The following is a 1,057,191-nucleotide window of genomic DNA, read 5'->3' as shown; positions in this document are numbered from 1 at the left end:
GGGACCCAGTGGCCTGCAGCAATGCCATGGGGGAGGAAAGTCCAGGGGATAGCTCCCGGGAGGGAGAGTGTGTGCCTGAGAGATGCTCAGCAGCACTCTGATGATGAGGCCGAATTATGGATTGTCACAAGACAATCATTGCAGTTGCACCGCGATCCGCGGGGTGCACTGGCAAGGGTGCTCCAGAGTCTCGATGCACGACCTGTGAGGATGGAGGAGTCCACCTCAAGTTTTGCACCTGCCTCTCAGCAGCCCACCGAGCCCATCCTTGGTAGAGACCAATGGATGTTTGATGCAACAAGTGACCACAGAGTCTCAGACTTGGTGGCACAGGCTATGGCTGACATTGCAGTAGCCATTGAGCACCAGGCCGACGCTATTGGAGGCCTGCATAAAGTAATGTCATCAGTGTGTGGTGGCATCAATCAGCTCCAAGATGTGCTGCAGTCACAGTCTGTGTTAATGCAGAGGCAAATTGATGCCACAGACGCACAGACTGCTGCCATCGTATCTGGGGCCCCATCAATTCAACGGGGACCTAACGTTGCCGAAGTAGGGCAGCAATCTGTGCTCATCCACATTGCCCCAGATACTGAGGCTCTGTTTTGGGGGAGTAGCAGCATGTCGGGCCTGTTGGAACCTGGTGTCCTTTCTCAGGATGACATCATTCTGCCTTTGCACCTGCCGCTCTCTGAAACCCATCCACTCCAGAGTGCTGCCGCCCATGCTGAGGTGATGCAGTCCAGAGCCGGGCCTTCCAGGGCCCAAACTTGTTGGGGACATCCTGCTAGGCCATTATTTGTGGCAGAAACTCAAAGTGAGCAACTGACTACCAGCCTTGCTGCAGACCCTGAGACCCCATTGAGGAGGAGCAGTCAGCGTGGGAGGTGAAAGGGTGGGAAAGCACTCAGCAGAAGCCATTAAACAACTGGGGGATAGTGGCCACAGATGCTGGCCTTATGAAACCTTGTTAAAATCTGAACTCATACAAAGTTTCACTTGGATGAACCAGCAAACAATTGTTTGATAGTCGTCAGAATTGGCTACCTTGTTGGAAAATTAACTCATGTAAATCGTTGCACTTGGATGTCATTGGGAAGCTTTGAAGGGGTCTTGTGGGCTTGATTATTCGCTGAGGATTATGGCTTTATGTTGTGTTACTTTACAGCACACAATGGTTTTTCTGTTAAATAAGTTAATTTTGGATTTTTGACATTATTGTGTTGAGAGTTATATACAAAGAGGCTTGCGGGGTGGGGAGTGATGTGTTCAGCAGATGCCAAGATGTATAGGGTGACGATTCGGCTCGGCAGGCATCATTCACTGGAATTGATGTGCGATGAGTCACTGACGAGCAGCCCTTCCAGCCGCAGCAGTGTCAGGCTCAGTCACCACTTCCTTGCTGAACCAGATCCATCTTAGGCATTGTTCCTCGGCCATATCAAGGTAAGAGTAGTGCGCTCGATAAACCCTGCATGTGTACGGCCTCCTGCCCCGACGTCTGGGGTCTCTCCTCTGGTGTGGACCCACATTCGCCATAAGCCATCTCTGCAGCCGAAGCCTTTGAAATCTTCACCGCAGGACGACGTAGTGTGCCATAACGGACCCCTATGAGTTGCAGAGGTAACAGCAAGATATGAGTTGCCAATATCAATGACCCGAAGCCCACCAATGTTTGGGAAATCCTAGTAGTCAAGCTGATTAGTCAGCAGACACAGCACGCCAACACCTACGCACTGTGTGATGACCAAACGTTGCACTGACCATGACCTGGCTGTGCCCTGGCTGCAACTCCATTTAAATGCCGCTCCAGAATCCTAACCTGCCTTGTGAATGCCAACTTTTCGTGGCGTGCTGAACGCCAGCCGGTAAATGAGGTGGCAAAAGCGAATTTGGCGAGACTTGCTGATTTTCATGGCGGTAGACGGCAGGGCAACAATTCTTTGTGCCCTTGAAAAACCAGAACCGAATTTCACACCAGGCATCAACAGCAATAACGCCGGCGCGAAGCCGCTGCCGCCCAGTCAGCGACTACCGCCGGCATTATCTGCTGGAATTAGCAACCAGATTTCAGCACCTAGATGTTGGACAAGCAATTTGAGAATATAGAGTGCGTTGAAGGGTAAAGGGAGTTGGGTTTCATCAGCATACATATGGATATTGACTTGTTGCTTTTGATGATAAGCCAAGGGACAGCATTTGAATGAGGAAGCAGAGGGAACAAGGATGGATCCTTGTGGTCCTCCAAAGGTGAGAAGAAAAGCGATTGATTCATTCAAAAGCAACTGGACAGATAAAAGTGGAACCAAGCGAGGGTAGTCCCATAGATATGAACATTGGAGCAGAGTTGTTGGAGGAGGATCATGCGATTGACTTTGTTGAAAGCTGAAATGAGATCAAGGAAATTGAGGAAGGATATTCAATAAGAATTGCATTTATCATTTTGATTAGGGCTGTTTCAGTGTTATGGAAGAGGCAGAAACCTGATTGGAGGGTTTCCCACAAGGATTTGCAGGAAAGGTAAGGCTGGATCTAGGAAGCAACAAAACAATCATGGACCTTGGAGAGAAGAGAGAAGTTGTAGGTGGGACAGTAGTTAATGAGGACAGAGAAGTCATTGATGGATTTTTTGAGGAGTGGGTTGATGGGGACACTTTTGAATAGTTATGTCTGAAGAGAGGAAACCATTAACAATATCAGCTAAAATGTTCCTTTAGGGGGCCTCCTTGGAACTGTTGAGTTCAAAAAGGGCCTGGTGTTCTGATTTTATGTGCGAGGCTCATATTGTATCTCACCCAAACCAATAAGTTGGCCAGGGCTGTTTAAAGTGCCATTTAATGAGAAGTCTGCACACATCTGAACTGCTGGCCTCAAAACAGCCCTCAAAACTCTTCTCACAAAATGTTCTGCACCAGGACTTAGACACATTGCATTCTAATCTTAATTCTGTGAATTCCACTGGCTACGTGCAAGGTCCTTCTGGCAGCTTGAAGCCTCACAAAATCAAGGTTATGAAACCCACCCCTAACAATCAGTATTTGATTCATCAATAGTTTAGGGCTCAGAAGGGTGCAGCATTTTTCATGCTGTTTACATCTCGAGTACAGAATTGTTTACAGTGACAGACTGTGATGTACAGAAGCAGACAGATACTTATCTTTAGGGCCAGTAAAAAACTCCGCACACAGGCCAACCCAGTAAACTAGAAAAACTGACCAATAATCTTAGATTTACCCAAATAGCTGACAGCTCAAAAATTGCCCTGAAAATAGTCTAATGACATGTGAAGGCACATTCCCCAGGGTCAGAACCATTTTCATATGGAAGCTGGGTGTTAGGGCCACTGGGGACATGCTCAGTTGGGTGGGGGCAGGGGGGATGGCAAATTGCTGCATACCTTGCCATATTGTAGCATGGGCAATGGTGGATCAAACTATTTTTATTTTTAATTTAAAAGATCTTAATTGCCTTAGAAAAAGCAGCTATTTCAATTTGAAAGAGGCATAGGCTTGTCATAACTTAAGCTGTGGCTGTACTTCGAAATGCAAATTGCAAGAATGACATTTCTAAAGGGCAATTTGAGTGCTGAAGGCATGAGATTTATTTCCCTGAAGGACTTGGGGGAAATCCTTGGAAATGTTTACATTTTGCCACATGTTGTTACATTTCCAAGGCATTTAAGGGCCTACTGTCATTTTGTCCTTCAAATCATTGAATAATTTAGCTTGGAAAGGGGACAAATATTTTAGATATGAAAATAAATGTAATTGTAGGAATTCCAAAACAACTTTACCAGGCCTAGTTCCTTTCATTGGAAACCAAACTCCCAACATTATTATGTTTGTTTGTGAATTAAAACCTTTTACAACATGTTTGAACACTAATCATAACCAACATTATACGTTCGCAAGGCAAACATGGCTTACTATCTCTTCCTGTTGCCATAACAGTCCAAAGGAAAGTGGAGATTAGTTGAAATAAGAGTAGCCCAATTTAATTGTTTTAAATGAACAGCTGTATTTCTAAGTAGGTTCCGGAGAGATAGAGTGAGTCAATAACATCAAAACAAAACCTTAAAACTGATTGTGATGAGAAGGTCATACCCAAACATTAACTTCTTGTTTCCTCTCATATGCATTTAAAGGTTTTTTATTTTAGAACCTTAAAACTCGATGCTATGGATTACACTTGGAGATAAATATTTAATGCATCTAGACATCAGTCCTTTGTCCAGTATTTTACTGAATGTGCTAACACATTTACAATAAACAGGTCATCTTATAACTTCTCTGCTTCGACTTTGTTTGTAGCTAACAGTGAGAGAAAATAAGGTCTGGTCAATTGGTTAACAGCCTCACAGCATTGCTGCACAGCACTGCCTGTCATCAAGATCCACGGCGTGGCCCTGGACAATGTGGACCACTTCCCTTATCTCGGGAGCCTCCTATCAACAAGAGCAGGCATTGACGACGAGATCCAACATTGTCTCCAGTGCGCCAGTGCAGCCTTCAGCCGCCTGAGGAAAAGAGTGTTTGAAGACCAGGCCTTCAAAACTGTCACCATCGTCATAGGGCTGTAGTAATACCCGCCCTCCTGTATGGCTCAGAGACATGGACCATGTATAGTAGACGTTTCAAGTCGCTGGAGAAATACCACCAAAGATGTCGCTGCAAGATCCTACAAATCCCCTGGGAGGACAAACACACCAACATTAGCGTCCTCGACCAGGCTAACTTCCCCAGCATTGAACACTGACCACACTTGATCAGCCAGACACGAGACTCCCAAAGCAAGTGCTCTACTCTGAACTCTTTCACGGCAAACAAGCCAAAGGTGGGCAGAGGAAATGTTACAAGTGTCATGTATGTAACCACAGTGTAACACCACTGTATTACTGTATACACACAACCTAGATGCACACCTTGACCACAAGGGGTGAACTTGTGGGAGACACTCCTTACCTGATCCCCTCGGTATATAAAGGGAGGTCCCATGCAGGGTCATCAATTGTGGAGTGCTGTGAATAAAGAGTTAAGGTCACAGAGTGGCCTTGTCCCTGGAATGTGCCTCGTGTGGTTTCATGCTGTAGAGTAAGGACTTTACATTGGCGACGAGAAATGGGAACTCACGACCCATGAGAATGGCCACCGGTAGTGCAAAGGAACGGTACTGTGTTGGGGAAGACTGGGAAGATTTTGTCGCGAGGCTTCAACACAGCTTTGTCACGAAAGAATGGCTGGGGGATGCAGTGACCGACAAGCGAAGGGCTCATCTTTTGACCAGCTGCGGATTAAAGACTTACGCGCTCATGAAGGATTTACTAGCACCCGAAAAGCTGTCAGACAAAACCGTTGAAAAATGATCGGGGAGCACCTCAAACCGGCGAGTAGCATACCTATGGCCCAACACAGATTCTACACCCACCGACGTCGTGAAGGACAGAGCATACAGGATTTCGTAGCGGACCTCCGGCGTTTGGCCAGCCTCTGTAAGTTCACAGACGCCTGCAGGGGGGAGATGCTAAGGGATTTCTTTATTGAGGGCATCAGTCATGTGGGAATTTCCCAAAAAATTAATTGAGACCAAGGATTTGACCTTGAAAGCGGCGGGGTTGTTAGCTCAAACTTTCATGGCGGGGGAGGAAGGGACTAAAATAATATACGTGTACAATTCTGCCTCCAACGCGGCGATGGGTCAGGGAGTCAACATTATCAATGCGACTCAGAGCCCCGCAGGCTGGCAGGGACAGTCTGACATTCTCCAGGCAGCAATAGACCCCAGAGTAGGACTCCAACAGAAACAATGGTAGGCTGAACGGACATTCACGTCATCACAACGGACAATGCGGCCCGGGATGGGGCCATTGACACCCACTAATAGGTACTTAAGAGCAGTCAAAGGGACAGTCAGCGCGGAATGCCTGGCCATAGTCCCTTTTTCCCCAACAATGGAAACTTTAACTCATGCTGGAGGTATGGGGGAAACCACTCAGCCAGATCTTGCAGATTTCAACAGTTTGTCTGTAGAAACTGCAATCTCAGTGGCCATTTAGGTCGAATGTGCAGGAGGCCTGCAACCAGACTAATATATGAGGCTGAGGGACCAGAAGAGGGTCCTTTGAGGCAGGATGACTTTTGGAGCAAATCGATGGACGGCGAGGTTCAGCGGGTACATGCGGCGAACAGTTCATACACCAAAACGCCACCAATGATGATGAGGGTTTTATTAAATGGTATCCCAGTACGCATGGAGCTGAACACTGGGGCCAGCCAGTCATTCATGGGCGTTCAGCAATTTGAGAATCGATGGCCACTTAAAGCCAGTAGACCCAAATTAGCACGTATTGAGACACAATTATGGACTTACACTAAAGAAATCATTCCGGTGCTAGGCAGTGCAATGTTGGCTGTCACACACAATAGGTTAGTGAATCGGCTGCCGCTCTGGATTGTCCCGGGTCATGGCCCCACACTGTTGGGGAGGAGCTGGTTAGCCGAGATGAACTGGAAATGGGGGGATCATGCAATGTCATCTGCGGAGCGAAGTTCGTGCTCACAAGTCCTACAACAATTCGATTCACTATTCCAACCTGGTGTCGAGACTTTCAAAGGGACCAAAGTAGTAATACACATCACCCCGGATGCCAGGCCAGTGCACCACAAAGCCAGAGGGGTGCCGTATGTGATGTGGGAAAAAATCGAGAGTGAATTGGACTGGCTGTTGAGAGAGTGTACCACCTCACCTGTTGAATTCAGCGACTGGGCGAGCCCCATCATCCCCATCAAAAGCGGATGGCTCTGTCAGGATCTGTGGCGACTACAAGGCCACTATCAATCGGGTGTCCCTACAAGACCAATACCCGCTCCCGAGAGCGGAGGACCTTTTCGCCACACTGGCAGGCAGCAAGCTGTTCACCAAGTTGGACCTCACTTCAGCCTATATGACCCAAGAACTGGCCGACGAATCTAAACTACTGACCACCATCACCACGCACAAGGGACTGTTCGTTTATAACAGGTGCCCATTTGGCATTCGATCAGTGGCCACGATTTTTCAACGAAACATGGAAAGCCTGCTTAAATCCATTCCTGGAACGATCGTATTACAGGATGACGTCCTCATCACTGGTCGAGACACCAAGGAACACCTCCACAACCTGGAAGAGGTGTTACGTCGACTGGACCGGGTAGGCCTGCGACTCAAGAAGTCTAAATGTGTGTTTTTAGCTCCTGAGATTGAGTTTCTGGGCAGGGGGGTTGCTGCAGATGGGACTCGGCCCACCGAATCCAAAACAGAGGCGATTCGACGAGCACCCAGGCCCTGCAACACATCGGAGTTGCGTTCATTTCTGGGACTGTTGAACTTTTTCGGGAACTTTCTTGCGAACTTGAGCACATTGTTGGAGCCACTACACGTGCTTCTGCGTAAGGATTGCGATTTGTTTTGGGGGGGAATGTCAGGAATGGGCTTTTGATCGGGCGCGAAACCTACTTTGTTCAAACAAGTTGTTGACCCTGTACGACCCCGGTAAAATATTGGTTCTGACATGTGATGCATCGTCCTATGGGGTTGGGTGCGTGTTGCAGTAGGGCAATGCTGAGGGTCAACTACAACCTGTGGCTTATGCCTCTAGGTCGCTCTCTCAAGCAGAACAGGGATATGGGATGTTCGAGAAAAAAGCGCTCGCATGTGTCGATGGTGTAAAAGAAATGCATCAGTACCTCTTTGGTCGGAAGTTTGAATTAGAGACGGACCACAAGCCATTAACATCCCTGTTGTCAGACAGCAAGGCTGTCAATGCCAACGCATCAGCCCGCATACAGCGATGGGCTATCATGCTGGCTGCTTATGACTACTCCATCCGGCACCGGCCCGGCACTGAAAATTGTGCTGACGCGCTCAGCAGGCTTCCACTGGCCACCACCGAGGGTGCAGCGGAGCAAAGCGCTGAGATGATCATGGCTGTCGATGCCTTTGACAGCGCAGGCTCCCCCATCACATCCTGCCAGATCAAAATCTGGACAAACAGAGATCCCCTTCTATCCCTGATTAAGAAATGTGTCCTGACTGGGGATTGGGCGCCCACACACGGGGCATGCCATGAGGAGGTCAGACCGTTCCACAGACGGATGGATGAGCTCTCCATCCAAGCAGACTGCCTACTATCGGGCAGCCGGGTAGTCATGCCCCAGAAGGGCAGGGAGGCATTCATCAGGGAACTCCACAGCGAGCACCCAGGCATTGTGCTGATGAAGGTCATTGCCCGGTCACACGTTTGGTGGCTTGGAATTGATTCAGACCTGGGACACTGTGTTCACAGGTGCACAACGTGTGCCCAGCTGCGTAATGCCCCCAGGGAGGTCCCGCTCAGCCCGTGGCCCTGACCCACCAGACCATGGTCACGCATTCATGTTGACTACACGGGCCCGTTCATGGGTAAGATGTTCCTTATTGTGGTAGATGCGTACTCGAAATGGATCGAGTGCATCATTCTGAATTCATGCACGTCATCCACCACCGTGGAAAGCCTACGTGCGATCTTTGCAACCCATGGCTTGCCGGACATCCTGGTTAGTGATAATGGCCCATCCTTCACAAGCTACGAATTCCGGGTGTTTATGTCGGGCAATGGCATCAACCATGTCAGGACTGTGCCGTTCAAGCCAGCCTCCAATGGCCAGGCAGAATGTGCGGTCCAAATCATTAAGCATGGTATGCTCAGGATTCAAGGACCCTCCCTACAATGCCGCCTATCTCGCCTCCTGCTGGCCTATAGATCCTGACCGCACTCGCTCACAGGAGTCCCGCCCGCAGAGCTACTAATGAAATGGACACTCAAAACCTGGTTGTCCCTCATTCACCCAGTCCTAACGGACATAGTTGAGGGCAAGCGCCAGTCACAAAACGAGTACCATGACCGCAATTCGAGGGGGTGATTTATAGAAATAAATTATCCTGTATTCGTCCTCAATCACGGCATGGGGCCCAAATGGCTTAAGGGTACTGTAATTGACAGAGGCGAATAGGGTCATCGTGGTAAAACTCAACAATGGTCAGATATGCCGTCAGCATCTGGACCAAGTAAAAAAAAGGTTCAGCATCGACACGGAGGAACCTGAAGAAGACCATGAGATGGAGCTCACCACCGCCAGTGACCGAGCAACAAGAGCAATCAGAAGAATGCACAGTCCCTGCGGTCAGCCCGGACAGGCCGGAATCCCCATAGGTGACAGACACTCCCGTCAGTGTCCAATAACCAGAGCCCAAACTGCGATGCTCCACGAGGGAGCGTAGACCACCTGAAAGACTAAATCTATGATCCTAACAAAACTTTGGGGGGGGGCGGGGATGTGATGTCATGTATGTAACCACAATGTAATACCACTGTATTACTGTATACACACAACCTAGATGCACACCTTGACCACAAGGGGTGAACTTGTGGGAGACACTCCTTACCTGATCTCCCAGGAAATAAAGGGAGGTCCCACGCAGGGTCATCACTCGTGGAGTGCTGTCAATAAAGAGTTGAGGTCACAGAGTGACCTTGTCCCCAGAATGTGCCTCGTGTGTTTTCATGCTGCAGAGTAAGGACTTTGCAACAAGGACACCCTCAAAGCCTCTCTGATAAAGTGCAACATCCCCACTGACACCTGGGAGTCCCTGGCCAAAGACCACCCTAAGTGGAGGAAGTGTATCCGGGAGGGCGCTGAGCACCTCGAATCTCATCACCGAAAACATGCAGAAATCAAGCGCAGGCCTTCCTACCCCTTCCCTCAACGACTATCTGTCCCACCTGTGACAGAAACTGTGGTTCTCGTATTGGACTGTACAACCACCTAAGAACTCATGTTAAGAGTGGAAGCTAGTCTTCCTCGATTCCGAGGGACTGCCTATGATGATGAACAGCCTTCAGTTACACCCTCCAACTAATCTGATTGGTTCTGACTGTCTACAGTCTCAACCTCAAATTTATCTGTTTGGTTGTTACTAATAATCTCCAATCTCACTGAAAGAAAGCTAACTTTCCTTGTGAAACACTAAAAAGCTGACACAGCTGGGTTGGAATGTATAATCTGTATGACTATAGGCTTGGATTTTCCTCTGGGAATCTGACCATATTCAGTCCGTGTGCCAAAGGAAATGGGGCAGGGAAGCCTACCATTGAATCCCTGCCCTAAACAGACCTTCAAAGTGTCCCTGCTGTTTCCCCCACCCACTTCCTCCCTGCACAATTAGTGGGGACATTAGTTGTCCCACAGTAGATGACAGTGGAGTTGAGGCTTTGGACTTTGGCCAATTCCTTCACATACCACTCCTGCACTGCTGTTGCCAAAGAAGTGGGAGGAATATGGCACTGGGAGACATGGAACTAGCTGCCAGGAAAGAAATAGCTACCTCTCCTATGATGCAAATAACTAAAGCAGTAGTCCAAGACTCCATTAAAGACTTTCCAAGAGAGTGAAGGCTGTTTTACTCTACCTTTTAGAGACCTTATAAGAATCACCAGGAGAAAGGGAGTGATTAGTTATGGGGATTTTGCTAGGGGTCCCCCTTAATCTGGTGGAGAAATGGGAGGAGTAAATTAGACCAGGCAGAGCACCTGCAGGAGAACGTGGACAGGAGGGCTCTCAGCAGGAGACCCTATCCAGCCAGGGTCTTCAGAGATCACTACTCCTACAATCACATGACCCAAGACCAATGCATCCACTTTACCAAGGAGGTCGTCGCGGAGATATGTTGCCTCGTGGAATGAAGACGAAGTCATCACAACACAGCCAGGACTGCATTGCCTGTGGCGGTGAAGGTCACAGTAGCACTTAACTTTTCTATCAAAATCCACTGTTCACTTCTGCATAAGGGAGGTTGCAGAGGCTCTATATGTTCTGAGGAATGATTATATATTATTCCCAATTGCCAGAGAAGAATAGAAGCAGAGAGCTCTCGGATTCAACAGGATTGCGGAATTCCCCATGGTCCAGGGAGCCATTGACTGCACACATGTTGCCATGCAAGACCCTCATTTAAACTCTGAGGTGTTCAGGAACAGGAAGGAGTTTCATTCCCTCAATGTGCAGATCATGTGTGACCACTGGCACCGCATCATGCAGGTGAATTCCTATTATCTAGGATACGTTTATAATGAGATAGTTGTCATGTATGTAACCTTCATGTAACAACACTGCAATACTGTATATACTTGAGAAATGCACACATTGACCACAGGGGGTGAACTTGTGGGAGACACTCCTCACCTGGTCATCCAGGTATATAAAGGGAGGTCCCATGCAGGGTCATCACTTCTTGGTCCTGTGAATAAAGGTTCAGGTCATGGAGTGACCTTGTCCATAGAATGTGCCTCGTGTGGATTTGTGGTATTGTGTAAGGACTTTACAGTGGCGACGAGAAACGGAAATCAACGACCCACGAGAATGGTCACCGGTAGCACAGAGGAATGGTATTGTGTTGGTGAGGACTGGGACGATTTCATTGAGAGGCTCCAGCAGAGCTTTGTCACGAAGGACTTGCTGGGAGATGCAGCAGCCAACAAGCGAAGGGCTCATCTACTGACCAGCTGTGGATCTAAGACTTACGCACTCATGAAAGACCTGCTAGCACCCGAGAAGCCGGAGGACAAAACCTTTGAAGAGCTCAGCAAGCTAATCAGTGAGCACTTCAAACCGGTGAGCAGCATACACATGGTCCGACACAGATTTTATACCCACCGACATCGGGAAGGACAGAGCATACCGGACTTCGTTGCGGACCTCCGGCTCTTGGCCAACCTCTGTAAGTTCACAGACGCCTGCAGGGGGAAGATGTTAAGGGATTTCTTTATTGAGGGCATCGGTCATGCCGGGATTTTCTCAAAGTTAATCAAGACCAAGGACTTGACCTTGGAAGCGGCGGCATTGCTGGCTTAGACTTTTATGGCGGGGGAGGAGGAAACCAAGATAATATATGCGTGCAACCCTGACTCCAGGGGGTCAATATCATAAACGCGACTCAGAGACCAGCAGGCAGGCAAGGGCAGTTTGACACACCCCAGGCAGCAATAGACCCCAGAACAGGTTTTCAACACAGCCAATGGCAGGCTAAACGGACATTTACGCCATCCCAGTGGACAATGCATTCTGGGATGGGGCCATTGACACCCACTAACAGGATGCTCAAGAGCAGTCAAAGGGACAATCAGTGAGGAATGCCTGGTAACAGCTCTTTTGTTCACAACAATGAGAATCTCAGTTCATGCTGGAGGTGTGGGGGCAGACATGCTGGCAGGACTTGCAGGTTTCAACAGTTCGTCTGCAGAAATTGTAACCTCACTGGCCATTTAGCCAGAATGTGCAGGAAGCCTGCGGCCAGGCTAATTTATGAGGCGGATGGACCAAAAGAAGGGTCTGCGAGGCAGGATGACGCGTGGGGCAAATCAATGGATGCTGAATTTCAGCGGGTTCATGTGGCAAATATTCACAGCTCATATACCAAAATGCCACCTATGATGATGAATTATTAAACGGCATCCCGGTACACATGAAGCTGGACATGGGGGCCAGCCAGTCACTCATGAGCGTTCAACAATTCGAAAAGCTATGGCCACTCAAAGCCAGCAGACCCAAACTAGAACGCATTGAGACTCAATTACGGGCGTACACCAAAGAAATCATTCCAGTACTAGGCAGTGCTACGTTAGCTGTCACATACAATGGATCAGTGAACCGGCTGCCGCTCTGGATTGCCCCGGGCAATGGTCCCGCACTGTTGGGGAGGGGCTCGTTAGCTGAGATGAACTGGAAATGGGGGGATGTGCATGCAGTGTCATCTGTGGAGCGAAGTTCATGCTCACACGTCCTACAGCAATTTGAGTCGCTATTCCAACCTGGCGTCAGGACGTGCAAAGGGACCAAAGCAGTAATACACATCACCCCGGATGCCAGACCAGTGCACCACAAAGCCAGAGTGGTGCCGTATGTGATGTGGGAAAAAATCGAGAGTGAATTGGACTGGCTGTTGAGAGAGTGCACCACCTCACCTGTTGAATTCAGCGACTGGGTGAGCCCCATTGTTCCCGTCCTAAAAGCAGATGGCTCGGTCAGGATCTGTGGCGACAACAAGGTCACTATCAACCGGGTGTCCCTACAAGACCAGTATCCGCTTCCGAGAGCGGAGGATCTTTTTGCCACGCAGGCAGACGGCAAGCTGTTCACCAAGTTGGACCTCACTTCAGCCTACATGACCCAAGAACTGGCCGACAAATCTAAACTACTGACCACCATCACCACGCACAAGGGACTGTTTGTTTACAACAAGTGCCCGTTTGGCATTCGATCAGCGGCCGCGATCTTTCAAAGAAACATGGAAAGCCTGCTCAAATCCATTCCTGGAACGATCATATTCCAGGACGATATCCTCATCACGGGTCGGGACACCGAGGAACACCTCCACAACCTGGAAAAGGTGCTACGCCGACTGGACCAGGTAGGCCTGCGACTCAAGAAACCTAAGTGTGTGTTTTTGGCTCCAGAAGTCGAGTTTCTGGGCAGGAGGGTTGCTGCAGACAGGATTTGGCCTACCGAATCCAAAACAGAGACGATTCGACGAGCGCCCAGGCCCTGCAACACATCGGAGTTGCGTTCATTTCTGGGGCTCTTGAACTATTTCAGAAACTTTCTGCTGAACTTAAGCACATTGTTGGAGCCACTACACGTGCTCCTGTGGAAGGATTGCGATTGGTTTTGGGGGGACTGTCAAGAACGGGCTTTCAATCGGGCGTGTAACCTACTCTGTTCAAATAAGTTGTTGACCCTGTACAACGCCTGTAAGAAATTGGTTCTGACATGTGATGCATCGTCCTATGGGGTTGGGTGCGTGTTGCAGCAGTACAATGCTGAGGGTCAACTACAACCTATAGCTTATGCCTCCAGGTCGCTCTCTCAAGCAGAACGTGGATATGGGATGGTTGAGAAGGAAGCACTTGCATGTGTCTATGGGGTGAAAATGATGCACCAGTACCTTATTGGCAGGAGTTCGAATTAGAAATGGATTACAAGCCGTTAACATCCCTGTTGTCAGACAGCAAAGCTGTCAATGCCAATGCGTCAGCTCGCATACAGCGATGGGCTCTCACACTGCCTGCATATGACTACACCATCCGGCACCGGTCGGGCACTGAAAAATGCGCTGACGCACTCAGCAGGCTTCCACTGGCCACCACTGAGGTGGCAGCAGAGCAAAGCGCTGAGATGGTCATGGCCGTTGATGCCTTTGACAGCGCAGGCTCCCCCATCACAGCCCGCCAGATCAAAATCTGGACCAACAGAGATCCCCTCCTATCTTTGATTAAGAAATGTATCCTGACTGGGGATTGGGCGCCCGCATACGGAGCATGCCCTGAGGAGGTCAGACCATTTCACAGGCGGATGGATGAGCTTTCCACCCAAGCCGACTGCCTACTATGGGGCAGCCGGGTAGTCATGCCCCAGAGGGGCAGGGAACCATTCATCAGGGAACTCCACAGCGAGCACCCAGGCCTCGTCCTGATGAAGGCCATTGCCCGGTCACACGTTTGGTGGCCGGGAATTGATTCAGACCTGGAACACTGTGTTCACAGGTGCACGACGTGTGCTCAGCTGGGAAATGCCTCCAGGGAGGCCCCACTCAGCCCGTGGCCCTGGCCCACCAGGCCATGGTCACGCATTCACGTAGACTACGCTGGTCCTTCATGGGGAAAATGTTTCTCATCGTGGTTGATGCGTACTCGAAATGGATCGAGTGCATCATTTTGAATTCGTGCATGACATCCACCACTGTGAAGAGTCTACGTGCGGTCTTTGCGACCCACGGTTTGCCGGACATCCTTGTTAGCGATAATGGCCCATGTTTCACTAGCTACGAATTCCGGGAGTTCATGTCGGGTAATGGCATCAACCATGTCAGGCAAGCACCGTTCAAGCCGACCTCCAATGGCCAGGCGGAACATGTGGTCCAAATCATAAAACAAGGCATGCTCAGGATTCAAGGTCCCTCCCTTCAATGCCGCCTATCGCGCCTCCTGCTGGCCTATAGGTCCCGACCGCACTCGCTCACTGGGATCCCGCCCGTAGAGCTCCTTATGAAATGTACACTCAAAACCTGGCTGTCCCTAATTCATCCTGTCTTGTCCGACATTGTTGAAGGCAAGCGCCAGTCCCGAAATGAGTACCATGACCGTAATTCAAGGAGGAGATGTAGAGAAATTGGTGACCCCGTATTTGTTCTCAATCACGCTTTGGGACCCAAATGGCTTGAAGGTACTGTAATAGACAAAGAGGGGAATAGGGTCATCGTGGTTAAACTTAACAATGGGCAGATATGCTGCAAGCATCTGGACCAAGTAAAAAAAAGGTTCAGCATGGACTCTGAGGAACCTGAGGAAGATCATGAGATGGTATTCACACCACCGCCAGTGAACGAGCAACAAGACATTCAGCAGCATGCACAGTCCCTGCGGTCAGCCCGGACAGGCCGGGATCACTGCAGGGGACAGACACGCAGGCCAAGGCTCAACAGCCAGAGCCCCAACTGCGGCGCTTCTCGAGGGAGCGCAGACCACCCGAAAGACTTAACCTGTGATCCCAATAAGACGTTGGGGGGGGGGGGGGAGGTGATGTCATGTATGTAACCGTCATGTAACAACACTGCAATACTGTATATACTTGAGAAATGCACACATTGACCACAGGGGGTGAACTTGTGGGAGACACTTCTCACCTGGTCATCTAGGTATATAAAGGGAGGTCCCACGCAGGGTCATTACTTCTTGGTCCTGTGAATAAAGGTGCAGGTCACAGAGTGACCTTGTCCATAGAATGTGCCTCATTTGGATTTGTGGAATTGTGTAAGGACTTTACAATAGTCATCTGTCCCACAAATCCTTGAGCCCAACTCAATGTGTGACTGGCTATGAGGTGACAAGGAATGCCCTCTGATGCCATGGTTCCTCACTCTCCTGAGAAACCCCTGAACACCAGCTGAGCACTCATACAATGAGAGACACTCAGCCACCAGGAATATCATTGAGCAGACCACTGCATCCTCAAGCAGAGGTTTATATGCGTTGACCAGTCAGGAGGTGCCCTGCAACACTCAGCCGAGAAGGTATCCAGATTCGTGACTGGGCATGTATTATTTTGTCCTGGATGAGAAAGAACGATAATTGTAAATGAGTGTATTTTCAGGAAAGATTCTGTATGAGTGTGATGCCTCACGTGGTTGAAGAGCTGTGAGATGTGTCTGAGGTGTGAGTAATGCCTGTGAAGGGTGCAATCGTGTAGGTTGTGTGAATGTCAGTGTATAGTGGATGCAGTATGTTTGTGGTGCTGGTGGTGGTGCAGTTATTGAGTAACATGTTTGTGAGATGGACATCTTACCTTGACCACTCATGTCAAGTCGTTAAATTTTTGCAACACTGGAGCCATGACTTGGGGCAGGGATTCTGGCTGTTACCTCCTGGACGATTTCCTCCCACATCTGCCGCATTAGCTGCCTCTGTGGCCTCCTCCCCCAACCCCACCCCCACCTGTGGGTACAGGTCATCGGTCCTCTTCTGAACCTCCTCCACCAGAACCTCCTCCACCACGACCTCCAGTTCTGCATCCGAGAACCTGTGACCTTTCTTCCTGAGCCATCCTTAAATGTTCTGTTGTGTGTCAGCTAGCGCACTTCACACCTTCAGTGGGTGTGGCTGCGTGGCTATATATACCTCTACGAAAATGGGTTCTAATCAGCAATTGAATGCTAAACCTGCAGGTGTCTATATTAGTGCCTCCAAGCATGTTTAATTCCTGGTAATCACCAATTAGCCCCAAAATTGTGGGCTAAAACCAGACTTTCAAACAGACGTGTCTTCGTAGCACAGCAACTACATAGTGCCTGTTTTTCACACTTTCACCAAAATAACTCCGTCTACGTTTTTACAGTCGAACCAGTAAGCGTTCCATCAGTGCTGAGCCATTAGTCAATTTTCTTCTTTCTTATTGATTAAGAAATTACACTGCATGATATTATTGTACAGTATTAATGCATTTGTATCAAAATCATATGTCCATTATTTTATCAGAAATGCGATTAATTTAAAATGTTAAAATAACTAAAAAAGGAATTTGATTCGAATCAAGCAATTGTACAAATATGTCCCACAACATCATTTTCAGACGTGCTTTTCTCTTTTTTAATTGGTTATTTCTCCCTTTGGTTGTGCCTTTATTATTCATCAATCTTACTATGTAACATCTTTCTCTCTAATCACATTCCCCTCAAAAACATTCTACATGATCACTGTTACAGTGCTGCTTTTATAACACTGTTTCTGTGTCAATGGTGGTACCAGAGTCCTCTTAAGTATGCATGTCTTAAAAACAGGGAATGTACATCTTAGGTTGTGTAACTCAGTTACCTTATATAGCAGAAATACTGGAACAAGAATTTATATAGGATACCCAGTACATTTCTTATTAGTCCAAAAGGTGGAAAATATCAAATGGGAGACCCACTTCATCTCGGCAAAACTACTGCTCGAATTTATTAGCAATTAGATAATTTATAGATGTAAAGATATAGACAAAGGCCTTGAAATTCTGTGGGACCGCTACTACTCCTGCCATAACTCTGGCGGAAGATCAGCTGAACCACTAGGGGAATTATGAAAAACACCCGTTTCTGCTGTTTCGCACTGATATACTACCAGAGTTGCAGAGGCAGAGTACTCGAACTCCATCAAATTGCAGGCCAAGCTACTTCACAATAGAAGTATATAACCAAAATGGCTGCTTGAATTGTTCGCTCAACCCTCAGCAAACTCTTTCAATGACCCATTCTCCTGCTGTAAAGAGAAATAGCAGTTACCTTGAAAAATTAAATGACAATATAATGAAGACAATCCCATTGAATGACTGGACTGTATCACTGGCCCATTATCACAGATAGCCACCAGATATTATCAACATGGAACAACAACAATCCATTCTATACAATCTCATTGCACCATGTAAAATTGATCTACGCACATCCAGCAAATAAATCTCATGACAGTTTCCTTTATAATCTTTCACCCAATGTATACCCTTAGAAATAAAATCACATAACAAATAAAAAAATTACCCCCAAAAGTCACAGAAATACATATAAATGTTATTTCAATAATTTTCCTTTCCCTTCCACAATCAACACAATGCAAGGTTCCAGACCTCTAAACATCCTGGGCTGATTGGGCTCTGGATAAATTCCCACTCCTCGTCTACGCAAACACCTCTGTCTCATGTACAGAGTCACAAGGTAAGGGTCGTAATGTAAGCAAGCAAACAAACATGCATAGGACCCCAACTCTAACGTGAAATATTGCAGGATAAATGTATTTACTGCCTGGGCATTAAGTATTCCCTGTGCGCAGTGCAGAGATAAAAATCAGGTGGGGCGGATTGCATGCTATGAACAGAGCCTGTCTAATTTTCTTCTTTTAATTTAATGGAAGCAAGATCAGGCAGGCTTCATGGTGGGCATGCAATCCTCCCCCACCCGATTTTCCTCTCTACACTCCACCCAGGTGATGCAGTAAAATTGAAAATCTAATCCTACGGTTCCTAAGAATACAAGTTGGCACAGTGTAACCCCTGCATTCGATGCTAAGTAATCAGCAGAGATTAGCAAGTCTGGGATGAGAAGTACAAAAGGAAAGATCTGAACGTGAGTAGTTTACATACTTCAGTCATTTAACTTGCAATTGCTGATATCAGTTGTCAGTGTGTCGGTCCAAGGCTCAGTTCAATCTTTCACTAAAACCCCTAATGGCCTTGATCAGTATGTTTGCCTTAGCTGATAATGATACTGAAAGAAAAAGCAACTGAAGGAATGGGAGCCAACCCTCAGTACTATACCCTTAGGGATAAATAACAAGAGAGAAAAACAATACCAAGAGAGAGAGAAATATATTAAAAGAGAAAAGAGAGGATGATAGAGAAGAGAAAAATAAATAATAGTAAGAAATTAAATACTGTGGAAAAGAGACAAAAATAACTCTTGTAAAAATAAATACAAAACATATATAATTACTGAAACAAATAGATTCAGAGAGGCAGTATGAAACAAAGAGAAAAACAGGAGAGAAGGCAGTTCGAGAGATTTTTTAATAAATCCATCAGTATTAATATGCACAGCTGGATGGATCCGAGGCACTATTGGAAGTTTTTAGTGAGACCTACTTGAGAATCACTAACGCTACCAACAACCCAATATATCCAAATGCGCTGGATATTCTGCTGAATGAACCCCAATTTCACTTGCTTCAATAATAGGCCAACAGGATAAAAAGAGAAACAGGTGATGCCAGAGGAGAGAATGGAGGAGAGATATCCCTTTGAGGGGAGGGTGCAAGGAGGCTAAGGGAGAGGTAGAAAACCCCATTTGGCAATGCAGAACTGATTGAGAGACCCTATTCAAAAAATAGAGGAGAGATTCTGCTGGATGGGGGTTGGGGGAGACAAGAGAACAGAAAAGATGTTTTGTTGGGCAGCGAAAGAGATTATGGGGCCAAAATTGACACTTTTTAAAAGGGCTGTTACCAGGCCTTTCCGCCCAGGGGCGAGCGGAGGATGCGACCTGTTTGCAATTGCCCCAAGCCGGGGGGGGGGGGGGCAGATACGGGTTTTTGCCTGGCCCCATCTTTCCATCCTCACCCGGCGCGCCGACCCCTTACCACCTGGCGCCGCCCCCTTTAGTCCCCCACGGGGAGAATCATGGGACATGAAGCTGCCAGTGTCTGGACGCTGAAGCTGTCCTTAATGGGGAGGGCGTACCACGTGGCCGCCATTTTGTTTTAATTGTTGGCTGACTCCTGAGCCGCTGGTTCGGCTGGGCCACTAACAGGTAGTCTGGCACCCACTCTTGGGTGCCAGGCTGCTGTCCTGGCCGAACCCCTCCCTACTGGCCCAATGGGTGCCACAGAGGCCTCACTAGGCCTCGCAGCATCCCTCCCCTTTAAATGAAGGGGAGGGACGTTGCAACGCGTCCACACAACGTGGCACGTCCGCGTCATGCTGACGTGCTCAGCGCACCATTAAATGACAATGCACACCTTCCGCCCTGCTCCTTACTCTGTTCCACCTGGCTTCTGCCTCCAACAGTACCAGTGAGTGCTGGAAGGCTTCTGAGAAGACAAAGTCCTGAATATCGCTCCATTCTCTGCCCCATCTCTACAGGCACTATATCTTCAGTTAATTCAAATTATCCGCCCAAATCGGGGCAGAGGGCAATTTCGGCCCCTGTGTTTTTTGTGAATAAAGGGGGCACAAAGCAAATCAATTTAGCAATGGGACAACATGCGGCCAATGTGTGCAAGCATTGGTCCCATTGATAAATTGGTGGGGCCCATTTTTAAGTGTCCCAGTAAGATGTCTAAAACTTGCATTAGGCCCCTAGAATATGTAAATCAGTTGCTTAACACCTATTAAAGGACACCTTTTCCCAGCTCCACAGCAATCTCGGAGACCATTGTCAGCACCACTTGGCTCTCTTCTGATCACCTCCCCCCTTCTCCCGATCAGCCTGGTGACACGCTGTAGGCATCTGCAGCTCGTCAGTCAAATTTAAATGAAGCCCAAGGCCCAATTTTCATCGGCCTCAGGTATTGCGCTAGCCCCTTGGTTTTCATGTTTGGCAAGATATTGGAGAGCTGGATTAGTTATATCTGCTTGTTTTTGTTCTCCTACTGAGATGAAGTCATTCAATGGACATGTGATCCAAAATGAAACAAAAGCCTAAAATAAATAGTTACGTATTTCTTTTCAATAGCTCTAATTATACTCAATATGGAGTGTTTTGTACCTTTAAAAATGGTACCATGGAGACAGAAAGACACATATTATGGACAAAAAGGAAAATACTGCAGATGCTAAAAATCTGAAACAAAAACAGAAAATACTGGAAACACTCAGGAGATAGAGCAAAGGTCAACGGTTCGTGCATGGATTCAGATTTTTCCCTTACCCCTTTCCCTTTCTATGTTCCTTTATTAAATGCTGCTCTTCTGTAATATTTTACAGTTCTAAGGAAGGGCCTGTACCTGAAACATCAATTTTTGTTCTTTTCTTGGATGCTGCCTGCCCTGCTAACTCTTTCAGCATTTTCTGTTCTGTTACACATTTTATGGAATAGTTCAATAGTTTCAGGATCATTGGTGAGAATCACAATGCAACATTCCATAGCTACCAAATTTGGAGCCAATTGCATGAATAGGTGAACATGTGACACCAAATTCAAGCACGATATCAACCCTTGTCATAAACACAAGGAGCGTGAAATGGGTCCTTGCCTGTAGCTAGGGTTTCCAACCCTTAAGGATTGTCCTGAAATCACCACGATTTAAAGATTCATTTCCTGGACACTGCTACGAACAACCCAAGAGAAAAAAAAAATCATAGGTGAATTTTAAAATTGTGTGGTCTTCTAATTTTACATAGATTTACATTGAATTTTACAGCAGAGAAACAGGCCATTCGACCAAACATGTCTATGCTGGTGTTTATGCTCCACAGCAGCTGCCTCTCACCTTACTTTATCTCACTTTATCAACATATCCTTCTATTTCTTTCTGAATTATGCTCACACTAGGACAGGATACTGCAGTGATCAGTGCTCATGGAATATTTCACCCAACAGAGGTCAACTCCTTTAGAAGGGGAGTGTTTGGATACAATGTAAGTTCTGGGTCTGCACATAATATCAGGAAATGTGGAACCCTGTCTACAGATTCCAAGCTAGTAACATATTTATTGATTGCCAAGCCAAAATGTTCCCTATAGATTCCCAAATGGAGCATCTTTCTTGCTGCCGTTTGTGAATCTGGCTACTGGAACATTTGCATCATTACTTTCATTGGAGCATCAGGAGTTAAGTTACTTTTTTGCAGCTTTGCACTGGAAATTACACTAAGATGACAGTTCTGATAAGACCAATGGAGTGATACATTTTAAAATGAGGAAACCTGCACACATTAATAAATACACACATATCCCAAAGCATTCTTCAACAATTGATTGTTCAATAGCTGTGTATTGTTGATTATTCAATGGCATACATTGTAATTTACAACAATGCTTCAGTAGACTTTACTTTAATTTTCTTTGAACATTTTTGGTTATTAGTTATAACAGTATTGCAAGTAAGAAAACAAAGGTTGTTTGACTGGGTGAGGTTTGGAGCTTGGATGGCACATGTTGAAACTTTCAGGAATGCCAGAGTTGGCAGCCTTACCAGTAGTAAAAAACAGGCTCACGGTGAATCAGCAGCCTGTTTTACACCGCACCCAATTTCCTTTACCATTGAATTTGATTCACTATGAGCGTGTTTGACACTACTGACGAAGACCAATTTCAACCCCAAGGTGTTCCTTTCAAGCAAAATGCACCCACCAGGGATTGAGTAAGTTTACACATCAGTCAAGATGACATACTCGGTTACTACAGCAACAAATTGTATTTATATAGCGCCTTTAATGTAGTAAAACATCCCAAGACACTTCACAGGAGCATTATCAAACAAAATTTGACAGCCAGCCACTTAAGAAGATATTAGGGTAGATGAGCAAAAGCTTGGTCAAAGAGGTAGGTTTGAAGGAGCATCTTAAAGGAGGAAGGAGCGATGGAGAGGTTTAGGAAGGGAATTCCAGAGCTTAGGGCCTTGGAAGCTGAAGGCACAGCCACCAATGGTGGAATGATTAAAATCGGGGATGCTCAAGAGGCCAAACTTAGAGGACGCACATAAGAACATAAGAAATAGGAGCAGGAGTAGACCATACGGCCCCTCGAGCCTGCTCCGCCATTTAATACAATCATGGCTGATCCGATCATGGACTCAGGTCCACTTCCCTGCCCACTCTCCATAACCCCTTATTCCCTTATCGGTTAAGAAACTGTCTATATCTCTGTCTTAAATTTATTCAATGACCCAGCTTCGACAGCTCTCTGAGGCAGTGAATTCTACAGATTTACAAGAAATTTCTCCTCATCTCAGTTTTAAATGGACGGCTCCTAATTCTAAGATTATGTCCTCTAGTTCTAGTCTCCTCTATCAGTGGAAACATGCTCTCTGCATCCACCTTGCCAAGCCCCCTCATAATCTTATGCGTTTCAATAAGATCACCTCTCATTCTTCTGAATTCCAATGAGTAGAGGCCCAACCAACTCATCCTTTCCTCATAAGTCAACCCTCTCCGGAATCAACCTGGTGAACCTTCTCTGAACCACCTCCAAGGCAAGTATATCCTTTCTTAAATATGGAAACCAAAACTATGTGCAGTATTCTAGGTGTGGCCTCACCAATACCCTGTATAACTGTCGAAAGACTTCCCTGCTTTTATACTCCATCCCCTTTGCAATAAAGGCCAAGATTCCATTGGCCTTCTTGATCACTTGCTGTACCTACATACTAACCGTTTGTGTTTCATGCACCAGGACCCCCAGGTCCCGCTGTACTGCAGCACTTTGTAATTTTTCTCCATTTAAATAATAACTTGCTCTTTGATTATTTTCTGCCAAAGTGCATAACCTCATACTTTCCAACATTATACTCCATCTGCCAAATTTTTGCCCACTCACCTATCCTGTCTATGTCCTTTTGCAGGTTTTTTGTGTCTTCACACACTGCTTTTCTGCCCATCTTTGTATCGTCAGCAAACTTGGCTACGTTACACTCGGTCCCTTCATCCAAGTCATTAATATAGATTGTAAATAGTTGGGGTCCCAGCACTGATCCCTGCGGCACCCCACTTGTTACTGATTGCCAACCCGAGAATGAACCATTTATCCCTACGCTCTGTTTTTAGTTAGTTAGCCAATCCTCTATCTATGCTAACATATTACACCCAACCCCATGAACTTTTACCTTTTATGTGGCACCTTGTCAAATGCCTTCTGGAAGTCCAAATACACCACATCCACTAGTTCCCCTTTATCTATCCTGTTCATTACATCCTCAAAGAATTCCAGCAAATTTGTCAAACATGACTTCCCCTTCATAAATCCATGCTAACTCTGCCTGGCTGAATTATGCTTTTCAAACTGCTTCTTTAATAATGGACTCCAACATTTTCCCAACCACAGACGTTAGGCTAACTGGTCTATAGTTTCCTGCTTTTTGTCTGCCTCCTTTTTAAATAGGGGCATTACATTTGCAGTTTTCCAATCTGCTGAGACCTCCCCAGAATCCAGGGAATTTTGGTAAATAAAAACCAATGCATCCACAATCCCTGCCGTTACTTCTCTTAAGACCCGAGGTTGCAAACCATCAGGTCCAAGAGATTTATTCGCCTTTAGTCCATTATCTTACTGAGTACCACCTTCTTAGTGACTGTGATTGTGTTAATGTTCCTCCCCCTCTATAGCCCCTTGACTGTCCACTGTTGGGATATTTTTAGTGTCCTCTACCGTAAAGACTGATACAAAATATTTGTTCAGAGTTTTTGCCATCTCCATGTTCCCCATCACTAATGCCCAGGTCTTGTCCTCTAAGGGACCAACATTTACTTTAGCCACTCTTTTCCTTTTTATATACCTGTAGAAACTTTTGCTATCTGTTTTTATATTTTGTGCTAGTTTACATTCATAGTCTATCTTTCCTTTCTTAATCATTTTTTGGTCATTCTTTGCTGGCTTTTAAAAGCTTCCCAATCGTCTGTCCTCCCACTAATTTTGGCCACTTTGTATGCCCTTGTTTTTAATTGGATACCGTCCTTTACTTCTTTAGTTGGCCACGGATGGCTTTCTTTTCTTTTACACCCTTTCCTCCTCGCTGGAATATATTTTTCTTGAGAGTTGTGAAATATCTCCTTAAATGTACGCCACTGTTTATCAACCGTCCTGCACTTTAATCTATTTTCCCGGACCACTTTAGCCAACTCTGCCCTCATACCTTCATAGTTTCCTTTATTTAAGCTTAGTACGCTGGTTTGAGATCCAACTGCCTCACCCCCCATCTGAATTTGAAATTCAACCAGGCTATGATCACTGATTCCAAGGGGATCCTTTAATAGGAGATTGTTTATTAATCCTGTATCATTACACAGGACCAGATCTAAGATAACTTGCCCCTTGGTTGATTCCGTTACAAGGAACCTGTCCCTTATGCACTCTATGAACTCTTCCTCAAGGCTACCTTGACCAATTTGATTTGTTCAATCAATATGGAGGTTAAAATCACCCATGATTATTGCTGTTCCATTTTTACATATCTTCGAGTGTTGTGGGGCTGGAGGAGATCACAGAGATAGGGCGGGACGAGGCCATGGAGAAATTTGAAAACAAGAATGAGAATTTTAAGGATTCTGGATTCATTAGCCTGCTACCACTGGAAAATAATAAAGCACTGATCACAATAATTTTATTCATGCTTTAGAATCTTCTTGACTGGAATAGTAGTTACTTGGGGTTACCTGTCAGTTATGTAACAAATAAAGAAATCCCAGAAAGAGAAAAGAAAAATTAAATGAACAATTCTGTCAGCTTTACTGCTGAAACCTTTTCCTCAGTGATGAAGATTTATCAGGTGTATTTTTAAAATGTTACTTATTTTAAATGTGCGATATATTTTTACTAAAGTCTTTAAAGTACTTAAGATCGTTCCAATTTTCTACTAACTTAACTATATTTATTTTTCTTTTGCTCTTCCTTCCATTTGATTTTACTGATTTGTTAGGCAAGGGTCTTTTTCTACGTAACACAATAAACAAATCACTGCATGGCTAATCTGTTTAGTTTGCTTAAAATTGTATTGAATTTGACAGATTGATCATAGGAAGAGATAGTCTGCAAACCCATGTCTTCAAACAATTTGCCCTTTTCAATTAATGATAGAGGTTATTCAGAAAGAATTGGTCAGATTAGAAATGTTTTTTTAAATATTAGGATCCATTTTTCACACAGTACTTAATACCCTGAACCAGTAACTAAACAACACTCACCTAATAGTCATTCTCCAGCCAGCTTAGGTTATATTGCGGTCTTAAAGATCTAATGAAGCGCGAGTCTGTTAGTGACCAACAGTCACAGAAGTGCTTGTTAGATTCTCAATCATTCTTCGTTTGCAGAAGGTGGGCCTTTTAACACTGGTGGGAGGTGCTAGAATGTGTTTACACATTGGGCCCTGCCTACTTGCTGTCCCAATAATATTAAGTGATGTTGTCAAATGAAATTATTTTGATATTAGAAATGTAACCTTTCAGCATTAAAAACTGACCAAAGCAAAAACAAATTAAAATGAGCACGTGAAGAATGCAAAAAACCTTCTAAAGTTCAATGTTTTTACATAATTGAAGTTATAATATAATACCCAAAACATAAAGCATTCTTTCTCTTTTCAATGCTTTTTTATAAAAAGAAAAATATAGCTACATGATTCATAACTGATAAAGGGAAAAAGTTATTTGAAATAGAGACAAAATAAAGAGCCATCACTGGAGGAGAAACTTCAACATTTGGATGGAGAAGACATTGATGACATAGAGGATCGTGAGGAAGAAGAAAGGCTCCAAAAATTGCTTGCAGCCAGAGCTCTTCAGTGACAGCTTATTGGAGTGAACAATTCCCACTCTCTCCCAGTCCTTCCACCCTCAATTAAACTGCATCTGGGCAAAGACCAGTATTGATATTCAAGGCAACGAACATTGCAGGGTCACCAGTTATCACAGGAATACTCTCTGTATACAAAAACTTCAAAAAAGGTTTATCATTTTTATACCACTCTGGAAGCCAAAGTTACGCAGCATATAACAATGATCTAGGTGATCTTAGTTGGGTTGTATTGTAGGACCCTCCCAGATCTGCCTAGACTGCTGAAATGTTGATTAAAGATGCTTATTGTTTGTTCAGTGATGACACTGGTGTCTGCATGGCCTCATTGTATATGTGCTCTGCTGCTATTTGTGGCTGTCTGTTCATGGTGTCATAAGCCAGGCTCAAAAGGATAGCCATGTTCTCCGAGGAACCAATCTTGCATACTTCTTTGTACCTCAAATAATCCTGGCACATTGCCTTAAAATGAAGACATCATGACTGCTACCAAGATAGAAAAAAGAAAAACCTCCCTTTATATAGCACCTTATCACACCCTCAGAATGTCCTAAAGCATTTTGTAACCAATAAATTATTTGTGAAGTCCAGACACGCTGAACTAGATTTTCCCGGGTCCCACCCGCATGGTGCAGGGGACCTGGGAAACGGCGGAAAACCCGGAAGTTTGGGTTTCCCGGCACACTGCGGAGCCCAAGGATTCCTGGCCGCCTGCACTTAAAACCTGCAAAGCAGGTTAAAGTAGAAGCCTCAGGCCTCATTATCATATGTAAGTTGCCAACCCACGTCGTAGCAGCGGGTTGGCTGCCCACCTCCCCGATTGTGGTACAGCTGGTTACCACAAACAACAAATCAGAGGAATGACAACTTGTTATTCAGATACTGCTTGCTGGAAGAATTTTGAATAACTCACAGGAGAACTCACTTCTTTACATCAAACAGTGCATTGGGATTTTTTATGTGAATCTTAACAGGCATTTGGGGTCTCAGCATCGGGTCTCATCTGAACGTCAGCACCACTAACACTGTGGCACTCAATACTGCTAATGAAGTATCAACTTACATGCTCAAGTCCTGCAGTGAGGCATGAACCCACAAAGGAATTGCATTGTAGGAGTATCGAAGTGCCACCTGAATGCCATCAATGATGCCCTGGACTTTGGTGATCGCGCCAAGTGAAAAAAAAATATTGCTGCTGCAGGTTACCATGGGCGAATTGCAGATTGATTGATGTTGCTGATATCCCCAGCAGCTGCTTAGAATGAGCCAGAGGGTGTATAAGTTTAGAACTGTAACATGACAGTACCTTCCTTGTTGTGGAGGCTGGTTACAGGTCAGTGTTTAGGAGATGTCACTGCCTTTCAGGGGAGACAATTTTTTTCAGTGAGTGTTTCTCAGACATGAGGTTTACCAGTAAATACGGGTCTGTGGATAATAGTAGGCATGGTCAGTCCAGTCAGATATAATTTCACTTCTCGCTTTTCTCCCTCTTTAATTTCCTTCCCCAAATAGCAGTGAAATAATTGGATTCCCACTGAAATGCCCTTGTTGTGAATTGTAGTTGCAGCAACTAAAAATTTTCAGCTTAAATTTTTGTCCTAAGACATTCAAAACTAATTGGCAAAAGAAGAGCTGGCCAAATAACCAGTTACCAGAAACCTATGCTGAAACAGCAATTGCAATCTTCACTAATTTAAATCATCATTGTCTCTAGCTGCCGTCTTTCCATCAGCACAGAGTGGCTTCCCTCCAATACCCAGTTTATGTGAGTGAGACAAGCATACAGTAAATTCCCACTGGGATTCACAGGAAGTTACATATAACTTTAATATCATAACGAAGCTCTCATCTGTTTTCATGTTCACCATAGAATCTATATAGAATTTTACAACGTAGAAGGCCAGTTGGCCCATTCTTTACAGGCAACCACACTTTCTTGGTGAGAGCTGCAAGTTTCTTGCTCCCATTGCTGGGGAAAATTATGTCCCTCCTGCTCCTGACTGCGCCCAGCAGTAATTCCAGTGATGTATCATTGAATCTGCTGCTGCCCTTGCTCTATGTTCACCATCCATTGTGAATGGATCCACAACAAGGAAGGTACTGTCATGTTACAGTTCTAAACTTATACGTCCGCTGGCTCATTCTAAGCAGCTGCTGGGGATATCAGCAACATCAATCAATCTGCAATTCACCCATGGTAACCTGCAGCAGCAATATTTCTTTTGCTGGCAACCTGTGCCAGCTCTTTGAAAGAGCTATCCAATTAGTCCCACTCTCCTGCTCTTTCCCCATACCCCTGCAGTTTTCTTCCCTTCAAGTATTTATCCAATTCCCTTTTGACAGTTACTATTGAATATTGAAATGCATCCACCATATTTTCAGGCAGCACATTCCAGATCATAATAACTCAGTGCATAAAACTATTTCTCCTTATCTCATCTCTGGCTCTTTTGACAATTACCTTCAAACTGTGTCTTCTGGTTAATGACCCGTCTACCAAAATACTACAAGATTTTGAATGCCTCTATTAAATCTTCCCTTAACCAGCTTCTCGAGTGTCTCCACGTAACTGAAGCCACTCATCCCTGGTATCATTCTAGTAAATCTCCTCTGCGCCCTCTCTAAGGCCTTGACATCCTTCCTAAAGTGTGATGCCCAGAATTGGACACAATACTTCAGCAGAACCAATGATTTATAAGGGTTTAGCATAACTTTCTTGCTTTTGTACACTATGGTCCCAATATTAACCTGAAGGCAGCTTCTGAACGGGGGAGGGGGTTTGCGGCGGGCAGGGAGGGTGGGGTGGTTGGGGTTGAATTGCGTCTAAAAAACTCAGAAGTCAACAGTGGGTCAGAATCTGTGATCACAACAGAATTAAAGCAAATAATGCGGACTTTCGAGTTTTATGCCTCCAAGCTGCGCAGCGGGCATGATGCACAGCTGCATTTAAAGAGACAATGCACAGATGCAAATTGGCAGTGTTCACAATGGATGGTGAACATAGAGCAAGGGCAGCAGCAGATTCAATGATGCATCACTGGAATTACTGCTGGGCACAGTCAGGAGCAGGAGGGACATAATTTTCCCCAGCAATGGGAGGAAGAAACCTGCAGCTCTCACCAAGAAAGCGTGGTTGGAGGTAGCTGAGCAGGTGAGCAGCAGAAGTGTTGTACCCAGATCCTGGATGCAAGGTAGGTGGTCGTTTAATGACTTAACCAGGGCTAAAAAGTGAGTAGCTTTGCTGTATCAACTACATCCTGTGGTTTAAGCCCCTTTCCCCTTTCAATTTGTCTTGCTAAGCATTCTCCATCATATCTCTCCTCAGACCCTCTCAACTTTCAGCAGCACCCAGCCATCATTTTTTATGCACTTCATCACAGCACCCCAATCGTTATGCAATGTGATCTATCAGTCCCATAGTCACCCTTACCGAATGCACTACATCCATCAGGTGAGTGGGAATTCGGAGAAGAGGGGGAAGGAGTTGCAGCTTTTTGACCACACTATTTGTAGTGCTTTGTGTTACAGGTAGATATTTAACTTCATTACTCATTACTTAATTTGGATCAATTAAGAAGTCAAGGAACTAAACTGTAAACTAAGTTACTTACAAACAATTTTAATTACAGTTAATTAAATAGAATAAGATCATATAGGGATGGCAGTGCAGGTGCTGTGCCACAACTGCAGCATGTGCGAGTTTGTGGAGAGCATTGTGATCCATGACAACCACATTTGCAGTAAGTGCCTGAATCTTGAGGAACTTCAGCTCAGAGTTGTTGTGCTGGAGTCTGAGGTGCAGACATTGCAGGGCACTAGGGAGGGGGAAAGTTACCTGGATACTTTGATCCAGGTAGCAGTCACACCCCTTAGGTTAGGTAGTGGTGCAGGTCTGGTTAGGAGGGTGTGACTGCAACTCAGGCAGGTAAGGGGACCCCAGGTGCCGTGCTGTAGGGGCCTCAGCCTTTGCCCTTATTCAACAGGTATGAGGTTTTTGTTGCCTGTGTGGATGAGGGAAAAGCCTGCAGAATGGATAAGCAGGCTGACCATGGCACCGTGGATAAGGAGGCCATTCAAGTGGGGGGAGTGAAAGAAAATGTAGTTGTGGCAGGGGACAGTATAGTCAGAGGGATAGATACTATTCTCTGCAGCCGCGACCGGGAGTTTCGAAGGTTTTGTTGCCGGTGCCAGGGTTAAAGACATCTCCTCGTGGCTGGAGAAGAACTTGGAGTGGGAAAGGGAAGATCCAGTTGTCGTGGTCCACGTAGGAACCAACGACATAGGTAGAACTAGAAATGAGGTTCTGCTGAAAGAGTTTGAGGAGTTGGGGTCCAAATTAAAAAGCAGAACCTCAAAGGTAATAATCTCTGGATTGTTACCTGAGCCACGCGCTAATTGGTATAGGGATAAGCAGATTAGAAAGTTAAATGCATGGCTCAAAGAGTGGTGTGGGAGGCAGGGGTTTTGCTTCATGGGGCACTGGCACCAGTACTGGGAAAAGAGGGAGCTGTTTCGTTGGTATGGGCTCCACTTAAACTGGGCTGGAACCAGTGTCCTGGCAAATCGAATAACTAGGGCAGTAGACAGGGCTTTAAACTAATGAAGGGGGGAGGAGGGAGGATTCAAGAAAGAGTACATTTAAAAGCAGCAAGAGAAATGTCAAGGCTCTAGAGCAGAGCAGAGTTTTCAGTGAAAATAAGCAGAGTGGGTCAGGAAGGGACAGAGAGAGTAACAAAGATAATTGGACATTACTGACTAAGGTGACACCAGGAACAAATAGACAAAGGTCAGAGCTAAAAGCACTATGTCTGAATGCGCGAAGCATTTGCAACAAAATAGATAAATTAAAAGCGCAGACAGAAACTAATAGGTTTGATCTAATAGCCATTATGGAGACCTGGTTGCAAAGTGACCACGGGTTGGGAATTAAATATTCTAGGATACTTTACTTTTAGCAGAGATAGGCAAAATGGAAAAGGAGGAAGGGTAGCCCTGATAATAAAGGATGGGATAAAGACAGTAGAGAGAAAGGATCATAGCTCGGAAAATCAAGAAGTAGAATCAGTTTGGGTGGAGCTAAGAAACAGCAAGGAGCAGAAAACCTTGTGGGAGTTGTTTATAGGCCCCCAAACAGTCATCATAGGCAGTCCCTCGAAATCGAGGAAGACTTGCTTCCACTATAAAAGTGAGTTCTCAGGTGACTGAACAGTCCAATACAGGAATTACAGTCTCTGTCACAGGTGGGACAGACAGTGGTTGAAGGAAAGGGTGGGTAGGGAGTCTGGTTTGCCGCATGCTCATTCTGCTGCCTGCTCTTGTTTTCTGCATGCTCTCGGTGACGAGACTCGAGGTGCTTATTGCCCTCCTGGATGCTCTTCCTCCACTGAGGGTGATCTTTGGCCAGGGATTCCTAGATGTTGGTGGGGATGTTGCACTTTATCAAGGAGGCTTTGAGGATGTCCTTGAAACATTTCCTCTGCCCACCTGGGGCTCGATTGCCGTGTCGGAGTTCCGAATAGAGTGCTTGCTTTGGGAGTCTTGTGTCAGACATGCGGACAATGTGGCCCACCCAATGTGGTCAGTGCTTCGATGCTGGGGGTGTTGGCCTGATCGAGAACACTAACGTTGGTGCGTCTGTCCTCCCAGGGGATTTGCAGGGTCTTGCGGAGACATCGTTGGTGGTATTTCTCCAGCGATTTGAGGGGTCTGCTGTATATGGTCCACGTCTCTGAGCCATACAGGAGGGCGGGTATGACTACAGCCCTGTAGACCATAAGCTTGGTGCCACATGTGAGGGCCTGATCCTCGAATACTCTTTTCCTCTGACGCACTGAAGGCGGTGTGGGACCTCATTTTTGATGTCTGCCCTTGCTGATAGTAGGCTCCAGAGGTATGGAAAGTGGTCCACGTTGTCCAGGGCCGCACCGTGGATTTTGATGACTGGGAAGCAGTGCTGTGTGGCGGGGTCAAGTTGGTGGAGGACTTTGTCTGACGGATGTTTAGTGTAAGGCCCAAGCTTTCGTACGCCTCGGTGAAGATGTTGACAATGGCTTGGAGTTCAGCCTCTGAATGTGCGCAGACGCAAGCGTCGTCCATGTACTGTAGTTCGATAACAGAGGATGGGACGGTCTTGCATCTAGCCTGCAGGCGACGAAGGTTGAACAGGTTCCCACTGGTTCTTTAGTTTAGTTCCATTCCAGTGGGAGCTTGGTGAGCCCCAAACAGTAGTGGTAATGTAGGGCACAGTATAAATCAGGAAATTAGAGGTGCATGCAATAAGGGTAATATAATACTTCAATCTACATACTGACTGAGCAAACCAAATTTGCAGTAATAATGTGGAGGACAGGTTGAGCCTATACTCATTGGAGTTTAGAAGAATGAGAGGTGACCTTACTGAAATGTTTAAGATTCTGAGGGGGCTTGACAGGGTAGATGCATAGAGGATGGTTCCCCTCATGGGGGAATCTAGAACTAGGGGCCATAGTTTCAGAATATGGGGTCGCCCATTTCAAATGGAAATGAGGAGGAATTTCTTCTCTCAGTGGGTCATGAATCTTTGGAATTCTCTACCCCAGAGAGCTGTAGAGGCTGCGTCATTGAATATATTTAAGGTGGAGATAGACAGATTTTTGAACGATAAGGGAGTCAAGGGATATGGGGAGCAGGCAAGGAAGTGGAGTTGAGGCCAAGATCAGATCAGCCTCCTCCGTTTCGGATGCCCCCAAACGTTTGCCAACATTCTTCATCTGCTCCACGACGACATGCAGGCCATGATCCTTACCAACGGATCCATCACAGACCCAATCCACATCCGGACCGGTGTCAAATAGGGCTGCATCATCGCTCCAACCGTTTTCGCAATCTTCCTCGCTACCATGCTCCACCTCGTAGACAACAAGCTCCCCGCTGGAGTGGAACTGAACTACAGAACCAGTGGGAAGCTATTTTGCCCTACGCAGTCTCCAGGCCAGGTCCAAGATCACCCCAACCTCTGTCGTTGAGTTACAGTATGCGGACGATGCCTGTGTCTGCGCACATTCTGAGGCAGAACTCCAGGATATAGTCGACGTATTTACTGAGGCATATGAAAGCATGGGCCTTATGCTAAACATCCGTAAGACAAAGGTCCTCCACCAGCCTGTCCTCGCTGCACAGCACTGCCGCCCAGTCATCAAGATGCACGGCGCGGCCTTCGACAGCGTGGACCATTTCCCATATCTCGGGAGCCTCTTATCAACAAAAGCAGACATTGATGCGGAGATTCAACACCGCCTCCAGTGCACCAGTGCAGTCTTCGACCGCCTGAGGAAAAGAGTGTTCGAAGACCAGGCCCTCAAATCTACCACCAAGCTCATGGTCTACAGGGCTGTAGTAATACCCACCCTCCTGTATGGCTCAGAGGCATGGACCATGTACAGAAGACACCTCAAGTCGCTGGAGATATATCACCAATGATGTCTCCGCAAGGTCCTGCAAATCCCCTGGGAGGACAGGCACACTGAAGTGATCGCAAATCTATGTTTAAAGAATGGACTCAGTCGAGAATATTTCGTGAACTTTATGGGATTTTCCTGAGGGTATTTTTCCCTCTGATGGGATCACCCTGTGCAGAGAGACTGTACGGCAGTTGGCTGTGACAAAAGAACTGACAGTCATCCAGAATGTACGGGTTCACCCGCCAGTCCTAGCTAAAGGAAGGGGGCCATATGCAAAAACACTTCTCACCTCCATCTCAGAAGCGAAGCAGAACAATGTACCCACTAGCCTGGCCAGCCAAAGAGGAGTCAGTTTTTTTTGTTTTCTCCCAGCACAAAGACCGAGTTATGTCCCAGACTCAGAACCATTAGTCCAATACACATGGGTCTGATGGCGCATCATTGACTAAGCACTGGAGTGCTTAGAAACAAAAGGGTTTTAAAGATTGGCGGGAAGATAGGGACAGCAAGACTCCTATAAAGATAGATTCTTTTCCACCATTTTGCTACCCATTCTCCCTCTTGCTCTTGACATAACAAGAAGTACCAGAGGAGGAAGCCGCAGTTCCGCAGAAGAAGCCGCTGAGACAGAGAACCGCATACCCCTCACAGGATACGGCCTCCAGGCAGTGACTTCCCACAGCTGAGCTGAGCGATCGAGACTGATTGTATGTGGTGGTGAGCATGGTCGCGATTGTCCCAAGCCAGTAACCAGATATCCCAAGCGAGCTGGGTGAGGTGTAAGGGCCCAGGGTTTTTCTCAGAAATGAAGCTTTTCGGGACTATTCTGTGGAAGAAGCTTCATTTGCTTTAGCCAGGCGAAGAGGCTGCAACTGAGTAATTCGTTGGTAGGGGTGGAGTTAGAATCCACCAGAGCAACAAGGGAATTATTGCATGTTACCGGTCCTCAGTTTTGTACTTTATGTATGTTGTTTGTAACCTGAATCTTATTCTCCACAGAGACAGTGATTTAGTTTAGTAGTGCATGTTTTAGCCAGTGTATGTTAGACTAAATAAATATAAGTACGATTTTTCACCGAAGCATTTCTGTCCGTGACTTAATCCATTTACACTCTGAACAATAATCCCCGGGTATAGAATTTTCATAAGGCGGGGGCGATTCAAACCGTCCGTCTAGCAATTGGGCTAGGATCAAAACCACTTACATCTTTTGGCGACCACGAAGGGACCTGGGTTAAAGGAGTGTAAATCAGTCATGGACAGCACTTCTGGCAAAAGATCCCAAATGGAGGAAGGGATTTCTTCATATCTATTTAAAAGGTTAACATCACTAAGAAATGGGTACTCGGCTTGTTGCGTGCTGAGCGTCCAGTGAACGCAGTGTCAGAATGGCCGGAGGGCAAGGAGCATAGGCGCAGTATTGAAAAGGCGATATGGCTCATCTGTCTACAAAGACAAGTCCAACTGCTAGATGAGCAGGTTGGTAAGCTAGAGGCAGAGCTCAGGGAGCCCGAGGCACAGTCAGAGGCAAGGGCTGTAGTAGGGAGCAGAGTGCACGCAGCTAAGGGATAAGAAGAGGGGAAGAATAAGCCAGGAGAAAATCTTCTATAACCATAAGGAGTTCCTGCAATGCCAGGTAACTGAGGCAAAGGGGAACGAGAGGGCGGTTAGGGAGGAGAACGCTCACTTGTCACGTGAGAGGAAGGTGCTGGAAGAGCAGTGGAAGGATATTCAGGTGGCATACAGAGTCGCCAATACTAGAGGGTAATCATGGTCCTTGCCAGGAGCAGATCGGAATTTAACCGATGTTCTACCTAAGGCCAAAGGGATGGTTTGCTTGGTAGCTCCGGGAATGGCCCGGGTAGATGAGGAAGATAAAGAGGCAGAGGAGGACGCTCGACCACCGCCTGAAGTGCCGGGACCAGGACCCATGTGCCCTGTCCGGCAGTGGAAATACGGTGCGCCCGTAGGCGGTCAAGAGCAAGGACCCCTGCAGAGTGACTTCATGGTCCCATATACGACCTCCCAGCTGCAGGCAATGATCTCTAAACTGACCAAACTGACCAGCAAAGGGGACACATCTGTCCATTTTATGGATGTGGAGCAGGTCGGGGGGATCAATAATTGTAACGAAGCTGAGGCAGCCAAATTACTTTTGTTTTCCCTGGATAGTAGGTTTAAAGTCACTCTCAGCGGGTAGGAAGAGGGGGCAGGGTATGTTACAGGGGATAAAGGATGACATCCTAGAGGCTATGGGCATCAATGATGGAAGTCCTTTCTCCCGAGTGGAAAGGACACTGCAGTTAGCTGGGGAGGCACCGCAGGCTTTCGCTGACAGGCTGTGGCCCGTCTAACGTAGTGCCTGTGCGGGGTTGCCTGACCAGACGCAGCTGCAGGGGGACCCTAGGGCTCATTAGCTGAGGACCCTGGTGGCGAACAGTCTGCCCAGGCTCAAGACTAAAGCAGAGGGGTGGTTCAATTCCAGGGATCCCCAGACCACAGAAGAGAGTGTGATCTGGCAGTTAACTCTCTCTTTTAAGAATGGTAGGGGTGAGAATGACAAATCAAAGGGCAGAGTGCACAAGATAAAGCCTAGTGGAGGCAACGTTAGGAGAGAGTAGCGCCAGGAAGGAGTTAGCTCAGAGAAGAAGCAGGGTTGTTATGGGTGCAGGAGCAAAGGGCAGTGGAGGAGAGACTGCCCAGTCCCTGACAAAGGGAGCAGGAAAGGGGATCCTCCAGCGCCAGCGCAGAAAGCTACAGCTGTGGCAGGAAGCAGCACTGATCCATTCGCAGTATTAGTGGCTGCTCTCTGTGCAGTCTTTCCGGCAGGGCAGGGTAGGGTGGACATGGCAGCAGGCAGCATACTCCCATCCGCCCCATACCATCCCGACACGTGACTAGGGGCTTCTCAGCCCAGTTACCTGTGCCCACTAAATTATGATGCTTGGAAAAGACCGTGCATGAAGGTGGGGTTGGAGAAGGTGCAAGGGACCTATCTGCTGGACACTGGAGCTTCAAGCACTATTGTCTATGCGGATAACCTGACCACATCACCTCTATCGAACGGGGTCCCATATAACGTAGTAGGGTTCACCGGGAACGAACGAACGGGGTCTTTCTCCATCCCGCTAGCCATCGATCTCGGTACACTCCATACGGAGTGGAAATGTGTCCTGATGCAGTGGGAGTGGGCGGTAAAAGACATTTTAGGGGCAGACTTTATACTGGCCCACAAGATATTGGTGGATTTCCGGAATCACAGGCAGTATGCACGGGAAAGGAGAAGGAGGTGGTAGTTATACCAGGGAAGCAAGACAAGGGAACTGTGTGTACGATGAAGCCCAAGGGTAGTTATGACCTTGAACTTTTGGTCACTTCTACCCCGGCGGAGTACAGGGCAGAGTGCGAGCCAACCTCGAGGCATTCACTACACACAAGCACGACTGTGGGAGGGTAGCGGGGTGGAAGTCAGAGTAGAAAGAGACCCCATGGCCCGACCACAGAAACAGTACAACTTCCCCAGAGAGGCAGAGGCGGATTTAGAGACGGCGTTGGTATCACTGGTTGAGCAGGGTGTGTTGACCCGTGAGAACTCTCCGATTTGGCCGGTTAGGAAACTGGACAATTCTTGGAGAGCCACTGTGGACTATCGGGTTCTTAACTAGAACATTCCAGCCTGTCGTAGCCGTAGCCAACCTGATCGGGAGTATCCCAGCATCCGCGAAAACATTCACGGTGCTGGACATTTCGAACGGATTCTGGTCTATCCCTCTCAAAAAACAGGACCAGTATAAGTTTGCATTCACTTTCAAGGGTCAGCAGTACACATGGACCTGCCTTCCCCAAGGGTTTCATAACAGTCCTTCTATTTTCCACCAATGTGTGGCCAACTGTTTAAAAGGGTTCAGCAGACTGCAGCAGCTTATGCAGTACGTGGACGACCTGCTTTTGTTCTCCAAAGAGAGGGAGGATAATGGCCCACTGCTGGCTCAGCTGCTGAAAATGTTAAAGGAAGCTGGGTTCAAGGTTAATCCCAGGAAAGCACAGATCGGCCAGCAGGAAGTAAAATTCCTCGGGCTGACCGTGTGTGCTGGGGAGAGGGCCATCGATGAGGCGAGGAGGAAGGCGATACAGGAGCTACCTGCCCCGACCACGGTAACGGGGGTAAGATACTTCCTGGGACTCACAGGGTACGGCAGGGATTTCACAGAGGACTATGCCACTACGGCAGCCCCTCTACTCTGCCTCCTCCACAAGGGAGTGGGCTGGGAGTGGGATGAGGATTGCATGGCAGCTTTTAGTCGTCTGAAGAGAGATCTGCAGACCGCACCGGCTTTAGGAGCGATTAATGGGGGAGAGGAGATCTTTTTGGAGTTGGCTGCCACAGGGGACAGTTTGAGTGGAGTGCTGCTCCAGGAGTAGCATGGCAAGCTGAGGCCTGTGGTACTCTCATCAAGAATCCTCACAGATATAGAGAGAGGGGGTACTCCTGTTATCTATGCAGACTATAGATATACTCTCTGTGTAGTCACTGTATAGTTGCATAAGATGGAGACTTGTTTACCTGATGTACTATCAATAAGGTTTAAACTGTGTATATACTATGCTGACACCACTAGAGGGTGCAACTGGTGGAGACCGGGGTTTCCTGCCCTGGTGGCATGGCCCTGTATAAAAGGGTAGCCGCCATGCGGCTGCCTCGCTCTGGAGTTACGAATAAAGGACCAAGGTCACTACAGTTTGAGTACAACACATTGCCTCGTGGAGTCATTCATAGGTACATTACAGACATAACAACTGCGACGAGAATACAGACTTTCACGCGATTATGGCTACCTTTGGCACACTAAAAACTTCACAGAGAGTGATGATTGGGATGCTGTCACGGAAAGGCTCAAGCTATATTTCGTGGCAAACGACCTGACAGGGGAGACAGACACATCAGCGGAGAAGCGTAAGGATATACTGCTGACCAGTTGTGGGCCCGAGGTCGACCACCTCGTCAGGGACTTGCTGGCACCCACAAAGACCAAGGATAAGACATACGATGAGTGACTGAACTAATTCGCGACTAACTAAAACCAAAAGAGAGCATCCTCTCGGCCAGGCACAGATTCTACACTCACTGCAGACCTGAGGGCGAGGAGATTACAAAATAAGCTACCGATTTCAGGAGACTTACGGCACCGTGTGATTTTGGCAAACACCTCAACGAAGCATTGCGAGACATCTTCGTTATAGGAATTCACCACGAAGGCCTCCTTCACAAGCTATTTTCTGCCAACACCACAGTCAACCTGCAGAAGGCCATCAGCATCAGTCAGGCGTTCATGACCTCGACCTGCAGCACCAAGCAAATTATTCATCCTGTGGACTCAAACCCAGCAAGTAGTGTACACAGAAAGATGCCTTTCACAGGCAAGACTGTAGAACGTAGCTCTGCCCAGGGCAGAGAGCACAGACCTCAGGGTTCCAGAACTCAGAGTCCGCCGAGGGGTGCTTATCGAGTAGCACCTTGCTGGTGTTGCAGAGGAAACCATAGGGCTCACCAGTGTTGGTTTGCTGAGTACGTATGCAAAGCCTGTAACACGAAGGGCCACCTCCAGCATATGTGTAAAAGAAATACGAATCACCATTTAGCAGAGGAGTCGGTAGATGACTTTGAATTCAGCGGGGAGTATGATGATTTGGCCAGAGAGGCAGCTCAGCCCTAAGAAGAAGTGTATGGAGTGTATACCTGCACCACTGATTGTCCTCCGTGAAGACAGAAGTCGAGATAAATGGTGTTCCAGTCTTCATGGAAGTGGACATGGGAGCGAGCCAGTCAGTGGTCAGCCAGGATGCCTTTGAGAGGCTATGGAACGAAAAATGACCCGAGCTGGTTCCAGTACAGGAAACGTTGCGCAGCTACACCAAGGAGCTGATCCCAGTCCTTGGTAGTGCGGATGTAAGTGTAATCCATAATGGTGTGGTGCACAAGTTACTTCTGTGGTTTGTTGCAGGTGATGGTCCAATACTACTCGTAAGAAGGTGGATGGGGAAGATCCAGTGGAAATGGGAAGACCTCTTCACTCCAACAATCGATGTCCCCATGCTCAGAGGCAGAGCAAAACCTCACCTTCATTTGGACTAGGCACCAGAGAACAGACCAGCGCAGCACCTGAGGCACAGACTGCGTGTCAATGATTCGACCGAAACGACCTAAAATACCTTCCTGGCTCCAGTGACAGGACTCCTGGGGAGGAAGATCGAATTCACGGCACTCTTCCAGCTTTTGTGGCAGAATCGCGGGAGAGAAGGATCAAGGCAGTCGACCTCGAGGACAGAGGCAAGGTGGCATCTCTGCTGCAGTGAGGCGCAGCATGGCTGAACAAAAAGATGGTCGCAGCCATATCACGAGGTGCAACCCTGAGGGACCAACACGTGGTGTCTAACAAAGGATTTGTTTGGGGTAAAGCCAGCAGGGTTCTCTTAAAGGAGATTGCAACCAACTGAACTTAAGGAGACATTGTATCGAATCAATGTAACGAACCGATTAAAATTGTGAACAAAATGTTGTTGCGAGATGTCGGTACTATTCCTAATGTAAAGAACAAAATGTTGTTGCAAGACATCGGGAACAGAGTGTCCCCAAAAGTAGCAAGTGAGCGAATTTAGGAGGGTAAAGGCACTGATCCTGATGCCCTGCCCCAGGTGTCCCCACAAGTTATAGGCCAGTGACCTCAGGAGGGTGAAGGCACTGATCCTGATACCCTGCCCCAGGTCTATCCCATGCTGCAGGCACCCGATGGCACTATTTGCCATAGACCTGGAAACGAAAATGGTACCAAAATACGCAGTCGACCACCATTGCTTACCACCCGGGTGGAGATGGCGCAGCCCCCAGACCCAGTCGCTACCGCGGCCATGTCCGGGAGCGAAAGGTCAGAACCAATGAGCTCTCCAAACGGGACCTGGAATAGCCAGGTTCCCAACGCCGTTAGAGAGCAGGCAGAAGATTCTGCAGCCCTCAGAGGAGGACAGGGAGGCCACACACATCTGTGGCTCTGCCCACCAATAGGCAACGGCAAAGGCCCTGAGTCCTGGCAAGGTGAGTGAACCAAGCCCACCCCGCTAGCAGGGGGCGCAGCGCCGCCATCAGACGACTAGGACCCGGTTGCTTTGGAACCAGCGTCCTCGCATACCTGTACTGCTACCTCAGTACTGACCATGACTAAACCATGAATGCAATCTACCCAATCCTGGCACACGACTGTAAAACATGACGAATGTAAGTCACTGAACCAAGGTGTCATGATATAAACTGTTTTTTTTTCTTTCTTTCTTTGTACATGCACTGTGTCTGATCCTGTATATTAATGTAATGGGCCAGCTGCATGATCTCTCTGTGTGGGGGTGTGCTGGTAAATGGATGTATGTAGCCATGGACACACACATGGATCACACCCAGAACCCACTGGAACCTCCACTGCATCATCAAACCATCCAAACTGGTAACCACTACCCAACGTTGTGGCAAAAGGACTTGGGGGTTAACAGGGAGAGAGCCAAGCTAAAGCACAGCCAAGGTGCGAGGGCTATTGGCACTTAAGTCTGGGGAGAGCTAAGCCAGAGCACATAGTGCAAAGGTAATTGGCACAAAGGACTTGGAGGAGAGTGATGTTATATATGCAGACTATAGATATACTCTCTGTGTAGTCACTGTATAGTTACATAAGATGGAGACTTGTTTACCTGATGTACTTCAATAAGGTTTACACTGTTTATATATTATGCTGGCACCACTGGAGGGTGCAACTGGTGGAGACCAGGGTTTCGTGCCCTGGTGGCAGGGGCTGTATAAAAGGGTAGCCACCATGCGGCTGCCTCACTCTGGAGTTACGAATAAAGGACCAAGGATGACACCAGTTTGAGTACAACACATTGCCTCATGGAATCATTCATAGGTACATCACAGACATAACAACTCCAATTGTGAGAGGCACCTGCTTGCCAAACATTGGGCCATGAAATGTTCACAAATCTTCATGGCGCGTCCCCAATAACTCTCTTAACCCATCATATGCTCATTCAGATGCTTCTCGATGGGAGGATAAAGGATGGCATGCATTGCTCTCTGGACTTTATTGTTCTCTCAGACAAATTTGAGTGTGAAAGGCCTCTGTGAGTCCAAGCTCGCCGCAAATTTGATCTACCCAGGGGTGGCTCACACATGTTCTGTTGAAGGAGTATGGGATGTTGACATAGGGTTTCGGGCTGGGATCCATCCCACGGGCCGCGAGATCTATGTAGACAGGTCCAGTACAGTGGTGGCAGGGGAGCGACTCACTGCATGCGGGATTTTTGACGCAAAGGCAGGTATTGCCAAGGCCATTAAACTCCCGAGCACCATGAGCGCCCAGCACGCTGAACTGTCGGCGGTGGTGTATGTGATTACCCACCTCAAAGAGTTCCCGACATGATTTGCTCAGACAGCATGTTCACTTGCAATTCGTGTACAGAATATTTAGCCATTTGGTCTCATTGCGGGTTCACATCTGCAGATGGGAAACCACTAGCAACCAAGCCATTGTTGCGACAGATCATAACATCGATAGGAACCCAGGGAGATTTCTATATCCACAAAGTCAAGGCCCATTGTAAGACAGAACCCCATGCGGAAGGCAATTAGCAGGCCGACATACTGGCCAAAGAAGGTGCTCGAACGGGCACGTTTTGGGATCCATATGGGTCGAGTCCGGTAGCAGCGATCAGAGACAGAGGTGGGACACAAGGGAGTGCAGGGGTAGCTTTGGCCTCAGACCTAAAGATGGTCCAGGCACAGGAACCCGTCCTAAAGACTGTCCTGGAGACGTTGGCTAAGGGAGTGAAGGTAGAGGGTCCATACGGAGTGGCAGGTATTATGGTAAAGGAAGGGATGGTTTTCAGAGGGGAACAGTGGGTAGTCCCGCAGCAGCACTGGAGAGAATTCCTTCAGTTGGTCCACGAGGGTCCAGGGGCAGGGCACCCTGGGCCAGAGACCACCTGGCAACGGGTGGAACAGGCAAGATGGTGACCGCAACTGAGGGAGGACGTCCACGACTTCTGCGCGGATTGCTTGGTGTGTGCTGCAAACAAACCTGACCCCCCAGAAAAGGAAGGTATCCATGGGACACACTAGGAGAGTGGGGGGACCATGACAGTCCATACAGTTCAATTATATCAGACTGCTGCCCACCACACAGGGGGGTTACAAGTACTGCCTGCTCCTGGTAGATGTGTTCTCTAAATGGGTAGAAGCCTTCCCATGCCGAACAGCCACAGCTTTGGGGACCTCATAGATTCTAGTGAGAGAAGTGTTCTCTAGGTGGGGGCTACCACAGTATTGGAGCCCGATCAGGGGAGTCACTTCACAGGGGCAGTCATGCAGGCGACTCTGAAGATGCGAGGTGTAGAAGGTAAATGGCACGTCGCCCACAACCTGCAGTCATCAGGGATTGTGGAGCGGATGAATAGGACCATCAAGGAAAGGTTACGGAAGGAGACGGGAGACTCGCCTAGAAAATGGGTGGAGGTCTTGCCATTAGTTCTGATGGGGGTCCGAGCCAGCCCATCTAGAAGCACAGGGTATTCCCCCCATGAGCTCATGACTGGCAGGGTCATGAGAATGGCCAGCCATGTACTGGCACCGGTACTCATGGAAGGTCAGTTGAGAGAGGTGAACCGGGAAAGGTTTGTTAAGAATCTGTTTGAGCATCTCAAACAGATCTATTGGCAGGTTGCCAGCAACATGGGAAAGCAACATTGTAGAAATTGTTTATTGCTTAAGCCTCAGAAACATCATGAGTGGAAGGTCAGAGATCAAGTAATGGTCAGAAACTTCGCCAGGGTAGGGACATTTGAACAGCTATACATGGGACCGTACAGTATCATGGATAAGGCAAGTCCGATGGTATATGCGGTCAAAATGCCCTGACACACTAAGTGGTTCCATATCAATCAGTGCAAGCTTTTCAACACTGGGGAAAGAGCTGATAAGAGGAGGAAACAGCAGGGAGTGGTGAGCTGCACTGCAGGTGTGGGTCTCCAGCCCATAATCTGGGACTGTGAGGAGCCCACAGAGAGACCAGCCGTTCCGCCCGTGGGGGCAGGAGTGAGAAGGAGTGCCAGGATCCCATGGCCCAGGGCGCTGTGGACGCATCCTTACACACCGGTGAACGAAGGAAGCCGGAGTCGTAAGAGGCCCAGGGTCAAGGAGACGGGCGGCGCTGTACATAACTTCTTTCTCTCCTATCTGTTGCCTTAGCTTGTCTGTAAAACTTGTAATTTACATAGATTCCGGTTACCAAAAGTAATCATGTGCATCTGCGTCTGGAAAGGTGAGACATCACCCCAAGGACAACGTTGCATTCTACATGTTTTTCAGGGAACGCCTAAGAACAGGATGAAGTCAGCCATATTAATCCTGATCGCTATGATTGAAGCCAGCATGAATCGCAAGGGCGACACCAAGGAATCGGTTGTTTTCGGCTGCACCGGTGGAGATGGACTGACCGTGACCACCGGAGGTGGCTTGAAGTTGTGGCAAGCGTCTATCTCCATGAGGGAAGATGGCCGGGATGGCTGGGGTCGAATTCCACCCAGTATTCCAGCCATGACAAGTTCACCTCTGGTGAAGCATCCATTCAATGCCCGAGAATAGGGGTTACCACCTCCCGGGTTAGGGTAACGGAGGGTAAGCGACTGTGCCTTAGCTGTGGGGGACACTTTCCACTGGGAAGGTGGTGATGGCTCAGGAAACTGAGCACGGACACAGGGAGCAGATAGCTGACTGGGAAAAACTAAGTCACGACACGTACCGGACGATCACAGGGAGGAGTGAATGTGTGTTGGGAAAGTGGTGGGACTCCGAGGTAGGGATTTATGTGTGTATGTGGGGGTCGGAAAAGATCTGCCCAGCGGGTGTGTCAATCGCGTTTAGCAGGCAATGGCAGGACGCCGGGGGTAGGATCGGTTGGGATCGGAGTGTGGACTTCTCTGCGATCCCAAATCCCCCTAACACCATCAACGCCACAGAGCTCATCTCATACACCAGGAATCCCCCGCCCAGAGCCCCGGCAGTACAGACGACTGTAGATAGATGTCCCACCACCACCAGGGATCTGTTAATTCCCACTGACAAAGTTTTGTTTCAGAACGTGCACTACTCTGTGGCATCCGTGATCCTGAACCTGACTGAAGTCCACCTGCGTGTGTGGTGCCCGAAGAAGACAGAGAAGCTTTATGAAGCTCTGTTAAAAGTGATGTTTCAGGAATTTTATAAACTGGACTATGGAAATGTAGATAAAGAACAGCTTTATGCTCTGAATGTTGGGAATAGTGTGGAATCCGAGAGGCAGAGAAGAGAGACCTGGAACAATGTAGCCACAGTGTTGAGTACAGGAACGGGTATTGTTAATAGTATGGATGATGTACAACTCCAGATGCAGATTACTGGGTTAAAGAACCAACTGCGTAAGATTCTAGGGGAAGAGAACACAGTGGTGGGTTCAGAGCTTCATGAGGACCAGGCAATGACCGTTCATTTAAAGGAGGTCATTGCGGAGCTGGAGAGGCACACTAAAACTGTTAATGATTTGATACAGGACAGGAACGCCTCGGAGCAGGCTGCACGGAATGAGGTGTGTGTGTTGTATGGAGCATAGTTGCTGAGCGAGGGCCACAGTAACCTGGAGGACCTGAGGTAAGGTCGCGTCCCTTCATGGTTAAGCAAGAAGCGTCTTGCCACATTGCACCCGTATAGCAATTCGTTGAACCCGTGCCAACTTCGTTTAGTCTCTGAAGCCTACCCTGTCCCTGTAGATTGTGGGCGGTCCAACCATACAGTGATGGGAATTGTAGTGAGGATGCTGGTAATGGGTGGGTCATCCCAGCCAGCACCGGTATACAGGGTTGAGAATATTGGGGTAATTTGTGGAGGAGTGCATGTTCGTTTCTAAGCGGTCCTGCCGTATGTCATAAAGTGGGAGCATGCTATGACAGACACTGACCTCCCCGGATGCCAGAGCCGGGGTGCACACGTAATACTGTGTCCCCAGCACTTGACTGTTTTTGCTCGATCAGAATGTGGGTTTGCTTCTGCAGGCACAGATCCTATTAATTGCACCATGGAAGTGATGGCACCAGATCACGTACCTCCACAGGTAGCATAAGTGGGGAGTGGGACATACTGTGTCACCACAAGTGCGCTCCGCTACCGGTACAGCCAGGACATGTTGTGTCTGGTGAACGACAGCAGTTTCTGTTTCAAACCCAAGGCTGAGGTTCAAGTGGCACAAAAGCGAATTACTCCCATCCCCAAACCCTCGACCATTCACCTCACTGTAAACAACACCTTCACACATCTCCAGGACTATGTGGAGCATTTCGGGTACCCGATCCCTTTTCTGCCGGAACACCTCACTGAGTTAATAAAGACCGTTGAGCTCTCCCAGAAACATTTTTACACTTTAGAGCAAAAGACAGTAGAAGTGGGGGAGGACCAAGGGGATTGTCTCGCCACCGTGGTGGGACATCGGTCTGAGTGTAGAGATTCCTCCCTGAATCCGCGTCTGTTCCCATGCATTGGTTATCATACAATTGTTGCTTGTAGGTTACTTGTTTTACACCAGCTGCAGACGACGGAGCCAGATGTCCCGGGCGCAGTGGCAAGGGGCGTTAGATCGACCCGGAGAGGTGTAATTGATTCATGTTGATGATGGTTTCTCCCTGCTAAAGCTTGTAATGTACCAAAGTTCTGTAAATAAGTGTATTATATTCTGGTTATAGTTTTACACTCTGTATTGCGCGATGTGCGCTGATGTGATTTTTGTAATGTGTTACCACCTGTCAATGCTGTACTGTGTGATGTGCGCAGTGACTTTTTGGTAACGTCTTGTGGATTAGTCCAAGCTGTTTGGATGTGTGAAGAAGCCGTTTTTGCTGAGGTTTTGACTCTGTAGAAGGGAACTGTGACATGCAGTAAGGGGTACAGTTCTGGGGTTTTAAAACGTAAAATCAGGGGAACAGCTTCACTTGTGGGAGACTTTGGCCTTTGCTCTCTCGTCGAGTGATGCTTTATGGAAAGAAAAAACATCAAACAAGGAACTGAAGTGATCGCAAAGTCTCTGTTTAAAGAATGGACTCAGTCGAGAATATTTTGTGGACTTTATGGGATTTTTATGAGGGTATTTTTCCCTGTGATGGGATCACCCTGTGCAGAGAGACTGTACGGCAGTTGGCTGTGACAAAAGAATTGTCAGTCATACAGAATGTACGGGTTCACCCGCCAGTCCTAGCTAAAGGAAGGGGGCCATGTACCCACTAGCCTGGCCAGCCAAAGAGGAGACAGTTTTTTTTTGTTTTCTCCTAACACAAAGACCGAGATATGTCCCAGACTCAGGGCCATTAGTCCAATACACATGGGTCTGATGATTGCCCAACACTGACTAAGCACTAGAGTGCTTAGAAACAAAAGGGTTTGAAAGATTGGTGGGAAGATAGGGGGAGCAAGACTCCTATAAAGATAGACTCTTTTCCACCATTTCACTAACCCTTCTCCCTCTCGGTCTTAACGTAACAAGAAGAAGTACCAGAGGAGGAAGCCACAGTTCCGCAGAAGAAGCCGCTGAGACAGAGAACCGCATACCCCTCACAGGGTACGGCCTCCAGGCAGTGACTTCCCACAGTTGAGCTGAGCGATCGAGACCGATTGTATGTGGTGGTAAGCATGGTCGCGAGTGTCCCAAGCTGGTAACCAGATATCACAGGCGAGCTGGGTGAGGTGTAAGGGCCCAGGGTTTTTCTCAGAAATGAAGCTTTTCGGGGCTATTCTGTGGAGGAAGCTTCGTTTGGTTTAGCCAGGTGAAGGGGCTGCGACTGAGTAATTCTGTGCAGGGGTGGAGTTAGAATCCACCATAGCAACAATGGAATTACTGCATGTTACCAGTCCTCAGTTGTGTACTGTATGTATGTTGTTTGTAACCTGGATCTTATTCTCCACAGAGACGGTGATTTTGTTTAGTAGTGCATGTTTTAGCCAGTGTATGTTAGACTAAATAAATATAAGTGCGATTTTTCACCGAAGCATTCCTGTCCGTGACTTAATCCATTTACACTCTGAATAATAATCCCCGGGTATAGAATTTTCCTAAGGCGGGGGCGATTCGAACCGTCCGTCTAGCAATTGGGCTAGAACCAAAACCGCTTACAGTACCAACATCCGTGTCCTCGTCCAGGCTAAGATCCCCAGCATTGACGCACTGACCACACTCGATCAGCTTCGCTGGGCAGGCCACATAGTTCACATGCCAGACACGAGACTCCCAAAGCAAGTGCTCTATGCGGAGCTCCTTCATGGCAAACGAGCCAAAGGTGGGCAGCGGAAACGTTACAAGGACACCCTCAAAGCCTCCCTGATAACGTGCAACATCACTACTGTCACCTGGGAATCCCTGGCCAAAGACCGCCCTAAGTGGGGAAAGTGTATCTGGGAGGACGTTGAGCACTTCGATTCTCAATGCCGAGAGCATGAGGCAAGCGCAGGCAGTGGAAGGAGCGTGCGGCAAACCAGTCCCACCCACCCCTTCCCTCGGTGACTGTCTGCCCCACCTGTGACAGAGTCTGTGGCTCTCGTATTGGGCTATTCAGCCACCAAAGAACTCACTTCAGGAGTGGAAGCAAGTCTTCCTCGATTCTGAGGGACTGCCTATGATGATGAATGATGATGAATGGCGGAGCAAGCTCGAGGAGCCAAATGGTCTACTCCTGCTCCTATTTCTTATGTTCTTATGTTTGTTGTAAGTTATGTATTAATTCTTTAAATTGCTTGTCTATCTTTTAACATAGTTTTGTGTCCTTGCCAGCTCTCTGCAAGTACACTTCAGCTCGTCCCACTCTCCTGCTGTTTCTCCGTAGCCCTGCAATTTTTTTTTCTTCAGGTACTTACTCAATTTCCTTTTGGAAAGCCACAATTGAATCTGCCTCCACTACCCCTTCAGGCAGTGCATTCCAGATCCCAGTCACTCGCTGATTAAAAAAGTTTTTCCTCATGACACCTTTGGTTCTTTTGCCAATCACCTTGAATCTGTGTCCTCTGGTTCTCGACCCTTCTGCTAATGAGAACAGTTTCTCTCTGTCAACTCTGTCGAGACGCATCATGATTTTGAATACCACTGTCAAACTCAGGTAAGTGGTTAGGAGGGGGAGTTGAGTCAGCCTACAAGGAAACAAAAAAATAATCAATGTATATTTCTGGGCTTCTTCTGTCCTGACTCCTCTTGCTGCAAAATCGGGCCCTGATGACATAATTGGAGCCCAATCTGCATAAGGACCCCATTGCCTTCTGGTGGGTGTCCTGTTCACCTGCTTAAAAGAGCAGGTTAAGATTGCAACCGGCAGTAAGACAGTGGGATCAGTGCAGATACGTCGCATGCACCATTTTAGCTGCCTGTCCACTGAGCTTCCACCAGGCAGGTAGTTAAATCAGCCTTGGCTATCTAACAAAAAGGACATGTTCACATAACTTGTTAAGGCAAGATAATTTAAGATAGGGACATTCAGAGGTAGAAATTCACCTCCGCCTGAAATGGGGTGCACCTACAACTTTTGGCCGGGCATTACTGCTGCATTGGTTGTGGCAGCCATTGGATTGAAATTCAGCATTTTTGCTGAAAAAATGGAGGGGAGAGGTATTAATTGGCGGAAATTGGCAGTTTGCAACAGTTTGGGTGCAGAGTGACATTTGGACCGCGAAATTCACTGACTGCTGATTTGCTGCTAACAAGCCAGCTGTTCCCTGGCCTTCTTAAAGGGCAGGGTTTGTCGCTAGGCCCTGAGCAGGGATGCTGTTTGAGTGGTGGCCATAATGCACCTAGCAAGGAGGGCCAGCAGATTTACAGATACTAAACTGGAGACCCTCATGGAGGCTGTGGAGGGAAGGAGGCGCATCCTGTAGCCCGAAACAGGCAGACCGACTCATAAGATTTTCAATAATGCCTGGAGAGAGATTGCTGAGGAGGTCTCGGGGACCTCCATTCATGACCGGACCGCGAACCAATGCCACAAAAGGCTGAACAACATCATTCGCCTGATGAAAGTGAGTATATGTTCCCCCAACTCCTGAGCTTCCATCTGCGAGCCTCTCCTTCATCCTTCCCTTATTTCCCACCTTCACGATATAGTCACTGAAGCAGCATTTGACTGTTGAGGCTTGTATATATACACGTGTGCGTTCTCGCAATGGAGGTTCCCTTTCAGGTTACAGTTATAGCTGCATGTCAGGGATACACATTTGTGCACTCATTGATGAGGCCTCATGACACTGCTACTCTACAAGCCTTCTTTGTTTTGCAGGTGAAGGTTGTTCACAACCGAGTGGAGCAACAGAGGACTGGAAACTGTTCTCAGACACTAGTGAGCCCACATGTTGCCTTCCCTGTGGCCGCCGGTCGTGCCGATCCCACTGTGGGCAGCATGGGTAAGTGAAGGCCTTCCTTTAATGCCATCTCTCCCTGAAACAGCCAGCGCCTACCACGCATTTGCTTATGATAGTGTGAAAGTTGCAGCCTGCATTTATCAATGGCCTACCTCCCCCTCACGGCAGCCCTTGTGCCATTGATGCTTGCAAATGAGACCCCAAGTGTGAGCCAAGGCCAGGGACAGAGCGCTGATGCGAGTGGGATGACAAGCCAGGACGACAGCCTTAAGGGCACTGACAGGGAAAGGCTCCTGATGATATTGGGATACCAAGCCAGGAAGGCAACCTTGAGGAAAGTGGCAGCCATGGCCATGAGGAGGCTGATGATGAAATTGGGAGCCAAAGCCTGGACAAGAGCCATGAGGGCATTGGCAGCCATGGCTATTCCGACACCTCAGAGGCCATTGCGAGCGCAAGCCTGGCTGACACCCTGGAAGCCAGTGCATATGTTGGCACCATGTCCAATAAGACAGAGGAAGCGGGAGATACTATTAGCAGCACCGTGTCACGGCTTCTACAAGCACATGCGCCAGCTCAGATACTGGGAGTACGCGGTCGGGTCAGTCAGATTTAGCAGAGGGGTTTGCACTGGGTGATGCACCGGGACCTAGCGGGCTACAGCTTGGTGAGGGGCAAAGGGAACCTCAGGCGTCATCTCTTCGGGGGGCAAGCGAGCAAGTGAATTCTGCTGCAGATGACTCAGACGACCCCAATGATGTTGGGGCTTATGAAAGAAGGGTGGAGGCCATGCATTCTCAGATGTTGGCGGCAGTGGCAAGGGTGCCAGAGAGCCTGTCCCAACTGGTCAGGAGCATAGAGGAATCTGCCTCCCGCATTGTGGACAGCTCTGCGCACACCTTGGAGCCCATCATTGTCAGTGTGAAGATGATGGTGGACTCCCAGAGTGACTGTGTGGATCCAGCTGTGATGTTGTGGCTCGTGTGCGATGTGGCAGCTTCCATTACAGTGCAGGCACAAGGGAACGAGCGTCTGAGTGCTGCTTTGGTTATGATGGCCGTGGCCCTGGAAGCTCAGAATGCTCTCATGCACTCTGGGCAACAGGCCACGGAGCGACTTATTGCTGTCAGCTCTGGTGGCATCGAGACTGTGTCCGCTCTCATGCAATCTCAGCTGGATGCCATGCGAGACCTGACTTTTGCCAACGCGGCTGGGTCCACCACGGTCCACAGGGGACCTTCCGGTGTCGCGCCACCCCACCGACCTGTGCTCCAGCAGGTTGATGATGCTGGTGATGTGCTGCCCACGGGGAGTGATGCAGGCTCCTCAAACCAGGATGATGATGATGTGCTCTCTCAGGATCACATCATTCCTGACGCCAGACCTGTCACTCTACCATTGCCTAGATGCATGGACTCACCGAGCCAAGATCAACTGAATGCACCGAGGAGGGTGCTAACCAGTCTGCAGCCTGCCCTTCCAGGGCCAGAGCTGGTCAAGAGTGAACTAGAAGGACATCTATAGCTTCTACACCTGAAAGACAGCAGCCTTCCCAGAGCCATGAAGCAGCCACAGGGAAGACACTGCAGCAAAGTTCCAGAATAGGCTTGCGTAAGAGGGGTTATATGGAGATGCACAAGGGTGAGAAATGATTATTTGTATGTTTTTTGAACCTTTCTTTATTCTGTAATAAATCTTTATTTTGTGTTACCATATCTGTGTCTGAATGAGTCATTGTAGGCTTGCTGCACAGCAGTCCTGAGGTTGCAAAGGGGAGTCAGTAGCCAAGTGCACAGTGGATAGCCCTTGTCACCAAGCAGCCAGCCACAATTTTGGTGTGGGGCCAGAAAAGACGCCGGACACACCGGTCTGATGGAGGATGAAGGCATTGTGTATGCTGCCAGGATACCGGGCATCAACTGCCATGATCTTGCGCTGGTGGTCGCACACCTGCTGCACGTTGAGGGAGTGGAATCCATTTTGGTTGATGAACATCTCCGCATTGGTTTGTGGCGCCCTCAGTGCGAGTTGGCCGCAGTCTATGGTGCCCTGAACCCTGGGGAAGCCCGCAATGTGTACAAATCCGGTCTGCCGCTCCACCTGCTGCTCCCTGCTCATCGGGAAAGAAATGTATTCTCCCCTTCTCTTATGCAGAGCATCTGTCACTTGATGGATGGAGGTTGAGCTTGCAGAGGCAATGGGCTCAATGCTGGCAGTGGAACACCTCTTGCCCAATGTGCGCTGAAGGGAGGCATGCAGGAGAAGACGGTGCCATCTGCAACGGCCCCAGAGGCAGCAAGTTGGATGTGTGTTGGTGGATCGATGATGGTGATGTCCTCTTCAGGTTGGTCCTGGTTGTTGGGGAATCGCAGTTTGGTCTGATCCAAATGCTTTCTGCACGTTTGTCCATACAATAGTTTGACTATAAACACTCTATTCCCCTCCTTGGCCAAGAGATTGACAGCGACCCATTTGCGACCATGACCGTAATTAAGGACAAACACAGGGTCATTAACATCAATGTCATGCGATACAGCCGTGCGATCGTGGTACATGTTTTGCCGGTGACACCGGGTTTCTAAGTGATCATTTAGATCCAGGTGGACTAGGGAGAGCCTGGTTTTGAGTGCTCTCTTCATGAACAATTCTGCAGGGGGAACCCCAGTGAGCTAGTGGGGTCGCGTCCGGTAGCTTAGCAGAACCTGAGATAAGTGGGTCTGCAAGGAGCCTTACAGCACGCGTTTCAAGCTCTGCTTGATAGTTTAGACTGTTCGTTCCGCTTGACCATTGGATGCGGGCTTAAACGGGGCAGACCTGACATGCTTGATGCCATTGCGGGTCATAAACTCTTTGAATTCCGAGCTGGTGAAACACGGTCCATTGTCACTGACAAGGACGTCGGGCAAGCCATGGGTGGCGAACATAGCCCGGAGGCTTTCAATGGTGGCAGTGGATGTGCTGAATGACATGATTACACATTCAATCCATTTAGAGTAAGCGTCCACTACAACTAAAAACATCTTTCCGAGAAAGGGGCCAGTAAACTCTACGTGGATCCTGGACCACGGTTTGGAGGGCCATGACCACAGACTCAATGGAGCCTCCCTTGGTACATTGCTCAATTGTGAGCATGTGTTGCACTAGTGTACGCATGACTCTAAGTCCAAGTCAATGCCGGGCCACCAAACATGCAACCTGGCTGTAGCCTCCATCATGACTATGCCTGGGTGGGCATTGTGCAGGTCGCGTATAAACGTTTCCCTGCCTTTTTTGGCAAAACCACACGGTTACCCCATAAGAAACAATCCGACTGGATGGACATTTCATCTTTGCATCGGTGAAACGGCTTAATTTCATCTTGCATTTCCCCATTGAGGATGCAACTATTTACGAGTGATAGCACAGGATCCTGGCTGGTCTAGGTCATGATCTGGCGAGCAGTGATGGGTGACCCTGCGCTCTGAAAAGCATCCATGACCCGAAGCAAGTCTGTGGGCTGTGCCATTTCCACCCCGGTAGTGGGCAATGGTAGCAGACTGAGGGCATCAGCACAGTTCTCCGTGCCTGGTCTGTGGCGGATAACATAGTCATAGTGCCCATCTTTGGATGCCGGACAAAGCATTGGTGTTTATATCTTTGCTTTCTGAAAACAGCGAAATGAGCGGTTTGTGGCCGGTTTCAAGCTCAAACCGAAGTCCAAATAGGTATTGGTGCATTTTCTTAACCCCATATACACATGCTAACGCCTCTTTCTCGACCATACTATAGGCTTTCTCCGCCTTAGACACACGTCTAGCTGCGTATACAACCAGTTGAAGTTTGCCCGATACATTGATTTGCTGTAACACACAGCCGGCCCCATACGAAGATGCATCACAAGCTAGCACTAATCGTTTACATGGGTCATACAGTACAAGTTACTTATTAGAACAAAGTAGGTTTATGTCCTTCTCAAAGGCTGTCTCTTGAGATTTACCCCACACCCAGTCATCACCCTCACGTAGCAACATGTGCAACGATTCCAGCAAAGTGCTTAACCCGGGTAGAAATAGTTGAGGAGTCCCAGGAACGAACGCAGCTCCATCACATTCTCTGGTCTGGGTGCATTCCTGATGGCCTCTGTCTTTGAGTCTGTGGGTCTGATGCCGTCTGCCGCAATATTTCTCCCCAAAAATTCGACCTCTGGCACCAGGAAAACACACTTGGAACGTTTTAGCCTTAGCCCCACTCTGTGTAGTCGACTTAGAACCTCTTCCAGGTTGTGCAGGTGTTCGGTGGTGTCACGACCGGTGATTAGGATGTCGTCTTGAAACACAGAACCGATTTCAGCAGACTCTCCATGTTCCTCTGGAAGATGGCAGCAGCCAAGCGAATCCCAAAACGGCACCTGTAGTATATTAACAGTCCTTTGTGCGTGTTGATGCACGTCAATCTTTTCAAAGATTCAGCCCGCTCCTGTGTCATGTAGGCGGAGGTTAGGTCCAACTTGGTGAATGATTTCCCCCCCCCCGCTGACATTGCGAACAATTCATCCGCCTTGGGTAGCGGGTACTGGTCTTGTAACAAGACTCGGTAGTCTCCGCAGATTCTGACCGTGCCATTGCTTTTCAACACCGGAACATTCAGACTGGCTCACTCGTTGAACTTGACTGGCGATATGATTCCCTCTCGTTGAAGTCTGTCCAATTCGATCTCAACTTTCTCCCTCATCATATATGGAACCGCTCGAGGCTTCTGATGAATGGGCCTTGCATCGGGGACTAGATGGATCTGCACCTTGGCGCCTGTGAAGTTGCTAATGCCTGGTTCAAATAGCAACGGAAACTTGCTCAGCAATTGGGTGCACGAGGCATCATCCACTGAAGATAGTGCTTTGATATCGTTCCAGTTCCATCGAATCTTTCCCAGCCAGTTTCTGCCAAATAGCATTGGGCCATCACCTGATACAATCCACAATGATAAATCATGCACAGTGACTGGTATGAGCTCTTTGGTGTAGGTGTGCAGCTTTGTCTGAATCGGGCTCAGTTTGGGCCTTTGTGCCTTGTTGCCCCACAGTTTCTCAAAAGCTGTCTGGCTCATAATTGACTGACTCGCCCCTGTGTCCAACTCCATCGATACCGGAATACCGTTCAATTTGACTTTCAGCATGATAGGAGGGCTCTTGGTGGTGAAGGTGTGTGCCCCATACACTTCTACCTCGGGTTGAGTTGCCTCTCTTGTTTGTTCTGCGTGATCTGTGCCGGATCGATCATCCTCTGCCAACTCTGCCACGTGGTGAGTCGCAGCACTCTTGTACATTTGCTAAGGTGCCCCATTATTTTGCAGCCTTTGCACATGTAGTGCTTGAATCGACATTGATGGGCTCTATGATTACTCCCGCAGTGCCAACATGGTGCTAATGGATTTGTATTCATGCCCGATGGCGGACTCTGAGTCACCCTAGGTCATGCAGCTGCAGACGTGTAGGCACTGCCTTATGCAGTTCTGCCTGCAAGCGACATTATTTTATGCACAGTACTTGCCGGTGAGCTTCGATGCTGGGAAGTTATCTGTCTGGTATTATTACTCGTGGATATGAATGCCTAGGCTATCGTGATGGCCTTGCTCAGGTCTAGGGATTCGGCAGACAGCAGCTTGCGAAAAATGACCTCGTGGCTGATGCCAAGCATAAAAAAGTCCTGCAGCATTTCACTCGAAAGTCCAGCAAATTCACAAGTTCCCTCAAGGCGTCTCAGGTCGGCGACATAACTCGCCATGTTCTGGCCCTCGGAGCAGTGGTGCGTGTAGAACGATACCTGGCCATTAAGACGCCCTCCTGCGGTTGAGGTGATTCCAAACCAGCGTACACAACTCCATATATGTCTTCTCCGCTGGTTTCTCCGGTGCTAGCAGATTCTTGATGAGGCCGTATATTGTGGACCCACACACGGTGAGGAGAATCACCCTGCGCTTGATCGCTTTTTCGTCCCCATCCAGCTCATTGGTCATGAAGTACTGGTCGAGACACTCAATGAAAGTTTCCCAATCATCACCCTCTACAAATCTCTCTAAAATACCAATGGCAGCCATGACCGAGCGAAAGTTCGTAATCTGTTACTCGTCGCCAATTGTTAATTATGGAAGAACTCCACAGACTAAGTACTGTGAGCTAAAACTGATGTGACCTTAATCTCTTTAATACAACTCCAGAGTGCCTAAGCAGTATGGCAGAAAACCTTTTATACTCTCTTGCATGGGGTGTGCAAGTGACCCTTGGGCCTCCAACAGTTGCACCCTCTGGTGGCAAATCCTACACAGTTACAATGTTTAGAGACATAACAACCCCATCCCCAAATTTATGGTCAGGGTCTCTGGTCTTGGGTAAGGGCAGATGGGAGTCCACTCTGACATACTAATGCAGACTCCAGGCATTTCCTGACCAATATGTGTGGAGACAGGAGAATAAATTTAAAGCAGACAAGTGCAAAATATTGCATGTGGAAAGAAAAATGAATGTCACACATACTACATCAATGGTGTTGAAACAGCCAAGGATAAGACTGATAGAGACCTTGGAGTCTTAGTAGATTCAGCCTCTGAATGTGCCCTGGACAACGTGGACCTTTCCCATATCTCGGGAGCCTCTTATCAACAAAAGCAGACATTGACAACGAGATTCAACACCACCTCCAGTGCGCCAGTGCAGCTTTCGGCCGCCTGAGGAAAAGAGTGTTTGACGGCCTGGCACACAAATCTACCACCAAGCTCATGGTCTACAGGGCTGTATGGCTCAGAAACATGGACCATGTACAGTAAACACCTCAAGTCGCTGGAGAAATACCACCAACGATGTCTCCGCAAGATCCTACAAATCCCCTGGGAGGACAGACACACCAACATCAGCGTCCTCGACGAGACCAACATCCTCAGCATTGAAGCGCTGACCACACTTGATCAGCTCCATTGGGCAGGCCACATTGTTTGCATACCAGACATGAGACTCCCAAAGCAAGAGCTCTACTCGGAATTCCTTCACGGCAAATAAGCCAAAGGTGGCCAGAGGAAACGTTACAAGGACACCCTCAAAGCCTCCCTAATAAAGTGCAATATCCCCACTGACACCTGGGAGACCCTGGCCAAAGACCGCCCTAAGTTGAGGAAGTGCATCCGGGAGGGCGCTGAGCACCTTGAGTCTCATCGGCGAGAGCATGCAGAAATTAAGCACAGGCAGCAGAAAGAGCGTGCGGCAAACCTGTTCCACCCACCCTTTTCCTCAACGACTATCCGTCTCATCTGTGACAGAGACTGTGGTTCTCGTATTGGACTGTTCAGCTACCTAAGGACTCATTTTATGAGTGGAAGCAAGTCTTCCTCGATTCCGAGGGATTGCCTATGATGATAAGTAGATTCAACACACTGTTTGTTGATTCAATGCAGAACAGCACTCATCAAAGCCAGTAGAATCCTGAACTACATAGCCAGAACAGTAAAATATAAATCAGAGGAGGTTGTGATTTAACTGTACAGAGCTCTGGCCAGATCACACCTTGAGTACTGCATCCAGTTCTGAACATCAAGAAACAAAGAAGACGTTCAAGTGCTGGAGGCAGTGCAGAGAGGTGCCACAAAGTTAATCCTTGGTTTCAGTGATCTGAGCAAAAACTGGAGAGACATGATAGGTTTTCCAGCCCTGAAATGAGGCATCTAAGCGATGATCTTATGAAAGTATATAGGGAATGGAAAACATACTTTAAATTTAAGACTGATACCAGGCAGTACAACTGTTAAATGAGTACTTTGTTCCGTTTTCACAGTGGAGGAATTGGACAAAATAGCAATGGTATCAGCAATCCTAATAATAAATCAAGGGCAGAAACTTAGCGGATTTAATATAAGTAACAAAATGTAGTAATGGAGAAAATAATGGAACTTAAGATAAACAAATCTGCAGTGATAAATTGCACATGGGTTCATCATAATTTTGAAAGTTCTCTAGATTCAGGAATTGTTCTTTTGGATTAGAATATTGCAAATGTTACTCCATTATTTAAGGCGGGGTGATAAACAGGTAACTGCAGACCCATCAATTTAATCACTTTGTGAGGAAATTAAAAGAAACAGAAAGTCTTGCATTTATATAGTGCATTTCATGACTAACCGACGTCTCAAAGCGCTTTACAGCCAATTAAGTACTTTTGGAGTACAATCATTGTTGTAATGTGGGAAACGTAGCATCTAATTTGCAAACATCAAACTCCCACACACAGCAATGTGATAATGACCAGATAATCTGTTTTTGTTATGCTGATTGAGTGATAAATATTGCCCAGGATATTGGGGATATTCCTGCTCTTCTTTGAAATAGTACCATGGGATCCTTTAAGTCCACCTGAAAGAGGAGGTGGGACCTCGGTTTAACGTCTCATCCGAAAGATGGCACCTCCAACAGTGCAGCACTCCCTCAGCACTGAAGTGGAGCGTCAGACTAGATTTACGTGCTCAAGTCCCTGGAGTGGGACTTGAATCCACAATCTTCTGACTCCGAGGCAAATGTGCCACATATTGAGTCACAGCTGACACTGAGCTGATTATTAGAATTCATCATCAGAGACAGAGTGATTGAGCACTTGGAAAAGTATGAACTGATCAAAGGGAGTCAGCATGGATTTGCGAAAAAGGGTCATAACTAATCTAGTTGAATTTTTTGAGGTCACCAGCATGGTAAATAGGGGAGTGTCTATGGATTTTGTCTATATGGACTTCCAGAAGGTCTTTAATATACTGCACAAGAAATTAGTGGCAAAAATGAAAGTGCACAGAATTTGAAGTAACCTTGTGACATGGGTTACTAATTGGTTGGGAGGTAGGAGGCAGAGGGTAGGGATAAAGGGAACATTCTCTGTTGGTGGGATGTGACAATGGAGTTCTCCAAAGATCTGTATTGGGGCCTCAGCTTTTCAGCATATATATTAGTGATGTGGTGAAGGAATAGAGAGTTATATATTCAAGTTTGCAGATGACACTAAGGTAGAGGCACAGTAGATGGGAACATAAATCTACAAATCTTCAGATGAGCCATTAAACCGAGGACCCGTCTGCTCTCTCAGATGGACGTAAAAGATCCCACGGCACTATTTAGAAGAAGAGCAGGGGAGTTATTCCCTGTGTCCTGGCCAATATTTCATAGGCAGTCCCTCGAAATCGAGGAGGACTTGCTTCCACTCCCAAAGTGAGTTCTTTGATGGCTGAACGGTCCGATACAAGAGCCACAGACCCTGTTACAGGTGGGACAGACATTTGTCGAGGGAAGGAGTCAGTGGGGCTGGTTTGCCGTGTGCTCCTTCCGCTGCCTGCGCTTGGCCTCTTCACGTTCTTTGCGCTGAGACTCGAAGAACTCAACGCCCTCCCGGATGTACTTTCTCCACCTCGGGCGGTCTGCGGCCAGAGTCTCCCAGGTGTCAGTGGTGATGTCGCACTTTACCAGGGAGGCTTTGAGAGTGTTCTTATAACGTTTCCGCTGTCCTCCTTTGGCTCGTTTACCATGAAGGAGCTCTGCATAAAGCATTTGCTAAGGGAGTCTCGTATCTGGCATGCGAACTATGTGGCCTGCCCAGCGAAGATGATCGAGTGTGGTCAGTGCTTCAACACTGGGGATGTTAGCCTGGTCGTGGACACTGATGTTGGTGCGCCTGTCCTCCCAGAGGATTTACAGGATCTTGCGGAGACATCGTTGGTAATATATCTCCAGCGACTTGAGGTGCCTTCTATACATCATCCATGCCTCAGACCCATACAGGAGGGAGGGTATTACTACAGCCCTGTAGACCATGAGTTTGGTGGTAGATTTGAGGGTCTGGTCTTCAAACACTCTTTTCCTCAGATGGCCGAAGGCTGCATTGGTGCACTGGAGGTGATGCTGAATCTCCGCATCAATGTCTGCCTTTGTTGATAAGAGGCTCCCGAGAAACGGGAAATGGTCCACGTTGTCCAGGGCCGCGCCGTGGATCTTGATGATTGGAGGGCAGTGCTGTGCGGCGGTGACAGGCTGGTGGAGGACCTTTGACTTATGGATGTTAAGCGTAAGGCCCATGCTTTCATATGTCTCAGTGAATACATTGACTATATCCTGGAGTTCAGCCTCTGAATGTGCACAGAAGCAGGCGTCGTCCGCATACTGCAGCTCAACGACAGAGGTTGGGATGATCTTGGACCTGGCCTGGAGGCAGCGTAGGTTAAACAGCTTCCCACTGGTTCTGTAGGTTAGTTCCACTCCAGCGGAGAGCTTGTTGATTGTGAGGTGGAGCATGGCGGCGAGGAAGATTGAGAAGAGGGTTGGAGCGATGACGCAGCCCTGTTTGAACCCGATCCAGACATGGATTAGGTCTCCAATGGATCCATTGGTATGGATTACGGCCTGCATGTCATCGTGAAGCAGGTGAAGGATGTTGACGAAATTTTGGGAGCATCCGAAATGGAGGAGGACGCTCCATGGACCTTCATGGTTGACAGTGTCAAAGGTCTTGGTAAGATCAGAAAAGGCCATGTATAAGGGCTGGCGCTGCTCCCTGCATTTTTCCTGCAACTGGTGCGCTGCAAAGATCATGTCTGTTGTGCCCCGAAAGGGACAAAATCCGCATTGTGATTCCGGGAGGAGCTCCTCGGCCACAGGGAGAAGACAATTTGAGGAGAACTCACGAGACAACTTTCCCAGTGGCTGATAGCAGGGAGATTTCCCTGTAGTTGCCGCAGTCAGACTTGTCCCCATTTTTAAAAATGGTCACAATCACTGCATCTCTCAGATCTCCCGGCATGCTCTCCTCCCTGCAGATGAGAGAGATGAGGTCATGTATCTGCGCCACCAGCACCTCTCCGCCATACTTCAGCACCTCAGCAGGGATTCCATCCGCACCCGTAGCCTTGTTATTCTTGAGCTGTTTTATGGCTTTGCCTACCTCGTGCAACGTTGGAGTTTCACTGAGTTGGTGGCGAGTCGCATGCTGCGGGATAGAGTCGAGAACACTCGAGTCAAAGGCAGAGTCTCGATTGCGGAGATCTTCAAAGTGCTCCTTCCATCGGGCCCTGACAGCCTCGGTGTCCTTGAGGCGTGTTTCCCCGTTCTTGGCCAGGAGTGGGGTGGGGCCTTGGGAGCTTGGACCGTAGGTGGCCTTGATTGCAGCGAAGAATCCTCGCATATCGTGGCTGTTGGCCAGTTGTTGTATCTCCTTTGCTTTCTCCATCCACCACCTGTTCTTTAGGTCCCGGGTTTTTTGTTGGACCTGAGATTTGAGCCATCTGTAATGTTGTTTTGCAGCTCCAGAGTTGGGTTGTTGCTTGAGGCTCAGAAATGCTTTGCGCTTGCGATCTATTAGTTCTTCGATCTCCTGATCATTTTCATAAAACCAGTCCTGATGTTTTCTGACCAACTGTCTCTTCACAGGCACTGGTTATAGAGGCCTGGAGGGCTGACCAAGCGCTGTGGGCATTCAGCATCTCAGGGTCATCAAGGCACGCCAGATTGGCTGTGAGGCGCTGGTTGTATAGGGCTCTCGTAGCTGGGACTCTAATTGCCCCGGCATTAACTTTTTTGCGGAACTGCTTCTGCTGTCCCCTCTGCTTTGGGGCAATGTTAATGTTGATGATGTCTCAGATTAGGCGGTGGTCCGTCCAGCAGTCGTCAGCTCCTGTCATGGTGCGGCTGATGCGGAAAAGGTTGTTGGTGATGAGGAGTTCATGTTCTAGACATTTTGTCAGGAGTAGGGTACCGCTGGAGTTGGCTTTCCCTACCCCTCTCTGCCAATCATGCCTCCCCAGAGGGCTGTGTCATTGCCGACTCTGGCATTAAAATCACCCAGGAGGATCAATTTGTCAACCGAGGAGACGTGGGACAAGAATGTCTCGAGGTTGGAATAAAAACACTCTTTAGCCTCATCCATTGCATCAAGTGTAGGGACATACGCACTGATGACTGTGACGCATTGGTTCCGAGATAGGGTAATACAAAGAGTCATGAGGCGTTCGTTAACCCCACAGGGGGAGTCTCTGAGGCGGTCGACCAGCTCATTCTTGACGGCAAAGTCGACTCCATGAAGGCGGCGTTCTGCCTCTGGTTTCCCTTTCCAGAAGAAGGTGTAACCTCCACCATGTTCCTTCAACTGGCCTTCCCCTGCCCGCCGGGTCTTGCTGAGGGTGGCAAATGTCAATGTCAAAACATCTGAGTTCCCAGGCAACTATGGTGGTGCGGCATTCCGACCTGTTGCTGTTGGAATTGTCCATGAGGGTCCTGATGTTCCAGGTCCCGAACTTCATACTGACGAAGTGGAAGATGCCTGTGCGTGAGTTCTTTTAACGTGGGGTGGTCCGCTGCACACTGGGAACCACACGGGCTTAGCTGAACAAGGTCTTGGTCCAGTGGCAAGGGGGTCCAAGACAACTGGAGACCAGGCACAGCTGTCTAAGCCTAATTGCCTACAGCAAAGTGTTGGCCGCAAGCTCAGCACCGAGTAGCACCATTGATGGTAGATGGCCCGAGGCTTGGTTGGGGGGCAGGCATTAGGAAGGTGACTTCCAAAGTTATTTTAAAAATTAAAAGTTGATAAAGATTCCCAATTTATTTCAACAGTTTCGAAGAGTTGTTAAAAAATCTAAAATGTAAATCAATAATAGATTTTAAAAGTTTCCCCAGTTTAAAAAGCTTCTAAAGATTGTTAAAAAGTCAAAGATGTAGATCAATAATAGATTTTTAAAAGTATTTTGATTAAAAGTCTAAAAGGTATTTTTTAAAAGTTCTCTCAAATTGTTTAAGAAGTTTAAAAGTTGATTAAATGTTTAAAAATTAATTGAAAGTTGGTTTGAAGTTTAAGACGTTGAGTTGAATGCCACCACCGCGGTCCTTTCAGCCGGTTCAGTGCCGGCCCGGAGTCCCTTCAGCCGGTTCAGTGCCGGCCCGGAGTCCCTTCAGCCGGTTCAGTGCCGGCCCGGAGTCCCTTCAGCTGGTTCAGCGCCGGCCCGGAGTCCCTTCAGCCGGTTCAGCGCCGGCCCGGAGTCCCTTCAGCCAGTTCAGCGCCGGCCCGGAGTCCCTTCAGCCAGTTCAGCGCCGGCCCGGAGTCCCTTTAGCCGGTTCAGCGCCGGCCCGGAATCCCTTCGGCCGGTTCCACGTTCTCCCAATCTGTCAGCCCAATGAACACCTGGTGTGTGACTAAAGGGACAGGCGTGGGCAGGTGTGGAGTCCTTTCGGCCGGGATGGCCAGGAACCGGTGTGGAGTCCTTTCGGCCAGCGCGCGATCCCTTCGGCCCGGGACAGAAGCGGCCGGCGCGGGGTCCCATTGGCAACTGCAAGGTAATGTTTATTTGTTGTCCCGCTGGGGCTGCTGAGGGCCCGCTGTGTGTTGTCCCGCTGGGGCCCAGGACTAATATGGAGTCCCTTCGGCACTGGACAGAAGCGGCCGGCACGGGGTCCCTTCAGCCCGCGACAGAAGCGGCCGGCACGGGGTCCCTTCAGCCTGCGACAGAAGCGGCCGACACAGGGTCCCTTCAGCCAGGGCCGTTGCGGTGCACGACACTGACCTAGCTACTACACTGGTTGGACCAACAGTAATGGTGGCTGCAGTAACCACAAGCCCCCGCCAATATTTATCCCTCAATCAACATAACAAAAAACAGATTATCTGATCATTATCACATTGCTGTTTGTGGGTGTTGTGTATCTGTAAAGCATGCACTCTTATGTTCCGCCACCAGGGAGCTCATCCCCTTAAGTCCCAAGGGATCCCAGCATCCTTTGGGAGCACTGTATATAAGCCGGCCCCGAAGGCCTGTTCACACTCTGGAGTGTCATAATAAAGACTGAGGTCACTGTTACTCTAACCTCCCTGTGTGCAGCCTCATCTGTGTTAGGAACACAATAACTGACGACGAGAATACGAATCCAATGCAAAAATGCAGTAAGCTGTGGGTATCCAGCAGAAGTTCTCGGAGGGTGAGGACTGGGAAGCCTATGTCGAATGGCTAGACCAGTACTTTGTAGCCAACGAGCTGGACGGAGAAGGAAGTGCTGCAAAAAGGAGATCGGTCCTCCTCACAGTCTGCGGGGCACCGACGTACAGCCTCACAGAAAGGTAGATTTTTAACCAATAAGGGAATTAAGGGTTATGGGGAGCGGGCGGGTAAGTGGAGCTGAGTCCATGGCCAGATCAGCCATGATCTTGTTGAGTGGCGGAGCAGGCTCGAGGGGCTAGATGGCCTACTCCTGTTCCTAATTCTTATGTTCTTATGTTCTCATGAAGAATCTTCTGGCTCCGGTGAAACCCACAGATAAGTCGTATGAGGAGCTGTGTACACTGGTTCAGGAGCATCTTAACTGGAGGGAGAGCATGCTGATGGCGAGGTATCGGTTCTACACGTGCCAGCGATCTGAAGGTGAGGAAGTGGCGAACCACAGTGCTGAGCTAAGGCGACTTGCAGGACAATGTGAGTTTGATGGCTACCTGGAGCAAATGCTCAGAGACTTTTTTGTACTGGGCATTGGCCACGAGACCATCCTATGAAAACTTGTGACTGTGGAGACATCGACCCTCAGTAAGACCCTGAATATATTCCAGTGAAAAAGAAGGGCGGTAAGAGAAGGGATAACCAGCCGTGGATAACCAAGGAAATAAAGGAGAGTATCAAATTAAAAACCAATGCGTATAAGGTTCCCAAGGTTAGTGGGAAACTAGCAGATTGGGAAAATTTTAAACGACAGCAAAGAATGACTAAGAAAGCAATAAAGAAAGGAAAGATAGATTACGAAAGTAAACTTGCGCAAAACATAAAAACAGATATTAAAAGCTTTTACCGATATATAAAACGGAAAAGAGTGACTAAAGTAAATGTTGGTCCCATAGAAGATGAGAAGGGGGATTTAATAATGGGAAATGTGGAAATGGCTGAGACCTTAAACAATTATTTTGCTTCGGTCTTCACAGTGGAAGACACAAAAACAATGTCAAAAATTGCTGGTCACAGGAATGTGGGAAGGGAGGACCTTAAGATAATCACTATCACTAGTGGGGTAGTGCTGGACAGGCTAATGGGACTCAAGGTAGACAAGTCCCCTGGTCCTGATGAAATGCATTCTAGGGTATTAAAAGATATGGCGGAAGTTATAGCAGATGCATTCATTATAATCTACCAAAATTCTCTGGACTCTGGGGAGGTACCATCGGATTTGAAAGCAGCTAATGTAACGCCTCTGTTTAAAAAAGGGGGCAGACAAAAGGCAGGTAACTATAGACCGGTTAGTTTAACATCTGTAGTGGGGAAAATGCTTGAAGTTATCATTAAGGAAGAAATAGCGGGACATCTAGATCGGAATAGTGCAATCAAGCAGATGCAACATGGATTCATGAAGGGAAAATCATGTTTAACTAATTTACTGGAATTCTTTGAAGATATATCGAGCATGGTGGATAGAGGTGTACCGATGGATGTGGTGTATTTAGATTTCCAAAAGGCATTCGATAAGGTGCCATATAAAAGGTTACTGCAGAAGATAAAGGTACGCGGAGTCAGAGGAAATATATTAGCATGGATAGAGAATTGGCTGACTAACAGAAAGCAGAGAGTCGGGATAAATGGGTCCTTTTCCGGTTGGAAATCAGTGGTTAGTGGTGTGCCACAGGGATCGGTGCTGGGACCACAACTGTTTACAATATACATAGATGACCTGGAAGAGGGGACAGAGTGTAGTGTAACAAAATTTGCAGATGACACAAAGATTAGTGGGAAAGCGGGTTGTGTAGAGGACACAGAGAGGCTGCAAAAAGATTTAGATAGGTTAAGAAAATGGGCTAAGGTTTGGCAGATGGAATACAATGTCAGAAAATGTGAGGTCATCCACCTTGAAAAAAAAACTGTAAAAGGGAATATTATTTGAATGGGGAGAAATTACAACATGATGCGATGCAGAGGGACCTGGGGGGTCCTTGTGCATGAATCCCAAAAAGTTAGTTTGCAGGTGCAGCAGGTAATCAGGAAGGCGAATGGAATGTTGGCCTTCATTGCGAGAGGGATGGAGTACAAAAGCAGGGAGGTCCTGCTGCAACTGTACAGGGTATTGGTGAGGCCGCACCTGGAGTACTGCATGCAGTTTTGGTCACCTTACTTAAGGAAGGATATACTAGCTTTGGAGGGGGTGCAGAGATGATTCACTAGGCTGATTCCGGAGATGAGGGGGTTACCTTATGATGATAGATTGAATAGACTGGGTCTTTACTCGTTGGAGTTCAGAAGGATGAGGGGAGATCTTATCGAAACATTTAAAATAATAAAAGGGATAGACAAGATAGAGGCAGAGAGGTTGTTTCCACTGGTCGGGGAGACTAGAACCAGGGGGCACAGCTTCAAAATACGGGGGAGCCAATTTAAAACCGAGTTGAGAAGGAATTTCTTCTCCCAGAGGGTTGTGAATCTGTGGAATTCTCTGCCCAAGGAAGCAGTTGATGCTAGCTCATTGAATGTATTCAAATCACAGATAGATAGATTTTTAACCAATAAGGGAATTAAGGGTTACGGGGAGTGGGCGGGTAAGTGGAGCTGTGTCCACGGCCAGATCAGCCATGATCTTATTGAATGGCGGAGCAGGCTCGAGGAGCTAGATGTTCCTGTTCCTAATTCTTATGTTCTTATGTTCTTATGTAAGGCCATTGCGATAGCACAGGCGTTTTTGTCCACCAGTGATAACACCAAACAAATCTCTCAGCACACAAGTGCTAGCAATGTTCATAAATTAACTGGAAGTGTGTTTGCGAGCAGAAATGTACAGGGCAGAAACCACGAGTCTGCAACTGCCAGCAGGCCTCAGGTGACCCAGATGACTCAGCTTTCCCGACAAAGGATGAATGCAAGGCAATTCACACTTTGTTGGTGTTGTGGAGGCTTCCATTCAGCCTATTCATGCCTCTTCAAAGGGTATGTTTGCAAGAGCTGTGGAACAATGGAGCACCTCCAACGTGCTTGCAAACAAGCTGCAAGCTCTGCAAAACCTGCTAACCACCACGTGGCAGAGGAAGATCAGTCCATGGTGGATCAAAGCAATTTCGAGAGAGGAGGCAGATGCTGAAGTTCACGGGGTGCACAAATCTTCGACGAAATGTCCATTTATAATGCTAAACGTAAAATTGAATGGCTTATCCGTAGCCATGGAACTGGACACTGGCACTAGCCAATCCACCATGAATAAAAAGATGTTTGAAAGATTGTGGTGCAACAAGGCATTCAGACCAGCCCTGAGCCCCATCCACACGAAACTGAGAACGTACACCAAAGAGCTTATCATTGTCCTGGACAGTGCCATGGTCAAGGTCACCGATGAGGGCACGGTGCACGAACTGCCACTCTGGATTGTCCCGGGCGATGGCCCCACACTGCTTGGAAGGAGCTGGCTGGGCAAAATCCGCTGGAACTGGGATGACATCCGAGCGCTATCACATGTCGATGAGGCCTCATGTACCCAGGTTCTTCACAAATTTACTTCTCTTTTTGAGCCAGGCATTTGAAACTTTTCCAGGGTGAAGGTGCGGATCCACTTGGTCCCAGAGGCACGACCCATTCACCACAAGGTAAGAGCGGCACCTCACATGATTAGGGAGAGAGTGGAAATTGAGCTGGACAGGCTGCAACATGAGGGCATCATCTCCACAGTGGAATTCAGCGAGTGGGCCAGCCCAATTGTTCCAGTACTCAAAAGTAATGGCACGGTCAGGATTTGCGGCGATTATAAAGTAACTATTAATCGTTTCTCGCGACAGGACCAATACCCGCCACCTAAGACAGACGACCTATTTGCGACGCTGGCAGGAGGCAAGACGTTCACCAAGCTCGACCTGACTTCGGCCTACATGATGCAGGAGCTGGAGGAGTCTTCGAAGGGCCTCACCTGCATCAACAGGCGCAAGGGACTGTTCATCTACAACTGATGCCTGTTTGGAATTCAGTCGACTGCAGCGATCCTCCAGAGAAACATGGAGAGCCTACTCAAGTCGGTACCACACATGGTGGTCTTTCAGGACAACATATTGGTCACGGATCGGGACACCGCCGAGCACCTACAAAACTTGGAGGAGGTTCTCTAGCGACTGGGTCACGCAGGGCTGCGGCTGAAGAGGTCGAAATGCGTCTTCACGGCAACAAAAGTGAAGTTTTTGGGGAGAAAGATCACGGCGGACGGCATTCGACCCACAGACGCCAAGACAGAGGCTATCAGGAATGCGCCCAGGCCATAGAACGTCACGGAGCTGCGGCCGTTCCTGGGACTCCTCAACTATTTTGGTAACTTCTTACCGGGGTTAAGCACCCTTTTAGAGCCCCTATATGTGTTATTGCGTAAAGGTGAGAACTGGGTATGGGGAAAAAAACCAAGTAATTGCTTTTGAGAAAGCCAGAAACATTTTATGCTCCAACAAGCTGCTTGTATTGTATAACCCGTGTAAAAGACTTGTGCTAGCATGTGACATGTCGTCGTACGGAGTCGGGTCTATATTACAACAAGCTAACGTTGCGGGGAAGTTGCAACCTGTCGCCAATGCTTCCTGGAGCTTGTCTAAGGCCGAGAGGGCCTACAGCATGATTGAGAAAGAGGCATTAGCGTGTGTGTTCAGGGTAAAGAAAATGCATCAGTACCTGTTTGGCCTCAAATTTGAGCTGGAAACCGATCATAAGCCCCTCATATCCCTGTTCAGGGATAAATATTAATGCCTCAGCCCGAATACAAAGGTGGACACTCGCGCTATCAGTGTACAATTATACCATCCGCCACAGGCCAGGCACCGAGAACTGTGCGGATGCTCTCAGTCGGCTACCATTGCCCACCACGGCGGTGGAAATGGCGCAGCCTGCAAACTTGTTGATGGTGGCGCAGCCCGCAGACTTGTTGATGGTCATGGAAGCGTTTAAAAATGATAAATCACCTGTCACGACCCGACAGATTAGGACTTGGACCAGCCAAGATCCTCTGCTGTCCCTAGTAAAAAACTGTGTACTGCATGGGAGCTGGGCCAGCCTCCCCGTTGAAATGCAAGAGCCAATCAAACCGTTTCAGCAGCGAAAGGATGAGCTGTCCATTCAGGCAGACTGCCTGTTGTGGGGTAACCGCGTAGTGCTACCAAAAAAGGGCAGAGAGACGTTCATCTTGGATCTCCACAGCACACACCCGGGTATAGCAATGATGAAAGCGATAGCCAGATCGCACATGTGGTGGCCCGGTATAGACTCTGACTTGGACTCCTGTGAACGGCAATGCAGCGTATGTGCTCAGTTGAGCAACGCGCCCAGAGAGGCACCACTAAGTTTGTGGTCCTGGCCCTCCAGACCATGGTCGAGGATCCATGTCGACTATGCAGGCCCGTTTCTCGGTAAAATGTTCCTGGTAGTGGTGGATGCTTTTTCAAAATGGATTGAATGTGAAATAATGTCAGGAAGCACCGCCACCACCACCATTGAAAGCCTGAGGGCCATGTTTGCCACCCACGGCCTGCCTGACATACTGGTCAGTGACAACGGGCCATGTTTTACCAGTGCCGAATTTAAAGAATTCATGAACCACAATGGGATCAAACATGTCACCTCGGCCCCGTTTAAACCAGCCACCAAAGGGCAGGCAGAGCGGGCAGTACAAACCATCAAACAGAGCCTTAAATGAGTCACAGAAGGCTCACTCCAAACCCGCCTGTCCCGAGTACTGCTCAGCTACCGCACGAGACCCCACTCGCTCACAGGGGTGCCCCCGGCTCAGCTACTCATGAAAAGGACACTTAAAACTGGACTCTCGCTGGTTCACCCCAACCTGCATGATCAGGTAGAGAGCAGGCGCCAACAACAAAATGTAAACGATGGTCACGCCACTGTGTCATGGGAAATTGACCTGAATGACCCTGTGTATGCGCTAAACTATGGACATGGTCCCAAGTGGATCACAGGCATGGTGATAGCTATAGAAGGGAATAGGGTGTTTGTAGTCAAACTAGACAATGGACAAATTTGCAGAAAGCAGCTGGACCAAACGAGGCGGCGGTTCACAGACTGCCCTGAACAACCCACAGCAGACACCACCTTTTTCGAGCCTACAACACACATCCAAAGGATCAATGACACCACGCCGGACCAGGAAATCGAATCCATCACACCCAACAGCTCAGCAAGACCAGACTCACCTAGCGACCCTGCAGGGCCAACAACACGCCAGCCCAGCGAGGGCACAGCCAACACACCAGAACAGACATTTGCACCGAGGCAGTCCACCAGGGAAAGAAAGGCTCCCGACCGCCTCACCTTGTAAGTAGTTTTCACTTTGTCTTTGGGGGGGGGGAAGTGATGTTGTGTATCTGTAAAGCATGCACTCCCATGTTCCGCCACCAGGGAGCTCATCCCCTGAAGTCCCAGGGGATCCCAGCATCCTTTGGGAGCACTGTATATAAGCCAGCCCCGAAGGCCTGTTCCTCACTCTGGAGTGCCTTATTAAAGACTGAGATCACCGTTACTTTAACCTCCCTGTGTGCAGCCTCATCTGTGTTCGGAACACAATAGTGGGAGCTTGCTGTGCGCAAATTGACTGCCGCGATTCCCACATTACAACAGTGACTACACTTCAAAATGTACTTCATTGGTTGTAAAGTGCTTTGAGATGTCCGATGGTCATGAAAGGCGGTATAGAAATGCAAGTATTCTTCTTCTTCGACAAAGGGGTATTGACAGATGAAATAAGTGGAGAAAGTTATGGCAAATTGAGTTCAATAATATTATCCACTTTGAATCCAAGAAAGGCAAATCATATTTTCTTAATGGAGCTGTGGAGGAACAAAGAGATTTGGGTGTCCATGTGCACAGATCATAAAAATTCAGTGCACTGATACAAAAAGTAATCAAAAAAGATAATGGAATGTTGGCCATTATCTCAACATGGTTGGAATTCAAAAGTGAGGAAGCGACACTTCAGTTGTACAGAGCTTTGGTCAGATTCCATCTGCAGTACTGCATTCAAGATATATTGACCTTGGAGTCGGTACAGCGTAGATTCACCAGAATGATATCAGGGCTTAAAGTGGAATCTCACGAAGTCACCAACTCAGCAACTGTTAGAATTCGTCCAGGTCTTATTGCTTTTAGGGCACCCATATCTTTCCTGTCCTTCCGTCCTTCCTCAATGCTCTGTACCCTTGTAAATTATATTCTTCTCCCTCATTCTGTCTTAGCTATATCCCTGTAATTTCTACAACATTGTAACTCTTGGTTACCACTTTATTTCTTAATTTTCATAACTTTATGGATAATTTTTTCTTTGCCACATTGATCTCCCTGCCTGATTGTTGGTCTTGCTGGCTGGTACTGTGTTACTCTTTATGATGTTTCATTCTTGGTCCTGTTCTGATAACCTAATAAAGGTTTGGAGTCAATTGCTAAACAATATCCAGGGTCTGCAGACCCCACCCCGATCTAATTTAAAAGGTGCCCAACAGCTATTTATATGTTCATCACAAGCCTCCTGCCTTATTTAGGTGCAGCACATGATTCCTGCGCCAGCTCGCTTTATCCCCAAAACAAATATGGTTATTCCCAAATTCAGCTTTACTTCTCTTGCATCATTCAGCTAGCCAATTCTCAATTTCTACGATTTGCCTATTAGTCTCACCTGCTGTTTGGCTACTATTAGAAGGATGCATGAGAATTTTGTCTCACATCCTTTCTCTTTCAATTTGTTACCTATATTCACCTCTTTAAGCTCTCCAGTTTAATTATTTGTATTTGTATAACATTTATACCGACATCAAAAATAACTACTGAACCTGCGCTAATTTCGACTTATGCGGCTCGGTTTGAAATTTTCTATCTCATTATACTCTGAAGTGCTTTGGGATGTTTCACTACGTTGTTTCACTATAAATACAAGTCGTTGTTGTTGTTGTATCCACTCCTCTAGCATGCTCCGAACCTTTCTTCTATGTTGGTAGCTCTGGTTCCAGATTGGCAGCTAATGCTATTCTGAATAGCTGTGATTAGTTAATAATAACAGATAATGGCCGAAAGGTTCATAAACACCATAAGAACATAAGAAATAGGAGCAGGAGTAGGCCATTTGGCCCCTTGAGCTGCTCTGCCTTTCAATAAGATCATGGTTGATCTGATCTTGGACTCAACTCCACTTCCCTGCCCGCCCCCCATAAACCTTGACTCCCTTATCATTCAAAAATTTGTCTATCTCCACCTTAAATATATTCAATGACCCAGCCTCTACAGCTCTCTGGGGTAGAGAATTCCAAAGATTCACGATCTTCTGAGAGAAGTAATTCTTCCTCATTTCCGTTTTAAATGAACGACCCGTTATTCTGAAACTATGCCCCTAGTTCTAGATTCCTCCATGAGAGGAAACATCCTCTCTGCATCTACCCTTTCAAGCCCCCTCAGAATCCTTAAAATTCAATACAATCACATCTCAGTATTCTAAACTCCAATGAGTAAAGGCCCAACCTGCTCAACCTTTCTTGATATGACAAACCTTTCATCTCAGGAATCAACCTCGTGAACCTTCTCTGAACTGCCTCCAATGCAAGTATATCCTTTCTTAAATAAGGAGAGCAAAACTGTTATGTCCAGAATAAAGTAATGTGATTGAGTACTGTGGACGTGAGTAGGTGTGATCTTAGTCTCTTTATTCTAACTCCAGAGTGTTGGTACAGCGTGGGAGGCCTGCTTATATACAGTGCTCCCAAAGGATGCTGGGATCCCTTGAGACTCCAACAGATATGCCCTCTGGTGGCGGTAGAATGCTGGTTACATAGGGTTGCATACATAACATCACTCCCTCCCAAAGTCAATAGTACACTTACTTACAGAGCGAGACGATCTGGGGGTTTTCGCTCCCTAGTCGATCGTCTCGGTACAAATGCAGGTGCAGGTGAGTTGGTTGATTCTTCGCTGGGCTGCTGTGCAGCTGGCCTTGCTCGGCTACTGGGGATGATGAGTTCAGCTTCATGGTCAACCGTGATGTCGGTTGCCACTTGTGTGTATCGGAGGGTCGAAGTTGGTGCTGTCCTCTTCAGGTTGCTCGTGGCTGTCTGTGAATCGCAGTTTGGTTTGGTCCAAATGCTTTCTGCAAGTTAGTCCATTAGCGAATTTGATCTGAAACACCCTACTCCCTTCTTTGGCTATGGCAGTGACAGCAAGCCATTTGGGACCATGTCCATAGTTGAGCACAAATACAGGGTCATTGACTTCAATATCGCGCGATCATGGTACCTGCTTTGTTGATGCCGCCTGCCCTCGACGTGATCATGGAGATCAGGGTGGACGAGAGAGAGCCTTGTTCTGAGCGCCCTTTTCATGAGCAGCTCAGCTGGGGCAACCCCGGTGAGCAAGTGGGGTCTGGTGCGGTAGCTGAACAGGACTCGGGACAGACGGGTCTGCAGGGGAGCCTTCCGACACACGTTTCAAGCTTTGCTTGATGGTTTGGACTGCCCGATCTGCCTGGCAGTTGGATGCGGGCTTGAATGAGGCAGATGTGACATGCTTGATCCCATTGCGGATCATGAGTTCCTTGAATTCAGCGCTGGTGAAGCACGGCCCATTGTCGCTGACAAGGACATCAGGCAGTCCGTGCGAGGCAAATATGGCTCGTAGGTTTTCAATGGTGGCAGTGGACGTGCTTACAGACATTATTACACACTCAATCCACTTTGAATAAGCATCCACAACAACCAAGAACATTTTGCCTAGAAACAGGACAGTGAAGTCAACATGGATCCTAGACCACGGAGGGCCATGACCACAAACTTAGCACTGCCTCCCTGGGTGCATTACTCAGTTGAGAGCAAATGTTGCATTGGCGCATGCAAGACTCCAAATCTGAGTCAATGCCAGGCCACCACACATGAGATTTGGCTATAGCTATCATCATTACTATGCCTGGGTGGGTACTGTGTAGGTCACGTATGAAAGTTTCCCTGCCTTTCCTGGGAAAAACCACGCGATTACCCCAAAAAAGACAGACCGCCTGTATGGACATTTCATCTTTACGCCACTGGAAAGGTTTGATCTCTTCATGCATCTCCGCTGGGACACTGGACCAGCTCCCATGGAGGAAACAGTTTTTTACAAGGGACAGTAAAGGATCCTGGCTGGTCCAGATCCTGATCTGGCAGGCCGTTATGGGTGACTTTTCATTTTCAGATGCATCCATCACCAAGAACAAGTCTGCAGGCTGTGCCATTTCCACCCTGGTGTGGGCAATGGTAGCCAACTGAGGATGTCAGCGCAGTTCTCTGTGCCTGGCCTGTGGCGAATTACATAGTTATATGCAGACAGCGTAAGCGCCCATCTTTGAATGTGAGCAGAGGCATGGGTATTGATACCTTTGTTCTCTGAGAATAGCGATTTGAACAGCTTATGGTCAGTTTCTAACTCGAACTTAAGCCCAAACAGATACTGATTTCCCCAACATCGGGAACATTCTTCCTGCATCTAACCTGTCCAGTCCCATCAGAATTTTGTACGTTTCAACGAGATCCCCTTTCATTCTTTTAAATGCCAGTGAGTATAAGCCTAGCCGATCCAGTCTTTCCTCATATGTCACTCCTGCCATCCCGGGAATCAGTCTGGTGAACTTGCGCTGCACTCCCTCAATAGCAAACGCGTCCTTCCTCAGATTAGGAGAGCAAAACTGCACACAATGCTCAAGGTGTGGTCTCACCAAGGCCCTGTACAACTGCAGCAAGACCTCATTGCTCCAATACTCAAATCCCCTCGCTTTGAAGGCCAGCATGCCATTTGCTTTCTTTACTGCCTGCTGTACCTGCATGCCTACCTTCAATGACTGATGTACCATGACACCCAGGTCTCATTGCACCTCCCCTTTTACTAATCTGTCACCATTCAGATAATAATCTGCCTTCCTGTTTTGCCACCAAAGTGGATAACCTCACATTTATCCACATTATACTGCATCTGCCATGCATTTGCCCATTCACCTAACCTGTCCAAGTCCCCCTGCAGTCTCTTAGCATCCTCCTCACAGCTCGCACTGCCACCCACCTTAGTGTCATCTGCAAACTTGGAGAAATGACATTCAATTCCTTTGCCTAAATCATTAATGTATATTGTAAATAGCTGGGGTCCCAGCACTGAACCCTGTGGCATCCCACTAGTGACTGCCTGCCATTCTGAAAAGGATCTGTTTATTCCCACTCTTTGCTTCCTGTCTGCCAACCATTTCTCTATCCACATCAATACATTACCCCCAATACCATGTGACTTAATTTTGCACACTAACCTCTTGTGTGGGACCTTGTCAAAAACCTTTTGAAAGTCCAAATACACCACATCTACTGGTTCTCCCTTATCCACTCTACTAGTTACATCCTCAAAAAACTCTAGAAGATTTGTCAAGCATGATTTCCCTTTCATAAACCCATGCTGACTTGGACCGATCCTGTCACTGCTTTCCAAATGCGCTGCTATTACATCTTTAATTGACGCCAGCATTTTCCCCACCACCGATGTCAGGCTAATCGGTCTATAATTCCTTGTTTTCTCTCGCCCTCCTTTTTCAAAAGTGAATTTACATTAACTACCCTCCAATCTATAGCAACTGATCCAGAGTCCATGGAATGTTGGAAAATGACCACCAATGCACCTACTATTTCTAGGGCCACTTCCTTAAGTACTCTGGGATGCAGACTATCAGGCCCTGGGGATTTTTCGGCCTTCAGTCCCTTCAATTTCCCTCACACAATTTCCTGACTGATAAGGATTTCCCTCAGTTCCCCCTTCTCGCTAGACCCTCGGTCCCCTAGTATTTTTGGGAGGTTATTCGTGCCTTCCTTAGTGAAGACAGAACCAAAGTATTTGTTCAGTTGGTCTGCCATTTCCTTGTTCCCCATTATGAATTTACCTGATTTGGACTGCAAGGGACCTACATTAGTCTTCACTAATCTTTTTCTCTTCATATTTCTAAAGAAGCTTTTGCAGTCAGTTTTTATGTTCCCTGCAAGCTTACTCTCATGCTCTATTTTCCCCCTTATAATTAAACCCTTAGTCCTCCTCGGCTGAATTCTAAATTTCTACAGGTCTTCGGGTTTTTTGCTTTTTCTGGCCAATTTATATGCCTCTTCCTTGGATTTAACACTTTCGCTAATTTTTCTTGTTAGCCACGGTTGAGCCACCTTCCCTTTTTTATTTTTACGCCACACAAGTTTCCAGCCTGGAATTCTTGGGCTTCAAGCTTTGCGCAAATCCTTATCCAATGTTGGAGGCGGACTCCTCCATGCTCCTTGGCATTGCCAAGAGGATCTCTGGCAGGCTTGCCATTGAACCAAGTAATTCCGTGTGAATGGCCATCACCCTTCTTCTGAAGGCCGCCCCATTGAGGTCCTCATCTGACTCCTGTGCAGCAGAACTCATGCATTAACTCGCCCTTCGGGGAACTAGGTCCAAGCTACCCATTCCCCTGGTCTTACTGCAGCCCACTCGTGCCCAGTGCCTCACCATGTGCAGATCCCGCATCTATACTACCCTCTAAATTGCATGCAGTGCCACTTTCTGAGCTGGTGTCTGCGAATGTCTGATGCAGTGACGATGTGCCTTCTTCTTCTCCTTCGCTCTCCTCGATTGCTTTGGGGACAAGCTGTGCGGCTGACAGATCTTCGTCATCTGAAAGCAGAAAGGTAAAAGAGTTGGGTTATGATGAGAGGAGGTGGGGAAAACAAGATATCTATGCATACAGCATCAGCAGCTTGCAAATGAGAAGTGATTGTGGGATGAGGGGTATGTGGGATGTGAGAAGAAGGATTAGGAATTAGCGTACCATTATTGTCCCCAAGGGCTTCAACTTCACCCATTGCCACGTGACTTCCCCTTATGTTGAGCAAGCTCTCCTCCAGTTGTCTCAAGGCCTATATTGTGGCTTGGCCGCCTCCCATTTGCCGCTGCTCACCACCTTGGCCAGCAAGAAAAAGGAGAGTGTGTCAGAATGTGGTGCAATGTGTTTGGAGAATGTGCCTGCCATAATGCCTGTCAGTGTGTGCAAGGCGTGAGATGTGGATATGAGTGTTACAGCAGTGATAAGGTTATGAAGGTGAAGAGAAGCTATGATTGTGATGTCTGAGTGGTGATAGGTAGAGATTGTTAGTAGGTGAATGATGGAGGTGTGATGCGTTGAGCGATGTGTAAAGCTTGTGGTGCAGATGGTGGGATTTGGCATTTGCTGAAGTCTTCATTCACCTTGACCTTCCGTGAGAGGTCATTAAACTTGCAGCGGCACTGGATCCATGTTCTAGTGACAACACATTTGTACCCAGACATCTCTTGTCAGAGTCTTCTTGCTGTATGCGCTGATGGTTTCCTGTCAGTCTGCGTGGGAGGACAGTCCACCTCCTCTCCATGGCTATCGCAAGTGTCTCCAGAGCCGCATCTGACAACCTTTGGGCTATAGCTTCCAACTTCAGGTGTGAATCTAATTCAAACTTCAACTACAATGACAATGAGATGCTACTGCATCAAAGCACCTCCCCATTTAGTAGTGGAGAAAGCCTCGGTCAAATATTATTTGCAATTAGGTTGCACCTGATATTGGCCCACCTGCTAAATGGAGGAAGTGCATCCGGGAGGGCGCTGAGCACCTCGAGTCTCATTGCCGAGAGCATGCAGAAATCAAGCCCAGGCAGCAGAAAGAGCGTGCGGCAAACCTGTCACACCCACCCTTTCCCTCAACGACTATCTGTCCCACCTGTGACAGAGACTGTAATTCCCATATTGGACTGTACAGCCACCTAAGAACTCATTTTAAGAGTTGAAGCAAGTCTTCCTCGATTCCGAGGGACTGCCTATGATGATGATGATGATGATGAGTGGTAAGCCAATCAGCAGCACATTTAGTGCTGAGATCAGCACTACAATTGTGTAAATGAGCACACAGCATGAATTTTGTGTGCTACCTGGACTACTTTGACCCAGCGCAGCTAAATAGCGCTGGCCATGACACCGCCCGTTTTCAGGCCATATCCAACTTCTGGGCCGGAGACGTTTAAATATGGCATTGGGTTCCTGTGTGTGACAGACACCCAGCTGAGTGAACAAAATGACTGAGTACACAAGACACAAAATTGCCACTTTCAACTTCATTGACATGAAGGCCTTCAAATCAAAAAAACCCAGAGGCTAAAAATTCCCCAAACTTGCGGTGGGTTTTTCTGCGGTATTTCGCCGTTTTTGGCGGAAAACAGTGTGGCGGGAAATTCCCTGAAGTCTTTTGAAATACCGCTGGGGAGCGGACTGCCGGTGTGCAAGACGGGGAAAAGCGCTTTTTCCCGATATTTGGCTCAGCGGTGACCCGTAGATAGAACTAAAAAATACACTTGGAAAAAACCTACGTTGCAGCCCCAAAAACGCAGGTAGGTATGAAGACCTGCAAAAATGGTAAGTGAAAGTTTTTATTTTTTAATTAATTTGCAGCGATTCAATAGGAAAAGGTCTTGTGAATCTTTTATGATTTTTTTATTTTTTGTTTTTTGGAAAAATAAATTTGGTGTTTTCCCCCTCCCTCGGCCCAACTCGCAGCGGTATCGGCCTCGGAGAAAAGTTGCAGAAAATTTGCGATTTGCGCCCCGAATCTTTGTGCAACACCGATTTTTATCGCTGGGCGTATTTTTTCCCGAATGTTAGGCCTTTAAAAAAATTTCGGTGTGTTTAGTGGTACTTTTGGTGAAAAATGCTGAAAAAAATACTGACCAAAAATTGAATTTCTCGCCCAGAATACTTGAGAGAAGCCTTCATATAAAATATAGCAATAAATCTAACGGCTGTATGTTAGATAATAAATTTGAGTGTTATTTTCATCAAACTGGGTTGGAGTGTAACTCATGAGTTTTTTTGCAACAATCCTTATCAGCTATGAATGTATCCTTGAGGGGAATTTTAACCTGGAGGAGCGTATGGGTTTGGGTGCAGTTGGGGAGTTGAAACTGGCAAAAATATTAGGCGTCAGGAAGCCAGAGGATTATCCAGGATCTTCGCGTTGATAGCCCACAAATGCATAAGATGATTGATGGTTTGTTTGCCAAGACCGGTAATTATGTCAACTTCACCTACGATGATGCCAGTCAGAATAAGCGGGCACTCGGATTTGCGTCTCTGGCTGCCTTCCCACAGGTGCAGGGCATTATTAACTGCATACGCATGCCAATCAGGGCATCTCCAGATTAACAAGGAGTATTCATCAACTGCAAAGCCTTCCACGCCATCAATGTGCAGCTGGCGTGTAACCACTCAAATATATTTTTGCAGATGTGCTCAATATTCCCAGGCAGCTGCCATGGTGCTTTTGTCTTGTGGCAGTCCAAGCTCCATAATGTCTTCGCAACTGCAAGCAGACTTAAGGGGTGGCTGATAGGAGACAAGGGATATCCATTTCAAACTTGGCTGATGACACCCATCAGAAAATCAACCAATGAAGTCCAAGTCCAATGAATGCCATATGACCCCCAGATGTGTGATCAAACAACCCATCGGCATGCTGAAGGTGCTCTTCAGGTGTCTAGTCAGATCTGGATACACCCTTCAGTACACACCAGCCAGGGTCTCCTGAATATTCGTGATGTGCTGCGCTATGCACAACATTGTGCAGCAGCGAGGTTTCGACCTGCAGGAGGAATAAGGCGAAGAGCTCAGATCTTTTTTGGACGATTCCGAGGAGGAAGAAGTTGATGAGGTACTCTCATTGCTGCCTGAGATGCCACGGATTAACTTATTAATGCAAGTTTCACTTAGGTTGCACCAGTGGACCCATGTACATGCCACAGCCAAGGCCAAGGCAAGCATGGACTCATTTGATTGCAATGTTTGATGCGACTATGGAGATCGCCACTCTATCCGTGGAAGAACACATCATCGCAATGCCCTGCAACATCAATCCACTTGTGCTTGAGCTGGACTCCTTCATTCTCTCTGTAATTGGGGCCAATTGCTTGTAAGGCCTGTCAGTGCATCGCGCATTCTCTGCTGCTGCTTAATGATTCTTCTTTTCATCAATGGCCCCCGGCATACAGCATCTATGTCCAGCTGAGCAGAGCTTGGAGAGGGCAGTGCCCTCCCATGTAGACTCTCCACTGCTGTCACTGAAGGTTATATGACATGCAGATCACTGATATTTAATTGTGTCACCAGGTAACTGGGAGGTCTAAATCTCCCCATCTCCGATGGCCAAGGATGCCGAAACTGATTTTCATTACCTCTTCCTCTGCACTTATGAGCTGCGAACTGATGGAGGCCCACCTCTGGTTCTTTCCCTCTCCTTGGTGTTATGTGCTCTCTTCTTCTGCAAAGAGGTAAAGGACAGACCTATGAGTGAGTGTAATGACATGTGTTCACCCAATGGATGGACTGCATTGGTTGAGGGTGAGTATCAGGGAGAGACATGAAATTACATAAGAATGAGAGTAACTGGCAATGGTGGATGGTTGCTACTTACCTCCTGGGCCACCTCCACTTTTCACCAGCAGGTTTCTTCCTTCCATTGCTGGGGAAGAGTATTTCTCTACAGCTCCTTACTGACCCCAGCAGCACATCAAGGAAGATGTCATGGAAATGCAACACAGCCTTTACATATCTCGATTCCATCATTGAACTTCCTCAAACACCAACTCCTCCAGATTGCAGCTTCGGATTGACCCTTTAAATACTAGAGTTGAGATTGTGTCTTGCGAGTACAGTTGCACCTACATCCTGCTACCACACATAAAAAGCCACTGACTGATGTGCTGAACTTACTTCTGGGTTTTCTGTGAGATTTTGAACCCCACCGCTCCCAATTAGTCTCCAAGTAAATATCGGAGCCGTTTTATCATTGTGGCTGTCAGTACTGAAAGAGTTCAATTTAAATTTTCAATGTAACTGTCAGTTTGCACAATAATCCTCAGGATTAGTTCCTGTTTGCAGCAGGAAGAGCTCAGCTGCTAATAGCTTTTTATCATAAAATAAATATACAGTATACGAGAAAAGAAAGTGTTATCAAAGCTCTGGTTAATTTCCTGGATTGGTCTCCAACAATACTGTGAATTATTAACTAGTCCAGGATTTTAATTAAAGTGTATTTATTCAAAACTTAAACTGACATATGATACTGGACACCTGTTGGTACTCTAGATCCAGAATATCGGGCTGGATTTTACAAAACTTGGCAGGTCCGTGGCAGACAATCTCGGTGACAGGTCCCAGCCCTGCTGTCGACTCCAATCTTCTGTCCAAAATGATTTTCCCCTGATTGGGCTTGTTAAGCTCTCCTAGCGCATTTGCCGGCCAATTGAAGGAAGCGGGTCTGATGAAGTAATTTGATGACGCGTCATCAGTCGGTTTCCATAAAGGGACCATGGCCAGATTAATTTTGGCATTTGTGCTGTCAGTGTTCTACAGCATCGAGGTGCTGCAAACACTGACAAACACTACACAGAGGTGCACAGCTGCACCCAGGCTCTCCCATGACTCCCTTCATATGCTTATGGAGTCACAGCATGCAGGGAGGTTCTCTTCCCTTCCAATGGGTGAAAGTGACCTGCCCAGGAGACCAACACAGCCTGGTTGCACTTTGTACACGAGGACACAAGCAGGGATGTCGTCAGGAGGACCAATCTGCAGTGCCACAAACATTTCAATGATCTCAGTAGCTCACAAAATATTACTGCAAAACCACACTCAACCTCACACTCAACCTTCCCCTCACACTCACCCTCATCTAAGTGCAATCATACCAATTGACAACACACAAGGGTAGGCACTTGGGTGTTTTATACATTGTTCAAGTAAAGTTTCTGTTAATGTGGTGTCAAACATTAAAACCTTTATTTTGAACCCTTTGCGTTCATGGACAGATTTTGTGTGCTCCTTTGGAAGTAGCTAAGTGAGTTACTATGAAGGGTGAGACCTAATGGTGATGAGTGCGAAAGGAATGGCTTGGGCATTGTGGGAATGCTTTATGGTGGGGTGCATCATGTGGCAGCCAAGGTGTACAAGCCAAGTGAAGTAAATCTGGTCTCCCGGGCAGCAATGTGGTTGATTGCTGATGCCCTGTGTTCTGTGCTGGATCAGTTGATTGTAGGTTGCTGTTGTTGTCGGTGCTGCTGGTGTTGGGGCTGATCGCGGTGGGATTCTGAGGAACAAGTTGAGATAGATGGCAGCTGAAGTAGAGATGACAGAAATGATTTGTCAATGGTGGGAGAGATAATAAGATCAGACTGGATGGAGACTTGTGTAAAAACTTGCAGCATTCTGAATCTGTAGTGGAAATGCAGTTTAGAGAAGCTAGTGACTAAGGGAAGATTCAGCTGGGAGCTTTGACTTGGTATTTGAAGCTGTCAACTCATCAGCTGAAACAATGGCAAGTGATCTCAGCTTCACTGACGAGGTCTAGGCACAGTGGAAATTCGGTGGGCGACCTGGCAAAATCGAAAAGCTGGAGTATAAGCATTGTTAAATGGCTGTAAAACAAGCCACTATTGATTTCAATTGCATCCCCGTTGCTGTGTGTCAGGTCTGCTCAGTGCTGGCAGACCCGACATTTGGGAAAGACATGTGGCGGTGGGTTGGCAGCAGGGTCCAGACCCACTGTCAAAAAAAAACATTTTCCCACCCAACGCACCACTGATCGTGCCTGTGGATCCCTGGAAATTCTGCCCATCTGTCAATTTTTAAAATAATTTCACTTAAATTTTCAAAAATGTTTAAAAAATTAAAAAAATAATACCACATCAAAGAGTGGCATCTTCATGAAAAGCCTTTGGCATACTTTCTTTTTTCCAAACATACACTGCGTTGTCAGCATTCATCCTCACTCAGATCTGGATGACATCACCTCCACACAAATGACGCTCATTGCATGTCTCTCCCTCCCCCAAAAAACATTTCCAAATACTTTGGCATGAACTTGGTGTTCGTTCAAAATAGCTTATCCCCAGCAATAAATGTTCATTTTTAGTGAGTATGCTCTGTCATAACTAGGGGTACTCTTTAGGTGAAGCAGGGTTAGAAGGTCATAATTCGATAAGGTTGCACATTTTGAAATCATACAATCTGTGCTCATTTTTATATTTGTATCATAAATTCTTTTATCCACATTCACAATGGAAACTGCCAATAGCCGGGAATATCCTCAAAACTGATTGCCGTAACTTTGGCAAAAGTGTAAATTTGTCATGCTGTAGTTGCATCTTCCCACCACTGGTGGTGTTAAGGTGACTCCACTTGCAGGAGGGTGTAGATAAAGTGTAATGGGCTAAAAATGTGTCTGCATAGCACCAACTCTTTGGGTCATGAAATGGCATCCGAGCAGCATGTGTACATTACTAGTGCGGACTGCTCCGGACCCCATTTTGGTGATGGTGTTAGCATTGGCGCTGGGAGCATACACCAGAGGCATACAGAGTACAATGGCCCCTATTTTCCACAATAAAGATTTCTGGCGTCCACTTACCCTAACGTACGTTTTTATCCCCATCGTCAGCGCCCCCAAAAAACCTGGCCATTTCCCTGAATTTAAAGTTGTTTTTAGCGCCGCGCTACCCAAGTCCATTCATTTCGTGGGGCGGCGCTTATAGTGTGTGATGAAAATTCACAGCGCATGCAATATAAAAAAAAATTCTGCGCGTGACAGGTCTGCCTGGTCTGGATCACCAGTGAGAATCCATTAGTGGCAAAGGTGGATTTGCAGATAGTAAATACAGCTTCAATCAAAAGATGGATGCAAGGGAAGAGGGCATAGAAGTTGAAAGGGTCAGAGACAGAGATGGAGAAGGGGAAGGGGAAGCTGTCCAAGAGATTTCTCGCAGAACAAATTGTGCCCCGGTAGACATAATTGAGAGTAGATGGGATGTGCTTGAAAACAAAGGGAGCTTTGACCAAAAGAAACTTAAACCCACTGTACTCGCAAAAGTTTGGGACCAGGTTGCAATAGAGTTTAAAGCCTTGTCCATTACCCCGAGAAGCAGTGCACAGCTCAAAAAGAAGCAGCAGGACTTCGGACAAGCAGTGACTATAAGAAATATTTTTATTTAAATTTATTTACATTTATATTTATATTTATGCACTGCAATAACATATGTAAATGTGATTCATGTGTGTGTGTGTGTGTGTGCAGAAAAACACTCTCTTTAAAAAGTTCTAATTTCATCTTTGCAGAAGATGGTGTCACAGATCAACCGAGAACGGTCAAAAACTGGAGGAGGTCCAGCAAGTAGACTGCAACCAATAGCCGCAGAACAGAGGATAGCTGATATGATTAAATCTCAGAGAAGAAGATCAACCACCAAGGTGGAAGCTGAGCTCAGTTTACCAAGAGAGGGTAAGCCCTGCAAATTGCACAGACTGGGTTGGCTAAATGTTAAGTACTGCATGTGCTGGCTATGCTTCCCCTTCCTCCCTGTTGCTAACCAAGCATCCCTGTTATGTTTTGCAAATGTTGCGCATCAGGAGGAGTCAGAAGATGCACCTGAAGTAGAAGAAGAGCATGTTCAGGAAGTGGTCAGTCCAGATAGTCTACATCAGGAGAATGAAGGGCAGCAGGAAGACTCCGATACCGAGATGGTTACAGTGGAATTGGAGATGGTGAACCTCTCGAGGATTCCAAGCCCTTTCCTGAGCGAATCAACCGACGTGACATTTCAAGGTGTACCGCCTGAAGCTGCGGGTCCCAGTGTGTCGCAGCAAGCCACACCTGCGAGACGGCAGAGGAGGGTGGAAGGGAAAGCTGAACCAGAAACACAGAATCTAGAGAACAGGACAGCTCGTGGGAATGAGTAGGGAGAGCATTCAACTAACGAGATCACTCCTGGAAACCTTCGGTGGGGTGAGAGTAGATTTAGCGGGACTGAAACATGAAGTAGCAACACTGGCTGGAGGAATGGGTGAGGGGAGGGGAGAAATTGCGGGACTGTCATTACAGGTGGCTACACTGTCGGGACAAATGAGGGAGAGGATGTCAGAGGTAGTAGCAGCAATAAGGGGGAACACCCAGGCTGTCATTGCTGCCACTAACATTCTAACCCCCAGACCAAAGTCAGGGGTTGATCCATAGGCTGAGGAAGAGTCCGAAGAGGAACCTGGGTCTTCCACAATGACGTCTGCTCGCTCTGTCCCTGTCGTAATCCACCAACAAGAAACGCGCCGTCGGAAAGAAAACAGAAAAAACCTTGGTGTGGGGGGGTGCGGTGGAGGGTGAGGAAGCAGAAGTCTGCAACAACGGGCACGGGTAGGGGTAGAGGCAGCAACAGGGGCAGGAATGGCGCACAGCGCTAAGGGGGAGGAGAGATGGCTTGTTTGTTTCTTTCTTCATTGAAAAGTTTGACACAAAATTTATTAAAGTTATTGAAGTTATTAAAGTTAAAAGATAAGTTAAGTTAAGCTAAGTACAACTGTACTGTAAAAATGTTTAATAAACATATTTATTTTTGACATTTAACCAGAATCCTATACATTATTATTTTAATCCAGCACTGGAAAATCTTTCTTGATGATGTCACGGATTCGACAGGCCATGACCTTCTGTGTTGTAACCAGTAAGTTTAAATGAAACAGGAGCTGGTTCTATAAACTGTACTAGTACTAAGGTGTTCATGGATCCTGACTTGTTCTGGGTCACTGATACATGTACCTAATTCCAGCAACACAGGACCATGGTACATGTATCAGTGACCCAGAACAAGTCAAGATCCATGAACACTTTGGTACTAGTATGTAATCTTGTAAAGCCAGGATTTTCAAATGTAACCCAATTTGAGACAGTTAATGAATGATAGGAGCCTGGTGGCACAAACAAACAGACACATTTTGACAGGATACAATTTTTCACCAAAGTATTATCCTCAATTCATAATGTGACCAGGCTCTTTGCAATAACAACTACAGAGAGTCCAGACATTTTAAAGATTCTAATAAGGTCTACACCAATCAAACAATTAATCATTTTCATCGTTAAGAACATCTGATTGGGAATCAAGTTGTCATTAGGCAGGCTTCAATACAAGGTAGTAAATAAAGATACTTATCTGGTTGATCAGATCCTATTCTAATGGATAATAACATTTTTACAGTAATAAAATATCCCTTAAAATATATTATTGTTTATTCAGGTTAACCTATGCATTGCAACACTGTCTTCAAATGCAAACTGAGATAAACATTGCAAATGTCAGGGAGACTATTTAAAAACAAAAATCAATGTTCAGTCTTTAATATAATGCAGTGATCCTTTCCAATGTGCCTGGAGTTTGTTGCACAGTCTTGCGTGGAGGACCACCAGCCAGGGATAGCAGCGGGTCGGGTCGGGTGCGTGGATGAGGCTGTTCCGAATGTTGCAATGTGCCTGGAGTTTTGTCTACGAAGGAAAAGGCTCTTCTTGATGTTGCGATGTGCCTGCAGTTTGGTCTTCGAGGGACGAGGCTCCTCTGAGTGTTTTTATGTGCCTGGAAGTATCTTTTGAAATTTGCCTGGAGTTAGGACTTCGAGGGAAAAGGCTGTTCTCGAAGATGTTTTTGAAATTTGCCTGCAGTTTGCTCATCCATGGAAAAGATTCATCTGTAAGTTTTATCTCACCTGGTTTATTTTTACCAGCAGTTATTTGCTCAGATAAGCGTGGAGGACATCCGGCCAGGGATAGAAGTGGACCAGCGCCGATTTCATTAAGTTAAGGTAGGCTTTTTCCAAACGGGCTCCAATGTCTCTGCGCGCCGTTTTAAAAAGAATCGGTGATGGGGAAAATGGCCTTAATGGCCAGAGACGACGTGGAATCACTTTGTTACGTACACCAGCGCCAACATATCTGGCACCAAAAACTCTGGCGCTGATAGTCGGCGCCGGCACCAAAACTTTGGCGAAAATTAAAACTGGCCATCTGCGCCAAAATAATCGCAGGGTGCCAAAAAAATCTGCGCCCAATGATAGCGAAAATAGGGGCCTTAGCCTATGATGTCAGTCAGTGTGTAACATTGATTTGACACCAGCGCTGCCATTTATAACCTCGCACAGTTCAGCACCAGGAAGGACACCCCACCAGTGTTTTGTAAAGGGATCAGCACCTACTTAGTTTCTGATTGATTTCTACTAGCTGTTGTTGAGTTTGTAGATACGTTTGGTGCTTTCTATATTTATTTAAAGTTGCCTAACATCTACAGGGAGTGGTGTAGCATGTGCTCAAGGAGTTGGTACTGACTTGCAAGCCGTCTGCTCAGACCAGTTGCTCCCGGACATGGATGCAGCAGTTTGTATCCCCCTTGACCTGCAGCATGACAGGGAGAATGAGCAGAGGTGACAGAGCAAGACAAGCAGCTAGAAGAGATGGAGGAGGAGGTAAGAAGGGCTCTCGACAGGAGGCCATATCCACCCAAAGTTTTCAGGGAGCAATTCCTCAACCACAGCGAGGAACAGTGCATATGACATCTCTGGTTTACTATGGAGTTGGTCACTGAAATCTCCCACCTGCTGCAGCCTCAGTCCAGGGCGAGGACGGCATTGCCAGTAGCTGTTAAGGTGACCGTGGCCTTGAACATCTTCATGCGGGCTCCTTCCAGGCTGGAACAGGCAACATCTGTAAACTTTTCTACTTCGCCGTCCACTTCTGTATAAGGGAGATAAGTAAGGCTCTGTAGGCAAAGAAAACTGAATACATTTCATTCTCTCTTGCCAGAGAGAAGCAGATAGAGCGAACACATGGCTTCACCAGGATAGCAGGCACACACGTTGCTTTGTGGCCACCGTATTTCAATTCGGAGATGTACTGTAACCGGAAGGGATTCCACTCCCTCAATATGTGACTATACTCAGTACATCATGCAGGTTAATGCTCTGTATCCTGGCAGCAGTCATGATGCAGTCATTCTTCGGCAGTCCGTTGTACCATCAGCATTTGAGTCACCACAATATACTAGAGGGTGGACAAAAAGGGCTATCCTCTGACAACCTGGCTCATGATTCTGCTGCGCAAGTCAAGCACACGTAGGCTGCATGCATACAATAAAATCTATACTGCCACAGAGAATCCTTAAACAATGCTTCCACTGCCTGGACTGCTCTGGAGGAGTCTTGCAGTATTCGTCAGAGCGTGTCTCAAGATTCGTCATGATCTGCTGCATACTCCACAACTTTGCCATCATGAGGTTGTGGAGCATGCAGCAGACCAGGCGCACGGTGACCAGCTGAGGAGGAGGAGGAGGGGAAAGAGTATTAGGAGATGGAGGAGGAAGCGAAAGAGGAGGAGGAGAAAGGCAGGAGGCAACCCAGACAGCCCCCTTCTGCCCGGACAGTCCGTGATCGAATCATCCAACTCCAATACTAGTGAATGCAACCCCAATTCCTCATTCATGAATAGTCCCATACCTTCCCTACCTTCTATTAATGACTATCACAGTGTCCTCATAGCCATAATGCTATAATAAAAGCCACCACTAAACAAACATTCCAAAATAATTTTATGAATCAACCAATTACAATATTTCATTCAAAAGTCAACCAATCACCCTTGTGCATTCTCTTAGTGCTTGTCTTCATGCGCCTTTGTCTGACCTAGTGCTCCTACGCAGTGCTACGCCAGTGGCTGCAGCATGGCTGCTGGAAGGCTGTTGACTTTCAGTGGAAGAGACTGCAGATAGCCTTGGAGGATGCCCTTGAGCAGCTCAGGGCCGAGTAGGCCTGGCTTCGGAGTACACCACCTTGACATGGGCAGCAGCAATCTGGGCTGGCTGACAGGCAACAGCAAGAGCATTGGTGGAGTGGCAGTGATGGGAGGATGAATGCTGTCATCCTGAGAGAGGACAACAGATTTTGTTATGTATGGAGAAAGAGTCAGACTGAACACTGTGAGCTCAAAGTAAAGTGTGACCTTAGTCTTTTATTGCTGGTCTCCAGAGTGCCTCTCCAACCTGTGAGGCCTCCTTAAATAAATATCTGTGCTCCCAAGGGATTATGGGAGCCCTTTGGACTCCAGGGGATGAGCCCTCTGGTGGCTGTACAGAGTAAATACAGGTTTAAATATATAACAACACTCCACCCAAAGTCAATAGTGTAACTATTTACAATGTGAGTCGATCTGGGGCCCTTCTTGCCCTGATTGATCATCTCGGTGTGAAAGCTGGTGTTGTTGAGTCAGTTGTTGGGCCCTCGCTGGGCCGCTGTGCAGCTGGCCTTGCTGGGCTGCCTGGTGTGTTGGGTCCTGCTGGGCTGCTGTGGATGATGGGTTCTGCTTCGTGGTCAACCGTGGTGCCAGTTGCCACTGGTGTGTATGTTGGGGGATCAAAAAAGGTAGGGTCCAAGGTGGATTGCTCAGGATATAGTCCGTAAATCTGAGTTTGATTTGGTCCAAGTGTTTTTCCCATGAAGGACTGGCTTGCGCCCGTGTCCAGCTCCATTGGCACCGGGAGTCCTTTTAATTCAACATTCAGCATTATCGGGGGACAGTTCGTGGTGAATATGTGCACCCTCTGCCTCCTCGGCCTGAGGCTCTGGTTCGTCGTGATCCTCCGTAGATCTGTCCTCCTCTGCAACATGGTGGTTTGCAGGTAAAGCAGGATTTGCAGCTCGCCTATACACTCGTTGGAGGTGTCCCATTGTTCCACAGCCCTTGCAAATGTACCCTTTGAATCGGCATGAATGGAAACGGTGATCACCCCCGCAACGCCAACAAGGTGTTAATGGCCTTGCATTCATCACCCTTGATGGTGGACTCTGAGACATCTGTGGACGTGCAACTGCAGGTATGTGTGACCTGCCCTGTACGTTACGATTCGAAAACAACATCACTTTGTTCACAGTACTTGTAGAAGCACTTGTGTGCTGAAAGATTTGCTTCGTATTGTCACTGGTGGCAATGAACGCCTGTGCTATCACTGTGGCCTTACTCAAGGTTGGGGTCTCTACAGTCAAAAGTTTGCGAATGGTCAAAAATGGTTTCGTGGCCAATGGCAAGTACGAAAAAGTCTCTGAGCATGTGCTCCAAATGTCCTTCAAATTCGCAGTGTCCTGCAAGGCGTCTTAACTCGGTGACATAACTCACCACTTCCTGGCCTTCAGACCTTTTGTTGGTGTAGAACCGGTATCTCGACATTTGGGTTCAAATGTTCTCGTACCAATGTGCACAAATCATCGTATGATTTCTCCGTGGGTTTCGCGGGAGTGAGCAGATTCTTCATGAGGCCATACGTTGGTGCCCCACAGACGGTGAGGAAGATCGCCCTTCATTTGGCAGCGTTCTCATCCCCATCTAGCTCGTTGGCTACGAAGTGTTGGTCGAGTCACTCCACAAAAGTTTCCCAATCATCTCGCTCCGAGAATTTCTCCAGGATGCCCACTGTTCTCTGCATCTTTGGGTTCGCTAACTGTATCTCGTCACCAGTTGTTCTGTATGTAGAAAGAGTCAGACCGAACACTGTGAGCTCAAAGTAAAGTGTGACCGTAGTCTTTTATTATGGGATCCCTTGGGACTCCAGGGGATGAGCCTTCTGGTGGCTATACAGAGTAAATACAGGTTTACATATATAACAGGTTCGTCCTCCACGGAGCCACTGCCACTTCCCCAGGACATCACCTCAGTAATCCTCGTAATCTGCTGGAGGACAGATTGCTGGACTGCTGTGACACCGTCCAAGCATATTTTGACACTGCAGCAAAGATGGCAGCAATCTGTGCTTGTGTGGCAGCAAGCTGAACTTGCATGACTTCAGTCTGAGCTTCCATTGCAGCACTCAGACCTTTGGTGGCTTCTGCTTGTGCTGTAATGGAAGCTGATACATCGGTCATCAGGTGCATGTGCATGTTGTTTGGGTTCACACGCTGGAAAGGATGGGCTCCAAGTTCTGCACAATGCCCTGTGCAAGATTGGTGCTGGACTCCTCCATGCTCCTAGTCATTGCATTCAGGCTATCTCACAGTCCTATCAATGCACCAAGCACTTCGTTGTGCCATCAGCTTTGTTCTGTAGGCCGACCCATCGAAGACCTCATGTGAGTTCCATGCAGCAGAACTCACACCCGGGGAGCTGGCTCCTGTGCTATTCTTTCTCCCTGTCTTGGCTGCAGTCCACGTGCAGATCCCGTCTCTAAGCTACCCTGTAAAATCCGTGCAGTGTCAATATCTGAGCTGATGGCTACGAGTGTCAGATCGAGTGACTGTATTTTTTCTTCATCATCACTCTCCTCTTCCTCTTCCTCTTCCTCCACTGTCTGGCCAGCTTGGATTTCTTGGTTCTCTGAAATGAGAAAGGTACAAGGGTAGGGTTGTGTTGAGAGGAGCAGGCGGGGTGGAAACCAAGAGGGGCATGTTGACGCCATCTGTAGCTTGCAAGTCAGAAGAGAATGTGGGAGGAGGGAAAAGTGGGATGTGAGAAAGAGGATTAGGTATGAGCATACCATCACATTCAAAGGTTTCAGTGCTGCCGCTGGCCACGGCCTCAGTCACAGCCATTCCAATTATGGCGAGCACCTTCTACTCGAGCGAGGTCAATATATGGAGGTGCGCCCGTCCGCTTCCCATTTGTCACTGATCACAGTGATTATGAGCCACCTTGTCCTGCAAGAGAGAGGGAAGTGTGCGAGTGACTGTGGTTCAATGTGTTTGGGTAATGTGGCTGTCATGGTTGAATAGTGTGCAAGCTGTAAGATGTGGCTGTGAGGTTTGCAGCAGTGGTAAGTGTGTGAGGGGGAGATAGAGCATAGCAATGTGAATTATGAGTTGTGATTTATAGAGATTGTTGATAGGTGAGTAACGGGGGTGTGGTGAATTGCGCAGTGTGTGAGGCAAGTGGTGCAGTTTCTGGAATATGGCACTGACCTTGACCATGGATGTGAGGTCATTGAACTTCTTCCGGCATTGCATCCAGGTCCTCGGTGCAACAATGTTGTTATTGATCTCTGTGGCTATCTGTTCCCAGTGCCTTCACAGTGTATGTCTGGAGGGCCTCCTGGCCACTGAAATCAGGACCTCTCTCCTCCTCTCCAGCTCCAGTGCTGCATCTGAGAACATTGGTGTCGCTAGAGTCCTCCTCAACCGTCTTCTCCCTGTGGCCGAGGAGCTCCTCCCGGAGTCACAGTGCGGATTTCTTCCCCTACAGGGCAAAACGGACATGATCTTTGCAGCGCGACAGCTGCAGGAAAAATGCAGGCATCAGCACCAGCCCTGATACATGGCCTTCTTTGATCTAGCAAAGGCCTTTGACACTGTCAACCACGAGGGTCTATGGAACGTCCTCCTCCATTTTGGATGCCTCCAAAAGTTCGTCAACATCCTCTGCCTGCTCCATGACGATATGCAGGCCGTGAACCTTGAACCTTACAAATGGATTCATTACAGACCCTATCCACACCCGGACCAGGGTCAAACAGGGCTGCGTCATCACCCCAACCCTCTTCTCAGTCTTCCTCGCTGCCATGCTCCACCTCACAGTCAACAAGTTCCCCGCTGGAATGGAACTAAACTACAGAACCAGTGGGAAGCTGTTCAACCTTCGCCGTCTCCAGGCCAGGTCCAAGACCACCCCAACCTCTGTCATCGAGCTACAGTACGTGGACGACGCCTGCATCCGCGCACTTTCAGGACATAGTCGATGTATTTACTGAGGCGTACAAAAGCATAGGCCTTACACTAAACATCCGTAAGACAAAGGTCCTCCACCAGCCTGTTCTCACCGCACAGCACTGCCCCCCAGTCATCAAGATCCATGGCATGGCCCTTGACAACATGGACCATTTCCCATACCTAGGGAGTCTTTTATCAACAACAGACATTGATGAGGAGATTCAAAATCGCCTCCAGTGCGCCAGCGCAGCCTTCGGCCACCTGAGGAAAAGAGTATTCGAAGACCAGGCCCTTAAATCCACCACCAAGTTCATGGTCTACAGGGCTGTAGTAATACCCACCCTCCTGTATGGCTCAGAGCTATGGACCATGTACAGTAGACACCTCAAGTTGCTGGAGAAATACCACCAACGCTGCCTCCGCAAGATCCGACAAATCCCCTGGGAGGACAGACGCATCAACATCAGCGTCTTCGACCAGGCCAACATCCCCAGCATTGAAGCACTGACCACCCTTGATCAGTTCCGCTGGGCAGGCCACATTGTCCGCATACCAGACACAGGACTCCCAAAGCAAGCGCTCTACTCGGAACTCCTTCATGGCAAATGAGCCAAAGGTGGGCAGAGGAAACATTACAAGGACATCCTCAAAGCCTCCCTGATAAAGTGCGACATCCCCACCGACACCTGGGAGTCCCTGGCCAAAGACCACCCTAAGTGGAGGAAGTGCATCCGAGAGGGCGTTGAGCGCCTTGAGTCTCATCGCAGAGTGCATGCAGAAAACAAGCGTAGGCAGCGGAAAGAACATGTGGCAATCCTGTCCCACCCTCCCTTACCCTCAATGACTGTCTGTCCCACCTGTGACAGGGACTGTGGCTCTCATAAGGCACTGTTCAGCCACCTAAGGACTCATTTTAAGAGTGGAAGCAAGTCTTCCTCGGTTCTGAGGAACTGCCTCTGGTGACTTCTAAGCCAATTTTGGATTCAACTTGCCACTTTGCCCTGAATCTCATGGGCTTTTACCATCACGACCAGTCTGCCATGTGGGACCTTATCAAAAGCTTTGCTAAAGTCCATATATACTACATCGTACGCACAACCCTCATCGACCCTCCTGGTTACCTCCTCGAAAAATTCAATCAGGTTAGTCAAACACGATCTTCCTTAAGAAATCCGTGCTGACTGTCCCTGATTAATCCTTGCCTTTCGAAAAGTAGGTTTATCCTGTCCTTCAGGATTTTTTCCAGTAATTTTCCCACCACTGACGTTAGGCTGACAGGCCTGTAATTACTCGACCTATCCTTTTCTCCCTTCTTAAACAAGGGTACTACATTTGCAGTCCTCCAATACTCCAGCACCATGCCCAAATCCAAAAAGGACTGGAAAATGATGGTCAAGGCCTCTGCTGTTTCCTCTTTTGTGTCACTCAACAGCCTGGGAAGCATTTCATCCGGGCCTGAGGTCTTATCTACTTCAAAAGCTGCTAAACCCTTTAATACCTCCTCTCTCACTATGTTTATTTCATCCAGAATTTCATACACCTCGTCGATAGCAGTATCTGCATTGCCCCTTTCCTTTGTGAAAACAGGCGCAAAGTATTTAGAACTATACCCACATCTTCTGCCTCCACACACAGATTGCCCTCATGATCTCTAATAGGCCCCACCCTTTCTTTAGTTATTCTCTTAATATATTTATAGAACATCTTTGCATTTTCCTTGCTTTTACTTGCCAAGAATTTTTCATGCTGTCTCTTAGCATTCCAATATCCTTTTTAATTTCACCTCTAAACTTTCTATATTCCTTCAGAGATTCTACAGTATTTAGCCATCGGTGTATGACATAAGCTACCCTTTTTTTCTTAGTCCCCTAGACATCCAGGTGACTCTAGAATTGTTATTACCACCCTTTTTCTTGAAGGGCACATCTCCTTCCTGAATGCCTTCCACTGTTCCAACACTGATTTACCTTAAAGTAGCTGTTTCCAAACCACTGTGGTCAAATCACTTCTCAACTTAGCAAAGTTAGCTTTTCCCGAATTTGGGATTTTTATTCCTGGTCTATCCTTGTCCTCAGAAGAATGGGCTCAATTTTGGCCGAGCCCGTTTTTCAGCGTAGTTACCCGAGTTGTGCCACTTAAGTACGTCCGGAGATGCGGAGGAAATTTTTTTTTCCAACTTTGGCCGCTGTCTGGCCTCTTCACTGCAGCTGCGCAGCGTGGCCAGTCACCTCGGGGTGGTGGGGGCAGGGGGGGGGGGGGGCGGGGTCTGGGGGTGGAGCCTGCGTTCTGTGCTGGAAAATGTGCCGGGACGTCTGCACGTGCGCAGTGGAGAATGGAGATGTCCACGCATGTGCAGTAGCGCTGCGAGTTGGCAATCAGCCATTTTTAAAGAGCTGCTTGTGTCTTCGTGCCAGAAGGAGTGCTGTGTTAGGAAAATCATTGCTGAATGCCAGAAGCAGTGCTCTGTTTGGAAAAATTGCTGCTGCATGCCAGCAGGAGTGCCAGAAGGAATGCTGTATTTAGAAAAATCCGTACTGTGTGTTTGGAAAAATCACTGCTGCATGCAAAATCAGTACTGTGTGTCTAAGAGCATTGGGAAAGTGCTGTGAGTGTCTCAGAGCAGCTGCAGCAATACAGCAATACAGCAACGTGGACCATGGACAAAGAATTTCTTGCTGGAACAAATGGAGACACAAGTTACTGTCATTGAGAACAGATGGCAGGAGCTGGATACCAGCAGAGGCCACATAAAAGTGCCACCAAAAGAAATGAAGAAACGCTGGAACCAAGTTGCAGAAGATTTCTGCGCAGTGATGAACACCAAGAGATCTGGAAGTCAGTGTAAAAAGAAATGGCAGGACCTTGGTCAAGTTGTTAGTGTAAGTAATATTTTCATTTATTCAATGCAATTGAAATTGTAACTGTGACCAGCTGTATATGTCCCACCCAGCAGAAAGACACCCTCTCTAAAAAGTTGCATTTTCATCTTTGCAGAAGAAATTGTCCCACAACAAAAGGGAAAGAACTCGAACAGGAGGAGCCCCACCAAATCTGCACCCACTGATACCCTTGGAAGTGAGGGTCGCTGCTTTTATGGGTCCTGCCTGGAGAAAAGCAATCAGTACTGCACAAGCTGGGCCCACACTCGAGGGAGAGGGTATGTCCTGAAAATTCATCGTGGCCCTTCAAATCAACCTGCTGCCTGGCCTGCGATGTGTGAGCCTACTCATGCCACCCATCCTGCTCCCTCCTCTGCTGCTAACCATTTGACTGTTCTGTTATATTTTGCAGAACTTGAGGCCAATCCTGAAGATGTAGAAGAACATTCAGACACGGATGAGCCTGAAGAGTACATCTTACAATCCAACCCTCCAGACCTAGAACATGGGTGGGGGGAGAGAGAGTTGCATGAGCTGGATGAAGCTGCCACTTTTCTACTGAATATGGAGCATATGGAGTTCTTGGAGTTGCCAGCCCCTCCCTGACTAGTGGTCTGGTGGGACATTCCATGGTTTCCCGCCTTCCATGAGTAGTGGTTTTAGTTCTGGTGGGACATTCCATGGTTTCACACATTCCGAGGTTGCGGGTCCCAGTAGTGGGCTGCAGCAAGTAACACCCAGGGGCCCAACATCCGAGGATGCGGGTCCCACTGGGATGCCATGAGGCACACCCAGGGCCCTACCGTCCGAGGCTGCAGCTCCCACTGGGATGCCGCGAGGCAGACCCAGGGTGAGGGGAAGGAGATATCGACCACGCTATCCTGAGATGCAGGATGTAATAGACGTGGTTCAGATCATGTCATTGAGTGTGGAGAGCATTGACCTACCCATCAGTCCTGGACACCATCAGTATGAGGTAGCGGGACTGTCAGGAGAAGTAACAGCAATGACACGGGAAATGAGAACGATGTCCTGGAACATCAGTGAGGGAATAGTGTCCATGAGGGAGGGAAAGTCAGAGTTAGTGCAAAGCACGGCAGTGGCCATGAGGGAGGGAATGTTAGAGGTAGTGGAAAGGACGACACTGACAATGACACAGGCCATCAGGGAGGGAATGTTTCAGTCCGCTTAGACACTTTCAGGGTGCATGAGGGAGGGCATGTGTGAGTTAGCTGCTACAATAAGGGAACACACCCAGACCATGCGCCCATTGACAGAATCAACTGCCACTCCCACTGCAATCCCCACACCAGCCTCTGAAGAGCCCCAAGCCGGGCCCTCCACCTTACCACCTGACCACCCCCCCCCCGCCCAATCAAGAAGTGCGCATTAACCGAGATGTTAGAAGGAATAAGCTTGGTACCAAGCCCAAAATCACTGCACCACCGCCTGTGGGCAGGGGTGGTGGTGTCCAAGACCAAGCGCAGCAGGTGGTGTTAGACTAAGGGGGATGAGAGATAGGTGCACCCTTTCTTTGCTGCTGTTGTTGTTGATACTGTTGTAAATGTTCTCACATTCAAAGTTTTTTGTAAGTTATGTAAATTTACAAGTTTATAAGTGATCTTAACATTTTTAAGTGATCTTAAAGGGTCATATAGTTTGATACAAGAATAATTTTATTACAGTAAAGTTAAGTACATTGTAAACTTTTGAATAAAATATATTTTATGTTAAAACTGAGTCATGTTCCATTAACACAACACAACATTACGAAACAGCTCCAAAAAATAAACATGTCCATGCGGAATAGTTGTCGCTGAGCCCTCAGGCATCAATAAGGCGTTCACGGATGAGCTGCTGGCGCAAGGCTCGAGCAGTCGTTAAAGGAGCATGATGGCCCGCCCTCCTCCGCCATCGTGCTCCGGCCTCAGGCACTTGCATGGTTTCCTCATCCTCGTCATCATCCTCCTCCACCTCCTCCTGCTCATCACCTGCATCTTCCACATCATTATCATCAGCCACTCTCACCGCAGGTGTGTCTTCTTCCATTATCAGCTGCTGCTGCCTCATGATGACTAAGTTATGCAGTATGCAGCACACAACAGTGAACTGGCCGACAATCTCAGGGGAGTATTGCAAGTAGCCTCCGGAATGGTCCAAGCATCAGAAATATTGTTTCAAGTAGCCAATGGTCCTCTCTATGATGCTGCGCGTCGCAATGTGCAACATGTTGTATTGACGGTCAGCTTCGGTCCGGGTTACGCGTAGGGGCATCATGAGCCAGGTGGTGAGGCCATGCACTTTGTCTCCCAGTAGCAAGCTCTGCCCTTCTGGCTGCTGCTCAAACATGGCAAAAATAATGCTGTCACGTAGGATGAACGCATCATGGGTGATGCCCGGGTATCTTGCATTGACTGACATGATGCGATGCATGTTATCACACATGAGCTGCGCATTAATGGAGTGGAAGCCTTTTCTATTCCTGAACATCTCAGAATCCTCCAAAGGTGCTCACAGGCAATGTGGGTACAATCAATGCAGCCCTGTACCTTTGGGAAGCCAGCAATCCTTGAGAACCCCACAGCCCTGTCATGGATTGCTTGGGCGGTCATTGGGAACTTGATGAAGTCATTCCTTCATGCATACTGTGCAGCCATGACCTGGAAAATGGGGACATGTATTGCATGTTGAGAGATGGCGCACACATATCCAGTTGTAGCTTGAAATGATCCGGAGGCATAGAATGAAAGTGCAGCTGTAACCTTCACTTCAACTGACAAAGTAGTCCACCTGACGCTTCTCAGCTGCAGGTCTGGTCTCAGCAACTCACAGATCTCACGGACAACTTCTCTGCGGAAACGCAGCCTTTTGACACCGTCTGCATCACTCAGGTGCAGGTACGAATTCCTGACTCAAAATTGCTAAGGTGGGTAAGGCCTCCTGCCCAGCAGCTTACGGGCTCTGTTGTTCCTGATGTGATGAGCTCTAATCAATTGTCTCCTACGTAGCACAATGATGCAGAATGCTCGCACAATTGTCAGTATTGCCCCTTTACTTAAAGTTAAACTTTCAAAGAAGGTCAAAATGGCAGGAAAGCAGGCAGCACAGGTTTGCAGTTCTCTCTCTCTCTCTCTTCCCCCCCGCCGCCCAAGGTCTGTATGGATGTACCATACCCAAAGGTCTTTTGTCCTCTCCTCTCTCCCTCCCCCCTGTGAGTGTTGTGACCTCTCTCCCTCCTCCTCCCCCCCTTGAGTCTTGTGACCTCCCTCCCTCCCCCCGCCAGCCTCTCTGTTGAATTGCAGCCTCTCCCTTTCTGTGGCCCCGATAGCTTGCCAGGTGGCTCCCTCCTTCCGCCCCCACACCACCCCGCCCCCCCCCCCCCCGCCACCCAGCCTCTCTGTTGAATTGCAGCCTCTCCCTCTCTGTGGCCCCCAATGCTTGCTAGGTCGCTCGCTCGCACCCTCCCGCCCGCACGCATCCCCCCCCAACCCCGCCCCCCAGCCTCTCCGTTGAATTGCAGACTCTCCATTGAATTGCAGCCACTCTGGGGCCCCGATGCCGGCCAGTTTGAGCGATCCTTCCCCTAGCCCAGGCCGAGTGGCCTCCCAGTGCATTCTCCCGCCCCTAGCCCAGGCCAAGTGGCCTCCTGGTGTGTTCTCCCGCCCCTAACCCAGGCCAAGTGGTGTCTCGGTGTGTTCTCCTGCCTCTAGCCCAGGCCGAGTGGCCTCCCGGTGCATTCTCCCGCCCCTAGCCCAGGCCAAGTGGTGTCTCGGTGCGTTCTCCCGCCCCTAGCCCAGGCCGAGTGGCCTCCCAGTGCGTTCTCCCGCCCCTAGCCCAGGCCAAGTGCCCTCCTGGTGTGTTCTCCCGCCCCTAGCCCAGGCCAAGTGGTGTCTCGGTGTGTTCTCCCGCCTCTAGCCCAGGCCAAGTGGTGTCTCGGTGCATTCTCCTGCCCCTAGCCCAGGCCGAGTGGCCTCCTGCACCAGCCCGCTGCCTTACTGGGCCGAGTACAGAAAAGTGAATTGCAATTTGAAGATGAAGGTAGGACTTTAATTTTTTATTTCCTCTTATTTTAATTGTGCGAAGGAAGGATGGTTTTGCAAGTCTGTTCCCTAAGGTTTGGTTGGTTCAGGTCCAGGTCCTCTGCGCTTCCCTACCCTATCCCAGGCCGAATGACCTCCGATGTGCTTGCCAATTTACTTCAACTCTCCCCAAGGGTTTTCTCAAGTGGCCACATACGCTGGCCTAAGTAGAAATTGAGTAACTATTAGCTTGCCAAAGTTGTCTAAATGGGCAGAACTGGTGTAGGTGGCTGGTAACGCCCCCTTTTGAAAAAATATCCAACCTAAAAAAAACATAACTAAATGAGTTACGCTGGTGCAAATTGATTGGGGAAACTGGGGATTTTTAAGTTAGACCAGAAAAAACAGCCTACTCCTGGCCAAAATTGAGCCCAATGAGAGGTGATCTTACCGAAATGTATAAGATTATAAGGGGGCTTGACAAGGTGGATGCAGAGAGGATGTTTCCACTGATAAGGGAGACTAGAACTAGGGGGCATAATCTTCAAATAAAGGGCCGCCCATTTAAAACTGAGATGAGGAGAAATTTCTTCTCTCAGAGGGTGGCGAATCTGTGGAATTCGCTGCCTCAGAGAGCTGTGGAAGCTGGGACATTGAATTAATTTAAGACAGAAATAGACAGTTTCTTAAACGATAGGGAATAAGGGGTTATGGGGAGCGGGCAGGGAAGTGGACCTGAGTCCATGATCGGATCAGCCATGATCGAATTAAATGGCGGAGCAGACTCGAGGGGCTGTATGGCCTACTCCTGCTCCTATTTCTTATGTTCTTATGTTTTTATTGATAAATACCTTGAATCTGATTGAATTATGGTCACTAGCACCCAAATGCTCTCCCACTGATACCCCTTCCATCTGCCCAGCTTCATTCCCCAAAACCAAATCCAGAACCGCCCCTTCCCGTGTTGGGCTTGTTACATACTGACTAAAAAAGTTCTCTTGAATGCATTTTGGGAATTCTGCACCCTCTATACCCTTCACACAATATGTGTCCCAATTATTATTAGAATAGTTGAAATCCCCTACTATTACTACCCTATGTTTTTTGGACTTCACAGAAATCTGCCTACATATTTGCCCTTCTATCACTCTCCCACTCTTTGGAGGTCTTTAAGACATGCCCAGCAGTGTGATCACCTCTTTTTTATTTTTCTGTTTGACCCATATGGCCTAATTTGATGATCCTTCTAACATATCATCCCTCCTCACAGGATATACTTGCATTGGAGGCTGTTCAGTGAAAGTTCATTTGGTTGATTCCGAAGATGAGATGAGGGGTTGACTTATGAAGATAGGTTGAGTCAGTTGCGCCTACACTCATTGGAGTTCAGAAGAATGAGAGGTGATCTGATGGAAACATATAAGATAATGAGGGCACTCGAAAAGGTGGATGCAGAGAGGATATTTCCACTCATAGAGGAAACTAAAACGCGGGGACATAGTCTCAGAATAAGGGGCCGCCCATTTAAAATGAGATGAGGAGAAATTTCTTCTCTCAGATGGTTGTAAATCTGTGGAATTCTCTGCCCCAGAAAGCTGTGGAGGCTGGGTCATTGAATATATTTAAAGCGGAGATAGACAGATTTTTGATCAATAAGGGAATAAAGGATTATGGGGAGCGGGCAGGGAAGTGGAGCTGAATCGATGATCAGATCAGCCATGATCTTATTAAATGGCGGAGCAGGCTCGAGGGGCCAAATGGCCTACTCCTGCCCCTATTTCTTGTGTTTTACCGTAGGGCTGTATGCCATTATCATTTACATTAGCAGACAGCTCCAAGTTTGCGTGTTGCCTGCATTACTTTGAATGGCTGCAGGTTAATTGCACATCGCGATCCACATGCCCGTTTTTGGGGCCTATAGAATTTTTAAGTTTACACAGTCACTTTCCATTATAATTATGGACATAGGTATTTATAATGGAAAAAGTTGATAGGAATTGCAGGCAGATAGAGGATTTTTAACATAGATCGAGTAATTTGCCAAAGTTTTAAAATTATGGTTATACTTTGGTTATGAGTTTGCAGCAGTCGGAGAGGCCCATAAAAGGGCATGACCGTCGGGGAGCGGCCACAGGAGCAGCCAGCAGGAGTTCCAGGAGCAGCCCATGAAAGGGAGCGACTGTCGGGGAGCAGCCAGCGGGAGTTTGAGGAGTGGCCCATGAAAGGACGCGACCATCGGGGAGCGGCCAGCGGGAGTTTGAGGAGCGGCCCATAAAAGGACGCGACCATCGGGGAGCGGCCACAGGAGCAGCCAGCGGGAGTTCGAGGAACTAGCTGGTGCAGGTGCAGGGGCAGAAGGTAAACGAAGAAGTAAAACAAAATCGAAGTGTGACATCACAGCCAAGCGGGTAAGTGATTGCCTGGTGGATTGGTGAGTATTTGATCTTTTTCTCCTTTTCTTATCAGTAGGAAACCTTTGGCATTGTTGCCAAATTAAGTTAATCTAAGGTTTAAGTCATGACAGGAGAGCCCAGACCTGTGTCATGCTCCTCCTGTGCTATTTGGGAAATCAGTGACGCTACCAGTGGCTCTGACTACTATGTACACAGGAAGTGTGTCTAGCTGCAGCTTCTGACAGACCGCATTACAGCACTGGAGCTGCGCATGGACTCACTTTGGAGCATCCACAATGCTGAGGATGTTGTGAATAGCACATTTAGTGAGTTGGTCACACAGCAGGAAAGGTTACTCAGGCAGATAGGGAATGGGTGACCATCAGGAAGAGCAGTGGAAGGAAGGTAGTGCAGGGGTCCCCTGCTGTCATCTCCCTCCAAATCAGATACACCGTTTGGGTAATGTTGGGGGAGATGACTCATCAGGCAGCAGCAACCAAGTTCATGGCACCATGGTTGGCTCTGCTGCACAGGAGGGCAGGAAAAAGAGTGGGAGAGATATAGTGATAGGGGATTCTATTGTAAGGGGAACAGATAGGCGATTCTGCGGCCGCAAATGAGACTCCAGAATTGTATGTTGCCTCCCTGGTGCAAGGATCAAGGATGTCTCGGACCGGCTGCAATGCATTCTGGAGGGGTAGGGAGAACAGCCAGCTGTCATGGTGCATATAGATACCAATGATATAGGTAAAAAATGGGATGAGGACCTACAAGATGAATTTATGGAACTAGGAGTTAAATTAAAAAGTAGGACCTCAAAGGTAGGAATCTCAGGATTGTTACCAGTGCCACATGCTAGTCAGATTAGGAATTTCAGGATAGTTCAGATGAATACGTGGCTTGAGGAATGCTGCAAGGACGAGGGATTCAAATTCCTGGGGCATTAGAACCGGTTCTGAGGGAGATGGGACCACTACAAACCGGACAGTCTGCACCTGGGCAGGACCGGAACTTATGTCCTAGGGGGAGTGTTTGCGAGTGCTGTTGGGGAGGGGTTAAACTAATATGGCAGGGGAATGGGAATCTACGCAGGGAGGCAGAGGAAAGGAAAAAGGGGGCAGAAGCAAAAGGTAGGAAGGAGAAAAGTAAAAGTGGAGGGCAGAGAAATCAAGGGCAAAAATCAAAAAGGGCCACATTACAACATCATTCTAAAAGCACCAAGAGTGTTAAAAAAGCAAGCCTGAAGGCTCTGAGTCCCAATGTGAGGAGTATTCATAATAAGGTGGACGAATTAACTGCGCAGAGAGCTGTTAAGGTTATGATGTAATTGGGATTACGACGACATGGCTCCAGGGTAACCAAGGCTGGGAACTCAACATCCAGGGATATTCAGTATTCAGGAAGGATAGACAGGAAGGAAAAGGAGGTGAGGTAGCATTAATAGTTAAAGAGGACATTAACGCAATCGTAAGGAAGGACATTAGCTTGGATGATGTGGAATCTATATGGGTAGAGTTGCAAAGCACCAAAGAGCAGAAAATATTAGTGGGAGTTGTGTACAGACCATCAAACAGTAGTAGGGAGGTTGGGGATGGCATCAAACAGGAAATAAGGGATGTGTGCAATAAATGTACAGCAGTTATCATGGGTGACATTAACCTACATATTGATTGGGCTATCCAAACTGGTAGCAATACTGTGGAGAAGGATTTCCTGGAGTGAAAAAGGGATGCTTTTCTAGACCAATATGTCAAGGAACTAACTAGAGGGCTGGCCATCCTAGCCTGAGTCTTGTGTAATGAGAGAGGATGAATTATCAATCTGGTCGTGAGGGGCTCCTTGGGGAAGAGTGACAATAATATGGTAGAATTCTTGATTAAGATGGAGAGTAACACAGTTAATTCAGAGACTAGGGTCCTGAACTTAAAGAAAGGAAACTTCAATGGTATGAGACGTGATTTGGCAAGAATAGACTGGCGAATATACTTAAAGGGTTGAGGGTGGATAGGCAATGGCAGACATTTAAAGATCACATGGATGAATTACAACTATTGTACATCTCTGGCGTAAAAATAAAACAGGAAAGGTGGCTTAACCGTGGCTAACAAGGGAAATTAGGGATAGGGATAATCCAAGGAAGAGGCATATAAATTGGCCAGAAAAAGCAGCAAGCCTGAGGGCTGGGAGAAATTTAGAATTCAACAGAGGAGGACTAAGGGTTTAATTATGAGGGGGAAAATAGAGTATGAGAGTAAGCTTGCAGCGCACATAAAAACTGACTGCAAAAGCTTCTATACATATTTGAAGAGAAAAAGATTAGTGAAGACTAATGTAAGTCCCTTGCAGTCAGAATCAGGTAAATTTATAATGGGGAACAAAGAAATGGCAGACCAATTGAACAAATACTTTGGTTTTGTCTTCCGGAAATACTAGGGGACCGAGAGTCTAGCGAGAAGGAGGATTGAAGAAAATCCTTAATAGTCAAGAAATTGTGTTAGGGAAATTGATAGGATTGAAGGCTGATAAATCCCCAGGGCCTGATAGGCTGCATCCCAGAGTACTTAAGGAAGTGGCCCAAGAAATAGTGGATGCATTGGTGGTCATTTTCCAACATTCTATAGACTCTGGATCAGTTCCTATGGATTGGCGGTTGGCTAATGTAACACCACTTTTTTTTAAATGGAGGGAAAGAGAAAACAGGGAATTATAGTTCGGTTAGCCTGACATTGGTTGTGGGGAAAATGTTGGAATCAATTATTAAAGATGTAATACCAGCACATTTGGAAAGCAGTGACAGGATCGGTCCAAGTCAGCATGGATTTATGAAAGGGAAATCATGCTTGAGAAATCTTCTAGAATTTTTTGAGGATGTAACTAGTAGAGTGGACAAGGGAGAACCAGTGGATGTGGTGTATTTGGACTTTCAAAAGGCTTTTGACAAGGTCGCACACACGAGATTGGTGTGCAAAATTGAAGCACATGGTATTGGGGGTAATGTATTGACATGGATAGAGAACTGGTTGGTAGACAGGAAGCAGAGAGTTGGGATAAACGGGTCCTTTTCAGAATGGCAGGCAGTGACTAGTGGGGTACCGCAAGGTTCAGTGCTGGGCCCCCAGCTATTTACTCTATACATTAATGATTTAGATGAAGGAATTGAATATAATATCTCCAAGTTTGCAGATGACACTAAGCTGGGTGGCAGTGTGAGCTATGAGGAGGATGCTAAGGGTGACTTGAACAGGTTAGGTGAGCAGACAAATGCATGGCAATTACAGTATAATATAGATAAATGTGAGGTTATTCACTTTGGTGGCAAAAACAGGAAGGCAGAATATTATCTGAATGGTGACAGATTAGGAAAAGGGGAGGTGCAACAAGACCTGGGTGTCATGGTACATCAATCATTGAAAGTTGGCATGCAGGTACAGCAGGCGGTAAAGAAGGCAAATGGCATGTTGGCCTTCATAGCGAGAGGTTTTGAGTATAGGAGCAGGGAGGTCTTACTGCAGTTGTACAGGGCCTTGCTGTGGCCATATCTTGAATATTGTATACAGTTTTGGTCTCCTAAACTGAAGAAGGACATTCTTGCTATTGAGGGTCTGCAGCGAAGGTTCACCAGACTGATTCCCAGAATGGCAGCACTGACATATGAAGAAAGACTGGATCGACTAGACTTATATTCACTGGAATTTAGAAGATTGAGAGGGGATCTCATAGAAACAGAATTGGACAGGTTAGATGCAGGAAGAATGTTCCCGATGTTGGGGGACATCCAGAACCAGTGGTCACAGTCTAAGGATAAAAGCTAAGCCGTTTAGGACCGAGATGAGGTGAAACTTCTTCACTCAGAGAATTGTGAACCTGTGGAATTCTCTACCACAGAAAGTTGTTGAGGCCAGTTCGTTAGATATATTCAAAAGGGAGTTAGATGTGGCCCTTACAGCTAAAGGGATCAAGGGGTATGGAGAGAAAGCTGGAATGGGGTATTAAAATTGCATGATCAGCCATGGTCACATTGAATGGTGGTGCAGGCTCGAAGGGCCGAATGGCCTACTCCTGCACCTATTTTCTATGTTTCTATGTATCTCCAGGAACTGGAGTTAATGGCTACTGAAATTCATCTAAAGGGCTGGAGATTGGTGTTGCAGCGCTAACTTTCCATGCCATGCCTTCCTGGTGGCATTAATGGAGACCTCTGAGGCAAAGTAACTATCCTGAAGTGATCTTTGAGCTTCGCATAGCTTCTGGGAGCGAGACTGTGGAGCTCACGTGGAAGTTTGGGCAATTGAAAGGGCTATGAATTAAAGGGGCAATGCATTCAGAATGAACACAAATTAAAATGCAGTGAAAAAATGCAGTTTTCATCCCTTTCTGCCATTCAAAAAAAAAAATTACATTTAAAAAGAAATCCCAAATGTGATTATACAGCTGTTAAAGCTGAATTCCCTTCCAAACTTTAAAAAATGAGAAAACTGCTTCAGCAAGCTAGGGAAGGAGCACCGAGGGTCTCACATGCAGCACTCCAGCTTTGTGCTGGGGGTCAACACTGCAAGAGAGGTCCTCTACCCACAGGGGCCAGGACGTCCTCCAGAAAGAATGATGTGGGAGTACATCACCGAGGCCGTCACTGCCAACAGTTTCATCCCCAACACCTGGCTCCAGTGCCCAATGAAGCTTCGTGAACTCAGACCACTGGTCAAGAGCATGAATGCATCTTCAAAAGCCGTCTCCTACCAACTGCATCACTAGCCTCACACACTGGTCAATGCATGAACATCTCCAATCATTCACCTACCAACAATCTGCACCAATCACGAGGCACATCTCCCATTCCTAGCCTCACCTCACCCACTTGGAGAAGATGATGCAGGCAATTCTTGGCAGGGGCTTGGCTGAGCCCATGGCCAGCGGCGGGGCTGAAAGTATAAAAGATGCTTGTATCCTCATACGTTATCCTCCTTCTGGCATGCACCACTTGTTTGCCTGCCCTCCAATCACACAACTCCACACTTCTGCCTTCCTCATTTCATACACCCAAGAAATGAAGCCAGAAAAAGAAAGAGAAGAGAAGAGGCCTATAAAGTCAGTTGGGGAGCGTGGTGCATCGAGAAGGAGGCTCGGAAGGTCGGAGGAGAGGCCTATAAAGGCCCATCAGTCAGTCGGGGAGCGTGGTGCATTGAGGAGGAGGTTCAGGAGTTCGGAGGAGAGGCCTATAAGGGCCCATCAGTCAGTCGGGGAGCGGCAGCGTCGAGGAGAGGCCTATAAAGGCCAGCCGGTGCAGCTGCAGCGGGGACAAAAGGCAAAAAAGAAATAGAAAGCAATCAAAAGGTGACATCACAGTCAAGGGGGTAAGTGATTGGCTGGTGATTGGTAAGTAGTTTTTCTTTTTCCTTTCGATATCAGTAAGTAACCTTTAGCATTGTTGTTGCCAATTTAAGGGTTAAGTCATGGCAGGACAGCTCGGACATGTGTTATGCTCTTCCTGTTCAATGTGGGAAGTCAGCGATGCTTCCGGTGTCTCTGACGACTACGTGTGCAGGAAGTGCATCCACCAGCAGCTCCTGATGGACCGCATTGCGGCACTGGAGCTGCGGGTGGATGAACTCTGGAGCATCCACGATGCTGAGAATGACGTGAATAGCACGTTTAGTGAGTTGGTCTTACCGCAGCAAAAGGGTACTCAGCCAGATAGGGAATGGATGAGCAACAGGAAGAGCAGTGCAAGGAAGGTAGTGCAGGGGTCCCCTGCGGTCATCCCTCTGCAAAACAGATACACCACATTGGGTACTGTTGAGGGGGATGACTCATCAGTGGAGGGCAGCAGCAGCCAAGTTCATGGCGCCGTGGGTGGCTCTGCTGCACAGGAGGGCAGGAAAAAGAGTGGGAGAGCGATAGTGATAGGGGATTCAATTGTAAGGGGAATAGATAGACATTTCTGCGGCCGCAACCGAGACTCCAGGATGGTATGTTGCCTCCCTGATGCAAGGGTCAAGGATGTCTCGCAGCGGGTGCAGGACATTCTAAAAAGGGAGGGTGAATAGCCAGTTGTCGTGGTGCATATAGGTACCAACGATATAGGTTAAAAAATGGAATGAGGTCCTACAAGATGAATTTAGGGAGGTAGGAGCTAAATTAAAAAGTAGGACCTCAAAAGTACTAATCTCAGGATGGCTACCAGTGCCACGTGCTAGTCAGAGTAAGAATCGCAGGATAGCTCAGCTGAATACGTGGCTTGAGGAGTGGTGCAGAAGGGAGGGATTCAAATTCCTGGGAGATTGGAACCGGTTCTGGAGGAGGTGGGACCAGTGCAAACCGGATGGTCTGCACTTGGGCAGGACCGGAACCAATGTCCGAGGGGGAGTGTTTGATCGTGCTGTTGGGGAGGAGTTAAACTAATATGGCGGGGGGATGGGAACCTATGCAGGGAGACAGAGGGAAGTAGAATGGGGGCAGAAGCAATAGATAGAAAGAAAAGTAAAAGTGGAGGGCAGAGAAACCTAAGGCAAAAAGCAAAAAGGGCCACATTACACCAAAATTCTAAAAGGGAAAAGTGTGTTAAAAAGACAAGCCTGAAGGCTCTGTGCCTCAATGCGAGGAGTATTCGGAATAAGGTGGACGAATTAACTGCGCAGATAGCAGTTAACGGGTATGATACAATTGGCATCACGAAGGCATGGCTCCAGGGTGACCAAGGCTGGGAACTCAACATCCAGGGGTATTCAACATTTAGAAAGGATAGACAGAAAGGAAAAGGAGGCGGGGTGGCGTTGCTGGTTAAAGAGGAAATTAATGCAATAGTAAGAAAGGATATTAGCTTGGATGATGTGGAATCGGTATGGGTGGAGCTACAGAATACCAAGGAGCAGAAAACACTAGTGGGAGTTGTGTACAGACCACGAAACAGTACTAGTAAGGTTGGGGACAGCATCAAACAAGAAATTAGGGATGCATACAATAAAGGTACAGCAGTTATCATGGGTGACTTTAATCTACATATTGATTGGGCTAACCAAACTGGAAGCAATGCATTGGAGGAGGATTTCCTGGAGTGTATTAGGGATGATTTTCTAGACCAATATGTCGAGGAAACAACTAGGGAGCTGGCCATCCTAGATTGGGTGATGTGTAATGAGAAAGGACTATTTAGCAATCATGTTGTGTGAGACCCCTAGGGGAAGAGTGACCATAACATGGTAGAATTCTTTATTAGGATGGAGAGTGACACAGTTAATTCAGAAACTAGGGTCCTGAACTTAAGGAAAGGTAACTTCGATGGTTTGAGGCGTGAATTGGCTAGAATAGATGGCAAATGATACTTAAAGGGTTGACGGTGGATCGGCAATGGCAAACATTTATAGATCACATGGATGAACTTCAGCAATTGTATATCCCTGCCTGGAGTAAAAATAAAACGGGGAAGGTGGCTCAACCGTGGCTAACAAGGGAAATTAAGGATAGTGTTAAATCCAAGGAAGAGGCATATAAATTGGCCAGAAAAAGCAATAAACCTGAGGACTGGGAGAAATTTAGAATTCAGCAGAGGAGGACTAAGGGTTTAATTAAGAGGGGGAAAATAGAGTACGAGAAGAAGCTTGCTGGGAACATAAAAACTGACTGCAAAAGCTTCTATAGATATGTGAAGAGAAAAAGATTAGTGAAGACAAACGTAGGTCCCTTGCAGTAAGATTCAGGTGAAATTAAAATGGGGAATAAAGAAATGGCAGACCAATTGAACAAATACTTTGGTTCTGTCTTCACGAAGGAAGACACAGATAACCTTCCGGAAGAACTAGGGGACTGAGGGTCTACTGAGAAGGAGGAATTAAAGGATATCCTTATTGGGCAGGAAATTGTGTTCGGGAAATTGATGGGATTGAAGGCCGATAAATACCTGGGGCCTGATAGTCTGCATCCGAGAGTGCTTAAGGAAGTAGTCCTAGAAATAGTGGATGCATTGGTGATCATTTTCCAACAATCTATCGACCCTGGATCAGTTCCTATGGACTGGAGGGTAGCTAATGTAACACCACTTTTTAAAAAGGGAGGGAGAGAGAAAACGGGTAATTATAGACCAGTTAGCCTGACATCAGTAGTGGAGAAAATGTTGGAATCAATTATTAAGGATGAAATAGCAGCACATTTGGAAAGCAGTGAGAGGATCGGTCCAAGTCAGCATGGATTTATGAAAGGGAACTCATGCTTGACAAATCTTCTGGAATTTTTTGAGGATGTAACGAGTAGAGAGGACAAGGGAGAACCAGTGGATGTGGTGTATTTGGACTTTCAAAAGGCTTTTGACAAGGTCTCGCACAAGAGATTGGTGTGCAAAATCAAAGCTCATGGTATTGGGGGTAATATACTGATGTGGATAGAGAACTGGTTGGCAGACAGGAAGCAGAGAGTCATGATAAATGGGTCCTTTCAGAATGGCAGGCAGTGACCAGTGGAGTGCCGCAGGGCTCAGTGCTGGGACCCCAGCTCTTTACAATATATATCAATGATTTGGATGAAGGAATTGAGTGTAATGTCTCCAAGTTTGCAAATGACACTAAACTGGGTGGCGGTGTAAGCTGTGAGGAGGATGCTAAGAGGCTGCAGGGTGACTTGGACAGGTTAGGTGAGTGGGGAAATGCATGGCAGATGCAGTATAATGTGGATAAATGTGAGGTTATCCACTTTGGGGGCAAAAACGCGAAGACAGAATATTATCTGAATGGTGGCAGATTAAGAAAAGTGGAGGTGCAACGAGACCTGGGTGTCATGGTTCATCAGTCATTGAAAGTTGGCATACAGGTACAGCAGGCGGTGAAGAAGGCAAATAGTATGTTGGCCTTCATAGCTAGGGGATTTGAGTATAGGAGCAGGGCCTTGCTGCAATTGTACAGGGCCTTGGTGAGGCCTCACTTGAAATATTGTGTTCAGTTTTGGTCTCCTAATCTGAGGAAGGACATTCTTGCTATTGTGGGAGTGCAGCGAAGGTTCACCAGACTGATTCCTGGGATGGCAGGACTGACATATGAGGAGAGACTGGATCAACTGGGCCTTTATACACTGGAGTTTAGAAGAATGAGAGGGGATCTCATAGAAACATATAAGACTTTGACAGGACGGGACAGGTTAGATGCGGGTAGAATGTTCCTGATGTTGGGGAAGTCCAGAACCAAGGGACACAGTCTTAGGATAAGGGCTAGGCCATTTAGGACTGAGATGAGGAGAAACTTCTTCACTCAGAGAGTTGTTAACCTGTGGAATTCCCTGCCGTAGAGAGTTGTTGATGCCAGTTCATTGGATATATTCAAGAGGGAGTTAGATATAGCCCTTGCGGCTAAGGGGATCAAGGGGTATGGAGAGAAAGCAGGGAAGGGATACTGAGGGAATGATCAGCCATGATCTTATTGAATGGTGGTGTAGGCTCGAAGGGCCGAATGGCCTACTCTTGCACCTATTTTCTATGTTTCCATGTTTCTATGTTTCTAAGGAAAAGAAGAAGGAGAAGTAGGAGAAAGAAGAAGAAAAAACTTGATTTAACACTCCCAGCCACCAGCTCCTCAAGGTCGATCAGCAAGGCCATTTGCAGTGACCCTCACTGAAACTCAGCACCCTTCCACCAGCCATGCTGCAGCCACTGGGGTATCACTGAGTGACATCAGTAGGATAGGCAAAGACACACACATGATGTCATATTGGATGGATAAATGTGCAAAGTTGGATTGGAAGGTTTGCTTTGTGGTGGCTTTTATTTCAGCATTGTGGCCAAGAGGACGTTGTGATGGTCAGTAACAGAGGGAAGGTAAGGTGTGGGACAAATTTGGAATGGGAAATTGGGGCTGTGGTTACTGGTACCGCAGGCAGATCATACCATCCCAGATACCCCGGCCAGAACGGTACTCTCTGGGTTGCATCCTTCCTTCTGTTTTCTCCTCTTCAGCTTCTTTCTCTTCTGTGTCTTTCTCTTCCCTCTGCGAGCAGATGTTATAAATCTGAAATGACAGCATAAAATACTGGAAATACTCAGCATCTCGACCTGAGACGTGAACTCTGTTTCTCTCTCCACCGATGCTGCCTGACCTGCTGATTATTTGCTGCATTTTCTGTCTTTACACAGGCCTTCCTTTACCAACTGGGGCCTTGCAAGCATTCAGCAGGACTCTCTGCCACCTAAGAACTCAAGTTAAGAGTGGAAGCAAGTCTTCCTCGATTCCGAGGAACTGCCTATGATGATCATGACTACACACTTTGAAAGCTTTAACATCTATTGCAGCCATCCACTAATTCAATAACATTTAAAAAAAACAGTCCAAAAGCTTAAATCCAAACTTATCTGAATGATGCGTGTGCCCCTTTAAGACATCACTACTGTCAGCCTGCTTGCATGCCAGATTTGCCTGGCATGCTAAGGAACTGTGCTGAATTCAGCGCTCGGATCGAATTTCGGAGTGATGTTAAATCGGCATTGCACGCCGACTGACATCACCACGCCGCAATTTTATCTCCAGTGCGCTGCCTGTTACCGGCAGCGCAAAGAGATGGAGGAAAATGGCAGCGCCACAGGACCCGCCATCAGCTGGTGAAAGGGCAGTGCCGCCGTTTAATGCCACTAACATGTGGCACTAAAGACACAAATTTTTAGCCCATTGTTTAGAAATTTGCAGTACAATTTGCAAAAGTTTTTTGTTTTTTTATTAATTCAAAAGTTCAGTTACTATGAACCAATATTGAGGAGTGATACAGTTAGAATTTTTCAAAAGTTAAACAAATCCCAATCAAATATTTTATCCCTCTTGCTTCCATTTTAAGAAGCACATGTCTTTAACCTTCAAACTACAGCTCATTAGCTAAGGTTCAGAAATGAGAAACTTACATTATGCTAATCCTCCTCTCCTTAAGTAACTAATCCACATTCTGCTGTTAATGAGGGAATTTCATTTCCAATTAAAAAGCACAGATGTTACCAGAACCTGATATATCATGCTTGGTATCTTAATGGTCACTTCCCAGTCGTTTACATTTTCCAAAACAAATAGTTGTGGTAGGTTATATGAAATGAAAGCTTTAATAATTTGATTTTTATTACATTAACCTTTCAGAATATGTCAGTGTTGTGGATGAACTCTTACCATGAGTAGCTGAGGAGCTGAGTATGTTTATAAATAAATAATATATTTAATGTGATATTGTATCATGGGCTGTCTTAAGAAATTTTCCATTTTTAATTCAGAAGTAGAACATAATAATTTTATTAAGATACATTTTAACATATTGTAGTGATCGTGGTTTATGTTTACATCATTGCACAACGAGCAAAATAAAGATTTATCTAAGGTGCCTGTTACAAGAATTCAATTTTATTAGATGACAGAACATGTTTGAATAAATGTTTTGTTATAGAAATGTAAGAACATCTAGATTTATTTTATTTTATTTTAAGCACATAGGGCTAGAAATCTGGTTGCGTAACATCTATTGTTTGGGCACTACGGGTGCCAAATGGGGACCAAAATGGTATCCAAGCAGCACGTGCACACTTCTGGTGCAGGCCGCGCTGGAAGCCATCTTGGTGAGGGTGGAAGGGCAGCCTTTAGAACTAGCGTCCTGTGTTAATCTCGCACAGCTGAACATGCATTCAGCAGCAGGAAGGAGCATCTACCAATGATATTTAAAGGGATCATCAACAACTTTCAAGTAGCTTGCTTTTTGATTTCAACTGGCTCTGTTTAAGTTTTCTGAACTGTTTGGAGCTTTCTAGAGTTATTTAAAATTGGTGAGGTGACAGGGTGTGGTGCTACAAGTAGAGAAGGCCTTGCTTCTGACTTCAAGGGTTCTGGTCAGACCACTTGCTACCAGTCATGGGTGCTCTAGTTCCAGACATGAAGCCTCACTCTCGGGCACGGACAGCGCTACCAGCGGCTGTCTAGTTTGACCGTGGCCCTGAATTTCTTCGCATTGGGATCCTTCTAAGCTAGAGCAGGTGACATTTGTAACATCTCCCAGTTCGCTATCCCCAGCTGCATAAGAGAGGCGACAGACGCTCCTTATGCCAGGAGATGGGATTTCATTATCTTCTCTTGGAGCAGAGAGAAGCAAGTGGAGCATACATGTGGTTTTGCCAGTATAGAGGACTTCCCTATGGTGCAGGGCACAATCGATTGCACGCACATGGCTTTGTGGGCACCATATATGTCATGTATCTTCCATGGCCACTGATGGTACTATATCAAGGTGTGCCACCAGAGGGCACAGCAGTGGGAGACTCGTAGGTTACCTGTACAGGTGTGCCTGGCCTAGTATAAAAGGCAGGCCACCAGGTTGATCCTCACTCTGGAGTTAACTAATAAAGGACTAAGGTCACTACAGTTCAAGTACAATAAACTACCTTGTGGAGTCATTGATAGAGTATCTAAGGACACAACTGGCAATAAGAATACGAACTTACACGTGGAAATGGCTATCCTTGGTACGTTGCAGCAGTTCGCCGATGGTGATGATTGGGACCTCTTTGTAGAACACTTTTACAGCAAATGACCTGGCAGGAGATGACCCAGCCGCACTGGCTGATAAGCACCGCGAAGACAACGACCAAGTCATACAAGGAGCTCATAACCCTGATCCAGGAGCAACTCAAGCCCAAGGAGAGCAGCCTCACAGCCAGACACCGGTTCTATAACCACCGACGGCCCGAAGGCCAGGAAGTCGTGAAGTATGCCGCAGACCTCAGGAGGCTGGCGGCAGCGTGCGAGTTCGGCACATACCTTAACGAAGCGTGCGGGACATTTTTTCATTGGAATTGGCCATGAGGGCCTTCTTCACAAACTACTGTCGGCGGATACCACAGTCACACTGCAGAAGGCCATCTCTATGAGCCAGTCATTCATGACTTCGACCTGCGGCTCTCGGCAGATGTCTCACCCTCAGGACTCATAACCGGCAGGTACTGTGCACAGAATAGCGCCGTTCAGGAGCTGGACTGTAGAACACGAATCCTCTCACGGAAGAGAGAACAGGCCCCTGAGTCCCTTAACTCAGAGTCCACCGAGGGGGACTAATCGAGTAGCACCATGCTGGTGTTGCGGAGGGAATTACAGGGCTCACCAATGCCGTTTTAAAGACTATGTTTGCAAAGGCTGCGACACAAAGGGACACCTCCAGCGAATGTGTAAGAGAAGTAGGACTCACTGTCGATGAGGAGTCTGCAGATGGCCAAGAATCCAGCGTGGATTATGAATTGATAGACAGAGAGGCAGCCCAGTCCCATGGGGAGATACATAGCATGTTTACCTGCACCAATGAGTGCTCCCCGCTGAAGATGGAAGTCGACATAGAGGGCGTTCCAGTCTTCATGGAAGTGGACACGGGGACGAGCCAGTCACTGATGAATCAAGAAGCCTTTGAAAGGCTATGGGACGATCCGGCTGAACGACCCAAGTTGGCCCCGGTTCAGGCAAAGCTGTGCACCTACACCAATGAAATCATCCCAGTCATTGGTAGTGTGAATGTAAAGGTACTCCATGATAGCGCGGTGCACAAGTTACCTCTGTGGATTGTTGCAGGTGATGGACCAAAGCTACTCGGCAGAAGGTGGATGGAGAAGATCCAGTGGAAGTGGGAAGATTTCACCCCTCCAGCGATCGAAGCCCTCTGTGTTCAGAGGCAAAGCAAGCCCTCACCTGAGGGTGGACCCGGCACCAGAGAGCAGACCAGCACAGCACCTGAGACACAGACCGCTCAGCACGACTGCGTGGAGATGATCCAGCAGAGACGACCCGAACGCACCTTCCAGGCTCCAGTGGCAGAACTCAGCAGGGAGAAAATCGGATCCAGCAGCGACTTCCCAACGGCGGAGGAAGAACCCGGGAAGAAGAGGATCACTGCAGTCGACATCGTGGACAAAGAAAAGATGGCGCCCGCACCATGAGCCGATGCATTGAAGAAAAAGATGGCGGCAGCCAAACCACGAGGTGCAGCACTGATGGAGCAACACGTGGCACCAAACGGAGGAGCAAGCAAGGCTCTCTTAAAGGAGGCTGGCAACCCACTACAATTAAAGGGACAGTTCCACACAAATAAGCAATGTAACAAGAATTGTAAGTAAGAGATTAAAAGTGTAATGGACTATGTAAAGTGTGTAACTGACCATGTAAAATGTGTAACTGATAATCGGAATTGTATAAATGCAACCAGCGAGGAAAAGTTGCGCGATAGTGTTCAGACCCCTAGAATGTCCATCATAAGCAAGGAAAAGCTGTGCGATGCAGGATTCCCACCGCACGCAGCCAATGCAGCGGGCAGACACCCATCGGGTGCACACAGGTCCAGCAAGCTACCTAATGCTGTAGCCTGCGTCCCAGGGACATGGTCATGCACCACAATGTATGGCCACAAGCAGCAACACACACGAGCTGCGAAGCAAGCGCCCTCAGCAGGGCAAAGGCACCGGTGGCGATACCATGTCCTGGGTCAGCTCCATCTCTCAGGCAATCAATGGCACCAACTGCCATGAGCCTGAAGGAGCAAACTGCACCAAGGCCATACCCCTAGATGTAGGGTCACCCGCCACTGTTTCCCCAGAGGAAACAAGCACCAGCCAGGATCTCAAACCAAGCGACGCCCAGGCCAGCGAGTCAGCGGTTCCCTGTGCACTGCTAGATGACAGCTCCTCAGGGAGCAGCTGGGACCCAGGGCGTAAGGAAAGATCGGGGGGTCACAGACATCTGTGAACCTGCCTGACGCTAGAGACCACGGTAACAGCCCCAAGAGCAGGGTACGTGAGCAAATCGGCTTCCCACTGCCAACACTGGGCACTGAACCACCACCAGACTGCAAGGACACCACCCAGTAGCTCTGGAACTAGCTTGTCCTTGCGCACCAGTCACCGCATCAACAAAGCATCTAACGCTCTTGTCACACCACAGAACCACACATATAAAAAAATGCAAAACCCACTTACCTGAACTTGAATGTAAATGAATATCAGCAGCCCCCGCTGCTATATATGCATGTTAATGATGTACTGTAATATTAGACCTGAATGTACCTTCACCCTGTATATACCATACCTGTACACCAGAGGGTGCTGCTGCTGGAGACCTAAGGGTCACCTGTACACTGCAGGTAATCAATTATAAAGGGGAGCTCACCTCTTGGTGTCGTCACTTGAGGAGCTGCAATAAAGGACTACAGTCTGTACAGTTCAAGTGCCATACCCCTGCCTCATGGAGCCATTAAGAGAGTGCTTGCATACACAATAACTGACGATGAGGACGGGCCAAGAAATTGCTAAATATGCTGCAGATCTAAGAAGGTTGGCTGCACTGTGTGATTTTGGCGACCACCTCACCGAAGCACTAAGGGACATCTTTGTTATTGGAATCAGCCACAAGGGCCTCCTCCATAAGCTGCTCTCTGCGGACACTACGGTCACCCTGCAGAAGGCAATCAAAGTGAGCCAGACCTTCATGATTTCGGTCTGCGACTGCAAACGGATGATGACCCGCACCCAGGACTTTAACCCGACGAGCACAGTGAACAGAATGGTGATTTTCAGAGGCAAGAATGCTGTCCCGAGTCCCACAAACCTGAGTCCGCCACATGGGGCCAACCGGCTAGCCCCCTGCTGGCGCTGTGGAGGAAACCACAGGGCCCACCAGTGCCCATACAAAGACTATATCTGCAAAGGCTGCAACAATAAAGGTAATCTTCAGCGAATGTGTAGAAAAAGTTTTACTCGCTGCATCGCTGAAGAGTTGGCCGATCACCTGGGCTCCGAGACTGATGAAGATGAAGCTGCTCAGCCCCTGGAAGAGGAGTACGGAATATATACCTGCTCCACTGAGAGGTCCCCGTGGAAAACGTAAGTGGAAATTGTCATGTATGTAACCTTCATGTAACTGTAACCTTCATGTAACAACACTGCATACTGTATATACCTAAGAAATGCACACCTTGATCACAGGGGGTGAACTTGTGGGAGACACTCCTCACCTGGTCATCCAGGTATATAAAGGCAGGGTCATCACTTCTTGGTCCTGTGAATAAAGGTTCAGGTCACAGAGTGACCTTGTCTGCAGCATGTACCTCATGTGAATTTATAGTAGAGTGTAAGGACATTACATTTGGTGACGAGAAACGGGAATCAACGACTCACGAGGATGGTCACCGGTAGCACAGAGGAACGGTACTATGATGGTGAGGACTGGGACGATTTCGTTGAGACGGTCCAGCAGAGCTTTGTCACGAAGGACTGGCTGGGAGATGCAGCGGCTGACCAGCAAAGGGCGCATCGACTGACCAGCTGTGGACCTAAGACGTACGAGCTGCTGAAAGATCTGCTCACACCCGAGAAGCCATGGACAAAACCTTTAAAGAGCTCAGCAAACTGATCACCTCAAACCGGCGAGCAGTATACACATGGCCCGATACCGATTTTATACACACCGATGTCGGAAAGGACAGAGCATACCGGACTTCGTTGCGGACCTTCGGCGCTTGGTCAGCCTCTGTATGTTCACAGACGCCTGCAGAGGGGAGATGTTAAGGGATTTCTTTATTAAGGGCATTGGTCATGCCGGGATTTTCAGAAAGCTAATTGAGACCAAGGACTTGACCTTTGAAGTGGCGGCATTGATGGCTCAGACCTTCATGGCAGGGGAGGAGGAAACCAAGATAATATATGCACGCAACTCTGCTTCCAAGGTGGCGATGGATCAGGGAGTTAACATTGCAAATGCGACTCAGAACCCTGCAGGCAGGCAAGGGCAATTCGACACCATCCAGGCAGCAACAGACTCTAGAGTGGATCCTCAACAGAGACAATGGCAGGTTGAACGGATATTTACGCCATCAGAGTGGACAATGCATCCCGGGATGGGGCCATTGACACCCACTAACAGGGCTCAAGAGTAATCAAAGAGACAATCAGAGAGGAATGCCTGGTAACAGCTCTTTTGTTCACAACAATCTCAGCTCATGCTGGAGGTGTGGGGGCAGAGATGCTGCAAAAACCTGTAGGTTTCAACAATTTATCTGCAGAAATTGTAACTACAGTGGACATTTAGTCAGAATGTGCAGGAAGCCCGCAGCAAGGCTAATTTACGAGGCAGATGAACCAGAAGAGGGGTCTGCAAGGCAGGTTGATGCTTGAGACAAGGCAATGGATGCTGAAGTTCAGCGGGTTCATGTGGCAAACATCCACAGCTCATATACCAAAACGCCACCTATGATGATGAAAGTCCTATTAAACGCATGGAGCTGGACACGGGCCAGCCAGTCATTTATGAGTGTCCAACAATTCGAGAAACTGTGGCCACTCAGAGCTAGCGGACCCAAACTAAAACGCATTGACACGCAATTACGGACGTACACCAAAGAGATCATCCCAGTGCTACGCAGTGCAATGTTGGTGGTCACACATAATGGATCAGAGAACCGGCTGCCACTCTGGATTGTCCCGGGAAATGGTCCTGCGCTTTTGGGGAGGAGCTGGCTAGCCGAGTTGAACTGGAAATGGGGGGATGTGCATGCCATTTCATCTGTGGAGCGAAGCTCATGTTCACAGGTCCTACAGAAATTTGAGTCACTATTTCAACCTGGTGTCAGTACTTTCAAAGGTACCAAAGTAGTGATATGCATCACCCCGGACACCAGACCAGTGCACCACAAAGCCAGAGCTGTGCCGTATGTGATGCAGGAGAAAATTGAGAGTGAGTTGGACAGGTTGCTAAGAGAGGGCATAATTTCGCCCATTGAATTCAGCGACTGGGCCAGCCCCATCGTCCCTGTCCTAAAAACGGATGGCTCGGTCAGGATCTGTGGCGATTACAAGGCCACAATCAATTGAGTGTCACTACAAGACCAATACCCGCTTCCAAGAGCGGAGGATCTTTTTGCCACGCTGGCAGGCGGCAAGTTGTTCACCAAGTTGGACCTCACTTCAGTGTACATGACCCAGGAACTGGCCGAAGAATCCAAGCTACTGACCACCATCACTATGCAGAAGGGGCTGTTTGTCTACAACAGGTGTCCATTTGGCATTCGATCAGTGGCCGCTATTTTTCGAAGGAACATGGAAAGCCTGCTCAAATTCATCCCTGGAACAATTGTATTTCAGGACGGGTCGAGACATCGAGGAACACCTCCACAACCTGGAGGAGGTGCTACGCCGACTGGACCAGGTAGACCTTCGACTAAAGAAGTCCAAGTGTGTATTTTTGGTCCCAGAGGTCGAGTTTTTGGGCAGGAGGGTTGCCTCAGACGGGATCCGGCCTACCGAATCTAAAACAGAGGCGATTCGTTGTGCGCCCAGGCCCGGCAACACATCGGAGTTGCGTTCATTTCTGGGACTCTTGAACTATTTCGGGAACTTTCTGCTGAACTTAAGCACATTGTTGGAGCCGCTACACGTGCTCTCAGGAACGGGCTTTCAATCGGGCGCGGAACCTGCTTTGTTCTAATAAGCTGTTGACCCTTTACAACCCCTGTAAGAAATTGGTTTTGACATGTAATGCAGCATCCTATGGGGTTGGGTGCGTGTTGCAGCCGAGTGATGATGAGGGCCAACGCCAACCTGTGGCTTATGCCTCCAGGTCGCCCTCCCAAGCAGAACGGGGATATGGGATGGTTGAAAAGGTTGAAAAGGAAGCGCTCGCATGTGTCTGTGGGGTGAAAAAGATGCACCAGTACCTTTTTGGCAGAAGGTTCGAGTTCGAAACGGACCACAAGCCGTTAACATCCCTGTTATCAGACAGCAAAGCTGTCAATACCTTACCGTTGGACTTAGGTACAACAACAATGGGTGTAGCCCAATTACATCGATCTATCTTACAAATAATGTTCTCAATCTCTAGATTTTTGAGTTCTTGCTCAACTTACTCCTTGAGTGCATATGGTACAGAACGTGGCTTGTAATAAACTGATCTAGCGTCCTTCTGTACCCTGACATTCGCCTTGAAGCCTTGGATCGGACTACCCGTTTCGCAGAACACCTTCGGATACTTCTTGATAATCTCATCCGTTGATGAAAATCTCGCTTCCACACAGAAAATCTCACTCCAATCCAGCTTCAGTGAGCTCAACCAATTTCTTCCTAGTAAGGCAGACTTGACTCCTTTCACTACTATTAGAGGCAAGTTCTGAAATTGACCTTTATATTTCACCGGTATGGTGATACGACCTACCACAGGAATTTTCTCTGCCGAGTAGCCTCGCAACTCTATCTTGGATTTCTCCAGTTGGAAATCACGCAATTTGTCGAGGTACAGTGACTCTGGTACTACACTCATGGATGCACCCATGTCAATGTCCATTGCTATCTTGAATCCCGCAACATCTATGTGGATTTTGATGCTTTCCGAATTGCTGTCCGTTAACCTCATGCTCCTGATGACGTGTAACTCTAACATCTCCTCATCCTGTTGTTGTTCTTCCATGCTATGTAGTCTCTTGGGATTTCTACTCATAGCTTTGAATGCTGGACTCATAGCTTCAAAAGTTGGTTTACCCTTCAGTCGGCATGCCTTCGCAAGATGTCCAGTCTTCCTGCAGGAGAAACACTCTGCCTTCACGTATGGACAATTTTGAGCAATGTGTTGTCCCAGGCACCTATAGCACGACTTCGACGCTCTGTTAGAATTTCCAGTTTCTGAGACTTTGGGCCCCCACCGTCTTTTACTTTGAACCTGCAGGCGAGTCACCTCGGTTGACTGATGACCGTAATTATTATTTCATTCTCGGGAATATTGTTCGGCCATGCCCATCGACCTCGCTGTCTGGCAAGCAATCTCAAAAGTCAAGTCATCCGTCGTTAATAACTTCCTTCTGATCGCATAATTTTTCACCCCACAAACAAAATTATTAAGTAATGCTCGGTTTTGAAAGTTTGCAAAATTATAGTGCATCGATAGCTTTTTTAATGCTATGATGTAATCACTGATACATTCATCAGTCTTTTGATTCCGAATCCCAAAACGATAACTTTCAGCAATTTCTAACGGTTTGGGGTTATAGTGCTGCTCCAGCTTCATTAAAATCTCTTTAAGCGTTGTGTCCTTTGGCTCGTCAGGCACAAGCAGATTTACAAGGGTTTCATACAATGCCGGACCCGCCTCTGATGATAAGATCGCTTTCTTATGTTCCAACACAGCCCGGTTCTGGACTGCATTGTCTGGAACTTCGATTATGTTATTTGCAGTGAAATACATTTCTAGCCGATCCACATACGCTTTAAAACATTCCCGGTTGTATCTATATTCCCCCAAATGTCCGATTACATCTGCCATTTTAATCTCTAGCTGTTCACACTGTGTGCTGTATTTTACCTCGGATTTTGTAGCTTTTTTCCAAAGACAGAAACTTCCAAAGTCTCTCTGTCGGCTGGCTGAATCCTTCACCAACAAAATTTAAGCTTTAAATCATCCGAAAAATCCCATCTCATCGCCAAATGTGATATATTCACAGAGCACAAGCACACACAGCTTCCTACATGGCAGGCAGCTCTCTCAGAAGTCTCCGGAATCTGCCTGGTTCTGTTTAATTATTAACTCTGCAGTTGCCGTACACAATACGTCCACATCCACAGCGTGGAGCTACAAACATTACAAGCTTATAGACATTACAGGAGCCAATGTGTCATGTATGCTAAAAGTAGAATGCTAAATGGTACAGGGTTCTACAGGTATAATGTCAATGCAAGAGGAAACCCCCTGTGGGAGACATCCAGGTCCAGCAGGCTACTCGATCATGTAGCCTGGAAGGGCTCACACACACACAGTGGAAGCAGACCCACTGCAGGAACAGCGGTCAATGGGCAGCACAGCCACCACCACTGGAAACCTACCCCAGATCGGCCCTACCCCCTGGCCACCAGGGCCAGCACCGGGAGCTAGAGACCAGTACCCTCCAGCTTTCCCGGCAGAACCTGGGATGACCAGACTTCCACCACCAATGGAGGACAAGGAGCCCACACAGCCCTGTGGCCCTGCCCACCACCAAACGCCACCATCTACACATTCTACAATGTAGGTACCTTACCCTTTGCACTGGCTCCACCACTGCGGAATCCTCCAACAGTGACACCCACATGGCCTTTGTGTGGTGGGGGTGGGGGGGAAATGGATGAGTGCAGCCACTAGCATGGGGATCACACCTGGCACCCACACAACCCTCATCACAACCTCCCACAGCCCACTACTGATGTCATGGCAATAAGGACTTGGAAAAGGCTTAGGGGGAGTGTTGTTATGTATGCATGTGGATGATGTACTATAACACTAGACCTGAATGTATCTTCACCCTGTATATACCATACCTGTACACCAGAAGATGCTGCTGCTGGAGACCGAAGGGTAAACTGCAGGTAACCAAGTATAAAAGGGAGCTCACCTCTTGGTGTCCTCACTCTCGGAGCTGCAATAAAGGTTTACAGTCTGTACAGTTCAAGTGCCATACCCCTGCCTCGTGGAGTCATTAAGAGAATACTTGCATACACAATACCTGCCACACCAACATGGGAGGGGGGAGAATGGAGTGGTCAGGAACATACACTCACAAACAGCAACCACCAGAATGCTACTGCACCAACTACCCACCCAAGTTTGAGCCCATATAGAGCTAAGCCCATAGCATAGTTAATGCAGAGACGATTTGCACTGAGGGTTCGGGGGGAGTGATGTCATGTATCTTACATGGCCACTGTTGGTACTATATCAATGTGTGCCACCAGAGGGCACAGCAGTGGGAGACTCGTAAATTACCTGTACAGGTGTGCCTGACGTAGTATAAAAGGCAGGCCATAAGGTAAGATCCTCACTCTGGAGTTAACTAATAAAGGACTAAGGTCACTACAGTTTAAGTACAACATATTGCCTTGTGGAGTCATTTTAGAGCATCTAAGGACACAACGGTATATAAATGCTGAGATGTACTGCAACTGCAAAGGTTACCACTCGCTGAATGTGCAGTTGGTGTGCGGTCATGCTCAGCACATCATCATGATGAATGCTCAGTATCCTGGCAGCAGTTATGATGCTTTTATTCTGCACCAGTCTGCTGCTCCCTCAGTCTTTGAGCCACCAAAACAAACCAGAGAGTGGCCACTGGATGACAAGGACTATCCCTTGACCAGCTGGCTCATGACTCCACTCCCCAACCCAACCACACGTGGCCAACATGTGTACAATGAGAGCTATGCTGCCACACACATTATAGAACAGACCATTGTCATGCTCAAGCAATGGTCCCACTGCCTGGACCGCTCTGGATGAGTACTCATCGGAGCGTATGTCCCGATTCGTTGTGGTCTGCTGTATCCTCCACAACCTGGCCACCATGAAGGCAAAATCTTTGCCGCCAGAGATATGGCGAGTCACTCAGGAGCCGGAGCAGGAGGAGGAAGAGCAGAAGGGGGAAGAGGAGGAGGAGGAACAGGAAGAAGTGCAAGGGGAGAGGAGGATGAAGCAGAAGAAAGGAGGCAACCCAGACAGCCCCTTAGTAGCCAGAATATCTGGAATTGAATCATCTGCCTGTGGTACCAGTGAATGCAACCAATTCCCCATTCAACATTAGTCCCACACCTTAAAAAGGGAGGTGGGGGTCACAGCATTGATTAAAAAAACTATGAGAGCTGTGAGAAGGGATGATATGTTAGAGATATCATCAAACAAGGTCATATGGGTCGAACTGAAAAACTAAAAAGTGGCAATCACACTGCTGGGCATATACTATAGACCCCCAATCAGTGAGAGGGAGATAGAAGATCAAATATGTAGGGAAAGTTCTGAGAAGTGCAAAAACTATACGGCAGTAATAGTAGGGGATTTCAACTAATCTAATATTAACTGGGACAAAATAATTGTGAAGGGTATAGAGGGTGGGAATTCCTAAAATGCATTCGAAAGAATTTTTTTAGCCAGTATGTAACAAGCCTGACATGGGAGGGGGTGGTTCTGGATTTAATTTTAGGGAATGAAGCTGGGCAGGTGGAAGGTATCAGTGGGAGAGCATTTTGGTGCTAATGACCATAATTCAGTTAGATTTAAGGTAGTTATGGAAAAGGACAAGGATAGACCAGGAATAAAAATTCTAAATTGGGGAAAAGCCAATATTGCTAAATTGAGGGATAACTTAGCCATAATGGACTAGAAATAGTTACTTGAAGGGACATACAGGGTAGGATAAAGAAAAAAAGGGAAGCTTATGACAAATACTGAGGGCTATAGAGGAATATAGAAAGTCCAGGGATAAAATTAAAAATAACATTAGGAAAGCAAAGAGAGAGCATGAAAAATTGTTGGCAAGTAAAATCAAGGAAAACCCATGTTTTGTAAATATATTAAGAGCAAGAGGATAACTAAAGAAAAAGTAAGGCCTATTAGATGCCATGAGGGCAATCTGTGTTTGGAAGCAGAAGATGTGGGTATGGTTCTTAATGAATACATTTCATCTGTTTTCACAAAAGAGAGGAGCGATGCAGACACTGCTATCGAGGAGGAGGAGTGTGAAATATTAGATGAAATAAACATAGTGAGAGAGGAGGTATTAAGAGGTTTAGCAGCTTTGAAAGTGGATAAGTCCCCAGACCTGGATGAAATGTATCCCAGGCTGTGAAGCGACGAAAAATAGGAAATAGCAGAGGTTTTCACCATCATTTCCCAATCCTTTCTGGCTTCAGACGTGGTGCCAGAGGACTGGAGGACTGCTAATGTGGTAGCTTTGTTTAAGAAGGGAGAAAGGGATAGACCGAGCAATTAAATGCCAGTCAGCCTAACCTCAGTGGTGGAAAAATTATTGGAAAAAATCCTGAAGGACAGGATAAATCTTCCTTTAGAAAGACTGGGATTAATCAGGGACAGTCAGCATGATTTGTTAAGAGAAGGTTGTGTCTGACTAACTTGATTGAATTTTTCGAGGAGGTAACCAGGAGGGTCTATGAGGGCAGTGCGTATGATGGAGTGTATATGGATTTTAGCAACATTTTTGATAAGATCTCACATGGTAGACTCTTCACGAAAGTAAAAGCCCATGGGATCCAGGGCAAAGTGGCAAGTTAGATCCAAAAGTGGCTCAGAGGCAGGAAGCAAAGGGTAATGGTTGATGGTGTTTTTGTGACTGGAAGGATGTTTCCAGTGGGGTTCCACAGGGCTCAGTACTAGGTCCCTTGCTTTTTGTGGCATACATAAATGATCTAGACTTGAATATAGGGGGTATGTTTAAGAAGTTGGCAGATGATACTAAAATTGGCTGTGTGGTTGATAATGAAGAAGAAAGCTGCGGACAGCAGGAAGATATCAATTAATTGGTCAGGTGGGCAGTGTCATGTATGTACATGATGTTTGCAGCCACCAGATGGTGTCATTGTTGGAGGCCACTGAGCAGCACGCACATAGTGTTGCTCTGGTATAAAAAGGCCAGCCATTTTGTGAGTCAGACACTTTGGGCCTAAATAAAGCAGAGCCAAGGTTGTACCTTGCTTAGTTAAACAGTAATCAGTTTGAACCTTTATTGCATACAATAAAATTTGGTGACAAGAATACAAGAACCTTTGTTTGCAAAATGAGCATGAATGGATTTTTAGAGCGATTCGTAGAGGGAGAAGATTGGGCAGACTTTGTGAGTCGTTTGAACCAGTATCTCATGGCCAACAAAATGAAGGGGGTCGACAATACAGATCGGCGCTGGGTCGTGTTCCTCACTGTGTGCAGTTCAAAGATCTACGGTCTGATAAGGAATCTACTCATGCCTAGTGATCCAACAGAGAAAACATACAAGGAGTTGTGTACATTGGTACGAGAGCACCTCAAGCCAGATGACGGCATCATCATCTCGAGATACAGGTTTTATACACACGTTCGATCGGAGGGCCAGAGCGCGGCGGAATTCGTTGCCGACCTGAGATGTCTAGCGGGACCGTGCAAGTTTGGGACGGTGTTGGAAGACATGCTGCAGGACTTCTTTTTTATCGGTATCAACCATGAGGTGATCCTGAGCAAACTTCTGGTGGTGGAGCAGTTGGATTTAAAAAGGGCCATCCAGATCGCTCAATCATGTATGACGATGGACAGGATTTAAAGCAAATATCAGGGAAGAACCGAACCTCGGCAAGTACGGTAAATGTGATTGATTCAGCGTTCGGCAGAGCGGCACATGGCAGGGCCTATCCGGCTGCATTCACGAATGATTCGGCATTCGGCAGAGCAGCACATGGCAGGACCTATCCGGCTGCGTACGCGAAATCTGTGGCTGCCCAAAGTCCACCAGAGGGAATGTATCCGACTTCTCCATGTTGGCGTTGTGGGGGAAATCTTCTTCACCAGCAGTGCCGATTTAAGCAATATAGTTGCAAAAGCTGTCTGAGAGTGCGGCATCTCCAGCGCAAGTGTCCGCAGATGAGCAAGCGAGTTGCGACACACCACGTGGAGGATGAGAGTCAGACTAGCGTGGATCCGGATAAGCAATCCGAGATGCCAGAGGAGGAAGTGTATGAACTCTACCATTTCATAACTAAGAGCAAACCAATTTTGATTAATGTGAAATTTAATGGAACTGGACACGTGGGCAAGTCAATCGATCATGAATGAGAGGGCATTTAATAAGCTGTGAAATACTAAGACTGTGAGGCCTAGGCTAAGCCCTGTTAATGCCAAGCTGCGCACGTACATCAAAGAACTGATAAAGGTGATTGGCAGTGCACAAATTAATGTGTTGTATAACGGTGCGGTACATGAGTTACTTCTGTGGATTGTTCCAGACAATGGCCCAACGCTGCTCGGCAAGAGCCGGTTGGAGAAAATCAGATGTGACTGGAATGACATAAAGGCGTTGTCGTCATCAGAAGATACATGTGCCCAAGTATTGGGCAAGTTCCCCTCGCTGTTCGAACCGGGTATCGGCAACTTCACGGGAGCCAAGCTGCAGATCCACGTGAAAGCTTGGACAGTGTCGTATATGATGAGGGAGAAGGTCGAAACTGAACTGGACAGACTCCAGCGTGAAGGGATCATATCACCGGTCGAATTTAATGAATGGGTCAGCCCCATTGTTCCTGTACTGAAAAGTGATAGCACAGTCAGAATCTGTGGAGACTACAAGGCTACAATCAACAGGGTTTTGAAACAAGATCAGTATCCGTTACCGAAGGCTGATGACTTGTTTGCGATGCTAGCCGGAGGGATGTCGTTCACAAAACTGGACTTGACGTCGGCCTATAGGACGCAGGAGTTGGTCGAGACATTGAAGAGACTTACGTACATTAACACGCACAAAGGACTGTTTATTTACCACAGGTGCCTATTTGGAATTCGCACGGCTGCAGCAATATGGAAAGTCTACTGAAGTCCATTCCCTGAACCGTCGTGTTCCAAGATGACATCCTGATCACTGGTCGTGACTCCAAGGAACATCTGAACAACGTGGATGAGGTTCTACTACGTTTGGACAGAGTGGGACTCAGACTTAAACGTTCGAAGTGCGTCTTCATGACACCGGAGGTCGAATTCCTCAGGAGGAAAATCGCCGCTGATGGCATCAGACCTACTGACATGAAAACCAAAGCCATCAAGAATGCACCCAAGCCACAGAATGTGACAGAGCTGCATTTGTTCCTGGGTCTACTCAACTACTTTGGTAATTTACTACCTAAATTGAGTACCTTACTTGAACCACTGCACATGCTATTGAGAAAAGGCAACAACTGGGTGCGGGGCGCATTGCAAGACAGAGCTTTCGAGAAAGCCACCAATCTGCTTTGCTGGTACATTATGACCCATGTAAATGTTTAGTTTTGGCCTGTGACGCAACGTCATATGGAATTGGTTGCGTGTTACAACAAGCCAATGAGTTGGAGAAACTTCAACCTGTCGTGTATAGATCCAAAAGTTTGTCTAAAGTAGAAAGAGCCTACAGTATGGTCAAAAAAGCTTTAGCATGTATGTACGGTGTTAAAAAGATGCATCAATACCTGTTCGGTCTGAGGTTCGAATTAGAGACCGATCACAAGCCACTCATTTTGTTGTTTTCCGAGAGCAAAGGTATTAAACCAACGCATCCAAAGGTGGGCGCTGACATTATCTGTCTATGATTGTTATTCGCCACAGACCTGGCTCAGAGAATTGTGTCGATGCTTTGAGCCGGTTGCCGTTGCCCATACCAGAGGTGGAAATACCACTACCGGCAGATTTAATGTTAATCATGGATGCTTTTGAGAGTGAAGCTACCCCTGTCACGGTTCAACTAGTTAAGACCTGGACCAGCCAGGACCCGATATTATCGGTGGTAAAGTGTTGCATCCTCAAAGGGGATTGGTCTGCCATACCTAAGCAAATGTGTGAGGAGGCCAAACTGTACAGTCGTTGCAAGGATAAACTGTCTATTCAAGCAGATTGCATATTGTGGGGCAATCGAGTTGTAATGCCTAAGAAAGGGAGAGAGAAGTTTGTGCGTGAGTTACACAGCACACATCCTGGTATAGCGATGATGAAGGCCATCGCCAAGTCCTATGTGTATGGTGGCCAGGAATTGATTCTGGGCTGAAAGCATGCATGTATCAGTGCAAAACCTGCATGCAGCTCAGCAAAGCACCGTGCAGAATCGCCGCTGAGTCTGTGGTCATGGTCCAGGATCCATGTAGATTTTGCAGGTCTCTTACTGGCCAAGATGTTTTTAGTGGTGGTGGATGCTTATTCGAAGTGGATAGAATTCATAATCATGTCATCCAGTGCGTCAACGGCAACCATAAAGAATCTCAATTCATGTTCGCGACACATGGTCTGCCTGACATAGTGGTGAGCGACAATGGGTCATGCTTCACCAGTCAGGTGTTTCAGGATTTTGTAAAACTTAACGGTATCAAACATGTAAGGTCAGCACTGTTCAAGCCTGCGTCCAATGGGCAAGCAGAACGTGCAGTACAAATTATCAAGCAAAGCATAAGGAGAGTAACCCAAGGGTCACTGCAGACCTGCTTGTCTTGCATACTGCTGAGTTACAGGACAAGACCCCACACACTCACAGGGGTCTCGCCTGTTGAACTCATGACGAAAAGAGAAGACCAAGTTACTTCTTGTACACCCAGATTTAAGTAATCATGTTGAATACAGAAGGCAGAGTCAACAAGGGTACCACAATCGCGCAACTGTGTCATGCAAGATTTCTGTTAATGATCCTGTATATGTGTTGAATTATGGTCAGGATCCCAAATGGATTGCTGGTACGGTCATGGCCAAGGAGGGCAACAGAGTATTTGTTACAAAGCTCAAGAATGGGCAAACTTACAGGAAACACATGGATCAAACAAATCTGAGGCACACAGACGAGCCAGAACAGTCGGACGAAGAAACCGTCGATGACCAACCAACCTACCAGCAGCCTTCAGTGGACTCAAGGATCATCAGTGAACCGGTATTTCCATCACGGACTTGTTCAATAAAAATGGACTTGCAATTCCTGACATGACCACTGCCACTCCCAACAAGTTAGCCATCCAGCCACCAGCCACAACAGACTCCGCAAGTTCACCCAAGGCCGGAATGGAACTGAAACGGTCAACCCGGGAGCGTAAAGCATCGGACCGTCTCAACCTGTGAAAGACTGTGATAAGATCTCAGAGGAGGGTATTGTCATGTATGTACATGCTGTTTGTAGCCACCAGATGGTGTCATTGTTGGAGACCACTGAGCAGCACGCACATGGTGCTGCTCTGGTATAAAAGGCCAGCCATTTTGTGAGTCAGACACTTTGGGCCTAAGTAAAGCAGAGCCAAGGTTGTACCTTGCTTAGTTAAACAGTACTCAGTTTGAACTTTTATTGCATAAATAACAGGCAGAACAGGGGAAAATGGAATTTAATCCAGAGAATTGTGAGGTAATGCATTTGGGGAGGTCTAACAAGGAAAGGGAATACACATTAAATGGTATGACACTGAGAAGTGTAGAGGAACAAAGGGACCTTGGAGTGCATGTCCAACAATCCCTGAAGGTAGCAGGCCAGGAAGATAAAGTGGTTAAGAAGGCATATGGAATGCTTGCCTTTATTAGCTGAGGCATAGAATATAAGAGCAGGGGGGTTATGCTTGAACTGTATAAAACACTGGTTAGGCCACAACTGGAGTACTGCATGCAGTTCTGGTTACCACATTACTGGAAGGGCGTGATTGCACTGGAGAGGGTACAGAGGAGATTTACGAGGATGTTGCCGGGAGTGGAGAATCTTAGCTATGAGGACAGATTGGATAGGCTGGGTTTGTTTTCCTTGGAACAGAGGAGGCTGAGAGGAGACCTCATTGAGGTGTATAAAATTATGAGGGGCCTAGATATAGTGCATAGAAATGGCTTGTTTCCCTTAGCAGAGGGGTAAACGACCAGGGGGCATAAATGTAATGTAATTGGTAAAAGGTTTAGAGGGGATTTGAGGGGAAATGTCTTCACATAGAGGGTTGTGGGGGTCTGGAACTCACTGCCTGAAAGGGTGGTAGAGGCAGAAACCCTCACCACATTTAAAAAGTACTGGGATGTGCACTTGAAGTGTCGTAACCTGCAGGGTTACAGACCTAGTGCTGGAAAGTGGAATTAGGCTGGATAGTCTCTTGTTGGTCGCCACGGACATGATAGGCTGAAATGGCTTCCTTCCGTGCTGTAAACTTCTATGATTCTATGATTTACCTTCCCTCTGTTACTGATCATAATGCTGAAATAAAAGCCACCAGAAAGCAAACATTCCAATCAAACTTTATCCATCTATCCATCCAATATTACATTAAAACATCAACTAATCACCCTTGTGCTTTCCCTTAGTGGCTGTCTTGCATGTGCCTTCGCCTATCAGAGTGCTTCTATGCAATGCTGATCAGAGGGTGCTTCATGGCTGGTGAAAGGCTGATGACTTTCAGTGGAGGACACTACAGATTGCAGGATGACCTCGAGGAGCTCGGCATGGGCACCACCTCGGCATGGGCAGCAGCGAGGGCAGTGGTGGAGTGGCAGTGGTAGGAGGATGAATGACGTCCCCTTGAGAGGTCAGCAGGGTCATCCTCCATGGATACATTGCCACTCCGCCAGGGCAGCGCCTCAGCAATCCTACTAATCTGATTGTCATTATCTTCATAGGCAGTCCCTCAAAATCGAGTACGACTTACTTCCATTCTAAAAGTGAGTTCTTAGGTGACTGTACAGTCCAAGATGGGAATTACAGTCTCTGTCACAGGTGGGACAGATAGTCGGTGAATGAAAGGGTGGTTGGGGAGTCTAGTTTGCTGCACACTCCTTCCGCTGCCTGCGCTTGCTTTCTGCATGCTCTTGGCGTCGAGACTCGAGGTGCTCAGCGCCCTCCCGGATGCTCTTCCTCCACTTAGGGCGGTCTTTGGCCAGGGACTCCGAGGTGTCGGTGGGGATGTTGCACTTTATCAAGAAGGTGTCCTTGAAATTTTCCTATGTGCATCTAGGGCTCGCTTGCTGTGTTGGAGTTCCGAGTAGAGCGCTTGCTTTGGGAGTCTTGTGTCAGGCATGCAAACAATGTGGCCCGCCGAACGGAGCTGGTCGAGTGTGGTCAGTGCTGTGTACAGACAGCTGGACTGCTGTGGCACCCTACAAGCACCTCTCAACCCAACCATGGTGGAAGAAGTCTGTGCTTGCATGACTCAGTCTGAGCTTCCACTATATCACTCAGATCTTGGGAGGCTTCTGCCTGTGCTGCAATGGAAGCTGAGACTTTGGCCATCAGACGCAGCATGATGGCTGGGTCCACAAGTGCATTAATAGATGTGCCCAGCTGGAGGTTGCCCTATTGAGGACTTCATCTGAGTCCTGTGCAGCACGTCTAATCTATCCTCTAAAGTACACAGAATGTCAGTATCTGAGAAGGTGGCTAGAAGTGTGAAATCGAGTGACGGTGTTTCTTCTTATTCACTCTCCTCTTCCTCTTGTTGTTCACACTCAGGCTGGGCAGGTTGAATTTCCTGGGTATCTGAAATGAGAAAGGCACAAAAGTAGGGTTGCGGTGAAGGGGGGGGAAGTAAGAGCTGCTTTCATCCAGCCAGCTCACGCCCGGCTGTAGACTGCACCACCTCTGGGTTGACATGGTCCCTTCGGGAGTTTTCCATCATTTTCAACCTGGAAATCGTGGGCTCCAAACTGCGCACAGCCCGTGCAATGTTGAAGGCAGACTCCTCCATGCTCTTTAACTTTGCCAAGAGGCTCTCTGGCAGGCCTGCCATTGCACCTAGCAATTCGGTGTGCATGTCCATCATCTGTCCTCTGAAGGCCACCCCATCGAGGTCATCATCTGAGTCCTGTGCAGCAGAACTCTGGGGAGCTGGGCCCCTGGCTATGCTTTCCCGATGGCCTTGCTGCAGCCCACTAATGCCCGGTGCATCATCCTGTGCAGATCCTGCATTTATACTAGCCTCTAAAGAACGCTGAGTGCCAGTTTCTGAGTTGGTGTCTGTGAGTGACAAATACAGTGACACTGTGTCTTCTTCTTCTCCCCCCTCGCTCTCTTGAGTCGCCTCAGGGACAGGCTGGTCTGGTTCCTGGTCACGGTTATCTGAAAGCAGAAAGGCACAATGAGCATATGGGGGGTTGGGGAAGGAAGTTATGCATACACACAGCATCAGCAGATAGGAAGTGAGAATAGATTGTGGGGTGAGGGGGAAGTGGGATGTGAGAAGGAGTAAGAATGAGCATACCGTTGTTGTCCCCAAAGGCTTCAACCTCGCCGGTTGCCACGGGCCATGACCTGCCACTCAATGACCTCCAGCACTTGCACCTCCAGTTGTCTGAGGTGTGCATGGCAGCTTGCCCCCCACCCCACCTGTCTACCGCTGCTCCTTCATGTTATGCATGATATTGGCCTGCAAAAGAAAGGGGAATGTGTGAGTGAGTGTGGTCCAATGTGTTTGGGTGATGTGCCTGCCATGTTTGAATAGCAATAGAGTTGCGAAGGAATTTCTTCTCTCAGAGGGTTGTGAATCTGTGGAATTCTCTGCCCAAGGAAGCAGTTGAGGCTAGCTCATTGATTGTATTCAAGTCACAGATAGATAGATTTTTAACCAATAAGGGAATTAAGGGTTACGGGGAGCGGGCGGGTAAGTGAAGCTGAGTCCACGGCCAGATCAGCCATGATCTTGTTAAATGGCGGAGCAGGCTCGAGGGGCTAGATGGCCTACTCCTGTTCCTAATTCTTATGTTCTTATGTAGTGTGTGCAAGGTGTGAGATGTGGGTATGAGTGTTGCAGCAGGGTAAGGTTGTCAAGGTGTAGTTAAGCTATGATTGTGAGGTCTGAGTGGTGATAGAGTCGGTAGGTGAACCCGCACCTTTCTCTCTCCTCTAATTCCAGAACCCATCCAGGTGAGATAAAAATGGCCAAGGTTCACAACTCAGTATTCTTTTAACTGTTTATTATACTAATGATAACAAACATCACTGCATTGTCCCCTTTGACTTTGAACAGTAACTCTCTTAACCTTTAAACTCTACTCACCCCAGCGGTCACTCAGGGAAGTAAGTTTCCATACGTGTGCGGTTGACTAAGACCGTCCGCAGTTTTCTTGTAAATTGCCCAAGTTCATCTCTAAACACACCCCTTTCATAATACAAAATGTCCGACCCGTGACAATGAATGATGCAATCTCCCCCCGCTCCCACGACGCCCCCCGGCCTTTGATGTATCATTTGGTCATTTCCCCATCCTTGGCCAGTGAATAGTCCATTAGCACACAAAGTGTTTTTAATGGCAAGTTTCGAGTCTCCAGCTTTTTGATTGTTAATCATTAACAATAAGCATTAGCACTCGAGTCTATAATGGGGTTTTCTCTCTTGCAATAAGGTTGACATTACATTTCAAAAAGGTGAGGCAACCACTCCAGACTTGGTGGGGCCATAGTCATCATGTTCGTATGAGGCTGGTCAATTTACAAAACTGTCTGCACATTTATAGCCTGTTAACCCTTTAATTGTCAGCTTATTTTAAGTTAAATGCATTCTTCCTGAAGGTCTGACTACAATCGGTAGAGATTGTTGGCAGGTGAGTGTTAAATATGTAAACCTGTAAATACCTTGTTTAGAAACATAGAAACATAGAAAATAGGTGCAGGAGTAGGCCATTCGGCCCTTCGAGCCCGCACCACCATTCAATGAGTTCATGGCTGAACATGCAACTTCAGTACCCGCTTTCTGCTTTCTCGCCATGCCCCTTGATCCCCCTAGTAGTAAGGACGATATCTAACTCCTTTTTGAATATATTTAGTGAATTGGCCTCAACAACTTTCTGTGGCAGAGAATTCCACAGGTTCACCACTCTCTGGGTGAAGAAGTTTCTCCTCATCTCGGTCCTAAATGGCTTACCCCTTATCCTTAGACTGTGACCCCTGGTTCTGGACTTCCCCAACATTGGGAATATTCTTCCTGCACCTAACCTGTCGAAACCCGTCAGAATTTTAAACGTTTCTATGAGGTCCCCTCTCATTCTTCTGAACTCCAGTGAATACAAGCCCAGTTGATCCAGTCTTTCTTGATATGTCAGTCCCGCCATCCCGGGAATCAGTCTGGTGAACCTTCGCTGCACTCCCTCAATAGCAAGAATGTCCTTCCTCAAGTTAGGAGACCAAAACTGTACACAATACTCCAGGTGTGGCCTCACCAAGGCCCTGTACAACTGTAGCAACACCTCCCTGCCCCTGTACTCAAATCCCCTCGCTATGAAGGTCAACATGCCATTTGCTTTCTTAACCGCCTGTTGTAACTGCATGCCAATCTTCAACGACTGATGTACCATGACACCCAGGTCTCGTTGCACCTCCCCTTTTCCTAATCTGTCACCATTCAGATAATAGTCTGTCTCTCTGTTTTTACAACCAAAGTGGATAACCTCACATTTATCCACATTATACTTCATCTGCCATGCATTTGCCCACTCACTTAACCTATCCAAGTCATTCTGCAGCCTCATAGCATCCTCCTCGCAGCTCACACTGCCACCCAACTTCGTGTCATCTGCAAATTTGGAGATTCTACATTTAATCCCCTCGTCTAAATCATTAATGTACAATGTAAACAGCTGGGTCCCCAGCACAGAACCTTGTGGTACCCCACTAGTCACTGCCTGCCATTCTGAAAAGTACCCATTCACTCCTACTCTTTGGTTCCTGTCTGCCAACCAGTTCTCAATCCACGTCAGCACACTACCCCCAATCCCATGTGCTTTAACTTTGCACATTAATCTCTTGTGTGGGACCTTGTCAAAAGCCTTCTGAAAGTCCAAATACACCACATCAACTGGTTCCCCCTTATCCACTCTACTGGAAATATCCTCAAAAAATTCCAGAAGATTTGTCAAGCATGATTTCCCTTTCACAAATCCATGCTGACTTGGACCTATCATGTCACCTCTTTCCAAATGCACTGCTATGACATCCTTAATAATTGATTCCATCATTTTACCCACTACCAATGTCAGGCTGACCGCTTTATAATTCCCTGTTTTCTCTCTCCCTCCTTTTTGAAAAAGTGGGGTTACATTGGCTACCCTCCACTCAATAGGAACTGATCCAGAGTCTATGGAATGTTGGAAAATGACTATCAATGCATCCGCTATTTCCAAGGCCACCTCCTTAAGTACTCTGGGATGCAGACCATCAGGCCCTGGGGATTTATCGGCCTTCAATCCCATCAATTTCCCCAACACAATTTCCCGACTAATAAGGATTTCCCTCAGTTCCTCCTTCTTACTAGACCCACTGACCCCTTTTATATCCGGAAGGTTGTTTGTGTCCTCCTTAGTGAATACTGAACGAAAGTACTTGTTCAATTGGTCTGCCATTTCTTTGTTCCCAGTTATGACTTCCCCTAATTCTGACTGCAGGAGACCTACATTTGTCTTTACTAACCTTTTTCTCTTTACATATCTATAGAAGCTTTTGCAGTCCATTTTAATGTTCCCTGCAAGCTTCCTCTCGTACTCTATTTTCTCTGCCCTAATCAAACCCTTTGTCCTCCTCTGCTGAGTTCTAAATTTCTCCCAGTCCCCGGGTTCGCTGCAATTTCTGGACAATTTGTATGCCACTTCCTTGGCTTTAATACTATCCCTGATTTCCCTTGATAGCCACGATTGAGCCACCTTCCCTTTTTTATTTTTACGCCAGACAGGGATGTACAATTGTTGTAGTTCATCCATGCGGTCTCTAAATGTCTGCCATTGCCCATCCACTGTCAACCCCTTAAGTATTATTCGCCAATCTATCCTAGCCAATTCATGCCTCATACCTTCAAAGTTACCCTTCTTTAAGTTCTGGACCATGGTCTCTGAATTAACTGTTTCATTCTCCATCCTAATGTAGAATTCCACCATATTATGATCACTCTTCCCCAAGGGGCTTCGCACAACAAGAATTCTAATTAATCCTCTCTCATTACACAACACCCAGTCTAAGATGGCCTCCCACCTAGTTGGATCCTCGACATATTGGTCCAGAAAACCATCCCTTATGCACTCCAGGAAATCCTCCTCCACCGTATTGCTTCCAGTTTGGTTAGCCCCATCTATATGCATATTAAAGTCACCCATGATAACTGCTGCACCTTTATTGCATGCACCCCTAATTTCCTGTTTGATGTCCTCCCCAACATCACTACTACTGTTTGGAGGTCTGTACACAACTCCCACTAGCGTTTTCTGCCCTTTGGTATTCTGTAGCTCCACCCATACCGATTCCACATCATCCAATCTAATGTCTTTCCTTACAATTGCATTAATTTCCTCTTTAACCAGCAACACCCTCCTGCCTCCTTTTCCTTTCTGTCTATCCTTCCTAAATGTTGAATACCCTGGATGTTGAGTTCCCAGCCTTGGTCACCCTGGAGCCATGTCTCAATGATGCCAACCACATCGTATCCGTTAACTGCTATCTGCACAGTTAATTCGTCCACCTTATTCCGAATACTCCTCACATTGAGGCACAGAGCCTTCAGGCTTGCCTTTTTAACACACTTTGACCCTTTAGAATTTTGCTGCAAAGTGACCCTTTTTGTTTTTTGCCTTGGATTTCTCTGCCCTCCACTTTTACTCATCTCCTTTCTGTCTTTTGCTTCTGTCTCCATTTTGTTTCCCTCTGTCTCCCTGCATTGGTTCCCACTCCCCTGCCATATTAGTTTAACTCCTCCCCAACAGCACTAGCAAACACTTCCCCTAGGACATTGGTTCTGGTCCTGCCCAGGTGCAGACCGTCCGGTTTGTACTGGTTCCACCTCCCCCAGAACCGGTTCCAATGCCCCAGGAATTTGAATCCCTCCCTGCTGCACCACTGCTCAAGCCACGTATTCATCTGAGCTATCCTGGAGGGCTCATCCCCTGGAGTCCCAAGGGATCCCACAATCCCTTGGGAGCACCTGTACATAAGGAGGCTTCACAGGCTGGAGGGGCACTCGGGAGACCTGTAATAAAGGACTACGGTAACACATTACTTTGAGCTGACAGTACCTGGTCAGATTCTTTATTTGAGATTTAACAACTGGCGATGAGATACAGATGACGAACCCCACCGCAACAATGCAGAGAACCATGGGCATCCTGGAGAAATTTTCGAAGGGAGATGATTGGGAAACCTTCGTGGAGCGACTCGACCAATACTTCGTGGCCAACGAGCTGGAAGGAGAAGCGAACGCTGCCCAATGAAGTGCGATTCTCCTCACCGTTTGCGGGTCACCAATGTATAGCCGCATGAAACATCTACTCGCTCCAGCGAAATGCACAGAGAAGTCGTACGATAATTTGTGCACGCTGGTCCAGGGGCATCTAAACCTATAGGAAAGCATTCTCATGGGAGGTATCGGTTCCACGTACAAGTGGTCTGAAGGCCAGGAAGTGCCGAGCTATGTCACCGAGCTAAGGCGCCTTGCAGGACATTGTGAATTTGAAGGACACTTGGAGCACATGCTCAGGGGACTTCTTTGTACTTGGTAATGGCCATGAAGTAATACTTCGCAAACTTTTGACTGTAGAAACCCCAACCTTGAGTAAAGCCATAGCGATAGCCAGGTGTTCATCGTCACCAGTGACAATACCAAACAAATCTTTCAGCACATGAGTGCTGCTGCAAGTACTGTGAACAAAGTGATGTTGTTTTCGAATTGTAACGTACAGGGCAGGACTCACATGCCTGCAGCTGCATGTCCGCAGATGTCTCAGAGTCCACCATCAAGGGTGGTGAATGCAAGGCCATTAACACTTTGGTGGCACTGCAGAGGTGATCATCGCTTCCATTCATGCTGCTTCAAAGGATACGTTTGCAAGGGCTGTGGAACAATGGGACACCTCCAACGTATGTGCAGGCGAGCTGCAAACCCTGCTAATACTGCAAATCACCATGTTGCAGAGGAGGACAGATCCACGGTGGATCACGACGAATCAGAGCCTCAGACTGAGGAGGCAAAGATATATGGGGTGCACACATTTACCACAAAGTGTCCCCTGATAATGTTGAAGGTTGAATTAAATGGACTCCTGGAGTCAATGGAGCTGGACATGGGTGCGAGCCAGTCCATAATGAGCAAAAACACTTTCAATAAATTGTGGTGCAGCAAGGCCACAAGACCAGTCCTGACTCCCATTCGTACTAAACTGAGAACATACACAAAGGAACTGATTCCCGTAATCAGCAGTGCTACTGTAAAGGTCTCCTATGATGGAGCATTGCACAATTTACCACTCTGGGTGGTAGCAGACGATGGCCCCATGCTGTTAAGCAGGAGCTGGCTGGGAAAGATACACTGGAACTGGGACGACGTCCGAGCGCTCTCGTCCGTCGATGACACTTCATGTACCCAGGTCCAAAAGAAGTTCCCCTCGCTGTTCGAACCGGGCATCGGGAAGTTCCAAGGAGCAAAAGTGCAGATCCACTTGATTCCGGGGCGCCACCCATCCATCACAAGGTGGGAGTGGTACCGTACATGATGAGAGGGTAGAGATCGAGCTGGGCCGGCTGCAACGAGGGGGCATCATTTCACCGATCGAATTCAATGAGTGGGCCAGTCTGATTGTTCCAGTCCTCAAGGAAGACAGCACTGTCAGAATCTGCGGTGATTACAAAGTAACTATTAATCGTTTCTCCCTGCAGGATCATTACCCACTACTAAAGGCAGATGACCTATTTGCGTCGCTGGCGGGAGGAAAAACGTTCACGAAGCTGGACTTAATCTCGGCCTACATGACGCAGGAGCTGGAGGAATCATCGAAGGGCCTCACCTGCATCAACACGCACAAAGGTCTCTTCATTTACAACAGATGCCTGTTTGGAATTCGATCAGCCATGGCGATATTCCAGAGGAACATGGAAAGCTTGCTGAAGTCGGTCCCGCGCACCGCGGTCTTTCAGGATGCCATATTGGTTACAGGTCGGGACACTGTCGAGCACCTGCAGAACCTGGAGGAGGTTCTTAGTTGACTTAATCGTGTGGGGCTCAGGTTAAAATGCTCGAAATGCGTTTTCCTGGCACCTGAAGTGGAGTTCCTGGGGAGAAGAATCGCGGTGGATGGCATCAGGTCCACCGATTCGAAGACAGGAGCACCGAGACCACAGAACGTGACGGAGCTGCGGTCATTCCTTGGAATCCTGAACTACTTTGGTAACTTCTTACCGGGTCATAGCACACTGTTAGAACCCCTGCACTCTTTACTGCGTAAAAGAGACGAATGGGTATTGGGTAAAAGCCAAGAAAATGCCTTTGAAAAAGCTAGGAAACTGTTATGCTCAAACAAATTGTTTGTGTTGTATGATCCATGTAAGCGTTTGGAACTTGCATGTGATATGTCGTCATACGGTGTCGGGTGTGTATTGCAACAAGCTAATGAATCTGGGAAATTGCAACCGGTTGCTTATGCATCCAGAAGTCTGTCTAAGGCTGAGAGGGCCTACAGCATGTTTGAAAAAGAAGCCTTAGCGTATGTTTATGGGGTAAAGAAAATGCATCAATATCTGTTTGGGCTCAAATTTGAATTGGAAACCAACCATAAGCCACTTATATCCTTCTTTTCTGAAAGTAAGAGGATAAATACGAATGCATCGGCCCGCATCCAGAGATGGGCGCTCACGTTGTCCACATGCAACTACGCCATCCGCCACAGGCCAGGCACAGAAAGCTGTGCCGATGCTCTCAGTAGGCTGCCATTGCCCATTATAGGGGTGGAGATGGCACAACCCGCAGATTTAGTTATGGTAATGGAAGCATTCGAGAGTGAGCAATCACCTGTTACCACCCGACAGATTAGAACCTGGACGAGCCAGGACCCCTTACTGTCCTTAGTAAAAAACTGTGTGCTCCACGGGAGTTGGTCTCGTGTCCCGTTAGAGATGCAGGAAGAAATAAAGCCATACCAGCGGCGCAGAGATGAAATGTCCATATAGGCTGACTGCCTCCTATTGGGTAATCAGGTAGTGGTGCCAAAAAAGGGCAGGAACACTTTCATTAGTGACCTCCACAGTACCCACCCAGGCATTGTCATGATGAAAGCGATAGCCAGATCCCACGTGTGGTGGCCCGGTATCGATGCAGACTTAGAGTCCTGCATGCACAAATGTAACACATGTTCACAGTTAAGCAATGCATCCACGGAGGCGCCGCTAAGTTTATGGTCCTGGCCCTCCAAACCGTGGTCCAGGGACTATGCAGGCCCATTTTTGGGAAAAATGTTCCTTGTGGTTGTAGATGCGTACTCCAAATGGATTGAATGTGAGATAATGTTGGCAAGCACGTCCGCTGCCTGATGTCCTTGTGAGTGACAATGGGCCGTGCTTCACCAGTGCCGAGTTCAACGAGTTCATGACCCGCAATGGGATCAAATATGTCACACCTGCCCTGTTTAAAGCAGCGTCCAATGGTCAGGCAGAGCGAGCAGTGCAAACAATCAAGCAGAGCTTGAAGAGGGTAACTGAAGGCTCACTGCAGACTCGCTTAACCTGAGTCCTGCTTAATTACCGCACGAGACCCCACTCGCTCACTGGGATTCCACCTGCTGAATTGCTCATGAAAAGGGCACTTAAGACAAGGCTCTCGTTAGTCCATCCTGATCTACACGAACAGGCAGAGAGCAGGCAACTTCAACAGAATACATATGATCGCGCAAATGTGTCATGCGAAATCAAGATTAATGATCCTGTATTTGTGTTAAACTATGGACAAGGTCCCAAGTGGCTTCCGGCATTGTCATGGCTGCAGAGGGGAGTAGGATGTTTCAGGTCAAACTTTCAAATGGATTCACCTGCAGGAAACACTTGGACCAAACCAAACTCAGATTCACAGCATATCCAGAGCAACCCACAATAGACTCTACCTTTTTCAACCCTCCAACACACACACAAGTGGCAATCGACCCAGCGGTTGACCACAAAGCAGAACCCATCACCCGCAGCAGCCCAGCAGGACTCACCACACCAGGCAGCCCGGCAAGGCCAGCTGCGCAGCAGCCCAGCGAGGGCCCAACAAATGACTCACCAAAACTAGCATTTGCACCGAGACGATCAACCAGAGAAAGAAAGGCCCCAGATCGACTCACTTTGTAAATAGTTACACTAGTGACTTTGCGGGGGAATGTTGTTACATATGTAAACCTGTAAATACCTTGTTTAACCACCACAGGGCTCATCCCCTGGAGTACCAAGGGATCCCACAATCCCTTGGGAGCACCTGTATACAAGGAGGCCTCACAGGCTGGAAAGGCACTCTGGAGTCCTGTAATAAAGGACTATGGTCACACATTACTTTGAGCTTACAGTACCTGGTCAGATTCTTTATTCGAGACATAACAGTGAGTGCTGGGGGGGAGGCAGAGGTGGGTGCATTGAACAGTGTGTGAGGCTTGTGGTGCAGATGGTGGACTATGGCATTTGCTGAAGCCTTCACTCATCTTGACCTGCCATGCGAGGTTATTAAACTTCTTCCAACACTGGATCATCTACCTGGGGACCACAATGCCATCACTTAGCCGACTATCTCCCGCCACAGCCTTCGAGATGTATGGGGCGAGGGCTTCCTGCCAGTCTGCGGGAAGAGGACAGCTTGTCTCCTCTCCAATGGCACTACTAGTGCTTCAAGAGCCATGTCTGAGAATCTGCTGGCTCTCTGCTTGTGCTGAGGCTCAGCCACCTGCTTCCAGTACCTTCTGCTTCCAGGTGGAGTTCAAATTGGATTGACAATAAGGTGCTATAGCATCAATGCATCTCCCCTTTAAGTGCTAAATAAAGCCTGTGCCAAACATGACTGGGAATTAGACTGGACCTGATACTGGCCCACCTGTTGAGCGGTGGTTTTAGCGCTGAGATCAGCACTATAATCATATTAATGAGGACTGAGCATGAATTTTGCATGCTACCGAGACCATTTTGACCCGGCGCAGCTTAACATCAGTGGGTCATGACTATGTCCATTTTCTGGCCAGATCCACTTACTGGGCCCATATTTCCTATGATTTATTTGTAGGCTGTTGTAGAAAAATACTGAAGGGCAAATTTTCCTTCAGGTTTTCACAATGTTTGACCACATTTGGTGTTCTTTTCTCCTGTCACTGGTTCATCCTTTCATAAGTATATTAATTCATGAGATGGCTTGAGCTTTTCCTCATCAAACGTGTTAATTTACTTTTTGGTGTTCAACAATATTACAATTGCAAACTTTTGCCTTTGTCTTTTTAGAATGTCGAAAGCAATGTGATATCATTCAAATATGTCAGGAAACTACAACATCTCTGAAACTGGGAGCAATTATAACCTACCCTGGCCATCGGGATACTGATGGGATCGGGTGCAATGCTGATTTTACAACCCGTCCAATTTTACACTCTATTGAACTCAATGGGGAGTAATATTGGACAGGGTGCAAAACTGGCATTTCACCCGATCCCGTAGTTTCCCATCCAGCAAATTAGGTTAAAATTACCCTATTTTATTTTTAATGATGGATCATTGTGGAGGTAATTTTAACTTAACCGGTCCAATGAGAATGATATGATCAGATTGGGTGCCCGTTTTGCACTCCACTTGGAAAGTAAAATTTAGCAGACTGTAAAATGGGCACCAAATCCAATCCTGTCAGTTTCCCACCGGGCAGGTTGAGTTAAAATTACACACCCCGCACGCCCCCCGTGCCCCCCAACCACCCACTCCCCCAAAGGCTTAGTAGAGTATCAACACTCATTGCACATAGGACATTTTCTACTGTGCGAAAAATAATTCGATGTATAGATTTAAAGCTATTCATAGTTTCAAGTGTGACTGGAATAATGAACATAGGTGCAGCACGACATTACGGGTACAGTTCTGCAACTTTCCCTAGCTATATTATGCTGTTTCTAATATATTAAAAAGAGTGGTATGTACTATTTCTTGAGGATATATTGTACCTTCATCCTTTTGGAGGGTCCTTTAAAAAGTAAGTTTTGAATAATTTCGTGATGGTGGGTGGAAAAAGCGCAGGAGATCCAGCAACTAGCCGACAACCACGGCGGGCATGGATTATTTAGCGCAATCAAGACCACCTACGGTCCAAGCACCCAAGGTCCTGCCCCACTGAGGGCCAAGAACAGAGAGGTATCATCAAGGACAGAGAGGCAGTCCTTGAGAGAGGCTGGAAGGAGCACTTCGAAGATCTCCTTAATGGAGACTTTGTCTTCGACGTGAGTGTCCTCGACTCCATCCTGCAGCATGCTATCTGCCAGCACCTCAGCACAATCCCAGCCAGGCATGAGGTTGCAAGGCCATCTGACAACTGAAGAACAACAGGACCTCAGGAACAGATGGAATCCCCGCCGACGCACTAAAGCATGGCGGAGAAACACTATTGGTGCGAATCCATGAACTCATTTGTCGTATTTGGAAGGAGGAGAGCATGCCAGGGAATCTTAGAGATGCTGTAATCGTGACCATCTTCAAGAAAGGTGACAAGTCTGATTGCGGTAATTACAGAGGGATTCCGTGCTGTCTGCCACAGGGAAAGTCATCGCAAGAAAACTCCTCAATCACCTTCTCCTAGTGGCTGAAGAGTTCCTTCCAGAGTTGCAATGCGGATTCCACCCACTAAGGGGCACAAGGGACATGATCTTCAATGTGTGTCAAATTTAGGAAAATGCAGGGAGCAATACCAGCCTTTGTACATGGTCTACTTTGACCTCACAAAGGCCTTCGACACTGTCAACCGTGAGGGATTATGGAGTGTCCTCCTCAAATTCAGCTGCTCTCAAAAGATCATCACGATCCTCCGTCTGCTTCACGATGACATGCAAGCCGTGATCCTGACCAAAGGAATCCACCACAGACCCAATACACATGCAGACGGGGTTAAGCAAGGCTGTGTCATCGCACCAAGGCTCTTCTCGATCTTCCTTGCTGCAATGCTCCATCTCATCCTCAATAAGCTCCCCGCTGGAGTGGAGCTAATCTACAGAACAAACGGGAAACTGTTCAACCTCCATTGCATCCAATCCAGATCCAAGGTCGTCCCATCGTCATTGAACTACAGTATGCAGATGACACTGGCATTTGCACACACTCAGAGGTCGAACTCCAAATCATTGTCAACACCTTCACCGAAGCGTACGAGAGTATGGGCCTTACACTAAACATCTGTAAGACAAAGGTTTTCCACCAACATGCCCCTGCCACACAGTACTGCCCCCCGATTATCAAAATCCACAACGAGGCCTTGGACAACGTGAACCATTTTTCATACTTCGGGAGACTACTGTCAACAAGGGCAGACGTCGATGATGAAGTCCAACACCACCTCCAGTGAGCCAGTGCAGCCTTCGGTCACCTGAAGAAGAGAGTGTTTGAAGACCAGGACCTCAAACCTGGCACCAAACTCATGGTCTACAGAGCAGTAGTGATACCTGCCCTCCTATATGCTTCAGAGACATAGACTATGTACAGTAGGGACCTCAAAGCACTGGAGAAGTATCTTGCTGCCTCCACAAGATCCTGCAAATCCATTGGCAGTTTAGGCACATCAATGTCAATGTTCTCACTCAAGGCCAACATCCCCAGCATTGAAGCACTGACCACACTTGATCAGCTCTGCTGGGCAGGCCACATTGTCCGCATGCCAGACACGAGACTTCCAAACCAAGCGCTCTACTCTGAACTCCTTCACGGCAAACGAGCCAAAGGTGGGCAAAGGAAATGTTACAAGGACACCCTCAAAGCCTCCCTGATAAGGTGCAACATCCCCACTAACACCTGGGAGTCCCTGGCCAAAGACCGTCCTAAGTGGAGGAAGCGCATCCGGGAGGCCGCTGAGCACCTCTAGTCTCACCGCCGAGAGCATGTAGAAATCAAGCACAGGCAGCGGAAAGAGCATGCGGCAAACCTGCCCCACCCTCCCTTTCCCTCAATGACTATCTGTCCCACCTGTGACAGGGACTGTGGTTCTCGTATTGGACTGTTCAGCTACCTAAGGACTCATTTTGAGAGTGGAAGCAAGTCTTCCTTGATTCTGAGGGACAGCCTATAATGATCTCACTCAAGCCAACATCCCCAGCATCGAAGCACTGGCCATGCTGGATCAGCTCTGATGGATGGGCCACATTGTCCGCATGCCCGATACTAGATTCCCAAAACAAGTGTTCTACTCAGAGCTCCATCACGGTAAGTGAGCCCCAAGTGGGTAGAGGAAATCCTTCAAGGACACTCTCAAAGCCTCCTTGAAAAAGTGCAACATCCCCACCAACACCTGGGAATCCCTAGCCCAAGACCGCTCAATAGGTGCCGAACACCTCAAGTCTCTTCGCCGGGAGCACGCGGAAGCCAAGCACAAACAGCGGAAAGAACGCACAAGAACCCAAGCACCCCAGCCATCCATCCCTCCAACCACTGTCTGCCCCACCTGTGACAGAGACTGTAGATCCCGCATTGGACTCATCAGTCACCTGAGAGCTCGTATTAGTGTAGAAGCAAGTCATCTTCGACTCCGAGGGAACGACTAAGAATTAAAAAAAGTGGTATGTACTATTTCTTGAGCATATATTGTACCTTCATCCTTGTGGAGGATCCTTTATAAAGTAAGTTTTGAATATTTTGTTTCCCTATCTGAGCTGATCCTTCCACTTTAATATCAATACCCATTTGAAAGTCGGCCCATGTGCTACCTGTGAAGAAGACAAATGGAAATGCCCTGGTGGAACCTGCTGAATTAATCTATATTTTCTAATGAAATGTTTGAAATTATACAACTACAGTTACAAGGTCGTAATCATAATAAAGGATTCAGATGAGACCATAAATGCCAGTATACAAACATCAGTCATCTGAACCCCAACCTTAAGTCACTGCTGTCTATACAATATTTTTCTGAATTCCTTCGTATAGCGCTCATGGGGATTGCTTTATGTTAATTTTGAATTCCTATTTCTGCAGCAATAGGGTTTTATAGCAGATACCAGTAGATGCTGCACTATCGATAAAATGGCAAATACTGCGGATATTGTAAATTTGAAAAATAAACAGAAAATACTGGAAATACACAGCAGGTCAGGCAGCATCTGTGGAGAGAGAAACAACATTTCAGTTCGATGAACTTTCATCAGAACCGGAAAATGTTAAAGATATGAAAGATTTTAAGCAAGTACAGAGGCAGGAAAAAACAGGGAGTTGAGGGGAGGAAATAACAACGGGTACGGTCTGTGATGGGCAGAAGAGATTAAATGACAAATGGAATGCATAGCATGGAAGAACAACAACAGGACGAGGGGATGCTAGAGTTACACGTCATTAGGAGTATGAGGTTGACGGACAGCGATTCGGAAAGCATCAAAATCCACATAGCTGTTTCAGGATTCAAGATACCAATGGAAATTGACACGGGTGCATCCGTGAGTGTAGTACCAGAGTCACTGTACCGCGACAAATTGCGTGATTTCCAACTGGAGAAATCCAAGATAGAGCTGCGAGGCTACTCGGGAGAGAAAATTCCTGTGGTAGGTCGTATCACCGTACCGGTGAAATATAAAGATCAATTTCAGAACTTGCCTCCAATAGTAGTGGAAGGAGACAAGTCTGCCTTACTAGGAAGAAATTGGTTGAGCTCACTGAAGCTGGATTGGAGTAAGATTTTCTCTGTGGAAGCGAGATTTTCATCAACGGATGAGGTTATCAAGCAGTATCTGAAGGTGTTCTGTGAAACGGGCAGTCCAATCCAAGGCTTCAAGGCGAGTGTCAGGGTACAGAAGGACGCTAGATCGGTTTACTACAAGCCACGTTCCGTACCATATGCACTCAAGGAGAAAGTTGAGCAAGAACTCAAAAGACTAGACTGAGAACATTATTTGTAAGATAGATCGATGTAATTGGGCTACACCCATTGTTGTTGTACCTAAGTCCGATGGTAAGGTAAGATTGTGTGGTGATTATAAAGTAACTGTAAACCAGGTTCTAGAGGGTAATGTCCCCAATACATTGCCGAATATAGAAGATTTGTTCACAACACTGACAGGTGGTTCGATCTTCTCAAAACTGGACCTTACGAATGCCTACTTACAGCTTGAACTAGATGAGGAGTCCAAGTCATGTTTGACTATAAATACTCATCTAGGCCTATGTCAATTTAATAGGCTACCGTTTGGAGTGTCTTCCGCCCCTGCCATATTCCAAGGGGTTATGAATCAGATTTTGCAAGGTATTGAAGGGGTAGTATGTTATTTGGATGACATACTAATTTCAGCACCAAATAGGCAAATTCATAATAACATTCTGAATGAAGTCCTCAAACAGCAAGAGAAGCACAGAGTACGAGTGTCTGCTGGCAAGTGTGAGTTATTTAAAAACTCAGTGGAGTACTTAGGGTACAGAGTAGACAAAGATGGTTTACATCCAACCATGGAAAAATTGGATGCAATTAGAAATGCACCCACTCCCAGGAATGTCACTGAACTTCATTCATTCTTGGGTGTTTTGAACTATTATGGGAAGTACCTACCAAATTTGGCTACAGTATTACATCCACTGAATGAACTTTTGAAAAAACAGATCCATTGGAAGTGGTCAAAAGCATTCAAAGAGTGTAAAAGCAAATTGGTAGAGAGCACCATGTTAGTTCACTACGACATACCTAAGGAGATTAAGCTAGCATGTGATGCCTCTCCGTCTGGAGCTGGGGCAGTAATCTCTCATGAATTAAGTAGTGGGGAGGAGAGACCAATTGCTTTTGCTACACGCACTCTCAGTGCCAATGAGAGTAGAAACATAGAAACATAGAAAATAGGTGCAGGAGTAGGCCATTCGGCCCTTCGAGCCTGCACTGCCATTCAACAAGATCATGGCTGAACACCCACCCCAGCACCTCCCCCCCCCCCTCCCATGCCCCCTCCACACCCCCATGACCCCCCCAGCCGCAAGGATCACATCCAACTCCCTCCCGAACACACCCAATGAACTGGCATCAACAACTCTCCGCGGCAGGGAACCCCACAGGCCAACAACTCCCCGAGTGAAGAAGTCTCTCCCAATCCCAGCCCCAAACAGCCCACCCCCCATTCCAAGAGCGTGCCACTCCCCGGCTCCAGACCCACCCAATACCCGGAACACTCCCCCCGCACCCAACACGGCCCGTCCTGTCAGAATCCTTCCCAAATGCCGAACACCCCCGGATGTTGAGCCCTGGCCACACCGGAGCCACGCCCCCCCGTCGCCAACCACACCACATCCACCAACCGCCATCTGCGCAGTCAACCCGTCCACCCCACTCCGAACACTCCCCACACCGAGGCACAGAGCCCCCAGGCCCGCCCCTCCAACACACTTTGCCCCCCCAGACCTTCGCTGCAATGTGGCCCCTCCTGTCCCCCGCCCTGAGTTTTTCCGCCCCCCCACCTCCACCACTCTCCCCTCCATCCCCCGCCCCCGTCTCCCCTCAACTTCCCTCTGTCTCCCCGCACAGTCTCCCATCTTGGGGGCGGTAACCTTCTGGGGCAGGGAATTTTAGCCCCCAGCGTGGAAGTCCTGCTCCCGCCGCAGAATTGGCCTTACCACCCCTCAATGGAAGCGGAGAGCAATTTCCCACACTCCACCTCCTTTGGGGGCAGTTACCGGGGCACGACTGGATGCTCCTGTGACAGTTTGAACTGGTGCTCTCCACTCTCCCGTCCTGTGACAGTTGGAACTGGTGCTTTCCACTCTCTCTCTCCCGCGACAGTTGGAACTGGTGCTTTCCACTCTCCCGTCCCTCGACAGTTGGAGTATGTCACCAGGAGTATGTCAGTACTTACAGGGTCAGGAATATGTCAGTATTTACAGGGTCACTAGGAATATGTCAGTATTTACAGGATCACCAGGAATATGTCAGTATTTACAGGGTCAGGAGTATGTCAGTATTTACAGGGTCACCAGGAGTTTGTCAGTATTTACAGGGTCACCAAGAATATGTCAGTATTTACAGGGTCACCAGGAGTATGTCAGTATTTACAGGGTCACCAGGAATATGTCAGTATTTACAGGGTCACCAGGAGTATGTCAGTATTTACAGGGTAATTATGCGCAAATTGAAAGGGAAGCTTTGGCATTAATTTTTGGAATCAAGAAGTTTCACAAATACTTGTATGGTCGTAAGTTTACCATCGTTACGGACCATAAGCCCCTAACAGCAATCCTCCATCCAAAGTCCCCAGTTCCAACATTAGCTGCAGCCTGAATGCAGAGATGGGCTTTGATTTTGTCAGCATATACATATGATATTGATCAGCTGATCACAGTAATGCTGATGCAATGTCTAGATTGCCTTCCCCATCACAAGTTACACCCGATAAGGAAGAAGTGTTTTATTTTTCATACATTGATGAACTGCCAGTCACAGCTGAAGAGATTGGTAGAGCAACCAAACGTGACCCAGTGATGTCAAAGGTGTATGAGTATATTGCAAATGGATGGCCAAACCAGGTAACAGACGAAGATACACATCCATCCTTCATTCGTAGGAATGAATTATCAGTTGATAAAGATTGTATCATGTGGGGTGCAAGAGTGGTTATACTAAATAAATTCAGGTCCAAATTATTAGGAGACCTCCATGACCAGCACCTGGGAATGTGCTTGACCAAGAGTTTTGCATGCAGTTATTTATGGTGGCCAGGTCTTGATAAAGATATAGAGTACATCGTGAGTCAGTGTACGACATGTCAATCGGTAAGCAAGCAACCACCACCAGTACCATTACAGCTATGGAAATGGCCTCCCAGGGTGTGACAAAGGCTACATGTTGATTTTGCTGAGTTAACAGGACAACATTTGTTCATTGTGATTGATAGCCATTCGGAGTGGGTTAAGGTGTTTCCAATGTGGAAAATAACAACAAGTAAAACATTGGACATTTTGCGAAAATTATTTTCTTCATTTGGCCTCCCTGAAGAAATTGTTTCAGATAATGGACCACAATTTCGTTCAGAAGAACTTGCACAATTCACGAGCAAAAATGGTGTGAAACATACCAAAGTTCCACCATACCATCCTGCTTCGAATGATGCAGCAGAGCGCACTGTACAAATTATAAAACGTGCCCTCATAAAACAAATGTTCGATCCAAATCCAAGGAAACGACAGTTGTCATTGGATCACAAATTGGCGAATTTTTTGATTACATATCGAAATACTCCTCATACAACTACTGGTAGAACACCAGCAGAGTTGTTTCTCAAACGACAACCATGAACCAGATTCTCGTTGTTAAAACAAAATTTGGCACAGTCCGTAGAAGAGACACAATTAAGACAGAAAGAAAATCATGATAGAAGTAGAGTAAAAGAGAGAAGTGTGAAATTAAACCAGAAGGTGTGAGTGAAGAACCATCACCATAAATGGTTAAAGTGGTTACCAGGAAGAATAGTGAAGATATGTGGTCCTCGCACATATTTGGTAAAGATGTTTGATAATGGACAGGTTAGGTTTGTTCATATTGATCATATTTTACCTACAGACATAGAAGTAGTTGAAGGTGGGAATGATTCAATTATTTCTGACTCATCAGATAGTTTTGATACATCAGTAGCAAATCCTAAATTCAATGTACTGGAAACAAATCCAGGAGAGAGTCAGAATGAAAGTCTGAATCCGAGTCAGGAAAACAAAGAGTCTGAAGTTAGAGTGAGTTCAAATGAAAATCAAGGAAATTCCGTGGAGGAAACGTTCCTCAGGATGAGCCTTGAATGAGTTTAGATTCGACACCATGTTTGGAAGGTTCGGTTCGAGAGCGAAGGTATCCTCTTCGAAACAGAAAACAAGTGGTTAAGTTAAATTTGTAAATATGGAAGAAAAATAAGTTTATATCCTGTGTTAGGTAGAAACATGAAAGTTATGTATGATGTTTGTTATGATGGCTTCTTCATTAAGGAGGGAGAAGTGTAATGTCTGTAAGCTTGTAATGTTTGTAGCTCCACACTGTGGATGTGGACGTATTTTGTACTGCAAGTGCATAGTTAATCATTGAACAGAACTAGGCAGTTTCCAGAGACTTCCGAGAGAGCTGCCTCCATGGTAGGAGCTGTGTGTGCTTGTGCTCTGTGAATGTATCACAGCGACCTCAGGAGACCTGCGGCACCGTGTGATTTTGGCACGCACCTCAATGAAGCATTGCGAGACATCTTCGTTATAGGAATTGCCCACGAGGGCCTACTTCACAAGCTACTATCTGCCGACACCACAGTCAACCTGCAGAAAGCTATCGGCATCAGTCAGGCATTCATGATCTCAACCTACAGCACCAAGCAAATTATTCATCATGTGGACTCAAACCCGGCAGTACTGTACACAGAATGGTGCCTTACACAGGCAAGACTGTAGAACGTGGCTCTGCCCAGGGCAGAGGGCAGAGGGCACAGACCTCAGGGTTCCAGAACTCAGAGTCCGCCGAGGGGTGCTAATCGAGTAGCACCATGCTGGCGTTGTAGCGGAAACCATAGGGCTCACCAGTGTCAGTTTGCGGAGTACGTATGCAAAGCCTGTAACACGAAGGGCCACCTCCAGCATATGTATAAAAGAAATATGACTCACCGCCTAGCAGAGGAGTCAGTAGATGACTTTGAATCCAGTGGGGAGTATAATGATTTGGCCAGAGAGGCAGCTCAGCCCCAAGAAGAAGTGTATGGAGTCTATACCTGCACCACCGATTGTTCTCCAGTGAAGACAGAAGTCGAGATAGACAGCGTTCCAGTCTTCTTGGAAGTGGACACGGGAGTGAGCCAGTCAGTGATGAACCAGGATGCTTTCGAGAGGCAGTGGAACGAAAAACAACCCGAGCTGGTTCCAGTGCAGGAAAAATTACGCAGCTACACCAAGGAGCCGATCCAAGTCCTTGGTAGTGCGGATGTAAGTGTAATCCATAATGGTGTGATGCATAAGTTACCTCTGTGGATTGTTGCAGGTGATGGCCCAATGCTACTCGGAAGAAGGTAGATGGGGAAGAACCAGTGGAAATGGGAAGACCTTTTCACTCCAGCGATCGATGTCCCCCATGCTCAGAGGCAGATCAAAACCTCACCTTCGCTTGGGCCAGGCACCAGAGAACAGACCAGCACAGCACCTTAGGCACAGAGCGACCAAAACGATCTAAAAATACCTTCCTGGCTCCAGTGGTAGGACTCCTGGGGAGGAAGATCGAATTCATGGGTACCCTTCCAGTGTTTGTGGCAGAATCGCGGGAGAGAAGGATCAAGGCAGTCGACCTCGAGGACCGAGGGGCAAGGTGGCGCTCCTGCTGCAGGAAGGAGCAGCGTGGCTGAAACAAAAATGGCCGCGGCAACATCACGAGGTGCAACGCTGAGGGACCAACACGTGGGGTCCAACAAAGGATCGGATTGGGGTAAAGCCAGCAGGGTTCTCTTAAAGGAGACCTGCAACCAACTGAACTTAAAGAGACATTGTGTGCATGGCGATCAATGAACCGATTAAGATTGTGAAGAGAATGTTGTTGCGAGATGTCGGTACCAGCCCTAATATAAAGAACAAAATGTTGTTGCGAGATGTCGGTAACAGTCCTAATACAAAGAACCAAATGTTGTTGTGAGATGTCGGGAATAGAATGTCCCTATGAGCAGCAAGCGAGCGAATTCTGGAGGGTAAAGGCGCGGAGCCTGATACCCTGTCCCAGATCTATCCCACGCTGCAGGCAACCGATGGCACCATTCGTCACGGACCTGGAAACAAAAACGGCACCATTACGCACAGTCGGCCGCCGTTGCCCACCACCCGGGTGGAGACGGCGCAGTCCCCAGACCCAGTTGCTATCTCGGCCATGTCCGGGAGCAAAAGGTCAGGACCAACGAGTTCTCCAAACAGGATCTGGAACAGCCAGGTTCCCAACATCGTGAGAGAGCAGGCAGAAGACTCTGCAGTCCTCAAAGGAGGACAGGGAGGCCACACACATCTGTGGCTCTGCCCACCACTAGGCAACAGCAAGGGCATTGAGTCCTGGCTCGGTAGCGAACCAAGCCCACCCTGCTAGCAGGGGGATGCAGTGCCGCCATCAGACGACTAGGACCCTGTCCGGTTACTCTGGAACTAGCGTCCTCGATTACCTGTACTGCTACCTCAGTACTGACCATGACTAAACCATGAATGCAATCTACCCAATCCTGGCGCACGACCATAAAACGTAACGAATGTAAGTCACGGAACATTTTTTTTTCTTCCTTTCTGTGTACTTGCACTGTGTCTGATCCTGTATGTTAATGTAACAGGCCAGCTGCGTGATCTCGTTGTGAGCAGGTGGGGGGAAATGGATGTATGTAGCCATGGACACACACATGGATCACACCCAGAACCCACTGGAACCACCACCGCATCATCGAACCTTCCAATCTGATAACCACTACCCAATGTTGTGGCAAAAGAACTTGGGGGTTAACAGGGAGAGGGCCAAGCCAAAGCACAGCCAAGATGCAAGGGCTTTTAGCACTGAAGTCTGGGAAGAGCTAAGCCAGAGCACATATTGCAAAGGTAATTGGCACAAAGGACTTGGGGGAGAGTGATGTTGTATATGCTGACAATGGATGTACTCTATGTGTAGTCACTGTGAGATTGTATAAGATGGAGACTTGTTTACCTGATCTACTATCAATAAGGTTCACACCATGTGCATACATCCTGGCACCACTAGAGGGTGTAACTGGTGGAGACCGGGGGTTTCCTGCCCTGGTGGCAGGGCCCTGTATAAAAGACTGTACACCCATGCTTGCACAGCACTCTGGAGTTTGGAAATAAAGGACCAAGGTTACGACAGTTCAAATACAACACATTGCCTTGTGAAGTCATTCATAAGTACAATATAGACATAACAACTATGGGAGCTGTGGTTCTGGTCTGAAAGGTTGAGTCCGGAACAGAGTAAAGTGCTTAATCGAAAGATGAGGTACTCTTCCTCAAGCTTCCGCTGAGCTTCATTGGCACCATATAGGAGGCTTAGGGCAGAGTACTTTACCGCTAATGATATCTGCACTAAAACATAATCGTTGTGATATAATCACCGCAAGCCACAGTTCACAGTTGACAGGTAATCCAGGTTTTTAATTGGCAGTTGTTTGGTGGTCAAACTATAATATTAGCTATTCCACTACCATCGAATAAAACTGAAGAGTATTGCTCCTTTAAATATAGCAGTACTTTTAGAGATAAATAATTTGAAAGCAACTATCCACAATAAATTACCATAAACTGGAAATGGCAGAAAGAATATAATTGGGAATGGTCTTCAAATTAAATAATTAGCAAGAGACTTAGAGAATAGAATAGCCTGCTTTTAAACCACATAATGTTGTTACTGGCCTTAATGGTGACTTACAGTAAATAGTCTGGATTAAGTTTCCCAGAAACAATTTTAAAGGCATCAGCTTGTAGAATAGAAAGAAAAATATTACAATGTAAGTATTAGTACAGAGATTATGTAACTCAAAGACACTAAATTACAGTAACAATTATTTTATATTAACTCTGTTTAATTCTTGATTAGAATGGCTTCATAAAAAGTTAAAAGTGCTGTATTTTGAATTTACACCTATTTTTCGGCACAAGATTAGATATTCTGAGAGGGTTTTGCTTCAGTTCAGTTGTATTGATTAAAGCAAAATTAAAAACATTTTTTGATAAATTAATCTGGGCACTACAGGGTAGAAATACTGTCAGCACACTTATCACATGAATGTTTAATGCTTGTTTAACACCATTTAAATGATGCAGAGAGGAATTTGATAGGAATACATTCTAATACTGGCAACAGTCATTGCTACCCTTAAGTCTATTCATTTTAGATCTTCTTCAGTTGAATTCTTCTAGAGAATTGCACAACAGTGTATGTATATTTTCCCGGCATGCATATTTACTGTTTTTCGACCTGTTGGTTGTGACTTTTGACTGTTCTAATGCTTTCTGGAAATTAAAACACATGACATCTACTGGTTCCCCTTTATCCACCCTGTTCGTTACATCCTCAAAGAATTCCAGCAAATTTGTCAAACATGATTTCACTTTCATGAAACCATGCTGACTCTGCTTGACTGCATTATGATTTTCTAAATGTCCTGCTATTACTTCCTTAATGATGGACTCCAGCATTTTCCCAATGGCAGATGCTGGACTAACTGGTCTATTGTTTCCTGTTTTCTGTCTCCCTCCTTTCTTAAATAGGGATGTTACATTTGCGGTTTTCCAGTCCGCTGGGACCACTTCAGAATCCAGGGAATTTTGGTAGATTACAACCAATGCATCCACTATCTCTGCAGCGACCTCTTTTAAGACCCTAGGATGCAGGCCATCAGGCCCCAGGAATAGAAATGTAGAAGTTTACAGCACGGAAGGAGGCCATTTCGGGACATCATGTCCTTGCTAGCTAACAAGAGGTTATCCAGCTTAATCCCACTTTACAGCTCTAGGTCCGTAACCCCGTAACAAGTGCACATCCCCTTACAATACAACACGGCCAGAGTATGACAAAAATTAGAATTTTTATTAAGTGTTGGCCATTTTCTTCTCTCAGGGTTCATGACACCTGTCCACATGCCCACAACACCTTAGGGGGACAGATATAACAATGTTCATCACAAAACCTCTAATTTAATACATCATCATCAGCAGTCGCTCAAAATCGAGGAAGGCTTACTTCCACTTTAAAAGTGAGTTCTCAGGTGACTGAACAGTCCAATACGGGAATTACAGTCTCTGTCGCAGGTGAGACAGACAGTCATTGGAGGAAAGGGTGGGTGGGGAGTCTGGTTTGCCGCATGCTCCTTTTGCTGTCTGTGCTTGTTTTCTGCATGCTCTCAGCGACGAGACTCGAGGTGCTCAGCGCCCTCCCGGATGCTTTTCCTCCACTTAGGGCGGTCTTTGGCCAGGGACTCCCACGTGTTGGTGGGGATGTTGCACTTTATCAAGGAGGCTTTGAGGGTGTCCTTGAAATGTTTCCTCTGCCCACCTGGGGCGCGCTTGCCATGTAGGAGTTCCAAGTAGAGCACTTGCTTTGGGAGTTTTGTGTCAGGCATGTGGCCCGCCCAACGGAGCTGGTCGAGTGTGGTTAGTGCTTCGATGCTGGGGATGTTGGCCTGATCGAGAACACGAACGTTGGTGCGTCTGTCCTCTCAGGGGATTTGCAAAATCGATGACGAGGTTCAACACCGCCGCTAGTGCGCCTGCACAGCCTTCGGCCACCTGAGGAAGAAAGTGTTCGATGATCAGGCCCTCAAATCTGGCACCAAGCTTGCGGTCTACAGGGCTGTATGGCTCAGAGATGTAGCCCATATACAGTAGACATCTCAAATCGCTGGAGAAATATCACCAGTGATGCCTCCGCAAGATCCTCCAAATCCCCTGGGAGGACAGACGCAATTTAATACAGCACTCTATCGACATTTTTCTGTCTCCATTCTTCTGAAGGCGTTGTGTAATATAGTCCTAGCAGAGTCTCAAGATTTATTGTGGCTGGCTGCATTAATCATAGTTATGCCTTGCAGAAAGTTTTTGTGATGGATATTGTTGTGTATGTATAATATAAATATATACCCTGTACACTCAATGTACAGTTACATAAGACTGCTGAATGTGTCTTCAGACTGTATACGCTATGCCTGTACCACCAGAGGGTGCAACTGGTGGCGACCTAGGGGTCACCTGTACACTACAGGTAACCAAGTATAAAAGGGAGCTTACCATACTGTACCCTCATTGAGGAGCTGCAATAAATGGATTAAGGTCACAATAGTTCAAGTGCAATACCTTACCTTGTGGAGTCATTACTAGAGTGCTTACAGACACAATAACTGGCGGCAAGATTACGAATTTCCACACGAAAAATGGCTAATCTTGGCAACTTTCAACAATTCGCCGATGGGGAAGATTGGGATGCCTTTGTGAAAAGGTTTGAACACTTCTTCATTGCGAATGACCTGGCGGGAGACAAACCAACCTCACTGGCTGATAAGCACAGAGATATCCTGCTCAGCAGTTGTGGACACACCGTCTATGGCCTTGATGGTATGAGGCATGAATTGGCTAGATTAGACTGGCAAATGATAATTAAAGGGTTGACGGTGGATAGGCAATGATAAACATTTAAAGATCATATGGACGAACTTCAACAATTGTACATCCCTGTCTGGAGTAAAAATAAAACGGGGAAGGTGGCTCAACCGTGGCTAACAAGGGAAATTAAGGATAGTGTTAAAGCCAAGGAAGAGGCATACAAATTAGCCAGAAAAAGCAGCAAACCTGAGGACTGGGAGAAATTTAGAATTCAGCAGAGGAGGACAAAGGGTTTAATTAAGAGGGGAAAAATAGAGTACGAGAGGAAGCTTGCTGGAAACATAAAAACTCACTGCAAAAGCTTCTATAGATATGTGAAGAGAAAAAGATTAGTGAAGACAATCGTAGGTCCCTTGCAGTCGGATTCAGGTGAATTTATAATGGGGAATAAAGAAATGGCAGACCAATTGAACAAGTACTTTGGTTCTGTCTTCACAAAGGAAGACACAAATAACCTTCCGGATGTACTAGAGGACTGAGGGTCTAGTGAGAAGGTGGAACTGAAGGATATCCTTATTAGGCGGGAAATTGTGTTCGGGAAATTGACGGGATTGAAGGCCAATAAATCCCCAGGGGCTGATAGTCTACATCCCAGAGTACTGAAGGAAGTGGCCCTAGAAATAGTGGATGCATTGGTGATAATTTTCCAACAGTCTAGCAACTCTGGATCAATTCCTATGGACTGGAGGGTTGCTAATGTAACACCACTTTTTAAAAAAGGAGGGAGAGAGAAAACGGGTAATTATAGACCAGTTAGCCTGACATCAGTAGTGGGGAAAATGTTGGAATCGATCATTAAGGATGAAATAGCAGCATATTTGGAAAGCAGTGTTGGATTTGGTCTAAGTCAGCATGGATTTATGAAAGGGAAATCATGCTTGACAAATCTTATGGAATTTTTTAAGGATGTAACTAGTAGAGTGGACAAGGAAGAACCAGTGGATGTGGTGTATTTGGACTTTCAAAAGGCTTTTGACAAGGTCCCACACAAGAGATTGGTGTGCAAAATCAAAGCACATGGTATTGGGGGTAATGTACTGACGTGGATAGAGAACTGGTTGGCAGACAGGAAACAGAGAGTCGGGATAAACAGGTCCTTTTCAGAATGGCAGGCAGTGACTAGTGGAGTGCCGCAGGGCTCAGTGCTGGGACCCCAGCTATTTACAATATATATTAATGATTTAGATGATGGAATTGAGTGTAATATCTCCAAGTTTGCAGATGACATTAAACTGGGTGGCAGTGTGAGCTGTGAGGAGGACGCTAAGAGGCTGCAGGGTGACTTGGACAGGTTAAGCGAGAGGGCAAATACATGGCAGATGCAGTATAATGTGGATAAATGTGAGGTTATCCACTTTGGGGCCAAAAACCTGAAGGCAGAATATTATCTGAATGGTGGCAGATTAGGAAAAGGGGAGGTGCAGCGAGACCTGGGTGTCATGGTTCATCAGTCATTGAAAGTTGGCATGCAGGTAGAGCAGGCGGTGAAGAAGGCAAATGATATGTTGGCCTTCACAGCAAGGGGATTTGAGTATAGGAGCAGGGAAGTCTTACTGCAGTTGTACAGGGCCTTGGTGAGGCCCCACCTGGAATACTGTGTTCAGTTTTGGTCTCCTAATCTGAGGAAGGACGTTCTTGCTATTGAGGGAGTGCAGCGAAGGTTCACTAGACTGATTCCCAGGATGGCTGGACTGACATATGAGGAGAGACTGGATCAACTGGGCCTTTATACACTTGCGTTTAGAAGGATCAGAAGGGATCTCATAGAAACATATAAGATTTTGACCGGACCGGATAAGTTAGATGCGGGAAGAATGTTCCCAATGTTGGGGAAGTCCAGAACCAGGGGACACAGTCTTAGGATAAGGGGCAGGCCATTTAGGACTGAGATGAGGAGAAACTTCTTCACTCAGAGAGTTGTTAACCTGTGGAATTCCCTACCGCAGAGAGTTGTTGATGCCAGTTCATTGGATACATTCAAGAGGGAGTTAGATATGGCCCTTATGGCTAAAGGGATCAAGGGGTATGGAGAGAAAGCTGGAAAGGGGTACTGAAGGAATGATCAGCCATGATCTTATAGAATGGTGGTGCAGGCTCAAAGGGCCGAATGGCCTACTCCTGCACCTATTTTCTATGTTTCTATGTCAGGGACTTGCTAGCCCCAGAGAAGACAACAACCAAAACGAATGTGGAGCTCATAACGATGATACAGGAACAGCTCAAACCTAAAGAGAGCATCCTCACAGCCAGGACATCGGTTCTACACACACTGGCGGCCTGAAGGCCAAGAAATCGCAAAATATACTGCAGACCTCAGACGGTTGGCTGCACCATGTGATTTTGGCGATCACCTCACCAAAGCACTGAGGGACATCTTCGTTATTGGAATCAGCCACGAGGGCCTCCTCCACAGTTTACTTTCTGCGGACACCATGGTCACTCTGCAGAAGGCAATCAACGTCAGCCAGGTATTCATGTCCTCGGCCTGCGATTCCAAGCGGATGATGACTCACCCCCAGGACTCTAACCCGGCAAGTACTGTAAACCAACTGGCGTCTTTTAGAGGCAAGCCTGCTACCCCGAGTCCCGCAACCCTGAGTCCACCACATGGGGCCAACTGGCCAGCCCCATGCTGGCGCTGTGGAGGGAATCACAGGGCCCACCAGTGCTGCTACAAAGACTATACTTGCAAAGGCTGTAACGCGAAACGCGAAAAGCTACCTCCAGCGAATGTGCGAGAGAAATTTTGTTCAACGAGTCGCTGAAGAGTTGGCCGATCATAGCGCTGATGAAGACGAAGAGAGAGTCCAGGAGGCAGCTCTGCCCCAGGAAGTGGTATACAGAGTGTTTACCTGCTCCACCGAGAGTTCTCTGTTGGAAATAGAAGTTGCAATCAATGGTGTTCCAGTCTCGATGGAGGTCGACACAAGGGCGAACCAATCGCTGTTGAATCAGGTGGCCTTTGAAAACTCTGGGACAATCCGATCGAACAACCTGAAATGACCCCAATCCAAGCGAAGCTGCTCACCTACACAAACGACATCATCCCAGTCGTTGGCATCATGGATGTCCAGGTGAGCCATGGCTGCGCGATGCACAAGTTACCTTTGTGGATCGTTGCTGGTGATGGTCCAACGCTGCTAGGAAGAAGATGGATGAAACAAATCCAAATCTTTTGTAGCCAGGAAAACCTCCAGGTCCCAGCGATTAACATCCTATGTGGCTCCAAATTTGGATCCAGCACAACACCTGACGTTAAACTGAGGCCTCGTTGACCTCTCAGGTGGACGTAAAAGATCCCCCGTGGTGCCATTAGAAGAAGAGCAGGGAAGTTTTCCCAGTGTCCTGGACAATATTTATCCCTCAACCAACATCACTAAAAACAGATCAATTGGTCATGTACTTCATTGCTGTTTGCGCCTCCTAGCAGTGTGCAAATTGACTGTTACATTCCCGTATGTTACAATAGTGACTATGCTCAAAAGTACTTTAGGCTGTAAAGTACTTTGGGACGTCTTAAGGTTACAAAAGACACTTTAGAAATGCAATAATTCTTTCAATCTATGAGCATGTTCTCTTGGGACTCAGGTGAACCTCTTCTCATGGCAAATGGTCTTGGCAGGACCCTGTTGCAGACTGCTTTGGCACTGCTTCTGCATGGGCAGCCTGTTCCTATCTCCTTCCAGCTACGCAAGCATGCACCTGAGGAGGCTGACTGGACAGTTCATAACTGCAATCGGTAATGAGACCATCCTAATATGTGTGGAGTCTTGACTTGACCACTGACTTGAAAGGCCTCTGCCACTGACCCCAACCAGTCCATGCAACTTGTCTGCTCTCGGTGAGGACTGAGAAATTTGCTGCTTTTTCTCCACAGCAATCCTTGCTTTCATCTTGAATGGAAAGTTAAAATTTTCCTCCAGTGCTGCCTGTAAAGTCCTTACTCAATGGCATAAAACCCAAACGCGGCACTTTCTATGGACAAGGTCACTCTATGACCTGAACCTTTATTCACAGGACCAAGAAGTGATGACCCTGCGTGGAACCTCCCTTTATATACCTGGGTGACCAGGTAAGGAGTGTCTCCCACAAGTTCACCTGCTGTGGTCAAGGTAGAATTATACTCCCCACTATTAACTGTTGCAGTGGTGTTACATAGAGGTTACATACATGACACTGCCATTGCCCCTTTAAGCAGCAGTAGGTTTTAAATGCTGCAACTGCATCACTTTTCTGCCATTTGCACAAGATTTCCACTCCTCCTCCGTTATTGTATTCCAATTTCAGGCAGGAATTACACTCTCAACCTATCAGCACAAGAGATTTTGTTTCCCCCACCATTACGTAACAATGATGTAACAGACTGACGTTACAATAATTTGCTGACCCATATATTTGTGGCGGGGTCAAACGTTGAGCAAAAGTCCCACTCCACTGAATTTCTGGCACCACAGTAGCCCCCGCCCCACCGCCAGAACATCTAGGCTAAGCAGTGTAAAAAAAACCAACAGTATTTTCAGATTATTATACTTTGAGAGTGTTGCAAGTTTTGTTGGTTGCACACACGAGAAAAGGGGCTAATTCAAATTTAAATAATGCTATTTGATTGGTTGAGTTTGTATTTGACTGACAGTTCCTTTTTGACATTTTTCCTACATTACAACAGTGATTACACTCCAAAAGTACTTCATTGGATGTAAAGCGTTTTGAGGCATCCGGTGGTTGTGAAAGGTGCTATATAATTGCAAGTGTTTCTTTCTTTTTAAATCAAGAAGTCATTTTTCAAAACCTAATAGATCAGTCTCTCCCTTCTCAAATAAAGGTGCTACCCCAGCTACTCTTCATTCCCATGGCACAATTTGCATGTTTAATGAGCGTTGAAAAACTATGGCCAGAGTCTCTGCTATCTCCTTTCTGACCTCTTTCAACATCCTATGATACCATCAGTGACTTATTCACGTTGAGTTCTGACAATCTTTTGTAGAACCAATTTCTTGTCTGCTTTCACCTCGAATGATTAACCCGTACCCTCCTCTAGTACACCTACATTCTCACTTTCGCCATCATTTTCAAAAAACAGTGCAAAATATTTATTTATTAGCTTTGCTGCAACAACAACAACTTGTATTTATATAGCACCTTTAATGTAGTAAAATGTTCCAAGGCACCTCAGAGGAGTGTTATAAGAAAAAAATGTATTTGATACCCAGCCAGATAAGAAGAAATTACAGCAGATGACCAAAAGCTTGGTCAAAGAGGTAGGTTTTAAGGAGCGTCTTAAAGGAGGATAGAGAGGTAGATAGATGGAGAGGTTTCGGCAGAGAATTCCAGAGCTTCCTAGGCAGCTAAAGGCACGGCCACCGATGATTGAGCAGTTATAATCAGGAATGCTCAAGAGGGCAGAATTTGAGGAGTGCACATATCTTGGGGGCGTTGTGAGGCTGATGGAGATCACAGCGATAGGGAGGGGCGAGGCCATGGAAGAATTTGTAAACAATGATGAGATTTTTGAAACAAGGCGTTGCTTAACCAGGAGCCAATGTAGGTCAGCGAGCACAGGGGTGATGGGTGAATGGGACTTGGTACGAGGTAGGACACGGGCTGCCGAGTTTTGGATGACCTCAAGGATAGAATGTGAGAGGACAGCCAGGCGTACATTGGAGTAGTCAAGTCTTAATCTTCCACGATTAGGCTCCCTCCTGAATCCTTGCATGGTTCTAATCTCTCATTAAGCATTCTTTCGAGATGCTTATAAACTCCTTTAATACTTTTTATATTACTTGATGAACTTTTTTACATTACCATTTAGCCCTTCCTAGTTCTCATTTCACATCCTCATTGCACTTTCTAATTTTCCTATGAATTTCTTTACTATTGTTAACCCTGATTTTATAATTAACCCTTTTATGTTTCAGTTTAGTTTTGATCATTATTTAAAAATATAGAAATATTGAAAATAGGTGCAGGAGTAGGCCAGTCTGCCCTTCAAGCCTGCACCATCATTCAATAAGATCATGGCTGATCATTCACCTCAGCACCCCTTTCCTGCTTTCTCTCCATGCCCCTTGATCCCTTTAGCCGTAAGGGCCATATCTAACTCCCTTTTGAAAATATCCAATGAACTGGCATCAACAACTCTCTGCGGTAGAGAATTCCACAGGTTAACAACCCTCTGAGTGAAGAAGTTTCTCCTCATCTCAGTCCTAAATGGCTTACCCTTATCCTTAGACTGTGTCCCCTGGTCCTGGACGTCCCCAACATCGGGAACATTCTTCCTGCATCTAATCTGTCCAGTCCCGTCAGAATTTTATGTGTTTCTATGAGATCCTCTCTCATCCTTCTAAACTCCAGTGAATACAGGCCCAGTCGATCCAGTCTCTCCTCATATGACAGTCCTGCCATCCCAGGAATCAGTCTGGTGAACATTTGCTGCACTCCCTCAATAGCAAGAACATCCTTCCTTAGATTAGGAGACCAAAACTGAACACAATATTCCAGGTGAGACCTCACCCTGTACAACTGCAGTAAGACCTCGTTGCTTCTATATTCAAATCCCCTAGCTATGAAGGCCAGCATACCATTTTCCTTCTTCACCACCTGCTGTACCTGCATTCATAGAACTTTATTCTTTGATGCATCTCCTTTTCACCATATAGGAATATATTTATTTTGCACTCTATCAACCTTATATTTGAAGATTTCCTCTTGCTGATCTGTTGAACTATTTGCTAACTTTGCTCATCATGGAATCATAGAATGGTAAAAGCATGGAGGAAGGCCATTTGTCCCGTCGAGCCCATGTCAGCTCTCTGCAAGAACACCTCAGCTGGTCCCAGTACCCTGTGTAGGGCTTGAACCCAGTGTAAGGCCCAGAAAACCGAACTCGGTGATTAACCTTTTTAAACATTCTGTATAAAATGCTTAAAACCCCAAAAACTGTAAATACTGACTTCCTGTAATATGTAATAACTCCAGGAGACTCCTGTTTACATAAAAACATAAGAATTAGGAACAGGAGTAGGCCATCTAGCCCCTCGAGCCTGCTCCGCCATTTAACAAGATCATGGCTGATCTGGCCGTGGACTCAGCCCCACTTACCCGCCTGCTCCCCATAACCCTTAATTCCCTTATTGGTTAAAACTCTATCTATCTGTGATTTGAATAAATTCAATGAGCTAGCCTCAACTGCTTCCTTGGGCAGAGAATTCCACAGATTCACAACCCTCTGGGAAAAGAAATTCCTTCTCAACTCGGTTTTAAATTGGCTCCCCCGTATTTTGAGGCAGTGCCCCCTAGTTCTAGTCTCCCCTGCCAGTGGAAACAACCTCTCGGCCTCTATCTTGTCTATCCCTTTCATTATTTTGAATGTTTCTACAAGATCACCCCTCATCCTTCTGCACTCCAACGAGTAAAGACCCAGCCTACTCAATCTATCATCATAAGGTAACCCCCTCATCTCCGGAATCAGCCTCGTGAATCGTCTCTGTATCCCCTCCAAAGCTAGTATATCCTTCCTTCAGTTAGGTGACCAAAACTGCATGCAGTACTCCAGGTGCGGCCTCACCAATACCCTATACAGTTGCAGCAGGACCTCCCTGCTTTTGTACTGCATCCCTCTCGCAATGAAGGCCAACATTCTATTCGCCTTCCTGATTACCTGCTGCACCTGCAAACTAACTTTTTGGGATTCATGCACAAGGACCCCCAGGTCCCTCTGCACCATAGCATGTTGTAATTTCTCCCCATTGAAATAATATTCCCTTTTACTGTTTTTTTTCCCAAGGTGGATGACCTCACATTTTCCTATATTGTATTCCATCTGCCAAACCTTAGCCCATTCGCTTAACCGATCTAAATCTCTTTGCAGCCTCTGTGTGTCCTCCACACAACCCGCTTTCCCACTAATCTTTGTGTCATCTGCAAATTTTGTTACACTACACTCTGTCCCCTCTTCCAGGTCATCTATGTATATTGTAAACAGTTGTGGTCCCAGCACCGATCCCTGTGGCACATCACTAACCACCGATTTCCAATCCGAAAAGAACCCATTTATCCCAACTCTCTGCTTTCTGTTAGCCAGCCAATTCTCGATCCATGCTAATACATTTCCTCTGATTCCGCGTACCTTTATCTTCTGCAGTAATCTTTTGTGTGGCACCTTATCGAATGCCTTTTGGAAATCTAAATACACCACATCCATCGATACACCTCTATCCACCATGCTCGTTATATCCTCAAAGAATTCTAGTAAATTAGTTAAACATGATTTCCCCTTCATGAATCCATGTTGCGTCTGCTTGATTGCACTATTCCTATCTAGATGTCCCGCTATTTCTTCCTTAATGATAGCTTCAAGCATTTTCCCCACTACAGATGTTAAACTAACTGGCCTATAGTTACCTCCCTTTTGTCTGCCCCCTTTTTTAAACAGAGGCGTTACATTAGCTGGTTTCCAATCCGCTGGTACCTTCCCAGAGTCCAGAGAATTTTGGTAGATTATAACGAATGCATCTGCTATAACTTCCGCCATCTCTTTTAATACCCTGGGATGCATTTCATCAAGACCAGGGGACTTGTCTACCTTGAGTCCCATTAGCCTGACCAGCACTGCCCCCCTAGTGATAGTGATTAGCTCAAGGTCCTCCCTTCCCACATTCCTGTGTCCAGCAATTTCTGGCATGGTTTTTGTGTCTTCCACTATGAAGACCGAAGCAAAATAATTGTTTAAAGCCTCAGCCATTTCAACATTTCCCATTATTAAATCCCCCTTCTCATCTTCTAAGGGACCAACATTTACTTTAGTCACTCTTTTCCGTTTTATATATCTGTAAAAGCTTTTACTATCTGTTTTTATGTTTTGCACAAGTTTACTGTCGTAATCTATCTTTCCTTTATTGCTTTCTTAGTCATTCTTTGCTGTCGTTTAAAATTTTTCCAATCTTCCAGTTTCCCACTAACCTTGGCCACCTTATACGCATTGGTTTTTAATTTGATACTCTCTTTTATTTCCTTGGTTATCCACGGCTGGTTATCCCTTCTCTTACCGCCCTTCTTTTTCACTGGAATATATTTTTGTTGAGCACTATGAAAGAGCTTCTTAAAAGTCTTCCACTGTTCCTCAATTGTGCCACCGTTTAGTCTGTGTTTCCACTCTACTTTAGCCAACTCTGCCCTCATCCCACTGTAGTCCCCTTTGTTTAAGCATAGTATGCTCGTTTGAGACACTACTTCCTCACCCTCAATCTGTATTACAAATTCAACCATACTGTGATCACTCATTCCGAGAGGATCTTTTACTAGGAGATCGTTTATTATTCCTGTCTCATTACACAGGACCAGATCTAAGATAGCTTGCTCCCTTGTAGGTTCAGTAACATACTGTTCTAAGAAACAATCCCGTATGCATTCTATGAATTCCTCCGCAAGGCTACCCCGTGCAATTTGATTTGACCAATCGATATATAGGTTAAAATCCCCCATGAGTACTGCCATTCCTTTTTCACATGCCTCCATTATTCCCTTGCTTATTGTCCGCCCCACCGTGAAGTTATTATTTGGGGGCCTATAAACTATGCCCACCAGTGACTTTTTCCCCTTACTATCTCTAATCTCCACCCACAATAATTCAACATTTTGTTCATTAGAGCCAATATCATCTCTCACAACTGCCCTGATATCATCCTTTATTAACAGAGCTACCCCATCTCCTTTCCCTTCTTGTCTATCTTTTTGAATTGTCAGATACCCCTGTATGTTTAATTCCCAGTCTTGGCCACCCTGCAACCACGTTTCTGTAATCGTCACCAAATCATACCCATTTGTAATTATTTGTGCCGTGAACTCATTTACTTTATTTCGAATGCTGCGTGCGTTTCGGTACAGTGTTTTAATACTAGTTTTTAAACCATGATTTTTAATTTTGACTCCTCCTGCAGCTCCTTTATATTCATACATATTGTCCCTTCCTATCACCCTGTGGTTTACACTTACCCCAGTGCTACTCTGCTCTGTTGCCTCCTGCCTTTTGCATTCTTTCTTGGGGTCTTGTTCATCTGAGCTCTCACCCACTCTAACTAGCTCAGAGTCCTCTCCTGGGTTCCGAATACTCCTCGCATTGAGGCACAGAGCTTTCATGCTTGCCTTTTTATTACACTTTGACCCTTTAGAATTTTGCTGTACAGTGGCCCTTTTTGTTTTTTGCCTTGGGTTTCTCTGCCCTCCACTTTTACTCATCTCCTTTCTGTCTTTTGCTTCTGTCTCCATTTTGTTTCCCTCTGTCTCCCTGCATTGGTTCCCATCCCCCTGCCATATTAGTTTAACTCCTCCCCAACAACACTAGCATACACTCCCCCTCGGGCATTGGCTCCGGTCCTGCTCGGGTGCAGACCATCCGGTTTGTACTGGTCCCACCTCCCCCAGAACCGGTTCCAATGCCCCAGAATTTGAATCCCTCCCTGCTGCACCACTGCTCAAGCCACGTATTCATTTGAGCTATCCTGCGATTCCTACTCTGACTAGCACGTGGCATTGGTAGCAATCCCGAGATTACTACTTTTGAAGTCCTACTTTTTAATTTAGCTCCTAGCTCCTTAAATTTTTCTCGTAGGACCTCATTCCTGTTTTTACCTATATCGTTGGTACCAATGTGCACCACTGGCTGTTCACCCTCCCTTTTCAGAATGTCCTGCTTAAATGCTTAATGTTAATTTGTGCTACCCCTGTAGAGAAACCCCAACACAATAGAACTGTAAGAAAACTTTTGTGGTAATGTAAAACCAAACTGTAATCAGAAGGGAAACCCCAACACAATGGAAATGATACTCACTGTTGAGAAACCTTTTGTAGACATGCAAGCACCGATACCGACCAAACCTTTGTAGAAATGTAAAGCCGACATTGAATACTGTGAGGTTCATGATAACACTAGATTAGACAATAGCCAGTTTCCGAAATGCTAAATGCCTGCTCAAAAAAAAGATAGATCTTCGATGGATCAAAGAAAGAATTCGATGAGTGAGAGATAGCCATGGAGACAACACCTGAGAAAAGGCATGGACAAAACACACAGACAACGGAACAGCAGGCCATAGTCATCAGAGAGGGGTGACGTGGTCAGTCAGCAGAAGTTGTGCTCCACGAACCTTTCAGACCACCGGGTCGATCGTGAGTGCGCAGCGAAACTGAGGCAGAAACTTAGCAAAGACACGTGGGAACACGGCTGCCATCAAGGAAGGGTGACCCGGTCAGTCATCAGAAGATGCACATCATGGCCACGTCAGCGGACCACTGAAACGATCATGAGAATGGTAGGAACTGAGGAACTGGTAACTTTAACGTAGTTTAGCAGCTCAAGGGACCGACTGATGTTTATAACAAGTTGATCAGACTCAGTAAAGACTGCCACGCACAGTGGGAACTATACTTATTGGTGTTGTCATTATTTTCCAGTGTCGAACTCTGAGAAGTAGCCAATGGTGTTACCTAATTGTTCTTGCCCGCTACAAATTAATCCGGGATGCAACCATCGTCCTACACCTGCCCTTTCCCCATAGCCCTGCAAATGTTTTCTTTCAGGTTTTTCTTTCCAGGTAATTTGGGCTAGATCCCTTTTCATCTCACTGAATGTTGCCTTCTTTCAGACCAGCACACTGATCTTTGACTTGCCATTATCCTTTCTATTCTTGCATTGAATTAACTATGTTGTCAATGCTATTTCCCAATAATTCTCCTACTTTCACATCACTTATTTGCCCCACTTCATTCCCCAGATAAATCAAAGATAAATAAAAAATACCATTGTATTTGTTCGGTAGATATGAACTGAACTCGCTACAGAAAGTTACATCTTGTCCGTTCCGTTTTCACAATGTGGTAAGTGTTAATTACTGCCAAACAACGGGGCAAAATTGCTCTGTGCCTCGATTGGGGGTGTTAACCTGCCCCCGCCGCTGAATTGGGCTTACCGCCCCTTAAAGGAAGTGGAGAGCAATCTCGCGCACTCCACTTCTTTAGGAGCAGGTCCTGAGGCACTACTGGAGCGAGTTGTGCAGCACTACGTGGATACTCTTCGTAGCGCTGACGCACTTCAACGCCCCTCCCCTTCGCTTAACGGGAAGTGCCACTATGCACTCTGCAAAGCCTCTGATGGTATCGACTAGGCCACCAGGGCAACATGGGACTGGGTCTGCAGCCCGGCATCCAAAACGGAGTGCCGGCTGCACGCTGGTGGCCTGGACCATGCTAGGGATCAGTTACTTGAGCTGACCCAAGAGTCAGCAAAACAATTAAGATGGCAGGGCGGGGCACTAGCAACCTCCCCTTTAACATCCGCACCGCGAGCGAATGTCGGCCCGCTTTGCGACCCGCAAAGCTGGTGTTGACAACTGCTCATGCCAGCCTCACAGTCCGCGGAGCAATGTCCCCTGTGCGGTGGAAAGGGGTCAGTGTGCGGCGCTGAGGGGTCGCCTCGCATGGCAACGATGTCATCGGCTCGGTCGTTGCGCGGCGGCCCCAGACGCTACCTGTTGGGCGAGGCACTCTGCAAACTCCCTCGCAATTTCCCGGGAGCCGGTAGCAATCCCTCACTACCCCACCCGGGCGAAAAGTGACTTCCTCCCCGTGAGGCACTAACTGGCCCATAAAAAAGGGACAATTTCTCCCCCAACCTCTCTGGCACTAAAAATTAACTGTGACAAGTGTGGAGTCTCATTCTTTCAGCTTTTAATTGTTGTTGGAGATTTTAAAAATGTATAATTAAAAAATAAGTATTTTTCCTTTCTGTTTCTTTTTTATCTCTCTTAAGAAAATCTTTCTTTCGTTCTCTTTATTTTTCTTTCAGTACCTGATGTGGCATTGAATTCACCCACTTTAACTTAGTCTCAGTCCTTGCGCTGTTAATTTCACAATTCTTCAATCTGATTGGTTAAGGAGATACGCAGTTGCTTACTCTGTTCACTCAGGTCCAAGATGCCCTGTTTCCCTCGCTGCAATGTTATCAGCTCGCACATTCAGCAACTTGCCATGCAAAAAATTTTAAAATCCACACGTGCAACAGATCTGTTTTAGGATAATTAAAATTGCCCAATAATATTGTATGTTTCTGAACCATTTGTAAATCTCTCACTCTATCTCACAAAGCTCTTCAAAGCCAATTCATTATTTTGAAATGTAGTCACTGTTGTTTTGTAGGCAAATGCAGCAGCAAATTTGCACACAGCTAAGTCCCACAAATAGCAAAGTGACCAGTTAATCTGATTTGCTCATGTAGGTTGAGGAAGCAATGTTGACAATGACACATGAGAACTCCTTGCTTCTCTACTTTGAATAATGCCTCAGAATCTTTTACATCTACCTAAATCTTGGTTTAAAGATTAATTCAAAAGAGACACTTCGAGCAATGAAATACTTCCTGACAATGAAGCACTGAAGGTTGAGGCTCGATTGTGTGGGTGAATTTCTGCAGGTGTTCTCCGTAATCTGCCACAAATTTGGCAGAAACCCCAGAAAAATTGCATAAATGCTGTTTCCATCCTCATTTATTTTGATACTGCCAATGGGCCACTTCATTCACTTCCTGGCTTATTATACAACTGCTTGTATATAGCTTCTTGAAGTTTTGAAAATTAACACGAGGATTAGCAAAAAAATAATTATTTACATTTTGAAAGTGCGTTTACAATTGTTAAAACCCACAAATTCCCGGGATAAAATATTAATTGCTGGCAAGAATCCTGATTGAGATCTGAGCTGCATGTCATCCCTCTTTGTATAACATTAGAAATAAAAAGCTGAGAATTAAGATACAAAATACATCGAATCCACTGATAGGGACAAGTATCACATGCTAACATAATACGTAATGAATGCACTTTGCAGAAGTAATTCATGAAAGAGATGACTGATGAGTCAAAACAGTTGAGAATGTGGATAATATTTGCCTGCTCAGACATGCTAGTTCTGTTGCAAGGTAACAGTAGATGATAAAACAGATATAAAAGGAAAACCTCAATTTCTGGCTAACGTGGAAAGTTTGGCAAAGGTTGCCTAAATCCATTATAATCATATTATATAATAACAAGGCAATAGCACCATTCTTTAAATTCTCGGAAGAAGTAACCTATTTAGACATTAAAAGACAAGCCTGGTACCATCTGCTAGAACGAAATAATAGGAGGTTAGTTTCCTGATACGAAGTTCACCATAATTCTATTCAGCAAGCTGGTTCATCAGCCTAATGTTTAATTTCATTACTGTTACTCTGGAGAACTTATGGCCTGCGTGAGAACACCAGCGGCAGGTCGGGGCCATAAAAGGAGCGGAGGTGTGGCAGCCCGGGAGCAGCATGGAGGCATACCACTTCAGGGAGCAGCACGAGCTGGTGCAGGAGGGCAACGGCAGTGAAGAGTGATGTCATTCAAGTCCAGGTAGGTGATTGGAGAGTGGGCAAATACAGCAGGAGCGGCGAGAGACAGTGGAAGGATGTGATCGGGGCCCAGGAGAGGTGTGAGTTTGGGGCCAGGGGCCATGGGGCAGCACGGGCCAGCCCACACTGCGATATGTCTGTGCAGCAGAGCAGGTCTCCAGTCATCTTGGATAACCCTTGCCACTGGACCAAGACCTAGCTCTGTCCAGCCCGTGTGGTGGCTGGTGTGCAACGGCCACCACACGTTGAAAAAAATTACACACAGGCATCTTCCACCCTTCAGGATGTAATTCAGGACCTGGAATATGGAAGCTTCTTGATCATCTTCACTTGTTCATCCAAGTAGTGGGTGTCCAGGTAGTCACACAAATGAGGGTTGGTGCTCCCAGTGGAGAGTTTGTGCAGATCCAGCAGACTCTGGTTCACATTCTTCTCCATCTATAGAGCTCTCTGCATGGCCTCCAGACCATTGCCCCACTCATCCTGCTCTGGTTTCTTGATGTCCACCAAGATGATCCGTCCTCCACACTTCATTGAAACACCTGTGCACTCATCCTTTTTTGGCATGGAAGCATATCATCCTCGTTTCTAGGGATTGCCTATGATGATGATGGCCAGAATTTTAATCTGGAGGTGAATCAGGAGAGGGAGTGGGGGGCTATAAAGCAGTCGGGAAACCCTGGAGAACACCATTCCCACAGGTCCTGCCGAATTTAACGGCAGGGGTTGATTAGCATTTCAAAGCACCAATTCCCACCCACAGCCAGGCAGATGGAGAGGCTGGCTGACTGTGGGTGGGTAGGAGTGCTGCACTCAGCCACAGAGAGGAGGGAAGAAGGGATTGGAGGTGGGGGAGTGGTTGAGGGCTGGAGGGGGATCAGGGCCGGAGGAGCATTGGGGGAGGGGAGGAGGTTTGGGGCCAGAAGAGCATCTGGGTGGGGGTGCTTGGTCGGAGGATTGGTGCCGGGGGATCGTGGCCAGAGGAGCATCAGAGGCAGGAGGATGGGTGGTTGGGGCCGGATCAGCATCGGGGCCAGAAGGGGGAGGCCAGGGAGACAATTGAAGGCCTTGGGGGAGGGGAGGTCGTGAGGGAGATGGGAGGCCTCACGGGTGGAAGGTAGGGTGTGATCGGAGGCCTCGGACGATGGGAGGTCAGGGGAGATCAGTGGACTCGTGGGGTGGGGCGGTCAGGGGCTGATCAGAGATCTTGGGAGGGGGCAACCAGAGACCTCAGGGAGGGGAGGTCAGGGGGTGATCAGGGGCCTCGTAGAGGTGGGGGGAATCAGAGGCCTGGGGGAGGAGATCGGAGGCTATGATCGCGGGGGGTGAGTGAGGCAGGGACGCTGGATCCAGGAGGTAAGTGTAAAGGCACTTACCTCCTAGATTCAGCAGTCCTTACCTTACTTTAGCTGGCAGGTTCCCTGAGGCCCAGGATACCCGACCAACAAGAGTTAAATTTGTAATGGTGGATCACATTGAGGCACGCCAGCCTCATTTTAATATTTAAATGGCGACTGGCCTCCTGGGAGCAGGTTGGCTGCTGACCCCCATTGCTCCTCAGGGTTGGCGTTCTATTTTAAAACTCTTTAACCTCCCGCCCAACCACAAATGACCCATTTTGGGGTTCACATTCTCCCCTGTGAGTGGGATCTGGCAGATTTATAAGTCAAACAAACAAATGTGTCTGCAGATTAAGTTGCATAAGTTTTCATTCTGCAAGATGCAAAACTCATCCTTTTCTTTATAAAATTCAATATATTTTAAACATGATTGAGGTAATTACATCGGATTACATGGGATATACAGCACTGAAACAGGCCATTCGGCCCAACCAGTCCATGCCGGCATTTATACTCCACTCGAGCCTACTCCCATCTTTCCTCATCTAAATCTATCAGCATAACCCTCTAGTCTCTTCTCCCTTATATGCTTATCTAGCCTCCCCTTAAATGCATCTATACTATTCACTTCAACCACTTCCTGTGGTAGTGAGTTCCACGTTTTCATCACTCTTTGGGTAAAGAATGTTCTTCTGAATTTCCTGTTGGATTTTGACATTGGACGAAAGTATCAGATGAAATTAAAATTGGGAGAGATATATAATGGGCAGCTGAAGTGTCATCGCCTGATTTATAATATTGCCCAAAGTCAAAATTACCCCTTGATGTTTTGTGATTGATAACTTCCATCACTTGTTGGCTTAATAAACAAATATTTTTTAACATACAAAAATAATTAACAAATAATACTTTAAAAATGAATAAGCGACTTTGGCACTATGGGCCGGATTTTCAGTTGGATTGTGTCTCTGTTCGTGCCCCAGAGGGGCGGTAAATGGTGTTGAAATGCTTACTGCCCGGGCGACCAGCTTCCAGCGCCCCACCAGTAAATTCGGTGCCGGTTTTGTGGCGGTGCAAAATGCTACCACCTCTCTCTGCAGTTTCATTCAGATCATGATGTCAGTTGTTGTGCAACGTCCCACTAGCGCCCCAGTCACTAAATTAGATGGTAATGCTGCATTTAACATCCGCCCCAAGTCACGTCTGAAAAACCAGGCGGTCCCACGGCTGTAAAGGTGCTATATGCAGCGTCTTTAAAGTGAGGGAGGAAGATCCTAAATCAGAGGTCACATTGAGTGCAATATTTCCGCACAGCATGCTGCGTGAACCTCTGTTATAAAAGCAGCAGATTTATCTGCCATTACAGGGTCCTTACAACTTCAGTTCAGTAATTTAATGGGGGCATTACGAGATAGAAGGACCCTTGGCCATGTCGGGCCACATATGAGGAGAGGATGTAGCTTTCTGGACAGGAGGCCTTACCCCCCATGGGTTTACAGTCACCAACGCTCAGACCTCCAGCTCTCTGAGGAGCAGTGTGTGAGAAGGCTGCACTTCCAAAAGGAAGCGCTGACAGAGATATGCCATCTCCTACAGGCATACCTGCAGCCTCAGATCGGCACCAGGACTGCGCTGCCCATCGCAGTGAAGGCCATGTGGCGCTGGCCTTCTATGCCTCCTGCTCCATCCAGGCTGCAGCAGGGGACATATGCATTGTCTCTCAATACGGTGCATACTGCTGCATTTGTCACATCAAAAAGGCTCTCTATGCCCGCAGAATGGACATCATAACGTTCCCAATGAGCAGAGAGAGCCAGAATGAGCGGGCATGTGGGTTTGCCAGGATTGCAGGCTTCCCGAGGGTTCAAGGTGCCATTGACTTCACATGCATGGCCTTGGGAGCTCCATTCGACAACGCAGAGGTATTCAGAAACCGAAAGGGATGCCACTCCCTGAATGTGCAGCTGATGTGCGACCACACGCAGCACATCCTCGCAGTGAATGCCCGCTATCCAGGGAGAACACATTATGTTTCATCCTGCGTGAGAGTACTGTGCCACGGTTGTTTCGGTCACCTCGGTGAGGGCGCAGCTGGCTGCTCGGGGACAAAGGATACAGCCTCACCGCCTGGCTCATGACCCCCCCCCCCCCCTCCGCACCACAGAAGTGGAGCATCGCTACAATGAGAGCCATGCAGCCACCCGCAACATCGTCGAACAGACAATAGGGGTGTTCAAGCAATGTTTCCGATGCCTGGACCACACTGGAGGCAGTCTTCAATTCTCCCCTCAACAGGTGTCGTAACTCACTGTGATGTGCTGCATGCTACGCAACTTGGTCATCATGAGGGGCCAGGCATTGCCAGTGGGGATTGCAACCCTACCTCAGGAGGAGGAGGACGAGAAAGAGGAGCATGGCGAGGTTCCGAATCACCAGCCACACCAGGAGGAGCACCATCCATGGCGGACACAGCGTCGCGATGCTGTCGGATCAAGGGCTGCACATCTGCAGCTTATAATTGATCAGTTGTCTTGAATGGAGGAAGCTGAGAGATACAGCTAATACTCACCGTGCTATGTGCCGTGATGGCACATCTCCATTAAAGTCTACAATGATACACAAGACACCAATGCAAAATGGTCAAAGTAACATTTTACTAACGATACCAAAGTGGTTGCCTAAACCAACAGAACCAAACCCCGCCACCCCCACCCCCCACAGAAAGTAAAAAAACAAAACACAATGTCCCGTTCAAACATCATCAAGCACAATGAAGGGCAATAATGTAACAACATATGTACAGCCCATTATTTACTTTGGGAATACATCTGTCCATGGTGGTCAAAGTCATCACTCAGACTTTGCCTGAACTTTCTCACCCCTCACCTTTACCCCCTCCTATGCCTAGTGCTCCTCAATGAGTCCTCAGTGTCTACAGCAAGGCTGCTTGAGGGCTGCTGTGTGTGTGGGGCAGACAGTACAGATGGCCTACGAGGACACCCTGGGCCAGCTCTGGGCCTGGAAGGCCCGGCTGCAGACTCCACTGCCTCAGCATCGGCGGCAGCAGCCTATGATGGCTCGGGTGTAGGTGCAAATGTGGAGTGGCAGTGGTGGAAGCAGGAATGCTGTCATCTTGAGGAAGGACAGCACCTTCCATTTCAGGGGCCCACTGCCGCTCACACGGGCAAAGCATCAGCATCCGGAGCACAATGTGTGAGCAGAACTTGCTGGCCTGCTTCGGCACCGTCACTTCCCCGCCGGACTGTGGGGAACACAGAGAGGATGTCAGCAGTCAGTGATTGCATGGCATTACACTGCAACTGACTCAGCACACTGAGCCTGAAACGCAGCAGTCTGTGAGTTCATGCCAGCAATCACTGACAGCATCACATCATGAGGTTCTTGCATGATTGGGCCTGTGATGTAATTGCTGCTGCCAAGTCAACCATGGCACGCACCATCCCCCCTGGGTCTCCACTGTCGCTCGTTGAGCTCATCTCCCTCTGTGAGACGGGCTCGTTGGACTCCTTAGAGGCAGGGGCAATGCTTGAGGCGGCCTCCGCCACACTCACAGCAAGTGCATTGATTCTCTGTGGGACCCTATCCAATGCACCCGTGCGGTAGCGGTGCATTTGCATGGTCTCCCTGGACAGGGCCACCAAGTCCAGGTTCACGTTTGCCTGTCTCTCAGCGGGACTCCTGAGCCGACTTACCCTCCGGGGAGCTGGCCTCTGAGCTTCCCCTCCCGCTGGGCATTGCTGGAGGCCGCTGGGGCCAAGAGCATCAGAGTCCTCAAACCCCTCGAAATCAGACTCGTCCACCGATGTAGTCTCCCAACTCGGTGGAACTGATGGCGCCTCCCGCTCAATGAGCACACTCTCGTCCCCTCCCTCGTCATCTCCCCGTCGGCCGATGTAGAAAGATCAAGGGCAGGCTGCTGCGCTTGTGGCTGGTTATCTTTAAGCACAAAGCAAAAGACATGTGGTTAGCAGCAAGGGAGGGAGCAGGGAGATAAGAGCAAGGTGGCATTGGACATCTATATGTAAAGGGGATAGGCCACTTGATATCAGCGTCAAGGAACTCAGATAAATCGCTAACGCCATTCACATACCGTCACTACCCATTGGGGCCACCACATGAACTGGGATGCCCATGAGGGCTGACACTCACTGTTCCACCTCAGTGAGGTCCTAAAGATCAGGCTCACCACCTCCGGTGCGTTGCTGCTCCCGGCGATTGTGCGCCAATTTCGCCTACAATAAGAACAAGAAGAAGGTGTGTGTGAGTGTGCAGCTGATCGTGTGGCACATGTGCCTTTCATAGTAGAGCAGCTGGAAGTGCAATGTTGTACATTATAATCTGCATGGCTGCACACAGAGCATGTGGGAATGCTGGGAGGAGGTGAGAGCCACCTAGAATTGCAGCTCAGGGTAATGTTCGTCAAGCGCATATCAAGAGTCAAATGGTAGTGTGAGGAGGGGTGAGAATGGATAGGGCACAAGAGGTTCCATGCTGCCTGAATGCGCAGAGCATGACTGCAGCTTTTAGGTGGCTTCACCAACCCACCCCATGGCCTGCAACACATAGAGAAGGGGCAGCTTCCTCAAAGACTTTACATTGTGAGACAGTGATCTTGCAACCATGGCAGGGGTGCAGTAATGTAAAGGGTACTCACCCTGAAGATCCTCGTGCGGTCATTAAACTTCTGGCAACAGTGGACCGCAGTTCCAGGCACCACGTCTATTGCAGAGACATCCTGCGCTATCTCCCTCCAAATCCCCCGCAACACTCTTGGCACGGGCCTCCTTCCTCCAGTAAGATGCAAGGCAGGCCACCTCCTCTCTATGGCCTGTATCAGTGCCTCAGCAGCTGTGGCTGAGAAGCAATGTGCTCTCTGGCATCCTTCCTGTTCCTCCATTTTCCCGCTCTGCTCAAAGCATACAGGTGTCTCTGCGCATGCACTAGTAACGTTGGATTTCTTGCACGGTGGTTTTCAGTTGGGGCGGCTGACCACAGGTGTGTAATGCCTGATTTAGCGCCCCAATCACTGCAGCTGAATTTCGGCTGAATTTCCCAGATGGAGGCGCGAACGTTTATAGAGCGCAAAATTTACCGTCCCACCACCATGAGCGCCCTAAGAAGCCTCCAACCAACAATCCAGTCCCAAGAGTTAGCAAGTTGTTCTTTTCCCTGCTTTTGAATCCAATCCAGCTTGATAGGTTGAAAGTCTCCTCACTTTGCTGATTATAAAGGCGCCAAATGAATTTGGTTTCAGAAGTACAAGGACCACAGCACAAAACAAACTGTAATTTAGATCTAACTGGGACTTTCTCTCAGACAGGCCATAATGATGGCTGGAGCAGGAAGTGGGAAGATTCACATTGGTACAGGAAGAAGTGCTCTTTTGAACATAAGAAAATAAAAACATAAGAATTAGGAGCAGGAGTAGACCATACGACCCCTCGAGTCTGCTCCAACACTCAATAAGGTCATGGCTAATTTTCGACCTCAACTTCACTTTCCTGCCCAATCCCCATATCCCTTGATTCCCCAAGGGTCCAACAACCTGGGGCTGAAATTGCCCCTCTCCTTAAGGCCTGTTACCATCGCAAATCGATGGCCCTGCTGCGGAGTGGAGTGGCCGTCAATTTTTCGTGGAATGGCCGCTGATAGACCAATTGACCTTCCGCTGCCCCAATCCCCCCCGCCCCCCCCCCCGCCACCCCACCACACTACCGCTCCGTTGCTGCCGATCCGTGGTAAGCAAGTCATCACCGTGCGCACCGGCGATCTAACCTCCGATGTTGAAATTCCGCTCCGAAAATCTTCAGCCCACCCGGCGGTGCCAAAACCTGATTTTTTTCCCCGGTGGTCCAGAGAGGCTGTGGCCTTCTGCAACGGCAGTGCGGCTTCCCTTGAAAGGGAGGATGCACTGCCACTGCCGCCATGTTTTTTTTTTGTTGGCCGACTGTCATGTCGACCCGACAATTATGACCTATCTTGGGTGCCAGGCCGCTGGCCTAGCCGAAACCCTGCCTGGTGGCCCAGTGGGCTGAAATTTTAAAATCGCGGAGGCTCTCCCCTTTAAGTGAAGGGGAGAGCTGTGGTGACGCGGCGCCATGATGACGTCATCGTGGCGGTCATTCCACACCGTCCCCAACTTCCGCCCCTCTCGTGTTGCCATCGCCACACAGCCACCCCTCAAGTGTTTCACTGCCCCCATTAAGGGCGACTTCTGGATCCAAGTTAAAAAAAAACAGCAAAGAGCGGATTTTCGCTCAAGAGGCGACCAGGACAACAGTTGCGGTAAAAACCATTGAAGCGGTGTGCGTGCATCCCGTTTCGGGCGGGGGGCAATTTTGGCCCCCCCCCTATCTCTCTCAGTCTTAAATATACTCAATGACTGAGAATTTAAAGCCCTCTGGAGTAGCCAATCGTCGGCAGGTCTGGCTGGACCACATAAAACATCAGGTCCTACTCTTGTCTGCCAAAACTGCTCACTATTCCAGGATCATTCTGGAATGCAAAGATAACCCCCGGCTACTATTCTTTACTGCTAACCATCTTCTTAAACCCCTCTCCCCTGTCTCCACCACACACACCTCAGCAATAAGTATGAGGAGCTCATGGACTTCTTTGTCTCAAAGTTTGAAACCATCTGATCAGCTGCCTCTGCCACTCCCCTTCCTTTCCCTAGCCCATCGGGCCAAACTTCCTCTGAGGTTCCCGCCTGCCCTTGCCTTGAACTCATATCTGATCTCTCTTCTTGACCTCTCCAAACTCATCTTGTCCATGAGACTCACTTCCTGCCCCCTTGACCCTATTCCCACTAAACTGCTGACCACCCAACTTTCTTTTCTGGTCCCCATGTTAGCTGACATTGTTAACAGTTCTCTCTCCTCAGCTACTGTCCCCCTCTCCTTCAAACCTGCAATCATCACCCCCCTCCTCTTGATCCCACTGTGCTTGCAACCTACCGCCCCATCTCCAACTTCCCTTTCCTCTCCAACATCCTTGAACATGTTGCTGCCTCCAAAATCCATGCCCATCTTTCCTGGAACTCCATGTTTCAATCCTTTCAATCTGGTTTCCGCCCCTTCCACAGTACCAAAACGGTTCTCATCAAAGTCACAAATGACATCCTTTATGAATGTGACAAAGGTAAACGATTCCTCCTTGACCTGTCTGTAGCCTTTGACAAGGTTGACCAATCCATCCTTCTCCAACGCCTCTCCACCATTGTCCAGCTGGGTGAGACTGCACTCGCCTCTTCCATTCTTATCTATCTAATCGTAGCCAGAAAATCACCTGCAATGGCTTCTCTATTCACTCTCGCATAGTTAACTCTGGTGTTCCCCAAAGATCTATCCTTGGCCCCCTTCTATTTCTCATCTACATTGTGCCCCTTGGCAACATCATCCGAAAACACAACATCAGTTTCCACATGTATGCTGACGACACCCAGCTCTACCTCCCCACCACTTCTCTTGACCCTTCCACGGTCTCTAAATTGTCAGACTGCTTCTCTGACAGCCAGTACTGGATAAGCAAAATTTTCTCCATTTAAATATTGAGAATGTAGTGTCTCTGCACCTTGTTACAAACTCACACAAGGCATGTATATATCAGACACGGTCACTTTATTCCCAGGACCAAGGAGTGCTGACCCTGGGTGGGACCTCCCCTTTTCTAACTGGAAACCCAAGTGAGGAGTGTCTCCCGCAAGCTCACCCCCTGTGGTCAGGGTGTGCATTTCAAGGGTACAGGTACAGTGTGCATGAGTTACAGTTACATAACTATTGTCATTGCATGATGGTGAAATACTTGACAGGGAAGATCAAAGCCATTGTCTTTGGTCGCCACCACATACTGCGTTCCCTAGCCACTGACGCCATCCCTCTCCCTAGCATCTGTCTGAGGGTGAACCAGACTGTTCACAACCTAGGTGTCATATTTAACCCTGAAATGAGCTTGTGGCCACATATCTGTGGTATAACTAAAAACGCCTATTTCCATCTCCGTACCATCGCCCATCTCCACCCTTGCCTCAACTCATCCGCTGCTGAAACCCTCATCCATGCCTTTGTTACCTCTAGACTTGACTACTCCAATGCACTCCTGGCTGGCCTCCCACAGTCTATTCTACTTAAACTTGAGGTCATCCAAAACTCGGCAGCCCGTGTCCTAACTTGCACCAAGGCTCGTTCATCCATCACCCCTGTGCTCGCTGACCTACATTGGCTACCGGTTAAGCAATGCCTCGATTTCAAAATTCTCTTCCTTGTTTACAAATCCCTCCATGGCCTCACCCCTCCCTATCCCTATAACCTCCTTCAGCCTCACAATACCCTGGGATATCTGCACTCCTCAAATTCTGCCCTCTTGAGCATCCCTGATAATAACTGCTCAACCATCAATGACCATGCCATCAGCTGCCTGGGTCCTAAGCTTTGGAACTCCCTCCCTAAACCTTTCCGCCTCTCGGTGTCAAATTTATTTATTTATTTATTTATAAATTCTGATAACACTCCTGTGAAGCGCCTTGGGATGTTTTACTATGTTACAGGTGCTATATAAATATAAGTTGTTGTTGTAGATAAATCCAAAGATTCACAACCCTCTGAGTGAAGAATGTTGTATTCATACTCAATTTGTTTGTTACAGTACACTAGACAGACATTAGTACCTTGTGAGAGCTTATCACACACTGCTGTAAACATGCTGGTTCATGCTGGTTTTGGGACTCCATTTTGGGGAGTTGCTTTAAAGGACACAGTTAAGATACACGACTCTTGTTTTAGTTAGTCTGTTTATTTACATACACAACATAACTTGGCAATGAGGATGAATCAAATTAACCTCCCTACCCCCCCCCCCCCGCACCCTTCCTCTCCACACCCGGGGACCCTCCAATTCCGTGGTCGAGATAGATAAAAAGCTTTTCTACGTACATCATGGCGAGTGTGTTAGTCATCATCATAGGCAGTCCCTCGGAATCGAGGAAGACTTGTTTCCACTCTTAAAAATGAGTCCTTAGGTGGCTGAGGAGTCCAATACGAGAACCACAGTCCCTATCACAGATGGGACAGATAGTCGTTGAGGGAAAGGGTGGGTGGGACAGGTTTGCCGCATGCTCTTTCCACTGCCTGTGCTTGATTTCTGCATGCTCTCGGCGCTGAGACTCGAGGTGCTCGGCGCCCTCCCAGATGCACTTCCTCCACTTAGGGTGGTCTTTGGCCAGGGACTCCCAGGTGTCAGTGGGGATGTTGCACTTTATCAGGGAGGTTTTCAGGGTGTCGCTGTAACGTTTCCTCTGGCCACCTTTGGCTCATTTGCTGTGAAGGAGTTCTGAGTAGAGCACTTACATTGGGAGTCTCGTTTCTGGCATGCGAACAATGTGGCCTGCCCAGCGGAGCTGATCAAGTGTGGTCAGTGCTTCAATGCTGGGGATGTTGGCCTGGTCGAGGACGCTAATGTTGGTGCGTCTGTTCTCCCAGAGGATTTGTAGGATCTTGCGGAGGCTTCGTTGGTGGTATTTCTCCAGCGACTTGAGGTGACTACTGTACATGGTCCATGTCTCTGAGCCATACAGGAGGGTGGGTATTACTACAGCCCTGTACCATGAGCTTGGTGGCAGTTTTGAGGGCCTGGTCTTCAAACATTCTTTTCCTCAGGTGGCTGAAGGCTGCACTGGCACATTGGAGGCAGTGTTGAATCTCGCCGTCAATGTCTGCTCTTGTTGATAATAGGCCCCCGAGGTACGGGAAATGGTTCACGTTGTGCAGGGCCATGCCATGGATCTTGATGACTGGGGGGCAGTGCTGTGCGAAGAGGACAGGCTGCTGGAGGACCTTTGTCTTACGGATGTTTAGCGTAAGGCCCATGCTTTCATATGTCTCAGTAAATACGTCAACTATGTCTTGGAGTTTAGCCTCTGTGGGTTAGATAGCGACAACGTAACACCAGCTTGCCGCCATGCAATACTTGTCCATTGCCTTGGCACCAAAGGCCAGCGCATCTTTGGCCAAATCGAAGACACGAAGTCCTACGATAAAGCGGTAAGCGCCCTAGGGAAATGTTTTGGGCCAAAGAAATGTATCATGGTGGAGAGATACAAATTTCATCAAAGGGGGCAAGGGAACAGTGAACCAATCAAACAGTGTATCATTTAATTAACTGAACTGGCCACTATGTGTAATTTTGGAGCACTCACAGAGGAAATGATCAAGGATCAAATTATTGAGAAAACAACCATCCCCCGCATTTGGGAACACTTGCTAATGGAGGATGACAAATTGACATTGGACAAAGCAACTAATTTGGCCATCAAAATTGAATCAGCGCTTTCCGATTCAAAAGCGATCAGGTCCCCTGCTCCCTTGGTGCAGCAGACTTCATGTGCAAGGCATCCAAAGCAGAAACCACAGCAGAGACCCAGGACTAGTAATAAGCCACCCACTATGGATCGTGGGCCTAACTTCCACTGCTTTAACTGTGGAGACAAATCTCATTCAGCAAAGAGTCCTAACTGCCCTGCATGTGGTAAAATGAACCATTTTGCTGGTGTCCGTCGCAGTATATTCGACATGTGGACAACCCCGATAGTGATGAACTCAGTATGGTTTACACCATTAGTGACATTTTGCACATCGGTTCGGGCAAATTCAGGGACTGTGATGTAAACATTGACGCCCATCTGCCTCCTCATTGACCTTAGAGCCAAAGTCTCCATATTGAGCGAGGCTCTGTACAAAACCGACTTCACGTATTTTCAACTGCAGCCTGCAACTTCCACTCTACATGCGTACTCTGACTCCAAAATTGAGGTACTTGGGGTCATATCTGTCCTGATATACTACAAGGACATAACATTGGAGAACTTTTCCTTTCATGTCGTGAAGGGATGAAGCCTCATTGGTGTTGGCCTTTTTGACAAGCTTGGGTTCAAAGTTTACAACCCAACAGGCACACCTGTGAGCACAGTGGACTTTGACAAGCAGTATCCCTCAACTTTCACAGGGTTTGGAGTGACAACAAAATTCTGCTATTGTCCCCATGTTGACCCTTCTGTCAAACCAGTTACGCAGCGATTTCATCGTCTCCCATTCGCATTTCGTGACCAAGTATCTGCAGAATTAATGCGACTCGACTCTCAGGAGATCATTGAGAGCATCGACTCCTCACCTTGGATCTCGAACTTAGTCATTGCTTGACATGAAAATGGGGAGATCCGCCTATGCATCGACCTGAAAAAGATCAATAAGGCCATCATACCTGTCAAGTACCCACTTCCTACCATCAATGAACTGTCTTCAGAATTCCACGGCTCAATAATTTTTATGAAACTCAAAATGTGCCACAGTTACCTGCAAAAACCCCTAGCGGAGGACAGCAAACTGCTCACAGCATTCTCGACACATGAAGGTCTGTATCAGTATCGACGCATGCCCTACGGACTATCTTCTGCACCGTGTATTTCAGAAGATTGTCATTACTATGCTCGCAGACATAGAGGGAGCCCTCTAATGTGTCTCTCCTTATTTGTAGAATAACTCCACGAGGCCTTGTGCTGTGCTTGAACTGCTGTGACTTTAGTCTTTTTATTCAAACTGTCGAGTGAGGCTGCAATGTGGTGACCAGCCTTTTTTACAGCTGCTGCCTGGGCCTCCCACAGTTGCACCCTCTAGTGGTACCAGCATAGTATGTACAGAGTATACATATATGACACCCTCAATCTGCTTGACGATATCGTCGTCCATCGACAGACAATGGAAGAACATGAGAAGTGACTTCACGCAGTTATGGTTAGACTTGCTCTACATAACATGACACTTAATGCCAATAAGCATACATTCGCTGCTGGGAGAAATAAACTTTCTGGGTTACAGAGTCACAGCACATGGTGTCAAGCTGACGATTGACAACATTAACGCGATCCAGCAAATGCAGAAGGCTACCAACATCAAAGAACTTTCATCATTCCTCGCCATTTGCAACTTCTATCTGAAGCTCGTCCCGCACTACATGCACATTGTCGAACCACTTCGCAAGTTGCTGCACAAGGACATTCCTTGGGAATGGACAGATTCCCAGGCTCAGGCATTCACCATGCTTAAGGAGCAAATCACATCCCTCCTATCCTCGTACACTTTGAACCAAATGCCACTACATACGTTACCGCGTATACATCAGGCACCGCCATGGGTGCTGTGCTCTTGCAATGGATTGACAGCCTAGAACACCCAGTAGCCTTCGCCTCTCACACGCTCTCATCTGCAGAACGTAAATACTCTATGGGGGAAAGCGAAGCACTCGCTTGCATCTACGCATGTGAACGTTGGCACATCTACCTCTATGGCAGGAAATTTACCCTCCGTACGAATCACCAAGCGCTAACTATGCTACTCGCTACAACTGGATCTAGGCACAGACCACTACGAATGAATCAGCCAATGGTACATCACTGGCAGTCGCAACCACATAGCTAACATGCTCAGCTGCTCGACACCTGCTTCGGACTCTGGTGCTGACTTGTTCCAGATGGCGACACATATGTCACGTCGATCATCACTCAGTCCATCAAAAAAGTTGTCTCCTGCAACGAACTCAAAACCAAATCACAGAGTGATGCTACGCTCCAGCACATGTGCCACTTCCTCCAGACGGAGTGGCCTAAACAAATTCCAGAAGAGATGAAAACCTTCCGCAGACTTCATGATGAATTTTCTATTTGGAACAATGGATGTCCAGCTCGTGGTGATAGCACAGTAATTTCCAAGTCGCTTCAATGGCACACGATGGACACCCTGGCATTGTCCGCATGAAGCAGAGATGTCGCAATTCAGTATGGTGGCCTGGGATTGACACTCGCATTGAGGAGTTTGTCTCACACTGTGAAGCATGCAGTCTGAGCGAAAAGGCCACAAACATCTGACCAGCGCCAATGAAGGCCATTCCATGGCCACGAAGACCATGGTAAGAACTTCAGTTTGATATCTTTGGTCCAGTTGAAGCAGCTCCACAGCATCAGTTTTTCCTTTTTGTAGTACATGACCTGCATTCCAAATGTCCAGAAATCGCTACAAGTCACTTCTGGTTTCAATGGAGATGGGATGGAGGGTGGGATGGCGGCAGGCCACCAACCCACTCCCTCCATTTAGCTTTTAAAATTTTTGGATGGGTTTTACATTGCATTACGCCACCACTATAAATATATGTGCTCCTAACTACTTCCAAGCACCAACAAGGGACATCAATTGAATCAGCCAGTAATTAATTCTGGTCCAGTCCAAAACAAGTGGCATATTTGGCTTCATAAAAATATAGAATCATTGAATAGTTACGGCAAAGAAGGAGGCCATTTGGCCCGTTGAGCCTGTGCCAGCTCTCTGCAAGAACACTTCAACTAGTCCCACTCCCCTGCCTTTCCCCATAGCCCTGCAATTTCTTTTACTTCAAGTACTTATCCAATTCCCTTTTGAAAGCCACAATTGAGTCTGCCTCCACCACCCTTTCAGGCAGTGCATTCCAGATCAATACCACTTGCTGTGTAAAAAGGTCGCACACAATATCGCTCGCCCAAAAAAACGCCCGGAAAAAGTGGAACTAATCTGAACTAATCACAGCGTTATGGACACCATGTTCTATATCACATGTTGCATCATTGAAAAGGCTGCTCTGCTTCAACCTCGGGGGAGTTCGGATGTACTCTGGAGGTCTTTGGAGGTGATGTGAACATCTGTACAAACATTTTATCATTCTGTGAATGATTGAAATTTAATAGGTGTCTTCGTCGGGACATTCATTCTTTGTGACCAATTGGTGGAAAACAGAGAGCTATTGCAATGGGACCTGTCCTTTCTCACCCTCTTTTGATGACCAATTAAATGCTGCAGATTCGAGATGGCCGAAGATATGCTCCACAGCATTATGTGCCTAATGTAAGACATGCCAGACTGATGAGGAGGACCAGACATTACACCCCCCGCACGTACAGGGAGAAGCAGTCTTACCTCAACTTGCCCGACACCACCTGCCTTCGGAGACTGCGCTTCCACAATGAGATTATCACTGAGGTATGCCAGCTCATAAGCGGAGATCTGCAGTCTGCCAGCACCATCAGTACTGCACTGTCCGTCGAGGTCAAAGTCACCGCAACACTGTCGTTCTATGCGTCGGGTTCTTTTCAGGCCTCAGTTGGCGAAATTTGCAGTCTGTCTCAGCATGCCACACATTGCTGCATTAGACAGGTCACTGAAGCCCTGTATGCATGCAGGATGGACTTTATCAGCTTCCCTATGACCAGGGAGGCTCAGACTGAGAGGGCTTTAGGATTCTCCCTAATTGCTAACTACCCCAAGGTGCAGGGAGCAATAGACTGTACGCACATCGCGATGCGGGCACCTTTTCAGGATGCAGAGGTTTTCAGGAACTGCAAGGGATTCCAGTCATTGAATGTGCAACTCGTTGACGACCACCAGCAAATTATTATGGCAATGAATGCTAAATTTACGGACAGCATCCATGATGCTCACATCCTGCGTGAGAACACTGTATCTGACTTGTTTACCAATCAGCCACAAGGTCAATGCTGGATGCTTGGTGACAAAGGATATGGCCTCGCCACCTGGCTGATGACCCCCCCTGCATGACACCCACACCGAAGCCGAGAGGCGATACAATGAGAGCCACAGAGCCACTCGCAATATCGTGGAGAAAAGCAGCACTTTAGATGCCTGGACCACTCAGGAGGCGAGCTCCAATACCACCCTGAGCAGGTAGCTCCATTCGTGGTGGTGTGCTCCATGCTGCACAACTTGGCTATCAGGAGGGGACAAGAATTGCCTGATGAGTCTGACAGTCCACCTCGCCAGAGAGAGGAAGAGGAGGACGAGGAGGTGGACACTGACATCAGGCCAGACAATCAGGCTGACGCTGAAGCCATGCACCTGCCCCCCTATAGACCGCATGAAAGGGCCCGTGGTGGCATGATAGCTTCAAGACTCTTACGTCAGGAGCTCATCGATGAGCCTTTGCCTGAAAGAACGTTGGTGGTATTAACAAAGCTGACACACTGCTGGATGTACATCAATGGTGGACATCACCTTGGTTGCAGTTGAAGTTTCAGTTGATTGAATTTAAGTGTAATTATACCCTTTGATGTTAAGGAATCACCAGCGTGTAACGGTGCAGCTATCTGAGCCAATGTGCAACAAGGTCTAGTTAAATAAAAAACATTTAAACCAAACATTTGTCTGAAATCATAAGTATTTCTGTAAAAACCACCCCTTCCCCCCGCCGCCCCCCGCTTCTCTTCCCCACCTCTACCCCTTCCCCTCCTGACTCCAAGTCGCCTGGCCGAGGAGCTCCTCAGTTGATGCTTCATTGAGGGGGGTGGGGGGGAAACCACTGCTTGGACAGATATGGGAGAGGACGGTCCCGGGGTGGGAACATGCTCAGAGCCAGAAGCAAGATGTTGCTCCTGGCTCTCATGTGTTGTTGGCAATGGGGGTGTGACACCTTGGGGTGCATTGTCAGGCCACCAGTGTTCCTTGTATATACTCTGTACAGCCACCAGAGGGCTCATCACTGGAGTTCCAAGGGATCCCATAATCCCTTGGGAGCACAGGTATTTAAAGAGACCACACTGTAGACATGCAATAAAAGACTAAGTTCACACTTTACTTTGAGCTCACAGTATTCAGTCTGACTCTTTCTTCATACATAACAACTGGCGACGAGATACAGATAGCAAACCCAAAGATGCAGCGAACAGTGGGCATCCTGGAGAAATTCTCGGAGGGAGGTGATTGGGAAACCTTTGTGGAGTGACTCAACCAATACTTCGTGGCCAATGAGCTGGATGGAGAAGAGAATGCTGCCAAACGAAGGGCGATTCTCCTAACCGTCTATGGCTGCATGAAAAATCTGCTTACTCCAGCGAAATCCTCAGAGAAATCATACAATGATTTGTGCACACTGGTCCGGGAGCATTTGAATCCGAAGAAAGGCATTCTGATGGCGAGGTACCGGTGCTGCACCTACAAAAGGTCTGAAGGCCAGGAAGTGGCGAGTTATGTCGCCGAGCTAAGACGCCTTGCAGGACATTGTGAATTTGAAGGACTTTTGGAGCACATGCTCAGAGACTTTTATGTACTTGGCATTGGCCACAAAACCATACTTCGCAAACTTTTGACTGTAGAGACCCCAACCTTAAGTAAGGCCATAGTGATAGCCCAGGCGTTCATTGCCACCAGTGACAATACTAAGCAAATCTCTCAGCACACAAGTACTGTGAACAAAGTGATGTTGTTTTTCAAATCGCAATGTACAGGGCAGGTCACACAAGCCTGCAGCTGCATGTCCACAGATGTCTCAGAGTCCACCATCAAGGGTGATGAACGCAAGGCCATTAACACCTTGTTGGCGCTGCAGGGGTGATCATCGTTTCCATTCATGCCACTTCAAAGGATACATTTGCAAGGGCTGTGGAACAATGGGACACCTCCAACGTATGTACAGGCGAGCTGAAAATCCTGTTAGTCCTGCAAACCACCATGTTGCAGAGGAGAACTGATCCACGGCGGATCACGACGAACCAGAGCCTCAGACCGAGGAGGCAGAGGTGCATGGGGTGCACACATTCACCACAAAGTGTCCCCCCATAATGCTGAATGTAGAACTAAATGGACTTCCGGTGTCAATGAAGCTGGACACAGTCGCGAGCCAGTCCATCATGAGCAAAAAGACTTTCGAAAAATTGTGGTGCAGCAAGGCCTCAAAGCCAGTCTTAACTCCAATTCGCACGAAACTAAGAACTTACACAAAGGAACTGATTCCCGTAATCGGCAGTGCTACCGTAAAGGTCCCCTACGATGGAGCGGTGCACAAACTACCACTCTGGGTGGCACCGGGCAATGGTTCCACGCTGCTCATTAGGAGCTGACTGGAAAAGATACGCTGGAACTGGGATGACATCCGAGCGCTATCGCCCACTGACGACACTTCGTGTTCCCAGGTTTTAAACAAGTTCCCTTCACTGTTCGAACCAGGCATTGGGAAATTCCAAGGAGCAAAAGTGCAGATTCACCTGATTCCGGGGGCACGACCCATTCATCACAAGGCGAGAGCAGTACCATACATGATGAGAGAAAGGGTAGAGATCGAGCTAGACCAGCTGCAAAGAGAGACATAATTTCACCGATCAAATTCAACGAGTGAGCCAGTCCGATTGGCCCAGTCCTCAAGGGAGACAGCACCATCAGAATCTGTGGCGATTACAAAGTAACTATCAATTGTTTCTCCCTACAGGACCAATACCCACTACAAAAGGCTGACGACCTATTTGCGACGCTGGCAGGAGGAAAGATGTTCACAAAGCTGGATTTGACTTCAGCCTACATGACGCAGGAGCTGGAGGAATCATCAAAGGGCCTCACCTGCATCAACACGCACAAAGGTCTTTTTATTTACAACAGATACCCGTTTGGAATTCGATCAGCAGCGGCGATATTCCACAGAAATATGGAAAGCTTACTGAAGTCGGTCTCGTGCACCGTGGTCTTCCAGGAAGACATCTTGTTTACAGGTCGGGACACAGTCGAGCATCTGCAGAACCTGGAGGAGGTTCTTAGTTGACTCAATCGTGTGGGGCTCAGGTTAAAACCCTCAAAGTGCATTTTCCTGATGCCTGAAGTGGAGTTCCTGGGGAGGAGGATCGCGGCGGATGGCATCTCCACGGGGGCCACAGAACGTGACGGAGCTGCGGTCATTTCTGGGATTCCTGAACTACTTTGGTAACTTCTTACCGGGTCTCAGAACACTGCTAGAACCACTGCATGTCTTACTACGAAAAGGGGGTGAATGGGTTTGGGGCAAAAGCCAAGAAAATGCCTTTGTAAAAGCTAGAAAATTGTTATGCTCAAACAAATTGTTTGTGTTGTATGCTCCATATAAGCGTTTGGTACTAGCATGTGATGCGTTGTCATATGGCGTCGGGAGTGTATTGCAACAAGCTAATGATTTTGGGAAATTGCAACCGGTTGCATATGCATCCAGGAGTTTGTCTAAGGCTGAGAGAGCCGACAGCATGATAGAAAAAGAAGTATTAGCGTGTGTCTGTGGGGTAAAGAAAATGCATCAATACCTGTTCGGGCTAAAATTTGAATTGGAAACTGACCATAGGCCACTGATATCCCTGTTTTCCTAGAGTAAGGGGATAAATACTAATGCATCGGCCCGCATCCAGAGATGGGCGCTCACGTTATCCACATACAACTACACCATCCGCCACAGGCTAGGCACAGAAAACTGTGCCGATGCTCTCAGCAGGCTGCCATTGTCCACCACGGGGGTGGAAATGGTGCAGCCCACAGATTTAGTCATGGTTATGGAAGCATTTGAGACTGAGCAATCACCCGTCACAGCCCAACTGATTAAAACCTGGATGAGCCAGGACCCCTTACTGTCCCTAGTCAAAAACTGTGTGCGTCACAGGAGCTGGTCCAGTGTCCCAGTGGAAATGCAAGAAGAGATAAAGCCGTTCCAGCGGCACAAAGATGAAATGTCTATACAGGCAGACTGCCTTCTGTGGGGAAATCGGGTAGTGGTCCCCAAGAAGGGCAGAGACACCTTCATCAGTGACTTCCACAGCACCCACCCAGGCATCATAATGATGAAAGCGATAGCCAGATCCCACGTGTGGTGGACCGGTATCGATGCGGACTTAGAGTCCTGCGCGCACAGATGTAACGCATGCACGCAGTTAAGTAATGCACCCAGGGAGGCGCCACTAAGTTTATGGTCTTGGCCCTGCAAACCGTGGTCTCGGGTCCATGTCAACTATGCCGGCCCGTTCTTGGGTAAAATGTTCCTTGTGGTTGTAGATGCGTACTCCAAATGGATTGAATGTGAGATAATGTTGGCAAGCACGTCCGCTGCCACCACTGAAAGCCTGCGGGCCATGTTTTCCACGCACGGGCTACTCGATGTCCTAGTGAGCGACAACGGGCCATGTTTTACCAGTGCTGAGTTCAAAGAATTCATGACCCGTAACGGGATCAAACATGTTACATCTGCCCCATTTAAACCAGCATCCAATGGTCAGGCAGAGAGAGCAGTGCAAACCATCAAGCAAGGCTTGAAGAGGGTAACGGAAGGCTCACTGCAGACTCGCCTATTCCGAGTCCTGCTTAGCTACCGCACGAGACCCCACTCACTCACTGGGATCCCACCTGCTGAACTGCTCATGAGAAGGGCACTTAAGACAAGGCTCTCGTTAGTTCACTCTAATCTACATGAACAGGTAGAGAGCAGGCGGCTTCAACAAAGTACATACCATGGTAGCGCAAATGTGTCACGTGAGATTGATGTCAATGATCCTGCATTGAATTATGGACAAGGTCCCAATGGCTTCCCGGCACTGTCGTGGCCAAAGAAGGGAGCAGGGTGTTTCGGGTCAAACTTTCAAATGGACTCATTCACTGGAAACACTTGGACCAAATCAAACTCAGATTCAAGGACTATCCTGAGCAACCCACTTTGGTCCCTACCTTCTTTGATCCCCCCAACATACATACCACTGGCAACCGACACAACTGTTGACCGCGAAGCAGAACCCATCATCCACAGCAGCCCAGCAGGACTCACCACACCAGGCAGCCCAGCAAGGCCAGCTGCACAGCAGCCCAGTGAGAGCACAACAAACCATTCACCAATACCAGCATTTGCCCCAAGACGATCAACCAAGGAAAGAAAGGCCCCAGATCGACTCACCTTGTAAATAGTTACACTGTTGACTTTGGGGAGGGGGGGGCTGTTGTTATATATGTAAACTTGTATATACTCTGTACAGCCAACAGAGGGCTCATCCACTGGAGTCCCAAGGGATCCCATAATCCCTTGGGAGCACAGATATTTAAGGAGGCCTCACAGGTTGGCGAGGCACTCTGGAGACCTGCAATAAAAGATTAAGGTCACACTTTACTTTGAGCTCACAGTATTCAGCCTGATTCTTTCTTCATACATAACAAGTTCCACTTTTTGTGGGCGTTTTTTTGGGCAAGCGCTATTGTGGGCGATATGTGTGCGAGGTGGTGAAATTGATGATGGGCGATCTCCAAGGCCGCTAGTTTGGGTAAATATGCTCTTTACGACAAAAAACAGTGAACGGGTGTTAATATTGAATCTCGGCATTAATTCCGTGCGGAAAGTAACGCTGGGTAATATAATGGGTGTTGAATTCGCCCATTCTGATGATTCCGCCCCAAAAAAGTGGGCAGGCGGTAATATTTTTTCCTGGCGTTACGCACATCGGGAAAGTAACGCTCGGTGATAAGTTTCTGAAAAATGCCCGCCAGCTTCCATTTTGTGCCAAAATGGGCAATATATGGGCATTATATGTCATTTCAGTTGTATAATGGGCATTAAGTGGGCGTTAAGCATGCAAAAAAAGTGTAAGTTCTAGCCCAATACTTTAGTTGAGGCCTAACCAGCGTTTTATAAAAATTCATCATAATTTCGTAGCTTTTATAATCTATACCTCTATTTATGAAGCCCAGTATCCCGTATGCTTTTTTAACCGCTTTCTCAACCTGCCCTGCCACCTTCAGGGATTTGTGCACATATGCCCCCAAGTCGCTCTGTTCATGCACCCACTTTAGAATTGAACCCTTTTGTTTACATTGCCACTCCTCATTCTTCCTACCAAAATATAGCATTTCGCACTTTTCTGTGTTAAATTTCATTTGCCATGTGTCTGCCAATTCCACCAGCCTGTCTATACCTTCTTGAAATCTATCACTATCCTCACTGTTCACTATACTTCCAAGTTTTGTATTATCTGCAAAGTTTGAAATTGTGCCCTGTACACCCAAGTCTAAGTCATTAATATATGGGACTAATTATTTGTATTGCACTTTTGTGACCAACAGGTGACAAACCCCACCCCCTGTCAAGCTCCGCCCCCCTCCCAGCTAAATCATTCCATCCACGTGGTGCCAGAAGCGGGACCTGAGGCTCCGACTCTCTCACCGCCGGCCAGCCTGGGCCGATTGCGGCGGGAGGGGGCCAATGGCGGGCGGGAGGGGGCTGATGGCGGCGGGAGGGGGCCGATGGCAGCACGCCTGTGCCCGATGGCAGCGGGAGGGGGCCGATGGCGGCAGGAGGGAGCCCGATGGAGAGAGAGAGGCTGGGCAAGAGAGAGAAGTGGGGCCCTGCGATCAATCCGACCACATTGTTGTTCCGGGGGTTCTTTGACCGAGCTGCTGCTCCTCCGCGAGCCTGCTTCTCCGACCGATCGGGCCTCCCGCTGAGCTGCGAGCCCCGAGCCTCCGACCGGGCCCCGAGTCCCCCGTGAGCCCTGAGTCCCGGGGGGGGAGAAGAGCGACGGCGGCGGCAGGCAGCTGGGGGAGGAAGAGAGAGAGAGCTTGGGGAGGAGGGGCGGGGGGAGAGGGAGAGACAGATTGAGGGCAGGGACAGAAAGAGAGGCTGGGGGAGAGAGTGAGAGGCTGGGGTGGGGAGAGAGAAAGGCTGGGAGGGAGAGAGAGAGGCTGGTGGAAGGAGGGTAGTGAGAGGCTGGGAGGGAGAGAGAGGCTGGGGGAAGAGAGCGAGGTGGCGGTGGGGGAGAGAGAGAGGCTGGGGGGGAGAGAGAGAGGCTGGGGGGGAGGGAGAGAGAGGCGGGAGCGGGGGGATCGGAGGGGAGAGAGAGAACTCAGGAAAGACGGATCACGTTCTTCCAACCCCCTACAATGGACATCGTTGGAGTGGATGATATCCAGAAGTCATGACACTGTCACTATTCACTTCATACCCAATAAATCTGTTACAATCCATACACAATGTCCCAGGTATGGTCAGTGAGGGGGGAGGGGGAGAATGCACTTGCGGTGGGGTAAGGCACTTCGGCTCGGGCAGGCTTAGACTTGGACTGGGGTAAGGCACTTTGACTGGGGGAACAATACACTTAGACTGGGGTAAGGCACTTTGGCTGGGGGAGGGATGTACTTGGACTGGGGTAAGGCACTTTAGCTGGCCCTTGCTATCTTCTGGGGAGCTCTGTCCTCTGTCGCTTCAGGAAGTCAAAGTGGATCGAGTTACAATTTGCACCTTGGTTCCAGTGATACATTCCTATGAAACTTCAGTTTGTGGCTTATCCTCCAAGGGGACCAATCAGAAACAAAGGGTGGAGCATGTTGGCCATTTTGGCAGTATAAATAAACGTGTCTTAATATATATCAAGAAAAGCAATCGTCCGAGTACCGACCCCTGGGGAACACCACTGTATTACTTCCTCCACTCCGAAAAACAACTGTTCACCACTACTCTCTGTTTCCTGTACTTAGTCAATTTGATATCTATGCCGTTTGCCTCCATGGATAGATTTCTATTTTAGTCCCTAATCAGCCCCACCTCTCCTCTTCCTACCCGTTTACTGTTTATATGCCTAGATATATGTCTAATCAAATTATACTACAACAATAAAGTATTGGTAAAACCACAATTGAAATATAGAGGGCCCTAACAGGGCACAAAACCATTCCCACCTGGGCGCGACGCTAGCAACGACTCCCGCCATATTCGGCGGGAGTTTAGTGGCAGCGCTGCGACGTTACACCATGATCTCCTGCACATGGAGATTGTGATGTTAATGCTGTGCGCATCACCCCGTTAGCACACTGGCCTCGAAATGGGCTTTTTCCCCTAAAGCAGCACAGGGCGATAATAGCGACAACTTCAGGGGACGTGTACCGGGCGGCAGGCCCGAAAGTTAAATGGGAGGTGGCCAAGTACAGAAAAAAAATGTATCTTTTCGTTGGCGCTCCTCATGCGGTTTCTTTGCGAGGTCGTGGCCGCGATCTGCTTGAGTGCCGGGCTGATCACGCGGCACCCCTGCTCTCCGGTGGTCCAGGTCGATGCCTTTTTCTTTTGCAGAGTCAGCAGCATGGACCCTTCCCTTTAATCCTTCCACTTCTTTCCGGGGGTGGTAACGCAAATTGGGCGGGACTTCCGCGCCTGTCGCGGAAATGTAAGATTAGGATCACAGGTCACACACAATTACCTACAAGGGTCTTAGGAGTTTTAAGGTATTTTATTAAAGAGCTACAGTTTTAAAGCATAATCAGATACTACATGTGGTATAAGTATAATAGACAGACAACCCGTGAGAGTACAAAGCGATTTATGACCCCAGAAGCGGAATGCCATGACTGGACAGACGGATGGATGGACGGACGGATGGTTAGATGCCCAATGAGACAGCATGAAGGTCTCAGGTCAGCGGATCTCTGCAGCCTGCAGCATTGGTTACTTCTCCTGGTTTGTCCCTCAAGCTATTGGAGATGTAAGTTATTAACCAGCATCAATCCACCTCAGAGGCTAAACTTGAACAAGGTGTTAAGCATAAGCCAGCATTGATCTCCACCTCAAGGAAGCCTTCGCCTCTAGCTGTCTGACTGCTCCTTCTCGATCCCCTGTTTTTATACTTTATTTCAGTGGGCTGGTGATTGCCTGGTGTCAATCATTTGTCCCTCATCTATGGTCTAATTGAGACATGTGATGCCCTGAGACATGAGACATGAGATTCAACACTGCCTCCAGTGCGCTAATGCAGCCTTCGGCCACCTGAGGAAAAGAATGTTTGAAGACCAGGCCCTCAAAACTGCTACCAAGCTCATGGTCTACAGGGCTGTAATAATACCCGCCCTCCTGTATGGCTTAGAGACATGGACTATGTACAGTAAACACCTCAAGTCGCTGAAGAAATACCACCAACGATGCCTCCGCAAGATCCTACAATTACCCTGGGAGGACAGACGTACCAATATTAGTGTCCTCAACTAGGCCAACATCCCCAGCATTGATGCACTGACCACACTTGATCAGTACCGTTGGGCAGACCACATCGTTCGCATGCCAGACACGAGACTCCCAAAGCAAGCGCTCTACTCGGAACTCCTTCACGGCAAATGAGCCAAAGGTGGGCAGAGGCACCATTACAAGGACACCCTCAAAGCCTCCCTGATAAAGTGCAACGTCCCCACAAACACCTGGGAGTCCCGGGCCAAAGACTGCCCTAAGTGGAGGAAATGCATCCGGGAGGGCGGTGAGCACCTCGAGTCTCATCGCCGAGAGCATTCAGAAATCAAGCGCAGGCAGCAGAAAGACCGTGCGACAAATCTGTCCCACCCATCCTTTCCCTCGGCGACTCTCTGTCCCACCTATGACAGAGATTGCGGTTCTCGTATTGGACTGTTCAGCTACCTAAGGACTCATTTTGAGAGTGGAAGCAAGTCTTCCTCGATTCCGAGGGACTGCCTATGATGATGATGATGTGGTGCCCTCATCTATGATCTAATTGATACATGTGATACATTTCTCACCGTCCCTTCCTGGCCGAGCTGACAAGGCTTTTCTCTTATCTTCCTGGGAAGTGTCTTGTTATGTTTCTTTAAGGACATTTTATGACTTCCTTGCTTCACATTATCTAGTTATTATGTCTTCCTCAGAGGAGTATCTTGTTTATTGTACCATCCTACATAAGAACATAAGAAATAGGAGCAGGAGTAGGCCATATGGCCCCTCGAGCCTGCTCCGCCATTTAATATGATCATGGCTGATCTGATCATGGACTCAGCTCCACTTCCCTGTCCGCTCCCCATAACCCCGTATCACCTGATCGGGGGTATCACTAAGAAACTGTCTATTTCTGACTTAAATTTATTCACTGTCCCACCTTCCACAGCTCTCTGAGGCAGCAAATTCTACAGATTACAACCCTCTGAGAGAAGACATTTCTCCTCATCTCTGTTTTAAAAGAGCGGCCCCTTATTCTAAGATCATTCCCTCTAGTTCTAGTTTCCCCCATCAGTGGAAGCATCCTCTCTGCATCCACCTTGTCAAGCCCCCTCATAATCTTATATGAAACATAGAAACATAGAAAATAGGTGCAGGAGTGGGCCATTCGGCCCTTCGAGCCCACACCGCCATTCAATAAGATCATGGCTGATCATTCCCTCAGTAACCCATTTCCTGCTTTTTCTCCATACCCCTTGATCTCCTGAGCCGTAAGGGCCATATCTAACTCCCTCTTGAATATATCCAATGAACTGGTATCAACAACTCCCTGCAGCAGGGAATTCCATAGGTTAACAACTCTCTGAGTGAAGAAGTTTCTCCTCATCTCAGTCCTAAATGGCCTGCCCCTTATCCTAAGACTATGTCCCCTGGTTCTGGACTTCCCCAACATCGGGAACATTCTTCCCGCATCTAACCTGTCCAGTCCCATCAGAATCTTATACGTTTCTATGAGATCCCCTCTCATCCTTCTAAACTCCAGTGAATAAAGGCCCAGTTGATCCAGTCTCTCCTCATATGATAGTCCAGCCATCCCTGGAATCAGTCTGGTGAACCCTCGCTGCACTCCCACAATAGCAAAAAACGTCCTTCCTCAGATTAGGAGACCAAAACTGAACACAATATTCCAGGTGAGGCCTCACTAAGGCCCTGTACAACTGCAGTAAGACCTCCCTGCACCGATACTCAAATCCCCTAGCTATGAAGGCCAACATATCATTTGCCTTCTTCACTGCCTGCTGTACCTGCATGCCCACTTTCAGTGACTGATGAACCATGACACCCAGGTCTCGTTGCACCTCCCCTTTTCCTAATCTGCCGCCATCCAGATAATATTCTGCCTTCCTGTTTTTGCCCCCAAAATGGATAACCTCACATTTATCCACATTATACTGCATCTGCCATGCATTTGCGCACTCACCTAACCTGTCCAAGTCACCTTGCAGCCTCTTAGCATCCTCCTCACAGCTCACACTGCCACCTAGTTTAGTGTCATCCGCAAACTTGGAGATATTACACTCAATTCCATCATCTAAATTGTTAATGTATATTGTAAAGAGCTGAGGTCTCAGCACTGAGCCCTGCGGCACTCCACTAGTCACTGCCTGCCATTCGGAAAAGAACCCGTTTATCCCGACTCTCTGCTTCCTGCCTGCCAACCAGTTCTCTATCCACTTCAGTACATTACCCCCATTACCATGCGCTTTGATTTTGCACACCAATCTCTTGTGCGGGACCTTGTCAAAAGCCTTTTGAAAGTCCAAATACACCACATCCACTGCTTCTCCCTTGTCCACTCTGCTAGTTACATCCTCAAAAATTTCCAGAGGATTCGTCAAGCATGATTTCCCTTTCATAAATCCATGCTGACTTGGTCCAATCCTGTCACTGCTTTCCAAATGCGCTGCTATTTCATCCTTAATAATTGATTCCAACATTTTCCCCACTACTGATGTCAGGCTGATTACCCGTTTTCTCTCTCCCTCCTTTTTTAAAAAGTGGTGTTACATTAGCTACCCTCCAGTCCATAGGAACTGATCCAGAGTCAATAGACTGTTGGAAAATGATCACCAATGCATCCACTATTTCTAGGGCCACTTCCTTAAGTACTCTGGGATGCAGACGATCAGGCCCCGGGGATTTATCGGCCTTCAAACCAATCAATTTCCCAATCACAATTTCCCGCCTGATAAGGATATCCTTCAGTTCCTCCTTCTCACTAGACCTACTGTCCCCTAGTACATTCGGAAGGTTATTTGTGTCTTCCTTCGTGAAGACAGAACCAAAATATTTGTTCAATTGGTCCACCATTTCTTTGTTCCCCATTATAAATTCACCTGAATCCGACAGCAAGGGACCTTCGTTTGTCTTCAATAATCTTTTTCTCTTCACATATTTATAGAAGCTTTTGCAGTGAGTTTTTATGTTCCTTGCAAGCTTCCTTTCGTACTCTATTTTCCCCATCTTAATTAAACCCTTAGTCCTTCTCTGTTGAATTCTAAATTTCTCCCAGTCCTCAGGTTTGTTGCTTTTTCGAGCCAAATTATATGCCTCTTCCTTGGCTTTAACACAATCCTTAATTTCCCTTGTTAGCCATGGTTGAGCCACCTTTCCTGTTTTATTTTTACTCCAGACAGGGATGTACAATTGCTGAAGTTCATCCATGTGATCTTTAAATGTTTGGCATTGCTTATCCACCATCAAGCCTTTAATATCCTTTGCCAGTCTGTTCTAGCCAATTCACGCCTCATACCGAAGTTACCTTTCCTTAAGTTCAGAACCCTAGTTTTCGAATTAACTGTGTCACTCTCCATCTTAATAAAGAATCCTACCATATTATGGTCACTCTTCCCCAAGGGGCCTCGCACAACAAGATTGCGAATTAGTCCCTTCTCATTACACATCACCCAGTCTAGGATGGCCAGCTCTCTAGTTGGTTCCTCGACATATTGGTCGAGAAAACCATCCTTAATACACTCCAGGAAATCCTCCTCTACCGCATTGCTACCAGTTTGGTTAGCCCAATCAATATGTAGATTAAAGTCGCCCATGATAACTGCTATACCTTTATTGCACACATCCCTTATTTCTTGTTTGATGCCACCTCCAACCTCACAACTACTGTTTGGAGGTCTGTACACAACTCCCACTAGCGTTTTCTGCCCTTTGGAATTCCACAGCTCCATCCATACCGATTCCACATCATCCAGGTAATGTCCCTCCATATTATTGCATTAATTTCCTCTTTAATCAGCAATGCCACCCCACCTCCTTTTCCTTTGTGTCTATCCTTCCTAAATGCTGAATACCCTTGGATGTTGAGTTCCCAGCCTTGGTCACCCTGGAGCCATGTCTCCGTGATGCCAATTATATCATACCCGTTAACTGCTATCTGAGCAGTTAATTCGTCCACCTTATTCCGAATACTCCTCGCATTGAGGCACAGAGCCTTCAGGCTTGTCTTTTTAACACATTTTGCCCCTTTAGAATTTTGCTGTAACGTGGCCCTTTTTGTTTTTTGCCTTAGGATTCTCTGCCCTCCACTTTTACTATTCTCCTTTCTATCTTTTGCTTCTGCCCCCATTCTACTTCCCTCTGTCTCCCTGCATTGGTTCCTATCCCTCTGCCACATTAGTTTAACTCCTCTCCAACAGCACTTGCAAACACTCCCCCTTGGACATTGGTTCCGGTCCTGCCCAGGTGCAGACCGTCCGGTTTGTACTGGTCCCACCTCCCCCAGAACCGGTTCCAATGTCGCAGGAATTTGAATCCCTCCTTCCTGCACCACTGCTCAAGTATTCATCTGAGCTATCCTGCGATTCCTACTCTGACTAGCACATGGCACTGGTAGCAATCTTGAGATTGCTACTTTTGAGGTCCTACTTTTTAATTTAGCTCCTAGCTCCTTAAATTCGTCTCATAGGGCCTCATCGCGTTTTTTACCTATATCGTTGGTACCTATGTGCACCACGACAACTGGCTGTTCACCCTCCCTTTTCAGAATGTCCTGCACCCGCTCCAAGACATCCTTGACCCTTGCACCAGGGAGGCAACATACCATCCTGGAGTCTCGGTTGCAGTCGCAGAAACGCTTATCTATTCCCCTTACAATTGAATCCCCTATCACTATCGCTCTCCCACTCTTTTTCCTGTCCTCCTGTGCAGCTGAGCCAGCCACGGTGCCATGAACTTGGCTGCTGCTGCTCCCCCCTGATGAGTCATCCCCCTCAACAGTACTCAAAGCGGTTTATCTGTTTTGCAGGGGGATGACCGCAGGGGATCCCTGCACTACTTTCCTTGCACTGCTCTTCCTGTTGGTCTTCCATTCCCTATCTGGCTGTGTACCCTTTACCTGCGGTAAGACCAACTCACTAAATGTGCTATTCACATCATTCTCAGCATCGTGCATGCTCCAGAATGAATCCACCTGCAGTTCCAGTTCCGCAACGCGGTTCATCAGGAGCTGCAAGCAGATACACTTCCCACGTGTCCCTGACTTCCCACATAGTACAGGAGGAGCATAACTCGTGTCCGAGCTCTCCTGCCATGACTTAACCCTTAGATACACTTAAATTGGCAACAACAGTGCTAAAAGTTACTTACTGATAGAGAAAAGAAAAAAGAAAAGCTACTTACCAATCACCAGCCAATCACTTACCCCCTTGGCTGTGACGTCACCTTTCGATTTCTTTCTACTTTTTTGCCTTCTCCCTGTCGCTGCACAAGCCACGCCTCTCCACGCACCTCCTCAATGCTGGGCTCCGGACTCCCTGCTGTGCCCTTTATAGGCCTCTCGCCAAAGTCCCAACTGGCTCTCCACGCACCTCCTCGACGCTGCTCCCCGGACTCCCTGCTGTGCCTTTTATAGGCCTCTCACCGAAGTCCCGACTGCCTCTCCACGCACCTCCTTGATGCTGTTATGTTTCGATAAGGTCACCTCTCATTCTTCTGAATTCCAATGAGTAGAGGCCCAAGCTACTCAACCTTTCCTCTTAAGTCAACCCCCTCATCCCCAGAATCAACCTAGTGATCCTGTGCTATCTTGCATTTGCCATCCTTTTTATCACTCCATTCCCCAGCTATTTGACTCTTGTGTTTGTTACTTGACCTCCTTGGCATCTGTTCCCAGTTGCATTTCTTCAGTTTGTTATTGAGAATCCAGTTTGTTCCTTAAGAATTAAAAACCCCATTTTTGGATCTAATAGCTACTTCTTACAATTTTGGGTTAATGGGCCTCAAATTCCAGCCTCACCGGGTCCATACGGAGTGTGTACGGATCCGGGGAAGCATCACAAAAGCCGATTTTCCGATCTGTCAAATTCTGGCTTGACAATCCTATGCATCTCGGCAGCAAGGACATTCGCATGGGCAAGATTGCACTATTTGCCCATCTCTTGCCCAGTGAATGTCCTTAAAACTTTTGCGCCTGATAAAAACAGGCGCATAGCCTACTTTTACCAGCGTAAGAGTTTTAAAACATAAAAATCAAATAAAAATAAAATTTTAAAACACATTTTTATGTTAAAAACCCTGCCTACTAAGGTAAGTTTATTTTTAACCCTAATTACAAAACTTCCAAAAAAAAATCAGAAAAATATATATTTTTTCTAACACATTTATTAACTTTAATTTAAATTAATTTTAATTATGTGAGGTGTGTTTTTTATTTTTTATGTTGTGTTTAGTGTGTTTGATTTTTGTTTCATTAATAGCAATGTGAACTCGTAGATATGGAGTTCTCATTGCTATTCATGAGAATACTGTACCGGATTGGTTGTGCAATCACATGTGACTGCACCTTCTGCGTCCGAACGTCAAGGACGGGAGCATGCTCAAATGCACGGGAAGAGAAGGCCTCCCCACCGGAATCACAGGCACTTCCAGGACCACCAGGTAAATTTATTAAAAATTCTCGGGTCGGAGGCGTTCGTCCGAAAGTAGCCTCTGACTGGAATTTCAGGCCCATTAATTATTTCCTACAATTCCCTTGTTCAAGAAGGAAATATCCTTATTGACTTCTCACAAATTACTTTTGACTAATCCAGCTAGTTCTAAGTTATTGCTTTCTCAGAAATGAAGATTTCCCCCTTGCAGTCCATTCCTTTGAGGGGGAGGAGCAACCTCCAACCCCTTGCTCAAATTCAATTGTTCTGGTGTTCCAATTCTACCCCGCCTGGGGTATATCTTCTGTTTCTGGTATCTTTCCTGATCTTACCCCACCTGGGGTCTCCTCTATGTTGCTTTGGATCTTCTCTTTAGTGCTGGTTAGTCATAGACATTGGCTTATACATTAAAGTCTTGCTACATGGCTACATATATCCAATACACTATCAATACAAGTTGGGGAACTGCCAGAGCTTGTGACATAATATGAACTAAAGTTTGGAGCCTCCTGGATGTTACCACCCTCAAACAGGGCGATAATGAATTTCACCCCCGAAATCTTTATCACTATACTTTTGAAAATATAGAGGCAGTAGAAAGGAATGAAAGAAGGAAAATAATGATAATTTTATGTTTGGATCACTGAACACTTAAATAATTCGCATTGGAGAAAAAAGTTAAAGAGGGAGCACAAAATCAGAGAATTGCCCCATTGTTAACTCACAATGCCTCAGTCCCCATTTCATTAATTACCCTTGTAGTTTTCAGGAAAAAATAATAGGATATGAAAGGTGATTCCGTAATCCCATACTACGGTCGGATTCTTGCCAGCGCTCAGAACGTGGGTTTGGAAGCGGGTCCACTGTCAAAATCTAAAGATTGACAGCAGGTCGGGATCCCACTGTGAACCTACCTCCTTGTCAGTTTCCCCAAGTGCCGGGTCTGCCTGGGCTTTACAACTCTTTTGTTGTGAACAAACAAACAATCAAATGTCCCCTGATTAAAGGGGAGGACACTCCAAAACTTTCAAACAAGTGCCCTTTTTTGGGGGGGGATTTTTGTGTTTTTTGGGGGGGGTTTTTTGTTTTTTTTTGGCACTATAGCCACAAATTATGCAAGTGCTCCCTATAAAAGGAGAGGGGGACACTAAAACCGGCAATAAAACAAATTAAACTTTAAAACATATAAAATCAAATTAAAATTTGGTTGCCGGGGGTGATGATGCATTCCAGTCCCTCCGGCGCCCACCTCTCACGGAGCATACCGGTGGACACCCCGTGCTCCATCTCCAGGGATACCCTGGCTCGGATGTAAGCGCGGAAGAGAGGCAGGCAGTCGGGCTGAATGACCCCCTCGACCGCCCGCTGCCTGGACCGGCTGATGGCCCTCTTGGCCGTGCCCAGGAGCAGTCCTACGAGGAGGCCTTCGGATCTACCCACTCCCCTCTGCACAGGATGCCCAAAGATCAGGAGTGTGGGACTGAAGTGCAGAGAGAATTTGAGGAGCAGCCCCTTTAAATAATGGAACAGGGGCTGCAACCTCACACATTCGATAAAAACATGGAACACGGACTCTTCCAGACCCTGGGCTGTACAACTCTTTTTGGCTGTAAAACAATAAATCAATTAAATTAAGTGTCCCCTGATCTGGGGGACACTCCAAACACTTTTCAAGTGCGTTTTGTTTTTGGTTTTTTGGGGGTTTTTTGTGTTTTTTAAAAAACTTTTTTGGTCACTAAAATCATAAATTTTACAAGTGCCCCCTATAAAAGGGGAGGGGGGCACTAAAACCCAGCAATAAAAACAAATTAAACTTTAAAACATATAAAATCAAAATAAAATTTGGTTGCCAGGGGTGATGATGCACTCCAGTCCTTCCGGCACCCACCTCTCGCGGAAGGCCGTGAGCGTACTGGTGGACACCGCATGCTCCATCTCCGGGGACACCCAGGCTCGGATGTACACGCGGAAGAGAGGCAGGCAGTCGGGCTGAACGACCCCCTCAACCGCCCGCTGCCTGGACCGGCTGATAGCATCCTTGGCCATGCCCAGGAGCAGTCCTACGAGGAGGCCTTCGGACCTACCCGCTCCCCTCCGCACACGGTGCCCAAAGATCAGGAGCATGGGACTGAAGTGCAGACAGAATTTGAGGAGCAGCCCCTTTAAATAATGGAACAGAGGCTGTAATCTCGCACATTCGATAAAAACATGGAACACGGTCTCTTCCAGAACCTGGGCTTTACAGATATGACACTAAATGGCAGATGAGCCAATTGAAATTGTTAAAAGCTTGTTAAAAGGTACTTAAGCAGCATTTTACCATCTACTTACCATTTTGCCAGCTTTTTCACAAGGTTCCTGGTGCTTAGGGATCATGTCAGGTAAATAGTCGGGTTTTCAATGACTCCATTCCTCTGAATATGTGACAGCTGTTCACTTTCCAATGTTAGAAGGTGCAGACTTCAGGATTTAGAATACACTTTTCAGCTTTAGGAAGGCTGGAAGTGTTTGGAGTAAACTCTCTATCCAGTGTCACCTCCTTGGAGCAACCTCTCTCAACATTGATAGGTTGCTTCTGTCATCTCAACAGTTAGCTGCCATCTATTCCAGCAGCATCAGTGCACTTGAAAAATTCTCATCTTGGTCCTCAGAATCGCACCTCAATCAGCCCCAACACCAGTATCACCAGGCACACCAACATCACCAAGCACACCAACATCACCAGGCACACCAGCAGCACCAACAACAACACCATCCTTCTCCGCAATCACCTGATGCTGCACAGGACACAGGGCATCAGCACATGACTGCATTGCTGGCCTCACCATGGCTAGATTTACTTCACTTGATGCTGTACACCCTGGTTGCCACATGATGCGCTAGGTTGGCACCACCCCACACCAACATCATAAAGCATCCCTACATGATGCGCAATTCCTTTCACACTCAGTGCCTTTGGAAGGTACTGTTATGTCTCATCATTCACTGCAACTCACTAAGCCACTTTCAAAGGAGCACACAAATCTGTCCGCGAAGGCAAAGTGTTGAAAATAAAGCCTTCAATGTTTGACAGCATCTTAACATAAACTTTACATGAACGTTAAGTAAAAGACCCAAGTGCCTATCCTTGTGTATAATTAGACAAAGATGAGCGTGAGTGTGAGGGATCGCGAGTGAGATGGGGATGTGATCATAGAAACATAGAAACATAGAAAATAGGTGCAGGTGTAGGCCATTCGGCCCCTCAAGCCTGCACCACCATTCAATAAGATCATGGCTGATCATTCCCTCAGTACCTCTTTCCTGCTTTCTCTCCATACCCCTTGATCCCTTTAGCCATAAGGGCCATATCTAACTCCCTCTTGAATATATCCAATGAACTGGCATCAACAACTCTCTGCAGTAGGGAATTCCACAGGTTATCAACTCTCTGAGTGAAGAAGTTTCTCCTCATCTCAGTCCTAAATGGCCTACCCCTCATCCTAAGACTGTGTCCCTGGTTCTGGACTTCCCCATTATCGGGAACATTCTTCCTGCATCTAACCTGTCCAGTCCCATCAGAATCTTATAAGTTTCTATGAGATCCCCTCTCATCCTTCTAAACTCCAGTGTATAAAGGCCCAGTTAATCCAGTCTCTCCTCATATGTCAGTCCCGCCATCCCGGGAATCAGTCTGGTGAACATTCACTGCACTCCCTCAATAGCAAGAACGTCCTTCCTCAGATTAGGAGACCAAAACTGAACATAATATTCCAGGTGAGGCCTCACCAAGACCCTGTACAACTGCAGTAAGACCGCCCTGCTCCTATACTCAAATCCCCTAGCTATGAAGGCCAACATACCATTTGCCTTCTACGCCGCCTGCTGTACCTGCATGCCAACTTTCAATGACTGATGAACCATGACACCCAGGTCTCGTTGCACCTTCCCCTTTCCTAATCCTCTGCCATTCAGATAATATTCTGCCTTCGTGTTTTTGTCCCCAAAGTGGCTAACCTCACATTATACTGCATCTGAAAGTGCGTTTGCCCACTCACCTAACCTGTTCAAGTCACCCTGCAGCCTTTTAGCATCCTCCTCACAGCTCACACCGCCACCCAGTTTAGTGTCATCTGCAAACTTGGAGATATTGCACTCAATTCCTTCATCTAAATCATTAATGTATATTGTAAAGAGCTGTGGTCCCAGCACTGAGCCCTGCGGCACCCCGCTAGTCACTGCCTGCCATTCTGAAAAGGACGTCATTTGATGACGCATCATCAGCCGGTTTCCTTAAAGGGAATATGGTCACATTCATTTTGACAGTGGTGCTCTCAGTGGTCTGCAGCATTGAGGCACTGCAAACACTGCCAAGCACTGCATAAAAGTGCATTTATCATGTAGATAAGAGAGAGAGTGGGATGGGTGGAGGTGCAAGGTAAGTTGGTGTGAGTAAGGATGTGCAGGAGTAGGGTAGGGAAGGCAGATTGATGGAGATATGATGAGTGGCGCAGCAGGATGAGGTTGAGTTTGGCTTTGCAGTAACGTTTCGTGATCTAATGAGATCATTGAAACGTTTGCGCCACTGCAACCAGTTCCTCCTGACGACATCCCTGCTCGTGCCCTCCTGTGCAATGTGCAACCAGGCTGTTTTGGTCTCCTGGGGAGGTCTCTTCCACCCATTGGAAGGGAAGAGAACCTCCCTGTGTGCTGTGACTCCCTCCAAAAGCATGCGAGAGCCTCAGTGCAGCCATGCACTTTTATGCAGTGCCTGGCAGTGTTTGCAGTGCCTCAATGCTGCAGACCACTGAGAGCACCATTGACAAATGAATGTGGACATATTCCCTTTAAGGAAACCGGCTGATGTCGCATCATCAAATGACATCATCAAAATAAAAGAAAAGATAGCTATCTGTGGCTAACTAAAGAAATAAAGGATGGTATCTAATTAAAAACAAGGGCATAGAAAGTGGCCAAAACTAGTGGGAGGACAGAAGATTGGGAAGCTTTTAAAAGCCAGCAAAGAATGACTAAAAAAATGATTAAGAAAGGGAAGATAGACTATGAAAGTAAACTGGCACGAAATATAAAAACAGATAGCAAGAGTTTCTACAGATATATAAAAAGGAAAAGAGTGGCTAAAGTAAATGTTGGTCCCTTAGAGGATGAAACCGGGGAATTAGTGATGGGGAACATGGAGATGGCAGAAACTCAGTCTTTACGGTAGAGGACACAAACAATATTCCAACAGTGAATAGTCTAGGGGCTATAGGGGGGAGGAACTAAACACAATCACAATCACTAAGGAGGTGGTACTCAGTAAGATAATGGGACTAAAGGCAGATAAATCCCCTGGACCTGATGGCTTGCATCCTAGGGTCTTAAGAGAAGTAGCGGCAGGGATTGTGGATGCATTGGTTGTAATTTACCAAAATTATCTGGATTCTGGGGAGGTCCCAGCAGATTGGAAAACTGCAAATGTAGCGCCCCTATTTAAAAAAGGAAGCAGACAAAAAGCATGAAACTATCGACCAGTTAACCTAACATCTGTGGTTGGGAAAATGTTGGAGTCCATTATTAAAGAAGCAGTAGCAGGACATTTGGAAAAGCATAATTCAGTCAGGCAGAGTCAGCATGGATTTATGAAGGAGAAGTCATGTTTGACAAATTTGCTGGAGTTCTTTGAGGATATAACGAACAGGGTGGATAAAGGGGAACCAGTGCATGTGGTATATTTGGACTTCCAGAAGGCATTTGGCAAGGTGACACATAAAAGGTTACTGCACAAGATAAACGTTCACGGGATTGGGGGTGATATATTAACATGGATAGAGGATTAACTAACTAACAGAAAACAGAGAGTCGGGATAAATAGTTCATTCTTGGATTGGCAATCAGTAACTAGTGGGTGCCGCAGGGATCAGTGCTGGGACCCCAACCATTTACAATTTATATTAACGACTTGGATGAAGGGACCGAGTGTGACGTGGCCAAGTTTGCTGACGATACAAAGATGAGAGAATGTGTGAGGACGGTGCAAAAAACCTGCAAAAGGACAGAGACAGGCTAAGTGAGTTGGCAAAAATTTGACAGATGGAGTATAATGTTGCAAAGTGGGAGGTCATGTACTTTGGCAGAAAAAAAATCAAAGAGAAAGTTATTATTTAAATGGAGAAAAATTGCAAAGTGCTGCAGTACAGTGGGACCTGGAGCTCCTGGTGCATGAAACACAAAAGGTTAGTTTGCAGGTACAGCAAGTGATCAGGAAGGCTAATGGAATCTTGACCTTTATTGCAAAGGGGATGGAGTATAAAAGCAGGGAAGTCTTGCAACAGTTATACAGGGTATTGGTGAGCCCACACCTAGAATACTGCGTGCAGTTTTGGTTTCCATATTTTGAGAAAGAATATACTTGCTTTGGAGGCAGTTCAGAGAAGGTTCACTAGGTTGATTCCAGAGATGAGGGGGTTGACTTATAAGGAAAAGTTGAGTAGGTTGGGCCTCTACTCATTAGAATTCAGAAGAATGAGAGGTGATCTTATCAAAATGTATAAGATTATGAGGGGGCTTGACAAAGTGCATGCAGAGAGGATGTTTCCACTGATAGGGGAGACTAGAACTAGGGGGCATAATCTTAGAATAAGTAGCTGTCCATTCAAAACTGAGATGAGGAGAAATTTATTTTCTCAGAGGGTTTAAATCTGTGGAATTTGCAGCCTCAGAGAGCTGTGGAAGCTGGGTCATTGAATAAATTTAAGACAGCGATAGACAGTTTCTTAACCGACAAGGGAATAAGGGGTTATGGGGAGCAGGCAGGGAAGTGGACCCGAGTCCATGATTGGATCAGCCATGATCGTATTAAATGGCGGAGTATGCTCGAGGGGCTGTATAGCCTACACCTGCTCCTATTTCTTATGTTCTTAGGACATCATCAGACCCGATTCCTTTTAATTGATGAGAACCTCACAGGGCGGGCTTAAAGAGTCCCATTAGGGAAGTTTCACAGGGGAAGCCGGCAGCATGACAGCGGTGGGGTTGCAGCCACCACCTATCTCGGCCGCACTGAGCCGCCTCCGTAGGCAAAATTGCGGACTACCAGTGGAAAGTCATACTAACAGCGAATGTAGATCTGAGAATCAAGGCTACATGTTGTAGAACTATTTCGACCTATGTTCCTAAGCATCATGTATGTATGCTTGCGGTTTCTAGCCACCAGGGGGCGCCCCTGTCGGAGGTCATTGGTCTGTACACACGTGTGTGCGGGCCAGGTATATAAAGCAAGCCACCATGTAATGTGGGCACTTTGGGCCTGAATACATTTGAGGCAGGTTTGCACCTGAGTGAGTTTACAGTATTCAGTCAATCAAGTTATTACATACATAACATTTGGCGACGAGGTAACTCAAGAACATTCGCATGCAAAATGAGCACCATTGCAATTCTGGAGAGATTTGTGGAGGGAGACGACTGGTCGGATTTTATCGATCGCCTAGACCAGTACTTCATGGCCAACAAAATGGAGGAAGCTACTGAGACAGTTAGGCGCAGGACGGCTTTCCTCATTGTTTGCGGTCCGAAAATCTATGACCTCATAAAGAATCTCCTCTCACCTGCACGTCCGAAGGAGAAGGACTATAAGGGATTGTATGCTCTGGTACGTGACAATCTCAAACCAAAAGAAAGCTTTATCATCACGCTATTGATATTACACACATGTTTGTTTTGAGGGCCAGGATGTGTCGGAATTCGTCGCTGACCTAAGACGTCTTGCTGGGCCATGAAAGTTCGAAGACACGTTGGGAGACATGCTGCAATATTTCTTTGTAATAGGAATCAACCACGAGGTGATCCTCCGGAAGTTACTGGCTGCGGAGACGATGGATTTGAGCAAGGTCATCGCGATTGCCCAGGCATGCATGACGACGGATGATAATTTAAGGCAGATATCATCGAAGAGTCAGAGCTCCACGGCAAGTACTGTAAACAAGATTGTATCATCGTATGGCAGAGCTGCTTATGGCAGGGCCTACTTGACTGCATATTCGAAACCTGTAGCTGCTCAAAGTTCGCCAATGAGTACGAACCCGATTTCACCCTGTTGGCATTGTTGGGGTAATCATCGGCATCATCAGTGTCGTTTTAAACAGTGCATATGTAAAGGCTGTTCGAAAGTGGGGCATATTCAGCGAATGTGTCCACAACTGAGCAAGCGTGCTGCGACTATGAAACCCAAGATACCCGAGGAGGAAGTGTATGGACTGTATTCATTCCTGACAAAGAGCCAACCGATAATGGTTGATGTGAAACTAAATGGCGTGCTGGTATCGATGGAATTGGACACGAGTGCGAGTCAGTCGATAATGAGCCAAAGGACATTCGACAAGCTGTGGGACACTTAGGATGTGAAGCCTAAGCTGAGTCCAGTCAATGCCAACTTGCGTACTTACACCAAAGAACTCATATCGGTGATTAGCAGTGCAGTCGTCAAGGTGTTGTATGAAAGTGTGGTTCATGATCTACCATTATGGATCGTTCCAGGAAATGGTCCAACGCTGTTCGGCAGGAATTGGCTCGAAAAAATCAAATGGAATTGGAATGATATCAAAATGTTGTCATCGGTGGATGACACTTCGTGTGCTCGGCTGAGCAAGTTTCCCTCGCTGTTTGAACTTTGAACTGGTCATCGTCAATTTCATGGGAGCCAAGGTGCAGATTCACCTGAACTCCGGTGCAAGACCCATCCATCACAAAGCTCGGGCTGTTCCGATGAGGGCGAAGGTCGAAATTGAGCTGGACAAACTCCAACATGAAGGGGTCATATCACCGGTTAAAATTAACGAATGGGCCAGTCCCATTGTTCCTGTGTTGAAGAGTGATGGCACTGTCAGGATTTGTGGAGACTACATGGTCATGATCAACTGATTTTCGAAACAGGATCAGTACTCATTACCAAAGGCGGATGACCTATTTGCAATGCCACCCAGTGGGAAGTCATTCACTAAACTGGATCTGACGTCAGCCTATATGACACAGGACCTCATCAACATGTTGAAGAAACTTATGTGCATCAACACTCATAAAGGACTGTTTATCTACAACAGGTGTCCTTTTGGAATTCGCTCGGCTGCAGCCATATTTCAGAGGAACATGGAGAGTCTATTGAAGTTCTTTCATAGAATGTTTCAAGATGACATTCTGGTCACAAGTCGTGACATTGCCAAACACCTAAACAACCTTGAAGAGGTTCTACATCGTCTGGACAAAGTGGGACTCAGGCTGAAACGTTCGAAGTGCGTCTTCATGACACCGGAAGTCGAATTTCTGGAGAGGAAGATTGCTGCTGATGGCATCAGGCCTACGGACTCGAAAACCAAGGCCATCAAAAATGCACCCAGGCTTCAGAATGTGACGGAGCTGCATTCGTTCCTTGGTCTACTCAACTACTTCGGTAATTTTTTACCTAGATTGAGCACTTTATTCGAGCCAATGTACTTGCTGCTCAGAAAAGGCGACAACTGGATTTGGGGTGTGTCTCAAGATTGAGCTTTCAAGAAAGCTACAAATCTGCTTTGCTCTAACAAGTTGCTGGCACATTATGATCTGTGTAAGCGTCTAGTATTGGCCTGTGATGTTTCATCATATGGGCTTGGCTGCGTGCTCCAACAAGCTAATGAGTCGGGCAAACTACAACCTATCAAAGGTGGAAAGAGCCTACAGCATGGTAGAAAAAGAAGCTTTAGCCTGTGCGTATGGGGTTAAATAGATGTATCAGTACCTGTTTGGTCTTCGTTTTGAACTCAAAACGGATCACAAGCCACTCATTTCATTGTTTTCTGAAAATAAAGGTATCAATACCATTGCATCGTCGCACATCCAGAGGTAGGCACTGACATTATCTGCCTATGATTATGTCATCTGCCATAGACCCGGCACCGAGAATTGTGCCAATGCACTGAGTCGTCTGCCTTTGCCCACACCGGAGGTGGAGATGCCACAACCTGCAGATTTACTGTTAGTTATGGATGCTTTTGAGAGTGTAGGAACTCCTGTCACTGCTCAACAAGTTGGAACCTGGACCAGACAGTACCCGATTTTATCGGTTGTAAAACATTGTGTTCTTCATGGTCTGCGATACCTATGGAAATGTGTGATGAGACCATACCTTACAACCATTGCAAAGATGATCTATCCATTCAGTCAGATTGTTTACTGTGAGGTAATCGTGTTATTATGCCTATGAAAGGCAGAGAGAAATTTGTACATGATCTACACAGCACTCATGATGCAAGCCATCGCCAGGTCTCACGCATGGTGGCCTGGAATTGACTCTCATCTGGAATCATGTGTGCATCAGTGCAATACTTGCATGCAGCTAAGCAAAGTACCAGCGGAATCTCCACTGAGTCTGTGATCGTGGCCATCCAAACCATGGTCGAGGATCCACATCGACTTTGCGGGTCCTTTCCTGGGTAAGATGTTTTTAGTTGTGGTGGATGCATATTCCAAGTGGATAGAGTGTATAATCATGTCATCCAGTACATCCACAGCTACCATTGAGAGCCTTCGTGTCATGTTTGCTACTCATGGTCTGCCTGACATCGTTGTGAGCAACAACGGATCTTGCTTCACAAGTCTGGAGTTTCAAGAGTTCATGAAACTCAATGGTATTAAACATGTGAGGTCAGCACCATTCAATCAAATCTGCTTCTAATGGTCAAGCAGAGCGTGCTGTTCAAACCATCAAGCAGAGTATGAAATGTGTAACTCAGGGTTCACTGCAGACTCGCTTGTCATGCCTATTGCTTAGTTACAGGACAAGACCCCACTCGCTTATCGGGGTCTCCCCTGCTGAAATATTGATGAAGAGAGGTCTCAAGACAAAGCTCTCTCTCTCGTCCATCCAGACTTGAATGATCGTGTTGAAAACAGATGTCAAAATCAGCAGTGGCATCATGATCATAGAAACATAGAAAATGGGTGCAGGAGTAGGCCATTCGACCCTTCGAGCCTGCACCACCATTCAATAAGATCATGGCTGATCATTCATCTCAGTATCCCTTTCCTGCATTCTCTCCATACACCTTGATCCCTTTAGCCATAAGGGCCATATCTAACTCTCTCTTGAATATATCTAACGAACTGGCATCAACAACTCTCTGCGGTAGAGAATTCCACAGGTTAACAACTTTCTGAGTGAAGAAGTTTCTCCTCATCTCGGTCCTAAATGGCTTACCCCTTATCCTTAGACTGTGGCCCCTGGTTCTGGACTTCCCCAACATCGGGAACATTCTTCCTGCATCTAACCTGTCCAGTCCCGTCATAATGTTAGTATGAAATCCCCTCTGATTCTTCTAAACTCCAGTGAATACAGGCCCAGTCGATCCAGTCTCTCCTCATATGTCAGTCCTGCTATCCCAGGAATCAGTCTGGTGAACCTTCGCTGCACTCCCACAATAGCAAGAATGATCTTCCTCAGATTAGGAGACCAAAACTGAACACAATATGCAGGTGAGGCATCACTAAGGCCCTGTACAACTGCAGTAAGACCTCCCTGCTCCTATACTCAAATCCCCTAGCTATGAAGGCCAAGATGCCATTTGCCTTCTTCACCGCCTGCTGTATCTGTATGCCAACTTTCAATGACTGATGTACCATGACATCCAGGTCTCGTTGCACCTCCCCTTTTCCTAATCTGCCACCATTCAGATAATATTCTGCCTTCATGTTTTTGCCACCAAAGTGGATAATCTCACATTTATCCATATTAAACTGCATCTGCCCACTTAACTAACCTGTCCAAGTCACCCTGCAGCCTCTTAGCATCCTCCTTACAGCTCACACTGCCACCCAGCTTAGTGTCATCCGCAAACTTGGAGATATTACACTCAATTCCTTCATCTAAATCATTTGATGTATATTGTAAAGAACTGGGGTCCCAGCACTGAGCCTGCGGCAACCCACTAGTCACTGCCTGCCATTCTGAAAAGGACCCGTTTATCCCGATTCTCTGCTTCATGTCTGCCAACCAGTTCTCTATCCACGTCAATACATTACCCCCAATACCATGTGCTTTAATTTTGCACATCAATCTCTTGTGTGGGACTTTGCCAAAAGCCTTTTGAAAGTCCAAATACACCACATCCACTGGTTCTCCCTTGTCCACTCTACTAGTTACATCCTCAAAAAATTTTAGATTTGTCAAGCATGATTTCCCTTTCATAAATCCATGCTGACTTCGACCGATCCTGTCACTGCTTTCCAAATGCGCTGCTATTTCATCTTTAATAATTAATTCCAACATTTCCCCACTACTGATGTCAGGCTAACCAGTCTATAATTCCCCGTTTCCTCTCTTCCTCCTTTTTTAAAAAGTGGTGTTACATTCGCTACCCTCCAGTCCTTCGGAACTGATCCAGAGTCGATAGACTGCTGGAAAATGATCACCAATGCATCTACTATTTCTAGGGCCACTTGCTTAAGTACTCTAGGATGCAGACTATCAGACCCTGGGGATTTATCGGCCTTCAATCCCATTAATTTCCCTAACACAATTTCCTGACTAATAAGGATTTCCTTCAGTTCCTCCTTCTCGCTAGACTCTCGGTCACCTAATATTTCCGGAAGGTTATTTGTGTCTTCCTTCGTGAAAACAGAACCAAAGTATTTGTTCAATTGGTCTGCCATTCCTTTGTTTCCCATTATAAATTCACCTGATTTTTTTTCACTAATCTTTTTATCTTCACACATCTATAGAAACTTTTGCAGTCAGTTTTTATGTTCCCAGCAAGCTTCCTCTCATACTCTATATTTCTCCTCCGAATTAGACCCTTTGTCCTCCTCTGCTGAATTCTAAATTTCACCCAGTCCTCAGGTTTGCTGCTTTTTCTGGCCAATTTATATGCCTCTTCCTTGAATTTAACACTATCCTTAATTTCCCTTGTTAGCCACGGTTGAGCCACCTTCCCCGTTTTTTACTCCAGACAGGGATGTACAATTGTTGAAGTTCATCCATGTGATCTTTAAATGTTTGCTGTTGCCTATCCACTGTCAACCCTTTAATTATCATTTGCCAGTCTATTCTAGCCAATTCACATCTCATACCATCGAAGTTACCTTTCCTTAAGTTCAGGAACCTAGTCTCTGAATTAACTGTGTCACTCTCCATCTTAATAAAGAATTCTACCATATTATGGTCACTCTTCCCCAAGGGGCCTCGCACAACAAGATTGCTAATTAGTCCCTTCTCATTACACATCACTCAGTCTAGGATGGCCTGATCTCTAGTTGGTTCCTCAACATATTGGTCGAGAAAACCATCCTTAATACACTCCAGGAAATCCTCCTCCACTGCATTGCTACCAGTTTGGTTAGCCCAATCTATATGTAGATTAAATTCGCCCATGATAACTGCTGTACCTTTATTGCACGCATCTCTAATTTCTTGTTTGATGCTGTCCCGAACCTCACTACTACTATTTGGTGGTCTGTACACGACTCCCACTAGCATTTTCTGCCCTTTGGTATTCCGCAGCTCTACCCATACAGATTCCACATCATCCAAGCTAATGTCCTTCCTTGCTATTGCATTAATTTCCTCTTTAACGAGCAACGCTACCCATCTTTTTCTTTCTGTCTATCCTTCCTGAATGTTGAATACCCCGAATGTTGAGTTCCCAGCCTTGGTCACCCTGGAGCCATGTCTCCGTAATCCCAATTATATCATATTCGTTAATAGCTGCCTGCGCAGTTAATTCGTCCACCTCGCATTTAGGCACAGAGCCTTCAGGCTTATCATTTTAACACACTTTGTCACTTTAGAATTTTGCTGTAATGTGGCCCTTTTTGATTTTTGCCTTTGATTTCTCTGCCCTCCATTTTACTTTTCTTCTTTCTATCTTTTGCTTCTGCCCCCATTCTATTTCCCTCTGTCTTCCTGCATAGGTTCCCATCCCCCTGCCATATTAGTTTAACCCCTCCCCAACAGCACTAGCAAACACTCCCCCTAGGACATTGGTTCCGGTCCTGCCCTGGTGCAGACCGTCCGGTTTGTACTGGTTCCACCTCCCCCAGAACTGGTTCCAATGTCCCAGGAATTTGAATCCCTCCCTCCTGCACCACACTACAAGCCACGTATTCATCTTAGCGTTCCTGCTGTTTCTACTCTGACTAGCACGTGGCACTGGTAGCAATCCTGAGATTATTACCTTTGAGGTCCGGCTTTTTAATTTAACTCCTCATCCCATTTTTTACCTATATCATTGGTACCTATATGCACCATGACAACTCGCTGTTCACCCTCCCCTCCAAAATGTCCTGCAGCCGCACCAAGTCATCCTTGACCTTTGCACCAGGGAGACAACATACCATCCTGGAGTCTCGATTGCAGCCGCAGAAACGTCAATCTATTCCCCTTACAATAGAATCCCCTACCACGATAGCTCTCCCACTCTTTTTCCTGCCCTCCTGTGCAGCAGAGCCACCCATGGTGCCATGACTGCTGCCGCCCACCCAACAATACCCAAGGTGGTGCATCTGTTTTGGAGGGGAATACCCGCAGGGGACCCCTGCACTACCTTCCTTCCACGGCTCTGTCTAATGGTCACCCATTCCCTATCTGCCTGAGTAATCTTTACTTGTGGTGTGACCAACTCACTAAACATGCTATTCAAGACATCCTCAGCATCGCGGATGCTCCAGAGTGAATCCATGCGCAGCTCCAGTGCCGCAATGCTGTCTGCCACGAGCTGCAGCTGGATACACTTCCCGCACATGTAGTCATCAGGGACACTGGAAGCGTCCCTGACTTTCCACATAGCACAGGAAAAGGCCCAGCAGTCGAAGATGGAGTGGCAGCATCGGAGGAAGAGCAGGAGTCCAAGGGAGGCCCATAAAAGGCCCAGCGGTCGAGGATGGAGCGGCAGCATCGGAAGAGGAGCAGGAGTCCAAGGGAGGCCCGTAAAAGGCCCAGCGGTTGAGGATGGAGCGGCAGCATCGGAAGAGGAGCAGGAGTCCAAGGGAGGCCCATAAAAGGCCCAGCAGTTGAGGAGGGAGCGGCAGCATCGAAGGAAGAGCAGGAGTCCAGGGGAGGCCCATAACAGGCCCAGCAGTCGAGGAGGAAGCGGCAGCATCAGAGGAGGAGCGGGAGTTCAGGGGAGGCCCATAACAGGTCCAGCCATCGAGGAGGGAGCGTCAGCATCAGAGAAGGAACGGGAGTCCAGGGGAGGCCCATAAAAGGCCCAGCAGTCGGAGGGAGCGGCAGCGTTAGAGGAGGAGCGGGAGTCCAGGGGAGGCCCATAAAAGGCCCAGAAGTGGAGGGAGCGGCAACGTCAGAGCAGGAGCCAGCTACTACAGCTGCAGCAGGGAGAGAAGGCAAAAAAGAAGTAAAAAGAAATCGAAGTGTGACGTCACAACCAAGAGGGTAAGGATTGGCTGCTGATTGGTGAGTAGTTTTTCTTCTTTTTCTTTTCCTTTATCAGTAAGAAACCTTTGGCATTGTTGCCAAATTAAATTAATTTAAGGGTTAAGTCATGGCAGGAGAGCCCAGACCTCTGTCATGCTCCTCATGTGCTGCTGTGTCATGCGACATCTCTGTTAATGATCTTGTGTATGTGCTAAATTATGGTCAAGATCCCAAGTGGGTCGCCGGTACTGTTACGGCCAAGGAGAGTAACAGAGTGTTTATTGTCATGCTCAAAAATGGGCAAACATACAGGAAACATGTTGATCAGATAAAGCTGTGGCGCACGGATGAACTGGAACAAGTTGAGAAAGATACGATCAGTGACCAACCAACCTATATTCATTCATCAGAGGACTCCGCCGTCATCAATGAATCTGGACTTTCAATCTCTGATATGGTCATTGTCACTCCCATCAGATCGGCTACCCAGCCTCCAGTCATAACTGACTCAGAACGCTCGCCTAGAACTGGAGTTGAACTGAGACGATCAATTCGTGAGCGGAAAGCCCCGGACCATCTTAACTTGTAAAAAGACTGATACTAAGATCTTGAACGGGGATGTTGTCATGTATGTATGCTTGCGGTTACTAGCCACCAGGGGGCGCCCCTGTCGGAGGACATTAGACTGTGCGCACGTGTGTGCGGGCCAGGTATATAAAGCAAGCCACCATATAATATAGGCACTTTGGGCCCGAATAAAGTTGAGCCAGGTTTGCAACTGAGTGAGTTTACAGTATTCAGTCCATCGAGTTATTACATACATTACACTAAGAATGCTGGAAATAAAGAAACTTGACCACAAATACCAGATTCCGAACCTGATGATTATTTAAGATATTTTAAACATCTCTCAAGCAGCAAATGTAACCAGCGTTCCCTCTAAGCTGCACTGCTGCTCACAAGCTGTTCAACAAACAGCCGCTTTAGCAACAACAACAATTTGTATTTATATAGCGTCTTTAATGTAGTAAAACATCCCAAGGCACTTCATCATAGGCAGTCCCTCGGAATCGAGGAAGACTTGCTTCCACTCTTAACATGAGTTCTTAGGTGGCAGAACAGTCCATTACGAGAACCACAGTCTCTGTCACAGGTGGGACAGATAGTTGTTGAGGGAAAGTGTGGGTGGGACAGGTTTGCCGCACGCTCTTTCCGCTGCCTGCGCTTGATTTCTGCATGCTGTCGGCGATGAGACCCAAGTTGCTCAGCGCCCTCCCGGATGCACTTTCTCCACCTAGGGCGGTCTTTGGTCAGGGACTCCCAGGTGTCAGTGGGGATGTTGCACTTTATCAGGGAGGCTTTGAGGGTACCCTTGTAACGGTTCCTCTGCCCACCTTTGGCTCATTTGCTGTGAAGGAGTTCGGAATACAGCGCTTGCTTTGGGAGTCTCGTGTCTGGCATGCGGACAATGTGGCCTGCCCAGCGGGGCTGATCAAGTGTGGTGAGTGCTTCAATGCTGGGGATGTTGGCCTGGTTGAGGACACTAATTGTGGTATCTGTAAGCACTCTAGTAATGACTCCACGAGGTAAAGTATTGCACTTGAACTGTTGTGACCTTAGTCCATTTATTGCAGCTCCTAAATGAAGTTACAGTAAGATGGGATGGATGCTCTCTTTTGGCTTAAGCTGTTCCTGTATCAAGGTTCCAAGCTCCGTGAACATTTTTGTTGTCGTCTTCCCTGGGGCTAGCAAGTCCCTGACAAGGCCATGAACAGTGGGCCCACAACTGCTGAGTAGGATGGCTCTGCGCTTATCAGCCAGTGAGGTCGGTGCGTTCCCAGCCAGGTCGTTCGCAATGAAGTAGTGTTCTAGCCTTTCCACAAAGGCATCCCAATCTTCTCCATCAGCGAATTGTTGAAAGTTGCTAAAGTTAGCCATTTTTCGCGTGGAATTGGTATTGTCGTCACCAATTGTGGTGTTTGCAGGCACTCTAGTAATGACTCCACAAGGTAAGGTATTGCACTTGAACTGTTGTGACCTTAGTCCATTTATTGCAGCTCCTAAATGAAGTTACAGTAAGATGGGCTCCCTTTTATACCTGGTTACCTGCGGAGTACAGGTGACCTCTAGGTCTCCACCTGTTGCACCCTCTGGTGGTACAGGCATATTGTATACAGTGTAAAGATACATTCATTGGTCTTATGTAACTGTACATTGAGTGTACAGAGTATATACATACACAACATCACTCCCCCCTCAGTCTTGTGCCATTGGCCTTTGCACTGGGTGCTCTGGTCCTCGACTTGAGTGCCCAAAGCCCTTGCACTTAGTCTGTGCTTGGGAATGGCTCTCTTCCTGTGGACCCCCAAGTCCTTATTGCCACAACATTGGGAAGTAGTCAGCAGTGGACGGTTGGAGGTTGAAGTGGGGGTTTGAGTAGGTTCTGGTTGTATTCTATGTGTCCATGGCTACATATCCCCATACCCGCGCCCCCCCCCATACATAGACCATGTGTGTGGCTCGACAATTGCATTTACATGCATGTACAAAAAAAAAGGATTGGTTGCATGACTGTTTGGGTTTAGCAGTGATGGAACAAGTACATTTTACAGGTAACGTACATACATGGTATTACAGTCTTGTCCCTGGGGTGTAGGTGCAGGTGGGTGAGGACGCTAGTTCCAGAGTCACTGGACTATGTCCAGGTTGTCTGATGGTGGCGCTGTGCCCCCTGCCAGCTGGGTGGGCTCGAGTCGCTACCTTGGCTGGGTCTCAGGGCCTTTGCTGTTGCCTAGTGGTGGCAGAGCCACAGGAATATGTGGCCTCCCTGTCCTCCTTTGAGGGCTGCGGTAGTGGGAGCCTGGACATCCCAGGTCCCCTCGGGAGGGCTGGAGATTGCTAGCCTCTTGCTCCCTGTGCTGGCACTGGTGGCCAGAGAGGTCGAGCCGATCTGGGGCAGGGTGCCAGTAGTGGTGCCTGTGCCATCCGCTGATCGCTGGCCCTGCAGTGGGTAAGCTCCCACTGTGTATGGCCACACTCCCTGGGGCATCACCTTGATCTCGGAGGCGCAGGCTAAATGATTGGCTAGCCCACTGGACCTGGGTGCTCCAAACGCAAAATTACCCTTGGTTTTGTCAGCGAGCATCTTGAACCCGGCATCACACATTATTCCATCGTTTACATTCATGATACATTGGCTCCGATCGCTTTTCGGTACGAGTTCACATTTGTCAATTACATCTTTACGCTCAATTACATGTTTTCCCTGTATATTACCAGCATCGCTGTACAATATTACATTTAGATACTTGTGTTCATCAATTACACCTTTTCCGCGTATCCTACCGGCATCGCTGTTCAACGGTACAGTTAAATACTTGCATTTGTCAATTACATGTCTCACATTAGTATCACTGGCATCTCTGTACAAAAAGTGGAACTGTCCCTTTAATTGTTCTGGGTTGCCGGTCTCCTTTAAGAGGGCCTTGCAATCTTTACGCCAATCCGGTTGCTCCCTCAACGCTGCCCCTCGTGGTCTGGTCGTGGCCATCTTGATTTCAGGCACTTCGCCTCATGGTGCGGGTGCCATCTTTTCACTTTCCTCGAGGTAGGCTGCAGTGATCCTTCTCTCCCCAGGTTCTGCCACTGAAGCTGGGGAAATACTTTCTGCGTAGGTCTGCCCCCTTATGAGTCCTGCCACGGCCCGGAACGTGTGTTCTGTCCATTCGGGTTGGATCATCTTTTCACTCTCCTCGAGGTAGGCTCTCCCCAGGGTCTGCCACTGAAGCCGGGGAAATAACTTCTCCGTCGATCTTCTCCCTTCTGAGTCCTGCCACGGCCTGGAAGGTGTGCTCTGTCCGTTCAGGTTGGATCATCTCGCCGTTGAGTAGTGTGGTCTGTGTCGTCGCCGCGCAGTCGAGCTGGACGGTAGGATGCTGCGATGGATACAAATTTGGGGTCATCTAGGACGTCGATCGCTGTGGCATGTAGGCTTTCCCAGCTGCAACAGATTTGGATTTGCTTCATCCAACTTCTTCCTAGCAGCGTTGGACCATCCCCAGCAACGATCCACAAAGGTAGCTTGTGCATCGCGCCGCCGTAGGACACCTGGACATCTACGCTGCCAACGACTGGGATGATGTCATTTGTGTAAGTGAGCAGCTTCGCCTGGATTGGTAGCATTTTGGGCTGTTCAATAAGGTTGTCCCAGAGTTTCTTGAAGGCCGTCTGGTTCATCAGCGATTGGCTCACCCTGTGTCGACCTCCATCGAGATTGGAACACCGTTGATTTCAACTTCTATCTTCAATGGGGAACTCTTGGTGGAGCAGGTAAACACTCCGTACACCTCTTCCTGGGGCTGAGTTGCCTCCTGAACTCTCTTTTCGTCCTCATCAGCGCTGGAGCCCAGGTAATCGGCCAACTCTTCAGCGATTCGGTGAGTAAAATTTCTTTTACACATTTTCTGTAGATGGCCTTTACTGTTACAGCCCTTGCAAGTATAGTCTCTGCATTGGTGGGCTCTGTGATTTCCTCCACAGTGCCAGCATGGGGCTGGCCGGTTGGCCCCCTGCGGCGGACTCAGGGTTGCGGGGCTCGGGGTCATAGTCTTGCCTTTGAAAGACGCCATTTGGTTCACTGTACTTGCCTTGTTGGAGTCCTGGGGTTGAGTCATCATCCTTCTGGAATCGCAGGCCGAGGCCATGACGCTTGGCTCACGCTAATTGCCTTCTGCAGGGTGACGGTGGTGTACGCAGAGAGCGACCTGTGGAGGAGGCCTTCGTGGCCAATTCCGATAACAAAGATATCCCTCAGTGCGTCGGTGAGGTGGTCGCCAAAATCACACGGTGCAGCCAATCGCCAGGTCTGCAGCGTATTTTGCGATTTCTTGGCCTTCAGGCCACCGGTGTGTGTTAGGATGCTCTCTTTTGGCTTAAGGTTATAAGTTCCGTGAACATTTTTGTTGTCGTCTTCCCTGGGGCTAGCAAGTCCCTGACAAGGCCATGAACAGTGGGCCCACAACTGCTGAGTAGGATGGCTCTGCGCTTATCAGCCAGTGAGGTCGGTGTGTTTCCAGCCAGGTCGTTCGCAATGAAGTAGTGTTCTAGCCTTTCCACAAAGGCATCCCAATCTTCTCCATCAGCGAATTGTTGAAAGTTGCTAAAGTTAGCCATTTTTCACGTGGAGTTGGTATTTTCGTCACCAATTGTGGTGTTTGCAGGCACTCTAGTAATGACTCCACAAGGTAAGGTATTGCACTTGAACTGTTGTGACCTTAGTCCATTTATTGCAGCTCCTGAATGAGGTTACAGTAAGGTGGGTTCCCTTTTATACCTGGTTACCTGTGGAGTACAGGTGACCTCTAGGTCTCCACCTGTTACACCCTCTGGTGGTACAGGGTTATTGTATACAGTGTAAAGATACATTCATTGGTCTTATGTAACTGTACATTGAGTGTACAGGGTATATACATACACAACACTAATGTTGGTGCATCTGTACTCCCAGGGGATTTGTAGGATCTTATGGAGACATCTTTGGTGGTATTTCTCCAGCGACTTGAGGTGGCTGCTGTGCATGCTCCATGTCTCTGAGCCATACAGGGGGGTGGGTATTACTACAGCCCTGTAGACCATGAGCTTGGTGGCAGATTTAAGGGCCTGGTCTTCAAACACTCTTTTCCTCAGGTGGTCGAAGGCTGTACTGGTGCACTGGAGGCAGTGTTGAATCTCGTCATCAATGTCTGCTCTTGTTGATAAGAGGCTCCCGAGGTCTGGGAAATGGTTCACGTTGTCCAGGACCGCGCCATGGATCTTGATGACTGGGGGGGTAGTGCTGTGCGGCGAGGACAGGCTGGTGGAGGACCTTTGTCTTACAGATGTTTAGCGTAAGATCCATGCTTTTGTACGCCTCAGTAAATACATCGACTATGTTCTGGAGTTCAGCCTCTGTATGTGCGCAGATGCAGGCGTCGTCTGCGTCCTGTAGCTCGACAACAGAGGTTCGGGCGGTCTTGGACCTGGCCTGGAGATGGCGAAGGTTGAACAGGTTCCCATTGGTTTTGTAGTTTAGTTCCACTCCAGCAGGGAGCTTGTTGACTGAGAGGTTGGGCATGGCAGCGAGGAAGATTGAGAAGAGGGTTGGGGTGATGACGCACTTCACAGGAGTGTTTTGAGACAAAACAAATAAATTTGACACCGAGCCACATAAGAAGAAATTACAGCAGATGACCAAAAGCTTTGGTCAAAGAGGTAGAATTTACGGAGCATCTTAAAGGAGGAAAGAGAGGTAGAGAGGCAGCCTGGTTTAGGGAGGAAATTCCAGAGCTTAGGGTCTAAGCAACGGAAGGCACGGTCACCAGTGGTTGAGCGATTATAATCAGGGATGCTCAAGAGGGCAGAATTATTGGATTGCAGATATCTTGGGGATTAATGGGGCTGCAGGAAATTACAGAGATAGTGAGGTTCAAGACGCTGCAGATATTTGAAAACAAGGATGAGAATTTTGAAATCGAGGCATTGCTTAACCAGGTGCCAATGTAGGTCAGCAAGCACAGGGGTGATGGTGAATGGGACTCAGTGTGAGCTAGGACTCAGGCAGCCGAGTTTTGGATGACCTCAAGTTTATGTAGGGTAGAACGTGGGAGGCTAGCTAGGAATGCATTGGAATAGTCAAGTCAAGAGGTAACAAAGGCATGGATGAGGGTTTCAGCAGCAGATGAACTGAGGTAAGGGCGGAGACGGGGGATGGTATGGAGGTGGAAATAGGCAGTCTTAGTTATGCCACGGACATGTGGTTGAAAGCTCATTTACACGTGACCCAGGCAATAATCCAGAGATTATTACCCTCGAGGTCCTGCTTTTTAATTTAGCTCCTAACTCCTGATACTCTCTCAATAGGTTCTCCTCCCTGTTCCTACCTAAGTTATTTATTCCAACATGGACCATGACAACTGGATTTACCCTCTCCCTTTTCAAATTCCTCTCCAGCCACCACGAGATTTCCCTTACCCTGGCAACACACCCTTTCAGATTCTCCTTGTTGGCTGCAGAGGACGCTATCTATCCCCTTCATTATAGAGTCCCCTATCACTACCACATTTCTATTCTGTTCTTCCCGCCCTTGTACAGCCTTTTGAGACACAGTGCCTTGGTCTGCATTGTGGCTGCCCTTCCCGCAGACTTTATCCTTGTCCTTACAGGTAACGAGCACATCGTACCTGTTGGACAGGACCAGTGTCTGCGGAACCTCCTTCTCAACCTCTCCTAAATCTCTACTACCTGGTTCCCTAACGGTCCCACCCTCTCTTTCCTGACCTGTGCTTTCCTCTGGGGTGTCTATCCAGAAAGTCCTCTCCAGAAAGACTCTGGTCCGCATATGGAAACCAACACCATCTTTTCAGATGATGTCGCCAAGTGGCAGCATGTAGATGTGAAATAGGAAGGGGCCAAGGATAGATACTTGGGGGACACCAGAGGTAACGATGCGAGGGCAAAAAGAGAAACCATTGCAGATGATTATCTGGCTACGATTAGATCGATAAGAATGGAACCAGGCAAGTGCAGTCCTACTCAGCTGGACGACAGTGAAAAGGTGTTGTAGGAGGATGGAGTCGTCAACCGTGTCAAAGGCTGCAGATAAGTCAAGAAGGACTTGAAGAGGCCCAATCCGGATTGCTTTATGTTGTTCATAAGTTGTTTTTTTATATTTTCTTAAGGTTCCTTGTGGCTCAGGAGAAAGAGTATTCCTCCTGGGCCTACAAGGAAACTGGGATATATTTGTGGTCGGATGATGGCCTGAGCCTGGAAATACAGGATAATCCAATTCACTGCAGGTGGATGCTTTTCAGATATGCTTCACCAGAGCAGTGTCAAGGCACAGGGAGCACTAAAATTGGCCCCAGTGGCATTTGATTTTTCATTGAAAGGATTTAGCTCGCACTTTAATTCATTCAGTGACATGTGTTGAAGCGTTTTGAGTGAAAGAATTAAATATCATTATTTGTATTCCTGAATATCTTTTAAAAGCCCTCCATTCGCCCTCACCAGCATCAGCTGACATAGCAGTGTTGCAAAGAAACAGTAGTGAATATAGTGCCAGTCTTTCATTGATTATCCAACTGAAGGAAATCAATAACAGATATTATTTAATGAATAAGCTTTACAAGGTATAAAGATAACTATTCTACAGTTGCTAAATAGGTAGCAATTTTTATGTTTTAGATTTTTTGCCACTGACCAGAAACTCAACTGGATCAGCTGTGACTTCGAGAGCAGGTCAGAGGATGGGTATTCTGCAGCAAGTGGCTCACCTCTTGACTCCTTAAAGCCTCTCCACCATTTACAAAGCACAGTGGAATACTCTCCACTTGCTTGGATGAGTGCAGCTGCAACAACACTCAAGAAGCGCAACACCATCCAGGACAAAGCAGTTTGCTTGATCAGCAGCCCATTCACCACTTTAAATATCAACTCTCTTCACCACTGCCGCATAGTGGCTGCAGCACATACCATCTACAGGATGCACTGCAGCAACTCGCCAAGGCTGCTATGACAGCAGCTCCCAATCCCACGATCTCTATCACCTAGAAGTGCAAGGGCAGCAGGTACAGGTACATGGGAATACTATCGCCTCCAAGTTCCACTCCAAGTCACATACCATTTCGACTTGGACATATATCGGCATTTCTTCATGGATACTGTATCAAAATCCTGGAGCTCTCTACCGAACAGCACTGTGGGAGTGCCTTCACCACACGATATGCAGCACTTCAAGAGGAAGGATCATTACCACCTCCTCAAGGTCAACTAGGTATGGGCATTAAATGCTGGTCTTACCAGCAATGCCTCCATTCTACGATGAGTAACAAAAATATTATCGAATAAAAAACCCTTTTTTCCACTTCCTCACCTGCAGCTTTCTAACTTTGTTTCTTCTACCCCTTTCTTCTTGTGAACTATAGCATATTGGAGTAAGCTATAACCTCCTGGAGCCTTTGGAATCCTGACAATCTGAAAAATTGCACTGTCCGCTCATGTTGCTGTCAGTTGTCCACAGAGAAGGAAAACGGAAAGGAAAAAATGTCATTCATATAGTGCATTTCATGACCTCAGGACATCCCAAAGCAGTGTGGTCACTGTTGTAATGTAGCAAATGTGGCAGCCAATTTGCGCACAAGCTCCCACAAACAGCAATGTGCTAATGACCCAATAATCTGTTTCAGCAATGTTGGTTGGATAAATAGTGACAAGGACACCAAGGAAAATTTCACCAGGGAGGTGAAATTTCTTTTATGGTGTATGAAATGATACAATGAACGCCGAACTGTGAGCCAGTGACTAGGTGTAACCTGGTCTGTCTTTAATGGCTTCCAGAAGTCACAAAGGTGAAGTTCAGATTATATACCGGGCCCAGCATAAGTGTACCTATGACCCTAGGACCTCTGATGGTAGTGCCCTCTGGTAGTGGACAGACCTTATGTACATGCATTACATCATTCCCCCCCCAGTTCTTGGCACAAGTCGATATTACAAGTCCAGACGGTCCGGAGCCCTTCGCTCCCTGGTTGACCGTCTCAGTACAATCCCAGTGCTTTCCAAGTCTCTCACGACTTAGGGTTGGGTGTTGACCACAGTGAGTTCTTCTGATGGCTGGATGTGAGTTGGTTGGTCGTCTAAGCTCATGGTGTCTTCTTCCAACTGTTCCAGTTTGTCAATGTGTCTTCGCTTGATTTGATCAATGTGTTTCCTGCACATCTGCCCATTCTTGAGCTTAACCATACACACCTGGTTACCCTCCTTATCCGTAACATTGCCCGGAAGCCACTTGGGCCCTTGACCATGTTTAAGTACATACACTGGGGCATTTATAGATATGTCGCACGACATTGCGGCGCGGTCGTGATACTACCGCTGGCGTTTGACGTCGGGTTTCAACATGATCGTTAAGGTCAGGATGGACGAGAGAGCTTGGTTTTGAGGCATCTCTTCATCAATGGTTCCACAGGCGGGACCCTGGTGAGCATGTGTGGCCTTATCCTATAACTGAGCAGTATGTGTGCATGCAAGGAACCGTGAGTTACACGTTTCAGGCTCTGCTTGATGGTTTGAAATGTCCGCTCCGCTTGACCATTGGACGCGGGTTTGAACGGGGCTGACCTCAAGTGTTTTATGCCGTTGCATTTCATGAACTCTTGAAACTCCAGGCTCGTGAAACACGGTCCATTGTGGCTAACAACGAAGTCTGGCAGACCATGTGTGGCAAACATGGCTCTCAGGTTCTCAATGGTGACAGTGGAAGTGCTGGATGATATGATCACACATTCTATCCATTTGGAGTATGCATCCACCACCACAAAAAACATTTTACCGAGGAAGGGGCCCGCAAAGTCGATGTGGATTCTAGACCACAGTTTGGATGGCCATGACCACAGACTGAGCAGAGCTTCCTTTGGGGCATTGCTTAACTGCATGCAAGTGCTGCACTGATGCATGCATGACTCTAAGTCCGAGTCAATGCCAGGCCTTCATCATGACAATACCAGGATGCGTACTATGTAACTCCCGTACAAATCTCGCCCTGCCTTTCTTGGGCATTACAACACGATTACCCCACAGTAAACAATCGTACTGGATGGAAAGCTCATCTTTGAGATGGCTGTACGGTTTGGTTTCATCACCCATTTCCTTGGGGATGGTCGACCAGTCCCTGTTAAGAACACAACATTTTACAACCGATAGGATCGGATCCTGATTGGTCCAGGTCTTAACTTGTTGAGCAGTGACAGATGACCCTTCACTCTCAAAGGCATCCATGACCATGAGTAGCTCTGCGGGCATTGGCGTTTCCACCTCCGGTGTGGGCAACGGTAACCGGCTCAATGCATCAGCGCAGTTGTCGGTGCCTGGTCTATGGCGAATGACATAATCATAGGCAGATAATGTCAGCGCCCACCTCTGGATGCGGGACGACGTGTTGGTATTGATACCTTTATGTTCCAAGAAAAATGATATAAGCGGCATGTGATCGATTTCCAGCTCGAAGCGAAGCCCAAACAGGTACTGGTGCATTTTTCTTACCCCATAAACACATGCTAAAGCCTCTTTCTCTACCATGCCATAGGCTCTTTCCGCCTTGGACAGGTTTCGAGACATGTATGTAACTGGTTGTAGTTTGCCTGACTCATTGGCTTGCTGGAGAATGCAGCCGACCCAATAGGACGACGCATCACAGGTCAAAACTAGATGCTTGCATGGGTCATACAGTACCAGTAGCTTGTGGGAACACAACAGATTTCTAGCCTTCTCAAAAGCACTGTCTTGAAGTTTACCCCACACTCAGTCGTTTCCTTTCCTGAGCAGCTTGTGCAAAGTTTCTAATACTGTGCTCAATTTAGATAAGAAGTTACCGAAGTAGTTGAGAAGACCCAAGAATGAACGCAACTCCATCACATTCTGGAGCCTGGGTGCATTTTTGATGGCCTCTGTTTTCGCGTCCGTAGGCCTGATTCCGTCTGCAGCAATCTTTCATCCAAGGAATTCGACCTCTGGTGCCATGAAAACGCACTTTGAACGTTTCAGCCTGAGTCCCACTTTGTCCAGATGACGCCGAACCTCTTCCAGATTGTGCAGGTGCTCGGCGGTGTCACGACCTGTGACTAGGATGTCATCTTGGAATACCACGGTCCTGGGGATGGATTTCAATAGGCTCTCCATGTTTCTCTGAAATATGGCTGCCGCCGAACGAATGCCAAAAGGATACCTGTTGTAAATAAATAGTCCCATGTGCGTGTTGATGCATGTAAGTTTCTTTGATGATTCAACCTGTTCCTGTGTCATGTAAGCTGATGTTAGATCCAATTTGGTGAACGATTTTCCCCCGGCTAGCCTTGCAAACAGGTCATCAGCTTTCCATAGCGGGTACTGATCTTGTTTCGAAACTTGGTTGATCGTGACCTTGTAGTCACTACAAATCCTGACCGTGCCGTCGCTCTTTAACACCGGAACAATGGGACTGGCCCATTCATTAAATTCGACCGGTGAGATGACCCCCTCGTGTTGTTGCCTGTCCAATTCGAGCTCGACCTTTTCTCTCATCATGTGCGGGATTGCCCTGGATTTGTGATGGATGGGCCTTGCGTCTGGGCCGAGATGAAGCTGCACCTTGGCTCCCTTGAATCTGCCAATTCCCGGTTCAAACAGTGAGGGAAATTTGCTCAGCACTTGAGCACACAAATCATCATCCGCTGATGACAAAGCTTTGATACCGTACCATTTCCATTTTATTTTCTCGAGCCAACTCCTGCCGAATAACGATGGGCTGTTGCCCAGGATAATCCATAATGGTAGATCATGAACCGCTCTCTCGTACGATACTCTCACTGCTGCACTACCGATCACTGGTATGAGCTCTTTGGTTTAGGTACACAACTTCGCATTTATCGCACTCAGCTTGAGTCTCTCTGCCTTGGTCTCGCACATTTTTTCGAAAGTCCTCTGGCTCATTATCGATTGACTTGCACCCGTGTCTAATTCCATGGATACCGGCACGCCATTTCATTTTACCCCCATCATTATCGGTTGGATCTTTGTTAGAAACGCACATACGCTATACACTTTCTTCTCGGAGCTCTCAAATGCCTCAGGCTGCATCGCCAGATCCACGCTGAATTGATCATCATCCATGTGGTGTGTCGCAGCTCGTTTGCTCTGCTGTGGACACGTCCACTGAAGATGCCCCGTCTTCGCACACCCTCTGCATACATACTGCCTGAAGCGGCACTGATGGGGTCGGTGATTGCCTCTGCAATGCCAACACGTTGAGTTCGGATTTGCGCCCGATGGTGGGTTTTGAGCGGCTCCCGTTCTCGCATACACAGTTGAGTAAGCCCTCGATGGCGAACTTTGAGCGGCTCCCGGCCTTGCAGATGCAGTCGAGTAGGCCCTGCCATGTGCAGCTCTGCCGGTCGTCAATACAATTTTGTACACAGTACTTGCCGTGGAGTTCCTGCTTTGTCGCGATATCTGCTTCGTGCTTTTCTGCGTGGACATGCAAGCCTGGACGATGGTGATGACCTTGTTGAGGTCCGGCGTCTCCGCAGCCAGCAGCTTACTTAAGATCGCCTCATGGTTGACCCCGATCACGAAAAAGTCCCGCAACATGTCTTCCAATGCAGGCCCAAATCTGCAAGGCCCTGCAAGACGTCTCAGGTCAGCAACAAATGTTGCTATGTCCTGGCCTTCTGGACGAAGCGAGATCTGGATATGAGGATTCCTCCCGTGGGTTTAAGATGTTCCCAAACTAGAGCACACAGTTCTTTGTAATCCTTTTCTGTCGGAAGAGTGGGTGAGAACAGATTCTTGATGAGTGCATAGGCCGTGGGGCCACAAACGGAGAGAAGAACTGCCCTGCACTTGTCTGCATCCTTGTCTTTGTTTAGGTAATTTGCCACGAAATACTGGTCAAGATTATCCGGGAAATCTCCCCAATTCTCTCCCTCATTGAATCTCTCGAGAATTCCAACAGTACTCGATTGTGCTCTGCTCGCCATACTTTTGCGTGGGTTCGTATTTGCCTGGTCGCCAGTTATGGCGTATGAAATGATACAATGAACTCCGTACTGTGAGCCAGTGACTAGGTGTAACCTGGTCAGTCTTTATTGGCTTCCAGAAGCCTAGATACAAAGATGAAGTTCAGGTAACATATCAGGCCCAGAACGAGTGTACCTATGACCCTAGGACCTCCGATGGTAGTGCCCTCTCTGGTGATGGGAAGACCTTATGTACATGCATTACAGCTTTCTTCAGCAAACAAGACATCTGCTACTTGCTTTATACATCTATGTACTCAGAATTGACTTTGAAACATAGAAACAGAGAAGCATAGAAATTTACATTGCAGAAGGAGGTCATTTCGGTCCATCGTGACCATGCCAGCCGACAAAGAACCTCATGGCCCTCGGTCAGCAGCCCTGAAGGTTACATATAAACCTATGAACAATGAACAGTGGCAGAAAGGTAAAGAGCACCCAGCCCAACCAGTCCGCCCTACACAACTGCGACACCCCTTACACAGAACCATTCTTCACAGCACCCAAGCCGGAGCCATGTGATCTCCTGGGAGAAGCAAAAACCAGATAAAAACCCAGGCCAATTTAGGGAGAAAAAATCTGGGAAAATTCCTCTCTGACCCATCCAGGCGATCAAAACTATCCCAGGAGATCACCTTGGCTGTATTCGATTTCCTGCAGTAGTTACCATTACATCTGCGCCGGCCAACAAGAGGTTATCCAGTCTAATCCCAATTATCAGCTCTAGGTCCGTAACGCTGCAGGTTACTGCACTTTAAGTGCCCATCCAACCATCTCTTAAAAGTGGTGAGGGTTTTTGCATTCACCACTCTTCCAGGCAGTGAGTTCTAGATCTCCACCACCCTCTGCGTAAAGAAGCCCTCTCCTCAAATCCCCTCTAAACCTCCTTAAAACCATGCCCCCTCATAATAGATCTCTCCACCAATGGAAATAGGCCCTTACTATCAACTATGTCCAGGCCCCTCAATATTTTGTACATCTTAATAAAGTCTCCTCTTAACCTCCTCTGTTCCAATGAGAACAAACCCAGCATATCGTATCTGTCCTCATAACTAATGTCATGTATTCAACTGTCATTGTAATCCATGTATAAACTGACCTAAGGTGTACACCATGAGAACATTGACCACTAGGTGGTGAACTTGTGGGAGACACTCCTAACCTGGACTTTCAGGTTTAAAAGGGAAAGCTCCACCCATCTTCTCCACTTCAGTGCTGGCTAATAAAGGTTACTGGTCACAGAGTGACCTTCTCTCTAGTATGGCCCTCGTGTGCATTTGTACTGTACAGTAAGGACATATTATTGGCGATGAGAAACTGGGATTTAAACCACGCAAGCATGGCCACTAGCAGCACAGACGAGAGGTACTGTGTTGGTGATGATTGGGACGATTTTATTGAGAGACTACAGCAAAGTTTCGTCACTAAGGAATGGCTGGGAAAGGATTCGGCCGACAAATGCAGGCTTATCTCCTGACAGTTTGTGGATCCAGGACGTACTCCCTGATGAAGGACCTTCTTGCGCCAGAGAAGCCAGCGGACAAAACTTTTGAAGAGCTCAGTAAGTTGATCAGGGAACACTTTAAACCGGCGAGCAGCATGCTCATGGCGAGGCACCGGTTTTACATGCACCGGCGGCGAGAAGGGCAAAGCGTTCCAGACTTCGTGACAGACCTCCGGTGACTGGCGAGCCTATGTAAGTTCCCAGATGCATGCAGAGCGGAGATGCTGCGAGACTTTTTTATTGAGGGCATCGGGCATGCTAGGGTTTTCAGAAAACTGATTGAGACCAAAGACTTGACCTTGGAAACGGCGGCTTTGATAGCCCAGACATTTATCTCAGGGGAGGAAGAGACCAGAATGATGTTTGACAAAAATCTTGGTTAAATGCAGCAAATGGACAGGGAGTCAACATTGTTAATGCGGCACACAGTTCTCCAGGCAGACATGGGCAATCGGACATGCCCGAGCATGTAGTCGAACGCAAAGGGGGAATTCAACAGAGACAATGGCTAGCTGAACGGCGATTCATGCCATCGCAAGGGACAATGCAGCCAGTAATGGGGCCATCAACAGCTGTCAATAGTGCATTTAAGGACAGTTACAGAAACGGTCAGAGACGATCGACTGGTAATGGACCTTTTGTTTCCAACAACGGCTCATGTTGGAGGTGTGGAGGCAAACACACAGCCAGAGCTTTCAGGTATCAGCAATATATCTGCAGAAACGCCAATGTCAGTGACCACTTGGCGCATATGTGCAGGAAGCCTGCAGCCAGGTTGATGCACGAAGAGGACGGGCCCGATGTAAGCCCTACGAGGCCAAATGGACACTGGGGGAAGTCGCTGGAAGCTGAAGTTCAGCGAGTTCATGTGGAGCACATATACAGTTCATACACCAGGACGCCACCGATAATGATGAAAGTGCTCCTCAATGGCATCTCAGTGTCAATGGAGCTAGGCACGGGGGCCAGGCAGTCCCTGATAAGTATCAAACAGTTCGACAAGTTATGGGCGTCCAAGGCCAGGAGGCCAAAATTATTGCCGATTGACGCACAGCTACGGACATATACAAAGGAGATCATTCCGGTGCTAGGCAGCGCCACGGTAGTCGTGACCCACAAAGATTCGGAGAACAGGTTGCCACTCTAGATTGTCCCGGGGGACGATCCCGCACTACTGGGGAGGAGTTGGCTTGCTATCATGAACTGGAAATAGGGCGATGTCAATGCAATTTCTTCTGTGGAGCGAATATCATGCTCACAGGTCCTGGACAAATTTGACTCATTATTTCAACCCAGCATTGGCACTTTCATGGGGACCAAGGTAGTGATTCACATAAACCCGGACGCCAGGCTAGTACACCACAAGGCCAGAGCGGTGCCGTACGTGATGTGGGAAAAGATAGAAGGCGAATTGGACCGCCTGCTGAGGGAAGGCATCATCTCGCCAGTCGAATTCAGTGACTGGATGAGCCCGATTGTGCCGATGCTCAAGGCGGAAGGGTCGGTCAGGATATGTTGTAATTACAAGGCCACCATCAATCGGGTGTCACTCTAAGACCAGTACCCGCTACCGAGAGTGGAGGACCTCTTTGCGACGCTATCCGGTGGCAAACTTTTTTCAAAATTGGACCTGACTTCAGTTTACATGACTCAGGAGCTGGCGAGTGAGTCGAAGAAGCTGACTACCATCACGACACACAAGGGGTTGTTTGAGTACAACAGATGCCCATTCGGGATTCGCTCGGCCACCGCGATCTTTCAACAAAACATGGAAAGTCTCCTCAAGTCGATTCCAAGGACGGTGGTTTTTCAAGACGACATCCTCATCACGGGTTGCGATACTGAAGAACACATCCACAACCTGGAGGAGGTGCTACGCAGACTGGACCGGGTAGGTCTGCGACTGAAAAAGGCAAAGTGCGTCTTCATAGCTCCAGAAGTAGAATTCCTGGGGATGAGGGTAGCAGCATACGGGATCAGACCTACTGCATCCAAGACGGAAGCGATCCAGAGAGCACCCAGACCCCGTAACACGATGGAGCTGCGTTCGTTCCTGGGGCTCCTGAACTATTTTGGTAACTTTCTTCCCAAACTGAGCACTGTATTAGAGCAGCTACACGTGCTCCTACGCAAAGGTCGCGAATGGGTCTGGGGAGGACTGCCAGTAAAGGGCTTTTGATAGAGCACGCAATTTGTTATGCTCCAATAATCTGTTAACACTATATGACCCATGTAAGAAACTTGTTTTAACGTGCGATGCATTGTCCTATGGGGTCGGGTGTGTGTGGCAGCATGTTAATGCCAAGGGTCAGTTACAGTCGGTAGCTTATGCCTCCAGAAGTCTGTCCCAGGCAGAACGGGGCTACGGGTTGGTAGAAAAGGAAGCGCTTGCATGTATATATGCAGTAAAAAAAATGCACCAGTATCTGTTTGGCAGGAAATTTGAGCTGGAGACAGATCACAAACCCCTAATGTCCCTTTTGGCCGACAACAAGGCCATAAATGCAAATGCGTCGGCCCGCATACAGAGGTGGGCACTCACATTAGCCGCCTATGACTATACAATTCGGCACAGACTGGGCACTGAAAACTGCGCCGATGCACTCAGCAGACTCCCACTAGCCACCACCGAGGGGGCAACTGAGATGGTCATGGCTGTTGAAGCTTTCGAAAGCGAAGGCTCACCCATCTGATCAAAGTCTGGACAAATAGAGACCCGCTACTGTCTTTAGTCAAGAATGTGTCCTGAATGGGGACTGGGCTGCCACGTACGAGGCATGCCCTGAGAAATTTAAACCATTTCGATTCAGGCCGATTGCCTACTATGGGGAAACCGAGTAGTCATGCCCCAGATGGGCAGAGAGGCGTTCATCCGAGAACTCCACACTGAGCACCTGGGCATTGTCATGATGAAGGCAATTGCCAGGTCACACGTTTGGTGGCCAGGGATAGATGCAGACCTGGAACTTTGTATTCGCAGGTGCCCAGCTGGGCAATGCACCCAGGGAAGCCCCCCTTAGCCCCTGGTCCTGGCCTGCCAAGCCATGGTCACGCATCCATGTGGACTACACAGGTCCTTTCATGGGAAAAATATTTTTGGTTGTAGTAGACGCCTACTCCAAATGGATCGAGTGTAACATTCTCAATTCAAGCACATCCTCTGCAAAGGTAGAAAGTCTACGGGCATTGTTCACCGCCCTTGGTCTACCGGACGTCTTGGTCAGCGACAATGGCCCGTGCTTTACAAGCATTGAATTCCAGGACTTCATGGCAGGAAATGGTATCAACCATGTCAGAACGGCACGGTTCAAGCCGGCCTCAAACGGCCAGGCTGAACAAGCTGTGCAGATAATCAAACAGGGGATGCTCCGAATCCAAGGGGGTTCCCTACAAAGCCACTTATCACGCCTCCTGTTAGCCAATAGATCCCGACTACACTCGCTCACAGGGGTTCCACCCGCAGAGCTGCGAATGAAAAGGACGCTCAAAACCAGGTTATCCCTTATACACCCCACCATGAAAGAAATTGTTGAGAGTAGGCGCTGGTCACAATGTGATTACCATGATGGGAATGCGAGGGCGCGATGTATTGATGTCAATGACCCTGTCTTTGTCCTCAACTACGCTGCAGGGCCCAAGTGGCTCGCAGGCACTGTGATTGCCAAAGAGGGGAATAGGATTCTGGTAGTTAAACTTACCAATGGACAAATCTGCCGCAAACACGTGGATCAAACAAAATGGAGGTTCAGCAACCCCATAGAAGAAGCAGAGGAAGAACACGATGAAGAGTTCACTCCTCCACAGGTGACCGAACACCGGAACCAACCGGAGGAGAGCCCAGTCACTGGGGGCAGTCTGGACAGGCCTGAGGCACCGCAAACAGCAGACACTCAGGCCAGCACCCAACAACCGGAGCCCCAACTCAGGCGCTCTACAAGGGAGCGTAAACCACCAAAGAGACTTAACCTGTGATCCCAATAAGACTTTGGGGGGAAGGTGATGTCATGTATTCAACTTTCATTGCAATCCATGTATAAACTGACCTAAGTTGTACATCGTGAGAACACTGACCACTCGGTGGTGAACGTGGGAGACACGCCTAACCTGGACTTTCAGGTATAAAAGGGGAAGCTCCACCCATCTTCTCCACTTCAGTGCTGGCTAATAAAGGTTACTAGTCACAGAGTGACCTTCTCTCTAGTATGGGCCTCGTGTGCATTTGTACTGTATAGTAACAACATATTAACTAAGATTCTCCATTCCAGGCAGCATCCTAATAAATCTCCTCTGCACCCTCTCTAGTGTAATCACGTCCTTCCTATAATACGGTGACAAGCTGTGGCCTAACCAAAGTATTATACAATTTAAACATAACCTCCCTGCTCTTATATTCTAAGCCTCGGCCAATAAAGGCAAGCATTCCATATGCCTTCTTAACCATCTTATCCACCTGGCCTTCTACTTTCAGGGATCTGTGGACAAGCACTCCAAGGTCCCTTTGTTCATCTACACTATTAAGTGGCCTACCACTTAATGTGTATACCCTTTCCTTATTAGCCCTCCAAAAGTGCATTACCTCACACTTCTCTGAATTAAATTCCATTTGCCACTGCTCTGCCCACCTGACCAGTAGATTGGTATCCTCCTGCAGCCCATGACTTTCCTCTTCATTATGAACCACACAGCCAATTTTAGTGTCGTCTGCAAACTTCTTAATCATACTCCCTATATTTAAATGTGAGTGATCTGGTTACTGGCCTCTTGAAATAATCTGGAGGCATTGAAGTTAAGGGGTGTTGTGACCTTCATAGCCACTGGGCGTGCCATGCCTGTAGATGAATTTGGTTGCATGGGTAGAACTCAGTCAGCTTTGGTGAATTCCGGCCTGCTTGAGTACCATCCTTGAGGGAAGTGAGAGGGAGTGAGGAAAAGTGAATGGAGGGTTAAGGGCAAGGTCAATGATAGCAGAGCAAGGGGGAGGGGAGGAGGGATTTAATAAATGTTCAATGAGGTAAAGGTAGTGATAGTGATAGAACTGAATGGGTGGTAGGAAGGTGAATGGGTAGCGGGAGATGATGATGATGATCATCATAGGCAGTTCCTCGGAATCGAGGAAGACTTACTTCCACTCTGAAAATGAGTCCTTTAGGTGGCTGAACAGTCCAATATGAGAACCACAGTCCATGTCACAGGTAGGACAGATAGTCGTTGAGGGAAAGGGTGAGTGGGACTGGTTTTCCGCACGCTCTTTCCGCTGCCTGCGCTTGATTTCTGCATACTCTCGGCGATGGGAGTCGAGGTGCTCAGCGCCCTCCCTGATGGACCTCCTCCACTTAGGACGGTCTTTAGCCAAGGACTCCCAGGTGTCAGTGTGGATGTTGGACTTTATCAGGGAGGCTTTGAAGGTGTCCCTGTAACATTTCCTCTGCCCACCTTTGGCTCATTTGCTGTGAAGGAGTTCTGAGTAGAGCGCTTGCTTTTGGAGTCTTGTGTCTGGCATGCGAACAATGTGGCCTACCCAGCGGAGCTGATCAAGTGTGGTCAGTGCTTCAATGCTGGGGATGTTGGCCTGGTCGAGTTCACTAACGTTGGTGTGTCTGTCCTCCCAGGGGATTTGCACGATCTTGCGGAGACATCGTTGGTGGTATTTCTCCAGCGACTTGAGGTGTCTACTGTACATAGTCCATATCTCTGAGTCGAACAGGAGGGCGGGTATTACTACAGCCCTGCAGACCATGGGCTTGGTGGGAGCTTTGAGGACCTGGTCTTCAAACACTTTTTACCTCAGGCGGCCGAAGGCTGCACTGGCGCACTGGAGGCGATGTTGAATCTCCTTGTCAATGTCTGCTCTTGTTGATAAGAGGCTCCAGAGATCTGGGAAATGATCCACGTTGTCCAGGGCCGCGTCGTGGATTTTGATGGGGGGCAGTGCTGTGCAGCGGGGACAAGTTGGTGGAGGACCTTTGTCTTACGGATGTTTACCATAAGGCCCATGCTTTTGTAAGCCTCAGTAAATACGTTGACTATGACTTGAAGTTCGGCCTCTGTATGTGCGCAGATGCAGGGGGAAGATGAAGGGGATTAACAGATGCAGTAAAGACGACAAAACGTCGTTGACCCGAAACGTTAATTCTGCTTTTCCCTCCACAGATGCTGCCTGACCCGCTGAGATTCCCAGCATTTTCTGTTTTTAATTCAGATTCCAGCATCCACAGTATTTTGCTTTTGTACAGTAAAGAAGAGATAAAGAGAAGCAGCAACACAAGGACAGGTAAGAAAGTGACCATATTCTCTGACTTAACATGGCGGCACCACGGCAAGCTGACTAGTATAAGTAATAAAGTAAACATGGCTGACATAAAACAGCTGTTGCAAATCTGCCAAAAGCATTTGTTCCACAAATGACCATTTGCAAAACAAAAATCCATTTCAGTCGAACAGAAGATTAGTGAATGGGAGTTTTACTGTAATGCATTTTTACTTCACTTGGTGGGGCTAAAGTGTAATCATTCCAACCATAAGAAAGACATGTAAAGCTCCTTCACGGCTCCAGAACTGTTCAGTTTTGTATCACAGAACACTATCTCATTGTCACAAGAACTGTTTCATTTACCTAAAAATTATTATGATGTTTGTCCTCTTGAACATCATTCAGAGCTATTCAAATATGATCCCGATATTCAATCCCGATATTAAAGTGCAGTATGTATTTAACTATGGTTACTAATCTAGCAACATATTAAAATTTTACCAAATATATCATCTCCAGTGTTTAACCACATGCAATTTACTCGAAGAAATGATAAAGGAATAGGGGCTGAAAATGCCCTCCGACCGAAACAAGTCATTCCTGCCGCTTTTCAAGTGTTCCGTCCGCCCCAATGCATGGGGCGGACAATCTGGAGAAATTCAGCTCTTTGGCTTTTGTTTCTGGTCGGAGCGGTGTTGGTGTGGGGAGAGGGGCGGATGTGCAGTCGGATCAGAGTAGCTGCTACTAGTGGGGCGGAAGTGGGGGCACGTTGAAGTGCCCGACGCTGCAAGTCATCAGCGGGAAAATGGGCGGGGTGGTCCTCTACACCATTCCAAAACTAAAGGAGCGCAATATCCAAATGACGGCCCCTCCTCACCGACCCGTGACCGCCATTTTCAGGCGACCACGGGCCTTATAGAAAGTGGCAATTTCTGCATCATAGTGTCAATGTAGATTAGGCGGGGGATAGAGGTGTTGTGAATTGAGCAGTTGATGAGGCTAGTGGTGCAGTTGTTAGGATATTCCATTTGAACATTGAACTCACCTTGACAACTCATGTCAGATGATTAAACTTCTTCATGCACTGCATCCATGTTCTTGGAGCTATAAACCTGCCATTGACCTCCGCCACTACTTCCCAGTGCCTCCTGAGCATATGTCTTGAGGGTCTCCTGCCCACCCGCTTCCCGCCGCCTGTTGTCCCACCCTTAATGATGTACTCTATATCTTTATCTAAACCTGGCCACCATAAGTAACTGTATGCAACACTCTTGGTCAAACACATTCCCAGGTGTTGGTTAGGGAGGCCTCCTAATAATTTGGACTTGAACTTATTTGGGACACAACCTTTATCCACTGACAATTCATTCCTATGAACAAAGTATTGATGAATATCTTCCTCTGATAGCATGCTACGTAATCATACACCTTTGACAGAACTGGGCCACTTTTGGTTGCTCTACCAATTGCTTCAGCTGTGACTGGCAGCTCATCAATGTATGAAAAATAGAACACCTCAGAGATAATTTTCTCAGTTTATAGTCTGTTAAGTTCTTGCTCAACTTTCTCCTTGAGTGCATATGGTATATAGATGTGGCTTGCAGTAAACTGGCCCAGCATCCTTCTGCACCCTGACACTTGACTTGAAGTCTTGGATCGGACTGCCTGTTTCACAGAACACCTTCGGATACTGCTTGAAGACATCATCTTGCGATGCAAATATTGTTTCCATACGAAAAATGTTATTCTAATCCAGCTTCAGTGATCCCAATCAATTTCTACCTGTTAAAACAGGCTTGTCTCCTGACACTACTATGACAGGCAAGCTCTGAAACTGATCCATGTATTTCACTGGTATGGTGATACATCCGACTAAAGGAATTTTCTCTCCTGAGTAGCCTCGCTCTCCAGTCGAAAATCACTCAACTTGTCGAGATATAGCGATTCCGGTATTATGCTCACGGATGCACCAGTATCAACTTCCATGGGTATCCTGGTTCCTGCAATGTCTACTTGGATAACGATACTTCGCGAAATGCTGTTATGTACCCTCGTGCATCTGGTGACATGTATATCCAGAATCTCTTCATCCTGTTGCTTCTCTTCAATGCTGTGTAGTGTCTGGCGATTTCTACTTCTAGCATTGAAAATTGGTTTACTCTTCAGTCGGCATGCCTTCGCAAGATGCCCAGTTTTCTTGCAGAATAAATACTCTGCCTTCACATAAGGACAGCTTGGAACAATGTGTTGTCCCAGGCACTGATAGCATGACTTCAATGTATTGTTACCTTAGTAGTTGATGAGGCCTTGAGGTCCAAATGCTTTTACTTTTAACCTGCAGGTGATTCACCTCAGTTGTCTGACAACTGGAAATGGTACAAAATTCTCGGTCGGCCATATCCATTGACATAGCTGTCTGACAAGTTAAATTAAAAGTCAAGTTGTCAACAACTGCCTTCTGATTGCTTCATTTTTCATCCCACAAACAAAGTGGTCATGCAATGCTTTGTCCTGAAAGTTTCCGAAATGACAGTGAATACACCTCAGGGCCTGCTTCAATCAAAAAAATAGCCCGTTTTCTTTCTAAAACCATCTGGTTATGGTTTTCATCATTGGGGACTTCGAGATACTATTTGCAGTGAAAAATATTTCTAGCTGCTCCACATACGCTCCAAAAGTCTCTTGGTCCTGTTGGAACTCACCCAAGTGCCTTATTATTCCCATAGGCACGGCCATCTGGACTCTGGCAATGACAACAGTTCAGCCAAGTGTGCTTGAAATTTACTTTGGATTTTTAGCTGTTCTGTAAAACAAAGAACCCCTCAAAGTCTCTCTGTTGGTTGGCAGGAACAACTACCAACAAACATTTCAGTTAGGGAATCCAGAAATTCTATCCTCGTCACCAATGTGATATATCGTCTTACAACGTCACTAACAAACACACTCTAATAGATGGCTCTTAACACAGAAACTGTCATCATATGACTTTGCCACATGATCCTTGATTATTTACATCAATAGTTGCATTACCACAGTAGTCCACTAGGTGGAGCAGTAATCCACTAGGGGGAGCTCTATCACACTGCACAGTGTGCTTACAATGCCTTACAATCGCATATTTTCTGCTGCTGCTCAATAAGTCTCCTATACATCGACGGCCCTGGGGTACAGTATTTGCATCCAGCTGAGCAGAGCTTGACTGAGTCCTGCGCCATCGGACACGGACTCTCCACTGTTGTCCCTGACTTCACCATCTGCTCTTCCTCAATTGTGAAGTGCAAGTCACCATGTGAAAACCCAACTATCTCTCTATAGTGTCGAGAGCCAGAGGACACAGATTTAAGGTGATTGGCAGAAGAACCAAAGGCGACATAAGGAAAAATGTTTTTATGCAGCGAGTGGTTAGGATCTGGAAAGCGCTGCCTGAAAGGATGGTGGAGGCAGATTCAGTCGTGGCTTTCAAAAGGGAATTGGATAAGTAACTGAAGGAAATAATTTGCAGGGCTACAGGGAACAGGCTATAAATTCGGTTGCATGGATTTTAAGGTGCTAATGTCAGGTGGACGGTAAATTTAGCGCCGGCAATGATTTGCGACGGCAGCCACAAAATTCAGTGGGTGTGCCCTGACAGTGGAGTGCAGCGCAAAGGGAAGTATTCCACACTTCTCTTAAGGTGTTAAGCTGGGTGAGCAACTGAATGTGCATTGCTAAAGAGCTGGCTTCCTCGTGCTCTAAGAGAGGTCTCCTGTATAAAAAAAGAATCATAACTAAAAACACAAAAAACATTCCCTATACATTACTCACCCCAAATAAAATTAAAACCCCAAAAATAAAAACAATCACACTTACCTCATGCAGTTATTCTTTCCCTTTGGGCCGCTAGAACAGCTCTGCATGCCAGCTTCCTCTGGCGGTGTCACTACAAGGTGCTACGGGTGAAGCACAAATCAAATGTTGCAGCCATGTTGATGCCGGGGGCGTTGCACACCGGTGCGATGCTCCCAGACGATACCCTTCAGCACTGCCGGTACCGGCACACTAAAATTGCCGAGCGGCGCGAATGTCGGTGCTCGTGGCTGAAACCCCTTTAGCGCCCCTGTTCTGACCCTCGCGTAGGGCGCTATCCCACCAAATTTCTAGCCCATATGACTCTATGATTCTATCTTGTCCCACCAAAGTTCGAGGTTCTGAGCTGGTGCATGGTCTGCATAAGTCCTGTAACGTTACACCCTTGAAGGAGTCCGCATCATCTTGTGTGATCTCGACCACCTCCTGCTGAATGTGTGAAGGCCCTAAGGGAGATAACAGACATGAATGAGTACTGTCAAGGTAAAAATGTGTCAAGTTTTAATTATGCACATGATCATATTTCAGTCACTGTTGACATCAAGTCAACATGACTGAGTGTTGTATGCCACGTGGGTGCCTGATATTTAACTCTGTCACAAGGTAGCTGGCAGGCCCCCATATCCCCATCTCCGATGGCCAGGCACACCAAGACTCCGCTGATCTCCAGTGCATCCTCCTCTGCCCGTGTTAATTGTGAGATGGCTAGAGGGCCACCTCCAGTTCTCTGCCTCTCCCTGGTGTTCTGTGTTTTCTCCTCCTGCCAGGAGAGAAATAAAGGACCTATGAGTGAGAGTAATGGCATGTGTTCACCCAATAGCCGGAGAGGATTTGTTGACTGTATTTGTTCTTGGGAGGGTTTTACAGTATAGGCTTGTGTATACATGTATTTATCCATGTTTAAGTTGGAATTGGCTGCTCTGGACTCAGGGATAGGCATGACATTGCATAAGGATGAGGGTGAATGTCAGTTGTGGATGGATAGATGGGGATGTGACTAAGGGCATGGACAGAGAGGGATAGCTGCTCTAAATGCACAAGTATTATGGATGAGGCCCAATCAGGAAAATAATCCAGGCCTCAGAATGATTCCATCAAACTGTTGGTGGACTTGCACCTCCACCTGACGCCCGATGGAATCGAACACAACAGGTACAAAGAATAATCAAAAAGGCTAATGGAATGCTGGCCTTTATATCTGGAGGACTAGAACACAAGGGGATAGAAGTTATTCTGAAGCTATACAAAGTCCTGGTTAGACCGCACCTGGAGTACTGTGAGCAGTTCTGGGCACTACACCTTAGGAAGGATATATTGGCCTTGGAGGGAGTGCAGTGTAGATTTACCAGGATAATACCCGGACTTCAAGGATTAAGTTATGAGGAGTGATTAGACAAATTAGGGTTGTATTCCCTAGAATTTAGGTTAAGGGGTGATCTGATTGAAGTTTTCAAGGTTTTAAGAGGAACAGTTAGGGTAGATAGAGAGAAACTATTTCCGCTGGTTGGGGATTCTAGAACTAGGGGGCATAGTCTAAAAATTAGAGCCAGACCTTTCAGGAATGAAATTCGGAAACACTTCTACACACAAAGGGGATGGTAGAAGTTTGGAACTCTCTTCCCCAAATGGCAAGTGATGCCATATCAATTGTTAATTTTAAATGTGAAATTGATAGCTTTTTGTAAACCAAAGGTATTAAGAGATATGGGCCAAAGGCGGGTCTATGGAGTTTGGTCGCAGATCAGCCACGATCTCATTGAATGGCGGAATAGTCGCGAGGGGCTGAATGGCTTACTCCTGTTCCTATTTTCCTAAAATACACCGCTTAGAATTAACTACTATATTCTATAACTGAATTAAACAACAAACCAATTTTTATTGAGGCCATTCTAAATATCCATTACATAAGAGTAAGCAATGTAGCATAACACTATTATACAACAACAACAATAACAACAGGCATTTATATAGCGGTCACCAACCATTTTATTATTTATAGTAATGGTCAAATAGTTTTAAAATACACGGGGAGAAATTTTAACCTAAAAAAAGGGTCGGGTAATTAAGGTGTTAAAAATTGGAATCCCGATCTGAACACATCTCCCACTTGCCCACTTCCAGTTTTAACAGAGGCAGGATGGGAGGTGACTTGGGGCAGACAGCCAACTCACCTAATGAGGTTGGAAGCCTCTTCTTTATCCTCCATTTTGTGTTTAACTGTAGCTGGGCGGGTTTTGCACACCTCATAAAACCTGCCAGCTACAGCAAGGGGAGGATTGATGCATCAGCGCCTTTACATCTATCTCCTGGATCCAGGGTCCCTGCTTAACCCATTCCCCATGATCGGAGATCTCTCACCCCCATGAAGTCAGCGATTACCTCCCAGGTCTCCCTGCCCCGAGGCCTCCAATCCCCCTCACTCCTCTGGCCATCCTCGTGTTGCTCCTCTGGTCCTCAATCCTCTTCGGACCACCACTCATCCTCCTCCAGCCCCCAATCCTGTTCAGACCGCCACCATCCTTCTTTGGCCCCCGATATTCTTGAGCCTCCCCCGATCTTCCACCAGACCCCAACTCTATCGATCTTCTCCCGGCCCCTCAATCTTCTCTGGGCTCATGATCCCCTGATCTTCTCCTGCCGCCTAACCCCCTTCCCAATCTTCTCCAGGTCTGACCCCTCAATCTTCTCCCGGCACGAGCCCACACGCGATCCCTGCCTCCTTCGTCTATGCAGCCTAGATCCGCAGACCTACCCGCCCAGAGCCAACCAGACTCTCAATGTGGCTGGCTGCGGGTGGGAAACAGGCTTTGCATTTATCATGTATGTACATGCTTTTTGTAGCCACCAGATGGTGTCATTGTTGGAGATCACTGTGCAGCACGCACATGGTGCTGCTCTGGTATAAAAGGCCGGCTATTTTGTGAGTCAGGCACTTTGGGCCATAATAAAGCAGAAATAAGGTTGTACCTTGTTCAGTAAACAGTACTCGGTTTGAACCTTTATTGCATACATAACATTTGGCAACGAGAATACAAGAATCTTTGTCTGCAAAATGAGCATGATTGGATTTTTAGAGTGATTCATGGAGGGAGAAGATTGGGCAGACTTTGTGAACCATTTGAACCAGTACTTCGTGGCCAACAAAATGAAGGGGGTCGACGATGCAGATCGGCGCCGGGCCGTGTTCCTCACAGTGTGCGGTTCAAAGATCTACGGTCTGATAAAGAATCTACTCATGCCTAGTGATCCACCAGAGAAAACGTACAAGGAATTGTGTACATTAGTACGGGAGCACCTCAAGCCAGATGATGGCATCATCATCTCGAGCTACAGGTTTTATACACACGTTCGATCGGAGGGCCAGAGTGCGGCAGAATTCATTGCAGACCTGAGACATCTAGCGGGACCGTGCAAGTTCGGGATGGTGTTGGCAGAAATTCTCTGGGACTTCTTTGTTATCGGTATCAGCCACGAGGTGATCCTGCACAAACTTCTGGCGGTGAAGGAGTTGGATTTAAAAAGGGCCATCCAGATCGCTCAATCATGTATGATGACGGACAGGAGTTTAAAGCAAATATCAGTGAAGAACCGAACCTCGGCAAGTACTGTAAATGCGATTGATTAGGCGTCCGGCAGAGTGGCACATGGCAGGGTCTATCTGGCTGGGTTCGTGAATGATTCGGCGTTTGGCAGAGCGGCACATGGCAGGGCCTAACCGGCTGTGTTCACGAAACCTGTGCCCAAAGTCCGCCAGTGGGAATGTATCCGACTTCTCCGTGTTGGCGTTGTGGGGGAAATCATTGGCACCAGCAGTGCCGATTTAAGCAATATAGTTGCAAAGGCTGTCTGAGAGTGGGGCATCTCCAGAGCAAGTGTCCGCAGATGAGCAAGCGAGCTACGACACACCACGTGGAGGATGAGAGTCAGACTAGCACGGATCCGGATACGCAATCCGAGATGCCAGAGGAGGAAGTGTATGGACTGTACTCTTTCATAACCAAGAGTAAACCAATTTTGATTAATGTGAAGTTTAACAGGATGCCGGTATCGATGGAACTGGACACAGGGGCGAATCAATCGATCATGAATGAGAGGCCATTTAATAAGCTGTGGGATACAAGACTGTGAGGTCCAGGCTGAGCTCTGTTAATGGTAAGCTGCGCACGTACACCAAAGAACTGATAAAGGTGATTGGCAGTGCACAAATTAACGTGCTACCACTGTGGATTGTTCCAGGCAATGGCCCAAAGCTGCTCGGCAGGAGCCGGTTGGAGAAAATCAGATGCGACTGGAACAACATAAAGGCGTTGTCTTCGGAGGAAGATACATGTGCCCAAGTATTGAGCAAGTTCCCCTCGCTGTTCGAGCCGGGTATCAGCAACTTCACTGCAGCCAAGGTACAGATTCACGTGGACTCAGATGCAAGACTTGTCCATCATAAAGCTCGGGCAGTGCCGTATATGATGAGCGAGAAGGTCGAAATTGAACTGGACAGACTCCAGCGTGAAGGGATCATATCACCAGTCGAATTTAATGAATGGGCCAGCCCCATTGTTCCTGTCCTGAAAAGTGATGGCACAGTCAGAATCTGTGGAGACTACAAGGCTATGATCAACAGGGTTTCGAAACAAGATCAGTACCCGTTACCAAAGGCTGATGATTTGTTTGCGACGCTAGCCGGAGGGAAGTCGTTCACAAAACTGGACTTGACCTCGGCCTATATGACGCAGGAGTTGGTCGAGACATCGAAGAGACTTACATGCATTAACACGCAAAAAGGACTGTTTATTTACCACAGGTGCCCATTTGGAATTCGCTCGGCTGCAGCAATATTCTGGAGAAATATGGAAAGTCTACTGAAGTCTGTTCCCAGAACCATCGTATTCCAAGATGACATCCTGATCACCGGTCGTGACTCCGAGGAACATCTGAACAACCAGGAAGAGGTTCTACTATGTTTGGACAGAGTGGGACTCAGACTTAAACGCTCGAAGTGCGTCTTCATGGCACCGGAGGTCAAATTCCTCGGGAGGAAAATCACCGCTGATGGCATCAGACCTACTGACGTGAAAACCAAAGCCATCAAGAATGCACCCAAGCCGCAGAACGTGATGGAGCTGTGCTTGTTCCAGGGTCTACTCAACTACTTTGGTAACTTCCTACCTAAATTGAGCACCTTACTTGAACCACTGCACATGCTATTGAGAAAAGACAACAACTGGGTGTGGGGCGCATTGCAAGACAGAGCTTTTGAGAAAGCCACCAATCTGCTTTGCTCGAACAAGCTGCTGGTACTTTATGACCCATGTAAACATTTAATTTTGGCCAGTGACGCATCGTCATATGGAATTGGTTGCGTGTTACAACAAGCCAAAGAGTCGGGGAAACTTCACCCTGTTGTGTATGCATCCAAAAGTTTGTCTAAAGTAGAAAGCGCCTACAGTATGGTAGAAAAAGAAGCTTTAGCATGTGTGTACGGTGCATCAATACCTGTTCGGTCTGAGGTTTGATTTAGAGACCGATCACAAGCCGCTCATTTTGTTGTTTTTCGAGAGCAAAGGTGTCAATACCAACGTTTCATCCCGCATCCAAAGATGGGCGCTGACATTATCTGCCTATGATTATTGCATTCGCCACAGACCTGGCAGAGAATAGTGCTGATGCTTTGAGCCGGTTGCCATTGCCCACATCGGAGGTGGAAACGCCACAACCGGCAGATTTAATGTTAATCATGGGTGCTTTTGAGAGTGAAGGTACCCCTGTCACGGCTCAACAAGTTAAGTTCTATACCAGCCAGACCCGATATTATCGATGGTAAAGGGTTGCATCCTCAAAGGGGATTGGTCTGCCATACCTAAGCAAATGTGCGAGGAGGCCAAACCTTACATTCGTCGCAAGGACGAACTGTCTAGTCAAGAAGATTGCATATTGTGGGGCAATCAAGTTGTAATGCCTAAGAAAAGGAGAGAGAAGTTTGTGCATGAGTTACTCAGCACATATCCTGGTATAGTGATGATGAAGGCCATCGCCAGGTCCCACATATGGTGGGCAGGAATTGATTCTGAGTTGGAAGCATGCGTGCATCAGTGCAACATCTGCATGCAGCTCAGCAAAGCACCAGTGGAATCGCTGCTGAGTCTGTGGTCATGGCCATCCAAACCTTGGTCCAGGATCCATGTAGGTTTTGCAGGTTTCTTCCTGGGCAAGATATTTGTAGTGGTAGTGGATGCATATTCGAAGTGGATAGAATGCATAATCATGACATCCAGTACGTCCACGGCAACCATAGAGAATCTCAATGTCATGTTCGCGACACATGGTTTGCCTGACATAGTGGTGAGCAACAATGGGTCGTGCTTCACCAGTCAGGAGTTTCAGGAGTTTGTAAAATCTAATGGCATAAAACATGTAAGGTCAGCAGTGTTCAAGCCTGCATCCTATGGGCTAGTAGAACATGCAGTACAAATTATCAAGCAAAGCATGAGGAGAGTAACCTAAGGGTCACTGCAGACCCGCTTGTCTCGCATACTGCTGAGTTACAGGACAAGACCCCACACACTCACAGGGGTCTCGCCTGCTGAACTCATGATGAAAAGAGGTCTTAAGACCAAGTTATCGGTTGTACACCCGGATTTAAGTAATCATGTTGAATACAGAAGGCAGTGTCAACCAGGGTACCACGATCACACAACTGTGTCACGCGAGATTTCTGTTAATGATCCTGTATATGTGTTAATTATGGTCAGGGTCCCAAATGGATCGCTGGTACGGTCATGGCCAAGGAGGGCAACAAAGTATTTGTTATTAAGTTCAAGAATGGGCAAACTTGCAGGAAACACATGGATCAAACAAAGCTGAGGCATACAGATGAGCCAGAGCAGTCGGACGAAGAAACCATCGACGGCCAACCAACCTACCAGCAGCCTTCAAGGGTCATCAGTGAATGCGGAATTTCCATTATGGACTTGTTCAAAAATGGACTTGCAATTCCTGACATGGCCATTGGTGGCTGGTGTGCAACGGCCACCACATGTTAAAAAAATCCAAGCACAGGCATCTACCCTTCACAATGTAGTTCGGGTTCTGGAATATTAGATCCTTCATTGAAACACCTGTGAACTCATCCCTTTTTGGCAAGCAAGCAAGTCATCCTCGCTTCGAGGGACTGCCTATGATGACTGCGACCCCCAAAAAGTCAGTCATCCAGCCACCAGCCACAACAGACTCCACACACTCACCCAAGGCCGGAATCGAACTGAGTCGGTCAACCCGGGAGCGTAAAGCACCGGACCGTCTCATGCTGTGAAAGACTGTGATAAGATCTCAGAAGAGGGTATTGTCACATGGTGCTGCTCTGGCATAAAAGGCCAGCCATTTTGTGAGTCAGGCACTTTGGGCTGTAATAAAGCAAAAACAAGGTTGTACCTTGTTCATAAGAACATAAGAACATAAGAACATAAGAATTAGGAACAGGAGTAGGCCATCTAGCCCCTCGAGCCTGCTTCGCCATTCAACAAGATCATGGCTGATCTGGCCGTGGACTCAGCTCCACTTACCCGCCCGCCCCCCCGTAATCCTTTATTCCCTTATTGGTTAAAAATCTATCTATCTGTGACTTGAATACATTCAATGAGCTAGCCTCAACTGCTTCCTTGGGCAGAGAATTCCACAGATTCACAACCCTCTGGGGGAAGAAATTCCTTCTCAACTCGGTTTTAAATTAGCTCCCCCGTATTTGAGGCTGTGCCCCCTAGTTCTAGTCTCCCCGACCAGTGGAAACAACCTCTCTGCCTCTATCTTGTCTATCCCTTTCATTATTTTAAATGTTTCTATAAGATCAACCCTCATCCTTCTGAACTCCAACGAGTAAAGACCCAGTCTACTCAATCTATCATCATAAGGTAACCCTCTCATCTCCAGAATTAACCAAGTGAATCGTCTCTGTACCCCCTCCAAAGCCAGTATATCCTTCCTTAAATAAGGTGACCAAAACTGCACGCAGTACTCCAGGTGCGGCCTCACCAATACCCTTTACAGTTGCAGCAGGACCTCCCTGCTTTTGTACTCCATCCCTCTCGCAATAAACAGTATTCAGTTTGTACCTTTATTGCATACAAAACAGCATTCAAAACAGGTCCTGCCGTTAAAGTTGGCAGGGCCTGCGGCAAACCCATTCTCCCATGTTTCCTGACCGCCTCCGAGCACCCCTAGCCCCCAACCCGCCTTTCCCATTAAAATTCAGCCCATATTGTGCAATCTTGGCCATAATACTTAAACTGAAGGGATATACGAGCACATGGTTGTTTTCAATTGTAGTTTGGAAGTTTGAATCCTAATTGTATATAGATTAGAATGTTATTATGGTAATTTCAGAGAATTAATTCCACTAAGCCACTGCTATCAAATGTTAATGAAAGCATTGTATTACCACTGCATGATCTACTCAGCATTCTTTACATACTTATTCTTCGAATCAAGAATCTTGTGCTATCTTGAATTGCATTCATATTAAGTGCAAATTGCTTGCAAGATACTTTTACATGACTTTCACATCACACTGACTTGTACAGTTTATATAAGAAGCAAATGAAAAATTTATGATGCAGGTTAAGTCACAGAACCATAGAAACATTATCCATGACTTTTACAGATGGAGGAGTAATTAATTTCAGTGTCAGGGTCAGAAATTTATTTTAAACATAAGTCAGTATTACATCAGGTAAGAAGTAACATAATGGAAATGAGAAAGGTGGATTCATGGTTATGTACTGGACTCGCAGCCCACAAGTCATGAGTTTAAATCCCACCATGTTAAACTATGATTGAATTCAATAATCTGGTAATTTGTATGAATCACAGAATCATTGAAATTTACAGCACAGAAGAAATCCATTCGGCTAGCCATGGCCAAGTATGCTCGCCATAAAAATTGCAGTTTTGTTATTAAAAACCCAACTGGTTCATCAGTGTCCATTACAGAACGGAGCTTCCAACCCAATCAGTCTGACCAATCCATGACTCCAGTCCCACAATGTGTGGTCGGGATTGATTTTAACTCATTTCACCTGACATTAACTAAAATGTCCTTTCTATACAGTATAAATGCACAAAAGGCCCATACTTGAGAGAAGGTCACTCTGTGACCAGTAACCTTTATTATCCAACACTGAAGTGGTGAAGGTGGGTGGAGCTTCCCCTTTTATACCTGAAAGTCCAGGTTAGGAGTGTCTCCCACAAGTTCACCACCTAGTGGTCAATGTTCTCATGGTGTACAACTTAAGTCAGTTTATACATGGGTTACAATGACAGTTAAATACATGACATCACCTCCCCCCCAAAGTCTTATTGGGATCACAGGTTAAGTCTCTCTGGTGGTTAACGCTCCCTTGTAGAGCGCCTGAATTGGGCTCCGGTTGTTGGGTGCTGGCCTGAGTGTCTGCTGTTTGCGGTGCATCAGGCCTGTCCGGACTGCACACAGTGACTGGGCTCTCCTCCACTTGGTTCCAGTGTTCGGTCACCTGTGGAGGAGTGAACTCTACATCGTGTTCTTCCTCTGCTTCTTCTATGGGGTTGCTGAACCTCCTTTTTGTTTGATCCACGTGTTTGCGGCAGATTTGTCCATTGGTAAGTTTAACTACCAGAATCCTATTCCACTCTTTGGCAATCACAGTGCCTGCGAGCCATTTGGGCCCTGCAGCATAGTTGAGGACAAAGACAGGGTCATTGACATCAATACATCGCGCCCTCGCATTCCCGTCATGGTAGTCACATTGTGATTGGCGCCTGCTCTCAACAATTTCTTTCATGGTGGGATGTATAAGGGATAACCTGGTTTTGAGCATCCTTTTCATTAGTAGCTCTGCGGGTGGAACCCTTGTGAGCAAGTGTGGCCAACAGGAGGCATGATAAGCGGCTTTATAGGGAACCCCCTTGGATTCGGAGCATCCCCTGTTTGATTATCTGCACTACTCGTTCCGCCTGGCCGTTTGAGGCCGGCTTGAACAGTACCGTTCTGACATGGTTGATACCATTTCCTGCCATGAAGTCCTGGAATTCAATGCTTGTAAAGCACGGGCCATTGTTGCTGACCAAGACGTCTAGTAGACCATGGGCGGCGAATATTGCCCGTAGACTTTCTACCATGGCATAGGATGTGCTTGAATTGAGAATGTCACACTCGATCCATTTGGAGTAAGCGTCTACTACAACCAAAAACATTTTTCCCATGAAAGGACCTGCGTAGTCCACATGGATGCGTGATCATGGCTTGGCGGGCCAGGACCAGGGACTAAGGGGGGCTTCCCTGGGCGCATTGCCCAGCTGGGCACACGTGTTGCAACTGCGAACACAAAGTTCCAGGTCTGCATCTATCCCTGGCCACCAAATGTGTGACCTGGCAATTGCCTTCATCATGACAATGCATGGGTGCTCATTGTGGAGTTCTCTGATGAACATCTCTCTGCCCATCTGGGGCATGACTATTCGGTTTCCCCATAGTAGGCAATCGGCCTGAATCGAGAGTTCATCCTTGCACCTGTGAAATGGTTTGAATTCCTCAGGGCATGCCCCATACGTGGCTGCCCGGTCCCCATTCAGGACACATTTCTTGACTAAAGACAGTAGCGGGTCTCTGTTTGTCCAGACTTTAATCTGACGGGCTGTCACTGGTGAGCCTTCGCTTTCGAAAGCTTCAACAGCCATGACCATCTCGGCAGCATGCTCGGTTGCCCCCTCAGTGGTGGCTAGTGGGAGCCTGCTGAGTGCATCGGCGCAGTTTTCAGTGCCCGGTCTGTGCCGAATTGTATAGTCATGGCCGGCTAACATGAGTGCCCACCTCTGTATGTGGGCTGATGCATTTATGGCCTTGTTGTCGGCCAAAAGGGACATTAGGGGCTTGTGATCTATCTCCAACTCAAATTTCCTGCCAAACAGGCACGGGTGCATTTTTTTTACAGCATATACACATGCAAGTGCGTCCTTTTCTACCAACCCGTAGCCCCTTTCTGCATGGGACAGACTTTTGGAGGCATAAGCTACTGGCTGTAACTGACCCTTGGCATTAACATGCTGCAACACACACCCGACCACATAGGATGACGCGTCGCACGTTAAAACTAGTTTCTTACATGGGTCATATAGTGTTAACAGATTGTTGCAGCATAACAAATTTCGTGCTCTATCAAAAGCCCTTTCCTGGCTGTCCCCCCAGATTCATTTGCGACCTTTGCGTAGGAGCACATGTAGTGGCTCTAACGGCGTGCTCAATTTGGGAAGAAAGTTACCAAAATAGTTCAGGAGCCCCAGGAACGAACGCAGCTCCGTCGTGTTACGGGGTCTGGGTGCTCTCTGGATCACTTCTGTTTTGGACGCAGTAGGTCTGATCCCGTCTGCTGATACCCTCATCCCCAGGAATTCTACCTCTGGAGCTAGGAAGTTGCACTTCGCCTTTTTCAGTCGCAGATCTACCCAGTCCAGTCTGCGTAGTACCTCCTCCAGGTTGCGGAGGTGTCCTTCAGTATCACAACCCGTGATGAGGATGTCGTTTGAAAAACCACTGTCCTTGGAATCGGCTTGAGGAGGCTTTCCATATTTCGTTGAAAGATCGCGGCGGCCGAGCGAATCCCAAACGTACATCTGTTGTATTCAAACAACCGCTTGTGTGTCGCGATGGTGGTCAGCTTCTTTGACTCACTCGCCAGCTTCAGGGTCATGTCAGCTGAGGTCAGTTGCAATTTTGAAAAAAGTTTCCCACCAGATAGCGTCGCAAAGAGGTCCTCCATTCTCGGTAGCGGGTACTGGTCTTGGAGTGACACCCGATTGATGGTGGCCTTGTAATCACCACATATCCTGACCGACTCATCCGCCTTGAGCACCGGCTCAATCAGGCTCGGCCAGTCACTGAATTCGACTGGCGAGATGATGCCTTCCCTCAGCAGGCGGTCCAATTCGCCTTCTAATTTTTCCCCAATCATGTACGGCACCGCTCTGGCCTTGTGGTGTACTGGCCTGGCGTCCGGGTTTATGTGAATCACTACCTTGGTCCCCATGAAAGTGCCAATGCCGGGCTGAAATAGTGAGTCAAATTTGTCCAGGACCTGTGAGCATGATATTCGCTCCACAGAAGAAATTACATTGACATCGCCCCATTTCCAGTTTATGACAGCTCGTCAACTCCTCTCCAGCAGTGCAGGATCGTCCCCTGGGACAATCCAGAGTGGCAACCTGTTCTCCGAATCTTTGTGGGTCACGACTACCATGGCACTGTCTAACACCGGAATTATCTCCTTTGTATATGTCCATAGCTGTGCGTCAATTGGCAATAATTTTGACCTTCTGGCCTTGGACGCCCACAACTTGTCGAACTGTTTGATACTCATCAGGCACTGGCTGGCCCCTGTGTCTAGCTCCATTGATACTGGGATGCCATTGAGGAGCACTTTCATCATTATCGGTGGCGTCCTGGTGTATGAACTGTATATGTGCTCCACATGAACTCACTGAACTTCAGCTTCCAGCGATTTACCCCAGTGTCCATTTGGTCTCGTAGGGCTTACATCATACCCGTCCTCTTCGTACATCAACCTGGCTGCAGGTTTCCTGCACATACGCGCCAAGTGGTCGCTGACATTGCAGTTTCTGCAAATATATTGCTGATACCTGCAAGCTCTGGCTGTGGTTTGCCTTCACACCTCCAACATGAGCCGTTGTTGGAAACAAAAGGTCCATTACCAGTCTATCGTCTCTGTCTCTATAACTGTCCTTAAGCACACCATTGACAGGTGTTGATGGCCCCATTACTGGCTGCATTGTCCCTTGCGATGGCATGAATTGCTGTTCAGCTAGCCATTGTCTCTGTTAAATTCCCCCTTTGGGTTCGACTACATGCTCGGGCATGTCGGATTGTCCATGTCTGCCTGGAGAACTGTGTGCCGCATTAACAATGTTGACTCCCTGTCCATTTGCTGCATTTAAACCAAGATTTGTGTCAAACATCATTCTGGTCTCTTCCCCCCCTTAGATAAATGTCTGGGCCATCAAAGCCACCGTTGCCAGGGTCAAGTGTTTGGTCTCAATCAGTTTCCTGAAAACCCCAGCGTGCCCGATGCCCTCAATAAAAAAGTCTCGCAGCATCTCCGCTCTGCATGCATCTGGGAACTTACATAGGCTCGCCAGTCACCGGAGGTCTGTCACGAAGTCTGGAACGCTTTGCCCTTCTCGCCGCCGGTGCGTGTAAAACCGGTGTCTCGCCATGTGCATGCTGCTCGCCGGTTTAAAGTGTTCCCCGATCAACTTACTGAGCTCTTCAAAAGTCTTGTCCGCCGCCTTCTCTGGCGCAAGAAGGTCCTTCATCAGGGAGTATGTCCTGGATGCACAAACCGTCAGGAGATGAACCCTGCGTTTGTCGGCTGAATCCTGTCCCAGCCATTCCTTAGTGACGAAACTTTGCTGTAGACTCTCAATAAAATCGTCCCAATCATCACCAACACAGTACCTCTCGTCTGTGCTGCTAGTGGCCATGCTCGCGTGGTTTAAATCCCAGTTTCTCATCGCCAATATGTCCTTACTATACAGTATAAATACACACGCGGCCCATACTTGAGAGAAGGTCACTCTGTGACCAGTAACCTTTATTAGCCAGCACTGAAGTGATGAAGGTGGGTGGAGCTTCCCCTTTTATACCTGAAAGTCCAGGTTAGGAGTGTCTCCCACAAGTTCACCACCTAGTGGTCAATGTTCTCACGGTGTACAACGTGGATCAGTTTATACATGGGTTACAATGACAGTTAAATACATGACATTAACGGGATGGTAAAGGCTTCAAAATGGGGTCAGTAGCCTTATCACACCATTAACCGCAACGTTGCAGTCAGCGTCATTTTGAAAGGATCCACAAGAGAACTTAGAGGTGTGCCCGACTGGCAATATTATCAACTATGCCTGCTGTTTACTCTTTTCTATACAAAATCACCATAGCAAGACTGAGCATGGCAATCATAATAGCAGTTCAATGATTCTACCAGCATTCCGCTCAAATATCAGTTGGCTCTAAGTAATGCTTTCACCTCTGAGTCATGAATTGCGAGAGAGACACATGGCAGCACAGACCCTTCCTGGAGTCCTCGCAAAGATTAAAAACTGAACATTTCACATCAGTAAATATTGCACAGCGGATTAACGAGCTGTAAAAACTGCTCGAAATAGCTGCCGCACTTAATATGTTATTAATTCCTTTCTAAAGATGCAATAACTCCTATGGTACAGGCAAATGGAGGTCTCGTTGCACCTCCCCTTTTCCTAAGCCTCAGTGCTGAGACCCTGGCTATTTACAGTATACATTAATTATTTGGATGGGAATTGCGTGTAATATCTCCAAGTTTGCAGATAACACTCAGCTAGGTGGCAGTGTGAGCTGTGAGGAGGACGCTAAAAGACTGTAGGGTGACTTGGACAGGTTAGGTGAGTGGGCAAATCCGTGGCAGTATAATGTGGATAAATGTGAGGTTATCCACTTTGGTGGCAAAAACACGAAGGCAGAATATTATCTGAATGGCAGCAGATTAGGAAAAGGGAAGGTGCAACGAGACCTGGGTGTCATGGTACATCAGTCATTGAAAGTTGCATGCAGGTGCAGCAGGCGGTTAAGAAAGCAAATGGCATGTTGGCCTGATTTGAGTACAGGGGCAGGGAGGTGTTGCTACAGTTGTACAGGGCATTGGTGAGGCCACACCTGGAGTATTGTGTACAGTTTTGGTCTCCTAACCTGAGGAAGGACATTCTTGCTATTGAGGGAGTGCAGCGAAGGTTCACCAGACTGATTCCCGGGATGGCGGGACTGACCTATCAAGAAAGACTGGATCAACTGGGCTTGTATTCACTGGAGTTCAGAAGAATGAGAGGGGACCTCATAGAAACATTTAAAATTCTGACGGGGTTAGACAGGTTAGATGCAGGAAGAATGTTCCCAATGTTGGGGAAGTCCAGAACCAGAGGTCACAGTCTAAGGATAAGGGGTAAGCCATTTAGGACCGAGATGCGGAGGAACTTCTTCACCCAGAGAGTGGTGAACCTGTGGAATTCTCTACCACAGAAAGTTGTTGAGGCCAATTCACTAAATATATTCAAAAAGGAGTTAGATGAGGTCCTTACTACTAGGGGGATCAAGGGGTATGGCGAGAAAGCAGGAATGGGGTACTGAAGTTGAATGTTCAGCCATGAACTCATTGAATGGCGGTGCAGGCTAGAAGGGCCAAATGGCCTACACCTGCACCTATTTTCTATGTTTCTATGTTTCTAGGAGATCTTATAGAAACATATAAAATTCTGATGGGATTGGACAGGTTAGATGCAGGAAGAATGTTCCCGATGTTGGGGAAGTCCAGAACCGGGGGACATAGTCTAAGGATAAGGGGTAAGCCATTTAGGACTGAGATGAGGAGAAATGTCTTTGCCCAGAGAGTTGTTAACCTGTGGAATTCCTTACAGCAGAAAGTTGTAGATGCCAGTTCATTGGATATATTCAAGAGGGAGTTAGATATGGTCCTTATGGCTAAAAGGATCAAGGGTATGGAGAGAAAGCAGGAAAGGGGTACTGAGGTGACTGATCAGCCATGATCTTATTGAATGGTGATGCAGGCTCGAAGGGCCGAATGGCCTACTCCTGCACCTATTTTCTATGTTTCTATGGGCCCAAGTTTCCACACGATAAAAAACGGGTGCCCTTCCGAGCTGGGCGCCCGTTTTTCGCGCCTAAAACGGCGCCGGAAAAAGAACTCGCGATTCTGGAGAGCCCTGTAGCTCCTTGTCTGTTTGGCGCGGCGCCCAGGGGGGCAGAGCCTACACTCGCGCCGATTTTGTAAGTGGGAGGGGGCGGGTACTATTTAAATTAGCTTTTTTCCTGCCGGCAACCCTGCGCGTGCGCGTTGGAGCGTTCGCGCACGCGCAATGTGAAGGAAACATTGGCACTCGGCCATTTTTATAGTTCTTTGTAGCTGTTTAATTTTTGAACATTTTTTAATAAAAGCACATTGCCATCAGCACATCAGCACTGAGGCTACCCTTCTCACTGTCTCCTTCCCGCCCGCCGTCTGGAACGGCTTCCTCCCCCCCCCGCTGCGTTTGGGCGGGCGGGCCCGCACTCCCTCCCTCCCGCCCGCCCGCCGTCGGGAACGGCTTCCTCCTCCCTCCCCGCCGCCGGGAACGAACGAACGAACTTGTGAGGCTGGCTGAAGCACTTTCACACAGGTAGGAAGATGGTTTATTTAATCTTTTCTTTGCTTATAAATGTTTATTCAGGTTGGATTTATTTGTATAATATTTGTAGAAGTATAAATAAGGATTAATTGTAGAATTTAATGACTTCCCTTTCCCCCCCCCCCCCACCCCGTTCTGGACACCTAATTTGTAACCTGCGCCTGATTTTTTAATGTGTAGAACAAGTTTTTTCAGTTCTACAAAAATCTTCACTTGCTCCATTCTAAGTTAGTTTGGAGTACGTTTTCACTGTGGAAACTTTGAAATCAGGCGTCAGTGGCCGGACACGCCCCCTTTTGAAGAAAAAATTCTGTTCCAAAGTAGAACTGTTCCACCTGACTAGAACTGCAGAAAAAAAAATGTGGAGAATTGCGATTTCTAAGATAGTCCGTTCTCCACCAGTTGCTCCTAAACATCAGGCGCAAATCATGTGGAAACTTGGGCCCATTGTTTCTAAATCCAGAATCACGGGTCACAGTCTAAGGATAAGGGGTAAGCCATTTAGGAATGAGATGAGGAAAAACTTCTTTACTCAGAGAGTTGTTAACCTGTGGAATTCTCTACTGCAGAGAGTTGTTGATGCCAGTTCATTAGATATATTCTAGAGGGAGCTCGATGTGGCCCTTACGGCTAATGGGATCAAGGGATATGGAGAGAAAGCAGGAAAGGGGTGATTAGCCATGATCTTATTGAATAGTGGTGCAGGCTCGAAGGGCCGAATAGCCTACTCCTGCACCTATTTTCTATGTTTCTATTTTGCTATGTTTACATTCTCGCAACTGGACATCCTGTCCCATGCGATTTCTTGGAACTGTTTACGTGATGTACGGTTATTATTTCTATACATGCTGTTGCTAAGGCTGCTGCTGACCTTCTTTGACTACTGCCAGGGTCTTACTTTGTGGGATTCTAAAATCCTACTTCAATCCCCCATTTTGGCCTTGGCTAACCCAGCCAAGGAGACAACTGCTGCCCACTGCTTTCTCTGCCTTGTACATCCCGCCCCCTTTGTGTCGTGCCCACTACAGTGTTGGGGAGGTCCAGTGCCTTTTAAGCTCTAAATAACATCTTCTCTAAGTAGCTTTGCCTGTTCTTTAACTATTGATTTAGCTTTCTTTTTATTTCTTTGCTTTGAACAAGTGGCGCATGTCATCACGAACCAGCATAATACCAAAACCACCTGTAATGCCACCAGTATGTGTGAGATAATGCTCATCCAAGGGTGGACGTTTACATTTAAACCCCAAGTCCAGGCTTGCTCGTACCTTGGGATCTTACGGAGTTCAGTTTCAATCTTTTTGTCTAATTCTTGTCATTCCTGCTTTAGGAGGTGATACCATTTAATGTTCTCCTGTAAAGGATTCCTGAGGTTCTTTAAATCCTCTGGCAGATGCGGGATGGGCGCTGCGAGGGGTTCCTCGTATAGCCACAGGTCCGCTCTTATCTCGTCCGTTAGATTCTGGGTGACCGTTTTTCGTGCATGAATGTACGTCATCCATGCATTCCCGATTGTCACGGTTAGGCTGTGTGTAAAGCAGAAATTGGGGTTAGTGATGTTACATGTAAATCCACCATAGTCGCACGTCCGTTGGGTTGTCACTACGCAATACTCGCCCTTTCCCCGGTAAGCAGAGTGGGTCGGTTCAGATTCCACTGAACTTATTTCCAGCACATATCCGATAATCCGATTGAACCCACATCCATCCTTCCTACCTTGTCCCACTGGGTGTTGACAGATCGTTAGGTTCCCTTCCCCGGGGCACCCTGTCAGTGAGACCCCTCTCATGGTTCCATTTCTTTTGATCGCATAATGATCCATTGGGTAGTACCGCAAGTAGTTCCTTTCCCTAATCAATCCTATATTCTCTACCTCGTACTGCGGGTATGATTTTGTGTTTCCGATCATTATCGGGATCATAAACACCATCCCCACGAATGAGGTGTGGGAGTCAGCGCACCCGCCCATCATAGGGTAGACCCTTACATTGCCCTTTAATATACAGTCATCCAGTGATCCTGGGTGCTGTGTCAGCTGAATTAGGTGGATGCTGTTGATCCAGTCAGGGACCCTTCCAGCCTGCATTTGGTCCAGGTAATGGAGGACTTGCCTATCATCCATCCCCCATAGGCATAACAAATATCCCACTTTACCCCTTTTGTGGCATCGTTATATTCTCAGTCAATTAGGTGGTTAATGGTGGCAGCATGCCCCTCCAATGTTGTAAGCCCCTGTATTAGTATCTTGGAGGTCTGCTGTCCCAAGTCTACCACCGTCCTGGCATGACCCGTGTACCTCTGGAGTAGTATCTGCATAGTTTCCTTAAGACTCTCTGAGCTTGCTTTCTCGGATTGGATATCCAGGGTATTTACGAGAGATGTGCCGGTATTTACGTCAGTCAGTACATCGTTGACTAGTCCTCGCTTGTGGCATCAGAACCCTGTGTGTCCTCAGTATTGTGAGGCCCCTGAGGCATCCCTAACTTCCCTGAGCAATATGTCCAGCATTCTGGTATATAGGACACTCACCTTGGGATCGCATTTCTCTGGTAAGTTTAGGTCAGTCAGATTAACTATTACCGGGAGTATCTCGTGGTGCACATTATCATACAACTGGATTCCCTCTGCTTGCAAGATCACTCCGCTCAAAGGTCCATCAGTATGGATTGGGCACTCCAGTGGAGACGGAGAGGGCACAATTGTTGTGGGGGCTGATGTTGTTGGTGCTGGGTTGACCAATATTCAGACCACTCTACCCAAATTATTGGGGATAGACATGTCTCATCGTTTCGCGCACAAATGTACTGTGCAGGCTCAAACCTTTGCGTAGGCCTAACGTACATAGTGAAGCCATGAAGCTGGTATTGGACCAAATTTGGGATGACTTCCCGGTCAAATATCCGGCAATCTCTCACGATGTCTGATGTCACGTCTCCTATGTTGATATCCCTGTGGCTACCTTCCTTTGTAAGGCACCGCATACAGTTAGCGTGTGGCCATATGTTTCTACAGGCATCTAATACCTGTGTCATCCCTGGTAAATACTCAAACTTAATCTATACGCATCTCTGATAGGTCCGGAAATTGGTCCATATTCTATTGATACTACATTCAATGCACAAGGTCCTATTGTACCCTATTGCAACACCCAATATTGTGGGTTGGGTTCCCTTACACGCGCAAAATGTTCGGCCTAATCCGAGGGTGGTCTGTGCACCCTCCCGTCGGAATATGCCAGTCAGATAGATTCCATCTCCCACGAGGACCTGTTGGTAAATCGAGTCTCCCTGATCCTCTGGATGTCGATTTCTCAGAAGGTGTTCTGTTCTGTGAGACCAAAGTATTATCGGAACCACGATCCTCCAGGTCATCTTGTAAATAGGAAAAGGGTGGATGCCCTTGGGCTATCCACTACATGTCAATGTATCTTTTCAACTGGGACGAATGTTTCCATCGTCCGGCGCCCTTAATATCTACACATGCACATGTGTCGCCGCTTATGAGTACCTCGTATGGGCCGAACCACAGCAGGGCAAATCCCACTCAGCCCGGTAAACCTTTTACCGTTTCCTTTTCTCCTACCTGTGACGCGTCTGTCGGTGATTCTAAATCCTCATCCTGGTCCCTACCTGCCTGCCGTTCCCTGACTTCCTGTCTCATGTCTTTTAACTCAGTTCCATTACATATCTTCAAATGTAGTCCCTGAATGGACCCAAGTCCACTCACCCTGTAATTACTCCCTCAGGTAGTCTCATGGCCCTACCCATCATGAGTTTGTATGGGGTTAAACCCGTTGTGCAGTTCTGAGTTGCTCTCAGCCTCACTAATATGGCAGACCTGTCCAGTTTCTTGGGTGCCTTTGGTCAGGGCTGTCTTTATAGTACCACCATCACCGAACTCTGTGGGTGGTAAGGGATGTGAAATTTCTGTTTGATGCCTAATGTGGTGCACAATAACTTTATTACCTGCCCTGTGAAGTGGGTTCCTTGATCAGAGTCAATTTGAGTGGATATTCCCCAGCGGGGAATTGCCTCTTCTGTAAGTATTCTTGCTACGGGTTGTTGCCGTGCAGTTTTAGGTAGCAAATGCTTCCACCCACCGTGTGAACGAATCTATTATCACTAGACAGTATTTTCTTCCTCGAGAGGTTGGCAGAGGCCCTATAAAATCAATTTGTAGATTCTCCCACAGTCCCCCGTGGGCGTGACTGATGAGCCATTTTATTTTTATGGCCTTCCCTGGATTATGTTGGGTGCACGAAATACATTGCTGACAGTACTTAGCAATGTCACATCCCATTCCTGGCCACCACCAATCTCGGGAGGTACTTGTTATCATAGCGTCACGCCCGGCGTGATTAATGCCATGGTGTAATTCCATGAGCATCCTCTTTATGCAGCAGAGGCTAACACCTTTCCGTCCATACAGAGTCTGGGCCAGGCATTCCTCCCTTCCTTTTCCATTCTGCCTTTTCCCTGTTACTTATGGCCGTGTGTGATTTTACGATGTTTATGTCTTCCGCTGTGGTAATACTGCAGATTGGTTCTATTTCTACTTCTGCAGATGTGGCCGCCTCATGGGCGGCATTAACCGTGGCTTCATTTCCTTGCTGAATCTCGTCCACCACTTGTTGGTGCGCTTTCACCTTAATCACTGCTGCTTTGGCGGATTTACTAGCAACATCTAACAGCCATTTTATTCGGCCATCATGTTTGATAGCCTTGCCACCTGAGGTGATGAATCCTCGTTTTCCACAGGCGAAAATATAGTGATGTACCACCCCAAAGGCATATCTACTATCTGTACATCTGTTTACCGTTTTCCCTTCTGCTAACAACAGGGCCTCGGTCAACACGGTCAATTCTGCCAACAGAGCCGAGAGACCTCCATCCAATGCTTTTTGTATCACTACCTGTAGATGTTGGTCGACTACTGCCCATCCCATTCAGGGATGACCATCTACGTACCATCGAGATCCATTTACATATAACGTGAGGTCCAGATTCTCGAGAGCTACCTCACTCAAGTTTCCCGGGGAATCCTCCCATTCTAGTGCACTGCACTCATGGGGTTCTCCTCTGGACAAGATTCCTTCCGCCGGGTTTTCCCCGATGTCCCTGACTATCTTTACTGATTCATCATGTAGTAATAAGACTGCTTCCCACTTTGCTCAGCGGACATTGGAGACGGCCCGGAGCTTTATAAGAACATAAGAACATAAGAATTAGGAACAGGAGTAGGCCATCTAGCCCCTCGAGCCTGCTCCGCCATTCAACAAGATCATGGCTGATCTGGCCATGGACTCAGCTCCGCTTCCCTGCCCGCTCCCCGTAACCCTTAATTCCCTTATTGGTTAAAAATCTATCTATCTGTGACTTGAATACATTCAATGAGCTAGCCTCAACTGCTTCCTTGGGCAGAGAATTCCACAGATTCACAACCCTCTGGGAGAAGAAATTCCTTCTCAACTCGGTTTTAAATTGGCTCCCCCGTATTTTGAGGCTGTGCCCCCTAGTTCTAGTCTCCCCGACCAGTGGAAACAACCTCTCTGCCTCTATCTTGTCTATCCCTTTCATTATTTTAAATGTTTCTATAAGATCACCCCTCATCCTTCTGAACTACAACGAGTAAAGACGCAGTCTACTCAATTTATCATCATAAGGTAACCCCCTCATCTCCGGAATCAGCCTAGTGAATCGTCTCTGTACCCCCTCCAAAGCCAGTATATCCTTCCTTAAGTAAGGCGACAAAAACTGCACGCAGTACTCCAGGTGCGGCCTCACCAATACCCTGTACAGTTGCAGCAGGACCTCCCTGCTTTTGTACTCCATCCCTCTCGCAATGAAGGCCAACATTCCATTCGTCTTCCTGATTACCTGCTGCACCTGCAAACTAACTTTTTGGGATTCATGCACAAGGACCCCCAGGTCCCTCTGCACCGCAGCATGTTATAATTTCTCCCCATTCAAATAATATTCCCTTTTACTGTTTCTTTTTCCAAGGTGGATGACCTCACATTTTCCGACATTGTATTCCATCTTCCAAACCTTAGCCCATTTGCTTAACCTATCTAAATCTCTTTGCAGCCTCTCTGTGTCCTCTACACAACCCGCTTTCCCACTAATCTTTGTGTCATCTGCAAATTTTGTTACACTACACTCTGTCCTCTCTTCCAGGTCATCTATGTATATTGTATACAGTTGTGGTCCCAGCACAGATCCCTGTGGCACTCCACTAACCACCGATTTCCAACCCGAAAAGGACCCATTTATCCTGACTCTCTGCTTTCTGTTAGCCAGCCAATTCTCGATCCATGCTAATACATTTCCTCTGACTCTGCGTACCTTTATCTTCTGCAGTAACCTTTTGTGTGGCACCTTATCGAATGCCTTTTGGAAATCTAAATACAGCACATCCATCGGTACACCTCTATCCACCATGCTCGTTATATTCTCAAAGAATTCCAGTAAATTAGTTAAACATGATTTCCCCTTCATGAATCCATGTTGCGTCTGCTTGTTTGCACTATTCCTATCTAGATGTCCCGCTATTTCTTCCTTAATGATAGCTTCAAGCATTTTCCCCACTACAGATGTTAAACTAACCGGCCTATAGTTACCTGCCTTTTGTCTGCCCCCTTTTTAAACAGAGGCGTTACATTAGCTGCTTTCCAATCCATTGGTACCTCCCCAGAGTCCAGAGAATTTTGGTAGATTATAACGAATGCATCTGCTATAACTTCCGCCATCTCTTTTAATACCCTGGGATGCATTTCATCAGGACCAGGGGACTTGTCTACCTTGAGATCCATTAGCCTATCCAGCACTACCCCCCTAGTGATAGTGATTATCTCAAGGTCCTCCCTTCCCACATTCCCATGACCAGCAATTTTTGGCATGGTTTTTGTCCCTTCCACTGTGAAGACCAAAGCAAAATAATTGTTTAAGGTCTCAGCCATTTCCACATTTCCCATAATTAAATCCCCCTTCTCATCTTCTAAGGGACCAACATTTACTTTAGTCACTCTTTTCCGTTTTATATATTGGTAAAAGCTTTCACTATCTGTTTTTTATGTTTTGCGCAAGTTTCTATCTTTCCTTTCTTTATTGCTTTCTTAGTCATTCTTTGCTGTCATTTAAAATTTTCCCAATCTTCTAGCTTTCCAGTATTCAACATTTCCACCAGTGTGTTTTGTGTGTTGGACAATCTCACCTGTCATGATGACAGGTTCACTGACCTTGATTACCCATGTGGCACAATCTAGTGCAGCCACGCATCTCGACAGGCCCGCGGCTACTGGTGATTGTTGTGTTGAATAGTAAGCTATGGGTCTCATTCTGTCCCCATGCATTTGTGTTACCACGGCTTTATAAAAGCCTTCTTGGTTCTCAATATATGTAGAAAGGGAAGTCCATATTCGGGAGTCCCAATCCTGGGGCAGACATTAGGGCTTCCTCTAGATTTCCATATGCCGCTCCTGCTCGGGACCCCATTCTATGGTATCTAGGGACGGTTTTCCCACTTTCACCAGTCTCTGCACGGGTTCCACGATTGCTGCGAAGTTAGGTATAAAGTTCTGCAGTAATTAAAGAGTCCCAGTACTTTGCATACTCCCCGGACTGTCTTTGGTCGGGGCATAATTCTAATGGCTTCTTTCCTGGCATTGGGCATTGCCCGAGTTCCTTGGGATAGCTCGTGTCCCAGGTACTGCACTGTGGCTTGTCCAATCTGTGCCTTCTTGGGGTTCACCTCAAACCCTGCTTCATGTAAGGCTTCCAGGATCTCTATGTGCACCTGTGCGCCCCCGGCATCCTCTGAGGCTATCAGCAGGTCGTCTACATACAGCAGTATCGTGCTTCTGTACGGGGTTAGGTCGACCTTCTCTATGGTTCGACTAATAGTCCGGTGAAATATCACCGGGCTATTGTAGAAGCATTGTGGGACCCGTGTCCAGGTATATTGGTGGTCACCTATCGGAAAGGCAAATTTATCCTGAGATTCTTTTGCCAAGGGTATGGACCAAAATCCGTTGGCGATGTCCAACATGGTGAACAGCTTGTGTCCAGGTTTTAGTCCATTAAAGATGGTGGCTGGACTGGCCACGAGAGGATGTTGTCTAGGGGTTACTTTATTCAGGGCTGTGTAATCAATAGTCAACTGGTATGATCCCGGTTTCTTTACCGGCCACACTGGGGAGTTCGTAGTCTCTTCCGCCTCTCCAATTATCCCACTTTCAAGTCGGTCCCTTACAATTTGTTTTATGGCATACATAGCCTCGGGCTTAATGGGATACTGCCTATGAAGGGTGTGTTCAGACCCTGAGATTATGATGGGGTCGCCCTTTACCAGCCGCAGACCTGTTTGAATGTTGCCCAAACTTCACTGATAGGCTGACAAAGGGTTCCCATCATTCCAGGGCTTCTTAGTCCCTTCTCAAGGGTTGCATATGTCCTACCCTAGCATGACTATCGGAATTGTTCTGTTCCTCAAAGGTGTGGTCTTTTGTCCGTTGGTCTTTACCCAGACTATTTTCTTTTCTCGCGGATCAACTGAAGCTCCTAATTGGTCCAAGAGATCTATCCCCAATATCGTGCCTTAGTTATTCGGTATCACATAAAACTGAGCAGGTAATAAGATTCCCGCTACTTCTAATAAAGTGACTTCACTTAGTTTTACATATGTAGATGATCCCCGTACCCCCGTTATTGATAAAGTACGTCGTGCAGTGGGCAGGGGAAGGTCCATAATTGAGACTGTTGCTCCCGTGTCCAGTAACATGTCGCACTGCCGGCCCCTTAACACCGCTGTTACATGGATACATGGGTCAACATCACTCTGCAAGGGGGCTGCTGATCTTCAATCGCGGGCCAGGTCCTTCAGGGCCTGGACCAATTGTTGGTCAGTCAGTTTGGGCAATCGTGTTGCGGTTCCCCCTCTGCATGTGTCCCTGTCCTTGGCAGCCGCCGCCCCTGGCCCGACACTGTTCTTGGGTGTGGCTGATACGTTGGCAATTGGTACATTGGGCCGGCGACCTGGTGGGTTGTTTCTGTCTACACTCCCTTCTTATGTGTCCCACTAAGCCGCAGCCATAACAGACCAGGGCCCCCGTTTAGTTTGGTCACCGGGGGGTGTTAACATGGACACTGCTGTTTTGATTTGCTTTGCATTGCTGTCACTGTCTACCTGATATGACCAGGTGATTAAGCCGTCATTCGTATCGACGGCTTTTACCTCCATTTTTAGGATTTTCTGGTGCTCTGCGGACAACTCATCTTTAAATGTTTTCCGAAATGCCGGGTCGTCCTTGTTTGGCTGTGGCCATCCTGAGTATTCCTGATATGCTGTCCACAGTCTCTCTCCATATTCACTACTGTTCTCATTCTTCTTTTGTTTAACTAACATTATGAGTCCCCAATTTGGTGTAGGGTTTCCCAAAGCTGTCTGAACTGCCGTGATAAAACCATCTAACTCCATCTGTCTTACATCAGGCAGACTGTTATCGGCGGGAATCCATCCTCCATTCTTTTAAGCATCTGTCAAGATATTCCACCTATCGCATGGACACTTTGCTCTTACGATTTGGTGTACATCTTGTTCATGCATGTTATGTATTTCTGAGGTCTCCTTTAACTGTCTCCAGAAATCTGTATTTCCGTGACGGGCATTTAAAAGAGGTAAGTCCTTGATCATTCCCTGTTTCTCTAATGGGGTGAAGGTTGTAAATGTTGCCTTTATATTTCACTGATGATTTACCGATGAGCATTCCGGCGCTGTCGCCTCGACTTCTCTATATGGCGGGGCACATCGCTGTTTGCCTCCCTGTATCCCCCTCCAAATCTTCCCATCCTACGTTCCTCTAACATTTCCTTTAATTTCTTGTTTTCCTCTCTTAACTTCTTGAGCTCTTCTAATTTTGGTTTACTTAGTTCTTTGTACTTTAGAAATTGTTGCGCTATAATTATGCCAGCCTGCATTGCCCTCTTTCATTTTTCTTTCTGCCACCATTCTGTCTGAACTGATGGCTCCTGAGATGGATCCCATCCATCCTTTATCATTTTGTCTATAAGTCCCTGGCGGTCATCAGCGTAAAACTTGGTGTGCGACCCTTCAGGTCCCCACTCTATTTTACCGCTGTCGGTCATCTTCAGTGACCGAACTGAGAGATGGATAATATTTGTCTGCCTACTTCTTAGGCAGTATTATCTGTGCCCGTGACAGGTGGCCCTTAATAGACCAGAGGCGGACCACTGTCTCCAACAGTGTTCCCTGTATTTATATATATATATCCAATATATATATCCCCTTCAATGTACATATTCCTTATTTACTTGCAACTTGCCGACAATTATCGCAACACAATTTTCTGTCCAATTACTTTAACTAAAAATTTATGTCGTCTTACTTCTACTACGAGTCTTTATTCCTTCACGGACTTCTCCAAGTTCGGATTCCCTTGTCGACCAACACGTCCCGTTACTGATTACATCAGATTTTTAGAGTGGTAATTTAAAATACTCACTCTGTGATGATCGGTCAACGGTCGTCTGTTCGCCTTCCAAGGAATCCTGCCAACTACGCCATTGGATGTAGTGTAACAAATGAATACACCACTTGAAGTCTGTTGAAAGTAAAAGAATTGTTTATTCCCTGTACCTGCAGGGGAGAGCAGCAATCTTCCTGGGTCCTCACCCAGACATTCCAGGGCTCACTCCCCCCGAACATAAAATGGTTGATTCATTTATACAGCTACATTGATCCATTTCGGTCAGAGAAAAACATTGCGTTGACAAGTTCGCTTGAATTGTGTGGTTTGTACATTTCAACCACAATATCTAAGACAGGTACAGAAAAGTGCACAACTCACAGGGCCCAAGTTTCAGGCCGCGCCGGATCTGGATGCCCGTTATTCGCGCCAGAAAGTGCGCCTAAAAAAAACTCACCTATTCTCCGGCTCCGTACAGGCCCTCTGGAGTTGGGCGCGGCGCAGCACAAGCTGTGGGAGGTGGAGCCAGGTCCCTGCGCTGAAAACAGTGCCGGGATGTCTGCACATGCGCGCTACAGTGGGTGCGCATGTGCAGTAGCTCCAGGCGCCCAAAACTGTGGGAGGGGCCCGAAGCATGCAGCCCCTAGCCCTGGCCGAATGGGCTCACTGGGGCTGCCTGGATAAGGCTCTTCCTACCCGACCGGACCTGACCCGACACCCGCTCTCCCCCCCGGTGACCCGACCTCCGCTCCCCCCCCCCAGACCTCCGCGACTCTCCCTCCCCCCCCGGACCTCCGCGACCCCCCCCCGAGACCCAACGCCACCTACCTGTAAATCCAGCCCGAAGTCTTGGGCCCGGCCATTCAGCCTCCTTCTCTCCCTTCCCCCCTCTCTCCTTCCCTCTCTCCTTCCCTCCCTCCTTCCCTCTCTCCTTCCCTCCCTCCCTCCTCTCTCCTTCCCTCCCTCCATCCTCTCTCCTTCCCTCCCTCCCTCCTCTCTCCTTCTCTCCCTCCCTCCTCTCTCCTTCCCTCCCTCTCTCCTCTCTCCTTCCCTCCCTCCCTCCTCTCTCCTTCCCTCCCTCCCTCCTCTCTCCTTCCCTCCCTCCCTCCTCTCTCCTTCCCTCCCTCCTCTCTCCATCCCTTCCCTCCCTCCCTCCTCTCTCCTTCCCTCCTTCCCTCCCTCCCTCCCTCCCTCCTCTCTCCCTGCTCCCCCTCTCCCATCCTTCTCCCCCTCTTCTCCCCCTCTCTCCCCCCTTCTCCCCCTCCCCCACCCCACCCACCTCCTCCCCTATTAAAGTGTTTTAATAGGGCTTAAATAAACTTACCTTAGTGGACAGGATTTTTAACATAAAAATGTATGTTTAATTTTTATTTTTATGTGTTTTAAAACTCTTACGCTGGTAAAGGTAGGCTATGCGTCTGCTTTTACCAGGCGCAAGAGTTTAAGGACATTCACTGGGCATGAGCTGGGCAAATAGCCCAATCTCACCAGCGCAAATGTCCTGGTTGCAGGATGCGTGCGATCTGTCAAGCCAAAACTTGACAGATCGGAAAAGCTGGTTATCGGCGCATGCGCATTATGCGCCGAAAAACGGCTTTTGCGGGGCCTCGCCAGGTCCATACATGTTTCGTATGGACCCGGCGAGGCCGGAATTTTAGCCCCAATATCACCAGAATCTCAAAATCTCTTCTTCTTAGACAGTCCCCTGAGTCGAGGATGACTTAACATATCATGTAGACCGAACACAATCTCGACTTCAATACAAAAGGCAAAATACTGCAGATATTTGAAATATCAACAAAAATGCTTTAAATACTTAGCAGGTCAGGCAGCATCTGTGGAGAGAGATGTGTGACCCTTTCACGTGTGTGACCCTTTATCAGAATACATTTCTCACTTTCCTACTGGAAAGAACACACCAACTGGAGTTGCACAGAACTTTTACTGTCTGGCAGGCTGTGCAAGAGTCCAAGGATGGAACCCATGTGACAATCAGGTCTCTGCACTTCAAGCCGAATGCATACATGATGAGGAATGGATACCGCTCCATTAATGTGCAGGTAATTTTTGCGCACAGACGTGTGATTCTGCATGTTGATGCCCATCATCAGGATGAGGCTGAGGATGGGTAATTATAGTTACGAGAGATGCTTGAGATACTGGGAATATTTTCAGTGGAGCTAAGAAAGATCAGAGCAGATTTATCAGCTGTTTTAAAATTGTGAAAGGTTTTGATAGGGTGAATAGGGATAAACTGTTTCCTCTGGTTGGGGAGTCAGTGATAAAGGTTCATCAATTTAAAACTAAGAGAGTGAGGAGAGAGGTTAGGTGAATTTTATTTACTCAGAAATTTGTTGGAGTATATAATACTTTGCCACAGAAGTGGTTAAGGCAGATACCATTGCAACTTTAAAAATATTTGAAGCAGAAAGAGATACAAGACTATGGGCAGTAGGGTTAGTTTTGGAATGTTCTAACAAAGAGCCAACACAGACATGATGGTCTCCTTCTGTGCTATAAACTTCCATGGTTCTATTATCCAGGGAGTAGACATGATGCTTTTATTATGCAGCAGTTCATGAAGCCTCCATTATTTGACAGACCTGAGAAAATGAGAATGCTGTGGGGAAACCAGGGCTACCCTTTATAGCTCTAACTGCTGACCCCATTTAGAAACCCAATACAAAGTTTTTTTCTACAATCCAACCACAATCTGAAGAGTTATCGTTCTCTGCTACATGCAGCACAATGTTGCCATCTAAAGAGGAGTGAGCTTGCAGCTGGATGAGGAGAAGGTTCATGGGCTTCAGTACCACATGCATACTAAACTTTGTTGTTTCTGAGTCCGATGCCGAGGTTCTATGCTGGGTGGTCCATCCGGTTTTATTCTTTCTTGTAGCGGTTTGATACAATTGAGTGACTTGCTGGAACATTTCAGAATGAGGAACTGATGCTAACAATGTAGTTAGAGACAAAAATGTGTTGGTGCCTTAACTGCGACATTTGATTTCATTTGCATGTCTTTTTGTGACTTGCGTCCTGCCACCTCATTTTTATGTTTAAATGGACAGTAGCAAAACAAAGAAGAACATGACAACATCAACAGAGATGTTGTGCACACAGTGGTAACCGGCAATCGAGAACTATTTCCATAATCGACACATCCAGCCACTGACCAACCTTGTTTTTCTCAAGAATTTCCATACATTGTTGCCCCAAGAATATGCTGCACATTCTCTCCACTCAGGCTGAACTGCCACCTTTAAGCCCTTCCCCTGCACTTATTGGAGTTAATTTTTGTTTTGCTACTGTCCATTTAAACATAAAAATGAGGTGGCAGGACGCAAGTCACAAAAAGACATGCAAATGAAATCAAATGTCGCAGTTAAGGCACCAACACATTTTTGTCTCTAACTACATTGTTAGCATCAGTTCCTCATTCTGAAATGTTCCAGCAAGTCACTCAATTGTATCAAACCGCTACAAGAAAGAATAAAACCGGATGGACCACCCAGCATAGAACCTCGGCATCGGACTCAGAAACAACAAAGTTTAGTATGCACGCATGCCAGCCCAGTCAACCCAGCAAAGTCCTCTTCATTAATACTTGTGCCAAAACTGGGAGAGCTGTCCCACAGAAGTCAAGTCTGTCATATTCACAGAATCATACCTTTCAGCCAATGTCCCAGATTCTTCCATCACCACCAACAGGACAGACAGTTAGGAGGGAGTGGCCCTGGGAGTCCTCAGCATCAACTCCGGACCCCATGACGTCTCATGGCATCAGGCCAAACATAGGCAAGGAAACCTGCTGCTGCTTACCACCAACACAATTTGGAAGAAGGATAGTGGGGAAATTCAAGGTCCATCACTAAGAGTAATTCGGTAGCACCATTATTGACTGAGTTCGCCGAGTCCTGAAAGACATAGCTGCCAAACTGGTCCTGCAGCAGGTGGTGAGAAAATCAACATGAAGGAAAAACCTACTTGACATCGTCCTAACCAATCTACCTGTCACAGATGCATCTGTCCATGACAGTATTGATAGGAGTGACCACCATACAGTCCTTATGGAGACAAAATACCACCTTCACACTGAAGGTACCCACCATCGTGTCCTGTGGCACTACCACCATGTTAAATGGGTTGCATTTAGAACAGATCTAGCAGCTCAAAACTAGGCATCCATCTGCGCCATCAGCAGCAGCAGAATTGCATTCCAACACAATCTGTAAATTCATAGCCCGGCATATTACCATCAAGCCAGAGGACCAACTCTGGTTCAATCAGGAATGCAGAAGAGCATGCCAGGAGCAGTACCAGGTGTACCTAAAAATGAGGTGCCAGCCTGGGAAAGCCACAACAGAGAACTATATGCATGTTGAACAGCGGAAGCAATATGTTATAGATAGATCTAACCAATCCCATAATCAATGGATCAGATCAAAGCTCTGCAGTCCAGCCACATCCAGACGTGAATGGTGGTGGACAATTAAACAACTGACGGGAGGAGGAGGCTCCATGAATGTCTCCATCCTCAATGATAGCAGAGCCCCTGCACATAAGTGAAAAAGACAAGGCTGAAGCATTTGCAACCATCTTCAGCCAGAAGTGCCGAGTGGTGATCCATCTGGATCTCCTCCTGAGGTCTCCACCATTGCAGAAGCCAGTCTTCAGCCAATTCGATTCACTCCACATGATATCAGGAAATGGCTAAGCGCACTGAATACAGCAAAGGCTATGGGCCCTGACAAAATCCCAACTGTAGTGCTCAAGACAAGTGCTTCTGGCCAAGCTGTTCCAGTACAGCTATAACACTGGCACCTACCCGACAATGTAGAAAACTGCCCAAGTATGTCCTGTCCACAAAAAGCAAGATAAATCCAATCCAGCCAATTACTGCTCCATCAGTCTACTCTCAATCATAGCAAAGTGATGGAAGGTGGCGTCAGCAGTGCTATCAAACAGCACGTATGCACCAATAACCTGCTCACCGATGCTCAGTTTGGGTTTCGCCAGGACCACTTGGCACCTGATCTCATTACTGCCTTGGTCGTAACTGTTAAATATGTAAACCTGTAAATACCTTGTGTAACCACCAGAAGACTCATCCCCTGGAGTCCCAAGGGATCCCACAATCCCTTGGGAGCACCTGTACTTAAGGAGGTCGCACAGGCTGGAGAGGCACTCTGGAGACCTGCAATAAAAGACTACGGTCACACTTTACTATGAGCTCACATATCTGGTCAGACTCTTTATTCATACACAACAACTGGCGCCGAGATACAGATGACGAACCAAGCGATGCAGAGAACAGCGGGCATCCTGGAGAAATTTTTGGAGGGAGATGATTGGGAAACCTTCGAGGAGCGACTCAACCAATACTTCGTGGCCAACGAGCTGGAAGGAGAAGCGAACGCTGCCAAACAAAGGGTGATTCTCCTCACCGTTTGCGGGGCACCAACGTATGGCCTCATGAAAAATCTGCTTACTCCAGTGAAACCCACAGAGAAGTCATATGATGAGTTGTGCACACTGGTCCGAGAGCACCTGAACCCAAAGGAAAGCGTTCTGATGGCGAGGTACCGGTTCTACATGTACAAAATGTCTGAAGGCCAGGAAGGGGCGAGTTATGTCGCTGAGATAAGGTGCCTTGCAGGACATTGTGAATTTGAAGGATATTTGGAGCACATGCTCAGGGACTTCTTTGTACTTGGCAATGGCAATGAAGTGATACTTCGCAAACTTTTGACTGTAGAGCCCCAACCTTGAGTAAGGCCATAGCGATAGCACAGATGTTCAATGCCACCAGTGACAATACTAAGCAAATCTCTCAGCACACGAGTGCTGCTACAAATACTGTGAAAAAAGTAATGTTGTTTTCGAATCGCAATGTACAGGGCAGGCCTCACATGCCTGCAGCTGCACGTCAGCAGATGTCTCAGAGTCCACCATCAAGGGTGATGAATGCTAGGCCATTAAAACCTTGTTGATGCTATGGGGGTGATCATCGTTTCCAGTCATGCCACTTCAAAGGATACATTTACAAGCGCTGTGGAACAATGGGACACCTCCAACGTATGTGCAGGCGAGCTGCTAACCCTGCAAACCACCATGTTGCAGAGGAGGACAGATCCACGGCGGATCACGATGAACCAGAGCCTCAGACTGAGGAGGCAGAGGTATATGGGGTGCACATATTTACCACAAAGTGTCCCCTGATAATGCTGAAGGTTGAATTAAATGGACTTCCGGTGTCAATGGAGCTGGATACGAGCGCGAGCCAGTCCATCATGAACAAAAAGACTTTCGATAAATTGTGGTGCAGCAAGTCCTCAAGACCAGTCCTGAATCCCATTTGTACTTAACTGAGAACTTACACAAAGGAACTGATTCCCGTAATCGGCAGTGCTACTGTAAAGGTCTCCTACGATGGAGCGATGCACAAGCTACCACTTTGGGTGGTACCAGGCAGTGGTCCCACACTGCTCGTCAGGAGCATGCTGGGAAAGATACATTGGAATTGGGACGACGTCCGAGTGCTCTCGTCCATTGATGACACTTCGTGTGCCCAGGCCTTAAATAAGTTCCCCTCGCTGTTCGAACCAGGCATCGCGAAGTTCCAAGGAGCAAAAGTGCAGATCCATCTATGTCCGGGGGCGCGACCCATCCATCACAAGGTGAGACCAGTACCGTACATGATGTGAGAGAGGATGGAGATCGAGCTGGACCGGCTGCAACGAGAAGGCATCATTTCGCCGATCGAATTCAATGAGTGGGCCAGTTCGATTGTTCCAGTCCTCAAGGGAGAGGCCACCATCAGAATCTGTGGTGATTACAAAGTAACTATCAATCATTTCTCCCTGCAGGATCAATACCCACTACCAAAGGCAGAAGACCTTTTTGCGACGCTGGCGGGAGGAAAGACGCTCACGAAGCTGGACTTGACTCGGCCTACATGATGCAGGAGCTGGAGGAATCATCGAAGGGCCTCACCTGCATCAACACTCACAAAGGTCTCTTCATTTACAACAGATGCCTGTTTGGGATTCGATCAGCCACGGCGATAATCCAGAGAAACATGGAAAGTTTACTGAAGTCGATCCCGCACACCGTGGTCTTCCAGGACGACATCTTGGTTACAGGTCGGGACACAGTCGAGCATCTGCAGAACCTGGAGGAGGTTCTAGTCGGCTCAACCGCGTGGGGCTCAGGTTAAAATGCTCGAAGTGCGTTTTCCTGCCACCTGAAGTGGAGTTCCTGGGGCAAAGAATTGTAGTGGATGGCATCAGGCCACCAATTCGAAGACGGAGGCAATCGAGAACGCGCCGAGGCCACAGAACGTGACGGAGCTGCGGTTGTTTCTAGGACTCCTGAACAATTTTGGTATCTTCTTACCGGGTCTCAGCACACTGTTAGAACCACTGCACGCATTACTGTATAAAGGAGACGAATGGGTATAGGGTAAAAGCCAAGAAAATGCCTTTGTAAAACTAGAAAACTGTTATGCTCAAACAAATTGCTTGTGTTATATGATCCATGTAAGCGTTTGGTATTAGCATGTGATGTGTTATCATATGGTGTCGGGTGTGTATTGCAACAAGCTAATGAATCTGGGAAATTGCAACCGGTTGCTTATGCATCCAGAAGTCTGTCTAAGGCTGAGAGGGCCGACAGCATAATTTTTAAAAAGCGTTAGTGTGTGTTTATGGGGTAAAGAAAATGCATCAATATCTGTTTGGGCTAAAATTTGAATTGGAAACTGACCAGAAGCCACTGATATCCCTTTTTTCTGAAAATAAGGGGATAAATACGAATGCATCGGCCCGCATCCAGAGATGGGCGCTCACATTGTCCGCATACAACTATGCCATCCGCCACAGGCCAGGCACAGAAAACTGTGCTGATGCTCTCAGTAGGCTGCCATTGCCCACCTCATGGGTGGAAATGGAACATCCCGCAGATTTAGTTATGGTAATGGAAGCATTTGAGAGTGAGCAATCACCCGTTACCGCCCAACAGATTAGAACCTGGACGAGCCAGGACCCCTTACTGTCCTTCGTAAAAAACTGTGTGCTTCACGGGAGCTGGTCCAGTGTCCCATTAGAAATACAGGAAGAGATAAAACCGTACCAGCGGCGCAAAGATGAAATATCTATACAGGCAGAATGCTTTCTGCGGGGTAACCGGGTAGTGGTACCCAAAGAGGGCAGGGACACTTTAATCAGTGATCTCCACAGTACTCACCCAGGCATTGTAATGATGAAAGCGATAGTCAGATCCCACGTGTGGTGGCCTGGTATCGATGCAGACTTAGAGTCCTGCGTGCACAAATGTAACACATGTTCACAGTTAAGCAATGCACCCAGGGAGACGCCACTAAGTTTATGATCTTGGCCCTCCAAACCGTGGTCTAGGGTCCATGTCGACTATGCAGGCCCGTTTTTGGGTAAAATGGTCCTAGTGGTTGTGGATGCATACTCTAAATGGATTGAATGTGAGATAATGTCGGCAAGCACGTCCGCTGCCACCACTGAAAGCCTGCGGGCCATATTTGCCACGCACGGCCTGCCTGATGTCCTTGTGAGCGACAACGGGCCGTGTTTCACCAGTGCTGAGTTCAAAGAGTTCATGACCCGCAATGGGATCAAACATGTTACATCTACCCCATTCAAACCAGCATCCAATGGTCAGGCAGAGAGAGCAGTGCAAACCATCAAGCAGAGCTTGAAGAGGGTAACTGAAGGCTCACTGCAGACTCGCCTATCCCGAGTCCTGCTTAGTTACCACACAAGACCCCATTCGTTCACTGGGATTCCACCCGTTGAACTGCTCATGAAAATGACACTTAAGACAAGGCTCTCATTTGTCCACCCTGATCTACATGAACAGGTAGAGAGCAGGCAGCTTCAACAAAGTACATATCATGATAGCGCAATGTGTCACGCGAAATTGAAACCAAGATCCTGTATTTGTGTTGAACTATGGACAAGGTCCCAAGTGGCTTCCCAGCACTGTTGTGGCCAAAGAGGGAGTAAGGTGTTTCAGGTCAAACTTTCAAATGGACTCATCTACAGGAAACACTTGGACCAAACCAAACTCAGATTCACAGACTATCCAGAGCAACCCACTTACCTTTTTTGACCCCCCCAACACACAAACCAGTGGCAACCGACACAGCTGTTGACCACGAAGCAGAACCCATCACCTGCAGCAGCCCAGCAGGACTCACCCCACCAGGCAGCCCAGCAAGGCCAGCTACACAGCAGCCCAGCGAGGGCGCAACAAACGACTCACCAAAACCAGCATTTGCACCGAGACGATCAACCAGGGAAAGAAAGGCCCCAGATCGACTCACCTTGTAAATAGTTACACTATTGACTTTTTGATCCCATAGTGCCTTGGGAGCACCTGTACTTAAGGAGGCCTCACAGGCTGGAGAGGCACTCTGGAGACCTGTAATAAAAGACTAAGGTCACACTTTACTATGAGCTCACAGTATCTGATCAGACTCTTTATTCATACACAACTGTAACATGGCCAAAAGAGCTGAATTCCAGAGGTGAGGTGAGAATGATTGCCCTCAAAATCAAGGCAGCATTTGACCGAGTGTGGCATCAAGGAGCCCTAGTAAAACTGAAGTCAATGGGAATCAGGAGGAAAGCTCGCAACTCTCATATCTAGCACAAAGGGAGATGGTTGGAGGCCAATCTTCTCACCTCCAGGCCATCACTGCAGGAGATCCTCAGGGCACTGTCCTCGGCCCAACCATCTTCAGCTGCTTCATCAATGACCTTCCCTCCATAATAAGGTCAGAAATGGGGATGTTTGCTGATGATTGCACAGTGTTCAGTTCCACTCACAACTTCTCAGATAATGAAGCAGTCCGTGCCCACATGCAGCAAGACCTTGACAACATTCAGGCTTGGGCTGTTAAGTGGCTAGGAACATTCATGGCACACAATGACCATTAACACCAAAAGAAAGTCTCAGCGCCATCAATAAGATAGACTGCAGCAAGTCGCCAAAGTTTCTTCGATAGCACCTCACAAACCCGTGACCTCTATCACCTAGAAGGACCAAGGCAGCAGGTGCTTGTGAACACCACCACCTGCAAGCTCCTTTCAAGTCACACACCATCCTGACTTGAAAATATATCACTTCTTTCATCGTCGCTAGGTCAAAATTCCTGGAACTCCCTACCTAACAGCACTGTGGGAGTACCTTCACCAAACAGACAGCAGCAGTTCAAGAAGGTGACTCACCACCACCTTCTCAAAGGAAATTATGGATGGGCAATAAATGCTGGTCTTGCCAGTGATGCCCACATATTGTGAATGAATTTAAAAAAGTAATTATGGAAGTAGTTGTGAGTGCAGTAGCAGGTGTTGAATGTGTAGTTGCATGTAGAAAGATGTGTAGTGGAGGACAAACCTGGGAAGCAGGGGAGGGAAGAATTGATAGTGCTGGGGACAAAATAGGGTGGTGAAGGGGAGTCTTATCCTGGCAGCCCTGGTGAGGTTGTTGTTGTGATATATGTAGCACTCAAATCACTGACTCCACACAGTCTGGTGTTGTAGTAACTGCTGTGACCTTGGTCCTTTATTGTGTAACTCCAGAATGCCCTTCAGGTGTGGTGGGTAGCCTTTTACACTCTGTCTCGCAGGTACTTTCGGGTCTCCCACCACAGTGCCCCTTGTGGCGCACCATTGTAACTATACATTTAATGTACATGTACAATACATAACATCTCACTGCACCCAGTTCCAAAAGCAAATTGCCGGTAACCTCGGCCTTGTTCGTCCTGGTTGATTTGTGAGTGTGAGTCCATGACCATCCACTTCCCTCTTCCCCCCCATGTAGAGATTATGCTTGCGATCCAGTGCAAGCATGTGGTATTTGCAGTCCTTACATGGGTGATACAAGTACACAAACATAATCTCCAGTGGAAAGCAGGTACACATAGAAAGTACATTTGTATGCGTTGAAGAGTTATATCAAAAGGTTGCAGGTACACTGAATAGTTATTAAATCCCAGCTTCACTGGGTGAGGTATGGTGGCGGCATACAGCCCCTTTTTGCCCGAGGTAATGGGCTGCTCTGAGACAAGGTATGGCAACTAGTGCATTGCCTCTGTTCTCAGAAAATAGTTGCCTTTGCGGCTTGTCTGCAGCCGCTGAACAATTGCATAAATCACATAAAATCAGAAATCGCATTAATCCTTTTAACTGTGCATTGTGATATTAACTCTTTTCACCAATCATCTCAATCATTTTAATCACAGTAATCATTTTAGCATCAAAATATTAACTCTTGTCATAAATCACGTCATCATACAAATCACAGTAATCATTTTGACTCACTCTTGCCCTTACAAAAGTCTCTTTGTGAGGACTGCCAATGGTGTAAGGCCCCTTTAAGACTCCAAGGTACATTTCTCTTTTAAGACGCCATTTTGTTTTTCCCATGAGGTTTCGACTGGGCGCCGCCATTTTAGATGCTCTGCTGGCACCTGCCTTCCTTTCTCTGCAGAACTCTGCTGCCACGAGGCTCGCCACCATCTTAAGCTTGCTGTGCTGCTGCCTGCTCTCCCTCCCTCTCTCTCGAGCCGCCACACTCTGAAAGCACCCGGGAGCCGCAACGCACCGGCCCCCGCACCGCCGCATCCTCTGGAGCACCCCACGCAGCTGACCTTTTTGCCTGGGAGTCGCCACACACACACACATCCTCCAGAGCCGACCTCCTCACTGCCGCAGCCGATCCTCCTGCTGCAAGCCCCACGAACGGCCGTCTCTGCCTGCGGGCCGACGGTGCTTGCTGGAGCAGCCCATCGAAGCCTTTCTCTCTTCTCCAGCTTAGTCAGCGCTGCTACTGGTTCCAGCGACTCTTTCTCACTCTCAGACTTTGCAGGGGGAGTCGACGGCCACCGCTGCTCTGCCCAACCCCACACACGCTTCCTTCGCTGCCATCCGATCCGAAGGTGGAGGCTTGCTCTGCCTGTGAACACGGGGGACAGCGGTCTGTGGAGGAATGAAGTCTTCCCAGCTCCCACGGACCTTCCCCATCCATCTCCTGCCGAGTAGTGTCGGCCCATCACCTGCAATGATCCACAAAGGTAAACCGTGCATCTCGCCACCGTGAGATACCTGCACATCCACTCTGCCAAGAACAGGCATCAGTTCCTTGGTGTAGGTGCGCAGCTTTGCCGTGACCGGGACCAGCTTGGATCGTGCAGCTGGGTTGATCCACAGTTTATCAAAAGTTTCCTGACTCATCAGCGACTGACCCGACCCCGTGTCCACTTCCATACTCACTGGGACTCTGTTAATCTTGACTTCCATAATCATTGGGGCCGAATTGCCGGTACACGTATACAGTCCAAACGCATCCTCTTCTTCTACCTGGGGCTGGGATGCCCATCGAACCAAACCGCAATGCTCCTCGCTGGATAACAGATCATCCACCATCTCCTCAGCCATATGGGTGATTCGTGTTTCTTTTGCACGCACGCTGAAGGTGGCCTTTTACGTGGCAGGTATTGCACGTATACTCCGCAAACCTGCACCGGTGTGCCCCATGGCTTCCTCCGTAGCGCCAGCATGGTGCTACTCGATTAGCCCCCCTCGGCAGACTCTGAGTTCCAGGATCCTGAGGTCCAGCATGTTCTCTGCCCTGGGCAGAGCCACGTTCTGCAGTTTTGTCCGTGACGGGCGCTATCCTGTGAATAGTATCTGCCGGGTTCGAGACTCTGTGGATCATCTGCTTGGTGCTGCAAGTCGAGGTCATCAATGCCCTGCTGATGTTGATGGCCTGCTGCAGGCTGACTGTAGGTTCAGTAGATAGCAGCTTGTGAAGGAGTCCCTCATGGCCAATCCCCATAACAAAGACGTCTCGCAACGCCTCATTAAGGTGTGTGCCAAAATCGTACGGCGCCGTAAGTCTCCTGATGTCCGCAGCATATTTTGTGACATCCTGGCCCTCAGGTCTGTAGTGGTGGTAGAATTTGTGCTTGGCCGTGAGGATGCTCTCCTTCGGTTTCAGTTGGTTACGAATGAGTTCAATCAGCTTCTCATATGACTTGTCCTTGGCGCTCGTGGGTGCCAGCAAATCCCTGATGAAACAGTAAACCTCATCACCACAACTGGACAGCAATATTGCCTTACACTTCTCTATCAGTGCATTCGTGTCCCCTGTCAGGTTGTTTGCTACAAAATAGTACTCGAGCCTTTCCGTAAAGGCATCCCAGTCATTACCCTCTGTGAAATCCTTTAGCATGCCCAAAGTAGCCATAGTTGCGTGAAGAGCTCGTTGGTGTCCTTGTCGCCAATTTGTGATGTATGTACCACTCAAATCACTGACTCCACATAGTCTGGTGTTGTAATAACTGCTGTGACCTTGATCCTTTATTGTGTAAGTCCAGAGTGCCCTTCAGGTGTGGTGGGCAGCCTTTTATACTCTGTCTCGCAGGTACTTTCGGGTCTCCCACCACCTTACCCATTGTGGCGCACCATTGTAACTATACATTTAATGTACATGGACAATACATAACAGTTGTTTCTTCTTGTACTTCAGCCAGGTCCTTGGTACAATGCTGCTGGAATTGACCTGCTCAACAACCTATCGTTATTCCTGCTGGTTAATTATACAAGGCAACCGTCATCTATTGAAGGGAAAGAGGACTTCCTTCCAGTTTCTCGCTTGCTCCATGGCTGCATTGGAGAATTAGTGGACCACAGATAATGTCATCCTGCCTGCTGCTTCAATAAATCCAATAAGGAATTCAGGAAAAACCTCCTTCCTCAAAGAGTGTTAAGAATGTGGAATGCGCTACCATATGGAGTGGTTGGGTGACAATATAGATGCATTTTAGGGGAAGCTAGATAAGTTAATGAGAAAGAAAGGAATAGAAGGATATATGTTGATAGGTGAGATGAAGTAAGGTGGGAGGAGACTCACGCGGAGGATAAACATCGGTATAGACGTGCTGGGCTGAATGGCCTGCTCCTGTACTGTAAATTCTGTGTAATTCTAAGTTAGAACTCACTCTCCATAGACCACCTTTGAAAAGTGCCCTCCCAAATGGTGAGCTGCCTATAAAGAGCGTAACAAGCACTGGCATCTCATTTATTGTATTTAAATGAGACACACCCATGTAAACTGATTGGGCCTCCCAGCCCACCATCCAGCTTATGTATGTTCCATGCAAAAATCGACACTATTATCTTCCACAACCCTAGCCAACAAATACTGCCATTTAAAAAAGAATTGAAAAGATCTATTTTTATTTAATGAGTAGTCGATCTCTCTCAGCATTACTCACAGGGAATCAAGACCAAGGGCTAGATGTTCCATTATTTTTGCAAGCATACTGCCCACTTAACATCCATTTTAACGCTGAAGTGAGGTGTAATGCCCATATATCGCCCATTTAGCCACAAAATGGAAAGTAACACCCATTTCTCGGTTACTTATCGCCGATAAAAAATAATACCGTCCGCCCACCTTTTTGGGGTGGAAAGATCAGAATCGGCGAAAACAAAGCCCATAATATCGCCCAGCGTTACTTTCGGCCACAATTAACGCAGAGATTTAATAATACCGCCCAGCCACTGTTTTTTGTTGTAAAGATCACATTTGCCAAAACTAATGCCCAGGAAATCGGCCAGCGTTACTTTCAGCATCACACACACATCTCGCTGACAATATTGTTCGCCCAAAAAAACCGCTGTGAAAAAGTTGAACTGACCTAAACTAATCACAGCGGTATGGACGCTATTTTCTAAATCGCAGGTCGATTTATATAAAAGGCTGCTCTGCTTCAACTTTGGGGGAGTTTGGATGTACTCTGCAGGTCTTTTCAGATGATGTGAACATCTGAACAAACATCTTATCATACTGTGGATGATTGGAATTTACTTTAGGTGTCTTAGTGGGGACATTTATTGTTTGTGAACAATCGGTGTAATACTGATAGCTATTGGAATGGGGCCTGTCATTTCTCAGCCTGCCTTGATGACCATGCACATGCTGCAGACTCGAGATGGCAGAAGGTACATATGACAGCATTATGTGTCCAATGTAAGACGTGCCAGACTGATGAGGAGGACCAGACGTTACACCCCCCGCACTTACAGGGAGAAGCAGTCTTACCTCAACTTGTTCGACACCACCTGCCTTAGGAGACTGCGCTTCCACAAAGAGATTATCAGTGAGATATGCCAGCTCATCGGGGGAGATATGCAGCCTGCCAGCACCATCAGGACCGCACTGTCCGCCGAGGTCAAGGTCACCACAGCACTTTCATTCTACGCGTCAGGTTCCTTTCAGGCCGCAGCTGGCACTACATTAGCACTATATCTCAGCATGCCACACATTGCTGCATTAGACAGGTCACTAAAGCCCTTTACGCACACAGGATGGCAGGATGGACTTTATCAGCTTCCCTATGACCAGGGAGGCTCAGGCCGAGAGGGCTTTAGGATTCTAACTTCCCCAAGGTGCAGGGAACAATAGACTGTACGCATATCGCGATGCGGGCGCCTTTTCAGGATGCAGAGGTTTTTAGGAACCGCAAAGGATTCCACTCCCTGAATGTGCAACTCAATGTCGACCACCAGCAAACTATTATGGCAGTGAATGCTAAATTTCCGGGCAGCATCCACGATGCTCACATCCTGCGTGAGAGCACTGTATCTGACATGTTTACCAATCAGCCACAAGGTTAATGCTGGATGCTTGGTGACAAAGGATATGGCCTCGCCACCTGGCTGATGACCCCACTGTGTGACACCCACACCGAAGACGAGAAGCGATACAACGAGAGCCACAGATCCACTCGCAATATCGTCGAGAAAACCATTGGAGTGCTTAAGCAGTGCTTTAGATGCATGGACCACTTAGGAGGTGAGCTCCAATACCACCCTGAGCAGGTAGCTCAATTCATGGTGGTGTGCTCCATGCTGCACAACTTGGCTATCAGGGGACAAGAATTGCCAGAAGGGTCTGACGGTCCACCTCAGGAGAGAGAGGAAGAGGAAGACGAGGAGGTGGACGCTGACCTCGGGCCAGACAATCAGGCTGACGCTGAAGCCATGCTCCCGCCCTCCTCTAGACCGCAGGAAAGGGCCCGTGGGGGTTTCATAGCTGCAAGACTCTTACATCAGCAACTCATAAATGAGCGCTTTGCCTGAAAGAACGTTGTTGTTATTAACAAAGCTGCAACACTGCTGGGTGTGCAGGTCATACATTAATGGTGTGCCTCACCTTGGTGACAGTTAAAGTTTAATTTGATTCAAGTTAAGTGTCATTATACCCTTTCATGTTAAGGAATCACCAGTGTGTAACACTGCAGCTATCTGACACAATGCACAACAAGGTTATGTTAAATAAAAAGCATTTAATCCGACTATTTGTCTGAAATCATATATAACTATAAAAAACACCCCACCCCACCCCCGCCCCACCCCACAACAAATTTATCACATTTACATCCTTACAATAGTCCCCATTTTCAGCAAAACAGAACACAAATGCAAACCAACAAGGTAGCCCCCTCCCCTTTGCCCCGACCCTCCCACCAAAATAGCATCAACAACCTAAAAATATGCCCCAGACACCTGCGGCCATGCACCCCACTTTCCTTCCCCCCCCACCCCACGCTTCTCCTCCCCACCTCTACACCTTCCCCTTCCCCTCCTGACTCCAAGCCGCCTGACCGAGGAGCTCCTCAGGCACTGCTTCACTGGGGGTGGGGGATGACGGCAGAACCACTGCTTGGACGGATACAGGAGAGGACGGTCCCGAGGTGGGAACGTGCTCCGAGCCAGAAGCAAGATCTTCCTCCTGGCTCTCATGTGTCGTTGGCAATGGGGGTGCGACACCTTTGGGTGCAGTGCCATGCTCCGGGACCACTGGGAGCCCTCTGCCACCAGTGTTCCTGGCTATCAGCTCCAAGGCCTTCTCCATCCCTTCCATGTTATATATTATTTGTTGGACAACTACCTTCTTGGTGCTTCGTAGGCTTTTTGCTGCTGGTGAATCTCGCTCCTGCCTCCCACCACACCCACACACGCTTTCAGTCCCTCTCTGCTCCCTCTCTCCCTGTCTCCTCTTCTGCGCATGTACTGATGACCCCTGACCTCCTGAAATGCGGAAATTGAGCGTTGCCATGCCATTGCTATGGTCGGCAACACTTTACGGCAGAAGGTCAAAAAATTTTACCACTAACGCCCATTTCAGATCACTCGCGGTAACGCCCATTTTAAAAATTGGAAAGTTAGGGTTTTGGAAATGGGCGATAATCCGGCGATCTCAAAGCCCATGTTTACTACCCACATTGTAAATAATACCTATTTTTGGCCGATTTGCACAAAAGTGGAAAGTCTAGCTCCAAGTTTCGTCTTCAGGTGAAATGAAGTGAGAGGGGAGGTGATAATTGGACCATCATATGCAGTGAACTTTCTGAAGTCTTACATTCTAGCCTTATTTTTATAGAGTACTTTGATTTTATATTATATATGCTGAAGTAGGAATATGTGCAGCAATTTAGGAGTCAGGCACTGAGGAACTGGGAGATGCAAAACTGAACCACTACTTCGCAATCACTGGCAGGAGGATATAATATAATTACACCATGACAAGTTTATGTAGGTAGTTTCCATTCTAAAATTGGACATTTATAATGGAAAGATTTGATAGGAAATGAATGCAGGCATAATATTTCTAAAACATTAATGTTCATATTTACATTGCTAATGTGATCTAGGCCCTATGCCAGTGCTTCCCTGTGATACTCAGTACAATGTAATTGTCATACTTCTTGACCCTAGGCTGTGTCTATGTGCTTCCTGCGTGAGAGAAGTGACTGTGGTGGCAGGCTGAGATTGGGTCATGCCAGCCTCATGGTACGATCATGGCATTGAAGCTCTGGGTGCGAAGTTGTGAGATATCTTTGCAACAGCTGGAGCTACATGCGGCAATGTATTGTCTACCAGCACCTGCACATTCTCAGGGAATTCCTCAATCCGTTGAGAGTCCTGCTTGCTGTGGAAGGATGTGCGGTCACCTTGAAAGGAAACTGTCTCATTTGATCGTTCCCCAGCCACATTGCTTGGGCTAGACACCTCACCTAGATGACCAGTGGGTTACATAAGAGCAATCAGTATAGTATCTATGGTGTGGGCAAAGCCGGCAACACTACTCTTTGCAAATTTCTCCTCAGTGTCCAAGATCTCAATTACATCAGTCATAGCTTTAATGATAGAACATTATTCTGTGTCTGTTCCCTAACTACCTTGGGACTCACAAAGGTTGGCGCCTCAGTCAGCAAAATTGGGCAGCTGTGCCCTGAGTGTGGGGTGGAGCGCTAAGGGAGCTTTTGCACACCTCTCGTCGGGCGCTAAGCTGGCTTAGCATATGAAAATCCCTAGCTAAAGAGCCGACCTCGGAGCGTTCTAAGAGAGGCCTGGGGAGAACGACAAACCTTTTACCTCGATGGAGCGCTGGAAGCTGGCCACCCGCCTAGAAGAGCTCACCGCTGCCATTGCCGCCCCTCCAAGGCGAAAACAAAGAGGGCCAGGAGGAGAAAATCCATCCCATTGGATGTTATAAAAAGCCTTTTGCTCCTGCATGAAAACCGAATGAATGCCCAGTATAAATCCCTCATCCATACAATTGACATACACCATGGACTCAAGACCTGGCCACGTCTTTCTTTGTTTTCTCCTGCCATTCCCACTTGCTCTTTCTCACTTGTGATGTGATTAAACTGGTTCCTTCCTAGTACTCACCAATTACCTTCTCCAGAGTGCAATTATCTGACCTGGCGCTTGGATAGGTTGAGTGCATGGTACCATCTGCTGTTAAGTTCCTAGAGTGGTGTTGCCACTTCCTCTGGCATTCTTATCGAACCAGAAGGAAGAGGAAAGGATTAAGATATACAATGCATTCCCAACACAGTGGCTTCCAAGCATGTAAGTCCAAAAAAATGTTTAATTGCATTTATTTTGAGGATTTGCTGTGAGGATTTGGACAAGGTGTCACTGTACAAACGACCATAATAAATGGAAGATAATTGCATGGTGGTGGTGCGACATTCCAAACTCATCTTTTCCACTGTCCTTTACAGATTGTTACTCAAAAAAGGTAATGACCATCTTTTCAAACTACAATTGCTTCAGGATGCCCACCCTCTGTTCTGGATATTTGCTGATTGATTGTTTACAAACTAAGACTACTCACAAAGCACATTTATAAGGATGTTAGCAAGTGACTGAGCACCCTAAGCAGCACCTCTATGACCTGACCACCTCCCTTCTTTGGGCAGGCTTTTACAAATTAATTTGCATGCTGTTTATCTTGTCACACTCGACCAGCTTCGTTGGGTGGGCCACATTGTCTGCATGCCCGACACGAGACTCCCAAACCAAGCGTTCTACTCGGAACTCCTACACAGCAAGCAAACCCCAGGTGGGCAGAGGGAAACGTTTCAAGGACACCCTCAAAGCCTCCTTGATAAAGTGCAACATCCCCACCGGCACCTGGGAATCCCTGGCCAAAGACCGCCCTAAGTGGAGGAAGAGCATGCGGGTGGGTGCTGAGTACCTCGAGTCTCATCGCTGAGAGCATGCAGAAACCAAACGCAGACAGCGGAAGGAGCATGTGGAAAACCAGACTACCCACCCACCCTTCCCTTCAACCACTGTCTGTCCCACCTGTGACAGACACTGTAAATTCCGTATTGGACTGTTCAGTCACCTGAGAACTCACTTTTAGGGTGGAAGCAAGACTTCCTCAATTTCGGGGGACTGCCTATGACGATGATGAATAGGACTCTTATTTTCCTGCAGAGTACGCAACTTAGGCCCTTCCTTTTAATTCATCGCTTTAGTGTGCCCCACTCTCGAGGCGTCCGCCCCACTTCACCCCAGAAAGGAAGTGGAGTGCTTGATTTAGCACTCCACTTCCTTTCGGGGGCGATAATCCCAATTTCTTGTGAGAGACGAGACTCTGCACCTGACGCAAAGTCTCACACCTCATGAGTGTTACCGCCCCCAAACGGGGCGCACCCAAAATTTTAGCCCAAAGTCTGCATGTTGCTCTCGTTGCACATAGTACACTTCCAAATATGTTGCTCCATTCAACAGAGCAACTGCAGGCAACTCCTTTGTAAAGCTGAGCAGGAGTCCTTTTGATGCCTCACCCAATTTTGTGGATTGCAACCAATTAATTTCTAGACTTGACTGTGTTTTTTCATTTTTACCTCAAAGGTCAAATAAAGTTCTTAATTACCTTCAGTTGAAGGTCAAAGAAGAATTGAGAGACCAATTTTAACACTAAATAATATTTGTACAAACTGACCTTTAATGCTTGGACAAATGTAGAAAATAGAACAGCAGATTGTCTGGATTCCTTCTGCGTCATGACCTTTGCACACAAAAAGTCCTGAAATTCTGTTTTTCAGAATTTATCCTAAGAAAATCTCAACAATATGCATTCAAGGCACTTTTAGTACAAAATTAAATAAATCCACTAAAATATTATCTTTGGTACAGTACTCATTTTTTAAGCTTAATATAATTGAGTGATATCCCACAGGGGGTTTTCTGGTTTATTTCAGATCAATACAAAATAATTGTCAGGCCAGTGAAAATCTGACTTTAAAGGGGATACGAATGGTCGACAAAAAAGGGTTCTGAGGCAATGGGACGAGAACACCGCAAGTCTTGCTTATATGAATCAAGAAGAGCTGACCACAACAGATCTTCTGGGGCAAGCCTTTATTTAATATGCAAGGCAAGTACCAGGTATGAACTTGATAAGAGCTCGCCAAACTTTGGGGAGGGGAGCTAAATAGTGCATGTCATTAGCCCTTGAAGAGCTATGGATCAAAATTAACTTATTTTTGCAGTCACCAATTTAAATGGTCAAAAAATTACGCACAGCACATACCCTATTTTCTGAAATGCAGCCCTAGCAAGCTAGCCAGTAATGAAAAGTCAGAAATAAACCTCTAATAGGTAAGTTTAATCATGTTGACATGTTTTTATTCAGTTTGGGTGTTAGCAATTTCAGTTACTGTGAAAAAATAGTGGATGAAAAGATTTGGAAGTTTTTTCCAGTAATTTGATTAGTTTGCTTGTGTATTTTTTTGTTTTTCCAACAAATTGACATGAGTGAATTCCAGTATATAAATTTCCTTTACACTAATCAGTGTGAGGGAATTTGTTTGATGTGGAATAAATTTTAATAGCACCCAATTGACTGCAAAATATTTGTAGCCTTTATAAATGAATCTTTATAACTGTTACAGGAAGGATGAAAGCACAAGATATATGCGGTCTTTCTAATAAATTAACAGCAGATCTATTGTGGATTTGCTCACAGAGTCAGAGGCTGCAATGTTTTATAACAATGGGGGTGTATATGCCATATAGGGTATAACATCAGGGCCAGTGATTTTCAATGACTGACTAAGTCAAATTCTGTTCTTATGATGCAGTTGTCTGAGATTAGTAGATTAGCGCTAAAGATGACCAAAATGGGGTCTTGAGCTGCAAAGTCTGGTTACATAAGAACATAAGAACTTAAGAACATAAGAAATAGGAGCAGGAGTAGGCCAAATGGCCCCTCGAGCCTGCTCCGCCATTTAACACGATCATGGCTGATACGATCATGGACTCAGGCCCACTTCCCCGCCCGCTCCCATTAACCTCTTAATCTCTTATCGATTAAGAAACTGTCTATCGCTGTCTTAAATTTATTCAATCTTCCGGCTTCCACAGCTCTCTAAGGAACGGAATTCCACAGATTTACAACCCTCTGAGAAGAAATTCCTCCTCATCTCAGTGTTAAATGGGCAGCCCCTCATTCTAAGTTTATGTCCTCTGGTTCTAGTCTCCCCTATCAGTGGCAACATCCTCTCTGTATCCACCTTGTCAAGCCCCTCATAATCTTATACATTTCGATAAGATCATCTCTCAGTGGGCTCAAATTTGGCCCAGGCCTTTTTTCGGTTCACTTACCAGAGATGCGCCGCTTTTCTCCTTTGATAAATGCGCCAAAAAAATCGCTCCCCACTTTGGCCGCTGTCCGGCCTTTCCTCGGTCAGCATGGCCAGTCAAGTTGGGGTCGGAGCCAGCGTCCTGCGCTGAAAACAGTGTCGGGACGTCTGCACATGTGCATTGGAGTCAGGTCGCGATGTCCGCGCATGCGCAGTAGCGCCGAAATTTGGCAATCAGCCATTTTTAAAGGGATACATAGCTGCTTGAGTTTTGGTGCCAGAAGGAGTGCTGTAGAACGAAATTAACTGCTTGAATCAAGAAGTAGTGCTCGGTGTGTTAATATCAGTGCTGCATGCCTGCAAAAGTGCCAGAAGAAGTGTTGTATTTCTGAAAATCATTGCTGCAAAATAAGGACTGTGTGTTTGGAAAATCACTGTGTGTCTAAGAGCATTGGAAAAGTGCTGTGAGTGTCAATACAGCAATGCAACAACGTGCACCAAGAAGGGAGAATTTCTTGCATGACAAAGCGGAGATACTAGTTAATGTCATTGAGAAGAGATGGCAGGAGCTGGATACCAGCAGAGGTCACACAAAAATGTCACCCAAAGAAATGAAGAAACGCTGGAACCAAGTTGCAGAAGATTTCTGTGCAATGGTGAACACCCAGAGATATGGAAGCCAGTGTAAAAAGAAATGGTTGGACCTTGGACAAGTAGTTAGTGTAAATAATATTTTCATTTATTCAATGCAATTGAAATTGTAAATTTGACCAGCTGTATATGTCCCACCCAGCAGAAAGACACCTTCTCTAAAAAGTTGCATTTTCATCTTTGCAGAAGAAATTGTCCCACAACAAAAGGGAAAGAACTCAAACAGGGTGGAAGCCCACCAAATCTGCACCTACTGACACCCTTAGATGAGAGGGTCGCTGCTTTGATGGGTCCTACCTGGAGAAAAACAATCAGTACTGCACAAGCTGGGTCCACACACGAGGGAGAGGGTAAGTCCTGAAAATTCATCGTGGCCCTTCAAATCAACCTGCTGCCTGGCCTGCTATGTGTGAGCCTACTCATGCCACCCATCCTGCCCACTCCTCTGCTACTAACCATTTGACTGTTCTGTTATATTTTGTACAACCTGATGCTAATCGTGAAGATCCAGAAGAAGATTCAGATGCGGACGAGCCTAACGCTGCAGACCAACATCGGGGGTGGGGGAGGGGGGGGGAGCGGGGGGAGAAGGGGGGGGGATGGAGATAGACGAAGGGGACAATGTTGTACTGAATATGGATGAGGCCACGTTAATGGACTTGACGTTGGCAGCCCCTTCCATGAGTTCTGGTGTGGCATTCCTTAGTTTCAGCCAGTCCATAATTAGTGGTTTCAGTTCTGATGTGGCATTCCATAGTTTCACAGCATCCGAGGTTGCGGGTCCCAGTGGTGGTGGGATGCACATGGAACACCCAGGGCCCTACCGTCTGAGGTTGCGGGTCCCAGTGGTGGTGGGATGCAGCATGGAACACCCAGGGCCCCACCGTCCCTGCCTGCGCCTCCCAGTGGTGGTGGGACGCAGCATGGAACAACCAGGGCCCCAACGTCCTAGCCTGCGCCTCCCCCTGGCGTGCCGCGAGGCAGACCCAAAGTGAGGGTAAGGCGAAATCGACCAGGCTCTCCTGAGATGCAGGATGCAACAGATGTGGTTCAGATCATGGCATTGAATGGGGTAAGCATTGGCCTTACCCGATCACTCGTGGACACCATCAGTGGGGTGAGTGATGAGGCAGCGGGACTGTCGGGAGAAGTAACAGTAATCGCACAGGAAATGGAAACGATGTCTGGGAACATCAGTGAGGGAATAGTGTCCATGAGGGAGGGAATGTCAGAGGTAGTGGAAAGGATGACACTGGCAATGACACAGGCCATCAGGGAGGGAATGTGTGAGTTAGCTGCTGCAATAAGGGAACACTCCCAGACCATGCGCCACTGACAGAACCAACTGCCACTCCTACTGCAATCACCGCACCAGCCTCTGAAGAAACCCAAGCCGGGCCTTCCACATTAACACCTTGACACCCCCCCCCCTCCCAGCCACCACCCCCCCCCCCCCTGCCCCCGCTACATGAAGAAGTGCACATTCACCGAGATGGGGATGAGAGATGGGTGCAGCCTTTCTTTGCTGCTGTTGTTGTTGTTGTTGTTGTTGATGTTACTGTTGTAACTGTTTTCAAATTGAAAGTTTTTTGTAAGTTATGTAAATTTACAACTTTATAAGTGATCTTAAAGATTTTAAGTGATCTTAGAGTGTAAGTGTTTTCAAATTGAAAGTTTTTTGTAAGTTACGTAACTTTATAAGTTTATAAGTGATCTTAATGTTTATAAGTGATCTTAAAGAGCCATATTAAAGTAAAGTTTGATACAAGAATTATTTTATTACACGAAAATTAAGTACATTGTAAACTTTTGAATAAAATATATTTTACATTAAAACTGAATCATGTTCCATTAACACAACACAACATTTAGGAACAGCTCCAAAAAATAAACATGTCCAGGTGGAATAGTTGTCGCAGAGCCCTCAGGCATCACTAAAGCATTCACAGAGGAGCTGCTGGCGCAAGGCTCGAGCAATCTTTAAAGGAGCATCCTCCTCCGATGTTGTGCTCCAGCCTCAGGCACTTACATGGTTTCCTCATCCTCATCATTATCCTCCTCCACCTCCTCCTGTGCTCCTCACCTGCATCTTCCAAATCATTCTCATCAGCCCACTCTCACTGCAGGTGGTTCTTCTTCTTCCATTATCAGCTGCTGCTGCCTCATGATCGCTAAGTTATGCAGCATGCAGCACACAACAATGAACTGACCGACAATCTCAGGGGAATATTGCAAGTAGCCTCCGGAATGGTCCAGGCATCGGAAACGTTGTTTCAAGATGCCAATGGTCCTCTCTACGATGCTGCATGTCGTGATGTGCGACATGTTGTATTGATGTTCAGCTTCCGTCCGGGATACGCGTAGGGGTTTCAAGAGCCAGGTGGCAAGGCCGTACCCTTTAACTCCCAGTAGCCAGCTCTGCCCTTCTGGCTGCTGCTCAAATATGGCAGATATAATGCTGTCACATAGGATGAATGCATCATGGGTGCTGCCAGGGTCTCTTGCATCGACTGACATGATGCGATGCATGTTGTCACACATGAGCTGCACATTCACGGAGTGTATTAAAACACTCTACCTAAACGCATGCAGCATTCGAAACAAAGTAAATGAGTTGACGGCACAAATCATTACAAATGGGTATGATTTGGTGGCCATTACTGAAACGTGGTTGCAGGGTGGCCAAGACTGGGAATTAAACATACAGGGGTATCTGACGATTCGGAAAGATAGACAAGAAGGGAAAGGAGGTGGGGTAGCTCTGTTAATAAAGGATGATATCAGGGTAGTTGTGAGAGATGATATTGGCTCTAATGAACAAAATGTTGAATCATTGTGGGTGGAGATTAGAGATAGTAAGGGGAAAAAGTCACTGGTGGGCGAAGTTTATAGGTCCCCAAATAATAATCTCATGGTGGGGCGGACTATAATTAAGGGAATAATGGAGGCATGTGAAAAAGGAACGGCAGTAATTATGGGGGATTTTAACCTACATATCGATTGGTCAATTCAAATCGCACGGGGTAGCCTTGAGGAGAAATTCATAGAATGCATACGGGATTGTTTCTTATAACAGTATGTTACAGAACCTACAAGGGAGCAAGCTATCTTCGATCTGGTCCTGTGTAATGAGACAGGAATAATAAACGATCTCCGAGTAAAAGATCCTCTCGGAATGAGTGATCACAGTATGGTTGAATTTGTAATACAGATTGAGGGTGAGGAAGTTGTGTCAGAAACGAGCGTACTATGCTTAAACAAAGGGGACTACAGTGGGATGAGGCCGGAGTTGGCTAAAGTAGACTGGGAACACAGACTAAACGGTGGCACAATTGAGGAACAATGGAGGACTTTTAAGGAGCTTTCATAGTGCTCAACAAAAATATATTCCAGTGAAAAAGAAGGGCGGTAAGAGAAGGGATAACCAGCCGTGGATAACCAAAGAAATAAAGGAGAGTATCAAATTAAAAACCAATGCATATAAGGTGGTCAAGGTTAGTGGGAAACTAGAAGATTGGGAAAATTTTAAACGACAGCAAAGAATGACTAAGAATGCAATAAAGAAAGGAAAGATAGATTACGAAAGTAAACATGCGCAAAACATAAAAACAGACAGTAAAAGCTTTTACCGATATATAAAACGGAAAAGAGTGACTAACGTAAATGTTGGTCCCTTAGAAGATGAGAAGGGGGATTTAATAATGGGAAATGTGGAAATGGCTGAGACCTTAAACAATTATTTTGCTTCGGTCTTCACAGTGGAAGACACAAAAACCATGCCAAAAATTGCTGGTCACGGGAATGTGGGAAGGGAGGATCTTGAGACAATCACTATCACTAGTGGGGTAGTGTTGGACAGGCTAATGGATCTCAAGGTAGACAAGTCCCCTGGTCAAGAAGAAATGCATCCCAGGGTATTAAAAGAGATGGCGGAAGTTATAGCAGATGCATTCGTTATAATCTACCAAAATTCTCTGGACTCTGGGGAGCTACCAGCGGATTGGAAAGCAGCTAATGTAACGCCTCTGTTTAAAAAAGGGGGCAGACAAAAGGCAGGTAACTATAGGCCGGTTAGTTTAACATCTGTAGTGGGGAAAATGCTTGAAGCTATCATTAAGGAAGAAATAGCGGGACATCTAGATAGGAATAGTGCAATCAAGCAGACGCAACATGGATTCATGAAGGGGAAATCATGTTTAACTAATTTACTTGAATTCTTTGAGGATATAACGAGCACGGTGGATAGAGGTGTACCGATGGATGTGCTGTATTTAGATTTCCAAATGGCATTCGATAAGGTGCCACACAAAAGGTTACTACAGAAGATAAAGGTACGCGGAGTCAGAGGAAATGTATTAGCATGGATCGAGAATTGGCTGGCTAACAGAAAGCAGAGAGTCGGGGTAAATGGGTCCTTTTTGGGTTGGAAATCGGTGGTTAGTGGTGTGTCACAGGGATCGGTGCTGGGACCACAACTGTTTACAATATACATAGATGACCTGGAAGAGAGGACAGAGTGTAGCGTAACAAAATTTGCAGGTGATACAAAGATTAGTGGGAAAGCGGGTTGTGTGGAGGACACAGAGAGGCTGCAAAGAGATTTAGATCGGTTAAGCGAATGGGCTAAGGTTTGGCAGATGGAATACAATGTCGGAAAGTGTGAGGTCATCCACCTTGGAAAAGAAAACAGTAAAAGGAAATATTATTTGAATGGGGAGAAATTACAACATGCTGCGGTGCAGAGGGACCTGGGGGTCCTTGTGCATGAATCCCAAAACATTATTTTGCAGGTGCAGCAGGTAATCAGGAAGGCGAATGGAATGTTGGCCTTCATTGCGAGAGGGATGGATGACAAAAGCAGGGAGGTCCTGCTGCAACTGTACAGGGTATTGGTGAGGCCGCACCTGGAGTACTGCGTGCAGTTTTGGTCACCTTACTTAAGGAAGGATATACTAGCTTTGGAGGGGGTACAGAGACGATTCACTAGGCTGATTCCGGAGATGAAGGGGTTACCTTATGATGATAGATTGAGTAGACTGGGTCTTTACTCGTTGGAGTTCAGAAGGATGAGGGATGATCTTATAGAAACATTTAAAATAATGAAAGGGATAGACAAGATAGAGGCAGAGAGGTTGTTTCCACTGGTCGGGGAGACTAGAACTAGGGGACACAGCCTCAAAATATGGGGGAGCCAATTTAAAACTGAGTTGAGAAGGAATTTCTTCTCCCAGAGGGTTGTGAATCTGTGGAATTCTCTGCCCAGGGAAGCAATTGAGGCTAGCTCATTGAATGTATTCAAATCACAGATAGATAGATTTTTAACCAATAAGGGATATAAGGGTTATGGGGAGCGGGCAGGTAAGTGGAGCTGAGTCCACAGCCAGATCAACCATGATCTTGTTGAATGGCGGATCAGGCTCGAGGGGCTAGAAGGCCTACTCCTGTTCCTAATTCTTATGTTCTTATTATGGAAGCCTTTTATATTCCTGAATAGCTCGGCATCCTCCAAAGGTGCTCGCAAGGCGACGTGGGTACAATCAATGCAGCTCTGTACCTTTGGGAAGCCAGCAATCCTTGAGAATACCACAGTCCTGTCATGGATTGCTTGGGCGGTCATCGGGAACTTGATGAAGTCATTCCTCTGCGCATACAGTGCAGCCGTGACCTGACGAATGGAGACATGTATTGCATGTTGAGAGATGGCGCACACATCTCCAGTTGTAGCTTGAAATGATCCCAAGGCATAGAAGGAAAGTGCAGCTGTAACCTTCACTTCAACTGACAAAGCAGTCCACCTGCCACTTCTTGGCTGTAAGTCTGATCTCAGCAACTCACAGATCTCACGGACAACTTCTCTGTGGAAACGCAGCCTTCTGACACAATCTGCATCACTCAGGTCCTGACTCGAAATTGGCGAGGTGGGTAAGGCCTCCTGCCCAGCAGCCTACGGGCTCTGATGTTCCTGATGTGATGAGCTCTAATCAATTGTCTCCTATGTAGCACAATGATGCAGAACGCTCGCACAAGGTATGGCATTGATATTATTGCCCCTATAGTTAAAGTTAAACTTTCAAAGAAGGTCAAAATGGCTGGAAAGCAGGCAGCACAGCTGAGCACAGGTTTGCAGTTCTGTGTCTCTCTCTCTCCCTGCAAGGTATGTATATGGACCGCACCAAAGGTCTTTTGTCCTCTATCCCAACCCCCTTGAGTCATGTGACCTCTCTCCCTCCTCCTCCATCTCCCACCACATCCTCCCCCCCCGCCTGTCCGTTGAGTTTGCTTCCTGCAGCCTGTGTGTTCTTCGATAGCGGCAACTCCCGCCCCTATCCCCGGCCGAGTGGTCTCACAGTCGTCCTGCTCCTACCCCTGGCCGATTGGTCTCCTGGTCGTCCCACCCCTACCCCAGGCCGACTGGCCTCCTGCACCGGCCGGCCCGCTGTTGAAGTAGCTGTTTGTGTTTTGCCCTTGCTGCAGCCTATTGCAGCCTGTCCGGTGAGTTTGCTTCATGCAGCCTGTGTGTTCTCCGATGTCAGCAGTTCAATCGCTCCCTCCCCATCCCTGGCCGATTGGTCTCCCAGTGCATTGTCGTCCCGCTCCTATCCCAGGCTGAATGGCCTCCTGCTCCGGCCGGCCCGCTGCCTTCCCAGGCCGAATTTTCAGATGAAGGTAGGAATTAGTTCTATTTTTTATTTCTTCTTGAATGCGTATTACTTTTTGTGCTTTGTAAGTCTTGGTGCAAGGTCCCCTTCGCTTCCCTTCCTGCCCCTATCCCAGGCCGAATGGCCTACGGTGAATCTACCTGGCTGATTTCTTAATTCGCGCAAGGGTTTTCTGGAGTAGCCACATACGCTGGCCTAAGTAGATTTGGAGTAACCATTAGCTGGCCAAAGTGGTCTAAATGGCCAAAACTGGCATAGGTGGCTGGTAACACCCCCTTTTGAGAGAAAAAAAAAGAAACTAAAGAAATCGTAACTAACTCACTTACACTGCCGCAAATTGAATGTGCAAAATGGGGATTTTTAAGATACTCCAGAAAAATCACGTTGCTCCCAAAAAAATGGAGCAACTCCTGGTCAAATTTGAGCACAATCTTCTGAATTCCAATGAGTAGAGCCCCAACCTCCTCAACTTTTCCTCATAAGTCAACCCCCTCATCTCCAAAATTAACCAAGTGAACCTTCTTTGAACTGCCTCCAAAGCAAGTATATCCTTTCGTAAATATGGAAACCAAAACTGCACCCAGTATTCCAGGTGTGGCCTCACCAATACCCTGTATAACTGTAGCAAGACTTCCCTGCTTTTATACTTGCAATAAAGGCCAAGATTCCATTGGCCTTCCTGATCACTTGCTGTACCTGCATATTAACTGTTATGTATGCAATAACGCGATAGACTGAATACTGTAAACTCACTCAGGTGCAAACCTGGCTCAACTTTATTCGGGCCCAAAGTGCCCGCATTTCATGGTGGCTTGCTTTATATTCCTGGCCCGCATACACGTGAGTACAGCCCAATGACCTCCGACACTGACGCCCCCCTGGTGGCTAGTAACCCCAAGCATAAGTACATGATATTATCCCCCTTCAAAATCTTAGTATCAGTCTTTTTACAAGTTAAGATGGTCCGGGGCTTTCCGCTCACAAATTGATCGTCTCAGTTCAACTCCAGTTCTGGGCGAGCGTTCTGAGTCAGTTATGACTGGGGGTTGGGTAGCCAATCTGATGGGAATGGCAATGACATAGAAACATAGAAACATAGAAAATAGGTGCAGGAGTAGGCCATTCGACCCTTCTAGCCTGCACCGCCATTCAATGAGTTCATGGCTGAACATGCAACTTCAGTACCCCATTCCTGCTTTCTTGCCATACCCGTTGATCCCCCTAGTAGTAAGGACTACATCTAACTCCTTTTTGAATATATTTAGTGAATTGGCCTCAACAACTTTCTGTGGTAGAGAATTCCACAGGTTCACCACTCTGGGTGAAGAAGTTTCTCCTCACCTAAATGGCTTACCCCTTATCCTCAGACTGTGATCCCTGGTTCAGGACTTCCCCAACATTGTGAACATTCTTCCAGCATCTAACCTGTCTAAACCCATCAGAATTTTAAACGTTTCTATAAGGTCCCCTCTCATTCTTCTGAACTCCAGTGAATACAAGCCCAGTTGATTTAGTCTTTCTTGATAGGTCAGTCCCGCCATCCCGGGAATCAGTCTGGTGAACCTTCGCTGCACTCCCTCAATAACAAGAATGTCCTTCCTCAGGTTAGGAGACCAAAACTGTACACAATACTCCAGGTGTGGCCTCACCAAGGTCCTGTACAACTGTAGCAACACCTCCCTGCTCCTGTACTCAAATCCCCTCGCTATGAAGGCCAACATGCCATTTGCTTTCTTAACCGCCTGCTGTACCTGCATGCCAATCTTCAATGACTGATGTACCATGACACCCAGGTCTCGTTGTACCTCCCCTTTTCCGAATCTGTCACCATTTAGATAATAGTCTGTCTCTCTGTTTTTACCACCAAAGTGGATAACCTCACATTTATCCACATTATACTTCATCTGCCATGCATTTGCCCACTCACCTAACCTATCCAAGTCGCTCTGCAGCCTCATAGCATCCTCCTCGCAGCTCACACTGCCACCTAACTTAGTGTCATCCGCAAATTTGGAGATACTACATTTAATCCCCTCGTCTAAATCATTAATATACAGTGTAAACAGCTGGGGCCCCAGCACAGAACCTTGCGGTACCCCACTAGTCACCGCCTGCCATTCTGAAAAGTACCCATTGACTCCTACTCTTTGCTTCCTGTCTGACAACCATTTCTCAATCCATGTCAGCACACTACCCCCAATCCCATGTGCTTTAACTTTGCACATTAATCTCTTGTGTGGAACCTTGTCGAAAGCCTTCTGAAAGTCCAAATATACCTCATCAAATGGTTCTCCCTTGTCCACTTTGCTGGAAACATCCTCAAAAAATTCCAGAAGATTTGTCAAGCATGATTTCCCTTTCACAAATCCATGCTGACTTGGACCTATCATGTCACCTCTTTCCAAATGAGCTGCTATGACATCCTTAATAATTGATTCCATCATCTTACCCACTATCGATGTCAGGCTGACCGGTCTATAATTCCCTGTTTTCTCTCTCCCTCCTTTTTTAAAAAGTGGGGTTACATTGGCTACCCTCCACTCGATAGGAACTGATCCAGAGTCAATGGAATGTTGGAAAATGACTGTCAATGCATCCGCTATTTCCAAGGCCATATGACCATATCAGAGATTGAAAGTCCAGATTCATTGATGACGGCGGAGTCCTCTGATGAATATCGGTTGGTTGGTCACTGATCGTATCTTCCTCAACTTGTTCCAGTTCATCCATGTGCCGCAGCTTTATCTGATCAACGTGTTTCCTGCATGTTTGCCCATTCTTGAGCCTGACAATAAACACTCTCTTACCATCCTTGGCCGTAACAGCACCGGCGATCCACTTGGGACCTTGACCATAATTTAGCACATACACAGGATCGTTAACAGAGATGTCGTGTGACACAGCAGCCGATCATGATACCACTGCTGATTTTGACGTCTGTTTTCAACACGATCGTTCAAGTCAGGATGGATGAGAGAGAGCTTGGTCTTGAGACCTCTCTTCATTAATTGTTAAGCAGGGGAGACCCCGGTAAGCATGTGGGGTCTTGTTCTGTAACTAAGCAGTATGCATGACAAGTGAGTCTGCAGTGAACCCTGAGTTACACGTTTCATACTCTGCTTGATTGTTTAGACAGCACGCTCTGCTTGACCATTAGAAGCAGGTTTGAATGGTGCTGACCTAACATGTTTCATACCATTGAGTTTCATGAACTCTCCAGACTTGTGAAGCAAGATCCGTTGTCGCTCACAACGATGTCAGGCAGACCATGAGTAGCAAACATGACACAAAGGCTCTCAATGGTAGCTGTGGATGTACTGGATGATTATACACTCTATCCACTTGGAATATGCATCCACCACAAAAAAAAATCTTATCAAAGAAAGGACCCTCAAAGTCGATGTGGATCCTCGACCATGGTTTGCATGGCCACGATCACAGACTCAGTGGAGATTCCACTGTACTTTGCTTAGCTGCATGCAAGTGTTGCACTGATGCACACATGATTCCAGATCAGATTCAATTCCAGGCCACCATACATGAGACCTAGCGATGGTTTTCATCATGACAATACCGGGATGAGTGCTGTGTAGATCACGAACAAATTTCTCTCTGCCTTTCTTAGGCATAACAACACGATTACCCCACAGTTAACAATCTGACTGAATGGATAGTTCGTCTTTGCGATGGTTGTAAGGTTTGATCTCATCATACATTTCCATAGATATAGCAGACCAATCACCACTAAGGACACAACGTTTTACAACTGATAAAATTGGATCCTGTCTGGTCCAGGTCCTTACTTATTGAGCAGTGACAGGGATTCCTTCACTCTCAAAAGCATTCATAACTAACAGTAGATCTGCAGGTTGCGGCATCTCCACCTCCGGTGTGGGCAAAGGCAGATGGGTCAGTGATTCGACACAATTCTCGTTGCCAGGTCTATGGCGAATGACATAATCACAGGAAGATAATGTCAGCACCCACCTCTGGATGTGGAACGAAGCACTGGTATTGATATCTTTGTTTTCTGAAAACAATGAAATGAGTGGCTTGTGATCCGTTTCGAGTTCAAAACAAAGACCAAACAGGTACTGATGCATCTTTTTAACGCCATACATGCAGGCTAAAGCTTCTTTTTCTACCATGCTGTAGGCTCTTTCCGCCTTTGACAAATTTTGGAAGCATACGCAACAGATTGTCGTTTACCCGACTCATTAGTTTATTGGAACACGCAGCCAACCCCATATGATGAAGCATCACAGGCCAATACTCGACGCTTACATAGATCATAATGTACCAGCAACTTATTAGGGCAAAGCAGATTTGTAGCTTTCTTGAAAGCTCTATCTTGAGACACACCCCAAACCCAGTTGTCACCTTTTCTGAGCAGCATGTGCAGTGGCTCTAACAATGTGCTCAATCTAGTTAAGAAATCACCAAAATAGTTGAGTAGACCAAGGAATGAACGCAGCTCCGTCACATTCTGAGGTCTGGGTGCATTTTTGATGGTCTTGGTTTTCAAGTCCGTAGGCTTGATGCCACCAGCAGCAAACTTCCCCCCAAGAAATTCGACTTCTGGTGCCATGAAGACGCACTTTGTCCAGATGATGTAGAACCTCTTCAAGGTTGTTCAGGTGTTTGGCCATGTCACGACCTGTGACCAGAATGTTGTCTTGAAACATGACGGTTCTAGGGACGGACATCAGTAGACTCTCCATATTCCTCTGAAATATGGCTGCAGCTGAGCAAATTCCAAAAGGACACCAGTTGTAGATAAATAGTCCTTTATAAGTGTTGATGCACGTAAGTTTCTTCGACGTATCAATGAGCTCCTGTGTCATATAAGCCGACGTCAGATCCAGTTTAGTGAACAATTTCCCACCGGCTAGCGTTGGAAACAGGTCCTCAGCCTTCGGTAACGGGTGCTGATCCTGTTTCAAAAATCAGTTGTAGTCTCCACACATCCTGATAGTGCCATCACTCTTCAACACAGGAACAATGGGACTGGCCCATTCGTTAAATTCAACCGGTGATATGACCCCTTCATGTTGGAGTCTGTCCAGTTCAATTTCGACCTTCTCCCTTATCATGTATGGAACAGCCCGAGCTTTATGATGGATGGGTCTTGCACTCGAATCTAAGTGAATCTGCACCTTGGCTCCCGTGAAATTGCCGATGCCCGGTTCAAACAGCGAGGGAAACTTGCTCAGCACTTGAGCACACGAAGTGTCATCTACTGATGACAACACTTTGATATCATTCCAATTCCATTTGATTTTTTCGAGCCAATTCCTGCCGAACAGCATTGGACCATTTCCTGGAACGATCCATAATGGTAGATCATGAACCAAACCATCATACGACATCTTGACTACTGCACTGCTAATTACTGGTACGATTTCTTTTGATGCAAGTACGCAACTTGGTATTGACTGGACTCAGCTTAGGCTTCACAGCCTCAGTGTCCCACAGCTTGTTGAATGTCCTTTGGCTCATTATCGACTGACTCGCATGTGTCCAATTCCATCGATACCGGCACGCCATTTAGTTTCACATTAACCATTATCGGTTGCCTCTTTGTCAGGAACGAATACAGTCCATAAACTTCCTCCTCGGGTATCTCGGGTTACATATCCAGATCCGCACTGGACTGGTCGTCATCATCTACGCGGTGAGTCACAGCACGCTTGCTTAGTTGTGGACACGTTTGCTGAAGATGCCCCACTTTCAAACAGCCTTTACAGATGTACTGTTTAAAATGACACTGATGATGTCGATGATTGCCCCCACAATGCCAACAGGGTGAAATCGGATTTGTATAAGTTGGTGGACTTTGAGCAGCTACAGGTTTCGCATACGCAGTCGAGTAGGCCCTGCCATAAGTAACTCTGCCATACGATGACACAATCTTGTTTACAGTACTTGCCGTGGAGCTCCGACTCTTCGATGATATCTGCCTCAAATTATCATCCATCGTCATGCATGCCTGGGCAATCGCGATGGCCTTGCTCAAATCCAGCGTCTCCGCAGCCAATAACTTATGGAGGATCACCTCGTGGTTGACTCCTATTACGAAGAAATCTCATACCATGACTCCCAACGTATTTTCGAACTTACATGGCCCAGCAAGATGTCTTCGGTCGGCGACGAATTCCGACACATCCTGGCCCTCAGAACGAACATGTGTGTAGAATCGATAACGTGAGATGATGAAGCCTTCTTTTGGTTTGAGATGGTCACGTACCAGAGCACACAATTCCTCATAGTCCTTGTCCATCGGATGTGCAGGCGAGAAGAGATTCTTTATGAGGCCATAGATTTTCAGACCGCAAACAGTGAGGAAAACCGCCCTGCGCCTAACTGCGTCAGTAGCTTCCTCCATTTTGTTGGCCATGAAGTACTGGTCTAGGCGATCGATAAAGTCCGACCAGTCCTCTCCCTCCACAAATCTCTCCAGAATTCCAATGGTGCTCATTTTGCATGCGAAGGTTCTTCAGTTATCTCGTCGCCAAATGTTATGTATGTAATAACCCGATAGACTGAATAATGTAAACTCACTCAGGTGCAAACCTGGCTCAATTTTATTCAGGCCCAAAGTGCCCGCATTACATAGTGGCTTGCTTTATATACCTGGCCCGCACACACGTGCGTACAGCCCAATGACCTCCAACAGTGGTGCCCCCGGTGGCTAGTAACCCCAAGCATACATACATGACACTAACCTTTCATGTTTCATGCACAAGTACCCCCAGGTACCGCTGTACTGCAGCACTTTGCAATCTTTCTCCTTTTAAATAATAACTTGCTCTTTGATTTTTTTTCTGCAAAATTTTTGCCCACTCACTTAGCCTGTCTATGTCCTTTTGCAGATTTTTTGTGTGTCCTCCTCACACATTGTTTTCTTCCCATCTTTGTATCATCAGCAAACTTGGTTACCTTACACTCGGTCCTTTCTTCCAAGTTATTAATATAGATTGTAAATAGTTGGGGTCCCAGCACTGATCCTTGCGGCACCCCACTAGTTACTGATTGCCAACCCGAGAATGAACCATTTATCCTGACTCTATTTTCTGTTAGTTAGCCAATCCTCTATCCATGCTAATATATTACCCCCAACCCTGTGAACTTTTATCTTGTGCAGTAACCTTTTATGTGGCACCTTGTCAAATGCCTTCTGGAAGTCCAAATACACCACATCCACTGGTTCCCCTTTATTCTCCCTGTTCGTTTTACATCCTCAAAGAATTCAAGCAAATTTGTCAAGCATGACTTCCCCTTCATAAATCCATGCTGACTCTACCTGGCTGAATTATGCTTGTCCAAATGTCCTGCTATTTCTTCTTTAATAATGGACTCCAACATTTTCCCAACCACAGATGTTAGGCTAACTGGTCTATAGTTTCCTGCTTTTTGTCTGCTTCATTTTTTAAATAGGGGCGTTACATTTGCAGTTTTCCAATCTGCTGATACCTCCCCATAATCCAGGAAATTTTGGTAAATTACAACCAATGCATTCACTATCCCTGCCGCTACTTCTCTTAGGATCCTAGGATGCAAGCCATCAGGTCCAGGGGATTTATCCGCCTTTAATCCCATTATCTTACTAAGTACCACCTCCTTAGTGATTGTGATTGTGTTAAGTTCCTCCCTCCCCCATAACCCCTTGACTATCCACTGTTGGGATATTGTTTGTGTCCTCTACCATAAAGACTGATACAAAATATTTGTTCAGAATTTCTGCCATCTCCATGTTCCCCATTACTAATTCCCCAGTTTCGTCCTCTAAGGGACCAACATTTACTTTAGCCACTGTTTTCCTTTTTATATACCTATAGAAACTCTTGCTGTTTTTATATTTCATGCTAGTTTACTTTCAGAGTCTATCTTCCCTTTCTTAATCATTTGTTTAGTCATGCTTTGCTGGCTTTTAAAAGCTTCCCAATCTTCTGTCCTCCCACTAGTTTTGGCCACTTTGTATGCCCTTGTTTTTAATTGGATACCGCCCTTTATTTCTTTAGTTAGCCATGGATGGCTATATTTTCTTTTACACCCTTTTCTCATCACTGGAATATATTTTTCTTGAGAGTTGTGAAATATCTCCTTAAATGTACGTCATTGTTCATCAACCATCGTACACTTTAATCTATTTGCCCAGACTACTTTAGCTAATTCTGTCCTCGTACCTTAATAGTCTCCTTTATTTAAGCTTAGTACGCTGGGTTGAGATCCAACTTTCTCACCCTCCATCTGAATTTGAAATTTAACCATGCTGTGATCACTTATTCCTAGGGGATCCTTTACTTGGAGATCATTTATTAATCCTGTCTCATTACACAGGACCAGATCCAAGATAGCCTGCCCCCTGTTTGGTTCCATTACATACTGCTCAAGGAACCTGTTCCTATGCACTCTATGAACTCTTCCACAAGGCTACCCTGACCAATTTGATTTGTCCAATCAATATGGAGGTTAAAATCACCCATGATTATTGCTGTTCCATTTTTACAAGCCCTCACTATTTCCTGGTTTACACTCCGATCAACAGAGTTGCTACTGTTAGCGGACCTATAGACTATGCCCACCAGTGACTTTTTCCCCTTATTATTCCTTATCTCCACCCAAACTGTTTCAACATCCTGATCATTTGAGCCAATATCTTTTCTCTATTGCAGTGATTCCACCCTTCATCAATAGAGCTACTTCACCTCCTTTTCCTTTCTGTCTGTCCTTCTGGATTATCAAATACCCCATAATATTTAATTCCCAGTCCTGGTCACCTTGCAACCACGTCTCTGTGATGGCTATCAGATCATACCCATTTGTACTTATTTGTGCTGTCAACTCATCTATTTTGTTACGAATGTTACGTGCATTTAGACAAAGTGCATTTAAATTTGTTTTTTTAGCCTATTTTCCTGCTTGGTTCCTCTCTCCTTCAAACACACTTTCTTTATTTTTGCTTTCTAATTCCAGCTTTACTCTCCTTCCTACTGAATCTATTTTCAGGTTCCCATATCCCTGCCAAGCTAGTTTAAACCCTCCCCAACAGCACTAGCAAACCCCCGCAAGTGCAAGGCGCCATCTTGATAAAGGGGTTTAAACTAGCATCGTCCATATCCTGTGAATTAATGTTTTTAAATTATAGGATAGCCACTAAGGATAAGCTTAATAGTGAATAGTGAATAGTTTAATCTTGATAAGTGCTAGAACATAAGAACATAAGAAATAGGAGCAGGAGTGTGCCACTTGGCCCTTCGCGCCTGCTCCGCCATTTAATAAGATCATGGCTGATCTGATCATGGACTCAGCTCCACTTTCCTGCCTGCTCCCCATAACCCTTTATTCCCTTATCGCTCAAAAATCTGTCTAGTTCCAACAAATATATTCAATGACCCAGTCCCCACAGTTCTCTGGGGCAGAGAATTCCACAAACTTACGACCCTCTGAGAGAAGAAATTCCTCCTCATCTCAGTTTTAAATGGGCGACCCCTTATTCTGAGACTATGGGCCCAAATTTGGCCCTCCGGTTTTTTCGGCGCACCTCCGAGCTCCCTGCCGACATTGTAGAGCAGAAGCAGCACCAAAAAAAATACTTGCAATTATGGCCGATTCTCGGGCCATCTGTCGAGGTGGTGTGGCGCAGAACACAGAGAGGGGGCGGAGCTAGGTCCGTGCTGGCCGCGCAGAGCCGGCAGTGGGATGGGGCCTGATCGGAGTGCCTGTGAGATTGCCGGCAGCACATGCATGCGCGTTGCAGCGTTCGCCCATGCTCAGTGGGGCAATAACATTGGCAATCGGCCATTTTTAAAGGGAGAACCACTCACTTAGTTTTGAATGCCTGCTTGATGTTTTGAAAGCTATAGGAGTGCTGTTTGGAGTACTCTGCAAGAAATCAGCTGCTAAACCTCCACAAAGCATGCTGCATAGGTGAGAATCATTCATTGCTGCATGCAAAATAAGGACTTTGTGTTTTGAAAAATCACTGAGTGTCAATTCAATAGAGCAATGCAACACCGTGCCCCAAGAACGAAGAATTTCATGCATCAAGAAGTGGAGGTACTAGTGAATGTAATCAAGGAAAGATGGCAGGAGCTGGATATGAGCAATTGGGATCGCACAAAAGTGCCACCCAAGGAAATTAATAAACGCTGGAACAAACTTGCAGAAGATTACTGCGCAGTGGTGAATACCACGAGAAATGGAAGGCAGTGTAAAAAGAAATGGCAGGACCTTGGTCAAGCAGATAGTGTAAGTAATATTTTCATTTGTCAATGGAATTGCATCTGTAAATGTGATCATCTGTATATGTCCCACCCAGCAGAAAGACACACTCTCTAACAAGTTATGTTTTCATCTTTGCAGAAGAAATGGGCCCACAACAAAAGGGAAAGAACTCGAACAGGAGGAGGCCCGCCAAATCTGCACCCACTGACACCCTTGGAAGAGAGGGTCGCTACTTTGATGGGTCCTAGCTGGAGAAAAGCCATCAGTACTGCACAAGCTGGGCCCACATGTGACGGAGAGGATAAGTACTGAAAATTACTCGTGGCCCTTCAAATCAACCTGCTGCCTGGCCTGCGATGTGTGAGCTTACTCATGCCACCCATCCTGCCCCCTCCTCTGCTGCTAACCATTTGACTGTTTTGTTATATTTTGCAGAACTTGATGACAATCCTGAAGATACAGAAGAAGATTCAGATGCGAGCAAGCCAGACCAACTTTGTCGGAGGGAGGGGGTGGCCATGGAGAGGTATGAAGGGGAGAATCTTGAACTTGTGTTGCCAAGCACTTCCATGATTTCTGATTTGTCATTCCGTGGTTTGAGTGTGACCCAGTCCCTGCATAGTGATTTAAGTTTTGGTCCGACATTGGATGCTTTTGAAAGTCCAGAGGTTGCGGGTTCCAGTGCTGCTGGAATGCAGTATGGATCATTCAGCGCCCCAATATCCCAGCCTGCACCTCCCAGTGCTGCTGGAATGCAGTATGGAACACTCAATGTCCCACCGTCCGAGGTTCCGGGTCCCACTGCTGGTGGAATGCAGCCTGTCACACCGATGGCCACACCGACCCAGCCTGCGCCTCACACTGGAGGTGTGCCGCAAGACAGACCCAGGGTGAGGCCAAGGAGAGTTTTGTAACTTTACAACTTATAAGTGATCTTAGGATTTTTAAGTAATCTGAGAGTGTAAATGTTCTCATATTTTGGAAGTTATTTAATTTCGCACCTAAAAAGTGATCTTGAAGTTTAAGTGATTTTAGACTGTAAGATTTTTCACACTGAAATTGTTTTGTAACTTTTGTAACTTTACAAGTTGATAAGTGATCTTAAAGTTTTTAAGAAACCTTAAAGAGTTATATTAAAGTACAGTTTGATAAAAAAATTATTTTATTGCACTAAAGTGAAGTCCTCGTCAGCACCCCACCACCCCCCAGGCCTGCAGAGTTCAGCATTCTCCCTTCCTCCCTCCCACCCACTCACCACCACCAGTGCCCCCCCACAGCCTGCCGCATTCTCCTTTGATACTCACCCACCCCCCACAGCCTGTTGCGTTCTCCGTTGATACTCTCCCCCCACCCCCGCCCACAGCCTGCTACGTTCACCATTGATACTCTCCCCCCACCACGCCCCCGCCCCCACCCCCCCCACCCCACCGCCTGCCACGTTAATACTCCTCCCTCCTACAGCCCCGGTATGCCGCGTTCTCTCAATTCTTGCCCCGGCCGAAGGACTTGCCAGTGTCCCACACCTTGCCCTGGCCGAACGGACTCCCGCACGGCCAGTCGCTGCATAGTTCAGTTTAAAGTAGGATTTGATGCAGTACTTTTATTTGTTAATTTAATTCTTTACTTCACTTCTTTATTTTTTATTGAATTGTTATTACTGCTTGTGGTTTGTTTGGTGCTTGGTGGTGCTTGAAATATTGTTTCTTTCGCCGATTCCTTAACTGTAAGTAAGGTCTTTCTGCGCAGACAAAAGTGGACACATAAGCTGCCCTAAGTTAGTTTAGTACAACTTTTTTCTGGCCAAATTGGCATAAATGGTGTCAGTGGCTGGGAACGCCCCCTTTTGAAAAAAAAACTGACCTAACAAAAAACCTAACTAACTCACTTACACTGGCACAAATTAAATGGCCATATTTGCAACTAAAAAGATACACCAGAAAAATCAAGTTATACCAAAAAAAAACAGTGCAACTCATGGGGAAATTTTGGCCCTTTGTCCCCTAGTTTTAGTTTCCCCGATGAGTAGAAATATCCTCTCTGCATCTACCTTGTCGAGCCCCCTCATTATCTTATATGTTTCGATAAGATCACCTCTCATTCTTCTGAACTCCAATGTGTATAGGCCCAACCTATTCAACCTATCTTCATAAGTCAACCCCCTCATCTCTGGAATCAACCCAGTGAACCTTCTCTGAACAGCCTCCAATGCAATATATCCTTCCTTAAATACGGAGACCAAAACTGTATGCAATACTCAAGGTGTGGCCTCACCAATACCCTGTACAGTTGTAGAAGGGCTTCTCTGCTTTTGTACTCTATCCCCCTTGCAATAAAAGCCAATATTCCATTTGCCTTCCTGATTACTTGCTGTACCTGCATACTAACTTTTTGTGCTTCATGCACAAGGACCCCCAGGTCCCTCTGTATTGCAGCCCTTTGCAATATTTCTCCATTTAAATTATAATTTGCCTTTTTATTTTTTCTGCCAAAGTGGATAACCTCACATTTTCTCACATTATACTCCATCTGCCAAATTTTTGCCCACTCATGCATGTCCGTATCCCTTTGCAGATTTTTTGTGTCCTCCTCACAATTTGCTTTCCCACCCATCTCTGTATCATCAGCAAACTTGGTTACATTAAACTCGGTCCTTTCATCCTAGTCATTAATATAGATTGTAAATAGTTGAGGCCCCAGCACCGATTCCTGCGGCACCCCACTAGTTACTGTTTGCCATCCGGAAAATGACCCATTTATCCCGAATCTCTGTTTTCTGTTAGTTAGCCAATCCTCTATCCATGCTAATATATTACCCCCAATCCCGTGAAGTTTATCTTGAGCAGTAACCTTTTATGTGGCACCTTATCGAATGCCTTCTGGAAATCCAAATACACCATATCCACTGGTTCCCCCTTATTCACCCTGCTCGTTACATCCTCAAAGAACTCCAGCAAATTTGTGAAACGATTTCCCTTTCATAAAACCATGCTGACTCTGCTTGATTGAATTATGCTTTTCCAAATGTCCTGCTACTGCTTCCTTAATAATGCATTTTCACAACGACAGATGTTAGGCTAACTGGTCTATAGTTTCCTGCTTTCTGTCTGCCTCCTTTTTTAAATAGGGGCGTTACATTTGCAGTTTTCCAATCCGCTGGGAGCGCCCCAGAATCCAGGGAATTTTAGTAGATTACAACCAATGCAGCCACTGTCTCTGCAGCCATATCTTTTAAGACCCTAGAATGTAAGCCATCAGGTCCTGAGGACTTGTCCGCCTTTAGTCCCATTATTTTACCGAATACTACTTGTTTGGTGATAGTAATTGTATTAAGTTCCTCCCTCGCTATAGCCCCTAGATTATCAACTATTGGGATGTTTTTAGTATCTTCTTGCATGGAGACAGACATGCTGTTGGTTATGTCATGTTTTCATTGTTTGTTTTTGCTCGTTGAGCTACAGTACGCGGATGATACCTGCGTCCGCGCACACACAGAGGCTGAAGTCCAGGACATAGTCGACGTATTTACTGAGACGTACGAAAGCATGGGCTTTATGCTAAACATCAGTAAGACAAAGATCCTCCACCAGCCTGTCCTTGCCGCACAGCACTGCCCCCCATCAAGATCCACGGTGCGGCCCTGGACAACATGGACCACTTCCTTTATCTCGGGTGCCTCCTATCAACAAGAGCAGGCATTGACGACACGATCCAACACCGCCTCCAGTGCGCCAGTGCAGCATTCGGCGCCTGAGTAAAAGAGTGTTTGAAGACCAGGCCCTCAAAACTGTCACCAAGCTCATGGTCTACAGGGCTGTAGTAATACCCACCCTCCTGTATGGCTCAGAAGCATGGACCATGTACAGCAGACACCTCAAATCGCTGGAGAGATACCACCAACGATGTCTCCGCAAGATCCTACAAATCCCCTGGGAGGACAGACACAGCAACATTAGCGTCCTCGACGAGGCTAACATCCCCAGCATTGAAACACTGACCACACTTTATCAGCTCCGCTGGGCAGGCCACATAGTTCGCATGCCAGACACGAGACTCCCAAAGCAAGCGCTCTACTCAGAACTCCTTCACAGCAAATGAGCCAAAGGTGGGCAGAGGAAACGTTACAAGGACACCCTCAAAACCTCCCTGATAAAGTGCAACATCCCCACTGACACCTGGGTGTCCCTGGCCAAAGACCGCCCTAAGTGGAGGAAGTGCATCCGGGAGGGCGCTGAGCTCCTCGAATCTCGTCGCAGAGAGCATACAGAAATCAAGTGCTGGCAGCGGAAAGAGCATGCGGCAAACCAGTCCCACCCTCCCTTACACTCAATGACTATGTGTCCCACCTGTGACAGAGACTGTGGTTCTCATATTGGACTGTACAGCCACCTAAGAACTCATGTTAAGAGTGGAAGCAAGTCTTCCTCGATTCCGAGGGACTGCCTATGATGATAAGATAAAGAATGGTTATGGTAATTGGGTAGTGATGGAATTGTTGGTCCTTTTTTGTTGTGTAATTCATGGGGACGTGTTGAAAGGATTAAGTGTAGATGGTGGGCATGCTTTCCCCAGTCAGGTCCTGCTGGTGTTTGTTATATGCTATCTAGTACCCAAAGAGAAAGGGTGGTGATTGTGAATCAGCGTATTGGCAGATGTGTTTATGTGTGTATGATTCTTCACATGGTTGTCGAGCTGCGAGATGTGTCTGCGGTGTGCCTGTGGAGGATGCAATAGTGTGAATTGTGTGAATGTCAGTGTATAGTTAGATGGTGGTGCAGTGTATTGAGGTTGTGATGCATGATGGCGGTGCAGTTATTGAGAACGTGTTTGTGAGATGGAATCTTACCTTCACCACTCGAGCCATGTCCTGGGGGCACTGCTGCAGGCTGTGACCTCATTAGCGACCTCCGCCCCCATCCATCAAATTAGTTGCGTCTGTGGCCTCCTGTCCCCCCTGCGGGTAAAGGACATCCCTCCTCCGCTGTAACTCCCCCACCAAGACATCCAGTGCCACCTCTGAGAATATGTAAGCCCTCTCTCTCGGTCCTTGAGCCATCCTGATACATGCTGTTGTCTGTCAGCTCGCGCATTCCACACCTTCAATGGAAGTGCGTGTGTGGAGGCTACATATACCATCCAGGAAAATTGCTTCTAAATTAGCACTTGAGTGCGAAATATGCAGGTCTCCATTTCAGTGCCTGCAAGCATGTTGAAACATAGAAACATAGTAAATAGGTGCAGGAGAAGGCCATTCGGCCCTTCGAGCCTGCACCACATTTCAATAAGATCATGGCTGATCGTTCACCTCAGTACCCCTTTCCTGCTTTCTCTCCATACCCCTTGATCCCTTGAGCCGTAAGGGCCATATCTAACTCCCTCTTGAATATATCCAATGAACTGGCATCAACAACTCTCTGCGGTAGGGAATTCCACAGGTTAACAACTCTCTGAGTGAAGAAGTTGCTCCTCATCTCAGTCCTAAATGGCTTACCCCTTATCCTTGGACTATGTCCCCTGGTTCTGGACTTCCCCAACATCGGGAACATTCTTCCTGCATCTAACCTGTCCAGTCCCGTCAGAATTTTATATGTTTCTATGAGATCCCCTCTCATTCTTCTAATCTCCAGTGAATACAGGCCCAGTCAATCCAGTCTCTCCTCATATGTCAGTCCATCCATCTCAGGAATCAGTCTGATGAACCTTCGCTGCACTCCCTCAATAGCAAGAACGTCCTTCCTCAGATTAGGAGACCAAAACTGAACATAGTATTCTAGGTGAGGCCTCACCAAGGCACTGTACAACTGCAGTAAGACCTCCCTGCTCCTATACTCAAATCCCCTAGCTATAAAGGCCAACATACCATTTGCCATCTTCACTGCCTGCTGTACCTGCATGCCAACTTTCAATGACTGATATACCATGACACCCAGGTCTCGTTGCACCTCCCCTTTTCCTAATCTGCCACCATTCAGATAATATTCTGCCTTCGTGTTTTTGCCACAAAGGTGGATAACCTCACATTTATCCACATTATACTGCATCTACCATGCGTTTGCCCACTCACCTAACCTGTCCAAGTCACCCTGCAGCCTCTTAGCCTCTTCACAGCTCACACCACCACCCAGCTTAGTGTCATCTGCAAACTTGGAGATATTAAACTCAATTCCTTCATCTAAATCATTAATGTATATTGTAAATAGCTGGGGTCCCAGTACTATGCCCTGCAGCGCCCCACTAGTCACTGCCTGCCATTCTGAAAAGGATCCGTTTATCCCGACTCTCTGCTTCCTGTCTGCCAACCAGTTCTCTATCCACGTCAGTACATTACCCCCAATACCATGTGCTTTAATTTTGCACACCAATCTCTTGCATGGGACCTTATCAAAAGCCTCTTGAAATTGTGATACTTAGTAATTAACTTCAAAGTTACGGGCTAAAACTAGACTTTTAAACAGGCGTGTCTTATTAGCATTCTCTTAACGCCTACTTTCATCCTTTTTCCCAAATAATCCCCTTGGGTTTTGCAGAATCTGGTGTGGAACGTGGAGTATTGCAAAATGAGGGAATGGTGGAGAAAACAATTTAAAAAGGTGTTTTTAAGAGAACTACTTCTGATTTTTTGATTGTTTCTTGGAAAATAAATAATTAACTGTTTTCAGTCACTAACAGTAAGGAAATACAGGGCTGCCTTAACAAATACATATTGCATCAATACAGGTGCAGCGTCGAGAATCTGGAGTTCCAGAATCCGGAAAGTTCCGGACTCCGGGACAATGGTGGCAGGGTTGCCCGGAATCTGTAAAATGTTCCGGAATCTGGACCCGCCGATCCTGGGGCACCGCCGCTGCCCAACCTCAGGCCTTGCCTTGCCGCCGCTCGCCTCGCCCGCTTCACTGCCGCTATCCTTACCTCGGGGTCTCCTCGCCAGCCCGCCCGACAACCTCCTCGCCGGGGCCTCGCCTGACGACCTACACGGCGGGGTCCGTCCGCGTGTACAGCTCCTCGGCAGGTCTCGGCCTAATGACCTACTCGGTGGGGCCAGACAGCCCGAACAGTTCCTCGGCGGTGTTCCCCCCCGCCCTGCCCCCTTTCTGACGTTCCAAAATCTAGAAGTACCCAAACCTGGGCTCGTGTGTTTCCGGATTTGTGACGTCAGAAAGCAAATTGAAAGTCCGGAAAAGCCCGGCATCCAAAACGGCCTCGGTCCTGAGGGTTCTGGATTTTAGGTGCTGCACCTGTACATAACTTCTGGAACTTACACTGTTTGTCATGTCAATAATACCTCATAAAACATTCCAAAGATGATAGCCTAAAAATTTGTTTGCCCCCGGAAAAGTGGTGTGGGGATCATGATGCGCTTGGCACCCATTGCAGTTCTGAGGGCTGCAGGCAGCACGCGAACTTTGTGCTGCCTGCCTATTTGTGGGGTTTTAGCGAGTGGCTGAACGCTCAGCAGAAGACACAAGTTCATGTGAGGCTAGCACCAATTAAAGCACTTGAGTTCTGCTGCAGGGGATTCAGATGCGGACTTTGATGGATTGGCCTACTGAAGAATACTGATAGGTGTGCACAACAAAATGCTTGGTGGATTGGCAGGCCTGCCAGAAAGACTGATTGCAATATCAAGGGGCATGGGAAAGTCCAGCACCAACCTTACACAGGGCTTTGCGCAGAGCTTGGAGCCAATCTTTTCCAGCATGGAAGGGGTGGGCATATCCATTAGCATACTTGTGGACCCAATCATCATGCAGCATCTGATAGTTGATGTCTCAGCTTCCATTGCAGCACAAGCACAAGCCACCCTACATCTGCGGGCTGCAGTGGAAGCTCAGACATTTTTCATGCAAGTTCAGACTGCTCCCATGCAGGCTTAGCTTGCTGCCAAACAAGCTCAAACTGCTGCCATTGTGGCTGAGTTTATCATATGGCTAGGAATGCTGAGACACCACCCCAAGGATGTAACAGTGGCTCCATGAAGGACAAACCTGCTGTCCTCTCAGGATGACAGGATTCATCCTCCCACAACTGTCACTCTGCCAATGCCCTTACTGTTATCTGTCAGACAGCCTGCCCAGACTGCTGCTGCCCATGCCAAAGTGATGCAGTCCATAGCTAGGCCTTCAAGGACCAGAGCTGCTCAAGGTTGTCCTGCAAGGCCATCTGCAATCTCCCCCAGTAAAAGTCAGCAGCCTTCCACCAGCCATGCTGCAGCCACTGGGATGGCACTGGGTAGGTCAGGCAAAGGCACACTGAAGACAATCATTAAAGAAATGCACAAGGGTGATTAGTTGGTTTTGTTAGGTTACATTGGATGGATTGATGGATAAAGCACTCAATGTTGCATGCGGGCATGGATTGCTTCATTATTTGAGGAGTTGCGAATGGAACTGAACACTGTGCAATCATCAATGAACACTTCTGACCTCATGATGGAGGAAAGGTCATTGGTGGAGCAGCTAAAGATGGTTGGGCTGAGGACACTGCTCTGAGAAACTCCACCAGCAATGTCCTGGGGCTGAGATGATTAACCTCCAACAACTACAAACATCTTCCTTTCTGCTAGGTATGATTCCAGCCAGTGGTGAATTTTCCCCGATTCCCATTAACTTCAATTTTATTAGGACTCCTTGATGCCACACTCAGTCAAATGCTACCTTGATGTTGAGGGCAATCATTCTCAACTCACTTTGGAATTCAGTTATTTTGTTTATGTTTGTATCAAGGCTGTAATGAGATCTGAATCCGAGTGGTGCTGGCGGAACCCAAACTCAGCAATTTATTGGTGGGTAAGTGCCGCTTAATAGCACTGTCGACGACATGTTCCATCACTTTGCTGATGATTGAAAATAGACTGATGGGGCAGTAATTGGTCAGATTATATTTGTTCTGCTTTTTATGAACAGGGAATACCTGGGCAGTTTTCCACGTTGTCAGATAGATGCCAGTGTTGTGGCTGTACTGGAACAGCTTGGCTATAGTCACGAAAGTTCTGGAGCACAAGCCTTCAGCACGACAGCTGGGATGTTATAAGAACATAAGAATTAGGAACAGGAGTAGGCCATCTAGCCCCTCGAGCCTGCTCCGCCATTCAACAAGATCATGGCTGATCTGGCCATGGACTCAGCTCCACTTACCCGCCTTCTCCCCGTAACCCTTAATTCCCTTATTGGTTAAAAATCTATCTATCTGTGACTTGAATACATTCAATGAGCTTGCCTCAACTGCTTCCTTGGGCAGAGAATTCCACAGATTCACAACCCACTGGGAGAAGAAATTCCTTCTCAACTCAGTTTTAAATTGGCTCCCCCGTATTTTGAGGCTGTGCCCCCTTGTTCTAGTCTCCCCTACCAATGGAAACAACCTCTCTGCCTCTATCTTGTCTATCCCTTTCATAATTTTAAATGTTTCGATAAGATCACCCCTCATCCTTCTGAACTCCAACGAGTAAAGACCCAGTCTACTCAATCTATCATCATAAGGTAACCCCTGTAAGGGGTGGTTTGCAGGGGGTCAGCTTTCCCTTCTGACCTTATATGAGCGGTTCCAAATCGCTCCCACACGCTTGGTTCTTGACACTGGAATTATGAAGGGACTGTGACAGACTTGGACAGACAATCGGTTTCAAGGTAGGAAGCAGGTATAGCTTTATTGTGTTTAAAAAGAAGTAAAAGGCACACCTTTAATAACACACACAGACCAATACACACTGAGGTGTACAACACATTGAATAAATTGTCCAATTACAGTCTGTGGGAAAAAGAATACAGCTTAAACTCTAAATGGGGTAAAGAGGAGAATGCAGATACATTTACACAAGTTATCCCAGCCTCCCTCCCCCAATTCCCCAAACTAACTAAGTTATAGCTCTGTGGGTTCAGGGGCCATGCTCACCAATCCCCTTTTTGACAGTTGCCGGTGAATCGCGGTTTCGGGGTTCACTGCACTTGGCCCTCTAGGCGAGCCGTACCCCGGTCGGAGGAGAGGGCTTCGGACTGCGTAGTCTTCGGTTGGGGTGCGTCCGTTGATGCGGTAAGTTGCGTTTTGGATGTATGGGGTAAGTATCCACTTTCTTTGGTTAGGAATAGTTTAGTTAGTCCCTTTTGGTAATTTCTCACCCGTTGGTCGTTCCAAAGTAGATTGTAGAGTGGAAATAAAGGTTGATTCTTCAGTTTTTGCTGAGTTGGTTTCGGTAGGTTGTTTTGCTGGTTGTAGTAGCCCGGGTTTGTCAATTTGGTTGCTGACAACCTTCCATTTCGTGGGCCTCGTGCTCGGTCGGTCCTTGATGAGTTCTAGTAGTTTCCTTCACTGCTCCATTTCTTCACTCCCCAGCTCCGGCTGCTTGTGTCTGTGTCTGTGTTCCAGTCTATGTGCTGCTCCTTGCTGGTCTTTCCTTGTAAAACTGGGGGAAAGATATATTCCAAAAAAAAGGCTCCGTTATTTCCCATCAAATCTCTTGGGCTCTGTTTGAACTGTTCTGTCCACTGATTTTCAAATGTCTCCTTTGTCAGCAGTAACTTGATTATGGTGTGAGAATGTGCTATCACTGGTTTTGCATTGTTTTAGAATTGTCCAGTTTCTTGACCATGATTTCCATTGTGCTTGATTGGGTAATTCGATTATCTCTTAGAGGGTGAATAGTTCCCCCAGACAGTCTGGGGTCTTTAATACACAAATTTGGCCCCACCTCCTGTATTTGGTAACTCTTTTTTTTTTTGCAGCCAAAATGTTGTAGAATCTTAAAATTGATATGCTCCTTCCCATAGATGTTTAGGGGATCTCAAGCTTCTGTAATTTACGTCCATTTTGAATTCCCTTTCCTATGAGTCCAAACACTGGGGGGCGGGTCTCCATGAATGCATCCCCTTTTATCCCCCGCAGGTTCGTCTGCCCCTTTAAACTCATTTTAAAAGCCCAGAAAGGGATTCTTCTCCTCTGTAGGGGAAAGGTACCTGGAATCTTTGCGAGATATTGGTAAATTCTACACCCCCTCATCTCCGGAATCAGCCTAGTGAATCGTCTCTGTACCCCCTCCAAAGCCAGTATATCCTTCCTTAAGTAAGGTGACCAAAACTGCACGCAGTACTCCAGGTGCGGCCTTACCAATACCCTATGCAGTTGCAGCAGGACCTCCCTGCTTTTGTACTCCATCCCTCTCGCAATGAAGGCCAACATTCCATTCGCCTTCCTGATTACCTGCTGCACCTGCAAACTAACTTTTTGGGATTCATGCACAAGGACCCCAGGTCTCTCTGCATCTCAGCATGTTGTAATTTCTCCCCATTCAAATAATATTCCCTTTTACTGTTTTTTTTCCCGAGGTGGATGACCTCACACTTTCCGACATTGTATTCCATCTGCCAAACCTTCACCCATTCGCTTAACCTATCCAAATCTCTTTGCAGCCTCTCTGTGTCCTCAATACAACCCGCTTTCCCACAAACCTTTGTGTCATCTGCAAATTTTGTTACACTAAACTCTGTCCCCTCTTCCAGGTCATCTATGTATATTGTAAACAGTTGCGGTCCCAACACCGGTCCCTGTGGCACTCCACTAACCACCGATTTCCAACCCGAAAAGGACCGATTTATCCCGACTCGCTGCTTTCTGTTCGCCAACCAATTCTCTATCCATGCTAATACATTTCCTCTGACTCCGCGTACCTCTATCTTCTGCAGTAACCTTTTCTGTGGCACCTTATTGAATGCCTTTTGGAAATCTAAATACACCACATCCATCGGTACACCTCTATCCACCATGCTTGTTATATCCTCAAAGAATTCCAGTAAATTAGTTAAACATGATTTCCCAATGATAGTTTCAAGCATTTTCCCCACTACAGATGTTAAAATAACCGGCCTATAGTTACCTGCCTTTTGTCTGCCCCCTTTTTTAAACAGAGGCATTACATTAGCTGCTTTCCAATCCGCTGGTACCTCCTCAGAGTCCAGAGAATTTTGGTAGATTATAACGAATGCATCTACTATAACTTCCGCCATCTCTTTTAATACACTGGGATGCATTTCATCAGGACCAGGGAACTTATCTACCTTGAGTCCCATTAGCCTGTCCAGCACTCCCTCCCTAGTGATAGTGATTGTCTCAAGGTCCTCCCTTCCCACATTCCCATGACCAGCAATTTTTGGCATGGTTTTTGTGTCTTCCACTGTGAAGACCGAAGCAAAATAATTGTTTAAGGTCTCAGCCATTTCCACATTTCCCATTATTGGCTGTTCTCCCTCCCTTTTTAGAATGTCCTGCACCCGCTCCGAGACATCCTTGACCCTTGCACCAGGGAGGCAACATACCATCCTGGAGTCTCGGTTGCGGCCGCAGAAACGCCTATCTATTCCCCTTACAATTGAATCCCCTATCACTATCGCTCTCCCACTCTTTTTCCTGCCCTCCTGTGCAACAGAGCCAGCCATGGTGCCATGAACTTGGCTGCTGCTGCCCTCCCCTGATGAGTCATCCCCCTCAACAGTACTCAAAGCAGTGTATCTGTTTTGCAGGGGGATGACCGCAGGGGACCCCTGCACTACCTTCCTTGCACTGCTCTTCCTTCTGGTCTTCCATTCCCTAGCTGGCTGTGGACCCTTCACCTGCGCTAAGACCAACTCGCTACATGTGCTACTCACATCATTCTCAGCATCGTGGATGCTCCAGAGTGAATCCACCCTCAGCTCCAATTCCGCAACGCGGTCCGTCAGGAGCTGGAGGTGGATACACTTCCCGCACACTGGAAGTGTCCCTGAGTTCCCACATGGTACAGGAGGAGCATATCATGTGACGGAGCTCTCCTGCCATGACTTAACCCTTAGATACCCTTAAATTGACAACAACAATGCTAACAGGTTGCTTACTGATATAAATTTTTTTTTAAAAAGCTACTCACCAATCACCAGCCAATCACTTACCCTCTTGGCTGTGACGTCACCTTTTGATTTCTTTCTACTTCTTTTTTGCCTTCTCTCCCCGCTGCAGCTGTACAAGCTGGGCCTTTTATAGGCCTCTCCGACACCACGCACTCCCGCCTCTCGGATTGCCGCTGTCTCTCGCTACCACTGGGCCTTTTATAGGCCTCACCAACCACGAACTCCCGCCTCTCGGACTGCCGCCGCCTCTCGCTGCCGCTGGGCCTTTTTTCGGCCTCACCAACCACGAACTCCCGCCTCTCGGACTGCCGCCACCTCTCGCTGCCGTTGGGCCTTTTATCAGGGCCTTTGTTGTTCAGCCATTTCCTGATATCATGTGGAATTAATTGAATTGGCTGATGATTGACTTTGGTGATAGTGCGGACCTCAGGAGGAGGCTGAGATGGATCATCCACTCAGCATCTCTGACTGAAGGTTGCAAATGCTTCAGCCTTGTCTTTCACACTTGTGGGCTGGACTCCACCATCATGAGGATTGGAATGTTCATGAAGCCTCCTCCTCCTGTTAATTATCCACCATCATTCACGACTGAATGTGGCAGGACTGCAGAGCTCTGATCTGATCCGTTGTTTGTGGAATCGCTGATCTCTGTTTACAGCATGCTGTTTAGCATGCATGTAATTAAGTTTTGCAGCTTCGCCAGCTTGGCACCTCATTTTCTGGTATGCCTGGTGCTGTTCCTGGTATGCTCCTCCTTGAACTAAGTTGGTCCCCTATCTTGATGGTAATGGTAGAGTGAGGGATATGTCGGGCCATAACATTACAGATTTTGGTGGCATACAATTCTACTGCTACTGATGGCCCACAGTGCCTCTTGGATGCCCAGTCTGACAGTCCACCTTAACAGAGAGAGGAAGAGGAGGACGAGGAGGCGGATGCTGACATCGGCCCAGACAATCAGGCTGACACTGAAGTCATGTCCCCGCCCCCCTGTAGACCACATGAAAGGGCCCATGCTGGCATGATAGCGGCAAGAGCCTTACGCCAGGAGCTCATCAATGATTGCTTTGCCTGAAAGAATGTTGGTGTTATTTACAAGGCTGACACACTGCTGGGTGTGCAGGTCATACATCAATGGTGGGCATCACCTTGGTCACAGTTAAAGTTTAAGTTGACTGACGTTAAGTGTGATTATACCCATTGATGTTAAGGATTTACCAGCGTGTAATGGTGCAGCCAATTGAACCAATGTGCTACAAGGTTTTGTTCAATAAAAAACATTTAAGCTGAACATTAGTCTAAAATCATCAGTATTTCTGTACAAACCAACCCTTCCCCCCCCCCCTCCCCCCACTTCTCCTCCCCACCTCTACCCCTTCCCCTTCCCCTCCTGACTCCAATCTGCCTGACCGAGGAGGTCCGCAGGCGATGCTTCATGGGGTGGGGGGGTGGGGGGGAGAGGGGTGATGGCCGAAGCGCTGCTTGGATGGATACAGGAGAGGACGGTCCCGAGGTGGGAACTTGCTCCGAGCCAGAAGCAAGATGTTACTGCTGACTCATGTGTGGTTGGCAATGGGGGTGCATCACCTTGGGGTGCAGTGCGGCGCTCCGGGACCACTGGGAGCCCTCCACCACCAGTGTTCCTGCTACCAGCTCCAGGGCCTCCTCCATCCCTTCCATGTTATATCTTATTTGTTGGACAAAAACTCGGTGCCAACTATGTTCTTAGTGCTTAGTAGGCTTTTTGCTGCTGGTGAATCTCTGCTGTGCCTCCCACTACAGCCAGATAAGCACACACCACAGCCACACATGCTTTCAGTGCCTCTGAGCTCCCACTCTCTCTGTCTCCCCTTCTGCGCATGTCATGATGACCCTTGACTTCCTGAATCGTGGGAATCGAGCGTTGCCATGCCGTTGCTCAGGACGGCCGCATTTTACAGCAGTAGGTCAAAAAAATTTGACGCTGCCGCCCATTTGATATCGCTCGCGGTAACGCCCATTTTCAAAAATGAAAACTGGTGTTTTGAGAATGGGCGAGAAGCCGGCAATCAGAAAACCCTTTTTTAACGCCCACTTTTGGGCGATAAGCAGAAATGTGGTTCTCGCCCCATATCTTCCTGTCCTGTTACGTCAGGGATCTGTGGACATGCACTCCAAGGTGCCCCTTTTCCCCTACACTACTCAGTAACCTGCCATTTATTGTGTATTTCCTTGCCTTGCCTTGTTAGCCGGCCCCAAATACATTATCTCACACTTCTCCAGATTGAATTCCATGTTTTACTTTTCTGTCCACCTGACCGGTCCATTGATATTTTACTACAGTCTTCCTCAATATCCACCACACGGCCAATTTTTGTATCATCTGCAAACATCTTAATCATGCCCCCTAAAGTGAAGTCTAAATCATTGATATCCCACAAAAAGCAAGGGACCTAGTACTGAGCCCAGTGGAACCCTACTGGAAACAGCCTTCCAGTCACAAAATACCCATCAACCATTACCCTTTGCTTCCTGCCACTGAGCCAATTTTGGATCCAACTTGTCACTTTCCCTTGGATCCCATGGGCTTCTACTTTTCTGGCCAGTCTGCCATGGGGGACCTTGTCAAAAGCCTTGCTAAAATCTATATAGACTACATCAAATGTGCTACCCTCATTGACCTTGCTTGTTACCTCCTCAAAAAATTCAATCAAGTTAGTCGGACACAACCTTCCCTTAACAAATCCATGCTGACTGTCCTTGATTAATCCATACCTTTCTAAATGACAATTAATATTGTCCCTCAGAATTTTTCCAATAATTTGCCCACCACTAAGGTTAAGCTGACTGACCTGCATTTAATAGGTCTATCCCTTTCTCTCTTTTAAACAATGGTACAACCCGTTAACAGTACTCCAATCCTCTGGCATCACACCAGTAAGAGAGGATTGGAAAATGATGATCAGAGCCGCCGCTATTTCTTCTCTTGCTTCTCTTAACAGTCTAGGATACATTTAATCCGGGCCTAGGGATTTATCTACTTTCAAATATGTTAGACCCCTTAATCTTTCCTCTCTCACTATGTTTATCTCATCTAATATTTCACACGTTTTCTCCTTAACCACAATTTCTGCATCGTCTCTCTTTTTTGTGAAGACAGAAGCAAAGTATTCATTAAGAACCATACCCATGTCTTCTGTCTCCACACACAGATTAACTTTTTGTCTCTAATAGGCCCTACTTGTTCCTTATTTATCCTCTTGCTCTTTATGTATTTATAAAACATCTTTGGGGTTTCCATGATTTTACTTGCCAATATTTTTTCATGTCCTCTCTTTTCTAATTCCCTTTTTAATTTCACCCCTGCATTTGATTTACTCCTCTTGGCATTCTGCAGTATTTAGCTCTTGGTATATGACATAGGCTTCCCTTATATCCCTTATCCTACCCTGTATACTCCCAAATCCAGCGGCTCGGGATTTGGGAGTCCCACCCTTTTTATTCATTTTATATGTACCATTATTCTATTTTTGACGAATTCCCATCTGTTGTGCCAGCTTTGTTCACTAGCACTCTCATCTCTGGGGCAAAAGTTTGTGGGTTCAAGCCAAGAACTTCAACACACAATGCAGATTGAAACTTTAGTGCAGTATTGAGGAAGTACTGTGCTGTTAGTGGTGCTGACCTTTTGATTTCAGGTTAATTCAAAGCCCAGTCTGCCTATCCAAGTGATTGTTAAAGATTCCATTGCACTATTCAAAGAAAAACAGGGCATTCTCCTGGCCAACATTTTTCCCTCAACCAACACTACCAAAAAAAAAACAATGATCAATTATCTCATTGCTATTTATGGGGCCTTCCTCTGTGTAAAATGGCTGCTCTGTTATTCCATAGAACATTCTGCACAATGTAATTCATTCTCTAAGATGTGATGAGATACTATGGCCCTGAATCTGCTCATTATTGTAGGCACTTACGCCATTTTTCTTCCATTATTGGACTGGAAAGATCAAGAAAATTTGTGTTCTTGCACATTTTCTCAATCCTTTTAACAGCGCAAATCTTTCACTTGTCAAAGCCCCTCAGGGTTCATTTTCACAGTTGTTTCCTGAACTAATGTGCTCTTGCAATTAGCGTAATTGTGCACTCCCAAACATGGTCTAACACTGGCCAGGAGAATCAGGCAGCATGACCAAGGACAGCAACCCATTAGACCTCTATAGGCCACACCAGTCCTGGTGAAAGGAAGATCCTTGAGTGGCTCCTATCCTGTATGCGTTGGAGGAGGACTTAGAGATCTTCATCAAAGAAGCCAGTTGTGCTTCTTCTACCTGCACTGTCCTGGCATTGTGCCCAGTGAGCAGATTTGGCATCTTAATTGGTGTGGTGTTGCCAATATGGACTGATGCAGTGATTGAGATTTGCCATCAACTGATTTGCAGGAAATTGCCGGTTCTCCGCCAGTTTTCTGCTGGGCATTTGTATTGTGCTTTTAAAGAGGTTTTAAATATAAAATTCTGATTGGGTTGGATAGACTGGATGTGGGGAGGATGTTTCCCTTGGCTGGGAAGTCTAGAACAAGGGATCACAGTCTCAGGATACAGGGTAGGAAATTTAGGACTGAGATGAGGAGAAATGTTTTCACTCAGAGAGTGGTGAATCTGTGAAATTCTCTACTACAGAAAGCTGTGGAGGCCAAGTCACTGAATATATTTAAGAGGGAGATAGATAGATTTCTAGAAACAAAGGGCATCAAGGGGTATAGGGAAAAAGTGGGAATTTGGTGTTGAGATAGAGGATCAGCCATGATCATATTGAATGGTGGTTCAGACTTGAAGGGCCAAATGGCCTACTACTGCTCCTATTTTCTATGTTTCTATGTTACTAGGCTTCTGGATTACTAGTCAGGTAATATAACCATTACATTACCATACCATTCTTGTTGCTGACCAGGACTGCCAGGTAAACCACAGTATCAGGCCTGGAGTAGCGGCAGGAATGGCCCCATATAAAATGGAGGCACAGAGATTACTAGAATACTCCTGCTCGTCTGATTGATTACCTGATGAAGACCATGGTCTTGATTGTAGCTTTCAATTACTGTGCTGGTCCAGACTTTAGGGCCCTGTGGCCCCTTTAATATGGCTCCAGCCTCATCAGGTGCAGTGGGCTCATTGCAGCACCCTTAATTTTCCTTGGAACTGTTAGTGGGCTCTCGTATGCTGGTATTATATGGTTGTTGTACGGATGTTTCTGGAAGAGGGGAGTCAGCACTTAAATAGTTTTTACCAACAAGTTTCGCAAGAGTTGCACCAAGAATATGTAAATTAATTATCCCAGGAAATCTGCAAGTAACTCCCTCTGCTGATGATTAGCGAAACTTTCCAGCGTAACTACAATGCAACAGCGGCGTCACTGACACCAAAGAAATTCAGGACCAATATAAATTACACCATGGGATATGAACATGAACACTTAACATGTTCTCTTATTTTAGCAGAGATATCAACCCACTTATAGAAATAGATTGATGTCTCTCTAAAATAACAAAGTCAGGAATTTCAAAAGAATGTATTAAACAATCATATGCTGGTACTGTGGTGTAATTTCAAGGCCTATGTAACTCACTATACATTTCCTACCTTTTGTTTTGTAACAGCAATTTGCCAAACACAAACTCATGTCAATTGTGCAAAAATAACTGAAATTATGGTGTGTAACATTGCTATTATATTGACACAGAAGATAAAGGGTAACAGCTGCTCTGGGAGTCAGTTACATCCTGAAACTCACATTGCCAGGAGGCTAGTTTTATATAACATGAAATCTTTAACTTTGCATTCATATTCAGATTTTTACCTTGCAGTTTTATATCTTTTTTAGTTGCAACCTATTTTAGTCATATTAAGGAAAGAATACTGCAGTCACTGAGGCCGAAATTCAGCCGCCCGAAAGCGGCGGCCACGCAACGGTATCAAATGGCCGCCAATTTTCGTCGACTGGCTGTCGCTTGCAAAATTCTCCTCAGGGATTTTTCTGGCGGTGACCATATCTGCCCCGCGCCCCCCACTTATGCCCCGCTGCTGCCGCAGCCTCCTACGTGCATCATCAAAGTACGTGCCGCCGATGTCCTGCACCGGAAGCGAAATTCAGCTGAGAAAGTCTTGCGGCCGCTGGCCGGTGCCACCAAAAGCTTTTTCTATTGGTGCATTGTGTTTGAAATGGCGGTGCGGCCGCCATTAAAGGGGAGGGCGCAATCCCGCGGCCGCCTACTTTTTTTTTGTTGGCCGACTGCTCGGTCGGCTCGACAATTATGCCCCCGGGTTCAGCCGGGCTGTCAAAAGGCAGCCTGGCACTTCTTCTTAGATGCCAGGAGCCAGCCTGACCAAAACCCTCCCTGGTGGCCCAGTGGATCTAACTTAAAGAGATGCAGAGCTCGCAGCGGCTCTTCCCTTTAACTAAGGGGGAGAGATGTTGTGACGCGCCAGTGCGATGACATCACCAGCCCGGAGCTGATGACTGACAGCGGCGGAGACTCTGTTCCTGCCCCCATTTCCGCCCCCATTATGACCAACTTCTGCATCCATTGCGATGGCCAAAACACTACAAAAACAGTAGGTGCGACCCGTTTCCGGCGGGACTGAATTTCGGCTCCACTATCTGTTGTGACATCATAAGTGTATTGACGAAGATTTCCAATTGCTAACAAGTTCATAGACATGTTCTTTTGATGTAGTTGCAATGTCACAATGAGTGGCAAACAGAGCAGTTCTTGCCTTCTGCATGGTAACTCCCAGTGAGGTTGCAATTAACATTCTTATCTTCAGTACCAAGTTTTACTAGTTAGAGTAAGCCAAGAATTCTGATATGGGTGACTAATGCCTCAGTTATACTGAATATCTGGCATTGGCACTGGAAAACCTTTCGTACCATAGCAATGTTAACTATACAGTATACAGGCACTACTACTAAATTCCTATCCATCAGCTTAGCAGCGACAATGCGGGCATAAACTATACAGTGTAACATTAATGATTTTGGCATCAGTAGTGAGATTAACTGGGAGAGTAGTTCTTGTATTGCTACCACTGTGAATTGATTGCAGTATATTTTTCTAGCTGGTGTGAAGACAACTCCTTAAAGTTTAAACTTAAAGTTTAAAAATAATTCAGGTGGCTTGTTGTATAATCTTTAAATTACAAATGATAGATAAACAAATCTGTCAGTCTATCCACAAAACCTGTGACCATGTCTGTGTAATATCAGTGGGGTGGACTCAATGGCAAATGATGTGGCCACGGATTTCCTTGAATCTAGTTCAAAAACTATATTCAATCTGAAGCTGGAGCCTGCTAACAGCTCATTCACTGAACGTAGCAAAAACAAAGGGGGCTAAATTATCTATCCTCCGAAAACGGACACAGGGGTCTTTATACGCGACTAAACCGTGCCCGTTGATTGCAACTTCGTGCTGCCTGCTTATTCGAATGATCTTTGTGTCCAGCCAGCACTAACCATGCTGTTCATTGGCTGGAGGCACCAGCAGGGGGCCAATATCATGAGTGGCTAACAGTATTTAAAGCTACCCTGCACCTCTTAAAGAGGAGGTGCATTGTGACTGGAGCAGGGACTGGGAATCGTGGTTGAAGAGAATCTGACCTAGAAAAGAGTGAGGAATGGCACAACAGGGGAGAGAGCAGGCGCCAAGGATTTTGGACTCGGCACTGGAGGTCTTGGTGGAGAAAATGGAGAGGAGGAGATGTGTTCTCTCCACAGGGGTTCAGAGGCCCTCCAGACAAACTCTCAGAAAGCAGTGGGACTAGATAGCTGTGACAGTTAATGCCAGGAGTCAAGCCCCAAGGACCGGGATACAGTGCCACAAAAAGTTCAATGGCCTCACATGAGTGGTCAAGGTTAGTGATTGTATATTCAAATGTCATATCCCACCACCACTAGCCTTAGCCATTGCTCAAATCACCACACCCCAATTACTCATCCAGCAACAATCTCTATTAATCAGGACTCATAACTAACATTCATATGCTTCACCTTACCCTCACACACTTATCACTGCAGCAAGCCTCACATCCACATCTCACAGGTTGCACACACGACCATCTATTCAACCATAACAGCCACATCAGCCAAATACATTGCATGACACTTGCAGGACAGGCGCACATCCGGAGGCAGCAGGAGCTCACTGGAGGGGGACAGAAGCACCTACATGTCCTGACGCCAAGGAGAAGATAGTGCTAGCCACTAATGGGGTGGCCATTGCTGATGCCATGACCAGCCACGGTGCTGAAACCATCACAGAAGTCAGTATCCTCATATGTAATTCGTCTTCTCACATCCCACTTCCTCCTCATCCCATCCTTCTGAATTCCATGCTGCAGATGGTGTAAGCATGCACCTCTTACTTCCCCCACACACCTGCACCACAATCTTACCATTGGGGAGGAACATCAAGAAGAGAGTGATGATGAAGACGCAGCACCGTCACTTGATTTCACACTCGCAGTCACCAACTCAGATACTGACACTGAGCGTATCTTTGAGGGTTAATTCAGAGACTAGAGTCCTGAACTTAAAGAAAGGTAACTTCGATGGTATGAGATGTGAATTGGCTAGAATAGACTGGCGAATGATACTTAAAGGGTTGATGGTGGATAGGCAACGGCAGACATTTAAAGATCACATGGATGAACTTCAACAATTGTACATCCCTGTCTGGCGTAAAAATAAAATGGGGAAGGTGGCTCAACCGTGGTTAACAAGGGAAATTAGGGACAGTGTTAAATCCAAGGAAAAAGCATATAAATTGGCCAGAAAAAGCAGCAAACTTGAGGACTGGGAGAAATTTAGAATTCAATAGAGGAGGACAGAAGGTTTAATTAGGAGGGTAAAATAGAGTATGAGAGTAAGTTTGTAGGGAACATAAAAACTGACTACAAAAGCTTCTATAGATATGTGAAGAGAAAAAGATTAGTGAAGACAAATGTAGGTCCCTTGCAGTCAGAATCAGGTGAATTTATAATGGGGAACAAATAAATGACAGACCAATTGAACAAATACTTTGGTTTTGTCTTTACTAAGGAAGACACAAATAACCTTCCGGAAATACTAGGGGACCGAGGGTCGAGCGAGAAGGAGGAACTGAAGGAAATCCTTATTAGTCAGGAAATTGTGTTAGGGAAATTATGGGATTGTAAATCCCCAGAGCCTGATAGTCTGCATCCCAGAGTACTTAAGCAAGTGGCCCTAGAAATAGTGGATGCATTTGTGGTCATTTTCCAACATTCTTTAGACTCTGGATCAGTTTCTATGAATTAGAGGGTAGCTAATGTAAGACCACTTTTTAAAAAAGGAGGGAGAGAGAAAACATGGAATTATAGACCAGTTAGCCTGACATCGGTAGTGCGGAAAATGTTGGAATCAATTATTAAAGGTGGAATAGCATTTGGAAAGCAGTGAAAGGATCAGTCCAAGTCAGCATGAATTTATGAAAGGGAAATCATGCTTGACAAATCTTCTAGAATTTTTTGAGGATGTAACTAGTAGAGTGGATGATGGAGAACCATTAGATGTGGTGTATTTGGACTTTCAAAAGGCTTTTGACAAGGTCTCACACAAGCGATTAATGTGCAAAATTAAAGCACATGGTATTGGGGGTAATGTATTGACGTGGATAGAGAACTGGTTGGCAGACAGGAAGCAAAGAGTAGGAATAAACGGATCCTTTTCAGAATGGTAGGCAGTGACAGTGGGATACCGCAAGGTTCAGTGTTGGGACCCCAGCTATTTACAATATACATTAATGATTTAAACAAAGGAATTGAATGTAATATCTCCAAGTTTGCAGATGACACTAAGCTGGGTGGCAGTGTGAGCTGTGAGGAGGATGCTAAGAGGCTGCAGGGTTACTTGGACAGGTTAGGTGAGTGGGCAAATGCATGGCAGATGCAGTATAATGTAAATAAATGTGAGGTTATTCACTTTGGTGGGAAAAACAGGAAGGCAGAATATTATCTGAATGGTGACAGATTAGGAAAAGCAGAGGTGCAACGCGACCTGGGTGTCATGGTACATCAGTCATTGAAAGTTGGCATGCAGGTACAGCAAGCGATGAAGAAGGCAAATGGTATGTTGGCCTTCATAGCGAGGGGATTTGAGCATAGGAGCAGGGAGGTTTACTGCAGTTTTACAGGGCCTTAGTGAGGCCACACCTTGAATATTGTGTACAGTTTTGGTCTCCTAATCTGAGGAAGGACATTCTTGCTATTGAGGGCATGCAGCGAAGGTTTACCAGACTGATTCCCGGGATGGTAGGACTGACATATGAAGAAAGACTGTATCGACTAGGCTTATATTCACTGGAATTTAGAAGAATGAGAGGGGATCTCATAGACATATATAAAATTCTGACGGGATTGGACAGGTTAGATGCAGGAAGAATGTTCCCGATGTTAGGGAAGTCCAGAGCCAGGGGTCATAGTCTAAGGATAGGGGTAAACCATTTAGGACCAAAATGAGGAGAAACTTCTTCAATCAGAGAATTGTGAACCTGTGGAATTCTCTACCACAGAACGTTGTTGAGGCCAGTTCATTAGATATATTCAAAAGGGAGTTAGATGTGGCCCTTACGGCTAAAGGGATCAAGGAGTATGGAGAGAACGCAGGAATGGGGTACTGAAGTTGCATGATCAGCCATGATCATATTAAATGGTGGTGCAGACTCGAAGGGCCGAATGGCCTACTCCTGCACCTATTTTCTATGTTTCTATGTTTCTATGATTAGAGGCGGGATCTGCACGTGATGAGATACCAGGCACAAGTGGACTGGAGCCTGGGCAGAAGGCAAGGATAGTACAGGTGCTAGCTACGAGGTCGGACAAGAGTTCTGCTGCAGAGGATTCAGATGAGGACTTCAATGGAGCAGCCTACAGAAGTACAGTGATGGGTATGCACAGCTAAATGCTTTGTGCTTGGATTCCAGCACCAACTTGGCATAAGGCTTTGAGCAGAGCTTGGAGCTCATCCTTTCCAACATGGAAGTGGTGACCAACTCCATTCGAAAACTTATGGACCCAACCATGATGTAGTGTCTGATAGCCAATGTCGCAGCTTCCATTGTAGCACAAGCAGCAGCCACCCAAAGACTGAGTGCTGCAGTGGAAGCTCAGACTGCTGTCATGCAAGGTCAGCTTGCTGCCATTCAAGCTCAGACTGCTGCCACCATAGTTGTGGATTACAGAGTGCAAAGGGGCTTTCAGACTGTCACAGCACTCCACCGACCAATCCTGCAACAGATTACTAGGATTGCTGAGGCGCCGCTCCGGGGAGTGGAATTGGTTCCACGAAGCATGAAGAGTGATTAGTTGACTTTTGTATGCAATATGGCTTGCTTTCATTTATAAATTTGGTTTGGAGTGTTTATTTTGTAGTAGTTTTTATTTTAGCATGTGGCCAAGTGGACGCTGTGATGGTCAGTGACAGGTAAGGGCTGCGATTTCTCCACACACAGCGGGATCGATGCGGCCGGAGTTGTTGGCATGTGGAAAGCCCACTCCCGATTCAAGCCCACCCTGCCTCCCGATTTTCCCAACTGATTAACAGGAAGCCAGTCTGATGACATCATTTTATGATGCATCATCAGCCAGTTTCCTTAAAGGGACCATGCCCACAATGGTTTTGACAGTTTTTCTGTCATTGCCCTGCAGCATTGAGATGCTGCAAACACTGACAAGAACTGCACAGAGGTGCATGGCTGCATCCAGGCTCTCCCATGATTCCCTCCAGATACTTATGGAGGGAGTCACAGCACACAGGGAGGTCCTCTTACCTTCCCATGGGCGGAAGGGACCTTCCCTGGACACCAAAGCAGCCTGGTTGCACATTGCACAGGAGGGCACAAGCAGGGATGTCGTCAGGAAGACCTTTCAATGCAGTGGCACAAACCTTTCAATAATCTCACTAGATCACAAAATGACACTTTCAACCTCATCCCCTGCTGTGCCACTCACCACATCCCCATCACTCTGTCTTCCATACTCTACCCCTGCACATCCTTTCTCGCACCGACTCATCTTGCACCTCCACCCATCCCTCTCTCTATCTACATTATCAGTTCCCCATTTCACTACCCAACCCTCACACTCACCCTCATCCTTGTCCAATCATACCAACTAACAACACACAAAGGTAGGCACTTGGGTCCTATAGCCAATGTTTATGTATCGTTAACGTTCATGTGTTGTCAAATATTGAAATCTTTATTTTCAGCACTTTGCATTCTTGGACAGATTTGTGGGCACCTTTGGAAGTAGTTCAGTGAGTTGTCGAGAATGGTGAGACATAAGGGTGCCCCCTACAAAGGTGATGAGTGTGAAAGGACATTGTAGGGATACTTTATGGAGCTGGTGTGGGGTGGTGCCAACTTGGCGCATCATGTGACAGTCAGGGTGCACAGCATGAAGTTAAGTAAATGTGGCCATGGTGAGGCCATCACTAGCCTCCCGGGCAGCAATGTGGTCGGGTGCTGATGCCCTGTGTACTGTGCAGCATCAGGTGACTGCAGAGTAGATTCGTGTTGTTGTTGATGATGCTGATGTGTTTAGTGATGTTGGTGTTGGGGCTGATCCTGGTGAGATTCTAAGGACCAAGGTGAGTTAGGTTCAAGGGTACCGATGCTGCTGGAATAGATGGCAGGTGAGGTTGAGATGACAGAAGCGCTCTGTCAATGGTGAAAGAGGATGCTCCAAGGAGGTGATAGTGAATAGAAAGTTCACTGCAAACACTTCCAACCTGCATAACGCTCAAAAGTCTCTTCCAAAGTCTGAAGGCTTCAAATTCTGACATTGGAAAATGAACAGTTGCTTTTATACCACTTCTGCAACTGTCAACTAGCCAAAGTGATGGAGAGTCATTGAGAATCCGACTCCACTTACCTGGTGTGAAACCTGAGGCATGGCAAACCCGTCAAAAGGTTGGTAAAATTGTTAGTGACTGCTTTTAACCATCTTAACTACCATTTAAGTACCTTTTAATTATGTAAATTACCTGTCCCGCTGCTTGCTGTTGGGTCTGTGATCCGAACGCAGATATAACAGTTCAGTAACTCACACGTCTTCTCCCTGTGGCTGAGGAGCTCCTCTCGGAGTCACAGTGCGGATTCCATCCGCCACGGGGTACAATGGACATGATCTTCACGGCGCAACAGCTGCAAGAGAAATGCAGGGACAGCACCAAACTTTGTACATGGCCTTTTTTGACCTCACAAAGGCTTTTGACACTGTTATCCGCGAGGGATTATGGAGCGTCCTCCTCTATTTCTGCTGCCCCCAAAAGTTTGTCACCATTCTTCGCCTCCTCCACGACATTGTTGGGGAAGTCCAGAACCAGGGGACACAGTCTTAGGATAAGGGGTAGGACTGAGATGAGGAGAAACTTCTTCACTCAGAGAGTTGTTGATGCCAGTTCATTGGATATATTCAAGAGGGAGTTAGATATGGCCCTTACGGCTAAGGGGACCAAGGGGTATGGAGAGAAAGCAGGAAAGGGGTACTGAGGGAATGATCAGCCATGGCCGACACCTGCACCTATTTTCTATGTTTCTATGCAAGCCGTGTTCCTGACCAACGGATCCACCACAGACCCAATGCACATCCGGACCGGGGTCAAGCAAGACTGCGTCATCGCGCCAACCCTCTTCTCGATCTTCGTTGCTGCAATGCTCCATCTCACACTCAACAAGCTTCCCGCTGGTGTGGAACTACACGATAGAACCAGTGGGAACTTGCTCAACCTTCGTTGCCTCCAGGCTAGATCCAAGACGGTCCCATCCTCTGTTGTCGAACTACAGTACGCAGATGATACTTGTGTCTGCGCACATTCAGAGGCTGAACTCCAAGCCATCGTCAACATCTTCACCGAGGTGTACGAGAACATGGGCCTTACACTAAACATACGTAAGACCAAGGTCCTTCACCAACCTGACCCCACCACACAGCACTGCCCCCCCGGTCATCAAAATCTATGGCATTGCCTTGGACAACGTGGTCCACTTTCTATACCTCGGGAGCCTACTATCAGCAAGGGCAGACATCAATGACAAGATTCAACACTGCCTCCAGTGCGCCAGCGCAGCTTTCGGTCACCTGCAGAAGAGAGTTTTCGAGGATCAGGCCCCCAAATCTGACACCAAGCTTATGGTCTACAGGGCTGTAGTGATACCCGCCCTCCTGTATGGCTCAGAGACGTGGACCATATACAGCAGACACCTCAAATTGCTGGAGAAATACCACCAACAATGTCTCCGCAAGATCCTGCAAATCCCCTGGGAGGATAGACGCACCAACGTCAGTGTTCTTGATCAGGCCAACATCCCCAGCATCGAAGCACTGACCACACTCGACCAGCTCCATTGGGCAGGCCACATTGTCCACATGCCCGACACAAGACTCCCAAAGCAAGCGCTCTACTCGGGACTCCTACACAGCAAGCAAGCCCCAGGTGGGCAAGGGAAACGTTTCAAGGACACCTTCAATGCCTCCTTGATAAAGTGCAACATCCCCACCGACACCTGGGAATCTCTAACCAAAGACCATCCTAAGTGGAGGAAGAGCATCCGGCAGGGCGCTGAGTACCTCGAGTCTTGTCGCCGAGAGCATGCAGAAAACATGCACAGGCAGCGGAAGGAGCGTGTGGCAAACCAGACTCTCCACCCACCCTTTCCTTCGACGATGTCTATCCCACCTGTGACAGAGACTGTAATTCCCGTATTCGACTGTACAGTCACCTAAGAACTCAATTTTAGAGTGGACCCTAAGTCTTCCTCGATTTCGAGGGACTGCCGATGATGATCACACGGATCCTGACCCGCTGTCAATCAGGGTCATTTTGACAGCGGGACCACCTCCAAATCTGTGCTCGCAGAACTGGGAAGATTCCGACCAAGGTGTAGGACTGTTGGTGAATGGGGAATTGCGATTGCGGCTACTGGTATCGCACTCAACAGCAACAACAACAACAACTTACAATTATAAAGCGTCGTTAACATATGGGGTAAAATTCCAGTAGGAGGCTTCCTTCGGACGAATGCCAACGAACCCAAATTTTTTTACGAAAATACCTGGTGGTCCCAAAGGCATCTTTGAATCTGGTCGGAGACCTTAATTCCATGCGTAGCGTACAGGAAGATGACTTCCCCGTACGTACGAAAAAGCTGGAGTAATGTGGGCCTGGACCACCAATCACTCTGCAGTATCCTCATTGATAATAATGGGAACTCCGTTTTCACGAGTTCCCATTATTATCAATGAGAATAAATCCCTAAAGCAAGAAACACAACATAATACATTTTTTAAAACTCACATATTTAAAATTAATTGAAATTAAAGTTAATTAAATGTTTTCGAAAAAATATTTATTTTTTGGAATTTTTTAAAATGTTTTTTAATAGGGTTTTAAATAAACTTACCTTAATGGACAGGGTTTTTACTATAAAAATGCGTATTTAATTTTAATTGTTATATGTTTTAAAACTCTTACGCTGGTAAAAGTAGGCTATGCACCTGCTTTTACCAGGCTTAACAGTTTGAAGGACATTCGCTGGGCATGAGTTGGGCAAATAGCCCAAACTCACCTGTGCAAATATCCTTCTCCCGGGGATGCGGAAGATCTGGTCAAAGAGGTAGGCTTAAGGGAACATCTTAAAGGAGGAAATAAGGTAGCGAGCCAAAGAGGTTTAGGGACGGAATTCCAGAGCTTAAGACCTAGGCAGCTGAAGGCACGCCGCTAACCGTGGAGCGGTTAAAATTGGGGATGTTCAAGAGGCCAGAATTGATGGAGCGCAGAGATCTCAGGGGAATTGTAGGTCTGTAGGATATTACATAGATAGGGAGCAATGAGGCCATGGAGGGATTGAAAACAAGGATGAGAATTTTAAACTCGAGGCGTTGCTTAACCAGGAGCCAATGTAGGTTAGCAAGCACAGGGGAGATGGGTGAGAGGGACTTAATGTGAGTTAGGACATGGGCAGCAGAGTTTTGGATAACCTCAAGTTCACGGAGGAAGATGGAAGGCCGACCATTGGGGAGCCTTAGAATAGTCAATTCTGGAGGTAACAAAGGCATGAATGGGGGTTTCAGCAGCAAATGTGCTGAGGCAGGAGCAGAGACGTGTGATATTACAGAGATGGAAGTAGGTAGTCTTGGTGATGGAACGGATATGGGTTCCAAACCAATCGAGCAATGGGCTGCCTTTAAAGAGGAGATGGTTCAGGTACAGTCAAGGTACATTCCCACTAGGGGGAATGGTAGGACAACCAAAGTCAAAGCTCCCTGGATGACGAAAGAGATAGAGAGTAAGATGAAAAAGAAAGACTTGCATTTATATTGCGCCTTTCACGACCACCAGACGTCTCAAAGTGCTTTACAGCCAATGAAGTACTTTTGAAGTGTAGTCACTATTGTAATGTAGCAAACACGGCAGCCAATTTGCGCACACCAAACTCCCATAAACAGCAATATGATAACGGCCAGATAATCTGTTTTTGTTATGTTGATTGAGGGATAAATATTGGCCAGGACACCAGGGATAACTTCCCCGCTCTTCTTCAAAATAGTACAATGGGATCTTTCACATCCACCTAAGAGGGCACACAGGGCCTCAGTTGAGCATCTTATCTGAAAGACAGCACTGCACTCCCCTGGAATGTCAGCCTATATTTATGTGTTTAAGTTCCTGGTATGGGACTTGAACCCACAACCTTCTAACTCAGAAGTAAGTGTGCTTCCCACTGAGCCACAGCTAACACTATGGAAAGTACTATCACAGATGTCAGGTTGAAAATACGTGAGAACCAGGCTGAATATAGAAAGTTCAGAGGGGAAGTGAAAAAAGAAAATAAGAGGGGCAAAGAGAGAGTATGAGAATAGATTGGCAGGTAACAAAAAAGGGAATCCAAAACTCTTCTATTAGCATATAAATAGTAAAAAGGTTATAAGAGGAGGCATGGGGCTGATTAGGGATCAAAAAGGAGACCTACACATGGAGGTAGAGGTACTAAATGAGTACTTTGTATCTGTCTTTACCAAGGAAGAAGATACTGCCAAAGTCATAGTGAAAGAGGAGGTAGTGGAGATACTGGATGGAATAAAAATTGATAAAGAGATATTAGAAAGGCCGTACTTATGTACTTAAAGTCGATACGTCACCAGGATCAGATAGAATGCATCCTAAGATGCTGAGGGAAGTAAAGGTGGAAATTGCAGAGGTACTGGCCATAATCTTCCAATCCTCCTTAGATACAGGGGTGGTGCCAGAGCACTGGAGAATTTCAAATGTTACACCCTTGTTCAAAAAAGGGTGCAAGGTTAAACCCAGCAACTACAGGCCAGTCAGTTTAACCTCAGTGGTGGGGAAGCTTTTAGAAACAATAATCCGGGACAACATTCGCAGTCATTTGGTCAAGTGTGGATTCATTAAGGAAAGCCTGCACGGATTTTTTAAAGGCAATTCGTGTTTAACTAACATGATTATTTTGATAAGGTAACAGAGAGGATTGATGTGGTGTACGTGGACTTCCAAAAGTGCCACATAATATAGTTGCCAGCAAAGTTGAAGCCCATGGAATAAAAAGGATCATGGTGAGGAAATGGCTAAGTGACAGGAAACAGAGTTGGTTTTGACTGGAGGAAGGTACACAGTGGAGTTCCCCAGGGGTTGGTACTAGAACCAATACTTTTCTTGACATATATTAATGACTTGGACTTGGGTGCAATTCCAAAATTTGGAGATGTCACAAAACTTGGAAGAATAGAGAACAGTGAGGACTTCAAGAGAATACAAACAGGCTGTTGAATGGGCGGACATGTGGCAGATGAAATTTAATGCAGAAAAATGCGAAGTGATACATTTGGTACGAAGAATTAAGAGAGGTAATATAAACTAAAGGGTACAATTCTAAAGGGAATGCATGAAGAGAGAGATCTGGGGTACATGTGCACAAATCATTGAAGGTGACATGGCAGGTTGAGAAAGCGGTTAAAAAAGCCTGGACTTCATGAATAGAGGCATAGAGTACAAAAGCAAGAAAGTTATGATGAACCTTTATAAAACATTGGTTCTGACCTCAACTGGAGTACTGTGTCCAATTCTGGGCACCGCACTTTAGGAAGGATGTGAAGGATTTAGAGAGAGTGCAGAAAAGATTTACAGGAATAGTTCTAAGGATGAGAGGCTTCAGTTATGTGGATAGACTGGAGAAGCTGGCATTATTCTCCTTAGAGTAGAGAAGATTGAGAGGAAATTAGATAGAAGTGTTCAAAATCATGAGGGGTCTAGACAGAGTAGAGAGAAACTATTCCCATTGATGGAAGGGTCGAGAACCAGAGGACACAGATTTAAGGTAACTGGCAAAAGAACCAAAGGCGACATGAGGAAACACTTTTTTATGCAGCAAGTGGTTATGATCTGGAATGCACTGCCTGAGAGGGTGATGGAGGCAGATTCAATTGTGGCTTTCAAAAGGGAATTGGATAAGTACCTGAAGGAAAAAAGTTTGCAGAGCTACGGGGAAAGGGCGGGGGAATGGGACTAGCTGAAGTGCTCTTGGAGAGAGCTGGCATAGGTGCACCGTGATCACCGTCACATAAAATGTGACTTTAATAAGAACCATTTCAGTGATGTGGTGGGCTGGAAACCTGATTAGAGAGGTTCAAACATGGAGTTTTGGGCACGGTGGACACAGATTTGGGAGGTGACAACATATTCAAGGACTTTGGAGAAGAAAGGGAGATTGCGGATGGGGCAGCTGATTGTAAGGAGAGAAGGGCTGAGGGTGTTTTTTTTTGAGGAGGGGTGTACATACAACAGATTTGATGGGAAGGAGGACAGTACCATAGGAAAGGGAACTGTTTACAACATCAACTAGTATGGGGACCAGGAGGGAAACTGTGTGGTCAGCAATTTAGTGGGAATAGGGTTGAGAGAGGAGAAGCTTGGTCTCATGGAAAACATCTCAGAGAGGACACGATGGGAGATAGGAGGGAAACTAGAGAAATATGGAGGTTCAGGGCTAGGGCAGAAGGGGACCTTGGGGAAGCTTGGCTTTGTGGGCAAGGGGAAAGGAGGGATGCAGAAGAGGCAACTAAATGGATGGTCTCAATCTTAGTGACAAAGAAGTCCATGAGTTGCTTCCACTTGTTGTTGGAAATGAGGGTGCAGCGGGAGGGGGGAGGAGTTTAAGAATATGGTTGGTAGTGGAGAAGAGAAGTTATGGTGAAGGGTACATACCAGAAATGTCATAAACTGTCTTTTCTCTTTACAGAGGCAGAATGACAAGTTTGGTTCTTCCAGCACTTTCTGGTTTTTTTTCAATCTTCCACTGCAGTTTTTCCTTTTTATTTAAATGAAGCCCTTGTTTTTATAGTAGCATCTAACCAGCACTTCTGTATTCTATAGCACAAGGTTACAGTTATAAAATCTTCCTTTTGCACATATTTAAGATTCTATGTAGCTTAGCTTCTAATGTGATATTGCCAACAGCAGGGGAGCTTATTTCTAAATTTATTTGTATTCAGCACTAAAGGATCAAACATTTAAGCTGCTGCAGAATTTCCAAAGACCTGACTCTAGGGATCTTACATTACCGATTAGTGCTGAAAACTGGTTTACTGCTTTGATTAATCCAAATGCTACGCATTATCCATATGATCTCATATTAGACATCCGTGCAATCATAATGAGAGTTTTGAGGCTGTAAAGTTAAGGGAAAGGTCAATGTTTTAACTGCATAAGAACATAAGAATTAAGAGCAGAGCAGGAGTTGGCTATATGGCCTTTCAAGCCTGCTCCGCAATTCAATAAGATCACAGCTGATTTTTGGCCTCAACTCCACTTTACCGTCCAATCCCCATACTCCTTGATTCCCCTAGAGTACAAAAAACTATCTATCTCAGCCTTGAATATCCTCAATGAATTGGTATTCTCAGCTCTTTGGGGTAGAGAATTCCAAAGATTCACAACCCTCTGAGTGAAGAGAGAAGGAGGAGAAGGGCTCTCAGCAGGAGGCCTTATCCATAGAGGGTGTTTAGGGGGCAACCTGATCTACAGCAACGACCAATGTTTGAGACATCTGCGTTTAACTAAGTATGTCATCACTGAAATCTTCCAACTGCTTAGATTGAATCTTAGAGCAGAGCAAGAACCGCATTGCCAGTGGCTGTCAAGGTGACCGTAGCTATGAATGTTTATGCGTCTGGCATAGCTTACTTTTACTAAGCTAAGAGTTTTAAAACATACAAACACATAGTAAAATAAAATTTAAAAAACACATTTTAATGTTAAAAACCCTGCCCACTAAGGTAAGTTTATTTTAAACCATAATTAAAAAACTTTTTTAAAAATCAGAAAAATATATTTTTTTTGACATTTATTAACTTTAATTTAAATTAATCTTAAATATGTGATGTATTTTTTCTATTTTTTTATTTGTGTTTGGGTGCTTGTGGGGGCGGGTCCTCAATCATAAGAATGAGAACTCCTACTTATGGAGTTCCCATTATTATGAATGAGAAAATACTGTACCTGAATTGGCTGCTCAGTGCCATGTGACTCCAGCTCCATCATACGGACGTCCTGACATGCACGCACTCCGATGCGCAGGGAGAGGATGCCTCAGGACTGGGATCACTGGTGGGCGCAGCAGGAAAAGGTAGGTGCGGGTCTTTTTGACCTTTTTCTGTCGAGCGCCCACAGGAAGCAGAGGACCGGGATTTCAGGGCCATTATCTTGCAGTTTGCAGTGCATTGCTGCATAAAGGAGTTCACTGAGACTCTTTATGCAAAGAGAGACAACATCTCATTCCCTCTTGCCAAAGAGAAGCAGGCAGAGAAAGCACGAGGGTTTGCAATGATTGCAGGTTTCTTCATGGTGCAGGATGCCATTGACTGCATGCACATTGCTTTGCATGTGCCTCGTGTCAACTCTGCCATGTAACTGAACCAAAAGGGATTCCACACCTGCAATGCACAGTTGCTGGGTGACCATCATGCAAGCCAATACCCAGTATCCTGGCATTCTGCTGGACGACAAGGGTGACAAGGGCTATCCGCTGATCAGATGGTTCATGACATTGATCCACAACCCACGCACATGTGCACAGAAGGCAGACAATGAGAGGCATGCTGGCACAAGAAATCTGATCGAGCAGACTATTGGCGTCCTGAAACAATGATTCCACTGCCTGGACTGCTCTGATGGAGCCCTGCAGTATTTGGCTGAGTGAGTCTCAAGATTTATCATGGTATGCTGCATGATGTATAACCTTGCCATCATGAAGGAACAGCTCTTGCCACCACCTATCAGGTGAGAAGCTGAGAAGTAGGAGCACGAGGAGGAGAAGGCTGAGGAGGAGAAGGCTGAGGAGGAGAAGGCTGAGGAGGAGAAGGCTGAGGAGGAGGAGGTGGAAGAGGAGGAGGTGGAAGAGGAGGAGGTGGAAAAGGAAGGGAGGCTGCAACCTAGACAGCCCCTTTCTGCCCGGTCTGTACATGAACAAATATTTCAAGAGTGAAACCTGTAACCTCATCCCTATTCCCCATTCACCAACAGTCCCACTGTTCTGACCTTCCCTCTGTCACTGAACATCACTGTGTCCTCTTGCCCACAATGCAAATATAAAAACAAACAGAAAATACAAATTCAAATCAAAATTTATGAATTAAATCATGCCATATTGCGTAGAAAAATAAAGTAAACACCCTTGTGAATTCCCTTAATGCCAGCCATCAGTGTGCCATTTCCTGCCCGAGTGCTCCTACACAGTGATACCCCAGTGACTGCAGCATGGCTGTAGGAAGGCTGCTGACTATCAGGGCAACTTTGAGCAGCTCTGGGCCGAGAAGGCCCAGCTTCAGACTACAATATCTTGGCATGGGCAGCAGCAGTCTGGCCTGTCTGGCTGACAGGCAACAGCAGGAGCAGTGGCGAGTGGCAGGGGTGCATGCACAAATGCTGTCATCCTGAGAGATGTTCATGCTCCATGGAGCCACTGTATGGTGCTTCACGAATTCTACTAATCTGTTGGAGAACAAACTGCTGGACTCCTGTGATACCCTGGAAGCCCCCTTGAACAGTGGTATCCACAGCCATGATGGCAGCAGTCTGAGCTTCCTCTGCAGCATTCAGACATTGGGTGTCTGCTGCATGTGCTGCAATGGAACCTGGAGACATCAGCCATCAGACGATACCTCATGGTTGGTTCTAGAAGTGTGTTGATGCAGATGGGCACGAGCGCCATGCTGGAAAGGATGGCTCCAAGCTCTGCGCGAAGCTTGTATTAAGTTGGTGCTGGACTCCTCCATGCTCCTTGACATTGAACGCAGGCTTTCCAATACACCAAGCACTTCTTCTGTAGCCTGGCCCATTGACATCCTCATCTAAGTCCTCTGCAGCAGAACTAGTATGCAACCTTGCCCTCCAGTGAGCTGGCACATGCGCTCTCCTTTCCCCCTGCCCTGGCTGCAGCGCACTTCTGCCCATCTCATCTCATGCAGATCCCACCTCTATGCTATCCTCTAAATTATGCACAGTGTTAGTATCTGAGCTGGTGGCTGTGACTGTGAAATCAAGTGAAGGTGTGTCTTCATCTTCATTGTCTTGCTGTTATTCCACCACTGCCTGGGCAGGTTGCAGTTCTTAGGTATCTGAAATGAAAAAGGGGCAAGTGTTCAGTTGTGGTGAGGGGTGAAGAGAAAGTAGAATGTGCATCTTATACCATCTACAACTTGAAAGTCAGAAGAGATTTAGGGATGAGCGAGAAGTAGGATGAGAGAAGGAGGAAAGTGTATGAGGATACCACCATCCTCAATGGATTCAGCCCCACCGGTGGCCATAGCTTCAGTGATGCCCTTCCCCATAATGGGCAGCACTGTCTCCTCCATGGGGTCAGAACATGCAGACGTGCCTCTCCTCGTCTAGTCAGTTCCTACTGCCTTCAGTTGTGCACCACCTGCTCTGTTTGGCTGATGTGGCTGTCATGGTTGAATTGCTGGCAGTGTGTGCAAGCTATAAGATGTGGATGTGAGGTTTGCAACAGTGCTAAATATGTCAGGGTGAGGTAAAGCATATGAATGCTAGGGTTGTGTCCTTAGTGATAGAAATTGTTGATAGATGAATGATGGGGGTTTGGTGAATTGAGCAATGGCAGAAGCTAGTGGTGCAGTTGCTGGATATGCTATTTGAGAGAGAGTCACAGGCCTTGATCACTCGTGTGAGATCATTAAACTTCTTCCGGCACTGCATCCATGTCCTTGGGGCTATACATCTGGCATTGACCTCCGCAGCTATCTGTTCCCAATGCCTTCTCAGCATGTGTCTGGAAGTCCTCCTGCCCCCTGAGGATATAATACATCTCTCCTCCTTTTCACCTCCACCACCAAGAACTCCAGTGCAGTGTCCGACAACCTGGGTGCCTGCACTGTCCCATGGTCAGCCATTCTTCACTCTTTCCCGGGACAGATTGACTTGTAGAATGACTCCCAGCACCTGATGCAGCCACAGTGCACCTCCCCTTTAAGATGTGCAGGCTAGCTTTAAGTTAGTAATTATATGGGGTACCCTGCTGATGCATGCAGTGAATCAAAAGTGTGAGGAATGCTGGCTACATAAGGAAATCATTGTAATAAGCAGGCAGCATGAAGTTGGCATGCTGCCTGCATTTCACTCAATGGGCACAGGTAAATCAATTTAACCCCCTATGGTCCCGAACATCCGCAGCTCCGCAATCCTGATGTAAGTGCCAGGATGAGTCCAATGAGACAGGGGGCAGGCAGCCAACTGCTCTTAAGAGGCAGATTGGTCATTTAAATATTATAATGAGGCTGGAAGCCTCACAATTAACCTGTCTTACAGGTTTAATCCGGGCCGGCTGGGTTTCCCGGAATTGGGGAACTCGACAGCTCAAGGGAGGTGAGGACAACTTCAAGGAAAAGATAAGTGCCCCTACAGCACTGTTATTAGGGGGCGGGAGGAGCAGGAGTGCTTCTTCCCAGCCTACCAAGCTACATTTTTCCCTGCCATTAGAACTCCCCGCATCCGATGAACCTTCGGAATCGGGGATTCAACCCCCCCTCCCCTCCCAGATCAGAGATCTGACCCACCCAAGATCCGGACCCACCATGCGCCCACTAACGCGGCAGTAGGTTTCTTACCTGCTTCTGCAGCTGCGACCTCCTCCAGCATGTTCTACATCTGACAGGGAGCGAAACCTACCAATCAGACTGGCTTCCAGGCGGGCAACCTGTTGAAGAAAAAGATGGATGCCGTGGAAAACGTCACATCATGTGGGGAAACCTGGACCTCCGGGTTTTCCAACCAAATCTTCTCCCCACCACTTCTGCAAACCACCCATCAATATCGGGGCTGCAGAGTCTAAACCAGGAAATATAAGCCAGGAATTATAAATTAGATTCAAATTATGTACAGAAAGTGAAATGTAGTATGGAAAAGAAAGATGGGATTAGATAAAAGAGACAGAAAAAGTAGAAAAAAAAGGAATTAAAAAAAATCTACAACGCTAATTACATTCTGAAGGAATAAGATCCCAGACATGTGAAATTAAATTTTCAGGGCTAGAGAAGTTCTTTGGCAGTAATTGTGGCTGATCAAGTTATTAAAAATTCATTTACTCCTGAATACATCATCCTAACTTTTTCTGGCATGTTTAGTGGGTAAGTAGTGGGTAAGTTGGAGGAAGGCAAATTTCAGTGGGTTGAGTATTGTGTTCCTAACACAGATGAGACTGCACACAGGGAGGTTAAAGTAACAGTGACCTCAGTCTTTATTCAGACACTCCAGAGTGAGGAACAGGCCTTAGGGGCCGGTTTATATACAGTGCTCCCAAGAGATGCTGGGATCCCTTGGGATTTCAGGGGATGCGCTCCCTGGTGGCGGAACATGGGAGTGCATGCTTTACAGATACACAACATCACTCCCGCTAAAGTCAAAGTGAAAACTATTTACAAGGTGAGGCGGTCGGGAGCCTTTCTTTCCCTGGTGGACCGCCTCGGTACAAATGTCTGTTCTGGTGTGTTGGCTGTGCCCTCGCTAGGCTGGCATGTTGTTGGCCCTGCAGGGCTGCTGGGTGAGCCTGGCCTTGCTGGGCTGTTGGGCATGATGGGTTCGATTTCCTGGTCCAGGGTGGTGTCGTTGATCATTTGGGTGTGGGTTTTGGGCTCGAAAAAGGTGGTGTCTGCTGTGGGTTGTTCAGGGCAGTCTGTGAACCACAGCCTCGTTTGATCCAGGTGCTTTCTGCAAATTTGTCCATTGTCTATGTTGACTACAAACACCCTACTACTCCAGTCTTTAGCTATCACCATGCTCGCGATCCATTTGGGACCATGTCCATAGTTTAGCACATACACAGGGTCATTCAGATCAATTTCCCGTGACACAGTGGCGTGACCATCGTTTACATTTTGTTGCTGCCGCCTGCTCTCTACCTGATCATGCAGGTTGGGATGAACCAGCGAGAGTCTGGTTTTAAATGTCCTTTTCATGAGTAGCTCTGCCGGGGGCACCCCTGTGAATGAGTGGGATCTCGTGCGGTAGCTGAGCAGTACTCGGGATAGGCGGGTTTGGAGTGAGCCTTCTGTGACTCGTTTGAGGCTCCGTTTGATTGTTTGTACTGCCCGCTCCGCCTGCCCATTGGATTCTGGTTTGAACGGGGACGAGGTGACATGTTTGATCCCATTGTGGGTCATGAATTCTTTAAATTCGGCACTGGTGAAACATGGCCCGTTGTCACTGACCAGTATGTCAGGCAGGCCGTGGGTGGCAAACATGGCCCTCAGGCTTTCAATGGTGGTGGTGGCGGTGCTTCCCGACATTATTTCACATTCAATTCATTTGAAAAAGCATCCACCACCACCAGGAACATTTTACCGAGAAACGGGCCCGCATAATCGACATGGATCCTCGACCATTGTCTGGACGTCCAAGATCACAAACTTAGTGGTGCCTCTCTGGCTGTGTTGTTCAACTGAGCACATACACAGGATTCTAAGTCAGAGTCGATACCGGGCCACCACACGTGGGATCTGACTATCGCTTTCATCATTATTATACCCGGGTGTGTGCTGTGGAGATCCGAGATGAACGTCTCTCTGCCCTTTTTGGGTAGCACTACGCGGTTACCCCACAACAGGCAGTCTGCCTGAATGGACAGCTTGTCCTTTCGCCGCTGGAACGGCTTGATTAGCTCTTGCATTTCAACAGGGATGCTGGCCCAGCTCCCATGCAGCACACAGTTTTTTTACTAGAGACAGCAGAGGATCTTGGCTGGTCCAAGTCCTAATCTGGCGGGCTGTGACAGGTGATTTATCATTTTCAAACGCTTCTATGACCATCAACAAGTCTGCGGGCTGCGCCATTTCCACCCCCATGGTGGGCAATGGTAGCCGACTGAGAGCATCCGCACAGTTCTCAGTGCCTGGCCTGTGGCGGATGGTATAGTTATACGCTGATAGCGTGAGTGCCCAACTTTGTATGCGGGCTGAGGCATTAGTATTTATCTCCTTGTTTTCAGTGAACAGGAATATGAGGGGCTTGTGATCGGTATCCAGCTCAAATTTGTGGCCAAACAGGTACTGATGCATTTTCTTTACCCCGAGCACACACGCTAATGCCTCTTTCTCAATCATACTGCAGGCCCTCTCGGCCTTAAACAAGTTCCTGGAGGCATCGGCGACAGGTTGCAACTTCCCCACAACGTTAGCTTGTTGTAATACACCCGACTCCGTACGACGCGACATCACATGCTAGCACAAGTCTTTTACACGGGTTATACAATACAAGCAGCTTGTTGGAGCATAAAATGTTTTTGGCTTTCTCAAAAGCAATTACTTGTTTTTTTCTCCCATACCCAGTTCTCACCTTTATGCAATAACACATGTAGAGGCTCTAAGAGGGGACTTAACCAGGAAGTTGCCAAAATAGTTGAGGAGTCCCAGGAACGACCGCAGCTCCATGGCGTTCTGTGGCCTGGGCGCATTCCTGATAGCCTTTGTCTTGGCGTCTGTGGGCCGAATGCCGTCCGCCACGATCTTTCTCCTGAAAAACTCCACTTCTGTTGCCATGAAGACGCATTTCGACCTCTTCAGCCACAGCCCTATGCGATCCTGTCGCTGGAGGACCTCCTCCAGGTTTTGTAGGTGCTCGACGGTGTCCCGGAAATGTTTCCAATGCCTGGCTCAAAACGGGAAGGAAATTTTTTAAGAACCTGGATACATGAGGCCTCATTGACATGCGATAGTGCTCGGATGTCATCCCAGTTCCAGCGGATTTTGCCCATCCAGCTCCTTCCAAGCAGTGTGGGGCCATTGCCCGGGACAATCAGAGTGGCACCGTGCCCTCGTAGGTGACCTTGACCATGGTGCTGCCCAGGACAGTGATGAGCTCTTTGGTGTACGTTCTCAGTTTCGTGTGGATGGGGCTCAGGGCTGGTCTGAGTGCTATGGGTAAGCCATTCAATTTTACATTTGGTATTATAAGTGGACATTTTGTTGAAAATGTGTGCACACCGTATACTTCAGCATCTGCCTCCTCTCTCTGAGGCTCGAAATTGCTTTGATCCACCATGGACCGATCTTTGCCACGTGGTGGTTAGCAGGTTTTGCAGAGCTTGCAGTTCGTCTGCAAGCTCGTTGGAGGTGCCCCATTGTTCCACAGCTCTTGCAAACATACCCTTTGAAGTGGCATGAATAGGCTGAATGGAAGCCTCCACAACGCCAACAAGGTGTGAATTGCCTTGCATTCATCCTTTGTTGTGGATTCGGAGTCATCTGGGTCACCTGAGGCCTGCTGGCAGTTGCAGACTCATGGTTTCTGCCCCGTACATTTCTGCTCGCAAACACAGTTCCAGTTAATTTATGAACATTGCTAGCAATTGTGTTCTGAGAGATTTGTTTGGTGTTATCACTGGTGGACATAAACACCTGTGCTATTGCAATGGCCTTGCTGAGAGTCGGTGTCTCTACAGTCAAAAGTTTTCGTAGGATGGTCTCGTGGCCAATGCCCAGTACAAAGAAGTCTCTGAGCATTCGCTCCAGGTAGCCATCAAACTCATATTGTCCTGCAAGTCACCTTAGCTCGGCAACATATCTCGCCACTTCCTGACCTTCGGATCGCTGGCACGTGTCGAACCGATACCTCGCCATCAGCACGCTCTCCCTCGGGTTAAGATGCTCCCAAACCAGTGTACACAGCTCCTCATATGACTTATCTGTGGGTTTCACCGGAGCCAGAAGATTCTTCATGAGGCAGTCAGTCAGTGCCCCGCAGACCGTGAGGAGGACCGCTCTCCTTTTTGCAGCACTTCCTTCTCCGTCCAGCTCGTTGGCTACAAAGTACTGGTCTAGCCGTTCAACATAGGCTTCCCAGTCCTCACCCTCCGAGAACTTCTCCAGGATGCCCACAGTTTGCTGCATCTTTGCGTTGTATTCGTATACTCATCGCCAGTTATTGTATTCCTAACACAGATGAGACTGCACACAGGGAGGTTAAAGTAACAGTGACCTCAGTCTTTAGTAAGACACTCCAGAGTGAGGAACAGGCCTTACTGGCCGGCTTATATACAGTGCTCCCAAGGGATGCTGGGATCCCTTGGGACTTCAGGGGATGCGCTCCCTAGTGGCGGAACATGGGAGTGCATGCTTTACAGATACACAACATTGAGAACGGATCTGGCCCGGGTAAATTGGAATCAAAGATAGGCAGCAAAAACTGTAATCGAACAATGGGCTGCCTTTAAAGTGGAGATGATTCGGGTACAGTTGAGGTACATTCTCACGAGGGGAAAATGTAAGGCAACGAAAGAGAGCTCCTTGGATGAAGAAAGAGATAGAGAGTAAGATGAAGCAGAAAATGAGGCCGTATGACAGATGTCAAGTTGAGAATACAACTGAGAATTAGGCTGAATATTGAAACTTCAGAGGGGAAGTGAAAAAGAAAATAAGGGGCAAAGAGAGAATCTGAGAATAGATAGCAGGTAACATAAAAGGGAATTCCAACGTTTTCTATAGGCATATAAATAATAAATGGGAATTAAGAGGAGAGGTGAGGTCAAGTAGGAAGCAAAAAGGAAACCTGCACATTGAGGCAGAGGATGTAGCTGAATGAATATTTTGCAAACTGTTCCCATTGGATCGAGAACCAGAAGACACAGATTTAAGGTGATTGGCATAAGAACCAAAGGCAACATGAGGAAAAACTTTTTTACACAGCAAGCTGTTATGATCTGGAATGCACTGCCTGAAAGGGTGGTAGATTCAGACTCAATCGTGGCTTTCAAAAGTAAATTGGATAAGTACCTGAAAGAAAACAATTTTCAGGGCTGCGAGGACAGGGTGGGGGAGTGGGACTAGCTGAAGTGCTCTTGCAGAGAGTCGGCATGGGCTCGACCGGCCAAATGGCCTCCTTCTGTGCTGTAACCATTCTATGATTCTATGATTCTAAGTACTGCAGCTTCACACCCTTACATTGATTTCAATGCAGTCTATCCGCAATGTACTGTTATGGTGCAACCTGTGGTGGAACGGTAAATCGGACTCCAACTTCCGGATTTCTGTCGTTAACTCCACATATATGTACTCCAGAAGTTGCTGTCTGATTTACTCCAAAATAATGGTAAGCGCTGATAGCCTCATTGTTATTCTCAATGCAAAATCCAGGCCATTTTCTCCTCACCTTTCTCCTCAATACCTTAGTGACAATTTTACATTGAAAGTCCCTCATCACTCGCTCCCCAACTAGAGGAAATAATTTTTCCATATTCACTCTATCAAAGCCCTTGATAATTTAAAATACTTCTATTAAATCTCCCCATAACCTTCTCTGCTCTACTCAAAATAGTCCCAGCATCTCAAACTTCTCTTCCATTCCTGACATTGTCCTATTGAATCGACATTTTATGCTTTCTATGGCCTAAACAATGTTCTGTATAAATTTATTGTTACTTCTCAACTCTTGTACCCGTTGCTCGTATTTGACCACTTAGGTCTCTGCTTATCCACAACCTTCAGCATCTTTCCATTGAGTGAGCACCCCTCTTCCTTGTTTTCTATCCAAAATTTATTACTTCACAATTATCAACAACAAAATGCATCTGCCAGCTGTCTGCCCATTTTACTAGCCTGTCTCTGTTTACTTTAAATCTTTTATGATGTTCCTGTTTTCTAAACCTCCTACGTTTCTGTCATCAAATTTAGAGATGCTTTCCCTATATCCAAGTCCAATCATCTATATATACCAAAAACACTTTGAATCGTTCTCTAATCCTAGCACCCATTTACCCTTCACCCTTTACTTCCTTCCCACCAAGCAACTTTCTCTCCATGTGGCTACATTTCCTCTTATAATAGAGAACCATAGAATGATACAACACAGAAAGAGGCCATTTGGCCCATCGTGCTGTGCCAGCTCTTTGAAAGAGCGATCCAATTAATCCCACTCTCCTGCTCTTTCCCCATAGCCCTGAATTTTTTGTTCCCTTCAAGTAATTATCCAATTCCATTTTTAAAGTTATTATTGGATATGGTTCCATGATCCTTTCAGGCAGTGCATTCCGGATCATAACAACTCACTGCATAAAAAAAGGCTCCTCATCGTGCCTCCAGTTTTTTGCCAATTATCTTGAATCTGTGTCCTTTGGTTACCGACACTTCTGTCACTGGAAACAGTTTCTCCTTATTTACTCTATCAAAGCCCTTCATGATTTTGAACACCTCTATTGAATTTCCCCTTACCCTTCTCTGCTCTAAGGAGAATAAAATAAGAAGAGGAGTAGGCCATTCAGCCCTTTGAGCCTGTTCCACCATTCAATTAGATCATGGCTGATCTGTATCATAACTCCATTCACTTTGTTTTATATATGTGTAAACCTGTATATACATTGTGTAGCCACCAGAGGGCTCATCCCCTGGAGTCCCAAGGGATCCCACAATCCCTTGGGAGCACTGGTATTTAAGGAGGATTCACAGACTGGAGAGTCACTCTGGAGACCTGCAATAAAAGACTACGGTCACACTTTACTTTGAGCTCACAGTATCTAGTCAGACTCTTTATTCATACATAACAACTGGCGATGAGATACAGATGGCAAACCCAACGATACAGAGAACAGTGGGCAGCCTGAAGAAATTTTTGGAGGGAGATGATTGGGAAACCTTCATGGAGCGACTCGACCAATACGTCGTGGCCAACGAGCTCGAAGGAGAAGTGAACGCTGCCAAACAAAGGGCGATTCTCCTCACCGTCTGCGGGGCACCAACGTATGGCCTCATGAAAAATCTGCTTGCTCCAACGAAACCCACACAGAAATCGGACGATGATTTGTGCACACTGGTCCGGAAGCATCTGAACCCAAAGGAAAGCATGCTGATGGCGAGGTATCGGTTCTACACCTACAAAAGATCTGAAGGCCAGGAAGTGGCGAGTTATGTCGCTGAGCGAAGACACCTTGCAGGACATTACAAATTTGAAGGACATTTGGAGCACATGCTCAGAGACTTTTTCGTACTTGGCATTGGCCATGAAGTGATACTTCGCAAACTTTTGACTGTCGAGACCCCAACCTTGAGTAAAGCCATAGCGATAGCCCAAGCGTTCATTGCCACCAGTGACAATAGTAAGCAAATTTCTCAGCACACAAGTGCTGCTACAAGTACTGTGAACAAAGTGATGTTGTTTTCAAATCACAACATACAGGGCAGGACCCATATACCTGCAGCTGCACGTCTGCAGATGTCTCGGCGTCCACCATCAAGGGTGATGAACGCAAGGCCATTAACAGCTTGTTGGCACTGCGGGGGTGATCATCGTTTCCATTCATGCCGCTTCAAAGGGTACGTTTGCAAGGGCTGTAGAACAATGGGACACCTCCAACGTATGTATAGGCGAGCTGAAAATCCTGTTAATCCTGCAAACCACCATGTTGCACAGGAGAGCAGATCCACGGAGGATCACGAAGAACCAGAGCCTCAGACCGAGGAGGCAGAGGTATATGGGGTGTACACATTTACCACAAAGTGTCCCCCGATAAAGCTGAAGGTTGAATTAAATGGACTCCCGGTGTCAATGGAGCTGGGCACGGGCACGAGCCAGTCCATTATGAGCAAAAAGACTTTCGATAAATTGTGGTGCAGCAAGGCCTCAAGTCCAGTCTTGACTCCCATTCGCAAGAAACTGAGAACTTACACAAAGGAGCTGATTCCCGTAATCGGCAGTGCTACTGTAAAGGTCTCCGATGATGGAGCGGTGCACAAGCTACCATTCTGGCTGGTACCGGGCGATGGTCCCATGCTGCTCAGCAGGAGCTGGCTGGGAAAGATACGCTGGAACTGGGATGACGTCCAGGCGCTACTTCATGTGCCCAGGTCTTAAACAAATTCCCTTTGCTGTTCGAACCAGGCATCGGGAAGTTCCAAGGAGCAAAAGTGCAGATCTACCTAATTCCAGGGACGCGACCCATCCATCACAAGGTGAGTGCAGTACCGTACATGATGAGAGAAAGAGTAGAGATCAAGCTAGACTGGCTGCAACGATAGGACATCATTTTGCTGATCAAATTCAACGAGTGGGCCAGTCCGATTGTTCCAGTCCTCAAGGGAGACGACACCGTCAGAATCTATGGTGATTACAAAGCAACTATCAATCATTTCTCTCTGCAGGATCAATACCCATTACCAAAGGCTGATTACCTTTTTGAGACGCTGGAGGGAGGAAAGACATTCATGAAGCTGGATTTGACCTCGGCCTACATGACACATGAGCTGGAGGAATCATCGAATGGCCTCACCTGCATCACACGCACAAAGGTCTCTTCATCTACAACAGATGTCTGCTTGGAATTCGATCAGCCAGGGCGATATTGCAGAGAAACATGGAAAGCTTACTGAAGACAGTCCCGCGCACGGCGGCCTTCCAGGACGACATCTTGGTTACAGGAACCTGGAGGAGGTTCTTAATTGACTCAACTGCGTGGGGCTCAGGTTAAAATGCTCGAAGTGCATTTTCCTGGCACCTGAAGTCGAGTTCCTGGGGAGAAAAATCGCGGTGGACGGCATCAGGCCCACCGATTCCAAGACGATCGAGAATGCACCGAGGCCACAGAATGTGACGGAGCTGCGGTCATTTCTAGGACTCCTGAACTACTTTGGTAACTTCTTACTGGATTTCAGCACACTGTTAGAACCACTACATGTCTTACTATGAAAAGGTGACAAATGGGTTTGGGGCAAAAGCCAAGAAAATGCATTTGTAAAAGCTAGAAAGTTGTTATGCTGAATCAAATTGCTTGTGTTGTATGATCCATGTAAGCGTTTGGTACTAGCATGTGACGCGTTGTCGTATGGCGTCAGGTGTGTATTGCAACAAGCTAATGATTCTGGGATATTGCAACTGGTGGCTTATGCATCCAGAAGCCTGTCTAAGGCTGAGAGAGCCTACAACATGATTCAAAAAGAAGCGTTAGCATGTGTTTATGGGGTAAAGAAAATGCATCAATATCTGTTGGGCTCAAATTTGAATTGGAAACTGAACATAAACCACTGATATCCCTTTTTATCGAAAGTAAACGGATAAATACGAATGCATCGGCCCGCATCCAGAGATAGGCGCTCATGTTATCTTCATACAACTACGCCATCCGCCACAGGCCAGGCACAGAAAACTATGCCGATGTGCTATTGACCACCACGGGGGTGGAAATGGCACAGCCCACAGATTTACTCATGGTTATGGAAGCATTTGAGAGTGAGCAATCACCCGTCACAGCCTGACAGATTAGAACCTGGATGAGCCAGGACCCCTTACTGTCCCTAGTAAAAAATTGTGTGCTTCACGGGAGCTGGTCCAGTGTCCCAGTGGAAATGCAGGAAGAGATAAAGCCGCACCAGCGGCACAAAGATGAAATGTCTATACAAGCAGACTGCCTTCTGTGGGGTAATCGGGTAGTGATCCCCAAGAAGGGTAGGGACAGTTTCATTAGTGACCTCCACAGTACCCACCCAGGCATTGTAATGATGAAAGCGATAGCTAGATCCCACGTGTGGTGGCCCGGTATTGATGCGGACTTAGAGTCCTGCGTGCACAAATGTAACACATGTTCACAGTTAAGCAATGCACCCAGGGAGGCGCCACTAAGTTTATGGTCTTGGCCCTCCAAACACTGGTCCGGGGTCCACGTCGACTATGCAGGCCCGTTTTTGGGTAAAATGTTCCTTATGGTTGTAGATGCCGTACTATAAATGGATTGAATGTGAGATAATGTCGGCAAGCACGTCCGCTGCCACCACTGAAAGCCTGCGGGCCATGTTTGTCACGCACGGCCTGCCTGATGTCCTTGTGAGCGACAACGGGCCGTGTTTCACCAGTGTCGAGTTCAAAGAGTTCATGACCCGTAATGGGATCAAACATGTTACATCTGCCCTGTTCAAACCAGCATCCAATGGTCAGGCAGAGAGAGCAGTGCAAATCATCAAGCAGAGCTTGAAGAGGGTAACTGAAGGCTCACTGCAGACTCGCCTATTCCGAGACCTGCTTCGCTAGCGTACGAAACCCCACTCGCTCACTGGAATTCCACCCGCTGAACTGCTCATGAAAAGGGCACTTAAGACAAGGCTATCGTTAGTTCACTCTGATCTACATGAACAGGTAGAGAGCAGGCGGCTTCAACAAAGTACATATCATGATAGCGCAAATGTGTCACGCAAAATTGAAATCAATGATCCTGTATTTGTGTTGAACTATGGACAAGGTCCCAAGTGGCTTCCTGGCACTGTTGTGGCTGAAGAGGGGAGTAGAGTGTTTTGGGTGAAACTTTCAAAATGGTCTCACCCACCGGAAACACTTCGACCAAATCAAACTCAGATTTACGAACTATCCAGAGAAACCCACATTGGACCCTAGCTTCTTTGACCCCCCAACATACATACCAGTGGCAACCGACACCGCAGTAGACCATGAAGCAGAACCCATCACCCACAGCAGCCCAGCAGGATTTACCACAACAGGCAGCCCAGCAATGCCAGTTGCACAGCAGCCCAGCGAGGGCCCAACAAACGACTCACCAAAACCAGCATTTGCACCGAGACGATCAACCAGGGAAAGAAAGGCCCCAGATTGACTCACCTTGTAAATAGTTACACTATTGACTTTGGGGGGGGGGGGAAATTGTTGTTATATATGTATCAACCTGTATATACATTGTGTAGCCACCAGAGGGCTCATCCCCTGGAGTCTCAAGGGATCCCACAATCCCTTGGAAGCACTGGTACTTAAGGAGGCCTCACAGGCTGGAGAGGCACTCTGGAGGTCTGCAATAAAAGACATGGGGAACAAAGAAATGGCAGAACAATTGAACAAATACTTTGGTTCTGTCTTCACGAAGAAAGACACAAATAACTTTCCTGAAATACTTTAGGACAGAAGGTCTAGGGAGAAGGAGGAACTGAAGGAAATCCTTATTAGTCAGGAAATTGTGTTAGGGAAATTGATGGGATTGAAGGCCGATAAATCCCCAGGGCCTGATAGTCTGCATCCCAGAGTACTTAACGAAGTGGCTCCAGAAATAGTGGATGCATTGGCGATCATTTTCCAGCAGTCTATCGACTCTGGATCAGTTCCTATGGACTGGAGGGTAACTAATGCAACACCACTTTTTAAGAAAGGAGGGAGAGAGAAAACGGGTAATTATAGACCGGTTAGCCTGACATCAGTAGTGGGGAAAATGTTGGAATCAATTATTAAAGCTGAATTAACAGCGCATTTGGAAAGCAGTGACAGGATCAGTCAAAGTCAGCATGGATTTATGAAAGGGAAATCATGCTTGACAAATCTTCTACATTGTTTTGAGGATGTAACTAGTAGAGTGGACAAGGGAGAACTGGTAGATGTGGTGTATTTGAACTTTCAAAAGGCTTTTGACAAGGTCCCACACAAGATATTAGTGTGCAAAATTAAAGCACATGGTATTGGGGATAATGTATTGACGTGGATAGAGAACTGGTTGGCAGACAGAAAGCAGAGAGCAGGGATAAACGGTCCTTCTCAGAATGGCAGGCAGTGACTAGTGGGGTGCCGCAGGGCTCAGTGCTGGTACCCCAGCTATTTACAAAATACATCAATGAATTAGATGAAGGAATTGAGTGTAATATCTCCAGTTTGCAGATGACACTAAGCTGGGTGGCAGTATGAACTGTGAGGAGGAGGCTTAGAGGCTGCAGGGTGACTTGGACAGGTTAGGTGAGTGGGCAAATGCATGGCAGATGCAGTATAATGTGGATAAATGTGAGGTTATCCACTTTGGTGACAAAAACGTGAAGGCAGAATATTATCTGAATGGCGGAAGATTAGGAAAAGGGGTGGTGCAACAAACCCCTGGTGTCATGGTACATCAGTCATTGAAAGTTGGCATGCAGGTGAAAAAGGCAAATGGCATGTTGGCCTTCATAGCTAGAGGATTGAGTATAGGAGCAGGGAGGTCTTAGTGCAGTAGTACAGGGCCTTGGTGAGGACTCACCTGGAATATTGTGTTCAGTTTTGATCTCCTAATCTGAGGAAGGGCGTTCTTGCTATTGAGGGAGTGCAGCGAAGGTTCACCAGACTGATGCCCAGGATGGCGGGAGTGACATATGAGGAGAGACTGTATCGACTGGGCCTGCATTCACTGGAGTTTAGAAGAATGAGAGGGGATGTCATAGAAACATATAAAATTCTGACAGGACTGGACAGGTTAGATGCAGGAAGAATGTTCCCGATGTTGGAGAAGTCCAGAACCAGGGGACAGAGTCTAAGGATTACGGGTAAGCCATTTAGGACCGAGATGAGGAGAAACTTCTTCACTCAGAGAGTTGTTAACCTCTGGAATTCCCTACCGCAGAGAGTTGTTGATGCCAGTTCATTAAATATATTCAAGAGAGAGTTAGATATGGCCCTGATGGCTAAAGGGATCAAGGGGTATGGAGAGAAAGCAGGAAAGGGTTACTGAGGTGAATGATCAGCCATGATCTTATTGAATGGTGGTCTAGGCTCGAATGGCCGAATGGACTACTCCTGCACCTATGTTCTAGGTTTCTATGTTTCTACCCATTCAATCTGATTGTTTGCTATGGAGTAATCATGTTGTTATGCCCAAGAAAGCCAGGGAGAGATTTGTATGGGATTTGCACAGTACCCATCCAGGTATTATGATGATGAAGGCCACTGCCAGGTCTCACGTTTGGTGGCCTGGCATTGACTCTGATTTGGAGTCATGTGTGCATCAGTGCAACACTTGCATGCAGTTAAGCAACGGACCAGTGGAATCTCCGCTAAGTCTGTGGTCGTGGTCATCCAAACCATGGTCGAGGATCCACATCGATTTTGCAGGTCCTTTCCTGGGCAAAATGTTATTGGTGGTGGTGGATGTGTATTCCAAATGGATAGAATGTGTAATCATGTCATCCAGCACATCTTCAGCCACCATTGAGAGCTTCATGCCATTTTCGCCACTCATGGTCTACCCGACATCATTGTGAGCGACAACGGATCGTGCTTCACGAATTTGGAGTTTCAAGAGTTTATGAGACTCAATGGTATCAAGCACGTAAGGTCAATACCATTCAAACCTGCGTTCAATGGTCAAGCGGAGCGGGCCGTCGAAACCATCAAGCAGAGCCTGACATGAGTAACTCACGGTTCTTTGCAGACTCGCTTGTCATGCATACTGCTCAGTTACAGGACGAGACCACACACGCTTACCGGGGTCCCCCCTGCTGAACTGTTGATGAAGAGAGGACTCAAGACCAGGCTCTCACTTGTCCACCCTGATCTTAACAATCACGTCGAAAACAGACATCAACATCAGCAGTGGCATCATGATCGCACTGCCATGTCACACAACATCTCAATTAATGATCCTGTGTATGTGCTAAATTATGGTCAAGGCACCAAGTGGGTCACTGGCACTGTTATGGTCAAGGAGGGTAACAGGGTGCTTATTGTCAGGCTCACTAACGGGCAAACATGCAGTAGGCACATTGATCAGACAAAATTGTGGCATACAGATGAACTTGAAGAAGACACCATCAGTGACCAACTGATTCATATTCAGCCATCAGAAGACCCTGCTCTTGTCAATGAATCTGGACCTCAATCCCCGACATGGACACTGCCACTCCCATTAGATCGGCTACCCAGCCTCAAGTCATGAATGATTCGTAGAGCTCACCTAGATCTGGAATTGAATTGAGACGATTAACTAGGGAGTGGAAAGCCCCGGATCTTCTCAATTTGTAAATAGGACTAAGACCAAGATCTTGGGGGGGAATGATGTAATGTATGTATGCCTGGGTTTACCTGACACCAGGGGGAGCGACCGTCGGATGTCATTGGGCAACAGACCCACACGTGCAACCCTTGTATATAAAGAAAGCCTCCATGTTTAATCCTCACTTTGAGAACTAATAAAGTAGTCAGGTCGCAACTGATTGAGTTCACGGTACTAAGCCTATTGAGTTATTGCACACACAACAGTATAATCGAAGAAGATAATGACAATCTAAACAAGTACTGTTGCAATAAAGATACTAATTTGACCACAAATGTTTTGCGGGTCTCTGCTAGTTCCAAAGATTCCCAACCCTCGAAGTGAAGAAATTCCTGCTTATCTCAATCTTAAATGACCGACCCCTCATCCTGTAACTATGCCCCCTAGTTCTAGCCAGTTAGCCCGTGGCTAACAAGGGAAATTAAGGATAGTGTTAAATCCAAGAAAGAGGCATATACATTGGCTACAAAAAGCAGCAAACCTGAGGACTGGGAGAATGTTATAATTCAACAGAGGAGGACAAAGGGTTTAATTAGGAAGGGGAAAATAGAGTATGAGAGGAAGCTTGCTGGGAATATAAAAACTGACTGCAAAAGCTTCTATCGATATGTGAAGAGAAAAAGATTAGTGACAACAAACATAGGTCCCTTGCAGTCAGATTCAGGTGAATTTATAATGGGGAGCAAAGAAATGGCGGACCAGTTGAACAAATACTTTGGTTCTGTCTTCACGAAGGAAGACGCAAATAACCTTCTGAAAATACTAGGGGACCGAGGGTCTAATGGGAAGGAGGAACTGAAGGAAATCCTTATTAGGTGAAAAATTGTGTTAGGGAAATTGATGGGATTGATGCGATAAATCCCCAGAGCCTGATAGTCTGCATCCCAGAATAGTTAAGGAAGTGGCCCTAGAAATAGTGGATGCATTGGTGATCATTTTCCAACAGTCTATCGACTCTGGATCAGTTCCTAAGGACTGGAGGGTAGCTAATGTAACACCACTTTTTAAGAAAGGAGGGAGCGAGAAAACGGGTAATTATAGACCGGTTGGCCTGACATCAGTAGTGGGGAAAATGTTGGAATCAATTATTAAAGATAAAATAGCAGCACATTTGAAAAGCAGTGGCCGGATCGGTCCAAGTCAGCATGGATTTATAAAATGGAAATCATGCTTGACAAATTTTCTAGAATTTTTTGAGGATGTAACTGGTAGAGTGGACAAGGGAGAACCAGTGGATGTGGTGTATTTTGACTTTCAAAAGGCTTTTGACAAGGTCCCACACAAGAGATTGGTGTGCAAAATTAAAGCACGTGGTATTGGGGGTAATGTACTGATGAGGATAGAGAACTAGTTGGCAGGCAGGAAGCAGAGAGTAAGGATCAACGGGTCCTTTTCAGAATGGCAGGCATTGACTAGTGGGGTGCCGCAGGGCTCAGTACAATATACATTAATGATTTAGATGAAGGAATTGAGTGCAATGTCTCCAAGTTTGCAGATGACACTAAACTGGGTGGCGGTGTGAGCTGCGAGGAGGATGTTAAGAGGCTGCAGGATAACTTGGACAGGTTAGGTGAGTGGGCAAATGCATGGCAGATTCAGTATAATGTGGTTAAATGTGAGGTTATCCACTTTGCTGGCAAAAACACGAAGGCAGAATATTATCATGAGTGGCGGCAGATTAGGAAAAGGGGAGGTGCAACGAAACCTGGGTGTCATGGTACATTAGTCATTGAAAGTTGGCATGCAGGTTTACGAAAGTAAACTTGTGCAAAACATAAAAATACGAAAGTAAACTTGCGCAAAACATAAAAACAGATAGTTAAAGCTTTTACTGATATATAAAATGGAAAAGAGTGACTAAAATAAATGTTGGCCCCTTAGAAGATGAGAAGGAGGATTTAATAATGGGAAATGTGGAAATGGCTGAGACCTTAAACAATTATTTTGCTTCGGTCTTCACAGTGGAAGACCACAAAAACCATGCCAAAAATTGCTGGTCACGGGAATGTGGGAAGGGAGGACCTTGAGATAATCACTATCACTAGGGGGGTAGTGCTGGACAGGCTAATGGGACTCAAGGTAGATAAGTCCCCTGGTCCTGATGAAATGCATCCTAGGGTATTAAAAGAGATGGCGGAAGTTATAGCAGAGGCATTCGTTATAATCGACCAAAATTCTCTGGACTCTGGGGAGGTACCAGCGGATTTGGAAAGCAGCTAATGTAACGCCTCTGTTTAAAAAAGAGGGCAGACAAAAGGCAGATAACTATAGGCCGGTTAGTTTAACATCTGTAGTGGGGAAAATGCTTGAAGCTATCATTAAGGAAGAAATAGCGGGACATCTCGATAGGAATAGTGCAATCAAGCAGACGCAACATGGATTCATGAAGGGGAAATCATGTTTAACTAATTTACTGGAATTCTTTGAGGATAAAACGAGCATGGTGGATAGAGGTGTACCAATGGATGTGATGTATTTAGATTTCCAAAAGGCATTCGATAAGATGCCACACAAAAGGTTACCGCAGAAGATAAAGGTACGCGGAGTCAGAGGAAATGTATTAGCATGGATAGAGAATTGGCTGGCGAACAGAAAACAGAGAGTCGGGATAAATGGGTCCTTTTCGGCTTGGGAATCGGTGGTTAGTGGTGTGCCACACGAATTGGTCCTGGGACCATAACTGTTTACAATATACATAGAACATAAGAACATAACAACATAAGAATTAGGAACAGGAGTAGGCCATCTAGCCCCTCGAGCCTGCTCCGCCATTCAATAAGATCATGGCTAATCTGGTCGTGGACTCAGCTCCACTTACCCGCCCGCTCCCCGTAACCCTTAATTCCATTATTGGTTAAAAATCTATCTATCTGTGACTTGAATACATTCAATGAGCTAGCCTCAACTGCTTCCTTGGGCAGAGAATTCCACAGATTCACAACCCTCTGGGAGAAGAAATTCCTTCTCAACTTGGTTTTAAATTGGCTCCCCCGTATTTTTAGGCTGTGCCCCCTAGTTCTAGTCTCCCCTACCAGTGGAAACAACCTCTCTGCCTCTATCTTGTCTATCCCTTTCATAATTTTAAATGTTTCTATAAGATCACCCCTCATCCTTCTGAATTGCAACGAGTAAAGACCCAGTCTACTCAATCTATCATCATAAGGTAACCCCCTCATCTCCGGAATCAGCATATTGAATCGTCTCTGTACCACCTCCAAAGCCAGTATATCCTTCCTTAAGTAAGGTGACCAAAACTGCACGCAATACTCCAGGTGCGGCCTTACCAATACCCTATACAGTTGCAGTAGGACCTCCCTGCTTTTGTACTCCATCCCTCTCGCAATGAAGGCCAACATTCCATTCGCCTTCCTGATTACCTGCTGCACCTGCAAACTAACTTTTTGGGATTCATGCACAAGGACCCCCAGGTCCCTCTGCACCTCAGCATGTTGTAATTTCTCCCCATTCAAATAATATTCCCTTTTACTGTTTTTTTTCCCAAGGTGGATGACTTCACATTTTCCGACATTGTATTCCATCTGCCAAACCTTAGCCCATTCGCTTAACCTTTCCAAATTTCTTTGCAGCCTCTCTGTCCTCTACACAACCAGCTTTTCCACTAATCTTTGTGTCATCTGCAAATTTTGTTACACTACACTCTGTCCCCTCTTCCAGGTCATCTATGTATATTGTAAACAGTTGTGGTCCCAGCACCGATCCCTGTGGCACACCACTAACCACCGATTTCCAACCCGAAAAGGACCCATTTATCCCGACTCTCTGCTTTCTGTTCGCCAGCCAATTCTCTATCCATGCTAATACATGACCTGGTCCTTGTGCATGAAACTCTTTTTGAGTTTATCTGTGAACATAAAAAGACATTAAACCGTGCCACCCGCCCTGGATGACACAGCAGACATTTTCCCAAAATGTTAGTTTGCAGGTGCAGCAGGTAATCGGGAAGGCGAATGGAATGTTGGCCTTCATTGCGAGAGGGATGGAGTACAAAAGCAGGGAGGTCCTGCTGCAACTGTATAGGGTAATGGTCAGGCCGCACCTGGAGTACTGCATACAGTTTTGGTCGCCTTACTTAAGGAAGGATATACTGGCTTTGGAGGGGGTACAGAGACGATTCACTCGGCTGATTCCGGAGATGAGGGGGTTACCTTATGATGATAGATTGAGTAGACTGGGTCTTTACTCCTTCGAGTTCAGAAGGATGAGTGGTGATCTTATAGAAACATTTAAAATAATAAAAGGGATAGACAAGATAGAGACAGAGAGGTTGTTTCCACTGGTCGGGGAGACTAGAACTAGGGGGCACAGCCTCAAAATACGGGGGAGCCAATTTAAAACCGAGTTGAGAAGGAATTTTTTCTTCCAGAGGGTTGTGAATCTGTGGAATTCTCTGCCCAAGGAAGCAGTTGAGGCTAGCTCATTGAATGTATTCAAATCACAGATAGATAGATTTTTAACCAATAAGGGAATTAAGGGTTACGGGGAGCGGGCGGGTAAGTGGAGCTGAGTGCACGGCCAGATCAGCCATGATCTTGTTGAATGGCGGAGCAGGCCTCACGGGCTAGATGGCCTACTCCTGTTCCTAATTCTTATGTTCTTATGTTCTTAGGTACAGCAGGCGGTGAAGAAGGCAAATCGTATGTTGGCCTTCATAGCTGGGGGATTTGAGTATCGGAGCAGGGAGGTCTTACTGCAGTTGTACAGGGCCTTGGTGAGGCCTCACCTGGAATATTGTGCTCAGTTTTGGTCTCCTATTCTGAGGAAGGACGTTCTTGCTATTGAGGGAGTGCAGCGAAGGTTCACCAACTCATTCCTGGGATGGCAGGACTGACATATGAGAAGAGACTGGATCGACTGAGCCTATATTCACTGGAGTTTAGAAGGATGAGAGGGATCTCATAGAAACAGATAAAATTCTGACATGACTGGACAGGTTAGATGCAGGAAGAAGGTACCCAATGTTGGGAAAGTCCAGAACCAGGGGACATAGTCTAAGGATTAGGGGTAAGCCATTTAGGACTGAGATGAGGAGAAACTTCCTCACTCAGAGAGTTGTTAACCTGTGGAATTCCCTACCGCAGAGAGTTGTTGATGCCAGTTCATTGGATATATTCAAGAGGGAGTTAGATATGACCCTTACAGCTGAAGGGATCAAGGGGCATGGAGAGAAAGCAAGAAAGGGGTACTGAGGTGAATGATCAGCCATGATCTTATTTAATGGTGGTGCAGGCTCGAAGGGCCGAATGGCTTACTCCTGCACCTATTTTCTCTGTTTCTATGTTTCTATCCAGCCAGGCAAAACAACCTCTCAGCATCTGCCCTGCTAATCCCCTTCAGAATCTTATGTTTGAATTAGATCACCTCTCATTCTGCTAAACTTCAGAGAGTACAGGCTCAATATGTTCAATCGTAATTGATATGTACAGTAGCATAGTGGATGTTTAACGAATGCCTCATGACTCTTCGCTTTACCCTATCTCGGAACCAATGCACCACAGTTAGCAGTGCGTACGCCCCAACACTCGCTGCAACGAATGAGGCTAAAGAGGAATTTTATTACAACCATGAGTCATCCCTGTCCTGCGTTCTGATGGGCGACAAATTGATCCTCCTAGGTGACTTTAATGCCAGGGTTGGCAAAGACACAGTCCTCTGGGGATGCGTGATTGGCAGAGAGCGGGTAGGGAAAGCCAACTCCAGTGGTACCCTACTCCTGACAAAATGTCTAGAACACGAACTCATTACCAACACCCTGTTCTGCCAGAGGGGTAAATACAAGGCATCATGGCAACACCCTCGCTCCAACAATGGCACCTGCTCGACTATGTCATCGTCTGAGCCAAGGATTGCAAGGATGTGCACATCACCTGCGCAATAACAGGAGCTGACGACTGCTGGACGGCCCATCACCTAATCTGATCCATCATCAATATAAACACAGCCCCAAAGCAGAGGGGACAACAGAAGCAGTGCCGCAAAAAAATGCCGGGGCACTTAAAGACCCAGTTAAGAGTGCCCTATACAGCTTAACACCTCATAACTAATCTGACGTGCTTTGATGACCCTGAGATGCTGAATGCCCACAGCGTTTGGTCTGCCCTCCAGGTGTCCATAACCAGTGCCTGTGAAGAGACACTTGGTTTGTTATGTATGTAAACATTGTAACTGTGGAAGACATGCCACCAGAGGGCACAACTGTTGGAAGCCCAAGGGTCATCTGCACACCTCGTGCAAGGGAGTATAAAAGGTTGTCTGACATGCTGCTTAGGCACTCTGGAGTTGTATTAAAGAGACTAAGGTCACATCAGTTTTAGCTCACAGTACTCAGTCTTGTGGAGTTCTTCCATACTTAACAATTGGCGATGAGTAACTGATTACGAACTTTCACGCTGTCATTGCTGCCATTATTATTTTAGAGAGATTTGTAGAGGGTGATGATTGGGTAGCCTTCTTTGAGCATCTCGACCAGTACTTCGTGGCCAACTAGTTGGATGGGGATGATAAATCGATCAAGCGCAGGGCGATTCTCCTCACCGTGTGTGGGTCCACAATATACGGCCTCATCAAGAATCTGCTAGCACCGGAGAAACCAGTGGAGGAGACATATACAGAGTTTTGTACACTGGTTCGGAACCACTTCAAGCCAAAGGAGAGCATCTTAATGGCCAGGTATCGCTTCTACAAGCACCACCCTCCAAGGGCTAGGACGTGGCGAGTTATGTCGCCGACCTGAGACGCCTTGTGGGAACTTGCGAATTTGCTGGATTTTTGGGGGAAATGCTGCGGGACATTTTTGTGCTTGGCATTGGCCACGAGGTCATTCTTCGCAAGCTGCCGAATCACTAGACCAGAGCAAGGCCATCACGATAGCCCAGGCATTCATATCCACAAGCGATAATACCAGACAGATATCTTCCCAGCATTGAAGCTCACCGGCAAGTACTGTGCATAAAATAACGTCGCTAGCAGGCAAAACTGCATATGGCAGGGCCTACACGTCTGCAGCTGCAAGACCTAGGATGACTCAGAGTCCGCCAGCGGGCATGAATACAAATCCATTAGCACCATGTTGGCGCTGCGGGGGTAACCATCGAGCCCATCAATGTCGATTCAAGCACTACGTGTGCAAAGGCTGCGAAACAATGGGGCATCTCCAGCGAATGAGCAAGAGGGCTGCGCCTCACCACGTGGCAGAGTCGGCAGAGGATGATCGATCCGGCGCAGATCACACAGAACAAAAAAGAGAGGCAACTCAACCCGAGGTAGAAGTGTATGGGGTACATACCTTCACCACCAAAGAGCTCATACCAGTCATTGGCAGTGCAGCAGTTAAGGTATCATACGATAGAACTGTGTATGATTTATCACTGTGGATTGTACCAGGCGATGGCCCAATGCTATTCGGTAGAAGCTGGCTGGGGAAGATTCGATGGAACTGGGACGACATCAAAGCACTATCTTCAGTGGATAATGCCTCGTGCGCCCAAGTGCTGAGCAATTTGAACCAGGCATCGGCAACTTCACAGGCGCCAACGTGCATACCATCTAGTCCCCGATGCCAGGCCTGTTCATCACAAGGCTCAAGCGGTTCCATATATGATGAGGGAGAAAGTCAAGATCAAACTGGACAGACTTCAACGAGAGGGAATCATATCGCCAGTCGAGTTCAACGAGTGGGCCAGTCCAATTGATCCGGTGTTGAAAAGCGATGGCATGGTCAAAATCTGCGGAGACTACAAGGTAATGATCAATCGAGTCTCGTTCAAGGCCAGTACCCGCTACCCAAGGCGGATGACCTGTTCGCAATGTTAGCGGGGGGGCAAGTCGTTCATCAAGTTGGACCTAACCTCCGCCTACATGACACAGGAGCTGGCTGAATCTTCGAAAAGATTGACGTGCATCAACACACACAAAAGGTCTGTTTATATACCACAGGTGCCCTTTTGGGATTCGCTCGGCTGCTGCCATCTTCCAGAGGAACATGGAGAGTCTGCTGAAATCGGTTACATGCACCATTGTGTTTCAAGACGACATCCTGATCACCGGTCGTGACACCTCCGAACACCTGCACAATCTGGGAGAGGTTCTAAGTTAACTAGACAGAGTGGGACTCAGGCTGAAACGCTCCAAGTGTGTTTTCTGGTGCCAGAGGTCTGATTTTTGGGGAGAAAGATTGCAGCAGACGGCATCAGACCCACGGACACAAAGACAGAGGCCATCAAGAATGCACCCAGGCCACAGAATGTGACGGAGCTGCATTCATTCCTGGGACTCCTCAACTATTTTGGTAACTTTCTACCCGGGTTAAGCACTTTGCTGGAACCGTTGCATATGTTGCTACATAAGGGTGACGACTGGGTTTAGGGTAAATCTCAAAAGACAGCCTTTGAGAAGGCCAGAAACCTACTTTGTTTTAATAAGTTACTTGTACTGTATGACCCATGTAAACGATTAGTGTTAGCTTGTGATGCATCGCCGTACGGGGTCGGCTGTGTGTTACAGCAAACCAATGTATCGGGCAAACTTCAACCGGTTGCATACGTGTCTAAAAGTCTGTCTAAGACTAAAAGAGCCTACAGTATAGTCGAGAAAGAGGCGTTAACATGTGTATATGGGGTTAAGAAAATGCACCATTACCTATTGGACTTCGGTTTGAGCTTGAAACCGACCACAAACCGCTCATTTCGCTGTTTTCAGAGAGCAAAGGTATAAACACCAATGCTTCGTCCCGCATCCAAAGATGGGCACCAACATTGTCCACCTATGATTATGCTATCTGCCACAGACCAGCCACGGAAAACTGTGCTGATGCCCTCAGTCGGCTACCACTGCCCACTATCAGGGTGAAAATGGCGCAGCCTGCAGACTTGCTTCTAGTCATGGATGCTTTTGAGAGTGAGGGGTCACCCGTCACTGCTTGCCAGATCAGGACCTGGACCAGCCCGGATTCTGTTCTATCACTTGTAAAAAGTTGCGTCCTCAATGGGAGCTGGTCAGCCGTTCCCGGGGAAATGTAAGATGAAATTAAGCCGTTTCACTGACACAAAGATGAAATGTCAATCCAGTCGGATTGTTTTTTGTTATGTTCTTATGTTCTTATTAATGTTGGGGAAGTCCAGAACCAGGGCTCACAGTCTAAGGATAAGGGGTAAGCCATTTAAGACTGAGATGAGGAGAAACTTCTTCACCCAGAGAGTGGTGAACCTGTGGAATTCTCTACCACAGAAAGTTGTTGAGGCCAATTCACTAAATATATTCAAAAAGGAGTTAGATGTAGTCCTTACTACTAGGGGGATCAAGGGGAAAGCAAGAATGGGGTAATGAAGTTGCATGTTCATCCATGAACTCATTGAATGGCGGTGCAGGCTCGAAGGGCTGAATGGCCTACTCCTGCACCTATTTTTTATGTTTCTATGTTTCTATGTCTCTTATGGGGTAATCGCATGGTTTTGCCAAAAAAAGGCAGGGAAACGTTTATATGCGACCTACATAATACCCACCCAGGCATAGTCATGATGAAGGCTATAGCCAGGTCGCATGTTTGGTGGCCCGGCATTGACTCGGACTTAGAGTCATGCGTACACCAGTACAACACATGCTCACAATTGAGCAATGCACCAAGGGAGGCTCCATTAAGTCTGTGGTCATGGCCCTCCAAATCGTGGTCCAGGATCCATATAGATTTTGCTGGCCCCTTTCTCGGAAAGCTGGTTTTAGCTGTAGTGGACGCTTACTCTAAATGGATTGAATGCATAATCATGTCATCCAGCACATCAACTGCCACCATTGAAAGCCTCCGGGCTATGTTTGCACCCATGGCTTGCCCGGCGTCACCGGCAAAACATGTACCACAATCACGCAGCTGTATCGCGTGACATTGATGTTAACGACCCTCTATTTGTCCTTAATTACGGTCATGTTCCTAAATGTGTCGCTGGCACTGTCTTGGCCAAGGAGGGGAATAGAGTGTTTATCGTCAAACTATTGAATGGAGAAACATGCAGCAAGCATTTGGATCAGATCAACCTGCGGTTCACCGACAACCAGGAACAACCTGAAGAGGACATCACCATCATCGATCCACCAATGCACACACAACCAGCAAATGACCTCGATATCAATCAAGAGGATGAACCCACCATACCCAACAGTCCTGTCAGACCAGCCGCGCCGCAGTGCAGCAATGGTCTGACCAACTCACCCATGCCAGAGTTTTAACTCAGACGATCAACCAGGGAGCATAGGGCCCCGGATCATCTCAACTTGTAAATAATTTGTATCAAAAGCTTTGGGGGGGGGGAGTGATGTTATGTATGTAAACATTGTAACTGTGTAAGACTTACCACCAGAAAGCGCAACTGTTGGAGGCCCAAGGGTCACCTGCACACCTCGTGCAAGGCAGTATAAAAGGTTGTCTGACATGCTGCTTAGGCACTCTGGAGTTGTATTAAAGAGACTAAGGTCACATCAGTTTTAGCTCACAGTCTTGTGGATTTCTTCCATATTTAACACCATGCACTGACAAAATATTAATAAAATATTACTGCTTCATCTCTTTCAGACTTGCAAACGTGTAACTGCAGCATTATGTGTGGGAAGGGGATTGAAAAATGTGTCCCATATTTCAGTGTCATTATGTAGATAAGTACTATATATAATAGCATCAATTTTACTTAGTAATGAAAGAGCAGAATATATACTTGCCTGTAGAAATAATGTTGTCAAACAAGCTGCAATATACATTTAAATAAACCCTATAGTAGCACACTAAAATGATAAATGGTCTCTTGCTTCTATGTGTTGATGAACTGTAGTAGTTTTTCATCAAAGGTGAATTCTTCCAGTATTGATATTTATTGCCACTTGGTATTTTAACCTTCAATACCCAATGGAAGACAATGTCAGTAAATAGAATAGTTCTCAGGTAACAATGATAGTACAATTAAATAAATCAGATGTGTGATGAGTGTATATCAGAGGGTTGTTTAAGTATAGAGGATTTGGTAGCTCGTAAATTGTGAATTTCTGTTATGTAGCTTTGATGATGGAACTGAATATTCACTTAAATCTGGCCAAATCTTATATTTTTATTTTGGAAGCTGCAGGAAAATGGATCATTTATTTATCTGATGATTGAAGAGTAGACATGTCATGACCGTTTTCATACATTAAGTTGAGAAATGTAAACCTGATCAGTTTGGATTTCAAGTGAGTATCAATGTGTCTTGCCTTGAGCTTCTCACTTTACCAGTATGAAATTCTGCATTTCCACAATAACCATCTTAGTAGCCTCTCTGAAGGAGACAGCTAATTTTAACACCAATTAATGCTAAATCTTGTTCTGTTCTAAGTACCTGTGACCAGTGGAACTCAGATGAATTCACCCAAGTTCCATCACATAGAATCCTTATAAAGAGAGATGAGACTTTCATGCATCAATCTGAGATCAAATTGAGTCCTGGTACCCAGAAATAAAGGGCAATGTGAGAAATCACTCATCAACAATAAGAGCAGCTTTTTTTTATTTCCAGTACTAATTCAGTCATCTTTGGACAGTCCTGCTCTTGGTTAGTTAATGAATTATGCCATGCATATAGATGTTGACTGTCATGGAAGACAGAAGAAGACAGAAAAAGATAAGCAAAGTATCAACAGGAGCAAAAAATAAAATACTTAGCTGAAATTTCATTTATGGCAGATATTCTTATAACTTGGCTGTTTTTAAAAGTAAAATTTTTTCCTTTCACTATAATATAAATGTAAAGTTGTTTTGTAGGTGTTATACAATAGAAAGCATTCTGAGCTACTTGAAGACTACAAAAGAACACTACAAAAGTTAATGCTAGTTTAAGAATACAAAAATGCAAAAACAAGTGTTTAATTTTGTCTATTGAGCTAGTTGTTTCGAACAGACCATATACAATTTTTCCATGAAGTGTATGCAACTTATTTAATTTCAATAAAAAAGGGGCAGCTTGTGTGGCCAAATAACTTTTTCCTGTTCCAAAAATTATGTTCCTACGTTGAGAAAAGGTTTTGTCCCCACAAGTAAAGGAGCTTAACTCAAGAGTATCTGTCTAACTTTACAACCTACATTATTCAACCCTGATTGTTTGCTTTTGACAGATGGCATTTTTATGGTGCATTTGTGACCTATAGAGTATTTTAATTATCCCTACGTATACTTTTTCTTATAACTCTCAATCCAGTTCTTTTCAAAATATTTATTTAGTTTGTAAGGAACTGCCTAATAATATAACAGTCTCAGATCAAAGAAGACAAAGCTCACTATCTCCGAGGCATTTTAGTGATTTACTTGTTTAAGGGCAGACAGCTAAACGTGGGGTAAATTATCATAAGTTTGATTCCATTGGGTGGGTGCTGCGAGCTCGCTGCCTGTTTGATGAAATCGATGCAAGGCCCGACCAAATTTGAAGTTCAGACTTCATGAGATAATTTTGGCAAGCTGCAGTGATGAACAAGGGCTGACAGGCAGCTTGCTAATAGCATGAGGTTGGGAATTCAGCAATTTCTCCATGGAGCTGAGCGGGAAATGGAACTTTAAATAGAGGGGTGGCAATTGGGGGGCAGGGGTGGTGCAGGAGACAGGGATAAACTTTTCATTCATACTTCCTTGGCCCCACAAAAATCAGTGCCAAAGGGGGAGAAATTAACCCACTTCATGCCTCCCATTAGTGCCTGCGGGGGATGGTAATGGGATGCTAAGGGGTCGCCGACCGGGCGCACCAAAATCACTGATGCCGCGAACTTCCCTGGCGGTTTTGCATTTGCGCTAAGATTGACCCCCCTCGATCTCTTGCATCCTGTAGATCGTGACATCATCCAGCACCCTGTTACCACCCCGGATGTAATATTCGCTTCCGCCCCCTCGAGCATTTCCAAGCGTCCACAACAGCAGCTGAAGGAGGCGTTATCATCTCAGCTGGCCACTTGGGGAGCGCTATTTAAAGGTAGTGGTGGTCAGATAGGGAAAAATGTATTTATGTCCCAACTCTGGTGCCTCCTGCTTTAAATAAAAAAACATAACATAAAAAATAGATGCAGGAGTAGGCCATTCGGCCCTTCGAGCCTGCACCGCCATTCAATGAGTTCATGGCTGAACATGCAACTTCAGTACCCCATTCCTGCTTTCTCGCCATACCCCTTGATCCCCTAGTAGTAAGGACTACATCTAACTCCTTTTTGAATATATTTAGTGAATTGGCCTCAACAACTTTTTGTGGTAGAGAATTCCACAGGTTCACCACTCTTTGGGTGAAGAAGTTTCTCCTCATCTCGGTCCTAAATGGCTTACCCCCTATCCTTAAACTGTGACCCCTGGTTCTGGACTTCCCCAACATTGGGAAAAATGTCCCTGCATCTAACCTGTCTCAACCCGTCAGAATTTTAAACGTTTCTATGAGATCCCCTCTCATTCTTCTGAACTTCAGTGAATACAAGCCCAGTTGATCCAGTCTTTCTTCATATGTCAGTCCTGCCGTCCCGGGAATCAGTCTGGTGAACCTTTGCTGCACTCCCTCAATAGCAAGACAGTCCTTTCTCAAGTTAGGAGACCAAAACTGAACACAATACTCCAGGTGTGGCCTCACCAAGGCCCTGTACAACTGTAGTAACACCTCCCTGCCCCTGTACTCAAATCCCCTCGCTATGAAGGCCAACATGCCATTTGCCTTCTTAACCGCCTGCTGTACCTGCATGCCAACCTTCAATGACTGATGTACCATGACACCCAGGTCTCGTTGCACCTCCCCTTTTCCTAATCTGTCACCATTCAGATAATAGTCTGTCTCTCTGTTTTTATAACCAAAGTGGACAACCTCACATTTATCCACATTATATTTCATCTGCCATGCATTTGCCCACTCACCTAACCTATCCAAGTCACTCTGCAGCCTCATAGCATCCTCCTCGCAGCTCACACTGCCACCCAACTTAGTGTCATCCGCAAATTTGGAGATACTACATTTAATCCCTAAATCATTAATGTACAGTGTAAACAGCTGGGGCCCCAGCACAGAACCTTGCGGTACCCCACTAGTCACTGCCTGCCATTCTGAAAAGTACCCATTTACTCCTACTCTTTGCTTCCTGTCTGCCAACCAGTTCTCAATCCACGTCAGCACACTACCCCCAATCCCATGTACTTTAACTTTGCACATTAATCTCTTGTGTGGGACCTTGTCGAAAGCCTTCTGAAAATCCAAATACACCACATCAACTGGTTCTCCCTTGTCCACTCTACTGGAAATATCCTTAAAAAAAATTCCAGAAGATTTGTCAAGCATGATTTCCCTTTCACAAATCCATGCTGACTTGGACCTATCATGTCACCTCTTTCCAAATGCACTGCTATGACATCCTTAATAATTGATTCCATCATTTTACCCACTACTGATGTCAGGCTGACCGGTCTATAATTCCCTGTTTTCTCTCTCCCTCCTTTTTTAAAAAGTGGGGTCACATTGGCTACCGTCCACTCCATAGGAACTGATCCAGAATCTATGGAATGTTGGAAAATGACTGTCAATGCATCCGCTATTTCCAAGGCCACCTCCTTAAGTACTCTGGAATGCAGACCTTCAGGCCCTGGGGATTTATCGGCCTTCAATCCCATCAATTTCTCCAACACAATTTCCCGACTAATAAGGATTTCCCTCAGTTCCTCCTTCTTACTAGACCCTCTGACCCCTTTTATATCCGTAAGGTAGTTTGTGTCCTCCTTAGTGAATACCGAACCAAAGTACTTGTTCAATTGGTCTGCCATTTCTTTGTTCCCAGTTATGACTTCCCCTGATTCTGACTGCAGGGGCCCTACGTTTGTCTTTACTAATCTTTTTCTCTTTACATATCTATAGAAGCTTTTGCAGTCCATTTTAATGTTCCCTGCAAGCTTTCTCTCGTACTCTATTTTCCCTGCCCTAATCAAACGCTTTGTCCCTTTCATTCCTCAGATACTGACTTACACCTCATGCTCCTGCTCCACTCCTTCAGCCTCGAGGAACTTGCCCTCTGGAACTTCCTCAACACCTCCACTTTGTAACCTCCCTCCCTGCTTTTGGAAAGCCTCTTGAACCATGCTATCATTGCATCCCCAAGTCCCTCTATCCTGCGGCTCTAATCCATTCATTTGTTCTAATTGGAGTGAGATTTCAACTCACTTTCTTTTGCCCCCGCAATTGATCAGCCCTGCACTCTTTTAGAGTGCTTGGGGCTATTATGCACGCGTCATAGGTGGCGTTGTCCAAGACACAGCCTGAAGAATCAATCAACGCAGCATTGGTCCTTCCCTTTAAGGGAGAGAATGAGCCTGTAAAGATGGCAGTGCTGCCCCTAACATTGCTCAACGCTCTGCCGATACTGCCCTTCTCACTCCCTTTAGCACTCTAAGCAAAGTGATAGCACTTGATTTAGCACTCCACTTCCCTCTTGGCGTGCTAAAGTGGAAGTTCCCGGCAGAATCAAATCTTTATTGTCTGCGATACTTTAGCGCTCCCTGAAAAGTTATCGCCCCAAACAGGTCGCTGTGCAATTTCTAGCCCAAAGTGTTTTATTTTGTGTTTTTGGAGCTCCCTTTAATAGGCATATGATAATAGGCTAATCGCTAAATGCTAATTGGAGTGAGATTTCAACTCACTTTCAAATTTAGCAGTGAAGTGACATGTTTCCCAGGCTTCCTGAAACTCGCCAGTGAAAGCAAGGCAAGAACACAATGGCAAGGGGGTTGATGGAAATACTGTCATAAATACTCAATATTCAGTTGCTTACTTACTTGCTGGTTTGAAAGGGTTTGTTCACATCACTTTTGTTGAGAGTTTACTTTCTACACTTTGGAGGTTTTCTGAATCACAGCAGGAGATGGGTAGCAATTTGGCTGCCTTAGATTGGATGTCGGATGAGGATCAATACGACCAGCAGCAGTAACTGCTCTTGGGAGAGTTGTAGCTGGTCAGCAGAGAGCGGTGCAGCAAAGAGGGCAGGAGCAGAGAGGGGAGCAACAGAGAGGGCAGCAGCAGAGGGATGCAACTTGCAGGAGGCATTACTCATGTCATAGGGTGTACAGGAAGAGTCTGAGTTTCCTTGACATGTCCGAACAGTGTTTCAGAAGCCTTAGGTGGTGGCAGATATCTGTCGCCTCCGAGAAGAAAACCTGCTGTCTGGTGGCCTCGCGTTACCAGTGCCTGTCAAAGTCACCACCTCCATCAACATTTTAGCTTCTGGATTCTTCCATGGCTTTGCCAGAGACATAGAAACATAGAAAATAGGTGCAGAAGTAGGCCATTCGGCCCTTCGAGCCTGCACCGCCATTCAACAAGATCATGGCTGATCACCCACCCCAGCACCTCCCCCGCATGCCCCCTCCAGACCCCCCCGACCCCCCCAGCCACAAGGACCACATCCAACTCCCTCCCGAACACATCCAATGAACTGGCATCAACAACCCCCCGCGGCAGGGAACCCCACAGGCCAACAACACCCCGAGTGAAGAAGTCCCTCCCAATCCCAGCCCCAAACAGCCTACCCTCCATCCCAAGAGCGTGCCACCCCCCTCCCCAGCTCCGAACCCACCCAACACCGGGAACCGCTCCCCCTGCAACCAACCCACCCAGTCCCCTCAGAAACCTTCCCAAATGCCGAACACCCCCGGATGTTAAGCCCCCAGCCCCGGCCACCCCGGAGTCACGCCCCCGCGATGCCAACCACACCACATTCACCAACCGCCATCTGCGCAGTCAACCCGTCCACCCCACTCCGAACACTCCCCGCACCGAGGCACAGAGCCCCCAGGCCCGCCCCTCCAACACACTTTGCCCCCCCAGACCTTCGCTGCAATGTGGCCCCTCCTGTCCCCCACCCTGGGTTTCTCCGCCCCCCACCTCCACCACTTTCCCCCCCATCCCCCGCCCCCATCTCCCCATATCTTCCCTCTGTCTCCCCGCACAGGCTCCCATCTTGGGGGCGGTAACCTTCTGGGGCAGGGAATTTTAGCCCCCAACGTGGAAGTCCTGCTCCCGCTGCAGAATTGGCCTCACCACCCCTCAATGGAAGCGGAGTGCAATTTCCCACAATCCACTTCCTTTGGGGCAGCTACCGGGGCACGACTGGATGCTCCTGTGACAGTTTGAACTGGTGCTCTCCACTCTCTGGGCCCAAGTTTCCACATGATTTTCGCCTGATTTTTAGGAGCAACTGGTGGAGAACGGACTATCTTAGAAATCGCAATTCTCCACATTTTTTTTTCTGCAGTTCTAGTCAGGTAGAACAGTTCCACTTTGGAACAGAATTTTTTCTTCAAAAGGGGGCGTGTCCGGCCACTGACACCTGATTTCAAAGTTTCCACAGTGAAAACATACTCCAAACTAACTTAGAATGGAGCAAGTGAAGATTTTTGTAGAACTGAAAAAACCTTGTCGACACATTAAAAAATCAGGCGCAGGTTACAAATTAGGCGTCCAGAACGAGGTGGGGGGAGGTGGGGGGGGGGAAGGGAAGTCATTAAATTCTATAATAAATCCTTATTTATACTTATACAAATATTATACAAATAAATCCAACCTGAATAAAAATTTATAAGCAAAGAAAAGATTAAATAAACCATCTTCCTACCTGTGTGAAAGTGCTTCAGCCACGGAGAATGCTGCGGGGGGGGGGGGTGTGGGGGAAGGAAGCAGCCATTCGTTCCCGCGGGGGGGGGGGGGGGCGGAGGGAAACGGCTGCCTCAACTTTCTGAGGCTTCCTGCAGCCTTCTCACTGTTGCAAGAAGCCTCAGTGCTGATGTGCTGATGGCAATGTGCTTTTATTAAAAAATGTTCAAAAATTAAACAGCTACAAAGAACTACAAAAATGACCGAGTGCCAATGTTTCCTTCACACTGCGCGTGCGCGAATGCTCCAACGCGCACGCGCAGCGTTGCCAGCAGGAAAAAAACTCATTTAAATGGTACCCGCCCCCTCCCACTTACAAAATCGGTGCGAGTGTAGGCTCCGCCCCCCTGGGCGCCACGCCAAGCAGACATGGAGCTGCAGGGCTCCAGAATCGCGCGTTTTATTTCCGGCACCGTTTTCAGCGCAAAAAACGGGCGCCCAGCTCGGAGGGGCGCCTGTTTTTTATCATGTGGAAACTTGGGCCCTCTGTCCTGTGACAGTTTGAACTGGTGCTCTCCACTCTCTGACATGTGACAGTTTGAACTGGTGCTCTCCACTCTCTGACATGTGACAGTTTGAACTGGTGCTTTCCACTCTCTGTCCTGTGACAGTTGGAACTGGTGCTCTCCACTCTCTGTCCTGCGACAGTTTGAACTGGGGCTCTCCACTCTCTCTGACTGTGTCAGCAGTCCACAAATGCAGAAGGCAGGTGATTGATGGGTTGAATGCCAGAGCTGACAATTACATGAACTTTGCCTATGATGACGCTGGTCGGAATGAGTGGGCACTCGGGTTTGCATCTCTGGCTGGCTTTCCACAGGGGCAGGGTATCATTGACTGCACATATGTGGCAATCTATGCACCCCCAGATCAACCAGGAGTATTCATGAACCACAAGGGCTACCATTTCAATATGCAGCTGCACTACATTGCACAGCAGTGAGGTTTGGACCTGCAGAAGGAACAAGGAGCAGAGCACACATTGTGACTGAGTGTAATGTTCCCAAGTTTGCTGACGATACAAAGATGGAAGGAAAAGCAATGTGTAAGGAGGACACAAAAAACCTGCAAAAGGACATGGACAGGCTAGGTGAGTGGGCAAAAATGTAGCAATTGGGGTATAATGTTGGAAAGTGTGAGGTTATGCACATTGGCAGAAGAAATCGAAGAGCAAGTTATTATTTAAATGGAGAAAAATTACAAAGTGCTACAGTACAGTGGGATCTGGGAGTCCTGGTAAATGAAACAAAAAGGTTAGTGTGCAGGTACATCATCATCATCATCATAGGCACTCCTTCGGAATCGAGGAAGACTTGCTTCCACTCCTAAAGTGAGTCCTTTGGTGGCTGAACAGTCCAATACGAGAGCCACAGACCCTGTCACAGGTGGGACAGACATTCGTTGGGGGAAGAGTGGGGTGGGACTGATTTGTCGCACGCTCCTTCCAGGCAGTCGGAGAGGCGGAGCAGCAGCGTTGGAGAGACCTATAAAGGCCCAGCGGGAGTCCGGGGATCGGCAGTAATCGGAGAGGCAGAGCAGCAGCGTTGGAGAGACCTATAAAGGCCCAGCGGAAGTCCGGGGATCGGCGGTAATTGGAGAGGCAGAGCAGCAGCGTTGGTAAGGCCTATAAAGGCCCAGCAGGAGATCGAGCAGCCAGCTGGTGCAGGTGCAAAGGCAGAAAGTACAGAAAGAAATAGAAAGAAATAGAAAGGTGACATCACAGCCAAGGGGATAAGTGATTGGTGAGTAGTTTAACCTTTATCATTGTTGTTGCCAAAACTAAGTTAATCTAGGTGTTAAGTCATGGCAGGAGAGCTTGGACACGTGTTATGCTCCTCCAGTGCTATGTGGGAACTCAGGGACGCTGGTACATGTGCGGGAAGTGTATCCGCCTGCAGCACCTGACAGACCGCATTGCGGCACTGGAGCTGCGGGTGGATTTACTCTGGAGCATCCACGATGCTGAGAATGACATGAATAGCACGTTTAGTGAGTTGGCCACACTGCAGATAAAGGGTACACAGCCAGATAGGGGATGGGTGACCAACAGGAAGAGCAGTGGAAGGAAGGTAGTGCAGGGGTCCCCTGCGGTCATTCCCCTGCAAAACAGATACACCGCTTTGGGTACTGTTGAGGGGGATGAATCATCAGGGGAGAGCAGCAGCAGCCAAGTTCATGGCACCATGGGTGGCTCTGCTGCACAGGAGGGAGGAAAAAGAGTGGGAGAGCTATGGTGATAGGGGATTCGATTGTAAGGGGAATAGATAGACATTTCTGCAGCCGCAATTGAGACTGAAGGATGGTACATTGCCTCCCGGGTGCAAGGGTCAAGGATGTCTCGGAGCAGGTGCAGGACATTTTGAAAAGGGAGGGTGAACAGCCAGTTGTCGTGGTGCATATCGGTACCAACGATATAGGTAAAAAACAGGATGAGGTCCTACAAGCTGAATTTAGGGAGCTAGGAATTAAACTAAAAAGTAGGACCTCAACGGTTGTAATCTCAGGCTTGCTACCAGTGCCACTTGCTAGTCAGAGTAGGAATCGCAGGATAGCTCAGATAAATACAAGTTGTTGCGTATTAAATTTCACAGTACAACGCCCTCTCCCATTATGTAGAATTACACTGTACAAAGCTCTATCCTATTGTGCAGAATCACACCACCTTCAATTCAGTCCCAATATATTGAATGATGTCATGCCAAACATTCCCACTGCATACACTCCCACTGTATCCCCCATTGTATACACTCCCACTGTATACACTGCAACTGTACCCCCCCACTGCACACACTCCCACTATACACCTCCCACTGTATGCACTCCCACTGTATACACTCCCATTGGTGGTAAAGACTATTATCTGAATGGTGACAGATTAGGAAAAAGGGAGGTGCAACGAGACCTGGATGTCATGGTACATCAATCATTGAAGATTGGCATGCAGGTACAACAGGCGGTTAAGAAAGCAAATGGCATGTTGGCCTTCATAGCGAGGGGATTTGAGTACAGGGGCAGGGAGGTGTTACTACAGTTGTACAGGGCCTTGGTGAGGCCACACCTGGAGTATTGTGTACAGTTTTGGTCTCCTAACTTGAGGAAGGACATTCTTGCTATTGAGGGAGTGCAGCGAAGGTTCACCAGAATGATTCCCGGGATGGCGGGACTGATATATCAAGAAAGACTGGATCAACTGGGCTTGTATTCACTGGAGTTCAGAAGAATGAGAGGGGATCTCATAGAAACGTTTAAAATTCTGACGGGTTTCGACAGGTTAGATGCAGGAAAAATGTTCCCAATGTTGGGGAAGTCCAGAACTAGGGGTCACAGTCTAAGGATGAGGGGTAAGCCATTTAGGACCGAGATGAGGAGAAACTTCTTCACCCAGAGAGTTATGAACTTGTGGAATTCTCTACTATAGAAAGTTGTTGAGGCCAATTCACTAAATATATTCAAAAAGGAGTTAGATATAGTCCTTACTACTAGGGGGATCAAGGGGTATGGCGAGAAAGCAGGAATGGGGTACTGAAGTTGCATGTTCAGCCATGAACTCATTGAATGGCGGTGCAGGCTCGAAGGGCCGAATGGCCTACTCCTGCACCTATTTTCTATGTTTCTATGTTAATACGTGGTTTGAGGACTGGTGCAGAAGGGAGGGATTCAAATTCCTGGGACATTGGAACCGGTTCTGGGGGAGGTGGGACCAGTACAAACCGGACGGTCTGCACCAGGGCAGGACCGGAACCAATGTCCGAGGGGGAGTGTTTGCTAGTGCTGTTGGGGAGGGGTTAAACTAATATGGCAGGGGAATGGGAACCTATGCAGGGAGACAGAGGGAAGTAAAATAGGGGCAGAAGCAAAAGATAGAAAGAAGAAAAGTAAAAGTGGAGGGCAGAGAATCCCAAGGCAAAAATCAAAAAGGGCCACATTGCAGCAAAATTCTAAAAGGGCAAAGTGTGTTAAAAAGACAAGCCTGAAGGCTCTGTTCCTCAATGCGAGGAGTATTCATAATAAGATGAACGAATGAACTGCGCAGGCAGCAATTAATGAATATGATATCATTGGCATTACGGAGACATGGCTCCAGGGTGATCAAGGCTGGGAACTCAACATCCAGGGGTATTCAACATTCAGGAAGGATACAGAAAGGAAAAGGAGGTGGGGTAGCGTTGCTGGTTAAAGAAGAAATTAACGCAGTAGTAAGGAAGGACATTAGCTTGGATGATGTGGAATCTGTATGGGTAGAGCTGCGGAATACCAAAGGACAGAAAATGCTAGTGGGAGTTGTGTACAGATCACCAAACAGTAGTAGTGAGGTTGGGGACAGCATCAAACAAGAAATTAGGAATGCGTGCAATAAAGGTACAGCAGTTATCATGGGCGACTTTAATCTACATATACATTGGGCTAACCAAACTGGTAGCAGTACGGTGGAGGAGGATTTCTTGGAGTGTATTAGGGATGGTTTTCCAGACCAATATGTCGAGGAACCAATTAGAGGGCTGCGGGGTGGAGTCGAGAACACTCGAGTCAAAGGCAGAGTCTCGATTGAGGAGATTTTCTAAGTGCTCCTTCCAGTGGGCCCTGACAGCCTCGGTGTCCTTGATGAGTATTTCTTGGCAAGGAGTGGGGTGGGGCTCTGGGAGTTTGGACCGTAGGTGGCCTTGACTGCAATGAAGAATCCTCGCATATCATGGCTGTTGGCCAGATGTTGTATCTCCTGTGCTTTCTCCATCCACCACCTGTTCTTTAGGTCCCGGATTTTTTGTTGGACCTCAGCCTTGAGCTGTCTGTAACATAGCTTTGCAGCCCCCGAGTTGGGTTGTTGCTTGAGGCTCAGAAATGCTTTGTGCTTACGATCTACTAGTTCTTGAATCTCCTGATCATTTTCATCAAACCAGTCCTGGTGATTACTGGTTGAGTAACCATGTTAAGCATGGAAGAGCTCCACAAGACTGAGTACTGTGAGTTAAAACTGATGTGACCTTAGTCTCATTAATACAACTCCAGAGTGCCTAAGCAGCATGTCAGACAACCTTTTATACTCCTTTGCACGAGAAGCTGTCCGCAGCTTGCCACTCCCATTTAAATGAGGCCTGAGCCCCGATATCCATTCAGACACAGGGATCAATCCCTGCACCCAGTTCAGGCCTAACCAATTTTTAGGCCCTTATGTTATTGATATATAATGACATTCACACTGAAAGATGAACAACTGTGATACAGTTACTACAAGTTTATTAAAAATGTACTTTTAATTGAATGCCAAGGAACTCAAGGCATCTGTAAATTATACAGCACTATTTGATCATTATTGTTACCTTTACATGATTCATTGGGGTCATTTTTCATTCTTGCCAATGATTTTGGAGCAGGCCAGTAAACAGGCAACACTCTTGCCCAAATCAAATAGAAACCTACTTAAAATATGTAAATCAGAAACCTACACATATGTATGACCCCAATCAGTGCTCCACCCAATGGAACCGAATGTTGAACAGCTGAACCAGCAGTCCTTAAAGGGAGGATAATAGGCAACCCACCTCTCCTGAGTAGGTTGCACGCAAGCAACAACTTTCATGGAGGGATTTGAAAACAAGAATAAGAATCTTAAATCCGGCGTTGCCGGACTGAGAGCCAAGCAGCCTAACGCGCTCCAGTTAAATGCAGAATTCGGTGGATTGGAGCCAGCTTCACGACGAGCTTGCATTTTTGCCGGTTTTACCTCCCACCTGCACCCAAATTGCCACGCTCCTCCAGATTAAAATTCGCCCCAGAGCAGCAAGAATCCATAAATATTATGTTGTCTGGCACATTTTTATTTCAACAGTTTAAACCTCATACATTTTGGCTGGGATCTTCTTCCATCCTGTGATTGGGGACAAATCTTGTGGGGTGCAGGGCAGTACTCCTGTCAATCACAAAGATGCACTCCTTACTTTGGTCAACCTTCCGGCTTTGAAGCCAATGGCATTTTGGAGGTGGGTGACTGGAGGCCAGTGTTTTGGTGTGGTAGGCCTCAGTAGCCTGACGCAGCATAGCAATACAGAAAGCCTCCAAAATCACAAGTTTCAAAAAAAGCATTTAATTCTCTCCTCTTTGGCCGTTTCATTCTAAAGCTCTTAAAGTATTTGTAGAAATTGGAAAAAAATGTTTTTTTGGGGCACTTACATCAGCAGAAGAACTCTAAATATGAGCTCAATAGGTGTTTCCTGTGCTCTATGCTCAGGGGAAAGAAATCATTGGGCAATTGGCCCATCCTCGATGCAGGGTAAAGGAACAGGAAGTGTGAAGGAAGGTGCAAAGGAGGAAATAATAACAATAATAATTTTATTTATATAGCGCCTTTAACATAGTAAAAGGTCCCAAGGCGCTTCACAACAGTGTTACAGACAAACAGATAAATTTAACACTGAGTCACAGAAGAAATTAAGGCAGATGATCAAAAGCTTGTTTAAAGAGGTAGGTTTTAACGAGTGTCTTAAAGGAGGAAAGAGAGGTAGAGAGGTGTAGAGGTTTAAGGAGGGAGTTCCGGAGCTTAGGGCCCAGGCAGCTGAAGGCACTGCAGTGCATTCCTGAACACCTTTCCAGCCTAGCCCATCCCAGATTCAACAAATAAATTAGCAGACTGAGCGGGGAATCCAGGCCATTAGTTTAAGCCTTCTTCAGAAATAGAGAAATTTGAGCAGTAGATGTGCAATTGCTTCCTGATGTGATGCACCTAGAATCGCTACTTCAAGTACAATGTCACTTTTGAACCATTCATGTTTGAAATCAATGCCTTTATTTTTCAAATGATTTATGGAGGTCACATTGCTATCCAGCATTTACAAGCTATAAAAGGAAAGCTATTTGTGATGCTGATGACTACCCTGAAAAGCAATAGCAGGTGTAAACAATTTTATTATTTCAGAGCTTGAAATCTGGATCAATACCAGAAGCAGCAATGGACACATGCACGGTTAGAAATAGCATGTAAGGAAATAGTAAACCAGCCGAGCAGCTGAACATTTTAACATCAATTGTTTTCCTTCCACTTTAGGCCCACAATATAAATGTATAACCACATATCTCTATTACTTACATTGTACAATGTTTTACACAATAAGTAACACGTTAATTCTAAATTATTATTCCTGTATATTGCATATCTGAAGACATGCAAATTGACAATTTGTTCAGTTTGTTGGATTCAGCAATACCAACTAATAAGCTAGTCAAGGCTCTGAAAATGTATTATTGAATCAGACTTCTGTTTCACTGAGGAATAATAATGTTAGTCTGATCCTTGTCTGGGAAGAAGGCGTCAGATGGAAACCAGGAATTAAGTTCTTCACTTTAGGTACTATGGTCATTCACAGCACTAATAATGTTAAAAATTAGTTGCACCAGCAGGACTCTTTGGCCTGTGCCCTCTTAAGGCCTGAAAGGTCCCAAATGTCTTAATGTGCCTGTCAGAAGGTTGTGATTTCAAGCCCTACTCCAGGAATTAAGCACATGATCTAGACTGATATTCAGTGCAGAACGAGGAACTATTGCATTGTTTGCGATGTTGTGTTTCAGGTGAGATACTCATCAAAACCCCCTACGTTCACTTCAATAAATATTGCTCTTCTCCTTCCCGACCGTCACCCCAATGACACTTTTTGATGGGCTCCCATTAAATTGCAGCAAGTCAGAACCAAGGTCATCTGAATCAAAACGAAGGAAAATAAAATGCCTATAAAACTGCCAATGAGAAAGTACTAAGGACTTATGAATAATCAGTGAAGTGACCCTACGAAGAAAATCTTGTATTTATATTGCACATTTCACAACCTCAAGACGTCAAGTACTTTTGAAGTGTCGTCACTGTTGTAATGTAGAAAACACGACAGCCAATTTGCACACCATAAGGTCCTACAAACAGCAAGATGATAATGACCAGATAAATTGTTTTAATGATGTTGATTGAAGGATAACTATTGGCCAGGACCTTTTGGGGAGAAGTCCGCTGCTAAATGAACCATTGAAAATTGAATCGTTGAAAATGTTTTTTTTAAATATTCTGCCTATTTTGTCTGTTACTGAAAGTTCTAATTGTCAAAAAAAGTTGTAAACTGAAAAGATTACATATTTCATAAGAATATGATTAAATTTAACCACTGAACTACCTTTTGTGTGTTTTAATACCTTCATTAAGGTTTTCACATTAAGATCTCAGCCTGTCTCAAAAGCCTGGCTTTGAATATATACTTTGACCCAGAACAGTTGAAAGGAACTTAACCATACCTGTGCAGTCTGAACATGTGCAATTTTGAGAATTTTCCAGATTGCACTAATAGGTTTATCTCTTCATTGCAGCCTATAGAGTAGATTCACAGACCCTAAATTCACAGCAGAAAGTTAAACTCAGAGGGAGCATGAGTTAGAGATCAAGTTACAACACGTGTCAGAGATGGTGATACAACCATTTACCTTTAGTACCCATTCCTTTACTAAACTTTGAGGGCAGCGCCCCACTGAGAATAGGAATTTATCCTCATTGTGTGAGCGAATTTATGTTACTGTTTGTGTTTCAGAATGACTTAAAAACCATCTAAAGAATTTTCACGAGCTAAATTCTGGTAATCTTTCACATTTTAACCATTACTAAATGCCAAAATTCCAATTGGCAAGTTCCACAGTACAAGTAAGGTGAAGCGGACCCCACAACCACCCAAAGTGTAGACCATTGGCACAATCCCAAATTGTGGGAACAAGGTCAATATCAGAATGGTCAGCGGGTGCATTAATGGTGCCCACTTCAATTGAGGCCTAACACAGCAGATATGCCCTGGAATGGGCCTCACAGAAACAGAGCGGTCTCAAATCGATAGCTCCCAAAAGAACCATCAAGCCATCCCTGCAAGATAATTGATCCTCTACAGAATCCATTATCTGTTCCCTCCAGCATTCTGGAGACTTTATTGATTGCCATAATGAAACCGATGTCTGCAGAATTTCTCGGGGAAGTCCAGGAACTTCCTCAGTCATGCCTCCTGTACATGAGGAAGCTGACGGTAAATCATCCTACAGCCCTCTTCCCTGAATTTCCTGAACCCCTGTCCACAAGTCAGAATTCCAGCAAGAAACAGGTTCAACCCCATTTTTTGCTGCTTCACTCCCTCAGGCTGCAACTTCCAAGATGCACCCATCACAAGGGTAGAATTTCAGCCCTTAATTTCTACTTGAGAGACAGCATAAGTTAGAAACAGCTGGAGAGGAAATATTTAATCATCATTCTTAAATATGCATTTTCTTTCTGTTTATTGTATCAGAAAGCTTATGCATTTTATTTCTGTATTGTATCAGAAAGCTTATTTTTGAGCCATTTTTCCTTTTTTCGAGGACAAAAGAAAAAAACAATTGAATTTTTAAAGCTTCTGAGGTTAACAAACTGAGATTATTAGCATTAATTTGTGTTTGCTTAGAATCACTGCAAAATCTTGAAAGAAAATAAGTGTATTTTATGCTTTCAAAAAAGTGAGAAGGCAGGTACAATCACCTGGAAGATGAGGAATTTGGCGGAAACATTGAAGGTCCACAATGGCTGACAGACAGCTTTTACTGAAAAATTCCTGTATTTTAAAGGATGAGGAATTTCTGCTATTTGTCCATTAGTTTAGCTATTTGTTTTAAATATAGAATTCCTTACTTCTCTAATCCACAATCTTCACTCTATGTATGGTGGTGATGTCATAATTAATTACTCACCAAGCTCAAGAAGAGCCAGTCTCTGCAGTACCCAGCAATTAAAAAAATTACAGCTGTAGGAGCAAATGCCAAACAAATATAGAAACATTTCTCAAACTCCTGACAGCTGAGAATGAATAATGGCATGATGAATCATGGAGTATCCAAAATAGGGAAGAACAAGAAAAATATCTACTGTATTCAAATTCACAGTTATTAATTGTTACCAAAGTAATCGTAAATTTAAATCTAAAAAAATTAGGATGATTCTTGCAACCTCTGCAGCCATATGAGGTTTTAATTTTTTTGCCCTGCCTCCTGAGCATTACTTTGTTCTTTTCATCTCAAGTGAGTCTTGTACACATGGAAGCAAAAAAAGTACAAAAATAGAGAGAAGCTGCAAAGTCCACAAAGAATACATTAAAATACCTGTTTAAGTCTGGCATTTGCAAGGTTGTAAGATGTAAAAGTATGAAGTAACAACCATATCAGTACCCGGGTAAATATCTTCCAAGAAATTATTGCTCTGTTTCACAAAGGAAGTCATTGGGTTGTAAGTCAAATGACAAACAATCAAAACAGGAAGTAGTTAGTAAGCTTCTGCCATAATTTCAAACCATTGTTTATTTAGATAACTGTAAGCATTTAATAATCTTTGAACAAGACAAAAACACAGGGATCAGAAACTTTTTTGTTGGTACTTATCCAAATTCTTTGTGCAGAAAAATCTACTAGTTCTACCTTCAAAGTTATTTTTTTTTAAATCATAGGAAGCATTTACTTTTTCATCACTTTGCTCTTTTGTAATCTTTTAATATTTTATGATGTTAAGAATCACTGTACTTTCCTGAGGACATGCACTATTTGCAGCTGAGAGAGCTGGGAAATAGGAAACTAGCTCTTAGACCATTGCCAAAGGTACTCTTGAGCCAGCGACTTGAAGGTATGCAACATAGGCTCTAACACAATTTCCCCTCTGATCATTTGTATTCCTTTTGGTGCCTCCTCATCCAGTAGCTGAGTCAAAAAATTGAATAGCTAGCCCATTCCATTGCGATGCTGCAATTGGTGTTCCAACACATTGCATGTCTATAATTTTCTTTGTCTGTATCATCTTGTTTCACTATTCTAATTTTCTCTTTGCTTTATTACATTTCCCTTATATCACTGCTTCTTGTCTCGAGTGAAAACTTTATAGATTAGACAATAAAAAACACTTTTCCAGGTTAAATAAAATGTAAGAACTAGCTATTACCACTTGATGGTGCTGCAATGAACATCTACATTTAACTACATTATTTTGTGGAAATACTTAATTCTACCCATATGGGGCCCAAGTTTCCACACGATAAAAAACGGGCGCCCCTCCGAGCTGGGCGCCTGTTTCTCACGCCTAAAAAAAAACGTGCTATTCTCGAGCGCCCTGCAACTCCTTGTCTGCCTGGCACGGTGCCCAGGGGGGCGGAGCCTACACTCGCTCCGATTTTGTAAGTGGGAGGGGGCGGGTACCATTTAAATTAGTTTTTTTCCTGCCGGCAACGCTGCGTGTGCACGTTGGAGCGTTCGCGCACGCGCAGTGTGAAGGAAACATTGGCACTCGGCCATTTTTGTAGTTCTTTGTAGCTGTTTAATTTTTGAACATTTTTTAATAAAAGCACATTGCCCTTCCATGATCAGCACTGAGGCTTCTTACAGCAGTGAGAAGGTGCAGGAAGCCTCAGAAAGTTGAGGCAGCCATTTCCCTCCCCACCCCCGCCCGCCGTCGGGAACGAACGGAACGGCTCCCCCCACCTCGGGAACGAACGGAACGGCTCCCCCCCCTCCCCCCCGCAGGAATGAACGGAACGGCTCTCCACCCTCCTCCCCCCCCCCGCGGGAACGAACGATGGCTGAAGCACTTTCACACAGGTAGGAAGATGGTTTATTTAATCTTTTCTTTGCTTATAAATGTTTATTCAGATTGGATTTATTTGTATAATATTTGTAGAAGTATAAATAAGGATTTATTATAGAATTTAATGACTTCCCTTCCCTCCCCACTCCCCCCCCCCCACCTCGTTCTGGACGCCTAATTTGTAACCTGCGCCTGATTTTACAAAAATCTTCACTTGCTCCATTCTAAGTTAGTTTGGAGTACGTTTTCACTGTGGAAACTTTGAAATCAGGCCTCAGTGGCCGGACACGCCCCCTTTTGAAGAAAAAATTCTGTTCCAAAGTGGAACTGTTCTACCTGCCTAGAACGGCAGAAAAAAAAATGTGGAGAATTGCGATTTCTAAGATAGTCCGTTCTCCACCAGTTGCTCCTAAAAATCAGGCGCAAATCATGTGGAAACTTGGGCCCATGATGTCAGTATATATAACTGACCGCCCTGATCACCCATTTACCTCTGTACTTCCTTCAAACAGTCAGGCTGAGATCAGGAACTCACCATGTAGATCTGACCAGATTTTAACTCCAGGCTGGGTTTTGGAGTGTGGTTAGCAGTGTTAAAACCTGACCCACCATCCCAGAAATGAGGGCCAGGTTATTTTAATTCCCAGGCCTGATTTAAATCCTGCAGTCAACTTCTTACCCAGTGGAAAATCACACAGCTTTGAGGGCAACGTTAACACAAGGTCGGTCACCGTCTCAAGAAGGTTTCATGTTCGGGAAGGGCAGAGTCCGTGGCAGTTGAGGCCTCATCTTTCCTTGTGGGGGGAAGAAAAGCACTCATGGCCCACAGGAAAGTAAAAAATAACCCTACTTGTTTGGGCCTCTTCTGGCTTCTCTGCCTCACTGTAATCACTTGCCGGGAAAGCCACTGAGGCTTCTCATTCAGACTATCCTGATATCATCAGAACCCAACATCCATATAGAAGGACCCCGCCGACTTTGGTGGGTGTCCTTATCACCTGCTTTGCAGAGGAGCTCAAAATGGGAAAAGTTGGCTATTGGCAGCTCCAGGATTAAGTAACCTGAGCAATTTTAACTGCCCGGTTTCTGTCAGGTAGTTGGGGTTAAAATCTCCCCCAAGATCGCAATTCAATTAATCTCAGATTACCAGTCATATGAGATGGATCACGATTTTAACTCCAGGTGGAGTCCCCGCTCAGGCCGGAGGTAAAATTATAGTCGGATCTCAATTATGTCATCGGGCTGCAACATGCCTATGTAAAAAAAAAAACCTTGTTAGCTCCAGGTACATATTCTTGCTGCCTGGTCAGGAGAGCAGGTTAAAATTGCAGATGATATGATCATGGCAGCTCTTGGACAGGCAAGAGCCAGGGGGATTTTAACTAACCACCCACCAGGTTTCTACTGAGCAAGTAGGGTTAAAATCACCCCGAATCCTTCAGCCCGAGGAACATCTGGCTTTTCAGAAAAGCTATAGATTGCGGGTCCCTCTGCAAGAACCAGAATAATCTGTGATCAGCACAGAAAGGATGATGCAGAGCGTGTCGTAGTTGTGTGGACTTATTGTTCAGGATCAGCTAAAGTGCTGAGACAATGGGCCCAAGTTTCCACATGATTTGCGCCTGATTTTTAGGAGCAACTGGTGGAGAACGGACTATCTTAGAAATCGCAATTCTCCACATTTTTTTTCTGCAGTTCTAGTCAGGTAGAACAGTTCTACTTTGGAACAGAATTTTTTCTTCAAAAGGGGGCGTGTCCGGCCACTGACGCCTGATTTGAAAGTTTCCACAGTGAAAACGTACTCCAAACTGAAGTAGAATGGAGCAAGTGAAGATTTTTGTAGAACCGAAAAAACCTGTTCTACACATTAAAAAATCAGGCGCAGGTTACAAATTAGGCGTCAGGCGTCCAGAACGAGGTGGGGGGGGGGGGAAGGGAAGTTATTAAATTCTATAATAAATCCTTATTTATACTTATACAAATATTATACAAATAAATCCAACCTGAATAAACATTTATAAGCACAGAAAAGATTAAATAAACCAACTTCCTACCTGTGTGAAAGTGCTTCAGGCAGGCCTTTCGGGACCGAAGGCTGAACGGGCCGGCCCGAGACTTCGGGCAGGGCCCGTCCCCAGCACCAGGTTTACAGGTAGGTGGCGTTGGGTTGGGTCGGGTCGGGGAGGTTCGGGTCGGCGGGGAGGGAGAGGGAGAGAGGGAGGGGGAGAGGGAGAGGGGGAGGGAGAGAGAGAGAGAGAGAGGGGGAGGGAGGGGGAGAGAGAGGGGGGGAGGGAGGGGGAGAGAGAGGGGGGAGGGAGGGGGAGAGAGAGGGGGGGAGGGAGGGGGAGAGAAGGGGGGAGGGAGGGGAAGAGGGGGGGAGGGAGGGGGAGAGAGAGGGGGGGAGGGAGGGGAAGAGAGAGAGGGGAAGGGAGGGAGGGAGGGGGAGAAAGAGAGGGAGGGAGGGAGGGGGAGAGAGGGAGGAGGGAGGGGGGAGAGAGAGGGAGGGAGGGTGGAGAGAGAGGGAGGGAGGGAGGGGGAGAGAGAGAGGGAGGGAGAGAGGGGGGGAGAGGGAGAGTGAGAGAGAGAGGGAGGGAGGTCAGGTCAGATCCAGTCCGGGAGCGGGAGTCGGGTCGGGTCAGGTCGGGTCCAGTGGGGGGGCGTCGGGTCGGGGGGCAGGAGCGCGGATCGGGTTGGGTCCAGTCGGGGGGGCGGGGAGCGGGAACAGGAGCACGGGTCGGGTCGGGTCCAGTCGGGGAGCGGGAACAGGAGCGCGGGTCAGGTCGGGTCCAGTCGGGGAGGCGGGGAGCGGGAACAGGAGCGCGGGTCGGGTCGGGTCCAGTCGGGGAGGCGGGGAGCGGGAACAGGAGTGCGGGTCGAGTCGGGGAGCGGGAACAGGAGCGCGGGTCGGGTCGGGTCCAGTCGGGGAGGCGGGGAGCGGGAACAGGAGCGCAGGTCGGGTCGGGTCAGTCGGTGGGGGGGAGGGCACCGGTGTCGGGTCTGGTCCGCAGGCAGGGGGGGGCGGGGAGCGGGTGTCGGGTCTGGTCCGGAGGCGGGGGGGGCGGGAAGCGAGTGTCGGGTCTGGTCGGGGGGGGGGAGCAGGAGCTGGCCGTGGGAGGAGCCTTATTCACGCAGCCCCAGTGAGGCCATTCAGCCAGGGCTAGGGGCTGCGTGCTTCGGGCCCCTCCCACACAGTTCGGCGCCTGGAGCTACTGCACTTGCGTGCCCACTGTAGCGCGCATGTACAGAGGTCCCGGCACTGTTTTCAGCGCAGGGACCTGGCTCCGCCCCCCCACAGCTCGTGCTGGCTGCGCCGAGGGCCAGAGGACCTGCAGGGAGGTGGAGAATACCGAGGATTTTTTTAGGCACACTTTGTGGCGCGAAAAACGGGCATCCAGGTCGGGACTGCGCTGTTCTAGGCGCGTGTGGAAACTTGGGCCCCTTGGAACTATGTTAATTGGAACTGTTGTAGAACTGATCTGTGTTATTTGTATCGACCAACAACTGAAAACCTTATCTGGTGTCAGAAGGAACATCAATATATGGCAAGATACACTACAATCCACTGGAAAGTATATAAAAAAAGATACTGCAAGCTTGAGAAGAGAATGTAAGGGCAGTGGAGTAGCTAACCACCAAGTCCTAAGAACTATCGGCCAACAATACAAAGAGGTGACGATGCACCAAGATGGTTACTCCAGTCCTCCCTGGATAACAGCTTGTTCATCCCATGTTCTGGACCATGCTCCGCAGTTGTAAGTATGTTTTTAACTGTTTACATAGTCAAATAGCCGCCAATAAACTGTCTTAATTAATATCAGTCTCTGTTAGTGCCTCGGCCCAGGGTTCAAAGAACCAACATTTATATCTCACAATCTCTACAACTCCATAACGGTGTCCTATTGGCTGAACAAATATGCGTTACTTTCCATTGAAATTTCCTAGCTAAAACAAGAACTGGAATAAGAGTTTAAAAATCCAGAGATTAATACACACTCTGTTATTCATTGAGTAAAAGATGCAGAAGGAAAATCATGTAGAAAGAACTTGCATTTATATAGCACCTTCCACATCACAAAGTGCTTCATGGCCAATGCAGCATAATCACTATAGTAAGGTAGTTTAACAAAATGTTTTACTTTGAATAGTGTGTGGGTTTGTGAGCGGGTGGGTAGTTAAAAGCGCTGAAACTGACAGCGCGTTGGGAAGCTGGCTTCAACCCGCTGGCTTCCGTCTTGAATTCGGTCATGTTAGACAATGCATGAGAAACCTGCCTCGGGAGAGGTTGGTAACCTAATTCAAGTAATTTATAGATTGTTTACAGGCTATTAGCAACCTTTTTTGACCTGAAGTTGCAGCTTTTACTGGCTGTTCGCAGGATTCCCGGGCTTGCTGAACCTCGCCAGTGAAAGTAAGGTGAGAGCAATTGTGGAAGCTGAACAAATGACATTTAAAAAAAGTCAGAACTCACACTTGCTTACTTGCCTATTGGAAAAGGCTTTTGCCGACACCACTTGCGCTGAGAGTTGCTTTGGGGAGTTTGCAGGTGATTTCTACAACTTTGGAAGTCACTCTCACTATATTGAAGGATTGTGCCTCCGATCTCTACTTTACTTCTGTCATATACCAGATCTGCATGGGTGCCACTTATGCTATTTCACCTTGGGCCTCAGATGAGGACCAAGATGAGCACCAGCAGCAACAACACTAGCAGCGCCAGTAGTAGCCTTCTCCTCACCTACCTGCAGCTCCACAGGAGGCGATACCCCCCAACACAGGGCATTATAGGTAGAGGATCAACTTCCTGGACATGACTGAACACCAGTGCCTCTGGAGGCTCAGAATATTGCGTCAGATTATGGAAGACATTTGTAGCTTGCTGGAAGAAGACCAGCTGCAATTAGACCTGGTGGACATGTGTTTCCAGTGGCTGTCAAAAGTCACCATTGTCCTCAACTTCTTCACCTCAGGCTCCTTCCAGGGATCTGAGAAGACATTTTCAGAATCTTGCAGTCAGTCACCCAGAAATGCATCATCCAGGTGACCGATACCATATATGTTAAGGAAGGCACTTATGTACACTTTTCCACTGATGAAGCCAGTCAGACTGGCAGGCTTCCCACAGGTGCAGGATATCATCAACTGCAAAGATGTGGTCATCAAGGCACCCGCAGATCACCCAGGAGTGTTTGTCAACCTGAAGGGCTTCCAATCTATCAATGTGCAGCTCGTCTGCAACCACAAAAAGATCATGCAAGTGTGTACCAGATTCCCAGGGTGCTGTCATGATTCATTCATCCTGCGCCAGTCCACCCTCCCTCAGCTCTTCGCAACCTCCAATTAGACTTACTGACTTGCTGCTTGGAGGCAAGGGGTATCCACTGAAGACATGGCTAATGCCACTCTTGTGGAGGCAAAGCAATGAGGCCGAAGAGCGTTACAAGCCAAATGACGATGAGGTGTGTAATAGAACAAGCAATCTGGATGCTGAAGATGCGCTACAGATGCCTGGACAGATCTGGAGGAGCTCTTCAATATGCACCAGCCAGGGTATTCAGAATGATCATGGTATGCTGCGCTCTGCATAACATTGCGCAGCAGCAAGGATTGGAGCTGCAAGATGAGCAAGGCGCAGAGCATCTTCGGAGGAAGAGAAGGAGAAAGAGGAAGTGGAGTAGGAGGAACATGAGGGGGAGGAGAAGGAACCTGAAGTGGACATGGCAGCAGCAGCGGCGCACACTGCTGCCCGGGAGGCCCAGGATGGCCTCATAATGGCACGATTTATTTAGGTTGCACCAGTGCACCTATATGGCTTCTTCTTAGACGGTCCCTCGTATCGAGGATGACTTGCTTCTACACCAAAAAGGGATGAGTTCACAGGTGTTTTGATGAGGATATTCCAGGTCGTGAACTACATGCTGAAGGGTGGAAGATGCCTGTGCGTGGATTTTTTTAACGTGTGGTGGCCGTTGCACACCAGCCACCACACAGGCTTGACAGAGCGAGGTCTTGGTCCAGTGGCAAGGATTAACCAAGACAACTGGAGACCAGCTCTGCTGCATGGACCTAGTGCGCACACATATCGCAGTGTGGGCTGGCCCGTGCTGCCCTGGGCCCTCGCCTCTTCTGGGCCCTGAACTCATGCCTCTCCTGGGCCCCGATCACGTCGCTCGTGGGCTCCGATCTCTCTCTGCTCCTCTGCCCCAGTCATTCGCTGCACCTATGCCACGATCTCTCGCCGCACCTCTGCTGTACCTGGGCCCCGCCAAAGTTCTGCCCACATTCCAATCGGCGACCTGGGTTTTGCACCCAAATGCTGAACCAACTTTCAAGTCTCCCACAACCCTGCCCCCCGCCACAAAACAGTCCTAAAATACCAAACCATTCCTATTGCACACACCCATTGCTCGAGGTTAAATAATGTCTTACCATTCACTCCAACTGACAAGGCCACTTGCCAGGCAGCAGGCAAAAATGGACAAGACAGGGAAAGTGGTGCAAAGAAATAATTTTATGTGGCACAAAACTAAACAGAAACTTAACAATCTAACATTTTAAAACACCTTTGTGCATTTACAATTGTTTAATCTTCCTCTTCCTACAACTCCTATGCCTTGCTTCAGCAGAGGTAGAGGCACGCTGCTCACTTCCCTGTTCTGACTGCTTAGATACTTTTGGCAGATGTCCTCTGGGTTTTGGAGCCTGTGATGACCCTGCTAAAGACTGCTCCTCCTGCACCTGTGCAGTGGTAGACTTAGCTATCGGGATGCGAGGCAGCATGTGGGGCTCTGACTGAGGGGGTGCAACAAGAAGTGGGAATGCTGAGCAGAATCCCCACTTCCATGTCCCTTCTCACCATCATCCCTCTCATGGCCCAACCACGCTTCCCTGCTAACAAGGAGTTGCAGAGCACTTTGCTGCACATCAGTGGGGCAATGAATGGCCAAATCTAGGTTTCCATCCATCCTAGATATGGCTGCATTCAGGGTGTGCAAGCTGATGTTCAGAGCAAGTATGCACTCATTTGAATGGCGCATTTAATGCTCCATGCAGGTGGCCACCCTTTCCACGGATGAACACATCATTGACATGACCTGCGACATCATGTCTGTCATGATGGAGATGTACTCCTCCATTCTCTGTACAATTGAGCACATCGCGGTTGGGAAAGCTGCCAGAACCTCCTGCATTTTCTGTTGCTCAAGAATCATCTGCTTTGTTGGAGCATCCTGCTCCCTCCGACGAGGACTCTCCACTGCTGTCCTGGTCTCCACCATCTGCTCTTGTTCACATGTGATTTGAGGAACACCAGGTGACAACACTACTTTCTCACTTAGTGGACTCACCGATGTGTGTGTATTTGTGCTAATGCTTGGTATGCATGGGTCGTATGCACCCTCCGAATCCGCGACCTCCTCTGAGGAGTCATCTTCCTCCTCTGGCTAGACAGTGGGGCATTGACACTTGATGGGCCTGTGGGAGAGTAAAGACATGAATTAGAACTGTTATGTTTTGTTACGATTATGCACATGATTATATTTCACTGGCTGCTGACATCAAGTCAACATGAGTGACTATTGTATGCCATGTGGCTGTATATTTAATCACCAGGTAACTGGGAGCTCCGCCCTCTCCATCTCCAACCGCCAGCAGCTCTGCAACGTACCACAACTCCAGTGGCTCCTACTCTGATGAAGTGAACGGTGTCATGACTGGAGGGCCACCACCGGTTCGCTGCCTCTCCTGGGTGTTCTGTGCTCTCTTCTCCTGCAAGGAGGGAAACAAGAGACCTTTGAGTGAGAGTCAAGGAATGAGTAGATGGGATGGATGGACAACATCTGTTGAGAGTGACTTTGAGGGAGAGACGTAACACTGCATTAAGATGAGGGCGAGTGTCAGTGCTGGATAGTCAGATGAAGTGTGAGTAAGTGCAAAGACAGTGAGGGAGGGGTGTGCCTGCCAGGCAGGTTGGTGAGGAGTGATGTGCAGGAGTAGGCTTGGGAAGGCAGCGTGAGGGGGTAGGGGTGATACGCACATCAGGATGTGGGGCAATGTGGCATTGTACTCACCTTTCATGACCTCATGAGGTCGTTAAAGTGTTTTCGACATTGTATCCAGGTCTTGCCAACACCACTCCTGCTGCTCACTTCTTCAGCGATCTCCAGCCATGCGTTCTTAATCTAGCCAGCTGGCCTCTTCCTCCCATCAGCAGGGAAGAAGATGTCCCTGCAGGCCCTGACTCCTTGGAGTAATATCTCCAAGGAGGCATCACTAAATCTTGGGGCTGCTTCATGTCTTTGAGCCTGTGTATTTCAGGTTAGAGCTTTATCAACTTTTCCCAACAGAACTAACTCCACTCCAACAACCTGTATTCCACCTCTATCAGCATTCAAGTGACATCTGTGCATTGCTCCTTTAAATAGCTCAAGTCATGTGTGACATCATTGGACCCACTCCAGTTAATGGTCTGAAAAAACAGAAGTCTGATTAAAATGCAGTGACTTTGTTAAAAAGCCACAGCAAAACGCACTTCTCCAACTTCAGGGTTTCCGACATGATCCACAGCTTGAGACTCAAAGGTAAAAATTCAGCCCACAGTGACCAATTTACAAACAGCAAGGTGCCACAATCATCAATGTGATAAATGACTAGATAATCATTTTTCTTCCAGTGATGTTCATTAAGGGATAATTTTTTGCCGGGACACAGAGAGATCTCTCTTACTCTTCTTCATATAGTCCCATAGGATCTTTTACATCCACCTGAGAGGTAGACAGCATCTTGGCTTAACATATCATCCAAGAGACAGCTGCCTAGAAATTGGATTGCTTCCAAATTGGGGAGTGATTCCAGTGTAAGCAGAGTCCGGAAGGGAGGCAATCAGGACGGGGGCAATCAGTTGCTGTCAACAGTCCATGAATTTAATGTGGAGCTGAGAGGAGCACTCCTGCTCTTTCCGGCTCCTCCATAAGGTAAGTAAAACAATTAAAATTTTCCAGAGAAAATGTCCAGCGATCCTTTTAAGGTGCAAGCTGCGGTCAGTCACTCATGAATATTGCAAAGGGGGCCTCAAACAAGTGTTAAGCGCCCTATCTGCATATTTCTTCATTACATTCCTCCCTCTGCCTCTACACCGAATGACTTCTCATCCCTGGTGATCTCAACCTCCATCTCAATTCATCATGCTCTCTCTCCTCTGAGTTCATTAGCCTCCTGTACTCCCTTAATCTCTCCCAGGTAAACTCCCCAAACCATATTCACAGCCAGCCCCTTGACCTTGCGATCACTCATGGCCTCGCTACTCCCATCATGTCAATTGCAGATAAGGCCATCTCAGACCACTTCCTTGTATCGCTCTCCATCCACATCCCCCTTCCACAACCCCCCCCCCCCCACCCAAAACCCTACCTCCTTCTGTGTCCGACCCTGGAAAAAACTCTCTCCCGACTCTCTTACAACTGCGCTTATGAACTCCCAACTGTCCAGCCTTTGGCCCTCCATTCATCATATCTCTGCAGCTACCGATCTGCTGAATCACACCCTCACCACTAGCTTTTTACTCTCTCTCACCCTGGCCATTCTCCCTGGTACAGCCTTGATCTTCACTCCCTTAAGTCCAAGGGATGTAGACTTGATCGGATATGACAGACAACTGGCTTAGCCATTCACCGCCAGATCTGGCTGCATCACATAAAGCACTATCAGGTCCTGCTCTCGTCTGTCAAAATCGCTCACTGTTCCAGAATCATATTGGAATGTAAAGATAAACCCTGGCTTCTATTCTCCACTGCTAACCATCTTTTCAAACCCCAGTCTTCACCCTCACCTCTGACAATAAGTGTGAGGAGCACATAGACTTCTTTGTCCCTAAAATTGAGACCATCCATTCGTCCGTCTCTGCCTCATCCCTTTCTTTCCCTAGCCCACTGGGCCAAACTTCATCTAAGGAAGCCCCCCGCCCTAGCCCTGACCTCACATCTTTCCCCAGTTTCTCTCCGATCTCCCCTCATGACCTTTCCGAGCTCATCCTGTCCATGAGACCCACTTCCTGCTCCCTTGACCCTATTCCCACCAAACTGTTGACCACCCAACTTCCATTTCTGACTCCCATGTTAGCTGACATTGTTAATGGTATGCTCTCCTCAGGTACTGTCCCACTCTCCTTCAAATCTGCCTTCATCACCCCTCTCCTCAAAAAACAACCCTCGATCCCTCCGTCCTTGCAAACTACCGCCCCATCTCCAACTTCCCTTTCCTCTCCAAAGTCCTTGAACATGTTGTCACCTCCCAAATCCGTGCCCATCTTTCACGCAACTGCATGTTTGAATTCCTCCAATCCAGTTTTCGCGCCTGCCACAGGACCGAAACGGTTCACATCAAAGTCACAAATGACATCCTTTGTGACTGTGACAAAGGCAAACTATCCCTCCTCATCCTTCTCAAGTTGTCTGCAGCCTTTGACATAGTTCACCACTCTATCCTCCTCCAAAACTTCTGCACCATGATCCAGCTGGATGGGACTGCACTTGCTTGGTTTCATTCATATCTATCCAATCATAGACAGAGAATCACCTGCAATCTCTTCCCGCCCCCACATCGTTAACACTGGTGTCCCCCAAGGATCTATCCTTGACTCCCTCCTATTTCTCATCGAACATGTTGCTCCTTGGCGACATCATCGGGAATCACGTCAGTTTCCATATGTACGCTGATGACATCCAATTCTACCTCACTATCACTTCTCTCGACCCCTCCACGGTCTCTAAATCGTCAGACTGCTTGTCATCCAGTTCTGGATGAGCAGAAATTTTCTCGAAATTAAATATTGGGAAGACCGAAGCCATTGTAGCTAATGTAACACCACTTTTTTAAAAAGGAGGGAGAGAGAAAACGGGGAGTTATAGACCGGTTAGCCTGACATCAGTAGTGGGGAAAATGTTGGAATCAATTATTAAAGATGAAATAGCAGCGCATTTGGAAAGCAGTGACGGGATCGGTCCAAGTCAGCACGGATTTATGAAAGGGAAATCATGCTTGACAAATCTTCTACAATTTTTTGAGGATGTAACTAGTAGAGTGGACAAGGGAGAATCAGTGGATGTGGTGCATTTGGACTTTCAAAAGGCTTCTGACAAGGTCCCACACAAGAGATTAGTGTGCAAAATTAAAGCACATGGTATTGGGGATAATGTATTGACGTGGATAGAGAACTGGTTGGCAGACAGGAAGCAGAGAGTAGGGATAAACGGGTCCTTCTCAGAATGGCAGGCAGTGACTAGTGGGGTGCTGCAGGGCTCAGTGCTGGGACCCAAGCTATTTTCAATATACATCAATGATTTAGATGAAGGAATTGAGTGTAATATCTCGACAGAAAGCAAAGAGTAGGAGTAAATGGGTACTTTTCAGAATGGCAGGCAGTGACTAGTGGGGTACCGCAAGGTTCTGTGCTGGGGCCCCAGCTGTTTACATTGTACATTAATGATTTAGACGAGGGGATTAAATGTAGTATCTCCAAATTTGCGGATGACACTAAGTTGGGTGGCAGTGTGAGCTGCGAGGAGGATGCTTTGAGGCTGCAGAGTGACTTGGATAGGTTAGGTGAGTGGGCAAATGCATGGCAGATGAAGTATAATGTGGATAAATGAGAGGTTATCCACTTTGGTGGTAAAAATAGAGATACAGACTATTATCTGAATGGTGACAGATTAGGAAAAGGGGAGGTGCAACGAGACCTGGGTGTCATGGTACATCAGTCATTGAAGGTTGGCATGCAGGTACAGCAGGCGGTTAAGAAAGCAAATGGCATGTTGGCCTTCATAGCGAGGGGATTTGAGTACAGGGGCAGGGAGGTGTTGCTACAGTTGTACAGGGCCTTGGTGAGGCCACACCTGAAGTATTGTGTACAATTTTGGTCTCCTAACTTGAGGAAAGACATTCTTGCTATTGAGGGAGTGCAGCGAAGATTCACCAGACTGATTCCCGGGATGGTGGGACTGACCTATCAAGAAAGACTGGATCAACTGGGCTTGTATTCACTGGAGTTCAGAAGAATGAGAGGGGACCTCATAGAAACGTTCAAAATCCTGACGGGTTTAGACAGGTTAGATGCAGGAAGAATGTTCCCAATGTTGGGGAAGTCCAGAACCGGGGGTCACAGTCTAAGGATAAGAGGTAAGCCATTTAGGACCGAGATGAGGAGGGACTTCTTCACCCAGAGAGTGGTGAACCTGTGGAATTCTCTGCCACAGAAAGTGGTTGGGGCCAATTCACTAAATATATTCAAAAGGGAGTTAGATGAAGTCCTTACTACTCGGGGGATCAAGGGGTATGACGAGAAAGCAGGAAGGGGGTACTGAAGTTTCATGTTCAGCCATGAACTCATTGAATGGCGGTGCAGGCTAGAAGGGCTGAATGGCCTGCTCCTGCACCTATTTTCTATGTTTCTATATCTTTGTAATCTCCTCCAGGCCCACAACCCCTCCCCCCCCCCCCGAGATGTCTGCGCTCCTCTAATTCTACCCTCTTGTGCATCCCCGATTATAGTCGCTCAACCATTGGTGGCCGTGTCTTCTGTTGCCTAGGCCACAAGCTCTGGAAATCCCTGCCTAATCCTCTCTGCCTCTCTTTCCTCCTTCAAAACGCTCCTTAAAACATACCTCTTTGACCAAGCCTTTGGTCACCTGTGCTAATTTCTACTTATGCGACTCGGTGTCAAATTTTTATCTCATAATACTCTTGTGAAGCATCTTGGGACGTTTCACTACGTTGAAGGCGCTATATAAATACAAGTTGTTGTTGTTGTGTTGATATAGCTTTTTCTAAACTTTGGAGGCTTTCAAAATGAAGATCAGGATGGGAGGCGCATTGGATGCATTTGACAGTACATCAGAAGAGGAAGACCATCACCATTGGCTGTAAAGATCTTTGGGACATCCGGTGGTTGTGAAAGCGCTATATAAATGCTATTGTTTTCCTCCCAAGCTGCTCCCGCAATACCTGCTGGCAAGCTCTCTGCCCTCATGATGGCCAAGTTGTGGAGCATGCAGCAGACTGCCACGAAATGGGACACCCACTCCGGAGTGAATTGAAGAGCTCCTCCTGAACGGTCAAGGCAGCAGAACCATTGCTTTAACAATTGTCTGCTGGATGAGCTTTCTCTTGGCAGCATGGCTCTCATTATATATTGCTGGCCACAAGTGGTGGGGTTGCAGAGGGGTCATCAGCCAGGTGTAGAGCGGATAGCCCTTGTCTGAGTAGTCGCTCTCAGTTTGACGTGGTGGCTGGAAGATTGCTGGTGCACCATACTGGCACAGGATGAAGGCATTATGACTGCTGCCAGGATACTGGACATTCACCATCATGATGTGCTGGGCATGGTTGCACACCAACTGCACAGTAAGAGAGTGGTAAGTAGCCTTTGCGGTTACAGAACATCTCAGGATTGGTATGCAGCACCTGTGTTCAGTCGATGGCGCCCTGCACCATGGCGAAGGCTCATATCCTGGCAAAGCAACATGCACTCACCTCCTGCTTCTCTGTTCAGAGCAGCAAAATTATGCCACGGAACTACAGTGGTATGGATGTTGGCATCTGATTTTCTGTAGTCAACCTTTCATGGCAGAAAAGTCCCCCCTCCAATGCTGATAACTCACCCATTGCTGCCAAACCCTAGGACTTCCACCACAGTGTTACCAAACTCCAGTGCTCTCATCCCAAGTCCTAACAAATCCCAAGATCCCTACTCTAGTGCTATCAAACCCGAAGGCCACTACCTCACTACTGTCACATTCCAAGAATCTCCCACTGCAGTAATTCCAATCTCAAGGATCCATAACTTAGTTCTGCCAAATCCTAAGATCATTTCCCAGTGCGACCAAAATCCAGGAACGGTGGCAAAGCTATCCAGGGCCTTAGGGCCTCCCACCTGTATTACAAAATACGGGAATTGCCACCACCAACCCCACTAAACTTTTCCAAACATTAAATTCCTCCACCAAAGTGCTGCTAAACGTCTGGACCCCACCCCCGTTCTATTGAAAGCCTGGACCACTACCACTGCAATCAAAGACTGGATCCTCTTCCCAATGCTACTAAATTCCACAACCAGTCATCCACCTCCATCTTGCTCTGTATTCTATGTTAAAAAGGTAAGAGACAAAAATTGCATGGACAGATTATCATGATTAATTATCATCGTAATTATCATGATCAAAGCCACTGATTTAGTTTTCACTGAAAAATCAATGGAATCAAGAAATTCAATGTCCAAAGCACTGGTGAAAATTCCTGGATTCTAAGTAGCAAAACACAATTCATTTATTTCGTCACCATGAAACAGTAGCCCTTTTAATATTACATTGAATGTTACATGGTTTAACAGCCCTGGGATCTGTTAGTATATATATATCTATATATAAATATATAAAATAGCAACATTCCCAAACGTGTGTACTCTCCAGTTTGAAAAGTTTCCATATTTGGCTACTCTCTGTTTCCAGTTTTGAAGCCAATATTCTATCCAGCACCAGATGTTACTTTTCTACTCCATAACTCCCTACCTTAGAAATTAATCATTGATCTGGAGCCTTGTCAAAATCTTTCTGAAATTCCAAATACGTAAGTGCCTTTCTCCTGGGCACTAGGTGAGTGATGTCTTTAAAAAAAAACACCGTAAAGTTAGTTGTATTGGACCTCTCTTTCCTGAAACCATGCTGAGTGTATTTTTTCATGTTCCAATCGTCATGAACCTCTGTTAGGTTTAGAAATCTAACAAAAATGTCAGTTAAATCTTCACTAATTTCAGTCCCTATCTTCTTTTAAGATTCGTGGGCACAAGTTGTGTGGACCAGGTATTTTTGCCTATTTTAAGAATATCTATCTTTCCAGAACCATATCCATTGTTATTTCCATATTGTCTAGCTCTTCCTCTGCTTGTCCTAGAAAACTGAATTCTGACTTTTAGAAAATTCCTCTTCTCTTCCTGCAAAATTTAGATGTAATTACTTAATAAATCTGCCATTCTTTGTCCCCCACACTTGAGCTTGCCTTTCACCCTTTGTTTACTGAAAAAATATTTGAAAAACTTGTTTATTGCTGAGATGTTCTCAGCACTACTATATTCCATGTTTCTATTTGCTTCTCGTTACTTTTTTAGCTGCTTTTATTACTCGTTATAATTTACCTAATTCTCTTAGCTACTAGCTTATTTGTACTTTATAAATCTTTCTGCTTATCCCAAATGCTATTCTTTATATTCCTACTTAACCACATTGCCTTGCTTGCCCCTTAATCTGCTTTGATTGGAATGAATTTTACTTGTAATCTCATCATATTTTGCTAAATACATCCCGATTTTCTACTGCAGGCGCTCTAACCATTAATTATTGTGTTACAATAGAGTTTTTTTATACAAACTCATTGCACTACCTCAAAGTCTGCTGTTTTAAAGGCTAATACTTTATATTGCTTTCCTTTTGCATACCCTCATGAACATTATATTTCTATGACATGATGATCTCTGAATCCTAGATGATCGCATTATGTACCCAACTATTTACTGAAGATTAGAATATTTCAATGCTCTCCTTGTTGGCCTCCCATCGTCCACCCTCCATAAACTCCAGCACACCCAAAAATCTTTTACTCGTATCCTATCCTGCACGAAGTGTTGCTCACCCAGCAATCCTGCAGTTACTGATCCTCATTAGCTTCTGGTTCTTCAAGGCCCCCAAATTTAAAATTCTTGTCCTTGTACTTAAATCTCTCCATGGTCTTGCTCCCATTATCACTGTAACTGCCTCCAGCCCTATAACCCCCTCCCTCAGAGCTCTCTGTTCCTCTGACTCTGGCCTCTTGCACATTCCCACAACCCCTTCTCCCCCATTATTGGCAGATGTGTTTTCAGCTGCCTAAATCTCAGGCTCTGTAGCTCCCTCTGTAAACTCCCTCACCATCTCCTTTAAGACACTTTTTTAAATCCATGGGCTATATTTTAGTCTGAGCCTGTTTACAGCAGCAGCCTTTGGTAAGTCCCTGGAGGGGGAACTGGAACATGCTACGCCGGCCGGGGGGGGGGGGGGGGGGGGGGGCGGGGGGGTTGAATCGTGACTGCTGTGGAGTAAGAGGAACAGTTCTGCATCAACCCATGCCGAGAGGCTGCAGTTTGCAGCTGGGCCCTCTAGGCCCAGAACTGCTCAGGATCATCCAGCATGGCCATTAGATGTGTCCTAAATGCAACAGTCTTCCACCTCCCAAGTTGTTGAAGCACGAGGATAGGCAAACGTACACAGAACACAGGCACTACGACCCTGCACAAGGGTGATCCATAATTATTTCTGTAACTGTTAGATACAGATTGGAGTTAAGTTGGTTGAGAAATTTGATTTTGTTCTGGATTTGGTGTTGCTGTTTATATTTGTAGTGAAGTGAAGGCAAGACCCATAAGACTGGACTTAAGGAAGGCAATTGATAAGGATTGTGGAACCTTTTTGGAATGGGAAGAATAATTCACGTGAAACGCTCTTTGAGGAGCTGTTCTCTGAGCACTGGCAGCTAGGGGCACTGATGGTCGATGTCTCTCCTCCTCTTAATGTTGCTCCTCCTCCTGCTGTTCTTGCTGTTCATGATGGCAAAGTTTGAGTACATGGATCAAATGACCACAAGTCTGGATCTCTGCTTAAGACTGTATTGCAAAGATCCTTCCGAACGGTCCAGGCCGCGAAGCGTTGCTTTAGCATGCCAATTGTCTGCTCAATTATATTTCTGATGGCAGCATGACTCTTGTCATAAGAACATAAGAATTAGGAACAGGAGTAGGCCATCTAGCCCCTCGAGCCTGCTCCGCCATTCAACAAGATCATGGCTGATCTGGCCGTGGACTCAGCTCCACTTACCCGCCCGCTCCCCGTAACCCTTAATTCCCTTATTGGTTAAAAATCTATCTATCTGTGACTTGAATACATTCAATGAGCTAGCCTCAACTGCTTCCTTGGGCAGAGAATTCCACAGATTCACAACCCTCTGGGAGAAAAAATTCCTTCTCAACTCGGTTTTAAATTGGCTCCCCCATATTTTGAGGCTGTGCCCCCTAGTTCTAGTCTCTCCTGCCAGTGGAAACAACCTCTCTGCCTCTATCTTGTCTATCCCTTTCATTATTTTAAATGTTTCTATAAGATCACCCCTCATCCTTCTGAACTCCAACGAGTAAAGACCCAGTCTACTCAATCTATCATCATAAGGTAACCCCCTCATCTCCGGAATCAGCCTAGTGAATCGTCTCTGTACCCCCTCCAAAGCCAGTATATCCTTCCTTAAGTAAGGTGACCAAAACTGCACGCAGTACTCCAGGTGCGGCCTGACCAATACCCTATACAGTTGCAGCAGGACCTCCCTGCTTTTGTACTCCATCCCTCTCGCAATGAAGGCCAACATTCCATTCGCCTTCCTGATTACCTGCTGCACCTGCAAACTAACTTTTTGGGATTCATGCACAAGGAATTTGGTTGCCGGGCGTGAAAGTTTAATTTGTTTTAATTGCCGGTGCTTTTAGTGTCCCCCCTCCCCTTTTATAGGGGGCACTGGAAAAATTTGATTTTAGCGCCAAAAAAAAACACACAACAAAGAAAAAAAGGGCCTTGTAAATGTCTGCTGTGTCATCCAGGGCGGGTGGCACGGTTTAATGTTTTATGTTTTACAGGTAGACTCTAAAAGAGTTTCATGCACAAGGACCCCCAGGTCCCTCTGCACCTCAGCATGTTGTAATTTCTCCCCATTCAAATAATATTCTCTTTTACTGTTTTTTTTCCCAAGGTGGATGACCTCACACTTTCCGACATTGTATTCCATCTGCCAAAACTTAGCCCATTCACTTAACCCATCCGAATCTCTTTGCAGCTTCTCTGTGTCCTCTACACAACCCGCTTTCCCATTGTTGTAGGCCAACACTACAGCTGTGCCCAGGTTCCTGACAGGAGTTATGAACCGAGACTGAAGAGGATAGCCCTTGTTGCCCAGTAGCCAGCCTGTAACCAGATGGTCTGGTTGGAACAAAGGCAGCACAGAGAACTGAGGAAGGATAAATGTCATAACTTCTGGTAGGAAACCGGCACAGACCTGCATGATGCAATGCCTGTGGTTACAAACCAGCTGGATGTTGAGGGAGTGCCGGGCTGGTGATGGGAAGCATGCAAGGTAATGAGTGTAGCTTATGGCACCTTGGACCCAGGAAAGGTTGCCATGTGTGCAAAGCCTCATGCTCTCTCATCCTACTTCACTCTGTCAATGGGGCAAGAGATGTCGGTATTCTTCCTGGTGTAGAGCGCTTCGGTCAGCTTGCTGCAAACTGGCAGGCATCGCTGATGTCACCTGTTGCAGCCCTAAAGGAGCCTGTGGCACAAAAGTTAAGCGACTAAGGGACATGGTGACCTTGACAACACAGGTAGTGCTGTCTATACCCTGGCATGAGGCTCCTGCATGTGGCTGGAGCAGGTGATATCACTGACTTACAGCCTCATTTGTGAAGTAAAGGTGCCAGAGACATTGCTCCTCTGAGAAGTTCATATAGGAGAAGTGTTTGCTGACAACCCGCAGTATTCTCTTCCTCCTTCTTCTGTGAGCAGCTCCTCATGTTGAAAGGCAGATGTACCAGGCCCCCCATGACTGCAGTAAAACTGTTTAGTAGGAAGTGCAGCACTGGCAAAATCTTCTCGCAAATAGAATTAGGTTTTCAGTTAGAAAACAGACCAAAACACGCTCAAATGTTAACCACCAGGCTCAAGTGACAAACCAGTAACTAACCTGTAAGTAATGGATGGGCCCTTTAAATAGTGCTGCTGGAGGATCGTTCCTGCCTGTCCCCTATGCGAGTTTAGCACGGGGCGAATCTGCAGCTGGGACATGCCAATATCGGAAAAACTATAAGTGTACCATCCTAACTTGAATATTTTATCCATGGTGGATGCCTTTTGGAACAGCCAGATTCAATATGGTGGATGGCGCACTTCCAGCTCGTAATAAGTGCGCACGCCTCGGCCGCCAGATTAAATGCTTTTTTTGCGCTTGAAAAACTGACGCGACGCAGTCGAATTTCTAGCATCGGTGCGGGTGTTTAGTTTTGCAGCGTTAAAATCACAACCCGCTGTCTTCTTATCTTGCCTCGGTTGAGCTGTACTCCGCCAACTTTGTACAGCTGGTGTCCACAAACAAAACAAATATCCTCTCTCCTCTCTGATATCGCCATATTGTCAGTGCGACCGTTACAAAACCGATCCCGAGCCCAACCAGGGGCGGGGGCGCGCATGGGCGCGGGAAGGAGCGGGGACAGGGCGCGCATGGGCGCGGAGAGGGGCGCGGGTGCGGTGCACGCTGACAGCACGCGGCAGCCGTTTGACGATGTTGACGTGGGTCCGCCCGTGTGATGGGCGGTGAGAAGCGCACGTCAGTCAGGAGGCGGCGTCCGCCCTGACGTTCTTCTCCGTATCAGTGCTGGCCGAGAGAATAACGCTGAATGAAAGTGACTGGCCAGCGGAGATTATTGCACACCAGCCACTCGCATGTTGTTTTCCTGGCAGCTTGCACAATGGAAGGAGCTGTGTGAAGAGATCTAACTTACCCTGTACGGGGTTAATTTTTAAAATGTTCTAAATATTATAAATGTGTTATTTTATATTTATTCTACCCGGAAAAGCTGATTGAATGTTACATTTCTTATTGTTATTTTTTTTTTAAATCTCCGATTTGCTGTAGTCGACCTGCTCATGGCTGAAAAGATCCCAACGGGTATGGCTAAGAAAGCATCCCGGTCCACAGCGTCCCTTCCCCCGGAGCCCATAGAGATCATCAGGAGCAAGGCTTGTTCCAGGAGGGTAAAAATCAACGTTGGGGGACTTAACCATGAAGTCTTGTGGAGGACATTGGAAAGGTTACCCCGGACTCGTTTAGGGAAACTGAGGGATTGTAACACGCACGAATCCCTGTTGGAGACATGCGATGATTATAACCTCGATGAAAACGAGTACTTTTTTGATCGCCACCCGGGGGCTTTCACGTCGATTTTGAATTTCTACCGCACTGGGAAATTGCACATGATGGAAGAGATGTGCGCGCTGTCCTTCGGCCAAGAACTCGATTACTGGGGGGTTGATGAGATCTACCTGGAGTCCTGTTGCCAAGCCAGGTACTACCAGAAAAAGGAGCAAATGAACGAGGAACTGAGGCGTGAGGCTGAGACTATGAGGGAAAGAGAATGCGAAGAGTTTGATAACTCGTGCTGTCCTGATAAAAGGAAGAAGTTGTGGGATCTGCTCGAAAAACCCGGCTCCTCAGTGGCCGCTCAGGTAAGGTGCTGATGGGCTTCCCCATGAAAAGACATAGTCAGCTTGATCCTTTCACCAGCACAATCTTGCAGGCAGATACAGTCATACGCTGAATGAAACAAACCTAAATTTCAGTTCATCTTTTTAATTGAGTCACTGTTAAAGATGTAATATCGCCGTTTTCTTTACACATTGGAGTTTTAAATTGTTAAACTTCTGAACCATTTGCCATTGCGTATTCACCAAGGCGTCATTTCAAACGAATGACAGGGACAGCGCCGAAGCCCGTTGTCATGGTGATTTGACGGCTTGTAAATATTACTTGTGCTGTTTGCAATATCTAATACTTTAAATGGAAACGACGCAGACTTTTATGGTAATGTTAGAAAAGTTGAAGTATGTCGATAGGATTCATGTGACAGTTTTGAATACTGCAAGGAACACGATTATATGTTTGTGTAATTGTGTGATTTACGATTCATAAACAGACCACCATTCATCTGTGCTTTTCTCGAGCACAATTTCAGATTCGTTGCGGCGGTAATAACCGAACCGGTCTGGGTGGACATGATCGAAAGGATTGATGGAAATGAGGACGACGCGATTAAACCTGTTGGGTGTTTGTCTGTGCACATTACCATTCTAGCGCAGAACCAAATCGGTCGGTTTACGATTTGTTCCCTGTCTTCAGAACACAGTTTTATTACATCTTAAATATTCCCATTGAGGAATTCCTTTTTGAGTATTCATTGCTAGTTTATTTTGTCGTGTTTTTTGCTTCGTTAACCTCCGCCCCCGCAAAAAAAAAAGAAACCAACACACAAGAAACCCATCATCATCATAGGCAGTCCCTCGGAATCGAGGAAGACTTGCTTCCACTCTTAACATGAGTTCTTGGCTGGCTGTACAGTCCAATAGGAGAACCACAGTCTCTGTCACATGTGGGACAGATAGTCATTGAGGGAAAGGGTGGGTGGGACTGGTTTGCCGCACGCTCTTTCCGCTGCCTGCGCTTGATTTCTGCATGCTCTTGGCAATGAGACTCGAGGTGCTCAGTACCCTCCCAGATGCATTTCCTCCACTTAGGGCGGTCTTTGGCCAGGGACTTCCAAGTGTCAGTGGGGATGTTGCACTTTATCAGGGAGGCTTTCAGAATGTCCTTGTAACATTTCCGCTGCCCACCTTTGACTCGTTTGCCGTAAAGGAATTCCGAGTAGAGTGCTTGCTTTGGGAGTCTCATGTCTGGTATGTGAACTAAGTGGCCTGCCCAGTGGAGCTGATCAAGTGTGGTCAGTGCTTCAATGCTGGGGATGTTGGCCTGGTCGAGGACGCTGATGTTGGTGCATCTGTCTTCCCAGGGGATTTGTAGGATCTTGCGGAGACATTGTTGGTAGTATTTCTCCAATGACTTGAGGTGTCTACTGTACATGGTCCATGTTTCTGAGCCACACAGGAGGGCGGGTGTTACTACAGCCCTGTAGACCATGAGCTTGGTGGCAGTTTTAAGGACCTGGTCTTCAAACACTCTTTTCCTCAGGTGGGCGAAAGCTGCACTGGCACACTGGAGGCAGTGTTGGATCATGTTGTCAATGCCTGCTCTTGTTGATAGGAGGCTCCAGAGATATGGGAAGTGATCCATGTTGTCCAGGGCCGCGCCATGGGATCTTGATGACTGGGGGGCAGTGCTGTGCGGCGAGGACAGACTGGTGGAGGACCTTTGTCTTACTGATGTTTAGCGTAAGGCCCATGCTTTCGTACGCCTCAGTAAATACGTCGACTATGTCTTGGAGACTCGGCGACTGAGCCTCCCGACTGGGCCTCCTGCAGTGACAAGAAACCACAAGGATTCTGTTCCACAAGATATTCATGAGAATATCATCTAGAGTTAAAATTAGAATTTCATAATATTTAGGAATCTAATCTGGATCATTATAACAATTAAAGTACATAATTTCACACATTTTCCTATTTTGGTTTAAAGTCACACAAAGCTAATCACTCAGATATCACTAATATAATGGGCCAATACAAGTTGCATCTTATAATATTCAATGATTGTTATTACAGCAATGTGAAGTACAAATCAACATTTCTTTGTGTTCCCTAAAGTAGGCAATGCAACACATGATTGCTTCCTTCCTTTTACTGAACAAAAAATGTAGAATGAATGCCTAATGAAAAAGTACCCACAGAAGTCTGGAAATAAAGGAAAGTTCCAATTAATTTGCCGCTATAGTTAGGCTCTACCTCTTTGCTTGATTTAAATAGAGCAAAGTGCAAGGAAGGAGAGGGGCCCACAGGCAACACTCTCTTGGTTTGCGGTACACTCCTTTTCTTAATTTCTTCATAGACAAACTGTTAGTGCCTTTCTTCATTTCTGAAATGCAATATCTCAACTCGCATTTCTCCAGCTCTGCAATACATTGCTTCAATACCATTCTTTCATCTCTAACACTCTAAAGCTGCGATTATATTGCATTAGTGTTCTGCCAACAGTAGGCGCAAAGTGTGATTCACAACTGGCAACATTCCTGTTATGTTACTTGGCTGACAATTATGTCATGGCCAACAGAAGGTAGTTCAGAGCAGTTTTCTGGTAGATTTTTAAAAATGTTTTAACAGCACAGATGGTAGCATTTGCTTTCTTAAAACACCCAAAACAAACTGCTTAAGTTTCTATAGTGCACAGAAGGCCCAACTTCCTATCAGGACAACCCATTTTGATACTCCATTGGAATTATACTCCACATGTGTCAAACCCAAGTGGAAACTGTCGTGCAGTGATACGAAATAACAGTATAACTGCACCCAAAGGCTGCAGTTATTTTGCAGCTAACAGTTCCAAGTTATTATCTGTGAAGTGCATTGCACAGCCCAGAGTTGTGTTGTCAGTTGTGCATCCAGCCAGATCTCAATAAAATCAACCATAAAGGAGCTCTGCATAAATGTTTTATGTGTGCATGTGCAGAGCTCTGCTCACAGGACTGTTCATTCTTAATGTTAGGAGAGCACGTAATGCCTTCTTTCATAGCATTAAAAATATTATTTACATTTTAAAATGCAGCTTTGCACCAAGCTGGGGTTATGCTGCAGCTGATGCAAACTCTAACCTGTGTGAGACAGCCTCCTCACATTGCTTGGCTTTAGTGTGCTCTGGTCTCAAAATGGAATCTAGTACTCAAGTTTATGCTTTTGTATTGATGCTTACCCAAAATTGTTTCACATCAACAACAAACTGGCAGTATTACTGTAGACTAACTCACCTGATGTACCAGGTGCTTTTGTGTCAGTTGCTTAACTTTTTACCTTGAATCACTGTATTCTGTATATATTTAATTCTAAACTGTTTGTATGTATTCCCACTTCTAAGCTTGCGCCCATGTCTCCTGGTTCTCGGGTTTGTGGCAATGTCGAACAGATTGAATTTCTGAATCTTGACCACATGAATAATATTTCTCCTGAGCCTTGTCTTCTCCACATTAAATAATCCAGATTCTTCAACCTCTAATCGTCGCTCAAATGTTTTAAGCTATTTATCATTTTGGTTGCCCTTTTGCTGCAGTGACTCCAGCTCCTGGATATCCTTGCTGCAGTATGGCGAGCAAAGTATACACAATACTCCAGGGGGCCAAAATTGGCAGACATACCGCTGACATACCGCCCAAAATCGCGAAATTGATCAAAAAATACCTGCATACTGCCCACCTTCCGCCTGGTGAGAAATTCATCAGTTCCATACCGCCGGGAGGTATGCATGGTGTCTGCCCACACAGAGCAGCCTACAGGACCGCCCAAAAGTCCAATATTGGTAGCATACCGCCGACATACCACTGGAGCTGCACACCATCTGAAAAAAGGTGGTTTTATGCCGATGGTATGTCGGTGGTATGTAAACCCCCCCCCCCGCGAGATATAGTCTTCCCCCACCGCCAGCGATCTAGTCCTCTTCCCCAGAGATCTAATCCCCCTCCAGAGATCTAGTCCTCTTCCCCCCCCCCGCAGAGATCTAATGCCCTGGAGATCTATTCCCCCCCCCCCAGAAAAACGCGAAAATAAATAAATAACAATATAAGTATTATAAATAAATCAAATACACTGCACAAAACAATTAAAAATCTACAGTTACCTGCAATCTGACATCGGCAGTCTCTGGTCTCCATATTGCTCTTCTCGGGGGGCGGCGGGGCGGTGGGTGGGGGAGGCGGAGGTCGATGGAAGAGTGCCGGTGCGCAGAACTGGGGACCCAAAGAGTCCCGAGTCCCAGACAACTTACCCTGTCCGTCGCACTCTGCTGACGCACTGCTCATGACCACCCGGACCAATGTTGCCAGCACTCCGCCCCAGTGGTACCGGGCGGTGAAGATTGACCGACCACTGCGAGACCACCAAGAATTGGACGGTCCACCAATTTCGGCCTCTAGGTGTGGCGGGAACAGTGTTTTATATAAACTCATTATCACCTCCTGGGATTCATGCTTTATCTCTACAGCTGTACATCCATAGATTCAATTAGCTTTCCAGAACGTTGCCACACACTGCACTGTTGATTTCAGTGAGTTATCCAGCAATACCCTCAGAGTTCTCTTCGGTTTTGTTTCTCATATCCTAGAGTCATTTAGTTTATATTCCCAACTTTTATTTCTCTTACCTGGTCTCATTACCTTACATTAAATGGCGTTTGTCACACATCAGTCCATCTTCCGAACCTAGTCAGATCCCTTTGTATTTGGTTTGCTTGGTTTGCTTGTTCCCTGTTATCAGATTTCCTTCTCACAATTTGGTGTCTTCTACAAACTTAACTTTGTTCTGTCCCCAGTTCCAAATCATTTATATAAACTGTAAATAGCAAAGGGGCTAGTGATCCCATGTCATATCAACACAGCTCCACTCATAGAACCATCCTTTGCTTTCTTTTGTTTAGTCAATTTTCAATCCACCTCAGGAGCTTGCCTGCTATTCCATCTTTTTCTACCATGCAGGTTAATCAGTATCTAAATATACAATATCACAGAACTTCTGTTGTCAACAACATCTATTATTTACTCAAAAAACTCCAGTAAATGTTTCACACAATATGTTCCTTCCATAAATCCACTGTACCTATCTAGGTTTTTCATTATCCCAGTTTTCAGGATGCAATCCTACACATTATCCACAATAAAAATATTAGGCCTGTAGTTTGCTGGGTTGTTCATATGCCTTTTTAAAAAAATATATAGTATTATGTTAGCTATTTCCCAATCCTTGGGCATTACTGCATTTCTAATGATTCCCCAAATAAAATGACAAGGTCGTTGCCTTCCTTTAATTTCTTCAGCATAGCAGTGACCAACACCTTATCTGAAATTTCTATTTATTTGCGTGCTTTCACCACACCTAGAAATTACTTCTGGAAATTCATCTTCTATGCTGGACAGACTGCCTAGGAATGTACAAAAGGAAAATTACTTCAACATATTTGCTACTCCCTGGCTTAGTTTATATCAGGTCACCATTGGGATCTTCAATGACCCCACTGTTCCCTTTTTACCTGCTTCAAATATATTTATAGAAATGCTTGCTATTTAAAAAAAAATTCTGCTATCCTAACCTCATTTTCTATCGTAGATTTTCTGGCCAGTTTCTTAACCTCCATTACCTTCTTTTTATTTTCACTTCTGTGTACAATGCGACCCGTAAACTAATAATTTAGGAGCAATCTCTAATTTGACTTTAGCTGCAGCATTTTTTGCATTACTGCCCACGTCACTCTTTTCTTTTTTTTCCCTCTGTTCTGTGCTCTATGTATAGTAATTCTAAACATGATCCACTTTTCTTTAATACTTTTCTCCTTTAATAGTGCTGCCCAGTCCAGTTTCCTTAGCTCATCCACCCCCTCAAATCTGCCTTTCTAAAGCTGAATGTTTGTACTGTACTCACTATGGGTGATTTTCTCCAACAATTCTCTGACCAGTCTGCTGTACCTTGGTCCGAAGAGCAGTGGAAACCCCATTCTCTTTTCCATTATGAGCCGGATCTTAAACTTCATCATATTGTGGTCACTGTTGTCTAGGTACTCTCTGACTCTTACCTGCTCTACCATGCCTGGTTGTTTACTTAATTTCAGGTACAATATCACCTGATGATAAGAACATGAGAAATAGGAGCAGGAGTAGGCCATACGGCCTCTCGAGCCTGCTCTGCCATTTAGTACGATCATGGCTGATCCGATCATGGACTCAGGTCCACTTCCCTGCCCGCTCTCCATAACCTCTTATTCCCTTATCGTTTAAGAAACTGTCTATTTCTGTCTTAAATTTATTCAATGTCCCAGCTTCCATGGCTCTCTGAGGCAGCAAATTCCATAGATCCACAACCCTCTGAGAGAAGAAATTTCTCCTCATCTCAGTTTACATGGGCGGCCCCTTATTCTAAGATCATGCCTTCTACTTCTAGTCTCCCCCATCAGTGGAAATATCCTCTCTGCATCCACATTCAATAAGATTATGGCTGATCTTCGACCCGTCCGATCTCTATACCTCTTGATTCCCCTAGAGTCCAAAAATCTATCTATCTCAGCAATGGCTATACTCAACGATTCAGCATCCACAGCCCTTCGAGGTAGAGAATTCCTTAGATTCACAACCCTCTGAGTGAAGAAATTCCTCCTCATCTCAGTCTTAAATGGCCGACCCATTATGCTGATGATGTGACTATTTGTACCGTCCTTTTTCGGTCCTTCTACACCTGCGTCTCCTTGATCCCCTCGAGACTCTGCCCCCGATGCCTCCCGCCCGGAACCGGAAGTGGGTCCCAAACCGGAAGTGGGGCCCTGCAATCAGTCTGACCACGTTGTAGATTCCTCGGGTTGTAGGTGCTGATCCTCCGACCCGACCACATTGTTGATTCCTCCGCAAGCCTCCGAGCGACCGCCAACTGGGGGAGAGAAAGAGAGGCTGGGGAGGTGGTGCGGGAGAGAAAAACAGTGGGCAGGGAGCGAGATAGCTGAGCAGCAAGCCCCCGAGCCTCCTGCTAAGCTACAGGGGCGGTGTGTGGCAGGGTCGGAGAGAGAGCCTGGGGGGGGGGGGAGAAGAGAGAGAGAGACTAGGCGGGGAGGTGGGAGAGAGAGAGAGAGACTGGGGGGGAGAGAGAGAGACAAAGTGGGGGGGGGGGCAGGAGAGAGAGAGAGAGAGAGAGAGAATTTAGTGGGGGGAGAGGAGAGTGAGACAAGAGGGGGATGGGAGAGAGAGCCTGGTTGGGCGGGGGGGGGGAGAAGAGAGAGAGACTAGGCGGGGAGGTGGGAGAGAGAGAGAGAGAGAGAGAGACTCGGGAGGGGCGGGGGCGAGAGAGAGACAAGAGAGAGAGCCTGTGGGGGAGAGAGAGACTAGTGGGAGGGGGGGAGAGAGATCCTGGGGTGGGGGGAGGAGAGAGAGCCTGGGGTGTGGGGGGGTGAGAGAGCCTGGGGCGGGCGGGGGGGTGAGGAGAGAGAGAGAAGAGCCTTGGGGGGAGAGGGGAGGAAGAGTGAGAGCATGGGGGGGGGAGAGGCGGGGGGAGGAGAGAGACAGAAGAGCCTTGGGGGGGAGGGGAGGAAGAGTGAGAGCCTGGGGGGAGGAGGAACCTGGGGGGGCGGGAGGGGGAGAGAGAATGAGAGAGCCTGGGGGAGGGAGAGAGAGAGCCTGGAGTGGGTGGGGAGGGGTGGGGGGGTGCGAGAGAGAGCGAGAGCTTGAAGGGGAAAGAGAGAGACTGGGGGGCGGGGTGGGGGGGAGAGAGAGAGACTAGAGGCAGGGGGCGGGTAGAGAGAGTGCAGTGTGGGGGGAGAGGGTTGGAGAGAGCGAGAACCTGGGGGAGAGAGAGAGAGAGAGAGAATGGTGGGGGAGAGAGAGATTGGGGGGAGGGGGCGGGAGAGAGCCTGGCCGGGGGTGGGGGAGGGGAGAGAGCGAGAGAGAGCCTGGGTGGGGGGTGAGAGAGACTGGGACGGTGGGGGAGGGAGGAGAGAAAGAGAGATAGAGTCTTGGGGTGGGGGGGGGGGGAGGGGAGGGAGAGAGAGCCTGGGGAAAGAGGGGGAGCCTGGGGGCGGGAGGGGGGGAGAGAGAGAGACTTGGGGGGGGCTGGGGAAACGGGAGTGAGAGAGCCTGGGTGCAGAGAGAGAGGGAGCCTGGAGGAAAGAGAGAGAGAGTGAGCCAGGAGTGGGTGGGGTGCGGGGGGGGGGGGGGGGGAAGGAGGGCGGAGAGAGTGAGAACCTGGGGGAGAGAGAGAGAGAGAATGGTGGGGGAGAGAGAGATTGAGGGGAGGGGGCTGGAGAGAGAGCCTTGGGGGGGAGGAGAGAGAGCGAGAGAGAGCATGGGGGGCGAGTAGATAGACTGGCGGCGGGGGGGTGGTGGTGGGGGAGGGAGGAGGGAGAGAGAGCCTGGGGGTTGGGGGGAGAGAGGGAGACTGGTGTGGGGGAGAGAGAACGCTGGGGGGAAAGGGGGTGGGGAGAAAGAAAGTGAGAGAGAGAGACTAGGGGGAGGAGGAGAGAGAGAGAGCCTGGGCAGGTGTTGGCGAGAGAGAGAGAGGCTGGGGCGGGGGGAGAGAGAGACTAGGGGTGGGGGGGAGGTGGAAAGAGAGCCTGGGAGGGGAGAGAGAACGCCTGGGGCGAGGTGTAGCGAGAGAGAGCGAGAGCTGGAAGGGGAGAGAGAGAGCGACTGGGGGGGGGCGTGGTGGGGAGAGAGAGAGATAGAGAGAGTCTGGGGGTTGGGGGGGGAGAGAGACACTAGAAGAGGCGGGGGGTAGAGAGAGCACCGGGTGAGGGGAGGGGGCGGAGAGAGCGTGAACCTGGGGGAGAGAGAGAGCCTTGGGGGGGCGGGAGGAGAGTGAGCGAGAGAGAGCCTGGGGGGAGGGGGCAGGAGAGAGAGCCTGGGGAGGGGTGGGGGAGAGAGAGACTATGGAGAGAGAGCCGGGGGGTGGGGAGGGGGAGAGAGAGAGCCTAGGGGTGGGGGCGGGAGAGAGAGAGAAGTTGGGGGGTGGGGGTGGGCAGGAGAGAGATCTGGGGGTGGCTGGGGTGAGAGAGAGACTAGTGAGGTGTAGGGAGGAGGAGGGGGAGAGAGATGGAGCCTGGATGGTGGGTTGGGGGGGCAAGAGAGAGAGAAACTGGGGAAAGGGGCGGGAGAGAGAGCCTGGGGTCGGGGTGGGGGGGGGAGGAGAGAGAGAGAGAGCCTGGGGGAGGAAGTGGGGGGGGGCGTGAGAGAGAGAGAGCTGGGTAGTGGGTAGCGGGAGAGAGAGAGAGAAAGCCGGATGGTGAGGGGAGGGGGGAGAGCGAGAGACGAGTGTGGGTAGGGGTGGGAGAGAGAGAGAGAGAGAGCTTGGGGGAGGGTGAGCAGTGGTGGGGGGGGAGAGAGAGACTAGGGGTGGTGGAGGGGGGTGTGGAGCGAGAGAGAGACTAGTGGGGGTGGGGCAGGCCTGGGGAGGGGGGGGGAGGCGGGGAGGGGGGAGAGAGAGACTGCATGGAGGGATGTGGGGAGAAAGAGCGAGAGCCTCGGGGAGAGAGCGAGAGAGAGGCTGGGGCTGGTGGTGGGGGTGGTGAGGAGGGAGCGAGAATAGGGGTGGGGGGGGGAGAGAGTGCGGGGGGGGGTGGAGGAGGAGGGTAGGGAGAGAGAGAGAGCCTGGGGGAAAGAGAGAGAGACTAGGGGTCTTAGGGGGGTGGTGGAGAGAGAGAGCCTGGGAGTGGAGAGAGAGAAAGCCTGGCGGGAGGGGAGGAAGAGAGAGCCTGTGGGAGGGAGAGAGAGCTTGAGATAGAGAGAGACACGGGGTTGTGGGGGGGGGAGGGGGTGCGGTGTGAGGAGAGGGACGGGGTGTGGGGGGAAAGAGAGAGACACGGGGGGGGTGGATTTGGAGACGAGAGAGGTTCTTTCAGTCCAGAAGTCACGACATTGTCACTATTCACTGTATATCCAATAAATCGTCGAACAATTCACTCACAATGCCCCATCTGTGTGGGGGGGCGAGGGGAGTGCAAGGTTATGCATTTGCGCTGGTGTAAGCACTTGCCCCTATTTAAAAAAGGAGGCAGACAAAAAGCAGGAAACTATAGACCAGTTAGGCTAACATCTGTCGTTGGGAAAATGTTGGAGTCCATTATTAAAGAAGCAGTAGCAGGACATTTTTAAAAGCATAATTCAATCAGGCAGAGTCAACATGGATTTATGAAGGGGAAGTCATGTTTGACAAATTTGCTGGAATTTTTTGAGGATGTAACAAACAGCATGGATAAAGGGGAATCAGTGGATGTGGTGTTTTTGGACTTCCAGAAGGCATTTGACAAGGTGCCACACAAGAGGTTACTGCACCAGATAAAGGTTCACAGGGTTGGGGGTAATAGATTAGCTTGGATAGAGGATTGGCTAACTAACAGAGTCGGGATAAATGGTTAATTCTCGGGTTGGCAATCACTAACTAGTGGGGTGCCGCAGGGATCAGTGCTGGGACCCCAACTATTTACTATCTATATTAACGACTTGAATGAAGGGACCGAGTGTAATGTAGCCAAGTTTGCTGACGATACAAAGATGAGAGGAAAAGCAATGTGTGAGGAGGACACAAAAAATCTGTAAAAGGACATAGACAGGCTAAGTGAATGGGCAAAAATTTGGCAGATGGAGTACAATGTTGGAAAGTGTGTGGTCATCCACTACTATTTAAATGGAGAAAAATTGCATAGTGCTGCAGCATAGCGGGACCTGGGGGTCCTGGTGCACGAAACACAAAAGGTTAGTATGCAGGTACAGCAAGTGATCAGGAAGGCCAGTGGAATCTTGGCCTTTATTGCAAAGGGGATGAAGTATAAAAGCAGGGAAGTCTTGCTTGTTACACAGGGTATTGGTGAGGCCACAATTGGAATACTGCGTACAGTTTTGGTTTCCATATTTAAGAAAGGATATACTTGCTTTGGAGTTCAGAGAAGGTTCACTAGGTTGATTCTGGAGATGAGGGGGTTGACTTATGAGGAAAATTTGAGTAGGTTGGGCCTCTACTTATTGGAATTCAGAAGAATGAGAGGTGATCTTATCGAAACATATAAGATTTTGGGCACAAGTTTCTGCTCTCTGGAAAAACGGCGCATCTCAATAAGGTGCGCCGACTTTCTGGAAGAAAAAGGGCGTCGAAAACTTACCTTGTGATTCTCCGGTCTCCTCAGGACGTCTTCGTGCTCGGTGTGGCGCAGCACAAGGGGTTGGGGATGGAGTCAGGAGCGCCGGGACCTCTGCACATGCGCGCGAGAGTGTGCGGGCATGTGCAGTAGCTCCTCGCCCCCGAGGCTGCGTGGGAGGGGCCCTACCCTAGCCCTGGCTGAATGGGTTCCCTGGGCGAAGATCGGGACTCGGACCTCCCTCCTGTTCAGCTCCCTCGCCCCGACCGACCTCCCTCCCGTTCAGCCTTCCCCCCGTCTTCTCCCCCCTTCCCCTCCCCCTCTTCTCCCCGCCCTTTCTTTCCCTCCCCACCCCTCCCCGTTGTCGTCGGGGCCCGTCCGACATCTCGCTGGGGGCGGTCCCCACCCGAAGTGTCGTTGGAGTCGGTGGCCCGGCCCGACCCATTCAACCTCTTCCCCCCCCCCCACCCCTCCCGTTCAGTCTTCCCGCCCCTCCCTCTTCTCCCCCCCTTCTCCCCATTCTCTTCCCCCCTTCTCCCCCCTTCTCTCCCTCACTTCCCCTCCCCCTCTTCATACCCTCTCCCTCCCTCCCATTCAGCCTCCCCCCTGTCTTCTCCCCCCTTCCCCTCCCCCTCTTCTCCCCTCCCTTCTCTCCCCCCCTTCCCCCCCCCCCACCCTTCTTCCCCCCTCCCTCCCTCCATGTTGTCAGCGGGGCCCGCCCGGCATCTCGCCTGGGGGCAGGCCCAGCCCAAAGTGTTGTCGGCGGCGGTGGCCCGACCCGGCCCGTTCAGCCTCGGCAGCCCAACCCGGCCCGTTCAGCCTCTCCCCGCTCCTCTCTCCCCCTCCCTCCCTCTCTCCTCGCTCCCCCTCCCTCCTCTCTCTCTCCCTCCCTTGTCTCTCTCCCTCCCTCCCTCCTATCTCTCCCTCCCTCCTTTCTCTCCGTCCCTCCTCTCTTTCCCTCCATCCTCTCCCTCCCCTCCCTCCTCTCTCTCCTCTCCTCCCTCCTCTCTCCCTCTCGCTCTCTCCATCCCTCCCTCCCCTCCCTCCTCTCTCTCCCTCTCGCTCCCTCCCTTCTTCCCTCCGTCCCTCCCCCTCCTCTTCCTCCCTCCTCTCTCTCCCTCCCCCTCCTCTCCCTCTCCCCCCCTCCTCCCCCCTCTCCTTCCCCTCCTCTCCCCTCCTCTCCCCTCCCTCTCCTTCCCCCCTCTCCCCATCTCTCCTCTCCCCTCTCCCCTCCTCTCCCCTTCTCCTCTCCCTCTCTCCCTCCCCTCTCCTCCCCTCTCCTCCCCCTCTCCCCTCTCCTCTCCCTCCTCTCCCCTTCTCCTCTCCCCCTCCCCCCTCCCCCTCCCTCTCCCCCTCCCCCTCCCCCTCTCCCCCCACCCCTCGCTGTCAGAAACACAGAGACACTAACAGAGACAGAGAGAGAGAGAGACACTGCGGCGGGGGCGGGGGGGGCTCGTCCCAGCACACTGTTGGGAGGGCTCCCGGTGCTGCAGTAGGTGAGTAGAAATAATTTTTTATTTATTGCTAGATTTTTTAATTTATTTTAATATTTAATTTAAAAAAAAATTTTTGGTTGATTTATTGATTTATTTATCATTTATTATTGATGCTGGCTCTTTATTTGTAAAAGTGAAGTGTTTAATGTTTGTAAACTTCCCTCCACCCCCCACGTCGCCCCCCACCTTTCGTTCCCTACGCCTGATTTATAAGTGGATGCAAGGTTTTTCTGAGCGTGCAATAATCTACACTTACTCCATTCTAAGTTAGTTTGGAGTAAGTTTTCGCTGCCTAAATTTGCAAAACAGGCGTAAGTGGCTGGACAGGCATGCTTTTGAAAAAAAAAATCTGTTCTAAAATGAAACTATTCTAACTGACTAGAATTGGAGCAAACTAAATGCCAAGAATTGCAATTTCTAAGATGCTCCATTCTAAACTAATTGCTCAAAAAAAAATAGGAGCAACTCAGGCCGAAACTTGAGCCCTATGACGGGGCTTGACAAGGTGGATGCAGAGACGATGTTTCCACTGATAGGGGCGACTTGAACGAGGGGGCATAATCTTTAAATAAGGGGCTGCCCATTTAAAACTGAAATGAAAAGGAATTTCTTCTCTCAGAGGGTTGTAAACCATTGAATACATTTAAGACAGAGATACACAGTTTCTTAACCGATAAGGGAATAAGGGGTTATGGGGAGCAGGCAGGGAAGTGGATCTGAGTCCAAGATTGGATCAGCCATGATCGTATTAAATGACGGAGCAGGTTCGAGGGGCCATATGGCCTACTCGTGCTCCTATTTCTTATGTTCTTATGTTCTACGGGACTTCGGCTGGGGAAGGCAGCACTTGCGCTGGTGTAAGGGGCTTCGGCTGGCACTATGCAGCTTTTGGAGAGATCTATCCTCTGTGACCTCTGAAATCAAAATGGATCAAGTTACAATTTGCGAAGTCAGTCAGAACTTGGGCTGGGTGGTTCCAAGTACACACTCCACAGAAAATCCAAAGGGGACCAATCAGTAATAGATGCAGTGAAATTGGAGAGCCAATGAGAGACAAGGGCAGTACAAATAGACCTGTCCTTAAAAATAGTTCCCCTAATTGCCTTAAAGCCCATTTGCAAAGGAATATAGCCATAAGTTGATAATGTCTAAGAATAGTAAGTGCTCTGAATCCTCTGGTCTTGTGTTCATTGCTTCAAAACAAATACATTGTGCAATCTGATCAAAATGTTTGCTGTGCTACAAATCTAAAGTAGGTGCACTTTATGAAGTGATGTCAGCTTTGAGTGCTGGGTACTGGCTCTATGTATATATTCAGACAACATCCACAGTCAGCATACATATTGAGTTTTCAGTTAAATATATTAGGCTTGAATTTCCGCACGGGTTCTCCCATTCTCCTACCGTAGCTCCGGCGATAGATCAGTGAAAACCTGCAGAAAAAGCTTTAATGATCATTTACGTCATTTCTCCAGGCTTTCTGTAGATCTTCCGTTGAAGTTATGGTGGAAGACCAGGAGAACCACTGAGGAATAATAAAACCCATCTTTGTGTTCGGAACTTGATGTCAAATCTTTCACACATGCCCTCGTGTGCTTTTTTAATCTTTCCGAAGGTGGACTGAGAAACATTTAGTAAGACGACACCAGGAATGAATTGTTATGATGTTTATTTTGCAGTCAACAAGTTAATGTACAGGGTAGTAGTCCAAACTAATTCCAGTTACTTCATGCAATCTCTCTTTTCTCCTAGACAAATAGAGAAAAAAAACGATGTGCTCTTTTGTGGGCAATAACGTGGATAAATGTGAAGTTATCCACTCTGGTAGGAAAAACATAAGGACAAAGTATTATTTAAAATGGTGATGGCTTGGGAAGTGTCGATGTACAGAGGGACCTGGGTGCCCTTGTACGCCAGTCATTAAAAGCAAACATGCAGGTGCAGCAAGCAGTTAGGAATGAAGGTATGTTGGCCTTCAATGCAAGAGAATTTGAGTACAGGAGCAAGGATGTCTTACTACAGTTATACAGGGCCTTGGTGAGACCGCACCTGGAGTATTGTGTGCAGTTTTGGTCTCCTTACCTAAGAAAGGATATACTTGCCATAGAAGGAGTGCAGCGAAGGTTCACCAGACTCAACATTCAACATCCAGAAGTATTCAACATTCAGGAAGGATAGACCGAAAGGAAAAGGAGGTGGGGTAGCGTTGCTGGTTAAAGAGGAAATTAATGCAATAGTAAAGAGGGACATTAGCTTGGATGATGTGGAATCTGTATGGGTAGAGCTGCGGAATGCCAAAGGGAAGAAAACGATAGTGGGAGTTGTGAACCGACCACCAAACAGTAGTAGTGAGCTTGGGGACAGCATCGAACAAGAAATTAGGGATGCGTGCAATAAAGGTACAGCAGTTATCATGGGCAACTTTAATCTACATATAGATTGGGCTAACCAAATTGGTAGCAATATGTTGGAGGAGGATTTCCTGGAGTGTATTAGGGATGGCTTTCTCGACCAATATGTCGAGGAACCAATTAGAGGGCTGGCCATCCTCGACTGGGTGATGTGTAATGAGAAAGGACTAATTAGCAATCTTGTTGTGCGAGGCCCCTTGAGGAAGAGTGACCATAATATGGTAGAATTCTTTATTACGATGGAGAGTGAAACAGTTAATTCAGAGACTAGGGTCCTGAACTTAAGAAAAGGTAACTTCGATGGTATGAGACGTGAATTGGCTAGAATAGACTGGCGAATGATACTTAAAGGGTTGACGGTGGATAGGCAATGGCAGATATTTAAAGATCACATGGATGAACTTCAACAATTGTACATCATGGCTGGATTAAAATAAAACGGGGAAGGTGGCTCAACCGTGGCTAACAAGGGAAATTAGGGATAGCGTTAAATCCAAGGAAGAGGCATATAAATTGGCCAGAAAAAGCAGCAAACCTGAGGATTGGGAGACATTTAGAATTCTGCAGAGGAGGACAAAGGGTTGAATTAGGAGGGGGAAAATAGAGTATGAGAGGAAGCTTGCTGGGAACATAAAAACTGACTGCAAAAGTTTCTATAGATATATGAAGAGAAAAAGGTTAGTGAAGACAAACGTAGATCCCTTGCAGTCAGAATCAGGTGAATTTATAATGGGGAACAAAGAAATGGCAGGGTAATTGGAATTGATGGGATTGAAGGCCGATAAATCCCCAGGGCCTGATAGTCTGCATCCTAGAGTACTTAAGGAAGTGGCCCTAGAAATAGTGGATGCATTGGTGATCATTTTCGAACAGTCTATCAACTCTGGATCAGTTCCTATGGACTGGAGGATAGCTAATGTAACATCACTTTTCTAAAAAGGAGGGAGAGAGCAAACAGGGAATTATAGACCTGTCAGCCTGACATCGGTAGTGGGGAAAATGTTGGAATCAATTATTAAAGATGAAATAGCAGCGCATTTGCAAAGCAGTGACATGATCAGTCCAAGTCAGCATGGATTTATGAAAGGGAAATCATGCTTGACAAATCTTCTAGAATTTTTTGAGGATGTAACTAGTAGAGTGGACAAGGGAGAACCAGTGGATGTGGTGTATTTGGACTTTCAAAAGGACTTTTTGACGAGGTCCCACACAAGAGATTGGTGTGCAAAATTAAAGCACATGGTATTGGAGGTAATGTATTGACGTGGATAGAGAACTGGTTGGCAGACAGGAAGCAGAGAGTCGGGATAAACGGGTCCTTCTCAGAATGGCAGGCAGTGACTAGTGGGGTGCTGCAGGGCTCAGTGCTGGGACCCCAGCTATTTTCAATATACATCAATGATTTAGATGAAGGAATTGAATGTAATATTTCCAAGTTTGTAGATGACACTAAGCTGGATGGCGGTGTGAACTGTGAGGAGGATGCTAAGAGGCTGCAGGGTGACTTGGACAGGTTAGGTGAGTGCGCAAATGCATGGCAGATGCAGTATAATGTGGATTAAAGTGAGGTTATCCACTTTGGTGGCAAAAACATGAAGGCAGAATATTATCTGAATGGCAGCAGATTCGGAAAAGGGGAGGTGCAACGAGACCTGGATGTCATGGTACATCAGTCATTGAAAGTTGGCATGCAGGTACAGCAGGCAGTGAAGAAGGCAAGTGGCATGTTGGCCTTCATAGCTAGGGGATTTGAGTATAGGAGTAGGGATGTCTTACTGCAGTTGTACAGGGCCTTGGTAAGGCCTCACCTGGAATATTGTGTTCCGTTTTGGTCTCCTAATCTGAGGAAGGATGTTCTTGCTATTGAGGGAGTGCAGCGATGATTTCCGGGATGGCAGGACTGATATATGAGGAGAGACTGGATCGACTGGGCCTGTATTCACTGGAGTTTAGAAGAATGAGAGGGGATCTCATAGAAACATCTAAAATTCTGACGGGACTGGACAGGTTAGATGCAGGAAGAATGTTCCCGATGTTGGGGAAGTCCAGAACCAGGGGTCACAGTCTAAGGATAAGGGGTAAGCCATTTAGGACCGAGATGAGGAGAAACTTCTTCACTCAGAGAATTGTGAACCTGTGGAATTCTCTACCGCAGAGAGTTGTTGATGCCAGTTCGTTAGATATATTCAAGAGGGAGTTAGATATGGCCCTTATGGCTAAAGGGATCAAGGGGTATGGAGAGAAAGCAGGAAAGGGGTACTGAGGTGAATGATCAGCCATGATCTTGTTGAATGGTGGTGCAGGCTCGAAGGGCCAAATGGCTTACTCCTGCATCTATTTTCTATGTTTCTATGTTTCTATTCCTGGGATGGCAGGACTGTCGTATGAGGAGAGATTGGGTCGACTAGGCCTGTATTCACTAGAGTTTAGAAGAATGAGAGGGGATCTCATTGAAACGTATAAAATTCTGACGGGGTTGGATAGACTGGATGCGGGGGGAATGTTTCCCCTGGCTGGGAAGTCTATAACAAGTGGTCACAGTCTCAGGATACGAGGTAGAAATTTAGGACCGAGATGAGGGGAAATGTTTTCACTCGGAGGGTGGTGAACCTGTGAATTCTCTACCACAGAAGGCTGTGGAAGCCAAGTCACTGAATATATTTAAGAGAGAGATAGATAGATTTCTAGACCCAAAAGACATCAAGGGCTATGGGGAAAAAGCGGGATTATGATGTTGAGCTCGAGGATCAGCCATGATCATATTGAATGGCGGTGCAGACTCGAAGTGCCGAATGGCCTACTACTGCTCCTATTTTCTATGTTTCTAAAACTTACTTGTTTTTGATATATTCTTGCAAAACAACATCTAATTGCAAAATATGTCTTCCCGCATTTTAACTTCCAGCTCTTGCCAAGACCAAACTTCACAATTCTTTGTTCAAAACCTCGCTGCCCACGATCATGGATTTTCCCTTTTTGTTCATTCTGACCCCAGGAAGTGGAGCGGGAGGGGGGGCGGGGGGTGGGGTTGGTGCGCGGTTGGTGTCTCACTAGGCCTGTCAAATAAACTGGTGAGACCCTCTCCCACTTCATGTCATGACCACATGAATAGAATCATCCTCACCAGAATGGAAGTAAATATTTGTTAATCATCTGTCATTATGAAGACCTCTTAATGGCTTGGTCATTAATACCTCAAGCACCCCACTGTCACAGTGCTGTAGCCCAGTGATGTCTAATATAAATTGCTGACTAGGCGCAGGTGTGACTACAGCGGCATAATTTTAGCCAGATGCACTAATATTAGTAGAAAACATACACTCTCACAATGCAGGTTAGTATATTTTACATGTGTACATTTACTAAACAAACATCTAGCACCAGTCAGTGAGCAAGAAAGTAAAGCACTCACAATGATTTAAAAAACAATTGTGTACTCCTCATTTTCATTTTGTCATCTTACCAACAAATGCACAAAGAGGCTAAAGTGCACATGCATATGTCATGAGAATATAAGTATTGTGATCACATGCGCAATGAGGGTGTCTATTACTATTTTTTTAATTTACTAATTAGCAATGCAATTAGCCACATCTGGATTTCAAATTAGCCACATGTAGCTAGTGGCTCGGTTACATCTGAGCCAGGGTGTCGCTGGAGATGGAGCACGTGATGTCCACCGGTACGCTCGCGGCCTTTCGTGAGAGGTGGGCGCCGGAGGGACTGGAGTGCATCATCACCCTCGGCAACCAAATTTAAATTTGATTTTATATGTTTTAAAGTTTAATTTGTTTCATTGCCGGTTTTAGTGTCCCCTTCCCCTTTTATAGGGGGAACTTGTAAAATATACAATTTTAATGCCCAAAAAAACCCCCAAAAAAACAAAAAATGGCATTGGAAAATGTTTGGAGTGGCCCCTCAGATTGGGGGGTACTTGATTTAAATGTTTAATTGTGTCTCCTCTAAAAAAGAGTTGTAGCTAGTGGCTCGGTTACATCCGAGCCAGGTTGTCGCTGGAGATGGAGCCCGCGGTGTCCACCAGTACGCTCGCGGCCTTCTGTGAGAGGTGGGCGCCAGAGGGACTGGAGTGCATCATCACCCTCGGCAACCAAATTTTAATTTGATTTTGTATGTTTTAAAGTTTAATTTGTTTTTATTGCCGGGTTTTATTGTCTCCCTCCTCTTTTATTGGAGGAAATTGCACAATGTATGGTTTTAGTGCCAAAAAAAAAAAGCAAAAATTACAAAAAAAACCCACCAAAAAAACCAAAAGCAAAAAGGTACTTGTAAATTGTTTAGAGTGTCCCCCAGATCAGAGGATACTTGATTTAATTGTTTAATTTTGTTTCCAACTAAAAGAGTTGTAGCTAGTGGCTCGGTTACATCCGAGCCAGGGTGTCCTTGGAGATGGAGCATGCGGTGTCCACCGGTACGCTCGCGGCCTTCCGTGAGAGTTGGGCACCAGAGGGACTGAAGTGCATCATCACCCCTGGCAACCAAATTTTAATTTGATTTTAAATGTCTAAAGTTTAATTTGTTTAATTTGTCGGTTTTAGTGTCCCCCCCCCACCCGCCTTTTAGCCAGGGGGCGCTTGTATAATTTGTGTTTTAGTGCCCCCCCAAAAAAAACAAAAAAAAAGGGGCACTTGAAAAGTTTTTGGAGTGTGCCCCCCCCCTTTAATCAGAGGGCACTTGATTATTAGTTTACAACAAAATAGTTGTAGCTTGTGGCTAATATATTGGACAACATTGCAATATCATGTGGCTTTTGTAACCTTGTAAATATGCATTTCTTTTAACAAAACATTTAGACATAAATCATTCCTAAATCTATTCTGTGAAAAAACATTCAAAACATCCTGAAGCATGACGGTTATGCACTTTACACTAATTTGAAATAATGATTTGGTTTAAAAGAAAGAAAGACTTGCATTTCTATAGCGCCTTTCACGACCATCAGACATCTCAAAGCGCTTTACAGCCAATATGTGAACATTTACTTTGTAAGTACTGGTATGAAGCCTGCAGATTTTGATTTCTTGGATTATCATATCATCAACAACACAGAAAAAGTATGAATTATGACAACTTTGCTGTATACATAATTTCTAAAAGCTTTCATTTATAAATATTATTAGCATAGTATGTCTTGATTTATTTATTAATGTTTGTCTATTAAATAAAATGTATAATTTGTTTATGTTGGTCAGTACATCTTGTTGAGTTGGATCACAATGCTTGAACTTATTTTAAATGAACATCTTTTATACCATGGCCCCAAAATTCCACAGGGGTTCCACAAAGTTTCCCGTCGTAACTTTGACAACAACTTTAGCATGGATCCTAGACAGTTGACAGCACATCTGTCAATGTTAGGATGAAAGGCGGGGGGGTGCGGAGGAACAAAAGGCTAAAGTTAGAGGAATGTCATGTTCTGGGAAGTTTAAGCTGGAGGAGGTTACCAAGATGGGGAAGGGTGAGGCAATGAAGGGATTTAAACACCTTGATGAGAATTTTAAATTTGAGGAGTTGGGTGACTGGGTGCCAATATTAGTAAGGACAGGGGTGATGGATGAGCAGGACTTGGTGAGGGATAGGATACAGGCAGCAGAGTTTTGGTTGAGCCGAAGTTTATGGAGGCTGGAAATTAAGAGGCCAGCCAGGAAAGTATTAGAATAGTCGAGTCTAGAGGTAACAAGGACCAGGATGAGAGTTTCAGCAGCAGATGGGCTCAGTCAGGTGGAAGTAGGCTGTCTTTGTGATGGGGTTGGAATACAAGAGTAACAAAGTCTTACTACAATTGTACAGGGCTTTGGTGAGACCATACCTGGCATTCTGTGCACAGTTTTGGCCTCATTCTGAGGAAAGACATACTTGCCTTAGAGGTGGTGCAACAAAGGTTCACTAGATTGATTCCTATGAGGAGAGATTGAGTGTATTGGGCCTATACTCTCTGGAGTTTAGAAGAATGAGAGATGATCTCATTGAAACATATAAGATTCTGAAGGAGATTGACAGGGTAGATGCTGAGAAGTTGTTTCTCCTGGCTGGAGAGTCTAGAACTAGGAGGCATAGTCTCAGGATAAGGGGTTGGCCATTTAAGACTGAGATGAGGAGGATTTTCTTCACTCAGAGGGTTGTAAATGTTTGGAATTCTCTACCCCAGAGGTCTGTGGATGCTGAGTCATTGAGTATATTGAAGACTGAGATAGGTAGATTTTTAGACTCTAGGGGAAGCATGTCACTTTACAGGCAATTCATGTCTTGGATTATAGAATGGTGGCAGTACAGAAGGAGGCCATTCAGCCTACCGATCCATGCCGGTTCTCTGCAAGAGCACTTCAGCTAGTACCACTCCCCCACCCTTTTCCCATAGTCCTGCACATTTTTGGCAACTCTGAGATGTACCACAACCAAAAGCGATTCCATTCCCTCAACGTCCAGCTGGTGAGTGACCATATGCAATGTATCATGCAGGTTAATACCCGTAGTCATGATGCCTTAATTCTGCGGCAGTCTGCTGTGCCATCTGCACTTGAGCCACCATGACAAACCAGAGGGTGGCTACTGGACGGCAAGGGCTATCCTTTGATGACTTGTCTCTTGTGGGCAACATGCATAGGATGAAAGACATGTTGCCACACGAAATGTGATAGAGCACACCATTGGTGTGCTGAAATAATACTTCTACTGCCTGGACCACTCTGGAGGAGCCCTCGGTAGATTTGTGGTGGTCTGCTACATGCTGCATGAACCTCGCCATCATGAGGGCACTGCCCTTACCACAAGCTATACGGCGACCAGCTGAGGAGCAGGAGGAAGGGAGGGAGGGAGACAACCTCGCCAGCCCCTTTCTGGCCAGGCTGTCTGTGAATGACTCATCTGACTGTGATACCAGTAAACGCAATCCCAATTCCCCATTCACTAGCAGTTCCACACCTTACCTTCTCTCTGTTACTGACTATCACAGTGTCTGCTTAGCCACAATGAAAAAGTAAAAGCCCACACAAAATAAACATTCCAAACCAAATGTATAAATCAAAGCATGCCATATGCCACACAAACGTCAATTAACCACCTTTTGCAATCCCTTAGTGCCTATCTTCCATGTGCCTTTGCCTGTTCAAGTGCTCCTACACAGTGGTACCCCAATGGCTACAGCATAGCTGATAGAAGTTTGCTGACTTTCAGGCGGGGAGACTGCAGATGGTCTTACAGGATAACCTCAAGCAGATCTGGGCCTAGAAAGCCCATCTTTGGATTGCACCGTCTCGGCCTGGGCAGCAGCAGTCTGGGCTGCCTGGCTGACAGGTTACAGCAGGGGCACTGGCAGAGTGGCAGTGGCGGGGGAAACGAATGCAATGATCCTGAGAGAGAACAACAAGTTCATCCTCCATGGAGCCACTGCCACTCCCCATGCTGGAGGACAGATTGTTGGACTGCTGTGATACCCTGTAAGCCTTTTTTAACAATGGTAAACCCAGCCATGATGGCAGCAGTTTGTGCTTGTGTGCAGCAACAGTCTGAACTTCCATTGCAGCACTCAGGTGTTTGATGGCTTCTGCTTGAGCTGAGACATTGGCCTTCAGATGCTGCATCATTGTTCATATGGATCCACAAATGTGCTGACGGATCTGCCCACCCCTTCCACACTGGAAAGGATGGGCTCCAAGCTCTGAGCAAAACCCTGTGCAAGGTTGGAGCTGGACTCCTCCACGCTCCGTGACATTCCATTCAGGCTTTCTGGCAGGCCCATCAATGCACCAAGCACTTTTTATGTACCCATCAGCTTTGTTCTGTAGGCTTCCCCATCACATTCCTCACTTAAATCCTGTGCAGCGGAACTCATCTGTGACCTTGCCCTCCAGGGAGCTGACACCTGTGCTACCCATTCCCCTTGACCTGGCTGCAGCCCATTATTGCCTGGTGGCTCACCACAAGCAGATCCCACCTCTAAGCTACTCTCTAAAATCCACACAATGCTAGTATCTAAGTTGGTGGCTGCAACTGTCAGATCGAGTTATGGTGTTTCTTCTTCATCGTCACTCTTCTTCCTCTTGCACCACTGCAAGTCTTGGCTATCTGGCTCACAGGCAATAGAAAGGGCACTGGAGGAGTTGGAGGACAAATGGTTTCATTCTGACAGAGGACAGCAGGTTCGTGCTCCACGGAGCCAATGGCACACCCTAGGCAGAGCTTCAGCAACCCTAGTAATCTGTTGGAGGATAGATTGCTGGCCTGCTGTCACACCCTGCAAGCCCCTTTGAACACTGGTATCCCGTAGATTATGGCAGCAGTCTGAGCTTGCACGGCAGCACCCAGATGTTTGGTGGCTTCTGCTTGTGTTGCAATGGAAGCTGAGACATCGGCCATCAGACACTGCATCATGGTTGGGTCCGCAAGTGTGCTAATGGAGTTGCCCACCACTTCCAGGGTGTAAAGGATGGGCTCCAAGCTGTGCTCAAAGTCCTGTGCCATGTTGGTTCCGGACTCCTCCACGCTCCTTGACATTGTATGCAGGCTCTCTGGCAGGCCTGCCAATGCACCAACCACTTCTTTGTGCATACTCATCAGCCTTCTTCTGTAGCCCACCCCTACGAAGTGCTCATCTGAGTCCTCTGCAGCAGAACTCATGTGCAACTTCTACCTCTGGCGAGCTGGCACCTGCACTATCCTCGCACCCTGCCCTGGCTGCATGCCACTCCTGCCCGGTGTATCACCAGATGCAGATCCCAGCTCTAAGCTATCCTCTAAATTATGCCGCAGTGTCAGTATCTGAGCTGGTGGCTGCGAGTGTGAAATCAAGTAACATTGTTTCTTCCTCACAACTACTATCTTTCTGCTCTTCTATCTCTTTCTCTACCACTGCCTGGCCAGTTTGCAGTTCTTGGGTATCTGAAAGGAGAAAGGCACAGTGGTAGGGTTGTGGTGAGGGGAGGTTGGGAAAGCAAGAGGAGCGTGCTGACACCATCTGCAGCTTGTAAATCGGAAGAGATTGTGGGATGAGGGGGAAGTGGGATGTGAGAAGGAGGATTAGGTATGAGGATACCACCATCTTTAAATGTTTCAGCCCCAGCGCTGGCCACGGCCTCAGCAATGCCCGCTCCATTGATGATGACCACTGGCTCCTCCATCCAGGTAAGGCTGTGCAGCCGTGCCTGGCCTCCGCCAGTTAGCTCCTGCTTCCTCTGGTTAAGCGCCAACTTGTCCTGCAAGAAAGAGGCAAGTGTGTCAGTGAGTATTGTGCAATCTGTTTGGGTGTTGTGGCTGTCATGTTTGAATAGCTGGAAGTGTGTGCAAGCTGTGAGATGTTGGTGTGAGGCTTGTAGCAGTGCTAAATGTGTAAGGGTGAGGTGAAGCTATGAATGTGAGGTATGAGTCATAATTGATAGAGATTGTTGGTAGGTGAGTGATGGGGTTGTGGTGCATCGAGCAGTGTGTGAGGCTAGTGGTGCAGTCGGTAGAATATTACATTTGAAGATAAATTCACTGACCTTGACCACTCGTGTGTGGTTATTGAACTCCTTGTGGCACTACATCTAGGTCCTCGGGTCTTGACTCGTGGTATTGACCATTATGTCATGCTCCCACCATCTTCTCAGAGTTTGTCTGGAGGGCCTCCTGACTTCATGTGGATAAAGGACCTTTCTCCTCCTCTCCTCCTCCTCTCCTCCACCAAGGCTTCCAGTGCAGCATCAGAGAACCTTGGAGCACGCTTTCTCCCCTGTCTTGCAATAATTCACTCTTCTTCATAAGAACAGAAGAAATAGGAGCAGGAGTAGGCCATATAACCCTCGAGCCTGCTCTGCCATTCAATAAGGTCATGGCTGATCTGATCTTGGCCTCAACTCCACTTTTCTGCCTTTCCCCATAACCTTTGACTCCCCTTTTGTTCAAGAATCTGTCTATCTCAGCCTTGAATATATTCAATGACTCCGCTTCCACAGAATATAGAGAATTCCAAAGATTCACGACTCTCAGAGAAGAAATTCCTCCTCATCTCTGTTTTAAATGGTGACCCCTTATTCTGAAACTATGCCCCCTAGTTTTAGATTCCCCCACGAGGGGAAACATTCTCTCGGCATCTACCTTGTCAAGCCCCCTCAGAATCTTATATGTTTCAATAAGATCACATCTCATTCTTCTAAACTCCAATGAGTACAGGCCCCACCTTCTCAACCTTTCCTCATCCCAGGAATCAACCTTGTGGACCTTCCCTGAACTGTCTCCAATACAGGAATATCCCTCCTTAAATAAGGAGACCAAAATTGTACTCAGTATTCTGGGTATGGTCTCACAGTTGTAGCAAGACTTCCCCTGCTTTTATATTCCATCCCCCTTGCAATAAAGGCCAACATTCCACTTGCCATCCTAATTACTTGCTGTACCTCCATGCTAACTTTTTGTGTTTCAAGTATGGGGACACCCAGATCCCTCTGTACCGCAGCATTTTGTAGTCTTTCTCTATTTAAATAATAATTTGTTTTTTTATTTTTCCTGCCAAAGTGGATAACCTCACATTTTCCCACATTATACTCCAACTGCCAATTTTTTGCCCACTTACTTAACCTATCTATGTCCCTCTGAAGACTCTTTGGGGCCGAATTTGCCCACCGCTGGAAAGCAGAAGGTGCTGGATTTTTTTTTCCGACTGACTGGAAGTCGCTCATAATAGGGGCGGATATGCGACAGTAAGCACACTATAAGGGCAGAAGTTGTGGGGGGGGTGGGGCGGGGGTGTAGTGTCCACAGCTGTCAGTCATCACAGCGCCGCGTCACCACAGCTCTCCCCCTCTCCCCTTCACTGAAAGGGAAGAGCCTGCCAGTGGACCACCAGGGAGGGTTTCGGCCGGCCCAAGAGGGGTTGCCAGGCTGGCTCTTTGCAGCCTGGTCGAACCCGGGGGCATAATGTCGGCCCGACATGGCAGTCGGACAACAAAAAAAAACATAGCGGCAGTGCATCCTCCCCTTTAATTAGAGCCACACCGCCATTTCAGAAGGCCACAGCCTCACTGCACCATCTGAAAAAAGTAGCTTTTGACACTGCCCAGCGGGAGGAAAGTTTTCTTGGCAGAATTTCGCCATCGGGGGGGGAATCATTGGCGGTGCGCACTCTGATGACACACTTAGGACGGATCGGCAGCAGTGGAGCAGTAGGGGGGGAAGCAGGTCACTCCGAAGCATGGCCGCCGATTTCTGGTGTTAACAGGCCTTAAGGAAAGGGGCAATTTCGGCCCTTTTGTGTCCACCTCACAACTTGCTTTGTATCGTCAGAAAATTTGGCTACAATACACTCGGTCCCTTCATCCAAATCACTAATATAGATTGTAAATAGTTGAGGCACCAGCACTGATCCCTGTTGCATCCCATTTGTTACAGTTTGCCAATCTAAAAATGACCTATTTATCCTGACTCTTGTTTTCTGTTAGCCAATCCTCTATCCATGCTAATATGTTACCCCCCCAACAGCATGAGCTCTTATCTTGTATAGTAACCTTCCTGCACATACTCTCTTCCACAAACAGTTTCAGCAACTGCTCCAGCCAGAATGCACCTTCCCCTTAAGAGGTGAAGGTTAGCTTTAAGTGGTGTTAGCCTCACATAGCCCTTGGGCCTCCAGCTGTGGCGTGCAGCCATTCAACAGTGCGTATGCAGTAATCATGTAAATTAACAGGCAGCATAAAATTGGCTGTGCTGCCTGCATCAGAATCAACAGTCACAGGTGAATTGAGCATTACGATCACCATGCCCATTTTGGGGGCTATCGATTTTTGCCTCCATAAACTCCAGTGGGGGTTCAGTGCAGGAGAGCACGTATGATCCTGGCACAACTGCTGGTCTTGACTGCGCTAAAGAATCCATGCACGTCGTGGTTGTCGGCTAGCTGCTGGATCTCCTGCACTTTCTCTACCCACCATTTGTTCATTAGATAACAAGTTGATTGTTGGACCTTGGCCTTCAGTGCTGCTTTCTTGCTCTCAAGTTCTGTTGCTGTTTCCAGTTCAAGAATGTCTTGCACTTGTGGCTTATTAGCTCCGGGATCTCCTGGTTGTTCTCGTCGAACCAGTCTTGGCGTTTCCTGGTCAAGTGACCGAGCGATTCTTCACAGGTGCTAATTATGGAGGCCTTGCGTGTAGACCAGGCACTGTGGACACTCTGCATCTCTGAATCACTGGGAATCATCAGGTTGGTTGTGAGGCGCTGGCTGAATAGGGCTTACCTTAATAGCTGCTCAGATATAATCTATGGAACCCTGCAACATCACCAAAAAATTATGCTCACTGTTTCTGTGGTTCAAAAGCTCATATAAAAAAACAAATGGATGCATTCGAGCAAGGTGAATCCAAGGGTGTTCCTTTCTCCTTTTCTGTGTCTTTGCTTCATTTAAATTATTACAGTTCAACCAATATGAACATTTTAGTGCTAATTTATTAATTTTCTTTGTTTTGTTCTCAAAATTCTCACTTTTATTGGGGCAGCAAAATGACTTTAGTAACCTTTCAATGTTGTGCTCATATGCATGGAGTAGCATATTGTAAACATTTTTAAATATTCTACTGCATTTCATAGTTATTTGAGAAACAAACATCATCATAGGCAGTCCCTCAGACTCGAGGAAGATTTGCTTCCACTCTTAAAAATGAGTCCTTAGGTGGCTGAACAGTCCAATACGAGAACCACAGTCCCTGTCACAGGTGGGACAGATAGTCGTTGAGGGTAAGGGAGGATGGGACAGGTTTGCCGCACGCTTTTTCCGCTGCCTGCGCTTGATTTCTGCATGCTCTCGGTGATGAGACTCGAGGTGCTCGGCGCCCTCCCGGATGCACTTCCTCCACTTAGGGCGGTCTTTGGTCAGGGACTCCCAGGTGTCAGTGGGGATGTTGCACTTTTTCAGGGAGGCTTTCAGGGTGTCCCTGTAACGTTTCCTCTGCCCACCTTTCGCTCATTTGCTGTGAAGGAGTTCCGAGTAGAGCGCTTGCTTTGGGAGTCTCGTGTCTGGCATGTGGACGATGTGGCCTGCCCAGCGGAGCTGATCAAATGTGGTCAGTGCTTCAATGCTGGGGATGTTGGCCTGGTCAAGGACACTAATGTTGGTGTGTCTATCCTCCCAGGGGATTTGCAGGATCTTGTGGATGCATCGTTGGTGGTATTTCTCCAGCGACTTGAGGTGTCTACTGTACATGGTCCATGTTTCTGAGCCATACAGGAGGGCGGGTATTACTACAGCCCTGTAGACCATGAGCTTGGTGGCAGTTTTGAGGGCCCGGTCTTCAATCACTCTTTTCCTCAGGTGGTCGAAGACTGCACTGGCGTACTGGAGGGGGTGTTGAATCTCGCCATCAATGACTGCTCTTGTTGATAAGAGGCTCCCGAGGTATGGGAAATTGTCCACGTTGTCCAGGGCCGCGCCGTGGATCTTGACTGGGGGGCAGTGATGTGCGGCGAGGACAGGCTGGTGAAGGATCTTTGTCTTACGGATGTTTAGCGTAAGGCCTATGCTTTCGTCTGCCTCAGTAAATTTGTGGACTATGTCCTGGAATTCAGCCTCTCTATGTGCGCAGATGCAGGCGTCGTCCGCGTACTGTAGCTCGACGACAGAGGTTGGGTGGTCTTGGACCTGGCCTGGAGACCGCAACGGTTGAACAGTTTCCCACTGGTTCTGTAATTTAGTTCCACTCCAGCGGGGAGCTTGTTGACTGTGAGGTGGAGCATGGCAGCGAGTAAGATTGAGAAGAGGGTTGGGGCGATGACGCAGCCCTGTTTGACCCCAGCCCGGACGTGGATTGAGTCTGTAATGGATCAGTTGGTAAGGATCTCGGCCTGCATGTCGTTGTGGAGCAGGCGGAGGATGGTGACGAACTTTTGGGGGCATCCGAAACAGAGGAGGACGCTCCATAGACCCTCACGGTTGGCAGTATCAGAGGCCTTGTATAAGGGCTGGTGCTGCTCCCTGTATTTTTTCTGCAGCTGTTGCGCTGCAAAAATCATGTCCGTTGTGCCCCGTTGGGGCGAAATCCGCATTGTGATTCGTGGAAGAGCTTCTCGGCCACAGGAAGAAGACGGTTGAGGAGGATTATAGCAAAGACTTTCCCAGTGGCTGATAACAGGGTGATTCCTCTGTAGTTGCCGCAGTCGGACCTGTCCCCTTCTTTAAAGATGGTCACAATCATTGCATCTCTGAGATCTCCCGGCACGCTCTCCTCCCTCCAGATGAGAAACAAACAGACTTGGGATGGCAACATGGAAGTTAATCCTACATTTTGAGCAAATATTTTTATTTAAAATATCTGAATTTCAGATATTTTTTGTGGTAATGCTGGGTTCTAATGCTAATTTTGTAGTTTGATGATATTGTTGGGTGGTGCATTATCCCTCCTTCTCCTCAACCTTTCTGCAACCTTTGACAAGGTCGACCACACCATCCTTCCCAACGTCTTTTTTCTGTTGTCCAACTCAGTGGGATTGCCCTCGCTGGGTTCCACTCTTCCATTATTCATTGTAGCCTGAGCATCTGCAGCAATGTAATCTGCAATCGTCCCCGGTTAGATAGAATTGCATAGAATATACAGCACAGAAACAGGTCATTCGGCCCAACCAGTCTGTGCCGGCATTTACGACATTTATGTTGCACTCGAGCCTCCTCCATCCTTCCTCATCTAACTATATCAGCATAACCCTCAATCCCTTCTCCCTCAAATGCTTATCTAGGTTCCCCTTAAATGCATCAATACAGTTCCCCTCAACTACTCCCTGTGGTAGAGAATTCCACATTCTCAACACACAGTAAAGATATTTCTTCTGAATTCCCTATTTGATTTCTTGGTGACTATCTTATATTGGTGGTCTCTAGTTTTGCTCTTCACCATAAGTGGAAGCACTATGGGCTCAATTTTCCCCAATTATCTGTGCCGTTTTTTTGGTATGCACCAATTTTTTTTGTAGCAAATTAAAATCTTCAAGTTTCCCCAAAGTTTCTGCGCGAGCATAATTCACTTAGGTAGGAGTTTTTTGGGCTCCGATTTTTTTTTACCTCATTGGGGCGTAACCTGCCACCTGCGCCAATTCTGGCCATTTAAGCAAGTTTGCCCAGCTCCGATTTACTCCAATTTTTTTTCGGACGGCATATGTGGCTGCTCTGGAAAAACCTTCTGGGCAGTTAACAAAATCAGCGCAGGTAAGCGAATCAGCACAGAAGATCCAGTTCCACGTCCGGGACAGTAGCAGTAGAGGGGCGGAGATGGAGAGAGGGGAGAAGGGGTGGGGGGAGAGGGAGAGAGGAAGGGAAAGGGAGAGAGGGGGGGAAAAGGGAGAGGGGTGGGAGTGGGAGAGGCGGGGGAGAGGGAGAGTGGGGAGGCCTTTCAGCCAGGGTTAGCTTCGCTACCCAGCACCGGGTAGAGGGAGGCCTTTCGGCCAGGGTTAGCAGCGGCACCCGGCACCGGAAGGAGGGAGGCCTTTCGGCCAGGGTTAGGATCGGCACCTGGCACCGGAAGGAGGGAGGCCTTTCGGCCAGGGTTAGGATCGGCACTGGCAGTGGAAGGAGGGAGGCCTTTCGGCCAGGGTTAGGAGCGGCACTGGCAGTGGAGGGAGGCCTTTCGGCCAGGGTTAGGAATGTTACCCGGTACCGGGAGGGAGGGGATAGACTTTTGGTATAAACTCTTTAATAATTTCATGCTGGTAAGCTGCTGCAATGTGCAAGGTGCTTGTGCAGGTTGCTATGAGCTGGCCAGAATATCATGTATGTTTCACTTTCCAGCCTCAGCCCACAGTGTGTCCCTCATTACCTTGGTAAACCTTGATTTTTTTTGCCGCAGATCTTCGGCTCCACCCCCAAAGCTAAAGGACAGGCTACATGACACCAAAATCAACATTTCAAATGGGGAAAGTTGGATGATTTTTTTGTTGGCGTAGTTGGGCCCCCAAAAAATGGGCGTAACTCTTCAAGTACACCAAAAAACGGCATTGTGGAAAATTGAGTGCTATATCTGAGTCTACGCTATCAAAACCTTTCATAATTTTAAAGACCTCTATTAGGACACCCTCAGCCTTCTCTTTTCAAGAGAAAAGAGACCCAGCCTGTTCATTCTTTCCTGGTAGGTCTAACCTCACAGTTCTAGTATCATCCTTGTAAATCTTTTTGCACCCTCTCCAGTGTGTTTATATCCTTAAATCCTTTTCTTAATATGGTGACCAGAACTATGCACAATACTCCGTGTGGTCTAATAAAGGTTTGATATAAGTTTAGCATAACTTTTTTACTTAGCAATTCTATCCCTCTAGAAATAAATGCCAGTGATTGGTTTACTTTTGTTACAGCCTTAATGAACTGTGTCACAACTTTAAGCGATTTGTATATTCATACTCCCAAATCCCTTTGCTCCGCTACCCCATTTAGATTCTAATTTTCCAAGTACTATTTTTCTTGCCAAACTGTAACACTTATCTATGTTGAAATTCAATTGCCAATTATATTCCCATTCTTCAAATGTATCAATGTCTTGTAATTTGTCCTCCTCAGTATTGACTATCCCTCCCAATTTGGTGTTGTCCTCAAATTTAGAAATTGTGTTTTTAATTCCAAAGTCTAAATTGTTAAAATTGTGAACAACAGTGGTCCTCGCACTGATCTTTGTGGGACCCCACTTCCCACCTTCTGCCACTCTGATTGGCTACCCTTTACCCCTATTCTCTGCTTTCTGTCTTGCAGCTAGCTAGCTATCCATTATGCTACTTGTCCCCTGACTCTGCATGCTCTGACCTTATTCATTAGTCTATTATGTAGTACCTTATCAAAGTACTTATGGAAATCTAGATACATCACATCTGCTGCATTATCCTTGTCTACTCTCTTTGTTACCTCTTCAAAAAATTCAATGAGGTTTGTATAACATATAATTTAAGTTGTTGTTGTTACTGATTATCCTCTCTCTTGAAAGTGAATGAAGATAGAATAATAGTTTTGTAGTGTCGCAAGTGGTATGAATTACTTTGTTACATTGTTGTTTTTTTTTCAACAGTCATAAAAATAGTGTTTAAATCTCAGCTGCTGGTGCCTTATTACTTCCGATTGTGGCAAGAGCAAGATCCAATCAAGTCAATTCCTTATGATAGAGTAGCATTGCATTGGTGCTAATGTAACACAGGAGCTGATACAATACCCCAGAATCCATTTGTTATCATGGCACTCATCCTTATAATTATTTCCTTCTACCAGTAGGTGCAAGTCTGCATCTTTGGGTGAACATAAGTGTACGGGTAATACATCATGGTGCTGCAGCTTGCCACAAAGCTTGAAACACCCATGCACCAGGATTCATGGTCAGTATAACCTGACCTGCACAGCTGGTAGACTTTGAAGAATCCTGATATGAGGAAATGTGTCTCACTTGACAACCGGGTATAGCAGCATAATATTCGAATCAGATATTAACATTAGACGGGCTCTTGCAGCTGTGCTCATACCTTGGTCGCAGGATAAGAAAAGGCATTACACTATCATTACTCGTTATTTAAAAATAGAAATTCTTAACAGAAAATTTGCTTCAGACAACATTATTGCTTCACTGGGATCATTAAAAAAATAGAACTTATTGGTAAACCTAATAGAAAGGTATCATGCTACAGCATGTTCCGTTTTCATGAATGGATAATAACAAGAATGTGCTACATTTGTCACTCATTTGTATAGCTGATATAGTCACTGATATTTAATTTATAGAATTACTGTCAATTTGTAGCATTGTATAGTACCACTCAGTGGTTATATCAAACCAACACAAACACACTAAAGGTATCAATAGCTATTACCTTAAAATTCAGCAAACCCAACTGAATTTCCTACCTTATCACATTGCCATCATCACAACCACTGGGTATGTGCAATTAAAATCATCCTAAAATCAATTGGGAACTGCATTACAGATTCTGATGTTTCAGATTTGTTATTATTGTTTCCATAGAGTCTTTTTCAATCACTATGGTAAAGGAGCGACAACATTGGTATTGGTCCTTTACTGCGTTGTACATCCAAACTAGTTTTTCAGTTTAGTACATACTCCTCTGTACTGCAAAATCCTTGTTGCAAACCTTATCCTGAGTAGAATTTGATTAGTGTCATCCTGACACAGTTGAATTTTCAAATTAACTGTTGCTTGTTGGCAGCATAGGGGAAACAAATCTTATTGGAAACACCTGTCAGCTGTCCAAGTTGTGAGTGTTCTGCATTTAAATTATATTATAATGAATTCATTCCAAGAACAATAGGTTAAATCTGTGGTGTCTCGCTTTTGTTAGAGATGGCATCATTTTGAAATGTAGAAATTCTTTTTTCATCAACCCCTTTCTGAAGCTCAGCTGAAAAACATTGGCCCAGATTTGCTGGAGTGGGCATATTCAACATGCCCAGTTAGTTGGACATTTTCCCTCACCCTAAAGCTCGAAAAGAATTTGCACTGCAAATTGCTAGAAGTGTGAGCTGATAACGACCATTGAGGTAAATGGGACCTTGGTGAATGACGGGACCAAAAGTCTGTTGGTGAATTGGGAAAGAAACAGAGGAAAAACCGAGAAGGAAATAGGGTAAATTAGAGGCAGATCAGGTACAGAAAGATAAATAAAGAGAGAAAGAAAGCCTGGATTAAGAGATAGAGGAAAAAAGACAGAAAGGAAAAGTAAAAAAAGTATATTTTTTTAAATCTCTAAGAATAATTTACTACCTGCAGAAATGAGACTCCGCAGTTTCAATTGTTTTTTTTCTGGGCCAGAGGTCGAGTGGCATTGCAGGAACATAAATCTCATTATTAAAGAGTACTTACACTGTTAAGTAACAGCCGTAACTTTCTGTGTCAGGTTTCATTGATAATTAATGCACAAAAGCGGCAATTACTTGAAACACACAGAGAAGCTGACAGCGAGCTGTCATTTTCACAAGACAAATGGCGGAGAGGCGCAAATCGTCTAGTAATTTCTGGTGATTTCTTAACTCATGGGATATCTTTTAATCACCACAAATTTATGGATAATTTACACATTAATAATACCTAGTTTTCTAGATGAATGTTATATTCCTTAAGTCGTTGGGTTAAAAATTAAATAGCTTAGCTCCGCCTGTTAGTACTCACGAGGAGCGCTACCGGAGCAGTAAAGGGTTATCGCCCGGGCGCAGCAATATTAGCGCCGATCGCAAACTTGATTAGCGCCAGAGAATGTTGTGCCAATGTGAAATGCCCCGGTAGCACCACGGAAGCCAACTTGAATGTTTTTGTCTACCTTACCGCCTAGCGCTAATCATGCCAGAAAAAACTGTCGTTCACAGCTGTCCCGGGGCGCTAATGAAAGGGATGAGTGTGTAAGGTAAGTTTTAGATACAGAATTTGATTTAATTTTTTTTGCACTGCTTCCACTTTCTTTCTAATGTTCTATTCAGCTCCCTTGCAATTTTTTTTAAGTTTTCAGGTGCTCCAGCTAACCTCCCCTTTGAACGATTCTTTGCCAGTAATATAGTGCCAGAACTTTAGTAACGCTACCGGCTTAGCACCCGAAGAGATGTGTGGAACACTTCCTTTAGCATTCCACTCCATTCTTAGAGCACTGAAAATCAATATCGCTGTCGCCAGCGCTAAATTTTGTCCAATGCTAAATTTAGCGACCAGGCGATGTTAGCGCCACGAAATTATCGATATTCAATTTTTAGCCCTTTGTTTCTGGTTATCCTTTAAATATTTTGTATGATTGACACTATCCTTTTTCCTGTCATCAGTTGGCTGTAAAACACAGCTTTGGGAAGCTGTTTGTGTCGGACACTGGGACAGCATACGCTACCAGAACTAGCTATAAAAATATGACTGCAGCACTTTGATGTTCATCACTTTCTCGTTACTTAATTTTCATGCGATTGTACATGCCTTTGGTGAAATGTTTCTCACTACTGCATGTACTGACAATGAAGTGCCCTCGTAGCTTTGATTTTAGCTTCAGTCTGTGTTGATTACAAGCAGCCATTTGCTGCACTGGCCTCTTTAATGCAGTATTTGTTTCCTCGTCAAACTATGTATCGGGACTGAGTATACTTCCCAGGTACATTAAATTATCCACTAAATTTAGCTTTGTGTCCCCAGCAGGATCTTTGTATGAGCTAATCATAGAATAAATCAATCTCGCGCACTGCTTCAGCTTTTAAGCTGATGTTCAACTCATAATTCATGGCCAACCTAGCAAACCAATCAATAAATACTGTACAAAAGCAAAATACTGTGGATGCTGGAAATCTGAAATAAAACCAGAAAATGCTAGAAATACTCAGCAGGTCAGGCAGCATCTGTGGAAAGAGAAACAGAGTTCACGTTTCAGGTCAATGACCATTTGTCCGAACTGGAAAAAGTTAGAGATGTAACAGGTTTTAAGCAGGTGCAGGGGCAGGAAAAGGGGGAAGGGGCGAAAAGAACAAAAAGGAAAGTCTGTGATAGGATGGAAGGCAGGAAGATTAAATGACAAAAGGGATGAGAGTGCAAGGTAAAAGGAGGTGGTCATAGGACAGGAAAAGAAACAAAATATAAGTCTAGATGAACTTTAAATGAGATTGGCAGAAACATCAACAACTGCCAAGTGAAAAAATAGGGGCAGAGTTTATGGTCTGAAATTGTTGAACTCTATGTTGAGTCCAGAAGACTGTACTGTGCCGAATCGAAAGATGAAGTGCTGTTCCTCGAGCTCACGTTGAGTTTCATTGGAGCAGTGTAAGAGGCCGAGAACAGGGAGGTCAGAGTGGGAGTGGAACGGAGAATTAAAGTGACAGGTGACCGGAAGCTCGGGGTTATGCTTACGGACTGAATAATATACTGTAGATCCGCTTCAGAATGGATGAATACAGCACATAGTAAAATGTCCCAAGGCACTTCACAAAAACGTTAACAAATAAACTTTGTCACTGAACCACATAAGGAGAAATTAGGGCAGATGGGTCAAGGAGGTAGGTGTTAATGGGTCTCTTAAAGGATGAAAGAGGGGGAGATAGGCAGAGAGGTTTAGGGAGGGAATTCCAGACCTTAGGCCCTTGTCAGCTGAAGGCAAGGTCACCAATGATTGAGTGATTAAAATCAGGGATGCTCAAGACGCCAGAATTAGAGGGGCGCAGATATCTCGGGGGTGGGGGAGGGGGGGGTGGAGGTTGTGGGTCCAGACGAGATAGGGAGGGGAGAGGCTATGGAGGGATTAGGTCTAGCCTTAAAAGCTTAATTTTATGAATGCAAACTTCTAATGTGAAGCCTCGTCTGCTAGGAGCACAATCAGAGTGAATCGGAGAGTGAAAGCTGAGAATTTGGTGACAGTAGGCATTCGGTGGAGAGGAAGAGGCGGTTTCTCACGCCCATATCAAAGGAAGGAGTGGAGCTGCAGAAACCGAGAATTCTAAGATAATTATCTAAATTAAGTATCTAATATTTAGGTTCTTTGGGGGAGAAATTCATTATAACCCAGAAATGGGCAGTAACTTGAGAAAAGTTTGAGATATAGCGCCAGGCACTATTGCTTTATACTGCACGCAAAATTCATTCTCACTGCTCAAAGAAATGGTTGGGGCACTAAATCAAGTCTTAAAGGACTAGCTCAGTGGCATTACACTCAAAGGGTGGACCAGTATTAGGTGCAGTCTAATCTCAACTCATCATTGCACAGGCTTTTACCAGTACTTAAAGGGAGGTTCATCATTACTGCAGCACCTCATTCTCAGCATTGCTGGCTGTGCAGCTGCTTCAGTAAGGAGAAGCACACCAAGGAGAAGGAGTCAGAGGACTGAAGCAGGTGTGCTCATGGCACATCCACTTCAGTCAGGTGGTCAGGGTGATTGAATGCTTCAACAAATGCTACATACCACCATCTGTACCACAAGTTCCACACACTGCCCAAAGCACTACACCCCCAGCACTCACCCACCAACAATCCCTACCTACCCACACACTCACAGCTCAAGCCTTGCACACCATGACAGCTATTCAATTATGGCAGGCACAAGGGTTATTAGAATGACTGTGATATGCAGATATCAGAATGGCAGGCAGTGACTAGTGGGGTACCGCAGGGATCAGTGCTGGGACACCAGCTATTTACAATATATATTAATGATTTGGATGAAGGAATTGAATGTAATATCTCCAAGTTTGCAGATAACACTAAGCTCGATGGCGGTGTGAGCTGTGTGGAGGATGCTAAGAGGCTGCAGAGTGACTTAGACAGGTTAGGTGAGTGGGCAAATGCATGGCAGATGCAGTATAATGTGGATAAATGTGAGGTTATCCACTTTGGTGGCAAAAACAGGAAGGCAGAATATTATCTGAATGGTGACTGATTAGGAAAAGGGGAGGTGCAACGAGACCTGGTTGTCATGGTATATCAGTCATTGAAAGTTGGCATGCAGGAACAGCAGGCAATGATGAAGGCAAATGGCATGTTGGCCTTCATAGCGAGAGGATTTGAGTATAGGAGCAGGGAGGTCTTACTGCAGTTGTACAGGGCCTTGGTGAGGCTACACCTTGAATATTGTGTACAGTTTTGGTCTCCTAAACTGAGGAAGGACATTCTTGCTATTGAGGGAGTGCAGCGAAGATTCACCAGACTGATTCCCGGGATGGCAGGACTTACATATGAAGAAAGACTGGAATTTAGAAGAATGAGAGAGGATCTCATAGAAACATATAAAATTCTGATGGGATTGGACAGGTTAGATGCAAGAAGAATGTTCTCGATGTTGGGGAAGTCCAGAACCAGGGGTCACAGTCTAGTGTAAGGTTCGAAAATCCATGGCCGCATTTTATTGGAACATCCTAAGGACAAGAAAACTAAGATGGGATCATCCTACACATTTCAAATGAACATTTTTGGCCAAGTAAAATCCTCAGACCAGGCAGGCTGGGAAACGTGTGGGCGGATACAGACATTGTGGAGTCTGGCTCACAAGCGAGACAGAGGCACTGGCCAATGGGGGAAAAGTGCATTCTGGCAGGCCAATCAGGGGTCGAGTCGGGCCTGAAGTGGGGAAATCCTCAACTAATGGGGACTACCCGGCCCAGTTCAAAAATATGATTCACCCCTAATCAAATTATGAATGTGGACCATCATCTACCTAATTAATATGGACAGTGGACAATAGTCCTGAGATCACTGCGGTGATGGCCCATCAAAGGGGAGGCCCAAACCGATTGACTCCCAGGACTGTTGCAATGGGCCAGCAGACTTTGAGGCACCAATGTGCACTGTAACAATACCCCTGGCCTCACACCTATCTTCTGATATCTTCTGATTAAATATTCAAAGCTATCTCCCCACCCAAACTTACACAATGGACCACCAACTGAGTTTGGGCACGAAAACGCCAGAACTAAATTGGATACATATATAGGACCTACGGAGCCACCGGGAGGGAAGAAGCAGCTGGAACAGTAGGAGAAGGAGTCGAGGAGCTGTAGCAGTCACAGACAGACAGAAACCAAGAGAGAACGGAGACGGATTGTTACTGGCTGGGAAACCTACCATTGAACGGGCCCTGAACTCGACTTGTGTGCAGAATATACAACTCAACTACCGAGAGGCTCAACATCGTCTCAAGAAGCCGAGCCGCACACCGAACAATGCTCCGAGGCCAACCAGCTGAAGAACCGGAGACCAAAGTAATTGGGAGAGGCAACATTCACTCTAGCTACCCCGTAAACCAACCATCCTAAGGCTAAAAAAATAACTGTCAAAAGGGATTGTAAGTATTATCCTGGGGTTTCTTTTCCCAACTGTCAGCCGAGGTCAGTCAGGTAAAAAGGTGGGTGGGGGTGGTGTTGGAAATGTCTTGTAAAGATAAAATTGTGTAAGGTTTTCGTTGTGTCCATTTCTTCCCATAGATTTTCATAGTTTATAAGTGTGTGTCAGATATGTGTTTTGATGTAGTTTGACCTTGTTGGAAACTTACCGTCGTTAATAAATTGGACTTACTCGTTTTTTTCCGTTCCAAGGACCACTTGTCTCTGAGTGTTTTGTTTTCCCTTGTGGAAGCTCATAATCCACCAAAATTCTGAGGTTAGAACCAGATAGGAGTGCTAGGGCACTTCGAAACTGCCAGTTTAGTGGTCAGCGAGCCATAAGCTACTGGACAGTCCCCTAGAAGGGGCAGAGAGGCTCAATACACCAACAGCCACCAAAGACCCCTGTAATTAGGCAGAGCAAAAAACCCCTACACTAAGGATAAGGGGTAAGCCATTTAGGACCAAGGTGAGGAAAAACTTCTTCACTCAGAGAATTGTGAACCTGTGGAATGCTCTACCACAGAAAGTTGTTGAGGCCAGTTCGTTAGATATATTCAGAAGGGTGTTAGATGTGGCCCTTACGGCTAAATAGATCAAGGGATAGGGAGAGAAAGCAGGAATGGGGTACTGAAGTTGCATGATCAGCCATGATCATATTGAATGGTGGTGCAGGCTCGAAGGGCCGAATGGCCTACTCCTGCACGTATTTTCTATGTTACTATGTGTGATATGTTTATGCATAAATTTATTAATGGAGTTTGCATTATTTTGTGGTCTCATTTCACTATTGTGCCCAAGAGGACGTTGTGATATGGCATGACACAGGGATGGTATGATGGACATGCGGTGAGCAAAAGGGATTTGGGATTTAAGTCATCCTGATGAGAGCCCTGATGTCCCTCTTCATCCAGCTGCGCACATGTTCCCGCATTTCTGGCTGCCTTCGCTCCCTCCATCATAGATCCTAGAGGGCAAGGTGACATGCCAGTACAGTCCCCATTAATGTTGCCAAGTGTAGCAGTTTAAATCTTTGAATAATAAATGTAGCTACTTTGCACTTGCCAGAACAATGCTGATAAAAAAGAACCTTGAAATGACTCAAACAAACTCATCCACTAGCTGAAACTGACAAGAGACCATAGAAACAAACTTGCCCTGACAGCTGGGAGTGATTAATGCGGATGCTTTTAAATAATATCCCTGGAGCTGGTGTCCTGCAGCTGTGCACCTCCTCTCGCTGTCGCTGTCTGGTCGTGGCGCAAAGGTAAGTATCCATAATGAATTTGGCAGATTGGGCGCCCAGTGCACACTCACTGACGTTACGCTCTGCCTGCTGTTGAAATCCCCAGCGGTTCCCTGTACTGGAGGCACACAGTGGGGTCCGGATTTGCCGTGCGCCGCCAGATTCGCCTCACCCCGGCACTACTGCATCAGCGCCCTTTTACCGCCATCTGCAGGCGCTAACAGATCTTAGTGGTCTCAGTGGTTCTTGTTAAGCTTGAGTAAATAATTAGTATTTAGTTAGATCGCTTTGAGGAATGAATAGAACATAACATTGTAATTTAATACATTAAAATAGTTTAGTCTTCGTTAACAGCAGTTACATAAATCACCTTATAGCCAAGTATTTTTTCTAAGTTTCTAATTGGAATGGAGGGACATCTGCAACCTGCAGCCTGTAATTCCTGCACCATGTGGGAACTTCAGTGTGTCTCGGAGGCTAACGTGTATAGGCAGTGCCTTCAGTCACTTGAAATGGCACTCAGGATTCTGAGCTTGTGGGGCAGCTGGATTCATTGCAGGGCATATGGGTGGCTGAATATTTCTTGGATCGTAGGTTCCAGAAGGTGGTCACCCCACAGCAACAGGGAGTGCAGATTAGCAAGTGGGTGACCGCCCAGAAGAGGAGGAAGAGGCAGGCAGTGCAGGAAACCTCCGAGACTGACGTACTCTCAAACCGATATTCAGCATTGAATACCAGTGAGGGTGACGGAAGAGTGCAGTCCCGAGCCGGAAACCATGAGGCAAAGGACTGCACAGGCGGGTACAGCAAAATGTAGGAACGCAGTGGCAATTGGGAATTCGATACTCAGCGGGACAGACAGGTAGTTCTGCTACTGCCAACGTGAGACCCATATGGTATGCATGCCGATTGACATCACAATCTGCTCATTTGAATTTGAGAGTCCAGTACTGGCAACGGCAGTGCTATGAACCTGACCACAATGGTGGCTATTGTGTCTCGCACCAGAAGCAGGCTGCCATTTTTTTCCAAAATATGGTGCTAATGGTTGGTGGTAAGGTAGGCAATTTCTAGGGTATGGGATCATGGGCTTTATAAATAGAGGCATAGAGGACAAAAGACAGGAGGTTATGCTAAACCTATCGGCAAATTAACAGTTTGTCAGAGGATCGATTAGGGACCATAATGGAGATCTATCGGTGGAGGCAGATAAACCTATATAAAATATTAATTTGGCCTCAGCTGGAGTATTGTCTCCAATTCTGGGATCCACACTTTAGGAAGGACGTGAAGGCCTTGGAGAGTGTACAGAAGAGATTTACTAGAATGATTCCAGGGATGAAGGATTACAGTTATGTGAATAGACTGGAGAAGCTGAGGTTGTTTGCCTCAGAGCTGGGAAAGCTCAGAGAAGATTGGTAGAGGTGTTTAAAATCATGAGCGACCTCGGGGAATATGTATACAAATTGTTGAAGGTGGCAGGGCAGGTTGAGAAAGCGATTTTAAAAAAAGCTTACGGTATCCTGGGCTTCATGAATAGAGGTATAGAGTACAAAAGTGTGAAATTATGATGAACCTGTGTAAAACACTGGTTTCGGCCTCAACTGGAGTATTGTGTCCAATTCTGGGTACCGCACTTTAGGAAGGATTTGTAGGCCTTGAGAGGGTGCAGAAATGAGTTACAAGAATGATTCCAGGGATGAGGGACTTCAGTTAAGTGGATAGACTGAAGAAGCTGGGGTTGTTCTCCTTAGAGCAGAGAAGATTGAGAGGAGATTTGATAGAGGTATTCAAAAACATGAGGCATCTGGATAGAGAGAAACTGTTCCCATTGGCAGAAGGGTCAAGAACCAGAGGACATAGATTTAAGGTGTTTGTCAGAAGAATCAAGCGCGACATAAGAAAAACCATTTTTACGCAGCGAGTGGTTGGGATCTGGAATGCACTGCCTGAAAAGATGGTGGAGGCAGACTCAATCTTATCTTTCAAACTGGAGTTGGATAAGTACCTGAAAGAAAAATAATCTTAGCTTCGGGAAAGAGTGGGGGAGTGGGACTAGCTGAAGTGCTCTTGCAGAGAGCTGGCACGGGCTTGACAGGCCGAAAGGCCTTCTTCCGTGAAGTAACCATTCTATGATTTTATGAACAGTTTACATAGAGTAAATAAAGAGAAACTGGCCGTGAAATTCGGCACCTTAGCATCGGCTGATATGGCCTCTTTCCGAATAAAACCGGCAAACGCTTCACTTCCGCCCACTTCTGGCTGGTCCCGTGGCAGCTGCATTTTTGGGTAGGTCGGCAGCACAGCTGTTGCCTGCGCTCACTGTAGAAATGGTAATGAGGCAGATCGTGACTCTAAATCAGTGTGCAATACTGATTTGATGCACGAACTGCCATTTTCAATGTGACTACTCCATTCAACGCCTTTTCCAAATCACAAACAGCTGAATATGCATTCAGCAGCAGGAAGGACACCCCACCAGCGCTGTTTAAAGGGATCAGTAAGAACATTAGAACATAAGAAATAGGAGCAGGAGTAGGCCATTTGACCCCTCAAGCCTGCTCCACCATTCAATAAGATCATGGCTGATCATCTACCTCAACTCCACTTTCCTGCACTGTCCCCATTTCCCTTGATTCAACCAGAAATCTATCGATCGCTGCCTTGAATATACTCAACGACTGAGCCTCCAAGGCCCTCTGGGGTAGAGAATTCCAAAGATTTACCATCCTCTGAGTGAAGACATTTTTCCTCATCTTAGTCCTAAATGGCCGACCCCTTATTCTGAGACTGTGATCCCTGGTTCTAGACCTCCCCAAGGGGAAACATCCTCCTTGCATCTACCCTGTGAAGCCCTCTAAGAATTTTAGATATTTAAATGAAATCTTCTAACTCTAGAAAATATAGACCTAGTCTACTCAATCTCTCCTCATATGACAACTCCTCCATCCCAGGAATCAGTCTGGCGAACCCTCGTTGCACTCCCTCTATAGCGAGCATATCCTTCCTTAGGTAAGGTGACCAAAACTGCAATTGTGGCTCAGTGGGTAGCAATCTGGACTGGCATTTCAGCATAGTACTGAGGGAGTCCGCTGCATTGTCAGAGGTGCCATCTTCTGGATGAGAAGTTAAACCGAGGCCCTGTCTGCACTCTCAGATGGGCATAAAAGATCCCATGGCACTGTTTTGAAGGAGAGCAAGAGAGTTATCCCTGGTTCTCTGGCCAATATTTATCCCTCAATCAAAATAATACAAAACAGGTTAGCTGGTCATTATCACATTGCTGTTGTGGGAGCTTGCTGTGCGCAATTGGCTACTGCATTTCCTACATTACAACAGTGACTATACTTCAAAAGTATTTCATTGGCTGTAAAGCACTTTGGGACACCCTGAGATTGTGAAAAGCACTAAATAAATGCAAGTCTTTCTCTTTTTTTTACAACTTGCAGCTGACTTGCTTTTTGATTTGTACTGGCTCTTCGTAAGTTTGTGCAACAGTTTGGAGCTTTCTACAGTTAGTTAAAGTTGGTGAGTAGACAGTGACTAGTGCTACAAGTGGAGAATGCCTTGCTTCTGATTTAAAGGGTTCTGCTCACGCCACTTGCTCCCAGTCATGGGGGCTGTTGTGTATCTGTAAAGCATGCACTCCCATGTTCCGCCACCAGGGAGCGCATCCCCTGAAGTCCCAAGGGATCCCAGCATCCCTTGGAAGCACTATATATAAGCCGGCCCCTAAGGCCTGTTCCTCACTCTGGAGTGTCTTATTAAAGACTGAGGTCGCTATTACTTTAACCTCCCTGTGTGCAGTCTCATCTGTGTTAGGAACACAATAACTGGCGATGAGTATATGAATCCAACGCAAAGGTGCCGCAAACTGTGGGCATCCTGGAGAAGTTCTCGGAGGGTGAGCACTGGGAAGCCTATGTTGAACGGCTAGACCAATACTTTGTAGCCAACAAGCTGGACGGAAAAGGAAGCGCTGCAAAAAGGAGCTGTAGGTCTGCGGGGCACCGACCTACTGCCTCATGAAGAATCTTCTGACTCCGGTGAAACCCACAGATAAGTCGTATGAGGAGCTATGTACACTGGTTCGGGAGCATCTTAACCCGAGGCAGAGCGTGCTGATGGCGAGGTATCGGTTCTACTCGTGGCAGCGATCTGAAGGTTAAGGAAATGGCGAGCTATGTCGCCGAGCTAAGGCGACTTGCAGGACAATGTGAGTTTGATGGCTACCTGGAGCAGATGCTCAGAGACTTTTTTGTACTGGGCATTGGCCATGAGATCATCCTACGAAAACTTTTGACTGCAGAGACACCGACCCTCAGCAAAGCCATTGTGATAGCACAGGCGTTTATGTCCACCAGTGATAACACCAAACAAATCTCTCAGCACACAAGTGCTAGCAATGTTCATAAATTAACTGGAACTGTGTTTGCGAGCAGAAATGTACAGGGCAGAACCCACGAGTTTGCAACTGCTAGCAGGCCTCAGATGACCCAGATGACTCAGAGTCCGCAACAAAGGATGAATGCAAGGCAATTCACACCCTGTTGACGTTGTGGAGGCTTCCATTCAGCCTATTCATGCCGCTTCAAAGGGTATGTTTGCAAGAGCTGTGGAACAATGGGGCACCTCCAACGAGCTTGCAAATGAGCTGCAAGCTCTGCAAAACCTGCTAACCACCACGTGGCAGAGGAAGATCGGTCCATAGTGGATCAAAGCAATTTCGAGCCTCACAGAGAGGAGGCAAATGCTGAAGTACACGGGGTGCACACATTTTCGACGAAATGTCCACCTATAATGCTCAATGTAAAATTGAATGGCTTACCCGTAGCCATGGAACTGAACACTGGTGCTAGCCAATCCATCATGAGTAAAAAGATGTTTGAGAGACTGTGGTGCAAGAAGGCACGCAGACCAGCCCTGAGCCCCATCCACACAAAACTGAGAATGTGCACCAAAGAGCTCATCACTGTCCTGGTCAAGGTCACCTACGGGGGCATGGTGCATGAACTGCCACTCTGGATTGTCCCTGGCGATGGCCCCACACTGCTGGCTGGGCAAAATCCGCTGGAACTGGGATGACATCCGAGCGCTATCACATGTCGATGAGGCGTCATGTACCCAGGTTCTTAACAAATTTCCTTCCCTTTTTGAGCCAGGCATTGGAAGCTTTTCCAGGGCGAAGGTGCAGATCCACTTGGTTCCAGAGGCACGACCCATTAACCACAAGGCGCGAGTGGTACCTGACATGATGAGGGAGAGAGTGGAAATCGAGCTGGACAGGCTGCAACGCGAGAGCATCATCTCCGCAGTGGAATTCAGCGAGTGGGCCAGCCCGATTGTTCCAGTACTCAAAAGTGCTGGATTTGCGGCGATTATAAAGTAACTATTAATTGTTTCTCGCTACAGGACCAATACCCGCTACCTAAGGCAGGCAACCTATTTGCGACGCTGGCAGTTCACCAAGCTCGACCTGACTTCGGCCTACATGACGCAGGAGCTGGAGGAGTCTTCGAAGGGCCTCACCTGCATCAACATGCACAAGGGAGTGTTCATCTATAACAGATACCCGTTTGGAATTCGGTCGGCTGCAGCGATCTTCCAGAGAAACATGGAGAGCCTACTCAAGTTGGTACCACGCACGGTGGTTTTTCAGGATGACATATTGGTCACGGGTCGGGACACCGCCGAGCACCTACAAAACCTGGAGGAGGTCCTCCAGCGACTGGATCGCGTAGAGCTGCGGCTGAAGAGGTCGAAATGCATCTTCATGGCAACAGAAGTGGAGTTTTTGGGGAGAAAGATTGCGGTGGACGGCATTCGGCCCACAGATGCCAAGACAGAGGCTATCAGGAATGTGCCCAGGCCACAGAACGTCACGGAACTGCGGTCGTTCCTGGGACTCCTCAACTATTTTGGTAACTTTCGACCGGGGTTAAGCACCCTCTTAGAGCCCCTACATGTGTTATTGCATAAAGGTGAGAACTGGGTATGGGGGAAAAAAATAGATAATTGCTTTTGAGAAAGCCAGAAACATTTTATGCTCCAACAAGCTGCTTGTATTGTATAACCCGTGTAAAAGACTTGTGCTAGCATGTGATGCGTCGTCTTATGGAGTCGGGTCTGTATTACAACAAGCTATCGTTGCGGGGAAGTTGCAACCTGTCGCCTATGCCTCCAGGAGCTTGTCTAAGGCCGAGAGGGCCTACAGCATGATTGAGAAAGAGGCATTAGCGTGTGCGTTCGGGGTAAATAAAATGCATCAGTACCTGTTTGGCCTCAAATTTGAGCTGGAAACCGATCACAAGCCCTCATATCCCTGTTCGCTGAAAACAAAGGGATAAATATTAATGCCTCAGCCCGCATACAAAGGTGTGCACTCGCACTATCAGCGTATAACTATACCATCCGCCACAGGCCAGGCACCGAGAACTGTGCAGATGCTCTCAGTCGGCTACCATTGCCCACCACGGGGATGGAAATGTCGCAGCCTGAAAACTTGTTGATGGTGGCACAGCCCGCAGACTTGTTGATGGTCATGGAAGCGTTTGAAAATGATAAGTCACCTGTCACGGGCCACCAGATTAGCACTTGGACTAGACAAGATCCTCTGCTGTCCCTAGTAAAAAACTGTGTACTGCATGTGAGCTGGGCCAGCAACCCCGTTGAAATGCAAGAGCTAATCAAGCCGTTCCAGCGGCGAAAGGATGAGCTGTGCATTCAGGCAGACTGCCTGTTGTGGGATAACCATGTAGTGCTACCCAAAAAGGGCAGAGAGACGTTCATCTCGGATCTCCACATCACACACCCGGGTATAGTAATGATGAAAGCGATAGCCAGATCCCACGTGTGGTGGCCCGGTATCGACTCTGACTTGGAGTCCTGTGTATGGCAATGCAGCTTGTGTGCTCAGTTGAGCAACGCGCCCAGAGAGGCACCACTAAGTTTGTGGTCCTGGCCCTCCAGACCATGGTCGAGGATCCATGTCGCCTATGCGGGCCCATTTCTCGGTAAAATGTTCCTTGTAGTGGTGGATGCTTTTTCAAAATGGATTGAATGTGAAATAATGTTGGGAAGCACCGCCACCACCACCACCATTGAAAGCCTGAGGGACATGTTTGCCACCCACAGCCTGCCTGACGTACTGGTCAGTGACAACGGGCCATGTTTCATCAGTGCCGAATTTAAAGAATTCATTACCCGCAATGGAATCAAACATGTCACCTCGGCTCCATTCAAACCAGCCTCCAATGGGCAGGCAGAGCGGGCAGTACAAACAAGCAAACAGAGCCTTAAACGAGTCACAGAAGGCTCACTCGAAACCCGCCTGTCCCGAGTACTGCTCAGCTACCGCACGAGATCCCACTCGCTCACAGGGGTGTCCCCGGCTGAGCTACTCATGAAAAGGACACTTAAAACCAGACTCTCGCTGGTTCACCCCAACCTGCATGATCAGGTAGAGAGCAGGCAGCAGCAACAAAATGTAAACGATGGTCGCGCCACTGTGTCACGGGAAATTGATCTGAATGACCCTGTTTATGTGCTAAACTTTGGTCATGGTCCCAAGTGGATCGCGGGCACGGTGATAGCTAAATAAATGAGTAGGGTGTTTGTAGTCAAACTAGACAATGGACAAATTTTCAGAAAGCACCTGGACCAAACGAGGCTGTGGTTCACAGACTGCCCTGAACAATCCACAGCAGATACCACCTTTTTTGAGCCCACGACACACACCCAAAGGATCAACGACACCACCCTGGACCAGGAAATTGAACCCATCACGCCCAACAGCCCAGCAAGGCCAGGCTCACCCAGCAGCCCTGCAGGGCCAACAACACGCCAGCTCAGCGAGGGCACAGCCAACACACCAGAACAGACATTTGTACCGAGGCGGTCCACCAGGGAAAGAAAGGCTCCCAACCGCCTCACCTTGTAAATAGATTTCACTTTGACTTTGGGAGGGAGTGATGTGTATCTGTAAAGCATGCACTCCCATGTTCCGCCACCAGGGAGCGCATCCCCTGAAGTTCCAAGGGATCCCAGCATCCCTTGGGAGCACTGTATATAAGCCGGCCCCTAAGGTCTGTTCCTCACTCTGGAGTGTCTTAATAAAGACTGAGGTCACTGTTACTTTAACTTCCCTGTGTGCAGTCTCATCTGTGTTAGGAACACAATATTTGTAGTCCCTGTCACCGTCAAGTATGTCAAGGAGATGGAGAATAGGCAACAAAGAAGAGCACAAGCTGCTTGCAGAGAGAGGAGGAGGAAGGGCACCTCTCCTACCTGCATTTAAGCCAGGAGCAGTGTATTACGAGACTCCGTTTCACCACGGAACTCTGCCACCTCTTGGAACCAAAACTGCAGCCTTAGAGCAGGGTGAAGACGGCACTGCCAGAGGCTCTCAAGGTTACAATGGCCCTCAATTTTTTTCGCCACTGGATCCTTCCAGTCTGAAACAGGAGTCATAGCTAACATCTCCCAGTTTGCAGTCTATCGCTGCATTCAGGAGATCATAGAGGGTCTTTATTGTCCTCACTCTGAAGACAGAGAAGCAGGAGAAGTGCGCATGTGGCTTTGCCAGGATATCAGGCTTTCCCATGGTGTAGGGCACACACGTGGCTTCGTGGGTGCTGTATACAAATCCTGAAATGTACCACAACCACAAAGGCTATCACTCACCTAATGTGCAGTTTGTGTGCGCCCAGCACATCGTGATGGTGAATGCCCTGTATCCTGGCAGTAGTTATGATGCCTTCATCCTGTGCCAATCCAGTGTGTCGACAAACTTCCAGCCACCATGTCACATTCGAGGGTGGCTGCATGGAGACAAGGGCTATCCGTGCTACACCTGGCTGATGACACCTTGCTGCAATCCCACCACACATGCCCAGCACTCTTATAATGAGAGCCATGCTGCCATGCGTTACTTCATCGAGCAGGCCATCAGGGTGCTGAAGCAATGGTTACGCTGCCCGGAGTGGGAGTCCCATTTTCTACTGGTCTGTTGCATTTTCTACAACTTGGCCATCATGAAGGTGTAGCCCTTGCACCATGGGTTCCAGGACCACCTCAGGAGGAGGAGGAAGAGGAAGAGGAGGAGGAGGAGGCAGACAGCAGATTCCTGTTCAAGATGGGCTGTCCATTAGCGCCTCAGCAGAATCCGGTTCCAATGAATGAAACCCCAGATCCCCATTGCTCACCACTTCTCCACCTTACCATCCCTCTGTCAGGGAACATCACGTTTCCAACATTTTTGTGAGCTACCAGATTCCACTGCAAATAGGGGTGGGTGCTTCTTTGTCTGCGTCACTGGAAAAGATGAGACTGACGGAATATGTCATTCTCAGTTCATATGGCTACTTAACGGGATGAGGAGCGCTTCCCTCGGAGGTCACAGTCAGTGCAACATTTACACAGAGCACGGTGCATGAGCCTCCAACAGGCAGATAGACATAACAGTTCAGCTTGAGAAAAAATATTTTTGAAAGCTTTAATGGGGGCATTACTAGTTCACCAGCGTCACATTCTACATGCTCTGGCAAGGTGGGGTCAAGAGAAAAGGGTTGTTTGCCTTGTCGGCGGCCAAAGGAGGAGAGCCCCTCGACATTGGGGCAGAAGGCCTTACCCGCCCAGCTTTACCAGCGGCAATGCTCATACCTGGACCTGTCCGAGGAAGACTGCGCTTCCGAAGGGAGGTAGTTACAGCGATATGCCATCTCCTTCAGGAAGAACTGCAGCCTCACATCGGCACCAGGACTGCGCTGTTCGTCGCAGTGAAGGTCATGGTGGCACTCGCCTTCTCTGCCACCGGCTCTTTCCAAGCTACATCAGGGGACATAGGCAGCATCTCGCAATTCGCAACACATCACTGCATCCGCGATGTCAGACTCTCTACACACGTAGAATGGACTTCATTACCTTCCCGATGACCAGGAAGAAACAGGATGAGCATGCATGTGGGTTTGCCAGGATAGCGGGCTTCCCAAGGGTGCAAGGAGCAATTGACTACACTAACGTGGCCTTGCGAGCACCATTCCAGAATGCAGAGGTCTTCATAAACAGAAAGGGATACCACTCTCTAAATGTGCAGCTGGTGTGAGACCACACATAGAAACACAGAAACATAGAAAATAGGTGCAGGAGTAGGCCATTCAGCCCTTCGAACCCGCACAACCATTCAATAAGATCATGGCTGATCATTCCCTCAGTACCCCTTTCCTGCTTTCTCTCCATACCTCTTGATCCCTTTAGCCGTAAGGGCCATATCTAACTCCCTCTTGAATATATCCAATGAACGGGCATCAACAACTCTGCGGCAGGGAATTCCACAGGTTAACAACTCTCTGAGTGAAGAAGTTTCTCCTCATCTTAGTCCTTATCCTAAGACTGTGTCCCCTGGTTCTGGACTTCCCCAACATCGGGAACATTCTACCCGCATCTAACCTGTCCCGTCCCGTCAGAATCTTATATGTTTCGATGAGATCCCCTCGCATCCTTCTAAACTCCAATGTATAAAGGCCCAGTTGATCCAGTCTCTCCTCATATGTCAGTCTTGCCATCCCGGGAATCAGTCTGGTGAACCTTCGCTGCACTCCCTCAATAGCAAGAACGTCCTTCCTCAGATTAGGAAACCAAAACTGAACACAATATTCCAGGTGAGGCCTCACCAAGGCCCTGTACAACTGCAGTCAGACCTCCCTGCTCCTATACTCAAATCCCCTACCTATGAAGGCCAACATACCATTTGCCTTCTTCTCGCCTGCTGTACCTGTATGCCAACTTTCAATGACTGATGTACCATGACACCCAGGTCTCGTTGCATCTCCCCTTTTCCTAATCTGCCGCCATTCAGGTAATATTCTGTTTTCGCGTTTTTGCCCCCAAAGTTGATAACCTCACATTTATCCACATTATACTGCATTTGCCATGCATTTGCCCACTCACCTAACCTGTCCAAGTCACCATGCAGCCTCCTAGCATCCCCCTCACAGCTCACATCGCCACCCAGTCTAGTGTCATCTGCAAACTTGGAGATATTACACTCAATTCCTTCATCTAAATCATTGATGTATATTGTAATTAGCTGGGGTCGCAGCACTGAGCCCTGCGGCACTCCACTAGTCACTGCCTGCCACTCTGAAAAGGATCCTTTCATCCCAACTCTCTGCTTCCTGTCTGCCAACCACTTCTCTATCCACGTCAGTATATTACCCCCAATACCATGTTCTTTGATTTTGCACACCAACCTCTTGTGTGGGACCTTGTCAAAAGCGTTTTGAAAGTCCAAATACATTACCATCCACTGGTTCTCCCTTGTCCACTCTACGAGATACATCCTCACAAAATTCCAGAAGATTTGTCAAGCATGATTTCCCCTTCATAAATCCATGCTGATTTGGACTGATCTTGTCACTGCTTTCCAAATGCGCTGCTATTTCATCCTTAATAATTGATTCCAACATTTTCCCCACTACTGATGTCAGGCTAACCGGTCTATAATTACCCGCTTTCTCTCTCCCCTTTTTAAAAAGTGGTGTTACATTAGCTACCCTCCAGTCCATAGGAACTGATCCAGAGTTGATAGTACCGTTGGAAAATGATCACTAATGCATCCACTATTTCTAGGGCCACTTCCTTAAGTACTCTGGGATGCAAACTATCAGGCCCTGGGAATTTATCGGCCTTCAATCCCATCAATTTCCCTAACACAATTTCCTGCCTTATAAGGATATCCTTCAGTTCCTCCTTCTCACTAGACCCTCGGTCCCCAGTACTTCCGAAAGGTTATTTGTGTCTTCCTTCGTGAAGACAGAACCAAAGAATTTGTTCAATTGGTCTGCCATTTCTTTGTTCCCCGTTATAAATTCACCTGAATCCGACTGCAAGGGACCTATATTTGTCTTCACTAATCTTTTTCTCTTCACATAGCTATAGAAGCTTTTGCAGTCAGTTTTGATCTGAGACAGTGCACCTTGCAGTCAATGCTCGCTATCCTGGAAATGCACATGATGCGTATATCCTCCAGGAGAGCACTGTGCCTCGACTCTGTCAGCTACCATGGAAAGCCTGAGGCTGGCTGCTCAGTGACAAGGGATATGGCGTGGCCACCTGGCTAATGACTGCCCTCTGCAAACCCACGACAGAGCCAGAGTAACGCTGCAATGAGAGACTTGCCGCCATATGGAGCAGTACAGAGGAACCTGGAGGTACTTGTGCAACAAAACACAAAAGGATAGTATGCAGATAAAGCAACTGATCAGGAAGGCCAATGGAATCTTGGCCTTTATTGAAAAGGGGATGGAGTATATAAGCAGGGAAGTCTTGCTACGACTATACAGGGTATTGGTGAGGTCACACCTGGAATACTGCGTGCAGTTTTGGTTTTCATATTTACGAAAGGATATACTTGCTTTGGAGGCAGTTCAGAGAAGGTTCACTAGGTTGATTCCGGAGATGAGGGGGTTGACTAATGAGGAAAGGTTGAGTAGATTGGGCCTCTACTTATTGGAATTCAGAAGAATGAGAGGTGATCTTATCGAAACGTCTAAGGTTATGAGGGGGCTTAACAAGGTGGATGCAGATAGGATGTTTCCACTGATGGGGAAGACTAGAAGTAGAGGGCATGATCTTAGAATAAGGGGCTGCCCATTTAAAACCGAGATGAGGAGAAATTTCTTCTCTCAGAGGGTTGTAAATCTGTGGAATTCGCTTTCTCAGAGAACTGTGGAAGCTGGGACATTGAATAAATTTAAGACAGAAATAGTTTCTTAAACGATAAGGGGATAAGGGGTTATGGCGAGCGGGCAGGGAAGTGGAGCTGAGTCCATGATCAGATCAGCCATTATCTTATTGAATGGCGGAGCAGGCTCGAGGGGCCCTATGGCCTACTCCTGCTCCTATTTCTTATGTTCTTATGTAATAGGGCTGCTTAAGCAGTGATTCTGATGTCTGGACCACTCTGGAGGAAGCCTTCAATACTCCCCATAACAGGCCTCACTATTCATTGTGGTGTGCTGCATGCTGCACAATTTGGCCACCATGAGGGCCCAGGCCTTTCCAGTGGGGATCGCAGGCCCACCTCAGGAGGAGGAGGGGGAGGAAGAGGAACAGGAGCCTGGTGATGCCACGAATGTCCAGCAAGATGATGATGACAAGCAGCAGCCACGGAGGAATCAGCATGCCAATATTGGCAATGGCAGGGCTATTCGGCGGCGGCTCATAAGGGACTGGTTTGCTTAACTGGAGGAAGCTGACAGATGCAACTAATAATGACCGTGCAATTGTGCCACAATAATGCCAGATCTCCGTTACAAGTCCACAGTCATACACCAGAGGCTGAAGGAGATGGTCAAAGTAACAGTTTATTTTTCACACATTACTCAAACATCCCCCAAAACTCCACACCCTTAAATAAAACAAAATGGAGCAAGAACATAAAGATGAAACTTCACAACATTTCTATAGTGGTGCCAGACCCTCAAATAAAACAAAATGGAGCACCCACCCCTTCAAAGAACACAAACAAAGATGAGACTTTATAACATTTCTACAGAGGTGCCATGGGAAGATATTTACTCAGTGTGTCTTACGCTGGCATTTCCCACCCCTCTGCCTCACTCCCTCCAATGCCTATTGCTCCTCCTCTATGTGGCCTCAGTGCCTGCAGCAAGGCCACTTGAGGGCTGCTGTATGTCTGAGGGAGACAGGACAGATGGCATACGTTCATGCCTTGGACCAACAGTGGCCATGGAAGGCCCAGCTGCTGACTGTGGGATGGCTGGGGTGAAGGCCTTGGCGGGTGCAGAGGCGGACTGGCAGTGGCAAGAGCTGGAATGCTGTCATTGTGAGGTAGGAAGCACCTTCCATTTCCAGCGGCACACTGCCAGTCCTCCGGGGCGGTGACAGATCATCAGGAGCAATATATGCAAACACAGATTGCTGATGTGCTGCGCCGCCATCTGTTCCCCATCTGACTGTGGGGATGACAGAGAGGATAGTGGCTTGCATGGCATCACTCTGAGACTGCATAAGTGCCGGGAGCGCTTGAAACACTGCAGTCTGAGATTGCATGCCAGCAACCAATGTCTGCATGACATCTCGAAGACTTTGCATGGCTTCGGCCTGTGATGTCATGGCTGCTGTCACGTCAAGCATGGCACGTGCTATCACCTCTGGGACCCCAGTGTCACTTGTTGAGGGCAAAATTGGGCTCCGTAGACTGCTGTGAGGCATGGGTAATGCTGGAGACGGCCTCCGCCACATTCACACCATGCATCCATGTTCTGCGGCGCCCTCCCCAATGAACCCATAATCTCACAGTGCATCTGCATGGACTCTCTGGACATAGCCTCCAAATCCAGGCCCTCATCTGCCTGACGATGAGCAGGACTCCTGGGCCAACTTACCCTCCGGAGAGCTGGCCCCCGAGCTTCCATTCGTGCTGTGCATTGCTGCGAGCCACTGGGGCCAGGAGCATCAGGATCAAGAAACCCAATGAATGTGCCGTGCTCTCCCCACTCGCTGGCATTAAGGATGGGCCCGGTCTGTGGCCACACGTGTCTCCACGTCTTCCTCATCCTTCCCCTCGTGATGATGGAAGCTGACTGGCAGGCTGCAGCTCATCTGGCTCATCATCTGTAGCACAAAGCAACACAAGTGTGGGTAGCAGTTGGGGAGGGGGCAGGAGGGAAAGAAGGAGGGGGCATCGTTATTTTGGAGTGACATGTTGTAAGGCATGTGGGCTCAAGGGTCAGGGCTCTCACAGAAAACAGACATCTCATTCGCAAACCATCCCTATCATGCGGGGGCTCTGCCTCGCTGGCCGCCGTTGGCCTGACTGGTGCGCCCATGAAGGCGGACACTTACTCCTCGATGGCAGTAAGGTCCTGGAGGTCTGGCTCCCCACCTCCTGCTCTCGTCTGTTGTGGGCAAGTTTGGCCATAATGACCAAAACAAGAAGTTGTTAGTGGGTCTGCAGCTATTCGTGTGCCACATGTGTCTGCAGTAAGTGATTCAATAGTAATGTCGCGAGATGTGAATCTCTGCATCTCAGCCTGCATGGCAGCGCACAGTGGATGCGTCAAAGATGGTATTTGAAGACAAAGAGCTAACGAGTAAGTATGAGGTTGAAGGCCTGTGACCACATATGGAGAGATAAAAGGTGTTGGTGGGCGTTCTCAGGCTGAGTTGGGAGTTGGAAGGTGAGAGATGCTTGGATGGGCGGGGCACATCTGGTGAGGCGATAGGGAGTTTTTAGGGTGCCTCCTGCAATAAGAAGCATGGTCTGGTACACATAGAGAAGGGGTGGGCAGTGTAAAGCCTTTATATTGTGTAAGGCAGTGAGGCTCACATGAACGCATTGCAAGGTTATTGTAAAAGGTACTCACCCTGACAACCCTAGTGAGGTCGTTGTATTTCTTGCGGCATTGAGTTGCTGTCCTGGCCACCGTGTCACCGGCAGAGATGTGCTGGGCCACCTCCCTCCACAGCCTCCTGAACACCCTTGGCGATTGCCTTCAACCCCCTCCAGGATGTAGGGCCTACCTGCCCTGCTACCTTCAGAGATCTGTGGGCCTAGTGATTTATCTACTTTCAAAGATGTTAAACTCGTTAATATTTTATCTCTCCCCATGCTTATCCCATCCAATATTTCACATTCCTCCTCCTTAACTACAATCTTTGCATTGTCATTCACGTTTGTGAAGACAGACCCAAAGTATTCATTAAGATCCATACCCATGTGGTCTGCCTTCATACACAGGTTCCCTTTTTGGTTGCTAATAGGCCTTAACTTTTCCTTAGTTATCCTCTTGCTCCTTACGTATTTATAAAACATCTTGGGTTTTTCTTGATTTTACTTGCCAATAATGTTTCATGCCCTTTCTTAGCTTTTCTATTTTCCTTTTTAATTTCACCCCTGCACTTTCTATACTCTAGCCTTTCTGCAGTATTGGGCTCTCGGTATCTAATATAAGCATCCCTTTTTTGCCTTATCCTACGTTGTAACCTCCTTGATATCCATGGGGCTCTGAACTCTCATGATCTCCTCCTTGAATGCCTCCCACTGCTGTGACAATGATTTACCTTCAAGTTGCCAGTGCACCTTTTCTAAATCACATCTCAGCTTAGTAAAATTGACCTTTCCCCAATTGAGAACTTTTACTCTGGGTCTATTTGTGTCCTTTTCCATAACTATGCTAAATCAAACTGAATTATAATGACTAACTCCAAAATCCTCTCCAACTGATACCCCTTCCACCTGCCCAGCTTCATTGTCTAAAATTTAGTCCAGAACTTCTCTTATTGGGCTTGCTGCGTACTGGCTAAAATGATCTGAATGCATTTTAAGGATTCTTTTATACTTTTACACTGATTTTAAATCAGTTAATATTTGGTATTTGAAATCTCCAACTATTACTGCCCTATTGTTTGTGCACTTCTCAGAGATTTGCCTACATATTTGCTTTTCTATCTTCCTCTGACTGTTTAGGCATTAGGGGCCCAAGTTTCGAGCCGTGCCTAGAACGGCGCAGTCCCGACCTGGACGCCCGTTTTTCGTGCCACAAAGTGCGCCGAAAAAATACTTCCAGATTCTCCAGCTCCCTACAAGTCGTTTGCAACTCGGCGCAGCGCAGCAGGAGCTGTAGGGGGCGGAGCCAGGTCCTTGCGCTGAAAACAGTGCCGGGACTTCTGCACATGCGCGCTACAGTGGGCACGCATGTGCAGTAGCTCCAGGCGCCCAAAACTGTGTGGGAGGGGCCGAAGCACGCAGCCACTAGCCCTGGCCGAATGGCCTCACTGGGGCTGCGTGAATAAGGCTCCTCCCACGGCCAGCTCCTGCTTCCTCCCGACCCGACTCGACTCCTGCTTCCCGCCCCCGACACCGACCCGACTCCCGCTCCGCCCGTCCCTGGACCGGACCCGACCCCGACCCCGACCCGACTTCCGCTTCCCTCCCCCCCCCCCCCCCCGCACCGCCTCCGGACCCAACCCCGACCCCCCGGACTGGACCCGACCCGACTCCCAATTCCCCCACTCCCCACCACCCGCCTTCGGACCGGACCGGACCCGACTCCCGCCCCCCCCCGCCTCCCGCCTCTGGACCGGACCCAACACCGACCCGACTCCCACTCCCCCCCCCCCCCGCCTCCGGACCGGACCCAACATCGACCCGACTCCCGCTCCCCCCCTCGACTGGACCCGACCCGACCTCCCTCTCCCTCCCTCCCCCCGACCCGAACCGAACCGACCTCCCTCCCACCACCCCCACGACCCGCGCTCCCCCCGACCCGACCCAATGCCACCTACCTGTAAATCTGGTGCTGGGGACGGGCCCTGCCCGAAGTCTTGAGCCCTGACCGAAGACTCGAGCCCTGACCGAAGACACGGGCCCAGGCGGGCCCGGCCCGTTCAGCCTCCCTCCCCCATCTCCTTTCCCCCCCCCCATCTCATTCCCCCTCCCCCTCCCCCCTATCTCCTTCCCTCCCATCTGCTTCCCCCCTATCTCCTTTCCCCCCCATCTCCTTTTCCCCCCACATCTCCTTTCCCCCCCCCCCCCATCTCCTTTAGACAAGGTTTTTTCGAACGTACAAAAATCTTCACTTACTCCATTCTAAGTTAGTTTGGAGTAAGTTTTCACTGACGAAACTTTGAAAACAGGCGTAAGTGGCCGGACACGCCCCCTTTTGAAAAAAAAATTCTGTTCCAAAGTGAAACTGTTCTAACTGACTAGAACTGGAGCAAACTAAATGGCGAGAATTCCGATTTCTAAGATACTCCGTTCTCCACCAGTTGCTCCTAAAAATCAGGAGCAAATCATGTCGAAACTTGGGGCCTAAGAGTGTGATTGCTCTTTTTATGTTCTTCAGTGCAACCCATATGGCTTTATTTGATGATCCTTCGAGCCTATCAACCCTCCTGGCAGCTGTAATTGTTTCTTTAACCAACATTGCAACCTCTCCTTTTTTATCTGCCTTTCCATCTTGTCTGAAAACACTGTATCCAGGAATGTTGAGCTGCCATTCCTGCCCTTCTTTAACCCATATTTCATAATAGCTATGATATCATACTTCCACGTGTCTATCTGCACCCTCAGTTCATCTGCTTTATTCACTAGACTCCTTGCATTAAAGTAAATACCATTAAGTACTGTCAAACTCCCCTTGTCTATTTCCTAACCTTTGTTTCCATTGCCTTCCAAACACTCTTACTATTTTTCTGCCTTTCATTTCCACATTGCTTTTTACCTCCTGAATCTATGCTCAGGTTCCCATCTGCTTGCCAAGCTAGTTTAAAACCTTTCCAACAGCACAAGCAAACTTCCCCACGATGATATTGGTCCTGGCCCTGTTGAGGTGCAACCCGTCTGGCTTATACAGGTCCCATCTCCCCGACAACCTGTCCCAATGTCACCAGTCATCTAAACCCTTCTTCCTGTACCATCTCTTCAGCCACACATTAATCGACACTATCCTTCTAGTTCTGTACTCACTAGCGTGTGGCACTGGAAGTAATTTGGAGATTACTAACTTTGAGCTCCTGCTTATTAATCTCTTTCCTAGATTCCTAAAATCTTTCTGCAGGACCTCATCCCTCTTTCTACCTATGTCATTGGTGCCGATATGAACCACAACCTCTGGCTGTTCACCCACCCACCTCAGAATGTTCTGCAGCCAGTCAGTGACATCTTTGACCCTGGCACCAGGGAGGCAACATACCATCCTGAAATCACATCTGTGGCTGCAGAAAAACTGTCTGTTCCCCAAACTATTGAATTTCTTATCATTATTGCTTTCCCGATCTTCTTCTTCCCCCCCAGCCCCCTCACCCCAGTACAGCTGAGCCACCCATGCTGCCATAGACTTGGCTCTGGCTGTACTCCTGCCTGGTCCTCCTTGTCTGTCTGGCGGTCACTCAGGTCCCTATCTGCCTGCACACTCGTAAGCTGCAGGGTGACCACCTCCTGAAATGTGCAGCTCTGTAGCTCTCGGCCTTGTGGATGCACTGCAGTGATGCCAACTGCTGCCTAAGCTCTGAAACTCTGAGCTCAAGCTCTTCCAGCTGATGAGACTTCCGGCACATATGATTTTGTCCAGGACATGAGAAACGTCCTGGAGTTCCTACATCGCACAGGATGTGCATTCGACTGGACTGTTGTGACCTGCCATGCCTCTATTTATTAGACTTTACTAGAAATAAACTAAGACTTGTCCCTGATATGGACAAAAAAAACTCACCAGATACTTACCAATCAGCTTCTTCCCTTGTGTTGACATCACTTTAAGTTGTATTTTACTTCTCTCCCTGATGCTCTCAGGACCTCTCTCTCTTTCTCGCCGCTTTATACTCCCAGGCCATTCTCTCTCTTTCCTGCTGCTTTGTACTCTTGGGCCATTCTCAATCTCTCCCACTGCTTTATACTCCTGGACCCGTCTGTCTCCTGCAGCTTTATACTCTTGGGCCATTGTCTCTCTTGCGCCGCTTTGTACTCTCACGCTCTCCCGCCGCTTTACACTTGCGCTGCTCCCTCTCTCTTCTACTGCTGAATGCTCTGGGCCACACTCTCTCCTGTCGCTTTTTACCCTAATTACTTGATCTGTTCATCATCATAGGCAGTCCATCGGAATCGAGGATGACTTGCTTCCACACTAGAAATAAGTTCTCAGGTGACTGAAGAGTCCAATGCGGGACCTACAGTCTCTGTCACAGGTGGGGCAAACGGTGGTTGAAGGAACAGGTGGGTGGGGTGCCTGGGTTGCCACGCGCTCCTTCCGATGTCAACACTTGGCTTCAGCTTGCTCTCGGCAAAGAGACTCAAGGTGTTCAGCACCTTCCCGGATGCTTTTCCTCCACTTTGGGCGGTCTTGGGCCAGGGATTCCCAGGTGTCAGTGGGAATGTTACATTTTTTCAAGGAGGCTTTGAGGGTGTTCTTGAAGCATTTCCTCTGTCCACCTGGGGCTCGCTTGCCGTGTTGGAGCTCCGAGTAGAGCGCTTGTTTTGGGAGTCTCGAGTCAGGCATGCGGACGATGTGGCCCGTCCAGCAGAGCTGATCGAGCGTGGTCAGTGCTTCGATGCTGAGTATATTGGCGTGAGTGAGGACACTGATGTTGTTGCGCCTATCCTACCAATGGATTTGCAGGATCTTGCACAGGCTCCAGTTTGCTTGCTCTGCAGCAGTGATGTTCTGCCGCTGATTCTCCCACTTTTATCTGTTGTCCTCTTGCACTGTTTCTGTTATGTATGAATAAAGAGTCTGATTGGATACTGTGAGCTCAAAGTAAAGTGTGACCGTAGTCTTTTATTGCAGGTCTCCAGAGTGCCTCTCCAGCCTGTGAGGTCTCCTTAAGTACCTGTGCTCCCAAGGGATTATGGGATCCCTTGGGACTCCAGAGGATGAGCCCTCTGGTGGCTGTACAAGGTATATACAAGTTTATATATATAACAGTTTCCTCTCAGACTCATTCTCTCTGCTCGCAATGACTTTCTGCCACTTGTTCTCCCGTTTTTATCTGTTGTCCTCTCACACTTTTTTCCCTCAGACTTCGCTGGAAGGGTTATTATCAGGTTCAGAGGTCTTATTGGAGCACCAACTGATGAGGATAACATTTGATTGCAATCTAAATGGTGAAACAGCAACAGCAATGGAGGGAAGTCGATTACAAAGACCATCAGGCTCCATGCAAAACATATGAAAATTCTTTCTCATCCAGATATTGAACTGAGTAAAAATGCTCAAAATTCTAATTTGCAATTACTGACATTTATTCAAAGAAAATGGTTCTGGAATGTCCCTAATAGCTAAATGAGTGTGGTTCTTGGTGATATCGAAAAAGAAGATCCAGGATAGATTCCTGATGTTAGCTAAGCTAGCTGGGATTGTGATTGGTTTGCTGCAACTGGCTTACGCCCTTGGCTGGGAGGGGGTGATGGTCATGGCATCAGTGAGGTTCATGCTGCTAATCATCATTCCTTTGTCTCTGCATATATAGGCAGGATTGAATTCTGTTTTGATGTCCCTCAGAGTCAGACAGCTTACATTGAATAGTAAATTTCATAAGAACATAAGAAATAGGGGCAGGAGTAGGCTACTTGGCCCTTCGAACCCGCTCCGCCATTCAGCCTACCTCAAGTCCACCTTTCTGGCATACTGGCAAAGAACTCCACTCACTGAGAATGCCTATCAAGAATGCAAAAGTGCCTGTCGGAGTGGAGAGAAAATTGGAGAAAAGAAGCATAAATGTCTTTAGAGTTGTAAACTTTTTCATTGTACTTTTACTTGATCATTTAAAATATGTTAGTATAATGTCACAGAAATGAAAATACTGAAATTCCTGCTCTGTTTTGAAATGGAAACACACTTTGGCAAACAATAAATTAAATCGTTTACATATGATATATACAGGTGAACTTGGGGAGATAAAAGCAAGGAAATCAAAAGATTATCCTTGACGTAAACAGATCACGTGATGCAAAGTAATCTCTTCTACGAATCGTTTTACCAAATCTGATAATACATTGTGGTAGGTAGATAAGAATTATGCAAAGCCTGACTGGAAATCTTCATCTCTTGTTTGCTGTGATTACAAAGTGTATAGCATCAACCAGCGTGCCCTGAGTTACAGCTATCCTGCTGGATTGCTCTCAGCTATTTACAAAGTTGTTGTTTTTATATAAATGTGCCAATTCCTTTTTGAAGTTGTAAAATGTAAATAGTCTTAAATTATGGAATTATGAGTATATTTAATGAAAAGTGATAGAGTAAGCAGATTACTAATCTTTAATTTTTTAATCGCAAACGCAAACGGTTATTTTAAAGGCATCTTGTATTAGCTGACTTAGTGATTTTCATTTGTTGGTCGTGCACTATTAAACCCATTCAAAAAAGAAATTTTGGATGCTATTTTAGCGCAGTAGTTAACAGGCCAGAAATTCAGTACTGCTGGAAAGCTGATGCCTCCCGCACCTATTTGTGGACATTCGCGGCGAATTTTTTTCGTGGTTGGGTCATCCCATATTCAGCTCCAAAAGTGAACAAATGGGTTCCAGTGCTAATGAACCCTTCCAAAGTGGATTTTTCAGCAGTGTGGCTGTCTTAATTTGAGCGTTATCACCACTAAGAAATTCAGCATTAAGGTAAGGGTTTCTAATTAGCTAGCTGCTCAAAAGGCCAGGGTATGCAGCAAGGCCCTGAGGGGGGGAAGGAGTGTGGAAGGAGGTTGGAAGGACGACTGATGTAAGAGGTGCAAAGAGAGCCAAAAGGTTCACTGATATGGAGCTGGAGACACTGATGGATGGTGTGGAGGACAGAAGAAGAATACTGTTTCCTGACGTGGGGAGACCTGGCAGACTACCTGTACATAATGCATGGAGGCTGATTGCAGGGAATGTGTCAGGCATCTCCATATATGTGAGGACGCACCCTTCAGGAGGGTGCTAGCCAGTCTGCACCCAGTCCTTCTAGGCCCAGAGGTGTTCCAGGGTGTGTATCTGTTTGTCACAGAAAACAACCACAGCAGCCTTCCTGGACCCATGATGCAGCCACAGGGATGACAGTTAGGCGTAGTGTTAAGGTAGTCATGCGTAACAGGTGTTATAGTGAGATGCACAGGAGTAAAAAATGATTACAGTATTATTATATTGTTCTTTATGTTCTGTTTTTGCAGTGATTTGGATAACTGGATAAATCTTTATTTTTGGCACATGTATCTGGCAAGGTGTTTCATTTGGGAGTGGGCAATTCTGTGTCAAGGCACTCATTGCGATGGCCATTGAAAGTGGGAGCTGAAGGGTCATGTGTGGATGGGATTATCTGAAGCGAACAGCTATGAGATGCAGTTGCACCTCCCTTCCAGAGTTGCGATGGGGACGATGCCTTCTAGATCTGGGGTGACGGGGATCCTTCTCCTCCTGCGGTGCCTCCTCCTCCTCCTCAGGTGGTACTGCTGGCTCGACCTCCAGCGGCTGTACCCTCATGATGGCCAGGTTATGCAGCATGCAGCAGACCATGACAATAATGGAGACCCATTGAGGAGGGTACTGCAAGGTGCCACCAGAGCGGTCCAGGCACCGGAACCTCTGCTTAAGGATGCCTATGCACTGCTCAATGATGCACCTGGTGGCACAATGAGCGGCATTGTATGTGGACAGTGGACAGGGGAGATATCCCTTGTCCCCAAGCAGCCAACCGCAATCCTGATTTGGGCTGGTGAAGACAGCGGGCACACTAGTCTGGCGCAGAATGAACGAATCATGGCTGCTGCCTGGGTACCTCACATCAACTGCCAGGATCCGACGCTGATGGTCACACAGGAGCTGCACATTCAGCGAGTGGAAGCCAGTCAATTGCACCCTGCACACTGGGGAACCCTGCAATGTGGGCAAATCAAGCCTGCCGCTCCACCTGTTTGTCCCTTGTCATCGGGAAGGAGATGTACTGGACCCTTCTCCTGTACAGTGCATCTTTCCCCTGCCGAATACATCGATGTGCCGAGAATTGGGAGATGTTTCCAATGTCTGCAGTGGAAGACTGGAAAGACCCCGTGGTGTAAAAATTTAAGATGATGGTGATGTTGGTCTCCATGGTGAGGGCAGTCCTGAGGCGTGTTTGAGACTGCAGACCTTCTCTTAGGACAATGCAGAGCTCCCTCAGTACTTCCGTCTGAAATCGTAGCCTTCGCAGGCATTGCTGTCTCGCATTACCTTGCGGGGGCACTGCCTGAAGAAGTCCTACCTTTTTGAACGTGAAACTCGCTGTGGTGGCCGTTTCCAGTGGCCCGCCCACTGATTAACTCACTGAGAGAAACCCTCCTTTACTGCTGCTTCACCTGCCGTTTCCGGTGGAAGTGCGCACCATTCAAATCTCCCTCTGAGCTGAATATGGCTCAGGGAGATGAAAGTACCCGACCGTGGCAGCCAATCGATTTTTTTAATCAGCCGCCCAAACCGCGCGGTAGCCGTCCCTTCCGGGACGGTGAATTTCGGCCCCAACATGTTTAAAATAGAGCACAGAAAAATTTTATGCAAACACATTGAGTAGTACTCTACCAAAGAAAATGAAATTCCATGGAATCAAAAAGTACATACATTTGGAGAATGTATTAAATATACTGGAATTGAGAAATTACTGATAACTTTGTCAATCAAATTGCAACCCTAACAAAAAAGTTTGTGTCACAGTCACGGGTTAAATGTAACTGCTGCTAAGGCGACTGATTCTTCAAGATCCTCCCTGGGTCAGGCTGTGTGACGTGTACTCAGATGATTCACAAATATTGTGAATGAGCTGAAATCAGCTTTGGTTTTAAAGGTTGATTGGTTAAAACTAATAAGACGACATCAGACAACAAAGTGTAAATCTTTTTAACAAATCAGATCTGGTGGAAGCCCTGGTGGCAGATATATCTTTTACATGTCAAACTTCAGTTGTAAGTATTGTAACTTAAAGAAAAAAATGTTTTTAAATTCCTTAGTTAATGCTTAATTTCTTAAATTTTTGTTGAAAATTTGACAACCACACAAGATCTACCTTAGTGTCTGGTAAGGTAAACAGAGCAACTTAAATATGTTTAATAGAGTGGAATATGAGAACATCCTGTTTCTACAGGAAAAAAAAAACTTTGCAAGACAGATGCTCTTATAACAGGGTTCGACTGTTTTATAAGGATTGCTGGATATATTTTTCTCTGGACACTGCAAGTTAAAACATACCAGGGATGGAATTCAATTGGGCAAAAAAAGGGCATGGGCCCTGCAATGTGAGATTTGCCTCGCCCGTTCAGAAAGTGCAGGCAGCACAGCAAATTGTGGCTGCCTGCTAATACATGTTTGGAGTGCACATACTAGTGCAGATCGCACTGCTGGCTAGCTGTCAGCAGCGGGCCGAAGTTTGCGTCACTGGAGCTCAGGTAACTTTACTTAAAGCTAGCCTGCTCCTCTTCAAAGCAGTCTGCAGCCCTTAAAGCTGAACTGCCTTCTGCACCTAAAAAAAGTTTAAAATTCTCAGCACTGGGCAGTCTGCAGCTCTTAAAGCTGAGCTGCGTGTGCGCAAGAAAATGTTAAAAGTACTTCAGCACTAACACACATGGCTCAACAGGCCAGGGAAAGGGCACCCAGGGTCTCAGACGCAGCACATCAGATTTGTGCAGGGGTTAAAACTGGAAGACCCATCGGCTGCCAGGGGGCTCTCTAGAACAAAATCGCCGAGGCCGTCACTGCCAGCAGAGTCATTCTCAGGATCTGGATTTAGTGTCCAAAGAAGGGTCATGACCTCAGGCGAGTGGTCAAGGTTAGTGAATGCATCTTCAAAAGCCATCTCCTACCACCTGCACCCCTAGCCTCACACACTGCTCAATGCATGCCCTCCCTCCCCTATAACTCACCTTCCAAAAATCTCTACCAAGCACGAGGCATACCTCACATTCCTAGCTTCATCTCACCCCCTTTGAAGAGATGGTGCTGGCCATTCTTGCCAGGGTCATGGCAGAGCCCTTGGCCAGAGGCAGGACTGAAGGAATACAAGATGTAGGTATCCTCATATGTTACCTCCTTCTCACATCCCAGTTCCCCCTCATCCCGCAATCTCTTCTGATTAGCAAGCTACACATTGTATAGACATGCACCTCTCCCCCCAACCCCCTCCCCCCACCCCCACCACCACCACCACAATGCTACCCTTGTGTCTTCTTCATTTGAGACACCCAAGAAATTTAGCCTGCCCGGCCCAGAAGCGAGAGAGGAGAGTGAAGAAGACGAAACACTGTCACACAATTTCACATTCACAGCCACCAGCTCTTCAAGGTCATTCTACAAGACCATCTGCAGTGTCCCCCACTGAAAGTCAGCAGCTTTCCAACAGCCATGCTGCAACCACTGGGATACCATTGCATTACATCACTAGGATAGACAAGGCAGTCACTAAGCAAATGCACAAGTTTGATTAGCTGATTTTTTTCATGTAATATTGGGTGCATATAGGGATAAAGTTGGGTTAGAAAGTTTGTTTTGTAGTGGCTTTTATTTCAGCATTGTAGCCAAGAGGATGCTGTGATGATCAGTAACAGAGGGAAGGTAAGATGTGGGACAAATGTTGAAAGCGGAATTGGGGTTGTGTTCACTGGTACCATAGGTAGATGATTCGAGCCCGGATATCCCGGCCACAAAGGGGCTGTCTGGGTTGCCTATTCCCTTCTGCTTTTTCCTCTTCTGCTTCCTCATCTTCTCCTCCTCCTCCCTCTGCGAGCAGCTTGCCCCCTTTGCTGTCTCTGCTTCACCTCCACGTGATGCTGCAGCCCAAGAGCACAGCAACTAGAACCCCCAGGACCAGGAGCAAGCGGTCTTCTTATAGGACTTCTTTAACAGCCAAAGCCTTGCAATCGCCAGCACTAGAGGTCCTAATTTCATGGCCACGAACATTTACATTTATATTAGAAACCAAAGGAACATCGCGTTTTCCTCTCAATAATTTCTTTCTTTCTGTATGTGTAAATTTACGCTTTGACCAGCTTTCCAATCATTCTCCAGTCAAGATGGTAGGTAGGGAACCTGTTCCCAGTTCTATGCTAAAATAATTAATTCTGGATTGCTTCCTTTATGGAAACCTTAAAACAATACAATAAAGAAAATACTCATGTAGTTTAATAAACATATTCATGTATGCACATTTTGAAGATATAAATATTAACTTTTGTTTTTAAGTAAATTTGGCTTTAAAGATCTAACATCAGTGGGTAGTAAAGAAGCAGAGCACTCTAAAATGCAAATGCTTTGTATTGTGGAATCCAAAAATGTAGGATCACAGCCCACAGGATAAGCTCCTGATCTCAACTACATTATGATGGAGGTAGAAGCCAGGCATTTCCCCACAAGAAGAAATGGAGGAAAATTTAGAGGCTAAGTTAATGTTGGTGTTTTCAAGTGGAATATTTAAGAGTATTATGAATGCATAAATGCCACAAAAAAGAAGAATCCCAAATTCAGATATCACCAGAATGTACAACTTTGAAGCAGAGATGAATGGAAATGTAATCATATAATGACCATGTTAATTGACTATACAGAATCTGAAAAAATCTGTCAGGTTGTCGAAAACGCATGGAAAAGCTTAATTCAAGTGACAGTAGCCAAGTGAGTGGGCAAGAACATGGCAAATGGAATATAATGTGGAGAAATGTGAAGTTATCCACTTTGGTAGGAAAAATAGAAAAACAGAGTATTTCTTAAATGGTGAGAGATTGGAAAATGTTGGTGTTCAGAGGGACCTGGGTGTCCTTGTACACGAATCACTGAAAGATAACATGCAGGTACAACAAGCAATTAAGAAAGAAAATGGTATGTTGGCCTTTATTACAAGAGGATTTGATTGTAATCTACCAAAATTCCCTGGATTCTGGAGAGGTCCCAGTGGATTGGAAAACCACAAATGTAACGCCCCTATTTAAGAACGAAGAGAGACAGAAAGCAGGAAACTATAGACTAGTTAGCCTAATGTCTGCCATTGGGAAAATGCTAGAGTCTGTTATTAAGGGAGTAGTAGCAGGACATTTAGAAAATCATAATACAGTCAAGCAGAGTCAACATGGTTTTATGAAAGGGTAATCATATTTGACAAATTTGCTGGAGTTCTTTGAGAATGTAATGAGCAGGGTTGATAAAGGGAAATCAATGGATGTCGTGTATTTGAATTTCCAGAATGCATTCGCTAAGGTACCACATGAAAGATTACTGCACAAGATAAGAGCTCACGGGGTTGGGGATAACATATTAGCATGGATAGAAGATTGGCTAACTAACAGAAAACAGAGAGTCGGGATAAATGGGTCATTTTCAGGTTTTCAAACTGTATCTAGTGGGGTGCCACAGGGATCACTGCTGGGGCCTCAACTACTTACAATATCTATTAATGACTTGGATGAAGGGATTGAGTGTAATGTAGCTAAATTTGCTGATAATATAAAGATAGGTGGGAAACAAAGTTGTGAGGAGGACACAAAGGGGTAGAAATTTCCTCCTGCCCAAAACGGAGCGCACGCACCCCGTTTCAATGGTTTTTACCACAGCTGTGGTTGAGGTTGCCTCTTGAGCAAAATTGCGCTCTTTTTTTTAATTTGGATCCGGAAATCGCTCTTAATGGGGGTGGTGGCTAGACGAGAGGGGCAGATACACGGCGGTGGCAACACCTGAGGGGCGGAAGTTGAGGACGGTTCAGTGTGACCGCCGCGATGATGTCATCATGGCGTCTCGTCATCACGGCTCTCCCCTTCACTTAAAGGGGAGAGCTTTCGCGGTTTTAAAACTTCGGTCCGCTGGGCCACCAGTGAGGCATAATTGTCGGGCTGATATGGCAGTCGGCCGACAAAAAATAAAACATGGCGGCAGCGACAGTGCGCCCTCCCCTTAAGTGAACCGCATCGCTGCTGTAGAATGCCACAACCTCACTGGACCACCGGAAAAAAGCTTGTTTTGGCACTGCTGGGAGGGCCGAAGATTTTCCGAGTGAAATGTTGCCTTCGGGGTGGGGGTAGATTGGGGTGCGCATGATGATGGCATGCTTAACACTAATCGGCAGCAGCAGAGCAGTAAGGGGGGATCGACGCACCACCAGGAAAACTCAGGAGGGCAATTGGGCTAGCAGTGGCCATTCCACCAAAAGTCAGCGGCCACTCCAACCCATAGCTTGGCCGCCGATTTGCGGTGGTAACAGACCTTAAGGAAAGGGCCCCAAAGAGTTAGCATGCAAGTACAGCAAGTAATTAGGAAGGCAAATGAAATGTTGGCCTTTATTGCAAAGGGGATAGAGTATAAAAGTAGCAACGTCATGTGTTGGTGAGACCACACCTGGAGTACTGCGTACAATTTTGGTCTCCTTATTTAAGGAAGGATATACTTGCATTGGGGGCAGTTCAGAGAAGGTTCACGAGGCTGATTCCTGAGATAAAGGGGTTGTCTTATGAAGAAAGGTTGAGCAGGTTGGGCCTATACTCATTGGAGTTTAGAAGAATGAGAGGTGATCTTATTGAAATGTATAAGATTCTGAGGGGGCTTGACAGGGTAGATGCAGAGAGGATGTTTTCCCTCGTGGGGAAATCTAGAACTAGGGGGCATAGTTTCAGAATAAGGGGTCGCCTATTTAAAATAGAAATGAAGAGGAATTTCTTCTCTGAGAGCGTCGTGAATCTTTAGAATTCTCTGCCCCAGAGAGGGTGGAGGCTGAGTCAGTGAATATATTTTAAGTGGAGATTGACAGTTCTTTGAACAATAAGGGAGTCAAAGGTTAAGGGGAGCAGGCAGGGAAGTGTAGTTGAGGCCAAGATCAGATCAGCCATGATCTTATTGAATGGCGGAGCAGGCTCGAGGGGCCAAATGGCCTACTATTGCTCCTATGTCTTATATTCTTATCGGAGTAAATATGTCTTACTGCAATTATATAGGGCCCTGTTGAGGCCACACCTGGAGTATTTTGTACAGTTTTGGTGGTCTTACCAATGAAGGATATACTTGCCATAGAGTGAGTGCAAAGAAGGTTCATTAGACTGATTCCTGGGATGAGGGGATTGTCCTATGAGGAGAGGTAGAGAAGACTAGGCCTATATTCTCTAGAGTTTAAAAGAATGAGTGGTGATCTCAATGAAACATACAAAATTCTTACAGGGCTTGATAGGGTAGATACTGAGAGGTTGTTTCCCCGGCTGGGGAGTCTAGAAGCAGGGAGGTCACAGTCTCAGAATAAGGGGTTGGCTATTTAGGACTGAGATGAGGAGACATTTCTTCACTCAGAGGAATTCTCCACCCCAGTGGGCTGTGGATGCCCTGTCATTGAGTATATTCAAGACAGAGATCGATAGATTTTCGAATATTAAGGGAATCAAGTGATATGGGCAGAGTGCAGGAAAGTGGAGTTAAGGTAGAAGATCAGCCATGATCTTACTGAATGGCGGAGCAGGCTCGAGGGGCTGAATGGACTACTCCTGCTCCTAATTCTTATGTTCCTAACTATATTCACCTTAAAATTCCTACAAGAATTTCTCCCCCCATATGCTTTCTGCTACACAGAGAGAGTGGAGAGCACCAGTTCCAACTGTCACAGGACAGAGAGTGGAGAGCACCAGTTCAAACTGTCACAGGAGCATCCAGTCGTGCCCCGGTAACTGCCCCCAAAGGAAGTGGAGTGTGGGAAATTGCTCTCCGCTTCCATTGAGGGGTGGTAAGGCCAATTCTGCGGTGGGAGCAGGACTTCCACGCTGGGGGCTAAAATTCCCTGCCCCAGAAGGTTACCGCCCCCAAGATGGGAGCCTGTGCGGGGAGGCAGAGGGAAGTTGAGGGGAGACGGGGGCAGGGGATGGAGGGGAGAGTGGTGGAGGTGGGGGGCGGAGAAACCCAGGGCGGGGGACAGGAGGGGCCACATTGCAGCGGAGGTCTGGGGGGGCGAAGTGTGTTGGAGGGGCGGGCCTGGGGGCTCTGTGCCTCGGTGCGGGGATTGTTCGGAGTGGGGTGGATGGGTTGACTGCGCAGATGGCGGTTGGCGGATGTGGTGTGGTTGGCGTCGCGGGGTGTGGCTCCGGGGCTGGGGGCTCGACATCCGGGGGTGTTCGGCATTTGGGAAGGATTCTGACGGGACGGGGCGGATTGGGTGCGGGGGGAATGTTCCCGGTATTGGGTGGGTCCGGAGCCGGGGGGTGGCACGCTCTTGGGATGGGGGGTAGGCTGTTTGGGGCTGGGATTGGGAGAGACTTCTTCACTCGGGGAGTTGTTGGCCTGTGGGGTTCCCTGCCGCGGGGGGTTGTTGATGCCAATTCATTGGATGTGTTCGGGAGGGAGTTGGATGTGGTCCTTGTGGCTGGGGGGGTCGGGGGGTGTGGCAGGGGCTGGGGTCCCAATATAGGGTACATTTACATAAAGCTGAAATTCCCAACCCTGAGTGAGTGGGGGGGCTTCTGCGCACCCCTGTATGTCCTGGCAAGCAAGGGGATGCATCTGTGAATGCATTCTCTAGCTACCTTCGGAATTCTGCTGAGCTTCCCATGTCTGATCTCAGCAGGCATGGGTTATATTCTGGACCTCTTGAAAACCCTAAATAAATATAGAAGAACTTAGATTTATATCATGCCTTTCATGCCCTCAGGATGTCCCAAAGCACTTTCCAGTAAATGAAATACTTTTGAAGTGTAGTCACTGTTGTAATATAGGAAACGCAGCAGCCAATTTTGTGCACAGCAAGGTCCCGCAAACAGCAATGTGATCATGACCAGATAATCTGTTTTAATGTTGAAGGATAAATATTGAAGGATAAATATTGGCTAGGACATTGGTCTTGGGCGATAGTGCAAAACAGGTTATAGCCAACTTTGCAGCCCGTTTTACATGCTGTCTGATTTCTTTCCACTGACTTCATAAAAAAATGGAAAAGCAAATCATTATTGACCATTTTGCACTACTGGCCAAGACCAATATCACTGCCATTGTGTCCTGTACACTATGTGAGCTATAAGTCATCAATTCCTGAGAGAAACATAGATGCCTGGATATTGCACCAGTTTCTTTAGCAGATCTAGGGCAGACCAGGCCATAAAATGGCTCTGAGTTTTTTTAAAAATTCATTCCTGGGATGTGGCCATTGCTGACAGTGCCAACATTTATTGCCCATCCCTAATTGCCCTTGAGAAGGTGGTGGTAAGTCGCCTTCTTGAACTGCTGCAGTTCCTGTGATGAAGGTAATCCCATAGTGGTTTTGGGAGGGAGTGCCAGCATTTTGTCCCAGCAACGATGAAGGAATAGTGATATATTTCCAAGTCAGGATGGTGTGTAGCTTGGAGGGGAACTTGCAGGTGATGGTGTTCGCATGCGTCTGCTGCCCTTGTCCTTCTAGGTGACAGAGGTCACGGGTTTGGGAGGTGTTGACAAAGAAGCCTTGGCGATGTAAGGGGTGGTTTTCAGCGGGTCAGCTTTCCCTTCTGACCTTATATGAGCGGTTCTGAATCGCTCCCACACCCTTGGTTCTAGACATTGGAATTATGAAGGGACTGTGACAGACTTGGACAGACAATCGGTTTTAAGGTAGGAAGCAGGTATGGCTTTATTGTGTCGAAAAAGAAGTAAAAGGCACACCTTTAATAACACACACAGAATATTAATACCAATACACACTGAGGGGTACAACACATTGAATAAAATGTCAAATTACAGCCTGTGGGGAAAAGAATACAGCTTAAACTCTAAATGGGGTAAAGAAGAGAATGCAGATACATTTACACAAGTTATCCCAGCCTCCCCCTCCCAATTCCCCTAACTAACTAAGTTATAGCTCTGGGGGTTCAGGGGCTATGCTCACCAATCCCTTTAGACAATTGCCGGTGAATCGCAGTTTCGGGGTTCACTGCACTTGGCCTTCTATGGCGAGCCGTACCCCGGACGGAGGAGAGGACTTCGGACTGCGTAGTCTTTGGTTGGGGTGCGTCTGTTAATGCAGTAAGTTGCGTTTTGGATGTATGGGGTAAGTACCCACTTTCTTTGGTTAGGAATAGTTTTAGTTAGGCCTTTTTGGTAATTCCTCACCCGTTGGGTCGTTCAGAAGTAGATTGTAGAGTGGTTGTCAATTTGGTTGCTGACAACCTTCCGTTTCGTGGGCCTCGTGCTCGGTCGGTCCTTGACGATTTCTTGTAGTTTCCTTCACTACTCCATTTCTTCACTCCCCAGCTCCGGCTGCTTGTGTCTGTGTCTGAGTCTGTGTCTTTTCCTGGTAAAACTGGGAATAGATATACCCCAAAAAGGCTTCCTTCTCTCCCACCACAATCTGGCCCAGCTCTTTGTTTCAAGGGAGCTGCTCATTAGTTTTAAGCTCTCTTCTTTGTCTGAATTTGTCGGGCTTGTTCAGCAGTAATTTGATTATGATGTGTTAATGTGGAACATCACCGGTTGGCATTGTTTAAGCAGTGTTTAAACTCTTGTGCCGTTGGGCTGGGCCCGTGATTTCTATGGGCCTATTTGCGCATGCATGCCAACAGTGGTCTCTGGTGATTAGCTTGATAGCTCTTGATGCGTTTATTATCACTAGGGAATGAATTTTTATGTCTCACAGTCCTTGTTAGTTATCGATCGACTCATTCTCCCAGACAGATTGAATTAGCTCCAATATCCAATTCCTGAGTGAAGTCCCACCTACCTGTTCTGGCAGTCTGTTCCAAAATGCTCCTTTAGAGATCTTAAACTTGTAAAGCTCTTAGGTATCTTCCTCAGAGTTTTTCCTAGGATACCAAAATGTTTATCGAATTCCAAATTAAATTCCCTTTCCTATGAGTCCAAACACTGCGGGGGGGTGGGGGGGTCTCCATGAATGCGTTCCCTTTTATCCCCTGCAGGTGTCATCTGCCCCTTTAAACTCATTTTAAATGTCCAGAAAGGGATTCTTCTCCTCTGCAGGGGAAAGGTACCAGGAATCTTTGCGAAATATTGGTAAATTCTACAGCGAGTTGCTGCAGTGCATCTTGTAGATGGTACACACTGCAGCTATGGTGCGTTGATGGTGGAGGGAGTGAATGTTTAAGGTGGTGGACGAGGTGCCAATCAAGCGAACTGCTTTGTCCTGGATGGTGTTGAACTTCTTGAGTATTGTTAGAGCTGCACTCATCCAGGCAAGTGGAGAGCATTCCATCACACTCCTGACTTGTGTCTTGTAGATGATAGAAATGCTTTGGGGAGTCAGGAGGTGAGTCACTCGCCACAGAATACCCAGCCTCTGACCTGCACTTGTAGCCACAGTATTAATGTGGCTGGTCCAGTTAAGTTTCTAGTCAATGGTGACCCCCCCAGGATGTTGATGGTGGGGATTCGGCGATGGTAATACTGTTGAATGTCAAGGCGCAGTGGTTAGTTCTCATTTGTTGGAGAGAGTCATTGACAGGCACTTGTGTTATGCGAATGTTATTTGCCACTTATCAGCCCAAACCTGAATGTCATCCAGGTCTTGCTGTGTTCGGGTATGGACTGCTTCATTATCTGAGGAATTGCGAATGGAACTGAACACTGTGCAATCATCAGCGAAAATCCCCCTTATGATGGACGGAAGATCATTGATGAAGCAGCTAAAGATGGTTGGGCCCAGGACACTGCCCTGAGGAACTCCTGCAACGATGTCCTTGGGCTGAGTTGAGTGACCTCCAATAACTACAAACATCTTCCTTTGTGCTAGATATGACTCCATCCAGTGGAGGGGTTTCCCCCTAATTCCCATTGACTTCAGTTTTACTAGGGCTCCTTGATGCCACACTTGGTCAAATGCTGCATTGATGTCAAAGGCAGTCACTCTCACCTCAGCTCTGGAATTCAGCTCTTTTGTCCATGTTTAGGCCAAGGCTGTAATGAGGTCTGGAGACAACTGGTCCTGGCGGAACCCAAACTGAGCTGGTTATTGGTGAGTAAGTGCTGCTTGATAGCTTAACACCTTCCATCACTTTACTGATGATTGAGAGTCGACTGATGGGGCGGTAATTGGCCAGATTGGATTTGTCCTGCTTTTTGTGGACAGGACATATCAGTTTTCCACATTGTCGGGAAGATGCCAGTGTTGTAGCTGCACTGGAATAGCTTAGCTAGAGATGTGGCTAGTTCTGGAGCACAAGTCTTCAGCGTGACAACCGGGATGTTGCCAGGGCCCATAGCCTTTGCGCTCAGTTGTTTCTTGATACTATATGGAGTGAATTGAATTGGTTGAAGGCTGGCTTCTGTGATGGTGGTGATCTCAGGAGGAGGCTAATATGGATCATCCACTCGGTACTTCTGGCTGAAAATGGTTGCAAACGCTTCAGCCTTGTCTTTTGCACTCGTGTGCTGGATTCCGCTGTCATTGAGGATGGGGATATTCATGGAGCCTCCTCCTCCTCTTGTTAGTTGTTTAATTGACTACCACCATTCATGACTGGATGTGGCAGGACTGCAGAGCTTTGATCTGATCTGTTGATTGTGGGATCGCTTGGCTCTGTCTATAGCATGCTGTTTCCGCTGTTTAGCATGTAGTCCTGTGATGCAGCTTCCCAGGTTGACGCCTCATTTTTAGATATGCCTGGTGCTGCTCCTGGCATACTCTTCTACTCTCCTCATTGAACCACAGTTGGTCACCTGGCTTGATGGTAATGTTAGAATGAGGTATGCCGGGCCATGAGGTTACAAATTGTGATGCAATACAATTCTGCTACTGCTGATGGCCCACAGCACCACATGCATGCACAGTTTTGAGCTGCTAGATCTGATGTGCTTGTCAATGTCCACACCTTCTATCCCACTTGCTCCCCTCCCCACCCCGCTAATTTCCAAATTATAGGCGCAGTGCACCAATCCTAGTTGCATACTGGATGTAGGGTCACCTGTTAGGCCCTGGCATGTAGCGTTTTAAGATCAGTTGAGGGGGCCACTGTGATTCATTGGAACACTGTCTGTGCCATATGTCCCAACCCACTAAACTCATAAAAACTGATAACTCAAAAAACAATGTACAACTGAAAAACAGTCATAAATAATGGCTTAGAGCCAAGACCATTACTTGAGGGTATTTAAACAAGTTAAAATCCTCTTTACTGCATTGGACTTCTGTGAAAGCTGAAACCCAATAGCCTCATAAGTGAAAAGCAAAATACTGCAGTTACTGGAACACTGGAAAAAACAGAAAAATGCTGGAAATACACAAAGGCCAGTCAGCATCTGCGAAGATAATAGACAAGTTCATGTGTCATGTGTGATCTCTTCGTCCAATATTCCTTCAATCACATTAAAGGAAAAGAAGTATTAAAGTAGAAAAGTGTTCAATTTCATTCTTCCTTTTTGAATTTAGAAAATTAATCCAAATATTCTACAACAACAACTCACATTCATAATACAGGTTTAATGTCGAAATTATTCCAAAATGCTTCACAGAGGCGTAACCAGACGATTAGGATGCTGAGCCAAAGAGGGTGATATTAGTAAGGTAACCAAATGATTGGTCAAAGAGATGGTTTTTAAGAAGAGTCTTAAGGAGGAGAGGTAGGTACAGAGGTGGGCACATTTAGGAAAATCATTTTAAAATATAGAGCCTAAATAGCTGAAGGCACAGCCACCAATGTTTGGGCAAAGCGATGGAAGATGCACAAGAGGCCAGAGCCAGTGGGGTTGTAAACCTGGAGGAGGTTACAAAGATAGGGAAGTGCCAGGTCATGATGGGATTTAAACAATAGAATGGAATGTTGGCCTTTATTGCACAATTTTAAATTGGAGATGTTGGGGTACCAGGAGCCAATGTAGATCAGCAAGTATGGGGTCAGCAGGACTTGGTGTGGGATAGGATACGAGCAGCAGAGTTTTGGATGAGCTGAAGTTTACAGAGCAGAGTAGATGGCAGGCCAGCCAGAGGAGTATTGGACTAATTAAATCTGGAGGTGACAAAGGCATGGATAAGAATTTCAGCAGCAGATGGGCTCAGGGAGGAGTTAAGGTGGTCAATATTATGGAGGTGAATGTAGCCACCCTTTGTGATGGAGAATCTATGAAGTTGGAAATTCAGCTCAGGGTTGAATGGGATACCGAGATCGCCGAAGTTGCAAACAATCTGGTGCAGCCTCAGACAGTGACTGAGCTGGGGTTATATTCAGTTGCAAAGGTGGAAACTGTGGAACATTTAAGACTGGTTGTCGGACAATATAATAACACAGAGGGAGTGGAGAGGTTGAGAGAGTTGATGAAGAGGTAGACCTGGGAGTCACCAGATGTGGAAACTGATTCCATGTCTTCAGATGATGTTGCCAAGGGAGAGCATAAGAACATAAGAAATAGGAGCAGGAGTAGACCACCTGGCCTCTCGAGCCTGCTCCGCCATTTAATAAGATATTGGCTGATCTGATCATGGACTCAGCTCCACTTCCCTGCCGCTCCTCATAACCCTTTATTCTTTTATCGCTCAAAAATCTGTCTATCTCCGCCTTAAATATATTCAACGACCAACTTCCACTGCTCTCTGGGGTAGAGAATTCCATAGATTTACTACCCTCTGAGAGAAGAAATTCCTCCTCATCTCCATTTTAAATGGGTGGCCCCTTATTTTGAGTCTATGTCCCCGAGTTTTAGTTTCCCTATGACTGGAAATATTCTCTCTGAATCAACCTTGTTGAGCCCCCTCATTATCTTATATGTTTCGATAAGATCACCTCTCATTCTTCTGAACGCCAATGAATATAGGCCCAACCTACTCAACCTATCTTCATAAGTCAACCCCCTCATCTCCGGAATCAACCCAATGAACCGTCTCTGAACAGTCTCCAATGCAAGTATATCCTTCCTTAAATACGGAGACCAAAAGTGTACACAGTACTCCAGGTGTGGCCTCACCAATATCCTGTGCAGCTGTAGCAGGACTTCTCTGCTTTTATACTCTCTTCCCCCTTGCAATAAAGGCCAACATTCCATTTGCCTTCCTGATTACTTGCTGTACCTGCATACTAACTTTTTGTGTTTCATGCACAAAGACCCCCAGGTCCCTCTGTACTGCAGCACTTTGCAATTTTTCTCCATTTAAATTATAATTTGCTTTTCTATTTTTTCTACCAAAGTGGATAACCTCACATTTTCTCACATTATACACTATCTGCCAAATTTTTACCCACTCACTTAGCCTGTCTATATCTCTTTGCAGATTTCCTGTGTCCTCCTCACAACTTGCTTTCCCACCCATCTTTGTATCATCAACAAGCCTGGCTACATTACACTCGGTCCCTTCATCCAAGTCATTAATATAGATTGTAAATAGTTTAGGCCCCAGCACCGATCCCTGTGACACCCCACTAGTTATTGTTTGCCAATCGGAAAATGACCCATTTATCCCGACTCTCTGTTTTCTGCTCGGTAACCAATCCTCTATTCATGCTAATATATTACCCCAACCTCATGAACTTTTATCTTGTGCAGTAACCTTTTATGTGGCACCTTATCGAATGCCTTCTGGAAATCCAAATACACCACATCCACTGGTTCCCCCTTAGTCACCCTGCTCGTTACATCCTCAAAGAACTCCACAAGTTTATCAAACATGATTTCCCTTTCATAAAACCATGCTGACTCTGCTTGATTGAATCCTGCTTTTCCAAATGTCCCGCTACTGCTTCCTTAATAATGGACTCCAGCAATTTCCTAACAACAGATATTAGGCTAACTGGTCTATAGTTTCCTGCTTTTTGTCTGCCACCGTTTTTAAATAGGGGCGTTACATTTGCGGTTTTCCAATCCGCTGGGACCATCCCAGAATACAGAGAATTTTGGTAGATTACAACCAATGCATCCACTATCTCTGCAGCGACTTTTAAGACCCTCATCATCATGGATGTAAGCCATCAGGTCCAGGGGACTTGCCGCCTTTAGTCCCATTATTTTACCTACTTCTTTAGTGATATTGATTGTACTAAGTTCCTCCCTCCCTGTAGCCCCTTGATTATTCACTATTGGGATGTTTTTAGTGTCTTTTACCGTGAAGACTGATACAAAATATTTGTTCAGTGTCTCTGCCATTTCCCTGTTCTCCATTATTAATTCCCCAGTCTCATCCTCTAGGTGACCATCATTTACATTAGCCACTCTCTTCCTTTTTATCTATCTGTAGAAACTTTTACTATCTTTTTATATGTCATGCTAGTTTACTTTTAGAATCTATCTTCCCTCTCTTTATCATTTTTTTAGTCATTCTTTACTGGCTTTTAAAAGTTTCCCAATCCTCTGGCCTCCCACTAGTCTTGACCACATTGTATGCCATTGTTTTCAATTTGATACCATCCCTTATTTCCTTAGTTAGCCACGGATGGTTATCCCTTCTGTCTTTCCTTCTCATTGGGATATATTTTTATTGTGAATTATGAAATATCTCCTTAAATGTCTGCCACTGCTCATCAAACGTCCCATACTTTAATATGTTTTCCCAGTCTACTCTAGCCAACTCTGCCTTCATATCTTTGTAGTCTCCTTTATTTAAGCTAGAACATTGATTTAAAATCTAACTTTCTTACCCTCCAACTGAATTTGAAATTCAACCGTGTTATGCTCACTTATTCCAAGAAGATCCTTTACAAGGAGATCATTTATTAATCCTGTCTCGTTGCACAGTACCAAATCTGAGATAGCCTGCTCCGTGGTTGGTTCTGTAAGTTACTGTTCAAGGAAACTATCCCAGATACACTCTATGAACTCTTCCTTAAGGCTACCCTGGCCAATTTGCTTTGTCCAATCAATATGAAGGTTAACATGTAGATGAGGAAGAGGAGGGGCCCAAGGATAAATTCTTGAGGTCTCCAGAAGTAACAGTGCAGGGTGGGAAGAGATGGCTTTGCTGGAGATCCTCTGGTTATGATTGGAGAAGTAAGAGTAGAAACAATTAAGGCAGTCCCACTGAGCTCTTGGACAAAGGAGGAGAGGCATTGGAGGAGGCGAGTGTTGAAGGCTGCAGAGAGACTCAGGAAAGATAGTGCACCATCATTACAGTCACCGAGCATGTCGTTTGGAATTTGATTAGGTCCGTTTTAGTGCTGTGACTGTAACAGATGGATTCAAACATGGAGTTTCAGGAAAAATGGACAGATTTGAGAGGTAACAACACATTCAATGTCTTTGGAAAAAAAAGGAGGGTTGGAGGTCTGTTGGTAATTTACATGGACAGAGAGATCAAGGGTGGGTTTTTTGAGGAGGGAATGATGATAGCAGTTTTTAAAAGGAGGACGGAGTAGTACCTGAAAGATGGAAACCATTTATAATGTTAGCTAACACTGGGATCAGGAAGGGATGTTGCGTGGTCAGTAGTTTAGTGGCAATGGGGTCAAGGGATCAGGAGATGAGTCTCATGGAGAGAGAGGGTGTGAATGGAGTTAGGAAAGAAACTAGAGAAATCCATAGCTTCTGGGCTAGATCATGGGGGAACCTGAAGAGAGTTTTGGCTTGGTAGGCAAGGGGAAAGTGAGGAAGCAGCAGAAGCAGCTGAACAATGGTCTCATTCTTAGTGACAAAAATGTCTATGAACTCCTCACATTTGTTGTTGGAGTTGAGGGTGATAGGGGCAGAGGAGAGGGTTTTAAGGAGACAGTTGGCAGTGGAGAAAAGAAGCCATGGGGTTATCTTTGTTCTCCAGGATGATACTGAAGTAGTGAGTGGTTTTGGCAGAGGAGAGTGTGGCCCAATAGCACTTGATGTGGTTCAGCTAGATGGCTAAAGCATTTGTGCACCAGATATTGTTCCAGTCTGCACCCCTTGGAATTCAGGGAGTGAAGATAGGGACCATACCAAGGGGAATGACCAGGACGGGAGAAAATAAGGGTTTTACTGGGCAAGATCTTCAAAGGTGGAAATGAGGGAGTGGTTGAGTAAGTCAATAGCTGCAGAAGTAACGTGGCGAATTGAGGGCCAAAGACATGCGCAGAAGAGATATTTTGCACAAGATCTTGTAGGTTGATTTGAAGTCCTATTGATCCTTGAACATTTAGAGGTACCCATGTGTCACCTGTATGGCCACTGAAAAAGCTGATGGTTCATACAAAATGCATGTGGTTGGAAGTTATGCTATGCAGGTGCGCTCAGAGCACAGCCGAGAAAAAAAGCTGAACCAAAAAAAAAGACATTTTCTGCAGAAACTTTGACAAGTGCCTTCCCCTCCTGCTGCGATGGGGGCCTGCTGGAGCAACTGTCCTGCGCAGGTCAGGGAGTTCACCTACTGCATGCAAATTCCAGAAATATGGCTGGGGTGAGGGGCAATGTTCCCTCTTATTTTTTTTTCGGTTTGCCTGTGTTTTAACTGGCTGTGCGGCCCATTCAAATTTTTGCGCATGTGCGGTTTTTCTCATATAAAAGCTGGTGAGCGGCCTACGCAGAAACTCCAGACCGCTGCTCGGCCTCATGGCTGCGCAGCTTAATGGAAACATTGGTGAGGGGGCATCTCCAAGATGGGCAGAATTCCCACCCTGACAGAGATGCACCTGAATCAGAAAATCAAGGCCAGAATGTTTATATTCAAAGTAGACACTGCTGATTAATGCTGTTGTATAGCTTGACATCAACTCTAATATTAGTGTTGATGTCAGTTTTATTACAGTTCATTCATAAAGTAACCAAATACCTTAAAGAGCTGCATGTATGTTTTCAGGCACCTATAATTCAGGCTCAAAAGATAGGATACAGTGCTTCTCAGTTTCCAAGAATTATCACAGCTTTTCTCCTAAGAATCAGTTTACATTTACAAAATATGTTTTTATGCCTATGGCATAACAAGTGTAATCTATCAAAACATTCCATTCTAGAAGCCCTCTTAAATAATCAACATATTTCCAGAAAATTATTACTTAATTATTATATTCATGAGTGAAATGAAAATCTGATAAGGAAAAAGCACTGATCTCCACGATATACTTAAGGAACCTTGCTGATTTCCAAGTGTTTAAAAAAAAAGTCTTGGGTACTCATTTTTTTAATAAAAACATTTTTACTATCTTACAAATTTAGTTCCAAAAATAATATAAAGAAATGGTAATTAGTAATCCATGATTTACCCACATTCTTTAAAACATGGAATGTATTTTACTACCTCTCAAATATAGTTTCTGGATCGACTAAGATGTCATATGCTGTGGCTATTCGATGCCATTTACAAATGGCTTAGAAACAGAAATAGCAGTAAGGTCATCAAAGGACTTTAGTGATTGTCTCACAGTCAAACATGTCTCTGGTTCATCTTTTAGCCTCTGTGCATAAAGCCAATTACTCATATGGCTTGGTGGAATGTCATAGTTTTAAGAGATTCTGGTACCAGGCTTGATTCCCCATTCAAGTCCCCTAGAGACCTTCCCTTCTAGTCCATATTTAAACCAGCAAATCCTCCACAGATGTATCTAGAGGACTGTTGGTAGATAGATGTTCCAGAGGATGTCAGAGGGACTGATAATGATCCTGCTGATGCTGTCGACCTGGCCCATGAAGAACAGGAAGCAGGTACAATGGCTACGGAACAGTCTCATACCGCACATCTTCCCAAATGAATAGGGCACTATTATTTGGAAATCTCAGCCCCTCAAAAATCTGCCTTTTCTCACCATCTTCTCTGCTGTATCCTGATTTGCAAAATCCTGGGAGCAAAGAACAGCAGTGTTAACTTTTATGTGCTTGAGGTGTACTTTTATCATAAATGGTACTTTGTAGATTTCTTACAAAAGAAATAATAGCTGGTAAAGTGATTGAAGAATATAAACAAACAAAAAAACAAAAGATATAGGCCAGGAAATTCGATAATGCAAGGAAATGGGCACGGGTTCTGCAATGCAAGGTATGCCTCACCCGTTCAAAAAGTGCAGGCAGCACATCAATTTGGTGCTGCCTGCTAATGTAGATGATTGTAGCATGCAATCCAGTGAATATCGGCTGCTGACAGGCTGTGCGCTCAGTAGAAGGTCCAAGTTAGCATTGCTGGAGCAAGACTGCATTTCCTTAAAGATAGACTGTTTGTTTTCAAAGTAGTCTTTCGCCCTTAAAGCTGAACTGCCTTAAAAAAAATTCAAAACTTGGCAGTCTGTAACTTTGAAAGCTGAACTGCCTTGTATCCATAGAAAATGGTAAGAGTACTCCATCACTAACACAAATGGTACAACAGGCCAGGGAAAGGGCACTCAACCTATCGGATTCAGCACTCCAGATTTGTGCAGGGTGTCAACACTGGAAGAGAAGTCCTCTATCCACAGAGGGCCAGAAAGAAGGATATAGGACCAGATCATCAAGACTGTCACTGCCAGCAGTGTCACCCCCAGGACCTGGCTCCAGTCCCCAAAGAAGTTTCATGACTTCAGATGAGTGGTAAAGGTAAGTTAATGCATCTTCAAAAGCCTTCTCCTAACAACTGCGCCACAAATCTCACACACTGCCCAATACACCACTACCCCATCACTCCCCTAACAACAATCTCTGCCAAACACGAGGCACATCGCACATTCCTAGCTTGACCTCACCCCCTTGGAGGAGACAGTGTTGATCATTCTTGGCAGGGGTATTGCTGAGCCCTTGGCTCATTCTCACATCCCACTTCCCCCTTATCCCACAATCTCTTCTGATGTGCAAGCTGCTCATGGTGTAAGCATGCACCTCTTGCTTTCCTGCCATTCCCCTCACCACAACCCTACCCTTGTGCCTTCCTCAGACACTCAAGAAATCCAGCCTGCCCAGCCAGTGGTTCACCAAGAAGAGGGAGAGGAGAGTGAAGAAGAAACACCGTCACTCGATTTCACACTCTCAGGCACCAGCTCCTCGAGGTCGTCCTGCAAGGCCATCTGCAGTGCCCCCACTGAAAGTCAGCAGCCTTCCACCAACCATGCTGCACTCATTAGGGTAGCACTGCACTAGGATAGGCAAAGGCACACGCAAGACACTCACTAAGGGACTGCACAAGGTTGATTTGTTGATTTTTTGATGTAATATTGGATATTATAATATTGATGTAACGTTGGATTAGAAAGTTTGCTTTGTGGTGACTTTTCTTTCAGCATTGTGGCCAAGAGGATGCTGTGATGGTCAGTAACAGAGGGAAGGTATAAATGTTGAAAGGGGAATTGGGCTTGTGTTCATTGATACCACAGGCGGATGATTTGATCCCGGATATCCCAGCCAGAAAGGGGCTGTCTGGGTTGCCTCCTTCTTTTCGCTTCTTCTGCTTTTTCTTCCTGCTTCTTTCCGCTGTGAGCAGTTTGTCCCCTTTGCTGCCTCTGCGTCATCTCCATATGATATTGCAACCCAAGGGGGACTGCAACTAGAGCCCCAAGGACTGGGAGCAAGTGGTGGTCTCAGAGGCCTACCTTTAACATCCAAAGCCTTGCAAGCGCCCAGCAACACTCCCTGCACACTTTAACAACTTTTAAAATCTATTGCATCGTCACTATTCCAAAATAAAATGTTAAAAGTCCAAAAGCTAAGATCTAAACTTTCCTGAGAGTTGTGTGTGACCCTTTAAGAAGCGTCGGCAGCATCTCTGTAGTACTGTTGCGCACACGTTCTTCCATGCGTGATTTAGAGAGGACGTTATCCAGAGCACCGCTATCCAAAATTACAGTTGTGCGTCAATTCAGGCATTTCGGCGGCAGCGCTACAACCTCTCCAAAAAGACAGCCTCCATATTCCACGCCAGAAGTGAGGCGACTCTCATCTTTCCAGCAAAACCGGCCTGCTAGACTTCTAAAATTCGCGGTCATTTATTCTTACATTCTCACAAACCCATTGAAGGCACAGACTGTCACATCTCTATCTAATTGCCGCCCAGAGTGAAAGTCAATTAGGGCCTTGACTTTCTTGTCCTGTATTGTTAAATACTGAATGTTAGCTTGTCCTGCTGCAGTAGCCTGGCATTTCCAGGCTTCGTGTGTTGTATTTTTCTGAAAGAGGAATATGTAGTGTTAATTGGGTGCTGCAATCTCCAAGTCCTGCAATCACAAGCAGTCGGGATATAGGTAGAATGTCAATCATCATCATCATCATCATAGGCAGTCCCTCGGACCAAACGTGGACCAAAGGTAGAATGTATAGCAGTAAGGATAGCTGTCAGGACATAAGAACCTAGGCTGTGAGACTTAAGTACAATAGCATATATTGCAGGATGTGAAACATTGAACATGAGTGCTGTCAACTGTCTTTACTACTGGGACAAAAGACATTGTACGATGTGATATTTTGTAAAGGGCAATGCTTGTCACATGTGATTCCCTGTGAATCCCAGTAATTCTTCTGAAAACACTTCTTCCGAAACGACAAGGAGTCCTTGGAGTTGTGGAGATCCCACTCACAACCGCAGTCATCTGCTTAGATAAGGCCCTTGCTATTGCAAGTAATGGCTTCTTTCCTGGTACTCTAACAATTGGGCCTCTACTTCCCCACTGGTGACCTGGCCTCTTCTGACTGGTGAGCATCATGGCTGTGACCTTCTACTCAGAACTCCAGTGAGCCACTGACCCTCCCAATGCCTACCCCCCAACCAAGCATCGGACCACCTACCATCAAGGGCACTACTCAGCGCCGAGCTTGCGGCCAACATCTCACCGTAGGCAACTAGGCAACTACAGCAGTGCCTGGTCTCCAGTTGTCTTGGGACCACCTTGTCACTGGACCAAGACCTTGCTCAGCTAAGCCCATGTGGTAGCCGGTGTGCAACGGCCACCCCACGTTAAAAGAACTCACGCACAGGCATCTTCCACTCCGTTAACATGAAGTTCGGGACCTGGAACGTCAGGACCCTCATGGACAACTCCAACATTGGATTGTTCAGCCATCTAAGGACTCATTTTAAGAGTGGAAGCAAGTCTTCCTTGATTCCGAGGGACTGCTTATGACGATCCTCTGTTTTCTAATTTATGGCAGCAGCAGTTCCACATCAGCCTCATTAACTCATCATCATAGGCAGTCCCTCGAATCGAGGATGACTTGCTTCCACGTCAAGAAGTTCACAGTTGTTTCAATGAAGGACATAAAATTCCAGGTCCCGAACTAAATCTTGAAGAGTGGAAGATGTCTGTGCGTGGATTTTTTTAACGTGTGGTGGCCGTTGCACATCAGCCACCACACGGACTTGACAGAGCTAGGTCTTGGTCCAGTAGCAAGGATTAACCAAGACGACTTGAGACCAGCTCTGCTGCACAGACCTAATGCGCACACATATCGCAGTGTGGGCTGGCCTGTGCTGCCCCTGGGCCCTCAACTTTCCTGGGCCCCGAACTCGCGCCTCCCCTGGGCCCCGATCACGTCCCTCTACAATCTCTCACTGCTCCTTTGCCCCGACCTCGCCGCTCCTGCTGTATCTGCCCATGCTGCAATCACCGACCTGGACCTTGGTGACGTCCCTTTTCACTGCCGTTGCTCTCCTGCTCCAGCATGTGATGCTCCTTGGAGTGGTACGCCTCCACGCCGCTCCCTCTGCTCCCCGGCCTGCTCCGATGGTGCTCGCAGGCCAGGGGCTGCTCAGCCTGCTGGGCCAGGCCTCCACTCCACGCCGCTCCCTCCGCTCCCCGGCCTGCTCCGATGGTGCTCGCAGGCCAGGGGCTGCTCAGCCTGCTGGGCCAGGCCTATACGCCGCTCCTTCCGCTCCTCGGCCTGCGCCTCATTAACTATTAAACTAATGTCAGATTTCATCTTGATAATTTTGAGAACCGGTATCAATTAAGAAATAATCCATGATTATCACATTTCTCTAATTCTATTTTGCAACATTGACTATAAGAGCCTTGAACTTTCCTCCTTCTTGGCCGGAAGTCGGTAGTGCCGGCGGTGGGACTGCATGTTGGGCAAGAATCATTCACCACCAGATTTCCACCCCTGGAAGCAGCTATGGTAAATTCTGTCGAGGTGGGACATGAGTGCTTCTTGATTCCATGCTTTTCTGTCCTGACTCCAGTTTGGGGGCATGTCTGGTTGTGATCTCAGACCCCCCTGAAACTACCGCTAAATATCCTGCCATAAGACCCAGTGGTATCCACGGCTGCAGAAAACAGACATAGCTGAGGGAGATCTTTACCCCACCAAGAGATCGACTGCTCTTTAATTCTGAAACTGCCAGCAAGGGATCAAATAAGAAAGTAATTTTCTGCCTAAGAAACTTGAATTGAACCGGCCTGTGAATCCCTCTGATGGAGTGGCACCATGTTGCTTTGACATCCGCTGGAAGGGCATTCCTGCAGAGCTGCTAATGTCATGAGTACCTGGCCCCAATATGTTGGTCAGAGCCAAACCACAGGCAGAGTTATGTGTTGCCCCACTCTAGCAAAATCATTGCGCCACCAGAATTTATACTCCTAAAAATTTACAGAAAATAATTTGTGGTGGTATATACCAGAAAAGATGTGTTTTTTTAAAGGTCACACCAAATATTATTTCACTAATGGTGGGTGATAAGGATTAAGTCATAACGCAAGTTTGGGTCTGGGGCACTACTGGGGTGATGCGCACAGCGATGATGTTACGATCTCCGGGCGAAGGAGATTGGTGCGCAATGCCATGTCGCTGCTGCATACCTCATGCTGAATATGCTGGGAGTCGATCTTCCCGTTGCACCCGATCGGTAACTCGATGGCATCCCGTTATCACCCCGGGAGGTGATAACAGGAGGCACCAAGGAGGCTAATTTCTAGGTCAATATCTTTTCAAACTATGCTATGTTTTCTTTCTCTGATCTATATCCTGATCTTCTTAACAATATATGACAATCTAAAATCATAAGGTTTCCCCACCTGAGAATGGTATCCTTCTTCTTCCTGGGCGGCCCAATAGTTAAATTCTTCATTAGTTTGTAAATTCACTTGGCTTCTGTCATTTTGTTGCTCAACTGCCAGTCTGTGTAATTCAATGTTTCAAATTATTGAACCAAAATGCGATGCTGGTAGCATGTCAAAAATTAAGGGCCTTTGTCTGTCAAACTCAGAGCAAAGTATCCGATTCAAATAGTTACACGACCTTATAAAATTCTTTCAGGTTATTGAATTGCTCATGTAAAGTCTTGTTGCAGTGTACTCTTTAGGGTTTATTTTATTGAAGTAAGCAATAGGGCAGAAATTACTGGGATTATAATGACACATTACGAGCACTCATTAATTTGTAAATAATCCAACAATTTGCAGTGCCGTGCGTTCCGATTCACCCCAAATTGCTGGACGATTTGTGCCATTAGGCCATTGGCTTCACCAAAGCAGATAAAACCTTCTCGCCGTGAGGCTACCAGTTGAACTTAATGGCAATCATGAAATTGCTGAATTTATGACGTTAATATGAAGTAATCCCACCTCAGCAATTTAGGGCTTGTAATTAATGTCGTAGGGGATACCCCTGTTAATGATGTGATTTATGGTCTTGACATGACACTCAACCTTGGAGGCCCAGAAAGGGAACAATGAAGCTGTGGAGTCGCACTCCAGCAGGTAGTGGAGTGCTCCTAGAGATTGTTTCTAACTTTTTATTTGTTTTGGCAGTATTTTTGTACCAGGCTTGCCATCCACATTCCTGTTAGTGTCAGAAGGCAATAACTTTCAAGATGCAAAGCTGTTTTTACACCCAGAAATTCAAATTAGATAGATTTATTTCAGAAAATAACATTTTAAGATGCAGTATGAGTAATTTGATACATGACATGGCAAGTGTAACATGCATGGGAGGAAAAAGGTGATTTTGGACATATGGTTCCCAAAGCTGTCCACCACTGGGGTTTTCTTCATATCATTTGTAGACTAAGTTATAGAGATTGATTGCTATGCTTAGTCAACATTATCATAATATCATGCAACTACCAGAGAGGTAGAAAGCAAACTTTCTGGATTTTGGTCTATTTTTGTCTAGCAATTCCTATATTCCTATGAAAGCGGTGCAATGATGTATCAACTGGGTGTTCCACTGTTTCTGATCATGATGGACAGATCACTGGTTCTATACTTCATGGGTCAAGAATGTTTTTACACTTCATACATCTACCTTGTCATTCACTCAACTTCTCAAGACCCAATACAATTCCCAAACACAATTGGGTTACAATATCCCCTTCTTCTGCTGATTCTTTTTTAAAAAATTCTTACTTTTCCTTTCTGTCTCTTTTTTCTCTCTCTCTTAATCCACTCTCTTTCTCTCTATTTTTCTTTCTGTCTCTAATTTGACTTTTTCTTTCTCTGTTTTTCACTTTGTGCCTTTACAGTTATATTTCATTGGTTAAGGAGATAAGTCATTGGATACGACGTTCATGAGGTTCGAGGTGCAACATTGACATCGCTGCGCTATTATCCTATCAGCGTAAATATAGGATGATATGAATGGCGAAGTAAAACGTCCAATTAACATCGTTCACCACAAGATCCGCCATTACGTCTATATCTGGCTCATTGTCTTTGACCCTGAAGAAGCTTTAATTATGCAATACATGATCCGAGTCACCTCAAAGTTAAATGTTGTGAATCTATGCTAGACTGGCTTATCGCCCAAAGGCAGTTCTGTATGTGTATTAGAAGATCTATTTTAAATTGCTTTATTAAAGTACATTTTGGCTGTGTGATGCAATTCATTACTAGCTGGTTCCCCTAAGGATCTGTGTACTAGAAATTTCCATAAAATATATATATTTTATGTGAGTAATAATGGCCCCAAGTTTCCACACGCGGCGAAAAAGCCGCCCCTCAGAGCTGGGCGCCTGTTTTTCACGCCGAAAACGGCACCGGAAAAGAAACGCGGTATTCTCGAGCTCCTTGGAGCTCGATGTCTGCTTGGCGCGGCGCACAGGGGGCGGAGCCTACCACTCGCGCCGATTTTGTAAGTAGGAGGGGGCGGGTACAATTTAAATGGGGCTTCTTGGTGCGGGCAACCTTGCGCGTGCGCGTTGGAGTGTTCGCGCACACGCAGTCTGAAGTAAACATTGGCACTCGGCCATTTTTAAAAGTGCTGCAGAAAAAGTGAAGATTTGTTTCTTGGATCCCTGCAAAGGCTTGCATTTTAATTTTCTTGATATTTCTGTGTGTGAGGGAGTGCTTTTAGCAGCACTGCTGAATAAATCACCTGCTGAAATCAGTAAGTTCAGCTTTTCACTGCTAAACTTGCAGAACCGGTGCCTGCAAATTAAGGACTGTGTGTTTGGAGAAATAAAAGTGCCAATTCAACTTTGCAATGGATCAACTTCCACCAAGAACAAAGAATTTCTTGCATGAGGAAGCAAACCATTGCATAATATGTGGTGCACCCATTCTGCAAATTTAAATATAAAGATGTCGATGTGGCTGCCTCTCCCTGTCCAAATGGCCTCAGTCAGTCCCCCTCACAGCTCGAAGGCTGCTGCTGCTCCCGACCAGCCACTGACGCCGCTGCAATCCCATGGCCGAATGGCCTCAAGTCCGTCCGGGTGCTGCATCTTCGCGGGGAATGAAGGCCTGCCTCAAGCACCAAGGCTGCTTGCTGCCTGCCCCTGCCGTCGAGACCGACGCCACACCGCTGCCTCAAGCACTGAAGCTCAGCACCAAGGCTGCTTGCTGCCTGCCCCCGAGACCGACGCCACACCGCTGCCTGAAAGGCCTGCCTGAAGCACTTTCACACAGGTAGGAACATGGTTTATTTAATCTTTTCTTTGCTTATAAATTTTTATTCAGGTTGGATTTATTTGTATAATATTTGTATAAGTATAACTAAGGATTGATTGTAAAATTTAATGACTTCCCTTCCCCGCCCCCCCCACCTCGTTCCCGACGCCTAATTTGTAACCTGCGCCTGATTTTTTTAAAGTATAGACAAGGTTTTTTCAAGCGTACAAAAATCTTCACTTGCTCCATTCTAAGTTAGTTTGGAGTACGTTTTCACTGTGGAAACTTTCAAATCAGGCGTCAGTGGCCGGACACGCCCCCTTTTGAAAAAAAAATTCAGTTCCAAAGTGAAACTGTTCTACCTGACTAGAACTGCAGAAAACTAAATGTGGATAATTCCGATTTCTAAGATACCCCGTTCTACACCAGTTGCTCCTAAAAATCAGGAGCAAATCATGTGGAAACTTTGGGCCAATATGTTGCAGCAGAAACAGTTGTTCAATTTTTAAATTGAATTTTTTGACTCCACACAACTAAATCACATTCAGCTTCTATCCCTAAAGCAGACTAGAATAATATTATTGTGCTATAATGCACTATTATTATGCAAACATTTTTTTAGGTTATATCCATATATTGCTGTTAATCAGTGAGTAACACATAAGTTCAGCTCATTACATTACCTAGCTCCTGTTTCAAGACTCGATCTGACAGTTTTTGTTTCTGACCAGATCAGACTTTCTGATCCTAAACCCATATTCCTCTGAATTGTCAGACTGCCTGTCCGACATCCAGTTCTGGATGAGCAGAAATTTTCTCCAATTGAATATTGGGAAGACCGAAGCCATTGTTTTCGGTTCCCGCCACAAACTCTGTTCTCTAGCCACTGACTCCATCCCTCTCCCCAACTTCAGTCTGAGGCTGAACCAGGCTGTTCGCATATTTGACCCTGAAATGAGCTTTCGACCACATATCCGCAGCATAACTAAAACCGTCTATTTCCACCTCCTTAACAACGCCCATCCCCGCTCTTGCCTCAGCTCATCTGCTGCTGAAGCCCTCATCCATACCTTTGTTACCGCTAGACTTGACTATTCTAAAGCAGTCCTGGCTGGCCTCCGACATTCTACCCTATGTAAAATAGAGGTGATCTAAAACTCGACTGTCCGTGTCCTAACTCGTACCAAGTCCCGCTCACACATCACCCCTGTGCTCGCTGACCTACATTGGCTTCCGGTTAAGCAATGCCTCGATTTCAAAATTCTCATCCTTATTTTCAAATCCCTCCATGGCCTTGCCCCTCCCTATCTCTCTAATCTCCTCCAGCTCCACAACCCCTCGAGATGTCTGCGCTCCTCTAATTCTGCCCTCCTGAGCGTTCCTGATTCTAATCGTTCAACCATTGGTGACCGTGCCTTTTGTTGCCTAGGCCCCAAGCTCTGGAACTCCCTGCCTAAACCTCTCCGCCTCTCTACTTCCCTTTCCTCCTTCAAGACGCTACTTAAAACATACTTCTTTGACCAAGCTTTTGGTCACCTGCTCTAATTTCTACTTATGCGGCTCAGTGTCAAATGTTTATCGCATAATACTCTTGTAAAGCATTTTGGGACGTTTCACTATGTTAAAGGCGCTATATAAATACAAGTTGATATTGTTGCTCTTTGCCGATTCTGGAATTGCTACAATTCTCTTTTGATTGCTTTAACTGAACTTGCATCCACTGTCCTAAATAACAGCCTATTCCACAAGTAAGAATTCTAAACATGAAGAAGTTGGGGATATTTTTCATATCATTAATGGCCCATGTGCAACAGTTCACAGAATACAATGGTATGGAAAAAGAGACAGAGATCTGTATTTTTGGATCTCTTCCCATTTTATGCCTGACGGATATTTCTGAAGGGCAATTGCAGGAAGCTCCTTCATTAAGATATTGGCATAAGGCCTGCTTTTATCAGCATAAGACTTAAATTGGCCAGCCTTGCGCACGTTTTTTCGTCGATATTTCGCCTTTTTTGCTGGTAAAAGTTACTCACCTAAATTGGCCAAAGTTAACGAATGGCAGTTTTGAAGACCTACATAAAAGGTAAGTTGAAGCTTTTATTTTTTAATTCTATTTCAGCGATTCATTAATTAAGTGTTTTCTGATTTTTAATTTTTTTATTTTTGCAAATTTTGTGTGTTTACTCCCATCCCGGGGTCTGTATTTTTGGCAGTGATAAGCCTCAGGCTAAAGTTGGCGAAGACCGCGGTTTCCATCGCGAATCCTCATGCAATGCCGATTTTTACCTTCAGGCACATTTTTTTGCCAATTTTACCCCCCTGAAAAAATAGCAAAGTTTTTAGTGGTATAACGTGGAGAAAATGATATTGCCAAAAACTGAATTTCTAGGTCTTAAAGTACAGAATAATAATTTTTTTCAATAATTTAAACAGTTAAAATCCTATTAAATAAGGTAAGTTTATTTTTAGACCATTTGAAGTGTGTACATTTATTTTTCAAAAAAATTAATTTTTGTTTTAAATTAATTAAATTCCATTTTGATTAATTTTTAAATATAATTTTTAAACATTTTATCTTAAGTGTTTTTGTGATTTGGGAGATATTCCCATTCATACTTATGGTGATTAAAATGAATGGGAATACCCCTACTCTGATAGGTTGGGCCAGCCCACGTGATCTCAGTGATGCGTACATAGGCGCATATGCTGCTGGGATACATGGGCCTCTACGCAGACCTTTGCATAGAGGCCCAGGACCAGAAGTCCCCGAAACTCTGGGAACAACAGGTACTTTCATAGAAATGTTTGCAGTCGGAGACATCCGCCCGCGGGAAGCTTCCAATCGCAAGTTCTGGGCCAAAAAATAAGCATATTTAATCGCAATGTCAATCCACCATCTGTGAATAACCCCATTTTAAATGTCTGAAAATAACTTTTAAACAATCTACAAAACTATGTTTTAGTTAGATTGGGGTACAGTAGTCAGTTCCTTAGTAAATAAATAAAAAAAATAAATTCAAAACCTTTCAAAATGTATCTATTAGTGTCCTTGCGCCCAGAAGATCCAGTTTAATTTTTAAAATCTCATCGAAAGCCTGCAAATGAGCGCAATTAGCGGAAACTCCCAATGGTGATAAATTCACCCTGAGGGCGTGACCAGTTTTGTGGGCGGGTCTGCTTCTAGCGCAGTGTTTTTAAACCTAGTGCCAAAGATCGTGAAAACTCGATTTACACTGACCGCAATTTACACTTATAATTCTGCAATCTTGTGCGCCGATTTCAGGCTAATTGCGACAAAAAAAACAGCACAAACGAGCAGAGACTTCATAACGAGTCAGCAACAGATGCAAATCTCGCCTACGTATAATGTATTCAGGGTTTATAGGTGCTGAGCTCGATATGGCAGAATGTTTACAAGGCTCATAAGAAGACTCATCCAACAGATTTATGGCCATTTCTGCTCTACCTCTCCTCACTTTTCTTCTGCTGGCACTTAGATTCTCACAAGCCTTTGTACCAAATGGCACATTTTATTTTTCTACAGCATCATTAGGATCAGAGGAATGCAGGACTGGAACAGTCCATTGACATTCATCTAGTCCACCCCAGCGTCTAGAAAATATATCCCACGATACCCATCGTAACTTCTGTCCATTATTTCTCTGGACACTTATCCAACTCTTTTGAATTGGGTGATACAATCAGCAACCACTATTTCCACTAAGCCGTCCATTCCATATATTCACCACCTGCTATGTAAAGTAGTTAAACCTAAACTCTTTTTTTCAAATCCTACTTCTAAGTTTAAGCCTATGCTTACTTGGTGAAGGATCCGTGACCATATTAAACATATTGGGCTGGATTTTGTGTTAAAATAATGGTGAGGCTAACAGTGCTCACCACTGTTAACGTGTAAATCAGACAGCAACTTCCGGTGACCTCACATGCACAGTTAAACGGGGAAATCAGGAAATTACTATCCGAGATATTCTTCTCCGCCAGAACCTGCACGATACCAAGAGACTCACCATTCAAATACATTGAATGGCATTAAGTTTCAGTGCAAAAGCGCTTAAAACGTCTATGGGCAAGTGTAACGAACAGTCGGCGCCGTTCACTTGCCGCTGACCACAAAATCCAGCCCTATTGATGTTCATCATTTCAGTACCTTTTAGGTTTTTAAGTACTACTTTAATGTCCAACTGAGCCTTCTCTTCTGATTCCCCAAAACTGAAGAAAAACAGCTGGTCTGTATCTGTCACAGCACCATTAGTGCTGTAGACCCGCTCAAGTTCTCCATCACCTCCTCTTTGTTCCCATCAAATGATTCATCATTCCCAACCCCTGGTATTTTCCCTCATGAAGTCCCCATTTTCACGGCCTTAAATCTGAGGCACAAAACTTAAATGCTCCTGGCACATGATTGTTCTTGTCATTTTTCACCAGATCTGAAGCACTGTCATGCTGCTTCTCCTCAGACAAGGTTTCTGACCACTCCAGATTATTATGAAGGGCAATGACAATGCAAGGCTCCTTTTCTCCATGATGAATGACTGATCAAATTGCTTACTCCTACCCCCTCTATCATCACCTCCTATAGCAAGTGTGAAATGGTTATGAATTTCTTTGTCGCTAACATTTAGATTATTTGTGCACCTATATCTGTAGCCATTTTAACATCCATTTCTCCCTTTTTCCCAACCACCCTCAGCTGTGACCCACCCCACCTCTGATGACTCATCAGGCCACAGTTTCTCCCTCATCTGCCTTCCTGCCCTCTCCAAACTCACCTGGCCCATGAGACTAAGGGACCGAAATTGCCCTCTGTCCCAAACGGGTGCACTTGCCGATTTTTAATGTTTTTCTCCGCCCCCTGACCGATATTGAGCAGTCGAACCCGTGGTCACCATTGTCGGTAAGGCCTATCCGCTCCATTCCTGCCTCTTAGAAGCGGTAATGGAGCTTCTAAGAGGCAGGAATGGAGCAGATAGGCCCCTTACTTTCTCCTCCCTCAATCCCCTCTCCACTCAACTTCACCTCCTGCCCCCCATATTTGCTGATATTGTTAATGGTTCCCTTTGTTTTGTTACAGTCCCTCTTCCTTTCAAAAGGAAATTAACAGGGCGCTGGCCCATTCGTCAAAGAGTGGGTGCAGCGGCCCAGGGCGCTACCAGCGGAGCACATTGCTAATGCATTCGCATCTCCGCTAACTCTTACGCAATTCCGCAGGAGCCAGTAGTGCCCCCCTCCCCAACCCCTGGGCAAAAACGCTTTCGTGTCCCATTAGTGCCTCCCAGAGTCGCTAATGCACAAAAGGTGAATTTCGGCTGCTTTAAGTTCCTTCACACCTCACCCTTACTGACTTATATTGATGCCCTGCCCAGCAGCGCATTGAACTTAAAAATCTTCGTCCTCATTTTCAGATCTCATTGGCTTTATCTCACCCTCCACTCTCCTCCACTGAAATCAATCCTCCAACTTTTGTGCATTCCCATCCGCCCCATCATACACATCAGTGGCAAAGCCTTCAGCTACTTCAGTCCTACTCTCTAGAACCGTCTCCCTAAACTCCTCCACCTGTCTACTTCTCTTTGCATTTAAAAAAATCTTCTTCAAACCAATCTGTTTGGCAACATTTTCTGTCAACTCTTCTAACCGTCACATAGGGGGGAATTTTAACCTAAAATAACAGATGGGTCAAGGACATAGGGTTAAAGTGTTAAAAATTGGAATCCCGAGCTGAACCCGCCTCCAACCTGCCCACATCTGGTTTTAACAGAGGCGGAACGAGGGTGGGCGGCCAATCTGTTTCCAGGAGGCTGGTCGTCTATTTAAATGATATAATGAGGCTAGAAGCCTTTGCTTTAACCTCCATTTTGAATTTAACTTTAGCTGGTCGGGTTTTGCACACCTTGTGAAACCTGCCAGCTACTGCACGGCAAGGACTGCTGGATCCAGGAGGTAAGTGCCTTTACACTTACTTTATGAATGCAGGGTCCCTGCCTAGCCTACCCCCCACTATAAGAAACCCCCCATGAGGCCTCCGAGCACCCACCCACCATCCTCTGATGCCCTCATGAGGCATCCTCCCGCACTCCTCCGGCACTCCCCGTGCTGCTCCACCAGCTCCCGATCCTCTTTGGACCCACCCCCCCCCCCCATCCTCTTCTACCCGCCCCCCCCCCTCCACGATCGTCTTCCTGCCCCCTCCCCCCCGATCTTCTTTCCGCCACCCCCCCCCGCGATCTTCTTATGGCCGCCCCCCCCCACAATCTTCTTGGTGTTCCTGGCCCCCACGTGTTCCCTCCCTCGCTCCCTCCTCTGTGTGGCGTTGTGCCATAGGCCAACCCACCCAGAGCCAGCCAGACTCTCAATCCCCTGGGGCTTCCCCATTAAAATTCAGCCCACAGTGTTATCATTCCCTTGATTTTATTTTTCCCCCTTTGCAAAGCATTTTTGCACATTTTCTATAGTATCAGCACTATGTAAGTGCAGGTTGTTGTTGTACTATCTAATTACATAATCTAAACTATTCTGAACTACCATTTTTTATGTACTGGATGAAAATTTAAATGTAATTTTTGTGTTAATTTGCACTGCATCTTTAATTTAATTATCAGTGAGTTTATGATCTTTCTTTGGAACTTTGACATAGCTAAAACGAGTGAGGATTTACATTTTTGATTGACACTCAAAAGCTGTTTCTGGAAGTAGAGCTAATCTTGTACAAACAGTATTGAAGTAAATCCTGGGATTTGAACTGTTATAATAATTAAATTGTGTTTCTTTTATTGCTTTCAGGTTGCTTCTATCATTAAACTTTACTACAGTGTTACTGACAATTCATTTACCTTTTTTAATCTGTTGTGTTCATGCATCATCCAGCAAATGGGAAAGCAGAGAAAGGGGTTATGAACTTCCCTGAGACTTTTGACAGCTGTGCAGCCCCGTGACTTGGCAGCAAACAAGAGTTCTAAGTTTCACATTCTGTCATATGTAGAGTTCAGGATAACCATAGCAGAATAGTGTGGATGTAAACACAAATGTGTGGCATATAAAATTCAGAGGGAATGTGTATAATTTATTTCTGTTTGTGTATGTAATTGGGCTTAGTTGTTGCCTATGTGAGCTATGTCAGTTCTCAACGTATAACCTATTCATCTATCTGGTATGTTAAGCCCTACATGTGTTATACCCCCAACAACACTAAGTCAGCACTGAATGCCTTTTCATCACTTTTCTGTATGCTTCAGTGACACAATTTAATGGAATCCATCAACCCCACGGGTTAAAAATGAATAAAATCGATGAAAAGGATCAGTGTAAAATGTAAATTAAAACATATACCACAGCATAGAGATATAAGAGGCAACTTTACAAAATGTTAATGGATTGAAAACATGAGGAACATACCTCAGATTTTCCAATCAGCATTCCCATGAGGTGAGGCTCCATATCAGGATCTCACATTCATAAAATCGTCCCAATAAAGTAAACTATAAATGTTGGAAATCTAAAATAAAATGAAAAATATCAGAAATGCACAGCAGATCAATCAGCATTTGAAGGAATAAGATAGGATAAACTTTTAGTTGGGGCCCTTTTGAATTGCAATATATAGGGGGAGAAATTGGGCTACTTTGCGCCTCCCGTTAGCGCTCCCAGGGGTGATAACAGGGCGCCAATGAGTTTAGGCCTGGGCGCGGTGACATCAGTGCCTCCCACTAAATTCGGCGGGAGTTTTGCGGCGGTGGTAACACGTAATACCCCATTCTGCTGCGCCCGGCAATGCTGACGTCATCACCATGCACAGTGCCCCGGTAATGCCCTGGAACAAAAATTGGCACTCACCCCCTGGTTTAGCGCCTGGCACTGACAACGGCAGCTCCAGTAATCGGGTTTCAGTCAGATGTCAGCTGGAGGAGCACTACTTAAAGGCACCATCATCCGGCCAGCAATGTTTCCTTCTTAATTTCACATAGGCAAACAGGCGTTTTGACTGACTTGAGCGATTTGCAGTTGAAGGAGTGTTGTGGCTCATAAAGATTTGTGACTTTCATTGAGGCTAGATTTGAAACTCCCAACATTTATATTGTTTTATGGGAACTGTGCTGGCACTGGACCTCGCACTCCAGCGTCACTGTTGTTGGCAACTGAGTCAGAGAGAAAGACAGCAAAACGTGGCCAGAGGGAGGATGTATAGCAGGGCTGTCAACAGGAGACCTTACCCTCCCAGGGTATTCCCGCAGCAGTTCTCCTCCATCAATTTCACTGAGGAACAGTGTGTTCGAAGGCTGAGCTTCAGCAATGACGTGATCACAGAGCTTTGTCATCTCCTGCAACCAGACCTCGAGCCTCAGACCAGGTTGAGGGCGGCTCTCTCAGTGGCAGTCAAGGTCACCATCGCGCTCAATTTCTACGCCAGCAGATCCTTCCAGTGTGCAACAGGAGACATCTCCAACATCTCCCAGTTTGCCATCCATTGCTGCATCCGTGAGGTCACAGATGCTCTCTATAGAAGGAGGAGTGACTATATTTCCTTCCCCATCACCAGACAGAAGCAGCACAAGCATGCATGTAGCTTTGCCTGGATAGCAGGCTTCCCCATGGTGCAGGGCACCGCATAACAATCCTGAAGTATTCTGTAACCACAAAAGCTACCACTAATTGAATGTGCAGTTGGTGTGCGACCACATCTGGCGAATCCTCACCGTCAATGCCCGCTATCCTGGCAGCAGCCACGATGAGACGGCGCCAGACCGGGGTGCCAACTCTTTTCCAGCCACCACATCAAGCTCACGGCTGGCTGCTCGGAGACAAGGGCCATCTACTCTCCACCTGGCTCATGACTCCCCTCCGCAACCAAAACACTCCTACCCAGCACTCATATAAAGATGAACCATGCTGCCACAAGGAACACCATTGAGCAGACCGTCGGAGTGCTCAAGCAACGGTTCCGCTGCCTTGATCACTCGGGAGGAGTCCTCCAGTACTCGGCTCAGTGGGTGTCCCTTTTCATCGTCGTCTGCTGCATGCTGCACAACTTGGCCATCATGAGGGTGCAGCTATTGCCAGCAGGTGGAGGAGAAGGACGAGGAGGAGAAGCAGGAGGAGGACAAGGAGGAGGAGGAAAAGGAGCAGCTACAGCAGCGACGGAGGAGGCAGCCACTCAATTGACATTCTAGAATGGCAGTCCGCGACCACCTCAGCAGACTTCGGTTCCAATGAATTCCAGGCCAATTCCTGGTTGCCCTGCACTTCCATGTCATTACAGCAATTTCTCATTCCATACCACAACCCCAAAACTGAAATGAGAGACAGCACCAAACATGCAACATTCCAATTAATTTTTTATTTGAAAACATTCACCACATATATAAACAACAATGACATTTACGATTCACCCTTGTGCAAAACTGTTATGTATTAATGCTTGGGGTCACCAAGGGGCGCCACTGTCGGAGGTCATTGGGCTGTACGCGCGCGTGCGTGGTCACTGGTATATAAGCATGGGTATCATGTCACGTGGGTTACTTTGGGCGCGAATAAAGTTGGATCAGGTTTATACCTGAGGCAGTTTACAGTAACAAGTCTTTTGAGTCATTACATTCATTGCATTTGGTGACGAGGTAACTTAAGAACTTTCGCATGTACAATGGGCACTATTGGAATTCTGGAGAGATTCGTGGATGGCAAGGATTGGGCAGATTTTATCGATCACCTGGATCAGTATTTTGTGGCCAACAAAATGGAGGGAGAGGCTGACGCAGTTCGGCGCAGGGCGATTTTCCTCATCGTTTGTGGTCCAAAAATTTATGGCCTCATGAAGATTCTTCTCTCGCATTTACATCCAATGGAAAAAGAATATGGGGATTTGTGTGTTTTGATGCATGACCATCTTAAGCCAAAAGAGAGGCTCATCATCTCACGCTATCACTTCTACACGCATGTTCGTGCTCAGTGTCAGGATTTGTCGCCGACCTGCAACGTCTTGCTGAGCCGTGTAAATTCGGGAACTTGTTGGAAGACATGCTGCGAGATTTCTTCATGATAGGCATCAACCATGATGGGATTCTTCGGAAGTTATTGGCTGAAGAGAAGCTGGATTTGAACAAGGCCATCGCGAGTGCCTAAGCATGCATGACGACTAATGATAATTTGAGGCAGATATCATCGAAGAGTCGGAGCTCCATGGCAAGTACTGTAAATAAGATTGTGTCATCATTTGGCGGAGCTGCTTATGGCAGGGCCTACTCGACTGCTTATGTGAAACCTGTAGCTGCTCAAAGTCCGCCAACTGGTACAAATCTGATTTCACCCTGTTGGCGTTGTGGGGGCAATCATCGGGCTCATCAATGTCAGTTTAAACAGTACTCCTGTAATGGCTGCTCGAAAGTGGGGCATCTTCAGAGAATGTGCCCACAACTGAGCAAGCGTGCTGCCGCTCATCACATTGCTGATGATGACCAGTCCAGTGCTGGCCCGGATACACAATCCGAGGAGGAAGTGAATGGTCTATATTCGTTCTTGAGAAGGTGCCAGCTGATAATCGTTAATGTGAAGCTGAATGGCGTGCCTGTATCAATGGATCGGGACACGGGTGCAAGTCAGTCGATAATGAGCCAAAGGACATTCGACAAGCTGTTGGACACTGAGGCTGTGAAGCCTAAGCTGAGTCCAGTCAATGCCAAGTTGCGTACTTACACTAAGGAACTCATACCGGTGATTAGCAGTGCAGTAGTCAAGGTGTCATATGATGATGTGGTTCATGATCTACCATTATGTATTGTCCCAGGTAATGGTCCAACATTGTTCAGCAGGAATTGGCTCGAGAAAATCAAGTGGAATTGGAATGATATCAAAGCGTTGTCATCGGTGGATGACACTTCATGTGCTCAAGTATTGAAGAAGTTTCCTTCTTTGTTTGAACCGGGCATTGGTAATTTTACTGGAGCCAAGGTGCAGATTCACCTGGATTCTGATGCAAGGCCTGTCTATCATAAAGCTCAGTCTGTTCCCTACATGATGAGGGAGAAAGTTGAAATTGAGCTTGACAGACTCTAACGTGAAGGGGTCATATCATCGGTTGAGTTTAACGAGTGGGTCAGTCCTATTATTCCTGAGTTGAAGAGTGATGGCACTGTCAGGATTTATGGAGACTACAAGGTTATGATTAACCGATTTTCGAAACAGGATCAGTACCCGTTACCGAAGGCTGATGACCTGTTCCCCATGCTAGCTGGTGGAAAGTCGTTCACTAAACTGGATCTGACGTCGGCCTATATGACACAGGAGCTTGTCGACACTTCGAAGAAACTCACCTGCATCAACACCCATAAAGGACTGTTTGTCTATAACAGGTGTCCTTTTGGAATTCTTTCGGCTGCAGCCATATTTCAGAGGAATATGGAGAGTCTACTGAAGTCCGTTCCTAGAACTGTCGTGATTCAAGATGACATTCTGGTCACAGGTCGCGACATTACTGAACATCTGAATAATCTTGAAGAAGTCCTGCATCGTCTGGACAAAGTGGGACTCAGGCTGAAATGTTTGAAGTCTGTCTTCATGGCACCTGAAGTTGAATTCCTGGGGAGGAAGATTGCTGCTGATGGCATCAGGCCGACTGATTCGAAAACCATGGCCATCAAAAATGCACCCTGGCCTCGGAATGTAACAGAACTGCGTTCATTCCTTGGGCTACTCAACTACTTTGGTAATTTCTTACCCAGATTGAGCACTTTGTTAGAGCCACTGCACATGTTTCTCAGAAAAGGCAACAACTGGTTCTGGGGTGTGTCTCAAGATAGAGCCTTTGAGAAAGCTAAGAATCTGCTCTGTTCAAACAAGTTGCTTGTTCATTATGATCCGTGTAAGCGTCTTGTATTGGCCTGTGATGGTTCATCATATGGGATTGGCTGTGTACTCCAACAAGCAAATGAGTCTGCTAAGCTACAACCTGCTGCATATGCTTCAAGAAGTTTGTCAAAGGCAGAAAGAGCTTACAGCATGGTAGAAAAAGAAGCTTTGGCCTGTGTGTATGGGGCCAAACCACTACCTGTTTGGTCTTCGTTTTGAACTCAAAACGGATCACAAGCCACTCATTTCATTGTTTTCGGAAAACAAAGGTACTAATACCAATGCATCGTCCGTATCCAGAGGTGGGCGTGGAAATTGTCTGCCTATGTTTATGTTACTCATCATAGACCTGGCACTGAGAATTGTGCCGATGCACTGAGTCGTCTGCCGTTGCCCACACCTGAGGTGGAGACGCCTTAGCCTGCAGATCGACTGTTAGTAATAGATGCTTTTGAGAGTGAAGGAACTCCTGTCACTGCTCAGCAAGTTAGAATCTGGACCAGCCATGTCCCTATTTTATCGGTTGTGAAACGTTGTGTCCTCAGTGGCGTTTGGTCTGCAATACCTATGGAAATGTGTGACGAGACCAAACCTTACAACCGTCGCAAAGATGAACTGTCCATTCAGTCAGATTGTTTACTGTGGGGTAATCGTGTTGTTATGCCTAAGAGAGGTCGAGAAAAATTTCTACATAGCACGCATCCTGGCATTGTCATGATGAAAGCCATTGCTCGGGCTCATATATGGTGGCCTGGAATCATGTATGCATCAGTGCAATACTTGCATGCAGCTAAGTAAAGTACCAGCGGAATCTCCACTGAGTCTTTGGTCGTAGCCATCTAGACAATGGTCGAGGATTCACATCGATTTTGCGGGCCCTTTCCTGGGAACGATGTTTTTTGTTGTGGTGGATGCATATTCAAAGTGGATAGAATGTATTATATCATCCAGTACGTCTACAGCTACTATTTAGAGCCTTCGTGTCATGTTTGCTACTCATGGTTTGCCTGACATTGTTGTGAGCGACAACGGATCTTGCTTCACAGGTCTGGAGTTTCAAGAGTTCATGAAATTCAAAGGTATTAAACATGTGATGTCAGTCCCATTCAACCCTGCTTCTCATGGTCAAGCAGAGCATGCTGTTCAAACGATCAAGCAGAGTATGAAACGTATAACTTAGGGTTCACTGCAGACTCGCTTGTCCTGTATACTGCTCAGTTACAGGACCAGACCTCATACACTTACTGGGGTCTCCCCTGCTGAACTACTGATGAAGAGAAATCTCAAGACCAAGCTTTCTCTTGTTCATCCCAATTTGAATGATCGTGTTGAAAACAGACATCATAGTCAGCAAGGGTATCATAATCGCGCTGCTGTATCACGCGACATCTCTGTCAACGATCGGTTTATGTACTGAACTATGGTCAAGGTCCAAAGTGGATCGCCGGTACTGTTACAGCCAAGGAGGGTAACAGACTGTTTATTGTCATGCTCAATATTGGGCAAACATGCAGGAAACACGATGATCAGATAAAACTGCAGCACACCGATGAACTGGAACTGCCTGAGGAAGATGCAGTCAGTGACCAACCAACCAATGTTCATTCATCAGAGGACTTTGCTGTCATTATTGAAACTGGACCTCCAGTCCTTGATTTGGTCATTACTACTCCCATCAGATGAGCCTTCAGTCACAACTGACTCAGAACGCTCGCCTTGAACTGAAGTTGAACTGAGATGATCAAATCGTGAGCGGAAAGTCCCAGACTGTCTTAATTTGTAAAAAGACTGATATTAAGATCTTGAAAGGGGATGTTGTTATGTATTTACGCTTGGGGTCACCAGACACAAGGGGGCGCCACTGTCGGAGGTCATCGGGCTGTATGCAACATGCACGGTCACTGGTATATAAGCGCGGGTACCATGTCACGCGGGTTATTTTGGGCGCGAATGTGGAAGAATGACCATAATATGATAGAATTCTTTATTAAGATGGAGAGTGACACAGTTAATTCAGAGACTAGGGTCCTGAACTTAAGGAAAGGTAACTTGGTAACTTCAATGGTATAAGACGTGAATTGGCTAGAATAGACTGGTGAATGATACTTAAAGGGTTGACGGTGGATAGGCAATGGCAAACATTTAAAGATCACATGGATGAACTTCAACAATTGTACATCCCTGTCTGGAGTAAAAATAAAACGGGGAAGGTGGCTCAACCGTGGCGAACAAGGGAAATTAAGGATAGTGTTAAATCCAAGGAAGAGGCATATAAATTGGCCAGAAAAAGCAGCAAACTTGAGGAATGGGAGAAATTTAGAATTCAGCAGAGGAGCAAAGGGTTTAATTAGGAGGGGGAAAATAGAGTATGAGAGGAAGCTTGCTGGGAACATAAAAACTGACTGCAAAAGCTTCTATAGATATGTGAAGAGAAAAAGATTCGTGAAGACAAACATAGAACCCTTGCAGTCAGAATCAGGTGAATTTATAATGGGAAATAAAGAAATGGCAGACCAATTGAACAAATACTTTGGTTCTGTCTTTACAAAGGAAGACACAAATAACGTTCCGGAAATACAAGGGGACTGAGGGTCTCGCGAGAAGGAGGAACTGAATGAACTCCTTATTAGTCAGGAAATTGTGTTCGGGAAATTGATGGGATTGTTTGCCGATAAATCCCCAGGGCCTGATAGTCTGCATCGCAGAGTACTTAAGGAAGTGGCCCGAGAACTAGTGGATACATTGATGATCATTTTCCGACAGTCTATCGATTCTGGATCAGTTCCTATGGACTGGAGGGTAGCATAACACCACTTTTTAAAAAAGGAGGGAGAGAGAAAACGGATAATTGTAGACCGGTTAGCCTGACATCAGTATTGGTGAAAATGTTGGAATCAATTATTAAAGATGAAATAGCAGCGCATTTGGAAAGCAGTGACAGGATCGGTCCAAGTCAGCATGAATTTATGAAAGGGAAATCATGCCTGACAAATCTTCTACAATTTTGTGAGGATGTAACTAGTAGAGTGGACAAAGGAGAACCAGTGGGTTTGATGTATTTGGACTTTCAAAAGGCTTTTGACAAAGTCCCACACAAGAGATTGGTGTGCAAAATTAAAGCACATGGTATTGGGGGTAATGTATTGACGTGGATAGAGAACTGGTTGGCAGACAGGAAGCAGAGAGTCGGGACAAACGGGTCCTTTTCAGAATGGCAGGCAGTGACTAGTGGGGTGCCGCGGGGCTCAATGCTGGGACCCCAGCTATTTACAATATACATTAACGATTTAGATGAAGGAATTGAGTGTAATATCTCCAAGTTTGCAGATGACACTAAACTGGGTGGCGGTGTGAGCTGTGAGGAGGATGTTAAGAGGCTGCAGGGTGACTTGGACAGGTTAGGTGCGTGGGCAAATGCATGGCAGATGCAGTATAATGTGGATAAATGTGAAGTTATCCACTTTGGTGGCAAAAACATGAAGGCAGAATAATATCTGAATCTCGACAGATTAAGAAAAGGGGAGGTGCAACGAGACCTGGGTGTCATGGTACATCAGTCATTGAAAGTTGGCATGCAGGTACAGCAGGCAGTGAAGAAGGCAAATGGCATTTTGGCCTTCATAGCTAGGGAATTTGAGTATAGGAACAGGGAGGTCTTACTGCAGTTGTACAGGGCCTTGGTGAGGCCTCACCTGGAATATTGTGTTCAGTTTTGCTCTCCTAATCTGAGGAAGGACATTCTTGCTACGAGGGAGTGCAGCGAAGGTTCACCAGACTGATTCCCGGGATGGCAGGACTGACATATGAGGAGAGACTGGATCGACTGGGCCTGTATTCACTGGAGTTTAGAAGAATGAGAGGGGATCTCATAGAAACATATAAAATGGGACTGGACAGGTTAGATGCAGGAAGAATGTTCCCGATTTTGGGGAAGTCCAGAATCAGGGGTCACAGTCTAAGGATAAGGGGTAAGCTATTTAAGACCAAGATGAGGAGAGATTTCTTCACTCAGTGAGTTGTTAACCTGTGGAATTCTCTACCGCAGAGAGTTGTTGATACCAGTTCGTTAGATATATTCAAGAGGGAGTTAGATATGGCCCTTATGGCTAAAGGGATCAAGGGTTATGGAGAGAAAGCAGGAAAGGAGTACTGAAGTGAATGATCAGCCATGATCTTCTTGAATGGTGGTGCAGGCTCGAAGGGCTGAATGGCCTACTCCTGCACCTATTTTCTATGTTTCTATATTTCTATGAATAAAGTTGGATCAGGTTTACACCTGAGGCAGTTTTTGAGTCATTACATTCATTACAAAAACTGTATATCCCCTCTGCCTTTTTCTATTCTACTGCTCCTATTTAGTGTCTCCCCAGTGGCTGCATCACGGCTGGTGGAAGGCTGCTGAGCATCAGGGCCAGAGAGTACAGATGGCCTTGCAGGATGACTTCGACCAACTCTGGGCCTGGAAGGCCTGGCTGTAAACTGCCACATCAGGCAGCAGCAGGCTGGGCTCGCTGGATGATGGGCAGCGACAAGTGCAATGGTGGAGTGGCAGTGGTAGGATCAGGAATGCTGTCATCCTGAGAGAGGATAGCAGGTTCCTGCTCCACTCACCCACTGCCACTCCCCTGGGGCAGCACCTCAGCATCCCCACCAATCTGCTGGAGCACAGATTAGTGGCATGCTGCAACACTGTGAGATCCCCGGTCGACTGTGGTGGACCCAGCGACAATGTCAGCTGTCATAGCTTACGTGGCATCCAGCTGTGACTGCATGAGAGCTGTATGAACTTCGATGCCAGCAACCATTCCCTGCATTACAGCATTAAGACATTGCGCTGCTTCTGCCTGTGCTGCAATGGAAGCTGCCACATTGCTCATGACACGCTGTAGGATTGCAAAATTCGTGGGAACCCCCCCCCCCCCCCCACAAATGTTTGGACTCGTTGGAAAGGAAATTCAATTTGGAACTTTCAGCCAGAAAGTTTGGGATCCTAAAATGCACATGGAGGAAACTACAAGTTTTAATGGAATTTGGGATTTTACAAGGCATATTGCGTCTGTTTGAAAAGGGCTGAAAACTAAAGAATAACAATCCTCCAAAGAAACCAGTTTTGGGTATTAAAGTTGTCTGGGGTATTGAAGCTAAAACAAATTGTCTGGGGAATTGTGTAAACTCGAAAACTCTTCTCCCCACGAGACATTAACATAGCAACAATCAACCCAGAGGTAGCCAGCCATCGCTCTGAGCAGGAAACCCATCCAGTGCATACATAATGTTAATGGCCCATCCAGCCCGCATGGAAAACCCAGGCCTAGGCAGACATCGCAAATACCAAAACTAATTTTTCCCGATCAAGAAACAAATTCGACAGATTGACACATCCGAGACAGGTTACCATTAATGAGCCCACCAAAATATGACAAAGAAATATCAAGCCCGCCAAAATTAAGACAAAGAATCGGGGCTGATTTGGCGCGCAGATTAGAACGCTCCCAAAGTATAATTGGGGCCCTGGTTTTAACGGGTGAGCAGAGGGGAAGAAGGGGAAAAGGAGAGAGACCACCGCAGCAGTTTTAACAAGCCTTCCAGAGAGCTGGCTACACAGCCTTCTATGCAGCTCTTCTAAGCATCAACATCTTCAGCCTCGACGACACTCCTGGGCCACACTGCTCTGCAACCGAAGAAGAAGGAAGAACATCACCAAGGCAGAGAAAAGCAGTTCCAGTCATTTCGGACATCGCCATCGTGGCAGCAACTGACCACAGCCAACATGGTAACATCAAAACTACCGCGATCGATAAACTCCAAGAACAAAACTCCTCAAGAAGAATCCGAAGATTCGAAAGTTTCCACTCTACAATCTGTTCCGAGCTACCAACAGGTGAAACATTACCTGAAGAACTTTAAAACTTATTGCTGACGGAAGAAAAGTGGGTTCTCACCTCATAAGTCCAATACGCACCCTACCGTATCAGCGGACACCATCCCACTAAAGACGACGCAGCATGAAATCTTCCACGACATTTGGGGTACGGCAAGCAGAGTCCAGAGAACCCCGGAATCGTGAACCGTCACCAACTGACAATAAGAGAATTGGTGAGCATGATCCCTGTTTGCCCTGGAGTTTCATCCTAGTTAGAGTTAGGCATTGGGAGATGTATTATTTTCTGTAACCCCTTTTGAACGTGTGATGAAGTGTTCTTTATTCTAGCAAGTTCTGACATTGTACTTTCTTGTCCTAAATAAAATCAAAGTTCTTTGCACCAAAACCAGTTGTCTCTTGCACTTGGTCGCATCCCCAAATAAATCCAAAGTCTAGAACCAGGGAGTGGGAACGATTCGAACCACTCAGAAGGTCAGTGGTGAACCTGACCCCCGAGACCAACCCTGACAGAATGGCGACCGCGGCAGGACTTTGGTATAAAGGATGTGATGCAGAGAGTGCTGTTTTGGAGTAAAGAACCATGATGGAAGAGAGGATTTCCTCCTATGTGTATAAGAAAGTGAATATCACTAAGAAATGGGTGCTTGGTCTGTTGCGCGCTGAGTATCCGGGAGACACTGCGGCCCAGTGGACTGCAAGCAAAGACCATAAGGAATCAGTAGAAAAAGCAATTTGGTTGGCCTGGACAAGAACATTGAGTCACTGCAGGCAGAACTATGGGAATGTGCAGAAACATCACATGAAAGGGCTATGGCAGGCGAAAGGTTATGGGGAGAAGCATGGAAAGGTGCAGCTAATGGAAAGGTTCAAGAACAGCCAGGACTATTTTCAGTGTCAGGTTACAGAGGCTAAGAATAATGAAAAGGTGCTGCGGGAAGAAAATACCCACCTTACCCTTCAAGTAAAAGAGCAGGAGGAGAAGTTAATAGACGTACAGGCAGCTTACACAGTAGCCAGCACTAATGGATTTGAGTCAGGAGACCACGGTCCCTGCCAGCAACAAATCAAAAGTTTAACCCTTGCTCTGTCAAAGGCCAAAGGCATGGTATGCCCAATAAGCCCAGGTGCGGCACGGGTAAACCTGGAAGAGAAGGAGGAAACTGTTCAACCACTACCTGTGGTGCCGGTTCGACAGCAGGAGGGGCGAACGAGTTGCGGCGTGGACATGGATAGCAGACCACCACCACCTGTGGCGCCAAGTTTCAGCTCAATTTGGCAGCAGGGAGAGGTGGGCGAGCCAGAGCAGGAAGAGCCAAAGCTGGGGCCGATGTGCTCGGTCCGGCAATAGAAATTCAGCCCGCCCAATGGTACTGGGGGTCAGGGGCCCCTGGAAAGTCAATTTGTGGTTCCCCACACTACCCAACAGCTTAGGGCTATGATAAGTCACCTGGGAAAGCTCACTCCAAAGGGAGACCCCTTGCTCCATTTTATGGAATTGGAACAGGCAGGGGATATTAACGGGTGCGATGATGCCGAGATAGCAAAAATACTCCTCCTCTCACTGGATGGCACGCTGTACCAGTCACTCTCTGCCAAGAGCAAAAGGGGGCAGAGGACGTGCACTGCCATCCAGGAGGACATCCTGGAAGCCATGGGCTGTAACGACAGGAGTCCCTTCTCCAGAGTGGAGAAAACACTGCAGCTCACAGGGGAAATCACACAGGCTTTCGCAGACAGACTGTGGCCTGTATACCAGAGCGCCTGTGGTGGGGACCTCAATCAGGATCACCTAACCCGGGACGAAAGAGCCCGCTGGCTCTGAAGCCTAATGGCGAACAGCTCACCATGAATCCGAGCAAAAGCTGAGGCCTGGTTTGACCCGAGAGATCCCAGACCACCGAGGAGTGAGTGGTCAGACAACTGACCCTAGCCTACCGGAACGGCAGGGGGACGGAAGAGCACCCACCTAAGGGAAGGGTCCACGAAATCAGAGGGAATGGCGCCAGGAGGGGGGCAACCCCTCCGATACAAAGTGCACCTGCTTCGGGTGCAGGAAGAGTGGGCACTGGAGAAAGGATTGTAGGAATCTATGGAAGAGTAGCATCGGGAAGAATTCTCCAGCCCCTACCCAAAAGACCGAGACCGAGAAACCAGTCTCTCCCCACACGTTTCACATTCATGACTGCGCTCCGAACTATGCTAGATGGCCCTGGGAGGGTAGCCGCCGCCACTGGTACCGAAATCCCATCTGCCCCATCCCAGCCAAAACAGTGACTAGGACAGGCACAGCCTGTTCACCTGTTCCCTCGAGTATGATGCGTGGGGGAGACCGACCGTTCAGATGGAAGTGGAAAAGGTGAAAGGGACTTATCTGCTGGATACTGGTGCATCAAGCACCCTCGTCTATGCAGCTAACCCCGCCGCCTCACCTCTGTCTAGTGGGGTCCCCTACAGCTTAGTGGGGTTCACAGGCACTGAGCATGCTGGCTCATTCTCCGTTCTGCTCTCTATTCATTTGGGAACACTCCACACCAAGTGGACTTGTGTCCTGATGAAGTGGGAACAGGAAGGGAGGGGGATCCTGGGGGCTGACTTCATTCTAGACCACGGCATCCTAGTGGATTTAAGGAACCACTGTCTTTGGGGAGCAGTATGTGCGGGACAGGAGCGTGAGGTGGCGGTTATCCCCAAAAAATAGGGAAAAGGGACGGTGTGCACCATGAAACCAAAGGAGGGTTACGACCTTGAATCACTGGTCCGTAACACTCCGATGGAGTACCAAGAGTATGTGAGGGCAAACCTTGCAGCTTTTGCCACTCACAAACACGACTGTGGAAGGATAAACAGGGTCGAGATTTGCGTAGATGGGGACCCCATGACCCGACCGCAGAAACAGTATCATTTCCCCAGGGAGGCGGAGGCAGATATGGAAACAGCCTTGGGTCTTTGGTTAAAAAATGGGTATTGAGACCGATAGCTACCCAGATGAACTCTCCCTTGTGGCCAGTTAAGAAACCGGACAACTCCTGGAGAGCCACAGTGGACTATCGAGTACTCAATCGTAACATCGCCGCCTGTGCACCCACGGTTGCTGCCGTTGCCGACCTCATTGGAAGTATTCTAGCCTCCGCGACCACCTTCACGGTGCTGGATATTTCTAACGGGTTTTGGTCCATCCCTTTACGAAGAGAAGACCAGTACAAGTTTGCTTTTACCTTTAAAAGCCAGCAATACACTTGGAACTGTCTCCCTCAGGGCTTCCACAACAGCCCCAGTATTTTCCACCAATGTATGGCCAACTGTTTAAAGAACTTCAGTAGACCCCAGCAGTTGGTATAGTATGTGGACGACCTGCTCCTATTCACCGATGAGGGGTAGGAGCATGGCCCATTGCTGGCTGAGCTGCTGGAGCTACTGAAGGAAGAGGGGTTTAAAGTGAATCGCAAGAAGGCACAGATCGGCCAGAAGGAAGTAAAGTTCCTGGGAGTGGCTGTGCACGCTGGGGAAAGAACCATTGACACAGCCAGAAGGGAAGCAGTGCAGAAGTTACCAGCCCCCAACGCAGTACATAAGAATTAAGAGCAGGAGTAGGCCATTCGGCCCTTCGAGCCTGCTCCACTAACAGGAGTAAGATCTTTTCTAGGGCTAACCAGGTACTGCAGAGATTTTATTGAGGATCATGCACCCACAGCAGCCCCTCTGCTCCGACTCCTACACAAGGGACTGGAGTGGGATTGGGACGAAGGTTGCGAGGCAGTATTTATCCAGCTCAAGAAAGACCTGCAGACCGTGCCAGCTCTAGGGGCTATTGATGGGGGTAAAGAGTTCTTCCTGGAGGTAGCAGCCAGTGGAGACAGTCTGAGTGCAGTACTGCTCCAGGAGCGGCACAGCCAGCTGAGTCCAGTGGTCTACTCCTCCAGAATATTCACGGACGTGGAAAAGGGATACTCCAACTGTGAGAGGCACCTCCTAGCCACTCACTGGGCTGTGAAAAGATCACTGATTTTTACAGGGGGTTCCCCTATCACACTCCTTAACCACCATACGCCCAGCCAAATGCTCCTGGATAGGAGAATCAAGGACGGGACAGTGAGCAGTGCTCACATTGTGCGCTGGGCCCTACTCCTCTCTCAGATGGACCTAAGGGTAAAGGGTCTCTGTGAGCCAAGGCTCGCAGCCAACATGATCTATCCAGGGACAGCCCACCGGTGCTCCATAGAAGAGGTATGGGTTACACCCCACAGGTCGAGAGATCTATGTGGACGGTTCAAGCACTATATCTGCGGGCGAACGACTCACAGGCTGCAGAGTGTATGACCCAGAGGCAGGCATTGCCCTGGCGATTGAACTCCCCAGTACCAAGAGTGCCCAGCATGCTGAACTGTTGGCGGTGGTGTACGTGGTCACACACCCCGAAGAATTCCCTACGCTGTACACGATTTGCTCGGACAGTATGTTCACATGCAATTCATGCACAGAATACCTGGCTATTGGGTCCCGTTGCGGATACACATCGGCAAACAGGAGAACCCTGGCAATTAAGCCTTTACTGGAAAAGATCATGGCAGCCGTGGAGAAGGAAGGGAAGGTCTATATACATAAAGTGAAGGCACACTCCACTACTGAACCCCGTAGTGAGGGAAACCAGCAGGCTGACATGTTGGCCAAGCAAGGTGCTCGCATGGACAAGCTCTGAGATCCATACAACCCAGGCCCCATTGCAGCGGTTAGAGGCAGGATGGGGAGGGCAGGGGTAGCATTGCCCCTGGACCTGAAAATGGTTCAGACTCAAGACCCCGTCCTCAAAACTGTCCTGAACACGCTAGCTAAAGGGGAAAAGGTAGATGGCCCGTACGGCACTGCAGCGATTGCCATTAAAGAAGGCATGCTGTTCAGGGGGGAGCAATGGGTAGTATCGCAACAACACCAGAGAGAATTCCTCCAGCTGGCCCACGATGGTCCAGGCGCAGGACACCCTGGACCTGAGACCACCGGGTGGTGGCCGGGGCTCAGGGAAGCTATCCGTGTATTCTGTGCCGGCTGTCTGGTGTGCGCTGCCAACAACCCTGACCCCCAGAAAAGGAAGGTGTCTATGTGACATATCAGGAGGGTAGAAGGACCCTGGCAGTCAATCCAGGTCGATTACATTGAGCCCCTACCCACTGCCCAGGGAGGTTACAAGTACTGCCTAGTGTTGGTGGATGTGTTCACCAAATGGGTGGAAGCCTTCCCATGCTGAACAGCTACCACATTGGGAACAGCTAGAATCCTGGTCAGGGAGGTGTTCTTCCGATAGGGATTACCACAGTACATGGAGTCCGACCAAGGGAGTCACTTCACCGGACAGCTGATGCAGGAGACCCTGAAGGTGCTCAGCATCGAGGGGAAATGGCATGTCGCCCACAACCCGCAGTCATCCGGGCCTGTGGAGCGTTTAAACTGCACTATCAAAGAAAGGTTACGTAAGGAGACGGGGGACTCACCCAAGAGGTGGGTGGAGGTCCTACCACGGGTCCTTATGGGGATCTGGGCCAGCCAGTTGAAGAGCCATGCGAACCCCCACCAATGTATTAGCCCCGGTACTCACGGAAGGTCAGCTGAGGGAAGCGAGCCGGGACAGCTTTGTCAGGAATCTGTTTGAACACCTTAAGTCACTGGCAGGTGGCTAACAACATGGGGAAACAGCATCGGAGCAACCGACTGCTGCTAGAGCCCCACAAACACCACGAATGGGAGATAGGGGACCAGGTTATGGTACGGAACTATGCTCGAATAGGGGCTTTCGAGGCGCTGTAAAGGGACCATACCACATTCTCGACAAGGCAAGCCCCATGGTCTATGCCATAAAGATGCCCCGCCGTACAAAGTGGTTTCACATAAACCAGTGCAAACTGTTTAATCCCGGAATTGTAGCTAAGCTTAAGGGACAGCCAGGAACAGTGAACCGTTCTAGGGACAGGGATCCTCAGCCAACAGCCCCCGATTATGGAAATCCCACAGGGGACATGGCAGACCCACAGACTGTACCTAGAGGGGCGGTGGACTGTGTTACCGGATCATTTGGGACTCGGACGCACCCCCAGTAGTTAGAGCCTTGAGGAGGACTCTCCGCATGCCACGACCTAAGACACCGTGGTCACCAGCGCCCCAATTTAAGTGGTTCAGCCCCGGGAGGGGGACCAACCACAAAGGGGTACCTAAGATCGGGGACCAGCCTACAAGCAGGAACCCCAAGCTGGTAGTCTTGGGCACCGGGGGACCCCCGGAAGAGATAGTGGTGGACCAGCCACCAAATGAGAGTCCCCAGCCTGCAGCCCTCAGCTATGCAGAACCCACCGGTAACAAAATGAACCTCGCAGCCACCCCTAAAGGGGCGATGTGCTGTAGCACTGGAGGGGCCGTTCCCCCGATAGTGTGGGATAAAGACCCACCTCCGGTCAGGACACTCCGGGTCCTTACTGCCGGCCACGCTGGAAACCCAGAGGCCCAAGAAGAAAAGAGAAGAATAGGAATTAACCAGGCTACCCGAAGACGGGTGTCAGATGTATATAAATAGGATGACATGAGTTTAAGTTGAGTAGTAAGAATCTAGCGTAGCGTAGGATTGTGAGTGTAAGAAGTTTAGGTCACCATGACCTCAAAGAAGCCACGAGTAATGAAGTAGTGAAACGAATACAAGAACTGGGATAAGAATGGTTCAAAAACGAATATGAAATGAAAAAGTTTCGGCCGGCAGCCAGTGTCCGACTAGTAACATGTACCTAGTAGTATTTGGGGAAGGTGTGTAAGAGCCCATTTCGGGTTATGATGAAGAATCTACTGGTACTGCTATTAAAGGAAGCACCGATGGTATTTCTGGGGAAAGGGAAAAAACCCACCTTGTAGTCAGTAACAGAGGCACTACAAGGTCGCTAAGAGTATGAATAAGAACCAAAAGTTAAAAACAGACATCAGTTCCGAGTCAGGAACTAGGATAAGACAGCCACTTGGTAAAAGACTTTATTATGCTTCCGAAAAGAAATGAGCTAAAATTGGAACTCGATCACCTTTTGTCAAGCCAAAGAGCTTTTCTCGGGCTGGGCTATCTGTTTTATGTACCCCTACAGGAAGGCGAACAACATGGAAAGGGTCCTGTTCCTGCTCGCCCTGATAGGGATGAGCATCAGTGACCGAGGAGACGTGGAAGAATCCCTCATTTATTGGTGCTCGGGAGAGAGAGCACCGATTGTAACCGCAGTGGGTGGCACACCGCGTGTGGAAGAGCTCGCCGTTTATGCCCACGAAGGGAGATGGCCAGGATGGCTGGGGTCTAATTCCACTCGCTACTCCTGCCAGGAAGGGTTTGCCTATGGGGAAGCTTCCGTTCCATGCCCCAGGATATGGGTCGTTGCTGCGCAGGTCATTGTTACAGAAGGAAAACGTGTATGTGTGACTTGTAAAGGACAGATTCCCCTGGGTAGATGGTGGTGACTCAGGAAGCTGAACAAGAACGCGGGGGACCAGGAATCTGACTGGGAATGACTCGGTAGCGATACGTACTGTACCATCACGGCGACACGGGGAGGAGTGAAGTTGTGCTGGAACAAGTGGTGGGAGTCTGAACAGGGAATTTATGTCTGCATGTGAGGGTCAGAGAAGATCTGTCCTGCAGACATATCGATCGCCTTCGCTAGGCAATGGCAAGATGACGGGGAAGGGATAAAGTGGGATTCTAGCCTACACGGGTGTGCGGTCCCACACTCCCCACTCCCAATTAACGCCACCGAACTTAGAGCACACATTAAGAAATCTCTGCCCACGACTCCACCAATGCGAACAATAATAGAAAGGTGCCCTACCACCACCAAGGGAGCAGGGAATGGATTAATATTGGTACCGACCAAAAAGGTGTTATACCAGGGGGTACACTATGCAGTAGCTTCAGTTATTTTAAACCTTACAGAGGTGCACTTACCTGACTGGTGTCCAAAGGAAACAGAGCAGCTGTACCAGGCCCTACTCAGAGAAATGTTCAAGAAATTTTACGAGTTAGATTTTAGGAACGCAGTCAAAGCAGATTTATACACCCTACAAGCTAGGGACACCATAGGCATGGGGACACCTAGAATGGGAACCTTGGAACGACATTTTTACTGCATATAATACAGGATCCTCTGTGATAAATAGCCTGGACAATATAGAGCTGCAAATGCAAATAAATGGTCTAAAGAACCAACTGAGAAAGATCCTAAAAGAGGAAAACACAGTGGAGGGCTCAGAGGACCAGGCTATGACGGTCCATTTAAAAGAGATCGTTGCTGAGCTGGAAAGGCACGCCCAAACAGTGAATGCACTCATACGGGAGGATAGGAATGCTTCAGACCAGACTGCACAGAACGAGATGTGTGTGCTGTACGGGGCATGGTTGTTGGGCGAGGGCCGCAACAACCTGGAGGATTTAAAACAAGATTTAGTCCCCTCCTGGATCAGCAAAAGCACCTCGCAGCCCTCCACCCGTACAGTAATTCACTAAGCCCGTGTCAGCTCCGCCTAGCCTCTGAAGCCTACCCTGTCCCAGTAGATTGTGGGAAATCTAATCACACCATCATGGGGATAGTACTAAGGATGCTGGTCATGGGTGGGACAGCCGGACCTGCACCGGTATACAGGGTGGAGAATATTGGAATCATTCAAGGAGGTGCACATGTTTGTTTCACAGCGGTCCCACCTTATATCATAAAGTAGGAGCATGCTATGATGGGTACTGACCTCTCCGGGTGCCGAAGCCGGGGTGCACACATAATACTGTATCCCCAGCACCTGAACGCCTATTCTAAACCACAGTGTGGGTTTAAAGCTGCTGGGACACAGCCTATTAACTGTACCATGGAGGTAATGGCACAAAACTATGTTCCCCCACAGGTAGCATACATAGGGGGTGGGACATATTGTGTCACCACCAGTGCGGCCCACTACCAGCATGGACATTTCTGGTGTCTGGTGAATGACAGCAGTTTTTGCTTTAAACCCGAGGCAGAAGTTCAAGTGGCCCAGGAACGGATTGTCCCCATTCCCGAACCCTCCACTGTTCACCTCTGTGTGAGTGAAAACATCACAAACCTGCAAGATTATGTTGTACATTTCGGCTATGAAATTCCCCCGCTATTCGAACATCATACCGCTCTACTAGAAGCTGTAGTAATTCACAAAAACATTTCTATACTCTAGAACAAAAAACAATTGAGATAGGGAGAAAGATTCTAGAGATCACAATTCCGCCTTGGTGGGACATTTTCAGAAATATAGAAGTTCCTGCCGGGATCAGAATAGCTTCCCATGTTTTGGTTGTTTGTCAACTCACGATTATCCTTTGCTTATGGTGTCTCACCTGCCGAGTGAAACGCAGAGGCCGGCACGTCCGGCACCAAAGGGTGCTGTACGCACCCTGGCCAAACTTGGGGATCGCACAGGGAGGGGTAACCCCCATATTATCATGTTTCGTTTGTTTTGATTTTCACCTGTTGTAAAAACGCAGAGGTCGAGTGTTGTGAGAATTTTACTTAAAAATGTGTTTGACTATGTACCTTTATTTTCTGTGAAACCAGAGTAATGGAGGGGTGTCGGACCCCCTCCACGCTGTAACATAATTGGAATGACTGTATTTGCCTGTAAACTGCATTACATTTCAAAGGGGGTATGCACGTTTAAGTTTCAACTAGGTAAATAGGGGAAGGTTGGCTCTCGGGAATCAGGAATTTTGCTCACCTAGTGTGACACTCTCGCATGCAGAGTATCACAAGGGGGACTGTAGGATTGCAAAATTTTGGGAAATCATTCCCCCCCCCCCCCCCCCCCTTCAGTGTTTGGACTCATTGCAAAGGAAATTTAATTTGGAACTATCAGCCAGAAAGTATGGGATCCTAAAATGCACATGGAAGAAACTACCTATCACAAGGTTCGATTTGCAAAGATGCAGATTTCAGGATAATGCATGGCACTCTGCAACTCCAACACACTCTGCCATTGAGTCGTAGTGCAGAGATTTCCTGATCTTGCATGCATCATCATGGGAAGGTACCGTACAGAGGCCAGACAGATCTCCCCACACTGAGGCAGGGAAAAATCAGAGGGAACGGCACTCTCATATCTCCATCCATAAAGTAACATTGAGACAGGCCTGAGAGTGGGTTGCTTACCTGATCTCAGATTCAGTATGGCGCATGACTGAGAAATCAAGAGAAGGGACAAATAATGAAAAATATTGCTGAAATCAAATAATGAAAAATATTGCTGAAATCAATTTACTTTATCAAAATATCAGTAGATTATCACGAGATATATTGGGAGAGAAATTGGGCTACTTTGCACCTCTTGTTAGCGGCCCCTAGGGGGAACTAATGAGTTTGTGACTGGTCACTGCGCTGTTAACGACTCCCGCCATATTGGGTGGGAGTTTAGCGGTGGCGTTGCACCCCGATCTCCTGCGCCCGGCGATCGTGACATCGCGTGCGCATCGTCCCGTTAGCGCCCTGGTCCTGAAATTGGCTTTCACCCCCTGCAACTGCGCTGGGCAATAACAGCAACAGCTTCAGGGGACGGATGCATATCGGGTGGCCGGCCACTATCAGGCCAAAACTTAAAGGGGAAGTGGCCGAGTGCTGAAAAAAATCTCACCTTTTTGTTGCCGCTCCTGATGCAGTTTCTTAGGGTCATGGTCGTGATCGCTCATTCGACACTCTGCTTGAGTGCCGGGCTGATCGCGTGACAGCCCCGCTTCCCCGGTGGTCCAGGTAGGTGCCTTCTTGTTTTGCCGAGCCGGCAGCGTAGGCCCTTCCGTTTAATTGAGGGAAGAGCCCCTCGGATGCTGCAGCGCTACGTGGCCAAATGCGTAGTGCTGCTGAGGTGTCCGCCCCAGGAAGGAAGTGCCCCGTTTTGAATTTCCAGGCCATTATCTTTTTAATTATTCAACTTAGAAATCAGGATATCCACTTATACTTGAATAGTTCCACAGTTTAAATAACTTGTTTACATCAATGCTTTCCGTGTGTGTTTATTATAATTACTAATTGTCTACATTTTGTGTGAGCAGCCAGTGGTTTCAACTCCTCTTTGCATGGTTTGCGACTTGCTCAGAAGTCCAATCAATCTGTCTGTCCCTAAGATCTAGCTTGAATTCTGTTTTCAGAGGAAATATGACTATATCTGGCCTTCTTTGAGGAGTTTGCACAAATCTGAATTCTCATACAAGAGCCTCTCCTAGGTTGGGTTAAGGCCATAATAAAGTGGATTTGAGTAAAGCAAATAAAGTAGATTTCCTACATTACAACAGTGACAACACTCAAAAGTAATTCATTGGTTGTAAGGCGCATTGGAGCATCCTGAGGTAATTCTATTGCAATGATTAGTGAATAAGATAATTTAGGGAACAAAAGTACTTTAGCTCAATTCTTTGCAAATAATAACAATCTCAGCTGCTTTTTTTTTTAAAAAGCAAATGTCACAGGAACCTTTTTTTTTGAATAGTGAAAGTGGATGAAATCTTCTCCCTATTTTTCGGTACAGAATATAACAGCCCACAGCTGATAGAGCAAGTCTACCTAAGCTACATGCCAGCAATAGACATTACATTCACCATTATCAGATTAACACAATACAATTCTCTGCAACTAATCAAACATTTGGTGAACAGCAAAAATGTTCAGTATGAGATGCTAACTTTCCTCTGTGCAAATGTTTCATTCATAATTGACCGAAACAATAGTAATGAATAAGGAAACAATAGTAATGAATAAGCAAACAAGAGAATGTCTGTGTGTTGTGTTAATAGCTTTCGTGAGTTTCAATGCCACACCAGCCAGAGAGTTGTTCAAACCAGGCAGTTCAGATCAGATCAATGGGATTAAAGACCTGGCCAACCAGATGTTCCCGTTTGTTGCTCTCCATGATGACAACCCCTAATGCCCAAAATACAAGAAAATAGGGAACAGGACAGTGAATAGAAGAGAAAAAAAACAATATAAACTAAAGAAACAGCAAAGTTGGGTGGCTACATTATATTGTGAGTGCAATGCATTAAAGCTCCAATGTTTTATATCATGGAGTAATATAATGTGAGTTAGCTTATTGTACTACGAAATACAGTTTATAACAAGCCAACAAAGCTCAACGCAAGCTCGAGGAACAAATGTTTGATTAGTTATAGAGAATTGTATTGTGTTGATCTGATAATGGTGAATGTAATGTTTATTGCTGGCATGTAGCTTAGGTCTATCAGCTGTGGGCTGTTATATTCTGTACAGAAAAATGTGGGAGAAGTTTAGGCACTTTACAGCCTTCCAGACTCAACATCGAGTTCAACAATTTCAGACCATAACCTCTGTCCATATTTTGTTCCTTTTCCTCGCTTTTTTTTTAAACAAAAGCTCCACCACCCCCTTTTTAATTTTTATTTTGTTTCTCTCTGTTTCCCATGGCAGCTGGTAATTATTCCGCTAGTTACACCCTATCTAGACTCATCTTTTCTTTCCTCACTTGTGCTATTACCATCCCAATTCGGCCCGTCATCCCCTTTGCCTCTCAAATCGCTTCTGCTTTCCACCCCATCACAGACCTACCCTTTTGTTCTTTCCATCCCCTTCCCCTTTCAGAGCCCCAACACTTCCTTGAGAATCTGTTACATTTCAAACTATTGTCAGTTCTGACGAAGAGTCATCGACCTGAACCGCTAACTCTGTTTCTCTCTCCATAGATGCTGCCTGACTGCTGAGATTTCCAGCATTTTCTGTTTTTATTTCAGATTCCAGCATCCGCAGTATTTTGCTTCTGTGTAAGCCAACAAAGTATATTGCTAACTCTCAGATTTCATACCTGAGTACAGTGTGTGCTTTCAACAAGCTTGCTAAACCACTGAGCATTGGAAAGAACACTAGATCCTCTACATCACTATTATCTAGTTTCCAACTTGAATCCAAGCAATTACAGTATTTGACATCAATGTAGGAACAACTATATGTACAGTAGGCCAGAATATATTGCAGGGAATAAAATAAATTATAGATTTTACATTCTTTCACAGATTTTGCACAAATATTGGCCCGGATTTTGCAGTCAGCGGCGAAGGAACAGTGCTCACCGTTCATCTCGCTGACAGCTGCCTATGAAGTTTTCTTGGACTTTTGAGTGCAGACATGCTCTAATCCACCATCTGATCCAACAAAGTGGCCTCTACGGGGGCTCTGTGGCATGTGTGAGCAGGATAGAAACAATAAGGCTCTTAAACCAATCAGATTGAAGAATCCTCACTGAAACATGCAGGCTGGGATTTTGCCGGCACTCAGAGGGCAGGTTTGGAGGCAGGTCTGCTGTCAAAATCTAAAAGATTGACAGCGAGGCGGTATCCCACTCTGAACCCGCCTCCTTGTAAGTTTCCCAAATGCCGGCTCTGCTTGCGCTTTGCAGACCCGGCACTAAGTGGCGAGTCAGGCAATTGAAATACTTAAGAGATGTTTAAAGTTATTTAAGCAGCATTTTACCAGCTACTAACCATTTTCCAACTTTTTCAGGAGGTTCCCATCGCTTGGGGATCACGTCAGGTAAGTTGGTTGGGTTTTCAGTGACTCTCGCTTGCTTTGAATAGGTGACAGCTGCAATAGTGGTATAAAAGCTGCCATTTCACAGGTGTTCAGTTTCCAATATTAGAAGCTGGAGCCTTCAGGATTTGGAAAACACTTTTTGGCTTTTAAAGGTTGGAAGCGTTTGAAGTATACGTTTTATCCACTTTCACCTCCTTGGAACAACCTATCTAACTATTGACAGATTGCCTCTGTCATCTCAACTTCAGCTGCCACCTATTCCATCAACATCGGTGACCTTGAAAAAAAAATCTCACCTTGGTGCTCAGAATCCCACCACGATCAGCCCCAACACCAACATCACCAGGCACACCAGCAATACCAACAACAATACTAACCGTCTCCGCAGTCACCTGATGCTGCACATGACACAGGGCATCAGCACCAGTTCAAATTGCTGCCCAAGAGGCCAGGGATGGCCTCACCATGGCTAGATTTACTTCACTCGCTGCTGTACACCCTGGCTGCCACATGGTGCGCCAGGTTGGCACCACCCCACGCCAATACCATAAAGCATCCCCACAATGCCCAAGCCATTCCTTTCACACACATCACCATTGTGGGGGATACCGTTATGTCTCACCATTCACTACAACTCACTAAGCCACTTTCAAAGGAGCACACAAATCTGTCCAAGAAGGCAAAGTGTTGAAAATAAAGATTTCAATGTTTGACAACACTTTAACAGAAACTTTACATGAGTATTAGCTAAAAGACCCAAGTGCCTACCCTTGTGTGTTGTTAGTTGGTATTATTTGACAAGGATGAGGGCAAGTGTGAGGGGTGGCTAGTGAGGTGGCGAAGTGATAATGTAGATAGGGATGGGTGGATGTGCAAGATAAGTTGGTGCGAGTAGGGATGTGCAGGAGTAGGGTAGGGAAGGCAGAATGATGGGGATGTGATGCGTGGCACAGCAGGATGAGATTGAGTGTGGCTTTGCAGTAACATTTCATGATCTACTGAGATCATTGAAAGGTTTGCGCCACTGCAGCCAGCTTTTCCTGACGACTTCCCTGCTTGTGCTCTCTGTGCAATGTGCAACCAGGTTGCATTGATGTCCTGGGGAGGTATCTTCCGCTCATTGGAAGGGAAGAGAAACTCCCCACGTGCTGTGACTCCCTCCATAAGCAAATGGAGGAAGTCATTGGAGAGCCAGGGTGCTGCCGTGCACCTTTGTGCAGTGCTTGTCAGTGTTTGCAGCACCTCAATGCTGCAGAACACTGACAGCACCACTGTCAAAATGAATGTGGGCATGGTCCCTTTAAGGAAACTGGCTGATGATGTGTCATCAAATGACATCATCAGACCTGCTTCCTTTTAATTGGCTGGGAATCTCGCATGGTGGGCTTAACAAGCCCAATCAAGGTAAAATCACTTCAACAGGGTGGGCTGCAACCTGGAGTGGGGTTCCTACCTGCACCTGAAGTTGCTCACCTCTCTCCTGACCCAGTAGGAAAAATCACGGCCGCTGAGTCTAAACCAGAAAGTATAACTGGAAGTATAAATTAGATTTACATGATGCGCAGAAAGCAAAATAAAAATTGGAAAAGGCAGGTGGGATTAAGAGAGAGATAAACGAGACAGACAGGAAAAGTAAATCTTCAACACTAATTAACTTTCGAAAGAATAAGACTCTACACTTGTAAAATTAAGATTTCAGCACCCAAGAGGTTGTTTGGCAATAAACATCACTTATCTCACCGTTAAAAATTCACTTAATCCTAAATGCACCAGCCCTAACTTTGTCTGCGTCTTTAGTGGGGATCTAGTCGGTAACTACCCCAAGTTTAGGCCATTACAGTGATTTCAGTGCCGAGTCTATCGGCGAGGACTGTTACAGCACACCCTGTGAAAGAGCAGGGTACCTCCAACAGCAACTTCCTGATTTCCGCTTTTAACTGCGCATGTGCGGACGCCAGAAGTTGTTGTCAGATTTTCTCCATTATAACAGGATACAAAACGCAAAATCCGGGCCATTATTTCATGTTCTGATGCATCATTTGAAACTGAATTCATTTTCATACATCAGATATCCAGTTATAATCCTGTGATACATTTTATTTTATTGCGGGATAGAAGCATGAAATATGAGTCCTGATTTCTTTGTGGAGACCACTGGGCAGAAATGTTTCATTGAGATGTCTTGGAATCTTTTCTATTTTATAGCTTAGTTCCAACTGTCCATTTTTGCGTGGACATCAACTTTTCCAGTCTTCATTTGCAGTATTCACATGGGGGCTTGGAAAACAGCTGATTTGGGGTTAAAATCCAATCAATTGACCTGTGAAACTGATATTTCAGTCAAGTGAAAACAGGATAGAGACTGAATTTGAGGGAAAATGCTCAGGAGACCCAGTGGGCAATTAGGAGTCACACATTCAGACAAAGAACAGGCAAGCATTTGGGTTAGTACATGTCACGAGAAAAACAGAGTCAAAGAAGTGTCTTGATGTGTAGAATTTACACAGAAGATGCCAACTGGAAGGTTTGGATTCTTTGTGCTGGATTCGGATAGGCATGAATGATGGAAGCTTTTGGTATCAGTGAGTTTAAATTAGTGGTGTATGGTTAGGCTATACAAATACATTTTATCACTACCTTACTTTGAAAGCCCCAGTTCTGAGTTGAATTTAGATAATTAATGTACAGACTTAGGGGGCTGTAAACTTCCGAGGCCGCGACTTCTAGCGGCCAGCGAGGAAGTCCTTCCCCCGATACTGAATTGGGCTTAACGCCCCTCAAAGAAAGCGGAGCGCAATCTCCGGTGCTCCACTTCCTTTGAGGGTATGTCCCGGGGTGCTACTGGGGCGAAATGTACAGCGCTACGCAAATGCTTCACGTAGCGCTGACGCACATCAACGACCCACCCCTTCGATTAAAGGGTAGGGCCGTTGCACACTCCGCACGGCCTCTGATGGCCGCCACTGGGCCACCAGGGCTGTGTGCGACCGGGCCAGCAGCCCGGCACCCAAGATGGAGTGCCGGGCTGCACGATGGCGGCCCGGACCATTCTAGGGCCATCATCATCGAGCCAACCCAAGAATCAGGCGACAAAAAAAGAAGGCTGGCTGGGGCGCTGGTGCCCTCCACTTTAATCAGCGTCCAGAGAGCAGTTGTCATCTGCCCGCGCCAGCCTTGCGGCCCGCGGGACAATTTCTCCCGCGGGGCACTAAGGGGTCGTCGTGCAGGCCGATTACATCATCGGCGGTTGCGCAGTGGCCCGGGGCGCTAACCGCAGAGCGCGCCGCTGCTGTAGCAGCACCTACGCTACCTCCGGGGCAATTTCCCAGGAGGCGGTAGCACCCCCTCCCTCTCCTCTTCCCCGGGCAAAAACTGCTTTGTGCCCTGTTACCCCCCCCCGGAGTCACTAACGGGGCAATAAAAAGAGTCAATTTCGCCCCCTAAGTGTATAGTCTCTCTTTATGGATACCATACAAGTTACATTGGAGCCTCTTGATTGCAGTATGGTATCTTGGAGCATCGGTGATGCAAATGTACAAAATTTTACCAAATGTTGAATTCAGGGTGAGACGTGCCTGAGTTTGTATACTTGAAGTAATGGCTTTACAACGACTCGAGTAACACATTGAACACATTCAGTACATTTCAGCCACATCTGGGTAACCTGCTTATGCTGCCATTCTGCGGGTGACTGAGCAGGCTATTGTAAACGGTCCTTAATGTTCAGTGGAGATACATCCTCTTGAACAGTTTCTTGTTCTATCTTCAGGAGTTTTATAACTTCTATCAGTAAATGAGACTCACAAAAGGTTTTCATTTTTCAAGAAAAAAACAAATTGAATTACAGAATGTAACCCTAAAACATTAAGAAAAATACAATTAAAATTAAAATAAGCTTAATTTACTCAGTTGCTTTTAAGTAGTAGCTTTCATTATCCACCTTTATTCAGAGCTGTTTTTGAGTTTTATGTTGTTTTTCTGAGATGTCAGCTTGCCTGGGGCTGTGCCAGATTTTTGGAGTTGTTCAAAAGCTTTTCTGAATTTTGTAGGTTCACATCAATGATGTATGTATTTGCAATGTCCACATTTTACAATGAATCCAATTAAGTTCCAGTGACTACAAGCCCATTAATGGTAAGATATATTAAGTAAACCCTCCTGTTGCACATGCCTCCTGCCAATATGAGGAATGTACAAAATTACAGTACAATCAAAGTTGAGGAATCGGTGTTCTCCAGTTGCAGTGAAGAGGAAAAAGGGGCTCTTTTTTCCCAATGTTTTGTCCACGGATCTCCTTAGGGACCTAACTGGGCCTGCACCTCTAGTAATAGCACTCCTATAATAATGAGACAGGAAGGGTTATATTAATATAAAATTTAGGGTGAGCTCCAGAAATCAATTGGACACTTGTCCATTGAGGAGCAGAAAATAATGTCGAATTTAAAGGTCTGAAGCAGCTTAAAGAGCTTAGTAACTTGTTTGCCAAAAATTATCTGAGGTCAGCTGCAGGACTGCTTCTTCGAAGCAGTTATAGAAATGCTGTTGCAGATGGTGAGTCAAGGAATGAAGACCCTATTTAGAAATGCACTACACAGATTTGGAAGGACAGACACTCAGGAGAAATAGAAAGTGCTGGCTAAGCATTGAATGCCAACTCCAACATCCCACAAATTGCCAGTCAGCATCAAAAAAGTTTAATGATCTTCCCCGATCAGGCAAGGTAAGAGGAGCCAGCTAAACTTGCCAAGAATGCACTGAATTAAACATGTTTGCCATTTATACCTTGCATGTTTTTCAGTGTAAACAGAATGGTAACAAAATTAAAATACTAAAAATAAACTTATCGCTGACTTCCCACCCAATTAGATTTTCAATCAGACCTTGGATTAAATGGCCAATAATTACTTTATTTCTTTCCAGCACATCCTGCAAAAGTTACTGTTGTGGAGTATTAAAAATATAACACTCGACACAAGGTCCGTATGTAGAGAAAATAATTATTTATTAAAACCTGATTAATCAAGAGAGATCTAGTTGCATCAGTACCGATACTGAATGCTATCCTTACTGGTCTCGTTGAGCAGCCTGTGCTGTTACATTTTATACATTCAAAATACAGTCAAAATAATGAAACTACATGGGGAAGTGTTCTATTGGTTATTTGCCACCAGTCCCCGCCCACCTACTAACTACTAATACATTGGTTAATACAGTTACAGTAATTTCATTCGTTAAGACAGTTACAGTAATTTCATTGGTACATTCAATCCCTAATGATTTCATTAGTACATTCAGTTACGGCCACTTTGGCTGTGCGGCCCCTACAGGTTACGTGTAACATTTCTGTCAACTTCCTTCCCAGGTTTTAACGCTTAGACTGGTGTCCTTGACAAGTGCATCTGGCTATTCTCATTTCAAAGAGGCTTTGTTTTCTGCTATCTCACGTGACTCGAAATGGCTGCCTCAGCTTATTATTTCTGTGAGCTGTCTACATTTGTCTTGTCTGTGCTCTCAGGAGTGTTATCTCCTCAGAGAATTCTCTGACCTTAATCCTAGCCCCTTGTGAGAACTGTTCTTCTTTGTTTCAGCCTAATTGCTGAAATGTGGGACTCAGCTATTCCTCCATGAACACGTGAAGCCTTTCTCTCAGCCTTCTTGCTTCAGGTTTTAACTTTGCTAAATTACTTTTCCCCTGATTAATTATTTTTGCTACTACAGTTACAGCAGGAGATCAATGGAAGGGCTATGTACCTTTGGCCCCAAAATGCTAGAAATTCACGCAATGGGTTGATCAGCTTCATATTAAGCTGAAAATTCCGACCTCACCGGGTCCGTACAAAGTGTGCACGGACTCGGCGAGGCCTCGCAAAAGCTGGTTTTCGGGGCGCAATGCGCATGCACATGCGCCGAAAACAAGCTTTTCCGATCTGTCAAGATTTCTCTTAACAGATCTCCACATCCCTGGGAGAAGGACATCCGCATGGGAGAGATGAGGCTATTTGCCCAACTCATGCCCAGCGAATCTACTTCAAACTTTTATGCCTGGTAAAAGCAGACGCATAGCTTACTTTAACCAGCGTAAGAGTTTTAAAACATCTAAACATTAAATTTAAACACTAATTTTTATATTAAAAACCCTGTCCATTAAGGTAAGTTTATCTTTAACACTATTAAAACACAAAAAAAATCCCCCAATTTTTCTTTCTAAAACATTTAATTATATTTAATTTCAATTAATTTTAAATATGTGAGGTGTTTTAATTATTTATTATGCTGTGTTTTGGTGTTTTAGGGGTTTTTCTCATTGATAGTAATGGGAACCCATACAAATAGAGCTCCCATTTTTATCAATGAGAATATTGCATAGTGATTGGTGGTCCAGGCCCATGTAACTCCAGCTTCTACTTGCGTACCTCGAAGACAGGTCCCCATGCGCTGTGCAGCAAATCTAGGCCTCCGACTGGGATCTTGCGTTTCCCCGGGACCAGCAGGTAGATTCGTAGATTTTTTTCAGGTCAGAGGCATTCGTATGAAGGAAGCAATTCCCCCCCACCCCCCCCCCCCCGCCAATATCTCTGCTGCATCAGCCAAGGAACTTACATAATTTCTTTTTATGGAGGCAATGTTTCTTACCCATATAGCCACTCTTCCACCTACTTTATTGCGCCTGTTATGATGTTTAGCAGTTTAGATTGTTTTTTGACTGGTATTTTAATTTCCTGTTTAATGTCCTGATTTGAATAGGTCTCTGTTATACTTATAACATCTTGTTTTTTCTTGCACCAGACACATTTCCAATTCTATAAACTTAGCATTAGAATAAAAATATGCTGAGATTTCTTTCTCTGTTTTATTATTGCTCCACTCCCTTTTTTGTTCTTAATTCTTTGTCCAAATGGTATTTATCTCTAAACATAGTTTTCTTGTGATCAGTATTTCCCCTTACTATTGCTACAGCCCTTCCCTTACACTCGTATAAAAAAGTGGCCACATTTTTTTGATAAAGGTGGTTAATTTATCTTATTTTGCCATCATATATAATTATCAAACATTCTGATGAAGTTTTAGACCAAAAATGTTAACCTACAGATGCTGATCAACTGGTTGAGTCCATTTCCTGCACTTTTGGCAAAGTCCACAGCACTTCCAGTGCTCTCCCACTTTATCTTTGGTAGTCCAAGAATTTGATAGTCAAAGATACATCGGGTCCTGGCTTTGCAAGAGATTCCACCAGCCCCAAACAAGGCAGTGGTGTAAAAGAGGGTCATGAGGCAGAAGCTTCCCAAACCAGGAGTTCCTCTGTCTACAGCCCTCAGTGTGATGACGTAAGGTTGGCAATAGTACACCTGGTGAGACCAGAGGTATCATGCCTCAAAACAGCAGAAGTAGAGCTCAGCTGGAGATCCAGTCCAGCATTGTGGCTTCAATCCCCAAGGAAAAAAATCTATTGTTTCTTATTATTTCAAGGGGGCCTCCTGCCACTGTGGGAATCTCAAACTAATTTTCCAGGAGGAAGGACCCAACATGCACCCTCCGAAACTGGGATTCTCTGCTGTAACTTGTGGTCTGGAGGGCAAGGTGAGCACCCTAGATGCACCCCTAGTGGTCGGTGCCTGTGCCCCACAGTGGAATTTAAGTTAAGGGACCACCCCGTGATCTAAACTTTGGCAATTTCAACACGAGAGGTCCAGGGTGGGTGCATCCCAGCACATGCTGGAATACCCCCCTGCTCCTGTATTTTCAGATACATTCTGTTTTCTGAGTAGCTCACATTATGCATAGGCAATTTGGATCTGGAGCATAATTGTGAACTTTAACTGCTAGGGTGGAGTTGTGTTTAACCTGGCATATCCATTTAAGAGCACTACTCAGATTGTCCTTTGGGGGAAATGGTCTAAAGAAGCACATTAGAGATGATTGTTTTTGAGAAGGTTCTATAGAATGGCGGCTGCTTGTAAATATCAGCTTCTGTCCTTGGCGAGCAGCCAGGTTATCAAGGACAGAAAAAATAGCATAAATTGATTTGCTTACCTGGGTGAAATGTGGCCAAGGTGTCTTTGTGGGACCTGGAGGAGCACCTGCTCCTCCTGGCCCACAAGGAAACTAAAAGAAAATTAAAAACTTACCTTGCTGGGCTTCATCTGCGCCTGGCTTCTGTTCTCAGATGGTTTGGCCTGGCAGGCAAGTGACCAGTGCTCACCCGCTCCGGCCTCAAGTTAGAATAGTAGATTCTAACATAGTTGGTGACCGATCCAAATACTTTAAGAGGATTCCACTGGCTTCAGGCAGGTAACCTTGCCTCATGCAATTTAAAATTATAATGGGCCTAATCGGCGCGGGAACAGAATGCGTAAGTCTCCTGCTTTATTTTAACTGTCTCCACCCCCACCCCACCCCCCATTCCGCCCAATTTCTGCCAATTTCAGGGAGTGTTGATTCATTCAAATGCAAAATGAATAGATTACTTTCAAAAAATAATATTTTGGGAAACTTTGGGCTAGAAATTCAGTTGTTGTCGCTATCGTTTTTTTTCCGTTATTTTATGGAAGAAAATAGAACTAAAAACTTAGCCATATTTTAAGGGGTTAAAATTGGCAAAGAAAATGTGCCCGACAGTAAAAATCGGCATTGCACGAGGATTCGCGGTGGAAACCGCGATCCTCGACAACTTTAGCCCGAGACCTATTACCGCCTAAAATACAGGCCTGGGAGGGAAGAAAACACAAAAAAAAAATTGCAAAAATAAAAAATCAGAAAACACTCACGATACACTTAACTAATGAATCGCTGAAAAAGAATTTTTAAAATGAAAACTTCAACTTTTGTAGGTGTTCATACCTACCACTGTTTCTGGGGCCTCACTACAGGCTTTTCTCAGGCGTTATATTTTCCATCCCGAGCATGAGTTCATTGTACGGCCAATTTTAAGCGGTGCATTTTTTTTTTGGCATGGCACATTGTCGATCCATTTTTCGGTGTTATTTCAAAACCGCCATTCGTTAATTTTGGCCAATTTAGGTGAGTACCTTTTACCGGCAAAAAAGGCAAAATATCGCCGATAAAACATGCGCAAGGCTAGCCAATTTTCCCCTAGTATCTGAGTAATCTGAGACATGAAATATGGTAAGTGAAGTATGTTTGAGAGAAACAGGTGATTTTGAACCTACTTTTTCACCACTGGCAGGTTTTCCTAATCCCATGTCTGAGTCTGTTGTAGATTAATTAATAGAGATTGATTACAATGCTTAGTCATCAACTCCGATTCATCATATCATCATACGCAGTCCCTCGAAGCGAGGATGACTTGCTTTCATGCCAAAAAGGGATGGGTTCACAGGTGTTTCAATGAAGGACCTAATATTCCAGATCCCGAACTACATCGTAAAGGGTGGAAGATGCCTGTGCTGGATTTTTTTAATGTGTGGTGGCCGTTGCACACCAGCCACCACACGGGCTTGACAGAGCTAAGTCTTGGTCCAGTGACAAGGGTTACCCAAGACTAACTGGAGACCAGCTCTGCTACACAGACCGAGCGCGCACACATATTGCAGTGTGGGCTGGCCTGTGCTGCCCCTGGGCCCTCACCTCTTCTGGGCCCCAGATTCATGCCTCTCCTGGGCCTCTACGAACTCATGCCGCTCCTTCGCCTCTCCTGCTGTGCCTGCCCGCACTGCAATCAGTGACCTGACGGATGATAGAGGCAAACAAGATGGACCTTGACCTTTTTTCGTCCAGCAATTCCTTAGCTCCTATAATAAATAGGTCCCTCCGCGACACCCTGGTCCATTCCGCAGCAGTTCCTTCCCTTCCCATGGCACCTTCCCGTGCAAGCGCAGGAGATGCAACACCTGCCCTTTTACTTCCTCCCTTCCCACTGTACAGGGCCCCAAATACTCCCATCCAGGTGAAACAGTGATTTACTTGTACTTCTTTCAATTTAGTCTACTGTATTTACTGCTCACGATGTGATTTCCTCTACATTGGGGAGACCAAACACAGATTGGGTGACCGCTTTGCGGAACATCTCCATTAAGTCCATAAGTGTAACCCCGAGCTTCCAGTCACCTGTCACTTTAATTCCCCTCTCCACCCCCACGCCAACATCACCTCCTACACAGTTCCAATGAAACTCAACGCAAGCTCAAGGAACAGCATATCATCTTTCATTTAGGCACTTTACAGCCTTCTGGACTCAACATCGAGTTCAACAATTTCAGACCATGACCTCTGCCCATATTTTTGCTCCCTTTCCTTTTTTTTTAAATCCCAGCCACCCTCCTGCCCCCCCCCCCCCCCCCCCCCCGGCCCACCACCCCACCCCCTGCAATTTTTTCTGTATTTTTTTCTCTCTTTCCCATGGCAGCTGGTAATTATTCCGTCATTCACACCCTATCTGGACTCATCTTTTTCTAACTTCTGCCATTACCATCTCAAGTTGGCCCATCATCCCTTTTGTCTCTCAAATCTCTCCTGTCTTCCACCCTATCACAGACCCTTTTTGTTCTTTCATCCCCTTCCCTTTTCAGCGCTCCTTAAGAATCTGTTCATTTCGAACATTCGCCAGTTCTGATGAAGGGTCATCGACCTGAAACGTTAACTCTGTTTCTCTCTCCACCTGCCTGATCTGCTGAAATTTCCAGCATTTTCTGTTTTTATTTCAGATTGCTTTTGCCTTAGCTCCTATAATGTGCTCTGCATCTGATATATATATATATCCAGAATTCAAGGTTTTTTTTAATGTCAGAAGTTTGATCATTTTTTTCTAAATGAAAAGGGCAGTGAAGCCCAGGGCACAACTGTTTCCAAGACAGGTCTCTGGGATGTGTAGGTTTGATTTTAAATACCTCCAATGGGTCTGCTAATAAAGTGAAAATGCATCTTTAAAAGCAAACCAAATTCTCATATGATTCATTTGCATACCAGCTGCACGCTCAATTCTTCAAAATATTCCTTTGAAGTTAACAAAATTATGTTGTTTTGGTATGGCTGCAGGAAATTGTATCAGCAGTTTGGTCTTTAGCAATTGGCTGCAGTCCAATATTGCATTGAATTGCACTGTAATGATTGGATCATTTCATCTGTAAGTTTTCTGTTTATCAAATATTACAATTAGTTTCCCTTGTTTCTTGCTGACATTGAAATTTATATTTAAACAAACAAATTTGTAATTAACCTGAGTCTTTCCGTGGTGAATGTAATGACATTCTATGAATTACATGGATAGATGGTTTCTTTATTCAGAAACAGATTCTTCACTATATCCATGAGCCTAACATTCTAAAATCTTATTAAAATTAGCATTTGCAAATGATGTCTGCCTGTTAACACAATTTTCTAAATATTATAGGGGTATATTCCTCGACCCTGTACGATAATGCCATATAGCATATTGAACAAAACATACAATTTTCAAACAGTCACTTAGGAGATAAAAATATACTGGAAAAACAGTGATTAAGCATATGTTGTGTTTTGATAGGATATTGTATGCAGGACTTCCATAGCAACGAATAATCACAGAAAGCCAGAAGCTTGTTAGCCCAAAATAAACCACATATGAGTCATCAGCATTATATTCTGTGCTACTACTTTTATGTTTTTGACCATTTGTAAGCTAAAGATGCAAGGATGTTTCAGAACAAAAGTAAGCATGGGAGAATTGTAATGGTATCAATAGCATCCTCAAAAGGATAAATGTTATGGATTTGCACTCCCAACACAGATTTTATGTCAATTCAACACTCATGACTGTCAATGGCATGCACTTGATGTGCCCAAGTGGAAGCTGAAGGAATCATTCAGCCTCAACTTTGCTCTCTTTTGAGTTCCGCTTATACAATGCATCAAGACTCTCTTGAGTATTGGAAAGTAATTTTCAGTTCATAGTAACAGTGACTCTGTAGTTTGTTGCACCTTTTGTCAAATTGACTTGCAATTGGAGTGAGACCACCTCACTCAGTGAGATCAAGAATCTCAACATAGACTGGGCATTGAATCTGGTACCTTCCTGATTTGCACACTTGAGTTTTCCAAGGGAATCATCAGGGCAACTATCTGGGAACTTTGAAAAGTTGGCTTTATATGTATTCTGACCCAAAACTGGTGCCAAATCATGCATTGAATATTCATGTGGACAAGTGACCAGGTCCAAACTGATGTCACCTGTATTTATACCCAAATTTTTACATCCTGTGATTTCACAAAGTCTGCAATGGATACTTAAACAACACATATAACATCAATTTTAAATTCATTTTAGATTTTAAACAGCTCACAACAATGCACTTTTAATCGGGATTCCTTAAGCAACACAGATATTCAAGAAATACTTTAGTTGTGGCCTAATGTTTTGCCAGTGAGGATCAAGATGAGCACCTGCAACAACAGCATCGACAGCAGGAGAAGCAGCAGCTGTCTTCTCCTCACCAACCTGCTACTCCACAGGAGGGCGGGGTTGGCACAAGGGTGCAGCTCGCAGGAGGTGATGCCACCAATACAGGGTATATAGGCAGAGGATCAGCTTCCTCAGCAAGCTCAGGGTATCACGTCAGGTGGTTGCAGACATTTGCATCCTTCTGGAAGAAGACTTCTTGCCCAGTGGAACTGTTGCCAGTGGCTTTCAAAATTCTCGCATTTGACTACTTCCAGGGATCTGCAGGAGATATCTGCAGAATCTCTCAATCTGCTGCCCATAAATGCATCACTCAGGTGACCAATACCATGTTTGCTAGGAGTGATAATAATGTGCACTTTGCAACAGATGAGGTTTGTCAGAATGAGTGGGTGTTCAGCTTTGTGGTTCTGGCTGGCTTCCCACAGGTCCAGGGAGTCAGCGATTGTACACATGTGGCAATCAAGGCGCCACCCAGATCACCCTGGCGTATTCATCAACTACAAGGGCTTCCATTCCATCAATGTTCAGCTCGTATGCAACCAAAAAATGATCATCATGCATGTGTGTGCAAGATTCCCAGGCAGCTGCCATGATGCTTTCATCTTGCGGTAGTCCACCCTCCCAAAGCTCTTCAGACCTTGAAGCAGAGTTATCTTCTTACTCCTTGGAAACAAGGGCTATTCCTGAAGATGTGGCTGATGACTACCATTAGGAGCCCAAACAATGAGGCCCAGAAGAGATACAATCAAAACCACATGACCACGAGAACTGCCATCGAGCAAGCAATCGGAATGCTGAAGATGCGCTTTAGGTACCTGGACAGATAGAAATGAGTGCATCTGCAAGGTAAGTACGTATTAGGAGTGTTGTGCTGGAGTCGGTGTGGGAAGAGAATCTCCCTTACAGAATGCAGCATCAGATCTAGGGAGGCATCATTTAAGTGCGATGCATCCTTATTGCGTTAGGGACTCCATTAATGCACCTGGACAATCCTTCAACATTCATCTTCGCAGGGTTCCTTTAAATAGTTGAGCTGGAATAGACTCATGTGTGTTGTCATCACACCCGCTCATGTTAATTGGTCAGTGTAATGTATGCAGCCGTGAGTATGCTTACAGGTTTGTAGAGTTGTTGAAAAACAAAAAAAGGGCACCTGAAAAGTGTTTGGAGTGTCGTCCCCCGCACCTCCTCCCTCCCGCCCCTTTAATAAGGGGACACTTGATTAAACATTTATTTTTGTTTTGCAACAAAAGAGTTGTAGAGTTGTTATTCCCAGGCCGTCTGCAATTTCTGCAGTCTGGAGGAGTCTGTGTTCCATGTCCTAGGGGGAGTGTTTGCTAGTGCTGTTGGGGAGGAGTTAAACTAATATGGCAGGGAGATGGGAACCAATGCAGGGAGACAGAGGGAAACAAAAAGGAGACAAAAGCAAAAGACAGAAAGGAGATGAGTAAAAGTGGAGGGCAGAGAAACCCAAGGCAAAAAACAAAAAGGGCCACTGTACAGCAAAATTCTAAAGGGTCAAAGTGTAATAAAAAGGCAAGCATGAAAGCTTGGTGCCTCAATGCAAGGAGTATTCGGAACACAGGAGAGGGCTCTGAGTTAGTTAGAATGGGTGAGAGCTCAGATGAACAGGACCCCAAGAAAGAATGCAAAAGGCAGGAGGCAACAGAGCAGAGTAGCACTGGGGTAAGTGTAAACCACATGGTGATAGGAAGGGACAATATGTATGAATATAAAGGAGCTGCGGGAGGGGTCAAAACTAAAAATCATGGTTTAAAAACTAGTATTAAAACACTCTACCTAAACGCACACAGCATTCGAAATAAAGTAAATGAGTTGATGACACAAATCATTACAAATGGGTATGATTTGATGGCCATTACAGAAACGTGGTTGCAGGGTGGCCAAGACTGGGAATTAAACATACAGGGGTATCTGACAATTCGGAAAGATAGACAAGAAGGGAAAGGAGGTGGGGTAGCTCTGTTAATAAAGGAAGATATCAGGGCAATTGTGAGAGACGATATTGGCTCTAATGAACAAAATGTTGAATCATTGTGGGTGGAGATTAGAGATAGTAAGGGGAAAAAGTCACTGGTGGGCATAGTTTATAGGCCCCCAAATAATAACTTCATGGTGGGGCGGGCAAAAATCAAGGGAATAATGGAGGCATGTGAAAAAGGAACAGCAGTAATCATGGGGCATTTTAACCTACATATCGATTGGTCAAATCAAATCGCATGGGGTAGCCTTGAGGAGGAATTCACAGAATGCATACGGGATTGTTTCTTAGAACAGTATGTTACAGAACCTACAAGGGAGCAAGTGATCTTAGATCTGGTCTTGTGTAACGAGACAGGAATAATAAACGATCTCCTAGTAAAAGATCCTCTTGGAATGAGTGATCACAGTATGGTTGAATTTGTAATACAGATTGAGGGTGAGGAAGTAGTGTCTCAAACGAGCATACTATGCTTAAACAAAGGGGACTACAGTGGAATGAGGGCAGAGTTGGCTAAAGTAGACTGGAAACAGACTAAACGGTGGCACAATTGAGGAACAGTGGAGGACTTTTAAGGAGCTCTTTCATAGTGCTCAACAAAAATATATTCCAGTGAAAAAGAAGGGTGGTAAGAGAAGGGATAACCAGCCGTGGATAACCAAGGAAATAAAGGAGAGTATCAAATTAAAAACCAATGCGTATAAGGTGGCCAAGGTTAGTGGGAAACTAGAAGATTGGGAAAATTTTAAACGACAGCAAAGAATGACTAAGAAAGCAATAAAGAAAGGAAAGATAGATTACGAAAGTAAACTTGCACAAAACATAAAAACAGATAATAAAAGCTTTTACCGATATATAAAACGGAAAAGAGTGACTAAAGTAAATGTTGGTCCCTTAGAAGATGAGAAGGGGGATTTAATAATGGGAAATGTGGAAATGGCTGAGACCTTAAACAATTATTTTGCTTCGGTCTTTACAGTGGAAGACACAAAAACCATGCCAAAAATTGCTGGTCACAGGAATGTGGGAAGGGAGGACCTTGAGACAATCACTATCACTAGCGGGGTAGTGCTGGACAGATTAATGGGACTCAAGGTAGACAAGTCCCCTGGTCCTGATGAAATGCATCCCAGGGTATTAAAAGAGATGGTGGAAATTAAAGCAGATGCATTCGTTATAATCTACCAAAATTCTCTGGACTCTGGGGAGGTACCAGCGGATTAGAAAGCAGCTAATGTAACACCTCTGTTTAAAAAAGGGGGCAGACAAAAGGCAGGTAACTATAGTCTGGTTAGTTTAACATCTGCAGTGGGGAAAATGCTTGAAGCTATCATTAAGGAAGAAATAGCGAGACATCTAGATAGGAATAGTGCAATCAAGCAGACGCAACATGGATTCATGAAGGGGAAATCATGTTTAAGTAATTTACTGGAATTCTTTGAGGATATAACGAGCATTGTGGATAGAGGTGTACCAATGGATGTGGTATATTTAAATTTCCAAAAGGCATTCGATAAGGTGCCACACAAAAGGTTACTGCAGAAGATCAAGGTACGCGGAGTCAGAGGAAATGTATTAGCATGGATAGAGAATTGGCTGACTAACAGAAAGCAGAGAGTCGGGGTAAATGGGTCCTTTTCGGGTTGGAAATCGGTGGTTAGTGGTGTGCCACAGGGATCGGTGCTGGGACCACAACTGTTTACAATATACATAGATGACCTGGAAGAGGGGACAGAGTGTAGTGTAACAAAATTTGCAGATGACACAAAGATTAGTGGGAAAGCGGGTTGTGTGGAGGACACAGAGAGGCTGCAAAGAGATTTAGATAGGTTAAGCGAATGGGCTAAGGTTTGGCAGATGGAATACAATGTCGGAAAATGTGCGGTCATCCACCTTGGAAAAAAAAACTGTAAAAGGAAATATTATTTGAATGGGGAGAAATTACAACATGCTGCGGTGCAGAGGGACCTGGGGGTCCTTGTGCATGAATCCCAAAAAGTTAGTTTGCAGGTGCAGCAGGTAATCAGGAAAGCGAATGGAATGTTGACCTTCATTGCGAGAGGGATGGAGTACAATAGCAGGGAGGCCCTGCTGAAATTGTATAGGGTATTGGTGAGGCTGCACCTGGAGTACTGCATGCAGTTTTGGTCACCTTACTTAAGGAAGGATATACTAGCTTTGGAGGGGGTACAGAGACGATTCACTCGGCTGATTCCGGAGATGAGGGGGTTACCTTATGATGATAGATTGAGTAGACTGGGTCTTTACTCGTTGGAGTTCAGAAGGATGAGGGGTGATCTTATCGAAACATTTAAAATAATGAAAGTGATAGACAAGATAGAGGCAGAGAGGTTGTTTCCACTGGTCGGGGAGACTCGAACTAGGGGGCACAGCCTCGAAATACGGGGGAGCCAATTTAAAACCGAGTTGAGAAGGAATTTCTTCTCCCAGAGGGTTGTGAATCTGTGGAATTCTCTGCCCAAGGAAGCAGTTGAGGCTAGCTCATTGAATGTATTCAAATCACAGATATGTTGGTTTTTAACCGATAAGGGAATTAAGGGTTACGGGGAGCGGGCGGGTAAGTGGGGCTGAGTCCACGGCCAGATCAGCCATGATGTTGTTGAATGGCGAAGCAGGCTCGAGGGGCTAGATGGCCTACTCCTGTTCCTAATTCTTATGTTCTTATGTTCTTATGTGAATGTACAGTGTGCCAGGTTGCATCCCCTCTTCCATTATTTGAAGGGCAACAGATTCAGCAAACTGCAAGTCTTAACACAAGTCTCCATCCAGTCTCACCTCATTACCAGCTCACCATCGAAAGATCACTTCTGTCATCTGTAATTCACCTGCCATCTATTCCATCAGCATGCGTGCCATTTATACTGTCTCACCTTGGCCCTCGGAATCAGACCACGATGAGCTCCAACACCAGCAGTACCAGGCACACCAGCACTAACAACACCACCACCAACCTTCTCCCCAAACACCTGATGCTGCACAGGGTAGAGGGCATCAGCACCCGAGCACATTGCTGCCCGGGAGGCCAGGGATGACCTCATCATGGCCTGATTTACTTAACTTTGCGCTGTACACCCAGACTGCCACATGATGTGCCAGATTGGCACCACCCCACACCATAACGCATTCCTACAATAAACGAGCCATTCCTTTCACACTCAAAACCATTGCAGGGGGTACAGTTATATCTCATCATTCACTGCAACTCACTAAGCCACTTCTAAAGGTGCACACAAATATGTCCAAGACTGTAAAGTGTTAAAAATAAAGATTTCACAGTTTGACAGCAATTAATAGAAACTTTACATAAACATTGGATAAACATCCATGTGGCTACCCTTGTGTGTTGTTAGTTGGTATGATAGCACAAGGATTAGGGTGTGTGAGAGGTGGTTAGTAAGATGAGGATGTGATAATGCAGCTCGAGAGGAATGGGTGGAGGTGCAAGGTAAGCTGGTGTGAGTAAGGATGTGCAGGGGTAGAGTAGGGAAGGCAGAGTGATGGGAATGTGATGAGAGGCACAGCAGAATGAGGTTGAGTGTGGCTTTGCACTAATGTTTCTTGAACTAAAGAGATAGTTGAAACATTTGCACCACTGCACCCAGGTCCTCATGACCACATCCCTCCTGTGTAATGTGCAACGAGGCTGTTTTGGTCTCCTGCGGAGGTGTCTTCCGCCCATCGGAAGGGAAAAGGACCTCCCTGTGTGCTTTGACTCACTCCATAAGCATATGGAAGTCATCGGAGAACCTGGGTGCATCCCTCTGCCTCTGTGCAGTCATTGTCAGTGTTTGTAGCACGTCAATGCTGTAGAACACTGAGCACAAATGTCAAAAGAAAATTAGACATGGTCCCTTTAAGGAAACTGGCTGATGACATGTCATGAATGACTTCACCAGACTTGCTTCCTCTAATTGGACCAGGAAACGTGCTCGGCGGGCTTAACAAGCCCTATCAATGTACATTCATTTTCCAGAGTAGGATGGAGCTAACAGCGACCCGCCACCGACATTGCTCGTCCAGACCCGCCGAGGTAAGGAAAATCTCGGCCCAAGTGCTCAGAAATCAAGTGGGTCACTCTGATTTGTGCGATAATGTAAAATGGGTGATAGTGAATCGGCAGCCAGTTTTACATCTCTCATCTGAAATCAATGGAAATAAAAATCAGGAGACATGTAAAATGGGCTGCCAACTTGTTATCCTCTGTTTTACACTATCGTACAAAGTCAAGATCTACTCCAATCAGATGTGATTAAAATCAGCAGAACAACATTAGTGTGACAGAAAGATAGCCTCGATACTAACACCCCCCCATCACCCCCGCCCAGCCCCCAATGACAGGGGAGATAAGGTCGAGTAATAAAAGAGTTAAATGCGGGGAATGCGACCCAAAATGCCGCGTGCACATCCATCGCCTTTTTTATAGCGGTGGATATCAAAGGGTCTAAGGATCCCGCTGTGGAGAGGTGGGACACCGAATTAATATATTTAAATTGGACTCCCGCCGTGTAATTGGGAGTCCAATTTAAAATTTGTTGTTGCTGCGCGGGTTTCCCAGGGGTTGGGAAACTCGGCAGTGAAAAGGAGACTGGAGCTTCAACAATTGTACATCCCTGTCTGGAGTAAAAATAAAATGGGGAAGGTTGCTCAACCGTGGCTAAAAAGGGAAATTAAGGATAGTGTTAAATCCAAGGAAGAGGCATATAAATTGGCCAGAAAAAGCAGCAAACCTGAGGACTGGGAGAAATTTAGAATTCAGCAGAGGAGGACAAAGGGTTTAATTAGGAAGGGGAAAATAGAGTATTGAGAGGAAGCTTGCCGGGAACATAAAAACTGACTGCAAAAGCTTCTATAGATATGTGAAGAGAAAAAGATTAGTGAAGACAAACGTAGGTCCCTTGCAGTCAGATTCAGGTGAATTTATATTGGGGACCAAAGAAATGGCAGACTAGTTGAACAAATACTTTGGTTCTGTCTTCACGAAGGAAGGCACAAATAACCTTCCGGAAGTACTAGGGGACCAAGGGTCTAGTGAGAAGGAAGAACTGAAGGATATCCTTATTAGGCGGGAAATTGTGTTCGGGAAATTGATGGGCTTGAAGGCCGATAAATCCCTGGGGCCTGATAGTTTGCATCCCAGAGTACTTAAGGAAGTGGCCCTAGAAATAGTGGATGCATTGGTGATCATTTTCTAACAGTCTATCGACTCTGGATCAGTTCCTATGGACTGGAGGGTAGCTAATGTAACACCACTTTAAGAAAGGAGGGAGAGAGAAAACAGGGAATTATAGACCAGTTAGCCTGACATCAGTAGTGGGGAAAATGTTGGAATCAATTATTAAAGATGAAATAACAGCGCATTTGGAAAGTAGTGACAGGATCGGTCCAAGTCAACATGGATTTATGAAAGGGAAATCATGCTTGACAAATCTGGAATTTTTTGAGGATGTAACTAGTAGAGCAGACAAGAGAGAATCAGTGGATGTGGTATATTTGGACTTTCAAAAGGCTTTTGACAAGGTCCCACACAAGAGATTGGTATGCAAAATTAAAACACATGGTATTGGGAGTAATGTACTGACGTGGATAGAGAACTGGTTGGCAGATAAGAAGCAGAGAGTCGGGATAAACGGGTCCTTTTCAGAATGGTAGGCAGTGACTTGTGGGGTGCCGCAGGGCTCAGTGCTGGGACCCCAGCTACTTACAATATACATTAATAATTTGGATGAAGGAATTGAGTGTAATACCTCCAAGCTTGCAGATGACACTAAACTAGGTGGCAGTGTGAGCTGTGAGGAGGATGCTAAGAGTGACTTGGACAGGTTCGGTGAGTGAGCAAATGCATGGCAGATGCAGCATAATGTGGATAAATGTGAGGTTGGGGGCAAAAACACGAAGGCAGAATATTATCTGAATGGTGGCAGATTAGGAAAAGGAGAGTTGCAACGAGATCTGGGTGTCATGGTACATCAGTCATTGAAAGTTGGCATGCAGCTACAGCAGGCGGTGAAGAAGGCAAATGGTATGTTGGCCTTCATAACTAGGGGATTTGAGTATAGGAGCAGGGAGGTCTTACTGCAGTTGTACAGGCCTTGGTGAGGCCTCACCTGGAATATTGTGTTCAGGTTTGGTCTCCTAATCTGAGGAAGGACGCTCTTGCTATTGAGGGAGTACAGCGAAGGTTCGCCAGACTGATTCCCGGGATGGCTGGACTGATATATGAGGAGAGGCTGGATCGACTGGGCCTTTATTCACTGGAGTTTAGAATGATGAGAGAGGATCTCATAGAAACATATAAAATTCTGATGGGACTGGACAGGTTAGATGCAGGAAGAATGTTCCCAATGTTGGGGAAGTCCAGAACCAGGGGACACAGTCTAAGGGTAAGGGCTAAGCCATTTAGGACTGAGATGAGGAGAAACTTCTTCACTCAGAGAGTTGTTAACTGGTGGAATTCCCTACCGCAGAGAGTTGTTGAGGCCAGTTCATTGGATATATTCAAGAGAGAATTAGATATGATCCTTATGGATAAAGGGGTATGGAGTGAAAGCAGGAAAGGGGTACTGAGGGAATGATCAGCCATGATCTTATTGAATGCTGGTGCAGACTCGAAGGGCCGAATGGCCTACTCCTGCACCTATTTTCTATGTTTCTATGCCAGCTCCTCAAGGTAAGTGCTTGTTTCAGCTCTCCTTGTGGGGCAGGAGAGCACCTGCCCAGCCCCAATCACCAGCACCGATCACCTGCCTCCCTCCCCCAATCCTACCGAATGCCGACCTCCCCCCAGTGCTCCCGATTCTGGGTCTCTTCCCCCTCCTGAACATGGGCTTCTCTGCTTTCCCGATCACAGATCTCTCTGACCTCCCGATTGCTGGGGACCATCCACAAGAGTTCCCAGCTGCAGCCCCCTGCTGCTGGTGTTTACTACAGCTCACCGGTCAGGCTGTCCATTAGCTGGCTGTTGGGCAAGAAATGGAGCTAATAAATGATAATGAGGTCCTGCTGTTAAGTTCGGCTGGTCCTCCGTATCCCCGTCCTTGCTGGGTTCCTCTGCCATTTTTGGCCTCCCCATCACGCTCTCCGCCTCCCCATAAATATTGGGGCTATTATGATGGACTAATCAACGTGTTACAGGAAGTAAGTGTGACACATAGGCAAGATTTAATGTGAGTGGATAAGTGGATCTCCCATGGCCTTGCTTACAGTGGGTTGGAGGATTTTTCTGTATTGTACCTGTGTGTCCTGTTCATGTTGCTGCTTTTTTTCTTCTGGTTCTATTTCCTACGTCTCTCGCTCTCTTCTCTTATTTGCTTTTCACCAAGTTCCCTTCCGTTTTTCTTTCTCTTGCTTTTGATATGATGAGTTATATGTGTGGCAAGGAAAGGAGCCGCTGAGCATAAAGACGCACTTTCCAGTGGAGATTATGAATGCCCCTCAGGAATAGTTCCCGCTGCGAGCTGGTGCCCCCAGGGATAGAAAAAATGTAATGAGAATTTCCTCCATGACCAGGATGTGCATGCTATACATGAACTATTGAGCGATGATTTTCCTTAGGAGTTCTCACGCTCATCCGCCAAAATCCTGGACTAGTTTTAATTGCCTGGATGGTTCGGAGAGGAATTTCCCCAGAATTTTTTTCCCCAATTGGCCAGGGTTTTTATCTGTTTTCTTGCCTCTCCCAGGAGATCGCATGGCTCCGGTTGGGGTGAAGTGTAGAATGTTGCAGTGCAAGGGGTGTCGCAGTTGTGTGGGGTGGACTGGTTGGCCGAATACTCTTTACCTTTCCGCTATTGTTCATTGTTCATAGGTTTATATGTAATCTTCAGGGCTGCTGACCGAGGACCGTGTGGCTCTTTGTTGGCCGACGCAGACATGATGGGCCGAAATGGACTACTGCGCTGTAGTTTTCTATGTTTCTGTTCCTATGGCTCTACAGCACTTCTGCCTCCTTATTGAAAAAGTTAATCATAACAAAATAATCATTGTACATAACTTGCATGGTATCATAGGCAGTCCCTCGGAATCGAGGAAGACTTGCTTCCACTCCTAAAGTGAGTTCCTTGGTAGCTGAACAGTCCACTATGAGAGCCACAGACCCTGTCACAGGTGGGACAGATAGTCGTTGAGGGAAGTGTGGGGTGGGACTGATTTGTTGCACGCTCCTTCCGCAGCCTGCGCCTGACCTCTTCACGCTCACAGCGTTGAGATTCGAAGAGCTCAACGCCCGCCCGGATGCACTTTCTCCACTTAGGGCGGTCTTCGGCCAGGGACTCCCAGGTGTCAGTGATGATGTCGCTTTACCAGGGAGGCTTTGAGGGTGTCCTTATAACGTTTCCGTTGCCCACATTTGGCTTGTTTACCATGAAGGAGCTCCGCATAGAGCAATTGCTTAGGGAGTCTCAGGTCTGGCATGTGAATTACGTGGCCTGCCCAGCGAAGCTGATCAAGTATGATCAGTGCTTTAATGCTGGGGATGTTAGCCTGGGCGAGGACACTGATGTTGGTGCGCCTATCCTCCCAGGGGGTTTGCAGGATCTTGCGGAGACATCGTTGGTGATAGATCTCCAGCGACTTGAGGTGTCTTCTGTACATGGTCCATGCCTCTGATCCATACAGGAGGGCGAGTATTACTACAGCCCTGTAGACCATGAGCTTGGTGGTAGATTTGAGGGCCTGGTCTTCAAACACTCTTTTCCTTAGGCGGCCGAAGGCTGCACTGGTGCACTGGAGGCGATGTTGAATCTCCGCATCAGTGTCTGCCATTGTTGATAAGAAGCTCCCGAGGTATGGGAAGTGGTCCATGCTGTCGAGGGCCGTGCCATGAATCTTGATGACTGGGGGGCAGTGCTGTGCGGCGAGGACAGGCTGGTGGAGGACCTTTGTCTTACGGATCTTACGGGAAGATACAGGAGAAGAAGTGACATGTCTGACCTACCAGATGAATTATTTTAATTACTCCCTTACATCCCCACTTTACAAAGAGGTAATGTGTGCAGGTAAGGCGCATGCTTTCATATGCCTTGGTGACTACATCGACTATATCCTGGAGTTCAGCCTCAGAATGTGTGCAGACGCAGGCGTCGTCCGCGTACTGTAGCTCAACGACAGAGGTTGGGGTGATCTTGGATCTGGCCTGGAGGCGGCGTCAGTTAAACAGCTTCCCACTAGTTCTGTAGTTTAGTTCCACTCCAGCGGGGAGCTTGTCAACTGTGAGGTGGAGCATTTTAGCGAGGAAGATTGAGAAGAGGTTGGAGCGAAGACGCAGCCCTGTTTGACCCCGGTCCAGACGTGGATTGGGTCTGTAATGGATCCATTGGTAAGGATCACAGCCTGCATGTTGTCGTGGAGCAGGCGAAGGATGTTGACAAACATTTGGGGGCATCCAAAACGGAGGAAGACGCTCCATAAGCCCTCACGGTTGACAGTGTCAAAGACCTTTGTAAGATTGAAAAAGGCCCTATATAAGGGCTGGCGCTACTCCCTGCATTTTCCCTGCAGCTGTCGCTGCAAAGATCATGTTCATTGTGCCCCGTAGGGGACAAAATCCGCACTGTGATTCCGGGAGGAGCTCCTCTGCCACAGGGAGAAGACGGTTGAGGAGAACTCGAGCGACAACCTTCCCTGCGGGTGATAGCAGGGAGATTCCCCTATAGATGCCGCAATCAGACTTGTCCCCTTTTTAAAGATGGTCACGATCACTGCATCTCTGAGATCTCCCGGGTATGCTCTCCTCCCTCCAATTGAGAGAGATGAGGTCATGTATCCACGCCAACGCGCCTCTCCGCCATACTTTAGCGCCTCAGCAGGAATTCCATCTGCACCCGTAGCCTTGTTATTCTTGAGCTGTTTTATGGCTTTGCCTACCTCATGCAGCGTTGGGGTTTCACTGAGGTGGTGGCGGGTAGCATGCTGTGGGATGGAGTTTGGAACACTCGAGTCAAAGGCAGAGTCTCGATTGAGGAGATTTTCAAAGTGCTCCTTCCATCGGGCCCTTGATGAGTGTTTCCCTGTTCTTGGCCAGGAGTGGAGTGGAGCCTTGGGAGTTTGGACCGTAGGTGGCCTTGACTGCAACGAAGAATCCTCGCATATCGTGGCTGTCGGCCAGTTGTTGTATCTCCTGTGCTTTCTCCATCCACCACCTGTTCTTTAGGTCCCGGATTTTGTGTTGGACCTCAGTCTTGAGCTGTCTGTAACGTTGCTTTGCAGCCCCCGAGTTGGATTGTTGCTTGAGGCTCAGAAATGCTCTGCACTTATGATCTATTAGTTCTTGATCTCCTGATCATTTTCATCAAAACAGTCCTGGTGTTTTCTGGTTGAGTAACCAAGTGTCTCTTCACAGGCATTGGTTATGGAGGCCTGGAGGGAAGACCAAGCGCTGTGGGCATTCAGCATCTCAGGGTCATCAAGGCATGCCAGATTAGCTGTGAGGCGCTGGCTGTATAGGGTTCTCTTAGTTGGGTCTTTAAGTGCCCCGACATTAACTTTTTTGCAGCACTGCTTCAGCTGTCCCCTCTGCGTTGGGGCTATGTAAATATCGATGATGGATTGGATTAGGCGATGGTCTGTCCAGCAGTCTTCAGCTCCTGTCATGGCGCGGGTGATGTGCGCATCCTTGCGATCCCTGGCTCGGACGATAATATAGTCGAGCAGGTGCCAGTGTTTGGAGCGAGGGTGTTGCCACGATGCCTTGTCTGACGGAACAGGGTTTTGGTGATGAGGAGTTTGTGTTCTAGACATTTTGTCAGAAGTAGGGTACCGCTGGAGTTGGCTTTCCTTACCCGCTCTCTGCCAATCACGCCTCCCCAGAGGGCTGTGTCCTTGCCGACCCTGGCATTAAAGTCACCTAGGAGGATCAATTTGTTGCCTGTGGGGACGCGAGACAGGGATGTCTCGAGGTTGGAATAAAAACCCTCTTTAGCCGTTGCATCGAGTGTAGGGGAGTACGCACTGATGACTGTGGCGTATTGGTTCCGAATAGGGTAAGGCGAAGAGTCATGAGGCGTTCATTAACCCCGCAGGAGGAGTCTTTGAGGCGGTCAGCCAGTTCATTTTTGACGGCGAAACCAACTCCATGAAGGCGGCACTCTTCCTCTAGTTTTCCTTTCTAGAAAAAGGTGTAACCTCCACTATGTTCCTTGAGCTGGCCTTCCCCTGCCCACCAGGTCTCGCTTAGGGTGGCGATGTCGATGTCAAAATGTCTAAGTTCCCGGGCAACTATGGCGGTGCGGCGTTCCGGCCTGTTGTTGTTGGAATTGTCCATGAGGGTCCTGACGTTCCAGGTCCCGAACTTCATATTAATGAAATAGAAGATGCCTGTGCGTGAGTTCTTTTAACGTGGGGTGGCTGCTGCACACCGGCAACCACAGGGGCTGAGCTGAGCAGGGTCTTGGTCCAGTGGCAAGGGGGTCCCAAGACAACTGGAGACCAGGCACAGCTCTATAAACCTAATTGCCTACGGCAAGGTGTTGGCTGCAAGCTCGGCGCTGAATAGCGCCATTGATGGTAGATGGCCCGAGATTTGGTTGGGGGACAGGCATTAGGAAGGTCAGCTGTCTGCTGGGGTTCCGAGGGATGTTTTGGAGAGTTTCTTCCAAGGTTAAAAATTTCCCCAAAGGTTTCCAAGTTGTTTTAAAAGTTTAAGAGTTTAAAAGTATTTCCAAATTATTTATTTTTAAAGTTACATAGGTTGATTGAAGGTCAATAAATAGATTAAGAGTTGATTAAAAGTTGATTAAAAAAAAACTTACATGGTATATACAGCTCTTGGTATACATCTCTCAATGGAACCCATTTTATGTTCCAAATTCTACCAAAGAATTCTGTAACACAAACAAAAGATATGAACTTATTTTCCATATTTACCGATTAAACTTAATCATTGGTTTTCTGTTTCGAGGAGGATACCTTCTTTCTTGAACAGAACTTTCTGATCTTGTTGTAGGACTTTGACTCATTCTTGGCTGAGCCTGGGGAGAGTTTTTCTCCAAAGGTTGGCCTTGATCTACATTTGGACTCACTACATTTTCAGACAATTTGTCTGTCTGACTCGGACTCAGATTTAAATTCTGACTTTCTCTTGGACTTGTTTCTAGTATATCTGATGCAGGAGTTGCTACTGATACTCTACTTGGAACAAGACTATCTGACTCAGTGGAATAAATTGAATAATCCCAATGTTCAACTCCTTCCACATGTGCAGGTAAGATATGATCAATGTGAACACACCTTTCCATGATCAACATCGTTGACATAACTGGGTCACGTTTGGTTGCCCTACCAATCCATTCAGCTGTGACTGGCAGTTCATCAATGTATGAGAAATAGAACACTTCTTCCCCATTGGGTGTAACTTGTGATGGGAATGGCAACCTGGACATAACATCAGCATTACTGTGATCAGCTTATCATCTGTACTCAATGCGATACATATATGCTTACAAAATCAAAGTCCATCCCTGCATTCGGGCTGCAGCTAAGGTTGGAACTGGGAACTTTGGATGGAGGATTGCCGTCAGAGGCTTATGATCACTAACTATGATAAACTTATGTCCAAACAAGTATTTGTGGAACTTCTTGACCCCAAAAATCAATGCCAAAGCTTCCCTTTCGATCTGCGCATAATTCCACTCACTGGCACTGAGAGTGCATGAAGCAAAAGCAATTAGTCTCTCCTCCCCACTATCTAGTTCATGGGAGTTTACTACCCCAACTCCGTATGGAAAGGCGTCATACACTAGCAAGATCTCCATACATACGACATAGTGAACTATCATGGTACTCTCTACTAACTGGCTGTTACACTCATTGAATGCTGTGTCGCATTCTTTTGACCACTTACAATGGACCTGTTTTTTAACAGCTCATTCAATGGATGTAACACTGGAGCCAAATTTGGGAGGAACTTTCCGTAATAATTCAAAAGACCCAAAAATTATCAAAGTTCAGAGACATTCTTGGGAGTGGGTGCATTTCTGATTTACATCCAACCAAGGGAAAGCTGGATGCAACCATCTTTGTCTCATCTGTGCCCTAAATACTCCATTGAGTTTTGAAACATCTCACACTTGTGAGCAGTCACTCGTACTCTGTGCTTCTCTAGCCGTTTGAGCACTTCATTCAACACCTTATTATCGATTTGCCTGTTTGGTGCTGAAATGAGTATGTCATCTAAATAACACACTATCCCTTCAATCCCTTGCAAAATTTGATTCATCATCACCTGGAATATGTTGGGGGCGGAAGACACTCCAAATGGTAGCAGATTGAACTGACAAAGGCCTAAGTGATTATTTATAGTCAAGCATGATTTGGTCTTTTCATCTAACTCAAATTGTAGGTAGGCGTTTGTTAGATCTAACTATGAAAAGATCTGGCCACCTATTAGCATTGTGAATAAATCTTCCACATTTGTCAATGTATTGGGGAGATTACCCTCTAGAACCTGGTTTACTGTTATCTTATAATCACCACACAACCTTACTTTACCATCTGACTTAGGTACAACACCAATGGGTGTAGCCCAATTAGTCAGATCTACCTTACAGATAATGTTCTCAGTTCCTAGTCTTTTGAGTTCATGCTCAACTTTCTCCTTGAATGTGTATGCTCCGGGACGTGGCTTGCAGTAAATTGGTCTTGCGTCCTTCTGTACCCTGACACTCGCCTTGATGTCTTGGATCACACTGCCTGTTTCACAGAACACCTTCAGATTCTGCTTGATGACATTATTTTTCGGTGCAAATTTCGCTTCCACATGAAAAATCTAATTCCTATCAAGGCAGGCTTGTCTCCTGCCACTACTATGAGAGGCAAGCTCGGATACTGATCCTTCTATTTTACTAGTATGATGACACTTCCTACTACAGGAATTAGCTCTCCTGTGTAGCCTCGCAGCTCTATCTTCGATTTCTCTAGTTGAAAATCACGCAACTTGTCGCGATATAGTGATTCTGGTACTACGCTCACAGATGTACCAGTGTCGATTTCCATGGGTATCCTGGTTCCTGCGACGTTTACTTAGATGACAATACTTTGCGAATTACTGTTAGATACCTTTGTGCTCCTGATGATGTGAATCTCCAGAAACTCCTTGTCCTGCTGCATCTCTTCAACACTATATAGTGTCTGGCGATTTCCAGTTATAGCACTGCCAGTTGGTTTACTCTTCTGTCAGCACGCCTTTGCAAGATTCCAAGTTTTCTTGCAGTAGAAACACTCTGCCTTCACAAATAGACAAATTTGAGCAATGTGTTGTCCCAGGCATGACTTCAATGCACTGGTACCTTGGCCAATTGCTGAGGCCTTGGGGCCCAACTGCCTTTTACTTTTAGACTGCAGCCGATTCACCTCGGTTATCTGATGACTGGAAATGGCGTGAAATTGTCGGAGTATTGGTCGGCCATATCCATCGACATAGCTGTGTGACAAGCTGAATCAAAAGTCAAGTTAGGGGTTGTCAACAATTTACTTCTGATTCTTTCATTTTTCAACCCACAAACAAAGGGATCATGCAAAGTTCAGTCCTGAAAGTTTCCAAAATGTCAGTGAATGGATAGCTTTTTTAAAGCTACAATGTACTCATAACCCTCATCATTTAATTGATTGCATGTTCCAAAACTATAACTTTCAGCAATTTCCAGGAGCTCAGGACTGTAGTTCTGTTTTAACTTGGTTAGAATCTCCTTCAGTGCCGTGTCCTTCGGCTTGACGGGAACAAGCAAATTTCTCAGGGTTTCATACATCTCGGGGCCTGCTTCAGTCAAGAAAATCGTCTGTTTCCTTTCTAAAACAGCCCGGTTACGGTTTACATCATCACGGACTTCAACTGTACTGTTCGTAGTGAAAACATTTCTAGCCGCTCCACATATGCTCGAAAAGTCTCTTGGTTGTGATGTAACTCACCCAAGCACCCTATTATTCCCATAGACACAGCCAACTGAACTCTGGCAACGTCGACAGTTCAGCCACATGTGCTCGAAATTTACCTTGACTTTTTAAGCTTTTCTGCAAAACGAAGAACCTCTAACAGTCCCTCCGTCGGTTGGCAGGATTATCCTCCAACAAAAATTTCAGCTAGGAATCCGAAAATCGCATCCTCATCACAAATCTGTTATATCTTGAGATACAGCTAATACACACACTTGCACTAACATGGCTGCCGAATAAAAAATGTGCTGAACACATGGCTTTATTGTTATTTCATCAGTAGTCCACTAGATGGCTCTACAACCGATAGACCAGGAGTAAAGGTTCTCAATTGGGGAAAGGCTAATTTTACTAAGCTGAGATGTGATGTAGCAAATGTGCACTGAAAACTTGAAGGTAAATCAGTGTCGGAGGATTTCTCCTGCCCCATAACAGCCAAAGCTTATGTTTAAAGAGCTTTCTCAAGTCAACTAAGCACAGATATACCAACGTTCAATGATCTAATTAAATAATTTACTGAAATGAGTGTAGAAGGCCTGGGGGGGGATTTTAACTTCCCCAGTTGAGCGAGAACAAAACAGGCGAACAGCTAAAATGCAGTGACTGTTTCCCACTCTGCTCCTGCCGATCTCTGATATTAACACCAGAGCTCCCTACTGGTAGGGTAATTGAAATAGCGGCTTGAGATTATTTAGATCTGAAGATCAATCTAAAAATTCTGGCTCTGGCCTTGTGAGGGTGAATCTGGGGTAGGGCGGAACTTCTGGCCCCGTCTTAATTCCTGGGATCAACCGCATTAGCATATTATGGGTGTGTGTCCACGCTAACTGGGATGCCTGCCTCATTGGTTGCGGGAGGAATTTTACAAGGGCATTTTACAAAAGCATAAAGGGAAAACAATTTTAAAAGATTTTAATCTAGCCAATTTTTGAATTTGTCAGTTTTCCTTTGGTGGTCGATCACAGAGCTATCAATAATCATAGGAAAACTGCTGTTTTAAATGATAAGTGACTCCACTTCCACCAATGTTAGATCCTGACAAATAAATGCACCTGCTTTATGTATTCTAGGAACCTTCTGTGACAAAGTTTCTTCTAATTTCCCCCTCCATTAATCTAACGATAATTCTAAATCTATGTCCCCAATGTACAAATTCACCAACAAGTAAAAACAATCTTTCCCTATTTACCCCTCAATATCTTTCATAATTTGGAAAACCTGTGGTGGATTTTTGCCTAGAATGGTATTTAGGCAGCTTACTGGTAGAAAGCACCAGCCGGCTGCTTAGTTTTTCTGACGAGATTAATGAGCCTCATTTGCTGCCAGAGATCGAGCAATCGCAGCAGCCTGCCATCTCTGGGCTCCTGCAATATCAGGTAGCCTGGCTGACCTCCAGATGACAGGAACATGGGTTCTTTGGGGTCCAGGGATGTGGTAATAGGAGCCGGAGCAACAACAGCCCAGATTAGGTTTACAAAAATGAAGCAGAACTCATTTTTGGGGTTCTTTTTGGCTGTCCCACCATAGGACCCCAATTTCCATTTAAAATGGGCCTGCCACCTGACTCTGGAGTGTGTTGTCCACCCCGCAATAGGCCTCATGAACATTGCCGAGGATACAGTGAATGCAGCAATGGGCGATAGGACATTGCCCACCATGTTTGAGGTGCTACCGCCCTGTTTTCGATGGACAGAAGGGCTGAAAATGTCTGAAGCAAATTCAACATCACTTCCTTTCTTTTATAATCAATGCACCAATGTTTATAGCTCAGAATCCCATTTTCATTTTTATTACTTTTTCTACATGCTCTCCCACCAATAAAGATCTACATATCTATTCTTTCATTGTTAACAATCTTAGGGATGAATTTTTAGGCTTTCCACCTGGCAGAAATGAGATTGGTAGCACCCTAAAAATGGTGAGTTACCACCCCATTGTAACTGTTGCTGTGACCACAGTAATGTTCTCCCTGGCAACCGAAGCAGCCCTTTAAGTCAGGTTGCAGACCTATTTACAAAGCTAATTAGCTTTGATGTCCTTAGACGTACATAGGACCCCGATTGACATTTTTGGAATCAGCAAGGTGGAAAGTTAAATTGGATAGCGGGTAAAACAAGAATCCAATCCCATCACATCAGTTTCCCGAGGGTGGGTTAGGTTAAATTAGGTTAAAATGACCATGTCACTGACTTTGTTCATATGATGGATGCTAGAAAGTTGATTTCCTGAATGCATGCTGCTGGTGTGGAACCTCACACACTGGGAGTATATCAGGAAATCACAGATGCATTCCCCTCAATTTTCTAAGTATTAAAACTAATGGACATAAAACCAAGCAAAATATATCCACAATTTCCCAATACGTACTATGAGCAGGTGAGGCTTCCTATGAGCAGGGTGCAATTTGAAAATTAGACCTTTGGGGGGGAAATGGGGTGGTGCCGAATTTTGCCCTCTTGAAGTTTAGCCTCCACCAAAACAAGATTAATTGACCTGTAATTTCCTGGATTATCCGTTTCCCTTTCTTGAATAGGAGTGTAACATTTGCCATCTTCCAGTCCTTTTGTACAATTTTTATTTCCAAAAACTTTAGGAAAATTATGGTTAGTACCTCTGATCTCCCACCTCTTTCAGTAATCTGGGATGCACACCATCGGCACCTGGTATTCTTCTATTTTAGTCTCACTAACTTTTTTAATACCGTGTCCTGTTGATTACTTATCTCTAGTGGTGGCTCATCCACATCCTCAGTGACTCCTACAGTCCCATTTTCACTTTCCTCTGTATAGAAAATACTTGTTAAGCATTTCCACCATTTCATGCCACCCCTTCTTTGATTATCCTATACTTTATCTATCTCATATTTAAATATCTTCCACTGCTGGCTCACAGCTTGATCTACCATTTACAACCAATTAAGGTGGATTAGTTCTTCTTTCATCCCACTAAAATTTATAATTCTAGTCCAACACCTTTATCATGGACTCTTCCTTCTCCTTATCTATTTTCAAGATGAACTTAATTAGGTTATAGACAGTATTCCCAAATCACTATTTCTCCTACCTTTAAATCACTTACCTGAAAGAAAGACGTAACCCTGTTGACAAACAGAGAGGCACATTGATAAGTAGATTGCATCATGTATTATTGTCAATTGGCTGGGAGAGCCATCCCGGACAAATAATTCATTCACAAATAACTTAAGATCCCATTTATACAGATCCCTATGGATCTTATTCACATTTCTCAGTATTGTCAATAATCTTAGATCTATGACTGCCAAACTCATCTGTCTAAATTTATCATTATTGAATGCAACACTTTTGGAGCAATTCTTAGTGTTAATTTTGCTGGAGGTAACTTAGGGTTATGTATTTTATTAAAGCTAGGTTTGAATAGTAAATAATATAAATACAGAAGCTCAGATGTTAATTTCATCTGAAGAAATGGGATTCTTGCGTTTTCATTGTATTAGCCTGCTCTAGTCAAAATAAAATAAAACTGGCCTTATGCAAGGCGGGAAGAGGAAAGCTATATTGAGTTTCTGCTAAAAAGAACATGCTCAAAGTTAGGCATCCGTCTTATTTTCTAGATTGCATAGGTTACCTTACCTATGTTACATGAAGGAGAACAAAGGGAGATAAAACACAATCGGTATAAAATTTGGAATTGTAGCCCCTGTTTTTTGGGCACTAGGAGTGCCCTTGGAAGTTCAAAATAGCATACGCAGTGTGCATGCATACTTCTGCCGTGAGTCACATGGACGCTATATTGGTGAGGGCATTAGAATGGGCGCAGTGAGCGTCCGCTGGAAGTATGCAGAGTAGACAGGTCATGACTTCAATCAGCAGGCTAACTAAGAAAGTTAAGGATAGTAGCAAATTGAAAACAAAGGCATACAATGTTGCGAAGATTACTGGTAGACCAGAGGATTGGGAAATTTTTAGAAGCCAAAAAGACAACTAAAAAATAATAAAGAAGGAGAAGATAGAAGATATATTATGAAAGTAAACTAGCAAGAAATATAAAAACAGACAGTAAGAGCTTCTACAGGTATATAAAAAGGTCGATTTTGAACAAATATTTTGTATCGGTCTTCACAGTGGAAGACACTAAAAGCATCCCAATAATAATAGATAATCAAGGGGCTATAGGGAGGGAGGAACTTAAAACAATCACTATCACTAGCGAAAAAGTACTAGGCAAACTAATAGGACTAAAGGTGGACATGTCCCCTGGACCTGATGGCTTGCATCCGAGGTCGTAAAAGAAGTGGCTGCAGAGAATGTGGATACATTGGTTGTAATCTACCAAAAATCCCTGGATTCTGGAGAGGTCCCAGCGGATTGGAAAACCGCAAATGTAACGCCCCTATTCAAGAGACAGAACGCAGGAAACTATAGACCAGTTAGCCTAACATCTATCATTGGGAAAATGCTGGAGTCCATTATTAAGGAAGCAGTAGCGGGACATTTGGAAAAGCAGGATTCAATCAAGCAGAGTCAGCATGGTTTTATGAAAGGGAAATCATGTTTAACAAATTTGCGGGAGTTCTTTGAGGATGTAACGAGTAGGGTGGATAAGGGGAACCAGTGGATGTGGTATATTTGGATTTCCAGAAGGCATTCAATAAGGTGCCACATAAGAGGTTACGACATAAAATTAAAGCTTACGGGGTTGGGGATAATATATTAGCATGGATATAGGATTGGCTAACTAACAGAAAGAGAGTCGGGATTAATGGGTCATTTTCCAGTTGGCAAACAGTGACTAATGGGATGCTGCAAGGATCGGTGCTGGGTCCTCAACTATTTACAATCTATATTAATGACTTCGATGAAGGGACCAAGTGTACTGTAGCCAAGTTTGCTGATGATACAAAGATGGGTGGGAAAGCAAATTGTGAGGAGGACACAAAAAATCTGCAAAGGGATATAGACAGGCTAAGTGAGTGGGCAAGAATTTGGCAAATGGAGTATAATGTGGGAAAATGTGAGGTTATCCAGTTTGGCAGAAATAATAGAAAAGCAAATTATAATTTAAATGGAGAAAAATTGCAAAGTGCTGCAGTACAGAGAGACCCGGGGGTCCTTGTGCATGAAACACAAAAAGTTAGTATGCAGGTACAGCGAGTAATCAGGAAGGCAAATGGAATGTTGGCCTTTATTGCAAGGGGGATAGAGTATAAAAGCAGAGAAGTCCTGCTACAACTGTACAGGGTATTGGTGAGGCCACACCTGGAGTACTGCGTACAGTTTTGATCTCCGTATTTAAGGAAGGATATATTTGCATTGGAGGCTGTTCAGAGAAGGTTCACTAGGTTGATTCCGGAGATGAGGATAGGTTGAGTAGGTTGGGCCTATACACATTGGAGTTCAGAAGAATGAGAGGTGATCTTATTGAAACTTATAAGATAATGAGGGGGCTCAACAAGGTGGATGCAGAGAGGATATTTCCACTCATAGGGAAACTAGGGGGCATAGTCTTAGAATAAGGGGCTGCCCATTTAAAACTGAGATGAGGAGAAATTTCTTCTCTCAGATGGTTGTAAATCTATGGAATTCTCTGCGCCAGAGAGCTGTGGAGGCTGGGTCATTGACTATATTTAAGACAGAGACAGACAGATTTTTGAGTGATAAGGGAGTAAAGGGGAGCGGGCAGGGAAGTGGAGTTGAGTCCATGATCAGATCAGCCGTGATCTTATTGAATGGCGGAGCAGGCTCGAGGGGCCAAATGGCCTACTCCTGCTCCTATTTCTTATGTTCTAATGCCCTTCCTTAACCTCACACAGCTGAAACATGTGTTTAGCAGCAGGTAGGCCCCACCACTAGGCAAAGGGAACATCAACTAGTTACAGGTTAGTTGCTGATTGATTTCTATTGGCTGTTGCTGTAATTGTACTTATGTTTGGTGCTTTCTAGAGTTCTTTAAAGTTGTGAAGGTCTACAGGGAGTAGTGTGGCAGGTGCTGAATCACTTTGTCCTGACTTGAAGACTTCTGTGCAAATCATTTGCTTCCAGACATGGGTGCAGTAGTAGGCATTCCCCTTGGACTAGAACATGACTGGGAGAATGAACAGAGGCAACACAGAGCAGGGCAAGCTGCTCGAAGAGGGAGGAGAAGAAGAGGGGAAAGGATTCTCAGCAGGAAGCCATATTTGACCAGAGTGTTTACGGAGCGATTCTCCTACCTGAACCTCAGTGAGGAGCAGACATCTGCGTTTCATTAATAATGTCCTCACTGAAATCTGCCACTTGCTGCCACAACAGCAACCTCAGAGCAGGGCGAAGATCGCATTGCCAGTGGCTTTGAAGGTGACCATGACCATAAACTTTTATGCATCAGGCTCTTTGCAGGCTGAAGATATTTGCAACATCTTGCATTTTGCCATCCACTGTTGCGTAAGGGAGGTCACTGAGGCTGTCTATTCCAAGAGAGCAAACTACATTTCATTCTCTCTTGCCAAAGAGTTGAAAGAGATTTCACTCCCTTAGCATTCAGCGAGTGTGCAACCATACGCATTTGGGCCACCACGACAAACCAGAGGATGGGTACTGGGCGGCAAGGGCTATCCTTTGATGACATGGCTCATGACACCAGTGGGCAGCATGCATACAACAAAAGCAATGCTGCCACATAAAATGCAACAGAGCACACAATTGGCATGCGGAAACAAAGCTTCCACTGCCTGGACCGCTCGAGAGGAGCCCTGTTATACTCGGCAGAGCAGATCCCATGATTCATGGTAGTCTGCTGCATGCTGCACAACCTCGCCATCATGAGGGCACAGCCCCTGCCATCAGCTATGCAGTGACCAGCTGAGGTGCAGAAGGAAGAGGAAGTGAGGAGGGAGGGAAGAGGCAACCTAGACAGTCCCTTTCGGTCCAGGCTGTCCATGAACAACTCATCTTACTGCGATACAAGTAAATGCAGCCCAAATTCCCCATTCATCAACAGTCCCACACCTTATCATCACTCTGTTGCTGACCATCAGTGTCCGCTTGCCACAATGCAAAAATAAAAGGCAACATAAAATAAAAATTCCAAACCAAATTTATAAATCAAAGCATGCTATGCTTGTGAATACCATTAGTGCCTTTGCCTATCCTAGTGCGCCTAGCCAGTGCAACCCCAGTGGCTGCAGGTTGGCTGATGGAAAGCTGCTTACTTTCCATTGGGGAGACTGCAAATGGCCTTGGAGAATGACCTTGAGCAGCTCTGGGCCTAGAAGGTCTGTTTTCAGAGGCAGCAGCAGTCTGGGCTGGCTGACAGGCAACAGCACAGGCACTGGTAGTGTAGCGGGGGTGGGAGGACTAATCCTGTGAGAGAGGATAACAGGATCATGCTCCGTGGAGTCACTGACACACCCCTAGGGCGACGCCTCAGCAATCATGTTAATCTGTTGGAAGATAGATTGCTGGACTGTTATGACACCCTTCAAGCCCTTTTGAACACTGGTATCCGCAGTCATGATGGCAGCAGTCTGAACTTGCATGGCAGCAAGCTGACCTTGCCTGACAGAATTTTCAGCTTCCACTTCAGCTTCCAGACTTTGGGTGGCTTCTGCTTATGCTGCAATGGAAGCTGAGACATCGGTCATCAAACGCTGCATCATGGTTGAGTCCACAAGTGTGCGACTGGAGTGGCCACCAGTTCCCTGCTGGAAAGGCTGGGCTTCAAGCCCTGTGCGAAGTCCTATGCCAAGTTGATGCCGGATCCCTCCATGTGCCTCGACATTGCATAGAGGCTTTCTGGCAGGCTTGCTAATACACCGGTGTAAAATTCAGATCCGTCAAGCCTGTTTTTTGGTTGCTAAGAGTGGCCACAGAGATCCAAAATGGCATCCATGGTGCGCACGCACACCTCTCGTGCAAATTTTGCCAGACACCACATTGGTGAGGGCGTTAGTACGCACGCAGTGAGCATCCACCGGAAGTATGCAGGCTTTCTGGCAGGCCTACCAATACACCAAGCATTTCATTGTGCATACCCATCAGTCTTCTTCTGTAGTTCACCCCATCGAAGTGCACATCTGAGTTCTCTGCAGCAGAACTCATGTGTGACCTCACCCTCTGGTGAGCTGGCACCTGCGCTACCCTTGATTCCTGAAGTGGGGATGTTCGCTAATGATTGCAGTCTTCAGTTCTATTCACAACTCCACAGATAATGAAGCAGTCTGTGCCCACATGCAGCAAGACATGGACAATATTCAGGCTTGGGCTGATAAGTGGCAAGTAACATTCGCGGCACAGAAGATCCAGGCAATGACAATCTCCAACAGAGAGAGTCTAGCCACCTCCTTTTGACATTCAACAGGATTACCATCACCGAATCCCTCACCATCAACATCATATGGGGGGTCACCATTGACCAGAAACTTAACTGCACCAGCCACGTAAATACTGTGACTACAAGAGCTGGTCAGAGGCTGGGCATTCACTCCCTCCACCACCATGGCTACAGTGTCTACAAGATGCATTGCAGCAACTCACCAAGGCTTCTTTGACAGCACCTCCCAAACCCGCGACCTCGACCACCTAGAAGGACAAGGGCACATGGGAACACTACCACCTCCAAGTTCCCCTCCAAGTCAAACACCATCCTGACCTGGAAATATATCGCCATCTCTCAACATCACTGGGTTAAAATCCTGGAACTCCCTCCCTAACAGCACAGTGGGCTTATCTTCAACTCACAGATTATAGCGGTTCAAAAAACATAGAAACATAGAAAATAAGTGCAGGAGTAGGCCATTCGGCCCTTCGAGCCTGCACCACCATTCAATAAGATCATGGCTGATCATTCACCTCAGTATTCCTTTCCTGCTTTCTTTCCATACCCCTTGATCCCTTTAGCCGTAAGGGCCATATCTAACTCCCTCTTGAATATATCCAATGAACTGGCATCAACAACTCTCTGCAGTAGGGAACTCCACAGGTTAACAACTCTCTGAGTGTAGAAGTTTCTCCTCATCTCAGTCCTAAATGGCTTACCCCTTATCCTTAGACTATGTCCCCTGGTTCTGGACTTCCCTAATATCGGGAACATTCTTCCTGCATCTAACCTGTCCAGTCCCGTCAGAATTTTATATGTTTCTATGAGATCCCCTCTCATCCTTCTGAACTCCAGTGAATACAGGCCCAGTCGATCCAGTCTCTCCTCATATGTCAGTCCTGCCATCCCGGGAATCAGTCTGGTGAACCTTCGCTGCACTCCCTCAATAGCAAGCACATCGTTCCTCAGATTACGAGACCAAAACTGAACACAATATTCCAGGTGAGGCCTCACTAAGGCCCTGTACAACTGCAGTAAGACCTCCCTGCTCCTATACTCAAATCCCCTAGCTATGAAGGCCAACATACCATCTGCCTTTCTCACTGCCTGTTGTACCTGCATGCCAACTTTCAATGACTGATGTACCATGACACCCAGGTCTCGTTGCACCTCCCCTTTTCCTAATCTGCTACCATTCAGATAATAGTCTACCTTCGTGTTTTTGCCACCAAAATGGATAACCTCACATTTATCCACATTATACTGCATCTGCCATGCATTTGCCCACTCACCTAACCTGTCCAAGTCACCCTGCAGCCTTTTAGCATTCTCCTCACAGCTCACACTGCCACGCAGCTTAGTGTCATCTGCAAACTTGGAGATATTCCACTCAATTCCCTCATCCAAATCATTACTGTATATTGTAAGTAGCTGGGGTCCCAGCACTGAGCCCTGCGGCACCGCACTAGTCACTGCCTGCCATTCTGAAAAGGACCCGTTTATCCCGAAGGCGGCAATTAGGGGTGGGCAATAAATGCTAACCTTTCCAGCGACGTCCACACCCCATGAATGAATGAAACAAAAGCTCGACTGCCTCTGGTTATGTGGCACCTTATCCTGCAGGAGAGAGCTAAGTGTATCAGTGAGTGTGGTGCAATGTGTCTGGGTTATGTGGCTGTCAGGTTAAATAGTTGACAGTGTGTGCAAGCTGTCAGAAGTGGGTGTGAGGCCTATAGCAGTCCTAAGTGTGTGAGGGTGAAGTGAATCTATGAATGCTAGGTATTACACAGGATTACATAGGATATACAGCACAGAAACAGTCCATTCAGCCCAACCAGCCCATGCTGCCATTTATGCTCCACTCGAGCCACCTCCTGTCTTTCCTCATCTAACTTTATCAGCATAACCTTCTTCCCTTCTCCCTCATTTACTTATCTAGTCTCCCCTTAAATGCATCTATACTATTCGCTTCAACCATTCCCTGTGGTAGCGAGTTCCATATTCGCACCACTCTCTGGGTAAAGAAGTTCATTCTGAATTCCCTATTTGATTTCTTGGTGACTATCTTATAATGGCGTCCTCTAGTTTTGCTTTTCCCCACAAGTGGAAACACTCTCTCTGTGTCTACTCTATCAAGACCTTTCATAATTTTAAAGACCTCAATTAGATCACCACTCAGCCCTCTCTTTTCAAAGGAAAAGAGACCCAGCCTGTTCATCCTTTCATGATAGATATACCCTGGCATTTCTGGTATAATTCTTGTAAATCTATTTAGCACCCTCTCCAGTTGCTCTATATCCTTTTTATAATATGGCAACCAGAATTGTACCCAGTACTTCCAAGTGTGGGGTAACCAATGTTCGATGCAAGTTTAGCATAACATCTCTACTTTTCAATTCAATCCCTCTAGAAATAAACCCAAGTGTTTGCTTTGCTTTTTTATGGTCTTGTTAACCTGTGTTGTTACTTTTAGTGATTTGTGTATTTGTACTCTGAGATCCCTTTGCTCTTCTACCTCATTTAGATTCGTATTTTCCAAGTAATACCTCACATTTATCTGTTGAATTTCATTTGCCAATTATATGCCCATTCTTGAAGTTTATTAATGTCTTCTTATAACTTGTTGCAGTCCTCCTCAGTATTGACTATTCCCCCCCGAAATTTGATGTCATCTGCAAATTTAGAAATTTGACTCCAAAGTGTAAATCATTAATATACATTGTGAACAACATCCTTGTGGAACACTATTTCCCACCTTATGCCACCCTGAATAGCTACCCTATGAGTATAAGGTACAAGCCACAATTGATAGAGATTGTTGGTAAATGTGTGATGGGGGTGTGGTGCATTGAGCAGTGGCTGTGGCTAGTGCTGTAGTTGGTGGAATATGGCATTTGAAGATACTGACCTTGAGCATCAGTGTGAGGTCATTGAACTTGTTGTGCATCCAGGTCCTTGGGATTGATTCCTGGCATGCTCCGTCATGGCTATCTGGTCCCACTGCTTTCTGAGAGTTTGTCTGGAGGGCCTTTAGGCCCCTTGTGGATAGAGCACATTGCTCCTCCACTCCATCTTCTCCACTAAAGCCTCCAGTGCAGCGTTGGAAAATCTTGGAGCCCGCTCGCTCCCCTGTGCGTCATTATTAAGTCTTCTTCCAGGTCAGAATGTCTTCTACAGCGTCTTCTAGCAACTGCTCCAGCTGTAATGCACCTCCTCTTTAAGCAGTGCAGGTTGGCTTTAAGTAGTGCAGACTAGTTTTAAGTGGTGCTAGCCTCTTGCAAATTTGCACCCCCTGCTCAGCCCTACAGCCACTCAACAGTTCGCTTAGCGCTGGCTGTACCTGCATTCCTTAAAATTAACAGGCAGCACAAAGTTGCCGCAGATTAGTCATGCATTGTGATCACTGTGCCTGTTTTCAGGCCCTGTCCAATTTAGCACCCCAATAATTTTTGCAAATTGATTATCCAAAGCAGATGATATGCATAAAATTCTGGGATAATGACTGAATATTCAAAACAATCAGAGTATGTTTTGGAGGATAACAATTTAAAGAATTAAAACTATTGTACCTACAGATGAGTCAGCTACATACTCTTTTCTAAACACTATGGGGTGGAAATTCGGTCGCTCCTCTGTCGCAGCGTTAACCCAGGCGGGACAGTAAATTTTGCACTGCGAAATGGTTTGCGTTTCCAGCCACAAAATTCACCAGCTGAGCCCTGAGTGTGGAGCGGAGTGATAAAGGAGGTGTTCCACACCTCTTTTAGAGTGCTAGGCCTGCTGAGCAAATAAAAATCCTGAAGTAAAGAACCGACATCGGGGCACCCTAAGAGAGCCTTCCGTGAAAAAAAAAATCGTCAAAAAAAACACCATAAACATTCCTAATACTTTCCTGACGCCGCATCCACATGAATCGCAAAAATAAAAAATAAAAAACAATCACGCTTACCTTAGGACATTCCTCCTCTCATTGCGGCCGCTATAGCTGGAACTGGCAGCTTTCACAGAAGGCCCCACGAGGGCGAGCTGTGGGATGCGGTGGATCAGGCGAGTTTCAAATTTCGAGCCGTTGTCGCAACCAGAGGTGTTGCACACCGGCTCGCCTCTTCCGGGTGGTACTGCTCGATGCCCCCGCAAACCTGCCACTGAATGTCCTGGTGGGGCACTGGAAGCTGGCCGCCTGCCCAGAAATGCTTTCCGCCATCATTACTGCCCCTCCGGGGTGAAAACAGAGGTGGCAACGAACCAAAAATCCAGCCCGACATACCATGATATGTGTGGCCTCATTTGCTTAGGTCTAAAAACACAAAAGAATATGTTAATTCCTGCTGTTGAAGGATTGTGATTCTTTTTCAGTACAGTGCAGATGTGGTCTTTGGGGTGGTATGGAGAATGATATAAGGACATACCAGCTCGCCTGCTGGATTGGGAATACACTGCGGAAGTATGTTTTCTTTTGCAAGGAATAGGTTTATAGGACCAGTGAAGAGGAAATCTGATTATTTTCCAGCATGCTCATCTGAATTTCCACCTGTAGAAAAGCATTGACAGTCATTATAGAGAAATACGCAGGCCCAGACTAACCTATCTGGAACATGTTGCTTGGATGTGAGCAAATGAAAGAATAAAACATTTTCATTTAAAGAGAAATTAAATAAAAACTTGCAGCATGCACAGACTCAGTCATTTCAAATATTCGCCTTCCCAGTATTTAAAAATAGCCTTGGCTGATCGGACATTTTAAGCTAAATTATTATTACACTTTCTATATTGTAGATAATTACAGATTGAAACATAAAACCTTTGCAGAAGAAATGAAGTCAGAACCGCCTCCTCTCTTTCTAAAAATGACATATTCTTCCAAGAACACATTACCTTAATTAGAAAAATAAAATAGAACAGAAGGCAGCTCCATTTATTTATTGATACCAGAAAGAACCCTTATAAATTCTTAACAGCAGAAGGGTTATTATGCAGTGCCATTAGCTGGCAACAAATATACCTCTCAGAATTATACTAAAGCTAATGCATCTGTAGCTTTACGTAATGCTATAATCTATTGGAAAGCTGCAGTATATATATTATAATCAAATGTTCAACGTCAAACCTGCAGTTTTATCAGCATTTGTAATTTTATGTGAAACTACACTGTATATAAGAAAAAAAACATGTAGATTCTGTAGGGAAAGCTACTTTGCAAATGATCATACTTTTAACTTCATCTTGTAACATGGAAAGAAGTACAGTTTCTTTCTTCTCCCTTCAACCACCATTAATGAGCATATAATCAGTGATTTATTTTGAAAGTTAATTTCTCTTGGATCCTTTGGTCCTCCTGCACTATTCCATTCTACAATAGAGACAGTGGGGGGAAGTTTAACCCCAAAAAACAGGTGGGTTGAGGTCAGGTGGCAAATTAAAAAGTCTGAATCTCGACCGAACCCGCCCACTTCCAGTATTAACAGAGGCAGGATGATGGCCGGGGGCCGGGGGGTTGCGGACAAGCAGCCATCCCGCTCACAGGAGGTGAGTCGCCCATTTAAATATTAGAATGAGGCTGCCGTGCCTCTGATTTAACCACCATTTTAAATGTAACTCTGGCAGGTCGGGTTTTGCAGGCCATGTGGAACCCGTCAGCTAAAGTAAAGCAAGGACTGCCTAACCCACCCCACTGCGATCGGAGACCCCCTCCACCCCACGAGGCCTTCAATTTCTCCCCCCCCCCCGTGCCCAGGCCTCCAATCCTCCCCCCCACTTCCCCGATTCCCCTACCCAGGTCTCTGATCCTCCCCAACGCCCCCCTCCGATCCCCTGCGTCACTCCTCCGGCCTTCCGATCCATTCCATTCCCCCCACCCCCGCTATTCCCCATGCTCCTCTGTAGTAATTGAGCAGGGCTTGCAGGAAACCCGTTCTCCGAGGTTTCCCGGCCGTTTCCGAACCCCCGTGCTCCCAACCCGCCTCCCAATTAAAATTCAGGCCAGTAGGCAGTTTACGGGCCGGATTTTTTGCTTTCGGGGTTTTCGGCGAAAAGAGTAGCAATACATGAAACTTACCATTTTCACAGCGCTTCCGTTTTTAGGCCAAACTTTCGGCATTTACGGTAAGGGAGGCGTTGCACAAGCATTCGCGGCGTAAAATGCGAGTTTCGTCAACTTTCGTCTGGGGTCGTTTGCGCCACGCGAGAGGCCTTGGGAGGGGGGAAAAAAGCATTCCAAAAAACATTCCAAAAACATTAACATGATCCTTAACTATCTAATCACTGCAAAAAAAATTAAAAATAAAAACTTTAACTTACCTTTTTTGCAGATTGTCATACTTACCGCTGCTGGCAGGTCTGCATCGGCCTATCGCTATTCTGGGCACAGCATACGGGTCGGGAGAGAGACGAAAGTCATTCGCAAATGCAATCCGCTTCATTGCACATCGGCGCACTTCTCCCCGGCGGTACTTGGAAGCGCTGCCGCAAACAGATACCCGAGGATCCCGCCTAGGCTTTGCAATTGGGTTTTCGCCACAGAGGATCAAATCGTGGCGAAAACCCGGTCGCAAAGCTCTCGAAAATCCGGCCCATGCATATATTTTCTGGCCTCTGCCATTTTTGCTCTGGAGCAGTAGTGGGAGTTGTATAAAAGCACCACAAGTTGACTTGTGCTCAAGGGGAAAACATTTTACCAATCTGGTACAACATGGTAGCATACCAATGTGCTGCACTTTCAATTCATTTTAATTACCCAAGTAAGATTAAGTGAACCAGAAGTCAGTATTCCAGAACGCAGCTATACATTGCAATTTATTTAACTCAGATTGATAAGATGGTATTTGGGAACAACAACAACTTGCATTTATATAGAGCCTTTAACATAGTGAAACATCCCAAGGTGCTTCACAGGAATATTATGAGATAAAAATTTGATACCGAGCCACATAAGTAGAAATTAGTGCAGGTGACCAAAAGCTTGATCAATGATGTATGTTTTAAGGAGCGTCTTGAAGGAGGAAAGAGAGGCGGAGAGGTTTATGCAGGGAGTACCAGAGCTTAGGACCTAGGTAACAAAAGGCATGACCACCAATGGTTGAGCGATTACAATCAAGGATGCTGAGGAAGATAGAATTAGAGAAGCGCAGACACCTCGGGGGGTTGTGGGGCTGGAGGAGATTACACAGGTCAGGAGGGACGAGGCCATGGAGGGATTTGAAAATAAGGATGAGAATTTTGAAATCGAGGCAATGCTTAACCGGTAGCCAATGTAGTTCAGCGAGCACAGGGGTGATGGGTGAGCGGGACTTGGTGTGAGTGAGGACATGGGCAGCTGAGTTTTGAATCATTTCTAGTTTACGTAGGGTAGAATGTGGGAGGCTAACCAGAAGTGCATTGGAATAGTCAAGTCTAGAGGTAACACAGGCATGGATGAGGGCTTCAGCAGTGGATGAGACACATGCGAGTGCTTCCTTTTCAACCATCCTATATCCCCGTTCTGCTTGGGAGAGCGACCTGGAGGCATAAGTCACAGGTTGTAGTTGGCCCTCATCATTACTCTGCTGCAACATGCACCCAACCCCATAGGATGATGCATCGCATGTCAAAACCAATTTCTTACAGGGGTCGTACAGGGTCAATAACTTATTAGAATAAAGTAGGTTCCGTGCCGATTGAAAGCCCGTTCCTGACAGTCCCCCCAAAACCAATCGCAACCCTTACACAGGAGCACGTGTAGTGGCTCCAGCAATGTACTTAAGTTCGGTAGAAAGTTCCTGAAGTAGTTCAATAGTCCCAGGAATGATTGCAACTCTGATGTGTTGCTGGGCCTGGTCGCGCGACGGATCGCCTCCGTTTTGGATTCGGTGGGCCGGATCCCGTCTGCGGCAACCCTCCTGCCCAAAAACTCGACCTCTGGGGCCAAAAACACACACTTGGAATTCTTTAGCCGTAGGCCTAACCGGTCCAGTCGGCGTAGCACCTCCTCCACGTTGTGGAGGTGTTCCTCGGTGTCTCGACCCGTGATAAGGATGTCATCTTGAAATACTATTGTTCCGGGGATGGATTTTAACAGGCTTTCCATGTTCCTCTAAAAGATAGCGGCTGCTGAACGAATGTCAAATGGACACCTGTTGTCGACAAACAGCCCCTTGTGCGTGGTGATGGTGGTCAGTAGCTTGGATTCTTCGGCCAGTTCCTGGGTTATGTAGGCCGAAGTGAGGTCCAACTTGGTGAACAGCTTGCCGCCTGCCAGCGTGGCAAAGAGATCCTCCACTCTCGGAAGCGGATATTGGTCCTGAAGGGACACTCGGTTGATGGCGGCTTTGTAGTCGCCACAGATCCTGACCGAGCCATCCGTTTTTAGAACAGGGACGATGGGGCTTGCGCAGTCGCCGAATTCAACGTGCGAAATTATGCCCTCTCTTAGCAACCTGTCCAACTCACTCTCAATTTTCTCCCGCATCACATATGGCATAGCTCTGGCTTTGTGGTGCACTGGTGTGGCATCCGGGGTGATGCGTATCCTTACTTTGGTGTCTTTGAAATAATGACTCGAACTTTAGTAGGACCTGTGAGCACGAACTTCGCTCCACAGATGAAATGGCGTGCACATCCCCCCATTTCCAGTTCACCTCGGCTAGCCAGCTCCTCCCCAAAAGCGCAGGACCAATTCCTGGGATAATCCAGAGTGGAAGCCGGTTCTGAGATCAATTATGTGTGACCACCAACATTGCACTGCCTAGCACTGGGATGATCTCTTTGGTGTACGTCCGTAATTGCGTGTCAATGCGTTCTAGTTTGGGTCTGCTAGCTCTGAGTGGCCACAGTTTCTCGAATTGTTGGACACCCATAAGTGACTGGCTGGCTCCTGTAACCAGCTCCATGCGTACCGGGATGCCGTTTAACAGTACTCTCATCATCGTAGGTGGTGTTTTTGTGTATGAACTGTGGATGTTTGCCACCTGGACCCGCTGAACTTCAGCGTCCATTGCTGTGTCCCAGGCATACCCCTGCCTTGCAGACCCCTCTTGTGGTTCATCCACTTCGTAAACCAGCCTCGCTGCGGGCTTCCTGCACATCCTGGCTAAATGTCCACTCAAGTTACAATTTCTGCAGATGAATTGTTGAAACTGGCAGGTCTTCGCAGCATGTTTGCCCCCGCATCTCCAGCATGAGCTGAGATTGTTGTGAACAAAAGAGCTGTTACCAGGCATTCCTCTCTGATTGTTTCTTTGATTACTCTTGAGCACTCTGTTTGTGGGTGTCAATGGTCCCATCCCGGGACGTATTGTCCCTTGTGATGGTGTAAATGTCTGTTCAACCTGCCATTGTCTCTGTTGCGGGCCCACGCTAGAGTCTGTTACTGCCTGGCTGGTGTCGAATTGCCCTTGCCTGCCTGCAGGGTTCTGAGTCGCATTTATCATGTTAACTCCCTGCTCCATCGCCACGTTGGGAGCAGAGTTGCGTGCATATATGATCTTGGTTTCCTCCTCCCCCACCATGAAGGTTTGAGCCATCAATGCCGCTGCTTCCAAGGTCAAGTCCTTGGTCGCAATTAGCTTCCTAAAAATCCCGGCATGACCAATGCCCTCAATAAAGAAATCCCGTAACATCTCCCACTGCAGGCGTCTGTGAACTTACAGAGGCTGGCCAAGCGCCGTAGGGCCGCAACGAAGTCCGGTATGCTCTGCCCTTCCCGACGTCGGTGCGTATAGAATCGATGTCGGGCCATGTGTATACTACTCGCCGGTTTGAGGTGCTCACCGATCAGTTTGCTGAGCTCCTCGAAGGTCTTGTCCGCCGGCTTCTCGGGTGCGAGCAGGTCTTTCATCAGCGCGTACGTCTTAGGTCCACAGCTTGTCAGTAGTTGCGCCCTTCGCTTGTCAGCCACTGCCGCTCCCAACCAGTCCTTCGTGACAAAGCTCTGCTGGAGCCTCTCAACGAAATCGTCCCAGTCCTCACCAACACAGTACCGTACTTCCGTGCTACCGGTGACCATTCTCTTGAATCGTTGATTCCCGTTTCTCGTCGCCAAATGTTGTGTCCTTACACACTACAGCAAATCAACATGAGGCACATACTGGAGACAAGTTCACTCTTTGACCTGTACCTTTATTCACAGGACCAAGAAGTGATGGCCTGCATGGGACCTCCCTTTATATACCTGGATGACCAGGTGAGGAGTGTCTCCCACAAGTTCATCCCCTGTGGTCAAGGTGTGCATTTCTCAGGTGTATACAGTGTACAGTATTGTTACAGGTAGGTTATAGTTATGTGAGGTTACAAACAAGACAGACGTTGTTGGTAGTACGGCACCCTCGGGTGCAGTGCCATATCCCGATACCATCGCCTGCCGCATGGCATCGATGGAGTCAGCCATTCGCCGCATTGCCGCAACCATCTGCCCCATGTCCTGCAAGATTCTGGCAGATAGTGTGGCAACGTTGCCGGTCAACACACCAAGCGCTTGGAGGAACTCTCAACCAATGTCAATGCTCGCCCTCGACAGAGACACCATGTCCTCGTTCACATCTGCCCATCGCTGTGCGTGCCTAACTCAACTACCCAACCTCTGCAGGGTCGGCGTGGGCACTGGACGACTCGGAGTGCCCTGCTGCAAGCTGCTTGGCCCCGCTACTTCATCCAAATTTAAAGTACCTTTTAAAGAAAAATATTCCTCTTGCATGATATCAAAGGTGGCTTACTTATTTTTGCTTAGGGTGACCCTGTAATATAACATTATATCATGTAATGTTATGCTCACAGTACCACCGACAGGTGCAACCTTTAGAATACTGTGATCAAACACGATTTTAAGTATATAAAAGATTGTATCTGATTCTCTGTATATAATCTATATCAATTAAAAAGTATCAGACAAATCTTTCCTCCTCTTCTGGGACACACACATCAGAAAATTGGATTGGAATCTACTATTCATGTCTACATTTTATAAGATGCCCAAATTAGCTTGCATTTGGACTGATCCACATAACCTAGTCCAAATAACACCAAGCCAAATTAAATCCAACAGAGCTGCAGAATAATGCTGAGTGAAGTGTACTTAACTCCCACTTGCCAGAGTCATGAAAGATGAAGTTGGACACAGAGATACATCTATTTACCAACATCTATGCCAACACAATTAACACCATCACAAGGGTAAGCATTGAGAATTGCATGAAGCACTTGGATATGTACTATTAATTGGCATAGTCTTGATCTTCATAGGCACAACAGTAATTTAAGTATCACAATATCTCAATACTGTTGGGTTTTTAATAACACCAGTGCCCAACACCTAGTGTGCAATATTAAGGCACATGGTATTGGGGGTAATGTATTGACGTGGATAGAGAACTGGTTGGCAGACAGGAAGCAAAGAATGGGAATAAACGGGTCCTTTTCAGAATGGCAGGCAGTGACTAGTGGGGTTACGCAAGGTTCAGTGCTGGGACCCCAGATATTTACAATATATATTAATGATTTAGACGAAGAAATTGAATATAATATCTCTAAGTTTGCAGATGACACTAAGTTGGCTGGCAGTGTGAGCTGTGAGGAGGATGCTAAGAGACAGCAGGGTGACTTGGACAGGTTAGGTGAGTGGACAAATGCATGGCAGATGCAGTATAATGTGGATAAATGTGAGGTTATCCACTTTAGTGCAAAAACAGGAAGGTAGATTATTATCTGAATGGTGACAGATTAGTAAAAGGGAAGGTGCAACGAGACCTGAGTGTCATGATACATCAGTCATTGAAAGTAGGCATGCAGGTACAACAGGCATTAAAGAAAGCAAATGGCATGTTGGCCTTCATAGTGAGAGGATTTGAGTATAGGAACAGGGAGATCTTACTGCAGTTGTACAGGGCCTTGGTGTGACCACACCTTGACTATTGTATGCAGTTTTGGTCTCCTAATCTGAGGAAGGACATTCTTGCTATTGACCTAATCTGAGGAAGGACATTCTTGCTATTGAGGGAGTGCAGCGAAGGTTCACCAGACTGATTCCCGGGATGGCAGGATTGACATATGAAGAAAGACTGGATCGACTAGGCTTATATTCACTGGAATTTAGAAGAATAAGAGGGGATCTCGTAGAAGCATATAAAATTCTGACGGGATTGAACAGGTTAGATGCAGGAAGAATGTTCCTGATGTTGGGGAAGTCCAGAACCAGGGGTTACAGTCTAAGGATAAGGGGTAAGCCATCTAGGACCGAGATCAGGAGAAACTTTTTCACCCAGAGAATTGTGAATCTGTGGAATTCTCTACCATAGAAAGTTATTGAGTCCAGTTTGTTGGATATATTCAAAAGGGAGTTAGATGTAGCCCTTACGGCTAATGGAATCAGGGGGTATGGAGGGGTACTGAAGTTGCATGATCAGCCATGATCATATTGAATGGTGGTGCAGGCTCGAAGGGCCGAATGGCCTACTCCTGCACCTATTTTCTATGTTTCTATGACAGACATTCAGTGTGTCCAAGATTACAGTACAGATTTGCAGGATTAAATTGACTGTGGCATTCAATGTATCACTGATATATTTCCAGTATTCAAGCTATTCCTCTTTGATAATACGATAAGACATACAACTTCATTCCTTGTAGTAGGTTAGCTGCTGTAGTATTGAGATGCTCTGCCTTCCTCTAAGATGGTTGGATTCCACCTCTGAAAATGCCTACCGCATGTCAAAGTCCGTAGTTATTTTTCAATCATCTTCTCCTACCTTAACTAACAATGCACATATTTCTTTTTATTATTGTTACCTTTTACTCGGAAAAATTGCAATAAGTTTTACATGTTTCATTCTTTTTTATTGAACACAATCTTTCTTAACCTTCTAACTTTCATTCTTAACACTTTCTCGTGCTTGGAGACCTGTTTCCAAATGTCTTTGCAATTTCCTTTACGCTTTCTAATCTTCTGTAAAAAAAAGTGAGAAATTAATAAGGACAGCAGTACCTTAAATATCTTTAAGTTTACTAAATAAGTTCCATTTGAGGGGACATAGTCATCAAGGACAAAGATAACCTATTCTGTCCTTTTTAAAAGTATCACTCAGCTGGACAAACACATTTCAGAAGTTATAATTGCTCAAGCTATTCAACCATTAAATTATGATAAGGAAGCCATTGGGAGGAATTTTAACCCCAAAAAACAAATGGATTGGGGTCGGGTTGGAGGTTAAAGTGTTAAAAAAACTGAATCCCGACCCCAACCCACCCACTACCAGTTATAACAGAGACGGGACAAGGGGGCGGGCAGCCCGTTCCCATGAAGCGGGTCACCCATTTAAATATTGTAATGATGCTCCGTGCCTCATGGTGATCCACCATTTCAAATTTAACTTTGGCTGGCCAGGCTTCCCAGGCCTTGGGGAACCTGATTGGATAGCCCCAACTTTTCCAATTTCCCTCAAATTCCCCCCGGACCCCTCGACCCCCATCCCAAGACCGTCGACCTCCCCCCCACCCACAAAGCCTGCAACCCTCCACATCCCACAAGGCCTCCGATCTCCTATCCCCTCTTCGGCCTTCGATCCACGGCTCCTGGGCACCGATCCCTGTTCCATTCTCTGATCCCTCCTCCGGCCATACGACCTCCCACTGGCCCCAGATCACCTTTCGACCTTCTGATCTCCCGACCTCCCCCCTCTAGCCCTCCCTCCTCCCCCCGGCCCCCATTCCCCTCCCCACTCTCCCCCCTCTGGCCCCGATCCTCCTCCGACCTCCCCCCTCCAGATTCAATCCACTCTGGCCTCCCCACTCCGGCCCATACCTCCTCTGGCCTCTACCACTCCCCATATCGATCCTTCCCTCTCCATCTGGCTGGCTGCGGGAGGGAATCAGTACTTTAAAATGCTGATTGGATCCTGCCGTTACATTCGGCAGGGCCAGCCTCCCGAATTTCCTAACCGCTTTATAGCAACCACCCCCCTCCCCCCCCGCCACACCCCTGCTCTCTACCCGCCTCCAAATTAAAATTATGTCCATTGTCCCCGATATTTGCCAGAAGAGTTTAGTAGAAGCAGAAAGCGGCTGAAGACCCGGCAAGGCTGGGCGTGCAGAGATCCTGCTAAACTTAATGGCAGGACCTCATTATCATTTTTTTAATCTGTTTCCTGCCCGGCAGCTGGCCAAGTGGATAGCCTGGCTGGCTGGAGGGATATCCAGTGGCAGTTGGTCGTAATTGGGGCACTTTGGGGATGGTCCTGACATTTGGGAGGGGGGGGAGATTGGCCATCGCCACGGGGCGGGTGGGGGGACGGAGATCACCATCGTCACGGGGGGGCGGGGGTGGGGGGGAGATCATCCATCGTCATGGGGGGGGGGATCATCCGTCGCCATGGGGGGATCCATCGTCATGGGGGGTGTGGGGGGAGATTATGCATCGTCACGGGGGGAGGGTGGGGAGATCATCCACCGCCTCGGGGGAGGGGGAGATCATCCATCACCTCGGGGTGGGGGAGATCATCCATCGTCACGTCACGGGGGGGGGCGGGGGAGATCATCCATCGCCTCGGGGGGGAGCGCGGCCATCGCCTCGGGGGAGAGCGGCCATTTGTGGGAGGTCAGGGGGAGGTTTCCGAGCCCAGCAGGGGAGAGTGAGGCTGCGATCAGCAGGGGGAAGGCCAAAGGCTTCCTTGAGGGGCGGATGGAGCTCATCCTGACCCATAAGGAGTGCTGTAAAAGGCACTTGTCATTTTGTGCCGGCTGCTCCCACCTCCCTTTCACTGTCGGGTTTCCAGAACACTGGGAAACCCACGCAGCAATAGTGAATTTTAAATCTGCCTTCCAATTGCACTTTGGGAGCCCTACTTAAATATATAAATTAAGTGTCCCATAAGAACATAAGAATTAGGAACAGGAGTAGGCCATCTAGCCCCTCGAGCCTGCTCCGCCATTCAACAAGATCATGGCTGATCCGCCTCTCCAGAGCAAGACACTTGGACGTCACGATATCCGCCGCCCTAACAGTAGCGATGGGCGCGTGCGCGATGTGTTGGGGACATGTTCCCCCATATTTATGTTCTTAACACCCCTCCCACTGACCCTCTCCCGTCCGTCGTGGGGGTTTCTACTATTGAGGCTATTGTTCATCATAACAAGGTTTCTCAACAATGTTGCTAACTTGTAGTCGTATCTGCTCAAAGACCATAACACATCGATTAGTCGATGAGTATGTAATTTTTCTAGGTCTCTACTTCAAACTGGCACCAATCTTAATTAGAAGGCCCTGTTGATACTAGGATGCATGAGCTCTGTTTCTGTGTTTCAGATTTTCCAGCAAGCAAGATTAACTGTTAGTTTTTTCAGAATGCCTATATGTACAGAATGTCTACTTTTACTACAATGTATGCAAAATTACCTTAGTTTCCATGCAGCAACCTTTCCTGTTTTTTCTTTATTTTATCAATATTGCTGTGTCATTGCTTTCCCCTCTTGTTCTTCAAGCTCCATAAATGTCAGGATACATGGTCTTCCTCTTTTCTACATCCTCATTGTGTTAAAATCTCCTGCTCAAGTTCATTTACCCAGGAACTTAAAATTGTCTTTCATTCTACAATCTCACTTTCAAAACCCAGACTAGGCATTAACTAATCACTACTTCCTGATTTACCACATCTTCTACAGGTATATAAAAAGGAAGAGAGTAGCTCAATGTAAACGTTGGTCCCTTAGAGGGTGAGACTGGGGAATTAATAATGGGAAACAGGGAAATGGCAGAGACTTTGAACAAATATTTTGTATCGGTCTTCACAGTAGAGACACTAAAAGCATCCCAATAATTGATAATCAAGGAGCTATTGGGAGGGGGAGGAAGTTAAAACAATCACTATCACTGGAGAAAAAGTACTAGGCAAACAAATGGGACTAAAGGCGGACCAGTCACCTGGACCTGATGGCCTGCATCCGAGGGTCTTAAAAGAAATGGCTGTAGAGATACTGGATGCATTGATTGTAATCTACCAAAATTCCCTGATTTCTGGAGAGGTCCCAGCGGATTGGAAAACCGCAACTGTAACACCTCTGTTTAAGAACGGAGAGAGACAGAAAGCAGGAAACTATAGACCAGCTAGCCTAATGTCTGTCATTGGGAAAATGCTACAGTCTATTATTTAGGGAGTAGTAGCAGGACATTTAGAAAATCATAATACAGTCAAGCAGAGTCAGCATAGTTTTCTGAAAGGATAATCATGTTTGAAATTTGCTGGAGTTCTTTGAGGATGTAATGAGCAGGGTGGATAAAGGGAAATCAATGGATGTCGTGTATTTGGATTAACAGAATGTGTTTGATAAGGTGCCATGTGAAAGATTATTGCACAAGATAAGAGCTCACGGGGGTGGGGGTAATACATTTGCATGGATAGAGGATTAGCTAACTAACAGAAAACAGAGAGTCGGGATCAATGGTTCATTCTCTGGTTGGCAATCAGTAACTAGTGGGGTGCCGCAGGGATCAGTGCTGGGACCCCAACTATTTACAATCTATATTAATGACTTGGATGAAGGGACCGAGTGTAATGTAGCCAAATTTGCTGATGATACAAAGATAGGTGAGAAAGCAAGTTGTGAGGAAGACGCAAATAATCTGCAAAGGGATATAGACAGGCTAAGTGAGTGGGCAAACATTTGGCAGGTGGACTTTACTGTGGGAAAATGTGAGCTTATCAACTTTGGTAGGAAAAATAAAAAAGCAAATTATTATTTAAATGGGGAGAGATTACAAAATGCTGTGGTACAGAAGGCTCTGGCGGTCCTTGTACATGAAACACAAACAGTAAGCATGCAGGTACAGCAAGTAATTAGGACAGCAAATGGAATGTTGGCCTTTATTGCAAGGGGGACTGAGTATAAAAGTAGGGAAGTCTTGATACAACTGTACAGGGCATTGGTGATTCCACACCTAGAGTTTTGGTCTCCTTATTTAAGGAGGGATAAGAACATGAACACATAAGAAATAGAAGCAGGAGTAGGCATTGGAGAATGTTCACTCGGTTGATTCCTGAGATGAGGGGGTTGTCTTATTGAAGAAAGGTTGAGCAGGTTGGGCCTCTACTCATTGGAGTTTAGAAGAATGAGAGGTGATCTTATTGAAACATATAAGATACTGAGCGGGCTTGACAAGGTAGATGTATCGAGAATGTTTCCCTTCGTGGGGGAATCTAGAACTAGGGGGCATCGTTTCAGAATAAGGGGACGCACATTTAGAACTGAGATGCGGAGGAATTTCTTCTGAGGGTTGTAAATCTGTGAAATTCTCTGCCCCAGAGAGATGTGGAGGCTGGGTCATTGAATATATTGAAGGTGGAGATAGACAGATTTTTGAACGATAAGAGAGTCAAGGGTTATGGGGAGCGGGCAGGGAAGTGATGTTGAGGCCAAGATCTGATCAGCCATGATCTTATTGAGTGGCGGAGCAGGCTGGAGGGGCCGAATGGCCTACTTCTGCTCCTATTTCCTATGTTCTTATGTTCTTATTATCTTCTCTTCTACTTTTTCCCAGTCATGGCAGTTTTTTTCATGACGGAACTTTACCTAATTATCTCAATTTTTATTTTAAAGTCTTTACTCTTCTATTAGTAACTTTCAGTTCAATGAAGAACCATTTGCACTTGAAAGCACTTGAATAATGTAGATTATGGAGTGGTCCATTTGTATACTGGAACAGTTCCATTCACTAACACAGAGATTAGTGCTTCAAACTGGGCTGGAGGCCAATGTGGAGGTGCCAGAGCAGGCAACGTTTATCAGCTCAGTACTGCTATTGTACTGGTAATTTTGTCTGGTTCAGGTGTCTGATCTGAACTCACGATTCCATTCTTGGCAAATGGAACTGCTCTGGCATGCACTTAGGCCACTGATAACCTACATTATCAGAACAACTTCAGTTTCAAGTGGAGATCCAAATTGGTTTACTACAGTCTATACTGAAAATACCGTTATAAGAACATAAGAAATAGGAGTAGGCCATACGACCCTTCGAGCCTGCTCCGACATTTAATATGATCATGGCTGATCCGATCATGGACTCAGGTCCACTTCCCTGCCCACTCCCCATAACCCCTTATCCCCTTATCGTTTAAGAAACTGTCTGTTTCGGTCTTAAATTTATTCAATGTCCCAGCTTCCACAGCTCTCTAAGGCAGTGAATTCCACAGATTTACAACCCTCTGAGAGAAAAAACTTCTCCTCATCCCAGTTTTAAATGGGCGGCTCCTTATTCTTAGATATGCCCTCTAGTTCTAGTCTCCCCCATCAGTGGAAACATCCTCTCTGCATCCACCTTACCAAGCCCCCTCACAATCTTATACGTTTCGATAAGATCACCTCTCATTCTTCTGAATTCCAATGAGTAGAGGCCCAACCTACTCAACCTTTCCTCATAAGTCAACCCCCTCATCTCCAGAATCAACCGAGTGAACCTTCTCTGAACTGCCTCCAAAGCAAGTATATCCTTTCGTAAACATGGAAACTAAAACTGCACGCAATATTCCAGGTGTGGCCTCACCAATACCCTGTATAATTGTAGCAAAACTTTCCTGCTTTTATACTCCATCCCCTTTGCAATAAAGGCCAAGATACCATTGGCCTTCCTGATCACTTGCTGTACTTGCATACTATCCTTTTGTGTTTCATGCACAAGTACCCCCAGATTCCGCTGTACTGCAGCACTTTGCAATCTTTCTCCATTTAAATAATAACTTGCTCTTTGATTTTAATCTGCCAAAGTGCATGACTTCACGCTTTCCAACATTATACTCCATCTGCCAAATTTTTGCCCACTATGTCCTTTTGCAGATTTTTTGTGTCCTCCTCACACTTTGTTTTTCCTCCCATCTTTGTACCATCAGCAAACTTGGCTACGTTATATGCAATCCCTTCTTCCAAGTCGTTAATATAGATTGTAAATAGTTGGGGTCCCAGCACTGATCCCTGCGGCACCCCACTAGTTACTGATTGCCAAGCAGAGAATGAACCATTTATCCCAGCTCTCTGTTTTCTGTTAGTTAGCCAATTTTCTATTCATGCTAATATATTATCCCCAACCCCAGGAACTTTTATCTTGTGCAGTAACCTTTTATGTGGCGTCCTGTCAAATGCCTTCTGGAAATCTAAATACATCACATCCATTGGTTCCCCTTTATCCACCCTGTTTGTTACATCCTCAAAGTATTCAGCAAATTTGTCAAACATGACTTCCCCTTCATAAATCCATGCTGACTCTGCCTGACTGAATTTTGCTTTTCCAAATATCCTGCTACTGCTTCTTTAATATTGGACTCCAACATTTTCTCAACCACAGATGTTAGGCTAACTGGTCTATAGTTTCTGTTTTTTGTCTGCCTCCTTTTTAAATAGGGGCGTTATATTTGCAGTTTTCCAATCTGCTGGGACCTCCCCAAAATCCAGGGAATTTTGGTAAATTACAACCAATGCATCCACAATCCCTGCCGCTTCTTCTCTTAAGACCCTAGGATGCAAGCCATCAGGTCCATGGGATTTATCTGCCTTAGTCCCATTATCTTACTAAGTACCACCTCCTTAGTGATTGTGATTGTGTTAAGTTCCTCTCCCCCCATAGCCCCTTGACTATCCACTGTCAGAATATTGTTAGTGTCCTCTACCGTAAAGAGTGATACAAAATATTTGTTCAGAGTTTCTGCCATCTCCATGTTCCCCATTGCTAATTCCCCTGTCTCGACCTCTAAGGGACCAACATTTACTTAAGCCACTCTTTTCCTTTTTATATACCTGTAGAAACTCTTGTTATCTGTTTTTATATTTCGTGCTAGTTTACTTTCATAGTCTATCTTCCCTTTCTTAATCATTTTTTAAGTCATCTTTTGCTGGCTTTTAAAAGCTTCCCAATCTTCTGTCTTCCCACTAGTTTTGGCCACATTGTATGCCCTTGTTTTTAATTGGGTACCGTCCTTTATTTCTTTCGTTAGCCACGGATGGCTATCTTTTCTCTTACACCCTTTTCTCCTCACTGGAATATATTTTTCTTGAGAGTTGTGAAATATCTCCTTAAATGTACACCACTGTTCATCAACCGTCCTACACTTTAATCTATTTTTCTAGTCCACTTTAGCCAACTCTGCCCTCATACCTTCATAATCTCCTTTATTTAAGTTTAGTACGCTGGTTAGAGATCCAAATTTCTCACCCTCCATCTGAATTTGGAATTCAGTCATGCTATGATCACTCATTCCAAGGGGATCCTTTACGAGGAGATTGTTTATTAATCCTGTCTCATTACACAGGACCAGATTTAAGATAGCCTGCCCCTGGTTGGTTCCGTTACATACTGCTCAAGGAACCCATCCTTTATGCACTCTATGTACTCTTCCTTAAGGCTACCCTGACCAATTTGATTTGTCCAATCAATATGGAGGTCAAAATCACCCATGATTATTGCTGTTCCCTTTTTACAAGCCCCCCACTATTTCCTGGTTTATGCTCCGACCAACAGAGTTGCTACTGTTAAGGGGCCTATAGACTACGCCCACCAGTGACTTTTTCCTCTTACTATTCCTTATTCTTAAGGCTTTTTTTCTCCTTCAATGTAGGATTGTTTACCTGTCTACTCACTCACCTTCAACTAGATTTCAACTGTTTCTGAGATGTCACATGCTAAAGTGACAAGTGCAAGCTGAAGATCACAGAATAATTATGGCCATTCTGCCCATTTGATTCATCCATCCAGAGAGATCCTAACAACCACCTCCCCCATCCCCCCTCCACCAACCCCAGGATTTTATTGTAGCATCGTAGCATCCAATTGTTTCTTAAATGATTCTAGGGTGTTGCCTTTGCTTATCTTTCTGGAGTTTAAAAGAAAGAATGACGTGTATTTATAAAATCTCAGTGCCTTACAGCTAATTAAGTGCTTCTAAGTATTGTTACTGTTGTCATGTCAGAAATGTGGCAGCCATGTTGCGCACAGCAAGGTCCCACAAACAGCCATGTGACAATGGTCAGATAATCTGTTTTAGGTGTTGGCTGAGGGATAAATATTGGCCAGGACTCTAGGGAGAGTCCCCCTGCTCTTTTTCAAAATAGTGGCATGGGATCTTTTATGTCCACCTAAGATGGTAGATGGGGCCTTAGTTTAACATTTAATTTAAAAGTGTAGCATTCCCTCAGTACTGCACTGGAGTGTCAGCCTAGGTGTGCAAATCTCTGGAGTGGAACTTGAACCCACAACCTTCCAACTCAGATAGAAGGATGCTATCAACTGAGTCACAGCAGGCACAGCTGAGGGAAGTAAGTGTAGAAATTGTGGAGGTGCTGGCCACAATCTTTCAATCCTCCTTGGATACAGGAGTGATGCCAAATGCCTGGAGGATTGCAAACAAGAACATAAGAACATAAGAAATAGAAACAGGAGTAGGCCATACGGCCCCTCAAGCCTGCTCCGCCATTCAATAAGATCATGGACGATCTGATCATGGATTCAGCTCCACTCCCCCACCCGCTCCCCATAGCCCCTTATCCCCTTATCGTTTAAGAAACTGTCTATTTCTGTCTTACATTTATTCAATGTCCCAGCTTCCACAGCTCTCTGAGGCAGCAAATTCTCCAGATTTACAACCCTCTGAGAGAAGAAATTTCTCCTTATCTCTGTTTTAAATGGGCGGCCCCTTATTCTAAGATCGTGCCCTCTAGTTCTAGTCTCCCCATCAGTAGAAACATCCTCTCTGTATCCACCTTGTCAAGCCCCCTCATAATCTTATACGTTTCGATAAGGTCACCTCTCATTCTTCTGAATTCCAATGAGTAGAAGCCCAACCTACTCAACCTTTCCTCATAAGTCAAACCCCTCATCCCCAGAATCAACCTAGTGAACCACCTCTGAACTGCCTCCAAAGCAAGTATGTCCTTTCGTAAATATGGAAATCAAAACTGCACGCAGTTTTCCAGGTGTGGTCTCACCAATACCTTATAAAACTGTAGTAAGACCTCCCTTTTTTTATACTCCATCCCCTTTGCAATAAATGTTACAACTTGTTCAAAAAAGGAGAGAAGGATACACTTGCCAATTGCAGGTCGGTCAGTTTAACATTGGTGGTGGAAAAACTTTCAGAAACAATAATCTGGGAGAAAATGAATAGCCACTTGCACAAGTATGGACTAATAAAGGAGAGCCAGATTTGTTAAGGGCAAATCATGTTTGATGAACTTAATTGAATTTTTTGATGAGGTAACAAAGAGAATGGAAGAGGGCAGTGCAGTTATGTTGTGTATATAGATTTCAATAGGCATTTGATAAAGTACCACATATCACAGAGGCAGTAGTAGCATGGATACAAAATTGGCTAAGGGATAGTAAACAGAGAATGGCTGTTTTTCAGACTGGAGGGACATATATAGTGGTGTTTTTGATATACATTCAATTTTACATACAGTTTTGAAATTTGAAGATAACACGAAACTTGGAACTGCAGTAAACAGTGAGGAAAATAGCAGACTTCAAGAGGACAGGCTGGTAAAATGGGCATATACATGGCAGATGAAATTCAACATAGTAAATGTACCTATTGTTTTCCAGTTTACTGCTTAACATTGCACGGTCTTTTACTAGCATCTTTCTTCATTAGACGTGGCTGGGACATAGACATCTTCGCAGCCACCATTATTGCTGTTCCAGAACTGATTAGCAAGAAGCTCACTTCTTGTGGTCCGCTCCATTCAGAGCACAAAATGTGATCCTTTAAAATGTATCATTATCATTAGTCACTGATCTGACACCCATGTTTTATGTTAGCTTGAACATTCAATTTTTGTGTAATGCTAAATAACCTAAAATATACTTTAAAAAAATGGATCAGTATATAGCCTAACAGTTCATATTTAAACATTTCTTCCATGTAGCTTTCATTTTGTAAAAGACAAATTGCTATTTATTTTTCCATCTCTTTTACTGATTGGCCATTTTAGCTTTTTCCATACCTTCGTTTGTGCTTTTGGGAAAACATTGTAGCCCATTGAGATTGGCATTAAATTAATTTGCAAATTAAAATCTACTACCAATATTGAACTTGTTTATGTAACAATGGATGATTCTGAGTGCAGTGGTCAGCATTCATACTGGAGATTGCGGATGTTGTTGTATTTACAGAGCAAAACAGGAAAGTTCCACATGTCAGAATAATAGATTGCACTCGCAAGTCTTTGGGGAGTAGATTAGTGTGGGACAAAGTTCCAATCCATTTAGTGCAGTTTTGTTGCCAAGAGCTTGTCTAAGATATTGAAAGTGGACTATTATTCATTTTTTAGTTTCATTCAAAGGCTTTTTCTTTGATAACTTGTTATATAACTAATTCTTATCATATATGGGGGGTTAATTTTAACCTAACCTACCCAATGAGAAAGGTGAAGTGATTTGTTCATCTGTCTGTCTTACACTCTGCCCAATTTTACTTTCCATTGACTTCAGTTTCCATCTGAACAGGTTAAGTTAATATTATGTCCGACCACAGAATAACCTGAAATTTAAAAATTATATTTGTGAATGTCAAACTTTATTTAAGGAGGAAAGAGAATTAATATCAAAAAGTAAATTTTAATTTTCTTTCTGCACCCAGAAGAAAAGAAAGACACAAGGTTAAATTCACCTATCCTGCGCAATCAGTGGTGAGACATGATTGAAGGAAACGCAGATTGGAAATTGGGCTACTACACTCCGACCCCAACTTGGGGTAGAGAATTGCTGAATTTCAATAGTTTGATTTCTTTAAATACCACAATGATATTACAGAATATAAATTGCAAGGCTCCATTGCCAACACAGAGATTTGATAAACGTTCAGGGTGCAGAATCGCGGCTACATTATATTACAGCCCTAGCTTTGCATCTATTAATTTCTGCCCTTACAAACAGGAACAGGAGTAGGCCATTCAGCACATTGTGGGTGGGGATGGGGGCGGTAGGAGTAGGGGTAGGTTCAGCATGTTGATAATCACGGAAGCTTTGTTATTATTTTAATTCCAATTTCCCACTCTTTCTCCAGATTCCTCAATCCCATTATTTTCCAAGTAAGTAAGTATCTGTTTCATGTTTAAACAAGTGAAACGATTATATGCTGCAGAACATTTTGGAGGGTGAGGGTGAACAGCCAGTTTTCGTGGTGCATATAGATACCAACGATATAAGTAAAAAACGGGATGAGGTCCTACAAGCTGAATTTAGAGAGCTAGGAGTTAAATTAAAAAGCAGGACCTCAAAGGTAGTAATCTCAGGATTGCTACCAGTGCCACGTGCTAGTCAGAGTAGGAATTGCAGGATAGCTAAGATGAATACATGGCTTGAAGAGTGGTGCAGGAGGGAGGGATTCAAATTTCTGGGACATTGGAACCGGTTCTGGGGGAGGTGGGACCAGTACAAACCGGACGGTCTGCACCAGGGCAGGACCGGAACCAATGTCCTAGGGGGAGTGTTTGCTAGTGCTATTGGGGAGGGGTTAAACTGATATGGCAGGGGGATGGGAACCTATGCAGGGAGACAGAGGGAAGTAGAATGGGGACAGAAGCAAAAGATAGAAACATAGAAACATAGAAAATAGGTGCAGGAGTAGGCCATTCAGCCCTTCTAGCCTGCACCGCCATTCAATGAGTTCATGGCTGAACATGAAACTTCAGTACCCCCTTCCTGCTTTCTCGCCATAACCCTTGATCCCCCGAGTAGTAAGGACTTCATCTAACTCCCTTTTGAATATATTTAGTGAATTGGCCTCAACTACTTTCTGTGGTAGAGAATTCCACAGGTTCACCACTCTCTGGGTGAAGAAGTTTCTCCTCATCTCGGTCCTAAATGGCTTACCCCTTATCCTCAGACTGTGACCCCTGGTTCTGGACTTCCCCAACATTGGGAACATTCTTTCTGCATCTAACCTGTCTAAACCCGTCAGAATTTTAAACGTTTCTATGAGATCCCCTCTCATTCTTCTGAACTCCAGTGAATACAAGCCCAGTTGATCCAATCTTTCTTGATAGGTCAGTCCCGCCATCCCGGGAATCAGTCTGGTGAACCTTCGCTGCACTCCCTCAATAGCAAGAATGTCCTTCCTCAAGTTAGGAGACCAAAACTGTACACAATACTCCAGGTGTGGCCTCACCAAGGCCCTGTACAACTGTAGCAACACCTCCCTGCCCCTGTATTCAAATCCCCTCGCTATGAAGGCCAACATGCCATTTGCTTTCTTAACCGCCTGCTGTACCTGCATGCCAACCTTCAATGACTGATGTACCATGACACCCAGGTCTCGTTGCACCTTCCCTTTTCCTAATCTGTCACCATTCAGATAATAGTCTGTCTCTCTGTTTTTACCACCAAAGTGGATAACCTCACATTTATCCACATTATACTTCATCTGCCATGCATTTGCCCACTCACCTAACCTATCCAAGTCACTCTGCAGCCTAATAGCATCCTCCTCGCAGCTCACACTGCCACCCAACTTAGTATCATCTGCAAATTTGGAGATACTGCATTTAATCCCTTCGTCTAAATCATTAATGTACAATGTAAACAGCTGGGGCTGAAAGAAGAAAAGTAAAAGTGGAGAGCAGAGAAACCCAAGGCAAAAATCAAAGAGGGCCACATTACAGCAAAATGCTAAAGGGGCAAAGTGTGTTAAAAAGACAAGCCTAAAGGCTCTGTGTCTCAATGCGAGGAGTATTCATAATAAGGTGGATGAATTAACTGTGCAGGCAGCTATTAATGAATATGATATCATTGGGATTACGGAGACATGGCTCCAAGGTGACCAAGGCTGGGAACTCAACATCCAGGGGTATTCAACATTCAGGAAGGATAGACAGAAAGGAAAAGGAGGTGGGGTAGCATTGCTGGTTAAAGAGGAAACTAACGCAATAATAAGAAAGGATATTAGCTTGGATGATGTGGAATCTGTATGGGTAAAGCTGCGGAAAACCAAAGGGCAGCAAACGCTAGTGGGAGTTGTGTAAAGACCACCAAACAGTAATAGTGAGGTTGGGGACAGCATCAAACAAGAAATTAAGGATGCATGCAATAAAGGTACAGCAGTTATCATGGACGACTTTAATCTAATGTAGATTGGGCTAACCAAACTGGTAGCAATACAGTGGAGGAGGATTTCCTGGATTGTATTAGGGATGATTTTCTAGACCAATATGCCGAGGAACCAACTAGAGGGCTGGCCATTCTAGACTGGGTGATGTGTAATGAGGAAGGACTAATTAGCAATCTTGTTGTGCGAGGCCCCTTGGGGAAGAGTGACCATAATATGGTAGAATTCTTTATTAAGATGGAGAGTGACACAGTTAATTCAGAGACTAGGGTCCTGAACTTAAGCAAAGGTAACTTCGATGGTATGAGACGTGAATTGGCTAGAATAGACTGGCGAATGATACTTAAAGGGTTGATAGTGGATAGGCAATGGCAAACATTTAAAGATCACATGGATGAACTTCAACAATTGTAGTACATCCCTGTCTGGAGTAAAAATAAAACGGGGAAGGTGGCTCAACCGTGGCTAACAAGGGAAATTAGGGATAGTGTTAAATCCAAGGAAGAGGCATATAAATTGGCCAGAAAAAGCAGCAAACCTGAGGACTGGGAGAAATTTAGAATTCAGCAGAGAAGAACAAAGGGTTTAATTAGGAGGGGGAAAATAGAGTATGAGAGGAAGCTTGCTGGGAAGATAAAAACTGACTGCAAAAGCTTCTATAGATAGGTAAAGAGAAAAAGATTAGTGAAGACAAATGTAGGTTCCTTGCAGTTAGAATCAGGTGAATTTATAATGGGTAACAAAGAAATGGCAGACCAATGGAACAAATACTTTGGTTCTGTCTTCATGAAGGAAGACACAAATAACTTTCCGGAAATACTAGAGGACCGAGGGTCTAGTGAGAAGGAGGAACTGAAGGAATCGTTATTTGTCAGGAAATTGTGTTAGGGAAATTAATGGAATTGAAGGCCGATACATCCCCAGGGCCTGATAGTCTGCATCACAGAGTACTTAAGGAAATGGCCCTAGAAATAGTGGATGCATTGGTGATCATTTTCCAACAGTCTATCAACTCTGGATCCGTTCCTATGGACTGGAGGGTAGCTAATGTAACCCCACTTTTTAAAAAAGGAGGGAGAGAGAAAATGGGGAATTATGGACCGGTGATATCAGTAGTGGGGAAAATGTTGGAATCAATTATTAAAGATGAAATAGCAATGCATTTGGAAAGCAGTGACAGGATCGATCCAAGTCAGCATGGATTTATGAAAGGGAAATCATGCTTGACAAATCTCCTAGAATATTTTGAGGATGTAACTAGTAGAGTGGACAAGGGAGAACCAGTGGATGTGGTGTATTTGGACTTTCAAAAGGCTTTTGACAAGGTCCCACACAAGAGATTGGTGTGCAAAATGAAAGCATATGGTATTGGGGGTAATGTATTGACGTAGATAGAGAACTGGTTGGCAGACAGAAAGCAGAGAGTTGGGATAAACGGGTCCTTTTCAGAATGGCAGGCAGTGACTAGTGGGATGCCGCAGAGCTCAGTACTGGGACCCCAGCTATTTACAATATACATCAATGATTTGGATGAAGGAATTGAGTGTAATATCTCCAAGTTTGCAGATGACACGAAGCTGGGTGGCAGTGTGAGCTATGAGGAGGATGCTAAGAGGTTGCAGGGTGACTTGGACAGGTTAGGTGAGTGGGCAAATGCATGGCAGAGGCAGTATAATGTGGATAAATGTGAGGTTATCCATTTTGGTGGCAAAAATATGAAGGCAGAATATTATCTGAATGGCGGCAGATTAGGAAAAGGGGAGGTGCAACGAGACCTGGGTGTCAAGGTATATCAGTCATTGAAAGTTGGCATGCAGGTACAGCAGGCGGTGAAGAAGGCAAATGGCATGTTGGCCTTCATATTGGATTTGAGTATAGGAGCAGGGAGGTCTTACTGCAGTTGTACAGGGCCTTGGCGAGGCCTCATCTGGAATATTATGTTCAGTTTTGGTCTCCTAATCTGAGGAAGGATGTTCTTGCTATTGAGGGAGTGCAGTGAAGGTTCTCCAGACTGATTCTTGGGATGCTGAACTGGCATATGATGAGAGACTGGATCGACTGGGCCTGTATTCACTGGAGTTTAGAAGGGTGAGAGGGGGATCTCATAGAAACATATAAAATTCTGACGGGACTGGACAGGTTGGATGCAGCAAGAATGTTCCCGATGTTGAGGAAGTCCAGAACCAGGGGTCACAGTCTAAGGATAAGGGGTAAGCCATTTAGGACCGAGATGAGGAGAAACTTCTTCACTCAGAGAGTTGTTAACCTGTGGAATTCTCTACCGCAGAGAGTTGGTGATGCTAGTTTGTTAGATATATTCAAGAGGGAATTAGATATGACCCTTATGGCTAAAGGGTTCAAGGAGTATGGAGAGAAAGCAGGAAACGGGTACTGAGGTGAATGATCAGCCATGATCTTATTGAATGGTGGTGCAGGCTCGAAGGGACGAATGGCCTACTCCTGCACCTATTTTCTATGTTTCTATGTTTCTGTGGCTTTTTGGATGTTACAGTCTATATTTTGCACAACCCTTTGTATGAATAAATTTACATTTAATTCTCTTAGTTCTAATTTGAATATTGTTCTAGAATCCCATACCAGAAGGAAGAGTTGCCATCTATCAATTCACTTCATTATTTTTAGATTTTAATCAAATCACCTTTAACTTCCTTATGTCCATAGGAACAAATAGGAGCAGGAGTGGCCATATGGCCTCTCGAGTTTGCTCCGCCATTCAGTAAGATAACGGATGCCCTTCAACCTCAACTTCACTTTCCCACACGATCCCCGTATCTTTTGATTCCCCTATAGTCCAAAAATTTATCTCAGCCTTGAATATACTCAATGATTCAGTATCCACAGCCCTTTGAGGTCGAGAATTCCAAAGATTCACAACCCTCTGAGTGAAGAAATTGCTCCTCATCTCAAGCTTAAATGGCCGATCTTATCCTTAAAATATGCCCCTTAGTTCTAGACTCTCCAGCCCGGGGAAACAACCTTTCAGTATCTAACTTGTCAATCCCCCTCAGAATCTTATAGTTTTCAATTCGATCACTTCTCTAAACTCCAGAGGAGTATAGGCCCAATCTACTCAATCTCTCCTCATAGGACAACCCTCTCACCCCAGGAATAAATCTAGTGAACCTTTGTTGCACCGTCTATGAGGCAAGTATGTCCTTCCTCAGATAAGGATGGTGACTGTAACCCATGTTTACTCTGTTTCTCATCATAGCTATGTCCCTGCATTGCATTTTGCAGCCTGATAGATCAATCCTGGACTTTCACTAAGACCAATTTATCCTTCCTACGGTGTGATGCTCAAACGGAATAGAATTTTCTCAATGAGGTCTAACCTGTGCTCTGTATCCCCTGGAAGGACAGACACACCAATGTTAGCATCTTTAACCAGGCCAACATCCCCAGCATTGAAGCACTGACCACACTTGATCAGCTCTGCTGGGCAGGCCACATCGTTCGCATGCCAGACACGAGACTCCCAAAGCAAGCGTTCTACTCAGAACTCCTTCACAGCAAACGAGCCAAAGGTGGGCAGAGCAAATGTTACAAGATCACCCTCAAAGCTTCCCTGATAAAGTGCAACATTCTCACTGACACCTGGGAGTCCCTGGCCAAAGACCGCGATATGTGGAGGAAATGCATCAGGGAGGATGCTGAGCACCTCAAATCGTCGCCGAGAGCATGCAGAAATCAAGCGCAGGCTGCGGAAAGAGCGTACGGCAAACCTGTCCCACCCACCCCTTCTCTCAATGACTAACTGTCCCACCTGTGACAGAGACTGTGGTTCTCGTATTTGAATGTACAGCCACATAAGAACTCATGTTAAGAGTGGAAGCAAGTTTTCCTCGATTCCGAGGGACTGCCTATGATGATGATGATTATGTTAACTGCAGCAATACTTCCTTGCTTTTATATTCTACAGTTGTTGTGAAAAGCTGGGGCCCTTGCACAAATTAATTGGGGATAACACTTGCCACTGCTCCATTTGAGCACCTTTTATCCCAATTCTGTCTACTCGGTCCCACCAAGTTTTATCCATGTCACTAAGTTGTCTCCAATCATTGGGTTTCAATAGTAACTAGTAATTTTTTGTGCAGAACCGTATCAAATCAGTCTGAAAATCCATGGGTATGACACTTTATGTGACTCCTCGGTGTAGCATAGAATCATAGAAATCACAGCACAGAAGGAGGCTATTCAGCTCATCATGCATGTGTCAGTGCTAGCTCTTCAATTGGAGCCATCTACTCTTATTCTATTTCCTTATCCTCTCATTCATATCGTTTTATATTTTGAGTGCCCCTAGATTTCTCTATTCCTCCATTCTTTTACAATTTTCCCATTTCTCATTGTTGAATTTCTTATCCACTCTCATTGTGATATCTCCTGTATTCTTCAGGATAACCTCAGTAGCACTATCAAAGAACTCTATTCTGTTTCCTGGTCAACATTTCCTTAGCCAACACTAAAACAGATTATTTGGCCAATTATTTCATTGCTGTTTTGGGAGCTTGCTGTGCAAAAACTGGCTGTTGCGTTTCCTATATTACAACTGTGACTACACTTCAAAAGTGCTTCATTGGTTGTAACCAAATTTGATGAGTTTGTGACGCTTCGGCGCACTTTAGCCTTGAGGCACCTCTTTCGTAGGGCACAGACCCTACTATCGTGGTTTAACTTTGGAGTGATCATTGTGGACATGAGGAATCCCAGATTGTCAACATTATATTGCAGCTCTGGATTCAACCCCCACTCCCCAATTTTCCTCCTTCACCATCTCAGAGTTGAGTTCTATCCAGTCACTTCAGCTCATGGGAAATCTTCAGGTACAAACAGTATTGATATCTGATATCCCTGTCTGATTGATAGGATATCATCACTAGAAGTTTTAACCCAATTAATTTCTCTATTTTAAATTCATAGCTGGACTAGTTGTCAGTGGTCCTACTACCAGGGCTAAATTTGTTCTTTTTTGGTACCACCTATGATACTTACCCCAAAGACAATTCAGACAAACAGTCAGATGAGACAGAGCTAAAGGAAGAGGTCTACAGGATACAGGCTATAGTGATACCCGCCGTCCTGTATGGCTCAGAGATGTGGCCCATATACAGCAGATACCTCAAATCGCTGGAGAAATACCACCAATGATGTCTCCGCAAGATCCTGCAAATCCCCTGGGAGGATAGACGCACCAACGTCAGTGTTCTCGATCAGGCCAACATCCCCAGCATCAAAGCACTGACCACACTCGACCAGCTCCTTTGGGCGGGCCACATTGTCCGCTTCCCGACATAAGATTCCCAAAGCAAGCGCTCTACTCGGAACTCCTACACGGCAAACGAGCTAAAGATGGGCAGAGGAAACATTTCAAGGACATCCTTGACAAGGTGCAACATTCCCATTGACATCTGGGAATCCCTGGCCAAAGACCGCCCTAAGTGGAGGAAGAGCATCCGGAAGGGCGCTGAGCACCTCGAGTCTCATCGCTGAGAGCATGTAGAAAACAAGTGCAGGCAGCGGAAGGAATGTACGGCAAACCAGACTCCCCACCCACCCTTTCCTTCAACGACGATCTGTCCCACCTGTGACAGAGACTGTAATTCCCATATTGGACTGCACAGTCACCTGAGAACTCACTTTTAGAGTAGAAGCAAGTCTTCCTCGATTTCGAGGGACTGCCTATGATGATGATGATGATGATGCAAGGAAGAGGCGAAGAAAAGCAATCGGACAGAGACCCCTGTCAGGTTGTGAAGGTGGGTAAATGATAAACATCAGGGTGACCCAGAAATGGAAGCACAAGAAGGATCTGCATCCAAGGTAAAGCTTCAGTTCAGAACCACAAATGGTTCCAAATCTTGGGACTCAATTTTCCCAAAGCTTTTTTTGGAGGACTTGAAGAGTTACATCTGATTTTTGGGGGCCCAAGTACGCCCCCAAAAAATGTTCTACGTTTCCCCGTTGGATTTCTTCATTTTGGCGTGGCCTAACCTGTCCTTTAATTTTGTGGGTGGAGCCTTGATCTGCGCCAAGGGCTGCCATGGTATCCAGGGACACAATGCGAACTGAGGCTGCAAAGTGAAACATACAGCCAGCTTTTTTCTCTCTCTTTCTCTCTCTCTCTCTCTCTCTCTCCTCTCTCTCTCTCTCTCTCCCTCTCTCATGTGTGTGCGAACCGGGGACCAAGAATGGGACAGAACCGGGAGAATGGGGACCTAGAATGGGACCGGACAGCTTTCGAGCGGGGTTGGAAGTAAGTTGCTGCTATGTGTTTTTCAATTCTTTTAGTGTGTGTCCAGGCACCTGCTATGCTGATTTCCTTACTTGCGCCAATTTATTTAATTCTCCACAAGGGTTTTCTGGAGAGGCCATATACGCTGGCCTAAGCAGAACTGGAGTAACTCTCAGCTGGCCAAACTTCCAAAAATGACCAGAATTGGTGCAAGTGGCTGGTTAAGTCCTCTTTGGCGGAAAAAACCATAACTAACTGAGTTACACTGGTGCAAATTGATTGGGGAAACTCTGGTTTTTCAACTTTGGCCAAAAAGAGTAGCCTGCTCCAAAAAAAATGGCGCAAATCACTGGGGAAAATTGAGCCCTTTGTCCTATGTGGAGTTCTTCATGCCCACCCGACTTGTGTCACCACCAGGGGATTCTAGGTTGAATTGCAAAATATGAAATAAGGCCAAGTACCAATTTTGGTAACTGTGCAATTCTACGTATTTTGCCAACAATTCTATCTTCTCTATTTGTTTTCATTTAATGCATTCAGTAACTGTCTCGCAATGAAATATGTAATGTGAATGTTCTCTAAAATATTTACATCTAAATTTAATATTAAGGAACAATTTACCATTACATTTAAAGTTTTAAAAATTATTTTTTTAAATTTTTAAGTTTCCAAAAGCTTTTAAAAGTTTTAAAAAATCTTTAAAAGGTAATTTCAATGCTACAGACTGAAAGAAGTTTCTGTGGGCATGGCTTAGTTTTGACAGATTTTGTGGGCATGTCTTCTCTTAACACATAGGCTGTACGCTGCGCTCCTGGGCTTAGTGATGCAATATAACTGCAGCGCCAAGCAGCAATTCTACATGTGAGGCCTCACACAAGGCAAATGCGAATTCTTTTCATAGGTCGGCAGAGTACTCCATAGTACGCCACTGGTCGCAATCTTTGGGCCAATGTCTATTGCTTAAAGGATCTTTCTGTTGTAGCTTGCTTGGATAGGTTTGTCAGAGCTCCCTCAGGAACTGTAAAAACTGCTGATCCAGATGCACTTTGATGGCAAAGGTCTCTTTTGTGAGCAAGTGGTGGAACAACTGATGGGCTATAAGTACCAAGAACAAAGTTTTGTTCAATTTTGGATATGGCAGCACAGGGCTGGGTTTCCCATCCTATCTGCAAACCCAGCCAGGTAGAGTTAAGATAGATCGTTTTCTGTTATCCACTGCAATTGATCAGTTTACTCCATTTCAGCAAATAAAACATTTTCATGATTGTTTGTGGTGCCCAAAAAGTCAGGCCCATCTTGAATCTTAGAATATTGGACAAGTGACTCAGCAAATTTCAAGGTAGTAACACTGCATCAAATCATTCAGGTAGTTTGTCTTGGGGACTAGTCATCTGTAATAGATTTTCACACAGCATTTAGACTCAGTGTTGCAAGTATCTCAAATTCAATTTCCAGGTTGACAGCTGCCAGTACCTGTTCCTTTCAGCCTGATATACACACACCTTTGTATTCATTATTGCTTAATTGGAGCTATTTTGCACAACTAAATGCATGCCTGATTATTGAAGTATTGCATGCATTACATTGCTTACAATAAATTGGGTCAGTCAGTACAATTTTACCTGTCAAGGTTTGCAACCTACTTCTACATATGGTATAACAACAGTGGCTCCCAGTCTGGTAATATCTCAATTTTTAAATATTCATCCTTGTTTTCAAATCTCTCCATGACCTCGCTCCTCCCTATCTCTGTAACCTCCTCCAGCCTGACAACCCTTCCAGATCTCTGAACTCCTCCAATTCTGGCCTCTTATGTATCCCCGATTTTAATCACTCCACCATTGGTGGCCACGCTTTCAGTTGCCTGGACTCTAATCTCTGGAATTACCTCCCTAAACCTCTCCACCTCTCTACCTCACTCTCCTCCTTTAAGAACCTCCTTAAAACCTGCTTCTTTGTCCAGGTTTTTGGTCATCTGCCCTAATATGTCCTTATGTGGCTCGGTGTCAAATTTTGTTTGATAACACTCCTCTGAAATGCCTTGGGACATTTTGATACATCAAAGGCGCTATATCCTGCAAATCCCCTGGGAGGACAGACACACCACCGATAGTGTCCTTGATCAAGCCAACATCCCCAGCATCGAAGCACTGACTACATTCGACCAGCTCCGTTGGGCGGGCCACATTGTTCACATACCTGACACAAGACTCCCAAAGCAAGCGCTCTACTCAGAACGCCTACACGGCAAGTGAGCCCCAGATTGGCAGAGGAAATGTTTCAAGGACACGCTCAAAGCCTCCTTGATAAAAATGCAACATCCCCACTGACACCTGGAAGTCCCTGGACAAAGACCACCCTAAGTGGAAGGAGAGCATCGGGGAGGGCGCTGAGCACCTCGAGTTTCTTCGCCGAGCGCATGCAGAAAACAAGCGCAGGCAGCGGAAGGAGCGTGCGGCAAACCAGACTCCCCACCCACGCATTCCTTCAATGACTGTCTGCCCCACCTGTGACAGAGACTGTAATTCCCGTATTGGATTGTACTGACACCTGAGAACTCGCTTTAGAGTGGAGGCAAGTCTTCCCCAATTTCGAGGGACTGCCTATGACAATGATCAATGCAAATTGTTGGTATTGACAGTATCATATTCTGTTTTTGCAGTTGTGTCATTTGTAATTTGAAGTTTGCAGTGAATTAAAATATAATCTTTGACTAATAACAGCAAATAATTGCTTTAATAAAGTGATTGAGATGCAGGTGATTGTTGATTTAAGCCACAAATTAAGTCAAGCTCTTAGCTTTGAATAAGAGTAGAAGCTTAAGGTCTTACTAACTGAAAGTCATAAGAAATCAAAGTAAATTAAGTTCTTGCATCTACATGTGTCTATATTTTAAAATTAAACAGATTGTGTCTTTGCAAGTACAGGTTGAGCGTCCAAAATCTGGAGTTCCAAAATTCAGAATGTTCCGAAATCCGGACATTGTGCTGATCCATGGAGGGGTCAACCGGAATCCGGAAATTGTTCTGAAATCCGGACATTTTTTTAAACACCGATAGCTGTATTTTTTTCGCCAAAAATACTGTTAATCACTCCGCTATTTTTTAAAGTTGCGAGTTGGGCCTAGGGAGGGGGGAAAACACCAAAACAAAAAATTCACAAAACCCTTACCTACTAAATCACTGAAAAATAATTTAAAAATAAAAACTTTAACTTACCTTTCCCGCAGGTTTTCAATGCAGCGTTTTCCCGGCCGCCGATGCTGCCGAACCTGGACCCGCAGCACCGCCGCTGTCTCCGGACCCTCCACTGACCCTCAGCCGCCGCCCCAGCACCCTTTCCTTGGCCCAGGCATTTCTGGATTCTGGACATCGAAAGAAGTTCTGAAATCTGGAAATACTCAAAATCTAGAACGGCCTCGAACCCGAGGTTTCCGGATTTCGGATGCTCTACCTGTACATTTATAAGAGTATTCACATGGTCAAAGCTTGTTTCCCCTCTGGAGTTTGATTAACCACCTGCCCAATTCTCTGCAAGATCCACTGCTACTACTGCGTAATACTATGGAGTGGCATGAGTAGAAATATAGGTGATGGGAAATAAATGAATCTAACAATCCACTTATATAATCATTATAAGAGTCAGGTTATAAGCCTTGTCTTAGAAATATAAAAACATAGAAACATAGAAAATAGGTGCAGGCATAGGCCCTTTGAGTCTGCACCACCATTCAATATGATCATGGCTGATCATGCAACTTCAGTACCCCATTCTTGCTTTCTCTCCATACCCCTTGATCCCTTTAGCCGTAAGGGCCACATCTAACTCCCTTTTGAATATATCTAACGAACAGGCCTCAACAACTTGTTGTGGTAGAGAATTCCACAGGTTCACAATTATCTCTTGGTCCTAAATAGCTTAACCCTTATCCTTAGACTGTGACCCCTCGTTCTGGACTTCCCCAATGGGAACATTCTTCCTGCCAATCTGTCCAATCCCGTCAGAATTTTGTTTCTATGAGATCCCCTCTCATTCTTCTAAATTCCAGTGAATATAAGCCTAGTCAATCCAGTCTTTCTTCATATGTCAGTCCCCTGCCATCCTGGGAATCAGTCTGGTGAACCTTTGTTGCACTCCCTCAATAGCAAGAATGTCCTTCCTCAGATTAGGAGACCAAAACTGTACACAATATTCAAGATGTGGCCTCACCAAGGCTCTGTACAACTGCAGTAAGACTTCCCTGCTCCTATACTCAAATTGGGGGGAAGTTGCTATCCCCCAGCTCCACAATTTGCCCTTCCTTTATATTTTTGTAATTTGATGATAAAGTCTATAGTATCACTACTGCAGTAGATAAACAACAAATGGGATGGTTTGAGGTACTAAACAACTATTGGTTGTTTTATGGGAGCAGGTACAAAGACTTTGAAAATCTGAAGTGAAAAGGAAGGTGTTGGAGCAGGAGAGAATTCCATATTGTAACATTGCTTGTGTTAAAATAAAAGCTTTAAGGAGTTAATGTTTTGAATGATTAGATTTCATTTACACCAAAATATGAAGTATGCATCCTTGTGACCAAAAATTAAATGTGCTGATGACAAAAGGTACTGTCCATGGAATGAGAGCAGTAAGGAAAATTGTTCAAGATACAATTTGTTTTCTGAAAGACTTGGAGTTTGTGTTCTCCCTTTTTGTCTGAATTGATTTTTCAGGTTGGTTGCATTATCTGTTCTCTTCCCAACCTCCTTTTGCCTTTGGAATAGAATAGAGGCAATAGTGGATACAAGTCAGACATTTAATACACTTTGAAATGATTCCTGAGGTGAACCCAAAGACAAAGCATTATAAAACTCATTACAAATGTTACATTATTAATAATCTTATTCCAGTTATCTGTATTTTTTCATTAGCAGTTTCTATTTAATTTTAAATTTGTGGCTGATGGTGTAAGCATGCAGAAGTGAGGAACACGGTGAAATATTATGTAATAAAAACAGAAAATGCTGGAAATACTCAGCAGGTCAGCCAGCATCTGTGGAGAGAGAAACAAAGTTAAAGATTCAGGTCAATGACCTTTCATCAGAACGGGAAAAAGTTTGAGAGGTAACAGGTGTTAAGCCAGTGCAGAGTCAATGAAAGGGGGGTGGAGAGGAAAGAACAAAAGGGAAGGTCTGTGGTAGGGTGGAAGGCAGGAAAGACCAAATGACAAAAGGGATGATGGTGCAAGGCAGCATTTATTTGCAACACCAGTGAGTTGGACCAGATTTCTGATTGGTGGACAAAACACTCTCAACAGTTTGTGTGGAATGTATAATTTGATCCTGCCTGCTGTAGAGCAGTCTGCAATATGTAATTTGATCCAGTCTTGTCACATAACCTACAGAAAGTGGAAGTGCAGTTAGTTTTGTGAAGATTCTCTATTATCTTGTGTTCTGCAATTGTAATTAGAATTGTCTTTGTCTGGTAAAATAAAAGACTTTATACTCAAATTAGTGGGTTTGTTACTTTTTTGTAAGTGATAAAAAATGTTTTAATTCAGAATGAAGGGACCATGTGAGTGGGTTCTGTGTGAGTGGGGTCCATTTGTGTGGGGTGCATGTGTGTATCAATCTTCTGACATACCAGTGAGTTCACACTGTGGAGAGGCCATTCACGTGCTCTGTGTTTGGGAAGGGATTCACTCAGTCATCCAACCTAGTGATACACCAGCAAGTTCACACTGGGGAGAGATTATTCACCTGCTCACTGTGTGAGAAGGGATTCACTAATTCACTCAATTGGAAGAACGTGATCCACATCTACAGAAGGTGGAGAAGGTGATCTGTCTTCCCATCTATATCATGTTCTCGTTCTCATCCCCCACCCCATTAGACCTGGATCACGTTCTTTCCCCATCCCCACTGTTCTCTCCCTGCTCTAACCGTGCCCCACCTGCCCACTGAGCTCCTGACCTTCTCCTCCTCCCCCACCCGAGTTTCTGACCTTCTCCTCCTCCTACCCCCCCACCGGGCTCCTCCTGACCTTCTCCTCCTCCCTCTCCCTGAGCTCCTGACCTGCTCTCCCCCTTCCGCGCTCCTCTCCCCCCCCCTCCCCCGCCCCACTCCGAGCACCTCCCTCTGAACATTTCTCTTCCCCCCCACCCCCCAATCTCCTCTCCACCAGCCACCACCCCCCCCACCCCCCAATCCCCTAACTTTCTCCACAGGGAGCCAAGGAAAGCGTGATTGAGGTCGCAGGCCTCAGCCCTGCGGCTAGGTGCATGCACATTTGGAACCTCTGGTGCACATGCGCAGCGCAACGTCAGATGCGTATGCGTGGTTTTAGTGGGGGTGGGACGGTGTTTCGGCTCCACTCCCATATGGTGTGAACGCATAGAAGGACACAGAAGACCCCATGCAAATAATCACAATGATAGTGCAAGGCAAAAGGGGATGGTAATGGGACAAGTAAAGAAACAAAAGATGGGTCTAGAGGAGCTATAAATGGCAACAGCAGAAATAGTACCAACAGCTGCGACTGAAAAAATGGGAGCAGTGGTTAAGATGTGAAATTGTTGAACGCAGTGTTGTAGGAAGGCACTAATTAAAGTGCCTAATCGAATGATGAAGTGGTATTCCTCAAGCTTCCATTGAGCTTCATGAGAACAGTGTAGGAGGCCAAGGACAGAGAGGTTAGGGAATGGGGCAGAGAATTAAAGTGACAGGCGACTGGAAGCTCAAGACCACACTTGCGAACTGAACAGAGATGTTTTGCAAAACAATCACCCAATCTGTGTTTGGTCTGCCCAGTGTAGAGGAGATTCCATCATGAGCAGTAATTACAGTATGCCAGATTGAAAAAAAAACAAGTAAATCGCTGTTTTACGTGGACATAGTTGTTGGGGCCCCGGATAGTGAGAAGGGAGGAGGTAAAAGGGCAGGTGTTGCATTGAGATAGTTTTTAATAGGGAGTAAGCTGCATAGTGCCGATCTGTTTTGTTTAAAGACATGATTGTAAATTCCTGTTACAAAATGTTCCTGATTGTAAATCACACCCATAGTCTGGAGAACTGGTTAGAATTAACCTTTTAAATGCCAAGTGTCTTCTATACCTGAGCATATGACCTGGCTGGGAGAGATACGCTGGAACTGGGATGACGTCTGAGCGCTCTTGTCCACTGACGACACTTCGTGTGCCCAGGTCTTAAACAAGTTTCCCTTGCTGTTCGAACCAGGCATCGGGAAGTTCCAAGGAGCAAAAGTGCAGATCCACCTAATTCCGGGGGCACGACCCATCCATCACAAGGCGAGAGCAGTACCGTACATGATGAGAGAGAGGTGGTGATCGAGCTGGACCGGCTGCAATGAGAGAGCATCATTTCGCCGATCGAATTCAATGAGTGGGCCAGTCTAATTGTTCCAGTCCTCAAGGGAGAGGGCACCATCAGAATCTGTGGTGATTACAAAGTAACTATCAATCGTTTCTCCCTGCAGGATCAATACCCACTACCAAAGGCTGATGACCTTTTTGCGACACTGGCAGGAGGAAAGGCATGCACGAAGCTGGACTGGACCTCGGCCTACATGACGCAGGAGCTGGCGGAATCATCGAAGGGCCTCACCTGTATCAACACGCACAAACATCTCTTCATTCACAACAGATGCCCATTTGGAATTCGATCAGCTGTGGCGATATTTCAGAGAAATATGGAAAGCTTACTAAAGTCGGTCCCACGCACGGTGGTCTTCCAGGACGACATCTTGGTTACAGGTCGGGACACAGTCGAGCATCTGGAGAACCTGGAGGAGCTTCTTAGTCGACTCAACCACATGGGGCTCAGGTTACAACACTCGAAATGTGTTTTCCTGGCACCTGAAGTGGAGTTCCTGGGGAGAAGAATCGCAGCGGACGGTATCAGACCCACCATTTCAAAGACCGAGGCAACCGAGAACGTACCGAGGCCACAGAACGTGACGGAGCTGCGGTCGTTTCTAGGACTCCTGAATTACTTTGGTAACTTCTTACCGGGTCTCAGCACATTGTTAGAACCCCTGTATGCCTTACTATGTAAAGGAGATGAGTGTGTATGGGGTAAAAGCCAAGAAAATGCTTTTGTAAAAGCTAGAACATTGTTATGCTCAAACAAATTGCTTGTGTGGTATGATCCATGTAAGCGTTTGGTACGAGCATGTGATGCGTCGCCAAACCGTGGTCCAGGGTCCATGTTGAGTATGCAGGCCCATTTTTGGGTAAAATGTTCCTCGTGGTTGTAGATGCGTACTCCAAATGGATTGAATGTGAGATAATGTCGGCAAGCACTTCCGCTGCCACCACTGAAAACCTGCGGGCTATGTTTGCCATGCACGGCCTGCCTGATGTCCTTGTGAGCGACAATGGGCCATGTTTCACCAGTGTCGAGTTCAAAGAGTTCATGACCCGTAATGGGATCAAACATGTTACATCTGCCCCGTTCAAACCAGCATCTCATGGTCAGGCAGAGAGAGCAATGCAAATCATCAAGCAGAGCTTGAAGAAGATAACTGAAGGCTCACTGCAAACTCGCCTATCCCGAGTCCTGCTTAGCTACCGCACGAGACCCCACTCGCTCACTGGGATTCCACCCGTTGAACTGCTCATGAAAAGGGCACTCAAGACAAGGCTCTCATTAGTCCACCCTGATCTGCAGGAACAGGTAGAGAGCAGGCGGCTTCAATAAAGTACATATCATGATAGCGCAAATGTGTCACGCGAAATTGAAATCAATGATCCTGTATTTGTGTTGAACTATGGACAAGGTCCCAAGTGGCTTCCCGACACTGTTGTGGCCAAAGAGGGGAGTAGGGTGTTTCAGGTCAAACTTTCAAATGGACTCATCCACCGGAAACACTTGGACTAAATCAAACTCAGATTCACAGACTATCCAGAGCAACCTACATTGGACCCTACCTTCTTTGACCCCCCCAACATACACACAGTGGCAACCGACACCACAGTTGATCACGAAGCAGAACCCATCACCAGCAGCAGCCCAGCAGGAGTCGCCACCCCAGGCAGCCCAGCAAGGCCAGCTGCACCAGCAGCCCAGCGAGGGCCCAACAAACAATTCACTAAAACCAGCATTTGCACCGAGACGATCAACCAGGGAAAGAAAAGCCCCAGATCAACTCACCTTGTAAATAGTTGCACTATTGACTTTTGCGGGGAGTGTTGTTATATATGTAAACCTGTATATACCTTGTATAGCCACCAGGTGGCTCATCCCCTGGAGTCCCAAGGGCTCCCACAATCCCTTGGAAGCACTGGTACTTAAGGAGACCTCACAGGCTGGAGCGGCATTCTGGAAACCTGCAATAAATGACTACGGTCACACCTTACTTTGAGCTCACAGTATCTAGTCAGACTCTTTATTCATACGCAGCATATTCCTTCACACACCTTCAGCTCTTCTGATGGCAGTATTATTCACATTCTCCTTTCCCGCCATTGCACCATCAGCAGCCACTCCTTCTACTATTGTGTCCCCACCACATGGAAATCCCTGCTTTAGGACCTTGGTCTTGTCACCACTCTGTTTTTAAAATCCTTCTAAAATCTTTAGTTTCAACGGTGTTTTTATCTCTTCCTAACCCTGCTTTTTCCTTTCTCCTTCTCACTTGGTGGCCACGTGTTATCCAGTGCCCTGTACAGTTCCCTGACATGTCTCTCTGCACATGTAGAGCTTTCTAGAGTTGTAAGTTGTTGAATAGCCTATTCTCATTCCATGTTCATGTTTTGTGTTTTAATTAATCAAAGCTTACTTTTTAAATTTATAAAATGATGGAAGTTAATTTTGGAGAACAGAACATGTTTTTGTTTTGGGGATTCAGGTTAAATGTCAAGCCTTCCAGCATCAGATATACCAGCTTTCCCATCTGTGCCCCCAAAATATGTTTTAACCCCAGCAGAAAGTGATTTTTTTCCTATTTCCCACACAGCTGCTACAGTCTTGATTCCTGCTGTCTTGTTGTATGGAGGCACTGAGCAGAGTCCATTCTGTGCATTTCCTGTTATTTGGTCAAATGTCATATTGGCCAGGGAACAGACTGTCTGCTGTCTCACATGTAGGAGGTGAGTGGCTGATGGTAAATTTACAGGAGAGAAAAATTGGAAAAAAAAAGGGTGGATAGAGCATGAATTATATCACCTCAAAAATGAAAAAAAGGATCAAGCAATTTGGCTTAGTACAATTAAAGTATAAATAGGACATACATCTGTTGAAAGCAAATGTAGAAAGACAGTAAAAATTGAATTTCTAGCTATAACTAACAGAGTCCAGTGACAAAAAGCAAAACACTCATATGTTATGTGCAGGGGAACACTAATGCAATTACTAAAATGAGTTATTTAACCACAGTATATAGTACTTTACAACATTTGTTGTCGAAGTGGGAGAGTGGCAGTTAGGTAAAAAAATTTTAATAGTTTTCAGAGATTGGTTTCTAATTTCCTGTTCTTCCTCTGTTCCCTATAAATTATGCCTATGCAGATGCTGTACTTCAAATACAAGCAAATTTAGTATGCTACAGTGATACTGCAGCTAATGCACCAGAATTACAAGCTGATTTCTAAATAATCAAATGTGGCATTAGGTAGCTTTGCTGCTGCATTTGATTTTAGCTCAGATTCCTTTTCCTTAGGCATTCCCTCGGAGTCGAAGATGACTTGCTTCCACAGTAAAAATTAGTTCTCAGATACAGTCTCTGTCACAAGTGGGGCAGACGGTGGTTGAGGAGACGTCGGTTGAAGGGCTGGTTGGTTGGGTTAACATAGAAACATAGAAAATAGGTGGAGGAGTAGGCCATTCGGCCCTTCTAGCCTGCACCGCCATTCAATGAGTTCATGGCTGAACATGCAACTTCAGTACCCCATTCCTGCTTTCTCGCCATACCCCTTGATCCCCCTAGTAGTAAGGACTTCATCTAACTCCTTTTTGAATATATTTAGTGAATTGGCCTCAACAACTTTCTGTGGTAGAGAATTCCACAGGTTCACCACTCTCTGGGTGAAGAAATTCCTCCTCATCTCGGTCCTAAATGGCTTACCCCTTATCCTTAGACTGTGTCCCCTGGTTCTGGACTTCCCCAACATTGGGAACATTCTTCCTGCATCTAACCTGTCTAACCCCGTCAGAATTTTAAATGTTTCTATGAGGTCCCCTCTCATTCTTCTGAACTCCAGTGAATACAAGCCCAGTTAATCCAGTCTTTCTTGATAGGTCAGTCCCGCCATCCCGGGAATCAGTCTGGTGAACCTTCGCTGCACTCCCTCAATAGCAAGAATGTCCTTCCTCAGGTTAGGAGACCAAAACTGTACACAATACTCCAGGTGTGGCCTCACCAAGGCCCTGTACAACTGTAGCAACACCTCCCTGCCCCTGTACTCAAATCCCCTCGCTTTGAAGGCCAACATGCCATTTGCTTTCTTAACCGCCTGCTGTACCTGCATGCCAACCTTCAATGACTGATGTACCATGACACCCATTTCTCTTTGCACCTCCCCTTTTCCTAATCTGTCACCATTCAGATAATAGTCTGTCTCTCTGTTTTTACCACTAAAGTGGATAACCTCACATTTATCCACATTATACTTCATCTGCCATGCATTTGCCCACTCACCTAACCTATCCAAGTCGCTCTGCAGCCTCATAGCATCCTCCTCGCAGCTCACACTGCCACCCAACTTAGTGTCATCTGCAAATTTGGAGATACTACATTTAATCCCCTCGTCTAAATCATTAATGTACAGTGTAAACAGCTGGGGCCCCAGCACAGAACCTTGCGGTACCCCACTAGTCACTACCTGCCATTCTGAAAAGTCCCCATTTACTCCTACTCTTTGCTTCCTGTCTGATAACCAGTTCTCAATCCATGTCAGCACACTACCCCCAATCCCATGTGCTTTAACTTTGCACATTAATCTCTTGTGTGGGACCTTCTCGAAAGCCTTCTGAAAGTCCAAATATACCACATCAACTGGTTCGCCCTTGTCCACTCGACTGGAAACATTCTCAAAAAATTCCAGAAGATTTGTCAAGCATGATTTCCCTTTCACAAATCCATGCTGACTTGGACCTATCATGTCACCTCTTTCCAAATGAACTGCTATGACATCCTTAATAATTGATTCCATCATTTTACTCACTACCGATGTCAGGCTGACCGGTCTATAATTCTCTGTTATCTCTCTCCCTCCTTTTTTAAAAAGTGGGGTTACATTGGCTACCCTCCACTCCATAGGAACTGATCCAGAGTCAATGGAATGTTGGAAAATGACTTTCAATGCATCCACTATTTCCAAGGCGACTTCCTTAAGTACTCTGGGATGCAGTCCATCAGGCCCTGGGGATTTATCGGCCTTCAATCCCATCAATTTCCCCAACACAATTTCCCGATTAATAAGGATTTCCCTCAGTTCCTCCTCCTTACTAGATCCTCCGACCCCTTTTATATCCGGAAGGTTGTTTGTGTCCTCCTTAGTGAATACCGAACCAAAGTACTTGTTCAATTGGTCCGCCATTTCTTTGTTCCCCGTTATGACTTCCCCTGATTCTGACTGCAGGGGACCTACGTTTGTCTTTACTAACCTTTTTCTCTTTACATATCTATAGAAACTTTTGCAATCCGTCTTAATGTTCCCTGCAAGCTTCTTCTCATACTCCATTTTCCCTGCCCTAATCAAACCCTTTGTCCTCCTCTGCTGAGTTCTAAATTTCTCCCAGTCCCCGGGTTCGCTGCTATTTCTGGCCAATTAGTATGCCACTTCCTTGGCTTTAATACTATCCCTGATTTCCCTTGATAGCCACGGTTGAGCCACCTTCCCTTTTTTATTTTTACGCCAGACAGGAATGTACAATTGTTGTAGTTCATCCATGCGGTCTCTAAATGTCTGCCATTGCCCATCCACAGTCAACCCCTTAAGTATCATTTGCCAATCTATCCTAGCCAATTCATGCCTCATACCTTCAAAGTTAGCCTTCTTTAAGTTCTGGACCATGGTCTCTGAATTAACTTTTTCATTCTCCATCCTAATGCAGAATTCCACCATATTATGGTCACTCTTCCCCAAGGGGCCTCGCACAACGAGATTGCTAATTAATCCTCTCTCATTACACAACACCCAGTCTAAGATGGCCTCCCCCCGAGTTGGTTCCTCGACATATTGGTCTAAAAAACCATCCCTTATGCACTCCAGGAAATCCTCCTCCACCGTATTGCTTCCAGTTTGGTTAGCCCAATCTATGTGCATATTAAAGTCACCCATTATAACTGCTGCACCTTTGTTGCATGCACTCCTCATTTCATGTTTGATGCCCTCCCCAACATCACTACTACTGTTTGGAGGTCTGTACACAACTCCCACTAATGTTTTTTGCCCTTTGGTGTTCTGCAGCTCCACCCATATAGATTCCACATCATCCAAGCTAATGTCCTTCCGAACTATTGCTTTAATTTCCTCCTTAACCAGCAATGCTACCCCACCTCCTTTTCCTTTTATTCTATCTTTCCTGAATGTTGAATACCCCTGGATGTTGAGTTCCCAGCCCTGATCATCCTGGAGCCACGTCTCCGTAATCCCAATCACATCATATTTGTTAACATCTATTTGCACAGTTAATTCATCCACCTATTGCGGATACTCCTTGCATTAAGACATAAAGCCTTCAGGCTTGTTTTTTTAACAACCTTTGTCCTTTTAGAATTTTGCTGTACAATGGTACTTTTTTTTCTTTGCCTTGGGTTTCTATGCCCTCCACTTTTCCTCATCTCCTTTCTGTCTTTTGCTTTTGCCTCCTTTTTGTTTCCCTCTGTCTCCCTGCATTGGTTCCCATCCCCCTGCCTTATTAGTTTAACTCCACCCCAACAGCACTAGCAAACACTCCCCCTAGGACATTGGTTCCGGTCCTGCCCAGGTGCAGACCGTCTGGTTTGTACTGGTCCCACCTCCCCCAGAACCGGTTCCAATGCCCCAGGAATTTGAATCCCTCCCTGCTGCACCACTGCTCAAGCCACGTATTCATCTGCGCTATCCTGCGATTCCTACTCTGACTAGCACGTGGCACTGGTAGCAATCCCGAGATGACTACTTTTGAGGTCCTACTTTTTAATTTAGCTCCTAGCTCCTTAAATTCGTTTCGTAGGACCTCATCCCTTTTTTTACCTATGTCATTGATACCAATGTGCACCACGACAACTGGCTGATCTCCCTCCCTTTTTAGAATGTCCTGCACCCGCTCCGAGACATCCTTGACCCTTGCACCAGGGAGGCAACATACCATCCTGGAGTCTCGGTTGCGGCCGCAGAAACGCCTATCTATTCCCCTTACAATTGAATCCCCTATCACTATCACTCTCCCACTCTTTTTCTTGCCCTCCTGTGCAACAGAGCCAGCCATGGTGCCATGAACTTGGCTGCTGCTGCCTTCCCCTGATGAGTCATCCCCCTCAACAGTACCCAAAACAGTGTATCTGTTTTGCAGGGGGATGACCACAGGGGACCCGTGCACTACCTTCCTTGCACTGCTCTTCCTGTTGGTCTTCCATTCCCTATCTGGCTGTGGACTCTTTCCCTGCGGTACGACCAACTCGCTACACGTGATACTCACGTCATTCTCAGCATCGTGGATGCTTCAGAGTGAATCCACCCTCAGCTCCAACTCCGCAATGCGGTCCATCAGGAGCTGGAGGTGGATACACTTCCTGCACACATAGTCGTCAGGGACACTGGAGTCGTCCCTGAGTTCCCACATGGTACAGGAGGAGCATAACACCCGACCGAGCTCTCCTGCCATGACTTAACCCTTAGATACACTTAAATTGGCAACAACAATGTTAACGTTTACTCACTGATATAGACGAGAAAAAAGAAAAACTACTCACCAATCACCAGCCAATCACTCACCCCCTTGGCTGTGACGTCACCTTTTGATTTCTTTCTACTTCTTTTTTGCCTTCTCTCCCCGCTGCAGCTGCACAGGTACGCCTCTCGCTGCCGCTGAGCCTTTATAGGCCTCACCAACACCAGGAACTCCTGCCTCTCGGACTGCCGCCGCCTCTCACTGCCGCTGAACCTTTATAGGCCTCACCAACGCCAGGAACTCCCGCCTCTCGGACTGCCGCCGCCTCTCGCTGCCGCTGAGCCTTTATAGGCCTCACCAACGCCAGGAACTCCCGCCTCTCGGACTGCCGCCGCCTCTCGCTGCCGCTGAGCCTTTATAGGCCTCACCAACGCCAGGAACTCCCGACTCTCGGACTGCTGCCGCCTCTCGCTGCCGCTGAGCCTTTATAGGCCTCACCAACGCCAGGAACTCCCGCCTCTCGGACTGCCGCCGCCTCTCGCTGTCGCTGAGCCTTTATAGGCCTCACCAACGCCAGGAACTCCCGCCTCTCGGACTGCCGCCACCTCTCGCTGCCGCTGGGCCTTTATAGGCCTCACCAACGCCAGGAACTCCCGCCTCTCGGACTGCCGCCGCCTCTCGCTGCCGCTGAGCCTTTATAGGCCTCACCAACGCCAGGAACTCCCGCCTCTCGGACTACCGCCACCTCTCGCTGCCGCTGAGCCTTTATAGGCCTCACCAACGCCAGGAACTCCCGCCTCTCGGACTGCCGCCGCCTCTCGCTGCCGCTGAGCCTTTATAGGCCTCACCAACGCCAGGAACTCCCGCCTCTCGGACTGCCGCCGCCTCTCGCTGCTGCTGGGCCTTTATAGGCCTCACCAACGCCAGGAACTCCTGCCTCTCGGACTGCCGCCGCCTCTCGCTGCCACTGAGCCTTTATAGGCCTCACCAACGCCAGGAACTCCCGCCTCTCGGACTGCCGCCGCCTCTCGCTGCCACTGAGCCTTTATAGGCCTCACCAATGCCAGGAACTCCCGCCTCTCGCTGCCGCTGAGCCTTTATAGGCCTCACCAACGCCAGGAACTCCCGACTCTCGGACTCTCCTTCCGCTGTTTGCGCTTGGTCTCCGCTTGCTCCTGGCGCAGAGACTTGAGGTGTTCGGCGCCTTCCTGGATTCTTAGAAACATAGAAATACAGAAAATAGGTGCAGGAGTAGGCCATTCAGCCCTTCGAGCCTGCACCACATTCAATAAGATCATGGCTGATCATTTACCTCGGTACCACTTTCCTGCTTTCTCTCCATACCCCTTGATCCCTTTAGCAGTAAGGGCCATATCTAATTCCCTTTTGAATAAATCCAATGAACTGGCATCAACAGCTCTCTGTGGTAGAGAATTCCACAGATTAACAACTCTCTGAGTGAAGAAGTTTCTTTTCATCTCAGTCCTAAATGGCTTACCCCTTATCCTTAGACTGTGTCCCCTGGTTCTGGACTTCCCCAACATCGGGAACATTCTTCCTGCATCCAACCTGTCCAGTCCCGTCAGAATTTTATATGTTTCTATGAGATCCCCTCTCATCCTTCTAAACTCCAGTGAGTACAGGCCCAGTTGATCCAGTCTCTCCTCATATGTCAGTCCTGCCATCCCGCGAATCAGTCTGGTGAACCTTCGCTGCATTCCCTCAATAGCAAGAATGTCCTTCCTCAGATTAGGAGGTCAAAACTGAACACAATATTCCAGGTGAGGCCTCACCAAGGCCCTGTACACCTGCAGTAAGACCTCCCTGCTCTTATACTCAAATACCCTTGCTATGAAGGCCAACATACCATTTGCCTTCTTCACCGCCTGCCGTATCTGCATGCCAACTTTCAATGACTGATGTACCATGACACCTAGGTCTCATTGCACCTCCCCTTTTCCTAATCTGCCACCATTCAGATAATATTCTGCCTTCATGTTTTTGCCACCAAAGTGGATAACCTCACATTTATCCACATTATACTGCATCTGCCACTCGTTTGCCCACTCACCTAACCTGTCCAAGTCACCCTTCCACTTTGAGCGGTCCTGGGCCAGGGATTCTCAGCTGTCCGTGGGAATGTTGCATTTTTTCAAGGAGGCCTTGAGGGTGTCCTTGAAGCGTTTCCTCTGCCCACCTGGGGTTTGTTTGCTGTGTCGGAGCTCCGAGTAGAGCGCTTGTTTTGGGAGTCTCATATCGGGCATGCGGACAATGTAACCTGTTCATCGGTGCTGATCGAGCGTTGTCAATGCTTCGATGCTGACGATGTTGGCCTAAGCGAGACCACTGACGTTGGTGCGCCTATCCTGCCAATGGAGTTGCAGGATCTTGCGGAGGCAGCATTGTTGGTACTTCCTCAGTGCTTTGATGTGCCTGATGTATACAGTCCATGGGTCTGAAATTCAAGCTCTTAAAGAGACCCATTAATGCCCATTTGCAGTGGTCATTCCTAAAAATTGAATCGTCGCCGCTTTAGGGTCAACAGGCCAAACCGACCTAAATTCAGACTGGAGATTTGTCGGCCTGGACTCCATTCCACCCAAGTAGTTGCACCACCAATTTAAAGGAATAAAAAAATACTTACTAGCCATTTTCAGCTGAATCCCTCGATCCCCCTCCGCACAGTGCCCCCAGCAGATTTTTCTGCCAGTTCATCATCTCCGCACTAAGTGTGGCCCAGTAGCGCGGCCTCCCTTAAAGGGGAGAGCCCACTGTCATGGCCGCAATGCAAAAATTTTTGCCGGCCGACTTGCCGATCGGCCGGCAAAATACTGCACCCGGATTCGGCCGATCCGACAACGGGCAGCCTGGCACCCCCCTCTTGGGTGCCAGGCAACTGGCCTGGCCGAAACCCTCCCTGGTGGCCCAGTGGCCAAAGTTTAAAAATGATAGAATCTCTTCCCTTTAACGGAGGGAAGAGAGCGTGGTGACGCACACACGCTGTGACATCATCACGGCTCCACCGCTGATTGACAGCAGCGGAGACCCCAACCAACCCATTTTCAGCTAGTCAGTCTGGCTTTGCATCTAAGGCCCACGCCTTTATGATCCATTTCCTGCAGGACTTTGAAAAAATGTCAAAGTCCCGAAAATGGATCTACTTACCATACCAGGATTTTCAGCGGTAAGTGCAGCTTCAAAAATTCTAGGTTCGCCAGATTTCTGGTGCACCTGAATTCCGACCCCCATGTCTCTGAAGCATATAGGAGGGCAGGTATCACTGCTGCTTTGTAGACCATGAGCTTGGTACCGGATTTGAGGCCCTGGTCTTCAAACACTTTCTTCCTCAGGCAACCGAAGGCTGTGCTGGCATACCGAAGGCAATGTTGGACCTCATCATCGACGTCTGCCCTTGTTGACACTCGGCTCCTCTTCACGTTTGGCTGCCCTCAAACGTTTGTCACCATCCTCCATTTTCTTCACGATGACATGTAAGCCGTGATCCTGACCAACGGATCCACCACAGACCCAATTCATGTACGGACCGGGGTCAGGCAAGGCTGTGTCATTGCACCAACACTCTTCTTGATCTTCCTTGCTGCAATGCTCCATCTCACCCGCAGTAAGCTCCCCACTGGAGTTGAGCTAATCTACCGAACAAACGGGAAACTATTTAACCTCCATCGCCTCCAGTCCAGATCCAAGGTCGTCCCATCCTCTGCCATTGAATTACAGTATGCAGACGATGCTTGCATCTGCGCATACTCGGAGGCCAAACTCCAAACCATCGTCAATGCCTTCACCGTTGCGTACGAGAACATGGGCTTTACATTAAACATCTGTAAGGCCCCCCTGATTTTCAAAATTTTCCATATCTCGGGGGCTCAGTTTAGTGCAATACTGTTGGGTGTAAAACAATATACTTGAAATCTTATGCATGGATTAGAACTTAACAGGACAAATCACCATGAAATGCACTGTCATATCACTTGCGTGCATCATCAAAATTCTTTTGGCTCTTAGTGCCGAAACTAAAAAGAATTGCTGTGCACTTTCGTCATGGTGACAGTGCCCCTTTAACAAGTAATAAAAGTCAAACCAAACTATTTGCGACCTGTGGAGTGATAAATATATGTTCTAGAGGAGAAATATCCCCATAAATTTTAGATTTATTTATTACTCCATCATTCACAATATATCATGAGATTGATGGCTTTATAGCAGAGGCACCAGGATGTAAAATGAGGAATAGAAATATATTTGTACTAAATGGGCAACACAAAATTATTTTAAAAAATATATATTTTAATTAATTATATGCTGTATGATATTCCTGTGCCCTAAATAAACCCTTGAAAACAAAACATTTTATTCATTTATTTTAAGAACACCGTGCATTAAGATTTGAGTAACTTGAGTTTCCGCCGCACTTCTGGTGAAGTTATGATGTTGGCTTCGCTACTCTTGCTTGAGTGACAGAAAAATACATTGGCACAAAAATTTTTGTGGAAAGCCAACGAACGGCGCCCACTGTCATTTGTCCTTGACCATTTAATGTCGACAATATTATGCCGTGCAAGTTGCTGGAAGTGCGAGATGTAAATAGTGTGGCAAACTCTACACGGCACCTGGGATCTAAGTGAACAGATCAAGCAACTGTGTCTCTCCTTAACCAATCAGATTGAAACTTTGTGAAATTAACTGCACGAAGACCGAGAAGGAAATGTAATTTAGATTGGTGAATTTAATGTTAAGTCAGGTATATAAAGAGAAATATAAAGATAGAGAGAAAAACAGAAAGAAAATATATTTTTTTAAATCAACAACAATCAAAACCTGAAGGAGTGATATTCTATACCTAATAGTTAATTTTCAATGCCAGAGATGTTGATTGGCAGTAATTAATACTACCATATCGTTAAAAGGGTACTTGAAATGACTTGACTTAACATTCTGTGGCAAGTTTATGTTCTAAGGGGCATGCAAGTACAAGGACTTCATGCCCGTTAATACATTTGAATGTGGAGCCAGGTACTGTGTCGTTGTGAACCATAGAAGGAAAGAGCTTGACTAACATAAGAACATAAGAAATAGGAGCAGGAGTAGGCCATCTGGCCCCTAGAGCCTGCTTCGCCATTCAATAAGATCATGGCTGATCTGATCATGGCCTCAAATCCACTTCCCTGCCCACTCCCCATAACCCTTGATTCCCTTATTGTTCAGAAATCTGTCTATCTCCACCTTAAATATGTTCAATGACCCAGTCTCCAGAGCTCTCAGGGGTAGAGAATTCCAAAGATCCATGGCTCTCTGAGAGAAGAAATTATTCCTCATTTCCATTTTAAATGGGCGACCCCTTTTTCTAAACTATGCCCCCTAGTTCTAGACTCTCCTATGAGGGGAAACATCCTGCATTGACCCTGTCAAGCCTGCTCAGAATCTTATACGTTTCAATAAGATCACCTCTCATTCTTCTAAACTCCAATGAGTGTAGGCCCAAAGTGCTTAACCTTTCTTCATATGACAACCCCTTCATCTCAGGAATCAACCTCATGAACCTTCTCTGAACTGCCTCCGATGCAAGTATATCGTTCCTTAAATAAGGAGACCAAAACTGTACACAGTACTCCAGGTGTGGTCTCACCAATGCCCTGTACAGTTGTAGGGGGACTTCCCTACTTTTATACTTCATCCTCCTTGCAATAAAGGCCAACATTCCATTTGCCTTCCCAATTACTTGCTGCACCTGCATGCTAACTTTTGTGTTTCATGTCCAAGACCTCCAGATCCCTCTGTACCACAGCATTTTGTAATTTCTCGCCATTTAAATAATACTTAATAATATTTAGGACTGAGATGAGGAGAAACTTTTTCACTCAGAGAGTTTTTAACCTGTGGAATTCCCTACCGCAAAGAGTTGTTGATGCCAGTTCATTGGATATATTCAAGAGGGAGTTAGATATGGCCCTTGTGGCTAAAGGGATCAAGGGGTATGGAGAGAAAGCAGGAAAGGGGTACTGAGGTGGATGATCAGCCATGATCTTATTCAATGGTGGTGCAGGCTCGAAGGGCCGAATGACCTACTCCTGCACCTATTTTCTATGTTTCTATAATTAGCTTTGTTATTTTTGCTATCAAAGTGGATAACCTCACATTTTCCCACATTATACACCATCTGCCAAATTTTTGCCCACTCATTTAGCCTATTTATATCCCTTTGCAGATTCTTTGGGTCCTCCTCATAACTTTCTTTCCCACCTATCTTTGCATCATCAGTAAATTTGGCTACATCACACTCGGTGCCTTCATCCATGTTATTAATATAGATTGTAAACAGTTGAGGCCCCATCACTGATCCATGTGGCACCCCATGAGTGACAGTTTGCCAACCTGAAAATGAACCATTTATCCCGACTCTGTTTTCTGTTAGTTAGCCAATCCTCTATCCATGCTAATGTATGACTAAAATTTCCTATCAAAATAACGGCAACCCCGTGAGCTCTTATCTTGTGCAGTAACCTTTTATGCCATCATCATTATCATCATAGGCAGTCCCTCGGAATCGAGGAAGGCTTGCTTCCACTCCTGAAGTGAGTTCTTTGGTGGCTGAACAGTCCAATACGAGAGCCACAGACTCTGTCACAGGTGGGACAGATAGTCATTGAGGGAAGGGGTGGGTGGGATTGGTTTGCCGCACGCTCTTTCCGCTATCTACTCTTGATTTCTGCATGCTCTCGGCGTTGAGACGCGAGGTGCTCAGGGCCCTCTCGGATGCACTTCTTCCACTTAGGGCAGTCTTGGGCCAGGAACTCCCAGGTGTCAGTAAGGATGTTGCACTTTATCAGGGAGGCTTTGAGGCTGTCCTTGTAACGTTTCTGCTGCCCGCCTTTGGCTCATTTGCCATGAAGGAGCTCCGAGTAGAGCAGTTGCTTTGGGAGTCTAGTGTCTGGCATGCGGACTATGTGGCCTGCCCAGTGGAGCTGATCGAGTGTGGCCAGTGCTTCAATGCTGTGGATGTTAGCCTGAATGAGGACGCTTTTTGAACCTTTTATGTGGCACCTTATCGAATGCTTTTTGAAATCCAAATACACGACATCTACTGGTTCCCCTTTATCCACCTGCGGTTCTCGTATTGGACTGTTCAGCCACCTAAGGACTCATTTTTAGAGTGGAAGTATGTCTTCCTTGATTCTGAGGGACTGCCTATGATGATGATGATTTATCCACCCTGCTCGTTACATCCTCAAAGAATTCAAGCAACTTTGTCAAACATAATTTCCCTTTCCTAAAATAATAGAATGATAATACGAGACAGTGAGATACCATTTTCACTAAGCTAATGGCGGAGCAGTGCATCTCCGACAGTAACTTTTTGATTTCCACGTTTAATCATGCATCTGCCCTCGCCTGAAGCTGATGTGGTATTTGCACTTTAATAACAGTGAGGGCTATTAGCCTCACCGTTATTTTGATAGGAAATTTTGGGTGTACGAAAGCATGGGCCTTATGCTAAATATCCGTAAGACAAAAGTCCTCCACCAGCCTGTCCTCGCTGCACAGCACTGTCCCCCCAGTCATCAAGATCCACGGCGCGGCATTGGACAATGTGGACCATTTCCCATACCTCGGGAGCCTCCTATCAACAAGAGCAGACATTGACGACGTGATTCAACACCGCCTCCAAGTGCGCCAGTGCAGCCTTCGGCTGCCTGAGGAAAAGAGTGTTTGAAGACCAGGCCCTCAAATCTGCCACCAAACTCATGGTCTACAGGACTGTATGGCTCAGAGACTTGGACAATGTACAGTAGACAGCTCAAGTCTCTGGAGAAATACCACCAACGATGTCTCCGCAAGATCTTACAAATCCCCTGGGAGGACAGACTCACCAATGTTAGCGTCCTCAACCAGGCCAACATCCCCAGCATTGAAGCACTGACCACACTTGATCAGCTCTGCTGGGCAGGCCACATTGTTCGCATGCCAGACACGAGATTCCAAAAGCAAGCGCTTTACTCGGAACTCCTTCACGGCAAACGAGCCAAAGGTGGGCAGCGGAAGTGTTACAAGGACACCTTCAAAGCCTCCCTGATAAAGTGCAACATCCCGACTGACACCTGGGAGTCCCTGGCCACAGACCACCCTAAGTGGAGGAAGTGCTAAGGGGAGGGTGCTAAGCACCTCACCGAGAGCATGCAGAAATCAAGCGCAGGTAGCGGAAAGAGCATGCGGCAAACATGTCCCACCCACCCTTTCCCTCAATGACTATCTGTCCCACCTGTGACAGGGACTGTGGTTCGCATATTGGACTGTTCAGCCACCTAAGGACTCATTTTTAGAGTGGAAGCAAGTCTTCCTCAATTCCAAGGGACTGCCGATGATGATGATTGTTGTGTACGAGTAAAGAGTCTGACAAGATACTGTGACGTCAAAGTAAAGTGTGACCTTAGTCTTTTATTGTAGGTCTCCAGAGTGCCTCCTTAAGTACCAGTGCGCCCAAGTGTTTGTGGGATCCCTTGGGACTCCAGGGGATGAACTCTCTGGTGGCTACACAAGGCATATACAGGTTTACATATATAACAACACTCCCGCCAAAGTCAATAGTGTAACTATTTACAAGGTGGGTCAATCTGGGGCCTTTCTTTCCCTGGTTGATCATCTCGGTGCAAATGCTGGTTTTGGTGAATCATTTGTTGGGCCCTCACTGGGCTGCTGTGCAGCTGGCCTTGCTGGGCTGCCGGTGTGGTGAGTCCTGTGGGCTGCTGCAGATAATGGGTTCTGCTTCGTGGCCAACCACGGTGTCGGTTGCCACTGGTGTGTATGTTGGGGGGTCAAAGAAGGTAGGGTCCAAAGTGGGTTGCCCTGGATAGTCCGTGAATCTGAGTTTGATTTGCTCCAAGTGTTTCCGGTGGATGAGTCCATTTGAAAGTTTGACCCGAAACACCCTACTCCCCTCTTTGGCCACAACAGTGCCGGGAAGCCACTTGGGACCTTGTCCATAGTTCAACATAAATACAGGATCATTGATTTCAATTTCACGGGACACATTTGCACTATCATGATTTGTACTTTGTTGAAGCCACCTGTTCATGTAGATCAGGGTGGACGAATGAGAGCCTTGTCTTAAGTGTCCTTTTCATGAGCAGTTCAACAGGTGGAATCCCAGTGAGCGAGTGGGGTCTCGTGCGGTAGCTAAGCAGGACTCTGGATAGGCAAGTCTGCAGAAGCCTTCAGTTACCCTCTTCAAGCTTTGCTTGATGGTTTGCACTGCTCTGTCTGCCTGACCATTGGATGCTGGTTTGAACAGGGCAGGTGTAACATGTTTGATCCCATTACGGGTCATGAACTCTTTGAACTCGGCACTGGTGAAACATGGCCCGTTGTCGCTCACAAGGACACCAGGCAGGCCGTGCGTGGCAAACATGGCTCGCAGGCTTTCAGTGGTGGCAGCGGACGTGCTTGCCGACATTATCTCACATTCAATCCATTAAAGTATGCATCTACAACCACTAGGAACATTTTATCCAAAAACGGGCCTGCATAGTCGACATGAATCCTGGACCACAGTTTGGAGGGCCAAGACCATAAACTTAGTGGCGCCTCCCTGGGTGCATTGCTTAGCTGCGAGCATGTGTTACATTTGTGCACACAGGACTCTAAGTCCTCATCGATACCGGGCCACCACACGTGGGATCTGGCTATCGCTTTCATCATTACAATGCCTGGGTGGGTACTGTGGAGATCACTGATGAAAGTGTCCCAGCCCTTCTTGGGGACCACTACCCAATTACCCCACAGACATTTCACCTTTGCGCCGCTGGTACGGCTTTATCTCTTCCTGCATTTCTACTGGGACACTGGACCAGCTCCCATGAAGCACACAATTTTTTACGAGAGAGAGTAAGGGGTCCTGGCTCGTCCAGGTTCTAATCTGTCGGGCTGTGACGGGTGATTGCTCACTCTCGAATGCTTCCATTACCATGACAAAATTTGCGGGCTGTGCCATTTCCACCGCCGTGGTGGGCAATGGCAGCCTACTGAGAACATCGGCACAGTTTTATGTGCTTGCCCTGTGGTGGATGGCGTAGTTGTATGCGAACAACGTGAGCGCCCATCTCTGGATGCAGGCCGATGCATTCGTATTTATCCCCTTACTTTGGGAAAAAAGGGATATCAGTGGCTTATGTTCAGTTTCCAATTCAAATTTGAGCCAAAATAGATATTGATGCATTTTCTTTACCCCATAAACACACGCTCACACTTATTTTTCAATCATGTTGTAGGCTCTCTCAGCCTTCGACTTCTGGATACATAAGCAATCAGTTGCAATTTCCCAGATTCATTCACTTGTTGCAATACACACCCGATCCTGTATGACGACGCATCACATGCTAGTACCAAACGCTTACATGGATCATACCACACAAGCAATTTGTTTGAGCATAACAATATTCTAGCTTTTACAAAGGCATTTTCTTGGTTTTTACCCCATTCCTCCTCGTCTCCTTTATGCAATAAGGCGTGGAAGGGTTCTAACAGTGTGCTGAGACCCGGTAAGAAGTTACCAATGTAGTTCAGGAGTCCGAGAAACGACCGCAGCTCCGAGATGTTCTGTGGCCTTGGTGCGTTTTCGATTGCCTCCGTCTTCGAAACGGTGAGCCTGATGCCCGGCGTCGCGATTCTTCTCCCTAGGAACTCCACTTCAGGCACCAGGAAAACGCACTTCGAGCATTTTAACCTGAGCCCCACGCCGTTGAGTCGACTAAGAACCTCTTCCAGGTTCTGCAGATGCTCGACTGTGTCCCGACCTGTAACCAAGATGTCATCCTGGAAGACCACCGTGCACGGGAGCGACTTCAGTAAGCTTTTCATGTTTCTCTGGAATATCGCCGCGGCTGATTGAATTCCAAGTAGGCATCTGTTGTAAATGAAGAGACCTTTTTGTGTGTTGATGCAGGTGAGGCCCTTCGATGATTTCTCCAGTTCCTGCGTCATGTAGGCCGAGGTCAAGTCCAGTTTCGCGAACATCTTTCCACCCGCCAGCATCGCAAAAAGGTTGTCAGCCTTTGGTAGTGGGTATTGATCCTGCAGGGAGAAATTATTGATAGTTACTTTGTAATCACCACAGATTCTGATGGTGCCGTCTCCCTTGAGGACTGCAACAATCAGACTGGCCCACTCGTTGAATTCGATTGATGAAATGATGCCCTCTCATTGCAGCCGGTCTAGCTTGATCTCCACCTCTCTCTCATCATGTACGGTACTGTCCTCGCCTTGTGATGGATGGGTCGCGCCCCCAGAATTAGGTGGATCTGCACTTTTGCTCTTTGGAATTCCCGATGTCTGGTTCGAACAGCGAGGGGAACTTGTTTAAGACCTGGGCACACGAAGTGTCGTTAGTGGACGAGAGCGCTCAGACGTCGTCCCAGTTTCAGTGTATCTTTCCCAGCCAGCTCTTGCCGAGTAGCATGGGACCATCGCCCGGTACTACCCAGAGTGGTAGCTTGTGCACTGCTTCATCGTAGGAGACCTTTACAGTAGCACTGCCGATTACAGGAATCAGTTGCTTTGTGTAAGTTATCAGTTTAGTGCGAATGGGAGTCAGGACTGGCCTTGAGGCCTTGCTGCACCACAATTTATTGAAAGTCTTTTTGCTCATAATGAACTGGCTCGCGCCCATGTCCAGCTCCATTGACACCGTTTAATTCAACCTTCAGTGTTATCGGGGGACACTTTGTGTGCACCCCATATACCTCTGCCTCCTCGGTCTGAGGCTCTGCTTTGCCGTGATCTGCCGTGGATCTGTCCTCCTCTGCAACATGATGGTTTGCAGGAGTAGCAGGCTTTCCAGCTCGCCTGCACATATGCTGGAGGTGTCCTATTGTTCCACAGTCCTGGCAAACATACCCTTTGAAGCGGCATGAATGGAAACGATGATCACCCCCGCAGCGCCAACAAGGTATTAATGGCCTTGCATTCATCACCTTTGATTATGGACTCTGAGACATCTGCGGACGTGCAGCTGCAGGCATGTGTGACCTGCCCTGTACATTGTAATTTGAAAACATCATCACTTTGTTCACAGTACTTGTAGCAGCACTTGTGTGCTGAGTGATTTGCTTAGTATTGTCACTGGTGGCAATGAACGCCTGGGCTATTGCCATGGCTCTACTCAAGGTTGGTGTCTCTACAGTCAAAAGTTTGCGAAGTATCATTTCATGGCCAATGCCAAGTACGTAAAAGTCTCTGAGCATGTGCTCCAAATGTCCTTCAAATTCGCAATGTCCTGCAAGGCGTCTCAGCTCAGCGACATAACTCGCCACTTCCTGGCCTTCAGACCTTTTGTAGGTGTAGAACCGGTACCTCGCCATCAGAACACTTTCCTTTGGATTCAGATGCTCCTGGACCATTGTGCACAAATCAACATACGATTTCTCTGTGGGTTTCACTGGAACAAGCAGATATTTCACGAGGCCATAAGTTGGTGCCCCGCAGACGGTGAGGAGAATCGCCCCTCGTTTGGCAGCGTTCGCTTCTCCTTCCAGCTCGTTGGCCACGAAGTATTGGTCGAATCGCTCCACGAAGTTTTCCCAATCATCTCCCACCATAAATTTCTCCAGGATGCCCACTGTTCTCTGCATCATTGTGTTCGTCATCTGTATCTCGTCACCAGTTGTGTGAATATAGAGTCTGACTAGATACTGTGAGCTCAAAGTAAACTGTAACCTTAGTCTTTTATTGCAGGTCTCCAGAATGCCTCTCCAGCCTATGAGGCCTCCTTAAGTATCAGTGCTCCCATTGTGGGATCCCTTGGGACTCCAGGGGATGAGCCCTCTGGTGGCTACACAAGGTATATACAGGTTTACATATATAACAGAATATATAGCTGAAAGAGACCAAGAAGGGGCTTGGAGGTGAGGACAAGGATCGTAAAGCCAATCTTCTGGAGCACAAGATGACAGTGCAGTTTTGCACGAACAAGGGATAACTAGTAGACCTTAAAAGGTAGAAGCAGGGAGGCTTGCAAGGAAAGCTTGCCAGTATCTCAAATGCCTCCTCCTTTACTATGAATTTGTAAAACATAGACAATAGGTGCAGGAGTAGGCCATTCGGCCCTTCGAGCCTGCACAACCATTCAATAAGATCATGGCTGATCATTCACCTCAGTACCTCTTTCCTGCTTTCTCTCCATACCCCTTGATCCCTTTAGCCGTAAGTGCCATATCCAACTCCCTCTTGAATATATCCAATGAACTGGCATTAACAATTCTCTGCGGTAGGGAATTCCACAGGTTAACAATGCACTGAGTGAAGAAGTTTCATCCTCATCTCAGTCCTAAATGGCTTACCCCTTATCCTTAGACTATGTCCCCTGGTTCTGGATTTCCCCAACATTGGGAACATTCTTCCTGCATCAACCTGTCCAGTCCCATCAGCATTTTATATGTTTCTATGAGATCCCCTCTCATCCTTCTAAACTCCAGTGAATACAGACCCAGTCAATCCAGTCTCTCCTCATATGTCAGTCCTGCAATCCCGGGAATCAGTCTGGTGAACCTTCGCTGCACTCCCTCAATAGCAAGAATGTTCTTCCTCAGATTAGGAGACCAGAACTGAACACAATATTCCAGGTGAGGCCTCACGAAGGCCCTGTACAACTGCAGTAAGACCTCCCTGCTCCTATATTCAAATCCCCTAGCTATAAAGGCCAACATACCATTTGCCTTCTTCACAGCCTGCTGTACCTGCATGACAACTTTCAATGACTGATGTGCCATGATACCCAGGTCTCGTTGCACTGCCCCTTTTCCTAATCTGTCGCCATTCAAATAATATTCTGCCTTCCTGTTTTTGCCACCAAAGTGGATAACCTCACATTTATCCACATTATACTGCATCTGCCATGCATTTGCCCACACACCTAACTTGTCCAAGTCACCCTGCAGCCTCTTAGCGTCCTCCTCACAGCTCAAGCCGCCACCCAGCTTAGTGTCATCTGCAAACTTGGAGATATTACATTCAATTCCTTTATCTAAATCATTAATGTATATTGTAAATAGCTGAAGTCCCAGCACTGAGCCCTGTGGCACCCCACGAGTCACTGCCTGCCATTCTGAAAAAGACCCATTTATCCCGACTCTCTGCTTCCTGTCTGCCAACCAGTTCTCTATCCACGTCAGTACATTATCCCCAATAATACCATGTGCTTTAATTTTGCACACCAATCTCTTGTGTGGGACCTTGTCAAAAGCCTTTTGAAAGTCCAAATACACCACATCCACTGGTTCTCCCTTGTCCACTCTACCAGTTACATCCTCAAAAAATTCTAGAAGATTTGACAAGCATGATTTCCCTTTCATAAATCCATGCTGACTTGGACTGATCCTGTCACTGCTTTCCAAATGCGCTGCTACTTCATCTTTACTAATTGATTCCAACATTTTCCCCACTACTGATGTCAGGCTATAATTTCCCGTTTTTTCTCTCTCTCCTTTCTTAAAAAGTGGTGTGACATTAGCTACCCTCCAGTCCATAGGAACTGATCAACAGTCGATAGATAGTCTGTTGGAAAATGATCACCCATGCATCCACTATTTCTAGGGCCACTTCCTTAAGTACTCTGGGATGCAGGCGATCAGGCCCCGGGGATTTTTCCGCCTTCAATCCCATCAATTTCCCGAACATGATTTCCTGCCTAATAAAGATTTCCTTCAGTTCCTCCTTCTCACTAGACCTTTGGTCCCCTACTATTTCCGGAAGGTTATTTGTGTCTTCCTTCGTGAAGACAGAACCAAAGTATTTGTTTAACTGGTCCGTCATTTTTTTGTTCCCCATTATAAATTCACCTGAATCTGACTGCAAGGGACCTATGTTTGTCTTCACTAATCTTTTTCTCTTCACATATCTATAGAAGCTTTTGCAGTCAGTTTTTATGTTCCCAGCAAGCTTCCTCTCATACTCTAATTTCCCCCCTCCCAATTAAACCCTTTGTCCTCCTCTGCTGAATTATAAAATTCTCCCAGTCCTCAGGTTTGCTGCTTTTTCTGGCCAATTTATATGCCTCTTCATTGGATTTAACACAATCCTTAATTTCCCTTGTTAGCCATGGTTGAGCCACCTTCCCCGTTTTATTTTTACTCCATACAGGGATATACAATTGTTGAAGTTCATCCATGTGATCTTTAAATGTTTGCCATTGCCTATCCACTGTCAACCTTTTAAGTATCACTCGCCAGTCTATTCCAGCCAATTCACATCTCATACCATCGAAGTTATCTTTCCTTAAGTTCAGGATCCTAGTCTCTGAATTAACTGTGTCACTCTCCATCTTAATAAAGAATTCTTCCATATTATGGTCACTCTTCCCCAAGGGGCCTCGCACAACAAGATTGCTAATCAGTCCTTTCTCATTACACATCACCCAGTCTCGGGTAGCCAGCCCTCTAGTTGGTTCCTCGACATATTGGTCTAGAAAACCATCCCTAATACACTCCAGGAAATCCTCCTGCACCGTATTGCTACCAATTATGTTAGCCCAATCAATATGTAAATTAAAGTCGCCCATGTTAACTGCTGTACCTTAATTGCACGCATCCCTAATTTCTTGTTTGATGCCGTCACCAACGTCACTACTACTGTTTGGTGGTCTGTACACAACTCCCACTAGCGTTTTCTGCCCTTTGGTATTCAGTAGCTCCACCCATACCGATTCCACATCATCCAAGCTAATGTCCTTCCTTAATCTTGCATTAATTTCCTCTTTAACCAGCAATGCCACCCCACCTCCTTTTCCTTTCTGTCTATCCTTCCTGAATGTTGAATACCCCTGGATGTTGTGTTCCCAGCCTTGGTCACCCTGGAGCCATGTCTCCCTGTTGCCAATTACATCATATCCATTAACAGCTATCTGCGCAGTTAATTCGTCCACCTTATTATGAATACTTCTCGCATTGAGGCGCAGAGCCTTCAGGCTTGTCTTTTTAACACACTTTGCCCCTTTAGAGTTGTGCTGTAATGTGGCCCTTTTTGCTTTTTGCCTTGGATTTCTCTGTCCTCCACTTTTTCTTTTCTTCTTTCTATCTTTTGATTCTGCCCCATTTTGCTTCCCTCTGTCTCCCTGCATAGGTTCCCATCCCCCTTCCATATTAATTTAACCCCTCCCCAACAGCACTAGCAAACACTCCCCCTAGGACATTGGTTCCGGTCCTGCCCAGGTGCAGACTGTCCAGTTTGTACTGGTCCCACCTGCCCCAGAACCGGTTCCAATGCCCCAGGATTTTGAATCCCTCTCTTCTGCATCACTCCTCAAGCCACGAATTCATCTGAGCTATCCTGCGATTCCTACTCTGACTAGCACGTGGCACTGGTAGCCATCCTGAGCTTACTACTTTTGAGGTCCTACTTTTTAATTTAGCTCCTAGCTCCCTAAATTCATTTTGTAGGACCTCATCCCGTTTTTTACCTATATCGTTGGTACCTGTATGCACCACGACAACGGGCTGTTCATCCTCCCCCTTCAAAATGTCCTTGAGCCGCTCTGAGACATCCTTGACCCTTGCACCAGGGAGGCAACATACCATCCTGGAGTCTCGAGTGCGGCCGCAGCAACGTCTATCTATTCCCCTTACAATTGAATCCCCAACCACGATAGCTCTCCCACTCTTTTTCCTTCCCTCCTGTGCAGCAGAGCCACCCACAGTGCCATGAACTTGGCTGCTGCTGCTCTCCCCTGATGAATCATCCCCCTCATCAGTACCCAAAGCGGTGTATCTGTTTTACAGGGGGATGACCACAGGGGACTCCTGCACTACCTTCCTTCCACTGCTCTTCTGTTGGTCACCCATCACCTATCTGGCTGTGTAGCCTTTACCTGCAGTGTGGCCAACTCACTAAATGTGCTATTCACGACATCCTCAGCATCGCGGATGCTCCAGAGTAAATCCACCCACAGCTCCAGCGCCGCAATGTGGTCTGTCAGGTGCTGCAGCCGGATACACTTCCCGCACACGTAGTCAGCAGGGACAGAGTTCCCACATAGCACAGGAGGAGCACAACATGTGTCCGAGCATCTTTTTCCGTGGTAAAGACAGGTGCAAAGTACTCATTTAGTACCTCAATGCGGTGGTCTCCTTTTTGGTCCTGTATCGGCCCCACCCCTCCGTTTACTATTTATGTGCCTATAGGAAGACTTTTGGATTCCCTTTTATCTTAGCTGCCAGTCTATTCTCATATTCTTTCTTTTCCCGACTTACTTCCTTTTTCATTTCCCCTCTGAACGTTCTATATTCAGCCTGGTTCTCACTTGTATTCTCAACCTGATATTTTTCTGCTTCGGCTTACTCTCTATCTCTTACGTCATCCAGGGAGCTCTGACTTTGGTTGCCCTACCTGATACATCCTTACTACACCGTATAAATGCACACGAGGCCCATGCTTGAGAGAAGGTCAGTCTGTGACCTGTCCTTTATTCCTTCGCACTCAAGTGATGAAGGTGGGTGGAGCTTCCCCTTTGATACCTGAAGGTCCAGGTTAGGAGTGTCTCCCACCTAGTGGTCAGTGTTCTCACGGTGTACAACTTAGGTCAGTTTATACATGGGTTACAATGCTGGTTGAATACATGACATCACCTCCCCCCATAAAGTCTTATTGGGATCACAGGTTGAGTCTCTCTGGTGGTTTACGCTCCCTTGTAGAGCGCCGGAGTTGGGGCTCTGGTTGTTGGGCGCTGGCCTGAGTATCTGCTGTTTGCAGTGCCTCAGGCCTGTCCAGATTGCCCACAGTGACTGGGCTCTCCTCCCTTTGGTTCCGGTGTTCGGTCACCTGTGGTGGAGTGAACTCTATATCGTGTTCTTCCTCTGCTTCTGCTATGGGGTTGCTGAACCTCCTTTTTGTTTGATCCACATGTTTGCGGCAGATTTGTCCATTGGTAAGTTTAACTACCAGAATCCTATTTCCCTCTTTGGCAACCACAGTGCCTGCGAGCCATTTGGGCCCTGCAGCGTAGTTGAGGACAAAAACAGGATCATTTACATCAATACATCGCGCCCTCGCATTCCTGTCATGGTAGTGATATTGTGAATGGCGCCTGCTCTTGACAATTTCTTTCATGGTGGGGTGTATAAGGGATAATCAGGTTTTGAGCGTCCTTTTCATTAGTAGCTCTGCGAGTGGAACCCCTGTGAGCGAGTGTGGTCGGGATCTATAGGCCAACAGGAGGCGTGATAAGCGGGTTTGCAGGGAACCCCCTTGGAATCTGAGCATCCCCTGTTTGATTGTCTGCACTGCTCGTTCTGCCTGGTCGTTTGAGGCCGGCTTGAACGGTGCCGTTCTAACATGGTTAATTCCATTGCCTGCCATGAAGTCCTGGAATTCAGTGCTTGTGAAGCACGGGCCATTGTCGCTGACCAAGATGTCCGGTAGACCGTGGGCGGCGAACATTGCCCGTAGACTTTCTATCGTGGCAGAGGATGTGCTTGAATTTAAAATGTCGCACTCGATCCATTTGGAGTAGGCGTCTACTACAACCAAAAACATTATCCCCATGAAAGGACCTGCGTAATCCACATGGATGCGTGACCAAGGCTTGGCGCGCCATGGCCAGGGGCTAAGGGGGGCTTCCCTGGGCGCATGGCCCAGCTGTGCACAAGTGTTGCACCTGCGAATACAAAGTTCCAGATCTGCGTCTATCCCTGGCCACCAAACGTGTGACCTGGCAATTGCCTTCATCGTGACAATGCCCGGGTACCCATTGTGGAGTTCTCTGATGAACACCTCTCTGCCCATCTGGGGCACGACTACACGGTTTCCCCACAGTAGGCAATCGGCCTGAATCGAGAGTTCATCCTTGCGCCTGTGAAATGGTTTAAATTTCTCAGGGCATGCCCTGTACGTGGCTGCCCAGTCCCCATTCAGGACACATTTCTTGACTAGAGACAATAGCGAGTCTCTATTTGTCCAGACTTTAATCTGACGGGCTGTCACGGGTGAGCCTTCGCTTCCGAAAGCTTCAACAGCCATGACCATCTCAGCACCATGCTCGGTAGCCCCCTCAGTGGTGGCTAGTGGGAGCCTGCTGAGTGCATCGGCGCAGTTTTCGGTGCCCGGTCTGTGCCGAATTGTGTAGTCGTAGGCAGCTAACGTGAGTGCCCACCTCTGTATGCGGGCCGATGCGTTTGCATTTATGGCCTCGTTGTCAGCCAAAAGGGACGTTAGGGGTTTGTGATCTGTCTCCAGCTCAAATTTTCTGCCAAACAGGTACTGGTGCATTTTCTTTACCGTATATACACATGCGAACGCCTCCTTTTCTACTATCCCGTAGCCCCTTTATGCCTGGGACAGACTCCTGGAGGCATAAGCTACCGGCTTTAACTGACCCTTGGCATTTACATGCTGCAATACTCACCCGACACCATAGGACGACGCATCGCACGTTAACACAAATTTCTTACATGGGTCATAAAGCGTTAACAGATTGTTGGAACATAACAAATTGCGTGCTCTATTAAAAGCCCTTTCCTGGCTGTCGCCCCAGACCCATTCACGACCTTTGCGTAGGAGCACGTGTAGCGGCTCTAGCAGCGTGCTCAATTTGGGAAGAAAGTTACCAAAATAGTTCAGGAGCCCCAGGAACGAACGCAGCTCCGTCGTGTTACGGGGTCTGGGTGCTCTCTGGATCGCTTCCGTCTTGGATGCAGTAGGGCTGATCCCGTCTGCTGCTACCCTCATCCGCAGGAATTCTACCTCTGGAGATAGGAAGACGCACTTCGCCTTTTTCAGTCGCAAACCTACCCGGTCCAGTCTGCGTAGCACCTCCTCCAGGTTGTGGAGGTGTTCTTCAGTATCGTAACCCGTAATGAGGATGTCGTCCTGAAAAACCACCGTCCCTGGAATCGACTTGAGGAGGCTTTCCATATTTCGTTGGAAGATCGCGGCGGCTGAGCGAATCCCGAACGGACATCTGTTGTACTCAAACAACCCCTTGTGTGTCGTGATGGTGGTCAGCTTCTTCGACTCACTCGCCAGCTCCTGGGTCATGTAAGCTGAGGTCAGGTCCAATTTTGAAAAAAGTTTGCCACCGGATAGCGTCGCAAAGAGGTCCTCCGCTCTCGGTAGTGGGTACTGGTCTTGGAGTGACACCCCATTGATGGTGGCCTTGTAATCGCCACATATCCTGACCGACCCATCCGCCTTGAGCACCGGCACAATCGGGCTCGACCAGTCACTGAATTCGACTGGCGAGATGATGCCTTCCCTCAACAGGCGGTCCAATTCGCCTTCTATCTTTTCCCGCATCACGTACGGCACCGCTCTGGCCTTGTGGTGTACTGGTCTGGCGTCTGGGTTTATGTGAATCACTACCTTGGCCCCCATGAAAGTGCCAATGCCAGGTTGAAATAATGAGTCAAATTTGTCCAGGACCTGTGAGCATAATATTCGCTCCACAGAGGAAATTGCATTGACATCGCTCAATTTCCAGTTCATGACAGCAAGCCAACTCCTCCCCAGTAGTGCGGGACCGTCCCCTGGGACAATCCAGAGTGGCAACCTGTTCTCCGAATCTTTGTGGGTCACGACTACCGTGGCGCTGCCTAGCACCGAAATGATCTGCTTTGTGTAAGTCCGTAGCTGTGCGTCAATCGCCGATAATTTTGGCCTCCTGGCCTTGGATGCCCACAACTTTTCGAACTGTTTGATACCCATCAGGGACTGGCTGGCACCCGTGTCTAACTCCATTGATACTGGGATGCCATTGAGGAGCACTTTCATCATTATCGGTGGCGTCCTGGTGTATGAACTGTATACGTGCTCCACATGAACTCGCTGAACATCAGCTTCCAGCGATTTCCCCCAGCGTTCATTTCTGCAATTTCTGCAGGTATTTTGCTCATCTCTGCAAACTCCGGCTGAATGTATGCCTCCACGCCTCCAGCATGAGTTGCGGTTTGAAACAAAAGGTCCCTTGCCAGTCGATCGTCCCTGACTGCCCCTGTTATTGTCCTTGAGTGCACCATTAACAGGTGTTGATGGCCCCATTACTGGCCGCATTGTCCCTTGCAATGGCGTGAATCGCTGTTCAGCTTGCCATTGTCTCTGTCGAACTCCCCCTCTGGGTTCGACTACATGTTGGGGCATGCCTGACTGCCCTTGTCTGCCTGGAGAACTGTGTGCTGCTTTAACAATGTTGAATCTCTGTCCCAACCATTCCTTAACACAGTACCTCTCGTCTGTTTTGCTAGTGGCCATGCTCGCGTGGTTTAAATCCCAGTTTCTTGTCGCCATTGATACGTCCTTACTACACAGTATAAATGCACACGAGGCCCATGCTTGAGAGAAGATCAGTCTGTGACCTGTCCTTTATTCCTTCGCACTCAAGTGATGAAGGTGGGTGGAGCTTCCCCTTTTATACCTGAATGTCCAGGTTAGGAGTGTCTCCCACCTAGTGGTCAGTGTTCTCAGTGTACAACTTAGGTCAGTTTATACATGGGTTACAATGCTGGTTGAATACATGACACTACCTTTCCCCCTAATGAGAATGTACTCGACTGTACCTGAACAAGCTCCTCTTTTAGGCAGCCCATTGTTCAATTACAGTTTTGCCTGCCAATCTTTGATTCCAATTTGCCCGGGCCAGATCTATTCTCAACCCACTGAAATTGGCCCTCCTCCAATTAAGTATTTTTACTCTAGAATTCTCCTTGTTCTTTTCTGCTGCTGATCTAAACTTATGATAATATGATCATTGTTCCCGAAATATTCCCCTACTGATACTTGCTCCGACTGACCCACCTCATTCCCCAGAACCAGATCCAGCAGTGCCTGCTTCCTCGTTGGGTCGGAAACGTACTGATCAAGGAGAATTTGTTTCACCAAGAGGGTGGTGGAGGTCTGGAACTCACTGCCTGAAAGGATGGTAGAGGCAGAATGGCCTCCTCTGATTTCTATGATTCTATATTAGCCTTATAGTTAAAAAAATGTATAGTGTATAGTGATCCTATTAGATTTTTTTTAATTGCCACCCATCACATTTTGCACCTCATGCCATATAGACATAGAGCAGCAGTTAAACAGCCAGAAAGAAATCTGCAGCACAGACTTCGCCTCCCTCTAGCAGAAGAATGCATAGTGTCAGACATCATAGAATCATAAAATGGTTACAGTACGGGAGAAGGCCATTCCGCCCGTCGAGCCCATGCCGTTTCTCAGCTGGTCCCACTCCCCTGCCCTTTCCCTGTAGCCCTACAAATTAGTTTTCCTTCAGATACTCATCCAACTCCCTTTTGAAAGATAAGAGTAAGTCTGCCTCCACCATCCTTTAAGGCAGAGCATTCCAGATCTTAACCACTCACTGCATAAAAAAGTGTTTCTGATATTGACTTTGGTTCTTTTGCCAATCACCTTAAATCTGCGTCCTGTGGTTCTCGACCCTTCTGCCAATGGGAACAGTTTCTCTCTTAATTACTCGGTCCAGACACCTCATGATTTTGAACACCTCTATCAAATCTCCTCTCAGTCTTCTCTGCTCCAAGGAAAACAATCCTAGTTTCTCCATTCTATCCATGTAACTGAGGTCCCTCATTCCTGGAATCATTCTCGTAAATCTTTTCTGAGGCCTTCAATTCATTCCTAAAATTTGGTGTCCAAAATTGGACACAGTACTCTAGTTGATGCCGAACCAGTATTTTATACAGGTTCATCATCATTTCCCACCTCTATTTATGAAGCCCAGGGTCCCGTCAGCCTTTGTAACTGCTTTCTCAACCTGCCCTGCTACCTTGTGATTTGTGGACACATACCCTCAGGTCTCTCTGTTCATGCATCCCCTTTAGTCCTCTCCTCATTCTTTCTACCAAAATGTATGACCACACTTTTCTGCATTAAATTTCATCTGCTACTTGTCCGCCCATTTCATCAGCCTGTCTATGTCTTCTTGAAGTCTATCACTCTCTTCCTCACTGTTCACTCTACTTCCAAGTTTTGTGTCATCTACAAATTTTGAAATTGTGTCTTGTACACCCACATCCAAGTCATTAATATATACATCCTGTAAGGACAAAAGGAGGAGAAAACAAAATTATTGTTAAAAATAAAATGTAGACATTCAGGTCATAAAAAGCAGACTGGTTTAAAGCTGCTTGTAATAGTTACAACAGTTTTTTTTAAAGACGCTTCCTCTACAGTGTTATTATTAGCCACTTTGCCATATCAACTCTAGGCAACTGTTGCCAAGCATACATATCAATAGATACACAGTGCCATATAACTCGGGCTCCCATTTAAATGCATTACCTGGTAGCACTGAACATAATTATTAAATATTAACTCAGTGAAAATTGATGCAGACCTGTTGTTTTTGTCTATTAGATATATAACTAATTAAAATCCATATATATGTAACAGATAAAGAAAAGTAGATTTTTTCAAGTTTCTGCTTTGGTTTAGTTAAATAATGACAAATAAAGTCCAGATAGATTCAATTTTATCAAAACTTTGTACTAGGACAAAGTCAGGCATGAATTGAGAAACATATGGACTAATTTAGGCCTATTTTCAGGAGCAGAATGCCAGGTGTGCTCCTAGCTCGTGCCAGAAGTCAAAAGCTGAAGGCTTATCAGAAATAGAGCCATGGGCCTCATTTCAATATTACTGCTGATCTCCGGATGCCAGTTGCGCTTGTAGAGGAAGCTCATCCATTTGGAAGTCTCCAATTTGGAATGGCTGCCTTGCCGGCACTGGCCCTCAGATAAATCCTGGGAGAGGGAGGGTCTAGGGGAATGGATGGGGGGCTAGCCCGGGCTGGCAGTGGCTCACAATGATACTGTGGAGCATTTTTGTTGAGACCTCCAGAATTTCCTTTAATGACGGGTAATTCTGAGTGGAGTAGGATTGGTGCCCGAACTGCTCCAGGCAAACGGATTTCCAGTAGGGGTCCTCAGACAGGTGCTAGGTCCCTTATTTGCATATGGAAGAACCCAACTCCTGATTCAGGCTAATGCCAGGATCGTCTGAAAAACCACCTTTACCAGTATGGCAACACTCCTAACACAGGCGCAGATTGAGAAAACGGATGCAACAAGGACCAATTTCTACCCCTTAGAACCTTCAAGCTTATAGCACAGAAGGGGGCTGTTTAGCCCATTATGTCTCTGCTTGCATTTTGCTAGACCAATCCAAACAAATCCTACTGCCCTGCTGTCTCCCCATAGTCTTGTATTTATCCAATTTTCTATTAAAAGATGCAGTGGTATCTGCCTCAACCACTCCCTGTGGCAAAGTATTCCAAGTATTCTATGCTAACCTTAAAGGAGCAGACGCAAAGAGGGCGAAATTGCCCCTTTTTTAAATCCCGTGAACGCCTTCTGGGGGCGCTAACAGTGCGGAGGAGACTTTTTGCCTGGGGGAGGGGGCGCTACCACCTCCTTGGAAATGTTTGGGAGTTTGCGGAGACGCTGCCACGGCATTGCCGCGCCCAGCGGTTACCGCCCCGGGCCACCACGCAACTGGCAATGATGTCATCGCTGTGAGTGGCGACCCCTCACCGCCCTGTGCCGACCCCTTACCACCCCTTGGGGTGTTAGTTAAAGGTCAGTGACCCGGGCTGCCATCTTTTTTGTATTGCCGACTCTCAGGTCGGCTCCACGATGGCGGTCCTAGCGAGGTCTGGGCCACCATTGTGCAGCCCGGCACTTCATTTTGGGTGCCTGGCTGCAGGCCCAGTCCCTCGCTGCCCTAGTGGCAGCCATCAGAGGCCTTGCAGAATGCACAGCGGCCCTCCCCTTTAAGCGAAGGGGAGGAACGTTGAAGAAGGTCAGCGCTACGCGGAGCATCTGCTATGCTCCACATAGCATGTTCCTCACCGCCGCAGTAGTGCCCCGGTAACTGCCCCAAAGGAAGTGTAACATGAGAGATTGCGTTCCGCTTCCTTTGAGGGGGAAAAGCTGAATTCAGCAGCGAGGGCGGGACTTCTGTGTCAGGCACAGAAAATCCTGGCCACAGATGGTTACCTCCCCCAATTGGGGCGCAGGGCAATTTCGCCCCGAAAGAATTTGAGGAAGGAGGTAACCTTTACTATCATTGTCAGTGCCACACCAATAGTGCATGTTAGCTTCAGTTGTCCTTGCTACAGATCGACAACTACCAGAATTCTGATCTAGACCCTGGAGAGCCAAATCCCCACAGTCATTGCCAGAAAGGTGTGCCAAGTTTGCAGATATGGTTGGTGGCATAATGTGGGTGCCTGCAAACAAGCTGCAATGCCTTTTGATCTCCCTGGTATGCTTTCTTTCATCTTGTTCCACTTTCATCTTGATGTACTGTATTTTTGGTGCTTGTAAACCAACCTTCATCACAAATTCTAACTTGACTTGCTAACCGTCAGAGACTCTTCATTTAGATACTTTATTGTTCTCTGAGTTCCTGTGAAAATTCATATTCCAAGAGTTCCTTTTTCATGTCCCCGCATTTTTTAGTTTTCCTATTCTACTGAAGTCTTGGAAACACTTCAATTACAGTCAGATTTATGGTAAATGAGCAAACAACATTAGGCTATTTATAGTTCCATGTAAATGTTACATAAGGGAGAGAAACAAATTCCCCAAAAATGTTTTAAGCAAAGATCATTTATTTTATAAAAATAGCAGCAAAAGTAACAGAAGTATTGGAAACTAGAGTTTCATTCGACCCACTCCAGATGGGCAAAAGAAGTGCTCAACTTGATCCTACCTTATGCTGTGGCTTCTTTTAGGCAAAACCATTTTAGATCAATCTAAATGCACAAAAACCTACAGCTGTGCACCTGCAATTTCCCTGAAAGTGCCACTTCCCACTGGGAGTGCTGTATCGCATAATTGCCCCTTAAGTCATCAATTCATGGTCTGTGCGGCTCTGGGAGTGAATATTTATTTGGCACTGCACATCTCTATGTAAAATTTTATTTTCTCTTATTCTTTTTCCCAATTAAATACTGTGGATCTTGCCACATAAAGTAATTGAACACTTAGAAGCATTAGAATGTGTATCTAGTTTTCCTTGAATAACTCTTTGGATTATAGCTTATATTCTATGGTTCTGCATTTCTGATATCAACATTTATTGTGATTAATGTACATTAGTGGATGTTGTATATAAGCAATATGATTAGCTAATAACCTGGTACAACTCACTTTCTTAATGTGCTGCTTTTGGCTGGCAGCTCTTGTCCTATCCAATGAACACTCTATCAGGTATTATGCTGGAATATGGAGTTTCAGGTCGATTTAAAGCATTCAATTCAGTACATGTCATGCTTTAATCATCTCTCTGTCACCTCTTTCAACACAAAACATGCTGAAAATTCTATTTTAAATCATATTTAAAAAAATATTTTATGCTGTCATTTCCCCAAGTTAAGTCAGCCTTATACAGTTATCATGTGAAGAATATTTTTTAGAGTGAAGTTTGCCTTCTAATGTGGGCATAAAAGATCCCATAGCATAGCACTATTTTGAAGAAGAGCAGGGGAATTCTCACCGGTGTCCTAGCCAATATTTATGCCTTAATCGGATTCACGAAAATACAGATTATCTGGTCTTGATCACATTGCTATTTGTGGGAGCTTGCTATGCGCAAATTGGCTGCTGCCTTTCCTACATTACAATAGTGACTACACTTCAAAAAATACTTCATTGGCTGTAAAGCACTTAGGGATGTCCTGAGGTAATGAAAGGTGCTTTATAAACAAACATCTTTGTGTCCTTCTGTGCATGCGCTTGGTGAACCCTGTCCCTTTTTGCGCATGCACACTCAATCTGATTGCGCATGTGCAATACGATATATGAGGAAGCCAGACGTGGAGCTGAACCACAATGCCGAACTTGGAGATGCTGCTCAAGCCTGAGCCTGCTAAGAGGGCTTTTGGGTTATCTTTTGAAAATCAATGACGATAGTAAAGGAGCTTCCAGGACTTCTGCCTAGAATACTGCTGTGTTTATCGACACAAACATTTTTGCAGCATTCTGAGAGAGGGAGGAAATTGGAGGTGGGAGAGAGAGAGTGAGGGGAGAGAGAGAGAGAGTGGGGGAGAGAGAGAGAAAGAGAGCGGGGGTAGAGAAAGAGAGAGTGGGGGAGAGAGGGAGAGACTGGGGGAGAGAGAGAGACTAGGGGAGAGAGAAAGACTGGGGAAGAGAAAGAGTGATTGAGACAGAGAGTGCGGCAGAGAGAGCAAGAGAGATTGAGGCAGAGAGCGCGTGAGACAGAGAGAGAGAGAGTGAGGCAGAGTGGGAGAATGAGGCAGAGAGAAACAAGGAGGAGGTAGAGAGGGGATGGGGAGGGAGGGAGAGAGAGAGAGAGAGGGAAGGGGCGAGGAGGTCAGGAACTCGGGGAGAGGAGGTCGGGAACTCAGTAGAGGGGAGGAGAAGGTCATGAATCTGTGGGGGAGGGACTTGGGCAGGGGAAGTAGGTCAGGAACCTTGCGAGGTTGGGGGGGGGGATGCTGGGCAGGGGGGAAAGGTCAGAAAGCCGGGGTGAGAGGGAGGTGGTCAGGAACTTGGGTAGGGGGAGAAGGACAGGAACTCGGGTGGGTGGGGAGGAGGTCAGAAGTTTCGGCAGGGGGAGGTCAGGAACTTGGGCTTTGGGGAGGAAGTCAGGATCTTAGGGAGTGGGGGCAGGAACTTGTTTGGGGGGGTGGTCGGAGGTCTTAACCCATGAGAGTAAGCCCTGTCTGTTCCAAGTGAACTCTGTTCTGTCTGGAGTTGACAGTCATAATGGCTCAAATTACACTTTACAAATTCACTGATTACATAGGCAGGGAGGATCTAATGACACATTCCTGAGAGACTGCTGGGCAAGTCTTATCCTCCAAGGGGACCAATCGGCAATGAAAGGACTTGCCATCAAGGAGGCCCAATCAGAGCTTTAGGCATTGCAAATTGACACGTCCCTTTATAAATTCAAGTTTTTCTTTCGTTCTTTCCTGGTGTCATCTTTTAAATAAGACTTTAAACCAAGAAAATGTTGGAGTCCATTATTAAAGAAGCAGTAGCAGGACATTTGGAAAAGCAAAATTCGGTCAGGCAGAATCAGCATGGATTTATGAAGGGGAAGTCATGTTTGACAAATTTGCTGGAATTTTTTGAGGATGTAATGAACAGGGTGGATAAAGGGGAACCAGTGGATGTGGTGTATTTGTACTTTCAAAAGTCATTTGACAAGGTGCCACATAAAAGATTACTGCACAAGATAAAAGTTCACGGGGTTTGGGGTAATATATTAGCATGGTTAGAGGATTGGCTAACTAACAGAAAACAGAGAGTCGGGATAAATGGTTCATTCTCTGGTAGGCAATCACTAACTAGCGGGGTGCCGCAGGGATCAATGCTGGGACCCCAACTATTTACTGTTATGTATTTAACCCTTTGTAACTTGCATTACATCTGACCACCAGAGGGCCCACCTGTTGGAGTCACAAGGGATCCCAGCATCCCTTGGGAGCACAGTTTTTAAGCAGGACACCCACGAGATACCTGCACTCTGGAACCTTAATAAAGGAGCTAAGGTCACACTTGCTCATTACACACAGTACTCAGTCTCACCATTTATTATGAGTGAAACAATTGGCGATGAGGTAACGAACAACCATGTGAAAATGCAAAGAACAGTCGGCATCCTGGAGAGGTTCTCAGAAGGGGACGATTGGGAGGCCTTCGTGGAGAGACTCGACCAATACTTTGTGGCCAACGAGCTGGAAGGGGACGAGAACGCTGCCAAACGAAGGGCGATCCTCCGAACTGTCTGTGGGGCAACAACCGATGACCTCATGAAGAATCTCCTGGCCCCGGCAAAACCAACAGAGAAATCCTACGAAGAATTGTATACGCTGGTCTGGGAGCACTTAAATCCGAAGGAAAGCGGTTTGATGGCGAGATATCGGTTCCACATGTGTCAACGATCAGAGGGCCAGGAAGTGGCGAGCTACGTCGCCGAACTAAGGTGCCTCGCAGGACATTGTGAGTTTGAGGGATTCCGAGAACAAATGTTCAGAGACTTTTTTGTACTGGGCATCGGACATGAAACAATCCTTCACAAACTGTTGTCTGTAGAAACTCCGAATCCGAGTAAAGCCATAACGATAGCCCAGGCATTTATGTCCACCAGCAACAACACCAAGCAGATTTCGCAGAACAAAGAATTTTCGGCCAGTACTGTGCATAAAGTAACGTCAGTCTTGAGCAGAAATGTACATGGCAGAACGTACACGCCGGCTGCTGTGGCCCGACCTCAATTGACCCAGAGTCCGCCATCATCTGTTAATGCGAGGCAATTAGCGCCTGGTTGACGCTGCGGAGGTAAGCATCGGCCCCATCAATGCTGCTTTAGGCACTATGCGTGCAATGGTTGCAGAACAATGGAACACCACCAACGACTGTGCAGGCAAGCTGCAAACCCTGCAAACCACCACGTTGCAGAGGAAGATCGATCCACAGTGGATCAGACATAAGAACATAAGAACATAAGAATTAGGAACAGGAGTAGGCCATCGAGCCCCTCGAGCCTGCTCCGCCATTCAACAAGATCATGGCTGATCTGGCCGTGGACTCAGCTCCACTTACCCGCCCGCTCCCCAGAACCCTTAATTCTCTTATTGGTTAAAAATCTATCTATCTGTGATTTGAATACATTCAATGAGCTAGCCTCAACTGCTTCCTTGGGCAGAGAATTCCACAGATTCACAACCCTCTGGGAGAAGAAATTTCTTTTCAACTTGGTTTTAAATTGGCTCTCCTGTATTTTGAGGCTGTGCCCCCCAGTTCCAGTCTCCCCGACCAGTGGAAACAACCTCTCTGCCTCTATCTTGTCTATCCCTTTCATTATTTTAAATGTTTCTATAAGATCACCCTTTATCCTTCTGAACTCCAATGAGTAAAGACCCAGTCTACTCAATCTATCATCATAAGGTAACCCCCTCATCTCCGGTATCAGCCTAGTGAATCGTCTCTGTACCCCCTCCAAAGCTAGTATATCCTTCCTTAAGTAAGGTGACCAAAACTGCACACAGTACACCAGGTGTGGCCTCACCAATACCCTGTACAGTTGCAGAAGGACCTCCCTGCTTTTGTACTCCATCCCTCTCGCAATGAAGGCCAACATTCCATTTGCCTTCCTGATTACCTGCTGCACTAACTTTTTGGGATTCATGCACAAGGAACCCCAGTTCCCTCTGCACCGCAGCATGTTGTAATTTTTCCCCATTCAAATAATATTCCTTTTTACTGTTTTTTTCCAAGGTGGATGACCTCACATTTTCCGACATTGTATTCCATCTGCCAAACCTTAGCCCATTCGCCTAACCTATCTAAATCTCTTTGCAGCCTCTCTGGGTCCTCTACACAGCCCGCTTTCCCACTAATCATTGTGGCATCTGCAAATTTTGTTACACTACACTCTGTCCCCTCCTCCAGGTCATCTATGTATATTGTAAACAGTTGTGGTCCCAGCACCAATCCCTGTGGCACACCACTAACCACCGATTTCCAACCCGAAAAGGACCCATTTATCCCGACTCTCTGCTTTCTGTTCGCCAGCCAATTCTCGATCCATGCTAATACATTTCCTCTGACTCCGCGTACCTTTATCTTCTGCAGTAACCTTTTGTGTGGCACCTTATCGAATGCCTTTTGGAAATCTAAATACACCACATCCATCGGTACACCTCTATCCATCATGCTCGTTATATCCTCAAAGATTTCCAGTAAATTAGTTAAACATGATTTTCACTTCATGAATACATGTTGCGTCTGCTTGATTGCACTATTCCTATCTATTTCTTCCTTAATGATAGCTTCAAGCATTTTCCCCACTACAGATGTTAAACTAACCGGCTTAGAGTTACTTGCCTTTTGTCTGCCCCCTTTTTTAAACAGAGGCGTTACATTAGCTGCTTTCCAATCCGCTGGTACCTCCCCAGAGTCCAGAGAATTTTGGTAGATTATAATGAATGCATCTGCTATAACCTCCGCCATCTCTTTTAATACTCTGGGATGTATTTCATCAGGACCAGGGGACTTGTCTACCTTGAGTCCCATTAGCTTGTCCTGCACTACCTCTCTAGTGATAGTGATTATCTCAAGGTCCTCCCTTCCCACATTCCCGTGACCAGCAATTTTTGGCATGGTTTCTGTGTCTTCCACTTTGAAGACTGAAGCAAAATAATTGTTAAAGGTCTCAGCCATTTCCACATTTCCCATTTTTAAATCCCCCTTCTCATCTTCGAAGGGACCAACATTTACTTTAGTCACTCTTTTCCGTTTTATATGTCGGTAAAAGCTTTTACTATCTGTTTTTATGTTTTGCGCAAGTTTATTTTCGTCAGCTATCTTTCCTTTCTTTATTGCTTTCTTAGTCATTCTTTGCTGTCGTTTAAAATTTTCCCATTCTTCTAGTTTCCCACTAACCTTGGCCACCTTATACGCATTGATTTTTAATTTGATACTCTCCTTTATTTCCTTGGTTATCCACGGCTGGTCATCCCTTATCTTACCGCCCTTCTTTTTCACTGAAATATATTTTTGTTGAGCACTATGAAAGAGCTCCTTAAAAGTCCTCCACTGTTCCTCAATTGTGCCACCGTTTAGTCTGTGTTCCCAGTCTATTTTAGCCAACTCTGCCCTCATCCCACTGTAGTCCCCTTTGTTTAAGCATAGTACGTACGTTTGAGACACTACTTCCTCACCCTCAATCTGTATTACAAATTCAACCATACTGTGATCACTCATTCCGAGAGGATCTTTTACTAGGAGATTGTTTATTATTTCTGTTTCATTACACAGGACCAGATCTAAGATAGCTTGCTCCCTTGTAGGTTCTGTAACATACTGTTCTAAGAAACAATCCCGTATGCATTCTATGAATTCCTCCGCAAGGCTATCCCATGCGATTTGATTTGACCAATCGATATGTAGGTTAAAATCCGCCATGATTACTGCTGTTCCTTTTTCACATACCTCCATTATTCCCTTGATTATTGTCCGCCCCACCGTGAAGTTATTATTTGGGGGCCTATAAACTACGCCCACCAGTGACTTTTTCCCCTTACTATCTCTAATCTCCACCCACAATGATTTAACATTTTGTTTATTAAAGCCAATATCGTCTCTCACAACTGCCCTGATATCATCCTTTATTAACAGAGCCACCCCACCTCCTTTCCCTTCTTGTCTATCTTTCCGAATTGTCAGATACCCCTGTATGTTTAATTCCCAGTCTTGGCCACCCTGCAACCACGTTTCTGTAATGGCCACCAAATCATACCCATTTGTAATGATTTGTGCCATCAACTCATTTACTTTATTTCGAATGCTGTGTGCGTTTAGGTAGAGTGTTTTAATACTAGTTTTTAAACCATGACTTTTAGTTTTGACCCGTCCTGCAGCCCCTTTATATTCGTACATATTGTCCCTTCCTATCACCTTGTGGTTTACACTTACCCTAGTGCTACTCTGCTCTGTTGCCTCCTGCCTTTTGCATTCTTTCTTGGGGTCCTGTTCATCTGAGCTCTCAATCACTCTAACTAGCTCAGAGCCCTTTCCGGGTTCCGAATACTCCTTGCATTGTGGCACCGAGCTTTCATGCTTGCTTTTTTATTACACTTTGACACTTTATAATTTTGCTGTACAGTAGCCCTTTTTGTTTTTTGCCTTGGGTTTCTCTGTCCTCCACTTTTACTCATCTCCTTTCTGTCTTTTGCTTCTGTCTCCATGTTGTTTCCCTCTGTCTCCCTGCATTGGTTCCTATCCCCCTACCATATTAGTTTAACTCCTCCCCAACCGCACTAGCAAACACTCCCACTAGGACATTGGTTCCGATCCTGCCTCGGTGCAGACCGTCCGGTTTGTACTGGTCCCACCTCCCCCAGAACCAGTTCCGATGCCCCAGGAATTTGAATCCCTCCCAGCTGCACCACTGCTCAAGCCACGTATTCATCTGAGCTATCCTGCGATTCCTACTCTGACTAGCACGTGGAACTGGTAGCAATCCCGAGATTACTACTTTTGATGTCCTACTTTTTAATTTAGCTCCTAGCTCCTTAAATTCGTCTCGTCGGACCTCATCCCTTTTTTTTAACGTGTATCATTGGTACCAATGTACACCACGACAACTGGATGTTCACCCTCCCTTTTCAGAATGTCCTGCACCCGCTCCGAGACATCCTTGACCCTTGCATCAGGGAGGCAACATACCATCCTGGAGTCTCGGTTGCGGCTGCAGAAACATCTATCTATTCCCCTTACAATTGAATCCCCTATCACTATCGCTCTCCCACTCTTTTTCCTGCCCTCCTGTGCAGCAGAGCCAGCCACGGTGCCAATGAACTTGGCTGCTGCTGCCCTCCCCTGATGAGTCATCCCCCTCAACAGTACTCAAAGCGGTGTATGGGGGAATTCACAAGAGGCTGCCTTTAAGAAAGCCAGAAATTTATTGTGTTCGAACAAACTGCTTGTCCTGTATAATCCATGTAAACGATTAGTGTTAGCTTGCGATGCATCGTCATACAGGGTCAGGTGTGTGTTACAACAGGCAAATGAATCGGGAATATTGCAATCTGTTGCGTATGCATCCAGGAGTTTGTCCAATACCGAAAGGGCCTACAGCATGGTTGAAAAAGAGGCTCTGGCGTGCGTTTACGGGGTAAAAAAAATGCACCAATACGTATTTGGCCTTATATTCGAGCTTGAAACTGACCACAAGCCGCTCATATCGCTGTTTTCTGAGAGCAAAGGGATTAATACCAATGCTCTGCCGCATCCAAAGATGGGCGCTCACGCTGTCGGCATACAACTATGTAATCCACCACAGATCGGGCACAGAGAACTGCGCAGATGCTCTCAGTCGGCTACCATTGCCCACCACTGGGGTGGAAATGGCAGAGCCAGCGGACTTGCTCATGGTCATGGAGGCATTTGAGAACGGGAAGTCCCCCGTTACGGCCCACCAGATCAGGACCTGGACCAGCCAGGATCCTTTACTGTCCTTGGTAAAAAAACTGTATCCTTCATGGGAGCTGGTCCAGTTTTCCAGTGGAGATGCAGGAAGCGATTAAGCTGTTCCACAGACGCAAAGACGAATTGCCCCTGCAGGCGGACTGTCTTTTGTGGGGCAATCGTGTGGTCTTGCCCAAGAAAGGCAGAGACACATTTATTTGCGAACTGCACAACACCCACCCAGGCATCGTAATGATGAAAGCAATAGCCAGATCTCACGTGTGGTGGCCTGGCATCGACTCAGATTTAGAGTCATGCGTGCGCCAGTGCAACACTTGCTCTCAGTTGAGCAATGCACCCAGAGAGATACCGCTAAGTTTGTGGTCGTGGCCATCCAAACCGTGGTCGAGGATCCATTTAGACTATGCGGGCCCATTCCTAGGCAAAATGTTTTTGGTTGTCGTGGACGCTTACTCAAAATGGATTGAATGTGCAGTAATGTCTGTAAGCACGTCCACGGCCACTACTGAAAGCCTACGAACCATGTTTGCCACGCATGGCTTGCCTGATGTCCTAGTCAGCGACAATGGCCTGTGCTTCACCAGTACTGAATTCAAGGAATTCATGACCCGCAACGGGATCAAACATGTCACATCTGCCCCGTTCAAGCCCACATCCAATGGCCAGGCAGAACGGGCCGTTCAGACCATCAAGCAAAGCTTGAAACATGTGTCAGAAGGCTCCCTCAGACTAGGTTGTCCCGAGTGCTGCTCAGCTACCGCACCAGACCCCACTCACTCACCGGGATTGCCCCAGCTGAGCTGCTCATGAAAAGGGCGCTCAAAACAAGGCTCTCTCTTGTCCACCCTGATCTCCATGATCACGTGGAGGGCAAGCGGCATCAACAAAGTGTGTACCATGACCGCGCAAGTTTGTCACGCGATATTGAGATCAATGATCCTGTATTTGTGCTCAATTATGGACATGGTCCCAAATGGCTCGCTGGCACGGTCACAGCCAAAGAGGGGAGTAGGGTGTTTCAGGTCAAACTGACCAATGGACAAATGCACAGAAAACATTTGTACCAAATCAAATTGCGGTTCACCAACAGTTACGAACAACCCGAAGAGGACACCACCAACTTTAACCCTCCAACACACACACAAGTGGCAACTGACATCATAGTTGGCCACGAAACCAAACTCATCATTCCCAGCAGCCCGGCAAGGCCCCAGATCGTCTCACCTTGTAAATAAGTGTACTGTTGACTTCACGGGGGAGTGATGTTATGTATTTAACCCTTTGTAACTTGCATTACACCTGACCACCAGAGGGCCCACCTGTTGGAGTCCCAAGTGATCTCAGCATCCCTTGGGAGCACAGTATATAAGCAGGCCACCCACACTCTGGAACCTTAACAAAGGAGCTAAGGTCACACTTGCTCATTACACACAGTACTCAGTCTCACCATTTATTATTAACGACTTGGAAGAAGGGACTGAGTGTAACGTAGCCAAGTTTGCTGACGATACAAAGATGGGAGGAAAAGCAATGCGTGAGGAGGATACAAAAAATCTGCAAAAGAACATAGACAGGCTAAGTGAGTGGGCAAAAATTCGGCAGATGGAGTATAATGTTGGAAAGTATGAGGTTATGCACTTTGGCAGAAAAAATCCAAGCGCAAGTTATTATTTAAAAGGAGAAAGATTGCAAAGTGCTGCAGTACAGCAGGACCTGCGAGTACTTGTGCATGAAACACAAAAGGTTAGTATGCAGGTCCACAAGTGATCAGGAAGGCCAATGGAATCTTGGCTTTTATTGCAAAGGGGATGGAGTATAACAGCAGGGAAGTCTTGCCACAGTTATACAGGGTATTGGTGAGGCCACACCTGGAATACTGCGTGCAGTTTTGGTTTCCATATTTACAAAAGGGTACACTTGCTTAGGAGGCAGTTCAGAGAAGGTTCACTAGGTTGATTCCAGAGATGAGGGGGTTGACTTATTAGGAAAGGTTGAGTAGGTTGGGCCTCTACTCATTGGAATTCAGAAGAATGAGAGGTGATCTTATCAAAACATATAAGGTTATGAGTTGGCTTGACAAGGTGGATGTAGAGAGGATGTTTCCACTGATAGGGGAAACTAAAACTAGGGGGCATAATCTTAGAATAAGGGGCCGCCCATTTAAAACTGAGAAGAGGAGAAATTTCTTCTCTCAGAGGGTTGTAAATCTGTGGAATTCACTGCCTGAGAGAGCTGTGGAAGCTGGAACATTGAATAAATTTAAGACAGAAATAAACCGTTTCTTAAACAATAAGGGGATAAGGGGTTATGAGGAGCAGGCAGGGAAGTGGACCTGAGTCCAGGATCAGTTCAGCCATGATCGTATTGAATGGCGGAGTAGGCTCGAGGGGCCGTATGGCCTACTCCTGCTCCTATTTCTTATGTTCTTATGTTTTAAGTACATGATTGCCTGTCAGATAAGCATAAAAGAGTGTCCTGGTCAATATCCCTCCCTCAACCAACACCACCAAAAGCCGATTAACTGATCATTCAGCGCCCCAAGAATATAAAACTTTACCTCCTACACCATGGCTCCGATATTTACTCGAACCCGTGAAAAGAGCGAGAGGGAGGATTTCCGGACGAGAAACCCAGAATTTTAGCAGGACACACGGGTTTCCCGCATGTCAGATCATGGCTGATCTGATCATGGACTCAGGTCCACTTCCCTGCCTGCTCCCCATAACCCCTTATCCCCTTAACGTAAAATTAACCGCAGAATGTTTTTAAAAGTTTTTCAGCAAGTTTCCTGCCCGCTAGCCAGCCAGACTGATGGGAAAGCAGCCATGGAGTGGTGCTAAGTAAGTAAGGGGGTCAGGGGGCTGGGGGGGTGGGAGTCATAGATCGTGGGGGTTGTCAGCGAAGATAGAGATCACGGGGCTAGGGGGACATGGAGATCAGGGGAGTGGGGTGCTCGGAGATCGCTGGGGCTGGGGGGGGTCAGCCAATCACAGGGTGAGGAAAGAGGTTAGCTTGTTGCGCCTGGAGTAAACACACCTGCTCCTCCAGGCCAACAAGCAGTGCTGTAATTGCACTTACCTCATGGATGTGGCTGTTCTCGCCTTTTTAACCGACTGTGTTTCCCGAGCTCTAGGAAACCTGGTCTCCATCCTGTTAAAATAGCGGCACACAGCCTCCTTAAAATCTTTTACTGACTAACCCGGCTCCTAAGAGCTGATTAGATGCCCGCTCCTCGACCCGCCTCCGTTAAAACCGGAAATGGGTGAGTTGCAGCCAGATTGGGGTCAGGTTTGAAATTTGTTTTCATTTTTTTAACTTCCCACCCGTCCCCAACTCGTCTGTCCTTGAGGAACTCGTCTGTCCATGTCTCTGGCCATCTTTCTAAAACATGCTGTTCAAACACTGGCAAGGAAGTAGCTTGCAAAAAATTACAAGCCTCTATTCCATGTATGCAAAGGCCATTCTAGAGTTGGTGGTCTTTGACTACAGATCCACAGATACATGAAGCAACAGGCCTGTTAAGAGGGACAGGTTTGGGGAAACTACCACAAGTGACCCCAGGTTATATTAAGAGCACAGAGCATAGTACAAACTGTTAGGTCAAAGTGAGTAGACAGTCGAAAATCAGAAACTGAATTACAATGAGGAATGCGGTATTCCTCAATTTAGGATACTGGATGAATCAGCATTTTGCATTTTCCCAATCCAGTCCAACATTGCAAGATGTGCGACAGTCCCTTTGATCTGTGCAGGACATCTATGGAATTGGAGGAAAATGCCAGAACCTCTTTCATATATTGTACATTCTTAAATTCCAATTACTCTGGCGATCTGTCTATTATAAAGCATAGATGTTAGGAATTTCCTATGGGATTCTCCCAATCAGCCACCATAACTTTGGCGTAAATCTTGTTTATGTGACTATCTGGAGTTTCTGCCAAAGTTACGGCAGGATAACCCCAAGGAAACTCCCGGCAAGAGTATCCAAGGGATAGCCACTGACTGAAAAAATAATAATTTAGTCATCAGATATTCTTGAGTGAATTCCAACACACTTGACCTTATTAGCTTAAATTTAACTTGATTTAGAGTTATGTGATTCCATCAACATTAGACTGTAGTAAAATATTGTTGGTGCTGATACGGAAATCAGCTAAAACTACCACAACAAGTAAGTGGCCGAATATCATCCGAGACAACTTAAGCTTAAACCAGACAGGCTACCAATGAATACAATTTGCTTCAATTTTCAAAAGTATTTTAATCTGAAACATTCAAAAGATGATAAAGATATCATATGGGGGTGGGAGGGAACTCATGGGAGGAGCTTACACCCGTGCCCCCCACATCAAGGGTACATATCTGAGGATGTTTCCAGGCTTCTTTGTGTATGCAATAACTCAATAGACTGAATACTGTAAACTCTAAACAGGTACAAACCTGGCTCTACTTTATTAGGGCCCAAAGTGATTACATTACAAGATGGCTGGCCTTTTATACCTGGGCCGCACACACACGTGCGCACAGACCAATGACCTCCGAAAGTGGCGCCACCTGGTGACTAGTAAACCCAAGCATACATACATGACAATATCCCTCTTTAAGATATTAGTAACGGTCTTTTTACAAATTGAGATGGTCCGGGGCTTTCTGCTCCCGAGTTGATCGTCTTAGTTCAACTCCAGCCTTGGGTGAGCGTTCTGAGTCTGTTATGACTGGGGGCTGGGTAGCCGACCTGATGGGAGTGGCAATGACCATATCAGGAATTGAAAGTCAGATTCATTGACCATGCCAGTGATTAAATGTTCAGATTCATTGATGACAGCGGAGTCCTCTGATGACTGAGGGTAGGTTGGTTGGTCACTGATTGTGTCTTCCTCAGACTGTTCCAGTTCATCCGTGTGCCGCAGCTTCATCTGATTGACATGTTTCCTGCATGCCAATTCTTGAGCTTAATGATAAACACTCTGTTACCCTCCTTGGCTGTAACAGTGCCGGCGACCCAGTTGGGAACTTGACCATAATTCAATACATACACAGGATCATTGATAGAAATATCACGTGACACAGTAGTGCAATCATGATACCCTTGCTGACTTTGATGTCTGTATTTGACATGATTATTCAAGTCAGGGTGGACAAGAGAGAGCCTGGCCTTGAGACCTCTCTTCATCAATAGTTCAGCAGGGGAGACCCCGGTAAGCATATGGGGTCTTGTCCTGTAACTAAGCAACAAGCGAGTTTGCAGTGAACCTTGAGTTATACGTTTCATACTCTGCTTGATGGTTTGGACTGCACGCTCTGCTTGTCCATTGGATGTGGGTTTGAATGGTGCTGACCTCATATGTTTGATGCCATTGAGTTTCATGAACTCTTGAAACTCCATACTGGTGAAGCAAGATCCGTTGTCGCTTACAACCATGTCAGGCAGACCATGCATAGCAAACATGACACAAAGGCTCTCAATGGTTGCTGTGGATGTGCTGGATGACATGACTGTACACTCTATCCACTTGGAATAAGCATCCACCACAACTAAGAACATCTTTCCCAGGAAGGGACCTGCAAAGTTGATGTGGATCCGAGACCATGGTTTAGATGGCCACGACCATAGACTCAGCAGCGATTCCGCTGGTGCTTTACTAAGCTGCATGCAAGTGTTGCACTGATGCACACATGATTCCAGATCAGAGTCAATTCCAGGCCACCATACATGAGACCTGGCAATGGCTTTCATCATGATAATACCGGGATGCGTGCTATGTCGATCATGCACAAATTTCTCTCTGCCTTTCTTGGGCATAACAACATGATTACCCCACAGTATACAATCTGATTGAATGGATAGTTCGTCTTTGCAACGGATGTAAGGTTTGGACTCCTCATACATTTGCTTGGGTATGGCAGACCAATCACCACTAAGGATACAACGTTTCACAATCGATAATATCGGGTCCTGGCTGATCCAGGTCTTAACTTGTTAGCCGTGATAGGGGTTCCTTCACTTTCAAAAGCATCCATGACTAACAGTGGGTCTGCCAGTTGTAGCATTTCCACCTCCGGTGTGGGCAATGGCAGATGGCTCAATGCATCGGCACAATTCTCAGTGCCAGGTCTATGGTTAATGACATAATCATAGGCAGATAGTGTCAGCGCCCACCTCTGATGCAGGATGATGCATTGGTATTGATACCTTTGTTTTCTGAAAACAATGAAATGCATGGCTTGTGATCTGTTTCCAGTTCAAACCGAAGACCAAACAGTACTGATGTATCTTTTTCTCTACCATGCTGTAGGTTCTTTCCGCCTTGGACAAACTTTCTGAAGCATATGGAACAGGTTGTAATTTGCCCGACTCATTAGCTTGTTGGAGCACCTAACCAACTCCATATGACGAAGCAACACAGGCCAATACTAGACGTTTACATGGATCATAATGTACCAGCAGCTTGTTAGAGCAAAGCAGATTCGTAGCTTTCTCAAAAGCTCTATCTTGAGACGCACTCCAAACCCAGTTGTCACCTTTTCTCAGCAGCATGTGCAGTGGCTCTAATAAGGTGCTCAATCTCGGTAAGATATTACCGAAGTAGTTGAGTAGACCAAGGAACAAACGCAGTTCCATCACATCCTGAGGCTTGGGAGCATTTTTGATGGCCTTGGTTTTCGAGTCCATAGGCCCGATACCATCAGCAGCAATTTTCCTTCCCAGGAATTCGACTTCCGTTGCCATGAAGACGCACTTCGAGCGTTTCAGTCTGAGTTCCACTTTGTCCAGATGATGTAGAACCTCTTCCAGGTTGTTCAGATGTTCGGCAGAGTCACGACCTGTGACCAGTATGTCATCTTGGAACATGACGGTTCTGGGGACGGACTTCAGTAGACTCTCCATGTTCCTCTGAAATATGGCCGCAGCCGAGTGAATTCCAAAAGGGCACCTGTTGTAGATAAACAGTCATTTATGAGTGTTGATGCACGTAAGTTTCTTCGACGTGTCGACCAGCTCCTGTGTCATGTAGGCCGATGTCAGATCCAGTTTTGTGAACGACTTCCCCCCGGCTAGCATTGCAAACAGGTCATCAACCTTCGGTAATGGGTATTGATCCTGTTTCGAAACTTGGTTGATCATAACCTTGTAGTCTCCACAAATCCTGACAGTGCCATCACTTTTCAACACGGGAACAATGGGGCTGGCCCATTCGTTAAATTCTACCGGTGATATGATCCCTTCATGCTGAAGTCTGTCCAGTTTGATTTTGACCTTCTCCCTCATCATGTACGAAACTGCCTGAGCTTTATGATGGACGGGTCTTACATTCGAGTCCGCGTGGATCTGCACCTTGGCTCCCGTGAAATTGCCGTTGCCTGGTTCAAACAGCGAGGGGAACTTGCTCAGCACTTGAGCACATGAAGTATCCTTCTCCAACAACAACGCTTTGATCTCGTTCCAGTCCCATTTGATTTTTTTCTAACCAGTTCCTGCCGAACAGCATTGGACCATTGCCTGGAACAATCCACAATGGTAAATCGTGAACTGCACCATCATACTACACCTTGATTACTGCACTAGCAATCACCGTTATGAGTTCTTTAATGTATGTACGCAACTTGGCATTGACTGGACTCAGCTTAGGCCTCACAGCCTTAGTATCCCACAGCCTGTCGAATGTCCTCTGGCTCATTCATGATTGACTCACACCCGTGTCCAATTCCATCGATACTGGCACACCATTAAGTTTTACATTCATCATTATCGGTTGGCTCTTTGTTAGGAACGAATACAGTCCATACACTTCCTCCTCTGGTATCTCAGATTGCATATCCGGATCCACGCTAGACTGGTCATCATCCTCCATGTGGTGCATCGCAGCACGCTTGCTCAGTTGCGGACACCTGTGCTGGAGATGCCCCACTCTCGAACAGCCTTTACAAATATACTGTTCCAACCAACACTGATGATGCCGATGATTTCTCCCACAATGCCAACACGGTGATATCGGATTCATTCCCATTGGCAGACTTTGAGCAGCCACAGGTTTCGTGTACGCAGTCGGGTAGGCCCTGCCATATGCAACTCTGCCGAACGACGATACTCTCTTGTATACAGTACTTGCCGAGTTCCAATTTTTCAGTGATATCTGCTTTAAGCTTTTGTCTGTCCTCATGCATGATTGGGCAATCGTGATGGCCTTGCTCAAACCCAGCATCTCCGCCGCCAATAGCTTACGCAGGATCACCTTGTGGTTGATGCCGATTACAAAGAAGTCCCGCAGCATGTCTGCCAACGTAGTTTTGAACTTACATGGTCCAACTAGACGTCTTTAGGTCGGCAACGAATTCCGATACATCCTGCCCTCAGAACGTATAGAATTGATATCTTGAGATGATGATGCCTTCATCTGGTTTGAGATGGTCATGTACCAGAGCACACAATGTTTCGTAGGCCTTGTCCATTGGACTTAAAGGCGAGAGGAGATTCTTTATGAGTCCATAGATTTTCAGACCGCAAACCGTGAGGAGGACTGGCCGGCGCCGAACTGCGTCTGCCTCTTTCTCCATTTTATTGGCCACGAAGTACTGGTTCAAGTGGGCTACAAAGTCTGCCCAATCTTCTCCCTCCACGAATCGCTCCATAATTCCAATTGTGCTCATTTTTGCATGCGAAGGTTCTTGTTACCTCGTCGCCAAATGTTGTGTATGCAATAACTCAATATACTGAATACTGTAAACTCTGAACAGGTACAAACTTGGCTCTACTTTATTAAGGCCCAATGTGATTACATTATAAGATGGCTAGCCTTTTATACCTGGGCCGCACACACATGCACACAGCCCAATGACCTCCGACAGTGGCGCCACCTGGTGACTAGTAAACCTAAGCATACATACATGATAGCTTCCTGGAGAAATTCTGCTCAGTCTACTTCATAATCAGCTCAACGGAACCCACAGCTGCTGAGAGCAGGTATAGAATCATAGAATAAGAATCATACAGCATAGAATGAGGCCATTCAGCCCATCTTGTCTGTGCCGGCTCTTTAAAAGAGCTATCCAATTAGTCCCACTTCCCTGCTCTTTCCCCGTAGCCCTGTAAATTTTCCCTTTGCAAATATATCTTTCCTAAATTGATGAACTCAAAACTGAACATAGTGCTCCAAATAAAGTATGACCAGCGATCTGTGTGACTACTGCTTTTATATTTCAAACGATTTGTGACAAAATCCAATATCCCAACAGCCTTTTGATCACTTTCTGATCCAAGTAAACAAGCTTTAATGACTTCTCTATTTCTAAATCCCACCCCTTAGTATCTCCATTGTGAACTCAATCGTTTTCTCGCGCTACCTCAGTAAGCCTCACTTCCCACTTATCTGATGTTTGGGTAACTAGTAGTGAGCCCAGGTCGAATAGAAACTCTTGTCAAGGTATTGGCCTCTCACTCTACTTCCTTGAGTTAAAAAAGGTAGAATAAATTTTCCACCAACCCATGGCTTATGCTAGAGAATGGGTAAAGCGGCTGAGATTCCATACAACTGTCACAAGCTCTACGTGCAATGGATTAGCTGGAACCCCCTAGGAGTCAGTTATTGGTGGCACCATGAACCTTCTTAAAATATGGACTCCTGTAAAAAACAGACAGCTGATGCCAGTTCCCTAGGTGTCTGTAATTCACAGGTTTCATTTATTTTTTATTTATATTATTTTTTGTTTAGTTTTGTATTTCTTTGATGTCTATCAGCCTTAGAGAAATGTCACCTTTTTTTTAAATGAGATTTAACAAAGGCTACAAAGTAAAGCTCTTTCTACTTGGGCCCAACATTATATCTGAATCCCAGCCTAACAAAAGTAACAATCTCCTACTACTCGCCTTCTCCAAACACATAACAATGTGATATGTCCATTTCGTTGTGGAGTTTGAGGAAATTTGGTGTGCATTTGTGCCCAATTATGGATATTTTTTACTCTGGTTAATAGCACACATGAGCCGCAATAATAGTGCCCAAAATGATTTCACTTAGTACTCTTGTAGTTATCAGAGAGGTTGTCTGGATTAGATTCACAACCAGGTCCCAAAGGTGAAAGGACAGTGTGCTAACCTACTGCATTTCAAATAACCATTGCCACGCTGACACATGGAAACAAGAGATATACCCTGGGATTTGGACAGAGGAAGGTATTCAGACGAAAACAGCTGGATGAAACAAATGTGCTGAAAGATCGGGGCGGGGAAAGCGGGGGGATTTTTGCTGAATATTTTAGGCACTAAAGTGACCAACATGGGGTCTTAAGCTGAAACACTGGTTTAGCCCATGTTTAGCGCAATACGCCATCTTGGTAAAGTGGTTGACGCTTGCGCTAGGAACGCCGCCGAGAGGCTTGTTAAACAGCTGATTGCCACTTAAAATGCCTGCTCATGCTCATTAAAGAGACTGCATGACATTTTGGTGGCTAGCGCTTCAACTAACACCCTCTCCTAACAGTGACCAGCTGTTTGGGAGTAAATAGTACTTTGAGGTAGATTTCAAGTGCTACTTAAAGGGATACTCACCACTTAAAGGGATAATCACCATTTCATGATCATTGCTGCTGGAGCTGTGAAGAGGACCTCTGAAACACATCGGAAGACTTTCTGGGACACTTTGCAAGACTTCACCAAATCTCGAGCAACATTTATTCCGCAAAATCTCTGAGGACTTCACCTAAAAAGAGTAATGGTCCAAAATTGCCCCTTTTTTGCGTCCCGTTATCTACGACAATGGGCGCTAACGGGGTGTAATTGTCTTTTCGCCCAAGGGGCGAATTTGCCCCTGAGATTTTGGGGGTGATTTGGAGTTTGTTCCGTGATTTGCGCCCCGGGCCGGCGCACACCCGTCGTGGCATCATTACTGAGTGCACTGACCCCTCACCCCCTGGCATTAACTGACCCGGGCCCGGAAAGTTACCGCCCCCTGACAGGACGTGGGGCAATTTTGCCTTTTTCGTTCCGCGGGCAAAATTGTGCTGACATCCACCCGGGGCGCCCCTTAAAGAGGAGGTCGTGTGCGCCCCGGGCCGTCATTTTTTTTGTCACCCGACGTTTCCTTCAGCCTGACAATGGCAGCCCTCATCTCGACCGGGCCGCTGTCATGCAGCCCGGCACTTCTCCTTGCATGCATTGCTGCTGGCCCAGTCGAAATTGTCCCTGGTGGCGAAGTGATGGCCACCAAAGGGCCATGCAGAGTCCACAGCGGCCCTCCCCTTTAAATGATGGGGAGGGGCATTATGGCGCGTCAGTACTACGCGGAGCAGCCGTGTAGCACTGACCTGTTCAGCACAGCGCTGACTCCTCGGGAGCGCCCCTCCAACAAGGTGGAGCACCTGAGACAGCGCTCTGCCTCATTGAAGGGGCGCAAAGGTCAATTCCATGCCGGGGTGGGATTTCCACCCCTGGCGTTAACTGATCTGGGCCCGGAACGTTACTGCCCCCGGACGTGCTGCGGGGAAATTTCAGCCCCCGAGTGCTGTGCCTTATTGGACATCTTATAGGATCACCAGGAGAATGAAAAGACTCAATTTTGGCGGGAACAGGGCCGGTTTAGGCAGGACACCCATTTTACAACCGATCTAGTTTAAATTGGGGCTAAAGCTTTTGGTCATATTTAATCTCAATGATAACATGTGCGAAGGGAATTTTAACCCCTAAAAACAGGCAGGTTTGGGCCGGGTGGGATATTAAAATGTTAAAAGTCTGAATCCCCACCCCAACCCGTCCATTTCCGGTTTTAATGGAGATGTGACAGAGACGGGCAATCAACCCGCTCCCAGGAGGAGGATTGGTAATTTAAATATTATAATGAGGATATGTGCCTCATGTTTAACCACCATTTTAAATTTAACACTGGCTAAATGGAGGTGAGGACTGCTGCATCCAGGAGGTAACGGCCTTTCCACTTACTTGATGGATCCAGTTTACCTGCTTTAACCATCCCCTGCAATCGGACACCTGCTCACCAAACCTTCCGATCTTCCCCCACCAACTGTTCTGTTCTCCCCCACGAGGCCTCCGATCTCCCCCACGAGGCCTCCGATCTCCCCATCCACCCACCCACCCCGACGCCTCCGATCTTTCCACAGCCCACCCCAAGACCACCAATCTCCTCCACTACCAACCCTTCCGAAGATCCCACAAGGCCTCCGATCCCTCCCTCCCTCCTCTTTGCTCCCCAACTGCAACCTGGTGCTGAGGGCCCACCCTTCCGACAGGCACCCAGCCTCTCAATCTGGCTGGTTCTGGCTGGTAATCGAAGACAAAAATGCTAATCCGGTCTTGCCATTAATCTCTTCCGGGTTTCCCAACCTCAAAGCAGCACCCTCCCCCATCCCCCGCTACCCCCTTGCCTCCGAACTAATATCCAGCCCATGATGTGAGCATGCCCTTGGCAATGGCAGAATTAAAAATAGAAAAGTAAAATAGAAATTTGCTCCATCACTTCAAGAATTTGCTTCAAAAAAATGTTTGCCCATCCCAGCCTGATAAAAGTAACAATCTCGGTCCTATATGGCTTACCCCTTATCCTTAGACTGTGACCCCTGGTTCATATGTCAGTCCTGCCATCCCGGGAATTAGTCTGGTGAACCTTCGCTGCACTCCCTCAATAGCAAGCACATTCTTCCTCAGATTAGGAGACCAAAACTGCACACAATACTCAAGGTGTGGTCTCACCAAGGCCCTGTACAACTGCAGTAAGACCTCCCTGCTCCTGTACTCAAATCCTCTCGCTATGAAGGCCAGCATGCCATTTGCTTTCTTTACTGCCAGCTGTATCTGCATGCCTTCCTTCGGTGACTGATGTACCATTACACCCAGGTCTCGTTGCACCTCCCCTTTCACTAATCTGTCACCATTCAGATAATAATCTGCCTTCCTGTTTTTGCTACCAAAGTGGATAACCCCACATTTATCCACATTATACTGCATCTGCCATGCATTTGCCCATTCACCTAACCTGTTCAAGTCACCCTGCAGCCTCTTAACATCCTCCTCACAGCTCACACTGCCACCCAGCTTAGTGTCATCTGCAAACTTGGAGATATTACATTCAATTCCTCCGTCTAAATCATTAATGTATATTGCAAATAGCTGGGGTCCCAGCACTGAACCTTGAGGCACCCGACTAGTCATTGCCTGCCATTCTGAAAAGGACCCGTTGATTCCCACTCTTTGCTTCCTGTCTGCCAACCAGTTTTCTATCCACGTCAATACATTACTTTTGCTTCCACTCTAAAAGTGAGTTCTCAGGTGGCTGAACAGTCCAATGCGGGACTACAGTCTCTGTCACAGGTGGGGCAAACAGTAGTTGAAGCAAAGGGTAGGTGGGGAGCCTGGGTTGACGCACGTTCCTTCCGCTGTCTGCGCTTGGTTTCTGATTGCTCTCAGCAATGAGACTCGAGGTGCTAAGAGCCCTCCCGGATGCTCTTCCTCCACTTTGGGTGGTCTTGGGCCAGGGATTCCCAGGTGCCTGTGGGGATGTTGCACTTTATCAAGGAGGCTTTGAGGGTGTCCTTGAAGCTTTTCCTCTGCTCGCCTGGGACTCGCTTGCCTTGTTGAGGCTCCGAGAAGAGCACTTGCTTTGGGAGTCTCGTGTTGGGCATGCGGACGATGTGGCCTGCCCAGCGGAGCTAGCGTGGTCATTGCTTTGATGCTGGGGATGTTGGCCTGGGCGAGAAAACTGACATTGGTGCGTCTGTCCTCCCAATGGATTTGCAGGATCTTGCAGTGCTTTGATGTGTCTGCTGTATATAGTCCACGTCTCTGAGCCATATAGGAGAGCAGGTATCCCTACTGCCCTGTAGACCATAAACTTGGCGCCAGATTTGAGTTCCTGGTCTTCAAACATTCTCTTCCTCAGGTGATCGAAGCCTTCGCTGGCACACTGAAGGCGATGTTGGACATCATCATCGAATTCTGCCCTTGTTAACAGTAGGCTCCTGAGGAATGGAAAATGGTCCACATTGTCCAAGGCCTCACCATGGCTTTTGATAACTGAGGGGCAGTGCTATGTGGCAGGGTCAGGTTGGTAGAGGATCTTTGTCTTACGGATGTTTAGTGTAAGGCCCATGCTTTCATACGCCTTGGTGAAGGTGTTGACGACGGCTTGGAGTTTGGCCTCCAAGTGTGCGCAGACACAAGCGCCATGTGCGTACTGTAGTTTGATGACAGAGGATGGGACACCCTTGGATCTAGCCTGGAGTCGGCGGAGGTCGAACAGATTCCCATTTGTTACTGCGCAGAACGATGAGCTTGGGCGACATTTCCAGTCTGAGTCCCTGGATTGAGATTTCAGTTTTCTCTCTGTGAATTTTGGGATCTCTATTTCTCTCTCTCTCTCTAGTTTTTTTTCCCTCTTTTCTCTTTCTCTATTCCTATTTCTCTATTTATTTCTCTTCCAATCAAATTTTCTCTTTCTGTTTCTCATTCCCTTTCCTCACTTCTATCTCTTTTTCCTTTCTCTTTTTCTCCTTTCCCCCTCTCTCCCTCTTGCCTTCTCTCTCTTTTTCCCTCACCACCCTCTCTCCCTCTGCTTGAGCGCAGATTCTGTGCTGAACTTCTCCAGTCCATTGAAGAGGCTCCTGGACTTGTTGCTGAGCAATACAGAGCTGGCTCCAGGATCTCGCCCCATCCGGAGCTCGCTGATCTCCACCAGATGATCTCTTAGCAGACTTCTCTGCTGCCGATTCAGCTGCTGTCATCGAGATATTGACGACGAGATTCAACACCGCCTCCAGTGCACCAGCACAGCCTTCGGCCGCCTGAGGAAAAGAGTATTTGAAGACCAGGCCCTCAAATCTACCACCAAGCTCATGGTCTACAGGGCTGTAGTCATACCCACCCTCCTGTATGGCTCAGAGACATGTACAGTAGACACCTCAACTCACTGGAGAAATACCACCAACAATGTCGCCGCAAGATCCTACAAATCCCCTGGAAGGATAGATGCACTAACATTAGCGTCCTCGACCAGGCCAACATCCCCAGCATTGAAGCACTGACCACACTTGATCAACTCCGCTGGGCAGGCCACATTGTTCGCGTGCCAGACACGAGGATCCCAAAGCAAATGCTCTATTCGGAACTCCTTCACGGCAAACGAGCCAAAGGTTGGCCGAGGAAATGTTACAAGAACATCCTAAAAGCCTCCCTGATAAAGTGCAACATCCCTACTGACACCTGGGAGTCCTAAAACTGCCCTAAGTGGAGGAAGTGCATCCAGGAGGGTGCTGAACACCTCGAGTCTCATCACCGAGAGCATGCAGAAATCACGTGCAGGCAGTGGAAAGAGCGTGTGGCAAACCAGTCCCACCCAACCTTTCCCTCAACGATTATCTGTTCCACCTGTGACAGGGACTGTGGTTCTCGTGTTGGACTGTTCAGCCACCCAAGGACTCATTTTTGAGTGGAAACAAGTCTTCCTCGATTCCGAGGGACTGCCTATGATGATGTCATTGAGCTAAACCGGCTCCGAAATCTCTGCCACTATGCACCGGCCCTAAATGCTGGCGGGTGCACTGTCAGCTAAAGGGCCGGCTTCTTAACAGTGTAAATGGGTCTGGAGTGGAGCGGCAGCAGTACGCATTTTTACTGCATCACTACTGCCGCAAGCCCCACACGGCCACGATAGTTGGTCGATCGCGGTGGTGGGCCACAATGCTGCAAAGCCTCCCGGGCCTAATTTAAGTCGGGGCAGCCAGTTGAGCCCAAAGTGGCGGCCATTCAATTTTGATGAATGGCTGCCGCAAACGGGCAGTAACGGTCCTTCCCGGGACTGTGAATTTCGGGGCCATCCTCCCTGCATCTACCCTGTCAAACCCTGTAAGAATTTTGTATATTTAAATGAGATCACCTCTCATTCTTCTAATATAGGCCTAGTCCACTCAATCTCTCCTCATAGGACAATCCCCCCATCCCAGGTATCAGTCTGTTGAATCTTCATTGCTCTCCCTCTGTAGCAAGTATATCCTTCCTTAGGTAAGGAGACCAAAACTGTACACAATACTCCAGGTGTGTCTCACCAGAGCCCTATATAATTGCAGTAAGACGTCTTTACTCTTATACTCAAATCCTCTTGTAATAAAGGCCAACATACCATTTGCTTTCTTAATTGCTTGCTGTACTTGTATTTTAACTTTCAGTGATTCATGTACAAGGATACCCAGGTCCCTCTGAACACCAACATTTCTCAATCTCGCACCGTTTAAAAAATACTCTGTTTTTCTATTTTTCATTGGTCGACCTTGAGGAGCTGATGGCTGGGAGTGTGAAATCAAGTGAGGATGATTCTTCTCTTTTTCTTCACTTTCCTCTCCCTATTCTTGTTCAGCCACTGACTGGGCAGGCTGCATTTCTTGGGTATCTGAAGTGAGGAAGGCACAAGGGTAGAGTTGTGGTGATGGAAGAGCAAGAAAGCAAGAGCTGCATGCTTACACTATGCGCACCTTGTAAGTCAGAAGATACTGTGGATTGAGCAGGAAGTGGGATGTGAGAAGGACGATAACGTACGAGGATATCAGCATCTTATATTCTTACAGCCCCACCGCTGGCCAAGGACTCAGCCATGCCCCTGCCAAGATGGCCAGCACTCTCTCCTCCAAGGGGGTGGGGTGAGGCTAGGAATGTGTGAGGTGTGCCTTGTGTTTGGTACAGATTGTTTGTGGGTGAGTGATGGGGTGGACGAGAGTTTGTGCAATGAGCAGTGTGTGAGGCTAGTGCTGCACTTGGTAGGAGATGGCTGCTAAAGATGCATTCACTGGCTTTGACCACTGGTCTGAGGTCATGAAACCTCTTTTGGCACCGGGGCCAGGTCCTGAGGGTGACACTGCAGGCAGAGACAGCCGTAGCAATCTGGTCCTTCATCCTTCTTTGTGGAGGCCCACTGGCCTCCTGTGGGTAGAGGACCTCTCTTCCAGTGATCCCCTGTATAAAGTGCTGCATGCAAGACCTGGGTGTCCTTTCCCTGGCTAGTTGAGCCACCTTTGTTATTGCTGAAGCACATTTACCATTTTTTTCACATACAGAAGGCAGTTCAGCTTTAAGAGCTGAAAACTGCCATTTTGGAATTATTTTTAATGTTTTTTTTTCAGAAAGCAGTTGAGCTCTAAGATCTAAAAACTGCCTATTTTTAAATGATTTTTATTTTTTCCATTTTAGAAGGCAATTCCCCATCAGGGCTCGAGGCTGCTTTCTGAAATGGCAGGCTAGCTTTAAGACAGAATAAAAACAGAAAATACTGGAAATACTCAGGCGGCATCTGCGGGGAGAGAAACAGAGTGAACATTTCAGGTCGATGACCTTTCCGCTCCACAGATGCTGCCTGGCTTGCTGAGTCTTTCCGACATTTTCTATTTTTATTTCAGATTTCTAGCTTCTGCAGTATTTTGCTTTTGTACTAGCTTTAAGGCAATGCTGTCTTGCTCCAGGGATGCTATGTACACGATACATTGGGCCGTCTGCTGATAGTACTACCAGAAACAATGCGTTGCACAGTAGGTTCTGCGCTCCAATTGTTTAAAATCAGCAGGCAGCACCAAAGTAATGGTGCTGCCTGCGCTCCTTTTACAGACACCGGCTGTTTTCCCGCGCTATCGGATTTCTAGGCCTATGAGATGATTACAAATGATTATAGGACAGTAATACAATCAAATAGTTTTGACAACGCCATACACCACCAACGTGATTGTTGAGTTATAATATTGGAATGTGAATTCCAAGATTCGATCATTTAGGGTGATGTTGTTCAGGATTGTTAATGCTAACTTACCTGACACTTCGGCCTGGAAATTCAATGGTGAAGTACCAATTTTTCAGGCGCTAAACGGGCACCTAAGCCTCCAATATGGCGGACAGGAAGTGATACGTCCTTACTACAGAGTATAAGTGCACACGAGGCCCATGCTTGAGAGAAGGTCAGTCTGTGACCTGTCCTTTATTCCTTCGCACTCAAGTGATGAAGGTGGGTGGAGCTTCTCCTTTGATACCTGAAGGTCCAGGTTAGGAGTGTCTCCCACCTAGTGGTCAGTGTTCTCACAGTGTACAACTTAGGTCAGTTTAGACATGGGTTACAATGCTGGTTGAATACATGACATCACCTCCCCCCCCAAAGTCTTATTGGGATCACAGGTTGAGTCTCTCTGGTGGTTTACGCTCCCTTGTAGAGCGCCTGAGTTGGGGCTCCGGTTGTTGGGTCTGGCCTGAGTGTCTGCTGTTTGCGGTGCCTCAGGCCTGTCCGGACTGCCCACAGTGACTGGGCTCTCCTCCCTTTGGTTCCGGTGTTCGGTCACCTGTGGTGGAGTGAACTCTATATCGTGTTCTTCCTCTGCTTCTTCTATGGGGTTGCTGAACCTCCTTTTTGTTTGATCCACATGTTTGCGGCAAATTTGTCCATTGGTAAGTTTAACTACCAGAATCCTATTTCCCTCTTTGGCAACCACAGTGCCTGCGAGCCATTTGGGCCCTGCAGCGTAGTGGAGGACAAAAACAGGATCATTTACATCAATACATCGCGCCCTCGCATTCCTGTCATGGTAGTGATATTGTGACTGGCGTCTGCTCTCGACAATTTCTTTCATGGTGGGGTGTAGAAGGGATGATCGGGTTTTGAGCGTCCTTTTCAGTAGTAGCTTGCGGGTGGAACCCCTGTGAGCGAGTGTGGTCGGGATCGATAGGCCAACAGGAGGCGTGATAAGTGGGTTTGTAGGGAACCCCCTTTGAACCTGAGCATCCCCTGTTTGATTATCTGCACTGCTTGTTCTGCCTGGCCATTTGAGGCCGGCTTGAACGGTGCCGTTCTAACATGGTTAATTCCATTGCCTGCCATGAAGTCCTGGAATTCAGTGCTTGTGAAGCACGGGCCATTGTCGCTGACCAAGATGTCCGGTAGACCGTGGGCGGCGAACATTGCCCGTAGACTTTCTATCGTGGCAGAGGATGTGCTTGAATTTAAAATGTCGCACTCGATCCATTTGGAGTAGGCGTCTACTACAACCAAAAACATTATCCCCATGAAAGGACCTGCGTAATCCACATGGATGCGTGACCAAGGCTTGGCGCGCCATGGCCAGGGGCTAAGGGGGGCTTCCCTGGGCGCATGGCCCAGCTGTGCACAAGTGTTGCACCTGCGAATACAAAGTTCCAGATCTGCGTCTATCCCTGGCCACCAAACGTGTGACCTGGCAATTGCCTTCATCGTGACAATGCCCGGGTACCCATTGTGGAGTTCTCTGATGAACACCTCTCTGCCCATCTGGGGCACGACTACACGGTTTCCCCACAGTAGGCAATCGGCCTGAATCGAGAGTTCATCCTTGCGCCTGTGAAATGGTTTAAATTTCTCAGGGCATGCCCTGTACGTGGCTGCCCAGTCCCCATTCAGGACACATTTCTTGACTAGAGACAATAGCGAGTCTCTATTTGTCCAGACTTTAATCTGACGGGCTGTCACGGGTGAGCCTTCGCTTCCGAAAGCTTCAACAGCCATGACCATCTCAGCACCATGCTCGGTAGCCCCCTCAGTGGTGGCTAGTGGGAGCCTGCTGAGTGCATCGGTGCAGTTTTCGGTGCCCGGTCTGTGCCGAATTGTGTAGTCATAGGCAGCTAACGTGAGTGCCCACCTCTGTATGCGGGCCGATGCGTTTGCATTTATGGCCTTGTTGTCAGCCAAAAGGGACAGGGGTTTGTGATCTGTCTCCAGCTCAAATTTCCTGCCAAACAGGTACTGGTGCATTTTCTTTACTGCATATACACATGCGAGCGCCTCCTTTTCTATCATCCTGTAGGCCCTTTCTGCCTGGGACAGACTCCTGGAGGCATAAGCTACCGGCTGTAACTGACCCTTGGCATTGACATGCTGCAACACACACCCGACACCATAGGATGACGCATCGCACGTTAACACAAGTTTCTGACATGGGTCATATAGCGTTAACAGATTGTTGGAACATAACAAATTGCGTGCTCTATTAAAAGCCCTTTCCTGGCTGCCCCCCCAGACCCATTCGCGACCTTTGCGTAGGAGCACGTGTAGCGGATCTAGCAGCGTGCTCAATTTGGGAAGAAAGTTACCAAAATAGTTCAGGAGCCCCAGGAACGAACGCAGCTCCGTCGTGTTACGGGGTCTGGGTGCTCTCTGGATCGCTTCCGTCTTGGATGCAGTAGGGCTGATCCCGTCTGCTGCTACCCTCATCCCCAGGAATTCTACCTCTGGAGCTAGGAAGACGCACTTCGCCTTTTTCAGTCGCAGCTCGACCCGGTCCAGTCTGCGTAGCACCTCCTCCAGGTTGTGGAGGTGTTCTTCAGTATCGTAACCCGTAATGAGGATGTCGTCCTGAAAAACCACCGTCCCTGGAATCGACTTGAGGAGGCTTTCCATATTTCGTTGAAAGATCGCAGCGGCCGAGCGAATCCCGAACGGACATCTGTTGTACTCAAACAACCCCTTGTGTGTCGTGATGGTGGTCAGCTTCTTCGACTCACTCGCCAGCTCCTGGGTCATGTAAGCTGAGGTCAGGTCCAATTTTGAAAAAAGTTTGCCACCAGATAGCGTCGCAAAGAGGTCCTCCGCTCTCGGTAGTGGGTACTGGTCTTGGAGTGACATCCGATTGATGGTGGCCTTGTAATCGCCACATATCCTGACCGACCCATCCACCTTGAGCACCGGCACAATCGGGCTCACCCAGTCACTGAATTCGACTGGCGAGATGATGCCTTCCCTCAACAGGCAGTCCAATTCGCCTTCTATCTTTTCCCGCATCACGTACGGCACCGCTCTGGCCTTGTGGTGCACTGGTCTGGAGTCCGGGTTTATGTGAATCACTACCTTGGCCCCCATGAAAGTGCCAATGCCAGGTTGAAATAATGAGTCAAATTTGTCCAGGACCTGTGAGCATGATACTCGCTCCACAGAGGAAATTGCATTGACATCGCCCCATTTCCAGTTCATGACAGCAAGCCAACTCCTCCCCAGTAGTGCGGGACCGTCCCCTGGGACAATCCAGAGTGGCAACCTGTTCTCCGAATCTTTGTGGGTCACGACTACCGTGGCGCTGCCTAGCACCGGAATGATCTGCTTTGTGTAAGTCCGTAGCTGTGCGTCAATCGGCGATAATTTTGGCCTCCTGGCCTTGGATGCCCACAACTTTTCAAACTGTTTGATACCCATCAGGGACTGGCTGGCACCCGTGTCTAACTCCATTGATACTGGGATGCCATTGAGGAGCACTTTCATCATTATCGGTGGCGTCCTGGTGTATGAACTGTATACGTGCTCCACATGAACTCGCTGAACTTCAGCTTCCAGCGATTTCCCCCAGTGTCCATTTCTGTAATTTCTGCAGGTATTTTGCTCATCTCTGCAAACTCCGGCTGAATGTATGCCTCCACGCCTCCAGCATGAGTTGCGGTTTGAAACAAAAGGTCCCTTGCCAGTCGATCGTCCCTGACTGCCCTTGTTATTGTCCTTGAGTGCACCATTAACAGGTGTTGATGGCCCCATTACTGGCCGCATTGTCCCTTGCAATGGCGTGAATCACTGTTCAGCTTGCCATTGTCTCTGTCGAACTCCCCCTCTGGGTTCGACTACATGTTGGGGCATGCCTGACTGCCCTTGTCTGCCTGGAGAACTGTGTGCTGCTTTAACAATGTTGAATCTCTGTCCCAACCATTCCTTAACACAGTACCTCTTGTCTGTTCTGCTAGTGGCCATGCTCGCATGGTTTAAATCCCAGTTTCTTGTCGCCATTGATACGTCCTTACTACACAGTATAAATGCATACGAGGCCCATGCTTGAGAGAAGGTCAGTCTGTGACCTGTCCTTTATTCCTTAGCACTCAAGTGATGAAGGTGGGTGGAGCTTCCCCTTTTATACCTGAAGGTCCAGGTTAGGAGTGTCTCCCACCTAGTGGTCAGTGTTCTCACGGTGTACAACTTAGGTCAATTTATACATGGGTTACAATGCTGGTTGAATAAATGACATCAAGCATGTGCTCATTACGAACCAGAACAACACCACCCACCATATTGGCAGAGGAAAAAAAAATAGTCGTACAAGGTCCATGTCTGAAACAGGCATTAGGTCCTTTGCATATGCAAATAAGGAGCATCATGCCAATTTGAGGCCCATTATGGAAAACTACATTGCCCTGAACGGTATCGGGCAGGTTCAGGAAAAGGAGGTCTACATGCTGCCTAACCATGGTCCTTAAAGGGACCGCTGGAGACCGCCACCAAAAAGATAGATTTTTAAAAAATACTTACCTGAATGTGGAGCCGTGAGGTGCAGGAGTGTTTCTTCAGTATCCACTGCAGTCCCCAAGACCATTGCTGGCCTGCTGTAACACCCCTCCTGATCGCCTTCCTTTCTGGCCCCACTCCCCTCCCCCTGATCGCCTTGCTTACCAGTCACCCCCTCTCAATCGCCTCCTTTTCCAGTCACTCCCTCCTAATCGCCTTCCTTCCAGTTACCCCCTCTCTGTCACCTCCTCCTGGTCACCTTCCTTTCCAGTAGCCCTGCCACCCCGCTCCCCTAATCACCTTCCTTCTCAGAAATCCCCTCCCGATGCCTTCCTTCCCGGTCATAGAAACATAGAAAATAGATGCAGGAGTAGGCCATTCGGCCCTTTGAGTCTGCACCGCCATTCAATAAGATCATGGCTGATCATTCCCTCAGTACCCCTTTCCTGCTTTCTCTCCATACCCCTTGATCCCTTTAGCCGTAAGGGCCATATCTAACTCCCTCTTGAATATATCCAATGAACTGGCATCAACAACTCTCTGCAGTAGGGAATTCCAAAGGATAACAACTCTCTGAGTGAAGAAGTTTCTCCTCATCTCAGTCCTAAATGGCCTACCCTTTATCCTAAGACTATGTCCCCTAGTTCTGGACTTCCCCAACATCGGGAACATTCTTCCCGCATCTAATCTGTTCAGTCCCGTCTAATCTATTTTTAGGCCCTTATGTTATTGATATATAATGACATTCACACTGAAAGATGAACAACCGTGATACAGTTAATACAAGTTTATCAAAAATGTACTTTTAATTGAACCAAGGAACTCAAGGCATCTGTAAATTATACAGCACTATTTGATAATTACTGTTACCTTTACATGATTCATTGGGGCCATTTTTCATTCTTACCAATGATTTTGGAGCAGGCCGGTAAACAGGCAACCAACACTCCTGCCCAAAACAAACAGAAACCTACTTAAAATATGTAAATCAGAAACCGACACATCTGTAGGACCCCGATCAATGCTCCACCCAATGGAACTGAATGTTGAATAGCTGAACCAGCAGTCCTTAAAGGGAGCTCCAAAAACGCACAATAAAACACTTTGGGCTAGAAATTGCACAGCGACCTGTTTGGGTCGATAACCTTTCAGGGAGCGCTAAAGTATCGCCAGGCAATAAAGATTTGATTCTGCTGGGAACTTCCACTTTAGCGCTCCAAGAGGAAGTGGAGCGCAAAATCAAGTGCTACCACTTCGCTTAGAGTGCTAAAAGGAGTGAGAAGGGCAGTATTGGCAGAGCGCTGAGCAATGTTAGGGGCAGCGCTGCTATCTTTACAGGCTCATTCCCTCCCTTAAAGGGAAGGACCAAGGCTGTGTTGATTGATTCTTCAGGCTGTGTCTGTTGGGTGACTCCACCTGCGATGCGTGCATAATAGCCCCAAGCACTCTAAAAGAGTGCAGGGCTGATCAATTGCGGGGGCAAAAGAAAGCAGGAAGCACCAAAATTGGGACATAAATAAATTTTGCCCTATCTGACCACCACTACCTTTAAATAGCGCTCCCCAAACGGCCAGCCGAGATGACAACGCCTCCTGCAGCTGCTGTTGTGGACGCTCGGCAATGCTCGAGGGGGCGGAAGCGAATATTACATCCGGGGTGGTAACAGGGTGCTGGATGATGTCACGATCTACAGGATGCAAGAGATCAAGGGAGGGTCAATCTTAGCGCAAATGCAAAACCGCCAGGGAAGTTCGCGGCATCAGTGATTTTGGTGCGCCCGGTCGGCGACCCCTTAGCATCCCATTACCATTCCCCGCAGGCACTAATGGGAGGCATGAAGTGGGTTAATTTCTCCCCCTTTGGCACTGATTTTTGTGGGGCCAAGGAAGTATGAATGAAAAGTTTATCCCTGTCTCCTGCACCACCCCTGCCCCCCTCTATTTAAAGTTCCATTTCCCGCTCAGCTCCATGGAGAAATTGCTGAATTCCCAACCTCATGCTATTAGCAAGCTGCCTGTCAGCCCTTGTTCATCACTGCAGCTTGCCAAAATTATCTCATGAAGTCTGAACTTCAAATTTGGTCGGGCCTTGCATCGATTTCATCAAACAGGCAGCGAGCTCGCAGCACCCACCCAATGGAATCAAACTTATGATAATTTACCCCACGTTTAGCTGTCTGCCCTTAAACAAGTAAATCACTAAAATGCCTCAGAGATAGTGAGCTTTGTCTTCTTTGATCTGAAACTGTTATATTGTTAGGCAGTTCCTTACAAACTAAATAAATATTTTGAAAAGAAATGGATTGAGATTTATAAGAAAAATTTTCGTAGGGATAATTAAAATACGGTATAGGTCACAAATGCACCATAAAAATGCCATCTGTCAAAAGCAAGCAATCAGGGTTGAATAATGTAGGTTGTAAAGTTAGACAGATACTCTTGAGTTATGCTCCTTTACTTGTGGGGGCAAAACCTTTTCTCAACGTAGGAACATAATTTTTGGAACAGGAAAAAGTTATTTGGCGACACAAGCTGCCCCTTTTTTATTGAAATTAAATAAGTTGCATACACTTCATGGAAAAATTGTATATGGTCTGTTCGAAACAACTAGCTCAATAGGCAAAATTAAACTTTTGTTTTTGCATTTTTGTATTTTTAAACTAGCATTAACTTTTGTAGTGTTCTTTTGTAGTCTTCAAGTAGCTCAGAATGCTTTGTATTGTATAACACCTACTTTACATTTATATTATAATGAAAGGAGAAAATGTTACTTTTAAAAACAGCCAAGTTATAAGAATATCTGCCATAAATGAAATTTCAGCTAAGTATTTTATTTTTTGCTTCTGTTGATACTTTGCTTATCTTTTTCTGTCTTCTTCTGTCTTCCATGACAGTCAACATCTATATGCATGGCATAATTCATTAACGAAGCAAGAGCAGGACTATCCAAAGATGACTGAATTAGTACTGGAAATTAAAAAAAGCTGCTCTTATTGTTGATGAGTGATTTCACACACTGCCCTTTATTTCTGGGCACCAGGACTCAATTTGATCTCAGATTGATGCATGAAAGTCTCATCTCTCTTTATAAGGATTCTATGTGATGGGAACTTGGGTGAATTCATCTGAGTTCCACTGGTCACAGGTACTTAGAACAGAACAAGATTTAGCATAAATTGGTGTTAAAATTAGCTGTCTCCTTCAGAGAGGCTACTAAGATGGTTATTGTGGAAATGAAGAATTGCATACTGGTAAAGTGAGAAGCTCAGGACAAGACACATTGATACTCACTCGAAGTCCAAACTGATCAGGTTTAAATTTCTTAATTTAAGGTATGAAAACGGTCATGACAAGTCTACTCTTCAATCATCAGATAAATAAATGATCCATTTTCCTGCATTTTCCTCCAAAATAAAAATATAAGATTTGGCCAGATTTAAGTGAATATTCAGTTCCATCATCAAAGCTACATAACAGTAATTCACAATTTACGAGCTACCAAATCCTCTATACTTAAACAACCCTCTGATATACACTCATCACACACCTGATTTATTTAATTGTACTATCATTGTTACCTAAGAACTATTCTATTTACTGACATTGTCATCCATTGGATATTGAAGGTTAAAATACCAAGTGGCAATAAAAATCAATACTGGAAGAACTTACCTTTGATGAAAAACTACTACAGTTCATCAACACAAAGACGCAAGAGAACATTTATCATTTTAATGTGCTACTAAAGTGTTTATTTAAATGTATATTGCAGCTTGTTTTTGACAATATTCTTTCTACAGGCAAGAATATATTCTGTTCTTTCATTACTAAATAAAATTGCTGCTATTATATATAGTACTAATCTACATAATGACACTGAAATATGGGACACATCTTTCTATCCCCCTCCCACACATAATGCTGCAGTTACACATTTGCAAGTCTGAAAGAGATGGAGCAGTAATATTTTATGAATATTTTGTCAGTGCATGGACCTCAACCAGCAGTGCCATCAATATTATATCTTATACAAGAAGTGATATAATTGAGTTGCAATGCAACCGCTTTTGTATTCTGCAAACTACAGTTTCAAAAGACATTCAGAAGTTAAATAGGCAAGGTTGTAAATAACATTCTTGCCATTAATAGCAAAGGTCTTTTTTCCCACAAAGCAATCCTAATCACTTTAAACATTAGTGCTAATTATGCAGTATTTATTTCTAGTCTTCCCACATATTAAACATGACCATGTACAAAAATGAGCCAGAAGTATATATTAGATAAGAACAGCATAGCCATTTTGTACCACATCATTCGGTATTGCGCTGCCAAATTAAGCAAGAAGTATTTATACAACATTTATTCACATCTTCAATACATTCTAATGTGCTTCACAACAAATGAATTACTTTTGAAGTGCAGTCACAGTTACATAGATAGACACAGCATCCAATTTATGTACAACAACATCCCACAAACAGCAGATGAAATAAATAACCAGTTAATCTATATCTGGTGTGCAGTTTGAGGGAGGAACCACTAACTGGGCACAAATGCCTTTGTGACCGGGCGCGGCGCTGACTTTGATACCCGCCATATTGGCTGGGAGTTCAGCGGCGCTGCGGCGTTGCGCCAAGATCTCCTACGCCCAGAGGTCATCACCGTGCGCATCACCCCGTTAGCGTCCCGGACCCGAAATTCACTTTCACCCCATGCAGCAGCGCTGGGCGAAAACACCGTCAGCTTCAGGAGGTGTGGATTAGGCGGCCAGCCGCTACCAGACAATCATTAAAGGTGAGGCATCCCAGCTGCCATTTTCTTCACGGGTTTCTGCCCGCGATCATTCAGCCTGGCAGGATTGCGTCCACGTAGGTGACTTTTTAATTGCAGAGCCTGCAGCGATGGCCCTTCGCTTTAAAGGAGGGAAGGGCCTTTCGAGCGCAGCAGCGCTGCATGGCCCAGTGTGCATCGCTGCTGAGGTCTCTGCCCCGTCTGAGAGGCGGGAGTCGAGAGAGGCATACCGGTGCAGCTCCAGCTGAGAGAGAACGCAAAAAAGAAGTAGAAAGAAATCAAAAGGTGACGTCACAGCCAACGTGGTAAGTGATTGGCTGCTGATTGGTGAGTAGTTTTTCTTTTTCTTTATTAGTCAGTAACTTTTAACATTGTTGTCGCCAATTTAAGTGTATCTAAGGGTTAAGTCATGGCAGGACAGCTCGGTCACGTGATATGCTCCTCCTGTACCATGTGGGAACACGGGGACAACACCTGTGTCCCTGACGACTACATGTGCGGGAAGTGTGTCCACCTCCGGCTCCTGACGGTCCGCATTGCGGAGTTGGAGCTGAGGGTGGATTCACTCTGGAGCATCCACAATGCTGAGAATGATGTGAGTATCACGTGTAGCGAGTTGGTCTTACCGCAGGAGAAGGGTCCACAGCCAGCGAGGGAATGGAAGACCAGCAGGAAGAGTAGTGCAAGGAAGGTAGTGCAGGGGTCCCCTGTGGTCATCCCACTGCAAAACAGATACACTGCTTTGAGTGCTGTTGAGGGGGATGACTCATCAGGAGAGGGCAGCAGCAGCCAAGTTCATGGCACCATGGCTGGCTCTGTTGCACAGGAGGGCAGGAAAAAGAGTGGGCGAGCGATAGTGATAGGGGATTCAATTGTAAGGGGAATAGATAGGCGTTTCTGCGGCCGCAACCGAGACTCCAGGATGGTATGTTGCCTCCCTGGTGCAAGGGTCAAGGATGTCTCGAAGCGGGTGCAGGACATTCTAAAAAGGGAGGGAGAACAGCCAGTTGTCGTGGTGCACGTTGGTACCAACGACATAGGTAAAAAAAGGGATGAGGTCCTACGAAATGAATTTAAGGAGCTAGGAGCTAAATTAAAAAGTAGGACCTCAAAAGTAGTAATCTCGGGATTGCTACCAGTGCCACGTGCTAGTCAGAGTAGGAATCGCAGGATAGCTCAGATGAATACGTGGCTTGAGCAATGGTGCAGCAGGGAGGGATTCAAATTCCTGGGGCATTGGAACCGGTTCTGGGGGAGGTGGGACCAGTACAATCTGGACGGTCTGCACCTGGGCAGAATCGAAACCAATATCCTCGGGGGAGTGTTTGCTAGTGCTGTTGGGGAGGAGTTAAACTAATATGGCAGGGGGATGGGAACCAATGCAGGGAGATAGAGGGAAACAAAAAGGAGGCAAAAGCAAAAGACAGAAAGGAGATGAGGAAAAGTGGAGGGCAGAGAAACCCAAGGCAAAGAACAAAAAGGGCCATTGTACAGCAAAATTCTAAAAGGACAGAAGGTGTTAAAAAAACAAGCCTAAAGGCTTTGTGTCTTAATGCAAGGAGTATCCGCAATAAGATAGATGAATTAACTGTGCAAATAGATGTTAACAAATATGATGTGATTGGGATTACGGAGACGTGGCTCCAGGATGATCAGGGCTGGGAACTCAACATCCAGGGGTATTCAACATTCAGGAAGGATAGAATAAAAGGAAAAGGAGGTGGGGTAGCATTGCTGGTTAAGGAGGAGATTAAGGCAATAGTTAGGAAGGACATTAGCTTGGATGATGTGGAATCTATATGGGTAGAGCTGCAGAACACCAAAGGGCAAAAAACGTTAGTGGGAGTTGTGTACAGACCTCCAAACAGTAGTAGTCATGTTGGGGAGGGCATCAAACATGAAATTAGGGGTGCGTGCAATAAAGGTGCAGCAGTTATAATGGGTGACTTTAATATGCACATAGATTGGGCTAACCAAACTGGAAGCAATACGGTGGAGGAGGATTTCCTGGAGTGCATAAGGGATGGTTTTTTAGACCAATATGTCGAGGAACCAACTAGGGGGGAGGCCATCTTAGACTGGGTGTTATGTAATGAGAGAGGATTAATTAGCAATCTCGTTGTGCGAGGCCCCTTGGGGAAGAGTGACCATAATATGGTGGAATTCTGCATTGGGATGGAGAATGAAACAGTTAATTCAGAAACCATGGTCCAGAACTTAAAGAAGGCTAACTTTGAAGGTATGAGGCGTGAATTGGCTGGGATGGATTGGCGAATGATACTTAAGGGGCTGACTGTGGATGGGCAATGGCAGACATTTAGAGACCGCATGGATGAACTACAACAATTGTACATTCCTGTCTGGCATAAAAATAAAAAAGGGAAGGTGGCTCAACCGTGGCTATCAAGGGAAATCAGGGATAGTATTAAAGCCAAGGAAGTGGCATACAAATTGGCCAGAAATAGCAGCGAACCTGGGGACCGGGAGAAATTTAGAACTCAGCAGAGGAGGACAAAGGGTTTGATTAGGGCAGGGAAAATCGAGTATGAGAAGAAGCTTGCAGGGAACATTAAGACGGATTGCAAAAGTTTCTATAGATATGTAAAGAGAAAAAGGTTAGTAAAGACAAATGTAGGTCCCCTGTAGTCAGAATCAGGGGAAGTCATAACGGGGAACAAAGAAATGGCGGACCAATTGAACAAGTACTTTGGTTCGGTATTCACGAAGGAGGACACAAACAACCTTCCGGTTATAAAAGGGGTCGGGGGGTCTAGTAAGGAGGAGGAACTGAGGGAAATCCTTATTAGCCGGGAAATTGTGTTGGGGAAATTGATGGGATTGAAGGCCGATAAATCCCCAGGGCCTGATGGACTGCATCCCAGAGTACTTAAGGAGATGGCCTTGGAAATAGTGGATGCATTGACAGTCATTTTCCAACATTCCATTGTCTCTGGATCAGTTCCTATAGAGTGGAGGGTAGCCAATGTAACCCCACTTTTTAAAAAAGGAGGGAGAGAGAAAACAGGGAATTATAGACCGGTCAGCCTGACATCGGTAGTGGGTAAAATGATGGAATCAATTATTAAGGATGTCATAGCAGTGCATTTGGAAAGAGGTGACATGATAGGTCCAAGTGAGCATGGATTTGTGAAAGGGAAATCATGCTTGACAAATCTTCTGGAATTTTTTGAGGATGTTTCCAGTAGAGTGGACAAGGGAGAACCAGTTGATGTGGTATATTTGGACTTTCAGAAGGCGTTCGACAAGGTCCCACACAAGAGATTGATGTGCAAAGTTAGAGCACATGGGATTGGGGGTAGTGTACTGACATGGATTGAGAACTGGTTGTCAGACAGGAAGCAAAGAGTAGGAGTAAATGGGTACTTTTCAGAATGGCAGGCAGCGACTAGTGGGGTACCGCAAGGTTCTGTGCTGGGGCCCCAGCTGTTTACACTGTACATTAATGATTTAGATGAGGGGATTAAATGTAGTATCTCCAAATTTGCGGATGACACTAAGTTGGGTGGCAGTGTGAGCTGCGAGGAGGATGCTGTGAGGCTGCAGAGCGACTTGGATAGGTTAGGTGAGTGGGCAAATGCATGGCAGATGAAGTATAATGTGGATAAATGTGAGGTTATCCACTTTGGTGGTAAAAACAGAGAGACAGACTATTATCTGAATGGTGACAGATTAGGAAAAGGGGAGGTGCAAAGAGACCTGGGTGTCATGGTACATCAGTCATTGAAGGTTGGCATGCAGGTGCAGCAGGCGGTTAAGAAAGCAAATGGCATGTTGGCCTTCATAGCAAGGGGATTTGAGTACAGGGGCAGGGAGGTGTTGTTACAGTTGTACAGGGCATTGGTGAGGCCACACCTGGAGTATTGTGTACAGTTTTGGTCTCCTAACCTGAGGAAGGACATTCTTGCTATTGAGGGAGTGCAGCGAAGGTTCACCAGACTGATTCCCGGGATGGCGGGACTGACCTATCAAGAAAGACTGGATCAACTGGGCTTGTATTCACTGGAGTTCAGAAGAATGAGAGGGGACCTCATAGAAACATTTAAAATTCTGACGGGGTTAGACAGGTTAGATGCAGGAAGAATGTTCCCAGTGTTGAGGAAGTCCAGACCCAGGGGTCACAGTCTAAGGATAAGGGGTAAGCCATTTAGGACCGAGTGAGGAGAAACTTCTTCACCCAGAGAGTGGTGAACCTGTGGAATTCTCTACCACAGAAAGTTGTTGAGGCCAATTCACTAAATATATTCAAAAAGGAGTTAGATGAGGTCCTTACTACTAAGGGGATCAAGGGGTATGGCGAGAAAGCAGGAATGGGGTACCATAGTTGAATGTTCAGCCATGAACTCATTGAATGGCGGTGCAGGCTAGAAGGGCCGAATGGCCTACTCCTGCACCTATTTTCTATGTTTCTATGTCTATGTTTCTATGTTTAGCGCTCCAAGAGGAAATGCAGCACTTGATTTAGCGCTGAACTTCCTTGCTAGAGCGCTAAAGCTAATTTTTTGAAGGCTGGGAAGCATCAGCACCTGGCACTCAGCTCTTTAAGGGCTCGACACTGCTTTCTAAAATGACAGACTAACTTTAAGACAACGTTGCCTCGCTCCAGGCCACGCTACATTAGACCTCCTGCTGAGACTACCGTCCAAAACAGCGTGTTACCAGTATGTTTTGCGCTCGAATCATTTAAATCAGCAGGCAGCACCACAATATTGGTGTTGCCTGCACACTTTTTGCGGGCGGCCGATAACCTTGGCCCCGTGATGCCACCACCCATTTTCGGGCTTAATCGAATTTCTAGACACTGTTTATTGCACACTTAACTCAACCAGGTCCTGTGAATATGAACTGGAAAAATCTGTTTGTAAATCTGTACACAGAAAGCCTGTAATTAGGTCTGAAATTAAAAGAGAAATTGCTGGCCAAGTACTGTAGTTCCCAGTTCCAAAAAGAGAAAAATATAGGCCAATACCATTTTAGTTTAATGAGTGTCATCAGTATCTATAACAGATTGGTTGTTTGACTGCTTCCAGTGATTACATTTAAAAAAGTGCAGGATGTGTTATACAATGACACTCATTAGACTGAAATGTATGAGCACATGTTTTATCCAAAACATAGGAGGAGAAATTGGGCTTTGTAGTGCCTGCCTTTTAGGTGCTACACGGTCTCCTTGTTGTGTATCTGTAAAGCATGCACTCCCATGTTCTGCCACCAGGGAGCTCATCCCCTGAAGTCCCAAGGGATCCCAACATCCCTTGGGAGCACTGTATATAAGCCGGCCCCTAAGGCCTGTTCCTCACTCTGGAGTGTCTTAATAAAGACTGAGGTCACTGTTATTTTAACCTCCCTGTGTGCAGCCTCATCTGTGTTAGGAACACAATAACTGACGAGAATACGAATCCAACGCAAAGATGCAACAAACTGTGAGCATCCTGGAGAAGTTCTCAGAGGGTAAGGACTGGGAAGCCTATGTTGAACGGCTAGACCAATACTTTGTAGCCAACGAGCTGGACGGAGAAAGAAGCACTGCAAAAAGGAGAGCGGTCCTCCTCACAGTCTGCGAGGCATCGACCTACAGCCTCATGAAGAATCTTCTGGCTCCGGTGAAACCCACAAATAATTCGTATGAGGAGCTGTGTACACTGGTTCGGGAGCATCTTAACCCGAGGGAGAGCGTGCTGATGGCGAGGTATTGGTTCTACACGTGCCAGCGATCTGAAGGCCAGGAAGTGGCGAGCTACATCGCCGAGCTAAGGCGACTTGCAGGACAATGTGAGTTTGATGGCTACCTGGAGCAAATGCTCAGAGACTTTTTTGTACTGGGCATTGGCCACGAGACCATCCTACGAAAACATTTGACTGTAGAGACACCGATCCTCAGTAAGGCCATTGCGATAGCACAGGCATTTATGTCCACCAAACAAATCTCTCAGCACACAAGTGCTCGCAATGTTCATAAATTAACTGGAACTGTGTTTGCGAGCAGAAATGTACAGGGCAGAACCCACAAGTCTGCAACTGCCAGCAAGCCTCAGGTGACCCGGATGACTCAGAGTCCCCAACAAAGGATGAATGCAAGGCAATTCACACCTTGTTGGCGTTGTGGAGGCTTCCATTCAGCCTAGTCATGCCACTTCAAAGGGTATGTATGCAAGAGCTGTGGAACAATGGGGCACCTCCAATGAGCTTGCAAATGAGCTGCAAGCTCTGCAAAACCTGCTCACCACCACGTGGCAGAGAAAGATCGGTCCATGGTGGATCAAAGCAATTTCAAGCCTCAGAGAGAGGAAGCAGATGCTGAAGTATACGGGGTGCACACATTTCGACGAAATGTCCACCTATAATGCTAAACGTAAAATTGAATGGCTTACCCATACCCGTGGAACTGGACACTGGTGCTAGCCAATCCATCATGAGTAAAAAGATGTTTGAGAGACTGTGGTGCAACAAGGCATTCAGACCAGCCCTGAGCCCCATCCACACAAAACTGAGAACGTACACCAAAGAGCTTTTCACTGTCCTGGGCAGCGCCATGGTCAAGGTCACCTACGAGGGCGCGGTGCACGAACTGCCACTCTGGATTGTCCCGTGCGATGGCCCCACACTGCTTGGAAGGAGCTGGCTGGGCAAAATCCACTTGAACTGGGATGACATCCGAGTGCTATCACATGTCGATAAGCCCTCATGTACTCAGGTTCTGAACAAATTTCCTTCCCTTTTTGAGCCAGGCATTGGAAACTTTTCCGGGGCGAAGGTGCAGATCCACTTGGTGCCAGGGGCACGACTCATTCACCACAAGTCGCGAGCGGTACCTCACATGATGAGGGAGAGAGTGGAAATCAAGCTGGACAGGCTGCAATGCGAGGGCATCATCTCCCCAGTGTAATTCAGCGAGTGGGCCAGCTCGATTGTTCCAGTACTCAAAAGTGATGGCACGGTCAGGATTTGCGGTGATTATAAAGTAACTATTAATCGTTTCTCGCTACATCACCAATACCCGCTACCTAAGGCAGACGACCTATTTGCGACGCTGGCAGGAGGCAAGACATTCACCAAGCTCGACCTGACTTCGGCCAACATGACGCAGGAGCTGGAGGAGTCTTCGAAGGGCCTCACCTGCATCAACACGCACAGGGGACTGTTCATCTACAACAGATGCCCATTTGGAATTCGGTCAGATGCAGCGATCTTCCAGAGAAACATGGAGAGCCTACTCAAGTCGGTACCACAGACGGTGGTCTTTCAAAATGACATATTGGTCATGGGTTGGGACACCGCCGAGCACCTACAAAACCTGGAGGAGGTCCTCCAGCGACTGAATCGCGTAGGGCTGCGGCTGAAGAGGTCGAAATGCGTCTTCATAGCAACAAAAGTGGAGGTTTTGGGGAGAAAGATCGCGGCGGATGGCATTCGGCCCACAGACACCAAGACAGAGGTTATCAGGAATGCGCCCAGGCCACAGAATGACACAGAGCTGCAGTCGTTTCTGGGACTCCTCAACTATTTTGGTAAATTCCTACCGGGGTTAAGCATCCTTTTAGAGCCCCTACATGTGTTATTGCGCAAAGGTGAGAACTGGGTATGGGGAAAAAAAACAAGTAATTGTTTTTGAGAAAGCCAGAAACATTTTATGCTCCAACAAGCTGCTTGTATTGTATAACCCGTGTAAAATACTTGTGCTAGCATATGACGCATTGTCGTACGGAGTCGGGTGTGTATTACAACAAACTAACGTTGCGGGGAAGTTGCAACCTGTCGCCTATGCCTCCAGGAGCTTGTCTAAGGCCGAGAGGGCCTACAGCATGATTGAGAAAGAGGCATTAACGTGTGTGTTCGGGGTAAAGAAAATGCATCAGTACCTGTTTGGCCTCAAATTTGAGCTGGAAACTGATCACAAGCCCCTCACATCCCTGTTCGCTGAAAACAAAGGGGATAAATACTAATGCCTCAGCCCCACATACAAAGGTGGGCACTCGCGCTATCAGCATATAGCTATACCATCCGCCACAGGCCAGGCACCGAGAACTGTGCGGATGCTCTCAGTCGGCTACCATTGTCCACCACGGGGGTGGAAATGGTGCAGCCTGCAAACTTGTTGATGGTGGCGCAGTTCGCAGACTTGTTGATGGTCATGGAAGCGTTTGAAAATGATAAATCACCTGTCACGGCCCGCCAGATTAGGACTTGGACCAGCCAAGATCCTCTGCTGTCCCTAGTAAAAAACTGTGTACTGCATGGGAGCTGGGCCAGCATCCCTGTTGAAATGCAATAGCCAATCAAGCCGTTCCAGCGGCGAAAGGACGAGCTGTCCATTCAGGCAAACTGCCTGTTGTGGGGTAACCACGTAGTGCTACCAAAAAAGGGCAGGGAGACATTCATCTCCGATCTCCACAGCACACACCCGGGTATAGTAATGATGAAAGCAATAGCGAGATCCCACATGTGGTGGCCCGGTATCGACTCTGAAATAGAGTCCTGTGTACGGCAATGAAGCGTATGTGCTCAGTTGAGCAACGCGCCCAGAGAGGCACTACTAAGTTTGTGGTCCTGGCCCTCCAGATCATGGTCAAGGATCCATGTCGACTATGCAGGCCTGTTTCTCGGTAAAATGTTCCTGGTGGTGGTGGATGCTTTTTCAAAATGGATTGAATGTGAAATAATGTCGGGAAGCACCGCCACCGCCACCATTGAAAGCCTGAGGACCATGTTTGCCACCCACGGCCTGCCTGACATACTGGTCAGTGACAACGGGCCATGTTTCACTAGTGCCGAATTTAAAGAATTCATAGAAACATAGAAACTTGGAAAATAGGTGCAGGAGTAGGCCATTCGACCCTTCTAGCCTGCACCGCCATTCAATGAGTTCATGGCTGAACATGCAACTTCAGTACCCCATTCCTGCTTTCTTGCCATACCCCTTGATCCCCCTAGTAGTAAGGACTACATCTAACTCCTTTTTGAATATATTTAGTGAATTGGCCTCAACTACTTTCTGTGGTAGAGAATTCCACAGGTTCACCACTCTCTGGGTGAAGAAGTTTCTCCTCATCTCGATCCTAAATGGCTTACCCCTTATCCTTAGACTGTGACTCCTGGTTCTGGATTTCCCCAACATTGGGAACATTCTTCCTTCATCTAACCTGTCTAAATCCATCAGGATTTTAAACGTTTCTATGAGATCTCCTCTCATTCTTCTGAACTCCAGTGAATACAAGCCCAGTTTTTCCAGTTTTTCTTGATATGTCAGTCCCGCCATTCCGGGAATCAGTCTGGTGAACCTTCGCTGCACTCCCTCAATAGCAAGAATGTCCTTCCTCAAGTTAGGAGACCAAAACTGTACACAATACTCCAGGTGTGGCCTCACTAAGGCCCAGTACAACTGTAGTAACACCTCCCTGCCCCTGTACTCAAATCCCCTCGCTATGAAGGCCAACATGCCATTTGCTTTCTTAACCGCCTGCTGTACCTGCATGCCAACCTTCAATGACTGATGTACCATGACACCCAGGTCTCGTTGCACCTCCCCTTTTCCTAATCTGTCACCATTCAGATAATAGTCTGTCTCTCTGTTTTTACAACCTCACATTTATCCACATTATACTTCATCATGACCCGCAATGGGATCAAACATGTCACCTCGGCCCCGTTTAAACCAGCCTCCAATGGGCAGGCAGAGCGGGCAGTACAAACCATCAAACAGAGCCTTAAACGAGTCACAGAAGGCTCACTCCAAACCCGCTTGTCCCGAGTACTGCTCAGCTACCACACGAGACCCCACTCGCTCACAGGGCTGCCCCCGGTTGAGCTACTCATGAAAAGGACACTTAAAACCAGACTCTCGCTGGTTCACCCCAACCTGCATGATCAGGTAGAGAGCAGGCGGCAGCAACAAAATGTAAATGATTATCGCGCCACTGTGTCACGGGAAATTGATCTGAATGACCCTTTGTATGTGCTAAACTATGGACATGGTCCCAAGTGGATCGCGGGCACAGTGATAGCTAAAGAAGGGAATAGGGTGTTTGTAGTCAAACTATACAGTGGACAAATTTGCAGAAAGCACCTGGACCAAACGAGGCTGCGGTTCACAGACTGCTCTGAACAACCCACAACAGACACCACCTTTTTTGAGCCCACAACACACACCCAAAGGATCAACGACACCACGCCGGACCAGGAAATCGAACCCATCATGCCTAAAAGCCCAGCAAGGCCAGGCTCACCTAGCAGCCCTGCAGGACCAACAACACGCCAGCCCAGCGAGGGCACAGCCAACACACCAGAACAGACATTTGTACCGAGGCGGTCCACCAGGGAAAGAAAGGCTCCCGACCGCCTCACCTTGTAAATAGTTTTCACTTTGACTTTGGGAGGAGAGTGATGTTGTCTGTCTATAAAGCATGCACTCCCATGTTCCGCCACCAGGGAGCTCATTCCCTGAAGTCCCAAGGGATCCCAGCATCCCTTGGGAGCACTGTATATAAGCCGGCCCTAAGGCCTGTTCCTCACTCTGGAGTGTCTTAATAAAGACTGAGGTCACTGTTACTTTAACCTCCCTGTGTGCAGTCTCATCTGTGTTAGGAACACAATACTCCTAATGGTGGAAAATGGGATCCGAGATGCACATGCACACTTCAAATGTAAAGTGCACCCGACACCACCTTGGTCAAGGGGTTTGCGTGTGCGTACCTATCAACCGCGGGCATCATGCAGAGCAGGCAGATTATAACGTCAATATGTGTGCTATGCTGATTTGACGCTATTGTGCCATTTTGGAATGCCAAGCTCCTGCCTACAACTATTTTTGTAAAACAATAAATCAAGTGCCCGCTACTAGAGGGGCACTACAACCGACAAATTAACAAATTAAACTTTGGAACAAAAACCAATCAAATTAAAACTTGGTTGCCGGGGGTGATGATGCATTCCAGTCCGTCTGGTGCCCACCTCTCGTGGAAGGCCGCGAGCGTACCGGTGGACAGCATTTGCTCCATCTCCAGGGACACCCTGGCGTGAACTTAACCGCGGAAGAGAGGCAGGCAGTCTGGCTGAATGACCCCCTCGACCGCCTGCTGCTTGGACTGGTTAATGGCCACCTTGGCCAGGCCCAGGAGCAGTCCTATGAGGAGGTCCTCCGAACTGCCCGCTCCCCTCTGCACAGGGTGCGCAAAGATCAGGAGTATGGGACTGAAGTGCAGCCAAAACTTGAAGCTCCTGCCTACAACTATTTTTAGTTGATCTGTAAATCAGGTGCCCCCTGATTAAAGGGGGGCACCAAAACCAACACATCAAACAAATTAAACTTTGGACAGTAATCTTAAATCAAATAAAAATTTGTTTGCCGGGGGTGATGATGCACTCCAGTCCCTCCGGTGCCCACCTCTCGCGGAAGGCCGCGAGCATACCGCTGGACACCGCCTGCTCCATCTCCAAGGACACCCTGGTTCGGATGTAAGCGCGGAATAGAGGCAGGCAATCGGGCTGAACGACCCCCTCGACCGCCTGCTGCCTGGACTGGCTGGTGGCCTCCTTGGCCATGCCCAGGAGCAGGCCTATGAGGAGGCCTTCCGACTTGCCCGCTCCCCTCTGCACAGAATTCCTAAAGGTCAGGAGCGTGGGACTGAAGTGCAGCCAAAACTTGAAGCTCCTGCCTGCAACTCTTTTAGTTGTGAAACAAAAATAAACATGAAATCAAGTGCCCCCTGATTAAAGGTGGGGCCCGGGGGGATACACTCCAAACACTTTCCAAGTGCCGTTTTTTTTTTAGGGCATTAAAATATACAAATTATACAAGTGCCCCCTGGCTAAAAGGCGGGGGGGACACTAAAACCCGGCACAATTAGCAAATTAAAGTTTAAACATGTAAAATCAAATTAAAATTTGGTTGCCGGGGGTGATGATGCACTCCAGTCACTCCGGCGCCCACCTCTCGCGGAAGGCCGCGAGCGTACCGGTGGACACCGCATGCTCCATCTCCAGGGACACCCTGGCGCGAACTTAACCGCGGAAGAGAGGCAGGCAGTCAGGCTGAATGACCCCCTCGACCGCCCATTGTCTGGACCGGCTGATGGCCCCCTTGTCCATGCCCAGGAGCAGTCCTACGAGGAGGCCTTCAGACCTACCCGCTCCCCTCCGCACAGAATGCCCAAAGATCAGGAGGGTGGGAATGAAGTGCAGCCAAAACTTGAAGCTCCTGCCTACAACTCTTTTGGGGGACAAAATAAACAGTTAGATCAAGTGCCCCCCAATCTGGGGGACACTCCAGACACTTTTCAACTGTCCCTTTTTAAAAAAAATATATTTTTTTTGTGTTTTTTTTTGTGATTTTTTTGGGGGGGCATTAAAATCATATATTTTACAAGTGCCCCCTATAAAAGGGGATGGGGACACTAAGACCGGCAATGAAAACAAATTAAATTTTAAAACATATAAAATCAAATTAAAATTTGGTTGCTGGGGGTGATGATGCACTCCAGTCCCTCCGGTGCCCACCTCTCGCGGAAGGCCGCGAGTGTACCGGTGGACACAGCGTGCTCCATCTCGAAGGACACCCTGGCTCAGATGTAACTGCGGAAGAGAGGCAGGCAGTCGGGCTGAACGACCCCCTCGACCGCCCATTGCCTGGACTGGCTGATGGCCCCCTTGGCCATGCCCAGGAGCAGTCCTACAAGGAGGCCTTCCGACTTGCCCGCTCCCCTCCACACAGAATGCCCAAAGATCAGGAGGGTGGGACTGAAGTGCAGCCAAAACTTGAAGCTCCTGCCTACAACTTTTTTGGGGGGGAAACAAAATAAACATTAGATCAAGTGCCCCCCGATCTGGGGGACACTCCAGACACTTTTAACTGCCCCTTTATTTTTTTTAATGTTTTTTTGTTTTTTTGGGGGGGTTTTTGTGGGGTTTTTTTGTGATTTTTTTGGGGGGGCATTAAAACCATATATTTTACAAGTGCCCCCGATAAATGGGGAGGGGGACACTAAAACCAGCAATTAAAACAAATTAAACTTTAAAACATATAAAATCAAATTAAAATTTGGTTGCCGGTGTAAAGTCCTGTCCCCTCAGTACAGATTCACACAAGGCATGTAGTGAAGTCAAGGTCACTCTTGACCTGCACCTTTATTTCACAGCTCTGGAATGCTGCACTTGCCTGAGACCTGTGCTTATATACCTGTCTCTTGCAAGTGCACCCCTGGTGGTAAGGTATGCTGGTGGTTACAGGGTCATATCTTATTACAGTCATGTACAGCATGTTAGGATACAGTTATATATAATAATGTAAGATACATGACCTCACCCTCCCCCAAGGTCTTATTGTCTTTATAGGTTCAGTCTCTCAGGTGGTCTACTCTCTCGCGTGGAGCGTCTGAGTTGTGGTTTAGTTGTTTGCCTTGGTGTCTGTTTTTCTTTGGGTGTGGTTGCTGGTATCTTGCCTGGGCTGTCTGTTTCAATTGGTGTGATTGTTGTTGACTCGCCTGGGCTGTCTGTTGGGATTGCCCTTTCCTCAGGTTGTTTCCTCTGTCTGTCCACCAGGTGTGGTGCGAGTTCCACATTGTAGTCTGCCTCTGGTTCCGCAGTGTTGGTAAATCTGCTTTTGACTTGGTCTGCATGCCTCCGGCAGGTTTTGCCATTGTCCATTTGTACTACCAGTAGCCTGCTTCCTTCCTTGCCCGTTACTGTCCCTGCAAGCCATTTGGGACTCCTGCCATAGTTTAGTACAAACACTTTGTCCCCTATCTCATTCCATCTCCCCTCGAATTTCTGTCATGGTACTCAGTCAGCTTATGGCGCTTTGCCTCAACGATTTCGTGCATGACTGGGAGGATTAATGAGAGCCTTGTTTTTAAAGTCCTTTTCATCAACAGTTGCGCGGGGGTGATCCCAGTCAATGAGTGTGGACGAGATCTGTATGTCAGCAGCAATCGCGACAGGCGACCCTGCAGCGTGGGACCTTGGATTTTAAGCATGCCTTGTTTAATGATTTGCACTGCTCTCTCTGCCTGGCCGTTGGAGGCCGGCTTGAATGGTGCCGTCTTGACGTGATTTATGCCGTGGTCAATTATAAACTCTTGGAATTCTGCGTTGGTGAAGCACGGACCATTGTCACTGACCAATATGTCAGGGATTACGTGCGTTGCAAACATGGTTGCGAGGCTCTCCACAGTGGTGGAGGTTGTGCTCGAGTTTAAAATGGTGCATTCGATCCACTTTGAAAATGCATCTACAACTACGAGGAACATTTTGCCCATGAATGGGCCCGCATAGTCTCTGTGCACCCGCGACCACGGTTTGGTGAGCCAGGGCCAGGGGCTCAGTGGAGCCTCCCTGGGGGCATTGCTGAGTTGGGCACAAATGGTGCACCTTCGGACGCAGAGCTCCAAGTCCACGTCAATACCAGGCCACCAGACGTGGGATCTGGCTATGGCCTTCATGAGAACGATCCCCGGGTGCTCGCAGTGGAGCTCCTGGACAAATGCCTCTCTGCCTCACAGAGGCATGACTACTCAGCTGCCCCACATCAGGCAGTCTGCTTGTAGTGATAGCTCATGCATGCGCCTGTGAAAGGGTTTTAATTCCTCGGAGCAGGCATTGCGAGCCTCTGCCCAGTCACCGGTTAAGACACATCTTTTTACTAAGGATAACATGGGGTCGCTGGCCGTCCAGGATCTAATTTGGCGAGCCGTCATGGGCGAACCTATGGACTCAAAGGCATTGATTGCCATGACTATCTCACAGTCCTGTTCGTCAGACCTTTCCGTGGTCGCCAGGGGTAGCCTGCTGAGCGCGTCGGCACAGTTGTCTGTGCTTGGTCTGTGCCTTATTGTGTAGTCGTAGGACGCCAGCATGAGTGCCCACTGTTGAATTCGCGCCAAGGCGTTGGCGTTTATTGCCTTGCTCTCGGATAGGAGGGACGTGAGGGGCTTGTGGTCAGTTTGTAACGCGAACTTGGCCCCGAAAAGGTATTGGTGCATATTTTTGACACCGTACACGCACGCGAGCGCCTCCTTCTCTGCCATTCCGTACCCGCGCTCCGCCCGCGAAAGTGACCTGGAGGCATAAGCTATGGGTTGTAATTTGCCCGCACTATTGACATGTTGCAAAACGCACCCGACCCCGTACGCTGACGCATCACATGTGAGAACTAGCTTCTTACCTGGGTCAAAGAAAGTTAAAACACTGTTGGAACACAGAAGGTTGCGTGCCTTATTGAAGGCGCGTTCCTGGGCGTTCCCCCAAAACCAATCGCACCCCTTCCTGAGTAGCACGTGGAGAGACTCCAGCAGCGTGCCAAGGTTCTGCATAAAGTTCCCAAAGTAATTGTGTAGCCCGAGAAAGACACGCAGTTCTGAGACATTCCGGGGCCTGGGTGCCAGGCGAATTGCTTCTGTTTTGGACTCTGTTGGGCGGATTCCATCAGCGGCAATCCTTCTGCCCAAAAATTCAACCTCGGGTGCGAGAAACAGGCACTTGGATTTCATCCCATTTCCAGTTTAGTTTTGCCAGCCGGCTTCTCCCCAGCAGTGCTGGGGGGTCTCCGGGAACAATCCACAGGGGAAGTCGGTTGTGTGTGACAGAGAGCATAGCGCTGCCGAGGACTGGTACGATTTCTTTGGTATAGGTCCTTAGTGTGGTGTCGACCTTTGTGAGTTTTGGTCTGTCTCTTTTATGCGGCCACAGTTGTTCAAATTGTTGAGCTCCCATGAGAGATTGACTCGCTCCCGTATCCAGCTCCATATTGACAGATATCCCATTGAGTAGGACCCTCATCATTATAGGAGGCATCCTGTTGTAGGAGCAACGGCCATTGATCGTGTTGACCCGCTGTACATCGGTGTCCCGGGTCCTGTCCCCACCATCTTCTGGTCCGCTTTCCGACCCATCCGATTCGTGTACCAGCCGAGCTGCCGTTTTCTTGCACATGCGGGCCAAATTTCACAATTTCTGCAAACAGCCTGCTGAAATCGACAACCTCTTGACGAGTGCCCACCCCCACACCTCCAGCACAGACCTGTTCTATTGTTTAAAGTGTTCCCAAAGAATGAGCTGCGTTTGGCTGATCTCTCTTGAGCTTCTCTCAGTTTATAGTTGATTGCTCGCATTGTGGGTTATGTAAGATACATGACAGCCAGGGGTAATAATGCACTCCAGTCCCTCCGGTGCCCACCTCTCGTGGAAGACCGCGAGCGTACCGGTGGACACCGCGTGCTCCATCTCTAAGGACACCCTGGCTCGGATGTAAGCGCGGAAGAGATGCAGGCAGTCAGGCTGAACGACCCCCTCGACCGCCCGCTGCCTGGACCAGTTGATGGCACCCTTGGCCGTGCCCAGGAGCAGTCCTATGAGGAGGCCTTCGGACCTACCCGCTCCCCTCCGCACAGGGTGCCCAAAGATCAGGAGTGTGGGACTGAAGTGTAGCCAAAACTTGAAGCTCCTGCCTACAACTCTTTTGGGAAGGGGAGGAACAAAATAAACATTAGATCAAGTGCCCCCACGATCTGGGGGACACTCCAGACACTTTTAACTGCCCTCTTTTTTTATATTTTTTGTTTTTTGGGGGTTTTCTGTGGGTTTTTTGTGATTTTTTTTGGGGAGCTCATGCCTAAATTCTGTTTTAACCTCACACAGCTGAACACGATATTCAATAGTATTAAGGACCCCCACCAGCACTATTTAAAGGGATCATGGGAGTTCATGTTCGTTGCTGGATTATTTCTTGTGGCTGCTGGTGTATGTGTTTTTGGTGCTTTTCTATACTTGCCTAAAGTTTGAATAGTCTACAGGAAGTGGTCTGGCTGGTGCTGAAGTACGTTTCTGTTGATTTAAAAGCTTGTACTGAAACAAGTTGCTTCCACACATGGGTGGCCTGGTCGGCCTTCCCCTTGGAATTGAGCATGATCAGGAGAATGAAGCGATTACATAGATTATAAGTTGCTGGAAGAGGGAGGAGGAGGAGTGGGAGATAGAATCTCAGGAGGGGGCCATATCCACCGAGGGTCTTTGGGGAGCAATTCTCTTAACACAACTTCAGTGACGACCAATGCTTCAGACATCTTTTCTTCACTAAAGACATTGGCCCCGAAATTCACGGTCCCGGGAAGGACCGTTACTGCCCGTTTACAGCGGCCATTCGTCAAAATCGAATGGCTGCCACTTTGGGCTCAACTGGCCGCCCCGACATACATTCGACCCGAGAGGTCTTGCAGCGGCGTGGGCCACCGCCAATCCTCGTGGCGGTGTGGGGCTTGCGGCAGTAGTGACGCGCTAAAAGTGCGCACCGCTGCCGCTCACCCCCCTCCCCCTCAGACCCATTTTCAGCGTGAAAAAGCCGGCCCTTTAGCTGACAGTGCCCCCGCCAGGTTTTAGGGCTGGTGCAGAGTTGCAGAGATCTTGGAGCCACGGGAGTGGAGAGAGATAAGAAGGTCAGATCCAAATCTGAGGATGTTCAGCACGGAATCCGCATTCAAGGAAAGAGAGAGAGTGAGAGGGAGAGAGCGAGGGTGAGAGAGGGAGGGAGAGAGGGAGAGGGAGGGAGGGAGAGTGGGAGAAGAAAATAGAGCGAGGAAGAGAGGGCAAAGGGAAAGAGAGGGTGTGAGAGAGAGAGAGGGAGGGAGAGTGAAAGAGAGAGGGTGAGAGAGAGAACGAGCGAAGGAAAGAAAGGGAGAGCATGAGAGAGAGAGGGAAGGGAGCAAAAGAGAAAGGAGAAAGAGATAGGTGAGGAAAGTGAATGAGAAACAGAATGAGAAAATTTGATTGGGAGAGAGAGAAATAGAGAAATAGGAATAGCCATGATCATATTGAATGGTTGTGCAGGCTCGAAGGGCCGAATGGGCTACTCCTGCACCTATTTTCTATGTTTCTATGTTTCTAAAAGGGGAAAAAAAACTAGAGAGAGAGAGAGAAATAGAGATCCCGTGATTCACAGAGAGAAAATTGAGATCTCAAACCAGAGGCTCAGACTGGAAACGTCATCCCAGCTCAGCATTCTGAGTGGTAACAAATGGGAATCTGTTCCATCTCCAGGCTAGATCCAAGGTCGTCCCATCCTCTGTCATTGAACTACAGTACGCAGACGGCGCTTGCGTCTGTGCACACTCGGAGGCCAAACGCCAAGCCATTGTCAACACCTTCACCGAGGCGTAAGAAAGCATGGGCCTTACACTAAACATCCGTAAGACAAGATCCTCCACCAACCTGACCCCACCACATAGCACTGCAACCCCCCCCCACCTCCCTCCCCCCGCCCCCCACGGTTATTAAAATCCACGGTAAGGCTTTGGACAACATGGACCATTTTCCATTCCTCGGGAGCCTACTGTCAGCAAAGACAGACATCGATGAAGACGTCCAACACCGCCTTCAGTGTGCCAGCACAGCCTTTGGCGCTTGAGGAAGAAAGTTTTTGAAGACCAGGACCTCAAATCTGGCACCAAGCTCATGGTCTACAGAGCAGTAGTGATACCCGCCCTCCTATATGGCTCAGTGATGTGGACTATTCCAGCAGACACCTCAAAGCACTGGAGAAGTACCACCAACGCTGCCTCCGCAAGATCCTGCAAATCCTTTGGGAGGACAGACACACCAACATCAGTGTTCTCGCTCAGGCCAACATCCCCAGCATCGAAGCACTGACCACACGGTCAACTCCGCTGGGCGGGCCACATCGACCGCATGCCTGACACGAGACACCCAAAGAAAACGCTCTTCTCGGAGTCTCGACACGGCAAGCAAGCCCCAGGTGGGCAGAGGAAACGCTTCAAGGACACCCTCAAAGCCTCCTTGATAAAGTGCAACATTCCCACCGGCACCTGAGAATCCCTGGCCCAAGCCCACCCAAAGTGGAGGAAGAGCATCCGGGAAGGCACTGAGCAGCTCGAGTCTCGTCGCCGAGAGCATGCCGAAACCATGCACAGACAGCGGAAGGAGCGTACAGCAACCCAGCCTCACCACACACCTGTTCCTTGAAGCACTGTCTGGCCCACCTGTGACAGAGACTGTAGTTCACACATTGGACTGTTCAGCCACCTGAGAACTCACTTTTAGAGTGGAAGCAAGTCTTCCTCGACTTCGAGGGACTACCTATGATGACCTTAAGCGTGCCTAACCTGCGACTTCGCCTCAGTGTCTCCCCTGTGGCTGCCTCATGGGTCTGGGAAGGCTGCTGTATTCCTTGTGTGGAAGCTGCAGATGTCCTTCTAGGACGCCCTCGAGCAGCATTGAGCCTGGAAGGGCCAGCTGGAGCCTGGTCAACACCCTCCTGGGAGGCTTCACTTTGACTTGGCTCGGGCGAGGCCATGTGTGGAGGCACTGGCGGAGTGACAGGTCCGGGGCCAGGAATGCTGCGAGCCGGCAGGTATCATTCATATCCTGTCCCGAGGAGCCTGAAAAACTCACCAGGGGAAGCACAATACCACCACCGCCAATCTGAGGGAGCATAGGTCGGTGCTGCGGCCCCACACCGGAAGGTCCCCCGTGGCCTGTGGTGGACCCAGCCGCGAAAGCAACACTGAGGTCTCGGGGGATATCCATCCATGCGAGCAGCCACAGTCTGAAAACCACCAGATATGACAGCACTTAGACGCTCCGTCGACTCTTGCAGAGCCGCGCCCATCCTCTCCAAAGCAGCACCGATACGCTCGTTCCCTCGCGCCTGTGCTGCAATGGCAGCTGCCACATCACCCTAAGGATGAATTTCCCGTGGGAATAACGCCCCAATTAAGACTGCAAACTTTCACGTTTGAAGGGCTAATAAGACTGGAACACTTTTTTGTGGTCAAAAAGCTGAATTTGGATCCAGTGGCTGCCGCAAACTTTGTGGTGCTAATCGGGGAAAAAAGGCCTTAACACCTCCAGCTTTCTGACTGCACTGAATTTCGGCCCCCTTATGACTGAAATCTGCCAACTGTTGCAGCCGGTGCAGGGACAGCTGCAACCTCAAAGTAGGGCAAGAATAGCATTGCCTGTGGCTGTCAAGGTGACCGTGGCTCTTAACATTTATACATCTGGCTCCTTCTAGGCTGCTGCTGGAGAGATAAACAACATCTCACAGTTTGCAGTGCACTGATGCACAAGGGAGGCTCTTTGTACACAGCGAGACAGCTTCATCTCATTCCCTCTTGCCAGAGACAAGATGGGGGAGTGAGCATGAGGATTGCATGAATTGTAGGCTTCCCCATAGTACACTGACTGTATGCACATTGCCTTGCGTGCGCCTTATCTGAACATTTTCATGAACCAATAGGGATTCCACTCCCTCAGTGTATAGCTGATGTGCGACCACAGGCAGTGCTTCGTGCAGTGCTTCATGCAAAATGTCTAAATACTACTGATAGAAAATTAAATGATGTCCGTATCACAATACCCCAAAATTTTGCTTTGTTGTTAGTCAAACTGAAAACAAATGTTGGTTTAAATTTTTTTTAGCGGTCATTTTTATTTCTCTCCTTGCAGCCCAATTATTTCCACACATTGTGATCTAGATTTGGTCCCAACCAATCTCAATGGGACTCCACAGAAACAAACATGAGCAGCAATCCAAGCCTCTTTTCTAAGATGCTAAGATAGTATGCTATACTATCAAAACCCATCTGGCTAGCAGCCTGCTGAAAGTTCCCACTTGTGTATAGATAACTCTAAGTGATGGGTACTCCTGGGGCTCAGTCGTAAGATCTTCCAGTGGGAAGTTAATCACTCAGCTTCTTGAGCCAGTTGGCATGGCCACTTTGAAATGTTTTCATTGAACTGTTTAGCTCATATCTTACCATGTGTCAGACATTTCAAAACAGTTATTCAAGTATAATTTTATAATCTGACTCATGGGTCAGTGCAATGATTGCCTTAATCCTATTCAATTGTCATGGATTCTTGTAATGTAAAAGAAAATGGATTAATCATAGCCATGACCTTCAGGTGTCAAATTCCAAATATAATATGCCATGCTCAGGAAAATATCAATGTTTAGCAAGCAGCATGCTTCTTTGCAGAAGGCAGAAAATTAGTACACAAATTTGGAAGGCAGAGGAAACAAAGGCTAGAAAATAGATAATAAGTGAGTTTGGCAGTGCTAAATGGTACATACTTCAATGCAAGGTGTCTGTGGAATAAGGCAGATGAGCTGAGGGCATAGATAGACACGTGGGAGAATGATATTATAGCTATTACTGAGACATAGATATAGACATAGGAAATAGGAGTAGTAATAGACCATTCGGCCCTTCGAGCCTACACCGTCATTCAATATGATCATGGCTGATCCTCTATCTCAGCACCATATTCCCACTTTTTTCCCATACACTTTGATGCCTTTTGTGTCTAGAAATCTATCTATCTCATTCTTAAATATATTCAGTGACTTTGCCTCCACAGCCTTCTGTGGTAGAGAATTCCACAGGTTCACCACCCTCTGAGTAGAAACATTTCTCCGCATCTCGGTCCTAAATTTCCTACCCTCTATCCCGAGACTGGGACCACTTGTTCTAGACTTCCCAGCCAGGGGAAACATCCTCCCCGCATCCAGTCTATCCAACCCAGTCAGAATTTTATATGTTTCAATGAGATCCCCTCTCATTCTTCTAAACTCTAGTGAATACAGACCGAGTCGACCCAATCTCTCCTCTTACGACAGTCCTGCCATCCCAGGAATGAGTCTGGTGAACCTTTGCTGCACTCCCTCTCTGGCAAGTATATCCTTTCTTAGGTAAGGCAACCAAAACTGCACACAATACTCCAGGTGTGGTCTTACCAAGACCCTGTATAACTGTAGTAAGACATCCTTGCTCCTGTACTCACATCCTCTTGCAATGAAGGCCAACATACCATTTGCTTTCCTAACTGCTTGCTGCACCTGCATGTTTGCTTTTAATGACTGGTGTACAAGGGTACGCACATCCCTTTGTACATCGACATTTCCCAAGCTATCAAGATGGCTGAAAGAAGAACAGGAATGACAGCTGAACATTCCTATGTACAGGGTTTTCAGATGAGATAGAGATGGGGATAAAAAAATGGGGATACATTCTATATTAACGACTTGTATGCAGGGACCGCATGTAATGTAGCCAAGTTTGCTGATGATACAAAGATGGGAGGAACAGCAATGTGTGAGGAGGACACAAAAAACCTGCAAAAGGACATAGACAGGCTAAGTGAGTGGGCAAAAATTTGGCAGATGGAGTCTAATGTTGGAAAGTGTGAGGTTATGCACTTTGGCAGAAAAAATCGAAGAGCAAGTTATTATTTAAATGTAAAAAAATTGTAAAGTGCTGCAGTACAGCTGGACTTGGGGGTCCTGGTGCATGAAACACAAAAGATTAGTATGCAGGTACAGCAAGTGATCAGGAAGGCCAATGGTATCTTGGCTTTTATTGCAAAGGGGATGGAGTATAAAAGCAGGGAAGTCTTGATAGTTATACAGGGTATTGGTGAGGCCACACCTGGAACACTGCATACAGTTTTGGTTTCCATATTTAAGAAAGGATATACTTGCTTTGGAGGCAGCTCAGAGAAGGTTGATTGCAGAGATGAGTGGGTTGACTTATGAGGAAAGGTTGAGTAGGTTGGGCCTCTACTCATTGGAATTCAGAAGAATGAGAGGTGATCTTTTTCAAACATATAAGATTATGAGGGGGCTTGACGAGGTGGATGCAGAGAGAATGTTTCCACTGATAGGGGAGACTAGAACTATGGGGCGTAATCTTAGAATAAGGGGCCGCCCATTTAAAATTGAGATGAGGAGGAATTTCTTCTCTCAGAGGGTTGTAAATTTGTGGAATTCGCTGCCTCAGAGAGCTGTGGAAGCTAGGTCATTGAATAAATTTAAGACAGAGATAGACAGTTTCTTAACCGATAAGGGAATAAGGGGTTATGGGGAGTGGGCAGGGAAGTGGACCTGAGCCCATGATAAGATCAACCATGATCGTATTAAATGGCGGAGCAGGCTCGAGGGGCCATATGGCCTACTCCTGCTCCTATCTCTTATGTTCTTATATTCTAAAAGGAGGGGGGGTCGCAGTATTGATTAAATAAATAATTCATCATCATAGGCAGTCCCTCGGAATCAAGGAAGATTTGCTTCCACTCTAAAAATTAGTTCTTAGGTGACTGAACAGTCCAATACAAGAACCACAGTCCCTGTCACAGGTGGGACAGACAGTTGTTGAGGGAATGGGTGGCCGGTACTGGTTTGCCGCATGCTCTTTCCGCTGCCTGCGCTTGGTTTCTGCATGCTCTCGGCAATGAGACTCGAGGTGCTCAGCGCCCTCCCAGATGCACTTCCTCCACATAAGGCAGTCTTTGGCTTGGGGCTCCCAGGTGTCGGTGGGAATGTTGCACTTTATGAAGGAGGCTTTGAGAGTGTCCTTGAAACAGTTCCTCTGCCCACCTTTGGCTCGTTTAGTGTGTAGGAGTTCCGAGTAGAGCGCTTGCTTTGGGAGTCTTGTCTCAGGCCTGCGAATAATGTGGCCTGCCCAGCGGAGCTGATCAAGTGTGGTCAATGCTTCAGTGCTGGGGATGTTGGCCTAGTCAAGGACGCTAACGGTGCATCTGTCCTCCCAGGGGATTTGCAGGATCTTGCGGAGACATCGTTGGTGGTATTTCTCCAGCGATTTGAAGTGTCTACTGTATATGGTCCATGTCTCTGAGCCATACAGGAGGACGGGTATTACTACAGCCCTGTAGACCATGAGCTTGGTGGCAGATTTGAGGGCCTGATCTTCATACACTCTTTTCTTCAGGCGGCCGAAGGCTGCACTGGCGCACTGGAAGCGGTGTTGAATCTCGTCGTTCATTTCTGCCCTTTCACACAATTACAGCTATGAGGAGGGATCGTCAAATTAGGCCATATGAGTTGAACTGAAGAACAAAGAAGGGGCAATCACACTGCTGAGCATGTACAATAGATCCCCAAATGGTCAGAGGGAGATAGAAGAGCAAATATGTCGGCAAATTTCTGAGAAGTGCAAAAGCTAGAGGGCAGTTCAACTACCCTAATATTAACTGGAATAGAATTAGTGTGAAGATTATGAGGGTGCAGAATTCCTAAAATGCATTCAGGTGTACTTTTTTAGCCAGTACGTAGTAAATCCAACAAGGAGGGGCGGGGGCGGTGATTCTGGACTTAGTTTTAGTGAATGAAGCTGAGCAGGTGGAAGGGGTATCAGTGGGAGAGTATTTTGGTGCTGGTGATTCTCATTCAGTTAAATTTAATGTAGTTATGGAAAAGGACGAAGATAGACCAGGAATAAAAGTTCTCAATTGGGGAAAAGCCAATTTTACTAAGCTGAGATGTGATTTGGCCAAAGTGGCCTTGAAACAGCAACTTGAAGGTAAATCAATGTCAGAGCAGTGGGAGGCATTCAAGGAGGAGATCCTGAGGGTTCAGAGCAAGTATGTTGCCTTAAAGAAAAAGGGTGGGACTAACAAATCTGGAGCCCTCTGAATGTCAAGGGGCATACAGGGTAGAATAAAAAAAAGGAGGCTTAAGACAGATACTGAGGGCTCAATACTGCAGAAACCTGAGAGAGTATAGAAAATGCAGGAAATTAAGAAAACAAAGAGAGAGCATTAAAAATATTGGCAAGTAAAATCAAGGAAAACCCAAACATACATTAAGAGTAAGAGGATAACTAAAGAAAGTAGGGCCATGAAGGTAATCTGTGTGTGGAGGCAAAAGACATGGGTATGGTTCTTAATGAATACTTTGCATCTGTTTTCACAAAAGAGGGGCGATGCAGACATTGCAATCAGGGAGAAGGAGTGTGAACTATTAGATTAAATAAACATACTGCAAGAGGAAATATTAAGGAGTTTAGCATCTTTGAAAGTTTTAGCTATGAGGAAAGATTGGAACAGAGGAGGCAAAGGGGAGATTTAATTGAGGTATATAAAATTATGAGGGAACTAGATAGAGTGGATAGGAAGGACCTATCTCCCTTAGCAGAGGGGTCAACAACCAGGGGTCATATATTTAAAGTAATTGGTAGGAGGTTTAGAGAGGATTTGCATGACATGACATTCTCAGGCTCAGCACCGCCGCTGGTTCTATAGTTTAGTTCCACTCCAGCAGGGAGATTGTTGAGCGTGAGGTGCAGTATTACAGCGAGGAAGATCGAGAAGAGGGTTGGCGCAATGACGCAGCCCTGCTTGACCCCGGTTCGGATGTGGATTGGGTCTGTGGTGGATCTGTTGGTCAGGATCACGGCTTGCATGTCATCGTCGAGCAGGCGGGGGATGGTGACAAACTTTTGGGGGCAGCCGAAATGGAGAAGGACGCGCCATAGTCCCTCGCAGTTAACAGTTTCAAAAGCCTTTGTGAGGTCAAAGAAGGCCATGTACAAGTGCTGTTCCCTGCATTTCTCTTGCACCATGAAAATCATGTCCGTTGTACCCCGTAGTGAACGGAATCTGCACTGTGACTCTGGGAGGAGCTCTTCAGCCACAGGGGAAAGACAGTTGAGGAGGATTCTAGCGATGACTTTCCCAGTGGCCGACAACACAGAGATTCCTCTGTCGTTGCCGCAGTCGGACTTGTCCCCTATTTTAAAGATGGTGACGATTACGGCATCTCTGAGATCACCAGGCATGCACTCCTCCTTCCAGATGAGAGAGATGAGATCATGCATTCATGCCAATAGTGCCTCTCCACCATACTTTAGTGCCTCAGCGGGGATTCCATCTGCTCCTGATGCCTTATTGTTATTGAGCTGATGGATGGCCTCCAACCTCATAGTTCCCCAACCCCGCACAGCCCGCTTCTACCTCAGTCCCAAGATCCACAAACTGGACTGCCTTGGTAGACCCACAGAACTTATTTCTTCCTATCTTGACTCTATTTTTTCTCCCCTTGTCCACTCTCTTTCCACCTACATCCGCGACTCCTCCGACACCCTCCCTCACTTTAACAGTTTCCAGTTTCCCGGCCCCAACCGCCTCCTTTTCACTATGGACGTCCAATCCCTCTACACCTCCATCCCCCACCAGGATGGCCTGAGGGCGCTCTGCTTCTTCCTTGAGCAGAGACCCAACCAGTCCCCATCTACCACCACCCTCCTCTGCCTGGCTGAATTTGTTCTTACATTGAACTACTTCTCCTTTAATTGCTCGCACCTCCTCCAAATTAAAGGTGTTGCCATGGGAACCCGCATGAGCCCTAGCTATGCCTGCCTTTTCATGGGATATGTGGAACATTCTTTGTTCTAGTCCTATTCGGGTCCCCTCCCTCACCTCTTTTTCTGGTACATTGATGACTGTATCGGTGCTGATTCCTGCTCTCGCCTTGAACTAGAAAATTTCATTCACTTTTCATCCAAATTTCCACCCTTCCCACACTTTCACATGGTCCATCTCTGACTCTTGCCTTCCCTTCCTCGACTTCTCCGTCTCCATCTCTGGGGCTAGGCTTTCGACCAGTATCCACTATAAGCCCACTGACTCCCACAGCTACCTGGACTACACTTCCTCCCACCCTGCATTCTGTAAGGACTCCATTCCATTCTCCCAGTTTCTCCATCACTGTCACATCTACTCTGACGATGCCACCTTTCACACTAGTGCCTCTAACGTGTCTTCCTTCTTCCTCAACAGAGGATTCCCCTCCGCAATGGTTAACATGGCCCTCGACCGTGTCTGTTCTATTTCCCGCACCTCTGCTCTCACCCCTTCCCCTCCCTCTCAGAACCATGACAGGGTTCCCCTTGTCCTCATCTTTCACCCCACCACCTCCTGCGTGATCCCACCACCAATCACATCTTCCTCTTCCTTCCCCTCTCAGCATTCTGAAGGGACCGCTCCCTCTGCGACACCCTGGTCCATTCCGCAGTCACCCCCAGCACTCGCTCCCCTTCCCACGGCACCTTTCCGTGCAAGCGCAGAAGATGCAACACCTGCCCTTTTACCTCCTCCCTTCCCACTATCCAGGACTCCAAATACTCCTTCCAGGTGAAACAGCAATTTACTTGTACTTCTTTCAATTTAGTATCATCATCATCATCATCATAGGTGCTCCCTCGAAACGAGGATGAAATGCTTCCATACCAAAAAAGGAAGGGTGGAAGATGCCTGTGCATGGATTTTTTTTAACATGTGGTGGCCGTTGCACACCAGCCACCACGGGCTTGACAGAGCTAGGTCTTGGTCCAGTGGCAAGGATTACCCAAGATGACTGGAGACCAACTCTGCTGCATGGACCTAGTATTCCAATTTAGTATACTGTATTCGCTGCTCTCAGTGTGGTCTCCTCTACATTGGGGAGACCGGCGTAGATTGTGTAATGTATGTACATAAGGTCTGCCCACCACCGTCGGAGGTCCTAGGGTCATTGGTACACTCGTGCTGGGCCCGGTATATAACCTGAACTTCATCTTTGTATCTGCACTTCTGGAAGCAATTAAAGACTGACCAGGTTACACCTGGCCACTGGCTCATAGTACGGAATTCATTGTATCATTTCATACACTACAACTGGTGACGAGGCAAATACGAGCCCACGCAAAAGTATGGTGAGCACAGAACGATCGAGTACTGTTGGAATTCTTGAGAGATTCAATGAGGGAGAGGATTGGGGAGATTTCACGGATCGCCTTGATCGGTATTTCGTGGCAAACGACCTAAACAAAGACAAGTTTGCAGAGAAGCGCAGGGCAGTTCTTCTCACTGTCAGTGGCCCCACGATCTATGCACTCATCAAGAATCTATTCTCATCCACTCTTCCTACAGAATAGGATTACAAAGAACTGTGTGCTCTAGTTCGGGAACACTTTAAACCCATGGAAGGAATCCTCATATCCAGATATCGCTTCTATACGCACGTTCGTCCAGAAGGCCAGGATATAGCGGCATTTGTTGCCGACCTGAGACGTCTTGCAGGGCTTTGCAAATTTGGGCCTGCATTGGAAGACATGTTGCGTGACTTTTTCGTGATCGGGGTCAACCACGAGGCGATCTTAAGTAAGTTGCTGGCTCAGCAAGGTCATCACCATCGCCCAGGCTTGCATGTCCACGCAGAAAAGCACAAAGCAGATATTGTGACAAAACAGGAACTCCACAGCAAGTACTATGGGAGACCAAGGCAGAGAGACCCAAGCTGAGTCCGATAAATGCAAAGTTGCGTACCTACACCAAAGAGCTCATACCAGTGATCGGTAGTGCAGCAGTAAGAGTGTCGTACGAGGGAGCGGTTCATGATCTACCGTTATGGATTATCCCGGGCAACGGCCCATCATTATTCAGCAGGAGTTGGCTCGAGAAGGTAAAATGGACATGATACGATATCAAAGCTTCGTCATCAGCGGATGATGATTTGTGTGCTCAAGTGCTGAGCAAATTTCCCTCACTGTTTGAACCGGGAATTGGCAACTTCAAGGGAGCCAAGGTGCAGATTCACCACCACAAAAAACATTTTACCGAGGAAGGGGCCCGCAAAGTCGATGTGGATTCTCGACCACGGTTTGGATGGCCATGACCACAGACTGAGCAGAGCTTCCTTTGGTGCATTGCTCAACTGCATGCAAGTGCTGCACTGATGCACGCATGACTCTAAATCCGAGTCAATGCCAGGCCACCAAACATGGGACCTGGCAATGGCCTTCATCATGACAATACCGGGATGCGTTCTATGTAACCCTGTAACTCCCGTACAAATCTCGCCCTGCCTTTCTTGGGCATTACAACACGATTACCCCACAGTAAATAGTCGGACTGGTTGGAAAGCTCACCTTTGCAACAGCTGTATGGTTTGGTTTCATCACCCATTTCCTTGGGGATGGTTGACCAGTTCTCATTAAGAATATAATGTTTTACAACCGATAGGGTCGGATCCTGGCTGGTCCAGGTATTAATTTGTTGAGCAGTGACAGATGACACTTCACTCTCAAAGGCATCCATGACCATGAGTAGCTCTGCGGGCATTGGCATTTCCACCTCCGGTGTGGGCAACGGTAACCGGCTCAATGCATCAGCGCAATTGTCGGTGCCTGGTCTATGGCAAATGACATAATCATAGGCAGATAATGTCAGCGCCCACCTCTGGATGTGGGACGACGCGTTGGTATTGATACATTTATGTTCCGAGAACAATGATATAAGTGGCTTGTGATCGGTTTCCAGCTCGAGGCGAAGCCCAAACAGGTACTGGTGTATTTTTTTTACCCCATAAACACATGCTATAGCCTCTTTCTCTATCATACCGTAGGCTCTTTCCAGCTTGAACAGGCTTCGAGACGTGTATGCAACTGGTTGTAGTTTGCCTGACTCATTGGCTTGCTGGAGTACACAGCCGACCCCATAGGACAACGTGTCCTTACCGACTCTGGTGTTGAAGTCGCCAAGAAGGATCAGTTTGTCGTCCATAGGGACGTGGGACAGGGATTGTTCGAGGCTGGAGTAGAATACCTCCTTGGCCTCATCTGTTGCGTTGAGTGTTGGGGCGTACGCACTGATAACTGTGACTCACTGGTTCTGGGATAGGGTGAGCCGGAGAGTCATGAGACGTTCGCTAATCCCGCAGGAGAAGTCTCTGAGGCGGTCGACCAACTCGTTCTTGATGGCAAAAGCAACTCCATGGAGGCAGCGTTCTTCCTCTGGTTTGCCTTTCCAGAAGAAGGTGTAACCTCCATCTTGTTCTTTGAGCTGCCCTTCCCCTGCCCGCCGGGTCTCGCTTAGGGCGGTGATGTCGACGTCGAAGCGTCTAAGTTCCCGGACAATGATGATGGTGTGGCGTTCTGGTCTGTCACTGTTGGAGTTGTCCATGAGGGTCCTGACGTTCCAGGTCCCGAACTTCATTTTGAAAGGTGGAAGATGCCTGTGCGTGAGTTCTTTTAACGTGAGGTGGCAGTTGCACACCGGCTACCACACGGGCTTAGCTGAGCAAGGTCTTGGTCCAGTGGCAAGGGAGTCCAAGACGACTGGAGACCAGGCACTACTGTATGAGCCTAATTGCCTATAGCGGGGTGTGAACCGTAAGCTAGCGCTGAGCAGCACCCTTCGGTGAGGTGGCGAGGAAACCGAGGCCTGCATTGGGATGGTCAGAGGTCCACTTCGTGGGAGGAGGAGAGGTCAGAGAGGTCAGAGTAGTCACAGCCATTGTGCACATCACGTGCTCAACAGAGACTCCTCCAAAGAATGGCCAGCACACAGTCCACAAGTTATCCACAATGGGACTTTGAACTTTCAACGATAGAGTAAAATCCTGCTACATGCAAAGTTACCTATAAACATTTGGAAATGGCAACATCCTAGTACTATAATAATTCAGAAATATATTGAAACGAACAAAAACTTATTTTTATGTGTTTATAGCTTATTTTTTATATTCACTGAACAACTGAAACTTTAAATGAAAACATATCATAAATACTTCCAGATGGTATGTTGTTCACAATGGTGTATTGATAACCAGGGGGAAAAATTTATTCCATGCACTATGGGTGAAATTTTCTGAGATCCTGAATATCTCTATCAGTTTTCCTTTTAACTTTCTTTGTTCCAATGAAAAGAATTCCAATTACTCTAGTCTCTGCTTGTAACTAAGGCCTCTTTTCCTTGTATCATTTTAGTAAATCGCTTTAGTACCCTCTCCATAGACTTGCCACCCTTCTTAAAGAAGGACACCCAAAACTGTACACAATATTTTAAATATGGTGTGTATAGGTTTGTCATTACCTCTTTCCTGTTGTACTCTCTGTCCCTATTTATATACACCAGGATTCCATGTGTCCTTTTTTCATAGCTTGATCAAATTGTATTCCCAATTTTAAGGGGTTGAAATTTGGTTGTGGACGCCGCCTGTTACCACACGTTGAGGCGGCTAACGGGCGGCAAATGTCTTCAGTAAGCGGCGTTGACACCTCAACCTAAATTCAGTCGGCTCTTTGGCAGGGGCGCCAATTGGCAATGCTGCACTGGCAAACGCCACCCACGTGGTGATGTCATCCAGGATACAACGCCTCTTTGATGCCTCTGTCGCGACATTTGCTTTGTACGGCTGCCGTACAAACAGGCGTCCGTACAGCCAGGAAAAAGTCGTCGTAAAAGAACAGATCTCAGGCGGAATCACCCAGAAAGGAAGGTAAGTTTTTCTATTTATTTATTTCTACATGTTTTCATTAGTTTTAAGAGTGGGGAAGTGTGTGGGTGGATCAGAGAAGTTTTAATTCTTTTTTTTCTTCCTGTTTTTTTCTAGAATGGCGGCAGCCTCCCATTGGGAAATTCAGTAGGCCTCCTGAGCGCCCGCTCGAGGATGAGTGCGCAACACCACTTTTTAGCGCTGCTCTCTCATGTTTGGGCGTAAAAACTGAATTTAGGGCTTTGAAGCTGCGCTTACCGCCTGGCGCTAAATCAGCAGTCAGGCGGTGACACCGCCTCAAAAATGGTGGTACTGAATTTCAACCCCTAACTTGTGTATCTATACCAATACATCTCTATACACTTCTGCAGAACATGCTTAAAGTTTCAATAAACATAACATACAGAGGAATTGTTTTCCTCTGATGACTGGAGATTGGAATCGCAGGCTACCTACCATTTACTGCCCCAGCTACAATGGGGCAAACTTAATTAGTTCTTAGACTGGCCATTAGCGTGAGTACCTTGCAGAACTGCAGATCAGAGAATGAACCAATGAAAATAAAGAGAAAAACCAATGTGGGAATTTTAACTCCCACAGTTTAGCTTCTCCTGACCCCATGAAGAAAATTTTTTAAACTTACCTTACAGGGCCTCTTCAGTGGTCTGACCAGGTGTTTGTCTGACTGACTTCCTGGTTAAGATGGTGTCAGGATCCTATTCACATAATAGGACTATATAAATGTATGAGGGTTCCACCTGGTTCAGACGAGCACCTCATACGCCTGAATACTCAGGTATTTTAAAATTGGAATGGATTGGAGACCGACCGAGTAATTCACCTTTTAACTGCCCCCCCACCCCCGCTTCTGGTTTCCACCAGCCATGATAGTTGAAATTCCCCCAGAGAGTTTTTATTTGAGATTGTTATAATTTGCACAATTTGCACTAAGATTCCTGACTATAAGGTTTGCGAACTGGAAACCATATTGGAAAATTGCTAATGCTGGTAGTGTGCATCCTGCTCTTAAGTAAATTGCTAAATATTATGCAATCTTTCATTTCTTCGCTTTCCTTCTAAAATACAGGGCTCAATTTTTCCCAATGATTTGCACCGTTTTTTTTTGAGCAGGCCGCTTTTTTTGGCCTAAGTTAAAAAACCACAGTTTCCCAATCAATTTGCACCAGCGTAACTTAGTTACGATTTTTTTAGGTAAGTTTTTTTTTCAGCCGAAGGGGGCGTAACCTGCTACCCATGCCAATTCTGGCTATTTAGGCAAGTTTGGCCAGCTGAGAGTTACTCCAGTTCTGCTTAGACCATCGTATCTGGCCTCTGCAGAAAAACCTTCTGGAGAGTTAAAGAAATTGGCGCAGATAAGGAAATTGGCGCAGGTAAGTGCAGCAGATGCCCAGACAGAGAGAGAGAGAGAGAGAGCAATATATTTCAATGTGTAAATTGATGCAATGTGTTTTAATGTGTTGGGGGCTGGTTGTATGTTTCACTTTGCAGCCTTAGCTCGCATTGAGTCCCTGGTTACCATGGCAGCCCGATCTTTTTGGTGCAGATCAAGGCTCCACCCCCAAAACTAAAGGACAGGTTAGGACACGTCAAAATGAAGCAATCCAACGGGGAAACTTAGAACATTTTTTTGGTGTACTTGGGCCCCCAAAAAACAGGTGTAACTCTTCAAGTACGCCAAAAAAAAGCTTTGGGGAAAATTGAGCTCACAGTATTTAATCTAAATTGAAAACTAAGTAGTTGTAAGTTTATGTTCGTGTTCGTGGTATTTGGTCGAGCACTAACTTTTTAGCTTTGTTATTCTTTTGATCTGTATATTGGCAAACAATAGTGCTTCTTTACTCTTTGCCTAAATCTTGCAATGATTAAAATTACAGAATGCTGAAAATAATACTTTGTGAAATTTACTTATCATGGACCTTGAGCTTCACAGTGAATAACCACTATACCTATACTTATGTGTTATAAGTAAAAGCCAGAGGCTTGGAAGAATAGTTAATAGTGAACCAAAAAACAATTTTTAAAGTGGATTTTTATTCAGAACGATACCTTCCAAATATAGACATTGAATTCTACTACCTGTGCTCCACCTGTTTCAGTCTTCCATGTAAATATAGTATTTGTTTTGTGTAGACATTGCTAATAGTTTACTTTAGAAAATCTAATGGGGTAGAAATTCCGATGTCCCGGGCCCGTACGAAGTTTCTACGGACCCGGGAAGGCATGCTTTTCCGATCTGTCAAGCTGGAGCTTGACAGATCGTAGACATATCGGGAGCGAGGACATTTGTACGGACAAGATTGCGGTATTTACGCATATCTTGCCCGGCAAATGTCCTCAAAACTCTTGCGCCTGAAAAAGCAGGCGCATAGCCTACTTTTACAGGCGTAAGAGTTTAAAAACCTATAAAAAACATGATAAAATAACATTTTAAAAAACATATTTATGTTAAAACCCTGCCCACTCAGGTCTTTTAAAAATGTTATTTTAAACCCTAACCCTAACTTTTTTTAAAAATTGGCTATTTTTTTTTCTTTAAAAAACATGTACAACTTTAATTTCCATTAGTGTATTGTGTGAGGTGTTTTTTAAATGTTTTATGTAGTGTTTGTGCGTTTTGGGGGGTTTTCTCATTCATACGAGTAACTTACGAATCTCCTATTACTATGAATGAAAAAATACTTACCTGTGATTGGGTGCCCAGGCACACGTGACTCCTGTGGATGTCCCTACGAGCATGCGCTGCGATGTGCAGGGAGAGGAGGCCGGTGGACCTGGATCTCGAGCTGGTGCAGCAGCTTCAGGTAAGTGCGCATTTTTTATCTAAAATCTAGTCGAACGCCCGCGGGAAGGAGAAAGCGGAATTTCTGGGCCATTATGTTAATCCGTGAAAATCTGTCAAAGGCATGGATTCAGTTAGATTTCTTTCCCACAGATGCTTCTTCTGTTCATTACAGTGAAAAAAAGCTCAATGGCCTAGAAATTGGATCGGATTAAAACTGGGTTGCGCTCCAGGTGCTGTATGTGCCTAAAGTGGCAGGCAGCAGGACCATAGCAAATTTGTTTATTGCAGTCAAGCTGCGGACACCAGTTACAGCCCCAGAGGCAGCTCGCCGGTTGCACAGGGGCAGCAAGCCACCGCGGACACCAGCCAAGGACCTAAGGAAAGGCAATCGGGGGTCAGGGGGGGAAGCGAGCGGTAGCCGGCAGCAGCCGATGGTTTTAATGTAGAACCGAGATGAATACTCCTGCTCCTCCACATACATGAAAGACATTTTTTTTAAACACTTAGATCTTTGGTGACGGCCTCCAGTGGGCTCTTTAAGGTAATCCTGAACGAATAAGGACTGACGCTTGCCGCATTCAGTATATACCAGTTTCTGGTTTGGATCCTAAAACAGGCATTAGGCCCATTATTAGCATATTCAAGGGGACTAATGCCTGTTTTAGGTGGCCACTAGGGACGTCTCTACAGCACGTCGCCAGCTCATATTGGACCGATTCTCCTAAATGGAGGAAACTGAGGGATGGAGCTAATACTGGACACACTATGTGCCCCTATAAAGGCTAGAATGATACACAGGACACCAATGGCAAAGGATGACAACAGGGTACTGAAGGAATGATCAGCGATGATCTTATTGAATGGTGGTGCAGGCTCGAAGGGCCGGATGGCCTACCTCTGCACCTATTTTCTATTTTCTATTTTCTATTTCTTCTATGAATCATAACTGTTACTGCAACAAAGTAACACAAACTCCCACCGCCAAAAGAAAACCATACAATAGACAATGTTATGTTGTAGGGCACTGAACAACAATGAAGAGCATTAAATCAACAAAACTATTTACAAGCGTAATGACCAAAAATCAGGCCATTTACACAACCTTGCCCTGAACATTATTCTGACTTATTTAATGCCGCAATTTTTGGCTGAGGCGCAAAAACTTCCATGTGTAACGCCTGATTTTGAACCCCCGATCACGGAACCTCATTTTTTACCAAATTTTGCAGACAAGAGCGCAAATTTTTTCCAGGCGGTATCAGGACCGCCCCGCAGCCATTACCGCCCCGAAATCTCAAAGGCCGAAAATCCAGCCCATTGAATTTATACCCACACATATCAAAAACCTTAAATAGTCAATATTTTAAGATTTTCCTTGTCATAAAGCTGCATATAGGTGGAAGGCTTAGAATCCTATAAAGCTGCTGTGTCATACTTGGTGCTTTCAACCCTGTGTGAGTAAACTGATTAAAATCAGTAGTCATTCAATTAACATACCAAATGTTAGCAGATGTAACTTGATGCTTCAAAATTACTTATGTGTAAAAGCAAAAAAAAATTTTTTTTTTTGCTTTTCCAATTCATGATATTTGTACATCGGAGATATTTCTGAAGTTGTGTGTTTCTGATTCTGATTCAGCAAGCCATAAGCTGTTTAAATAAAGAGCAATCCAAAACGTTCAATTAATCTTCTTCCTGCAGTCCAGACAGATGTTCCAAGGACTGCAAGAAAGTGCAGGTCATGGCAACTTGTGTTGATATATACATGCCAACTTACAAAACTTCTGAAAAGCTGATGAACAACTTCAAAAATCTGGCTTAAAAAAGCTGACAACTCAAAAAATACCATGCAACTGATCAAGGCTACTGCTTCAAGGCAATTGAATAAAATTAACTAGGTTTTTTATGACATTGGATTTCTATGTACCCTGAAAACATTGTACACATGCAGCACAGTCAAAGTTTCAGGCTTTACAACACTACGTACGATATATAGGTCCTGACTTTGAGAGATGTTCACCTATGAAAATAATACTCCAATATCTTGTTTACCAGTTGAAACCCCAGGGCGCTGTTAACTTCATGAAACCGCAGGGCGACGTGGAGGCAAGCTTGGTGGGCTAGAGGAAGCTCCTGCTCCTCCTGGCCCACAAGCAGTGCAATAAAGATGTCTTTAAGGGGAAACTAGATAAATCAATGAGGGAGAAAGGAATAGAAAGATGTATTAATAAGGTGAGATGAGGTAAGGTAGGAGGAGTTTTATTTTGAGCATAAACACCGGCACAGACCTTTTGGGCGGTATGGCCTGTTTCTATGCTGTAAATATTATATAATACAGGTGCAGCGCCTAAAATCCGGAACCCTTGGGACCGAGGCCACTCCGGACTTCGTGTTTTTCCGGACTTTCGAACGTGTTTTTGATGTCTGAAGTCTGGAAACGCCCGAGCCCAGGTTCAGGTATTTCCAGATTTCAGAGGTTGTGCTTGAGGCAGAGGGCTCAGCTATGATATCTGGGGCTAATGATTGGCCAGCAATTGGATTATCAAATGTAGAAATTGCTGGTGTAGTTGTACGCTATAGCTCTTGGGCCTTCTGATGCGACATCTTTTGAAAGATATTTAATATTGTTGTTTGTTTAAATAATTTGGGCTTTTCTTTCACTAATTTTTCCCGAATTCTGTAGACCTGCAGTATTTCTTCTTCACTTATGAAGCTTTGTTGCTCTAAGGCATTAATTAATTCTTGACAAAGATTGATTGCTTTGTCAATGGGCACTTTTTCGACTTGACCACAGGCATCAACATCATCCTCACTGCTTTCATCCTTTTTTTCTGGATGCAAAACCCTCTGCATGATTTCTTCATCTGTCACTGCATGTACAATGGGAGCATCGTTGTCTGTCCATGACTTCTGCGACATTGTTCTCATTCAATTCCTGCACAGCTTCGCAAATCAGCCCTCTTGCATAATCTAAAAGTTGAGCAATCATTGCTTTCTCCCTGGACACATGAAAGCCTTGAAAATCTTGAAGAGCATCATCAGCATCATCGTCAGCAAACATAGTTGATGGCCAGATGTTATGCCAAGCATTGACCAAGGTGCCTGCAGTTACCAAGTTCCATGCATCCGCAGCTGCCCATAAGGCGTCCTTGATAGAGAAACCTTTTGAGAATGCTTTTATTCCCATGCCTGTGTTCACAGCATTAAGCAAACACCTCATAAACTCATTTTTGTAGAGACACTTCAAAATCCATTGGTCCATTGGCTGTATCAGTGATGTAACATTTGGAGGTAAGTAGATTCCATGGACATTATCCTTTACCAAAAGCTCAGCATCGGGATGTGCTGAACAATTGTCTAGCAGCAAGTATATTTTGCAGTTTTCCTCAAGGTGAACTTCCATGCAATGAGCACGTGCCTGAGAGCCAAAATGCTTCTCAAACCAGTTCAGAAAGATTACCCTGGTTACTCATGCTTTCTTATTGGCATAATAATGCACTGGCAAATACTCTTAAACCCTTGAAACACCTTGGACGCTGGCTTTTCCCAATGACCATGGGGCTCAATTTTCCCCGGTCATTTGCGCCGTTTTTTGGCGCGCGCCGTTTTTTTTGCCGTATTTATTTTTTTCCAAGTTTCCCCCTGCGATCTGCGTCGGTGTAACTGACTTAGTTACGATTTTTCTAGGCCAGTTTTTTTTTACGTCATAGGAGGCATTCTCTCATGTCTGCCAGTTTTTATAATTTTTCGCAGTTTGACCAACGATTTTTCCTCTTAGGTCGGCATATCTGGCCATTCCCAAAAAACCTTCTGGGCACTTAAGAAAACCAGCACACATTGAGAAATTGGTACTGAAAGACGCCATTGTTTTTAAATCGAAGATTTTGGAGGGAGTCAAGAACACTGTGAAAATCAATAATAAGGTTCAACTTTTTTTAACCTGTCAATGTAGTAAATGTAAGTTTGTTTGGATTTCAGATGTTTTCTTATTTTTTTACTCACTCACACGCCACCACTGAGCGTCTTGAAGCAGGGTTGAAGGGTCGTAGCATTGGCCGGCAGAATCAGCCCTGTGCTCAGACACAGGGGCTCGGGGCTCGGCTAGAAAACAAGCCATGGGGGTGGGGGTAGGGGGGTAGGCGGGTGGAAGGAGAGAGAGAGAGTGAGGTGGAAGGCTTCAAGCCTTCTGCACTGAGGCCGGGGAGCGGAGTGCCAATCAGAAGGCTTCTGAATACAGCAATAAGTGGGGGGTGGGAGGGAGGGGAGAGAGAAGGGGAGAAGTCACAAGACTGCAATTAGTTAAGGGTTGGGGTGGGGGAGAGGAGATGTCACAAGACCTTGGGTGTGGTCCATCCATACAGACCTTGGGGAGAGAGCGAACTGTGAACCTGTCCTGCCTGCTCTCCTGCCTTTTTGAGCTTCTGTCAAAGGTTAAATTTAAGTATGGGGCAATACTGACAATGCCATACCTTGTATGAGCCTTCTGCATCATGGTGCTATGTAGAAGACAATTGATTCGACTTCATTGCATCAGGAACATCAGAGTAGGGTACTCGGCAGGAGGCCTTACCCACTTTGGGTATATCGAGACAGGCGATCGTACCTCCACCTGAGTGATGCAGACTGTGTCAGAAGGCTGCATTTCTGCAAAGAAGTTGCAACTGAGATCTGTGAGTTAGTCAAAGCAGACCTGCAACCTAGAAGCATCAGGAGGACTGCTTTGTCAGTTGAAGTGAAGGTTACAGCTGCACTTTCATTCTATGCATCCAGCTCATTCCAAGCTACAACTGGGGATGTGTGTGCCATCCTTCCACATGCAACACATGTCTGGATTCGCCAGGTGAAGGCTGCACTGTATGCACCGAGAAATGACTTCATAAAGTTCCTCATGACCGCCCAAGCAATCCATGAAAGGGCTGTGAGCTTCTCCAGGATGGCTGACTTACCAAAGGTACAGGGCTGTATTGATTGTACCCACATCGCCTTGTGAGCACCTTTGGAGGATTCCAAGATGTACAAGAACAGAAAAGGCTTCCACTCCATTAATGTGCAGCTCGTGTGTGACGACATGCATCATATCATGTCAGTCGATGCAAGATATCCTGGGAGCACCCATGATGCGTTCATCCTATGCAACAGCATTATATCTGCCATCTGCCAGAGCTAGCTACTGGGAGACAAAGAGTACGGCTTCGCCACCTGGTACATGACGCCCCTACGCGTAACCTGGACGGAAGCTGACCATGAATACAACATGTCACACATTGCGACACGCAACATCATAGAAAGGACCATTGGCATCTTGAAACAGCGTTTCCGATGGCTGGACCATTCTGGAGACTACTTGCTGTACTCCCCTGAGATTTTCGGTCGGTTCACTGTTGGGTGCTGCATGCTGCATAACTTAGCCATCATGAGGCAGAAGCACCTGGTAGTGGAAGATCCACCTGCGGTGAGAGTGCCTGATGATAATGATGTGGAAGATGCAGATGACGAACAGGAGGAGGACGACGGGGATGAGGAAGCCATGCAAGTGCCAGAGGCCAGAGCACGACGGCGGAGAAGGACGGGCCATCATGCCCCTTTAACGGTTGCTTGAGCCTTGCGCCAGCAGCTCATCCGTGAACGCTTTATTGATGCCTGAGGGCTCAGCGACAACTATTCCACATGGACCATGTTTACTGTTTGGAGCTGTTCCGTAATATTGTGTTGTGTTAATGGAACCAATAATGTAAAATATATTTTATTCAAAAGTTTAACGAACAGTTCTTTTGTACTTAATTTAATGTTAATTAAATTATTCTTGTATCAAACTTTACTTTAAAATCACTCTTTAAGATCACTTAAAAACTTTAAGATCACTTACAAACTTTTAAACTTGTAAATTTACATAACTTACAAAAATCTTTTAATTTGAAAACAGTTACAACAGTAACAATAATAATAACAATAACAACAACAACCAACAACAATAACAACAGCAGCAGCAAAGAAAGGCTGCACCCACCCATCTCTCCTGCACCTTATTCTAAGACCACCCACTGCGCTTAGTCTTGGACACTCCACCACCCCTGCCCGCAGGCAGCACAGTGTTTCTGGGCTTGGTACCAAGCTTATTCTTTCTAAGATCTCGGGTACTGCGCACCTGTTGAGGGGCAGGGGCGTCGGCGGCAGGCGACAAGTTGGAGGGCCCAGGCAGCAAGTTGGAGGGCCTGGCTTTGGGCTCTTCAGAGGCTGGTGTGGGGATTGGAATGGGAGTGACAGTTGATTCTGTCAATGGGCGCGGGGTCTGGGCATGTTCCTTTATTGCAACAGCTAACTTCAACATGCCGTACCTCATGCGCCCTGACAGTATTTCAATCACCTGCAACATTCCCTCCCTCATGTTGAACAAAACTGTCTGAACTACCTGAAACATTCCCTCCCTCATGGTCAGTGACAGTGTTTGTACTACCTTGACATTCCCTCCCTCATGGCCACTGTTCCCTCAAAGATGATCCCAGACATCGTTCCCATTTCTCATGTCATTGCTGTTACTTCTCCCGATAGTCCCACGACCTCATCACTCACCCCACTGATGGTATCTAGGAATGATTGGGTAAGGTCAATGCTCTCCGCACTCAATGACATCATCTGAACCACATCTGTTAGATCCTGCACCTCAGAAGAGCGTGGCCGAGCTCTTCCGCCCCCTCCTCCCCCTCCTCCCCACGGATATGCCTCGCTGCACCACACCCCTGGGACCCGCAACCTCGGAAGGTGGGACCCTGGCTGTGCCTCGCTGCACCACACCACTGGGACCGGCAACCTCAGAAGGTGTGAAACCATGGAATGTCCCACCAGCACTCCAACCACGAGTCACGGAAGGTGCTGTCACCTCCATGAGTGGCACCTCCTCCAATGTCAGTACAACAGTGGGAGCTTCATCCAGCTCCATCCCCTCCCCCTCACCCCATGTTCTTGGTCTGGAGGGTTGGATTGGAAGCTGTTCTCTTCTTCAGGCTCGTCCACGTCTGAATCTTCTTCTGCATCTTCAGGGTTGGCCTCAAGTTCTGCAAAATATAACAGAACAGTCAAATGGCTAGCAGCAGAGGAGGGACAGGGTGGGTGACATGAATAGGCTCACACATCGCAGGCCAGGCAGCAGGCTGATTTGAAGGACCACGATGAAATTGTAGGACGTATTCTCTCCCTCGAGTGTGGGCCCAGCTTGTGCAGTGGTGATTGCTATTCTGCAGGCAGGACCCATCAAAACAGCGACCCTCTCTTCCAAGGTTGTCAGTGGCTGCAGATTTGCCGGGGCTGCTCCTGTTCAAGTTCTTTCCCTCTTATTATGTGCCATCTTCTTCTGCAAAGATGAAAACCTAACTTTTTAAAGAGGGTGTCTTTCTGCTGGGTGGGACATACAGATGGTCACATTTACAATTGCAATTCCATTGAAGAAATGAAAATATTACTTACACTAACTACTTGACCAAGCACCTGCCTCTTCTTTTTACACTGGCCTCCAGATTTCATGGTGGTCACCATTGCACAGTAATCTTCTGCAACGTGATTCCAGCGTTTCTTCATTTCTTTGGGTGGAACTTTTATGTGACCTCTGCTGGTTTCCAGCTCCTGCCATCTGGTCTCAATCACAGTAACTAGTGCCTCCACTTTTTCCTGCAAGGAATTCTTGGTCCTTGTACCATGTTGCAACTTGCAATTTTTCCAATGCTCTCACACAGCACTCTTTCTCACACCCACAACTGGCTCTTTAAAAATGACCGATTGCCAACTCAGAGCTGTACTGTGCATGCGCATCCATTGCAACAATGTCAGAAACATAACTTTTTTTCCCATGCATGCGCAGAAGGTGCGGCATCATTTTTCGGCGCAGACAGCAGGCTCCACCCCCCGGGGCGACTGGTCATGCTGTGTGGCGCCAAATTCGAATTATACATTGGGGAAACTTTGGCAAATTATTTCCGGCGCATTTCTGGTCTAGAAAAATGGGTGTAACTCTGGCAATATGCCAGAAAATGGGCTTGGGCAAAATTGAGCCCTGTAAGCTTACACTTTTGTATCCCAGCTGCAATTTTCAGCAGCAAGCACAGTCAAACTATCTTTGGCATCTTTTACCTGTGTTTCTTCTGCTGTTGCTAATGTCTTTCGCGGTGCGTAGTGCCAAAACAGTGCTGTCTTGTCAGCATTGTACATTTGCTCATGTGAAAGGCTTTTATCAGCAATTAGTTTGATGAACTCATCAATATCATTTTCAGGTGCCTCATGATCTGCTGAGGCTTTCTCACCACATACTTTCAGTTGCCTGATGCCATGACATTGTTTAAATTTGGCTAGCCAATCAGAAGAGTACTCGCATGGAGTTTCAATCCCCAGTTGTGTTGTGCATGGAATATTTTAGCTTGTTGCACCATCATTGGGCCAGACAAAGGAGCCTTTTCACTTTGCCTCTGTCGCCACCATTCCATCATTGCTCGATCCACATTATCACATCTCGGCTTATAGAAACATAGAAACATAAAAAATCGGTGCAGGAGTAGGCCATTCGGCCCTTCGAGCCTGCACCACCATTCAATAAGATCATGGCTGATCATTCACCTCAGTACCCCTCTCCTGCTTTCTCTCCATACCCCTTGCTCCCTTTAGCCTTAAGGGCCATATCTAACTCCCTCTTGAATATATCTAACGAACTGTCATCAACAACTCTCTGCGGTAGGGAATTCCACAGGTTAACAACTCTCTGAGTGAAGAAGTTTCTCCTCATCTCAGTCCTAAATGGCCTACCCCTTATCCTAAGACTATGTCCCCTAGTTCTGGACTTCCCCAACATCGGGAACATTCTTCCTGCATCTAACCTATCCAGTCCCGTCAGAATTTGATATGTTTCTATGAGTTCCCTCTCATTCTTCTGAACTCCAGTGAATACAGGCCCAGCCGATCCAATTTCTCCTCATATGTCAGTCCTGCCATCCCGGAAATCAGTCTGGTGAACCATCGCTGTACTTCCTCAATAGCAGGAACGTCCTTCCTCAGATTAGGAGACCAAAACTAAACACAATATTCCAGGTGAGGCCTCACCAAGTCCCTGTACAACTGCAGTAAGACCTCCCTGCTCCTATACTCAAATCCCCTAGCTATGAAGGCCAACATGCCATTTGCCTTCTTCACCGTCTGCTGCATCTGCATGCCAACTTTCAATGACTGATGTACCATGACACCCAAGTCTCATTGCACCTCCACTTTTCCTAATCTGCCGCCATTCAGGTAATATTCTGCCTTCATGTTTTTGCCACCAAAGTGGATAACCTCACACTTATCCACATTATACTGCATCTGCCATGCATTTGCCCACTCACCTAACCTGTCCAAGTCACCCTGCAGCCTCTTTGCATCCTCCTCACAGCTTACACCGCCACCCAGCTTAGTGTCATCTGCAAACTTGGAGATATTACTCTCAATTCCTTCATCTAAATCATTGATATATATTGTAAATAGCTGGTGTCCCAGCATTGAGTCCCGCGGCACCCCACTAGTCACTGCCTGCCATTCTGAAAAGGACCCATTTATCCCGACTCTCTGCTTCCTGTCTGCCAACCAGTTCTCTATCCATGTCAATACATTACCCCCAATTCCATGTGCTTTAATTTTGCACACCAATCTCTTATGTGGGACTTTGTCAAAAACCTTTTGAAAGTCCAAATACACCACATCCACTGGTTCTCCCTTGTCCACTCTACTAGTTACATCCTCAAAAAATTCTAGAAGATTTGTCAAGCATGATTTCTCTTTCATAAATCCATGCTGACTTGGACCGATCCTGTCACTGCTTTCCAAATGTGCTGCTATTTCATCTTTAATAATTGATTCCAACATTTTCCCCACTACTGATGTCAGGCTAACCGGTCTATAATTCCCCATTTTCTCTCTCCCTCCTTTTTTTAAAAGTGGGGTTACATTAGCTACCCTCCAATCCATAAGAACTGATTCAGCTTTGATAGAATGTTGGAAAATGATCACCAATGCATCTACTATTTCTAGGGCCACTTCCTTAAGTACTCTGTGATGCAGACTGTCAGGCCCTGGGGATTTATTGGCCTTCAATCCCATCAATTTCCCTAACATAATTTCCTGACTAATAAGAATTTCCTTCAGTCCCTCCTTCTCGCTAGACCCTTGGTCCCCTAGTATTTCTGGAAGGTTATTTGTGTCTTCCTTCGTGAAGACAGAACCAAAGTATTTGTTCAATTGGTCTGCCATTTCTTTGTTCCCCATTATAAATTCACCTGATTCTGACTGCAAGGGACCTACGTTTGTCTTCACTAATCTTTTTCTCTTCACATATCTATAGAAGCTTTTGCAGTCAGTTTTTATGTTCCCAGCAAGCTTCTTCTCATACTCTATTTGCCCCCTCCTAATTAAACCCTCTGTCCTCCTCTGCTGAATTATTTTTCTCTTACTCATTTTCTTTTGAGCTTCCACATAAAACTTCATGAGCTGCTCTTCCTTTTTTCTGATATCATAGATGGTGGAGAGTCCAACACCATACTCTTCACTCAATCTTCACACTGAAGCACCTCTATCTAATCTCTGGAGTAACTCCACTTTCTTGGCAATTGAAAGTGAACTATGCTTCCTCTTTTTTTTATCTGAATCCATTGGGGTACCTGTTGGCCTTGTTGACATGTTTGCAACGACACAACACAAATTCACGTCGTGGGCTAGAATTTCCTCTCACATCGCCCATTTACTGCCCAGTTACCGCCCGTATTGGAGAAAAATATAAAATACTGCTTGGTACTGCCTGTTCCAGCTCTCGATTAACGCTGGCGGTAATTTAGGCCTACCATTACTGCCAGCATTGCTGCAAAGCGTCCACCCACTTTGGACACCCAGAAATCGTGGAAAATTCACTCCCAGTGCTAAATTCCAATGAAAATTTTTTTTTAAGGCCCTCTACCACCCGTTATCGCTCCGATGGAAACCACCCATTTCTGAAGTACTTAACTGACTTGGGCCCAGCGTTATGCCTCCCTCCATTTTGTTTGCAGCTTTACAGTGGGCCAGAAGATCGTGGATAATGAAGAAAAGCTTTAAATTCTTGATGCAAATCTAATTATATGTGGTGTACATATTAACAGATATGTGAGGTTTTGACAAGATGACCACCACTACTGTAGTTAAGTGATGCAATGCAGAAAATTAACTTTTGTATTTTTGAGTGTGATTGGGAGAACATTTTGTTCAATAGGCTTTGGGCTGACATATATGTTGAGTTTCTGCAATAATTTGGTTCTGTGTTAGCTAATTGACACTTCGAATCTCTGGTGGACTGAAACATCACCTCACCAATGTTCAAACATTGTATCAGGAAGTCTATGAAGGATTGTGACCTTTAAAAGCCTTGCAAATTATTGGATTGTGCAATAAAAAAGTTCTCATATTCAAAGGGGTATTCAAAGAGGCACACTGTCTCACACACAGACCAGGCACTGAATTAACACCCAGCACAGGCTTAAAGAGGGAAAGGGGCTCACTGTCTCACATGGAGGGGGGAGGGGGTGTGTCCACGCAATGGGGCCTCATCCAAGTCACTGTGTGTAAATAACGATCTAAGGGGAGGTGGGGGAGTCAGTCACTGGTGTTTAGAGCGACCTGTGAGGCAGTGGGGGGGGGGGGAGGGGAAGAAGGGTGTCAATCACTAGGTGTACATCCAAGTAACCATTCTTCATGTGGCTTCACAGTGTGGTCGTGGGGCTATTCAACTGTAGCAGGCGTGACAACCTGTAATGTATGTACCTGTGGGAATGCTCACAGGTTTGTAGAGCTGTTGCATTGTGAGTGGCTTAACCAGTTACGTGATGTTCACAAGACTCAAGAAAACCCCAGCCAGTTAGGTCTAGGTCATCCAAGTTGAGGTATGAGTTTACAAGGGGACACCATCAATCACACATTTAAAGTTGTGTTTCCTAAAAGTTGTCAAATGGGATATATTTTCCCCTTCCCAGAAGTGAGTGAGACACAGCACACGAATGGTTTCGTTGAATAAAATTTTACATAAAACTTGTAATTTGTATTAAACTTTAACAATGTAATAAAATAACATTTTTTATGAATACAAATTTTGACAACAAAAAACATGAACAACAAACAGCAATAACAACAACAACAAAATCAACAACAGTATAAACAGCACTGAAAAGACACGGAAACCCTTGTACAATTCTACCTGCGGCCACCTTTCCCAACGCCTTTCCTCCCCAATCCCACCCTGACCCTTGGCCCTGGCCCCCTCCGCCTCCTCTTGCTAACAATACCCCTGGCCCTGCCCACATCGGGACCAGTACGTCGTGCACCAGCACAGCACCTCGAGCGTGACTGCTGAGGGCGGGGGGGGGAGGGCGACAATGGCTGCGCTCGGTTTGGGGCTTCTGGTGAAGATGGAGATGCTAAGGACCCATCTTCAAAATCGGAAGAAACTGGTTCCTCCCGACGATCAGGTGCTGTCACCATTGGTGGTATGGCACCTTGGGGTGCAGTGCCATATCCCACGACCATCGATTGCCACGTAGCATTGGCATTGGCGGTCTGGGTGTTCTCCCTCACAGTGGCAATCAGCTCCGCCATGTCTTCCGATTATGTAGCATTCGGCTCAGTTCCCATGGACTTTAATGACAAATATTGGATACAAGGACATATCCCTACTAAAAGTTCAGTAGCCTGTTTGTAAAGATGGGAGTGGCCCAGGTGAGCTGTGATGGACAAAGATTCCAACCAGGCCCAACCGATCAAGGGGGATTGCTGTATAAACATCATCATCATAGACAGTCCCTCGAAATTGAGGAAGACTTGCTTCCACTCTAAAAGTGAATTCTTAGGTGACTGAACAGTCCAATACGGGAATTACAGTCTCTGTCACAGGTGGGACAGACAGTCATTGAAGGAAAGGGTGGGTGGGAAGACTGGTTTGCTGCACGCTCCTTCTGCTGCCTGTGCTTGGTTTCTGCATGCTCTCAGCGACGAGACTCGAGGTGCTCAACGCCCTCCCGGAAGCTCTTCCTCCACTTAGGGCGGTCTTTGGCCAGGGACTCCCAGGTGTCGGTGGAAATGTTGCATTTTATCAAGGAGGCTTTGAGGGTGTCCTTGAAATGTTTCCTCTGCCCACCTGGGGCTCGCTTCTATGGATTTCTTTGGGAAACAATGTCCCGAACAGTCGACTCCCAACTGGTGAATGGCAGGAGATGGCTGGCTCATTGTCTGTATGGAAATGACCCAGTTAACTAGATCAGTTTGGAGATCAAAACCCATCACCTGCTATTTAAGACATTATATCTACATGGGCAAGCCCCAACAGGCGGGAAACCACACAAAGGGGAGCCCCTCAGTCCAAATTCAGCTGGAAGCGAAACCCATCATCGACCATTACAGGACATTCTCTAGAAGGTCAGGCCACTCAAACAGAGCCCAAGGCAAGGGATCGATCAGCCCAGCCGTGAAAAGAGACTAGGGTTTTTTGGGGATAAAAGGAAGCCGTTTTGAGATTTCTCTCTCTTGCTACTTTGCTCGCCTCATCACCCTCACCAAGAAACGAGCGCTCCGCCATGGGACGGAAAGACAGAACATCGCAAAGTGCTGAGCCTTGCTCTTCCACCCCAATACGGACCGCAACTCAAACTGGGACTCGAATACTGCATCGGTGGTACAGAACCGGGAGCCACATCATACGGGAAGAAGCTGCAAGCTAGTCCACGGGCAATCGGGGTGAGCATTGTCCACACCTACACATCCTTAGCTGTGTGAAGGGACATCGTATATCCTAGTCAAACCATCGGGGTTTAGTCTAAGAAGGGTTTTTTTTCTTGTGTACTGTATATTATATGTTAGGCCGTGGTAATTTGACATGGCAGGGGCTTGTTGGACAAGCCAGGGTTGTACTTTTCTACTGTATTACACCACTGTGTACTGTTTTACTAGTGGTGTGGTTGAACTTTATTAAACACTATACGATTGAGCTCAAAAAATGTTGTCCGTGCCAGATCTGTACATAGTAATCCCTATCGTCCAGAACTTGTAGTAGGAGGTGTGTTTCGGTATACCCGAGCAAACCACTTACAATTGACGGGCTGCTAAAGCCGCGATGTTTTCGGACAACACAGCAATGGCCTGGAGGAGCTCTCGAATCAAGTCAATGCTCATCCTGGACAGTCTCATCATGTCCAGGTTAGCACCTGCCTGTCGCGCAGCATTCCCACTTTGGCAGATCAGCCGCCACGGATTTACCATGGGGGTCGGTGTGCGCCGTTGCAGTCCGCTTGGCTCCGCTTCCTCGGGTTGGATTCCGATGAGGAACCAGGGGCCGCAGGTAGAAAGGACCCTTGAAGTCCCGCCACCCCTCCCTCCTCATGCATCACCACCGTTACAACACTTTGAAGAGTGATCTCCTCCCGCTCCTCCAGCACCATCTCCTCCATCTCCTCCGACCAGAGAAAGTACCTGGTGGTCCCGGAGGAGCGTGAGATTCCGTTGGGGAGGCCTTCTCTTCCCGCGCTGCGAAGCGCGCTCACGTCCTCCAAGTTCCCACGCAGAAGGTGCAGTCACATGTTACTGCTCAACCAATCAGGTAAAGTATTCTCAATTAATAACAATGGGAACTCCCGTATCTACGAGTTCTCATTGCTATTAATTGAGAAAAAAAAACAAACACAATAACACCAAATAAAAATTAAAAAACACACCTCACATAATTCAAATTAATTGAAATTAAAGTTAATAAATATCTTAGAGAATTTTTTTTCCCCCAATTTTTTTAACACTTTTTAAAATTATGGTTCAAAATAAATTTAACGTAGTGAGCAAGGTTTTTAAAAATAAAATGTGTATTTTTAATTTTATTTTTTATGTTTTAAGTGTGTTTTAAGACACTTACGCCTGTAAAAGTAGTCTATGCGCCTGCTTTTATCAGGCGCAAGAGTTTTGAGGACATTAGCTGGGCAAGATATGGATAAATATTGCAATCTTGCCCTTGCAAATGTCCTTGCTCCCGATATGCGGATGATCTGTCAAGCTGGAGCTTGACAGATCGGAAAAGCCGGTTTTCAGCGCATGCGCATTGTGCACTGAAAAATGGCTTTTCCAATACCTTCCCAGGTCCGTAGACACACTGTACGGACCTAGGGAGGCCGGAATTTCTGGGCCGATATAATTGTCAAAATACTAAATACTCCTCAAAAAACCTCAAAAATCCTCACAGCTCCTCTCTCACTGATCTGAACTAACCTCTGCAGCTTGAAAATGTTGAGTGCTGTCTTTCTCTTTTCTGCATATGTGCGGGGTCACCCTTGACCCCAAAATCGCAGGAGAATGGCCGCGCATGCGCAGAGAAGCTTTTCTGGCCGTTTTCTACAGAGGTTCTGCTTCCCTTTCTAAAGGTAAGGTGATCGCCGACTTTGCTTCCGTTTTGGCTGTCCACTCGAGTCCACTGTCGCTAGGCTTCGCCTTTGCCGGCATCAAGGACCCGAAAACCTCAGGAGTGCGCACCAGCGGTTAAAAAGACGCAACTGCCAGAATACCGCTAACAATCGGGTGCCAGCAATGTGAGTGAAATCTCCAGCCCATGATCTTTACTTGTACAGATCTTTAAATCGGGAAAAACACCACAGCGATTGAGTCAGGTTGGGTGGGTCTGATCATGGGATGTAGGTGGGTCAGGTGGGGGCCTCATCATAGGATGTAGGTGGGTCAGCTGAGGCAGCCCTATAATGTTTAGTGCCACTAATTTTTTTTTCAAATGCTGAATTTAAAATTTAGAACATAAGAACATAAGAAATAGGAGAAGGAGTAGGCCATATGGCTACTCGAGCCTGCTCCGCCATTTAATACGATCATGGCTGATTCGCCCATGGACTTAAGTTCACTTCCCTGCCCGATTCCCATAACCCCTTAATCCCTTATGGGATTTGACAAATTTGCTGGAATTCTTTGAGGATGTAACGAACAGGGTGGATAAAGGGGAACCAGTGGATGTGGTGTATTTAGAGTTCCAGAAGGCATTTGACAAGGTGCTACATAAAAGATTACTGCACAAGATAAAAGTTCAGGGTTGGGGGCAATATATTAGCATGGATAGAGAACTGGCTAACTAACAGAAAACAGAGAGTCGGTTCATTCTCTGGTTGGCAACCAGTAACTAGTGGGGTGCCGCAGGGATCAGTGCTGGGACCCCAACTATTTACAATCTATATTAACTGTCATGTATGTAACCACAATGTAACATCACTGTATTACTGTATACACCCAACCTAGACCACAAGGGGTGAACTTGTGGGAGACACTCCTTACCTGATCACTCAGGTATAAAAAGGGAGATCCCATGCAGGGTCATCACTTCTTGGTCCTGTGAATAAATGTTCAGGTCATGGAGTGACCTTGTCCATCGAATGTGCCTCGTGTGGATTTGTGGTATTGTGTAAGGACTTTACATTGGCAACGAGAAACGGGAATCAACGACCCACGAGAATGGCCACTGGCAGCACAGATGAATGGTACTGTGTTGGTGAGGACTGGGATGATTTCATTGAGAGGCTCCAGCAGAGTTTTGTCACGCAGGACTGGCTGGGAGACGCAGCAGCCGACAAGCGAAGGGCTCATCTGCTGACCAGCTGTGGTCCTAAGACCTATGTGCTCATGAAAGACCTGCGAGCACCTGAGAAGCAGGCGGACAAAACCTTTGAAGAGCTCAGCAAACTAATCGGTGAGCACCTCAAACCGGTGAGCAGTGTACACATGGCCCGACACAGATTCTATACCCACCGACATCGGGAAGGACAGAGCATATCGGATTTCGCTGCAGACCTCCGGCGCTTGGCAAGCCTCTGTAAGTGCTCAGACGCCTGCAGGGGGGAGATGCTTAGGGATTTCTTTATTGAGGGCATCGGTCATGCTGGGATTTTCAGAAAGCTAATTGAGACCAAGGACTTGACCTTGGAAGCGGCAGCGTTGATGGCTCAGACTTTTATGGCAGGGGAGGAGGAAACCAAGATAATATACGCGCGCAATTCTGTCTCCAACGTGGCGATGGATCAGGGAGTCAATATCATAAACACAACACAGAGCCCCACAGACAGGCAAGGGCAGTTCGACACACCCCAGGCAGCAATAGACCCAATAGTAAGTCTCCAACAGAGACAATGGCAGGATGAACGGACATTTACGCCCCCGCAGTGGACAATGCGGCCCGGGATGGGGCCATTGACACCCACTAACAGGGTGCTCAAGAGCAGTCAAAGGGACAATCAGTGAGGAATGCCTTGTAACCGCTCTTTTGTTCACAACAATGGGAATCTCAGTTCATGCTGCAGGTGTGGGGGCAGACATGCTGCCAGGACTTGCAGGTTTCATAGAAACATAGAAACATAGAAAATAGGTGCAGGAGTAGGCCATTCGGCCCTTCTAGCCTGCACCGCCATTCAATGAGTTCATGGCTGAACATGCAGCTTCAGTACCCCATTCCTGCTTTCTCACCATACCCCTTGATTCCCCTAGTAGTAAGGACTTCATCTAACTCCTTTTTGAATATATTTAGTGAATTGGCCTCAACAACTTTCTGTGGTAGAGAATTCCACAGGTTCACCACTCTCTGGGTGAAGAAATTCCTCCTCATCTCAGTCCTAAATGGCTTCCCCCTTATCCTTAGACTGTGTCCCCTGGTTCTGGACTTCCCCAACATTGGGAACATTCTTCCTGCATCTAACCTGTCTAACCCCGTCAGAATTTTAAACGTTTCTATGAGGTCCCCTCTCATTCTTCTGAACTCCAGTGAATACAAGCCCAGTTGATCCAGTCTTTCTTGATAGGTCAGTCCCGCCATCCCGGGAATCAGTCTGGTGAACCTTCGCTGCACTCCCTCAATAGCAAGAATGTCCTTCCTCAGGTTAGGAGACCAAAACTGTACACAATACTCCAGGTGTGGCCTCACCAAGGCCCTGTACAATTGTAGCAACACCTCCCTGCCCTTGTACTCAAATCCCCTCGCTATGAAGGCCAACATGCCATTTGCTTTCTTAACCGCCTGCTGTACCTGCATGCCAACCTTCAATGACTGATGTACCATGACAGTTCATCTGCAGAAATTGTAACCTCAGTGGCCATTTAGCCAGAATGTGCAGAAAGCCTGTAACCAGGCTAATATACAAGGCGGATGAACCAGATGAGGGGTCTGTGAGGCAAGATGACGCTTGGGGCAAATCAATGGACACTGAAGTTCAGCGGGTTCATGTGGCAAACATTCATAGCTCATATACAAAACGCCGCCTATGATGATGAAAGTCCTATTAAACGGCATCCCTGTACACATGGAGCTGGACACGGGTGCCAGCCAGTCATTCATGAGTGTTCAACAATTCGAAAAGCTGTGGCCATTCAAAGCCAGCAGACCCAAACTAGAACGCATTGAGGCACAATTACGGACGTACAACAAAGAAAGCATTCCAGTGCTAGGCAGTGCAATGTTGGCGGTCACACACAATGGATCGGTGAACCGGCTGCCGCTCTGGATTGTCCCGGGCAATGAGCCCGCACTGTTGGGGAGGAGCTGGTTAGCTGAGATGAACTTGAAATGGGGGGGATGTGCATGCCATGTCATCTGTGGAGCGAAGTTCATGCTCACAGGTCCTACAGCAATTTGAGTCACTATTTCAACCTGGCGTCAGTACGTTCAAACGTACCAAAGTGGTGATACGCATCACCCCGGACGCCAGACCAGTGCACCACAAAGCCAGAGCTGTGCCATATGTGATGCGGGAGAAAATTGAGAGTGAGTTGGACCGTTTGCTGAGAGAGGGCATCATCTCGCCCGTTGAATTCAGCGACTGGGCAAGCCCCATCGTGCCCGTCCTAAAAGCGGATGGCTCGGTCAGGATCTGTGGCGACTACAAGGCCACTATCAACAGGGTGTCCCGACAAGACCAATACCTGCTCCCGAGAGCGGAGGATCTTTTTGCCACGCTGGCAGTTGACAAGCTGTTCACCAAGTTGGACCTCACTTCAGCCTATATGACCCAGGAACTGGCTGATGAATCTAAACTACTGACCACCATCACCACGCACAAGGGACTGTTTGTTTACAACAGGTGTCCGTTTGGCATTCGATCAGCGGCCGCGATTTTTCGAAGAAACATCGAAAGCCTGCTCAAATCCATTCCTGGAACAATAGTATTTCAGGACGACATCCTCATCACCGGTCGTGACACCGAGGAACACCACCACAACCTGGAGGAGGTGCTACGCTGACTGGACCGGGTAGGCCTGCGACTCAAGAAGTCTAAGTGTGTGTTTTTGGCTCCTGAGGTCGAGTTTCTGGGCAGGAGGGTTGCTGCAGATGGGATTTGGCCTACCGAATCCAAAACGGAGGCGATTCGACAAGCGCCCAGGCCCTGCAACACATCGGAGTTGCGTTCATTTCTGGGACTCTTGAACTATTTCGGGAACTTTCTGCCGAACTTAAGCACATTGTTGGAGCCACTACACGTGCTCCTGCGTAAGGGTTGCGATTGGTTTTGGGGGGACTGTCAGCAACAGGCTTTCAATCGGGCGTGGAACCTGCTTTGTTCAAACAAGTTGTTGACCCTGTATGACCCCCGTAAGAAATTGGTTCTGACATGTGATGCATCATCCTATGGGGTTGGGTGCGTGTTGCAGCAGGATAACACTGAGGGCCAACTACAACCTGTGGCTTATGCCTCCAGGTCGCTCTCTCAAGCTGAACGGGGCTATGGGATGGTTGAGAAGGAAGCACTCGCATGTGTCTATGGGGTGAAAAAGATGCATCAGTACCTTTTTGGCAGGAGGTTCGAATTAGAAATGGACCACAAGCCGTTAACATCCCTGCTGTCAGACAGCAAGGCTGTCAATACCAATGCGTCAGTTCGCATATAGCAATGGGCTCTTATGCTCGCTGCTTATGACTACACCATCCGGCACCAGCCAGGCACCGAAAACTGCGCTGATGCACTCAGCAGGCTTCCACTGGCCACCACTGAGGGGGCAGCAGAGCAAAGCGCTGAGATGGTCATGGCTGTCGATGCCTTTGACAGCACAGGCTCCCCCATCACAGCCCGCCAGATCAAAATCTGGACAAACAGAGATCCCCTCCTATCCCTCCTATGATTAAGAAATGTGTCCTGACTGGGGATTGGGCGCACGCACACGGAGCATGCCCTGAGGAGGTGAGACCGTTTCACAGACGGATGGATGAGCTCTCCATCCAAGCCAACTGCCTACTATGGGGCATCCGGGTAGTTGTGCCCCAAATGGGCAGGGAGGCATTCATCAGGCAACTCCACAGCGAGCACCCAGGCATCGTGCTGATGAAGGCCATTGCCCGGTCACATGTGTGGTGGCCGGGAATTGATTCAGACCTGGAACACTGTGTTCGCAGGTGCACGACGTGTGCCCAGCTAGGTAATGCCCCCAGGGAGGCCCCACTCAGCCCATGGCCCTGGCCCACCAGGCCATGGTCACGTATTCACGTAGACTACGCGGGACCATTCATGGGAAAAATGTTTCTCATTGTGGTTGATGCGTACTCGAAATGGATCGAGTGCATCATTTTGAATTCATGCACGACATCCACCACCGTGGAGAGTCTGCGCGCGGTCTTTGCGACCCACAGCTTGCCGGACATCCTTGTTAGCGATAATGGCCCATGTTTCACAAGCTACGAATTCCGGGAGTTCATGTCGGGTAATGGCATTAACCATGTCAGGACAGCACCGTTCAAGCCAGCCTCCAATGGCCAGGCGGAATGTGCGGTCCAAATCATAAAACAAGGCATGCTCCGGATTCAAGGACCCTCCCTTCAATGCCGCCTATCGCGCCTCCTGCTGACCTATAGGTCCCGACTGCACTCGCTCATGGGGGTCCCACCCACGGAGCTACTCATGAAACGAACACTCAAAACTCGGCTGTCCCTCATTCATCCAGTCCTGTCCGACATTGTTGAGGGCAAGCACCAGTCCCAAAACAAGTACCATGACCAAAATTCAAGGGGGAGATGTATAGAAATTGATGACCCCGTATTTGTTCTCAATCACGCTTTGGGGCCTAAATGGCTTGAGGGTACTGTAATAGACAAAGAGGGGAATAGGGTCGTAGTGGTTAAACTTAACAATGGTCAGATATGCCGCAAGCATCTGGACCAAGTAAAAAAAGGTTCAGCATGGACATTGAGGAACCTGAGGAAGATCATGAGATGGTATTCACACCACCGTCAGTGAACGAGCAACAAGAACATTCAGCAGCATGCACAGTCCCTGCGGTCAGCCCGGACAGGCCGGAATCACCACAGGTGACAGATGCACATACCAAGGCTCAACAACCAGAGCCCCAACTGCGGCGCTCCACGAGAGACCATAGTCCACCCGAGAGACTTAACTGATGATCCCTAAAAGATGTTGAGGGGGTGGTGATGTCATGTATGTAACCTTTATGTAACAACACTGCAATACTGTATATACGTAAGAAATGCACACCTTGACCACAGGGGGTGAACTTGTGGGAGATACTCCTCACCTGGCCATCCAGGTATATGAAGGGAGGTCCCATGCAGGGTCATCACTTCTTGGTCCTGTGAATAAAGGTTCAGGTCATGGAATGACCTTGTCCATAGAATGTGCCTCGTGTGGATTTGTGGTATTGTGTAAGGACTTTACACACCTGAAAAGCCGGAGAACAAAACCTTTGAAGAACTTAGCAAATTGGTTGGGGAGCACCTCAAACCGGCGAGTAGCATACATATGGCCCGACACAGATTCTACACCCACTGACGTCATGAAGGACAGAGCATACCGGACTTCGTAGCGGACCTCTGGCATTTGGCCAGCCTCTGTAAGTTCACAGACACCTGCAGGGGGGAGATGCTAAGGGAGTTCTTTATCGAGGGCACCGGTTATGTGGGAATTTTCCGCAAATTAATTGAGACTAAGGTTTTGAACTTGGAAGCGGCGGCGTTGATGGCTCAAACTTTCATGGCGGGAGAGGAAGAGACGAAAGTAATATACGCGTGCAATTCTGCCTCTAACGCGGCGATGGATCAGGGAGTCAACATCATCAATGCGACTCAGAGCCCCACAGGCAGGCAGGGGCAGTCTGAAGCAACAGACCCCAGAGCAGGACTTGAACAGAGACAATGGCAGGTTGAACGGACACTCACGCCATCACAGTGGACAATGCGGCCCGGGATGGGGCCATTGACACCCACTAATAGAGTACTTAAGAGCAGTCAAAGGGACAGTCAGCGCGGAATGCCTGGCCATAGTCCCTTTGTTCCCAACAATGGAAACTTTAACTCATGCTGGAGGTGTGGGGGAAAACACTCAGCTAGATCTTGCAGATTTCAACAGTTTGTCTGCAGGAACTGCAATCTCAGTGGCCACTTAGCTTGAATGTGCAGGAAGCCTGCAACCAGACTAACATATGAGGCGGATGGACCAGAAGAGGTTTCTATGAGGCAGGATGACCTTTGGGGCAAATCGATGGACGCCGAAGTTCAGCGGGTCCATGTGGCGAATATTCACAGTTCATACACCAAAACGCCACCAATGATGATGAGGGTTTTATTAAATGGTATCGCTGTACACATTGAACTGGACACTGGGGCCAGCCAGTCAGTCATGGGCGTTCAGCAATTTGAGAAGCTATGGCCACTTAAAGCCAGTAGACCCAAATTAGCATGTGTTGACATACAATTACGGACTTACACGAAAGAAATCATTCCGGTGCTAGGCAGTGCAATGTTGGCTGTCACACACAGTGGGTTAGTGAATTGCTACTGCTTTGGATTGTCCCGGGCAATGGTCCCGCACTTTTGGGGAGGAGTTGGTTAGCCGAGATAAACTGGAAATGGGGGGATGTTCACGCAATGTCATCTGTGGAGTGAAGTTTGTGCTCACAAGTCCTACAACAATTCGATTCACTATTCCAACCTGGCGTCGGGACTTTCAAAGGCACTAAGGTAGTGATACACATCACCCCGGATGCCAGGCCAGTGCACTACAAAGCCAGAGTGATGCCGTATGTGATGCGGGAAAAGATCGAGAGCGAACTGGACCGGCTGTTGAGAGAGGGCATCATCTCACCTGTCGAATTCAGTGACTGGGCAAGCCCGATCGTACCCGTGCTAAAAGCGGATGGCTCTGTCAGGATCTGTGGTGACTACAAGGCCACCATCAATCGGGTGTGCCTGCAAGATCAATACCCGCTCCCGAGAGCGGAAGCCCTTGTCGCCACGCTGGCAGGCGGCAAGCTGTTCACCAAGTTGGACCTCACTTCAGCCTACATGACCCAGGAACTGGCCGACGAATCTAAACTACTGACCACCATCACCACGCACAAGGGACTGTTCGTTTATAACAGGTGCCCGTTTGGCATTCGATCAGCGGCCATGATTTTTCAACGAAACATGGAAAGTCTGCTTAAATCCATTCCTGGAACGATCGTATTCCAGGACGACATCCTCATCACGGGTCGAGACACCGAGGATCACCTCCACAACCTGGAGGAGGTGCTACGCCGACTGGACCGGGTATTCCTGCGTCTCAAAAAGTCTAAAAGTCTAAAAACTAAAAGGGTTGCTGCAGATGGGATTCGGCCCACCGAATCCAAAACAGAGGCGATTCGACGAGCACCCAGGTCCTGCAACACATCGGAGTTGCGTTCATTCCTGGGACTGTTGAACTATTTCGGGAACTTTCTGCCGAACTTGAGCAGATTGTTGGAGCCGCTACACGTGCTCCTGCGTAAGAGTTGTGATTGGTTTTGGGGGGACTGTCAGGAACAGGCTTTCGATCGGGCGCGAAACCTACTTTGTTCAAACAAGTTGTTGACCCTGTACGACCCCTGTAAAAAATTGGTTCTGACATGTGATGCATCGTCCTATGGAGTTGGGTGCGTGTTGCAGCAGTGCAATGCTGAGGGTCAACTCCAACCTGTGGCTTATGCCTCCAGGTCGCTCTCTCAAGCAGAATGGGGATATGGGATGGTCGAGATGGAAGCGCTTGCATGTGTCTACGGTGTAAAAAAAATGCATCAGTACCTATTTGGTAGGAAGTTTGAATTAGAGACGGACCACAAGCCATTAACATCCCTGTTGTCAGACGCATCAGCTCGCATACAGCGATGGGCTCTCATGCTGGCTGCTTATGACTACACCATCCGGCACCGGCCCGGCAATGAAAATTGCGTTGACGCGCTCAGCAGATTTCCACTGGCCACCACTGAGGGGGCAGCGGAGCAAAGCGCTGAGATGGTCATGGCTGTCGATGCCTTTGACAGCGCAGGCTCCCCCATCACAGTCCGCCAGATCAAAATCTGGACCAACAGAGATCCCCTCCTATCTCTGATTAAGAAATATGTCCTGACTGGGGATTGGGTGCCCGCACGCGGAGCATGCCCTGAGGAGGTCAGACCGTTCGACAGACGGATGGATGAACTCTCCATCCAAGCCGACGGCCTACTATGGGGCAGTCAGGTAGTTATGCCCCAGAAGGGCAGGGAGGCATTCATCAGGGAACTCCACAGCGAGCACCCAGGCATTGTGCTGATGAAGGCCATTGCCCGGTCACACGTTTGGTGGCCTGGAATTGATTCAGACCTGGAACACTGTTGTCGCAGGTGCACAACGTGTGCCCAGCTGGGAGGCCCCGCTCAGCCCGTGGCCCTGGCCCACCAGGCCATGGTCACGCATTCATGTTGACTACACGGGCCCGTTCGTGGGAAAGATGTTCCTCATTGTGGTAGATGCGTACTCGAAATTGATCGAGTGCATCATTCTGAATTCATGCACGTCATCCATCACCGTGGAAAGCCTACGTGCGATCTTTGCAACCCATGGCTTGCCGGACATTCTGGTTAATGATAATGGCCCATGTTTCACAAGCTACGAATTCAGAAAATTTATGTCGGGCAATGGCATCAACCACGTCAGGACTGCGCCGTTCAAGCCGGCCTCCAATGGCCAGGCAGAATGTGCAGTCCAAATCATTAAGCAAGGTATGCTCAGGATTCAAGGGCCCTCCCTACAATGCCGTCTATCGCGCCTCCTGCTGGCCTATAGATCCCGACCGCACTCGCTCATGGAGGTCCCGCCCGCAGAGCTACTAGTGAAACGGACACTCAAAACTCGGTTGTCCCTCATTCACCCAGTCCTGACTGACATAATTGAGGGCAAACATAAGTCACAAAATGACTACCATGACCATAATGCGAGGGGGAGATGTATAGAAATAAATTATCCTGTATTCGTCCTCAATCACGCCATGGGGCCCAAATGGCTTGAGGGCCCTGTAATTGACAAAGAGGAGAATAGGGTTATCGTGCTGAAACTCAACAATGGTCAGATATGCCGTAAGCATCTGGACCAAGTAAAAAAAAGGTTCAGCATCGACATGGAGGTACCTGAAGAAGACCATGAGATGGAGCTCACCACACCGCCAGTGAACGAGCAACAAGAGCAATCAGAAGAATGCACAGTCCCTGCGGTCAGCCCAGACAGGCCGGAATCACCACAGGTGACAGGCACTCACGTCAGTGTCCAACAAGCAGAGCCCCAACTGCGGTGCTCCACGAGGGAGCGTAGACCACCTGAAAGACTTAACCTATGATTCCAGTAAGACTTTGTGGGGGGGTGGGGGGGGTGATGTCATGTATGTAACCACAATGTAACACCACTGTATTACTGTATACACTTAACCTGGATGCACACCTTGACCACAAGGGGTGAACTTGTGGGAGACACTCCTTACCTGATCACTCAGGTATAAAAAGGGAGGTCCCACGCAGGGTCACTGTCTTTGGAGTCCTGTGAATAAAGAGTTCAGGTCACCGAGTGACCTTGTCCCCAGAATGTGCCTCGTGTGGTTTCATACTGTCGAGTAAGGACTTTACATTAATGACTTGGAAGAAGGACCTGAGTGTAACATAGCCAAGTTTGCTGACGATACAAAAATGAGAGGAAAAGCAATGACACAAAAAAATCTGCAAAAGGACATGGACAGGATAAGTGAGTGGACAAAAATTTGGCAGATGGCGTATAATGTTGGAAAGTGTGAGAAAAAAATCAAAGAGCAAGTTACTATTTAAATAGAGAGAGATTGCAAAGAGCTGCAGTACAGCTGGACCTGGGGGTACTTGTGCATGAAACACAAAAGGATCGTGTGCAAGTACAGCAAGTGATCAATAGGGCCAATAGAATCTTGGTCTTTATTGCAAAGGGGATGGAATATAAAAGCAGGGGAGTCTTGCTACAGCTGTACAGGGTATTGGTGAGGCCGCATCTGGAGTACTGCGTGCAGTTTGGTTTCCATATTTAAGCAAGGATATACTTGCTTTGGAGGCAGTTCAGAGAAGGTTCACTAGATTGATTACGGAGATGTGGGGGCGGTTGACTTAGGAGGAAAGGTTGAGTAGGTTGGGCCTCTACTCATTGGAATTCAGAAGAATGAGAGGTGATTGTATCGAAACATATAAGATTATGAGGGAGCTTGACAAGGTGGATGCAGAGAGAATGTTTCCACTGATGGGGGAGACTAGAACTAGAGGGCATGATCTTATTGTAATGTATATACATAAGGTCTGCCCACCAACAGGGGGCATTACCGTCGGAGGTCCTAGGGTCATTGGTACACTGTGCTGGGCCCATTATATAACCTTTGTATCTTCACTTCTGGAAGCCATTAAAGACTGACCAGGTTACACCTAGTCACTGGCTCATAGTACGGAATTCATTGTATCATTTCATACACTACAACTGGCGACGGGGCAAATACGAATCCACGCAAAAGTATAGCGAGCACAGCACGATCGAGTACTGTTGGAATTCTTGAGAGATTCAATGAGGGAGAGGATTGGGGAGATTTCACAGATCTGGTTGGCAGATAGGAAGCAAAGAGTAGGAGTAAATGGGTACTTTTCAGAATGGCAGGCAGTGACTAGTGGGGTACCGCAAGGTTCTGTGCTGGGGCCCCAGCTGTTTACACTGTACATTAATGATTTAAATGAGGGGATTAAATGTAGTATCTCCAAATTTGCGGATGACACTAAGTTGGGTGGCAGTGTGAGCTGCGAGGAGGATGCTATGAGGCTGCAGAGTGACTTGGATAGGTTAGGTGAGTTGGCAAATGCATGACAGATGAAGTATAATGTGGATAAATGTGAGGTCATCCACTTTTGTGCTAAAAACAGAGAGACAGACTATTATCTGAATGGTGACAGAATTAGGACCGAGATGAGGAGAAACTTCTTCACCCAGAGAGTGGTGAACCTATGGAATTCTCTACCACAGAAAGTTGTTGAGGCCAATTCACTAAATATATTCAAAAAGAAGTTAGATGTAGATGTACTAGGGGGATCAAGGGGTATGGCGAGAAAGCAGGAATGGGGTACTGAAGTTGCATGTACAGCCATGAACTCATTGAATGGCAGTACAGGCTCAAAGGGCCGAATGGCCTACTCCTGCACCTATTTTCTATGTTTCTATGTTTCTATGTCTTGACCAGTATTTTGTGGTAAACGACCTAAACAAAGACGAGGAAGCAGAGAAGCACAGGGCAGTTCTTCTCACCATCTGTGGCCCCACGATCTATGCACACATTAAGAATCTGCTCTCAACCACTCTTCCTACAGAAAAGAATTACAAAGAACTGTGTGCTCTAGTTCAGGAACACCTTAAACCCACGAAAGGAATCCTCATATCCAGATATTGCTTCTATACGCACTTTCCTGCAGAAAGCCAGGACGTAGCGGCATTTGTTGCCAACTTGAGACGTCTTGCAGGGCCTTGCAAATTTGGGCCTGCGTTGGAAGACGTGCTGCATGACTGTTTCGTGATCGGGGTCAACAACAAGGCTATCTTAAGTAAGCTGCTGGCTTCGGAGACGCCAGTCCTCAGCAAGGTCATCACCATTGCCCAAGCTTGCATGTGCACGCATAAAAGCACGAAGCAGATATCGCAACAAAACAGGAACTCCACAGCAAGTATTATGTTCAAAATTGTATCGACGGCCGGCAGAGCTATACATGGCAGGGCCTGCTCGACTGCATCTGCGAGAACGAGAGCCGCTCAAAGCCCGCAATCGGGTGCAAATCCGAGCTCAAGCTGTTGGCGTTGTGGGAGCAATCACCAACCCCATCCGTGCCGCTTCAGGCAGTATGTATGCAGAGAGTGTGCGAAGACGGGGTATCTTCAGCGGACGTGTCCACAGCAGAGCAAGCAAGCTGCGACACATCACGTGGAGGATGATCAATTCAGTGTGGATCTGGCAATGCAGCCCAAGGCATTTGAGAGCTCCGAGAAGGAAGTGTATAGTGTGCGTGTGTTCCTAACAAAGTGCCAACCACTAATGATGGAGGTAAAATTAAACGGTGTGCCGGTATCCATGGAATTAGACACGATTGCGAGTCAATCGATAATGAGCCAGAGGACTTTCGAAAAAATGTGGGAGACCAAGGCAGAGAGACCCAAGCTGAGTCCGATAAATGCAAAGTTGCGTACTTACACCAAAGAGCTCATACCAGTGATCGGTAGAGCAGCAGTAAGAGTGTCGTATGAAGGAACGGTTCATGATCTACCATTATGGATTCTCCCGGGCATCGACCCATCGTTATTCGGCAGGAGTTGGCTCGAGAAAATAAAATGGAAATGGTACGATATCAAAGCTTTGTCATCAGCGGATGATGATTTGTGTGCTCAAGTGCTGAGCAAATTTCCTTCACTGTTTGAACTGGAAATTGGCAGCTTCAAGGGAGCCAAGGTGCAGATTCACCTAGGCCCAGATGCAAGGCCCTACCATCACAAAGCCAGGACGGTCCTGCACATGATGAGGTCGAGCTTGAATTGGACAGGCTACAATGTGAGGGGGTCATTTCACCGGTCAAATTTAATGAATGGGCCAGCCCCATTGTTCCAGTGTTAAAGAGCGATGGCACGGTCAGGATTTGTAGGGACTACAAGGTCATGATCAACCGAGTTTCGAAACAAGATCAGTACCCGCTACCGAAAGCTGATGACCTGTTTGCAACGCTAGCCGGGGGAAATCGTTCACCAAATTGGATCTAACATCGGCCCACATAACACAGGAACGGGTCGAATCATCAAAGAAACTTACGTGCATCAACACGCACAAAGGACTGTTTATTTACAACAGGTGCCCTTTTGGCATTCGTTCGGCAGCAGCCATATTTGAGAGAAACATCGAGAGCCTATTGAAATCCGTCCCCAGGACCGTGGTATTCCAAGATGACAGCCTAGTCACAGGTCGTGACACCGCTGAGCACCTGCACAATCTGGAAGAGGTTCTTCGTCGTCTGGACAAAGTGGGACCCAGGCTGAAACGTTCGAAGAGCGTTTTCATGGCACCAGAGGTCAAATTCCTTGGACAAAAGATTGCTGCAGACGGAATCAGGCCTACAGACGCGAAAACAGAGGCCATCAAAAATGCGCTCAGGCCCCAGAATGTGACGGAGCTGCGTTCGTTCCTGGGTCTTCTCAACTACTTCGGTAACTTCTTACCCAAAATTGAGCACAGTATTAGAGCCTTTGCACAAGCTGCTCAGGAAAGGAGATGACTGGGTGTGGGGTGAACTTCAAGACAGAGCCTTTGAGAAGGCTAGAAATCTGTTGTGTTCCCACAAGCTACTGGTACTGTATGACCCATGCAGACTCTAGTTTTGACCTGTGATGCACCAACCTATGGGGTTGGCTGTGTACTCCAGCAAACCAATGAGTCAGGCAAACTACAACCAGTTGCATACACGTCTCGAAGCCTGTCCAAGGCGGAAAGAGCCTACAGCATGGTAGAGAAAGAGGCTTTAGCATGTGGTTTTGGGGTAAGAAAATGCACCAGTACCTGTTTGGGCTTCGCTTCAAGCTAGAATGTATTTAATGTCCCGGCTTGCACAGCTCACTGAGACAGCGAATTCCACAGATTTACTACCGTCTGAGAGAAGAAATTCCTTCTCATCTCAGTTTTAAATGGACAGCCCCTTATTCTAAGGTTATGCCCCCTAGTTCTAGTCTCCCCTATCAGTGGAAACATCCTACGTGGAAACATCATTAGTGACTGAACCGCCTCCTGCATTAGTCACCTGCCCCCAACCCTTCTCCATTAAAACCTGAAGTGGGAGGGTTGGGGTTGGGTTTCCCATGCTTTTTATTTTATTTTAAGCCTCCACCCGCCCTGGGGGGTGAAAAATACCACCACTAGGTCTGCACGTGAAAATCCCAGATCTACCAGTTTTAATGTTTTCTTTTTGGAAATCACCATCAGAGTGATTTCAGTAGCAGATACAGGTATAGCAGTAACTTTTTAAATGGGACTTTTGGTTCATTTTTTGCTTGATCCTGCTGCCCAATGGGCTGCAGCACTCGTTTCTCCAGATCAGACAGCTCTTGCAGCTGAGGTTCACCCCCGCCAGTCCTCTGTTGCTCCCTCCAATTATGTTCCATCTTGGCCTGCAAAAGAAAGGAATTTGTGTAAGTAAGAGTCCAACTATATATGTGGGCAATATGCTTGCCATCATTGAATAGCAGTGAATGTAGGCAAGGCGTGAGATGAGGATATGAGTTTGAGTAGCTGCACATGTTTGGTGGGTGAGTGGTGGGGGAATGGTGGTTTGTGCTGTGTGTACAAACAGAGGTTCAGAGGCTGGTATGTAGGAGGTGTGGACTACGGGGCTGTAGTCCTGTATGGATCTGAGGCATGGACGCTGTGTAGAAGGCACCTCAAGTCGCTGGAGATATATCACCAACGATGTCTCCGTAAGATCCTGCAAATGCCCTGGGAGAACAGGCGCACCAACATCAGTGTCCTCAGCCAGGCTAACATCCCCAGTATTGAAGCACTGACCACACTCGATCAGCTTCGCTGGGCAGGCCACATAGTACACATACCAGATACGAGACTCCCTAAGCAAATGCTTTATGCGGAGCTCCTTCATGGTAAACGAGCCAAAGGAGGACAGCGGAAACGTTATAAGGACACCCTCAAAGCCTCGCTGGTAAAGTGCGACATCACCACTGACACCTGGGAGACCTTGACCGTAGACCACCCGAGGTGAAGAAAGTCTATCCAGGAGGACGTTGAGCTCTTCGAGTCTCAAAACGCAAAGAGCAAGAAGAGGCCAAGCGCAGGCAACGGAAGGAGCACGCGGCAAACCAGCCCCACCGACCCCTTCCCTCGACAAATGCCTGTGCCACCTGTAACAGGGTCTGTGGCTCTCGTACCGGACTGTTCAGCCATCAAAGAACTCACTTTGGGAGTGGAAGCAAGTCCTCCTCGATTCTGAGGGACTGCCTATGATGATGACTCACTTTGACCACCCAACTGAGTTCGTTGAACTTCTTCCTGCATGTGTGAGTGTTCGATCCACTACAGTGCTGGCCGACAAATTCTCAGCCATTTCCCTCCCCATGGCCCTGAAGCCCTGCGGCAATGGCCTCCTTCCAGTTGCTGGGAAGAATGCATCCCTCCTTCTCCCAACTGCCCCCACCATTGCCTCCAGTGCCACATCATTAAATCATCATGCCCTCTCCTTTCCAGCTGGATTTGCTGCAACCATCCCAGAAACATTATCCACTTGCTCCCAACTCTCCCTCAAATGCAGCACTGGTAAAAATGAGCAGCTGCATCTTGATATAACCTTCCATTTAAGAGCTGGAATGAGCCAGTGTGAAGGATTGAAGGATGAATACAAGTTACCTGAAATTGGATAGTACTCTGCTGTTAGTGCCCCTGCAGCGCTCCACTGAGGTCATTAGCGCCTCATTTACTGCCCCATTTCCTTCCTGGGGCGCTAAAGCCCTATATAGAAGATGTTAGGATTCGTTGTCGCCTGCCGCCAACTTTTCAACATTTTAAAAGTTAACACCCCAAATGGGGCACCACCGAATGTCTCCCCCAGAAAGTCAGCTTGCAACTAAGAAGGCAAATGGCATTTTGGCCTTTAGTGCAAGGAGTTTGGAGTACAAGAGTAAGGAAGTCTTGCTACAGTTTTACAGGGCTTTGGTGAGACCACACCTGGAGCACTGTGTACAGTTTTGGTCTCCTTAGAAGATGAGAGATGATCTCATTGAAACATAAAATATTCTAAGGGAGATTGACAGGGTCAATGCTGAGAGGCTGTTTCCCCTGACTGAAGAGTCGAGAACTAAAAGAAAGAAAGGCTTGTATTTATATAGCGTCTTTCATGACCACTGGACGTCTCAAAGCACTTTATAGCCAATGAAGTACTTTTGGAGTGTAGTCACTGTTGTAATGTGGGAAACGCGGAAGCCAATTTGCGCACGGCAAGCTCCCACAAACAGCAATGTGATAATGACCAGGTAATCTGTTTTAGTTATGTTGATTGAGGGATAGGTATTGGCCAGGACACCGGGGATAACTCCCCTGCTCTTCTTCGAAAATAGTGCCATGGGATCTTTTATGTCCACCTAAGAGAGCAGACGGGGTCTCGGTTTAATGTCTCATTCGAAACACGGCACCTCCAGCAGTGCAGCACTCCATCAGCACTGCACTGGAGTGTCAGCCTAGATACGGGGCATAGTCTCAGGGTAACAGGTTGTAAATCTTTGGAATTCTCTACCCCAAAGGGCTGTGGATGCTCATTCATTGAGTATATTCAAGGCTGCGATAGATAGCTTTTTGGACTCTAGGGGAATCAAGGATTATAGGGATCGGGCGGGAAAGTGGAGTTGAGGTTGAAGAACAGCCATGATCTTATTGAATGGCGGAGCAGGCTCGAAGTGCTGTATGGCCTACTCCTGCTCCTAATTCTTATGTTCTTATATTCTTATGCCCAGGGAACAAGTAACCTACCTTACATGTCACCTGGTAATGGTGAGTGATACTAGAAGGTCTGAGATGAGTAATGTACAAATTTCTGTATCTTTTTTAAAAATCTTCATACTTAACAAAATTTAATAAAAAGTTGAAGTTGATTTTTTATGTACAATATGGTTTTATCATACTGAAAGTACAATTCCTTATTTTAGCAATATTGGTACTTTTTGCCTCTTATTGGCATAGCTTGTGCTATGATAACACTAGAATGGTTAGTCGTCTTGTTAGGAATAACAAATGTGTTGTTGATTCTAATTATTACCTCAGAGGAAACCACACAGCAAGACAAATGAGAGGTTGCCATTGGTTATCATCGTAACCTAACATAATTTGAGCTACAGACACAAATTAACAATTCCCTGTGAGTTGAAGCATCAAGTGAAGAAGACACCCTTAGCCCAGCTGCTCTTTACAGGTGATGGCTGATGTGTCATGCTGTGACCTTGACTGAGATTAAAGAGACTGGATGTGGTTTCGGGCAGCACATTTCTAGAATTCTAAATAAAATTGCACATAATAAAACTTAATCCTACAAAAACTGAAAAGGGTTATCCGACAAATATTATTCACATTCTACAACCTCAGTTAAACAAGTTTTACAGTTGAATATTTTCTTGATATTTTATAATTAAATTTTTCTGTCAAAGATACCATGCTTCTGTAATATTTATACCATTTGTCATTTACAGTACTTTAGCCTCTCAGTTCCAGATGATGTTACCATAATTTGAGAATTGAAACTATAAGTATTAAATGTAAAAGTATTGTAGCATTAGGATTAGATTTCATGTAAATTATATTCATCATTTTCTGCCATAAAATGTCAATGGGCTAAAGAATGCGAATTTTGATTTGAATTAACTTTTAATTGTAGAATCTTTATTTTCTTTGTTATAATATAAATTGAAAACACAGTTAAACCAAACAGCTATTCATTTTAAGTTTCTTTTCCTCTTTTTGTTGCAAGGAAAGAGACCAAGAGGTGCTAAATTGGGCCATGTTGTGCCCATTTTTTAGGCACTGGGTGGCCACATAAGGAGCAAAAATGGGGTCCGAAATGCGTGCGTATGCTTCCGACAGGAAGTACGCAGGATGCCTTGTTGGTAAAGGGGTCTCCGTACGTGCGCCTAACAACCATAAGTAACATGCAGAGCAGCAAGATGATAATGCAAATCAGTATGCAATGTAGATTTGAAGCCACAGCTGCCAATTTTCAAACTCCACACTCCAGGTAACCTCGCACGGCTGAACACGACATTAAACGGAATTAAGGAGCCTGTACCTTTAAACAAAATAGGGGGGAGGGTTCAGGTAAGTGGAAATGTAAAATGTCAAAGAGCAAGGAGAAGGCAATAGAGCAGGGTAGCAATGGGGGAAATGATAACCAGGAAGGGACAGAATGTATAAACATAAAAGTGTATCAGAAAGTGGGGTCAAACAAGGGAAAAATGATTAAAAAAAACAAAATTAAAAGCTCTTTATCTGAATGCATGCAGCATTCATAACAAGATAGATGAGTTGACGACACAAATAGATATAAATGGGTATGATTTGCTAGCCATTTCAGAGATGTGGTTGCAAGGTGACCAAGGCTGGGAACTGAATATTCAAGGGTACTTGACAATTTGGAAGGATAGACAGAAAGGAAAAGGAGGTGGGGTAGCTCTGTTAATAAAGGATGAGCTCAGTGCAGCAGTGAGAAATGATATTGGCTCAGAAGATCAAGATGTAGAATCAGTTTGGGTGGAGATAAGAAATAATAAGGGGAAGAAATCACTGGTGGGCATAGTCTATAGGTCTCTGAACAGTAGATACAAAGTTGGATGGAGTATAAATTAAGAGATAATGGAGATTTGTAAAAAAGAAACAGCAATAATTATGGGCAATTTTAATCTTCATATTGATTGGACAAATCAAATTGGCCAAGGTAGCCTTGAGGAAGAGTTCATAGAGTGTATCCGGAATGGGTTCCTTGAACAGTATGTTGCGAAACCAACCAGGGAGCAGGCTATCTTAGATCTGGTACTGTGTAATGAGACAGGATTAATAAATAACTTCCTTGTAAAGAATCCTCTAGGAAAGAGTGATCATAGCATGGCTGAATTTCAAATTCAGTTGGAGGCTGAGAAAGTTGGATCTCAAACCAGTGTCCTTAAATAAAGGAGATTACTAATGTATGAAGGCATAGTTGGCAAAAGTGGACTGGGAAAATAGATTAAAGTATAAGATGGTTGATAAGCAGTGGCAGATGTTTAAGGAGATATTTCATAACTCTCAACAAAAATATATTCCAGGGAGAAGGAAAGACTTTAAGAGAAGGGAGAACCATCCATGGCTAACTAAGGAAGTAAAGGATGGTAGCAAATTGAAAACAATAACATACAAGGTGGCCAAGATTAGTGGGAGGCCAGAGGATTGGGAAACTTTTAAAAACCAGCAAAGGACGACTAAAAAAATAATAAAGAGAGGGAAGATAAATTATGAGAGTAAACTAGTAAGAAAGATAAAAACAGATATTAAGAATTTCTACAGGTATATAAAAAGGAAGAGAGTAGCTAAAGTAAACATTGGTCCCTTAGAGGATGAGACTGGGAAATTAATAATGGGAAACAGGGAAATGGCAGAGACTTTAAACAAATATTTTGTGTCGGTCTTCACGGTAGAAGACACAAAAAGCATCCCAATAATGGATAATCAAGGGGCTATAGGGAGGGAAGAACTTAAAACAATCACTATCATTGAAGAAAATGTATTCAGTAAAATAATTGGACTAAAGGTGGACAAGTCCCCGGGATCTGATGGCATGCACCCTAGGGTCTTAAAAGAAGTGGCTGCAGTGGATGCATTGGTTGTAATCTACCAACATTCCCTAGAATTTGGAGAGGTCCCAGTGGATTGGAAAATTGCAAATGTAATGCCACTATTTAAAAAAGGAGGCGGACAGAAAGCAGGAAACTATAGACCAGTTAACCTAACATCTGTCGTTGGGAAAATGCTGGAGTCCATTATTAAGGAAGCAGTAGCAGGATATTTGGAAAAGCATAATACAGTCAAGCAGAGTCAGCATGGTTTTATGAAAGGGAAATTATGTTTCACAAATTGGCTGGAGTTCTTTGAGGATGTAACGAACAGGGTGGATAAAGGGGAACCAGTGGATGTGGTGTATTTGAAATTCCAGAAGGCATGCGATAAAGTGCCACATAAAAAGTTACTGCACAAGATAAAAGCTCACGGGGTTGGGGGTAATATATTAGCATGGATAGTGTTTGGCTGACTAACAGAAAACAGAGTCTGGATAAATGGGTCATTTTCCAATTGGCAAACTGTAACTTGTGGGAAGCCACAGAGATCGGTGCTGGAGCCTCAACTATTTAAAATCTATATTAATGACTTGGATGAAGGGACTGAGTGTAATGTAGCCAAGTTTGCTGATGATACAAAGAAGGGTGGGAAAGCAAGTTGTGAGGAGGACACAAAAAATCTGCAAAGCGATCGACAGGCTAAGTGAATGGACAAACATTTGGCAGATGGAGTTTAATGTGGGAAAGTGTGAGGTTATCCACTTTGGCAGGAAAAATAAAAAAGCAAATTATTATTTAAATGGAGAGAAATTACAAAATGCTGCAGTGAAGAGAAATCTGGTGGTTCTTGTGCATTAAACACAAAAAGTTAGTATACAGGTACAGCAAATAATCAGGAAGGCAAATGGAATGTTGGCCTTTATTGGAAATGGGATGGAGTATAAAAGCAGAGAAGTCCTGCTACAACTGTACAGGATATTGATGAAGCCACATCTCAAGTACAGCATACAGTTTTGGTTTCCTTATTTAAAGAGGGATATATTTGCATTGGAGGCTGTTCAGAGAAGGTTCACTAGTTTGATTCCTGAGATGAAGGTGTCGACTTATGAAGAAAGGCTGAGTAGGTTGGAGTTTAGAAGAATTAGGTGATTTTATTGAAACATATAAGATACTGAGGGGGCTCAAAAATGTAGATGCAGAGAGGATGTTTCTCCTCGTGGGGGATTCTAGAACTATGGGGCATAGTTTCAGAATAAGGGGTCGCCCACTTAAACCTGAGATGAGGAAGAATTTCTTCTCTCAGAGGACTGTAAATCTATGGAATTCTCTGCCCCAGAGAGCTGTGGGCGGCTGGGTCATTGAATATATTTAAGATGGAGATAGACAGATTTTTGAGCGAAAAGGATGTGAAGGGTTTTGAGGAGCGGGCAGGGAAATGGAGCTGAGCCCAAGATCAGATCAACCATGATCTTATTGAATGTCAGAGCAGGCTCGAGGGGCCAAATGGCCTACTCCTGTTCCTATTTCTTAGTTTTAAAGCATCAGCCTTATTTAAAGGGATCATGAAGTACTTACAAGTTAGTGGCTGGATTACTTCTTCTGGCTGCTGGTGTAATTATATGTGTTTTTGCAGCTTCCTGATACTTGACTAAAGTTTGAATACTCTGAAGGGAATGCTCTGGCTGGTCTTGAAGTACATTTTCTGTCATTTAAAATATTCTGCTGATACAAGTTGCTTCCATACATGGGTGGCCTGGTAAGGCTTCCTCTGGAAATTGTACTTAACTGGGAGAATGAAGAGAGGCCACGCAAAGCAGGACAAGCTGCTAGGATAGGGAGGAGGGGGAGAAGGGCTCTCAGCAGGAGGCCATATCTGCCGAGGGTCTTCAAGGAGCAATTCTCTTACCTCAATTTCAGCAAGGACCAATGCATGACACCCAAGAAGCCCCTTTGAATAGTTGGTATCCAGAGCTATGATGGCAGCAGCCTGAGCTTGCAAGGCTGCAGTCTGACATTCCACTCAGCACTCAGACCTTTAATGGAAGCTGTTTGTGTTGCAACGGAAGCTGTAACATGGGCCGTCAGATGCTGCATCATGGTGGGTTCCACAGGAGCAGAATTAGTGTGCGACCTTGCCCACCAGCAAGCTGGCACCTGCGCTATACTTTCTCCTTGCCCTGGCTCCTGCGCACATGCCCTGTGCTGCACCATGTGCAGATCCCTCCTTTATCCTAGCCTCTAAAATCCATGCAGTATCAGTCTCTGAGCTGGTGGCTGTGAGAGTAAGATTGAGTGACTATGTCTCTTCACCATCACTGTCTTCTTCCTCTTCCTCCTCTGATTGGGAGGTTCCAGTTCTTGGATATCTAAAGTGAAAAAGGGACAAGGATTGGGTTGTGGTGAGGGGAGAGGAGAAAGTAAGGAGTGCGTGTTTACACCATCGGCAGCTTCTACACCAGAAGAGATTGTGGGAGAAGTGGGAAGAGAAAAGGAGGATTAGGCCCCTCCAATACCACCTGTGGCCACGGACTCAGCTATGTCCCTTCCCATGATGGCCAACACTGTCACCTCCATGGGGGTTAAAACATGTAGGCGCTGTCCTCCTCCAGTTCTTTTCTGGTGCCTCCTATTACTGTCAGTAAGTGTCCTGCAATATGTTTGGGTGATGTGGCTGTCATGGTTGAATAGCTGTCAGTGTGTGCGAGCTGTGAGTTGCGGGTGCGAGGCTTGCAACAGTCCTTAGTGTGTGAGAGTGCAGTAAACCATATGAATTTTAGGGTTGCATAATGATTGATAGAGATTGTTAGTGGGTGGGTGATGGGGGTGTAGTGAATTGAACAGTGGAACAGGCTAGTGGTGAAGTTGGTAGGATATGCCATTTGAAGATTGAACTCACTCATCTTGACAACTCGTGTCAGGTCATTAAACTTATTCTTGCAGTGCATCACATTCTTGGAGCTACACGCCCGACATTGACCTCCTATTTCTTCCCACTGCCTACGTAGCATGTCTGGAGGACCTCCTGCCCCTCTGTAGATACAGGAAGTCCCTCCTTCTCTTCACATCTTGCACCAAGACCGCCAGTGCATTGTCGGAATACCTTGGTGCACAGTCTTTTGCATATTCAGCCATTCCTCATAGTATCACAGCACAAATTCAGTTTTCAAATGACTCCCACCCAATGCTCCCCATAAATTCTTTTGGGCCACGCAGCCCCTTTAACTGGCTGTGTGGTTCATTCAAAAGTCAGTGCGTGCACATTTTTTTCAATTTAAAAGCCGGCTCACTGGCTGCATGGGACCCCTGGAGCACTGCATGGCCGCACAGCTTAAAAGGAACATTGCTCCCACCATTTCTTGCAGCCACAATGCACCTCTCCTTTCAGAGGTAGAGGCTGCCTTTAATAGGGCTAGCCACTCACACTATCAGGCCATCTGCTGATCCATGTGGCCAATGAACAGGGCAGGTAGCACTGGCTGAACTCAACAATCATGTAAAGCAGCAGACAGCACGCATTTAAAATACTGCCTACAATGCAATCAATGGGCACAGGTTATTCACATACCCCAATCCCCGTACCCGTTTTCGGGGGTTATCGAATTTAACCCCCAAGAGCTATTCTGGATTTCCAGCTGTTCCTTCCAAAGAAAAAGTGCAGTATCTATAGGCATAAGCTAATACTGCAGGATTTGGCCTGGGTGATGTCATCGGATTAATCTTCTGGAACTTCCACAAGTAGAGGTGAAACAGTTTGCATAATCCTTTAGAGCTGATTTACGTCACAAGTATCTTTGTGACATTGAAATATCTTCCTCTGCAGTTGCTAAATTATTGGAATATCCAATATTTAATTAATCAAATGATGTTTCTGAATGATCAATCAAATATTGAAATACATATAAGGGTAAATTCCATCACCTCATGCTCCCGACAAAGAGCTATGCTCCCAGGGAACGTGGATCAAATAAACAGCATTGCAGCCCTATCTCCAATCTATGCTCCATTTGAGCACGGCTTCTGCAAAGGGAGAACAGGATTGCGGAATTTATCCCATAGAAGATCCATTGTTACAAAACACAAAGTGAAAATTGAATGAGTATGAAAGCATTCTATTTCCCAGCACTAACATCCCTCATCTTATCAAGCAAAAAATATTTTAAAAAGAAAATACCGAATACCTTGGCCTGGCACTTTGAACACTCAGGATGGCATTCCACGTTCTCAGTGAATCCTCCTGGTAATGCAACTCATATACCTTGCCTGATGAACTATCAAAAAGACTTCTCCGTTTTCCCTGAAATGTTTGCCCATTCTGCTCTGCAGTTAGCTATATTTTTCCCTCTCCTCCTCCTAAAGCTGTTGACCAATTGACACAAGTTCCCATTCTTTGCCTCTCCCAAGTAGTCAGTAATTATGTTTTCCTACATTACAATAGTGACTACATTTCTAAAGTACTTAATTGGCTGTAAAGCAATTTGAGATGTCCTGAGGTCATGAAAGGTGCTATATAAATACAAGTACTTTAGTTCTTTCTTGCTAACTTAGCACAGACCAGGGATCTAACATAGGACTTTCCGAGTTTATATGGCTTAGTTCCTCAGTGGATAAACTCATGGAGCCTGCTAATTCATATGAAACAGATATCAGAGGATAAAAGGATTTGGACAACATCATTGCTGTCCCAAGGCAAGGGAAGCCCACCAAAAGCTGGAAACTCAATGGGAGTAATTTTGACTTTGGGTAGTAGTATAAAACGGGCAATATTGATTCATCTGCACGATATGCATCTCTCCTGATGAAAATTAGAAGAAGTGTATAAAGGGTGACTAAATCGATAGCGCCTGTTTTACACTAGCCCTCAGAGTCAAAATTACCAACAGTCTTTTGGCATTGAAAATAATTGTAAACACTACAACCACATAGCAGAGCAGCTATCTCTCATCGGCATGTATCTGAAAATTATAGGCCTGTTGACTTGGCATCTACAGTGAGAAAAATATTAGAATCTATTGAAAAGAAAGCAATTCAAGTGCATTTAACTAGAATGTTAGTAATTACAAGCCAGTGGAAATTTATCAAAGGCAATTCCTCCGAACAAATTTATTATCATTTATTTGATGGATGACAGTGTTGTGACTTGATATCATAAAGTCCTTCAGATTAGACAAATGGATAATGTAAAGGGTCTTGGGATTATCTGCGACATTGATTTTGATATTTAAGGGGAGCCGGGGATGGAGCTTGTCAGCTGCTGGGAAACAGAAATACCAGGAAGTCAGAGGTCCTGCCGTTAAATACGGTGGGAACTCATTAGAACTTTTTTACTCCATTTCCCGCCCAGCAGCCGGCCAGAATGAGAGACTGGCCAGCTGCCGGGCGGGAAAGCCTGCAGTACAAGGCAGCAACTGGGAACCTCTGGGGATGGCAATTGAGAAGATCGGGACTCACGGGGTTGTGGAAGAGAGTGCAGTGGGGAAGAAATCGCAAGGGTACAAGAAATCATCGGGAGTGATTTCACATGGGGGTGGAGAAAGATCAGGCGGGGAGAGGGAGATTGCGGAATGGGGAGGGTCAGCCAATGAGAGATCACAACAGGTTTGCTTGAGCAGTTGGGGGAAGCACTCCTAATCCTCCTGGCCCACCAACAGTGCTGGAAAAGCACTTGCCTGCTGGTTTCAGCAACTTCCGCCTCCCTTCAGCTGTTAAGTTTAAATGGCCAAAATTTGAGACCACAGCCTCATTAACAAATATTAAATTATTGACCCGCTTCTCCAGAGTGGGTTACTCAACTATCCCCAAACCCACCGAGGTTAAACTGCAAGTAGGCGCATTCGCGATGAGTTGAGGTCGGGTTTCACATTTTTACCAATTTATCCCACCCCTGACCCTGTCCCGCCCTTCGGGGGGGGGACGTTAAAATATCCCCCATGTTAATTTAGTAAATTCATTGCCAAGATAAAACAACGGGTAGGGATTATTGGTGGTAGCTAACTTGAAAATTGAGCAGTAGAGCCATTGAAGGGTCAGTACCATGTCCTCTGCTGTTCGTAATATTTCTAAACCCAGACCACTTGCTCCTGTACATGGGTGCAATAGTTTGCATCCCTCTTGGCCTGCAGCATGATAAGGAGCACAAGCAGAGGTGACACAGAGCAGAAGAAGCTGCGAGAAGAGATGGAGGAGGAGGGGAGAAGGGCTCTCAGCAGGAGACCATATCCACCCAGGGTCTTCAGGGAGCAATTCTCCTACCTCAACCCCAGCGATGAACAGTACATGCGACACCTCACTTTTACTAAGGAAGTGCTCACTGAAATTTACCACCTGCGGCAAGTAGACCTGCAGCCTCAGTCCAGGGTGAGGACAGCATTGCCAGTGGCAGTGAAGGTGACCGTGGCCTTGAACAACTTCACGCCTGGCTCCTTCCAGGCTGGAGCAGGTGACATCTGTATACTTTCCCAGTTCACTGTCCACTTCTGTATAAGGGAGGTGAGTGAGCCTCTGCAGGCAAAGAAAACTGAATACATTTCATACTCTCTTGCCAGAGAGAAGCAGATGCAGCGAGCATGCAGCTTCGCCAGGATTGTAGGCTTCTCCATGGCGCAGGGTGTAATTGACTGCATGCACATCGCTTTGCAGGCACCGCATCTCAATGCAGAGACATACAGCAACTGGAAGGGATTCCGCTCCCTTAATCTCCAGCTGCTGTGTAGTCAGCCCACCATGCTTGGTATCCTGGCAGCAGTCATGATGGAAACTTCGATGGTATGAGACGTGAATTGGCTAGGATAGACTGGAGAATGATACTTGAAGGGTTGACCGTGGATAAGCAAGCAGACATTTAAAACTCAGGATTGCGACCATTGCCACGTGCGAGTCAGAGTAGAAATAGCAGGATAGCTAAGATCAATACATGGCTTGAGGAGTGGTGCAAGAGGGAGGGATTCAAAATTCCTGGGACATTGGAACCAGTTCTGGGGGTAGTGGGACCAGTACAAACTGGACGGTCTGCACCTGGGCAGGACCAGAACCAATGTCCGAGGGGAAGTGTTTGCTAGTGCTGTTGGGGAGAGGTTAAACTAATATGGCAGGGGAATGGGAACCTATGCAGGGAGACAGAGGGAAATAAAATGGGGGCAGAAGGAAAAGATAGAAAGGAGAATAGCAAAAGTGGAGGGCAGAGAAACCCAAGGCAAAAATCGAAAAGGGCCACATTACAGCAAAATTCTAAAGAGACAAAGAATGTTAAAAAGACAAGCCTGAAAGCTTTGTGCCTCAATGCGAGGAGTATTCATAATAAGGTTGATGGATTAACTGTGCAGGCAGCTATTAACGATTATGATATAATTGGGATTACGGAGACATGGCTCCAGGGTGACCAAGGCTGGGAACTCAACATACCCAGGTATTCAACAGTCAGGAAGGATAGACAGAAAGGAAAAGGAGGTGGGTTAGCACTGCTGGTTGAAGAGGAAATTAACGCAATAGTAAGGAAGGACATTAGCTTGGATGATGTGGAATCTGTATGGGAAGAGCTGCAGAATACCAAAGGGCAGAAAATGCTAGTGGGAGTTGTGTACAGACTACCAAACAGTAGTAGTGAGGTTGGGGATAGCATCAAACAAGAAATTAGGGATGCGTGCAATAAAGGTACAGCAGTTATCATGGGCGACTTTAATCTACATATAGATTGGGCTAACCAAGCTGGTAGCAATGCGGTGGAGGAGGATTTCCTGGAGTGTATTAGGGATGGCTTTCTACACCAATATGTCGAGAAACCAACTAGAGAGCTGGCCATCCTAGACTGGGTGTTGTGTAATGAGAGAGGACTAATTAGCAAACTTGTTGTGCGAGGCCCCATGGGGAAGAGTGACCATAATATGGTAGAATTCTTTATTAAGGTGGAGAGTGACAGTGTTAATTCAGAGATTAGGGTCCTGAACTTAAGGAAAGGTAACTTCAATGGTATGAGAGGTGAATTGGCTAGGATAGACTGGCAAATGATACTTAAAGGGTTGACAATGGATAGGCAATGGCAGACATTTATAGATTACATGGATGAACTTCAACAATTGTACATCCCTGTCTGGAATAAAAATAAAAAGAGGAAGGTAGCTCAACCGTGGCTAACAGGGAAATTAGGGATCGTGTTAAATCCAAGGAAGAGGCATATAAATTGGTCAGAAAAAGCAGAAAACCTGAGGACTGGGAGAAATTTAGAATTCAGCAGAGAAGGACAAAGGCTCTAATTAGGAGGGGGAAAATAGAGTACGAGAGGAAGCTTGCAGGGAACATAAAAACTGACTGCAAAAGATTCTATAGATATGTGAGGAGAAAAAGATTAGTGAAGACCAACGTAGGTCCTTTGCAGTCACAATCAGGTGAATTTATAATGGGGAACAAAGAAATAGCAGACCAATTGAGCAAATACGTTAGATCTGGCTTCACTAAGGAAGACACAAATAACCTTCTGGAAATACTAGGGATTCGAGGGTCTAGCGAAAAGGAGGAACTGAAGGAAATCCTTATTAGATAGGAAATTGTGTTAGGGAAATTGATGGGATTGAAGGCCGATAAATCGCCAGGGCCTGATAGGCTGCATCCCAAAGTACTTAAGGAAGTGGCCCTAGAAATAGTGGATGCATTGGTGATCATTTTCCAACATTCTATTGACTCTGGATCAGTTCCTATGGACTGGAGAGTAGCTAATGTAACACCACTTTTTAAAAAAGGAGGGAGAGAGAAAACAGGGAATTATAGACTGGTTAGCCTGACATCGGTGGTGGGGAAAATGTTGGAATCAATTATTAAAGATGAAATAGCAGCACATTTGGAAAGCAGTGACAGGATCAGTCCAAGTCAGCATGGATTTATGAAAGGGAAATCATGCTTGACAAATCTTCTAGAATTTTTGAGGATATAACTAGTAGAGTGAACAAGGGAGAACCAGTGGGATGTGGTGTATTTGGACTTTCAAAAGGCTTCTGACAAGGTCCCACACAAAAGATTAGTGTGCAAAATTAAAGCACATGGTATTGGGGGTAATGTATTGATGTGGGTGGAGAACTGGTTGGTAGACAGGAAGCAAAGAGTGGGAATAAACAGGTCCTTTTCAGAATGGAAGGCAGTGACTAGTGGGGTGCCGCAGGGTTCAGTGCTAGGACCCCAGCTATTTACAATATACATTAATGATTTTGACAAAGGAATTGAGTGTAATATCTCCAAGTTTGCAGATGATACTAAGGTGGGTGGCAGTGCGAGCTGCGAGGAGAATGCTAGGAGGCTGCAGGGGGACTTGGACAGGTTAGGTGAATGGGCAAGTGCATGGCAGATGCAGTATAATGTGAATAAGTGTGAGGTTATCCACTTTGGTGGCAAAAACAGGAAGGCAGAATATTATCTGACTGGTGCCAGATTAGGAAAATGGGAGGTGCAGTGAGACCTGGGTGTCAAGGTACAGCAGGCAGTAAAGAAAGCAAATGGCATGCTGGCCTTCATAGCGAGGGGATTTGAGTATAGGAGCAGGGAGATCTTACTGCAGTTGTACAGGGCCTTGGTGAGACCACACCTTGAGTATTGTGTGCAGTTTTGGTCTCCTAATCTGAGGAAGGACATTCTTGCTATTGAGGGAGTGCAACAAAGGTTCACATGACTGATTCCCAGGATGGCAGGACTGACGTATGAAGAAAGACTGCATCGACTAGGCTTATCTTCACCGGAATTTAGAGGAATGAGAGGGGATCTCATAGAAACATAGAAAATTCTGACGGGATTAGCCAGGTTAGATGCAGGAAGAATGTTCCCAATGTTGGGGAAGTCCAGAACCAAAGATCACAGTCTAAGGATAAGGTGTAAGCCATTTAGGACCGAGATGAGGAGAAACTTCTTCACTCAGAGAATTGTGAACCTGTGGAATTCTCGACCACAGAAAGTTGTTGAGGCCAGCTTGTTAAATATATTCAAAAGGGAATTAGATGTGGCCCTTACGGCTTAAGGGGTTCAACTGTATGGAGAGAAAGCAGGAATGGGGTACTGAAGTTGCATGATCAGCCATGATCATATTGAATGGTGGTGCAAAACAGATGCACAGCTTTGAGTACTGTTGGGGGGGATGACTCATCAGGGGAGGGCAGCAGCAGCCAAGTTCATGGCACCGTGGCTGGCTCTGTTGCACAGAAGGGCAGGAAAAAGAGTGGGAGAGCGATAGTGATAGGGGATTCAATGGTGAGGGGAATAGATAGGCGTTTCTGCGGCCGCAACTGAGACTCCAGGACGGTATGCTGCCTCCCTGGTGCAAGGGTCAAGGATGTCTCGGAGTGGGTGCAGGACATTCTGAAAAGGGAGGGAGAACAGCCAGTTGTTGTAGTGCACATTGGTACCAACGACATAGGTAAAAAAAGGGATGAGGTCCTACGAAATGAATTTAAGGAGCTAGGAGCTAAATTAAAAAGTAGGACCTCAAAAGTAGTCATCTCGGGATTGCTACCAGTGCCACGTGCTAGTCAGAGTAGGAATCGCAGGATAGCGCAGATGAATACATGGCTTGAGCAGTGGTGCAGCAGGGAGGGATTCAAATTCCTGGGGCATTGGAACCGGTTCTGGGGGAGGTGGGACCAGTACAAACCGGACGGTCTGCACCTGGGCAGGACCGGAACTAATGTCCTAGGGGGAGTGTTTGCTAGTGCTGTTAGGGAGGAGTTAAACTAATATGGCAAGAGGATGGGAACCAATGCAGGGAGACAGAGGGAGACAAAAAGGAGGCAAAAGCAAAAGACAGAAAGGAGATGAGGAAAAGTGGAGGGCAGAGAAACCCAAGGCAAAGAACAAAAAGGGCCACTGTACAGCAAAATTCTAAAAGAACAAAGGGCGTTAAAAAAACACGCCTGAAGGCTTTGTGTCTTAATGCAAGGAGTATTCGCAATAAGGTGGATGAATTAACTGTGCAAATAGATGTTAACAAATATGATGTGATTGGGATTACAGAGACGTGGCTCCAGGATGATCAGGGCTGGGAACTCAACATCCAGGGGTATTCAACATTCAGGAAGGATAGAATAAAAGGAAAAGGAGGTGGGGTAGCATTGCTGGTTAAAGAGGAGATTAATGCAATAGTTAGGAAGGACATTAGCTTGGATGATGTGGAATCTATATGGGTAGAGCTGCAGAACACCAAAGGGCAAAAAACGTTAGTGGGAGTTGTGTACAGACCTCCAAACAGTAGTAGTCATGTTGGGGAGGGTATCAAACAGGAAATTAGGGGTGCATGCAATAAAGGTGCAGCAGTTATAATGGGTGACTTTAATATGCACATAGATTGGGCGAGCCAAACTGGAAGCAATACGGTGGAGGAGGATTTCCTGGAGTGCATAAGGGATGGTTTTCTCGACCAATATGTCGAAGAACCAACTAGAGGGGAGGCCATCTTAGACTGGGTGTTGTGTAATGAGAGAGGATTAATTAGCAATCTCATTGTGCGAGGCCCCTTGGGGAAGAGTGACCATAATATGGTGGAATTCTGCATTAGAATGGAGAATGAAAGTTAATTCAGAGACCATGGTCCAGAACTTAAAAAAGGGTAACTTTGAAGGTATGAGGCGTGAATTGGCTAGGATAGATTGGCGAATGATACTTAAGGGGTTGACTGTGGATGGGCAATGGCAGACATTTAGAGACCGCATGGATGAACTACAACAATTGTACATTCCTGTCTGGCGTAAAAATAAAAAAGGGAAGGTGGCTCAACCGTGGCTATCAAGGGAAATCAGGGATAGTATTAAAGCCAAGGAAGTGGCATACAAATTGGCCAGAAATAGCAGCGAACCCGGGGACTGGGAGAAATTTAGAACTCAGCAGAGGAGGACAAAGGGTTTGATTAGGGCAGGGAAAATGGAGTACGAGAAGAAGTTTGCAGGGAACATTAAGGCGGATTGCAAAAGTTTCTATAGATATGTAAAGAGAAAAAGGTTAGTAAAGACAAATGTAGGTCCCCTGCAGTCAGAATCAGGGGAAGTCATAACGGGGAACAAAGAAATGGCAGACCAATTGAACAAGTACTTTGGTTCGGTATTCCCTAAGGAGGACACCAACAACCTTCCGGATATAAAAGGGGTCAGAGGGTCTAGTAAGGAGGAGGAACTGAGGGAAATCTTTATTAGTCGGGAAATTGTGTTGGGGAAATTGATGGGATTGAAGGCCGATAAATCCCCAGGGCCTGATGGACTGCATCCCAGAGTACTTAAGGAGGTGGCCTTGGAAATAGTGGATGCATTGACAGTCATTTTCCAACATTCCATTGACTCTGGATCAGTTCCTATCGAGTGGAGGGTAGCCAATGTCACCCCACTTTTTAAAAAAGGAGGGAGAGAGAAAACAGGGAATTATAGACCGGTCAGCCTGACCTCAGTAGTGGGTAAAATGAAGGAATCAATTATTAAGGATGTTATAGCAGTGCATTTGGAAAATGGTGACATGATAGGTCCAAGTCAGCATGGATTTGTGAAAGGGAAATCATGCTTGACAAATCTTCTGGAATTTTTTGAGGATGTTTCCAGTAAAGTGGACAAGGGAGAACCAGTTGATGTGGTATATTTGGACTTTCAGAAGGCTTTCGACAAGGTCCCACACAAGAGATTAATGTGCAAAGTTAAAGCACATGGGATTGGGGGTCGAGTGCTGATGTGGATTGAGAACTGGTTGTCAGACAGGAAGCAAAGAGTAGGAGTAAATGGGTACTTTTCAGAATGGCAGGCAGTGACTAGTGGGGTACCGCAAGGTTCTGTGCTGGGGCCCCAGCTGTTTACATTGTACATTAATGATTTAGACGAGGGGATTAAATGTAGTATCTCCAAATTAGCGGATGACACTAAGTTGGGTGGCAGTGTGAGCTGCGAGGAGGATGCTATGAGGCTGCAGAGTGACTTGGATAGGTTAGGTGAGTGGGCAAATGCATGGCAGATGAAGTATAATGTGGATAAATGTGAGGTTATCCACTTTGGTGGTAAAAACAGAGAGACAGACTATTATCTGAATGGTGACAGATTAGGAAAAGGGGAGGTGCAACGAGACCTGGGTGTTATGGTACATCAGTCATTGAAGGTTGGCATGCAGGTACAGCAGGCGGTTAAGAAAGCAAATGGCATGTTGGCCTTCATAGCGAGGGGATTTGAGTACAGGGGCAGGGAGGTGTTGCTACAGTTGTACAGGGCCTTGGTGAGGCCACACCTGGAGTATTGTGTACAGTTTTGGTCTCCTAACTTGAGGAAGGACATTCTTGCTATTGAGGGAGTGCAGCGAAGATTCACCAGACTGATTCCCGGGATGGTGGGACTGACCTATCAATAAAGACTGGATCAACTGGGCTTGTATTCACTGGAGTTCAGAAGAATGAGAGGGGACCTCATAGAAACGTTTAAAATTCTGATGGGTTTAGACAGGTTAGATGCAGGAAGAATGTTCCCAATGTTGGGGAAGTCCAGAACCAGGGGTCACAGTCTAAGGAATAAGGGGTAAGCCATTTAGGACCGAGATGAGGAGAAACTTCTTCACCCAGAGAGTGGTGAACCTGTGGAATTCTCTACCACAGAAAGTAGTTGAGGCCAATTCACTAAATATATTGAAAAGGGAGTTAGATGAAGTCCTTACTACTCGGGGGATCAAGGAGTATGGCGAGAAAGCAGGAAGGGGGTACTGAAGTTGCATGTTCAGCCATGAACTCATTGAATGGCGGTGCAGGCTAGAAGGGCTGAATGGCCTACTCCTGCACCTATTTTCTATGTTTCTATGTTTCTATGTTTCTATGTTTCTATGTTTGAAGGGCCGAATGGCCTACTCCTGCACCTACTTTCTATGTTTTTATGTTTCTATGTTTCATTCTGTGGCAGTCCGCTGTATCATCAGCAATTGAACTACCACAACAAATCAGAGGGTGGCTACTGGATGATAAGGGCTATCCGTTGACCACACGGCTCATGATTCCACGGTGCAGCCCCGCACACGTTGGCAGCATGCATATAACAAAAGCCATGCTGTCACATGGAATCTGGTAGAACAGACCATTAGCACCTTTCACAATCGCAATGTTGCAGCCTACTCAAAACATTTAGGGCCGAAAGTGCCCCTTTCCTTAAGGCCTGTTACCACCGCAAATCGGTGGCCATGCTGTCGAGTGGCCGGTGGCTTTTGGTGGAATGGCTGCTGCTAGCCCATTTGCCCTCCTGCGTTTTCTCGGTGGTGCCCCGATCCCCCCCTTACCGCTCTGCTGCTGCCAATCCGTGGTAAGTGCATCATCACCATGCGCACCGCCGATCTAACCTCCCCCCCCCCCCCGACGGCGACATTCTCCTCAGAAAATCTTTGGTCCGCCTGGCGGAGCCAAAACAAGCTTTTACCCAGTGGTCCAGTGAGGCTGTGGCCTTCTGCAGCGACGGTACGGCGTCCCTTAAAGGGGAGGGCGCACTGCCACTGCCGCAATGATTTTTTTTTGGCGGGCGACTGCCATGTCGGCCTGACAATTATGTCCCTGGTTTCGGCCCGGCTGCCAACAGCCTGGCAGCCCTTCTTGGCCCGGCCGAAACCCTCCCTGATGGCCCAGTAGGTTGAAGTTTTGAAATCATGAAGGCTCTCCCCTTTAATTGAAGGGGTGATCTGTGGTGACGCGGCGCCATGATGACATCATCGCGGTGGTGACTCTGCTCCCGCCCCCAACTTCCGCCTCTCAGTTGCTGTCACCGCCGCATCTTTGCCCCTCAGGTGTAGTCACTACCCCCATTACGACCGACTTCCAGATCAAAACAAAAAAAAAACAAAGAGCCAAATGTCGCTCAAGAAGTGACCTGAACCGCAGCTGTGATAAAACCCACCAAAACAGGGTGGGAGCGCTCCATTCCGGGCGGGGGTTGGGGAGGGGCAATTTCTACTCCTCAGTTTCTTCCTCTCAGTACACAGGAAGTTGCCATATCCCTTGTAACCATACCCCATTGATTGAAGGTCAGCTTTTTCTTCCTTGGTATTTTTTTCAGATAACATACTGACCTGCTGCTACGTTCTACAAGTGGTAAAAGCACTGTTGATTTGGATGACGATGTGCTCCCGGGCTTGTTTTCAGCTGTTTTAGTTGCTAACCTCCTGACCAGTACTTTTTCCACAAAGTTAAATTCAATCAGTGTCACTAAAACAGGCTTTTCTTCATGGTTTCTGTGCCTTAACTCTGGAGTTTCTGATTAGCACATTCTGGAATTGGACCCAGTTTGTTTCTTATGGGGATCAGGATCGGTATACTAAACTTCGTGAACAGTGAATATCAAGGCGCCGTTCAAAGGAAACTGCTGTGTTCACATAAATTTATTAATTGCTTTTCCTGCACAAAAAAAAATCTTTTTTAAAAGCTCTATTGGCCGAAACCAAGAAACTTAAACCCCATGACCTACTCTCCAATTTGTGAGTATTTTTCAAGTTTCTTTTATGTAATTCGTTCTTCAGTCTCAAAGGTTGAACTATCTCGTTTCACAGAAAATAGGCAAATGGTAGTTTATATCCATAATTAACAAATCGCACATTTCAAAGCCATACATTTCAGTGATCACATCAGAGGCTCATTAATTAGAGAAAAAAACACAGGTATTTTTGTTTGATATGGATTTTCAAGCCCTATTGAATGATATTGTTTAACCCTCTGCTGTCACCTTCTTAATTATTGTACTACAGGGTAGTGAGGTTCTGGCAGAATGAAAAGTAACTTGATAAGTGCAATGTATACTAATTAGTGAAGTTTAATGTTAAAGTATGACCTCAATTACAAAACAATTGATCTTCCTGTATTAGAACACAGTTGCATACAGTTGGATTCAGTCCAATTAATATTCTACAGTGACAAAGTATCACAACATCCAACCACACAAGATAGCATAACATATTCTAGGTACAATATCGGTAAAGGAACAGTCCTTTTAAAAAAATCAATGGCAATATTAATGCCGTAATAAGACCATGGATGATCATTTTATTAATGTTAGAGTTACTGAAAAGTTATCCTACTTGTTTCATCCTTAAAAATTCTGTTAGAAGATTTAATTTGAAATGATAAGGTAGTCAACTTGTTGCACTCAGCATGTGATTAAAAATGTAACACACATTGAGATCAAAGCTTTTCTGCACTGGAAAAGCAGGATATACCCAAAGATTGCTGTTGCTTTATGTTCCATTATCGTTTGAACTCTGGGGTTTTCCTCCTTTGCAATGCAGAACATGGAATCTGGCTGCTAAATTAGCTTTCCAGGGATGTTTGTAAATTTATACTTTCTCAAAGATTGTAATTATAACTGGAATGAACAGCAGCAGTAGCCCACGTGACACCGAAAGTGTATTGTAAGCTCTTCTGAATTTTCTTGAAGTCTGCCACTGCAGTCTTTCTACAAACCTACAATGACTAAATCGATACATTTTCATAACTGCAGTAATTATTGCAGACTAGAGGATACTCTGGATTAATAGACGTCCTTTCTGGTGATGTGAGGTGAAGCATTGTGCATCACAAAGTATTTTTCTCTAAACTTCCCATTCAGGGTGCCATCCTTTTCAAAGAATCACAGAATCATAAAAAATTGCAGCACGGAAGGAGGCCATTTCGGCCCATCGTGTCCGCACCAGCCGACCAAGAGCTATCCATCCTAATCCCACTTTCCAGCTCTTGGTCCGTAGTCCTGTAGGTTACGGCACTTTAAGTGCACATCCAAGTATTTTTTAAATGTGATGGGGGTTTCTGATTCTACACCCTTTCAGGCAGTGAGTTCCAGATCCCCACCACCCTCTGGGTGAAGAAATTTCCCCTCATATCTCCTCTAACCCTCCCCTCAGTTACTTTAAATCTATGTCCCCTGGTTGTTGACCCCTCTGCCAAGGGAAACAGGCCCTGCCTATCCACTCTATCCAGGTCCCTCATATATATACCTCAACCAGGTCTCCCCTCAGCCTCCTCTGTTCCAAAGAAAACAGACCCAGCATCTCCAATCTTTCCTCATAGCTAAACTTCTCCAGTCCTGGCAACATTCTTGTAAATCTCCTCTGCATCCTTTCCAGTGCAATCACATATTTCCTGTAACGTGGTGACCAGAACTGCACACAGTACTCCAGCTGCAGCCTAACCAGTATTTTATACAGGTCAAGCATAATGTCCTTGCTCTTGTATTCCATGCCTCAAGTAATAAAGGCAAGTATTCCATATGCCTTCTTAACCACCTTATCTACCTGGCCTGCTATCTCCAGAGATCTGTGGACCTGCATTCCAAGGTCCCTTTGTTCCTCTACATTTTTCAGTGTCGTACCATTTAATGTGTATTCCCTTGCCTTGTTAGCCCTCCCCAAATGCATTATCTCACACTTCTCCAGATTGAATTCCAATTGCCACTGTTCTGCCCACATTGATATCTTCCTGCAGTCTGCAGCTTTCTTCTTCATTATCCAACCATACAGTCTACTTTAGTGTCATCTGCATACTTCTAAATCATACCCCCAACATTCAAGTCGAAGTCATTGATATATACCACAAAAAGTAAGCGACCCAGCATTGAGCCCTGTGGAACCCCACTGGATACAGCTTTCCAGTCACAAAAACACCCATCAACCATTAACCTTTGCTTCCTGCCTCTGAGCCAATTTTGGATCCAACTTGCCACTTTGCCCTGGATCCCATGGGCTTTTACTTTCGTGACCAGTCTGCTATCAAAAGCTTTGCTAAAATCCATATACACTACATCATACGCACTGGCCACATCGATCTTCCTGGTTACCTTCTCGAAAAATTCAATCAATTCAGTCAGACACAACCTTCCCTTAACAAATCCACGCTGACTGTCCTTGATTAATCCATGTCTTTCCAAATAAAGATTTATCCTGTCCCTCAGGATTTTTTCCAATAATTTTCCCACCACTGAGGTTAGGCTGACTGGCCTGTAATTACTCAGTCTATCCTTTTCTCCCTTTTTAAACAAAGATACAAAATTAGCAGTCCTCCAGTCCTCTGGCACTACACCTGTAACAAGAGAGAACTGGAAAATGATGGTCAGAGCCTCTGCTATTTCCTCTTTTGCTTCTCTTAACATCCTGGGATACATTTCATCTGGGCCTGGGGATTTATCCATTTCAAAGCTACAGAGCCCCTTTAATACTTCCTCTTTCACTATGTTTATCTTGTCTAATATTTCACACTCCTCTTCCCTCATTGTAAAGTCTGCATCGTCCCTCTCGTTTGTGAAAACAGATGCAAAGTATTCATTAAGAATCATACCCACGTCTTCTGCCTCCACACACAAATTTCCTTTATGGTCTCTAATAGGCCCCACTCTTTCTCTAGTTATCCTCTTGCTCTTAATGTATTTCTAAAACATCTTTTGGTTTCCCCTGATGTTATTTGCCAACATTCTTTCATGTTCTCTCTTTGCTTTCCTGATATCTTTTTTTAATTTCACCCCTGCATTTCTTATACTCCTCTAGAGTTTCTGCAGTGTTCAGTTCTCAGTATCTGTCACAAGCTTCCCTTTTTTTCTTTATCTCACCCTCTATGTCCCTTGACATCTCGGTTGAGGGGGAGGCTCCAGATTTGTTAGCCCCATCCTTTTTTTTTAAGAGAACATACTTGCTCTGTACCCTCAGGATCTCCTCCTTGAAAGCCTCCCACTGCTCTGACACTGATTTACCATCAAGTAGTCGTTTTAGGTCCACTTTGGCCAAATCCCATCTCAGCTCAGTAAAATTGGTGTTACCCCAACTGAGAACTTTTATTCCTGGTCCACCTTTGTCCTTTTCCATAACTACCCTAAATCTTACTGAATTACGATCACAAGCACCAAAATGTTTTCCCACTGATACTCCTTCCACCTGCCCCTCTTCATTCCCCAAAACCAAGTCCAGAACCGCCCCCTCTCTTGTTAGGCTTGTTACATACTGGCTAAAGAAGTTCTCCAAAATGCATTTTAGGAATTCTCCACCCTCTGTATCATTCACACTACTTTTTTTCCCAGTTGATATTAGGGTAGTTGAAATCCCCCACTATTACAGTTCTATAGTTTTTGCACTTTGCAACAATTTGCCCACATATTTGTTCTTCTATCTCCCCCTGACTGTTTTGGGGTCTATAGTACACTCCCAGTAGTGTGATTGCCCCTTTTCTGTTCTTCAATCCAACCCATATGGCCTCGTTTGATGACCCCTCTAACATATCATCCTTTCTCACAGCTGTAAGTGTTTAATTAATACTGTCACCCCCTCCTTTTTTAACCCCCTCTCTATCCCGTCTGAACATCCTGTAACCAGGAATGTTGAGCTGCCATACCTGCCCTTCTTTCAACAATGTCTCAGTATAGCTATAACATCGTACTTCCAAGTGTCTATCTGTGCTCTAATCTCATCTGCGTTATTCCCTATGCTCCTTGCATTGAAGTATATACCATTTAATGGTGCCAAATTTTCTTGTTGTCTATTTTCCAGCCCTTGTTTCCTCTGTCTTCCAAATTCACTTGCTACTTTTCTGCTGCCCAATTCCAGCTTTGCTTCTCTCCACACTGAATCGATTCTCCGGTTCCCAACCCCTGCCAAGCTAGTTTAAACCCTCCCCAACAACACTAGCCAACCTTCACATGAGCATACTGGTCCCAGCTCTGTGAGGTGCAACCTGTTGAGGTACAAACTGTCCGGCTTGTAATGTCACTGTTATATATGTAAACTTGTATAAACCTTGTACAGCGACCAGAGAGCTAAGCCCCTGGAGTCACAAGGGATCCCATAATCCCTTGAGATCACAGGTACTTAAGGAGGCATCACAGACAGGAGACGCACTCGAGGGACCTGCAATAAAAGACTACGGTCACACTTTACTTTGAGCTCACAGTATCATGTCAGACTCTTTATTCATACATAACAACTGGTGACGAGATATAGATGACGAACCCAATGATGCAGAGAACAGTGGACACCCAGGAGAAATTCACGGAGGGAGATGAATGGTAAACCTTCGTGGAGCGATTCGACCAATACTTCATTGCCAATGAGCTGGAAGAAGAAGCGAACGCTGACAAACGAAGGCCGATTCTCCTCACCGTCTGCGGGGCACCAACGTGTGACCTCATGAAAAATCTGTTTGCTCCAGCGAAACCCACAGAGAAATCGTACAGTGATTTGTGCACACTGGTCCGGGAGCATCTGAACCCGAAGGAAAGCATTCTGATGGCAAGATACCGGTTCTACACCTACAAAAGGTCTGAAGGCCAGGAAGTGGCGACTTATGTCGCCGAGCTAAGACACCTTGCAGGACATTGCGAGTTTGAAGGATATTTGGAGCACATGCTCAGAGACTTTTTCGTACTTAGCATTGGCCATGAAGTGATACTTCGCAAACTTTTGACTGTAGAGACCTCAACCTTGAGTCAGGCCGTAGCGATAGCCCAGGCGTTCATTGCCACCAGTGACAATATTAAGCAAATCTCTCAGCACATGAGTGCTGCTACAAGTACTATGAACAAAGTGATGTTGTTTTCAAATTGCAACATACAGGGCAGGCCCCACATGCCTGTAGCTGCATGTCCGCAGATGTCTCAGAATCCACCATCAAGGGTGATGAATTCAAGACCATTAACACCTTGTTGGCGCTGCGGGGGTGATCATCGTTTCCATTCATGCCGCTTCAAAGGGTACGTTTGTTAGGGCTGTGGAACAATGGGACACCTCCAACGTATGTGCAGGCGAGCTGCATACCCTGCTAATCCTGCAAACCACCATGTTGCAGAGGAGGACAAATCCACACCGGATCATGACGAACCAGAGCCTCAGACCGAGGAGGCAGAGGTATATGGGGTGCACACATTTACCACAAAGTGTCCCCAGATAATGCTGAAGGTTGAATTAAATGGACTCCCAGTGTCAATGGAGCTGGACACGGGCGCGAGCCAGTCCATTATGAGCAAAAAGACTTTTGAAAAATTGTGGTGCAACAAGGCCTCAAGGCCAGTCTTGACTCCCATTCGCACGAAACTGAGAACTTACACAAAGGAACTGATTCCCGTAATCAGCAGTGCTACCGTAAAGGTCTCCTGCGATGGAGCGGTGCACAAGCTACCACTCTGGGTGGTACCGGGCGATGGTCCCACGCTGCTCAGCAGGAGCTGGCTGGGAAAGATACGCTGGAACTGGGACGACGTCCGAGCGCTCTCGTCCGCTGATGACACTTCGTGTGCCCAGGTCCTAAACAAGTTTCCTTCGCTGTTCGAACCAGGCATCGGGAAGTTCCAAGGAGCAAATGTGCAGATCCACCTAATTCCGGGGGCATGACCCATCCATCACAAGGCGAGTGCAGTACCGTACATGATGAGAGAAAGAATAGAGATCGAGCTAGACCGGCTGCAAAGAGAGGGCATCATTTCGCTGATCGAATTCAACGAGTGAGCCAGTCCGATTGTTCCAGTCCTCAAGGGAGACGGCACCATCAGAATCTGTGGTGATTACAAAGTAACTATCAATCGTTTCTCTCTGCAGGATCAATACCCACTACCAAGGGCTGACAACCTTTCTGCTACGCTGGGCGGGAGGAAAGACGTTCACGAAGCTGGACTTGACCTCGGCCTACATGATGCAGGAGCTGGAGGAACCATCGAAGGGCCTCACCTGCATCAACACGCACAAAGGTCTCCTCAGTTATAACAGATGCCTGTTTGGAATTCGATCAACCGCGGCGATATTCCAGACAAACATGGAAAGCTTACTGAAGTTGCTCTCGCGCATGGTGGTCTTCCATGACGACATCTTGGTTACAGGTCGGGACACAGTCGAGCATCTGTAGAACATGGAGGAGGTTCTTAGTCGACTCAACCATGTGGGGCTCAGGTTAAAACGCTCGAAATGCGTTTTCCTGGTGACTGAAGTGGAGTTCCTGGGGAGAAGAATCGCGGTGGACGGCATCAGGCCCACTGATTTGAAGGCGGAGCCAATCGAGAACGCACCGAGGCCACAGAACGTGACGGAGCTGCGGTCGTTTCTAGGACTCCTGAACTATTTTGGTAACTTCTTACCGGGTCTCAGCACACTGTTAGAACCACTGCATGCCTTACTGCCTAAAGGAGACGAATGGGTATGGGGCAAAAGCCAAGAAAATGCCTTTGTAAAAGCTAGAAAATTGTTATGCTCAAACAAATTGTGTTGTATGATCCATGTAAGTGTCTGGTACTAGCATGTGATGCGTCGTTGTACGGCGTCGGGTGTGTATTGCAACAAGCTAATGATTCTGGGAAATTGCAACCGGTTGCTTATGCATACAGAAGTCTGTCTAAGGCTGAGAGAGCCTACAGCATGATTGGAAAAGAAGCATTAGCGTGTGTCTATGGAGTAAAGAAAATGTATCAATATCTGTTTGAGCTAAAATTTGAATTGGAAACTGACCATAAGCCACTAATATCCCTCTTTTCCGAGAGTAAGAGGATAAATACGAATGCATCGGCACACATCCAGAGATGGGTGATCATGTTGTCTGCATACAACTACGCCATCCGCCACAGGCCGGGCACAGAAAACTGTGCCGATGCTCTCAGTAGGCTGCCATTGCCCACCACAGGGGTGGAAATGGCACAGCCCGCAGATTTAGTCATGGTTATGGAAGCATTTGAGAGTGAGCAATCACCTGTCACAGCCCGACAGATTAGAACCTGGATGAGCCAGGACCCCTTAATCTCCCTAGTAAAAAATTGCATGCTTCACGGGAGCTGGTCCAGTGTCCCAGTGGAAATTCAGGAAGGGATAAAGCCGTACCAGCGGCACAAAGATGAAATGCCTATACAGGCAGACTGCCTTCTGTGGGGCAATCGGGTAATGCTCCGCAAGAAGGGCAGAGACACTTTCATCAGTGATCTCCACAGTACTCACCCAGGCATTGTAATGATGAAAGCGATAGCCAGTTCCTATGTGTCGTGGCCCAGTATCGATGCGGACTTAGAGTCCTGCGTGCACAGATGTAACACATGCACGCAGTTAAGCAATGCACCCAGGGAGGCGCCACTAAGTTTATGGTCTTGGCCCTGCAAACCGTGGTCTAGGGTTCATGTCGACTATGCAGGCCCGTTTTTGGGTAAAATGTTCCTTGTGGTTGTAGATGCGTACTCCAAATAGATTGAATGTGAGGTAATGTTGGCATGCAAGTCCGCTGCCAGCACTGAAAGCCTGCGGGCCATGTTTGCCACGCATGGACTACCTGATGTCCTTGTGAGCGACAACGGGCCATGTTTTACCAGTGCCAAGTTCAAAGAGTTCATGACCCGCAATGGGATTGAACATGTTACATCTGCCCCGTGTAAACCAGTGTCCAATGGTCAGGCAAAGAGAGCAGTGCAAACCATCAAGCAGGGTTTGAAGAGGGTAACTGAAGGCTCACTGCAGACTCGACTATCCCGAGTCCTGCTTAGCTACCGCACGAGACCCCACTCGCTCACTGGGATTCCACCTGCTGAACTGCTCATGAAAAGGGCACTTAAGACAAGGCCCTCGTTAGTTCACCCTGATCTTCATGAACAGGTAGAGAGCAGGCGGCTTCAACAAAGTGCATATCATGATAGCGCAAATGTGTCACGCGAAATTGAAATCAATGATCCTGTATTTGTATTGAATTCTGGACAAGATCCCAAGTGGCTTCCCGGCACCGTCGTGGCCAAAGAGGGGAGCATGGTGTTTCGGGTCAAACTTTCAAATGGACTCACTCACCGGCGACACTTGGACCAAATCAAACTCAGATTCAAGGACTATCCTGAGCAATCCACTTTGGACCCTGCCTTCTTTGACCCTCCAACATACACACCAGTGGCAACCGACACCATGGTTGGCCACGAAGCAGAACCAATCACCCGCAGCAGCCCAGCAGGACTCACCACACCAGACAGCCCAGCAAGGCCAGCTGCAGAGCAACCCAGCAAGGGCCCAACAAATGATTCACCAAAACCAGCATTTGTACCAAGACAATCAACCAGGGAAAGAAAGGCCCCAGATCGACTCACCTTGTAAATAGTTACACTGTTGACTTTGGGGAGGGGGGGGGAGTGTTGTTATATATGTAAACTTATATATACTCTGTGCAGCCAACAGAGGGCTCATCCACTGGAGTCCCAAGGGATCCCACAATCCCTTGGGAGCACAGGTACTTAAGGAGGCCTCACAGGCAGGGGAGGCACTCTGGAGACCTGCAATAAAAGACTACGGTCACACTTTACTTTGAGCTCATAGTATCCAGTCAGACTCTTTATTCATAAATAACAGTCACGTTGTGTGCAGTATTGTACTGGCAGTCTGACCACTAGAAACTTAGATGAGAGTGCAGAACTCCTTACAACGAGCAAACATCCCCTCAGTGTGTACTGGATTTGGACTCAGGTTCCAAAAGTGAAAGACCTGTGCTCTAATCCACTATGCTACCTAGTCTACATGATATTCATTTTGTTTTAAACTCAATCTGCAATCTGGCTCTTTCAGTGAAGAGAGGTTCTTGCAGGAATCATATCTCGGGAAATTACAAGCATGCAACCATACTTTTCCATCCCTTAATATTAGTGGACAGAAAATGACGGTTTGCATATCTGCAATTGTCTGAGGTGCACTCCAAGCAGATGCTGCTCCTGCTGGAAACTTCAATCATGGAAACACCCCAATTTTGTTGTCAAACTGAGTAGACAAATGTTTCCAGGGACTGTTGTTTTAAACCTAACATCAGAAGATAAATCTCAACCTCCAAACCAGCCAGTGACATGGCCCACAAAAATCAAGCACAAAAAAACAAGTCAGGAATTTTATTGTGCTTGTAAATATGCCTCAACCCTGTCCTGAACCCTAATTTTCACTTCTCTGTCGCATAGTAACCCGTCTTTTAACCCTATAACTTCTGCACGGGATCTCAATTTTGGACTAATCCTGTTACCTTTAATTTATTTTGCACTTTGGATGCCATCTTGGGTCCAGCCACAACACTGTCAAAATACAGTATAAAAAAGACAAATGTTAGTGAAAGCAACTAGAGGAAAAGCAATGTTTATAGTATAATAGCAGCTAGTGCAATGTCCCATTCGAAGAGGTATATACTTAAAATGAAAAACAAATTCAGTTGGCCTGATATATTATAATTCACATTTCAACTCTCTGCTAAAAGCTTCTTAAAAACGTACTTCTTCAACCACAATCTTTTCTCCCCCTCTCAAAATTCTTCACCTTCCACTGTTTTAAAGTGCTCTGTGATGCTTTTCTATGTGGGGTGTATTTTATATCTATAATTGAAATATATTGTTAAATGATTGAAAGGAGCTGACTATCTCTTCAGCTCTTTGCAGTTATTAAAAATAGCCCCAATGATCAAGGACAGAAATTACACACCTGTAAGCTCTACTTTCCTCAATTCCATGACAATGTGAGTATTGAAAGCATTTCTCTTCACTTGGACCACTGCGAAATAGAGTCCACACTGATTCCTACAGTGCAGTATGAAATTGACATTTTCTCTTTTTTGATTTTTCATTGAATTCTTATGTCTCTTTCTCTTTTTCCTTTTCTTCATTCTTCACTACCCATTTGACTATTTGACTTCCAAATGTCATTATTTAACAATTTTTTTAAATTCTTTTTTTCCCTCACTTTCCAGTGAAAGAAAGAAAAAAATATTATGCAAGTGGAATTATGCCAGCATCCATAGTCAAACTGAAAGAGCTCTACTGATAGACAATCTAGGATGCCTGAGAGGTATGCCTTGGAATATTTAATTGTTAGATCACAAATAATAAGCAATTTTATCCAATCACCCTTGAATGATTCACACACGAAGCACAGTAAACAAGGTTGGTGAGCTGCAGGCACAAATAGCTACATGGGAATATGATGTTGTCGCAATAATGGCGACCTAACTAAAAAAGGGCAGGATTAGGTACTAAATATTCCTGTGTATAAGGTATTCAGGAAAGATTGGAAAAGAAAGATAAGAGATGGTGTGGCAGTATTGGTTAAGAAAAATGTTACAGTGCTGGAGGGAACGGGGAGGCCAAAATTCCCCTGTTGTACGCCTCCCGTTATCACCTTGGGGTTGCTAATGGGGTGCGAAACAGTTTTCGCCCAGGAGAGCACTACAGGCTCCAGCAAAATTGCGCGGGAGTTAGCGGAGGCGCATAATGCAGTAGCGCCATGCCCCACTGGTAGCACCCTGGGCCAATGACGTTATTGCCGTGAACGGCATCCCCCTTTCACCCCACAGCTGCCCCTTTCTGCACCATGGTAGAAATTGGCTAACACCCCATGAGGCCACTGCAGTCAATGCCCATACCAGCCTCGCGGGTCACAAACCAGGCCGGACACCCATCACGGGGCGAAACTTAAAGGGGGGGTGTGCTGCGCCACGCACTGCCATTTTATTTCCCCCGACTCACTGGTCGAGCCATTATGCAATAGTTTTGCATGGTCCGGGCCACGATCGTGCAGCCCGGCACTCTGTTTTGGAGCCGGGCTGTGGCCACGGCACCCCGCATCCCTGATGGCCCAGTGGAGGCCATCAAAGGACCTGCAGAGCTTGCAGCATGCCTCCCCTTTAACAGAAACCCAGAAGCACTATGTGGAGAGACCTTAGCGCTCTGCGATGCGCCCCTGATCCCACCCCGAGAGGAAATGGAGTGTGCAACATTGCGCTCCCCTTCCTGTGAGGGGCGGTAACCCCAATTTCGCTTCCGGGGCGCGACTTCTATGTCAGGCACAGAATGTCCAGCCTCGGAAAGGTTACCGCCCCAACCAGGGCGATAGCCAACTTCGCCCCCAGGATGTACCAGAGGGGTCAAGGACAGAATCTATATGGCTAGAGCTAAGAAATAATAGAGGTACCTTTACAGTACTCGGTGCATTCTATAGACCACCAAATAGTGGGAAAGATATAGAGGAGCAAATTTGCACATAAATTACAGAGAGGTGCAAGAACTATAGAGTAGTAATAATGAGGGACTTCAACTATCCTAAAAAAAGACTAGGATAATAATACTGTAAAGGGTAGAGGGGGGGGGAAGAATTTCTGAAGTGTGTTCAGGAGAACTTTCTTGATCAGTATGTTTCTGGCCCAACGAGGAAGGAGGCATTAGTGGATCTGGTTCTGGGGATTGAGGTAGATCAAATGGAGCAAGTATCAGTAGTTGAGCATTAGGGAACAATGATCATAGAATCATAAGGTTTAGATTAGCAATGGAAAAGGACAGGGAGCAATCTAGAGTAAAAATACTTAATTGGAGGAAGGCAAATTTCAATGAATTGAGAATGGATCTGCCCCAGGTAAATTGAAATCAAAGATTGGCAGCAAAACTGTAATGGAACAATGGGCTGCCTTTAAAGAGGAAATAGTTTGGGTACAGTTGAGGTGCATTCCCTCTAGGGGAAAAGGTAGGGCAACTAAAGTCAGAGCTCCCTGGTTAACGAAAGAGATAGCGAGTAAAATGAAGCAGAAAAAGAGCACGTATGACAGATGTCAGGTGGGGAATACATCTGAGAATCATAGAAAATTCAGAGGAGAAGTGAAAAAGAAAATAAGAGGGGCAAAGAGAAAGTATGATTAGAATGGCAGCTAACATAAAAGATAATCCAAAAGTTTACTATAGGCATATAAATAGTAAACGGGTCATAAGAGGAGAGGTGGGGCTGATTAGGGACCAAAAAGGAGACTTAGGCATGGAGGAAGAGGGTATGGCTTGAGGTACTAAATGAGTACTTTGCATCTGTCTTCACAAAGGAAGAAGATTTTGCCAAAGACATAGTAAAGGAGGAGATACTGCATGGAATAAAAATTGATAGAGACGAGGCACTAGAAAGGCTGGCTGTACTTAAAGTAGGTAAGTCACCTGGATCAGATGGGACTTATCCTAGGACGCTGAGGGAAGTGAAGGAAGAAATCATCAAGGTACTGCCCATAATCTACCCATCCTCCTTAGAAATAGCCGGGGGGGGGGGGGGGGGGGGGTGCGGGGGGGGGTGGGGGGGTGCGGTGCCAGAGGAATGGAGAATTGTAAATGTTACACCTTTGTTTAAAAAAGGCTGTAAGGATAAAGCCAGCAGCTACAAGCCGATATGTTTAACCTCAGTACTGGGGAAGCTTTCAGAGACAATGGGCTGTAAATTCCGTACGATGTGCACACGCGCCCAAAGAGGCTCCGCAAGTTCCGGGTTAAGGCGTGCAAAGCACCGGTGCCTAAACCTGGAACTTGTGATCTGTCAACATTTCTTTTGACAGATCGCTGCCTCCCCAGGAGAAGGGCCTTCGCGGACGGAAAGTGGGATTGTTTGCCTAATTCTTGCCCAGCGAATGTCCTTCAAACTCTTATGCCTGGTAAAAGCAAGCATAATGCCTGCTTTTGCCAGTGTAAGAGTTTTAAGAGATAGAAACATAAATGTTATTACTTATTTTTATATTAAAAACCCTGCCCATGAAGGTTTAAAAACACTTTTAAAATATTTTTTTTTTAATTTCAAAAAAATGTTTTCTTAAAACATTGAATTTAATTTCTGTTGCTTGTTTAAAAAGTGATGTGTTACTTTTATTTATGTGTGTGTTTTCTTTGTTTTTAGGGGTATTCTCATTGATAGTAATAGGAGCTCGGAGCTCTCATTACTATGAATGAGAATACTACATTGTGATTGGTGCTCCAGGCCAACATGATCCCAGGAAACGCTTACACTCCTGGGATGTGTGGGCCTCTGCACTGGGCTGCGCAGTTAGGCCTGGGACCCGAAGTTTATGTTGGAGCAGGACCATAAGGTACTTTCGGATTTTTTTTTGTAGTAGGAGGCATCCGCCTGCAGGAAGCCTCCGAACGCAATTTTTGACCCAACAATCAGGGACAAAATTAACAGTCACTTGAACAAGTGTAGATTAATGAAGAAAAGCCAGCATGGATTTGTTAAAGGTAAATTGTGTTTAACCAACTTGATTGAGTTTTTTGATGAGGTAACAGAGAGGGTTGATGCAGGCAATGCAGTTGACATGGTGTATATGGATTTCCAAAAGACGTTCAACAAAGTGCCATATAATAGGCTTACCAGCAAATTTGAAGCCCATGGAATAAAAGGAACAATGGCAGCAAGGATATGAAATTGGCTAAGTGACAGGAAACAGAGAGTAGTGGTTAACGCTTGTTTTTTGGACTGGGGAAGGTATACAGTGGTGTTCCCCAGGTGTTGGTACTAGGACCACTGCTTTTCTTGATATACATTAATTACTTAGATTTGGGTGTACAGGGCACAATTTCAAAATTTGCAGGTAACACAAAACCTGGAAGTATAGTGAACAGTGAGGAGGATAGTGATAGACTTCAAGAGGACATGGAAAAGCTGGTGGAATGAGTGGACACTTGGCAGATGAAATTTAATACAGAAAAGTGTGAAATGATACAGTTTGGTTGTAGGAATGTGGAAATATGAACTAAAGGGTACAATCCTAAATAGGGTGAATGAACAGAGAGACCTAGGGGTATATATATACAAATCGTTGAAGGTGGCAGGGCAGGTTGTAAAAGCTTACAAGATCCTGGGTTTTATGATCTTATGATGAACCTGTATAAAACAATGGTTCAGCCTTAACTGGAGTATTGTGTCCAATTCTGGGCAGCGCACTTTAAGAAGGATGTTAAGACCTTAGAGAGGGTGCAGAAAAAACTTACAAGAATGATTCCAGAGGTGAGGGACTTCAGTTACATGGCTAGACTGGAGAAGCTGGAGTTGTTCTCCTTAGAGCAGAGAAGATTGAGAGGAGATTTGATAGAGGTGTTCAAAATCATGAGGGGTCTGGAGAGAGTAGATAGAGAGAAACTGTTCCCCTTGGCAGAAGGGTTGAGAACCAGGGGCCACAGATTTAAGGTGATTGGCAAAAGAACCAAAAGCGACATAAGAAAAAACATTTTTACACAGCGAGTGGTTAGGATCTGGAATTCACTGCCTGAAAGGGTGGTGGAGGCAGACTCAATCACGGCTTTCAAAAGGGAGTTGGATAGGTACTTGAAAGGAAAAAAAATTCAGGGCTATGGGGAAAGAGCAGGGGCATGATCCTAGCTGAGGTGCTCTTGCAGAATGGCCGCCTATGCTGTAACCATTCTATGATTCTATGATTTGTTATGTCTGTAATGTACCTATGAATGACTCCATGAAGCAATGTGTTGTACTCAAACTGTAGTGATCTTGGTCCTTTATTCGTAACTCCAGAGTGAGGCAGCCACATGGTGGCTACACTTTTATACAGCCCCTGCCACCAGGGCAGGAAATCCCAGTCTGCACCAGTTGCACCCTCTAATGGTGCCAGCATGGTATATACACAGTGTAAACCTTATTGACAGTACATCAGGTAAACAAGTCTTCATCTTATGTAACTATACAGTGACTACACAGAGAGTATATCTATAGTCTGCATATATAACATCACTCTCCCCGCAAGTCCTGTGTGCCAATTACCTTTGCACTATGTGCTCTGGCTTAGCTCTCCCCAGACTTAAGTGCCAATAGCCCTTGCACCTTGGCTGTGCTTTAGCTTGGCTCTCTCCCTGTTAACCCCCAAGTCCTTTTGCCACAACGTTGGGTAGTGGTTACCAGTTTGGATGGTTCGATGATGCAGTGGAGGTTCCAGTGGGTTCTGGGTGTGATCCATGTGTGTGTCCATGGCTACATACATCCATTTCCCACTACGCCCCACAGTGAGATCGTGCAGCAGGCCCGTTACATTAACATACAGGATCAGACACAGTGCAAGTACAAAGAAAGTTTTTACAGTTTGTATCGTGGCATCTTGGTTCATTGACTTACATTCGTTACATTTTACGGTCGTGTGCCAGGATTGGGTAGATTGCATTCATGGTTCAGTCATGGTCAGTACTGAGGCAGCAGTACAGGTGTGCGAGGATGCGGGTTCCAGAGCAACCAGACGGAGTCCTAGTCGTCTGATAGCGGCGTTGCACCTCCTGCTAGCGGGGTGGGCTTGGTTCGCTCACCTTGCCAGGACTCAGGGCCTTTGCCATTGCCTAGTGATGGGCAGAGCCACAGATGTGTGTGGCCTCCCTGTCCTCCTTTGAGGGCTGCAGAATCTTCTGCCTGCTCTCTAACGGTCTTGGGAACCTGGCTGTTCCAGGTCCTGTTTGGGGAACTCGTTGGTTCTGACCTTTTGCTCCCGGACATGGCCGAGGTAGCGACTGGGCCTGGGGGCTGCGCCGTCTCCACCCGGGTGGTGGGCAACGGCGGCCGACTGTGCGTATTGGCGCCATTTTCGTTTCCAGGTCTGTGACAAATAGTGCCATCGGGTACCTGCAGCGTAGGATAGACCTGGGGCAGGTATCAGAATCAGTGCCTTCACCCTCCTGAGGTCGCTGGCCTATAACTTGTGGGTACACCTGGGGCAGGGCATCAGGATCAGCGCCTTTACCCTCCCGAATTCGCTCGCTTGCTACTTTTGGGAACACTCTATTCCCGACATCTCACAACAACATTTTGTTCTTTACATTAGGAATAGTACTGATATCTCATAACAACATGTTGTTCTTTACATTAGGAATAGTACCGACATCTCGCAACAACATTTTGTTCACAATCTTAATCAGTTTGTTACATTGATTGCCATGCATACAATGTCTCTTTAAGTTCAGTTGGTTGCAGGTCTCCTTTAAGAGAACCCTGCTGGCTTTACCCCAATAAAATCCTTTGTTAGACACCACGTATTGGTCCCTCAGCATTGCACCTCGTGGTATGGCCGTGGCCATCTTTTATTTTAGCCACGCTGCACCTCACTGCAGCAGGGACGCCATCTTGCCTCAGTCCTCGAGGTCGACTGCCTTGATCCTTCTCTCCCGCGATTCTGCCACAAAAGCTGGAAGAGTGCCTGTGAATTCGATCTTCCTCCCCAGGAGTCCACTGGAGCCAGGAAGGTACTTTTAGGTCGTTCTGGTCGGATCATTGCCACACAGATGTGATGGATGGTCTGTGCCTCAGGTGCTGTGCTGGTCTGTTCTCTGATGCCTGGCCCAAGCGAAGGTGAGGTTTTGTTCTGCCTCTGAGCACAGGGGACATCGATTACTGGAGTGAAGAGGTCTTCCCATTTCCACTGGCTCTTTCCCATCCATCTTCTTATGAGTAGCGTTGGACCATCACCTGTAACAATCCACAGAGGTAACTTGTGCACCACACCATTATGGATTAAACTTACATCCGCACTACCAAGGCCTGGGATCAGCTCCTTGGTGTAGGTGCGCAACTTTTCCTGTACTGGAACCAGCTCGGGTCATTTTTCATTCCATAGCCTCTCAAAGGCATCCTGGCTCATCACTGACTGGCTCATTCTGTGTCCACTTCCATGAAAACTGGAACGCCGTTTATCTCGACTTCCATCTTCACTGGAGGACAATCGATGGTGCAGGTATACATTCCATACACTTCTTCTTGGGGCTGAGCTGCCTCTCTGGCCAAATCATCATACTCCCCACTGGATTCAAATTCATCTACTGACTCCTCTGCTACTCGGTGAGTCGTCTTTCTTTTACACATATGCTGGAGGTGGCCCTTCGTGTTACAGGCTTTGCATACGTACTCCGCAAACTGACACTGGTGAGCCCTATGGTTTCCTCCGCAACGCCAGCATGGTGCTACTTGATTAGCACCCCTCGGCGGACTCTGAGTTCTGGAACCCTGAAGTCTGTGCTCTCTGCCCTGGGCAGAGCCATGTTCTGTGTACAGTACTGCTGGGTTTGAGTCCACAGGATGAATAATTTGCTTGGTGCTGCAGGTCGAGGTCATGAACGCCTGACTGATGCTGATGGCCTTCTGCAGGTTGACTGTGGTGTCAACAGATAATAGCTTGTGAAGAAGGTCCTCATGGCCAGTTCCCATAACGAAGGTGTCTTGCAATGCTTACTTGAGGTGCATGCCAAAATCACATGGTGCCGCAAGTCTCCTGAGATCGGCAGCATATATGTTGCAATCTCCTGGCCCTCAGGTCTGCGGTGAGTGTAGAATCTGTGCCTGGCTGTGAGGATGCTCTCTTTTGGTTTTAGTTAGTTGCAAATTAGTTCAGTCAGCTCATCATATGTCATATCCTTGGCCTTCGTGGGTGCCAGCAAGTCCCTAATGACCTAATGAGGTGGTAGAACTCGGGCCCACAACTGGTCAGCAGTATATCCTTGCGCTTCTCTGCCAATGTGTCCGTCTCCCCTGCCAGATCGTTTGCCACGAAATATTGCTCGAGCCTTTCCATGAAGGCATCCCAATCAACAACCTCTGTGAAGTCTTTTAGTGTGCCAAAGGTAGCCATAATCGCGTGAAAGTTCATATACTCGCCGCCAGTTGTTATGTCTGTAATGTACTTATAAATGACTCCACGAGGCAATGTGTTGTACTCAAACTGTAGTGACCTTGGTCCTTTATTCGTAACTCCAGAGTGAGGCAGCCACATGGTGGCTACACTTTTATATGGCTCCTGACATCAGGGCAGGAAACCCCGGTCTCTACCAGTTGCACCCTCTAGTGGTGCCAGCATCGTATATACACAGTGTAAACCTTATTGATAATACATCAGGTAAACAAGTCTCCATCTTATGCAACTATACAGTGACTACACAGAGAGTATATCTATAGTCTGCATATATAACATGATTGTTTTTACCCTCTGTACTGAGGTAAAGTGCATTTAAACAGCTGCTCTTCTCTGTAGATGAATGAGCATCCATAGAATCTAAACATGGTTGAAAAATGCATGTCACTTAGCTTTCCCCAAAAGATTAATCTTTAATTAATCAATGTAAACTACTCAATTGGAGTTGCAAACACAACCAATCTAAGGACTAATTTATATTCAGTCCCTACTCAGCCTAAAAAGTAGGTCATACCAAATAGTCCCTTGATTTGTCTGCCTGGCTTTCTCCTGTATTCCATTTGATATGTCTTTCCCAAACCTGCCTCCCTGCCTCTTTCCTGGCTTTCTATTTATCCTTATATGATTGTTTCCTAAGTTCTACCCAATTTACTTGCTGGTCTCTCTCTGGACCAATCTCAATTTCTGTGATGGAACATTACAAGTAGGTGGGACTACATCTAGCCTCCATCACAGGTGAAAGCAGAGAAAACTGTCAGGTTCCACTCAGAAAAGAAGGTTCTGATTGTAATGTATGCATCTATGCATATGCTCATAGGTTTGTAGAGCTGTTGCATTGTGAGTGTGTTAGCCAGTCACATGATGTTCACAAGACTCAATACAACCACAGTCAGTTGGGTCTAGGTCATCCACGATGAGGTATGCAGTTGTGAGTGCAGTTGGTGAACTGGTAATGTGTAGTGTGATTGCTAAACCTTTGCTAATAAACCAACTAGTTCTTAATAGCAATGTGTTGCTATGAATTCTTAAGCAAGAACCCATGAAGCAAATACATTACACTGATAATCTTTCAACAAAGAAGGTTTCCATGACTCACTGCAAGAGTAGGAGCAGGCAAAAAGTTCTCAGTAAAGGAAGTTGAGCAGTCTTTGTAAAAGGAACAGAAGGTGGGAAGTGGTGTTCTACAAGGATCAATGCTGGGACCACTATTGTTCACAATTTATATTAACAATTTAGACATTGGAATCCAAAGCACAATTTCTAAATTTGCAGACGACACCAAATTGTCGGGGGTGGGGCGGGGGCGTGGAGGATAGCCAAGACTGAGGAGGATTGCATCAAATTACAAGAAGACATTAATAAACTTGCAGAATGGGCATATAATTGGCAAATGAAATTCAACAGATAAATGTGAGGTATTACATTTTGGTAAGAAAAGAGGTCATATATTACTTGGAAAATAAGAATCTAAATGGGGTAGAGGAGCGAAGGGATCTAGGAGTACAAATACACAAATCACTCAAAGTATTGACACAGTTTAACAAGGCAATAAAAAAGCAAACCAAGAACTAGGGTTTATTTCTGGAGGGATAGAATTGAAAAGTAGTGAGTTATGCTAAACTTCTATCGAACCTTGGTACATTTGGAGTACTGTGTGCAATTCTGGTCACCATATTATAAAAAGGATATAGAGACACTGGAAAGGGTGAACAGAATATTTACAAGGATGATACCAAAAATGTGAGGAACACCTATCAGGAAAGAATGAACAGGCTGAGTCTCTTTTCTCCTGAAAAGAGAAGGCTGAGGGGTGATCTAACAGAGGTCTTTAAAATTATGAAAAGTTTAGTTGGAATAGATACAGAGAGAGTGTTTCCACTTGTGGGGAAGTGCATAACGAGAGGCCATCAATATAAGATAGTCACGAAGAAATCAAATCGGGAATTCAGAAGAAACTTATTTGCCCAGAGAATGTTGAGAATGTGGAACTTGCTACCACAAGGAGTGGTTGAATCGAATAATGCGGATGCATAAAGGATGGTTAAGTAAGCATATGAGGGAGAAGGGAATAGAAGGTTATACTGATAGGACAAGATGAGGAAAGACAGGAGGAGGCTCGAGTGGAGCATAAGCATTGGCATGGTTGGTCCGAAAGGCCTGTTTCTGAGTTGTATATCCTATGTAATTCTATGTAAGATCACCCACATGTAAAGGATAGGAGGCATGAAGGGCATTAGATATTACAAAGCACCAGGCAAATTATAGGTAATAAGAATAATGTTATGAGGGGGCATTGGGTGTTAGAATTAAAAGGGACATTGAGAATAAAGGGTATCAGACGCAGCGCAGAAGAAAAAGTGCCATCAGATACTATATACAATAGGCATGGAGAAAGGCAAATATACCACCAAATGGTAATTATTAAGTGCTCTGAACTGGAACATTAAATGAAGATTGAAGAAGGGGTTGAGAAAAGAAAAGGAAACAGCACAATATTAGACAAAGTAAAACTGTACTGAAGAAAATTGAAGCCAGAAACGTAAGGCTGTAGGTAGGTTACCGCAGGATCTTGGAGCTTCAACTTGTATCACTATAAAAGATCAAATATGGGTTTGCCCTGCTTGTTCCTACTCCTTTTAATTACTTTTCTGATTTTAAATGTGGAGCACTGAGGGTAAGTTCAATGCTTCTCCAACGGGAGGGAAAATTATTAGAAATTGCATCTATTATTAGAGGCCTGATTGCAGTTCACCAATCTGCCCTCTCGGCTTGTGAGGATGCTTACAAGTTTGTAGAGCTGTTGCCTCTTCCATTATTCGATTTTTGGCTACATTTCAGTCCCATGCTCCTGATCTTTGGGCACCCGATGCGGAGGAAAAAGGACAGGTCGGAAGGCCTCCTCATAGGACCACTCCTGGGAATGGCCAAGGGAACCATCAGCCGGTCCAGGCAGCGGGCGGTCGAGGGGGTCGTCCAGCCCGACTGCCTGCCTCTCTTCCGTGGTTACATCTGAGCCAGGGTGTCTCTGGAGATGGAGCACACGGTGTCCACCGATACGCTCGCGGCCTTCCGCAAGAGGTGGGCGCCGGAGGGACTGGAGTGCATCATCACCCCCGGCAACCAAATTTTAATTTGAACCTTCAGTGTCTAAAGTTTAATTTGTTTAAGTTTGTTGGTTTTAGTGCCCCCCCCCCCCTTTTAACCGGGGGCACTTGTATAATTTGTGTTCTTAGTGCCCCCCAAAAAAAACACAAAACAAAAAAAAAACAAGAGAGCACTTGAAAAGTTTTTCGAGTGTGCCCCCCCCCACCCCTTTAATCAGGGGGCACTTGATTATTAGTTTACAACAAAATAGTTGTAGAGCTGTTGCCTCTTCCATTATTTGAAGGGGCTGCTCCTCGATTTTTGGCTGCACTTCAGTCCCACACTCCTGATCTTTGGGCACCCGGTGCGGAGGCAAATGGGCAGGTCGGAAGGCCTCCTCATAGGACTGCTCCTGGGCCTGGCCAAGGTGGCCATTAACAGGTCCAGGCAGAGGGCGGTCGAGGGAGTCGTTCAACCCGACTGCCTGCCTCTCTTCCGTGACTACGTCACACCAGGGCGTCCCTGGAGATGGAGCACGCGGTGTCCACTGGTACGCTCATAGCCTTCCCCACGAGAGGTGAGCACCGAAGGGACTGGAATGCATCATCACCACCGGCAACCAAATTTTTATTTGATTGGTTTAATGTTCAAAGTTTTATTTATTAATTTGTCGGCTCTGGTGCCCCTTTAATAAGGTGGCACTTGATTTAAAGTTTTACAAAAATAGTTGTAGATGTTCACAAGACTCAATAATACCCCAGTCAGTTGAGTCTAGGTCATCCACGATGAGGTATGCAGATATGAGTCTAGTGGATAAACGGGGAATGTGTAGTGTGATTGTTAAACCTTTGTTAATAAACCAACTAGTTCTTAATAGCAATTTGTTGCTATGAATTCTTAAACAAAGAACCCATGAAGCAAATACATTACAAAATGATGACGAGAATGGGAGTTTCTTCATGAGGAATTTTCTTTTATGAGAAGGCAAATGCAAGTGGAGCACAGCAAGGATATATATCGGCAGTGAGTAGTGAACATTGTTGAACTGACAAACAGAGATTATGGAAGCCATTTAGAGTCATTGCAAAGCAATTCAAGATTATTGTGAGTGATTAACGGCTATTAAGATAAGAAGGCAATATGGATGTGACGAGTTATGTCAGTAATTTGGGAACTTTTGACAAGAATAAGCAATCGTTTAGATCCTACAGTGAAAGATTGCTTTTTTTTTTAAAGCTAATGACATCAATGATGTCTCAGTAGGTGTTGTAGATTCACAATTATGCAATCAAGCAGTTCAGGAGAAGATGAAAACTGTCAGTCATAATTGGGCCAGAGTCTGAGTGAATTTGTTAACCTCGAGGAAGGTTAAGGATGCTTCATTCTCAGACATGCTACAGATATTGGAGAATCATTGTGATCCACAGCCTTTAGAAATAGTGGAGAGCTATAAGTTTGCAATGAGAAATCAAAGGCCTGATTAAACCATCAGTGAATACATTGTTGCCACAAGAAAATGATCTCTACACTGCAATTTTGGAGGATTCCTAGATAGGGCTCTTTGAGATAAATTTGTATGTGGACTAACAGATGAACACATCTCGTCAAAATGGCTAGGTATGGATGATCTTTCTTTTGAGAAAGCTTCTGAGTTAGCCACCTGCATGGAGATGGCAGAGAAAAATATTTAGGAATTTCACCCATTACCGGCAGTAGTAGCAGTTCACAGGCTGTAGAAATGCAGAAGAGGGCGAGCCCTAATCAGAGAGCGAGCCCTAATCAGAGGGAGAGTTATGAAACCAAGAATAATCAATGTCATAGGTGTAATGGCAACCATACCACACAACGGTGTCAGTTCAAGTGGGCAGGATGCTACCAGTGCTAAGTAAGGGGACACATTGCAGCCGCATGTAAATCCAAGGATAGGCCCAATGATGAAGACTTCACTGGGTGGAAACTGATCAGAACCATGTATGTTTTAGTGTATATGCAGTGGAGGACAAGGCAATACATTCCTTATGTTAGGATTTCAGAACATGGGCACTGATTAATAATTGATGGATTAATATGACAATAGATACAGCGGCTATTTGTTCAATAATGAGTCAGGATGTGAACTACAAGAATTTCAGGAGCACACCACTAAAGGCGGACTCAGCGAAGCTGAAAACATATTCGGGGAAAGATTGCAGACGCTTGGACAACTGGAGTGTATAGTACAATACATGGGGAAACAAGCAAGATTAGCTATTATAGTGAAATAGGTCAATCGGCTGACACTTATGAGCAAAGATTGGGTAAGAGTGCTTCATTTGGATTGGTACAGCATCTGTAGTACAGAAATGGTGTCAGATAATGGGCTGCAATTTGCCAAATTTGCCAGCCACAATGGTATCAAACACACGTTGGTACCACTATATCATCCGACTTCAAATGGTGCAGCTGAAAGGTCGGTCAGGTTTTTCAAGGAGTGTTTGTGGAAACAAGTTCTACAGACTGGATCATCGACGAGCATGAAGCGAATTTTCTTTTCAAATACAGAACTACGCCTCATTCCACAACAGGGTGCACACCTGCTGAATTATTGATGAAGCAGAGACTGAGGACGTGTCTCAGTTTATTACAACCAAACTTGTCTGATAAGGTAGAGAAGGCACAATCGGTGCAGAAACGTCATTATCATTCCGGTGTTAAAGAGCGGTGCTTTCAGAAGGGTGATTCAATCAGAATTCTCAGTCCATCGAAAAAGGCAAGTCCACGCAAATGGGACATTGGTGCAACTATTCGGGTATATGGCACCAAGCAGTACTTGGTCAAAATTGGTGAATACATCAGGAAGGTTCATGTGGATCAAATGTTGCTAGCGAGTGATGCACCTTCAGTGATGCACCATGAGTAGATGATCATGAGTCTCACTTAGATGATAATAAGAGTGAGTTGGCAGGTGCAAGTACTTCAACGGACACAACGATTACAACGTCCATATCCTCACCAACTCAGATGCATCTGACTGAAGGCCGTTCTGCAGGTATGGGACAATCTTGCAGAGACTCTGTATCTTCCAAGGGGGGTGGTGGATTTGGGGTTCAGTTGAGAAGATCAATGAGGAAACGCAAACCAACTAGACAGGATATTGATAACTGGGAATATGAAGATCTCAGGAGGAAAGCTAACAGTAGGACTGATGTAAGGGTTTCAAGGAAACTCAAGAGGACACAGGAAGATAGAGGTCAGGAATCCTGGACCACACGCCCTGAAAACAGAAATTCCCTAAGATGATCTCCTGAGTCAAATAAGAATATAGAAAATGGGCATAGCCAGCCAACTGCAAAGAAATAGAGGTCGGAGCAGAAGAAAGTTAAAAGCTTACAACACAATACTCAAGCTCAGCAGTCGAATTTGTAAAATTGTAATCATGATAAGTAATTTATTTTTAAATTGTATAACTGCTTTGCTTCTTTAAAAAAAAGGGGGAAGCAGTGTAATGTATGCACCTGTGAGTATGCTGACAGGTTTGTAGAGCTGTTGCTGCTCCTGGGCACAGCCATGGGTGCCATCAGCCGGTCCAGGCAGCGGGCGGTCGAGGGGGTCGTTCAGCCTGACTGCCTGCCTCTCTTCCGCGCCTACATCCGGGCCAGGGTGTCCTTGGAGATGGAGCATGCGGTCTCCACCGGTACGCTCGCGGCCTTCCGCGAGAGGTGGGCACCAAAGGGACTGGAGTGCATTATTACTCCCGGCAACCAAATTTTAATTTGATATTATATGTTTTAAAGTCTAATTTATTTTAAATGCCGGTTTTAGTGTCCCTCTCCCCTTTTATAGGGGGCACTTGAAAAAAATATGATTTTAGTGCCCAAAAAAACCCCCCAAAAAACAACAACAAAAAAATACAAAAAAAACAACAAAAAAAACACAAAAAAGGGCCTTGAAAAATGTTTGGAGTGTCCCCCAGATCGAGGGGCATGATTTAATGTTTACTTTTTCCTCCCAAAAGAGTTGTGGAGCTGTTGCTGCTCCTGGGCACGGCCAAGGGTGCCATCAGCCGGTCCAGACAGCGGGCGGTCGAGGGGGTCGTTCAGCCCGACTGCCTGCCTCTCTTCCACACCTACATCCGGTCCAGGGTGTCCTTAGAGATGAAGCACGCGGTGTCCACCGGTACGCTCGTGGCCTTCCGCGAGAGGTGGGCACCGGAGGGACTGGAGTGCATTGTCACCCCAGGCAACCAAATTTTAATTTGATTTTATATGTTTTAAAGTTTAATTTGTTTTAATTGCCGGGTTTTAGTCTCCCCCTCCCCTTTTATAGCGGGCACTTGTAAATTATGGTTTTACTGCCCAAAAAAAACCCCCCACAAAAATCACAAGAAAAAAAAAGGGTACGTGAAAAGTGTTTGGAGTGTCCCCCAGATCGGGGGGGCACTTGATTTAATTAATTATGGTTTTCTCCAAAAGAGTTGTAGAGCTGTTGCGCTTAGTGAGGGCGGTCAGGCGTTGTTGTTCATCAGCACCGAGGCTACGACTTTCCAACTACAGACACTGCAGAGATACCTGTACGTCGAGCCCCCTCCTAGATGGTGTGCGCTGGCGATGTATTTCTTCTGCCAACAGTACTGTCTCAATTATGACACGCAGCTCCTGTTTGTGAGCCTGGGGGGCGTCAGGACCGCCGTCCAGGGGCTGCCTGTCGTTTACCAGGAACTCATCAGGGTCTGGAATAAAGTCTCCACCAAACGCAGCTCTCCACTGTCTGGAGTGGCGGCTGTCCTGCAGGAGCCGCTGCTCAGGAATCCGTACCTCCACGACTGAGGTTTTAGGTGGCAGGCGGACGAGAGGGCTGTGGCTGGTGAGGTGACCAGAGTCAGGGACCTGCGCGATGGCGGAGGAGCGGGCTGGATGGCGCCAGACATGCTGGCACAGCGCCTAAACTGGGCCGATGTCCGCCACGCGGCCGATGCCATCGAGTCGCTAAAAACAGCTCTGGGCCCTGACTCTGTTAGGTGTGTCGAGGAGGCTCAAACACGTGGGGAGATCCCGACCGAACTGACACCCGTCCGGATGGAATTCCTCATTGGCGCCAAACCCCAAAACCTCCCTCGGAAGCCGGCGCCTCACAACTTGAGCCGCCTCGGGGAAATCCCCTCATGCCTTTCAGTTCTGCGCGGAGGGGTTTCCTGTACGGGCTGCTCCTGCACACCCTCAACCTTGCCATCCTCGTCTGCCATCCGGACACGCCATGGCGTACCATCTTGCCGTCCGGAGGAGGCGGAGGTCCCCGATGGAGTGCACTCTACGCGGGAGTCCTCCCACTATTTATCGGGGACTTGGCCTGGAGGGTGGTGCACGGAGCAGTCCCGTGCAACAAATTTTTAAGCCGGTTCACGGGCTCCAAGGCCGCCTGCAATTTCTGCAGTCTGGAGGAATCCGTGTTCCATGTTTTTATTGAATGCACGAGGTTGCAGCCCCTGTTCAACTATTTAAAGGGGCTGCTCCTGAAATTCTGGCTGCACTTCAGTCCCACACTCCTGATCTTTGGGCATCCTGTGCGGAGGGGAGTGGGTAGGTCCGAGGGCCTCCTCGTAAGACTGCTCCTGGGCATGGCCAAGGGTGCCATCAGCCGGTCCAGGCAGCGGGCGGTCGAGGGGGTCGTTCAACCTGACTGCCTGCTTCTCTTCCGTGCGTACATCCGCGCCAGGGTGTCCTTAGAGATGGAGCACGCGGTGTCCACCGGTACACTCGCGGCCTTCCGTGAGAGGTAGGCACCGGAGGGACTGTCACCCCCGGCAACCAAATTTTAATTTGATTTTATATGTTTTAAAGTTTAATTTGTTTTAATTGCCGGGTTTTAGTGTCCCCCTCCCCTTTTATAGGGGGCACTTGTAAAATGTATGTTTTAGTGCCCAAAACAAAAAAAAACAAAAAACCCCAAAGAAAACAAAAAAAAAGGGAATAAAGGACCTTGAAAAATGTTTGGAGTGCCCCCCAGGGGGCACTTGATTTAACTGTTTATTTTGTCTTCCAATCAAAAGAGTTGTAGAGCTGTTGCGCTTAGTGAGGGCGGTCAGGCGTTGTTGTTCATCAGCACCGAGGCTACGACTTTCCATCTACAGACACTGCAGAGATACCTGTACATCGAACCCCCTCCTAGATGGTGTGCGTTGGCGATTTATTTCTTCTGCCAACAGTACTGTCTCAATTATGATACGCAGCTCCTGTTTGTGAGCCTGGGGGGCGTCAGGACCGCCGTCCAGGGGCTGCCTGTCGTTTACCAGGAACTCATCAGGGTCTGGAACAAAGTCTCCACCAAACGCAGCTCTCCACTGTCTGGAGTGGCGGCTGTCCTGCAGGAGCTGCTGCTCAGGAATCCGTACCTCCACGACTGAGGTTTTAGGTGGCAGGCGGACGAGAGGGTTGTGGCTGGCGAGGTGACCAGAGTCAGGGACCTGCTCGATGGCGGAGGAGCGGGCTGGATGGCACCAGACGTGCTGGCGCGGCGCCTAAACTGGGCCGACATCCGCTGCGCGGCCGATGCCATCGAGTCGCTAAAAACAGCTCTGGGCCCTGACTCCGTTAGGTGTGTCGAGGAGGCTCAAGCACGTGGGGAGGTCCCGTCCGAACTGACCCCCGTCCGGACGGAATTCCTCATCGGTGCCAAACCCCGGAACCTCCCTTGGGAGCCGGCGCCTCACAACTTGAGCCGCCTCAGAGAAATCCAATCCGTGCCTTTCAGTTCTGCGCAGAGGGGTTTCCTGTACGGGCTGCTCCTGCACACTCTCAACTTTGCCATCCTCGTCTGCCATCCGGACACGCCATGGCGTACCATCTTGCCGTCCGGAGGAGGCGGGGGTCCCCGATGGAGTGCACTCTACGCGGGAGTCCGCCCACTATTTATCGGGGACTTGGCCTGGAGGGTGGTGCACGGAGCAGTCCCGTGCAACAAATTTTTAAGCCGGTTCACGGGCTCCCAGGCCTCCTACAATTTCTGCGGTCTGGAGGAGTCAGTGTTCCATGTTTTTATTGAATGCACGAGGTTGCAGCCCCTGTTCAACTATTTAAAGGGGCTGCTCTTGAAATTCTGGCTGCACTTCAGTCCCACACTCCTGATCTTTGGGCATCCTGTGCGGAGGGGAGTGGGTATGTCCGAGGGCCTCCTCGTAAGACTGCTCCTGGGCACGGCCAAGGGTGCCATCAGCCGGTCCAGGCAGCGGGCGGTCGAGGAGGTCGTTCAACCCGACTGCCTGCCTCTCTTCCGTGCGTACATCCACGCCAGGGTGTCCTTAGAGATGGAGCACGCGGTGTCCACCGGTACACTCGCGGCCTTCCGTGAGAGGTGGGCACCGGAGGGACTGGAGTGCATTGTCACTCCCGGCAACCAAATTTTAATTTGATTTTATATGTTTTGAAGTTTAATTTCTTTTAATTGCCGGGTTTTAGTGTCCCCCTCCCCTTTTATAGGGGGCACTTGTAAAATGTATGATTTTAGTGCTCAAAACAAAAAAAAAAAAGGAAAAAAAGGGCCTTGAAAAATGTTGGGGGCACTCGATTTAACTGTTTATTTTGTCTTCCAATCAAAAGAGTTGTAGAGCTGTTGTGCTTAGTGAGGGCGGTCAGGCATTGTTGTGCATCAGCACCTAGGCTGCGACTTTCCATCTACAGACACTGCAGAGATACCTGTACATCGAGCCCCCTCCTAGATGGTGTGCGTTGGCGATGTTATTCTTCTGCCAGCAGTACAGCCTCAACTACGACACGCAGCTCCTGTTTGTGAGCCTGGGGGGCGTCAGGACCACTATGCGGGGTTTGCCTGTCTTTAGAGTCATCAGGGTCTGGAACAGAGTAGCCACATGTTATGTATTTATGCTTGGAGTCACCAGACACCAGAGGGCACCACTGTCAGAGGTCATCGGGCTGTACCCGCGCGTGAACGGTCACTGGTATATAAGTGCAGGTACCTTGTCATGCGGGTCACTTTGGGTGTGAATAAAGTTGGATCAGGTTTACACCTGAGGCAGTTTACAGTAAACTAGTCTTTTGAGTCATTATGTTCATTACATTTGGCGACGAGGTAACTATAGAACCTTCGCATGTACAATGGGCACTATTGGAATTCGGGAGAGATTTGCGGATGGCGAGGATTGGGTGGATTTTATCGACCGCCTGGATCAGTTTTTCGTGGCCAACAAAATGGAGGGATACACTGATGCAGTTCAGCGCAGGGCGGTTTTCCTCACCATTTGTGGTCCAAAAATTTATGACCTCATGAAGAATCTTCTCTCGCCTTTCCGTCCAATGGACAAAGAATGTGGGGATTTGCTTGCTTTGGTGCATGAACATCTTAAGCCAAAAGAGGGGATCATCATCTCACGTTATCGCTTCTACATGCATGTTCGTGCTGAGGGATAAGCTGTGTCGGGATTCATCGCCGACCTGCGACATTTTGCTGAGCCGTGTAAGTTTGGGAATGTGTTGGAAGACATGCTGCGAGATTTTTTCATGATAGGCATCAACCATGATGTGATTCTTCGGAAGTTATTGGCTGAAGAGAAGCTGGATTTGTGCAAGGCCATCGCGACTGCCCAGGCATGCATGATGACTGATAATAATTTGAGGCAGATATCATCGAAGAGTTGGAGCTCCATGGCAAGTACTGTAAACAAGATTGTGTCATCGTTTGGGACAGCTGCTTATGGCAGGGCCTACTCGACTGCTTATGTGAAATCTGTAGCTGCTCAAAGTCCACCAACTGGTACGAATCCGATTTCACTCTGTTGGCGTTGTGGTGGCAATCATCGGCCTCATCAGTGTCGTTTTAAACAGTACATCTGTAAAGGCTGTTCGAAAGTGGGGCATCTTCTGAGAATGTGCCCACAACTGAGCAAGCGTGCTGCCGCTCATCACATTGCTGATGATTACCAGTTCAGTGCTGGCCCGGATACACAACCCGAGGAGGAAGTATATGGTCTGTATTCGTTCTTGGGAAAGAGCCAGCCGATAATCGTTAATGTGAAGCTGAATGGCGTGCCTGTATCAATGGAGCTGGACACAGATGCGAGTCAGTCGATAATGAGCCGAAGGACATTCAACAAGCTGTGGGACACTGAGGCTGTGAAGCCTAAGCTGAGTCCAGTCAATGCCAAGTTGCGTACTTACACTAAGGAACTCATACCGGTGATTGGCAGTGCAGTAGTCAAGGTGTCATATAATGGTGTGGTTCATGATCTACCGTTATGGATCGTGCCAGGTAATGGCAGTACAGGCCCAGTCGATCCAGTCTCTCCTCATATGTCACTCCAGCCATCCCTGGAATCATTCTGGTGAACCTTCGCTGTACTCCCTCAATAGCAAGAATGTCCTTCCTCAAATTAGGAGACCAAAACTGAACACAATATTCCAGGTGAGGCCTCACCAAGACCCTGTACAACTGTAGTAAGACCTCCCTGCTCCAATACTCAAATCCCCTAGCTATGAAGGCCAACATACTATTTGCCTTCTTCACCGCCTGCTGTACCTGTATGCCAACTTTCAATGACTGATGAACCATGACAGCCAGGTTTCGTTGCACCTCCCATTTTCCTAATCTGCCGCCATTCAGATAATATTCTGTCTTCGCGTTTTTGCCCCCAAAGTGGATAACCTCACATTTATCCACATTATACTGCATCTGCCATGCATTTGCCCACTCACCTAACCTATCGAGCCTCTTAGCATCCCACTCACAGTTCACACCACCACCCAGTTTAGTGTCATCTGCAAATTTGGAGATATTACACTCAATTCCTTCATCCAAATCATTGATGTATATTGTAAAGAGCTGGGGTCCCAGCACTGAGCCCTGCGGAACTCCACTAGTCACTGCCTGCCATTCTGAAAAGGACCCGTTTATCCCGACTCTCTGCTTCCTGTCTGCCAACCAGTTTTCTATCCACGTCAGTATATTACCCCCAATACCATGTGCTTTGATTTTGCACACCAATCTCTTGTATGGTACCTTGCCAAAAGCCTTTTGAAAGTCCAAATACACCACATCCACTGGTTCTCCCTTGTCCACTCTACTCGTTACATCCTCAAAAAATTCCAGAAGATTTGTCAAGCATGATTTCCCCTTTATAAATCCATGCTGACTTGGACCGATTCTGTCACTGCTTTCCAAATATGCTGCTACTTCATCCTTAATAATTGATTCCAAAATTTTCCCCACTACTGATGTCAGGCTAACCGGTCTATAATTACCCACTTTCTCTCTCCCTCCCTTTTAAAAAAGTGGTGTTAACCGCTTGAGGAAGATGCAGTCAGTGACCAACCAACCAATGTTCATTCATCAGAGGACTTTGCTGTCATTATTGAAACTGGACCTCCAGTCTCTGATGTGGTCATTACCACTCCCATCAGATCGGTTACTGAACCTTCAGTTACAACTGACTCAGAATGCTCGCCTAGAACTTAAGTTGAACTGAGACGATCAACTCGCGAGCAGAATGTCCCAGACCATCTTAATTTGTAAATAGACTGATATTAAGACCTTGAAAGGGGATGTTGTTTTGTATTTATGCTTGGGGTCACCAGACACTAGGGGGCGCCACTGTCGGAGGTCATCGGGCTGTACGCAGGTGTACGTGGTCACTGGTATATAAGCGCGGGTACCTTGTCACGTGGGCTACTTTGGGCGCCAAAAATGTTGGACCAGGTTTGCACCTGAGGCAGTTTACAGTAATTAGTCTTTTGAGTCACTACATTCATTACACCACCAAATGCAGTTCTCTCCCGTCTGGAGTGGCGGCTATCCTTCGGGAGCCGCTGCTCAGGAATCCGTATTTCCACGACCACGGTTTTAGGTGGCCGGCGGATGAGAGGGCTGTGGCTGACAAGGTGACCAGGGTCACTAAATATATTCAAAAAGAAGTTAGATGTAGTTCCTTACTACTAGGGGGATCAAGAGGTTTGGCGAGAAAGCAGGAATGGGGTATTGAAGTTGCATGTTCAGCCATGAACTCATTGAATGACGGTGCAGGCTCGAAGGGCCGAACGGCCTACTCCTGCACCTATTTTCTATGTTTCTATGTTTCAATGTCAGGGACCTGCTTGATGGCGGAGGAGCGGGCTGATGGCACCAGACAAGCTGGCACGGCGCCTATCCTGGACCGCCGTCCGGCACGCGGCCAATGCCATCAAGTCGCTAAAAACAGCACTGGGCCCCGACTCCGTTAGGTGTGTCGAGGAGGCTCAAGCATGTGGGGAGATCCCATCTGAACTGATCCCTGTCCGGACGGAATTCCTCATCGGCGCCAAGCCCCGAAACCTCCCTCGGGAGCCGGTGCCTCACAACTTGAGCCTCCTCGGGGAAATCCCCTCCGTGCTTTTCAGTTCTGTGTGGAGGGGATTCCTGTACGGGCTGCTCTGGCACACTCTCCACGTTACCATCCTCGTCTGTCATCCGGACACGCCATGGTGCACCATCTTGCCGTCCAGAGGAGGCGGGGGTCCCCAATGGAGTGCATTCTATGCGGGAGTTCTCGCTCTATTTATTGGGGACTTGGCCTGGAGGGTGTAGCCAATACAATAAGTTTTTAAGTCGGTTCACGGGCTCCCAGTCCACCTGTAATTTCTGCGGTCTAGAGGAATCCGTGTTCCATGTTTTTGTTGAATGTGCGAGGTTGCAGCCCCTCTTCCAATATTTGAAGGGGCTGCTCATCAAATTCTGGTTGCACTTCAGTCCCACACTCCTGATCTTTGGGCACCCTGTGCAGAGGGGAGCGGGCAGGTCGGAAGCCTCCTGGGCATGGCCAAGGGGGCCGTCAGCCGGTCCAGGCAGCGGGCGGTCGAGGGGGTCGTTCAGCCCGACTGCCTGCCTCTCTTCTGCGGTTACATCCAAGCCAGGGTGTCCCTGGAGATAGAGCACGCGGTGTCCACCGGTATGCTCGCGGTCTTCCGCGAGAGGTGGGCGCCGGAGGGACTGGAGTGCATCATCACCCCCAGCAACCAAATTTTAATTTGATCATTCATGTTTCGGGTTTAATTTGTCTATGTTTGTCAGTTTTAGTGCCTCCCCCCCTTTTAGTCAAGGGGCACTTGTATAATTTGTGTTTTTAGTGCCTTCATTAAAAAAAAACAGGGGGGGCACTTGTTTGAAAGTGTTTGGAGTATGCCCCCCCTTTAAACAGGGGGAACTTGAATCAAGTGCACAACTAAAATAGTTGTAGAGCCGTTGCATTGTGAGTGGCTTAGAAGTCACGTGATGTTCACAAAACTCAATAAAACCCCAGTCGGTTGGGTCTAAATCATCCACAATGAGGTATGCAGTTGCGAGCCTAGTGGATGAACTGGTAATGTGTAGTGTGATTGTTAAACCTTTGTTAATAAATCAATTAGTTTTTAAAGCACACCCCTAGTGTTGTCAGTTCTCTTAGTTTATAATATTAACTTGCTGGGGGATAAAATATTGCATTTCAAAAAGCAAAGCTGCAAATAAAAATTAAAATATTAGCAACAAGGAGAGAAGTATTTTTATCGACCAAGATGTAAATGGTAACATATTACCAACTGAAACAGTGATGAAATCTATCGAGTGCCTCTTTCCCTCCCACAGATACCAGGCACAGAGCTATGAGTGGAAACAGCAAGTTTAACAAAATTAATCACTTCAGCAAATGTCTATTATTATGTTAGAATAATTACTAGCAGAAGGGAGCGATTTCAAGGGTTAATCAAATCTTGGGCTTCAGTTGATGTTCCTGATCTGCTCTCATTTCATTCTTCTGTCTCAATCTCATGTGATTTTTTTTTAATGCTGGATTCACATTACCACTCTGCCACCAATGGTATCTATACCCTTGGAGGCAAGCCAGTAAACAATGTGCAGGTGCTGCCAAAAGAGATGATTCCACCAAAAGAGGAGGTTCCCACTGGTGCTTCTGGCAGCAGCAAAAAGGATTGCCAAATGTTCTGTTCAGAAATAGATGAGCTCGTAAGACTGGCAATATGCCACAGCAAAGCTGTTTTGTATTCACTAATCTGCATGGACTTTGCCCAGCTATTAAGGATGTTCTGGCCATCAGCTGCACAGTTGAGCTGATTTACATGCAAACCACTGTGAGATATAAATGATATGGTTTCTACAGCACCCAAGACTAAAAGCTGGTATCAGAGAACTACTTCCTGCTGTCTATTAATCTTTGTGAAACACTGCATATAGATTTATGCATCTGACTATAAGGAAGAGCTCCATAACTGTCAGGAACATGTGTTCCAGCATTCTGTTTAACTTCACTGTATGAGCTGATAGAAGAGTAACTTATCCCAGTAGTTTTAAGGTAACATCATTTCATTTTGTATAAATTTTGCCAGTGAAATTTCTCTTCAGATGGGAAAATGGAACAAATTTCTTCCATCGTTGCCCATTTTTCTATGTTAATAGTCCAAACAAATGATAAAGATGTTCTGTAGTTTACTTTTTGTAAAAATGAAAGAAAGATTTGTGAACTTCAAACCTTAATTTGATTCAAAAACATTCTGTTTCGTTGTGTATATGTATAAATAGGAAATGTAGCAGTTTTTAGTTGCTTTTTTTAGCTGAAAAGAAATTGCGGTAGATTTTCAACTTGCTGTCCGGGTGTAAAACTGGTGTTGTGGATCGATAGCCCATTATAGAAACTGCCCAATTCTCATTTCCACAATGGAATTGAATATCAGGCAGATTCTCTAATGGGGAGTGATCTGCTTTGTCACTCTTTCGCCCAAGGTGAAAATTGCCCTCATTTAGTTTTTATCTTCTGAGGATGTGTAAGAACATAAGAATTAGGATTAGTAGTCAGCCACACGGCCCCTCAAGCCTGCTCCACCATTCAATAAGATCATGGCTGATCATCGACCTCAACTTCATTTCCCCACCCGATCCCCATATCCCTTGATTTCTCTTGTATCCAAAAATCTATCAGCCTTGAATATAATCAACGATTCAGCATTCACAACTCTTTGGGTTGAGAATGCTAAAGATTCACTATTCCCTGAGTGAAAAATTTCCTCCTCATCTCAGTCTTAAATGGCCAACCCCTTATCCTGAGACTATAAGGTTTTGTATAATTGCAAGTCCTTCTTTATCTTTTTTTCCTTCTTCCTTTCTTTTTTGCCACAGTGGCCCCAATAATAACTCAGAACTGGGAAAAGATGAGGAGTGAGGATTTTCAGACGAGAAACCTGGAAGTAATGGTTTCCTGCACCCTGCCGAATTTAATGGCTGGACATCTTTCAAATTTTTTCAACCGATTTCCTACCTAATAGCCAGAGTTGCGGCGAATCAAACATCATGGAGGGGGATTCGGATATCGTGGGGAATGGGAGGTGAATCAGACATCACTGTGGGGGGATGGTGTCAGCCGGTCGCGGAGGCCTGGTTGCATGGACGTAAGCTTGTTGGGCCTGGGGGAAAGGGGAAATATTCCTGCTCCTCCTGGCCCACAAGCAGTGCAATAAAGGCACTTACCTCATGGATCTGGCCCTTCTTGCCTCCTTTTACCTGTTTCCATGTGTTAAAAATAAAAATTCAGATTGAATGGAGATATGCAGCCTCCTTACAAAATTTTAGTGACTGATCCACCTGCATGGTCGTCCGCCACCACCACGACCCCGACCCGCCTCCATTAAAACCAGAAGTAGGCGAGTTGGGGTCAGATTTGAGAATTTTTAAATTTTTTAATTCCCAGCCGTTCCCAACCCACCCATCAATGGGGATAAAATACCCCCCAGTGTTGCTCTTTGGTGCTTGTACTTTGATTCATAAGAATATAAGAATTAGGAATAGGAGTAGGCCATCTAGCCCCTCGAGCCTGCTCCGCCATTCAACAAGATCATGGCTGATCTGGCCGTGGACTCAGCTCCACTTACCCGCCCGCTCCCCATAACCCTTAATTCCCTAATTGGTTAAAATAAGAACATATGGGGCCTGACATTCATCGACATACCGCCCCTACCGCCCACTCACCGCCCAAAAATGCAAATTTAGTCAACAAACATGTACATACTGCCAACATACCGCTCGGCGGAAGATTCATCATTGACATTCCGTCGAGCGCTATGCACATCGTCTGCCATGCAGAACTGCCCGCATACCACCCAAAAAGTGCAAGTTTCATGACATACTGCCGACATACCACCAGAGCTGCATACTGTCCTGGAAAAGGTGGTTTTACTCGATCTTAAGCGGGCGGGAATGGGCGGTTCGTGCTCAGTGCCGCCATTTTGAAATCAGGAACAGTCAGAAAAGCAGTACCTCAGTATTTCTGAGGTGAACAGTGAATTTACAGTGCGATTTACAGTGTGAAAGGTATTTTTATTGGTACTGAGTACATTATTAAAATAGAAGGCATTTGAGTTAATATTTTTTTCATTGAAAAGTCTTTTGAGTTTATCACAGGATATGTGAGGAGATTCTGGAGATTTAAAAAGAATGGCCCCCGTACTATCTCAGCCTGTATTGCCAACTACCTGTCCAATGCCAGATGGGAGAAGGTTTATTGAGCAGAGTTGTTAGGGTAATGGAGGAGGTTGCAGACTGATGATGATGAGGAGGAGGCCTTACCCCAAAGGATTTTCAAGGGGAAGCATTCATACTTGGACCTGACTGATCGACAGTGCGTTCGAAGGCTGCGCTTCCGAAAAGAGGTGATCAATGAGATATGCGAGCTCATTAAGGCAGACCTGCAGCCCAGTACCACCAACATTACTGCACTCTCTGTCGAGATGTAGGTGACTGCGGCACTTTCCTTTTATGCATGCGGCTCTTTTCAGGCATCAGCAGGGGACATATGCTAAATTTCTCAGCACGCTATTCACCACTGCATTGGACAGGTAACCGAAACACTGTATGCACGCCGGGTGGAATTTATAAACTTCCCAATAAGCAAGGAGGCACAGAGTGAGAGGGCTTTGGACTTTGCATGCATTGTCAGCTTCCCCAAGGTGCAGGGTGCTGTTGACTGTACCCATATTGCCATGGGAGCACCATTACAGGAGGCGGAGGTGTACCGAAACCATAAGAGATTCCACTCCCTCAACGTGCAATTCGTCTGCGACCATACAGAGCGCATAATGGCAGTGAATGCCTACTTTCTAAGGAGCATCCATGATGCGCACATCTTGCGTGAGAGCACTGTGTCTGACCAGTTGAAGTCTGAGCCACAAGGTAAATGCTGGATGCTGCGGGACAAAGAGTACGGCCTCACCACCTGGCTCTTGACCCCCCTGTGGAACCCTCAGATAGAAGCAGAGCAATGATATAATAAGAGCCATATAGCCACAAATAATATTATCGAAAAGACAATAGGAGTGCTGAAGCAGCGCTTTCGATGCTTGGACCATTCGGGAGGCAGGCTGCAATACTACCCTGAGCAGGTTGCTCAGTTCACAGTGGTGTGCTGCATGTTGCATAATTTAGCAATCATGCAGGGATAGGAATTGCCACAGGGGACTGCGGGACCACCTGAGGAGAGTGCAGGAGACGGAGGAGGAAGAAGAGGAAAATGAGGCGAGGAGGATGAGGAGCAGCTTCCAGATGAATCCATGGCAACAGCACCCCGCCGCCCCCCCACCAATATCACAGCAGAGGGCACGCAGAGCGTATGCCACTTCAAAATTGTTTCGTCAGCAGCTCGTAATTGAACGCTTTGCTTGAATGAGGAGAGTTGCGTTTTGGGACCCTGATGACTGTTACCCCAAAAGTTTGACACTGTACAAGAGTGCCTAAATTCAATTGAAACGTTTATGTAAAAATGTAAAAAATATACAATTGTAAAACTTTGTAAAACTTATAACTCTAATTTTGAACAACTGTAACAACTTTAATAACTTTAAGAACTTGAAATAAACTTTTAAAAACTAAACTTCAACTATTTTAAATAAACAATGAACCCTTGACTACAACAAAGCACCCTTTACTGCCCTCGACCTTGACCTCGACTGTGTACTCCACCACATTTCGGACTCACCCCCCCCCCGCCCTTTCTTATTCCTGCCCTTCCCTTTCCCACTGCCCTTGAGCCCGGACCTCCACGTGGTGGTACCAAGCCAGCATGCAGCAGTGCACCCCGAATGCTGTTGCTGTCATTGGCAGTGAGACATTGCAGGCGTAATGAATGGGGCCTCAGGAGAAGCTCATGATCTGGAAGGCACAGCTTCGGGGTAGAAAGCTGCTAGCAGCTCCCCACCCTCAGGTGCTGTCGACCGGACTACTATGGCACGGGGAAGTCTGCACTATGTCCCGATCCTGATTTTTGTCGCATGGCATCGACGGAGTCGGTGGTTCGCTCCATTGCGGTGATCAGACGCGACATATCCTCCGACTGTCATTCTGATATTCCGCGATGTTTCTGGCTATCATAGCCATGGCCTTGAGCAGCTCTCCACCTCACCATCATCATAGGTAGTCCCTCGGACTTTCTTCCACTCTTAAAATGAGTCCTTAGGTGGCTGAACAGTCCAATGCGAGAGCCACAGTCCCTGTCACAGGTGGGACAGATAGTCGTTGAGGGTAAGGGAGGGTGGGGCAGAATTGCCGCATGCTCTTTCCGCTGCCTGCGCTTGATTTCTGCATGCTCTCGGCGATGAGACTCGAGGTGCTCAGCGCCCTCCCGGATGCACTTCTTCCACTTAAGGCAGTCTTTGGCCAGGGACTCCCAGGTGTCAGTAGGGATGTTGCACTTTATCAGGGAGGCTTTGAGGGAGTCCTTGTAACGTTTCCTCTGCCCACCTTTGGTTCGTTTGCCATGAAAGAGTTCCGAGTAGAGCGCTTGCTTTGGGAGTCTCGTGTCTGACATGCAGACAATGTGGCCTGCCCAGCGGAGCTGATCAAGTGCGGTCAGTGCTTCAAAGCTGGGGATGTTGGTCTGGTCGAGAATGCTAATGTTGGTGCGTCTGTCCACCCAGGGGATATGTGGGATTTTGCGGCGACATCGTTGGTGGTATTTCTCCAACGACTTGAGGTGTCTACTGTACATGATCCATGTCTCTGAGCCATACGAGAGGGCGGGTATTACGACAGCCCTGTAGACCATGAGCTTGGTGGTAGATTTGAGGGCCGAGTCTTCGAACACTCTTTTCCTCAGGCAGCCGGAGGCTGCACTAGTGCACTGGAGGTGGTCTATGTCGACGCTGGCCTGCGACAGACGAACCATGTCCTGGCACGCACTTATCTGTCTTGCAGCAATGGACCTTTTCTGCACCAACCTCCATCGCTGCGACAAAGGCACTGCAACACTGGGGGTGCATTGCTGCGCATCGCTTGGTCCCGCAGAATCAGAGGAGGCATGGGGGAATCCCATGAATATAGAGTCGGTGGTGGAGGATGTTCCAGCTGGTTCACATGGAACTGATGTATCCTCCTCCATCTCTACCCCCTCCTCCATCTCTACCCCCACCTCCATCTTCCTCTTCATCATCTCTGGCAGGGGTGAAGTCGGGAGAGGGCTGGGTGATGCCAGAAGTGGAGGCAGTGGGTCTGTCGTCTGGTCTCTCTGCGGAGGTCTGGTCTGGACCCTCCGTGTCTGGAAGTACAAAACAACGTTTAAAAATGCTTGGCACCAGGGGAGGGGTCAAGGTTACATGAGTACATGAGTATAGTGACACAGTGCAGTCTTACTTCAACATCCACCACTGCTGCGTTACTGCATTACATTTTGCAGACAGACAGTACACATATATATATACATATGCATTGCATTACATGTCCCCAAAATTGCAGTACATCTCATGAGCCCAACATTACAGTGCAATAAACTTACATTACATTACATGAGGCCAAGATTATAGTTACAGTTACATTACATGGCATTACAAGACCGCAACACAGACCAGGGATTGTATTGAACTGACCATCCTGTGTGTGTGGGTGAGCTCCAATACCGCGGTGGCACGATTGCTATCACCGACCAGCGACAGGGCACAGATCTCAATCTCCATCAATGGTTCTTGCATTGTGAGTCCTCTCCCCGTACACCGCTGATCCGCTGCTATTGCAGATGTCTTCTGTAGAAAGTGAAGTAAATGAAAGTGTCATGTATTCAACCAGCATTGTAACCCATGTATAAACTGACCTAAGTTGTACACTGTGAGAACACTGACCACTAGGTGGGAGACACTCCTAACCTGGACCTTCAGGTATAAAAGGGGAAGCTCCACCCACCTTCATCACTTGAGAGCTAAAGAATAAAGGACAGGTCACAGACTGACCTTCTCTCAAGCATGGGCCTCGTGTGCATTTATACTGTGTAGTAAGGACATATCAATGGCGACAAGAAACTGATATTTAAACCACGTGAGCATGGCCACTAGCAGAACAGACGAGAGGTACTGTGTTGAGGAATGGTTGGGACAGAGATTCAACATTGTTAAAGTAGCACACAGTTCTCCAGGCAGACAAGGGCAGTCAGGCATGCCCCAACATGTAGTCGAACCCAGAGGGGGAGTTCGACAGAGACAATGGCAAGCTGAACAGCGATTCATGCCATTGCAAGGGACAATGCGGCCAGTAATGGGGCCATCAGCACCTGTTAATGGTGCACTCAAGGACAATAACAGGGGCAGTCAGGGACGATCGACTGGCAAGGGACCTTTTGTTTCAAACCGCAACTCATGCTGGAGGCGTGGAGGCATACATTCAGCCGGAGTTTGCAGAGATGAGCAAAATACCTGCAGAAATTGCAGAAATGGACATTGGGGGAAATCGCTGGAAGCTGAAGTTCAGCGAGTTCATGTGGAGCACGTATACAGTTCATACACCAGGACGCCACCGATAATGATGAAAGTGCTCCTCAATGGCATCCCAGTATCAATGGAGTTAGACACGGGTGCCAGCCAGTCCCTGATGGATATCAAAAAGTTGTGGGCATCCAAGGCCAGGAGGCCAAAATTATCGCCGATTGATGCACAGCTACGGACTTACACAAAGCAGATCATTCCGGTGCTAGGCAGCACCACGGTAGTCATGACCCACAAAGATTCGGAGAACAGGTTGCCACTCTGGATTGTCCCAGGGGACGGTCCCGCACTACTGGGGAGGAGTTGGCTTGCTGTCATGAACTGGAAATGGGGCGATGTCAATGCAATTTCCTCTGTGGAGCGAGTATCATGCTCACAGGTCCTGGACAAATTTGACTCATTATTTCAACCCGGCATTGGCACTTTCATGGGGGCCAAGGTAGTGATTCACATAAACCCGGACGCCAGGCCAGTATACCACAAGGCCAGAGCGGTGCTGTACGTGATGCGGGAAAAGATAGAAGGCGAATTGGACCGCCTGTTGAGGGAAGGCATCATCTCGCCAGTCGAATTCAGTGACTGGGCGAGCCCGATTGTGCTCAAGGCGGATGGGTCGGTCAGGATATGTGGCGATTACAAGGCCACCATCAATCGGGTGTCACTCCAAGACCAGTACCCGCTACCGAGAGCGGAGGACCTCTTTGCGACGTTATCCGGTGGCAAACTTTTTTCAAAATTGGACCTGACCTCAGCTTACATGACCCAGGAGCTGGCGAGTGAGTCGAAGAAGCTGACCACCATCACGACACACAAGGGGTTGTTTTGAGTACAACAGATGTCCGTTCGGGATTCGCTTGGCCGCCGCGATCTTCCAACGAAATATGGAAAGCCTCCTCAAGTCGATTCCAGGGACGGTGGTTTTTCAGGACGACATCCTCATTACGGGTTACGATACTGAAGAACACCTCCACAACCTGGAGGAGGTGCTACGCAGACTGGACCGGGTAGGTCTACGACTGAAAAAGGCGAAGTGCATCTTCCTAGCTCCAGAGGTAGAATTCCTGGGGATGAGGGTAGCAGCAGACGGGATCAGCCCTACTGCATCCAAGACGGAAGCGATTCAGAGAGCACCCAGACCCCGTAACACGATGGAGCTGCATTCGTTCCTGGGGCTCCTGAACTATTTTGGTAACTTTCTTCCCAAATTGAGCACGCTGCTAGAGCCGCTACACGTGCTCCTATGCAAAGGTCGCGAATGGGTCTGGGGGGACAGCCAGGAAAGGGCTTTTAATAGAGCACGCAATTTGTTATGTTCCAACAATCTGCTAACGCTATATGACCCATGTAAGAAACTTGTGTTAACATGCGATGTGTCGTCCTATGGTGTCGGGTGTGTGTTGCAGCATGTCAATGCCAAGGGTCAGTTACAGCCGGTAGCTTATGCCTCCAGGAGTCTGTCCCAGGCAGAAAGGGGCTACGGGATGGTAGAAAAGGAGGCGCTCGCATGTGTATATGCGGTAAAGAAAATGCACCAGTACCTGTTTGGCAGGAAATTTGAGCTGGAGACAGATCACAAACCCCTAACGTCCCTTTTGGCCGACAACAAGGCCATAAATGCAAACGCATCGGCCCACATACAGAGGTGGGCACTCACGTTAGCTGCCTATGACTACACAATTTGGCACAGACAGGGCACCGAAAACTGCGCCGATGCACTCAGCAGGCTCACACTAGCCACCACTGAGGGGGCTACCAAGCATGGTGCTGAGATAGTCATGGCTGTTGAAGCTTTTGGAAGCGAAGGCTCACCCGTGACAGCCCGTCAGATTAAAGTCTGAACAAATAGAGACCCGCTATTGTCTCTAGTCAAGAAATGTGTCCTGAATGGGGACTGGGCAGCCACGTATAGGGCATGCCCTGAGAAATTTAAACCATTTCACAGGCGCAAGGATGAACTCTCGATTCAGGCCGATTGCCTACTGTGGGGAAACCGCGTAGTCATGCCCCAGATGGGCAGAGAGGTGTTCATCAGAGAACTCCACAATGGGCACCCGGGCATTGTCACGATGAAGGCAATTGCCAGGTCACACGTTTGGTGGCCAGGGATAGATGCAGATCTGGAACTTTGTGTTCGCAGGTGCAACACGTGTGCCCAGCTGGGCCATGCACCCAGGGAAGTCCCCCTTAGCCCCTGGCCACGGCCCGCCAAGCCTTGGTCACGCATCCATGTGGACTACGCAGGTCCTTTCATGGGGAAAATGTTTTTGGTTGTAGTAGACGCCTACTCCAAATGGATCGAGTGTGACATTTTAAATTCAAGCATATCCTCTGCCACGGTAGAAAGTCTACGGGCAATGTTCGCCGCCCACGGTCTACCGGACATCTTGGTCAGCGACAATGGCCAATGCTTCACAAGCACTGAATTCCAGGACTTCATGGCAGGCAATGGAATTAACCATGTTAGAACGGCACCGTTTAAGCCGGCCTCAAACGGCCAGGCAGAACGAGCAGTGCAGATAATCAAACAGGAGATGCTCAGATTCCAGGTGGGTTCCCTACAAACCCGCTTATCACGCCTCCTGTTGGCCTATAGATCCCGACCACACTCGCTCACAGGGGTTCCACCCGCAGAGCTACTAATGAAAAGGACGCTCAAAACCCGATCATCCCTTATACACCCCACCATGAAAGAAATTGTCGAGAGCAAGCGCCAGTCACAATATGAAAGTAAAAATCTTCAATCCATTTAACATCGCAGACACACAGGTTTACACACACACACATGCACACACATACGCACACATCATAACACTGGGTTGATCCTCTTGTCATTGCCTGAAAGCACAAATATATCGGCGTAACCTTGGGATAAATCACATCATCCGTGTGACATTGAACCTACATTTACATGGTACATGACACATGGGGGGTGCATAAATAAAATCATTACTTACTCTTGCTACCCTCACCAGGCCGTTCCACCTCTTATGAACCTTTCCCCGATGCGTACCGTTGTACTTGTGGAGGACACAACCTCCCCGATCTTGTCCCATATTCTGTTGTACTCCTTTCCACGACCACCCTTCGTTAAGTTGGAGTATCTCTCCGTGATATTCTCCAGCAGGGCAGGTAGCTCCGTCTCGTCAAAGGCGGGTGCCCTCAACCTCTCGAACTTCTCGATGTTCCTGCGCTTCAACTTCTTTTTCAGCATTTCTATTATATTTATATTTATTATATTTATTATATGATTTTTGATTTATAAAATATGTATTATTATTGTTGATATTGTGTAATTATTATTTGTTAATATTTTTTGACTCTGGAATCTCTGATTAAACCAACTGACCCTCGAATACCTTGCTGCTCCTTCTCACTCTCTCTCCCTTGACTTCAACTCTCTGCGCATGCGCAGGTGATCCCTGACCCATGAAATCGCGGGTAAAAAGCTTCTGTAAAAAAAAAAGTTTAAAAAAAAATTTGCGCATGCCACACCGTCCATCGACAAGAAAATCGATCTTGATCGATTATAATACTGCGTACCGACCACTGCACACCGCTCACATACCGCCGAAAAAATTCCACCAAGCTAGCACTCTTCGGTCTCGGCAGTATTCCGGCGGTGTGTCGTTTAAAACCACCGGAATACTGCCAAGAAATGGGCGGACCTTACGTCCTGATGAATTTCGGGCCCATGATGTGTGACATCCAAACTGCAACTGCTTTGTGGAAGCAGTAAGCCTGCTGGGATTCTGGTCGCCCTTGGCTCATTCTTGGCTGTCATTGTGAGGGCTCAGCGGCTCTCAGAAATGTTTCGTAACCCATAGTTTACCCATAAATAGCACACCAACACAAATTTCTAGGCTTCAATGCCATATGTGCTGCCTTTCTCCTCTGGCTATCATATTAAATAATTTACAGGATCACTAAAACTATAGAACAGCTGAATCCAATAATAGGTTATGAACTAGTATGAAATTTTAGTTCTGTGATTCAATATAATTTCCAAAAAAATGAAAGCTACATTACCTTGCAATTTTATTACAAAATTTGAAAAGGACTTAGCAAGATAATGACATCCTGAAAAATCTAATTAAAATTCCATTTTGTAAGAAAGAAATATCCATTAAAAATAATCCTGCATTTATTATACATGATCCTGTAGTTAGTAAATCAACAACTAGAAATTTCCTGCCGTTACTGTGACAATGATTCTAAGAAATCTCGCTTTTTCTCAGGCTCTATTTTCATTTTTAGTCTCTCTTGTGTTTTACATCACTCTCAAACGCTACCATTTTAATTTTGTTCCTTGGCTATTTTCGTGTTTCTATCTATATCTCTCTGAGGGAAGATTTCCTCTGTAGGCTATTTGTAGAAAAATCGTTAATGCATTCCTTATATAGGAATTCTTTTCCACCATCTGTATTCATATTGCGCTCTCCCTTCTGTTTTCATACCACTTGTGGAGCGACTAGAGAAACTGGGACTCTTCTCCTTAGGACAGAGAAGGTTGAGTTACATTAACTGTCACTGTACATCTGTGGAGATTTTCCATTGCTTTCCATTTAGAGAATACTGTTATCGTCCACATGCTAATGCCCAATACTAAAATAGAACTATCAGAGAACCATGGCCCAGAAATCCTGGTTGGCTGCTTCCCACGGGCAATTGGGTAAAAAACTTTTTTAAAATGCGCACTTATCTGAAGCTGCTGCGTCCACGCAAGTTACCGGTCCTGAGGCCTCCACTGACTGCGCGTCGCAGCGAGTGAACATCAGGACGTGCGCAGGGCTGGAGCTGCAATCACATGGCTCTGGGCAGCCAATCAGGTAAAGTATTTTCTCATTCATAATATTGGGAATAAGTTGGAATTCCAATGATTATGAATGAGAAACAGCCCCCAAACACACAAAACGCTAATAAAAAAATAGAAAAAAATACATATTTTTATTAATTTAAATTAAAGTTATTTATGTATTATAGATAAACAATATTTTTCTGATTTTTAAAAAAGTATCTTAAATTATCATTTAAAATAAACTTACCATAGTGGGGAGGGTTTTTAACAATAAAATGTGTTTTTATAATTTTATTTTAAAATGTTTTTATGTATTTTAAAACTTTTACGCCTGTAAAAGTAGGCTATGTGCCTGCTTTTATCAGGCGCAAGAATTTTCAGGACATTTGCTGGAAAAGATATGGGTAAATACCACAACCTTGCCCATGCAAATGTCCTCGCTCCCAAGATGTGGAAGATCTGTCAAGCTCCAACTTGACAGATCGGAAAAGCCGGTTTTCAGTGCATGCGCATTGTGCGCTGAAAACCGGGTTTTGCGATGCCTTCTTGTGTCCATGCACACTCTGTACGGACCCGGTGGGGTGGGGGGGGGATTTCTGCCCCTATTTACCTTCCCAGATCGGTGATTTGTTTCAATTGTGTGCACCCCACTGTTTTTCATGTGTAAAACTTATTTGCTGTCAAGCCAAACGAATCAATGGAAATAAAGTCCCCAAATAATTGCTAACACAAATCTCCTATTGAAGCATCCCATAATGGTGAGATATACATCTTCTCTCACTGGCAGTTAGTAATAGAATTCAGCCAATCTTAATCTATTTCCCAATGAAGGTGACTACAGTACAACATTGCCCATAATTCAACAATAATTTCCATTGACTGTACAAGAGTACAGAAATAGCAGGATAGAGTAATGAGTGTGTGGTTGCAGAGATGGTGCAGGAGGAAGGGCTTTAGATTCCTGAGGCATTGGGTATGGTTATGGGGGAGGTGGGACCTGTACAAGCCGGTTGCAACTTAACAGGACTGGGACCAATATCCTCGTAGGGTTGTTTCCTCGTGCTGTTGGAGACTGTTTAAACTACCTTGGCAGGGCGATGGAAACCTGAGCATAGATTCGGCAAGGAGAGAATGCAAGCTGGAAATGGAAAGCAGTAAATTAGTAAGTGAGCCCGAGAAAATCTGGTCATTTGCGTCTCCCGTTAGCGCACCTGGGGGCACTAACAGAGCACAAATGATTTTTCGCCCAGGCGCGGCGCCACTAACCCAGTAAATTCGGCAGGAGTTTAGTGGCGGTGGTAAGCCTCGCACCCCGCTACGCTGCACTAGCGATGATGATGTCATCAGTGTGTGCAGCACCCCATTAGCACCCAGACCCTAAATTGGGTGTTGCTCCCTGAAGTTATAGTGATAGTTAAAAAAAAATGCAACTTTTTCCTGCGCTTGTTGGCACTTTAAACGCAGAGTTCGTGCCGCGATTGGTCAGCCCGGCACTCTGCTTGAGTGCTGGGCTGTTGGCACAGCACCCCCACTCCCTGGTGGTCCAGGTAGAACCATTTTAATAATGAAGAGTTTGCAACGTGGTTTCTTCCCTACGTGGGTGCTACGTGGCCCAGTGTGTAGCGCTGTGCCCCACTCCCGACGCATTCACCCCGATACCACCCCAGAAAGGAAGTGGAGCACTTTATTTGTGCTCAAGTTCTCGCGCGAGACAAGGCTTCCGTGCCTGGTGCAATATCGTAGCTATTACTGAAACATGGCTGAAAGAAGGGCAGAATGCCAATTCAGCATTCCTGGTTACAGGGTTTTCAGACGAGATCGAGAGGGAGATAAAAAAGATGGAGAAGTTGCAATATTAGTTAGAGAAACAATTACAGCTGTGAGGAGGGTTGATATCTTAGAAGGATCATCAAATGAGGCCCTATGGGTTATGGGGGTGTGGAGAAAGGATCGGGGCTGGCCACTGGAGGGTCTTGGATGGTATCATCATCATCGTTGCGGTAGGAGGCCTGGGAAGTTGATCAGAGGACCGGGTGGGGGGGCGGATGTGGTCTCTGATCGTGGGGGGTGGGTTAGGTAGGGTCCCTGGATCCAGGAGGCAGGTTTAAAGCCACTTACCTCCTGAATGCAGCAGTCTCCACCTCAGTTTAACTGCCGGGTTTCACGAATTGTGTGAAACCCGTCCCCATGCAGTTAAACACAAAGTGTGGGGGGGGGGGCAAATGTTACAATATTTAAATTGAGGTAATGCCCCCTGGGAGCAAGTTGGTCACCCGCCGCTGCTCCCCCCCCCCCGCCGTCCTGTCTCTATCCTGCCTCCAGTAAAACCAGAAGTGGGCAGGTTGGATTCGAGATCAAGTCAGGAATCCCATTTTTAACACTTTAACTGCCACCACATTCCAAACCCACCCATTTTTTGGGGGGAAAATTCCAGCCATAAAGAGCAAGAGGATAACTTAGGAAAGAGTAGGGCCTATTAGAGACCAAAAAGGTATTCTGTGTGAGGAGGCAGAAGATGTGGGTGTGGTTCTTAATGTATACTTTGCATCTGTCTTCACAAAAGAGAGGGACAATGCAGACATTGTAGTTAAGGAAGAGGAGTGTGAAATATTAGACTAGATACACATTGTGAGAGAGAAAATATTAAGTAAGGGGTTTAGCATCTTTGAAAGTAGATAGATCACCAGACCTGGATGGAATGTATCCCAGGATGTTTAGAGACGCAAGGGAGGAAATAGCAGAGGCTCTGACCATCATTTGCCAATCCTTATTGGCTACAGGTGTGGTGCCGGAGGACTGGAGGACTGTCAACGTTGTACCATTGTTTAATAAACTAAATAAGGGGGGGGGGGGAGGACGATCGCAGTGGAGAGAAATCTAGAATGCTAAATAGAAATGAAAAGGAAGCAATGCGGGAAAGTGATTGTGGTAAGGATAACCAGATTATGTCAGGAAGGACAGAGCATACAAACAAAAGAGTACAGTAACAAATAAGGACCAGGTAAAAAAAATAGCAATCAGACAAATAGGGCTACAGTACAAAATAATGTTAAAATGTCTAATAATGTTAAAAAGGCAAATCTAAAAGCATTGTATCTGAGTGCACAAATCATTAGTTGTACAGGGCCTTGGTGAGGCCACACCTGGAGTATTGTGTACAGTTTTGGTCTCCTAACTTGAGGAAGGACATTCTTGCTATTGAGGGAGTGCAGCGAAGGTTCACCAGACTGATTCCCGGGATGGCGGGACTGACATATCAAGAAAGACTGGATCAACTGGACTTGTATTCACTGGAGTTCAGAAGAATGATAGGGGATCTCATAGAAACGTTTAAAATTCTGACGGGTTTAGACAGGTTAGATGCAGGAAGAATGTTCCCAGTGTTGGGGAAGTCCAGAACCAGGGGTCACAGTCTAAGGATAAGGGGTAAGCCATTTAGGACCGAGATGAGGAGAAACTTCTTCACCCAGAGAGGGGTGAACCTGTGGAATTCTCTACCACAGAAAGTTGTTGAGGCCAATTCACTAAATATATTCAAAAAGGAGTTAGATGAAGTCCTTACTACTAGGGGGATCAAGGGGTATGGCGAGAAAGCAGGAATGGGGTACTGAAGTTGCATGTTCAGCCAAGAACTCATTGAATAGCGGTGCAGGCTCGAAGGACCGAATGGCCTACTCCTGCACCTATTTTCTATGTTTCTATGTAATTAGTAGACAAATTAACAGCGCAAATAGATATAAACAGATACAATATAGTTGCAATTACAGAGACATGGTTGCAGGATGACCAGGGTTGGGAACTGAATAGCCAAGGATATTCGATATTTAGGAAGGACAGGCAAAAAGGAAAAGGGGGTGATATGGCGTTGTTAGTAAAGGATGAAATCAGAGCAATAGTGAGAAAGGATATTGGCTCAGAAAATCAAGATGTAGAATCAGTCTGGGTGGAGCTAAGGAGCACCAAGGGGCAGAAAACATTGGTGGGAGTTGTCTATAGGCCTCCAAACAGTAATGGTAGTGTAGGGGACGGCATCAAACATGACATTAGAGATGCATGTAACAAGGGTATTACAGTAATCGTAGATTACTTTAATCTACATTTAGATTGGCCAAACCAAATTAGTAATAATACTGTGGCAGATGAATCCCTGGAGTGTGTACAAGATGGTTTTTTAGACCAGTATGTTGAGGAGCATACTAGGGAACAGGCTATCCTAGATTGGGTATTGTGTAATGAGAAGCGGTTAATTAACAGTCTTGTTGTGTGGGATCCTTTAGGGAAGAATGACCATAACGTGATTGAATTCTTTATTAAGATGTAAGTGAAGTAGTCCAATCCGAAACTAGGGTTCTAAATGTAAACAAAGGAAACTATGAAGGTATGAGGAATGAATTGGCTATGATAGATTGGTAAGATTCATTAAAAGGCATGACGGTGGATAGACAATGGCTAACATTTAAGGGACGAGTGCATGAATTGCAACAGTTATACATTCCTTTCTGGCGTAAAAACACAAAAGGAATAGTGGCCAACCATGGCTAATAAAAGAAATTAAGGATAGTATTAGATTCAAAGAGGAGTTATACAAAGTTGCAGAAAAAGTAGCAAGCCTAAGGATTGGGAGAAGTTTCGAATTCAGCAAAAAAGAACCATGAGATTAGTTAAGAGGGGAAAAAAATAGAGTATGAGAGTAAACTTGCAAGGAACATAAAAACTAGCTGTAAAAGTTTCTACAAGTACGTAAAAAGAAAAAGATTAGTGAAGACAAATGTAGGTCCTTTACAGACAGAAACGGGAGAATTTATAATGAGGAACAAGGAAATGGCAGAACAATTAAATAAATACTTTGGTTCTGTCTTCACGGAAGAGGACACAAATAACGTCTCAGAAATGCTAGGGTACGAAGGGTCTGGTGAGCAAGAGGAATTAAAGGAAATGATTATTCATAAGAAAATAGCGCTGGAAAAACTAATGGGACTGAAGGCCGATAAATCCCTAGGGCCTGATGATCTGCATCCCAGAGTACTAAAAGAGGTAGCCATGGAAATAGTAGCTACATTGGTTGTCATCTTCCAAAATTCTATAGATTATGGAACAGTTCCTGCAGATCGGAGGGTGGCAAATGTAACCCCACTATTTAAAAAAGGAGGGAGAGCGAAAACAAGGAACTACAGACCAGTTAGCCTAACATCAGTAGTAGGGAAAATGCTAGAGTCTATTATAAAGGATGTGATAACGGCACACTTAGATAATATCAACGGGATTAGACAAAGTCAACATGGATTTATGAAAGGAAAGTCATGTTTGACAAACTTACTGGAGTTTTTTGAGGACGTAACTGATAGAATAGATAAGGGAGAACTAGTAGATGTAGTGTACTTGTATTTTCAGAAGGCCTTTGATAAAGTCCCACATAAGAGATTAGTGTGCAAAATTAAAGCACATAGGATTGGGGGTAATGTACTGGCATGGATTGAAAATTGGTTAACTGACAGGAAACAGAGAGTAGGAATAAACAGGTCTTTTTCGGGGTGGCGGGCAGTAACTAGTGGGGTACCACAGGGATCAGTGCTTGGGCCCCAGCTATTCACAATATATATAAATGATTTGGATGAGGGAACCAAATGTAATATTTGCAAGTTTGCTGATAACACAAAACTAGGTGGGATTATGAGTTGTGAGGATGATGCAAAGGCGCTGCAAGGCGATTTAGATAGGTTGAGTGAGTGGGCAAATACATGGCAGATGCAGTATAACGTGGATAAATGTGAAGTTATCCACTTTGTTAGAAAAAACATAAGGACAAAGTATTATTTAAATGATGATGGCTTGGGAAGTGTCGATATACAGAGGGACCTGGGTGTCCTTGTAAACCAGTCATTGAAAGCAAACATGCAGGTGCAGCAAGCAGTTAGGAAGGCAAATGGTTTTGTTGGCCTTCATTGCAAGAGGATTTGAGTACAGGAGCAAGGATGTCTTACTACAATTATACAGGGCCTTGGTGAGACCGCACCTGAAGTATTGTGTGCAGTTTTGGTCTCCTTACCTAAGAAAGGATATACTTGCCATAGAGGGAGTGCAGCGAAGGTTCACCAGACTGATTCCTGGGATGGCAGGACTGTCATATGAGGAGAGATTGGGTCGACTTGGCCTGTATTCACTAGAGTTTAGAAGAATGAGAGGGAATCTCATCGAAATGATAAAATTCTGACAGAGTTGGATAGACTGGATGCAGGGAGGATGTTTCCTCTGGCTGGGACGTCTAGAACAAGGGGTCACAGTCTCAGGATACGGGATAGGAAATTTAGGACCGAGATGAGGAGAAATTTTTTCACTCAGAGGTTGGTGAACCTGTGGAATTCGCTACTACAGAAGGCTGTGGAGGCCAAGTCACTAGATAGATAGACAAAAAAGACATCAAGGGGAATGGGGAAAAAGAGGAAATATGATGTTCAGATAGAGGATCAGTCATGATCCTATTGAATGGCGGTGCAGACTCGAAGGGCCGAATGGCTTACTATTGCTCCTATTTTCTATGTTTCTATGTCTATAAGGCAGAAAGGGATAGACCGAGTAATTACAGGCCAGTCAGCCTAAACTCGGTGGTGGGCAAATTATAGGCAAAAGTTCTGAGGGACAGTATTAACCGTCATTTAGAAAGGCACAGATTAATCAAGGATAGTCAGCATGGATTTGTTAAGGGAAGGTCCTTGAAGGTCCTAACGTGATTGAATTATTTGAGGAGGTAACAAGGAGAGTCGATGAGTGCAGCGCGTTTGATGTAGTCTGCACGGATTTTAGCAAGGTCCCCTATGGCAGACTGGTGAGAAAAGTAAAAGCCATGGCATCCAGGGAAAAGTGGCACATTGGATCCAAAATTGGTTCAGAGGCAGGAAGTAAAAGGTAATGGTCGACGGGTGCTTTTGTGATTGGAAGGCTGTTTCCAGTGGAATTCGATAGAGCTCAGAACTAGGTCCTTTGCCTTTTGTGGTATATATCAATGATTAAGACTTCAATGTAGGGGGTAGGATTAAGAAGTTTGCAGATGATACAAAAATTGCCCATGTGGTTCATAGTGAGGATGAAAGCTGCAGACTACAGGACGATGTTGATGGAATGGTCAGGTGGGAAGAACAGTGACAAATAGAATTCAATCCAGAGAAGTGTGAGATAATGCATTTGGGGAGGGCTAACAAGGCAAGGGAATATGCCATAAATGGTAGAATACTAATAGGTGCAGAGGAACAGAGAGACCTTGGAGTGCATGTCCACATATACTGAAGGTAGCAGGACATGTCGATAAGGTGGTTAAGAAGGCATACGGGATACTATCCTTTATTAGCCGAAGGATGCTGGAATCTGAAATAAAAACAGAATGCTGGAACTAAGCCACAGCTGGAGTACTGTGTACAGTTCACATCACGGCAAAGATGTGATTGCATTGGAGAGAGTGCAGAGGAGATTTATGAGGATATTGCCAGGACTGAAGAATTTTAGCTAGGAGGAAAGGCTGGATAGACTGGGGTTGTTTTCTTTGGAAAAGAGAAGGCTGAGCGGAGAATTGATTGAGATGTATAAAATTATGAGTGGCTTAGATACAGTTGATAGAAAGGACCTATTTCCCTTAGCAGAGAGGTCAATAACCAAGGGGAATAGATTTAAAATATTTGGTCGAAGGATTAGAGGGGAATTGAGGAGAACTTTTCTCACCCAGAGGGTGGTGGTGGTCTTGAACTCACTGCCTGAAAAGGTGGTGGAGAGAGAAACTCTCACTTCATTTAAAAATTAGTTGGATATGCATTTAAAGTGCTGTAACCTACAGAGCTATGGATCATAAGGTCAAAAGTGGGATTAAGTTGAATAGCTCTTTTTTGGCTGGCAGAGACACGATGGGCCAAATGGTCTCCTTCTGTGCCATAAATTTCTATTATTCTATCCTCCCCAACATCCTGTTGTTGTTCTAATGTGCCAATGCAAGGAATGAAATGCTTTTAATTTAAGAAATACTTTATATTTGCTAGTGCTGAACTGTACTTTATAACATTGAATAATATTGACATTTTTCCTATGTACAATTATGTCTTCAAATAAAATTATGTCCATATTTTTCAGTGGCTGTTACTATACTGTCAAAGATAAACCTACATGGCAAAATGGTACCTTTACACACAAACCCTACCATTAACCTTCAAGAGTATACTCTGTTTTCCAGAAAGGTCCATGCTACATAAAGGAAATTATATTTCAGAAAAATGGATTTTGGTCAGCATTATAATAGAAAGAAAGTAGAAAGAAAGATTGGGATTTATATAGCACCTTTCACGATCATCGGACATCTAAAAGTGCTTTACAGCCAATGAAGTACTTTTGAAATGTTGTCACTGTTGTGATACTGTTATAATAGATAGCAAGAATCAGGCTTGTTGGCTCCACAGAAAGTGCGTAAATTTCTATTATTCTATCCTCCCCAACATCCTGTTGTTCTAATGTGCCAATGCAAGGAAAGAAATGCTTTTAATTTAAGAAAATTAAAATTCACATACGCACTGAAATTCATCCAGTCACATTTAGAACTAGCGTCAGATTAATTTTTTAACCAACTGATGAACAAATGTGAAGCATTAGCTTAATGTTAAGGTTGACACTACAAGGCACCTCTAGAAAGGTGGGCTGCCTACAGATGATCTTCAAGACTGGTCTCAACTACTATAAAAACCATTGAAAAAAGGTTGCTATGTTCCGTTTGAGGACATTTCAGGATAATTGTAATAGGCTTTGCTTCCTATATTTAGCATGGAGGTGATGTAGCTCTGAGTAGTCACTCATTCTTTCCTTGAATTGACAACTAACCAGGTCCTTCTAAAGGAATCATTCTGAGGGCTTTAAACACATTCTGTATTTTTTTTAAACGTGTTCCAGGGTTTCTGTGCAGATTAATGTAATAATTTGTTTTATTTGATCATATAGTTTGAAGGAAGACTTTTACAAGATTAAATTGCCTTTGTGGATTATGTTTATTGAAGGCAGTTATTGCTAATTATTAATGTCCAAATGTTGGTCACAGAGAACAGTGATATTTCAGAAATGTTTTATGTCCCTAGAGTGAACTACAGTGAACAAATTAAAATCCAATTCAAAACCTGGACCTAATTGTTGTGTTTGTTTTAAATTTGTCTTCCCATTTTGTCTCTCTCCCCTGGGGACCACTGAGGATGTTCTGGGTAGCAGATTTTCACTTGGCTTGTACTGGCTGGCACAAAATGAGCTTACGAAGGGGAAAAGTAAAGTTTTTTGGGGCACAATCGTTCCTTCCAGTTTTATTGCTTTTGGTTGTTGTTATATGTCTTTTTCCACAAGTCAACACGAAAAGAGTCAGCAAAATGGGGGTCATTCACTATATAAAATACTACCTAAATCAGTAGTGAAATGTGCAGTTAGTGATGAACGTCAATGTTCTCGCTCAGGCCAACATCCCCAGCATCGAAGCCGTGACTACACTCAACCAGCTCCGTTGGACAGGCCACATTGTCCGCATGCCTGACACGAAATTCCAAAGCAAGCGCTGTACTCGGAACTCCTACATGGCAGGCGAGCCCAGGTGGGCAGAGGAAATATTTCAAGGACACCCTCAAAGCCTCCTTGATAAAGTGCAACATCACCACCAGCACCTGGGAATCCCTGGTCCAAGGTCACCCTAAGGAGGAAGAGCATTCGGGAAGGTATTGAGCACCTTGAGTCTCAGCGCCGAGAGCATGCAGAGATCAAGCGCAGACAGCGGAAGGAGCGTGTGGCAAGTCTTCCTCGATTTCGAGGGACTGCCTATGATGATGATGACTTTCTGTAGAGAAAATGTGTGCACATCACCCATTTAAAATAGGTGCATGCGGAGTTCTGGGATTTGCTGCTGGTGTAGGTTTCTTAAAGGGAGGTGAGAGTTTTAGTTCTGTTATTGTATTTTCAGTTACATTTTTTCAGCACTTTGCTCAATGTTGGTTTTGCAAGGTAGTCTGCCATTTTTGGGTTTTTTTCTGCTAATACTTACCTTCATTATTATTCCTTATTATTATTTTGTGCTGGTATTTAAATCGAAGCATATAAAGCAGTGAGGATATGTATTCCTATGAGAACTCTGAATGCAGTCATAATTTACATGTACAGTAGACACCACAAGTCGCTGGAGAAATACCACCAACGATGTCTCCGCAAGATCCTACAAATCCCCTGGGAGGACAGACGCACCAACATTAGCGTCCTCGACCAGGCCAACATCCCCAGCATCGAAGCACTGACTACACTTGATCAGCTCCGCTGGGCAGGCCACATAGTTCTCATGCCAGACACGAGACTCCCAAAGCAAGCGCTCTACTCGGAACTCCTTCACGGCAAACAAGCCAAAGGTGGGCAGCGGAAACATTACAAGGACACCCTCAAAGCCTCCCTGATAAAGTGCAACATCCCCACTGACACCGGGGGAGACCCTGGCCAAAAACTGCCCTAAGTGGCGGAAGCGCATCCAGGAGGGCGCTGAGCACCTCAAGTCTTGTCACCGAGAACATGCAGAAATCAAGTGCAGGCAGTGGAAAGAGCGTGTGGCAAACCAATCCCACCCACCCCTTCCCTCAATGACTATCTGCCCCACCTGTGACAGAGACTGTGATTCTCGAATTGGATTGTACAGCCACCTATGAACTCATGTTAAGAGTGGAAACAAGTCTTCCTCGTTTCCAAGGGACTGCCTATTATGATGAATTTACATGAGGAAGTAGTGTTCATGAGGAGCTAACAAATGATGGGGGTACGACCCATGAGGCATTTTGTCTGCATCTGTCACCATCCCGGGACACACATTTATAGTCCCCTCCACATGTACCTGGGCACATCAGTAGAAACCTGCATTACACTTGACTAGGCAGGTTGGCACAGAATTAGACTGTCAACTGCAGGATGAGCTGCAGACAGCTCCTAGAGCAGGATACTGGGTAAGTGCATTAACTCAGTCAGCAAACTCCCTCCATGCAGTTTGAATATCTGCATTTAATGGCAAACGGCCTTCTGCCTCAAAAAGCGCCACCATCCTGCAGCAGGTTTTCCAACTCTTTGCCATTAAAGGGATCAGTGGTGTCCACATTAATCCACTGTTCCTTTGTGAACAGTTAGTCCAGTTTACTTCCACCACCACAACTCTGCCTGTTATGGCAAACTGCCCTTCGCCCCTCTAAGACCTCTCTCTTGACGGATTTTGCACTCTTCAGCTAAGTGTGCTACAGGCCAAGCTCTTTCAGCAAGCTTTTCGTGGCAGTAGCCAAAGCAGATTACGTGGAGATGGTGCCAAGGACCAGCTCAACCGCATTCCTGCCAAACTCACAAAATCAAGACTTTATTCTTTTTAAAACTATGTCCATGAGCAATGTCATGGAACATCACTGAGTGTAATTTTAATTGTGATACAGAAGCTAATGGCAAATATCCCATCAAATAGTTATATTTCTTTTAATACTTAATCAAAATTAATTCTATAAAAAACAAAATGAAACAATTTTTTTACAGAATTCAATTCTGATTTTTTTAATGCTAAATGAACATCATCTTCCTTTTTCCATTTGAATCTACTCAAGGCACTGACACAAATTGCATCAAAATGTATCATTGCATCATTCACATGTGGCCTCATTGTGATGAATGCAACACTGGCTCTGTTCCATAAGCTCAAAATCAAAATGGGTGCTCCCTATATTTACCATCATAAATGTCCTGTGGAGCAAATAATACCAAAAAATTCAAGTGGGTGGTTTTGGATAATACAAGAACATTGACATTGCAAAGTACAATTGAATAGCAATCATTAACAGGAGTAAGCACCATCTTAGTGCATGGAGAATGATTGAAATGGACATAGAAAAAGCCACTGGGCAGTTTTATCAGTTATTTTCTCTCACTTTGGAATATACAGTTGTATTCATTATTGATGAATTATAAATATGAAAAACTATCAAGTAGTTTCTCCTTATATCATGGTTCCATATTCAACAATCTTTAAAAAAAAAGAAAATTGGTTTCATATAATTGTACCTGTACTACAACAACAACTCCTAGTACATGAAAAGGCAGTTACATGGAGTAGATATCTAAAAGAGGGTTTTTTTGTGCCTTCTTAGGTTTTTATCTAGTTTCAGATTTTTAGTATTGACAGCATTTATACAGCATGTTCATTGTACCTTTTGGCAATGTGTTGACTTAAACTGGTGAGTTTTAAAATGGTGCAATTACAGGCGCAGAATCCATCAATTTCATATTCAAATCCATCGGTTGGATTTCCCCACTGATAGTAAGAGGAAGCAGTAGATATACCAGCAACAAAATTAATTCTTATTTGTTATTAACTGAAAAGATGAACTGCTAAGAGCTTCCAGTATTGCTCCACTCTTTAAAAAGGGAGAAAGGGATAGACCGAGTAATTACAGGCTAGTCAGCCTAACCTCGGTGATGGGAAAATTATTGGAAAGGGGGACAGGATAAATCTTCATTTAGAAAGACACAGATTAATCAAAGACAGTCAGCATGGATTTGTTAAGGGAGGTTCGTGTCTGACTAACTTAATTGAATTTTTTGAGGAGGTAACAAGGAGGGTCGTTGTGGGCAGTGCATATGATGTAGTGTATATGGATTTTAGCAAAGCTTTTGATGGCAGACTGGTCATGAAAGTAAAAGCCCATGGGATCCAGGGCAAAGTGGCAGGCTGTATCCAAAATTGGCTGAAAGGCAGGAAGCAATGACCGGAAGGCTGTTTCCAGTGGGGTTCCTCAGAGCTCAGTCCTAGGGGTTAGATTTTCCATTATTTTGGCATGCATAACGCCCGCTTAACGTTCATTTTAACACTGAAATGAGGTGTAACACCCAGATATCGCCCATTTAGTCATAAAATGGAAACTGACGCCCATTTTTTGGACACTCATCGCCGAGCATTACTTTCACCATGTATATAACACCGGGAAAAAATAATACCGCCTGCCCACTTTTTTTGGGTGGAACCATCAGATTGGGCGAACCCAACGCCCATAATATCACCCAGCGTTACTTTCAGCATGTAATTAACGTCGAGATTTAATAATACCAACTGCCCACTGTTTTTTGTCGTAAAGATCACATTGCCAAAACAACGGCCAGTATATCGTCCATCCTTACTTTCGGCACCTCGCACACATCTTGCCAGCAATATCGCTTGCTGAAAAAACGCTGGGAAAAAGTGGAACTAACTGGAACTACTCATAACGTTATGGATGCCATGTTCTAAATCGCAGATCGCATCCTTTAAAAGGCTGCTCTGCTTCAACCTCGGGGGAGGTCGGATGTACTCTGGAGGTGTTTGGAGGTGATGTGAACATCTGAACAAACATTTTTTCATACTATGGATGATTGGAATTTGCTAGGTGTCTTAGTAGGGACATTCTTCTTTGTGAACAATCGGTGGAAAACAGAGAGCTATTGGAATGGGGCCTGTCATTTCTCACCCTCTCTTGATGACCACTTACATACTGCAGACTCGAGATGGCAGAAGGTACGCTCAACAGCATCATGTGCCCAATCTAAGACGTGACAGACTGATTAGGAGGACCAGACATCACACTCCCCGCATGTACAGGGAGAAGCAGTCTTGCCACAACTTGTGCGACACCACATGCCTTAGGTGACTGTGCTTCTACAAAGAAGTTATCAGTGAGATATGGCAGCTCATAAGGGGAGATCTGCAACCTGCCTGCACCATCAAGACTGCACTGCTCATCGAGGTCAAGGCCACCGCGACACTTTCGTTCTATGCGTCGGGTTCCTTTCAGTCCTCAGCTGGCGACATTTGTGGTATATCTCCGCATGCCACACATTGCTGCATTAGACAGGTCACTAACGCCCTGTACGCACGCAGGAGGGACTTTATCAGTTTCCCTATGACCAGGGAGGCTCAGACTGAGAGGGCTTTAGGATTCTACCGAATTGCTAACTTTCCCAAGGTGCAGGGAGCAATAGACTGTACGCACATCGCGATGCGGGCACCTTTTCAGAATTCAAAGATTTTCAGGAACCGCAATGGATTCCACTCCCTGAATGTGTAACTCGTTATCGACCACCAGCAAATTATTATGGCAATGAATGCTAAATTTCCGGGCAGCATCCACGATGCTCACATCCTGCGTGAGAGCACTGTATCTGACTTGTTTACCAATCAGCCATAAGGTCAACGCTGGATGCTTGATGACAAAGGATATGGCCTCACCACCTGACTGATGACCCCGCTGTGTGACACCCACACCAAAGCCGAGAAGCGATACAACGAGAGCCACAGAGCCACTCGCAATATTGTGGAGAAAACCATTGGAGTGCTTAAGCAGCACTTTAGATGCCTGGACCACTCAGGAGGCAAGCTCCAATACCACCCTGAGCAGGTAGCTCAATTCGGGGTAGTGTGCTGCATGCTGCACAACTTGGCTATCAGGAGGGGACAAGAAGGGTCTGACGGTCCACCTCAGGAGAGAGAGGAAGAGGAGGATGAGGAGGTGGAAGCTGACTTGGGCCAGGCAATCAGGCTGACGCTGAAGCCATGCCCCTGCCCCCCTATAGACCGCAGGAAAGGGCCCATGGTGGCATCATAGCTGCAAGACTCTTACGTCAGGAGCTCATAAATAAGCGTTTTATTTGAAAGAACGTTGGTGGTATTTACAAAGCTGACACACTGCTGGGTGTGCAGGTCATACATCAATAGTGGGCATCACCTTGGTGACAGTTAAAGTTTAATTTGATTCAAGTTAAGTGTAATTATACCCTTTCATGTTAAGGAATCACCAGTGTGTAACAGTGCAGCTATCTGAGCCAATGCACAACAAGGTTATGTTAAATAAAAAAACATTTAATCCGACCATTTGTCTGAAATCATAAGTATATTTGTAAAAACCACCCCACCCCACTCCCGCCCCAGCCCACAACAAATTTATGACATTTACATCATTACAATGGTCCCCATTTCCAGCAAAACAGAACACTGTATCCCCTTCGCCCCTTGCCCCGACCCTCCCACCAAAATAGCAGCAGCCACCTATAAATATGCCGCAGACAACACCTGCGGCCATGCACCTCATTTTCCTCCCCCTCCCGCCCCCGCTTCTCCTGCTCACCTCTACCCCTTCCTCTTCCCCTCCTGACTCCAAGCTGCCTGGCCGAGGAGCCCCTCAGGCGCTGCTTCATTGGGGGGGGGGGGGGGATGACGGCAGAACTGCTGTGTGGACTGATATGGGAGAGGACGGTCCCGAGGGGGAAACGTGTCCGAGCCAGAAGCAAGATGTTGCTCCTGGCTCTCATGTGGCGTTGGCAATGGGGGTGCGGTGCCACGCTCCAGGACCACTGGGAGCCCTCTGCCACCAGTGTTCCTGGCTACCAGCTGCAGGGCCTCTTCCATCCCTTCCATGTTATATCTTATTTGTTGGACAAAAACTCGGTGTCAACTATGTTCTTGGTGCTTAGTAGGCTTTTTGCTGCTAGTGAATCTCCCTCATGCCTCCCACAACAGCCAAACAAGCACACACCACACTCACATACGCTTTCAGTCCCTCTCTGCTCCCTCTCTGTCGCCTCTTCTGCGCATGTAATGATGACCCCTGACCTCCTGAAACGTGGGAATCGAGCGTTGCCATGCTGTTGCTAAAGACGGCGACACTTTACGGCAGAAGGTCAGAGAGATTTAACGCTAACGCCCATTTCATATCACTCGCAGTGACACCCAATTTTTAAAATGGAGACTAGGGGCTTTGAAAATGGGCGACAAGCCGACTATCTGAAAACCTATTTTTAACACCCACGCCAGAAATACCGCCCATTTTTGCACAGAAGTGTAAAATCTAGCCATAGGTTCCTTGCTTGTTCCTTGCTTTTTGTGGTATATATCAGTGATTTTGACTTGAAGACAGGGGATATGATTAAGAAGCTTGCAGATGATAATAAAATTGGCTGTTTGGTTGATAATGAAGAAGAATGCTGTAGCCTGCAGGAAGATATCAATGAACTGGTCAGGTGGACAGAATGGTGGTAAATGGAATTCAATCCGGAGAAGTGTGAGGTAATGCATTTGGGGAGGGCTAACAAGGCAAGGGAATACACATTAAATGGTAGGACACTGAAAAGTGTAGAGGAACAAAGGGACCTTGGAGCGCAGGTCCACAAATCCTTGAAGGTAGCAGGCCAGGTAAATAAAGTGGTTAAGAAGGCATACAGAATACTTGCCTTTATTCGACAAGGCATAGAATACAAGAGCAGAGAAGTTATGCTTGATAAAATATTTATAAAATACTAGTTAGGCCACAGCTAGAGTACTGCATGCAGTTCTGGTCACCACATTACAGGAAAGATGTGATTGCACTAAAGAGGGTACAGAGGAGATTTACGAGGATGTTGCCTGGACTGGAGAATTTTAGCTATGAGGAGAGAGTGGATAGGCTGGGGTTGTTTTTCTTTGGAACAGAGCAGGTTGCGGGGAGACCTTATTGAGGTGTATAAAATTATGAGGGGCCTGGAGAGAGTGGATAGGACAGACATAGATAGGGGGCATAGATTTAACGTAAATGGTAGAAGGTTTTGAGGGCATTTGAGGGGAAATGTCTTCATCCAGAGGGTGGTGGGGGTCTGGAACTCACTGATTGAAAGGGTGGTAGAGGCAGAAACCCACACCACATTTAAATAGTACTTGGATGTGCATTTGAAGTGCTGTAACGTACAGTGCTACAGACCAAGAGCTGGAAAGTGGGATTAGGCTGGATGGCTCTTTGTTGGCTGACGCGGATAGAATGGGTCGAAATGGCCTCCTTCCGTGCTGTAAATATCTATGATTCTAACGCCAGTAGATTGTTGTAAATCCTGCTGGTTGCCCCCTACCACTGTAGAGATGGATTTGCTGACAATGTAGCTCCCCTATAAATAGAGCTTGAATTAGCTGAAAGAATTCACTCAACAAAAGAACATGAGTAGGCCTTTCGGCCCCTCGAGCCTGCTCCGCCATTTAATATGATCATGGCTGATCTGATCATGAACTCAGGTCCACTTCCTGCCTGCTCCCCATAACCCCTTATTCCCTTATTGATTAAGAAAGTGTCTATCTCTATCATAAATTTATTCAATGACCCAACTCTCTTAGGTAGCGAATTCCACAGATTGGCAACCCTCTGAGAGAAGAGGGAGGTCGAGAGGCGGAGTGGCAGCATCCCAGGCCTACAAAAGGCCAGCGTGAGTCGGGGAGGCCCAGCGGGAGGTCGAGAGGTGGAGCGGCAGTGTCCCAGGCCTAAAAAAGGCCAGCGTGAGTCGGGGAGGCCCAGCGGGAGATCAAGAGGCGGAGTGGCAGCATCCCAGGCCTACAAAAGGCCAGCGTGAGTCGGGGAGGCCCAGCGGGAGGTCGAGAGGCGGAGCGGCAGCGTCCCAGGCCTACAAAAGGCCAGCGTGAGTCGGGGGGGCCCAGCGGGAGGTCGAGAGGCGGAGTGGCAGCGTCCCAGGCCTACATAAGGCCAGCGTGAGTCGGGAGGCCCAGCGGGAGGTCGAGAGGCGGAGCGGCAGCGTCCAAGGCCTACAAAAGGCCAGCGTGAGTCGGGAGGCCCAGCGGGAGGTCGAGAGGCGGAGCGGCAGTGTCCCAAGCCTACAAAAGGCCAGCGTGAGTCGGGAGGCCCAGCGGTAGGTTGAGAGGTGGAGCGGCAGCGTCCAAGGCCTACAAAAGGCCAGCGTGAGTCGGGGTGGCCCAGCGGGAGGTTGAGAGGCGGAGCGGCAGTGTCCCAGGCCTACAAAAGGCCAGCGTGAGTCGGGGTGGCCCAGCGGGAGGTCGAGAGGCAGGGCGGCAGTGTCCCAGGCCTACTAAAGGCCAGCGTGAGTCGGGGAGGCCCAGCGGGAGGTCGAGAGGCAGGGCGGCAGTGTCCCAGGTCTACAAAAGGCCAGTGTGAGTCAGGGAGGCCCAGCTCGTGCAGCTGTAGTGGGGAGAGAAAGCAAAAAAGAAGTAGAAAGAAATCAAAAGATGACGTGACAGCCAAAGGGGTAAGTGATTGGCTGGTGATTGGTAAGTAGCTTTTCTTTTTTCTTTTTATATCAGTAAGTAACTTATTAACATTGTTGTCGCCAAATTAAGTGTATCGAAGGGTTAAGTCATAGCAGGAGAGCTCGGACACGTGATATGCTCCTCCTGTACTACGTGTGAACTCAGGGACACTTCCGGTGTCCCTGACGACTACATCTGCGGGATGTGTATCCGCCTCCAGCTCCTGACAGACCGCGTTGCAGAATTGGAGCTGAAGGTAGATTCACTCTGGAGCATCCATGATGCTGAGAATGACGTGATTAGCAAGTGTAGCGAGTTGGTCATACCGCAGGTAAAGGGTCCACAGCCAGATAGGGAATGGAAGACCAACAGGAAGAGCAGTGCAAGGAAGGTAGTGCAGGGGTTCCCTGCAGTCACCCCCCTGCAAAACAGATACACTGCTTTGAGTACTGTTGAGGGGGATGACTCATCAGGGGAGGGCAGCAGCATGGCACCGTGGCTGGCTCTACTGCACAGGAGGGCAAGAAAAAGTGTGGGAGAGCAATAGTGATAGGGGATTCAATTGTAAGGGGAATAGATAGACGTTTCTGCGGCCGCAACCGAGACTCCAGGATGGTATGATGCCTCCCTGGTGCAAGGGTCAAGGATGTCTCGGAGCGCGTGCAGGACATTCTGAAAAGGGAGGATGAACAGCCAGTTGTCGTGATGCACATTGGTACCAAAGATATAGGTAAAAAACGGGATGAGGTCCTACGAGACGAATTTAAGGAGCTAGGAGCTAAATTAAAAAGTAGGACCTCAAAAGTAGTAATCTCAGGATTGCTACCAGTGCCACGTGCCAGTCAGAGTAGGAATCGCAGGATAGCGCCGATGAATACGTGTCTTGAGCAGTGGTGCAGCAGGGTGGGATTCAAATTCCTGGGGCATTGGAACCGGTTCTGGGGGAGGTGGGACCCCAGTACAAACCGAACGGTCTGCATTTACGCAGGACCGGAACCAATGTTCTAGGGGGAGTGTTTGCTAGTGCTGTTGGGGAGGAATTAAACTACAATGGCAGGGGAATGGGAACCAATGCAGGGAGACAGAGGGAAACAAAATGGAGACAGAAGCAAAAGACAGAAAGGAGATGAGTAAAGATGGAGGGCAGAGAAACCCAAGGCAAAAAACAAAAAGGGCCACGTTGCAGCAAAATTCTAAAGGGTCAAAGTGTGTTAAAAAGGCAAGCCTGAAGGCTCTGTGCCTCAATGCGAGGAGTAGTCGGAATTTGTTGGACGAATTAACTGCAGATAGCAGTTAACGGATACGATGTGGTTGGCATCACGGAGACATGGCTCCAGGGTGACCAAGGCTGGGAACTCAACATCCAAGGGTATTCAACATTTAGGAAGGATAGACAGAAAGGAAAAGGAGGTGGCGTGGCGTTGCTGGTTAAAGAGGAAATTAATGCAATTGTAAGGAAAGACATTAGCTTGGATGATGTGGAATCGGTATGGGTGGAGCTATGGAATACCAAGGAGCAGAAAACGCTAGTGGGAGTTGTGTACAGACCTCCAAACAGTAGTAGTGATGTTGGGGAGGGCATCAAACAGGAAATTAGGGGTGCATGCAATAAAGGTGCAGCAGTTATCATGGGTGACTTTAATATGCATATAGATTGGGCTAACCAAACTGGAAGCAATACGGTGGAGGAGGATTTCCTGGAGTGCATAAGGGATGGTTTTCTAGACCAATATGTCGAGGAACCAACTAGCGGGGAGGCCGTCTTAGACTGGGTGTTGTGTAATGAGAGAGGATTAATTAGCAATCTCGTTGTGCGAGGCCCCTTGGGGAAGAGTGACCATAATATGGTGGAATTCTACATTAGGATGGAGAATGAAACAGTTAATTCAGAGACCATGGTCCAGAACTTAAAGAAGAGTAATGTTGAAGGTGTGAGGCGTGAATTGGCTAGGATAGATTCGCGAATGATACTTCAGGGATTGATGGTGGATGGGCAATGGCAGACATTTAGAGACCGCATGGATGAACTACAACAATTGTACATCCCTGTCTGGCGTAAAAATAAAAAAGGGAAGGTGGCTCTACCATGGCTATCAAGGGAAATCAGGGATAGTATTAAAGCCAAGGAAGTGGCATACAAATTGGCCAGAAATAGCAGCAAACCCGGGGACTGGGAGAAATTTAGAACTCAGCAGAGGAGGACAAAGGGTTTGATTAGGGCAGGGAAAATAGAGTACGAGAGGAAGCTTGCATGGAACATTAAGCAAAAGCTTCTATAGATATGTAAAGAGAAAAAGGTTAGTAAAGACAAATGTAGGTCCCCTGCAGTCAGAATCAGGGGTAGTCATAACTGGGAACAAAGAAATGGCAGACCAATTGAACAAGTACTTTAGTTCGGTATTCACTAAGGAGGACACAAACAACCTTCTGGATATAAAAGGGATCAGAGGGTCAAGTAAGAAGGAGGAACTGAGGGAAATCCTTATTAGTCGGGAAATTGTGTTGGGAAAATTGATGGAATTGAAGGCCGATAAATCCCCAGGGCCTGATGGTATGCATCCCAGAGTACTTAAGGAGGTGGCCTTGGAAATAGCGGATGCATTGACAGTCATTTTCCAACATTCCATACACTTTGGATCAGTTCCTATGGAGTGGAGGGTAGCTAATGTAACCCTACTTTTTAAAAAAGGAGGGAGAGAGAAAACAGGGAATTATAGACCGGTCAGCCTGACATCGGTAGTGGGTAAAATGATGGAATCAATTATTAAAATGTCATAGCAGCGCATTTGGAAAGAGGTGCCATGATAGGTCCAAGTCAGCATGGATTTGTGAAAGGGAAATCATGCTTGACAAATCTTCTGGAATTTTTTTAGGATGTTTCCAGTAGAGTGGACAAGGGGGAACCAGTTGATGTGGCGTATTTGGACTTTCAGAAGGCTTTCGACAAGGCCCCACACAAGAGATTAATGTGCAAAGTTAAAGCACATGGGATTGGGGGTAGTGTGCTGACGTGGATTGAGAACTGGTTGGCAGACAGGTAGCAAAGAGTAGGAGTAAATGGATACTTTTCAGAATGGCAGGCAGTGACTAGTGGGGTACCGCAAGGTTCTGTGCTGGTGCCCCAGCTGTTTACATTGTACATTAATGATTTGGACGAGGGAATTAAATGTAGTATCTCCAAGTTTGCGGATGACACTAAGTTGGGTGACAGTGTGAGCTACGAGGAAGATGCTATGAGGCTGCAGAGTGACTTGGATAGGTTAGGTAAGTGGGCAAATGCATGGCAGATGAAGTATAATGTGAATAAATGTGAGGTTATCCACTTTGGTGGTAAAAACAGAGAGACAGACTATTATCTGAATGGTGACAGATTAGAAAAAAGGGAGGTGCAACGAGACCTGGGTGTCATGGTACATCGGTCATTGAAGGTTCGCATGCAGGTACAGCAGGCGGTTAAGAAAGCAAATGGCATTTTGGCCTTCATAGCGAGGGGATTTGAGTGCAGGGGCAGGGAGGTGTTACTACAGTTGGTGATGCCACACCTAGAGTATTGTGTACAGTTTTGGTCTCCTAACTTGAGGAAGGACATTCTTGCTATTGAGGGAGTGCAGCGAAGGTTCACCAGACTGATTCCCGGGATGGCGGGACTGACATATCAAGAAAGACTGGATCAACTGGACTTGTATTCACTGGAGATCAGAAGAATGATAGGGGATCTCATAGAAACGTTTAAAATTCTGACGGGTTTAGACAGGTTAGATGCAGGAAGAATGTTCCCCATGTTGGGAAAGTCCAGAACCAGGGGTCACAGTCTAAGGATAAGGGGTAAGCCATTTAGGATCGAGATGAGGAGAAACTTCTTCATCCAGAGAGTGGTGAACCTGTGGAATTCTCTACCACAGAAAGTTGTTGAGGCCAGTTCACTAAATGTATTCAAAAAGGAGTCAGATGTAGTCCTTACTACTAGGGGGATCGAGGGGTATGGCGAGAAAGCAGGAATGGGGTACTGAAGTTACATATTCAGCCATGAACTCATTGAATGGCGGTGCAGGCTCGAAGGGCCAAATGACCTACTCCTGCACCTATTTTCTATGTTTCTATGTTTCTATGAAATTCCTTCTCATCTCAGTTTTAAATGAATGGCCCCTTATTCTAAGAGTATGCCCCCTAGTTCTAGTCTCCCCTCTCAGTTGAAATATCCTCTCTGCATCCACCTTCTCAAACCCCCTCATAATCTTACACGTTTCGATAAGATCACCTCTCTTCTGAATTCCAATGAGTAGAGGCCCAACCTACTCAACCTTTCCTGTTAAATCAACCCCCATCATCTCCGGAATCAACCTAGTGAACCTTCTCTGAACTGCCTCCACAGCAAGTATATCCTTTCTTAAATATTGAAACCAAAACTGTATGCAGTATTCTAGGTGTGGCCTCACCAACACCCTGTATAACTGCAGCAGGACTTCCCTGCTTTTATACTCCATACCCTTTGCTATAAAGACCAAGATTCCATTGACCTTCCTGATCACTTGCTGTACCTGATTACTAACCTTTTGCGTTTCATGCAGCAGGACCTCCCCAGGTTCCGCTGTACTGCAGCACTTTGCAATTTTTCTCCATTTAAATAATAACTTGCTCTTTGATTTTTTTTCTGTCAAAGTGCATAACCTCACACTTTCCAAGATTATACTCCATCTGCCAAATTTTTGCCCACTCACTTAGCCTGTTTATGTCCTTTTGCAGGTTTTTTGTGTCCTCCTCACACATTGCTTTTCCTCCCATCTTTGTATCGTCAGCAAACTTGGCTATGTTACACTCAGTCCCTTCTTCCAAGTCGCTAATATCGATTGTAAATAGTTGGGGTCCCAGCAATGATCCCTGCGGCACCCCACTAGTTACTGATTGCCAACCTGAGAATGACCCATTTATCCCAACTCTCTGTTTCCTGTTAGCCAATCCTCTATCCATGCTAATATATTACCTCCAACCATGTGAACATAATAATTGTATTTATATAGTGGCTTATCACATCAAAATGCCAAAAGCACTTCAAATTATTTTTGAATTAAAGTACACAGTACACACATTTCTATCCCTCCACATTTGACTGCTTTCAACAATTACTTAATTTGTCAAAATTACAGTGCATATATATGGTTCAGCGTGAAAGTCTGTAATATCAAGATTCTAAATTGAAAATTACTAGAGGGCGCTATACACCACCTAACACTCCTAACTTATTTAGGATTGCTCTGTAATGGAGGGAATTAGAAATTAACATTTACAATTATTTTAAATAAAATAGAGTAGGATCTAGTTTGACTTTTTTTCTTTCAGAAGGCAGCTTATAACTTATTGTAGCTCTTGCATTCTGCTGGTAGCGAAAATAATTTTCCAACTTGAAAGGATAGGGCTTGTTGTGCTATTTTTGGTGCCAACAGTGTGGAACCAATTTTCTTCTTCATTATGCCCAATATGTGTGGATGGGGTATAACAGAGCATAACCTTAGGCTCCAAATTCCAGTTTGTTTTCAAACGGATTGTGGATCCCAAGCTCGTGGGAGCTTTATTGCAACCTGTAAAAGAATGCGTGGAAGTCCCAACTGAATTTTAATGTGGGTGGGTTGGGTGTGGTGGTCTCCTAGATGGTAGGGCATCAAATGATAATTTTAGGCCTGAGGCCCTGCACCTGATCTGCGCTTGCAGAATGGTCATCGCTATATTGGTCCTCATTGTTTTAGGTGCCCTAGTGGCTGCCTTACAGCAATGTTGGATTAATTTAAATAAAAAGAATGGTCCTACACCTATTTTAGGACCCTGTGAAAAACTTGTGAAAAATGAGGCAGAACATGCATAATTTATCCAGTTCTACAAAGGCCTAAACAGCGATCCCTAAAGGATAACCCTTGGGCTTTCGGCTTCTGTGGCTTGCTGCACATCATCTATTTTATACCCAGAACTAGGTCTAACCGGTTTTCTACATCCTGATGCCTAAGATTGCCATGGGCAGACATTTCAGGCAGGAGGACATTCAAAGAGCATAAATATCGAAACAAAGGGACCGAAATGGCCCCCTTTTTTAAGGCCTACTACTGTCTCAGCAGGATGAGTATAAAAATAAAGCCTTCTGAAAAAGTTTTAGAAAATTATCAGAAGCTGCAAATCTTATACGTAGAAATGGGATGAATCTGTCAATTTATCTTTTTCCCTAAAAATTCTAAAATTGTCTTTATAATATCAGATTTAGTTGTTTGCAACTTGGTTCTTTGTCACTGTCCTGCCACTACTCATCATCATAAGCAGTCCTTCGAAGCGAGGATGACTTGCTTCCACGCCAAAAAGGGATGATTTCACAGGTGTTTCAATGAAGGACCGAATATTCCAGATCCCAAACTCAACTTGGAGGGTGGAAGATGCCTGTGGTTGGATTTTTTTAACGTGTGGTGGCCGTTGCACACCAGCCACCACACGGGCTTGACAGAGCTAGGTCTTGATCCAGTGGCAAGGATTACCCAAGACCAACTGGAGACTAGCTCTGCTGCATGGATCGAGCGCGCACACTTATCGCAGTGTGGGCTGGCCCGTGCTGCCTCTGGGCCTTCGCCTCTTCTGGTCATCAGACTCATGCCTCTCCTGGGCCCAGTCATTTCCATCTATAGACTCTTGCCGCTCATTCTCCCCCCCTGCTGTGCCTGCCCGCACTGCAATCAGTGACCTGGCTTCGCAGCCGTCACCCTCCTGCAGCAGCACGCGCTGCTCCCTGCAGTGGCATGCCACCGCACGCTGCTCCCTCCAATGGCTCCGGCCTGCTGATGGTCTTGCAAGCCGGATCACGCCAATTTCCGGGCCGGGCTGCCACACGCTGCTCCCTCCGATGGCCTAGTAAAAAGCCTTTTAATAGCTGCGTGGAAATCCCGGCCTCCCTGGGTCCGTAAGGAGTTTCTGCGGACCCGGGAAGGCATCGGAAAAGTCGGTTTTCAGCGCACAATGCACATGCGCTGAAAACCAGCTTTTCCGATCTGTCAAATTTCTGGCTTGACAAATCCTCCACACATCGGGAGCGAGGACATTTGCATGGGCAAGATTGCGGTATTTACCCATATCTTGCCCAGCAAATGTCCTCAAAACTCTTGCGCTTGATAAAAGCAGGCATATAGCCTACTTTTACAGGCATAAGTGTTTTAAAATACACAAAAACATTTTAAAATAAAGTTTTAAAAACACATGTTATTGTTAAAAACCCTCCCCACTACGGTAAGTTTATTTTAAAGCATAATTTTAAAACTTTTTTTTTTTAATCGGGAAAATATTTTTTTTAAGTATAGAAATAACTTTAGTTTAAATTAATAAAAATATGTTGTGCATTTTTTCTATCTTTTATTGTTGTATATTAGTGTTTTGGGGGCTGGTTCCCATTATTATGAATGGGAATATACTATACCTGATTGGCTGCCCAGAGCCATGTGACTCCAGCTCCAGGCCTGCGCACGTCCCAACATGCACGCGCTGCGACGCGCAGTCAGGAGTGGCCTCCGGACTGGGATCTCTCGTGACCGCAGCAGCTTCAGGTAGGTGCGCATCTTTTCTCTATATTCCATTCAAACGCCCACAGGAAGGAAAAAAAGGGATTTCTGGGCCATTATTTAATGTTTTTCTCTAAAGGCATTACTTAAATTAGGACAACTGTGCTCCCACCCTTATCCCATGTATGATAAGATGAAGTATTGCTAAATATAATGTGACTGATGAATATATATGCATTCAAAGAAAAATACAGAAATCATTCAAATATGATCCTTTTCAAAATAACTCATTTGCAGTCATTTGGCTAGAAATTGGATCACGCCCAATTAGGCACACACATTACTTGTGGAGCCTATCAACCACAGCACCCTCTGGGAGATAGTATTGAAAGCATTATGTATAACCATCGCCTTTTGTACACACTCTTTTACTGTGCCTGAACTGCAAGGTACATTTCTTTTGAAGATAGAGGTGACAGCCAAAGGAGGAATTTTAACTTCCTCTGCTCGGCAGAAACCGGACGGAGCTGGTGTAGGTCAATTTCACGCTCGGTGATTTCAATACAATTGTTTTTTCAGACGGTTGAAGCACTCACCTGAATCAGGCGAAAGCATCATGCATTTATGCAAATTGAAGTCCTACACAATCCATAGGACCCCAATGGTGCTTTAACCGTTGACTGAGTGGAGCACCCACAGTGGCCAGCCCCGCTCAGTAAAACCTGGTCTGCAGGATAAAGAGCCTCTGTAAGGTGAGTTAAACATTCCTTTGTTCACCAAGGGGTAACAGGACCTCACAAGGAAAGTTTGTGCATCTTCTGATACATGTGTGTACTGTGGATTGCCTGGTGTGCCAGATGCTTCCTGGGGTGACTTGGAAGGATGTGTTCGCAGGAAAGCTTCATTATGTGATAACCTTCTCTGGGAAGCACTGTTCCTGATCTAGATTTTGCACGCAGATGGTTGTGCAGCAGATGGTACAACTCTGTGGCAGGCTGTCTTGTGAAGTGGGGGCAGAGAACACAGGACACAGTGAAGACGTACATGTTCAAGTACAGGCAGTGGGGTGGTTATGTTTATGGCTAGTACACCTCAAGGATTGTTCCAACTGCATTTTTTGACCCCTCACAAACTCCTCTTCATCATCTCAGTTACGCAGCATGTTCGAAACTCCAGAGAAATACCCATCATCATCTAAGTTATCATGTCAAAGCCATTCTAGAGTAACAATGACAACTATTGATGGGGAGAAAAAATAAAAATTTAGGAATTTCCTGCAAAATCAACTAATGAACAGGACAAAATTCAGCAAAGGGAAAAGCAAACCACACAAAAATAATCTTACCTTCTTGCTTTAAGAGGCCAACTTCAATGTGAGCTTCCCCGAATTCCCGTTATGGACAGAGTCGCACCTGATGTCATGAAATTCAGCAGGGGACCTTCTTGCCTTTATATAAATATGTAAATGAGACCCATGCATGCCTATACTACAGCTTCTAAAATGGGAACAAATGGTGCCTCATAAAATTAAGTGTGTAATGCATTGGGCAAACAAGGTTACACGCCCAATTTTATGATCTTCACCTGCAGAATACAAGGTCCCACCGGTGTTGCTGGACCTCTGGAACTGTAAGTTGATATTATCACATCTGTTTTCAAGGTATTAAGAATATAATTCTGAAGTATCGCCAGATAAAATATTGTGATGACCCAGCAAAGTGGTATGATAAAGCTGATATCTGTGCAGAGGGTGGTTCTAATTTTTATTAATACTATTTTGAGCTCATTCTCAAAAATATATTAAAATTAAAATATGGGAAGGCCTGATGGCCTAGAGAGCATTGGGGTGGTTGATATGTAAAGTGCATCAGTCAACGGGGATCAGAAGCATGAGTGGAACATGGGCAATACCAAAAATATAATGGAAGATGTAGGAAGAGCCAGTGACTTGAGGAGAACATCTGGGATTGAAAGACATAGAATTAGATCAGAAGCAAATATGTGGAATAAACTCCGATCAAGAGTAATTAAGAGAAGAAATGTAGATGCATTTAAGTTGGAATTCCATTTTTGATCAATATTGCATGACATCCTATTATAGACTAGGCAGTGCTTCATGCTGTTTTGGTTTGAACTTACTTAAACATGAGTTTGCATTAAATATTTTTCATTATTAGTTTTGTAAAATGTATATTAATAAATATTTGGAAAATGTTTATACAACAACAACTTGGATTTATATAGCACCTTTAATGTAGTGAAACTTCCCAAGGTGCTTCACAGGAGTATTATGAGATAAAATTTTGATACCAAGCCGCATAAGGAGAAATTGGGGCAGGTGACAAAGAGGTAGATTTTAAGGAGCGTCTTCAAGGAGGTAGAGAGGTGGAGAGGTTTAGGCTGGGTATTCTAGATCTTAGGGCCTAGGCAACAGAAGACAGGGCCACCAATGGTTGAACTATTATAACCAGGGATGCTCAAGAGGGCAGAATTAGAGGAGCACAGACATCTCGGGGAGTTGTGGGGCTGGAGGAGATTACAGAGATAGTTAGGAGCGAGGCCATGGAGAAATTTGAAAACAAGGACAAGAATTTTGAAATCAAGGCGTTGCTTAACTGGGAGCCAATGTAGGTCAGCGAGCATAGGGTTGATAGGTGAGCGGGACTTGGTTCGAGTTAGGACACGGGTAGCCAAGTTGTGGATCATCTCTCGTTTATGTACAGTAGAATGTGGGAGGCCGGCCAGGAATGCGTTGGAATAGTCAAGTCTAGAGGTAACAAAAGCATGGATGAAGGCTTCAGCAGTGGATGAGCTGAGACAAGGGCGGAGACGGGCAATGTTACGGAAGTATAAATAGGCAGTCTTAGTTATGTTGCAGATATGTGGTCGAAAGCATTTCAGGGTCAAATATGACACCAAGGTTGCAAACACTCTGGTTCAGCCTCAGCCAGAAGTTGGGGAGAGGGATAAAGTTAGTGGCTAAGGAACGGAGTTTGTGGCGGGGACCGAAAACAATGGCTTCGGTCTTCCCAATATTCAATTGGAGAACATTTTTGCCCATCCAGAACTGAATGTCGGACAAGCAATCTGACAATTTAGAGAGCGATGAGGGATCGAGAGAAGTGGTAGTGAGGTAGAGGTAGTCAGGATGAATTTGAGGTTTAACGAGGTAAAGAAATACACCAAAGGAAGACAATGATCACAGACTAGATACACTAATTCAGCTAAAAACAAATTCTAACAACAGATACAACAAAGTCACTGCATTATCTATCGCGTCATTGTACTCACCCCAGTGTATAAACAGGGCAAAATGACAAGATACTTTTCCATGGCAACACCACCCTTTTAAAGACTAGGTTCAGCATTGTTATTATCATCAATGCAGCAATGATCAAATGATACAGTTTTTCCATTTCTATAAATTGATCAGAGACTAACGTTATAAGTTGCTGATTCTCCTGTCATTTGAAACAAGAAGTTAAAAGAGGCATTTTGGTTGGCACATCAGATGTGTAATTAATGAGCATTCCTGCTAGCGTTCATTGTTGTTCACTGTTATAATCATACAGTTACACCACAGAGAAAGCACCATAGTTTCCATTGGTTTTGTGAGTAGCTCTTCAGCTGCTTGTGCACACTCACTGCAGTGATACTGCTATACAGCATCTTTCACAAAAGGTACAGTGCCAAAAATAAGAAAGTAAATGATGTCCAATTTGAAATTATGCTAATCTGTGTTTCAAACTGTGTTGATGAAATAATAATACAGATGTAGACACCTTACTTAGATTTACATAATATGGTAACAAAGAAAATTCTAGCGTCTGTGCTGATTAAAGTGCAAGGTTCTGCTGTGTAGTTTAATCAGCCTAAGCTCCCTATTCCAACACCAACATAAAACACACGAAAATATTGTTATTGCTATTAGTAGCTAAGTTTGAAGCAGTAAACTTCAAATATAACTGTGATCTTAAAAGCCATTGGGAAGAAACAAAGTACAGAGAAGTCACTACTGCCAGAAAGCTATATTTGAAGAAAGTGATGTCGGAAAGAGATAGCCAGCAATAATTAAGTGTGATGATGGCCATTTTGTGCATTTCCACATGGACTAATATCCACTGGTTAACCCAATCAGATGGCAGTTTCCTTAACCAATTTGCATCATGTTCAATGTTGATTAAGGAGCAGGACAAATCTGACCAGCACCAGCTCTGATACATGCACCGAGCTCACGGCTTTCTGGTGTTCATTTTTATTCATTTTGTTTTAACATTTAAAAGATTTGCTACAATGTTTTAGAAATTTGTCGAACAGATTATGTAACTGCTCCAACTGTGCCTTTAGACTGAGCTAGAGTTATACTGCAGCTGGTGGGAATTCAGAAAATCTTACGGGGGATTTCACACCGCATGGATTTAATGCACTCAGGTGTCAGATCAGGTGACTTCTGAGCTACACAACCACGTTTCACATCCTGAGACTACATTGCATCAATGCAAAAGTTGCAGTATAACTGTTTCGCAGTAGAGCCTTTATTTCATTTTTTCCCCAAAGTGCCCCATTTTAAGATTAAGCATGTTAAAATATTAATTCTGACAGTCGGTAGATAGATAATAATGTAGTTATTGAACAATGGCCACTAGCTCTTTATCAGAACTCAGGCTTTTACTGCTTATTAATAGCCACTGTCTCATCCAATAGGAATGTAAAGATTCAGTAAACTGTAATATACCTTATCATTTGCCAGTCCTCATGAGGCTTCTTCGGAAAATTGCTTCACTGAGTTCTTTATTATCAACATTTTAATGAAATGTCACATTAGATAGATAAATGCTGTGGTACGACATTTGTGATTAATAGTTCTATTTTTAAAAGCTAGTGTGAATAGGAATTAGGCCTGAATGGGAACACTGGGACCAAAAATCCGCAGGGTCTGATATCCTGGCCAAAGTGCCTGTTTGGAGCCTCCACAGCTGCTGACTGACAGATTTTTGGGGTCGGGCTTGGTTCCCTCGTTAGCATTTCAAAGATGAGTCCCATGCCACTACAAAAACATCACGGACATCTGCCAGAAGAAGGGGACAAGAAATGCAGCACTGACCAGCCCCTTGCTACCCCACCAGCACCATCAGTCCAAAAGAGGGCAAAGATTTCTAAAGGGATTAAATAAAACTTTTGTCCAAAATTTTCAGGGGTCCAAGCTGTGTCTCAGGCCTGGATTCCCAGGGTGTCCCCAGTTCTACTGTTCAGCAGGCCAGGATGCCTCTTCTGACCAAGTGTACCAGCCTGCTGACGAATCCCAGGTTGAGACCAAGGAGCCGAAATTCACCGTCCCCAAAGGGACGGCTACCGCGGAGTTTGGGCGGTCGACCGAAGAAAATTGATCGGCCGCCGCGGTCGGATGATTTTCCTGCCCCGAGCTGAATATGGCTCGGGGGGGGATTTCAGCGGTGTTCACTTCCACCGGAAACAGCGCAGTGAAGCCGTTGTAAAGGTAACTTTCCAGTGGTGAGCTCTGCAGTGTGCGGGCCGCTGAAAAGCGGCAAGGACAGGGATTTTCAGCTGCAAAAAGGTAAGCCTTTTCCCAGCGGTGCCCCCGTGAGGTATTCGAGTCGGTGCTCAAATCGGACACTGCTGGAGTGTTGCCGCGATCGGGGCCCTTTGGTAGGGAAATAGTTTTATTAATTATTAGTGTTTTTATTTAAGATTACAGCATCCACTGTATTTATCTTTTAATAGTTGTATTCATTGTTTTGGCTCCATTCAACCTGCTGAATGCTGCTCAGAGGTTTACACATACTTTTGTACAACTTTAAGGTCTGACTCTTTAGTGGAGGCCTGTGGGCTGCCGAGACCTGCTTGGCAGGATTCACCCTTAGGATGGGAGGAGTGTTGGTAGGGCGACACCTGGTACACCTGCTCAGAAGCAGGGCAGCACGTGGAGAAGGCGTCGCCATCAGCACCGTGCAGACAGGCAGTGGGCAAGGGAGGCAGCAGCCATGATTCGTTCATTCTGCATCAGACCAGTGTGCCCGCCATCTTCACTGGTCCAAATCAGGATTGCGGTTGGCTGCTTGAGGGCAAGGGATATCCCCTGTCCACTTGACTGCACACTCCACTGCGAAACCCCAGTACAGTGCCAGAGCATGCGTACAATGATGCTCATTGTACCACCAGGTGCATCATCGAGCAGTGCATAGGCATCTTTAAGCAGAGGTTCCGGTGCCTGGACCGCTCTGGTGGCACCTTGCTGTGCTCTCCTCAATGGGTCTCCATCATCATTATGGTCTGCTGCATGCTGCACAACCTGGCCATCATGAGGGGACAGCAGCTGGAGGTCGAGCCAGCAGTACCACCTGAGGAGAAAGAGGAGGTGCAGGAGGAGGAGGAGGATCCCCATCATCCCAGAGCTAGGAGGCGTCGACCCATCGCCACCCTGGAAGGGTCGGGTGCAGACGGGCCAGCATCCTCCTCAGGGGGTGTGTCCTCACATATATGGAGGTGCCTGACACCTCTCCTGCAATCTCCCTCCATGCATTATGTACTGGCAGTCTGCCAGGTCTCCCTATGTCAGGAAACAGCATTCTTCTTATGTCCACGCCATCATCCATCATGTCTCCAGCTCCCTATCAGTGAATCTGTTGGCTCTCTTTGCACCTCTTACACCAGCCATCCTTCCAAAACTCCTCTCCCCCCCCCCCCCCCCTCAGGGCTTTGCTGCAAACCTTGGCCTTTAAAAAGGCTAGGGAGCAGCTGGCTCATTAGAAACCCTTACCTGCATGCTGAATTTCTCAGTGGTGATAACGCTCAAATGAAGACAGCCACACCGCTGAAAAATCCACTTTGGAAAGGTTCATTAGTGCTGGAACCCATTTGTTCACTTTTGGAGCTGAATATGGGGTGGCCCAGCCACTAAAAAATGTTGGCGCTAATGGCCACAAAAAGGTGGGGGGAGCATCAGCTTTCCAGTGGTACTGAATTTCAGGCCCCAAGGATACTCCCAGCCTGCTGGCCCCCTCCCTCTGGCCATGTCCCCTCTGACACAGGTGACCTTGTTTTGGTGGACATAGGTTCCACCCCAAACAAACTTCCACAGAAACTGGCAATGAAGATTAGGATCCTGCACATCTGGGTCCCAATTTACTTCCCAGGCCTTCCATCACACTCCCACTTGACTTACTGTGGGAGTGCACTGGAAGGTCTATGGAAATTTGGGGCTGTTCATTTTAACTAAAGGCTGTGGTTTGAACTCAGGCCTCGGTCTATACTAGAGTTGCTGCCACATTAAGTTAAAAATCAACATTTTGTTACAGGAGTAGGAAACTATCCAAATTTACTCATATACACTGTCAAATATGCCACACTCGAACTAACGGAATTTATAAAACTCAACTCTCTTTTATACTGCAATCTTTGGTAACTATTTAAAAATGGGGTTATTCTAAGGGTACTTTAGTGAAGAGGCCATAACAAATATACTGTATCCTTATACCCCTCTAAGGAGTACCAACAACCTTCCCTTTTCCATGTTTTCACAAAGCTGCAGTTTTGCTGGTAACCAAGGCAAAACAGGACTTGTGCCAACACACTAAAAATACAATAAATGTGTTTCATTTACCCTATATATCTGTTTGATGCAACGGATCTGGTCCATGGAGAAATGTGATAACACTTTTTCATAAAACCAGTCCTCATTCATTCTTAACAGACATCCACAATTCTAGAATAAACCTATCACTTCTCCACGGACCATGCCTATTCCTTTGATTTGTCCCCTGCAGCCCTGACCCATTGACAGGAGTTATGTTTAACAAAATCAAAATGTACCATAATTATTTTTTTTAAACTGACATAAAACCAATAAGTGTAAAAGCAAAAGCAACTAAAAAAAAGATTTACTTGAAACGACAGATATCACCACTGCCTACCTTAACCACACAGCCCAGTGCTCACTAATACAACACTAATACAGGTCCCTCAAGGTAGGTTAATGACCTGTTTATGACAGATACCTGCACGTGTCTACGACAAAAACAAAGGGTTTCCTTTGAAGCTTTATTATAATTTTCTTGAATTTATGTTTTCACCCAGGACACCAGAACACTTATGCACAGGGTATAAGGTGAAATAAAAACAGAAAATGCTGAAAATCTCAGCAGGTCAGGCAGCATCTGTGGAGAGAAACAGAGTTAGCGTTTTGGGTCTGTGACCCTTCGTCAGAACTGGAAGTGTTTTACTTTTGTATTAGGGTATATGATGGAGTTCATTTTGCAACAGTACTGGTTTTCAATGGCTGCTTGTGAATTACATAATTTATTACTATGTGTTATTCTGACTGACTCCATGTCACTCATCCTGTTCCTTATGTGAAAAAGATGTCTCACTCTATCTTGTACCTTCTATCTGAAAATGAAAACTTGTGGTTATTCATTGGACTAATCAATTTTCAGCAGAAATGCAATTTGTCTTGTTATGGTTATTTGTTAGTACTTTGGGCATGCAAAAATTGAAATTAGTGTCAAAGAATCATTTAGCATAGGAAAAAATAGCTTTACAGGGATATTTTTCTGACTTTGCGCTGCTTTGGAGGGTAAGGTGAGGTGGGTGGTGAGGTGGAGGTGGTCCACAGGCTTCACAGCAATTAAAATAATGATTCAAAAATCTGTGTAGCAGACTCCAAAAATTGCAAAATGTGCTCCCAGTGGATGAGCCTCTTGGATGGGAATCCAAAAATCAGAAAATTATCCCTTAGAAATATTCATCCTTTTTCCTTTTCTCTAAGCAGACCAGTAACTTAATTGAATCATCCAGTTAGTCTATTGACATGTATTGCATCCATACCTCTGGCAATAATAAGCTTCACAGTTGCAGCAGTGAAGGATGTTACAGATATCAATCGACTACTAACTGGATGGGGTGGAAGCAAGCAATGTTGTGGTGGGTGGAAGAAAGCGGTTTTGATAATAAAGCCAATGTAAGGAAGAAAGCTGGGTTGAGCAGGACGTGCTTTCTGACTCAGGTTGACCGTGAAGGTTAATAGACTCACGGCCAGGGGATTAAAGGTACTAATAGGCATTAAATAGGATGATCTCAGTTTTGCTGATATTCAGATGGATGAAGTTTCAGCTTAACCCAGTCTTCATATTTGACAGGCAATTTGAAAGTGTGGAAACAAACTTTGGGTCAATAAAGGCCATTGTCAGTATATATGTTGAGGGTAAACTTGTATATCTAGATATTGTTGTTAAAGGATAAAATGTTGATAGTAAAGAGGAGAAGGCCTCTGAGGTATGCCAGAGTTGACTGTGTAAGCAGAAGAAGAGAAGCTGTTGGCAGCAATATAATGCCTGCATTAAGTCAGGAAATAATGAAACCAGAAGAGAGTGGTGCCCTGGGACTGAACATAACAACATAAGAAATAGGAGCAGGAGTAGGCCATTTGGTCCCTCAAGCCTGCTCCATCATTCAATAAAATCATGGCTGATCTGATCTTGGCCTCAACTCCACTTTCCTGCCCACTCCCCATAACTCTTGACTCCCCTATAGAAATCTGTCCATCTCCACCTTAAATATATCCTGCAGAGAAGAGACATTAGAGGAGGTTAACTGGGCTGAAGGCAGCAGAGACCTCAAGAAAGTTGAGGAGAGTCATGGTTACAGCTGCACAGGATGATATTTGTGACTTTGGCCAGTGGGTTCTCTCAGTGTTGTGGGCAAACTGAAGCCAAGTTGGAGGGATCTGAATAAGGATTAGTGGGGTAGGTAGAAATATAGTGGTGAGACAACAACACATACCAAGATATTGTAGAGAAAGTGAAGGTTTGAGATGAGACGATAGATGGAAAGAATGCAGGGGTTTAGGGTGAGTCATTTTGAGGAGATAAGTGATGACCAATGTTCCGTGTAATTTTATTTCAGGCCCCTTTAAGGGGCTGCCGGTCCATTCAAAATACCGCGCATGCGAGGTTTTTCTATTGAAAAGCCGCCACGTGGTACCCCTGGAGCGCTGAGTGTCCGCACAGCTTACAGGGAACATTGATGATGACTGGTTTTGAAGGATAGGAACAGTGCCAGATGGGAGAGACAGGTTGATAATATTGGCAAACATGGGGTGAGGAGATGAGGTTGGACATAAAAACATAAGAACATAAGAAATAGGAGTAGGAGTAGGCCATTTGGCCCCTCGAGCCTGCTCCGCCATTCAGTAAGATCATAGCTGATCTGATCATGGACTCAGCTCCACTTCCCTGCCCGCTCCCCATAACCCTTTACTCCCTTATTGCTTAAAAATCTGTTTATCTCCGCCTTAAATATATTCAATGACCCAGCCTCCACAGCTCTCTGGGGCAAAGAATTCCATAGATTTACAACCCTCTGAGAGAAGAAATTTCTCATCTCAGTTTTAAATGGACGGTCCCTTATTCTAAGACTATGTCCGCTATGAGTGGAAATATCCTTTCTGCATTCATCTTGTCGAGCTCCGTCGTTATCTTATAAGTTTCAATAAGATCACCTCTCATTCTTCTGAACTCCAATGTGTATAGGCCCTACTCAACCTATCTTTATAAATCAATCTTCACCTCCGGAATCAACCTAGTGAACCTTCCCTGAACTGCCTCCAATGCAAGTATATCCTTCCTTAAATACGGAGAACAAAACTGCATGCAGTACTCCAGGTGTGGCCTCACCAATACCCTATACAACTGTAGCAGGACTTCTCTGCTTTTATACTCTCTCCCCCATGCAATAAAGGCCAACACTCCATTTGCCTTCCTGATTACTTGCTGTACCTGCATACTAACTTTTTGTGTTTCACCTCAAGGACCCCCAGGTCCCTCTGGTACTGGCGCTTTGCAATTTTTCTCCATTTAAATTATAATTTGATTTTCTATTATTTCTGCCAAAGTGGATAACCTCACATTTTCCCACATTATACATCTGTCAAATGTTTGCCCACTCACTTAGCCTGTTTGTATCCCTTTGCAGATTTTTTGCATCCTCCTCACAATTTGCTTTCCCACCCATCTTTGTATCATCAGCAAACTTGGCTACAATACACTCGGTCCCTTCATGTAAGTCATTAATATAGATTGTAAATAGTTGAGGACCCAGCACCAATCCCTGTGGCACCCCAACCGGAAAATTAACCATTTATCCTGACTCTCTGTTTTCTGTTAGTTAGCCAATCCTCAATCCATGCTCATATATTACCCCCAACCCCATGAGCTTTTATCTTGTGCAATAACCTTTTATGTGGCACCTTATCGAATGCCTTCTGGAAATCCAAATATACCACATTCATTGGTTCCCCCTTATCCACTCTACTTGTTACATCCTCACAAAGAACTCCAGCAAATTTGTCAAACATGATTTCCCTTTCATAAAACCATGCTGACTCTACTTGATTGAATCATGCTTTTCCAAATGTCCTACTACTGCTTCCTTAATAATGGACTCCAGTATTTTCCCAATGACAGATGTTAGGCTAACTGGTCTATAATATCCTGCTTTTTGTCTGCCTCTTTTTTTAAATAGGGGCATTACATTTGCGGTTTTCCAATCTGCTGGGCCTTCTCCAGAATCGACCGAATTTTGGTAGATTACAACCAATGCATCCATTATCTCTGCAGCCACTTGTTTTAAGACCCTAGGATATAAGCCATCAGGTCCAGGGAACTCGTCTGTTTTTAATCCCATCATTTTACCGAGTACTACTTCATTAGTGATAGTGATTGTATTAAGTTACTCCCTCTCTATAGCCCCTTGATTATCTGGTTGGGTGGCCAGAAGCTGGGATGGGAGGGGATCTGTCAAGTAGGTGGTGGGCTTCATGAAAGAAATAAGATAACTAAGCGTTAAGGGGTAGATGGGGAAGAAATTGCAAACCACAGGAAAGCTGAAGCGCGTATAGGTGGAGGGGAACTGGATTTGGGGAAACGGAGTTGGGGCAGTCGGAGGAGACAGCTGCCACAATATAGATGGTCTTGATTTTTGCAACAAAAAAAGTCCATGAGATCTTTGAATTTTCAGTCCAAGGTGCGGATGAGGGGTGCAGTGTGGGAAAGCAATTAGCATTGTCAAGGAGGAGAGCCCTAGCTATCAAGTTGTTACTGAAAACTCTTTCCTCTGACAGTACACACATTGTCCACAAGATTAGCATGCCTGATTGGGCAGGTTCCCATCTATTTCCTTTAAGCAATTTAGAGCTTCACTAACTGTAGATTATCATCGGTCAACAAGCAATCGAGTGCACTGATAGCCTTGGTGTAATTCATAATGAATAGAATCATATAATTGTCACTCAGAAATTTATACTATAGTAGCAGGAAGATTCAGAGACAAAAAGTCCATAGCATCAATAGTTTATATTACTACACTGCACTATTTGACATGGACAGAATATTAATGCAGTATCAATAAGTATGTAACTTTGATTAAATCATCGAGGTAGATTTTCCTCCCAGACAGTGTTCGGGTGGTCGGTAGGTGGAGCAGTCCTTCCAGCAGCTCAATCATATGGACAAAGGCCCCAGCCAATTTTGACTGCCAGGCCTTATTTGCATGGCATTGATGGACTGCCGAGGTGCTGGGATTGCTAACAGGCAGCCTGCCAATTGTGAGGCAGAATTTCCACGTGAGACCTGTTCTATTTACATTTTAAAGGTGTTAAGTAGCCCCAACAAAAGTGTTTCTTGCTGATGTGATCTGCTTTCTGGGCAATTGGTATTGATCTAGAGAGTAAGTTTTGCTGTTTTTCCACTTGCTTGCAGTATTTGCAGAATGTCCACCTCTAGAGGTCCAAGTTGCAATGATGTTGTGGTGGAGGTACTGGTAGAGTAGGTGCAGGATCTGAGGCAGGTCCTCTTCCCCAAAGATGGCACCAGGGTCCCAAAACACACGCTGCAACAGTCCTAGAAGGAGGATGCTAAGGTGTTCAGCATCTGAAGCATCACCCGAAGGACCTGGGATCTGTGTAGGAAGCAGTTTAATGACCTGACCAGGACAGCAAGGGTGAAATGCAGATCTTTCTGTCTCTATTTATATACACCTTTCCATACCAGTTTTTGGCACCCTGCACCCACCCCCCACACAATGCATATGTTACTTTTCTCTCCCCACACTGCAGCTTCTTCTCTTCTCACAGCATGTCACGGCAGCAGCTCTCCTTTTCATTACAAACACATACTTGCCTGCTGCTTGTGCCCTCACAACAGGCACAACCTTTCACTCGTCTGCTAATTGCTTCCCCTTTTTCTCTCTGCAGCTGCTCTTGGGCGCAAAGGCATGTCCCCATCCTTCTCCAAAGTTGCTGTTTCTCTCTCTCAGCATGCTCTCTAGATGAAGAAGCCGCACACAGCTGAACAGAAGTTTGCAACAAAAAAATACTAACTTTCTGCAACTCTTTCTGCAGGAGAAGATGGCCCAGGCAATAGGGAAGGACCCAAACCGGAGGGGGAAGGTGGGTCTGTCTCCATCCATCACTTCAGTCAGGTGGAGGAGGAAGTGATAGCGATATTGGGGCAGGGAATAGGCAGTAACATTGGTAATGGCAATGCTGGTGCAAGCCGACAGCAGGGTGTCAGCCTTTATTACTACAATCTCTTTCTCCTCTCACTATTCTGCATGTAGACTGTGAGGCATCTTGATGCTGTCTGGCGCTGAAATTCATCCACTGCTTTTTTAACTGTCACCTCCATAGTAACCCTTGTCCCTTCTGCTCTTCTCTAGGTTCTACTCATCCTTCAGAACATCAAGCAGAAACTTTGGAGGAGCAGAACCCTCCTGAAGAAGCACAGTCATTCGCTCTATCTTTTGCAAGCACCAGCTCAGAGATCGGCATCCTGGTTGGGATAGAAAGTAAGGTAGAGGTGGATGCATAGGATGATTTGCGCAGTACTCATGAGCAGATGGGGGGGGGGGGGGGGGGGGGGGCAGTGAAAATGGAAGCCCAGAACATGGGAACTCTGTGTTCCTCCAACTCTGGCCTCTTGTCCAACCCCAACTTCCTTCATCCCACCAATGGCAGCTGTACCTTCAACGATCTAGACCTAAGCTCTGGAATTCTGTCTATAAACCTCTCTGTCTCTTTAATTCCCTCCTTAAAACCTACCTCTTTGACCAAACTTTTGGTCACCTAATGTCTACATTTTTGGCTTTGTGTCAATATTTTTCTGATTACGCTCCTTTGAAGTGTCTTGGGACATTTTATTACGTTGAAGGTGCTATATAAATGCAAATTGTTGTTGTTGTTGGAAGACAAGCCCAGGTCCTACCTCTGCCTCAGAGGATCGAGATGCAGACCTTAGAGGCTCAGATTGGTGTTGAAACACTATTGAATGGGTGATGTGAAAAGGTTGCTTGTGATTTTTGTATTATTGGCAGGTTTGGTCTATGAGCTGCTACCTAATAGCTCTGACAGCTTGCCGTACAGGGCTTGCAGCAGCTTGTGTGGGTTGTTGCAGCAGCTTCACTTGCTTCTTGTTCCTGGGGGTCTTCTTCCTCCAATGAGGACGCCCCCTTAGCTGCTGCTGGCTTAATATCTTGCTGCCTGTGTAAGACGAGGTTATGCAGGATGCAGCAAATGACAGCGATATGGGAGACACAATGGGGTCAGTATTGAAGAAAACCCCCTGGTTTGTTCAGGCACCTGAATCACAGCTCCAGGACAGCAATGGCATGCTTGATTACTGCCTTCGTGTTCCCATGGTTATCATTGAAGCTCCATTCAGCTGAGGTTCATGGCTGCCAGAGAGGGGTCATCAACCATGACAATAATAGGTATTCGTTGTCCACAGTAGCCATCCTTGGACATACTGCTTTTGCTCAAAATGTGCAGAGATGTTGGACTGACGTAGAATGAACGCATCATGGCTGCTCTCAGCATGCGCCATTCTCATTAAACCTACATTCTGGTGAAGTGTTTGGCACAATTTGTTTTGGAATTCCAGGGTTCATGGTGCCACTTGCATGCTATCTTCTTGAGGGTAGAGGAGATGGAACTTTATATTGGGTTCACAACTTCCATAAGCATGCACTTACCTGAGCACCTATTCCATATTTCTTCCCTAAAACAGAGGACCTGGGAGACTGCATTCACTTGCTTGGCTACCTACACCCATGTAGCTTGCACCTCAGATTTAACAGGTGGATGCTACCAACCTTTACTGCACCTCCTGTAGTGGGACCTCTGAGGAGTCATTGATAAATAAAAGAATTTTAGACCTCATTGCACACATTTCTCTATGTCTATACTTTCACACCTCCCTTCAGTGCATGGCAGAAATATAATAAACTCCCCTTTAATAGTGAGTAGCAATCCTTAAAGAGCTGATGACTCGGCCACATGTATAACACACAGCCAGCAAAATATAAGTTTGCCTCATTGTGCTTTTTTTCCATATTCAGGGAATTACTGAAATGAAGAGGAAGGGTTTGCCTTGCCAAGTTCAGCAAGACCAGGCTTCCCAAGCCATCAGCAAAGGTGTACCCAGAGCATGGGGAAGCGCAGCCCCGGTTTTGCTGTTCTCACAAAATTGGTCTACTATGTAGGATGCTTTTTTCAATCCGTGCATTTACCTTTGTTTCTTAATTGTCCTATTTATTCTTTTTACAAATTTGTCTTTCTTCCATTGTCCCAGATTTGTTTTTTCAGTCTGTGTTAAAATCAACAGATATCTAACAGATATTCAAGGCACTGCCTGATTCACAGATGCCCAATTTCCTGACAGCTGGCATGAGGCTGGCGTGCCTCATTTCTATATTAACATTAGGTTAAGAAGTTTCCATACTGAATTATTCATCTTTGGGCAAGGCTCTGCTTACAGTGTACTCCTTATCCATATAAACTGGGCCTTTGGGAATTCTGCCACTTGACTTGCTTAAACATGCTGCTTAAGCAGAGATGGCAATTTTAATTGTTAGTACAAGTTTTTGATTTTTTGAAGTTTTAATTGCATTTCGTCACATTCTTCCCCTTGCATTAGTTTGTTTTGCAAGATAGTTCACTATTTTTACATTTTTGGGTTTCTTTAACTTCCTCTGTTTTCCTTCGTTATAATTGATTGCTGCTGGCATTTAAATCACATTTTACAAGACGGTGGAGGTGGTTGTCTCTTTCAGGATTCTAAGCACACTTCATGAGGAAGAACAGTTCATAAGGGACCAACAAATGCAGTTGCAATAACACCTTACATGTTTAATGTCAGAGGAAATCAGTTTTCACAGACCCTGTTTCACAATAGAGGCAGTCATAGAGTTGTGCTACCTGCTGCAGGTTAATCTGCATCCAACATATGGAATGGCCTCGGTTCTACCTGTAGAAAGTAAGTTACCAAAGCATGAAGCTTTCATACCACTACATCCTTCCAATCCACTACGGAAGAAAGAAATGAAAAACTTGCATTTATACAGCCTCTTTCGTGATCTCAGAAGATCCCAAAGCACTTTACAGCCAATAAAGTACTTTTGAAGAATATTCACTGTTGCAAAATAGGAAATGTGGCAGCCAATTTGTGCACAGCATGGTGCCACAATCAGCAATGATGATGGTCAGATAATCTGTTTTTTGTGAAGTTGGTTGAGGCCAGACTCCAGGAAGAACCAGTGGATGTGGTGTATTTTGGACTTTCAAAAGGCTTTGGACAAGGTCCCGCACAAGAGATTGGTGCGCAAAATCAAAGCACATGGTATTGGGGGTAATGTACTGACGTGGATAGAGAACTGATTGGCAGACAGGAAACAGAGAGTCGGGATAAACGTGTCCTTTTCAGAATGGCAGGCAGTGACTAGTGGAGTGCCGCAGGGCTCAGTGCTGGGACCCCAGCTCTTTGCAATATACATTAACGATTTAGATGAAGGAATTGAATGTAATATCTCCAAGTTTGCAGATGACACTAAACTGGGTGGCGGTGTGAGCTGTGAGGAAGACGCTAAGAGGCTGCAGGGTGACTTGGACAGGTTAGGTGAGTGGGCAAATGCATGGCAGATGCAGTATAATGTGGATAAAGTGAGGTTATCCATTTTGGGGGCAAAAACACGAAGGCAGAATATTATCTGAATGGCGGCAGATTAGGAAAAGGGGAGGTGCAACGAAGCCTATGTGTCATGGTTAATCAGTCATTGAAAGTTGGCTTGCAGGTACAGCAGGCGGTGAAGAAGGCAAATGGTATGTTGGCCTTCATAGCTAGGGGATTTGAGTATAGGAGCAGGGAGGTCTTGCTGCACTTGTACAGGGCCTTAGTGAGGCCTCACCTGGAATATTGTGTTCAGTTTTGGTCTCCCAATCTGAGGAAGGACGTTCTTGCTATTGAGGGAGTGCAGCGAAGGTTCACCCGACTGATTCCAGGGATGGCTGGACTGACATATGAGGAGAGATTGGATCAACTGGGCCTTTATTCACTGGAGTTTAGAAGGATGAGAGGGGATCTCATAGAAACATTTAAGGTTCTGATGGGACTGGACAGGTTAGATGCAGGAAGAATGTTTATGATGTTGGGAAAGTCCAGAACCAGGGGACATAGTCTTCGGATAAGGGGTAGGCCATTTAGGATTGAGATGAGGAGAAACTTCTTCACTCAGAGAGTTGTTAACCTGTGGAATTCCCTGCCGCAACGAGTTGTTGAGGCCAGTTCATTGGATATATTCAAGAGGGTGTTAGATATGGCCCTTACGGCTAAAGAGATTAAGGGATATGGAGAGAAAGCAGGAAATTACTCGGCCTATCCCTTTCTCCCTTCTTAAACAAGGGTACTACATTAGCAGTCCTCCAATCCTCCGGCACCATGCCCAGATCCAAAGAGGACTGGAAAATGATGGTCAAGGCCTCTGCTATTTCCTCCTTTACTTCGCTCAACAGCCTGAGATGCATTTCATCCGGGCCTGGGGACTTATCTACTTTCAAAGCTGCCAAACCCTTTAATACTTCCTCTCTCACTATATTTATTTCATCCAGAATATCACACTCCTCCTTGATAGCAGTATCTGCATTGCCCCTTTCCTTTGTGAAAATAGATGCAAAGTTTTCGTTAAGAACCCTCGCAACATGTTCCGCCTCCACACAAAGATTACCCTCATGGTCTCTAATAGGCCCTACCCTTTCTTTAGTTACCCTCTTACTCTTAATATATTTATAGAACATGTTAGGGTTTTCCTTAATTTTACTGGCCAAGAATTTCTTGTGCTCTCGCTTAGCATTCCTAATATCCTTTTTAATTTTGCCTCTTAACTTTCTATATTCCTTTAAAGATTCTATAGTATTTAGCCGTTGATATATGACTTAAGCGTCCCTTTTTTTCTTAATCCTCCCCTGTAAGTCCCTAGACATCCAGGGGGCTCTAGAATTATTTTTCCCAGCCTTTTTCTTTAAGGGCACATGTTTGGCCTGAGCCTTCCGAATCTCCTCCTTAAATGCCTCGCACTGTTCCGACACTGATTTACCCACAAGTAGCTGTTTCCAGTCCACTATGGCCAAATCACTCCTTAACATAACAAAATTAGCTTTTCCCCAATTCAGAACTTTTATTCCAGGCCTATTCCTGTCCTTATCCATAACCAACGAATCTGACTGAGTTATGGTCACTGGCACCCAAGTGCTCTCCCACTAATACCCCTTCAATCTGCTAGGTTTAGCATTTCTTCTGTTTTTGTACTCTGTGCCTTTATTCACACATCAGGTAGTCTGGAATGGAAACTGCTATCAAGCAAGTGACAAAAACTGTGGGGGTAATTTTCACATTGGGTGTAGGTGGAAAACTAGTGAGTGCAGATCGCCAACCTGTTTTATAACCTGCCCGATTCTCTTTTCCATTGAACTCATTTGTGTCGTGTATGTTGATTCTCTGTATGCCTACAAGAGGGAGATGTACTACTTCTTGACTGGGCCAGAGATCACATCATTTTGGAGATAGGTGTCTTTATAGATAACAAGTGGGTCCATGTGATCTCCTGGATTGGTTTTGATTGCTTAAGGGGGTCAGAGAGGAATTTACCAGAGTATTTTTCCCTTATTGAGCCTGGGTTTTTTGTCTCTCCCAGGAGACTGCATGATTGCACGGATGGGGGGTTGCAGGGTGGTGGGTGGGGGCGGAGCAAAGTAGCATTTAGTCATGATGTTCCAGCCATCATGGCTTGAGTACAGGCTTGATGGACCAGCAGCTCTTTACATGTCTGTCAATTTTGTATGTTCATAATAGAAAAGAAAATCGGGTGTGATGTATAATGAGCAGCTGATCCGACACTGCCAGTTTTCTGCCCCACCCATGGTGAAAATTACCCCCTATATTTGCGAGGGGCCACATCTTGATAATTTTTTAAGTAAAGAAGCCACCAGCCTTCACTAAGTTGCAGAGTTGAAAGGTGTTGCAGTGTATTAGGACTTTTGCATAAGCAAATAGGAGACCTAAAGCTTGTTTGAGGCCACCTTTGTCAATTGGGCTGCCCTAAATGCATTGGTGGTGGCTGACTGGCTGCATTCAGGAAAATGCGGACTACATGTGCCCTAACCAGTAGTTTTTAGGTTTTTTTTTAAATACTTACCTGAATGTGGGTCTGGGAGGTGCAGGAGCATTCCTCCCCCAGATCCACTGCGGTGTCAAAGACTGTTGCTGGCCCCTGCTAGGGCCTGTCCTGGTCGCCCCCTCCCTCTCCGATTACTACCCACCATCCTTCTCCCAGTTGCACCCCTCTATCCCAATCACTTTCTTCCCTCTCCTCTGACCTATCTGAGGGCCGATGCCAGTGACGTAGTGGCCCAAAATGAAATACTCTTTTGCCGAACTCCCTGAGGAAACAAGGCAAGTAACTGCAGCTCGCTGGTCTCATGTAAATGTTCTACAGCATTGAGGTGCTGCAAACACTGACAAGCACTACACAAAGGTGCACAGCTGCATCCAGGCTCTCCCATGAATCCCTCCATATGCTTGTGGAGGGAGTCACAGCAGGCAGGGAGGTTCTCTTCCCTTCCAATGGGTGGAAGAGACCTCTCCAGGAGATCAACACAACTCTTTTAGAGGAGACAAAATAAAACATTTAAATCAAGTACCCCCCAATCTGGGGGGCCACTCCAAACATTTTTCAACTGCCCTTTTTTTGGTTTTTTGGGGGGGGTTTTTTCACTTTTTTTTTGTGATTTTCTTTTGGGCAATAAAATCATAAATTTTTACAAGTGCCCCCTATAAAAGGGGAGGGGGCCACTAAAAACCCGGCAATTAAAACAAATTAAACTTTAAAACATATAAAATCAAATTAAAATTTGGTTGCCGGGGGTGACAATGCACTCCAGTCCCTCCGGCGCCCACCTCTCGCGGAAGGCCGCGAGCGTACCGGTGGACACCGCGTGCTCCATCTCCAAGGACACCCTGGCCCGGATGTAGGCACAGAAGAGAGGCAGGCAGTCAGGCTGAACGACCCCCTCGACCGCCCGCTGCCTGGACAGGAGATCAACACAGCCTGGTCGCACGTTGCACAGGTGGACACAAGCAGGGATGTCGTTAGGAGGACCAGGCTGCAGAGGCGCAAACCTATCAATGATCTCAGTAGATCATGAAATGTTACTGCAAAACCACACTTAACCTCATCATGCTGTGCCACTCATCACATCCCCATCACTCTACCTTCCCTACCCTACTCCTGCATATTCTTACACCAACTTACTTTGCACCTCCACCCATCCCTCTGTCTATCTGCATTGTCACATTATCATCACTGTGCCTTCCCGACCCTACTCCTGCACATCCTTACTCACAAAAGCATACCTTGCACCTTCACCAATCCCTCTCTATTTACATTATCACATCCCCATCTCACTAGCCACCCCTCACACTCACCCTCATCTAATCCAGTCATACCATCAAACAACACACAAAGATATGCACTTGGTGTTTTAGACAATGTTCATATAAAGTTTATGTTAGTGTGCTGTCAAACAAAAGCCCATGGGATCCAAAATTAGCTCAGCGGCAGGAAGCAAAGGGTAATGGTTGATGGGTATTTTTGTGATTGGAAGGATGTTTCCAGTGGGGTTCCACAGGGCTCAGTACTAGGTCCCTTGCTTTTTGTGATATACATCAATGATCTAGACTTGAATATAGGGGGTATGATTAAGAAGTTTGCAGATGATACTAAAATCAGCTGTGTGGTTGATAATGAAGAAGAAAGCTGCGGACTGCAGGAAGATATCAATCAACTGGTCAGGTGGACAGAGCAGTGGCAAATGGAATTTAATCTAGAAAAGTCTGAGGTAATGCACTTGGGGAGGGCTAACAAGGAAAGGGAATACACATTAAATGATAGAACACTGAGAAGTGTAGAGGAACAAAGGGACCTTGGAGTGCCTGTCCACAGATCCCTGAAAGTAGCAGACCAGGTAGATAAGGTGATTAAGAAGGCATACGCAATGCTTGTCTTTATTAGCTGAGACATAGAATACAAGAGCAGGGGGTTATGCTTGAACTGTATAAAACACTGGTTAGGCCACAGCTGGAGTACTGCGTGCAGTTCTAGTCATCGCATTACAGGAAGGACATGATTGCACTGGAGAGGGTACAGAGGAGATTTACAAGGATGTTACCGGGAGTAGAGAATCTTGGGACAGATTGGGTAGGCTGGATTTGTTTTCTTTGGAACAGAGGAGGCTGAGGGGAGACCTCATTGAGGTGTATAAAATTATGGGGGGCCTAGATATAGTGGCTAGAAAGGGCCTATTTTCCTTAGCAGAGGGGTCAATAACCAGGGGGCATAAATTTAAAGTAATTGGTCAAAGGTTTAGAGGAGATTTGAGGGACAATTTCTTCACACAGAGGGTTGTGGGGATCTGGAACTCACTGCCTGAAAGGGTGGTAGAGGCAGAAACCCTCACCACATTTAAAAAGTACTTGGATATGCACCTGAAGTGCCGTAACCTGAAGGGTTACGGACCTAGTGCTGGAAAGTAAGATTAGGCTGAATAGCCTCTTGTTGGCCAGCACAGACACAATGGGCCAAAATGACCTCCTTCCATGCTGTAAACTTCTATGATTTTATGAACATTGAAATCTATATTTTCAACCTGGCACATCATGTGGTAGCCAGGGTGTACAGTGTCAAGTGAAGTAAATCTGGCCATGATTGACGTTTCGGGCAACAATGTGGTCGGGTTCTGATGCCCTGTGTCTTGTGCAGCATCAATTGATTGCGGAGAAGGTGGTGGTGTTGCTGGTGCTGCTGATGTGCCTGCTGCTGCTGGTGTTGGGGATGATCGTGGTGGGATTCTGAGGATCAAGGTGAGATAGTTTCAAGGCACCGATGCTACTGTAATAGATGCCAGCTGAAATTGAGATGACAGAAGTGATTTGTCAGTGGTGAGAGAGGTTGTTCCAATGAGGTGACACTGGATAGAGAGTTTGCTCCAAACGCTTGCAACCTGCACAAAGCTCAATCTGCCTTCCAAATGCAGTAAGCAAGAGCTTTTGATCTTTTAAAGTGAAAGCTGTGAGAAGGGAGCTTTTATAACACAATTGCAGCTGTCAAGTAAAGAAATGAATTCATGGTCACACAACTCCCGACGTCCTTACCTAACATATACCCAGCTGACAACCTAGTAAAATGATAAGTTCAGTTCAAAATTTCATTATAATAGGCTCTTAACAAGATCATAATGACCTAACCGACATCTGGGAAAGTAGCGTGGTGGCGGCTTGACAGCGGGGTCCCGACCTGCTGTTGGAAAAAAAAAATTCCCACCTGACCCGCCACCAAACGAGCCCGCTGAGCCCCCGGAAAATTCCCCCCAAGGTTGCAGAACCTTAAAATTAGAGCTCGGCCATTCAGGGGTGATGTTAGGAAGCACTTCTTCACACAAAAGCTAGTGGTAATCTGGAACTCTCTCCCCAAAAAGCTGTTAAGGCTAGTCAATCGAAAATTTCAAAACTGAGATTGATAGACCTTTGTCAGTTTATGTGTATTATGGGATATGGAACCAAGGCAGGTAAATGGAGTTAGATACAGATCAGCCATGATCTAATTGTATGACGGACAGGCTTGAGGGGCTGAATGACCTATTCTAGTTCCTATGTTCCTAAAATGGGCCCAGACTAATTTCGACCCCCATATTTCCTACACATCAATACTCAACAGTGCTCATAGACCTAGAAAGTCTTATTTAGATTTCTCAGCCAGTCAGTGCCTCAGAGGACTGCAATCCCTACCCTCATGGAGGCTATTGGAGACATGCCAGCTTCTGGTTGAAGACCTGCAGCCCACCTCCACCTGAAGAACATTGTTGTTTGTAGCCTTGAATTTTTTGCCAGTGGATCCTACTAGGCAGCCTCATTTGACCTTTGTCACATTAGGCATATAAAGTCACTGGTGCTATATTCATGTAGGCTTCACAGTTTATTTTCTTCTCCATGGAACCTTCAAAACCAAGCGAATGAGAAGTCCAATTCTACAGGAACCAGAGAGTTGGGATAAATGGGTCATTTTCAGGTTGGCAAACTGTAACTAGTGGGGTGCCACAGGGATCAATGCTGGGGGCTCAACTATTTACAATCTATATTAATGACCTGGATGAAGGGACCAAGAGTAATGTAGCTAAATTTGCTGATGATACAAAGATAGATGGGAAAGCAAGTTGTGAGGAGGATGCACAGAATCTGCAAAGGGATATAGACAGGCTAAGTGAGTGGGCAAAAATTTGGCATATGGAGTATAATGTGGGAAACTGTGAGGTTATCCATTTTGGTAGGAAAAATAAAAAAAACATTATTATTTAAATGGGGAGAGATTACAAAATGCTGCAGTACAGAGGGATTTGGGGGTCTTGTACATGAAACACAAAATGTTAGCATCCAGGTACAGCAAGTAATTAGGAAGGCAAATGGAATGCTGGCCTTTATTGCAAGGGGCATGGAGAATAAAAGTAAGGAAGTCCTGCTCCAACTGTACAGGGTATTGGTGAGACCACACCTGGAGTACTGCATACAGTTTTGGTCTCCTTATTCAAGGAAGGATATACTTGCATTGGAGGCGGTTCACAAGGTTGATTCCTGAGATGAAGGGGTTGTCTTATGAAGACAGGTTGAGCAGGTTGGGCCTATACTCCTTGGAGTTTAGAAGAATGATATGTGATCTTATTGAAACATATAAGATTCTGAGGGGGATTGACAGGGTAGATGCGAAGAGGATGTTTCCCCTCGTGGGGGAATCTAGAACAAGGGGGTATTGTTTCAGAATAAGGGGTCACCCATTTAAAATGGAAATGAGGCGGAATTTATTTTCTTAGAGGATCGTGAATCTTTGAAATTCTCTACCCCAGAGAGCTGTGGCAGCTGGGTCATTGAATATATTTAAGGTGGAGATAGACAGATTTTTGAATGATAAGGGAGTCAATGGTTATTGGGAGCAGGCAGGGAAGTAGAGTTGAGGCAAAGATCAGATCAGCCATGATCTTATTGAATGGCGGAGCGGCTTGAGGGGCCAAATAGTGTACTCCTGCTCTTATTTCTTATGTTGTTACGTTCGATAAATTGGCATAGTTTCTAATTGCAAGGAGCAATTGACAGAACACATGTGGGATTGAACGTCCCATAGGCCAACCCTCTCAATTTAATTAAGAGGAAATTCAATAAATATCAAGCTAGTGTGTGTGATACCAAACCATTTTCACAGCTGGCAGTGGGCCTTCAAGAAGTAGGTGCATTGTCACTATAATTAAAGTCAGCAATAGCTAATACCATTTTTTGCAGGGAACAGGCTGAGCTGTGCTACTGGACAGTGTCATTACAGACTGAATAGCTGTGACAGTCCATTTGATGAAGATCTGCTGAGAAGTAGAGTTGAGCAATCCTCCACCCTCCCACAATTTCATGTCTGTTGACTCCCTCTTCCAGGTGACTAGACCCCTTATGAAAAGCACAAGAATGAATGTCAGCTCAAGCTTAGGGCTCAGGGATACATTTTCTCCTTTTTGATGCAAAACTCCCTTAGTAGACTGTGCTATTTGTGATCATTTACCCAGTCGCAATTTTCTAATTAGTCTCAACATTGGTCTGGAAAGCCAGAATACGATTGGGATTTGTGTACTAAATCTTCCCGTCAATCAGCTGTGCAGGATTATGTAGGATTTTTATTTAATTTAGTTTTCTTCAACTTCAAGCCACAAATAAATGTGTGTGTTGGTAAATCACTTATAATATGCATGTTAGCTAGCCATGTTACATTGTTGACCTTGATTTTACCATATATTGATGAATGAATTTGCAGCATCACAAAGTGTGGAGCACAGTTTGATATTTCACTCCATTGAGTTCTTGAGCTGCTAAGAGGAAGGGGACTAAATTGGATAGACCCCAAGACTGGGCGCAGGGTTCGGAATGCATGATTACCCCATGCCCATTCAATCATCATCATCATAGGCAGTCCCTCAAAATCGAGAAAGACTTGCTTCCACTCTAAAAGTGAGTTCTTAGGTGACTGAAGTCCAATATGGGAATTACAGTCTCTGTCACAGGTGGGACAGACAGTCGTTGAAGGAAAGGGTGGGTGTGGAGTCTGGTTTGCTGCACGTTTCTTCCGGTGCCTGCGCTTTCTTTCTGTATGCTCTCGGCGATAAGACTCGAGGTGCTCAGTGACCTCCCGGATGCTCTTCCTCCACTTAGGGCGGTCTTTGGCCAGGGACTCCCAGGTGTCGGTGGGGATGTTGCATTTTATCAAGGAGGCTTTGAGGGTGTCCTTACATAATATGAACATAAGAACATAAGAAATAGAAGCAGGAGAAGGCCATACAGCCCGTCGAGCCTGCTCCGCCATTCAACACGATCACGGCTGATCCGATCATGGACTCAGCTCCACTTCCCTGCCCGCTCTCCATGATCCCTTATCCCCTTATCATTTAAGAAACTGTCTATTTTTGTCTTACATTTATTCAATGTCCCAGCTTCCACAGCTCTCTGAGGCAGCAAATTCCACAGATCCACAACCCCCTGAGAGAAGAAATTTCTCCTCATCTCAGTTTTAAATGGGCAGCCCCTTATTCTAAGATTATGTCCTCTAGTTCGAGTCTCCCCCATCAGTGAAAACATCCTCTCTGCATCCACCTTGTCAAGCCTCCTCATAATCTTATACGTTTCAATAAGATCAGCTCTCATTCTTCTGAATTCCAATGAGTAGAGGCCCAACCTACTCAACCTTTCCTCATAAGTCAACCCTCTCATCTCCGGAATCAACCTTGTGAACCTTCTCTGAACTGTCTCCAAAGCAAGTATATCCTTTCGTAAATATGGAAACCAAAACTGCACGCAGTATTCCAGGTGTGGTTCACCAATACCCTGTACAACTGTAGCAAGACTTCCCTGCTTTTATACTCCATCCCCTTTGCAATAAAGGCCAAGATTCCATTGGCCGTCCTGATCACTTGCTGTACTTGCATAGTAACCTTTTGTGTTTCATGCACAAGTACCCCGAGGTCCCGCTGTACTGCAGCACTTTGCAATCTTTCTCCATTTAAATATTAACTTGCTCTTTGATTTTTTTTCTGCCAAAGTGCATGACCTCACACTTTCCAACAGTATACTCCATCTGCCAAATTTTTGCCCACTCACTTAGCCTGTCTATGTCCCATTGCAGATTTTTTGTGTCCTCACACCTTGCTTTTCCTCCAATCTTTGTATCGTCAGCAAACTTGGCTACGTTACACCTAGTCCCTTCTTCCAATTCGTTAATATAGATTGTAAATAGTTGAGGTCCCAGCATTGATCCCTGCGGCACTCCATTGGTTACTGATTGCTAATCCAAGAATGAACCATTTATCCCGACTCTTTGTTTTCTGTTAAAACGTTTCCTCTGCCCACCTGGGGCTCACTTGCCATATAGGAACTCCGAGTAGAGCGCTTGCTTTGGGAGTCTTGTGTCAGGCATGCGAACAATGTGGCCCGCCCAACGAAGCTGGACGAGTGTGGTCAGTGCTTCGATGCTGGAGATGTTGGCCTGATCGAGGGGCCTGATGGTGCGTCTGTCCTCGCTGGGGATTTGCAGGATCTTGCGGAAACATCATTGGTGGTATTTCTCCAACGATTTGAGGTGTCTACTGTACATGGTCCATGTCACTGAGCCATACAGGAGGGCAGGTATCCCTACAGCCCTGTCATCGAGCTACAGTACGCGGATGACGCTTGTGTCTGCGCACATTCAGAGGCTGAGCTCCAAGTCATAGTCATCATCTTCACTGAGGCCTATGAAAGTATGGGCCTTACACTAAACATCCGTAAGACAAAGGTCCTCCACCAACCTGACCCTGCCACACAGCACTGCCCCCCAGTCATCAAGATCCACGGCGCAACCCTGGACAATGTGGACCACTTTCCATACCTCAGGAGCCTATTATCAGCAAGGGCAGACATCGACGACGAGGTTCAACACCGCTTCCAGTAGTACACCAGCGCAGCCTGCGGCCGCCTGAGGAAGAGAGTGTTCAAAGATCAGGCCCATTCAAGATAATGCAGGCAGCACACCATCTTTGTGCTGCCTGCTCATTATCATGATTGCTGCATGCAGCCAGCGCTAACCGAGCCGTTCATTGGCTGCATGCATTGGCAAGGGGGCCAATATCGTTCCTTGCTGGCACTACTTAAAGCTGGCCTGCACTGCTTACAGCTAGACTGCACCTCTTAAAGGGAAGTTGTATTGTGGCTGCTGGAGGTGCTGACATCATTCGGGATAGTGCTGTGCAACAAACAACAATAGTGATCATGGGAGAGACAGTGCACCAAGGTTTACCGACGCTGCACTGGAGGTCTTGGAGGAGGATGTGGAAGCGAGATGGCAGGAAGTGGGGGACGGGGATGCAAGAGGCCCTCTAGAAACATGATGGGAAGGCAGTGGGAACAGATAGCTGTGGAGGTAAATGCTAGGAGTTTAGCCCTTAGGACCTGGATGCAGTGTCGCAAGAAGTTTCATGACCTCACACAAGTGGTCAAGATCAGTGAATGCATCATCAAATGCTATATCCTACCAGCTGCACCACTAGCTTCAACGACTGCTCAATTCACCATACCCACATGACTCACCTACCAACAATCTCTATCAATCAGGAATCATACCTAACATTCATATGCTTCACCTCACCCTAATACACTTAGCACTGTTGCAAGCCTCACACTCACATCTCAGCTTGCGCACACTGCCAGCTATTCAGCCATGACAGACACATCACTGAAACATAATTGCACGACACTCAGACACACTTCCCTCTCTCTTGTAAGAGAAGGTGGTGCACAACCAGAGGCAGCAGGAACTAACTGGAGGGGGAGAAGCACACCTGCATGTTCTATCCCCAATGGAGGAGATGGTGTTGGCCATTATCAGAAGGGCCATTGCTGAGACTGTGGCCACCAGCAGGGCTGAAGCCATTGAAGATGACAGTATTCTCATACCTAATCTTCCTTCTCACATCCCACTTCCCTCTCATCCCAAAATCTCTTCTGACTTACAAGCTGAAGATGGTGTAAGCATACACTTCTTACTTTTCCCTCTCTCTTCACCACAACCTTACCCCTTTTCCTTTCAGATACCCAAGAACTGCAACCTGCCAGGCAGTGGAGGAAGACCAAGAAGACAGTGATGATAATGACATACCATCACTTGATTTCACACACTCAGCCACCAGCTCAGATACTGACTTGCATGTATCTTAAGGATAGCATAGAGGTGCGATCTGCCCGTGATGAGACACATAAATTTGATTTGGATAGTGTGTTTTGTGTTGGATTTTATTATTATATTGTAGCCAAGAGCACGATGTGATGGTCATTGACAGAGGGAAGGTAAGGAGTGTGGGACTATTGGTGAATGGGTTATTGGGATTGAGATTTCTGGTATCGTACTTGAATTAGTTATTCAGTACAGTCCGGGCAGAAAGGGGTTGTCTAGTTTGCAGCCTCCCTTCCTCTTCCTCAGCCTCCTCCCCTTCTCCTCCTCCCTCTTCTAGCAGCTTGTCCTGATTCCAAGAGGAAGACCTATTAGTGCATCCATGTCTGGGAGCAATTGGTTTCTGCAAATAGTAGCAAAAAGTACTTCAGCACCTGCCACATCACACCCTGTAACTTTTGAAACTCAACTCAACTATGTAAAGCACCAAAAACATACAGAATTGTAGCAACAGCCAGAAAAAAAAAAGTCAACCAGCAACTAACCAGTAAGTAGTTGATGATCCCTTTAAATAGCACTTGTTGGGAGCCCTTCATACTGTTTAACACATGTTCAGATGTGCGAGGTTAAGAGAGGGCATCAGCTGGACTGTGGAGCTCCAAAATGGCAGCACTGACGTGAAATCAACTTTGCACATTGATTGACATCATGATATGTCTGCTCGGCTTACTTCCAGTGAAGGTTAAATGCACGTATCGTAAGCCTTTTACCAAGATGGCGTCCATTGTGCTTCGCATCAGAAGTGTGCATGTGCACCACAGACGATATTTTGGACCCCTAAGGCATTCATTGCGCCCATTAAACAGAAACTACTGAGCCCAAATTTGCCCCTGAAGTGTCTAGTGGAGGGCAGAGTTATCACTGGGTCCTTTTCATGTATCTTGTTGCAGCCTTTTCAATTTTAATAAAGGCTTTGGCTTGAGAGCATTTAACAGGAGCGCCATTATCCACCACCACAAAACCTGTGAGGCAGAGAAATGACCAGATTATGGGCAGCTTTTCCACCCCTGAAGCCAGGGTTCAAAACATGATGGACAGTTAAGAGAAAACCACCTCTGTCCATTGACCATAAGGGGCCTTTGTGAAATGAGCTTGGTCCCTTAACACGACAACTGTGTAGTACCCTGATGCTAACAGTAGATGCCTCAAATTGGCACTAATATCCTCTTGAAGAACAAGAGAATTAATCAAAAGAGAGAATAGGTTAGGGGGACAGTTTTAAGTGGTACCTCAATCGATGTGTAGTCAGTTTAAAGCAGACAAGATAGTGTACTGCAGGATCAATATAAGCTGATAATTTTATTTTTATTCATTCATGGGATGTGTGTGTCACTGACAAGGCCAGCATTTATTGCCCATCCCTAATTGTCCTTGAGAAGATGGTGGTGAGCCGCCTTCTTGAATTGCTACAGTCCATGTGGTGAAGGTACTCCCACTGTGCTTTTAGGGAGGGAGTTCCAGGATTTTGACCCAATGATGATTAAGGAACAGCGATATATGTCCCAAGTCAGGTTGGAAGGGAAGTATCTAGTGGAGAGCAGAGTTATCACTGGGTTCTTTTCATGCATCTTGTTGCAGTCTTTTCAATCCTAATAAAGGCTGTGGCTTGAGAGCATTTAACAGGAGCGCCGTTATCCACCACACAAAACCTGTGAGACAGAGAAATGACCAGAATATGGGCAACGTTTTCACCCCTGAAGCCAGGGTTCAAAACATGATGGATAGTTAAGAGAAAATCACCTGTCTATTGACTTGGATGGGAACGTGGAGGTAGTGGAGTTCCCATGTGCCTGCTGTCTTTTTCCTTCTAGGTGGTAGAGCTCGCAGGTTTGGGAGGTGCTGCTGAAGAAGCTGTGGTGAGTTGCTGCAGTGCATCTTGTAGATGGTACACACTGCAGCCACGGTGCGCCGGTGATGGAGGGAGTGAATGTTTAAGGTGGTGGATGGGGTGTCAGCCAAACAGACTACTTTGTCCTGGATGGTGTGGAGCTTCTTGAGTATTGTTGGAGCTGCACTCATCCAGGCAAGTGAAGGAGTATTCCATCACACTCCTGACTTGTGCCTTATAGATGGTGGAAAGGCTTTGGGGAGTTAGGAGATGAGACACTTGCCACAGAATACCCAGCCTCTGTAGTCACAGTATTTAGGTGGTTGGTCCAGTTAAGTTTCTGGTCAAGATGTTGATGGTGGGGGATTAGGTGAGGGTAATGCCAAGGGGCGGTGGTTAGACTCTCGCTTGTTGGCGATAGTCATTGCATGCCACTTTTTGTCCTGGGTCTGTGATGATTGACCTCCAACCACCACAACCATCTTTCTTTGTGCTAGGTATGACTCCAGCCAGTGGAGAGATTGCCCCCTGATTCCCATTGACTTCAGTTTTACTAGGGCTCCTTGATGCCACACAATCAAATGCTGCCTTGATGTCAAGGGTAGTCACTCTCACCTCACCTCTGGAATCCAGCTATTTTGTCCATGTTTGGACCAAGGCTGTAATGAGGTCTGGAACCGAGTGGCCCTGGCAGAACCCAAACTGGGCATAGGTGAGCAGGCTATTGGTGAGTAAGTGCCGCTTGATAGCACTGTCAACGACACCTTCCATGACTTTGCTGATGATTGACAGTACACTGATGGGTGGTAATTTGCCAGATTGGATTTGTCCTGCTTTTTGTGAAGAGGACAAACCTGGGCATCCACATTGTCGGATAGATGTCAGTGTTGTAGCTGGAATAGCTTGGCTAGAGGCGCGGCTAGTTCTGGAACACAAGTCTTCAACACGACAGCCGAGATGTTGTCGGGGCCCATAGCCTTTGCTGTGTCAAGCGCGTCCAGCCATTTCTTGCTATCACGTGGAGTGAATTGAATTGGCTGAAGACTGGCTTCTGTGTTGGTGGGGACCACAGGAGGAGGCCAATATGGATTATCAACTCGGCACTTCTGGTTTAAAGATGGTTGCAAACGCTTCAGTCTTGTCTTCTGCACTAACATGCTGGGCTCCGCTATCATTGGGGATGGGGATATTCACAAACTCCTCCAGTTAGTTGTTTAATTGTCTATCACCATTCACGACTGGATGTGGCAGGACCACAATGCTTTGATCTGATCCGTTGATTGTGGGATCGCCTTTTAGCATGCATGTAGTCCTGTGTTGCAGCTCCCCAGATCGGCACTTCATTTTTAGGTATGCCTGGTGCTGCTCCTGGCATGCTCTTCTACTCCTCATTGAACCAGGTTTGGTCCCCTGGCTTGATGGTAATGGTAGAGTGAGGGATATGCCAAGCCATGAGGTTACAGATTATGGTGGAATACAATTCTGCTGCTGCTGCTGCTGCTGATGGCCCACAGCACCTCATGGATGCCCAGTTTTGAGCTGCGAGATCTGTTCTGAATCTATCCCATTTAGCACGGTGGTAGTGCCACATAAACGATGGAGGGTATCCTCAGTGTGAAGATGAGAGTTCGTCTCCACAATGACTGTGTGGTGGTTACTGCTACCAATACTATTATGGACAGATGCATCTGCAACAGGTAGATTAACGAGGATGGGGTCAAGTAGGTTTTTCCTTTGCGTTGGTTCTCTCACCACCTGCCGCAGGCCCAGTCTGGCAGCTATGTCCTGCAAGACTCCGACAGCTTGGTCAGTAGTGGTGCTCCTCTTGGTGATGGACATTGAAACATAGAAACATAGAAAATAGGTGCAGGAGTGGGCCATTCGGCCCTTCTAGCCTGCACCGCCATTCAATTAGTTCATGGCTGAACATGCAACTTCAGTACCCCATTCCTGCTTTCTCACCATACCCCTTGATCCTCCTAGTAGTAATAGAAACATCCAGAGTACATTCTGTGCCCTTGCTACTCTCAGTGCTTCTTCCAAGTGGTGTTCTAAGAGGAGCACTAATTCATCAGCTGAGGGAGGGCAGTAAGTGGTAATCAACAGGAGGTTTCCTTTACCGATGCTTGACCTGAAGCCATGAGATTTCATGGGATCCAGATTCAATGTTGTGGACTCCCAACTATATACACCACTGTGCCACCACCCCTGGTGCATCTGTCCTGTGGGACATTGGCTGAAAGGTATGATTCTGTGAGTATAATTATGTCAGCCTGTTGCTTGACTAGTCTGTGGGACAGCTCTCAATTTTGGCACAAGTCCCAGATGTTGGTGAGAAGGACTTTGCAGAGTCGACTGAGCTGTGTGTGTCGTTGTCATGTCCGTAGCCGGTGCCGAGGGGTCCGTCCTGTTTTATTTTCTTATTGTTTCTCGTAGCGGTTTTGTTGTAACTGAATGGCTTGCTCATCCATTTCAGAGAGCAATTAAGAGTCAACTACATTCCTGCAGGTTTGGAGTCACACATAGATCAGACCAGGTAAGGACAGCAGATTTCCTTCCCAAAAAGGACATTAGTGAACCAGATGGGTTTTTAATGACAATCCGATAGTTTTATGGTCACCATTCTGATAATAGCTTGTTTTTTTTAAATTTGAGATTGATTTAATTAACTGAATTTAAATTTCCCCAGGTGGTGGTGGGATTTGAATTCACATCTCTGGATCATTAGTCCAGGTCCCTGGATTACTAGTTACCTTACCACTATGCTACCATTCCCAGTTTGAAAGTTCTCCGTATTTTAAAAACAAGTTTTGAGATTGCCTTTGTGCTGTAGACCTGTGATGCGATAAAGTCACGGAATTATACTCACAAAACAGAGATGACTTCATTATACATAAAAGTTGCTTATCTGTTGAATGCTGCTAGTCTGTTAAATCTTTCTCCCATAGAGCTCCGAAATCAAATAGCTGCTTTTCAAACCTATTCTGATGCCACTGACCGCAAGTTGCTAATTGCTGAACAGCAGAACATGAAGCGGAGCCCAAAGGCCCTCCTCTTCCTTCCTCTGCACGCATCTTCTCGTTTTCTTCGCTGCCTCTGATCCCTCTCCCTAAGATACTCGAGCGCAAATGGTGCCCAATGCTTCACCCTGTACAGATCCCGCATCTACACTAGCCCCTGAAGTACACAAAGCTAGTTTCTGGGAGCAACAGATGCAGTGATGCTGTGTCTTCTTCTTCTCTCCCTTCCCCCCTCATTCTCCTGTGTTACAGTGGGGACAGGCTGCTCGGGTGCTTGTTCGTGATTAACTGAAAACAGAAAGATACAAGAGTCAGGTTATGCTGAGGGGAGAGGGGGAAGCAAGATATGCATACATACAGCATCAGCAGCTTGAACGTGAGAGCTTGAGAGGGAAGGGAGATGTGGGAAGAAGGATTAGGAATGAACATACCGTTGTTGTTCCCAAGGTCTTCAACCTTGCCAGGGCTTCTATGATCTGCCACCCAATGATCTCCAGCACTTTCTCCTCCAGTTGACTGAGGTCCTGGATAACAGCTTGTACCCTGCCTGTCTGTCTCTGCTCCCTACTGTTATCCACAACCTAGGTCTACAAGAGAAAGGGAATGTTTAGATTATATACACCTGCCATAGTTGAATAGCTATCAATGTGTGCAATGGCTGAGATGTGGGTGTGAGTGTTGCAGCAGTGGTAAGGTTGTGAGGGTGAAGTGAAACTATGATTGTGAGGTCAGAGTGGTGATAGGTAAAGATTGTTGGTAGGTGAAGAGAGCTAGGGGTGTGGTGCATTGAGCAGTGTGTGAGGCTTCTGTTATAGATAGTGGAATATGACATTTGCCAAAGCTTTCACTCACCTTGGCTTGTCATGTGAGGTCATTTAACTTTTTTCAGCACTGGATCACCGACCTGGGGACCACAATACTGGCCATCACATCGGCAACTATTGCCTGCCAGAGCCTTCAAGATGTGTGTGACAAGGGTGTCCTGCCAGTCTGCAGGAAGAGGACAGCCCACCTCCTCTCCACAACCATCACCAGTGCCTCCAAAGCCATGTTGGAGAATCTGTGAGCACTCTCTCTCTCTCCCTGGGCTGAGGCTGAGGCTGAGGCTGAGGCTGAGGCTGAGGCTGAGGCTGAGGCTGAGGCTGAGGCTGAGGCTGAGGCTGAGGCTGAGGCTGAGGCTGAGGCTGAGGCTGAGGCTGAGGCTGAGGCTGAGGCTGAGGCTGAGGCTGAGGCTGAGGCAAGCGTTTCCACTGTTGTCTTCTTCCAGATGACATTGTAACTGGATGGACAGTGAGATGCTGTAGCATCACTGCACCTCCCCTTTAAGTACTGAATAAAGCCTGTGCCAAACATGACTGGGAATTAGACTGGACCCGATATTGGCCCATCTGTTGAGTGGTAAGCCAATGAGCAGCAGTTTTAGCACTGTGATCAAGACTATAATCATGTTAATGAGGACTGAGCACAAACTTTGCATGCTACCTAGACCACTTTGACCTGGCATAACATAACATTGTTGGACCTTGACACTGCCTGTTTTGTGGCCATATACAATTTCTAGGCCCTAAATTATTCAAAAAGGTTACACCTTTTCAAAACTCAACTTTTCAACCACACTTTCAGTCAACCCTCCTAATCTCTCCCTCAATGACTTGGCACCTGTTTTTTCTATCTATCTCCATTTCTAAGGACCTTGGGACAATTTGTATGTTAAAGGCAATAACAAAGCTGTATTAAAAGAAATTAGTGCATCATAAGCACACTCTAATCAGATAAGCAAGATACATTGGAGTCTACTAAATCCTGAATTAGATCATCTTTATGCTTAGAAGGAAGGGATTAGCAGTCATGAGATTGGACTTTTCCCCATATAAGCGTTCAGTGATTAGTGATTACTCATAACTCAGGACACTATTGATTTGCATAATACATGTCCAGCTAAGAAAAAAAGAAAAGAAAGCCTTGCATTTATTCAGCGCCTTTCATGACCACCGAACCTCTCAAAGCACTTTACAGCCAATGAAGTACTTTTGGAGTGTAGTCACAGTTGTAATGTGGGAAACAAGGTGGGTACAATCAATTCCACTTAAACAGCAGAGTACACAGACAGACTGAGGGGCCAAAATTGCCCTCTGCCCCAAAGAGGGTGCACAATTCGAATTAATTGATTATACTCCGCCTCAATCCATGGGCCGGAGAATAGCGGGAAATTGGCATCTTTAAATTTTTATATTTGTCCAGGCGGTGTCTGAGGCAGCTGAAGGGTGGAAGTGCTTTGCGAGCGGGGGGAAGGAGGGCGGTGTTATGAGCGTCGCGCAGAGCACGTCAACACAATGCTGAGCACACCAGTTAAAGGGGAGGGCTGCTACGAGCTCTGCAACCACTTTAATGGTGCCCACTGGGCCACCAGAGAGGGTTTTGGCCGGGCCAGTGACCCAATACCCGACAGGGGATGCCGGGCTGCCTGTTGATGGCCTGGCTGAACCCGTGGCCGCCATTGTCAGGCCAACTGCAGAATCGGCCAACAATTTAAATAAAATAACGGCCACGGAGGTGTGCTCTCCTCTTTAAGGATGGAGCCACTGGCAGCTTCCCGCCAGGAAAAGCTGTTGGGGGCTCCGAGCAGTGGTGGCTCCGTTCCCATGGGGCAATTTCCCTCGTGGGACAGAAAGGGGTCGCCGCTGGGCGGTAAGGGGTCGGCACGTGCCAGACCGGGCGTGAACACCGGCGGGGCGGAAACCTGCCTTCGCTGCTCCCGACTTGGGGTCAATTTCGGATGAGTCAGTCCATCCGCCTGCCTCCGGTTGGATAGGACTTACTGTCCTCTTAGAGGCGGTAATGTACCTTAAAGAGAGGGGAAATTTAGGCTCCCAGTCTCTGAAAGCTAGAAGCAACCTACACCAAATGCTGCAATATGAATTTGCAAGTTGGCTGTGAATGAAGATTGGTGTGCCACAAATGCAATATCTGCAGCAGCACAATTTTCTGCAATACAGGGTTTTAAGTTATTGTCTGAGTTTTAAGTATCACATCCTGTCAATTTGCACCCAAAAATGGCATAATTGGGGCACATTGCTGATTTCTGGTGCAGAAGATCCAGGAAATTCAGTCATAACTGACATAACCGCTCTCAAGTTACTCCCTAAGTTCTTCAATCTTTTATGCTGGATCTCCGAAATCTTCACTCAGAACCTCCACCGTTTAATAGTGTAGGCCCCCTTTCCCCCACTACCACCAAAAGAGCATACAACTGAAACTTCCTTCATTTATGTAGGTTTAGAACAGATGTGAACTTGTCTCCAAAATTTTCAGCACATAGGCTTCCTTTGGATTTATGCTCTCTTCCAAGACATTGGCAAACACAATGGAGTCTAGTTTCCTGAAAATGATTTAAAGTACATTTCCTTAAATGTTCTGAGAAATAAATTCAGAGGGGAGATTACATAGGATATATGGCAAAGAAATAGTCCATTCGGCCCAAGCAGTCCATGCCGATGTTTATGCTCCATTCAAGCCTCCTCCCGTCTTTCCTCATCTAAATCTATCAGCATAACCCTCTATTCCATTCTCCTTTATATGCTTGCTAGCCTCTCCTTAAATGCATCTATACTATTCGCTTCAACCACCTTCTATGGTAGCAAGTTCCATATTCTCACCACTCTTTGGGTAAAGAAGTTTCTTCTGAATTCCCTATTGGAATTTTTGATGACTATCTTATATTGATGGCCTCTAATTATGCTCTTCCCCACAAGTGGAAACATTAGCTCTGTATCCACTCTATCAAAACCTTTCATCATTTTAAAGACCTCTATTAGGTCACCCCTCAGCCTTTTTTTAAGGTATAAGAGACTCAGCCTGTTCATACTTTCCTGAAATGTATACCCTGTCATCTGATATCATCATTATAAATCTTCTCTGCATTCTCTCCAGTGCTTCTATATCCTTTCTATAATATGGCGATCAGAAATGTATGCAGTACTCTAAGTGTGGTCTAACCAAGGTTCGATAAAGGATTAGCATAACTTCTCTACTTTTTAATTCCATCTCTATAGAAATAAACCCTAGTACTTGGTTTGCTTTTTTATGGACTTGCTAACTTGTGTCACAACTTTTAGTGATTTGTGTATTTGTTTTCCAAGATGCCTTTGTTCCTCTTATATTGATGGCTGCTAGTTATATTGGTGGCCACCTAGACTCACACCCTCCAAGTAATAAATGACCTCCCTATTCTTGCTACTAAAATGTAATACCTCACATTTATCTGTGTTGAACTTCATTTGCCAATTATATTGCTCATTCTGCAAGTGTATTAATGCCCTCCTGTAATTTGTTGCAATCCTCCTCAATATTGACGATCCCCCCCCAATTTGGTGTCATCTGCAAATTTAGAAATTGTGGTTTTGATTCCAAAGTCTAAATCGTCCTGTTGTGTATCTGTAAAGCATGCACTCCCATGATCCGCCACCAGGGAGCTCATCCCCTGAAGTCCCAAGGGATCCCAGCATCCCTTGGGAGCACTGTATATAAGCCATGTTCCTCATTCTGGAATGTCTTATTAAAGACTGAGGTCACTGTTACTTTAACCTCCCTGTGTGCAGCCTCATCTGTGTTAGGAACACAATACATCCCAACACGGATCCTTGTGCCACTGTGAACCGCTACCTTTTACTCCTACTCTCTGCTTTCTGTCTTGAAGCCAGGCAGCTATTCATTCTGCTACTTGTCCCCTGACTCCGCATTCTCTGACCTTGTTCATCAGACTATTATAGGGTACCTTATTGAAGACTTTTTGAAAATCTAGATAAATTACATCTACTGCATTACCATTGTCTACTCTCTCTGTTACCTCTTCAAAAAATTCAATGATGTTGGTCAAGCAAGACTTCCCCTTTCAAAATCCATGCTGACTACTCTTTACTCTATTTTTGGTCTAGATGTTCTTCTATTTTTACGTAGGGATTCTATTTTTCCTTAACCAATGTTAAGCTGACTGGTCAATAATTCCCTGGACATGTTCTATCCCCCACAGGTAATATAGATATTACGTTAGCTATGTGCCAGATCTCTGGCAGGACACCTTTTTTTAATGAATTATTAAATATGTGTAGTAATGCCTCTGCTGTCTCTTCCCTAGATTCTTTTACAATGCGTGGATGCAGTTAATCCGAACTGGGGGTTTTATCCTCTTTGAGTTTGATTAATTTATTTAATATAATCCCCCCTTTTTATTTTAAATGCACTTATCTCATTACTAATCTCATCATCCAATGTCATGTCCACCTATTCTACCTCCATGGTAAATACTGAAGCAAAATAATTATTTAATATTTCTGGCATCTCTATCGTTACGTGTGGTATTATCCTGTCTATTTCTTACTGGCTCTATTCCCAACCCAACCTTCCTTTTTTATTAATGTACCTGTAAAATATTTTAGTGTTTTGTTTTATGTTCCTTGATAATTTAATTTCATAGTTCCTCTTTGCCATCCTAATAGTTTTTTTGACTGCTCTCCTAATCTCTTCATATTCTCCTCTATAATGCAATCCCCTGCTGTCTATGTACTTAATGTATACCTCTTTCCTTACCCTCATTTGTTCCCTTATGGCTTTATTCATGCATGGAGTCTCATTGGTATTTAGTTTGTACTTTCATTTTAGCGGAAAATATTATTCCTGCACACTGTTGAACACCGTTTTAAATGTTTCCCATGGCTGTTCTAAAAGTTAGTTATAGTGGGAAAATGTGCATGTTCATGTCTAAGGGCTAGAATCTCCACTTTTGTGCTTATCGCCCAAAAATGGGTGATATTTCTGGCGTGGGCGGTAAAAATGGGTTTTCAGATCGCCGGCTTCTCGCCCATTCTCAAAGCACCTTGTCTCCATTTTTGAAAATGGGCGTTACCGCGAGTGATATGAAATGGGCATTAGCGTTAAATTTTTGTTGACCTTCTGCCGTAAAGTGTCGCCGTCCTTAGCAACAGCATGGCAATGCTTGATTCCCGCGATTCAGGAGGTCAAGGGTCATCATGACATGCGCAGAAGAGGAGACTGATAGAGAGGGAGCTCAGAGGCATTGAAAGCATGTGTGGCTGTGGTGTGTGCTTGTCTGGCTGTTGTGGGAGGCACGAGGGAGATTCACCAGTAGCAAAAAGCCTACTAAGCATCAAGAACATAGTTGGCACCGAGTTTTTTTCCAACAAATAAGATACAACTTGGAAGGGATGGAGGAGGCCCTGGAGCTGGTAGCCAGGAACACTGCTGGCAGAGGGCTCCCAGTGGTCTTGGAGCACAGCACTGCACCCCAAGGTGTCGCACCCCTATTGCTAACCACATGCAAGCCAGCAGCAAAATATTGCTTCTGGCTCGGAGCACGTTCCCACCTCGGGACCGTCCTCTCCCGTATCCCCGTATCCGTCCAAGCAGTGCTTCGGCCGTCACTTCGCCCCCCCCCCCCCCCCAATGAAGCATCGCCTGAGGAGCTCCTCGGCCAGGCGGTTTGATGTCAGGATGGGAAGGGGAAGAGATCGAGGTGGGGAGGAGAAGCGGGGGTGGTGTTGGGGGGTGTGTGGGGAAGGGTTGGTTTGTACAGAAATACTAATGATTTCGGACTAATGTTTGGTTTAAATGTTTTTTATTTAACAAAACCTTGTAGCGCATTGGCTCAGATAGCTGCACCGTTACACGTTGGTGATTCTTTAACATCAAAGGATATAATTACACTTAACTTCAATCAACTTAAACTTTAACTGTCACCAAGGTGATGCCCACCATTGATGTATGACCTGTACACCCAGCAGTGTGTCAGCCTTGTAAATAACACTAACGTTCGTTCAGGCAAAGCGATCATTGATGAGCTCCTGATGTAAGCCTCTTGCAGCTATCATGTCACCATGAGCCCTTTCATGTGGTCTACAAGGGGGTGGAGGCATGGCTTCATTGTCAGCCTGATTGTCTGGGCCGATGTCAGCATCCACCTACTCGTCCTCCTCTTCCTCTCTCTCCTGAGGTGGACTGTCAGACTCATCAGGCAATTCTTGTTCCTTCCTGATAGCCAAGTTGTGCAGCATGGAGCACACCACCAAGAATTGAACTACCTGTTCAGGTTGGTTTTGGAGCTCGCCTCCTGAGTGGTCCAGGCATCTAAAGCGCTGCTTCAGCAATCCAATGGTTTTCTCCACGATATTGCGAGTTGCTCTGTTGCTCTCATTGTATCGCCTCTCGGCTTCGGTGTGGGTGTCACGCAGAGGGGGTCATCAGCCAGGTGGCGAGGCTATATCCTTTGTCACCAAGCATCCAGCATTGACCTTGTGGCTGATTGTTAAACAAGTCAGCTGCAGTGCTCTCACGCAGGATGTGAGCATCATGGGTCGGACGAGAGGGCTGTGGCTGGTGAGGTGACCAGGGTCAGGGACCTGCTCGATGGCGGAGGAGCGGGCTGGATGGCGCCAGACATGCTGGCGCGGCGCCTAAATTCGGCCGACGTCCGCCGCGCAGCCGATGCCATCAAGTCGCTAAAAACAGCTCTGGGCCCTGACTCCGTTAGGTGTGTCGAGGAGGCTCAAGCACGTGGGGAGATCCCGTCCGAACTGACCTCCGTCCGGACGGAATTCCTCATCGGCGCCAAACCCCGGAACCTCCCTCGGGAGCCTGCACCTCACAACTTGAGCCGCCTCGGGGAAATCCCCTCCGTGCCTTTCAATTCTGCGCGGAGGGGTTTCCTGTACGGGCTGTTCCTGCACACTCTCAACTTTGCCATCCTCGTCTGCCGTCCGGACACGCCATGGCGTACCATCTTGCAGTCCGGAGGAGGCGGGGGTCCCCGATGGCGTGCACTCTATGCTAGAGTCCTCCCATTATTTATCGGGGACTTGGCCTGGAGGGTGGTGCACGGAGCAGTCCCATGCAATAAATTTTTAAGTCAGTTCACGGGCTCCCAGGCCGCTTACAATTTCTGCGGTCTGGAAGAGTCCGTGTTCCATGTTTTTAATGGAGTGTGCGAGGTTGCAGCCCCTATTTCATTATTTAAAGGGGCTGCTCCTCAATTTCTGGTTGCACTTCAGTCCCACACTCCTGATCTTTGGGCACCTTGTGCGGAGGGGAGCGGGTAGGTCCGAGGGCCTCCTCGTAGGACTGCTCCTGGGCACGGCCAAGGGTGCCATCAGCCGGTCCAGGCAGCGGGCGGTCGAGGGGGTCGTTCAGCCTGACTGCTTGCCTCTCTTCTGCGCCTACATCCGAGCCAGGGTGTCCTTGGAGATGGAGCACGCGGTGTCCACCGGTACGCTCGCGGCCTTCCGCGAGAGGTGGGCACCGGAGGGACTGGAGTGCATGATTACCCCCGGCAACCAAATTTTAATTTGATTTTATTTGTTTTAAAGTCTAATTTATTTTAAATGCCGGTTTTAGTGTCCCCCTCCCCTTTTATAGGGAGCACTTGGGAAAAAAAACTGATTTTAGTGCCGAAAAAAAAACCACAAAGCAAAAAACAAAAATCACAAAAAAAAAGAAGAAAAAAAGGGCCTTGTGAAATGTTTGTAGTGTCCCCCAGATCGGGGGGCACTTGATCTAATGTTTGTCTTGTTTACTCAAAAAGAGTTGTGAGTATCATGGATGCTGCCCGGAAATTTAGCATTCACTGCCATTATAATTTGCTGGTGGTCCAACCAGTTGCACATTCAGGGAGTGGAATCCCTTGCGGTTCCCGAGGGCAGAGGGATAGAGTATAAAAGCAGAGAAGTCCTGCTACAACTGTACAAGGTATTGGTGAGGTCACACCTAGAGTACTGCGTACAGTTTTGGTCTCCGTATTTAAGGAAGGATATACTTGCATTGGAGGCTGTTCAGGGAAGGTTCACTAGGTTGATTCCAGAGATGAAAGGGTTGACTTATGAAGATAGGTTGAGTAGGTTGGGCGTATACTCACTGGAGTTCAGAGGAATGGGAGATAATCTTATCGAAACATATAAGATAATGAAGGAGCTCGACAAGGTGGATGCAGAAAGGATCCACTAGGGGAAACTAAAATTAGGGGGCATAGTCTCAGAATAAGAGGCCGCCAATTTAAAACTGAGATGAGGAGGAATTTCTTCTCTCAGAAGGTTGTAAATCTGTGGAATTCTCTGCCCCAGAGAACTGTGGAGGCTGGGTCATTGAATATATTTAAGGCGGAGATGGACAGATTTTTGAGCGATAAGGCAATAAAGGGTTATGGGGAGCGGGCAGGGAAGTGGAGCTGAGTCCATGATTAGATCAGCCATGATCTTATTAAATAGCGGAGCAGGCTTGAGGGGCCAGTTGGCCCTCTCCTGCTCCTATTTCTTATGTTCTTATGTTCTTTGCACATATATGGGGCAAATTCTGTACAATTTTTGTTTCAGCTGAATAACAATACAACAATATAAATCAATTGTATTCAAGCGTGCATTCAAAGAGAAAGTAAAACTATTTTGGTAATAAATGAGATGGGAATAGTCACACTGAAAAAATCAGGTAGTTTTCTTTCACAGATAGTAGCTCCATGCCAACACCCACTCCAATTATTTTGGCTCGGAACTGGACTTCGATCTGTCCTGAATCCCTCAGCAAAGGGTGTGAAATATCTTTTATACACAACCTGCAGGCTTTGAAAGGAACATTCTGGGACACTAGACACTAGCCACTAAGGTTTGTTACCCTATTCCTATAAATTGGATCCCACTAAAGACCTGGGATACAGGAACTCTGATGTACAAAGTATTTTGCCACCCCTAGCCTTTTCTTTTTTGATGCCAATGGTTGCAGGGGACAGAGGCTCTGCCCCCTGTAGTCTACCCCAGGACCTTTGGTGGATTGGCTGCGGATTTTCAGAACCATTGGCTTTGCACCCAACTATTATATTCAAAATTAATTTTCTCTTTCCTCCTTCCACATAACTGTGTTCTGGTATAGATTGTGATATCTTGAGACACAGTAAACACAAGAGAACTGCACAACATGGCTCCCGGGGTATGAACTGAATGGCTTTATTATTATTACATCCACTAGGTGGCTCTACAACACTTCTCCCTCCTTATTGAAAAAGTTAATCATAACAAATAATCATTGTACATGACTGACATGGTATACACAACTCTGGATATACATTTCTCAAATGGAACCAATTTTATGTTTCCAAATGCTACTAAAGAATTCTGTAACACCATCTGTTTGTAAAATATGATCAATGTGAACAAACTAAATATGTGCGAGGGCCACATATCTTCAGTACTCTTCCTGATAACCACTTTAACCATTTATGGTGATGGTTCTTCACTCTAACCTTCTGATTCATCTTCACACTTCTCTCTCTAACTCTACCTTTATCATGACTCTCTGCCTTGATTGTTTCTCTTCTACTGACTGTGCCAAGTTTGGCTTTAATAACGAGAACCTGGTTCAGGGCTGTCCTTTGAGAAACAACTCTGCTGGTTTGCTACCAGTAGTGGTATGAGGAGTATTACCAAAGGTAATCAGAAAATGTTCCAATTTGTGGTTCAAAGACAACTGATGTTTCTTTGGATTTGAATCAAACATTCACTTGATAGAGGCACGTTTGACAATTTGTACTGTGCGCTCTGCTGCACCATTTGAAGTAAGATGGTATGGTGGAACTTTAGTATGTTTCACACTATTTCTGTTCATGAACTGTGTGAACTCTTTTGAACAAAATTGTTGCCCATTATCAAACACAATTTCTTCTGGGAGGCCATATGAAGAAAACAATCTTCGCAAATTATCCAGTATTTTACTTGTTGTTATTATCCGCATCGGAAACATCTTTACCCACTTTGAATGACTATCACTATGAACAATTGCTGTCCTTCTAGCGCAGCAAAACCTACATGTCACCTTTGCCACACCCTGGGAGGCCATTTCCATGGCTGTAATGGTACTGATGGTGGTTTTTTTGCTCACCATTGACGGTTGTACACTGACTGACAATGTACTCTATCTCTGTATCTAAACTTGGACACCATAAGTAACTGCGTGCAAAACTCTTGCTGGTCATGAAGATCTCCTAACAATTTAGACCTGAACCTATTTGGAATAACCACTCTTGCTCCCCACATGATACAATCTTTATCCACTGACAATTTATTCTTACGAACAAAGTATGGATGAATATCTTTCTCTGATACCTGGTTTGGCCATTCATTCGCTATGTAATCATACACCTTTGACATAACTGGATCATGTTTGATTGCCCTACCAATCTTTTCAGCTGTGACTGGCAGCCCACCAATGTATGAAAAATAGAACACTTCTTCCCTATTGGGTGTAACTTGTGATGAAGATGACAACCTGGACATAGCATCAGCTATGTGATCAGCTGATCACCTGTACTCAATGTCATATGTATATGCTGACAATATCAAAGCCCAACTCTGCATTCAGGCTGCAGCTAAGGATAGAGGATTGCTGTCAGGGGCTTATGGTCAATAACTATGGTAAAATTACGACCAAACAAATATTTCTGAAACTTCTTCACCCCAAAAATCAATGCCAAAGTTTCCCTTTCGATCTGCGCATAATTCCGCTCATTGGCACTGACAGTGCGTGAAGCAAAACCAAAACCTCCCTACTATCTAGTACATGAGAGATCACTGCCCCAACTTTGAACGGAAAGGCGTCACATGCTAGCTTGTTCTCCTTAGCTATGTCACAGTGAACTAACATGGTACTCTCTACTAATTGGCTTTTACACTCATTGAATGCTGTGTCGCATTCTTTTGACCACCTCCAAGGGACCTGTTTTCTCAACAGCTCATTCAGTGGATGTAACACTGGAGCCAAATTTTGGAGGAACTTTCCGTAATAATTCAAAAGACCAAAATGATCGAAGTTCAGAGACATTCTTGGAAGTAGGTGTATTTCTAATTGGTGGTCAGCCAGGAGAGCATTAGAATAGTTGAGTCTGGTAACAAAAGCATGGATGAGGGTTTTAGCAGCAGATGGGCTGAGGCGGGAGCAGAGACGGGCAATATTACAGAGGTTACAGTAAGCGGTCCTTGGTGATGGAGAGGATATGGGGTCGAAAGCTCAGCTCAAGGTCGAATAGAACGCAGAGGTTGCGAATTATCTGATTCAATCTGAGGCAGTGGCAAGGGAGCCAGATGGAATTGGTGGCTACAGAATACAGTTTGTGATGAGGACCAAATACAATGGCTTCAGTCTTCCAAATAATTAATTGGAGGAAATTTTGCCTCATCCAGGACCTTCATCACGAAGATTAAATCCCATGGGATCCAGGACAAAGTGGCTAGTTGAATCCAAAATTGGCTTAGAGGTAGGAAGCAAAGGGTAATGGTTGATGGATGTTTTTGTGACTGGAAGGATGTTTCCAGTGGGGTTCCACAGGGCTCAGTATTGGGTCCCTTGCTTTTTGTGGTATATATCAATGATTTAGATTTGAATATAGGGACTATGATTAAGAAATTTGCAGATGACACTAAAATTGACTGTGTGATTGATAATGAAGAGGAAAGTCATGGGCTGCCAGAGGATATCAATCAACTGGTCAGGTGGGTAGAGTAGTGGCAAATGGAATTTAATTCGGAGAAGTGTGAGTTAATGCACTTTGGGAGGGCTAATAAGGAAAGGGTATACACATTAAGCGGTAGGCCACTTAATTGTGTAGATGAACAAAGAAACCTTGGAGTGCTTGTCCACAGGTCCCTGAAGGTAGCAGGCCAGGTGGATAAGGTGGTTAAGAAGGCATACGGAATGCTTGCCTTTATTGGCCGAGGCATTGAATACAAGAGCAAGGAGGTTATGCTTAAATTGTATAATACTCTGGTTAGGCTGGAGTGCTGCGTGCAGTTCTGGTCGCCGTATTATAGGAAGGAGATGATTGCACTAGAAAGGGTGCAGAGGAGATTTACTAGGATGCTGCTGGAATGGAGAATCTTAGCTATGAGGACAGATTGGATCGGTTGTGTTTGTTGTCATTGGAACAGAGGAGGTTGAGAGGAGACCTCATTGAGGTGTACAAAATTTTGAAGGGCCTGGATATAGTGGATATCAAGGGCCTATTTCCATTGGTGGAGGGGTCAATTACGAGGGGGCATAGTTTTAAGGTAGTTGGTGGAAGGTTCAGAGGGAATTTGAGGGGAGGCTTCTTCACGCAGAAGGTTGTGGGGTTCTGGAACTGTGCCTGGAAGAGTGGTGGATGCAGAAACCCTCACCACATTTAAAAGGTGCTTGGATAGGCACTTAAAGTGCCGTAACCTGCAGAGTTATGGACCTAGAACTGGTAATTGGGATTAGACTGGATAACCTCTTGTTGGCTGGCACAGATACGATAGTAAGTACTGTAGGGAATCGTATATGGCCAAGGTGTTCGCCTGGACTAGTTTCGATCGTCTGGATGGGTTGGAAAGGAATTTTCCCAGATTTTTTTTTCCCCAATTGACCTGGGTTTTTATCTGCTTTTTGTCTCTCCCAGGAGCTCACATGGCTCTGGTTGGGGTGGAGTGTAGAATGTTTCGGTGTAAGGTGTGTTGCAGTTGCGTGGGGTGGACTGGTTGAGATGGGTGCTCTTTATCTTTCTACCATTGTTCATTGTTCATAGGTTTATATGTAACCTTCAGGGCTGCTGACTGACGGCCATGCGGCTCTTTGTCGGGCGGCGCGGACACGGTGGATCGAAATGGCCTCCTTCTGCGCTGTAAATTTCTATGGCCCCAAGTTTCCACACACTACAAAACGGGTGCCCCTCCGAGTTGGGCGCCCGTTTTTCGCGCCAAAACTGGCGCCTGAAAAAAAACGCGCGATTCTGGAGCGCCCTGCAGCTCCATGGCAGCTTGGCGTGGCGCCCAGGGGGGCGGAGCCTACCACTCGCGCCGATTTTGTAAGTGGGAGGGGGCGGGTACCATTTAAATTAGTTTTTTTCGTGCCGGCAACCCTGCGCGTGCACGTTGGAGCGTTCCCGCACGTGCAGTGTGAAGGAAACATTGGCACTCGCCCATTTTTGTAGTTCTTTGTAGCTGTTTAATTTTTGAACATTTTTTAATAAAACCACATTGCCCTTCTATGATCAGCACTGAGGCTTCTTGCAGCAGTGAGAAGGCTGCAGGAAGCCTCAGAAGTTGAGGCAGCCGTTTCCCGATGGCCTCTCCCCCCCCCCCCCGCCCCCCCCCCCCGCCGTCGGGAATGGCTGCCTCAACTTCTGAGGCTTCCTGCAGCCCTCTCACTGCCTCATTCCCCCCCGCCCGCCATCGGGAACGGCTGCCTCCCCCACCGCTGCGGTCGGTCAGTCGGGCCCACACTCCCTCCCTCCCTCCCCCCGCCCGCCATCGGGAACGGCTGCCTCCCCCCCCGCTGCGGTCGGTCAGTCGGGCCCTCACTCCCTCCCTCCCTCCCCCCCCGCCCGCCGTCGGGAACGGCTGCCTCCCCCACCGCTGCGGTCGGTCGGTCGCACCCTCACTCCCTCCCTCCCCCCCCCCCCCGCCCGCCGTCGGGAACGGCTGCCTCCCCCACCGCTGCGGTCGGTCGGGCCCTCACTCCCTCCCCCCCCCCCCCGCCCGCCGTCGGGAACGGCTGCCTCCTCCCTGCCTCCCGTTCGCGGGAACGACGCCACACCGCTGAGCTGACTGAACCTGCCTGAAGCACTTTCACACAGGTAGGAAGATGGTTTATTTAATCTTTTCTTTGCTTATAAATTTTTATTCAGGTTGGATTTATTTGTATAAGTATAAATAAGGATTAATTGTAGAATTTAATGACTTCCCTTCCCCCCCCCCCCCACCTCGTTCTGGACGCCTAATTTGTAACCTGCGCCTGATTTTTTAATGTGTAGACAAGGTTTTTTCAGTTCTACAAAAATCTTCATTTGCTCCATTCTAAGTTAGTTTGGAGTACGTTTTCACTGTGGAAGCTTTGAAATCAGGCGTCAGTGACCGGACACGCCCCCTTTTGAAGAAAAAATTAGGTTCCAAAGTGAAACTGTTCTAACTGACTAGAACTGCAGAAAAAAAAATGTGGAGAATTGCGATTTCTAAGATAGTCCGTTCTCCACCAGTTGCTCCTAAAAATCAGGCGCAAATCATGTGGAAACTTGGGGCCTATATTTCTATGTTTCTATGGATGTTAGGCAGGCAGGCTAACAACACAGAGGCAGTGCAGGGGTTGAAAGAGGTGGTGAATGGGTAGCGCTGGGTGCCATCAGCGTACATGTGGAACCTGACATCTTTTCAGATGATGTTGATGAGAAATAGGAGTGGATCATGGATAGATCCTTGGAGGACTTCAGAGATAACGGTATGAGAGTGGGAAGAGAAGACATTACAAGAGATTCTCTGGCTACAACTGGATAGATAAGAGCGGGACCAGGTGAGGTAAGTTCCACTTAGCTGGACAATGGAGGAGAGGCATTGAAGGGTGATAATGTGGACAACTATGTCAAAGGCTACAGATGGGTAGAGAAGGGGTAGTGTACCATGGTCTCAGTCATATAGGATGTCATTTGTGACTTTGATCAGGACTGTTTCAGTGCTGTGACAGGGGAGGAAATCTGGTTGGAGAGATTCAAACATGGAGTTGCGGGAAAGATGGGCACAGATTTGGAAAGTGACAATGTGTTCAAGGAACTTGGAGAGGGAAGGCAGGTTGGAGATGGAGCAGTAGTTTGCAAGGATAGAGGGGTCAAGGATGAGTTATTTGAATGGGATATTTCTGATCTGTTCCCTATTGTTGTGTATGCATAATGTATGTACTGTAATATTAGACCATTGAATGTATCTTCACACTGTATACACTATACCTGTACCTACTGGTGGAGACCTAAGAGTCACCTGCACATTGCAGGTAACCAGGTATAAAAGGGAGCTCACCTCACTGAATCCTCACTCAGGAACTACAATAAATGGACTAAGGTCACAACAGTTCAAGTACAATACCTTACCCCGTGGAGTCATTACTAGAGTGCTTACACACATAACACCTATGTTATAAGAATAATGACAGGCCTTCAAGTTTGGGTACAAACCAAGCATATGCCCATAAGGAGGAAAGATAGGGCATCCAAAACTAGAGCTTCCTGGATGACAAAGAAAATATAGGTTAAAATAAAACAGAAAAAGGTTTATGACAAATGTCAGGTACAGAATACAATCGAAAACCAGACAGAATACAGAGAGTGCAGGGGGAAATTGAAAAAGCATACAAGAAGAGCAAAGAGGCAGAATGAGATTCAGAGGAACATAAAGGGGAACCCAAAATTCTTATATAAACATATACGTAAAAGGATAAAGGAATAATGGGGCCGATTAGGGACAAAAAGGAAATCTTGTGGAGGCAGAGGGCTTGACTGAGGTACTGAATGAGTACTTTGCATCTGTCTTCACAAAAGAAGAGGATAAGGTTAACGTTGGAGTAGAGAAGGAGGGAATTGGATAGGGTAAAGGTAGATAGAAAGGAGGTCCTATATAGGTTGGCATCACTCAAACTTAACAAGTCACCCGGTCGAATGTAATGCATCCTATGTTGCTGAGGGAAGCTAGGATGAGATAGCTGAAGCTCTGACCACAATCTTTGAATCCTCCTTGAATATTGGAGCGGTGCTAGAGGACTGAAGGATTGCAAATGTTACATTCCTGTTCAAGAAAGGGGGGAAGGGATAAACTTAATAACTACAGGACAATCAGTCTGATGTCAGTGATGGGCAAACTACAAGAGACCATTGCTAAGAGGAGATCTAATAGAGGTATTCAAAATTATGAGCAGTTTTGATCGAGCAAGTAGGGAGGAACTATTTCCTCTGGCAAATGGGTCAGTAACCAGAGATCATAGATTTAAAATAATTGGCAAAAGAACTAGAGGAGAAATTAGGAGAAATGTATTCACACTGAGGGTTGTTAAGACCTGGAATGCACTTCCTGAAAGGGTGGTGGAATCAGATTCCAAAGGAACTTTTAAAAGGCAATTAGACATCTATTTGAAGAGGACTACTTTGTAACGTTATGGGGAAAAAGCTGCAGTCTGGGGCTAAATTGAAAAGATTTTTCAAAGAGCAGGCACAGGTGTGACAGCTCGAATAATCTCCTTCTATGCTGTAAGATTCTAACCACCAGAATACTTTTAATATGCATGAAGTGACATATTCGATGCATTAAGATACATTATTATGTGAGCTTTTATTTAATAGGCTTCTTTAATTTATAATTCAATTTCTGATGTTATCAAACTCCCTATTACGGTCATGCTATTGCCAATTTCTATTTGCTGTCTGATTAAAGCACATTCCATGTGCAAATTCCACCTTAACTTCTATTAAAACAACCTAGTTAGTATTAGTTCTGTATTATTGCAGTGTGTTGATAGCTGATTTTACCTGGCATATCCAGGTCCCTACCTAATTTTAGGCCCTCCCGAAGCACTTCTACCAGAGTTATAACAGGAGTATGCTGGAAGAGCTGCTGTTTTTTCTGCCTGGCTATTTCTACTTGTCTATATGATACTCAGGGAGTGAGCCTTGGCTCAGTGGTAGAATATCTGCCTCCAAGTCAGTAGTTTAAGGGTTCAAGCCCTGCTCCAGACAACCCCAGTGAGTGGAGATGAGAGTTTTGGTCTCCGAATACTGGGTTGACCTCCAACGGAGTTCTTGTGTCCAATAAGATCAGAATGTCCGCCCCTCTCCCACCCCCTGTAGCCTGTCCTGGTTGAGAGTTGTGAGACAGGCTAACAACCAGCCCACATTTAAAAAAATATCTTTTTTACGGAAACAACGCAGAACATGATCTGTCAGATATAAAAAAACAGTTGGAGAAATGATCATACCCTACAAGTAAACCCTACCATGAGACACAGAAGAGAGATGTGATTTTCACTTGATATTTTAGGTTAGACATGATACTGAAATGATATCAACATCAGTTGAGTATAGTTTTTAGCCCTTGTGGGTTGATAGCTATAAATCTGCATTGCTCCATGTTGTACTTATTATTGTTATTATCTGGCAGTGATATAATGCAATTATCAAAGAAATGGAACACACTAGAAAATGTCTTATTAATCTGTTTACAATTTAACCTTTTTCTAACATAATATCATATAAGATATTTACCATCACGTAATCATACCTACCAATTCCCCTGCAGTCAGCAGGAGTTTCACATGGAAGGTTGTAATACATAATAGTCATGATGTATTATGTTCTATTTAAAACAATAAGTTTTGTAGTTTTAATAGCTTTCACTTCTGCTGAGAAATGCTCTATCTCCATAGCTGTCTCTTCCTTGTTCTCAATGCCCAGTGGAGAAAGTACTTGAAAGTCCTACAGCCAGCTGGGCTATAAAGAGAGAAAGAAAAATGCAGAAGAAGGGAAAAAGAGAAAGAAACAGAATGAAGCAAAAGAGAATACATTAGTGCCACGTTCAGTGTTCTCGTTCAAATGGTGCTGCTTCTCCCTGGTGTTCCTGATTTTTCACGATTTCTCCCCATTTTTAAATAAACAAAATAACCTCAAGAAATCCTTCTTTCCCTCCAAAAAGCCTTCTTTCCTTTAAAATCGACTTTTTTCCTGTGAATACAACTGCAGTGCTCTGCTCCAATGCTTCTGCTTATCTCTAAATGCTGCTGCTTTACCCGATGTCCAAATTAATGCACCGTGCACTACCGCCCACTTTACTAAGCATAAAAGCCCATTTTCCAGAACGGTATGCTTCAGGGTGGTACGTCGCCGGTGAGTGCCCAATGTTGGAATTTTCGGCGGTATGTCGGGTCTTCAGTGTCGGCGGACAGTATGCATACTGCTCGGCGGTATGTCAATCACCCAAGTCGCGCTGGGCGGTATGTCGGTGGTATGCAGCTGTTTTTTCACAAAACTTCCAATTCTCGGCGGTATGCGGGCATTCTGCGGGCAGTAGTGGGCAGTATAAGTTGCCTGGATGGGTCGGAGAGGAATTTTCCCAGATTTTTTCTCCCTAAATTGGCCTGGGTTTTTATCTGTTTTTTGCCTCTCCCAGGAGACCACATGGCTCCAGTTGGGACCACATGGCTCCAGTTGGGGTGGAGTGTAGAATGTTTCAGTATAAGGGGTATCACAGTTGTGTGAGGCGGACTGGTTGGGTTGGGTGTTCTTTGTCTTTACGTCATAGTTCATAGGTTTATATGTAATCTTTAGGGCTGCTGACCAAGGGCCGTGCGGCTCTTTGTCAGCCGGCGCAGAAACGATGGGCTGAAATGGCCTCCTTCTGCGCTGTAAATTTCTATGTTTCTATGTTTCTAAAGTCGGGCCCTTTATGTTTTTCATGCCAGATAATGCCTCAAGTGTATGGTTCAAAGCTGGAAATTGCACACTTGGGATCTGTTTAGTACTGACATCTCTGCATATATTAAGAACAAAGAAGCATCTTAACCTCCATTCCAACTTCCTACCCAGCTCCTTGCTTAGGCTGAAATTTATGATGCACAACCTAGCGCTCCTGTTTGACCCTGGGCTGAGCTTCAAATCGCATTTCTGGTCCACCATCAACATTGTCTACTTCCATCTCCATAATATTGCCTGCTTCCACCCCTATTGCACTCCACCAATGCTGAAACGCTTAGCAGTCTTTGTCAACTCAAGACTTGGCTGCACAAAATGCCGTCTTGGCTAGCCTCCCAAGCCCTGCCCTCCACAAGCTCTAACTCATTTGAACCCCCATCACCTGCACACTATCCCATACTAAGTCTCTCTCATCTATTACACTTGTCCTCACCAATCTTCATTGGCTCCCCATTCGTCCAAGCATGTTTATTTCAAAATTCTCACTCTATTAATCTCTGCGTGACTTTTTGCATTCCTAATTCGGCAACCTTCTCCAGTCCTACATTCCAGTTTACTTCCTTACTCTGATGTACTATTCAGCCTCTGCCATTTTTCTACTTTCAGTGACAGAGCCTTCAGCCATCACAAGTGAAAACTCTGGAATTCCCTGCCTAAACCCCTCTGCCTTGCAACATCTCTCCTCGCTTTCAAACACTTCCTCAAGCCTTACTCTGTCTATATCCTTGGTCACAACCCTAAGGTGCTTCATGGTTGTAGGATGGGAAGGGTTGAACACCAAATAGAATTTCTACTTGGTGTTCAACCCTCCCCATCCTACAACCATGAAGCACCTTGGGATGTTTTGGCATGTTAAAAGAATTATATAAGCACATGTTGTTGTTGGAACTGTGTATCAATGTAAAACTCTGAAGTAAAAGTGTGTAATACTCTAGGATAACATACAACTTCAATTAGTACACCTCAATGCAATTGCAACCAGTCCATCTGCTGCACATGATTACTCCTTTCAGACATTTCCTGTTCACTGTTAAGCTAAATTCCCTGCCACTATAATTTTAGAAACTTTTATTTCAATGTGCTCCAGTGAGTCATTTGTGTGTATATATAAGTCCATAGCTGTTGGGTTTGGATGAACTGCTCAAGTTTACCTCCATACCAAGCTTAGGAAAAGTTAGTGCTTACTGAGTACACAGTAGACCCAGCCAATATTAGCATTCTTCAAATTTGCATCCAGGTTGGTCTGAACCTCCAACTTCTTCACCAGTGAATAGAGTCATTGAGGGCTATTCTAGTAAATCATAACAATGGAGTAGGTTGGATGTGAGCAGAAAACATGGAGGGAAATTCAACATTATTAGATATCCTCTTGATTTTAAAATAGTACCCACAGTGGAGTACTTTTTATTGAAAAAACTCTTACTCTTTTTTAAAAATTCACAAATAGGATGTGAATTGCCATTGTCTATGCAATAAATATGTGTCCACTTTATGCCTGGCAGCCAGACAGGCAAAAGGCATACGCCTGCAATAATCTGAACCCACCTGTGTTTCAGGTCACTTTCATAGGTCAGACAAGGCTTTGCGCATGGAAGCGGGGGAGATAGACCTGCTGCAACCTTCTGACTACTGCAAATTGGCATAGGGACAAACAGATTAGAAATGCATGTAATAAGGGTAATACAGTAATCATGGGGGACATTAATCTACATATCGACTGGGCAAACCAAATTTGCAGTAATAGTGTAGAGGTCGAATTCATGGAATATATACAAGATAGTTTCCTAAATCAGTGTGTTAAGGATCCAACTAGGGAACAGGTTATTTTAGATCTAGTATTGTGTAATGAGAAAAGGTTAATTAATAAACTTGTAGTAAAGGAGCCTTTACAAGGAAGATTGATCATAACATGATAAAAATGTATAGTGAGTTTGAAAATGATTTAATTGAATCCAAAACTAGGGTCTTAAATCTAAACAAAGCAAACTACGTAGGTATGAAGGGAGAGTTTGCTAAGGTAGATTGGGAAACTACATAAAAAGATATGATGGTAGACAAGCAATGGATAGCATTTAAAAAATTAAACATAATTTACAGCAAATATACATTCCTTTAAGGCACAAGAACCCCACAGGAAAAATGGTCTAACCATGGCTAACAAGAGAAGTTACAAATAGTATTAGATCAAAGGAAGAAGCTCATAATGTTGCCAAAAAGAGTAGTAAGCCTGAGGATTGGGAAGATTTTAGAATTCAGCAAAGGAGGACCAAGAAATTGATAAAGAAAGGGAAAATACAATGTGAGTAAACTTGCGAGAGACATAAAAGCAAACGGTATGTAAAAAGGAAAAGATTAGAAAAAGTAAATGTGGGTCTCTTACAGGCTGAAAGAGGAGAAATCATAATGGGGAATAAGGAAGTGGCAGAGAAATTAAACAAATACTTTGTGTCTGTCTTCACGGAAGAAGACGCAAAAAATGTGGCTGAAATAATGGAGAATCAAGGGTCTAGCGAGAATGAGGAACTGAAAAAAATTAGTACAGGTTGTACCCCTCCAGTCCGGGACTCTGGTCCGGCAACATCCCTGGTCCAGCATCATTCCCAGCGGGGATTTGCTGTGTCCTGGGGCTGGCTGCTCCTCTTCTCCCCGCTGCCTCCAGTGTTCCCTCCTTGGTCAGGCCAGCGCAGAGAAGGAGCGAGGAGTGTGGCAGCTGACTGAGGCGTTGAAGCTGAGCCTGAGAAATGCTGCAAAGTATGCGCAGAACCTGGCTGGGTCGTTGTCAGCAGCATTGTCAGCAGTACCCAATAAGTCTAGGGTACTGCTGACAACGCTAGGGTTGGCGTGACCTCCCTTGGTCCAGAAAATTCTCTGGCCCAGCACCGGTCAGGCCCCAAGGGTGCCAGACTGGAGAGGTACAACTGTATTAGTAAACAAATGGTACTGGAGAAATGAATGGGAATAAAAGCCGATAAATCCACTGGACCTGATGGCCGACACCGTAGCGTTTTGAAAGAGGTGGCTATAGAAATAGTGGATACATTGGTTGTCATCTTCCAAAATTCCACAGATTCTAGAACAGTTCCTGCGGATTGGAAGGTAGCATAGAAACATAGAAACATTGAAAATAGCTGCAGGAGTATGCCGTTCGGCCCTTCGAGCCTGCACCACCATTCAATAAGATCATGGCTGATCATTTCCTCAGTACCCCTTTCCGGCTTTTTCTCTATACCCCTTGATCCCTTGAGCCGTAATGGCCATATCTACCTCCATCTTGAATATATCCAATGAACCTGCATCAACAACTCTCTGCGGCAGGGAATTCCACAGGTTAACAACTCTCTGTGTGAAGAAGTTTCTCCTCATTTCAGTCCTAAATGGCCTACCCCTTATCCTAAGACTGTGTCCCTTGGTTCTAGACTTCCCCAACATCGGGAACATTCTTCCTGCATCTAACCTTTCCAGTCCCGTCAGAATCTTATATGTTTCAATGAGATCCCCTCTCATCCTTCTAAACTCCAATGTATAAAGGCCCAGTTGATCCAGTCTCTCCTCATATGCCAGACCAGCCATCCCAGGAATCAGTCTGGTGAACCTTCACCGCACTCCCTCAATAGCAAGAACATCCTTCCTCAGATTAGGAGACCAAAACTGAACATAATACTCCAGGTGAGGCCTCACCAAGGCCTTGTACAACTGCAATAAGACCTCCCTGCTCCTATACTCAAATCCCCTAGCTATGAAGGCCAACATGCCATTTGCCTTCTTCACCGCCTGCTGTACCTGCATGCCTACTTTCAATGACTGATGAACCATGACACCCAGGTCTCGTTGCATCTCCCCTTTTCCTAATCTGCCTCCATTCAGATAATATTCTGCCTTCGTGTTTTTGCCCCCAAAGTGGATAACCTCACATTTATCCGCATTATACTGTATCTGCCATGCATTTTCCCACTCACCTAACCTGTCCAAGTCACCCTGCAGCCTCTTAGCATCCTCCTCACAGCTCACACGGCTACCCAGTTTATTGTCATCTGCAAACTTGGAGATATTACACTCAATTCCTTCATCTAAATCATTGATGTATATAATAAAGAGCTGGGGTCCCAGCCCTGCAGCACTCCACTAGTCACTGCCTGCCATTCTGAAAAGGATCCGTTTATCCCGACTCTCTGCTTCCTGTCTGCCAACCAGTTCTCTATCCACGTCAGTACATTATCCCCAATACCATGTGCTTTGATTTTGCACACCAATCTTTTGTGTGGGACCTTGTCAAAAGCCTTTTGAAAGTCCAAATACACCACATCCACTGGTTCTCCCTTGTCCACTCTACTAGTTACACCCTCAAAAAATTCCAGAAGATTTGTCAAGCATGATTTCCCTTTCATAAATCCATGCTGACTTGGACTGATCCTGTCACTGCTTTCCAAATGTGCTGCTATTTCATCCTTAATAATTGATTACAACTTTTTTCCCACTACTGATGTCAGACTAACCAGTCTATAATTCCCCGTTTTCTCTCTCCCTCCCTTTTTAAAAAGTGGTGTTACATTAGCTACCCTCCAGTCCATAGGAACTGATCCAGAGTCGATAGACTATTGGAAAATGATCACCAATGCATCCACTATTTCTAGGGCCACTTCCTTAAGTACTCTGGGATGCAGACTATCAGGCCCCGGAGATTTATCAGCCTTCAATCCCATCAATTTTCCTAACAAAATTTCCCACCTAATAAGGTTATCCTTCAGTTCCTCCTTCTCACCAGACCCTCGGTCCCCTAGTACATCTGGAAGGTTATTTGTATCTTCCTTCATGAAGACAGAACCAAAATATTTGTTCAATTGGTCTGCCATTTCTTTGTTCCCCATTATAAATTCACCTGAATCCGACTGTAAGAGACCTACGTTTGTCTTCACTAATCTTTTTCTCTTCACATATCTATAGAAGCTTTTGCAGTCAATTTTTATGTTCCCGGCAAGCTTCCTCTCGTACTCTATTTTCCCCCTCTTAATTAAAACCTTTGTCCTCCTCTGCTTAATTCTAAATTTCTCCCAGTCCTCAGATTTGCTGCTTTTTCTGGCCGATTTATATGCCTCTTCCTTGGATTTAACACTATCCATAATTTCCCTTGTTAGCCACGGTTGAGCCACCTTCCCCGTTTTATTTTTACTCCAGACATGGATGTACAATTGCTGAAGTTCATCCATGTGATCTTTAAATGTTTATCATTGCCTATCCACCGTCAACCCTTTAAGTACATAAGAACATAAGAATTAGGAACTGGAGTAGGCCATCTAGCCCCTCGAGCCTGCTCCGCCATTCAAAAAGATCATGGCTGATCTGGCCGTGGACTCAGCTCCACTTACCCGCCCGCTCCCCATAACCCTTAATTCCCTTATTGGTTAAAAATCTATCTATCTGTGACTTGAATACATTCAATGAGCTAGCCTCAACTGCTTCCTTGGGCAGAGAATTCCACAGATTCACAACCCTGTGGGAGAAGAAATTCCTTCTCAACTGGGTTTTAAAATGGCTCCCCCGTATTTTGAGGCTGTGCCCCCTAGTTCTAGTCTCCCCAACCAGTGGAAACAACCTCTCTGCCTCTATCTTATCTATCCCTTTCATTATTTTAAATGTTTCTATAAGATCACCCCTCATCCTTCTGAACTCCAACGAGTAAAGACCCAGTCTACTCAATCTATCATCATAAGGTAACCCCCTCATCTCTGGAATCAGCCTAGTGAATCATCTCTGTACCCCCTCCAAAGCCAGTATATCCTTCCTTAAGTAAGGCGACCAAAACTGCACGCAGTACTCCAGGTGCGGCCTCACCAATACCCTATACAGTTGCAGAAGGACCTCCCTGCTTTTGTACTCCATCCCTCTCGCAATGAAGGCCAACATTCCATTCGCCTTCCTGATTACCTGCTGCACCTGCAAACTAACTTTTTGGGATTCATGCACAAGGACCCCCAGGTCCCTCTACACCGCAGCATGTTGTAATTTCTCCCCATTCAAATAGTATTCCCTTTTTTTGTTTTTTTTCCCCAAGGTGGATGACCTCACACTTTCTGACATTGTATTCCATCTGCCAAACCTTAGCCCATTCGCTTAACCTATCTAAATCTCTTTGCAGCCTCTCTGTCCTCTACACAACCTGCTTTCCCACTAATCTTTGTGTCATCTGCAAATTTTGTTACACTACACTTTGTCCCCTCTTCCAGGTCATCTATGTATATTGTAAACAGTTGTGGTCCCAGCACCGATCCCTGTGGCACACCACTAACCACTGATTTCCAACCCGAAAAGGACCCATTTATCCCGACTCTCTGCTTTCTGTTAGCCAGCCAATTCTCTATCCATGCTAATACATTTCCACTGAACCCGCGTACCTTTATCTTCTGCAGTAACCTTTTGTGTGGCACCTTATCGAATGCCTTTTGAAAATCTAAATACACCGCATCCATCGGTACACCTCTATCCACCATGCTTGTTATATCCTCAAAGAATTCCAGTAAATTAGTTAAACATGATTTCCCCTTCATGAATCCATGCTGCGTCTGCTTGATTGCACTATTCCTATCTAGATGTCCCACTATGTCTTCCTTAATGATAGTTTCAAGCATTTTCCCCACTACAGATGTTAAACTAACCGGCCTAGAGTTACCTGCCTTTTGTCTGCCCCATTTTTTAAACAGAGGCGTTACATTAGTTGCTTTCCAATTCGCTGGTACCTCCCCAGAGTCCAGAAAATTGTGGTAGATTATAACGAATGCATCTTTTGCCAGTCTATTCTCGCCAATTCACGCCTCAAACCATTGAAGTTACCTTTCCTTAAGCTCAGGACATTAGTCTCTGAATTAACTGTGTCACTCTCCATCTTAATAAAGAATTCTACCATATTATGGTCACTCTTCCCCAAGGGGCCTTGCACAACAAGATTGCGAATTAGTCCTTTCTCATTACACATCACCCAGTCTAGGATGGCCAGTTCTCGTTGGTTCCTCGACATATTGGTCTAGAAAACCATCCCTGATACACTCCTGGAAATCCTCCTCCACCACATTGCTACCAGTTTGGTTAGCCCAATCAATATGTAGATTAAAGTCACCTATGATAACTGCTGTACCTTTAATGCACGCATTCCTTATTTCTTGTTTGATGCTGTCCCCAACCTCACTCCTACTGTTTGGTGGTCTGTACACAACTCCCACTAGCATTTTCTGCCCTTTGGTATTCCGTAGCTCCACCCATACCGATTCCACATCATCCAAGTATATCCTTCCTTACGATTGCATTAATTTTCTCTTTAACCAGCAATGCCATCCCGCCTCCTTTTCCTTTCTGTCTATCCTTCCTGAATATTGAATAGCCCTGAATGTTGAGTTCCCAGCCTTGTTCACACTGGAGCCATGTCTCCGTGATGCCAATTATATCATAACCGTTAACTGCTATCTGCGCAGATAATTCGTCCACCTTATTCTGAATACTCCTCACATTGAGGCACATAGCCTTCAGGCTTGTCTTTCTAACGCACTTTGCCCCTTTAGAATTTTGCTGTAATGTGGTCCTTTTTGCTTTTTGCCTTAGGTTTCTCTGCCTTCCACTTTTATTTTTCTTCTTTCTATCTTTTGCTTCTGCCCCCATTCTACTTCCCTCTTTCTCCCTGCATAGGTTCCCATCCCCTGCCATATTAGTTTAACCCCTCCCCAACAGCACTAGCAAACACTCCCCCTTGGACATTGGTTCCGGTCCTGCCCAGGTGCAGACCATCCGGTTTGTACTGGTCCCACCTCCCCCAGAACCGGTTCCAATGTCCCAGAAATTTGAATCCTTCCTCTTGAACCACTCTTCAAGCCACATATTCATCTTAGCTATCCTGCGATTTCTACTCTGCCTAGCACGTGGCACTGGTAGCAATCCTGAGATTACTACTTTTGAGGTCCTACTTTTTAATGTAGCTCCTAGCTCCCTAAATTCATCTCGTAGGACCTCATCCCATTTTTTACCTATATCGTTGGTACCTATCTGCACCACGACAACTGGCTGTTCACCCTCCCTTTTCAAAATGTCCTGCACCTGCTCCGAGACATCCTTGACCCTTGCACCAGGGAGGCAACATACCACCCTGGAGTCTCGGTTGCGGCCGCAGAAACATTTATCTATTCCCCTTATAATAGAATCCCTTACCACTATTGCTCTCCCACTCTTTTTCCTGCCTTCCTGTGCAGCAGAGCCACCCACGGTGTCATGAACTTGGCTGCTGCTGCTCTCCCCTGATGAGTCATCCCCCTCAACATTACCCAAAGTGGTGTATCTGTTTTGCAGGACGATGACCGCAAGGGACCCCTGCACTACTTTCCTTGCACTGCTCTTCCTGCTAGTCACCCATTCCCTATCTGGCTGTGTACCCTTTACCTGCGGTAAGACCAACTCACTAAATGTGCTAGTCATGTCATTCTCAGCATCGTGGATGCTCCAGAGTAAATCCACCTGCAGCTCCAGTGCCGCAATGCGGTTTGTCAGAAGCTGCAGGCGGATGCACTTCCCGCACACGTAGTCGTCAGGGACACTGGAAGCGTCCCTGACTTCCCACATATTACAGGAGGAGCATAACACGTGTCCGAGCTCTCCTGCCATGACCTGACTCTTAGATTAAGTTAATTTGGCAACAATAATGCTAAAAGGTTACTTACTGATAAAGAAAGGAAGAGAAAAACTACTCACCAATCACCAACCAATCACTTACACTCTTGGCTGTGACGTCACCTCTCGATTTCTTTCTACTTCTTTTTTGCCACCCTGCTGCAGCTGCATGAGCTGGCCTTTTATAGGCCTCACCAATACTGCTCCCCGACTGCCTCCTCGACGCTGCTGCCGCTGGGCCTTTTATAGGCCTTGCCAACGCTGCTCCCCGACTGCCTCCTCGATGCTGCTGCCGCAGGCCTCCTTTAAGAGAGCCTTGCTTGCTTTACCCCAATCCTCTTCTCCGTTTGATGCCACGTGTTGCTCCATCAGCGCTGCAACTCGTGGTCTGGTCATGGCCATCTTTTTCTTCAGCGCCTCACCTCGTGGTTTGGGCGCCATCTTTCCTCCCTCCACGATGTCGACTGCAGTGATCCTCTTCTTCCCGGGTTCTGCCACCGAAGCTAGAAAGTTGCGTCTGGATCCGATTTTCTTCCTCCGGAGCCCTGCCACTGGAGCCTGGAAGGTGCGTTCGGGTCGTCTCAGCTGGATCATCTCCACGCAGTCGTACTGAGCGGTCTGTGTCTTGGATTTTGTGCTGGTCTGCTCTCTGATGCCGGATCTACCCTCAAATGAGGGCTTGCTGTGCCTCCAAACGCGGAGGATGTCGATCGCTGGAGGGTTGAAGTCTTCCCAATTCCAATGGATCTTATCCATCCACCTTCTGCCGAGCAGCGTTGGTCCATCCCCTGCAACAATCCATAGAGGTAACTTGTGCACCGCGCCATCATGGAGTACCTTTACATTCGCACTGCCAATGACTGGGATAAGTTCATCGGTGTAGGTGCACAGCTTTGCCTGAACCGGGACCAACTTGGCGTGTTCAGCCTGATTGAGAGGCTATGGACAAAGGCTTCTTAATTCATTACTGACTGGCTCGCCCCCATGTCCCCTTCCATGAAGACTGGAACGCCATCTATATCGACTTTCATCTTCAGCGGGGAACACTCGGTTGTGCAGGTAAACATGCTATTTCCCTCATTGTGGGGCTGAGCTGCCTCTCTGCCTATCGTTTCATAATCCACGCTGGATTCATGGCCATCTGCAGACTCTTCATCGACACAGTGAATCATATTTCTCTTACACATTCGCTGGAGGTGGCCTTTTGTGCTGCAGCCTTTGCATACATAGTCTTTAAAACGGCACTGGTGAGCCCTGTGATTCCCTGCACAACGCCAGCATGGAGCTACTCGATTAGCCCCTCTCAGCGGACTCTGAGTTAAGGGACTCAGGGGCCTGTTCTCTCTCCCCTGAGAGGGTTCACACTCTACAGTCCAGCCTCTAAGCGGCGCCACTCTGTGCACAGTACCTGCCGGGTTTGAATCCTGAGGGTGAGTCATCTGCCTAGAACCGCAGGTCGAGGTCATGAATGCCTGGCTCGTGGAGATGGCCTTCTGCAGTGTGACTATGGTATCCGCCGACAGTAGCTTATGAAGAAGGCCCTCATGTCCAATTCCAATGACAAAAATGTCCCGCAGCGCTTCATTGAGGTGGTCGCCGAACTCGCACGGTGCCGCCAGCCTCCTGAGGTCTGCGGCGTATTTCGCGATTTCCTGGTCTTCGGGCCGTCGGTGTGTATAGAACCAGTGTCTGGCTGTGAGGATGCTCTCCTTGGGCTTGAGTTGCTCCTGGATCAGGATTATGAGCTCCTTGTACATCTTGGTCATTGTCTTCGCAGGCGCCAGCAAGTCCCTGACGAGGCCATAGACGTTGGGCCCACAACTGGTTCGCAAGATAGCTCGGCGCTTATCAGCCAGTGTGGCCGGGTCATCTGCCAGGTCGTTTGCTGTGAAGAAATGTCGAGCCTTTCCGCAAAGGCATCCCAATCATCACCATCGGCGAACTGCTGCAACATACCAAGGGTAGCCATTTTCACATGAAAATTCGTAATCTCATCGCCAATTGTTGTGTCCTTAGATGCTCTAATAATGACTCCACGAGGCAATGTGTTGTACTTGAACTGTTCTGACCGTAGTCCTTTATTTGCTAACTCCAGAGTGAGGATCACACCTGGTGGCCTGCCTTTTATATTAGGCCAGGCACACCGGTACAGGTAACCTACAAGTTTCCCACTGCTGTGCCCTCTGCTGGCACACCTTGTGATAGTACCAACAGTAGCCATGTAGGATACATGACAGAGAGTAGGAATAAACGGGACATTTCTGGGTTGGCAGACTGTATAACTAGTGGAGTACTGCAAGGATCAATGCTTATGCCTCAGCTATTCACAATATACTTCAATGATTTGGATGAGGGGACCAAATATAATATATCCAAGTTTGCTGATGATACAAAGCTAGGTGGGAATGTGAGTTGTGAGGAATAAGCAACGCGGCTTCAAGGATACATAGAGAGGCTAAGTGAGTGGGCAAGAACATGGCAAATGGAATATAATATGGAGAAATGGAAAAGCAGAGTATTTTTTAAATGGTGAGAGATTGGGAAATGTTGGCATTCAGAGGGACCTCGGTATCCTTGTACATGAATCACTGAAAGTTAACATGCAGATACAGCAAGCAATTAAGAAAGCAAATGGTATGTTGGCCTTTATTACGAGGGGATTTGAGTATAAGAGTAAAGATGTCTTACTGCAATTATATAGGGCCCTGCTGAGACCACACCTGGAGTATTGTGTACAGTTTTGGTCTCCTTACCTAAGTAAAGATATACTTGTCATAGAGGGAGTGCAACCCCCCCACATGTTCACCAGACTGATTCCTGGGACGGGGGGAGGGGGGTTGTCCTATGAGGGGAGATAGAGTAGACTAGGCCTATATTCTCTAGAGTTTAGAAGAATGAGAGGTGATCTAATTTAAACATACAAAATTCAGGGCTTGATAGGGTAGATGCAGGGAGGATGTTTCCCCTGGCTGGGGAGTCTAGAACCAAGGGTCACAGTCTCAGAATAAGGGGTCGGCCATTTAGGACTGAGATGAGGAGAAATTTCTTCACTCAGAGGGTTATGGATCTTTGCAATTCTCTACCCCAGAGGGCTGTGGAAGCTCAGTTGTTGAGTATATTCAAGACAGATAGATAGATATTTGGGGGGCAATTTTGATCAAGGCCTCTGTCCGCCCAAGTGCTGCCCAAAGTGCCGCCGATGGCCTCCGAGGTACTGGACAGTACTTTGGGCAGGATATTCAATGCCGAGGTCCCTCAAAGGTCGGCGGGCAGCAAATGGACGATGTACGCTGCCAATCTGGGCGGGAGGTCTCATTCTCGACAGCAGAGGCACTTGCTGCCCAAGTGCCGATGAGGATGGAGTCGGGCCCACAGAGGGTCGAACAGCTGGAAAAAAAAATCATCAGTAAAACATAAAAAAACTATCAGAAGACCTTAAGGAGACCCCATCCAGGTAAATGACTGCAGGAAAAAATATATAAAATGTTGACTAACCTTTTTTTCAGGTTCTTCATACTTACCGTTGGGGACAGTATACTTTTTGTCGCTGCTGGCACTTCCCTCCTGTTGCCTCTCACAGGAAGCCCCAGATATCCTGGGACAACATAAAGGGGGCAGACATCCGGCATCGCCATCACCTTTTTATGTATTTTGTGCCTGGGGAATGAGTCCCCCAGCACAAAGCACAGGAAAAGCAATCCCATTATGTTTTGTTTTATAATAAATCTTAATCATTGAATTCATTTTTGTATTTCCTACATGTCACTTACTTTCATTGTTGAGCTTTATCTGTTCTGATACATTTAACTTGAAATCAGAATGTTTTTGTTTTATTATGAAGTGCCACTTATTAAATTGATTAATTATAATTATGATGAAAGGTTTGTTGTTGACCTTTTATATTGTAGGCCACTTAATCTCATCACTATAATAAGATAGCTTCATTCTAATACATAAATGAAGATATTACTTGTGAAGAGCTTCCTCAGCAAAGAAAATTCTAATTAAATCATGGTCAGTTTGAAGCTACCGTAAAGCTTTTCTACCATGCAGGAACACTTGTTCATCATGGCAGCATGGTATTATTGTGTTAATGAGAAAAGAAGCCTATTGAGTCAGCTTATTGCAATGATTGATCGACATCCCAGATGGCTTTGAGGCCAGTTCAAAGCTGCAGTGTACTGAAGGGAGCTTGGAAACACTCAAAGGTAGATTTTCCTCTCCAGAACCCTCTGGCCATACTGGAGCTGTGCCACAATTTTCCTAGCCAAGGCCATTTTCATGGCCTGGTCACACTCCTGGCACATTCTAGCTGCTGCTGCTACAGAGTGGTAGAAGATAGGAGTGGTGAGAACGGGAGAGGGGAGAAGAAGGGAGGGGCACACGTGGAGAAGGGGTAGGGAAGGGGAAAGGAGAAGACAGGAAGGGACAGAAGAGGTCATTCCAGAGAGTAGGGGAGAGAAGAGACAGAGCAGGGGAGAGTGGTGAGAAGGGAAATGGAAAGCATAGAGGCAGAAAGAAGAGAAATAGGTGGGGAAGAGAACAGGTGGGAGAGGAGGAGAGGAAGGGAGAGGAGGGTAGAGAGCAGGAGAAGGGGCGAAGTGGAGAGGAAGAGACAAGGTTAGGGAAGTGAGGAAGGGGAGACACACAGGGGCGGTTAAAAAGCAGGGAAGGGAAAGGCAGAGAAAAGGGGAGAGGGGAGGGAAGAGAGGAGGTAGTGAGGGGAGATAAAGAATGAACAAGAGGAAAAGAGAGAAGGAGGAAGGAAGGTTGGAGGGGCAGGTGATAAAAGGGAGGTAAAAGGCGAGTGATGAGGTGGGTAGAAAATGAGAGGGTGAAGGGGAGCAATGGAGCAATTTGGGGACAGTTGAGGGGAATGGAAGGATGTGGAATGGGCAGAGGACAAAGAATGGAGATGGAGGAGAGGGGGATTAATGGGGATCGGGCAGGTCACAGTTGGCAGGGAGGAGACAGTAGTGGCGGCTAGCTAACATGCTCAGTAATGGGCTTATGGGTGAAAAACTGCCTTCGTAGGAGGCGGGGCTGGGTGGGAAACTGGCCTGGTTGCAGCCAGACTGCTTCACTGAGGGAGATAGCAGGTGGAAAACTGCCTCGGTGGAGAGGGAGATATTGGGAGCCACAGCATAGGCACTAGAGCTCCCTCTAACAAATACCTGCTCAGCAAGCACACAGCATAGGGGAGCTTAACCTAACCAAGGCAGCCATAATAAAGAGAGCCAGCGAGTCTGGAGAGAAGTGCTTAGAAGCTGGACTTCAGTTGTGGCAGCTGCACCAAAAGTTGAGCACCGACCTGAAAGTGCCGAGGCCAAGTCAAAGCTGGGGGTGCAGAGCATGAGAGCAGGGTGGTGCACTGAGCGGCCTGGGGGTTGAAACATGCTACATCAATGGATGACAGGCAAGGTTACTTTGCAGAGGGGCTGGCAAAAATATAATATTGGGCCAGGATATGGGTCTGGGATAAGAGGCCAAATAGGAAACTGGATGGGAAGTTAAAAAATGTTTAGATCAGCGAATGTCTTTATATTTAAGGAAAGACAAAATCCTTGTTGTCAAAAGAGAGTGGGGTCTATTAATGTCCTACATATGGATTAAATAAAAATGTATTGGTTTACCCCAGTCTGTAAGCTTCTGTGATCCAGTAGAAGCATTGCTGTAGTGGTCAGGGATGGAAAGACAATGCAGACTCTTATGGACAGTTGACCACTGCTTGTGTTTTATAAAACATGTAACATGACAGCCAACATTAGCTTATCACAGCACCATCCACCTGCATAACAGGTACTACAGCAACATTATGATTTACCCAGCTGCTTAGAAAAGAAGGCTGCAAAATTCGGCTTTGCAGTGCCCGTTGTTTGAGCACTACGGGTGCCGATTGAGGTCCAAAATGGAGTCCACGGCACGTACGGACACTTGTGGTATGGGCTGCGCCGGACACCATCTTAGCACAGCCACAGGGAGCTTGCGACAAAAGTATGCAGAGTAGGCAGATCGTGACATCAAGCAGCATGCAATGCTCATTTGATGCCAGTGCTTCCATTTTGGAGCTCACACTCCAGCTAACATATACAGTTGAACACGTGTTCAGCAGCAGATAGGACCCCTCGCCTGCGCTATTTAAAGGGATCATCAACTACGTACAGGTTAGTTGCTGATTGGTTTCTACTGGCTGTTGCTGAGTTTATAGTAGTGTGTGGTTCTTTGTACAGTTCTTTAAAGGTGCTAAAGTCTACAGGGAATGGTGTGGCACGTGCTGAAGGATTTTCCCCTGACTTCAAGGCTTCTGCACAGACCAGTTGCTCCCAGACATGGGTGCAGTAGTAAGCAGTCCACTTGGCCTACAGCATGACAGGGAGAATGAGCAGAGGCAACACAGAGCAGGACAAGCTGCTGGCAGAGGGAGGATGGGGAGAAGGGCACTCAGCAGGAGGCCATGTCTGCCCAGGGAGTTCAGGGAGCAATTCTCCCACCTGAACCTCAGCGAGGAACAGTGTGTCAGATGTCTACGCTTCACAAAGGATATCCTCACTAAAATCTGTCACCTGCAGCTGCAACTGCATCCTCAGAGCAGGGCGAGGACTGCTTTACTAGTGGCTGTGAAAGTCATGGTGGCCATGAACTTTAATGCTTCGGGCTCCTTCCAGGCTGGAGCAGGAGATATTTGCAACATCTTCCAGTTTGCCGTGCACTGTTGCAAAAGAGAGGTAATTGAGTCTCTGTATTTAAAGAGCCGATTACATTTCCTCCTTGGTACACTCATAATAAAGGATGAAACTGAGTACTGTGTACAATGAGCAAGTGTGACCTTAGCTCCTTTAATTAGACTCCAGAGTGCAGGTACCTCGTGGGTGGCTTGCTTATATACTGTGCTCCCAAGGGATGCGGGGATCCCTTGGGACTCCAACAGATGGGCCCTCTGGTGGTCAGGTGTAATGCAAGTTACAAAGGGTTAAATACATTACATCACACCCCCGTGAAGTCAACAGTACACTTATTTACAAGGTGAGACGATCTGGGGCTTTACGCTCCCTTGTCAATCGTTTCGGTACAAATGCTGGTATGGATGGGTTGGTCAGTTCTTCACTGGGCTGTTGGGCAGCCGGCCCTGCCGGGCTGCTGGGGATGATGAGTTTGGCATCGTGGTCACTCATGATGTCAGTTGCCACTTGTGTGTGTGTTGAAGGGTCAAAGTTGGTGGTGTCCTCTTTGGGTTGTTCGGAGCTGTTGGTGAACCGCAATTTGATTTGGTCCAAATGTTTTCTGTGCGTTTGTCCATTGGCCAATTTGACCTAAAACACCCTACTCCCCCTCTTTGGCTGTAACGATGCCAGCGAGCCATTTGGGACCATGTCCATAACTGAGAACAAACAAATATGCGCGGTCATGGTACACACTTTGTTGATGCCGCTTGCCCTCCATGGGATCATGGAGATCAGGGTGGACAAGAGAGAGCCTTGTTTTGAGCACCTTTTTCATGAGCGAGTGAGTGGGGTCTGGTGCGGTAGCTGAGTAGCACTTGGGACAGCCGGGTCTGCAGGGAGCCTTCCGACACAGGTTTCAAGCTTTGCTTGATGGTCTGAACTGCCCATTCTGCCTGGCCGTTGGATGCGGGCTTGAACGGAGCAGATGTGACGTGTTTGATCCCGTTGCGGATCATGAATTTCTTGAATTCAGCACTGGTGAAACACGGACCATTGTCGCTGACTAGGACATCAGGCAAGCTGGGCGTGCCAAACATGGTTCGTAGGCTTTCAATAGTGGCCGTTTTACGTGCTTACTGACATTATTGCACATTCAATCCACTTTGAGTAAGCGTCCACGACAACCAAAAACATTTTGCCTAGAAATGGGCCCGCAGTCTACGTGGATCCTCGACCACGGTTTGGAGGGCAACAACTACAAACTCAGCATTGCTCAGCTGAGAGCAAGTGTTGCACTGGCACATGCATGACCCTATATCTGAGTTGATGCCGGGCCACCACACATGAGATCTGGCTATGGTTTTCATCATTACGATGCCTGGGTGAGTGTTGTGCAGTTCACATATGAACGTATCTCTGCATTTCTTGGGCAAGACCACGCGATTGCCCCACAATAGACAGTCCGCCTGCAGGGACAACTCGTCTTTGCGTCTGTGGAACGGCTTAATCACCTCCTGCGTCTCCACTGGGACACCGGACCAGCTCCCATGGAGGACAGAGTTTTTTTAAACCAAAGACAGTAAAGGATCCTGGCTGGTCCAGGTCCTGATCTGGCAGACCGTAACGGGGGACTTTTCATTCTCGAATGCTTCCATGACCATGAACAAGTCCGCTGGCTGTGCCATTTCCACCCCGGTAGTGGGCAATGGCAGCCGACTGAGAGCATCTGCGCAGTTCCCTGTGCCCGGTCTGTGACGGATTACATAATTGTGTGCCAACAGCATGAGCACCCATCTTTGGATGCGGTCAGAGGCATTGGTATTGATCCCTTTGCTCTCAGAGAGCAGCGATATGAGCGGCTTGTGATCAGTTTCAAGCTCAAACTTGAGGCCAAATAAGTACTGGTACATCTTTTTCATTCCGTAGACGCACGCCAGAGCCTCTTTTTCAATCATGCTGTCGGCCCTTTCGGCCTTGGACAAACTCTTGGATGCATAAGCGACCGGTTGCAAAATCCCCGATTCATTAGCATGTTGTAACACACACCCGACTCCGTATGACGACGCATCGCAAGTTAGCACGAATCGTTTACAAGGGTTTTTCAGGACAAGCAGTTTGTTTGAACACAACAGATTTCTGGCTTTCTTAAAGGCAGCCTGTTGTGAATTCCCCCATATCCAGTCGTCTCCCTTGCGCAGTAGCGCTGCTTAACCCAGGTAGGAAATTACCGAAATAATTAAGGAGTCCCAGGAATGACCGCAGTTCCGTCACGTTCTGTGGTCTTGGCGCGTTCTTGATGGCCTCTGTCTTGGTGTCAGTGGGTCTGATGCCGTTCGCTGCGATTCTTCTTCCCAAGAACTCGACCTCCTGTGCCAGGAAAACACACCGAGAGTTTCAACCTGAGTCCCATGCGATCCAACCGACTAAGAACCTCTTCCAGATTATTCAAGTGCTCCATGGTGTCCCGACCTGTAACCAATATGTCGTCCTGGAAAACCACTGTACAAGGAACCGACTTTAGCAGGCTCTCCATGTTCCGTTGGAAGATTGCCGCTGCTGACCGAATCTCGAACATGCACCAGTTGTAGATAAACAGACCTTTGTGTGTGTTGATGCAGGTAAGGCCTTTCGAAGACTCCTCCAGCTCCTGCGTCATGTAGGCCGAGGTCAGGTCCAGCTTGGTGAACGTCTTCCTTCCAGCCAGGGTCGCAAATAGGTCATCTGCCTTGGGTAACGGGTACTGGTCCTGCAGTGAAAAACGATTAATCGTTACTTTACAGTCCCCACAAATTCTAACCATGCCGTCCTCCTTAAGTACCGCTACAATCGGACTGGCCCAGTCGTTGAATTCCACCGGCGAGATGATGCCTTCACGTTGCAGTCTGTCCAGCTCAATTTCCACTTTTTCACGCATCATGTACAGTACCACCTGTGCCTTGTGGTGGATGGGTCGCATACCGGGAATCAAATGGATCTGCACTTTCGCCCCCTGGAAGCTTCCAATGCCTGGCTCGAACAACAATGGGAACTTGCTCAGAACGTGAGCACATGAGGCGTCGTCGACGGACGAAAGCGCTCGGATGTCATCCCAGTTCCAGTGGATTTTTCCCAGCCAGCTTCTGCCAAACAACGTGGGGCCATCCCCTGGCACAATCCACAGCGGGAGTTTGTGTACTGCTCCATCATAGGAAATTTTGACTTCAGCACTGCCAATTACAGGGATTAGTTCCTTGGTGTAAGTCCTTAGTTTGGTGTGAATGGGGCTGAGCTTGGGCCTGTGTGCCTTCTTTCCCCACAGCCTGGCGAAGGCCTTTTTACTCATTATGGACCGACTTGCCCCCGTGTCCAGTTCCATAGATAATGGAATACCATTCAGTTCAACGTTCAACATTATTGGTGGACATTTCGTAGTGAATGTTTGTACCCCGTAGACTTCTGCCTCCTCCGTATGAGTCTCTAATTCTGCCTGATCCACAGTGCATCGATCTTCCTCTGAAACGTGGTGGTTTGCAGGGTTTGCAGCTCGCCTGCAGATTCGTTGGAGGTGTCCCATTGTTCTGCAACCATTGCACGCATAGTGCTTAAAGCGGCATTGATGGGGCCGATGATCACCTCCGCAGCGCCAACAAGGTGTTAACTGCCTCGCATTAACGATTGATGGCGGACTCTGGGTCAATTGAGGTCGGGCAGCAGCAGCCGTCGTGTACGTTCTGCCATGTATATTTCTGCGTGAGACCGACTTTACTTTAGTACTAGCCGAAACTTATTTGCTCTGCAAAATCTGTTTGGTGTTGTTGCTGGTGGACATAAATGCCAGGGCTATCGTTATGGCTTTACTTAGATTCGGAGTTTCTACAGTCAACAGTTTGCGAAGGATTGTCTCATGGCCAATGCCCAGTACAAAAAAGTCTCTGAGCATTTGTTCTTGGAAACCCGCAAACTCGCAATGTCCTGCGAGGCGCCTTAGTTCAGCGACATAGCTCGCCACTTCCTGGCCCTCCGATCGTTGACACGTGTAGAACCGATACCTCGCCATCAAAACACTTTCTTTAGGATTTAGGTGCTCCCGGACCAGCGTACACAATTTTTCGTAGATTTCTCTGTCGATTTTGCCGGGGCCAGGAGATTCTTCATGAGGCCATAGGTTGTTGCCTCACACAGTTAGAAGGATCACCCTTCGTTTGGTAGCGTTCTCGTCCCCTTCCAGCTCGTTGGCCACGAAGTATTGGTCGAGTCTCTCCATGAAGGCCCCCAATCATCCCCTTCTGAGAACTTCTCCAGGATACCGACTGTTCTTTGCATTTTTGCACGGTTGCTCGTTACCTCATCGCTAATTGGTACACTCATAATAAAGGATGAAACTGAGTACTGTGTACAATGAGCAAGTGTGACCTTAGCTCCTTTAATAAGACTCCAGAGTGCAGGTACCTTGTGGGTGGCCTGCTTCTATACTGTGCTCCCAAGGGTTGCTGGGATCCCTTGGGACTCCAACAGGTGGGCCCTCTGGTAGTCAGGTGTCACGCAGGTTACACAGGGTTAAATACATTATACTTCTCTCTGGCCAGAGAACAGCAGGTGGAGCGAACACATGGCTTCACGAAGATTGCAGGCATCCCCATGGTGCAGGGTGCTATTGACTGCACGCAGGTTGCTTTGTGCGTGCTGAATCTCAACTCTGAGATGTACTGCAACCGAAAGAGATTCCATTCCCTCAGTGTCCAACTGGCGTGTGACCATATTCAGTGAACCTTGCAGGTCAATGCTCCATATCTTGGCAACAGTCATGATGCCTTCGTTCTGCGGCAGTCTGCTGTCCCATCTGCATTTGAGCCACTGTGACAAACCAGAGGGTGGATATCAGGAGACAAAGGGCTATCCGTTAACAACGCGACTGATGACTCCAGTATGCAATCCATGCACAGGTGAGCAGCAGACATACAACAAAACATCATTGAGCAGGCCATTGGCATGCTAAAGCAACACTTCCGCTGCCTGGACTGTTCTGGAGAAGCCCTGCAGTACTCGGCAGAGCAGGTGTTGAGATTCGCAGTGGTCTGCTGCATGCTGAAGAACCCCGCCATCATGAGACCACAGCTCTTTCCACCAGCTATGCGGCGATCATCTGAGGAGCAGGAGGAGGAGGCGGGAGGAAGGAGGCAACCCAGGCAACTCCTTTCTGGCCAGGCTGTCCATGATCGACATCCAGCTATTCTACGATTAAACACAACCCCAATTCCCCATTCACCAACAGCCCCACAACTTACCTTCCCTTGTCACTGATCATCACAGCGTCCGCTTGGCCACAATACAAAAGTTAAAGTCTGTCATGTATCTTCCATGGTCACTGTTGGTACCATATCAAGGTGTGCCACCAGAGGGCACAGCAGTGGGAGACTTGTAGGTTACCTGTACAGGTGTGCCTGGCCTAATATAAAAGGCAGGCCATCAGGTGTGATCTTCACTCTGGAGTTAACTAATAAAGGACTAAGTCACTACAGTTCAAGTACAACACACTGCCTCGTGGAGTCATTGTTATCTAAGGACACAACAAAGCCAACAGAAAATAGACACTCCAAACTAAATTTATAAATCAAAGCATGCCATATTCCATACAAAATTAAACTAATCGTCCTTGTGCATTCCCTTCGTGCCTGTCTTCCATGCACCTTTGCCGGTCCTAGTGCTCCGACTCAGTGCTACCCCAGAGGCTGCAGCATAGATGGTGGAAGGCTGCTGACTTTCAAGAGAGAGATTGTAGATGGCCTTGGTGGACGCTCTGGGCCTAGAAGACCTAGCTTTTGACTGCAACATCTCGGCATCACCGGCAGCAGTCTGGACTGGCTGCCTGACAGGCAACATCAAGGACACTAGCGGAGTGGCAAGGGTGAGAGGCGAATGCTGTCACCTTGAGAGAGAACAGCAGGTTTGTGCTGTACAAAGCAACTGCCACTTCCCCGGGGTGGCACCTCAGCAATCCTAGTAACCTGTTGGAGGACAGATTACTATACCTTTATGATACCCTGCAAATCTCTTTGAACACTAGTAAGCGCAGCCACGAATGGCAGCAGTCTAAGCTTGTGTGTCAGCAAGCTGAGCTTGCATAACAGGAGTCTGAGTTTCTATTGCAGCACCCAGACATCGGGTGGCTTCTGTTTGTGCTGCAATGAAAGCTGAGACACTGCATCCTGTTTGGGTCTGCAAGTGTGCTAATGGAGTTGGCCATCACTTCCATGCCGGAAATGATGAGCTCCAAGCACTGCGCAAAGCCCTGTGCAAGGCTGGAGCTGGACTCCTCCATGGTCCTTGACATTGCATGCAGATTTTCTGGCAGGCCTGCCAATGCACCATGCATTTCATTGTGCATATACATCAACCTTCTTTTGTAGCCTCCCTCTTCAAAGTGCCTGAGTCCTCTGTAGCAGAGCTCATGTGTGACCTTGCCCTCCGGGGAGTTGGCACCTGCGCTGGCTGGTCCTGTCCTGGCTGCAGGCCACTCATGCCCGGTGTCTCGCCACGTGCAGATCCCGCATCTAAGCTATCCTCTATAGTACGCAGAGTATCAGTATCTGAGCTGGTGTCTGCGAGTGTGGAAATCAAATGATGGTGCTGAGTCTTCAACATCACTGCCTTCTTCCTCTTCCAGTTCTTGCTCTGCTACCACTGCCTGGCCAGTTTGTAGTTCTTGGGTTTCTGAAAGGAGAAAAACACAAAGAGTAGGGTTGTGGCGAGGGGTGAGGGGAAAGCAAGAGGTGCATGCTTACACCATCAGCAGCATGTAACTTAGAAGAGATTGTGCGATGATGGGGAAGTGGGATGTGAGAAGGAGGATTAGGTATGAGCATACCGTCAGCTTTGATTGTTTCAGCCCCACTGCTGACCACAGGCTCAGCGATGGCTGCTCCATGTAGATGCGCCTCTCCCGCTACATGTAGCCCCTGCTACCTCCAGTTATGTGCCATCCCATCCTGCAAGGGAGAGGGATGTGTGTAAATGAGTGTATTGCAATGTGTTTGGGTGATGTGCCTGTCATGGTTGAATAGCTGGCAGTGTGTGCAAGCTGTGAGATGTGGGTGTGAGGAGTTGCAGCAATGCTAAATAGGTGAGGTGAAGTTATTAATGTTAGGTATGAGTCCTGTTTGATAGAGATTGTTGGTAGGTAAGTGATGGGAGTGTGGTGAATTGATTAGTGTGTGCGGCTCGTGGTGCAGTTGGTGGGATATGGCAATTGCAGATGAATTCAGTGCCCTTGACCACTCATGTGAAGTTATTGAACTTTTTGCAGTACTACATCCGGATCCTCAGGGCTTGACCTCTGGCATTGACCACCACAGCTATTTGCTCCCACTGCCTTGACATAGTTTGTCTGGAGGGCTTCCTGGCCCCATGTAGACTGAGGACCTCTCTCCTCCTGTCCACTTTCTCCACCAAAGCCTCCAGTGCTACATCTGAGAACTTTGGAGCACGCTCTCTCCCCTGTTATTCACTGTACTTCCAGGTCAAACTCTCTTCCCCAGCCACTTGCAGCACCTGTTCCAGCCAGAATGCACCTCCCCTTTAAGAGGTGCAGGCTGGCTTTAAGTAGTGCAGGCTACCTTTAAGTGATGCTAGCCTCGCAAGAACTTGGGCTCACTGCTGAAGCACTCATCCGCTGAACAGTACATTTAGTGCTACCTCAGCGCTGCAATCATGTAAATTACCAGGCAGCATGAAGTTTATATGCTGCCTGCATCGGAAGCAACTGGCATGAGCTAATCGCGATCCCAGCGTCCGTTTTCAGTGACCTTCCAATTTAGCCCCGAAAACTTTTCTTACAGAGAACTGATTTTTGTTTTTAGTTGTATATAGTTAGTTTTAAAAATCGCTCCTGCATCATTTTTGAGGCTTTGCAATTTGTTTATATAAAAGCTCAAACTTTTTTTAATTTACTAAGTATCTGAAAATTAAATTGCTAAAATTCAGATGTCAGCTACCAATGTAGTCGGTTATTTGACATAAGACCAATACATTAAATGTTGGTCTGTAACTATCAAACAGCACTTGTCAGACTTTATTCTTAATGAAAATAATTTATGACATTGATTAATTCTATTGCTTTGATGACCATTTAGACTATGAAATTTAATAGACTCTTGGCAATGGGGACTGCTCTAAGCATATCACATCGGAACGGAAGGGCTGTGTTGTTGAGAAAGGTGCTCAGAATATGTCTAAAAGCCTTGTAAAAGGCTCGGCAGGGGCTCGACGGGCCGAATAACCTCCTTCTGTGCTGTAACCATTCTATGGTTTTATGATTCTATGATTTAAAAACCTGCTGGCTCTGACCAGTTGCTCAAAGCTTGCTTTTCACTCAGTTATTTTAAATTGTACTTAATAAAGAGCAGAAATGATCTTCCATGCCCCACAAGGAAAGTTCAGGCAACTGTTACCCCAGTTTCCTAGCCACGTGACCCCTTGGAGCCGCCCCTCTGTCCCCCCAGACATACCAGCAGCTGCTTTTTGCTGGAAACAGCCGAGCAGCTGACCAACGGATTTCAAATGAGGCCCAGCGGTTAAATTCTGCTAGTCCTCTGACTCACGCTCCCATGCGGGATTGCTGTCCACTCCCGGGAGTTAAAATCCACTCTCAAGGGTCAAAGCACAAGCTGGTTACAATGAAACACCTACCTTTATCAGAAATGGTACGAAGAAGCCAATTCAGACTACAGTTGCTGAAATTATCCTCTCAATTAGTTCTCAGATTCAGGTGATGGCTATGATCTGGCTCCTTCTTCACTTTGAAGAAAGCATATGTCTGGAATATAGAGAAATAGTTCCCTCGGAACTAAGGTAGGCTTTTATTTTCCACTCAGGCCAAATGCACAGTGTTTTGATTTGATGACCATATCTGTCCTTGAACTATCTTCCAACAAAAGCAGATAAATAAATAAATCACCCTTTTAAATTGCAATTTCCCTTAGCGACATGTTATGGTTGATTAAATCAGAAGGAAGTTTCAGCAGAAGGAGCAATCTGAAGTTTGCCTTTCAATGTTGCCCCATAATTTGCTGTCAAAATAATACAAGGCTAACAGCACTCAACATTATTTATGCACAAATCCTACAGCAACTTCAGGTGAGGAGAGATGCGATTTAAACATGCAAATCCAAAAATTTCTGTCGAGATGCGCAACTCTGCCATTAGCTTCGCGTAAATGGCATCTCGCAGTCTGGCTCGCCACTGAAATGCATTGAACGGCATGCGACAGCAGCCCCTGTGCTCCAACTAAAGACAAGTTAATTTTCATTTTTTTTTAATCTTTTTCTTGGAGCCAGGAGGAGCAGGAGTGCTCCACCCAACTCCACAGTTCTTGTGATCACCTTCCCCGCCATAGCCCGCTCCAACCTCCCATCTGCAACTTTCCTGAAGGCTGCTGTCTGTGTGGTAAGCGGCCCAATATTGTTTTTTCTCGAGCAATGAGCTACCAGTGGAGACGCAATGCAACACTGATTTGACGCCAGTGCTGCATTTTTTATCATCATTGCTGGAACTAATTCCTTGTGTTAACCTCGCACAGCTGAACATGTATTCAGCAGCAGGATGTAACCCCCACTAGCGATATTTAAAGACATTATTAACAACTTTCAGGTAACTTGCTTTTTGATTTCTACTAGCTCTGTGTAAATTGTGAAACTATTTGGAACTTGCTAGAGTTCTTTAAAATTGGTGAGGTGACAGTGAGTTTTGCTGCAAGTGGAAAATGCCTTCTGAATTCAAGAGTTCTGGTCAGATCACTTGCTCCAAGTTGTTATCCCCTTGACCTGCAGCATGACAGGGAGACGGAGCAAAGGCAGCAAAGAAGAGGACAAGCTGCTCGCAGAGGGAGGAGAAGGAGGGGGAGAAGGGCTCTCAGTAGGAGGGCTTACCCGCCTAGGGAGCTCCGAGAGCAATTCTCTTACCTCAGCCTGAGCCAGGAGCAGTGTCTGAGACGCCTGCGATTTACGAAGGTGGTGCTCACAGAACTCTGCCACCTCTTGCAACTTGACCTGCCGCCTCACACCAGGGTAAGGACAGCGCTGACAGTGGCTGTGAAGGCGACCATGGCCCTGAATTTCTTCGCATTGGGATCCTTCCAGGCTGGAGCAGGTAACATCTGTAGCATCACACAGTTCACTGTCCACTGCTGCATAAGAGAGGTGGCAGACAGAGCAGGTGAATGAAGCGTGCACATAGCTTTTCTAGGATAGCAGATTTCCCCATGATGCATGGCTCCATTGACTGCACGCATGTCCCTTGCGGGTGCCGCGTATAAATGTTGAGATGTACCTCACCACAAGTGTTACTACTCACTGAATGTGCAGTTGGTGTGCGACCGTGCTCACCATATCATGACGGTGATCCTGGCAACAGTCATGATGCTTTTATTCTGTGCTAGTCACTGTTCCCTCAGTCCTGAGCCACCAAAACAAACCAGAGGATGGCTCCTGGCGACAAAGGTTAATCCTTTACCATCTCGCTCATGACTCCACTCCACAATCCAACCACCTGTGGGCAGCATGTGTCCCAATTCATTGTGGGACATCAAGAAGGCACAGCCTATGCCACCATGGATATGGCTCAGGAACAGGAGGAGGAGGAGGAGAAAGAGGAGGAGGTGGAGGAAGTGGAGGAAGAGGAGAAGGCAGAAGAGGAGGAAGTGGAAGCAGAAGGAAGAAGGCAACCCAGACAGCCCTTTCTGGTCGGGATATCCGGGATCGAATCATTCACCTGTGGTACGAGTGAACACAACCTCAATTCCCCAATCAACAAGAGTCCCACACCTTACCTTCCCGCTGTCACTGACCATCACAGTGGTATCTTGGCCACATGCTGAAATAAAAGCCACCACAAACCGAACAAACTTTATCCACAGAGACGGATAGATTTTTGGATACTAAGTGAATCAAGGGATATGGGAATAGTGCAGGAAAATGGATATGAGATAGAAGATCAGCCATGATCTTATTGAATGGCAGAGCTGGCTTGAGGGGCCGAATGGCCTATTCTTGCTCCTGTTCTTATATATCCATCCAATATTACATCAAACATTCAACTAATCACCCTTGTGCATTCCCTTGTGTGTGCCTTTGCCTATCCTAGTGCTCCTACCCCAGTGTCTGCAGCATGGCTGGTGGAAGGCTGCTGACTTTCAGTGGGGGAAGCTGCAGATGGCTTTGCAGGACGACATCGAGGAGCTCTTGGCCTAGTAGGCCTGACTTCGAACTGCACCACCTCGGCATGGGCGGCAGTAGTCTGAGTTAGCTGGCTGACAGGCAACAGCAAGGATACTGCGGAGTGACAGTGGCGGGAGGATAAATGCTGTCATTCTGTGATCCATTGTCACTCCCGCGGGGCAGCACCTCAGCAATGCTAGTAATCTGCAGTAGTAGACTGCTGGACTGCTGTCACACCCTGCAAGCCCCTTTCAACACTAATAAACTCAGCCATGATGACAGCAATCTGTGCGTGCATGACTATAATCTGAGCTTCCATTGCAGCACTCAGACATTGGGTGGCTTGTGCTTGTGCCGCAACGGAAGCTGAGATTTTGATTATCAGACGCGGTATGATGGTTGGGTCTACAAGTGCGTTAATGGATCTGCCCAGCCCTACCATGCTGGAAAGGATCTGCTCCAAGCTCTGTCCAAAGCCCTGTGCGAGGCTGCAGCTGGACTTCTCCATGCTCCTTGATAATGCATTCAAAACTTTCTGGCTGGTCTGCCAATGCACCAAGCATTTCATTGTGCATACCCATCAGCGTTCTTCTGTAGGCTGCCCCATCGAGGTCCTCATCTAAGTCCTGTGCAGCAGAAATCATGTGCGACCTCGCCCTCCAGGGAGCTGGCACCTGAGCTACGCCTCACTTACCGGCTTGCGGGGATAACGCCTGAAAAAGTAGGCGTGCACAAGGTGAGGAATCAAATCCGGGGCGTTATTTACAGGGAGTTGCAGCCGGCCCACAGAGTTTGCGGTCCGTGCTGCGTTGGCTGCTCGCACAGTTCAAAGGTGCAGATGTCCTTCGGTTAATGATTCCTAAGCTTCAGTACTAGCATCTCGGAGACATTGGCCCAGAAATTGCTCTCGAGGACTTCCCGCGGGCAAAGCACTGTAGAATAGAAATAAAATGCGCACTTACCTTAAGCTGTAGGCCTGCTTGAGATCCCGGTCCGGAGGCCTCTCGGGATTGCGCGTCGCAGCGCGTTCATATTGGGACGTCCACAGGAGTCACATGGGCCTGGACACCCAATCACAGGTAAGTATTTTCTCATTCTTAGTAATAGGAGATTCGTAACTTATGAATCTCCTATTACTATGAATGAGAAAAACCCCAAAATGCACAAACACTATATAAAACATTTAAAAAACACCTCACATAATACACTAATAGAAATTAAAGTTATAAATGTTTTTTACTGAAAATAAATTGACGATTTATTTTTAAAAGTTAGGGTTTGAGTTTAAAATAACATTACCTGAGTAGGCAAGGTTTTAACATAAATATGTTTTTTTTAATTTTATTTTAATCATGTTTTTGATATATTTTAAACTCTTACACCTGTAAAATTAGGCTATGTGCCTGCTTCCAACAGGCACAAGAGTTTTGAGGACATTTTCCAGGCAAGATTTGTGTAAATCCCGCAAAATCTTGCCCGTACAAATGTCCTCACTCCTGAAATGTTTACGATCTGTCAAGCTTGACAGATCAGAAAAGACAGTTTTCAGCGCATGCGCATTGCGCGCAGAAAACCGGCTTTTCCGATGCCTTCCCGGGTCAGTAGAAAGTTCGTATGGGCCCAGGACATCGGAATTTCCATGCCATTGTTGTCTTCACCATCAGATACATTTGGAACGAGCATATCACTTTTACCTCTGCAAAGTTATGGGGCAGTGATCGGACCGCACGTCATCCTGCGGCAACAACTTCAAAGGCGCTGGCTGCAGAGATGACTTATGGTAAATGTGGATGCTTGCCAGAGGTGAGACCCCCAGTCAGAGGGGCAGGAGGCCGTACAATCACAGGGTTTACTATGGGCATTATTATTACCTTGAGATGTCCGAGGACCAGTGCCTAAGAAGGCTGAGGTTCCACCAAGTGGTGGTAATGGAGCCCTGCCACCTCCTACAGTCACCTCGCAGCTGACATCGGCACCAGGACCTCAATGTTAGTGGCAGTGAAAGTGATAGCAGCCCACAACTTCTACGCTATCGGCTCCTTCCAGTCTCCTGTAGGCAATATATGCAACATCTTGCAGTTTGCAGTACATTGCTGCGTTTGCCAGCTTACCGACGCTCTCTACAGCAAACGAATGGATTACATCAAGTTCAGCATGTCCAGGGAAGACCTGGATGAGCGTTCCAGTGGCTTCGCCAGGATAGCAGGCTTCCCCAGGGCTCAGGGGCCCATCGATTGTTCGCATGTGGCACTGTGGGCCCCGCCTCACCTGGCCAGCCTATTCACTTGGCCATCTGCTGAAGACATCGTGCCCCACACTCTAAGCCTCCGTGCATATAAATGGCAAGACAAGATAGTGTAAATTTTTATTTACAACAAAAACATATTGTGCTGTAAAGAAGCACTAAAGGACACTATCATCCACAGCAAACAATAATTGCAACTACACCCCTTGAAACATTATCACCCATTTCCACATGCAACTATTCACATTACTTCATCATGGAACCAGAACAGTGTATATGACCAGCATCACACAATACTTTAATGACTCATGGAAGCGGATCTATTTACATGAGTTTATATTCTAGTAAGGTCACCATTTCTGGCCACTAGCACACACATATCTACCGGCTCTTTCTCAATGCTTTTCTGCCCTTTCCCTTCACCCCCTCCCAGGCCTACTGCTCTTCCTCAATGGGGTCTCAGTGCCTGCAGCAAGGCTGGTAGAAGGTCATTGTGTTAGCGCCACTGCCACAGCTGATGGCCTAGCAGGACGTCCTGCACCAGCTCGAGCCCTGGAAGGACTGGCTGCGGATGGCACCACCTCAGCATGGGCAGCAGTACTCTGTGGTGGATGGGTTGCAGAGAACGGCAGGGACAAGGGCGGAATGATGTTGTCTTGAGAGAATGTCACGTTCCAACAGGCCCAACACACTGCTACTCTCCTGGGGCAGAGCCTCAGCATCTGGAGCTATCTCGCTGAGCACAGATAGCTGCTGTGCTTTGCCATATGTTCCCCATGCAACTAATTGGGCCCCAGACACAATGGCAGCGGTCAGTGCCTGTGTGGATTCAAGCTGGCTTTGCATCAGGGCAGACTGCAGCACACCATAGAGCTGATTGATGCCACTGCGCACTGATGACATGACAGTCTGCAGGCCTACCATAGCATCGGCCTGGTGCTCAATGGCTACTGCCATGTCAGCCATATCCCGTGCCATCATGTCTAGGACCCCATGGTCACATGAGGCATCCAACATCCATTGGTATCTACCAAGGATGGGTTCGATGGGCTGCTGAGAAACAAATGAAATCATTGAGGTAGCCTTCACCACACTCAAAGCAAATGCATTGACACTCTCGGGCACCCTTGACAAAACACCCAGCAGATCACTGTGCATCTGCAATGACTGTCTTGTGAGATCCTCTCAGTCAGCCTTATCATCAGAGTGCTGCTGAGCATCACTCAGGTGCGCACTCACTCTCCGGGGAGCTGGCCCCCTGATCTCCCATCCCTCATGGCATTGCTGCAGGTCACTGGGCCCCGGAGCATCACCCACCTCCATCTCCCCGACCACGCCTTCTGACCAAAAGCTGCTGGTTCCGCTCTGTGAGGACGCTGGATCCTTTGTCACGTCCAGAGAGGTGTCCTCCACCTCCTCGTCCTCTCCACCGTCACCTGCAGTGCAGGCCCCTGGCTGTCGGAGTCATTATCTGAAACCACAAAGCCAGAGAAGAATGGTTACCTGCAGGGGAGGGGGCCAAGATGGGCAAATGCATTTGAGAATGGCAGTCTCATGGAAAGAGCTGAAGGATTGTGGTGTCAGGCCTAAGTGGCCTGCTGGATGCTGCAAAGGAACTCAACATACTGTCACTGTCCCCAGGGGGATCGACCTCACCAACCACCATGGTACCAACTTGAACACCCATCAGGGCTGAGACGAGTTCCTCAAATGGAGTCAGGTCCTGGAGTTCAGAGTCTACTCCTGCAGTCCGCATCTGCTCCCTGCGGTTGTGGGCGAGCTTGTCCTGTAAGATTAAAGACATTGTCTGAGTTAGAGGCCTTCTATCAGTGCCTTACATAGTTTAGTAGATATTACTGTATGAGAGTCTTCACAGTTCGATGTAATTGTGGCAATGTTTGAATTAGGGGGCCAGGATTGAACTGTAACGGGGAGGCTACCATCTTTGAGATGCATATAAAGACTGAGGAGTTAACAACATCGGGGGTGGGTCTTCAGAACCAAGTACCAAGGTTAACAGCGCATGCATGCCCTTGCAATGGGTGAGGCTTCAATGGGAACCTTGCATCTGGCCTCACATAAGAACATGAGAACATAAGAAATAGGAGCAGGAGTAGGCCATTTGACCCCTCGAGCCTGCTCCACCATTCAATAAGATCATGGCTGATCTGATCCTGGCCTCAACTCCACTTCCCCGCCAGCTCCCCATAACCCTTGACTCTCTTATCACACAAAAATCTGTCTATCTCCATCTTAAATATATTCAAAGACCCAGCCTTCACAGCTCTCTGGGGTAGAGAATTCCAAAGATTCACGACCCTCAGAGAAGAAATTTCTCATTTCTGCTTTAAATGGGCGACCCCTTATTCTGAAACCATGCCCCCTAGTTCTAGATTCCCCCATGAGCGGAGATATCCTCTCTGCATCTACCCTGTCAAGCCCCCTCAGAATCTTATATGTTTCAATAAGATCACCTCTCATTCTTCTAAACTCCAAGGAGGTTAGGCCCAACCTGTTCAACCTTTCTTCATATGACAACCCCTTCATCTCAGGACTCAACCTCGTGAACCTTTTCTGAACTGCCTCCAATGCAAGTATATCCTTCCTTAAATAAGGAGACTAAAATTATACAAAGTACTCTAGGTGTGGTCGTACCAATGCCCTGTACAGCTGGAGCAGGACTTTCCTACTTTTATACTCCATTCCCCTTGCAAAAAAGGCCAGCATTCCATTTGCCTTCCTGATTACTTGCCGTACCTGCATGCTAACTTTTTGTGTTTCATGCACAAGAACCCCCAGATCCCTCTGTACTGCAGCATTTTGTAATCGCTCCCCATTTAAATAATAATTTACTTTTTTATTTCTCCTACCAAAGTGGATAACCTCACATTTTCCCACATTATACTATATCTGCCAAATTTTTGCCCACTCATCAAGCCTATCTATATCCCTTTGTAGATTTTTTGTGTCCTCCTCACAACTTGCTTTCCCACCTATCTTTGTATCATCAGCAAATTTGGCTACATTACACTTGGTTCCTTCATCCAAGTCATTAATATCAATTGTAAATAGTTGAGGCCCCAGCACTGATCCCTGTGGCACCCCACTAGTTACTGTTTGCCAACCTAAAAATGACCCATTTATCCTGACTCTCTTTTCTATTAGTTAGCCAATTGTCTATCCACCCTAATAAATTACCCCCAACCCAATGAGCTCTTAACTTGTGCTGTAACCTTTTGTGTGGCACCTTATCGAATGTTTTCAGGAAATCCAAATATACAACATCAACTGGTTCTCCTTTAACCACTCTGATTGTTACATCCTCAAAGAACTCCAGCAAATTTGTCAAACATGATTTCTCTTTCATAAAACCATGCTGACTTTGCTTGACTGCATTATGATTTTCTAAATATCCTGCTACTACTTCCTTATTGATGGATGCCAGCAATTTCCCAACAACAGATGTCAGGTTAACTGGTCTATAATTTCCTGCTTTCTGTTTCCTTTCTTAAATAGGAGCGTTACATTTGCGGTTTTCCTGTCCGCTGGGTTCGCTCCCGAATTCAGGGAATTTTGGTAGATTACATCCAATGCATCCACTATCTCTGCAGCCACTTCTTTTAAGACCTTAGGATGCAGGCCATCAGGTCCAGGGGACCTGTCCACCTTTAGTCCCATTAGTTTGCCTAGTACTTTATCTCCAGTGATAGTGATTGTTTTAAGTTCCCGCCCCATATCCCTCCCCCGCAATAGCGCCTTGATTATCAATTATTGGGATGTTTTTAGTGTCCTCTACCATGAAGACCGATACAAAATAATTATTCAAAGTCCCGGCCATTTCCTTGTTTCCCATTATTAATTCCCTGGTCTCATCCTCTAAGGGACCAACGTTTCATTTAGCTACTCGTTTCCTTTTTATATACCTGTAGAAGCTCTTACTGTCTTTTTAGGGCTAGACGTTCGGCACGTCATCGCCCATTTAGCACCCATATAAGCGCTGAGATTCAGGTTTTCGCCCATTTTTGCTGAAAAATGGAAACTAGCGCCCGATTATAGACCATTTATCGCCGGCGCAACTTTCGGCATACAGGAATGAGCTGCATCGCCCAGCCTATTTAAAAAAAAAATCTGACGTCATCCTCATGCAACAGTGAGAATACTGGTTATAATGGAAACTAGCGCCCGATTATCGCCCAGATGATCATCGAGCACTACTTTTAGGCCCATAATTCGCCCAAATGATCACTGACCCAAAAAGACGCTGAAGAAAAGCTGCAATCACTTGACCTTAACTCGGCACTACAGACTCCATTTTATAAATCGGAGGATCTTTAATAAAAGGCTGTTTGAAGTGCTTGTCAGGGGAAGCAATTTGTAAGTGGAGTAAGGACGTGTTTCACTCTTGACAATTGTTGTGTCCTTACACACTACAGCAAATCAACACGAGGCACATACTGGACACAAGATCACTCTGTGACCTGTACCTTTATTCACAGGACCAAGAAGTGATGACCCTGCGTGGGACCTCCTTTTATATACCTGGATGACCAGGTGAGGAGTGTCTCCCACAAGTTCACCCCCTGTGGTCAAGGTGTGCATTTCTCAGGTGTATACAGTGTACAGTGTTGTTACATAAAGGTTACAGTTATGTGAGGTTACAAACATGACATCACCACCCCCCAACGTCTTTGGGTCAAAGATTGAGTCTTTCAGGCGGTTGACGCTCTCTCGTTGAGCGCCACAGTTGGGGCTCTGGTTGTTGAGCCTTGGCATGCGTCTTTGTCACCTGTGGTGATTCTGGCTCGTCCGTGCTGACCGCAGGGACTGTGCATGCTGCTGACGGTTCTTGTTGCTCATTCACTGGCAGTGATGTGGGCAGCATCTCATGATCTTCCTCAGGTTCCTCAGTGTCCATGCTGAACCTTTTTTTTTACTTGGTCCAGATGTTTGTGGCATATCTGCCCATTGTTGAGTCTGACCACTATGAACCTATTCCCCTCTTTACCAATTACAGTACCCTCAAGCCACTTGGGCCCCACTGCGTGATTAAGAACAAATACAGGGTCATCGATTTCTATCCATCTCCCCTTTGAGTTACGGTCATGGCACTAATTTTGGGACTGGCGCTTGCCCTCAACAATGTCTGACAAGACTGGATGAATGAGGGACAGCCGAGTTTTAAGTGTATGTTTCATGAGTAGTTCCGCTGGCGGGACTCCCGTGAGCGAGTGCGGTCGGGACCTGTAGGCCAGCAGGTGGCGCAATAGACGGTATTGAAGGGAGGGTCCTTGAATCCGGAGTATGCTTTGCTTTATGATTTGGACCGCCTGGCCATTGGAAGCCGGCTTGAACGGCACTGTCCTGACATGTTTGATGCCATTACTCAACATGAACTCCCGGAATTCATAGCTAGTGAAACACGGGCCATTGTCGCTAACTAGGATGTCCGGCAAGCCGTGGCTCGCAAAGACCGCATGCAGACTCTCCACTGTGGTGGATGTCGTGCACAAATTCAATATGATGCACTCGATCTATTTCGAGTACGCATCAACAACAATGAGGAACATTTTTCCCATGAACGGGCCCGCGTAGTCTACGTGAATACGTGACCATGGCTTGGTGGGCTAGGGCCACGGGCTGAGTGGGGCCTCCCTGGGGGCATTGCCCAGCTGGGCACACGTTGTGCACCTGCGAACACAGTGTTTCAGGTCTGCATCAATTCCCAGCCACTATACATGTGACCGGGCAATGGCTTTCATAAGCACGATGCCTGGGTGCTCGCTGTGGAGTTCCCTGATGAATGCTTCCCTACCCCTCTGGGGCATGACTTCCCGGCTGCCCCAAAGTAGGCAGTCGGCTTGGATGGAGAGTTCATTCATCCGTCTGTGAAATGGTCTGACCTTTTCAGGGCATGCTCCGTGTACGGGCGCCCAATCCCCAGTCAGGACACATTTCTTAATCAGAGATAGGAGGGGATCTCTGTTTGTCCAGGTTTTGATCTGGTGGGCTGTGATGGGGGAGTCTGCGCTGTCAAAGGCATCGACAGCCATGACCATCTCCGCGCTTTGCTCCGCTGCCCCCTCAGTGGTGGCCAGTGGAAGCTTGCTGAGCGCGTCAATGCAATTTTCGGTGCCTGGCCGGTGCCATATGGTGTAGTCATACACAGCCAGCTTGAGAGCCCATCGCTGTATGCGAGCTGACGCATTGGCATTGACAGCTTTGCTGTCGGACAAAAGGGATGTTAACGGCTTGTGGTCCATTTCTAACTTGAACCTTCTGCCAAAAAGGTGCTGGTGCATCTTTTTCACCCCATAGACACATGCGAGTGCTTCCTTTTCAACCATCCCATACCCCCTTTCTGCTTGGGAGAGCGACCTGGAGGCATAAGCCACAGGTTGGAGTTGGCCCTCACCATTACTCTGCTGCAACACATACCCAACCCCATAGGATGAAGCACCACATGTCAAAACCAATTTCTTACAGGGGTCGTAAAGGGTCAATAACTTATTAGAACAAAGCAGGTTCCACGCTCGATTGAAAGCCCATTCCTGAAAGTCCCCCCAATACCAATTGCAACCCTTACGCAGGAGCACGTATAGCGGCTCCAGCAATGTATTTAAGTTCGGCAGAAAGTTCCCGAAATAGTTAAATAGTCCCAGAAATTAACGCAACTCCGATGTGTTGCTGGGCCTGGGCGCACGACGGATCGCCTCTGTTTTGGATTCGATGGACCGGATCCCGTCTGCAGCAACCCTCCTGCCCAAAAACTCGACCTCTGGGACCAAAAACACACACTTGGAATTCTTTAGTCGCAGGCCTAGCCGGTCCAGTCGGCGTAGCACCTCCTCCACGTTGTGGAGGTGTTCCTCGGTGTCTCGATCCGTGATAAGGATGTCGTCCTGAAATACGATTGTTCCGAGGATGGATTTGAGCAGGCTTTCCATGTTCCTCTGAAAGATGGTGGCTGCTGAACGAATGCCAAATGGACACCTGTTGTAGATTAACGGTCCCTTGTGCGTGGTGATGGTGGTCAGTAGCTTGGATTCTTCGGCCAGTTCCTGGGTCATGTATGCCGAAGTGAGGTCCAACTTGGTGAACAGCTTGCCGCCTGCCAGCGTGGCAAAAAGATCCTCCGCTCTCGGAAGCGGGTATTGGTCCTGAAGGGACACTTGGTTGATGGTGGCCTTGTAGTCGCCACAGATCCTGACCGAGCCATCCGCTTTTAGAACAGGGATGATGGGGCTTGCCCAGTCGCTGAATTCAACAGGCGAAATTATGCCCTCTCTTAGCAACCTGTCCAACTCACTCTCAATTTTCTCCCGCATCACATACGGCACAGCTCTGGCTTTGTGGTGCACTGGTCTGGCGTCCGAGGTGATGCGTATCCTTACTTTGGTGCCTTTGAAAGTCCCGATGCCAGGTTGAAATAATGACTCGAACTTTTGTAGGACCTGTGAGCATGAACTTCACTCCACAGATGAAATGGCGTGCACATCCCCCCATTTCCAGTTCACCTCGGCTAGCCAGCTCCTCCCCAAAAGTGCGGGACCATTTCCCGGGACAATCCAAAGTGGCAGCCGGTTCTGAGATCCATTATGTGTGACCACCAACATTGCTTGCATTGCCTAGCACTGGGATGATCTCTTTGGTGTACGTCCGTAATTGCGTGTCAATGTGTTCTAGTTTGGGTCTGCTGGCTCTGAGTGGCCATAGTTTCTCGAATTGTTAGACACTCATAAGTGATTGGCTGGCTCCTGTGTCCAGCTCCATGCGTACCAGGATGCTGTTTAACAGTACTCTCATCATCATAGATGGCATTTTTGTGTATGAGCTGTGGATGTTTGCCACCTGGACCCGCTGAACTTCAGCATCCATTGCTGTGTCCCAGGCATACCCCTGCCTTGCAGGCCCCTCTTGTGGTTCATCCACTTTGTAAACCAGCCTCGCTGTGGGCTTCCTGCACATCCTGGCTAAATGTCCACTCAAGTTACAATTTCTGCAGATGAATTGTTGAAACCGGCAGGTCTTCACAGCATGTTTGCCCCCGCACCTCAGCATAAGCTGAGATTGTTGTGAACAAAAGAGCAGCTACCAGGCATTTCTCTCTGATTGTCTCTTTGATTACTCTTGAGCACTCTGTTTGTGGGTGTCAATGGTCCCATCCCGGGACATATTGTCCCTTGTGATGGTGTAAATGTCCGTTCAACCTGCCATTGTCTCTGTTGTGGACCCACCCAATAGTCTGTTACTGCCTGGTTGTTGTCGAAATGCCCTTGCCTGCCTGCAGGGTTCTGAGTCGCGTTTACCATGTTTACTCCCTGCTCCATCGCCACGCTGGGAGCAGAGTTGCGCGCATATATGATCTTGGTTTCCTCCTCCCCGCCATGAAGGTTTGAGCCATCAACGCCGCTGCTTCCAAGGTCAAGTCCTTGGTCTCAATTAGCTTCCTAAAAATCCCGACATGACCAATGCCCTCAATGAAGAAATCCCGTAACATCTCCCACTGCAGGCATCTGTGACCTTACAGAGGCTGGCCAAGCGCCGAAGGTCCCCAACGAAGTCCGGTATGCTCTGCCCTTCCCAATGTCGGTGCGTATAGAATCGGTGTCGGGCCATGTGTATACTACTCGCCAGTTTGAGGTGCTCACCGTTCAGTTTGCTGAGCTCTTCGAAGGTCTTGTCCGCCGGCTTCTCGGGTGCGAGCAGGTCTTTCATCAGCGCGTACGTCTTAGGTCCACAGCTGGTAAGTAGATGCGCCCTTCGCTTGTCAGCCGCTGCCGTTCCCAGCCAGTCCTTCGTGACAAAGCTCTACTGGAGCCTCTCAACTAAATCGCCCTAGTCCTCACCAACACAGTACCGTACCTCCGTGCTACCGGTGGCCATTCTCTTGGATTGTTGATTCCTGTTTCTCGTCGCCAAATGTTGTGTCCTTACACACTACAGCAAATCAACAGGAGGCACATACTGGAGACAAGGTCACTCTGTGACCTGTATCTTTATTCACAGGACCAAGAAGTGATGGCCCTGCGTGGGACCTCCCTTTATATACCTGGATGACCAGGTGAGGAGTGTCTCCCACAAGTTCACCCCCTGTGGTCAAGGTGTGCATTTCTCAGATGTATACAGTGTACAGTGTTGTTACATAAAGGTTACAGTTATGTGAGGTGACAAACATGACACCAATCATCTAATCACATTTGTATTTGCTGAGGACAAAGTAAGTGCATTTATAGCGATTTATAGTGATGTAATTTCTGTAATTTCTCAACCAGTATTGATGACTAATCACATGCTGCAGAATAGAGACAGGAGAAGGTTTATTGAAGAGCATTATGTGCCCAATCAAAGAGGTGGCAGGCTTCTCACAAGGAGGACACGTTACACCTAACGCATTTACAAGGATAAGCGATCATACCTGGACTTGTCCGATCATACATGCATTAGAAGGCTGCGATTCCGAAAGGAGGTCATCTGTGAGATATGCCAGCTAATTAAGGGAGATCTGCAGCCTACTGGCACCATCAGGACCGCACTGCCCATCGAGGTTAAGATTACTGCTACACTTTCCTTCTACGCATCGGGCTCCTTTCAGGCCTCAGCTGGCGACATTTGCGATATCTCTCAGCACACTACACATTGCTGCATTCGACAAGTGACTGAAGCCTTTTACACATGCAGGATGGACTTTATAAGCTTCCCTATGACCGGGGAGGCACAGACTGAGAGAGCTTTGGGTTTCTCGAGAATAGCAAACTTCCCTAGGTGCAGGGAGCATTAGACTGTACGCGCACCGCCCTGCAAGCACCTTTGCAAGGTGCAGAGGTGTTTCGGAACCAAAAGGAATTCCACTCCCTGAATGTAATGTGCAGCTCGTTGTCGACCACAAGCAAATAATCATGGCAGTAAATGTAAATTTTCCAAGGAGTATCCATGATGTGCACAACTTGCATGAGAGCACTGTCTCTGACCTGTTTAAGAGTTGGATGGCACGGTTGGATGTTGGGGGATATAGGATATGGCCTTGCCAGCTCACTCATGACCCCCCCTATGTAAGCCCCAGACAGAAGCCGAGAAGCGCTACAATGAAAGCCATATAACCACATGCAATATCGTCAAAAAGACAATTAGTTATGAAGCAGCACGTCAAATGCCTGGACCACTCAGGAGGCAACCTACAGTACCACCCTGACCAGGTCGCTGAGTTCATTGTGGTGTGCTGCATGTTGCATAACCTAGCTATCAGGAGAGGACAACAATTGGCCGATGAGACTGCCGGTCTACCTCAGGAGAGAGGGGAGATAGAAAAGGAGGACAAGGAGGAGGATGAGGACCTCAGGGAGGACAATCATCCTGGCGATGAACCCATGTCCCCACCCCCCACCCACACCACTGGAAAAGCCCCATGGTAGTTATGCAGTTGCAAAACTCTTGCGTCAGCAGTACATAAATGAACGCTTTGTGTGAAGTTATGTTGGTGACAGTTACAGTTGCGTTACTTTTCACCCTTGCCTGGCCTGGCCTGGCCATTGTTTGCAACTCTTGTATTGATGTTTTACCTTACGTTATTAGAAGACAATTAACAACAATTTTAAACTTAAATTTAAAAAATTAATAATTTAATAGGTACTTTTAAAATTTTGTTAACAAACATATATAACACCCACCACCCCTTCCCCAAACCCCAACAGTGAACAACATTTTTAATACAACAACACCCTCCCACCATGCCCAACAGTCAACATTCAACAACTTTTTTTTAATAACAATAATAATATACGGCCCCCCGTCCCTAGATGTGGCCACACTTCCCTCCTGTAACTTGACCCCCCCCCTTGTTGTAACCCCCCATTTCCCACATAATCCCCGAGTAACAGGACCAAGATGTCTTGCACCAGAGTACCTCAAGGACTGCTGCTGTGGCGGGGGGTGGGGTGGGGTGGGGGGGTGGGGGTGGGGGGGGTGACATCAGCAGAATGACCTTAGTGGATGGAGGAGAAGACGTTTGCGAAGAAACATCTTCCGAATCAGAAGGAAGTTCTTCCTCCTGTCTCGCATCAGTCGTGCTGGATGGTGGTGCGGCACTTTGGGTGCAGTGCTGTATCCTGAAACTACTGCATGCCACAGTGCATCGACAAAGTCGGTCGTTCGCCCCATTGCCTCAACTATCTGTTCCATGCCTTCCGTTATTCTTGCAGACAGTTTAGCAATGTTGCCGGTGAACCCACCAATTGGCTGGAGGAGCTCTCGACCTATGTCGACGCTTGCCCTCGACAGTGACACCATGTCCTCGTTGACATCTGCCCATCGCAGCGCGTGCCTACCTTGCCGACCCAACCTCTGCAGGGTCGGCGTGGGCACTGGACGACTTGGAGTGGCCTGCTGCAAACCACTTGGCCCCGCTACTTTATCCGTTGAGGATGACGTGGCCGCAGGTAGCACAGATGGGATATCAGGTTCATCATCCTACTCCTCCTCCTCACTTTGCTGTTCGTCACCCATGGTGATCACGACCTGCAGTGGTACACATGTTGCTGCACAGGCACCAGGGGAGTCTGGGGAGCTGGAAAACATAATTGAGGTTATTAAAAGAGAAGGGGAGACATGAGAATGCTTGCGCTGTGCTGACATATATACGAGGAACAACACTACTGCAATAAATGTGAACGAGAGGTATTACATATGATTAACATGAGAGTACAGAAGAGTACAGAAACTGCATGCATAACATTACATCATTCATATATTATAATCAAATTACCACTGGTTTACCACTGCTTTACACATTACTCACACGGCGCAACAATGGGATCTGCACCACCACGGGTGGCAGAACAATTATGGGTGCCCACTAAGGCTGCAGCACATTCTTCCAGATCAGTGAGAGGGTGCAGCTCAGCAGACCATCCTCCGGTCTGCCTCTGCTCGGCATGATTCTTAAGACATCTTCCTCTGCAAACGTGACAAGAGCATGGCATAAGCTAATTGACTAGGTACTATTACGGAAACACAACAGATATTGTAATCCACAATTAGTCACCCCACATGTTATTCGTCATTAACATTAAATCCACAATGAATGCATGGTTATAACATCTACGTTCAGAGAAAAGATTTAATAAGATCGTGTTTATGAACTAATGCTTGACACCAAACATCTCTCGTACAATATCCAGGAATGGCCCCATCCACGGGCCGCGCCATTCGGCGCCTGAGGGGAGGGAGGCGGTTTGTTTGAATTGATGGAGGTCCCCCAGGATGGGAAATCAGGACCGCTGGGGAGCTCGGCAATGACAGGACCATAACGGGAGGGGACACCGTGTCATAGAAACATAGAAACATAGAAAATAGGTGCAGGAGTAGGCCATTCGGCCCTTTGAGCCTGCACCGCCATTCAACAAGATCATGGCTGATCACCCATCCCAGCACCTCCCCCCCACGCCCCCTCCACACCCTCCGACCCCCGCAGCCGCAAGGGCCACATCCAACTCCCTCCCGAACACATCCAATGAACATCCAATGGCATCAACAACTCTCCGCGGCAGGGAACCCCACAGGCCCGAGTGAAGAAGTCTCTCCCAATCCCAGCCCCAAACAGCCTACCCCCCATCCCAAGAGTGTGCCCCCCCCACCCGGCTCCGGACCCACCCAACACCGGGAACACTCCCCTCGCACCCAACCCACCCCGTCCCGTCAGAATCCTTCCCAAATGTCGAACACCCCCGGATGTCGAGCCCCCAGCCCCGGCCATCCCGGAGCCACGCCCCCGCGACGCCAACCACACCACATCCACCAACCGCTATCTGCGCAGTCAACCCGTCCACCCCACTCTGAACAACCCCCGCACCGTGGCACAGAGCCCCCAGGCCCAACCCTCCAACACACTTCGCCCCCCCCCAGACCTCCGTTGCAACGTGGCCCCTCCTGTTCCCCGCCCTGGGTTTCTCCGCCCCCCACCTCCACCACTCTCCCCTCCATCCCCCGCCCCCGTCTCCCCTCAACTTCCCTCTGTCCATGTGCTGTGCTCGGAGACCTCCGTGTGGCCAGAGCTAAGTGCCCCAGGGCAGACAGTGAGCCAGGGCAGCTCTCCCCCAGTCCAGGCTGGGTCACTGTGTGAATGACAACAGCCGGAGAGACTCATACAGTCTGGGTAAAGCTGACCGGGACCTCTCAGTGCTCAGTCGTGCCCCATCCACCAACCTAACCAAAAAGGAAATGGTGCCCAAGTTACAGAGTTGCTCACAGTACACAAGAATTCTCCTTCTAAACTAAAGTGGTTGAAATGCCGAATGTTTGCGGTCTGTCTGTTTCCAGTCATTCCTTTGGCCACAATTTTCGATCAAAGCCTTTAATAATAATCAATACTGTTGATTAAATGTAAGACATCTCAGCAAAATTAGACTTAAAGGGCACAGGTTCCGACCCCAGTCTAAATCTTAACAGGGAAGCTACCTAAGATTACCCAACTTAATTGCAATCCAGCAGATTTACATTCTAATTAATGAGTAAATGCATCATTACAATTTAAAATGTAATAATTGAAAACTTACTCTTGCCGATGCAACGAGACTGTTCCACTGCTTGTGGCACTGGTCTGCCTCATGCCAACGTGCGCCACCAATGAGACCAGAGCGACGATATCGGCCCATATTTTTTGATATTTTGCGGGAGGGGGAGCTTTCCCACGCCCACCCCGGGTTAATTAGCCCCAGCGATTTTCCACTTCATTCACCAGGGCCTCATTAGCCTCATCAGAGAATGCTTTCACCCTCCTTCTCCCTGAAAGCTCCTGCTGCATACTTTTATCGCTAGTTTCTTCATTTGACATTTTACACACTTCACAGACTTCTTTTCACCTTCCTTCTCTCTCCCTTTCTTTGTCTCCTGAGCATGTGCAGATGACCCCTGACCTCCCGAATCACGGGAAAAGTTATTTCCTGAAAAAAAAACGGGCATGCACAGAACGGCCATGGCTATGGACGCCAGCCTTGCATCAACTGAATAGATCGCTAAGGCCCATTTCACATCGATAAGGCTATAGCCCAAATTAAAAATGCAAAACTAGCAGTTTTTAAAATGAGCAATATTCCAGCGATCGTGAAAAATAAAAAAAGCATTAAGACCGGAAATATCACCCATTTTTGGGCGATAGCGATCATAGTGGAAAGCCTAACCCTATATTTCTTGCTAGTTTACTCTTATATGCTATCATCTCTGTCTTTATCATTTTTTTAGTTGTCCTTTGCTGGTTTCTAAAAATTTCCCAATCCTCTGGCCTTCCACTGTCCTTCGCAACATTGTATGCCTTTATCTTCAATTTGATACCAGCCTTTACTTCCTTAGTAAGCCACGGATGGTTCATTCTTCTCTTAGCATCTTTATTTCTCACTGGAATAAATCTTTGCTGAGCGTTATGAAATATCTCCTTAAATGTTTGCCACTGCGTTTCTACAGTCTTACCCTTTACCCATGTAGAGCATGGATTCCGAAACACGACACTGAGCAGAGAGTGCACATTTAGCTCAGAGCATAGCATTTGATATTTCACATTTAAGATACTCACCCTCACCAGGCGCATCATCTTGTTCCACTTTTTTCGGCATTGAGTGGCTGTCCTGGCCACTGTGTCACTCCCAGAAACTTGTTCTGAGATTTCTTTCCATAGGCCTCGAAGTTGGTGGTTGTGGTCTCATTCCAACCTCTGTCCTGAACAACTCCCGCCGCCTCTCCAGGACATCACGGAGAGCATCCACGGCAGCAGCCGAAAACCTGTGGGCACGTTGACGAGTTGTTGCTGCTTGGTCTTTCATCCTCACCATCTGAGTGAGTGAGCAGGAAGTGAATATCACCGCAAGGCATTGAGGCGGCCAATCAACGCCTCAATGGAATCCAGGTGGTGCCACTATGTCTGTGATGCAGCTCCAAATGCTGCCTAACGCCTAGATGTTGAGGCCCCGCTTAACGGCCCACTTAGCGCAGTGCAGCGCAGCGCAGCATAGCACCTCCAGGTAAGTGTGCAATGGCATGATTTTACGCTGCAACCCACTTTTCAGGTCGCAAAACTGAATTTCACGTTTCGGGGCCGTGCCTAACGCCTGGCGGTAAAATTTCACCTCAGCTGGTGACACCACCTCAAAATCGGCGATTTAAACGTGGCTGGAGGCAGGTTGAGCATTCAAGCGCTGTTTAGAAGCTATTTTCGAAGAGTGATATATATAGCTTCCACTGAAGGTGTGAACTGTGCTGGCAGACGCACAACGAAACATTTCAGGATGGCTCAGGAACCAAGAGAGAGGATGCACAGGTTCTTGGATGCGGCACTGGAGGTCCTGGTGAAGGAGGTCCAGAGGAAGAGAAATGTCCTATACCCGCAGAGGGAAGGAACCCACCTCACCCTCCTGTCCCTCTTTCCTGCAGCAGCTGGTGCTGCTCTCCCTGGCCTCATGTCTTCCTCCCATTCCACCTCCAGATCAAGGGGGACGCCTAGCAAGATGCTCATGACCAAGCACTACCTTTCTCCTGGTGATTCCTATAAGGTGGAATAGCGCAACACTCACTCACTTTCGTCCTCAGATAATTTCTGGGAAAAATGTTGTCAGAGTGTAAGTTAAGCCTTGACAAAGTGTCCCAGAAAGTTTCCCAATGTGTCTCAAAAGTCCTCTTCAAACACAGTGGGAACAAAATTGCCCCTTTTTATAGCCCCATTAGCACCTTCAGGGGAGGGGGGCACTACTGCCTCTGGGGAAATTGCCCAGGAAGTTGCGGAGGCACTGCCACGGTGACCCATCACAGGCTCGGGCCAACCCCTTAATGTCCCATGGGGGAAATTGCCCTGCGAGGCTGGAGTGGGCAGATGTCAACGCCAGCTTCGCGGGTCACAAAGCTGGCGGACATCCGCCCTCAGGCTGGTGATTAAATGGGAAGGCGCCATCGACACTGGTCACTACTTTTTTGGTCATCCCACTCTCGGGTCGGCTCGACAATGGCGGCCTTAGTGTGGTCCGGGCTGCCATTTTGCAGCCCGGCACTCCGTCTTGGGTGGCAGGCTGCTGGCCCAGTCGCACGCTGCCCTGGTGACCCACCCCCAAAGGAAGTGGAGCACCGGAGATCAGGCTCCACTTCCACTGAGGGGCGGTAAGCCCAATTCAGTGGCGGGGGTGGGACTTCCAAACCGGGTGCTAAAAATTCTGGCCCCAGAAGGTTACCGCCCCCAATTGGGACATGGGGCAATTTCGCCCACAGTCTATCTCCAGGTGCAAGTGAACAGAGAAAGCTGAGCATGGCTTTAAGTAACACTAGAATTCCTCAGCAACAACTTGATTACTCCTGTTCAGATGGTCGTTGTTAGGAGAGGTCGTTAATGCAGCTCTCGGCAGAAAAATGGTGTGCAGCCTCTTTAATGAGCACTAGCAGGCAATTTAATTGTCAATCTGAGCCTTAACGATCCTTGAGGCAGCTGTTCCAAGTGTACTTCAACTCCTTTACCAAGATGGTGTCTTGCTTAAAGGCAGGTCAAACAGGTGTTGCTTAAGATCCCATCTTGGCCACCTTAGAGGTTCTTTAGCGCCTAAAGTATATGGAGAAAATCATCCCCCTCACTCTTTAGAGGAAAAAAGTAATTTTCAAGCCTGTTAAAGTTAAAGTTAATGCGAATGAGTTAAGTTTTGACTTCTAAAATTGTTCTCTTTACCTATCTCCAAAAATGTGAAGCTGCACTTACTCGAAGAAGCCAGTGTTTGTCATCCAAAGTCTGCATTGATATGAACTGGGCAACATTGTCTTTATTCCTGTCAGTGTATGTATTGATTGTACTTTAATGCTGTTTGACATCTTAGAGGCACAAAAATATAGCAATTGCTGTAATAGTACAACAGGCAGGAAGCAATAAGATAATTTTGCACTGACGTGCTGAAAGGAAATACTGTAAAAGCTTCTGACTGTTTAATACTAAAGTAAAGGAGAGTACATTCCACCAGCTACCACGGTATTTACTTTTCATTGGAAGGTTAATATTTAATGGGACTATCTCAAGGATTACATCAAAATCTCCTTAAAAGAGGCAGTTTCATCATTTGTACCTTTTTAAAACCAGTTAAAAATACTATATAATGGAGAGTGGCGGGGGGAAATTTGGTGGCACAGTGAATTAGTGCTCTGGACTTTTACTTCAGGGAACTGACATTACATTCGGCTCAGTCTAATGGGATGACAGTTTCTTTGCTCTGCTGGCCAAAAGGAGCTTATGTAAATTGAGTTTGGCCAGTCTCCAGGTTCTGAGTGAGTTGGAATCTCACTTGGAGGTCACTTGGTGTAAAAAATGGAAATTTCAAACCAGGGTAGCAGTGCCTGCTCTGCAAAGGCACAAGATAGGAGTGGAGCAGAAGCAGCTTTACTCTGCAAATGGCTTGGCACACCTGACCTGGGAATGCTTGATGTTGACACTCCAGGAAGGTTTTGTAAATCCTCACCCACCACCAGTGCCTTGGAGACATTGGCTATTCAGCCCCTCGAGCTTGTTCCACCATTCAATTAAATCATGGCTGATCTGTACCTCAACTCCATTTACCTGCCCTTGCTCCATATTTCTTGATCTCCTTGCCTAATAAAAATCTATTAGAAAAACTGTGAGTGCTGGAAATCCATACAAACAGAAAAAATATGAAAAACATTAAGCAGGTCTGATAGCACCTAAATAGGAACAAATCAGTTTTAATGCTTGGCAGAATTCTAACAAAGGACTTTCACTTGAAACGTCTGCTTATCTTTTCTCTTTAAGATGTTGATCAATCTGCTATACTTTTGCAACATTGCATAAACGGAAGAAAAGAAAACAATGTTTAAGTTAGCTCTTTTCTCTGGTTTGTTTATTTTTCTGATATGTTACTGATAGTGAGAACTGCCTCTCTAAAGATTCTAAATACATGCACATAGAAAATGCACAGACCTTGTTATTCAGAATATCATCACAGACCTCATTCTATATCTATGTTCTTAATAACTAACTTTAGCACCGGGCAGTGTCTACCGCCTCAAAGTACAAAATTCAGTTGTTTTCCCCAAAGAGGAGCGTGGAGCACTAAGAGAAGCGTTCCACACTCCACACTCCACCTCGGGCACCAACACTCAATTTTTTGCCGCTAGGATGCTGACACCCTGGCGCCTGAAGATGAGAAAAAAAATGTTTGTGAAAATTTCAATGACCTCTACCCACACTTCCCCACTGTAGCCATAAATAAATAGAAGTTAAATAAATGAAATTTCACAACTTACCTTGCTCTCCAGACGCTACCGCCCCGGGATCACTGATGTACTTTCCCTGATGGGAACAGCGCCTGCCAGTAAAGCAGACGATCCAATTCAATTTTGCGCCGGTGGAGCCAAGAGGGCGTTGCACGCTCAATGATGTCACCACGTAGGTGGCGCTAGAGTGCGCAGTGCTACTCTTAGTGCCGCTCCCATCTTCCATTGAAGTTTTCGGGAGGCGAGGACAGTGCACTGCTGCATCGGTAGGTGCTTAGCGGCCTGTTAACGGCCCTCTCCGTGCTAACGGGTGGCACAAACCACCAAATTTCAGCCCATAGATTTTTATCATTTTTGCGTCACAAGTTGCTGAAATTGCAAGCTGATAAGTCACTGTGAGGGAACCGGGGCATCTAGGAAATGAATGAACAGGGAAAGCAACTGTGTATCTCCTTAACCAATCCGATTGAAGGATTGTGAAATTAACAGCAGAAGGGCTGAGTAGGAAGTGTAAATTGGAGTGAGTGAATTCAATATCAAATCAGGTAGAGAAAGCTAAATAAAGAGAGGGAAAGAAAGATTAGATTCAGAGAGAGAAAAAAAGAGACAGAATGCAAAAGTTAAAAAAATTAATTTTAATTTAAAAATTACAGATCCATAACTAACAACATATATAACCATAAACCTTCATGATTACAATCTTTTTAGAAGTATTAATGAATCTATTTACTTTACAGATTTCAGTAAGTGTTCCAAACTATTGATTTTTATCATTTTACATCTTAGAACCTAAGACAGAACATGTTTTATTGCCTGTACTGTACGTAGCATAATATGATAAAGTCATAAGTACAAAAACGTCCTACAATTGTTGGGTCCATATACTGGTTTCAGAAGGCTAAATTTTTTATTAGTCTATTTCTATTTCAACAATTTTTAAGATACTGAACTTTAAATAGAAGGTCATTAAATATTTTATAAGGAAGAAGGCAGGAAAATTGCCACCTCATTGAATGTACTCAGTCATCTGTCCTGATGTCAACTCTATATTTGAACTGTTAATCATAAAATAATTACTTGTATAATCCCAGGTAAATTATATAAGTTGACAGTGTTGCCTGTGTGTTATTAGTGACAGTAGCTAATACTTTAATGTGAAAATGAGGGTCATTTTTTAATTTTGTACTAGCGGTTGAAGCTTTACCTGCCAAAGATGCATTTTGAAAATGTGTGCGTGCACTGTGCACGATTTTTCAACCATTATTTGTGTAACATGCATCTGAATGGCTGATATGCACTTCTCAGCAGGTAAGGCTGCCTACAGATAGCACATAGTCAGGGATTAATAATGTGACGCAGACACCATGCCACCAGCCCAACACAGCTGCTATATCTGACTATACACAATTGGGTTGACCTTGCTGGATAATGAGTGTTAGTCATTGGCATAATTTACTGGTCTCTCATCTCTGGAGTGCCAGAGATGTATTACCAGGTGCCAACAACCAGTGAAGGGCTGCTGCCTGCCAATTATGGATCAGATACTTTCCTGAGGTAGAGGGAGACAGTGGATTGGGAGCTAAGGGGAATAGCTGGTACACCAAGTAAAGAGCTGCGAGCTAGGTAGGCGAGCCAGGGAGACAAAGTGCAGATGTCCCAATGTTTTTAAAAATTGACATGCAGTGTCCCCTTCCAATCCCATGCCCATCAAGTTGGCTCTGTGTGGATGGAGCACTGCTCAGGAACTTGAGCCGCATTATGGGGCAGCCAGCTCATTTGTACAGAGCTCAGTGACTTCTTGAGCCTAGTGCCCATTTTGTGTGCAGGCTTCTTTGTGCTCTCTACCTGCATTGGGCTGCACTGAACACTACGAGCATATTGTAAGGCCTCTGCACCCAATTTTCTGGGAAACAGGCACCTAATCTGTTTCAGCATATTGGACTTCCACCATCGCATACTCTACTTCTAGTGTCACTTGAGATACATGAATCCATTTACAAAGAAATAAAAATAAGGCAAGTACATTCTGCCATTAAGTGCACAGCATTATTAATAATTTCGTATTTTACCAGTATAGTGCTGTTAAAGTGTTGAATATAACAGCCAGCTGAAACATGTTGTAATTCTTAATAATGGGCACTTCTGAACATTCCTGTCAGCAGGCTTCTTCTGGAAACATTATTTAAGTCAATAACATGGGTTTAAGTTACTAACAATGGTTTGTGTCTTTAAAAGTAAAAATGTTAGAGCCCATTTTATAAATGTTCACTCCAAACAGGGAGTGCTCCTTAAGATTTTCCTTTCATTAGTGGAGCCTTATTTATTAACAGACAGAAAATTCTGGGCAGTACGTCTGCGAATTCTCGATATGTGCTGCTATCCGTCAGAAGTGTAATTTCTACAATCACTGTTATGTAATAATAAATTGCACAAACACCACTGTGAGCTCTCGTCAATTTGTAAAATTTCAAAACAAAATGTTGAAACTATTGCTTTTCATTTTCTTGAAAACCAAGTTGTCTCCCTCTGATTTATTTATATTTGTAAAAGGTTCCATTCATAATGCTGCAATCATTCAACGACACTCCCTGTCAAAGATTCAAAACCAACACAATTATGAAATAAATTATGTGAAATATACTAAATAGTTCTTTGTGTTTTGTTGTATCTTGCAGATTCTTGCCATCATATCCATCTTGTTCATCGTATTGTCAACTATTGCCTTGTCTCTCAACACCCTTCCTGAACTTCAGGATATAGATGATTTTGGACAAGCCAACGACAATCCACAACTTGCCCATGTTGAAGCAGTGTGCATCGCATGGTTCACAATGGAGTACCTTTTGCGTTTCTTATCATCGCCAAATAAGTGGAAGTTTTTCAAAGGCCCATTGAATGTAATTGATCTTTTAGCTATCTTGCCATATTATATCACAATTTTTCTCACAGAATCAAACAAGAGTGTGCTCCAGTTCCAGAATGTTAGACGAGTTGTTCAAATATTCCGTATCATGAGGATACTGAGAATTCTTAAACTGGCCCGGCATTCAACAGGATTGCAGTCATTGGGTTTTACTCTCAGGAGGAGCTACAATGAATTAGGTTTACTAATATTGTTTTTGGCTATGGGCATTATGATATTTTCAAGCTTGGTATTTTTTGCTGAAAAGGATGAAGATGCAACAAAGTTTACAAGCATTCCTGCATCTTTCTGGTGGGCTACTATCACTATGACAACAGTTGGATATGGGGACATCTATCCCAAAACACTGTTAGGCAAAATAGTTGGGGGACTTTGTTGCATTGCTGGAGTGCTAGTGATAGCCCTGCCGATACCAATCATTGTAAACAACTTCTCAGAGTTCTACAAAGAACAGAAACGACAAGAGAAAGCAATTAAGAGAAGAGAAGCACTTGAAAGAGCCAAAAGAAATGGCAGTATTGTCTCCATGAACTTGAAAGATGCATTTGCTCACAGCATGGAACTTATGGATATTGTAGTTGAGAAAGTGGAGGATAATGTGATTAAACAAGAAAAAACCTTGGATAATCACCTTTCACCAAGCAACTGGAAATGGGGAATGTCCGAAACAAGCTCCAATAAGTCTTTAGAGTCTAAATACCAGGAGCTAAGCCAGCATAACTCAAATGAGCGGTTGAATAACCCCAGCTCCAGCCCACAGCATCTGAATGCTCAGAAGCTAGAGGAAATATACAATCAAATGACAAAGACACAGTCTCAACCAAATCTTAATAGTGGCAAGACAGAACAGTCTATTAAATCACCTATACATGAAGAAGAACTAGAAATGGAAGAAGTTCCTCGCTCAACTGACCCATTACTCACTGCTCCCACAGAACCAATATTGGACATGCGGAGTATATCTAGCATTGACAGCTTTGCTAGTTGTACCAATGACTTTACTGAAGCTGAAAGGTCTCCACACCCTTCAAAGATACCCGAGCTAGTGCATCTGAGATGGATTGCTGGCACTGGTCCTGTAAATGAGCATCAGTCTTTCATGACTGGGGAAAACAGTATGTTCAGAGATGGTGCTGGTGAACTCAATGCAAATGAAACTTTTGACGTAGACCAACCAGGGTGCTCCAATTTAAACAGCACAGTGGAAAGCCCCAAAAGCTCATTGAAAGGCAGGAATCCTTTGAAATCGAGGTCACTTAAAGTGAATTTTATGGAAACTAAAAGAGGTATTCCTCAGACACCACCAAATACTGCCAGACCACTGCCAGTGATAGTGACAGACTTATCATTGTCTTCACCTAAGCATATCAGCACTGTTCTGCTAGAGGAAAACTCTCCTCAGGGTGCAAGGCTGCCCTTGGATACTGAGATACCAGCTTTCCAGCAGGCATCCAGAAAAGGATCACCACAACTATTGCCTAAGCAGAGACTTGTTGCTTTCCAAGCAAAAGGGAGGAAGAGTTGCATTGATATAGACAGTGGCGAAGATGAAGAGTTACTAATGGAAGAAGAGGCACACCACAATAACCAGCAGGAAGCCAGACAGAACTGCTGCATTGATAAGCACAGCAAAGATGAAAACCACATTGAAGATGTGTCTGTTGTGGGTGCTGTTTCTCCAAATTACACCAGTCAAAACTGCACACACAGTGTAGCAGGAGATGGCAAAAAAGACAGCACCCAAGCTGGATACAAAATGGAAAATCATTTGTTTTCACCGGAAATGCACGTGAAACCTGGGGAAGGAGGTTATTCATCCTCATGTGAAACCAGCATGTGACTATGGATGAAGTCATATTAAGTTTTCTGAATCTTTAGAATTGCTAGGTGGATGATGTCTGCTAATAAGAAAATGAAATGGCATAATTCATGTGCCTATGATATTTTTGCATGGCATGATGAACCTTTTAATCCAGCCACTGTTTGGCTCAAAATGTCAGAAACTGCATTTCTACAGACAAGGGATTTGCAAACACTGGGACAAAACTAAGGGTTCTATGTGGAGTCCAAGTACTGTAAAGTTTGGAAATGTTTTCACCTTTTCACTAATAAGACTAGAATCATTTTATGCTACCACCAGTTCATTACACTGGAATATTTTAGGATTTGCACAAAGGGAGGACAGAATGTACATGCATGCATTAGAAACCAATATGAAATAGAGGTGCTTAGAGCCTGTAAAATATAATTCATTGTAAATAGTTGGGAATATGCCAAGAACTCATAAAATGAATCAATTGCAGTAAAAGCAATTATTCTGATGCACAGTCTTTTTCCTTCACAGCACACTGCCTGGAGGAGGTTTATAAAGTCTTGTTGCAAAGCCGCAACCAGTAAAGAGAAATAACAAATACATCGACCTGAAGTTTCCTCCTGGTCTACGCCCAGATACACGGACAGCATAAAAGGTTGCGTAAATTTGGACGTAAAATGACTTACACCCGTAGCTGCAATACGCCTAAGTAGCCGCAATCTTTTAAGTGTGTCTATTTAATCCTGCACCCGAACAAGTCCCCGCCCACAAAACTGGCCCCGCCCTAGCACCGGAACACACAAGTTTCCTCCAATTGCGCTTGTTCAGTGGTGGGTTACTTCATTCAGTTGTACCCAGATTTCCCAGGCGCAAAGAATCCTGTGCAAGTAAGCTGACCAGTAGTGAATTAAAGCCATAGGTCTGCTCTACTGCTGCAGAAATCATACATCCTTAAAAAAACTTGAAGGATGCCGCATTTTCTGGCTATTGCCCTGCAGGGAGGGAAAGGTTAAAAATACTTCAGACCCTGTGGAGAACAATTTGAATTAGTTACTGTAAAATTACAGTGACAGAGAAATAAGTGCTGCTTACCTTGTAGACTCCAGCCTCACTCTGAAGGGAAAAATTGTTTCCTTACCTTTTATAGTAGCCCACCCTATCGCCTTGAGGCCCCATTGGCTCTGTTCGAGACACAAATCGATTTCATTGCTTGATTGTGCTGATTCATGGGAAAATTTATGTTTGGGCTTATGTTAATTAGTTTGCACAGAAACTTAGCGCAATTTCACCTCGGCTAGATGCGCGTAATGTCGGTGCGTTTTGGGCACAATTTCCCAATTGAGCCCATGGAGGAAATTCCAGGACATAATTTCATTCTATCCCAATTGTGTATATGTTCATTAAAAAGGGGGCAGAAACTATTTTACTTAGGCTGTATTTATTTGTAATAAGAGGATATTAAGTTACGATTTGCATAAATCTGTTAGTTTAATATATTTTTGTTAAATCTAAGTTTTGAAAGAATGGGGAGGATTTAATGACCAGGAATCAGAATGCACAGCATTTATCTCTCACTTGTTTATCTTATATTGATACTTGCCAAATAGTCATTACAAATGGATAAACTGTATTTTTCTTGTCAGAATTCTATTTTTTATGGGTTATTTGAATAATATATTTGTGTATTTTGGAGGACCATAGACTACCACAAAAGTTTAAAGGGTTTTCAGGGGAATAATTATGCTATGTTGCCCTTCTAAACTTTGCTGACTCCAAATGTTAATGTTATGTGTCCGTTTGTCTAAGTTCTTGTCCATCACAAGATAATTAAACATATTTTTCACTTCTTCAAAATTGATGACTGGTCAGAATTTAAACTACCTACAGTTGGAATTTTTCCTATGGAGCCATCTGACAGTTTATTCTGGAGATTCCTGGTGTATGGTCATTAATTCTCATCATAGGGGAAAATTTCCTCTCTGAATTATGTGCAACAAAACTGTAAAGCTGTTCTTTATAATCGGGTTTACAGTTCTTTTACACATAGTGCACACAGGAAGCCTCCCCATAGATTGTTAAAGTTCTTCTTGCTGTACAGATAATGTACCTGCTAATGTGCAGGATTTCACATATTTCATTTGCACTTTGATTAATGTCATTGTTTAAGTGGTGTACTGTGCATAACTTCTGTACCATTAATTTGTTAATGAGAGAATACTGAAAGCAAATCTTTTAGTTATTTTTAATCATTCAGTTTTATTTACAGCAGTGATAGGATAGATAATTTTCTGATGAACTAAACTAATGCCAGTCAGACACTGTATGCCTGAATTGTTGGACTGTGTTTTCTGTACACATCAGTATGTTCTAACACAATGGAACCACAATGCAATGGCTTTAACGTGCATCCAACCTGTGGTTTGATATCTTACATTGTGGAAGTAATATCATGTTTCTTTCTCAACGGAAAATAATATAAATTTTTGCTTTCTTTATTTCTGACAAATAACACTGCAGGATATTTTTTAAATAATGAAAACAAATCTTTATGTTTGATAGCATTTTGATACTGGCTATGTCAGACAGATTGCTATGACGGCATCAGTAGAGTGTGAGTGATATATGAATAGGTAATATATATTTTGAAATTGAAAGATGTTTTTGCTGTTTAATGTAAAAATAGCTTTTGTTGAAATGAAAATACCGGAGCACTCCGAATGGAACTGGCTTCGGAGAGCAGGATGGGGCATAAAAAGTGACTGGAAAAAAGTTAACATCTCATATTTCATCTGCCAGAGAAGAAAGAAAAGGGCTGGATTTTCGGCTTTACTCATTTCGGGGCGATAATGGCGGCGTGGCGGTAAAGTTTGCACCCGGGAACAGTTTGCGCCTCAGTCAGCAAAATTCGGCAGCTGGGCCCTGAGTGTGGGGCGGAGCGCTAAGGGAGGCGTTGCACACCTCTCTTAGGGCGCTGGGCTGGCTGAGTAAGCAAAAATCCCGAGCTAAACAGCTGGCCTCGGAACACTCAAAGAGAGGCCTGGGGGTGAAAAAAAAAACACCAAAAATATTCCCAATAAATAACTCACGCCACCACAACATAGATCGCCAAAAAAAAAAACAATCACACTTATCTGAGGTCGACATTACTTACCTCACTGCAGCCCGTACAGGTCAAATCGCCTGCTTTCACAGGCGGACCCAACAAGGCATTCTACAGAGTGCTACAGATCGGGCGGGAGGCAGAAATTGAGCCAGCGTCGCAACCAGGGGCGTTGCACAGGGGCTCACCTCTTCCGGGCTGTAATGCTCCACGCTGCGCTGAAACCAGCCTCAAAAATCCCGGTGGGGCACTGGAAGCTGACTGACGCCATTGCCGGCCCTCCAGGGCGAAAACAGAGACTGCAATAAGCCAAAAATCCAGCTCCAATAATGCAACCAGATGGAATTTTCTGTGTGCCTCTTTGTACATGAATCATTCACAACACAGTCAAAATGTTAGCTTCTATTCAGATAGGCCACTAATATATACTGTTAATCAAAAATCAGTGAGGCAGACTGTTAAAATGTAAAGCTTAAGTATTAATAATTGTATCAGGAAAAAGATTGATCATGAAAAAAAATCAAAATGCACTTTCTAGCACGAATAACACATTTATATACACTGGCAAATAATTCCTTTAATCTGGGGGAAAGTCATGCTGTCACAATTTATTTAATTATTCAAGTGTCCATATATAAAGCAATAACATCAGATCCTCTGTAACATGCTAAGAGACCCATTTTATTTTTATGAAAAAGCTAAGCTATTTTTGCAACGTATGTTGTGAAACATAAACACGGAATTTAACTCCTGCTGGGAGTCATTCAGGGTGATACAGGAGCTAAGGATGTGGGTCATGCAAATGAGGCCCAGCTGAATCCCAAAATCAGGTGGGTTGGGATTCGGTCAGAAAAAAATCTGAAACAGGAAACAAGCCCAATTCAAACCCGCCTACCTCCGGTTTTAATGGAGGCAGGGCGGAGTTGGGCGACCAATCTGCTTACGGGGGGCAGGTTGGTCATTTAAATATTATAATGAGGTTGCCTGCCATTCAGTCATTCTATATTTAATTCACGTCGATCGGGTTTCCTAGGCTTCGGGAAACATGGCAGGTGAAAGGAGGCGGGTAGGGCTCAATACTAAGGTAAATGCCTCAACAGGACTGCTTGTGGGCCATGAGGAGCAGGAGTGTTTCCTCCCGGCACAACAAGCTACCCAGTAAACCACCCACCATGATCTGTATGCGCCCCCCACCATCAGACCTCCCCCCAAACAACCAATGGACTCCCCAACCATCATCGGACCACCCAACCACCATTGGAGCCCCCCGACCATCAATGGAACCTTCCCCTCCTCCCGCGATCATAATCCCTTCCCAGGATCGAGACTCCCACCCCATCTCAATCGGGACCACCACCCACTAGATCTACCTGCTCTCCTTCGCTGCAGCCTTGTGTTGCAGGCTTCCCATGCCTACAGGCCTCTAGGCTGCCTGTGAGTGGGAAACCAACAGAAAAAAAATTAATGGAGCCCTGCAACTAAAAAGTGTATGACTTTCGGGAGACCCGTTCTTCCGGGTTACTCAACCCCAAAACAGTGCCCCAGCACCGCCATCTCCTCTGCATGTAACGCTGCTCTGGACTAAAGTCCAGGCCAAGATTTCTATGTTGGGCTCATCGGTATGGTCCTGCTCCTTCTGGCCCAAAAAGAAACCAAATAAAATTAAATATACTTACTTTTTCAGAACTCTTCTCGCCCCACTCCTGTCTGCCACCTGGTTGCCATCAACATGTCATCATCGGGGCCTGATATTCATATTTAAAGCAGGACAGTCTATATTAATGTCTTGGATGAAGGGACAGAGTGTAATGTTTGCTGATGATACAAAGATGGGTGGGAAAGCAAATTGTGAGGAGAACACACAAAATCTGCAAAGGGATATAGACAGGCTAAGTGAGTGGGCAAAAATTTGGCAGACGGAGTATAAAGTCGGAAAATGTGAGGTTATCCACTTTGGCAGAAAAATAGAAAAGCAAATTATAATTTAAATGGAGAAAAATTGACAAGTGCTGCAGTACAGAGGGACCTGGGGGTCCTTGTGCATGAAACACAAAAAGTTAGTATGCAGGTACAACAAGTAATCAGGAAGGCAAATGGAATGTTGGCCTTTATTGCAAGGGGGATAGAGTATAAAAGCAGAGAAGTCCTGCTACAACTGAACAGGGTATTGTATTGGTGAGGCCACACCTGGACTACTGCAAAAAGTTTTGGTCTCCGTATTTAAGGAAGGATATACTTGCATTGGAGGCTGTTCAGAGAAGGTTCACTAGGTTGATTCCGGATATGAGGGGCTTGACTTATGAAGATAGATTGAGTAAGTTGGGCCTATACACATTGGAGTTCAGAAGAATGAGAGGTAATCTTATCGAAACATATAAGATAATGAGGGGGCTTGACAAGGTGAATGCAGAGAGGATATTTCCACTCATAGGGGAAACTAAAACTTGGGGACATAGTCTCATAATATGGGGCAGCCCATTTAAAACTGAGTTGAGGAGGAATTTCTTCTCTCAGAGGGTTGTAAACCGATGGAATTCTCTACCCCAGAGAGCTGTGGAGGCTGGGTCATTGAATATATTTAAGGCGGAGATAAACAGATTTTTGCGCGATAAGGGAATAAAGAGTTATGGGGAGCGGGCAGGGAAGTGGAGCTGAGTCCATGATCAAATCAGCCATGATCTTATTAAATGGTGGAGCAGGCTCAAGTGGCCAGGTGGCCTACTCCTGCTCCTATTTTTTATGCTCTTATGACCCTCTCACCTTAGTGCAGATGTCCCATGCACCTGCTGAAAAGAGCAGGTAAAAATACTGCTGTAAGGAGGGAAGGCAGCGACTAAGTTGCCACGGCCATTTTAACTGATCATCTGCCTGGTTTGCACAATTAGGCAGGGTTAAAGTTAGCACTATAAAAGTTTCGGTGCCATCAATTAAAGTATTCCTCCTATTTTTTTGTGGTAGATTTAGGGTTTTGCACTTGGCCATTTTAAAAGTACATTTTAAAAAGTGGATCGGATTTCAGCAGACAAATCACCTGAAGACAGCAATGAACTTTTATTTTACTTGGCTTTTAAAAATACCTGTATGACCCACTTCCCAACTTACTGACGCTTTGCCATTCATATGAGTACTGAGCACTTAAATAGTGGCTGCAGCACTCCAGATATAAATTAATGTCAAATATTAAAATGTCTTTGCTTACCAATACTCCATATAAATAATTGATTTTTAACACTAGCACAATAGAGACTCAGACTCTAAATCTATTGGGACAGGTCAGATTTAGTTTGGTTATGTGTCCGAAATAAGTCGTAGAGTTCTGAAGGAAAAGAGTCTTCTGATGAGTAATAATGATAATTATATTGTTTTGCTGTAGCAATACTGTTGCACATCTTAACTGTGATATCACATCTCTGGTACATAACTTGATTCTTAGCTGTTTGTGTGTTGGATGTAATGATGTTCATCCACAATACAATATATCTGTTCTTTAATAGGCGATTTTAGCATTTCAGTTTGTTTTTGTTTAATAACCGTTGCTGATATGGAGAGAACAAGCTTATATTTTAAAATAATATTATATTCTGGTCTAACTCTTGTCATTCTTTTTTACTGAATTTAATGGGAGAATAAAAGGCTGAAGACATTTAGTCCGTGTGAAAAGGACTGTTACGAGATGCCCAGAGGATTGAAAAAAGGCAGTCAGTGCAAACAATGTTGTTAGAAATGTGTGGCCTAGCAATTCGATTGTGTAGCGCCCGTTGTTTGGGCTACAGGTGCTGAATTGGGTCCGAAATGCTGTCTGAGAAGCACACTTCTGATGTGGGCCGTGCCGACACTATCTTGCTGAGGGCAGTAGAATGGCCGTTAGGAGTGTGTGCTGAAAGTATGGTAAGTAGTCAGATCATGATGCTAGCGCTGCCATTTTTGGCATCATCACTGGAACTAATGCCCTGTGTTAACCTCACACAGCTGAACATTTGTTCAGCAGCAGGAAGGACCTCCCACCAGCGCTATTTAAACAGATCATCAATTACTTTCAGGTAACTTGCTTTTTTATTTATAGTGGCTCTGTGTAACGTGTGGAACTGACTTCAGTTTTCGAGAGTTCTTTAAAGTTGTTGAGGTGAAAGCGTGTGGTGCTGCAAGTGGAGAAGGCCTTACTTCTGACTTCAAGGGTGCTAGTCAGACCAATTGCTCTAGATGTCATCCCCATGGCCTTCAGCATGACAGGGAGATGGAGCAGAAACAGTAAAGAAGAGGACAAGCTGCTCGCAAAGTGGGGGAGGGGGGGAAAGGGCTCTCAGCAGGAAGACTTACCCACTTAGGGGCTTCCGAGAGCAATTCTCTTACCTCCGCCTGAGCCAGGAGCAGTGTGTGAGGGTCTTTATGAAGGAGCTGCTCATAGAACTCTACCACCTCTTGCAACCAGACCTCACTTCAGGGCGAGGACAGCACTGCCAGTGGCTGTGAAGGTGACCATGGCCCTGAAGTTCTTTCCATCTGGATTCTTCCAGGCAACATCTGTAACATCTCCTCATTCGCTGTCCACTGCTGGAAGAAGAGAGGTGGCAGGTGCTCTTTTTACCAGGAGAGGGGATTTCATTGTCTTCTGTCTGACTAGAGAGCAGCAGGCAGAGCATGCATGTGGCTTTGCTAGGATAGCGGACTTTCCCATGGTGCAGGTCTCCATCGACTGCACGCACATGGTTTATCAGGCACCGTGTCTAAATGATGAGATGTAGCTCAACTGCAAGAGTTACCACTCGCTGAATGTGCAGTTGGTGTGTGACGATGCATTAGCACATCATGATGGTGAATGCCCAGGATCCTGACAGAAATTATGATGCCTTTACTCGGTGCCAGTCCACTGCTCCCTCAATCTTTGAGCCACCAAGATAAACCAGAGGGTGGCAAATGGATGACAAGGGGTATCCCTTGACTACCAGGCTCTCAGCAGGAGGCTCATGACTCCACTCCGCAACCCAATCACATGTGGCCAGCATTCATACAACGAGAGCCAGGCTGCCACAGGAAACATCATAGAGCAAACCATCGATGTGCTGAAGCAATGGTTCCACTGCCCGGCTTTGGACCGCGCCACATCGTCATGGGCAGCAGCAATCTGGGTTGGTTGGCTGACAGGCAACAGCAAGGGCACTGGAGGAGTAACAGTGATGGGAGGACAAATGTTGTCATTCTGCGAGAGGACAGCAGGGCAGACCTCAATGGATCATTTGCCACTCACCCGGCAGTGTCTCAGCAGTTCTAGTAATCTGCTGGAGTACAGACTGCTGGATTCCTGTGACACTTAAGCATGCAATTCGAACACAATAAAGGCACATCCAGCCCAATAAACACTGCAAAGTCCTCCTCACTAACATCTGACGACTTGTGCCAAAATTGGGAGAGCTGTCCCACAGACCAGTCAAGCAATAGCCTGACATAGTCATACTCATAGAATCATGCCTTTCAGCCACGTCCCAGACTCCATCACTATCGCTGGGTATGTCCTGTCCCACTGGCAGGACAGACCCACTAGAGGTACTAGGCACTTCTTCCTGCACTGAGTCCAGGTCCTTGGCTCTACACTGCTGGCATTTACCACAGTGACTATCTGCTCCCACTGTAGTCTGGGTTGTTGCCTGAAGGGCCTCCTGGCCCCCTGTGGAAAGAGGACCTCTCTCCTGGAGTTGACATCCTCGACCAAGGCCTCCAGTGCTACATCAGAGAACCAAGGTGCATGCTCTCTCCCCTGTTGAGCAATTATTAGAAATTTCTTCTCCAATGTCCTCCCAGCCACTTCAATCACCTGTTGCAGACAGAGGCACCTCCCCTTTAAGAGCTGCGGACTGCCTTTACGAATTGAAGGCTAGCTTTAATTGGAGTTAGCGTCGCACAAACTTGGGCCACCTGTTGAGCCACACAACAGCACATTCAGCGCTGGGCTGAATGCTACAATCATATAAATTATCAGGCAGCACAAAGTTTGCGCGCTGCCTGCAGTCTTCCGAGCGGGCGCGGGTTGATAGCGTATCATGATCCTCGCACCTGCTTTTGGGCCTTATCCAATTTCTAGGCTTGTATGTTAATGCTTAGTTTACCATATCTCTTTCACTGGCAGAAACCTATGTTGAAGTTCCAATGAAATTTGTTCTGGCTGCTATAATCTATATATTCCTGTTTGTACTGTAATATTTACTTACTTTCAGTGATTATAATGTCATAACTGAGTGGCGTTCTGCAAATGAAATGTATTTAAGACCAAACTGAATCCAACAGACAATTAAAGGAAACGCTCTCAACCATCTACAGACTAAAGAAGTGCACTTGGAGAAAACAAAACCAGCACAAATCTCTGTCTGAGAGCTTTTATTTCATCATCATTGATCAGTAAAGAGATGCTCTAATGTCAATATTATTTTCAATGCCCCTTTATTTTATATAAATTAGTTCTTTCTGACTAACCTGCGTCATCTTTCTGACTAAAGATGTTAAAAGTACAGTGCATCTAAATACTTCAATCCAGTTGTGAAAAGATGTAGGGAACCCAGCATTTTAAGAAAGTGAAGGACCCCTTTAATAATCATGTACAAGAGATGACAATTATATCAGCAAACCGGAAAAGATGGTATGTTTTAACCCTTTGAGGAAAGAGTTTTCTGCAAAGATTTCAGATTGCATTTTATGCCAAAATCTACAAAGAAAATTATTATCTGTGACAATCCAAGATGTAAGATTATAAAGTGGAATTAGTTACAAGTGCTGAGCCACAAAAGAGTTTTTGATCATCCAAGCTTTGAATTAAAATAAACAATGTAGAACATTTTTGGTGGCAAAGTTTACCATATTGTCCAAAGGATTAAAGCGCTTGAGACAGAATCTTATTGGTTCCTTTTTAAATCAATTATTCTTACCAAATATATCACTAAAAGTTTGGTTCACCGAGAGTATTTTAATTCATGATGATTTTTTAAATTGTTAAATCAGGCTTGTTATAGGCCAGGAAGATGAATGCTTTCTCTTTAGACAAGGTTTTGTGAACTCATTTTGCTTTTGTCAGTCCTCCATTATTAAATCATAAATCAAACTCCTCTCTCATCCAATTTGTACTGATGTCTTCAATACTCCTGCATTTTACCTTGGTAAAAATTCTGTTGTGTACTTTTGTATTACTAGATTTTGCTGAACTGCAAAGTGTTTCTGTACAAATCAGCATATGTATGTGCATGTAGCTGTCTATAAAACTTGTGTGACATCAGAATACCTGTTTAATTTAAGTCAACCTATATGTAAAGATTAACAGTATTGTTCTCCATTGCAGTCTATTAGCATAAACAGGATATCAAATAAATGTGTATACAAATTATCTGCATACTGTCTATCTTGTGTACACTGTATACTCTGAAAAACATATTTGCATCCAACTATAGCTGTGTCACAGTCATTGACTTGCTCCAGGAATTAAAGGTCATCTGGTTATATCCAGGTCATCATCATCATAGGCAGTCCCTCGCAATCGAGGAAGACTTGCTTCCATTCTAAAAATGAGTCCTTAGGTGGCTGAACAGTCCAATACGAGAGCCACAGTCCCTGTCACAGGTGGGACAGATAGTTGGTGAGGGAAGGGGTGGATGGGACAGGTTTGCCGTACGTTCTTTTTGCTGCCTGCGCTTGATTTCAGCATTCTCTCGACGATGAGACTCGAGGTGCTCAGCGCCCTCCCGGATGCACTTCCTCCACTTAGGGCGGTCTTTGGCCAAGGACTCCCAGGGGTCGGTGTAAGAAACAAACGGCTCCTCAAGCACTTCATACTATTAACAATCAAATGTTCAACAACCATCTAATGTCAATATTATTTTCAATGCCCCTTTATTTTATATATATTAGTTCTTTCTGACTAACCTGCCTCATCTTTTTGAATAAAGATGTTAAAAGTACAGTGTATCTAAATACTTCAATCCAGTTGTACAAAGATGTAGGGAACCCAGCATTCTAAGAAAGCGAAGGACCTCTTTAATAATCATGTACAAGAGATCACAACTATATCAGCAAAGCTCCAATATTTATATAACTACATTTATTCCGGTTTCCGCCAAAGCTATGGCAGCAGAGCAGCTGACACCTGACGCCCTGGGGAAACTCGACCCCCAATATTTTAGTGAAAAATTGGTGTCATTCTGATGTAGGGAACTGGAATTTGTGGTGTAAGTCAAAAACATCAGTTCTGCATCTGTTCTAAAATACACACTAAATTCCAGTCAAATTGGCATTTGGCAGAAGATGTGCCAACCCCCAAAGTGGTGAATGTGCGCTATTGACAGGATAATGAGGGCAAAACCTGTTGCCCCTGAAATTTTGACATTTAAAGCATAATTGCACCAAGTTGACTGTGGTTAAGAGGAGTAGGTTACCTGCATGACTTGTCAAGTGTGGCAGTGAAATTGTTCTTGGGAAATAACGCAAAAAAAGTGATATATACTTTTATCTGTAATCCTTGTCGAGCTGGAGGAGCGAGAGTTATAGAACATAGAAACATAGAAACATAGAAATTTACAGCGCAGTAGGAGGCCATTTCAGCCCATCGTGTCTGCGCCGGCCGACAAAGAGCCACACGGCCCTTTGTCAGCAGCCCTAAAGGTTACATACAAACCCATGAACAATGACGGAAAGGCAAAGAGCACCCAGCCCAACCAGTCTGCCCCACACCACTGCAACACCCCTTATACTAAAAACACTTACACTCCACCCCAACTGGAGCCATGCGATCTCCTGGGAGAGGCAAAAACCAGGTAAAAACCCAGGCCAATTTAGGGAAAAAAAATCTGGGAAAATTCCTCTCTGACCCATCCAGACGATCGAAATTAGTCCAGGAGATCACCCTGGCCGTATTCTATTCCCTGCAGTACTTACCATTATATCTGCGCCGACCAACGAAAGGTCATCTAGTCTAATCCCAATTACCAGCTCTAGGTCCGTAACCCTGCAGGTTACTGCACTTTAAGTGCCCATCCAACCATCTCTTAAAAGTGCTGAGGGTTTCTGCATCCACCACTCTTCCAGGCAACAAGTTCCAGATCCCCACAACCCTCTGTGTAAAGAAGTCCCCCCTCAAATCTCCTCCAAACCTTCCAACAACCACCTTCAAACTATGCCCCCTCATAATATCTCCCTCCACCAATGGAAATAGACCCTTACTATCTACTATGTCCAGGCCCTCAATATTTTGTACACCTCGATGAGGTCTCCTCTCAAACTCCTCTGTTCCAATGAGAACAAACCCAGTCTATCCAATTTGTCCTCATAACTAAGATTCTCCATTCCAGGCAGCATCCTAGTTAATCTCCTCTGCACCCTCTCCAGTGCAATCATGTCCTTCTTATAATACGGTAACCAGAACTGCACGCAGTACTCCAGCTGTGGCCTAACCAAAGTATTATACAATTTAAGCATAACCGCCCTGCTCTTAAATTCTATGCCTTGGCCAATAAAGGCAAGCATTCCGTATGCCTTCTTAACCATCTTAACCACCTGGCCTGCTACTTTCAGGGATCTGTGGACAAGCACTCCAAGGTCCCTTTGTTCATCTACACTATTAAGTGGCCGACCGCTTAATGTGTATACCCTTTCCTTATTAGCCCTCCCAAAGTGCATCACCTCACACTTCTCTGAATTAAATTCCATTTGCCACTGCTCTGCCCACCTGACCAGTAGATTGATATCCTCCTACAGCCCATGACTTTCCTCTTCATTATCAACCACACATACAATTTTAGTGTTGTCTGCAAACTTCTTAATTATACTTCCTATATACAAATCTAAATCATTGATATATACCACAAAAAGCAAGGGACCAATACTGAGCCCTGCAGAACCCCACTGGAAACATTCTTCCAGTCACAAAAACATCCATCAATCATTACCCTTTGCTTCCTTCCTCCAAGCCAATTTTGGATCCAACTTGCCACTTTGCCCTGGATCCCATGGGCTTTAACCTTCATGACCAGTTTACCATGCGGGACCTTATCAAAAGCCTTACTAAAGTCCATATATACCACATTGTATGCACTACCCTCATCGACCGTCTTGGTTACCTCCTCAAAAAATTCAATCAGGTTAGTCAAACACGATCTTCCCTAAACAAATCCGTGCTGACTATCCCCAATTAATCCTTGCCTATCCAAATGCAGATATATGCAGTCCTTGGGTCATCCCATCCCTAACCTTGCTTCTCTCTTCCTCCCTCAACCAGCAACAGCTATGCAAACCACCTCTGCTCCCCCCTCCCTCCCCCCACTATCCCTGCCCCTCTCTAATTACAGCTTTTTAAATATTTTTTTTATATCGATTCAACTGCTTCAGGAGAGATTTGGGAGATTTTTGACAAAGCTTAATTCCTTTCTCAAATTTGAAGCCCCTATCGATTCGACTTCCCATTATGTTTCCTGTATTTCACCCCTTGCTTTCGCAGCTACAAAGCCTGTGGAAGCACGTATCATGAATTTGGGTGCTTGCTTCTTGACAAGTTTCCAAATGTCCCTGTATTGATGAGTCTATTTCTGTGTGGTTTGTCTTGGAAGGGATTATAATTATTTCTGGTGCTACACCAGGTGTTCATGATCCTTCACATCGTCTATCGCCAGACAAACTGGAGCTTGATATTGCTCATACTACATAAAATTAGCTGATTCGCCTATTAGTCACAACTCACACACAAACTCTAGCCTGTTTAATATTAACTTTTAGTTGTAAGTCCAATATAGGTTTAGTGGCTTGTTTTCTGTATGATTATTGTACAGAAGAACATTGTTATTCCTCATCCAAAATTGAGCAATCACTTAGATAGCTGAGCATCTGCCAATGAAAGGTTTTTTTAATTATCAATTGGTTAAAAATTAACCAGAAAAGGATGAACAATAACACTGCTTATTCTTTTACATTCAGCTAATTAAAATAAAATGATTTATTTTTTAATCAAAGTCAAAGTGGCGTAACCTGCTACCCGCGCTAATTCTGGCCAGTTAGGCAAGTTTGGCCAGCTCAGGGTTACTCCAGTTCTTCTTAGGTCAGTGTATGTGGCCTCTGTAGAAAAACCTTCTGAGGAGTTGAGGATATCAGCGCAGGTAAGTAAATCAATGCAGCAGATGCCCGGACAGCAGCAATAGGAGAGGTAAGAGAGAGTGGGAGAGAGTGAGGAGGAAGCCTTTCAGGTATAGTTAGGGTGCGGGGACCAGGAGGGAGGAGGCCATTCAGCCTGGGAAAGGTGCGGGGACTGGCATCGGGAGGTCATTCAGCCAGGGATAGGAGTGGAGACCGGGAGGGAGGAGGCCATTTGGTCAAGAATAGGTGTGGGGATTGATACCGGGAGACCATTCGGCCTGGGATAGGTGCGGGGACTGGGACCAGGAGGCCATTCAGCCAGAAATAAATGCGGGGATTGGGACCGGCACCGGGAAGCCCTTTGGCCTGGGATAGGAGCGGGGACCGGCTGATGAGAATGTCACGATGAGAATGCTGACTGATTTCCCATATGCAATAGCATTGAGATCTGAATCCCTCATTCATTATAAGTAATTCTTTGTGCACAATGCAGCTCAAATTATTAGTTTGCAGATGACACTAAACTGGGTGGCGGTGTGAGCTGTGAGGGGGATGCTAGGAGGCTGCAGGGTGACTTGGACAGGTTAGGTGAGTGGGAAAATGCATGGCAGATGCAGTATAATGTAGATAAATGTGAGGTTATCCATTTTGGGGGCAAAAACACGAAGGCAGAATATTATCTGAATGGTGGCAGACGAGAAAAAGGGGAGGTGCAACGAGACTTGGGTATCATGGTTCATCAGTCATTGAAAGTTGGCATACAGGTACAGCAAGCTGTGAAGAAGGCAAATGGTACGTTGGCCTTCATAGCTAGGGGATTTGCGTATTGGAGCAGGGAGGTCTTACTGCAGTTGTACAGGGCCTTGGTGAAGCCTCACCTGGAATATTGTGTTCAGTTTGGGTCTCCTAATCTGAGGAAGGACGTTCTTGCTATTGAGGGAGTGCAGCGATGGTTCACCAGACTGATTCCCGGGATGGCAGGACTGACATATGAGGAGAGACTGGATCGACTGGGCCTTTATTCATTGGAATTTAGAAGGATCAGAGGGGATCTCATAGAAACATATAAGATTCTAACGGGATGGGACAGGTTAGATGCGGGTAGAATGTTCCCGATGTTGGGGAAGTCCAGAACCAGGGGTCACTGTCTTAGGATAAGGGGTAGGCCATTTAGGACTGAGATGAGGAGAAACTTCTTCACCCAGAGAGTTGTTAACCTGTGGAATTCCCTGCCACAGAGAGTTGTTGATGCCAATTCATTGGATATATTCAAGAGGGAGTTAGATATGGCCCTTACGGCTAAGGGGATCAAGGGGTATGGAGAGAAAGCAGGAAAGGGGTACTGAGGGAATGATCAGCCATGATCTTATTGAATGGTGGTGCAGGCTCGAAGGGCCAAATGGCCTACTCCTGCATCTATTTTCTATGTTTTCTATGTTTCTATGTTTGACTTACTTGCATACACAAGCCTTTCTTTGCCATCAGATTTCTTACATCAAATACCAATGCCTGGGTGCTAAAGGGATTTACTCAAATGAAGCGATTGACATTTTCATGGCCATCTGTTGGGGAGCCCCAAAGCACAAAGGAAAAAAGTGCAGTTGCAGTTTCTCACTCCAATACTATGGTGAAATCAATTGGGCACCCACTTAAAGGAGCCTGTTATTGCAGGATATAAGATGTTGGGAAATTGTCTTCATCCACATCAGAGACACCAAACCGGCTGTTTTTATGCAATTTGCTGGTCTTTCTGCTGAAGGGTTCAGTATCTGTTGGGAGAAGGTGCAGGTAAGGCTGTTACCTTCCAGAGTTTCCATACATCTGCCCACTCCACCCAGCCCTTTCAAAGGACTGATGAAGTGACAGACAGTCAGATACTGACAGCCATTGTGCTGTCAGACATTGCTCCAGCTGTTGCATGGCCATTTCATGGCCCTGTACCCAGGAGTTTAACACCACTATCATCCCTTGAAGGCCTAAATACCCAGCAGCAACAGCAACAGTCAACCATTCAGCGAGCACTTAAACAAAGCCCTACATTGTGCAGCAGAAGAAGCATAAATCTTGGGGCAGTATTATTGTTCTTACATATCTCTCAGATGTCAGCAGATCTCCACTGTTTAGTGGCCTGTAATACAAATTAAAAACTGTACCATTTCCATTAGTTCTTAATTATATCCATATAGATTATTTTTAATTCATTCACAGGATATGGACATCGCTGGCAAGGCCAGCATATATTGCCCATCCTACTTGCCCTTGAGAAAGTGACGGTGAGCCACCTTCTTGAATCGCTGAGGTACTCTTTGTAGTGGTTGGTACAATTGAGTGTACAACATTTCAACAACAACAACTTTTATTTATATAGTGCCTTTAACATAGTAAAATGTCCCAAGGTGCTTCACATCAGTGTTATAAGTCAAAACAAATAAAGTTGACACCGAGGCATAAGAAGAAATTACGGCAGATGACCAAAAGCTTTGTCAAAGAGGTAGGTTTTAAGGAGCATCTTAAAGGAGGAAAAAGAGGTGGAGAGATCTGGTGAAGGAGTTTCATAGCTTAGGATCCAGGCAGCTGAAGGCACGGCCACCAATAGTTGAGCAGTTAAATTCAGGGATGCTCAAGAAGACAGAATTTGAGGAACGCAGACATCTCGTGGGGTTGTGAGGCTGAAAGAGATTACAGAGATAGGAGGGAAGGGGTAGAGGTCATGGAGGGATTTGTAAACAAGGATGCGAATTTTGAAATCGAGGCGTTGCTTAACCAGGAGCCAATGTAGGTCAGCCAGCACAGGGATGATGGGTGATCGGGACTTGGTGCGAGTTAGGACATAGGCTACCGAGTTTTGGATGACCTCCAGTTTACGTAGGTTAGAATGTGGGAGGCCAGCCAGGAGTGCATTGGAGTAACAAAGGCATGGATGAGGGTTTCAGCAGCAGATGAGCTGAGGCAGGGGCGGAGGCAGGCAATGTTACGGAGGTGGAAATAGGCGGTTTTAGTTATGCCGCAGATATGTGGCTGGAAGCCCATTTCAGGATCAAATATGAGGGCTAGGTTGTGAAAAGTCTGGTTCAGCTTCAGATAGATGCTAGGGAGAGGGATGGAGTCAATGGCTAGGGAACAGAGTTTGTGGCGGGGACCAAAGACAATGGCTTCGGTCTTACCAATATTTAATTGGAGAAAATTTCTGTTCATCCAGTGTTGAATGTTGGAGAAGCAGTCTGACAATTTAGAGACCATGGAGGGGTCGAGAGAAGTGGTGCAGAGATAGAGTTGGGTGTTGTCAGTGTACATGTGGAAACTGATTCCGTGTTTTCGGATGATATCGCCAAGGGCAGCATGTAGATGAGAAATAGGAGGGGACCAAGGATAGATCCTTGGGGGACACCAGAGCTAACAATGCAGGAGTGGCAAGAGAAGCTGTTGCAGGTGATTTTCTGGCTACGATTAGATAGATAAGAATGGAACCAGGTGAGTGTAGTCCCACCCAGCTGGATGATGGTGGAGAGGCATTGGAAGAGGATAGAGTAGTCAACTGTGTCAAAGGCTGCAGTCCGGTCGAAGAGGACGAGAAGGGATCGTTTACCTTTGCCACAGTTACAAAGGATTTCGTTTATGACTTTGATGAGAGCCATTTCAGTACTGTGGCAGGGGTGGAAATCAGATTGAAGGTATTCAAACATGGAGATCCGGGAAAGATGGACATGGATTTGGGAGGCGACAACACGTTCAAGTGCTTTGGAGAGGAAAGGGAGGTTGGAGATGGGGCGGTAGCTAGCAAGCACAGTGGGGTCAAGGGTTTATTTTGAGGAGAGGGGTGATGACCGCAGAGTTAAAGGAGAGGGGGACAGTACCTGAGGGGAGAGAACCGTTAACAATGTCGGCTAACATGGGAGCCAGAAAAGGAAGTTGGGTGATCAGCAGTTTGGTGGGAATAGGGTCAAGGGGGCAGGAAGTGAGTCTCATGGACAAGATGAGCGTGGAGAGGTCAAGAAGAGAGATGAGAGAAACTGGAGAAAGATGCAAGTTCAGGGCTAAGGCAGGGGGGAACCTCAGACCAAGTTTGGCGCAGTGGGCTAGGGGAAGGAAGGGAACTGGCAGAGGCAGCTGATCGGATGGTCTCTATCTTTGAGACAAAGAAGTCCGTGAGCTCCTCACACTTGTTGTTGGAGTTGGGTGTGGTGGAGACAGGGGAGAAGGGTTTAAGAAGATGATTAGCAGTAGAGCATAGTAGCCGGGGGTTATCTTCTGGAATAGTGAGTGCGATGTATGTAGCACTCAAATCACTGACTCCACACGGTCTGGTGTTGCAGTAACTGCTGTGACCTTAGTCCTTTATTGTGCAACTCCAAAGTGCCTCTCAGTGTGGTGGGCAGCCTTTTATACTCTGTTTTGCAGGTACATTCAGGTCTCCCATCACAGTGCCCTCTGTGGCGCACCATTGTACTTATACATTTAATGTACCTGGACAATACATAACATCTCACTCCCCCGCCCAGTTCCAAAAGCCATTGCCAGTAACCTCGGCCTTGTTCGTCCTGGTTGGTTTGTGAGTGTGAGTCCATCCACTTCCCTCTTCCCCCCCCCCCGCCCCCATGTAGGGATGTGTGGTATTAGCAGTCCTTATATGGGTGATGAAGTACACGAGCATAACCTCCAACAGAAAGCAGGTATACATAGGCAGTACATTTGTATGGTACATGTGATATATGGTACAGATGTTATATCAAAAGGTTGCAGGTGCACTGAACAGTTATTTAATCCCAGCTCCACTAGGTGAGGTACAGTGGCAGTGTACTGCCCCTTTTTGCCCGAGGTGATGGGCTATGCTGAGACAGGGTATCGCAACTGGTGCGTTGCCTCTGTTCTCAGTAGTCGCCTTAGCGGCTCATCTGCAGTCACTGAACCATTGCATGAATCACGTAAAATCGGAAATCGCATTGGCCCCTTTGGCATGTTACTCACGGACACATTAACCCTTTTTACTTGTACCTAGTGGTATTAACACTTTTCATAAATTATTCATATCCATCATTTAAAACACAGTAACCATCAGCATCAAAATATCACTTCTTATCCTAAATCACTACATCATACAGATCGCATTACATATTTAGACTCGCTCTTGCCTTACAAAAGTCTCTTTGTGGGGACCACCAATGGTGTAAGGTCCTTTTAAGGTTCCTGGGTGCATTTCCTTTTAAGGCGCCATCTTGTGTTTCCCACGAGGCTTTCACTGGGCACCGCCATTTTAGTTTCGCTGCCGGCCTTTGTCTGCAGAGCTCTGCTGCCATGAGGCTTGCCACCATCTTGAGCTCGCTGCCTCCGCTATAGCCTCTGCCGCCACTGTAGCCTCCTCTCCTGTCATTCCAGCTGCCACTGTAGCCTCTTCTCCTGCCGTTCCGGCCACCGCTGCAGCCTCCTCTGCCGCCGTGGTCTCCTCTGCCACTGTTGTCCCAGTAACTGCCGCCTCTCCTGCGGCCGCCGTAGCCGCCACCACCGCCGCCCAACTTTTTCTCCGCATGGCCCCCCCACCGATTTGTCGGTGGTCGATGGGTTTGCCGTTCAACGCCTGCTCTTCCAGGGCCTGCTCGTCTGTGTGTGGCTTCTTTCTCCTCCAGCTCGGTTGGTGCTGCTCTTTGGGAACCCAGGGCACAGCGGTCTGTGGAGGAATGAAGTTTTCCCAGCTCCCACGGACCTTCCCCATCCATCTCCTGCCTAATAGCGTTGGCCCATCACCTGCAATGACCCACAAAGGTAAACCGTGCGTTTCACCCCCGTGAGATACCTGCACATCTGCTCTGCCAAGAACAGGTATCAGTTCCCTGGTGAGGTGCGCAGCTTTGCCGTGACCGGTTCCAGCTTGGGTCGTGCAGCTGGGTTGACCCACAGTTTATCAAAAGTTCTCTGACTCATCAACGACGGACCCGATCCAGTGTCCACTTCCATACTCACTGGGACTCCGTTAATCTTGACCTCCATAATCACTGGAGCCGAATTGTCGGTACACATATATATTCCAAGCACCTCATCTTCTTCTGCCTGCTCCTCGCTGGATAGTAGATCATCTACCATCTCCTCAGCCACATGGTGAGTCAGGTTTCTTTTGCACATACGCTGAAGGTGGCCTTTCGTGTGGCAGGTATTGCACATATACTCCACAAACCTGCACCGGTGTGCCCCATGGCTTCCTCCGCAGTGCCAGCATGATGCTACTCGATTTGCCCCCCTCAGCGGACTCTGAGTTCTAGGACCCCGAGTCCGTGCTCTCTGCCCTGGGCAGAGCCACGTTCTGTAGTTTTGTCTGTGACGGGCGCTATCCTGTGGGCAGTGCCTGCCGGATTCGAGACTGTGTGGATCATTTGTTTGGTGCTGCAAGTCGAGGTCATAAATGCCCTGCTGATGGTGATGGCCTGCTGCAGGCTGACTGTAGGTTCAGTAGATAGCAGCCTGTGAAGGAGACTCTCATGGCCAATCCCCATAACAAAAACGTCTCGCAACACCTCGTCAAGGTGTGTGCCAAAATCACACGGTACCGTGAGTCTCCTGAGGTCCATAGCATATTTGGTGATATCCTGGCCCTCAGGTCTGCAGTGGTGGTAGAATTTGTGCCGGGCCATGAGGATGCTCTCCTTCGGTATCAGTTGGTCACGAATGAGTGTGATCAGCTCCTCATATGACTTGTCCCTGGCGCTCTCGGGTGCCAGCAAATCCCTGACGAGACAGTAAACCTCATCGCCACAACTGGAAAGCAATATCACCTTACGCTTCTCTCTCAGTGCGCCCGTGTTCCCCGTCAGGTCGTTTGCTGTGAAGTAGTACTCGAGCCTTTCCGTAAAGGCCTCCCAATCATTGCCCAACGTAAAATCCTTTAACGAGCCCAGAGTAGTCATGGTTGCGTGAAGTTTGTCCGTGTCCTTGTCACCAATGTGATGTATGTAGCACTCAAATCACTGACTCCACACGGTCTGATGTTGTAGTAACTGCTGTGATCTTAGTCCTTTATTGTGCAACTCCAGAGTGCCTCTCAGATGTGGTGGGCAGCCTTTTATACTCTGTTTTGCAGGTACTTTCAGGTCTCCCACCACAGCGCCCTCTGTGGTGCACCATTGTACTTATACATTTAATGTACCTGGACAATACATAACAGTGAGCAGTTTTGGCAGACAAGGGTGGGACCTGATAATGCTTTATGTGGTCCAGCCAGACCTGGCGGGGAATGGCTAAACCAGTTGTCTGCCACATCCGTTCAAGTCTGCGCCCCTTGGACTTGAGGGAGCGAAGATGAGGACCATACCAGGGGGAATGGCCAGGGTGAGAGAGAGTAATGGTTTTAATAGGGTCTAGGGCATCAAAGGTGGTGGTGAGGGTGCAGTTGAGCAGGACATGCTTATGTTCGTGCATGGCGATAGAATCCTTTACTAACACTGTCAGTAACTCAGAGATTCCTGGCACCTATAAATTATGTCTCCCTCTCATGCAGAAGGTTTCTCTCTTGCTACAATATCCCTTTGTCCTGAACTGTCTCGCATTGCCTCTTGGGTGACCACATTCTGGAGAGTACAATCTAGAAGCTATCTCTCTGATGCTGCAAAATCTGGCCAATTGCTCTTCAAGCACAGAGATCCTCTGCTTCAGAGACTCAGGCAATGTCAGTGGAGGTTCCCGGCCCTGCTGCTGTCTCCATCCCGGCCTCTGAAATTAATTTCCCCTGATTGGGCTGTTAAGCCAGCCCAGTGCGTTTCCCGGCCAATTAGAGGAAGCGGGTCTGGTAACGTCATTTGATGATGTGTCATCAGCCGGTTTCCTTAAAGGGACCATGGCCAACTTTCTTTTGGCATTTGTGCTATAGCATTGAGGTGCTGCAAACACTGAACAGCACTGCACAGGGGTGCAGGTCTGCACCCAGGCTCTCCCATAACTTCCTCCATGTGCTTATGGAAGGAGTCACAGCACGCATCGAGGTCCTCTTTCCTTCCCATGGGCGGAAGAGACTTCCCCATTAGATCAACACAGCCTGGTTGCACATTGCACAGGAGTGCACAAGCAGGGATGTTGTCAGGAGGACCTGGGTGCAGTGCCACAAACCTTTCAATGATCTCAGTCGATCACGAAACATTAGTACAAAGCCACACTCAATCTCATCCTGCTGTGCCACTCATCACATCCCCATCGCGCTGCCTTCCCTAACCTACTCCTGCACATCCTTACTCACACCAACTTACTTTGCACCACCAACGATTCCTCTCCAACTACATTATCACATCCCCATCTCACAAGCAACCCCTCACATTCACCCTCAGCCTAGTGCAATCATACCAACTAACACACTTGGGTGTTTTATGCAATGTTCATGTAAAGTTTCTGTTAATGTGGTGTCAAACATTGAAACCTTTACTTTGCATTCTTGAACAGATTTGTGTGCACCTTTGGAAATGGCTTATAGAGTAGCGTGGAGCATACCACTTCAAGGTGCAGCGCGAGCCGGTTCAGGAGGACAACGGCTGTGAAGAGGGCGACTGGATTGGACATCACCAAGGTCCAGGTCGCTGATTGGAGTGTGGGCAGGTACAGCAGGAGCGGCGACGTCAGAGCGAAAGAGCGGCGAGGTTGGGGCAAAGGATCAGCAAGAGATTGTAGAGCGATGTGATTGGGGCCCAGGAGAGGAATGAGTTATGGGGTCCAAAAGAGGCGAGGGCCCATGGGCAGCATGGGCCAGTCCACAATGCAATATGTGTGCGCACTAGGTCCGTGCAGCAGAGCTGGTCTCCAGTCGCCTTGGTTAAGCCTTGCCACTGGACCAAGACCTAGCTCTGTCAAGCCCGTGTGGTGGCTGGTGTGCAATGACTACCACACATTAAAAAAATCCTCGCACAGGCATCTACCACCCTTCAACATGTAGTTCAGGACTTGGTGAAGGTGTTTCCTTCATTGAAACACCTGCAAACTCATCCCTTTTTGGCGTGAAAGCAAGTCATCCTCGATACGAGGGACTGCCTATGATAATGATGAGAGAGTTGCAGTGAATGTTGGCATAACGGTACGCTCCTCCCCCTCTCCCCCCCACCCTCGCCCCCCCGCAACGGTGATGAGTATGAAAAGAATGGATTGGGCATTGTAGGGATGCTTTATCACACATCATGTGGCAAACAGGGTGTACAGCATCAAATGAAGAAAATCTGGCCATGATGAGGCCATCCCTGGCTTCCCAGGTAGCAATGTGGTTGGGTGCAGCATCAGTTGATTGCAGAGAAGGTTAGTGTTGTTGTTGTTGGTGCTGGTGTGCCTGGTGCTGCTGGTGTTGGTGTTGCTGGTGTTGGGGCTGATCATGGTGGGATTCTGAGGACCATGGTGAGACAGTATTAAAGGCATCCATGCTGATGGCAGCTGAAGTAGAACGGTAGCATAGTGGTTATGTTGCTGGACTAGTAATCCAGAAGCCTGATGAGTTCAAATCCCACCATGGCAGTTGGGGAAATTTAAACTCAGTTAAATAAATAAATCTGAAATTAAAAAGCTAGTATCAGTAATGGTGACTCTGGAACTATGGGATTTAATAAAAACCCATTTAGTCCACTAATGCCCTTTAGGGAAGGAAATGTGTGGTCCTGACCAGGTCAGGCCGATATGTGACTCCAGACACACAGCAATGAGGTTGACTCTTAACTGCTCTCTGCAATGGCCTAGCAAGCCACTCAGTTCAGGGCAATTATGGATGGCCAATAAATGTTGGCCTTGCCAGTGACATCCACATCCCATGAATGGATTAAAAAAAGATGACAGAAGTAATCTGTTAATGGTGAGAGAGGTAATGAGGTCAGACTGGATGGAGACTTGTGTAAAGATTGCAGCATGGTGAAACTGTTGTGGAAATGCAGCTAAGAAGAGGTTGTGGCTGAGGGATAGGAACTTTTACTGTGGATTTGAAGCTGTCAAAACAGTTGCTGACCTCTGCCTCAGCTTCACAGACGTGGTGTAGGCACAGAGGGAAATTGGTGGGCGACCAGTCAAATCCCCAAAAAAGGAGAAAAAAACATGCATAAGTGGCTGCAAGCAAGCCACTAATCATTTTAATGGTAAAAACAGAGAGACAGACTATTATCTGAATGGTGACAGATTAGGAAAAGGGGAGGTGCAACGAGACCTGGGTGTCATGGTACATCAGTTATTGAAGGTTGGCATGCAGGTACAGCAGGCGGTTAAGAAAGAAAATGGCATGTTGGCCTTCATAGCGAGGGGATTTGAGTACAGGGGCAGGGAGGTGTTGCTACAGTTGTACAGGGCCTTGGTGAGGCCACACCTGGAGTATTGTGTACAGTTTTGGTCTCCTAACTTGAGGAAGGACATTCTTGCTATTGAGGGAGTGCAGCGAAGGTTCACCAGACTGATTCCCGGGATGGTGGGACTGACCTATCAAGAAAGACTGGATCAACTGAGCTTGTATTCACTGGAGTTCAGAAGAATGAGAGGGGACCTCATAGAAACGTTTAAAATTCTGATGGGTTCAGACAGGGTAGATGCAGGAATAATGTTCCCAATGTTGGGGAAGTCCAGAACCAGGGGTCACAGTCTAAGGATAAGGGGTAAGCCATTTAGGACCGAGATGAGGAGAAACTTCTTCACCCAGAGAGTGGTGCACCTGTGGAATTCTCTACCACAGAAAGTTGTTGAGGCCAATTCACTAAATATATTCAAAAAGGAGTTAGATGAAGTCCCTACTACTAAGGGGATCAAGGGGTATGGCGAGAAAGCAGGAATGGGGTACTGAAGTTGCATGTTCAGCCATGAACTCATTGAATGGCGGTGCAGGCTAGAAGGGCCGAATGGCCTACTCCTGCACCTATTTTCTATGTTTCTATGTTTCTAATTGCCCCCCCTCCCCCACCACTGCCTATTGGGTCTGCTCAGTGCTGGAAGACCCGATATCGGGGAAGTCCAGTGTGCATGTTTTAACAACGGTTTTCTGATCCACTAACAATCATTTTAATTTTTAACAGCTGACCCGCCATCCATCCCGTCCACTGAGCGGCGGCAAAATTCTGGCTTCATTTTTCCTACACTCAGTGCAAATGTCCCACCCCTGCTTATACTGAAGTTCTGTGATGGCCACACACAATGCCAGGGTTCCTTGAGCTGCCTCCTCTGTATCCAACTATCTAACTTAAAAATGTAGATATTGTGTGTCTCAACTCCCAAACCCTTAACAAGAATCAAACTCTGTTTACTCACTTCATAGCAGTATTAATCATGGAAAAAAACTCCGGGCGTCCAGGATTTAGCACTCAGCCGGAAGATTCTGCTCTTGGTTTGCACCGGCACAAAAACTTATTGCCCACCCTCCATTTTTAGCGTGATTATGATGTCAATCGTCGTGCAAGATTGTGCTAGCACCCCAGATGGAACTTTTAGCCTTAACACCTTACTTAACGACCGCTCCAGGAAACACTGAAAAAAAAGGTGGTCCCAGGGTGTAGTAGGCACTACGGACAGCATATTTATACGGAGACTAGAGGATCTTATATCGCAGTTGTCAGTGATTGCGTACATATCATGCAGGTGTCTTCAAGCTGAAAGAAGGGTTCTCGGCCATGTTGGGCCATGATTCAAAGAAGTCGCAGACATATGGGGAGGAAGCCTTACCATCCATGGATTTACAGGGAACATCGCTCGTACCTGCACATCTCAGAGGCACAGTGCTTTAGAAAGCTGTGCTTCAGAAAAGAAGTGATGACAGATATGCCAACTCATACAGGCAGACCTACAGCCTACCAGCGCCAACAGGACTGCGCTGCCCATTGAGGTGAAGGTCACTGTGGTGATGGCCTTCTGTGCCTCCAGCTCCTTACAGGCAGTAGCAGGGGACATATGCAGCATCTCTCAGCACGTTGCACCTTGCTGCATTCGGCAGGTCACAAGTGCACTGTACACCACAGAATGGACTTCATTAAGTTCCCAATGAGCAGGGAGAGCCAGAATGAGAGGGCTCTAGGGTTCAGACAATTTGCAGGCTTCCCCAAGGTTCAAGGTGCCATTGACTGCACACACGTCACCTTGCGAGCAACATTACATATTGCAGAGGTCGTCAGAAACCGAAAGGGATACCACTCCCTAAACGTACAGCTGATCTGCGACCACACGCAACACATCTTCACAGTGAATGCCCGCTATCCAGGGAGCGCACATGATGCTTTCATCCTGCATGAGAGCAGTGTCTCATGATTGTTTCAGCGACCAAGACAGGGCCAGAGCTGGCTGATCGGAGACAAAGGATATGGCCTGGGCACCTGGCCTATGAACCCCTCAGAAGCCGAGCAACGCTATAATGGGAGCCATGCAGCCACCCGCAACATCATCGAACAGACATGGGCGTGCTCAAGCAGCGATTCTGATGCCTGGACCACTCTGAAGGCAGCCTACAATACTCCGCTCAACAGGTCTCCAAATTCACATAGCCATCGTGAGGGCAAGGCATTGCCAGTGGGCAAACATAGAAACATAGAAACATAGAAAATAGGTGCAGGAGTAGTCCATTCAGCCCTTTGAGCCTGCATCACCATTCAATAAGATCATGGCTGATCATTCACCTCAGTACCCCTTTCCTGCTTTCACTCCATACCTCTTGATCCCTTTAGCCGTAAGGGTCATATATAATTCCCTCTTGAATATATCCAACGAACTGGCATCAACAACTCTTTGCGGTAGAGAAGTCCACAGGTTAACAACTCTCTGAGTGAAGAAGTTTCTCCTCATCTTGGTCCTAAATGGCTTACCCCTTATCCTTAGACTGTGACCCCTGGTTCTGGACGTCCCCAACATCGGGAACATTCTTCCTGCATCTAACCTGTCCAGTCCTGTCAGAATTTTATATGTTTCTATGAGATCCCCTCTCATCCTTCTAACCTCCAGTGAATACAGGCCCAGTCGATCCAGTCTCTCCTCATACCTCAGACCTGCCATCCGGGGAATCAGTCTGGTGAACATTCGCTGCATACCCTCAATAGCAAGAGCGTCCTTCCTCAGATTAGGAGACCAAAACTGAACACAATATTCCAGGTGAGGCCTCACCAAGGCCCTGTACACTGCAGTAAGACCTCCCTGCTCCTATACTCAAATCCCCTAGCTATGAAGGCCAACATGCCATTTGCCTTCTTCACCGCCTACTGTACCTGCATGCCAACTTTCAATGACTGATGTACCATGACACCCAGGTCTCGTTGCACCTTCCCTTTTCCTAATCTGCCACCATTCAGAGAACATTCTGCCTTCATGTTTTCGTGACCAAAGTGGATAACCTCACATTTATCCGCATTATACTGCATCTGCCATGCATTTTCCCACCCACCTAACCTGTCCGAGTCACCCTGCAGCCTCTTAGCATCCTCCTCACAGCTCACACCGTTACCCAGCTTAGTGTCATCTGCAAACTTGGAGATATTACACTCAATTGCTTCATCTAAATCATTGATGTATATTGTAAAGAACTGGGGTCCCAGCACTGAGCCCTGCTGCACCTCACTAGTCACTGCCTGCCATTCTGAAAAGGACCTGTTTATCCGGACTCTCTGCTTCCTGTCTACCAACCAGTTCTCTATCCACGTCAATACATTACCCCCAATACCATGTGCTTTTATTTTGCACACCAATCTCTCGTGTGGGACCTTGTCAAAAACCTTTTAGAAATCCAAATGCGCCACATCCACTGGTTCTCCCTTGTCCACTCTACTAATTACATCCTCAAAAAATTCTAGAAGATTTGTCAAGCATGATTTCCCTTTCATAAATCCATGCTGACTTAGACCGATCCTGTCATTGCTTTCCAAATGCGCTGCTATTTCATCTTTAATAATTAATTCCAACATTTTCCCCACATCTGATGCCAGGCTAACTGGTCTTTAATTACCCATTTTCTCTCTCCCTCCTTTTTTAAAAATGATCACCAATGCATCCACTATTTCTAAGGCCACTTCCTTAAGTGCTCTGGGATGCAGACTATCAGGCCCTGGGGATTTATCGGCCTTCAATCCCATCAATTTCCCTAACACAATTTCCTGACAAATAAGGATTTCCTTCAGTTCCTCCTTCTTGCTAGACCCTCGGTCCCCTAGTATTTCCGGAAGGTTATTTGTGTCTTCCTTCGTGAAGACAGAACCAAAGTAGTTGTTCAATTGGTCTGCCATTTCTTTGTTTTCCATTATAAATTCACCTGATTCTGACTGCAAGGGACCTACGTTTGACTTCACTAATCATTTTCTCTTCACTTATCTATAGAAGCTTTTGCAGTCAGTTTTTATGTTCCCAGCAAGCTTCCTCTCATACTCTATTTTCCACCTCCTAATTAAACCCTTTGTCCTGCTCTGTTGAATTCTAAATTTCTCCCAGTCCTCAGGTTTGCTGCTTTTTCTGGCCAATTTTTTTGCCTCTTCCTTGGATTTAACACTATCCTTAATTTCCCTTGTTAGCCACGGTTGAGCCACCTTCCCCATTTTATTTTTACTCCAGACAGGGATGTACAATTGTTGAAGTTCACCCATGTGAGCTTTAAATGTTTGCCATTGCTGATCCACCGTCAACGCTTTAAGTATCATTCGCCAGTCTATTCTAGCCATTTCACGTCTCATACCATCGAAGTTACTTTTCCTTAAGTTCAGGACCCTAGTCTCTGAATTAACTGTGTCACTCTCCACCTTAATAAAGAATTCTACCATATTATGGTCACTCTTCCCCAAGGGGCCTCGCACAACAATATTGCTAATTAGTCCTTTCTCATTACACATCACCCAGTCTAGGATGGCCAGCCCTCTGGTTGGTTCCTCGACATATTGGTCTAGAAAACCATCCCTAATACACTCCAGGAAATCCTCCTCCACCGTATTGATACCAGTTTGGTTCGCCCAATCTATATGTAGATTAAAGTCGCCCATGATAACTGCTGTCCACGCATCCCTAATTTCTTGTTTGATGCTGTCCCCAACCTCACTGCTACTGTTTGGTGGTCTGAACACAACTCCCACTATCGTTTTCTGCCCTTTGGTATCCCGCAGCTCTACCCATACAGATTCCACATCATCCAAGCTAATGTCCTTCCTTACTATTGTGTTAATTTCCTCTTTAACCAGCAACACTACCCCACCTCCTTTTCCTTTCTGTCTATTCTTCCTGAATGTTGAATACCGTGGATGTTGAGTTCCCAGCCTTGGTCACCCTGGAGCCATGTCTCCGTAATCCCAATATATCATATTCGTGAATAGCTGCCTGCGCCGTGAATTCGTCCACCTTATTCCGAATACTCCTCACATTGAGGCACAGAGCCTTCAGGCTTGTCTTTTTAACACACTTTGCCCCTTTAGAATTTTGCTGTAATGTGGCCCTTTTCGATTTTTGCCTTGGGTTTCTCTGCCCTCCACTTTTACTGGGATTAGTGTGCAAAATTAAAGCACATGGTATTGGGGGTAATGTATTGACATGGATAGAGAATTGGTTGGCAGATAGGAAGCAAAGAGTAGGAATAAATGGGTCCTTTTCAGAATGGCAGACAGTGACTAGTAGGGTACCGCAAGGTTCAGTGTTGGCCCCCCAGCTATTTACAATATACATTAATGATTTGGATGAAGGAATTGAATGTAATATCTCCAAGTTTTCAGATGACACTAAGCTGGGTGGCAGTGTCAGCTGTGAGGAGGACTTGGACAGGTTAGCTGAGTGGGCAAATGCATGGCAAATGCAGTATAATGTAGATAAATGTGAGGTTATCCACTTTGGTGACAAAAACAGGGAGGCAGAATATTATCTGAATGGTGACAGATTAGGAAAATGGGAAGTGCAACGAGATCTGGGTGTCATGGTACATCAGTCATTGAAAGTTGGCATGCAGGTACAGCAGGCAGTGAAGAAGGCAAAAGGCATGTTGGCCTTCATATCTAAAGAATTTGAGTATAGGGGCAGGGAGGTCTTGCTGCAGTTGTACAGGGCCTTGGTGAGGCCACACCTTGAATATGTGTACAGTTTTGGTCTCCTAATCTGAGGAAGGACATTCGTGCTATTGAGGGAGCGCTGCGAAGATTCACCAGGCTGATTCCCAGGATGGCAGGACTGACATACGAAGAAAGACTGGATCGACTAGTCTTATATTCACTGGAATTTAGAAGAATGAGAGGGGATCTCATAGAAATATATAAAATTCTGACAGGATTGGACAGGTTAGATACAGGAAGAATGTTCCCGATGTTGGGGAGGTCCAGAACCAGGGGCCACAGTCTAAGGATAAGGGGTAAGCCATTTACAACCGAGATGAGGAGAAACTTCTTCACTCAGAGAGTTGTGAACCTGTGGAATTCTCTACCACAGAAAGTTGTTGAGGCCAGTTTATTAGATATATTCAAAAGGGAATTCGATGTGGCCCTTACGGCTAAAAGGATCTGGGGATATGGAAAGAAAGCAGGAAAGGGTTACTGAAGTTGCATGATCAGCCATGATCATATTGAATGGTGGTGCAGGCTTGAAGGGCCGAATGGCCTACTCCTGAACCTATTTTCTATGTTTCTATGACTCCTCAAAGTGTGGGAAATCTGTCTCATCCTCAGATGTCGTTAGTCCAGATGGGTCGACTGGTGGACTGTGTGGCTCCGGCAGAAGACTCTCTTCCCCGGCCTCATCTTCCCCGCAAGATGTGGAGGGCTCTCTGAAAGGCTGCTGAGCTTAATGCTGGTCATCTGCAAGCACAAAACAACAGATGTGTGGTTGGCAGCAGGGAGGGGGCAGGGTAATAGAAGTAAGGTGGCATTGCACATGTTCATTTGAAGATCCGCCGCCACTTCATTATATGTTTAAATGCATTCTCTTCAGTTATTCTATCCATTTACATACCCTCAGTACTCGAAGAGGGTGATGCTGAGCCCCCGGCAACTGCCCGTGCTGGTACACCTATGAGGGCCAACACCCGTTCCTCGACATCATTTAGTGGCAAAACTTGGGGCAGCCCTCCGCCTGTTCACAGTTACTCCCTTCTGTTGTGCGAGTGCTTAGACTGCAAAGGGAAAAATAGGAAGGGTTCAGAAAGAGTCTCTCTGCTGTTGTGGCACATATGCTACCATTGTATAATACGTGAAACTGTGAATGTTCTATTGGCTTCAATGCAATCTGTTTGGATGTTGCATGTGCTTCATGCGGAATAGTTAGGAGGTCAGAGGGATGTAACATGGGGGCTGTAGATAATCTTTCTGAAAGGCCTAGCAGCAGTGGGAGTGTATTGTGAGGAGGGTTGTAAATGATTGAGTTTATGTGCATCGATCATTAGAGGCCAAAGGATCCAAGAGTAAGCCTTCATCATTCTCATGCATTGTGAGAGCCACCCCACATACTGTTGAGAGGGACCATATGCATTAGAAACTTCACATAGTCTGTGAGATTCCTGTTGGAAGTCATGGATGCACACATCAATGCAAATGGTGCTCACCCTGAAAGTACTGGTAAGGTCGTTGAACTATTTACAGCACTGTGTGGCAGTTCTGGTCACATTGTCTGAAGCACACATCTCCTGAGCTATCTCCCTCCATATTTATTTGAAAGCAGGTAGGAGTGGTCTGGCTCCCCCAGCAAGATGGAGTGAGGACCCTCTCCTTCCGCTCCACTGCGCTCACCAACACCTCACTCACCTCATATGTGAAGCCCCTGGCATGCTGCCTTCTCTCCTGTTCCTCCATCTCTGCAGCAGTGGCTGAAGTGGAGTGTTTTTTATGAGCATGCGCGCATGAAGCTGCTGCGTCCTGCATTAGCGTTTGCGGCCGGGAAACAAAAAAAATAATCCAACTGCGCATGCGCAAAATGGTCACCTGCTTTAATGACTCAAGTTTCGGCTTGGGTGCAGAAAGCCTGTTATGCAATGCCTGACTTAACGCCAACGCTCCTCCAACTTACTTTTTCGCCGAAACTTGCAGTCGCTAACTTTAACGCCCCGCCTCAATTAACACCCCAAAATCCAAAAAGCCCCACATCCAGCCCTCTGAGTGTAATGCTACAGAATTATAGTGAAATAAATAAATGAAAATATCAATATTTGTGTCCCAATCACTCCTTCTAAGGTGAAACTCCACACTTCTCTGGCCTTTCAGGTATCGGCTGGTGTGGACTGCTGCATAAAAACATCATGGGAGCTTTCCAATACTATCTGGAAATTGATGGCATGCAATCACTTCCTGTTATTGCATGTACCAGCGGTCAATGTGTGGGTTTCTGATGGTCATATCAATGCTATCTGTAACACCCAATACACTTGGGAGGCCTGTCTGCCAGCCAATGAGTGTGCTGTGTACATTTCACAGGAGGTCTCTTTTCTAAGTTAGGATTGCTTAATAAATATGGTATCAGTCAAGCAGAGAGGCTTATCTGGCAGATATCCCATCGATGACCGGGAAGGAACTAGAAGCTTAATGCTATAGAGACTTTCACTATCATGGAAAGGGCCATGCCAGTCCTCGAGGTTGCCCGTAGGTCACTCTATAGCAGATAGTATAAATTGGTCACTGTCCCTGCAGTGAAGAGAGGCGATGAAGCTAGGTCTCTGCCGTGTTCTATAAATAAGCTCCTTTGGTATTAATGAGCATTAATGAGTGAAGCTGTAGCTTCCTCATTAAACTGTCCTTGTCTAATTCATGAAGTGCAATTGGAACATCCAAAAAGGATTTCCATCCTGAAAACTTTAATAGCAAATCAGACACATGAGATCAAGTGCCTGTTTTTGCATCACTCACTTTCCCACAGCGAACCTCCACTGCAGTGTGTGCACTAAATACAGGGGTCAGCAATATGTAGCTATTCTAATGAAGTAGTATGGCTGCCTGTGTAAAGAGGTCTTTCCCTTATGTCTAATAGGGGAAATTTCTGACTTAAATTCAGACAGTTTTCAAAATTGCTACATTTAAAATGGAAGTTGTCTTCAGTTTCCAAAATTCAGTATGGAGAACCACAGACAGATGCCTGGGCCAAAGCCATGACAAATAGCTTTTCAACTCAAGCTCATGGAATTACTGGTCCTTTGAAAGATGATAGATATTTAAATGTTAAATTCAGCTCACTCGGATTCAATTGCTGTCAAACGTCAAAAGTGCACAGTTTATCTACTTAATTATTAAAAATAGTTAATAATTTACCATTAGGAAGAAATAATTTGACCATCAAATGGGCCTGCTTAACATCAAAGTAAAGATAGTCATTTAACTGAGGGACAGCCTCATGGTTCCCAGTTCCCTGCATCAAACAGCCTATACCACATGAGGGAGCTAAGGAGTTACATGAGGGTCATCTGTGATGTAACTTCCACCAGAAACTCAGTCAGAAGCTACTGAAAAGATTGAAGGATTTTGGACTGTGTCTTGGTTTGAAACAGTTTGGCTCCGAATTCCTTCAAAGGTTCTGCCAGACTCCAAAGTGTCCCTGCCAACTTCAGCAGTCCCTGTTTGGCCTTGTAAAGGCAGAGCCTCCACCTATCCCTTATAAAGCTAGTGATTCAAAGGACCAGAGCTGAGGTGGGGACTACATCTGCTGGAAGCTCCCACTTCCCCAGTTCAGAAAGGCCTCTGTGTATTACTGGAGGTTGAAGCATCAAGCATCAAGAGAGATGAGGCATACTGGCCTCCAGATGGGTGCAAGTGGGTCCCACTGGGGAGATAGGGGGTGGAAGGGGTGCTCCAGGGCAGGGAAGTGGCCTGAATGTTGAAGAAGAGATAGGGCTCTAGAAATTCGATTGAACTACGCCCAATTTTCAGGCACTGAACAACGCTTAAGCGTCCAATATGACAGGCAGATAGCATGCGTTCATTGCGAGCATGAACTGCACCACCCACCACACAGGTCAAGCGTCTCCTTAGTCATCCAGGACACACGCCAGAACTATTTAAAGCAATGAATAAAAGATTAAAGTAAGGTCCTATGCTTGATGAAGAGCAGAAGCAACATCGACCACCAGTGCCTTCAGCTGCCAGAGTTCTCAGAGAGCACTCATCGAATAGTGTTTCACATGACCTATCCCTCCCATCCACAATACACCAACAGTCCCACAATCCTTACTACCACTATCCAATTACCTTCTTTCAGTCCAGCCTTATGGGTCTTGCCCTCACTTCACCAACACTAAATCCAAAACAAAAATGAAAAACCAAACCAAACAACTCAATTCCACCTGTATCTAATAGTTTACAGAAATAATTATGACTCACCCTTGTGCAAGCCCTTAGTGCCAGTCATCTGTGCTCATGTACCTATCCTACTGATCCAACAAAATGATTACCCAATGGCTACAACTTTGGAGGTCAAATGCTGCTGATCTTTTATTAAAGACACTTTAGATGGGCGTGATGGGCAACCTGTAGCATCTTGGCATGGGCCGAGGCAGTTTGGGCCAGCTGGCTGTGTGGCATTAACCAAGGCACTGGCAGAGTGGATGGCAGGGGAGCAGACATGCTGTTTTCTTGAAAGAAGACAGCAGGTGCCTCTCCCATGGAGCCAAGGCAACTCTCCTGGGACTGCTCCTCAGCACTCCTGTGGCTCTGCGCAAGAGCACAGTGCAGGAGTGACATGACACTCTGAAAACCCATGTCAACAGTGACTCCCAAAGCCAAGATGACAGCCATTTGAGCTTCCGTGGCAGCTGTGAGCGTTGTCAGAAAAGGATTCATGATCGTGGCTGTCACTGTTGTATTGATGGGGCTGAGAGAATGGTCTCCATGCCTTGAGTGAAGCCTTGACACAAGTTGAACCTGGAACCCTCCATGCTGGGCAATATTGCATAAAAGCTCACTGTCCAGAGCACCTAGCATCTCCTGGTATATGCCCATCAGCCTTCTTCGGTATACGTAATGTCACTCCCTGAGCTGCTGCTTGCAAGGGTGAGATCGAGAACTGCTGCATCATCAGGAAGACTGACCTCTTCCTGAAATGGCAGAATTTTGTTCACATCTTCAGCAGCTGGGAGTAGTGCCACCTCGCCCCGCTGATCGAATTTCAAGGCCAGGATGGTTTTTTTAAAGACATTGGATTGGCCTCCTTACACAGAGGGACAAGGGGGAGCTGGTCTTGAGAGAGGCTTGGGTACCCCCTAATGGTGAAAAGTCGGTGAGCTTCCCGTCTGCAAGAAGCATTTGGGGAAGGGATGCTCACATAGTGATGCGAGAGCGCACTGGCCCCAAAGAAGTGAGGTTCACACAAACTCCAGCGGGACCATAGCCCATGGATTTTTGAGCCCTTTATATTTTACACAAGTCTATTGGTCTGATGCTGATTAGCAGATGAGCTGATTTCCGGAGTGCTAATCCTATGTTTCTAAACATAGAATGATGAAGCAGCAGATCAGTACTTAGCATATCATCCTATCTGCCACACCTAACACTGACCAAGTATGTGTACCAGCTTAAAACTGCTGCTCCCACTTTACAGAGCAATGTTATAGTATCTGCCTCATGCATCATTCCTCTTGCTCCCAAATATAAATAAACTTGCATCAGAACCACCTATCTCGATAAAATCAACCCACTATAAATTAGAAGGCAGCAGAGTTCCCCCAGAGTAAAGTCTTCCTTCCCAATAGGCCAATTTGGTGACAGTGTCTCTAAATTGACACACTGCTTATTCAGCATCCAGTACTGGATGAGCAGAAATTTCCTCCAACTAAATATTGAGCAGACCAAAGCCACTGTTTTTGCTCCCTGCCACAAATCCATTCCCGAGCCACCAACTCCATCCTGCTCCCTGACAACTGTCTGAGGCTGAACCATGATGCCATATTAGACCCTGAGATGAGCTTCCGATCACATATAAGTGCGAACACTGAGACCGCCTTTTTCCATTTCCGGAACATCACCAATCTCCGCTCCAGACTTGACTATACCAATGTGCTCCTGGCCGGCCTCCCATCTTCCACACTCCATAAACTTAAGCTCATCCAAAACTCTGTTGTCCTAACTTGCACCAAGTCCTGTTCACCCATCACCCCTGTGCTTGCTGAACTACATTGAGTCCCGGTTAAGCAACACCTCAGTTTTAAAATTCTCATCTTGTTTTCAAATCCCTCCATGGCCTCACTCCCCCCCCCTCTTTTCTTATTTCTACTTGCAAAATATCATCACCCGGAGATGTAACAATAGTACTCCCTTGTGTCTTGAACTGGATATTGTGTGCCTTTCGTAAATATACTTCTTCAATTTCACAAAAGTGGAGCAAGCAAACACTTGATGAGGCAAGGCTTGATATGATTTGTTGACCACTTCCTTGTGTTGCTTTCCACCCACATCCTGTAAGGGGTAGTCTCGGGGTCAGGTTCACCTCTGACCTTCTTGAGCAATTCGAATTGCTCCCACTCCCTTGGGTTCTAGACTCTGGATTTATTTGGGGGGTGTGATAAAATGCAAGAGACAACTGGCTTGGTGCAAAAGAACTTTGATTTTATTAAAGACAAGAAAATACAATGTCACACTTATAATCACTTAAAATAAGGAACAGTACATCACACATTCAAAGGTGTTACAGCGAATAATACTCCTCCCACCTCCCAATACCTAATACTAGCTAGATTAGACTCCAGGGCAAACAGGGACCATGCTTACCAATCCTTTACTGTTAGTTAGCAGTGGTTCGCGATTTTGGGGTTCGCTGTATTCTGCCGGTTCAGCTTGCCGTGCTCCGAACATCGTAGAGGACTTCTAACTGCGTAGTCTTCAGTTGCATGGTGTCCACTGATGCGGTAGAGCGCATTTTGGATTTATGGGGTAAGTACCCACTTTCCTTCATTAGAAATAGGTTTAAAGTCTCTTTAGGTAATGTTGTCACCTGTTGGTAGTCAGGACTTAGATTGTAAAGTGGAAACTTTCGATTCTTCGATTTCTTCCTTGTGGAGTACTGTTTCGAAATTGGTCGATCGCGGTGGGTTCTTGGTGGTACCACATTGGCTGTGGTCGGTTGCTGCCACGATGGTGAAGTTCTTCCTTCATTTTTGATTTCAGGATGTCGAGGCTGGAGAAGTTAGTTATAGCTGCTGTGGTGGTCTCTCTCCCTTCTTGATGCTAAGCGTCCCGAGCAGTGTCTTCTGAGACAATAGCATCTGTAGAGCATACCCTTTGTTAAAACAGGGCCCAGTTATACTGTTTGAGTTATCCTAATCTTCGCGATAAATCAGTCCAGAATTCTTTGTTTAATTTTGGCGGGCTCAAAAATTCTATAACATATTTTGGCGGGTTCATTAAACATGTTAACATAGAAACATAGAAAATAGGTGCAGGAGTAGGCCATTTGGCCCTTCGAGCTTGCAACACCATTCATTAAGATCATGGCTGATCATTCACCTCAGTACCCCTTTCCTGCTTTCTCTCCATACCCCTTGATCCCCTTAGCCGTAAGGGCCATATCTAACTCCCTCTTGAATATATCCAATGAACTGGCATCAACAACTCTCTCCGGCAGGGAATTCCACAGGTGAACACAATTTTCTCCTCATCTCAATCCTAAATGGCCTACCCCTTATCCTAAGACTGTGCCCCCTGGTTCCCCAACATCGGGAACATTCTAACCGCATCTAACCTGTCCCATCCCGTCAGAATCTTATATGTTTCTATGAGATCCCCTCTCATCCTTCTAAACTCCAATGTATAAAGGCCCAGTTAATCCAACCTCTCCTCATATGTCAGTCCAGCCATCCCGGGAATCAGTCTGGTGAACCTTCGCTGCACTCCCTCAATAGCAAGAACGTCCTTCCTCAGATTAGGAGACCCAAAACTGAACACAATATTCCAGGTGTGGCCTCACCAAGGCCCTGTACAACTGCAGTAAGACCTCCCTACTCCTATACTCAAATCCCCTAGCTATGAAGGCCAACATACCATTTGCCTTCTTCACCGCCTGCTGTACCTGTATGCCAACTTTCAATGACTGATGAACCATGACACTCAGGTCTCATTGCACCTCCCCTTTTCCTAATCTGCCACCATTCAGATAATATTCTGTCTTCGCATTTTTGCCCCCAAAGTGGATAACCTCACATTTATCCACATTATACTGCATTTGCCATGCATTTACCCACTCACCTAACCTGTCGACGTCACCCTGCAGCCTATTAGCATCTCTCTCACAGCTCACTTCGCCACCCAGTTTAGTGTCATCTGCAAACTTGGAGATATTACACTCAATTCCTTCATCTAAATCATTGATGTATATTGTAAAGAACTGGGGTCCCAGCACTGAGCCCTGCAGCACTCTATTAGTCACTGCCTGCCATTCTGAAAAGGACCCATTTATCCCGACTCTCTGCTTCCTGTCTGCCAACCAGTTCTCTATCCATGTCAATACATTACCCCCAATACCATGTGCTTTGATTTTGCACACTAATCACTTGTGTGGGACCTTGTCAAAAGGCTTTTGAAAGTCCAAATACACCACATCCACTGGTTCTCCCTTGTCCACTCTACTAGTTACATCCTCTAAAAATTCCAGAAGATTTGTCAAGCATGATTTCCCTTTCATAAATCCATGCTGACTTGGTCCGATCCTGTCACTGCATTCCAAATGCGCTGTTATTTCATCCTTAATAATTGATTCCAACATTTTCCCCACTACTGATGTCAGGCTAACCGATCTATAATTACCCGCTTTCTCTCTCCCTCCCTTTTTAAAAAGTGGTGTTACATTAGCTACCCTCCAGTCCATAGGAACTGATCCAGAGTCGATAGACTATTGGAAAATGATCACCAATGCATCCACTATTTCTAGGGCCACTTCCTTAAGTACTCTGGGATGCAGACTATCAGGCCCCGGGCCTTCAATCCCATCAATTTCCCTAACACAATTTCCCGCCTAATAAGGATTTCCTTCAGTTCCTCCTTCTCACTAGACCTCGGTCCCCTAGTACATCCGGAAGGTTATTTGTGTCTTCCTTCGTGAAGACAGAACCAAAGTATTTGTTCAATTGGTCTGCCATTTCTTTATTCCCCATTATAAATTCACCTGAATCCGATTGCAAGGGACCTACGTTTGTCTTCACTAATTTTTTTCTCTTCACATATTTATAGAAGCTTTTGCAGTCAGTTTTTTAACTTGACTCAGGTGTGTCGATCTTCTAAATCTGTTTCTTGATGGAGATATTAGCTTGGTATTTCAATGTCTGTCTGTGCTTAGGTTTTGCATGCAGGCTGGCTTGGGCTTTTTATACATGGACTGAATTGGTTTCCTGCTCAGGGTGATGGCTGGCTATCTCGGAATTGATTGTTGCTATGTTAATGTCTCTTGTGGAGAAGGGTTTTTGAGTATCCACAATTCTAGACAATTTACTTTAGTTTTCAATACCCCAGACAGCTTCAATACTCAAACTGGTTTCTTTGTAGGATGGTTACCCTTTAGTTTCTCTAAGCCCGCCCACACAGCCTAAATTTGTCTTGTAAAATGCCAAATTCAATTAAAGTCCGTAGTTCCTTCCATGTGTACTTTAGGATTTCAAATTTTCTGGTAGATAGTTCCAAATTAAATTTCCTTTCCAATAAGTCCAAACACTAGGGGGTGCGGTTCCCCACGAATTTTTCCCCCTTCAATCCCCAACCTTGCCCGCACCCCACCACCACCATTAACCCTACTTCCTCTGTGTCCGCCCGTGGAAAATACTCTCTCCCAACTCTCTTACAACTACACTTACGAAATCTCAACTGTCCAGCCTTTGGCCCTCCATTCACCATGACATTTCGGCAGCTACCAATCTGCTCAACAACACTACCACCATTACCTTTGATGCCTTAGTCCCTATTAAAATCATTACTCTCTCTCGCCTTGGCCATTCCTCCTGGTATGGCCCTCATCTTCGCTTCCTTAAGCCCAAGGGATACAGACTTGTGCAGATTTAGCAGACAACTTGTTTAGTCATTCACCGCCAGATCTGGCTGGACTATATAAAGCATTAGCGGGTCCTGCTCTCGTCTGCTAAAACTGCTCACTATTCCAGGATCATTCTGGAATGCAAAGAATGGGCACCAGAATATAGCATTAGTAAGGAGAAACAAGGTGCACAAAGGATTGCGAGACAGATGGCACTAGAGTAAAAAATAGTGCGGTATTAGGTGGGGTCAGACTAAGAGAGAATACAAGAAGGTCTAAGATAGGTTTACAGTGCATGTGTGTGAATGCACAATGTGTGATAAATAAGGTTGGTGAGCTGCAGGCAGAAATAGACACATGTGAATATGATGGTATGAGGATAACGGAGAACTAGCTAAAAAAAAGGGCAGGATTGGGTACGAAATATTCCTGGAAATAAAGTATTCAAGAAAAATAGGGAAGGAAAGAAAGGAGGTGGGGTGGCATTATTGATTGTGAATATTACAATGCTGGAGAGAGAGGATGTCATGGAGGGGTCAAGGACAGAATCTATTTGGTTAGAGCTGAGAAACAACAGAGATGCCATTACACTACTAGGTGTATTCTATAGGCTGCCAACTATAGAAGGATATAGAGGAACAAATTTGCAGAGAAATTACAGAGAGGTGCATGAATAGAGTAGAGATAATGGGGGACTTCAACTATTCTAATATAGACTGGGATAGTATCATCATAGGCAATCCCTCAGAATCGAGGAAGACTTGCTTCCACTCCTGAAGTGAGTTCTTTGGTGGCTGAACAGTGCAATACAAGAACTACAGACTCTGTCACAGGTGGGGCAGACAGTCGCCGAGGGAAGGGGTGGGTGGGACTGATTTTGCCGCACGTTCCTTCCGCTGCCTTCGCTTGACCTCGTCACGCTCTCGGTGTTGAGACTCGAAGTGCTCAACGCCTTCCCGGATGCACTTTCTCCACTTAGGGCGGTCTTTGGCCAGGGACTCCCAGGTGTCAGTGGGGATGTCGCACTTTATCAGGGAGGCTTTGAGGGTGTCCTTGTAATGTTTCCGCTGCCCACCTTTGGCTCGTTTGCCATGAAGGAGCTCCGCATAGAGCACTTGCTTTGGGAGGCTCGTGTCTGACATCCAAACTATGTGGCCTGCCCAGTGAAACTGATCGAGTTTGGTCAGTGCTTCAATGCTGGGGATGTTAGTCTGGACGAGGGCACTGATGTTGGTGCGCCTGTCCCCCCAGGGGATTTGCAGGATCTTGCAGAGACATGGTTGGTGATTTTTCTCCAGCGACTTCAGGTGTCATCTGTACATTGTCCATGCCTCTGAGCCATACAGGAGGGCGGGTATTACTACAGCCCTGTAGACCATGAGCTTGGTGGTAGGGTTGAGGGCCTGGTCTTCGAACACTTTCCTCGGGCTGCTGAAGGCTGCACTGGTGCACTGGAGGCGGTGTTGAATCTCCGCACCAATGTCTGCTTTTGTTGATAAGAGGCTCCCGAGGTATGGGAAATGGTCCACGTTGTCCAGGGCCGCGCCGTGGATCTTGATGACTGGGGAGCAGTGCTGTGCGGCGAGGACAGGCTGGTGGAGGATCTTTGTCTTACGGATGTTTAGCATAAGGCCCATACTTTCATGCCTCAGTAAATACATCGACTATATCCTGGAGTATAGTGTAAAGGGCAGAGAGAGGGAAGAATTTCTGGTGTGCTCAGGAGAACTTGCTTGATCGGTACGTTTCCGGCCCTACAAAGAAGGAGGCATTGCTCGATCTGGTTCTGGGGAATGAAGTGAATCAAGGAGAGGAAGTGTCAGTAGGGAAACATTTATGGAACAATGATCACAGTATCATAAGTTTAAACTAGCTATGGGAAAGGACAAACAATAATCTTGAATAAAAATGCTTAATTGGAGGAAGGTCAACTTCAATGGGTTGAGAATGGAGCTGGCCCAGGTAAATTGGAATCAAAGATTGGCAGACAAAACTGTAATCGAACAGTGGGCTGTCTTTAAAGAGATGGTTCGGGTACAGTCGAGGTACATTCTCACGTGGGGGAAAGATAGGGCAATCAAAGCCAGAGGTCCATGGATGACAAAAAAGATAGAGTTAGCTGAAGCAGAAAAAATGAATGACAGATGTCAGTTTGAGATTACAAGTGAGAACCAGGCTGAATATAGAAAGTTCAGAGGAGACGTGTAAAAGGAAATAGGAGCGGCAAAGAGAGAGTATGAGAATAGATTGGCAGCTAATCCAAAAGTCTTCAAGAGGCACATAAATAATAAACAGGTAGCAAGAGGAGGGGTAGGGCTGATTAGGGACCAAAATATAGACCTAGGCATGGAGGCAGAGGGCATGACTGAGGTACTAAACGAATACTTTGCATCTGTCTTTACCAAGGAAGAAGATGCGGCCAAAGTCATAGTGAAAGAAGAGGTAGTTAAGATACTGGACGGGATAAAAATTGATAAGGAGGGGGTACTAGAAAGGCCTCCTGTGAGCTCGACCACTCTGCTGCTCCCCACTCTACTCACCATCTGCAGGTCTCTCCACAGCAGGTTGTTGTTGCTGCTGATGGTCATCTTGCTCTTCGTCCGAGGTCCAAGATAAGCCAGGCAAGGCGCCACACATCCTGATCTAACTCAATATCTCCAAAGTGCAGAAAGTAACCTCCCACCATAAGTACTCTACACAAACCCTTTCCCAATGGGAGGTAAGAATGCAGCTGTGAGCACTATTATGGTATTTGCCTGACTTTTAATGAGTCCCATGAATTGCCATTGTGCTATCACCTTCGTTTCAATGGTGAGTTTCAGGAAGACTGGGAAACCCGAGAATGCATCATTAAATTTGAATGTAGGTTAAAAAATTGCTGGAATTGATTGATTAACATATTTAAATTGCTAACCTGCCTCTCGGGAGAAGGATTACGTGCAAACAGCCGAACACACCCATGTTAAACCGGGAATTCGGCGGGTTGGAGACGGCTTCCGAATGCGAATGCATTTTTGGCCTTGTTAAACCCCCCACCCCATCAGCACGTAAACCCACGTGCTGCACCAGGTTCAAATTCCCCCCTTAGTAGCTGGGTACTGTAGTTCTGGAGCAACCCTCAGAATGCTCTGAAGTCACAGTCTTACTGTGAATTCATCTTTGTATCAACATTAAAGTAGTTAATTAACTTTACAGTATGACCTGGATGATTGATTACTACAATGTAGAATCAAAATGTCTTTACAATAAACAGTGCAAAGAATTTGATCTCAACTTTTGTTTATTATTAATGGAAACTCACTGACGTACATTGCAGCGCCCTCTGCTGTGGAAGTGCTGCAGAAGGCATGGGGCAGTTCTTTATGATTCATGACACCAGAGCACGCTAGAAAAGGCGAAGAAAAACCTGGAAAAAGTTTCACTTTCTGTATGAAAAAGACAGACTACTTTGAAATAAACCTATTCCACCTCCAGTTTCCTTGCGCTTTAACTATATGCAGAGTGGAACCTCCTGAAGGAGGTCTGATTATATCTGTAGATGAGATTGTGACCAGCATGATGTAACAGACTGTCTGCAGTATGACACGTGGCCTGAACTACATAGAATTCTCCAATAGGCCACTTTTATTTTTATCCAGGACGAGCATCCCTTTTGAACCTGGTAGCAAAAAGCCATGCTCACATCAGAGGGCTTTTGATATATCACCCTTTACCAACTTTCTTTTCCACCTTCCAGAAATCTTTGTTGAAGATACTAGTTTGCTGTGTCATGGTACAGTTTTTATTTTGCATGGAATTAGATACTCAAATATAGAATGAAGTAAGAATTGTGTTGACCTTTGGTGCTACGGTACCTCTGAAATCATTAGGGTACAGATGGTCTTGGGAAGGAGGGAAGGGACCAGATGCATCTTGATCGGTAACCTGGAGGAGGAATTTCACTGGAAAATAATTGCAGGCAGGTTTGAAAGGTTACCTTCAAATGACTCTTCAAGCAAAACAGATCTAAAGACAATCATTTAGGGTTGGATTTTCAGTCTTCTAATAAGAACATAAGAACATAAGAAATAGGAGCAGGAGTAAGCCATACGGCCCCTCGAGCCTGCTCCGGCAATTAAGACGATCATGGCTGACCCAATCATGGACTCAGGTCCACTTCCCCGCCTGCTCCCCATAACCCCTTAATCCCTTATCGGTTAAGAAACTGTCTATCTCTGTCTTAAATTTATTCAATGTCCCAGCTTCCACAGCTCTCTGATGTCGAATTCCACAGATTTACAACTCCCTGAGAGAAGAAATTCCTCCTCATCTCAGTTTTAAATGGGCGGCCCCTTATTCTAAGATGATGCCCCCTAGTTCTAGTCTCCCCCATCAGTGGAAACATCCTCTCTGCATCCACCTTGTCAACCCCCCCTCAAAATCTTATATGTTTCGATAAGGTCACTGTTATGTCTGTAATTACCAGTGAATAACTCCACAGTATAAGGCCTTGTACTGTGAGTAAGAGCTGTATGACTTCAGTCCATTTAATACGACTGTAAAGTGAGGGGAAGCATGGCTGACCGCCTTTTATATGCCCCTGCACACCTGGGCAGGTAACCCCTGAGGCCTCCAACAGCAGCGCCCTCAGGTGGTACATCGTACATAGTTACATAGTGAATACAAAGAGTTTGCATACATGACATCATTCCCCCCCAAAGTCTTTGATGTGAGTTGATTTCAGGTTAAGGCGACCCAGAGACCTGCGCTCCCTGGTTGACCGTCTGAGTGTCGCTTCTGGCCTGGGTGAGTTGGTTTGGCCACTGCTGTCTTGCAGCGCGACTGGTTGGGCTGGACTGTTGGGGATGGTGGGATCATCCTCGTGGTTGGCAGCGAGGTCTGTTGTCGATTGGGCGTGTGTCGGTGGGTCGCTGAAGATGAGGTCCTCTTCCGGTGATTCCTGGTTATTTGTGAATCGTAATTTGCTTTGGTCCAAATGTTTTCTGCACATTTGACCGTTAAGCAGTTTGACAACAAACATTCTATTCCTCTCCTTGGCTAATACAGTGCCGGTGACCCATTTGGGGCCCTGACCGTAATTCAGCACAAGCACAGGGTCATTTACAGTGATGTCGTGTGATACAGCCGCACGATCATGGTACGTGTTTTGCTGATAACGCCTGGTTTCCACCTGATCAATGAGGTCAGGGTGTACTAAGGAGTGCTCGTTTCATTAGTAATTCTGCAGGGGGAACTCCAGTCAGTGAGTAGGGTCGTGTCCTGTAGCTGAGCAGTACCCGGGACAGGCAGGTTTGTAAGGAACCTTCCGTAACATATTTCAAGCTCTGCTTTATGGTTTGGACTGCCCGCTCCGCTTGGCCGTTGGATGCGGACTTGAACGGGGCAGATCTGACATGCTTGATGCCATTACGGGTCATGACTTCATTGAATTCCAAGCTGGTGAAGCACGGACCATTGTCGCTGACAAGAATGTCGGGTAAGCCATGTGTAGAAAACATGGCCCTGAGGCTTTCAATGGTGACTGCGGACGTGCTGGATGCCATTATTACACATTCAATCCATTTGGAGTAGGTGTCCACAACAACCAAGAACATCTTTCCCAGAAAGGGGCCCGCACAATCCACATGGATCCTGGACCATGGTTTTGAGGGCCAGGACCAGAGACTAAGTGGAGCCTCCCTGGGAGCATTGCTCAGTGTGAGCACGTGTTACACTGGTGCACGCATGACTCCAGGTCTGAGTCAATGCCGGGCCACCAGACGTGGGACCTGGCGACAGCCTTCATCATGACTATGCCTGGGTGGGTGCTGTGTAAGTCACGTATGAAGGTTTCCCTGCCTTTCTTTGGCAAGATAACGCGGTTGCCCTATAAGAGGCAATCTGAATGGATCGACATTTCGTCTTTACGACGGTGAAACAGCTTGATCTCGTCTCTAGGGACCGCTGACCAGCTCCCATTGAGGACGCAACTTTTTACAAGGGATAGCAGAGGATCCTGGCTGGTCCAGGTCTTAATTTGGCGGGCCGTTACGGGTGACCCTTCGCTATCAAAGGTATCCATGGCCAGTAGCAGGCCTGCGGGCTGCGCAGTTTCCACCTCGGTGTTGGGCAATGGTAGTCGGCTGAGAACATTGGCGCAGTTTTCTGTGCCTGGCCTGTGGCAGATCACATAGTCGTAGGCAGACAGTGTTAGTGTCCATCTTTGGATTCGAGACAACACATTGGTGTTTATGCCTTTGCTTTCTGAAAACAGTGAGATTAGGGGTTTGTGGTCTATCTCTAACTCGAACCTGAGTCTGAACAAATATTGGTGCATCTTTTTTACACCATAAACACAGGCTAAAGCCTCCTTTTCGACCATGCTGTAGCCTCTTTCGGCCTTTGATAGGCTTCTGGGTGCATATGCAACTGGTTGGAGCTTGCCCACTGCATTGGCTTGCTGCAAAACACACCCGACACTGTACAACGACGCATCACATGCTAAAACTAGACGATTACATGGGTCATATAATACCAGCAACATACTCGAACACAGCAGGTTTCTGGCCTTCTCAAAGGCGGCCTCTTGATTTTTACCCCAAACCCAGTCGTCTTCCTTGCGTAACAGCTTGTGCAACGGTTCGAGCAAGATGCTCAACCCTGGAAGAAAGTTACCAAAATAGTTGAGGAGTCCCAGGAACGAGCGCAGCTCCATTACATTTCGTGGTGTGGGTGCATTCTTGATGGCCTCTGCCTTCGAGTCCATGGGTCTGATGCCGTCTGCCACAATCTTCCTCCCCAGGAGTTCTACCTCTGGCACCAGGAAGACACATTTGGATCATTTCAACCGGAGTCCAACTCTGTTTAGTCGACTTAAAACTTCTTCCAAGTTGTGCAGGTGTTCGGAGGTGTCGCGGCCAGTGATGAGGATGTCGTCCTGAAATACGACGGTGCGTGGAATCGATTTCAACAGGCTCTCCATGTTTCTTTGGAATATGACTGCAGCCGAGCAAATCCCGAACGGGCACCTTTGGTACACGAACAGTTCTTTGTGCGTGTTAATGCATGTTAATTTTTTCAACGACTCAACCAGCTCCTGGGTCATGTAAGCAAAGGTTAGATCCAGCATGGTGAACACCTTTCTCCCTGCTAATGTCGCGAAAAGGTCATCAGCTTTGGGTAGTGGGTACTGATCCTGTAACGAGACTCGGTTGATTGTTACTTTGTAGTCACCACAGATTCTGACCGTGCCATCGCTCTTTAGTACCGGAACAATTGGGCTGGCCCACTCATTGAACGCGACTGGCGATATGATTCCCTCACGTTGAAATCTGTCCAGTTTGATCTCCACTTTCTCCCTCATCATGTAAGAGACCGCTCGAGCCTTGTGATGAACGGGCCGTGAATCGGGAACCAAGTGGATCTGTACTTTGGCACCTGTGAAGTTGCCGATGCCTGGTTCAAATAAAGATGGGAACTTGCTGAGCACTCGAGTACAGGAAGCATTGTCCACTGACGATAATACTTTGACGTCTTCCCAGTTTCACCGAATCTTCCCCATCAGTCATTGAGGTGCCACGAGACCTGGGTGTCATGGTACATCAGTCATTGAAAGTTGGCATGCAGGTACAGCAGGTGGTGAAGAAGGCAAATGGCATGTTGGCCTTCATAGCTAGGGGATTTGAGTACAGGAGCAGGGAGGTCTTACTGCAGTTGTACAGGGCCTTGGTGAGGCCTAACCTGGAATATTGTGTTCAGTTTTGGTCTCCTAATCTGAGGAAGGACGTTCTTGCTATTGAGGGAATGCAGCGAAGGTTCACCAGACTCATTCCCGGGATGGCAGGACTGACATATGAGGAGAGACTGGATCGACTGGGCCTGTATTCACTGGAGTTTAGAAGGATGAGAGGGGATCTCATAGAAACATATAAAATTCTGATGAGACTGGACAGGTTAGATGCAGGAAGAATGTTCCCGATGTTGGGGAAGTCCAGAACCAGAGGACACAGTCTAAGGGTAAGGGGTAAGTCATTTAGGAATGAGATGAGGAGAAAATTCTTCACTCAGAGAGTTGTTAGCCTGTGGAATTCTCTACCGCAGAGAGTTGTTGATGCCAGTTCGTTGGATATATTCAAGAGGGAGTTAGATATGGCCCTTACGGCTAAAGGGATCAAGGGGTATGGAGAGAAAGCAGGAAGGTGGTACTGAGGTGAATGATCAGCCATGGTCTTATTGAATGGTGGTGCAGGCTCGAAGGGCCGAATAGCCTACTCCTGCACCTATTTTCTATGTTTCTATGTTTTTGCCAAGCAGCGTTGGCTCATCGCCTGGTACAATCCACAGTGGCAGCTCGTGTGTCTCTTCATCATAGGATACTTTTACTTTCGCACTGCTAATAACTGGTATCAGTTCCTTGGTGTAAGTGCATTGCTTTATCTGAATCGGGCTCAGCTTGGGTCTTTGTGCTTTGTTGTTGCCCCACAGCCTTTCAAATGCCTTCTGGCTCTTAATTGACTGACTCGCCCCCGTGTCCAGCTTGATGGATACAGGAACGCCATTTAATTTGACTTTTATTATCATGGGAGGACTTTTTGTGGAGAAGGTGTGCACCCCGCACACTGCTCCCTCGGGCTGAGTTGTCTCTCTAGCTTGTCTTTTGTGAACCACGCTATATCGGGACTCTTCTGGCGACTCCACTGCCATGTGGTGAGTCGCAGTACGTTTGCACATTCGCTGGAGGTGGCCCCTTGTTCTGCAGCTTTTGCACGCATAGTCTTTAAATCGACATTGATGGGCCCCATGATTACCCCCGCAACACCAGCATTGTGTTAATGATTTATCATTTACGCCCCTTGGTGGCCTAGCAGCAGCAGGCATGGAGGCTCTGCTCTGTATAGTTCTTATTAGTCCAACAGTTCTGCCTGCAATCGGCATTATTTTACATACAGTACTTGCCAGTGAGCTCCGATTCTGGTAGGAAGTCATCTGTATGGTATCGCGACTCGAGGACATGAATGCCTGGCTTATGGTGATGGCCTTCTTCAGGTCAACTGTTTCGGCAGCCAGTAGCTTGCGAAGGATATCCTTGTGGCCTATGCCCATCACAAAAGCATCTCGCAACGCATCGTTCAAAAATCCCGCGAATTCACACAGCCCCGTGAGCAGTCTTCAGTCGGCGACATACTTCGCCACGTCCTGGCCCTCCGGGCGGCGGTGTATGTCGAAGCGATACCTGACCGTTAAGATGCTCTCCATTGGTTTGAGGTGTTCCTGAATCAGCGTGTGCAGCTCTGTGTATGACGTCTCCGTTGGTTTCACTGGGGCAAGCAGATCCCTGATGAGGCCATAGACCGTGGACCCACAGTTGGTCAAAAGAATCGCCCTGCGTTTTCCTTCCAGTGCCTCGCCGTCCAGGTCGTTGGCCACAAAGTGCTGGTCAAGCCACTCGATAAAGGCTTCCCAATCTTCACCCTCTGCATACTTTTCTAAAATACCAACGGCAGCCATGACTGCATAAAAGTTCGTGATCTGTAACTCATCGCCAGTTGTTATGTCTGCAATTACCATCGAGTAACTCCACGAGGCCTTGTACTGTGAGTAAGAGCTGTGTGACTTGTCCATTTAATATGATTGTAAAGTGAGGGGCAGCGTGGTTGACTGTCTTTTATATGCCCCTGCACACCTGGGCAGGTAACCCCTGGGGCCTCCAACAGCAGCGCCCTCAGATGGTACATCGTACATAGTTACATAGTGAATACAAAGAGTTTGCATACATGACAATCACCTCTCATTCTTCTGAATTCCAATGAGTAGAGCCCCAACCTCCTCAATCTTTCCTCATAAGTCAACCCCCTTTTTATATATTCAATATAACTCACAAACACACACAAGCTGTAAGATGGCTGCTAACATCAGGAATATTGTCAGGTGACCTGTTCCCTCTTTATTGTTGTAAACAGCACTGGCTGCAGTGCCACAGTAGTCCACCAGATGGAGCTATATATATTACACTTCTCCCTCCTTAATGAAGAAGTAATCATAACAAACTAATCATCATACATAACTTGTATGGTTATACATAACAAAAGATATGGATTTATATTGCCATATTTACAAATCAAGCTTAACCACTTGTTTTCTGTTTTGAAGAGGATACCTTCGCTCTCGAACAGAACCTTCCAAACATGATGTCGAACTTAGACTCATTTGAGGCTGATCCTGAGGAAAGTTTTCCTCCATGGGATGCCCTTGATTTCCATTTGAACTCTCTCTAACTTCCGACTGTTTGTCTGTCTGACTCGGACTCAGACTTAAATTCTGACTTCCTCTTGGATTTGTTTCCAGTAAATTGGACATAGCATATGCTACTAGTACTTTAATTGTATCAAAACTATTTACACGCCTTGAATGCTATATCACATTCTTCTGACCACTTCCAATGGACCTGTTTTTTCAATAGTTCATTCAGTGGATGTAATACTGTAGCCAAATTTGGTAGAAACTTCCCATAACAGTTCAAAAGACCCCAAAATGATCGAAGTTCAGTGACATTCTTGGGATTGGGTGCATCTCTGATTGCATCCAGCTTTCTCTTGGTTGGATGTAAACCATCTTTGTCTACTCTGTACCCTAAGTACTCCACTGAGTTTTGAAATAACTCAGACTTGCTAGCAGCTAAGTGTATTTACATCCACATGAAAATAAATTCTGTACATTTTATAAACTGTCACTTTCTGTACAGACCTTACTTCAAGTTAGCATTGTCTTTTCCAGACCATCCATTCATTAGTGAAGCCAATGTCACTTTGCATATCAAAGAGAATCAGACTGATCTTGCTTAGTATGCTGCTCGTACACTGTGCTTCTCTAGCCGTTTGAGACTTCATTCAATATGTTATTATGAATTTGCCTATTTGGTGCTGAAATTAGTATGTCATCTAAATAACATGCTACCCCTTCAATACCTTGCAAAATCTGGTTCATCACCCCTTGGAATATGGCAGGGGCAGAAGACACTCCAAATGGTAGTCTATTAAATTGATATAGGTCTAGATGAGTATTTATAGTCAAACATGACTTGGACTCCTTATCTAGTTCAAGCTGTAAGTAGGCATTTGTAAGATCCAACTTTGAGAAGATCTGACCATCTGTCAGTGTTGTGAACAAACCTTCTACATTTGGCAATGTATTGGGGAGATTACCCTCTAGAACCTGGTTTACGGTTACTTTATAATCACCACACAATCTCACCTTACCATTGGATTTAGGTACAACAACAAAGGGTGTAGCCCAGTTACATCAATCTATCTTAGAAATAATATTCTCAGTCTCTAGTCTTTTGAGTTCTCGCTCAACTTTCTCCTTGAGTGCATATGGTATGGGGCATGGCTTACAGTAAACCAATCTATCATCCTTCCGTACCCTGACACTCGCCTTGAAGCCTTGGGTCGGACTGTCTGTTTCACAGAACACCTTCGGATAATTCTTGATGACATCATCCTTTGATGCAAATCTCATTTCAACAAGAAAAATCTCACTCCAATCCAGCTTCACTGATCCCTAGTAAGGCAGGCTTGTCTCCTGCCACTACTAATAAAGGCAAGCTCTGAAATTTATCCTTGTATTTCACCGGTATGGTGATACAACCTATCACAGGAATGTTCTCTTCCGAGTAGCCTCGCAGCTCTATCTTGGATTTCTCCAATGGGAAATCACTCGAGGTATAGCAACTCCACTACTACACTCACGGATGCGCCAGTGTCGATTTCCATGGATATCTTGGTTCCTGCGACATCCATGTGGATAATGATACTTTTTGAATCGCGGTTAGTTAACCTCGTGCTCCTGATAATGAGTAGCTCTAAAACCTGTAGTCTCTGGAGATTTCTATTAATAGCTTTGATAGTTGGTTTACCCTTCAGTCGGCATGCCTTTACAAGATCCCAGTTTTCCTGCAGATGAAACACTCTGCCTTCACATATGGACAACTTTGAGCAATGTGTTGTCCCAGACACCGATAGCAGAACTTCAATGCTCTGTTACCATTGCCAGTTTCTGAGACCTTGGGGCCCAACTGCCTTTTACTTTTAACCTGCAGGTGATTCACCTCAGTTGTCTGGGTTTCATGCACCTCGGGCCCTGCTTCAGTTAAGAAAATAGCTCGTTGTCATTCCAACACCACCCGGTTAGGGTTTTCATCATTGGGAACTTCAATGATATTATCACTTCAGTGATAAACATTTCTAGCCGCTCCACATACGCTCCGAAACTTTCACAGTCATGTTGAAACTCCCCCAAATGCCCTATTATTCCCATAGGCGTGGCCATCCAGACTCCGGCAGTTCAGACAAATGTGCTTGTAATTTAGCTTGGATTTGTAGCTGTTAATCAAAACAGAGAAGCTCTCAAAGTCTCTCTGTTAGTTGGCTGAATCATCCACCAACAAAAATTGTAGCTTTGTTTTCCGATTATCCCATTCTCATCGGCATTTGTTTTATGTTCAGTACAACTCACAAACACACACTTTGAGCAATGTGTTGTTCCAGGCACTGATAGCAGAACTTCAATGCTCTGTTACCATTGTCAGTTTTTGAGACCTTGGGGCCCAACTGCCTTTTACTTTTAACCTGCAGGTGATTCACCTCAGTTGTCTGGGTTTCATGCACCTCGGGCCCTGCTTCAGTTAAGAAAATAACTTTTTAAGATAGCTGCCAACATCAGAAACCTAGTCAAGTGACCTGTTCCCTCTTTATTGTTGTAACCAGCACTGGCTGCAGTGTCACAGTAGTCCACCAGATGGAGCTATATATATATTACACCCCTCATCTCCAGAATCAATCTAGCAAACCTTCTCTGAACTGCCTCCAAAGCAAGTATATCCTTTCGTAAATATGGAAACCAAAACTGTACGCAGTATTCCAGGTGTGGTCTCACCAATGCCCTGTATAACTTTAGCAAGACTTTCCTACTTTTATACTCCATCCTCTTTGCAATAAAGGCCAAGATTCCATTTGTCTTCCTGATCACTTGCTGTACCCGAATACTAACCTTTTGTGTTTCATGCACAAGTACCCCCAGGTCCCGCTGTTCTGCAGCACTTGGCAATTTTTCTCCGTTTAAATAATAACTTGCTCTTTGATTTTTTTTCTGCCAAAGTGCATAACCTCATACTTTCCAACATTATATTCCATCTGCCAAATTTTTGCCCACTCACTTAGCTTGTCTATGTCCTTTTGCAGATATTTTGTATCCTCCTCACACATTGCATTTCCTTCCATCTTTGTATCGTCAGCAAACTTGACTACGTTACACTCAGTCCCTTCTTCCAAGTCATTAATATAGATTGTAAATAGTTGGGGTCCCAGCACTGATCCCTGTGGCAACCCACTAGTTACTGATTGCCAACCCGAGAATGAACCATTTATGCCAACGCTCTGTTTTCTGTTAATTAGCCAATCCTCTATCCTCTATTACCCCCAACCCTGTGAACTTTTATCTTGTGCAGTAACCTTTTATGTGGTACCTTGTCAAATGCCTTCTGGAAGTCCAAATACACCACATCCATTGGTTCCCCTTTATCCACCCTGTTCATTACATCCTCAAAGAATTCCAGCAAATTTGGCAAACATGACTTCCCCTTCATAAATCCATGCTGACTCTGCCTGACCGAATTTTGCTTTTCCAAATGTCCTGCTACTGCTTCTTTAATAATGGATCCAACATTTTCCCAACCACAGATGTTAGACTAACCGGTCTATAGTTTCCTGCTTTTTGTCTGCTTCCTTTTTTAAATAGGGGCGTTGCAGTTTTACAATCTGCTGGGACCTCCCCAGAATCCAGGGAATTTTGGTAAATTGCAACCAATACATCCACTATCCCTGTCGCTACTTCCCTCAAGACCCAAGGATGCAAGCCATCAGGTCCAGGGGATTTATCTGCCTTTAGTCCCATTATCTTACTGAGTACCATCTCCTTAGTGATTGTGATTGTGTTAAGTTCCTCCCCCCACTATAGCCCCTCTTAGCGCCTCGGAGGGGTGGCAATGGCGGCGGTAAACACTTCCGGGCGGGATGGTCAACTTCCAGCGCACCGCCAGGACATTCGGTGCCGGTTTCGAGGGGGCGCGGAACATTACCGCCCGAAAGTGGCAAGCAGCAGGTGTGCAACGCCACCTGGTTGTGATGCCGGTTCGATTTTTGGCTGCCACCCGACCCGTAGTTCTCCATAGAGCGCCCTGCTGGGAACACCTGAGGAAGCTGCTGTTCCAAGCTGTAGCGGCCGCAGTGAGGTGAGTAATGTCGACCTCAGGTAAGTGTGATTGATTTGGGGTTTTTTGTGATTTACGTTGTGGTGGCGTGAGTTATTTATTGGGAATGTTTTTGGTGTTTTATTTCAGGGTTTCCCCCCCCCACCTCCCCGAGACCTCTCAGGGAGCTCCGAGGCCGGCTGTTTAGCTCGGGACTTTCAGTTGCTCAGTCAGCCGAGCACTCTAAGGGCCCAAGTTTCGAGCCGCGCCTAGAACGGCGCAGTCCCGACCTGAACGCCCGTTTTTCGTGCCACAAAGTGCGCCTAAAAAATATCACCAGATTCTCCAGCTCCCTGCAGGTCCTCTGGCCCTCGGCGCAGCACAGCAGGAGCTGTCGGGGGCGGAGCCAGGTCCCTGCACTGAAAACAGTGCCGGGACCTCTGCACATGCGCGTTACAATGGGCGCGCATGTGCAGTAGCTCCAGGCGCCCAAAACTGTGTGGGAGGGGCCGAAGCATGCAGCCCCTAGCCCTGGCCGAATGGCCTCACTGGGGCTGCGTGAATAAGGCTCCTCCCACGCCCAGCTCCTGCTTCCTCCCGACCCGACTCGACTCCCGCTTCCCGCCCCCGGACCCGACCCGACACCCGTTTCCCCCCCCCCACCCCGCCCCCAGACCGGACCCGACACCCGCTCCCCCCCGCCCCCGGACCGGACCCAACATCCGCTCCCCCCCGCCCCCGGACCGGACCCGACACCCGCTCCCCCCCGCCCCCGGACCCGACACCCGCTCCCCCCCTGCCCCCGCCCCCAGATTGGATCCGACCTGACCTCCCTCCCCCTGACCTGACCTGACCTCTCCCTCCCTCCCTCCCTGAACTGAACTGACCTCCCTCCCACCACCCCACCGACCCGACCCAACGCCACCTACCTGTAAATCTGGTGCTGGGGACAGGCCCTGCCCGAAGTCTCCGGCCCGGCCCGTTCAGCCTCCCTCCCCCTTCTCCTTCCTTCCCCCCCCGAATCTCCTTCCCCCCCCCCAATCTCCTTCCCCCCCCAATCTCTTTCCCCCCATCTCCTCCCCCCCCCAATCTCCTTCCCCCCCAATCTTCTTCCCTCCCCAATCTCCTTCCTCCCCCCAATCTCCTTCTCCCCCCCACCATCTCCTTTCCCCCCGATCTCCTTTCTCCCCCTTCTCCCCTTTATCCCCTTCTCCCCCCTCCCCCTTCTCCCCCCATCCCTCCCCTTGTCCCCCATCCCTCCCCCTTGTCCCCCATCCCTCCCCCTTCTCCCCCTTCCCTCCCCCTTCTCCCCCTTCCCTCCCCCTTCCCTCCCTCTGCTCCCCCCCCTCTCTCCCTCTACCCCCCTCCTCCCCCTCCCCTCGCTGTCAGAAACACAGTCACTGACAGACAAAGAATGAGAGACACACAGACAGACAGAGAGATAGAGACACTGACAGAGACACACTGAAGGGGGCATCCCAGCACGCTGTTGGAGGGCTCCCGGTGCTGCAGTCGGTAAGTAGAAAATGTTTTATTTATTGATTTTTTTAAAAAATTATTTCTTATTATTTTTTTTTGATTGATTTATTGGTTGATTTATTGATGTATTTATCATTTATTATTGATGATGGCTCTTTATTTGTAAAACTGAAGTGTTTAATGTTTGTAAACTTCCCTTTAAACCCCACCCCCCACCATTCCTTACGCCTGATTTGTAACCTACGCCTGATTTTCTAAAGTGTAGACAAGGTTTTTTCGAGCGTACAAAAATCTTCACTTACTCCATTCTAAGTTAGTTTGGAGTAAGTTTTCACTGACGAAACTTTGAAAACAGGCGTAAGTGGCCGGACACGCCCCCTTTTGAAAAAAAAATTCTGTTCCAAAGTGAAACAGACTAGAACTGGAGCAAACTAAATGACGAGAATTCCGATTTCTAAGATACTCCGTTCTACACCAGTTGCTCCTAAAAATCAGGAGCAAATCATGTGGAAACTTGGGGCCCTAAAAGTGGTGTGCAATGCCTCCCTTAGCACTCCACTCCAAACTCCAGGCCCAGCTGATGAATTTTGCGGCAGCAGACGCAATCCATTTGCCAGCACAAAATTTACCGCTCCGTCCAGATTAACGCCGCAACAGAGGCGCAACCGAGTTTTCATCCCTTAATGTTTAAAGCAATGTCAAAAGACCTCACAAAAGAAGTGTCATTGCTGTTTGTGTACAATTACACAGGATAAGAGATTAGTTGAGACAGAAGCACTATAGCAATAAAGACTAAATAATAAGTCAATCAAGTCTGCAAAAATGTACCTATAATGGGAATTCAACTTTGTACACGTCAGTTTTTCATGAAAGCAAACTTATGTATAAGTGTCAGATTAGCCCAGTTGATAGCACTCTCGAATCTAAGACAGAAGTCATTTGTTCAAGCCACACTGCAGGATTTGAGCTTATAACTGTAGGAACACTACTGAAGAAATTCTACATTGTTGGATTCAGCTACCACTATTTGGATGAGACATTAAAGTGACAACACACAATGCCATTAATTCAAAACATGAAAGTAATGTTTAGGAAAGCCCAAAAGGAAAATTAGAAGGAGAGTAAAGAGAAAAGTGGGGATATGGGTGGGGGCCCAGGGCAACAAAGGCTTAGACTTTCCTTGTGGCCCCACAAAGATAGTTTGAAACCTTTAGGTTTTTCGCCTCATGCCTGACAGCTTTTACTGGGCAGGGTGCCCGCAGTTGGCTCAGTGTGCCATTAAAATGTCATTGGGGTCTAATGTAAATCTTCGGACCCTGATTAGCTTATATCGATGAGGATCCCACCTGAGATAAGCAGGCACCTCATCCACCAGAAAAAACAGCCAGGTCACACCTGCTACAGGGCAGGAACGGAGCAGCAAATAGCGAACACTCGATTTTCACTCCCGTTCCACCTGATGAGGGAGTTAAAATTTCCCTCCTGTAGGGAATTGCCAAGTGCAGGCAAGGTGCTTCCCTATGTGAAGAGGGGGAAATTAGAAACAAAAGCCCCAATTTTATACCGCAGCTTGAGGTCTGCGGGCAGGGACTGAGGCTGACAAAAAATCGTCTGGCCCTCTGCAGCCTGAGGCCCAGAAAATTTTAACTCCCAGACCTCATCTCCATATGTCCTCTCAGTCTACCATCCAAAGCTGACGGGAAGCGCTAGCTGGCCGGCAGATGGCAGCAGGATTTTGGATGGGAGGAAACCGCCATTGGGAATATGAAGGAACAGTTCCCAACAGTCCTATAAGTGGTTAAGAGGAGGTTGGGAAGGCTTTGCAGCTGGGGAGTGAAAAGCCTTGGGTTAAAATTGCATTTGGAGCCTGATGATGTCATCAGAGTCCGATTTTTATATCTGAGGAAGGTCCCTGCTAGACCCTCCGGTGGTTGTCCCACTTGCCAGCTGAAAGGAGCAGGTGAAATTGCAACCAGGCAGCTGGATGGAGGGGTAAGTCACAGTGGCCATTTTAAATGTCTGCTCACCCACTTTCCACCAGGCGGGCATGTTTAAAATCATCCATAAAGTCTTCCTTATCTCTTTTACCATAAGACAGCAGCATTGTCTGAACAGAGAACAGGTGGATTTTGAATTAGAGACATTGGGGAGCTAGTGGAGGTCAGTGAGAATGGGAGTGATGGGCGAGCGTGACTTCGTGGGAATGTGATGCAGGCAAAAAAACTTGGTGTGAGTGCCTCTGATCAGAGAGCTGCATGGGTATTAAAATGATGGAATTTGATCTCATACATTTAATGTATTTGAATTTACCTAATTTTCTTTCACCAGATGACTTCATGGCACTCTTGAAGCTATAACTTCCAGTATGAAGGAGATTTCAAAGTATGCGATGTGTGATGCTCAGACACACTGTTCTCATTTACCTCCAAACTCCATTATAACTATGATCTTTAAATACATCAGGACAGACTTAAATCTTTTTACAACTGTTCAAGCATTGCAGCCAAACTAATTTTTAAAACAATTTTATTTTCCTTCTGCAAGGATTATTTATGATTTTCAGACCTCCCACATTGAGTGTTCATAGAATCATAGAATCGTGGAAATTTTCAGCACAGAGGGAGGCCGTTCAGCCCATCGTGTCCGTGCCGGACGACAAAGAAATATCCAGCCTAATCCCACTTTCCAGCTCTTTGTCCGTAGCCTTGTAGGTTATGGCACGTCAAGTGCATATCCAAGTACTTTTAAAATGCTATGAGGGTTTCTGTCTCTACCATCCTTCAGGTGGTGAGTTCTAGACCCCCACCACCCTCTGGGTGCAAAAAAATGTCCTCAAATCCCCTCTAAACTTCCTACCATTTACTTTGAATCTATGCCCCTTGGTTATTGACCCCTCTGATAAGGGGAATAGGTCCTTCCTATCCACTCTATCTAGATCCCTCATAATTTATACCATCATCATAGGCAGTCCCTCGGAATCGAGGAAGACTTGCTTCCATTCCTGAAGTGAGTTCTTTGGTGGCTGAACAGTCCAATACGAGAGCCACAGACTCTGTCACAGGGTGGGACAGACATTCGCCGAGGGAAGGGTTGGGTGGGACTGATTTGCCACACGCTCCTTCCACTGCCTGCGCTTGATCTCTTCACGCTCTCGGCGTTGAGATTCGAAGTGCTCAATGCCCTCCCAGATGCACTTTCTCCACTTAGGGCGGTCTTGGGCCAGGGACTCCCAGGTGTTCGTGGTGATGTCACATTTTACCAGGGAGGTTTTGAGGGTGTCCTTGTAACATTTCCGCTGCCCACCTTTGGCTCATTTGCCGTGAAGGAGCTCCGCATAGCATTTGCTTAGGGAGTCTCGTGTCTGGTATGCGAACCATGTGGCCTGCCCAGCGAAAATCGAGTGTGGTCAGTGCTTCAATGCTGGGGTTGTTAGCCTGGACGAGGACACTAATGTTGGTGCGCCTGTCCTCCCAGGGGATTTGCAGGATCTTGCAGAGACATCGTTGGTGATATATCTCCAGCAACTTCACCAACAGCCACGATGTGCGAGGATTCTTCATTGCAGTCAAGGTCACCTACGGTCTAACTCCCAAGGCCCCACCCCTCTCTGGCCAAGAACGGGGAAACACTCATCAAGGACACCGAGGCTGTCAGGGCCCGCTGGGAGTGTGGCGGAAGTGAGGGTGGGACTAAGCGGCAGAGCGGTGGTGATGTCAGTGCGCGTCTGCGTCACCACATCTCTCCCCTCATTTAAAGGGGAGAGAATCGTCTATTTTGTAGGTTCGGCCACTGGGCCACCAGGGAGGATTTCAGCCGGGCCAGCGGCCTGGCACCCTCTCTTGGGTGCCAGGCTGCCTGTTGGTGGCCCGGCCAAACCCGGGGCAATAATTGGCCAGCCGATCGGGAAGTCGGCTGGCAAAAAAAAACATGGCGGCCGTGGCAATGCGCCCTCCCCTTGAAGGGCTGCCCGCTGCCGTGCCGAACACACACAAAGCATGGTGCACTGACAGAAAAAGCTGGCGGGGGCACCACGCAGCGGAGCAAAGATTTTTGGAAGTAAATTTGGGGCGAATTGCGATGTCGGTGCAGGATAACAGTGTTGCGCACTTTGATGACGTGCTTGCGGTGATCGGCAGCAGCAGGGTGAAGTGGGGACAGGCCGAGCTGAATTTGGGTTGTGGCGGCCATTGGACTGCATCGCAGTGGCCACTCTATTCCGCTGCATGGCCGCCGCAAAACGGCAGTGACAGGCCTTATCCGGACCCTGAATTTCAGTCCCACTATCTCTCATATAGATCTTTTATTTAAGCACTAACACACGGGTTAAATAAGAAACACAATTTGCCAACACAGGCACGCCAGGCCGAATGGCCTCCTTCTGTGCTGTACGTTTCTAGACCTGTTCTGGAGTCTTCAAGTGTCCAATGGTTAAATTGACGATCACCACAAGGGGATGAAATTGCCCTCTGTCTGAAACGAGGCACACCTACTGCTTTTTGGCGTGCAGTCCCACCGTAATGGATGGGGCGGCCATTTGAGTGAAATTCAGCAATTTGGTGGGAAAAAGGAGCGGTGGCGAAGTGGCGGATTAGGCCGAGAAATTCAGCTGATGCCGATCGACTGATCATGAGGGAACAGCTCCCTGGCTTTCTTAAAGGGCAGATTTTGCAGCTAGGCCCTGAGCACTGAGTTTGTCTCTGGTGCTTGTGAAGGAATGGCTAATGCAAGAGGTTGAAGGAGGGCCAGCCTCTTCTCGGATGTGGAACTTGAGACCCTGGTCCAAGCTGTGGAGGGAAGGAGACGCGTTCTCTATCCGGACATCGGAAGGCCCAGTTGCGCCGTCTTTGTCAAAGCGTGAAGAGAGATATCGGGGACTTCAATTCATGACCGCACCGCCACCCAATGCCGCAAAAGGCTGAACGACATCATTCGACTCATGAAAGTGAGTACATGTTCCCCCAACGCCTCATCTTACATCTGCGAGCCTCTACTTCACCTTCTCTTGGGCTCAATTTTCCCCAGTGATTTGCGCCTTTTTTTTGGAGCAGGCTTTTTTTGGCTTAAGTTAAAAAAACCACAGTTCCCCAATCAATTTGCACCAGCGTAACTCAGTTAGTTATGATTTTTTTAGGTACTTTTTTTTTCAGCCAAAGGGGGCGTAACCTGCAACCCGTGCCAATTCTGGCCATTTAGGCAAGTTTAGCCAGCTGAGAGTTACTCCAGTTCTGCTCAGACCAGCGTATGTGGGCCTCTGCAGAAAAACCTTCTGGAGAGTTAAAGAAATCGACGCAGGTAAGGAAATTAGCGCAGGTAAGTGCAGCAGATGCCCGGACAGCAGCAGCAGGAAAGGTAAGAGAGAGAGGGAGAGAGAGAGGTGGGGGAAGGAAACCTTTCGAGTGTAGTTAGGTGCGGGGACCGGGAGGGAAGAGGCCATTCGGCCTGGGATAGGGGCGGGGTAGCAGACCGGTAAGGCACTTGGGGCCAGGGTCGGGCGGGGGAGTGGACCGGCAAGCCCTTTGGCCAGGGCTAGGGACAGGGAACCAGGTCCGGCAAGTTACTCGGGGCTGGGGGATGTGTGGGGGAGCGGACCAGCAAGCCCTTCGGCCTGGGCTAGAGGCGGGGGACTGGGACCAGCAAGGTACTTGGGGCTGGGGGGTGTGGGGGAGCTGGAGCTGCAGCGACACTGGCAAGGAGCCCGGGGCAGGCTTGGCAAGCAGACTGACAAGCCCTTCGGCCAGGGCTGGGGCGGGGGAGCAGGATCGGCTTTAATAATTGGAGGTAAGTTGATGCAATGTGTTTTAATGTGTTGGGAGCTGGCTGTATGTTTCACTTTTCAGCCTCAGCTCGCATTGTGTCACTGGTTGCCATGGCAACCTGATCTTTTTGGTGCAGATCAAGGCTCCACCTCCAAAAGCAAAGGACAGGTTAGGCCATGCCAAAATGAAGAAATCCAACGGGGAAACATAGAACATTTTTTTTTGGCGTACTTGTGCCCCAAAAAAACAGGCGTAATTCTTCAAGTACGCCAAAAAAAAAGCTTTGGGGAAAATTAAGCCCTTATTTCCCACCTTCACTATATAGTCACTGAAGTACCATTTGATTGCTGAGGCCTGTATATCTATGTGCCCATACTCGCAATGGAGGCTCCCTTTCATGTGAGAGTGACACCTGCACATAATGGACCCACACTTGCACTAATTTCCAAGGCCCCATGACACTGCTACTCAGCAATCCTTCTTTGCTTTGCTGACCAAGGTATCTCACAACCGTTTGGAGCAATAGAGGATTGGTGGGGGGCGATGCCGATATCCAGCACCTCAGTGACATAGAAGAGATGGTACAGCAGCTAATGGGCTCACATGTTGCCTTCCCTGCGGCCGCCCGTAGTGTGGATCCCGCTGGTTCACTCGCAGGTCGGGGCCGCGCTGTCAGTCGCAGGTCGGGGCTGTAAAAGGAGCGGCGTGGAGTTGGCACACCACTGCAAGGTTACAACGCGAGCTGGTGCAGGAGGGCGACTGCTGTGAAGAGGGCGACTGGATTGGGCGTCACCATAACGCAGGTCGGTGATTGGAGCGTGGGGTAGTAAAAACAAATGTAGTAATGGTAGGGGACAGTACAGTTCGGGGGATAGATACTGTTCTCTGCAGCCGAGAGCAGGAGTCCCGAAGGCTGTGTTGCCTGCCTGATGCCAGGGTTAAGGACATTTCCTCTGGGCTGTAGAGGAACTTGGAGTGGGAGGCTTTTGAAACAAGGGTGCAGGCCATGCATTCGCAGATGTTGGGGGCAATGTGATGAGGCGTGTCATGGGCAATGTGGCAGCTGTGCAAGAGGTTTTGATATTAGCCTAATTGCTAGATGGACGGTTCGCATCGCCCCCGCCTTATGAAAGTTCTAGACACGGGAATTATTATTCAGAGTGTAAATGAAATGAGTGAAGGACAGGAATGCTTCGATGAAAAATCGTATTTACATTTATTTGGTCTAACATACACTGGCTAAAACATGCACTACTAAACAAAATCACTGTCTCTGTGGAGAATAAAATCCAGGTTACAAACAGCATACATACAGTATAGAAATGAGACCTAGTAACATGCAGTAATTGCCTGGTGGATTCTAACTTCACCCCTCCCAATGAATTACCCAGTCGAAGCTTCCTCCGCAGAATAGCCCTGAAAAACTTCACTTCTGAAAAAACGCTGAGTCCTTCATCTCATCCAGCTTGGGACACGCGCGATCATGCTCACCACTACATTACACACAGTTGGTTTCCTCGCTCAGCTCAGCCGTGGGAAGTCACTGTCTGGGTTTCAGTCTCAGCGGCTTCTTTTGCGGAACTGTGGCTTCCTCCTGGTACATCGATCTTGGTGGAGCGAGAGCGAGAGGGAGAGAGAGCTCTTTCTACAAGCTGCAAGCTGCAAGCTCCAACCTTAGCTAAAAATAAAATGGAAAAGACCCTGTCTTTATGGGGATCTTGCTACCCCTATCTTTCCCGCCAATCTTTAAAATCCTTTTGTTTCTAAGCGCGGGTACTTAGTTAGTGATGGGCCATCCAACCCATGTGGATTGGGCTGATGGCCCTTAATCTGGGCATCTCTCTGAGTCTTTGTGTTGGGAAACATCCGGCTCCTCCTTGGCTGGCCAGGCTAGTGGGTCCATTGTTCTGCTTTTCCTTCTGAGATCCAGGTGAGAAGTGCTTTTGCATATTAGAGTGGCTTTGTCAATGGCCCCCCTTCCTGGCCGACAGCTCTTTTGTCAATGGATGACTGACAGTTCTTTTATCACAGCTAAATGCCATGCGGTCTCTGGAGTTTTAATAAAAAACAGCTTTTTTACATATCTGTGCAGGGTGACCCCAAAAAATCCATGAAATATTCTCGACTGAGTCCATTCTTTACAGAAACTTGGCGATCTCTTCAGCTGCCATGACAACACAGGTGGAAGAGAACCAATTACTGTATTGGAGAGGGTGGCCGCTGGTCTGGAAGCTCAGAATGCTCTCATGCACTCTGGACAACAGGCCACGGAGCATTGAGACTGTGTCTACTCTCATGCAGTCTCAGCTGGATGCCATGCGAGATCTGATGGCTGCCATTGCAGCTGGATCCACCACGGTCCACAGGGGGCCTTCCGGTGTCGCACCAGCCCATCGACCTGTGCTCCAGCAGATTGGTTGACATGGTGAGGTGCTGCCCCGGGGGACTGACGCAAGCTCCTCGGACGAGAATCCTGATGTGGTCGCTCAGGATCACAGTAGTCCTGAGCCGAGACCTCCCATTCTGCCATTGCTGCCAACCATGGAATCGTCGCAGCCAATTCCGACTGAAGGCACCAAGGAGGATACGGCCCAGTCTGCAGTCAGCCCTTTCAGGGCCAGAGCTGGTCGAGGGCGTCCTAGAAGGACATCTGTAGCTTCTACACCTGAAATACAGCAGAAACCAGCTGAAACAACGCGAGAGTCAGAAGGAGCGGCAAACAACATAAAAGCAGCCAGCCCAACCAACATCAACTGAGTATTTAAGTCTGAGTCCCAACGCAGTAGAACCTCTTCCAGGTTGTTCAGATGTTCCTTGGAATCACGACCGGTGATCAGGATGTCATCTTGGAACACGACGGTTCTGGGAACGGACTTCAGTAGACTTTCCATATTCCTCTGGAATATTGCTGCAGCCGAGCGAATTCCAAACGGGCACCTGTGGTAAATAAACAGTTCTTTGTGCGTGTTAATGCATGTAAGTCTCTTTGACGTCTCGACCAACTGCTGCGTCATACAGGCCGACGTCAAGTCCAGTTTGGTAAACGACTTCCCCCTGACTAGCATCGCAAACAAGTCATCAGCCTTCGGTAACGGGTACTGATCTTGTTTCGAAACCCTGTTGATCATAGCCTTGTAGTCTCCACAGATTCTGACTGCCATCACTTTTCAGCACAGGAACAATGGGGCTGGCCCATTCATTAAATTCAACCGGTGATATGATCCCTTTACGCTGGAGTCTGTCCAGTTCAATTTCGACCTTCTCCCTCATCATATGTGGCATTGCCCGAGCGTTATGATGGACGGGTCTTGCATCTGAGTCCATGTGGATCTGCACCTTGGCTCCTATGAAGTTGCTGATACCCGGTTTGAACAGCGAGGGGAACTTGCTCAATACTTGGGCACATGTATCTTCCTCCGATGACAATGCCTTTATGTCGTTCCAGTCGCATCTGATTTTCTCCAACCAGCTCCTGCCGAGCAGCTTTGGGCCATTGCCTGGAACAATCCACAGCGGTAACTCGTGAACTACACCGTTATACGAGACATTAATTTGTGCACTGCCAATCCCCTTTATCAGTTCTTTGGTGTATATGGGCAGCTTGGAGTTAACAGGGCTCAGCCTGGGCCTCACAGTCTTGTATCCCACAGCTTATTAAATGCCCTCTCGTTCACGATCGATTGACTCGCCCCCGTGTCCAGTTCCATCGATACCGGTATCCCATTAAACTTCACTTTAATCAAAATTGGTTTACTCTTGGTTATGAAAGAGTAGAGTCCATACACTTCTTCCTCTGGCATCTCGGATTGCGTATCCAGATCCGCACTAGTCTGACTCTCATCCTCCACGTGGTGTGTCACAGCTCGCTTGCTCATCTGCGGACACTTGCGCTGGAGATGCCCCACTCTCAAACAGCCTTTGTAACTATATTGCCTAAATCGGCACTGCTGGTGCCGATGATTTCCCCCACAACGCCAACACAGAGACGTCGGATACATTCCCACTGGCGGACTTTAGGCACAGGTTTCGTGAACACAGCCGGTTAGGCCCTGCCATGTGCCGCTCTGCCGAATCAATCGCGTTTACAGTACTTGCTGAGGTTCGGTTCTTCACCAATATTTGCTTTAAACTCCTGTCTGTCATCATACATGATTAAGCGATCTGGATGGCCCTTTTTAAATCCAACTCCTTCACCGCCAGAAGTTTGCTCAGGATCACCTCGTGGTTGATACCGATAACAAGAAGTCCTGCAGCATGTCTGCCAACACCGTCCCAAACTTGCACGGTCCCGCTAGATGTCTCAAGTCGGCAACGAATTCCACCGCGCTCTGGCCCTCCGATCGAACGTGTGTATAAAACCTGTATCTCGAGATGATGATGCCGTCATCTGACTTGAGGTGCTTCCGTACCAATGTACACAACTCCTCGTACGTTTTCTCTGTTGGACCACTAGGCATGAGTAGATTCTTTATCAGACCGTAGATCTTTGAACCGCACACTGAGGAACACGGCCCGGCACCGATCTGCATCGTCGTCCCCCTTCATTTTGTTGGCCACAAAGTACTGGTTCAAATGGCTCACAAAGTCTGCCCAATCTTCTCCCTCCACGAATCGCTCTAAAAATCCAATCGTGCTCATTTTGCAAACAAGGTTCTTGTATTCTCATCGCCAAATGTTATGTTTGCAATAAAGGTACAAACTAAGTATTGTTTAACTAAGCAAGGTACAACCTTGCTTCTGCTTTATTACAGCCCAAAGTGTCTGACTCACAAAATGGCTGGCCTTTTATACCAGAGCAGCACCATGTGCGTGCTGCTCAGTGGCTGACAACAATGACACCATCTAGTGGCTACAAACAGCATGTACATACATGACAGAAGGCAAATGGAATGTTGGCCTTTATTGGAAGTGGGATAGAGTATAAAAGCAGAGAAGTCCCGCTACAACTGTACAGGATATTGGTAGGGCCAAATCTAGAGTACTATGTACAGTTTTGGTCTCCTTATTTAAGGAGGGATATACTTGCATTGGAGGCAATTCAGAGAAGGTTCACTAGGTTGATTCCTGAGATGAAGGGGTTGACTTATGAAGAAAGGTGGAGTAGGTTGGGCCTATTGGAGTTTAGCAGAATGAGAGGTGATCTTATTGAAACATATAAGATACCGAGGGGGCTCGACAAGGTAGATCAGAGAGGATGTTTCCCCTCGTGGGGTATCGAGAACAAGGGGGCATCGTTTCAGAATAAGGGGTCGTCCATTTAAAACTAAGATGAGGAGAAATTTCTTCTCTCAGAGGGTTATAAATCTGTGGAATTCTCTGCCCCAGAGAACTGATGAGGCTGGGTCATTGAATATATTTAAGGTGGAGATAGACAGATTTTTGAGCGATAAGGGAGTGAAGGTTATGGGGAGCGGGCAGGGAAGTGAAGCTGAGCCCAAGATCAGATCAGCCATGATATTGAATGGCAGAGCAGGTGCGAGGGTTCAAATGGCCTACTCCTGCTCCTATTTCTTATGTTCTTATGTTCCCACAGCCATAATGAAGCCACAGGGGACATACTGCGGAGTAGTTCCAGAATAGGTATGCGTAAAAGCGGTTATAAAGAAATACACAAGGGTGAGAATTAATAACCTGTATGTTTTGTTGCACCATTATTTGTCATGTAATAAATCTTTATATTCAATTTGAATATCTGTGCAGGTCTCTCATTTAACTGTGGGGAATGCAGTGTGACAGGGCTCATTGGTTTGGCCATGGAGGTGCACAGATGAAGGCTAAAGTACACATGAACTCACTGGAAATGAGCAGCAATGAGACGGTTTATGACTTCCCTTGCAGGGTCCGGATGGCGACGCCGCCTCCTGCATGACTTGCGACCCGCATCCTGCTCCTCCTCCTCCTCCTCCTGCATGTCGTGCTCCTGCACCTCCTCCTCCTGGTCCAGCTCCTCAGGTGGTAAAACATAGAAACATAGAAATTAGGTGCAGGAGCAGGCCATTTGGCCCTTTAAGCCTGCACCGCCATTCAATAAGACCATGGCTGATCATTCAACCTCAGTACCCCTTTCCTGCTTTCTCTCCATACCCCTTGATCCCTTTGGCCGTAAGGGCCATATCTAACTCCCATTTGAATATATCTAACGAACTGGCCTCAACAACTTTCTGCGGTAGAGAATTCCACAGGTTAACCACTCTCTGAGTGAAGAAGTTTCTCCTCATCTCAGTCCTAAATGGCTTACCCCTTATTCTTAGACTGTGACCACTGGTTCTGGAACTCCCCAGCAATGGGAACATTCTTGCTGCCTCTAACCAGTCCAATCCCGTCAGAATTTTATATGTTTCTATGAGATCCCCTCTCATTCTTCTAAACTCCAGTGGATACAAGCCCAGTTGATCCAGTCTCTCCTCATATATCAGTCTTGCCATCCCGAGAATCAGTCTGGTGAACCTGCGTTATACTCCCTCAATAGCAAGAATGGCCTTCCTCAGATTAGGAGACCAAAACTGAACACAATATTCTAGGTGTGGCCTCACCAAGGCTCTGTACATCTGCAGTAAGACCTCCCTGCTCCTATACTCAAATCCTCTAGCTATGAAGGCCAACATGCCATTTGCTTTCTTTACCACCTGCTGTACCTGCATGCCAACCTTCAATGACTGATGTACCATGACACCCAGGTCTCGTTGCACCTCCCCTTTTCCTAATCTGTCACCATTCAGATAATATTCTGTTTTCCTGTTTTTGCCACCAAAGTGGATAACCTCACATTTATCTACATTATACTGCATCTGCCATGCATTTGCCCACTCACCTAACCTGTCCAAGTCACCCTGCAGCCTCTTAGCATCCTCCTCACAGCTCACACCTCCATCCAGCTTAGTGTCATCTGCAAACTTGGAGATATTACATTCAATTCCTTCATCTAAATCATTGATGTATATTGTAAATAACTGAACCCTGCAGCATCCCACTAGTCACTGCCTGCCATTCTGAAAAGGACCCGTTTATTCCGACTCTCTGCTTCCTGTCTGCCAACCAGTTTTCTATCCACGTCAATACATTACCCCCAATACGATGTGCTTTAATTTTGTATACTAATCTCTTGTGTGGGACTTTGTCAAAAGCCTTTTGAAAGTCCAAATACACCATATCCACTGGTTCTCCCTTGTCCATTCTACTAGCTACATCCTCAAAAAACTCTAGAAGATTTGTCAAGCATGATTTCCCTTTCATAAATCCATGCTGACTTGGACCGATCCTGTCACTGCGTTCTAAATGCGTTGCTATTTCATCTTTAATAATTGATTCCAACATTTTCCCCCCACCGATGTCAGGTTAACCAGTCGATAATTCCCTGTTTTCTCTCGCCCTACTTTTTTTCAAAATCGTGTTACATTAGCTACCCTCCAGTCCATAGGAACTGATCCAGAATCAATAGAATGTTGGAAAATGATGACCAATGCATCCACTATTTCTCGGGCCACTTCCTTAAGTACTCTGGGATGCAGCCTATCAGGCCCTGGGGATTTATCGGCCTTCAATCCCATCAATTTCCCGAACACAATTTCCTGACTAATAAGGATTTCCTTCAGTTCCTCCTTTTCGCTAGACCCTCGAACCTCTCGTATTTCCCGAAGGTTATTTGTGTCTTCCTTAGTGAAGACAGATCCAAAGTATTTGTTCAATTGGTCTGCCATTTATTTGTTCTCCATTATAAATTCACCTGATTCTGACTGCAAAGAACCTACGTTGGTCTTCACTAATCTTTTTCTCTTCACATATCTATAGAAGCTTTTGCAGTCAGTTTTTATGTTCCCAGCAAGCTTCCTCTTATACTCTATTTTCCCCCTCCTAATTAAACCCTTTGTCCTCCTCTGCTGAATTCTAAATTTCTCCCAGTCCTCGGGGTTGCTGCTTTTTCTGGCCAATTTATATGCCTCTTCCTTGGATTTAACACTATCCCTAATTTCCCTTGTTAGCCACGGTTGAGCTACCTTCCCCATTTTAATTTTACTCCAGACAGGGATGTACAATTGTTGAAGTTCATCCATGTGATTTATAAATGTCTGCCATTGCCTATCCACTGTCAATCCTTTAAGTATCATTTGCCAGTCTATCCTAGCCAATTCACATCTCATACCATCAAAGTTACCTTTCCTTAAGTTCAGGACCCTAGTCTCTGAAGTAACACTGTCACTCTCCATCTTAATAAAGAATTCGACCATATTATGGTCACTCTTCCCCAGTGGGCCTCGCACAACAAGATTGCTAATTAGTCCTCTCTCATTACACAACACCCAGTCTAGGATGGCCAGCCCTCTAGTTGGTTCCTCGACATATTGGTCTAGAAAACCATCCCTTATACACTCCAGGAAATCCTCCTCCACCGCATTGCTACCAACTTGGTTCGCCCAATCTATATGCAGATTAAAGTTGCCCAAGATAACTGCTGTACCTTTATTGCACATATCCCTAATTTCTTGCTTGATGCAATCCCCAACCTCACTACTACTGTTTGGTGGTCTGTACACAACTCCCACTAGCGTTTTCTGCCCTTTGGTAGTCCACAGATCTACCCATACAAATTCCACATCATTGGCTGAAAGATATGATTCTGTGAGTATGACTATGTCAGGCTGTTGCTGTGGGCTAGCTCTCCCAATTTTGGCACAAGTCCCCAAATGTTGGTGAGGAGGACGTTGCAGTGTTGACTGGGCTGGGTGTGCCGGTGTCGTTTCCGTAGCCAAGATGGTCTGTCTGGTGTTATTCTTCTTATTGTTTCTTGTAGCATTTTTTTTACAATTGAGTTGCTTGCTAGGCCATTTCAGAGGGCAGTTAAGAGTCAACCACATTGCTGTGGCTCTGGAGTCACATATAGACCAGATCGGGTAATGTCAGCAGATTTCCTTCCCTGAAGGGCATTTGTGAACCAGATGAGTTTTTACAACAATCTGGTAGTTTTCTGGTCACCATTACTGATGCTAGCTTTTTATTCCAGATTTACTTAATTAACTGATTTTTAAAAATTCCCCAGCTGCTGTGGTGGGATTTGAACTCCTGTCTGTGGATCATTAGTCCAGGCTTACTTAATCCAGTGACATTATCATTATGCTACTGCCTCATCCTCCAATGGTCATGCCCTCATGATTGCTAGGTTGTGAAGCAAGCACCAGACGATGATAAACAGGGACACCCTCTCAGGCAAGTACTGCAACACTCCTCCTAAGCGTTCCAGGCATCAGAACATCAGTTTAAGGATTCTGATGATCTGCTCAATTATGCACCTGGTGGCTGAATGACAATCATTGTACGATTGCTGCGCAGTAGTTCTGGGGTTGCGATGGGGAGTCAGAAGCCAAGTGCAGAGTGGGTAGCCCTTGTCTCCAAGGAGCCAGCCGCAATCTTTTTTTGGCCCAGCAAAGACGTCTGGCACACCGATCTACCGCAGGATGAAAGCATTGTGGCTGCTGCTCGGATACCGGGCATCAACTGCCATGATTTTGCGGTTGTGGTCACACACCAGCTGAACATTGAGGGAGTGGAATCCCTTGTGGTTACGGAAGATCTCGGGATTTTTCATGGCGCCATCATTGAGGCGTGGGTAGAGTCTATGGCGCCCTGAACCCTGGGGAAGCCCGCAATCCTGACGAATCTCGTCTGCCACTCCAACTGCTTCTTCCTGCTCATAGGGAAGGATATGTAGTCCCTTCTCCTCTTATAGGGCTCAATTTTGCACAAGCCCATTTTCTGGCGTATTGCAAGAGTTACGACCGTTTTTCTAGGCCAGAAATGTACCAGAAATAATTTGCCAAAGTTTCTCCGATGTACAATTTGAATTTGGCGCTGGGCAGCGTGTCCATTCTCCTCAGGGGGTGGAGTCTTCTGTCTGTGCTGAAAAATGCTGCCGCACCTTCTGCGCATGCGCGGAAGAAAAAAAGTTATGTTTCTGATGTTGTTGCAATGGATGCGCATGCACAGTACAGCTCCGAGTTGGCAATCGGCCATTTTTAAAGAGCCAGTTGGGTGTGTAAGTAGGAGTGCTGTGTGAGAGCATTGGAAAAATCGCAACTGCAGCAATACAAGTTGCAACGTGGTGCAAGGATCAAGAATTTCTTACAAGCAGAAGTGGAGGCACTAGCTACTGTGATTGAGACCAGATGGCAGGAGCTGGATATCAGCAGAGGTCACATAAAAGTGCCACCCAAAGAAATGAAGAAACGCTGGAACCAAGTTGCAGAAGATTACTGTGCAATGGTGACCATCACAAGATCTGGAGGCCAGTGTAAAAAGAAGTGGCAGGACCTTGGTCAAGTAGTTAGTGTAAGTAATATTTTCATTTATTCAATGCAATTGCAATTGTAAATGTGACCAGCTGTATATATCCCACCCAGCAGAAAGACACCCTCTCTAAAAAGTTATGTTTTCATCTTTGCAGAGGAAAGTGGCACACAACATTTTATGTATGTATGTTAACCTTACCAAAATGTAAGACTTGCCACTCGGGAGCACACCTGTTGAGACCTAAGGGTCACCTGTGCACCCTGGGGCAAGCAGGTATAAAAGGTGATTCACCATGCTGCTTCCTCACTTTGGATACTGAATGAAGAGACCAAGGTCACAACAGTTTGAGCTTGCGATGTAGTCCTGTGGATTTATTCAGAACATAACAAATTGGCGACGAGTAACGGATCACGAACTGTCACGCTGTAATGGCTGCCATTGGTATTCTTGAGAGATTTGTTGAGGGTGATGATTAGGAAGCCTTTGTTGAGCACCTCGACCAGTACTTTGTGGCCAATGAATTGGACACGGCTGAAACAGATCAAAATTCTCCTCACCATATGTGAGTCATCGGTATATGGTCTCCTTAAAAATTTGCTGGCACCGGTCAAACTAACAGACAAATCTTACGCAGAGTTGTGTATGCTGGCTAAGGAACACCTCAAGCCAAAGGAGAGCATCCTGATGGCCAGGTATCGCTTCTACACGCACCGTTGCTCCAAGGGCCAGAACGTGGCAAGTTTTGTCGCCGACCTAAGATGCCTTGCGGGGCACTGTGACTTTGCAGGATCCTTGGGGGAAATGTTGCAGGACTTTTTTGTGCTTGGAATTGGCCACGAGGTCATCCTTCGCAAACTGCTGCCTGCCGAATCCCTAGATCTGAGCAAGGCCACCACGATAGCCCAAGCCTTCATATCCACGAGCGATAACACGAAACAGATATCTTCACAGAATCTAAGCTCACCGGCGAGCACCGTGCACAAAATAATGTTTTCAGCAGGCAGAACAGTACAGGGCAGGGCCCACATGATTGCAGAGGCCAGACCTAGGCCTAGAGTGACTCAGAGTCCACTGTGGGGCATGAATGCATATCCATTAGCACCATGTCGACGCTGCGGGGGCAGCCATCGAGCTCATCAATGTCGATTCAAGCCCTATGTGTGCAAGGGCTGTGGAACAATGAGGCACCTCCAGCGAATGTGCAAACGATCGATGACTCACCATGTGGCAGAGTCAGGAGAGGCCGACCAATCCAGCGAGGATCACGATGAATGAGCTGGAGAGGCAACTCAACCTGAGGATGAAGAGGAAGTATATGGGATACACACCTTCACCACCGATAATGTTAAAAGTTGGACTTAACAGCACTCCAGTCTCCATGGAACTAGACAAGGGAGCGAGTCAATCAGTTATGAGCCAGAAGGCATTTGAGTGGCTGTGGGGCGACAGAGCACAACGACACAAGCTGATCCCGATTCAGGCAAAGCTGCCCACCTACACCAAGGAACTGATACCAGTTATTGGTAGTGCGGACATAAGAGTATCCCATGAGGGAGCAGTGCACGATTTACCACTGTGGATTGTTTCAGGTGATGGGCCAACGCTACTTGGCAGGAGATGGATGGGGAAGATTCGATGGAACTGGGAAGACCTCTGTGAACCTTCTCCGGCGAACGAAGTCTCCCCTTTTCAAAGGCTGAGCAAGCCCCCACCTTCAGCTGAACCAGGCATCGAAGTGTAGATCCATTTGCAGATCCCCGAGGCACAGGCCGCTCATCACAACCACGAGGAGGTAAAGTTCAACCGAGAAGCGGTATAGGCGTGGTACCCACCACCCGAAGCCGACGACCTCTTTGCGACGATGGAAGAGGCTCCAGGCAGACCATGCAGAGTGGGACTTCGGCTGAAACGATCCAAATGAGTCTTCCCGATGCCAGAGGCAAAATACCTGGGGAGTAAGATCACGGCAGTCGGTATCACGGACACGGACGAGAGGGCGTCCAGACCACGGGACGAGAAGGCATCCAGACCACGGGATGAGAGAGCGTCAAGACCACGGGAGGTTGCCACAACGGAATGGAAGAATGCATTGCCCAGCAAGGAAGATGACTGGGATTGGGAAAAAGGTAAAGGGGTGGCAGCTGTGAAGGCCAGGAACCCACTACACTCCAATAAATTGTGTGCACTATGTAACCCTTGTGAGCGGTCTTTCGTGGCCAATGATGTACCATTATATGGGGTTGGGGGTACCTTACAACAAGCTAAAGTAGCGGGCGAACACCAACTGGTCGTATATGTATCTGACAAAATACTTGTAACAAGTGATGTGTCATCACACGGGGTCGAGTGTGTTGTACAGTAAGCCAAAGTAGTGCGCAAACCCCAACCAATTGTACATGTATCTAACAAAGTATTCGTAGCAAGTAAGATTTACCGTACGGGGTCGGAAGTATTGTGCAGCAAGAAAAAGTAGCGGGCAAGCCCCAAACGATTGAATATGTATCCAATAAGTTAACCAAGGCAGCATCCTGTATTCACGGGACTAAAGAGACGTACCAAAGAATGTCCCAATATGTGCTCGAGTCAGACAAGCTGCTCATCCCACAAGCTTGGGAGAGCAGAGGCACCATTATCGATGCGTTGTTTGGAGAATGTCTAACACTGTCTGTGCACTGTAACATGTTCTGCCACAGGTCAAGCACTGAGCGGCACTAATGCCCTCAGTTGGCTACCGTTGTCCACCACCGGGGTGGAAACGGCGCAGCCTGCAGACCCACTCGCGGTCGTGGAAGTGCTAGAAAGCGAGGGGTCAACCGTAACGGCCCTCCAGTTTAGGACCTGGACCAGCCAGGATCCCATGTTACCGCCTGCCAAAGGTGAACTGCTAGACGGGATGTGGCAACCTATCCTTCGCGGAGACTAAAGACCCATCCCAATGTTGCAAAGTAAGGCAGGGCGGCTACACACAGTCCGTGGTCCGGGGTCCCCATACCACGACCCAAGGTCCATGGGGACCACTAGGTCCACCACCGAAAGTCTCAAGGCCATTGCGGCCCTCCTGGGCTTGACAGACCTCAGGGTCAGTGACAATAGCCCGGAGCAGGCAGCCCAAATCACTAAACCTAGCACCACGCGTGTCACGGTAGACTCCCTACAGACCCGGCTATCCTGGATGCTACGCAGTCACCAGACAGAATCACTCAGAACCGAGCCTTCCGTATGCCATCAACAGAGAATGTACCATAATTGCACAGCCCCTCCATGCGACATCAGAATAAGTGGTGTAGACCGGGCCCCAGTTGCACCGCTAGCACGCATTAGCCAAGGGGGGGAATGGAGAGTATGTGATAAAAACGGAGCGTTTGATTGTGAAACCATGTACCGGGCTAACGAGTAAAGCATTTGGACAAGAGCAAACTGCGAATTACAGATAACCAGGAACCACTGTGAAAGGACCTGGCCCCCAACGACCCACTGACACGATTAACTTCGCTGTCAACCACGAGGATGAACCCACCATGTCAGGACTTCAGCCCAGGCGATCGACCCAGGGATGCGGGGTGCCAAATCGCCTCAACTTGCAAATAACTTGCACATAAGATTTTTTGGGGGGAGTGATGTTATGTATGTATGTAAACCTTACCAAAATTTAAGACTTGCCATTAGGGGGGGCACACCTGTGGGAGACCTAAGGGTCACCTGTGCACCCTGGGGCAAGCAGGTATAAAAGGTGATTCACCATGCTGCTTCCTCACTCTGGAGTCTGAATAAAGAGACCAAGGTCACATCAGTTTGAGCTTGCGATATAGTCCTGTGGATTTATTCTGAACATAACACAACAAACGAGAAAGAACCCGAACAAGAGGAGGCCCTGCCTGGAGAAAAGCAATCACCACTACACAAGCTGGGCCCACACTCAAGGGAGAGGGTAGTCCTGCAAATTCCACAGTCCCGCTTTGCTAAATGTTAGGTACTGCGCGGGCTAGCTACGCTTCGATTCCTGTGGATGTCTCCATCAGATACACTTCGGTTGATGCAATGTGCTATCATTCGTCATAGTCCTTGAAATCAGCCTGCTACCTGGCCTGCGCTGTGTAAGCCTACTCATGCCACCCACTCTGCCCCCTCCTTTGCTGCTAACCATTTGTCTGCATTCTGTTATATTTTGCAGAACTTGAGGCCGACCCTGATGATGCAGAAGAAAATTCAGACGAGGACCAGCCTGAACTGGATAACATCTTTGTCATATATCTTACATGGCTACTGTTGGTACTATCACAAGGTGTGCCACCAGAGGGCACAGCAGTGGGAGACTTGTAGGTTACCTGTACGTGCCTGGCCTAGTATAAAAGGTAGGCCACCAAGTGTGATCGTCACTCTGAAGTTAACTAATAAAGGACTAAGGTCACTGCAGTTCAGGTACAACACATTGCCTCGTGGAGTCATTGCTAAAGCACCTAAGGACACAACAATTGGCGACGAGATTACGAACTTTCACGTGGAAATGGCTGCCCTTGGTATGTTGCAGTAGTTCGCCGATGGTGATGATTAGGATGCCTTTGTGGAGAGGCTAGAACTTTTCTTCACAGCAAATGACCTGGCAGGAGATGACCCAGCCACACTGGCTGATAAGCGCCGAGCTATCTTGCTAACCAGTTGTGGGCCCACCATCTATGGCCTCGTCAGGGACTTGCTGGCACCAGCGAAGACAACGACCAAGTCGTACAAGGAGCTGGTAACCCTGATCCATGAGCAACTCAAGCCCAAGGAGAGCATCCTCACAGCCAGACACCGGTTCTACACCCACTGACGGCCCGAAGGTCAGAAAGTCGCGAAATACGCCGCAGACCTCAGGAGGCTGGCGGCACTGTGCGAGTTCGGCGACCACCTCAACGAAGCGCTGCAGGACATTTTCGTCATTGGAATTGGGCATGAGGGACTTCTTCACAATCTACTGTCGGCAGATACCACAGTCACACTGCAGAAGGCCATCTCTGTGAGCCACGCATTCATGACCTCGACCTGCGGCTCTAGGCAGATGACTCACCCTCAGGACTCAAACCCGGCAGGTACTGTGCACAGAGTGGCGCCGTTTAAAGGCTGGACTGTAGAGCGCGAACCCTTGCAGGGAAGAGAGAACAGACCCCCGAGTCCCTTAACTCAGAGTCCGCCGAGGGGGTCTAATCGAGTAGTACCATGCTGCCGTTGCGGAGGGAATTACAGGGCTCACTAGTGCCGCTTTAAAGACTATGTATGTAAAGGCTGCAGCACAAAGGGCCACCTCCAGTGAATGTGTAAGAGAAATAGGACTCACTGCGTCGATGAAAAGTCTGCAGATGGCCAGGAATCTAGCGCGGATTACGAATTGATAGGCAGAGAGGCAGCCTAGTCCCACGGGAGGTACCTAGCATGTTTACCTGCACCATCGAGTGTTCCCCGCTGAAGATGGAAGTCGAGATAGAGGGCGTTCCAGTCTTCATGGAAGTGGACATGGGGGCGAGCCAGTCAGTGATGAATCAAGGAGCCTTTGAGAGGCTATGAGACAATCAAGCTGAATGACCAGAGTTGGTCCCGGTTCAGGCAAAGCTGCGCACCTACACCGACTAAATCATCCCAGTTGTTGGTAACATGAATGTAAAGGTACTCCATTATGGCACGATGCACAAGTTACCTCTGTGGATTGTTGCAGATGATGGACCAACGCTGCTCGGCAGAAGATGGATGGAGAAGATCCATTGGAAATGGGAAGACTTCACCCCTCCAGCGACCGTGATCGAAGCCCCCTGTGCTCAGAGGCAAAGCAAGCCCTCACCTCAGGATGGACCCGGCACCGGAGAGCAGACCAGCACAGTACCTGAGACACAGACCGCTCAGCACGACTGCGTGGAGATGACCAGCTGAGCCGACCCGAATGCACCTTCCAGGCTCCAGTGGCAGGACTCCGGAGAAAGAAAATCGGATCCAAAGGCAACTTCCCAGCTTCGGAGGCAGAACCCGGGGAGAAGAGGATCACCGCAGTCGACATCGTGGATGGAGGAAAGGGGCTCCCAAACTACGAGGCGAGGCGCTGAAGACAAAGATGGTGGCGGCCAGACCACGGGGGACAGCGCTGATGCAACAACATGTGGCACCAAATGGAGAAGCGGATTGGGGTAAAGACAGCAAGGCTCTCTTAAAGGAGGCTGGCAAACCACCACAATTAAAGGGACAGTTCCACACACTTAGGCAATGTAACAGTAATTGTAAGTCAGACAAAAAAAGTATAATTGATCACGTAAAATGTGCAACCGATAATCTGAACTGTATATACGCAACCAGCGAGGAAAAGTCACGCAATTATGTAAAATGTGTAATTGATGAACTGAACTGTGCACATACAACCCGCGAGAAAAAGTCACGCATTCGCAATTGGACCCACAGTGTGTCCAGCATAAGTAATGGAAAGTTGTGAGATGCAGGGTTTCAACTGCACACAGCCAATGCAGCATGCAGACACCCATCGGAAGCACACAGGTCGGTCCAGCGAGCTACCCAATGCTGTCGCCTGTGTCCCTGGGACCAGAGTCATGCACCATGGAGTGTGGCCACAAACAGCCAACACACACGCACTGCAGAGCAAGCGACCTCAGCAGGGCAACAGCACCGGTATCGATACCATGTCCCTGATGGGCTCCACCTCTCAGGCACCCAATGGCACCAACTGCCACGAGCCCGAAGGAGCAGACTATATCAAGGCACAGTCACCAGACCCCATGTAGGGTCACCCGCCACAGTTCCCCCAAAGGAAACAGGCACCAGCCAGGATCCCAAACCAAACGACGCTCAGGCCAGCGAGTCAGCAGTTCCCTGTGCACTGCTAGACGACAGCTCCTCAGGGAGCAGCAGCGACCCAGGGTGCAAAGAAAGGACAGTGAGGTCACAGGCATCTGTGAACCGGCCCAACGCTAGGGACCATGGCAACAGCTCCGAGAGCAGGCTACGTGAGCCAAACGGGTTCCCACTGTCAACACCGGGCACTGAGCCGCCACCAGACTGCAGGGACACAACCCAGCAGCTCCGGAACTAGCTTGTCCTCTCGCACGGGTCACTGCATCGATAAGGCATCTAACGTACTTGTCGCACCACGGAACCACAAGAATAATGCAAAACGCACTTTCCTGAACTTGAAACTCTTTTGAGTTCACCTGTGAAAACATAAAAACAATAAACGGTGCCACCCGACCTGGGTGACACTCCAGACATTTTCAAGGCCCTTTTTTTCCCCCCTTTTTTTTTTTGTGTTTTTCTTTTTTTTTTGGTTTTTTTTTTGGGCACTAAATTCACAATTTTCCCCAGTGCCCCCTATAAAAGGGAAGGGGGACACTAAAAGCACCGGCAATTAAAACAAATTAAACTTAAAAAAACGTAAAATCAAATTAAAATTTGGTTGCCGGGCGTGATGATGCACTCCAGTCCCTCCGGTGCCCATTCCTGAACTTGAATGTACAAGAATGCTAGGAGCACCTGCCATAATCAATGTGTGGGGGTGGGTGGGGGCGGGGAGGGGGGGGGGAGGGGAGAATGGAGTGGTTAGGGATACACACACACAAACAGCAACCACCAGCACGCTACTGCATCAAAAATGGGTACTTTTCAGAATGGCAGGCAGTGACTAGTGGGGTACCTCAAGGTTCTGTGCTGGGGCCCCAGCTGTTTACACTGTACATTAATGATTTAGATGAGGGGATTAAATGTAGTATCTCCAAATTTGCGGATGACACTAAGTTGGGTGGCAGTGTGAGCTGCGAGGAGGATGCTGTGAGGCTGCAGAGCGACTTGGATAGGTTAGGTGAGTGGGGAAATGCATGGCAGATGAAGTATAATGTGGATAAATGTGAGGTTATCCACTTTTGTGGTAAAAACAGAGAGACAGACTATTATCTGAATGGTGACAGATTAGGAAAAGGGGAGGTGCAAAGAGACCTGGGTGTCATGGTACATCAGTCATTGAAGGTTGGCATGCAGGTGCAGCAGGCGGTTAAGAAAGCAAATGGCATGTTGGCCTTCATAGCAAGGGGATTTGAGTACAGGGGCAGGGAGGTGTTGCTACAGTTGTACAGGGCATTGGTGAGGCCACACCTGGAGTATTGTGTACAGTTTTGGTCTCCTAACCTGAGGAAGGACATTCTTGCTATTGAGGGAGTGCAGCGAAGGTTCACCAGACTGATTCCCGGGATGGCGGGACTGACCTATCAAGAAAGACTGGATCAACTGGGCTTGTATTCACTGGAGTTCAGAAGAATGAGAGGGGACCTCATAGAAACATTTAAAATTCTGACGGGGTTAGACAGGTTAGATGCAGGAAGAATGTTCCCAATGTTGGGGAAGTCCAGAACCAGAGGTCACAGTCTAAGGATAAGGGGTAAGCCATTTAGGACCGAGATGCGGAGGAACTTCTTCACCCAGAGAGTGGTGAACCTGTGGAATTCTCTACCACAGAAAGTTATTGAGGCCAATTCACTAAATATATTCAAAAAGGAGTTAGATGAGGTCCTTACTACTAGGGGGATCAAGGGGTATGGCGAGAAAGCAGGAATGGGGTACTGAAGTTGCATGTTCAGCCATGAACTCATTGAATGGCGGTGCAGGCTAGAAGGGCCGAATGGCCTACTCCTGCACCTATTTTCTATGTTTCTATGTTTCTACTCACCCAAGATTGAAGTGATCCGCCAAGGGTCAACAAGACAGAGCCCACATAGAGCTAAGCCCAGAGCACAGTCAATGCAGAGGCGATTTGCACTGAGGGCTCAGGGGGAAGTGATGTCATGTATCCTACATGGCTACTGTTGGTACTATCTCAAGGTGTGCCACTAGAGGGCACAGCAGTGGGAGACTCGTAGGTTACCTGTACAGGTGTGTCTGACCTAGTATAAAAGGCAGGTCACCAGGTGTGATCCTCACTCTGGAATTAACTAATAAAGGACTAAGGTCACTGCAGTTCAAGTACCACACATTGCCTCGTGGAGTCATTGCTAGAGCATCTAAGGACACAACAATCTTCAAATCCAACCCTCCAGGCCAAGAACATGGGGGTGAGGGGGAGGGGGAAGAAATGGAGCTGGATGAAACCCTCACTGATTTACTGATTTTGGAGGAGGTGCCGCTCATTGCGGTGACAGCTGCTTCCGTGACTATTGGTTTGATGCTGGTGGGACATTCCATCGTTTCCAAATGTCCAAGGCTGCGAGTCCCAGTGGTGTGGTGCAGTGAGGCACACCCAGGGCCCCACCTTCCGAGGTTGCCGGTCCCAGTAGTGCGGTGCAGCAGGGCACACCCAGGTACCCCACCTTCCCAGGCTGCGGGTCCCAGTGGTGAGGTGCGAGCCACACCCATGGGGAGGAGGGGACGGGAGAGCTCGACCGTGCTCTCCTGAGGTGCAAGATCTAACAGATGTGGTTCAGATGATGTTATTGAGTGCGGAGAGCATTGACCTTACCCGATCACTCCTGGACGCCATCAGTGGGGTGAGTGATGAGGCAGTGGGACTGTCGAGAGAAGTAACAGCAATGGCGCGAGAACTGGGAACGATGTCCGGGTTCATCAGTGAGGGAATAGTGGCCATGAGGGAGGGAATGTCAGAGGTAGCTGATGCGCTGTCAGTGACCATGAGGGAGGGAATGTCAGAGGTAGTGCAAACCACGTCACTGACCATGAGGGAGGGAATGTTGCAGGTTGTTGAAACACTGTCAGGGCGCATGAGGGATGCCATGTTGGAGTTAGCTGCTGTAATAAGGGAACACGCCCAGACCCCGCGCCCATTGACAGAATCAACTGCCACTCCCACTCTAATCCCCACACCAGCCTCTGAGGAGCCCAAAGCCGGGCCCTCCAACTTGCCGCCTGGGCCCTCCAACTTGCCGCCTGGGCCCTCCAACTTGCCGCCTGGGCCCTCCAACTTGCCGCCTGGGCCCTCCAACTTGCCGCCTGGGCCCTCCAACTTGCTGCCTGCCGCCGACACCTCCCCCACCACCCCCTACTCAACAGGTGCGCATTACCCAAGATCTGAGAAAGAATAAGCTTGATACCAAGCACAGACATGAGGGAACGTCAAAATAAACTGGTCTAGAAAAATCGTAACTAAGTCAGTTATGCCGGCGCAGATCGCAGGGGGAAACTTTGAAAAAAACAAATACATCAAAAAAACCAGCGCATGCCAAAAAACGGTGCAAATGACCCAGAAAAATTGAGCCCATACAGGGCATCTGTCACCTGACGGATGGAGCTATGCGCGGCAAACTGTGAAATGTTTGAAATGTCCACTGTTGCAGCTTGAAAAGATTCAGTCACATAAAAATTGAGGGTGATGGTGATCTTTTATGCGACTGACTGAGCTGTCCTCAACCTTGTTCAAGGCTGCAGGTCTGACTGTAGGAGATTGCACAACTCTGTGATGATGTCCTTACTGAATCATAGTCTCCGGAGACACTGGTCATCCATCAGATCCATGTAGGAGAACTGCTGTCTGTAGATCCTTTCATGATGGGCCTTCTGCCCCAACGTCTGTGTAGGCGTCTTCCTCTGACATCTGCCTCATTGCCTTCTCCCTCCTGCTATTGTTGGTCCTCACCCTCTGCAGCTTGGTGCTGGCCATCTGGGCCACTATGTTGTGCGGGGGGTCTGCATAGCCGACCCTCCTCCTGATGGCAGGCCCTTCCTGAGGTTCTGGGTTCAGCTCTGTCGCCATCTCCATGGCCTTTTGCATCTTTCTCAGCCATGTGTGCTGCGTCCCTTGCCCACTGCCTCTCCAACCGTTGCAGCCAGTGCCGCCTTCTCCTGCGTGCCTCCCTGCCACGCACAATATGCAGGAGGCGTTCCACTGCCAGCACTGGCCCCATATAGCAATCCTCCTCAAGCCCAGCCTCCTCAATCAGTGCTCTATGTTGCTGAGTATGAAGGGGTTGGCCCAATATTGCTCAATTCCGGTGTCAAGAAGGCAACTCACAATGGTTTAAAGCGTCCAAAATAATGTGGCCGACAAGAATGGTGGGAGATGCACCATGCCCTTATATGCCCTGGCAGCCTTCAGCAAGCAGCTTGTACCGACCCAAAAACCTGTCGTTGGCACCGACAGGCAGCCAGAAAACGATTTAAGGGCAATGTAGCTTCCGGGGCAGTTCCGAGGCAGTGAGCGCTCTGATTACGTCGTTAACGACACATACGCAGGAGCAGGGAGGAAGTTGTGGCAGCGGGGCAGATACCTACTCCGCCGGAAATATCCATCAGGGCAATGTCGTGAGCATCGGCCAATCCGCCGCAACTCGGCGACGATTCCGTTCTGACCCATGGCCGCCGCCTTGTAGAAAGGGACAATTTTGGCCCCAAAGTCTTTTGAAACCTTGAGACGTCTTCTTTCAGTTAGACCAGGCCACATTTGTCCTCACCGACTACAGTAAAGGGGCTAGGCATTGTTCTTCTTATATTCTTTGCGTTATATATGTAAACCTGTAAATACCTTGTGTAACCACATGAGGGCACATCCCCTGGAGTCCCAAGGGATCCACAATCCCTTGGGAGCAACTATACTTAAGGAAGCCTCAGGCTGGAGAGGCACTCTGCAGATCTGCAATAAAAGACTAAGGTCACACTTTACTTTGAGCTCACAGTATCTGGTCAGACACTTTATTCATACATAACAACTGGCGATGAGAAACAGATGACAAACCCAACGATGCAGAGAACAGTGGGCAGCCTGGAGGAATTTTCGGAGGGAGATGATTGGGAAACCTTCGTGGAGCAACTCAACCAATACTTCGTGGCCAACGAGCTGGAAGGAGAAGTGAACGCTGCCAAAGGAAGGGCAATCCTCCTCACCGTTTGCGGGGCACCAACATATGGCCTCATGAAAAATCTGCTTGTTCCAGCGACACCCACAGAGAAATCATATGATGATTTGTGCACACTGGTCCGGGAGCATCTGAACCCGAAGGAAAGCGTTCTGATGGCGAGGTACCAGTTCTACACGTACAAAAGGTCTGAAGCCCAGGAAATGGCGAGTTATGTCGCCGAGCTAAGACGCCTTGCAGGACATTGGGAATTTGAAGGGCATTTGGAGCACATGCTCAGGGACTTTTGTTTACTTGGCATTGGCCATGAAAGTGAAACTTTGCAAACATTTGACTGTAGAGACCCCAACCTTGAGTAAAGCTACAGCGATAGCCCAGGCTTCATTGCCACCAGTGACAATACCAAGCAAATCTCTCAGCACACAAGTGCTGCTACAAGTACTGTGAACAAAGTAATGTTGTTTTCGAATCGCAATGTACAGGGCAGGCCTTATATGCCTGCAGCTGCATGTCCGCAGATGTCTCAGAGTCCACCATCAAGGCTGATGAATGCAAGACCATTAACACCTTGTTGGCCCTGCGGGTGTGATCATCGTTTCAATTCATGCCGCTTCAAAGGATACGTTTGCAAGGGCTGTGGAACAATGGGACACCTCCAACGTATGTGCAGGCGAGCTGCAAACTCTGCTAATCCTGCAAACCACCATGTTGCAGAGGAGGACAGATCCATGGCGGATCATGACGAACCAGAGCCTCAGACCGAGGAGGCAGAGGTATATGGGGTGCACACATTTACCACAAAGTGTCCCCCAATAATGCTGAAGGTTGAATTAAATGGACTCCCAGTGTCAATGGAGCTGGACACAGGCGCAAGCCAGTCCATTATGAACAAAAAGACTTTCGATAAATTGTGGTGCAGGAAGGCCTCAAGCCAGTCCTGACTCCCATTCACACTAAACTGAGAACTCACACAAAGGAACTGATTCCTGTAATCAGCAGTGCTGCTGTAAAGGTCTCCTATGATGGAGCAGTGCACAAGCTGTACCGGGCGATGCTCCCACGCTGCTCGGCAGGAGCTGGCTGGGAAAGATACGCTGGAACTGGGATACATCCGAGCGCTCTTGTCCGTCGATGGCACTTCATGTGCCCAGATCTTAAACAAGTTCCCCTCGCTGTTCAAACCAGGCATCGGGATGTTCCAAGGAGCAAAAGTGCAGATCCACCTAATTGCGGGGGTGCGACTCATCCATCATAAGGCAAGAGCAGTACTGTACATGATGAGAGAGAGGGTGGAGATCGAGCTGGACTGGCTGCAATGAGAGGGCATCATTTCACCGATCGAATTCAACGAATGGGCCAGTCTGATTGTTCCAGTCCTCAAAGAAGACGGCACCATCAGAAACTTTGGTGATTATAAAGTAACTCTCAATCGTTTCTCCCTACAGGATCAATACCCACGACCAAAGGCAGACGACCTTTTTGCGATGCTGGCAGAGGAAAGATGTTCACGAAGCTGGACTTGACCTCGGCCTACATGACGCAGGAGCTGGAGGAATCATCGAAGGGCCTCACCTGCATCAACACGCACAAAGGTCTCTTCATTTACAACAGCTGCTTGTTTAGGATTCGATCAGCCGTGGCGATATTCCAGAGAAACATGGAAAGCTTATTGAAGTCGGTCCCGTGCACCGTGGTCTTCCAGGACAACATCTTGATTACAGGTCGGGACACAGTCGAGCATCTGCAGAACCTGGAGGAGGTTCTTAGTCGGCTCAACCGTGTGGGGCTCAGGTTAAAACGCTTGAAGTGCATTTTCCTGGTACCTGAAGTGGAGTTCCTGGGGAGAAGAATCGCGGCGGGTGGCATCAGACCCACCGATTCGAAGACAGAGGCAATCAAGAACGCACAGAACGTGACGGAGCTGCGGTCGTTTCTAGGACTCCTGAACTACTTAGGTAACTTCTTACCGGGTCTCAGCACACTGGAAGAACCACTGCACATCTTACTGCGTAAAGGAGATGAATGGGTATGGGGTGAAAGCCAAGAAAATGCCTTTGTAAAAGCTAGAAAATTGTTATGCTCAAACAAATTGCTTGTGTTGTGTGATCCATGTAAACGTTTGGTACTAGCATGTGATGCGTCGTCATACGGTGTCGGGTGTGTATTGCAACAAGCTAATGAATCTGGGAAATTACAACTGGTTGCTTATGCATCCAGAAGTCTGTCTAAGGCTGAGAGAGCCTACAGCATGATTGAAAAAGAAGCATTAGTGTGTCTTTATGGGGTAAAGAAAATGCATCAATATCTGTTTGGGCTCAAATTTGAATTTAAAACTGACCATAAGTCACTAATATCCCTCTTTTCTGAAAGTAAGGGGGTAAATACGAATGCATCGGCCCGCATCCAGAGATGGGCGCTCACATTATCCGCATACAACTACGCCATCCGCCACAGGCCAGGCACAGAAAATTGTGCCGATGCTCTCAGTAATCTACCATTGTCCACCACAGGGGTGGAAATGGCACAGCCTGCAGATTTAGTCATGGTAATGGAAGCATTCGAGAGTGAGCAATCACCTGTCACAGCCCGACAGATTAGAACCTGGACGAACCAGGACTCCTTACTGTCATTAGTAAAAAATTATGTGCTTCACGGGAGCTGGTGAAGTGTCCATTAGAAATGCAGGAAGAGATAAAGCCGTACCAGCGGCGCAAAGATGAAATGTCCATACAGGCAGACTGCCTTCTGTGGGGTAATCGTGTAGTGGTACCCAAAAAGGGCAGGGACACTTTCATTAGTACCCACCCAGGCATTGTAATGATGAAAGCGATAGCCAGTTCCCACGTGTGGTGGCCCGATATCGATGCGGACTTAGAGTCCTGCGTGCACAAATGTAACACGTGCTCACAGTTAAGCAATGCACCCAGGGAGACGCCACTAAGTTTATAGTCTTGGCCCTCCAAACCGTGGTCTAGGGTCCATGTCGACTATGCAGGCCCATTCTTGGATAAAATGTTCCTAGTGGTTGTAGATGCGTATTCCAAATGGATTGAATGTGAGATAATGTCGGCAATACGTCCGCTGCCACCACTGAAAGCCTGCGGGCCATGTTTGCCATGCACGGCCTGCCTGATGTCCTTGTGTGCGACAACGGGCCGTGTTTCACCAGTGCCGAGTTCAAAGAGTTCATGACCCGTAATGGGATCAAACATGTTACATCTGCCCCGTTCAAACCAGCATCCAATGGTCAGACAGAGATAGCAGTGCAAACCATCAAGCAGAGCTTGAAGAGGGTAACAGAATGGTTAACTGTAGAATCAGCTGTCATGTATTCAACTATCATTGTAACCCATGTATAAGCTGACCTTAGTTGTACACCTTGAGAATATTGACCACAAGGGGGTGAACTTGTGGGAGACACTCCTAACCTGGACTTTCAGGTATAAAAGGCAAAGCTCCACCCACCGTCATCACTTGAGGTCTTGGTAATAAAAGTAATTGGTCACAGAGTGACCTTCTCTCAAGTATGGGCCTCGTGTGCATTTATACTGTATAGTAAGGACATATCATTGGCAACGAGAAACTGGGATCTAAACCATGCGAGCATGGCCACTAGCAGCACAGAAGAGAGGTATTGTGTTCGTGATGATTGGGACGACTTTATTGAGAGACTACAGCAAAGTTTTGTCACTAAGGAATGGTTGGGACAGGATTTGGCCGAGAAACGCAGGGCTCATCTCCTGACGGTTTGTGGATCCAGAACGTACTCCCTGATGAAGGACCTTCTTGCGCCAGAGAAGCCGGCGGACAAGCTGTTTGAAGAGCTCAGTAAGTTGATCGGGGAACACCTTAAACCGGCGAGCAGCATGCACATGGCGAGACACCAGTTTTACACACACCGACGGCGAGAAGGGCAAAGCATTCCTGACTTCGTGGCAGATCTCCGGTGACTGGCGAGCCTATGTAAGTTCACAGATACATGCAGAGCGGAGATGCTGCAAGACCTTTTTTATTGAGGGCATCGGGCATGCTGGGATTTTCTGGAAACTGATTGAGACCAAAGACTTGACCTTGGAAGCGGTGGCTCTGATAGCCCAGACATTTATCTCAGGGGAAGAAGAGACCAGAATGATGTATGACAAAAATCTTGGTTTAACTGCAGCAAATGGACAGGAAGTCAACATTGTTAACATGGAACACAGTTCTCCAGGCAGGCAGGGGCAATCGGATATGCCCGAGTATGTAGTCGAACCCTTAGGGGGAATTCAACAGAGACAATGGCTAGCTGAACGGCGATTCATGCCATCGCAAGGGACAATGCAGCCAGTAATGGGGCCATCAACACCTGTCAATGGTGCGCTTAAGGACAGTTACAGAGACAGTCAGAGACGATCGACTGGTAATGGACCTTTTGTTTCCAACAACGGGGCCTCCAGCTCATGCTGGAGGTGTGGAGGCAACACCCAGCCAGAGCTTGCAGGTATCAGCAATATACCTGCAGAAACTGCAACATCAGCGGTCACTTAGCACGTATGTGCAGGAAGCCTGCAGCCAGGTTGATGTACGAGGAGGACGGGCCCGATGTAAGCCCTACGAGACCAAATTAATACTGTGGGTAATCGCTGGAAGCTGAAGTTCAGCGAGTTCATGTGGAGCACATATACAGTTCATATGCCAGGACACCACCGATAATGATGAAAATGCTCCTCAATGGCATCCCAGTTTTAATGGAGCTAGACACGGGGGCTAGCCAGTCCCTGATGAGTATCAAACAGTTCGAAAGGTTGTGGGTGTCCAAGGCCAGGAGGCCAAAATTATTGCCGATTGACGCACAGCTATGGACATAGACAAAGGAGATCATTCTGGTGCTAGGCAGCGCCACGGTAGTCGTGACCCACAAAGATTCGGAGAACAGGTTGCCACTCTGGATTGTCCCGGCGGATGGTCCCGCACTCCTGGGGAGGAGTTGGCTTGCTGTCATGAACTGGAAATGGGGCGATGTCAATGCAATTTCTTCTGTGGAGCAAGTATCATGCTCACAGATCCTGGACAAATTTGACTCATTATTTCAACCCGGCATCGGCACTTTCATGGGGGCCAAGGTAGTGATTCACATAAAACCGGACGCCAGGCCAGTACACCACAATGCCTGAGCGGTGCCGTACGTGATGTGGGAAAAGATAGAATGCGAATTGGACCACCTGCTGAGGGAAGGCATCATCTCGCCAGTCGAATTCAGTGACTGGGCAAGCCCGATCGTGCCGGTGCTCAAGGCGGATGGGTCGGTCAGGGTATGTGGCAAATACAAGGCTACCATCAATCGGGTGTCACTCCAAGACCAGTACCCGCTACCGAGAGTGGAGGACCTCTTTGCGACGCTATCCGGTGGCAAACCTTTTTCAAAATTGGATCTGACATCAGCTTACATGACCCAGGAGCTGGCAAGTGAGTCGAAGAAGCTGACCACCATCACGACACACAAGGGGTTATTTGAGTATAACAGATGTCCGTTCGGGATTCGTTCGGCCGTCGCGATCTTTCAGCGAAATATGGAAAGCCTCCTCAAGTCGATTCCAAGGACGGTGGTATTTCAAGACGTCATCCTCATCACGGGTCGTGATACTGAAGAACACCTCCGCAACCTGGAGGAGGTGCTACGCAAACTGGACCGAGTAGGGCTGCGTCTGAAAAAGGCGCAGTGTGTCTTCTTAGTTCCAGAGGCAGAATTCCTGGGGAGGTGGGTAGCAGCAGATGGGATCAGACCTACTGTGTCCAAAATAGAAGCGATCCAGAGAGTACCCAGACCCCGTAACACAACGGAGCTGTGTTCGTTCCTGGGGCTCCTGAACTATTTTGGTAACTTTCTTCCCAAATTGAGCACGCTGTTCGAGGCGCTACACGTGCTCCTATGCAAAGATCGCGATTGGGTCTGGAGGGACAGCCGGAAAGGGCTTTTGATAGAGCACGCAATTTGTTATGCTCCAACAAACTGTTAATGTTATATGACCTGTGTAAGAAACTTGTTCTAACGTGCGATGTGTCGTCCTTTGGGGTCGGCTGTGTTTTGCAGCATGTGAATGCCAATGGTCAGTTACAGCCGGTAGCTTATGCCTCCAGAGGTCTGTCCCAGGCAGAAAGGGGCTACGGGATGGTAGAAAAGGAAGCGCTAGCATGTGTATATGTAGTAAAAAAAAGTGCACCAGTACCTGTTTGGCATAAAATTTGAGCTGGAGACAGATCACAAACCCCTGTCCCTTTTGGCCGACAACAAGGCCATAAAGGCGAATGTATCGGCCCACATACAGAGTTGGGCACTTACATTAGCCGCCTATAACTACACAATTCGGCACGTATCGGGCACTGAAAACTGTGCCGATGCACTCAGCAGGCTCCCACTAGCCACCACTGAGTGGGCAACTGAGCATGATGCTGAGATGGTCATGGCTGTTGAAGCTTTCAACAGCGAAGGCTCACCTGTGACAGCCCATCAGATTAAAGTCTGGACAAATAAAGACCCGCTACGGTCTTTAGTTAAGAAATGTGTCCTGAATGGGGACTGGGCAGCCACGTACGGGGCATGCCCTGAGGAATTTAAACCGTTACATAGGCGCAAGGATGAACTCTCGATTCAAGCCGATTGCCTACTGTGGGGAAACCGAGTAGTCATGCCCCAGAGGGGCAGAGAGGTGTTTATCAGAGAACTTCACAATGAGCACCCGGGCATTGTCATGATTAAGGCAATTGCCAGGTCACACGTTTGGTGGCCAGGGATAGATGCAGACCTGGAACCTTGTGTTCGCAGGTGCAACACGTGTGCTCAGCTGGGCAACGCACCCAGGAGAGCCCCCCTTAGCCCCTGGTCATGGCCCGCCAAGCCATGGTCACGCATCCATGTGGACTACGCAGGTCCTTTCATGGGAAAAATGTTTTTGGTTGTAGTAGACACCTACTCCAAATGGATTGAGTGTGCCATTTTAAATTCAAGCACATCCTCTGCCATGGTAGAAAGTCTACGGGCAATGTTCGCCGCCCATGGTCTACCGGATGTCTTGGTCAGCAACAATGGCCCGTGCTTCACAAGCATTGAATTACAGAACTTCATGGCAGGCAATGGAATTAACCATGTCAGAACGGCACCGTTGAAGCTGGCCACAAAGGGCCAGGCGGAACGAGCAGTGCAGATAATCAAACAGGGGATGCTCAGAATCCAAGGGGGTTCCCTACAAAGCCGCTTATCATGCCTCCTGTTGGCCAATAGATCCCGACCACACTCGCTCACAGGGGTTCCACCCGCAGAGCTGCTAATGAAAAGGACGCTCAAAACCAGGTTATCCCTTATACACCCTACTATGAAAGAAATTGTTGAGAGCAGGCATCAGTCACAATGTGACTACCATGACAGGAATGTGAGGGCGCGATGTATTGATGTCAATGACCCTGTTTTTGTCCTTAATTACACTGCAGGACCCAAATGGCTTGCAGGCACTGTGATTGCCAAAGAGGGGAATAGGGTTTTGGTAGTTAAACTTACCAATGGACAAATCTGCCGCAAACACATGAATCAAACTAAAAGGAGGTTCAGCAACCCCATAGAAGAAGCAGAGGAAGAACACGATGTAGAGTTTACTCCACCACAGGTGACCGAACTCCAGAACCAAGTGGAGGAGAGCCCACTCACTGTGGGCAGTCCAGACAGGCCTGAGGCACCATAAACAGCAGACACTCAGGCCAGCGCCTAACAACCGGAGCCCTAACTCAGGCGCTCTACAAGGGAGCGTAAACCACCAGAGAGACTTAACCTGTGTAAGGGGTTCTCGGGGAGTGTTGTTGTGCCTTGGGTGTCTCTCTCTCTCTGGGCTTCTGCCCTCACAGCTTATGCCCGGCCTGTGAGGTACCCTGAGTGCTGCAAGAGCACCCCTGGAGAGACTGTGTCCACAGCTTATGAAGGGGGTTTTGAGACTCATGCGTCCCCACAGCTTATGCCTAGCCTGTGAGGCACCTGTGAGTGTCAAATACTCCTAACCCCTTCTTCCCTAGCCTGTGACACACAGTTGAGCATTTTCGAGGCGCTCCTAGCTTCCCTTACACTGTTCTGACATAAGACTCATGATCAGGAGATGTAATACAATAGAACTGAGACAAGGTGATTCCAAGAGGAACTTAGGCTTCCAATTTATTTGACAAGGTGTATCTCAACAAACAGCAATACACCAACAAAACAATCCCCCTAAATCCCACGGACACAACGAAAAATTTTATACAAGTTTAGCAGTACAATGCTCAACCTCCCACCTTTCCTGGCCTAACTGAGTTGGGAGTTCTGGGGACCAGAGGTTATACTCACTGCTGTGCTTTCTGCAGTCTGGTGATTTGTTTCTTCTATCTTCGGTGTCTTCGGACACTGGTTTTCCTTCAGTGTCGAGAGGCTTGCTGGTTGTTGGATCACGAGAGCAGAGCACACACACTGGGTCAGAAACCCCTTTTTATAGCCAGATATCCAGTCCGCCTCTCTTGCTGAAATCAATCCTTCCCATTGGTGGGCTTTGTGATTTTGAAAAATGCAGCAGTTTTAGATTATTGCGGGTTTTTTCCACTGATGTTAACCTACTCAAGGTTTGAGTAGGGGTTGATTGCGTTGGCCTCCTGTAGCCATTGTGTAGGCCCTTGGTTTGTTTTGGGTTCCCTAGTTTTCTGAAGGTCTGCATAATTTCCCTCCATAGTGTAAACATGGGGAAGGCAATAACCCGATAATGGCGATGAGTCAGTCCCACAGTTTTCGAGCAAGTGCTCTCCCATTAGCTTGAAAGCCCCATGCTTCAGGCTGATTCTATCCCACCATTGGCCCTCCGGTGTCCTCCCTCGTCCAATCACTGCTCTGCCAAGGTCAAACCCTCTCGGTTTCAATTCACATTGCAGCACAGACAGATCCCACAGCTCTTTTCCTTCTGGGTAAAATGAGGGGGTTTTCATCCTCCCCGACAACCTGTGATCCCAATAAGACTTTGGGGGGGAGGTGATGTCATGTATTCAACTATCATTTGAACTGTAAGGGAAAATGGGAAGGCTTCTCCTCCCACGAGCGGGTCCCCTGATATAGAGGGTCGACGCTCGCCCCAACCCGCGTAACAGCCCCCGGAGTTAGTAGACAGAGACGAATGGCAAGGTATAACGATCTTTTCTTACGAACGTCCGGGAACACCTCTCATCACAACCGCCTGTGAGTGGAGATGCTCCCCGAACAGCACAATCATACAACATTTATACATTTTAAAAACCCCTCCGTTCCCTGGTAAGACCTCCCTAGATCTCTAATTGGACTACCTTATCAGTGCTACTTCTCTAATTGGACTACCTTATTAGTCTACTTTGGATTGACTGGCCAAGACCCTCGTGACCACCTTAGGCCGTGACTAGAATGACTTCATTAGGTCAGAATTTGTTGATTCTCCTTGATGCCCATGAGTCTGCCTCGAGCCTCTTCGCTAGGTCTTATCAATGTCTGTTTAGGTTCTCACATCGCATCCTGTCGGAATATTATTGAATTGATAACTTCTGGAGCCTTGGTACCGGAATGTACAAGGCCAAAGAGAGGCCTTTTACCTCCTTATAGGTTGGTGCAGGAACCAACACTTTAACCCTTGTCCTGCTGGTACCCCTAATGCCAAATTTTTCTCTTACATTTCCCATGTATAAGCTGACCTAAGTTGTACATCTTGAGAACATTGACCACAAGGGGGTGAACTTGTGGGAGACAATCCTAACCTGGACTTTCAGGTATAAAAGGGGAAGCTCTACCCACCTTCATCACTTGAGGTCTTGGTAATAAAGGTAACTGGTCACAGAATGGCCTCGTGTGCATTTATAGCATCAGGCACGCTGGGGTTTTCAGGAAACTAATTGAGACCAAAGACTTGACCTTGGAAGCGGCGGTTCTGATAGCCCAGACATTTATCTCAGGGGAGGAAGAAACCAGAATGATGTATGACAAAAATCTTGGCTCAAATGCGGCAAACGACCAGGGAGTCAACATCACCTATCCCAAGTCCTGCTTAGTTACCGCACGAGACCCAACTCGGTCACTGGGATTCCACCCGCTGAGCTGCTCATGAAAAGGGCACTTAAGACAAGGCTCTCGTTAGTCCACTCTGATTTACACGAACAGGTAGAGAGCAGGCGGCTTCAACAAAGTACATATCATGATAGCGCAAATGTGTCACGTGAAATTGAAATTAATGATCCTGTATTTGTGTTGAACTATGGACAAGTTCCCAAGTGGCTTCCCGGCACTGTTGTGGCCAAAGAGGGGAGTAGGGTGTTTCGGGTCAAATTTTCAAATGGACTCATCTACAGGAAACACTTGTATCAAACCAAACTCAGATTCATGGACTATCCTGAGCAACCCACTTTGGACCCTACCTTTTTTGACCTCCCAACATACACACCAGTGGCAACCGACACAGCGGCGGACCACGAAGCAGAACCCATCACCCGCAGCAGCCCAACAGGACTCACCACACCAGGCAATCCAGCAAGGCCAGCTGCACAGCAGCCCAGCGGGGGCCCAACAAACGACTCACCAAAACCAGCATTTCCACTGAGACGATCAACCAGGGAAAGAAAGACCCCAGATCGACTCACCTTGTAAATAGTTACACCAATGACTTTGGGGGGTTGTGTTGTTATATATGTAAACCTGTAAATACCTTGTGTAACCATCAGAGGGCTTATTCACTGGAGTCCCAAAGGATCCCACAATCCCTTGGGAGCACCTGTACTTAAGGAGGCCTCACAGGCTGGAGAGGCACTCTGGAGACCTGCAATAAAAGACTACGGTCACACTTTAGTCTGAGCTCACAGTATCTGGTCAGATCCTTTATTCATACATAACACTTTGAGTTCACACTTCCATCATGATTTTCACATGCACATCTAAATTATTGTTGCCTCAAGCATGGCTATTCCCCTGGTTGTTCATGGTTGGTTCAAAGTTTAGTGGGGTCACTTCATGCCTGTCACTTCTGAAGTTTAATGAGGGTCTTATCTCAAGACAGTGCCGGTCGCTTCCACTAGTCCCATAGCAACCCAACATTTGTCCTTGGTTACAAGTTGCCTTTGTCTGACAACATTTCTGTTCATTGTTCCTCCAGTTTAATGTAATTTAGCCATATTACAGTTCTTCTTGTTAGGGATATTTAAAACAGATTTTCCTTCACTTTGAATGTCTGAAAATGTGCAATTATTTTTGTTATGTATGTTAATGTACGTACTGTAACACTCGACCACTGAATGTACCTTCATACTGTATACACCATACCTGTACCGCCAAAGGGTGCTACTGGTGGAGACCTAAGGGTCACCTGCACACTGCAGGTAACCAACTCACTCAAGGAGCTGCAATAAACGGGCTAAGGTCACTACAGTTCAAGTACAATACACTTACCTCGTGGAGTCGTTATTAGAGTGCTTGCATTTCCTACAACTGGCGACGAGGTTACGAATTTCCATGCACAATATGTCTAACCTTAGCAACTTCCAACAATTCACTGATGGGGAAGATTGGGATGCCTTTGTGGAACGGCTCGAACACTTTTTCATCGCCAACGACCTGGCCAGAGACACACCGACCTCTCGCTGGTTGATAAACGCAGAGCCATCCTGCTCAGCAGTTGTGGACCCAATGTCCACGGCCTCGTCAGGGACCTGCTAGCCCCAGCGAAGACGACAACCAAGACTTATGTGGAGCTCGTAACTTTAATACAAGAACAACTCAAACATAAAGAGAGCATCCTCACAGCCAGACACCGGTTCTACACCCAGCGGCGGCCCAAAGGCCAAGAAATTGCTAAATATGTTGCAGACCTGAGAAGATTGGCTGCACCGTGTGATTTTGGCGACCACTTCACTGAAGCACTAAGGGACATTTTCGTTGTTGGAATCGGCCACGAGGGTCTCCTCCATAAGCTGCTCTCTGCGGACACTACGGTCACCCTGCAGAAGGCAATCAAAGTGAGCCAGGCATTCATGATTCCGGTCTGCGAATCCAAGATGATGATGACTCACCCCCAGGACTCTAACCCGACGAGTGCAGTGAACCGAATGGCACCTTTCAGAGGCAAGGCTGCTGCCCCGAGTCCCGCAACTCTGAGTCCGCCACATGGGGCCAACCGGCTAGCCCCGTGCTGGCACTGTGGAGGAAACCACAGGGCCCACCACTGCCAATACAAGGACTATACTTGCAAAGGCTGTAACACTAAAGGTCATCTCCAGCGAATGTGTAGAAGAAATTTTACTCACTGAGTCGCTGATGAGTTGGCTGATCACCCGGGCTCCAGTGCTGATGAAGACGAAGTGGCTCAGCCCCTGGAAGAGGTGTACCGAGTGTATACCTGCTCCACCGAGAGTTCCCTGTGGAAAATGGAAGTAGAAATCAACGGTGTTCCAGTCTCGATAGAGATCGACACAGGGGTGAGCCAATCGCCGATGAATCCGACGGCCTTCAAGAAACTCTGGGACAATCCCACCAAATGATCCAAAATGTTTCCAATCCAGGTGAAGCTGCTCACTTACACAAAAAGCACTATCCCAGTCGTTGGCAGCGTAGATGTCCATGTGTCCCATGGCGGCGCGATGCACAAGCTTCCTTTGTGGATCGTTGCCGGTGATGGTCCAACGCTGCTGGGAAGAAGATGGATGAAGCAAATCCAAATCTGTTGGAGTGGGGAAAGCCTCCAGGCCCCAGCGATCGACGTCCTACGCGGCCCCAAATTTGGACCCATCGCAGCACCTGGAAATCCTCCCGTCCAGCTCGACTGCATGGTGACGACACAGACTGCACAACTCAATGGCGAGATGATCCATCCTAAATGACCAGACATCACCTTCCGGGCCGTGGCAGGACTCCGAGGGAAGAAGATCGGTGCAGAAGGTAGATTCCCGGTTTCCGCGGCAGAACCTGGGGAGAAAAGGATCACCGCAACCTACCTCGCGGAGAGAAAGAAGATGGCACCCGCATCACGAGGTGAAGCACCTGAAATCAAAATGGCCGCGACCAGACCACGAGGGGCAGCATTGAGGGAGCAACATGTGATGCCAAGCAGCGAACCGGATTGGGGTAAAGCTTGCAAGGCCTTCTTAAAAGAGACCGGTAACCCGAAACAATTAAAGGGACAGTTCCACTCTTGGACACTAATGATAAAGGTGTAATTAACGAATGCAAGTATATAAATGTACTGTTGAACAGTGATGCCGATAATGCTAATGAGAAAAATGTAACTAACAAAGGCAGGTATCCAAATGTAACCTTGCACAGAGATACTGAGAGTACACAGGAAAGTGTTGTAATGGACAAATGTGAAAGTGTAAAGACAAATAATAATGTCGAGTTGGCTGGTTGCGGTTGAATCCAATGTATCATGAATGCTAATGATAAAATGAGAAATGATGTTGGGTTCTACATGTGTGCCGACAATGCCAAAAGCAATCTCCCATGGGAACCACCCAGGTCTAGTGGGCTACCCAATCGTGTAGCCTGAGCCTCCGGGACCAACGTGATGCCCCAGGGAGAGTGGCCACACACACAGTGGGAACATACCCACTGCAGGGCCAGCGATCAATGGATGGCACAGCCACCACCACAGGCAACCTGTCCCAGATCGGCCCTACCCCCCCTGGCCACCAGGGCCAGCACCGGGAGCAAGAGGCCAGTACCCTCCAGCTTTCCCGGTGGGACCTGGGATGACCAGACTTCCACCACCAATGAAGGGCAGCAGGGTGACCCTGCAGCCCTCAATGGAGGACAGGGAGGTCACACCACCCTGTGGCTCTGCCCACCACTAAACGACCTCACCCAGCCAGACAATATAATGTATGTACCTTACCTATAACATGTACTTGCTCCACCACTGCTGAACTCAAAAACAGTGACATAACCAACCTGATCCCTTACTCACTCTACATGTATGCCAATGCAGGTGTTGAACCACACATATGGTCTATGTATGGGGGGGGGGGGGAATGGATGTATGTAGCCATGAACACATGGATCACACCCAGAACCCACACAACCTTCACTACAACCTCCAACCGTCCACTGCCGACCACTTCCCAATATCATGGCAATAAGGATTTGGGGGTCCACAGGGAGAGAGCCATTCCCAAGCAAAGACAAAGTGCAAGAGCTTTGGGCACTCAAGTCGAGGGCCAGAGAACACAGTGCAAAAGCCTGTGGCACAACACTTAGGGGGGAGTGTTGTTATGTATGTTAATGTGTGTACTAGACCACTGAATGTACCTTCACATTGTGTACACCATACCTGTACCACCAGAGGGTGTTACTGGTGGAGACCTAAGGGTCACCTGCACACTGCAGATAACCAAGTATAAAAGGGAGCTCACCTCATTGTGTCCTCAATCAAGGAGCTGAAATAAACGGACTAAGGTCACTACAGTTCAAGTACAATACCCTTACCTCGTGGAGACGTTATTAGAGTGCTTGCATAAAGTACAATTTTGTTGTGCGCTTCAGTCTAGTTTGAATTTCTGCTTGGGGAGGAGCAACCAGCCAGGTAAACAAAAAGCTTCTGCAGCGGAGTCTGAGATAATGTGAAGATAGCAGGAGCAGCCGAGATAGATTTTTACTGTCTCCTGATTTACAATATTGTCCTATTATATAATTCCATAAACTAACAGCCAGCAGGTTACAGCATCTGGATCAACATTCTCTCAGCTCTCTACCATCCTGTGCAGCCCTGGACCGGCTTTTACAATGTTAAATAGTGCATGAAACTGTGAATGGGCTGTACAGACCCTTAAAGGGGCCGTGCACCCACCCCCCAAAAAAAATGAGGGGGGATATTGGTCTGGAGTACCACTCTGCACATTAACAAAGTATGAGTGAGTGCCTGTTAATTTTGAATTGTGAGGAGTTTTGTGCTGAGACACACGCCCAGTGAAGAAAGACAACTTTCATCCCATCAGGCTGGATCAAACTACATTCACTGAAATGAAAACACAATGTTCTAACCCCGGGCTGTCAACCTGCAGCATTATGGCCACATGTGGCCTTTGAGATTTGGCAATTCAGCCCAGACAATTCAGTCTTATTTACACCTATATTTATTCTTGTTGGTTCACCCTGCTACACACAAGGGATTATCAGAACTTAATACGCACGGAATTGGAGGTAACCTTGTGATATGGGTCAGTAATCAGTTGGGATGTAGGAAAAATGAGAGTAGGGATAAAGGGCTAGATTTTACACTTTTGTGCAGATAACCCAAAAATGGGCGGTATTTATGGTGTGGGCAGTAAAAATGGGTTTTCAGATCGCCGGCTTGTCGCACATTTTCAAAGCATTTTTTAAATTGGGCATTACTATTGTGTTCCTAACACAGATGAGACTGCACACAGGCAGGTTAAAGTAACAGTGACCTCAGTCTTTATTAAGACATTCCAGAGTGAGGAACAGGCCTTAGGGGCCGGCTTATATACAGTGCTGCCAAGGGATGCTGGGATCCCTTGGGACCTCAGGGGATGCACTCTCCGGTGGCAGAACATGGGAGTGCATGCTTTACAGATACACAACAGTTACCACGAGCAATCTGAAATGGGCGATAGCGTTAAATCTCTTTGACCTTCTGCCGTAAAGTGTCATTTTCCTTAGCAAAGGCATGGTAACGCTCGTTTCCCGCGATTCAGGAGGTCAGAGATCATCATTACATGCGCAGAGGAGACAGAGAGAGAGGGAGCAGAGAGGGACTGAAAGCATGTGTGGGTGTGATGTGTGCTTGTATGGCTATTGTGGGAGGCACGAGGGAGATTCACCAGTAGCAAAAAGCCTACTAAGCACCAAGAACATAGTTGGCACCGAGTTTTTGTCCAACAAATATATAACATGGAAGGGATGGTGGAAGCCCTGGAGCTGGTAGCCGGGAACACTGGTGGCAGAAGGCTCCCAGTGGTCCCGGAGCACAGCACTGCACCCCAAGGTGTCACACACCCATTGCCAAAAACACATGAGAGCCAGGAGCAACATCTTGCTTCTGGCTTGGAGCACGTTCCCACCTCGGAACCGTCCTCTCCCGTATCTGTCCAAGCAGCAGTTTGGCCATCATCCCCCCACCAATGAAGCAGCACCTGAGGAACTCCTCAGCCAGGCGGCTGGGAGTCAGGAGTGGAAGGGGAAGGGGTAGAGGTGGGGATGAGAAGCGGCGGGACGAAGGGTTGGTTTTTACAGATATACTTAGGATTGCAGACAAATGTTCGGTTTAAATGTTTTTTATTTAACATAACCTTGCTGCGCATTGGCTCAGATAGCTGCACCGTTACACACTGGTGATTCCTTAATATCAAAGGGTATAATTACACTTAACTTGAATCAACTTAAACTTTAACTGTCACCAAGGTCATGCACACCACTGATGTATGACCTGCACACCCAGCAGTATGTCAGCCTTGTAAATACCACCAACGTTCTTTCAGGCAAAGATCTCATTTATGAGCTCCTGACCTAAGAGTCTTGCAGCTATGATGCCACCACAGGCCCTTTCATGCGGCCTACAGGGAGGCGGGGGCATGGCTTCAGCATCCACCTCCTCATCCTCCTCTTCCTCTCTCTCCTGAGGGGCATGGCTTCAGTGTCCAGCTCCTCTCTCTTCTCTTCTGGCAATTCTCGTCCCCTCCTGATAGGCAAGTTGTGCAGCATGGAGCACACCGCCACGAATTGAGCTACCTGCTCAGGGTGGTATTGGAGCTCTCCTCCTGAGTGGTCCAGGCATCTAAAGCGCTGCTTAAGCACTCCAATGGTTTGCTCCACGATATTGCAAGTGGCTCTGTGGCTCTCGTTGAATCGCTTCTCGGCTTCGGTGTGGGTGTCACACAGGTGGGTCATCAGCTAGGTGACGAGGCCATATCCTTTGTCACCAAGCATCCAGCATTGACCTTGTGGCTGATTGTTAAGCAAGTCAGATACAGTGCTCTCACGCAGGATGTAAGCATCATGGATGCTGCCCGGAAATTTAGCATTCACTGCCATAATAATTTGCTGGTGGTCATCAACGAGTTTCACATTCAGGGTGTCATGTATCTCACACTACTGTATATAACTGTATCTTACCATGCTATATATGACTGTAACTAGATATGACCTGTAACCTCAAGCATACTTTACCACCAGGTGTGCACTTGCAGGAGACACTGAATACCTGTTCCACACAGGTATATAAAGGGATGTCTCAGGCAAGTGTGGCACTCGAGAGCTGTGAAATAAAGCTGCAGGTCCAGAGTGACCTTGACTTCAGCATGTGCCTCGTGTAAGTCTGTACTGCAGGGTCAGGACTTTACAGTGGTGATGAGTTACGGGATCACAGAATCCACAGAATGGCTACCAACGGCTCAGATGAGAAATACAATGCTGGAGACAATTGAGAGGACTTTATAGAAAGGCTCCAGCAAAGCTTTGTAACCAAAGACTGGTTGGGCGACGATAAGGCAGACAAGAGAAGAGCCCATTTCTTGACCAACTGTGGCTCGAAAACATACGCCTTAATGAAGGACCTGCTGGCAACCGAGAAACCAGCAAGCAAGTCATTTGAGAAGTTGAGCACACTGGTGAGAGACCACCTGAAGCCAGCGAGCAGCCGACACATGGCCAGACACAGGTTCTACAACTACAGATGCTGTGTGGGCCAGAGCATACCCGACTTTGTGGCGGAACTTCGGAGGCTGGCTAGTTTATGTGAGTTCTCGATGAACTAAGGAGAGAAGTACTGAGAGATTTTTTTATTGAAGGAATAGGCCAAGTAGACATATTCTGAAAGCTTATAGAGACCAAGAACTTGACCCTAGAGGCAGCAGCACTGGTCGCACAGACATTCTTGGCAGGAGAAGAAGAAACGAGGTTGATCTATACTGCGGGTACGACAACTAACGAAACATCGGAACAAGGGGTTCACAGCGTGAAGCGAGCCGTTACCCCCACATACAGACAAAGGCAGGAGAGCAGGCCTTCAACAGCAGGCAGTGGTGCCAGAAGCCATCAAGGGCCACATGAACGACCGTTTACACCTCATCAACTCACAATGTGAGCAATCAACTACAGACTGAGAGAAGCTCAAGAGAGATCAGCCAGACGCAGCTCACCCTTCGGAAACAATGGAAACGATCTGTGCTGGAGATGTGGGGGCAGGCACTCAACAAGGAGGTGTTGATTTCAGCATGCTGTTTGCAGAAACTGCAACTATACAGGGCATCTGGCTCGCATGTGCAGAAAAACAGCAGCTCGGCTGGTATACGAATTGGAAGGGTCGGAAAGCGGACCAGAAGACGGTGGGGACAGTGCCCGGGACGCCGGGGTACAGCGGGTCAACACGATCAATGTCCACTGTTCTTACAACAAGATGCCTCCATTAATGATGAGGGTCCTACTCAACGGGATACCCGTTAACATGGAACTGGACACGGGAGCTAGTCAATCTCTCATGAGTGTCCAACAATTTGAACAGCTGTGGCTGCACAAAAGCAACAGACCAAAACTCACAAGGATCGACACCAAACTAAGGACCTATACCAAAGAAATCGTCCCAGTCCTTGGCAGCGCCATGCTCTCAGTCACACACAAAGGGACAGTGAACCGACTTCCCCTGTGGATTGTCCCCGGAGATCTCCCAGCACTGTTGGGGAGAAGCTGGCTGGCAAAACTAAATTGGAAATGGGATGATGTTCACGCCATGTCGTCAGAGGAACGGACCTCCTGCTCAACAGTTCTAAGTCGTTTTGAACATCTCTTTCAGCCAGGTGTGGGCACCTTCAAAGGGGCTAAAGTTAAAATCTACATCACAAAGAATGCCAGACCGATTCATCACAAGGCCAGAGCTGTGCCTTATGTGATGAGAGAAAAGATTGAACAAGAACTGGACCGGCTTCTGCGGGAAGGCATTATCTCACCCGTGGAATTTAGCGACTGGGCAAGTCCCATCATCCCAGTCATGAAGCCTGATGGATCCATACGAATCTGTGGAGATTACCATAAACAGAGTCTCCCTACAGGACCAATACCCGCTGCCCAGAGCGGAAGACCTATTTGTCACATTGGCTGGAGGAAAACTTTTCTCGAAACTAGATCTCACATCTGCATATATGACGCAAGCACTGACCGAAGAGTCTAAGCTACTCACCACCATCAACACACATCGAGGCCTTTTCATGTACAATCGATGCCCATTCGGCATCAGGTCAGCAGCTGCTATATTCCAGCGCCACATGGAGAGTCTGCTCAAGTCCATTCCGGGGACGGTTGTGTTTCAAGATAACATACTCATCACGGGCAGGGACACCGACTCCCATCTCCGCAATTTGGAGGAAGTACTAAGTCGATTGGATTGGGTAGGCCTGAGAGTTAAGAAATCCAAGTGTCTGTTTCTCACGCCTGAGGTTGAATTTTTGGGCAGAAGGATTGCCGCTGATGGAATCCGCCCAACAGAATCCAAAACCGAAGCAATTCGTCTGGCACCCAGGCCCCGGAATGTCTCAAAACTGCACGCTTTTCTCGGGCTTCTCAATTACTTTGGGAACTTTATACAGAACTTGAGCACGCTGCTGGAGCTTGTCCATGTGCTACTTAGAAAGGGGTGCGATTGGTTTTGGGGGGACGCCCAAGAACGCGCCTTCAATAAGGCACGCAACCTTCTATGTTCCAACAGTGTTTTATTCTTTTTTGACCCAGGTAAAAAGCTAGTTCTTACATGTGATGCGTCAGCGTATGGGGTCAGGTGCATTTTACAGCACGTCAATGATGCGGGTAAATTACAACCCGTTGCTTATGTCTCCAGGTCACTTTCGCGGGCGGAGCATGGGTACGTTATGGTTGAGAAGGAGGTGCGTGTACGGTGTCAAAAAGATGCACCAATACCTTTTTGGGGCCAAGTTCGCATTAGAAACCGACCACAAACCCCTCACGTCCCTGCTATCCGAGTGCAAGGCATTCAGCGGTGGGCATTCATGCTGGCGTCTTATGACTACACAATAAGGCACAGACCAGGCACAGACAACTGTGCCGACTCGCTTAACAGGCTACCCCTGGCAACCACAGAAGGGTCCGATGAACAGGACTGTGAGATGGTCATGGCAATCAATGCCTTTGAATCCACAGGTTCGCCCATGACGGCTCGCCAAATCAGAGCCTGGACGACCAGCGACCCCACGTTATCCTTAGTCAAAAGATGTGTTTTAACTGGTGACTGGGCAGAGGCTCGCGATGCCTGTCCCGAGGAGATCAAACCTTTCCATAGGCGCATGCATGAACTATCACTACAGGCAGACTGCCTGATGTGGGGCAGCCGAGTAGTCATGCCCTTGCGAGGCAGAGAGGCGTTTGTCCGGGAGCTCCACCGCGAGCACCCGGGGATCGTCCTTATGAATGCCTGAGCCAGATCCCACGTCTGGTGCCTGGCATTGACGCGGACTTGGAGCTCTGTGTCCGGCGGTGCTCCATTTGTGCCCAACTCAGTAATGCCCCCAGGGAAGCCCCCCTAAGCCACTGGCCCTGGCCCACCAAACCGTGGTCGCGGGTGCATGTAGACTATGCAGGCCCATTCATGGGCAAAATGTTCCTCATAGTCATCGATGCATTTTTAAAGTGGATCGAGTGCACCATTTTAAACTCGAGCACCACCTCCACCACTGTAGAGAGCCTTAGAACCATGTTTGCAACGCACGGAATTCCTGAGATATTGGTCAGTGATAATGGTACGTGCTTCACCAGCGCAGAATTTCAAGATTTTATAGCTGACCACGGCATAAATCACGTTAAGACGGCACCGTTCAAGCCGGCCTCCAATGGCCAGGCAGAGCGAGCAGTGCAAATCGTTAAACAAGGCATGCTAAAAATCCAAGGTCCCACGCTGCAGAGCCACCTGTTGCGACTGCTGCTGGCATACAGATCTCATCTGCATTCGTTGACTGGGGTTCCCCCCGCGCAACTATTGATGAAACGGACCTTAAAGACTAGGCTCTCGTTAATCCTCTCAGACGTGCATGAAATTGTTGAGGCAAAGCGCCGTTAGCTAACTGAGTACCATGACCGAAATTCGAGGGGGAGGTGGAATGATATAGGGGACAAAGTGTTTGCGCTAAACTCTGGCAGGGGTCCCAAATGGCTTGCAGGGACAATAACAGGCAAGGAAGGAAACAGGCTACTGGTTGTACAAATGGACAATGGCCAAACCTGCCGGAGGCATGTAGACCAAGTAAAAAGTAGATTCACCAACAACACTGCAGAACCAGAGGCAGACTACAATGTGGAACTCACACCACACCTGGCGGACAGACAAAGGGAACAACCTGAGGAAAGGGCAGTCTCAACAGTCAGCCCAGGCGAGATACCAGTAATCATACTGAACGAAACAGTCAGCCCAGGCGAGATACCAGCAATCACACCGAAAGAAAACAGGCAAACAACTGAACCACAACTAAGACGCTCCATGCGAGAGCGTAGACCACCTGAGAGACTGAATCTATAAAGACAATAAGACCTTGGGGGAGGGTGATGTCATGTATCTCACACTACTGTATATAATTGTATCCTACCATGTTATACATGACTGTAACTAGATATGACTTGTAACCACAAGCATACTTTACCACCAGGGGTGCACTTGCAGGAGACACTGCATACCTGTTCCACACAGGTATATAAAGGCAGGTCTCAGGCAAGTGTGGCACTCGAGAGCTGTGAAATAAAGATGCAGGTCCAGAATGACCTTGACTTCAGCATGTGCCTCGTGTAAGTCTGGACTGCAAGGTCAGGACTTTACACAGGGAGTGGAATCCCTTGCGGTTCCTGAAAACCTCTGCATCCTGAAAAGGTGCCCGCATCGTGATGTGCTCCCTGCACCTTGGGGTAGTTAGCAATTCAGTAGAATCCTAAAGCCCTCTCAGTCTGAGCATCCCTGGTCATAGGGAAGCTGATAAAGCCCATCCTGCGTGCATTCAGGGCTTCAGTGACCTGTCTAATGCAGCAATGTGTGGCATGCTGAGACATACCGCAAATGTCGCCAGCTGAAGCCTGAAAAGAACCCGACACGTAGAACGACAGTGCTGTGGTGACTTTGACCTCGACGGACAGTGCGGTCCTGATTGTGCTGGCAGGCTGCAGATCTCCTCTTCTGAGCTGGCATATCTCACTGATAACCTATTTGTGGAAACGCAGTCTCCGAAGGCTGATGGTGTCGGGCAAGTTGAGGTAAGACTGCTTCTCCCTGTACTTGCTGGGGGTGTAACGTCTGGTCCTCCTCATCAGTCTGTCACGTCTTACATTGGGCACATGATGATGTCGAGTGTACCTTCTGCCATCTCGAGTCTGCAGCATGTAAGTGGTCATCAAGAGAGGGTGAGAAAGGACAGGCCCCATTCTAATAGCTATCTGTTTGCCACCAATTGGTCACAAAGAATGAAAGTCCCCACGAAGACTCCTATTAAATTCCGATTGTCCACAGTATGATAAAGATGTTTGTTCAGATGTTCACATCACCTCCAAAGACCTCCAGAGTACATCCGAACTCCCCCGAGGTTGAAGCAGAGCAGCCTTTTCAATGATGCGACATGTGATTTAGAACATGGCATCCATAACGCTGTGAGTTGTTCCGGTTAATACCACGTTTTCCCAGCGGTTTTTTCACGAGCGATATTTTGGGCGAAATGTATGCGAGGTGCCGAAAGTAAGGATGGCCGATATACATGGCGTTACTTTCAGCGAATGTGATCTTTACGACACAAAACAGTGGTCAGGTGATATTATTAAATCTCGGCATTAATTACGTGCCAAAAGTAATGCTGGCCGATATTATGGGCGTTGGGATTGCCTTTTCTGATGATTCCGCCCAAAAAAAGTGGGCAGGCGGTATTATTTTTTCTCGCCGTTAAGCACATGTGGAAAGTAATGCTCGGCGATAAGTGACCGAGAAATGAGCGTCAGTTTCCATTTTGTGGCTAAATGGGCGATATATGAGCGTTAAAATGGATGTTAAGTGGCTGTTATGCATGCAAAAATAATGGAAAATCTAGCCCAAAGAGTCTGTTCTCTGATTGGCGGGATGCGACAAGTGGAGTTTCCCAGGATCTGTGCTGGGGCTTCTGCTTTTCACCATATATATTAATGACTTGGATGAAGGAATAGAGAGTGGTATATCCAAGTTTGCAGATGACACCAAGTTAGGAGACACAGTAAGGTGTGTAAATAGGAGCAGGAAGTTACAATGGGACCTAGGCAGATTGTGTTAATGGACAAAACTATGGTATATTGGCCTAAGAAGGAGGGGGGAGTACGGTGCAGATTCACCAGAATTAAACCAGGGTTATTTATGAGGACAAGTTGCTTAAACTTAGTTTGTATCCACTTGAGTTTAAAAGGTTGAGGCGTGATTTAACAGGTGTTTAAAATGATTTGATAGGGTAGAAACAAAGAAACTATTTCCTCTGGTGAGGGAATCCAGAACAAGGGGCATAATCTTAAAATTAGAGCTAGGCCATTTAGGAGAGAAATCAGGAAGTATTTTCTCACACAAAGGGTAGTACAAATCTGGAACCCTCTCCTCCGAAAGATTGTGGATGCTGGGGTCAATTGAAATTTTCAAGACAGAGATTGTTATGTATGCAAACCTCACCAATGTGTAAGACTTGTCACCAGGGGGCACACCTGTGGGAAACCTAAGGGTCACCTGTGCACCCTGGGCAAGCAGGTATAAAAGGCAATCCACCATGCTGCTTCCTCACTTTTTGGAGTTACATTAAAGAGACCAAGGTCACAATGGTTTGAGCTTACAACACAGTCTTGTGGAGTTATTCTGAACATAATAGAGATTGATACATTTTTGTTAGGTAAGGGGAATCAAGGAATATGAAGAAAAGGTGGGTAAATGGAGTTGAGGTATGGATCAGCCATAATCTAATCGAATGGCAGAACAGGCTTGAGGGGCTGAATGACCTATTTCACTTCTTTTGATCCCGTGTTGGAATGTTGTTGATCTGAAGCTTTAGAAATAGCTATCTTTAATGCTATTTCCTCATTGATAGATAAATCTTAAATCAGAATACCTGTAATGCTATTACTATCAGCAACATGAGATATATCCAAATTAATGAGCATATCAATTTAAAATTTATATGTGCCCTATGAGGCTCTATTGTATGCATCTACGCAGCCTGTAAAGAAAAAAGCTTGGACACCCCTATAGTAACTCACTATGCACTTTCTTTCAAATGTCGTTGTTTAATAGACTCAGGTTGTAAAAGAACATTTCAAAAGGACAAATATCATTTTTAATTTTGCTTCAAAAGATTCACTGCTGTAGAAACTTTCTATATTTGTTTGTACTAAGTTGCTCAGCTGTTTTCTTGGTGTCACCCACACACTTGTTCAGTTAATATGAAGAACTCCCACACCATTTCCAATCACTGTAGCAATCTGACAATGAACAGCGAGGCGTTGAAATCCTGATGAATGATATGAGTAATGAACATGTTAACTCATTCATATAATTTATCCGCGATTTCAATGAAGGCATAATCCCATTTATTTTAAAGGTGCAAAGTAGCAGACAGAAAAGTTTCATACAAAGACTTGTATATACTTCTTACTAATATTGTAAAGTGCGACTTCCTCCCCCGAGTTCTAAAACAGTACAATGGCAGCAATGTCCGTGGGCCCAGCTATTTTGTAAATCCACAGGCGAGTTATTGATTCATTTTTTGACGGTGACTTGGCGTTCGGCCTCCGAGTGTGCACAAACGCAATCATCGCCTGCGTACTGTAGTTCAATGACAGAGGATGGGATGACCTTGGATCTGGCCTGGAGGCGGCGGAGATTGAACAGATTCCCATCTGTTCTATAATTTAGCTCCACTCCAACGGGAGCTTGCCAAAGGTAAGATGTAGCATTGCAGCAAGGAAGATTGAAAAGAGCATTGGTACGATGACGCAGCCTTGCTTGACCCCGGTCTGGATGTGGATTGGGTCTGCAATGGATCCATTGATCAGGATCCCGGCTTGCATGTCATCATGGAGAAGACGGAGGATGGTGACAAACTTTTGAGGGAAGCCGAAATGGAGGACGCTCCATAATCCCTCACAGTTGACAGTGTCAAAGGCCTTTGTAAGGTCAAAGAAGCCATGTACAAGGGTTGGTGCTGTTCCCTGCATTTTTCTTGTAGTTGTCGCGCCATAAAGATCATGTCCGTTGTACCCCTTAGTGGACGGAATCCGCATTGCGACTCTGGGAGGAGCTCTACAGCCATAGGGAGAAGATGATTGAGGAGGATTCTTGCAATGATTTTCCTAGTGACCGACAGCAGGGAGATTCCTCTATAGTCACTGCAGTCGGACTTGTCCCCTTTTTTGAAGATGGTCATGATTACGGCTTCCCTGGGATCTCAGGGCATACTCTCCTCCTTCTAGATAAGAGAAATTAGGTCATGTATTCATGCCAAAAGTGCTCCTCCACTATGCTTTAGAGCTTTGGCGGGAATTCCATCTGCTCCTGTTGCCTTGTTATTCTTCAGCTGACGGATGGCCTTTTCTACCTCGTGCCAGGCTAGGGTTGTGCCGAGATGGTGGCGGGTAGCATGCTGCGGGATGGAGTCGAAGACATTCGCGTTGAAGTCAGAGTCTCGGTTAAGCCATCGTCAACACCTTCACCGAGGTGTACAAGAGCATGGGCCTTACGTTAAACATTCGTAAGACAAAGGTCCACAACTTGATCCCGCCACACAGCACTGCCCCCGATTATCAAAATCCACGATGAAGCCTTGGACAACGTGGTTCCATTGACTCTGGATCAGTTCCTATCGAGTGGAGGGTAACCAATGTAACCCCACTTTTTAAAAAAGGAGGGAGAGAGAAAACAGGGAATTATAGACCGGTCAGCCTGACATCGGTAGTGGGTAAAATGATGGAATCAATTATTAAGGATGTCATAGCAGTGCATTTGGAAAGAGGTGACATGATAGGTTCAAGTCAGCATGGATTTGTGAAAGGGAAATCATGCTTGACAAATCTTCTGGAATTTTTTGAGGATGTTTCCAGTAGAGTGGACAAGGGAGAACCAGTTGATGTGGTATATTTGGACTTTCAGAAGGCTTTCGACAAGGTCCCACACAAGAGATTAATGTGCAAAGTTAAAGCACATGGGATTGGGGGTAGTGTGCTGATGTGGATTGAGAACTGGTTGTCAGACAGGAAGCAAAGAGTAGGAGTAAATGGGGACTTTTCAGAATGGCAGGCAGTGACTAGTGGGGTACCGCAAGGTTCTGTGCTTGGGCCCCAGCTGTTTACATTGTACATTAATGATTTAGACGATGGGATTAAATGTAGTATCTCCAAATTTGCGGATGACACTAAGTTGGGTGGCAGTGTGAGCTGCGAGGAGGATGCTATGAGGCTGCACAGCGACTTGGATAGGTTAGATGAGTGGGCAAATGCATGGCAGATGAAGTATAATGTGGATAAATGTGAGGTTATCCACTTTGGTGGTAAAAACAGAGAGACAGACTATTATCTGAATGGTGACAGATTAGGAAAAGGGGAGTTGCAACGAGACCTGGGTGTCATGGTACATCAGTCATTGAAGGTTGGCATGCAGGTACAGCAGGCGGTTAAGAAAGCAAATGGCATGTTGGCCTTCATAGCAAGGGGATTTGAGTACAGGGGCAGGGAGGTGTTGCTACAGTTGTACAGGGCCTTGGTGAGGCCACACCTGGAGTATTGTGTACAGTTTTGGTCTCCTAACCTAAGGAAGGACATTCTTGCTATTGAGGGAGTGCAGCGAAGGTTCCCGGGATGGCGGGACTGACCTATCAAGAAAGACTGGATCAACTGGGCTTGTATTCACTGGAGTTCAGAAGAATGAGAGGGGACCTCATAGAAATGTTTAAAATTCTGATGGGTTTAGACAGGTTAGATGCAGGAAGAATGTTCCCAATGTTGGGGAAGTCCAGAACCAGGGATCACAGTCTAAGGATAAGGGGTAAGCCATTTAGGACCGAGATGAGAAGAAACTTCTTCACCCAGAGAGTGGTGAACCTGTGGAATTCTCTACCACAGAAAGTTGTTGAGGCCAATTCACTAAATATATTCAAAAAGGAGTTAGATGAAGTCCTTACTACTAGGGGGATCAAGGGGTATGGCGAGAAAGCAGGAATGGGGTACTGAAGTTGCATGTTCAGCCATGAACTCATTGAATGGCGGTGCAGGCTAGAAGGGCCGAATGGCCTACTCCTGCACCTATTTTCTATGTTTCTATGACCATTTTCCATACCTCGGGAGCCTACGGTCAGCAAGAGCAGACATTGACGACGAGGTCCATCACCACCTTCAGTGTGCCAGCGCAGCCTTCGGTCGCCTGAGGAAGAGTGTTTGAAGACCAGGACCTCAAATCCGGCACCAAGCACATGGTCTACAGGGCAGTAGTGATACCCGCCCTCCTATATGGCCCAGAGATGTGGACTATATACAGCAGACATCTCATAACGCTGTAGAGGTACCACCAGTGCTGTTTCCGCAAGATCCTGCAAATCCATTAGCAGGACAGATGCACCAACGTCAGTGTTCTTGCTCAGGCCAACATCCCCAGCATCGAAGCACTGACCACGCTCGATCAGCTCCGCTGGGCGGGCCACGTCGTCCGCATGCCTGACAATGAGACTCCCAAAGCAAGCGCTCTACTCGGAGTCTCGACACGGCAAGCAAGCCCCAGGTGGGCAGAGGAAACGCTTCAAGGACACCCTCAAAGCCTCCTTGACAAAGTGCAACATCCCCACCGGCACCTGGAAGCCCCTGGCCAAAGACCGCCCCAAGTGGGGAAAGAGCATCCAGGAGGGCGCTGAGCACCTCGAGTCCCGTCGCCGAGAGCATGCAGAAAGAAAGCGCAGGCAGCGGAAGGAGTGTGCGGCAAACCAATCTTCCCACCCACCCTTTCCTTCAACGACTGTCTGCCCCACCTGTGACCGTGATTGTAATTCCTGCATTGGACTGTCCAGTCACCTGAGAACTCACTTTTAGAGTGGAAGCAAGTCTTCCTCGATTTTGAGGGACTGCCTATGATGATGATGATTCATTTTTAGCAGAGAAACTCTTGCATGAAAAGGCTCACAAATGTGATTTGTATGAGACTTTGCGCGATTATTTATTTATTTGTTATATTGGCCTGTTTATTTTTAAATTGCCAAAGAATGCAATGTTTATGTTAAAATACTAAGGGAGAAGCGCCCGCTGTCTGGCAGAAAGCAGGGGTGGGGGACGTTTTGTGGTGCTGCACGGGGGGTAGCGGAGCCTTGTTGGTGTTGCACGGGGGGTAGCGGAGCCTTGTTGGTGTTGCACGGGAAGGGCGTGGTTTGTTTGGAAGATGGAGGTGGGGAGCCCGAGCTGGGCGCGGGATCGGGGGGCGAGCGGCTCGTCTCTCGGGGATGACTTTTACCAGATGGCGGAGGTGGCGAGCAGCTGGATCGTGGATTTCATGTGTTACTGTCTGTGCCAGTATTTCGGGGCAGGGTTGTACGCCGAGTTCAGGGTGGTGCGGGACGCCATGAACGGTGAGTATCCAAATCCGCGGCTGAGAGTAACTCCGCCGTTGGGATTAATCGCCGTCTCCCTTTGTAGAGTCTCATTGAGATCACCATCCAATTTCTGGTGCCAAATCCATCATCAGGATTGGCTGCTCCAAGCCATTTTCCCCTCCTCCCTTCCTCACCAATTTTCTCCCCATTTTTCCTGAAAGTGCTGACTTCTCGCTTGTCCCCGGTTTCACAGTCTTCGGCTTCCTCTGGGATCGTGACTAAATGATAATTACTAACAATGTAACGCTTGTTAGAGTTGACAGGCTATTTAACTACAGGGGCATCACAGCCAACCTCACCCAATGTTTGCTGGATGATGGCAAGAAGTGGGAACTCGACCTGTGTTTTTTCTTTCCTTAACCCAGGGGCACTGAGGCCTCCAACCTGCCCGTTCCATCCAAATACACCCGCTTGGACGGAACAAGTCCATGAACCTCGGCCTCCTTCATGCACCATATCAGGGCCTAATGGAAACGTTGTTTCCTGGATGGCTCTGTCCACAGGGTGGACACATTGCCAAGCTATCCAGGCAGCTAATGCATATGGTGACATTTACCCAACTCCACCATCATTCAGTGGGTGTGCTTACTTTTTCAGCAAGGGTTCTTCTTTCTGCCATCCTTGCATTACTGAGGGACACACTCAACCAGAGGAGCTGATCTGTCAGGATTATCGCCGTCTTGGTTGGAGGGGGAAGCCCTGCTAGAAGCAACCAGATTCCAAACCTTTATGATGTTCCAGTAGAAGACAGGCAGGGGGTTATTGTGGTGAAAGGGTGAAAAGGTGAAAACCGACATTTCATTGGGTGCTGTGCTAATAAGACGCGCTTGTTTGAAAGCCTGGTTTTAGCACACAATTTTGGCTCTAATTGCTGATTACTATAATTTGAACTTGCCTGGAGGTGCTAAAGCAGATCTACTCTAAGGTTTAGCACTCGAGTGCTGATCAAACATGATTTTCATGGAGCAGTATATGTGAGCTCCACTCTCCCACTTCAACTGAAGGATGTGTCAGGATGACTTCGGGACCAAGGGAGCACAGGTTCTTGGACATGGCACTGGAAGTCTTGGAGGAGGTCCAGAGGAGGGTTGTCCTCAACTAGCTGGGGCAAAGAGTTCACCTTGCCCTCCTGTTCCTCTCTCCTGCAGTAGCTGGTGCTGCTCTGCCTAGCCTCATGTCCTCCTCCCATTCCTCCTGCAGACCAAGTGGGACCCCTAGCAAGATTCCAATGACCAAATGCTCCCTTTCTCCTGGTGACTCCCATAAGGTGTTCAGTAAGCTAGAGTAACATGGCACTTTTTTTAGGTGAATTCCTCAGAGAATTTCCAGAATAGATGTTAAGTGTTGGTGAAATCTTGACAAAGTGTCTCAGAAAGTCTCTCGATGTGTTTCAAAAGTCGTCTTCAAACCTCTAGCAGCAAGTGAATGATAAGTAGTGCTCAAAATCTTCTGCAACGACTAGTTTACTCCCGAGTCAACTGGCTGCTGTTAGGAGAGGGCGTTGGGTCAAGCGCCAGCCACCAAAATGCTGTGCAGCTTCGTTAATGATTGTTAGCAGACAATTTAAGTGGCAATCAGCTCCATAACGATCCTCTGGGCAGCTGTTCCTAGTATGTGCTTCAAATTCTTTACCAAGATGGTGTAGTGCACTAAACGTGGGCTAAACCGGCGTTTCAGCTTAAGACCCCATCTTGGCTACATCGGAGACTCTTCAGCACCTAAAATATCTGTGGAAAATCGCCATCACAATTCCTGAAACTATGCGGACAACCCCTGCAAACTGATGTAAAAGAGCTGCCTGTTGTAATCCAGGCTGTGCAATTTCCAGCAGAAGAAAAACATCGCCGGCACACAACCGTGGAAGATTCTCAATGTGTAGGTATATCTTCAGTGCCTGAGGCGAAAAGTCATATCCTGGGTGCGAATGCACACCAGTGACTACACCAAGCGGAAGACTCTGAACTCCAGCCGAGACCCAATACCTCTCCTTGTCCCAGAAGAAATCAGTAAATATCCTCTGGATTTTCAAACAAATCAAGGAGTGTCAGATCAAATGGACCTACTGGTACCAAATCACCAGCTGGTTCATGACCAACACTCTACCCCTGTAGGAAAGCACTCCCAGCAAACCTGACGAGCGCCGACTTTCGTTTTCAGCTCAGTCCAGTTCAACAGCCACGCGTCCTCTACTAGACTCATGCAGACTCCCAGATAATAGCTCATAGGTAGTGCTCCAGTTAAAATGACGGAGCTCGTATGGCAGGGAGTCTACCTGCCACTGACCTCCTAAAAGCCCAAAACATTTACCACTGCAAGTCAGTGGCTCCTTCACCATAAAGAGCACATCAGAGTGGCTTCCGTGCCCAGTTCGACAGAGTTAACCTGGTGTGACAGAAAGATAGCTCACTACAACTAGGGAAGGCCGTTAAAGGCAATCTTGCTAGTGTCTTCCACAACATGGGAGCATTTATTTTAAAAAAAAAATTCCAAGGTTATCACCACCAGGACTCTACCTGGAAGTTCATTCCAAGAGTTGTTAACTTTGTGTGAAGAATTTCCTGATATAACTCCTAAAATTGCCTGTATTCCCTTGTCCTACTTGTAATCCATAGAATCATAGAAATTTACGGTTCAATTTAAGTCGGTGTTGTTTTTATTTTTTATTTATTAATTCTTGGGTGTCGTTGGCAAGGCCAGCATTTATTGCCCATCCCGAATTGCCCTTGAGAAGGTGGTGGTGAGCCGCCGCCTTGAACCGCTGCAGTTTGTGTGGTGAAGTTACTTCCACAGTGATGATAGGGAGGGATTTCCAGGATTTTGACCCAGCGACAATGAAGGAACGGCGATATATGTCCAGGTCAGGATGGCATATGACTTGGAGGGGAACTTGCAGGTGGTGGTGCTCCCATGCATCTGCTGCCCTTGTCCTTTTAGGTGGTAGAGTTCGTGGGTTTGGGAGGTACTGTTGAAGAAGTCTTGGCAAGTTACTGCAGTGCATCTTGTAGATGTAGACTTATTTTCTACCCTTTAGGTAATTTCTTATACATTCATAAATTGTGGGAATTCATAGTAAACCTTAACAAGTGTGGAACTTTCTCAAATGTCTTTTTGGAAGTTAGGTTTATCACACCATTGGGCTTTGCACAGTCCACTTAGGTTGTCACTGCTTAAAGAAGTCAAGCATTCACCCAACTGAGGAAATAGTATCTCTATCTAGCCTATCGAATCCCTTTTATCATTTTAAAGTCCTCGGTTAGATCACACCTCACCCCTTCTACATTAAAGTAAATGTAAACTAAGTTTATGCAATGTGTCCTCATAATTTAACCCTTTAATCTGCAGTAACACGTCCAGGACCAATATCTTTCCTGAGGCTAGTGCACAAAGCTGACCACCGCCCCCACCCCCCGACACAAAGGTCTTCATTTCATTAGTCTTTTTGATTACTTTATGTACCTGTGCATTGGCTTTTAGTGGTCTATGCAAATGGGCATCTAAATTCCTTTGCTATTCCACATCGATGAGTCTCTTGCCATAAAGAAAGTACTCCAATTTGACTTTCTAGGATCCAAAGTGGATGGCTTTGTCTTTTACCCCCCCTTTGAACTCCATCTGCCATAGTTTTTCTCTCACATAGTCTGTCTATATCCGTTTGCTCCCATCTGCACAACTTACTGTGCCTCTTAACTTGGTTCATCTACAACCTTGGACATGCAACTCTCTACTTTCATCCAAGTGATTGATATATATGGTGAGGCCCCAGCACAGATCCCTGAGAAATTCCACTTGTCACATCCCGCCAATCAGAACATTCCCTTTATTCCTGCTCTGTCTCTTACCTCCTAACCGAGTACCAACCCATATCACAAGGTTACCGCCAGTTCTCTGCGCTCTTTTTGCTAATAATCCCTTGTTCATTTGATTTGTTCCCTTGGCCTTGGAACCTTATCTGGAGGTGCATATAGACAACATATATAAACACTCCCCTTTACACCATATTGGTGATCTCTTCAGAAAATTCATCTCTTCAGAAAATTGAGCTACATTAGACAGCGGGAACGATAGCATGGTGGTAATGTTACCGGATTAATGATCCGTCCGACAACTATCCACCCTCAACCTCCCCCTCCCACTGTCTAAACTCCCCCTAGCTCTAACAAATCCTAATAGGGGGTGCATAAATCTCTGCCTCAAACCCTAACCCTGCGAATCCCAAAATCCGGGCCTACCTCAGGCTTCGCTCCAAACCACCCATCGGTGACCACTCTGATGTCCTTGCCTCCTGTAGCATCGTCCTGGATCTTCCCCCGCCCCCCCGACGACGACCTCCTCCGACATCGACGTCGTTCCAGCTGCTCCACCCGATCCCCAACCCTCGACATCGCCCGGCGAGCTAGACATCAGGCGACTCGACTTGAGCCTCCTGACTGGGCCTCCAGCGGCGACGGGGCGGCTGGGTTTCCTGCGTCTGGGCGACTTGACGCGGCTGGGCCTGGCTATCGGGCCTCCACCCCCCGCCCCCAGTGGCGATCGGAACACCTTCAGCGGCAGCAGATGGGCCTCTCCTCCACGACGGAGTCTGGGCCTCCTTAGCGACGGCTGGACCTCCTGCCGCGACAGGCGACCTCCTCCTCAGCAGCAACTGAGTCAGCTGGCCTCCCCCTCGCCCCCCCCCCCCACCCCCTTCAGTGACGACTGGACCTCTCCTCCACTGATGACCTGGCCTCCTCTCCTTCAGCACGTGGTGA

The 1,057,191-nt window shown here is 46.6% G+C and overlaps 2 protein-coding genes across 6 annotated transcripts in view; both read left to right on the top strand.

The window, feature by feature from the left end:
* Nucleotides 1-411,911: 411,911 nt before the first annotated feature.
* On the top strand, nt 411,912-940,270 carry kcnb2b (potassium voltage-gated channel subfamily B member 2b). The gene is made up of 2 exons (XM_070875283.1): nt 411,912-412,490; nt 938,183-940,270. Exons 1-2 carry the CDS (start codon nt 411,912-411,914, stop codon nt 940,268-940,270), a joined length of 2,667 nt encoding a protein of 888 aa, XP_070731384.1.
* Nucleotides 940,271-1,052,214: 111,944 nt separating this feature from the next.
* terf1 (telomeric repeat binding factor (NIMA-interacting) 1) overlaps nt 1,052,215-1,057,191 on the top strand; it is a 69,431-nt gene continuing 64,454 nt past the window's right edge. For all 5 annotated transcript variants that reach the window (XR_011595440.1, XM_070891234.1, XM_070891233.1 and 2 more), the window contains exon 1: nt 1,052,215-1,052,419. Coding sequence is in view for 4 of the 5 variants with exons in the window: in XM_070891234.1 (XP_070747335.1) it covers nt 1,052,233-1,052,419 (187 nt within the window). In the remaining variant the exon portion in view is untranslated. The remainder of the gene's footprint in view (nt 1,052,420-1,057,191) is intronic.

This window comes from Pristiophorus japonicus, chromosome 1 (genome assembly GCF_044704955.1).
Source record: "Pristiophorus japonicus isolate sPriJap1 chromosome 1, sPriJap1.hap1, whole genome shotgun sequence".
Classification (NCBI taxonomy): domain Eukaryota; kingdom Metazoa; phylum Chordata; class Chondrichthyes; family Pristiophoridae; genus Pristiophorus; species Pristiophorus japonicus.
Note: the sequence above shows the minus strand (reverse complement) of the source record. Positions and strands in the feature narration are given on the sequence as shown.

Excerpts from the sequence above, each read along its gene's own strand:
- kcnb2b (XM_070875283.1), top strand. The coding sequence starts at position 411,912 with ATGGCTGAAAAGATCCCAACGGGTATGGCTAAGAAAGCATCCCGGTCC. Across the intron at positions 412,491-938,182 it reads GCTCCTCAGTGGCCGCTCAG|ATTCTTGCCATCATATCCAT; the intron begins GTAAGGTGCTGA and ends TGTATCTTGCAG.